The sequence below is a fragment of the Chiloscyllium punctatum genome, chromosome 23 (genome assembly GCF_047496795.1).
Source record: "Chiloscyllium punctatum isolate Juve2018m chromosome 23, sChiPun1.3, whole genome shotgun sequence".
NCBI lineage: Eukaryota > Metazoa > Chordata > Chondrichthyes > Orectolobiformes > Hemiscylliidae > Chiloscyllium > Chiloscyllium punctatum.
In genome coordinates, this window is record NC_092761.1 from 52,483,912 (window position 1) to 53,637,344 (window position 1,153,433).

The following is a 1,153,433-nucleotide window of genomic DNA, read 5'->3' on the forward strand; positions in this document are numbered from 1 at the left end:
TTCTGCACCCTGTCACGTTTCACAACATCCATCCAATAGGAAGGAGATCAGAATCACATGCAATATTCCTAAAGTGGCCTAACCAATGTCCTATACAGCTGCAACATGACCTCCCAACTCCTATACTCAATGCTCTGACCAATAAAGGAAAGCATACCAAATGCATTCTTCACTATTCTATCTGGATTGATTGGGATAGGGAACTGTCTAGTCAAAGGCACAGCCAGACATTTCTGTGGCTGGCAATGAGGTATCAGAATTGTGTGTTGCCTCCCTGGATCCAGGATCAAGGATCTCTTGCAGAATCATAGAAGCCCTATAGTGTGGAAGCAGGCCCTTCGGCCCAGCAAGTCCATACTGACCCCCTGAAGACTATTCCATCCAGATGAATTCCCCTACGTTTCCCATGACTAATACACCTAACCTACATATCCCGGAACACTATGGGCAATTTAGCAGGGCCAACTCCCCTAACCTGCACATCTTTGGACTGTGGGAGGAAACCCATGCAGACACGGGGAGAATGTGCAAACTCCACACAGACAGTCACCCGAGGCTGGAATTGAACCTGGGTCCCTGGCGCTGTGAGGCAGCAGTGTTAACCACTGAGCCAGCATGCCGCCCCCTCTTTTTAAGCAAACATCAAACATGTCCTGTCAATTCTACCTAGCTTCTAAATGAGGTTGCAAATGATCTGTAAGTAATCCCCTCCAGCCTCTCAAACAATACCAACAATTCCCAAGGGTCTCCACTTTGCTGAGGAACTGGTCTACTAGTAAACTCAGTCCCCATCCCCTGTTTCAGGTCACCTTGGTGAGACAGACCCAGATAATGTTAATAACCAGGTGGGAGAACACTGTCTCAGATGTTACTGAGCAATAATGCCTAAGGCAGAATGCGCAGGACGGGAGCCAGCAGCAGGTCATGATACACATAGGAAGTTAGGCAAGAATTTAAAAAGGTCATCAACAGTGGTAATATAAGTCCCAGTGCTACAAGCTAACAAGGGTAGCAATAGGAGGATAGAGCAGATGAATGCGTGGCTGAGAAGCTGGTGCAGGAGAGAAGGATTCACATTTTTGGATCATTGGAGCCTCTTCTGGGTAGAAGTGACCTGTATAAGAAGGATGAATTGCACCTGAATTGGAAGGGGGCTAATATGCAGGCAGGGAGATTTGCTGGAGCCACTGGGGAAGACTTAAACTAGTAGAGGGTTAGGGGATGGGGGATTAAGGGACCAGTCTGAGGCTGGTGTAATTGGGAAAGGGAATGTTCAAATAGTCAAGGCACACAGGAGCAAAGCAGAGAATGAGGTAGGACTGATCAATTAAACCACATTTATTTCGATATAAAAGGCCTGACAGGTAATTCTGATAAACTCAGCACAGGAGCATGTGACTAGGCTAACATAGCTATTACAGAGACATGACTCAGGGATAGACAGGACTGGCAGCTTAATGTTCCAGGGCATTGATGCTACAGGAAGGATAGAAAGGGGGACAAGAGAGAAGGGAGAGTGCAGTTTTTAAATCTGGATTAATGTTACTGCTGTACTTCGGCAGAATATTCCAGGGACTACGTTCAGTGAAGTTATTTGGGTGGAACTGAGAAATAAAAAAGGGATGATCATCTTATTGGGATTGTACTGGAATGGTAAGCCGAACATATGATGAACGGCTGAGGATCCTGGGATTGTATTCATTAGAGTTTAGAAGGTTGAGGGGAAATCTAATAGAAACTTACAAGATAATGCATGGCTTAGAAAAGGTGAATGCTAGGAAATGGTTTCTGTTAGGCGGGAGACTAGGACCCATTGGCACAGCCTTAAAATTAGAGGGGGTCAATTTAGAACAGATATGAGGAGAAATTCCTTCAGCCAGAGGGTGGTGGGCCTATGGAATTGATTGCCACGGAGTGCAATGGAAACCGGAATGTTAAATGTCTTCAAGGCAGAGATTGATAAATTCTTGATCTTGCAAGGAATTAAGGGCTACGGGGAGAGTGCGGGCAAGTGGAGGTGATTGAATGATAGAGTGGACTTGATGGGCCAAATGGCCTTCCTTACACTCCTATGTCTTATGGTAACTGTGATTCTAATTTCAAGGAACTATGAACCTGTAGTCCAAGGTCTCTCTGTTCAGCAACACTCCCCAGCTTTCCTGCCCTGTTGACAGAAACTTAAAAATCTCATGCTATTGTTTGGCAGAGTTGTCCTGATGAATACTTCTCCAATACCAAGAGTAGTTTGACATGATGTACGAGGAAGTATTTCTGACCAACAGAACAGTAATATGTGCACAATGAACACAGACTGACACTTCATCACGCATCGGTAAAAACAATGACTGCAGATGCTGGAAACCAGATTCTGGATTAGTGGTGCTGGAAGAGCACAGCAGTTCAGGCAGCATCCAAGTAGCTTCACTTCATCACGCATGCCTAATGATATGCCTATGAACATCACAAATCTTTAGTACTGCAGTGGGCATCCTCAGCACCCCTCATAGATGATGAGCATTGGATCCTGCTCCTGATCACAAGGAAGTGTGTATGTGAAGATATTATAACAATGCTGCCTGACAATGGGGAAGGCTCTTGCCTGTAAGAGGCAGTGGGAAGGAGCCAATTCAACAACTTGTAAGATCCTGTTTGTGTACAGTGCTTTGCATGTAGTTTTATTCTTTCACAATGTGGCCATCACAGACAAGACCAGCATTTGTTGACTGAGTGCTTGGTAGGCTGTTTCAGAGGGTGATTAACAGTCCACTGCATTTCTGTTGGTCTGGAATCACATGTCAGTCAGAACATTGGTAAAGATGACAGATTGCCATCCCTAAAGGAGATTGTTTTGTGGACAATCCATGATAGCTGTTACCATTACTACCTTTATATTCCAGATTTATTAATTGAATTTAAATTCCACCAGGTACTGTGGTAGGATTTTTCCCAGACTGATCGCCTAGGCCTTTGGGCTACTAGACCAGTGGTGTTACCACAACGCCACTGCTTGTCCAATAGTAGTGTTTGCATAACACTATATTGAAGCATGCTTAGAGTGCTAAATGTATATGGCCTTTAAGGTGCTGTGTATCTAAGACATTCCTTACTGCACTGGCTATCAGTAGAAATGTGTTTATTATTACTGCCTTCACAGCAACTTTCCTTTTGCACTTTTGTGAAAGATGGTTTGGAAAATAGGAGTTTTCAGAAACGCTAATCACCAACAAAAGTGTTGTGTGTATTTTGTAACATGCATGAATACTACAAATGACATCACTACCAAGCTTAAACTTAAAAAATCCTTCGTAAGTTAGAGTTTACTTTGTTCAAGAGGTCAGAATGTAGGATTGGAGGTGAGGAATAGTCAAGGAAAGAAGTCGCCTGTGGGAGTAGTCTACTGACCTCTTAACAGTAACCACAATGTAAGACAAAGTATACAGGAAGGAATATTGGGTGCTTGTGACAAAGGGGCGACAATAATCATGTATAATTTAATCTACTGAAAAATCAGATTGCCAATGGTACCCGGATGAAGAGTTTATAGAATGCTTTTGTTTCTAACAGTAGCGTGCTCTGGAATCAGCCAGAATGCAGGTTATATTAGACTTGGGTAATGAGACAGGATTAAATCATGACATCAGAGTTAAGGAACCCATGAATAGCAGCAACAATCTGATTGAATTTTACATCCAATTTGAAAGGGAGAAGATTAGCTCAGCTGGCTAAGGTGTTTTGGCTGACTCTACTGAGGGATAATCAATGGAGGACCAGCAACAGCTGTCATTGGGGATATTTCAAAATCAAAAAATTACTATCATTACACAAAAATGCCATCTGTTGTCAGTGAGTGTGTCATGGAATTATAGAATCCCTACTGCAGAAAAAGGCCATTCAGTCCATCAAGTCTGCACCAACCCACTCAGGCCCAGTCCCCGCCCTATCTCCAAAATCCTGCATTGACCACGACTAATCCACCTTACCTACACATACCTGGACAATTTCGCATGACGAATCCAGCTAACCTGCACATCTTTGGACTGGGGGAGGCAACCAGAGCACCCAGAGGAAACCCACGCAAACATGGGGAATATGTGCAAACTCCACAGACAGTCACTCCCAAGTGTGGAATTGAACCTGGGTCCCTGGTACTATGAGCCAGCAGAGCAAACATGCTGCCCAATTCAAGGAAAACCAGGTCAGATGTTGGAAAGAATATAAACAATGTTAGAGAATGATTAAAAGACTAACCAGTGAAAGAAAATGATTTGAGAGAAAGCCAGCTAAAATGTAAATTGAGTTTCTACGGGTTCCTAAAAAGGAAAAGAGTAAATAGTGAATGTTGGATCTTGAGAGTGAGAATGGGTCATCAATGGGATCATAAGGAAATAGTAAATGAAGTGAATGAATATTTACCTTCTGGCTTCACTCCAGTAATAGCTAGTGGGATTAAAAGTGGGCTCTTTAAAAAGAACTGAAAAGAATCAGGAAGAGTCAACATGGTTTTGGGAAAGGAAAATCACAGAATTTATTAGAGTTCTTTGAAAGATAAAGATGTATTGCACTTAGCTTTTCAGAAGGCATTTGACAAGATGCCACAAAGAAGGTTATTAGATAAATTAGTTAAAACTCACACAACACCAGGTTATAGTCCAACAGGTTTATTTGGAAGCACTAGCTTTCGGAGCACTGCTCCTTCATCAGGTGGCTGTGGAGGAGCAGCACTCCGAAAGCTAGTGCTTCCAAATAAACCTGTTGGACTATAACCTAGTGTTGTGTGATTTTTAACTCTGTAACCCCAGTCCAACACTGGCATCTCCAAATCATGGATAAAATAGGAACATGTGTTATGGGGTAACATATTAGCCTGGATTAAAATTTAACTGGCTGGTAACAACTGAGGATGTGATGTGGGGAGTCCCATTGGAATCTGTGCTGGGGACTCAGCTTTTAGAATTTATATCAATTACTTCACATAAGAACTAGGAGCAGGAGTGGGCTGTCTGGCCCTTTGAGTCTGTTCTGTCTTTGAGGCTGATCTTTTAGTGGACTCAGACCCACTTACTGTGCTCTCACCATATCCTTTAATTCCTTTATTGTTCAAAAAAATCGATCTTAACTTTAAAAATATTTACTGAAGTAGTGTCAACTACTTCACTCGGCAAGGAATTCCATCATTTTACAACCCTCTGGGTGAAGAAGTTCCTTCTCAATTCAGTCCTTAATCTGCTCCCTCTAATCCTAAAGCAATGCCCTCTTGTCCTAGTTTCACCTGCCAGTGGAATCGTCCACTCTACTTCTATCTTAGCTATTCCCTTCATAAATTTATATGTTTCTATAAGATCCCCACTCGTTCTTCTGAATTCCAATGAATATAATCCCAGTCTACTCAGCATCTTCTCATAAGCCAGCCCTCTCAACTCTGAAATCAACCTCTGCATCCTCTCAAATGCCAGTCCATTCTTTCTCAAGTAAGGAGACCAAACCTGCGCACAATATCCTGATGTGGCCTCATCAGCACCTTGTACAGCTACAACATAATCTCCCAGCTTCCAGCTTTTAAACTCAATCCCTTTAGCAATGAAGGACAAAATTCCATTTGCCTTAATTAATTGTACCTGCAGACCCAACCCTCTGTGATTCATGCACAAAGACACCCAGGACCCTCTGCATGGCAGCATGCTGCAACTTTTTACCATTCAAGTAATAATCCTTTTTACTATTACTCTTACCAAAATGGATGACTTCACATTTATTAACATTGTATTCCATCTGCCAGACCTTTGCCCACTTACTGAAAGTATCTATGCTCCTCTACAAAGTTTCAGTCCTCTACAAACTGCTCTGCCACTCATCTTAGTGTCATCTGCAAACCTTGACACACTCCATGTGGTCCCCAACTCAAAATCATCTATATAAATTGTGAATAATTGCAGTCCCAACACTGATCCCTGAGGCACACCACGAGTCACTGATTGCCAGCCAGAATAGCATTCATTTATTCCCACTGTTTGCTTCCTGTTAGTCAACCAATCCTCAATCCATGCTAATACTCTCCCACTACCACCATACATTCTTATCTTATGCAGCTCCTTGTTGAAGGCTTTTTGAAAATCCAGGTACACCACATCCATAGGGTCCCTGCTGTCCACCTTGCTCGTACTGCCTTCATAGAATTCCAAAGTTAAAAATCCCACAACACCAGTTTATAGTCCAACAGGTTTATTTGGAAGCACTAGCTTTCGGAGTGCTGCTCCTTCATCAGGTGGTTCTTCAGAATTGTACCACACTCCACCACTTCCTCTGGCAACTCATTCCATAATGCACCACCTCCCTATGTGATAAAGTTACCCCTTGGGTCCCTTTTAAATCTTTCCTATCTCATCTTAAACCTATCTCGTCTAGTTTTGGACTATTCTACCCTGGAGAAAAGACCTTGTCTGTTCACCCTATCCATGCCCCTCATGATTTTATAGACTTCTATGAAGTCGCCCTCAGCCTCTGATGCTCCAGTGAAAATAGCCTCAGGCTTTCCCTACAGCTCAAACCCTCCAGGCTTGGCAACATCCTTGTAAATCTTTTTTGAAACTTTTCAAGTTTCACAACATCTTTCCTATAGCAGGGAGCCCAGACTTGTATGTAGTATTCCAAAAGTGATCTAACCAATGTATTGTATAAAGTCAGAAGTCACACAACACCAGGTTATAGTCCAACAGGTTTATTTGAAATCACAAGTTTTCGGAGCACTGCTCCTTCATCAGGTGAGGTGGAAGGAAGAACACAGACACAGAATTCATAGGCAGAGAGATTATTTCAAGATAATTCCAGGTAATTAAGGGTGTCAAAAGATGGTACAAAACGTGAGTAGTGTCAACAGGCTGTATACAGGCTGTCAACAGGGGCAGCATGGTGGCACAGTGGTTAGCACTGCTGCCTCACAGCGCCAGAGACCTGGGTTCAATTCCCGCCTCAGGCAACTGACTGTGTGGAGTTTGCACGTTCTCCCCGTGTCTGCATGGGTTTCCTCCGGGTGCTCCGGTTTCCTCCCACAGTCCAAAGACGTGCGGGTCAGGTGAATTGGCCATGCTAAATTGTCCATAGTGTTAGGTAAAGGGGTAAATGTAGGGGTATGGGTGGGTTGCGCTTCAGCGGGTCGGCGTGGACTTGTTGGGCCGAAGGGCCTGTTTCCACACTGTAAGTAATCTAATCTAATAACAAGTCTTCGTAAGAGATCAAAAGTATCAAATGGTGTGAGTGAAGTGTCAACAGCTGAATCACAAGTGAAAGGATGACCTATGATCTGTGGGACCATGTTCAATAGTGACTGAGATCAATAAGTGGTGAAAGTAGCCTTTTTATTGAGCATCGCATTGGCACAGTTCGAGGCAGCAACGGAATCCAAAGTGTTTTTACAGCAGCCTTTTTTATACACAGTTTTTGCATTCATTAAAATTTTAGCATTGTGGTGTCACATAGCTATATCTTATTATACAGGTTTGTGTGACAACTGTCGTGGGGAAGCCAGAGATAGTTCAAGCACTTGCTAAACGCTGGCTGTTACTTGTGATGGGATTAGAATGTCTGTCCGGTCTGAGCCTGCATAGTTAAGAGGTGCTAGTCCTTTTGACCTTAAAGTTAGTAACGTTAGCAGAAATATTAGACCTATATGATCTAAGTGAGAAATTAAGTATGTACTAAATAAAAGTATCGAGGATATTAAACTGATTTCCCACAGCTGGAGTATGAGATTTCACCTACTGTTGCTGGTTTTTGGCAGTTCCTACAGATTCAAACAGTTTCATGAAGTGCTGTTTTGATAATAAGTTTCTTAAAGGAGGTAGCAGCCCTATTTAAGATGTATTTAAAAAGTATAAATGTGTACAATAGTGCAAGATGGTCGTCCTACATAAAAGTTAGAAATGGGTAGTACAGTTTGTAGAAATAGGTAGTCTAAAAGGAAGTTTCAGAGAGATTAAAAAGTAGCACACTGTAGGGACATGCTGGTGGAGGAAACTGCTTGATATCCTTCAGCCTTTTTAGAGCCGAAAAAATGTGGTGGAGGTCAAGCAGCATCCGAGCAGCAGGAGAATCGACATTTCGGGAATGAGCCTATTCAAGTCCTGAGAGACAGTTACTATGGGCTAATTAATATTGTAATCTTTCCATAGTTTCAAGTGAGTTATGGAGACACAGCAGTGGGTGGAGTGGCATTGTTCTGAGTAGGTTACAGTATTATGGGCAGCACGGTGGCACAGTGGTTAGCACTGCTGCCTCACAGCGCCAGAGACCCGGGTTCAATGCCTGCCTTAGGCGACTGACTGTGTGGAGTTTGCCCATTCTCCCAGTGTCTGCGTGGGTTTCCTCCGGGTGCTCCGGTTTCCTCCCACAATCCAAAAATGTGCAGGTCAAGTGAATTGGCCATGCTAAATTGCCCGTAGTGTTAGGTGCAGGGATAAACATAGGGGAATGGGTCTGGGTGGGTGCGCTTCGGCAGGTCAGTGTGGACTTGTAGGGCCGAAGGGCCTGTTTCCACACTGTAAGTAATCTAATTAAATCTAATCTATTAAAACTTATTCAAGGCTAAACTTTGATACAGAAACAGGTCCGAACACTGATTGTATCATGGGGCCAATGAGAATTGAAAGGTGTAAAGAAACAGTAATGGGTTGGCAGCCTAGAAAGGGATATTTAGTTTATCTTGTAAGTAAAATGTACCACAAAAACACAGTTTTATGAATGAATGAATAGAAATGCAGTATAGTAAATAGAGCGCTTGTGAGTGAGTTCGTAATGAGAATCATAATGCAATGTCTCATAGATCTGATTAAGTGAGACAGGAATAATTACAAAAATCAAAAATAAGTTGGTACTAGAGACAAACCAAATGGCTGGAATAAGATGCTAGGTATAAAAATTGCATGACAAAGGTCTAACCAAACAATGTCCTGTACTGCCTCACCATGACATCCCAACTCCTATACCCAATGCATTGACCAAAAAAGGTGACTGTAGCAAAAGCTTTCCTCACTCTCATGTCTACCTGGGACTCCACTTATAAGGAATTATGAATCTACACTCCAACATCTTTGTTGGACCACACCTTACCATTAAACGTATAAGTCCTGCCCTGATTTGCTTTTCCAAAATGCAGCACCTCACATTTATCTAAAATAAACACTCCTCGGCCAATTGGCCCATCTGATCAAAGTTCCATTGTACTCTGACCTGTCCACTGCACCTTCAATTTTGGTGTCATCTGCAGACTTACCAACGATACCTCCTCTATTCACATCCAAATCATTTAGATAAATGACGAAAAGCAGTGGATCCAGCACCAAGCCTTGTAGCACACCGCTGGTCACAAGCCTCCAGTCGGAAAAGCAACCCTCCACCACCACCTCTGTCTCCTATCTATGAGTCAGTTCTGTATCCAAATGGCTAGTTCTCCCTGTATTCCATGAAATCCAACTCTATTAACCAGGAGAAAGTGAGGACTGCAGATGCTGGAGTACCAGAGTTGAAAAATGTAGTGGTGGAAAAAGACTTCAGGAAGAAGGGCTTATGCCCGAAACGTCGACTCTCCTGGTCCTAGGATGCTGCCTGGCCTGCTGTGTTTTCTTCCAGCACCACATTTTTCAACTCTGTTAACTAGTCTATCATGAGGAACCTTGTCAAACGCCTATCGTGAGGAACCTTGTCAAACGCTTATCGTGAGGAACCTTGTTTACTGCTCAGCCTTTATCAGTCCTCTGTCACTTCTTCAAAAAACTCAATCTTTTAGTGAGACACAATTTCCCACACACATTGACTATCTCTAATTAGTCCTTGTCTTTCCAAATACACATAAATCCTGTCCCTCAGAATCACCTCCAACATCTTGCCTGCCACTGATGTTATAGGGTAGCTGGTCTGTGTTTCCCTGGCATTTCCTTACCACCTTTCTTAAATAACAGCACCACATTAGCTGACTTTAAGTCTTCTGTCACCTCATCTGTGGCTAAAAATGATACAAATGTCTCAGCAAGGGATCCAGGAATCACTTCCCTAGCTTCCCACAGAGTTTGAGGGTACAGAGAACATTGAACATTTACAGTTCAGTACAGGCCCTTTTGCCCTTGATGTTGCGCCAACCAGTGGAACAAATTTGAAGCCCATTTAACCTACTCAATTCCATTTTCATCCATATGTTTATCCAATGACCATTTAAATGCTTTTAAAGTTGGCGAGTTTATTAGAGTTGCAGACAGAGCATTCCTAGCCCCTACTACTACTCTCTGAGTAAAGGAACTACCTCTAACATCCATCCTATATCTATCTCCCCTCAATTTAAAGCTATGTCCCCTCGTGTTAGCCATCACCATCCGAGGAAAAAGAGTCTCCCTGTCCACCCTATCTAGCCCTCTGATTATCTTATATGTCGCAATTAAGTCACCTCTCAACCTTCTTCTCTAAAATGAAAACAGCTTCAAGTCCCTCAACCTTTCCTCAGGGGATCTTCCTTCCATACCAGGCAACGTCCTAATAAATCTCCTCTGAAGATTTTCCAAAGCTTCCACATCCTTCCCATAATTCGGTGACCAGAACTGTACACACTACTCCAAGAGTGGCCGCACCAGAGTTTTGTACAGCTGCAGCATGAACTTGTAGCTCTGAAATTCAAACCCTCGACCAATAAAAGCGAATACACCGTAGGCCTTCTTAACAACCCTATCAACCTGGGTGGCAACTTTCAGGGATCTATGTACATGGATACCAAGATCTCTCTGCTCATCTACATTACCAAGAATCTTACCATTAGCCCAGTTATCTTTATTCTTGTTACTCTTTCCAAAGTGAATCACCTCACACTTTTCACATTAAACTCTGTTTGCCACCTCTTGGCCCAGCTCTGTAGCTTACCTATATCCCTCTGTAACCCGTAACATCCTTCAGCACTGTCTACAACTCCACTGACCTTAGTGTCATCTGCAAATTTACTAACCCATCTTTCTATGCCCTCATCCAGGTCATTCATAAAAAGACAAACAGTAGTACCCCAAAACAGGTCTTTGCAGTAAACCCCTAGTAACTAAACTCCAGGATGAACATTTTCCATCAACCACCACCATCTGTCATCTTTCAATTTCTGGTCCAAACCACTCAGTCACCCTCAATCCCATGCCTCTGTATTTTTCTGCAATAGCCTACTGTGGGAAACCTTTTCAAACACCTTACTGAAATCCATATACACCAAAATCAACTGCTTTACCCTCATCCACCTGTTTAATCACCATCTCAAAAAACTCAATAAGGTTTGTGAGGCATGACCTACACTTCACAAAACCATGTTGATTATCTCTAATCAACTTATTTCTCTCTAGCTGATTATAAATCCTAACTCTTATAATCTTTTCCAACACTTTACCCATAATCGAAGTAAGGCTCACTGGTTTATAATTACCAGGGTTGTCTCTACTCCCCTTCATGAACAAAGGGACAACATTTGTTATCTTACAGTCCTCTGGCACTATTCCTGTAGACAGTGATGACATTAAGGTCAAAGCCAAAAGCTCTGCAATCTCCTCCCTGGCTTTCCAGAGAATCCTAGGATAAATCCCATCCAGCCCAGAAGACTTAACTATTTTCACACTTTCTAGAATTGCTAACACCTCCTCCTTGTGAACCTCAATCCTATCTAGTCTAATAGCATGTATCTCATATTCTCCTTGACAACATTGTCTTTTTCTAGTGTGAACACTGACAAGAAAATATTTTTTTAGCGCTTCCCCATTTCCTTGGACTCCATGCAACATTTCCCACTACTATCCCTGATTGGCCCTAATCTTTCTCTAGCCATTCTTTTATTCCTGACATACCTATAGAAAGCTTTAGGGTTTTTCTTGATCCTATCTGCCAATGACTTCTCTTGTCACCTCCTGGCTCGTCTTAGCTCTCTCTTTAGGTCTTTCCTGACTAACTTGTAACTCTCAAGCACCCTAACTGAGCCTTCACGTCTAATCCCAACATAAGACTCCTTCTTTCTGTTGATAAGATTTTCAACTTCTTTAATAAACCACGGCTCCCTCACTCAACCACTTCCTTACTGCCTGACAGGTACATACTTACCAAGACCCACAGTAGCTCTTATAGAGTCATAGAGATGTACAGCACAGAAACAGACCTTTCGGTCCAACTTGTCCATGCAGACCAGATATCCCAACCCAATCCAGTCCCACCTGCCAGCACTTGGCCTATATCCCTCAAAACCCTTTCTATTCATATACTCATCCAAATGTCTTTTAAATGTTGCAATTGTACTACCCTCCTCCACTTCCTCTGGCAGCTCATTCCATACACGTTCCACCCTCTGAGTGAAAATATTGCCCCTTAGGTTTCTTTTATATCTTTCCCTTCTCACCCTATACCTATGCCCTCTAATTCTAGACTCCCCCACCCCAGGACTTTGACTATTTATCCTATCCATGCCCCTATAAGGTCGCCCCTCAGCCTCTGACGCTCCAGGGAAAACAGTCCCAGCCTATTCAACCTCTCCCTATAGCTCAAATCCTCCAACCAAAATCCTTGTAAATCTTTTCTGAACCCTTTCAAGTTTCACAACATCTTTCCGATCGGAAGGAGACCAGAATTGCATGCAATATTCCAACAGTGGCCTAACCAATGTCCTGTACAGCCACAACATGACCTCCAAAATCATATACTCAAAATTCTGACCAATAAAGAAAGCATACCAAACACCTTCTTCACTATCCTATCTACTCTGCTATGAATCTGCACTCTTTGGTCAGCAACACTGCCTAGGACCTTACCATTAAGTGTATAAGTCCTGCTAAGATTTGCTTTCCCAAAATGCGGCACCTCACATTTATCTGAACTAAACTCCATCTGTCACTCCTCAGCCCATTGGCCCATATGATCAAGATCCCGTTATAATCTGATGTAGCCTTCTTCGCTGTCCACTAGACCTCCATTTTGCTGTCAAGAGCAAAATTTACCAACTATACCTCTTATGCTCACATCCAAATCATTTATATAAATGACGAAAAATGATGGACCCAGCACCGATCCTTGCAGCACTCCACTGGTCACAGGCCTCCAGACTGAAAAACAACTCTCCACCACCACCCTCTATCTTCTACCTTTGAGCCAGTTCTGTATCTAAATGGCAAGTTCTCCCTGTATTCCATGAGATCTAACCTTGCTCACCAGTCTCCCATGGGGAACCTTGTCAAATGCCTTACTGAAGTTCATACAGATCACATCTACCGCTCTGTTCTCATCAATCCTCTTTGTTACTTCTTCAAAAAATTCAGTCAAGTTTGTGAGACATGATTTCCCACACATAAAACTGTCCCTTGAATAAGATCTACATTTCAATTGTGTCCAACCCCTGCAGTTTCCTTCCCCAAGCAATGCGTCCTATATCTTGCCTAATCGCATCTTATTTGTCTTTCCCCCAGCTATAACTTTTGCCCTGTGGTGTATAGTTATCCCTTTCCATCGCTAAAATAAACATAACTGAATTGTGGTCACTATCAACAAAGTGTTCACCTACCTCCAAATCTAACACCTGGCTGGGTTCATTCCCCAGTACCAAATCCAATGTGGCCTTGCCCTTTGTTGGCCTGTCTACATACTGTGTCAGGAAACCCTCCTGCACACATTAGACAAAAACTGACCCATCTAAAGTACTGGAACTATAGTATTCCCAGTCAATATTTGGAAAGTCAATGTTCCCAATAACAACTACTCTGCTACTCTTGCTCCTATCCAGACTCATCTTTGCCCCCTTTCCTCTACATCTCTGGAACTATTCAGAGGCTGATAGAAAATCCCCAACACGGTGACCTCTCCTTTCCTAATTCTAACCTCAGCCCATACTATCTCAATAGATGAGTCCTCAAATGCCCTTTCTGCTACTGTAATGCTGTCCTTGACTAACAATGCCATACCTCCCCCTTCTTTGTTCTTACTGAAACATCGAAATCCCAGAGCCATTCCTGGATCTGCTCTATCCATGTCTCCGAAATAGCCACAACATTGAAGTCCCAGGTACCAACCCATGCTGCAAGGTCACCCATCTTATTCTGGATGCTCCCGGCGTTGAAGTCGACACACTTCAAACCACCTTCCTGCTTGTTGGTGAACTCTTGTGACTTTGAAACCTCATTTCTGACCTCACTACTCTCAACCTGTTAGGCATTGGAACTACAATTTAGTTCCCCATCCCCTTGCTGAATTAGTTTAGATTAGATTAGATTACCTACAGTGTGGAAACAGGCCCTTCGGCCCAACAAGTCCACACCGACCCGCCGAAGCGCACCCACCCACACCCATTCCCCTACATTTACCCTGCAGCTAACACTATGGGCAATTTAGCATGGCCAATTCACCTAACCTGCACATTTTTGGACTGTGGGAGGAAACCGGAGCACCCGGAGGAAACACACACAGACACGGGGAGAATGTGCAAACTCCACACAGTCAGTCACCCGAGGCGGGAATTGAACCCGGGTCTCTGGCGCTGTGAGGCAGCAGTGCTAACCACTGTGCCACCGTGCCAGTTTAAACCCTTCCAAACAGCATTCATAAATTTCCTCCCCCAGGATATTGGTGTCCCTCTGGTTCAAGTGTAGACCATCCTGTCTGTAGAGGTCCCACCTACCCCAGAATGAGGCCCAATTATCCAGGTATCCAAAACCCTCACTCCTGCACCATCCCTGTAACCACGTATTCAACTCTTCTTTCTCCCTATTCCTCGCCTCGCTAGCATGTGGCACGGGCAACGAACCAGAGATAACAATTCTGTTTGTTCTAGCACTAAGCTTCCACCCTAGCTCCCTGAAGTTTTGCCTTAAATCCCCATCCCTTTTCCTACCTATGTCATTAGTGCCTCCACGGACCATGACTTGGGGCTGCTCCCCCTCCCCCTCAAGGATCCCGAAAACACGATCCGAGACATCACAGACCCTAGCACCTGGTCGACAACACACTAACTGCACTAACGCCCTAACTGCTGAGTCCCCAATGACGAATGCTCTGCTTCTCTCTCCCCTTCCATTCTGAGCAACAGGAACAGACTCTGTGCCAGAGACCTGTACCCCATGGCTTACCCCTGGTAAGTCACTCCCCCCACAACAGTATACAAACTGATATACCTGTTATTGAGGGGAACAGCCACAGGGGATCCCTGTACTGTCTGCTGGTTCCCTTTCCGCTCCCTGACAGTAATCTATCTGCCTTTTTCTTGTACCTGAGGTGTGACTACCTCCCTGTAACTCCTTTCAATAACCCCTTCCACCTCCCAAATGATCTGAAGTTCATCCAGCTCCAACTCCAGTTCCCTAACGTGGCTTTTGAGGAGGTGCAGTTGGGTGTACTTCCCACAGATGCAGTCAGCAGGGTCACTAGTGATGACCCTTACCTCCCACATTCTGTAGGAGGAGCATTCAACTGCCCTAACCATCATTCCCACTATTCTAAATTCCCAAAGAGACTGTAGAAAAATAAAGAATAAAAAAAATTCGTTACCTTCCCAATATAGTGTGCAGAAACTTATTTTTGAATAGAAGAGGAGGATGGGTGGGAGACGTTACTTACGGAATGTTTCGGGTAAAGCAACTACCCAACTATATTACTTCACTTACTCAACAATCCCACATCCACTCCTGCTCAGCGTGGGTTCCCCCTGTTCACAAGGTACGTTTATAATCAGTGATTATATCAGTCCGTCAACCCCCTGGTCAACGCTCCTGCTCTTCCTGCTGCTGAAACAAAAATCAAAACAGGTCTCAGGGTTTCATCCACATTATTATGTGGATGTATTAATATATCCAGCACCACGACTTCTGTGATATGGACATTTTTCAAGATATCGCTATCTAGTTCCCCAAGGTTTCTAGTTTCCATATCATTCTCCATAGTAAACAGGAATAGTGCTAGAAGACTGGAGGATAGCAAATGTTGTCCCCTTGTTCAAGAAGGGGAGTAGAGACAACACTGGTAATTGTAGACCAGTGAGCCTTACTGGCAATGATTTAGCAGTTTGGATCAGAAATTGGCTAGCTGAAAGAAGACAGATGGTAGTGGTTGATGGGAAATGTTCACCCTGATGTACAATTACTAGTGGTGTATCGCAAGGATCTGCTTTGGGGCCACTGCTGTTTGTTATTTTTATAAATGATCTGGATGAGGGCATAGAAGGATGTGTTAGTAAATTTGCGGATGACATCCTAGTAAATCTCCTCTGAGATGGTGGGTGGAGTTGTGAATAGTGCTGAAGGATGTTGCAGGTTACAGAGGGACATAGGCTGCAGAGCTGGCAAATGGAGTTTAATGCGGAAAAGTGTGCGGTGATTCACTTTGGAAGAAGCAACAGGAATGAAGAGTACTGGGATAACGGTGAGATTCTTGGCAGTGTAGATTAGCTTGGAGATCTTGGTCCATGTACAGAAATCCCTGAAAGTTGCCACCTGAAAGGTTGATAGGGTTGTTAAGAGGGCATACGATGTGTAGGTTTTATTGGTAGAGGGATTGAGTTTCAGAGCCATGAGGTCATGTTGCAGCTGTACAAAACTCTGGTGCAGCCGCACTTGGAGAATTGCTTACAGTTCTGGTCACTGCATTATAGGAAGGATGTGGAAGCTTAGGAAAGGGTTCAGAGGAGATTTACTGGGATGTTACTTAGTAACAGTCTTATGAGAAAACACTGAGGGACTTGAAGCTGCTTTAGAGATAAGAAGGTTGAGAGGTAACTTAATTGAGACATATAAGATAACCAGAGGGTTAGATAAGGTGGACAGTGACAGCAGTTTTCCTTGGATGGTGATAGCTAACACGAGAGACATAGCTTTAAATTGATAGATATAGGACAGATGTCAGGGGTAGTTTCTTTACTCAGAGAGTAGTAAGAGCGTGGAACGCACTGCCTGCAACAGTAGTAGACTTGCCAACTTTAAGGGCATTTAAATGGTCATTGGATAATCATATGGAATAGTCTAGGGTTTCAGATTGGTTCCACAGGTCGGCGCAACATGGAGGGCTGAAGGGCCTGTACTGTGCTGTACTGTTCTATGTTCTACGTTCTATGTTCTAAACCCTGATGCAAAATACTCATTTAGTACGTCCTGCAGTTCCACAAATAGGCGTCCTTCCTGATGTTTCAGGGGCCACATTCTCTCCTTAGTTATTCTCTTGTCCTTAATATATTTGTAGAATCTTTTTGGATTCTCCTTCACCCTATTTGCCAGAGCTATCTCATGTGCCCTTTTTCACCTCTTATGTACACTGATACTGCCTTTATACTCTTCTCGGGATTCACTCGGTCACTTCTGTCTGTACATGACATTATGCTTCCTGTTTATTGATCAGAACCTCCATTTATTAAGTCATACAGCATTTTCTACACCTACCAGACTTATCCTTCACCCTAACAAGGACATACTGTCACTGGACGCTTGTTAGCTCATTTTTGAAGGCTTCCCGTTTTCCAACAGTCCCTTTACCTGCAAAGATCCACCTTAGGAAGTTCTTGTCTATCGTCAAAATTAGCCTTCCTCCAATTTAGAACTTTAACTTCTAGATCAGGTCTATCCTTTTCCATCACTAATTTAAAACAAATAGGATTATGATCACTGGCTCCCCCACTGACACCTCAGTCACTTGCCCACCTTTATTTCCAAGAGAAGGTCAAGTTTTCCTCCTCCTCATGTATGTACATCCACCTACTGAATAAGGAGACTGTACTCAGTCAACAAATTCCTCCCCATCCAAACCCTTAACACTATGGTTGCCCCAGTCTATGTTTGGAAAGTTAAAATCCCCTATCATTACCATCTTATTATTATTCTTACATATACTTGAGATCTCCTGACAAATTTGCTTCTCAATTTTCCACTGGCTACTGCGGGGGTGGGGGTGGGGGGGGCGGGGGGGGGGGTTGGTGGGGGGGGGGATGTTGTGGGGCGGGGGCATCTATGGTACAGTCCCAGTAAGGTAATCATCTGTTTCTTTTCTTCACCAAATAACTTCACTGGACATATTCCATGGAATATTCTCCCCAAGTACAACCTTAATGTTACCCCCTCATCAGAATCGTGACTCCCCTGCCTCCCTTTCTATCTTTCCTACACCTTTTTGATTAGATTACTTACACTATGGAAATAGGCCCCTTGGCCCAACAAGTCCACACCTAACCTGCACATTTTTGGATTGTGGGAAGAAACTGGAGTACCCGGAGGAATCCCACACAGACTCGGGGAGAATGTGCAAACTCCACAGTAAGTCGCCTGAGGCGGGAATTGAACCCGGGTCTCTGACGCTGTGAGGCAGCAGTGCTAACCACTGTGCCACCTTGCCGCCCACCTTGGAACATTAAGTTGCTGATCATGTCCATCCAGTGGCACCAACATAGGCACCAACGACATAGATAAAACTAGGGCTGAGGAACTGCTAATGACATGTGGACAGCTAGGAGATAAATAAAAAGGCAGAATCAAAAAGGCAATAATCTCTGGATTGCTACCTGAGCCACGAGTTAATTCGGACAGGGTCAATAAGACTAAGCTGGTAAATGCATGGCTTAAAGATTGGTGTGGGAGAAATAGGCTTGAATTCATGGGAAATTGGCACCACAACAGGGCAAAATGGGACTTGTTCCAATGGGATGGTCTTCATCTGAACCATGTTGGGACCAGAGTCATAGCGAATCGCATAACTAGGGGTGTAGATAGAGCTTTAAACTAAATGGTGGGATGGGGGGTGGGGGGGACAGATGGCATGGAGGGTGGCGGGGGGGAGGGGTTCACTTATAGGGAAAACTAGAAAACCCAAATCAAAGAAGGAGGTAAGAGTGCAGGTTAGTGATTTGGCAGATGCTTACCAGACCATAAATGTGAGGGACAGAACAGGTCTATATCTTTATGCTCCAAGGAATTCTAAAAAAGTAGGGAAATTTACCAGTGGAACGAATTTAAAAGTCTTCTGCCAAAATGCATGAAGCATTTGAAATGAAGTCAATGAACGAATCAAACAGATAGATGTAAATGTGTACAATATCATTGGGATTACAGAGGCATGGCTACAGCGTGACCAGGGATGGGAACTGAATGTCCCAAGGTATTCAGTATTTAGGAAGGGCAGGCAAAAAGGTAAAAGTTCTTGAGTAGCATTCCTGGTTAAAGTGGAAATTAACACAATAGTGACAAAGAATATTAGCTCTGGCAATGTAGACTCTGTATGGGATGAGTTAGAAATACCAAGGGGCAAAAAACATATAGAGACCCCCAAACTGCAGGGGTGATGGTGGGAATGACATTAAACAGGAAATTAGAGCTACATGTGAGAAGGGAACATCGACGATCATGGGTGATTTTAATCTACACATAGATTGGGCAATGTGGTATATTTGGACTTTCAGAAAGTATTTGACAAAGTCCTGAATAAGAGACTATTGCGCAAGATATGCATGAGTAATATCCCATTGGATTCGGGGAAGTGTATTGAAATAGATAGAAAACTGGTTGGCAGAGAGAGGGAACAGAGGCTAGGAATTAATGTGTCCTTTCAAATTGGCAGGCAGTAACTAGTGGGGATTAGAGTGGTGCTGGAAAAGCACAGCAGGTCAGGCAGCATCCAAGGAGCAGGAAGATCGATGTTTTGGGGAGTAGCCATTCCTCATGAAGGACATCTGCCCAAAAACGTCGATTTTCCTGCTCCTCAGATGCTGTCTGACCTGCTGTGCTTTTCCAGCACCATTCTAATCTTGACTCTGATTTCCAGCTTCTGTAGTCCTCACTTTCGCCAAGTAGCTAGTGGGTGGGGTGGGGGGATGCGGCACAGGGATTGGTGCTGAGACTCCTGCTATTCTCAATGTATATTAGTGATTCGGATCAAGAAACAAAATGTAACATGTCAAAGTTTGTAGATGATACTAAATTGGGAGGGTGAACTGTGACAAGGACGCAGAGATCTTGATGTGGTTGGGTAAGGGAGCAAATCAATGGCAGATGCAGTCTAATTTAGATGAATGTGAGGTTATTCACTTTGGAAGCAAAAACAAGAAGGCAGATTATTACCTGAATGGCTGTAAATTGAGAGGGGTAATGTGCAGCAATACCTGAGTCCCCTTGTGCTCCAGTTGCTGAGTGTAGGTATGCAGGTACAGCAGGCGGTAAAGAAGGCGGATGGTATATTGGCCTTTGTTGCAAAGGGTTTTGAGCACAGGAGCATGCATGAGTTGTTGCAGTCCTACAGGGTCCTGGTGAGGCCACACCTAGAATATATAAGAGTTTCTTTCGCTATATAAAGGACATATGTGGACATGAGGCCACTGGAAAATGATGCTGGGAAGATAGTAGTGGGGAACAAGGAAATAGCTGAGGAACTGAATAATTATTTTTGTCAGTCTTCACAGTGAAAGACATGAGGAATATCCCAAAAACTCAAGAGAGTGGGAGGGGGCAGAGCTGAGTATGATGGCCATCACCAAGGAAGAGGTGCTAGAAAAACTGAATGGCCTGAAGGTAGATAAATAATCTGGACCAGATGGACTACACCCTAGAGTTCTAAAGGAGATAGCTGAAAAGATAATGGAGGTGTTAGTGGTGATCTTTCAGGAATTGCTAGAATCAGGGAGGATCCCAGAGAACTGGAAAATCACTAACATGACAGCCCTGTTTAAAAAGGGAATAGGGCAAAAGATGGAAAATTACAGACCAATTAGCCTAACCTCGGTCGTAGGATCCACTGTGAAGGGTGAGATTTCTGAATACTTGGAAGTGTATGGTAAAATTGGGCAAAGTCAGCCTGGTTTCATCAAGGGGTTTCATGCCTGACAAATCTGCTAGAATTCTTTGAGGAAGGAATGTACAGCAATTTTTGAGAAGATCTGTAGCTCAGGTTGATAATAAGTATGTAAGTTAGCTCACTGAACTGAAAGATTTGTTTTAATCTCCAAATGAGGTAATATCATCAGTGAGAGACTCCAGTGAAGCGCTGGTGGTATGTCCTGCCTCTCTATTTCTTTAGGTGAATGATGTCATTTCCGGTTCTTTTTTTCAAGGGAAGGTAGTTAGGATCTAAATCAATGTGTTTATTGATGGAGTTCTGGTTATTATTCCATGCCTCTAAGAATTCTCGTGTGTTTCACCTGTCCTAGGATGTGCATGTTGTCCCAGTCAAAGTGGTGTCCTTCTTTATCTGTATGTATTGAAACTAGTGATAGTGGGTTGTGTATTTTGTGGCCACTTGGTATTCGTGTATCCTGATGGCAAGTTTCCTGTTTGTTTGTCTCATGTAGTGTTTTTTTACAGTTCTTGCATAGTATCTTGTAAATAACGTTAGATTTGCTGATATTGTCTAATGGATCCTTTAGGTTCATTAGTTGCTGTTTAAATGTGTTGGTTGGTTTGTGGGCTACCATGATGCCAAGGGGTCCGAGTAGTCTAGAAGTCATTTCTGATACGTCTTTGATGTAAGGTAATGTGGCTATAGATTTTGGTTGTGTTGTGTCTGCTTGTTTGGGTTTGTTTCTGAGCATTTGGCAAATTGTGCTCATTGGATACAGACATTTTTCTTCTGCTTTTGTAGTTCTTGGGTGCTGCAGTGTGATGTAGCTTGTTGAAGTAATGTCTTGATGCAGCTCTGTTTGTGGGTGTTGGGATGATTGCTTCTGAAGCTAAGTACTTGGTCTATATTTGTTATTTTTCTGGAGATGCTGATTTGAAGCTCTCCATTAACTGTACATTCAACTGTACATCTAGGAATGGGAGTCTGTTGTAGAGAGAGTTGGGATAAAAGGTTCTTTTTCAGAATGGCAGCCGGTGACGAGCAGTGTCCCGCAGGGTTCGGTGCTGGGGCCACAGCTGTTCGCATTATATATTAATGATTTGGATGAGGGAACCGGGGGCATTCTAGCGAAGTTTGCCAATTATACGAAGTTAGGTGGACAGGCAGGTAGTACTGAGGAAGTGGGGAGGCTACAGAAGGATCTAGACAGGTTGGGAGAGTGGCCAAGGAAATGGCTGATGGAATTTAATGTGAGCAAGTGCGAGGTCTTGCACTTTGGCAAAAAGAATAAAAGCATGGACTACTTTCTAAATGGTAAGAAAATTAATAAAGCCAAAGCACAAAGGGATCTGGGAGTGCTAGTCGAGGATTCTCTAAAGGTAAACATGCAGGTTGAGTCTGTGATTAAGAAAGCGAATGCAATGTTGTCTCTTATCTCAAGAGGGTTGGAATATAAAAGCAGAGATGTACTACTAAGACTTTATAAAGCTCTGGTTAGGCCCCATTTGGAGTACTGTGTCCAGTTTTGGTCCCCACACCTCAGGAAAGACATACTGGCACTGGAACGTGTCCAGCAGAGATTCACACAGATGATCCCTGGAATGACAGGTCTAGCATATGAGGAACGGCTGAGGATACTGGGATTGTATTCGTTGGAGTTTAGAAGATTAAGGGGAGATCTAATAGAGACGTACAAGATAATACATGGCTTTGAAAAGGTGGATGCTAGAAAATTGTTTCTGTTAGGCGAGGAGACTAGGACCCGTGGACACAGCCTTAGAATTAGAGGGGGTCATTTCAGAACAGAAATGCGGAGACATTTCTTCAGCCAGAGAGTGGTGGGCCTGTGGAATTCATTGCCACGGAGTGCAGTGGAAGCCGGGACGCTAAATGTCTTCAAGGCCGAGATTGATAGGTTCTTGTTGTCTAGAGGGATTAAGGGCTACGGGGAGAATGCGGGCAAGTGGAGCTGAAATGCGCATCAGCCATGATTGAATGGCGGAGTGGACTCGATGGGCCGAATGGCCTTACTTCCACTCCTATGTCTTATGGTCTTATGGTCCTCCTCTTTTGTGAATTTTATGCCTGTCAGAATATTGTTGATGGTGTTGTATGTTTCCTTTAATTTGTTCTGTTTTGTGATGACAAAGGTGTCATCTACATAGTGGACCCAAAGTTTGGGTTGGGTAGATGGGAGGGCAGCTTGTTCAATTCTCTGCATTACTGCTTCCGCTATGAGCTCTGATATTGGTGATCCCATGGGTGCTCCATTGATTTGTTTGTAGGTTTTGTTATTGAATGTATTGAATGTTATTGGAAGTGGGCAGTGAGGCAGAGGTCCACTAGCTTGAGGATGTTGTCTAGTGTTTGTGGTCCTGGTTTTCCTAGTAGCGATGCCAGTGTTTCTTTGGCCAGATTGATGTTAATTGATGTGAAGAGGGCTATAACGTCAAAGGAGACCATTATTTCATCCTCTTCTATCTTGGTGTCTTTGATGGTGTTCAAGAATTCTTAGGTGGAGTGAATGGAGAGGTGTGAATCTTCAATTAGGTGTTTTAGTTTTTGGTGGAGTTCCTTGGCTACTCTCCCTCCCTGGTACACCAACATATAGACTAGCCAGTTAGCTAGGTTAATGGGGTCAGATGCGAATGTGGAATTTGAAATAAAAATAGATTAGCCATGATCTTATTGAATAGCAATGCATTCAAAACTTGTGAGGCCGAATGGTTTAGTTCAATTGCCTATCTCTCTCAAACTTTTACTTCATAGGCTGCAGTCTTTCCCTCTTTGAATCTTAATTGGCATGTATAAATTTAGGTTTCCCTGACTCTCCATTGCATATCAAGTCCATACTCCATTCCCTTCATGGTAACATGTTTCCAGGATATTTTAGTAAATAATAGTATGTAGGAGATGGAGTTGTAAATGGTGCATATCCACAGCCTACAATGAAATTGTCTGATTGCCCAGTGATGAGATCTGACATTGATCCCTGTTCACATCTAGAGCCTACATAAATAGTTATGAGTGTGGGTTCAATTCTTGTACCAACTGAGTTACCATGAAGGACTATCTTTCTCAAGCTCTGCCCTCACCAAGGTGTGGTGATCATCAGGTTAACCAACCCCGAGATGCTTCTTTCTAATAAGAGGACAGCCCTCTAGTTTGGACGGTGACTTTATCTTTACTTAAATTGTACAACATCTGCTAATGCTGTTTTAGTATCTGAGATGGTGCTGGTTGCTGTGAGGTTTCTGTTTGCTGTTGTCTTGTATATTTCCTCATATTTAGTTTCTTATTGCTGTTTCTGATTTCTATGTCATTTTTCCCCCAGGCACTGCAGGAACAGTAGGATTTGGTACAAGCTGAGGTCATGGCCAGTGGAGGATATATACGTTAGTAGGAGCTGCTGTTTCTTGAGTGAGTATGGAATAGAATCCTAATTATTACTAACATAACCACCCACAGTGCAGGAGCTAAACTGGCCTAACCGGTCAAACAACAATTTTCATACGTGCATCAGGCACAATCCATTTAACCTGCAAAGGAATTTCAGTACAAAGCTGTTTGAGAGTCAAATTCTCAATATCAGGAGAAACCAAAAGGACAAAGGAAGGGGAGCTGGAATCATAGAAAAATGAGAGACTGAACACAGAAACAGGCGATTTAGCCACACTGGTCTCTAGGTATTTATGTTCAATTCAGGTCTCCTTACAGTTACCAGAGATTCTAATATCTAGGCAGTAGTTTATAGCTCCAAACTTACCATGGTTCATCTGTGACGTAACTGCTAAGTGTCATATGAATTCCTTCATATTCAGCTTCTTTAATGAGATGTTAGGCTCCATCCAGCATTAACATCTGTTGACATCTGATTATTCTTGTCTTGTAGTTTGCGTTTAATTGTCCAAATCCTCTCATAATCCCCAGAAGTACTGATCATCTGACTCAATAAGGCCAATCATTCCTGTCCACACAAGCTCAAATGCTGCTGTTCTTTATTACTCGGTAAATTTAAACGTCTTATGCTCAACTTTGTACTTGTATTTCCTAATATCTTGTGAGGGCATTCCGTGTTTTCTTCAGCATCTCTGAGCTCCCATTATTGCATTTATTCTTAATCTTTTACAAACAATAGCAATTGCTGATGTTCTTGATAAGCTTCAGTTATCGAACACAGATCCCTTAAGAGCCATCCTGTTTTGGCAGGAGGGATCTGCTGACAATATGTAGCTTTAAATTTAGAATTAATGAAAATACTATATTTTTAAAACATTTTTGAGTGAGGCACCCTTAAACTTTACTTGGATTAGTATTATAGCAATTATAACCTAACATAGTTAAGGGGACGGTTGTAGGTTCCAGGAAGATATCGATGGGTTGGTCAGATGGGCAGACCAGTGGCAGATGGTACTTAATCCTGATAAGTGTGAGGTGATGCACTTTGGAAGAAGAAACAAGATGAGGCAGTATCTAACGAATGCAGGGCATTGGGTAGCTTTCGACAAACAATGGGATCTTGCAGTAATTATTCACAATTCCCTGAAGTCAGCAAAGCACATGAATAGTATAGTTAAGAAGGCATATGGGACACTTACTTTCATCTGTCATGGCATTGAATATAAGAGCAAGGAGGTAATGCACAGTTGGTCAGGCCACAACTGAAGTATCGGGTACAATTTTGGTCACCTCACAAGAAGGATGGAACAGCACTAGAGTGGGTACAGAGGATGTTCACCAGGATGTTGCCTGAGATGGAGAAATTGAGCTATAAGAAGAGACTAGATAGGCTTGTATTGTTTTCCTTAGAGCAGGGCAGACTGAGGAAGGACATGATTGAGGTGTATAAGATTATGAGGGGGATGGACAGGGTGAATAGAGAGCAGCTGTTCCCCTTGGTTGAGAGGTGAATCATGAGAGGGCATAGTTTTAGGATAAGGAGCAGGAGATTCAGAAGGGACATGGTGAAAAATGTTTTCATTCAGTGGGTGGTGGGAATCTAGAATGTACTAGAATCTAGAAGGTAGTGGAGGTTGGGAACCTTATAACCATTTAAAAATTATTTGGATGAGTACATCAAATATCATAACATTCAAGAACATGGGACAAGTGCAGGAAATTGGGATTAGTACACTTTTAGCTGCAGTTATGTTGATGCAGACTCAATGGGATGAAAGGTCTTTTCTGAGCTGTGAATTTATGTCATCAAATGAATTAGTAAAACAATAATCAGTAAATTATCCATGGAAGTCTAATTTAACATGTTAAGATAAATATCACTCCTCGAGATCAGGAAACAATTACTTCACATTGGTTAATGCCAGAGCTGCTCTCCAGCTCTGATTTCTTTACATGCCTTGATCAACAGTTTTGTTTTATATGTGATACGTTGTTTTACAATTCATGAGATGGTTACAAGCCACAGTTTTATGTTTGAGCATAGAGTCACACAGCATAGAAACAGGTCCTTCAGCCCACCAAGTTTATGTCCACCAGCAAACACCAAACTACACCAATCTGAGTTTTGGCTCCAACACTCTCACATGCAGTGTATTCCATATTTCTACAACCCTCGAGGTAAACCATCTCCTGTAAACCATTTCTCACCTTGGTAAATATTTCCATTAAGAAGTCGAGAAGTGACAGCCATTCCCTGGGTGGGTCTGGGTGGTCGACAGTGTGTTATGTGACCATGAGGTCATGAGGGGGGAGAGGTTACAGAGAGTGGGGCAATGTGCTGGGAGTTGGCAATAAATTGGCATCGTCATAGAGGTGTACAGCACGGAATCAGACCCTTCGGTCCAACCCGTCCGTGCAGACCAGATATCCCAATCCAATCTAGTCCCACCTGCCAGCACCCGGCCCATATCCCTCCAAACCCTTCCGACTCATATACCCATCTAAATGCCTTTTAAATGTTGCAAATGTACCAGCCTCCTCCACTTCCTCTGGCAGCTCATTCCGTATACGTACCACCCTCTGAGTGAAAACATTGCCCGTTAGGTATCTTTTATATCATTCCCTTCTCACCCAAAACCTATGCCCTCTAGTTCTGGACTCCCCCACCCTAGGGAAAAGACCTTGTCTATTTATCCTATCCATGCCCCTCATGATTTTATAAACTTCTATAAGGTCACCCCTCAGCCTCCAATGCTCCATGGAAAACAGCCCCAGCCTGTTCAGCCTCTCCCTGTAGCTTAGATCCTCCAACCCTGGCAACATCCTTGTAAATCTTTTCTGAACCCTTTCAAGTTTCACAACATCTTTCCAATAGGAAGGAGACCAGAACTGCATGCAATATTCCAACAGTGGCCTAACCAATGTCCTGTACAGCCGCAACATGACCTCCCAACTTTGTACTCAATATTCTGACCAATAAAGAAAGCATACCAAACACCTTCTTCACTAACCTATCTACCTGCGAATCCACTTTCAAGGAGCTATGAACCTGCACTCCAAGGTCTCTTTGGTCAGCAACACTGCCTAGGACCTTACCATTAAGTGTATAAGTCCTGCTAAGATTTCCTTTCCCAAAATGCAACACCTCACATTTATCTGAATTAAACTCCATCTGTCACTCCTCAGCCCATTGGCCTATCTGATCAAGAACCTGTTGTAATCTGAGGTAACCCTCTTCGCTGTCCATTAGACCTCTAATTTTGGTGTCATCTGCAAACTTACTAACTGTACCTCTTATGCTCACATCCAAATCATTTATATAAATGATGAAAAGCAGTGGACCCAGCACCGATCCTTGCGGCTCTCCACTGGTCACAGGCCTCCAGTCTGTAAAACAACCCTCCACCACTACCCTCTCTCTTCTACCTTTGAGCCAGTTCTGTATCCAAATGGCTAGTTCTCCCTGTATTCCATGAGATCTAATCTTGCTAACCAGTCTCCCATGGGGAACCTTGTTGAATGCCTTACTGAAGTCCATACAGATCACATCTACAGCTCTGCCTTCATCAATTCTCTTTATTACTTCTTCAAAAAAACTTAGTCAAGTTTGTGCAACATGATTTCCCACGCCTAAAGCCATGTTGACTATCCCTAATCAGTCCTTGCCTTTCCAAATACATGTACATCCTGTCCCTCAGGATTCCCTCCAACAACCTTTGCCCATCGCCAACGTCAGGCTCACTGGTCTATAGAACATAGAACATAGAACAATACAGCACAGAACAGGCCCTTCGGCCCACGATGTTGTGCCGAACATTTGTCCTAGCTTAAGCACCCATCCATGTACCTATCCAATTGCCACTTAAAGGTCACCAATGATTCTGACTCTGCCACTCCCACAGGCAGCATATTCCATGCCCCCACCACTCTCTGGGTAAAGAACCTACCCCTGAGATCCCCTCTCTACCTTCCACCCTTCACCTTAAATTTATGTCGCCTTGTAACACTCTGTTGTACCCGGGGAAAAAGTTTCTGACTGTCTACTCTATCTATTCCTCTGATCATCTTATAAACCTCTATCAAGTCACCCCTCATCCTTCGCCGTTCCAATGAGAAAAGGCCTAGCACTCTCAACCTATCCTCGTACAACCTATTCTCCATTCCAGGCAACATCCTGGTAAATCTTATCTGCACCCTCTCCAAAGCTTCCACATCTTTCCTAAAGTGAGACGACCAGAACTGCACACAGTACTCCAAAGATCCTGTACAGCTGCAACATCACTTCACGACTCTTGAATTCAGTCCCTCTGCTAACGAACGCTAATACACCATAGGCCTTCTTACAAGCTCTATCCACCTGAGTGGCAACTTTCAAAGATCTATGAACATAGACCCCAAGATCCCGCTGCTCCTCCACCTTACTAAGAACCCTACCATTAACCCTGTATTCCGCATTCTTATTTGTTCTTCCAAAATGGACAACCTCACACTTGACAGGGTTGAACTCCATCTGCCACTCCTCAGTCTATAGTTCCCTGGTTTGTCCTTACCACCTTTTTTAAACAGTGGCACCATGTTAGCCAATCACCAGTCTTCCAGCACCTCACCTGTGACTATCGATGGCATAGGTACAATGGGGGCCTGGGTTGTATGGAGTGTATGAGGGACATAAGGTTGAATAGAACGTTGTTTGGATTGGTGTGTAAAAGAAATGGATACGGTGGAGAGGTCCAATGTGTCCGATGGTGGAGAGGTTCCGATGTCCAAAGTGAGTGTCCTGACCAACTGAGGAGGGGTAAGTCACTCCACTCTTTCTCACCTCTTGGTCACAACAAAAATATTAAAGCTTATTCTTAATGCATAGCTCTACCACTCTTCAATTAAATTGTCATACTATCTGGATGGATATGTGGATAGGAAGGGTTTAGAGGGATATGGGCCAAATATGCTGGCAAATGAGATTAGATTAATTTAGGATATCTGGTTGGCATGGACAAGTTGGACCGAAGGGTCTACTTCTATGCTATACATCTCTATGAATCTATGAATTTAGTCACAATTAGAGGGTCAATTAACTATTTTGAGTCAAAAAAGGGAAATTTTGAACCCTACTAATCCAGCAACAAAAAATATTAAACTTCACCTTAGTAATATCCATCCACATTAATATTCAGAAACATCTTTTCTAATATTTCTTAAAAAATGATTGCATCAAATTATATCAGAGAAATCTTATGGATCGATAGAGCAGGGGAAGAAACCAAAATCTCATCAATCTGAAATATGAGCTATTGATTCCACCTTAACCGGATGTCTCCAGGAATGGTGCACTGAGAACAACCTAGCTCTCAATGCCAGCAAAACCGAGGAACTCATTATTGACTTTTGGCGGGATGTTACTCATGCCCCCCTACACATTAACAGCACAGAGGGGGAGCAAGTGGAGAGTGTCAAGCTCCTGGGAGTGGTCATCAACAACAAGCTTTCTTGGACTTTTCATGTGGACGTACTGGTTACAAAGGCCCAAGGTGTCTTCTTCCTCAGGCAGCTGAGGAAATTTGGCATGACGGTGAATACCCTTGCCAACTTTTACAGGTGCGCCAATGGGAGCATTCTGTCTGGATGTATAACTACCTGGTATGGCAACTGTACCATTCAAGATCAGAGACGGTTACACAGAATGATGAACTCATCCCGGACAATCACAAAGGCCAACCTCCCATCTACAGAATCAATCTACCAGGCCCCACTGTCAAGGAAAGGCTGCCAACATTCTCAAAGACCCATCCCACACTGGCAATGTTTTTCTACAACATCTACCACTGGGAGAAGGTACAGAAGCCTGAACACATGCACCAGTCAGTCTTAAAACAGTTTCTACTCTACTGTTGTTAGAATACTGAATGGGCTCGCAAACTCTTAACATTCGTCTGTACCTGTGTTTTTGTTTTTGCTGCTGTTAACTATTATTTACTTTCTATGCTACCGAACTCTGTAATCTGCCTGTATTGCTTGCAAGACAAAGCTTTTCACTCTGCCCTTCTCACTTGTACACCTGACAATAAATTCAATTCAATTCAGTTTAATATTTTTTACTTGGATGACCAGCTTTGTCAGGAAGATCAGAATCCTTTCGATCAATCAGTAGAACATGGAAATGTGTATGGAGAAAAGGAATTTAATTGTATAAGTGTAGGCTTAGTGCAGGGACAAATAGCAACTGAAAATATCATAAGAAAAGTGTTTTAAATAGTGAGGCAAGTTTTGATGCTGGGCCTTACGAGCCAACAACATTCTACAGCACCAACTGAACTGTATCTTGTTACGTTCACTAATGAAAGTAAAAGCTGGATTGGAGCTTGGTTAGACCATACCTGTAGAACTGTGTGCAATTTCGGTCTCCTCATCTCAGGGCAAATCTGATTGCCATGGGGTGAGTGAAATGAATATTCACCAGGCTTGTTCCTGCGATGGTGGGACTCTACTGTGAAGACAGATTGGGCAAATTGGGGATGCTCAGTTTTTGAGAATCGTTAAAGTAGAGGTTAATGCATTTTAACTCGCAATACTGTAAATGGTTATGGGATAATGCAGACAAAAGGCACTGAAGTGTTCAATCAGCCATAATCACATTAAAATGAGCTGGCCTGATGGACTGAATTGCTTATTCCTGTTCCTAAAACCTGACCTCATGAGAACTTAGCCAATTTGAATGTCCCAAAAGGAAGCTTTTGAGCAGATCCAGTCTCTTTTGTAATTGCCACTGACAACATTATAATTCTGGAAAAAATGTACCAATTGCAGCAGTTTCATTTTCAGACCAAAATGGCTGGGGTGCATGGAGAGGACTGAGTGGAATAATTTAGAATCAAGTTAGTTCACACAGTCATTACAATTCACTCATTTATTTAAAGTTAAGGTTGCATTGTTTTGGAGACAATGAGAATGCCAGCAATTTGCAGCCACATCCTAAAAGAAAATATTAAAGAAATCTGAGGTACTTCAATTTACATAACACCGTATATAAACTGGACAAGTTATAAAACTATTGAAATAAGTTAGAGACAAAAGTAGAGAATTATTAATTAAAACAAGAACGTGATCAGAATTCTATCAGTGAAGGATCCTTTCTTTGAACCTGCACTTGTCCCAGGGCAGTGAGGTTTACAGTTCATGCAAATCTTTAATGAAAATATTACATTGCTTATTGAGAAAAAAATGGTATGAGGACACAAGGTGAATCCACGGGGGTGGGGAGCAAAGACCGACACACAGTCTAACCTAGTGTTTTAAATTCAGTGATTCAGTCACTTGTAAACTCTTCACATTTAACCCAGGAGATGCGATTATAGGGTGTTGGGTGTCTGCACGTTTTTTTCCTGTTCCTGTAAATTCTAATATTCTCTCAAAGATTCCATCATCGAGGAAGGAATTCTAACTCAAACCCTGCTCCTATCTGATTGCTGAAAACCTTAATGCCCCTCTGAAATCTAATCTGCTGGCAAAGGCAAGGCTGACATTTCCAGACCAATCCCTGTCTGAGCTCCTATGCTGCTAGCCAGGGGTCAGCATCAGTCCCAAGCTGCTGCTGCATGCCCCTTCTGCTTATTCTTACTCCCACTCCCACCCCCTCCCCCTCCCCCTCCCCCTCTCCCTCTCCCTCTCCCTCTCCCTCTCCCTCTCCCCACAGCAATCAGCAAATCAGCAGAAGGAAGCAGTTTTTTTAAAGTTCACAGTTCAAAATAATTGGATAAAATTGATTAGCTTTTCGATGTTGATTGAGGAATGTCTACGGGCTGCTTCTCGATCAGAGTGTTCATTCCTCATCAGAACCATTCAGCAGATTGATATGAGAGTTCCTCTCTGAGCTCTTTAGCTCCCCCAGCTCCATTGCACCAGACCTCCGGGATTTTATCTTTACAAACCTACAAAGAAACCAGGAGATTAGCAGCTTCAAGAGTAGGACGACCTGTGCCACATTCCACCCTCCCAAGGTTGCAGATATGCATTGACAGAACTCCTAGTCACAGACATCTTCTGTCACAGAGTCAGTGTCAGTACCTGTACCATGGGTACTAAGACCCTTGTGGCATTAATTAGCCATCTCTAGTTGCCAGAGTTGTCAGAGCATACTCAATGGGTTGAATGGTCTATTTCTGCTCTTATGTCTATGGTGTTATGGTGATAAAGTTTCTCTTCAATTGCTCCAGTCCGTGTGATGAAGGTGTTGTTGGGGAGGGAGTTCCATGATTTGGACCCAGTGTTGAGGTCATGTTGGATATTGTGAGAGTGTTCGAGAGGGTGAAGTGGGGTTGTTAGTGACGACTGTCCCTTGACTAATGTTTCCTGTCACTGACATTATGACGATTTTGAAGTCACAACTATTGTGTTTGGCATTTTTCTGTTAGTTTGACGAAACACAGTGTGTGCTGATCTGTTCCAACCCTGTTTCACACCCATTGTCAGTATGAACTCACCAGTACATCAGTGTGTAACTGATAGCCATGATAGTAAGTGCCACTGCAAAATGCCAACAGAAACACAGTGTAATGAACATGATATTTCCATGGTCAGTTTCGTTCCACTTGGGCCCACCGCTGGGTGGGTACAGCACAAAGCCAATCTGAAAAGAGCAGATACATCCATTAGCAAATGTTGTTCAACTCCACCCCGCCCCAATGCAGGCACCTTAACGGGGACTGAGTAAGGAGTGGTTGGCTCTGAATGTTTATGCTACACGTCAGCACCCCTTTCTATCGTGAGCCAGTTTTCTAGAAGGGTGAACAATGGGCAGAATGGTGGGCACGCAGAGAATGGAAGCTCTGAAGGTTTCCTCTTGGCCTGCTAACCCCTGAGACATGGGACTGAAGGACAGCTGCCTGGAAGCAGTCTCGCCTTGGCAGAGTGGTTATCGTTATTCCCCAAACGTTTGTAAACAAAACATTGCAAAAACATTTCAACTTGAATATTCCAGCATTTGCGAAAAAATGCAATGTGTCTCAAGTTAGCATATACTGTTAATAATTATGATTATAAATATTATATATGTTTGATATCAGGTACAGACTGAGGCCAAAACATTTCAAACTGGAATGGACAGAAAGTGCAATAGATATGCGGTTTTCCCATATGCTTTATTCCTAAATTCCTCATCACATTTTCAATTTTCCTGGTTTAGCTAATATTCCAGGCAGGCTTTGAGGCCTACCCTGCCTTCCAAGTCTCAGCTGCAGCTTAGCTCCTATTTGGGGGCTGACTGGAATTTCCTGAACCTAAAAGGTTTTGCAAATTCGTGGGAGGGTGCCTCTGAATGGATATGCTCTCCCGCACCTTGCCTCACCTGCAGCCTGCAGCTGCTTCAGAGAAGACCGCAGCTAAAGCTTAAACGGGAACCTCCCTGGTTCCCCCCGCCACTCCCCAACATATCTTCACACCCCGCCAGTCCCCTCTCCCTCATCCAGTTAGTCCCTTGCCCACAATCTGCCACTCTCCTCCTCCACACCTGCTACCTCCTGTCCCACACTGCACCAGCCCTGAGGAGCAAATTACTGCAGATGCTGGAATCTGTACTGAAAACAACAAATGCTGGAGATCACAGCAGGTCAGGCAGCATTCATAGAGAGAGAGAGAGAGAGAGACAGTTTTGAGTTTAGATGACTCTTCATCAGAGCTGAAATGAAGTGTGGAGGGGGCAGGATTGGAGAGGGGAGAAAGGATGCCAACAGTTCAGATTAAGTGATTGGAATGTGAGAACGGCAGAACGATGGTGTGTTTGACTGTCAGACTGGGAAGAACAGACAGTACCACTGGGGTTGGGAGGGGGTGTGGGGTTTGAAAGAGGACATACTGACAGAGAATGGAAAAAGCAAAGCTAAAAGAAAGGAAGGAATGAACTATCAACAACCTTTCTTCCCCAGCACTCCAACCCCAACCCCCACCTCCCAACCCCAAACTATTACATAAATGCTGTCTCCTCCACACTTTATTTCAGCTCTGATGAAGAGTCACCTAAACTTGAAGAGTCATCTCTCCATGGATGCTGCCTGACCCGCTGTGACCTCCAGCATTTGTTATCTTCAGTACAGATTCCAGCATCTGCAGGAATTTGCTCCTACATTGTGCTTAATCGACTACCATGTCTCTTCAAGGACACTGAATAACCAGCTGATGAAGGAGCGGCGCTCAAAAAGCTAGTGCTTCCAATTAAACCAGTTGGACTATAACCTGGTATTGTGTGATTTTTAACTTTGTACACCCCAGTCCAACACCGGCATCTCCAAATTATGACTAACCTGAAAGAGTTTTGATCTTCCCTCTGACAGGAATTCTGGCTGTCTCTTTCACCGTGCACTTCTTTGTTGCTTTCCATTTCACAGCTGGGGTTGGACAAGGTGTTTCCCAAAACTTGTCTCCACAGCCATGTTCCCTCAGACTTTTCCCATATGGATTTCAACTCAAATTTCACTCCTCATCTTTCAAATCCACCCAGAATTACAAGTGTCTCCATGAGAGATGACGTTCCTCAGACTGCCCGTTCCTGCCACATCATGTGATCCACAATCAAAGCCATGCACCATCGTATGCGCACACTCGACTCCACTCTGCAGCAACATTGACTCATCTTCTCTCAAAGCTGTGCCATTCCCCAGTTTCACTTCATCATTGCCTCAACAAAAGGCTGTTTCTTTCAGGCAACAAGGTGTGCAAGCTCCGGCAAATTATAGACTCCAATGTCCATTCTGCGCCATCCTCCCACACTCTCAGACCCCATCCCCTCCCGTCACTCAGAACTGATCCTTTAATGTCCCTTAGCACCCAGCCCTCAGATGCCATACCTTTCTGTTCCCCAGAGGTTACTCCCCCCAACCCGAGCACTTGCTGTATTTTCACCATACCTCCTCCTGAACTTCCCCTGTCTGAGGTTAAACATACTGTCCTAGGCCGCCATCTTCACTGAATTTCAGGTTTGTCATGATATTGATCTGTTTTTCCACCGCCTCCATCTCTGTGCTCACTACCACAGCCAGGACCCCTCCCACACACACCCCATTCCACTCATCCCTTCATCCGCCTCCAGTATTCATCCTCCACTTGGATCCTTTCCTCTGGCCTGTTACCTCTCCTCGATCTCTTCACTGTAAACTGCCAATGTGACAGCGGCTGTCTTAACTTCTCTGCTCCCCCACCCACTGCAACCTGTCCCAATTGCTGCACTTCGCTCTCTCATGTCCAACCCGAACTTTGTTAGGTCTCCCACCACACACACACACACACACACACACACACACACACACACACACATTGCCCCTTGACAAAGGTGGTGCCGTTATAGTCTGCTGCACTGACCTTTATCTTGTCGAGACTGAACACCAACACTCGGACACTTCTTCCTCCTTTCTCTGGACCATGACCCCACATCCGAACAGCAAGCCATTGTTGCCAGGACTGTCACCGACCTCATTATCTGTGGAGACCTTTTCCCCGACTGCCTCCAACCTTGTAGTCTCCCAACCCCAGACAGCCTGCTCTTTCTTCCTGCCCAAAACTGACAAACTAGACTGCTCCGGGAGGCCCATTGTATCAACCTGTTCCTTCCCACCGAGCTCATTTCCTCTTACCTTGACTCCATTCTCCCTCCACTTGTCCAAACCTTGCCCACCTACATCTGCCATTCCTCTGATGCACTGTGTTGACAATTTGTAGTTCCCTGACCCTAACTGCCTGCTGTGCACCATGGCTCTCCAATCCCTTTACACCTCCATTTCCCACCAGGATGGTCTGAGTGCTCTTGGCTTCTTCCTCGACCAGAGGCCTGCACAATTCCCATCCACCACCATTCTCCTTCACTTGGCTGAACTTGACTGAACAATTTCTCCTTTAATTCATCTCACTTCTGCCAAGTTAAAGGAGTGGCTGTGGGTACCTGCATGGTCCCAGTTAGGCTTGTCTCTTTGAAGTATGTGGAACTATCCTTGTTCCAGTGCTACACTAGTCCCCTCTCCCATTTCTCTTTCTCGGTATATCAATGACTGTTTCGGTGCCACTTCACGCTCCCGCCAGGACCTTGACAAATTTGTTTAATCCAGTGGTACTGTCTGTTCTTCCCAGTCTGGCGGTTAGATACACCGTTGTTCTGCCATTCTCACATTCCAATCACTTAATCTGCGCTGTCAACATCCTTTCTTCCCCAGCACTCCAACTCCCCCCTGCCCCCTCCACTCTTCACTTCTACTGATGAAGAGTCATCTAGACTCAAAACATTAGCTTGCTTTCTCACCATAGATGCTGCCTGACCCCCACCGCACCCTCAACGGCTGAGATCTCTAGCAATTTTTGTTTTCTGCACCAGCCCCTTCCCCCACATCCCACCATCCCTTCCCCCACATTCCACCATCCCTTCCCCCACATTCCACCAACCCCTTCTCCCTTATCCCTCCATCCCTCCTCCCTTATCCCAACCAGCCCTTTCCCCCTCAACCCACTATTCCTTCCCCCACATCCCACCAGACCCTTCCCCCTCAACCCACCATCCCTTTCCCCACATCCCACCAGTCACTTCCCCCACATCCCATCAGCTCCTCTCTCCCCCACATCCCACCAGCCCCTTCCCCCACATACCATCAGCCACTTCCCCCACATCCCATCAGCGCTTCCCTCTCCCACATCCCACCAGCCCCTTCCCCCACATCTGATCAGCTCCTTCCCCCACATCCCATCAGCCCCTCCCCATCCCCACCAGCCCCTTCCCTCACATCCCATCAGACACTCCCCATCCCCACCAGCCATCTGGCCTTCTCCCTCACATAGCCTTTCAATGACCAATTGAGATAAAATCACTGCGGAGTTGGATGATGTGAGAATTGAGAGTACCCACCCCACCTCGTGGCTCTGTACCCTACCCATCTTGGGGTGCTGTACTCCTCTCACCTTGGAATGCTGAGCCCAATGGCTAAACCCTGTCCGTGGAGTTGGAGTTGGCAAGTGGGGTGGGGATGTTGTGTACAACTCACCTGCCAGAACCAGGTGCCCTGTAGAATTGCCAGACTGGTTCGGAATAACTCCAAGATGATGTTATCCCTCAGGAAAACCTCTAACATAATGATGATGGAGCCTCCAAACACCGCGGTGAGCAGCAAGGAGTGGATGTGCAGGTCGAGAGGGGGTCGGTGTTGGACATGGAAATAAAATAAAAAACCTGCAGAAAGTAAGGTAGACATCAACAAGCAATCACATGGAGCCCAATTTTCACGCTGTGAATCACACCAGTGCTGATTTCCAAAACATGATGCTCCAGAAGCTGGAATGCTTTGGATAAAGAGTCAATATTTTCCTTCCAGTTCATTAGCTCTGTTAGATTTTAGGTTTCTGTTTTGAAATCTGCTGCATTTATTTCTCATAGAATATGACCATGGCAGAAATTATAGTTTTGTCTCTGAGGAGAACTCATTTGAGGGGGTTGAGAACAGCGAAGAAGGTTACCTCAGAGTACAACGGGATCTTGAGCAAATGGGCCAATGGGCTGAGGAGTGGCAGATGGAATTTAATTTAGATAAATACGAGGTGCTGCGTTTTGGAAAGATAAATCAGGGCATGACATACATACTTAATGGTAAGGTCCTGGGGAGTGTTGCTGAACAAAGAGACTTTGGAGTGCAGGTTCATAGCTCCTTGAAAGTGGAGTCTCAGTTAAATAGGCTAGTGAAGAAGGCATTTGGTATGCTTTTCTTTCCTGGTCAGAGCATTGAGTATAGGAGTTGGGAGGTCATGATGCAGCTGTACAATATATTGATTAGGCCATTTTTGGCATGTTGTGTGCAATTCTGGTCTCCTTCCTATTGGAAGGATTTTGTGAAACTTGAAAGGGTTTAGAAAAGATTTACAAGGATGTTGCCAGGGTTGGAGGATTTGAGCTACAGGGAGAGGCTGAACAGGCTGGGGCTGTTTTTCCTGGAGCATCAGAGGCTGAGGGGTGACTTTATAGAGGTTTATAAAATCATGAGGGGCATGGATAGGATAAGTCCTTTTCCTTGAACTGGAGGAGTCCAGAACTAGAGGGACTCAACTAAGGTGAGACCGGAGAGATTTAAAAGGGACCTAAGGGGCAATTTTTCCATGCAGAGGGTGGTGCATATATGGAATGAGCTGCCAGAAGGCAGCAGCACGGTGGCTCAGTGGTTAGCACTGCTACCTCACAGCACCAGAGACCCAGGTTCAATTCCAGCTTCGGGCGACTGTCTGTGTGGAGTTTGCACATTCTCCCTGTGTCTGTGTGGGTTTCCTCCGGGTGCTCCGGTTTCCTCCCACAGGCCAAAGATGTGCAGGTTAGGTAAATTGGTCATGCTAAACTGCCCATATTTTTAGGTGCATTAATTAGGGGGAACGGGTTTGGGTGGGCTACTCTTTGGAGGGTCGGTTTGGGCTGAAGGGCCTGTTTCCGCACTGTAGGGAATCTGATCTAATCTAATCTAAAGAAGTGGTGGAGGCTGGTACAATTACAGTATTTAAAAGGCATCTGGATGGTTATATGGATAGGCAGAGTTTAGGGGGTTATGGGCCAAGTGCTGGCAAATGGGACTAGATTAGGTTGGGATATGTAGTCGGCATGGATGAGTTGTATATGTCTATGACTCTATTTGCTATTTTGTGTGATTTTCAGCGGAGCAGAATTTGTTATCTTTAAAAGGGACATTGGATTCTTATTTTTAAAAGGATGCCTTTGATTTAGGGAAATTGTAAAAAAACATAGTTTCTTACATTTTCAAAAATAAGTTCTGGAGAAGGGTCACTGGACTCGAAACATTAACTGTTTACTCTCCACAGTTGCTGCCAGACCTCCAGAATTTCTTGAGCAATTTCTGTTTCTTTTTGCATCTATACGGTAGGTGGATCGGGGTGGGGGGGGTTATGGGGTGGAATAAGGTGGGGAAAAAGCTTCCTTCCACGCTCCAAGCCCAATTTCTCTGAGTCGGTCGATGCCAGCTGACTCTTTGTGGGATCAGGGAATGTCCTGCTCCAATGATGAGGTGCTACTGGTGTCCCAGGGGCTTTAATAGAGCAGGGGAGAGGATTTTTCTTAAGTTTGGTGTGCCTGAGGTCTAAAAATGTCAAATGTTCAAGAGAAAGTTAAAAATCACACATCACCAGGTTATAGTCCAACTAGTTTCTTTGGAAGTACAAGCTTTTGGAGCGCTGCTATTTCATCAGGTCGCTAGTACAGCAGGATCATAGGACACAGAATAGGTTAAGTGTCATACAACTGATGCGAAGTATTGAACAAACCTAGATTGTTGTTTAGTCTTCAATCATTTAGAATGGAAGTGAAGCTTTCGAGAGATTAATATGTAAATCCCAGAACTCCTTTCAAATCACAGACCCGAGATAATTTAAGGTTTCATAAAAAAGAAGTGACATCTCAGCTCAGGCAGTGCATTAAAGGTGTGAGGTTAGAGTCTGTCTATATCCCAACTTTGAGTCAGACTGGTCCTGCTTCCAAAGAAGGAAATTATAAAATGTCACATGGGTTGATTGCCTACAGATTGTGGGCTTTTTGAACAAAATGCAAATTCAAATCTGCAAATGCAAATTCACCGAATAGACTTATTTATGTATGTGTGTGTGAGACAGTGGGAGAGAGAGAGGGAGTGTGTGTGTGAGAAAGTGGGAGAGAGAGGGAGTGTGTGTGTGTGAAAGTGGGAGAGAGAGGGAGTGTGTGTGCGTGCATGCTTGATAGAGTGTGTGCATGAGTTTGACAGAGTGTGTGCTCGTGAGAGGGTGTGCACGTGCACGTGAGCGTGAGTTGGGAGGGTATGTGTATGTGTCTGAGAGAGGGTCTGTGTGAATGTGATTGTGTGTAAGAGTGTGTGTTTATGTGTTTGTGTGTGAGTATGTGTGTAAGCGTGTATAGTGTAGTGGGGTTGCCTGTAGTATGATATGAATCCAAGATCCCGGTTGAGGTCGTTCTCTTGGCTATCAGCCTCTATTCGGTGACTCTGTGTTTGTTGCAAATCCCAAAGTCCACCCTTGGAGGATGGTCACCCAAAGATCTGAGGCCAAATGTCCTTGACCGCTAAAGTGTTCCCTGACTGGGAGGGAATATCCCTGTCTGGCGATTGTTGTGCAATGTCCATTCATCAGTTGTCTTAACGTCTGCTTGGTCTCACCAATGCACCATGTGTCAGGGTATTCCTGCCTGCCGCGTATGAGATAGACAACGTTGGCTGGGTCACATGAATACATGGTGGGTGGTGTCCCCACATATATGGTAGTATCCATGTCGGCACTCTGACACGTCTTGCAGTGGTTGCTGTGATAACGTTGTACAGTGTTGTGGTCGATGTCCTGAATGCTGGACAGTTTGCTGTGAACAATGGTCTGTTTGAGGTTTGGCCATTTTTAAAGAAGAGAAGTGGAAGCATACTCTTTCCCACACTCTCTCCCTCTCTCTCTCTCCCGGCACCCCCCCCCCCCCCCCCCCCCAAACACACACACACACAAATACATTCCATTCTGTTCAAAATGCCCACAATCTATAGGCAGCTAGCCCATGTGACATTTTATTAATTCCTACTTTGGAAATAGGACCAGTCTGACTCAAGATTGGGATACAGACAGACTCTAACCTCACACCTTTAATGCATTGTCTGAGCTGAGATGTCGCCTTTTGTTTAAAAAACCTTAAGTTACCTCAGGAATGTGACTTGAAAGAAGATCTGGGATTTACATATTATTCTCTCAAAACCTGTATTCCCATTCTAATTAAAGGTTTAACAGCAATCTAAATGTGTTCAATACTTTGCATCAGTTGTATGACACTTTAATCTTTTGCTTTAAATTTTGTGTCTTATGATCCTGCCCCACTGGCTACCTGATGAAGGAGCAGCTCTCCAAAGACTTGTACTTCTGATTAGGTTGGTTATGAGGATTGTTTTGGCTCTTGAATTGGAGTACAATTTCAAATTTTGCAGATGAATCCAGATGATTTTTAAAATTTCTTTCATTGGATGTGGTTGGGCCAGCATCTGTTACTATCCCTAATTGCCCTTGAACTCAGATTGCTAGGACCAATTCAGAGGACAACTAAAAGTCACCCACATTGCTGGATGTCTGGAGGGTCATAGAGACCAGACTGCGAAGGATTGAAGATTTCCTCCCTGAACGGGCATTACAAACGAGATAGCTTTACAACAACCAATTATTACATGGTTGCCATTAGGTCAACTTTTATCCCAGATGTTTACTGAATAAAAATTATACCATTTGTCATGGTCAGATGCAAACCCATGTCCCCAAAACATTAGCCTGGCTTCTGGATTCCAAATTCAATGATGTTGCCACTACTCCTATGTTGTTAATACTGAGAGGGCTTGGAAAAAAATGCTGAGTCTTACACACTGGTGTGAAATTGGCAAATGAATTTTATAAGAGGCAAGTGCAGCATCAGGATGAATGAAGAGGTGAAACATGGCAAAGAAAAATCAATGAGTCCCAAGTTACTATTTGAGGAGAGAGTTATATTGTGATTGAGATAAAAATGATTTTAACTCAGGAGAACCAAAATTACCTGGCTCAGCAGTTCCAATAGGCCTCCTAAAGTTTGATAGTGATTGGTTACTTCAACTCAGGAGAGTTTAAACTCATCAATAGCTAGGGAACCCCCAGGTCACTGGATAAGTTCAACTGAGGGTCAGGCGTCAGTGTGGAGCAAGTCAGTGAGGGTCAGGGATTAGTATCAGGTAAGTCACTGAGGGCAGGGGTCAGTATGGAGTAGAATCAATGAGGATCACAGGTCAGCATGGAGTAAAATCAATGAGGGTCAAGGGTCAGTGTAGAGTAAGTCAATTGGGGAGGGATCAGTGTGGGGCGAGTTAATAAGGGTCAGGGGTCAGTGTGAAGAAAGTCAGTGAAGGTCATGGGTCAGTGTGGCCAAATAGTGAAGGTCAGGGGTCAGTGTGGAGTGAGTCAGTGTGGGTCGGGGGTCCAGAATGGGGCAAATCAATGAGGACCAAGGGTTAGTGTCAAGCAAGTCAATTTGGTGAGGGGTCAGTGTGATGCGAATCATTGTGGGGGAGGAGACAGTGTGGTGAGAGCCAGTGATGGTCAGAGGTTAGTGTGGGTCAAGATGATGTCAATGAGGGCCAGGGTCAGGAGTCCATGCAGGGCGAGTCATTGAGGGTCAGGGGTTAGTGTGGGTTGTTCCATTGAGGGTTTGGGGTCAGTGGGGTTGTGGGGGAAGCACCAGTACAATGTAAGCAACATTACATCCAGGACAAGTGCTGACCTTGTGAGCTAGTACACGCCATGTTGTTGAAGTAATGCTACTACGTGTTGTGTTGGTGGGTCATGGAGACGAGCACAAAGTCACTCACCTTCATTAAACACGGCCAGCGAAAGAACAAGACGATCTAGGCCAACGGGGAGCCGGAGTGAAGAATACGTCAGCATGTCTACAATCCCAGAAATGCCAAAGAACAGGTACATGGTGCTGTGCTGCCAGTTCATCAGTTTGACCCAGGATTCTCTGTCTGCACTCAGTAAGTGTAGGTGAGGCCCATCAGGCACAAACTGCTCAGCCAGAATTCCTAGAGATAGACATGTGCACAAAGAGGAGAACGGAAATCTCTGACATCTGTCCATTGCTGATCAGTTAGAGCAACCAGTAGAACAGGGCACCATCTGAACTGTGACCAGTATTGGTGACCAGTCTCACTGTTGAATGTGGATTATAATTTCCTGTCTAAGATCGTAATCAATTGAATCAGATCTGTTCTGGGGTTGAAGATTTACCCTGACCAAACCTGTGCTTTACCGAGCTGGACTATTTCTGAGAGTCTCTGTGTAGGACAGGGAGGTGGATACCTGTCATCAGTCTCAACCAGAAGAAGGCCTTTGACAGGATATGGCACCTGTACATGTGGGATGTACTCTGTAACATGGGCTGTGGAGAAGGAATCCTCAACACGCTCTAACCAATAGTGTTAATGCAGTCTCAATTCACGGTGTGAATCGGGAAGTTTCCCGATCAGATCTGGAGTCTGGTGAGGCTGCCTCCTGCCTGCTGCCTTGTTTTTGTGCTGTGTAGAACCTTTTGCCATGTCCAAGAGGAAGGACGTGATCCTGAAAAGGGTGACTAATCCGGGCAGCGGAGGCCTGCAGGTCAGAGCCTCCCTGTACATCATGATTTGGAGATGCCGGTGTTGGACTCGGGTGTACAAAGTTAAAAATCACACAACACCAGATTATAGTCCAAACGGTTTAATTGGAAGCACTAGCTTTCAGAGCGCTGCTCCTTCATCCCTGTATATTGTTGATTTTCTGCTCGGATCCACTGCCAGTGGGCAGACCCATGAGTATCTGCAACCAGTTCGAACTCGCCTCGGCAGCCGAGATAAATCAAAGCAAGAGTGAGGCCATGTTATGCAGTCATAGAGATGAACAGCACAGAAACAGACCCCTCAGTCCAACTCATCCATGCCGACCAGATATCCTAAGTTAATCTAGTCCCATTTGCCAGCACTTCTCCGTATCCCTCTAAACCCTTCATATTCATATACCCATCCAGATGCCTTTTAAATGTTGTAATTGTACCAGTCTTCACCATTTCCTTTGGCAGCTCATTCCATACACACACAACCCTTTGCGTGAAAAAAGTTACCCCTTATGTCTCTTTAACATCTTTCCCCTCATCCAAAACCTATGCCCTCTAGTTCTGAACTGCCCCACCCAGGGAAAAGACTTTGCCTATTTATCCTATCCATGCCCCTCATGATTTTATAAACCTTTATAAGGTCACCCCTCAGTCTCCGACGCTCCAGGGAAAACAGCCCCAGCCTATTCAGCATTTCCCGATATCTTAAACCCATCAGCTCTGGAAACATCCTTGTAAATCCTTTCTGAACCCTTTTAGGTTTCACTACATCCTTCCAATAGGAAGGCGACCAGAATTGCGCACAATATTCCAAAAATGGCCTAACCAATGTCCTGTACAACCGCAACATAACTTCCCAACTCCTGTACTCAATACTCTGACCAATAAAGAAAGCATACCAAACGTCTTCTTCACTATCCTATCTACCTGCGACTCCACTTTCAAGGAGCTATGAACCTGCACTCCAAGGTCTCTTTGTTCAGCAACACTCCCCAGGATCTTACCATTAAGTGTATATGTCCTGCCCTGATTTGCCTTTCCAAACTGCAGCACCTCACATTTATCTAAATTGAACTCCATCTGTCTCTTCTCAGCCCATTGGCCCATCTGGTCAATATCCTATTGTACTTTGAGGTAACCCTTTTTGCTGTCCACTACACCTTCAATTTCGGTGTATCTGCAAATTTACTAACCACATCTCCTATCTTCACATCCAAATCATTTATATAAATGATGAAAAGCAGTGGACCCTGTACCAATCCTTGTGGCACTCCACTGGTCACAGGCCTCCATCACCCTCTGTCTTCTACCTTCAAGCCAGTTCTGTTTCCAAATGATTAGTTTTCCCTGTATTCCATGTGATCTAACATTGCTAACCAGTCTACCATGAGGTACCTTGTCGAGCACTTACTGAAGTCCATATAGATTACGTCCACCACTCCACCCTCATCAATCCTCTTTGTTACTTCTTCAAAAACTCCAATAAAGTTAATGAGACATGATTTAGTTGTTTGGGAACTAGGCGGATCAATTCTTTGTCCCCTTCACCAACAGAACAGATGACATGAAGGTGCTGGGAATGTGGTTCAGAGAGGCTGGGGCGTGTGCAAAAACCTGGGAGGAGCGTACTCCCAAAATAGGACAGAAACTAAGAGAATGGGAGTACCACTCCCTCCCTATTGCAGGTACAAACTTGGTCATCAGGAGTGGGGTACTCTCAGTATTCTTGTACGTGGTGTAGATTACTTACAGTGTGGAAACAGGCCCTTCAGCCCAACACGGCCACACCAACCCGCTGAAGTTCAATCCACCCAGACCCATTCCCTTACATTTACCCTTTCACCTAACACTGCAGGCAATTTAGCATGGCCAATTCACCTAACCTGCACATTTTTTGGACTGTGGGAGGAAACCCATGCAGACACGGGGAGAATGCGCAAACTCCACACAGAGAGTCGCCTGAGGCAGGAATTGAACCCGGGTCTCTGGCGCCGTGAGGCAACAGTGCTAACCACTGTGCCACCGTGCCGTAGGTGTAGGTCTTGCATATTCCCAGAGCCTGCACCCTTGCAGTCACCTGAGCCATCTTCTACATCATCTGGAGGTCAAAGATGGACTGTGTCCACAGGGACACCATGTACAAAGCTCTGGGTAAGGAGGGGGGGGGAGGTAAGAATATGCCCAATGTTGCCCTCACCCTGATGACCACCTTTGCTATGTAAATACTAAGTTTCACTATGTATTGACGTTCTACGTGTCCCCAGTGTTATGAAGGATAGGTCTGTCCTTGTTGGTGTGGAACACTCCAAGTAGCTCGAGCATTCAGTATCATCAGTCCTTCATTGTAAAATAAACATCTTTTATCACAAGTCCATCAGAAAGTGGTCAGCACTTAGTAGAGACAACCCTGGTAATTATAGACCAGTGAGCCTTACTTCAGTTATGGGTAAAGTGTTGGAAAGGGTTATAAGAGATAGGATTTATAATCATCTAGAAAGGAATAAGTTGATTAGGGATAGTCAACATGGTTTTGTGAAGGGTAGGTCGTGCCTCACAAATCTTACTGAGTTCTTTGAGCAGGTAACCGAACAGGTGGATGAGGGTAAAGCAGTTGATGTGGTGTATGTGGATTTCAATAAGGTGTCTGATAAGGTTCCCCACAGTAGGCTATTGCACAATATACAGAGACATGGGATTGTGTGTGATTTAGCAGTTTGGATCAGAAATTGGCTAGCTGAAAGAAGACAGAGGGTGGTGGTTGATGGGAAATGTTCATTCTTGAGTTCAGTTACTAGTGGTGTGCTGCAAGGATCTGTTTTGGGTCCACTGTCGTTTGTCATTTTTATAAACAACCTGGATGAGGGCATAGAAGAATGAGTTAGCAAATTTGCAGATGACACTAAGGTCATTGGAGTTGTGGATAGTGCTGAAGGATGTTGTAGGTTACAAAAATTGCAGAGCTGGGCTGAGAGGTGGCAACTGGAGTTTAATGCGGAAATGTATGAGGTGATTCAGTTTGGAAAGAGTAGCAGGAAAGCAGAGTACTGGATGAATGGCAAGATTCTTGGTAGTGTAGATGAGCAGAAAGATCTCGGTGTCCATGTACATCGACCCCTGAAAGTTGCCACCCAGCTTGATAGGGTTGTTAAGAAGGCATACAGTATGTTAAGTTTTATTAGTAGAAGGATTGAATTTCGGAATCATGAGGTCATGCTGCAGTTGTACAAAACTCTGGTGCGGCCACACTTGGAGTATTGCATACGGTTCTGGTCACCATATTATAGGAAGGATGCGGAAGCTTTGGAAAGGGTTCAGAGGAGATTTACTAGGATGTTGCCTGGTATGGAGGGGAGTCTTATGAGGGAAGGCTGAAGGACTTGAGGCTGTTTTGTTCGAGAGAAGAAGCTTGAGAGGTGACTTAATTGAGACATATAAGATAATCAGAGGTTTGGATGGTGATGGCTAGCACGAGGGGCATAGCTTTAAATTGAGGGGTGATAGATATAGGACAGATGTCAGAGGTGGTTTCTTTACTCAGAGAGTAGTAGGGGTGTGGAATACACTGCCTGCAACAGTCGTAGACCCGCCAACTTTAAGGGTATTTAAATGGTCATTGGATAGACATGTGGACGCAAATGGAATAGTGTAGGCTTCAGATTGGTTTCACAGGGCGGTGCAACGTTGAAGGCTGAAGGGCTGGTATTGTCCTGTAATGTACTATATTCTATGCTCTAAACCCTCATCCTGCCCTGCACCGTGGGGAACACTCAGAATCTGCATTGTTTTGGGAGAACCCCTGGGCATTGTTTTCAAAACTAATGTGTTTCTATTCACAAATGGGATGTGAACATATTGCCCCTTCTTGGTTGGCCTTCAGAAGGTGATGGTGAGCTCCTTTCTTGAACTGCTGCAGTCCACATGCTGTAACCATAACATCCATAGGGAGGGAATTCCAGGATTTTAATCCAGCAATACTGAACGAACAGCAGTATATTTCCAAGTCAGGCTGGTGAGTGGCTTGGAGGGGAACTTGTAGGTGAAGGTCTTCTCATGTATCTACTGCCCTTGTCTTTCTGGTTGGTAGTGTTTGTGAGTTTGAAAAGTGCTGTCAAAGGAACTTTGGTGAGTTTCTGTAGTGCATCTTGTAGATAGTACACACTGCTGCTACTGACCGTCTGCATGTTGTGCCAATCAAGTGGGCTGCTTTGTTCTAGATGGTGCCAAGCTTCTTGAGTGTTATACAAGTTGAACCCATCCAGGCAAGTGGGAAATATTCTATCACATCTCTTGCTTGTAAATGGTGGATGGGCTTTGGGAAGTCAAGAATTGACAGATTCTCACCTCACCTCTGGAATTCAGCTCTTTTGTTCTTGTTTGAACAAAGGCTGTCATGAGGTCAGGAGCTGAGTAGCCCAGCAGAACCCAAACTGGGCGTCTGTGAGCAGGTTATTGTGAGCAAGTGCTGCTTGACAGCACTGAGAGAATGCTGATTGGGCAATAATTGGCGAGGTTGGAATTGTCCTGCTTTTTTGTGTGCAGGACATAACTGGGCAATTTTCTGCATTGTCAGGTAGATGCCAATGTTGTAGCTATTCTGGAACAGCTTGGCTAGGAGATTGGCAAGTCTTGGAGCAGAATTGTCAGAATGATATCAGGACCCATACCCTTTGCAATAACCAATGCCTTCATATCAGTAACTGTGTCTTGCTATCAAGTGGAGTGAATCAAATTGGCAGAAGACTGGTGTCGGTGATGCTGAGGACCACTGGAGGAGGCCAAAGTGGATCATCCATCTGGCACTTCTGGCTGAGAATTGCTGCGAAGGCTTCAGCCTTACCTTGTGATGTGCTGGGCTCTTCCATCATTGAGAGTGGGGACATTTGTAGAGCCAAGGCCTCCAGGGAGTTGTTGGATTTTCCACCACCATTCACAATTGGATGTGGCAGAACTGCATAGCTTTGATCTGATCTGTTAGTTGTCGGCTCGTTTCACTCTGTCTATCACTTGCTGCTTATACTGTTTGACTCACATGTAGTCCTGTCTGGTAGCTTCACCAGGTTGATACCTCATATTTAAGTCTGTCTGGTACTGCTCCTGGCATGTCCTCCTGCACGGTCGATCCCCTGGCTTGATGATAATGATTGAGTGCGAGATATGCTGGGCTGTGAGGTTACAGACTGTACTGGTGTACAATTTTGCTTCTGTTGATGGTCCATAGCACCACATGGATGGCCAACCTTGAGGAGCTAGATCTGTCCCATTTAGAACGGTGATAGTGTCACACAACACGGAGTATATCCTCAACGTGAAGGCAGGACTGTGCTTAATTTCTCTTATCAATACTGAATGTAGATTTCTCCAGCTTCCTCATTTCCCCTGCCCCCACCTTATCTCAGTCCCAACCCTCAGATTCAGCACCGTCCTCTTGACCTGCAATCTTCGTCCCGACCTCTCCGCCCCCATCCCCTCTCAGGCCTATCTCTCTCACCCTCACCTCCTTCCACCTATAGTATTCCCAGCACCCCTCCCCCAAATTCCCTCCCTTTTATCTCAGCCCGCTTGGCATACCAGCCTCATTCCTGAAGAAGGGCTTATGCCCGAACCGTCGATTCTCCTGCTCCTCGGATGCTGCCTGACCTGCTGCGCCTTTCCAGCGCCACACTTTTCAACTCTGGTACTCCAGCATCTGCAGTCCTCACTTTCTCCTAGTTTTCTCTTATCAATACTGTCATGGACAGTTACATCTGCAAGTAGCAGATTGGTAAGGGTGAGGTCAAGCATGTTTTCCTTCTTTTGGTTCCTTCATCATCTTCCACAGACCCAGTCTAGAGTTTTGTCCTTTAGAACCTGACCAGTTCGATTAGCCATGCTGCTGCCAAACCATTCTTGCTAGTGCATGTTGAAATCCTCCACCCAGAGTATATTTTGCTCCCTTGCCACCTTCAGTGCTTCCTCCAAATGTTCTTCAACATGGAGGAGTACTGATCCATCAGCCGATGAGAGGATGGTAATCAGCAGAAGGTTTCCTTGCCCATGTTTAACCTGAAGCCACAAGACTTCATGGGGTCCAGAGTCAATGTTGAGGACTCCCAGGGAAACCCCGTTGTGATTTGTATACCACTATGCTGTCACATATGCTGGGTCTGGCCTGCTAGTGGGAAAAGGTGTATCCTTCTGAAGCAGTGTCACTCGACTTGAAATGTTAACTCTGTTTTCTTTCCACAGATGTTGCTAGATCAGCTGAGTTTTACCAGCTATTTCTGTTTTTGTTCTGAGGTCCAATTCCATGATTACACAGGTGTAGACCATTCAGCTCCTCAAGCAGGTTCAACCATTTAATAAGCTGATCTTTAGATTACTTACAGTGTGGAAACAGGCCCTTCGGCCCAACAAGTCCACACCGACCCGCCGAAGCGTAACCCACCCACGCCCATTCCACTACATTTACCCTGCACCTAACACTACGGGCAATTTAGCATGGCCAATTCACCTAACCTGCACATTTTTGGACTGTGGGAGGAAACCGGAGCACCCGGAGGAAACCCACGCAGACATGGGGAGGATGTGCAAACTCTACACAGTTTCCCGCCTGAGGCGGGAATTGAACCCAGGTCTCTGGCGCTGTGAGGCAGCAGTGCTAACCACTGTGCCACCGTGCCACCCATAATACTGTAACCTACTCAGAACAATGCCACTCCCCCCACTGCTGTGTCTCCATAAATCCATAAACCTGTCTTTGGCCCACATATCTTAATACCTTTGCTTAACAAAAGTTTATCTATCTCGGACTTAAAATTAACAACTGATCCAGCATCCACTGTTATTTGTGGAAGGTGCTTCCAAACATTAACTGTCATTTGTGTGGAAGTGCTTACTAACATCTTTCCTGAACAGGCTAAGCAATTCTTAAACTGCACACCCCAGTTCTAGAAACTCTAACCACTGGAAGTATTTTATCTTTAACTACCCTGTTTTTTCCTGTTAATATCTTGAAGAGTTTGATCAGATCACACCTTAATCTTCTAAATTCTAGAGAAAAATGTCCTAATTTGTATTATCTCTCCTCATAACATAACCAGAGCATAATCAAGGTAAACTTGTGTTATATTCTCTCTGAGGCCAATATTTGCTTCCTAAGGTGTGATACCCAAATCTGTTCACAGTACTCCAAGTTGGTCTACCCAGAGTTTTGTATAACTGTAGAATAACGTCTGCATCCTTATATTCCAGTGCTGTAGATATAAAAGCCAGCATTCTATTAGCTTTCCAGGCTATTTTATACTCCTGTTTGTGACATTGTAAAGATCTATGCACCTGAGTCCCCAGGTCTCCTTGGACATCCACTGCATAGAACATAGAACATAGAACATTACAGCACAGCACAGGCCCTTTGGCCTCAATGTTGCACTGACATGTGAAATTAATCTGATGCTCATCTAACCTACACCAATTCATTATTATCCATATGTATGCCCAATGCCTATTTAAACACCCTTAATGTCAGTGAGTCTACTCCTGTTGCAGGCAGGCCATTCCACATCCCTACTACTCTCTGAGTAAAGAAACGACCCCTATTATCTGTCCTAAATCTGTTATCCCTCACTTTAAAACTATGTCTCCTTGTGTTAGCCATCACCATCTGAGGAAAAAGGCTCTCACTGTCTACCCTATCTAACCCTCTAATTATCTTATACGTCTTGATTAACTCACCTCTCAACCTTCTTCTCTCTGACAAAAACAGCCTCAGTTCCCTCAGCCTTTCCTCATAATACCTTCTTCCATACCAGGCAAGATCCCAGTAAATGCCCTCTGAATCCTTTCTAAAGCTTCCACATCCTTCCTATAATGTGGTGACCAGAACTGCACGCAGTACTCCAGGTGCAGCCTTATCAGTGTCTTGTACACCTGAAGCATGACTGAAACTCAATCCCCCTACCAATAAAAGCCAACACACCACATGCCTTCCTATCAATCTGGGTGGCAACTGTCAGGGATTTATGCACATGGACACTGCGATCTCTCTGTTCATTTACACTGCCAAGAATTTTACCATTAGCCCAGTACTCTGCATTCCTGTTTCTTCTTCTGAAGTGAACTATCTCACACTTTTCCGCATTAAACTCCATTTGCCACTTCTCAGCCCAGCCCTACAACTTATCTATGTCCCTCTGTAACCCACAACATCCTTTGTCACTGTTCACAACTCTGCCTACCTTAGTGTCATCCGCAAATTTACTAACCCATCCTTCTATGCCCACCTCCAGATCATTTATAAAAATGACAAAACAGCAGTGACCCCAAAACAGACCCTTGTGGCACACTACTGGTAACTGAGCTCCGGCACGGTGGCACAGTGGTTAGTACTGCTGCCTCACAGCGCCAGAGACCCGGGTTCAATTCCCGCCTCGGGCGACTGACTGTGTGGAGTTTGCACGTTCTCCCTGTGTCTGCGTGGGTTTCCTCCGGGTGCTCCGGTTTCCTCCCACAGTCCAAAGATGTGCAGGGCAGGTGAATTGGCCATGCTAAATTGCCCGTAGTGTTAGGTAAGGGGTAGATGTAGGGGTATGGGTGGGTTGCGCTTCGGCGGGGCGGTGTGGACTTGTTGGGCCGAAGGGCCTGTTTCCACACTGTACGTAATCTAATCTAATCTAATTTCCTATCAATCACTGCCCTCTGTCTTTTCTCAGCTCATCAATTTCTGATCCAAACCACTAAATCACCTTCAATCCTGAAACTCTGTATTTTGTGCAATAGCCTACGGCATGGAACCTTATCAAACGCTTTACTGAAGTCCATATACACCACATCAACTGCTTTACCTTTATGCACCCATTTAGTCACCTTCTTGAAGAACTCAATAAGGTTAGTGAGGCACGATCTACCCTTCACAAAACTGTGTTGACTATCCCTAATCAAATTATCCCTTTCCAGATGATTATAAATCCTATCTCTTCTAACCTTTTTCAGCATCTTCCGCTGGACTTTACTTCATGCCATCACGAAAGAATGGTATGATCTATCCTTTGTCAATCCAAAATCGAAAACAACACACTTCCTTAAATTGAACTCCATTAGCCACAGTTTTGTCCATTCACTTCATCTATCCTTTTGTAATTTCATGCTATCATCTACACTATCTATAATACGCCTAACTTATAGGTAAGGACAAGGTTTCCTTTGCTGAAGGACATTAATGTGAACCAGATGTGTTTTTATATGAATTAACATTCATTTAGATTTTAATTCCCAAATTTTATTGAATTCAAATTTCACCATCTGCCACTCTTGGATTAGAAGTTATTAGAAGTTATACCCCTGGATTATGAACATTCTGATCACCAGCTTGGTGTGCACTTCCCATTCTGGATAATCCTCCTCTCTGTTGGCTTCTGTTCCCAGTCAGCAGTTAGACTAACAGCAGCCACTCTGACTGTGATTGAGAGAGTGACTAGAGACTTCAGGAAATCAGGAATGTGCTCAGGGAAGACACAAAACCAGCAATAATTAACATTTTACCAACTAAACATATTATTCATAGAGAATGACTTTTCTCAATGGGGAGGGTCCCCATTTGACCCCTCCCCCACTGTTTTGGGGCCATTTGCAGTCTGGGCCTGGACCTGGGGTGTGGCGAGTGGTGAATATGAATTGCTGCCAGTGAGACTGAGGGAACTGATAGACATTCTGAATGAGAGTCATCCTCAGGGCAATATGCCTGGTTCCTAAAACCATAACATAGACTCTAAGATATGGGAGCAGAACTAGGCCATTTGGCCCATCAGGTCTGCTCTTCCATTCCACCATAGCTGATATATTTGTCTGCTCATTCCCCTACATTCTCCCTGGAACCCTTGATCCGCTTACTAATCAAGAACATATCTGTCTCTGTTTTAACTACACTCAATGACTTGACCTCCACAGCCGTCTGCGGCAATGAATTATATCAATTAACTAGCCTTTGGCTGAAGAAATTCCTCCTCATCTCCAATCCAAAGTGTCATCCTTTCACTTTGTGTCTTCAGATCATATTCTCTCCAATTAGCAAAACATCTTCACTATGACCACCCTATCCAGGTCTCTCGGTTTCAATCAGATCCCTCCCATCCTTCTAAACTCCATTGAGTACAGACCCTCAGCTGCTCCTCAAATGACTAGTCCTTCATCCCTGGGGTCATTCTTGTGAACCTCCTCTGAATCCCCTCCAATGCCAGCACATCCTTCCTTAGATACAAAACTGCTCACAGTATTTCAAATGTTGTCTGACCAGAGCCTTATACAGCCTCAGCATTCCTTCGCTTGTCATCTAGCAATCTTGAAATGAATGCTAACAATGCATTGCTGGCATTGACCAGGTGATGACAATTGTTCTGAATTGCCCACTCATTCTCCCTATTGTTAAACTGCACATCAGTATTTGCACAAAGGTGGAGTAGTATTCAATATGTAGTATTACAGCAGGATTGAAATGGATTCCTGAAGACTTGAAGAGAAATTGAGTTTCATTTCAATTGATTGAGCACTTCCCTATGATGTGACAGTAAAAAACAGTGTTCCCAATTTATCTGGACATGTTCCAGGAGATGTCAACACATGACCCACCTTCGATGATCACTGTCTAGACTCTGGTTATTGGTCATGCAACACACTCGGGATCACGGATCCAAACCTGTGACTTTTCAATGTTTACTATCTGACTGAACATAAACTAAATGTCTAGAAAGGCAGGAGCTTTCTCTCTTTGGACCAATTCATGTGTTTTTGGGGAAAACAAGTTCAACAGAGAGCTCACAACATTATTGCACAAACAAACTTTACTAATTCAATCTATTCTTCGGCGTGTATCATTCTGAATGTGACAGTGGGTGTGGTTGGATATACTATCGAGTTATAGAGTCATGGAGTCCTACAGCATGGAGACAGGCCCTTTGTCCCAAATAGTCCATGCTGACCAAAATGTCCATCAACGCTAACCCCATTTCCCTGTACTTGGCCCATACCCTTCTAAACCTTTCCTATTTGTGGAAATGCCTTTTAAATGTTGTTAATGTACCCGCCTCAACCAGTTCCGCTGGCAGCTCATTCCATATGCATACCACCCTCTGTGTAAAAAGGTTGCCCCTCAGGCTCCCTTTCATTCTTTCTCCTCTAACCTTAAACTGATGCCCTCTAGTCCACGATTCCCTAACCCTGGAGAAAAAGACTGAGTGCATTCACCCTATCCATATCTCTCATGATCTGATACACCTCTATAAGGTCCCCCCTCAGTCTCCGATGCTCTAAAGAGAAAGGCCTAGCTTGAGCAACTTCCCCCGATAAGTCAGATCACTCTTGTAAATTCCTTCTGTACTCTTTCCAGTTTAATAACATCCTTCCTATAGCAAGGTGACCAAAACTGAACACAATACTCCAAGTGCAACCTCACCAATGTTCTGTAAAACTGCAACATAACTTCCCACCTTCTATACTCAATGCCCTGACTGATGAAGGCCAGTGTGTCAAAAGCCTTCTTCACTGCCCTGTCTAACTGTGACTCCACTTTCAGAGAACTGTGAACCTGAACTCCAATATCCCTCTGTTCCACTACACTCCTTAAGGCCCTATCATTCACCTTGAAACTCCTACCTTGATTTGACTTTCCAAAATGCAAGACTTCACACTTACCTATATTAAACTCCATTTGCCATTTCTCAGCCCATTACCTCAGCTGATCAATGTTCTGCTGCAATTTCTGAGAAACTTCCTCACTGTCCATGATACCACCTATTTAGTGTCATCAGGAAACCTGCCAATCATGCCTTGTACATGCTCATGCAAATCATTGATATAGATAACAAACACCAATGGACCCAGCACCAATCCCTGAGGTACTCCACTAGTCACAAGCCTCCAGTCGACAAGCATCCTTCCACTGTTACCCTCTGCTTCCTACCATTAAGCCAATTTTGTATCCAACTTGCCAGCACCCCCTGGATTCCATGTGATCTCATGTTCCAGAGCAGCCTATCATGTGGAACCTTATCAAAAACCTTACTGAAACATACAGACTACATCTACTGCTTGCCCTCGTCAACCTTCCTGGTCACTTCATCAAAGAACTCTTAACAAATTTGTGAGGCATGATCTCCCACTCACAAAGCTATGCTGACTACTCCGAATCAAACCCTGTCTTTCCAAATGCATGTATAACTTATCCTTCAGGAATCTTCTCAAGTCACTTATCCACCACAGATGTTAGGCTCACTGGTCTGTAGTTCCCAGGCTTTTCTTTGTAACCTTTCTTGAATAATGGCACAACATTCGCTAGGCTTCAATCTTCTGGGACCTCACCCGTGGCTAATGATGATGCAGAAATATCAGCCAGGGCGCCCACAATCTTTTCTCTAGCTTCTTGCAGTGCTCTTGGACCAGGAGATTTATCCACCTTCATACATTCTAATATATCCAACATATCCTCGACTGTGATATGGACTGTCCCAAAGATATCACCACTACCTTCCCCAAGTTTGCAAGTCTTCATGTCTTTCTCCATGGTAAACACTGAGGAGAAATACTTGTTGAGAATCTCACCCAACTCCTTTGGTTTGACATACACATGTCCATTTTGGTCCTTGAGGGGCCCTATTCTCTCTCGAGTTATTCTTTTGCCTTTAATACACTTAAAGAACCTCTTTGGATTCACCCTAAACTTCTCAGCCAAGGCTATCTCGTGCCCCCTTTTCGCCCTCCTGATTTCCTCCTTCAATAAACTCCAGTATTCCTTGTATACCTCCAGGGACTCCCTTATTCTATTGCAACAGTGTGTTAGTGTGTGTGCAGAATCACAGTGACAGGGTGGCATGGTGGCTCGGTGGTTAGCACTGCTGCCTCATAGCACCAGGGACCTGGATTCCATTCCTGCCTTGGATGACTGTGTGGAGTTTGCAGATTCTCCCCATGTCTGCGTGGGTTTCCGCTGGGTGCTCCCGTTTCCTCCCACAGTCCAAAGATGTGCAGGTTAGGTGAACTGGCCATGCTAAATTACCCATAGTGTCCAGGGATGTGTACATTAGGTACATTAGTCAGGGTTAAATATAGGATAATAGTCTGGGTGGGTTACTCTTTGGAGGGTCAGTGTGGACTTGTTGGATCTGTTTCCACACTGTAGGTATCATACGAGTCTATGACAGTGTGTTAGTGTGTCTGTGCGAGGTCACTGTGACAGTGTGTTAGTCTGTGTGAGGGAGGGTGTGTGAGTGTGTGAGAGTGAGCATGAGAGAGGGTGTGAGTGTGCGTGTGTGTGAGGGAAGGTGTGAGGGAGGGTGTGAGGGTGTATGAGGGAGGTGTGTGAGTATGCGAGAGTGAGAGTGTGTGTGAGCAGCCACTCTGAGGATAAATGCCTCACCAACTGATCAGTTCATTCTTTGGCAACAATCCCTCAGAGACTGAGAATACTCACCCACAAGTGAGAAAACAGCTTTGGCTATCCCCTCAGCAAATTCCACCCGCTCGAAGCATAGTCGGGATGTTTTCTTCTTCTTCAGGAAGAATTTGAGTGGATACTTCATAGACCACCAGAGTCCGAAGAGAAGGAAGAAACTGCCCGGCAGTGCATGTCCTTTGAAATTTGCCATGAGCTGATTTGGACTCAAACCCTGTATAGACAGATTTTCCATTAGATTGCTGGCTGTGAGAGTCCAGGCACACATTAATCTTTCATCATGTGCAGCCGTGGGATTAACCATTGCTAACAACAACTTCCATTTATATAACATCTTTAGTGTATTGATATAAAAATAATGCACCTCCCAGGAACATCACCGAGCAGAGATTGGCTTTGAGCGAGGTACTGGGATAAGTGATCAACAAAGTGGACTTCAAGGAATATCTTAAAAGAACAGAGAGAGGAAAAGAGGTTTGGGAGGGAATTCTGAATTTTAGGACATAGGGAGCTGAAGGCACAGCCACCAATGGGGGAATAATTAGTATCTGGGGTGTTCATTCCTGCAGAATTAAAGGAGATCTTGGAGGTGACTGTAGCTGGTGGAAATCATAGAGATCCAGATGGTTCAGATTGTGAAGGGTTTTGAAAATAAGATGGGAATTTTAATTATCAGTGAAAAATCTGTTTCTCGCTCAACAGATACTGCCAGATCTAATCATTTTCTGCGTTTATATATTCCACCAGCTTTAGACAGACGTGACCTCACCTTCACAGGTCTATTCTTTTGTCAATTCAAATTTTTCAAAATACTCAGTTAGTATTGGCAGATGGATGTTAAGCTGACAAGAGTTGCTTTTTCCCATTGTCCTTTTTAGACAATGGAGGCTCATTTGAAACGTTGCAATTCAATGGCACAAATTCCAAGTCAAGAAAACTTTGGTAAGTTTAACTAATACCTCTTCAAATTTACCACTTAGTTTTTAACCAGTAGGTCTTAAAAGAAATATCAGACTGTCAAGATTAAGTCTCATTATTTGCTTCAGGACTTGGTGATGCCAGTTTGGGGCTGTGGCGGACTAAGTTAAAAATCCCATAACATCAGGTTATAGTCCAACAAGTTTATTTGGAAACAAAGCTAGTGCTTCCAAATAAACCAGTTGTACTAAAACCTGGTATTGTGTGATTTTTAACTATTTTCTCCAATACCCTTCAAGTTAAATTAAATAAAATATTTAATTATTTTCTGCTTTTAGAAATATAATCTGCTCTTGGACTATACCAAATAACTCTTGTGAATGTATTCTGTATACATTTGACTATACACTTGTCCACTAATTGTTCAGTTTGATTACTCCATTCAATTACCATCTCATGCTTTTAAAATTAGCCTCACTTAACTTTAAAGCCTTGTTTTATCACTCACATTTTCCCTCTCAAATCTAAAATCAACTTTAATTGTATTATAGTCACTATTCACAAAATTTTCCCTCATCATCCAGTCATTAGCTAATTCTAGTTTGTTACTCAAAATTAGATTTGATATGTTGTATATCATTTTAAGTTGGAAGCAATCCCAAATATATCCAAGAAATTAATTGCTTTCATTAGTTTTGTTTCTTTCAATTTATGTGAAAATTAAAGGTTTCCATTGTATTTTCTTTGTTTTTTACTCAATGTTTTCCTGATCTCCCTAATTATTGACTTCTCCTGACTTCATTGAGATATCTGGGAGAAAGTGAGGACTGCAGATGCTGAAGAGTCAGAGTTGGAAGAGTGTGGTGCTGGAAAAGCACAGCCAGTCAGGAAGCATCTGCAGAGCAGGAAGTCGACATTTCAGTCATAAGCCCTTCATCAGAAATGTGGAGGGGGCGGGTGCTGAGAGATAAATGGGGGGAAGGTGGGGAAAGGTAAGTGGGATGGTGATAGGCAGATGCAGGGTGGGAGGTAATTGTAACAGGTGGAGTATGATCCACCTTGGATTGTGCATTCAAGAAGGAAATATGGAGAGTACAAAGCCAACATATTCCAATAAAAAAAAGGTTGGAACTATCAAATCCTGTGAATCCTGGATATCAAGAGACACATTTCATTGGACTGAGAGAAATAAAGGGAGGCTAATGGCACGAACAGAGGGCTCAAAACAGCAGAAACCCTAGAGGAATATACAGTGTGCAAGAGGGAATTTAAAAGGGAGATTCGGAGAGCTAAAAGGGGATGTGAAAGGATACTGGCAGGTAAAATGAAGGCAAATCCAAGATTGTTTTTACAGGTATATTAAGGGTAAAAGGATAACAAGGAAAAATGTAAGGTCCGTTCAGGACCAGTGTGCTAAATTGTGTGTGGGTCCAGAGAATGTAGGTAGGATTCTAAATGAATACTTTGGGTTGGTTTTCACTAGTGAGAGGGACAATATGTGGATAAGACCTAAGACCATAAGAAATAGGAGTGGAAGTAAGGCCATTTGGCCCATGGCTGATGGGCATTTCAACACCACTTACTTGCACTCTCCTCGTATCCCTTAATTCCTTGTGAGATTAAGAATTTATCAATCTCTGCCTTGAAGACATTTAACGTCCCGGCCTCCACTGCGCTCTGTGGCAATGAATTCCACAGGCCCACCACACTCTGGCTGAAGAAATGCTCCTCATTTCCATTCTAAATCGACCTCCTCTAATTCTAAGGCTGTGCTCACGGATCCTAGTCTCCCTGCCTTTTGGAAACAATTTCCTAGCATCCACCCTTTCTAAGCCATGAATTATATTGTAAATTTCTTTAGATTTCCCCTGAATCTTATAAACAGTAATGAATATAATCCCAGGATCCTCAGCCAGTCATCGTATGTTAGGCCTACCATTCCAGAGTTTATCTGTGTGAATCTCCGCTGGACATAGTCCAGTGCCAGTATGTCCTTCCTGAGGTTTGGGGCCCAAAACTGGACACAGTATTCTAAATGGGGCCTAACCAGAGCTTTATAAAGTCTCAGAAGCACATCACTGCTTTTACATTCTAACCCTATTGAAATAAATGACAACATTACATTTGCTTTCTTAACCATGGACTCAACCTGCAAGTCAACCTTTAGAGAATCCTGCACTAGCACTCCCAGATCCCTTTGTACTTTGGCTTTATGAATGTTCTCACCTGTGCTCTTTTTCCCAAATTACAAGACCTCGCATTTGCTCACATTACATTTCATCAGCCATTTCTTGGACCATTCTCCTAAACGTCTAAATCTTTCCACAGTCTCCCCACCTCCTCAGTACTACCTGCCTGTCCACCTAACCTCGTATCATCAGAAAACTTTGCCGGAATGCCCCAGTCCCTTTGTCCAGATCATTAATATATGAAGTGAACAGCTTCGGCCCCAGCAATGAACCCTGTAGGACATCACTTTTCACCAGCTGCCATTCCAAAAAAGAACCTTTTATCTGATCTCTCTGCCTTCTGTCCGACAGCCAATACTCAATCTATGTCAGTAGCTCACTTCGAACCCATGGGCCCTCACCTTACTCAGCAGGCTCTCATGAGGCACCTTATCAAAGGCCTTTTGGAAGTCTAGGTAGATAACATCCACTGGGTTTCCCTGGTCTAACCTACTTGCTACCTCTTTAAAGAATTCTCACAGACGTGACCTCTTTTTACTAAATCCATGCTGACCTGTTCTAATGTGACCCTGCACTTCCAAGAATTTAGAAATCTCATCCTTAACGATGGATTCTAGAATTTTACCTACAACCAAGGTTAGGCTAATCTGCCTATAATTTTCCATCTTTTGTCTTGATCCTTTCTTGAACAAGGGGGTTATAATAGCGATTTTCCAATCATCTGGGACTTTCCCTGACTCCGTGAGTTTTGAAAGATCATAGTCAGCACCTCTGCTATTTCCTCAGCCACCTCCCTCAGAACTCTAGGATGTAGCCCATCTGAGCCAGAGGATTTATTCATTTTTAGATCTTTTAGCTTTTCAAGTTCTTTCTCTTTTTAATGGCTACCATATTCAACTCTGCCCCTTGACTCTCCTTAATTGTATTTATTAAGTTCTTCAGCTATTTCCTTATCTCCCATCACTAGCTTTCCTGCATCAGTTTGGAGCAGTCCAATCTCTACTTTTGCCTCTCGTTTGTTTCTTATGTATTGAAAGAAACTTTTACTATCATTTCTAATATTACTGGCTAGCTTACCCTCATGTTTGATCCTCTGCTTCCTTATTTGTCTCTTTATTATCCTCTGTTTGTTTTTGTAGTCTACTCAATCTTCTGATTTCCCAGTGCTCTTGGCAACTTTATAGGCTCTCTCTTTTTCTATGATACATTTCCTGACTTCCTTTGTCAGCCATGGTTGTCTAATCCACCCCCACCCCCCCCTCCCCACCCCGCTCTGTGGTAATCTTTCTTTTCATTGGAATTAATCTCTGTACTGTGTTCTCAATTACACCCAGAAACTCCTGCCATTGTTGCTCTACTGTCTTCCCCATTAGGCTCTGCTTCCAATCGATTTTTGTCAATTCCTCTCTCATGCCCCTGTAATTACCTTTATTTAACTGTACCACCATGACAGTCAATTTTGCATTCTTTCTTTCAAACTGCAGACTGAACTCTGCCATATTGTGATCATTGATTCCTAAATGTTCCCTTAGATCTTTTATAAAGTCTGACTCATTACATAGCACTAAGTCCAAAATAACCTGTTCCCTTGTGGGCTCCATCATTAGCTGTTCCAAAAAGCCATCTTGTAAACATTCTATAAATTCTCTTTTTTGGATTGACCGGCAACATTATTCAACCATTCTATTTGCATATTGAAGTCCCCCATGATCATCGTGACCTTGCCTTTTTGACATGCCCTATTTATTTCCTGGTACTTCTTGCTGGGAGGTCAGTACATAACTCCCATTATGGTTTTTTTTGCCTTTGTGGTTCCTCAATTCCATCCACATAGACTCCACATCATCCGATCCTATGTCATTCAGTGCCATAGATTTAATTTCAAGGCAACCCCACCCCCTCTGCCCATCTCTCTGTCTTTTTCATAAGTTGTAAATCCTTGGATGTTTAACTGCTAGTTCTCAACCCCCTGCAACCATGTCTCTGTGATGCCTCTGTGATCATAATCATTTACAATGATTTGTGCTGTTAATTCATCTACTTTGTTACGAATACTATGAGCATTCAGATAAAGCACCTTAATGCTAATTTTCTTATACTCTTGATTTCCATCACATTTAGTAATATGTCCTCAGTTATCCTTCCTTTTTGCTTCATTCCTCATCTGCCTCGAACTTAAACCCTGCACACATGCTAATTGCTGCTTATCTTTCTACTTGATAGAAATCAGGGAGATGGTCTGTAAAACAATTAAAGAGATTAGCACAGTCAGAGAGGAGGTTCTGAGTGCTCTGGCAGATTTAAAATCAGATGAATCTCTAGGGCTGGCTGAAATATATCCCAGGTTATTTGAGTGAGGCAAAGGAGGAAATAGCAAGATGTTTTCAAAAATTTTTAATTTCCAAAATATTCCCTTATCATCCGGCCACAGGAGAGGTGCTGGAGGACAGCCAATGTGATACCGTTATTCAAGAACGAGACAAGGGAGAAACCAGGAAACAACAGGCCCATTTAGCCTCACCTCAGTGGTAGGTGAAATATTGGAAGCAATTCTGAGGGACAGATTTAATCTGCATTTGGAAACACAGTGATTAATGAAGAGTAGTCAGTATAGTTTTGTTGAAGGGAACTCATATCTGACCAACTTGATTGAATTTTTCGAAGAGGTGACCAGGTGTGTCAATGAGGGTAATGCTTTAGATGTAGTCTACTTGGACTTCAGCAAGGCTTTTGTTAAGGTAAGGTAAGAGCCCACGATGTCCAAGGAAGTTAGGCAAATTGCATCCAAAAATGGCTGAGTGACAGGAAGCAGAGGGTGATGGTTGAGGGATGTTTTTCTGACTGGAGGTCTGTGTGCAGTGAGGTCCCACAGGAATCAGTGTCAGGGCCCTTGCTGTTTGTCATCTGAAACTAGATTGTTGAAGGGCTGATCAGTAAGTTCCCAGATGATACAAAAATTGGTGGGGTTGTGAATAGTGGTGAGGATAGTCTTAGATTACAGGAGGATATTTTTAAGCTAGTCAGATGGACTGATCAGTGGCAAATGGAATTCATTCTTGATAAATGTGAGGTGATGCACTTGGGCAGGACAAACAAGGCAAAGGAATACATGATGAATGATAGGACTCTGGGAAGGATCAGAGGGACCTTGGTGCGCATGTACACCTGTTCTTTAAGGTATCAGGACAGATGGAAAAAATGGTTAAAAAGGCATATGGTATATTAGTTGAGGCATAGAGTTTAAGAACATGGAGATTATACTGGAACTATATAAATGTTGGTTAAGTCATAGCTAGAGTATTGTGCACTTTATAGAACAGTATTGATAGCACTGGAGAGGGTGCAGAAGAGATGTACCAGGATGTTGCCTGGGTTAAAGATTATCACTTATGAAGAGAGATTGGACAAACTGTGATTGTTTTCCTTAGAGTAGGGGAGATTGAGAGGGAATGCAGTTGAGATGTATAGAATTATGAGGGGCGTAGACAGTGTAGGCACAAAGAAAAATATTCCCCTTGATGGAGGGATCAATGACCAGGGGTCATATGTTCAAGATAAGGGGCAGAAGGTTTTGAGGAAATATGAAGAAAAATGATTTTACCCAGAGGGTGATGTCTCCTAGTATTATGAGAATGTCTGGTATATTAATTAAAGATTTCATTGACTGAATGTATCAATATGTTATGGAATTTTTTTGGAATTAAAACTTCACAAAGCAAAGGAGACAGGCTGAAACAAGGAAAATGTTGCATTTGCAAAGAAGACAAGTTGTTTGACAGGAGTCACAGAAACTATGATATGTCTCCATAGATGTCACCTATGGTGGGTGTAATGAAGCTATTTAATTGTTGAACACTGTCAAAGTCTGAGTTAACTTCCCTTCAAAGGAGTAGCCTTTTACCTTAGTCTTTCAGTGAAAAGCCCCAAAGCATTCTTAAGGTAACACTTTTGCAGAATTTTCTATTAATTCCCCAGACTTGAGGTTATATGTTAGGTTTCAAGAAGGGTCATTATAAATATTTCCAGTTTAAACTTTTTATTAATAACCTTTACAACTTTACTTAAGTAGATTTTATTTACAATAAACTAGTTCCGTGTTTCAGAATTAGAATTCCTACTGTGTGGAATTGGCCTTTGGCCCAACAAGTTGAACCTAACCTCTGAAGAGTATCCCACCCAAACCCATTCCTCTACATTTACCCCGACTCATGCACCTAACCTACACATCCCTGAGTACTATGGGCAATTTAGCATGGCTAATCCACCTAACCTGCACATTTTTTGGACTGTGGGAGGAAACCAGAGCTTACAGAGGAAACCCACACAGATGCAGGGAGAATGTGCAAATTCCATACAGACAATTGCCCAAGGCTGGAGTCAAACCCAGGTCTTGGTGTTGCAAAGCAACAGTGGTAACCACTGGGCCACCATGCTGTTACCATAGTTTATATATACTTAGATGTATTTCCTTCCCGAGACAGAAATGTTGTCGTGGGAACATGGTGGTGGTATGTTGAAGTAGCAGGCAACAGGAAGCTCAGGGTCACTTTTATATACAGAGTGTGGGTGTTCTACAAAGCAGTAACTCAGTCTGCATTTTGTCTGCCCAGTGTAGAGAAAACCACATTGTGAGCAGCATATAGGGTAGAATAGAAAGACTGCTTGACTTGAAAGGTGTATCTGAGGCCTTGGATGGTAAAGAGGGAGGCAGTAAATGGGAAGTAAATAATATCTTCTGTAACTGCATGGGGTATGAGGAGATATTGGGATTGAGGACAAATGAACTTGACTGTCCTGAGGGAATGGTCTTTATTGAATGTTGTCAAGATGGGAAAGGATCTAGATTCATTTCCCTGCATTTAGCTCAACAAGTCCACAATGACCTTCCAAAGAGTAACCCACCCAGACACATTTCCCACTAACTAATGCACCTAACACTATGGGCAATTTAGCATGGCCAATTCACCTGACCTGCACACGAAACCAGAGCACCAGAGGAAACCCATGGGGAAAGTTGTGAGACACAGGGAGAATGTGCAAACTGCACGCAGACAGTCGCCTGAGGTTGGAATTGAACCCGGGCCCCGGTACTGTGATGGTGCAGCGCTAACCACTGAGCCACTGTGCCACCTGGGTCTGTGTGTCTAGTGGTGGTATCCTGTTGGAGGTAACAGAAATGGTGGCTTACGATCCTTTGAACGCTTGTTGGGGTGGAAAGTGAGGACCAGGGGGACCTATCGCTTGAAGAGAAGGGCTCAGTGTTGAAGGGCAGGAGATGGGTCAGACATGGCTGATGGCCCTATCAATCATAATGGTGGGGAATCTTCATGGATTCATAGATTCATCCAGGGCATAAAAGGCCCTTCAGCCCATTGAGTCTGCTATAACTTGCATTTTGTCAGCACGAAGTGGCGACTGACGAATTGTGGATATTATTTGGATAATGCAAACTTTGTACTGTATGGGTATAGCGTGTTTCTATTCGTGATCTTCTACAGAGCGAGTTTCCACAGAGGTTTTCCATAGTGCGATTTTCTATAAGCACAAGGTTGCAGAGGAACACAACTGTCACGTTATAACAGAATGGCCTGGGCCACTAAAGGCGTGCTACTCCCAATTTCCTGCACTTGTCCCAAATCCTTGAATGTTATGATATTTCAAGTACTCATCCAAACACTTTTTAAATATTGTAAGGTTTCTGACCTCCACTACCTTCCTAGGCAGTGCATTCCAGATTCCCATCACCCGCTGATGAAAAAGATATTTCCCAAACACCCCCTGAATCTCCTGCCCCTTACCCTAAACCTATACGCCTTCATGATTGATCCCTCAACTAAGGGTAGCTCTTGCTCTCTATCCACCCTGGACTTACCCCTCACCCATGTCCTCCTCAGCCTTCTCTGCTCTAAAGAAAACAATTCAAGCCTATTTAGTCTCTCCTTATAACTCACTTTCTCCATCTCAGGCACCATCCTGGTGAACCTCTTCTGTTCCTCCGACAGTACTATCACCTTCATGTGGTGAGGTGACCAAAACTGCACACAGTTCTCCAGCTATGGCCTAATCAAAGTTCTGTACAACTCCAACATTACCTTCTTGCTCATATATTCTATGCCATGACTGATGAATGCGAATGTCCCATATGCCTTCTTAACTATCCTATTCATGTGCTCTGCTGACTTCAGCGATCTGTGACTAATTACCTCAAAATCCCTCTGTTCCTCTAAGCTACCCAGTGTCCTGCTATCGGTTAAATATTCCCTCATCTTGTTTCTTCTTCCAAAATACATCGCTTTGCATTTATCAGTTTTAAATACCAACTGCCACTGGTCTGCCCATTTGTCCAACCCATCTTTCTCTTCCTGTAACCTACAACCATCTTCTTCACTATTAGCCACTTTACCAACTTTGGTGTCATCTGCAATTTTGCTTAACATTATCCCCCACATTTTCATCTATATCATTATGTATATAACAAACAATAAGGGTCCCAGTACTGACCCTTGTGATACACTGTTAGACATCAGCCTCCAGTCACTTGCACAGCCTTCTACCACTAACCTTTGTGTCCTAGTACTTAGCCAGTTTCGGATCCATCTTGCCATGTTTCACTAAATTCTATGTGCTTTAACCTTCTCAATCAGTGTCCATGTGGCACCTTGTCGAAAGCTTTGCTAAAATCCGTATAACGACATAAGCTGAACTTCCCTCATCCACACACTTGATAACATTTTCAAAATATTCGAACAAATTTGTTAGGCATGATCTCCCTCTGACAAAGCCATGCTGAATAGCCCTAATTAACCCATGTGTTTCTGAGTGGGTATTAATTTTCTCCTTCAGAATTTTCTCCAATAGTTTCCCTATCATTGACATGAGACTCATCAGTCTGTAATTTTCTGGTTCATGTTGTGGTGACAATGCTCCTTTAACAAGGTTATTCTGTCCTTTTCTTTTATTCAGAGAGGTCATAAAGGCTGAGGTTCGGATATGTCTGAAAATACTTGAAAAAAGGGGAGTGGCCAGTTGTCCCAGGTCAGGATTTGGTTTGGTTTGGTTTGGTTTTAGGAAGTAGTCTGTTTGTAGCTGCCAGTCAGGTTTTAGTTGGGAGCCCAGAGATGGTGCTGGACCCAAAGAAACAGCTTCATGGTACTTCTCTCTCTCTGACATCTCTCCTGTAAGAACCTGTGTCTGATTTTACCTTCATTTGCCAACGGAGTGTTTATGGGGATGTTGCAAGTATTTGGAACAGCATCATTAAGTTGTGCTAGAGTCAATTAACTTTTCAGAAAGGTTATGTTATTCTAAAATTGGTTCTCTTTTGTTCGTGTTTAATTCAGTAGTCTGTAAATAAAAATCTGTTTTGTTTAAAGTCAAGTGGTTGGGCCAGCTGCATCATTCCTGGAATATCCACTTTACCCCTTCTTAAGACAACTAGAAAAGTTAGGGCCTGGGCTACTTTCTTGAAAAGTTTTGAGGGGGTCTAGCCTGGTTCGTAACAATCTCTACCACTCCTCTTAAAAAACTGAACCACATCAGCTGTCCTCCAGTCATAGAACATAGAACATAGAACATAGAACAATACAGCGCAGTACAGGCCCTTCGGCCCTCGATGTTGCGCCGATCAAAGCCCACCTAACCTACACTAACCCACTATCCTCCATATACCTATCCAATGCCCGCTTAAATACCCATAAAGAGGGAGAGTCCACTACTGCTACTGGCAGGGCATTCCATGATCTTACGACTCGCTGAGTGAAGAACCTACCCCTAACATCAGTCCTATATCTACCCCCCCTTAATTTAAAGCTATGCCCCCTTGTAATAGCTGACTCCATACGTGGAAAAAGGTTCTCACTGTCAACCCTATCTAACCCCCTAATCATCTTGTACACCTCTATCAAATCACCCCTAAACCTTCTTTTCTCCAAAGAAAACAACCCCAAGTGCCTCAGCCTTTCCTCATAGGATCTTCCTACCATACCAGGCAACATCCTGGTAAACCTCCTCTGCACCCGTTCCAGTGCCTCCACATCCTTCCTATAGTATGGCGACCAAAACTGCACACAATATTCCAGAAGCGGCCGCACCAGAGTCTTATACAACTGCAGCATGACCTCAGGACTCCGGAACTCAATTCCTCTACCAATAAAAGCCAGTACGCCATATGCCTTCTTCACTGCACTATTTACCTGGGTGGCAACTTTCAGAGATCTGTGTACATGGACACCAAGATCCCTCTGCTCTTCCACACTACCAAGTAGTCTACCATTAGCCCAGTAATCCATCTTTTTATTACTCTTACCAAAGTGAATCACTTCACACTTAGCTACATTGAACTCCATTTGCCACCTTTCTGCCCAGCTCTGCAGCTTCTCTATATCCCGCTGTAACCTGCCATATCCTTCCTCACTGTCTACAACTCCTCCGACTTTCGTATCATCCGCAAACTTGCTCACCCAACCTTCTAACCCTTCCTCCAGGTCATTTATAAAAATGACAAACAGCAATGGTCCCAAAACAGATCCTTGCGGAACACCACTAGTGACGGCACTCCAAGATGAATCTTTGCCATCAACTACTACCCTCTGTCTTCTTCCAGAGAGCCAATTCCTAATCCAAACCTCCAACTCACCCTCAATGCCATATCTCTGTATTTTCTGCAGTAGCCTACCATGGGGGACCTTATCAAACGCCTTACTAAAATCCATATATACTACATCTACCGCTTTCCCCTCATCTACCTCCTTCGTCACCTTCTCAAAGAATTCAATAAGGTTTGTGAGGCACGACCTGCCCTTCACAAAACCATGCTGACTATCCTTGATCACATCATTCTTATCCAGATGTGCATAAATCCTATCCCTTATAATTCTCTCTAAGACTTTGCCCACAACAGAAGTGAGACTCACTGGCCTATAGTTACTAGGATTATCCCTACTCCCCTTCTTGAACAAGGGAACCACGTTTGCTAGCCTCCAGTCCTCTGGCACTACTCCTGTAGACAAAGAGGACACAAAAATCAAGGCCAATGGCTCTGCAATCTCCTCCCTTGCTTCCCAGAGAATCCTAGGATAAATGCAATCAGGCCCAGGGGACTTATCTATTTTCACCCTTGCCAGAATTTCCAACACCTCTTCTCTACATATCTCAAAGCCATCCATTCTACTTATTCGTGCCTCAGTATTCATATCGACAACAATGTCCTGTTCCTGAGTGAATACAGTCCTCTGGCACTTCCCCCGTGACAGGAGGGGAATTAAAAAATTGTGTCAGAGCCCCTGTCTCACCTCCCACGGCAGCTTGGGATGCATTTCATCCAAGCCAAGGGAGTTGACCATTCCTAAGTCTGACAGAGCCTGTAATACCTCCCCATTTCCTATTTCAAAATGTGCAACTTCCTCACAATCCCTTTCCTGAATTCTGTACCTACATTCTCCTCTTCCAACGAGAAGACTGATGAGAAATATTCATTTAACACTTTTCTAATATCATGCAGCTTCACACATAGGTTGCCCCCATGGTCCCCAGTGGGCCCTACCCTTTCCCTGGTTAACCTCTTCCCTTTAATATATTTATTAAATATCTTAGGATTCTCCCTGATCCTGTTTGCAAGTCTTTTCTCATGCCCCCTTTTTGCTCTTCTCATTGCTTTCTCAAGTTCCCTCTTGCACTTCTTGTTTGCCTCCATGGGCCGCAGCTGAATTTCTCCCTTTAGACTCACTAAAAGCCCTTGTCTTCTTCCTCATCCAGTTCTGAATTGTTCTCCACATCCAGGATTCTGTGAACCTGTTGCTCCTAAATATACCTCTAAACAGTACATGTTGGACCTGTACTCTCCTCAGCTCCTTTTTGAATGTCTCCACTGCACCTTGGTTGAGGAAAAAGGTGGACATTTCTGAGGTCTCCCCTGTGGAAGGTGGTATCATCAGAACAGGTACAATGGAGATGGAGGAACTGGGAGTATGGAATAGAGCCCATTCACGAAGCAGGGTGTAAGGATGTATAGACTGGTAACTGTGGGAGTTGGTGAGTTTGTATCAGGTGATGAGCCTATCTCCAGAAATGAAAACAGAGATCATAGAATCCCTACAGGGTGGAAACTGGCCATCCGGCCCAACAAGTCCACACCGATCCTCTAAACAGTAACCCACCCAGACCCATTTCCCTACATTTACCCCTCACTTACATATCCCTGAACACTATGGGCAATTTAGCATGGCCAATTCACCTAACCTGCACAACTTTGGACTGTGGGAGGAAACCCACGCAGTCACGGGGAGAATATGCAAACTATATTGGAATTGAACCTGGGTCCCTGGTACTGTGAGGCAGCAGTGCTAACCACTGAGCCACCATGTCACCCCTGAGATATCCAGGAAGGGAAGAGAAGAATTAGAGATGGACCAGACGAAGGTGAGGCCAGGGTGGAAATTAGAAAGGAAATTGATATTTTTTTTTCTATAGAATGAACGAGGAAAGAGCACTGATAATGTCATCAATGTACCAGAGATAGAGTTGTTGGGAGGGACCTGAATAGGACTGGAAAGGATGTTCCACATACCACACAACTCACAATAGGCAAGACAATGAACAAAGAGAAAGAGAAATGAGTTAGTTCCCCATCTAACTCAGCCGTAACCATTTGCTCCCTCAATTTCATAATTTCTATTTTGTTTTTACCAGTTTTGTTTGTTATCACTTTCTATACATTGCTCTGAATGTGGATACTATCTCAATCACTGTTTATGATTAATTCTCAGTTTTTAAATCCTATCTTTAGGTTGTTAGGTTTAACTATTGCTTTGTCTAACCTCCTCCCTCTCTGTTGATTTAAAGTCCTTTCCACATATTTATCCTTCCTGTGTAAACTTTGATCCTGTTGATTGGGTGGAGTCCACTCCAATGGATACAGTTTCTTCCTACGTTCATGTGCTTATTGTTTATTTAAGAATGTCAGGTAATGGGCTCCAGCTTTGTGGAACACCTGATGTGCTATTCCAAATTTGTTAAAATTACAATACAATTTCCAGCAAGTATAATAGTAACAGAAATATTTTCATATTTATGATCCAGTGAAAACTCTCACTAGGAGTTCAGATATTGGGGCTCACCAAACACTAAAACACAAGAAGCAGGAGCAGGATTGGACCATTTGGCCCATTCAGTCTGGTTGACTATCCAATACAATCATGGTTGATCTTGACCTTCAACTTGTTTTTCCTGACTGGACGACATATCTTTTGATTCCCTGAGATCATTCCTTTCAATGGCCGACCCCCTACTCCGAGACTCTGACTTCATGTTTTTGGGTCCCAGCCAAGGGAACTATTTTCTCAGACCTAGACCCAGGTCCTTTCTAAGATGGTAGTGAAGGAGGAGGCAACATCCGGGTTCCTGTGCCCAGGGCTAATCTACTCCATCTGCTTTTTTTTTCTATCTTTCCTTTTCTTTTTTTATCTCTCTTTGGCAGAAAGCGGAATGAAGATGTCTTCTTTGCAGTCTGGAGCATGGAGACAGCTGGTGAGCCTGCAGGAGGACTCTGACAGACAGCACCAAGGCAGCTGGTGAGTCTGGAGTCTGTGACCTCGAGGACAATAGTGAGAGAGTCAGTGAGTCCAGAGAGGAACTCTGGAATCAGTGTGGAGGAGGCTGTTGGCAGAGGGTTGAGCATGGGGACCCAGTATCGGCTGCTACATCAGCAGAGGCTGGTGGGGGCTTCGGCATTGCGTGGTTTTGATCCAGCATCCAGCAGCCTGGGAATTCCTTTGAGTGGCTTTTGCAGTGCCTTCTTTCCCGGGATAGGCAACAAGTTTGGCCTTTGGGCCAACTTCTGCAGAGACTTGTAGCCTGGGATTCCAGCAGCGTGGTGTGGATGGCCTGCTTTGGTGGCGATTTCCGGCCCAATGTTCCAGCAGTCTGGCAGGGAGGTGTTGCAGTGGTACTGAGTTTCCCAAACCCAAGAGCCAGGAATTGAATTAAGATGACTTTGTTCTTTATAAGTTTTTTTTATCTTCACCTTCTGTTATTAATATAGGCACCATGGGTATGGCAAATTAAACAAAGAACAAGGAAAATTACAGCACAGGAACAGGCACTTTGGCCTCTAAGCCTGCACCGATCCAGATCCTCTATCTAAACCTGTCACCTATTTTCGAAGGATCTGTATCCCTCTGCCCCCTGTCCATTCATGTGTCTGTCTAGATATATCTTAAATGATGCTATCGTGCCCGCCTCTACCACCTCCACTGGCAACACATTCGAGGCACCACCACCCTCTGCATAATGAACTTTCCACGCATATCTCCATTAAATTTTTCCCCTCTCACTTTGAACGTGTGATCCTAGTAATTGAGTCCCCTACTCTGGGAAAAAAATTCTTGCTATCCACCCCGTCTATACCTCACATGATTTTGTAGACCTCAATCAGGTCCCCCCTCAACCTCCGTCTTTCTAATGAAAATAGTCCTAATCTACTCAATCCCTCTTCATAGCTAGTACCCTCCATGCCAGGCAAAATCTTGGTGAACCTCCTCTGCACCCTCTCCAAAGCATCCACATCCTTTTGGTAATGTGGTGACCAATACTGTACACAGTATTCCAAATGGGGCCGAACTAAAGTCCTATACAACTGTAACATGACCTGCCAACTCTTGTACTCAATACCCCGTCCGATGAAGGAAATTGTACTGTATGCCTTCTTGACCACTCCACCACCCTGCGATGCCACCTTCAGGGAACAATGGACCTGATCTCAATGTACATCAATACTCCTCAGGGCTTTTCCATTTACTGTATAGTTGGCTCTTGAACTGGATCTTCCAAAATACATCACCTCACATTTGCCCGGATTGAACTTCATCTACCATTTCTCTGCCCAACTCTCCAATCTATCTATATTCTGTTGCACTCTCTGACAGTTTCCTTTACTATCTGCTACTCCACCAATCTTTAGTGTCATCTGCAAACTGGTTAATGAACCACCTATACATTCCTCCAAATCATTTATGTATATCACAAACAACAGTGATCCAACGTGGATCCCTGTGGAACACGACTGGTCACAGGTCTCCATTTTGAGGTCTCCTTTCCACTACTACTGTTGATCAGCCAGTTCTCTGTCCATCTATCTGGTACACCCTGGACTTTATGCAATTTCACTTTCTCCATCAACCTACCATGAGGAACCTTATCAAATGCTTTACTGAAGTATATGTAGATGACATCTACAGCCGTTCTATCATCAACCAACTTTGTTACTTCCTCAAAGAATTCTATTAAGTCAGTATGACATGACCTTCTCTGCACAAAAGCATGCTACCTATCATTGATAAACCCATTTTCTTCCAAATAGGAATAAATCCCATCCCTCAGTATCTTCTCCAGCAGCTTCCCAACTTCATCTGCAGGAAATGCAGCCAGCTCCAGCTCCTCACAGAACGCATTAGGGAACTGGAGCTGGAGTTGGATGAACTGAGGATTATTCGAGAGGCTGAGAGGGTGATTGATAGAAGCTACAGGGACATAGTTACACCAGAGAACAGAGGTAGCTGGGTAACAGTTAGAGGTGGGAAGGGAGGAAGCAGGCAGTGCAGGGATCCCCTGTGGTCGTTCCCCTCAACAATAAGTATACTGCTTTGGATACTGTTGGGGGGGATGGCCTAGCAGGGGTAAGCTGCAGTGACCGGGTCTCTGGCACGAGGTCCGGCTCTGAGGCTCAGAAGGCAAAGGGGGAGAGGAGGAGAGCGCTAGTTATAGAAGACTTTGTAGTTAGAGGGATGGACAGGCGGTTCTGTGCACATAGGCGAGACTCTCAGATGGTTTGTTGCCTCCCGGGTGCCAGGGTCCGAGACGTCTCGGACAGTGTATTCAGAATCCTTAAGGGGGAGGGTGTGCAGCCAGAGGTCGTGGTGCACGTTGGCACCAACGACATAGGTAGGAAGAGAGGTGGGGAGGTCATTCAGGAGCTCAGGGAGTTAGGCTGGAAGCTAAAAGCTAGGACAGACAGAGTCGTCAGCTCTGGGTTGTTGCCGGTGCCACGTGACAGTGAGGCAAGGAATAGGGAGAGAGTGCAGTTGAACACATGGCTGCAAGATGGTGTAGGAGGGAGGGCTTCAGGTATTTGGACAATTGGATTGCATTCTGGGGAAGGTTGGACCTGTGTAAACAGGACGGGTTGCACCTGAACCAGAAGGGCACCAATATCCTGGGAGGTAGGTTTGCTAGCACTCTTTGGGGGTGTTTAAACTAATTTGGCAGGGCATGGGATCCGGACTTGTAGTCCAGCAAGTAAGCTAGCTGTGTGTCAGGATGTCCAAGAATGTAGGGAGGCTGTGGAGAAGGTAACACTGACAGGGAATACTTGCGGACACAGAGATGGGTTCAAGTGTGTATACTTCAACGCAAGGAGTATCAGAAATAAGGTGGGTGAACTTAAGGCGTGGATCAGTACTTGTGACTACGATGTTGTGGCCATCACGGAAACGTGGATAGATGAGGGACAGGAATGGTTGTTGGAGGTTCCTGGTTACAGATGTTTCAGTAAGATTAGGGAGGGGGGTAAAAAAGGAGGGGGGTGATGTTACTAATTAGAAATGGTATAATGGCTGCAGAAAGGCAGTTTGAGGGGGATCTGCCTTTGGAGGTAGTATGGGCTGAAGTCAGAAATAGGAAAGGAGCAGTCACCTTGTTGGGTGTTTACTATAGGCCCCCCAATAGCAGCAGAGATGTGGAGAAACAGATTGGGAAACAGATTTTGGAAAGGTGCAGAAGCCACAGGGTAGTAGTCATGGACGATTTCAACTTCCCAAATATTGATTGGAAGCTCTTTAGATCAAGTAGATTGGATGGGGCGGTGTTTGTGCAGTGTGTCCAGGAAGCTTTTCTAACTCAGTATGTGGATTGTCCGACCAGAGGGGAGGCCATATTGGATTTGGTACTTGGTAACAAACTGGGACAAGTGATGGGCTTGTTAGTGGGTGAGCATTTTGGTGATGGTGACCACAATTCTGTGACTTTCACCTTGGTTATGGAGAGAGATAGGTGCGTGCAACAGGATAGGTTTTACATTTGGGGGAAGGGTAAATAAGATGCTGTAAGACAGGATCTGAGGAGCATAAGCTGTCAGGGAAGGATTAGATTAGATTACTTAGTGTGGAAACAGGCCCTTCGGCCCAACAAGTCCACACCAACCCGCCGAAGCACAACCCACCTAGACCCATTCCCCTACACTTAACACTACGGGCAATTTAGCATGGTCAATTTACCTGACCTGCACATATTTGGACTGTGGGAGGAAACCGGAGCAAGCCCACTCAGGCACAGGGAGAATGTACAAACTCCACACAGTCAGTCACCTGAGGCGGGAATTGAACCCAGGTCTCTGTGAGGCAGCAGTGCTAACCACTGTGCCACCGTGCCGCGTGTCGTGGAAATGTGGAACTTTTTCAAGGAACAGATACGATGTGTCCTTGATATGTATGTACCTGTCAGGCAGGAAAGAGATGGTCGTGTGAGGGAACCTTGGTTGACGAGGGAGGTTGAATGTCTTGTAAAGAGGAAGAAGGAGGTTTACATAAGGTTGAGGAAACAAGGTTCAGACAGAGCATTGGAGGGATACAGGATAGCCAGAAGGGAGCTGAAGAAAGGGATTAGGAGAGCTAAGAGAGAGCATGAAAAATCTTTGGCAGATAGAATCAAGGATAACCCCAAGGCATTTTATGGATATGTGAGAAACATGAGAATGACGAGACCGAGGGTAGGTCCAATCAAGGACAGTAGTGAGAGACTGTGTATTGAGTCGGAAGAGATAGGAGAGGTCTTGAATGAGTACTTTTCTTCAGTATTTACAAATGAGAGGGACCGAATTGTTGAAGAGGAGAGTGTGAAATGGACTGGTAAGTTAGAGGAGATACTTGTTAGGAAGGAAGGTGTGTTGGGCATTTTGAACAACTTAAGGATAGACAAGTCCTCCGGGCCTGACGGGATATATCCTAGGATTATGTGGGAAGCAAGAGAGGAAATTGCAGAACTGTTGGCAAAGTTTTTCGCCTTCACTGTCAATGGGGGTGGTACCAGGGGACTGGAGAATGGCGAATGTTGTGCCCCTGTTCAAAAAAGGGAATAGGGATAACCCCGGGAATTACAGGCCAGTTAGTCTTACTTCTGTGGTAGGCAAAGTAATGGAAAGGGTACTGAGGGATAGGATTTATGAGAATCTGGAAAGACAATGCTTGATTAGGGACAGCCAGCACGGATTTGTGAAGGGTAGGTCTTGCCTTACAAATCATATTGAATTCTTTGAGGAGGTGACCAAGCACGTGGATGAGGGTAGAGCAGTGGATGTAGTGTACATGGATTTTAGTAAGGCTTTTGATAAGGTTCCCCATGGTAGGCTTATGCGGAAAGTCAGGAGGCATGGGATAGAGGGAAATTTGGCCAGTTGGATAGAAAACTGGCTAACCGGTCGAAGTCAGAGAGTGATGGTAGATGGTAAATATTCAGCCTAGAGCCCAGTTACAAGTGGAGTTTCGCAGGGATCAGTTCTGGGACTTCTGCTGTTTGTAATTTTTATTAATGACTTGGAAGAGGAAGTCGAAGGGTGGGTCAGTGAATTTACAGATGATACAAAGATTGGTGGAGTTGTGGACAGTGAGGAGGGCTGTTGTCGGCTGCAAAGGGACTTAGATATGATGCAGAGCCAGGCTGAGGAGTGGCAGATGGAGTTCAACCCTGTCAAGTGTGAGGTTGTCCATTTTGGAAGAACAAATAAGAATGCGGAATACAGGGTTAACGGTAGGGTTCTTAGTAAGGTGGAGGAGCAGAGGGATCTTGGGGTCTATGTTCATAGATCTTTGAAAGTTGCCACTCAGGTGGATAGAGCTTAAGAAGGCCTATGGTGTATTAGCGTTCATGAGCAGAGGGATTGAATTCAAGAGTCGTGAGGTGATGTTGCAGCTGTACAGGACCTTGGTTAGGCCACATTTAGAGTACTGTGTGCAGTTCTGGTCACCTCACTTTAGGAAAGATGTGGAAGCTTTGGAGAGGGTGCAGAGAAGATTTACCAGGATGTTGCCTGGAATGGAGAATAGGTTGTACGAGGATAGGTTGAGAGTGCTAGGCCTTTTCTCATTGGAACGGCAAAGGATGAGGGGTGACTTGATGGAGGTTTATAAGATCATCAGAGGAATACATACAGTAGACAGTCAGAAACTTTTTTTCCCCGGGTACAACAGAGTGTTACAAGGGGATATAAATTTAAGGGGAAGGGTGGAAGGTATAGGGGGGATGTCAGGGGTAGGTTCTTTACCCAGAGAGTGGTGGGGGCATGGAATGCGCTGCCTGTGGGAGTGGCAGAGTCAGAATCATTGGTGACCTTTAAGCAGCAATTGGATAGGTACATGGATGGGTGCTTAAGCTAGGACAAATGTTCGGCACAACATCGTGGGCCGAAGGGCCTGTTCTGTGTTGTATTGTTCTATGTTCTATGTTCTACGTTCCCTACCACTGCCATCAGGCTCACCAGTCTATAATTACCAGGATTATCCCTGCTACCCTTCTTAAACAAGGGACAACATTAGTCATTCTCCAGTCCTCTGCAACCTCACCTGTGTTCAAGGGTGCTGCAAAGATATCTGTTAAGGTCCCAATATTTCCTCTCTCACTTCCCTCAATTAACCTGGGATAGATCCCATCTGGACCTGGGGACTTATCCACCTTAATGCATTTTAGAATACTCAACACTTCCTCCCTTCTTATGCCGACTTGACCTAGAGTAATCAAACATCTATCCCTCACCTCAACATCCATCATGTCTCTCTCCTCAGTGAATACCAATGCAAAGTACTCATGTATAATCTCACCCATTTTTTCTGACTCTACGCATAACTTCCCTCCTTTGTCCTTGAGTGGGCCAACCCTTTCTCTAGTTACCCTCTTACTCCTTATATAAGAATAAAAGGCTTTGGGATTTTCCTTATCCCTGTTTGCTAAAGATATTTCATGACTCCTTTTAGTCCTCTTAATTCCTCATTTCAGATTGGTCCTACTTTCCGATATTCTTCCAAAGTTTTGTCTGTTTTCAGTTGCCTAGACTTTTTGCATGCTTCCTTCTTCCTCTTAGCTAGTCTCACAATTTCATCTGTCATCCATGGTTCCCTAATCTTGCTATTTCTATACCTCATTTTCACAGGGACATGTCTGTCCTGCTCTCTAATCAACCTCTAAAAGCCTCCCACATATCAAATGTGGATTTGCCCTCAAACAGCTGTTCCCAATCCACATTCCCCAGCTCCTGCTGAATTTTGCTATAGTTAGCTTTCCCCAGTTTAGCACTCTTCCTTTAGAACCACTCTCGTCTTTGTCCATGAGTATTCTAAGACTTATGGAATTGTGATCACTATTCCCAAAGTAATCCTTGACTGAAACTTCACCCCCTTCCCAAGTTGGACTATTTACAAACTGCTCTAGAAAACTCTCCTGGATGCTCTTTACAAATTCTACTCCATCTAGACCTCTAACACAAAGTAAATCCCAGTCAATGTTGGGAAAATTAAAATTCCCCATCACCAACACCCTGTTGCTCCTAATCTTTCCATAATCTGTAGGGGTGTGGAACGCACTGCTTGCAACAGTAGTAGACTTGTCAACTTTAAGAGCATTTAAATGGTTATTGGATAAACATATGAATTGAATTGAATAGTGTAAGATAGATGGGCATCAGATTGGTTCCACAGGTTGGTGCAACATTGAAGGCTGTACTGCACTGTAATGTTTTATGTTCTGTCTACCTATTTGAACTTCTAACTCATGTTCACTGTTGGGAGGCCTGTAGTACAGTCCCAACATTGTTACTGCACCCTTCCTATTTCTGAGCTCTGTCCATATTGCCTCACTGCTCGAGTCTTCCATAGCGCCCTCCTTCAGCATAGCTGTGATATTCTCACTGACCAGTACTGCAACTCCTCCACCCCTTTTATCTCCCACCTGAAGCACTTGTCACTTTTTCTTTGTAAAATAATACAAGTGACAATAAATGATGATTACATTCTATTTTACATTGTCAAGTTGCTAAGAACTGGATATTTCAATGAAATCATCAGCAGGGCTAGAAAATGATCACTCTAAGTTCCTTCCGTGAAGTTATTGATGTTGATTGTAAATTGCCAAAGCCCCAATAATAATTCTTGTGGCACAGTTGTTGCAAAAAGGTCCTGGTTATTCCTACTCTCTGTTTTCAGTCCGTTGACCAATCCTTAAGCTATACTAATATATTGTTTCTAATGCATGAGCCCAAATCTTGTTGAGCAAACTGTTGTGTGGAACCTGATTTCCTTTCTAGGTAAAAACAATGACTGCAGATGCTGGAAACCAGATTCTGGATTAGTGGTGCTGGAAGAGCACAGCAGTTCAGGCAGCATCCAAGTAGCTTCGAAATTGACGTTTCGGGCAAAAGCCCTTCATCAGGAATAAAGGCAGTGAGCCTGACGCGTGGAGAGATAAGCTAGAGGAGGGTGGGGGTGGGGAGAAAGTAGCACAGAGTACAATGGGTGAGTGGGGGAGGGGATGAAGGTGATAGGTCAAGGAGGAGAGGGTGGAGTGGATAGGTGGAAAAGAAGATAGGCAGGTAGGACAAGTCCGGACAAGTTATGGGGACAGTTACTGAGCTGGAAGTTTAGAACTAGGGTGAGGTGGGGGAAGGGGAAATGAGGAAACTGTTGAAGTGTTCCGAGGCGGAAGATGAGGCGTTCTTCCTCCAGGCATCTGGTGGTGAGGGAGCGGCGGTGAAGGAGGCCCAGGACCTCTATGTCCTCGGCAGAGTGGGAGGGGGAGTTGAAATGTTGGGCCACGGGGCGGTGTGGTTGATTGGTGCAGGTGTCCCGGAGATGTTCCCTAAAGCGCTCTGCTAGGAGGCGCCCAGTCTCCCCAATGTAGAGGAGACCGCATCGGGAGCAACGGATACAATAAATGATATTAGTGGATGTGCAAGTAAAACTTTGATGGATGTGGAAGGCTCCTTTAGGGCCTTGGATAGAGGTGAGGGAGGAGGTGTGGGTGCAGGTTTTACAGTTCCTGTGGTGGCAGGGGAAAGTGCCAGGATGGGAGGGTGGGTTGTTTGGGGGCGTGGACCTGACCAGTAGTCGCGGAGGGAACGGTCTTTACGGAAGGTGGAAAGGGGTGGGGAGGGAAATATATCCATGGTGGTGGGGTCTGTTTGGAGGTGGCGGAAATGTCGGTGGATGATTTGGTTTATGCGAAGGTTGGTAGGGTGGAAGGTACAGAACGCCCCTGGTGCTCACCTTCCACCCTACCAACCTTCGCATAAACCAAATTATCCGCCGAGATTTCCGCCACCTCCAAACAGACCCCACTACCAGGATATATTTCCCTTCCCACCCCTTTCCGCCTTCCGCAAAGACCGTTCCCTCCGCGACTACCTGGTCAGGTCCACGCCCCCAAACAACCCACCCTCCAATCCTGGCACTTTCCCCTGCCACCACAGGAACTGTAAAACCTGCACCCACACCTCCTCCCTCACCTCTATCCAAGGCCCTAAAGGAGCCTTCCACATCCATCAAAGTTTTACTTGCACATCCACTAATATCATTTATTGTATCCGTTGCTCCCTATGCGGTCTCCTCTACATTGGGGAGACTGGGCGCCTCCTAGCAGAGCGCTTTAGGGAACATCTCTGGGACACCCGCACCAATCAACCACACCGCCCCGTGGCCCAACATTTCAACTCCCCCTCCCACTCTGTCGAGGACATGGAGGTCCTGGGCCTCCTTCACCATCGCTCCCTCACCACCAGACGCCTGGAGGAAGAACGCCTCATCTTCCGCCTCGGAGCACTTCAACTCCAGGGCAATAATGTGGACTTCAACAGTTTCCTCATTTCCCCTTCCCCCACCTCACCCTAGTTCTAAACTTCCAGCTCAGTAACTATCCCCTTGACTTGCCCGGACTTGTCCGACCTGCCTATCTTCTTTTCCACCTATCTACTCCACGCTCTCCTCCTTGACCTATCACCTTCATCCCCTCCCCCACTCACCCATTGTACTCTATGCTACTTTCTCCCCACCCCCACCCTCCTCTAGCTTATCTCTCCACGCTTCAGGCTCACTGCCTTTATCCTGATGAAGGGCTTTTGCCCGAAACGTCGATTTCGAAGCTACTTGGATGCTGCCTGAACTGCTGATTTCCTTTCTGTCAATTTAAATATGCTACATTTGTCGGCCAATCCTTTTCTAAGTCTGCTGGTCACACATTCAACAAACAATATGAGATTCATCAAATATGATTTCCCTTTCATTTGACTATGTTGACTACCATATTTTGGTTTTCCAAATCACCTGTTACAAATTCCTAAATGACAAATCCTAGCATTTTCCCTCCAACGAAGTCAGGCTAACTGGTCCATAACTGCTCCTTCCCTGAACTGCAGGGTTAGGTTTACTACCTTTTAATCCATGGAAACATTGCAAAATCTTGGGAATTCTAGAAGAACAAGACTCAGAGATCCACTTTTGCACTTTCTCTGCAGCTACCTATTTAAAACAAAAACTTTAGGATGATGGTTGGCCAAAACAAAGAATTTGTTCATTTTCCATTATTTTCACTTCAATAACAGTGATCACATTAGATCCCTCATTCTTATTAGAATTGGTCCCAACTATTCCAAACTAAAGATTTGTTTAATGCTCTCGCTACTGTTCCCCATCTGTTTCAGGCACAATATGGCCTCCTAACATGCTGTAACTCTTTTGTGATTGTAATTTCTTCTGTCTCAGCCTATGAAGTGCCCAGTTATTTTAGCTAGTCTTTCCCTTTTTGCATTCTCGGAGAAGCTCTTCAAATCTATTCTTTTGTTTTGGTTATTTTCCTCGCATTTTACTTACCCCCCTCTTCAGCAACTTCTTTTGCACTTTTCCGATTTTAAAAACCCTTTCAGTTCTTGTGTTTTAACAACATGGTAACACTCTGTTAATTTAATACCACACCCTGCTACTTGGCCACGGCTGGACCACCTTCTCAGAGAAGTTTTTAATCCCCAAGATACTTTCTTAATCACCTAGTTTCTTAATCATACCTCTATTAGATATTCAATTTATGATCCCAGTTTCAGATTTTTCACACCTTTCTCAAACTTAATCTGAAAAGACACTTAAGAACCTGAGTGGATCCTTTGCTATGACTTACTCTGCCATGCACTGAGCTCTTGGGATTGACCTCTCATCAGCCTTTCCTCACCAGCAAGACTCCTCCTATTACCTCACTCTATGGAAATGGTACAGACTGAAGTTTGAAACATCCCCCACCCCAAAATGGTCTGTCTCAGTCGTACTACATAAACTAGTTGCAAGAGCTATTTTTAAAATTTGTTAAATAAAGTTATCTTCATCATATAATTCGTCACTTTTAATGCATTTTACTTTATCTTCAATTATAATGATGTAAAAATGTGTGCTTACTCACACACGCCACCCTCCCTACTGCAGGCTCTCTGTTGTGTTGTCCCACTGCCAAAACTCAAAAGATTTGTTCCTTTCTAAATAGGAACTTCCATTTCAGAAGTTTCTAAATTACTTCAAAATTAATTATTGATTTTCTTTATAAATCAAAACACTGATGGAGTTGATGAACTTAGTACAGAGTCTGAACTTTGAATACTTTTAGTTCCTTGTTCTGTCCAGTTCAATAACCTCTGGCTCACATTTTCGTGTCAGAACCTGGGCAGCTACTGATAAACAAACAGAGCAGACACACACAGTCCACACACATATGCAAACTTACCAATGTTTGATAGAGTTTATTGAAGTGCTGTGAAATGAAATCCTCGTTTCTTTTGACCTGTTAACTTGCTCACACGTCTCCAGATCTTCCTGAGTTTCACAATAACAGGTGCAGGGTACACCTGCCTCCCAGGAAGGAGCTGTGTCTTACATTGCCACTCCCTGAAGCCAGCCTGATAGAAGACTGCCACCACTTGGACCAGGCTGGCATGACAGAACATTTGTCTGACAGTGGAACTCCACCCAGTACATGCACACTCACACATCCGTAATGGCTTCCGTCATCATATCAAACTGGTTCTTTAAAAACAATCAACAAAAGAATTCCTCCACAATTGTATCCAGGACCCATGAAATGCTTTAGCAACACTCTGTGTCAGGAAATTCTTCTCAGTGCCTCCTGTAAATTATTCATTTATAAAATCATTGAAGCAGAGAAGGAGAGACCATTCGGCCCATTATGCTTGTGCTCTGCTCTTTGCCAATTAGGCCCATGCCCTTTTCTTTTTTCCATAGTCTTATATTTTTCTTCATGTGTTTATCCAGTTCTTACCACGACTTCTTCTTCCAATATCCAGGCAAAACCTTTAAATTCTTCTCTGTTCTGTTATTAAATCTGATTATTTATTTCTTCTTTGGTGAGATCCCTTCTCTCTCTCTCCTTGGTTTCCCAGTCCTATGGAGTTGTAGCCTGACCTACTGTCTCCACTGTTCGTTCATTGTGTGTCCAGAACTAAACATTGTATCAACATGAACTCTGATCAGGATTTAGGGCCATATTTTAACCTTAATCTCCGGTTGAGAAATGACCAATAGAGAGGTGAAATCTGAATTAAATCTTACTTTCACTAAGTCTGAGCTACATCGTTTTTTTGGAGGTTTTCTCATTATGAGGTCTGGCAGGTTATAGAGTCATTTAGATCAAAACACAGGAAAATTCTCTTCAGTCTATTGAGTTGGTGCTAGTCAAAAACAAGTACCTAACCACTCTAATCCCATACTTCTTTAAAATTATGAGGGTTTCTGCCTCTACCACTCTTACAGGGAGTGAGTTCCAGTTTCCCACCACCCTCTGGGTGAAAATATCTTTGCTCACCTCCCCTATATACTTCTGCCCCTTATTACAAATCAAAGTCCCACCTCCTCCAACCCCCAGATCTTTGATTTCACCACCAATGAGAACGTTCCTTCCTGTCTACTCTATCTATCCCATTCATAAGTTTATACACTAAATTGATGGAGAAACTCAGCAGGTCAGGCAGCAGCTGTGAAAAGAGAAACAGAATTAACATTTCAGATTTCAGAACCGAAGAAGGGTCACTTGACTCAATGTTAACTCTTCTTCTCTCTCCACAGATACTGCCAGAGTTGCTCCAGGTGCTGCACAGTTTGCTGCTCAATAAGATAAGATCCCATGCTGTTAGGGGCAAGGCTCAATGGTGGGATTTGAACCCAGGTCCCTGGATCATTAGCTAAGTTTCTGAATTAATAGCCTAGCAGTAATACCACCAGGAGAAAGTGAGGACTGGAGATGCTGAAGTTCAGAGTCGAGAGTGTGGTGTTGGAAAACACAGCTGGTCAGGCAGCATCCGAGGAGCAGGAGAATTGATGTTTTAGGCAAAAGCCCACCAGGCCATCTTCTCCCAGGCCATCTTCTCCCCTGGTTAAAGCAGTCTCAAACTATCTGGAAGATTTCCTAGCATTGTAGAAAAAAGTTCAATGTCCTTCTCTGCTCTTTCAGATTTCTTTGCAACAGCTTGTGGTATGGCCTATTTGGAAACTGGCAATTCTGGATTTGGTGATCGATAATGGGGCTGATTTAATTAGGGAGCTGAAGGTGAAGGAATCCCAGTGACAATCATATGATAGAATTCACCCTGCAATTTGAGAGGGAAAACTGGAATCAGATGTAGTTGTATTACACAGACAAGAGGGAGGAGCTACCAGAGTTGATTGGAAAGGAAGCCTAGCAGAAAAGATGGTGGAGCAGTGTTGGCAGGAGTTTCAGAAGGTAATTTTAGCGGCATAGCAGAAATTCATCCCAAGGAAGAAGAAATAAGGCAACCATGGCTGATGAAGGAAGTCAAGAATAGCATAAAAGCAAAATAAAAAAGCAAACAATGTGGTGAATATTAGTGGGAAGCCTTTAAAAACCTGCAGAGGATAATTAAAAAAGCAGTAAGGCGGGAGAAGGTGAAATATGAGAGTAAGTTAGCCTGTGATATAAAGATTAGATTAGATTACTTACAGTGTGGAAACAGGCCCTTTGGCCCAACAAGTCCACACCGACCCGCCGAAGCGCAACCCACCCATACCCCTACATCTACCCCTTACCTAACACTACGGGCAATTTAGCATGGCCAATTCACCTGACCTGCACATCTTTGAACTGTGGGAGAAAACTGGAGCACCAGGAGGAAACCCACGCAGACACAGGGATAACGTGCAAACTCCACACAGTCAGTCGCCTGAGGCAGGAATTGAACCCGGGTCTCTGGTGCTGTGAGGCAGCAGTGCTAACCACTGTGCCACCGTGCTGCCCACTAAAAGGAGATTGCAAGAGTTTTTTAGGTATCTAAAAGGTAAGAGATGGGCAAAAGTGGATATTGGACTGCTGGAAAATGAGGCTGGAGAAGTAGTAATAGGGAATAAAGAAATGGCAGAGGTAACGAACAGGTACTTTACGTTGGCTTTCACACTTGAAGATACCAGCAGCACACCAGAACTTCAAGAGATTCAGGACAGAATGATAGATGGAATAAAGGAAAGAGAAAGAGTGTTTGGGCAGCATGGTGTAAAGGTAATGTCATCCAAAGGAATGAGCTGGTTTTGACTTGAGGAAGCAATGATGCTAAGGTGGAGATGTTTTCTAAGAGTGAAGATCACCAACAATCTGTCCTGGTCCACCCATGTTGATAATATGGTAAAGAGAGAACAACAACACTTCTACTTCCTAAGGAGGCAAAGAAACTTCAGAATGCCCACAAAAATTCATATCAACTTTTATAGATGCATCATAGGAAGCATTCTATCCAGATGCATAATGACTCGGTATGGTAACTGCTCTGCCCAGGACTGTAAGAAACTACAGAGAATTGTGAAACATCTCATTCAATCATGCAAGCCAACCTTCCATCTATTGACTCCATTTACACTTCTCGCTGTCCCAAGGAGGCAGCCAACATCATAGGGTGGCATGGTGGCTCAGTGGTTAGCACTGCTGCCTCACAGCGCCAGAGACCCGGGTTCAATTCCCACTTCGGGCAACTATCTGTGTGGAGTTTGTACGTTCTCCCCGTGTCTGTGCGGGTTTCCTCCGGGTGCTGCGGTTTCGTCCCACAGTCCAAAGCTGTGTAGGTCAGGTGAATTAGCCATGCTAAATTGCCCATAGTGTTAGGTGCATTAGTCAGGGGTAAATGCAGGGGAATGGGTCTGGGTGGTTGCTCTTCGGAGGGTCGGTATGGACTTGTTGGGCCGAAGGGCCTGTTTCCACACTGTAGGGAATCTAATCTAATCTAATCTAATCAAAGATCCCTCTCACCCTGGTTATACTCTCTTTGAACCTGTTCTTTCGGGTAGAAGATACAAAAGCTTAAATACATGTGCCAACAGATTCAAGAACAGCTTCTTCCCCACTGATATTAGACTTGCGAATTAAGGCTCTCAGATTTTAAATTTAATGTTGATCTCACTCTTTATGCACCTTCGCTGCAGCCGTAACATTGTATTCTTTGCTTTGTTTGATTACCCTAATGTATTTTTGTATGGTATGATCTGCCTGGACTGCTCACAAAACAAAACTTTTTACTGTACCTAGGAACATGTGGCAATAATAAATCAAACTAAATCAAATCAAATCAAGTGCAAAAAGGAAAGGCATTATGAGGATGTAAGATCAAATATCTGCAGATGCTGGAATGCCCTGCCAGTAGCAGTGATGGACTCTCTCTCTTTATGGTCATTTAAACGGCCATTGGATAGGCATATGGAGGATAGTGGGCTACTTTAGGTTAGGTGGGCTTGGATTGGCGCAACATCGAGGGCCAAAGGGCCTGTACTGCGCTGTATTTTTCTATGTTCTATGTTCTGTACTGAAAACAACAAATGCAGGAGATGACAGCAGGTCAGGCAGCATCCATGGGGTGAGAGCAAGCTAACATTTGGAGACTAGATGATTCTTCATCAGAACTGACATGAAGTGTGAAGGGGGCAGCATTTATGCAATGGTGGGGTATTGGGGGAGGGGTTGGGAGTTGGGATGGAGTGCAGGTAGAGAGAGGCTGCTGATAGTGCAGATTGAAATGTGAGAATCATAGAGCAATTTTGTGTCTAACTGCCAAACAGGAAAGAACAGGCAGTCACATTGAAGTGGGAAGTGGGGAGAGAGGACATGGTGACACAGAATGCAACAAGTAAAGCCAAATGAAAGGGAAGAAATGGGAGTTAGTTCACAATCTGAAGGTGTTGAACTCAATATTAAGTCCAGAAGGCTGTAAGTTGCCTCGTCTGAAGATGAAATGTTATTCCTCCAATTTGTGTTGTGATTCGTTAAAATATTTGGGTGGCACGGTGGTTAGCACTGCTGCCTTACAGCACCAGGGGCCTGGGTTTGATTCCAGCCTCAGGTGACTGTCTGTGTGGAGTTTGCACATTCTCCCCGTGTCTGTGTGTGTTTCCTCCGGGTGCTCCGGTTTCCTCCCACAGTCCAAAGATGTACAGGTTAGGTGAATTGGCCATGTTAAATTGCCCATATTGTTCAGGGATGTATAGGTTAGGTGCATGAGTTAGGAGTAAATGTAGGCGAATAGGTCTGGATGGGATACTCTTCCAAGTATCAAGTCAAAACCAGCTCTACCAAGTCAAAACCAGCTCATTCATTTGGATGACATTACCTTTACACCATGCTGCCCTAACACTCTATCTCTTTCCTTTATTCCATCTATCATTCTGCCCTGAATCTCTTGAAGTTCTGGTGGACTTGTTGGGCCAAAGGGCCCTGTTTCCATACTGTAGGGATTCTAAATTTCAAAAAAAATTCTTAATTAAAAATTAAGTTTTAGCATACTGAGGACAGATATGTGGGTATGCAAGCAAAGCACTGTGTTAAAATGACAGGCTATGGGAAGGTTGGAGTCATTCTCGTACATAAGCCAGAAGTGTTCTGTAAAGCGATCACCTTGTGTGTGCGTTTGGTTTCTCCAATGTAGAGTAGGCCATATTGGGTGCAGTGAATGCGATACACAAGATTGGAGGAGGGACAGGTGAAATGCTGCTTCATCTGGAAAGACTGTTCAGGCCCTTGGATGGTGAGCAGGGAGAAGAGGAAGGGGCAGCTTTTGCACCTTCTGCAGTTATTTCTGCAGGTGCCGTGGGAAGGGGAGATGGTGGTGGTGGTCAAGGAATGGACTAGGCCATCACAGAGAGGATGATGTGTTTGGTGGTGGAATTCTGTTGGAGTTGTCTGAAATGGCAGAGAATGATCCTTTGAATGTGGAGGCTAGTGGGATGAAAAGTGAGGACAATGGGGACCTGATCACACTGTTGTGAGTGGTGGGAAGGGGCAAGGGTAGACCACATTTAATGGGTCAGATGTGGTTGAGGGCCCTGTTAACCATACTGGACTTACTATCTCCTCTCTGCCTCCCATTACCAGACTTCGTGTCTTCCTCCTATAGACCCTTTGTTGCCTCCTGTAAAACAACAGCTTCCAGCCCTTGGATCTCAGTTCCCAACTCTCTAACCTTTAGCCTTCTCCTTCTCCTTCCTTCCTTCCTTCCTTCCTTCCTTCCTTCCTTCCTTCCTTCCTTCATTCCTTCATTCCTTCCTTCATTCCCCCCCCTTCTTAGCTTCAACTAAGGGGGGAGGGGGTGTAGTGACAGCAAAGCAGCCAAATCACATTGCTCAATATATAGAGGATGGAGAGAAATTTCTTGCCCAAAATACATGTGAAAATTTAATGATGGGGGAGGGGTCACCAATTGGAGAGAAGTTGTCTCCCCCAGCTCTGTAAATGGAACTGTCAGAGTCTCTGAGGAGTTACTTCTTCAATCATAGGCTAGTTCTCTCTTGTTTCCTGTTGATAGGCCCACTATTGAAGCCATCAGCTGTAGGCACGTGATTGGAGGAGCCTCAAGGCCAGAGACATGAATTTCTGCACTGGGTTTGGGAATATGAGAGAGTAAACGAGAGAAGACTATAAGGGAGAGGAGGTTGTAAAGGGAGGGAGGAGAAGGAAGCTGCAAAGGGCAATTAACAAAGTAATACTTCATTACTAAGAACCAGAAAACTTTATATCACAAAAGCAATACATTATTTGCAAAAGAATATGGAATCTTTAGCTTAAGGTTGCATTTATTCAGGAGTTATATGTGGAGAGCAGGGGGACAGATGGGAGTGGTAAAGTTAGTGAGTGTTACAGTAATGAACACAGTGTCAATTATGAAGTGTAGATCTGGGATTGAGGTATGATAGGCAAGGAAAATGGTAGTAACTGACTAGTCAAAATTTTTCAGCATTTCTGCGTGTATGATGGGTACAGATCAGCTATGACCTCTCAAGTCTGTGGAAGCTTTATTTACGGTGATAGCTTTGGTTTTAATTTATTTTTAAAAACCTCTTGCCAGCTTACGCCTGTTACTTTGTGCCAACTAAATATTGTGTTGTGACTTTAAATTTAATGGAGAGTTAAAATTGTGGAGGATATAGTTGAATTCATCCAATTCTGCTCCTGTACCAATCCAAATACCTGACAATATGAAGACAAAGGCAGAAGGTGTTGTTATGATGTAACTGCACAACGTAATCAATTTCTAAATGAAAAAGGAACCTTAAAGGCAGTCACAGGAAGAGCCCTCAAAAGAACAATTATTTTGACTTCTATTCTCAAGGAATGTGAGCCAGATGTGGTTGTTTGCAAATAAGGAATCTGGATTCATGAGGAGCAATAGGGCAATGGGTTTTTTAACACTCACCCAACAAATATTTGAGCAAACTACCTTGTAATGACTAAACTCTTAACATCTTGGTCAAATGGGACTTGAACTCAGAGCTCTCTGAGACAGACCCATTCCTGATGAAGGGCTTTTGCCTGAAATATTGATTGTCCTGCTCCTCAGCTGCTGCCTGACCTGCTGTGCTTTTCCAGCACCACACTCTCAACTCAAGAACATGAGCAGTGAATTACATCTGCTTTTCCAAATAAATTGTTTGAAATGTTTGTATGAAGAAGTTTGTTAAACAATGATTGAAATTGTTCAGGGTGTTATATTTTCTCATGCAAGAGATGGTGGGATGTCTGAGAGATCCGATAAGTAGATAAAGAGAGGGTAAGACTCAGGACTTTTATTCCTGTCTGGGAGGGCGACAACCAGCCTTGAGATACCCTTTAGTTGGGCCTACTCCACAGCTGGGTTGAGTGTGAATAAAAGTCAGAGTGAGGGAAAACTGGAAGAGCATTGGTTGGTGAGAAGCTGCAGTTAAAAGTTTCTGCTTAAAACTAGAAACATGTTCACTTCTGAAGAAAATGTAGCTACTTAGATTTCAGTAAGGAATGATACCGAAAGGGTCTAATCATGTCAAAGTAAAGTACAATAATAAAGTAAACCAAAGGATATTCAATGCTTACAAAGGACAGACAAGAAGAAAATGAAGGGGAAATCGCTGATAATACAAGGTGGGCTGGATAAAAGCATTCAAGTGTTGAATCAGCCATGATTGTATTAAATGTCAGAGCAGGCTTGATGGGCTGGTTGTATGAGATTAGATTAGATTCCATACAGTCTGCATGTGACTGATGGTTTGTTTCAGTAACTATCTGAATTTGTTTCAGGTGGATACTTTGGTTTGAGTTGTCAGCATCGTTGCAGCTCTGAGGTCAATCTTTTCTTGTTTTGTTTTGATCAGTCTTCATGGACGAGGATCTCACATGATTTGGGACTTGGCATTTGATCCTCACTTATACAGGTTATTTCAGATATTTATGTGATGAGAAAGGGCTGGTTTGTTTTTTATTCATTGATGGGATGAAGGCATCGGTGGCTCAGCAGCATCCCTAATTGCCCAGAGGGCAGTTAAGAGTTGACCACGTAGCTGTGGCTCTGCAGTCACATGTAGGCCAGACCAGCTCAGGAAATCTCCTTCCATAAAGGACATGAGTGAAATGACGAGGTTTTCCAACAATCGACAGTGGACTCATGGTCACTAAAAGAGAAAATGCTGGAAAATCTCAGCAGGTCTGGCAGCATCTGTAAGGAGAGAAAAGAGCTGACGTTTCGAGTCTAACTGACTCTTTGTCAAAGCTGAAAAAAGGGAGAAATAGGGAGCATTGGTTGGTGAGAAGCTGCTGTTAAAAGGCTGAGAGAAGGTGAGTCATGGCTCCAGAAGCAAAGGTAGCAATAATGAGGTGATAATGACAGTGCATAGAGAGATTAGAGGGAGATTAGGAGCTGTGAATGACCAAGGTGGAAAACAGGGGAAAAGGGTAGCAAAGGGGGAAGTACCAGTCTGTTCTGGTAGTTCATTGGAACAGAAATGCTGCAATGTTCCAGTGAAGCTCAACACAAACTGGAGGAACAGCATCTCATCTTCCGACTCGGTACGTTACAGCCTGCCGGTCTCAACATTGAATTCAACAACTTCAGATCCCATCTCGACCCCTCTGTTTTCATTCTGCTCTGTAATTTTATTTTACGTATTTTATTTATCCTTTTTAAATATTTTTTTCACTGTTCTGTACCTCTTACTTCTTGACTGTCTCTCTTTCTCTTGCTCCCCACTCTCCCATCACCTTTTTCCTCTCCTCTTCCCTCTTTGCTGTCCTTCTCCCCTGTTTTCCATTTTGCCTCTGCTTCACCCATCCCCCACATATTTTGTCACACAGCTCTGGCTTCAACCTTGGTCATTCACAGCTCCTAACCTCCCTATAATCTCTCTATGCATTGTCATTATCACCTCTTTATTGCTACCTTTGCTTCTGGAGCCATGTACGGTCTCTCAGCCTAGTATAAATACTTCCCTATTTCTCCCTTTCTTTAGCTTTGACAAAGAGTCAGTTAGACTCGAAATGTCAGCTCTTTTCTCTCCTTACAGATGCTGAGATTTTCCAGCGTTTTCTCTTTTGGTTTCAGATTCCAGCATCCGCAGTAATTTGCTTTTCTAGACTCATGGTCACGATTAGACTCTTAATTCCAGATATTTATTGAATTCATATTCCACCATCCACCATGGCAGGATTCAAACCCAGGTCCCCAGAACATCACCTGGGTTTCTGGGTCCAGCGGTAATACCACTAGGCTATTGCCTTCCCTAATTCACAATCTTGTTATAAAAGACCCTTTAGGGATGAATAGCCACAATATGATATAATTTTAAATTATATTTGAAAGTATGGAGGTCCACAGCACAACAAAAGGTCCTTTGTTCCATCAGGTCTGTACTGGTAGTTCAGTCTGAAACAATGCCATTAAATTTGAATAAGGGAAATTTATGAAGGCATGAGGCACAAATTGGCTGAGCTTGTTTAAACTTTCCTTAGCCTGAAAAGAGAAAATTAAACCCTTAAATACCTACTCTTCCTTTACCCACAGTTTTAGATTTTAAGAATGCAAAGGATTAAATCTATACATTTAAACTCCCACAGTTAGCTCACCTATCTGTGTTTTCACTCTCTGCAGTTCACCCTCTTACAAACCAATGGAATCTTCCAGAGATAAACAACCGAGCACAAAGGTTTGGCTAGCCGAAGTAGTCTTAGCCTCAGAAACTGGAAGCAAAGATCACTGAACACAGTTTTCACTCCCCCCATCAACAGTATATTTTCCCTTTTTATTTGTCTGTATGCATGTAAAGGGAAATTCATTTGGGGATTAGAATTTTAGTTAGTCAAGTAATATACCAGTTATTCATATCTGTTTACCTGCAGTTATAGTCTAATTATTTATAATAAATAATAATTTATGGTAAACATAGAAACTGCTATGTGCCCAAACTGAAAGTCAGGTAGACTGACGGGCTATGCGTGTACCTTAAAAAAGTTAACATTTGATTTGACTGCGGGCATAATGGGACTTGATTTAAAGCCCAATACTCCATTAGTCCTAACGGTGACTCGTGACGGGTGGTGTCTGGTCACCATATTTTCATTGGCCAGATCAGAGATAGTCTGGAGTCTGAGCTGCCACCTCCCAAAGCAGCAGGGCATGTAATCGGGGTAGATGTGATCTTGGACCCAGAGACGGTCTGTCCCATTCTACAGTTCCACTGCTATCTTGAAGCAATTGGCGATCATGCTAAATGCTGCAGCTGCTAGCTGTACTTTGACCTGTGAGTACTGTGTTTTATTACAGGCTAATTCCTTGTTTTCCTATGAACATTGATCCAAAATGAAAAGATGTACCATGAGCTTCCAGCATGTTGTTTCATCTATTTCTCAGACAATCTGAGATATCCCACTAAACTCAGTAAGTATAATACTTTTAATCAGGCAGACTTTTTTCTCCTTTATTATCTTCTGTACACACATATTGTAAAAAAATCTGAGAGAATTGTAAGAATCTATTAATACTGTATATTAAATTAACTAAGTCTGACTTTAAATTGATGAGCATTAAAAACTAATAAACATCTTTATAACTTTTACAGTTATATACAAGATTAAGAATGTATCATTGTGTTCTGTGTAAGTCTCTGTGGCCTGTCAGTATAGAAAGATTGGGTACCACTGCTCCATAGTGAAGGTTGATGGCAAAATACCTGTTCATTCAGCATCGGGTTCCTTATGTCCATCATTAATTCTCCAAACTCACTTCCCATGTGATCCACACTCACTTTGTTATCTATTTTCTTTTTAAGATATCTGTAGAAACTCTTATTGTCTGTTTTAATATTTCTGGCCAGATTTCTCTCATACGTTATCTATTGTTTGTCTCTAATCATTCTTTGCTGTTTACTTTATTCTGCAGGGGGGCTGTAACAGAAATGTTGCCATGGCAATGCAGTTAGTCTGTTGAAGTGGCAGGCAACAGGAAGTTCAGGGTCATTTTTTGCCATCAGAGCAAAGGTGTTCTGCAACGGGTCACTCATTCTGTATTTTGCCTCCCCAGTGTAGAGGAGACCACATTGTAGACAGTGAATAAAGTAGTGCAGATTGAGTGAGGTGCAGGTAAATTACTGCTTCAACTGGAAACTGCGTTTGAATTTTGAATAGTGAGAGGCAGTAAACAAGCAGGTGTTACATTTTCTACAATAGCATGGAAAGATGCCATGGGGTGTCCTGAAGGGAATTGTCCCTGTGGAATGTTCGTAAGGGAGGGGTTGAGACTATGTGTCTGGAAGTGGCATCCTGCTGGAGATTGCACAAGTGGTGGTGGGGATCACATCAGAGTCCACTTTTCTCCTTATCTGAGGACTCCCACCACCGTGGCCGACAGGTGTGTTACCCACCCTCGACCTCTTCATTTCCAACTGCCGCTGTGACATTGACCACCTCAACCTGCCCATCCCACTCACCCGCTCCAACCTCATACCATAGCAATGCCCAGCCCCAACTTCACCATCAAACCAGCAGAGAAGAGGGGCTTAAAGGTAGTTTGGCACATCGACTTCTACACCGCTGAAGCCAGATGCCAACTCGCATACACGTCCTCCGATTGCCCCCTTGACCATGACCTCACCTCTCATCATCAAGCCATTATCCCCAAGACCATCCACAACTACATCACCTCAGGGAATCTCCCACCCATAGCTTCCAACCTCATGGTCTGGGAACCCCGTACCATCTGGTTCTACCTCCTACCCAAAATTCACAAACCTGACTGCCCCAGATGACCCATTGTCTCCTGCCCCACCAAATTTATCTCTGCATACCTTGGCACCATCCCGTCCCCCTTAGTCCAGGAACTCCGGACCTAAGTTCGGTACACTACACATGCCCTTCATCTCCTCCATGACTTTCATTTCCTTTCACACATCTTCTGGCCATGACGAAAGCCTCCAAACCCTTCATTTCTTTCTCTCACACCAATCCAACCAGCACCCTTCCACTGACACTCTCATTCGACTGGCTGAACTGGTCCACACCCTTAACAACTTCTCTTTCCAATCCTCCCACTTCCACCAGACCAAAGGAGCAGAGTTGGGCCCCAGCTATGCCTGCCTTTTCGTCGGGTACGTGGAACAGTCCATCTTCTGTTGATGACTGTATCGGCGCCACCTTGTGCTCCCACGAGGAGGTTGAGCAGTTCATCAACTTCACCAACACCTTCCACCCCAACCTCAAATTTACCTGGACCATCTTGGACACCTCCCTCCCCTTCCTGGACCTCTCCATCTCCATTGCCAGCAACTGACTCAACACGAACATTCACTAGAAACTCACCGACTCCCACAGCTACCTGGACTTCACCTGCCTCCTGTAAAAACACTTGCTCCTATTCCTAATTCCTCCACCTCTGCTACATCTGCTCCCAGGAGGACTAATTCCACCGTAGAACATCCCAGATGGCCTCCTTCTTCAAAGCCCGCAATTTCCCCTTTCACGTGGTCAACGATGGCCTTCTGCGTATCTCCTCCACCTCCCGCACCTCCGCACCCGAACCCCACCCCTCCAACCGCTATGAGGACAGAACCACCCCCATCCCCTGGTCCTCACCTTCCATCCCACCAACCTCTAGGTACACAGCATCATCCTCCGCCACTCCTGCCACATACAAACAGACCTCACCACCAGAGATATATTTCACCCCCCATCCCTATCAGTGTTTCAGAAAGACCATTCCCTCTGCGACTCCCTTGTCAGTTCCACAGCACCCAGCAACCGACCCTTCCCTCTGGCACCTTCCCCTGCCATCGCAGGAGTGCAAACCCTGTGCCCACACCTCCCCCCTCATCTCCATCCAAGGCCCCACAAGAAATTCACCTGTATTTCCACACACATACTGCATCATTGCACCCGATGTGGTCTCCTCTAAATCAGGGAGACAGAATGCCAACATGAGGATTGCTTCAGAGAAGATCTCTGGGATACCTAAACCAACCAACCCCATCGTCCTGTGGCTGAACACTTCAACTCCCCCTCCCACTCCACCAAAAACATGCAGGTCCTGGGCCTCCTCCATCACCAATCCTACCCACTTAATGCCTGGAGGAAGAATGCCTTATTTTCTGCCTTGGGACCCTCCAACCAGATGGGATCAATGTGGATTTCACCTGTTTCCCCATTTCCCCTCCCCCACCTTATCCCAGTTCCAACCTCCCAACTCGGCACCGCCCTCTTGAACTGTCCTACCTGTCCATCTTCCTTCCCACCTATCTGCTCCACCCTCCTCTCTGACCTATCACCTTCATCCCCACCTTCATCAACCTATCGCATTCCCAGCCACCTTCCCTCCAGCCCCACCCCCCCTCCCACTTACCTCTCAGTCCCCCAGCCCACAAGCCTCAGTCCTGATGAAGGGTTTATGCCTGAAACATTGATTCCCCTGCTCCACGGTTGCTGCCTGACCTGCTGTGCTTTTCCAGCACCACACTCTTCGGATCCTCTCTGGAATTCACTTTTCACGCCACCAGTATCCGCATCCAAAGGATCATAGCCACCAACATTTTTGTCAATAGCTACAGAGCATGTGCAAATGGAGCTTGGATCCTTGGATCAAAGGTACTGAGACCCAATAGAAAATAGTGCTTTGGCAGTGCTGTGCTTATGTATATGTTTTATAGGCAATAAATGGTAAGATAGGAATATAAAACGAGAAGCAGGAGTAAGCCATCCATGCCTTTGAACTTGCTCCATTATTCAATATGATTATGGCTGATCCTATATCTAAACGTCATATTCCCACTTTCTTTCTGTACACCTGATGCCTTTAATATCTGAAAAAAAGCAATCTCTTTCTTGAATGGATTCAGTGACTGAGCCTCCACGGTCTTCTGTGGAGCAAATTCCATAGTGTGACCACACCAAGTGCAGATATGTTTCCTATCTCACTTCTAAAGGGTCTACCTTGCACCCTGGGACTGCGATGCCTGGTTTACACTAACTTTGTGTTCCGTCCTTGTATGCCTCAAGCTTCTAATGTTATTCCTACAAAAAGTTTTGATAAAATAAATGCAGAGCGATGGCTGACGAACTTATTGTTCAGTGCACAGAATGTACTTGATTACAATTGGACCTAAAGGCAACATAAAGTGTTTAATTTTGCAAAGAGTACTTGGGCCTCTGAAAGCACTATCTGATAGGGTGATGAATGAGGATTCAATTGTACTTTCAAAAGGGTTTTAGAAAATATTTAAGAGAAAAAGAAAGGAATCTGAGGATAGACCAAGGGTAGGGCTGCTCTGTATAACTCAACAAAACAGGCAGTGTGACTGGCCTTTGTCTAACTGTATCATTCTATAATTTGATACGAACTGAAGTTGGACATAAGTGAACATAAATTTAACTACATCCTTTTAAGACAATTGATTCTTGTGGTGGGGCTGTTGACATGAAGGTCTGTTGCTTGCCAGTAGGTGGCAGTGTAACACAGACACTGTTGCCATTGAGCCCAGACTTTATTTCTCTATTCGGAATAATCTGTGATTCATTTGGTTGAAGATCTGACAATTACTATCATTTCCTGAATGTATACATCTGAAGTAATCGGAATACAACACTGTGAATCCCAATTCACTTGGAAACTTGCTTTCAAAATCCCAACTGAGTCTCCTTTCAGAATGATGTGGAAGAGCCAGTATTGGACTGGGGTCGACAAAGGTAAAAATCACACAACACCGGGTTATAGCCCAACAGGTTTATTTGGAAGCACTAGCTTTCGGAACACTGCTCCTTTGTCAGGTAGCTTTTAGAGCAGGATTATAGGACACAGAATTTATAGCAAAAGATCATAGTATCGTACAAGTGATGTGATATTTTGAACAAACCTAAATTGCTGTTAAGTCTTTCATCTTTTAAAAAGGTTGCAGATTTTGATTCATTAATATGTAAATCCCAGGACTTCTTTCAAGTCACATTCCTGAGATAACCAACTCCTTTCACCACAGTATTCCTGCACTGACCAATTAGCCCAACAAAGCCCACCTTCTGTTTTGATGACGAAAAAGCCTAATTCGCTCTCAGGCTTCTCTATCACAGTAGCACTGTATTTTTTTTTATCATTCTCTAGTTTCTCCTCTCTCCCCTCATGACATCTCAGTGCTTACCTTGTCCATGAGGCCCATCTGTTGTTCCCTTGACCCTATTCCCACTAAAACAATCTAGCATCCCTCTCTGACTTCCACATCAGCTCACCTCCACAAAGTCCCATCCTTCCTATTTGTGACCTCAGAAACTCCTGTCCCATCTCCACTCCTCCTTCCTCTCCTTGAACAGGTTGAATCTCCCAAATCCATGTCCAACTTGCCTGGAGCTTTCTTTGTTATTCATTCATTAGGTGTGGGTGTTGCTCAGTAGGCCAGCATTTATTGCTCATTCTAATTGCCCAGAGGGCAGTTGAGAGCCAGTCACTTTGTTGTGGATCTGGGGACATATATAAGCCATACTGGCTAAGGATGTTAGACTTCCTTCCCTAAAGGACAATAGCCAATCAGATGGGTCATTTTAAACTCAATCAAAAATGCTTACATGGTTATAATAGGCCAAATTTTTATTCTGTGTTTTTATTGAATTAAAATTCTGTCTTTTGTTGTGGTAGGATTCAAACTCACAGCATTAGTCTGTGGTTCTGGGATACAGTGATATTTACCACTGCATTGCCCTTTCCCTCCCACATTCAAATTCTACTAATCAGGTTTCCACCCCTGTCAAAGTGTTCATGGTGATGCTTAGTTTCACTCCCTCTGTGGCAATAATGTCTTTCCTGAGAAACCATAACCATAACCATAACCATACTCCTAACACTAACCAGAATCGTCAACCTGGTCCTTACCCTCAAACTGAAAATAACACTAACCATTTTGCCAGAGTGGCAAGGAGAGAAGGAGGAGTGAAGCTGCCGGGAAGGTAAGGCTTAATTTATATTTGGGCAGTGGCTAAACCCGAGATACTACACGTGTAGTATCTCCCTCTTGCCCCCCCTCCTCTAACTGGAAGAAAGAGACCCTGTAAGGTAAGGCTTTTATTTCTTATCTTTCTTTTTCATATATTTAAGTTCATTGTTTGGTTTTAGTTAGTTCATATCAAGCTAAGCTTACAATGGCAGGGGACCTCAGACCCATGGCATGTGCCTCTTGTTTGATGTGGGAGCTCAGGGATGTGTCTGACGTCCCTGACTCTTACACTTGCAAGAAGTGTGTCCAGCTGCAGCTCTTGTTTGACCACATGACGGCTCTGGAGCTGTGGATGGACTCACTGTGGAGCATCCGCGATGCTGAGGAGGTCGTGGATAACACATTTAGTGAACTGGTCACACCGCAGGTTAGGATTGCTGAGGGAGACAGTGAATGGGTGACCAAAAGAAGAAAAAGAGTAGGAAGGCAGTGCAGGTGTCCCCTGCAGTCATCTCCCTCTGAAACAGGTATAACCGTTTTGGATACTGTTGGGGGAGATGGCTCACCAGGGGAGGGCAGTAGTTGTTAAGATCATGGCACCGTGGCGGGCACCGCTGTTCAGAAGGGCAGGAAAAAGACTCATAGGGCCATAGTCATAGGGGATTCTATTGTGAGGGGAGTAGGTAGGCGGTTCTGTGGCTGAAAATGGGACTCCCGGATGGTATGTTGCCTCCCAGGTGCTTGGGTCAGGGATGTCACTGATCGGCTGCAGAGCATTCTCAAAGGGGAGGGTGAACAGTCAGTTGTCTTGGTGAATAAAGGCACCAACGATATAAGTAGAAAGTGAGATGAGGTCCAGAAAGAAGAATTCAGGGAGCTAGGAGAGAAGTTAAAGGGGAGGGCCTCAAAGGTAGTGATCAGTGCCACGTGCTAGCCAATGTAGAAATGAAAAAATAGGCAGGATGAACACGTGGCTTGAGAGATGGTGTAGGAGGGAGGAGTTCAGATTTGTTGGACATTGGGACCGGTTCTGGGGAAGGTGGGACTATTACAAAAGGGATGGTCTACATCTGAACCAGACCGGAACCAATGTCCTTGGGGGGAGTTTTTGCTACTGCTGTTGGGGAGGTTTTAAACTAATGTGGCAGGGGACTGGGAACCAGAAGAGAAAACAAGTAGGCAGAGAGGTGGAGACTGGAGACTGTAAGAATCATGAAGATAGCATTAATAAAGGGAAGAGTAGGCAGAGAGCAGGTGAGAGCAAAAGAACTGGTGACCTGAAATGCATCTACTTTAATGCAAGGAGTATAGTTGTGTAAGGCAGATGAACTTATATATAGTGTGTAAGTATAGTATAGTGTGCAAGAACAGATTGGCAACTGAATGTTCCAGGATATAGTCATTTCAGACAGGACAGGGAGGGAAATAAAAGAGGGGGCGGAGTTGCATTGCTGGTCAGGGATGATATCACGGCTGTGCTAAAGGAGAACACTATGGCGGTCTTGAGTAGTGAGGCATTATGTGTGGAGCTGAGAAATAAGAAGGGTGCAGTTACATTGTTGGGACTGTATTACAGACTGCCCAACAGTGAGTGTGAGGTAGAAGAACAAATAGGTAAACAGATTATGAATAGATGTAGAGGCAATAGGATAGTGGTGATGGGAGATTTTAATTTTCCCAGCATTGACTGGGATACATTTAGCATCAGAGGTCTGGATGGAGTAGAATTTGTACAAAGTGTCCAGGAGAGTTTTCTAGAGCAGTATGTTAATCGTCCGACGAGGGAAGGGGCTGTATTGGACGTGGTACTGGGGAACGAGCCAGGACAAGTGGTAGAAGTTGCGGTGGAGGATTTCTTTGGGAACAGTGACCACAATTCAGTAAGTTTTACAATACTCGTAGATAAAGAAGAGAGTGGTCCTCAGGGAAGAGTACTAAACTGGGCCAAAGCCAATTATATCAAAATTAGGCAGGAGCTGGAAAATGTGGATGGGACACAGCTATTTGAAGGGAAGGCCACATTTGAGATGTGGGAGGTTTTCAAAGATAGGTTAAAGATAGTGCAGGATAGGCATGTCCCATTGAAGGCAAAGGATAGGGAGGGCAAGATTCATGAACCGTGGATGACAGGAGAAATTGTACAACTAGCCAAGAGGAAAAGGGAAGCGTACATAAGGTCTCGGCAGCTGGGGACAGAACGGGCCCTGGAGGAATATCGGAAGAATAGGACAAGTCTTTAACAAGGAATCAAGTGGGCTAAAAGGGGTAATGAAATAGCCTTAGCTAGCAGAATTAAGGAAAATCCCAAAGCATTTTATTCTTATGTAAGAAGCAAGTGGGTAACTAGAGAAAGGATTGGTCCACTAAATGATAATGAAGGAAGGCTGTGTGCCGAACCTGAGAGAATGGGTGAGATTCTGAATGATTACTTTGTATCAGTGTTCACTGAGGACAGGAACATGATGAATGTTGAGATTAGAGATAGAAGTTTGATTAGTCTGGATCACGTTGGCATAAGTAGGGAAGATGTGTTGGGTAGGCTAGAGGTTATTAAGGTGGACAGATCCCCAGCACCGGATGGGATCTATCTCCATGAGGCACAGTGAGACACTGGCATGAGCAGAATTGCACTCCAACACCATCTGTAACCTCATGTCCCAGCATATCCCCCACTCAACCATTTCCATTAAAGCCAGCGGATTAGCACTGGTTCAATGGAGACTGCAGGAGGACATGCCAGGAGCAGCACCTGGCATACCTGAAGATGAGGTGTCAACCTGATGAAATTACCAAACAGGAGTTCCAAACAGCATAACCAGCAAATGATAGAGCTAAGCGATCGCATAACCAATGGATCAGATTTAAGATTTGCAGTCCTGCCACATCCAGTTGTAATTGTGGTGGATAATTAAATAACTCACAAGTATTCCCATGCTCAATAAGGGAAGAATCCAGCACATCAGTGCAAAAGATAATGCTGAAGCTTTCATAGCAATCTTCAGCTGGACATGTCGAGTGGATGATCCAGCTCAGCTTCTTCCAGTGGTTCACAACATTACAAAGACCAGTTTTCAGCCAATTCGATTCATTCTGTGTATATCAAGAAATAGTTGGGGACACTGGATACTGCAAACACTATGGGTCAGTTGATAAAAACCCAGAAGCTGTGGTCTGGCTCCTCAGGTACAGAGTTTAAGACCAAGCTGAGTCTCTGCCTCCAGCAGATTCTTTACCTTTTGCTGATAACCTTGGTTCTGTTTCATTCAGAATATGGCAGGACATGGTGGGATCATGGTCCAGGTGGAGATAGGAGGAGACAACTGAGAGCTGGCACTCAGCATCTGCAATGTAGAGGTCAGTAGACCATGTCACAGCAGTACCACCCTTATCTTCGGGCTTAGAAACAAAATCATAGAACATAGAACATTCCAGCGCAGTACAGGCCCTTCGGCCCTCCATATTGCACTGACCTATGGAATCAATCTGAAGCCCACCTAACCTACACTATTCTGTTCTCATCCATATGCCTATCCAATGTCCAAGTAAATGCCTTTAAATTTGGCGAGTCTACTACTATTGCAGGCAGTACATTCCACACTCCTACTACTCTCTGAGTAAAGGAACTATCTCTGACATCAGTCCTACATCTATCACCCTCAATTTAAAGCTATGTCCCCTTGTGCAAGCCATCACCATCCAAGGAAAAAAGGTCTCACTGCCCACCCTATCGAACCCTCTGATTATCTTATATGTCTCAATTAAGTCACCTCTCAACCTTCTTCTCTCTAACAAAAACAGTCTCTCCATACCAGGCAACATCCTAGTAAATCTCCTCTGAACTCTTTCCAAAGCTTCCACATCCTTCCTATAATACGGTGACCAGAACTGTACACACTACTCAAAATGAGGCCGCACCAGAGTTTTGTACAGCTGCAGCATGATCTCATGGTCTAAAATCAATCCCTCTACCAATAAAAGTTGACACACTATATGCCTTCTTAACAACCCTATCAACCTTCAACTTTCAAGGATCATTAGCCCAGTACTCTGTATTCCTGATGCTCCTTCCAAAGTGAATCACCTTACACTTTTCCACATTAAACTCCATTTGCTACCTCTCAACCCAGCTCTGCAGCTTATCTATGTCCCTCTGTAACCTACTACTCTCCTTCTGCACTATCCACAACTCCACTGACCTTAGTGTCATCCGCAAATTTACTAACCCATCCTTCTATGCCCTCATCCAGGTCATTTATATAAATGAGAAACAACAGTGCACCCAAAACAGATCCGTGCGGTGCCCCACGAGTAACTGAACTCCAGCATGATATTTCCCATCAACCCACCACTCTCTGTCGTCTTTCAGCTAGTCAATTTCTGATCCAAACTGTTAAATCACTCTCGATCCCATGCCTCCGCATTTTGTGCAGTAGCCTGCCATGGGGGACCTTATCAAACACCTTACTGATATTGGATCTAAGTGCACGGAGTGCAGTCAGTTTGGAGGGAGATAGGTTGGAATGGGTAGAGGGGGCAAAGACATTGATGTAACCAATGTCACACTCACAGTTCTCAATGAACAAATTGAGTGCAGGTAGAAGGCAAGAGGGAGGGGTCCAGTTGGAAGGAGACTGTTGGAGGTGGGTGAAGGGGTATGTCGAATGGGGAAAGGACTTTTGTTCAAAGAAATGGACACGTAGGCGAAGATGATAGAAGAAAAGTTCGATATCTTATTGTGTCAGAAATTCATTAAGATGGGGCCACAGAGGGATAAAGCTGAGACCTTTGCTGAGTACAGAACGTTCAGCATTGGAGAGTGGAAGGTTCAGAAGGATGGTGAATACAGGAGGTAGGGTTGGGGGAGGAGATGGAGTAGGAGGGAAGGGGAGGAGAGGAAGATTGCAGAGGGCCATGGGTATCTCTGAGTTGCGTATCTGGTGGGCCTTGATGCCTGAAAGGAAAAGAAAAACATTTCGTGTTAGCAGGGTGAATGAGCCACAGGATGAAATGGAATTGGAGAGACGAACAACCCATATAACAATGAGTTCTGTACAGCCTCTGAACAGACAAAACAATAAGCAAAACATTGGAATTTTGGAAATTTCTCTGAGCTTCTGTACAGTTGCAAAAACAAAGTCATTGTCATCATTAAAGTCATTAGCAGTAATCTACTTATGTTCATTTTGAGGGTCTGACAACTGAATGGACCCTGGTTACACTTTGGCAGTAAGACCCTGGGTGGTGATCTTTCCCCACTGCACCTTGGTGCCAGCTGCCCTGTGTTTTAGTGCATCCCTCAGCACTTGGCCTGGACCTTGGAATGTGCCAGTCTGCAATACTTGGTCAAGGTCAACCCTTTGCTCTGGAAGACCAACAGGTTTTGGGCAGATCAAAGAGCATCTTTCACTGAGTTGATGCCCCTCCAGGTGCAGTCGATGTTTGTCTTGGTGTGTGTCACAGTGAACAGCCTGTAGAGCACAGCACCCTGCATCATGGAGCTGCTCGGGATTAACCTCAACAGAAACCGCTACATCTTTCTCCAGACTTTCTTTGCAAAGGCACAGAAATGTGTGACAGTATCTAACAACCCACCCCCACACCTGCTTCAAGGGCAGTGCGCAGTTGTGTGCAGAAACTGGGCATGAGGATCAGATGGGTAAAGCCTTTCTCACAACCAGCAAAGCTATATCTTGGTGCTTTCGGGAGAGTTCTGGTGATGAGACATTCTGCCAAATGGCTTTGAGATTCTGCTCAAGGAACAGCCCAACAGGGTTCACCCTCTCCTTTTCCCCACAGGCTGTTGAGGACACTATGTGCTGACCACTTCCAGATGGACTTGTGATCAAAGATATTTATTTTACCATGAGGGACAGGTGATATGGAATGGTCCAACCACTTGAGACATTCCACGGCAACAAGGCCATACCACTGAGGATACGTAATACCATAGTACGGAGTGACACTTAGTATTTACGTACTGAGAGTCAATGCACACAGCCACACACAAAGATGGCCATCAGGGTGAGGGCAGCATTGGGTACATTCTTACCCCCACCCTCCCTCCAGCACCCCCCCTCCCCCCCCACCCCTTACCCAGAGCTTTGTACATGGTGTGCCTGTGATACGGTCCGTCTTTGACCTCCAGATGAAGCAGAAGATGGCTTGGGTGACTGCAGTGGTGCAGGCTCTAGGAATAGGCAAGGCCTGCGTCACGTACAAGAATACCAAGAGTACCCCACACCTGATGATCTGGTTTATACCTGCAATAGAAAGGGAGTGGTACTCCCATCCTCTCAGTTTCTGTCCCAGGTTTTTGCACACGCCCCAGCCTCTCTGAACTACATTCCTAGCACCTTCACGTAGTCTGTCCTGATGGTGAAGGAGATAAATGATTTGTCAGTCTATTACCCAAAGACCATGGCCTCACTCTTGCTTTGATTTACCTCGGGTGCTGAGGCCAGTTCGAGCTGGTTGCAGATGCTCATGAGTCTGTCCATCGACAGCGGATCCGAGCAGAAATGGCAATGTACAGGGAGGCTTTGACCTGCAGGTCTCCACTGCCTGGATTAGTCACCCTTCTCAGGATCACGCCCTTCATCTTGGACATGGCAAAAGGTTCTACACAGCACAAAAACAAGGCAGCAGGCAGGAGGCAGCCTCACCAGACTCCAGATCTGATCAGGAAGCTTCCCGATTCACACCGTGGATTGAGACTGCATTAACACTATTGGTTAGAGCGTGTTGAGGATTCCTTCTCCACAGCCCATGTTACAGAGTACATCCCACATGTACAGGTGCCATATCCTGTCAAAGGCCTTCTTCTGGTTGAGACTGATGACAGGCATCCACCTCCCTGTCCTACACAGAGACTCTCAGAAATCGTCCAGCTCGGTAAAGCACAGGTTTGGTCAGGGTAAATCTTCAATCCCAGAACAGATCTGATTCAATTGATTACGATCTTAGACAGGAAATTATAATCCACATTCAACAGTGAGACTGGTCACCAATACTGGTCACAGTTCAGATGGTGCCCTGTTCTACTGGTTGCTCTAACTGATCAGCAATGGACAGATGTCAGAGATTTCCGTTCTCCTCTTTGTGCACATGTCTATCTCTAGGAATTCTGGCTGAGCAGTTTGTGCCTGATGGGCCTCACCTACACTTACTGAGTGCAGACAGAGAATCCTGGGTCAAACTGATGAACTGGCAGCACAGCACCATGTACCTGTTCTTTGGCATTTCTGGGATTGTAGACATGCTGACGTATTCTTCACTCCGGCTCCCCGTTGGCCTAGATCGTCTTGTTCTTTCACTGTCCGTGTTTAATGAAGGTGAGTGACTCTGTGCTCATCTCCATGACCCACCAACATATCATGACCATTACTAAAGTTACACAATGTGTTGGTGGGTCATGTAGATGAGCTCGTTCCTGAATGTAATGTTGCTTACATTGCACTGATGCTTCCCCCACAACCCCACTGACCTCAAACCCTCAATGACTCACCGCACACTAACCCCTGACCCTCAATGACTCGACCCACACTATCGCCTGACTTTCATTGATTCATCCCACAGTAATCCTTGACCCACTGAACAATTCATCAAAGATCCTCAAGACAGCACCTTCCAAACCCATGACCAGAAGGACAAGAGCAGCTGATACATGGGAAGCAACTTCAAGTTCTCCTCCAAACCACTCACCATCTTGACTTGGAAATAAATCAATGTTCCTTAAAATGTAATTGGTTCAAAATGCTGGAATTCCCTCCCTAATGGCATTATGGGTCAACCACAATGATTGATAGGTAGACTGCAGCCGTCCAAAAAGGCAGCTCACCACCACCTTCTCAAGAACAACCAAGGATGGGCAATAAATGCTGCCCAGACAGTGACACCCACATCCCACAAAAGAATAAACAAAAAAACAATGCTACCACTGACACTAACCTTAACCCTAACCCTGACACTAACCTTAACCCTAACCCTAACCCTAACCTTAATCCTAACCCTATCACTAACCTTATCCCTAATCCAATCCTAAAATTAACCCTAATGTTAAAACTAACTCTAAACTGAGTCCCAGCCCTAACTCTAATGCCACCATAGCCATAATCTTCATGCTGACCCTAACCCTCACCTAGCCTTAACCTTAACACTAAAATTAATCCCAACCCCAACCTTAACATTGTACCCATCACTGACTCTAACCCTTCATAGAACAGTCATACTATCCTCAGGCCAAGTTAGGTGACCCTTAGAGTCATTCCCTCTCAATAAATAATGTCTCTCCAAAGAAAAACTAGTCTTAGCCTGAACCCTAACCCTAACTGTAATTCCAACTATAACCCTAACATGAATTTGAAACATAATCCTCACTGTTAGACTAATGCTAACCATAACCCTGTCCTTAACCCCAATCCTAAACTTGTCTTTTTGTAGGATGGTCACAGTATTTAGGGCCCAAGTTGGGTGACATTTAATTTCTCTCCCCACATGGCAATAATATCTTTCCTGAGTAACCCTAAACCTAAACCGAACTCTAACCCTTTCCTTTCTCTAACCATAACTCTAACATTATCCTATCCCCATCTCTCCATAGGACACTCACAGTAACCTGGGGCCAAGTTAGCTAACCCTTAGATTCAATGCCTGCATTATAATATTGTCTTTCCTGAAAAACCATAATCCCAACACAAACCCTAACTCGAATTGTCCTGCCTGAAACATTAACCCTTTTACTTGTCGGATGCTGCCTGACCTGCTGTAACTTTTCCTTTGCCTCGCTTTATCAACTCTGAACCCTAACTTAACATAAGCCAAACCCCCTAACCAATTCTAGTCATATCACTAACACGAGCCATAACCTAAACCTCTTTTGCAATCGTGTGTTTCCTGACAAACCCTAACTCTAACCCTAACTCTATCCTAATCCAGCCCCAGCCTTACCCTAATCCTAACGTTAACCCGTACCCTACCTCTCACATTACTCCAAACATTATCCCCAAACCTAGTCCTAACACATACCCCAAACCGAATGTTAAACCTAATCCTAACTCCAAGCCTAGCCCTAACCATAACGTGACCTGTAACTCTATTGCTAAAATGTCTTTCCAGTGAAAAGCTATTCGTAGTCTTAACTGTAAACATAACCTTTAACCCTAACCTTAAAACTGACCCAAGCCCTAAATGTAACTCTTACTCTGAGCCTGACCCTGACCCTAACACTAACACTAACCTAAACCTAACCTTAACCCTATCTTTACATAAGACACTTACATTAATCTTTACATTATCTTTTGACCAATTTGGGTGACTCTTATTCTCACAACTTCTCTGGCAATAAAGTCCTTTCTGAGAAACCCAAACTGTAGCCCTAAAACTAACCCCAACTCTATTGAAACTAACCCTAACCTTAACACTAATCATAACCCTAACCCTACCATAAACCAACCCTAACCCTATCACTTCATAGGACAATTACAGTATCCTGGGGCGAGTTCGTTTCACATTTAGTGTGACATTTAGTTTCACACTCTATATTGCAAATAAAATCTTTCCTGAGAAATTCTAACCCTAACCCTAATCTTAAACCTAACACTAACCTCAATCTCTTCACAGGATATACATGCTATTCTGAGTTCAAGCTGGTTAACCCTTAGTTTAACCCTTGGCAATGATGTCTTTCCTGAGAAACCCTAACCCTAAATGTAACTGCAATCTGAAGATGAACAACACTTCTCCCCCTAACTCCAACTTTAAACCTACCCCTGTCCTAGGACCAAGTTGGGCGACCATTAGTTTCACTTCGGCCTTCACAATAATATTGCAAAGTATTATTGTTAGGGTGTCCTGAGAAACCCTAACAATAATACTAACCCTAACTCTAACTCTAACTCTAACCCGAACAGTAAACCTAACCTTAGCTGTAAAGCTAGGCCTCACCCCATTACCAACCGAATCCCTAACCTTATTCCTGACCTTAACCTTAATTCTAAACCGAATGCTAACCCGATCACTAACCTTATCTTCAAACGTAACCCTATCTCTAGACTTAACCCTAACCTGAGCCCTAACGTCACATTTAGCTCTAAATCTAACATTAGTAATTACCCTAACCCTCAACCTTACCTAAGATTTATTCCAACCCTAACCCTAATAAGAGGAATAAGAGAATGGTCAAAGAAAGAGTAGGGCCGATCAGGGATAGCACAGGGAATTTGTGTGTGGAGTCTGAGGAGGTAGGGAAAGCTCTAAATTAGTTTTTTGCTTCTGTCTTTATGAAAGAAACGAACTTTGTAGTGAATGAAACCTTTGAAGAGCAGGTGTGCATGCTGGAATGGATAGAGTTAGAGGAAGCTGATGTGCTGAAAATTTTGTCAAAGATTAAGATTGACAAGTCGCCAGGCCCAGACCAGATTTGTCCTCGGCTGCTTTGGGAAACAAGAAATGTAATTGCTTTGCCACTTGCGAAGATCTTTTTATCCTCGCTCTCCACTGGAATTGTACCTGAGGACTGGAGAGAGGCAAATGTAATTCCTCTCTTCAAGAAAGGAAATAGGGAAATCCCCGGCAATTACAGACCAGTAAGTCTCACGTCTGTTGTCTGCAAGGTGTTAGAAAGGATTCTGAGGGATAGGATTTATGACCATCTGAAAGAGCATGGCTTGATTAAATGCAGTCAACACGGCTTTGTGAGGGGCAGGTCATGTCTCACAAACATTATCGAGTTCTTTGAGGATGTGACTAGAAAAGTTGTTAAGGGTCGAGCTGTGGATGTGGTGTATATGGACTTCAGCAAGGCATTTGATAAGGTTCCCCATGGTAGGCTCATTCAGAAGGTCAGGAGGAATGGGATACAGGGGAACTTAGCTATCTGGATACAGAATTGGCTGGCCAACAGAAGACAGTGAGTGGTAGAAGAAAAATATTCTGCCTGGAAGTCTGTGGTGAGTGGTGTTCCACAGGGCTCTGTCCTTGGGCCTCTACTGTTTGTAATTTTTATTAATGACTAGGATGAGGGGATTGAAGGATGGGTCAGCAAGTTTGCAGATGACACAAAGGTTGGAGGTGTCGACAGGATAGAGGGCTGTTGTAGGCTGCAGCGGGACATTGACAGGATGCAGAGATGGGCTGAGAGGTGGCAGATGGAGTTCAACCTGGATAAATGTGAGGTGATGCATTTTGGAAGGTCGAATTTGAAAGCTGAGTACAGAATTAAGGATAGGATTCTTGGCAGTGTGGAGGAACAGAGGGATCTTGGTGTGCAGGTACGTGGATCCCTTAAAATGGCCACCCAAGTGGACAGGGTTGTTAAGAAAGCATATGGTGTTTTGGCTTTCATTAACAGGGGAATTGAGTTTAAGAGTCGTGAGATCTTGTTGCAGCTCTATAAAACTTTGGTTAGACTGCACTTGGAATACTGCGTCCAGTTCTGGTCGCCCTAATATAAGAAAGATGTAGATGTTTTGGAGAGGGTTCAGAGGAGGTTTACCAGGATGCTGCCTGGACTGGAGGGCTTATCTTATGAGGAAAGGTTGACTGAGCTTGGACTTTTTTCATTGGAGAAAAGGAGGAGAAGAGGGGACCTAATTGAGGTATACAAGATAATGAGAGACATAGATAGAGTCGATAGCCAGAGACTATTTCCCAGGGCAGAAATGACTAACACAAGGGGTCATAGTTTTAAGCTGGTTGGAGGAAAGTATAGAGGGGATGTCAGAGGTGGGTTCTTTACACAGAGAGTTCTGAGAGCATGGAATGCGTTGCCAACAGCAGTTGTGGAGGCAAGGACATTGGGGACATTTAAGAGACTCCTGGACATGCATATGGTCACAGAAATTTGAGGGTGCATACATGAGGATCAGTGGTCGGCACAACATTGTGGGCTGAAGGGCCTGTTCTGTGCTGTACTGTTCTATGTTCTATGTTCTATGTTCTATGTTCTAAACATAACCCTAACCTCAAGCTTAACCCTAACTGTAAACATAACCCTAATGCAAACTATAAAGCTAACCCTAACCCTAACTCTAAACCTAACCCTAACCCTAAATCTTGCTCTAACCATAAACTTAGTCCTCACCCAAATCCTAGGACTAGCCTTAAACTTTAACCCTACACTTAAATTGAGCACTAACTCTAAATCTATCATGAAATCTAACCCTAACTCTAACCTTACCCATAACCCAAAACCTATCCCTATCACTATTCTATCTCAAAATTTAACCTTAATCTTAACACTAATCCTAACGCCATCCCTAACTCAAATCTGAAACCTAGCTGTAACCCTAAACTTAACCCTAATTAGCCCAAAACCTGACCAGAACCCTAATGTAACACTAACATTAACTCTAACGCTAAACCTAACCCTAAAGCTTACCCTAATTGTAAACTAAACCCTACCCTTAAAGCTAGCCCGAGCACTAACATGACCAACTCTAAGTCAAACCCTAATCTTAATCCTAGCCCTAAAACTGTTTCTAACCCTATCTCTAACCCTAACCATACCCCTCGCTCTAAGCACTTAATCTAGCCTTAAGCTTACTGCTAAACCTAAACCTAATGCTGATCTGAGCCCTGTCCTTAAACCTAGCTGTAAACCTTCCCCTAACTCTAAGCCTAAAACTAACACTAGCCCTGATCTTGACACTAATCCTAACCATAACACAAACCCTAACACTTACCTAGCCTGAAACATAATCCTAACACTAACTGTAACCCTAACCCTAAACCTAACCCTAGCTCTAACCCTAACCCAATTATAACCTTATCCCTAGTCCTAACCCAACCCTAGCCTAACCTTAACCCTAACACTGCACCGAACCCCAACCCTAACCCTAAACATAGACCAAGCCCTAATCCTAAATCTAACCTTAAATCTAACTGTAACCCTAACCTTAGCCCTAGGCCCAACTCTAAACATAACCCTTACTATAGGCCGAGTCAAAACCCTAACCCTATCCCTAATCTTAACTCCAATCCTAACAATTATTTCAGCCTAGATCAAACCTTAACCCAAACCCTCACTCTAACCTTAACCCTGAACTTAATCCTAGCCCTAGCCCAAATCCTAAATCTAAATTTAGACTTAACCTTAGCCCTAACGTAAGCTCTAAACCCCAGATGTAGACCTAATGCTAACCCTAACCCTAAACTTGACCCTAGCCCTAATGAACACAAGCTCTAATTCTAAACCTAACACTAACCTCAGCCTAAGGCTAATCCTAACCCTTACCCTAACCCCAGACCAAACTCTAACGCTGGCTCTCAACCGATCACTAAACCTAAACATGAACCTAACCCCAGCCCCAGTCCTAAACCAAAGTCAATACTAAGAGCTAAGCCTAACCCTAACCTCAGCCCTGACCACAGCCCTAACCCTAACCCTTACCTTGGCTCAAGACTAAGGCCTAACCCTCTCCATAAATGTAATCCTAGACTAAACCCTAACCCTAACCTTAACACTAATCCTAAATGTAACCCTAAGATTAATTCTAGCCCTAACCCTAACCAAAACACTAACCCTAGCCATAACATTAACCCAAACCCTAATCCTAGTGCAAACCCTAATCCTAATCCTTGCCTTAACCCTAAAACAAACCCGAAGGCTAAAGCTAACATTAGCTCCGAGCTTAACACAATTCCTAAATGTAACCCAAACACCCAAATTGAACTTAACAGCAACCTTAACCCTAACCCCAACCATAGCACTAACCCTAGCCTGAAACACTAACCTAACCTCAACACTAACCCTAAGCCTAATACTCAAGCTAATCCTGAACATAGTTCTAAACCTAGCCCAGACCCCAGCATTAACCTTAACCCTAGAATGATCCCTAACCCGAAGTGTAACCTTAGCCCTAACCCTAACCTAACCTTAACGCTAACCCTGCACTTAATCCTGACCCTAAACCTAACCTTAAAGATGAACATAAACCTCACCCGAGTCCCACACAAAACCTTGACCCTTTCCCTAACTGTAACAATAACCCTAAACCTTATCCTAGCCTGAAACTAAAACCTAAATCTAACCCTAACCCTAACTCCAGTTTTAACCCAAAACCTAACTATAGCCCTACTCCTAATCCAAAATCTAAACTTAGACCCAGCCCTAGGCCTAATCCTAATGCTAACTCTAATCCTAATCCTAACCCTAGCCCTGATCTGAACCTGAACCAATGCTAACCCTAAATCTAAACCTAACACTAACATCAGCCTAAGCCAACTCGAAACCTAACCCTAGCCCTAAACCTCAATTAATACTTAGACCTAAGCATAACCCTAACCTTAGCCTTAGCCATAGCCCTAACTCTAACCCTTACCCCAGGTCTAGACCAAAACCTAACCCTATCCATGACTGTAACACTAGCCCTAACCATAAACAACCATAATTGTAAGGCTTACCTGAACCCTAACCCTTACCTAGCCCTGGACCAAACCCTAGCTCTAACCCCAACCCTCACCCTAGCCCATCCCTAAATTTAACCTTAGCTGTAACCCCAGCCCTAACCCAAACCCTAACCCTAACTCAAACACTAACCCTCATGCTAATACTGAACCTAGAGGTAACCCCAGCCCTAACCCAAACCATAAACCTAACCATAACCATATAGGGCGGCATGGTGACTCAGTGGTTAGCACTGCTGCTTCATTGCACCAGGGACCCAGGTTCGATTCCCGCCTCGGGCAACTGTCTATGTGGAGTTTGCACATTCTCCCCGTGTTTACGTGGGTTTCCTCCCACAATCCAATTATGTGCAGGTCAGGTGAATTGGCCATGCTAAATTGCCCGTAGTGTTAGTTGCATTAGCCAGTGGTAAATATAGGTGGATGGGTTACTCTTCGGAGGGTTGGCGTGGACTTGTTGGGCTGACGGGCATGTTTCCATACTGTAGGGAATCTAATCTAATCATAGCTGTAACCCTAGCTGTAGCTCTAACCCTTACACGAGCCTCAGACCAAACCTTAACCTTGACCTGTACCCAACCACTAGCCCTAGCTTGTACCCTAAGTTTAACCTTAGACCTAACTCTATCCTTAGCCCTGACCCCTGTAACCCTTACTCTATCACTTGACCAAACACTAGCCTTAGACCTAGCCCTAACTGTAATCCACAGCCTGACTCAACACTCACTAACACTAATCTTAACGCTAACCCCATGCCTAAATCTAACCCTAGCCCCAGCCTGAGCCTAACCCTACCAGTAAACCTGAACCAAGCCCTAACCCTAGTCTGAGTCCTAATTCTAACCTTAACCATAACCCTAACACTAATCTGAGTTCTAATGCTACCCTAACCCTGAAACTGGTCCTAAACCTAGCACCATTAATTACTAACCCTCGCCCTTACACTAGCCCTAACACAAATCCTAAACCTAAACCTAAACCTAAGATTAGCCCCAAATTTAACATTAACATGAACCAGAACATACCCACACTAACACTAATTCTATCACATTTGTCATATCAAACTGTTATGCACTCAGACAATATGCTTTCATTGATGCTTCTGTAGAGGTTAGTGAGGGACCTTGTGGACATGCCAGATTTCCTGAGCTGCTTGAGGAAGAACAGGCATTGTTGTGCCTTCTTGGCCGTCACATCTCCATAGGAGGTCCAGGTCAGATTGTTCATTATCATCACTCTGAGCAACTTGGTGCTCTCCACCCTGTCAACCTCAGTTCTCTTGATGTAGATGGGGGTGTTTTCTCCTCATTTCTTTCTGAATTCAATAACCATTTCTTTGGTTTTGCCAAGGTTGAAAGAGAGGTTGTTCTCATTACACCTGAACCCTAACCTTAACCCTAATGCAAACCCTAACACTAATCGTAACCTTAGTCCAAACCCTAACTCTTGCACTAACCCTAACCCTAGCCCTAGTCCTAAGCCACAACTCGCCCTAACCCTAAATCAAACCTTTCCCCTAAACCAACCACTAAACCTGACCCTAAACCTATTCCTAGCCCTCACCATAACCACAACCACAACCCTAACCTTAACACTAAACCTAAACTTATTCATAATCCAAACCCTAACACAAGACAAACCTGAACCCTCGCCCTTGCCCTCATCCTCACCCTCACCCTAACTCATCAGAGGACAGTTACACTATCCCAGGGCAAGTTGGGTGACTCTGAGTTTCACTCCCTCTTTGGCAATGATATGTTTCTTGACAAATACAAATTCTAATTGTAACTGTAATCCTCACACAAACCATAATCCTAACCCTAACCCTATTCACATTATGGTCTGACCAGTGCCCTGTATAATTTTAACAAATCCTCCCTACTTTTATTTTTCAATCCCTTTGAAATACAGGCCTTCATTCCATTACCCACTGAACTTGGATACTGGATTTTTGTGATTGATGGGCGAGGACTCTCGATTCCCTCTGTTCTGTAACTTCCTGCAATCTTTCCCTATTTACATACTATTAAGCTCTTCTGGTCTTCTTGCCAAAGTGCATAACCTCACATTTCCCACATTATAGTCCACCTGCCAAATTTCTGTCCATTCGTTTAATCCGTCTGTATCTCTGTGGAGATCTTCACTACTTGACTTTTCACCTCCTTTTGTGTCATCTGCAAACCTGGCTTTATTACATTCCGTTTCCCCATGCAAGTCTTTAACATACATGGTAAATAATTCTGGCCTCAGGCTGAATCCTGTAGTTTGTCATCTTAAAAACTGTTCCTTTATCTTAACTCTCTGTCTATTAGTTAGCCAATTATCTATGCTGATGTACTTCTACCAATAAAATGGGGTCTTACTTTATTAAATTGTCTAATGTGTGATACCTTATCAAATGATTTTTGAAAATCCAACTACCGTGTGTTATGGACATACAAACACACCACAGGATCAGCCCTTTGAGTCTGTTTTGCCATTCAATAAGATCATGGCTGATTTGGTTTTAACTTCAACTCTACATTCCTATATATCCTCAGTAATCTTTCATCTCCTTGGTCATCAAGAATCTATCTGCCCCTACCTTAAAAATATTCAAAGATAGTGCATTCACTGCCTTTTGAGAAAGGCAATTCCAAAAAAAGCTCACAACCTTCTGAGAGGAAACATATTTCCAAATTTGTTTTAAATGTGTGTCCCTTGTTTTTAAACTATGATGCGTGGTTCTAAGCTCTCCGCCAAGAGAAAATATTCTTTCAACATCCACTCAGACAAGGCCCCTCAGGATCTTATATATTTCGATTAAGTCACCTCTCCTCTTCTAAACTCGAGAGTTTATACGTTTAGCCTGTCTATTCTGTCATTTCCTCATAAGGCAATCCCCTTCCAGGTACTACTCTCGTAAACTTTCTCTGAACTGCTTTTAAAGAACTAACATCCTTCCATAAGTATAGTAACCATCACTGTACACAGTACTCCACAAGTGGTCTTACTAATACCCAGTATAACTGAAGCATAACCTCCCTACTCTTGACTTCAATTCTCCTTGCAATAAAACATAATATTCTATTAGCTTTCTTGATTACTTTCTATATCAGCACACTAATCTTCTGTGATTCATACACTAGGATACCTTATCAAATGCAGATGACACAAAAGGAGGTGAAAAGTCAAGTAGTGAAGAGTCTCCACAGAGATACAGACAGATTAAACGAATGGACAGAAATTTGGCAGGTGGACGACCTGAATCTTGGAGCTCTGCAACCTCTCATCATTTAGATAATATGCTTCTTTTTCAATCTGCCTGACAAAATGAACAATTTCACACTTTTGCACATTATACTCCATTTTCCAGATCTTTGTCCACTCACTCATTCCTCATGAAGGGCTTATGTCCGAAGAGTTGATTCTCCTGCTTCTCGGATGCTGTCTGACCTGTTGTGCTTTTCCAGCACCACACTCTTGACCCTACATTCTGCAAACCTATCTATATCCCTTTATAAGCTCCTTATGTCCTCTTCACAACTCAATTTCCTACCTACTTTTGTATCATCAGTAAATTTAGTTAACATACCTTTAATCCATTTGTCCAATGCATTCATTTAATTGTAAAGGGTTGTTGCTAGCCAGCCAGTCCTGTATAGCCATGTGAGCATGTTACCCCCTACACCATGCGCAATAACTTAAGATTTATGCAATAACTTTTGATGCCTTCTGGAAGGCATTCACTGGTTCCTCTTTAGTTGTAGGACAAGTTACTTCTTTAAAGAAGTCCAATAAATTAGCTAAGCACGATTTCCATTTGCAAAAATTATATTGGTGTTGCCTGATTAATGAGAAAGTATCCAATGACTTGTTATAATGTATTTAATAATAGATTCTAACATTTTCCCTGTGACAGATCACCTCTGCTTCCTCTTTATCTATCCTGCTCATTATGTCATCAAAGAATCCTAGCAAGTTTATCAGGCAATATTTCCCCTTCATGAAGCCATAATGTATGTTATGCATTGCAAAATGCTCTGTTATTACATCCTATTATATCCTTTATAAAAGACTCAAATACTTTTCAATTACATGGTAAGCTAATTGGCCTATAGTTACCTTTTGTTTGCATACATCTCTTTCTAAATTAAGGTGGTACATTGTAGTTTCTCAATCCTCTGGAACTTGTCCAGAATCTAAGGATTCCTGAAAGATTATTTCCTGGGGATCCACCATCTCTGTAGGTACACTCTTTACTATTTGAGGATACATCCTATCAGGTCCAGGATCTTTTTAAGCTGTTTGATATCTGTTATGTAATGTATCTATACATTAAACCTCAATAGTTAGAGAAAGCAAAACGCCTCTCCCTGACCTCAGGAATGTGATAAATCTAATCAAATACCAAATACAGTACCAGAGTTCTTCTGAAGAATCATATTGAACTTGAAACATCACCACTGTTTTTTTCACCACGAATGCTGAGTTTCTGTCGCATCCTTGTGTTTGTATCAGAAACTCTTGATTTCGATGATGCAGTGTTATTGCTCACAATGCACCAGATTTGCAAATGTCAATCTCTTCAATTCTACATACAAGAGACTTACCTGATCCTTGAAAGTTGGCAAAGCAAAACTCAAATCAATGCAAACTCCATCTCCTACAAATGGTTTTAGGCCCCTGGAGTATGTTGAGCACTTGCATGCATTAGCAATGTTAAACAATGTTACACATTCATTGGGGATTATGAGAATTGGAAAATGCACAATTCCTGAGTTGCAAAGTTTTTGTTATGTGATTTCTCAAAACTTAAAAGTTAAATGATGAAAGGGAATTGAGGATTATCCATTGTTTACAGGAAGAGTAAATAACTTTGAAAATCAATGTCTAGCAAAGATTTTAGAAGAGAGATAAGTGCATTTATGGCATTAATTGCTAGATAAACAGCGAGTCTTGGAAGAGGCACTTGCTGAAGATTGCCGAGCTATAGACTGCACTTTTTAGTTTCTGTTTTGTAAAAGATTTCAGCGTTGAGCAGTAGTAAGAAATCTGGCAGAAAGAAAGTGCCTCTCCCTCTCATATCATGAGTGAAAATCAGGATCAGGTTTTGCCACTTGTTTAAAGAATACGCATACTTTTAATAAATAAGTCATTTTTGAATCTATTGAAGAAAGGTGATGCAAGTTTGTTTTGTTCTAGACCAGGAGAAAGTGAGGACTGCAGATGCTGGAGATCAGAGCTGAAAATGTGTTGCTGGAAAAGTGCAGCAGGTCAGGCAGCATCCAAGGAGCAGGAGAATCGACGTTTCGGGCATGAGCCCGAAGAAGGGCTGACGAAGGGCTCATGCCCGAAACGTCGATTCTCCTGCTCCTTGGATGCTGCCTGACCTGCTGCGCTTTTCCAGCAACACATTTTCAGCTTTGTTCTAGACCACCCCAGCAATGAAGAGAGACAAATTAACCATTCTGATGATTGAATAAAACATTTACAATGTTGCTGTGATCTGTGAAGAAATCAGGTTGGATTCCCACACACCACTGCCATCAGAGGCATCACAGCAGTCAATTCTCTTCAAAGCTGATCATTGATGACGAGATCCAACACCAGATGAGTTTTCATCAGCTAAACCTTCTATCCACAGCACTGAGTGTTTGACAACAGAGACCTTCACAAGTCCTACCATACAGTGCAGATGATGTCACTATACTTTGTATGCTGCAGTGAGATCAGACTGCATATCATAAAACCATAAGACATAGGAGTGGAAGTAAGGCCATTCGGCCCATCGAGTCCACTCCACCATTCAATCATGGCTGATGGGCATTTCAACTCCACTTACCTGCATTCTCCCCGTAGCCCTTAATTCCTTGTGACATCAAGAACTTATCAATCTCTGCCTTGAAGACATTTAGCGTCCCGGCCTCCACTGCACTCTGCGGCAATGAATTCCAGAGGCCCACCACTCTCTGGCTGAAGAAATGTCTCCGCATTTCTGTTCTGAATTTACCCCCTCTAATTCTAAGGCTGTGTCCACGGGTCCTAGTCTCCTCACCTAACGGAAACAATTTCCTACCGTCCACCCTTTCCAAGCCATGTATTATCTTGTAAGTTTCTACCAGATCTCCCCTTAATCTTCTAAACTCCAATGAATACAATCCCAGGATCCTCAGCCGTTCCTCGTATGTTAGACCTACCATTCCAGGGATCATCCGTGTGAATCTCCGCTGGACACGTTCCAGTGCCAGTATGTCCTTCCTGAGGTGTGGGGACCAAAACTGGACACAGTACTCCAAATGGGGCCTAACCAGAGCTTTATAAAATCTCAGTAGCACAACGGTGCTTTTATATTCCAACCCTCTTGAGATAAATGACAACATTGCATTCGCTTTTTAAATCACACACTCAACCTGCATGTTTACCTTTAGAGAATCCTTGACTAGCACTCCCAGATCCCTTTGTACTTTGGCTTTATGAATTTTCTCATCGTTTAGAAAGTAGTCCATGCTTGTATTCTTTTTTCCAAAGTGCAAGACCTCGTATTTGCTCACATATCAGTAACACATTAGAGAAATTCCATCAGCCAGAGGCCAAGTCACTATAGTTTTACCAGATCATTGTGTTGTTCTCACATTAGAGAGAGAAGATTGCTGGTAATTTAACCTGAGGGCCACCATACATCAGACGAGGGGAGGTATTGAGAAGGAGGCTCTTTCATGGTAATCTCAGCCCGTTAGGAATTGAACCCAAGCTGATGCCATCACACTGTTTCGTAAACCAACTGTCTAGCCAACTGAGCTAAACCAACCCCCATTCCATCAGTAATGCCCTCGCCGCATTCTCCAGATTGAAAAGGAAGGCTGACAATCAAATGTTAACATAGAACATAGAACATAGAACAGTACAGCACAGAACAAGCCCTTCAGCCCACGATGTTGTGCCGACCACTGATCCTCATGTATGCACCCTCAAATTTCTGTGACCATATGCATGTCCAGGAGTCTCTTAAATGTCCCCAATGACCCTGCCTCCACAACTGCTGCTGGCAATGCATTCCATGCTGTCACAACTCACTGTGTAAAGAACCCGCCTCTGACATCCCCTCTATACTTTCCTCCAACCAGCTTAAAACTATGACCCCTTGTGTTAGCCATTTCTGCCCTGGGAAATAGTCTCTGGTTCTCGACTCTATCTATGCCTCTCATTATCTTGTATACCTCAATTAGGTCCCCTCTTCTCCTCCTTTTCTCCAATGAAAAATGTCCGAGCTCAGTCAACCTCTCCTCATAAGATAAGCCCTCCAGTCCAGGCAGCATCCTGGTAAACCTCCTCTGAACCCTCTCCAAAGCATCCACATCTTTCTTATAATAGGGCGACGTCTTTCCTGAACCCAGTTTGACAAGTATTTAGGCAAAGTCTCTGCAGAATCAGATTGTATAGAGTTGAAACTGTATCCAGATATCCAAAAAAACCCTCCTCAGCCTGTTCATCCTGTTCTAAAGGAGAGTCACACCGGATTTGAAACTTTAACTCTGTTCCTCCATCTGCAGATGCTGCCAGACCTGCTGACCCTCTCCAGCAATTTCTATGTTTTCTCCTGATTTTTAAACTCTTAAATGGCCAATGCTTCAACAGAAGACAATGGAAATTCAACAAAGACACTCTGAAGCTCTCCTTCAAACAGTAGCATTGAGCTGATGACCATGAAAACCTTGCTTCCAATCATTCAGAATGGGGATGACTTGTCCATCAAGCTGATCAAGACTTGAGTCCCAATATCCTGACCATGGAATAATCGGGTGGCAGAAAAAGAAAAAAAAAGGAAGTAAATCCTACCTTCTGATCCCACCACCTCTTGGGACATTTTGCCTCTTGCACCCAAAAATCTAAGGGCTGAAATTGCCCCTGATCAGTCGTATGAATTTTAAAATGGTGGTTTGGTCAGACCGGAAGCCAGTGTTGGGTTAGCGATTACTGGGGTCACATTAAACTGGACTTGGATTGGAGACACAAGCAGGATACTTTCAGGAACAATTATAGGTGGTGCCATTGGACTGAGGGATGGGAAAAAGACTTTAAATGATAATTTAAGCTGAGATAGACTAAGTTGTGTGGATTGGTTTCCAATAGATATCACCAAATACAGTGAGGAATGTAATGAGCTGAATCCTCTGACACAGTTGAACACTAATTTTTAGTTTGTAAGACCTGACCCAAAAAGGATTGTCTGTTTGACAGCTGCGTGCTAATCATCAGAGCCGTAAGAATTATTCTTGAAACAATATTTCAAATCCCAGCCGTAATGGCAGTGATCTACTGCTGAATGTTAATTGGACAGGCTCCCATGGGCTGTGCATTGTGCTGAGACATTGGTGAGTTTCAGACAGGTGTGGGCAGCCATGTCGATATTGTTTTAAGTGAGGGTTTTAAATAAACATGAAACAATAGAGACAACTGCAGCTGTACATCAGAGGTTGCCCATTCCTGGGGCTGTAACTGGAGCCATTTGAAGATGATTAGCTTGCCAATGGTATCAGAGAAAATACTCAGCTTGCTAACACTAATTAAACCTCAGAGGAGCAGTGAAGGCAGGCTTAACAAAAGTACAAATAAAGCCCACTCCACTAAAAATAATCTCCCCGAACAATCAGCTCACATTGTTAAGTTACTGGAATCCAATCCAACGGCTGTTGTGACTCTATCTTGGTTTTGATGCCTGCCCACACTGGTAATTATTAGTTGTACTTGACTCATATCCTCTTGCACACAAATATACTTTAAAACAATCTAATTATTCACATTAAATTGACAAATGAACACTGAGATTGCTCTGATACTTTTCAAATGAAGAAATATTTTGAGACTTTTTAATTCTGTTTATGATATTTAACATTACTGTTTCCCACATTGCAACAGTTTTTCACGGGTTTATCAAAGGCTGTAAAACTCTTCCAGAATGCTGGAGGCTGTGAAAGGTACTACGTGAATGCAAGCTATTTGTTTCTTTTTTCCGCAAGTGTAACAAGTCCCTGTTACTTGGGCCAGAGTTTAGAGCAGCAGACGGAACTCAATGTTGTCTTTCATTGTGCTTTCCAGAACTTTCCCAATGGCAATGCAGAGTGAGGGAGCAGGCAGATCATTTAACTTGAATGCTGCACACAAAGACTTTCTCACTGGAGAAAAATGGGGGGAATAATGAAATGCAATGGACAGAAAGACCTGCTTCAATCAGAGAGACTCCTGGTCAGATCATTATAGTTTAACTACTTTCAATTCTGAGTATCCCACATGATGAAGGATATATTAAAGAGGGTATAGTGCCAAAACAACAGAATGATACACAATTTATGTTATGATGACTTGCACAAATTTGCCTTTTCACCAGCAAAGTGATTGTTAAAAGGGAGTTTGAATCGACATGCTTGAAATGATCAAATGATTTTGTTAGGTAGCTAAACAGCTTCCCCAGGTGGGGGAATCCAGCACAAGGTACAAATTGGACAAAGTTGTTTCCCACTGAGGGCCCAAGCTACTTCAGGCATGTTAGATGATTAAAAATTTAAGGACGTGCAAAAGGCTGCAATTGAAAAGGGGCAGAGATTGCAGCAGGTTATAAACTGAGGAGTTTAAGGGGAATAGGATGGAAAGAAACACGGAGAAATTTATATATAGAATCATTCTTTTATTACTGAGACAATGCCATATTTGGATGCCAATGTAGGTCAGTGACCATGGCGATGATTGGAGAACAACACATTGAGTTAAGAATGACAAGCAAACTTCCAGATGAGTTGACATTGATATAGGGGGCAAGGCATTGGTATAAAAACACTAGAATATTCAAGTCTACAAGTAAAATAGCTGAAATCATATATTTAACGAAAGTCATTTTGATTTAGACCAATGTTTTTCTGAGAATGATACAAATTGTAGTAGGAATAAATACAATTTTGTAAAAAGTGGTTATGACAGGACTTTTTAGCTCCTATACAGTATGACACATTTTAGCTGGCATGATTCTTGAATGTTTTGAGTAACAGAAATGCCTGGAGAGGAGTGGCATGGTGGATCAGTGGTTAGCACTGCTGCCTTGCAGCGCCAGGGACCTGGGTTCAAATCCAGCCTCGGACAATTGTCTGTGTGAAGTTTGCACGTTCTCCCTGGGTTTGCTCTGGTTTCCTCCCACAGTCCAAAGATGTATAGGTTAGGTGAATTGGCCATACTAAATTGCCCATAGTGATAGGGGAATGGGTCTAGGTGGGTTACTCTTCGGAGGGTTGAAGGGACTTGGTGGGCCTAATCTAACCTTGCACATCTTAAAGTCTTTGTTAGCCTTGTGAGCAGACTAAAATATAAATACATTACTGTAACCAGAACAAGAGAAAGACCTAGAATGGAATATTTCTGTTTATTGTTCAAGAATGAAATGTAAACAACGTACATGATAAAGGTTTCCTGTCTATATCAGACAGACGTGGGATAAAGATCAGACAGACATGGCATAAAGCTGGGACATAGTATTAGACAGAATTCTCTTTCACCTGTTAAGACTGAGTTGTTTAAGTAAACACAAAGTTAATCAGAACTCTCCTGTGGTCTGTGTAAGGGGAATATGTCAGGGCAGTGCGATGGCCCAGTGGTGAGCACTGCTGCCTTACAGTGCCAGGCATTCGGGATTGATTCCACCTTTGGGCGAATGACTGTGTGGAGTTTGCACATTCTTACCGTGTCTGTGTGGGTTTCCTCCAGGTGCTCCAGTTTCCTCCCATAGTCGAAAGATGTGCAGATTAGGTAAATTGGCCATGTTAAATTGTTCAGTGTTCAAGGATGTGCAGGCTAGGTGGGTTAGCCATGGGAAATATAGGGTGGGGTGATGGATCAGCGTGGGATGCTCTTCGGAGGGTCATTGTGGACCAGGTGGGCCAAAATGCCTGTTTCCCACACCATTCCACACTCCATGAATTAACCACAACAATAATTGGTGTAGTTGGCAGGATAGCTGTATGAATTTTTGTGTTGACCCTTCGAAGGAATAACTATAGTTAATTTATCAAGTAGTTAGTGCAGTAAGCCTATTCAAGAATCAGGCCAGACCACTTGCCAGTAAAAATGTTGCTGAAATGTGAAGGGCTGATAGGGGCAGTTGCCCCAGCAGATGAGAATTGTGATGATCCCACAAGAGTCCAGGTTTAATTGATCTTGAATTTGAGAAGCAGCAGTCTTTGGGATATTTTAAAATGTGACTGATAAATACTTGAATGGAAAAAGTGAGGATCATTGGTAGCAGGAGTTGTAGTGGAAATTATAGAAACATGTGATGGCAATTACATGTGTGCCCTTGTTAGGCTTTCATAGATTTTATAGAAGGAACAACTGATTTTGAAACAGTCTGGAATAAGTTACCCACTTAACTACTTTACAACTCAATAAGGAAAATAGAAAGCTATGAAATTGGTAAAAACAAATGTTGCTGGGTAAAAATGACTGTCCAATGCAATGTCCCACACAATGTAATGTGTAACAAAAGGAAAAGACTATGTGTTGAGCCAATGCTGTGACTGGGAAAAAAAAAACTGGACGTTGATTTTGCGATAGATCATGAAACAGACTTTTCTCTTGATTTAGCTAAAATCAAAACATATCAAACCTGTGAACAGACAGTAGTCAAGGCTGCTATCTCGCAAGACAAGGCAGGTAACATTGGGAAGTTAGTTGAGATTGCTTCCCCCACTGTTCTGTCTCTGTGTAGTGAGATAAAGCCAATGCATAAAATAAGTCAGGACAGAGGGGAAAGGGGTGGTTAAAGTACTCTTAGACACAGTTAGGGAAGACAACAAGACAATGCATAAGTTCCTTTCCACCAGCAAAGTTAAAGGAGCTCCTTATGAATATTGGATTGTATTCACAGACAGTTCCGTTGCTGTTCCAATGAAAGCACCCTTTACGTTAGACTGAAATTAGTATTGAAAGTAGGGGACATCTGCAAACATCACAGATTCAACACTAGTCTGATCAAAAAAAGTGATTTTCTCTGCGAATAGTATGAACCAATGTTTAAATATCTGTATTGTTATCAACAACCCAATTGCTTTCTTTTAATCTTCCAGCTTAAGTGCCACTGTTTATGGGTTAATAAATGCTTTCACTTTTATTGTAGATTTATGTAATGGACTTTTCAATGACTTCAATAATCTTTTTCCTTTTTGCATTAGATCCTGTCTGCTGAGGCTTCTCAATTATCACTTCAAGCTATGATCTCATTTTAAATGACTTTTCTTGCCCTTGATTTCCCTGAGCATAACCATGCTTTGTGGTGCTTGCTCACCATGACGGTGACACTGTACCTGAACTGTAAGTACTCCACATATTTCTCACTTCACCAGCCTGTAAATCACAATATCATTTAGATTTTGCCTTGCCTACCAAGAATTTTTAATTTACTCCCTAAGCCTTTAATGCTTTCTCTCTCTCTCTCTCTCTCTCTCGCTGAATGCCAAATTGGGATTGGTTCTACGTATCACAGCACCTGATGTAATCTCTAACTGCCTTGGAGAGATCCATCTTCCAGCTCCAGTGATTTCCTAACTCACCCACTGCAGCATATTTGCTGCCATTATCCTCTTTTCTGGTCAGGATCAACAGGGACTGATTGGTCTAATGTGGCACACAAAATCCACTTGGGAGTTGAATGAGAAGGTGATTTGTCTAAAACAAGTTGTAGTGTATTGTGTGATTGCATCTATGTGGTTACAAAAACATTGTAGAAGTTGTTACTACGTCTATGAAGGACAGTCAGTTGGTTGTCTTTTAGCTTGTCACCCCCACCCCCACCCCCACCATATCATCATAGCGGGTGGTACTTAATGTATTCCTTTGCATTAACTTTTTCAGACTCTGATCTGAGATGTTTATACAGTGTAAAGCCATGCTACAGTATCAGGCAGGACAGTAATAATTAACAACAATAAAAACAGAAATTGCTGGAAAATCTCAGTGGATCTGCTAGCATCAATGGAGAGAAATCAGAGTTAACGTTTCAGGTTCAGTGACCCTTCTTCAGAACTGTAATTGCTAAGTACAGTAACAATTAAACCAGAATTAAGTGAAACCAATTCATATTCAAATTTCTGGCTTCTGATCCATACCCCAGGTCCAGGCCATGATCTGCAATATCACCTTGACCAAAACAGTGTTTAACCTCCACGTCTTCCTCTTATTCAATTTGCTGGATTTTCCTTTGTACTGGAGTTATTTCATGTAGTTATGATTTCCTTTTAAGAGATGATCTTGCATTCAGCTGCTGGTGGCTGAACCTGCCAAAAGAAAATGGCATTGAACATCCTCCTACTGGAAAAGCTTGTAATTTGGAATGTTTTCCTGCACCATAATGCCAACACTTCAAATCACTGAATCCCACTTTTTCTTCCTTCTTGGCACATTTCTTACTGGGTATCCTGGACAGCTTTGGGGCTTGTTGTAAGCTGAAATAGAGCCTTGCGCTTGTATTAAATTAAGGATATTCCCTGGATGAGGGTATAGAAGGATGGGTTAGTAAATTAGCGAAGAGGAAGAAGGTCGGTGGAATTGTGGATAGTGACAAAGAATGTTGTAGGTTACAGAGAGACATAGATAAGCTGCAGAGCTGGGCTGAGAGGTGGCAAATAATGCAGAAAAATGCGAGGTGATTCACTTTGGAAGGAGCAATAGGAATAAAGAATATTGGGCTAATGGTAAGATTTTTGGTGGTGTAGATGAGCAGAGAGGTGTCCAGGTGCAAAGATCCTTGAAAGTTGCCACCCAGGTTGATAGGGTTGTTCTTCAAGCTGTTAAGAAAGCATATGGTGTGTTAACTTTTATTGATAGAGGGGTTGAGTTTTGGAACTATGAGGTCATGCTGCAGCTGTACAAACCTCTGGTACAGCCACATTTGGAGTATTACGTACAGTTCTGGTCACCACATTTTAGTAAGGATGTGGAAGCTTTGGAAAGGGTTCAGAGGAGATTTAAAGGGATGTTGCCTGGTATGGAGGGATGGTCTTACGAGGAAAGGCTGAGGGACTTGAGGCTGTTTTTGTTAGAGAGAAGATTGAGAGATGATTTAATTGAGACATATAGGATAATCAGAGGGTTAGATATATTAGACAGTGGTATCCCTTTTCCTCAGGTGGCAATGGCTAGCATGAGGGGACATAGCTTTAAATTGAGGGGTGTTAGATATAGGACAGATGTCACAGGTAGTTTCTTTACTCAGAGAGTAGTATGGGTGTGGAATGCACTGCCTGCAACAGTAGTAGACTCGCCAACACTTAGGGCATTTAAATGGTCATTGGATAGGCATATGGACGAGAATGGAATAGTGTAGAATAGATGGGCTTCAGATTGGTTCCATAGGTCAGCGCAACATCAAGAGCCGAATGGCCTGTTCTTCACTGTAACGTTTCATGTTCTATGTTCAACCATCAACACCGTCACACATTGTAATGGGCCTGCCTTGACTCTTAGATCACCTCCTCAATTATCAGGCTTTCTTCAGGCTGCATAGCCAATACTGGAATGGTTTCTTTATCCTTTACAGTGAGGACAGAAGCAAATATTTGTGCATTTCACCTGTGAGCTCCTTATTACTAATATAACTCCCATTCTCACACTCTAGAGGGCAACATTCACTTGCTCTTTTCATTCTAAAAAAATCTATTATCTGTTTCACAGTTTCAACTAGTTCCTCTCATAATTTCATTCCTTCCTCTTGACCAACAGGAAAGTGCCATTGACTGGATTGCTTTTGACTAAAAGAGCCCCAAGATTTTTCACAATGAAGTTTGTACTTCAAAGCCATGTCATGGCACCTTGGGTTGGTGAAACAACTTAAAAAGTTTAAAGCAATTAAAACATGTGGAGATAAAACCTTAGCAGATCTTGCAACAGCTGCAACTTGCATAGATGAGTTCACCAGTTAATTGCTGATGAAAATCTTACCATGGAACAAAACTGTAATGCTGATGAAACATCTTTATTCTGACATTGCATCCAAAGGAAATGCTTTGCAACAGTTGGTGTGAAGGCACCAAAAACGTAAAGGATGCTAATTCAGAGAGGTAGAGAGGGTTGGTGGTATAATAGGAGTTCCCCTAGATGTGGAATTCAGAACCCTAGGTTAATATACTATTTATGTGACTTTGAATCTCACTGTACCAGATGTGACAACGTGTTGATTGTCATTTTTTTTCAGAAAGGAAACAAAATCTACTGCCCTATGACATTCATGTGACTCTAGGTCCACAGTTGACTCCGAAATAGCCAAGCAAGTCATTCAGTTCAATGAGAATGAGGAATGGGCAACAAATTAGGGCCATGCCAGCAATGCCAACATCCCATTCAAGTATAAATAAAATGCAGCTGGGGCACACAGATATGAGCCGATGTGTATCAGAAAAAGCCAGTGCCCAAGAGCAAAGAATACCTTCAGTGCATTATTCTGGAAATGAAAGCACATTGAAGCAGGGAAATATGTTTGGACTGATTTCAGAAACACTTTCTTCCTCAGGGCTACTCCCATCGTTAGGAACTTTGGTTAATGAAACATGTAAAATGTTGCTTGACATATACCCAATGTATTCTGATGCTGAATATCTCATAAAAAATGTTTGGTAAATATTTAGCTCTCAAACATAACATAATTGAAACAGTCAGTGGAATTTTAAGCTCCATGAAATCTCAGTATAAAGACAAATATGTGGAGTGGTGCTTCATCCTGTGAAACAAGGTCTGGCTTAAAAATTGCTCATTGAAGGGCGCTCCGTGGGCTGCAACACATACATGGACCTGAGTGACAGCCACAATACCTGCTTGGCCCAAGCCATAGCCGGCAATAATGCTTAATGTTCATAAAGGCGAGGATGCTAATGTCTAAGGATTTGGTGTGTTTAATGAGTAGAAATGATCCCAGAACTATTCGAGTTTGTAAGTGGATTGCCTTTCCAAGCTATGCAATCATTGGATGAAGAAGTCGTCAAAAAGGTTAGGAACTTGACCAGTATAGGGGGTGTAGAATTACACTGAAAAGGGAAATCAGGAAGGTGAAAATGGGACATGAGATAACTTTGGCAGATGAGGTTAAAGAGAATCCAAAGATATTCTATGAGTATATTGGGGCAAAAGAGTAGCTAGGGAGAAAATAGGGCCCCTTAAAGATCAATGGGGCCATCTATATGTGGAACCACAGGAGATGAGTGAGATCCTAAATGAATATTTTGTGTCAGTATTTACTATGGAGAAAGGCATGGAAGCTAGGAAACTTGGGAAAATAAATGGTGATGTCTTGAAAAGAGTCCATTTTACATAAGACAAGTCGGAATCTTAAAATGCATAAAGGTAGATAAATCCCTGGTGCCTGATAAAAATGTATCCCTAGACATTGTGGGAAACTAGGGAAGAAATTGCATGGCCCCTAGCAGAGATATTTGCATAATCAACAGTCGCGGGTGAAGTGCCAAAACACTGGAAAGAGGCTAATGTTGTGCCATTGTTAAACAAAGGCTGCAAGGAAAAGCCAGGGAACTACAGACCAGTGAGCCTGTTGTTAGTGATGGGTCAGTTGTTGCAGGGGATTCTCAGACACAGGATTCACATGCATTTGGAAAGGCAAGGACTGATTGGCAATAGTCAGCATGGCTTTGTGCATGAAGAATTGTATCTCAAACTTGACTGAGTTTTTTGAAGAGGTGATCAAGAAGATAGATGAAGGCAGGGCAGTAGACATTGTCTACATGGAGTTTTGTAAGGTCTTTGACAAGGTTCTGCATGTAAACTGGTTAATAAGTTCACATGGAATTAGCTCACGTGGAATCCAGGGACAACTAGCCAATTGTATGCACAAGTGAGTTGATGGTAGGAGACAGAGGGTGGTGGTAAAGGGCTGTTGTTCAAACTGGAGGCCTGTGACCAGTGGTGTGCCACATGGATCAATGCTGGGTCTACTGTTGTTCATCATTTATATCAGCAATTTGGATGAGAATGTAAGTTTGTGGATGACACCAAAATTGGTGGCATAGTGGACAGTGAAGAAGGTTATCTAAGACTACAACAGATTTTGATGAACTGGGTCATTGGCAGAGGAATGGCAGATAGCGTTTAATTTAGATATATGCAAGGTACTGCATTTTGGTAAGAAAAACTAGTGCAGTTAATGGTAGGGCCCTTAGGTGTGTTGTCAAACAGACAGGCATAGGGATGCAGGTACATAATTCTTTGAGAGTGGCATCACAGGTAGACAGGGTGATGAAGAAAGCGTTTGGCAGAGCATTGAGTACAGGAGTTGGGAGGTCATGTTACAGCTGTATAAGATCTTGGTAAGACCACATTTGGTGTACTGCATACAGTTCTGTTTGCCCTGCTATTGGAAGGATATCATTATATTGGAAAGGGTGCAAAAATATTTGCAAGGATGTTACTAAAACTGGAGAGGTTGAAAGATTGAATAGGTTGGGCCTTTTCTCTGCCCTGCAATGAATGTGGATTGAAGGGGTGCAAAGTTACAATGATCTAACTCATCCAGACTGTCAATATGGCCAGTCAATCTGGACTGTTCAATCCAGACTGCCACAAAATACTCCATGTCTTCTCTCAATACCTCATTGCCTTTTTGCAGGTAAGCTGAAATCTTACTCCAGTCAGGACTATAATCCTTCAATCAGCTTTGAATAGTTTTCCATCCATTATCCAGGTCTTGCTCATTTTTATCCAATTCCCCTTTCACCCTCCTTGCAAGTTGCCTGCCAGTAATACCTCCTTCCATGATGGACAGTCCATAGGATGGAGACTATCTATTTTAAGTTTCTCCAATTCATTCCACGTTTTCATGCCTCCTCTTTTTGGTTGCGGAAGTTCTTTGGACCAACTTTAAACCAAAACTTGTTGGAGAAGTTCATCGTCAGACATGCTAGGCAGGGCTTTCCTGTCTTTAACAGTCGTAGGCAATTCAGATTTAGACACTTTGAACACTGTTTTTATGCTTTTGATATTAGAACCATGGGCCTATTTACAGGGCCATGGGTCCTTTAGGGGCATCCAGACATCTTGGTCTTGCTGTGGGCTTGCGTTTCCTATTGGCGATAATCATGTTGGACCGTCCCTGAAATTCCTTGGACATGGACTTTTATTAAAAGAGGTGTGCTTACCTTGGGGTGCCAATGGTTATTTGGGATGTTCTTGGGGTCTCTACAGTCTTGCGAATCCAGCCGACTATGCCAAGTTGTTGGATACTCACTTTGTCTTCTTAAAATAACCAGTCATTGTGGCAAAAATTTGAGAAATTTTATTAAGAAGCAATTAATAACACAATAAGCCAATTATAATATAACATTCCATCTGCCTTAACACTTGACTTGAACCCTTGTGACATTGGCTACCCCAAACTGAACCTAACCAATGTACAGATATGCTATAACGTGACAGTTGTATTCCTCTGTAACCTCACACTGTAGAAAATCACACTTCAAAAGATCACTATTAGAAAATCCCATACCATTCAGTAGAAATTATCCAAATAATGTTCACAATTCATCATTATAACCAATTTGCAGATGAAACACGTGTTATAGCAGAATGACCTGTACGTGTTTATGTAAGCTGTTCGACACTCTGTTTGTCATGCAAACTTATTAACAGCAGAAACAAATTTAACTATTATATGATATAAACTCAATCAGATAAGCTGTTTTCTTATATTTTTAACTGTTATACGACATTGGGTCAATCATGCTATTTTCTTATATCCCCACAGGGTCACAGTTAAGATGAATAGCCAAGGTTTTTTCCCCAAGGTAAGGAGTCCAAAACTAGGAAGCATAGGTTTGAGGTGAGAGGGGAAAGATTTAAAAGGGACCTAGAGGGCAATCTTTTCACATGAAGGGTGGTGTGTTTATGGAACCAGCTGTCAGAGGAAGTGGTAAAAATGAGTAAAATTATAACATTTAAAAGACATTTGTACAGGTAGAGGGATAGGAAAAGTTTAGAGGGATATGGGCAAAATTCAAGCAAATGGGACTAGTTTAGATTAGATTACTTACAGTGTGGAAACAGGCCCTTCGGCCCAACAAGTCCACACCACCCCGCCGAAGCGTAACCCACCCATACCCCTACATCTACATCTACCCCTTACTTAACACTACGGGCAATTTAGCATTACCAATTCACCTGACCTGCACATCTTTGGACTGTGGGAGGAAACCGGAGCACCCGGAGGAAACCCACGCAGACACTGGGAGAATGTGCAAACTCCACACAGTCAGTCGCCTGAGGCGGGAATTGAACCCGGGTCTCTGGCGCTGTGAGGCAGCAGTGCTAACCACTGTGCCACCATGCCACCCACGATTTCAATTGAGGAAAACTGATTGGCATGGACAAGTTGGGCCAGAGTCTGCTTCTGTGTTGTAAGTCTCTATGATTCTATGACCAATGATGGCCTTGTTCTTCTCACACTCACCGATGGTGAAATTGTTGACATTATTTCACATCCTGTTATGACCAGCCAAGGAGGGGTGTAATGACTTTCCCCTTCCTCCACTCATTGTTTGATTGTAGCAGGGTTTTAGAATCTGAAAAGGATGGATTTGCCAATTAAGTGCATACCGACCGTTTCATGTACAGATAACAAAGAATAAGACAGGATTTCATGAGATAAACAAATAACCTTTATTACCTTTATTGTGTTAAAACTCATTTGGAGTAAACATTACAACATTAACAAGGTAACAATTCATCCTGACGTCTACAACATACACACGTGAACCAAATGCAGAGCTGATGTCTTCCCCTTATTCCAGAAACACTTGTGAAACTGAAATAGAACCAGAAGTTGCTGGAGAAGCTCATCAGAGTTTGGCAACATCTGTGGAGAGAAATCAGAGTTTCTCAGAATCCTTTCCTTGAGCTGATTTCATGAACCTTTGCAGTCTATTTACTGTAGCTAGGCCTACAGTGCTTTCAGAAAAATAGTTTTAGATTTTGACCCTCTGATCCTGAAGAAATAGTGATATATAGTTTCAAATCAGGGAAGCGAGCAGCTAAGAGGGGAGCTAGCTGCTGGTAGTGTTCACATGCATTCAGTTGCCCTTGGCCTTCTGTTAGTAAATGTCATGGCTTTTGAAGGTCCTGTGCAGCCTTGATAAGTTATTACAATGCAGATTGGAGATTGTACACGTTGGTGTGCAGTATGTGTCAAAGCTGGAGTGAGTGAATATTTAATGCAGTGCTAGTCAAGCAAGCTCCTTAATCCTGAAATGTTGAACATCTTGAGTGTTGTTATAGCAAGTGGCACATATTCCATCACACTCCTGACTTGTACCTTGTGATAGTGGGTAGTCTTCAAGGAGTCAGGAGCAAGAAGTTACTCAATGCGGAAATCCCCGTCTCTGAACTACTCTTGTAGCCACAGTAATCAGTTGAATTCAATGACTTCCTGGTCAACAGTAGTTGTGGATTCAGTGATAGTAATGCTGTCGAATGTTAAGAGGTGCATCTTTAGATTCTCTTTTCTTGGAGATGGTCATTCCCTCACACTTATGTGTGTGAATACTTCTTATCACTTATCAGTCCTGAATTCTGCCCAGGTCTTGCTGCTCTTGGACATAGTACTTCAGTCAAATGATCTACTACTAACTGAAGTCAAAAATCCATTGAATATTCCAGAAGATTAGCTCAAATGAGTTCAGCCATCTAAAGAAAACTAAACACTTTTGCCTAAGCAACTAATAGTGCATTCTTCCATAGCCGGATTCTGTGAATATCTCAGTTTTAATTAGGGAAGGAAACTGTTCACACATTTCTGGAGGGAATGGGGGAGTGGGTTTTTATTTTGGTTCTTCTTTCACATTGCATCTCCATCTCAGTGGAGTGGAATGTGAAGTACATGGTAATACAAATTGAGGGAACCATTGTAAGTTTCGGTCAATGTCCTTGCCACCTTAAAAAACTTTCCATTTAAAATATCTGATGTCTTCCTCCAGCTGCAGACTTGACGTTAATATTTGTCATGAACATTTCTTTTTAATAGTCCAGTAAGGGTAATGGCAATAACATTGATCAATTAGAGAAAATATCAACTGGCAAATTAGATTTAGATTTAGATTTTATTGTCACGTGTATCCGAGTACAGAAATACAATGAAAAGTGTATAAAGTCACCATTCTCTGGCACCATCTTACCATACAAAAGACAGGCTTATAAACAGAAGCAGAAATAAAAGAAAGAGCCAAAAGAAAAGGACCATGTTCAGATCACTCCCTGCCTCTGCCATGAGTCCTCACTGCCAGAAAAACAAAGCCACAAAGTCCATTCCTCGGTCTGTGAATACTCAGGTGCCCTGAGACCCCACACGTTGCTGCAGCTGGAACACTGCCACCTCCAACCATCAGGAGCCTAGAGCTGCACTGCCACTGCTGGAACCACATCCTCATTCTTTGGCGCCATCTTGCTTCAATTAGCTGCCAAGAGTCAGCACTGGGCCGACCTTGGTAAGGTGGACACCACTGAAACCGCTGGGCTCAAACCCAACATAGGGCCAACCACACTGAAACAGATGATGCCTGACCCTGGCCCCACTGCTGCCACTGCTGCTGCTGCATCCCCTGGGACCACGACCCTAGCAAATGATCTACCATGGCCAACACTCCAGGAAGGGGATGGCTCCCGCCCTTTCAGGAAGAAAATTCTATGGTGCCTGACTCTTCAGTTCTTGATGCAGTCCATTAAGCTACCTCTGATCCTCTTCACCTAATCTCATGGCAAAGCAGGTTTGTTTGACCAGCAGTATTGATGATGGAAACACTACCCATGTCTGTTGAGGATGCTGATGCCAAGTCCAACACTTTTAGCATTACAAGATGGACACAAATATGTCTTATTTAGCAACAAACAGGAAGTGCTTGATGAGATTGCCCAAGAGTACACAGGAAATACTGAATATGCAAGAACATTCTTCACCAATACACATATATGAGAGTACACATCTCCTGTTTTATATTTGTCCTCCAAGATGGTAAGAAGGTGAGGTGAATTGTCCATGATAAATTGCCCATACTGTTAGGTACATTAATCAGAGGGAAATGGGACTGGGTGGGTTACCCTTCAGATGATCGGTGTGGGTTTGTTGGGCTGAAGGGCCTGTTTCCACACTGTAGGGAATCTAATCTAATCTAATCAATAGGCAGTTAACAGATTATAATAATAAAATGACAGATCTAATTAATAAAGAATTTACTTGCATCTTTACTAAACAGGACACAAAAAGTAACCCCTGTTAACCAGGACATTGAAAGAGGATAATTACTAGGGATGGAATTGTGCATTGATAAGTCTACAGACCCTGATGGAAGTCACCCTGTGGTCTTCAGAGAGGTGGCTAATGAGGTAGTAAATGTACTGGTATTAATTTTCCAAAATTTGTTAGATTGGAAGGACTGAAAAGTAGTGAATATACCTCTCTAGGCAAGATGGGAGAGAGGCAAAATATAGGACATTATAACTGACGTATTATGATGTCAGTTAGCTTATATCAGTTGCAGGAAAGGTGTTATAGTCAATCATTATGGATGTTATATTTGTGCACTTGGTAAACACTCAAAGTAATTGAGAGGAGTCACAAATGTTTTGTGAAAAGAAATCTGTTCATTAATTTGTTGAAATTATTTGAATGAGATATATGCTATGGATAAATGGGAGCCCACTGATGTATTGTCCCTGGATTTCCAGCGATATTTGACAAGTTTTCATGTGAAAGGTTATTGTGCAAAATAAGAGCTTTGGCATATGAAGTAACATATTAGCAAGGACAGAGAAAGGCAGGCTGGCAAGACAAACCAGAATTTGTATAGATGAGTCTTTTTCAGATTGTCAGTATTGCAGTGGGGTCCCAGAGGAATCTGTGCGGATCTCTAAAAGTTTTTACAATCTATATCAATGATGTTGTGACTAAATTTGCAGATGACATAAAGAGAGTTGTGAAGATGAAATATCAAGGGTGCAGACCAATGTACATATTCCAAGTGAGTGGGCAAAAATCTACCACATCAATTATAATGTGGGAAAATGTAAAGTTGTTCACATTGGCAGGAAGAAGAACAAAAACAAAGTTTAATAATTAAGTGGAGAATGACTGCAGAATTGTAAGGTGCAAAGAGATCTAGATATTCTGGTGCCTGAGTCACAAAACGTTGATATAATGATACAGCACATAATTATTATGGGAGGAATTGAACAAAGAAGAAATAAGTAAGTTTTGAAGAAGGCTCACTGGATCCAAAATGTTGACTGAGCTTTTACAGGTGCTTCCAGAATTGCTGTGTTATTCCCCAGCAATTGTTTCAGATTCCCAGTAACTGTAGCTCTTCAATTTTTGAATAGAAGTAAGCATGTTATGATAATAGGTATCTAGTAAAATCATGGGACAGCAATGTCCAGGATTTTCATCTTACTTCCCAGTGATGAATTCTAGCAGGTGTGTAACATTCTCTCCACCAAGGGAGGGAGTCATTGAGCTGGACAGGGAGTGACATTGAATCAATTGCAAATGTACTTCATCCATTCAGTTACAAAGCTCAAATACTCAGCCTGTTTTGGTATTTATTTAGTTGTTCAATTTTAGGGGAAGTTACAATTATAAAACTAATACTCAGCTTTGAAATGTTCATCTCAGATGACAAATAATTCAGAGCAACATGAACCAGCTATAAAAGACACAGGTTTGATATGAGATCAGAGAGTCAGGCTTCAGCTGGGTGCAAGAAGTTGTAAAATTGGTCACAGTTTGCATTGCATAAAGAGTGTGAAATCAGTGACGACATGTTCTCCATCTACTGACTTCTGCTAGAAAGTGTATGGTGCAGGTAATAGGAGGGGTGGGTCCAATGGATCTAACCAACTGAGAGTTGGTATGTGTGTGGAACTGTACCCCAGTGAGGCTTGATGTGTGTCCGACAAGAACGCCAGTGGGAGTCAGTGAGTGTGTGGAACTGTACTCCAAATTAGACAGTGTTTATGGGACCCATACCCCAGTGAGAAACTGTGTGTGTGGGAGCTGTATCCCAGTGAGAGTCAGTGTATGGGACCCATACCCCACTGGGAAAGTGTACGTGTGGGAACCACTCCCAAGTGAGACTCAATATGTGTGGGACCCATACCCCAGCAAAGGTCAGTGTGTGTGGTACTTGCACCCTAGTGAAAGTCAGTGCATGTGTGAGACCCTGTATCCCAGTAAGAGTCAGTGTGTGGTACTCTGTATCCCAGTAAGAGTCAATGTGTGGGACCTTGTATCCCAGTAAGATTCAGTGTGTGGGACTCTGTATCCCAGTAAGAGTCAATGTGTGGCACCATGTATCCTAGTAAGAGTCCAAGTGTGGGACCCTGTAACCCAGTGAGAGTCAGTGTGCGGAATCCCTGTACCCCAGTGAGAGTCATTGTATGTGGCAAAATAAAATCTACAGCTGCTGAGCATTCAAAATCAAAACAGAACATGTTGAAATTATGCAACAGGTCGGTAACATCTTTGAAGAGAGTTCAAAGCAGTTAACATTTCAGATTGATGAGGTATCATCAGGCCTGTGAAAGGGAGATGCAAGAGTTTTGAATTGTATGTATCTCTGTGCTGGGAATCCAGGCTGATACGAAAGCAGATGAGCACAGATAGTTACTTACAAGTCTGAAATCAGAATTGTGATATGTGTCTGATTTGACCGATTTCCTTCCTTGTCAGAGTTAATAGCCCATTTAGTTTATGTTGTTAGAGGCTCTAGTTTACACTGGTAAGGCTAATGAGCCTTACCAAGAAGAAGCTTTTGTATTAACAATACATGAGTTATTGAATGAACCAATCAGGCCCATAGCTGTTAAGACTATTAAAAAAATTGGGAGACATTGATGATACATCCGTCTGTTTCAGGACCCTGACCTATTCTCCCAACTTTCCAACCAAGACTGCAGGATATCATCAGATGAGAAGGGTCTTAATGCAATCTCCAATAGCCCTTTCAGAACCATTATCTTACACAATGCCTTCCCCTATGCCTTTCCCTATAATTAACATGTGTACTTTCATGTACATTTTCACACTTTCCAATCATCCATGACCCAATTAACACTCCATCCCTTCCTAAGTCTCTGACTTGAAAAATGCAGGTGTTCTGGAAGCTTCACAATTTTTCTAGAATCTGTTCTCTTTGGACTGGGAGGATTAACTGTCTTTGGCTTGAGGTGCTCCTGTTGAGCCAGGTACTTGAAAACTCATAATACCCCTGCCATGACTTGTTTTACTTGTCTTTTTCTGCTTTGTTCTCTCAGCCTGAAACACCAGGCTGATATCCCGATTGTCTTACCTTGCCGTTTAGCACCAACATGAAACGAGGAAACTTGTCATAGTTGTTAGTCGGCATCAGTAAAGTCAAAGCCTTTGGTTAGAGATTCCCAGCACATTAAATCAAGAACAGTCTCTAATACCCGTCCAGTGATAGCTCAAGGTGGTCAGAATTATAAACCTACCTCAAAAGGGTAAGAACCCAAATAACAGGCAGCCCACTTGTCTTTACTCTTTCTGCCCATAATGGGCTGTTTTCCTCCTGAGATGAGACATTTGTTGTCAATGTAAAGTAATTATCACAGGTTAGAAGAACCTCTTCAATTTATCTGTGCCATTTATATACATTGGCAATTTATTCTGTCATCAACTATAGGTTCTATTGAATACAATCATATATTTACTTATTCTGTTTGTAATTTAGCATATAAATTTGAAGCAATTCTATACATTAAAATCTATTTTCTCCAAATTGTTCAGTCCCGAGTTCTATTTGTCCAAATTTTATATTATACGGTATCATGCAGATGGTATTATTCCTATTGCCGTGTCTTCTGAATGTGATTATATTAAATCTTTATGTTTAGCTGTATGTCAATGCTGCTGTATTCTCTTTTTCTTGAAGATTTTAAATTGTGTAAATTGTATTACTTTTACATTTTCTTTATCTTAAAACTATCAAACTGTGTTGCATAGCAATACACTGTTGTGTACCTTCTCCTAAAGTCTACCTTTCTGTAAAATAGCAACATTATATTGTGAGGCTTTTCCTTCAGGTTTTGGTCAAATTGGAGGTGTTCAGCTCTTCTACAGGCAAAGTGGATGAACTTCAACCTTTCAACTGTCTAATACACAGCCTAAAACTTCTCCAAGTTGTCTGTTGTCTTAAATTCTTGCTGTCAGGACGATGGCTATGGCTCTTCTACTTTCACTGCAACATCAACAGTCTTGTAACACTCTTTTTCTGCTGTCTGCTTTAGCTTTTAAATTATCCCTTTGTTGCCTTCATTCTGCCTCAAAGTATTCCTGGTCCTGCAGCCTCAATATAAATATTTCTGTGGCACTTGATTTCCTTCTGCAGCTGTGAGTCAAATAGTTTTCTCACAATGGTAGCTGCATGCATTGTGAGCTGAATGCACTCCTTTAAAAAGCTCCTAGCCTTCTCAACATATTTTATATGCCATTCATTTAAAATTCCTTCCCTTTGTTTAATAGGGACTCCTAGCCAAACACCTACTGTAACTGAGAAACTTTTACAACAATTTTGTTCACGTGATATGAACATTGCTGGCAGGGATGACTTAATTTACTAAGTAACATTTGTGCCACTCAAATGCCAAGTAATGCCCATTTCCAATAAGAGACAATCTAAGCACCATCCCTTGACATCAATGGTGTTACCATCACTGAATTCCCCACTATCAATATCCTACAAGTTACCATTGACCAGAAACTCAATTGGATTTGCCACATAAACACAATGGGTACAAGAGCAGATCAGAGGCTAAGAATATTATAGTGAGTAACTCTGCTTGATAGGTACCACATCCACAAACATTCCCTCTCACCACCACTGACATTCAGTAACAGTAGTGTGTACCATCAACAAGATGCACCGCAGAGATTCACTGAAGATACTTAGACAGCACCTTCCAAAGCCAAAACCACTTCCATCTAGAAGAACTAGGCAAGCAAATACATGAGAGCAGCATCACCTTCAAGTTCCCTTCCAAGCCACTCACTATCCTGACTTGGAAATATATTGCTGTTCCTTCAGTGTCACTGAGTCAAAATGCTAGAATTGCTTCCCTAGGGTCTACCTACAGTAGGTGGACAGCAGCAGTTCAAGAAGGCAGCTGACTGCCTTTGAGGATAATTGGGATGGACGTAAATGCTGACCTGCCAATGATATCTGTGGCACGGTGGTGCAGTGGTTAGCACTGCTGCCTCACAGCACCAGAATCCCAGGTTCAATTCCAACCTCAGGTGACTGTCAGTGTGGAGTTTGCACATTCTCCCTGTGTCTGCGTGGGTTTGCTCCGGTTCCTCCCACAATCCAAAGATGTGCAGGTTAGGTGAATTGGTCATGCTAACTTGCCCATAGTCAGGGGTGAATATGAGGAATGGGTCTGTGTGGGTTACTCTTCAGAGAGTTGGTGTGGACTTGTTGGGCTGAAGGGCCTGTTTCCATACTGTAGGTAATCTAATCTATAAAAGCCCTACGATTTGACGAAAGTGGACTGGAAACAGTAAGTTGAAGTGACCTTTATAAAAGTTTATAAAATCATGAGAGGCATTCATAGGATGGATACCTAAGGTCTTTTTCCCAGATAACACGGATTCAGAACAAAACATTTTCAGAAAGAATAAGTCTGGTACTCCCAAATCCAGAACCTCCAGCCATCAACTCAAAGCTTATCTCAGATGCCAAGTGCTCAAAACTGCAGGAGGTCTAGAGGAGTGTGAAAGGTACAGGAGTGAAATTTTAAAAAGAAATCAGCAAAGTAAAGAGAGGACATGAAAGTCAAAGAAAATGCAAAGATGCTACATCAGCAGAAAGAATGAGAGGATAGCCAAAGAAAAACTGGGGTCGCTCAGGGATCAAACAAGTAATGTGCATATGGAGATATCAGGGAGAAATGAAGAAGATGTAGTTAAAATGGACTGACAAAAAGGTTACAATAAACAGTGTAAGAAGGGCAAAAATTAAAGAGTTTGCTCACTTTTAACATGAAAAGTCAGCAGGCTCAGTTGAAATGGAACCCAGGGAAGGAGGAAATAAGAGGCTCTGACCATCACTTCTCAATCCTCCCTGGTAACAGATGTTGCTGCTACAGGACTGAAAGATTGCTAATGTTGCAGTATTGTTTATAATGGGGTAAGGGATAGCCTGAATTACTATTGACCAGTCAGTTTAATGTCAGTGTGGGCATATTGTTGGAACAAATTCTAAGGACCAAAATAAGGGTGAGGTCTTAAAACATAGAAAGTAGAAATGTACAGCACAGGAACAGGCCCTTTATCCTACAATGTTGTGCTGAACATGACACCAAATTAAACTCATTCTTCTGCCAGCTTTTGGTCCATGTCCCTCCATTCCTTGCATATTCATGTATTTATCTAAAAGTCCCTTAAATTACCCTATTGTACCTGCTTCCCCCACCAACCCGGCAGCACCTTCAATACTCCTGTCACTCTCTGTGGAAAAAAACTTCACACCTCCTTTGAATTTTCCCCTTTCACCTTAAATTTATGCCCTCTAATATTAGTTGTTTCAACTCTGGAAAAAAGATTCTGTCTGTCAGTCCCTTCTACAAATTTCATAATTCTATTGACTTCATTCAAATTTCCCCTCAGCCTCTACCGCTGCACAAAAATAACTCAGGTTTTTCTAGCGTTTCCTTATAGCTCATACATTCTGACCCAGGCAGGATTCTGGTAAACCTCTTCTGCACCCTCTCCAAAACTTCCACATTCTTAGACATAGAACATAGAACATAGAAGAATACAGCGCAGTACAGGCCCTTCGGCCCTCGATGTTGCGCCGATCAAAGCCCACCTAACCTACACTAACCCACTATCCTCCATATACCTATCCAATGCCCGCTTAAATACCCATAAAGAGGGAGAGTCCACTACTGCTACTGGCAGGGCATTCCATGAACTTACGACTCGCTGAGTGAAGAACCTACCCCTAACATCAGTCCTATATCTACCCCCCCTTAATTTAAAGCTATGCCCCCTTGTAATAGCTGACTCCATACGTGGAAAAAGGTTCTCACTGTCAACCCTATCTAACCCCCTAATCATCTTGTACACCTCTATCAAATCACCCCTAAACCTTCTTTTCTCCAAAGAAAACAACCCCAAGTAATGTAGTGACCAGAATTGAATGCTATCCTCTCAGTGTGCCCTAACCAAAGTTTATAAAGTTGCAAAGTGACATCCTACCTCTTGTTTTCAATTCCCCGACAAATAAAGGCAAGCATGCGAAACACCGCCTTTACTTTTCAGTGGCCACTTTCAGAGAGCAATGGACTTGAACCCCAAGATCCCTCTGTAAATCAATGCTCTACAGGGGCCTGCCATTTACTATGTACTCTTCCTGAACATTTGATCTCCCAAACTGCAACACGTCACACTTAGATGGATTGAACTGCATCTGTTATTTTTCCGCCCATACCTGCACCTGATCTACATCCTTCTGTGTCTTATGACAACCTTCTATACAATCCACAGCTCTACTGATCTTTATATCACCCGCAAACTTACTAAGCCACCCATTTTTATCTGAGTCATTTATCTATATCGCAAACAACAGAATTCCCAGTACGCATCCTTGCAGAACACCACTAGTCACAGACCTCCAGCCTGAAAAACACCCTTCCACCTTTACCCTTTGTCTTCAATGGGGGAAGGGGAAATGAGGAAACTGTTGAAGTCCACATTGATGTCCGCTGACATTTCTGCCATCTCCAAACAGACCCCATCACCAGGGATATATTTCCCTTTCTGCCTTCCGCAAAGACCGTTCCCTCCGTGACTACCTGGTCAGATCCATGCCCCCCCCCCACCCCTACAACCCACCCTCCTGACCTGGCACCTTCCCCTGTTACCGCAGGAATTGCAAAACCTGTGCCCACACCTCCTCCCTCATCTCCATCCAAGGCCCTAAAGGAGCCTTCCACATCCATCAAAATTTTACCTGCACATCCAGCAATATCATTTATTGTATCCGTTGCTCCCGACGCGGTCTCCTCTACATTGGGGATACTGGACGCCTCCTAGCAGAGCGCTTTAGGGAACATCTCCGGGACACCCGTACCAATCAACCACATCGCCCTGTGGCCCAACATTTCAACTCTCCCTCCCACTCTGCCGAGGACATGGAGGTCCTGGGCCTCCTTCACCACCGCTCCCTCACCACCAGACGCCTCATCTTCCGCCTCGGAACACTTCAACCCCAGGGCATCAATGTGGACTTCAACAGTTTCCTCATTTCCCCTTCCCCCACCTCACCCTAGCTCCAAACGTCCAGTCAGCATTGTCTACATGACTTGTCCTACCTGCCTATCTTCTTTTCCACCGATCCACTCCACCCTCCCCCCGCCCCCGACCTATCACCTTCATCCCCTCCCCCACTCACCTATTGTACTCTATGCTACTTTCGCCCCACCCCCACCCTCGCCCACTTATCTCTCCACCCTTCAGGCATTCTGCCTTTATTCCTGATGAAGGGCTTTTGCCCGAAACTTCGATTTTACTGCTCCTCAGATGCTGCCTGAACTGCTGTGCTCTTCCAGCACCACTAATCCAACATCCTGGTAAACCTCCTCTACTCCCTCTCCAAAGCAACCACATCCTTTTGGTAATGTGGCGACCAGAACTGTACACAGTATTCCAAATGTGGCCGAACCAAAGTCTTATCCAACTGTAACATTACCTGGGGGGTGTAAACGAAGAGCTTGGAGGTCTTTGTTGTGGTAGATGGATGTGTACAGAGACTGGATGTCCATGGTAACATGACCTGCCAACTCTTGTACTCAATACCCCATCTGATGAATGAAAGCATACCGTATGCCTTCTTGACCACTCTATTGACCTGTGCTGCCACTTTCAGGGCACAATGCACCTGAACACCCAGATCTCTCTGTACATCAATTTTCCCCAGGGCTTTTCCATTTACTGTATAGTTTGCTCTTGAATTCGATCTTCCAAAATGCATCAGCTCTCATTGTCCCAGATTGAACTCCACCTGCCATTTCTCCACCCAACTCTCCAATCTATCTATATTCTGCTGCATTCTCTGACAGTCCCCTTCATTTTCTACTACTACATCAATCTTAGTGTCATCTGCAAACTTGCTAATCAGACCACCTATACCTTCCTCCAGATCATTATTGTATATCACAAACAACAGTGGTCCTAACACAGATCCACACAGGTCTCTATTTTGAGAAATTCCCTTCCACTACTACTCTGTTTCCTGCTGCCCAGCCAGTTCTCTATGCATCTAGCCAGTACACTATCAGCCTACCATGGGGAACCTTATCAAACACCTTAATGAAGACCATGTACATGACATCTACAGCCCTTCCCTCATCAAGCAACGTTGCCACTTCCTCAAAGAATTCTATTAATTTGGTAAGACATGACCTTCTCTGCACAAAACTATGTTGCCTATCACTGATAAGCCCATTTTCTTTCAAATGTAAATGGATCCTTCCCCTCAGTATCTTCTCCAGCAGCTTCCCTACCACTAATGTCAGGCTCACTGATCTATAATTACCTGGATTATGCCTGCTACCCTTCTTAAACAAGGGGACAACATTAGCAATTCTCCAGTCCTCCAGAACCTTACCTGTGTTTACGAATGCTGCAAGGATATCTGTTAAGGCCCTAGCTATTTCCTCTCTCGCTTCCCTCAGTAACATGGGATAGATCCCACCTGGACCTGGGGACTTGTCCACCTTAATGCTTTTTTGAATACCCAACACTTCCTCCCTCCTTATGCTGACTTGAGCTAGAATAAGCAAACATCTATCTCTAATCTCAACATCCATCATGTCCTGCTCCTTGGTGAATGCCGATGCAAAGTACCTGTTCAGAATCTCACCCATTTTCTCTGACTCCATGAATAACTTTCCTCCTTTGTCCTTGACTGTGCCAACCCTCCCTCTTGTTACCCTCTTGCTTCTTATATTTGAATATAAGTTCCTGGAAATTTCCCTATTTCCGTTCTTGAACAGAGGAACAACATTAGCTATTTGCCAGTCCTTCTGGACGTCTCCAGTGGCTAGCGAGGATACAAAAATCTTGGTCAAGGCCCCAGCAATCTCCTCTCTTGCTTCTCTCAGTAACCTTTGATAAAGCTTGTCATATGTATTCACTGAGGAAAAAAGATATTGTAGCCAGGAATTTATAGTCAGTATGGTTAGGTTCTAGGACATGTTAAGGTTATTAAGGAGGAGGTATTAGATGTTTTAACTAGTGTAAAAGTGCATAAATCCCCAGAAATGGATGACTGGAGGATAGCTAACATGGTTCCTTTGTTCAGGAAGGGCAGCAGAGACAGGCAGGTAGTTAGAGACCAATTAGTCTACCGTCAGTGGTTGGGAAATTATTTGAAAAGATTTTGAAGAATAGGACGAATGCAACACTTGGAAAGGCAGGGACTATTAGGGACAGTCTGCATATATTTGTTGGAGGCAGATTCTGTCTGATTAGCTTGATTGAGTTTTTTGAAAAGGTGATTAAATATATCAGTGAGGATAGTACTGTTGATGTGGTTTACATGGGCTTTTCAGGAAGGCTTTGGACAAAGTCCCACATGGAAAACTGGTCCAGAGGTTAAGACCCCAAGGCAAACTATTTTCAAGATTGGCTTGTAAATGTGAGGTAGAGGTGATGCTGACCAGTGGTGTACCACAGGGATCAGTGCTGAGACCCTTGCTATTTGTTCTGTACATTAACAACTCAGATGTAAATGTAAAAGATAAAATTAATAAGTTTGCAGATGACATAGAAATTGGTGTTAATGTTGATACTGAGGAGGATGATCTCAGGCTACAGCCTGATGTTGATCAGCTGACAAATTGAGCAGAGCAATGGCAAGTGGAATTTAATCCTGATGATCATAGGGTGGGGAGTCTTAAACCAAAAGGCATAGGTTTAAGGTGAAAAGGGAAAGATTTAAAACGGGCCTGAGGGGTAACTTTTTCATTCAGAGGGTGGTGTGTGTATGGAATGACCTGCCAGAGGAAGTGGTAGAGGCTGGTACAATTGCAACATTTAAAAGGCATCTGGTTGGGTATATGAATAGGAAAGGTTTAGAGGGATATGGACCAGGTGCTGGCAAATGGGATTAAGTCACATTGGGATGTCAGGTCAGTGTGGACAAGTTGGACCAAATGGTCTGTTTCTGTGCTGTGTAATGTTATGACTCTATAATTCTAACAATGAAGGATGCATTTTGGAAGGGCTGATAATTAAAGATATTAAGAATGCATTGTAGGTCCAGAGAGAATACTGAGGAATAAATTCACCTCGGTCCTCAGCACAGGTCAACAGCATGGTGACGAAGACATGTGGGATTCGTACCTTCAAAGAATATAAGAATATAGGAATATATGTTGCAACTTTATAGAGCGTTGGTTACTATGTGCAATTCTAGTCACCACATGACAGAAAGGATGTGATTGCACTGGAGGGGGTGCAGAAGAGATCACCAGGATATTGCCTTGGTAGATGAGGAGATCCTGGATAGACTGAGTTTGTTTTCCCTGAAGCAGAGGAGGATAAGGGGGAATCTGATTGAGATATTAACAATTATGAGATTCTTTTCTCCATGGCAGATGAGTCTAAGACCAGAGGGCATAAGTTTAAATTGAGGAGTTCAGGTAAATGATTTAGAGAACATCTGAGGAAAAAATGTTTTCATCAAGAAGGTGGTGGAAATTTGGAAAGCACTGTCTGGGAGGGTGCTGGAGGCAGGTTTGTTGCAACATTTAAGCAGCATCTGGATGAGCAGTTTAAATGCCAGGACACAGTAGCTTATAGATGACATGCAGGTAAATGAGATTGGTGTGGCATGGTGGGCTGAAGGGCCTGTTTCTACACTGTATGACTCTATGACTTTCAAAAATGTCATTTTAAAAGGCAGTGATTCATCAAAGACAGTGAGCTGGATTTGTTAGGGAAAGGTCATGTCTGAATGCACACACACATACACTCAGACACAACCACCCACTAATCATTCCCAACACCCACTGACCATCCCTCCTACCCACTGATCATCCCCTACACCCACTGACCATCCCCTACACCCACTAATCATTCCCAACACCCACTGACCATCCCTCCTACCCACTGATCATCCCCTACACCCACTGACCAGCCTCACACCCACTGACCATCCCCTACACCCACTGACCATTCCCCACACCCACTGACCATCCCCTACACCCACTGACCAGCCTAACACTCACTGACGATCCCCTACACCCACTGACCATTCCCCACACCCACTGACCATCTCCTGCACCCACTGACCATCCCCTACACCCACTGACCAGCCTAACACTCACTGACGATCCCCTACACCCACTGACCATCTCCTGCACCCACTGATCAGCCTCACACCCACTGACCATCCCCTACACCCACTGACCATCCCCTACACCCACTGACCATCCCTCACACACACTGACCATCCCCCACACTCACTGACCATCCCCTACACCCACTGACCATCTCCCACACTCACTGACCATGCTTACACCCACTCATCACCCCCCAAACCAACTAACTGCTGTCACCCTGGATCTGCATTGAGTTATAAATGAGCAGCTTTCTTTCTCTCTGTTAGAGATTTGTCAAATTGATAGTTGCTGTGTCTCAGATTAAATTTGGCTTGTTTTCCCATTGCCAAGCCGGGTGCCAAAACTCTGTTCCAAAAAAAATGTGTTTGGCTCATTCCTTCCCTATCCACGACCCAGAAAAAATGATTGAGTTCACCTGCCTCACTTTCTTCAAGGAATTTGCAAAAATCTCTGATTTCAGTCTCAAAAACTGCAACTGAAAGGTGAGCAAGGATGTGTGAAAAGATTTCCCAACATGACACTGAGGTACAAACCTGAGCAAAACAAGATATCCCATCGAAAAGTTTCTGTAGTTGCTGCTTGATTTTTGAAAAGTATAAAAACACATTAGTCACCAAGGATCAGTTCATAACAATGTGATATTCACTTGGAAACTGCCTGTGGGTATTCATGTGCCAGGCACCTTCCAGAGTATTATATCATAAACCACTTCAGTGCAGAATGTAGTCTGAACTGCACCAGTTAATCACTCTTGGGCAATCATTTTTGAGAAATTAAACAATCACTTCATTCAATGAGACTGAAGGGCTGCAAGCTCACTGAGGGCAAAAGCTGATCTGAGAGACATAGTTAAACACCTAAGCTTTGGTGGAGATTAGCAACGTCCCCACTGGCAGATAGCTGCAAGCTGCAGAGGACTGCTGAAACATTTCACCCTGTGCAGGCAAATCATACACTGTTTAACGACAAGTAATTCTTCTGAATGGAGGTTCTGCGCAGCATAATGTTCCCATTGAATTCTCAAACAAGCCCATTCACAGAGCACTTATCATTCACATGCTCAGTTCCTGGTTCACCCTTGGTGTCAAGCTTATTTCCAATAAGGTTTGTTACGCAAAAAAATTCCAGTAACTTCTATTTTCCTCCAAGATTTTGCTTCCCTTTAAAATAACAATGGTCACAGGAACAGGGTCACATGGAAACTGGAATACAGTTCCCACACACACCGAGACATACTGAAGTATGGGTCACACGCACTCTGACTCTCACTGGGGTATGAGTGCAAAATACACAAACATTCACTGGGGTACAGGTTCCACACACACTGACTCTCACTGTGGTAGGGGTCCCACACACTGACTCTCACCGGGGTACAGTTCCACACACACTGACTCTCACTGGGGCAGAGGTTGCACACACACACACACACTCACACTGACTCTCACTGGGGTACAGGTTGCACACACACACTGACTCTCACTGGGGTACAGCCCCACACACACTGACTCTCACTGGGGTACAGTCCCACACACACTGACTCTCACTGGGGTAAAGGTCCCACACACTCTGACTCTCACTGGGGTATAGTCCCACACACACTGACTCTCACTGGGGTATGGGTCCCACACACAGGCTCTCACTGGGGTAAAGGCCACACACACACTGACTCTCACTGGGGTTCAGGTCCCACACGCACTGACTCTCACTGGAGTACATTCCCACACAAACTGACTCTTACTTGTGGATGGTCTCACACACACTGACAGTCCCATACACACTAAATTGAATTGAATTGAATTTTTTGTCACATGTACTGAGGCACAGTGAAAAGATTTGTCTTTCAAACAATACAGGCAGATCACAGAATTAAGTAGCGTAGATAAGTAAATAATAGGAAACAGCGGATAAAACCAAAACACAAGTACAGGCGAATATTAAGAATTTTAGTCCAATCAGTATTCTAACAACAGTAGGGCAGGAACTGTTTCAAAACTGGCTGATGCATGTGTTCAAGCTTCTGTACCTTCTCCCCAATGGTAGGGGTTAAAGAAAAGCATTGACAAGGTGGCATGGATCTTTGAGAATGCTGGCAGCCTTTCCTTAACAGCGGGCCTGGTGGTACTTGGACAACACCTTCCTCAGCTTGGTTTGATTGAAGTCGCCAGTTACAATAAACAGGGCCTTGGGGTGTTCCGTCTCCAGGATGTTAGTGGGGCAGTACAGCACATCCAGAGCTTCCTCACCCTTTGCTTGTGGCAGTATGTACCCAGCAGTGAGTATAGCAGCGGTAAATTCCGGTGGTCGATAGAAGGGGCTGCATTTGATGGTGAGGAATTCAAGGTTTGGGGAGCAATGGCTGCCCAGGGTTGCAATGTCCGTGCACCACAAGTTGTTGATTAAAAGCAAACCCCTCCACACTTTGTCTTACCTGAGGACGCTGTACAGTCCATATGATGGATAGAAAAAACATCAGCCTGAAAGTGCAGTCGGGATGGGTCTCACTGACTCTGACTCTCATTGGGGTACAGTCCCACACACACTGACTCTCACTGGGGTATGGTTCCCACACACACTGACTCTCACTGGTGTACAGTCCCACACACACTGACTGTCACTGGGGTACAGTCCCACACACACTGACTCTCACCAGTGTATGGGTCCCACATACACTGACCGACATTGGGGTGTTGCCCTCACACACACCTGCTGACACTCACTCTCAAATTGCATCAAAGCCAGCTTTCTTCTACACCAGAGACTTGATCGGAATGTTTTTCTCAAGTGTATACATTTTCAATTTGTCGTAGATATCCTCATTCCCTCTTCTTTCTTTGAGAGGCAAAAGGGTGAAAAGATCTTCTTTAATCGTTGTGTGCTGAAAAACCATGCACCCCTGAAGTAATCTGCTGGAGTGTGACATTGATGGATTCGTTGAGCTGCAGCGAGAAGTGCTGAGGCCAGGCGGCCATCACTCCTTGTTGCTTCACATTGTAGTTCATGATGTCACTCTGATGCTGGCCATATTGCAGCCCGGCCACTAGATCCAAGCTTCTGGAACATCCAAAATGTTGTTGCTGCTTTCAGATGTAGAGACATGGTGGCAAGTTCTGTGGTAGCGGTTTATTTCAGATGCACCCAGTCAACTTGCACTACTCAGATATTGGGCATAGGGTGCTTTTGCTAGCTTCATTTTGCCTCATCCTACATCGACCTCTCAAATAAGCTGCTGAAGCAAAATCCTGCAGATCTACAAGGAGTGAGAGAAAGGGCAACACTAGCTGCTCTTGATGACAGTCCCCATGGGCAAGATGGATTGAATAGCCTCCTATGTTCTCAGAACTGGACTTAATAGGGATAGTCAGCATAGCTTGATGTGAGGGAAGGTCTTGGCTCACAAATGGGCAGCACGGTGGCACAATGATTAGCACGGCTGCCTCACAGCGCCAGAGACCCGGGTTCAGTTCCCGCCTCAGGTGACTGACTGTGTGGAGTTTGCACATTCTCCCCGTGTCTGCGGGTGTTTGCTCCGGTTTCCTTCCACAATCCAAAAATGTGCATATTAGGTGAATTGGCCATGCTAAATTGCCCGTAGTGTTAGGTGCAGGGGTAAACAGAGGGGAATGGGCCTGGGTGGGTGTGCTTCGGCGGGTGGTGTGGACTTGTTGGGCCTGTTTCCACACTGTAAGTAATCTAAATCTGAGTTTTTTGAGGAAGTTACAAAGATCATTGAGGGTAGTGCAATGGATGTTGTCTACATGGACTTTACTAAAGCAATTGACAAAGTTTCTCAGCCTAGGCTGATCCAAAAGATTAAGTCACATGGAATCCAGAGTGAGTTGGTAAGTTGGATGTAAAATTGGCTTGGCCATAGAAGACAGAGGTAGTTGTGGACAGATATTTTTCTGACTGGAGGTCTGTGACCAGTGGTGTTCTGCGAGGATCAGTGCTAGGACCTCTGTTGTTTTTTATAAATGATTTGGATGAAAGTGTACATTGTCTGATTAATACGTTTGCATATGACACAAAAATTTTTGGAGCTGTAGGTAGTGAGGAAAATTATCAAAGAATAGAATAGGATGTAGATCAGTTGGAAGTTTGGGCAGAGAAACAACAGATGGACTTTAAATCAGGACAAGTCTGAGGTGGTGCATTTTGGGAATGTGAGAAGAAAGAAATGGCAGAACCCTAAGAAGTATTGACACAGAGATCTTGAGGTCCAATTCCATAGCTCCCTGAAAGTGGCAACATAAATGGATAAGTTGGTAAAGAAGGCATATGGCATACTTGCCTTCATTAGTTGGGGCATTGAGTATAAAAGTTGACAAGTCATGTTGCAGCTGCATAAGACTTTAGTTAGGCCATATTTGGAATATTGTGTGCAGTTCTGGGGTCATCATACTATATGAAGGATGTGAAGGTTTACCAGGATGTTGCCTGGATGCAGTAGTTGGACAAACTTGGATTGTTTTCACAAGAGTTCAGAGACTGAAGGATGACCTGATAAAAGTATATAAAATTATGAGAGATATGGATAGTGTGGATAGTTAGAGTCTCTTCCCAAGGTGGAACATCAAATACTAGAGGTCATAGGATTCATGTGAGAGTGGAAAAGTTTAAACAAGATCTGTAAAATAGGATTTTTTACACAGAGCAAGGTAGGTGCCTGGATCGTGCTGTCTGGGGAGGCTGTATATTTTAGCAATGTTTAAGAGTCATTTACACAGATGCATGAACAGGCACAGAATAGAGGCATATGGATCATGTGCAGGCAGATAGGATTAGTTTAGTATCATGGTTGAAACAGACATGATGGGCTGCAAGGCCTGTTCCTGTGCTGAACTATTCTATGTTCTATGTAAGTGTGTGAGTGCGTCTTTGTGTGCAGTGGAAAGATAGAGTGCAGTGAGTAAGCACAGGTGTGCAATGAGTGCCTACAGAGTGTACAGAGTGCATAAAGGTGTGTGTATGAATTGTGTGTAGACTGTAAAGTGTGTGCAAGCATGTGTCAAGTGTGTAAAAGTGTATGTACAGAGTGTACAAACTGTACAGCGTGTGTACACCATGTGTGCAGAGTGTGAAAAGTGTGTGCAGAGGGTCTATAGACTGTGTAGGGAATGTGTAAAGTGTGTGAAAAGAATATTTAAGATGTCGATTGAACTGGATTGAACTGATGATTGGTTTGTGGTGAAGTTGGTTAATGTTAGGTCTCCACAAGAATGGGACAAAATTTTGGAGGAGAAATTATCTTAGTTAATACGTACCACTAATCTTTAATTTGCGTGGTTGTTTTTCCTTGAAACAATAATGTGGAAGGTTACCACACAATTCTTCCTTTGTGGAATAGTGTTTTGATAGCTTTGTCATTCATATTTAAAATATTAAAGTGTCACTATTATAAATCTCAGTATAAAGAAATGTAGGAACAGTTCCCCATTGTTTATTGTTGGGATTCTTAAAAGTTCACACAGCGAACAATCAGCTCGGGGGAGCTTGTCAAACCTGGTGAATTGTCTACATACTGAAAATAGTCTCACTATCTCCAACTGACTTCATGTAAGAGTTATGGACATTTTATGTTAGTTTTGATGTTTCTCTCAATAACAGCCTGAAGCTATGTCACATTGAACATTATGTCCTTGTTTTAATATAGAAAAATATTTCTTAGAAGCCTTGCTCATTCTCAATGACCCTATTGTAGTATCATTCTGTAGTTATCAGATTGAAATCAAAGTGCTAGTCTGTTGACCTATGACTTGTCACCATTAACCTGTGCTGCATTCCAATGGTTCCCCAAGTGTACTATTCCATTGATTTGATTTCCAATGTGTAGAGAGGACGTGTGAGTGAGAAATGTGATGTCGGTATGAGTGTGCAACTCCCTTGACTTTGACCAGACTTACTGTTGGGGATTGTTTTCAAATGGCTCACTTTTTCAGGTAATTTTCATACAGTCAGACTGCAGAGTGATGTAGCTTAAGAGAGAATATAAAATAAGCCAAAAGACAAAGATAGACGATGAATTAAATTCTCAAGGAATATAAAGCAAACAGTAAAATATTTCTCAGGACCATTAATAAAACAGCCTCATTGCAGAGGGAGAAGTTTCACATCAAACTGTGTTTGATCAGACTCCCAATTGCAACCCCAAATGCAGCACAAAATTCTAGGGATCTCATGAAATTAGACATAGGCAAAGGGGAGGTATTGGAGGCATCTATTGAGGTTAAAGGTCAGGAGTCCAATGACTCCAAGTATTTAATGCTCACGTGTCCATTCTCAGTTCCCTCCACCATTAGCAGTGAACTGAGGAAGAGGATCAGAAGGAAGATCATCAACAGCAAGCGAGTGAGGTGGAGGAAACTACTCAAGGTGAACAAAACAAAACAGCAAAGGAAGGGCTAAGTTTGCAGGAAGCACGATCCACCCAGTAGTGTCTTCAGACAGACTCAGCCTCATTATGTTTGTCGAGGGCTTTGTTACTAAAGTGCTAATTACTGAGCCACTGTCTGCATCAGTATTCACCAAGGAGAAGGACATGGATGATTATACATTTAGGAATGGATATGTTGATATTCTAAACCATGTTGATATTAAGTAGGATGAGCTCTTGGGTACCTTGAAGAACATTAAGGTTGATAAGTTCTGAGAACTTGATAGAATCTATCCCAGGAAACTGAAGGTGGCAAGGGAAGAGATTGCTGGGGCCTTGACAGAAATATTTGTTTCCTCTTTGGCCACAGGTGAAGTCCCAGAAGACTGGTGCATAGCCAATGTTCCTTTATTTAAGTAGAGCAACAGGTATAATCTATGAATTTATATGCGAGTAAGTCTCACATCATTGGAAAGGAAATTATTGGAGAAGATTCTTAGGACAGGATTTACTCACTTTTCTGCACTCTTTCCAATTTAATAACATTCTTCAGATAGGACAACCAGAACTGTACACAGTACATCAAAAGTAGCCTCACCAACATCACGCACTCCATGACATCCCAACTCCTACATTCAGACCTGGTGGTGGTGGTGGTGAAGAGAGAGAATATTGAAGGTGGTAGATGGTCTGCATTGACATGGTCTTTCTAGAGTCATGTGCGTGTGTGCACATGTTTTTGTGAGTGTGTGTGTATCCACCTGTTTGGGAGTGTGCAAGTGTGTGCTTGTGCTTGTGAGTGTGTGTGTCTATTTGAGAGTGTGAGAGTGTGTGAGTTTGTTGGGAAGTGTGTGAATGTGTATGCTTGATTGTGAGTATGAGTATCTGTGTGTGTGTTTGGGAGTATGTGGGTATAAGTGTATGTGTCTGTATATAGAGCAGTCACATGACTTATTAGTCCCACCCACATGATTATGCAATCCAGTGCAATCACAAAGCGCAGTAATCAGACCAACACAATTGATAATAGATCAATTACCACGTAAGTCTGCAGCAGCCAGTTGATTCACATAGGCCTTACCAGCAGTTTGCCAAGAGGGAGGAGGTTTCCATATTCCATGTTGCTCCTTAGTGAGGGCATAGGATCATTGGAAGTGGAAACTCAAATATTTAGAGGGATAGAAGATGAATCTCAATCCCTTCCCTGATTGACTGCAACATATCTCCTCAAGGGGTTTCCTTACTGAACTTTGGCCCCTGAATGTTCCAGTTTTTAAATTAACCTGTTGGCAGTCCTGAAGTAATGCACCCCTCTTCTTGTGCAGTTGTAGAGGGTTCAGAGATGTGGCACACTGGCCCAGATTCAAACCCAACCCATTCTCCTTCGTTGAGTAGCAGTCCTTTCTGTCCATCGTGTTGAGATGGTCCAGATACCCCATGCTTTGCATCTCAATATCTGAGTCCTAAAGTCCATGGTAAAATAGAATTCCAATGCTTGAATTCACCTGCCTATCAAATGGCCCACACAAAATCTGACTCCTCATTGCTACATTTTACACATCATGGAAGTCAAGTAATGATTATGGTGGCAGGAAGTAGAGGAGCAGGAAAAGCTGAGATCAAGGGTGAAACAGAAGGAGAGCAAGTACGTGAGACAGTATTGATGACAGTGATACTTTGAGTGACCTGCTCCTGGAAAGCAACAGCCCCCTCGATGCCTGTTTCCTTTCCCACTGCACGAACAACATTGAAACCATTTGGTTAACTTCCTGATGAAGGGCTTTTCCCCAAACGTTGATTTTACTGCTCCTCGGATGCTGCCTGAACTGCTGTGCTCTTCCAGCACCACTAATCCAGAATTTAGTAGCCAATATCACAGTCAATTGCCATGGAGATGTTTCAGTTAATACTGAGCATCTCTCACTCACTCTCTGCTTTTTTAAACCTGATGACAAATCCTTTATGTTCGAGAGGGGAAGGTGAGGGTGGATGTTATTAATCTGTTCTGAAGGAGAGAGGGTGTTAGCAATCAAGAAAGAGTGCACTGATCCTGCTGGTTGTCAGGGGTGAGGGGGCTGAGTGAGAGTGTAGTCTTTGCTGATGGGGCACACACTGAGAGCAAGGGACAGTAAGTGGCATGTCTGATCTCAAAGTCGAGAAAGAAAGGTGAGCATTTACACTGAATCTTTAATATCCAGCAGACAACAACAATACCTTATATTTGTATTTTGTTTTATAATGTTAAAAATCCAATGTGTTGCACATGAACATTATAAAGTGTAAGTGGTAGTATCCCTACCCATGGACCAGAGGACCAGGTTCATGTCCACCTGCTCCAGAGATATGCAATAACATCTCTGAAAAGATTGATAAGAAAAATAGATAAAACAAAGCATGAAACCGGCCACATGTGGGCAGCACGGTGGCACAGTGGTTAGCACTGCTGCCTCACAGCGCTAGAGACCCGGGTTCAATTCCCGCCTCAGGCGACTCTCTGAGTGGAGTTTGCACATTCTCCCTGTGTCTGTGTGGGTTTCCTCCGGGTGTTCCAGTTTCCTCCCACAGTCCAAAAATGTACAGGGTTAGCTGAATTGGCCATGCTAAAATTGCCTGTAGTGTTAGATGAAGGGTAAATGTAGGGGAATGGGTCTGGGTGGGTTACACTTTGGCGGGTCAGTGTGGACTTGTTGGGCAGAAGGGCCTGTTTGCACACTGTAAGTAATCTAATTTAATAAGCAACTATCAGGTTAGGTACCTAAAATCTGGTCAATGAAGTATTTTTAAGAGATATCTTAAAAGAGAAGGAATAGATGGGTTAGAGAAGGAGATGGAGCAGAAAGAAGTTAAAGAAGTGGCGGGAGGAGAGGGAGATTAAAGGAGGAGAGAGGGTTAGTAGGGAGTTCCAGATCTTAGGGTCCAGGCAGCTGAAGACACAACCAAGTGAGGTGATTGAATTCGGGGTGCACAAGAGGTCAGAATTAGATGTGTAGAGAGTTCTCATAGAATTGTGAACCTGGAGGAAGTTACAGAGATGCAGGGAGGTGAGACCAAGGCTTTAAGAACAGGGATGAGAATTTTAAGATCACAACATTGCTTGACCAGGAGTCAGTGCTTGTCAACAAGCACAGGGGTCAAGGGGGAACGGAACTGGCCTTCAGGCATGAGCAGCAGAGGTTTGACATACTTACAGAGGGTGGGATATTGGACAGCAGTCAAGCAATTGGAGACCATGCTTTTCCATTAAAAATGAAAGAACAAACAGTGTGTCCTTGTAATGGATACCAAAAGAGGGGCTTCAGGGAGGCAGGAAGCAGGAAAGTGAAGGATCATGGTTCAAGGCGAGCTGGAGAAATTAAGAGGTGTGCTGACCTTTATTGCTTGAGACAATCCTTTGCAGCTGACCTTGGAGGAGTGGAACTCTGCTACCTCTCTCCATGCCAGCCGGATGCCCATTTTGGGAACTCTGTTGCCACTAATGGGATAACAATCCCTTTACCTCTTTAGGCTGAGCCTGGGAGGTTTCAGAAAATATGGGGACTTCTGGCTTGTTGCTACAGAAGTTCTTCTTTAAAGAAATGATGGCCGCTGTTGTAATTGGATTTCCAAATAAAAACAAAGGTGATGATCATCTTGGAAATCTGAAATTATTTGCCAAACATTCAGATGCTCATTGAGGTGAGATTCCTGCATAGACAAACTACAATGACCCGAATGGCATATTTACATCTGTAATTTTGTTTTCACTTTGAGAACTTACTCTTCAGTCAGATCCCACTCAATGCTTGGAAATGTGGATCATTTTATTAATGTCGCGAGTGTGGACTTGGAAAAGCACAGCATGTCAGGCAGCAACCGAGGAGCCTTCCTGTTGAAGGGCTTTTGACCAAAACATCAATTCCCTTGCTCCTTGGATGCTGCCTGACCCACTGTGCTTTTCCAGCACCACACTCTTGACTCTAATCTCCAGCATCTGCAGTCCTCACTTTCGCCTAGTCATTTTACTAATGTCATCCTCACCAATCCCACAAACACTCTCATCTTCTATTCAGTTGCAATCAGCACATTGGGTCCATATGAGTTTGAATGTTGAAATCCAAACAAAATGGTGGTTCATATTTTTGCTCAAGCTTGAAAACAGAAGTTGCTGGAGAAATCCACCAGGTCTGGCTGCATCTGTGGAGGGAAACAGTCAATGTTTTGAGTCCAGCATCTATTTTTCACTGAGAAGATTTTAACAGCAGCACTTGATACCAAACTGTCCTGGTTCCTGGTCAAATATATTATTACGCCTCACAGAACAACAGGATATCTCCAGCAGAATTGCAGACTCTGCACCACATTAAACCTAATATTCCCAGACCTTTGCGCGAAGGGTGAAATGGCAGCACGAATGCCAATGCCAGTCACATTGCCTCCTCTAATTTAATTTAAGGTCGACAATTTAATTCAGGGTCGAAGTTTGGTTCCATGCTGGAACTATGGAAATGGTCTTTATGATAATGAGGCGAGGTTGGTGCAAGGTCAGGTTCTGTGACCTACAAAGTTCAGGTGGGTGAAGCAGCCCCGAGCATACGTGTGGATCACCTGAAAGCTGTTACCTCAGAAACAGGGCAGGAGCAAAACATTCTGGCCCCTGAGGACATCCCGAAGGCTTGTCAGAAACCATAGGTTTGCTCTCTCTGTCTAGTGTCGAAGAAACTTCGGAGTCAGACGCAGGCTCATTACTTCAGGAGGAAGAGGAGGAAATTCTCCTGAGATGTTCCAGACATAAGAGATGAGCTATAGTCCAGTACATTCCACCTGTGTAAGAATCTGAATCATGGATATGGAGCGAAAACTTCACAGCAAAAGCTACAAGAGAAAGACCAGGCTGACATCCGCAGACTTAAAGGTGGGGAGGGATGTAGTGATTGGAACCAAATAGATTTTGTTGGCTATGAGATCCTTGATTAAAGTTGTTAACCTGGGCTAATCAGGGAACCCTGGCTGATCAATATAAATAGGAGAACATGGGTGCTGGGGAGGAATAAGCACAACTGCTGTTTGGCAGTAGTGTGGCGGATTTAAAAAATTATATATAAACAGGGATTTAGAATATCCTCAAAAAAAACAAATATAAACAGGAGATTGTACTGCTTGTCACTGGCCACTCGGGTGTTTTTTCTTCTTGGTGTAGAATATGAATAAAGTTTTCTGCACTTGATGTTTCTTCACTGTGTCCTACACCTAAACGCACACGACATGATTGCTGGGGAGAAAAAAAAACATATAAATAGGAGGTTTATAACCTCCTCAGTTCAGGTGACAGACTCTGAGCTGGCTGGCTACAGCCAGTGTATTGTGTACAAGTAAATAAAGGGTGACTTAGTGACGTAATACGGGCCGCTCTGCAGCTATTTCAGCTCTGCACTCAAAACATTAGCTCCGTTTTCTTTCGAATGATGCTGCCAGCCCTGCTGAGTTCCTCTAGCAATTTCTATTTTTGTTTCAGATTTCCAGCGTGAAAATTAGGTTGTTTAGGGTGTAGGTTTGCTCGCTGAGCTGTAGGTTTGATGTCCAGATGATTCATTACCTGGCTAGGTAATGTCATAAGAACGGACAATGGAGAACTACAAACCTGCGCATACAAAACACCGACAAACACTGACCAAATACTTAACTGCACCAGCAACCATCCCAACACACACAAACGAAGCTGTATCAGAACACTATTCCAACGAGCCACTAACCACTGCAGTACAAACGAACTTCAGAAAACAGAGGAGAACCACCTATACAATGTATTCGAGAAGAAGGATACTCAAAAAATACAGTCCGCAGATTCCTCAAGAACAAACCACGACAAGCAGACCAAACACAGCCAGAAACCCTAACCACATCAAAGAAGTCTCAGATATGACAGCCAGACTACTAAGGCCCCTCGGAATCCTAGTAGCACACAAACCCACCAACACTCTCAAACTAAAACTAACAAACTTAAAAGACCCAGTACAACCCATGGACAAAACCAACGTCATCTACAAAATTCCATGCAAGGACTGCCACAAACACTACATAGGACAAACAGGAAGAATGTTAGCCACCAGGATACACAAACACCAGCTAGCCACAAAAAGACATGATCCTCTCTCCCTTGTAGGCCTACACATGGAGAAAAAAAACCACCATTTCGACTGGGACAACACATCTATCCTGGGACAGGCTAAGCAAAGACATGCCAGAGAATTCCTAGAGGCCTGGGACTCCAACCACAATGCCATAAACACATAGATCTAGATACCATCTATCAACCCCTCAGAAAACGAACAGGAAATGACATCATCACAAACCCCAGGAACCCCATCCAGGACAAACATATAAATAGAAAGCAGGAGACAACAGCTTCGCTTCACTTGGAAGTCGCCACTGATGATGTGACCTAGCCAGGTAATGAAATGTCTGGATATCAAACCTACAGCTCAGCGAGCAAACCTACACCCTAAACCTCAACCTGAACTATAAACCTTCACAAACCTTGCAAAAATTAGGTTGTTTGCAGGCAACACAAAAATTGGTGGAGTTTGGATCATGAGGAAGGTCATCAAAGGATACTGCAGGATATAGACCATTTGGAAAGTAGGGTGGAGAAATAGCAGATAGCGGTTAAGTGGGAAGTGATGTATCTTGAGAGATCAAATGAAAGAAGGAAGTATATGGTAAATGGCAAAACCCTTAGGGACATTGATATATGAGATATCTTGGAGTCCATAGAATCATAGAGTCATATAGCATGGAAACAGACCCTTCAGTCCAACTTGGCTGCACTGATCAGACATCCCAATCTCAATTCATATACTCATCATGCCTTTCAAATGTTATAACTGTATCCACATTTTCTGACAGCTCATTCCATACATCCTCTGTATGGAAATGTTGCCCCTCAGGTCCTTTTTGAATCTCCTCCCTTTCACCTTATATCTATCCCCTCTAGTTTAGGATCCCCTCTACAAGGTCAGCCTTTAGTATCTGGCAGAGCAAAAATGAGAACTGCAGATGTTGGATTCCTGAAGATGGGCTTATGCCCAAAACATCGATTCTCCTGCTCCTCGGATGCTGCCTGACCTGCTGCGCTTTTCCAGCAACACATTTTTCAGCTCTGATCTCCAGCATCTGCAATCCTCACTTTCTCCTCCCTGCAGATGTTGGAAACCAGAGTTTAGATCAGAGTGATGCTGGAAAAGCACAGCAGGTCAGGCAGCATCCGAAGAGCAGGAAAATCGACATTTCGGGCAAAAGCCTCATCTCCTGATGAAGGGCTTTTGCCTGAAACATCGATTTTCCTGCTCCTCGGATGCTGCCTGACCTGCTGTGCTTTTCCAGCACCACTCTGATCTAAACTTCAGTATCTGGCACTCCAGGGAGAAAGCTCCAGTCTATCCAACCTCTCCCAAGAACCCAAACCCTCCAGTCCTGGCAACATCCTTGTAAATCTTTTGCATAGCTCCTTGAAAGTGGTAACACAAGTGAATAAGGAGGTAAAGAAGGTGTCTGGCCTGCTTGCCTTCATCGATTAGGCCCTTAACTATAAAAATAAGCAAGTCATGTTGCAGCTTCATAAGACTTTAGTGAGGCCACATTTGGAGTATTGTGTACTGTTCTGGTCACCAGACAATAGGAAGGATGTGGAGGCTTTGGAGAGGGTGTAAAAGAGATTAACCAAGATGTTACCTGTTTTGGAGTATAGTTCCTTAGCTATAGTGAGAGATTGGAGAAACTTGGATTGTTTTCACTAGAGCATTGGAGATTGAGGGGCAGCTTGATAGAAGTATATAAAACTATGAGAGGCATGGGTAAGGTCAATAGTCAGAATCCTTTTCCCAGGTAGAAATGCCAAATACTAAGAAGTATAGGTTAAAAGTGAGAGGGGCAAGTTTAAAGTAGAAGTGTGAAGAAAGGTTTTTATGCAGAGCGTTATAGGTGCCTGGAATGTTTTGCCTGGGGAGGTGGTAAAAGAAGATATTAAACCAACATTTAAGAGATATTTAGACAGTCACCCAAACAGGCAGTGTGATACGGACCAGGTGCAGACAGATGGGATTAGTTTAGAATGACCTTATGAACGAATTTCTTCAGCCAGAGGGTGATGAAGCTGTGAAACCCATTGCCACAGAGGGCTGTGGAGGCCAAATCATTGAGTGTATTTAAGACAGATATAGATAGTTCTTGATTAGTGAGAGGAAGAAGGGCTATGGGGAGAAGGCAGGAGAATGGTGTTGAGAAGCCTATCAGCCATGTTCAAATGCTGGTGCAGACAGAATGGGTCAATGGTAATTGTGCTCCTATATTTAATGGTCTTATGTTCATAATGATTATAGTCTGCACAGAGATAGTAGGCTAAAGGGACTTTTTCCATGCTATATCAATCCATGTTCTATGTAATCTAGATGATCCATAAGAGACTGAAATTGTCTTCATCAATGGACATTCTGTTTATTTTATACTTGATACAGAAGCAAATGTTACTGTCTTAACAGATTAGTCACTGTGGCTGAAGAAGCAGAAAGTAAGACAATAGAGGTAAGACCAAATGGCAATTGTCAGAAGCATTGGAATGTCTCAAATTACACAGAACATACTCAACAAAATGGGTGACAGCCACTCATTTATTTGTTTCTCAGGGCAATGCATTGACGAATCAGAGTCAACCAGCCTTGTTCAAAATTTAAACAAAACCAGATAGTTAATTGTTAATCCTCATTAACTAGAAATGGCCCCACCAATCAGAGTTTATTTACCAACCAATCAGTATCCTCCTCTTACCCAGCCTAAATGTTGGGTCTCCCCTTGATTTGGAATTCTTGAGGATTGTCCTGTTGAGTGCAAAATGAAGTTACAACAAAATAAGCCTCTTATTCAACAATTATCAAACTTGTTACTGTTTACTCAATGAGACCCTTCTAGTTAGACCAGGAGGACACACGTCTTAATCCACAGTAGGTCACTTTTCATTTGAGAGACATTACACAACACGACATTGTGGGCCATTGCCACAACATAGTGAGCAGCAGTGACCAGCACTATATTTATGTAATGCCAACTAAGACAATTTAGGGGTTTAATGAACCAAGATAAAGCATGCTAGTGACCCAGAAGAGTAATAGATATCACTGATTTCTCACAAGAGCAAATACCATGAACCATGAGGCGATACTCATAATTCTTCAAAGAATTGTATAGAAAACAATTCAGATCTGACAGAAGATATAGAAGAACAGAGATAATCTGAAGCTCCAAGGCAGTAGCACAGGCTGCAACCCAAGGCACTATTAGAAGGCACATACACCAAACACCACCAACTTCACCAGCAAAGGCAACATCATCACGCTAGTGGACCTGTGCCTTACCACCCACTTCACTTTCAATAACAAAGCCTATAGACAAACCAACGGAACACCCATGGGATCTCGGATATCAGGATTCTTAGCAGAGGCAGTAATGCAGAGACTCAAACAGCTCTGCCAACCATCCAACCCAAACTTTGGGTCTGCTATGTGGATGGCACCTTTGTCATCACTAAATGAAACAAATTAGAGGAAACCTTCGAGACCATCAATCATACCCTGACTGGCATAAAATTCACTAAAGAGGAGGAAAACAACAACAAACTGCCATTCCTAGATGTCACAGTAGGATGATCAGCCAATGGGAAACTTCAAACCAGTGTCTACAGAAAAGCAATACATACAGACCAAATATTGAACTACAAAAGCAATCATCTCAACAACCACAAATGAAGCTGCATTAGAACATTATTTCAATGAGCCACCACACACTGCAGCAGAGAAGAATCACAAAGAGCAGAGGAAAATCACCTAAACAGCGTATTCAAAAAGAACAGGTACCCCAATGAACACAGTCCTCCAATTTCTCAGCAACAAGCAGACAAAATGCCTGCAGAACCCCAGCCACTCTCCCATTCATCAAAGACATCTCAGTAGATACTGCCAGACTATGCAGACCTCTTAGCATCATACCCACCAACACACTAAAACAGCAGCTAATGAATTTAAAAGGCCCTATTCGGACAACAAGCAAAGCTAATGTCATTTACAAAATACCTTGCAAGAACTGTAATAAACACTACATTGGACAAGCAGGCAGAAAACTAGCCACCAGAATACATGAACATCAATTAGCCACAAAAAGACATAACCCATTATCACTAGCATCCTTATATACAGATGAAGAAGGACACCACTTCGACTGGGACAACACATCCATCCTAGGATGAGGCAAACAGAGACATAAAGAACAAAGAAGAACAAAGTAAATTTACAGCCCAGGAACAGACCCTACAGCCCTCCAAGCCTGAGCTGATCTAAAGCTACTGTCTAAACTTGTTGCCCAATTCCTAAGCATCTGTATCTCTCTGCTCCCCACCTACTCAGGCATTTGTCCAGAAGCATCTTAAATGAATCTACCATGCCTTCCTCTACCACCTCTGCTGGCAACACGTTCCAAATGCCCACCACCCTCTGTGTGAAGTACTTGCCCAGTGTATCTCCCTTAAACTTTCCACCTCTCACCTTGAAAGCGTGACCTCTCGATATTGGATCCTTCACCCTGGAAAAAAGCTTATCGCTATCTCCCCTGTCTATATTCTTCATGATTTTGTAAACTTCAATCAGGTCCCCCTCAATCTCCTTTTTTATAATGAAAACAAACCTAACCTACTCAATCTTTCTTCATAGCTATTACCTTCCATACCAGGCTACATCCTTGTAAACCATTTCTGCGCCCTCTCCACCCTCTCTGCACCCTCTCCACATCCTTTTGGTAATGTGGCAACCAGAACTGTATACAGTATTCTAAATGCAGCCGAACCAATGTCTTGTACAATTTTAACATGACCTGCCAGCTCTTATACTCAATACGCTGTCCGATGAAGGCAAACATGCCATATGCCTTCTTGACCACTCTATCCACCTGTGCAGCAACCTTCAGGGTAGAATGGACCTGCACTCCCAGATCTCTCTGCTCATCAACTTTTCCCAAGGCTCTTCCATTCATTGTATAATTCATTCCAGAATTAGACTTCCCAAAATGCATCACCTCACATTTGTCTGGATTGAACTCCATCTGCCACTTCTCCACCCAACTCTCCAGTCTATCTATATCCTCCTGTATTCTTTGACAGTCCCTTATGCTTTCTGCTACTCCACCAATCTTCGTGTCATCTGCAAACTTGCTGATCATACCAACAGTGCCCTCTTCCAGGTCATTTATGTATATCACAAACAACAGTGGCCCCAACACTGACCCCTGTGGAACACCACTGGGCACCTTTCTCCATTTCGAGAAACTCCCTTCAACTACTCTGTCTCCTGTTGCTCAACCAGTTCTTTATCCACCTAGCTAGAACACCCTGCATACCATGTGACTTCACTTTGTCTATTAGTTTACCATGGGAAACCTTATCAAACGCCTTACTAAAGTCCATGTGTATGACATCAACAGCCCTTCCTTCATCTGTCACTTCCTCGAAGAACTCTATTAAGTTGGTAAGGCATGATCTCCCCCGCACAAAACCATGTTGTCTATCACTGACAAGCCCTTTCTTTTCTAAATATAAATAGATCCTATCCCTCAGTACCTTCTCCAGCAACTTTCCCACTGATTTCAGGCTCACTGGTCTATAGTTACCTGGAATATCCCTACTACCCTTCTTGTACAGGGGAAAAACATAATCTACCCTCCAGTCCTCCGGCACCTCACCTGTGTTTAAGAATGCCACAAAGATATTTGCCAGGGCCCCAGCTACTTCCTCTTTCACCTCCCTCAGCAACCTGGGATAGATCCCATCCGGTCCTGGGGATTTGTCCACCTTAATAACCTCCAGCATACCCAACACATCTTCCCTACTTATGTCAACGTGATCCAGACTATTCAAACTTCAATCTCTAATCTCAACATTCATCATGTCCCTCTCCTCAGTGAACATAGTAATCATTCAGAATCTCACCCATTCTCTCAGCCTTCCTTCGTTATCCTTTAGTGGACCAATCCTTTCTCTAGCTACCCGCTTGCTTCTTATATAAGAATAAAATGCTTATTCTGTTTGCTGAAGATATTTCATGACCCCTTTTAGCCTGCTTGATTCCTTGTTTAAGATTGGTGCTACTCTGCCAATATTCTTCCAGGGCCCACTCTGTTCTTAGCTGCCTGGACCTTAAATACGCTTCCCTCTTCCTCTTGGCTAGTGGTACGATTTCTCCTGTCATCTTCGGTTCACGAATCTTGCCTTTCCTACCCTTTGCCTTCAATGGGACATGCCTATCCTGCACTATCTTTAACCTATCTTTGAAAGCCTCCAATATATCAAATGTGGTCTTGCCTTCAAGTAGTTGTGTCCAATCCACGTTTTAAACTCCTGCCTAATTTTGATATAATTGGCCTTGCCCAGTTTAATACTCTTCCCTTAGGACCACTCTCATCTTTATCTACGAGTATTCTGAAACTTACAGAATTGTGGTCACTGTTCCCAAAGAAATCCCCCACCGTAACTTCTACCATCTGGTCTGGCTCATTCCCCAGTACCAGGTCCAATATGGCCCCTTCCCTCATCAGACTATTGACATACTACTCTAGAAAACTCTCCTAAACAAATTCTACTCCATCCACACCTCTGACGCTAAGTGTATCCCAGTCAATGTTGGGAAAATTAAAATCTCCCATCACCACTACTCTATTGCCTCTACATCTTTCCATAATCTGTTTACCTATTTGTTCTTCTCCCTTACGCTCACTGTTGGGAGGTCTGTAATACAACCCCAACAATGTAACTGCATCCTTATTATTTCTCAGCTCCACCCATAATGCCTCATGACCCAAGCCCTCCTTTAGCACAGCCATGATATCATCCCTGACCAGCAATGCAACTCCGCCCCCCCTTTACTTCCCTCCCTGTCCTGCCTGAAGCGTCTATATTCTTTCAACCAAGTCTCTGTGATTGCAATAACGTCATACTCCCAGGCACTAATCCAAGCCCTAAGTTCATCTGCTTTACACACTATACTCCTTGCATTAAAGTGGATGCACTTCAGGCCACCAGTTATTTTGTGTTCATCTGCTCTCTGCCTACTCCTCCCCTTATTAATGCTATCTTCATGATTCTTACAGTCTCCAGTTTCCACCACGCTGTGTACTAGTCTTGCCCTCTGGTTCCCAGCCCCATGCCACAGAATTCCTAGAAGCATGGCATTCCAACCAGAACTCTATTAACAAACATATCAACTTGGACCCCATTTACCACCTTCTGAGAAAAAGACCAGGAAATGACATCACCATAGGAAATAGCATCACCAACCCAAGGAAACCTAAACAGATAAGTAGAAAGTAGGTCATAACACCAGTGCTTCACTGGAGGCTCATTGATGATGTTAGCTAGTATGGTGACAAAATATCTAAAAATGAACCTTCCAGCTCAGCAAGCAAACTTGCATCCACTACCTCAACCTGAGCTACAAATCTTCTCCAAAGCCACTGAGGCATCGGTCTGGGGAATTGGTCCAGAGTCTAAAGTGATGGAGTAAGTCAACTTAGGTGGCACAGTGGCACAGTGGTTAGCACTGCTACCTCACAGTGCCAGAGACCCAGGTTCAATTCCTGCCTCAGGCAACTGTCTGTGTGGAGTTTGCACATTCTCCCCATGTCTGCATAGGTTTCCTCTGAGTGCTCTGGTTTCCTCCCACAGTCCAAAAATGTGCAGGTTCAGTGATTTGGCCATGCTAAATTGCCCATAGTGTTAGGTGAAGGGGTAAATGTAGGGGAATGGGTCTGGGTGGGTTGCTCTTCGGCGGGTCGGTGTGGACTTGTTGGAACCGAAGGACCTGTTTCCACACTGTAAGTAGTCTAATCTAACTAGACGTTGAAGAATGGGGGTCTCAACATCAAAGATCATTCATATGAAGGAGAAAATCTCAAGGAAATAGCACAGGATTTCAATCTGAAAGGGCTGTAATTTTCCAACTAGGCATCATTGCCAAAGTGCAGATCTCATGAAGACAAAAAGGCTGAAACTAGGAGGGCCATGAGAGAAAACTTGTATATTCCAGGAGTGGAGACCAGGTGATATTACTGACTGAGCTACTTAGAGCACTTACAAAGGTGGGCAATTTGAAGAAGTGTGCAACTCTGATCTAAAACAGACAGTTTTCAGAAGACAAGGGGAACGCCAGAGAAGTCCTATCTAGGCTGTGGAACAGGAGAAAATCTCTACCACAGCTGTGAAGGAGGGGCATGCCACCATTATAACTGTGAAGTGCAGGTGAATCTCCATAATTAAAGAACAAAATTATTTAAAGATGATAAAATATCTAAATTCCACTAAAAGTTATAATATCAGAAGTAGTATTGACTGGAAGAGATAAGCCAAATAGAGACCAAAGGTATGCATCCTGAAGAAGGAAATTCTTAGGATATAGAAATAGCTTGTAAAATGAATAGAAGCTGAACAAGTAAATACACTTTGTGGTGTGAGGTTTGTTATTTCTATATATTTTAAAAGTTCAAGACCAGAAGTGCTCAATCATACCTTGAAACAGTTGTGAAGTTGAGCCGAGATTTTATTTGTGATGAATCAAGCCGAAGCTATCAGTTTCTCATGACCAGGAACTGAAGCCGGAGCTAATTTAATCCCTATTTGAGATAAAGAAGGACATTCTCTCTGACATTTGAGTATAATAACCTGATGCAGTTGGGATTAATAGGATTGCATTTTCACTATGTGTTTCATAATCTTCAAATGCATGTTTATGTAAAATGTTTGATTTATCTTATTTTATCTTTATTTATTTTGTGTAACAAGCTTATGTTTTGTTGCTAAACCCAAATCTGCAGCACTGCATATTCCAATGAAAGCCAACTTTGTTAAAACTCCAAAAATGTAACCTATCAAACTGGATTTCAGTCTGGTATCTGACTTGTCCAGTCATACCATCAATTGGAAACTTAACAAAGTCTATCTTCAACTGCGCTGTAGCAAATGATATATTGCTCACTGAGGAGTAAATGAAACACCCGATAATTTCAAAGAGGATTTGATAGCCTTTGGCAATTATTTTAACCCAGAACTAATAACCTTCTGTGAAGGTAGGTTTAACAAAATAGTAAAACATCCTGATGAATCCATGGACAATTTCATGAATTATCCCTACAGGTTAGTGAAGAGATGCATCATAAAGCCATAATTCCAAAGTATTCCAGATGAGTTTTTTTTGTCAAACACATTATCATTTAAAGAAGGCCCAGCTCTGGAAAAAACCATTCAGGTGGTGATTGAGACAGAGATCGAGGAGCAAAACAGAACAATTTCAAGGTGAGAATATAAAAGTGCCACAGGAGATCTGTAGAATGTATTCCTTTCTTCATTTACAAAAGTGCTGAAGACACACCTGATAAGCCAATGCAGCTGGTAGAATAGACACCAAACATTAAAAGAGTTTGCCAATACAATGGAGCAAGGACACCTCGCAGACAAAAACTGTGACCACCTTTTCAAACCAAACACTTTTATTGCAAGAATATAGGTCACATTCAGAAAATTCAGGTTCAGCTCTCCCTCTCTCTCTGCACTCCTTCAGCCCATTCCTTCAGACCCTCTCCTTGTAAATCTTTGCATGTAGGGAATCTGCCAGAGCTAGCAATTGGGTAACAGAAATGGATCAGAGGTTTAAATGGAAAAGGTAAGATTATCCACAGAGATTCAACCATTGGTGATTGCACGTTGATTGTTCTGTTGTAGGAGCAAGTATTTCACACCATTTTTGTTGAGGCGATCAAAGGTTATTTATAGGGATGAACCATATAGGAACGGGGGGAAACAATAGAACTCACACTGTCATGAATACCATCCAAGTCAACTATCATTTACTAACAGATTACCATTCATGCCAGTCCAAAGAGAACACATTCAGAGAAAATAGTGAAACCTCTGGGTAAAGGACAAAGTTTTGGGAGGAGATGGTTTTGTGGTAGATGTAAATAATGAAACAAATGTTCAACAATATAATAATTATGATGAAGAAAAGACTTGTGGGAAGATGTTGCATATGGGCTTGAAATGGTCTGAAACAGTTAATACTTGATTGAGTACAGTAACACTTTGACAAAGTCAATGGAACATGATCAGAGTAAAGAAAGAGATTGTAGGCAACAGGTCTCGGGTTAATATGTTCCTTAGTAATTTACGTTATATTCATCTAATCTGTAAATATATCTGTCATGCAAAAGACATCATATTGTTAAATAAAGCGAACTTTCTAGTTCCACCAGAAATGCAAAATCCTAATCTACATTTAGACCACTTTGAGTTTAGAATTACAATTAAGTTTATTGTCACGAGTACAGTGAAATCAACATTTATGGTGCCATTTTAGGTACAGAGATACCTAGATACAGAATCTTAGAAACAAAGCAGAAAAATAACGAAACAAAGTAAAACTTAAACATTATAGTGCTCTCACTAAAAAGTAGAAGAACAAAGAATCACAGCTAACAGTTCAACGCCACAGTCCGTAAGTATTGAACATGCCCAGCTCTCACTCCTCACAAAGACTCAACCTTCCTCGCTTTGGGCTTGACTTCATCCCCGCCGTTCCCCCAGGCTGCCCGCTCTCGCTGCCTTGCAGCCGGTCCTTGCTCTCACCCCCACCTCGAGCTGTCTGCTCTCACCCCCACCTCGAGCTGTTTGCTCTCATTCTCACTACTGGCCGCCTCAGGGTGACTGCCATCAATGATGTGGACCTCTCTCACCATCACTTTGGGCTTTGTTATGGTGAGAGGGTGGGTAAGTAGTGCTGACGCCATGAAAAGATAACCCACATTCTTATTGAATGTGAGGGCAGGCTTGAAGGGCCAGATGGCCTACTCCTGCTCTTATGTTGGCATCTCTTTGCTGACTTGAACTTCTCTATGACAATCATCTCCACACTGCATAAACTCACACCTCACATAAGGTAAATAGATTAAACTGAGGAAAAAAAATTAATAAAAGAAGGAGCTTGAAGGTAGTGCTACTGGACCATAGGGCTGCTCTGTTAGACAACAGAGAGACAACTGTTGGTGAGTTTAACCTAAAGGTCACCATGTCTCAGGCCAGGGGAGAGGCTGAGAAGGATTTGAAGGAGCCCATACACAGTAAGAAGTTACAGAAAACATTTATAAAATGCTTGTTAGGCCTCAGTCTCTGTGTGTCCAATCCACATTTCGAGAAGTAAGTCAAAGCTTGGAAAAGGGTCTTGAAATAATGCCAGGGATGAGGGGGTTTATTAAGTAAAAATAAAATGCTCAGAATGATGGAAATTTGAAATAAAAACAGAAAATACAGGAGAAACACAGCAGATCTGGCAGCATTTACAGAGAGAGAGAGCGAATTAATGTTTTGAGTCTGGTTGGACTATTATATGAAGATTGTGGAGACTACAGAAGCTGGGAAAGTTTTCCCAGAGACAGAGACTGTTAAGGAGAAATTAAATAGACTGTTTTGAAACAGTACATTAGGATAAACTGCTTTCATTGGAACAAAAGACAGCAAGCAAGGAAAACTATTTAAACAATAATTTAAAAAGAAACTCAGGCAGGATGTATTGAGAAAAAAATTCCTTTTGCAGTTTACATCTGATATGGAATGCGCTGCCTGAAAGTTTAATGGAAGCAGCTTTAATAATAACCTTTAGCGAATAATTAAAAGCTGTAATAGCTAAATTGCAAATGAAATTGTTGCAGGTTTATGAGGAACCAGTAGGATGTGTGAATTGAAAGCCTTTTCAGAAAGCAAGTCAACTCCTGATGGGCCGAATGGATTTTTTTTTTGCTGTATAATTGTATAATTCCATGATGAAATTCGCCCAGAATCCCAGCATTAATCATCCACCTGCTTGCTTTCTCCAGCCCTTGACTTGCAGAGTAAGGAACACTGGTTATTGCACAAGGGAAACTATGCAAGTTTGTAAGATACCAACTCCCTGAAACTATTAACTGGCAAATGCTACCATAAATCAATTTGTGTTTATAGCAACCACCAGCCGCATAGCCTGAGGTGACAATTAAAGAAGGTGGGCAGAATCTCCTGGAAATCAGCCTCAGTTTTTATTATAAAGGAAAATAGATATTGCTTCCCCAATAGTATTTAACTATTGTCAGAAATGAATTACCTTCACCACTGAAATGAACTCAGTCAAAATAATAGCTTCCTTAGTACGTGAGCAGTGCAGCTTGAAGAGATGACAGACGTCAAACTGACGTTACATAAAATGAACAATAAGAGAAAGCAGTCAATATGGTGAGATATCCCCATCGAGCCCTCCATCAGCCTTGACAAAGCTCAACTTGCAATAATGTATCTTCCTTCTGAACTCAATTTCATTTTGTGAGAGTTTTTCGGTCAAGATAGGAATATGATGTGTGTTTTTTACAGAGGTGTGCAGGTTTGTACGTTGTGGAGCAATGCTTTTTTTTATGTACATCAATGGCTTGGGCGTGGATAGATAGGACTAAATTGCAAAGCTTGTAGACAAAATGCAGCAGTAAAAGGTTCCAGGAAGACCAGCATCCTGACTTGGAGTATATCACTATTTCTTCAGTGTCACTGGATCAAAATCCTGGAATTCCCTCTCTAACGGCATTGTGGATCTAACTACAGCCTATAGACTGATGCAAGATGACTCATAGATTGTGGAGTTGTTGGTGGTGAGAAGGATTATCAGAGGATACAGAAGGCTATAGATCAGTTGAAGGCCTGGGCAGAAAAATGGCAGATGGAGTTTCATCCAGAAAGCTGTGAGGTGATGCATTTTGGAAGGTCAAGTGCAGGTAGAAATTATCCAGTGAATGACAGAACCCTTAACAGTACACTGTATTGGTATGCAAAGCAATCGGGTGTGCAGGTCCCCAAATCACTGAAGGTGGCAGCGCAGGTAGATATGGGAGTAAAAAAAGACCTATGGCATGCTTGCCTTCATTGGAAGGAGATTGAGTATGAGGATAGACAGGTTTTGCTGGAGCTTTATAGAACTTTAGTTAGGCCACATTTGGAATATTGCATACAGTTCTGGTCACTACATTACTAGAAGGAAGTGGATACGTTGGAAAGCATACAGAAAATGTTTACTAGAATGTTGCCTGGTATAGGGGATTTTGGTTGTAAAGAAAGGGCGAATAGACTGGATTTGTTTTCAGTGGGGTGCAGGAAATTGAGGGTCGACCTGATAGAAGGTTATGAATTTGTGAATGGCATGAATAGAGTGGAAAGTATGAGGATTTTTCTCAGGGTGGGGCATCAATTACAAAGTGGGAAGGGGGGTGGTGGCGAATGTTTAAAAGAGATGTGCGAGGCAGGTATTTCACACAGAAGGTGATGAGTGCTTGGAACGTGCTGCCAGAGGAGGTGGTAGAACCAGGCACAAGTGTTCAAGAAACAACTGGACAAATACATGAATAAGAAGGGAATAGAGGGATATGGATCCCGTGAGTGAAGACAATTTGAATAGGGAAAGGCAAAATATATTGGCGCAGGATTGGAGGGCCGAAGGGCCTGCTCTTTGTTCAGTGTTGCTCTTTGTTCTTTTGTTCTAAGGCAGCTCATTACCACCTTCTCAAGGGCAACTAGGGTCTGGTAAGAAATGCTCGTCAATCAGCAACATCCACGTCCCATGAGTGAATAAAAAAACTCTCAGAAAGAACATTTCGGATCCCCACCACTCGAATAAACCAGCCTCCAGTGCACTCTCAGACATTCTACTTGCGAGTTAAAAAGGTGTTGTTAATGGGTTTTTTTTTCCAACATTTTAAATCTGTTCCCTCTGGTTCTCAATCTTTCTACCAATGGGGACAACCCTTCTTTACCTACAGTTCCTTCATGATTTTGAATGCTTCTGTCAAATCACTTCTCAATCTTTCTTCCTCCAATGAAAACAGTTCCAATTTCTCCAATACGTCGAAGTAACTGAAATTTTTCAACTCCTTTGTGAGACCTTCTCTGCACTCTCGCATCTTCCCATCTTTTCTGTCATGTGGTGCCCACTACTGGAGGCAATACTGCAGTCAAAGTAAAACCAATTGTCATGCCCAGAAGTTTCTGAGCTTCAAATTAATTTTCATCTTTTAAAATTGGACACAAAAGGCTGCAAAAGATACCTCCTAAGTTCTTTTGTGGCATGAAACCATGCCTCTGATATAAGAGGTCAACAGGAAGAATATTCCAGACTGATGTAAATCAATGGTCTTTCCTAAAATCAATTCAAAAGGGTATTGTCAAATTAAAAGGTTAAGGCACTGTCTCAAACACTCAAGGATATGCGATGACCATGACCACCCATGTTATTTGGAAGAGCACTTTGAACTTGTTGGGTTATTGTGTTTTCTGTCTGTTTTCAAACTCAGCAAAAGCCGATTGGCAGACAGTTCAAGAAAGCCATCCAAATAGCTGCTGGTAATTCAAACAGCCAAAGTGAAAATAACAATACCTTGTGAATGGGAGTTCCCAGCAGTTCCCAACCTGCGCCAACTCCAAGTTCATCAGATTCAACTACAGGAAATCTCACATCTGCTGAGAATCTTTCACTTTACAAGATCTTCAAAGCATTCAAACAATCTAAGAAAATATAGGCTTGCAATAATGGACACCAAAGAATGTAAATCAGATACTGAGTTAATTATGATTATACATGTGTCCAACCTATAACCAATCTGTGTGTGTGGTTGTGTGTGTGTGTGTGAGAATGAGTATGTGAGATGTCACATGTTAAATTTTGGGTAAATGAGAATACATAACCTCATCAATTTTAAAACTGAAAAAAACATTTGCTACCATTCCTTAATTATTCTGCATTTGATCAATTTATTTAATTTTATTTTAAGTCATCATTCCTACAAGGTCCCACACCAATAAGGTTAAGTGACAGGCCTCTAGATGCTGCGCTTATCCTTGCACACCTCTTCGAACGTTTGCAATTGTCCTGTCTTCTAGCATTTACTTGTATTGAATGCAAATTGTAAAATTCTGGACAATGTTTCCACAATTTTCACACTCATGTTTGTCAGTACGATCAGACATATCTCATCCAGTCCTAATACCTTATCAATATCGAATACATCTAGTTCATCTAATACCTCTACTTATTAATATTTAACCAAGAAAAGGTCTCAACTGTCTTCTCTTTCACTATGGATTTGGCAACATCCTCTTTCTTAGTAATTTCAACTGGAAAACATTTATTTCATATCTCAGCTATTTCCCTACTTCGATTCATAAATTCTACTTTTGTCCACGGTTAGTCACACCCCTCATTTTTGCCACCATTTTACTATTTACACGGACTGTGTTAGCTGCCAGTCTCTTCTCATGATCTCCATTTGCTTTTTTAACTTGTTTTGCAATTTCTCTCTGCTTCTTCGTATTGAGCCTGTCATATGTACTTGTCTTCTGCTTATTTTGTTGATTGCTTTGTTTACTTAAGGGATGTAGACATCACTGGCTGGGCCAGTATTTATTTCCCATTTCTATCTGCCCTTGATAAGGTGGTAGTGAGCTGTCTTCTTAAACCAAAGCAACCCATTTCATACGGGTAGACCAATAATGTGTGAGGGAGGGAATTCTATGATTCTGACCAAGTATCACTGAAGCAATATGATGGTTCCAGGTTAGAATGGCAAGTGGCTTGGAGGAAAACTTGCAGGTGGTGGTTTTCCTCGGCATTTGTTGACCTCTTCGTTCTTGATGGAATTGGCCATTGGTTTGGAATTTGTTTGTAAAGGGGTTTTGATCTATTTCTCCATAACATCTTGTAGGTGGTATACACTTCTGTGCATCATCAGTTGAATGTTGAATGTAGTGAATGGGGTGTCAATCAAAGGTGCTGCTTTATCCTAAATTACATCAAGCTTCTTGAGTGCTGTTGAAGGCTACACTCATCCAGACAAGTGGAGAATATTCCATCACACTCCTGTAGATAATGGACAGGCTTTGTACAGTCAGGAGGTGAGTTACTTCCTGCAGTACTTCTAGCCTCTGACCTGCTGCTGGAGCCACAGTATTTATATGGCTAATCCAGCTGTGCTACAGGCCAATGGCGATCTCCAGGATGTTTATAGTGCAGTGTTCAATAACACTATTGAATGTCAAGGGGTGGTGGTTAAATTGTCTCGTGATAATCCTCAGGGTGTTAATTTGATTTGGTTATCCTACCATTGACTGTTCTTGAATGGTGTCTTTTTTAAAAGCAGCCCACTATTCAGTTAGATTTGCTGATCAGCTTTTGACTCTAATTTATTTGTTTTTACCCCATTGTGATTGGTCATCGTTAAATAATTTTTTCACTCTGGATTACTTTATGTTCTTTCTCACAGCTAACCTAAATCTTATGATGTTATAGTCATTGTTGCCTAAATGTTCTGCTGCAGCTGAATAGAGATGTTTCTTTTTAAAAACAGGAGCACAAGTAGAAAATTTTGCATGCCGAGCTGCTCTCCCATTTGGTAAGATTTTTGTTGACCTGATAATGCCTTCATTTCTAATTTTCTGCCTACTGAGCCCCATCCCACTGATACCCTTTGACTCTGTTGCTAGGCAAAAACACTTTTCTTAAATATACTCAATAATTTGGGTGGCATGGTGGTGCACTGGTTAGCACTGCTGTCTCACAGTGCCAGAGACCGGGGTTCAATTCCTGCCTCAGGCAACTGTCTGTGTGGAGTTTGCACATTCCCCCTGTTTCTGCGTGGGTTTCCTCTGGGTGCTCCGGTTTCCTCCCACAGTCCAAAAACGTGCAGGTTAGGTGAATTGGCTATGCTAAATTGCCCATAGTGTTAGGTGAAGGGGTAAATGTAGGGGAATTGGTCTGGGTGGGTTGCTCTTTGGAGGGTTGGTGTGGACTTGTTGGACCGAAGGGCCTGTTTCCACACTGTAAGTAATCTTACCTAAAAAAGAACTCTCCCTGACCTGCTCTCTGGGGAGATTTCCAACCCTGTGAGTTAAGTGATATCCCCCCATCCCTATTTTAAATGGAGAAATGTTGCTTTTAAACAGCGTCCCCTAAGTCTAGTGTCTCCCACAAATAGGCAACATCCTCTCAGCAGCCATCCCATTAAGTCTCCTCAGGGGGGGCTTATATGTTTCCATAAGCTACCTCTTAGCCTATCCAACCTCGCCTCAAAATATTACCCCTTCACCTCAGAAATTAGCCGAGCGAATCTTCTCTGAATTGTATCCTCTGAACTAGTATTTACATCCTTCCTTAAACATCATGAACAAAACTACACTCTGTTTCAGTCACATAATTAACTGATTCATTCATGAAAACCAGTGTGATAACAGCTGCTGAACAAGCTGTTTATGTGAGACTAACTCCTGTCTTCTTGTCAAAGTAGATTAGAGTGGTGCTGGAAAAGCACAGTAGGTCAGGCAGTATCCAAGGAGCAGGAAAATCAATGTTTCAGGCAAAAGCCCTTCATAAGCTTTTCCTGATGAAGGTCTTTTGCCCGAAACATCGATTTTCCTGCTCCTCGGATGCTGTGCTTTTCCAGCACTACTCTAATCTTGACTCTGATATCCAGCATCTGCAGTTCTCATTTTTGCCTCCTCATTGTCAAGGTAGTTCTGCTTCCTTCCCAATGTTCTGCCTCAGCTCCATCAATCAAAAACTAATTTCTTTGGATAAAGTGCAGGCTGCAGTGACCTCTGACATGTTTGGTAACTTTGTTAGATAACTTTCCCCTGGTCTATTCAAGGATCTGAATCAATGTGTTAGAATACCCAAGGTGTCTTTGGATGAAGACCTGAAGGAACTGTTCACCAAACTATATATCCCCTCAGGCCTTAGGTTTCATGTCAATCCTGTGTTGATGTCTTGGTCCTCAGTAACAGTCCATCAATCTGCATGGGCCTCTTCATAGAGCTGGTGCAAGGTGGAGGTGTCATGGCCAATAGGAATCTGTGAGCAAGCAGTGCAATTGTGGTGAAAGCTGGAAGATGAGATTCTCCCAGAATACACTGATTATTCCAGGGTAAGTGTGTCTCTGAGGCCGCTGCTCCACAAGTCATAGAGTCATACAGCGTGGAAACAGACTCTTCTGTCCAACCAGTCCATGCTGATCACAATTGCAAATTAAACCAGTCCCACTTGCCTGTGCTTGGCCCATATCCCTCCAAACATCTCTTATGCGTGCATTTATCTCAATGTCTCTTAAACGTATAACTGTCCCAGCATCCACCACTTAGAATTATAGTGTCAAAGAGGTCTACAGTATGGAAGCAGGCCCTTCAGCCCAACCTGTCCATGGTGCCCAGTTTTCACAATTGAACTTGTCCCATTTGCCCGTGTTTTGTCAACATCCCTCTGTATTTACTCCAAATCCATGTATATGTTTAAATATTTTTTAAATGACAAAATTGTACTCACTTCCACCTTTATCCCTGGCAGCCTGTTCGAGACACCACCCTGTGTGAAATAATTGCCCCTTTAGGCCTTTTTGAATCTCTCCCCTATCACATTAAATTTATGCCATTTAGTTTTAGACTCCCCTATCATGGGGAAAAGCTGTCTGCTATCCACCTTATCTATGCCTCTCATGATTTTACAGACTTTAGTCACCCCTTAGTCTCCTGCGCTCCAGAGAAAGAAGTCCCAGCCTTTACAAAATCTCCTCATAACACAAACCTTCCAGCCCAGGTAGCATCCTCGTAAATCTTTTCTGCACTCTCTATAATTTAATAATATCCTTTCTGTTGTAGGATGGCCAGAACGGCATGCAGTTACTCCAAATGTAGCCTCACCAGCTCCTTGTACAGCTGCAAGGCATTCTATCTCCTATGCTCAACACTCTGACCAATGAAAGCTAGCAAGTCAAAAGCTTTTTCGTCCGCCCTGTCCATCTGTGACATCCATTTTCAAGGAGCCATGATCCTGTACCCTAGGTCTCATTGTTTTAATACACTCTGCAGGGCCCTACCATTGACTGTATAAGTCCAGCCCTGGTTTGCCTTCCACTGGAAGTTCATTCCACACATGAACCACCCTTTATGATAAAAAGTTGCCTCTCCAATTTTTTAAAACTCTTTCTCATCTTATCTTAAAAATATGTCCCCATGTCTTGAAATCCCTCATACTCAGGTAAAGACACCTGCCATTCAACTATAGATTATAATATCCTTTATTGTCACATGTACTCCTGTACAGAAGTGCAGGAGTACAGTGAAAAGTTTTACAATGTCGTCTGTTATGGCATCACCTTGGTACAAATCTTAGATACAAAAGAGGAATAAAAAGAAAAGTAGCTGCATTAGAAAAGTTGTTGTGTTTCAAGAATAAGTTAGAAATAAGACAATCAAGGAATTGACGTTACGGTTGGATAAAAAAAATCTAACTATACATTACACTGCAGCAGCTTAGTGCAGAGGCTTCCCCATGTGAGCTGACCAGTCATACCAGACCCCAGTCCAACAACTGTCCCTCAGCTCTAAGCCTCCAGTCTGCTCCAGACTGGCCCTCAGCAGCTCCAAGGTAAGCTCCAAGACTGCTTCCCCTGCTCTAGCCTCAGCCCAGGACTGCTTCCCCTGTGTCTGCCGCTGTTCCAGGACAGCTTCCATGTACCAGTTGCTGCTCCGGGACTGCATTTCCACATCTGCGGCTACTCTGGCACTGCTTACCCCCATCGGCCACTTCTCTGGGACTGCTTCCTCCACGTTGGCCGCTGCTCCAGGATTCGCCTCCAGGCCTTGCCACCTCCTAACACAGAAGGGGGAGAAAAAAGAAGAGTGAAAAAAACACAGGTAGAGCAGAGGAGCTCCAGCTGGAGGGTGATACTTTGCTGCCATCTTACCAGAAACTACCCCTCATTATTTTATAAACTCCTATGCTCCAGTGAAGAAATTCCCAGCCTATCCAACCTCTCCTTATAACTCAAACCTTCCATGGGTGTCAAATGACATCACCACAGGAAATGACATCACCAACCCAAGGAAACCCAAATGTATAACTAGAAAGCAGGAAACACATGAGCAGTGCTTCATCTGGACGCTCACTGAAGAGGTTACCTGCTATGGTGACAAAACGTCTGAAAATGAACCTTCCAGCTCAGTGAGCAAACCCACACCCAGAACTTCAACCTGAGCTACAAATCTTCTCAAAACTCGCTCAAACCCTCCATTCCAGCATCATCCTTGTAAATCTCTTCTGAACCTTCTCCAGTTTAATCATATCCTTCCTGTAATGGGGTGACTAGAGCTGGACACAGTACTTCAGAAGAGGCCTGACTAACATCTTGTAAGTCCTCAACATAATGTCCCAATTCATATATTCAAAGGTTTGAGCTGTAAAGACAAGCATGCAAAATGCCTTCTTAACCACATTATCTATATAGGATGCAAACTTCAAAGAATTAAGTACCTGAACCCGAGGTCTCTCGTATCTGCACACTATCCAAGGCCAAATTTTTAATTGTATAAGTCTTCATTTGTTTGACCTCCCATTTATCCAAATTAAATTCTATTTGCCACTTCTCAGCACATTGACCCAATTGATCAAGATCTCTTTGTAACCTTATATAACCTTCTTCATTGGCCATGATACCACCAATCTTGGTGTCATCTGCAAGCTTACTAATCATGCTTTCTATAGTATCATTTAAGTGGATAAAGAGTGGAGCTGGAAAAATCACAGCAAATCAAGCAACATCAGAGGAGAAGGGGATCAACATTTCAGGTTGGAACCTTTCATCAGGAAAGATTCCAACCTGAACTATCGATTCCCCTCCTCCTCTGATGCTGCTTGACCTGCTAAGCTTTTCCAGCTCCACTTTTTATCCACTCTGACTCTCCAGCATCTGCAGTCCTCACTATCTTCATATTCTCATCTAAGTCATTTATATAAATGACAAACAAAAGTGGACAGAGAACCAATCCCTGTTGAATGCCACTGGTCACAGGTCTCCAGTTCAAAAAAACACCTTCCACCATCACTCTCTGTCTCTGTCATTATGCCTATTTTGTGCCCAATTAGTAAGCCCAACCTGAATCCCATGTGATCTCACTTTACTAATTAGTCTATCATGTGGAACCTTGTCAAAGGTTTTACTGAAGTCCAAGTAACAATGACTCCTGCTCTGCTCTCATCAATCTTCTTGGTTAATTCTTCAAAAAACTCAATCAAATTTGTGAGACATGATTTCCCTCATGCAAAACCATGATGGCCACCCCTTATTATTCCTTGTCTCTCCAACGGAAATAAATCCTACCTTTCAGAATCACTTCCAACAACATACCCCACTGAAGTCAGACTCAGGTCCTTGTGGAGAAATTGGTAAGAGGAACATTAAGAGTTAAATCAGACTGAAAGTTGGTGATCTTTTACCATTAATTAATTTCATTATTTTGAAGTATTCTGAGATTTCCAGCCATATTAACAACGTGATACATGTTCTGTTTGCATTGAAGCAATTAATGATAATTGCACACTTAAACAGACAAAGGTACAGGCCTCAGGGATAAGCAGTTTAAAGTGTCAATCACAAAGAACGAAGATGAAGAGGTGGATTTAGTCTGAAACCAGGAATTCATTAACAGATTAAACTAGCTTGCCTTCAGTGTCTAGCACTTAGTGCTGTCAGCCAAGGCCCTATAATCATGATCTGTCATAGCTAAAGGGTCTGGACTAAGATCATAAAACTGTTGGGGTGGAACCTTCTACTGTAGGGTTTATATGTCTGATTATTTAATATGTATCAACAAGACCATGCTTCTCCCTGACATCCAGTTATTATATGAAGCAACTTGGTGCAATAGAATTAATCATGGCCCATCTCTCTGTTATCACATGTTGTGTCAGGTTTTGAGATGATGCCTGGGGTCATTCCTTCCCTGGTGTGGTGTAACATCTGTTGCTTCTTGCTGCATATTTGATGTTCTGTTTGCAGACCCATTGGAAGAGCTTGCATCCCATTCCCTTGCTTTGTAGTATTGGAGTTTATTTATTGCTGTCAGAATGCGATCTGAGTTGAAGGAACCTTTTAATGGTGATTTATATGGAATCTCACCTTGTCCCTGTGAAGGGATGCTTTGAACAGATTTCAGACTCATGGAAGGAAATGGTGTGCAGTGACTGAGACAGCCTTTAGATCATCTGAACATTTCAAAACATTTATTCTTGGGATGTGAGCATCAGTCATTAAACCAGCTTTGATTATTCACCCTTCGTTGTTCTTAAGTTGGCTGTGATGAGCTGCTTTATTGTACTACCTCAGTTCACATGTTGTGGGTGTACCTACAATGCCACTAGAGAAGGGGTTACCTGATTTGACCCAGAAATAGTAAAGGAGTGGTGATACATTTCCAAGTCAGGATGGTGAATGCTTGGAGGGGAACTTGCAAGCAGTGGTGTTCTCATATATCTGCTGCCCTTATCCGTCTCAAGAGATGGAAGATTATCTTGAAGGAGGCTTGATGAACTTCTGCACTGCACCTTGTGTTTGGCATTCTTGTTGCCATGTTGGTACAGGAAGGAGTGAATGTCTGTTGTGGATGGACTCCTGATCTGCTTTGTCCTAGATCGTGTGAAGCTTCTTGAATGTTGTTGGAGCTGCACTTATCCAGGCAAGTGGGAGTATTCCAAGACACTCCTGACTTTCCTGATGATGGGGTAATTCAGAACCAGGGTTCATAATTTAAGGATAAAGGGTAAATCTTTTAGGATTGGGATGAGGAGAAATTACTTTACCCGAAGAGTGGTAGCGTTCACTAACACAGAAAGTTGCTGAGGTCAAAACATTAAGTGTAGTTAAGGATGAGGTAGATATAGCTGCAGCTAAAGTGATAATGGAATATGAGGGAAAGCAGGATTACAGTATTGAGCTCAATGACCTGCCTGATCATATCGAATAGTCATGTAGGCTTGAGGGGTTGAATGGCCCACTCTCTTATGTTTCTTTGACTCGTGCCTTTTTGATGGTGGATGGGCTTTAGGGAGTCAGCTGGTCAGTTAGTCATGACAGGATTCCCACCTTCAGACCTGTTGTTGTAGCCATTGTATTTATATGGCTTGCCCAGTTCAGTTTCTGGTCAATGATGACCTCCAGGATGTCGACAGTGGGGGATTCAGTGATGGCAGGTGGAATGTTGCATAAAGAAAGCTGGAAAACATTTTTCATCTGCCTTTATCAATCAGGATAAATTATCCAAAGAAAATCTATCTCAGAGGGTCTTTGAGACCAGGAAATGAAGTCCCAGAAGAATGAGATGTCCAGTATGGATTAGATGTGAAGGTTGGAGACGTGGGGGTATCAGGTTATGAGCAGTTGAGAGCAGCAGGTAAAACTGGCAAGAGGTGCAAACTCTGCCACCTCACAAACAGTTTTCAGGAATAGCTCAATCGCCTCATCAGACCATCCAAGATAGCAACACTGACAAAGAAACAACCAACTCTTCCTCTTAAAGTCCCAAAAATCTGCCAAAATTTAGTAACTCTGTCTTTTACGTGAAGTAAGTTATTCATTATTCATTTATCAGTTGATTATTGCCGCAGAAGCTGGTCATGCAGAACAATGTGTCCAATTCATTTCTTACTGCTCATGAACTTCTAACTTAAATCTCAACCTATTCATACAACACATTATTTACCTAATTTATGTGTTTGTTATCAGCATCAAAACAATTTGTCATTTCATATGCTAGTAAATTACAGGGTCTTAGCACTCCAAATAAAGAAGTTCCTTCAGTTGATTTGTTTGTATATGTTTATACTCTTTGAATTTGTACAGACATGTAGAACTTGCTTTTCTCTTTCCATACTATGAAATACCATTTCAAATGCCCCTCTAAAATGTCCCTTCACTAAGAAAAGAACTCCAACCTTTTTTAAAGTTGTGCCCTTTCAGTTTTTTATTGTCCTTGCACATTTTTTGCACTTTTTCCAGTATCTCTATTTGATAACATTGAGATAGGAATTATATATAGGCTGGGCTAATCAAATCTCTACATAGATATGACATAACACCCTAGCTTATGTTAGGATAAGACGTGAAGGGTCAGTTAGGGCACTTGAGGGTTTTGTGTTAGCCAGGAAAGAGAGAACTAAGAAGAGCCAGGAGGGGACATGAGAAGCCTTTGGCAGATAGGATGAAGAAAAATCCAAAAACTTTCTATGGGTATATCAGGAATAAAAAAAATGACAAGAGTAAGATTAGGGCCAATCAAGGATAGTAATGGGAAGTTGTGCGTGGAGTCTGAGGAGGTAGGAAAAGCGCTAAATGTATATTTTTCATTGTCTTTATCCAGTGTGAATACCAATGTTGCCAAGGAGAATACTGAGATTCAGGCTACTAAACTAGATGAGATGAGACTCACAAGGAGAGATATTAACAATTCTTGAAAGTGTGAAAATAGATAACTTCTCTAGGCCAGATGGGATTTATTCTAGGATTCTCTAGGAGGCCAGGGAGGAAATTGCAGAGCCTTTGGCTTTGATCTTTATGTCATCATTGTCTACAGAAATAGAGCCAGCAGACAGGAGGATAACAAATGTTGTTCCCTTGTTCAAGAAGGGGAGTAGAGACAACCCTGGAAATTATAGACCAGTAAGCCTAACTTCAGTTGTGGGTAAAGTGTTGGAAAAGGTTATAAGAGATAAGATTTATAATCATCTTGATAGGAATAAGTTGATTAGGGATAGTCAGCAAGGTTTTGTGAAGTGTAGGCATGCCTCACTAACTTTATTGAGTTTTTGAAATGGTGACCAAATGGGTGGATGAGGGTAAAGCGGTTGATGTGGTGTATATGGATTTCAGTAAGGCATTTTAGTAACGTACAAAATACAGAGGCATGGGATTGAGGGGGAATTAGTGATTTGGATCAGAAATTGATGAGCTGAAAGAAGGCACGGCGGGGTGGTTGATGGGGCATGTTCATCTTGTAGTTCAGTTACTAGTGACGTACTGCAAGGATCTATTTTGGGGCCACTGTTGTTTGTCATTTTTATAAATGACCTGGATGAGGGCGTAGAAGGATGGGTTACTAAATTTGTGGATGACCCTAAGATTGGTGGAGTTGTTGATAATGCAGAAGGATGTTACAGAGGGACATAGATAAGCTGCAGAACTGGGCTGAGAGGTGGCAAATGGAGTTTAATGCGGGAAAGTGTGAGATGATTCACTTTGGAAGGAGCAACAGGAATAAAGAGCAGGTCTTATTATGAAAGACTGATGGTTTTGAGGCTATGTTTGTTAGACAGAAGAGTGGTTGAGCAGTGGCTTATTTGATACATATAAGATAATTTAGAGGGTTAGATAGGGTGGACAGTGACAGCCTTTTTCCTCGGATGGTGATGGTTAGCACAAGGGGGTATAGCTTTAAATTGAGGGGTGACAGGTGTAGGACAGATGTCAGAGGTAGTTTCTTTACTCAGAGAGTAGTAGGGATGTGGAACGCCCTGCCTGCAACAGTAGTAGACTCGCCAACTTTAAGGGCATTTAAATGGTCTTGGATAGATGTATGGATGAAAATGGAATAGTGTAGGTTCGATGGGCTTTAGATTGGTTCCACAGGTTGGCGCAACATCGAGGGCTGAAGGGCCTCTACTGTGCTATAATGTTCTATGTTCTATTTACCTTTAGGTTTTCAATTCTGTTCTGCAAAAATGAACCATAGTTGCATTTTTTATGATCTTGTTTACCTATGTTACTTCTTTTAATAATTTTTAAATCTGTCTTCTCCTTCCTTTTGTGCTTCTCTTGCTGACTCTAAACCTAGCCTTAATCCAATTTAGACTCTACTCTTCAAAGAATAACTGACTTCATAATTTTTCAGTTTCTTTGTTTCTGCTAGATATTATCTTTGCCAATCTATTCTGTTGACTTCCCACTAGCTTTGATTGTGAGTAATTTATCATTACTGTCTCACTTTGGCATTAATGATTTGAGGTAATCCAATTCTACTTGAATTGTCAAAATTGTACGTAATCTTTAGCTGCTGACTACAAATATATCAACCTTCAAAATAAACATATGCATTTATACAGTACACAACATCAGGATGTTGCAAAACACTTGCAGCCAACTAAATACTTTTTTGATGTGTAGTTATATGGAAACACAGCAGCCATATTTGTCTGCAGTAAATTCTCACAGTCAGCAACCTGACATTGTTTTTGTGAAGTTGATTGAATAAAAAATATCAGGACACCAGTTAAAACTCCCCTGCGTTTCTTTGAAATAGTGCTATGTAATATTCAGAAAGAAGACAATGCCTTAGTTTGACATCTTAGATGAGAGCTAACACCTCCTACACTGCAATTCTACTGCGCTGGAATGGCAGTCAGGAATTTGTGTCCAAACCTCTGGAGTGGAGCTTCAACCCACAACCCTAACAAGAACGTTACTAATTGAGCCAACAGTGGCACAGCAATGAAAATATTTAGATGTAGATCAGAGAGGGGACAAAATTACCTAACATGTCACCTGTAATCATATCTAATCCTCACTCATTCTCAGGAATGTTAGAACTGTTTTGGATCTGAGTTCACTTTGATTTCTTCATTGTTATTTTTATAGATGATCCTTCTCTGTAAATTTGGTACAAAGATTGAGAACATTGAGATGCTCAGAGATTAATGATTGCCTGTTTTAGAGACAGAAAAAGGTCATGATTTGCTGTCAACTTACATGTGATTGGTGATAAATGCAGTAGCAGTGATTTATTGAACTGCAGCATTTCCAGGAGCAGGTAACAATTTTTCAGCTACCTGCAGGGGGGCTCTAGATCAATTGGAGGAGTATTTTGATATTCCCATTTCTTTAGCTTGGTGTTTATAGTCACAGACTTCATGGAGCCCCATGACTCAGATATTTCCAGATTATTGAGGGGTTTGGACTAGTCTTCCTCATGCACTTCACTCTTCCAGACAGTCTCTTCAAATATGTCAGTATCCATGTCCCCTGCAATATTTTGTTGTTGGGCATGGTCAGACTTTTTTTTTGCAATGCACTGTGTTTGAATGGATGTATGGGTGTAGAATTTAATCTGAAACAAGCCCTATGCAGTGCCCTGCATGTTGCTGAGTGGTTGTCCCTCCAGATCTATCCCCGAGGGCAAGGGCAGGTTCTCATAAATCTGAATCCACCTTGTGGGAAGGAGCTCTGCTGTGGATCTGACAGTCTTAGTCTTAAATCGAACAGAGTGTTTATTGTCTCTTGGCCCCTCCAGGGCTGGGTGTTCCCTTTTGTCTTCCACTCTGTTTCTCTCAAGATAATCATCAATCCATGCAAATGTGGTTTATTATTATCTGTGATATAACCGGTTAGTTTGTTAATTGTTTAGTAATTGTTTCAGCATGTTCTCCACACTATTGGCGGACAGATTCAATATTTAAATGAACAGCTTGAAAATAACCACGTCTTTCCAGAACCAGATTGGTAAATCAGAGACAAAACCTTCAATTGCAATGAATCTATTCCCTCTCATGGTCATTTCTTTGTGAATTCCCATGCGAAAATCATATAAGGGACCCCAAAGTATTAGTATGAAAAACATTTTCAGTGACACCTGCAGAAAATAGTGAGAGTCAAAGAAATTCAGCATCAGGTCATGTCAAAACTAAATCCTGAAATTGTCAAAACTTGAGCCTTGCTATTTACTTTCATCTATTTAAGCCTCTATTAAGCCTCTAATATTTCCTCCAATCAAAACATGTATTCTAATTTTTTAAAAGAAATTCTTCTCACCTTTTAACTTTTTATCAAAAACCTGCCTGAAACACAATAACACCAACTTAAAATCATTTCACTCAGAAATAACTTCCATTCAAAATTTATCTATGTATTACAGGTAAGCTCCATTATGTAATGATGGTGGATCATAACTCCAACTTCTTATAGGATGTGTTTTTTTTAAAAACAAAAATGTAAGTCAAGCCTGGTTGATAATGTAACTCTTAAGATTGGAATTCATTGATTGCTGAACAATTCCCTGTGTGAACTCTTGGAATGTTGCACCATGTAGTGTGCCAATAAAGCTTCAAAAAGGAAGGCCTCAAAGGCAGAGGTGCAAGGCAATCTTATTATCTCCTCTCAGCAGGAAATTGTCTTCCTTAGGTTATAGTCCAGTCTGTGGACATGAGTCAAAGACGTGTTTGTGTTTTACACTTCCAGGAATATACAAAAATGTGGTTAAAAACCAACTGCAATCTAAGTCCATTGGATAGTGGCTGATGCGCCTTTGTGGTCTTGTGTGTCATGAAGTTCACAACTTGAGGACAACAATTAGACACACCTGCGCCACAGGTAAAAGGAATAGAATGTCTCTCCCTCTAAGTGTTAGGACCTGTTCAGCAAATCAGTCATTTTCAAAAATGAAATAGGGCAAAACAGTTTCAGTTAATTACAAAGCCAAAAGCAGCACTTCCCATATTCACGCAATATAATGGTAGTAACAATCTGCTGTCTATTGTTCACAAACATTCTGGAGACTGATCCATACATCTTTATCTTTCATTAGGCTCATTTATTGTTTCTACTCCGAGCAAATATAGTCATATTATCACTGCTTCTCACATTTAGTAATAAATAAGCTCACTTTCTCTTTAACTCAAGAAAGCCTGGTTAATTTGTTCTTTCTAAAATAAATTATTTAGTGTGGAAGAAAGTCATCCAAAACAGAAGGGTGTTTCTGAATTAACCTCGTTGCAACTATTGGAAGGGTTAGATCAATAAAGAATGGGTGGTCAGTTCACTCTTCCTCACCTGGGGCATAACACTTTGGGGTGTCCTGGCAGGAGCCATAATGAATTGGGGAATCCCACCCGGGGATTGGCTGAAACAATTAAAATCCATCCCTCTTATACTATCATTCTCTTTCATGTCCACATAGGAAATAAGATAAGTAAGCCATTCAACCCCTCAAGGAGAAAGTGAGGACTGCAGATGCTGGAGATCAGAGCTGAAAAATGTGTTGCTGGAAAAGTGCAGCAGGTCAGGCAGCGTCCAAGGAGCAGGAGAATCGACGTTTCGGGCATAAGCCCAAAGAAGGGCTCATGCCCGAAACGTCGATTCTCCTGCTCCTTGGATGCTGCGTTCATTCAACCCCTCAAACCTACTCTGCCAGTCATGCTGGTCTTCTACCTCAATGCCATTTTTACACCTCATTTGGCCAGGTCTCTCATTACCATTAAAAGGTTATCTCTGGTAGTGCAATGATTCCAAAGTCCTTCCTTGAAGTACTCTGACTGTTTATCAAAGGCCATCCCTTAGACCTATAATCCATTTGTATCAATTTGGAGGATGTTGGTGTCATTGGCAGAGCCAGCATTTATTGCCCATCCTTAGTTACCCTTCAGAAGGTGGTCTGACGAAGGGCTTATGCCCAAAACGTCAACTCTCCTGCTCCTTGGATGCTGCCTGACCTGCTGTGCTTTTCCAGTGCCACACTTTTTGACTGATTTCCAGAATCTGCAGTCCTCACTTTCTCCTTCAGAAGGTGGTGAGCTGTCTTCATGAACTGCTGCAGTTCATGTGCTGTAGGTAGACCCACAATGCCACTAAGGGATGATTTCCAGGATTTTGACCCAGCAAGAGTGAAGGAAAAACAATATATTAGAAGGCAACTTGCACATCATAGTGTTCACACATATCTCCTCTCTTTGCCATTCTATATGAAAGTGCTTGTGGGTTCGGAAGGTGCTGTCTAAGGAGGCTTGAATTTCTGCAACGCATCTTGTAGATAGTACACACTGCTGCTGCTGACCATTGGTGGTGGAGGGAGTGAAGTTTGTTGAGGTGAGCCACTCAAATGGACTGCTTTGTCCTGGATGGGGTCAAACTTCTTGAGTGCTATTGAAGCTGCACTAATCCAGGTGAGTGGGGAGTATTCCATTACACTCCCTTCTTCCGTCCTGTAGATGATGGACAGGCTTTGGGGAGGTGAGTTACTCACTGCAGTATTCCTATCCTTTGACCTAATCTTGTACCCACTACATTTATATGGTTCAGTTTCTGGTCAACAGTAATCCCCAGGATGTTGATAGTGGAGGATTCACTTATGGTAATGCCATTGAATATCAAGGGGCATTTTTTGGAGACGGTCATTGCCTGGCATTTGTGTGATGTGCATGTTATTTGCCACTTGTCAGCCCAAGCCCACATATTGTCCATAAGACCATAAGAATAGGAGCAGAATTTAGGCCATTTGGCCCATCATGGCTGATAGGTTTTTCAACGCCATTTTCCCACCTTCTCCCAATAACCTTTGATCCCCTTGGCAATCAAGAAATGATCTGTCTCTGTTTTAAATATATTCAATGACTCCACAGATTCATTACTCTCTGGCTGAAGAAGTTTCTCCTACTCCATCCCTTTGCAGTTCTGAATTTTCTGTCCATTTAGAAAATAGCCCATGTCTTTATTCCTCCTACCAAAGTGCATGACCTCAGAATTTCCCATGTTATATTTGGTCTGCCACTCCTTTGCCCACTCTCTGAACCTGTCTAAACCTTTCTATAGCCTCTCCACTTCCTCAAAATCACATCTCCCTCCATCTATCTTTGTATCATCTGCAAACTTAGTCAGAATGCCCTTAATTCCTTCCCCCAGATCATTCATGTATAAAGTGAAAAGTTGTAGTCCCAACACTGAGCCTTGCTCAGATAAAAGGGTCCTTCTAACCTGAGAAGGACCCTTTTATCCCCTCTCTCTGCCTTCTGCCAGACAGTCAATCTTCTATGCATGCTAGTAACTTGCCTCTAACACTATGAGCCCTTGTCTTACTCAGCAGCCTCCTGAGTGGCATCTTATCAAAGGCCTTCTGGAGGTCCAAATGGATAACATCCATTGGCCCTCCTTGGTCTAACCTGCTCATTACCTCCTCAAAGAATTCTAATAGATTTGTCAGGCATGACCTCCCTTGATAAAATTATGCTGACTTTGCTCTATTTTATCATGTACTTCCAAGTATTCAGAAACTTCATCCCTCATAATGGCCTCCAAAAACTTACCAATGACTGAGATCAGGCTAATCGGCCCATGATTTACTGTTTTTTGCCCCCCCACTCCCTTCTTAAACATGGGGGTTACATTTACAATTTTCCAGTCTTCTGGATCCCTCCCTGACTCCAGTGATTCCTGAACGATCACTACTGAAGCCTCCACTAACTCTTCAGCTATCTCCTTCAGAAGTCTGGGGTGTAGTCCATCTGGTCCAGGCGATTTATCCACTTTCAGACCTTTCAGTTTAACTAGCATCATTTCCTTGTTGATGGACACTATGTTCATCTTTGCCCTCCCAACTCTCTTGAAATTTTAGGATATTACTCATGAAGACTGGTGCAAAGTACTTATTCAGTTTCTCAGCCATTTCTTTGCTTTCCATTGCTACTTCTCCAGCGTCATTTTCCAGCGGCTCAATATCCACTTTTGTCTCTCTTTTGTCCTGGTCTTTTTGCACTTGTATGTGGACTGCTACAGTAGTAGAAGAAAGTGATGACTGCAGATGCTAGAGATCAGAGTCGAGAGTGTGGTGCTGGAAAAGCACAGCCGGGCAGGTAGCATCTGAGGAGCAGGAGAATCGACTTTTCAGGCATAAGCCCTTCATCAGGAATGAGGTTTGTGGGCTAAGTGGACTGAGAGATAAATGGGAGGGGTGTGGGGTTGGGGATGATAGCTGAGAATGTAATAGGTAGATGGAGGTAGGAATGAAGGTGATAGGTTGGAGAGGAGGGTGGAGCGGATAGGTGGGAAGGAAGATGGACAGGTAGGGCAGTTCAAGAGAGTGGAGCCAAGTTGGAAGTATGGATCTGGGATAAGGTGGGGGGGGGGGGGGGGGGGGGGGGAGGGAAAATAAGGAAACTGGTGAAATCCATATTGATCCCATATGGTTGGAGGGGCAGTATTGGAGGAGTCATGAATGGTGCTGGACATTGTGCAATAATCGGTGAACATCTGACCAAATGACAGAGGGAATGTTATTGATGAAACAGTTGAAGATGAATATTGCACATTAACACAGTGAAGTTAATACATTCACAGAATAGTTTTTCAAATGGCAAGTGTATTATACATAAATGCATGTTTGTGCACTTTGCAAGGAAGAATGGGAGCCACAGAAAGCTTTAAAACAATGGTCGACATGAGGGAGAGAAGGAAAGGAGATGAAGTAGAATTGGGGTAGAAGATGAGGAAGAGGACAGAAGGGGGAACAGGATCAACTTTGGGGGTTTGAGTGAAAACATGGACTGAGGCAGGGTTTGTTACAAGGACAAGACCAGAAGTGGGGGCAAGTTGTTGGGGATGAGTGCAGAGGATGGATTGGGGTGGGAGTACGGGCAGGATTTGGAGAATAAGATCTGAGACAGATCAACTTACACAGTGATGTGTCAGGGAACTAGAGTTAGTATTGGTAACCTCTGCTACCTTCAGCAGAAATCTCTTGATTCCAGTGGTTACTGCTCCCTCACCTTTCCTCAGCCACTTTCCTTATTCCCATTCCTCTGGTGTCCTCCCAGCTGCTGAGTTAACTGCATTTTTCTTTCTAATATGAAACTGTTTCAAATTCTGCCTAAACATCCAAGAGTACCATTAGCCTCTGGTTAAACTTTGGTTAATGCTTTCAATAAAGAGAATATGTTATTTCAATGTTATCATTAACATAGTGCTTAAATAAACAGTCAGCAAGCAGCACACAGTTAGGATTGTCACTCACATTTGTGAATTTTCTCTGCCAGTCTCTAATAGCCTTGGGCCTGCAGTCAGTGAAAGGCTGGATAAACACAGCATCAGGCATCCCACAGAGTCCCTATTCCAGGGCCCAGGGCTGGAGAGATTTCATCCATTTTGAGACAGAGCAGCTGGCACAGTCAGCAGAGGGTGGCAGAATTCTCCATCATTGATGGTTTTTCCAGGTACTGGATCATCTATTTGTGTTGGGCCCAGGTCCGCAGTTGGCACTGTGATTACCCACCTCCCATGGCCAGTCCCACTGAACCCGGCCTCCTGTAGGGCGGTTTATTTGGTAAGATAGAGGGAGGAAGATCAGCTGCCTCAGTGAGGACCTGCAGCAAATTTCAGAGAGCTGCCTTCTGTCCCTGGGAGCATCAGCCCTACCCCATGATCTCCACAATGGAAGCCATGGCTAGTACTTATCTTTGAGGGCTCCAAGATCTGTTCAGCACCATACTACGGACATTGAGCCCCAACTTCCAAATCACTCCTGCACAGTGAATCAGATCATTTCCAACAGTGACTCACAAGCAGGAACTCAACGAGCAGACCAGGTTCCAAAGTAAGAATGACCCCACTGGACTGACTGCTACCTTTTCAACTACTGTGATCAGGTTCTAAATCATTCAAATCCCAGGCTCGGCTTTTGGATTCATAAAGATTACATTCCCTACGGTGTGGAAACAGACTCTTCGGCCCAACCAGTCCACACCGACCCTCCGAAGCGTAATCCGCCCAGACCCATTTCCCTCTGACTAATGCACCTAACACTATGGCAATTTAGCATGGCCAATTCACCTGGCTCGTACATCTTTGGACTGTGGGAGGAAACCAGAGCACCCAGAGGAAACCCACATAGACACGGGGAGAATGTGCAAACTCCGTGCAGACAGTCGCCTGAGGCTGGAATTGAACCTGGGACCCTGGTGCTGTGAGGCAGTAGTGCTAACCACTGAGCCATTGTGCCTCCCCCAAAGACCCTTAGGTATCATCCAAAGCCTCACCTCTTTACAGGGCCAGGCCTGTGGAGTGTGGAATGCAGAGCCATGTGTGTTTGTGGGAAGTGGGGAGCAAGCTGAATCCAACTCCTCAAATATACCCTGTCATTAGCTTGATACAACCTTGTGGCTAAGGCTCCTATTGTTCTGACTGCTCTGTCCCACTACTGGGAATTTGCAACAGCTGTTTACAGATCACTTTACTGAAAAAATAAATTTGCTTTAACATCACAATCCGATTTTAGATGTTGTATTTAATTTGTTTGGAAACAGAAACACAAACCCCTGATGTATTTTCTTAGAAAATTTGAAAAATGTTAACTGTGTCTTTGGAACAGTGCCCATTTTAAATAAGAATTTTTTTTCCAAGCTATTGCATTTGCCTTACGGCTGAATGACAGATTATTAACTATTTAATTACTGATATATTGTTTATTACCTGCAATTGAAAGCTGTCATGTCATACAAATTACACCTCTGGCAGTGAGATATTCAAAGGGAGGTTGCTAGTTTCGTACACAATGACTTCACAGCAGTAAATTTGCTTTAAACATTAGAATGCGAAACTTTTCACTCAGTGCCTGTTTTACTCAGTATCTCTTTCACTCAGTAATTCTTTTGTTCAATATCTCTTTCGCTCAGTGACTCTTTCACTCAGTAACTCTTTCACAAACAGTATCTCTTTCACTCACTATCTCTTTCACTCTGGAACTCTCTCACTTAGTATCTCATTCACTCCATAATTCCTTCACTCAGTATCTCATTCGCTCAGTATCTCTCTTTCCCTCAGTATCTCTTTTACAACAAGTCTGACTACCCTTGACACAAAAGACAAGTTCAATATTTTTGCTTCACAGATGATGATATTGATGTTTACTTTTTATATACAGTGAGATCCTGCACGTGACTTGCTCTCCCAGCACAGAAATGTTTGTCAGTGAGATGAAAGTGGAGCAAAAACCTTTTATTTCAACGATAATTGCAATTGGAAAATGCTGCAATGATCAGTTCAATGATTCCAGCTGTCTTGAAATTAAACTCATTCTATTCAAGCAAATACTCTTGGCAAGAAAACTAACCAGAACCTAATGTGGAAAGCTTTACAAACTCTTTGTAAGCCTCCATTTACAATATGCAGCTGAACCATGAGGAACTGTTAACAAAGAAACCTGTGCCAAACTGGGGGACTCAGGTCTATGTTTGAGTCACAGTGAGGGGTCTGGGTCTGGATCTGAGTGGGGGCTACATTTAAGATTTGGAGCTGAGTCATATTTTGGTACAGCAGCCACCAGCAAAATTATATGTCTGGTTTGTCAATTCAAATCTTCAGCAGGAATGCAGAGTAACTAATTATGGGACTGGCTCTTAATTTAGTTCAATGATGATCGCTCAATTCAGTCTCTCTTGTTTTGTTTCATTCCTAATGACAGTTTCAGTTCACTAAGTACCTTGAAATATCTGAACAGCTGCCAGGAAAATATGTCTTTCATCAACTAAACTGCAACACGACACTCAACACACAGCTCACCTTCTCTAAGTACAAGAATATTTCACAGAATCTGACAACACATCACAATGCCTTCATTCCAATTGTAACACTTAATTTGTTGAATAACCTTCACCAAAAACGCAACAAAATTATTCAGTAAAACAATAATTATATCTTATTCAGAAAATATTGTAGCAGCCAAAGTTCAGATTTGTGAGCGCTGAAAAAGTTACAGCTCATAAAGCAAATAGTGCAGATCAATGTTAATAGATTTGATTAATAGCCATGATTAAGACATGGCTGCAAAGTGACCAAAGTTAAGAAGTAAATCTTTCCTGCTGCAGGTGAGATATGAAGGTGGTGGACATGAACAACAGTGAGACAGACTCTGACGGCTGTGACTTCTGGAGGCTGAGTGCTCTAAAGGGCATTTTACAAGTCGAGTCGGAATGGAAAGTGCTGCTGGCTGAGAAGAGAGCCAGAAGAAAATTGAGGCCAATGAATCATGCAGTCAAGAGTGTGTTGCTGGAAAAGCACAGCAGGTCAGGCAGCATCTGAGGAACATAGAACATAGAACATAGAAAAATATAGCGCAGTACAGGCCCTTTGGCCCTCGATGTTGCGCCGATCCAAGCCCACCTAACCTACACTAGCCCACTATCCTCCATATGCCTATCCAATGCCCGTTTAAATGCCCATAAAGAGGGAGAGTCCACCACTGCTACTAGCAGGGCATTCCATGAACTCACGACTCACTGAGTAAAGATTCTGCCCCTAACATCTGTCCTATACCAGATTAGTGGTGCTGGAAGAGCACAGCAGTTCAGGCAGCATTCAACGAGCAGCGAAATCAACATTTCGGGCAAAAGCCCTTCATCAGGAGAGGAAGGGCTTTTGCCCAAAACGTTGATTTTGCTGCTCGTTGGATGCTGCCTGAACTGCTGTGCTCTTCCAGCACCACTAATCCAGTATTTGGTTTTCAGCATCTGCAGTCATTGTTTTTACCATCTGTCCTATACCTACCACCCCTTAATTTAAAGCTATGCCCCCTCGTAATAGCGGAGGAGCAGGAAAATTGACATTTTGGGCATAAGCCCTTCATCGGGAATCGTAGTGATTATGGCTGTGTTAACAGGGGCGGACATGGTGTCACGGGCGGTGAGGGCAATGTTACTGTTGGGTACTCGGCTGCAGATGTCACTGGCTGTGGGCCATCAGGGGTGGACATGACTTCACCGATTGCCTTGGCGGTTGTGGAAGGACCGGCCGTGTGGCTAATGGCGTCTGGGTGGTTCCAGAGGCCAGGAGAAGGTTCTGGAAGGTTTGAGGAAACCTGTGTATGGAGGGAAGTACGTGAAAGTTTGTTTAGCTTACTTATTTTTATGTCTGATGGAGTAGAGAAATACCATTTGTTGAGCGCATGTATCCTTCTGAGGATGTAGAAATACAGAGGTCTGCTGCAGGCCTGGGAAAGTGAGACTCTGAGCTGGGGCAGGACTGACTGCAAGTGGAGTAAATGGTGGTGCTTGGCTGATAGCTTGGAGCAGAGGATTTGGAAAAAGAATCATTGTTGAAAGTTTCGGATTTGTAGTGTGTGCTCGGTATCCTGTTCAGCTCCAAACTGGGTTGGTGTAAATGTGGTCCGGAGCTCATGTGGAGTCAGATAGTTGTGTAGGCAGGTACAGAGGAAGGAGATGTGGCTGTGGTAGTGAGTCTCCTTCAGGAGGTAGCTGACGAGCTTCAGGGGAGAGGAGAGGACCGGGGGTTGGGTGTGTACAGTGACAGAGGGATTCACTAAGATCTTTGTAGAGAGAGAAGAACTTCTTCAAGGTAGGCATCCTTGGAAGAGGCTTCACAGTCGGATTATAATCAACTGGGAGAAAGTGAGCACTGCAGATGCCGGAGAACAGAGTCAAGAGTGTGTTACTGGAAAAGCACAGCAGGTCAGGCAGCATCCAAAGAGCAGGAGAATCGATGTTTTGGGCACAAGCCCTTCATCAATGAATCATGCACCTTCCTTTGCAGCAAGTGATGCAGAGTTGCCATCCCAGAATGAACCACATCAAGCAGTCCTTAACCTAGAGTTAAATGCAACAGCACAAACCAACACTTTACAAGACGGAAGGCTGCCACATTCTCCTAATGCTTCTGTTTTAGAATAAATAGCTACATTGAAAATGATAATAAAGACAATTGACAAATCTGGCTCAAAGGATTTTGTCTTAAAAATCAAGATGCAGAAAGAATTTGGAATAAGCAAACAATTCCCAAGAAGCAGAAAACTTTGATCTATTTGTTTATAGTGTCTCTCTAACAGATGTTGCAACTTGGCTGGAGTATAAATCTAGAAATTCAAGGTGTATGTAGTAGGGGAAGGACAGTAATTAAGGAGTTCAACAAAAAAGGATGAGGAAATTAATTAAGAGCAAGAAAGAGACATACCAACATATTATAAATGTTTCAAAGGAAAGAAAGTAAGAAGAAATTAGTGGAAATAAATATCAGACTATCAGAGGGAGAGACAGGGAATAACAAAATGGCAGACGCATGAAATAACTGCTTCGACAGGAAAGAAGATTAGAAATAAACAGGTTACTTTTTGGTTTGCACTTTTATTTGCCCCACGATTCAGTTCATAGAATCCTTAGTGTGGAAAGAGGCCATTTGGCTCATTGAGTCTGCACCAACCCTCTGAAGAGCATCCCACCCAGACTCGCACCCCTGCCCTATCCCCATTTTTAGAATGGTTCATCCATCTAATCTACACATCCCTGTACACTACAGACAATTTACATGGTCTGCATGGTCTGTTCACCTAATCTGCATATTTTTGGTCAATGGGAGGAAACTGGAGCACCCGGAGGAAACCCAAGCAGACACTGGGAGAATGTGCAAACTCCAAACAGACAGTCACCCGAGGCTAGAATCGAACCTGGGTCACTACTGTGAGGCAGTAGTATTAAATTCTGAGCCCCTTGTTCTTGAGTGGCTGCTGTCTACATTGGCACCAATTTTCCACTCAGCAGTAAGAAGAGCTGAATATTATTTAAATGGAGTGAGATTGCAGAAGGCTGCAGCATGGCAAGATTTCTGAATCCTTATCCATAAATCACAAAACCTCCGACCCAAGATTAGTGGGAAGGCAAATGAAATGTTGGCCTTTAGTTCAAAAGAAATGGGATATAAAAAATAGGAAAGTCTCCCCAAAACTATGCAAGGCACTAATCAGAACATACCTAGAAACTGTGATCAGTTTTGAGTTTCTTATTTTAGGGAAGATGGACTGGTATTAGAAGCAGTCCAGCAATCCTCTTGAGAAGATGCTAAGTAGGTCAGACCTGTGCTCATTAGAGATTAGAAAAATGAAAGGTGGCCTTTTTGAAACGTGCAAGATTCTTAGAGGACATGATACGCTCAATGTGGAGAAGTTGTTTCCCTTTGTGGGAGAGTCTAAGACCAGAGGGAATAATCTCGGAGAAAAGGGTCACTCTTTACTGCAGAGAGCTGTTGAGGTTGGGTCATTAAGTATGTTCAAGGCTGAGATAAACAAATCTTTCATCAGTAAGGGAATCAGGTTTTAAGGAGAAAGGCCGGGTAAGTGGAGTTAATTATCAAATCAGCCAAGATCTTATTTATTGGCAGTGCAGACTTGATGGGCTTAAAGGCATCCTTCTGTTCCTGTATCTCATGGTTTTAATGTTCTGATCACATTGCTTTTGTGAATGAAAATTCCTCTGACTGGATGCTGTTGCTTCTGTTGGGGTCTTTCTAATCCTGGTTGTCAAAAAATGTGCAGTGCAGAGCCCACCTAACATCATTGAAGTGGAATAGAATCAAATAAATAGAGGATGACTAGCTTTTCATGGTATCATCTGTCTTATTTAGACGATTTTAACAGTCCAATCTTTGACAATGTTTAATGAATTCACTAAAGACAGAGTTTTCTCCAGGTTCGATGCCAAGCAATAGTATTATTGATTCATTTAGTGGAATAATCTTAAGAGGATTGCTTTCAGGATACCAAAGAACAAAGAACAGTCCAGTACAGGAACAGATCCTTTTGTCCACCAAGCCTGCACCGAAATATAATGTCTTTCTAAAGTGCAAACCTTTTGCCTCCATACAGTCCATATCCCTCTATTCATATATCTGTCAAGATGCCTCATAAACATTGTTATTGTTTTTGCTTCTATCATCTATTCTAGCAGCACATTTCAGGCACTTAACATCTTCCATGGAAAATATCTGCCTCTCACATCTCTTTTAAACTTTTCTTCTTTTATGTTAAACCTATGACCCTTAGTAATTGACATTTCTATCTGGGAAAAAAATGAATCTGACTATCTATTCCATCCACGTCTCTAATAATTTTGTAAACTTCATCATGTTGGCCCGCAGCCTCCAATGTTCAAATGAAAACAAACCAGGTTTGTCCAATCTCTCCACATAAATAATACCCTCCAAACCAGGCAACATCCTGGTAAACTGTTTCTGTACCCTCTCCAAAGCCTCCGTATCCTTCTGGTAGTGTGGCGACCAGAACTGAATGCAATATTCAATATGTGATCTAACTAAAGTTCTACACAACTGCAACTTCACTTGCCAATTTTTATAATCCAACTTTTAAACTGATGAAGGCAAGCATACCATGTGCTTCTTGACCACCTTATCCACTTGTATTGCTGCTTTCAGGGAACTGCAGACCTGTTGCCGAGATACCTCCATCTGTTAATACCTCTAAGGTTTCTGCCATTTACTGTGTATTTCCCTCCTGCATTAGACCTTCCAAAATGCATCACTGCTCGTTTGTCTGGATCAAATTCCATTTGCTATTTCTCTGCCCAAGAGTCCGGTTTATCTGGATCCTGTGGTAATTCTCCTCACTGTGAGTTGGATCCAAAATTGTTTCATGACAGGAACCAGGGTGAGGGATGTTTTTGTGAATACAAAGTGGATTCCAGTGTTGGTCTTCAGAGTTCAGTGTTGTGTCCACTATTGTTTGTGAAATAAATTGATGATTTAGATTTAAATATTGGAGGCAGGAATGGGAAATCTGCAGGTTACACAAATATTGTCCATGTTTCTGATAAGGAAGAGGACAGTTGTGGACAGTTGCAGGATGACATCAATGGTTTGGTTGAGTGGGTGGACAAGTGCCAAATGGAATTCAATCTGGAGAAGCACAAGGTTATGCATTTAGAGAGAACAAATAAAGTCAAGGAATATGTAATTAATAGGAGGGTATTGACAGGATAGATAGAGGTCTCTGAAGATGGCAGGACAGGTCAATAAGGTGGTAAAGAAAACGTATGGAATGCTTTCCTTCATTGAGCAAGTTATTAAATACAACAGCAAGGACGTAATGTTGGATATGTATAAGACACTGGTCAGGTCACAGCTGAGTTGAATGTACAGTTCTGGTCAATGTATTACAGGAGGGTCATAATTGCTTTGAAGAAAGAACAGAGGAGATTTACAAGAATATTGACAGGGCTTGAACATTGCAGCAATGAGGAAAGATTGGATGGGCTTGTTTTCCTTAGAACAGAATAGGCTGAGTGGTCACTTCATAGAATCCCTATAGTTAGGAAGCAGGCTGTTTCACCCATCGAGAGCACACAGACCCTCCGAAGAGCATCTCATGTAGACCCACTCTGCTATCCTATTCCTGTAGCCCTGAAAATCTACCTAACCTACACATTCCTGAATATTATAGGCAAGTTTACACGGACACTCCAACTAATCTGCACATTTTTGGACTTTGGGAGGAAAGTGTGTGCAAACTCCACACAGACAGTCAGCCAAGAATGGAATCAAATCCGCATCCCAGGCGCTGCGAAGCAGCAGTGCTAACCACTGGGCCACTGTGCTGTCCTTGATCAAGGTGTACAAAATAATGTGGGACATGGACAGAGTGGACAGGGAAAACATGAGTCCACTAATGCAGCTTTCAATTACCTTATCAGCTTTTCACATGGCCTTGCTGTTACTGCAGTTTACCTCATCTCTGACATGTCAGGTGATGGTCATGGTACTAACTAGTCTGTGCACCAACTGTGGATCTGAACAGAAGATGGTGATGTTGTCCATGTTCAGGAAGACTCTAACCTGACGGTCTCCATTACTTTGGATCATTATCCCTCCAATGCTTGCAGCCTTCCTGACGGACTAGACAGAAAGTTTTATAAATCACACAAACAGGACTGATGAGGGAGGACAGCTCTGCCTGACTCCAGATTTGACTGGAAAGCTTTCACTCATTAATTGAAACTGATGTTATTGTCGAGCAATTGGCTCAAATTGCAAATCCTCTCCACAAACCCCATTCTGAACATCAGGTCCCCCATGTTGGTGTGTGATTTCCTCCTGGCCCAGCTGATAAGACAGATGCCCAATTCTTGTCTTGTTTGGAGGTTCCCTGCACAGTGTGAGGTTCTCAGAGAACTTCCTGCTGAGTATGATACAGGTTGGGTCAGGGTGAGAAGCCAACCCCAGAGCAGGCCTGGTTGCTGATGACCATGGACAGAATTTGATAATCTATGTGAAGTGATTAAATCGGGCTGTGACATTCTGAGTTTCTTCATCTTCCCTGTCCACCTCCAGGCTTGGATGCTGATGCCTATCCTCAAGGATTCTGGTATTTTGCCAGTTAGTAGCATACTCTCATACACTTCCAGCAGATCTGGGCTTATCCAGTAAAAGAGACTCCAATATAATTCAGATGGCAAACCGCCAATTCCAGGAGTTTTACTTCTCTCAAGGGATTGATGGCCTTTATTTCACTTATCCAGAGTTCAGTCTGTCCAGACTCTCTCACCTCTGACCTCTTTCATTGAGAAGAGCTGGGAGCCTGTGCTGTCTGTCAGTTTCACATCATAATATCTAGCATGAAAGAATTTGTTGACCCATCATGTATCAGGCTGGTCCATTGAGTATTCTTCCTTCAGGCTGCAGATCACCTTTAGGAAGAAGAACAAGTGAATCTTGCCTTTGAATGGGCGCAGGACTCCAAGGCAAAGAAGCAACATGTTGGCTCCTCGACTCTTGGAGAACCTCTTTGATCATGACCACAGCAGGAGACCATTCAATCTGTTTGTACTGCAACGTTTCCCCCAATTTCTGTCTCTTAATTTCTTTGAAGAAAGGTGAATTACTTGATGTTAAACTTGACTGCTTCCCAAGATTGAACTGAACACATTAAAATGATGAACAGGTAATATATTAGCATTCTTTTCACTTTCAGGATTACAGCCACAGAGTTGCTGAACTCATAAACAGTAATGTTGGCAGCCGAATGAGGTTATCGAGGTGTTATTGACACTGACCTGACAGCACTGAAAAATGCTGGCTGGAGTTCCCTCAAGCTTTCAAATAATCACTATCCTATATTCAGTAGCTTACCCTGTAGCTTAATTCTTAACCTTCATTTTCTTCCATTTGTCTAAATCTCACATAAAGCTGTCATCCATCCCTTAGTCATCCTGGTAATATAACACAATGTGAATAAGCAACCAGTCTGTCAGCCTGTGCAATAAGACAGGTTACTATTTCAAATGAAGTCTGTACATCTGAACTGGTCATGGCATTAACCTCCTTCTGTCTGAGGCTGACTGATCTCCTGGATTGTCTGTCTAGATTTGGGGATTTCCATATCTTGATGAGGTTACTATCAGGTACTACTTGTAGGTGCAAATATCACCCATTGTTCTGTTCAAGCAACAGTGATTTCTCCGGGTGTTCTGGTCATTGACATGTTAATTGAGCTGCTTCCACCACCTCAATTAACATGTCATTTATTTCTGTGGGATTATGGTGTGCCATTGAATATTTGACGACAAAATTAAGGGAAACTCACAGCAATGTAATTAATTGATTGTAAAATATATTGAGACATCTCAAAGACATAGAATCATAGAATCCCTGCAGTGGAGATGGAGGCCATTCGACTGATCGAATCTGCACCGACCCTCTGAAGAGCATCCCATTCGGACTCATCTTATCCCATATTTAACATGGCTAATTCACCCAAACTAAATATATCTCTGGACACTACAGGCCAATTTAGCATGGCTAATCAACCTAAGCTGCATGTAAGAATAAACATGGAAATATATTTTTCCTGATATTTTCCATTTTGCTATACAATTTCTTTCTCTTCAGTATTTTGTGTCAGTGGTAAGATTCAATTTATCAAACTCTTAAGGATTTGACAGGGGTGTTTGGCTAATTACAAACATTTAAATACTTTCTTGTTATCCCCATCATGCTTTCCCAACTGGTTATTTATGTCAGTTAATCTTCTACTTCCTTAAAGCCCATCACTCCCAGGAGACTGTTCCATTCTCTACAGTGACTGGAAAATTGCCACCCTACTTTCTCACCTCCTTCACTCCAAACCTCAGCCTAATCTCCATTTTCATCTCCACATTAATTCCAGCCCAATCACTAATATAATCTCCAACGTGTAGGATACATGATTTACTTCTGTAATGAAACAGCTGTGGTCAACAAGAGAAGTAAAGAATTGTATAAAAAGGAAAAGGTCTATACAAAGGGAAATCTGAAGGGATACAAAGAGATTGGGAAAAACTGTGAAATGAGAGAAAAAGAAAAAAAACCTGTGAGGGATGTCAGAAAAGCACTAAAGATTGTCACAGATAATTAAATATTGCAATCCACAAGAAGAAAGACATATAGGTGACAATTGATCTGAAATAACAAATGTTGTTGCTTGTTAAATATTTACTTCACTTCAGTCATCAGAGCAGAAAGTTTCAGAAAAGAAGAATCAAGAGGAGGAGTTTATAAACTATTGCATAGAACTAGCATGGATTTCTCAAAGATTGGATCCTGTGTAATAACCCTAGGAATATCTGATGATATTCCTTCCTCTGAGCTGAAGCTGTGTGGTTAGGTTCTACCCCTAGGACTCAATGGCTCAGGAAGATGTGTTCATTGTCACAGACAAATGGTTTAAGTACCAATTTATAAATCCTTTTGATCTGCTTTCTATCCAGGGTGAATTCAGCTCCTGACTCCTTGCCTCACCATCTTTGGTGAAGGTTGTGGAATTTTAGGTCAGATTTGTCATTGGACAGAGAACTAGAATGAAGAATAGTACAGCACAAGAACAGGCCCTTCGGCCCACCGAGTCAACACTAACACATGATACCTTTCTAAACTCAGAGCTTTTTGCCTCGACATGGTTACTATTGCTCTCTTCCCTGTTCATGTATATGTCAAGATCCCTCTCACACATTGCTACTGCATCTGCTTCCACCACCTCAACTGTCAGCACATTCCAGGTACTTACTCCCCTCGGTAAAAAAATTGTCTTTCACATCTCCTTTAAACATTCCCCCTTTTACCTTAAACCTATATCCCCGAGTAATTGATATTTCCATTCTGGGCCAAGAACTCCAACTATCCTTTCTATCCATGCCTCACATAATTTTGTAAACATCGATCAGGTCACCCCTCAGCCTCTGATGTTCAAGTGAAAACAAATCAAGGTTGTCCAATCTGTCCTCATTAGCAATGCCCTCCAAACCAGGTAACATCCTGGTAACCTGTTTATGTACCCTCTCCAAAGCCTCCACATCTTTCTGGTAGTGTGGTGACCAGAACTGTACACAATTCTGGATGTAGGTTTACTCGCTGAGCTGGAAGGCTCATTTTCAGATATTTCGTAACATCAGTGAGCCTCCAGATGAAGCACTGGTGGCATGGCCCGTTTTCTATTTATGTGTTTAGGTTTCCTTGGGTCATTGATGTCATTTCCTGTTCTTTTTCTCAGGGGTGGTAAATGTGATCCAAGTCATTGTGTTTGTTGATAGAACTCTAACAGAGGGTGGTAATAGATGTAAAGTATTCAGCCTGGAGCTTTGTGACCAGTGGTATTCTGCAGGATCTGTTCTGGGACCTCTGCTCTTTGTAATTTTTATAAATTATTTGGATGAGGAAATGGAAGCGTGGGTTAGTAAGTTTGTTGATGGATGGTTTGTGGAGTTGTGGATAGTTGTAAGTTGCAAAGAGACATTGACAAAATGCAGAGCTGGGCTGAGAAGTGGCAGATGGAGTTCAGCTGGAAATGTTTGAAGTGATTCACTTTGAAAGGTTGAAGTTGAATGCAGAACACCAGGTTAAAGGTAGGATTATTGGCAGTGTGGAGGAACAGAGGGATCTTGGGGTCCATGTCAATAGATTCCTCAAGGTTTTCACCCAAGTTGATAAGGTTGTTAAGAAGGCATATGGTGCTTTGGCTTTTATTAGCAGGGGGATTGAGTTTAAGAGCCATGAGGTTATGCTGCAGCTTATTAAAGCCTTGGTTAGACAACACTTGGAAAATTTGTGTTCAGTTCTGGTTGCCTCATTATAGGAAAGATGTGGAGAGTGCAGAGAAGATTTACCAAGATGCTGCCTGGACTGGAGGGGATGTCTTATGAAGAAAGATTGAGGGAGCTAAAGTTTTTCTTATTGGAGTGAAGAAGGATGAGAGGTGACTTGATAGAGGTGTACAAGATGATGAGAGGCATAGATGGAGTGGATAGTCAGAGACTTTTTCCCAGGGCAGAAATAGGTATCACAAGGGGGCATAATTTTAAGGTGATTGGAGGAAAGTTTTATGGAAGATATCAGAGGTAGAGAGTGGTGGGTGCATGGAATGCACTACCACTGCCAGAGTGGTAGTAGAGTCATATACATTAGGGACATTTAAACAATTCTTGGATAAACACATGAATGATAGTAAAATGAAGGGTATGTAGGTTAATTTGATCTTTGAGTAGGATAAAAGGTCGGCATGACGTTGAAAGCCAAAGGTTGGTTAGCAAGTTTGTCAATGATGTGGAGTTGTGTATAGTGTGGAGGGCTGTTGTAGGATGCAATGGGACATTGACAGGATGCAGAACTGGGCTGAGAATGTTCAATGTTTGTTTCATAGAAGATAAAACATAAAACAGTATGTTCTATGTTCTAAACCACAAAGGGCCCCAACACTGATCCCTTTGGGACCCTACTAGACACCGGTTTCTGGTCAGAAAAACACACCTAAACTATCACCTTCTGCTTCCTGATACTCAGCCAATTTGTCAAACTTCCTTGGATCCTATGGGTTCTAATATTTGTTGTCAGTTTCCCACTGGGACCTTATCAAAAATCTTGATGAAGACCTGGTAGAATATTTTCTCATTGTGAGATTCTTAGACCAGTTGGATGTGTGGTGGGTGAAAGGGAGGAGGAGTGTATTTTACAGAGATGTGTACCGGAACCTCTGCCCTCTATGGACTTCATATCCAACCAGTCCAATTTAGCTCACACCCACTTTCTCTGCACATTTCCACCCATCTCCATTCATCCCCACTCACCTACCCTAATCTCCATCCACATCTGCCTACATCTCTGTCCGTGTCATTAAGATTAGATTAGATTCCCTACAGAGTGGAAACAGGCCCTTCAGCCCAACAACTCCACACCGACCCTCCAAAGAGCAATCCACCCATTCTGACTAATGCACGTAACACTATGAGCAATTTAACATGGCCAATTTACCTAACCTGCACATCTTTGGACTGTGGGAGGAAACCGGAGCACCCGGAGGAAACCCACACAGACACAGGGAGAATGCGCAAACTCCACACAGACAGTCACCCGAGGCTGGAATTGAACCTGGGACCCTGGTGCTGTGAGGCAGCAGTGCTAACCACTGAGCCACTGTGCCACCCTTTAAGTAATAAAATGTTGTCAAATTGGCAGCTCTTGCTATTTGTCCTGGTTATGTTGCTGGAGATGGGAATTACTGCTGTGGTAAACCCATTGCTATCACAACTTGGGAGAGGATCATATTCCTTTACATTGGGCAGGAAGTTCTGGTGCAGTTTGGGAATGTGTTGCTTGTTAATGGTTTAGCTTGACACTTAACCACAATGCTCAGAAACATGGTACCAATACGTCTGACTTAGTCTGGTGGCTATTCCTCCTTTATTGTCAAGACAAACAAAGAATTAAATTGTTCCGAAAATGGTACTGATTGGAATGTGTGTAATACTTTAATGGAGATGTTCCTATAAACACTTTAAAAATTACTTAGATTACTTACAGTGTGGAAACAGGCCCTTCGGCCCAACAAGCCTACACTAACTCGCAACCCAGCCAGACCCATTCCCCTACACCTAATGCTATGGGCAATTTAGCATGGCCAATTCACCTAACCTGCACATTTTTGGACTGTGGGAGGAAACCGGAGCAAACCCACACAGAACTGAGGAGAATGTGCAAACTCCACACAGTCAGTCACCTGAGACAGGAATTGAACTGGCACTGGCACTGTGAGGCAGCAGTGCTAACCACTGTGCCACCGTGCCGTCCACAAAATGTGCCTAACACCTCAATTAAACCAAATGCCTTTACCCTGTAGGAACTTTGGGGTGCCAAAGTGGCATTGCTACTTCACAGCACCAGGGACCCAGGTTCAATGCTATTCTGTGTGGAGTTTGCACATTCTCCCTGTGTCTGCATGGGTTTTCTCCATGTGCTCCAGTTTCCTCCCACAGCCCAAACTTGCGGAGGTTAGTTGGATTTGGCCATGCTAAATTGCCCATATTTTCCAAGGTTATGCAGGCTCGGTGGATTAGCCATGGGAAATGTAGGGTTACAGGGATAGGGTTAGGGGGGTGGGTACAGATGGGGTACTCTTCGGAGGGTTGATGTGGACTCAATGGCTGAATAGCCTGCTTCCACAATGTAGGGATTCTATGATTCTATAAACGTATTACCCTTGGTTTCAGATGACATGACAATGAAGACATGAAATTATTTCTGTGTTGCAGCTACAGGCATGTTTGGATCAAATAGCAGATCCAAAAGTGTTGCATTTTCTTTGGTAAAACTAGTTGAGTTGCCGAAGGCATATAGTGTTCTCTATGATTTATAACTTGTCAGCTTTGCACTACATCCATCTTCAATAGTAATTAATTCTGTCAGGATCTTCCCTATCTTATTTAATTTCTCTCTATTAATAAACATAATAAGGAAAAAGAATACATCATCTTTAAATAATGCTTATCACATTCACAAGATATCTCAAAGTATATTATAAATAATGAATGTTGTCTTAAATATAAATTTAAAATTGTTTTATTCCAGAAAATATGGCAGGCAATTTGTGCACAGTGAGCTCCCACTAACAGCCATCAGTGATGGTTGAGGGATGAATATAGGCCAGGCCACATAGAAGAATGTCCTTATTCCTCTTCCAGTGGCTCCATGTGGTCTTTCACATCGACCCGAGAGGAGAACAGAGGATTCACATCTCACGCATGTTTGCAGAACTCCTGCTGAGATTTCTCAATTTGAGGTTTTCGAGTCTTGGACGATGGTTTGAACCTGGTTGCCTGAAACCGGTGCCTTCACCAAATGGAAAATTGTCACAGGTTTGAATCTCACTGTTATTGACTTTCCTGCAATGGAAACTCTAGAGTTTGAAACACTTTAGTGGGACTGCAGGGTGGGGTGTTAGGAAGGTTGTAGGGGGAAGCATTCTAATTTAACCCCTAGAGTAACCACAAGATTACAAAATGCTGCTTCCCTGACATTTTCCCACAACTGAAGGTCTTGCAAGAGGTGAGCTAAAAAAAAGTTACAACTGCCTCCAATTCCCGGTAATGCACTCTCCTATATCAAACTCCCCCCCATCCCCAGCAATCACAATTACTGTCCCATCAATTCTCATCATGACAGCATGTCACCTCACCCCAGTCAGCTACTCCCTGTAGCAAGTCCTACCATCAGGAACTGACCCCCAACAACACCATCCAGCAACTCCTCCACATCCCCATTTACCACTCCTCACTTCCACAATGTGGAGGTGCTAATGTTGCTTTGGGCTGGACAAAGTTAAAAATCACACAACATCAGGTTATAGAACGTAGAAAATCAAACATTACAGCACAGTACAGGCCCTTCCGCCCTCGATGTTGTACCGCCCTGTGGAATCAATCTGAAGCCTATCTATTCTACACTATTCCATTTTCATCCATATGTTTATTCAATGACCATTTAAATTCCCTTAAAGTTGGCGAGTCTACTACTGTTGCAGGCAGTGCGTTCCATGCCCTACTATTCTCTGAGTAAAGAAATTACCTCTAACTATATTTTGGGTGGCACGGTGGCCAGAGACCCGGGTTCAATTCCCGCCTCAGGTGACTGACTGTGTGGAGTTGGCACATTCTCCCCATGTCTGCGTGGGTTTCCTCCGGGTGCTCCGGTTTCCTCCCACAGTCCAAAGATGTGCAGGCCAGGTGAATTGGCCATGCCCGTAGTGTTAGGTAAGGGGTAGATGTAGATGTCGATGTAGGGGTATGCTTCGGCGGGGCGGTGTGGACTTGTTGGGCCGAAGGGCCTGTTTCCACACTGTAAGTAATCTAATCTAATCTAATCTAATCTATATCTATCACTCCTCAGTTTAAAGCTCTGTCCCCTCATGTTAGCCATCACCATCTGAGGAAAAAGGCTCTCACTGTTCACCCTATCTAACCCTCTGATTATCTTATGTCTCAATTAAGTCACATCTCAACCTTCTCCTAACGAAAACATCCTCAAGTCCTTCAGCCTTTCCTCATAGGACCTTCCTACAATACCGGGCAGCATCTGAGTAAATCTTCTCCGAACGCTTTCCAAAGCTTCCACACCCTTCCTATAATGTGGTGACCAGAACTGTACGCAATACTCCAAGTGCGATCGCGCCAGAGTTTTGTACAGCTGCAGCATGACCTTGTGGCTCTGAAACTCAATCCCTCTCCCAATAAAAGCTAACACACCATATGCTTTCTTAACAACACTATCAACCTGGGTGGCAACTTTCAGGGATCTATGTACATGGACTTCGAGATCCCTCTGCTCATCTACACTACCAAAACTCTTACCATTAGTCCAGTACTCTTTATTCCTGTTGCTACTTCCAAAGTGAATCACCTCACACTTTACTGCATTAAACCCCATTTGCTATCTCTCAGTCCAGCTCTGCAGCTTATCTATGTCCCTCCATAACCTTCGGCATTATCCACAACTCCACCGACCTTAGTGTCATCTGCAAATTTACTAACCCATCCTTCTACGCTCTCATCTAGATCAGTTATAAAAATGACAAAAAAGCAGTGTGCCCAAAACAGATATTTGTTGTACACGGCTAGTAACTGAACTGCAGGGTGAACATTTACCGTCAACCACCACCCTCTGTCTTCTTGCAACTAGCCAACTTCTGATCCAAACCGCTAAATCACCCTCAATCCCATGCCTCCATGTTTAAATAACGACTACTTCTCCAAGTTTCCAATCATTCATCAACAGAAGAATATGTCAAATGTATCAGTGGCAAGCGCAATGGATAGAATTGTATAAGGGCCTGAACAATGTGGGCTATGGTGAGATTTGTGACAGGAACATGCAGAAAGTTCAGCAAAACTCATCTCAGCATTGAGAGCATCACTTAATTTTTTATACTTTTGCCAAGTGGCAAGGCAAGTTTCTCACTGAGCAGCAGCAAGTTGTTAATTAAGAGAGTTTATTACTTGTTAAATATCTTGTTACCATCACACTCATATCATTGATATCAGCTTTCTTTCTGACCAAACAAGCCGTACAGTGAGATTTGTTTGTTAGAGGGGGTACCTGGAGACTTCAGTTGGTCGCTGGCTCTGGACAATCCAGCTGTATGCACCCTTCACCTACAGACATTGACATCTGACATTTGCCAACCCTTCATGATCCTCATGGCACCTCTCTGACCCATTTCAGAAGCATTGCGGGGCATACTGGCAACTAGACTTGAGAAGCTGCTGCAAGCAGCACAGTGTGCACAGGGTCAGGCCCCTCGTTCATGGAGTGTACTGGGCTGCTTGCTCGCTCTCTCTCTCTTAGCATTTGCTCACTGACCATCTATCTGAAGGTCCTCAGCATCCATGTGTCATATCTTGCCATAACATGTCATGATGGTTAGGATGTTGGCCCTTCAGCCAGGGGAAGAGCTACCATGTTGAGGTGCTCTCTTGTGCAGACACATACACCAGGCAGCTTATTGCTAGGGAACTGTCCCCGGGTTGGGGTTGAACATCTTGCTGAACAGCATCTGAGATGTCAGTCTAACACCAACAGCATGTGCCAGCTGCCTTTGCAAAGGTATTCCACCAAATGGCCATGATGGAAAGTGGGTGGGGCATAGTCCTCAGTACAGTCAAGGGGTGTATCCACTATCTGTTAGGGGTCTTAATAACTTCAGTCACAGCCATAATGCACAAAGTGCAGGGGCTGGACCATGCCCAGTTGTCAACTCGGTTCCAGTCGCTGACAGCTGGGTACAGCAGACCATCGTGGAATGTGCAATTGCCACCGGGCATGTTGCCAGTGTTTGGTTTTGCATTGTGCGGAGTGAACTGCAAGTCACTGTTTGTTTTGTTTATTCTCACTTTTCCTGTGTGTAAATAAAAGCTCATGTCTGGAATTGTCTGATTGCTTTTCCTGATATGATGTGCCCCCAGTGGACGATGACAAGCTGGGAGTCTCCAGTGGGCACTGGGGGCAGAATAGCAGTGATTAAGAGAGTGTGATTAGACAGGATGGAGCTAGTCTTTTTTGGGGGACAAGCTATTGAACAATAATCCACAATACAGCAGTAAACCTTTCTAAGACGTGTACAAAGTGGCCTATGGGCCATGTTATAGCATGCTCAGTAAACAAGGCCAAATATCTGGCAAAATTCACAGACAGTGAATTTATTCGTTTTGAAAAGTAAGGAATCCAATCAAGACATACAAGGACCAATACTTCATCCACAAGGACCACTACTGGGTTACCATCTCCTGCAGAGGGTTTATTCAAACTGTAGGCTACAGCAAACCTGCTAAATTTGCACTGGATCAGATTGCTATCAGTATAAGACAAAACGATAATAAGAATGGAGAAAGTTAATATTCATGTGGGAAGTTTCTCCCTTTCCAAATATGGAAGGTGGTTAGTGAGATTCTCTCACAAGAGAGAACACAGTTTCCTGTGGAGGTGTCAAAGATCATGGTCATTCAAGGTTTCCACTCCGAATAGGGTGACATTGAGGAAGAATAGATGCCAGTGGGAAAGTTATCCAAAAGCTTCATAACTTCCACACCTCTAAGTATGAGGAACATACAAGATGTGAAGTTGAATTAGGGATGGACTGTCTTATGAGCAAAGACTAGACAGGTTGGGACTCTACTCACTGGAGTTTAGAAGAATGAGAGGTGACCTCATTGAAACACGTAAGATTCTTAAGAGTCTTGACATGGTAAATGCTGAGAGGATGCTTCCCCTCATGGGCAAATCTCGGACCAGGGGGCATCGTCGCAGAGTAAAGGGATGCCAATTTAAGAGTAAGATAAAGTGGAATTTCTTCCCTCAGAGGTTTGAATATCCCTGGAACTCCTTGCTACAAAGACCCACATGTCCTTATGTATGTTTAGGGCTTAGCTGGATTCTTGATCAGTTGGGTTATATCAAGGGTTATAGGGAAAACACAAGAAAGTGGATATAAGGAATTTCAGATCAGCCATGATCCTGTTGAATGGTGGAGCAGGCTCAAGGCCTCCTCCTGTTCCTATTTCTTATGGTCTTACAGACACACACAACTTTAGGCGCAGGGTAATTGTCAGTTCATACACATGAGTCAAGAGAACTGAATTGTTAACCTCAGACCTCAGCAAAGTTTCACTGTTACCAAGCCAAGACTGGAAACCACCTGTACATTTCCAAGGTATTTGAATAATAATTATGTGATTCTGTACCTATTTCAATATTGTTCACAAGAATCCTGTTCCATTATCTATACAGTTTATAATTTATATAATTTCTCACTTTAAAAAATGTGGAGCTATTGGGCTATTTCTTAAATTGCTTTGACACTGATTAAGATACTACTGAACATGTGAATAGTTTTGTGCACATGGTTACAGGAAATACTGCAAATAATGTGAAGCAGTCATTGTGACAATGACATGCAGCAGAGAGGAACTCTCCCGACTCTTGTTATTCTTTCATAAAGAAACCTTCATTTAGATTGCCAATCTTTGTTTCAATGTTTGAGACAAGCAGTGTGTACCATAACAACTCACCAAAAAGGCCATATTCCCAATTCCTTTGTCTCCGCCGCATCTGCTCCCAGGAGGACCAGTTCCAATACCGTACAACCCAGATGGCCTCCTTCTTCAAAGACTGCAATTTCCCCCCAGACGATGCCTTCCACCGCATCTCCTCCACTTCCCACTCCTCCGCCCTTGAGCCCCGCCTCTTCAACCGCCACCAGGACAGAACCCCACTGGTCCTCACCTACCACCCCACCAAAACCTCCATATACAGCTTATCATCCGCCGTCATTTCCGCTACCTCCAAACGGACCCCACCACCAGGGGCATATTTCCCTCCCCTCCCCTATCAGCGTTCCGAAAAGACCACTCCCTCCGTGACTCCCTCTTCAGGTCCACAGCCCCTACCAATCCAACCTCCACTCCTGGCACCTTGCCTTGCAACCGCAAGAAATGCAAAACTTGCGCCCACACCTCCCCCCTTACTTCCCTCCAAGGCCCCAAGGGATACTTCCATATCTGCCACAAATTCACCTGCACCTCCACACACATCATTTATTGCATCCGCTGCACCCGATGTGGCCTCCTCTATATTGGGGAGACAGGCCGCCTACTTGCGGAACGTTTCAGAGAGCACCTCTGGGACACCCAGACCAACCAACCCAACCACCCCGTGGCTCAACACTTCAACTCCCCCTCCCACTCCACCAAGGTCATGCAGGTCCTTGGACTCCTCCATCACCAGACCATAGCAACACGATGGCTGGAGGAAGAGCGCCTCATCTTCTGCCTAGGAACCCACCAACCACAAGGGATGAACTCAGATTTCTCCAGTTTCCTCATTTCCCCTCCCCCCACCTTGTCTCAGTCAAATCCCTCGAACTCAGCACCACCTTCCTAACCTGCAATCTTCTTCCTGACCTCTCCGCCCCCACCCCACTCCGGCGTATCACCCTCACCTTGACCTCCTTCCACCTATCGCATTTCCAACGCCCCTTCCCCCAAGTCCCTCCTCCCTACCTTTTATCTTAGCCTGGTGGACACACTTACCTCATTCCTGAAGAAGGGCTTATGCCCAAAACGTCGATTCTCCTGCTCCTTGGATGCTGCCTGATCTGCTGCGCTTTTCCAGCAATACATTTTCAGCTCTGATCTCCAGCATCTGCAGTCCTCACTTTCTCCAGTCGCAGGTAACTGTCTATTATTCGTGGATATTCAGACTTACAATGAAAATTACTGGGAGCAGCAAGCCGTACATAAAGGATTCTTACATAAGAGTCATGTGAGAGTGTAATACAGCAAAGGCAGAAATTTACAGACATCTCTATGATGGTATGAGTACAACAGCTAGCTAGGGCTATAGGCACAAGGGGGCAGTGTGACGCAGCACAGGTAGTGGCAAAATAGCCAAAAGGACAGTGCAAACCTTCAGACTAATAGAGCTGTGAACAGTCTCAGCCAGCACCCTCAACAATACAAATACATTGGAGAGTTGAGAAATAGTAACAGTGTTGTCACTAAATGTATACAGGGCCAACGACAATCAGTAACACAGGAGACAGTGTATTCCTGTACAGATTGACATGACATTTGTAAAATGGTCACAGCACCGCAGTGTGATCAGCATTGTAAGGTAGACTTCCAAGATAGGCATCTGGGAATACAGAGAGACATGTGCTGGAGTTCCAGGGACCGTACTAAAGCTCAGATAGACAAAACTACAGAAAAACTCTGCTATGGTACATCATCATTCAGTATGCATAGATATGCCTATGGAGAAATAACCAACAGGAAGAATACATCCATTATCAAAGTAACCAGAGTGATCCAACAAAATCGAACCAGTGGGTATGATGGCCTCTGATCCAGAAGCAGTACAATAAGGAATATTTATTTCTTTAAAAGGTCTGCAGAGCCTGCAGATGTCCTTAAGAATGTTTGAAAAGGTTCTTTAGGAATTTGCAACATTGTAAAGGGATCAATTGTAATTTCTTGCGTAATAAAATCTGCTCCATGTGTATAGAACAGCACAAAGTGAAAGGAAGTTAAAACTAGAAGTCATGTGACTGACAGGTATGAAGGTGAGCTAAAAGCAGTGGAACTGAGGGTGAATTCATAGATGCAGATAAAAAGAGAAAGCAGGGGCAGAAGGAGGAATACATCAAAGTCTTGTGAGAAGAAAAAGTAAATCACTCACACAAACAGATGAGTTTCTCTTTCTGGCAGGGATGATTGCAGAGCATTTAGAGGCAATGTGGCTAAAATTAAGTCTAAAACCTGGAGATCTGCACAGAAAGCTCATTAATCTAAATGAGCAGGGGGCTTTGCTAGAAATAGCAAAATAATGAACTGTGGTTGGTCAGTTGAAAAGGATCTCTGCAAAACTACTCCATCAGGACTGTCATACCCCAAGGGCCATAAGACAGAGAATTTATAGCAAAAGATCATAGTGTCATGAAACTGAAATGATATATTAAATGATATATTAATGAAGAAGCAGCATTCCAAAAGCTAGTGCTTCCAAATAAACAGTTGGACTATAACTTGGTGTTGTGGGATTTTTAACCTTGTCCACCCCAGTCCAACACTGGCACCTCCACATCATACTCCAAGGAAGAGAGGGCTGATGGTACTGTGCCTTGCTCCTGATGATAATCATAAATATCACCATCAAAAGTGAAATCTGTTGTTGGTTAGAACTCCTGGCCTACAATTTTTGAAAAAGGACCAGCACGTTGTGGAACTGTGGAGCTAAGTAATTTATGTGGGTGTTTATAACAGTGTAAAATATTATTGTTGTTACAACCATTTAAGTAAGATTTACCAATTATGTGTCATTTGCTTGTCAATTCATATGCATTGTTTCAAGTTCATGTTAAAGTATATGCTACAGTAGGTGGAATCTTGATGGCAATTTCTTCATTTTGGGTCAGTTAGTTGCGTTTGGTTTCTCCAAAGGCATCGTAACCTGAGAAACAATTGCTGCAACATTGGATTCTGTGGTGCTATTATTGTCAAGTCTACAACAGTACGGCTGAATCACAAATAATATCTACTTCTGGCCACTTCTGTTGTAGCTCATGTTGATCACTATGTTTGGAAAAGGCTCCATGTCTGCAGGAGGTATGGGGAAGGGCAAATCATTAGTGCCAAACACTCATTTTTGAGCCTGAGCTGCCATTTGGCAATTGAAGCTCCTATACTGTATTTTAAATAATTCATCACCAGATCACCCAATTAAACAACTAAATAACAAACACTGCCCACCAATGGCAGTACAAAAACAACAAGAGGAGAAGAAAACATATATAAAGAGGAAAGGGTTCATTCAAAATGGAATTTGGAAGGGAGATAATGAACTCCTGCCCCCATGGTGTCCACCTCTCTCTGAATGCTTCATTGAAGGCCCTATCAACATCCTTTCAATCATTCATAGCTGAATATGTGCTCAGCTATACTGGGGAGTCCTCCTGTGTTCTTTATAACTGCACAAAGCATTAAGTTGGTAAATTCCCACTAGCTTGGAATTCCCATATTGGAAAGGATGGGCTGTAAGTTCTGCCAATGCCCTTAGCATTTCGTTGTTAATGTCTATCGGTCTTTTCCTGTAGACAACCCCATTGAAGTTCACATCTGAATTCCCTGCAGCAGAGCCCATCTGTTAACTTATCCTTTTCACACATGATATCCTATCCCACTAGCCTGGATGCCAACCACTCATGCCACAAGGTTACCACATGATGATTCTGATTTTGTTCTAACCTCAAAGGTACACTCAGTGCCAGTATCTGAGCTGTTTGTGAGTAACTCACCTACTGACTTCCAAAGCCTTGTCTAAGGCAAAGTCAGGAATGTTTCCTGAAAGAGTTACTTCTCTGAAAGAGTTCTCCTCTACATGCCATCCTGACGTGAAACTCTACTGCCTACTCCTCTCCACGACAGAGCTAAATATACTTCTGGATCCCTTTGGGCCGAGATGAGGATTAGTTGCCTGCTAGGCTACACTGATTGAAGAGAGAACCATTTAGGCTGCAGTGGATGTTCAAGCTGTCACAGAATTATATAGTCCCTTCAGCTCACCATGTCGATACCAACCAACAACCATCAAACTACACTCATTCTATTTACCTCCACTTGGTCTATAGCCCCCTAAGCACTGGCATTTTAGGTGTTCATCCGGATGCTTCTTAAATGTTGCAAGAGTACCTACTTCCACCACCCCCTCAGGCAGCATGTTCCACATTTCTACACTTATTTCTTCGGATCTCTTCTAATCCACTTACTTCTACCCTTAAACTTACCTCCTTTGGTCTTAGTCACATCTGACATGGAGAAAAGATTCTCACGGTTTACTCTGTCTGTGCTTCTCATAATTGTGTAAACCCCAATCAGATCCCCCCTCAGCCTCCTCTGGTCCAGAGAAAATAAACCCAGCCTATCCACTTTCTCTTCATAACTGAGACGTTTCATCCCAGACAACATCCTGGTGAATCTCCTCTGCACTATCTCCAATGCAATCATACCCTTCCAACAGTATTCCATCTGTGGCCTAACTAATGTTTTATAAAGTTGTAACAAGACTTCCTTGCTCCTATATTCTATGCCCTAGCTAATGAAAGCAAACATTCCATATGCCTTCTTCACCATCCTGACTATTTGTGCTGTCTACCTTCAGGAATCTATGGACTTGTAGACCAAGGTAGTTGTGTTCCTTAGTACTCCCTAGGAGATGACCATTCATTGTGTGCATCCTTCCCTTCTTTGACCTCCCAAAATGCAACAACTCATGCTTATCAGCCTGTGATACATTTCACGGGGTCCTGAGAAATTATGCATCTTTATGGCTGTTAAAACATCTAATACACCCTCTTTATTAAATGTGACTGTATATTTGATGTTCTTTATAACATGTTCCAGAATCTCACTATCCCAACCACAGTGGTCTTTCTTCTCTGTGAACACAGATGGGAAGTAATCATTTAAGACCTCACACATGTCCTCTGGTGCCATCTACAAATTGCCCTTTTGGTCTCTAACATGCCCCAGTCTTTCCCTGATAATATTCTTATACTGAATATACTTCTAAAGAGGCTTGGAGTTTTCAAAAATCCTATCTGCCAAAGTTACTTTGTGGCCCCTCGTTGCCCTCGTCATTTCTTTTCAAGCAACCATCTACATGTTTTATACTTTGAAGGCCTCCCAATTTAAACACGCTGTACCTCACACTTCCTTTTCTTTATCAAACTCCTGATATCCCTTGGCACCCAGGGTTCACTGAACTTGCTGCCCTTGCCCTTCACTCTTAGAGGAACACACAGGCTTGAATTCTCACTGGAACGCTTTCAAAAGACTTCCACTTTTCACATTAAAAAATGAAAATTACAAAGAACTGTGGGTGCCATAAATCAGAAACAAAAACAGAAATTGCTGGAAAAAGCTCAGTAGGTCTAGCAGCATTTGATGTCACCAAACCTGAAACATTAACCCTGATTTCTCTCCACAGATACTGCCAGACCTGCTGAGCTTTTCCAACAATTTCTGCTTTTGTTTCCCATTTTCCAAATGTAGACCTCCCTGCAAATAGCTGCTTGACCTATCTCTATCTTTAAAATATTCACTGAGCACCCCAGCCCCTCCCGCTCAGCACTTTCTGAGGCAGATCTTCTTTGAGGACTGGAGTCAAAGGTGATGCTGCTTCACATTCAGCTGATTAACTTTGTTCAATTTAAATGCTGATTGTAGGGCTGGCCTGTTGACTAAGGAAAGAGAAAGGCAGGTTTGCTTCACTCTTCATGCTGCCTCGAACACATTGCTGTTTTCCATTTACTTCCTCCTTCAGCAGGATTTTTAACAGGAGAAGCCTCCATAAACACTGTTGTTTGAAACTTGAAGATGTGTTTGTGACTGATCAGTGCCTCATTCTGGCCATTTGAAGTAAACATTACCTTCTTGAATCAAAAACAAACCACTAGCTTTGTGGATATTATCAGAAATTTTTATTCATACATTAACTGGGCAATGGGAGCCAAAATAGCAGAATGTCACACATTCCTTCATACCTCTGCCCCCCATGTGTATACAGGCTGGTGATTGGAAGTGCAGAAGAGGTAGCCCCTCTCATGCAGAGTGGACATTTCAACAGAAGCAAAAAGGGAGGTTATCGTAACATGTGCCATGGGGGAACATAGTGATGACAACTCTGGGCTACAGCTCTTAGGACATGGGTTCAAATTGCACTGCAGATGGTGAAAATGAAATATAAATATAAACTTTTCAATTGAAAGTTAATCTTAATAATAGTGACCATGAAACTACCATCAGCTGTCATAAAACCCCATTGTGATTCTGTGCCCCTTGGAGAAAGATATCTGCTATCATTCCCTGGTCTGTCTGACATGTGTCTTCAGATCCACAGCAATGCAGTTGACTCTTAACTTTAATTATGAAGCAAGCTGTTCAGTTCAAGGGCACTGAGGGATGGGCAACAAATGCTAGACAAGCTAGTGACATGGAAACAGACCCTTCAGTCCAACTCACCCATGCTGTCCAAGTTTATCAAACTAAACTAGTCTCATTTGCTTGTACTTGGCCCATATCCCTCTAAACCTTCCCTACTCATGCATCTATCCAAATGTCTTTTAAATTTTGTAACTGTAACTGCAGCTATCACTTCTTCTGATAGCTCATTCCATATACACACAACCCTCAGGTCCCTTTTAAATCCTTCTCCTCACTTTAAAAATATCCCACTGGTTTTGAATTCACTCACCCTAGGGAAAATACATTTGTTATTTGCCTTATCTGTGTCCCTCATGATTTAATAAACCATTATAAGTTCACCTTTCAACCCTCCAGTAAAAAGTCTCAGTCCACAAAGGAATCAAAAAGACAGGATGCACCCAAAATTACAGATCTGTACATTTTATCACAAACACAGCAATGCAGTTGAAACCATCTCTGAAACCACCAACATTCAAAAACTACCTGATACAGCAAATAATCAGTAAGTCAAAGCTCTATAAAACTTTGGTTAGACCGCACTTGGAATACTGCATCCAGTTCTGGTTGCCATATTATAGGAAAGTTGTGGATGCTTTGGAGAGGGTTCAGAGGAGGTTTACCAGGATGCTGCCTGGACTGGAGGGCTTATTTTATGAGGAAAGGTTGACTGAGCTCGGACTTTTTTCATTGGAGAAAAGGAGGAGAAGAGGAGACCTAATTGAGGTATACAAGATAATGAGAGGCATAGATAGAGTCGATAGCCAGAGACTATTTCCCAGGGCAGAAACGACTAACACGAGGGGTCATAGTTTTAAGCTGGTTGGAGGAAAGTATAGAGGGGATGTCAGAGGTGGGTTCTTTACACAGAGAGTTGAGAGAGCATGGAATGCGTTGCCAACAGCAGTTGTGGAGGCAGGGACATTTAAGAGACTCCTGGACATGCATATAGTCACAGAAATTTGAGGGTGCATACATGAGGATCAGTGGTCGACACAACATCGTGGGCTGAAGGGCCTGTTCTGTGCTGTAGTGTTCTATGTTCTATGTTCAGACAAACAGGTTCCACTGATCAGTCACTTGACAAAGTTATCAATCATTTGAACAAGATAATCTTCAACTTCCTGACCAGAAATAATTAAAACACAATCGACATGTCCTATTGCATAATATACTCAACCAATCTGATTGCAACCATCCTTCACAACCTACTTTAACCCTACAACCACAGACCCAGACTGCTGCACATCCATTACTGATTCGGTAAAGGTAGCAGAACCTTCAGATTACCCAGCCGAGCTGGGAATATGTGTTGCAGACGTTTTGTCCCCTGTCTAGGTGACATCTTCAGTGCTTGGGAGCCTCCTGTGAAGTGCTTCTGTGATGTTTCCTCCGGCATTTATAGTGATTTGTATCTGCCGCTTCCGGTTGTCAGTTCCAGCTGTCCGCTGCAGTGGCCGGTATATTGGGTCCAGATCGACGTGCTTATTGATTGAATCTGTGGATGAGTGCCATGCCTCTGGGAATTCCCTGGCTGTTCTCTGTTTGGCTTGTCCTATAATAGTAGTGTTATCCCAGTCGAATTCATGTTGCTTGTCATCTGCATGTGTGGCTACTAAGGATAGCTGGTCGTGTCGTTTCGTGGCTAGTTGGTGTTCATGGATGCGGATCGTTAGCTGTCTTCCTGTTTGTACACTACTACTAGTGTACAAAATCCCATGCAAGGACTGCACAAAACACTACATAGGACAAACAGGAAGACAGCTAACGATCCGCTGGAACAGAATCACAACAACGAGCACCCGAGCTACAAATCTTCTCCCAAACTTTGAATGTGGGACTCTCTCTCTCTCTCTCCTTGCTACCTCTCTCTCCACCTGCAAAGGCTTTTGTAAAATAATTCTGGACATGATAAAGTCACTTCCTGAACTCCTTGGCCATTGCTTGTCTTCCAGTTTCCTCCTGTGAGGTATAGTTGCAACATGTCTTGCTTCAAAAAACATTAACCCAATTCCTTTAGATCATGAACTGGAAGCTACAATGAGTGTATCCAAAATTAACAATGAGGAATAATTGATGGACTGTAAGAGGGAAAGGATTGAGGGGAGGACAGGTCAAGCTCAGCTGTGGTAAAATCATTTGATTTATTCTTTCACTAACACAGTAACACGACATGGAAACATACATGTGAGGGAGTGAAGAGGTACAGGGAGTCCCATTATAAAGAAACCTTTGTATATGTAGCCAGCATTAAACGATTTATTTCAACCAGAGTTGTAAAACTCAGCTTGATAGTCACAAAATCTTGGCGATGCCCAAAGTGTATTACAAAACCTCCTTCCCTAATTCCTTCGTGGTAATCTTCCTGCTCAGGGAGACAACCGCATTATGTAATATTTCAATGATCTTAACAAGAGACAAGAAAACATTAACTTCAGACAGGGATCAGGTTGATGTAGTTCCTGATAAAGAAATGCTAATGGTGGTTAATGTATTGTCAGTGTGTAGGTTGCAAACAAAATGAATTAAATTGCTTGTCATCCTTATGAAAGCTCACCACATGAAAGGTTTACCATTTTTCTCATCACAGATGCTGCCAGACCTGTTGAAAATTTCCTTCATTTTCTCCTTTTCATTTCAGATTTCCAGCAGCTGCAATATTTGTTTCTCCTGCTCCTCAGCTTTTCAAGATTATGTTAATTTTACCGACAGAAGGTGAGACCTGATATGTCAGGATTTATTCAAATAAACTGCTCATTCCAACCATGTGGACAAATAGTTCCATGGTAAGCACTGAGGAAACAGGACCCAGCCAGTGAGAATGGTGCCTGATCTTGTTGTCCTCCAGCAGCCACTCAGAATCGTGTCCTCTCCCAATGCCAACCTGCTCTTGCCCCGATGTCAGTGAGATTTCCCAATTACACAGGGTCACATGATGTTTCATTGTAACTGCACTCCGGACTCTCCTCCTGTCAGGAATGTCAACTGCTTGCTCTTCCAGAACCATCCTGCAACAATGTTGTTGGATTTATATCTCTAGATTAGATTAGATTACTTACAGTGTGGAAACAGGCCCTTCGGCCCAACAAGTCCACACCGCCCCGCCGAAGCGTAACCCACCCATACCCCTACATCTACATCTACCCCTTACCTAACACTACGGGCAATTTAGCATGGCCAATTCACCTGACCTGCACATTTTTGGACTGTGGGAGGAAACCGGAGCACCCGGAGGAAACCCACGCAGACACGGGGAGAACGTGCAAACTCCACACAGTCAGTCGCCTGAGGCGGGAATTGAACCCGGATCTCCGGCGCTGTGAGGCAGCAGTGCTAACCACTGTGCCACCATGCTGCCCACCGCCCATCTCTAGTGCAAGGCAATGTCTTAAATGCCTCCCTAGTCTCTTCCATACTTACACCCAATGACAAATAAGGGGCTCATGGACCATCTCTACCACCTGCCTCTAACACTCCCCTCTCTTCACCTTAGTGTTGAACCTAGCTTTCTGCCCCGTCTCAGCTCTGAATTTACATATTCATCTCATTTCTCTTCTACTCTCCCATGCTCTTTCCAGCCTCATTCTCTCTCAGCATTGTTTTGTGATGAGACTCCCCGCCTGCTCCTTGACTCCTATGTCCATTTAACTACTGATAATTCAACACACCCCTCTCCTCCCCCACTGACCCTCACCACCCCCACAGCCTAAAACTTAATCAATGTTGTGAATGGCCGTCCCTCTTCAGTCCTTGTCTCTCCATCAGTTCTGTCTGGATTATTAGTCAATAACAACGATTAATACCACCACCCTTAAAACTCACTGTCCTATCTCCAACTTCCTCTCTTTGAGCAGATGCTACTTCCCAGACTTGGGTTCAGACTTTTCCAGAACTTTACATCGGAATCCTCTTATCCAGTTTCCATCATTGCCCCAGGAGAAAACAGCTTATTCAAATCACAAATTATATCCAATGAAAGGTAAACTGTCCTTTCTGGACTGTCCTGGCTTTTCTGCAGCTTTTAACCAGGTTGACTACACCATCCCTCTCCCATCTCACTCTGTTGGGTAGACTTCCAAGTGGGTTATGCTGATCTCAACTCATTCTATATCCATCAAATGTAGCCAGAGAAGCACATACAATAACTTCGCTTCCTGCTGCTATATCATTATCTTTGATATCATCCTTTCTGAATGTAGGTTTGTTCGCTGAGGTGGAAGATTCATTTTCAGATGTTTCATCACCGTACTAGGTAACATCTTCAGTGAGCCTCCAGATGAAGCACTGGTCGTATAACCTGCTTTCTATTTATGCGTTTGAGTTTCCTTGGGCCAGTGATGTCAATTCCTGTGGTGATGTCACCTCCTGTTCTTTTTCTCGGGGGGTGGTAAATGGGATCCAAGTCAATGTATTTGTTGACAGAGTTCTGGCTGGAATACCATGCTTCTAGGAATTCTCGTGCATGTCTCTGTTTGTCTTGTCCTAGGATGGATGGATGTGTTGTCCCAGTCAAAGTGGTGTCCTTTCTTATCTGTATGTAAGTATACTAGTGAGAGTGGGTCATGTCATTTTGTGGCTAGTTGATGTTCATGAGTCCTGGTGACTAGTTTTCTGGCTGTTTGTCCAATTTAGTGTTTGTTACAGTTCTTGCAACAAGGATCTGCTGCCCTCCTCCTATTTCCCATCAACATGCTGCCCTTTAGCGACATTGCCATTCCACCATTACTGACAAGTGTCTTCAGCAGTCTGGGCCCTGAACCCTGAAATTCCCTCCCTAAGCCTCTGTCCCTCACTTTCCTTCTTGAAGAGGCTCATTTGCTTTCATATCTCCTTCACTGCTTTGGTGTAAAATTTGACAGTTTAATGTACCCGTGAGCCACCTTGCAAGGGAAGAAGTCTAAGAGGAGAGCTGATAGAATTTCCCCAAATCATGAAGAAGCTGGACATAACGGATAGGGAGAAACAGTTTTCACTTGTAAGAAGAATCAAGAAATACAGGATATAGATTTGATTTGATTTGAAATGCCAGTTGAGAGAAACCATTTTCACATGTGGTTCAGGTCTGAATTGAAGTGTAGTGGAGGTAGATTCAACTGAGGCATTCAAGAGGACATTGATGATTATTTTAGTAGAAACACATTTGTAAGCTTATGGGAAAAAGGTGGGAGAATGACATTAGATTTGAAGATCTGGTGCAGACACAATGGATTGAATGACCTACTTCCATGCTATAATTATGTGATTGTTTTCTCACATTAAAATGTGAAATTAATATAAGTTGTTGTTGTTTTTCCTCTGCTAACTACGATAATGACATTTCTACCTTGATTTCAAAGTCACTTTTATTCAAACCACTATTCATTCTCCTTTTTTGTAATAAATTTTGTTTTGCTGTTCTATTTGCATTTCCTTGTTCATGTTTTTAGAAAATTCACAATTTTTGATATATGTATATATGCACAGTGTACATAAAACAATTGCCTGATTATTAAGAGTCAGCTGCAGTTGGTGATGATTCAATGAGTATTTTATTGTTGCCATAGCTACTAATCCCATTCTCATTATAAACCTGTTGTTTTCAAAGGGAAATCCTCTCTCAAATTCACCGGAATGTTGTTGTTAATTAATCATCTGCAAATGCCATTATAAAATTCTTGGTGCTGCAGTTGTAGCATTTAAAATTAGTTTAAAAACAATCATAAATTTGTTTCCAGTCAACATTTAAAACATGAAATTGCTTGGGATAACACAACTAAATAAATAAATGTGTTTCTAACTATGGCTATCAGTGTTGTTTCTAGGTTCTACTCTCTGCCAATCAATCCAAGTTATTTACAGGGTTGGTCAGAACAAATCTCTGAATTCCACAAAACCACCATTATTTATAATAATCACACATTTCACTTTGAATGGTCACTAATAAAATCTTTATTGCTGTTGTCTTCTTCAAGGTGGGCAGTTGCCCAATTCCACGCGATTTAAATGAAGTTTAATTGCTGGATATAATGAGTTTAATTTCAGCATCATGATTGACAGCCAGTTAACTATTTGCAGAGGAGAAACTGGAATACACAAGGCAAACAGGAGGAACCGGATCTCATTTTCTGCTTACGCATTTTACAGCCTCTAGAACTCAACACTAAGTTCCACAACTTCAGTGAACAAGCATTGTCCTCCATTTAGATTTTTCCCATCTTTTGTTTGCATGCATTTTCTCTCAGCAACACTGACCTATTTTGGGCGGCAAAGTGGCTCAGTGGTTAGCACCGCTGCCTCTCAGTGCCAGGGACCTGGGTTCAATTCCTGCCTGTGTCTGCATAGGTTTTCCCCCCACAGTTCAAAGATGTGCAGGTCAGGTGAATTGGCCACACTAAATTGCCTGTAGTGTTAGGTAGATTAGTCAGGAGTAAATATAGGGGGTGGGTTTCTCTTTGGAGGGTCAGAGTGGACTTGTTGGGATGAAGGGCCTGTTTCCACACTGCAGGTAATCTAATCTAATCTATTTGCTTCTATTCACACCTACTATTAATACCTATTTTGCATCTGAATCACCACACTATGATGTGGTGTTGAACTGGGGTGGACTAAGTTAAAAATCATACAACACCAAGTTATAGTCCAACAGGTTTGCAATATTTGGAAGTACAAGCTTTCGGAGTGCAGCTCCTTCGTCAGCTAGCTAGCACTAGCTACTAGTTGGTATATAACCTAGTATTGTGTGATTTTTAACTTTCACCACACTATAACCATCATTGCTTCTTTGCCTTTTTCTCTGAGGATTCTCATCATCTGTTCTACTCGCCCTTCCTGCCCTCTGTCAACAGCATAAAAAAATCATTTTTCAACTCCTTTCAGTTAGAAGAAGAGTCATATCAGATTTGAAAAGTTTTTTTCACAGATGGTGTCAGGCTGGCTGAGTCTCCAGAACTTCCTGTTTTTCTTTCAGGAATGCTGGGTGGCACAGTGGTTAGCACTGCTGCCTCACAGCACCAGAGACCCAGGTTCAATTCCCACCTCAGGCAACTGACTGTGTGGAGTTTGCACGTTCTCCCCGTGTCTGCGTGGGTTTCCTCCGGGTGCTCCGGTTTCCTCCCACAGTCCAAAGATGTGCAGGTCAGGTGAATTGGCCATGCTAATTTGCCTGTAGTGTTAGGTAAGGGGTAAATGTAGGGGTATGGGTGGGTTGTGCTTCGGCGGGGCGGTGTGGACTTGTTGGGCCGAAGGGCCTGTTTCCACACTGTAATGTAATCTGTAAAAAATTGTAATATTCCTCTCCCAATATATTTATGCAGTGCCAAAAGCAGAAATTGCTGGTAAAGTTCAGCATGTTTGCAGATCTGCTGAGTTTTGCCAGTAATTTCTGTTTTTGTTCTGATTTACAGCATCCGCAGTTTGTTCGGTTTTTGTTTATGTTTATCCGTTGGGTGGAGTACTGAATTTTAAGGCCCAGAAGAGTGTGCCAGTCGTCTCTATTCTGCTGAGAGTCAGAACCCAGCTCTCCCAATTCCCTGAGCCTGTGAATGGACTTATACAGAGCCATGTGAGCCACCCAGTCAGCCTATTGTTGGTGAGGCCTCACACCAGTCAGGCCTTGCATTGGGAAACAGGGAAAGAAGTTGGAGTATGGCAAAAAGGAGGGGCCCAGGTTTTGGTGGAAGATTTAACCTTGGCATTACCTCAGAGGACTATGAGCTCAATAGTTTGGTTTGGCTGGTGACTGGTTTGGCGCAGACTGGGGAGGGATGATGGGTAACTACAATGTAAGATTGCTTGAGGTGTGGGATATTCAATTTCCATAAGGATCCCTCATGTCATTTTACTATCAAGTGTGTATCCTAACTGTGTCTTCGCAAATATGATATAGACTCATGTGGTGGGATCTTACCATAATATTTAAACATTTAAAAATGCACCACATTCCTATCATTATCTGGATTTTTAAATGGATGTGTTAGTGACGTTTTATATTCAGAGCTCCTTTTCCGAGTATTATCATCTCTGTCAGGTCACTCCTTAGTTTTTTGTATCGTATCTACAGGAAAAGATCCTGACCTGTTCAATCCTTCATGATAGGACAGCCCTGCAATCTTGGCAAATACTTATGGCATTTTATCCAATGTTTCTATATACTTCATTTTAAAAAATTATTTCATAGGATGTGCGCTTTGCTGGCTAAATGAGTATTTGTTGCCTATACCCTTCAAGGGGAGGCAGTGGCCCAGTGGCATTATCACTGGAATAAAGAGTTTAATGATGACCATGAATCCATTGTCAGGAAAACTGGCATTCTTACCTGGTCTGGTCTACATGTGACTCCAGATCTATAGCAATGTCGTTGACTCTTGACTGCCCTTTTGAGCAATAAATGCGGGCCTAGCCAGTGATACCCTCATCCTGTGGAACCAAAATTGTTGATGCATTTTACATAATGCCTCAATTTTTCAATTCTCTCACTCTGGAATTAAACAGAGGGCTTGTTTGTTTTTTTTTAAGGCTTTATTGTTACTTTCAGTGGTGCATATTTCTGAATCCCATCAATGCAATCTCTATCATGGATAATGCTCTCCCCTCTACCCACTTAGACACTCATTTTTCAAACAACATGTGGTCTCTGCTGCCTTTCCTTGTAGTTGTTTTGGGGGTCCATGCAACATATACTACTGAGTCAGGGTTGTATTAATTCAGTTTTCTGGAAGTTTATTAACAGCGAACTATGTACATTAATATGGCATCTCAAACTTACCATATACAGGCTATATTATATGTTTATTCAGATTATTGCTATGTTACATACATTGTCACCTGCCTGACTGCTAGCACAGTAACTGACCAAATAAACAGAGAATAAGATGGTGACCTATTAAACCACATGCTGAACGTCACAATGTCCTCTATCTGAATGTGTCACCTTGTAATTTGTTATGTCGAAGTTATTACAGGCAGTTTATCAAGTTTCTTAACGTGTTCCTATATTTTTCCTCAAAATTCCTCAGTATTAACTATATCTTTCAATTTGCTGTCATTCAAATTGACTTCCCCCTCCTAAACCCAAGTCATTTAAGTAAATAATAACTGGCAGTGGTCTCAACCCTGATTCAGATGTTGTGATATTTTCCAACTTTGAATAACAACCCTTAACCCCTGTACTTCATTCTGATTTGAAACCAGCTTATCTTTTCCTTCCTGTAATTTCTCCATTAATTCCACAACTCTTTGGGTTATTGTTTGCTATTGAAAGCCTTTTGATTCTCTCATCATCTTACATTCATATTATCTGACTCTACACTTCCCATTAATTCTTCACAAATTCAACATTAGTCATGTGTAACATTCACTTTAGAAATCCATGTGACCACCTTTCATTATATTTTCGTTCCTGGATATTTCCCAATCACATCAGGGATGTATCTGGATGGGATGCTCTTCGGAGGGTTTGTATGGACTTATTGGGTTGAATGGCCTGCTTCCACACTGTAGGGGTTCAACGATTCTATGATGGTACACATTGCTGCTACTGAGTGTCGATGATGGAGAAAGTGATTGCTTGTGGTGGTGAATAGGCTGTTAATCAAACAGGTTGCTTTGTCCTGGATGGCATTGAACTTCTACAGTGTTGTTGGATTTGCACTCTTCCAATAGGCTTAAGGGAGATAGGGTTACTCACTGTAGAATTCCTAGCCTCTAACCTGATCTTGTAGTTACAGCATTAATATGGCTGGTCTGGTTCAATTTAATATAATTATGGCAACCCCCAGGATGTTGATAGTGGAGGATTCATTGATGTAACTTCAGTCAATGTCAAGTGGTGATGATTAGAATATCTCTTGGAGCTGGTTATTGCCGGAAACTTGTGTGGTGTGAACATTACTTGCCATTTATCTGCCCAAGTCGCAATGTTGTCTGGGTCTTGCTGCATGTGGAGTGCAATAAAGCCAAAACAAATAGGGGGAATATCAAGGGAGGAAACTAAATCAAATTGGAGGCTGAGATGATGTGCTGCTGTCCCTGTGGTGCCCTCCATTAAGAATACAGCTATTTTTTAGACAAAGGAAAGCGGTGGAAAGGGTCACTGACAGTGCTATCAGGCAGTACTAATACAACAGGAATCACTGCCCTGGATTCCATTAGGGCTCTTCAGCTCTTGATGACAGGGCAAAACTCTTGGACAAAAGAGTTGAATGATACTTATAAAGTTCAACAACATCCAAGATAAAGCATCTCACTTGCTTGCCACCTGATCCAGTATCACAAATATTCACTTCCTCCATCACTGATGCTCAGTAGCAATAGTCTGCATGATCTACAAGATTCATTGCAGAAACTCAACAAAAATCCATTATAGCATGATCCAAACCGTTAGAACAAGTGCAGCAGATACGTTGGAACATGACCAGCTGCAATTTCCCATCCAAGCCGCTCACCAATCTGACTTGGAAATATATCACTGTTCCTTCAGTGTCATGGGGTTAAAATCCTGGAACTTCCTCCCTAACAGCCTATGGGTATTTCTACACCACATGAACAGCAGAGGTGAAAGAAGGCAGCTCACTCTCACCTTCTCAATGGCAATTTCAAACAGGTAACAAATATTGCCCTTTGCCAGTGACACTCAAAACCTATGAATAAAAAATAATTAGGAAGCAGAGAATGGATCAGAAAAGAAAAAGCCATTGGTCTTGAAAAAGTTTGGATTGTTATGAGGGTTGATTCATTGACATAGAGACTACACCAAAATAATACATAATATTTTATTCATATTCCCCTTATACACACAATCATTTCCCAGATCCCATTAAGTTAATGTCAATATTTACATACAGCTGCTGGAGTAGGCAGCAGTCTGCCTGTACACTGCATTCTGGGTTCTCCACTAAAAACTGCAGTCGTGTCCCACCTCACCAATGCAGAGTGAAGAATAAAAGAGTTTTTTTTGTTCAGCATTCACGATCTCAGGAAGGATGTGGTTCCTGCTCTTGTGCTGATTTGGCTTCTTTCTCTTCAGCCTCAATTTCCTCTGTTGTTGGGATGGAGTTTTTCTTAGGTCTTCCTTTGGGCTTTGTAGGAGCCTCGTGTCCTCCTTTCAGCACCTGTATTCAAGGAACGGTTTAAACACTGAGATCAACATCTGCACAATCTGCGAGGGATAGCTGCGATTGTGAGGAAAACCATATGACCTTAAATTAGGCACTGCCAGTCCAGATGTTCGATCATACTCTGAAATGGGCAGAACACATTGTACAAATTAAGCAGCAGGGTATACTCCTGTTGGTATTGACCCAGCAGCACGGTATACTCCTGTTGGTATTGACCCAGCAGCAGGGTATACTGTATTCCTGTTGGTATTGACCCAGCAGCAGGGTATACTGTATTCCTGTTGGTATTGACCCAGCAGCAGGGTATACTCCAGTTGGTATTGACCCAACAGCAGGGTATACTCCAGTTGGTATTGACCCAGCAGCAGGGTATACTCCTGTTGGTATTGACCCGACAGCAGGGTATACTGTATTCCTGTTGGTATTGACCCAGCAGCAGGGTATACTCCTGTTGGAATTGACCCAGGCAGCAGGGTATAATCCTGTTGGTATTGACCCAGCAGAAGGATATACTCCTGGTGCTATTGACCCAGCAGAGGGTATAATCCTGTTGGTATTGACACAGGCAGCAGGGCATACCCCTGTTGGTATTCGTAATTGTGCAATGGAACAACCAGATCTATCCACACAACTCACCAGCTGTAACCTGCAGAGGGGAGGGCCATCAGCTCTCAATGATGGCAGGTTTGGGGGGGAGTGTATTATGGTGCAGACACCATGCAAGCATCTTTGTTGAAGAAATGGTCACATGAAATTACAATATCCCCAGAGTTGCCTATCCAATGGAAAACATTATGCAGTGCATAGGAGGAGGGATTCCTCCAGGAATTGATTCTAAAACAGTTTTAAGAAATTGCAGAATCTATTCAAGATTTACTGAGCGCAGTACATGGTCAAAAAACCTTATGAGTTGATCAGAGATATCAAAGAAAGAAGATCACATTCATTACTCACATCTGGGAATGATCATTCAAGAAAAAAGTAACAGTTGCCTATGCAAATGTGAGTTGATTAAAGAAATCCAGCATGGATTTGTTAAGGGAAAATTATGTGAGCAAAGTAATAGGTCATGAAATAAGGGACAGTAATAAGATGGAGATTCGATTGACTCAGTGACAGAATCACAGAACTGCTACAGTGAAGAAGGAGGCCATTGGCCCTCTTAGCTTACACTGGCTCTCTGAATGACCAATTCCCTTTGTGTCATTTTCCCACATATTCTTCCTTTTCAGATAATAATTCAGCTCCATCTCGAAACCATCAATGCAGCTGGAGACATATATACCCTGGAGTTTCCAGGATCATTGTTAGGACGTTTGCACTTCTTCATATGACCTAGACATTAGTGTGCAGGGTGCAATTACAAAATGTGTGGATGTCTCAGTGTTTGGAAACAGTGTGAATTAAGACAAAGATGGTGCAGATTTTCAAGAGAACATCGATAAGCTGCTAGAAAAGGTGGAGTCAAAAAGTGTGGCATTAGAAAAGCACAGCAGGTCAGGCAGCATTGAGGAGCAGGAGAGTCGACGTTTCAGCCATGAGCTCCTCATCAGGTGGGAAGTGTGAAGTGAGCCATTTCAGTAGAAGAAAGTGAAGAGACAATATGAATTCTGACGTAGGTGCAGGAACAGAGGGAGGGGTTTCCGAGGGTGGTATATATGCACAAATAATTTAAGGTAAGGAACAGCTGAATATGAAGGGGGTCCTTATTGATGGGGGTTTTGAGTCCAAAATCATAGAATTCCAAAAGTGCAGAAAGAGGCCATTTGGCTTATTTGAGTCTGTATCAAACCTCCAAACAGCATTCCACTCTATCCCCACACTTAACATGGCTAATCCACCCTAACCAGCACATCTTTGGACTTTGGGAGGAAACCAGAGCACCTGGCAGAAACAGGGAGAACATGCAAATGCCATATAGACAACCACCCAAGGCTGGAATCAAACCTGGGTCTCTAACACTGTGAGTCAACAATGCTAAATACCAAACTGAAACATAAAGATACATTGGTTAGGCCACTGTTGGAATATTGTTGACAATTCTGGTCGCCTTCCTATCGGAAAGATGTTGTGAAATTTGAAAGGGTTCGGAAAAGATTTACAAGGATGTTGCCAGGGTCGGAGGATTTGAGCTATAGGGAGAGGCTGAACAGGCTGGAGTTGTTTTCCCTGGAGCTTCAGAGGCTAAGGGGTGACCTTATAGAGGTTTATAAAATTATGAGGGACATGGATAGGTTAAATAGACAAAGTCTTTTCCCTGGGGTGGGGGAGTCCAGAACTCGGGTGAGAGGGGAAAGATATAAAAGGGACCTAAGGGGCAACTTTTACACGCAGAGGGTGGTACGTGTGTGGAATGTGCTGAGCTGCCAGAGGAAGTGGTGGAGGCTGGTATAATTGCAACATTTAAAAGGCATTTGGATGGGTATATGAATAGGAAGGGTTTGGAGGGATATGGACTGCATGCTGGGGTTGGGATATCTGGTCAGCATGAATGGGTTGGACCAAAGGGTCTATTTCCACACTGTACATCTCTATGACTCTGTACACACTTAATCTGCTGAAACCCAGCTTGAACCAGGGACCTTTAGATATTCAGTCTAATGCTTTCCCAACTGAGCTATTTCAGCTGACAATCACAGAGGGTACTATAAACCTGGGTAAAAGATTAATTTGGCCTCATCTGGAGGAGTTCATCCAGCTCTAGGTGCCGCACTTTCGGAAGGATGTGAAAATATCAGAGAGAGCGAGGAAAAGATTCATGAGATTGATTCCAGGGATGAAGGCATTCAGTGACATTGACAGTTTGGAGATGCTGGGACAGTTTTCCTCAGAGAAGAACAGAGATTTAAACAGAGGTGTTCAAATCACAAGGTATCCGGATGGAGTAAATTGGACGAATTGAGAACAAGAAGGCACGAAAAGAAGGTACTTAGCCAAAGCAGCACAAGGGAAATTATTTTATTTGAGTGGAGGGTTAGAGTCTGGTATGAACTATCTGAGATTGTGATGGAGGCAAATTCACTTCAAGATCCTTAAGAGGGAATTGGATTATTATTTGACAAGGAAGAATGTGCAGCATTCTGGAGAGAAGGGGTGTAAGGTGGGGGAGGTGGGTTGTGGGGGAAACTGATGTTGGGTGAACTACTGGTTTAGAGAGCCAGCACAGATTTTTTTGTTATTTGTTCTTGGATGTGGGCATCACTGGATCATTTGTTGCCCATCCCTAATTGCCCTGAAGAAGATGGTGGTGAACTGTGTTCTTGACCATTACAGTCCTTGGGTGTAAATAAAGCTACAATGTCCAATAGGAAGTGAGTTCCAAGATTTGATCCAGTGACAGTGAAGGAATGGTGATACATCTCCAAGTCAGAATGACGGTGATGTTCCCATGTATCTACTGCCCTTGTCGTTTGAGATTGTCATCAGTTTGGAAACTGCTGTCTGAAGAGCCTTGGTGAATTTTTACAGTGCACCTAGTAAATGGTCCATACTGCTGCTACTGAGCAGTGCAAATGAATTTTGAGTGTTGTTTGAGTTGCATGCACTCCTGACCTGAGCCTTCTTGGAGGTGGAGGAAGGCTCTGGGGAGTCAGGACGTGAGTTACTTCCCTTCCACAAAACCATGCTGACACAAAACCAATTGTCTTGACTTTTTCTAAGTGTTAACTACAGGTTTGAACTTTGAAGTCATTAATCAATCTTGTCTTATTTCACAATATTAAATCTAGCTTAAACATCTGATAGTTTCTTACAGCAACATGTTGTCGAGCTAATCTCAAAAGCATTCCATGAACTCCTCATCCAGACTGTTACTGCTAATTTGATTTTTTCAATTTATATGTGGATTTTAAGTCACCCATGTTATTGTTCTACCTTTCTGACAAGCTCCCATTATTTCTTTGTTTACACTCTACCCTAGTAGACTACTTCACAAAATATGGAGGCATAGGGTTGAGGGTGACTTAGCAGTTTGGATCAGAAATTGGCTAGCTGGTGGTTGATGGGAAATGTTCAGCCTGGAGTTCAGTTACTAGTGGTGCACCACAAGGATCTGTTTTGGATCCACTGCTGTTTGTCATTTTTATAAACAATCTGGATGAGGGCATAGAAGGAGGGGTTAGTAAATGTGCGGACAATACTAAGGTCAGTACAGTTGTGGATGGTGCCGAAGGATGTTATAGGTTAAAGAGGGACATAGATAAGCTGCAGAGCTGGGCTGAGAATTGGCAAACTGAGTTTAATATAGAAAAGTGTGAAGTGATTCACTTTGGAAGGAATAACAGGAATGCAGAGTATTGGGTGAATGGTAAGGTTCTCGGTAGTGTAGATGAGCAGAGAGATCTCGGTGCCCGTGTACAGAGATCGCTCAAAGTTGCCACCCAGGTTGATAGGGCTGTTAAGAAAGTATATGGTGTGTTAGCTTTTATTAGTAGAGGGATTGAGTTTTGGAGCCATGAGGCCATGCTGCAGCTGTACAAAACTCTGGTGTGCCCACACGGAAAGTATTGTGGGTAGTTCTGGTCACCGTATTATAGGAAGGATGTGGAAGCTTTGGAAAGGGTTCAAGAGGAGTTTTACGAGGATGTTGCCTGGTATGGAGGGAAGGTCTTATGAAGAAAGATTAAGGAACTTGAGGCAGTTTTTGTGAGAGAGAAGAAGGTTGAGAGGTAACTTAATTGAGTCATGTAAGACAATCAGGGTTAGATAGGGTGGGCAGTGAGAGCCTTTTTCCTCAGATGGTGATGGCTGACATGAGGGGACATAGCTTTAAACTGAGGGGTAATAGATATAGGGCAGATGTCAGAGGTAGTTTCTTTACCCAGAGAGTAGTAGGAGCATGGAATGCTCTGTCTGCAATAGTTGTAGACTCGCCAACTTTACGGGTATTTAAATGGTCATTGGATAGGCAAATGGACGAGAATGGAATAGTGTTGGTTAGATGGGCTTCGGACTGGTTTCACAGGGCAGTGCATCATCAACGGCTGAAGGGCCGGTACTGCATTGTAGTGTTCTATGTTCTATCATGTGGTTAATATTAGGCGGGGGGACTGCAAATCATTCCCATTAATTACTTTTTGTCTTTATCATTTCTCATCCCTTCATAAACCGTTTCCATAACCTAGTTTCCTGGACTTAGTACATCCATGTCAATTGTTCTCATATCATCATTAATTGACAAAGCCGCCCTCCTGCTTTCTTCCAGCTCCCCCCTTCCTTAAGGTCATGCTCCCTTTAATATTCAGGGATCAATCAATGGCATCTTGCACTTATTTATTTTTATTTGTGCTACCAGTTCATCTGTATCTTTTAAATTCTGCATGCACTCAAATTCAGAGCTTTTCACTTTGTTCTTTTATTACTTTAATCTCTCACCTTCTCTGTTGATTTTCTGTTAGATTTATACTGCTTCATGAAGTAAGTACTGGGACTAAAACAGTCAACTGAAATTGTGGGGTTTGAGTTCTGAGGCAGCAATAGCTGTTTGGAGTTTTAACAGAGTAATATTAACTGAACTCCCAATCTACATGCTCCTGCTCTCACTGTTGAAACAATTCTCAAGCCTCAAAATAAGGTCACAGTGTCTAGGAGTCAGAGAATCCTATAGCAAAGAGACAGGGCCTTTGGCCCAAACTGGTCCATGCCGACCAAAGTATCCATCCATGCGAACCCCATTTCCTTGTACTTGGCCTATATCCTTCTAGTCCTTTCCTATCCATGTGCTTGTTCAAATGCCTTTTAAATGTTGTTAATGTACCCGCCTCAACCACTTCCACTGGCTGCTCATTCAATATGTGTACCACCATCTGTGTAAAAGGTTGCTCCTCAGGTTCCCTTTTATTCTTTTCCCTCTAACTTTAAATTAATGTTCTCTAGTCATTGGTCACCCAACCCTGGGAAAAGGTCTGAGTGCATTCACCCTATCCATGCCTCTCAGGATCTTACACACCTCTATGAGGTCCTAGCTTGTCCAGCCCCTCCCTGTAACTCAGACCATTGAGTCCAGGCAACATCCTTGTAAATTTTTTCACACTCTTTCCAGTTTAATAACATCCTACTTACAAGAAGGTGACCAAAACTGAACACAATATTCCAAGTGCAGCCTCAACTTCCATACTCAATGCCCTGACTGATGAAGGCCAGTGTGTCAAAAGCCTTCTTCTCTGCCCTGTCTAACTGTGACTCCACTTTCAGAGAACTGTGAACCTGATCTCCAATATCCCTCTGTTCCACTACACTCCTTAAGGGCCCTATCATTCATCATGAAACTCCTTCCTTGATTTGACTTTCCAAAATGCAAGACCTCACACTTATCTATATTAAACTCCATTTGCCATTTCTCCGCCCACTTCCCCAGCTGATCAAAGTCCTGCTGCAATTTCTGAAAACCTTCCTCACTGTCCACAATACTGCATCTTTTAGTGTCATCCGCAAACTTATTAATCGTGCCTTGTACATTCCTCATCCAAATCATTGATATAGATAACAAACAGTAATGAACAGCAGAGTCATTAGGGACATTTTAGCGACTGCTGGACAGGCACACGGAGAACAGTGAGTTGAGGGGTGCGTAGGTTAAGTTATCGTTTTTTACATTAGGATTAAACCTCGGCACAACATTGTGGGCCAAAGGGCCTGTTCTGTGCTGTACTTTTCTATGTTCTATGTTCTATGAACCCAGCACTGACCCCTGAGGCAGTCCATTAGTAACAGGCCGACAGTCTGACAAGCATCCTTCCACTGTTACCCTCTGCTTTCTACCATCAAGCCAATTGTATATCCAATTTGCCAGCTCGCCCCAGATTCCATGCAATCTAAATTTCCAGAGTTGCCGACTATGTGGAACCTTATCAAAGGCCTTAGTGAAATCCATATAGACTACATCTACCACCCTGCCCTCGTCAATCTTCCTGGTCACTTCATCAATGAACTCTACCAACTTTGGGAGGTATGACCTCCCACTCACAAAGCAATGCTGACTACTCCTAAACATACCCTGTCTTTCCAAATGCATGTATATCTTATCCCTCAGAATCTTCTCAAGTAACTTACCTGGCACAAATGTGAGACTTACTGATATATAGCTCCCAGGCATTTTTTTTGCAGCCCTTTCTGAATAATGGGACAACATTCACTATCCTCCAGTCTTCTGGGACCTCACCCGTGGCTAACAATGATGCAAAAATATCACCCAGAGCCCGGTAATTTCTTCTCTGGCCTCTTGCAGTGTTCTTGGATATATCTGGTCAGGACCAGGAGATTTATCCACCTTCACACATTCTAATACATCCAACACCTCTTCTACTGTGATATGGACTGTCCCCAAGATATCACCACTAACTTCCCCAAGTTCCCAAGTCTTCATGTTTTTCTTCATGGTAAACACAGAGGAGAAATATTCATTGGGGACCTCGCCCATCTCCTGTGGTTCTGCACATTCATGTCCACTATGGTCCTAGAGGGGGCCTTTTCTCTCTCTAGTTATTCTTTTTCCTTTAATATACTTGAAGAACCTCTTTGGATTCACCCTAATCTTCTCAGCCAAGGCTATCTCCTGCCTCCTTTTCGCCCTCCTGATTTCCTTTGTCTATAAAATTCTGTATCCCCTGTGTACATCCAGGGATTGCCTTGATCCCAGATCCCTGTACCTGAGCCATGCCTCCTCTTTTTTTCTTGTCAAAGTCTCTTGTCATCTCTTGTCATCCAGAGTTCACTATTCCTGCCAGCCTTGCCCTTCACCACCACATGAACATATAGACTTTGAACTCTAGCTATCTCATTTTTTTTCCACTCAACAGAGGTCTCTTTGCATGTAAACAAACCACTCCATCAAACCCTGCAAGCTCCTGTCTAATTCCATCAAAATTTGTGTTGCTCCAATTTAGAACTTGAACATGTGCACCAGTTTATCCTTCTCCATAATTATTTTAAAATTAATAGAACTATAGTCACAGGTCCCAAAGTGCACCCACTCTGTCACCTCAGTCACCTATCCTGCCCTATTTCCCAAGAGTACGTCGAGTTTTGCCTCTTCCTAAACTGGACCCTTTATATACTGCTTGAGGAAACTTTCTTGAATGCACTTAACAAATTCCACCCCTCCTCAGCCCTTAATGCTTTGGCAGTCCCAGTTTATGTTAGGAAAATTAAAATCCACTACTATGGCAACCCTATTGCTCCTACAAGTCTCTCCAATTTCCCTGCATATTTGTTCCTCTATTTGAAGGAACATTGACTATTTGGGGGCTGATAGTACAACCCCAATAGTGTCACCATCCCCTTCTTATCTCTTAGCTCCACCCCCAAAGCCCCACTGGAGGATTCTTCAGTTATTCCTTCTCTGGTTCCTGCTGTGATACACCCCCTCCCCTCCTCCCACCTCCTCTGTCCTGCCTCAAGCTACCATACCCTGGTACATTAAGCTGCCAGTCCTGTCCCTCCATTACTCAAGTTTCTATAATGGCTATAATGTCCCAGTCCCACATACCTATCCACGCCCTGAGTTCATTGGTCTTATCTGTCAGCCCTCTTGCATTGAAATAGATGCAATTTAATCCAACAGGCACCCCTCGCTCCCTGTCATTTCCACTCTTCAACCTCCTATTTCTGATTACTGTATCTCCTTCCAGCCTCCCACTTGTCTCCCTGTTGAGGATCCCACCCCACCCCCCCGCCAATCTAGTTTAAACCCTCCCTTGCAGCAATAGCAAACCTGGCTGCCGAGATATTGGTCCCTCTTCAGGTCAGGTGCCACCCGTCCCTGTTGAACAAATCACCTCTGCCTCAGATAAGATTCCAATGATCTAAAAATCTGAATCCATGCCACTGCACCAATTCTTTAGCCATGCATTTATTTGTCATATCCACAACACGTGGAAGTAATTCGGAGATTATCACCAACGAGATCCTGGTTTTTAACTTTTTTCTTAACTCTCTATAATCACTCTGCAGGACCTCATCCCAATTTCTGCCAATGTGCACAATGACTTCTGGCTGCTCACCCTCCCCATTGGGAACCTTCTGCAGCTGCTCCAAGACATCCTAGACCCAGGCATCATGAGGCAATATATTGTTCTGGATTCCCATTTGCTGTCACAGAATCTCCTTTCACAAAATTCCCCAACTGTCGACTCTCCTATCACGAAGGTCCTGGCTTACCTTTACCCTTTCCTGCTGTACCTCAGAGCCACTGACCTGGCTACTGCTGCTTTCCCCTGAATGGTCATCATTCGCTGCCCTCCACAACAGTATCGAAAATGGTATAATTGTTTTCAAAGGGAAATACCAAAGGGTATTTCTGCACTCTCTGCCTATTCCCATTGCCTTTCCTCATGGTCATTCAGCTACTCTCTGCCTGCACCTTAGATGTGGCCAACTCACTAAAACTCTTATCCATGAAGTACTCAGCATCTTGGATGATCCTGAGTGCATCCAGCCCCAGCTCCAGCTTCCCCAGCACAGTCTCCCAGGAGCTGCAGCTGGGTCAACTTCCCACATGTGTAGCCATCAGTGATGATGGATGTCTCCCTCAGCTCCCACATCCTGCAGGAGGAACATGTGACTGGCCTAACTGCCATCTTAACTGCTGTAAGACTCAAGAGGAAAGTTAAAAGGACTTTACCTGAGCTTACCTGTACTTTTTGCTGAGCTGCTGCTGTCTGAAATCTCTTGAGCCAAAGCATTACTTCTTACTCTGCTACCAAAAAGCTTTGCAATAGCACCTCTCTCTACCCCCCCACTTTCATTTTGGTTAGAGAAGGAGAGAAGGAGGGAACCACTACACTGATGTAGTGTTTGGGCCTTAAACATTCCTTGACAAGAAAAAGGTTTAGGAAGTACTGTTTTATCTCTTCCCATCATATTCTGTGTTATTTCTTATATTGATGCCTTTCTTCGCTTGACTTGACTCTACTCTTTGATTTACCACTTCCTTCCAAATTTGATCCCTTGTCCCAACTATTTAAGTTAAAACTCCCTCTCCTTCCCTCATTATGCTGCTCAAAAGGACACTAACCCATCACAATTCAGGTATAGACCACCCCAATGGTACATGCCCCAGTGCTACTTAAACCATAATCTCATTTGAGCCATGCATTCATTTCTCTAGTCTTATTTGTCCTGTGCTAACTTGCTGATAGGATGAAGGGGGAGCCTAGCCTGAACAGCTACATTACCCACATCCATGTCATTACAGAGATTGACTGCAGTGTCACTGTGCTTCGTTCAATGATCTACTGTCAGAACTGGCCTGGACCTCAAGTACTTACAACTGTTGTTTGTGAATCAGTAACATTGAGAAAGATGCCACCTGGAATAAACAAATCATTGTGCTAGCTGGGATCTCTCAACACCAACCAGATCTCTGGGAAAGCAACTGCAGAGAGGCAGAGGAGATTTACAAGGATGACACCTGTTCTGGAGAGTTCTGCTTATAAAGGGAGATTGGACAGGCTTAACAATTGCTTTACTTTGAGCAGAGGAGTTTGAGAGGAGACATGATTGAGATGTATAAAATCATGAGGGGCAAAGACAGGACAGACAGGTAGAAACATTTCCCTTTGATGGAAGAATCAATGACCAGGGAGCAGAAGATTTAGAAGAGCTGTGAGAAAAACGTTTTTACTCAAAGGGTGGTGGGAAACTGGAACTTACTGCATGTTAGGGTAATAGAGACAAAAGTCCTGATCATGTTCAAGTGTTTAGATGTGTACTTGTGATGCCAAGGCACACAAGAATTTGGGCCAAGGACTGGAAAATGAGAATTAGAATAGTTAGGTGATTTTTTTTGAACAGCAAGAATGTGCTGGGTCAGACAACCTTCTTCTGTGCTTTAGGCCTCTATGACTCCAAAACCACAAACACTGCTTACAAACTAGCTCCACCATCCTGTGAATCTCCTCAAGTGTCACCCAGTAAGTGCCAATATTCCCTCCTCCATCAGTAGTAGTTGTTGCAACTGATTAGAATCCATACAGTGTAGAAACAGACCAACCAGTCCACACCAGACCTCCGAGAAACAACCCACCCAGACCCATTCCCCTAACCTATATTTACTCCTGACTAAAGCACCTAAAAATATGGGCAATTTGGCATGGTCAGTTCACTTAACCTGCAAATCTTTGAACTGTGGGAGGAAATGAAGCACCCAGAGGAAACCCACGCAGCCACTATGCCACCCTTAGTTCTCTTCATCAAGAGAGGATGTAACCATTTCTCCTTGACATTCGCCACTGCCAACATAGAGTCATAGAGTAACACAACATACAAACAAGTCTTTCAGCCCAAACTGGTCCATGTTGACCACTCAGATAGTTCCATTTGCCAGCATTTGGTCCACATCCCTCTAAACCCTTCCCATCCATGTACCTATACAAATATTTGTTAATGTTGCTAATGTACCTACCTCAACCACATTTTCTCGTAGCCCATTCCATATAAGCACCACTCTCTGCCTGAAGAAGATGCCTCTCGGGTCCTTGCTAAATCTTTCCCCTCTCACCTTAAACCTATGCCCTCTAGTTTTCAACTCCCCATCCCTGGGAAAAAGATGATATGCATTCATCCTATCTATGTCCCTCATGATTTTATACACCTCAATAAGATCACCCTTCATTCTCCTATGTTCAAAGGAATAAAGTTCTATCTTGGCCAACCTCTTCCTATAACTCAGGCTTACTGGTCTCGGCAATATCTTTGTAAATTTTCTTTGCACTCTTTCCAGTTTAACTATGCCTTTCCTATAACAAGGTGACCAAAACTGTACACAAAACTCCAAGTGTGGCCTCACCAGTGGTTTATACAACTGTAACATAGCGTCCCAACTCCTATACTCAATGCCTCAACCATTGAAGGCCAGCATGCTAAATGCCCTCTTTACCACCCTGTCTACCTGTAATGCCACTTTCAAAGAACTATGTACTTGTATCCCCTAGGTCCCCCTGTTCCACAACACTGCTCAGGACCTTACCATTTACTGTATAAGTCCTACCTTGGTTTGACTTTCCAAAGTGCAACTTCTCACACTTATCTGCGTTGAACTGAATTTGCCCACTTCCCATCTGATCATGATCCCTCTGTAATTTTTGATAACCTTCCTCACTATCAATGATATCTCCTAATTTTGAATCATCCACAAATTTACTAATCATGCCTTGTACATTCACATCCAGATCATTTATGTAAATAACAAATAACAAAGGTCCCAGCACTGACCCCTGTGTCATACCACTAGTCACAGGCCTCCAGTCTGAGAACCAACCTTCAACCATCACCCTCCACTTTCTACCATCAAGCCAATTTTGAATCCAATTAACTAGCTCTCCCTGGATCCTATGTGACCTAAACTTCAAGAATACTCTATCATGTGGGACCTTGTCAAAGGCCTTACTAAAGTCCATGTAGACAACATCCACTGTCCTACCCTCATCTATCTTCTTGGTTACCTCTTTAAAAACTCTAAAAGAGTTGTCAGACATGACTTCCCATGCACAAATCCATGTTGATTATCCCATACTGGGTTCACCATTTACCAGAAACTGAAATGGACTAGTCATATAAATACAGTTGGTACAAAAGCTGTTCAGAAGCTTGGAATCCTGCAGTAAGTAACTCACCTCCTGACTCTCCTGAGCCTGTCCACCATCTACAATACACAAAACAGGACAGTGATGGAATACCATCCAATTGACTGGATAAGTGCAGCTCCATAACATTCAAAAAGTTCAAAACATATGTGCATGTAGCTGGAAGATATTGATAGGGTGTTAAATGAGCACTTCACATCTATCTGAGATAAGGAGGATGCAGGTACTGAATTCAGAAAGAGGGCCTCTGATTCTTGAGCATATTAACATAGGGAGTGAGGAGTTATTGGAGGTTTTTGTAGGCTTACAAGTGAACAAATTCCTAGGACCAGATAATATCCTAGGCTGAAGTGGGAGGTGAAGGAGGAAACTGCACTGGCTGTGAACAAAATTCTTAATTCCTCGTTGGTCATGGGAACCAGCTAATGTGGTTCAATTTTTCATAAAGGATGGGTGAGGTAAACCAGGGAATTCCAGACCAATGAGTCTCATATCATTGGTAGGAAAACTATTGGGGAAAACTTTGAAGGACAGCATTAATCTTCACTTGAAGAGGCAAAGTTTGATAAGGGATAGTCAGCATGACTTTGTCAAGGGGAAGGTCATGCCTAACAAATTTGATTAAACGTTTTAGGAAGGTGACCAGATATGTAGATGGGGATAGTGCAGTTTCTGTAGTTTATATGGATTTCAGCAAAGCCTTTGACAAGGTCTGAAAAAGAAGAAGAAAGCACATGGGATGCAGGGTAACCGAGCAAGTTCGATCCAAAATTAATGGCAGGAGACAGAGGGTGGTAGTAGGAAGCTGTTTGGGTGACTATAGTTTGGTAAGCAGTGATATACCACTAGGATCAGCGCTGGCCCCTTATTGTTTGTATTAAATACATATAAACAATGTACTGGAGATGAGAATGTGGTTGGGATGGGGGAAAATGATCAAAAAGTTTGCAGTTGACACAATGATTGGCCAAATGGAATGACAATGAGGAAGAAAATCTTCAGTTACATGAGGGTATAAACAGATTGGACAGATAGACAGACTGGTGACAGATGGAATTTAACCCTGATAAAAGTGGGGTGATGGACTTTGGAAGAAAGAACAAGGCAAGAGAGTATTCAGTGAATGCCAGGACTCTAGAGGTACTGAGGGATCTTGAGGTGTTGTTCACAAATCCCTGAAGGTGGCAGAGCAGATTAAGAGGATGATTAAGAAGCCATACAGGATGCTTGCCTTTATCCGTCATGGCATAGATTATAAGAGCAGGGAGGTTACATTGGAGCTCTATTGAAAATTGATTAGGCTACAGCTGGAATTCTGGTCCACCACAATTCTGGAAGGATGTGATTGTATTGGAAGGGCTGCAAAGAAGGTTCACCCGAATGTTCCCTGGATTGCAGCTTTTCATCTATGAAGAGAGGCTGGACAATCTTGGTTGATTTCTTTGGAGCAGAGAAGGTTGTGGGGGGACCTGTTAGAAGTGTGAAGATTGTGAGGGATATGGACTGGATGAATGGAAAGCAGCTGATTCCTTTAGTTGAAGGGTCAATAACAAGGGGCCATAATTTTAAGATGAAAGACAAGTACTTTAGAGGGAATTTGAGGAAAGTTTTTCACCCAGAGGGTGGTGGGAAGCTGGAATACTCTCCCTGGGAGGACATAGGAGATGGGAAACCTCATCACTTTTAAAAATACTAGATGGATGGGCACTGAAAATGTCATAATATTCAAGGCTATGGACCAAGTACTGGAAAATTGGACTAGTGTAGATTCAGAGTAATTTTGTCATGCAGACTCGACGAGTGGCTGGGCTTCTTCTGCACTGCATGATTCTAATTTCTAGGCCATTCAGGAGAAAGCAGCTTCTTTCTTGGCACCACAATGGCCTTCAACATTCACCCTGTTCACCTCCCATGCACTGTGGCAGCAGTGCGTCTCTCCTACAAGAGGTACTGCAGGAACTTACCAAGCTGTATTCATCAGCACCTTCCAAATCTGCAATCTCTGCCATCTCAAAGGAACGAGGGCAGCAGAAACGTTGGAAGCACTACTACCTGCAAGTTTCCTGTCCAACCATTCACCATACTGACTTGGAAATATTTCACGGTCCATTCACTGTCACTGGGTCAAAATCTTGGAACTTGCCTTCCTCACAGCACTGTGGGTGAGGCTACACCTAAAGGGGCAACAGTTCAAGCTCGCCCTCACCTCCCCCAGGGCCATTAAGGAATACCAACATATACACTCCTTGCCAACAATGCCCACATTTTGCAAAAGGCAAACTTAAAACTGCCACAAGTTCAATATTTTTCTTCAAAACATTTTCGTGACTTCGTAGCCACAGGGTTCAACATGACAGCAATAACCAATTGCAAGCAGCACTCCATCAAACATAGAAACTCCACTCACCATCTTCTTCCACTTCATCCTTCGATTCTGGTACCAGGTTTTCACTTGAAGCTGAGTTAATCCCAGTGACTGTGCTAAATCCAATCTGAGAAAACAGAAAAATTAGTGTGTACAGATTTAGGGGCTGATTAGAGATTTAGGGAAAATTAGAGTACACACTGAGGGGTAGTTAGAAATTGTGGGGTAATTAGAGTACACACTGAGGGAGGATTAGAGATTGAGGGGTAATTAGAGTACACATTGAGGGAGGATTTGCGATTGAGGGGTAATTAGAGTACACAATCGGAGATGATTAGAAATTGAGGGGTAATTAGAGTACACACTGGTGGATGATTAGAGATTGAGGATAATTAGAGTACACACTAAGGGATGATTATAGATTGAGGGGTAATTAGAGTTCACACTGAGGGGTAGTTAGAGATTGTGGGGTAATTAGAGTTCACACTGAGGGCTGATTAGAAATTGAGGGGTAATTAGAGTACACACTGAGGGGTAGTTAGAGATTGTGGGGTAATTAGAGTCCACACTGAGGGATGATTAGAGATTGTGGGGTAATTAGAGTACACACTGAGGGGTAGTTAGAGATTGTGGGGTAATTAGAGTACACACTGAGGGATGATTAGAGATTGTGGGGTAATTAGAGTACACACTGAGGGGTAGTTAGAGATTATGAGGTAATTAGAGTTCACACTGAGGGCTGATTAGAGATTGAGGGGTAATTGGAGTACACACTGAGGGATAATTAGAGATTGAGGGGTAATTAGACTTCATACTGAGGGGTAGTTAGAGATTATGAGGTAATTAGAGTACACACTGAGGGCTGATTAGAGATTGAGGGGTAATTAGAGTACACACTGAGGGGTAGTTAGAGATTGCAGGGTAAATAGACTACACCCTGAGGGATAATTAGAGATTGTGGGGTAATTAGAGTACACACTGAGGGGTAGTTAGAGATTGTGGGGTAATTAGAGTACACACTGAGGGGTAGCTAGAGATTGTGGGGTAATTAGAGTACACACTGAGGGGTAGTTAGAGATTGTGGGGTAATTAGAGTACACACTGAGGGGTAGTTAGAGATTGTGGGGTAATTAGAGTACACACTGAGGGGTAGTTACAGATTGCGGGGTAATTAGAGTACACACTGAGGGGTAGTTAGAGAGTGTGGGGTAATTAGAGTACACACTGAGGGGTTGTTAAAGATTGCAGGGTAATTAGACTACACACTGAGGGGTAGTTACAGATTGTGGGGTAATTAGAGTACACACTGAGGGGTAGTTAGAGATTGCGGGGTAATTAGAGTACACACTGAGAGGTTGTTAAAGATTGCAGGGTAATTAGAGTACACACTGAGAGGAAGTTAGAGATTGTGGGGTAATTAGAGTACACACTGAGGGGTAGTTAGAGATTGTGGGGTAATTAGAGTACACACTGAGGGGTAGTTACAGATTGCGGGGTAATTAGAGTACACACTGAGGCGTAGTTACAGATTGTGGGGTAATTAGAGTACACACTGAGAGGTAGTTAGAGATTGCGGGGTAATTAGAGTACACACTGAGGGGTAGTTAGAGATTGGGGGGTAATTAGAGTACACACAGAGGGGTAGTTAGAGATTGTGGGGTAATTAGAGTACACACTGAGGGGTAGTTAGAGATTGTGGGGTAATTAGAGTACACACTGAGGGGTAGTTAGAGATTGTGGGGTAATTAGAGTACACACTGAGAGGTTGTTAAAGATTGCAGGGTAATTAGAGTACACACTGAGGGGTAGTTACAGATTGTGGGGTAATTAGAGTACACACTGAGGGGTTGTTAAAGATTGTGGGGTAATTAGAGTACACACTGAGAGGAAGTTAGAGATTGTGGGGTAATTAGAGTACACACTGAGGGGTAGTTAAAGATTGTGGGGTAATTAGAGTACACACTGAGGGGTAGTTAGAGATTGGGGGGTAATTAGAGTTCACACTGAGGGGTAGTTCAAGATTGTGGGGTAATTAGAGTACACACTGAGGGGTTGTTAAAGATTGCGGGGTAATTAGAGTACACACTGAGGGGTAGTTAGAGATTGTGGGGTAATTAGAGTACACACTGAGGGGTAGTTAGAGATTGTGGTGTAATTAGAGTACACACTGAGAGGTTGTTAAAGATTGCAGGGTAATTAGAGTACACACTGAGGGGTAGTTACAGATTGTGGGGTAATTAGAGTACACACTGAGGGGTTGTTAAAGATTGTGGGGTAATTAGAGTACACACTGAGAGGAAGTTAGAGATTGTGGGGTAATTAGAGTACACACTGAGGGGTAGTTAAAGATTGTGGGGTAATTAGAGTACACACTGAGAGGAAGTTAGAGATTGTGGGGTAATTAGAATACACACTGAGGGGTTGTTAAAGATTGCAGGGTAATTAGAGTACACACTGAGGGGAAGTTAGAGATTGTGGGGTAATTAGAGTACACACTGAAGGGTAGTTAGAGATTGTGGGGTAATTAGAGTACACACTGAGGGGAAGTTAGAGATTGTGGGGTAATTAGAGTACACACTGAGGGGTAGTTAGAGATTGGGTTCCTCGAGCACTTTCTGTTTTTATTTCAGATGTCTTCAGTCTTTAATTACCCCGCAATGTCTTCTTGAAATACTTGCCCAGATATTTTGTTTTTGTCCACATTTTAACCATTCTTTTCCCTTGAATTCCTATTTGATTTATGACTGACTATCTTATATTCATGGTCCCCAAGTTTAGATAATCCAAAAAGTTAAATTATCTTCTCTACATTTACCAATCTTAAATCCTTTCATCATTTTAAGGCCAGTATCAAGTCACTCCTGAGCTCTTTATTATCTAGAGAAAAACACTCCTATCTCATAGAGTCATAGAGATGTACAGCACAGAAACATACCCTTCGGTCTAACTTGTCCATGCCGACCAGATATTGTAAATTAATCTAGTCCCATTTATCAGCATTTGGCCCATATCCCCCTAAACACTTCCTAGTTATATAACTGTCCAGATGCCTTTTAAATGTCATAATTGTACCAGGTTTCACCACTTAGTCTGGCAGCTCATTCCATAAAAACACTACCCTCTGCACGAAAACATTATCCCTGAGGTCCCTTTTAAATCTTTCCTCTCTCACTTTAATCCTCTGTCCTCTAGTTTAACACTGCCCCACCCTTATCTATTTATTCATGCCCCTCATGATGTTATAAACCTCTATAAGGTCACCTCTCAGCCTCCGACGCTCCACGGAAAAGTGTCCCAGCCTATTCAGCCTCTCCCTATAGCCCACACCCTCCAACCCTTGCAACATCCTTGTAAATATTTTCAAGTTTCACAACATCATTTCTAAACAAGGGAGACCAGAATTGCATGTAGCATTCCAAATGAGGCCTAACCAATGTCCTATACAGCTGCAGCATGACCTCCCAACTCCTATACTCAATGCACTGACCAATAAAGGTATGTATACTAAATGTCTTCTTCATTATTCTATCTACCTTTTGTTTAATCTTTCTCAATACATTTCAGTTCTAGTATCATTTCCTGTCAACCTTTTTTCTCCCTTTTCCGCTGCTGTCATAACCACTCAGTAATTGGTAGGCCGAAGTATTATGGAAGGTAGACAACCAGGAGGCTGGAAGAACACAGCAAAGCAGGGCTTATGCCCGAAATGTCGATTCTCCTGTTCCTTTGATGCTGCCTGACCTGCTGCACTTTTCCAGCAACACATTTTTAAGCTCTGATCTCCAGCATCTGCAGTCCTCACTTTCTCCCATTTCCTATTGTAGCCCTATAATTTAAAAACTGTTCACATTGCATGAAGACTTGTGTAATTACTTATACTTTTTCTAAAATGTAACTTTGCATTGAAGTATCTGCATACTAAAGATAGTACATTCATCATTGATATGTTTAAGGGTGACTTTTTTCAGGACTCCTGTCTAAAGATTGTCATTTGCATTATCATTTGCAGCACTATAACCTATGGTTATAATAGACTATTATCCAGGGATTCAGGTAACATGTCGGGGATGTGGGTTTGAATTATGCCACTGCAGATGGTGGAATTTGCATTCAATAATAATCTGGAAAAGAGAGCCTGATGATGACCATGAACCATTGCTGATTGTCAGGAAGAACCCACCTGATTCACGACTGCCCTTTAGAGAAAGAAATCTGCCATCCTTACCTGATCCAAGCTACATGTGACTCCAGACCCACAGCAATGTATTTGTCCCTTAACTACTCTCTGGACAATTAGAGATAGACAATAAATGCTGACCAAACTAGTGATACCCAAATCCCATTAAATAATTTTTAAAAGTATGTGAACCTGTTTCGATTAAAAGACGATCAAAAGGATATAGGGGATCCTTTTGTTTCAAAACTACTTATTGGAAATCCTACTGTTGTTAATGTTTTACAACAGTGACTTTTCATCAGACACGAAGCATTAACTCAGTTGCTCTGCATAGATTTTGAGGTGCCAGTGTTGGACTGGGGTGTACAAAGTTAAAAATCACACAACACCAGGTTATAAACCAACAGGTTTATTTGGAAGCACTTGCTTCACCAGGTAGTTGTGGAGTATAAGATTATAAGACGCAGAATTTACAGCAGAAGATTACAGTGTGTTGCAACTGAAATGACATATTGAAAAAGACCTAGAATGCTTGCTAATTCTCTCATTTTTTTGAATAACCACATTGTTTTCAGTTCTTTCATACGTAAATCCCAGAACCTTTTTTGGAAAGTTACATCGTCAAGTGAACTTTAACAATAGGTGCCATGTCGGCCCAGATCATGTATATGTGTGAGGTTAAAGTCTGTCTGTCTGTGCTTCAACGTTCAGACTGATTCTATTCCTAAAAAAGGGATTTACAGAATCTTACATGGATTCATGCAGCTTTTGAGCAAAATAAAATGTAATTCTGCAAATACAAATGTGTGTTGGGGGTAGTTTCTGTGTGTGTGTGTGTATTCAGAACAACATCATTAAATTGGGTTTGGATAGGATATTCTATTTTCAGTTCTTTGTGTTTCATTCTGTAATTTTGTAATAAATTTTATTAGTTTAAAACTTGGCAATCGACTCCAGGAATATCCACTATACACCTAGCTAAACAAATAGCAAAGTTATGATCTGGGCTACCTGCTAAAAGAGTTTTTTGAGGGTTCTGGCCTAGTTCATAACAGATTATAATCTGGTGTTGTGTGATATTTAACTCTACACAGAAGCTGCCACATCTGCTGAGTATTTCCAGCATTTTCTGTTTTGATTTAAGATTGCTAGGTTCCAAAGTGTTTAGCTTTTAGAACATAGAACATGACAGCACAGGAACAGACTCTTTGACCTTCTGTGTCTGCTGATCATAATGTACCTACCATCCTTTGTGTAAAAGACTTCCCTTGCACGTTTCCTTTAAATTTTTCACTCTTGCTTTAACCTATGCCCCTAGAAAATCCACCCTTTCCATGCCTCTCATAATCTTATATATGTCTATCAGTATATAGAAGCAATCTTTGATGCTTTAGCAAAAACAATCCATGTTGCCCAACATCTCCTTACACTCCAATCTAGCCAACATCCTTATAAACGTCTTTTTCACCCTTTTCACCCCTGCATGCCCTTCCTAAAGTGTGGCAACCAGAACTACACACAATACTCCAAACATGACCAAAGTTAAGTTTTATACAGCTGCAACATGGCTTGCCAACTTTGATACAGTCATTCCTGTGTATTTGTGAAATCAGTTTTCGCAAACTCTCCTATCCACACCAAAAAATAAGTAATCAATTAATCAACATCTGTGGGCAAAAAATGACTATCTGTGACCATCTTTTTCAGCAATACCAAAATAATGTTAAGTGGCATATGGTGAGCAGCCATGCCACCTCACGGGAGATGCGTAGAAGTAAATGTCAATGTGGGTACCCACTTATGCACATCCTCCCCCTAATCTACGCCTGGATACTCTTAGCATCTCGCTCCCTATGCCTTCTCTTGCTTTGTCTCATTGAAGTGGTTGTGCGCATTACACTCTCAACTTCATGCCTGTTGTGCTGTTGTGATGGCTCCCATCTTAAGGAAACAGTATTGATATTAAAAGGTGAAAAAATATAAAAGCTATTGGCAAAAGGAACGATTGAATTCTAATGGTAGAGGATCAGTATGGTGGGTGATGAATGAACAATGGCTCTAATATTGGACTAGATTCCCTACAGTGTAGAAACGGGCCCTTTGGCCCAACAAGTCCATACCAACCCTCCGAAGAGTAACCCACCCAGACTCATTTCCCTACATTTACCTCTGACTATTGCACCTAACACTATGGGCAATTTAGCATGGCCAATCCACCTAACCTACATATCTTTGGACTGTGGGAGGAAACCAGAGCGCCCTGAGGAAACCCACATGGACACAGGGAGAATATGCAAACTCCACACAGATAGTCACCTGAGGCTGGTATCAACCCCGGTCCCATGGCGCTGTGAGGCAGCAGTGCTAACCACTGAGCCACCATACCACCCAAATATGCATTTAAAATGCCTTGGGATTCTCCTTAATCCTATTTACTAAGATGTGGAGGTGCTGGTGTTGGACTGGGGTGGACAAAGTCAGAAGTATCACTTCACCTGATGAAGGAGCAGCTCCCTGAAAGCTTGTGATTTAAAATAAATCTGTTGGAGTGTAACCTGGTGTCATATGACTTCCTATTGCCAAAGGCATTTCACGGTCCTTTTTAGTCCTCCTAGTCTTTGTTTAAGTTCTTTCCTGCTTTCTTTATATTCCTCAAGGACCTTCTCTGATTTCAATTCCCTAAACATTTACATTTACAGCCTTCATCTTTTTGACTTTTTTCATAAAGGTCTCTTGCTGTCATTTGTGAAGAATCTACAGCTACTGCCAACCTTACTTGATAAGACCCATGTGACCATATCAGAAAGGGTACACTGGAGATTCAAGATGATGCTGCCAGAACAGAGTATTTTACATCCAAGAAAAGATTGGATAGGAGACAGTGGAAGCTGAAGGAAGTTTTAATAGTCTAACTACTGATATTAATATATGGTAATACAAATAGAGGCAGGTGAGGTATAGTTATAGATTGGAAGAGAGGTCAGTAACCAGGAGACATCAATGTAAAGTAATTGATAGAAGGATTAGAGACACCTGTGTGTACACGTGCAGAGGCATTTGCAAAGAGGTTATGCTAAACCTCTATAAACTGCTGGTTAGAACTCACCAGGAGCAAGACGAGCAGTCCTGGGCACTATCCTGTAGCAAAGATATGAAGGCAGTGGCAAGTATGCAGAAGAATTTTCCAAGAATAATCACAGTGACGAGATGAGAAATCTCAGTTAACAGGATAGATTTCAGAAGTTGAGACTGATTTCCTTGGAGCTAAGTGGAGATTTGAGGTGCTGAGTTTCTGTAAGAAATCTTTAGTGTTGTGAAAGAGCTGGGGGTCCCTTATACAATGCCTTCAACATGCCTTCAACATAGCCAGAGAGGTTCTCACACAGGGTCCCATTGCCTGACACGATGGGACATTCTGGTGTTGTGTGATTTTTAAGTTTGTCCAGCTCCTCCACACGACTGAATGATGTTCACTTGGAGAGCCAGGGCAGACACAATAGGTTGAATGATTTCCTTTTGCACCATAACAATTTTATGATTTGGAGGCTTAGAGTGAGTTTGCAAATCAAGAAAAGCTTGATTTTTAATTAAAATTTTGGTACCAAAGGAGCCACTGAAAACCAAAAAGTGGCCCCTTCTGAAATTCTCAGAAAATGCCATCGAAATTAAAATTGTTTTGACTCTCAGATCTTGCCACCAGACCAAGTTAAAATGGAGCCCTCTTAACAGTGGAACAAGCTCAAAACCCTTTGCTGCTTCTGTAAATCAGTGCAAGCAAGAGCAGGAAAGTGTGAACGAAAGGTTTTATATTTTTCTAAGGAGACTGAAATAGTGGTTTACACAGGTTTCGCTAGTACTTAAGGAGTGGATTTTCTGAATTAGTTGTATCAGTCACAGCTCGTGGAAAATGTAATCACTGGGGATGCTCTGAATAGTTTCATTGTATCACTAGACCATTAGCTAAACCCACAAAAATGTTCCTCTCTGTCCTGTATAGATAGGGATTATATGTCAAGTCAGGTGTATTACACAAACAACCATCACTATGGAAACAATGGCAACAAACACACAGCTACAACTCCTGTCTGGTTCTCAGCACCCATCTACAGTCAACTTCCTCAAACGTAGCACTTCAACTGGACAGTTTGCACATTGCAACTCTGTAGAAGGTATTGTGATCATGTCTCTGAGTGACAATATCTTCCATTTGACAACATTTTTCCTACTCACTTACCTACCAATATCTCTCTGTGGACTGTGTGTATCCCTCAAGCAACTTGCCTTTCCTACTATATTTCTAACATCTGCAAATTTGGCTACAGTATATTTGCTTCCTTTGTCCAAGGTTTTAATATATATTGTAAACAGTTTCAGACACAGCACTGAAACACCACTGGTTTCAGGTCATCAACCTGAAAAAGAACCCCCTATCCCCATTTGTTTTTCTTGTCTGTTAACAATTCTCTATCCATGGCAATATTTCCCACACCATGGGCTCTTACCTTATGGCTTAACATTTTGTGAGGTATCTTGTTGAATGTCTTTTTGAAGTCCAAACACAATGCACCTACTGGTTCCCCTTTATCCACTCTGGTTGAGACTTCCTCAAAAATCTCTAATAAATTACTCTGTCATGATTTCCCTTTCATGAAGCCATGCTGATCCAGTTTGATTTAATTATGATTTTCTGAACATGCTGCTTTTACTTAATAATTGAATATAACATTCTTTCAACAATAGATGTTCTTTAGTGGAGAAAGTCTGCCATCCTTACCTGCTCTGACCTACATGTGACTCCAGACCACGGCAGTATGGTTGACTCTTAACTGCCCTCTGGGCAATTAAGGTTGGACAATAAATGCCAACAGTCTATAGACAAATAAATGAAAATTTACTTCAACTACTCCGGGTAGTCCATCTCATCCCTTGTGTCTTTATCCTCAGAGTTTGTTTAGTTTAATCAAAATATCCCCTTCTTGAGTATGAATACATTTATGTAATTACTCATTTCGTCAATTACTGACATATCTACTGGTTCTACCTCCTTGTTAATTACTCAGACAAAGTAATTATTTCATATTTCTACCACCTATCTATTATTATTTGTGGGATTCCCTTCGCAGCTTTCATTATTTTAATTGACACGCCTGCAAAATATTTCATTTACCCTCTTAATTGTGCTTTTATTTTTACTTCTCCCATAATCTTTCTATTTTCTCGTGTACTGTCGTCCCCCAATCACCTACATACTTTTTGCCTTATTTTTAAACCTGAATCATTCCTTTATATCATTATTCATCAATCGAGTCTCACTACTGTTATTCTTTTCTTTTTTGTCTTGTATTCTTTCTTTTATTTTGCCCACAATATATTAAAACACTATTTTACCTGTTTATTTTATTCATTCATAGAATTTGGACATCTTGGCTGAGCCAGCCTTTATTGCCCATCCCTAGTTACCTATGAGAAAGTGCTGGTGAGCCATCTTGCTGAGCTTCTGCAGTCCGTTTGGTCTCTGTAGACCCACGATGCCATTTGGGAAAGAATTGCAAGATTCATCTGAATGACACTGAAGAAATGGCGATATATTTCTCAGGATGATGAGTGGCTTGGAGGAAATGGTAATAGCATTCCCATGTATCTGATGGCCTTGTCTTTCTAAATGGCAGTGAAGGTTGGTTGGAACATTTTGAAGGTTTATTATAGTTTCTACTGATGGTGTATATCTTTGTTTGCCACTATAAGCTCCTGTTTTATTTTGCCAAAGTTTATCTTAGCCCCCTCAGATTCAGCCTTTCTCCAATCGTTTTCCTCATAATTTTGTCCTTCTCTATCAGCTTTAATATTATGGACACCACCGTCTAGATATTTTCCTACTTCTACTTCTCAATCTGCTCTGGTTTATTTCTCATTACCGAATCCAATAGTGAGCCATCTCTTGTTGCACTTTTCAAACGTTCGGTTTGAAAGGAGTCCTGTACACACCCTAGGAACTCTATTTGTCCCCACAGCCCCCCGTCCCCACAGCCCCCTGCACACATCCAACTTAGATCAGCGGATTTGAACAAAGTCCTATTATTCTATTTTATTTAACTTCTTCCTCCATTTCCACTCCATTGTTAGATGCTCTGCCACACTGCATGTATTTGTTTTTGATCCTTTATCATAATTTTATGTCTATCCTTTTGTCTTGCTGAGAACTGTGCCCATTTTTCCCACTGTCATTATGCTATCCTGATTAAGTAAAGCAACTCCATCTCCCCATTTTTCTTCTCCATCTTTCCAAATATGCCACAACCTGTAATATTTAGTCTCCAGTTCCCTGTTTGATTATGGACTCCGTTTAAATTCCTGTGCAGAAATTTTTATGATTTTTAATAGGATATCAATTTATGTTTATCATTTTGAAGGATATTGTTAAACTTGAGAGGGCGCAGCAAAGATTTACAAGTATATTGCTGGGATTGGAGGATTTGTGTTATAGGGAGAGGCTGATTTGGTGGACTTTTTTCCCCGGAGCATTGCAGACTGAGGGTTGGCCTTATAGAGGTTCATATAATCATGAGAGGCATGGACAGGGTGAAAAGACACCATCTTTTTCCTTGGGTGGGGGAGTCCAAAATTAGATGGCATTGGTTTAAGGTGAGAGGAAAAAGATTTAAAAAGGACCTGAGTGATAGCTTTTTCACACAGAGGGTGGTGCGTGCATGGAACGAGCTGCCGGAGGAAGTAATGGAGGCGGGTACAATTACAACATTACAAAGGCCTCCTGTTGAACATGTGAATAGGAAGAGTTTTGTGGGACTAAGTCAGATTGGGATGTTTGGTCAGTGCAGATGAGTTAGTCCGAAGGGTTTGTTTCCATGCTGTTTGACCCTATAACTCAATGAATGTTTTGGTGCTTTGTCTTCAATGTCTTCCATAATTGTATTCTTTCCTCATGTTCTTGTCCTGTTCTGTTGACACAGAGCCTGTTTATATTTTGGTTGATCCCTTGTTCCACTCTGACTAGTTGAAAGCTTTTGCATCCTCTCCTCTCCCCAGTTAATGTCTCTGACAGGACACAGTTACCATTCTGGTTAAAGTGGGAACTATCCCATCGGTGCAGCTTGTTCCTACCCCAGAATTAGTTCCACAGTCCCTCTTTCCCCTTACCTCCTTCTTGCTCTGACCTATGTCCCTTGTTCCAGCATGGACCAGAACAACCAGTTTCTCCAAGCTTCTATTCCAACTTTCTGTTCAATCCTCGTGAGACATCTCTTATCCCGGCATTGGGTAGACGCCACACCCTTTGCAGTTCTTATCTCGGCTGCACTCTGGAGAACTCCCTTCCCCATACACGCATTTTCTCTCAATTACCACCCCTCACCCTGCTCCCATTCACTCACCTGTCTGGCGTGGACAGGTATTTCTGCTTCTGGAATTTTTTCTCCAGCCCCATGAGCTGCAGCTCGGTGAAAATGGTGCGACTTCTGCGAGGCTTTTTGGGGCGAAGAATGCTTTGGTCACTTTCACACTCGCTGCTGGATGGAGAAATATTCTCAGGAGCTGGTCCATTCGGCTTACTGGAGGATGTGGCAGGAGGTAGGTATTGTGGAATCCTCGCTGTGAGAGCTGGAGAGAGGTGAGTCGCTGAAAACAATGGGTACGAGCTCAAGGATGACCCTGCAGAAACACATGGGATTAATGTTAGTCAAAAGCCCAAACATCATTCTGTATAGTCCTGCCAGCTATGTGGATACTGGGAGAAGACAGGATCAGCTGTGATGTCTGACACAGTCAACTATCTCATTGGCAGTCATTGACATGTTTACCAAGGGTGAAATCAGTCTCCCCTTTAGAGGCAGAGCTTTTAGGACAGGAGGAAGTAAAGCCAACATTTGCATTTAAGAAACGGCTTTAATAACACCTTGCATTGTGTTTAACTGTTTAAAATGGGCGGCTCGGTGGCAATGGGCGGCACGGTGGCAATGGGTGGCGCGGTGGCACAGTGGTTAGCACTGCTGCCTCACAGCGCCAAAGACCCGGGTTCAATTCCCACCTCAGGCGAGTGACTGTATGGAGTTTGCACGTTCTCCCCGTGTCTGCGTGGGTTTCCTCCGGGTGCTCCGGTTTCCTCCCACAGGTTAGGTGAATTGGCCATGCTAAATTGCTCGTAGTGTTAGGTAAGGGATAAATGTAGGGGTATGGGTGGGTTGCGCTTCGGCGGGGCGGTGTGGACTTGTTGGGCCAAAGGGCCTGTTTCCACACTGTAATGTAATCTAATCTAATGTAATTTAATCTGATCTAAATATCTCAAGGTGCCAAACGATAATCTGGAAGACATTAAATCACTGGCTCAGGAATCTAAAGTCATGAACATTCAGGGAGAGCTGTACACCTGGTTAATCTAGGTGATGATGTTAACCATAGGGTGAGGTTTAACAATAACATTTGGCTTCATCTTCCAAAAAAGCGACATAAACCTCCCACTGCTGGGGTATGCATCCTAACAGCAACAGACAACATCCCTTCAAGACTGCAGTTTAGATTTCAGTGCGTGTTTTAATTCATTCATGGGATGTAAATGTAATAGCAAGGCCAACATTTAATGCCCGGCCCTAGTTGCCCCAGATAAGGTGCTGCTGAGCTGCTTTCTTGAACAGCTACAGTCCACTTACCATAGGCAGACCCACAATGCTGTGAGAGAGGGACTTCCAGGATGCTGACCCAGCAACATTGAAGGAATGGCAACATATTTCCAAGTCAGAATGGTGAATGTTTTGGAGCGGAACGTCCAGATGGTAGTGTTCCTCTGTATCTGCTTCCCACCTCCTTCTAAATACAAGTGGATTTAGAAGGTACTGACTAAGAAGCCTTGGAGAATTTCGGCATTGCACAAATGTACACATTGCTGCTACTGCGAATAGGTGGTGGAGAGAATTAACGCTTGTGGATATGGTGCTAGTGAAGTGGGCTGATTTGTCCTGGATGACGTCAAGCATCTTGAATGGTGTTGGTGCTGCACCCATCCAGGCAAGTGGGGAGTACTCCATCACACTCCTGACTTGTGCCTTGCAGATGCTCAACCGGCACTGGGGAGTCAGGAGGTGAGTTACTTGCTGCAGGATTCTTAGTCTCTGACCTGCTCTTGTGTCCACTATATTTATATGGTGAGTCCAGTTGAGTTTCTGTTCAATGACAGCAGAAATTGCCAGAAATCAGGAATGGAGGCAGGAATCCTGCAGTCAGGTCAGACCATAGGTGCTCTGTCACCCATTCCATGGTTCATTTCCCCAATGTAGAAGAGGTCACATTGTGAACAGCAAACGCAGTAGACTAAGCTCAGTGAAATGCATGTAAAGCACTGCTTCACTTGGAAGGTGTGTTGAGTCCCAGTTATGCCTGTCTCTTTGTTGGATACATGGAACATTCCTTGTTCAAGTCCAATTCCAGCCCCACCCACAACTCTTTCTCCAGTATATCAATGATATTATTAATGCTGCTTCCCTCTCTCATCCAGAATTAGAAAAGTTTATTAATTTGCTTCCAATTTTCATCCCGTTCTCATCTTCACCTGGTCTATCTCTGACTCCTTCCTTCCTTCTTCAACATCTGTTTCCATTTCTGAGGATAGACTGGCCACCAATATCCATTAGAAACCCACCTTCTCCCACAGTTATCCCACAGTTATCTTGACTATACCACTCTATTCCATTCTACCAGTTCCTCTGAATCTGTCATACATATTCAAATGAAGCCAACTTCGACAAGGGGACCTCCAAGATGTTCCACCTTCTTCCTCATCCAAGGATTCCTCATAGTTGGCAGCACCCTCAGCCAGATCCGATCCATCTCCTCAACTTCAATCCTTATCCCCTCTCTTCCCTCCCACAACAGGCTTAGGGTCCTCCTTGTCCTCACCTACCAACCCACCAGCATTCACATCCAGAGGATCATTAGCTGCCACTTCTACCACCTCCATCGAGATACCACCAGTAGATACATATCCCCCTCCCCCCCCATCCCGTGTCAGCATTCTGCAAGGGCCATTCCCTCTGGGACACCCTGGTGCTGCGTCATGTGTATTTAACTCTTATATCTTGTAAAGACACTGTGAGTCGACTCTGAACTAATCAATGACTTTGTGCTTTAAGTTAACTCCTGATGGTCATATCCCACCACAATAGATCTTGGCCTCTATCCACATGGCGGAGATCGTCTGGTCTTTTTCTCCCAGAAGTCCCAGGGGTGTCTTCTCTTCCCAGTGATTGGTCTCGGATTATTACTCCTGAGGATGGTGTTGTGGTAATTCTTATACTTAGTAGTTGTTTCAGCCCTGCCATCGACATGGAGAGTCTTTAGTTTCCTCCAATAGATTGAACAAGCCCGATCATCCTGCTCAATCAGATCCAACCAGGCAGTGACATGTCAATGGCAGGGTGGTCCTTGGGCACCCATTCCTGGAGGTGTTGGTGCACATAAGTCAGGAAGCCCTCTCCAAATAAGGGTGTGAGATGTCCCTGCGCCTGGCAAACAACCTGAGATACTGATTGTCCTGTTCAATTCCAATTCGAATGTATATTGTATTGTCTGTAGCTGCAGCTTGTCTGGATTCTGCAGCATGTTTATTCAGTCAGTCTGGTCAAGGGTTGTCTCAATTTCCCAGTATGCCTCATTTATTGTCTGTTTGTCGTAAAGTCATCAGAAATCCATCATTTTGAGCAACCCATCTGGCCACACTGGTCCACTCCTCCTTTACTCCCAACACTCCCTCACAGCCCCATGGCACCTTTCCATGCTGGTGTAAAATGTGTAACATTCACCTGTTTACTTCCTCCTACGTCAGCACATAAAAACTCAAACACACCTTCTGGGCAAAGTAGCACTTGATTTGATTTACTGTAGTCACACGTAAATTCCTGAAGAAGGGCTTATGCCCGAAACGTCGATTCTCCTGCTCCTTGGATGCTGCCTGACCTGCTGCGCTTTTCCAGCAACACATTTTTCAGCTCTGTAGTCACATGTACCCAAGTACAGTGAAAAGTTTTGTTTTCTGACAGTACAGGCAGATCATAACAAACAAGTACATACAGATTATCATAGGGTGCTTAGACTGAGCAAGGAATACAAGGTTACGGCTGCAAAGGATGGGCACAAAGCAAAATCGCCATTAGCAAAATCTACATTGCTTGAAGTTAGAAAGGCCCATTCAGCAGTCTAATAACATCAGGTAAGAAGCTGACCTGTAACCTGTGGTACATGTGTTCAAGCTTCTGTATCTTCTGCATGATGGAAGAGGTTGGAAGAGAACATGACTAGGGTGCGTGGTGTCCTTGATGATGTTGGCAGCCTTTCCTCGACAATGAGCAGTGTAAATGGAGACCATGGATGGGAGGTTGGTTTCCATGATGATCTAAGCTGTGCACACAACTTTCATTTGTCATACCAGGCTGTTATGCACCTGGATAGAATGTTTTCTACAGTGCATCTGTAAATGTTGGTGAAGGTCCTTATGAACATGCCGAATTTCCTAAGTTGTCTGAGGAAGAAGAGGCGTTGTTGTGTTTTCTTAACCATCACTCAATCGATCTACTATATTCACTGTTCATAATGTGGTCTCCTCTCAACATAGAACATAGAACAGGACAACACAGTACAGGCCCTTCAGCCCTCGATGTTGTGCCAGCCTTCTATCCTACTCGAGGATCAGAATAATCTACATACCCTTAATTGTACTAACTTCCATGCGCCTATCCAAGAATTGCTTAAATGTCCCTAATGTATCTGACTCTACCACCACCAGCAGTGCTTTCCACGCACCCACCACTCTCTGTGTACCTCTGACATCTCCCCTAAACCTTCCTCCAATCACCTTAAAATTATGCCTCTCATGATAGATATTTCCGCCATAGGAAAAAAGGTCAGCTATCCATTCTATCTAGGCCTCTCATCATCTTGTACACTTCTATCAAGTCAGCTCTCATCCTTCTTCACTCCCTACATCTAGCTCCCTCAATCTTTCTTCATAAGACATGCTCTCCAGTCCAGCAACATCCTGGTAAATCTCCTCTGCACCCTCTCTAAAGCTTCCACATCTTTCCTATAATGAGGCGACCAGAACTGAACACAATATTCCAAGTGTGGGGTCGAACCATGGTTCTATAGAGCTGCAGCATAACCTCACGGCTCTTAAAAACAATCTCCCTTTAATGATAGCCAGCACACCATAACCTTCTTAACAACCCTATCAACTTGGGCGGCAACTTTGAGGGATCTATGTACGTGGACCCCAGCAAACTATAGCTGGAGGTAGAGCTCAAAAAGAGAGAAGAACGGTTGGACAGACAATGGAATGGATAACAGTTAGCCTAGGAGAATGAATAGCTACTAATGGGGATCAGTAGTGGCTAACAATGGGGTGGGTGTAATGGCAGACCGTGTGGTAACAAGGCCTGGTGTGTGGAGTTGGAGTAAGGACATGGGAGAAGTGCCTCAAGCCCTAAACTTATTGAACTCAACATTGAGTCCAGAAGGCTACAGAGTTCCCAACAGGAAAATGAGCTGAGCTGAACTGGAGCACTGCAGCAAGCCTGAGACAAGTATGTGCAATAAATGCTGGCCTAGCCAGCAATGCCTGTATCCCCTGAAAGAATAGAAATAATTTTAAAACTTATTCAGGTTCAAAGCTTAATCCACATCTCTCCTGAAGAGAGAACAAGTCCAAATGTGTCTCTTCCCTATAATCCTGTACATTGCTTTTACACAAATAATCTTCCAATGCCTCTCTTAAATGCCTCAACTGAATTGACCTCCGTCCCATTCCCAGGTAGTGTATTCCAGATCCAAACCAATCACTGAGTGAAGATCTTTTTTTCTCAGATCATATTATCTACTTTTGCGAACCACTTCAAATCTGTTCCCTCTTATCCTTCATGTTTTTACAAGCAGGAACAGGTTCTCCTGTTTATCTGCCCAGCTGCTCACAATTTTGAAAACTTAATTCAGATCTTCTCTCAGTCTTTTCTCTCCAAGGAAAACAGTTTCTTTAATCTATCCTCAAAGCTGAAGTTTCTTCACCCCGGAACATCATGTCAATGCACTCTCTCCAATGTATTCACATATTTCCTATTTTGTGGCACTTACAGTTGTACACAAACTCCAGCTAAGGTCTAACAAGTGTGTTGGACAAGTTCATCATCACCCCTTGCTGTGACACTCCATGTCCCTAATAAGAAAGCCTAACATTCTGTGTAATTTACTAACTGCTCTCTCCACCTGTCCTGCCACCTTCAATAAGCTGTGCACACATACACTCAGGTACCTCTGCTCTTGCATTCTCTTTAGAATTGTAACCTCTATTTTATATTATCTTTCAATGATCGTCCAAACAAAATGCATCACATCACTGAACCACTGAATCATCTGCCCACTCCACCAATTTGCCAATTTTTGGAGTTCCCCACTATCCTCCTCACAGTTGACAATGCTTTCAAGTTTCACATGATCCACAAAATTTGAAATTGTTCCATGCACACCAAGATCCAGATCAATAATATATATCACGAAAAGTAATAGCACCTTTGGGGAACTCCCAACACAAACCTTCCTCCAGCCTGAAAAATATCCATTGCCAATTACTCTGTTTCCTATCACTCAGCCAATGTTTTATCCATGTTCCTTTTTTTTCTACAATCTACAACTTTCCTTGCAGTCACTGGAAGATGCCAGGGATGGAGAATTGCAGACCTGGTTTATGGATAGATTGAGAGGTTATTGCCAATGCTCCTACAATTTCCACACTCACTTCCTTCAATATCTTTTTTTATCTCATACAGTCCCGATGTCTTGTCAACTTTCCATAATCTGCTCATCAATTTTGCATCCTTCTCATGTCAGAGCTTCCTCCAATCACTGTGGTCGAGGTAGCAATTTTCCTCCTTGATAATCTTTATTTAATACTTAGTTAAAAATCACACAACACCAGGTTATAGTTCAAGACGTTTATTTGGAAGCTTCCTGGTGCACCATAACCTGGTGTTGTGTGAGTTTTAACTTGCTACACCCCAGTCCAACACTGGCATCTCCAATTCATTTGACTGCCATGTCTGTTGCCTCAATGTGTAAATTTCCTCTTTGTTCCCTAATCAGTGTCCTTTTATTACCCTTTTACTACTGATGTGCCGAGAATAGATTTTGGGATTCCCATTTTTGCTGAGTGCTAGTCTTTGCTCATAATCCCCTTTCACTTGGAGCTGTGGCATCAAAATTAAAGCAAAATGGATCAGCTCTTCACTGAGTTAAGTCATGGCTAGCACATAGGAAGATGGTTTGTAGTTGTTGGGGCTCAGTCATCTTAGCTCCACGGTATCACTGCAGAGCTCCTCAGGTGAGTGTCCTAGGTCAAACCATCTCCAGCTGCTTCAGCAATTCTTCCCTTATCATAACATCAGAAGTGGGAATTTCATTGATAATTGAACAATAAAAAACCAATCTCAACTCTTCGGTTACTGAAGCAATCCATCTCTAAATGCAAAAACACCTGAACAATATCAATGTTTAGGTTGACAAGCGTCAACTAACATACATGCCATGCAAGTGCCAGGAAATGGCCCTCTCCAGAAAAGAGAGAACTTGATCATCATCCCTGGTATTCAATGGCATTACCATCACTATCTGGTTTACCATTGACCAGAAACTCAACTGGACTCACCACACAAATGCAGTGGCGCCAAGAGCAGGTCAGAGGCTTGGAATCCTTCAGCAGGTAAGCACCTGCCCACTCCTCAAAGCTTGTCCAAAGCAAGACAAAAGCACGAGTGTGATGGACTACTCCCCACTTGCCTGGATGGGTGCAGCTCCAACAACACTCAAGAAGTGCAACATCATCCAGGACAAAGCAGCCCACTGGATTGGCACCACATCCACAAACATCCACACCCTCTACCACAAACACTCTGTAGCAGCATTGTGTATAGTCTACAAGTTGCATTGCAGAAATTTGCCGGCGATTTTTAAACAGCACTTTCCAAACCCATGACTATTATATCCAAAAGGCAAGGGCAGCAGATACATGGGAACACCACCACCTACAAGTTCCCCCCAAGTTACTCACTCCCGACTTGGAAATATATCAACTTTCCTTCACTGTTATTGGATCAAACTCCTGGGAGGCTCTCTCTGATGGTATTTTTGGTCTACCTACACCAAATGCACTGCAGAGGTTCAAGAAGGCAGCTCAACACACTTTTCTCCAGAGTACAACAAATGCAAGCCAGACAGCAATGCCAACATCCCCTTTAAAAAGAAGCAGCAAGCTACCTGACAAAGGAGCAGCGCTCCGGAAGCTTATACTTCCAAATAAACCTGCTGGACTATAACTGGTGTTGTGTGATTTTTAACTTTGTCACCCCCAGTCCAACACTGGCACTTCCACATCTTGCATGTTGACCAGGAAGCCTACCCAATATTATTTGTCTTGTAGGCAACAGAAGAGGCAGAAATCACGAGGTTGGAAAGTGAAGGAATCGTCAAACTTGTCCAGTTTGCAGAATGGGCAGCACCAGTCATGCTGAGTTTACAGATCTTACTGTCCTGGTTTGATACCATCACCTTGATAAATTGTTAAGATCTATCAACTTCAATTAATTTGTACAGTTTTGGATTACTTATTGCTTCGATTAGACCATGAGCATGCCACTTTTATACCTATTATGTTTTTCCAATCATTCCAGCACCACCTTATTTTTACGTTCTTGCTGCCTCATTTAATCAGATTATAGGTCATCCCTTCTCTTGCTGACATTTTACTCACACCGCCTGATACTCTTTATCACATGCAGAGACCTTTTATTTGGTCTGTCGACACTCTATTCTCACCATTTGTATGATCTTTTGATCTCTCTGCCCATTGATCTCTCTACCGATAAATTCTGTGCCTGTGTGCTTCTCTCTCACTTCACCCAATAATGGGGCAACGCTCTGAAAGCTTGTGATTTCAAATAAACCTGTTAGTCTATAACTTGGTGTCATCTGACTTTTGACCTTGTCCAGCTCAGTCCAACGCTGCCACACTTACGTTAGAGAATTTGGACATGCTCCTTAGACGTGTCTCCCAGGCAGCTGCATTAGGAGGGAAAAGTGTGTGTTCCAGGCACCCCAAGTGACCTATTTAGGATATGGAGTTGATAAGACCTAGTTACTCCTGTTGGAAGACAAAGTAATGGTGATTACAGATACCCTGGCTCCCACATCAGTACTGAAGCTCTTTGAGCTGGTAAACTATTACAGAAGCTTCACACATAACCTAGCCTCGGTCCGGGCATCTTTGCATCAACTCTTAAAAAAAGGATTAGTCTTGGTCACGTAACTAAACCATAGCCTTCAGGGAAGTGAAGAAACAGCTATTGTCCTCCAAGGTGTGGCACATCATGATCCCAAGTGAGATCTGGGATTGACATGCAATGCCTTCCCATCTGGCATCAGGGTAGTATGAGCTCACAAGTGGCCTAATGGAGAGGTGTGCCCAATAGTATACACATCCAGGACTTTGGCTAATGCAGTACGTAAATGCTCCCAGATAGAAAAAGAGGTTTGCCAATCATATTTGGAGTCAGGACATTCCACCTTTATGGATGCAAATTTGTAACAATAATGGGACCACAAACCCTGCAGGTCTACTTAAAGTGGACAAGGCAATGCCGTCCATAGCTTCAGGCCAAATTTAATGGTGAGCTTTAATACTAAGTGCATACAATTACAAGTTGGAACACGTCTGAATGTTGATGCATTGAGCTGCCTCCTGCCTGCAGATACAGAACCAGTGGTAACACCACTGGAAGATTCAGTAATGGTTTTAAATATTCTGGAGACACTGCCAGTCACAGCTGACAATATCAGATTCTGAATGCAGAAAGATCTGGTCCTTGCAAAACTGAAACAGCTGGTGGTGATGAGGGAAACTAAAAGGTCATTACAACCAAAATGGAAACCTTTCTGGACCCGGAGAGACCAGATTAAAGTCGAGGACGGCATATTATTATGGGGAGCAGGAGTAACTGTCCCGAGCAAAGGCCACTGTCAGATACTAGCTGAACTCTGCCAGGGTCATCCAGGGGTTTCCAAAACGACAATGTTGGCAAGGCGCTACATCTGGTGGCCATAATAGAACGCAGATATAGCTGGGTTGGTGGGGCAGTGCCCAGAATGCCAACAATGACACAAATTACTGCCAGCAGCTCCCCCACATTTAATAGGAATAACAGAGTAAACCCTGGATTTGGATACATGTCAACCATGGGTTCAATGACCTTAGTCATTATGGATGCTCCCTCAAAATGGCTGGATGTGAGTAGAGTTCATTCTTCAAACACTGAGACAACGTTAGAAAAACTGCATGACTCCCAGAAGCATTGGTCACAGATTACAGCCAATATTTATCAACAGAGAATTTGAGTATTTCCTAAAGTTGAATGCTATTTGTCACATAAGGACAGCTCCAAACCATCCATCATCCACTGCTCTGGCAAAAAGAGCAGTCCACACTTTGACGGGAGGCTTAAAGAAATAACCTACAGTTTCACAAGATACAAACTGTCCTGGCTCCTATTTGACTGTAGGACCACCCTTCATGCAACTACAGGGACAGCTCCAGCAAATTTGCCAATCGGGGGAAGAGTCTACACTAGGTTAAATCTGATTTTCCGGGACTTAGTGGTGGGCGAAGGGTGAAATGGCATTAGGTTTGCAAATGCCAGACACAAGATCCACTAAACAATAGAGACAGTTTGCTTCAGGGGACAAAATTTAGTTTAGGAACCACTGGACTGGTCCTGCATAGGTAAGAGGGATGCTCGATGCGAGGTCAGGTCCAGTGAAGTATGAACGTTGGGTAGGTGCAAATAGTCCTGAACAAGGACATGGACCATATAAAAGCTGCAAACTCGCAAAAGGCACAGGAGCACCATGTGCCCAGCTCCTCAACTGCCTTTCCCACTGTTCTGGAACCTGTGGGTTTTCCCTCTCCATCAAACTTTAAAGAATCTCAGAATCTGAGATGGACGTGGCGGATGTAGCCGCCTTGACATTTTTGCTGCCTGAAGAGGAGAATGGATTTCTTCTGAGACGCTCTGGGAACAAGAGGGGAGTTACTGTGCTTTACATGGCCCCATGTCAAAGGAAGAATTGGAGGAACCTGGCCCAATTCTAAATCACCCTTTGGAGGATCTACAAAAAATCGGCCTGTGTTTTCTGACTCAAAGAGGGTGGGTTTGTAACAAGGTGGACCTCATAGAATATGAATTCCCTGATTTGGGCTGTTAATCTGACCCAATCAGGGAGTCATGGCTGACAAATATAAACAGGAGTGTCAGAGGATCTGTTCACTCTGAGAGCTGGCTCTGAGGGTGCTGGATCAGTGTCAAGGACTCTCCATATATAAATGAAGGGTGGCTTGGTGATGGGGAACTGGTTTCTGTGGAGTTATTTCACTGTACACTGGCAATACTCATGTGTGGAGTCACACATTGCTCTAAATTCCGAGAATGTCAACATACAGGCAGTTTTCCTATAGCGTTGGCTTATTAAATGTGATTTGCCTATAATGCAATTTGTGAATTGCTGACCTTTTTTTATAAAGCAAACTCCCATTCACTTTTACGCGCTCTCGTCCCTGGCACTAGGTGTCACGGTACGTGGAGGACTGGACTCCACATCGGTATCACTTGATCAGTCAGCTCATGTTTGACTTGGAAAAGCAGCATGAAAATGTCTCTACAGCCCTAGGTCAGGAAGCTGGGAGCAATCTGCTAATTTAAAAACTTGAAGGGCTGGGATAAGAATGAAATTTCACTGGAATTGACTAACGGTAAAAGGACAGTATTGAGGAGCAGTTTGAAACTTGACTTTGTTGTTTGTATTAAGAACTTCTTTTCTCCCTCTTTGTTTTAAAAGTATGTTTAGATGTTAAAGATTATCTGCAGACTTGTCTGAATCAGTGTTTGGACATGGTCAGTCAGCTGCTCAGAGTCAGATAATTCTGCACATGGAGGGTGAGGGAGAGAAAGGTGGGTGGCACCCTGTTAGTTTTGATGCATGTGTGGAGATCTCCTGAGGGAGTGAACAGGCTGTGCAGAAGAGATTCAGGGTTAGTCAAGGTCAGATGTTAGCAAGGATGAGAGTGAGTGGGGAAGATGTTGCAGGAAATGGTGGGTATAGTAGCAGAGAGGTAACAAGTGGCAGAGTGGAGAAGGTCATTGATCTTCTGCCTACATTCTGTGCATTCCTTCAGATGGTTGAGACTGCACTGCACTTGGATGGTAACCCTGGCAAAAGTGAGGACTGCAGATGCTGGAAACCAGAGTTTAGATCAGAGTAGTGCTGGAAAAGCACAGCAGGTCATGAAAATCGATGTTTCGGGCAAAAGCCCTTCATCGGGAACAGAGGCAGGATGCCTCCAGGGTGGAGAGATAAATGGGGGGGGGGGGGGGGGTAGGAGAGAAGGTAGCAAGGAGTATAATAGGTGTGCAGGTCAGGTGAATTGGCTATCCTAAATTGTCCATAGTGTTAGGTGCATTAGTCAGAGGGATATGGGTCTGGGTGGGTTACTCTTCAGAGGGTCGGTGTGGACTTGTTGGGTCGAACGGCCTGTTTCCACACTGTAAGAATCTAATCTAATCTATCACCTCCATCCCCACCCCCATTCACCTATTGTACTCTTTGCCACCTTCCCCCCACCCTCCTCTCTGAGCTAGTGGTACAGTGGCTCAGTGGTTCGCACTGCTGACTCACAGCACCAGGGACTTAGGTTCAATCCTTGCCTTGGGTGACTATCTGTGTGTAGGTGCTCTGGTGTCCTCCCACTGTCCAGAGATATGTAGATTGGGGATGGGATGCTTTTTGAGAGAGTAGGTGTTTTTAATGGGTGGCACATTGACTCAGTGGTTAGCACTGCTGCCTCACAGCACCAGAGTCTCAGGTTCAATTACAGCCTTGGGCGACTGTCAGTGTGGAGTTTGCACATTCTCCCCGTGTCTGCATGGGTTTCCTCCCACAGTTCAAAGATGCGCAGGTCAGGTGAATTGGCTATCCTAAATTGCCTATATTGTTAGGTTCATTAGTCAGAGGGATATGGGTCTGGGTGGACTATTCTTCGGAGGGTCGGTATGGACCTGTTGGGCCAAAGGACCTATTTCCACACTGTAAGGAATCTAATCTATCACCTCCATCCCCACCCCCATTCACCTATTGTACTCCATGGTAACCCTGGTCCAGGCGGGTGTGGTTCCAATAGAATGGCATCCTCTGTTGGTCTGGGAGCAAAGGACATCCTGCCTCTCCATCACCCCATTCCCATCAGCAGTATCTCCATGTCCCTGCCACAAAAACAGACACCAATTTTCCATGGTCTGCCACGTTCAGAGCCAATGTCTGGAACCATGCAGGGCTGCTCTGGATTGACTACTCTTGTGTGGGTGCGAAGTATCTTTTTAAAGATGGTGCTGCACCACGGATGTTGGTGAATTCTGGGATGTCCAGTAAGTGCTGAGTTGTTTTGGTAACAGCATATGGTATGATGGTGCTCAAGTGTGTGAAAGGGACACCAAAGGATGTGGGGCAGGTAATAAATCAGGCAGGTTTTGTAAAATAGGGTGATAGTCATCCTCAAGTATCATGGTGTGAACCCTCTGAAAAACTTGACAAAACTGACGCTTAGCAAAAGAATTTAAGATGAAAGCAGGTTTCGTTCTGGGATCTGACTTGTGCAGTGTTACCATTGGATGGCATTTGAAGACTGGCTAAAATGTAGAACATAGAACATAGAACATAGAACAGTACAGCACAGAACAGTCCCTTCAGCCCACGATGTTGTGCCGACCATTGATCCTCATGTATGCACCCTCAAATTTCTGTGACCAAATGCATGTCCAGCAATCTCTTAAATGTCCCCAATGACCTTGCTTCCACAAGTGCTGCTGGCAATGCATTCCACGCTCTCACAACTCTCTGTGTAAAGAACCTGCCTCTGACATCCCCTCTATTCTTTCCTCCAAGCAGCTTAAAACTATGACTCCTCGTGTTAGCCATTTCTGCCCTGGGAAATAGTCTCTGGCTATCGACTCTATCTATGCCTCTCATTAGTGTATAGTGCAGCCAACAGGTATAGATGTCAATCAAGAGTAATCAAGTGAAGATTCTGATGAATTGTACTGTACAGTACCATACAACAGGTCAGTTACAACAGGTTAAACTTTACTTGGACTGTGTTATTGGGCTAACTACTACTTTTGCTTTGATTTTTACTGGTACTTTTGATGGTTCGGCCCTAACTCTGTTTTACCCTTAGGCCCCATTATTTCTTTTCCACAATTTTCTATAACACGGTGTTGCACGGGAACACAAGGAACACAACTACAGTGTTGGAGAAGAACTGTCCAGATCAATGTTTCTGTTCCCTGACCTTAAAATAGGTAAAGGCTTTGAAAAAAGTTGTACTGGGCAAAACCAGAGGAAGTAAATGCCATCTCCCGTGGTGCTATGCAAACTGGGTTCAGACACACTGCAATCGAGGTGACTCAGTTTGTGGATTAGAAACAGAAAAAAATCAGTTCAAGATTTCATAGCATCAGAAAATTTAAAGTTTGATTGCTGGGACTGCACTGTTCAGTCATCTGTTGAGAAGTAGGCTAATGTGTGGAGAGACACTCCTGTCTTTACTTGGAGTCACAACTAGAGGAGAGTGGATTGCGCACAAATATTCATCCAGGATTTTATCTGAGGCCACATATTATGAACAGCTGCTTTAATGAAAATGGTGACAACACCATGAGTACATGGCCAATACCCTGGAACACAAGTCAACATGTTTGATACAATGACAACAGGCCTGAGACTGTGAACAACATGCTTGAAACCCTGATAATATAAAAAACACTATGACAACACACCTGATACCATGACAACATGACGGACATCATCACAACATGACCAACACAGTGACAACCATACCCAACACTATGAAAACACAACATGCCCTATACTGTGACAACATGACCAATAATGTGACAACATACACAATAACCTGATAACACACAGATCACTGTCACAACACACCTGACATACTCAACACATCACAACATGCCCAATGGCCTCGCAATACCATGACAACATGTCTAACACCGTGACATGACCAACACTTTAACAACAAGCAAAGCATCATGACCACACTCACACCACAGTGAAATTTATCAGCAAAGCCCAGTAATGCAAGGATCGCTAAAATAACTCCATAGAGGCTGGTATGCCATCACCAAGTCACCTTTTATTTATACATGAACAGTGCATGATTCATACAGGGCCAGATACTAGAGTGTCAGTATCCCCAGTACTCACCCTTTTTATGACAGCTAGGGCTCCCTCTCTGGACCAGATTAACAACTCCAATCAGGGAACTCATATTCGATGATGTCCAGCTGGCTGACCTCTTTATAATCACCATATACCTTTCCGTCTGAGTCCAATAACATAGGCCGGTCCTTTTTCTTGGAGATCATCCTGGGAGTCTTCAGTACCGGGTCAGGTTCCTCCAACTCAGCGGCTGAAACAGGCGGTGTATAACAGTGGTTTCCCTCTTGTTCCAGGAGCACCTTGTTACATTTTCACTATCTTCTGGCAAAGGGATTGAGGCAGCTACTTCCATCACGTATCCTACTAATTGAGAGGACTCAACAATGTTTAACAGAGACAGTGAATCAACAGGTTCCAGGAGCATTTCCAAAGGTTTTGAGAGGTTGGTCGCACACTGTTTGTGAATTTGCAGCTTTCATATGGTCCACATGCTTATTCAGTACTATCGTACCGACCTGAACTTTATATGCCACTGGACCTGACTTCACTTCGACTATGCCTCTTATTCATGTGGGACCATTTCTGTGAATTATACACCAAACTTCATCCCTTATATCAAACTGTCTCTGTCACTTGGTGGAGTCTTATGTCTGGCATTGACATTCCTGAAGCTGTTTCACCTTCCTCCCCCAGGTCCGGAACGATCACACTTGACCTGGTCTGGGGTCTTCTACCCATAAGCAACTTTGCCGGTGCTATCCCTGTAGTTGCATGAGGGGTGGTCCTATAATCAAACAAGGCCCATGACAGATCGGTATCTAGTGAGGCTGTAGGCTGTTTCTTTTTTAAGATTCATTTTATCAACTGTGAACATTGCTGGCTAGCCAGTATTTATTGCCCATCCCTAGTTGTCCCTTGAGAAGGTCGTCGGGGGCTGCCTTTAACTGCTGTGGGTTGATCCATAATGCCCTTAGGGAGAGAAATCCAGGATTTTGATTCACTGACAGTGAAAGAACGCTGATAGACCTCTAAGTCAGGATGGCAAGTGGCTTGGACAGAAATCAGAAGGTGGTAGTGTTCCCATGTTCCTGTTGCCCTTGTCCTTCTAGATGGAAGTGGTCATGGGTTTGGAAGGTGTGCCTGAGGATCTTTGATGAATTTCTGCAGTGTATTTTGTAGAGAGTACTCAATGCTGCTCCTGAACATCAGTGGTGGAGGGACTAGATGTTTGTGAATGCAATGCCAATGGAGTGGGCTGCTGTGTCCTGAATGATATCAAGATTCTTGAGGGTTACTGGGGCTGCACTCAGCCAGGCAAGTGGGGAGTATATCATCATACTCCTGACATGTGCCTTGTACATGGTGAACGGGTTTTCAGAAGTCAGGGAGAGAGTTACTTGATTAGATTAGATTAGATTAGATTACTTACAGCGTGGAAACAGGCCCTTCGGCCCAACAAGTCCACACCGACCCACCGAAGCGCACCCACCCACACCCATTCCCCTACATTTACCCTGCAGCTAACACTATGGGCAATTCAGCATAGCCAATTCACCTAACCTGCACATTTTTGGACTGTGGGAGGAAACCGGAGAACCCGGAGGAAACCCATGCAGACACGGGGAGAATGTAACTTGCTGCAGTACTCCTAGCCTCTGACCTGCTCTTGTAGCCACTATGTTTATTGTTCAATCCAACCTTCAAAGTTTGCAACACTCTTTCTGCCAGCCCATTGGATGATAGGTGGTATGGAGCTGTCATTACATATCGAATCCCATTCAACTTTAAGTGATAACCAAATCCCCTGCTGGTAAATGATGGCTCATTATCTGTGACCAATATTTCCAGGACTCCAGGTGTTGCAAAAGATGTGAGTAGCTTTTCTGTCACCATCTTAGTGTTTAATGAATGGACCTTATGCACGTCCAACCAGTTTGAATGGGCATGTGGTACCTCCATAGTCAATGTGCAACTGAGTTGAATGTTTACCCGGTCATTTCCACAGATGTGGGGGAGCTGCTGGCAGTAAATCTTACCCTTGTTGAAACTCTGGGCACTGTCCCACTTCTCATTTTTTCTCTTCATAACTGAAGTTCTGCTCATTTGAATCTTCACCTCACTGCTCTGCATTAGCTAAAACTTGAAAGGAACACACCATTAGCCTCTTCTTGTCAACACATGACCGACCAGTCTCTGCAGTCAAATATCACTTTGTCCTCAATTTTTGATACATAGAACATGGAACATTACAGTGCAGTACAGGCCCTTAATGTTGCACCGTCCTGTGGAACCAATCTGAAGTCTATCGATTGTACACTTTTCCATTCTCATCCATATGCCTATCAAATGACCATTTAAAGACCGTTAAGGTTGGCGAGTCTACTATTGTTGCAGGCAGTGCTTTCTACACCACCATTACCTCTAACATCTGTTCTACATCTATCACTGCTCAATTTATAGCTATATCCCCTCGTGCTAGCCATTACCATCCAAGTAAAATGGCCCTCACTGACCATCTTAACTAACTCTCTGATTATCTTATATGTCTCAATTAAGTCACTTCTCAGCCTTCTTCTCTCTAATGAAAACAGCCTCAAGTCCCTCAGCCTTTCCTCATAAGACCTTCCCTCCATACTAGACAACATCCTAGTAAATCTCCTCTGAAGCCTTTCCAAAGTTTCCACTCCTTCCTATAATGTGGTGACCAGAACTGTACACAATACTCCAAATGTGACTGCAGAGAATTTTGTACAGCTGCAGCATGACCTTGTTGCTCCAAAACTAAATGTCTCTACCAGTAAAATCTAATACACCTTATGCCTTCTTAACAACCCTATCATCCTGGGCAGCAACTTACAGTGATCTATGTACATGGACACCGAGATCTCTAAGCTCATCTACATTACCAAGAATCTTACATTAGCCCAGTATACTGCATTCCTGTTACTCCTTCCAAAGTGAATCACCTCACACTTTTCTGCATTAAACTCCACTTGCCAGCTCTCAGCCTAGCTCTGCAGCTTATCTATGTCCCTCTGTAACCTGCAACAAGGTAAAATAAGAAGTACTGTCTGTCCTGTTCGGATCTGAACTCTGCTGGTTTAAAGGTGGTCTGAAGTCTGTGTGGGATGAGTTGGTTACGGAGGCAGGCACCGTCCCCATGACCTGTCCTACCTGCCTATCGTCCTTTCCACCTATCCACTCCACCCTCCTCTCTGACCTATCACCTTCATCCCCACCCCCATTTACCTATTGTACTCTTTGCTACCTTCCCCCACCCTCCTCCCTGACCTATCACCTCCATCCCCTCCCCCACTCACCCATTGTACTCTATGCTACTTTCTCCCCACCCCCAGCCTCCTCTAGCTTATCTTTCCATGCTTCAGGCTCACTGCCTTTATTCCTGATGAAGGGCTTTTGCCCGAAACGTCTATTTTCCTGCTCCTAGGATGCTGCCTGAACTGCTGTGCTTTTCCAGCACCACTCTAATCTAGAATCTGTAACCTGCAACATTCTTCTGCACTATTGACAACTCCACCGACCTTAGTGTCGTCCACAAATTTACTAAGCCATCTTTCTACGCCCTCACCCGGGTCATTTATAAAAGTTACAAACAGCAGTGGCCCCAAAACAGATCCTTGCGGTACACCACTAGTAACTGAACTCCAGGATGAACATTTCCCATCAACCACCACCCTCTGTCTTCTTTCAGCGAGCCAATTTCTGATCCAAACTGCTAAATCACCCTCAATCCCATAACTCCATATTTTGTGCAATAGCCTACCATGGGGAACCTTATCAAATGATACATTTAATCTGCTCTCCACATATGTTGCCAGGGGCTTGCAGCCATTTTTATTTTTATTCAGGATAAGTGATGATGCTTTTCACAATCAAATATCTCACTGACACACATTATCGCACACAAGGCACTTTCAGTGGGTCAAACCTGATTCCAACAACTTTCATTAAAATACTGCATTTAATACCAACAACTTGTATTTAAGTAGAGCCTTCAACACATATCTCAACATGCAGAAAGACAATGTAAAGGACATGAAATCATCATGATCATCTTAAAACTCATTGCATCAGAATGCTGAGATCATGAATACTCAGGTGAGAGTGGTTCAGCCGGTTTGACTGAGTGTGTGACTCTGATCACCATTCCTCATCACAACCATGGCTTGGAAAATGTCCAGCCTTTAAAATAAAGCCAAAGAAGGGAAATGGGATTCTGTGTCCTCTCAGAATCCATTTACAGTACTTCCATGAAAAAATAAGTCCATTCTAACAAATTAAATAAGGGCACATATTTTGCTGAGCTCCTCTCACCAAGTGTCCATGTACATACTGACAATTTCTGCGAGGCCAGCGATCTGGGAACACATTGATCAATGTGAATTTTTGAATGTGAACTTGGAACTGATGATCAGTAGCAAGAAAAGAAGCTCAAATTTAAACTGACACCCAAATGGTTTTACAAATTTCATCTGGTAAATGGTATTGCTCAAATGGGCACAGAGTTGGTTTACAAAGTACAGCGTCAGTAATGCTCAGGCATGGTCATAGAACAAATGAGCAACTAATTAACAGAGACATTTAGTGACACGACGTCTGAGGAAATATTCTTAGGGAAAACAACATGCTTACCCAAATCTGAAGGTTCTAGCTGAGTTGGCAGAGATTTCTGTCTCCTCCCTAACTCCACCTTTTTTTGTCTGCCTTGGAGATGTATTGCATGGAAACAGACCCTTTGGTCCAACTCGTCTATGCCAACCAAATATCCTAAATTAATCTCACCCCATTTGCCAGCATTTGGATCATATGCCTCTAAGCCCTTCCTATTCATGTCACCCAACCAGATGCTTTTTAAATGTTGCACCATCCTCCAGCACTTCCTCTGGCAGCTCATTCCATGCACGCACCATCCTCTGTGTGAAAAAGTTGCCCTTAGGTCCCTTTTAAATCTTGCCCTCTCACCTTAAACCAATTCCCTCTAGTTTTGGACTCCACTATCCTGGGGAATAAACCTTGGCTATTCACCCATTCTGTGCCCCTCACTATTTTATAAACTTCTGTAAGGTCACCCCGCAGTCTCCCATGCTCCAGGGAAAGTAGGCCCAGCCTATTCAGCCTCACCCTACAGATCAAATCCTCTAACCCTGGAAACATGCTTGTAAATCATTTCTGAACCCTTTCAAGTTTCACAACATCCTTTCTATAGCGAATTCCAATGTCCTTTACAGCGCAATATGTCCTCCTAACACCTATACTCAATGCATTGACCAATAAAGGGAAGTATATCAAACAGCTTCTATTCTGTCCACCTGTGACCCTACTATGAACCTGCACTCAACGTCCCTTTGTTCAGCTATGATGTGGAGATGCTGGCATTGGACTGGATGACAATGTCAAAAGTCACAGGACACTAGGTTATATTCCAACAGGTATATTTGAAATCACAGGTTTTTGGAGCACATTTCCTTCAGGTGAAGTGAAAGGAAGCACACAGGCACAGAATGTATAGGCAGAGATCAAAATATAGGACAAATAGTGCGAGTGGAGTGTCAACAGGCTGAATAGTAAGTCTCTGCAGGTGATCAAAGTGTCAGATGATATGAGTAAAGTGTCAACAGCTGAATAGTAAGTGAAGGGATGACCTATAATCTGATTATTTGAGGCAGAGAGATAACTAAAATAAGATGTTGTTGGAGACAAATCTAATGGCTGAAATAACATGATAGGTATAAGAGTTGCATACCAAGGGTCTAACCAAAGTAACAAGTAATCCAAATCTGTACAAACTAATTAAGGCAGAGAGATCATGACAAGCTATCAAGGCGATGGTGTCAACACAGAACAATAAGGAAACTTTTACAAATACGGAACAGTATGGTCAGATTACATGTAGCATGACGTGAACCTAAGGTCATGGTTAAGGCCATTTTCATGGGTACAGAATTTGGCTATCACTCCATTCAAACCATTTGTACTATCTTTTGATCTCTCTGCCAGTAAATTCTGTGCCTGTGTACTTCCCTTCACCTTCATCTGATGAAGGGGCAACATTCCAAAAGCTTGTGATTTCAAATAAATTGATTGGGCTATAACCTGGTGTTGTGTGACTTCTGTCTTTGTTCAGCAACACTCCCCAGGACCTTACCATTAAGTCTATAAGACCTGATCTGATTTGCGTCTTCAAAGTGCAGTACCTCATATTTATCTAAATCAAACTCCATCTGCCATTCCTTGGATCACCAGCCCATCTCTTCAAAGTCCCATTGTACTCTGAGGTAACCTTCTGGGCTGTCCGCTACACCATTACTTTTGGTGTCTTTTGCAAACTTACTAACCATGCCTCCTATGTTCACATCCAAATTATTTATATAAATGATGAAAAACAGTGGACCCAGTACTGATTCTTGTAGCACACCACTGGTCAAAGGCCTCCAGTCTGAAAAGCAATCCTCCACCACCACCGAGTCTCCTACCTTTGAGCCGATTCTGTATCCAAATGGCTAGTTCTCCCTGTATTCCGTCAGATCTAACCTTGCTAACTGGTTTACCATGAGAAAGCTTGTCATACGCCTTACTGAAATCCATATAGATCATGTCCACTGCTCTGCCCTCATCAATCTTCTTTGTTGCTTCTTCAAAAAAACTCAATTAAGTTTGTTAGACACGATTTCTCACACACATGTTGACTATCCCTAATCAGTCCTTGCCTTTCTAAATACATGTAAAGGCCCTCAGGTTCCCCTCCGACAACTTGCCCATCACTGACGTTAGGGTCACTGGTCTACAGTTCCCCAGCTTTTCCTTACCACCTTTATTAAATAGTGGCACTACGTTAGTCAACCTCCAGTCTTCCGGCATCTCACCTGTGGCTATTGATGATACAAATATCTCAGCAAGGGGCTCAGTAATCACTTTCCTTGCTTCCCACAAATGTACACCTGATCAAGTCCTTTTTGTAGAATCAGAAAATCAAAGAATGGTCACAGCACAGTAGAAAGCCATTCGATCCATTGTGTAGGTGCTGGCTCTTTGTTAGATCAACTCAGCTAGCCACACCACAGCCCATTAAATATTACTCATCAGGGTGTTGGTCCAACTCATTTTCGAGTCTGTTTCCAGATCACACTTGGGCAGTGCAATCCAGATTCTAAATACTCGCTGAATAGAACGTTTCCTCATCTCAGAATTGGTTCTCTTTACATTCACCTTAATCAGTGCCCTCGAGTTCTTGACCCTCTCACCAACCAAATTGGTTTCTGTCCATATACTCCGTTCAGGCTGCTCATGACTTTGTGTACCTCTATCAAATCTTGTTTCAGCTCTCCCTTTTCCAAGGAAACCAATCCCACCTTCTCCAATTTATCTTCATCCCTAGAAAAAAATCTTGGAATTATTTCTGCATCCCCTTCTAGAGCCACTGCACTGTTTCCAAAGTGTTGTGCTCAAAATTGGATATAACACTCCAGTCAAGTTCAAACCTGTATTTTATAAATGTTTATCATAATTTCCTTGTTTTGCTACTCTCTACTTTGAAGTATAATGCCCATCATTCCGTCAGCCTTTCAGTCTCTCTTTCTACATGTTACGCTATCTTTAATAATTTGTCCACATATACACTCAACTTCCTTTGTTTCTGCACCCCCTTTAGAATTCTACCCTTCACTTTATATTGTCACCTTGTATTCTTCTATAAATGACTCACTTTGCACTTCTTTGCATTAAATTTAATCTGTCCTATCTATGTCTGCCCATTGCACCAGCCAGTCTGTTCTGACAATCTTTGAAAGTTTATTTAATCAGCAAATTTTGAAACTGTGACCTGCACACTCAAATCAAACTCATTAATATAAAGAAAGAAAAGCAATGGTCCTAGGATCAACACCTGGGAAATCAATATTAAACCTTCTCCATGCTCCCAGTTCACTACCACTATCTGTTTCCTGTCACTCAACTAACTTTGTATCCATTTTGTATGGTTCCCTTTACAAATTTATATAAATCACATCAACTGCACGACGTTCATAAATCATCACTGTTATCACATAAAACTTCCGGCTTTTAACAGCTCCTTGCTAACTTAATTAATTTCCACTAGTCCAAATGATCATTAAATTTTCACCCCTTGTAGTCAGGCTGACTGGCCTGCTGTTGCTGGATTTCCTTACACACGTTTTTTGAATAAGGGTGTAACATTTAATTCACAATCCTTACTCCCCTGACACCACGTCTGTACTAGAGTAGGTTTGGAAAGTTATAGTGAGTGCCTCTGCAATTTCTGTCCTTAATCTATCCTCAAATGTATCCATTGGATCAAGTTGAACTTGAAAAGTTAAACTTAAAAATATAGTCAGCTTTTCTACTATCAATTTTTTGTCTTTTTTTTTACAATGATTTTGGCAGCAATGTTTTTTCTTAATAAAGACTGATGTAAAGCATTCATTTAATACCTCAGCATGACCCTTGTCTTCATACATAAGCTACCTTTTAGGTCACCCATAAACCCCATTTTTGTGCTGACTACTTTCTCATCCTACCCCTATCCTCTCCCCTCCCCTTTCACTCCCTATCCTCTTTGTCTTCACATTTTTTTCTCTTCTGAATCTATTCCCTCCTTCTTTTCCCACTACCTCACCATCCCAATTACCACTGGATATGCAGGGATATGACTGGAGTTTAACCAGGAGGGAGAACCTGAAAGTGCAGCAATAGTTCATGTAGCCCAGAGCACTGTGTCCACCTGGGATTGATGTGGAAGGGACATCACATGTTGAGAATCCCAGAATTGTTTTAATCATAACACCAGTGAGATCCTGACCAAGAAAAAGGATCAATAATCAATTGCTAAGAATATTATCCAGTCTCTACCATGTGTACTACAGCATTGTACACTGCTCGGTCTGTCTAAAGACTTGACAGGAACCAAACAAATTCAGGATGTTGGAAGCACAGACATCAAGACGGTCAAAGTAAAGAGCTGCAGAGGCTGACCATAGTGTCATGAAACCCAGGATTTCCAGTTGTGCTACTAAGACAGTTTTACCCACATCACTATCTCCTGCTTCTGTATAGCTTATACTGTAGTCACAGCATCTTAGAGTCATGTTATTATCATGTCATTTTGTAGCTGGCACCTAACTTAATGAAGGCAAAAACTCACAATTACAACTCAACAGTAGCAGCTGAAAATTGCCCAAACAGTAGCATCAATAGAGATGACCATAAGTAGGTGAACAGCGGTATAGACATTACAAAGACTGGCATCATACCTCTGTAAACACATCATGGGCACTGGAAATAACACATAGCTTATTTGTTAGAATGAGTTTCTTTTGGAATATCGTGGTTTCATTTGGAAAATAACCAATAGCATTTTAAGTCATGACTAACACGCAACTTCTCATTCTGTGCTAAAGTAGTGACTCTAAAGGCATCGAATTTGCTCTCAGTACTGACTGGACTGGGAAGGGAAATTCATTCAGGCTGTCCAGAACTGGTGACTGTCAAGTAAAGCTGTTAGAATGTGTTTATGTGATCTGGATACGTGAATGTCAATGTGTGAGCTTTGTGTATTCACAAATATGAAATGACATGCAGTGACTCAAGAAACCATTGTGCCTTGTTCCTGCATTCTCAATGTATCCAATACTCAGTAACACTGTTTTCACCTTGGAATATCATTGCCAACTGACTATACTGGGCAGTAGCTGTCAAATACTGGGGGTAAAGACTCTTAATGTTCTAAAGCAGAGTTCACAAGAACCACTCACAGAATGGGCACTTTCTCGATAGATTACAACACGCTTCTGACAGTTTAGACACATCAAGTTCGGGATCAACATTATGGCAACATTGTGATCCATTCACTCAGCAATGGGCTCAGAATCTACAATCTGTATGTGCAATCCCCTCCCATATTAATTTGTCACACCCTCCTCTCAGTCTGCACACAGCTCTTTTGTTTACAGCTATTTCCCACCACTGAGCTGCTGGTGACAGTTTCCTAATGGACTGTACTAGCTCAGTCCGGTGATCGAGAAGGGGGAGCAGCTGAAAATGCTAAATGCCTCAGGAATGCTGGCTTGGCACTGCCACAATCCCAGAGACCATTTTGGTTCTGCTTGGGACAATCAGATGCCAGCAGCTCTTCAACTGTTCATCTGACCCTAGAACTCTCCTGGGATTATGGAAGCTGATCCGAGTTCCTGGGGATTGTGGAATTTGGTCACACATACTGTGGAACATATTCCCAGAATCCCTGGGAATGTGGAATGTGATCTAAATCCTGAAGATTGTGGGACCTGCCCTAGATCCCAAGGATTTTGTAAGTGGATCCAGAATACCTTGGGATTGTAGAATCTAATCCCAGATTGTAGGGATTAAGGGATCTGGTGATATTCCTAGGGATTGTGGCATTTGATCCTGGATCCCTGGGTGTTTGGAAACTGCTGCACAACCCTAGGGTTTGTGGAAACTGATGCTGGAATTGAGGATCGTGGAATCTGTCTCCAGGTCCTGGTGATTGGAGAACTTTCCCCAGATCCTGCAGACTTTTGTATCGGATCCTATGATCCCAGGCATTTTGGTATCTTGTCCCAAATGCTGAGCTTGACCGAGTTGTCCTAGCTGCACTCAGTTTGCACTGCTCCAGGTTGTTTCAGGTACACATGCCAAGACAAAGTGAGTAGCACTGGGGTTCTCAGTGAGTCCTGCTGTTGTGGCTGGCCTAGTGGGGGATGCTGTAATTACACAGTGACAGGAACGCTGCAGAGTAGAAAGACGCCATTTGACCCACTGAGCCAATGATGCCCCCACCCCCCCAACCATCCAGTGAGATTCCCAGCTCATTCCAGGTGACACTCTCCAGCTCACCCCTGCTCTACCCCTAAAATCTTCCCTGGTGAGATCACAGTTCTCCCCAAGTGAATTCCCCTGCAGTTTCAGCCGAATTCAGGCATCCAATTATCTGCATCATCTCTGAAATTTCTCCAGGTTCTCCTGAGAAAATGTTCGCAGAGAGAGGAAAGCAGACCATTCCTCACGACAGTGAAAGCCCAATGAGTCAGTGGGGGTGAGTTTGTTGAAAGATTGTGTATTTTGTAAAGTTAAACATGACAGTGTGCTTATTTTGAGTGAACAAGGAACCTCAGTGTGAGGAGGGATTTTTAAAAATTAAAACTAACCTTCTTGAATGTCAGTGTCTCATGGATAGGAATTCTATTCACTCGCAGTGGAGTAGGGAATATAGATCAGGTTCTGTGTTCACCACTGGCCGCTGGGACCCTGTTATAGTCACACTGCTCCCTGACATGCGATGAAAGGGATAATGAGATCACTGTCCAAACCCTATTTTTCCAGTGTTAGTCCTGGACTATTGGGATCTCCCCGTGTAAAGAGGGAGATCTCTACACAGCATTAGATAATGCCCCCCAACACTTCCTGAAAGTCCCTGAAGTTTGTTAAAACTTCAACGAAGTTTTAGCCGAGGTCAGGGATTTCGGGAACCCTTTCCTGAGACAGAAGCTGGTCACTTTTGCGGACTCTGACTGGAACACAGAGAGGAGAGGGTCAGAGGATAGGTAATTGGAAAAGGGAGAGGGAATGGGAATGTGGTGGGAAAATGGGAAAGGAGAGAGGGAAAGGGGAAATGGAATGGGAAAAGGAAAAGGGGAATGGGGCAGGGGAAAAATGGGAAAGGGGAGAGGGAATAGGAGAAAGTTAGGGAATTGGAATAGTGAAGAAGGAGTAGACAGAAGAGGGGATGGAGAGGGGAGCAGGGAATGGCAAAGGAAAGAGGGAATGAACAGGGAGAGGGGATGGACAGGGGAGAGGGGAATGGGACTGGGGAGACGGAATATGATAGGGGAAAGGGAATAGAAAGGGGAATTGGAAAGGGGAGAGGGAATTGGGAAAGGGGAGAGGGAATTGGGAAAGGGGAGAAGGAATGGGAAAGGGGAGGGGGAATGTCAAAGGGGAGAAAGGAATGGACAGGAGAGAGGCGTTGGATGGGGTAGAGGATTCTGAGAGGGGTGAGGGAGAGCCAGGGGTGGTGGGGTAAGCCCAGAGCAGGGGAGAGTGTCAGGGGCACACCGCTGACAGAGGGAAGCGCTGGCATTCAGATGTAGAGTTCGTACCGGGACAGGAGTGCAGAGCCTGTGGACGTACGATGAAGCCGGGTCGGGAGCCCAGGGCCAGCTCCAGGTAACCGTGGGACTCCTTGGCCAGAATCTCCTCGATCAGAAAAGTCTTGTAGCGCCGACTCCCGGGCAGGGTGAGGTTCCGCTGGGCAGGAGGCTGCATGGTGGCTCGCTGTGGGACGCAGTGAGCTCAGCTCCAACTCTCAAGCGCTCAGCCCGCCCGCAGCCGCTTATAAACCAGCGATAGGGATCATGACAAACACCGAGAAACAGGCGGCCCGTCAATCAACCGCTTCCTACAGCCCCGGGGGCCAGGCACAGGCAAGGGAGGTGTTCCCACAGTGGGGAGAAAGAAAAGGGTTCAGGGAAATAGGGTCAGGGACAGGGGGTCCCAGACAGTGGGCAGAGAGACGCACAGCCCTGCCTCCCTCTGTTCTTGCAGCCTCCTGTCCTCCAGCCCAGACAGTGGGCAGTCACAAATCCAGACAGAGTAGGCAGGCTAGGGGCATCAGTACAGGAGAGTTACCAAGGCACCCAATGGGTAAGTTCAGGAGACACCTCTTTACCAAGACAGTGTGAGATGGGGAACTCACACATACATGATTGGAAGTGAACCGTTCTCCTTTCTCTGAAAGATTTGTGCAGCTGCCTCTTCTACATATTGATGACAGCTTACCAGGGCGAGTTTAGATCAGGAAAGATGAGAATGGCTGTAGTGGAGCACACATCACTCAGTAAGATTGGTTGGGCTGAATGGCCTAAACTAGTGCTGTATATCCCGTGTGAGTGCAGAGTCATAGGCTCAGATTTTCACTCCCATGTCAGAAACACAGAGTCCTGGCCCTGCAAAGCTGATCCAAGAAAGAGTGGCCCAAAGTTTCCAAGGAGCTGCTTGGATATAAATTTGGGATAGGCATAACCTCTGGTCCTTGTACTTCCACCCTGTGTTGATATTTAACTAGGAACATAGGAACATAGGAACAGCAGGAGGCCATTCAGCCCACACACCCTGTCCCATCATGTCTTTTACTCACCCCATCCCAATACCCTGTACACTCCTGGGAATCAGAAATATATCAATTTTTACCTTAAATATACTCGAAGAGTGAGCTTCTACAGTCCTTTGTGGTTGAGAATTCCAAATGTTCACAACACTCTGAGTGAAAAAAGAATTCTCACTTTGTCTTAGTGGCATCCCTCTTATTTTCAAATTGTGTCACTAGTTCTGGACTACCCAAGCAGGGGAAATATCTTCCCTGCATCTACCTTGTCTATCTCCTTAAGTATTTTGTAGTTTTCAATGGGATCCCTTCTCTTCTCAAAATTCTAGAGAACACATACTCAGTTTGCCCAACCTCTCTTCATAGGGACAGTCCCACCATCCTGGGAATAACATAGAACATAGAACATTACAGCGCAGTACAGGCCCTTCGGCCCTCGATGTTGCGTCGACCTGTCATACCAATCTGAAGCCCATCTAACCTACACTATTCCATGTACGTCCATATGCTTGTCCAATGACAACTTAAATGTACTTAAAGTTGGCGAATCTACTACCGTTGCAGTCAAAGCATTCCATACCCTTACTACTCTCTGAGTAAAGAAACTTCCTCTGACATCTGTCCTATATCTATCACCCCTCAATTTAAAGCTATGCCCCCGCATGCTCAACATCACCATACTTGAAAAAAGGCTCTCCCTGTCCACCCAATCTAACCCTCTGATTATCTTATATGTCTCTCTTAAGTCACCTCTCAACCTTCTTCTCTCCAACGAAAACAGCCTCAAGTCCCTCAGCCTGTCCTCGTAAGACCTTCCCTCCTTACCAGGCAACATCCTAGTAAATCTCCTCTGCACCCTTTCCAAAGCTTCCACATTCTTCTTATAATGCGGTGACCAGAACTGTACACAATTATCCAAGTGCAGCTGCACCAGAGTTTTGTACAGCTGCAGCATAACCTCATGGTTCCAGAACTCGATCCCCTATTAATAAAAGCTAAAACACTGTATGCCTTCTTAACAACCCTGTCAATCTGGGTGGCAACTTTCAAGGATCTGTGTACCTGGACACCGAGATCTCTCTGCTCATCTACACTACCAAGAATCTTACCATTAGCCCAGTACTTTGCATTCTGGTTACTCCAATCAAAGTGAATCACCTCACATTTTTCTCCATTAAACTCCATTTGCCACCTCTCAGCCCAGCTCTGCAGCTTATCTATGTCTCTCTGTAACCTACAACATCCTTCGTCACTATCCACAACTCCACCGACCTTAGTGTCATCCGCAAATTTACTAACCCACCCTTCTACGTCCTCATCCAGGTCATTTATAAAAATGACGAACAGCAGTGGACCCAACACCGACCGTTGCGGTACACCACTGGTAACTGGACTCCAGGATGAACATTTCCCATCAACCACCACCTTCTCTCAGCAAGCCAATTACTGATCCAAACTGCTATATCTCCCACAATCCCATTCCTCCGCATTTTCTACAATAGCCTACTGTGGGGAACCTTATCGAATGCCTTGCTGAAATCCATATACACCACATCAACTGGTTTACTCTCATCTACCTGTTTGGTCACATTCTCAAAGAACTCAATAAGGTTTGTGAGGCACGACCTACCTTTCACAAAACCGTGCTGACTAACCCTAATCAAATTATTCTTTTCTAGATGATTATAAATCCTATCTCTTATAACCTTTTCCAACACTTTACCAACAACTGAAGTGAGGCTCACTGGTCTATAATTACCAGGATTGCCTCTACTCCCCTTGTTGAACAGGGGAACCACATTTGCTATCCTCCAGTCTTCTGGCACTATTCCTGTAGACAATGACGATTTAAAGATCAATGCCAAAGGATCAGCAATCTCCTCCCTGGCTTCCCAGAGGATCCTAGGATAAATCCCATCCAGCCCAGGGGACTTATCTATTTTCACACTCTGCAGGATTTCTAACACCTCTTCCTTGTGAAGCTCAATCCCACCTAGTATAGTAGCCTGTATCTCAGTATTCTCCTCGACCACATTGTCGTTTTCTAGAGTGAATACTGTCGAAAAATATTCATTTAATGCTTCCTCTATCTCCTCTGATTCCACGCACAACTTCCCACTACTATCCTTGATTGGCCCTAATCTTACTTTCGTCATTCTTTTATTCCTTAAATACCTATAGAAAGCCTTCGGGTTTACCCTGATCCTATCCGCCAACAACTTCTCATGTCTCCTCCTGGCTCTTCTGAGCTCTCTCTTTAGGCCTTTCCTGGCTATCTTGTAACTCTCAAATGCCCTAACTGCGCCTTCACATCTCATCCTAACATAAGCCTTCTTCTTCCTCTTGACCAGAGATTTGACTTCCTTTGTAAACCACAGCTCCCGCGCTCTACAGCTTCCTCCCTGCCTGACAGGTACATACTTATCTAGGACACACAGTAGCTTTTCCTTGAATAAGCTCCACATTTCTAATATGCCCATCCCCTGCAGTTTCCTTCCCCATCCTATGCTTCCTAAATCTTGCCTAACCAAATCGTAATTGCCTTTCCCCCAGCTGTAACTCTTGCCCAGTAGTATACACCTATCCCTTTCTATCACTAAAGTAAACATAACAGAATTGTGATCGCTATCACCAAAGTGCTCACCTACTTCCAAGTCTAACACCTGACCGGGCTCATTACCCAGTACCAAATATAATGTGGCTTTGCCCCTTGTTGGCCTGTCTACATACTGTGTCAGGAAGCCCTCTTGCACACACTGGACAAAAACTGACCCATCTATAGTACTCGTACTATAGTGTTCCCAGTCAATATTTGGAAAATTGAAGTCCCCCATGACAACTACCCTGTCTCTCTCACTCCTATTGAGAATCATCTTTGCTATCCTTTTCTCTACATCTCTGGAACTATTCGGAGGCCTATAGAAAACTCCCAACAGGGTGACCTCTCCTTTCCTGTTTCTAACCTCAGCCCATACTACCTCAGTTGACAACTCCCCTAACAACCTTTCTGCAACTGTAATACTGTCCTTGACCAACAATGCCACACCTCCCCCTCTTTTACCATCTTCTCTGTTCTTACTGAAACATCTAAATCCTGGAACCTGCAACAACTATTCCTGTCCCTGCTCTATCCATGTCTCTGAAATGGCCACAACATCGAAGTCCCTGACGTTTCTGATCGTGTTTTCCGGGTCCTTAAGGGGGAGGGGGAGCAGCCCAAAGTCGTGGTCCACATTGGCACCAACGACATAGGTAGGAAGAGGGCTGAGGATGTTAGGCAGGCTTTCAGGGAGCTAGGTTGGAAGCTCAGGATTAGAACAAACAGAGTTGTTGTCTCTGGTTTGTTACCCGTGCCACGTGATAGAGAGTCGAGAAATAGGGAGAGAGAAGAGTTAAATGCGTGGCTTCAGGGATGGTGCGGGAGGGAGGGATTTCGGTACTTGGATAACTGGGGTTCTTTCTGGGGAAGGTGGGACCTCTATAAACAGGATGGTCTACACCTGAACCTGAGGGGCACCAGTATCCTTGGGGGAGGTTTGCTCATGCTCTTTGGCGGGGTTTAAACTAACTCTGCAGGGGCATGGGAACCTAGACTGTAGCTTTAGGGTGCAGGATCTGGAGTGTAGGGAGGTTAGGAACATGGCATCAATCTCAAAGGAGGGTGCCTGTAAACAGGAAAGTGGCTTGAAGTGTGTATACTTCAATGCAAGAAGTATACGAAATGAGGTAGGTGAACTTGCAGCGTGGGTTGGTACCGGGGATTTCGATGTTGTGGCTATTACGGAGACATGGGTAGAACAGGGACAGGATTGGCTGTTGCAGGTTCCAGGTGTTTAAATGTTTTAGTAGGGTCGGGGGAGGAGGGGGGGGTGGCGTAAAAGAGGGGGAGGTGTGGCATTGCTTGTCAAAGATTACAGCGGTGGAAAGGACGATGAAGACCCGCCATCTGAGGTAGTTTGGGCTGAGGTTAGGAATAGGAAAGGTGAGGTCACCCTGTTAGGAGTTTTCTACAGGCCTCCTAATAGTCCTAGAGACGTAGAAGAAAGGATTGCGAGGATGATTCAGGAGAAGAGTGAAAGTAATAGGGTGGTTGTTATGGGGGACTTTAACTTTCCAGATATTGACTGGGAAAGCTATAGCTCGAGTTCGTTAGACGGGTCGGTGTTTGTCCAATGTGTGCAGGAGGGTTTCCTGACACAATATGTAGACAGGCCAACAAGAGGTGAGGCCATACTGGATTTGGTTCTGGGTAACGAACCAGGCCAGGTGTTAGAATTGGAGGTAGGTGAGCACTTCGGGGGCAGTGACCACAACTCGGTGACTTTTACTCTAGTGATGGAGGGGGATAAGTGTGCATTGCAGGGCAGGAGTTATAGCTGGGGGCAGGGAAATTATGATGCGGTGAGGCATGACTTAGGATGTGTGGATTGGAAAAATAGGCTTCAAGGGAAGGGCACAATTGATATGTGGAGCTTGTTCAAGGAGCAACTACTGAGTGTCCTTGAAAAGTATGTCCCTGTCAGGCAGGGAGGAAACAGTCGTGTGAGGGAGCCGTGGTTTAATAAGGAATTGGAACCCCTTGTTAAAGGGAAGAGTGTGGCCTATGTAAAGATGAGGCATGAAGGTTCAATTGGGGCGATTGAGAGTTATAAGGTAGCCAGGAAGGATCTGAAGAGAGAGCTAAGAGCAGCAAGGAGGGGACATGAAAAGTCCTTAGTTGGTAGGATTAGGGAAAACCCAAAGGCTTTCTATAGGTATGTCAGGAATAAAAGAATGACTAGGGTAGGAATAGGTCCAGTCAAGGATAGTAGTGGGAAGTTGCGTGTGGAGGCTGAAGAGATTGGGGAGACACTGAATGAATACTTTTCGTCAGTATTCACTCAGGAACAGGACATTGTTGCCGATGTGAATACTGAGTCACAATTAATTAGAATGGATGGCTTTGAGGTATGGAGGGAAGAGGTGTTGGAAATTCTGGAAAGGGTGAAAATAGATAAGTCCCCTGGGCCTGATGGCATTTAACCTAGGATTCTCTGTGAAGCAAGGGAGGAGATTGCAGAGCCATTGGCCTTGATTTTTATGTCCTCGCTGTCTACAGGAATAGTGCCAGAAGACTGGAGGATAGCAAATGTAGTTCCCTTGTTCAAGAAGGGGAGTAGGGATAACCCTAGTAACTATTGCCCGGTGAGTCTCACTTCTGTTGTGGGCAAAGTCTTAGAGAGAATTGTAAGGGATAGGATTTATGAACATCTGGATAGGAATAATGTGATTAAGGATCGTCAGCATAGTTTTGTGAAGGGCAGTTCGTACCTCACAAACCTTATTGAATTCTTTGAGAAGGTGACTAAGGAGGTGGATGAGGGTAAAGCGGTAGATGTGGTGTATATGGATTTTAGTAAGGCGTTTGATAAGGTTCCCCATGGTAGGCTACTGCAAAAAAATATGGAGGTATGGCATTGAGGGTGAGTTGGAGGTTTGGATTAGGAATTGGCTGGCTGGAAGAAGACAAAGGGCAATAGTTGATGGTAAAGGTTCATCTTGGAGTGCAGTTACTAGCGGTGTTCCACAAGGATCTGTTTTGGGACCATTGCTGTTTGTCATTTTTATAAATGACCTGGAGGAGGGGCTAGAAGGTTGGGTGAGCAAGTTTGCAGATGATACGAAAGTCGGTGGAGTTGTTGACAGTGAGGAAGGATGTGGCAGGTTACAGCAGGATATAGATAAGCTGCAGAGCTGGGCAGAAAGGTGGCAAATGGAGTTCAATGTAGGTAAGTGTGAAGTGATTCACTTTGGTAAGAGTAACAAGAAGATGGGGTACTGGGCTAATGGTAGGATACTTGGTAGTGTGGAAGAGCAGAGGGATCTTGATGTCCATGTACACAGATCTCTGAAAGTTGCCACCCAGGTAAATAGTGCTGTGAAGCAGGCATATGGCGTACTGGCTTTTATTGATAGAGGAATTGAGTTCCGGAGTCCTGAGGTCAGGTTGCAGTTGTATAAGACTCTGGTGCGGCCGCATCTGGAGTATTGTGTGCAGTTTTGGTCGCCATACTATAGGAAGGATGTGGAGGAACGGGTGCAGAGGAGGTTTACCAGGATGTTGCCTGGTATGGTAGGAAGATCGTATGAGGAAAGGCTGAGGCACTTGGGGCTGTTTTCATTGGAGAAAAGAAGGTTTAGGGGTGACTTGATAGAGGTATACAAGATGATTGGGGTTTAGATAGGGTTGACCATGAGAACCTTTTTCCACGTATGTAGTCAGCTATTACGAGGGGGCATAGCTTTAAATTAAGGGGTGGTAGGTATAGGACAGATGTTAGGGGTAGATTCTTTACTCAGCGAGTTGTGAGTTCATGGAATGCCCTGCCAGTAGCAGTGGTGGACTCTCCCTCTTTATGGGCATTTAAACGGGCATTGGATAGGCATATGGAGGATAGTGGGCTAGTGTAGGTTAGGTGGGCTTGGATCGGCACAACATTGAGGGCCAATACTGCGCTGTATTTTTCTATGTTCTATGTTCTATGTCCTATGTCCCAGGTACCAACCCATGCTGCAAGTTCACCCATCTTATTCTGGATGCTCCTGGCATTGACGTAGACACACTTCAAACCAACTTCTTGCTTGCCGGTGCCATCTTGTGTCCCTGAAACTTGATTTTGAACCTCCCTACTGTCAACCTTTTCTATACTCGAACTACAATTTTGGTTCCCATCCCCCTGCTGGATTAGTTCCAACCCACCCAAGTCTGCACTCCCTCCATGGCAATAATATTTTCGTGAGATAAGGAAAATAAAACTACACACTCTATGTGCAGTCTCACTAAACACTTATTCAATCGAAGCAAGACTTCACTGGTCCTGTACTCAATCCCCTTGTGACAAAACCTAAAATCCCATTGGCCATTCTAATAGCTTCCTGTACCTGCAAGTTAGCCTTCAGTGATATATCAACTTCTTTCAATTAATCTCTTTGGAAATTTCACTTAAATATATCATCCTTTCTCTATTGCAAACAAAGATTTCTATAACCACTTGGAGCTGTCACTCAAAACTGTTCACTTAAAAGGCTGTTACTATTATAATCGTTAGTTGGAGAATCAGTCATACACCACAAGAGAAAGCACTAATATTATTTAAATTACATAACTTGTTATTATTTTACAGCCCAGCAAAACTATATTCCATGACACTTTTGACAGTTCCAATGAGTTCCAAGAAGTTTGGACAGAGTCATACAGCTTAAAAACAGACCCTTCGGTCCAATCAGTCCATACTGACCATAATCCCAAACTAAACTATAGTCCCACCTGCCTGCTCCTGGCCCATATCCTTCCAAATCTCATGTATATTGAAGTGCCATTTAAATATTGTAACTTTGCCTACGTCCACCATTTCCATACCTGTTGGTTCCCAAACTGTCCCTGTCCTCAGCCAAAGGTTCCCTTGGACCACATCAAAAAGTGTTCCTTACCTCTTTGAAAGGGTACCCTGGTCAAATCAACACAATTTAGGATTCAGACATGCATCTCACCAAAGATTACATGGGAATGAAGGCAGCTACTGGGTGTGCAATTTAGAACTTGGCTTCGATCTATCCAATAAAAATGGCAGAAGCTGGGTGTAAGGGCTTAAATTCCAGATTCTGGTCTTAACTGATATCAGCCTTGCTCTCTGTAATAAAACTCAGAACATAATCTCAATTCAACTCCTGATCCAGGTGCATTCCAACACAGGCCCAGAAATTAGTCCCCATCTCAACTCCAGATTCATTCTCTAGACCCTGACCGAGATCTATTCTGAGATTCGGGATCAAGCTCCTGGTATCTTTATTTCATGTGTAGTAACCAGGACAATGGTTAAACAAAATTCATCAATAAGGATTAGTGTGACACCACAAGAAATATTCACTAGAGACAGGGACCTTGTTGATAGGGAGAACACTGTGGACCAGGTTAATAGGCTTGAACAGTTGATATGAAGAAAGTGGATGTGCTGGAAATTCTGGGAAGCATCAAGATAGATAGGTCCCTAGGGCCAGACCAGATATATGGAAGGTTACTACGGGAAGCTAGGAATGAGATTGCTGTGCCTCTGGTGATGATCTTTACATCCTCACTCTCCATGGGAGTAGTATCGGATGATATGAGGGAGGTGAATGTTGTTCCTCTGTTCAAGAAAGGGAATAAGGAAATCCCTGGGAATTACAGACCAGTTAATCTTATATCCGTGGTAAGCAAGGTACTGGAAAGAATTCTGGGAGATAGGATTTATGACTATTTGGAAAAACATAGTTTGATTAAAGATAGTCAGCATGGCTTTGTGAGGGAAGGTCATGCCTCACAAGCCTTAGAATTCTTTGAGGATGTGATGAGACAAGGTGATGAAGGTCAAGCAGTGGATGCGGTGTATATGGATTTCAGAAGGTTAGGAGGCATGGAATGGAGGGAAATTTGGCTGCCTGGATACAGAATTGGCTGGCCCATAGAAGACAGTGAGTGGCAGTGGATGGAAAATATTCAATCTGGAGGTCGGTGACCAGTGATGTCCCACAGGGATCTGTTCTTGGGCCCATGCTGTTTGTAGTTTTTATAAGTGACTTGGATGAAGAAGTGAAAGGGTGGGTTAGTAAGTTACCAATGACACAAAGGTCGATGGTGTTGTAAGTAGTGTTGAGAGCTGTTGCAGGCTACAACAAAACACTGACAGGAGGCAGAGCTGGGCTGAGAAGTGACAGATGGAGTTCAGCCTGGATAAATCCAAAGTGATTCATTTTGGAAGGTCGAATTTGAATGCTGAAAACAGGGTTAACGTTAGGTTTCTTGGCAGTGTGGAGGAACAGCAGAATCTTGGGATCCACACACTTGGATCCATCAAAGTTGCCATCCAGGTTGATCGGGTTGTTAAGAAGGTGCATGGTGTTTTGGCTTTCATTAACAGGGGGATTGAGTTTAAGGCCTGCAAGGTTTTGCTGCAGCTCTATAAAACCCTGATTAGACAACACTTGGAATATTGAGTTCAGTTCTGGTCACCAGGAAGGATGTAAATGCTTTCAAGAGGGTGCAGAGGAGATTTACCTGGATGCTGCCTGGATTGGAGGGCTTGTCTTATGAAGAGAGGTTGAGTGAGCTAGGGATTTTCACACTGGAGAGAAGAAGGAAGAGAGTTGACTTGATAGAGGTGTGGAAGGTAATGAGAGTCATAGAGTAGATAGCCAGAGACTTTTCCCAGGGCAAAAATGGCTATCATGAGAGGTCATAATTATAAGGTGATTGGAAGAAAGTTTAAGGAAGATGTCAGAGGTAGAATCTTTATACAGAGAGTGGTGGGTGCATGGAATGCACTGCAATAGGTGGTAATAGAGTCAGAGACATTAGGGACCTTTAAGTGACTGCTGGACAAGCATATGGACAACAGTAAATCAAGAGTTCTATAGGTTAGGTTAATCTTAGATTAAGATAAATGCTTGACACAACTTTGTGGGCCGAAGGGCCTGTACTGTGCTGTACTGTTCTATGTTCTATGTTCTATGATAGCTGAAACTTTCCTAAAACGTGAAAACAATCCAGGTGGAGTGTTTGGTACAAAGTCCCTACTTCAGCACAAAAAACATATCCTGTATCCGTGTCATCAGATAATGAGAAGGCAACAATGGGATAGGCAGAGTGTTCCAGTCCTTGCTCTTTCGAATATATTTTCTTTTCACCCTCTTGCAATTTTACCTAGTAAATATTGAAATGTGGTCCATTTGTGAACTTCTGAGACTGGCTTTGAAATCTTTCAAAGTGGGATAGTTGTAGGCAATCCTTCTATTTCCAACATGGAATGCATCTCATGCAAGTGTAAAGTAAAACTGGAAATTTCAGTTTCTTGATGCTTTTCTTCATTTTTCTTTTCTTTTTGCTCTTTTTCTCCTGATTTTTGTTTTTGCTTCTAGTTACCTTCTGGAAAGAGCTCGGTTATGGTGGCATCGGCAGCAACAGCATCAACAGAATACCAGTTCAAGAGGAAAACCAACATTTATACTGTATGAGTGGAGAGTGCCAATTGATTGTCAAGTGGACTCTGATTAGCAGAAGCATTACCATCAAAAATGCATCAACTAATGAGGATTGACAGTTAACTGCCAGGCTTTATTTAAATTTTAAACCAGGCAGGTTGGCTCTGATTGGTCAATACATTACTGTGAGAACTGAATTGGCAAATGAGTGTCTCTTATTTTGATAAGTATCTGTCGATGTTCTTCCTGTCTGCAAAGAACAAGGCCTTATGAATTAATATATGTAGATTCCAGCATATGAAAGTATGCCATATTGTCAACATGACTGAAAATTCTAAATTAGTTGTCTAAATAAGTTTCTTACATTCATGATTATCCAGCAAATGCCGTCCAAATATAGGCTGGTTAGGTACAGTCAGCACTTGTTACACACAACCGAAGGGATATGCTATTTCATATAATCAACCATTCTTTGGGATGTACAGCCTACATACCTGAAAATCATATATCCTATTAATCATTAGTGCAATTAGAACAATGTCTTTTTGGCTTAATGGAATCATACTATAAGTGGCATTGTGAATTGACCTACAACACATGGACTGTAGTGTTTCAAAAAGGCAGCTCATTATCATCTTCTCAGGACCAACCAGGGACGGGAAATAAATGCTGGTCAGTCAGCGACGCCCACGTCCCACAAGTGAATTAAGCATAAGTAGCGAACACCATTTTATGTAATTACTGCAGAGTAGCACAGCTAAACAGCTAGCTTCACCTAATGTATATGCTCACTCTGTATTTTAACTAGAGACACATATAACAACTTACCTGGGCCTAGATTTCAACATTCCACAAAATCTTGGTGCCCAGCTCAATGTGGAGTGGATATAAACAACCACAGGACAGAACAGGCACTTAACAACCTAAGGGTTTGGCAGCTAAACATGGATAGAATGGCTTTTTGCCAATATGTATCAGCGCTTAGGGGTTCAAAACTGTTTGTGCTGTAGCTGTGAGTATGTCTCAGGCTCCCACAACTCAAGTGCGACTGGCAGCTGTTCAACCACAACTAATGCAGGTGTTAGATAGCAAAAAGGTAGTCACAGCCTGAAACTGTCTTACATCAGAATAAAGGGAATTGCTAAACAATTCCAAGAAATTTTAGAGATACAAATAATGTAGAATATATAGCACAGGCACAGATCATTTAGTTCTGTGACAGTGCTTATGCTCTACATAAACCTTTAAGGTTATAATACCATCAGAAAGAAACAAGAGTAGACCATTCAGCCCATGGAGTCTTTTTGTGTCATTTGTAAATTTAGCTTCAGTACATTCGGTTCCTTCCTCCAAGTCATTAATATATGTTGTAAACAGTTGCAACCTCAGCACTGTCCCTGTGGAAACCCACTGGTCACAAGTAGCTAATCTGAAAAAAAACCTTAACTGCACTTGCTGTTTCCTGCTGAGTAGCAAACTCTGTACCCATGCCAATAGATTACCTCTAACACACTAGGCTCTCATTACGTAAGATTTTGTGGGGTACCTTGTCGAATACCTTGTGGAAGTCCAAATACAACACATCTATTGGTTCCCCTTCTATCCACTCTGGTTGAGACTTCCTCAAAAAACTCTAATTAATTAATCAGACACAATTTCCCCTTCATCAAGTCATGCTGTCTCTGCTTGACTTGATTATGATTTTCCAAATGTTCTGCTATTATTGTTGATTTGAATATTTTTCCAAAAATACCCCAAGTCCAAGCTTGATCCACCTTCCTACATTTAGGCATGTCAACAAATTCTATTTTCCTCAGGTATATATCAACTTCCTTTCAATGTAATTGTCTCAACCCCTCTCTATGGTATGAGTTCCACAATCTCACCACATCCTGAATAAAGACATTTCTCTTGAACTTAGTATTGGATTTAACTAGTGACTATTTTCTCCTAATGACCCTTGTTTTGGACTCACAACTGGCAAAGGTTTCTTTACGTCTACCCTATCAAACCAATTTCTTCATAATTAAAAAAAAGGTGTTTAGCATATTTGTAGATGTGCTGATGTTGTATAATAATGCAAGATTCTGAAAGGGTTAATGCATTAAGCACCACTGACTATGATGATATCATATAGGTTGATGGGTTATTTAAGATTTGGAAGGAAGAAGACTGATCATCCGGATCTTCCTCATCCTCCCAAATTTACAAATGACACAAAAAATATGTGGAAAAGCAGGTTGTGAGAATGATACAAATTGGTTAAAGAGAGATGTTGTACGTAACAATAACAGGAATTGCTGGAAAAGCTTAGCAGGTCTGGCAGCATCTGTGGAGAGAAATCAGAGTTGATGTTTTAAGTCCAGTGACTCTTCCTCAGATCTGACTTTCTGATTTCCAGCATCCACAATTCTTTTGTTTTTTTTTGTTCTCTCCGTAACAATGTCTGTCACATCAGTGTAATTTGTACCTAGTTGTTTTCATGAAATGGATTATATCTTGTACAATACAAAACATTCTTATTTCTCAACTACTAAGTGGGTTTCCTCGACTGGACTAGACTAAGCACGTCTTGTAGATTCCTACCCTGTATGAGAATGGCAGCAGAAAACCTATTTTATAGAGAGCAATAATATACAGAACTCATACAAGGTGATGAGCAGTGGGATAGATATCGTAGCACTGGTGTAGATTCGATTTAGCTGCCTCTTACAGTGCTGTTTGTGGTAGAGGTCTGACATTTATTCAGATTTATCCAACCTTTAAGCAAGTTCATCAGACATACAACCAAAGGCTGGAAAAGCTGATCATTCATGCGCACTACAGAAAAGAACCTTATGGCAAGTTTCAACAAGGATAAATGTACAATCAGTGGCAAACGCATTTCAGACCTGGTAAATTATATGCAGCAGCAGAAAAATGTTAGGAGCTCCCTCGATCTAGAGTAGTAGGTAGTCACAGACTGTATCAGGTGCCGGTGATCAATAATAGTGAGCCTGAGACAGGGTTCAGCCAAAGAGTAAGCAGGTATCAGAGGCTCTGTGCGTAATGGGGGGAAGGGAAAGTGAAAGCGACAGGGAGTATGGAGGTAAATGGAAAGATAAGCAGCAGGATAGCATGTTTCCAGGCAGATTTAAAATTGAGGCAGACTGAGAATGCAGAAAAAAGCAAGGATAACTTAGGACATATGACTTCCAACATCTCTAATGATAAGGAAGTTAGCATTAAGGCACTTTACCTGAATGCTCGTAGCATTCATAACAAAGCCGATGAACTAATGGCACAGATAATAGTGAATGATTATGATGTAGTAGGCATCACAGAGACTTGGTTACAGGGGGGTCAGGACTGGCAGTTAAACCTCCATGGTTTTTCAACTTATCAAAAAGACAGAGAGGTGGGCAGAGGGGGTGGGGTTGCCTTGTTAGTTAAGAACAAAATTAAATCTATGGTATTGAATGACATAGCATTGGATGATGTGGAGTCTGTGTGGGTGGAATTGAGGAACCACAAAGGCAAAAAAACCATAATTGGAGTTGTGTATAGACCTCCTAACAGTGGTCAGGACCAGGGACGCAACATGTACCGGGAAATAGAGAAGGCATGTCAGAAAGGCAAGGTTATATTGATCATGGGAGACTTCAATATGCAGGTGGACTGGGTAAATAATGTTGCTAGTGGATCTAAAGAAAGGGAATTCATGGAATGCTTACAGGATGGCTTTTTGGAACAGCTTGTCATGGAGCCCACAAGAGAGCAGGCTATTCTGGACCTAGTGCTTTGCAATGAATCAGACTCTATAAAAGATCTTAAAGTAAGGGAACCCTTAGGAAGTAGCGACCATAATATGGTAGAGTTCAGTCTGGAGTTTGAAAGGGAGAAGGCAAAATCGGATGTAATGGTGTTACAGTTGAATAAAGGTAATTATGAGGGCATGAGAGAGGAACTGACTAAAATAGACTGGAAGCAGAGGCTAACCGGGAAGACAGTAGAGCAAAAATGGCAGGAGTTTGTAGGTATAATTGAGGACACTGTGCAGAGGTTCATCCCCAAGAAAAGAAAGATTAACCGGGGAGGGATTAGACAACCTTGGCTGACAAAGGAAGTCAGGAAATGTATTAAAGAAAAAGAGAGATCCTATAAAGTGGCTAAGATCAGTGGGAAATCAGAAGATTGGGAAGGATACAAAAGCAAACAGAGGATAACAAAGAGTGTAATAAGAAATGAGAGGATCAAATATGAAGGTAGGCTAGCCAGTAATATTAGAAATAATAGTAAAAGTTTCTTTCAGTACATAAGAAACAAACGACAGGCAAAAGTAGACATTGGGCCACTTCAAACTGATGCAGGAAGCCTAGTGATGGGAGATAAGGAAATAGCAGGAGAACTTAACAAGTACTTTGCGTCAGTTTTCACAGTGGAAGACATGAGTAATATCCCAAAAATTAAAGGGTGTCACGGGGCTGAGTTGAGTATGGTTGCCATTACGAAAGAGATAGTGCTAGAAAAGTTAAAAAGTCTTAAAATTGATAAATCTCCTGGCCCCGATGGGATACACCCTAGAGTTCTGAGAGAGGTGGCTGAGGAAATAGCAGAGGCATTGGTTGAGATCTTTCAAGAGTCACTGGAGTCAGGAAAGGTCCCGGATGATTGGAAGATGGCTGTTGTAACCCCCTTGTTCAAGAAAGGATCAAGGCAAAAGATGGAAAATTATAGGCCAATCAGCTTAACCTCGGCTGTTGGTAAAATTCTAGAATCCATCATTAAGGATGAGGTTTCTAAATTCTTGGAAGAGCAGGGTCGGATTAGAACAAGTCAACATGGATTTAGTAAAGGGAGGTCATGCCTGACAAACCTGTTGGAATTTTTTGAAGAGGTGACAAGTAGGTTAGACCAGGGAAACCCAGTGGATGTGGTCTATCTAGACTTTCAAAAGGCCTTTGATAAGGTGCCACACGGGAGGCTGCTGAGCAAGGTGAGGGCCCATGGTGTTCGAGGTGAGCTGCTGGGATGGATTGAGGATTGGCTGTCTAACAGAAGGCAGAGAGTTGGGATAAAAGGTTCTTTTTCAGAATGGCAGCCGGTGACGAGCGGTGTCCCGCAGGGTTCGGTGCTGGGGCCACAGCTGTTCGCATTATATATTAATGATTTGGATGAGGGAACCGGGGGCATTCTAGCAAAGTTTGCCGATGATACGAAGTTAGGTGGACAGGCAGGTAGTACTGAGGAAGTGGGGAGGCTACAGAAGGATCTAGACAGGTTGGGAGAGTGGTCCAGGAAATGGCTGATGGAATTTAACGTGAGCAAGTGTGAGGTCTTGCACTTTGGCAAAAAGAATAAAAGCATGGACTACTTTCTAAATGGTAAGAAAATTAATAAAGCCAAAGCACAAAGGGATCTGGGAGTGCTAGTCGAGGATTCTCTAAAGGTAAACATGCAGGTTGAGTCTGTGATTAAGAAAGCGAATGCAATGTTGTCTCTTATCTCAAGAGGGTTGGAATATAAAAGCAGAGATGTACTACTAAGACTTTATAAAGCTCTGGTTAGGCCCCATTTGGAGTACTGTGTCCAGTTTTGGTCCCCACACCTCAGGAAGGACATACTGGTACTGGAACGTGTCCAGCGGAGATTCACACGGATGATCCCTGGAATGACAGGTCTAGCATATGAGGAACGGCTGAGGATACTGGGATTGTATTCGTTGGAGTTTAGAAGATTAAGGAGAGACTTAATAGAGACGTACAAAATAATACATGGCTTTGAAAAGGTGGATGCTAGGAAATTGTTTCCGTTAGGCGAGGAGACTAGGACCCGTGGACACAGCCTTAGAATTAGAGGGGGTCATTTCAAAACAGAAATGCGGAGACATTTCTTCAGCCAGAGAGTGGTGGGCCTGTGGAATTCATTGCCACGGAGTGCAGTGGAAGCCGGGACGCTAAATGTCTTCAAGGCCGAGATTGATAGATTCTTGTTGTCTAGAGGAATTAAGGGCTATGGGGAGAACGCTGGTAAGTGGAGCTGAAATGCGCATCAGCCATGATTGAATAGCGGAGTGGACTCGATGGGCCGAATGGCCTTACTTCCACTCCTATGTCTTATGGTCTTATGGTCTTATGGTCTTAATGTTAAAATCCCTGGTGGATGAATGAAACCTTCAAAAAACAGTGCCATTTTTCTGTCTGAGAAAACCAAAAGAGAAGTTCATATCAAGTGTCATCATTGAAAGTGGGCATCACAAGACATGGTTGCTATAAATGAAATCAAAGGTCACAGAAGTAATTTAAACTGAGATCACAGACCCAGGAACATCATGAAGCCTTAATTAAAGTGCCAAAGGGGCAACCTAAAGGCCAAACAGACAAGACCTTACAGAAAGAGTAAAGTAGGAGACACTTGAGGCTTTAGACTGGCAGGAAATCCATTTTCATAATGTAGTAAGGACAGGAAACATATGTTAACTCTTTATGTAGCAGGAATCATCCAGGGAAGATCATTAAAGGAACGGTGTTAATCTTATAAAATGTGAATAGTGAGTTGCATTTAATGAAATGGTGATTAGAATGGGAATCACTTGTTGACAGTGGGATTAATTTTGTAAACTTGTTAAGGAAACAGGAATCATTTATTGATGGGATTCATCCAGAAAAGCTGCAAAAAAGATGGAACCTCCCCATTCTGACTGCACAAATGCAGAAAAACCCTTCAATACTAACATTGTTATATTGCAGCACCTGAAGCCTTCTTGATAAGGAAAATAAGTAATCACATTCGAAAGACAGGGCAGAGATAATATTGCTGTAAAGATTTAATTTCAGAAATAGATCAAACGGGCATAACGTTGGACAACTTGGAGAAAACAATTCTCAAGATACAGAATCGCTTCCTATCAGATACTAAATCAGAAGTGTAATGTGTCAATACATTTCTATATATAGTTGGGAATATATCTGATAATATTATAACTTATCAAGATGCAGTTGAAGGACCAGATATTTTGAAGAGGTACTGAGTGCCTCTTCATTTAATTTCAGGACAAATACAACTCTTCAAAGTCCAAGATGGAGAGGGTCTTTGCCTGGCACTTGTGCAACACAAATATTCCTTGCATATGGACACAAAACTGATTTAGCATCCGAGGAATCTCAAATGGTGCTGATCATTTTACAATCATTAGCGAACATTCCCACTTCTGTCCTTATGTCAATTATGAAGGCTGAAGTTAGATGGACCTAGGGCACTACCTTTAGGAACACCTGAAGAGATGTCCTGGGACTGACATGGTTGACTTCCAAAAACCCTAACCATTTTCTTTTGTGCCAGATATAACACCAACTAGTGGAGAGTTCTTCCCTTGATTCCCTACAAGTCAGTTTTGTTAGTACTCTTTGTTACTGTACTCAGTCAAATGATGTCAGTGTTATAGCTGTACTGGAATAGTTTGGCTAAGGGTGTGGCTAGATCTGGAGTACAAGTCTTCAGTAGTATTGCTGGAATGCTGTCAGGCCCCATAGCCTTTGCACCTTCTGGTGCCTTTGGTTGTATCTTTCTTGATATTGCTCCTATTGATACTGTCATAGAGTAATGCACATATGTCAGGTAGATCTTTGAAGACAAATAGGCTTGCCCTCTATTGATGCCCTCAGCACCTACTACAGGCCATAGAAGATATATCATTTATGAATTGGTCGGCAGCGTGAGTAATGACATGACGATGCCTCTCCTGGTAGTGGATGTTGAAGAAGAATCCCCCACCAACACTCCACCATCACCACCCAAGTGTACATTCAATACGCTTCCTACACTCAATGCACTCATCAACTGGTGTTCAACATGAAGGAAGTAGGGGAGCTTCTTACCCTCCTGAGGCAGCTTTCCTGCTGCCTCCCTGACAAGCCCCAACTGTCTCAGTCATGGAGCATTAAAATGGAAGACTTGAATTAGCTGAATCTAAACTGAGATTTTAGTAGTTTAAAGGGCAGAGATGGGACTCTGTGTTCAGGGGAATCTTCTCAAAACTGTGATCCCAGTCCAATGAGAAAGTAAACACTGCCAGACCTGATTCTTGGGAATGTTGTGGGCCAAGTAAATCATGTTTCAGAGGAAAATGTTCAGGGGACCCTGATCATTGGACATTAATGTTTAGATTGGCTACAGAAAAGAAGAAGGTGAATTCCTGAATAAGAACAATTAATTTGGGGGAGGGCCAACTTAATGCAATGACAACAGAATTGGCCTGAGCGTATTGGAGTCAAAATGTAACTGAACAATTGGTCACATTCAAAAGAAGAAATGCATTGAAATACATTTCTCGGTGGGCAAAAGGTCAGGTTAACTAATTCAGAGCCGCATGGATGATGAACAATAGAAAATTTCTCAAGGACTGCTTTTTTCTTCCAGAGGCCCCTTTTTAATTCTCACTAATACCTTTAATCAGTAATGGAGTCACATACTAACAATGCCTCTGTATTTATGTTGCCATATGACTATTTGGATTCACACGCAAGCAGAATTAGAAAAAATCATTAAGATCCTCTATAATTATCAACTCTACATTAAAGTTAAAGACACAATTCGTAAGAGCAGATTTAACTTCCTGGAAATTATAGTGTTTAAATTCACACACGACACAGACATAAGTTAAGAGCAATTTTTTTGAAATAAAATAACTAACATGCTTTTCTACACACAGAAAACCTGTCACCCTAAGTCACAGCTAATGTGCTTCAAACACATATGCTCAAAGATTGAATATTTTAATCGGGCAGCTGAACCTTATTTACTGCATCTTGGATATCAATCTCAGATTCAAATTTAATAAATAAAGGTGCGATTTATAGTAGGATCTTCTACATTTTTCCAAATATGTTAGCTTCTGAATTTACACAATCCTAAACTTGAAAATTTGCATTCATTTGCAAAGAATTAATTATTTTAATGATATGAGGTTCTGTTATTCTCAGTTAATAGTTTTAACCTTTTGAAACCTCACTCTCCCCAAATCTTTGCAACCAGCCTTTCCACTCTCACCCATCCTGTAGCCTCCTTCTCCTTACTTACATTTCTTGCATCCTTTCTCTTTGCATACCCCTCTTGAAGCCTGTTCTGCATGCTAACCCCTCTTGTATCCTCCTTTCTCCCCTCAAACAGCCCTAATTCAGCCTCTTTGACCAGCAAGCCTCATCACACCCTCTTCAAACCTTCAACAATGTAGATCTTTTTACTTTGCTCCAAGCAAAAGGCACCTCCATAATGGCCAAAACAGCTCCCATACTCCCTGTGTCACTGGTGATGCTGATTTTTCTAATGTTCACTGCATTTGCAATTACAGACTCATTTCACTAGATAGGTACATGGTTGAGTTTAGGATGTGGTGCTGGAAACGCACAACAGGTCAGGTAGCATCCGAGGAACAGGAGAGTCGGCATTTCGGGCAAAAGCCCTTCATTGGGAATGAGGCTGTGAGCCGAGGAGGTGGTGAGATAAATGGGAGGGGGGTGGGGCTGGGGGGAAGGTAGCTGAGAGTGCGACATGGTTGAATTTATCAACAACAAACTAGAAGAGGTTCTGTCCATAGTTGTAAGAGCGGCTCCTTAATACAGAGGAACCTCGATTATCTGGCATTCAATTAACTGAATTGTGGATTATCTGAACAAGATTGCAAGGTCTCGATACTTGGCTAACTACGCTATCCGGCATTCAATTAACCAAACAAAATACTCCCCACCTGTGTCCTTTGGATAATCAGGGTTCCTCTGTAATTCCTTCCTCTGTAATATTTATGGTGGCAACTTTACTCCCAATGGTTTCCCCTGTGAGCTGCTTTTGCAGGGTAATTTGATACATTCAGTAAGCAAATCCACCTGCCACACTCTTATATTTTGAGCATTGCACTGATATTAGATGGATAGTATGATTGAGAACCAGGCTCAATACAGAAAGTTGAGAGGGGTATTAAAAATCCAATTAGAGGGAACCTGAAGTGGGAGATGGTACGGGACAGGGTGACATGAGCCATAACTTGGCCACTTGACACACAAGATGGCCAACAGACCACAATATGGAGAGAGAGAGCAGAACAAACACTGCCTGGGGCCACCAGAATGCTAGCACAAACCTAGTTCATCAGTTTAAGGCGGGTGAAGGAGAGAATACACATGTGTAGCATATACTGCCCACCGAAGTGTCTATGTCCAGCCAACACCTTTGATAGAAATGCTAACAGTTTGACACGGAGTCAATACAATGTGCTAATAGCCAGGGCTGCAGTAATCTTACTTCTCAGGAAGAGTGATTAGGGCCCAAAACAATAGCAATGGACTTCCACGCAGACAATGAAACTGACAACTGCGCTGAAACTGACAACTGCGCTGAAATTAACAAAGGCTGCGCTGGAATTGACAATGACTGCATCAAAACTATCAATGATTCTGCAATGTTTACAATAAACAAACCATGTTACAGAGACAATAACCTCATTATATCACAAAATGTATAAAAGCATCTTGACATGTCCTCCAGGTTGAGAGAAGACTCGCAGGAGCCCTTCCTGATGAAGGGATCCTGCCCAAAACGTCAATTTTCCTGCTCCTCAGATGCTGCCTGACCTGCTGTGCTTTTCCAGCACCATTCTAATCTTGATTCTAATCTCCAGCCTCTGCAGTCCTCACTTTTACCTAAAGAACTTGCCCAAAGACTACTGTGCTGTTGGTGTCTTTCTCTCCCCAGAGCTCCGGTATTTCCTTGTACAATAAACTCTGTTGCTGAACCCCGACTCTGACTCTGAGGCTGGTGATTTTCCCCACAGCAAACCATAAATCAAAATGACCTAATTTACAAACCAGACACAAAGAAGAAAGTACCAATCAGATTTCACTTGTTGCCCTTTTACTTTAACATAAATTTGAATCAATTGAAATTGGACATGAGTTAGCAGACAAATGATACATCAAATAAAAAATGTAAATCTCTTTTTGAATAGTTGAGACATCTTACACTATCACAAACACCTGAATTAATCCACACAAATTGGCACTACACAGTGCTGTTCTTTATTCATGAAGGGTAGATTGACAGTACTATCCAAAAATAACTCTACCTTTGAATTTGACAGATAGGATTATCAACAGCAAGGCACACTTCTACAACTCTCTCCCCATTGGGCCGTGACAGTCCTGAGTTTCTTTTCAACCCATATAACTAATAACATTTGGGTTCATGGTTAGGTTAATCCTAGGAGAAATGTCTCTCTCTTTAGTGTATCTGAGATACTTACACAGCTTTCTAGGTTTAAGACTCCCAATGCTAGCTTGCAATATCTGCAAGATCTGTGTGGGTTCCTACTGGGTGTTCTGGTTTCTTCCCACAGTCCACAGATGAGCAGATTAGAGTGAATTGGCCATGCTAAAGTGCCCATAGTGTTCAGGGATGTGTAGGGTTAGGTGCATTAGCCAGGGGTAAATGTGGAGGAATAGAGTATGGGAATGAGTTTGGGTGGACTACTCTTCAGAGGGTTGGTGTGGACTTGTTTGGCCAAATGCCCTGTTTCCACACTTGTAGGGATTTTATGATCTAGGAAGAAAACTAATGCAACTTTTTCTGCCAAACAAAAGCAACTGACCTCCTCCTCAGAGTGATTTGCTTTTCTCTTCACAAAAAAAATTCCTGTTTTCCTCTTTCTGTCTCTGTCTGCTTTCTCTTTGAGTCTGCATTAGTAGCTTCTTGCTTGAACGCCCCAACTCCTCAGTTTGTAGCTCTCATTTATATGTGCAGCTCTTATTCCTGTCTATTAGCCACACGGCTTCATTTTTAAATTCCTGTTGATACTGCTTTCAACTAAAGCATCACCAGGTTACATGTCGCAGCATCATTTACACTAATGGGACTGGAATTGGGTTATAACCAATACATACCTTTACTTAAAACTTTGTGCTTTAGAAACAGTATCCCCAATTCGACAATCATGTTATAGTGAATTTGCACATCATAGCATAATGACCTGCATGGCTACAGCACAGATGGACACATTCAGCTCATCATGTCTCCATTGCACTCTACAGGAATAACTTAACTAGTTCCATTCCACTCCTCCCCTGTTGGCCTCAAAATCTTTCTTTCAGATGGTTCTCTAATTTTCTTTTAAAAGTCACAAATGAACCTGCTTCCACTACATTTTCAGACATTGCATTTCAGATCCAAATCGCTCTGTGAGAAAACGTTCCTTCTTATTCTCAGCTCTTGTTCTTTGGTCAATCAACCACAATTGATGTTCTCTTTTACCAATGGGAACACACTTAGGCAAAATCTTCTGTCAATTTTCTTCTCTTTAAGGAGAACAACCCATTAGATTAGACTCCCTACAGTGTGGAAACAGGCCCTTCGGCCCAACAAGTTCATACCGGCCCTCTGAAGAGTAATCCACCCAGACCTATTTCCCTCTGAACTAACGCACCTAACACTACGGGCAATTTAGAATGGCCAATTCACCTGACCTACATATCTTTGGACTGTGGGAGGAAACCAGAGCACCCGGAGGAAACTCACGCAGAAACGGGGAGAATGTGCAAACTCCACACAGACAGTTGCCCAAGGCTAGAATCGAACCCCGGTCCCTGGCACTGTGAGGCAGCAGTGCTAACCACTGAGTCACCATGCCATCCCTATGTATCCATCAATTGTTAGCTTGTGAACAATTAACCTGGGACGAATCAAAAATCTATTGGGAAGTATTTTTACTTTTGGATCATCGTTAGTATTCAAACTTGCCTTTTCATTAATGCATACATTTGTTTTTTAAAACCCATATTGTCCAACCTAACACGTAAATGAAATCTGATATGATGGTAATGTCACTGCCTAATATTCTGGGGCACAGCATCTGGTGGAATTTTAATTCAGTTATTCATCTTAAATAAAGCTTGTCTAAAACTGACTTTGAAACACTTGTTGCAAAAACTCACCTAGCTCATTAATGCCTGTAATGGAGGGAAATCTGCATTATCTGGTCTGGCTTACAGCAATGTGATTCCTATTTAACAGTCACTTAAAAGCCTGGATAAGCCATTTAATTACATCAAACTGCTCTGGAATGTAATTAAACTCAAATTAGATTCAATCATGGGAAAACAGCACCAGAAACGCAGAGGAGCAGAACCGTTGTATACAGTAAGGAAGAAGTTGCTTGGGGAGTACCCAGCGTTGATTCTGGACCCTATGAAGTCTCATGCCAACAGATCAAGAATAAGAAAACTTTAATGTCTCCACCTCAGCTAATGAATAGGTATACTCCCAAGTCAAATATCATTTGGAAGAAGTTCTGGTGGGAGACTTCAATGTTCATCACCATGAGTGGCTTGGTAACACCACTGCTGACTCAGTTGGTTGAGTCCTGAAGAATTTAGCTGCTAGATTAGATCTGAGAGGGGTTTGAACTAATTAGAGGGAGGAGGGTTTGGGAGAGGGGAAATGTGGACTTACAAAGCAAGAAGATATGGCTGAACTCAATGGTAGCGATTTCAACAACAATACAAAGATTGGGACAGGAGGGGACAGAGGATATAAACATAGAAATACCACATTAAAAAGGTCAAAAGGGGAAATAGTGATGAAAAGGCAAAATTAATGCTCTTTACTTGAATGCACACCGTTTTTGAAACAAAATAAATGATACAACTGCACAAATACAGGTTAATGGGTATGATGTTCGAACCATTACAGAGTTATGATTACAAGAAGATCAAAGCTAGGAACTAAATATTCAGGAGTATGTGATTTTTCAAAAGGATAGGCAAGAAGGAAAGCACTGCAGGATAGCCCAGTTGGTACAGCATGGAATACATACAATAGCAAGAAATGATCTTGAATGGAAGATGTAGGAACCAAAAGTCTGGAGGTAAGACATAAAAAGAGCAGAAAGACATCAGTAAAAGTAATATCTCGGGCCCCCTGAGAATAGCTGTGTGGTGGGACAGAGAATAAATTAGGAGATAGTGAGGGCATGTAACAAAGGAACTGCATTAATCATAAAAACATAGAAAATAGCTGCAGGAGTAAGCCATTTAGCCTTTCCAGCCTGCACCACCATTCAACATGATCATGGCTGATCACGCAATCTCAGTATCCCATTCCCTCTTTCTCTCCATTATCCCTTGATTCCTTTAGCCACAAGGCCATGTCCAGCTTCCTCTTGAATATACCTAATGAACTGGCCCCAACAGCTTCCTGTGGGCGAGAATTCCACAGGTTCACAGTTCTGAGCGAAGAAATTCTTCCTCACCTCAGTCCTGAATGGCTGAGTGCTTATTCTTAGACTGTGACCCTTAGTTCTAGATTCCCCAACATTGGAAACATTCTTCCCACATCTAACCTGTCCAGTCCATCAGGATTTTATATGTTTCTATGAGATTCCCCCCCCACCCCTTTCTCCTAAATTCCACTGAGTACAGGCCCACCTCTCTGGCAATCTGTTCTAGGCTCCTGCCATTCTCTTTGCACTCTCTTCAAGCCTTCAACATCCTTCTGGCAGTGTGGTGACCAAAACTGCACACAATAATCTAAATCCGTTCTAACAAGGGCTTTACATAGCTGCAACATGGTTTGCCAACTCTTGTACTCCATCCCCCACCGATGAAGGCAAGCAAACTATATGCTTTCTTAATCACCTTGGCCGCCTGTATTGTCACTTTTAGGAAACTGTTGACTTGCATGCCCAGATCCATCTGTATGTTAATGTTCCTATGGGTTCTGCCATTGACAGGATAATTCATACCTAAATTTGATCCTGCAAGATGCATCACCTCACATTTAAACTCTACCTGCCATTTCTGTGCCCAAATCACCAATCTGTCTATATCCTGTTGTATTCTTCCACAGTCATCAGCACTATCAGCAACTCCACCAATCTTCATGTCATCTGCAAACTTACTACTCAGGCCACCCATATTTTCCTCCAGATCATTTATATTTACTACAAAGAACAGAGGATCTAAGATTGATCCCTGTGGAACACCACTAGCTACCAGTCTCCATTCAGAAAAACACTCATCCACCGCTACCCTCTGTCTTCTATGACCAAGCCAGTTTTGTATCCATCTAGCCAGCTCACCCAGAATGCCATGTGATTTCAGTTTTTGTACCTATTTATGAAATGCCTTACTAAAAGTCCATATAGACTAGATCCACAGCCCTTCCGTCATCAATTAACTTTGTCACATCTTCAAAAAATTAAGTTAGGTTGGTGAACATGACCTTTGCCAGACAAAACCATGCCTCCTGTCACTAACAAGTCCATTTTCTTCCAAATGTGCACATGTCTTGTCTCTCAGTATCTTCTCCAACAGCTTATCCATGGACATCAGGCTCACTAGTGTATAAAATCCTGGATTATCCCTGCTTCCTTTCTTATACAAGGGAACAACATTGGCTAATCTCAGTCTTCTGGAATCTGACCTGTGGTCAAAGAGAATGTGAAGCTAACTGCTAATGCCCCAGCTATTCCTTCCTTTGCCTCTCGCTGTAACCTGGCATAGAAAGGATACCCAAATCTTCCTCCATCAATATATTGACCTTCTCTAGAGTATTCACAAACTCATCCCTGACCTCATCAGTCATGTCCTTCTCCTTGGTGATACCGGTACAAATGCTCATTATGGATCTCTCCCATTTCCTGTGGTTCCACACATATCTTCCCTTTTTTGTCCTTGAGCGGGCCTACTTTTTTCCCTTGCTACTCTCTCTCTTCGAATATATGCATTAAAAGCCTTGGGATTCTCCTTGACAGTGTTTGCCAAAGACACTTCATGGCCCCTTTTAGCCTTCTTAATTCCGCGTTAAAGTTCATTACTAATTTCTCTATACTCAAGGGCTTTGTCAGTTTGTAGCTGCCTAGACTTATCATATCCTTCCTTTTTCCTTTTGACTAAGCTTACAATTCCGATTGTCAATTAAAAAAAGATTTCATGGCTCACACAAAGACATTTTCCAGTTCAGAAGGTTTCCAGGGAGGGTTAAGCCAAACGTAGTTAGTCCAGGAACTTAAGGATAGCATCAGACTGAAATAAAGAAAAATCTACAATGTGACAAAGATGAGTGGTAAGCCAGAGGATTTGGAAAGTCTTAAAAACCAACAAAAGACCCTATCAACCCCAACCTAAAGGATTGTTGCTATTCAAGAAGACAGCTCAGAACCTCCAGATGATTAGAGATGGACAATAAATATTGGCCTCGCCAGTGGCACAGTGGTTAGCACTGCTGCCTCCCAGCGCCAGAGACCTGGGTTCAATTCCTGCCTCAGGCAACTCTCTGTGTGGAGTTTGCACATTCTCCCTGTGTCTGCGTGGGTTTCCTCCAGGTGCTCTGGTTTCCTCCCACAGTCCAAAAATATGCAGGTTAGGTGAATTGGCCATGCTAAATTGCCCGTAGTGTTAGGTGAAGGGGTAAAGGTAAGGAAATGGGTCTGGGTGGGTTACGCTTCTGCAGGTCAGTGTGGATTTGTTGGGCCGAAGGGCCTGTTTCCACACTGTAAGTTATCTAATCTAATGCCAGAGCTCGTGAACAAATTAGTTTCTCATTTTTTAATTTGCGAAATATACTTTATTCATAAAAATAATCCAAAGGTACAAACAAAGGTTCTAAATCAGCTCTGTATGGTCTTTGAGAAAGTAAGGTCTGCAGATGCTGGAGATCAGAGTCAAACACTGGAAAAGCACAGCAGGTCAGGCAGCATCATCAGGGCTGATGAAGGGCTTATGCCTGAAATGTCAACTCTCATGTTCCTCACATGCTGTCTGACCTGCTGTGCTTTTTCAGTGCCACACTTCTTGACTCTGCATGGTCTTTGCAGAGAAAGAAAAATAAACAAATCGTTGGAATTCTGACATTACTCAGAGCTTCTCTCCAACTTGCGCAAGAAACTATTTATGTTCATTTTGAGGCACAAGAAGGACTGACAACCGAACAGACCCTCATTATACTTTGGCAGAACGACCATAGATGGTAGCCTTTCCCCACTGCACCTTGGCAGCAGCTGCCCTATGTCCTAATCCCAAAGGGATTTGTGAGTCCACACATCCAAGTTTAGCAAGTAATACAGAAGGCAAATGGAATGTTTGCCTTGATTTCAAAGGTAATGGAGTATAACAAAAGGGAGGTGTTGCCAAAACTATACAAAGCAGTAGTCAGACCGCAGCTGGAATATTGTGAATGGTTTTGGATCCCTTAACTAAAAAAAGATATACTGGCATTGGAGACATCCCAGAGAAAGTTCACTAGATTGATACTGGGCTTGGAGGGGATGTGTTATGAGGAGAGGTTGAGTAAAGTGTGCTTGTAGTCATTGGGATTATAAGAATGACAGATGACCTTATTGAAACATTGAAGTTTCTTATGGGACTTAACAGAGTAGATGCAGAAAGGTTGGTTCCTTTTGTGGGAGATTTAGGACCAGAGGCCATAATCTCTAGTTGAGGGGTCACCCATTTAAGATGGAGATGGGAAATTCTTTTTTCTCTCAGAAAGCTCTGAATCTGGGACATTCTCTCCTGCAGAAGACTGCAGAGGCTAGGCCATTTAATGTACCCATGACTCAGATAGGTTTTTAAACAGAATGAGAATTGAGCTTTATGGGGAAAAGGCGACCAAATGGAAGTGAGAATTAGCAGGTCAACCATCATCTCATTGAATGGTGGAGCAGACTTGATGGGCTGAATGGCCTACTTAAAACATAGAACATAGAAAAATACAGCGCAGTACAGGCCCTTTGGCCCTCGATGTTGCGCCGATCCAAGCCCACCTAACCTACACTAGCCCACTATCCTCCATATGCCTATCCAATGCCCGTTTAAATGCCCATAAAGAGGGAGAGTCCACCACTGCTACTGGCAGGGCATTCCATGAACTCACTTCTGCTCCTTTTGGCTTTATGATTTTGAATAAGCATTTAACCACCGATAGGAACATTCTTGACAGCATATTGGTGACCAACCTATCCCTGCAAATGAAAACAGGGATGCCATAGAAGGCAAGGGAGGAGCCAGAGATGAACCAGGTGAAAGTGGGGGAAGGATGGTAATTGAAACAAAACTGATAAATTGATATCTTTTTTCCAATTTTGGATGACAGGAAAGCAATGGATATCATTGATCTATGACAGAAAGAGTTGCGGCAGAAAGAGATGGATCCAAGTAGATCCAGGTCTCAACTAGAGCCTTCAACCTCATGGTTCCCCAATCCGCACTGCCCCGGTTCTATCTCTTACCCAAAATCCACAAACCTGACTGCCCCAGTCCTCCGATTGTCTCTGCCTGCTCCTGCCCCACCGAACTCATTTCCTCAAATCTCGACTGTCCTGTTGTCCATGAACTCCCCACATATATCCGGGACATCACTCATGCCCTCCATCTCCTCCATGGCATTCGATTCCCTGATCTTCAACACCACACCTTCACCATGGACATCAGTCCCTATACACCTCTATCTGCCATGCTAAAGGCCTACAAGCCCACTGTTTCCTCCTCTCCCACCGACATAACCAGTACCCCTCCACCGACACTCTCATTCGATTGGTTGAACTGGTCCTCACTCTCAACAATTTCTCCTTCGAATCCTTCCACTTCCTACAGACAAGAAGGGTAGCCGTGGGCACCACTATGCCTGCCCCTCTGTAGGATATGTGGAACAGTCCCTCTTCCACATGGCACTGTTCCCCACTTTTTCCTCTGCTACATTGATGAATGTATCAGCACCACCTTGAGGTCCCATGAGGTGGTCATACAATTCATCAACTTCACCAAAATCTCCCACTCTGAACTCAAGTTCACATGGACCATCTCTAATACCTCCCTCTCCTTCCTGGACCTCTCTATCTCTGTCTCCAGTGACCAACTCAACATGGCCATTTATTTTAAACCCAGTGACTCCCATAGCTACCTTGACTACACCTCCTCCCACCCACCCCTTGTAAAAATGTGATTCCTTACTCCCAACTGCCCATCTTCACCGTATCTACATTGAGGAGGACAACCAGAACATTCTAGATGTCCTCCTATTTCAAAGACTGCAATTTCCCCTCCCACGTGATCAATAATGCCCTCCAGTGTATCTCTTCCACTTCCCACACCTCCGCCCTTGAACTCCATCCCCCCTCACCAATTGTAGCAAGGATAGAACCCCTGTGGTCCTTACATTCCCCTCACAAATCTCCAGATACAGCACATTATCCTTTGCCATTTTCACCACCTACAGTCTGACCCTAACACCAAAAAAATATTTCCCTTCCATCCTTTACCTGAGTTCTGCAGAGACCATCCCATCCGCGACTCCCTTCTTAGATTCACACTCCTCTACACCTGTCACCTTCCCTTGCAGCACCACGAGGTGGAAAACCTGTGCCCAGAGATGACCCTCACCTCCATCCAAGGCCCTAAAGGATCATTTAAAATCTGGCAGTGATTTTCCTGCACCTCCTCCCACCTCATTACTACATCCGTTGCTCTTGATGTGGTGTCCTCTATATCGGGGTGACAAAGCACCATCTCGCAGAAAGTATCAGGGAACAAATCTGGTTCGCACACACCAACTAACCCCACTGCCCTGTGGCCAACCACTTTAACTCCCCTTCTCACTCCCCCAAGGACATGCAAATCCTGGGCCTCCTCCACTGCCAAATCAAAGCCACCTAACAACTGGAGGAAGAACAACTCATCTTCTGCCTCAGGACCCTAGAATGAAATGGCATCGACATTGACTTCACCGCTTTCCAAATCTCCCCACCCCACCTCATCCCAGAACCAAACCTCCAACTTGACATTGCTCTCTTGACCTGTCATACCTGTCTATCTTCCTTCCCACCTATCTGTTCCACCCTCCCCACCAACCTACCACAATCACTTCCTATTGCCATCCCAACTACTTTACCCCCAGCCCAACTCCCACTTCACTAATTATCTCTCAGCCCCCTTCCCCATCCACATTCCTGATGAAGGGCTTATGCCCAAAACATTGACTTTCCTGCTCCTCAATTGCTACCTGACCTGCTGGGCATTTCCAGCACCACGCTTTTTGACTTTGACTCTCCAGCATCTGCAGTCCTCACTTTCTACAAGTAGACCTGGAACAGGGAATGCTCCATGCACCCCGCAAACAGACTGGGGCCCAAGTAAATCACTTTTGATCTGAAGGAAATATGAAAAGTTAAAGGAGAAATTCTGAAGAAGCATCACTGAACTCAAAATCTTAGCTAGGTTTTCTCTCCACAGATCCTGCCAAATTTGCTGAGCTTCTCCAGCAATTTCCATTCTTGTTTACTTCAGATCTTATTTGTTGTTCTTATTTCTAACAGCATGTTGTTTTTCAGAACTCTGTTTTAAATAATTTCCTCCGCTGTTCAAACCCTTATACTGAATCACATTACTTTCTACTTTCTCATCCCAAGCATGTTTTATATACTACATATGTATCTCTCATATATTTCCCTAATTTATTTTGTTTAAGTTCCCTCCACTCATCCAGAAACTCAGCTAGTGTTCTGGGGTTCCAAGTTCTAATTCTGTCTTGGTAGCATCCCCCTTCACATTGAAAATACCTTCCATGGTTTTGTGTGGCACCATGCTAAATGGGGCAGATTTCAAATAGATCTAGCAAATAAAGATTGGACATCCAAGAGACACTCTGGGCCATAACAGCAGCATAACTGCACTCTAGCACAATCTGCAACTCTGTGGCCTAGCATATCCCCACTTGATCACAACCATCAAGCCAGAGGATCAACACTGGTTCAGTGGAGAGTGCAGGAGGGCATGCCAGGGGTAGCATCAGGCATACATGAAAATGAAGTATCAACCTGACGCATCTACTATACAGGACTACTTGAGCACCAAACAGCACAAGGGGCAAGTGATAGACAGAGCTAAGCAAGCCCACGACCGACAGATTAGATCTAAGCTCTGCAGTTCTGCAACATCCAGTCGTGAATGGTGGTGGACAATTAAACAACTCACTGGAAGTGGAGCCTCTGCAAATATTCCCAATATCAATGATGGTGAAAGATAAGGCAGAGGCATTTGCAGCAATCTTCAGCCAGAAGTGCAGATTCCTCCTCCAGTGATCTCCAGCATTATAGATACCAGATACCAGTCAATTTGATTTACTCCACGTGATATCAAGAAACAGTTGGGTATACTGCATACAGCAAAGACTCTGGGCTCTCACAATATTATGGCAATAGTACTGAAGACTTGTGTTCCAGAAGTCTTGCTGCTCCCCCAGTCAAGAGTTTCCAGTTACTACACTGGCAACTATCTGACAATATGGGAAATTGCCCAAGTGTGCCCTGTACACATTCCAACTCAGGCAATTACTGCCCAGTCAGTACACACTTAATCATCAATAAAGTGATGGAAGTTGTCATCAACAGTACTAACAAGCAACACTAGATCAGCAATAACCCTCTCAGTGACACACGGTTTGGGTTCCATTGGGGCCACTCAGCTCCTGACCTCAATGTAGCTTTGATTCAAACATGGACAAAAAAGCCCAATTCCAGAGGTGAGGTGAGAGCGACAGCCCTTGACATCAGGCTGCATTCAATCTGATGTGACATTAGGAATCCTAGCAAATCAGGAATCAATGGCAATCGGGGTGAAAATCTCAGCTGATTGGAGTCATACTTGGCACATAGAAAGATGGTTATGGTTGTTGGAAGTCAGCTATCCCAGCTCCAGAACCTCAATGCAGGGGTTCCTCAAGTTAGCATTCCAGGCCCAACCAATTCAGCTGCTTCATCAATGACCAATTCTCCATCATAAGCTCAGAAGTGGAGATATTCACTATTGATTGCACTATGTTCAGCAACATTTGCAACTCCTCAGATACTGAAGCAACCCGTGTTCAAATGCAACAGGGTCTGGACAATAGCCAGGCAAGTGACATTCGTGCTACGCAAATGCCAGGCAATGACCACCCCTTGACATTCAATGGTGTTACCATTACTGAATTCCCCACTATCAGCATCCTGAGGGTTACCAATGACCAGAAACTCAGCTGGGCTCATCACGTAAACACAATGGCCAGAAGAGCAAGACACAGGCTAGGAATACCGCAGCTAGTAACTCACCTCCTGACTTCCCAAAACCTGCCCACCGTCGACAAGGCTCAAGTCAGGGGTGCTGGAACACTCTCCACTTACTTTGCTGAATACAGCTCCAACAACACTCAAGAAGTTTGACACCATCCAAGACAAAGTAGCCCACTTGATTGCCACTATGTTCACAAGCATCCACTCCCTCCACCATCAATGCTCAGTAGCAGCAGCGTGCATTACCTGCAAGATGCACTGCAAAATTCACCAGGATTCCTTAGATAGCATCTTCCAAATGCATGACCACTTCCATCTCGAAGGACAAGGGCAGCAGATACATGGGAACATGGCTTGGAAACATATCGCCGTTCCTTCACTGTTGCTGGATCAAAATACGGGAATTCCTTCTCCGACAGCATTGTGGATCAATGGGCTGCAGTGGTTCAAGAAGGAAGCTCATCACCACCTTCTCAAGGCTAACTAAAAACGGGCAATAAATCCTGGTCAGCCAGACAGCGACACCCACGTGAACAAATAAAATCTCTCAACTATCATTTAAAGGTAATAAGATTCAAAAGCTGATCATAGCTGAATATATCGAACACCTCAGGAAGTAGCCTTCTGGTAAAAGCTCGAAGAGGTTTGAAATTTAAATGATAAAAGTTATGCTAAAACTGAAAATAAATCTGCTTAGATGTGAAAAAAAATTCTCTGGTTTTCATCAAAGCTAATGAACAGATTCAAAGTGCAATCTGAAAGACAAATGTAATTTTTTTTTAAGATTCCCTACAGTGTGGAAACAGGCCCTTCAGCCCAACAAGTCCACACTGACCCTCCAAAGAGTAACCCACCCAGATCCATTCGCCGACCCTACAATTACCCCTGACTAATGCACCGAACCGACACATCCCTGAACACTACGGGCAATTTAGCATGGCCAATCCACCTAACCTGCACATCTTTGGATTGTGGGAGGAAACCCACACAGACACGGGAAGAAACCGGATCCTCTCTGTCAGAACCTGAGGATGAATATTGTCCAGCCCAGCCGCTGAGTCCTATCTGTGTTCCCTAACTTTGCTATTCATTATTTCAGCCAAACTGACCTTAAACTGTGTGACTACAAAATTGGACAGTCGCACGAGGCTGGAATTGAACCAGGGTCCCTGACACTGTGAGGCAGCAGTGCTCACCACTGAGCCACCATGCTGCCCCAAATGTTGGCCTTTATCTCAAGGGGGCTAGAAAAGAAGGATATACAAAATATATAAAAGATTATAAAAAATAAACAATATCACAGTTATACAGACCTTTGTTTAAACCCTATCTGAATAACATGATTCAGTCTTGGTTACCCACATATCAGGAAGGACGTGTTTGCCTAGGACAGAATGCAACATAGATTCATCAGAATAGTAAAAGCCAAGTGATGCAGAAAGATTGCATAATGTTAACTTACATTCCTTTGAGTTTCCAAGGTTGATAGTTGACCTGACTGAAATGTTTAGAATGTCAAATGGGTTCATTACACTGGTGGAGGGGAGCTATTTCCTCAGATGGGGAAATCATAGACAATGGGGCATAGTCTTACAATTAGAGCTAGGCCATTCTGAAGGGAAATCCTTTCCAAACAAAGGCTGGAAGAAATTTGCAATTCTCTGTCTCAAAGGGCGGAGGATGCTGGGACAATGTTTAGGTAGGTTAAATTGATTTGGTAAAGGAATCAAAGGATTAGGATCAAAGGTGGGTGGATAGAGTTAAGATACAGATCAGCTATAATCTAGCTGAATGACTGAATGGACTCAGGAGACTGAATTTCCTCTTCTTCTGTTCCAAAGAGGACAATAATAACTTTCTGTCCAATTTTGTGTTCCCACAGTTTAAGGTCAGTTTGGCTGAAATAATGGATAGCAAAGAGACGGAACACAGATACGGTACATTGGCAGGGCTGGACAGCATTGATCCTCAGGTTCTGACAGAAAGGATCCAGTTGTAATCACTAAAGAATTAGTGGAGTCTTGAGAAATTCAACAAAATTGGAAGTATATATGCGTAGAACCCATATTTTATGGACGTAAAACACTTTTCAAGAAATGACAAAGCCTTCAGACTAATGACAGCAACAGGGGAAATAATCAAATCCATTGTAACACAGGGTGATGTTGGAAATAAGGGCATGCAATGCTGGAGAATTGGTCCAGTAATTACATGTTTTTGCAAGGGAAAGCCTAGTCTTCCAGACATCTTCAACATTTTCAACAATTTCCCTGATGGAGGAAGAGATGGGTCTCCCTTAGTCCAATGCAATGATAAACATTCCAATTGTTCACAAGCAATTAGAGAGCAGAAACTGAACACCAGACACCCCAGAGATTCACTGCTTCTGTTTGAACCTAAATGTAAGGGCAAAACGCTTATAACAAAGAAATGCAAAAGCTTCATGATAATATGAAATGAGGTATCAAATATTTTAATCTAGATATGCACAATATTTCTCAATGTTTTCAGGCATTGTATAAAACAATCACACAGTTGCTAAGTACAAAGTACAGGCTACATTTTGGATTTTCATTCTTGGGATGCGAGCATCACTGCCCATTCTGAACTGGATTTGAGAAAGTGGTGGTGAACCGTGTTCCTGAACAGTTTCAGTCTGTATCGTGCAAGAACATCAACAGTGCTGTCAGGAAGTACATTCCACAATTTCCACAATCCAGTGATGATAAAGGGGGAGTGAGATATAATCAAGGTGGGGTGGTTTTGAGGGGAGCTTGCAAGTGTAGTGATACTTTGGTATCATACTATCATAGAACCTTTGGGGAATGATTGTGGTGAATCGTGTGAGAGTTGGTAGATCGGTGATCATCATATAGAACATAGAACATTACAGTGCAGTACAGGCCCTTTGGCCCTTGATGTTGTGCTGAACTGTGGAACCAATCTGAAGCCCATCTAACCTACACTATTCCATTTTTATCCATATGTTTACCCAATGAACATTTAAATGCCCTTAAAATCGGCGAGTCTACTACTGTTGCAGACATGCCATTCCACGGCCCTACTACTCTCTGAGTAAATAAACTACATCTGATATCTGTCCTATGCCTATCACCCCTCAATTTAAAGCTATGCCCCCTTGTGCTATCTATCACCATCCGAGGAAAAAGGCTCTCCCTGTCCACCCTATCTAATCCTCTGATTATCTTATATGTCTCAATTAAGTCACTCTTAACCTTCTTCTCTCTAATGAAAACAGCCTCAAGTCCCTCAGCTGTTCCTTATAAGACCTTCCCTCCATACAAGACAACATCCTAGTAAATCTCTTCTGAAATCTTTCCAAAGCTTCCACGTCCTTCCCATTATGCAGTGACCAGAACTGTATGCAATACTCCAAGTGCAGCTGCACCGGAGTTTTATACTGCTGCAGCATGACCTCATGGCTCCAAATCTCAGTCACTCTACCAATAAAAACTAACACACCGTATGCCTTCCTAACAACCCTATCAACATGGGTGACAACTTTCAGGGATCTATATACATGGACACCGAGATCCCTCTGCTCATCTACATTACCATTAACCCAGTACTCTGCATTCTTGTTACTCCTTCCAAAGTGAATCACTTCACAGTTTTCTTCATTAAACTCCACTTGCCATCTCTCAGCCCAGCTCTACAGCTTATCTATGTCCCTCTGTAATCTATAACATCCTTCGGCACTATCCACAACTCTACCAACCTTAGTGTCATCCGCAAATGTACTAACCTATCCTTTTATGCCCTCATCCAGGTCATTTATAAAAATGACAAACAGCAGTGGACCTAAAACAGATCCTTGTGGTACACCACTAGTAACCGAACTCCAGGATGAACATTTCCCATCTACCACCACCCTTTGTCTTCTTTCAGCTCGCCAATTTCTGATCCAAACTGCTAAATCACCCTCAATCCCATGTCTCTGCATTTTGTGCAATAGCCTTTAGTGAGGAACCTTATTAACCGCCTTACTGAAATCCATATACAGCACATCAACCACTTTACGCTCATCGAACTGTTTGGTTACCTTCTCAAAGAACTCAATAAGGGTTATGAGGCACAACCTACTTTTCACAATACTTTGCTGGCTATCCCTAATCAACTTATTCCTATCAAGATGATTATAATTCGTAACTCTTATAACCTTTGCCAACAACGGAAGTAAGGCTCACTGGTCTATAATTACCAGGGTTGTATCAACTCCCCTTCTTGAACAAGGGAACAACATTTGCTATCCTCCAGCTTTCCGGCACTGTTCCTGTAGACAATGGCAACAGAAAGATCAAAGCCAAAAGCTCAGCAATCTCCTCCCTGCCTTCCCAGAGAATCCTAGGATAAATCCCATTTGGCCCAAGGGACTTATCTATTTTCACACTTGCCAGAATTGCGAACACCTCCTTCTTGTGAACCTCAATCCCGTCTAGTCTTGTAGTCTGGATCTCAGTATTCTCCTCGACAACATTGTCTTTTTGACATATGGGCTGCCCTGGATGGTGTAATTAATCTTGAATCTTATTGATGAACATAATAGTTGTATATTCAAACAAGATCAATAGCCAAATGTCTACAGGATCAAAGGTAGGCATTGAGGTCAGAAACACCATGAGCATTTTAATTCAGAAATCATTGCAGGTTTCTTATGAGATTGTATACGGAGCCTTGAATAAGGTCTGGATGTCCTTAAATGCTTTGCAGTCAATTAAATACTTTTAGTTCAAGTATTCACTATTAGGGGAAGTAGAAGGGAAATTGCACAGCAAGACCGTACAAACAGCAGTGTGACTGTGACCAGATAATTTTGCTTTAGTGATGCTTGCTAACTGATAAATAATGGAAGACAATGTTATAACCTCGGGCGTGGAATTGTTTATGCCACCCCTGAGACGGCAGGCAGAGTTCAGATTTAATTCCTATTTGTTCACCATGCTCTGCATTGCCACTAGTATCATAGGCTCTAACAAGAAGAAAGCTTTTCTGTGGACCATGTCCACACGTATTCTGTACAGCAATACAGACAGTCCCATTCCCTCATTCTATCTCCATAGCTACCACAGAGGGCTGTGGATCTTAGTTATTAAACAAATTCAAAAGAAAGAGATTGATACATTTCAAGTTATTAATGACATTGGGAAATATGCGATTGTGTGGGAATGTGGCGCTGAGATTGAAAATGGATAAACAAGCTCGAAAGCCTGAATGACCTTCTTAGGCTTCGATGTTCCTACAACACTCACATCCTTCCTAAACTGCCGTGACCAGAACGGGACACAATAATCCACTCATGGCCTAACAAGAAGTACACAAAGTTCCGTGTAATGTTTGTCCTTACATTCTGCTTATTTAGAGTTCGAATTAGAATCTCCTTTATTGTTACGTGTACTCAAGTCCAGGTGTACAGTGACAAGTTTTACAATGTCGCCTCTTTTGGCCCCAACTTAGGTACTAAGTAGCTAGGTACAGGTCTTAGATTAAAAAAAAAGGAATGAGAAAGATAAGTAGTTTACTTTACAGTGATTCATAGTATAAGTTAGAAATGTGACCTAGTTAAAAGGACAGCTTTACAGTCAGATAAGTAAATTACAAATAAACATTACATTGCAGTAGCTCAGCTCAGGGGCTTCCACACATGGTTTGACTGCCTGCACCAGACCCCAGTTCAACATAGGAACATAGAAACATAGGTGCAAGAGGGGGCCATTCAGCCCTTCCAGCCTGCACCACCATTCAATACGATCATGGCTGGTCATGCTATCTCAATGTCCCATTCCCACCCTCTCCCTATATTCCCTGATCCCTTTCACTGCAAGGGCCAAGCCCAGCTCTCTCTTGAATATACCTAAAGAACTAGCCCCAAAAATTTCCCAAAGTAGAGAATTGTGCAGGTTCACAACTCTCTGAATGAAGAAATTCTTCCTCATCTCAGTCCTAAACCGTTTACTTCTTATTCTTAGACTGTGACCCCTTATTCTGGACTTGCTCAACACTGGGAACATTCTTCCTGCATCTAGCCTGTCCCATCCCATCAGCATTTTATATGATGCTATGAGATCCACCCTCATTCTTCTAAATTCCAGTGAATACAAGCCCAGTCAATCCAGTCTTTTCTCATATATCAGCCCGGCCATCCCGGGAATCAAGGCTGATTAACCTTTTCTTGGTTCCTTCAATAGCAAGAATGTCCTTCTTCAGCCTGGGAGACCAAGACTGCACACTAACTCAAGGTGTGGCCTCACCAAGGCCCTGTATAACTGCAGCAAGACACCCTTATTCCGATACTCAAATCTTCTCACTATGAAGGACTTTCCTCACCACCTGCATGTCAACCTTCAGTGACTTTCCACCATGACACCCATGTTTCATTGCACCTCAACTTTCTTTAACTGCCACCATTCAGACAATAATCTGCCTTCCTGATTTTGTGACCAAAATGGATAACTTCACATTTATCCACATTATATTGCATTTGTCAAGTATTTGTCCACTCAGCCAGTCCGTCGCATCACACACTGCCATCCAGTTTAGTACCATCTGCAAATTTTGAGATATTGCATTCAATTCCTTCGTCTAAATCATTAAGGTATATTGTGAACAGCGGAGGTCCCAGCACTGAACCCTGCGGCACCCCACTCATCACTGCCTATCACTCTGAAAAGGACCCGTTTATTCCAACTCTCTCATTCCTGTCTGCCTATTAGTTCTCTGTATATGTCAAAATATTACCTCTGATAACATTGAGCTTTAATTTTCCTTACTAATCTCTTGCATGGAACCTTGTCAAAAGCCTTTTGAAAGTTCAGATACACAGCATCTACTGATTCACTATTGCCTACTGAACTGTCATCCTCAAAAATTTCCAGAAGATTTATCAAGCAGGATTTCCCTTTAGAAATCCATGCTGACCAGGACCAATTCTGTCACCGCTTTCCAAATGCTCATTATTATATCATTAATGATTGACTCCAGCATTTTCCCCACCACCAGCATTAGGATAACCAGCCGATCATTCCCTGTTTTCTCTCTCCCTCCTTTTTTAAAGAGTGGAGTTACACTAGATACCCTCCAGTCCAATGGATCTTTTGAATGCTGGAAAATGATCACCAAATAATCTGCTATTTCTAGGGCCACTTCCTTAAGTACTCTGGGATGCAGAGCATTATGCCCTGGGGACTTGTTGGGTTTCAATCCCATCAACTTCCCCAACACCATTTTCTGATTAATAAGTATTTCCTTGAGACAACAACCACCTATCATTTCAGTAAGCCTCCATCTGCTCTGCACCGGCTCTCAGCTGCTCCAAGGTACGTTTTCTTCGGAACTTGTCTCCCTTTACTGGCCTCCACTCCAGGGCTCGCTTCTCCATGCTGGTGTCTGCTCCGGACCTCAATTCCACGTGCCAGCCTTCACTCCAGGACTCAATTCCACACACCAGACCCCACTCTGGGACTGTTTCCCTCACACCAGCCCCCACTCTGGGACTGTTTCCCTCACACCAGACCCCACTCTGGGACTGTTTCCCTGCACCAGACCCCACTCTGGGACTGTTTCCCCCACACCAGACCCCACTCTGGGACTGTTTCCCCCACACCAGACCCCACTCTGGGACTGGTTCCCCCACACCAGACCCCACTCTGGGACTGGTTCCCTGCACCAGACCCCACTCTGGGACTGTTTCCCTGCACCAGACCCCACTCTGGGACTGTTTCCCCCACACCAGACCCCACTCTGGGACTGTTTCCCCCACACCAGACCCCACTCTGGGACATTTTCCCTGCACCAGACCCCACTCTGGGACTATTTCCCTCACACCAGACCCCACTCTGGGACTGTTTCCCTGACACCAGACCCCACTCTGGGACTGTTTCCCTCACACCAGCCCCCACTCTGGGACTGTTTCCCTGTACCAGCCCCCACTCTGGGACTGTTTCCCTCACACCAGCCCCCACTCTGGGACTGTTTCCCTGCACCAGACCCCACTCTGGGACTGTTTCCCTGCACCAGACCCCACTCTGGGACTGTTTCCCTGCACCAGACCCCACTCTGGGACTGTTTCCCTGTACCAGCCCCCACTCTGGGACTGTTTCCCTCACACCAGACCCCACTCTGGGACTGTTTCCCTGCACCAGACCCCACTCTGGGACTGTTTCCCTCACACCAGCCCCCACTCTGGGACTGTTTCCCTGCACCAGACCCCACTCTGGGACTGTTTCCCTCACACCAGACCCCACTCTGGGACTGTTTCCCTGCACCAGACCCCACTCTGGGACTGTTTCCCCCACACCAGACCCCACTCTGGGACTGTTTCCCTCACACCAGCCCCCACTCTGGGACTGTTTCCCCCACACCAGCCCCCACTCTCGGACTGTTTGCCCCACACCAGACCCCACTCTGGGACTGTTTCCACCACACCAGACCTCACTCTGGGACTGTTTCCCCCACACCAGACCCCACTCTGGGACTGTTTCCCTCACACCAGCCCCCACTCTCGGACTGTTTGCCCCACACCAGCCCCCACTCTGGGACTGTTTCCCTGCACCAGACCCCACTCTGGGACTGTTTCCCTGCACCAGCCCCCACTCTGGGACTGTTTCCCCCACACCAGACCCCACTCTGGGACTGTTTCCCCCACACCAGACCCCACTCTGGGACTGTTTCCCCCACACCAGACCCCACTCTGGGACTGTTTCCCCCACACCAGACCCCACTCTGGGACTGTTTCCCCCACACCAGACCCCACTCTGGGACTGTTTCCCTCACACCAGACCCCACTCTGGGACTGTTTCCCCCACACCAGACCCCACTCTGGGACTGTTTCCCCCACACCAGACCCCACTCTGGGACTGTTTCCCCCACACCAGACCCCACTCTGGGACTGTTTCCCCCACACCAGACCCCACTCTGGGACTGTTTCCCTGCACCAGACCCCACTCTGGGACTGTTTCCCCCACATCAGACCCCACTCTGGGACTGTTTCCCTGCACCAGACCCCACTCTGGGACAGTTTCTCTCACACCAGCCCCCACTCTGGGACTGTTTCCCTGTACCAGACCCCACTCTGGGACTGTTTCCCTGCACCAGACCCCACTCTGGGACTGTTTCCCTGCACCAGACCCCACTCTGGGACTGTTTCCCTGCACCAGACCCCACTCTGGGACTGTTTCCCTGCACCAGACCCCACTCTGGGACTGTTTCCCTCACACCAGACCCCACTCTGGGACTGTTTCCCTGTACCAGCCCCCACTCTGGGACTGTTTCCCTCACACCAGACCCCACTCTGGGACTGATTCCCTCACACCAGCCCCCACTCTGGGACTGTTTCCCTCACACCAGCCCCCACTCTGGGACTGTTTCCCTCACACCAGACCCCACTCTGGGACTGTTTCCCTGCACCAGACCCCACTCTGGGACTGTTTCCCTCACACCAGACCCCACTCTGGGACTGTTTCCCTGCACCAGACCCCACTCTGGGACTGTTTCCCTGTACCAGCCCCCACTCTGGGACTGTTTCCCCCACACCAGCCCCCACTCTGGGACTGTTTCCCTCACACCAGCCCCCACTCTGGGACTGTTTCCCTCACACCAGACCCCACTCTGGGACTGTTTCCCTGCACCAGACCCCACTCTGGGACTGTTTCCCTGTACCAGCCCCCACTCTGGGACTGTTTCCCCCACACCAGCCCCCACTCTGGGACTGATTCCCTCACACCAGCCCCCACTCTGGGACTGTTTCCCTCACACCAGACCCCACTCTGGGACTGTTTCCCTGCACCAGCCCCCACTCTGGGACTGTTTCCCTCCACCAGCCCCCACTCTGGGACTGTTTCCCCCACACCAGCCCCCACTCTGGGACTGTTTCCCCCACACCAGACCCCACTCTGGGACTGTTTCCCTCACACCAGACCCCACTCTGGGACTGTTTCCCCCACACCAGCCCCCACTCTGGGACTGTTTCCCTCACACCAGACCCCACTCTGGGACTGTTTCCCCCACACCAGACCCCACTCTGGGACTGTTTCCCCCACACCAGCCCCCACTCTGGGACTGTTTCCCCCACACCAGACCCCACTCTGGGACTGTTTCCCCCACACCAGACCCCACTCTGGGACTGTTTCCCTGCACCAGCCCCCACTCTGGGACTGTTTCCCTGTACCAGACCCCACTCTGGGACTGTTTCCCTCACACCAGACCCCACTCTGGGACTGTTTCCCTCACACCAGACCCCACTCTGGGACTGTTTCCCCCACACCAGCCCCCACTCTGGGACTGTTTCCCCCACACCGGACCCCACTCTGGGACTGTTTCCCTCACACCAGACCCCACTCTGGGACTGTTTCCCCCACACCAGACCACACTCTGGGACTGTTTCCCTCACACCAGACCCCACTCTGGGACTGTTTCCCTCACACCAGACCCCACTCTGGGACTGTTTCCCTCACACCAGCCCCCACTCTGGGACTGTTTCCCTCACACCAGACCCCACTCTGGGACTGTTTCCCTGCACCAGACCCCACTCTGGGACTGTTTCCCTCACACCAGACCCCACTCTGGGACTGTTTCCCTGCACCAGACCCCCCTCTAGGACTGATTCCCCATGCCGGCCTTTGCTCTGGGATTAGCCTGCGGGCATGACCAGCCTCTTCATTGTCCTCTGGGAAAAGAAATGCAGGAAAGGTGGGAAAAGAGTGAGCATAAGAACTTACCGTACATACTTGATCAGTGAACTCACATGACTCTCCCTATTTTGGGCCCAGTAACCTGGAATGTTCCATATATCCCGTGTAAAAGTCAACCCTAGTTCTTCACAGATAACAGATCAATGTTTATGAGTCAGTGTGCCGACCGTCACGTTCCGCTCCAGCTTCCCAGTCTGCTGCCTGTCGTATCCCACTCCGAGTTTTCAGAATTATTATATCGCATTGTTTTTTTTTCCCTGATATTTTTAGAGATCAGTTGGGCTTCTGCTAATGATATAGTATGAATTTTGACAGGCATGAAATTCAGCCTCTCAAAAGCAGTATCCCTGTAATAGTTGACCCCATAAATGTAACCTTTAAAAGTGTTCAAAACATTTGACTATTACTTGAGTATATATGGTAGGAACATAAGAACTAGAAGCAGGAATAGGCCATTTGGCCCTTCGAGCCTGTTCCGCCATTCAATAAGATCATGATCTTTTCATGGACTCAGCTCCACTTACCCACGCTCTCACCATATCACTTAATTCTTTCATTATTCAAAAAAAACCTATCTGAACTTTAAAAACTGAAGTTGTGGCAACTACTTCACCGGACAGGGAATTCCATAGATTCACAATCCCCTGGGTGAAGAAGTTCCTTCTGAATTCAGTCCTAAATCTGCTTCCCCTGATCTTGGGGCTGTGCCCTCTTGTCCTAGTTTCACCCGCCAGTGGAAACATCTTCTCTACTTCTATCTTATCTATTCCCTTCATAATTTTACATGTTTCGATAAGATCCCCCTCATTCCTCTAAATTCCAATGAATATAATCCCTCACATATCTGTCCTTATAAGCAAATCCCCTCAACTCCTGAGTGAATCTCGGGAACCTCCTCTGCACCTGCTCTTGTGCTAGTCCATCCTTTCTCAAGTAAGGAGACCAAAGCTGCCCACAGTACTCCAGGTGTGGCCTCACCAGCATCTTGTACGGTTGCATCATGCTTTTAAAGTCAATCCCTTCCGCACTGAAAGACAAAATTCCATTTGCCTTCCGAATTACTTGTTGTACTTGCAGACCAGCTCTCTGCAATTCATGCACAAGGACACCCAGGTCCCTCTGCATAGCAGCATGCTGCAACTTTTTACCATTCAAGTTATAATCCTTTTTTACTGTTATTCCGACCAAAATGGATAACTTCACATTTTTTAACATTGTATTCCATCTGCCAGACCTTTGCCCACTCACTCTGCAAAGTTTCATAGTCCTCTGCACATTTTGCTCTGCCACTCATCTTAGTGTCATCTGTAAAGTTTAACACACTACACTAACTCCAAATTATCTATATAAATTATAAATAATTGCGGTCGCCACACTGATCCCTGAGGCACACCACTCTTAGTGATTGCCAGCCAGAATAGCACTTATTTATTGCCACTCTTTACTTTCTGAGTCAACTAATCCTCAATCCTTGCTAATACTTTACCCATAACTCCATACATCTTTATCTTATACAGAAGCCTCTTGTGCAGCTTTGTTGAAGGCCTTTTGGAAATCTAGGTACATCACATCCACTGGGTCTCCGTTGTCCACCTTGCTTGAAATGTTTTCATAGAATTCCAAAAGATTTGTTAAGCATGACCTGCCTTTCATGAATTCATAGTACATCTGCCCAATGAGACAATTTGTATTAAAATGCCTTGCTATTTCTTCCTTGATAGTAAACTCAAACATCTTTCCCACTACAGAGGTTAAGCTAACCGACGTATAATTCCCCACCTTTTGTTGACCGCCCTTTTTAAACAGTGGTATCACATTTGCTGTTTTCCAATTTACTGGAACTGCCCCAGAGTCCAGCGAATTTTGGAAAATTAACACAAGTGCACTTGCTACTTCTTCCACCATCTCTTTCAGTACCTTGGGATGCATTCCATCAGGGTGGCACAGTGGCTCAGTGGTTAGCACTGCTGCCTCACAGCACCAGGGTCCCAGGTTCGATTCCAGCCTCAGGTAACTGTCTGTGTAGAGTTTGCACATTCTCCCTGTGTCTGCGTGGGTTTCCTCTGGGTGTTCTGACGTCCTCCCACAGTGCAAAGATGTGCAGGTCAGGTAAATTGCTCATAGTGTTAGTGCATTTGTCAGAGGGATATGGGTCTGCTTGGGTTACTCTTCGGAGGGTCGGCGTGGACCTGTTGGGCCGAAGGGCCTGTTTCTACACCGTAGGGAATCTGATCTGATTAATATTAAGGATCTTTCATTAGCTTGCCCAATACTACCTCTTCCATAATAATGATTATTTCCAGGTTCTCACCTACCTTTGTCTCTTTGTCAATTCCAGGCATGTTATTACATGGAACATTACAGCACAGTACAGGCCCCTCAGCCTGTTGCGCCACACTATGAAACCAATCTAAAGCTTATCTAACCTACACTATTCTATTCTCGTCCATATGCCTATCCAATGACCAGTTAAATGCCTGTAAAGTTGGCGGGTCTGCAACAGTTGCAGGCAATGCGTTCCATGCCCCTACTACTCTTGATCTAACCCTCTGATTATCTTATACATCTCAATTAAGTCACCTCTCAACCTTCTTCTCTCAAACAAAAACAGCCTCAAGTTACTCAGCCTTTCCTCATATGTCCTCCACTTTGAAGACAAATACATTATGCCTGTTCAATGCCTTGGAGGAGCAGGAAAATCGACATTTTGGGCAAAAGCTCTTCATCAGGAATTGAGGCAGAGTGCCTGAAGGGTGGAGCATCTGCAGTCATTGTTTTTACCCGTTCAATGCCTCGGCCATTTCATCATATCCCATAACTAAATTTCGCTTCTCATCCTCTAAAGGGTCACATTTTATACATTTATAGAAACATTTGCTATCTGTCTTTATATTCTGTGCAAATTTTTTCTCATGTTCTGTCTTACTTTTCTTTGTAGCTCTTTTCGTTGCTTTCTGTTGACCTTTAAAGGTTTCCTAATCTTCTAGTTTCATGCTGTTTTTGCCCACTTTATATGCCTTCTCTTTCAACTTGATAGCCTCCCTTATTTCCTTAGACATTTATGGCAGATTACCCCTTTTCTTACAGTCCTTCCTTTTCCCTGGAATATGATTTTGGTGAGCACTTTGAAAATTTGCTCTGAAAGTCCTTTATTGCTCATCGATTGTCCCACCATAAAACCTTTCTTTCCATTCTACTCCAGCCAAGTCCTCCCTTATTCTATTGTAGTCCCCCCTGTTCAAGCAGAGGACCTGTTATTGGATTTTATCTTCACACTCTCCATCTGTATTCTAAATTCAACCATACTGTGATCGCTCCTTCCTAGAGGACCCCTAACTATGCCATCTTTAATTATTCCTGTCTCATTACACAGGACCAGATCTAGGAGAGCTTGCCCCCTCGTCGGTTCCATTACACACTGTTCATGGATACACTCAATGAGCTCCTTCTCAAGGCTACCTTGATTTGACCAATCGACATGTAGATTAAAATCCCCCAAGATAATTGCCATATTATTATTACAGACCTTTGTTATTACTTTGTTTATTATTTGGTGGCCTATAGACTATGCCTATCAGTGAGATTTTTCTTCTTAGAATTTCTAATTTCCACCTAAATAGATGCAACCTTATTATCCATAGAACCTCTATCATCTCTCAGCACCGCCCTGATGTCAGCCTTGAACCACATCACCTCCCTTACCTTCCAGTCTATCCTTCCGAATAGTCTAGTACTCCTGGATATTTAACTCACAGTCGTGACCATCCTGTAACCATGTCTCCGTGATGGCTATTAAATCATATTCATTCGTGATGATTTGTGCCATTAACTCATTACCCATTATGAGCATTCAGTTAAAGTGCCTTTATGCTAGTTTTCTTACCCCCATGATTTCCAACATCTCTAATAATATCTCATGAGTTATCATTCCTGTTAACTTCGTTCATAGTCTGCCTGGAACTTAAACCCTCCTGCACAAATGCTTACCTGCTGCTTACCTTTTTATTTACCATCAGATTTCCTTGTCGTTTTCCCTTTCCCTTCCCCCAATTTACTAGTTTAAACTCTTCACAGCACCAGGGGCTGGTTCGAATCCAGCCTCAGGTGACTGCCTGTGTGGAGTTTGCGCATTCTCCCCATCTCTGCGTGGGTTTCCTTCAGGTGCTCTGGTTTCCTCTCACAATCCAAAGATATGCAGGTTACGTAAATTGGCCATGCTAAATTGCCCATAGGTTCAGGGAGGTGTAGATACTTTGTTCAGGGGTAATGTGGGAAAAGATCTGCCACCCTGTCTACCCATAGTAGGCCCACACAGAACATAGGAAAGCAAACTTGGCCAAGCTATACCAGAAACACTCAGAATGCCTCAGCAGTGACCAAACAGGCTGACAAGTGAAACCAATTGTACAAGATTTCTATAAAACCTGGCTTCATCCTCAGCTGGAGGAAGAGAATTCTTGGCTACCTGGACAGGCTGTCTGTACTGTTTCAACTTAGTCAGTTTCTCTTCCGCGATATCACTCTACTAATAAACTGTTTCTCAATTTCATTTCAAACTGTGCTTTGTGATCTCTAATTTATTGGGCTAATTTCTCCAACAGGTAAATATAGAATAATTGGGTAGGGGAATGGATTTGGGTGGGTTACTCATTGGAGGGTTTGTGTGGACTTGTTGGGCCAAAGGGCTGTTTCCACACTGTAAGGAATGTATAAAAAATGTCCTACTGACCACCTTGTTTATCCTTTTCACGAGAACACTGGTTCCAGATCAGTTCAGGCGTAGACCATCCGCCTGGTACAGATCTGCCCGGATCCAAAACTGATGCCAATGCCCCATGAAATGGAACCCCTCCTTCCCATACCACATGTTTTGCTATGTATTTACTTCCCTAATTTTCTTATCCTAAGCCAATTTGCACGTGACTCGGGCAGTAACCCGGAGATTATGACTTTGGAGGACCTGTTCCTTAATTTCGTTCCTAGTGCTTGATAATCCTTAAACAGGTCCTCCTTCTTTGCCTTGCCTGTGTTGTTTGTCCCAATGTGGACAACAACAACTGGATCCTCCCACTCCCACTCCAATATCATTTCAAGCCAGTCAAAGATGTCCTGCATCCTGGCAAGAGAAAACAAAAGTATAGGCAGGGCACAGGCGCTCCATCGGAGGGTTCGATTCTGCCGTCATCTTGTTTTAACATGCCTTGAGATACCATCCATTCTGCTAAGCATTCTCTTAATCTGTTCTGCAATCTTCAAAGATCAACAATTACAGGTCCCACTGTCCCTGCAGGTTGCTTAGGATTACCATGAAGCTTATGTTGCCAAAATGCATTACCTCATATTTTTCTGTATGAGATTCAATCAAGTTAGTAAGGCAAAGTTCCCCATAGCAAACTGGTTAGTAAGGTTAGATCGCATGAAATACAGGGAGAACTAGTCATTTGGATACTGAATTGACTCGAAGGTAGAAGATAGAGGGTAGTGGTGGACGGTTATTTTTCAGACTGGAGGCCTGTGACCAGTGATATGCCACAAGGATCAGTGCAGGGTCCACTGCTTTTTGTCATTTATATAAATGGTTTGGCTGTGAATAAGGGAGGTATAGTTAGTAAGTTTGCAGAAGACACCAAAGTTGAAGATGTAGTGGACAGTGAAGAAGGCTACCTCCGATTACAATGGGATCATGGTCAGATGGGCCAATGGGCTGAGAAGTGGCAGGTGGAGTTTAGTTTAGATAAATGTGAGGTGCTGCATTTTGGAAAGACAAATCTTAGCTGGACTTAAACACTTAATGGTAAGGTCCTGGGGAATGTTGCTGAACAAAGAGACCTTGGAGTGCAGGTTCATAGTTCCTTGAAAGTGGAGTCACAGGTAGACAGAATTGTGAAAAAGGCATTTGTTATGCTTGTATTTACTGGTCAGTGCATTGAGTATAGGAGTTGGAAGGTCATGCTGTGGCTGTACAGGACATTGGTTGGGCCACTTTTGGAATACTGTGTGCTGTTCTAGTCTCTCTCCTATTGGAAGGATGTTCTGAAACATGTAAGGGTTTGGAAAACATTTATGAGGATGTTGCCAGGGTTGTAGGATCTGAGCAAAAGGGAGAGGCTGAATAGGCTGGGGCTATTTTCTCTGGAGCATTGGACGCTGATGGATGACCTTATCGAGGTTTATGAAATCATGAAGTGAATGGACAGGGTAAATAGATAAGGTCTTTTCCCTGGGGTGGGCAAGTCCAAAACTAGAGGGCACAGATTTAAGGCAAGATGGGAAAGATTTAAATGGGATCTAAAGGCAACTTTTTCACGTAGAGGGTAGTGCATGTATGGAATGAGCTGTCAGAGGAAGTGGTGGAGGCTGATACAATTGCAACATTTAAAAGAATGTATGATTTGGAAGGGTTTAGAGGGATATGGGCCAAATACTGGTAAATGGGACTAGATTAATTTAGGATACCTGGTCGGCATGGACGAGTTGGATTCTATGACTCTAAATATATATATACCTATTCTGTGAGCCTGTCTATACCTGTTGCAGTTCATTTACACGATTCTCACTGTGTGCAATTTTTCCCAGTTTAGTATAATTATGAATTATGATATTTTACTCAAGATCCAAAAGCAAAATCATATGCATATTCCAAAATAGCCATTGTCCCAACTCTGACTCCTGGGGGTACATCACTGTCATCCTTCGGCCTGAAAATTTGTCATTTACCATGATTTGTTGTTTCCATATTGGTCTATAAACCAATTTTACATATTGGTATGGAACATAGAAGTTAGAAGCAGTAGACTATTTAACACCGTGTGCATGCTCTGGCATTCAATAAGATCATGCTGATCAGACTGATCCATATTCCCACCTATCCCTGATAACATTTCACCCCCTTGCTTATCAAAGAACTATCTCTGCCTTACGTATATTCAAGTTGCCGTTGACCTTCCTGTAAGCCTCTATTTTCATCACCAACTTTTCATGTAGTACTTTGTCAAATGTTTTTCTTAAATCCACAGACAACCTCCAGTGCAGTCCCATCAACAACCTTCTCTTGCTGCTCTCATCAAAATGTTTAATTAGACTATTCTTTTACAAACTCATGTTTACGTTGCTTAATTTACACAAACCTCTCCAAGTCTATGTTGATTTATCTAATTTCCTCCCTCACACTATGGCAATGTGGTGTGTCTACACCAGATCGACTCCAACAGTTTAAGGAAACCCATCGCCGCCATCTTCCTAAGGAAAGGCAATAAATGCTGGCACAGCAAACAAAGCTCACACCCCTCTCTTATCCACAACTGATGTCAACCTGAGTGGCCTGTTCTTGTGGCCTTTCTTAAGTAAGGATGCCCCACTTATCACTCTCCAGACCTCAGGCACCTCCCCAACCCAATCTTCAGAAGATTAATGCTTGCCATGATCCAGGTTCCCTTTTGTTCATATGTTGGCACTATTTTTGATGGTGAGAATTCTATACTGGGGAAACCAGTGTAATGGATTCAAAAATCTGGCATTGCTGACTGTGCTGGTTTGGATTCAATTCAGGCATGTATCAGCCTGAATGAAACACAATGTACACACCCCATTGTTTGTGGAACAGAAATACAGCTTGCCAAAGGCAATCAACAAATTTGTAATGGCAGAAGCTGTTAGATTAACAGTTTGTGCAATACATCAAATACTTGCTGACAGTTTGTGACGCTGTGCAGATTCTGGGTTACCACAGGTCATTTCAGATCCCAAGGTGATTAGATTAGATTAGATTAGATTAGATTACTTACAGTGTGGAAACAGGCCCTTCGGCCCAACAAGTCCACACCGCCCCGCTGAAGCGTAACCCACCCATACCCCTACATCTACATTTACCCCTTACCTAACACTATGGGCAACAGCCATTCTTATATCTCCCCTGTTACTGCCCGTCAAATTGAGGGATGTTTGTAGTTTGAGGGAAATGACATAAACATGTCAGAAAACCATTATTAAAACTATGTTCCTGGCACCTGGGCAACACAATTTCAACAGTTGAATTCTAAGTGAAACGGAGGCAGGCAGGCTCCATGCTGTGAATCCTATTCGGTATCAACAGCGAATGCCTGGTGGCAAACTGATCCAAGTTAAGAATGCAGCCTATGGACTGCAATATGTTCCAGTCACAGAGAGTGATCTAGTGTAATGAGCAGAAGAGAACTTTGAAACACTGCTCTCAGACAAGATCTTCTCAGCATGACTCAGAAAGACAAAGAGCAGTATCCAATCAAAGGTCTAAGTTATATCAAAATAATTCAGCTCTGGACTAATAAGAAGTTCTGGCCAAGTGCTAGATACAGAGTTAAATTCTCTCTTGATTTAAGATGAGGGGTTACCCTTTTAGAACCAAGGTGAAGCATAGGTTGCTCTCAGAAGGTTGTATGACTTTGGAATTCTTTGCCTTAACAATGCTTTTTTTTCTATATTCACTCACAGGATGTGGGCATCTCTGGCTCGGCAAGCATTTATTGCCCATCCATAATTGCCCAGAGAGCAACTAAGAGTCAACCACATTGCAGTGTGTCTGGAGTCACATGTAGGCCAGACCAGGTAAGGATAGCAGATTTCCTTCCCTAAAGGATATTCATCAACCAGGTGAGTTTTTGCGACAATCAACAATGGTTTGATCATCATTTAGACCCTTAATTCTGAAGATTCTCTATTGCCATGGTAAGATTTGAAACCAGCTTCCAGAAAACTAGCTGAGGTTCTGGATTAATAGGGGAGAAGTAATACCACTAGGCCTTCACTTCCTCCCAAATTAACTATTAATTGATTCATGCATAAATGTCTCAGTTTTCTATGTGTCCATGTGACTTATATTCGATTAGGGTATGCAGAATGATGACTTGTTTGCCTTTGAAGATTGCATGCACGGAGAATCCTAGATTTTTCAGAAACATGAGAATAAACATGCTGTCTAGAGGATCTGTTTGTTGTATTCAGACCACTCTCTGGCAATGATCTGCTTGAGCTGCTGTAACTGGGCATAATTTTTTTGTAGATTGATGAATATGCTCTGCTTAACTGCGACTTGGGGGTGGGGGTGGTGCAGGAGTAATGCCACTGACCTGGTGATCCAGAGTCCTAGGCTAATGTCATGGAATATGAGCTCAAATCCCACCACAGCAATGGTGAAATTGAATTCTGTAAAAATCTAGAATAAAAAGCTAGTCTAATGGTAACCGTATAATTGCTGATAATTGTCAGGAAAAGTCATCTTGCCCTTAAAGAAATGAAATCTGCAATTTTATCTCGTTTGGTCAAAACCTCATTGCAGATCCACAGCAATGTCATTGATTTTCAATTGCTCTTTGGCAATTAAAATTGATAATAAATCGCCTAGCTAGCAACACAGACATCCCATGAACTGATTCTTAAACATTTTATGCAATTGATGTTGCAGTTTGGGTTTGAGGCAATGGGATTGATCCCTTATGAATCTTAAGAATATGTTGATCTGTGCATAGTAGCAAATCAAAAGTAGAAGGTCCATCTCCTTCAAAGATGCCTAAGTTCCAGGTGTCAATTCTAAGGATTCATATTGACGCTTCAGACAAATACTACCAATGGTTGGGATGTCAGACAGATTGTAAGCAGTTTGTTTATCATGTGTTCTTAGAATGGGAGTTCAAATCCCACCATGGCAAAGGTAACATGGAATTCAGTAAAAATCTGTAATAAAAAGCTAGCCACAGAGTGTCAGTTTCCTGAGCATGTCTCATGTAAACTGCAGAAAGGGATGATATTTGCACTGGTACCAGTGTCAATCTTGGCATGTTTGATGCATATCAGCTGAATGCAGGTGAAGGCCTTCAGCCTTTCTGATGCGTCCATGTTTAGAACATGTACCATCTGACTGGGGTCTGCAGAATGTAATGTCGTGCTAACCTTTGTTCATATTCTTATGTGCCATCAATGAAACATTGGAAACTACTTTCACATTGTTCCTTGGTTGTTCGTCACATACTTCTGTTGAGCTTCATAGAGTCATAGAGACATGCAGCACGGAAACAGAACCTTCAGTCCAACCAGTCCATGCTGAACATAATCCCAAACTAACTAGTCTCACCTGCCTGCTCCTGGCCCATATCCCCCCAAACCTTTCCTATTCATGTCTCCATCCAAATGCCTTTTAAATGTTGTAATTGTACCCGCATCCACCACTTCCTCAAAACGTTCATCCCACACACGAACCACCCTCTATGTACAAAATTTGCCCCTTATGTCTTTTTAGAATCTCTGTCCTCTCACCTTAAAAATATGCCCCAAGTTTTGAAATTCCCCATTCTGGGGAAAAGATAACTACCATCAACTGATCCATACCTCTCGTTATTTTATAAACTTCTATCAGGTCACCTCTCAACCTCCTATATACCAGGAAAAAAAGCTCAGGCTGTCTAGCCTTTCTTTATAATTTAACTTTCCATACCTGACAATATCCTCGTAAATCTTTTCTGAACCCTCTCCAACTTGACAATATCCTTCCTATAACTGGATGACCAGAACTGGACACAGTATTCCAGAAGAGGCCTCATCAATATCCTGTACAACCTCAACAGAAGTTTCCAACTCCTTTATTCAAAAGACTGAGCAATGAAGGCAAGTACGCCAAACACCTTTTTAACCACCTTTTTACATGTGATGCAAACTTTAAAGAATTATATTCCTGCGCCCTGAGGTTTCTCTGTTCTACAACACTGCCCAAGGCCTTACCATTAATTGCATAATCCTTTTCCCTGTTTCTAGTACCAAAATGCAATAACTCACATTTATCCAGACTGAAATCCATCTGCCATTTTTTTTTCAGCCATTGACCCATTTATCAAGATCCCTTTATAATCTTAGAAACCCTTCTTCATTGTCTACTATGCCACCAATTTTGGTGTCATCTGCAAACTTACTAACCATTACTTGCATATTCTTATTCAAATCATTAATATAAAGGACAAACAAAAGAGGATGCAGAACCCATCCCTGTAGAACAGCGTTGGTCACAAACCTCCAATCCAAAAAGCAACCCTTCACCATTACTCTCTGTCTCCTGACGTTAATCCAATTATGTATCCAATTGGCAAGCTCACCCTGAATCCCATTGATCTAACTTGTACCTGGTCAAAGGCTTTACTAACATCCAAATAAACAAGTGTTGCACTTCCTCTTGGCAATTGGACATCTTACACATTTTAGTCCAGTGTTCTCTTGCGAAACATAGCTTACATATGTCACAAAATGCTAGACACAGTCTTGATGGGTAAGACAAGCTATACCTCATGCACGATTTGGATGTTACAGAGAATCTGTTGACGGCTGCAATATATGTTTCAGATGCACTTGAAGATGCTAATGGCCTGCTGCAATTATGTTCTATTACAGCTTCTTCTAAAAGAGCATGAATGGTGTAATCCTTAGCTTTTTCAAGGGGCCTTTCACCTATTCTAGCTTTGATGAAATCACATTCTGTACCTTTATATTATCATCTGCCAATGAATCAGTCAGAATGAGCAACAGTTGAGCTGTTGTCAGTGTGACATAAACTCAACCCTGATGTTAACTCAGTCTTTAAGTTGATCATCTAAAATCGGCAAATTTTATCAAGATCTTTGTGGTCATCACAAGGAATACTAGAAGCTTTATTCTCTTTACACCAACAGTGCTCAGAGCAAAAAGACATTTGACTGCCTGTCATTCTTTGTAACTGCTGATCCATTAAGATTTATCTTTAAATAACTGACATTCTTGTACATTCTCCCCGGATCCGCGTGGGTTTCCTCCGGGTGCTCCGGTTTCCTCCCACAGTCCAAAGATGTGCAGGTCAGGTGGATTGGCCATGCTAAATTGCCCCTAGTGTCAGGTGCATTAGTCAGAGGGAAATGGGTATGGGTGGGTTACTCTTTGGAGGGTCGGTGTGGACTGGTTGGGCCAAAGGACCTGTTTCCACACGGTAGGGAATCTAAAAGAAAATTCTGACAAATCTCAAAGCCTTCAATTTATCTTTTGAAATGCCATTAAGGAGGGATCCAAGATGGCAGCAATGTAGGAGGATAACGTTGCAGAGCTACACACCGCAGCACAAGTGGGACAAACTTTTAACCCACCGAACTCAGATCATCATGAAATCCTGGGACTCTAGAAAGGTCCAGGAATCCCAGAAAAATGAAGAAAATCAACTTACCCGGGTTTTCGCCATCCAGGGATGCCGAAGAAGGGAGGGGGAGTACTTGAGGTTGGACCCGCAGTCGCCTGCAAGATCTTCGGACTCGATTACCTACCAGGCCCTGGTGAAGGAGCCTCGTGAAATCTCGTGAGATGCTGGGAAAGCAGATTGAGGAGAAGCTGGCCCCGATCTCTCTCAAGATGCAGAATCATGAACAGCAGCTGGGAGACCTGGAAAAAAGGATGGATGAGGTTGAGCACAGAGTCACAATGGTGGAAGCTGATGCCAATTCCTCCAAGGATAAGATCCAAGCCCTGGAGAGACAGGTCCATAATTTGCATGACCATGTGGATGATCTGGAGAACAGGGGGTCAGAGAAAAAAACATTCCAATCATCAGTCTCCCAGAGAGTAAGGTAGGTGATCGGCCAGCAGAATTTATTGAGGACTGGTTGCCAAAATTCCTTAACTTGGAGGCTGGAATGAGAGGCTTGAAGATCGAGAGGGATCACTGGATCATGGCGCAGAGGTCAAGTCGGATCAATATCCTCATCTTCTCTTGGTGCAGTTTCATCATTATGGAGATAAGGAGGGAATTGTGGAAGCTTCCAGAATCCAGGGGAAGGATCCGAAGGCCCTAATTTACGAGGGCCATAAAATCATGTTCTCCCAAGACTTCCCAGCAGTGGTGATCCAGAAAAGAAAATCCTGTAATGGTGTCAAGAGAAGACAGAGGGAACTTGGGATCCAGTACTTGATAAGTCGGAGAAGGCAAAAGACTTTGTGGACAAATTAACCTAATCTGACTAATTTAGTATGTACACATAGTTGTGTTGTTTGGGCATGTCTTTGTTTTTTCTTTAAAAAACAGAGGAAGATTAGTTGGAGCTTTCTTTTCTTTTTTTATTGGTAAGAATCTAGTTTAAACTATGTTGATTACCCTTTTTCTTCAAAATTTCTTTATTCATATTGCTATCCCATAGTGTATTTTCTTTCTTTTCTGCTTGCGTTTGCGGTGCGGCTCATCTGGTTGGGATGGCTAGATGCCTACTGTGGGCAGCGGGGTGGGAAATTGGGTTTTGGGATGGGTAGTTGCCCCCTTTGGGCAGGGAGTGGGTTCCCCTATTCAGTTACTAGAGTGTGTTAAAGACACACACGGGAGGTTTGTAATTCTCAAAGCCCTGGTAAACGGGGAAGAATATGGTGTTTTAAGTGTTTATTACCCTCTGGCCCATCCCCTCAAATTTTTGGTGGATGCATTCTCTAAACTGATCAGTCTCGAGTCCCGGCATGTCATTATAGGGGGAGATTTTAATTGTCTCATGGATCCCACAGTAGACAGATTGCCCAAAGATCCATCGATACCCTCTGTACAAACTGAACAATTAGTGGATCTGAGTGTGGAGTTAGGGTTGGTGGATATCTAGAGATATCTCCACCATACACTCAGGGATTTTATGTTTTTTTCCAATCCACACAGATGTCACACCAAGATCGAGTTTTTTATGACCCCCGTGGCAACCCTGGACTTGGTGGCATCTTGTACAGTTGGTAACATTACCATCTCCGATTACGCTCCAGTGTACCTGTTGGTTAAGATTAAGGACATCATAGTGGGTCCAAGGCACTGGCGAATGGATCCCTTCATTCTCTAGAGAATTATGGACATTCCTAGGCATTAACTCAGGTTTGGTTAGTAGCCCATCCGTCCTTTGGGAACCTGCCAAAACCTATGCCGGGGGTTAGTCATTTCCTACTCTGCCAACTTCAGCGTGGAAAGGCGCCCGGTCCTAATGGACTTCCCAGTGAATTCTACAAGGAAGTTATAAACCTATCGTCAGGCCCAATGTTCTATGTTTAATGACTCATAGCCAGGCTTGTCTCACGCCAGCTCTGAGAGAGACCAATATTTGCTTATTCTTAAGGTCCAGAAAACACGTCCAGAAACCTTAGGCACTCTCCCCTACATCAGACATCGCAGAAATGACTGCCAGTCTACTCAGACTCCTTGGCATCATGGTAGCCCACAAACCCCCAACACACTAAAACAGCAGCTAATGAACTGGAAAGACCCTATACAGACAACGAGCCAAAACTAATGTCATTTACAAAATACCTTGCAAGAATTGTAACAAACACTACATTGGACAAACAGGCAGAAAACTAGACACCAGGATACATGAACACCAACTAGCCACAAAAAAGACATGACCCTCTCTCACTAGTATCCTCACATATGGATGAGGAAGGACACCACTTCGACTGAGACAACACATCCATCCTCGGACAAGTCAAACAAAGACACACACGAGAATTCCTAGAGGCATGGCAGTCCAACCGGAACTCTATCGACAAACACATTGAGTGAGATCCCATCTACCACCCCCTGAGAAAAGTAGCAGGAAGTGACTTCATCACAGGAAATTATATCACCAACCCAAAGAAACCCAAACATATAAATTGAAAGCAGAAATTTTCAGCATTGCCTCACCTGAGGCCCACTGAAGATGTTACCTAGTAGGGTAATGAAACTTTTGGAAATGAACCTTGCAGTTCAGCGAGCAAACCTACATCCAAAACCTCAACCTGAGCTACAAATCTTCTCAAAACTCGCTAATATAGAAAAATGTTTTTCTGTGTTTTTAAACACAATTTTCTTCTTTAAGATTTTAGAGCTATCTTCTCAGGGCCACTTAAAGCTTCCATTTTTTTAATTGGGTCAGTGAAACTTTGTATTGTTTTTACCTCCATAAAGACAGAAAGAGACAGAGACCTCACTGTACTTCACTACAGCTTTTGTGTCCTTTAATTTTGGTTCGAATTGTTAACATTCAGTTTTGAACTACACCATTCCAAGATGGCGATGGTGGTGTGGGCAGTGGGCTCGGCCACTAAAGGGCATCATGCAGTGGAGCTGGCTGCATCCATGCTATCTCACACATCTTCATTGTTCGGTGCCAGGAGAGCTTTGCTGTCTTTCCATGTTCTATGGGGGAATTAATTGGAGTCAGAGACTGTGTAGCCCCAGATCAATGGCTGTCTCTGGCACTGTGGTCACAGAAGCTTTAGCGTGGCAATGAAGGAGAACAGGGAGCTAGTACCCTGGTGACCCAATGACCAGCGGCAGCATCGATGACAGAGCAAGGAGTATGAGACCAGGTTCATGGCTTCAGCATGGATGTGGTTGTGTGAAAGTTGCAGCAATGGTGGAGGTGGGCTGTGACGAAGACCTTGGAGCCCATTACAGAGATCCCAGCCAATGTCAAGCAGCAAACTGTAGAGTAGCAGGGGGTAACAAGAAGAGGGAGTGATGAACTCTATTGCAGTAAAGTATTCAGTGATTCAAGATGGCGTCAGAGCATGGTAACACCTTGCTTTTTGAACATGAAAGTTCACTTTTCAGTGTAAATCTAAACCTAAATCTTCATGATTAATAATGACTCTTTGGAAAAAGACTTTTCAAAGCAGCATGGTGGCTCAGTGGTTAGCACTGCATCACAGCAACAGGGTCCTAGCTTCAATGTCCCCCTTGGGTAGCTGTCTGTGTGGAGTTTGCACACTCTCCCTGTGTCTGCGTGGTTTCCTCCTGCTGCTCTAATTTCCTCCCGCAGTCCAAAGATGTGCAGGTTAGGTGGATTGGCCACATTAAAGTGCCCAATAGTGTTCAGGAATATGCAGGCTGGGTCGATTAACCGTGAGTCAGAGGGTCAGTGTGGAATCGATGGGCTGAATGGTCTGGTTCCACACTGCAGGGATTCTACGATTCAAAATGTCATGTTGCTGTCACTTTTTCCGCTTAAAACATCCACTTATCATCACTCACTATCTGCCATGATTAGCTGTTAATGCCTGATTACTGCCATTATGTTGTGCCAAATAACATATATCTGTCACAGGTAGTTAGGTGCTATTGAGGTAGATATCATGAGGTTTATTTACAAAACCAACTGTTCACAAGGCTACAATACCAAAGCCTTATACATATAATCTAGGGTCTGTGCTTACTGATGTTACTCTACATCACACACACGACTGGCTGACCACGCTAATTTCATTGCCCAGATCATGTAACTGAAGGTGAGATGGGTACCTTTTTACCGAAACGTCAGATGTCATGACATCATGTAACTCTCTTAAATGTACAAGCCTGTCTAGTCTAGAATCTATGTCACAATACAACACAACAGCTCGGAGGGAACCCTTTGGTCCATGATGTCGATATCAGTGCTTTGAAACAGCTATTTAATTAGCTCCACACCCTGCTCACTTCCCAAAACCCTACAATATTTTGCCTTCAAGTATTCATTTTATTCCCAATTGAATTGGGTTAGTGCTGAAATTGCTTTATCACCTTTCCTGTGGCATGTTCCACACTGTGTCATTGTTTTTCCTCATGTCATCACAGAGTGTTTTCTTAATAATTTTCAAGTCTTGCAATCCTTGTTCCATTTTACGAAGTCTCCCTGCACTGTTTCTGAAGCTTTACCATGCTCTTGTACTCTATTCCTCTATTAATAAAGTCAAGGACCTCCTCATTGATTTAAAAACTCTTTCTCAATTTGTCCTGCCAACTTCATAGATTTGTGTACATAGCTCACCTGGTCTCTGTTTGTGCATCTCTTTTAAAATTGTACCACTTTTTCATGTTGCTTCTTTGCATTCTTCATATTAAAATATATTATTTCATAGTTTTCTGTTCATCAGCTATATTTATGTCCCTATCACCAGCCTGTCTGTTATAAAACAACATACTGTTTAATTTCTTTATCCCAAGCATATTGTGACTTTTAAATTTGAAATGATGTTCAGTGTCAGCCAGTTCAGATTGTTTTTATATCAACAAGAGCAGCAATCAGAATATTGTTTGTTGGGAATATGACTGAGGCAACATCAAATCAGTCATGATTTTATTAGAACATAGAACATAGAACATTACTGCTCAGTACAGGTCCACACTGTGAAACCAACCTGAAGCCCATCTAACCAACACAATTCCATTCTCGTCCATATGCCTATCCAATGACCATTTAAATGCCCGTAAAGTTGGCGAGTCTGCAACACTTGCAGGCAGTGTGTTCCACGCCCCTACTACTCTCTCAGTAAAGAAACTACCTCGAACATCTGTCCTATATCTATCAGCCCTCAATTTAAAGCTATGTCCCCTTGTGTTATCCATCACCATCCGAGGAAAAGGCTCTCACTGTCCACCCTATCTAACCCTCTGATTATCTTATGTCTCTCTTAAGTCACCTCTCAACTTCTTCTCTCTAATGAAAACAAACTCAAGTCCCTCAGCTTTTCCTCATAAGACCTTCCCTCCATACCAGGCAACAACCTGGTAAATCTCCTCAGAACCCTTTCAAAAGCTTCCACATCCTCCCTATAATGCGGTAACGAGAACTGTACGCAATACTCCAAGTGCAGCCGCAGCAGAATTTTATACAGTTGCAGCATGACCTCATGGTTCCAAAACTCAATCGCTCTACCAATAAAAGCTAGCACACTGTATGTCATCTTAACAACCTATCAAGCTGGGTGACAACTTTCAGGGATCTATGTACATGGACACCAAGATCTCTCTGCTCATCTACATTACCAAGAATCTTACCATTCGCCCAGTACTTTGCATTCCTGTTACTCCTTCAAAGTGAATCACTTTCCTGCATTAAACTCCATTTGCCACCTGTCAGCCCAGCTCTGCAGCTTATCTATGTCCCTCTTTAATCTATAACATCCTTCGGCACTCTACTGACCTTAGTATCATTTGCAAATGTAGACAATAGACAATAGATGCAGGAGTAGGCCATTCAGCCCTTCGAGCCTGCACCGCCATTCAATATGATCATGGCTGATCATTCCCAATCAGTATCCTGTTCCAGCCTTATCTCCATAACCCTTGACTCCACTATCTTTAAGAGCTCTATCCAATTCTTTCTTAAATGAATCCAGAGACTGGGCCTCCACTGCCCTCTGGGGCAGAGCATTCCACACAGCCACCACTCTCTGGGTGAAGTAGTTTCTCCTCATCTCTGTCCTAAATGGTCTACCCCGTATTTTTAAGCTGTGTCCTCTGGTTCGGCACTCCCCCATCAGCGGAAATATGTTCCCTCCTGCCAGAGTGTCCAGTCCTTTCATAATCCTATACGTTTCAATCAGATCCCCTCTCAGTCTTCTAAACTCAAGGATATACAAGCCCAGTCGCTTCAGTCTTTCTGTGTAAGGCAATCCTGCCATTCCAGGAATTGACCTCGTGAACCTACGCTGCACTCCCTCAATAGCCAGAATGTCTCTCCTCAAATTTGGAGACCAGAACTGTACACAGTACTCCAGGTGTGGTCTCACCAGGGCCCTGTACAGCTGCAGAAGCACCTCTTTGCTTCTATACTCAATCCCTCTTGTTATGAAGGCCAGCATGCTATTAGCCTTCTTCACGACCTGCTGTACCTGCGTGCTTGCCTTCATTGACTGGTGGACAAGAACACCCAGATCTCTCTGAACAGCCCCTTTACCTTATTTGATACCATTGAGGTAGTAATCTGCCTTCCTGTTCTTGCCACCAAAGTGGATAACCAGACACTTATCCACATTAAACTGCATCTGCCATGCATCTGCCCACTCACCTAACTTGTCCAGGTCACCCTGTAATCTCCTAACATCCTCATCACATTTCACCCTACCACCCAGCTTTGTATCATCAGCAAATTTGCTAATGTTATTGCTGATACCATCTTCTATATCATTTACATATATTGTAAAAAGCTGCGGTCCCAGCACGGATCCCTGCGGTACCCCACTGGTCACTGCCTGCCATTCCGAAATGGAGCCGTTAATCACTACCCTTTGTTTCCTATTAGCCAACCAATTCTCTATCCAATCTAGTACTTTGCCCCCAATACCGTGCGCCCTAATTTTACTCACTAACCTCTTGTGTGGGACTTTATCAAAAGCTTTCTGAAAGTCCAGGTACACTACATCCACTGGATCTCCCTCGTCCATCTTCCGAGTTACATCCTCAAAAAATTCAAGAAGATTAGTCAAGCATGATTTCCCCTTCATAAATCTATGCTGACCCATCCTCTATGTCCTCATCCAGGTCATTTATAAAAATGACAAATAGTAATGGCGCCAAAACAGATCATTGCAGTACACCATTAGTAACTGAACACCAGGATGAACATTTCCCATCAACCACCATCTTCTTTCAGCTAACCAATTTCTGAACCAAACCACTAAATCACCCTCAATCCCATTCCTCTTTACTTTATGCAGTAGCCTACCATGGGGAGCCTTACTGAACACCTTACTGAAGTCCATATACATCACAACAACCACTTTACCCTCATCCACTTATTTGGTCATCTTCTCAAAGAATTCAATAAGGTTTGTGAGGCATGACTACCCTTCACAAAACCATGTTGACCATCCCTAATCAACTTATTGCTATTGAGATTATTATAAATCCTATCTCTTACAACCTTTTCCAACACGTTATCCACAAGCAAAGTAAGGCTCACTAGTCTATAATTATCATGGTTGTCTCTACTCCCCTTCTTGAACAAGGGAGCCACATTTGCTATCCTCCAGTCGTCTGGCACTATTCCTGTAGATAATGACAACATAAAGATCAAAGCCAAAGGCTCGGCAATCTCCTCCCTGGCTTCCCAGAGAATCCTAGGATACATTCCACCTGGCCCAGGGGATTTATCTATTTTCACACTTTCCACAATTGCTAACACCTCCTCCTTGTGAACTTTTTACCTCCTCAATCCCATCTAGTCTAGTAGCCTGTATCTCAGCATTCTCCTCGATGACATTGTCTTTTTCCAGTATTAATACTGATGGAAAATAGTCATTTAGCACTTCCCCTACCTCCTCTCACTCCATGCATAACTTCACACTACTGCTCTTGATTGGCCCTAGCCTTATTCTAGTCATTCTTTTATTTCTTATATACCTATAGAAAGCTTCAGGGTTTTCCCTGATCCAATGAATAGCAGAACAAACAGAAAAGGCCAAATGGCCTACTCCTGCTCCTATGTTTTGTATGCAGCATAATTGAGAGGTATTGAAATTATTTTGGGCAAAGAGAGAATTAAAACAAATTTTAAAAGGATCATGTGCCTGTAAACCTGTTTCAAAGTTTAGTTTTAGCATATCATTCTGGAATGAACTGTTAGTTGTCATAATTGAATTTGTCCTGAGGTATTAACCAGAGACTCCTGCTGATTTTATTATCAATTATAGAATCATTGAGTCATAGACATTAGATTTGTGAGGATAAATTGTTTGTGGGGGTTGAACAGTGGCTCAGTGGTTAGCATTGCTGCCTCGTAGCAACAGGAACACGCGTTTGATTCCACCCTCAGCCTATTGTCTGTGTAGAGCTGGCACATTCTCCCCATGTCTGCGTGGGTTTCTTCCGAGTGCATTGGTTTCCTCCCACAGCCCAAAGATGTGCAGATTAGGTGGATTGTCCATGCCAAATTGTCCATAGTGTCCGGAGATGTGGACGCTAGGTGGATTAGCCATGGGAAATGCAGGATTACAGGGATAGGGTCGGGTGTGGGTCTGGGTGGGATGCTCTTCAGAGGGTTGGTCTGTACCCAATGAACTGAATGGCGTGCTTCCACACTGTAGGGATTCTATGATTCTATGAAGTTGGAGCAGAACTCGACCATTTGAAGTATCAGCAAGAATGTGAGCTGTTCATTACTACTTTCACAAAGATGGTTGAGTGCATTGGCTGGCACACAGTAGCACATTATTGGATGGCACCATGAGCAAGGGAGAGAGTGCACGGCTGTTTAGATCCAGTGTTCCAGATCTTGTGGAAGAAGTCGAGAAGAACAGGGACATTCCATCTCACATCCATACAGGAGTGGGTACTGGTCTGCCTGGCCTCATCATACCACTCTCCCATTTTTCATGCTGCCCACAGGGATCCCTAGCAAGATGTCTGACTGTGTTTCTCATGGGTAGCTCCTATACAGTTGTATTTACTCTATTTTGGCCTTATTTCGACTGTTCTGAAATAAAAACTGAAAGTGCTGGAGAAATTCAGTAGGTCTTGCAGTATCCGTGCTGAGAGAGAAACAGAGTTTAATGTTTTTAGTACTTCAGAAATGGCACACTCCAAAGAAGAATTACTGGACTCAAAACATTACCTCTATTTTCGGTCCACAAGTCTAAAAGACGTGCTGAGTTTCTCCAGCAATTTCTCTTTTTTATTACCGTGAACAAAATATTGTCTAAGTACCCCAGAAAATCTCTGACAAATGATTCAGCTCATCTCTTTGCAGCTCCTACAGTGAGTGAATGTGAAATGACAACTATTCCTTTAAAAGGTGACGATCCCTTTGAGTACCACAGCAGTTCAACGTTCATGGACAAAAGTTATTCAGTATTTTGGAACAGTGTTATTCAGTAAACTGTTCTGCATGGACTGTAATGTGTTGGTTGGTAATTATCCCTGAACAACCATTTCCAATACATTCTCAAATGCTTTTACATGACCTGCTGTTGAGTTCTATAGAAGTCACCATGTGTTCTAAATTCTGTACCAATATGAGCTGCTTTATATCAGTTGGGATTAAACAAAATCAAAGCTGAATTTTGTGGACAATGGTGAGGCAGTGACATTCAACTTTTCAATAAACGTGGACTAAACCAATACCTCAGTTCAAACCTCCATCTTCTCAAGGGCATTAGGAATGGACAATAATGCCCACATCTTACAAATCAACAAAGAATGCCCCATCTTGGTGCCTCAGAGAATCGTCTCTGCCTGAATGCGTCACTGAAAGCCAGCCACTCCAACTAATGCTGTCTTGTAGCACCCTCTGGTGGCAAAATGATGAATATAATGCTAGGTTTACACGCCTCCACACTCAAGGAGATGGAGCACCAGGCTGAGCACTGGGGATAGAGTTGCTGTCCAATGTCCTCCTGCTCTATCCAAGCTTTCAATATAAAATAGTAGTCACTTAGCCTCTAAAGGGGAAGAGATACAAAAACTCAATTCTGGAAGAAAGGGATATACATCTGCCCACCTTCACCCAGTTTCTCACCAAACTGGTATTTGTTTTTAGTCTGTGCTGCATTTAGAATTGCACAGAAACAGGTCATTCAGCCCAAACTGTCTTCGCCGATGTTTCTGTTCAACACGAGCCTTGTCTTACTCTACTGCACTTCACTCTGTCAACACATCCTTCTCTGACCATCATTTAATACAAGTTTAACAGACTAAAATAGCCTTCAATTCCACCTCTTTGGGAAATTAATCACAATGCTTTGTCTGCTTCTCCTACATTACAACAATAACTGCACTTCAAAAATGCTTTAATGGTTGTAAAACACTTTGTGAGAAATACTAAATAAATGCAAAGCTTGCACTTTTCATGGATTTATTTTCCTAATTCAATACATTTTGTGAAATGTGTATCTATACCCTAACAATAACGAGGACTGCAGATGCTCGAAAGTCAGATTCAATAAAGTATGGAGCTAGAAAAAACACAGCAGGTCAAGCAGCATCAGAGGAGGAGGGCAATCACTGATTCAGATTGGGACCTTTCATCAGCACTGGGGAGGGGGAAGAGGGCTGAGAAATAAATAGGGGGGTGGGGCTGCGGGAGAGGTAGGTGGGATGGCAATAGATGGATGCAGGTAGGAGGTGATTGTGATTGGTCAATGGGAAGCATGGAGTGCATAGATAGGAAGGAAGGTGGACAGATTAGGTCAGGTCAAGGGGGCAGTGTGGACAGGAAGGGCTGGACCTGGGATGAGGTGGGGGTGGGGAGATTTGGAAGCAGGTGAATTCTATGTTAAGTTCACAAGGTGTTCTTCCTCCAGTTTGCATGTGGAGGAGGCCCAGGCTGGTCATGTCATCGGGGGTATGGGAGAAGAGGTGAAATGGCTGACAACCAAAAAGTGGGGTTGATTGGAGCCATAGATGTTCCTTGAGTTTGCAATCGGTCTTTCTGAGGTAGAGGAAACTACATTGGGAACAGCAGATGCAATAAATTAGGTCAGAGGAAATGCAGGTGAATCACTGCCGGACTTGGAATGATTCCTTAAGGCCTTAAACAGAGATAAGAGGGGAGGTGGAGGGGGGTAGGCGTGGGGGCATGTATGGGGGCAGGTGTTGCACCTCATGCAGCCGCAGGGAGAAATTGGCGGGGGAAGGGTTTGAGGACAGAGATGTGGGAAATGGAGGAGATGAGGTTGATGGCGTTGTTGATCGGGGGAGGGGATCCCTGAAGTAAGTGGATATCTGGGATGACCTAGAGTCGAATCGCCTGACCTGGGAGCAGATATGGTGAAGGTTGAGGAATTCCTCTGCATCAGTTGTACCTGCACCCAGGTTAAGCATTTCCTCCGCTTCCCACACTTCTGCCCTCAAATCCTCCCCTCCCAACCACAATGAGAATAGAGTCCCCTGGTCCTCACATTCCACCTCACTAATCTCTAAATCCAGAGCATCATTCTCTGCCATTTTCTCTACCTGCAGTCTGACCCCACCACCAAAATTATATTTCTTTCCCCACCCCTAACTGCTTTCCACAGTCTGTTCCCTCTGCGACTCACCCCACCAACCTCTCCTCCACACCTGGCATCTTTCTCGGTGACTGCAAGAGGTGCAACAGTTGCCCCCACACCTCCCCTCTTACCTCCATCCAAGACACCAAAGTATCATTCCAAGTCTGGCAGTGATTCACCTTCATTTCCCTAGCCTAATTTATTGCATCTGTTGCTCCCAATGTGGTCTCCTCCACCTCGGAGAAACTGACCGCAAACTCAGGGACCAGTTCAGGGAGCATCTATAGTCCGTACGCTACAATCAACCCCAAATGGTTGCAAGCCATTTCAACTCTCCCTCCCACTCCCCCAATGACACATCCATCCTGGGCCTCCTCCCCCACCAAAATAAGGCCATTTGCAAACTGGAGGAAGAACACCTCATCTTCTGCCTCAGCATCTTACAACCTTATGACCGTAACTGAGAATTCACTGCTTTCAAATCTCCCCAACCCCACCTCATCCCAGACCCAGCCTGCCCCCTTGATGTGACCTAACCCGTCCATATTCCTTCCTACCTATGCACTCCACCCTTCCCACTGACCAAACACAATCACCTCCTTTGTGCATCTACTTATTGTCATCCCATCCACCTTTCCCCCAGCCCAACCCCTCTCCCTCTATTTATTTTGCAGCCCCCTTCCCCATCCCCAGTGCTGTGATAAAAGGTCCTGACCTGAAATGTAAACTTCCCTGCTCATCTGATGCTGCTTGACCTGCTCATCTTTTTCGATCTGTACTCTGGATCCCTGTATTCCACCTACATCTTACATCTTACATCTTACATTTATCAATTTTGAAATCCATTTGCTATTAATCAGCCAGTTTTAAACATTTATTAATGTTTTCTTGTATTTTGTTGCAGTCCTGCACAATATAACTACAATCTCATTTTGGTGTTATCCTCAAAATTTGAAATTGTGCTTTCAATTCCTGAGTCCAATTCAGTTATGTAAGTGGTAAACAACATTGGTCCTAACGTCAAGTACTTTCAAAGTCCACATGTAAGATGTTGTTATAACTGAGCATTTGTTATGGATACATATCTGTTAGGAAGATGTAAATAATTGGACCGAAGGGTCTGTTTCCATGCTGTACATCTCAAGATGCTTCAATCATGACTGCCTGTGATTGAGCATGGTGTGCAACATTAAACAGAATCATGACAAACAAGGCTGGGGTGGAATTTTCTTTTACATTAATTTGAGAAAATTAAGAATAAATTAATATTGTGTCACGTTTCTGGAATGCTCATAGTTGATTTTAAGAAGACTTGAGCACATAAAAAACTGTGGTATGTACACATTATGTCAGGTACTGTTGTGAAGTTGAAAGCGTGTACTGTACCTTGAGGAGAGAGTGTAGGTTGTTTTGGCAGTGAGAGTTTGCAGGCAACTGTCTTGTGAAAGACTAGTTGTCTCAGAGTGTACTGGAAAATTGAAAATATGTAACATTTGTCTGCGAAACAAATAGCTGACTTTTGTTTGCTATGTTTTCACAGCAGTTCAAATTTAACCTTTTGGGCTTTTGCCCAAAACATCGATTTTCCTGCTCCTCGGATGCTGCCTGACCTGCTGTGCTTTTCCAGCATCACTCTAATCTCTAGCATCTGCAGTACCCACCTCCACCTAGTTTGAATTATACACCAGGATCCTAAAACCCAGTCAAATTTGAATTTTACTATTTTGACAACATCAAACCAATGATGTTTGTTATATAAAGAAGCAAACATTTTGATAGCCAGAGAGGAAGGGACAAATTGCCATATAGAGAGAGACTGCTATTCAAAATGCTCTCTATCAAGGTATCTTTTTCATATGAAAAACATCTTTACGGCAAAAGACCAAAGACGACCCAGGGAGATCTTAGCTGAAAAAAGACAGACGCCAATGATGACAGCTGCTGTCTGGCTTTGAAAATTAAGTTAACGTATTTTTAGTAGGGGCTTTTATTGGATCAGTATATTTTTATAGAGTTGGAGCTAGATAACAGACCTTTAAGAGAAAGGAGGCTTAGAGTTGTAAATGGTTGTTGTTTAATGTTCACTTTTAGAGTTAAAGAATACAATTGATATTTTTCTTTAAATCGTGGAATTTGGGGAGTTCTCTGTCACTCATACTTTAACAGTTTATGAGGCGAGGTGAGCTTTTCTGTGTGTTTGGTTTAGTTAGCAGAAGGGTTTACCATTGTGTCGTAATAGTGCTCAGTGAGTCAGTACAGTATGCAATTTTGAAATAACACTGATTGGAATGTCTGAGAAGTATGGGGACTTTCAACCCTAACAAAGAGGGACTGATGTGATTATATATGGACTGGTGTGATTATAAATGGACTGGTGTGATTATAGAGGGACTGGTGTGATTATATATAGACTGGTGTGATTATATATGGACTAGTGTGGTTATAAATGAAGATTTCACATTTGGCTGAATGAGAATAAAATAAGAGAGAAGGTAAAGTAAGTAAGTGATCAGGTCAATTGCCTTTCTGGTGGTCTTTAAACTGTGTTGTCAAAATGCCTGAGTACAAACAAACAGCCCTACCAACCATCAAATCAAAAATGGGTCCGCTACGTAGACAACGCCTGTGTCATCACAAAATGAAACAAGATAGAAGAGACATTCAACATCATCAACAACACCCTCACAGGCATAAAGTTCACCAGGGAGGAAGAAACTGACAACAAACTTGCATTCTTGAACGTCACAGTTGAAAGAAAGAACAACGGAGAACTACAAACCTGCGTATACAGAAAACCGACAAACACTAACCAAACACTTAACTAAACCAGCAACCATCCCAACACACACTAACAAAGCTGTATCAGAACACTATTCCAACGAGCCACTAAACACTGCAGCACAGACAAACTTCGGAAAACAGAGGAAAACCACCTATACAACGTATTCAAGAAGAACGGATACTCAAAAGAATACAGTCCGCAGATTCCTCAAGAACAAACCACGACAAGCAGACCTAACACAGCCAGAAACACTAACCACCTTACCATACACCAAAGAAGTTTCAGAAATGACAGCCAGACTACTAAGACCCCTCGGAATCCTAGTAGCACACAAACCCACCAACAGTCTCAAACAAAAACTAATAAACTTAAAAGACCCAGTACAACCCATGGACAAAACCAACGTCATCTACAAAATTCCATGCAAGGACTGCCACAAACACTACGTAGAACAAACAAGAAGAAAGTTAGCCACCAGGATACATGACCACCAGCTAGCCACAAAAAGACACGACCCTCTCTCCCTCGTAGCCCTACACACGGATGAAAAAAACCATCATTCCAACTGGGACAACTTAGCCTGGGACAGGCTAAGCAAAGACATGCCAGAGAATTCCTAGAGGCCTGGCACTCCAACCACAACGCCATAAACAAACACATAGATCTAGATACCATCTATCAGAAAACGAACAGGAAATGACATCACCACAAACCCCAGGAACCCCATCCAGGACAAACATATAAATAGAAAGCAGGAGACAACAGCTTCGCTTCACTTGGAGGTCACCACTGATGATGTTACCGAGCCAGGTAATGAAACGTCTGGATATCAAACCTACAGCTCAGCGAGCAAACCTACACCCTACACCTCAACCTGAGCTACAAACCTTCACAAACCTTGCAGAAAGAAAGTTGTCAAGAGTGTGGTGAAGGAAAAGCACAGCAGGTCAGGCAGCATCCGAGGAGCAGGAAAATCGACGTTTCAGGCAAAAGCCCTTCCAGCACCACACTCTCGACTCTAATGTCCAGCACCTGCAGTCCTCACTTTCGCCCTGTCAAAAGGAAGTCACCAAGTGAGATTGTTGCAGATTACATTCTCAAATTAAAAGAAATCCCTCACCATTGTGGGTTTGGCACAAACTTAAAAAATCAACCTGAGAGATACATTTTTAGAAAACTTTTTAAAATTCTAAGCTTTTTAGCAAAGATAATGAGCTCAAATGGAAAGAGGCAGCAATGAAACCTCAACCACCGAAATAAGAACAAAGAACACTACAGCACAGGAGGAGGCCCTTTGGCCCTCCAGGCCTGTGCTGACACGTTTTGTCCTTCTACACTAAAACTTAACTGTATCCCCCTATTTTATTCATATTTATGTATTCAATCAGGTGTTTCTTGAATGTTACTATTGTGACTGTTCCCACTACCACCACCTCCTCTGGCAGCACATGCCAGGCACTCACCACCCTTTGTGTGAAAAACTTGTCTCACATATCTCTTTTAAACATTTACCTCCACACCTTGAGCCTGGGTAGCCTAGTAATTGATCCTCCGCCCTGAGAAAAAGCCCTATTTTATTCATGCCATTTACAATCTTTCAAACTTCTATCAGGTCGCTCCTCAATCTCCTTTGTTCCAGTGAAAACAAACCCAACTTTCTTCATAGCTAAAATCCCCCATATCAGGCAACATCCTGGTTCACCTTTTCAAAGCATCCACATCCTTTTTGCAGTATGGTGACAAGAACTGTCAGCAATATTCCAAGTTCAGCCTAAGTGAAGTTCTATAAAGCTGCAGAGTAACTTGTCTATCCTTATACTCATTGGAGCTTCCAATGAAAGCAAGCAAACCATAGGCCTTTTTTACTACTTCTGTCTTCAGTGATCTGTGGACCTGCACACCCAGATCCCTCTGCATATCAATACTCTCAAGGATTCTGCCAACCACTGCATAATTTCTACCTGTACTTGGTCTTCCAAAATGCATCACTTCGCCTTTTAGTTTCAGCAGCAGGAAGACTGGGAGTGTCGACCGGGCGCTGATGGAAAGCTAAATCACTGATTTAAAAACTTACCTCATGAATAGGCAGAGTGCACACTGAGGAGGAGCAGACAAGGTACTGTTGAGTAAGTGAAGTAATATATTTGGATGGTTGTGCTACCCAAAACACTACTGAGGTAGTATCACCCACCTATCCTCCGCCTCTAACCAAAACCAAGATTCTGTGCGCTGATTGGTTACGCAACTAGTTTTCTTTTACTCTTTATTTTCCAGCAGTCTTTTTGGGAACTTAGAACAGTGGGAATGGTGGTTTGGGCAGTTGAATGTTCCTCCTGCAGAATGTGGGATGTAAGGGTCACCACTAGTGACCCTGCTGACTTCCTCTGCGGGAAGTGCTCCTTGAAAACTGCGTTAGGGAACTGGAGCTGGAGCTGGATAAACTTGGGATCATTCAGGAGGCAGAAGGGGTCATTGAGGAGAGTTACAGGGAAGTAGTCACACCTCAGGTGCTAGAAAAAGGTAGATGGGTTGCAGTCAGGTGGCAGAAAGGAACCGGCAGCCAGTGTAGGGATCCCCTGTGGCCATTCCCCTCAATAACAAGTAAACTGTTTTGGATACAGTTGGGGGGTCAGAAATGACTTACCATGGGGTACAGGTCTCTGGCACAGAATCTGTCCCATTGCTCAGAAGGGAAGGGGAGAGATGAGCAGAGCATGAGTCATTGGGGACTCCATGTTTAGGGGGACAGATAGGAGGTTCTGTGGGAATGAGAGAGACTCACGATTGGTATTTTGCCACCCAGGTGCCAGAGTTCATGATGTCTCGGATCGTGTTTTTGGGATCCTTGAGGGGTAGGGGGGGGGGGGAGCAGCTCCAAGGCATGATTCACATAGGCACTAACGACATAGGTAGGAAGAGAGATGGGGATTTAAGGAAAAAAATCAGGGAGTTAGGGTGGAAACTTGGAGCTAGAACAAAGAGAATTGTTATCTCTGGTTTGTTGCCCATGCCACGTGCTAGCGAGGGAAGGAATAGGGAGAGAGAGGAATTGAACACATGGCTGCAGGGATGATGCAGGAGGGAGGGTTTTGGATACCTAGATAATTAGGGCTCATTCTGACCTCTACAAACAGGATGGTCCACACCTGAACCAAAGGGGTGCCAATATCTTGGGGGGGGGGAGTGCGGATTTGCTAATTCTCTTTAGGAGGGTTTAAACTATTTCAGCAGGGGGATGGGAACCTATCCTATAGTTCCAGTGTCCAGGAGGTTGAGAGCAGTGAGGTCAGAAATGAGGTTTCATTCAAGAGTGCACCAGCAAGCAGGAAGGTGGTTTGCAGTGTATCTACTTTAATGTCAGGAGCATCCGGAATAAGATGAGTGAACTTGCAGCATGGGTTGGTACCTGAGACTTTGATGTTGTGGCCATTTCAGAGACATGGATGGAGCAGGGACAGGGGGTTGTTGCAGGTTCTGGGATTTAGATGTTTCAGTAAGAACAGAGAAGATGGTAAAAGAAGGGGAGGTGTGGCATTGTTAATCAAGGACAGTATTACGGTGGCAGAAAGAATGTTTGAGGTCTCGTCCACAGAGGTAGTGTGGGCTGAGGTTAGAAACAGGAAAGAAGGTCACCCTATTGGGAGTTTTCTATAGGCATCTGAATAGTTCCAGAGGTGTAGAGGAAAGGAGAGCAAAGATAATTCTGGATAGGAGCGAGAGTAACAGGATAGTTGTTATTGGGGGTTTTAACTTTGCAAATATTGACTGGAAATACTACAGTTCAAGTACTTTAGATGGGTCAGGTTTTGTCCAATATGTGCAGGAGGTTTTCCTGACACAGTATGTAGACAAACCAACAAGGGGCGAGGCCACATTGGATTTGGTTCTGGGTATGAACCCATCCAGGTGTTAGATTTGGAGGTAGGTGAGCACTTTGGTGATAGTGACCACAATTTGGTATATTTATTTCAGCAATGGAAAGGGATAGGTATATACCACAGGGCAAGAGTTATTGCTGGGGGAAAGGCAATTATAATGCGATTAGGCAAGATTTAGGATGCATAAGATGAGGACAAAACTGCAGGGGATGGGCACAATTGAAATGTGGACCTTAATCAAGGAACAGCAAATGTGGGTCTTTGATAAGTATGTACCTGTCAGGCAGGGAAAAAGTGGTCAAGCAAGGGAGCTGTGGTTTATCAAGGAGGCTGAATCTCTTGTCAAGAGGTAGAAAAAGGCTTATGTTAGGATGAGATGTGAAGGCTTACTTAGGGCACTTGAGAATTACAAGTTAGCCGGGAAAGACCTTAAGAGAGAGCTAAGAAGAGCCAGGAGAGGACATGAGAAGTCATTGGAGGATAGGATCAAGGAAAATCCTAATGCTTTCTATAGCTATGTCAGGAATAAAAGAATGACCAGAGAAAGAATAGGGCCAATCAGGGACAACCAAGGAAGTTGTGTGTGGAGTCTGAGGAGATAGGGGAAGCGCTAAATGAATAGTTTTCATCAGTATTCACTCTGGAAAAAGACAATGTTGTCAAGGAGAATACTGAGATACAGGCTACTAAACTATATGAGATTGAGGCTAATGAGGAGGTGTTAGCAATTCTGGAAAGTGTGAAAAAAAAGATAAATCCCCTGGACCAGATGATATTTATCCTGGGATTCTCTGGGAAGCCAGGGAGGAGATTGCACAGCCGTTGGCTTTGATCTTTATATCATCATTGTCTACAGGAATAGTGCCAGGAGGCTGGATCCTTACTTCAGTTGTGGGTGGAGTGTTGGAAAAGATTATAAGAGATAGGATTTATAATCATCTAGAGAGGAATAAGTTGATTAGGGATAGTCACCACAGGTTTTGTGAAAGGTAGGTCATTCCTCACAAACCTTATTGAGTTCTTTGAGATGGTGATCAAACAGGTGAATATGGGTAAAGTGGTTGATATGGTGTGTATGGATTTCAATAAGACATTTGATAAGGTCCCCCATGGTAGGCTACTGCACAAAATACAGAGGCATGGGATTGACGGTGATTTAGTGGTTTGGATCAGAAATTGACTAGCTGAAAGAAGACAGAGGGTGGTGGTTAATGGGAAATGTTCAACCTGGAGTTCAGTTACTAATGGTGTACCGCAAGGATCTGTTTCGGGTCCACTGCTGTTTGTCATTTTTGTAAGCAACCTGGATGAAGGTGTAGAAGGATGGGTTAGTAAATTTGCTGCTAACTCAAAGGGTGGTAGAGTTTGAATAGTGTTGAAGGATGTCGTAGATTACAAAGGGATATAGATAAGCTGCAGAGCTGGGCTGAGAGGTGGGAAATGGAGTTTAATGTAGAAAAGTGTGAGGTGATTCACTTTGGAAGGAGCATCAGGAATACAGAGTACTGGTCTAATGGTGGCGTAGATGAGCAAAGTGATCCTAACAGAGTGTGCCTGTATGTAGATCCCTGAAAGTTGCCACCAAGTTTAGGGTTGTTAAGAAAGCGCACAGTGTGTTAGCTTTTATTGGTAGAGGCATTGAACTTCAGAGCCACGGGCCATGCTGCAGCTATACAAACCTCTTGTGCGGCTGCACTTTAGTATTGCATACAGTTCTGGTCACTGCATTATCGGAAGGATGCAGAAGCTTTGGAAAGGGTGCAGAAGAGATTTACTAGGATGTTACCTGGTATGGAGGGAAGGTGTTATGAGGAAAGGCGGAGGGACTTGAGACTGTTTTCATTAGAGAGAAGAAGGTTGAGATGTGACTTAATTGAGACATACAAGATAATCAGAGAGTTAGACAGAGTGGACAGTGAGAGCATTTTTCGTCAGATGGTGATGGCTAGCACAAGGGGACATAGCTTTAAATTGAGGGGTGATAGATGTAGGAGAGATCTAGCACTGCTAGAAGTGGTTAGCACTGCTGCCTCACAGCACCAGAGACCCAGGTTCAATTCCCACCTCAGGTGACTCTTTGTGTGGAGTTTGCACACTCTCCCCGTGTCTGCATGGGTTTCCTTCAGGCGTTCTGGTTCCCTCCCACATTCCAAAAGAAATGTGCAGGTTAGGTGAATTGGCCATGCTAAATTGCCGGTAGTGTTAGGTGAAGTGGTCAATGTAGGGGAATGGGTCTGGGTGGGTTGCGCTTCAGTGGGTCGGTGTGGACTTGTTGGGCCAAAGGGCCTGTTTCCACACTGTAAGTAATCTAAAGATGTCAGAGGTAGTTTCTTTACTCAGAGAGTAGTAGGGGTATGGTACGCACTGCCTGCAACAGTCGTAGACTCGCCAAGGTTAAGGACCTTTAGATGTTCATTGGATAAACATATGGATAAAAATGGAATAGTGAAGGATAGAGAGGCTTCAGATTGGTTCCACGGGTCAGTGCAACATCGAGGGCCGAAAGGCCTATACTGCGCGCTAATGTTCTATCTTCTATCTTCTATGTGTCTGGATTAAATTCCATCTGCCATTTTCCTGCCTGTGCCTCCAGCTGATCTATATCCTGCTGTATCCCCTACAATCCTCACTGTCCACAACTCCACCAATCTTTGTATCATCCGCAAAAATGGCATGATTTGGAGATGCCTGTGTTGGACTGGGGTGTACAAAGTTAAAAATCACACAACACCCGGTTATAGTCCAACAGGTTTAATTGGAAGAGCTAGCTTTCGGAGCATTGAAAAATACTTTGATTGTTTGTTGAGTCTTTCATCTGTTAGAATGATCATGATAGTTTCACTTCTTTCATATGTAAATCACAAAACTATTTTTAAAATTACATTCTCAGGTTAACTGTAACAATTGGTGTTAGCGCAGATAATATGTTGAAGGTGTTAGCCCCCTGTGTTCCCTGTGTGTGCCATAATGTTTAGACATGCACACATGTACATATGCGTTTGTGGGGTGAATTTGTACTTGCAGAGTTACATTGTACTTGGCTCAAAAACTGCATGAATCCATGTAAAACTCTGTTAACTCACTTTTTAGATTAGAATGAGTCTAAACATTATGGCACAGACAGGGAACACAGGGGGCGGAGGGATGGGGGAGGAGAAAGAGTACATGATAAATGGATATTGAGCCCAGAGAGAGAGAGAGAAAAATTATCAGGCAGATAAAATAATAGGTTAAGGTCAGCCTGAGGAAATCAATAACTGCTAATGGGACCATTAGTAGCTCACAATGGGTTGTTTGTGGTAGCAGCCTATGTGATGACAAGGTCTGGTGTGGGGGTTAGGACAAGGACATGAAATAAAGTGCTCAGGCCCTAAAATTATTGAACTCGACATTGAGTCCTGAATGTTGCAGGGTCCCAAGGGGAAAACCTCATTTTAGAGTCTCATGCTTAGCTAAGAGTGACAGTTTTATTGTTGCTTTAATGCACAATAACTGTCAATGATTTCAAAGTGCTCATTATGTGAACTATCAGGCCATTCTTTCCATGGCTTTAGACATAGGGAATTATACTAAGAATACTTTGGGTCACTCTTTCAAGGTAGCCCATTGTTCAGTTACTGTTTATCCTGCTAACGTTTTGTTCCAGTCAATTCTGCCCAACTCTGTTCTTGCCCCATTAAAGCTGCTCTCTCTCAGGTCTGATGCCTCAGCGACTCCCAGGTCAGTGTAGGCCTCAAGCCTTGGCTGCGATTTATACTCTCCCGCTATACATAGCTTACTCACTTACCCAATGTTTCTCTGACTCACAGGTAGATAGGGCAAACAGTCACACAAAAAGTAGGTGTACAAATACTGCAGAGAACATCGCACAAAGCTGCAAATACAATATGGGGAAAGCAGTATTTTCACTGCAAGAAGCTGAATCACTTTCCACACAGGTGTAAGGCAAAAACGAAGTACAGATGGCCACTGGAAAGTGTTTTGCTGAAGATTCTGATGAATCACTCACACGATATGAATGGTTGGTTCATCCAAGTTAATAGGTGACACTTGGTCCGTGACAGTTGGAATAATGACTGGAAAAGGAGAGCATTGAATCACCACATAGTGTCAGATGGACTCTGGTACATCATGCAATATTGTGAGCTTCACAGAACAAGGTGAAGTGACTCAACATAGTATAGCAATCCAAAAATGAAGCTCTCTAAAGCAATGTTAAGACTGCATGTTACCATGCTTGTGCTGACAGGACAGATTACTCTGTGACTCCATGGCAACAACACGAATGAGGATCACATGTTCCAGATTATAGATGGAAAGAAAATGCCACTCATTTCAACCCAAGATAGTCTAAAGCTTGCACTGGTAATCCTCAATGTGTGAAAAGAGATTTACAAAGTGTTACAGCACACTAAACCATTGACAGTGGAACACATCATAGAGGAGTACAACAATGCATGTACAGGATTAGGGTATCTTCCAAGACACTATCATCCCAAAGTAGATGAGAATACACGATCAATTCAGCATATGCTGAAGACTAGTTCCAGCTGACCTAAAGGTCTGAAAGACAAGATAGAAGACCTGGAAAAAGAATAACCAGGGAAAATAAATCACAGCTCCTACTGTATGGTAATAGTAAAACAACCCTGTAAGCTGAGAGTACACATCAATTTAAAAGGATTGAAATAAAGCCCTGAAAAGATCTTACTAGCTCATGCCAACTACTGACAGAATTTTGCTGCAACCTGTAAAGACAGTATTTTCACCATAACAGATGTGAAGAAATGTTACTGGCAAGAAAAGGTAGATGAAAGTAACAGTTTTTAAACTACATTCTGGATACTGTTTGAGATATACAAGTGGTTGTGAATGCTGTTTGGCATTTTCACTGCTCCAGAAGAATGTTACACAGACAACATGAGATGGTTTGTGATCTTTCTGGATTAGAATCTAGGATGGATGATCTGCTAGTCTCTGGGTGCAGAGATAAAATGGAAGAAGGTATTGCTCACCACAATAAAAACCCTAGTGCAACTACTCAACAGAGATCATCTGGTGATCCTGAAATTGAACAAAGAAAGTTACAATTAAAGGACATAGGTCAGTAGTGACAGCAATGCTAGAGTTGAAATAGAACATAGAACAGTACAGCATAGGAACAGGCCTTTCCATGTCCGACCATGTCTGTGCCAATCATGATATCATTCCAAACTAATCCTATATGTACACGGTCCATATCCCTCAATGTTCTGCCTTTTGACAGGTTATATTTGCTTTCATAGCATTAACACTGTGATAGCGCAGCAGGTCAGGCAGCATCCAAGGAACAGGAGAATCGACGTTTCGGGCATCAGCCCTTCTTCAGGAAGGGCTGATGCCCGAAACGTCGATTCTCCTGTTCCTTGGATGCTGTCTGACCTGCTGCGCTTTTCCAGCAACACATTTTCAGCTCTGATACTCCAGCATCTGCAGTCCTCACTTTCTCCTCCTTAATACTGTGATAGTTGAGTCTGACCACAAGCCACATTGAAGCATTTTTCTCAAGTCACTATTACTTGCACCAAATCATCTTCAAAGAATGTTCATCCAGTTACAACTGAACATGACATTGAAGCGAATGCACGTTTCTGATATGCTGTCAAGAGCAGTACCCTGATCAAGAAATTAGGACGTGCTACAATTAGGAGGTGAAATGTATCAGGCTCAGCGCAAAGCACCTTGTCATGCTTTCGAAGCTACCGATCCTTGAGACATTTAATCTAAGAGACAAGCTCAGTGATCAAATCATGTGGCTCTGATCCTCAGTAGATAATGAGGTTTAGGTAAGGAAATCCTTGAATGGAGAAACATGTCGACTGAAGGCTTGGAAAGCAATCAAAGCTACATACAAATTACTCTTCCAAGAGCTGGAAAGTTACTGCATCCAGAAGTAGTAGTACAGGACATAACAAGGAATGCAAGCCAACCATTGCTACCAAGAAAAGCAAAAGATAGCATTTGATCAAGCACGTTGATAAACTTGTCAAAAAAGCTGCAAATCTCAGAATTGGGAGAATGTTAGAACTTAGCAAAGGAGCAGCAACAAAAATATTAAGGAGAGAACAAAAAACAAATGTAAAATACTGAGAAACATAAAAATGTCTGGAAAAACTTCTAGAAGCAAGTAGAAAAGAATATTGAAGACAAATATGTGTCCATTACAGATAGAGACAGGAGAATTTATAATAGGAAATAGAGAAATTGCCCATAGTGTTAGGTGAAGTGTTGGGGAATGGGTCTGGGTGGGTTGCGCTTCGGAGGGTCGGTGTGGACTTGTTGGGCCGAAGGGCCTGTTTCCACACTGTAAGTAATTTAATCTAATCTAATCTAATCTAAAATGGTAAGTAAATTAAATATGTCCTTTGTGTCTGTCTTCACTAGTGAAGACACACAAAATCTTCATGAAATAATTGAAGTCCAAGGCTCTGGTGAGAATGTTGAACTGACAGAAGTTACTCTTATCAAAAAAGTAGCATTAGAAAAATAATGAGACTGGCAATTGACAAATTCCCAGGTCCTGATGATCTTTAACCTAAGAGACAGCTATAGAGATAATGGATCCATTAGAGTCATAGAGTCATAGAGATGTACAGTACGGAAACAGACCCCTTGGTCCAACCTGTCCATGCCGACCAGATATCCCAACCCAATCTAGTCCCACCTGCCAGCACCCGGCCCATATCCCTCCAAACCCTTCCTATTCATATACCCATCCAAATGCCTCTTAAATGTTGCAATTGTACAGCCTCCACCACTTCCTCTGGCAGCTCATTCCATACACATACTACCCTTAGGTCTCTTTTATATCTTTTCCCTCTCACCCTAAACCTATGCCCTCTAGTTCTGGACTCCCCCACCCCAGGGATAAAACTTTGTCGATTTACTCTATCCATGCCCCTCATGATTTTGTCTATATAGTCACCCCTAAGCCTCCGATGCTCCAGGGAAAACAGCTCCAGCCTGTTCAGCCTCTCTTTATAGCTCAAATCCTCCACCCCTGGCAACAGCCTTATAGATCTTTTCTGAACCCTTTCAAGCTTCACAACATCTTTCTGATAGGAAGGAGACCAGAATTGCATGCAATATTCCAACAGTGGCCTAACCAATGTCCTGTACAGCCGCAACATGACCTCCCAACTCCTGTACTCAATGCTTTTACCAATAAAAGAAAGCATACCAAACGCCTTCTTCACGATCCTATCTACCTGCAACTCCACTTTCAAAGAGCTACGAACCTGCACATCAATGTCTCTTTGTTCAGCAACACTCTCTAGGACCTTACCATTAAGTGTATAAGTCCTGCTAAGGTTTGCTTTCCCAAAATGCAATACCTCACATTTATCTGAATTAAACTCCATCTCAGTCCATTTCTCAGCCCATTGGCCCATCTAATCAAGATCCTGTTGTAATCTGAGGTAACCCTCTTTGCTGTCCACTACACCTCCAATTTTGGTGTCATCTGCAAATTTACTAACTGTACCTCTTATGCTCGCATCCAAATCACTTATGTAAATGACAAAAAGTAGAGGACCCAGCACCGATCCTTGTGGCACTATCCTGGTCACAGGCCACCAGTCTGAAAAACAACCCTCCACCACCACCCTCTGTCTTCTACCTTTGAGCCAGTTCTGTATCCAAATGGCTAGTTCTCCCTGTATTTCATGAGACCTAACCTTGCTGACCAGCCTCCCATGGGGAACCTTGTCGAACGCCTTACTGAAGTCCATATAGATCACATCTACCACTCTGCCCTCATGAATCCTCTTTGTTACATCTTCAAAAATCTCAATCAAGTTTGTGAGTGATCATCTTTCAAAATTCCTTAATTCGATTATACTGGTCCATTGCAAACATAACTCCGCTACTTAAGAAAGGAAGAAGAGAGAAAACAGAGGACTGCAGGCCTCTTATCCTGATGTCAAGGCATACACTAAAATCTATTATAAAGGAGGTGATTCTAGGGATAGTTAGAAAACAGGTGTCCCTTGTTGGACAGAGTCAAAATGGATTTATGAAGGGAAAATCATGTTTGAAAAACCTGAGGATATTTTTGAGGACATTACTAGCAGAGTAACTTGCCCGTAGTGTGGATTAGCCATGGGAAATGTAGAGTTATTGGGTAGGGGGAAACTTGGTTTGGACTTGATGGGCTGAATGGCCTGTTTCCACTTTGTAGAGGTTCTATTATTCTATGAAGAGAGATTGAGCTGTTTAGGCCTAAACTCTCTGGAGTTTAGATGAATAACAGGAGATCTAATTTGAGATAAATAAGATGCTAAGGGGAATTGATGAGGCAAATATAGAAAGGACGCGTCCTCTTGTGGGCAATCTAGAATGAGATATTATATTTTTAGGATGTGGGATAGCAGATTTAAAACAGAGAAGTTACTTCTCTCATAGAGTCACGAATCTGTGGAATTTCCAATTGCCGCTGTAGCACTGACCACCTCAACCTGTCCACCCCTCTCACCCACTTCAACTTCTCACCTTTGCAACGCTCATCCCTCCACTACCTCTGCTCCAACCCCAATGTCACCATCAAACCAGTGGACAAGGGGTGGGGGTGTGGGGGGCGGGGGGGGGTGCAGTGGTAGTTTGACACACTGACCTGCACACCGCTGAAGCCAGGCGGCAACTCACCGACACTTGCTCCTACTGGCCCCTTCGGCCTTGATTTCAACTCACATCGCCAAACCATCATCTCCCAGACCACCTACAACCTCATCACCTCAGGGGATGTCCCATCCACAGCCTCTAATCTCATAGTTTGGGAGTTCCATACCGCCTGGTCCTACTTGCTACCCAAAATTCACAAACCTGACTGCCCTGGTTGACCCATTGTCGCCACCTTCACCAGCACCACCAGATTTATCTCCTCATATCTTGACACCACCCTGTCCCCTTTGGTCCAGGAACTCACCACATACATTTGGGACACCACCCACGTCCTCTACTTCCTCCAATACTTTTGTTTCCCCAGCCCCAACTCCTTATCTTCATCATGAATTTTCACCCCTTCCTGTAAAAACGCTGTCCCTTAATCCCAATTCTACTGCCTCCACCGTACCTAGTCCCAAGAGGGGCAATTCCACTCCCATAATATCCTAGATGGCCTCCTATTTCAAGGGCCGCAATCTTCCCTCTAACGTGGTCAACAATACCCTCCAGCACATCTCTTCATCTTCCCACACCTCTACCCTTGAACCCCACCCCTTCAACTGCAACAACTATAGAACCCCTGATCATAACCTTCCAGCCCTTGAAGGGCTTTTGCCTGAAAAATTCATTTTTCTGCTCCTTGGGTGCTGCCTGACCTGCTGTGCTTTTCCAGCACTACTCTGATCTAAACTCTGGTTTCCAGCATCTGCAGTCCTCAATTTTGCCCATAACCTTCAACCCCACCAATCTCCGGATACAGGGCATCATCCTCCTCCATTTCTGCCACCTGCAGTCAGACCCCACTACCAGAGATATACTTCCCTCCCTACGCCTACCAGTATTCAGCAGAGACCATTCCCTCAGCGACTCTCTTGTTAGGATCACGTCCACCACCAACCCACCCTCAACTCCCGACACCTTCCTGCTACAAGGAGTTTAAAAACCTATGCCCACATCTCTCCTCTCACCTCCATCCAAGGCCACAAAGGATCCTTCCATATCCGGCAGAGATTTTCCTGCACATCCAAACGCCTCATATACTTTGTCAGTTGCTCTTGAAGTGGTCTCCTCTACGTTGGGGAGGCAGGACACCAACTTGCAGAACATTTTAGAGAACATCTCTGCGACACATAGATCAAACTACCCCACCGTCCTGTGGCTGACCACTTCAACTCACCCTTCCACTTTGCCAAGGACACGCAAGTCCTGGGTCTGCTCTATTGCCAAATCCTAGCCACCTGATGCCTGGAGGAAGAACATCTCATCTTTTGCCTTGGGACCCTCCAACCACACAGCATCAATGTCAATTTCATCATTTTCCTTTTCTTTCCTCCCCCCACCTCATCCCAGATTCAACCCTCGAACTCAGCACTGGTCATAGAGTCATAGAGATGTATAGCATGGAAACAGTCCCTTCGGTCCAACCCGTCCATGCCGACCAGATATCCCAATCCAATCTAGTCCCACTTGCCAGCACTCAGCCCATATCCCTCCAAACCCTTCCTATTCATATACCCATCCGAATGCCTCTTAAATGTTGCAATTGTACCAGCCTCCACCACATCCTCTGGCAACTCAATCCATACACGTACCACCCTCTGTGTGAAAACGTTGCCCTTTAGGTCTCTTTATATCTTTCCCCTCTCACCTAAACCTATGCCCTCTAGTTCTGGACTCCCCCACCCCAGGGAAAAGACTTTGCCTATTTATCTTATCCATGCCCCTCATAATTTTGTAAACCTCTATAAGGTCACCCCTCAGCCTCCAATGCTCCAGGGAAAACAGCCCCAGCCTGTTCAGCCTCTCCCAGATCTTTCAGCCCTGGCAAAATCCTTGTAAATCTTTTCTGAACCTTTTCAAGTTTCACAACATCTTTCCGATAGGAAGGAGACCAGAATTGCACACAATATTCCAACAGTGGCCTAACCAATGTCCTATACAGCCGCAACATGACCTCCCAACTCCTGTACTCAGTACTCTGACCAATAAAGGAAAGCATACCAAACGCCTTCTTCACGATCCTATCTACCTGCGACTCCACTTTCAAGGAGCTATGAACCTGCACTCCAAGGTCTCTTTGTTCAGCAACACTCCCTAGGATCTTACCATTAAGCGTATAAGTCCTGCTAAGATTTGCTTTCCCAAAATGCAGCATCTCGCATTTATCTGAATTAAACTCCATCTGCCACTTCTCAGCCCATAGGCCCATCTGGTCCAGATCCTGTTGTAATCTGAGGTAACACTCTTCGCTGTCCACTACACCTCCAATTTTGGTGTCATCTGCAAATTTACTAACTGTACCTCTTATGCTCGCATCCAAATCATTTATGTAAATGACAAAAAGTAGAGGGCCCAGCACTAATCCTTGTGGCACTATCCTGGTCACAGACCTCCAGTCTGAAAAACAACCCTCCACCACCACCCTCTGTCTTCTACCTTTGAGCCAGTTCTGTATCCAAATGGCTAGTTCTCCCTGCATTCCATGAGATCTAACCTTGCTAACCATTCTCACATGGGTAACCTTATTGAACACCTTAATGAAGTCCATATAGATCACATCTACTGCTCTGCCCTCATCAATCTTCTTTGTTACTTCTTCAAAAAACTCAATCAAGTTTGTGAGACATGATTTCCTACGCACAAAGCCATGTTGACTATCCCGAATCAGTCCTTGCCTTTCCCTCCAACAACTTGCCCACCACCGAGGTCAGGCTCACCGGTCTATAGTTCCCTGGCTTGTCTTCTCTTGAACTGTCCTACCTGTCCATTTTCCTTCCTACCTATCTGCTCCACCCTCCCCTCCGAAATATCACCTTCGCTTTCCACCTGCATCTACCTATCACCTTCCCAGCTACCTTCCCCTGCCACTGCAACCCATTTATGTTCCAGAACTCACTGGACTCCAGTGCTTTGGAAAATCACTATTGCAATGTCGCTGTTCAAGAAGGGATACAGAAACAAGTAAATTATCAACCAGATAGCTTCACATCTTTCATTGGAAAATGATAGAGGCAATTAATAAGGAAGAAATACCCGTACATTTAGAAAAATGTAATGCAATCAAACATATACAATTTAATTTTGAGAAAGATGTTATGAAAATCTTTTTCAAAAAATACATTTTTTACAAATTTTACTTGAGCTATTTGAAGATATAACACAGTTGATGAATAGAAACTGGCATATGGGTTTATATAAATATTTAATAAAGTGCCTCCTACAAAGTTATCATACAAGATAGTTCACAGTATTATGCATAACGTTTTAAAATGAACTGACAAGTGGTTAACACACGATAAAGTTGCACTTAATGGTCAACCCACACAAGAGTTGTGATTAATGGGTCTTCTTCAGGCTTTGATGACATAACTAGTGGCGTGCCACAGGGTCAGACTGAGGGTTTCAATTATTTACGATCCAGATTAATAACTTGGAGGATGGGGCATCCAATGTATCTAAATCTGTTGATGATATATAAATATGTCAGAAGGGATGCTGTAATAAAGACATAGGAAACCTGCAAGGAGACATGGATAAACACAGTGTATAGGCCAAAACTTAGGAAATGGACTGTATTTGTAAATTAAAACAGAGCAGGTAGGAAAGAGCAGACAAGTGAGGAGTATAGAGGAACTGGCTGGTTTTGGAGGCTGTGGCCAAGGACCACAAGGATCAGCGCTGTGTCCACTGCTTTTCGTCATTTATTTAAATGATGTGAACATAGGAGATATAGTTAGTAGGTTTGCAGATGACACCATAATTAGAGGTGAAGTGAACAGTGAAGAAGGTTACCTCAGAGTACAACGGAATCTTGAACAGATGTCCAATGGACTTAGGAGTAGCAGATAGATAAATATTTGGTGCTGCATTTTGGAAAGGCAAATCAAGGCAGGACTTATACACTTAATGGTAAGGTGCTGGGAGTGCCCTGTTGAACAAAGAGGCCTTGGAGTGCAGGTTCATAGTTCTTTGAAAGTGGAGTTGCAGGTAGATAGGATAGTGAATGTGGTGTTTGGTATGCTTTCCTTTATTGGTCAGAGCATTGAATAAAGCAGTTGGGAGATCACATATGGCTGTACAAGACATTGCGCAATTCTGGTATCCCTCCTATTGGAAAGATGTTGTGAAACTTGAAAGGGTTCAGAAAAGATTTACAAAGATTTTGCCAAGGTTGGAGGATTTGAGCTATAGGGAGAGGTTGAATAGGCTGGGGCTGATTTCCCTGGAGCATCAGAGGGTGATGGGTGACCTTATAGAGGTTTATAAAATCATGAGGGGCATTGTTCGAATAAATAGACAGGGTCTCTTCCCTGGATGGGTATACAAATAGGAAGGGTTTAGAGGGATCTGGGCGAAATGCTGGTAAACGGGACTAGATTAGGTTGGGATGTCTGGTGGGCATGGACAAGTCGGGCCAAAGGGTCTGTTTCAATGCTGTAAATCTCTATGACTCAATGACAGATCTTCAGACTCTTTGCTAATGTACATCTTTAAATGCAGCGTTATTCTGTCTGAGTAGAGAAAATGCACATTTAACAAACAGCCCTGATCTCTTTGTAACAGATTAATCCAAGACAATGATGTCTATACATCAATTGTCACTCAATTATTGTCCCAAGTTAAAAACCACACAACACCAGGTTATAGTCCAACAGGTTTAATTGGAAGCACACTAGCTTTCAGAGCGTTGCTCCTTCATCAGGTGGTTGTGGAGAACACAATTGTAAGGCACAGAATTTATAGTAAAAGTTTGCAGTGTGATGTAACTGAAATTATACATTGAAAAATACCTTGATTGTCTGTTGAGTCTTTCATCTGTTCGAATATCATGATAGTTTCACTTCTTTCATGTGTAAATCACAAAACCTTTTTTTAAAAGTTGCATTCTCAGGTTAACTTAACAATTGGTGTTAGCCAGACTATGTTGAAGGTGTTAGCCCCGTGTTCTCTGTCTGTGCCATAATGTTTCGACTGATTCTAATCTTAAAAAGTGAGATAACAGAGTTTTACATGAATTCATGCAGTTTTTGAGCAAAGTACATTGTAACTCTGCAAGTATAAGTTCACCCCACAAAATATACGTGTGCATGTGGGTCTTTGTGTGTGTCTGGGTTGGGGGGGGTTGTAAGTGTGAGAGAGAAGTATATAAGCATCATTCTCCCAACTCTCTCACGACGCACTCAGCTGCACGTGGTGACGCACAGTCGGGAGTGTCTGAGCGTCCTGACGCACATTGGGGCGGATCTGTGCATGCTGATACACGGTGGGGGCGGATGTTCGCTCTGACACACTATGGGCCGGATGTGAACGTAAGGTAGGTGGGGTGGGTCTGCGCGGCTGATGCAATGCGGTTTGGTGGGCGAGAGCGTGCTGACGCAATGCGGATGGGGTGGGTAGGATGGGTTTGTGCGTGATGACGCAATTCAGAGGGGTCTGTGCGTGCTGACGCAACGCGGAGTGGGGGTGGGCCTGTGCGTGCTGACGCAACGCGGAGTGGGGGTGGGCCTGTGCGTGCTGACGCAATGCGGAGTGGGGTGGGCCTGTGCGTGCTGACGCTCACGTTGCCGGCTGGCGGGCGGCGGTTTGTGGTTTGCGGTGGGTAGGGGGGGGTGATGGAGTCTGGACTGTCCCTCGAAGTCCGCGAGTAGTCGGCCAAGACAGGTAGGACCCTGCAAAGAGACCGAGATTGATGGAGTCAGGGCGGAGAGTGGTCGGGAGGTTACGGACTGTGAGTGTGTTGGGCTGAGGAACGGTGTGAGTGTGAGGTGGGGGCTGTGGGTATGAGGGGGGTGGGAGGATAAGGAGGAGGTGAAGAGGCGTGTGAGGATGGGGGGAGGAGGAGGAGGAGGTGAAGAGGCGTGTGAGGATGGGGGGAGGAGGAGGAGGTGAAGAGGCGTGTGAGGATGGGAGGAGGAGGAGGATAAGGAGGAGGTGAAGAGGCGTGTGAGGATGGGAGGAGGAGGAGGATAAGGAGGAGGTGAAGAGGCGTGTGAGGATGGGAGGAGGAGGAGGATAAGGAGGAGGTGAAGAGGCGTGTGAGGATGGGAGGAGGAGGAGGATAAGGAGGAGGTGAAGAGGCGTGTGAGGATGGGGGGAGGAGGAGGATAAGGAGGAGGTGAAGAGGCGTGTGAGGATGGGAGGAGGAGGAGGAGGTGAAGAGGCGTGTGAGGATGGGGGGAGGAGGAGGATAAGGAGGAGGTGAAGAGGCGTGTGAGGATGGGAGGAGGAGGAGGATAAGGAGGAGGTGAAGAGGCGTGTGAGGATGGGGGGAGGAGGAGGATAAGGAGGAGGTGAAGAGGCGTGTGAGGATGGGGGGAGGAGGAGGAGGTGAAGAGGTGTGTGAGGATGGGAGGAGGAGGAGGATAAGGAGGAGGTGAAGAGGCGTGTGAGGATGGGGGAGGAGGAGGAGGTGAAGAGGTGTGTGAGGATGGGAGGAGGAGGAGGAGGTGAAGAGGCGTGTGAGGATGGGAGGAGGAGGAGGAGGTGTGTGAGGATGGGAGGAGGAGGAGGATAAGGAGGAGGTGAAGAGGCGTGTGAGGATGGGAGGAGGAGGAGGATAAGGAGGAGGTGAAGAGGCGTGTGAGGATGGGAGGAGGAGGAGGAGGAGGTGAAGAGGCGTGTGAGGATGGGGGGAGGAGGAGGATAAGGAGGAGGTGAAGAGGCGTGTGAGGATGGGAGGAGGAGGAGGAGGTGAAGAGGCGTGTGAGGATGGGGGGAGGAGGAGGATAAGGAGGAGGTGAAGAGGCATGTGAGGATGGGAGGAGGAGGAGGATAAGGAGGAGGTGAAGAGGCGTGTGAGGATGGGGGGAGGAGGAGGATAAGGAGGAGGTGAAGAGGCGTGTGAGGATGGGAGGAGGAGGTGAAGAGGCGTGTGAGGATGGGGGGAGGAGGAGGATAAGGAGGAGGTGAAGAGGCGTGTGAGGATGGGGGGAGGAGGAGGATAAGGAGGAGGTGAAGAGGCGTGTGAGGATGGGGGGAGGAGGAGGATAAGGAGGAGGTGAAGAGGCGTGTGAGGATGGGGGGAGGAGGAGGATAAGGAGGAGGTGAAGAGGCGTGTGAGGATGGGGGGAGGAGGAGGTGAAGACCATAAGACCATAAGACATAGGAGTGGAAGTAAGGCCATTCGGCCCATCGAGTCCACTCCGCCATTCAATCATGGCTGATGCGCATTTCAGCTCCACTTGCCAGCGTTCTCCCCGTAGCCCTTAATTCCTCTAGACAACAAGAACCTATCAATCTCGGCCTTGAAGACATTTAGCGTCCCGGCTTCCACTGCACTCCGTGGCAATGAATTCCACAGGCCCACCACTCTCTGGCTGAAGAAATGTCTCCGCATTTCCGTTCTGAAATGACCCCCTCTAATTCTAAGGCTGTGTCCACGGGTCCTAGTCTCCTCGCCTAACAGAAACAATTTTCTAGCATCCACCTTTTCAAAGCCATGTATTATTTTGTACGTCTCTATTAGATCTCCCCTTAATCTTCTAAACTCCAACGAATACAACCCCAGTATCCTCAGCCGTTCCTCATATGCTAGACCTGTCATTCCACGGATCATCCGTGTGAATCTCCGCTGGACACGTTCCAGTGCCAGTATGTCCTTCCTGAGGTGTGGGGACCAAAACTGGACACAGTACTCCAAATGGGGCCTAACCAGAGCTTTATAAAGTCTTAGTAGTACATCTCTGCTTTTATATTCCAACCCTCTTGAGATAAGAGACAACATTGCATTCGCTTTCTTAATCACAGACTCAACCTGCATGTTTACCTTTAGAGAATCCTCGACTAGCACTCCCAGATCCCTTTGTGCTTTGGCTTTATTAAGTTTCTCACCATTTAGAAAGTAGTCCATTCCTATATTCTTTTTGCCAAAGTGCAAGACCTCGCACTTGCTCACGTTAAATTCCATCAGCCATTTCCTGGACCACTCTCCCAACCTGTCTAGATCCTTCTGTAGCCTCCCCACTTCCTCAGTACTACCTGCCTGTCTACCTAACTTTGTATCATCGGCAAACTTCGCTAGAATGCCCCCGGTTCCCTCATCCAAATCATTAATATATAATGCGAACAGCTGTGGCCCCAGCACCGAACCCTGCGGGACACCGCTCGTCACCGGTGAAGAGGCGTGTGAGGATGGGGGGAGGAGGAGGAGGAGGAGGAGGAGTTGAAGAGGCGTGTGAGGATGGGAGGAGGAGGAGGATAAGGAGGAGGTGAAGAGGCGTGTGAGGATGGGGGGAGGAGGAGGATAAGGAGGAGGTGAAGAGGCGTGTGAGGATGGGGGGAGGAGGAGGAGGAGGTGAAGAGGCGTGTGAGGATGGGAGGAGGAGGAGGATAAGGAGGAGGTGAAGAGGCATGTGAGGATGGGAGGAGGAGGAGGATAAGGAGGAGGTGAAGAGGCGTGTGAGGATGGGGGGAGGAGGAGGAGGAGGTGAAGAGGCGTGTGAGGATGGGAGGAGGAGGAGGATGAGGAGGTGAAGAGGCGTGTGAGGATGGGAGGAGGAGGAGGAGGTGAAGAGGTGTGTGAGGATGGGAGGTGGAGGAGGTGAAGAGGCGTGTGAGGATGGGGGGAGGAGGAGGAGGTGGTGAAGAGGCGTGTGAGGATGGGAGGAGGAGGAGGATAAGGAGGAGGTGAAGAGGCGTGTGAGGATGGGGGGAGGAGGAGGAGGAGGTGAAGAGGCGTGTGAGGATGGGGGGAGGAGGAGGAGGAGGTGAAGAGGCGTGTGAGGAGGAGGAGGAGGTGAAGAGGTGTGTGAGGATGGGGGGAGGAGGAGGAGGTGAAGAGGCGTGTGAGGAGGAGGAGGAGGTGAAGAGGTGTGTGAGGATGGGGGGTGGAAGAGGAGGAGGTGAAGAGGCGTGTGAGGATGGGGGGAGGAGGAGGAGGAGGTGAAGAGGCGTGTGAGGAGGAGGAGGAGGTGAAGAGGTGTGTGAGGATGGGAGGAGGAGGAGGAGGAGGTGAAGAGGCGTGTGAGGATGGGAGGAGGAGGAGGTGAAGAGGCGTGTGAGGATGGGAGGAGGAGGAGGTGAAGAGGTGTGTGAGGATGGGGGGAGGAGGAGGAGGAGGTGAAGAGGCGTGTGAGGAGGAGGAGGAGGTGAAGAGGTGTGTGAGGATGGGGGGAGGAGGAGGAGGAGGTGAAGAGGCGTGTGAGGATGGGAGGAGGAGGAGGAGGTGAAGAGGCGTGTGAGGATGGGAGGAGGAGGAGGAGGTGAAGAGGCGTGTGAGGATGGGGGGAGGAGGAGGAGGTGGAGAGGCGTGTGAGGATGGGAGGAGGAGGAGGAGGAGGAGGTGAATAGGCGTGTGAGGAGGAGGAGGAGGTGAAGAGGCGTGTGAGGATGGGAGGAGGAGGAGGAGGTGAAGAGGTGTGTGAGGATGGGAGGAGGAGGAGGAGGTGAAGAGGCGTGTGAGGATGGGAGGAGGAGGAGGTGAAGAGGTGTGTGAGGATGGGAGGAGGAGGAGGTGAAGAGGTGTGTGAGGATGGGAGGAGGAGGAGGTGAAGAGGTGTGTGAGGATGGGAGGAGGAGGTGAAGAGGCGTGTGAGGATGGGAGGAGGAGGTGAAGAGGCGTGTGAGGATGGGAGGAGGAGGAGGAGGAGGAGGTGAAGAGGCGTGCGAGGATGGGGGGAGGAGGAGGAGGTGAAGAGGCGTGTGAGGATGGGGGGAGGAGGAGGAGGTGAAGAGGTGTGTGAGGATGGGAGGAGGAGGAGGTGAAGAGGCGTGTGAGGATGGGAGGAGGAGGAGGTGAAGAGGTGTGTGAGGATAGGAGGAGGAGGAGGTGAAGAGGTGTGTGAGGATGGGAGGAGGAGGAGGAGGATAAGGAGGAGGTGAAGAGGCGTGTGAGGATGGGGGGAGGAGGAGGATAAGGAGGAGGTGAAGAGGCGTGTGAGGATGGGGGGAGGAGGAGGATAAGGAGGAGGTGAAGAGGCGTGTGAGGATGGGGGGAGGAGGAGGAGGAGGTGAAGAGGCGTGTGAGGATGGGAGGAGGAGGAGGATAAGGAGGAGGTGAAGAGGCGTGTGAGGATGGGGGGAGGAGGAGGAGGTGAAGAGGCGTGTGAGGATGGGAGGAGGAGGAGGATAAGGTTGAGGTGAAGAGGCGTGTGAGGATGGGGGGAGGAGGAGGAGGAGGTGAAGAGGCGTGGGAGGAGGAGGAGGATAAGGAGGAGGTGAAGAGGCGTGTGAGGATGGGAGGAGGAGGAGGAGGTGAAGAGGTGTGTGAGGATGGGAGGAGGAGGAGGATAAGGAGGAGGTGAAGAGGCGTGTGAGGATGGGGGGAGGAGGAGGAGGTGGTGAAGAGGCGTGTGAGGATGGGAGGAGGAGGAGGATAAGGAGGAGGTGAAGAGGCGTGTGAGGATGCGGGGAGGAGGAGGAGGAGGTGAAGAGGCGTGTGAGGATGGGGGGAGGAGGAGGAGGAGGTGAAGAGGCGTGTGAGGAGGAGGAGGAGGTGAAGAGGTGTGTGAGGATGGGGGGAGGAGGAGGAGGTGAAGAGGCGTGTGAGGAGGAGGAGGAGGTGAAGAGGTGTGTGAGGATGGGGGGTGGAAGAGGAGGAGGTGAAGAGGCGTGTGAGGATGGGGGGAGGAGGAGGAGGAGGAGGTGAAGAGGCGTGTGAGGAGGAGGAGGAGGTGAAGAGGTGTGTGAGGATGGGAGGAGGAGGAGGAGGAGGTGAAGAGGCGTGTGAGGATGGGAGGAGGAGGAGGTGAAGAGGCGTGTGAGGATGGGAGGAGGAGGAGGTGAAGAGGTGTGTGAGGATGGGGGGAGGAGGAGGAGGAGGTGAAGAGGCGTGTGAGGAGGAGGAGGAGGTGAAGAGGTGTGTGAGGATGGGGGGAGGAGGAGGAGGAGGTGAAGAGGCGTGTGAGGATGGGAGGAGGAGGAGGAGGTGAAGAGGCGTGTGAGGATGGGAGGAGGAGGAGGAGGTGAAGAGGCGTGTGAGGATGGGGGGAGGAGGAGGAGGTGGAGAGGCGTGTGAGGATGGGAGGAGGAGGAGGAGGAGGAGGTGAATAGGCGTGTGAGGAGGAGGAGGAGGTGAAGAGGCGTGTGAGGATGGGAGGAGGAGGAGGAGGTGAAGAGGTGTGTGAGGATGGGAGGAGGAGGAGGAGGTGAAGAGGCGTGTGAGGATGGGAGGAGGAGGAGGTGAAGAGGTGTGTGAGGATGGGAGGAGGAGGAGGTGAAGAGGTGTGTGAGGATGGGAGGAGGAGGAGGTGAAGAGGTGTGTGAGGATGGGAGGAGGAGGTGAAGAGGCGTGTGAGGATGGGAGGAGGAGGAGGAGGAGGAGGTGAAGAGGCGTGCGAGGATGGGGGGAGGAGGAGGAGGTGAAGAGGCGTGTGAGGATGGGGGGAGGAGGAGGAGGTGAAGAGGTGTGTGAGGATGGGAGGAGGAGGAGGTGAAGAGGCGTGTGAGGATGGGAGGAGGAGGAGGTGAAGAGGTGTGTGAGGATAGGAGGAGGAGGAGGTGAAGAGGTGTGTGAGGATGGGAGGAGGAGGAGGAGGATAAGGAGGAGGTGAAGAGGCGTGTGAGGATGGGGGGAGGAGGAGGATAAGGAGGAGGTGAAGAGGCGTGTGAGGATGGGGGGAGGAGGAGGATAAGGAGGAGGTGAAGAGGCGTGTGAGGATGGGGGGAGGAGGAGGAGGAGGTGAAGAGGCGTGTGAGGATGGGAGGAGGAGGAGGATAAGGAGGAGGTGAAGAGGCGTGTGAGGATGGGGGGAGGAGGAGGAGGTGAAGAGGCGTGTGAGGATGGGAGGAGGAGGAGGATAAGGAGGAGGTGAAGAGGCGTGTGAGGATGGGGGGAGGAGGAGGAGGAGGTGAAGAGGCGTGGGAGGAGGAGGAGGATAAGGAGGAGGTGAAGAGGCGTGTGAGGATGGGAGGAGGAGGAGGTGAAGAGGTGTGTGAGGATGGGAGGAGGAGGAGGATAAGGAGGAGGTGAAGAGGCGTGTGAGGATGGGGGGAGGAGGAGGAGGTGGTGAAGAGGCGTGTGAGGATGGGAGGAGGAGGAGGATAAGGAGGAGGTGAAGAGGCGTGTGAGGATGCGGGGAGGAGGAGGAGGAGGTGAAGAGGCGTGTGAGGAGGAGGAGGAGGTGAAGAGGTGTGTGAGGATGGGGGGTGGAAGAGGAGGAGGTGAAGAGGCGTGTGAGGATGGGGGGAGGAGGAGGAGGAGGTGAAGAGGCGTGTGAGGAGGAGGAGGTGAAGAGGTGTGTGAGGATGGGAGGAGGAGGAGGAGGAGGTGAAGAGGCGTGTGAGGATGGGAGGAGGAGGAGGTGAAGAGGCGTGTGAGGATGGGAGGAGGAGGAGGTGAAGAGGTGTGTGAGGATGGGAGGAGGAGGAGGTGAAGAGGCGTGCGAGGATGGGGGGAGGAGGAGGAGGTGAAGAGGCGTGTGAGGATGGGGGGAGGAGGAGGAGGTGAAGAGGTGTGTGAGGATGGGAGGAGGAGGAGGTGAAGAGGCGTGTGAGGATGGGGGAGGAGGAGGAGGAGGTGAAGAGGCGTGTGAGGATGGGAGGAGGAGGAGGATAAGGAGGAGGTGAAGAGGCGTGTGAGGATGGGGGGAGGAGGAGGAGGTGAAGAGGCGTGTGAGGATGGGAGGAGGAGGAGGATAAGGAGGAGGTGAAGAGGCGTGTGAGGATGGGGGGAGGAGGAGGAGGAGGTGAAGAGGCGTGTGAGGATGGGAGGAGGAGGAGGATGAGGAGGTGAAGAGGCGTGTGAGGATGGGAGGAGGAGGAGGAGGAGGTGAAGAGGTGTGTGAGGATGGGAGGTGGAGGAGGATAAGGAGGAGGTGAAGAGGCGTGTGAGGATGGGGGGAGGAGGAGGAGGTGGTGAAGAGGCGTGTGAGGATGGGAGGAGGAGGAGGATAAGGAGGAGGTGAAGAGGCGTGTGAGGATGGGGGGAGGAGGAGGAGGAGGTGAAGAGGCGTGTGAGGATGGGAGGAGGAGGAGGATAAGGAGGAGGTGAAGAGGCGTGTGAGGATGGGAGGAGGAGGAGGTGAAGAGGTGTGTGAGGATGGGAGGAGGAGGAGGATAAGGAGGAGGTGAAGAGGCGTGTGAGGATGGGGGGAGGAGGAGGAGGTGGTGAAGAGGCGTGTGAGGATGGGAGGAGGAGGAGGATAAGGAGGAGGTGAAGAGGTGTGTGAGGATGGGGGGTGGAAGAGGAGGAGGTGAAGAGGCGTGTGAGGATGGGGGGAGGAGGAGGAGGAGGTGAAGAGGCGTGTGAGGAGGAGGAGGAGGTGAAGAGGTGTGTGAGGATGGGAGGAGGAGGAGGAGGAGGTGAAGAGGCGTGTGAGGATGGGAGGAGGAGGAGGTGAAGAGGCGTGTGAGGATGGGAGGAGGAGGAGGTGAAGAGGTGTGTGAGGATGGGGGGAGGAGGAGGAGGAGGTGAAGAGGCGTGTGAGGAGGAGGAGGAGGTGAAGAGGTGTGTGAGGATGGGGGGAGGAGGAGGAGGAGGTGAAGAGGCGTGTGAGGATGGGAGGAGGAGGAGGAGGTGAAGAGGCGTGTGAGGATGGGGGGAGGAGGAGGAGGTGGAGAGGCGTGTGAGGATGGGAGGAGGAGGAGGGGGAGGAGGAGGAGGAGGTGAAGAGGCGTGTGAGGAGGAGGAGGAGGTGAAGAGGCGTGTGAGGATGGGAGGAGGAGGAGGAGGTGAAGAGGTGTGTGAGGATGGGAGGAGGAGGAGGTGAAGAGGCGTGTGAGGATGGGAGGAGGAGGAGGTGAAGAGGTGTGTGAGGATGGGAGGAGGAGGAGGTGAAGAGGCGTGCGAGGATGGGGGGAGGAGGAGGAGGTGAAGAGGCGTGTGAGGATGGGGGGAGGAGGAGGAGGTGAAGAGGTGTGTGAGGATGGGAGGAGGAGGAGGTGAAGAGGCGTGTGAGGATGGGAGGAGGAGGAGGTGAAGAGGTGTGTGAGGATAGGAGGAGGAGGAGGTGAAGAGGTGTGTGAGGATGGGAGGAGGAGGAGGTGCAGAGTTGTGTGAGGATGGGAGGAGGAGGAGGAGGTGAAGAGGTGTGTGAGGATGGGAGGAGGAGGAGGAGGTGAAGAGGCGTGTGAGGATGGGAGGAGGAGGAGGAGGTGAAGAGGCGTGTGAGGATGGGGGGAGGAGGAGGAGGAGGTGAAGAGGCGTGTGAGGATGGGAGGAGGAGGAGGAGGTGAAGAGGCGTGTGAGGATGGGAGGAGGAGGAGGAGGTGAAGAGGCGTGTGAGGATGGGGGGAGGAGGAGGTGAAGAGGCGTGTGAGGATGGGAGGAGGAGGAGGTGAAGAGGTGTGTGAGGATGGGAGGAGGAGGAGGTGAAGAGGTGTGTGAGGATGGGAGGAGGAGGAGGTGAAGAGGCGTGTGAGGATGGGAGGAGGAGGAGGAGGAGGAGGAGGAGGAGGAGGTGAAGAGGCGTGTGAGGATGGGGGGAGGAGGAGGAGGTGAAGAGGTGTGTGAGGATGGGAGGAGGTGAAGAGGCGTGTGAGGATGGGGGGAGGAGGAGGAGGTGAAGAGGCATGTGAGGATGGGGGGAGGAGGAGGTGAAGAGGTGTGTGAGGATGGGAGGAGGAGGAGGTGAAGAGGTGTGTGAGGATGGGAGGAGGCGGAGGTGAAGAGGTGTGTGAGGATGGGAGGAGGAGGAGGAGGAGGTGAAGAGGTGTGTGAGGATGGGAGGAGGAGGAGGAGGTGAAGAGGCGTGTGAGGATGGGAGGAGGAGGAGGAGGAGGTGAAGAGGCGTGTGAGGATGGGAGGAGGAGGAGGAGGAGGTGAAGAGGCGTGTGAGGATGGGAGGAGGAGGAGGAGGTGAAGAGGCGTGTGAGGATGGGAGGAGGAGGAGGAGGTGAAGAGGTGTGTGAGGATGGGAGGAGGAGGAGGAGGTGAAGAGGTGTGTGAGGATGGGAGGAGGAGGTGAAGAGGTGTGTGAGGATGGGAGGAGGAGGAGGAGGTGAAGAGGTGTGTGAGGATGGGAGGAGGAGGAGGTGAAGAGGCGTGTGAGGATGGGAGGAGGAGGAGGAGGTGAAGAGGCGTGTGAGGATGGGAGGAGGAGGAGGAGGTGAAGAGGCGTGTGAGGATGGGAGGAGGAGGAGGTGAAGAGGTGTGTGAGGATGGGAGGAGGAGGAGGAGGTGAAGAGGTGTGTGAGGATGGGAGGAGGAGGAGGTGAAGAGGCGTGTGAGGATGGGAGGAGGAGGAGGAGGTGAAGAGGCGTGTGAGGATGGGAGGAGGAGGAGGAGGTGAAGAGGCGTGTGCGGATGGGAGGAGGAGGAGGAGGTGAAGAGGCGTGTGAGGATGGGAGGAGGAGGAGGAGGTGAAGAGGTGAAGAGGCGTGTGAGGAGGGGAGGAGGAGGCGGGGGCGGGGGGGCGGAGGTGAAGAGGCGTGTGAGGATAGGAGGAGGAGGCGTGTGGTCAATGGATGGGTGTTGGGGGCGGGGTTAGACAAGCCTGGTCGGGGAGCGTTCTGGTGTTTCTGGCTGCAGGGGAGATGAGGGGATTTGAGAGCGATGAATGGGGGTGGTGGTGGTGGAATCAATGAGCTCCCTCTGAGAGGAGTGTTGGTTTCATTGGGGCGATACAGTGAGGGGGTTGAGGAGGCAGGTATTCGCTGGTTGTATGGTGACTATTTTCAGGGCTACGTTTAGTGACGGTTGCAAAGTTTAAGCTAGCTGTATTGCAGGGTTCAAGACCAAAAGATAAAATGCTGGAAAATCTTTGACAAAGGGTCAGTTAGACTCGAAATGTCAGCTCTTTTCTCTTACAGATGCTGCCAGACCTGCTGAGATTTTCCAGCATTTTCTCTTTTTGTTTCAGGTTCCAGCATCCGCAGTAATTTGCTTTTATGCAGGGTTCAAGGTTGTGTACACAAAAGGGAGCGTTTGGTTGAAGGCAGCTATTTTGGATAGATCTTACTGTGATTTCGGAATCAACTTTTAGTTTGCCTCTTTCATGGCCACAACTTCTGTAAAATGTTAACGTTGGAGAGAATTTTTCTGAAACATTCATGGAGAGACAGTGTAATTTTGCTGAATTAGTTAAGTGACTTACATTTACACATTCTGGTTTCATTTTTGAATCTTAGCTATTTTTCAAAGAATGTGCACAAGTGTGATGGCCTATCCTGTTAATTTCTTGTGAGCATTTCCATTGACTACTTATTCAATTCCCTTTTTCAAGATTCTGATTAAATCCAATGAGGAATCCAAGAGAAATATCACATGGAGTAAATTAGTTTGTTTTAGATTAGATGCCCTACATTGTGGAAACAGGCCCTTCGGCCCAACTAGGCCACACCGACCCTCCGAAGAGTAACCCACCCAGACCCATTTCCCCTAACTACTGCACCTAACTCTACGGGCAGTTTAGCATGACAAATTCACTTAACCTGCACATCTTTGGACTGTGGGAGGAAACCGGAGCACCTCGCAGACACTAGGAGAATGTGCAAACTCCACACAGACAGTCGCCCGAGGCTGGAGTCGAACCCAGGTCCCTGACGCTGTGAGGCAGTAATGTAACCACTGAGCCATTGTGCTGCAGCTGAGAGGAAAAGTATTATATGCATTTAAGGAGGAACACATGAAGGAATAAAGGCTATTTACAGTATAAACATTGACAAGGAAAGCATATTTCTCTGCTGTGTGCTCTGTGTAATTCTATGAAACTGTTTCTACTGCCATTTTAGGCACTGTATTCCAGATCATTTCTAATCATTTCAACAGGAAACATCCCAAAGCACTTCACCCAATCAGGCAAGGAATGACATAGAACCAAAAGGCAGTTAATTGAAAACCTGCTCACTGATATTAGGAAGGGAAGTAGAGTGAGGACATTCTGAATTATTACACATGCAAAGCTGAAAGCCTGGCTATCAAAAGTGGAGCGGAGCAAACCAATACATTGTTAAAGCAGAAGCCTCAGCCAGAAGAGATCTCAAAATGTTGTAGAGCTGGAGGAATTTGCAGAAGTAGGTGAATCTGGGGAGGGATTTGAAAACCAGCATTTCAATTTTATTCTCAATGTATTGCTGGAGTGGGAGCCATGTAATTCTGTGAGCATTGTGGTGATGGATAAAAGGGGACAGATTGCAAGTTAGGCAAGGTCCAACAGCTTCTGAGCTGAATGTAAACTTCAGAGGGTGGAGTTGGGAGATTAGCCAAGAAAGCATTGGAATAGTTGAATGGTGATGGAATTGAGGTAGGGATGAATTGGGTCTGCAGGTGGAAGTAGGAAGCCCTGATAATGTGGAGGAATCAGAGGTTCTGCTCAGTTAATTAAGAAGGTAAACTATGATGAGATGTTTGTACAGTTTTAATTAATTTGAGGTTTTGGAAAGGGCTGTACAGCATGTACAGGTTCTAGGATGGTGAGCAGCAGTTAGAGTGGGATTGATTACATGTTGTGGAATGTTGGAATACAGGTTTTTTTTTGTAGCTAGAAGTTCAGACTGAGAGCTGTGAAAATCCAGGAGTGTCACTATAGGCCTTAAGACTAGTTACAGAGGGACGGAGACTTGGAACAGACTATAGGCACTACAGAGGATTGGAGTGGCTACAAAATCTAAATTCTCAATATATATTTAGATTCTAATAATGCAATTTGTATAGTACCTTTCACAACCAAAGCATGTCACAAAGTGCTTTACCACTAATGTACTTTTGAAATTAATGATGTAATCAGAAGGCATGCCATTTTTGTTCATCAAACTCCATGAACAGCACTCTTATAACGAATAAATCTTTTGTTATTGAAGAATAGTTATTGACCAGGGCTCTGAGGGGAACTCCCTTGCTTTTCTTCAGCATAATGCCATAGGTCCTTTGTTTACCTGAGAAGGCAGGCAGGGTTTAATTTAACATCTCACCCATATCAGGACATTTAACAGCACACCACAGTCTCACTGCTAGTTTCATGAAATCCTTGAATGGGACTTGAACCCTCAGCCTTCTGATTCAGAGATGAGTGTTGTTATACGCCATAACAGAACTGAGTTGGATGTGTGTTTGAGCATTTGGGTGAAATTGTTGGTGCTTTATGGCACAGTGTGAGTGCTACTCATTCAATTCCTCATGCTGAGACTGTTGATAATAGCAGAGTGCATGGTTCATTAGGAAGGAAAAGAATAAACTGGTCAAGAAGGTTGAGCCTCTGTATCCCATTTTTGCTGTCTGACAGTGTTAGGTGACGGTCACTGCCTGCCAAGCAGACTGAAGGTTGAAGATTAACTTGTGTTGCAAATTAGAATTCCTTTTCTTCAGTAAATTTCTTGGCAGTATGCATGAGCAGGAATGTTGTTTTTAGTATCCTTCTTCCCTAACATCTATGCAATGAGTTCTGAATCTCCATAATTACAAGGTGATTTGTGCTGCTTTGCTGTTAATCTCATTTTAAAAAAAATTGAGCATCTGCATTTAGATTGTTGGAATTTTTTAGGGGTACGCTAGACATCAACAGCATTTACTGCTCATCCCAAATTGCCTTTAAGAAGGTGATAGTGAGCTGCCTTCTTGAACTGTTGCAGTCTGTGGTATGTAGGGACAATTGCAATACTATCTTGACGGGAGTTCCGGTATTTTGAATAAGCAACAGTGAAGAAATGGTGATTTTACTCCATAGAATCTCCTGCAGTATGGAAGCAGGCAATTCAGTCTATCAAGTCTACACTAACCCTCTGAACAGCATCCCATCTAGACCCACACCCCTACGCTAATTCTATAACTCTGCACTTCCCATGCCTAATCCACCCAGCCTGTACACCCCTGGACACAATGGGCAATTTAGCATGGCCAATCCATCTAACCTGCAAATCTTTGAACTGTGGGAGGAAGCTGGAGCATCCTAAGGAATCCAACGTAGACATGTAGAGAATGTCAAACTCCACATGGTTGTCTGAAGGTGGAATTGAATTTCGATTTCTAATGCTGTGAGGGAGCAGTGCTAACGACTAAGATGTCATGCTGCCCTTAAAGATTAGCCTGGGGATGCCTGATTGTTAATTTAGTGGCATGCTTTTGCGGTTTTGGAGAAGATTTGTTGGTCAGGTTGTGGATCAGTTTGTAAGTGTGCTCGCTGAGCTGGTGGGTTTGTTTTCAGATGCTTCATAACATCATCAGTGAGCCTCCAATGAAGGGCTGGTGTTCTATCCTACTTGCTATTCATCTGTCTTGGTCTGCTGTGGAGGACGCTGTCATTTCGGTTCTGTTTGAGAGGTTGCTAAAGGGGCTCTAAATTGATATTTGTTAGTGGAGTTCCAGTTTGAATGCTAGGCCTCTAGGGATTCCCACCCGCATCTCCGTTTGGCGTGTCCCAGGATGGATGTATTGTCCTAGTCGAACTGGTGGCCGCGTTTGTCTGTGTATAAGGATACTAGTGATAGTTGGTCATGACTTTTGGTGGCTAGTTGGTGCTCATGTATCCTGCCCATCTGTCCAATGTAATGTTTGTTGCAGTCCTTGCAGGGTGTTTTGTATATGATGTTCATTCTGCTGGTTATTGGACGGGAACCTCTAAATTTAATCAGGAGCTGTTTCAGTGCGGTGGTAGGTTTGTGGGCTACCATGACGCCTTGGAGCCGGAGTAGCCTGGTCGTCATTTCCAAGATGTCTTTAATGTATGGCAGGGTGGCTACAGTTTCTGGGCCTGTTGTGTCTTGTTTAGATCTGTTGTGTAGGAATTTGAAGGGGGAGGGGGTCACTGCCAGATTCAAGAATAACTTGGAGAGGAACTTGCAGGTGGTGTTTGCACTGTTGATGCAAAGTTAATCTCACTGTTGCCATTTACAACTGGTAATTTATGTCAAAAGGACTCGTGTGAAATTCAACATCGGAGACCCAGTGGGGAACAAATAAAACTGTGGCATCTTATTTGAGCAGTTCGTAAATTGCATCATGATTTTATTCTTTTTCCATCTGCGATGGGAATATTTTTGTTTTGTTATTCATACTTCTGTTCGGATCAGAAGGCAATAATTCTCAGGGTGCAAAGCTATTTCAGCAATCAGAAACGCAAGTTAGACTCCTTTAGAAAGATAATCTTAGGATAAGTAGCAATATTTGTATGTTTCGTTCCACTAGTAATTGGCGCAAAAATACTGCTTGGGAAATGTTCATGTTCCTCAAACAATATTAACAACTGACGATGATGTATCAAAGTTTCAAATTCCTGTTTAAAATAGCGTAAAGTGCAATTAGATCAATCTTCCTTAAAAACACAGGCAGTAACTGACCAATTTCTCTTGAAGCAGATCTTTATGTAATTTTGTGTAGATGGAACGTAGTTCCTTGTCATACATTAGATGTAATATTGTCTTTTTTGCTGCCAGAGCTAATGTTTAATGTAGCTCTCAAAAGCTGGTGTTTTGAATCTCACTGTTTTATCATGAGGACAGAAAGATCCTCTGATGTAAAGCAGAACAACCCTTATGTCACAACATTGCTTACGTTGTGTACAACCTCAGAGTTTGATTTAGGGGAAATTACAGCTCAGAATTGAAATCTGACTGCGATATTGACCTCTGGAGAGTGATTATAGGCTTGATATAGTTCTCCTGGACAGATATAATAGACCATTTGTTCTTGTGCTGCTGTTTCTGTAACTGTCATAAACAGAAGGTGTTGAATGCAGAAGGTCACAGTGAGGAGGCATCAAAATGTGACATTTATGATTTGCACAACAGAATGAATAAAAACCCAAAATCTAAGGTGCCTGATGTGGACTGATTTATGTGTATTGCATTGTTTCTGATGGTTAGCTGATTTCGAGTAGTAGGGAATTCTGACTTCTGATCAGAAACACCTTCCTGAGCTTTCAGTTGTCAAATCAGACAGCCGAGGTAATGAGTTTCAGTAATTTAGTCTCTGTAGTGACCCTTCATATTTCTATCAGGCATGGTTGGATGATGGAGTTCATTTCAGCAAACATGCTGTCATGTTCAGGTTAGTTTAAAACATATTTTCTCAATTCTACTGCATGAGATAAATGTAGGATGTCGAGGCAACAACTGATGAAATGAACTGATCCATAACAAAATCTGTCTCCAGCATAGTAAAAACTGAAAACACTCCTGTGCCTTTGTGTGAGCAAGAATATTTGAGAATAGATTATAAGAAGTCTACATGTACTTGCTGTTTGGGGGTGCCATGCAGTGAGATGATATTGATGGTTTAAATTGTTTCTTCTTGTGCTAATGAGCATATGTATAGGGTATAAGCAGGCAGTGAAAGAGTTAAGTTCTGAGTTTTGTGAAACAAGAGGTTCAGCTGAGTATGGTTCAGATCAGATAAGAACTTACAGTTAACAGTGGGGTGCTGGGCGCAAGGGTAATGGGGGTTTACAAGGTGAAAAGTATTCATTATGTGGAGCCAGTTATAGAACATAGAACATAGAAGAATACAGCGCAGTACAGGCCCTTCGGCCCTTGATGTTGCGCCGATCAAAGCCCACCTAACCTACACAGTTGTTCAATGTGTAACAGCAGATGGCTTAATCTTTACTATTGACACTCATTGATTGTAACGGTCACCCAATAAATATGTATGTTGCCTTATCTGGATAGTCCATCCTGTAAAATGGCTATATAAGTTCATTGAGAAAGTGCTGTTCCAGAGAAGACCGTGAACTCATGTCTCTGTGCACATGGGTGACAGTTCTCACTCCCTCCAGGCCCCAGAATAAAGATAAAGGAAGGAAAACTACTGTGTCTGAGCTTTTTGTTTTGATTGAGGGGAGCAGGACCCCAATTTAATAGTCGCCAAGTGGAAAAGAGAGTCAATGAGTGTAGTGACCATCACTAAGGAGGAGCTGGGGAAGCCGAAAAGTCTGAAGGTGGATAAATTGTCTGAAATGGATGGACTACACCCCAGAGTTCTGAAGGAGATAGCTGAGGAGATTGTAGAGGCATTGCTGCTAATCTTTCAAGAATCACTGAAGTCAGGGAGGGTCCCAGGAGAATAGAAAATGGCTAACGTTAAAGGGAGGGAGGCAGAAGATGGGAACTATAGACTTGTTAGCCTGACCCCCCTTATTGCTGAAGTTTCAGAATTGATTATTAAGAATGAGATTGCAGAGTACTTGGAAGTGCATGGTAAAATAGAATGGAGTCAGCATAGCTTTATGAAGGACAATGCCTGACAAATCTGCTAGAAGTCTTAGGAGGTAACAAGCAAATTAGACAAAGGAGAGTCAGTGATTTGATCTATTTAGATTTCCAGAAGGCTTTGACAAGGTGCTGTATGGGAGAATGCTAAATAAGATAAGAGCCCATGGTGTTAGGGGCAATGCACTGGCATCGATACAGGATTGGCTGACTGGCAGAAGGAAGAATGTAAGGATAAAGGAATCTTTTCAGGCTGGCTGCCGATGACTATGGAGTTCCACAGAGGTCAGTGCTGTTAGGGAGAGAATTCCAGGATTTTGACCCAGTGACAGTGAAGGAATTGAAAAAATATATTTCCAAGTCAGGATGGTGAGTTGCATGGAGTGCACCTTGCAGGTGGTGATGTTCCCATGTATCTGCTGCCCTTGTACTTGTAGATGAAGTGGTCATGGGTTGGGAGGTGTTGTCTGAGGATTTCTTGTGAATTTCTGTAGTGCATCTTTTAGATAGTAAGCACTGCTCCTATTGAGCATTGGTGTTGGAGGGAGTTTGTGGATGTGCCAGTCAAGTGAACTGCTTTGTCCTGGATGGTGACAAGTCTTTGTTTTTGGAGCTGCACCCATTCGGTCAAGTGGGGAGTATTTCACCATACTCCTGACTTGTGTCTTGTAAATGGTGGACAGGCTTTTGTGGACAAGTCAAGAGGTGAGTTACTTGTTGCAGTATTCTTAGCATCTGATCTGCTGTTGTGGCTACTGTACTTACATGATTAGGTTCCCTACAGTGTGGAAACAGGCCCTTCGGCCCAATATGTCCACACCGACCCTCCGTAGAGTAACCCACCCCGACTAATGCACCTAGCAACTATGGACAATTGAGCATGGCCAATTCACCTGAGCTGCACACCTTTGGACTGTGGGAGGAAACTGGAGTACCCAGAGGAAACCCACGCAGACACAAGGAGAATGTGCAAACTCCATACAGACAGTTATCCAAGACTGAAATTGAACCTGGGACCCTGGTGCTTTGAGTCAGCAGTGCTAACCACTGAGCCACCGTGCCACCTAGAATAAAAAAACATGGCTAGTCCAGTTGAGTTTCTGGTCAATGGTGACCACCAGGATGCGGTTAGTGGGGGATTCAGTGATTGTAACACAAATGTCAAGAGGTAGTGGTAAGATTATCTATTACTGATAGTCATAGTATGGCATTTCTGTGGCGTGAATGGGGTGGCACAGTGGTTAGCACTACTGCCTCACAGTGCTATGGATCCTGCTTTGATTCACTCTTGGGTGATTGTGCAAACTCCACGCAGACACATTCTCCCTGTGACTGTGTGGGTTTCCACCCACAGTCCAAAGATGTGCAGGTTAGGTGCTTTGGCCATGATAAATCACCCATAGTGTCCCGGGATGTGCAGGCTAAGTGTATTAGCCATGGGAAATGCAGAGTTACAGAGATAGGGTAGGAAGGTGGATGCTCTTTGAGGGCATGGTGTGGACTCTATGGGCCTGCCATACTATAAGGATTCTTTAATTCTATGAATGCTTCTTGCCACTTGTCAACCAAAACCTTGATATTGTCCAGATCTTGTTGAATTTGAACATGGACTGCTTCATTATCTGAGGAGTCATGAATGGTGCTGAACATTGTGGAATCATCAGTGAATATCCCCACTTCTGACCTTACGATGGGGGAATAGATCATTGTTGAAGCTGCTGAAGATTGTTGGGCTTAGGACACAATGCTGAGGAGCTTATGCAGTGATCTCCTCAAGCTAGGTTTGCAATATTGTGAGTGGTTTTGGACCCTGTATCTAATGAAAGATGTACTTGCATAGGAGGTGTCCAGAGGATGTTTGCAAGAATGATTCAATGGATGAAGGAATTGAATGTTCCTTCAGAATGTGGGAGGTAAGAGTCACCAGTAGTGTCCCTGCTGACTTCATCTGTGGGAAGTGCATCCAACTCTATCTCCTCAAACGGCATTCGGGAGCTGGGTGAACTTAGGATCATTCAAAAGATGGAGAGGGTTATTGAGAGGAATTACAGGGAGGTAGTCACATCTCAGGTACAAGAAAAAGGCAGATGGATTACAGTCAGGGGATGGAAAGGGAACTGCAGACAGTGCCGGGATCCCCTATAGCCATTCCCCTCAATAACAAGTATACCGTTTTGTATACTGTTGGGGGGGGGGGGGGGGGGAAATGACATACCAGGGGTAAGCCATGGGGTACAGGTCTCTGCACAGAGTTTGTCCCTGTTTCTCAGAAGGGAAGTGGAGAGAGGAGTAGAGCATTAGTTACTGGGGACTCCATAGTTAGGGGGATAGATGGGAGGTTCCGTGGGAATGAGATGGACTCATGGTTGGTGTGTTGTCTCCCAGGTGTCAGGGTTCGTTATGTTTTGCATAGTCTTTTTGGGATTCTTGCGGGGGAGGGGGGGGTGAGGGAGGTAAGGAATAAGGAGAGAGAGGAATTGAACACGTGGCTACCTGGATGGTGCAGGAGGTTGGCTCTTGGATATCTGGATAATTGTGGCTCATTCTGGGATGGGTTGGACTTCTGAGAATAGGATGGTACCAGTATCCGAGGGGGGGGGGGAGGGGGGGTGTTAATTTCCTAAATGGTATAAGCAGACAGGGTAAGTTCCAAGTTATTACTCAATGAATAACTAGCTTCACATAATGAATACTTTTCTCCTTGTTAAACTGACCTCATATACAGAATGCTTCCAATATTGTTAAATGGCTCTACATAATAACTGCTTTTCCATCTTGTTAACCCATTACCCTTGCCTCCAGCACTCCATTGTTAACTGTAAGTTCTTATCTGATCTGAGTCATGCTCAGCTGAACCTCTTGTTTCACAAAACTCAGAACTTAACTCCTTCTCTGCCTGCTTATACCCTATACACACTCTTATGTTTGCTTGAGCGATGGAAAGGGGTAGGTATATATCGTAGGGCAAGAATTATAACTGGGGAAAAGCAATTATGATGCGATTAGGCAAGAGGGTGGGGAAGGGTACTGCATGAGAGCATCTGAAATGTGGAGCTTAACAGCTACTGCATGTCCTTGATAAGTACGTATCTGCCAAGCAGGGCGGAAGTGGTCGAGCGAGGAAGCCGTGGTTTACTAAAGAAGTTGAATCTCTTGTCCAGAGGAAGAAGAAGGCTTATGTTAGGATGAGACGTGAAGGCTCAGTTAGGGCGTTTGAGTATTACAAATTAGCCAGGAAAGACCTAAAGAGAGAACTAAGAGGAGCCAGGAGGGGGCATGAGGAGTCATTGGCAGGTAGAATCAAGGAAAACTCTAAAGCTTTCTGTAGGCATATCAGGAATAAAAGAATGACAGAGTAAGATTATGGCCAATCAGGGATAGTAGTGGGAAGTTGTGCATGGAGCCTGAGGAGATTGGGGAAGTACTAAATGAATATTTTTTTGTCCGTATTCACACTGGAAAAAGACAATGTTGTCGAGGAGAATACTGAGATACAGGCCACTAGACTAGATGGGATTGAGGTTGACAAGGAGGAGGTGTTAACAATTCTGGAAAGTGTGAAAATAGACAGGACCCCTGGGTTGGATGGGATTTATCCTAGGATTCCAGGGAGGAAATTGCAGAGCCTTTGGCCTTGATCTTTATGTCATCATTGTCTACAGGAATAATGCCAGAAGATTGGAGGAAAGCAAATGTTGTCCCCTTGTTAGAGCAGGGGAGTAGAGACAACCATGGTAATTATAGATCAGTGCGCCTTACTTCGGTTGCGGGTAGAGTGTTGGAAAAGGCTATCAGTAATAGGATTTATAATCATTTCAATAGGGATAGTCAACGTGGTTTTGTGAAGGGTAGGTCGTGCCTCAGAAATCTTATTGAGTTCTTTGAGGAGGTGGCCAAACAGGTGGATGAGGGTAAAGTGGTTGCTGTGGTGTATATGGATTTCAGTAAGGCGTTCGATCAGGTTCTCCATGGTAGGCTATCGCACAAAATATGGAGGTATGGAATTGAGGGTGATTTAGCTGTTTGGATCAGAAATTGGCTTGCTGAAAGAAGGCAGAGGGTGGTGGTTGATGGGAAATGTTCATCCTGGGGTACTGCAAGGATCTTTTTGGGGCCACCATAAGTGATCTGGATGAGAGCGTAGAAAGATGGGTTAGTAAATTTGTGGATGACACTCAGGTCGGTGGAGTTGTAGACAGTGCAGAAGGATGTTGGGTGTACGGTGTGTTATCTTTTGTTGGTAGATGGTTTGAGTTTCGGAGCCACGAGGTCATGGTGCAGTTTTACAAAACTCTGGTGTGGCCACACTTGGAGTATTGTGTACAGTTCTGGTCACCGCACGATAGGAAGGATGTGGAAGTTTTCGAAAGGGTTCAGCGGTGACTTACTAGAATGTTGCCTGGTATGGAGGGAAGGTCTTATAAGGAACGGCTGCGGGACTTGAGGCTGTTTTTGTTAGAGAGGAGGAGGTTGAGAGGTGACTTAAATGAGACACATCAGAAAATCAGAGGGTTATATAGGGTGGACAGTGAAAGCCTTTTTCCTCAGATGGTGATGGCCACCTCGAGGGGACATAGCTTTAAATTGAGGGGTGATAGATATAGGACAGATATCAGAGGTAGTTTCTTTACTCAGAGTAGTAGGGACGTGGAAGGCACTGCCTGCCACTGTAGTAGACTCACCAACTTTAAGTGCATTTAAATGGTCATTGGATAAACATCTGGATGAAAATGGAATTGTGTAGGTTAAATGGGCTTTAGGTTCGTTCCACAGGTCAGCTCAACACTTAGGGCCAAATGGCTTCTACTGCGCTTTAATGTTCTATGTATTAAGGGCTTGTCATATGAGGAAGGTTTGAGGACTCTGGGCCTGTATTCAATGGAATTTAGAAGGATGAGGGGCCATCTGACTGAAGCTTACAGGTTACTGAGAGGTCTGGTTAGAGTGGATGTGGAGAAGATGTTTCCACCAGTAGGAGTGGCTCAGACCTGGGGCACAGCATCAGGGTAAAGTGACAAACCTTTAGAACCAAGATGAGGAATTTCTTTAACCAGAGGGTAGTAACCATTTGCTGCAGAAGGCTGTAGATGCCATGTTATGGAGTATATTTTAGAATGTGAAAGATACGAATCACCAAGGAGCTCAAGGCTTAAAGCGAGAAGGTCAGAGAGTGGGGCTCAGAAACACGTCAGCCATGATTGAATGGATGAGCAGACCTGATCGCAGTGATGGCTTAATTCTGCTCCTTTATCATATGATGCTGGAATGAAAACGAAGTGTTGGAAAAGCTCAGCAGGTCTTGCAACATGTTGCAAGAGGATCATCAATACTGGAATATTCCGTAAAGAAGGTCTGGGGGGTTGCTTCTATTGAGTTATGTTCTGCAACAGTATTACTGAAACTGAGAGCTTATTGCTCCATTGACTGTTCACGATTTTCCATATAATCCCTACAATGTGGAAACCGGCCCTTCGGGCGAAGATGTCTACACTGATTCTCTGAAGAGTAACCTGCCCAGACCCATTCCCCTACCCTATTATCCTACAGTTACCCCTGACTAATGCATTTAACCTACACATTCCTGAACACTATGGGCAATTTCACATGACCAATTTACCTAACTTGCACATCTTTGGAATGTGGGAGGAGCTGGAGCACCTGGAGGAAGGACACTCTGACATGGGGAGAATGTGCAAACTCCACACAGTTGCTTGAGGCAGGAATCAAACCTTGGCGCTGTGAGGCAGCAGTGCTAACCACTTCACTTAACTCCATTTAGCTAACTTAATTTTATAACCCTTCACATCCTTGTCAGATAAACATCTTTCACAAAGTTACCTTGCTGCACAAAGCTACATGGCTTAGAAATTATAAATCTTGTGACGCAGTGGCAGTCTCCCTATCCCTGGACTAGGAAGCCCGGGTTCAAGTCCGATCTACTGCTGAGATGTATAATAACATCTCTTAATGGGTTGATTTGCAAAATAGGTTCAATAATAAAAAAGATGAAATTGTAAGTCCTGGTTTATGCACTTTACTGATCTTAGCTAGGATTGACCACCCACCAGGTTTCCAGCTGGGTAAATCATTTGTGTGAGAATTGGTTGATAAGTTGGAATGGGTTCAGCTGCAGTACCCTCACTGTTACATTAGCCAACCAGCGCTCATTGTCTAGGTTTATGTTGGAAGAATGGCCAAGTACTGTTGGCTTCCAGGGAACTAGTACCTTCAGGAGAGGAGGAGAGAAAGTGACAATTAAAATTGAAATGTAGGCTGAATTAATACCAGTTTTCCCAAATGGGTATTTTGTTTTTTAAATAACCTGCTGACCATTTATCTTGTGCTTTTGAAGTTTGATGAATTTATTTGTAAACTAACACGTATGAGGCTAATGTGTTTTTTAAATTCAGTTGTGGGACATAATCGTTGCTGGCTGGCTAGCTAGCTTTTATTGTCTGTCCCTAATTGACCTTGAGAAAGTGGTAGTGAGTTGTTTTCTTGAATAGGTACAGTCCACGTGCTATAGGCTTACCTATAGGAATACTGAGGTGAGTAATTCATCACCTGACTCCCCAAATGCCGTACAGCATCCACAAAAGAAGGCACTAGTCAGGAGTGTGAAGAAATACTTCACACTTACCTGGGTGTGTGCTGCTTAAACAACACTCAGGAAGTTTGACACCATCCCGGACAAAGCACCATCCCGGATTGGCACTACATCCGCAAACATCCACTTCCTCCATCACTGGTGCTCAGTAGCAATATTGAGTACTATCTATAAAATACACTGCAGAAATTTACCAAAGATCCTCAGACAGCACCTTCCAAACCCACGACCACTTCCATCTAGAAGGGCAAGGGCAGCAGGTCACTATCCTGACTTGGAAATTTATTGCCTGTCCCTCACTCTTGCTGGTCAGAATCCTTGAATATCCTCCCCAAGGCCTTTTAGGGTGAACTTGCAGCAGGTGGACTGCTGTGATTAAAGGCGGCAGCTCACCACCACCTTCTCAAGGACAACTAGGGATGGGCAATAAATGCTGGCCAGCCAGCGATGTTCATATACCCACAAATGATTAAATAAAAAATAACAATCCTCTTAGACTTCCCTGAAGGACATTAGTGAGCCAGATGGGTTTTCTAACAATCGATGGTGCTTTCATGGTTGGTTGTCAATAGATTCTTAATTCAGGATTTTAAAAAATATATTACATTAAAATTCCACCTTCTGCCATAGAAAGATTCTAACTTGGGTCCCCAGATTGTTAGCTGAGTTTCTAGATGAATAGTCTAGTGATAATACCATTAGGCCATTGCCTCCCCAGACATTGAAATCTGTTTCTGGAATTTCAAAGGTCATTTTGGTATAAAGTAAGGAATGTGTGAGGTCTGTTTTAAATTTGCCTGAACAGATGCAGTAAATTTGGAGCTGTACTGTTAAACCTGGTGTTTGACAAGTCAAACTGGCTATTTAATAAGAAATTGGAATTCTTGTAGATTTAAGAGCAGGATTTAAAACAGACTGACATGGACATGAGCTCTTGAGCAGCAAGTTGGGCATTTGTAGGTGTGTTACATGAGTTTTTATTGCATTACTCTTTCTGTCCAGGCTGTTCAGTCTGTAGGTATTTTGCATCTGAATTCGAGATTCTGAATTAAAATTCTACTCTCGGCGTCTAAGCACAAAAATTGAGGCTACTACTCCAGTATATTAGCATTACTGAGGGAGGGTTACACTATTGGAGGAGGCTGACGTTTGGAGTCCCCGTCAGCTTCTTAGGGTGGATATCAAAAATATTGTATTATTTTGTAGAAAAGCAGGGATTCCCCAGTGTACACTTAAGCCCTCAATCAGCTCTATAAAGACAGATTTATATGGTCATGTTCAAATTGCTGTTTGTGGGAGTTTGCTGAGAGTATTTTACGTGCCATTGTGTATTGCAGTGACTACACTTCAAATGTAATGCATTGGCTGGGAAGTTCTTCAAGACAGTTGATTATTGTGAAAAGCATGACATAAATGCAGGTCTGTCGATCTAAATACTTAAAGAAGGAGCATAGTCTTGATAATGGATTAGTGATTCAGAGGCCCAGGGTATGCTCTCGAGATATGACTTCAATCAATATATCTAGAATTGAGAACTTGTCTTGGTTTCATGGCCACTGTCACTTTCATTGGATGTTGTATAAACTCATTTGGTTTACACCTGTCTTTTAGGGAAGGGAATTTACTGTTCTTATGTTGGTCCAGTCTACAAATGACTTGGACCCTTATCTGCCCTCTGAAATGGCTGAGTTATTCAATTGAAGGACAATGAGGGATAGGCAACCAGTGCTGAATCTATCAGAGATACACTCATTCTATAAAATAATAAAGAATGGTGATTCATGAATAGTGGGAAGTGATTTATATGTCTGTAACAGAGTCTGGTGTCATGAACTGTGAAATAACCATCAAGAAAATCACCTCCCCCCAATCTGCTGATGGTAAGTTCTCCTCATGATGAACACCACCTGGAGGAGACATGAAGATTGTATTCTGAGTGGGGGGCCTTCAATGTCCACTACCAAAGCAGGTTGGCAGCACCACTACTTACCTTGCTGAACTGGTTCTGTGACAGATGGTGAGGGAATCTGCAAAACAGAAAAACACACTTAACCTCATCCTTATCAAATCTGTCTACCACAGATGCATCTACCCATCACCGAATAGCTAAGAGTGACCATCCAGCAGTCCTTGTGGAGAAAAGGTCCCGACTTCCCATTCAGCATACTCTAACAGTAAAGCATTAGCATCATAACTGTGTTATTTAGTCAGGTCATAGAGATATGAACAGATCTAGCAACTCAAGATTGGGAAATCAAGAGGTGTTGGTGCTATTGTTAGCAGAATTGTACTCTAGCAGTCTGCAACTTTGCAGCCTGGCCTCTGCCATGACAATGAAGCCAGGGGATCAATTTTTGTTAATTGAAGATTACAGGACAGCATTTGAAAAACCTAAAAATGGAGTGTCACCCTGGTGGTACTACAAAACAGAATTACTTGCATACTAGACAGCATAAACAGCAAGTGACTTTAAAAAAAACAACAGAACAGCGAATGCTGGAAATCTGAAATAAAAACAGGAATTGCAAGAAAATCTCAGCAGGTCTAGCAGGATCTATGGAGAGGAATCGGAGTTAATGTTTTGGGTCCAGTGACCCTTCAGAGTTGACAATGATAAGACACGGTGGCACAGTGGCTAGCACTGCTGCCTCACAGTGCCAGAGACCTGGGTTCAATTCCCACCTCAGGCGACTGACTGTGTGGAGTTTGCACGTTCTCCCTGTGTCTGCGTGGGTTTCCTCTGGGTGTTCTGGTTTCCTCCCACAGTCCAAAGATGTGCTGGTCAGGTGAATTGGCCATTCTAAATTGCCCGTAGTGTTAGGTTAGGGGTATGGGTGGGTTGCGCTTCGGCGGGGCGGTGTGGACTTGTTGGGCCGAAGGGCCTGTTTCCACACTGTAAGTAATCTAATCTAATCTAAAACAAATTGAGCCATCCCACATACAGCAGTTTTGATCTAAACTTTTACCCCATCCAATTGTGAATGGTGAACAAATCACTCCACGTTATATCAATAAATGGCTGGAAGCACTGGATTTGGCAAACCTGACAACATGCCGGTAATACAGAATTTGCTGTAGAACTTATCATGCTCCTAAAAAGCTACTCCAGTGCTTTTTAGGGGCATCCACAATATTTCCATCTTTCCAGCAATGTCAAAAATTGCCCAAGCGTGTCCTGTAAGCCAAAAGCAGGACAAATCCAATTTGGCCAATTACTATTCAGTCTACTCAATTATCAAAGTGCAGGAGGTGTTATCAACAGTGTCAAGCAATGGCTGTCTCCCAAATGAGTTTCTAGCCTTGACATTCAATGGCCTTACAATTACTGACCAGAATTTCTTTGACCAGAAACTGAACTGTAGTAGTCATGTAAATAATGTGGCTATGAGAACATTTCAAAGCCTAGGAACCCTGTAGCAAGTACCTTGCTTCCTGACTATTTCTGTCCTAGTTATAAGGCATAAGTTAGGTTGTTGAGGAGTAGCCTCAACTTACTTTTACCTAGTGTTTGCTCATGGACCTTTTTCCAGCAAGAGATACTCAGCTGTGATCAGCAGGTAGCTTTGTTAAAATTACTGTGAAAACTGCTTTGCCATTTGACAGCATGTCTGAAATCTATGATCTCTCACCTAGATGAAAAAAGCAATGGGCAAACGGCAACATCACAACCTCGAGTTCCCCTCGAGAGGGGTCTCACGTTTTGACTAGGAAATATCTCTTTGTCCTTTCATCACCAGGTGAAAATCCTGCAAAAAAGCCTTAACAGTGTTATGGATGTCCGTGCAATACATGGAGCACAACAATTCTTGTAGGTGGCTCACCACCTTCTCAGAAAAGCAATAAATGCTGATATAGTCAGCAAAATCCACATCCATTAAATAAAAATTAAAAAGCATTGAATTTTACTCAGGCTGTTCAAATATTCATGGAAAATGACATGGGGAGGAAAGAAGCTGATAGCTTGGAGTAGGTGTAGTGTGACTCATAGTGAGGCTTAGTTTAGAGACTTAAATCCCACACAAACATTGATTGGGCTTTTTCCTACGAACCGTTTGAAATGCAAGCGAGTTTACCATTTATCTGATTAAGTTGCGCGGTTCTAAAAAAAATCAATATTTGAATGATTTTGAAACAACTTGAGCATAAGAGCTGGTCAGTGGCTGCATTTTTCTGTGGTTTTTGAACTATCCTGTTACGGCTGTTGTCCAGTTTGTGCCTGTGGTTCACTTGCTGCTTAGTTTGAGGGTAGCAGAGGAAATCCAATATTTGGATAAATATTTGAGTTGTTTGTTGAAATTTCAGTCTCAGCAAATTGTGGCCTGGGCAGATATGTTGATAAATGCAGGTCTGTCAGTCTCTGTTTTATTATAGCAGCAATCTTGTTTCTTTGATTTTTGGTTGCAGTCTTTTAGTTAATTTTATCTTCTAAGTTTGCACATACTTCTCCCATATTACAGTACTAATGGAGTCAATTGTTTATATTAAGTTCAAATGTGGGGTAACCTCTTTTTAGCACAGTCAAACAGCCGAACAATCAGGCACTCCAGTTTAGTACTTCAGATGATTGGATAAAGTTAGAATCCATGTTTAATGTGAGATACTTCATTTGAATTGCAACCACTGAAATCACAAGACTCAGGAAGTGTGCACAATTAGCTTCTAGTTTTTAAAATTTTTAATCTATAACAGTATAGAATATGGGATAACATAGCACAGGAACAGACCTTTCGGCCCATCATGTCAGTGCTGACCACAGTGCCATTCTTGACAAATACTGTACCATGTGGTTCATATCCCTTTATTCCCATGTCCATGTCTATCCAAATGACTGTTAAAACATTGCCTTCATGTCTGCCTCTACCAGCTCCTTTGGCAGTGCGTTCCAAGAGTCTATCACCCTGTGTTTAAAGAAAACTTGTCTCGCGCATCCCTTTTAAGTTTCTCCCTCCCATCTTAAACCTAGGCCCCAATCCATGCCCTTCATAATTTTATGTACTTCAGCCTTCTAAACTCTCTTGAAAACAATTCAAGTTTGTCCAACCTCTCCTTATAGTTAATACACTCCCATGCAGACAACATCCTGGTGAGCCTCTTTTGCACCCTCTCCAAACCCTCCATAACTTTCCTATAATGTGGTATCCAGACCTGTATACAATGCTCCAAATGTTTTATACAGCTACAGCATGACTTGTCAACATTTATATTCAGTGCCCAAACTAAGTGATTGCATTGCGTCCTGCTATTCATTGATTCTCTCATAACCTGAGAGGTCAGCTGCCATCAGTAGTTAGTTTTTTGGCCTCCAATCACCCCCTGACTCATTGTCTCAAGCTTGTTGGGAGTCCCGGAAATCAGGTTGCAATTCATAAGGCTAGCAATGTCAAGGTGATCAGTGCTATTGTGTGTTGCAATGATAATTTTCCTTTTCCTCCATTCAGACATTTTGTCCAATTTCCCGATCCATACATCATAAATGTTAGAGATCATCCCAACAGTTTTACTATACCGTAGACACAGTGTCTTGACATTGCAAAACAATGTGGCTTCTTGGACTTATCCATCATGAGCACTGACAACTTGCCAGTGCCAGCCATGTTGGCACAGACCATGGCAGTCTCACATTCCTTGTTTTGCTTTCCACCAATACATATTTCATTTTTAAACATTAAAGAATGACCTAGTAAAAACGTAAAACAAAAGTAAAGGAGTTGGGAGTTCATCTTATGGCAGGAAATGACATTGGTTAGGCCACTATTGGAATATTGTGTTCAGTTCTGGTCTCCCTCCTACTGGAAGGATGTTGTGAAACTTGAAAGGGTTCAGAAAAGATTTATAAGGATGTTGCCAGGTTGGAGGATTTGAGCTATAGGGAGAGGCTGTTTTCCCTGGAGCGTCGGAGGCTGAGGGGTGACCTTATACAGGGGAACCTCAACTATCCGAATGAGAAGGGCGGGCAGTATTTCGTTCGGAGAATTGATTATTTGGTTGATCGATTAAATGCCTTTCCTCTAGGGCTTGGAGTCTTAAAGGTCTGCTCCCCGTTCAGGAGACTGCAGCAGCACACTGCGCGTGAGCCCCCACCTTCCCCACCAACCCTGTCCAACACCACACCCCCAACCCCATCTAACATCCCCCCCCCCCACCCCGAGCCCCGTCCAACACCTCACCCTCCCGCCCCAGCACAAAGCGTGTGAGACCCTGCTATCCCCCCGATCCCCATCCAACATCGTCCGCCGCCCCCCCAACATTGCCCCCAATCCCGTCCAACACCGCCAGCCCCGTCCAATACAGCTCCCTGCCCCTGAACCCCATCCAACACGGCCCCCCTGCTCCCCAACCCATCCAACACCGCCCCCTAACCGTCCAACATCAGCCCGCCCCCAACCGTCCAACACGGCTCCCCAATTGTCCAACATCGTCCCCTGCCTCCCCCCCCCCCCCCCCCCCCCCCCCCCCCCATATCCCTTTGCAGCACTGCTGATATCTGGTCGGCATGGATGGCTTGGACCGAATGATGTGATTCCATGCTGTATGGCTCTATGATGAAGGCAAGAGTGCTGTATGCCCTCTTTACTATGTTATCCACTTGTGTTGCCAATTTCAGAGAGCTTTAGACTTGGACTCCAAGATCCCTCTGTATATTAATGCTCCTGAGGGGCCTATCATTTTTTGTATATCTTTCTCTTGCATTAACCTCCTGAAATGTATCACCTCACACTTGTCTTGATTAAAGTCCATCTGTCATATCACCGCCCAACTTTCCAACTGATCTACATCCTGCTATATCCTTTGATAAGCTTTCCCACTATCCATAAGTCCACCAATTTTTGTCTCATCAGTGAACTTAATCAGGCCATCTATATTTTCATCCAAAAACGCTATTTACATTTTCATTGAATGTACTCAGTAAAACATTCTCCCTTGATCAATTAGCCTGCTGAGCTTACTCCTAACACTTACCCCACCCAAAACCAAAACGTACTCAGCTGTAGGCACTGACGAATGAACCCCTTCATTTGCACTTTCCTGTGAGAGTGGACGGACAATAAAGTGCTCACTATTATCATAAGACATGGGGCAGAATTAGGACATTCAGCCCATTGCATTTTACTGCCTTTTTGCTTACTGATTAGAAATCAATCTATCTCAACCTTGAATATAATTCAAGGTGATTACCCAGCCTTTACAACTTTGTGTCATAAGAAATTCCACTGATTCAGTACCGCAAAGAAGAAATTTCTCCTCACCTCTATCTTAAATGCACGACCCCTTATTTCAAAATAATGTCCTCTGGTCCTAGACTCTAAGTAGGGGAATAAAACTTTCCACACCTGTCAAAGCCCTAAGAACCTTATATGTTTCTATAACACCACCTCTCATTCTTCTACATTCCAAAGGATATAGGTTTAACCTACTTGACCTAAAAGACACACTCACCTTATCTGGGATCAGCCAATGAACCTTGTCTGAACTGTGTCCAGTGTCACTGTATGTTTCCTTGGATATGGGTGCCAGAACTATGCAATGTATTCCAGGTGTACTCTGAATAATGCTTTATATAGTTTGAGCAAGACCTCTCTATTTTTATATTCCATTCCCTTTGAAATTAAGTTTAGTATCCCATTTGCCTTTCCTATTACCTGCTGAACTTGAACTCTAGATTTCTGTGATTTGTTAGCAAGGACTCCCAAATCTCTCTCTAGCTTTCTACAGTCTTTGTCCAATTTAAATGATATTCGGCCCCTGTATTTTTCCTGCCACGATGCATAGCCTCGCTTTTTCCCCAGATTATATTCATCTGCCAAGTTTATTTATCCTCTTGCTTAACCTGTCCAAATCCCTCTGCAGTTTGTGTCATCTTCAGCACTGGTATCCCACCTGTTTTTGTAATATCCCCAAACCTGGCTATTGTACATTTATGTCTGTTATTCAAGTCATTTATATACATTGTGTGAACTCTGTGGCAAGTCATGTTTGACATCATGAAAATACTCACCTTATCCTGTCTTTATCTCTTTTTAAATTAGTTAGCCAACCGTCTATATATACTAATCAATCAACACTGTATTTTACTCTTATTAAGCAACAAAGTATACGGTATCTTATCAAATGCCTTCTGAAAAAATGTTACATCTATTGCTTCTACTTTACCTATCCTGCTTGTTACCTACTCAAACAATTCCAATTGTTAAGTCCTGCATATTCTGCTTGATCATATTATGCATTTCTAATTCTGTGCTATTGCATCTTTTATAATAGACTCTAACATTTTCCCAAAGCAGATGTTAAGCTAACTGGCTTACAGTTACCTGTGCTTTGTGTCCTTCCCTTTCTAAATAAAGTTGCTATATTGGCAGTTTTCTAATCCCCTGGGACTTTCCAAAATTTAAGGATTTTTGGAAAATTACTACCAGTACTATATATCCACTATCTCCATAGTTACTTATTTTAATATCCTAGGATACATCCTATCAGGTCCCGAGATGTATCAGTCATTAGCCTCTTTAGTTTCCGTAGTACTACTTTCTCTCAGTGATAGTTATTATATTTATTTCATTTCCTTCTTTTGTCCCTGGATTTTTTTAGTATTTTTGGAATGCTTATATGAGTGTGTTCCTCTGTGAAAACTAATACAAAGTATTTATTCAATTCCTGTGCTATTTCCTGGTTCTCCATTATTATTTTCCCAACCCCTCTTCTAAGGAGCCTCTTCTTATATACGGAAGCTCTTTCTATCCATCTTAATACTGATTGCAAGTTTATCAAAGTTTATCTTCTCACCTCTTGGTTTTTTGGTCACCATTTCTTTTTGTAACTTCCCAGATTCTCTGGCGTGCCATTACTTAGTCACATTGTATGTTTCTTTCAATTTGATATTATCTTTAACTTCCCTAGTTAACTATTGTTGGCTTATCCACTAACTAGAATCTTTTCTCATGGGGTCACTTTGTTGTGAGCCATGGACTATATTTTTGAATATGTCATTGTTCCTCTACTGCGTTTGCAGCCGCACTCTTTTCTAAATCCACTTCAGCTAACTCAGCTCTTCTTCCTTTGCAATTATACTTATTTAAGTTTAGCACAGTTGTTTCCAACCCAAGTTTATCATTCTCAAACCGAATGCTAATTTAATCATGTTATGACCACTGTTCCCTCAGTGATCTTTTATTTTGACACCATTTAATAAGCCTGCCTCATTACACATCACTAAATCCTAAATAGCCTGATCTCTTGTTGGATCCACAACTTGTTGTCCATGAGAATGATCCTGACCTTCCAGTTACTTACCATTTCACTAAAGCACCTTGCTGCCATGCTAAAATGTCTGCCTTTGTCTCAATGAAAGTTAGAGGAATAATACATCAATTTTTACTTAGATACTTTACATCCTCTAGAGCTCTATTGAATTCCACAAATTTGGAGTATGATCTCTACCTTTGATTTCTTTTAGATCACCCCCAGCTATATTTTGGTTATGTGGTATTGGTTTTGCTCTCGGTGTGCAGCATAGGCCCATTTCCTTCTTTCACACCTATCTTTTACACGTGTTATATTTCTGTCCATCCTTTATCACCATTAGCAATTTGTCTTTTGCTCTGCCCTCAATCTGATTCACTCACTCATTTCTGAAATTTGAGGTCAAGGATTACAGTTTTCATTGAGAGTTGAACAAAATAAATTTGGATTTGCCAGGAAAAAGATCCTGGATATAGGCAGCATAGTGGCTCAATGATTATTACTGTTGCCTCTCAGTGCCAGGGACCTGAATTCAATTCCAATCTCGGGTGTTTGTCTGTGTGGCGTATGCACATTCTCCCCTTGTCTGCGTCAGTTTCCTCTGTGCTCTGGTTTCCTCCCACAGTCCAAAGATGTGCAAGCTAGGTGGATTGACTATGAAAAATTGCCTGTAATGGTCAAGGATGTGCAGGCTAGGTGGGATTAGCCTTGGGAAATGCAGGATTACAAGGTTAGGGTGGGGGATGGGTAGGCTGCTGTTTGGAAAGTAGGTATGCACTTATTGGGCCGAACGACCTGTTTCCACACTGTAGGCATTCTGTCGACCTCAGAGAGTGAAATGTTTTTGGTTGGAGCTGTGGAATTGGAGGTCAGGGAGTAATTTGGGTGTTTAGTAGAATGGAGACTGTTTCAATATTAACAAATGCTGCAGGTGCTGTAATTCTGAAATAAAAACAAATTTCAAAGAAACTCCGTCAAGTCTGTTTGATTTCGGTAACAAAATCAGAAATTGCTAGAAAACCTCAGCAAGTCTGGCAGTACCAATGGACAGAAAGCAGAGTTATTGTTTTGGGTCAAGTGATCCTTCTTCAGAACTCCTTGTAGCTAGGAAAAGGTTGGTGTACAGAGGAACCTCGATTATCCGAACAGGATGGGTAGGCACTGTTTCAATTCTGATAATTGATTATTCAGTAGAGGAACCTTGATCATCCGAATACCAATTATCCGAAAGAGATCTTGAGGTCCAGGTAGAAACATTATCTCAAAGGCGTGTTTCCAACAGTGATCATGTCTTTTGTTTACAGTGATTAAACAGGCACCGTCTCTAAATGACTGACAGACTGCCCTCTCTCTCGCTCCACACTTTCCCTGGAGTTCTACACAGGGGTGTACCCTAAACCCCCTCCTTCCCCACATAATCTCTACAACATTATCTCTGCAACATTATTCTGTACAGGGCAAAGGTGGAACCTGTCAAAACGTTGCAGTAAAAACGTGTGTGTGTGTGTGTGTGTGTGTGTGTGTGTACTGGGTTGGGGATGATGTTGGATGGGGATGGGGATGGGGATGGGGGCGGGGTGCACGTGGTTGGGGGCAGGGGAGGGGCAGTGTTGGGGGCGAGAGAGAGGGCGTTGTTAGGCCACTTTTGGAATGCGGTGTTCAATTCTGGTCTCCCCGCTGTTGGAAAAAAATGTTATTAAACTTAAAAGGATTCAGAAAAGCTTTACAGTGATATTACTGGGGTTGGAGGGTTGAGGTATAGAGAGAGGCTGAATAGGCTGAGGGTATTTTCCCTGGAGTGTTGGAGGCTGGGTGCACTCCTTATTGAAGTTTATAAAATTGTGAAGGACATGGATAGGCTGAATAGTCCAAGTATTTTCCTAGAGTAGGGGAGTCTAAAATTAGAAGGCAGAGGTTTAAGGTGAGGGGGAAAAGATTTAAAAGGGACCTAAGAGGCAGTTTTTTTCACGTAGCAGGTGGTATGTGTATGGAATGAACTGCCAGAGGTGGTGGTGGTGGAGGCTGATACAATCACAGCATTTGAAAAACAACTGGACGGATTTATGAATAGGAAGGACTCCGATATGGAGCCAAATGCTGGTAAATGGGACTAGATTAATTTGGGATATCTGATCAGCATGGATGAGTTGTGCCAAAGGGTCTGTTTCTGTGCTGTGCATCTCTGTGACCCTAAGATTGTAGGGTACCCAAGTGGAAAATGAGGTATTAGTTTGCACTGAACTTCGCTGGAGCACTGTAGCAAGCCCAAGTCAAAGTTGTTGATCAGGGAGCAAGATGGTGTGTTGAAATGACAGGCAACTGGAAGCCGAGGGTCATTTTTGTGGAAAGAATGTTGCCAATGTAGAGGAGACCATATTGTGAGCAGTGAACACAATAGACTAGATCAATGAGGCCAGGTAAATTGCTGCTTCAAGTGGAAGATGTGTCTGGGCATTGAATACTGAGGAGGGAGGAAGTAAATGCACAGGTGTTACACCTTCTGCAGTTGCATGGGAAGGCCCCATGGCAGTTTGGGATGATGTTGAAGTGAAGGAGTAGTGGAACAAGGTGTCCTGGAGGGAACAGTCCCTGCTAAAGGCTGACGAGGTAGGAATATGTGTCTGGACATGACAGCTAATTTTCCTTGGATACGGTTCTGATGGGATGATGGATGAGGGCAGGGAGGTCTCTTTTGCTGTTGTGGGAGGGAAGAAAGGAGGTGAGGGCCAAAGTGTGAGACATTGGTTGGACATGGCTGAGGGTCATGATGGAGAATCCTTGGTTCTGGAAGTAAATGGATCTTTCCGAGACCTCCTGAGCTTCTGGTTGCCTGCTATTTCAAAACACCACCGTGTTCCCTGGCCAATAACTCTGTCTCGGGCTTGCTAGAGTGTTCCAGTGAAGCTCAGTGAAAGCTGGAAGAGCAACACTTCATTTCTCACTTGGAACCCCGTAACCTTTGGAGCTCAATATTGAGTTCAATCATTTTAGAGTCTGACCACCACCTCCCATGTCCTTAGCCCAACTCTCTCTCACCGGGCCTTGTCATCACATGGGCTGCTACCACAAACCTGCCACTAATAGTTCCCATTAACCACAGCATTCCCCCTGGCAGACATTTACCCATTCCTTAGTCTTTTTCTTGTTCTCCTGGGTCCATCTCCACCTATCATTTTCTCCTTTCTCCTCACCCATCCCTTCTCTAACATATATTCCAATCAGTTCTGAAGAAGAACTGGACTCAAAATGTTAACTCTGCTTTCTCTGCACTGATGCTGCCAGACCTGCTGAGTTGTTCTAGCATTTTGATTTGAGACTGACTAGACTGATTTGCCCTAGCACAGTTTTTATTTCAAGTTTACAGCATCTGCAGTATTTTGTGTATATTTCAGATATTGAAGGTATATTTACATAGTGGTGAATGGACAGAAGTTATTTGTCATTGAATTGGCCTTTATATTTTAGTTCAACCAGCAATACGTACTTTCCACTAAGCACAAGAAAATTTCATCGTGTTTTCCGGGTCCTTAAGGGGGAGGGGGAGCAGCCTGAAGTCGTGGTCCATATTGGCACCAATGACATAGGTAGGAGGAGTGCTGAGGATGTTAGGCAGGCTTTTAGGGAGCTAGGTTGGAAGCTCAGAGTTAGAACAAACAGAGTTGTTGTCTCTGGTTTGTTACCCGTGGCACGTGATAGAGAGTCGAGGAATAGGGAGAGAGAACAGTTAAATGCGTGGCTACAGGGATGGTGCAGGAGGGAGGGATTTCGGTACTTGGATAACTGGGGTTCTTTCTGGGGAAGGTGGGACCTCTATAAACAGGATGGTCTGCACCTGAACCTGAGGGGCACCAGTATCCTTGGGGGGAGGTTTGCTAGTGCTCTTGGGGGGGGTTTAAACTAACTCTGCAGGGGCATGGGAACCCAGACTATAACTTTAGGGTGCAGGACCTGGAGTGTAGGGAGGTTAGGAATATGGCATCAATCTTAAAGGAGGGTGCCTGTAAACAGAAGAGTGGCTTGAAGTGTGTATACTTTAATGCCAGAAGTATACGAAATAAGGTAGGTGAACTTGCAGCGTGGGTTGGTACCTGGGACTTCGATGTTGTGGCTATTACGGAGACATGGCTAGATCAGGGACAGGATTGGCTGTTGCAGGTTCCAGGGTTTAAATGTTTTAGTAGGGTCAGAGGTGGGGGTAAAAGGTGTGTGGCTTTGCTTGTCAAAGATAGTATTACAGCGGTGGAAAGGAAGATGGACGAAGATTTGCCATCTGAGGTAGTTTGGGTTGAGGTTAGGAATAGGAGAGGTGACGTCACCCTGTTAGGAGTCTTTTACAGGCCTCCTAATAGTCCTAGAATCGTTGAAGAAAGGATTGCGAAGATGATTCAGGAGAAGAGTGACAGTAATAGGGTGGTTGTTATGGGGGACTTTAACTTTCCTGATATTGATTGGGAAAGCTATAGCTCAAGTTCGTTAGATGGGTCAGTGTTTGTCCAATGTGTGCAGGAGAGTTTCCTGACACAATATGTAGATAAGTCAACAAGAGGTGAGGCCATACTGGATTTGGTTCTGGATAACGAACCAGGCCAGGTATTAGAACTAGAGGTAGGTGAGCACTTTGGGGACAGTGACCACAATTCGGTGATTTTTACTCTAGTAATGGAGAGGGATAAGTGTGTACTACAGGGCAAGAGTTATAGCTGGGGGCAGGGAAATTATGATGCGGTGAGGCATGACTTAGGATGTGTGGATTGGAAAAGTAGATTCCAAGGCAAGAGCGTAATTGATATGTGGAACTTGTTCAAGGAGCAATTATTGAGTGTCCTTGATAAGTACGTACCTATCAGGCAGGGAGGAAAGGGTCGTGTGAGGGAGCTGTGGTTTAATAAGGAATTGGAATCCCTTGTTAAATGGAAGAGGGCGGCCTTTGTAAAGATGAGGCGTGAAGGTTCAATAGGGGCGATTGAGAGTTATAAGGTAGCCCGGAAGGACCTGAAGAGAGAGCTAAGAGCAGCAAGGAGGGGACATGAAAGGTCCTTAGTTGGTAGGATTAGGGAAAACCCTAAGGCTTTCTATAGGTATGTCAGGAATAAAAGAATGACTAAAGTAGGAATAGGTCCAATCAAGGATAGTAATGGGAAGTTGCGTGTGGAGGCTGAAGAGATTGGGGAGGTACTGAATGAATACTTTTCGTCAGTATTCACTCAGGAACAGGACATTGTTGTCGATATGAATACTGAGGCACGAATAAGTAGAATGGATGGCTTTGAGATATGTAGAGAAGAGGTGTTGGAAATTCTGGCAAGGGTGAAAATAGATAAGTCCCCTGGGCCTGATGGCATTTATCCTAGGATTCTCTGTGAAGCAAGGGAGGAGATTGCAGAGCCACTGGCCTTGATTTTTGTGTCCTCTTTGTCTACAGGAGTAGTGCCAGAGGACTGGAGGCTAGCAAACGTGGTTCCCTTGTTCAAGAAGGGGAGTAGGGATAATCCTAGTAACTATAGGCCAGTGAGTCTCACTTCTGTTGTGGGCAAAGTCTTAGAGAGAATTGTAAGGGATAGGATTTATGCACATCTGGATAAGAATAATGTGATCAAGGATAGTCAGCATGGTTTTGTGAAGGGCAGGTCGTGCCTCACAAACCTTATTGAATTCTTTGAGAAGGTGACTCAGGAGGTAGATGAGGGGAAAGCGGTAGATGTGGTATATATGGATTTTAGTAAGGTGTTTGGTAAGGTCCCCCATGGTAGGCTACTGCAGAAAATACAGAGATATGGCATTGAGGGTGAGTTGGAGGTTTGGATTAGGAATCGGCTGGCTGGAAGAAGACAGAGGGTAGTAGTTGATGGCAAAGGTTCATCTTGGAGTGCCGTCACTAGCGGTGTTCCGCAAGGATCTGTTTTGGGACCATTGCTGTTTGTCATTTTTATAAATGACCTGGAGGAAGGGTTAGAGGGTTGGGTGAGCAAGTTTGCGGATGATACGAAAGTCGGAGGAGTTGTAGACAGTGAGGAAGGATATGGCAGGTTACAGCGGGATATAGAGAAGCTGCAGAGCTGGGCAGAAAGGTGGCAAATGGAGTTCAATGTAGCTAAGTGTGAGGTGATTCACTTTGGTAAGAGTAATAAAAAGATGGGGTACTGGGCTAATGGTCGGATACTTGGTAGTGTGGAAGAGCAGAGGGATCTTGGTGTCCATGTACACAGATCTCTGAAAGTTGCCACCCAGGTAAATAGTGCAGTGAAGAAGGCATATGGCGTACTGGCTTTTATTGGTAGAGGAATTGAGTTCCGGAGTCCTGAGGTCATGCTGCAGTTGTATAAGACTCTGGTGCGGCCGCATCTGGATTATTGTGTGCAGTTTTGGTCGCCATACTATAGGAAGGATGTGGAGGCACTGGAACGGGTGCAGAGGAAGTTTACCAGGATGTTGCCTGGTATGGTAGGAAGATCCTATGAGGAAAGGCTGAGGCACTTGGGGTTGTTTTCATTGGAGAAAAGAAGGTTTAGGGGTGATTTGATAGAGGTGTACAAGATGATTAGGGGGTTAGATAGGGTTGACAGTGAGAACCTTTTTCCACGTATGGAGTCAGCTATTACAAGGGGGCATAGCTTTAAATTAAGGGGGGGTAGATATAGGACTGATGTTAGGGGTAGGTTCTTCACTCAGCGAGTCGTAAGTTCATGGAATGCCCTGCCAGTAGCAGTGGTGGACTGTCCCTCTTTTTATGGGTATTTAAGCGGGCATTGGATAGGTATATGGAGGATGGTGGGTTAGTGTAGGTTAGGTGGGCTTTGATCGGCGCAACATCGAGGGCCGAAGGGCCTGTACTGCGCTGTATTCTTCTATGTTCTATGTATCTCATTTTATTGAAGAGGTTGGACGGGGAGAATCTAAAGAAGTTTTTTTAAATTTTGTGGGATGTGCTCATCACTGGTATAGCTAACATTTATTGCCCTTATTTAATGAACTTTGAAACCGGTACTGAGTGGCTCTTTTGAATATCTGCAGTTCACATGGCGTAAGGATACACAGAATGCTGCTGGGGAGGGAGCTTCAGAGTTCAGATCTAATGACAGTAAATAAATGGCGATCTGATTCCAAATCAGTCTGGCATGAGATTTGGAGGGATGTTTGCAGATGATAATGTTCCCATGCTGCTGTTGTCTTTTTGGTGAGTTTAAAAAGTGCTGTTGATGAATGCTGTGCAGATAATGTACGCTGATAGTACCACCATTGTAGCAGCAATGGTGAAAAAAGTGAATGTGGAAGCTGGTGGATTGGATGCCACTCACATGGGTTCCTTATCCTGGATGGTAGTGAATGTCTTGAGTTTTGTTTGATCCATATTCATTCATACAAATGGAGAGAGTATTCTATCTCACTCGACTTGTGCTTTTTGGGTGACAGGCAGAAACTGAAGAGACAGGAGGTAAGTTACTTGCTGAAGAATTCCCAGCTTCTGACCTTTCATGTAGCCAGTCACATTTCTGATTAGTAGTAAACTCAGGCTGTTTGTATTGGGATTTGAGTAAAGGTAATGACTATCAAGCAGACCAACCACAGCCAGAAACCCTAACCACCTTACCATACATCAAAGAAGTTTCAGAAATGACAGCCAGACTACTAAGACCCCTCGGAATCCTAGTAGCACGCAAACCCACAGATCTAGATACCATCTATCAACCCCTTAGAAAACGAACAGGAAATGACATCATCACAAAGCCCAGGAACCCCACTTAGGACAAACATATAAATAGAAAGCAGGAGACAACAGCTTCGCTTCACTTGGAGGTCACCACTGATGATGTTACCTAGCCAGGTAATGAAACGTCTGGATATCAAACCTACAGCTCAGCGAGCAAACCTACACCCTAAACCTCAACCTGAGCAACAAACCTTGCACTATCAAGGTTAGATTCTGTCACATTGGGATTTCAGTGATTTAGATGGTCTGCAGGAAGTGTCAAATTTATGTAGTTTAATGATGTGCTCTGTTTCAGTTCTATAATGCAATTAAAGCAAGTGAATTTAATTTGCTATGCAGGGCTCCTTGATTTATCATTTCTCTCATTCATGTGATGGTATTTGAAAGCAAGTGAAATGAATATTGATTAAATCTGTTCCTCTGTTCATTTGCTATATGTAAAATTAAAACTGTTAATGATTCCGATCTCCTTGAGTCTAACTAAAATGCTAGCGCTGCCTTTGAAGAAAGGTGCAGATAATAAATAAATGTGCAAGTCCAATATTATTTTCGTATTGCAAGAAGGTATAGGCCATCTCTTGATAATATATATTCCTTGGTAATGCCATAAAATTGAATACTGAACAGTCAGGCATCCTCTAACCATAAAAAGACTGCTTAAGGAGTGACTAGCCCACTTGAGCTTGAAATAATATTTAAGGCATATTTGAAATCACATAGCCACACTAGAAGTGACCATGTTTTGGGAGGAGGAACCATAGGTGATGTGTAAGTTACATTGAGATTAGAAGCAAGAGGAAGATAGTACCAATGTGTTGAGGCTCTAGATTTTGAGCACCAGCAGTGCTTCACAAACTATTTTCCGAAATGACTCGTCTTTAATATTTAAAAAGTAATGTGACCAAAAAGACAGACAAAAACAAGGCAGTTTTACTTAACTCTTGATTGGCAGGTGTATATTTATTTACCTCCATCTTCTAACAAATTAATTTGTTGCAATTGACATGGTTAAAATAAAATTCCTGCAACAGTATGAGGCTTCTTTGTGTGAAATTTATAACTTCTCAAAAGATGCTTTTTGACATTCTTGGAGATCATTGGTGCCTGTAAGTGTTATTTTTCAAATGTCAGAAGTATGATCATGGGTTCCTGATGTATTCCTCTTGAAAGTTCTCCAAGAGTCACTAAGTTTATTTGATTAAGTGTTTTTATTGGACAGCACTTGGTGGCTTGTGCAACACTTTTTTGGCTTTACTTGAATTTAACAAGACACTTGTGAACCTGTCGCATGGAAAGCCTCACCAAATTTCTGATCAGATTTCTTGGATTGCTTTTTGTATGTAGTGGAGTCAGGAGGCTGGCTGCTGGAAGTAGAAGCTCTGCAAAAAAAAACCTGTTAATGGAGTTCAAGCGTAGAAGAAAGTTGCTGTTGATTATCAAAATGAATCTTGACCATTGAACTGCACACATGAGAGAGGCAAGTCAGAAGTTCGGGAACTTCCCATCCTCCAATCACAGCTGCACGACCATAATCATCCCCTCAACACTGGTCATACAGTCATAGAGGTGTACAGCATGGAAACAGACCATTCGGTCCAACATGTCCATGCCGACCATATATCCCAACCCAGTCTCGTCCCGGCCGATATCCCTCCAAACCCTTCCTATTCATATACCCATCAAAATGCCTCTTAAATGTTGCAATTGTACCAGCCTAAACCACGTCCTCTGGCAGCTCATTCCATACACGTACCACCCTCTGCGTGAAAAGGTTGCCCCTTAGGTCTCTTTTATATCTTTTCCTCCCTCACCCTAAACCTATGCCCTCTAGTTCTGGACTCCCCAACCACAGGGAAAAGACTTTGTCTCTTTATCCTATCCATGTCCCTCATAATTTTGTAAATCTCTATAAGGTCACCCCTCAGCCTCTGACTCTCCAGGGAAAACAGCCCCAGCCTGTTCAGCCTCTCCCTGTAGCTCGAATCCTCCAACCCTGGCAACATCCTTGTAAATCTTTTCTGAACCCTTTCAAGTTTCACAACATCTTTCCGATAGGAAGGAGACCAGAATTGCACGCAATATTCCAACAGTGGCCTAACCAATGTCCTGTACAGCCGCAACATGACCTCCCAACTCCTGTACTCCGTACTCTGACCAATAAAGGAAAGCGTACCAAATGCCGCCTTCACTATCCTATCTACCCGTGACTCCACTTTCAAGGAGCTATGAACCTGCACTCCAAAGTCTCTTTGTTCAGCAACACTCCCTAGGACCTTGCTTTCCCAAAATGCAGCACCTCGCATTTATCTGAATTAAACTCCATCTGCCACTTCTCAGCCCATTGGCCCATCTGGTCCAGATCCTGTTGTAATCTGAGGTAACCCTCTTCGCTGTTTACTTCACCGTCAATTTTGGTGTCATCTGCAAACTTACTAACTGTACCTCATTTATGTAAATGACAAAAGGTAGAGGGCCCAGCACCGATCCTTGTGGCACTCCACTGGTCACAGGCCTCTAGTCTGAAAACAACCCACCGCCACCACCGTCTTCTACCTTTGAGCAAGTTCTGTATCCAAATGGCTAGTTCTCCCTGTATTCCATGAGATCTAACCTTGCTAATCAGTCTCCCATGGGTAACCTTGTCGAATGCCTTACTGAAGTCCATATAGATCACATCTACTCCTCTGCCCTCATCAATCTTTGTTACTTCTTCAAAAAACTCAATCAAGTTAGTGAGACATGATTTCCCACGCACAAAGCCATGTTGACTATCCCGAATCAGCCCTTGCCTTTCCAAATACATGTACATCCTGTCCCGCAGGATTCCCTCCAACAACTTGCCCACCACCGAGGTCAGGCTCACCGGTCTATAGTTCCCTGGCTTATCTTTACCGCCGTTCTTAAACAGTGGCACCACGTTTACCAACCTCCAGTCTTCTGGCACCTCACCTGTGACTATCGATGATACAAATATCTCAGCAAGAGGCCCAGTAATCACTTCTCTAGCTTCCCACAGAGTTCTCGGGTACACCTGATCAGGTCCTGGGGATTTATCCACCTTTAATCATTTCAAGACATCCAGCACTTCCTCCTCTGTAATCTGGACATTTTGCAAGATGTCACCATCTATTTCCCTACAGTCTATATCTTCCATATCCTTTTCTACAGTAAATACTGATGCAAAATATTCATTTAGTAACTCACTCATTTTCTGTGGCTCCACACAAAGGTCACCTTGCTGATCTTTGAGGGGCCCTATTCCCTCCCTAGTTACCCTTTTGTCCTTAATATATTTGTCAATACCCTTTGGATTCTCCTTAATTCTATTAGCCAAAGCTATCTCATGTCCATGTTTTGTCCTCCTGATTTCCCTCGTAAGTATACTCCTACTTCCTTTATACTCTTCAAAGGATTCAATCAATCAATCTTACATATGCTTCCTTCTTTTTTTTAACCAAACCCTCAATTTCTTTAGTCATCCAGCATTCCCTATACCTACCAGCCTTCCCTTTCACCCTGACAAAATATACTTACTCTGGATTCTTGTTATCTCATTTCTGAAGGCTTCCCATTTTCCAGCCGTCCCTTTACCTGCGAACATCTGCCTCCAATCAGCTTTCGAAAGTTCTTGCCTAATACCATAAAAATTGGCCTTTCTCCAATTTAGGACTTCAACTTTTAGATCTGGTCTATCCTTTTCCATCACTATTTTAAATTGAATAGAATTATGGTCGCTGGCCCCAAAGTGCTCCCCCACAGACACCTCAGTCACCTGCCCTGCCTTATTTCCCAAGAGTAGGTCAAGTTTTGCACCCTCTCTGGTAGGTACATCCACATACTGAATCAGAAAATTGTCTTGTACACACTTAAGAAATTCCTCTCCATCTAAACCTTTAACACTATGGCAGTCCCAGTCAATGTTTGGAAAGTTCAAATCCCCTACCATAACTACCCTATTATTCTTGGAGATAGCTGAGATCTCCTTACAAGTTTGTTTCTCAATTTCCGTCTGACTATTGGGGGGTCTATAATACAATCCCAATAAGGTTATCATCCCTTTCTTATTTCTCATTTCCACCCAAATAACTTCCCTGGATGTATTTCCGGGAATATCCTCCCTCAGCACAGCTATAATGCTATCCCTTATCAAAAATGCCACTCCCCTTCCTCTCTTGCCTCCCATTCTATCCTTCCTGTAGCTTTTGTATCCTGGAACATTAAGCTGCCAGTCCTGCGCATCCCTGAGCCATGTTTCTGTCATTGCTATGATACCCCAGTCCCATGTTCCTAACCATGCCCTGAGTTCATCTGCCTTCCCTGTTAGGCCTCTTGCATTGAAATAAATGCAGTTTAATTTATTAGTCCTACGTTGTCCCTGCCTGCCCTGACTGTTTGACTCACTTCTGTCCTCAGCTGTACCTGTCTCAGATTGATCTCCTCCTTCGCTATCTCCCTGGGTTCCACAACTCTTTCCCCCCCGCCCCCCCTTACTAGTTTAAATCCTCCCAAGCAGTTCTAGTAAATTTCCCTGCCAGTATATTGGTCCCCTTCCAATTTAGGTGCAATCCGTCCTTCTTGTACAGGTGACTTCTACCCCAAAAGAGATTCCAATGATCCAAAAATATGGATCCTTCCCCCATACACCAGTTCCTCAGCCATGCATTCATCTGCTCTATCCTCCTATCCCTGCCCTCACTAGCTCATAGCACTGGGAGTAATCCTACCCTTGAGGACCTCCTTTTTAAATTTCTGCCTAACTCTCTGTAATCTCCCTTCAGACTCTCAACCTTTTCCCTTCCTATGTTGTTGGTTTCAATGTGGACAATGACCTCTTGCTGGCCCTTCTCCCCTGTGAGAACATTCTGCATCTGCACCCTCTCTGAGACGTCCTTGATCCTGGCACCAGGGAAACAGCACACCATTCTGCTTTTTCTCTGCTGGCCACAGAAACATCTGTCTGTTTCTCTGACCACAGAATCCCCTAACACAATTGATCTCTTGGAAGCCGACGTACCCCTCGTTGCATTAGAGCCAGTCTCAATACCAGAAACCTGGCTGTTCGTGCTACGTTTCCCTGAGAATCCATCATCCCCTACATTTTCCAAAACAGCATATCTGTTTGAAATGGGTATATCCACAAAAGACTCCTGCACCAGCTGCCTACCTCTCTCACACTTCCTGGAGTTAACGCATCTATGTGACTGTATCTGAGCCTTTCCCCCCTTCCTATAACTGCCATCCATTACATACTGTTGCTGTTGCAAATTCCTCATCGCTTCTATCTGTCTCTCCAACCGATCCACTTGATCTGATAACATTCGCATCCAACAGCATTTATGGCAGACATAATCCACAGTAACCTTTTAAACTCCCACATCTAATAAGAAGTACATTTCACTGTAAAGGCCATTTTTTTGCTCCTTCATAATCCACAGACCCAGAAAATAACACCGTCTTATTCCTCTACAAACACTGCCACAGGTTCAATTTATAGCTATGGCTTATATTTTAAGTTTAATCAAGAGACTTATCTCCAAAAACATATAATCAAGAAAGAACCCACTGTACTCACTAATACAGCCTTTCTGTTGAACAGACTTAAAACAACGATTAACTTATCTGATTCTGTGCTGTGAACTTCGCCCAACAGTTCCTCCAAGATTAGTTGTGAATTTCACTGTTTGTTAATTTTCCCAGATGCACTCTGATCGTTTGTTCATGTTCCCTTCTTCACTGTTCAATTTGATCAATATGTGCTTCCTGCATGAATCCTTGCTAGAATTTGAATTTGTCCCAATTTGAATGTTTGCCCCAAGCTCTGAACACTTTGCACCCAGTTTGATGCCATGCATGATATGAAAAGAACAGCATCATCACCAGCCTTGAACCTGTTACTGTCTTATTTCACCATCTGCTTATTGCTCATTTCAGTTGTGATTCACAACGCTGAGCCTGGAAAGTGTGCATGATGTTATGCAATTTAATGTATATGTTTCAAATTGCCTTTGTAAAGAGCTGGGCATGATGAACTGAATGGCTTTATTCTGTGCTGTAAACGTCTATGGCTGGAGAAGGATAGTGCATCACAGTATCTGTCTTGCAATATCAGTTCAGTCTGGGCACCCAGATTCACCTTCAGCACTCCAGAACCAGGAGTAGGCCATTAAGCTATTCAGTACGATCATAGTTGATCAAACACTTGAGTAACTTTTCATGCACTTTCAGTCATAACCCATTATGCCACTGGTCATCAGAAGCCTATCGATCTGTACCTTAAAATACTTAAAGCCTAACTTTCCACATTTCTGTTTGATAGAAAATTCCAAGGATTCACAATCCTCTGAGCAGAAACATTTCTCCGCATTTCAGACTCAAGTGACACCATGCTTCTTGTGTTCACCCCCCCCGCCTCCCCCTTTAAATTGTACCCCTGGCTCTAGATTCCTGAACCAGAGGAAATATTTTACGTACCTCTACTCTGTAAAGTACTTTATTTTGTAGGTTTCAACAAAGTCATCTCTCCTCCCTGGAAGCTTTATAGAATAGAAGCTTAGTTTGCCCAGGATGTCCTACCATCCTGGAAACAATACCGGTGATCTTTGGTTGCATTGTGTCTATGGTAAAGACATACTTTCTAAGATAAGGTGACCAAAATGTCACCCAGTACTTTAACAGATAAATTGCTAGAAAAGCCCATCAGGTCTGGCAGCATCTGTGGAGAGAAAGCAGAGTTAACTATACCTGTGGGAAATGCACCAAACTCCTGTTACTGGGAGACCATGTGAGGGAGCTGGAGCTGGATGCTATCAGGATCATCCGAGATGCTGAATGATTGATAGATCAGAGCAGCTCAGAGTGGCTGCAGAACGTTCATGGGGAAGGGTGAGCAGCCAGATGTCATTGTGCACATTAGTACAAATGATATAGGTAGAAATAGAGATGAAGTCCTGCACAGTGATTATAGAGAGCTCAGAAAAAAATGAGAAACCAGGACCTCAGTGGTGATCTCCAGATTACTTCCAGTGTCATGTGCTAGTGAGGGTTAGAACAGGAGAATATGGTAGATGAATGCATTGCTAAAGAATTGGTGCAGCGGGCATGGAGTCAGATTTTTAGATCATTGGAGTCTTATCTGGGCCAGAGGTGACCTGCTCAAGACAGACAGATTGTATCTGACCTGGAGAGGGACCAATATCTCAGCAGCCAGGTTTGCTCGTGCTGCAAGGGAGGGTTTAAACTAGATTGGCAAGGGGTGTGGTGGGATCCTCAACAGGGAGACAAGTGGGAGGCTGGAAGGAGATACAGTAATCAGAAATAGGAGGTTGAAGAGACCAGTCAGGCTGGAAACAACAGGGAGTGAGGGGTGCCTGTTGGATTAAATTACATCTATTTCAATGCAAGAGGGCTGACAGATAAGACTAATGAACTCAGGGCGTGGATAGGTATGTGGGACTGGGACATTATAGCCATTATAGAAACATGGGTAAGAGAGGGACAGGACTGGCAGTTCAATGTATCAGGGTACAGTAGCTTGAGGTGGGACAGAGGAGGTGGGAGAAGGGGAGGGGGAGTTGCATTTTTGATTAAAGTGAGTATCACAGCAATAGTTAGAGATGAAATAACTGAAAGTTCATCCAGTGAGGCTTTGTAGGTGGAAGTAAGAAATAAGAAAGGGACCATGATGTTTTTGGGGTGGTACTGTAGGCCGCCAAGTAGTCAATGGGAATTAGAGGAACAAATATGCAGAGAGATTGGGGAGGCTGTTAGGAGCAATAGGATTGTCATAGTCGAGGGTTTTAATTTTCCTAACATAGAGTGGGACTGCCAGAGCATTAAGGGCTTAGATAGGGTGGAATTTAAGTGCTTTCAAGAAAGTTTTCTCATGCATTTTATGGAAGGTCTGACTTGGGAAGGCGCAAAACCTTACCTACTGTGGGAAATAGGGCAGGAAAAGTGATGGAGGTGTTGGTGAGAGAGCACTTTGTGCCTCGTGACCATAGTTGTGGAGAGGGACAGAAATGGTCCACAGGTTCAAGTTCTAAATGGGGGCAAGGTGAATTTTGATGGAATTAAACGGGAGCTTCCAGGGGTTGATTGGAGTAGTTTGTTTCCAGGCAAAGGGATCTTTGGCAAGTGGGAGGTCTTTAAAAGTGAGAGAGCTAAATTTCAAGGTCTCTGTGTTCCTGAGAAGATGAAGGGCAAGGTTGGCAGGAAAAGGGAACCCTGAATGATGTGATATTAAGACTTTGACCAGAAAAAAGGAGGCATGGCTCAGGTACAGGCAGCTGAGATCAAGGGAATCTCTGGAGGTATACTGGGACTACAAGAGTTTACTGAAGCAGGAAATCAGGATAGCAAAAAGGGGGCTCATGATAGCCTTGGCTGAGAATGTTAGGATGAATCCAAATAGGTACTTTAAATATACTTAACGGAAAACGAATAACTAGAAAGAGAATAGGACTCCTCAAGCACTAAAGTGGACATTTATGTGTAGGTCCGCAGGAGATGGGTGAGGTTCTCAATGAGTATTTCTCTTCTGAGTTTACCATGGAGAAAGACATGGGAACTTGGGAAATTGGGGAAGTTAGTGGAGATATCTTGGGGACAGTCCATAATGCAGCAGAGGAGGTGTTGGATGTATTAGAATGTATGAAGGTGGATAAATCTCCTGGTCCTGACCAGATTTGTTTGAGAACACTGCAAGGGGCTAGAGAAGAAATTGTGGGGGCCCTGGCTAATATTTTTGCATTATTGTGAGCCACGAGTGAGCTTTTGGAAAACTGGAGGATAGCAAATGTGCCACTATTCAAAAAAAGGGCAGCAAAGAAAAGCCTGTCGACCAGTAAGCTTAACATCTTACTGTACCATGGACGGCACGGTGGCACAGTGGTTAGCACTGCTGCCTCACAGCGCCAGAGACCCGGGTTCAATTCCCGCCTCAGGCGACTGACTGTGTGGAGTTTGCACGTTCTCCCCGTGTCTGCGTGGGTTTCCTCCGGGTGCTCCGGTTTCCTCCCACAGTCCAAAGATGTGCAGGTCAGGTGAATTGGCCATGCTAAATTGCCCATAGTGTGAGGTAAGGGGTAACTGTAGATGTAGAAGTAGGGGTATGGGTGGGTTACGCTTCGGCGGGGCGGTGTGGACTTGTTGGGCCGAAGGGCCTGTTTCCACACTGTAAGTAATCTAATCTAATCTAATCTGTGGTGGGTAAGCTACTTGAAGGTTCTGAGGGATAAGGTATACATTTAGAAAGACCAGGTTTGATTAGGTGCAGTCAGCATGGCTTTGTGAGTGGGACATCATGCCTTACAAATTTTTATTAAGAGTTCTTTGAAGTAACCAGGAAGGTTGATGAGGACAGGGCGGTAGACATATCTGAATGGATTTCAGTAAGGCCTTTGATAAGGTTCCACATTGGCTGCTCTGGAAGGTTAGGTTGCGTGGAATTCAGGGTGAGCTGGCAAGTTGGATACAAAATCGACTTGATAGGAAGTGGAGGGTCATTCTGAAAGGGTTCTTGTCAGACTGGAGGCCTGTGACTTGTGAAGTGTCTCTAGGGTTGGTGCTGGGCCAATTACTGTTTGTTATCTACATCAGTGATTTGAAAGGAAAGGATTAGAAGGATGTGGGGCAAGTGCAGGGAATTGGGGTTAGCGTTAATGGATGGTTTTGGTCGGCATGGATCAGTTTGGGCCAAAGGGCCTGTCGTCTTGCTGTAGGTCTCTATGATTCCAGAACATTTCGGGTTGCGTGCCTCTTCCTCAGAACTCTGATTTCTGTCCACAGATGCTGCCAGACCTGCTAATCTTTTCTAACAATATCTGTTTTTGTTTCTGATTTACAGCATCTGCAGGTCTTTTGTTTTTTTGCCCAGTACTTCAAGTCCTGTCTAATCAAGCTTCTATATAATTGAACCAAGTGCAGGGTGTGCAACTCCTTTACAATGCTTCATTAATGTTTCACCTCCAGAGTGTATATTTGCTATGGTCTTTTGCAGTTTCTGATACCAGATATCCTGTCTGAGCTGATTGTCAATTTGTGGCAAAGCCACCTCCTCAGGAGCCTGATATTCTCAACAGAAGGAATTGTATTGACAGTACTCAATCTGTGCCTAACAGTCAAATAATTTATGCACTGGGTGGTTAGTAAACATCCAGAGAGGAATTTACAAGTGAGCAATTGGAGGTTGCAAAATTTCTGGGGAAAATTATTCACCTTGGTGAACAGGTGAAGATCTGGCAGCATGATATGGAAGAAGATGGGAAAGTCAAGTGGAATTGTTTCAACCACAGTAGAGTTGTGGAATATAATAGCAAAAGCTATTAGAGCAGTATATTAGCCTATGAGAAAGGAGAAGGTTTGAATTCTTGGTCTGTAGCTGAGCAGTGGGTGGGTTATATTTGTATCTGGGCTCGGTTTGCCTGGTTTCTTGATCTGGCTGGCCTGGATTAAAGCTGGGCTATGTTGGCTGGCCTATAATTATTAAGAGTCCCAGAATCCCCATGCTGTGGAAAGAGGCCCTTCGTCTCATTAAGTCTGCATTGACCCTCTAAAGAGTATTCCACCCAAACCCAGCCCCCTAACCTGTCCTCATAACCCATATTTACCAAGACTAATCACATGGTCTGGGCATTTGTGGTCACTATGGACCTATGTATGGTCAGTCCACCCAAACTGCACACCTTTAGACTGTGGGAGGAAACTGGAGCAACCGGTGGAAGTGCATGCAGACATAGGGAGAAAGTGCAAATTCCACATGGACAGGTGTGGCGATTCTTGGTCACATTTTGACAAGAAGCTCATTTCTTCTGCATTGTTTTTGTTTGGTAGCTATAAGCAATGATAATATGAATGCATCATATTTTAGTTTGATCTCATTGTTGAAACTCCTGAATTGAAAAGTGTGGTGCTGGAAAGGCGCAGCAAGCCAGGCAGCATCTGAGGAGCAGGAGAATCGACGTTTCTGGCGTAAGCCCTTCTTCAGGAATGAGGCTGGGGTGCCAAGCAGGCTGAGATATTTGGGGGAGGGGCGCTGGGAATACGATAGGTGGAAGGAGGTGAGGGTGGGGGTGGGAGCGGAGAGGTCGGGAAGAAGATTGCAGGTAAAGAGGGTGGTGCTGAATCCGGGGGTTGGGACTGAGATAAGGTGGGGGAGGGGAAATGAGGAAGCTGGGGAAATCTGAGTCAGGTGAATTGTAACCAGCAGCATGAAAACGCTTTCTCTACTGTGTTTTGAGTCTGCCTTGAAAAGCAGCCCCTGCTGTGTTACAGGAGTCATTTCCCATTTCTTACATTGGAACTCTGGCCTTTCTGTGATGAATAATTGAGAGTAATGCTGAGGTCCAATTGCTTACTGAGCTTTCATCTCTTTTTAGCTCTGGCTTGATTGGTCCCTTGAGGTTGAAGAATACTATGTCACCCAGGCAGTCTGTGTCATTTGTGGGACTATTTCCAATAACAGTCAATGTAAATCTATGGTGCTGAAATTTGTACAGAAAACATTTCAGAATTCTGCACTCTTGTGACTGAAAATTAATCTCTAACCTACGTGGAGTATAAGGCTATGATCAACAGCACATGACATGCAGTCTTCATACACCATGAAATATAAAATATTTTATATCTATTAATGTGAAATATGACCGTACTGGCTCCTGAAATCACTGCTATTGCAATTTATGTTTATCAACACTTAAATGTTTTTAACAAAAAATGTCATACCAGGCAGGTGTGAGTAATTAGTAGTCTTTTGATACCAGTCTCATGGCAGATACATGTACTCTTAAGAGATAAGAGTGAAGTGACTGATAAGCATTTCATTTTAAGCTTCACTTGGCACAAAGAATGAAGAAAGCTTCCAATGTGCTTTTTGGCTCTTTTTGTGATAGGGCCATTTTTGGTCAGTGAACTATTTACAAGTTGTAGAAAGGCTAAGTATTTTACGTTTATATTTCAAAGTTCCTTTATGTTTTAATGCTTTGTCTGGTAGCTTGGGAATGACTTCATGGTTAGCTTGTTTTCAGAGTTGCAGCATGTTAGTGGTGCCTGACATTTCTGTGTGCATGGAGTTTATTGTTCTCTCCTCACTTAGAATTACTGTTTAGAGTTTGCAAAAAAAAAGTGTGCAACAAAACCCAAATCAGGGCCGTACTTTTTTTCTTGGAGAATGTAATAAAATGTTAAAATGTTAATTTTACAACCTGTTATCATTATTATAACAATTTGGGGGAATTTTGAACCTCCTGCTTTACGGTGCAAAATGGAGATGTAGGAGCAGCTGCAAGTTATTCGCTAGCAAATAATTTTGCTCAGTTACGGCAATAGAAACAAGATGTTGCAGATATTAGTTAATTACACAAATGCCTCACTGTGCACCCTGTCTGGGGATAAGGTGCAATTGAAGGAACTGTTGTCACCTCTTTTCCAATTTACTTCATCTTATTCCTGAGGGTGTTGATTGAAGAGTTGAGGTCTAGCTTCTTGTAAGAAAGCAGCTCTTTTGAGGGTAGGGTGGGGTTGTTAAGGGTAGTTTTAACAAAGCCTGTTCCTGACTAAATCCATAAATAGGGTTGCTAGTTAGCAAAGAGAGGGTGGAACTTTGACTTAGTGTCATAGAGACATAGAGATGTACAGCATGGAAACAGATCCGTCCATGCTGACTAGCTATCCAACCCAATCTAGTCCCACCTGCCAGCACCTGGCCCATATCCCTCCAAACCCTTCCTATTCATATACCATCCAGATCCCTTTTAAATGTTGCAGACTTGGGCTCTCTCCTTTGGAGTGGTCTACTGAGACCTGTTGCTGTTTACTGCTAGCTCAGTGCAAAGTAAATTGGGCTTCCCTTGCAAATTTTGGCTCACTTTAATAAGTCAGTGAGGAAATTTGACTCTTAAAATTCCAGTAACTTCTGCATTGTGCTTGGCTGCTGTCACCAGGTTTTTCGAGGCCTTTGTTCACTCTTCTCAAAATTTACCCATGCTTTTTCTTTGACTGGTGATTGGAGAGTCGAATTTTATTTTCTGTTGGAGGTAGTATAGAACCATAGAAAATTTGTATAGTACAGAAAGAGGCCATTTGACCCATCAAGTCTCTGTTGATCCTCCAAAGAGCGACCCTCCGAAGAGCAACTCTGTCAGACCCACATAACCCCGTAATGCTGCAATTAAGCACGGCCAACCTACCTTAGCTGCATGTCTTTGGATTGTGAAGTAAACTGGAGCACTCAGGAAACCCATTGCAGAGTTAGGGAGAATGTGCAAAATTCACAGACAATTGTCGGAGGATGGAATCACACTCCGGTCCCTGGCATTTTGTTGAGGCTGCAGTGCTAACCACAGAGCCACAGGGCTGCCCCCAATGACAGCTGCATTCAAACCTCTAAAATTTTTGTATTTCTCCTCCCCGCACTGCAAATTGCTCTCTTGGCTTGCGCTCTCACTGCAGTTATCATAAATTTGAGCTCATTGAAAATGCTGCTTTCTTCATACTTTGTATTATCCCTGTGCTCTGACTGAGTTTGACTCCCAGTCTGGTGATGTTGCTGTTTTAGTGTTTTTATTGATGTTCCAAATTCCTCAATGGCCTTGTCTCACATCTTCTCTACAACCCTTGCCCTTCTCCAGTTTTTTTTGGTGAGATTCTTAATGAGTGCTTTGCATTGGTATTCATTGAGGAGAGAGACATGACGGAAGTTGAGATTAGAGATAGATGTTTGATTACTCTAGATCAAGTTGGCATAAAGAGGGAGGAAATGTTGAGTATTCTAAAAGCCATTAAGCTGAACAAGTCCCCAGGTCTGGATAGGATCTATCCCAGGTTACTGAGGGAAGCAGGGGAGGAAATAACTGGGGCCTTAACAGGCACCATGGTTTGTGCAGGGAAGGTCATGTCTTACCAACTTAATTGAATTCCATGCGGAAGTTAAAAAGCTGATGAGGGCAGGCTGCAGGTGTTATAGACATGGACATAGATATTTGATAAGGTTCCCCATGGTAGGCTGATGGAGAAAGTGAAGTCACATGGGGTCAGGGGTGTACTAGCTAGATGGATAGAGAGAACTAGTTGGGCAACAAGAGACAGTAGTAGTGGAGGGGAGTTTCTCAAAATGCAGACCTGTGACCAGTGGTGTCCCACAGGGATCTGTGTTAGAGGACCACTGTTGTCTGTGATATACATAAATGATCTGGAGGAAGGTATAGGTGGTCTGATTAGCAAGTTTGCAGATGACACTAAAATTGGTAGAGTAGCAGATAGTGAAGGGGACTGTATAAGAATGCAGCAGAATATAGATTGGAGAGTTGTGCAGAGAAATGGCAGGTGGGGTTCAATCCAGCAAATGTGAGATGATGCATTTTGGAAGATCGAATTCAAGAGTGAACTATACAGTAAATGGAAAAGCCCTGGGGAAAATTGATGTACAGAGGGATTTGGGTGTTCAGATCCATTGTGCCCTGAAGGTGGCAACGCAGGTTGATGGAGTGGTCAAGAAGGCATACGGCATACTTTCCTTCATCGAATGGGGTATTGAGAATGAGAGTTGACGGGACATGTTACAGTTGTGTTAGACTTTTGATTCAGCCACATTTAGAATATAGTTCTGGTCACCACATTGGTAGAAGGATGTGGATGCTTTGGAGAGGGTGCAGAGGAGGTTCACCAGGATGTTGCCTGGTATGGAGAGTGCTAGCTATGAAGAGAGGTTGAGTAGATTTGGATTATTTTCATTAGAAAGATGGAGGTAGAGGGGGGACCTGATTGAGGTCTACAGAATCATGACAGGTATAGACAGGGTGGATACCAAGAAGCTTTTTCCCAGAGTAGGGGACTCAGTTACTAGGGGTCACGAGTTCAAGGTGAGAGGGGATAAGTTCAAGGGAGATATGCATGTAAAGTTCTTTATGCAGAGGGTAGTGAGTGCCTGGAATGTGTTGCCAACGAAAGTGGTCGAGGCGGGTATGATAATGTCATTTAAGATGTATCTGGACAGATACATGAATGGACAGGGAGCAGAGAGATACAGATCCTTAGAAAATAGGCGACAGGTTTAGATAGAGGATCTGGATCGCCGCAGGTTTGGAGGGCCGAAGGGCCTGCTCCTGTAGTGTAATTGACTTTGTTTCTTTCTTTAATTTTCGTCTGTTATTCACCCCTCTTTCAGTCAATCTGACAAGTAACGTCCTAGTCCAAATTTTCATTGTCAATCTGTATTGACATACTGTGCTTCTGCTTGATTCAAAGCTTCAAGGCTCTCACTATAACTTGGGTGACTGATTGTGTGAAGTCTGCACACTCTCCCTGTGTCTGCTTGGGTTTCCTCTGAGTGCACCTGAAACGACAACGCAAAATTCTGGAAATACTCAGCAAGACAGGCAGCAATTCTGGAGAGTTGTGAAGAACAGTCACGGGAAATGAAACATTGACTCTGCTTTCTCTCCACAGATGCTGCCAGACCTTTTGAAATTTTCCAACAATTTCTGTTTGTTTCACATTTCCAGCATCTACAATTCTTTTTGGTTTTTAAACTCTGGAGAGAGAACATGTTATCGTTTCAGATTGATCTTTCCGTAGAGGAAACATGGCTAGTGACCAAAGCATTAACTCTATTTCATCTACAGATGACAGGACAAATGGAGAAGGCTATTGGAAAAGAATGTAGGATCCTTGTTGTATAAAGAGCTGTACAGAGTACAAACACCAAAAAGGTGCTGAACCTTCATAAACCACAATACTTAACTACTCCATTTGCTTGGTCCCATACCTTAGAAAGGGAATCAAGAGAGGGGACTGAAGTGATTGCATCAACTACAACAATAAAGAAGGAATTTCAGTTACTGTATGTGGAGATACTGGGAAAATTGATGTTCCAGTGAGGAGATAATGTTCAGAGAAATTTGATGAAGATGTTCAATACTTGAATAGTTTTGCAAGAGAAATTAGGGAAAAATAAAATCAGAAATTGCTGGAGAAACTCAGCGTCTGGCAGCATAGTTTCCAAACTGATTCCGGTCGAAACCTTAAGTCTGATTTGTTTCCACAGATGCTGCCAGGTCTAATAACTAGAGGGCAGTTTATGGTAATTAGTAAATGTTGTGATTTGAACGCACTACCTGAAAAGGTGGCAGAACTAGATTCAATAGTAACTTGCAAAGGGAATTGGATAAATCCTTGAAAGAAAATCATTTTCAGGGTTGTGGGGAATGATTATGGGAGTGTGACTAATTCAAAAACTGTACCAAAGAACTGACACTGGTTCTGATAGGCCAGAGGGTCACATGCTGTTTCATTCCATGATTCTATTGGTTGATAAAGTCACTGTTTATAATTGCTGTTTACCTAGAGTGATAAAGTATGGATATAAGTATCGGAAGGATTGTAACTTTGCAAAATGTTGGTAAACTATTCTATTCTCTAGTTCAATTAGATTTAAGTAGGGAGTCAAAATTACAAAGCCATGTAATAGTGACATGATCTATATGCCTGACCTCCTAAAGTATAATTCTGCTATAATGCACATTTTGTTAATGTGAGTTCTGTGTGACATGATTGACGAACTGGGGACGCTGTTTCTAAAGCACGCATTTTTAAAATGTGTATTGGTTAAAACGCGATACCGGCTTCATTCCTATCTTATAACATGGGGTTACATGAGAACGGAACTGTGTTAGAGCAGAACCAACTGTCAATACAATCAAGCTGATCTAAGTCTAGCCAAAAGATGAGAGAGGGTCTGTTCTTCTGAATTCCTTTGACATTTCTAAGGTTTCTAAGTGTAAGCTTGCTGTTTTTAATGCTAGTACTTATAAATTTTAAGAATCCCTCTCAGGAAGTTGATGATTTAGAATCTGAAAACCGCAGACCGCACAAACTACTATTGCTGATCTGATATGATCTAACTTGCAATGTTGGGGTTTTGATAAATGAACTTTCTATACAGATATAAATCAGTTCACTTGAAAGAAATGGAATCTACGTATTGCTTTTGTGTAGAAAGGATAAAACAAATATAAAAACATCTTAAAATCAGATTAACATCCTAACATTGCTTCAGGTGACTTGTTATTAAGATGATGGGATGTGGTATTTGTACAGTAAAGCATTTCCATTTCACACAGTTCCAAGTCAGGGAAGTCACTTTTTAGAAACCAAATTGACTTTAAAAAAAGCCTGACATCCAGTTGCAGATTCTACTAATTAATAATAGCGTTCTCTCAAACGGGATAGTACTGCTTCATCAAAAATTATCAAGATGCCTGAACACTTTTCTCTACGCCATCAATAAAATACTGGGTGAAACTGCTTTGTTGTTTTTAACAAAACTGATCTTTGCAAAATATACCACATCCTGGAAGCAGTATTCAAGCATAGACGCATTTGTTTAGTTTCCATAGTTTTCCTCCTACATCTGCCTTTGGGTGGTTTCATAAACACAAAAACAGCAGGGGGGCGGTGGGTGGGGGGATGATAATGGCCAAGTGGTAGTTTTGATGAACTGTTAGTCTGGACACCTCTGTCATGTTCTGAGGAGCTGGGTTTGAATCCTGCGATGGCAGAGGGTGGAGTTTGAATTCAATGAATATCTGGAATTGAGCATCTAATGACCATGGTCAATTGCCAGAAAACACACTTGGTTCACTGTACAACTGTAGTCATATATCACAGAAATAGACCCTTTGGTCCAACTTGTCCATGCCAACGAGATTTCCCAAACTAAACTGGTCCTACTTGGTTGTGTTGTCCCAGACCCCTCTAAACATTTCATATTTCTTATACCTGTCCAAGTGTGTATCAAATGTTGTAACTGTACCTGCTATTAATCACTTCATTCCATATATGTACCAACCTCTGTGTGAAAAAGCTGCCCCATTGGTCCTTTTCGAATCTTTCATCTTTTCTCAACTTAAACCTTTGCCCTCTAGTTTGAACTCCCATAGCCTGGAGAAAAGACGTTTGATATTCACCTTATCTGTGCCTTGCATAAGTTTATAAACATTACAAAGTCACCCCTCAGCCTCCACTGCTCCAGTGAAAAAACTTTGCTCTAAAAATATTATCCTGCAGAATAACAGTTTTGTCGGAAACAAACAAATTGCTGGAAAAGCTCAGCAGGTCTGACAGCATCTGGGAGGGGAAACCAGAGTTACCATTTTGGGTCCGGTGACCCTTCCTCACAACTGAGGATCACCAGACCCAAAACATTAACTCTGATTTCTCTCCTCAGATGCTGTCAGACCTGCAGAGCTTTTCCAGCAATTACTGCGTTTGTTTCTGATTTACAGCATCCACATTTCATTTGGTTTTTATTTAACAGATTTTGTCTGTTGACTTAAACTCCCAAGAATGTGACCAAAGGAGAAACGTTTAAGATTATTAGCTCAAAGTGCCCAATCCAACAACCATATCAGCTTTTCAGCATCCATGTCACTTTGCAAGATTACCGATTCATGGGTTTTGAAAAGTCACTTGTGTGACTAAGTTGGTTAATCCTTATGTGGTACTTGAGAGTTTGGAGTTAGTTAAACAGTCATAGAAATGTACAGCATGGAAGCGGATCCTTTGGTTCAACTTGTCCATGCCTACCAGATATCCCAACCTAATCTCGTCTCACCTGCCGTCACCTGGCCTATATCTCTCCAAACCCATCCTTTTAAGTGTTGCAATTGTACCAGCCTCCACCACTTCCTCTGGGAAGGAGAAAGTGAGGACTGCAGATGCTGGAGATCAGAGCTGAAAATGTGTTGCTGGAAAAGCGCAGCAGGTCAGGCAGCATCCAAGGAACAGGGGAATCGACGTTTCGGGCATCAGCCCTTCTTCAGGAATGAGGCATTCCTGAAGATCGGCTTATGCCCGAAACATCGATTCTCCTGTTCCTTGGATGCTTCCTGACCTGCCCTTTTCCAGAAACACATTTTCAGCTCCACCACTTCCTCTGTCAGCTCATTCCATACATGTACCACCCTCTGTGTGAAAAAGTTGACCCTTAGGTCTCTCTTATATCTTTCCCCTCTCACCATAAACCTATGCCCTCTAGTCCTGGATGCCCCACCCCAGGGAAGAGATTTTGTCTACTTATCCTCTCCATGCCCTTCACGATTTTATAAACTTCTATAAGGTCACCCCCTCAGTCTCTAACTCTCCAGGGAAAACTGCTCCAGCCTGTTCAACCTCTCCCTGTAGCTCAAATCCTCCAACCCTGGCAACATCCTTGTAAATCTTTTCTGAACCTTTTCAAGTTTCACAGCAGCTGTCCGATAGGAAGGAGATCAGAGTTGCACGCAATATTCTAAAAGTGGCCTAACCAATGTCCTGAACAGCCGCAACATGACCTCCCAACTACTGTACTCAATACTGTGACCAATAAAAGAAAGCATACCAAACACCATCTACTGTGACTCTACTTTCAAGGAGCTATGAGCCTGCACTCCAAGGTCTCTTTGTTCGAACACTCCTAGGACCTTACCATTAAGTGTATAAGTCCTGCTAAGATTTGCTTTCCCAAAATGCAGCACCTCGCATTTATCGGAATTAAACTCCATCTGCCACTCCTCAGCCTGTTGCCCATCTGATCAAGAACCCATTGTAATCTGAGGTAGCATTCTTTGCTATCCACTACGCCTCCAAATTTGGTGTCATCTGGAAACTTACTAACTGTATCTCTTATGCTCACATCCAAATCATTTATGTAAATAACAAAAAGTAGTGGATGCAGCACCAATTCTTGTGGCACTCCACTGGTCACAGGCCTCCAGTCTGAAAAAGAACCCTCCACCACCACCCTCTGTCTTCTATCTTTGAGCTAGTTCTGTATCCAAATGGCTAGTTCTCCCTGTATTCCATGAGATCTAACCTTGCTAACCAGTCTCGAATGAGGAACCTTGTTGAACACTGTACTTAAGTCCATATAGATCACATCTAACACCTACTTTCATCAATTCACTTTGTTACTACTTCAAAAAATTCAATCAAGTTTGTGAGACATGATTTCCCATGCACAAATACGTGGACATCCTTTCCTCAAGATTCCGTCCAACAACATGCCCACCACAGACGTCAGGCTCACTGGTCTATAGTTCCCTGGCTTGTCCTAACTACCCTTCTTAAACAGCGGCACCATGTTAGCCAATCTTCAGTCTTCCAGCACCTGAATGTCTGTGTGGAGTGTGCGCAGTCGCCTGAGGTTGGAATCGAACCTGGGTCCCTGGCGCGATGAGGCAGCAGTGCTAACCACTTCTACTTGCACTTCATATCTGGTATTATTGCTAGATTGCAGATCATCTTGCACTTATCTGGGTGTGAATGTGATTGTCTTCTGATGGGAGAATAACCTCTGGGCCTATTATAAGTTCTTCCAATGTGCTTTGTTAATCTCTCTTTGCCCCCATTTTGCCAGTCTATTTAACATTCAACCAATATTTTAAGTTGTTGGTAGTTTTTCTGAACAGCAGGCAGTGACAAGTGGGGACCAGCTAAGATCCAGCTATTCACAATATGCATTAAACATTTAGATGGAGGTACTAAATGAAATATCTCCAAGCTTGTATAAGGATGCGTGGGAGAGTGATCTGTGAGGAAAATGCAGAGATAGTTGTGTAATTTGGGCAAATTGAGTGAGTGGGCAAATGCATGGCAGGTGATGTATAATTTGGATAGCGATGAGATTATCTGTTTCAGTAACAAAAATATGATGGCATATTATCATCTGAATGGCAATAGAGCAGGAAAGGGGAAGGTGCATTGAGACCTTGGATGTGATTGTATCCTAGTCACTGACAATCAGCATATAGGTGTAGCAGGTGATGAAGAATACAGGTGTCATGTTAGTTTTCAAAGGGAGAGGATTTGAGTACAAGTGCACAATCCTTTATCTGAAATGCTTGGGACTAGCTGGTTTTCGGAATTCTGAATTTTTCAAATTTCGGAATAAGAGACAGTTTGTTGGTGAAATTTTTAAAAATCTTAGACCGGGTGCTCCTACAGTAAGTAAAACAGGGCCTTGAAACAGATTTGAGGCCTCTTGTTGCTGGGCCATGCCCCCCACGTCACATCTGAGTGACACGCACCAATTGGGTGTCAACTTGGTTTAACTGTTTGCACGCCAAACAACCTTGTTGATGAGAAAAAAAACCTGATTTAAAAAAACCTTCGGACTTTGGAGCTTTTTGGATTTCCGATAAAGATTGTCTACCTGTGTTGTAATTATATTGGCTGTTGGTGAGACCACAACCAGAGGTAAGGGGCAGGTAATGTCCTTGTGGTATTATCACCTTTTGGAGGATATGATCAGTGGAGTAGACAAGGGGGAATTAGTGAACATTTCATATCTGGACTTGCAAAAGGCTTTTGACAAGGTCCCACACAAGAGATTAGTGTGGAAAATTAAAGCTTATGGTGTCAGAGGTAATGTATTGTGGTGGATAGAGAACTGGTTGGCAGACAGGAAGCAGAGAGTTGGAATAATCAAATTCTTTTCAAAGTGTCAGGCTGTGACACTTCAATGTTCAGTGTTGGGATCTCAGCTGTTCACAATGTACATTAACAATTTGGACAATGGAGTTGATTGCGATATCTCCAAATTTGCAGGTGGCACTAAACTGGATGGCAGTGTGTGCTGCGAGGGGGATGCTAAGAGGCTGCAGGGTGACTTGGACAGATTGGCTGAGTGGACAAATACTTGACAAAAGCAATATAATGTGGATAACTGAGAGGTTGCGCTGAAAATGTGTTGCTGGAAAAGCGCAGCAGGTCAGGCAGCATCCGAGGAGCAGGAGAATCAACGTTTTGGGCATGAGCCCTTCTTCAGGAGGTCGATTCTCCTGCTCCTTGGATGCTGCCTGACCTGCTGCGCTTTTCCAGCAACACATTTTCAGCTCTGATCTCAAGCATCTGCAGTCCTCACTTTCTCCATAACTGAGAGGTTATCCACTTTGGTCTCAAAATCAGGAAGACAGATTATTATCTGAATGGTGGCAGTTTAGGAAAAGGTGAGATCTGGGTGTCATAGTGGAATAGTCGCTGAAGGTTGTCATGTAGGTGAAGCAGGTGGTGAGGAAAGCTAATGACATGCTGGCCTTCATAGTGAGAGGTAAAAACAATGACTGCAGATGCTGAAAACCAAATACTGGATTAGTGGTGCTGGAAGAGCACAGCAGTTCAGGCAGCATCCAACAAGCAGCGAAATCGAGGTTTCGGGCAAAAGCCCTTCATCAGAAATAAAGGCAGTGAGCCTGAAGCGTGGAGAGTGGAGGAGGGTGGGGGTGGGGGTGGGGAGAGAGTAGCACAGAGTACAATGGGTGAGTGGGGGAGGAGATGAAGGTGATAGGTCAAGGAGGAGAGGGTGGAGTGGATAGGTGGAAAAGGAGATAGGCAGGTCAGACAAGTCCGGACAAGTCAAGGAGACAGTGCTGAGCTGAAAGTTTGAAACTAGGATGAGGTGGGGGAAGGGGAAATGAGGAAGCTGTTGAAGTCCACATCGATGCCCTGGGGTTGAAGTGTTCCGAGGCGGAAGATGAGGCGTTCTTCCTCCAGGCGTCTGGTGGTGAGGGAGCGGTGGTGAAGGAGGCCCAGGGCCGATGTGGTCCTCTCTACATTGGGGAGACTGGGCGCCTCCTAGCAGAGCGCTTTAGGGAACATCTCCGAGCCACCCGCACCAATCAACCAAACCGCCCCGTGGCCCAACATTTCAACTCTCCCTCCCACTCTGCCGAGGACACGGAGGTCCTGGGCCTCCTTCACCGCCGCTCCCTCACCACCAGACGCCTGGAGGAAGAACGCCTCATCTTCCGCCTCGGAACACTTCAACCCCAGGGCATCCACGTGGACTTCAACAGCTTCCTCATTTCCCCTTCCCCCACCTCATCCTAGTTTCAAACTTCCAGCTCAGCACTGTCTCCTTGACTTGTCCGACCTGCCTATCTCCTTTTCCACCTATCCACTCCACCCTGTCCTCCTTGACCTATCACCTTCATCTCCTCCCCCACTCACCCATTGTACTCTGTGCTACTTTCTCCCCACCCCCACCCTCCTCCACTCTCCATGCTTCAGGCTCACTGCCTTTATTCCTGATGAAGGGCTTTTGCCCGAAACTTTGATTTCGCTGCTCGTTGGATGCTGCCTGAACTGCTGTGCTCTTCCAGCACCACTAATCCAGTAGTTCATAGTGAGAGGATTTGAATATAGGAGTAGGGATGTCTTGCTGCAATTAAACAAGTCCTTGTTGAAGCCACACATTGAGTACTGATTACATTTTTGGTCTCCTAATCTGAGGTCGGGCATCCTTGCTATTGAGGGAGTCCACTGAAGGTTCACCAGATTGATTGCCATGACGGCAGGCCTGATATATGAAGAAAGTCTGTATCAACTAGGCTTGTACTCACTGGAATTTAGAAGAATGTGGGGCATTTCAATGTCTACCAGCAAGAGTGGCTTGGCAGCACTACTACTAATCAAGCTGGTTGGGTCTGAAAGGACCTAGCTTCTAGCCTGGGTTTGCAGCAGGTGGTAAGGGAGCCAACAAGAGTGGAAAAACATGTTTGACCTCATCTGCTGGCTGTATATGCATCTGTCCATGACAGTATCTATAAGAATGAGCACTACACATTCATGTGGAGCTGAAGTCCTACCTGCACATTGTGAATAATTTCCAAGTATGGCACTATAACTATGCTAAATGACTTTGAACGGATCTTGCAACTCCAGTTTGGACATCCTTGAGGTGCTGTAGGACATCGACAGAATTGTACTCCAGCACAATGTGTAATCTCGTGGCCAGCATTTTTAGATTAGATTAGATTACTTACAGTGTGGAAACAGGCCCTTCGGCCCAACAAGTCCACACCGCCCCGCCGAAGCGCAACCCACCCATACCCCTACAACTACCCCTTACCTACACTATGGGCAATTTAGGATGGTCAATTCACCTGACCTGCACATCTTTGGACTGTGGGAGGAAACCGGAGCACCCGGAGGAAACCCACACAGACACGGGGAGAACGTGCAAACTCCACACAGTCAGTCGCCTGAGGCGGGAATTGAACCTGGGTCTCTGGCGCTGTGAGGCAGCAGTGCTAACCACTGTGCCACCGTGCCGCCCACATATTCCTCCACTCAACCATTCCTATCAAACCAGGGGATTAACTTTGGTTCAATGGAGAGTACAGGAGGACATGCCAGGAGCAGCACTGAGCATACCTAAAAATGATGTGTCAACCCAGTGAAGCTGCCAAGCAGGAGTACTTCCATGCCCCACAGATAAGAGGCAAATGACAGAGCTAAGCAATCTCGCAACCAGCAGATTCGACCTGAACTCTGCAGTCCTGCCACATCCAGTTGTGAATAGTGATGGACAATTAAGCACATCGCTGGAGGAGGAGGCTCCACAAGTATGTACATCCTCAATGATGGAAGAATCCAGCTCTTCAGTGCAGTAGGTAGGGGTTGAAACTTTCACAGCAATTTCAAACCAGAAGTGCTGAATGGATTATCCATTTCAGCCTCCTTCAGTGGTCCCCTGCATTACAGACATCAGTCTTCAACAAATTTGATTCACTCCAAGTGATGTCAAGAAAAAGTTGGAACCACTGGATACTGCAAAGACTACTCGTATGGCAATGGTACTGAAGATTTGTGCACCAGAACCTGCTGCTCCTCTAGCTTAGCTATTCCAGTAAAGTTAGAACACTGGCACCTACACGACAATGTGGAAAATTGTCCAGGTACATCCTGTACCTAAAAAGCAGGACAAATCCAACCCATCTATCTACTCCCAATTATCAGTAAAGTGATGGAAGGTATCATCAATAGTGCTATCAAGTTTGGGTTACACCAGGGTCACTCAGCTCCTAATCTCATTTATAGCCTTGGTCCAAATATGGACAAAAAAGCTGAATTCCAGAGGTGAGGTGAGAGTGACAGTCCTTGACATTAAGGCTACATTCAACTGAGTGTGGCATCAAGGAGCCCTAGCAAAGTTAGAATTTGGGTATAGTTGAAATCATACCTGGCACATAGGAAGATGGTTGTGTTTTTTTAAAGTCATTGATGGGATGAGGGTGTTGTTGCTTAGACCAGTATTTCTTGCCCATCCGAGAGGGCAGTTAAGAGTCAATCACATTGCCATGTGGTCTGGAATCATACGTAACCCAGACTATTTAAGGGTGGTAGTTTTCTTCTCTAAAGAACATTAGTGAACCAGGTAGATTTTTCTAACAATTGGTGATCATTAGATTCTTAATTCCAGATTTTTTTTATTGAACTCAAATTCTATCAACTATGCTATGCCAGGATTTGAACCATTAACTGGGTCTCTAGATTGACAGGTCCAGCGATAATTCCACTAGACCTCCAGTATTGTTGTTTGTTGGAGGTCAGTCATCTCAGCTCCAGGACATCTCTGCAGGAATTTCTCGGGATGGTGTCCTAGGACCAACCATTTGCAGCTGCGTCATCAAAGACCTTCCCTCAAGTTAGGAGTTGGGATGTTTGATTGCACAATGTACAGCACTGTTTGGAACTCTCCAGATACTGAAATAGTCTTTGTTCAAATGCATCAAGATCTGGGTAATATCCTTGGGCTGACAAATGGCACAATTACATTTACGCCACACAAATATCACACTATTACCATCACTAATAAAAGATAATCCAACTACTGCCCCATGACATTCTATCAGTTTGCTATTACTGAATCCGCCACTATCAACATCTTGAGGATTACCATTGACCAGGACTTGCCAGAGGCTACGAACATTGTGATTCCCCAAAGCCTGTCCATCACCTACAAAGCAGAAGTGTGATGAAGTATTACCCACTAGCCTGGGTGGGTGCTGCTCTTAACAATACTCAAGAAAGTTGATACCATCAGGGCAAAGCAGCCTACTTGATTGGCACTACATCCACAAGCATCCACTTCCTCCACATCTGATGCTTAGTAGCATTGAGTACTATCTATAAGATACAATGCAGAAATTCACCAAAGATCCTCAGGCAGCACCTTCTAAACTCATGGCCACTTCCAACTAGAAGGCAGAGGACAGCCGATATGTCAGAACACCACTAGCTTCAAGATCTTCTCCAAGCCACTCACCATCCTGACTTGCAAATACTTTGCTGTTCATTCACTATCGCTGGATCAGAATCCTGGAATTCCATCCTAATGGCATTATGGGTCAATCCACAGCAGGTGGACTGCAGCAGTTTAAGAAGGCAGTTCACTACCATCTCTCTCAGGGGCAACTAGGGGTAGGCAATAAATACCGACCAGCCAGCAATGCCCCCAAACTACAATGAATTGTTAAAAAATTGGTAGAATGTACAGTTTTGGTCTCTTTATCGAAGGAGAGATGTCCTTAGTGCAACAAAGATTTACCAGACTGATTCCTGGAATGACAGGACTAATGTTCAAAAAGAGGTGAAGGTGGATTATCTTGTAGAAACCTAAAACTGTATCCGGACTAGATTGGGTAAATGCAGGAAGAATACTTCTGATGACTGGAGAATCCAGAACCAGGAGTCACAAAATTAAAGATACGGCATTCTGAGATAAGAAATTTCATCAGGCCAGGGAGTAATGAGCCTGTGGAATTCTCTGCCACAGCAGGCAATTGAGGTCAAAACATTCAATGTTTTCAAATAGGAGTTGAACATAGTTCTTTGGACTAAAGTGACCAAAGGATATGCGTAGAAAGCAGAAACAGGGTACTGAGTTCAATGATCATCCTGAATGGCAGAGCAGGCTTGAATGGCCCACTCCTGTGTTTTCTATGTTTCTATGAAAGCCTTTGTCCATGTGTGTAGAAAAATATTTAATTAATTGAGCCACCTTCTACAGTGGAAGGCAAGGGAGGTTGTCAACTTGTAGTTTAATTGTTTAATTGTTAATTAAAGCCTTATCATCTATCGATCACAACATGATTCATTTCATGGACTTTGTTGCTGAAAGGACTTTGAGCCATTGACCATGATTCTCATGTTTTCATACATTTGAAACTTGTCATTGACAAATTGTCCTTTATTATTGGTCAGCAACTTCTCTCATTCTCAAGTCCAATCCTTATCCATTTTTCAATGACTCAGTTTATCTTTTTGACCGTATTAATTTAAAGAATAAATCTACTTACCAATGAAATAATGTGGCAGCATCCTCTGATTTACAGATTACACCTTTTTTTCTAATCCCTCTGTTCTTGTATGTTCTTGATCAACCACACTCACATCTTTCAACAAAATTTTCTAATGTTCCTCCATTAGGCTGAGCAAATCACTATGTAACTTGAAGACATTTTGATTTTGCTCTCTAATTCTTCTCATCTGGTACCATTAACATTTAAAACTCTGGACATTAGGTTTTTCTGAGGGATACAGTAACCCAGTTCGAGTTTGATACTATAGATACACTTTATTTTCAAAAATAATTGCTTTGTCATGTTTCATCTGTGCCTTTTTCTTAAGATTTATTCAATAGCCAATATTTCACCAGAGACATCAGTATGCATAAAATAGTTTACTTCAACTATTTATGTAGAATTAAAAACCATTTTCGTAATCTCAATGTATTGTTACCACCAAGCCCCATAAATAATGCTTTTATATTTCTTACCTTTGTTGACCTGCACTATTAATGAATCAAAATAATATTTTAAACAAAATCGATATGCTTTAATGCTGGAGCAAGGCAAAAGTGAGGACTGCGGATGCTGGAAACCAGAGTTTAGATCAGAGTGGTGCTGGAAAAGCACAGCAGGTCAGGCAGTATCCGAGGAGCAGAAAAATCAATGTTTCAGGCAAAAACCCTTCAAATTGCTTTTATTGTGAATTTCTTTTATTTGACTGAAACGTTAAAAGTTCATTTCCACAGATGTTGTCTGACTTGCTCACTATTTCCATTTCTCATCTTTTCTTTTTAGCCAGTCTATTCCATGTGCTGCCAAAATGCAAGTATCATCAAGCACTGCATACAGTGAAATGAGTAAACAACGTCACAGGACAGATACTCATTGCTACCATATAATTTGATTGGTTTCACCAATATCTCCTTCCCCTTTCTCAGAATTCTCACTGTCATTTTGAAGTCCAGGTCTCCCTGCTTTGGGCATTTCATTGCCTAATGATACTGAAGCCTGTGTTAACTTTGTTTCTTGGGCTTCTTGATTTTCATTCACCTGTTGTTGCTTTCCCATTTGACTTACTTAAGTATCCCATACTACCATTTATTAATACTTACACTGATTCCTGAATCTAGTTTCAGAGCCATTTCAAACTCTTGGCAAATGTTGAGTCCTAAATCCTTTGTGTTACTGTGGAATGTATCACTTTTCCCACAGACACTGAAGGAAATGACTTTTGCATAAGACTTCTGATCCAACAGGGTCTCTATCTCTGACAATGAAACACGAGTTAGAAATGGGAGTATGCCCAGAAGAAACACCTTAGCTTAATCTGTTTAAATGCTTATACTGATGCAGCAATTTCCAAGTTGAATTTTATTTATGTTTGTTTTGTTAATTCTTTTAAACTCTGATATTACTGAATGGAATGACCAAATTTTGACAAAAAACTAGTTAACATGTTGCCTTTGATGTAAATTTCATCCAAAATTTAATAGAAGGCTTAAATCTTTGTCATTATCAAATTGAATGATTTCAGACTCTCTAAAAAAAAATGCCAAAATCATAGCTTGTTTTATGATTGGGATGTAACCCATGTTCATGTGTCCATTGGTTTCATGGTTCAGACTCCAATGACATCAAAGGGTAATCCTATCCCTACCATTTTACATTTGCCGTTTTTCATAATAGCTACGGTTAGTTTTCTCTCTGAAGATGCTTTAGTCAGCTTTCACCTTTAGGCATCAATCTATGCCGAGATGTTCTTAAATTTAGTGTTGAATGCTAGAACTACAGTCAGTCTTTTCATGATTTTAAATTTATTTATAGTCCGACATTTTAAATGGTAAAAACAATGACTGCAGATGCTGGAAACCAGATTCTGGATTTGTGGTGCTGGAAGAGCACAACAGTTCAAACTGCATCCAAGGAACAGTGAAATTGACGTTTCGGGCAAAAGTCCTTCATCAGGAATAAAGGCAGTGAGCCTGAAGCATGGAGAGATAAGCTAGAGAAGGGTGGGGGTGGGGAGAAAGTAGCATAGAGTACAATTGGTGAGTGGGGGAGGGGATGAAGGTGATAGGTCAGGGAGGAGAGGGTGGAGTGGTTAGGTGGAAAAGCAGATAGGCAGGTAGGACAAGTCCGGACAAGTCATGGCGACAGTGCTGAGCTGGAAGTTTGGAACTAGAGTGAGGTGGGGGAAGGGGAAATGAGGAAGCTGTTGAAGTCCACATTGATGCCCTGGGCTTGAAGTGTTCCGAGGCAGAAGATGAGGCGTTCTTCCTCCAGGCATCTGGTGGTGAGGGAGTGGCGGTGAAGGAGGCCCAGGACCTCCATGTCCTTGGCAGAGTGGGAGGGGGAGTTGAAATATTGGGCCACGGGGCGGTGTGGTTGATTTGGTACGGGTGTCCTGGAGATGTTCCCTAAAGTGCTGTGCTAGGAGGCGCCCAGACTACCCAATGTAGAGGAGACCGCATCGGGAGCAACGGATACAATAAATGATATTAGTGGATGTGCAAGTAAAACTTTGGATGTGGAAGGCTCCTTTAGGGCCTTGGATAGAGGTGAGGGAGGAGGTGTGGGCGCAGGTTTTACAGTTCCTGCGGCGGCAGGGGAAAGTGCCAGAATGGGAGGGTGGGTTGTAGGGGGGCGTGGACCTGACCAGGTAGTCATGGAGGGAGTGGTCTTTGTGGAAGGCGGAAAGGGGTGGGGAGGGAACTATATCCCTGGTGGGTGGGGTCTTTTTGGAGGTGGCAGAAATGTCGGCGGATGATTTGATTTATGCTAAGGTTGGTAGGGTGGAAGGTGAGCACCAGGGTCGTTCTGTCCTTGTTACAGTTGGAGGGGTGGGGTCTGAGGGCGGAGGTGCGGGATGTGGACGAGATGCATTGGAGGGCATCTTTAACCACGTGGGAAGGGAAATTGCAGTCTCTAAAGAAGGAGGCCATCTGGTGTGTTCTGTGGTGGAACTAGTCCTCCTGGGTGCAGGTACAGCGGAGGCAGGGGAATTGGAAATATGGGATGGCATTTTTGCAAGAGGTAGGGTGGGAAGAGGTGTAATCCAGGTAGCTGTGGGAATTGGTGGGTTTGTAAAAAATGGCAGTGTCAAGTCGGTTGTCACTAATGTGATGGAGAGGTCCAGGAAGTGGAGGGAGATGTCAGAGATGGTCCAGATAAATTTAAGGTCAGGGTGGAATGTGTTGGTGAAGTTGATGAGTTGCTCAACCTCCTCGGAGCACGAGGTGGCGCCAATGCAGTCATCAATGTAACGGTGGAAGCAGTGGGGAGTGGTGCCGGTGTAATTACGGAAGATCAACTGTTCTACGTAGCCAATAAAGAGACAGGAATAGCTGGGGCCCATACGTGTGCCCATGGCTACCCCTTTGGTCTGGAGCAAGTGGGAGGATTCAAAGGAGAAATTGTTAAGGGTGAGGACCAGTTCGGCCAAACGAATGAGAATGTCGGTGGAAGGGAAACTGTTGGGGACGTCTGGCGAGGAAAAAACGGAGGGCTTGGAGGCCCTGGTCATGGCGGATGGAGGTGTAGAGGGATTGGATATCCATGGTGAAGATGAGGCGTTGGGGTCGGGGAAACGGAAGTCTTGGAGGAGGTGGAGGGCGTGGGTGGTGTCTCGAATGTACGTGGGGAGTTCCTGGACTAGGGGGGATAGGACAGTGTCGAGGTAGGTAGAGATGAGTTCAGTGGGGCAGGAGCATGCTGAGACGATGGGTCGGCCAGGGTGGTCAGGCTTGTTTGGTCTTGGGAAGGTTGTAGAACCGGGCAGTGCGGGGTTCCTGGACTATGAGGTTGGAAGCTGTGGGTGGGAGATCTCCTGAGGTGATGAGGTTCTGTATGGTCTGGGAGATGATGGTTTGGTGATGGGGGGTGGGGTCATGGTCGAGGGGGCGGTAGGAAGAGGTGTCCTTGAGTTGGCATTTGGCTTCAGCGGTGTAGAGATCAGTGCGCCAGCCTACCACTGCGCCCCCTTTATCCGCTGGCTTGATGGTGAGGTTGGGATTGGAGCCGAGGGATTGGAGGGCTGTGCGTTGTGAGGGTGAGAGATTGGAGTGGGGGAGGGAGGTAGACAGGTTGAGGTGGTTAATGTCCCGGTGGCAGTTGGAAATGAAGAGGTTGAGGGCAGGTAATAGGCCAGCGCGGGGTGTCCAGGTGGATGCAGTATGTTGGACGTTGGCGAAGGGGTCCTTGGAAGGTGGGCGGGAATCCTGATTGTGAAAGTAAGCTTGGAGGCGGAGGCGACAGAAGAATTGTTAGACGTCACGGCGTGTATTAAATTCATTGATACGTGGACGGAGGGGGATGAAGGTGAGTCCTTTGCTGAGGACTGATCATTCGTCCTCAATGAGGGGGAGGTCTGGAGGGATGGTGAAAACTCAGCAGGGCTGGGAGCGGGGCGTGGAACCTGTAACTGGAGTGGGTGTGATGGTGGGGGGAATGGGTGTGGAGTCATGAGCAGGGGTAGTGTTCCCCTCTGGGTTCTGGGGGGTGGGGATAGTGTCAGTGGGGTCTGTGGGGGGCGTGTCAGCAGAATGCAGGTGATTGGCGCTGGTGGGGGCGGAAGTGGTGGTGACCACTGCAGTAGGGGTGGCGGAAGTCACTGAGTGTGTGGCTTCAGCGATGATGTGAGGGGCGGAAGTGATGTCACGTGTGATGCATGAGGGATTGTGAGGGGTGGAAGTGGTTGTGGGAGTGGCCGTGATGGGGGCAGAAGTGACCTCATCAATCAGCGTGGGGGTGGCAGCTGCATCAGCCGCATGGCTAATGGCGTCTGAGTAGATTCCGAGGCCAGGGGAATCTTTTAGAATGTTTTAGGAGCGCTGGTTATGGAGGTGGGTAGATAAAAGTTTGTTGTACTTAGTTTTTGATGTTTGAGATGGAATTGAAATACTGTTTGTTGAGAGTATGAATTCTCCTGAGGATGTAGTAGAGTGGATCCTTTGCAATTCTGAGAGTGTGGCCCTCAGCTGAGGCAGGGATGACTGTAGAGAGGTTAGGTGCCAGCGCATTGCTGCAAGCGTGGAGCGGAGGATCTTGAAGGAGAACTGTTGCTGGTGTTTTTGAATCTGTAGTTTGTACTGTTCGGGTCCGAACTCTGCTGGTTTAAAGATGGTCAGGAGTCCGTGTGGGATGAGTTGGTTACGGAGGCAGGCACTGAGGAAGCAAATGTGGCTGTGGTAGCGAGTTTGTTTCACAACATGGTTGAAGAGCTTCAGGACAGAGGAAATGAACTGGGAGTTGCAGTGGGAGAGCGACTCCCTGAGATTCTTGTAGAGAAAGGAGGAAAACTTCTTCAAGGCAGGTTTTAACATGCCTCTCCTAACCCAATAGTCAGTACCAATTTATATGAATAAAGTAATTCCCTAATTAATGCTCTGTCAACTTGCACAGAGTTAAATATAATTCATAAACGCAAGAGTCATAAAGCACAGAAGACTCCCTTCAGCCCATAAAGATTGTGTTTGCCTCCATTCCCCTTCCAGCACGTGGTCCATAGCTTTGCATGTTATGATATCCAACTCTTTTGAAGGTTGTGAGGTTTCCTTCCTTTACTGCCCTCCCAAGCAATATGTTATAGATTCCCAACACCACCTGAGTGATAGCATTCCTCAAATTCCCTCTAAACCTTTTCCCTTTCATCTTAAAATTATACCGCCTCATATTGACCCTTGGCTAAGGGGAGCAGCTGTTTATTATCCACCCTGTCTATGCCACCCATAATTTTGTACACCTCAATTAGGACCCCTCAGCCTTCAATATTCTAATGAAACCAACTCAAGTCTATACTGCCTCTCTTCATAGCTGAAATGTCATGCCAATAACATTTGTCACTTCAGTAACATTATGACTTCATTGTCATGCTAGTTGTACTGGCACAGCAGCCATCCCATTGCATAATATGTTGCAATTAGCAACATGTTATGTTCTGTTTGTTGGCTTTATATTGTTGTAGGTTTGTGGTTCCACTGCAGTAAAGCAGTCTATTGTAGAAATGTAAACGTGGAGGGAAAGGAAAGCTTGGATTTGTCCAGCTAAATATAAATAACATCTTGCATGATTGCAGGATAAAATCCCAAGGCACTTTTGTTTAGATTAGATTCCCTACAGTGTGGAAACAGGCCCTTTGGCCCAACAGGTCCACACCAACCCTCCTTCCAGACAAGTGTATTATTTTAGTGTACTGAGTTTTATTCTGGATAATGTCAGCTACTTGCACTCAACAAGGCCACACAAACAGCAATGTGATAATCAAATAATCTGATTTAGTGTTTTCAATCAGTGATAACTATTGACCTGGAAACTGGGAATACTCATTTTTCCCTTTGAGTAATGCCATCTTTCACATTCACCTGAGAGGGCAAGTTGGGGCCTGGTTTGACATCTCACTTCGAGAAAGCACTTTCAACAGTACAACACGTCTTCATGGTGTGCAGTCATTACTCGACTGCATTCTGAAAAGCAAGTAGTAGATGTCAAACTGTTTTGATATTGTATTCAGTATGTGAAAAGGGATGCCAAATTGATGTGGGTTCCATCTTTGGATGTTTGTAACAAATTTAAGGATGAAGTAATGGTTTGAAACATTGTGACTTTTTTTGTCAAAATGAATTGGACAGTATTCTGTTGTGGAGTACCATTTGAGACAAAATTAACCTGTACATAACCTGCTCTTTCTGGTTCACTTGATCCAGGTTATTCCCTGGTAGATTGCTTCAGTTTACAGTACTGTGAAGCTATGCAAGCAAATGTCATGTGGAAATGCTTAAATCAGAGTGGGAATGTTTATGAAAGCAGCAATAGGCTTGATGTCTGAGTGTGCCAGGATGTAATTGTCCATCCATGTCTTGCTGTAAGATGCCGCAGTTATGTTTGATGTGCCTGTTCAGATGCACATAGGAAGTAAGTTGCCTTGTTGCTCAGCAACCGGGAAAATGAGTTGGTGGTGCAGTGCAGTGCTTGTGTTCTAATTACAGTGTACTACTCTCGTACAATTCGAGGCTTTTTTTTCCCCTCTGTGCTGACATGGTTCTAGATGAAGGTGATTTCAGGAAGTTGGTGATGAGAAGTGTTCATTAGATTGTATACTGTGAATGTTAAACATTCATTATTCATTTGTTTGCATGTATTGAAATGTGGCCAGTGAATCTGAGGAAACTAAATGCTGCTCCGCAGTTGAATTGAGGGATGTATCATTGACTTGAAGGTCTGGTGGACACAAGCTACCTCTTTTAATCCGTTCAGGAATGAGTTTGCTATTCTTTTCATGTATATCTTAAGATTTTATTAATCGTTAAATGGTTTTGTCATGTAACTGAACATGTCTATGATGGACAGTGAGTATTTAAGGAGATCTTGCTGAATTTCACACCATGTTGACGAGTTTGCAATCTGCTGTTAGAAAAATGTGCAGAAGTAAATTTCATTTTCTAGTTTAAAGTCTGAGGTGGGCCTGTGATGTATGAGATGTTAGTATTAATTCTTGTTGATGTTGTGAGGTATAAATCAGTTCTTGATTATTTCATTTTCCTAAAAAGAAACATTGATCATTTTCTAAAATACATTGATCATTTAATTGGGCAAGTTAAAAATGGAAACTATATCCTTGGCAAATCGCAGAAATTAAATAATATAATTGTAAATTCTTGGATAATCCCTCATTAATAAATCACTTTGAAGTGTGGATTTAACTATTTTGTGACGCAGTTTGAAGACCAATGCTTGAACATGCATGATTTTGCTGTAGTTGGTCATTGACATGATATTGGATAAATAATGGAAATAATGCAGAGATTCCATCTATTGACCTTGCTGAAAGAAAATATAGTAGTAATTACAGGTTTTTAATACTGTTGTACATCTGGGAAACTGGCAAATATGAAGGGATTTATAATGTGAAGCCAAGATGAAACTACATTCGAGATTTTGTGGCGTAAATCATAAACTATAGTATCAGAACATTTGATTCTAACTAAACAGTTAAAAGCTTTAAAAATTGGCTATTAGGTATAAAATTGCACTTACCTGATGTAGTTTGTGAGAGAAACCACTTTCATCTGTCTTTTTCTAAAAAGAAATCACTTGAAGCAATAGAGTGAATATACAGAGCACCTTTCAACATTAATGCACAGAACAGGTTTCACATTTTATGTATAAACCTTTGCTATTCTTCACACATGGTTCTGTTGACTCTTTCAGAAACTGGGGTGCTGTGCATTTCTTGCAGTTCCTGCTTATACTTCAGAATTATAATACATGTTTTTATTTGTGCCTCTCTTTGAGGATGCCCTTTGGTTTGCAGAATATCATGCAAAAATAATAAAGAAGGGAGGGGAAGCCCTCTTGTTGAAAAATTCTGTATTGATGAATGATGATAGCAGCCCTTTGTGGTGATGGTAACGTGCCCAATAGAAAGATAATGCTGGGTATATTGCCTCACAATTCATAAATTATTGAAACCTATAATTCATTTAGGAGAAGATCTGTTGTTTATTCATGATTGGGTTCAGACAGAGGTCAACTAAGCCAAATGTTCCTTTCATGATGTTTCCTATTATCTGATGAAATGCACTTAAGCACAATACCCTCTCCTCATCCATCAGCTAGCTGTGGAAAGCAGGACTGATCATAGTATCCCATCTACATGTCTGAGACCTTGCTGCCAGTAGTTTTGAACTGAGGGTCGTCCATGATTGAAGTTTTTGGAGGAAATATGTGCTGGTTCTGCCCCTCCGACCTCATCTCTCCTCACAACGTCCTCTCCATTCCTCTCACTGTCTGCCTCCCTCCTGCTTGTTGCCTTCTTCCTTCTGGCCCGTTCCCTCCTTACCACAGCAATAGCTGGGAAAGGAAAGTGGGGGGAGTGAGAACGGTGACGAATGAAACGATCTGAGAGGAAACTGCAAACAGGAGAGTGGATAGATAGTGCCAAGGAGGTGGTAGTAGATGGAGTTCTTAAGTGGCCTTCTTAACTAAATAGCGGTAAGAAAGGATTTTTGATTCAAGGTAGTTTATAGGATTTTATTGTTTTTTAAAAAAAGTAGTCCTGGATTGTAACCTGTCCTTTTTGTGTTGTTTCTTGTACAAAAGTGAGTTTTGTTTTGTACTTTTATTTTAAAAATCTGGTAATGATTATTTTAATGGGAGGTCCTCAGTAATAGATGTGTAAAAATTTTAATAATGTTTAAACTACAGTTATGGTAGTTTTTTTTCAATAAGTACTGCATTTTGCATATTGTATTTAGTATTGTGTGACTTTCCCTCCAATTAATTAATTCCAGGATGTTTGTCTCTTTCCATCTGTCATTAATATCAGTTGTGGATTTACAGAGTAATTCACAAGAATATCAGGGGCAGGGGGATTTGCTAGAACTGTTCGGGAGGATTTAAACTAGTGAGGTGGGGGGTGGGACCCAGGGAGATAGTGAGGAAAGAGATCTATCTTAGACAGATACAGTTGAGAACAGAAGTGAGTCAAACAGTCAAGACAGGCAGGGACAAGGTAGGACTAATAAAATAAACTGCATTTATTTCAATGCAAAGGGCCTAACAGGGAAGGCAGATGAACTCAGGGCATGGTTAGGAACATGGGACTGGGATATCATAGCAATGACAGAAACATGGCTCAAGGATGGGCAGGACTGGCAGCTTAATATTCCAGGACACAAATGCTACAGGAAGGATAGAAAGGGAGGCAAGAGAGGAGGAGGGGTGGCATTTTTGATAAGGGATAACATTACAGCTATGCTGAGGGAAGATATTCCCGGAAATATATCCAGGGAAGTTATTTGAGTGGAACTGAGAAATAAGAAAGGGGTGATAACCTTATTGGGATTGTATTATAGACCCCCCAATAGTCAGAGGGAAATTGAGAAACAAACTTGCAAGGGGATTTCAGCTATCTGCAAGAAAAATAGGGTGGTTATGGTCGGGGATTTTAACTTTCCAAACATAGACTGGGACTGCCATAATGTTAAGGGTTTAGATGGCAAGGAATATAAGTGTGTACAAGATGGTTTGCTGATTTAGTGTGTCGATGTACTTAGTAGCGAAGGTGCAAAACTTGACTTACTCTTGGGAAATAAGGAAGGGCAGGTGACTGAGGTGTCAGTGGGGGAGCACAGTGAGGTCAGCAACCATAATTCTATTAGATTTAAAATAATGATGGAAAAGGATGGACCACATCTAAAAGTTGAAGTTGTAAATTAGAGAAAGGCCAATTTAGACGGTATTAGGCAAGAACTTTCGAAAGCTGGTTGGGGGCAGATGTTTGCAGGTAAAGGGACTGCTGGAAAATGGGGAGCCTTCAGACATGAGATAACGAGAATCCAGAGAAAGAATATTCCTGTTAGGGTTAAAGGAAAGGCTGGTAGGTATAGGAAATGCTGGATGATTAAAGAAATTGAGGGTTTGGTTAAGAAAAAGAAGGAAGCATATGTAAGGTATAGACAGGGTAGATCGATTGAATCCTTAGAAGAGTATAAAGGAAGTAGGAGTATACTTGAGGGAAATCAGGAGGGCAAAAAGGGGACATGAGATAACTTTGGCAAATAGAATTAAGGAGAATCCGAAGAGTTTTTACAAATACATTAAGGACAAAAGGGTAACTAGGGAGAGAATAGGGCCCCTCAGAGATCAGCAAGGTGACCTTTGTGTGGAGCCGTGGAAAATGGGTGAGATACTAAATGAGTATTTTACATCAGTATTTACGATGGAAAAGGATATGGAAGATATAGACTGTCAGGAAATAGATGGTGACGTCTTGCATAAAAGTTGTTAAATCCCCAGGACCTGATCAAGTGTACCCTAGAACTCTCTGGGAAGCTAGGGAAGTGATTGCTGAGCTTCTTGCTGAGATATTTGTATCATTGATCGTCACAGGTGAGGTGCAGAAATACTGGAGGTTGGTTAACATGGTGCCACTGTTTAAGAAGGGTGGTAAGGACAAGCCAGGGAACTATAGACCAGTGAGCCTGACAGTGGTGGTGGGCAAGTTGTTGGAGGGAATCCTGAGGGACAGGATGTACATGTATTTGGAAAGGCAAGGACTGATTAGGGATAGTCAACATGGCTCTGTGCTGGGAAATCATGTTTCACAAGCTTGATTGAGTTTTTTGAGGAAGTAACAAAGAGGATATTAGGGCAGAGCGGTAAATGTAATCGTTATGGACTTCAGTAAAGCATTCGACAAGGTTCCCCATGGGAGACTGATTAGCAAGGTTAGATCTCATGGAATACAGGGAGAACTAGCAATTTGGATACAGAACTAGCTCAAAGTTAGAAGACAGAGTGTGATGGTGGAAGGTATTTTTTCACACTGGAGGCCTGTGACCAGTGGAGTGCTACAAAGATCGGTGCTGCGTCCTCTACTTTTTGTTATTTACATAAATGATTTGGATGAGAGCATAAGAGGTACAGTTAGTAAGTTTGCAGATTACACCAAAATTGGAGATGTAGTGGACAGCAAAGAGGGTTACCTCTGATTACAACAGGATCTGGACCAGATGGGCTAATGGGCTGAGAAGTGGCAGATGGAGTTTAATTCAGATAAATGCGAGATGCTGCATTTTGGGAAAGCAAATCTTAGCAGGACTTATACACTTAATGGTAAGATCCTAGGGAGTTTTGCTGAACAAAGAGACCTTGGAGTGCAGGTTCATAGCTCCTTGAAAGTAGAGTTGCAGGTAGATAGGATAGTGAAGAAGGCGTTTGGTATGCTTTCCTTTGTTGGTCAGAGTATTGAGTACAGGAGTTGGGAGGTCATGTACAGGACATTGGTTAGGCCACTGTTGGAATATTGCATGCAATTCTGGTCTCCTTCCTACTGGAAGGATGTTGTGAAACTTGAAAGGGTTCTGAAAAGATTTACAAGGATGTTGCCAGGGCTGAAGGATCTGAGCTACAGGGAGAGGCTGAAGAGGCTGGGGCTGTTTTCCCTGGAGCGTCGGAGGCTGAGGGGTGACCTTAGAGGTTTACAAAATTGAGGGGCATGGATAGGGTAAAAAGACAAAATCTTTTCCCTGGGGTGGGGGAGTCCAGAACTAGAGGGCATAGGTTTAGGGTGAGGGGGAAAGATATAAGAGACCTAAGGGGCAACGTTTTCACACAGAGGGTGGTATATGTCTGGAATGAGCTGCCAGAGGAAGTGGTGGAGGCTGGTACAATTGCAACATTTAAGAGGCATTTGGATGAATAGGAATAGGAAGGGTTTGGAGGGATATAGGCTGGGTGCTGGCAGGTGGGACTAGATTGGGTTGGGATATCTGGTCAGCATGGACAGGTTGGATCGAAGGGTCTGTTCCCATGCTGTACATCTTTATGACTCGATAGTATCAGTTTAAATCATTTTATATGTTGTATGACAGGGCAGTGCTGGTTCTTGTGAATTGGCATAATACCTGCAAAACAAAAAGTTTTGACAGAACATTTTTTCTCAACAACAATCGATTTGTTTACTCATTCAACAAGCTTTCGTGAAGTTTAGATTGCAAGTCAGAACACTGTATGACAGTGGCCATTGCAGCTGGAATCAATTCGACAAGATCTAGCGACGAGTGAGAAAGGTGACAGCCTAAAACTGTCACCCCGTTTCCCCCTCAGTTGAAGCAAAATGCTCAGAGACACAGAACTTTTACCTACTTCATCTTTATTCTGGGCCCTGGAGAGAGGGAGAATGATCGAAATTTTCGAATTGCTATACAGGTTTGTCAGTTACTGAAAAACTGTTTCTCTCTGCACATGTATTGCCAGAGCTGCTGAGTATTTTCACCATTTTTTGTTTCTGGCTCTGAAGCAACTCCAACTTTTTTTTTGGAGAGTGAACTCCAGATAGACCTGATGTATATCTTTAAGTTGATGAAAATATAAGTAAACCAGTGATTCAGCCTAGAGTGGAAGAGTAGTGGAAATAGATTAATAATGAAGTGGCAAAGCATACCTCTTGAGATAGAAACTCAGTTACGAACCTTCAAGCTAAGAAATGAGGAGAAAATCAGTTTTGTGGAGCACCAACACATATGAACAACAATTTTTTATGGACAAATGACAGTTCATATCTTTTCATATTCCAATAGTGAATATATATATATCCTAGCAAAACCAACACTTACTGCTGTTCCTAATTGCTCTTGAGAGGGTGGTAGTGAGCTGCCTCCTTAAAAGACTGTCATATGTAGTGTAGATATATTCACAGTAATTTTAAGAAGGGATTTCCAGCATTGTGACCCAATGACACTTAACTTTGTGTAATTTATCTTCTACTTTGGTAAAACTTGGTCATAGAGAGTGTCTAAAAGAGGTTGAAGCAGGAACAGTTGGTCAAAAGGGTTTAAGGTTTAGGTAGGGAATTTAGAGAATTTAAGGCACTGGCATTTGTAAGTTCAGCCACAGTCGAGTGACTAAAACAGGAGATGTGCAAAAAAACAAAAATTGGAGTGTAGAGCTGCAGGATCATTTGAAGGCCTGCACAAGTGTGAAGAGACTGAGGCCAGGGCCATGGGGAAATTTGAAAGCAAGGATACAAGTTTCATAGTTAAAGATTTGTTGTACGTGGGAGCTTGTGGAGGTCAGCAAGCATTTAGGTGATTGGGACTTAGTACAAGGTAAGATGTGGGCAGCAGAGTTTGAATAAGCTCAAAATTAGTTAATTCCAATCTTGAAGCATGTTAATATTTTATCTATGAAGATTATTGTTGTGAAGGTACAATCATTAAAATGCTGAACTTTAGCCAGAATACCTAAGAAATTAGCAGTTTAAAATGGTTACCTATGTTCATTTAATAGAGCCATTATTGTATCATTAAATATTTAAAAGCAAATGGGCTTGCTTAGCTGAAGGAATTGTAAATGAAGCATATTTAGTTCAACGGTCAGGTTTGAGGTTAGCCCAGAGTAAGCATGGAGATGGATGGAGCTTTGGAAGACTCTGGTTTCAATTTATTTAGGTGTTGATGAGGGGGAAAAAATTAGTTGGAACTAATATGTATTTTGCAGCTGTTAAAGTACATGGACATTGGGTGAAGTTTAACATCCATGGGAATCTTCTGACGAACAGAAAATGAAAGATTCTCTAGTGTAAAGCTGGTGGGAGAGTCTGCAATGGGCATCATATTGTCTTATCTAAAATAAAGTAATGAAGTAAATTAGTTTGGAAGTAATAATAAAGAAGCTACAGCAAGGGGCTGAGCATCTACAACGGAGAGAGCAAATGAAAGTTTACCTCTAAAAATAATTGGAGCTGAGGATAATTCTCTATTGATATGTAGCGTACTTTCCCCATAAGTACATAATTTTGATGTTTCTTAGACAATTGTTGGGGCAAGGAAGAAGTAAACCTGAATGAATAACAAATGTAGTTATGAATCATTTTATTCGGTCACTTGTGGTTTTTGTTTCTATCTTTTATTCACACTAAAGTTTGTGTTTTGTTTTGAGAGAAGTGAAATCTAATGACATTGTTCTGTTGGTTAAACGAGATGTTTAGATTTATTTTTACACATTAACAGTCCCTAATGGGATCATAACAATAAAACAATGTAGAATGCTGGTTAAAGTCCCTCCAATATAGAGTCATACGGCATGGGCAAAGACCCTTCAGTCCAACCAGTCCATGCCTAACATAATCCGAAACTAAACTAGTCCCACCTGATTGCTCCTGGCCAATATCCTTCCGTACCTTTTCCTATTCATGTATCCATCTGAATGTTTTTTTAAATGTTGTAATTGTCCCTGCATCCACCACTTTCTCAGACAGTTCATACTACCGTCTGTTTAAAACATTTGCCTCTCATGTCTTTTATTAAATCCCTCTCCTCTTATCTTCAAAATGTGTCCACCAGTCTTAAATTCCCCATCTTCGGGAAAAGGCAACTACCATGACCTCTATCTATACCTCTCGTTATCTTATAAACTTTTTTTCTTCAGGTCACCTTTCAACCACCTAAGCTCCAGTGGAATAAGTCCTAACCTATCAGCCTTTCTTCATAGCTTAGACGTTCCATACCCAGCAACATCCTGGTAAATCTCTTCTGAACCCTCTCCAGCTTCATAATATCCTTCTTAAAACTGGGCAAACAGAACTGGACACAGTGTTCTGGGAGAGGCTTCACCAGTGTCCTGTACAACCTCAACATAATGTCCCAATTTGTATACTCATAGGACTGAGCAATGAAGGCAAGCATACCAAATGCCTTTTGAATCATTCTGGTTGTATGTGACACAAACTTCAAAGAAACATGTACCTGCACCCCTAGGTCTCTCTGTTCTATAACACTATCCAAGGCCCTACCATTATTTGTATAAGCTCTACCTTTGTTTGTTGTACTAAAATGCAATACCTCACATTTTATTCAGATTGAATGCCATTTGCCATTTTTCAGCCCATTAACCCTTTTGGTTAAGATCCTTTTGTAATTTTAGAAAACCTTTTTTTTAAGATTAGATTACTTAGATTACTTACAGTGTGGAAACAGGCCCTTCGGCCCAACAAGTCCACACCGCCCCGCCAAAGCGCAACCCACCCATACCCCTACATCTACCCCTTACCTAACACTACGGGCAATTTAGCATAGCCAATTCACCTGACCTGCACATCTTTGGACTGTGGGAGGAAACCGGAGCACCCGGAGGAAACCCACGCAGACACGGGGAGAATGTGCAAAGTCCACACAGTCAGTCGCCTGAGGCGGGAATTGAACCTGGGTCTCTGGCGCTCTGAGGCAGCAGTGCTAGCCATTGTGCCACCGTGCCGCCCGCTTCTTTACTGTCTGCTATGCCACCAATTTTGGTGTCAACTGCGAACTTACTAACCATGTCTTCTATATTCTCCAAATCATTTATATAAGTGACAAACAAAAGAGGACCCAGAACAGATTCCTGTGGAACACCGCTGGTGACAGATCTCCAATCCAAAAAGCAACCGTCCACTATTATTCTGTCTTCTGCCAGTAAGCCAATTACGTGTCCAATTGGCAAGCCCACCCTGAATCTGATGTGACCTAAATTTACTAATTAGTCTACCATGTGGAACCTTGTCAAAAGCTTGATTAAAACCCAAATACATGAAGTTCTAGTTTTGTCAATGCAAATTGGCCATCATGTGATTGATGAGTTGTGGAAGCTGTTTGGATAATGCAAATGTTCTACTGAACGGGTAGAGTGCTATTCTATAGCAATCTTCTAGAGTACAATTTTCTATGGCGCGAAGTTGCAGAGGAATGCAACTGTCACATTATAGCAGAATGGCCTGGAAACAACGTCTACTGCTCTGCCATCAACCACCTTTCAGATAACTTCCTCAAAAAAAAACTCAGTCAAGTTTTTTAGAGGGCATAAGTTTAAGGTGAGAGGGGAAAGATTTTAAGAAGGACTTGAGGAGCAACTTCTTCACAGTGTGTTGCATGTATGGAATGGGCTGCCAGAGAATCTGGTTGAGGCAAGTACAATAGCAACATTTTTTAAAAAAGCATCTGGATAAGTATATGGAATAGAATGGTTTAGAGGGGTATGGACCAAATGCAGGTAATTAGAACTGGTTGAGTGGGCACCATTGTCAGCATGGACCAGTTTGGGCCAAAGGGCCTGTTTCCATGTTCCATGTTGGCTTTGTCACATTTTTGTAATGAACATGTGCAGTTCCTTGGTCTATTGCATTACATCGGAGGCACTATTTAAATACAAGTTGCTCGGCAAAATATCCCATATTGTCTTTTGCAGCAGCATCTCGGTGATAATTTATGATGAATGACCCATAAAAGGGCTGCGGTTTTTAAAGGAATCTTTCTTTTAATGAAAAAACAGACCTTTTTAAAGATTATCTCTGTCTCTCGTTAAATATTTGCAGAAAGCCATTATCAGATCAAATATATTAGGAATCTCAAAACCTAATGATCCATAACACCTGTTACAGCCTCCTTTTAACCTTTTTTGGTGACAACAAATTTCTTTGTTTTCAGCTATGTCGTGTCAGTTGAAAACTTAACTATCTCAAAATAAAGGAACCAATTACAAGGTGTTTGAGTGGAAGTAAGATGAATTTTATTCCATACTAACATAATAAACGTAAACAAACATGGATAATAAGTTTAAAAGAAAGAGTGTATCTGATAGACACTGATATAATGCCATTAGAAAAAGGAGCAGAATTAGTCCATTTGGCCCACTGAGTCTTCTCTGTCATTCAGTCATGGCTGATGTGTTTTTCAACTCCTTTGTCCTATTTTCTCCCAATAACCCTGATTCTACAAATCAAGACTCCCTTACAATTCAAGTCTATCCCTCTCTTAAAGATACTCAATGACTTGACCTCCACAGCCTTCAGTGGCAATGAATTCCATAGATTCTCCACTCTCTGGCTGACAAAATTCCTCAACTCATATCTCCTTTACTTTGGGGTCTTGGGTCCTCGTCTCTCTTACTATTGGAAAGATCATCTTGATGTTCACTTGATCCGACCTCTCAGTACTGAGAGTTTCAATGAATTCTCTCTCCATCCTTCTGAACCTCATCAAGCATAGACCCAGAGTCCTCAACTGCACTCCTCTTATGACAAACCCTTAATTCCAGGGATCATTCTTGTGAACCTCCTCTGGACTCCCTCCAATGCCAGCATTATTCTTCCTTAGATACAGTACCCAAAACTCTTCGAAGTAATGCAAATGCAGTCTGACCAGAGTGTGATACAACCTCAGTACCTTGTGCTCTTGTTCTGCCCCCCCTCAGAATGAATGCAAACATTGCGTTTTTCATCTTATCTGCGAAGTCAACTTGAATCTTAAGAGGACCCTGTAGTAGGGATCTGAGTCTGTCTTTGGTTCCGATTTCCTATGCCTTTGTAAGCTTTTCAGTTTAAAGGATCCTTGGTGTTAGATTTTAACCCAAAAAGTCAATTGGTTCACTGCTGTTGCTGAGGATACTGGTAAACGATGTTCTTGATTAATGCTTTGATTTCCCAATTTGATTTTTCATTGTTACCTCCTGAGATGCTGAGAAAAAAACAAGAGAAGGGGGCTTCAGCTTATGATTGAAATTTATTTTCCTTTTTTCAGTTGCTCAAAATACATTTCTGAACTGTGGTTTGTTTGAATATTCCCAAGTCTGACTCAACATATTTGCAAGCTAACTGGCAGGCAAGCTTTAAATCTCTAGCTGTGTGATATTGTCATTCAAGTGTGAACTAAAGCAGAAGATGGGAATTTCACGATACTGACTCAGTTGCCTAGTTTTAATGTCTTTATATAAAATGGTAATTCTAATACAGATGGGTTTGTTGCAATCTGTGGTCAGGTGTTCATGCGAGCTGTATTAAATCAGTATTTGCCCCTTTTTTGAAAATATTTTTATTTATTTGTGCGTTGTGGCTTCACTGGCTAGCCAGAATTTATTGCTTGTCCCGGATTGCCCTTGAAGGTGGTGTTGAGCTGCTGGCTTGAACTGCTGCAGTCCCTGTGCTGTAGTTTGATCCATAATGCTGTTAGGGAGAGAATTCCAGGAGTTTGGCTCAGTGACAGGAAAGGAACAGCAATATACTTCCAAATTGGGATGGTGAGCAGCTTGGAGGAGAACTTGCAGATGGGGTGAACCCATGTAGCGGCCACCCTTGTTGTTCTTGAAGTTTTAATCCATGAAAAATCTTGGGTATACAATCAGCTGATGGAAGTTACAATTTGGCAGTATCTAACATGCCAGAGAGAGTTTGCATTCATGAAGTTGTGGTCAAGAGGTATTTACAAAGTAAAGCAATCTGGAGGAGTGTGCAAACGTTGTTCTCTGCGCTCCTCCAATTTTGTGTTCAATAGAGAATCAAAGAATCCTCCCATATACAGTACTAGCATTTTTTTTAATAGATGAAATAGTGATAAGTACAGAAGTGACTGGAGAACATAAACAGTACCTCATGTATTATTCATAGACCAATGCTCTGTCACGGGGGATTAGTTGTTCAACATTGACTTCTGCCTTATATGGCTGTGAATGAGTTACTGCCTATGGTCCCTACGGAACTTGTTCTGTTTATGGAAACTACCATTCTAGTGTGAATTCAAGAGTAAATGTTGGGAAAAGTCTGGGTGGAAAGCTGTGGACTGTGAGCTTGATATCCTGTTGTACACTCCAGTCTGGCGACAAATTGAGTTTGTGCCAGATATGTGCGATTGGAAACATTATTCCTTTTAAGTTTCCTCTATGAAACTTATGCATTCAAACTTCTTAACAAAAAAGGATGTAAGTACTCCACACAGTTAATTATTTCACCAATGGATCTCAAATGAAAATAATCATACAGTGGGCAGCACGGTGGCACAGTGGTTATCACTGGATTAGTGGTGCTGGAAGAGCACAGCAGTTCAGGCATCATCCAAGGAGTAGTGAAATCGATGTTTCGGGCAAAAGCCCTTCATCAGGAATAAAGGCAGAGAGCCTGAGGCGTGGGGAGAAAGTAGCATAGAGTACAATAGGTGAGTGGGGGAGGGGATGAAGGTGATAGATCAGGGAAGAAAGGGTGGCGTGGATAGGTGGAAAAGGAGATAGGCAGGTAGGACAAGTCCGGACAAGTCAAGGAGACAGTGATGAGCTGAAAGTTTGGAACTAGGGTGAGGTGGGGGAAGGGGAAATGAGGAAACTGTTGAAGTCCACATTGATGCCCTGGGCTTGAAGTGTTCCGAGGCGGAAGATGAGGCGTTCTTCCTCCAGGCGTCTGGTGGTGAGGGAGGGGCGGTGAAGGAGGCCCAGGACCTCCGTGTCCTTGGCAGAGTGGGAGGGGGAGTTGAAATGTTGGGCCACGGGGCTGTGTGATTGATTGGTGCGGGTGTCCCGGAGATGTTCCCTAAAGCGCTGTGCTAGTAGGCGCCCAGTCCCCCCAATATAGAGGAGTGTGCATCGGAAGCAATGGATACAATAAATGATATTAGTGGATGTGCAGGTAAAACTTTGGATGTGGAAGGCTCCTTTAGGGCCTTGGATAGAGGTGAGGGAGGATGTGTAGACGCAGATTTTACAGTTCCTGTGGTGGGAGGGGAAGGTGCCAGGATGGGAGGGTGGTTATAGGGGGGTGTGGACCTGACCAGGTAGTCACGGAGGGAATGGTCTTTGTGGAAGGCGGAAAGGGGTGGGGAGGGAATTATATCCCTGGTGGTTGGGGTCTTTTTGGAGGTGGCGGAAATGTTGCCAGATGATTTGGTTTATGCAAAGGCTGGTAGGGTGGAAGGTGAGCACCAGGGTCGTTCTGTCTTTGTTACAGTTGGAGGGGTGGGGTCTGAGGGCGGAGGTGCGGGATGTGGACGAGATGCATTGGAGGGCATCTTTAACCACGTGGGAAGGGAAGTTGCGGTCTCTAAAGAAGGAGGCCATCTGGCGTGTTCTGTGGTGGAACTAGTCCTCCTGGGAACAGATACGGCAGAGGCAGGGGAATTGGGAATACGGGATGGCATTTTTGCAAGAGGTAGGGTGGGAAAAGGTGTAATCCAGGTAGCTGTGGGAATCGGTGGGTTTGTAAAAAAATGGCAGTGTCAAGTCGGTTGTCACTAATGGAGATGGAGAGGTCCAGGAAGGGGAAGGAGATGTCAGAGATGGTCCAGATAAATTTAAGGTCAGGGTGGAATGTGTTGGTGAAGTTGATGAATTGCTCAACCTCCCCGCGGGAGCACGAGGTGGCGCCAATGCAGTCATCAATGTAGCAGAGGAAGCGGTGGGGAGTGGTGCCGGTGTAATTACGGAAGATCAACTGTTCTACATAGCGAATAAAGAGACAGGAATAGCTGGGGCCCATACGTGTGTCCATGGCTACCCCTTTGGTCTGGAGCAAGTGGGAGGATTCAAAGGAGAAATTAAGGGTGAGGACCAGTTCGGCCAAACGAATGAGTGTGTCGGTGGAAGGGTACTGTTGGGGACGTCTGGCGAGGAAAAAATGGAGGGCTTGGAGGCCCTGGTCATGGCGGATGGAGGTGTAGAAGGATTAGATATCCATGGTGAAGATGAGGCATTGGGGTCAGGGAAATGGACGTCTTGGAGGAGGTGGAGGGCGTGGGTGGTGTCTCGAATGTACGTGGGGGGTTCCTGGACTAGGGGGGAAGCCAGTGTCGAGGTAGGTAGAGATGAGTTCAGTGGGGCAGGAGCATGCTGAGACGATGGGTCGGCCAGGGTGGTCAGGCTTGTTTGGTCTTGGGAAGGAGGTAGAACCGGGCAGTGCGGGGTTCCCGGACTATGAGGTTGGAAGCTGTGGGTGGGAGATCTCCTGAGGTGATGAGGTTCTGTATGGTCTGGGAGATGATGGTTTGGTGATGGGGGGTGTGGTCATGGTCGAGGGGGCGGTAGGAAGAGGTGTCCTTGAGTTGGCATTTGGCTTCAGCGGTGTAGAGGTCAGTGCGCCAGACAACCACTGCGCCCCCTTTTTCCACTGGCTTGATGGTGAGGTTGGGATTGGAGCCGAGGGATTGGAGGGCTGTGCGTTGTGAGGGTGAGAGGTTGGAGTGGGGGAGGGGGGTAGACAGTTGAGGCGGTTAATGTCCCGGCGGCAGTTGGAAATGAAGAGGTTGAAGGCAGGTAATCGGCCAGCGCGTGGTGTCCAGGTGGATGCAGTGTGTTGGAGGTGGGCGAAGGGGTCCTTGGAAGGTGAGCGGGAATCCTGATTGTGAAAGTAAGTTCGGAGGCGGAGGCGACAGAAGAATTGTTAGACGTCACGGCGTGTATTAAATTCATTGATGCGTGGACGGAGGGGGATGAAGGTGAGTCCTTTGCTGAGCACTGATCGTTCGTCCTCAGTGAGGGGTAGGTCTGGAGGGATGGTGAAAACATGGCAGGGCTGGGAGCTGGGATCTGGTGTGGGTGTGGAGCTGGGAGTGGGGGCGGAACCTGTAACTGTGGTGCTGGGGGAATGGGTGTGGAGTCATGAGCAGGGGTAGTGTTCCCCTCTGGCTTCTGGGGGATGGGGGTAGTGTCAGTGGGGTCTGTGGGGGGCGTGTCAGCAGAATGCCGGTGAGTGGTGCTGGTGGGGGCAGAAGTGGTGGAGACCACGGCAATAGGGGTGGCGGAAGTCACTGAGTGTGTGGCATCAGCGATGATGTGAGGGGCGGAAGTGGTTATGGGAGTGGCCAGTGGTTAGCACTGCTGCCTCACAGCATCAGAGACCCGGGTTCATTTTTTCCTGCCTCAGCCAACTCTCTGTGTGGAGTTTGCACATTCTCCCCGTGTCTGCGTGGGTTTCCTCCATGTGCTCCGGTTTCCTTCCACAATCCAAAAATGTGCAGGTTAGGTGAATTGGCCATGGTAAATTGCCCGTAGTGTTAGGTGAAGGGGTAAATGTAGGGGAATGGGTCTGGGTGGGTGGCACCTCGGCAGGTCGGTGTGGATTTGTTGGGCTGAAGGGCCTGTTTCCATACTGTAAGTAATCTAATCTATGTCAACTGGCAATAGAATGTTGGAAAAAATTGTTTGGCTTTCCTCCGACAACAGCTGTACCTAATACATAACTGCATTCTTTTCAATGTTGGATAGTTTTTGCCTTAAACCTTTAGATCCTATTGAAACCATATTGCAAATGGAATTGGAGGCAATTAAAAAGCTATACATATAGGAAGGCAAAGCTGAACAAGGATATATTTGGATAGTCAGTCCCTCAAGCCTGTTCAGCCAACAGTTAAATGACTGGTCTATAATTCAACTCTTGTTAACTTGGCTGTTTCTCCTATCCTTTAACTTCTTGAGCAATATGAAGACTATGTTTCACAATAACTTCTTGTCAATGAAGCTATTCAGATTTCTTGATGAGAGATGCTATTTAAGTGCAAGTGTTTATAAACCTGTCTCGTGAGCTAATCCTTCACAGACAAGGGATGGAAATATCACTCATTTAATAGAATAAGCTGTGATTAGCTCTAAAATAAGGCTTGATGGTGTTACTCTTTATATAAATAGATGTTTACCTGTGATCCCTGTGTTCTTTTGCATCTTCTACCATCCACATTGGGCCCAGCTGACTGATGTTTGTCTTGAATTTGAATTTTTACCTGGTTGTCTGCAGTATTCCAAATTTGCAGAGTGATGACTGGTAAAAGCTGTTCTGTGATTTCTTCAAAAATACTACATTGATCTACAACCACCAGCGACACAACAGTTTGTAATATAAGGCCTGGAAAGCACAAGCACTGAAGAAATACTGAACAGTTGAGAAGCGACTTTGGGCTTCAAGGCTTCTGGCTAAAGGCAGTTCACGTTTGGATCCTACAGCTCTCAGATGTGAAGGTTTTGGTGTTTTTTTTTCTACTTCCAAAGTAGACATGTCACACGAAAATGTCTAGGTTTGGAAGAAGGTGCTGATGTGTTAAATTCGGGATCATAATCTCAGTTTAAGGTCACCCATAGTTTGGCCTGGAATGAAATAGATGTAGGTGCTGGTGAAAACTGAGCAGGATGGCTGCTATTTGATTATGGACAGGCAGCTGGAAAATACAACATCTGAACCCCAGGCCATTGAGATACAGTCTGTGATGAAATGAATCACCCTCGGCATTTATGTGGCACATTTCATTTCAGAGAATGCTGTATGAAATCTATTAATCATAATAGGATTTACAGAGTTGTCCTTTAAACATTGTCCTGTGCTGGCAATGTGCTGTGCCAGATTGCTGTCTGATCTCACTGCCAGCCTTTCTGTTTATCTCTCTCTCCTCTTTCTCTGTGATTCATAGATTAGCTTAGTTGCCTATTATTTAAGAATGTTGGGAAGTTTCTTTGAAGCTTTTTTTTTACTGCTGCTCGGAGGTTTGTTTGGTGTTTGAATGTAAAGCCTTAAATATCTGTAGCGAGCAGAATGCTGTTGAGGAATATTTTGTGTGGGTCTTGGCAACAATAATCGGGGGGCAAGGATTCCCTGCAGCTTTCAATATCAGAATAAAAGTGATTTATTTTGTAACTTCATCCAATGTACCTTTTACAGCTAGAAAATAATGTAAAGTTTGCATTTACAGGATATTCTTTTGATAGTTATGTGTTGAGTATTAACTCTTGCCTTCAATGCCTGTTTACCCTTTTTTTCCATCTGACTGTGTTTGGCCTTTGGAAGTTGTGTACATACCTTGTTACTGTTTAATAACTGCCCACAATAGGTATATTCTGGGCCATTCCATTATTGAGTGTATTTAAGATAGATAAGTTCTTGATTGGTAGGGGGATCAAGGGTTACAGGGAGAAGGCAGGAGAATGGGGTTGAGAAACCTGCCTGCCATGATTGAAAGGCACAGCGAACTTGATGGGCCAAAGGGCCTAATTTTACTCCTGTGCTTTGGTCTTTTGGTCATTTAGTTTTACGTAAGGTTTCCTTTTTCATAAGATACAATACTGTTTACACAAAACTTACCTTTATGTTGCAGCTTCCACAATCTATGGATTCTCAGGGTGATCCAGTACTATTAGTGTAATTGCTGGTGATAACCAATTTGAGCATAGGGTGTTGCATGAACAAAATGTGATTAATGTATACTTCGATTAATTAAGGGGTAAGTATGAGCCTGGCTATTACCAGCTCTGGGAAGGATATTATTAAATTGGAGAAGGTTTGGAGAAGATTTACCAGAATGTTGGCAATATTGGAGGATTGAAGTGATAATGAGAGATTGGATAGGCTGGGACTTTTCTCCCTGGAGCATAGGAGGCTGACCGGTGTTCTTATAGAGGTTTATAAAATGAGGGGCACAGTTAAGATGAATAGCAATTGTTTTTTCCCTTGGGTGAGGGAGTTCAAAACTGGGGGAATGCGTTTTTAAGGTGAGAGGAGAAAGGTTTAAAAGGGACCTGAGGGGCAATATTTTCGCACACTGGGCAGTGCATATGTGGAATGAGCTGCCAGCGGAAGTAATAGATGCAGGTGCAGTTACAATATTTAAAAGACATTTGGATAAAGGTTTTGAGGGATATGGGCCAAACGCAGGCAAGTGGGACTAATTTAGTTTGCGAAACTTGGTCGGCATGGATTAGTTGGAGAGAAGGGTCTGTTTCTGTGCTGTATGACTCTTCTCCTTTACTGCTGTGATGTATTACTTAAGATGATGATCTTAAGTATCTGATTTAGAGCTTGAAATTATGGCCCTCTAATTGGCACCTCCCAATTGAGCCATGGGTTAAACAGCTAGTTCAACAAAACTGCTGATGTTGCAGGCTAAGTCTAATCTGTTATGCACTGGGGATACTAAGCACACCTAATAATAAATTTTGAAAAGTTATTGCATGCTGAACATGATGACAGCAATCTTGAGCAATGCTATACAGTTTCAGAAAAGTGATTATGGGAAACTGTAAAATTAGGCAAGTGCAGAGCTGGCACATTAATAGCAGATTGTCAATTTAATACTTTTAGGCTTTTAAGAGATTTATTGGAATGGCAGTATTTTGTTTCTCTGGTGTAAACTCCAGACACCATTTTCCAACTACATTTGCTGGGTTGAATTCTTCAGTTCCAGGGGGCTGAACAGTAATCATCTTTATAGTTATTATAGTATAAAATCTATTAATTTATGGGTATGTTAAATAATGGGGCAAGACATTGGACTTTTTGGGGCAATGTGGGAAATTGCACTCTGGGGCATTAATGAAGCACGATATAAATTGGATTAAAACACTGGTGCACTTGAATAAATAGAAACCAAAAGAACTGCGGATACTGTAAATCAAACAAAAACAGAAGTTGCTGGAAAAGCTCAGCACGTCTGGCAGGATCTGTGAAGAGAAATCAGAGTTAATGTTTCGGAACTGAGAAAGGGTCATCGGATTTGAAACGTTAACTGATTTCTCTTCGCAGATGCTGCCAGACCTGCTGTAGAATAAATAGAGCTCTTTTTGCTAAGACCTGAAAAATATTGTTTGTTTAGAAGCACAAAGACCAGCATTGACTTTGGAAGTGCTTTGAAATGTATTAAAATTGTAAATTGAATTAAATATATTTCTCATTGATTCAAAACACATGTAGTCATTGAGATCAGTTACTTTTTTGAATGGATGGTTATGCAAGTTGACCTTCGATCAAGATAGTTTTAATCAGTGCACAAAATCTACTTTTTAGTTTTAGAAAGGTGTTAATTAGCTAGTTGATTGAAATGCTATCCTATTAGATTCTGCTTGGGACCTTGGACTACCCCCATTCTGGTGTGCTTAATTGTGATGAGCCACATATGGAAAATCCATATCTGAACTTTGCATGAGTCCTATTTATATGTTTGTCACCTCAGATTGTTTGGTACTACAGGGGCCCCAGCCTTAGAAAAATGGGATGGAATGATTTGCACTGGGATAACGATTCCAGAAAGAAAATAGTACAGTCCTGAATGTTAGCCTCAGCTTGGTGTTGCATATTTTTCTCAGTCAGAATGTTGATTTTCAAGTTCCACTGTTGGACTTGAAACCATGATTTAATAAACTTTTAAGCATGGGGTTTTCTTCAATGAAGGGTTTTTCACAATGGAGGTGTTATCTTTCAAGTGAAATATTAAGCTCAGATCCTATCTCAGCTGGATGTACAAGATCAAGTGGCAGTACTTACAGAAGAGTAGTGATGCTCTCCATGTCCGATCTAATGCTCAAATTACCAGTATCAAAATGGGCAGTCTCATTGTTTGGGATTCTGAGGTAATTAGTTGCTGTGTCTCTGCTAGATTTGGGAAGAAATTGTTGCAGTGTATTTTGGGTTGTTTTAAGGGCACGCGTGGTTCATTATAAATGATGGTAATTCTTTCCCATACTAGAGATTAAGTTTAAGATTTCAACCCCTAATAATGCTGTCTAGAAGACATTCTAGTGTGCTGAGCAAGGAACCGGTTCAATCTTGATCTTTTCCCTGCTGATCAACTTGCTGGGCACGGTTCAAGAATACAGTTTTCTCTGTATTTTGTGAACTGATCATATTTTGTCTCTTGGCTTCATACTGTGTTGGCATGCTATTCAGCTGTGGGAGGTTTTGCAATGCAACGCATTTCTGTCCCTTCCTGATTCTATCTTCTTAAGACCATAAGACACAGGAGTGGAATCAAGGCTATTCAGCCCATCGAGTCCATCCGCCAATTAATCATGGCTGATGGGCGTTTCAATTCCATTTACCTGCACTCTCCCCGTAGCCCTTAATTCCTTGTGAGATCAAGAACGTATCAATCTCTGCCTTGAAGACGCCCAACGTCCTGGCCTCCATTGCGTTCCGTGGTAATGAATTCCACAGACCCACCACTCTGGCTGAAGAAATGTCTCCTCATTTCCATTCTAAATTGACCCCCTCTAATTTAAGGCTGTGCCCATGGGTCCTAGTCTCTCCGCCTAATGGAAACAACTTCCTCGCATCCACCCTTTCTAAGCCATGCATTATCTTGTAAGTTTCTATTAGATCTCCCCTCAACCTTCTAAACTCTAAATGAATACAAACCCAGGATCCTCAGCCGTTCATCAGATGTTAGGCCTACCATTCTGGGATCATGCGTGTGAATCTCCGCTGGACACGCTCCAGTGCCACTCTGTCCTTCCTGAGGTGTGAGGTTCAAAATTGGACACCGTATTCTAAATAGGGCCTAACCAGAGCTTTATAAAGTCTCAGAAGCACGTCGCTGCTTACATACTCCTACCCTCTTGAGATAAGTGAAAATGTTACATTTGCTTTCTTAATCACCAGACTCAACCTGCGAATCAACTTTTAGAGAATCCTGGACTAGCACTCCCAGATTTGGCTTTATGAATTTTCTCACAGTTTAAAAAATAGTCCATGCCTGTATTCTTTTTTTTCCAAAGTGCAAGACTTCGCACTTGCTCAAGTTGAATTTCATCAGCCATTTCCTGGAACCATTCTCCTAAATTGTCTAAATCTTTCCACAGCCTCCCCACCACCTCAGTACTACCTGCCTGTCCATCTAACTTCGTATCATCGGCAAACCGCCAGAATGCCCCAGTCTCTTCATCCAGATCATTAATATGTAAAGTGAACAGCTGCGGTCCCAACACTGAAACCTGCGTCACCCCACTTGTCACCAGTTGTCATTCCGAGAAAGAACCTTTTATCCCATCTCTCTGCCTTCTGTCAGACAGCCAATCCCCAATCCATGTCAGTAGCTTGCCTCGAACACCATGGGCCCTCACCTTACTCAGCAGCCTCCCGTAAGGCACCTTATCAAAGGCCTTTTGGAAGTCTAGATAGATAACATCCACTGGGTTTCTCTGGTCCAACTTACTTGTTACCTCTTCAAAGAATTCTAACAGGTTTGTCAGGCATGACCTCCCCTTACTAAATCCGTGCTGACTTGTTCTAATCCGACCCTGCACTTCCAAGAATTTAGAAATCTCATCCTCCATGGTAGATTCTAGAATTTTACCTACAACAGAGGTTAGGCTAATCTGCCTATAATTTTCCATCTTTTGTCTTGATCCTTTCTTGAACAAGGGGGTTACAATAGTGATTTTCCAATCATCTGGGAATTTCCCTGACTCCAGTGATTTTTGAAAGATCACAGTCAGCACCTCTACTATTTCCTCAGCCATCTCCCTCAGAACTCTAGGATGTCGCCCATCGGGGCCAGGAGATTTATAGATTTTTAGACCTTTTTAGCTTTTCTAGAGCTTTTTCTTTTGTAATGAATACCATACTCAATTCTGCCCCCCAGTATCCTTAATTGTTGGGATCTTACTCACGTCTTTGACTGTGAACACTGACACAAAGTACTTATTAAGTTCTTCAGCTATTTCCTTATCTCCCAGCACGAGCTTTCCTGCATCAGTTTGGAGTGGCCCAATTTCTGCTTTTGCCTCTCGTTTGTTTATTATGTATTGAAAGAAACTTTTACTATCATTTCTAATATTACTGGCTAGCTTACCTTCATATTTGATCCTCTCCTTCCTTATTTCTCTCTTTATTATCCTCTGTTTGTTTTTCTAGTCTTCCCAATCTTCTGATTTCCCAGTGCTCTTGGCAACTTTGTAGGCTCTCTCTTTTTCTGTGATACATTTCCTGACTTCCTTTGTCAGCCATGCCTGTCTAACCTCTCCCCGGACAATCTTTCTTTTCTTCGGGATAAACCCCTGTACTGTATCCTCAATTAAACCCAGAAACCCCTGCCATTGTTGCTTTACTGTCTTCCCCATTAGGCTTTGCTTCTAGTTGATTTTCATCAGTTCCTCTCATGCCCTTTTATTTAACTATAACACCATTACATCCGATTTTGCCTTCTCTCTTTCAAACTGCAGATTGAACTCTACCATATTATGATCGCTGCCTCCTAAGATCTTTTATAAAGTCTGGCCCATTACATAGAACTAAATCCAGATTAGCCTGCTCCCTTGTGGACTCCATCACAAGTTGTTCCAAAAAGCCATCCTGTAAGCATTCCATGAACTCCCTTTCTTTGCATCCACCAGCAATATTATTCACACAGTATATTTGCATATTGAAGTCTCCCAAGATCACCGTAATCTTACCTTTCTGACATGCCCTATCTATTCCCTGGTACATCTTGAGTCTCTGGTCCTGTCCACTGCTGGGAGGACTGTACATAACTCACATTGTTTTTTTTGCCTTTGTGGTTCCTTAACTGCACCCACACAGACTCCACATCATCTGACCCTATGTCATTCAGTGCCATAGATTTAATCTCATTCTTAATTAACAAGGCAACCCCACCCCCTCTGCCCATCTCCCTGTCTTTTTGATAAGTTGTAAATCCTTGGATGTTTAACTGCCAGTCCTCAAACCCTGCAACCACATCTGTGTGATGCCTACCACATCATAATCATTCATGACAATTTGCCCCTATCTCCATGCTAAAGATTCTTGTTCAACTGGCAATCGATGTTCTTTTGGAAGATTTCTGTATGTTAACTGAAGAAAATGACCTCAAATGCATGTGTCTCTCTATACTCTTAAATCTGTATATTTAGTATGAGTTTCCTAAACTTGTCTTCAGTAGCTCTGTAGGATATCTACCTCTCTGGCACTTTGCACTCTTTTCCTTCTGGAACTTTCTTCTCAGCATGTCAGGACTTTTCCCCAGCCCTGACTGTTTGGAGACTGTCAGTAATAGCACCTCTGTTGTTATGGGGCTCTGCTGTTTATGAACCTGCTTCGGTTCTTTTCTATTTATGTTCATAAAAATCAACTCATCAAATATTGTAAATGCTGATTCGCGTTGATATTGAAAATGATATACTTCCAAAAAATGTCATACCTTTACAGAACTGAAAATCAAAGTCCATCATTTGTTTATTTCAGAATGCAAGTTCCAAACAAGAACAATGTCATGACCATTCATAACATGTAAAGGATGTTTAGTGCACTTAAAAATAATTATGAAATTTTAATTAAATGCAGAAAGTGTTTGCATTTCCTGTAGGTATTTAGTATAAGTATTTACTGGTGGAATTCTTTTGTCAGACTGTGGCTACATTCCCCCTTCTTATAGAAGATTATGGGTGAATTAACAGTTGTTTCAGATTTTGCAAGGAATTGATAGGATAGGTAAAGCAAAGCATTCCTTCATTGCTCTAAGGGACAAGAGATGTAATCTGCAAAGGGGAGCCAGGCAATTCAATGGAAAAGTTAATAAGACCTTTCAAGCAAATGGAGTGTTTCACATTTCCACTGCCCTTCTAGTGGGGAAATGTTTCTTAATTTCTTTTCTGAATCTAGCCATGTTTGTAAGGTTATGCTGCTTGTCCCAGACTGTTGCATCAATAAGAAGAATGTTTCTCTCAGGAAACGCCAGCTTAAATTGTATAATGCCTCCTTATGATCTAGGCATCAATATAATGTTTTGGTAGACTTGCACTGCACTTTATCAAAGACAAGCTGCTGTGCGCAGAACTCTACACCCTGCAAGTAATTTCAGCTATGGTTTAACTAAGGCTTTGTATTAAAGCTAAAGCTGTAACAAAAAGTCCACTTTATCTTCTAGCCCTCCAGTGAAAGAAAAGAGAACATTGTATTATAGCAATTTTGTTATTAATTGGTACCTATCTCATTTTAATGTCTACATTTTAGTCTGTTTGGATTTCCACCAATCCAAGCTTTTCAATCCTAAAATAATACTTGGATCTTTCCTCTATTGGTCTAAAGTGGATGACCTCACATTTGCATTGAAATTCATCTGCCATAGTTTCGCCCACTCACTTGATTTATCAATGTTGAGAGAAAACCCTGTATGCTGACTGCAGCTAACACAGGCACATTCTGACAGTCTTCATAGCTGCAGTCTGCAATGCCGTTAAAAAGGTTGGTTATAATTCTTGTACCTCATTACTTCAATAATTCAAGATCTGGTACAAGGACCAGCTTTTCTATTAGTAAAAGGGGTTAGAGGAGAAAAGGTCTGTGGAAGAGTGCTGTGTTGCAGCAGGCTGGGATATAATGATTAGATTATATTCTGGGTGGCAGAGAAAATCATTAAGATTGTGTTGCAAATTCTTTAACATGTTAAGGCTGTATTAGAATGCACTAACACAATAAAATGTAGTTGTTAACCCAAGTTTACTTAAATGATTATATTATGATGACTCCCACGGGGAATGAACACACTGCCTTTATTTGAATCACTTCCTCTGTACTTCCGAGCACTCAGTTCAATCGTTTATTGTGGGATGTGAAATTTTGCCTGCTTGCCTTTGCTGTGCAGCTTCTGTCTGTAGTTAGTTGCTAATGAAAAGCTGGCTTTCCGAGGGAGGATCCCGCTTAAACATTTGGTACAAATCTATGTTAAGATCTTGCTAACAATACAGTGTGGATGGAACTATAAATCTGCTGTCAGAGTTTCTTCTCTTTTAATTGCACGTAAGAGCTATGATTACTGTCAGTTACTTCTACGTGCGTTGTACATGATTGTCTGAAATTTGTTTTCTTTCCTTGAGAGATTGCATGTAATATTTGATGTTGCTTCCATTATTGGGCTGCATTTTATATGTCGATGCACTGCTGGAAATTTTAGTCATATTTCTAAACAATTAGAAATACATGTACAATTTGTGTACAATCAAACAATTTCTTGTATGCTTTAGCTCCCAGTTGTACTGAATTTTTCCCGACCTCATCTACTGTCTCCTTCTCCCACTGTTTCCCTCACAGAGGTTCAGACAGCTTGGTATTGTGCACTAATCATTTGAAAGGGTATACTAACAAAAATCCTGTAATGAAATTTAATTTGTCTTTTGTATTCTATGCTGCCAAATTCAGCTCAAGTCATGAAACAAAGATGTGGTTGCCACAAATCTAGTGCAACATTATGCAGTAATTTTGCTGCAGTGAATTGGCATTGTCACTCAAACCTGGGAGATTGCTAGTGAGCACGATACTAATGTCACACTGCTGCAGTGATATATACTCTTGACAAGGTGAATTCAAGACCCAACATTGAGAGAGCTTTACCTGTAACTTGGCTGTACTGTTCTTCAGCTAGGAGTCCTGGACTAGTATATTTTAGGTTTTGTGGTCTCTGTGACTTAAGATTGCATGGCACCGGTGGTGAGAGGAGAAATTGTCTCAGCTTCTATCTCTGAATTCATCATCGAGTTTGAAGTGAAGTCTTCCAGACTGCCGTCAGAACAACGTGATGTTATGATGTAGGTTTGCTCGCTGAGCTGGAAGGTTCATTTCCAGATGTTTCATTACCCTACTAGGTAACATCTTCAGTGGGCTTCAAGCAAAGCAATGCCGAAAATTCCTGCTTTCTATTTATATGCTTGGGTTTCTTTGGGTTGGTGATGTTTTTTCCTGTGGTGAAGTCATTTCCTGCCCCTTTTCTCAAGGGGTGGTAGATGGGGTCTAATTCAATGTGTTTATTGATAGAGTTCCGGTTGGAATGCCATGCTTCTAGGAATTCTTGTGCATGTCTTTGTTTGGCTTGTCTTAGGATGGATGTAGATCATGTCTTCTTGTGGCTAGTTGGTGTTCATGTATCCTGATGGTTAGTTTTCTGCCTGTTTGTCCAATGTAGTGTTTGTTACAGTCCTTGCATGGTATTTTGTAAATAACATTAGTTTTGCTTGTCTGTATAGGGTCTTTCAAGTTCATTAGCTGCTGTTTTAGTGTGTTGGTGGGTTTGTGGGCTACCATGATGCTAAGGGGTCTGAGCAGTCTGTTAGTTATTCCTGAGACGTCTTTGACATAGAGGAGAGTGGCTAGGGTTTCTGGGCGTGTTTTGTCTGCTTGTTTATGTTTGTTGCTGAGAAATCGGCTGAATTGTGTTCATTGGGTACCCATTGTTTTTGAATACACAGTATAGGTAATTTTCCTCTGCTCTGCGTCGTTCCTCTGTGCTGCTGTGTGTGTTGGCTCATTGAAATAATGTTCTAATGCAGCTTCATTTGTGGGTGTTGGGATGATTGCTTCTGTAGCTTAATATTTGGTCCATTTACAAAATACCGTGCAAGGACTGTAACAAACACTACATTGGACAAACAGGCAGACAACTAGCCACCAGGATACATGAACATCAAGTAGCCATAAAAAGACATGACCCTCTCTCACTAGTTTCCTTACAGATAAAGAACGACACCACTTCGACTGGGACAACACATCCATCCTAGGACAAGCTAAACAAAGACACGCACGAGAATTCCTAGAAGCATGGCATTCCAACTGGAATTCTATCAACAAACACATCGAGTTCGACCCCATCTACCACCCCCTGAGAAAAGCAACAGGAAGTGACTTCACCACAGGAAATAACATCACCACAGGAAATGACATCACCAACCCAAAGACACCCACACATATAAATAGAAAGCAGGAATTTTCAGTATTGCTTTGCCTGAAGCCCACTGAAGATGTTACCTAATAGTGTAACGAAACATCTGGAAATGAACCTTCCAGCTCAGCGAGCAAACCTGCATCCAAAACCCCAACCTGAGCTATAAATCTTCTCAAAGTTCGCAGATGTTGTCATAGCATTACAGAAGTCATTAGTGCCTCTGCCTCTGAATCATACTATGCCAAATTCAAATTCATTCTGGAATTTGAACCTGCAAATCTAGACTGATACTCTAGTGTAGAACTGAGGGAGTACATCATGGTAGATTGCGTTTGGGTGTTACATTGGTATAGAACTGATGTCCAAGAGGAGGAGATGGTTGCACTGGAAAATATTCATCTGAATAGGTAACAACATCACTGAGTCAGATAATCTAGGATGTGGGGGTGCCTGTGTTGGACTGGGATGGACAAAGTTAAAAGTCATGCAATCCAAGGTTGTAGAAAACAGGTTTATTTGGAAGTACAAGCTTTTGGAGTGCAGCTCCTTGATCTTTTGATCTTTTATCATAAATTCAGTGATTTATGATCCAATAGCTTCCTGACAAAGGAGCAGCGCTCCGAAAGCTTGTACTTCCAAATAAACCTGTTGGAGTATAATCTGGTGTTGTGATTTTTTTTTAACTCGGATAATCTACCTATTGTCTCATTGTTGTTTGGTGAAGCTATGTGAAAATTGGCTGCTTGCTTTCTTATACACAGTAGTAATTGCATTTCCAAAGTGCTTCATTGACACTTAGAGATACCAAGAGGTTATGAAAGTTGCCAAATAAATGAATTTCTTACTTTCTGTCTTTGTCTTTCTGGCCATCTTCCTGACATCATCCCAACTTTAGTAATTTACCTTTGTAATCTGGAAGCAAACTTATTATTTGCTAGAGTTTGTTTTTGTTTTACAGTAATTTAATTTGTATCACACAGAAGAAATTTTGATTTGTATCGCACTTTTTCCAATGTTTGTATCATTCCAAAGTCCAGTTCAAGCTAATTTGAGATCTTTTGTTTTTTTTAAAAAATGGTAGCAGGGAATTTGGTGAACTGTTCTCCATGGGCCAGTGCATATTTCAAATGCCATTGGCCATTAAGACCAGTTCTGATGTTTGGGTATCTATAATGGGTGCTGCAAAGTTGAACCAAAATCATATTTGTAGCTTTGACACCATTAAAATAAATACCTCTAGACATTCTGTATTATGTCTTCAATAAATATGGAAATCGGTAAAGAATTCTTGGGATAGGACTTGTTCTGTCTCTCTCAAAGGAATTCTAGAGAGATATTGAAGTACTTAGTTTTATACAGTGGATTAGTTCAGTACAAAGTAATATTGAAACATACTATGCCCTTTCATCTCTGAATGAGAGAGCTGCAGCTTTCATAGACTTACTGCTGGATTGATTCTTTAATCCTTTTCACTAGGGTTTTGAAGACTCAAAACAGCAGGATAGGCTTGATCTGACCAGACTTTGCACTGTACTTACTCCACTTAGTACAGGTGCTAATGCTTGCTTGGCACCTCATTGGCTTGTTGTTTGATCAGGGGCACGCACTCAGCTTCAAGACAAATAAGAACCAAAAGTTCAAGAAGAAGTAGATGAATGCCTCAGACATGAAACACCCAGACCAAAGAGGAAGAATTCAAGTGGCTCACAACCAACCTGGAAAGCCTCCGTACACACATCCATTTCAGAGCAATGGCTCAAACAAACTCAGCTTTACTAGACGCTTGGTAGCACTAAAATACTATAAATTCTCGACACTTACATGCATTGTCATCACCAGAAGTGGTTTGACAAAAGCAATGCAGAAGCACATGACCTTCTGGAACATAAACAAAGCCGCCTTCTTTGCTTGATAGAATAACCCAAGATCACAGGTCACAAAGGTACCATTCCAAAAGCTCAAGGCTGATACTTAAAGACAAATGCATTAAAGGCAAGTGAGGATAGAGAGTGTGAAAAATTCAACAGTGTGTTGATTGTCACAAATTGACAGTTAAACTACATCGCACTTGGAGTCTAAACACCTTTAAAGATGAGGCAGAGAAGGAAAGAAATCAAGCAAATTCTCCAGATTGCAGTACCATGTGGAATCTCCTGCTTCAAGTGCCTGGATGACTAAAGAATTTGAGGGTTTGGTTAAGAAAAAGAAGGAAGCATATGTCAGTTATAGACAGAATAGATTGAGTGAATCCTTAGAGTACAAAGAAAGTAGGAGTATACTTAAGAGGGAAATCAGGAGGGCAAAATGGGGACATGAGATAGCTTTGGCAAATAGAATTAAGGAGAATCCAAAGGGTTTTTACAAATATATTAAAGACAAAAGGGTAACTAGAGAGAATAGGGCCCCTCCAAGATCAGCAAGGTGGCCTTTGTGTGGAGCCACTGAAAATGGGTGAGATACTAAATGAATATTTTGCATTAGTATTGACTGTGGAAAAGGACATGGAAGATATAGACCGTAGGGAAATAGATGGTGACATCTTGCAAAATGTCCAGATTACAGAGGAGGAAATGCTGGACGTCTTGAAACGGTTAAAAGTGGACAAATCCCCAGGACCTGATCAGGTGTACCCTAGAACACTGGGAAGCTAGAGAAGTGATTGCTGGGCCTCTTGCTGAGATATTTGTATCATCAATAGTTACAAGTGAGGTGCTGGAAGACTGGAGGTTGGCAAACGTGGTGCCACTGTTTAAGAACGGCGGTAAAGACAAGCCAGGGAACTATAGACTGGTGAGCCTGACCTCGGTGGTGGGCAAGTTGTTGGAGGGAATCCTGCGGGACAGGATGTACGTATATTTGGAAAGGCAAGGACTGACTTGGGATAGTCAACGTGGCTTTGTGCGTGGGAAATCATGTCTCACAAACTTGATTGAGTTTTTTGAAGACGTAACAAAGAAGATTGATGAGGGCAGAGCAGTAGATGTGATCTATATGGACTTCAGTAAAGAGTTCGACAAGGTTCCCATAGGAGACTGCTTAGCAAAGTTAGATCTTGTGGAATACAGGGAGATCTAGCCATTTGGATGCAGAACTGGCTCAAAGGTAGAAGACAGAGGGTGGTGTTGGAGGGTTGTTTTTCAGACTGGAGGCCTGTGACCAGTGGAGTACCACAAGGATCGGTGCTCGGTTCTCTACTTTTTGTCATGCTCACATCCAAATCATTTATGTAAATAAGAGGTACAGTTAGTAAATTTGCAGATGACACCAAAATTGGAAGTGTAGTGGACAGTGAATAGGGTTACCTCAGATTACGACAGGATCTGGACCAGATGGGCCAATGGGCTGAGAAGTGGCAGATGGAGTTTAATTCAGCTAAATGCGAGGTGCTACATTTTGGGAAAGCAAATCTTAGCAGAACTTATACACTTAATGTTAAGATCCTAGGGAGTGTTGCTGAACAAAGAGACGTTGGAGTGCAGGTTCATGACTCCTTGAAAGTGGAGTCACGGGTAGATAGGATAGTGAAGAAGGCATTTGGTATGCTTTCCTTTATTGGTCAGAGTACGGAGTTCAGGAGTTGGGAGGTCATGTTGCGGCTGTACAGGACATTGGTTAGGCCACTGTTGGAATATTGCATGCAATTCTGGTCTCCTTCCTATCGGAAAGATGTTGTGAAACTTGAAAGGGTTCAGAAAAGATTTACAAGGATATTGCTAGAGTCGGAGGATCTGAGCTACACGGAGAGGCTGAACAGGCTGGGGCTGTTTTCCCTGGAGTGTCAGAGGCTGAGGGGTGACCTTTATAGAGGTTTACAAAATTATGAGGGGCATGGATAGGATAAATATGCAAAGTCTTTTCCCTGGGGTGGGGGAGTCCAGAACTAGAGGGCATAGGTTTAGGGTGAGAGGGGAAAGATATAAAAGAGACCTAAAGGGCAACATTTTTATACAGAGGGTGATACGTGTATGGAATGAGTTGCCAGAGGATGTGGTGGAGTCTGTACAATTGCAACATTGAAGAGGCATCTGGATGGGTATATGAATAGGAAGGGTTTGGAGGGATATGGGCTGAGTGCTGGCAGGTGGGACTAGATTGGGTTGGGATATCTGGTCGGCATGGACAGGTTGGACCGACGGGTCTGTTTCCATGCTGTACATCTCTATGATTCTATAATTGAGATTTGCCCTGTTCAGTCACATGAAGAGGCAAGAAAGAAACTCTCAAACCTGAGCAGACATCATCTTTGAATTGAGGGACAGTTGATAGCAATTCAGAGCTTTCTGTATTGTGGAAACCCATTACTCTATCAACCCTCTGATTTTGGTTATTTTAAAACTTAAATTTGGTCTATCCTTGGACAAAGTTTTATTACTCTGAGAAGGGGAGCTCTGTTGACAATAATATGAAATCATCTTCAAAAAAAAATTTATGTCTGGCATGTAGTGTTGATGTTGCTTCTGGATTGACAATATGTGTATTGGCTCTGCCTGATTTTCATAGACTTATTCAAGTTCTAATATTATTAAAGACGTTATAATAGGGCATTTTGATAGGTCAACGTAATTGGGCAGAATGATTCTATGGTTTTCATAGAATCATACAGTATTAAAGAGGCCCTTCAACCCATCAAGTGTGTGTCGCCTAAACTATCCTAAATCTGCACTCGTACCACCATCCAGTATTTGTCTCATAGACTTGAATGTTATGACGTTTCAAGTGCTCATCCAAGTTCTTTTTAAAGGATCTGAGGGTTCAGCTGCAGTCACTCTCCCAGGTAGTGTATTCCAGACCCAGTCTAGCCTCTGGTTGATAACGGTTTTGCTCAAATCCCTTGTAGCCCCTTAGACCTGTCAACTGAAGGGAACAACTGCTTTCTATTCATTACATCTGTGCTCCTCATAATGTTATTTACCTTCATCATGTTCTTCTCCCCCTCCCCCACCCCACAACCTTCTCTGTTCTAAAGAAAACAACCTGAATCTATTCAGTCTCTCTTTGAAGCTAAAAAGCCACATTACTGACAACATCCAGGTGAATCTCCCCTACAAACCATCCAGTACAGTCGTATCCTTTCCATAGTACAGTGACCACAATCGCACAATACTTGAGCTGTGGACAAACCAGAGTCCTGTACAGCTCCAAAATAACCTTTCTGCTCTTATAATCTATGCCTCAAGTATTAAGGGCGAGTGTTCCATATGCTGCTAAGCTATCCTAATAATCTGACCTTTCAGGGAGTTGTGGGCAAATATCTCAAGATCCCACTGTCCCTCTGAGCTTCCTAGTGTCCTGCCATTTGAGTACTTGTTACTTCTTCCAAGGTACATCGTCTCTCACTTATCAGGATTAAATTCATCTACCCTTGATCGGTCCATCTGACCGATCTGTTTATATCCTCATGTAACCTCAGACCATCTTTCTAACTCTCAACCACCCGGCCAGTCTTTGTCATCTGCAGACTAGCTTGTCTGTATTGTTCATATATAACATGAGCAATAAGGGAGCCAGCACCGATCCCTGTGGTACATTACTGGATTCTGGTTTCTAGTCACAAACAACCACCCTCTGTGTCCTGCCACTAAGCCAGTTTTGGATTCAAGTTACCAAGTTTCCCTGGCTTCCATGCGCATTTACCTTATTTATCAGTCTCCTATGTGGGACCTGTTAAAGGATTTGCTGAAATCCATATAGATTAAATCAACTGCATTACCCTCGTCAATGTACTTGGTCACCTCTGCAAAAAAAAAAGCAACCAGTTTTGTTAGGCATGACATCGCTCTGACAAAGCCAAACTGACTATCCCTGATCAAACCTTGTTTCTCTAAATGAACATTAATTCTCTCCTTCAAACCTTTTTCCAATAACTTTGAGAAAGCTTGTAGCCTAACATCTGACACATCTGCTATAAGATGTGCAGGAAAGTGTTTGACTTGGCGGGGGGGACTTTTGTTCAGAAGAATTGAGGATATTTATTCTTAGTGTCAATGGATCAGTGTAAATAAGGTGATAACATTTGTTCACTTGTGGAATGGGTGGTAGTACTTCCTTGTAATTTAAAGCATTTATAGTTTAATAGCCCACACCACCTCCCTCACCTCCATCCAAGGCCCCAAAGGAGCCTTCCACATCCATCAAAGTTTTACCTGCTCATCCACCAATATCATTTATTGTATCTGTTGCTCCCAATGCGGTCTCCTATACATTGGGGAGACTGGACGCCTCCTAACAGAGCGCTTTAGGGAACATCTCCGGGACACCCGCACCAATCAACCCCAATGCCCTGTGACTCAACATTTCAACTCCCCCTCCCACTCTGCTGAGGACATGCAGGTCCTGGGCCTCCTCCATCATTGCTCCCTCACCACCTGACGTCTGGAGGAAGAATGCCTTGTCTTCCACCTCGGAACACTTCAGCCCCATGGCATCAATGTGGACTTCACCAGTTTCCTCATTTCCCCTTTCCCCACCTCACCTCAGTTCCAGCCTTCCAGCTCAGCACCGACCCCATGACCTGTTCTACCTGCCTATCTTCCTTTCCACCTATCTACTTCACCCTCCTCTTTGACCTATCACCTTCATCCTCATCCCCATTCACTCATTGTATGCTTTGCTACCTTCCCCCTCTCATTTATCTCTCCACTCTGCAGGCACCCTGCCTCTATTCCTGATGAAGGGCTTTTGCCCGAAACATCAAATTTCCTGCTGCTCGGATGCTGCCTGACCTGTGATTTTCCAGCACCACTTTAATCTAGACTCTGGTTTCCAGCATCTGCAGTCCTTGTTTTTCCCTTGTAATTTAATAAGCTGAATGAAATATGCACGTAATAAAACAACCCTGATACATCTTCATGCATGCCAACTGAGCAGATTTCAATTTATGAAGCTCACCTCCCTAATTTTGGCTGTTCCAGGAGGTGACTGTCTCATTACCCTTACAAGCTAGGAAAACACAAAGGCTGAAACTGAGATAGTAAGAAAGTTGGAAGATGTTCATAAGTGTGTGTGTGTGTGAGAGAGAGAGAGAGAATATCAAAATTTTCTTCTGTAAATTACATTCACTGACCTAAGGATTCAAGAGACACAGAGGGAGAGACAAGATGAAAGCTGATGGAGAGGTTAACTCTTTGTGATCTGATTTGAGTACTTACTTGCTTGTCATGGATTGAACTTTTGTGTTCTTCCTGGAGCTCTAGGTCCGGGAATATTATAAATTTAATTTGCATTTTGGGAATCTAAGTTGATTTTTTAAAAAAAAGCCATGTTGTAGGACAATGGTACTGGGCATGATAGCTGAGTGAGATTACCTCAACCTTTTCCGCATAGTTTAGACTAGACCCTCGTTATGATGTACTATTAAAAGGGAAGCTTACCTAGCCACAACAGTTGGCCATTTGTCCTGGCTTGATCAGGGTTTCCCACTTTGTGCATAAGGCTTAATTAGTCAAGTGTACTGAGTCAATTAGTTTCTCTTCCTCTACAAACATTTGCCATTTTATTGCTGCTTATCTGATTAGGGATATTTTTGTAATCTTAGTACCAATTTCTCTATAAAGACGGCTTGTTTGCAGCAATAAGGGGAGTGGCCTGAGAGTGCTCTTGGGGTAAGAGGTGGCGTCGCTACTCTGCTAATGGTTTTTAAACCTTAGCTCAAGCCTGGCTTGTAGGTATCTATATGTTATAGTGTAACATTGATGCCATTGGTAGATAAAGGTAATAATTTATACTGAACTGTCTGTAAGAGTTTTATATTCTAGGCTACCAGAGTATAATCTCCGGGGTGACCAAGAGAGGCTCACAGGTTGGGTCCATTAGCGATTCCCTGAGCTGTCTGGAATCGGTACTTTAACAGATTCCCTATCACTGATGTGAGACTCAGGGGTCTGTAATTCCCTAGTTTATCTCTACCACCATTCTTGGACAGTGGAATCACATTAACTGTCTTTCAGTCCTTTGGCAACTTCGCTGTGGCCAGAGAGGAATTAAAGGTTTGTGTCAGGGTCACTGCGATTTCCTCCCTTGTCTCCTACTGCAGCCTGGAAAAGAGAAATCATGTTTCATGATGGGAGAATCCTTTTTAATTAATTTTTTAGAAGTTTTGGAGGAGACCCTTTACGCTGAGAATCTGTGGATGGATTATACTTAGCTTTCCAAGGGCACTTGCTATGGTGCCACATCAAAGGTAATTGTGGGAAAATAATAGTTGAAGTTGTTGGCAGTCATGAATTGACATGGATTGAAGATTGGCTGGCTAACAAGAAGCAGAGTGTAGAATAATGTATCTTTTGGGCTGGCAGGATGTCACAAAGATTGGTGCTGGGGCCTCAACTCTTTACACCTTAGATAAATGAATGGACTGAAGGTATGGTCGCTAAACCTGTTGATAATATAAAGATAAGTAGGAAAGTGAGTTGTGAAGAGGACATGAGTTGGTTAAGTGAGGGATAGGTTCAGTAAGTGGACAAATATCTGGCAATTGAAATATAATGTGAAATCATCCACTTTGGAAGAATGAATGAAAAAGGCATATTATCTAAATTCTGAGAGTTGCAGAGCTTGTGAGATGCATGGAGATTTGGATCTCAAACTTGAAAGATTTATAAGGATGTTGCCAAGGTTGGGATTTGAGCTATAGGGAGAGACTGAATAGGCTGGGGCTGTTTTCTCTGGAGTGTTAGAGACTAAACCTTATAGAGATTTATAAAATCATGAGATGCATGGATAGGATTTTCATGCTGCATTTATACAAAACGCTAGTGTAGCTGCACTTGGAATATTGTGTACAGTTCCGGTAGGAGAAAGTGAGGACTGCAGATGCTGGAGATCAGAGCTGAAAATGTGTTGCTGGAAAAGCGCAGCAGGTCAGGCAGCATCCAAGGAGCAGGAGAATCGACGTTTCGGGCATAAGCCCTTCCTGAAGAAGGGCTTATGCCCGAAACATCGATTCTCCTGCTCCTTGGATGCTGCCTGACCTGCTGCACTTTTCCAGCAACACATTTTCAGTACAGTTCCTGTAGCCCCATTACAGGAAAGATTTGGAAGCATTGGAAAAGATACAGAGGAGATTTAACAGGATGTTGCCTGGTCTGGCTCTTATGATGAAAGGCTGAGAGACTTGGGTCTGTTCTCTTTGGAAAGAAGGCGGCTAAGAGGGAATTTGACAGAGACATACAAGGTGATCAGAGGATTAGAAGGGGTAGACAGTGAAAGTTTTTTTCCTAGTATGAGGATGTCAGCTTGTTCAAGGGGGCATAACTACGATTGAGGGGTGATAGATTTCAGACAGATGTCAGAGGCAGGTTCTTTACGCAGAGTGTGCTTGATGCTCTACCTGCCAATGTAGTTAACTTGGCCACATTAGGGAGATTTAAACAATCCTTGGATAAGCACATGGATGATAATGGGATAGTGTTGGGGGATGAGCTGCAAATAGTTCACAGGTCGGCGCAACATCGAGGGCCAAAGGGCCTGTTCTGTGCTTTATTATTCTATGATCTATAAATAGGGTGTAGCTTTGCTCGCTGAGCTGTAGGTTTGATATCTATAAATAGATTAAGTCTTTTCCCTGGAGTAGGGGAGCCCAGAACTAGAGGGCATAGGTTAGGGTGGAGGAGGAAAGATTCAAAAGGGACCTAAATGACAATGTTTTCACACATGTATGGAATGAGCTGCCAGAGGAAGTGGTGGAGGCTTGTACAGTTGCAACATTTAAAAGGCACCTGGACAGGTATATGAATAGGAAGGGTTTAAAGGGATATGGGCCAAGTGCTGGCAAATGGGGCTAGATTAGGTTGGAATATCAAGTCGGCATGGATGAGTTGGACTGAAGGGTGTTTCCGTGCTGTACCTCTCCATGACTCTATAGCTCCTAGTGCATGAATCATAGAGGGTTAGTGTGCAGGGTTAGTAATCAGGAAAGCTCATAGTGTTTTATTGCAAGGAGAATTGGATACAAGACAGGGAGATTATTGGATTAGTGATGCTGGAATAGCACAGCAGTTCAGGCAGCATCCAAGGAGACTATTGTTCAGATATGAGATACTGGTGCGACAACATCTGGAACATTATGTACATTACTGATCACCAAACTTGTGGAAGGCTATTAATCTGTTGGAAGTAGTTGAGTGTAGATTTATCAGGCTAATACCTAGAAAGGGCAGTTTGCCTTATGTGGAAAGGCTGGACAGCCTAGACCTGTATCCTCAAGATTACAAGAGTCAGAGGTGTATGATATATGCAGTATTATTTTCTGAGAAACATTGATTGTGTACAAAAATGACTACCATAATGAGCTGGAATCGGGTGGTTAATGCTTCTGGGATGATGTTTTGAAAGTATTTTTCTTTAAAACCTGTTATGCCTTACCCCCTTTACTTTCCCAAAAGATCTTCCTGAGTTAACATGCTATGATCTCACTGAGTAATGTAATGAATGAGCCAAGGTGTTGAGTGCCAATAGGAGGTTCAAATTGGGAGATGTATTGCAGGCAAACTTCACCTGTCATCACCCAGCACTCGTGCGGGCATGTGCTTTTCAGCAGGGATTAATGGCAAGTGATTCATGCAGGGGTACCATATGGGCACAAAGATCAATTGAAGTCTTTATAACTTTGGTCTCTTTTTGCCAAAGAAGAAAATAATTTCTTAGAGGGATTGCAGCAAAGGTTCACTAGATTAAATCCTGAGTTTAGAGGGACACTGGGGCTGGCCTATACTTTCTGAAGTTTTGAAGAATGAGAGTGATATCATTAAAATGAATTAAATTCTTAGGGTTTAGCAGTATCCATGTTGAGCCATGTTAAATTAAATTTGAAATCTAAAATGGCAAGGTACTCTCTTTAATCTTCAGGTAGACTGATTATAGTCCTACACTGGCACCCATTCAGTAGTATACATTCAATAGCAGCATTACTCTGATTTTGAGTTGATTATGTAATTTTGGGCTTAGTATTTAGAGTTTATAATTACCTTGACCAGACCTAGTTCAACACTGGATCAAATGTTCACAATCTTGGCTGTTGTGATCCTCTGATGTACTCTGTATCTTTTTGTCCATTGACAGTGTGGAAGTGTAATTCTGAATCATGCTCATTGTTTTCCCATTGTTATAGTCCATATTGTTATATTACATCTTTGTATCATTTCTTATTTACTCCAGTTGGACAGCACTGTAATATACTGTGGTGTAGATATGAAAGTGCCTTTAGTAAGCCAGACCTACTTTAGTAATGCTTTTAACATATTGCAGAATATTTCATTTTGCAGGGCACTTGGGTGCAGCATATTATTTCTTTCAAGGCCCATAGTCATTGGGATTCTGGTAGGATCCTTTAATTATTGTTTCACTCTTTACAGTGACACTGATTACTGCACTGGCTTTCAGTTAAGGTGTTAAACTGAGATCTAACTACTCAACTGGCTTCAAAGGATTCTAGGACACTATTCAAAGCAGAGAAGGGGGTTTCCTTCATTGCAGCTGTGGCTATACTTTAAAGGTACGCAATTGGTTAGGGACTGCTTTAGATTGTGAAGGCTAATATACAATGCAACTCACTTTTCTAATTATGCAAAAACGTGAGTTTCTTCTCCAGAATTCAGATGCATCACAGCTATCCACTTGCAATTGAAGAGATTTAGAATAATTTGTTTAGCAAATTTCTCCTCCTCTTATGGGGCATGATGCATCATATTCTGTGATTCTAACTTTGAAAGGAAAGAGACCTTCATTTGGCCAGGTATGCGATTTGTAACAATATGTTTAACTGATAATACCCATTTATCACTTAGCTTCTTTTGAAGATTGAGTTTTGACACTGAAGCTGAAGTATTGTGTACAGTTCTGGTCACCGCATTTTAAGAAGGATGTGGAAGCTTTGGAAAGGGTGCAGAGGAGATTTAAGAGGATGTTGCCTGGTATGGAGGGAAGGTCTTACGAGGAAAGGCTGAGGACCTTGAGGCTGTTCTCGTTAGAGAGAAGAAGGTTGAGAGGTGACTTAATAGAGACATACAAGATAATCAGAGGGTTAGATAGGGTGGACAGGGAGAGCCTTTTTCCAAGTATGGGGATGGCAAACGCGAGGGGTCACAACTTTAAAGTGAGAGGAGGTAGGTATAAGACAGATGTCAGAGGTAGTTTCTTTACTCAGGGTAGTAAGGGAATGGAATGCTTTGCCTGCAACAGTAAATTCGCCAAGTTTAAGTGCATTTAAGTCGTTATTGGACAAGCATATGGACGTACATGGAATAGTGTAGGTGGGATGTGCTTCAGATTAGTATGACAGGGCGGCGCAACATAAGAGGGCCGAAAGGCCTGTACTGCGCTGTTATGTTCTATGAAGCTATAGCTATGGATCAGGTTAATTGACAGTACTTTGTAGATTATAAAAATATGGCTTTCCTTTGAGATGTATGGAGTGAGAGAAATTAGGTTGATTGTGTGAAATTGTTGCATGTACCTGATCCAGATTTTTTATAAATACTTTAGTTTCTGTAACAGGTACAATTTTTAAAATATCGTGTGGAGACTAATTTTTCCCTGCACTTTCTCCCCTGTAGCTGGGATACTGGTCTAAGATATTTGCCGCCTTCTAGTACCTTTGCCAAGTATGCATTATTCACCAATGAGTATCAGCAGACACTTAAATGACCAAATTTAAGTTGTGATTGATCTAGACCCATCTATGTCTTTTTCAGTCCTCAGTCACACATACAGCACAGATCTCTGGATGCAAGGCAGGAAGGTCAGTAATCAAATGTTCTGCCTCAGTTGATTTGTAATATTCATCATTGATTGGAGGTGAGTCCTCAGTAATGAGAATAAGGATCACTCCAGCAACTAACAGTCCAAACAAAATCATAGAAGTAAGGATTGGCAGATGTTGTAGCTATATACATGGTTCTGGATGTCAAGCTGCAATGTCCAGCTCAAGTTAGTACAGCTTCTCATGCCTAATCTGTTATGATTGTTGCAAGCTAATCAAATCTGGGCTCTTCTTTAACAATTCAGTTATTCATTGCTTCAGCATGTGAACTCACTTCTCTCAGTCTTATGATTCAGAATAGCAGTTGTTTTGGTTGCAAAGTGTTTAACATCGCTCCTGAAGAGAAATACATTTTCAGAGATTTCGGTTTGTTTTGGATGCAGCAGTCACCTTTATATTTCTTCTGTTCTGACTCTAAGTAACTGATTTAGTACTCCATGCCTCCCTGAGATGTCATCTAGCCCCATTTCGTCACTTGAAACCAGAAGACTGTGTTGGAATCATATGCACAGGAGTTGAATATCAAGCATAATCTCTCGTTTTCCCTACGTTACATTCCATCCAACAAATTTTTACCCAGTCTCTTAACCTGGATATATAACCCTCCAGCATTCTCATCATTTGCCTTCCTGTCTATTTTTGTTATTGCACCCTTGATGATAGTGCATTCACTTCCTTCATTCAAATCATTGTCAATAATTGTGACTTGAGCATTTATCTCTGTGGCACTCCGCTAGGTCATAGAATCGTAGAGTATACAGCACAGAAACGGACCTTTCGGTCTAACTCGAGCATACTGATCAGATATCCGAAATAAATCTAGTCCCATTTGCCAGCATTTGGCCCATATCCCTCTAAACCCTTTCTATTCATTTGCCCATCCAGATGCCTTTTAAATGTAATTGTACCACCCTCCTCCACTTCCTCTGGCAACTCATTCCATATACACATCACCCTTTGCATGAAAATATCACCTTAAACCTATTCTTTCTAGTTTTGGTCTCCCCCATCCTGGAGAAAAGACCTTGGCTATTTACCACATCCATGCCCCTCATGATTTTATAAATCTGTATAAGGTCACCCTTCAACCTCTGATGCTTCAGGGAAAACAGCCCCAGCCTTTTCAGCCTCTTCCTGTAGCTCAAAGCTTGCAACCCTGGCAACATCCTTGTAAATCCTTTCTAGTTTCACAACATCCTTCTTGACGTCCTGAAAATCCTTCCCCTCCCTCCCTCCACTCAGTTATCACAACTGTCTTAACTAATTTAACTAATCATCTGTCCATACTGTCCATACTACAATAAAAGCAAAATCCTGCAATTGCTTAAAACCTGAAAAAATGTGCAAGAAACATAGCAGATTTGACAATGTCTGAATGGCAAAAGAGTTAATGTTTTGAGTCTGATATGACCATTTTCAGGAGCCTATCCATGCGAATAAAATGCACCTAACGTCATAAGATCTTATCTTAAGAAGTCTTATGTGTAATACCTTAGTTAATGCCTTTTGAAAATTGCCAAAAATTACATCCACTGGTGGTTCTTTACATATCGTGGTGATTACCACTTCAAAGAATTCTAATAAATTTGGTCAGGCATGATTTCCCTTCATGAAGCCATGCTGTCTCTGCTTGATGTTCAGTACTTCTAAACGCTGTTCTATTACGTCCTGTATAATAGACTCTAACATTTTGCTAATGACAGAGATTAAGCTAACTGGTGTATATTATCTGTTTTTTGTCTCCGTCTCTTTTTGAACAAAGGTGATGTGTCACTAGTTTTCCAATCCTCTGGGACTTTTCCAGAATTTAAGAATTCTTGCATGTTTACTGTCGGTGCATCCACTATTTCTGTAGCTACTTCATTTATGCTGTAAGTTGCAACCATCCAGTCCTGGCACTTCTTGGCCTTCAGCCCCATTAGTTTCCCTTTTGCTTCTTCTCCAACGATAGCTACTGTATTTATTTTATCCCACCTTTTGCCTCTTAATTTAGTATTTTTGCAATGGTAATAACTTCCTCTGCATTCAAGAATGATGAAAAATATTTAGTAAATTCCTTTGTCATTTCCTAGTTTTTCATTATTATTTTTCTCAGCCTCATTCATAAAGGGGCCTGTGTTCAATTTGACCTCTTCTTATTTATTTAAAGACACCTCTTGGTGTCCATTTTACATTATTTGCTGATTTGTCCCAGAGGTTTTCTTCTGTTTTTATTACCTTTTGGCTTTTAAAATATTCCTGAATCTCTGATTTACCACTAGTCTTCGCCACATTCTGTGTTTTCTTTCAATGTTTTACTTGGTTAACTGTGGTTGGATTTGCAACATGAAAGTGGATTAAACTGATGGAGGAGGATACACAGATATCTCCACTGTCCATGATTAATTTATTGTCATGTGTACTGAAGTACAGTGAAAAGCTTTGTTTACGAGCCATGCAAGCATATTATAGTACGCAAGGATGTACAGATCAAAAAGACTTCGAGGCATACAGGTTACATTGTACAGGGTGTACGCCCAGTGAGATCTGCATTATTTGAGTTTAGTGAGTCCATTCATCAGTCTAATAACTGGCTGGGAAGAAGCTGTTCCTGAACCTGCTGGTCTTTTCAGGTTTCTGTGTCTTCTGCCTTATGGAAGAAGTTGTAGTGATCCTTACAGGGGTATGATGTGTCTTGACGTTGGCAACCTTTCCATGGCAGCTGGCTGTGTAAGTGAAATCCACGGATGGAAGGTTGGTTTCTGTGATGGTCTGGGCTGTGCACACCACCTTTTGTAGTTTCTTAGGGTCCCGGACAGAGCAGTTGCCATACAAGGCCATTAGGCACCTGGACAGTATGCTTTCAATGGGGCATCTGTAGAATTTTGTGAGGGTCTTTATGCACATGCCAAATTTCCTGAGTCCCTTGAGGATGAAGAGGTGTTGTCGTACCGCCTCGACTGTCGCTTCTACGCGAGAAGCCTAGGATAGGTAGTCAGTTATTATCACTCCGAGGAACTTGATGCTTTTCACCCTCTCGACCTTAGTTCAGTTGGTGTAGATGGGGGTGTGTTCTCCTCCTTTCTTTCTGAAGTCAATGTTCAGTTCTTTAGTTTTGCTGATGTTGAGAGAGAGATTGTTCTCATTGCACCTCATCACCAAGCCCTCTATCTCCCTTCTGTATTTTGACTCGTCATGGTTAGACATATGCCCCACTACAACGGTGTCAGCAAGCTTGTAGATGGCGTTTGTTTGGAATTTGACGACACAGTCGTGGATGTACAGGGAGTACAGTAGATGGCTGAAGCTGTATCCTTCGGGAGCTCCAGTGTTGAGTGTTATTGTGGAGGAGGTGCTGTTACCTATTTTCATTGATTGCGGTCTGTGGGTCAGAAAACTGAGGATCCAGTTGCAGAGGGCGGAGCAGAGACCAAAGCCATGCAGTCTTGAGATCAGTCTGGAGGGGATATGGTGTTGAAGCTGGAGCGATAGTCATGGAACAGGAGTCTGACATAGGTGTTCTTGTTGTCCAGATGTTCCAGGGATGAGTGCAGGGGTACGCATTCTGCTGTGGACCTGTAACATTAGTAGGCAAACTGTAGTGGAATGATGCAGACTGGGAGACTGGGTTGATGTGGGTCATGACTAGCTTTTTGAAGTACTTTTTGCTTATTGAGGTCAGCGCCACTAGGCAGTAGCTATTAAGGCGTGTTGCTTGTGCTTTCTTAGGTTCGGGATGATGGTATTCTTCTTGAAACAGGTGGGATTCTGGCTCTGGGAGAGGTAGAATATGTCAGTGAATATTTCTGCCAGTTGATCCCGACAGGATAGAACATAGAACATAGAACATAGAACAATACAGCACAGAACAGGCCCTTCGGCCCATGATGTTGTGCCGAACATTTGTCCTAGCTTAAGCACCTATCCGTGTACCTATCCAATTGCCGCTCAAAGGTCACCAATGATTCTGACTCTGCCACTCCCACAGGCAGCGCATTCCTTGCCCCCACCACTCTCTGGGTAAAGAACCTACCCCTAACATCCCTCCTATACCTTCCACCCTTCACCTTAAATTTATATCCCCTTGTAACACTGTTGTACCCGGGGAAAAAGTCTCCGACTGTCTACTCTATCTATTCCCCTGATCATCTTATAAACCTCTATCAAGCCACCCCTCATCCTTCTCCGTTCCAATGAGAAAAGGCCTAGCACTCTCAACCTATACTCGTACGACCTATTCTCCATTCTAGGCAACATCCTGGTAAATCTCCTCTGCACCCTCTCCAAAGCTTCCACATCTTTCCTAAAATGAGGCGACCAGAACTGCACACAGTACTCCACATGTGGCCTTACCAAGGTCCTCTACAGCTGCAACATCACCTCACGACTCTTGAATTCAATCCCTCTGCTAATGAACGCTAATACACCATAGGCCTCCTTACAAGCTCTATCCACCTGAGTTGCAACTTTCAAAGATCTATGAACATAGACCCCAAGATCCCTCTGCTCCTCCTCCTTACTAAGAACCCTACCGTTAACCCTGTATTCCGCATTCTTATTTGTCCTTCCAAAATGGACAACCTCACACTTGACAGGTTTGAGCTCCATCTGCCACTCCTCAGCCCAGCTCTGCATCATATCTAAGTCCCTTTGCAGCCGACAACAGCCCTCCTCACTATCCACAACTCCACCAATCTTTGTATCGTCTGCAAATTTACTAAACCACCCTTCGACTCCCTCTTCCAAGTCATTAATTAAAAATTACAAACAGCAGAGGACCCAGAACTGATCCCTGCGGAACTCCACTTGTAACTGGGCTCCAGGCTGAATATTTACCATCTACCACCACTCTCTGACTTTGACCGGTTAGCCAGTTCTCTATCCAACTGGCCAAACTTCCCACTATCCCATGCCTCCTGACTTTCTGCATAAGCCTACCATGGGAAACCTTATCAAATGCCTTACTAAAATCCATGTACACTACATCCACTGCTCTACCCTCATCCACGTGCTTGGTCACCTCCTCAAAGAATTCAATAAGACTTGTAAGGCAAGACCTTTTACCCCTCACAAATCCGTGCTGGCTGTCCCTAATCAAGCAGTGTCTTTCCAGATATTCATAAATCCTATCCCTCAGTACCCTTTCCATTACTTTGCCTACCACCGAAGTAGGACTAACTGGCCTGTAATTCCCGGGGTTATCCCTATTCCCTTTTTTGAACAGGGGCACAACATTCGCCACTCTCCAGTCCCCTGGCACCACCCCTGTTGATAGCGAAGATGAAAAGATCATTGCCAACAGTTCTGCAATTTCCTCTCTTACGTCCCACATAATCCTAGGATATATCCCATCAGGCTCGGGGGACTTGTCTATCCTCAATTTGTTCAAAATGCCCAACACACCTTCCTTCCTAACAAGTATCTCCTCTAGCTTACCAGTCCGTTTCGTACTCTCCTCTTCAACAATACGGTCCCTCTCATTTGTAAATACTGAAGAAAAGTACTCATTCAAGACCTCTCCTATCTTTTCTGACTCAATACACAGTCTCCCAATACTGTCCTGAATGTCCAACTGCAGACATTGTCCAGGCCTGTGGCTTTCCTTGGGTTGACTTTCAGGAAGTCTGCTCTGACATCTGTGGCGTCACTGGCATTCTGCTCAAATGAGCATAGAAAGCATTGAGTGTGTCAGAGAGAGATGTGTCTTTGTCCACTATCTTGCTATTCTGCTTTTTGTGTCCTGTGAAGGCAGCATGTTAATGCAAAGGGGAAAAAAAACTAAACAATTAGCAGCCATTTTTAGCCATGAAATGCAAAATGGGTGACCCATCTTGGCCATCCAGTGAGATCCTCAGCATCACAAATACCAGTCTTCAACCAAGTTGATTCTCTTCATGTGAAATCAAGAAATGGCTGGATACTGCAAACTGAATGGCCCTCATAACATTTCAACACTAATACTGCTTACTTTTGTCCAGAATAAAGACGCGCATGAGGCAAACCGTTCCAGTGCAGGTATAACACTATTGGGTATCTATCTGACAGTGTGGTAAATTGCCAAGGTATGTCCGAGGCACAAAAAGCAAGAGAAAATCCACTTAGCCAGTTACTGCCCTGTCAGTCGTCTTATGATCATCATTAAAGTGATAGAAGGTGTTCGTGACAGTAAGGTGCGAATGATTGCACTTGTTGTCAAGGAGAAAGTGAGAAGTGCAGATGGTGGAGAGTCAGAGTTGAAAAATGTGGTGCTGGAAAAGCACAGCAGGTCAGGCAGCATCCGAGGAGCAGGAGGGTTGCTGATTAGGGCATAAGCCCTTCATCAGGCATGTGGACGGGAAAGAGGGCTGAGAGATAAATAGGAAGGGTGGGAGTTGCACTGGGATGAAGGTAGCTGGGAAGGCAGTAGGTGGATGCAGGTGGGGAGGGTAGAGTGGATAGGTGGGAAGAAGCTGGATTAGGTAGGGCAGGTCAAAAGGCCAGTGCTGAGTTGGAGGGTTGGATCTGGGAGGAGGTGGAATGAAAGGTTATTTGGAAACTGGTAAAGTCGATGCTGTGTGGTTCAAGGCAGAAGTTCTACCTCCTGTTGATGGGTGACTTGGATTTGATGTTGGAGGAGGTCCAGGGCTTGCATATCCTTGGTGGAATGGGAGGGGGAGAAGTGGTTGGCCACAGGGCAGTGGGGTTGTTTGGTATCTGTGTCCCAGTGATGTTTCTTGAAAAGCCCTACGAGTTGGTGTCCTGTCTGTCTGATGTAGAGGGCACCACTTCGAGAGCAATGGACACTGTAGATGAGGTGAGTGGATGTGCTGGAAAATTTTCACTGGATGTGAAAAGATCCTTGTGGCCTTGAATAGAGATGAGGGGGAGGTGTGGGTGCAGATTTTACATTTCCTGTGGTGGCAGGGAATGTGCTGCTTGTGGAGGGTGAGTTGGTGGGTGGTATGGACCTAACAAGGGAGTCAAAGAGGGAGTAGTTTCTACAGAACGCAGGTAAGGGCGGGAAGGGAAATATATCTTTGGCATCTGATTGTAGGTGGTGGAAATAGCGGAGGAAAATGCAATGTGTCCAGATATTAGTTGGGTGGAAGGTGAGGACTGGGGGAGTGGGTTTCTATCCTTGTTGTGTTTGGAAGGGGATGGAGTTCATTGGCAGACGTGTGGGAAGTGGAGGAGATGTGCTGGAGGGTATGGTTGATCACCTTGAAATAGAAAGCCAAATGGGGTGTCTGGAATTGAAATTGCTCCTACTGGGAGCAAATGCAGCAGAGGCGGAGGAATTGGGAGTAAGGAATCGTGTTTTGATGGGTGGTGGTGGGAGGGAGAGAGGAGGTATGGTCAAGGTAGTTGTGGGAGTCGGGGTGTTTAAAATAGATGTTAGTGATGCATCGGTTGCCGGAGATGGAGATGGAGAGGTCCAGGAAGGAGAGGGAAGTGTCAGGCAAGGCCCATGTGAATGTAAGGTCAGGATAAAATGTGTTTGTGAAGTTGATGGACTTTTCAATCGCCGATGTATATAGGGGCTTGATGTCCATGGTGAAGATGAGGCACTGGGTACCAGAGAAATGAAAGTCATGGAGGGTGTGAGTGGTGTCCTGAATGTATGTATGTACATCGGGGAGACAGGGCACCGACTCGCGGAGCATTTCAGGGAACATCTCTGGGACGCACACACCAAACAATCCCACTGCCCTGTGGCCAACTACTTCAACTCCTCCTTCCTCAAGGACATACAAGTTCTGGCTGCCTCCACCACCTAATCCAAGCCACCTGACAACGGGACGAAAAAAAGCCTTATCTTTGGCCTTGGGCAACCACGTGGCATAAATAGACTTCACCAGTTTCTAAATCTCCCCTCCCCCCACCTCATCCCAGATCCAACCCTCCAACTCAGCATTATCCTCTTGACCTGTCTTACCTGTGCAGCTTTCTTCCCACTCATGCCCGAAAGACTGACTCTTCTGCTGTTTGGATGCTGCCTGAACTGCTGTGCTTTTCCAGCACCACACTCTTGACCATGATCTTCAGCAAATGCAGTCCTCTCTTTCTCCTAGTTGATTTCAATCCTACTGCTAAGCCTTTTCCAAGGATGCTTACCTGGAAGAAGTTGTCTTCAATTCCTGATGAAGGGCTTATGCCTGCAATGTTGATTCTCCTGCTCCTCGGATGCTGCCCGACCTGCTGTGCTTTTCCAGCGCCACACTCTCGACATTAAGCTTGTTGAGCTTGCTACACCAGTTAGTACGATCTTGGCTCATTGAACACTTCAGTGTCTTTTACTCTCACTATCCCAGAATGAGATTATGCAATAGTTAATAAGAAATCTATCACTTTTTACTTCAAACATACTCAAAAACTGAGCATCTACAGCCTTTGGCGAATTCCTTAGATTCATAAACCCTGAGCAAAATGAATTCTCTTCCTCTTGGTTCTAAATGGCATTGCCCTAATTTTTAAATTATGCCACCTGGTTCACACTCCCCAATCAGGGAATATCTTGCCTGCATCTACCCTGTTTATCTTTGAGCATTTTGTCGATTTCAATGCAATAACCTCTCATCTTTGAAATTCTAAAGAATTCAGGTCCTGATTGACCATTCTGTCTTTTCAGGACAGTCACATCATTCAGGGGCAAGTCTGAGACACTATCTTTCCTGAGGTAAGGAGACCTGAATGATAAACAGTACTCCATGCTGTCTAACCCAGCTTCTATACAATTGAAGCTAGACTTCGCTACTCCTGTAATCAAATCCTTTTGCAACAAAGGCTGAGAGTACATTGGCCATCCAGATAGCTTGCTGCAGTTGCATCTTAACCTTCAGTGACATATTGACCAGGATACCTGGCTTTCAAACCTCATACCGTTTAAGAAATACTCTGCACATATGTTCCTCCCACCAAATGGGTAATTGCCCAATTTTCTTCATTATATTCCATCTGATGTGTTCTTGCCGATGTGTTCTAAACCTGTGCAAATCCTCCTAAAACACTTTTTAAACATTTCTCTCATACACATTCCCACTTAGCTTGGTATCACTTGCAAATTTAAAGACTTAACATTTGGTAATCATTGATTATGTGTTGTGAACAGCTGGGGAAAAGTACTGATTCTTGCAGTGCCCCTACTCTCAGCCTAGCATTGTTAGGCAATCCTTAATCCATGCCAGTTCATTATTTCCTAGCCCAAATGCTTGATTTTACTAGACAACCTCCTGTGGGATCCTTCATCAAAAGCCTTCTGAAAATCCAAATATACTGTCAATTTAGCAATTTAGTTCGTAGCAATATGAAAACTAAGTTTGTTAAAAAATAATTTCCTACTTGCAAAGTCATTCTGAACATGCCCACTCAAATCATTCTTATCCAAATATCTATTTATCACATCCTTCATAGTAGATTCTAGCACTTTCCCAATTAGATTAGATTACTTACAGTGTGGAAACAGGCCCTTCAGCCCAACAAGTCTACACCGACCTGCCGAAGCTCAAACCACCCAGACCCGTTCCCCTACATTTATCCCTTCACCTAACACTAAGGGCAATTTGGCATGGCCAATTCACCTAACCTGCACATTTTTGGATTGTGGGAGGAAACCCACGCAGACACTGGGAGAATGTGCAAACTCCATACACAGTTGCCTGAGGTAGGAATTGAACCCGGGTCTCTGGCGCTGTGAGGCAGCAGTGCTAACCACTGTGCCACCGTGCCGCCCACTGATGCATGACTTCCCTACAATGGGAAGGCTAATGTAAGGCTGTAATTCCCTATTTTCTCTCTCTCTCTGTCTTTTTAAATAGTAAAATTTGCTAGCTTCTGATCTGCATGAAGCAGTCTAGAATCTAGACTTTTGAAAAAATGATTACCAGCACATTGTTCACTATAGACACTTTCTGCAAATCTCTGTAATGTAGAATATCAGTTCATGCTCACTTCAATTTTCAGCCCCTTTTAATTTCTTCAGTACAACCTTCTTTCTAACGATCTTCTTTCCCTCGACTTATCATTCTCCCCAGTCACTTGGTTTTGTAATTTTGGGAGATTCTTGTATCTTCCTCAGTGAAAAGAGACAAAAATAATCCCTTAGCCTCTGTGCTAATTCTCTGTTCTCTGCTGTAAATTCTCCTGACTCTGCCTATAAAGGGGTCCATGTTTATCTGCACTAAATGTTTCTGTTTTTATATACGTATGGAAACTGTAACATTCTATTTTCAGGTTCTTTGCTAGATTTCATTCATATTCTACTCTTCTCTTCCCTTTGCAGTTTCTTGAGCCTCCTTCATTGTATTTGGTAAACCTCCCAGTCCTGAGACATACTTCTATTTCTGGTTACTTCAGAAGCTTTTTAATATAAACTTTCGTAGACTTCCTTCAGCCACGGTTGACTGAACTTTTGGATGTTCACAGCTTGAAGTAATGTATAGTTTCTGTAGGCCTTCTAATAGCTATTTAAAGATCATTCGTTGCCTAGATGTAGTCATATCTTTTTGGTATATTCTCCTAATCTACCTCATGTCTTCATAATTTCCCTTCAAATTAACAATCTTGATTCAGATTGAACTACCTTACTTCCAATCATAATGTAGCAATCTATCTTGTGGTCACTGGCCCCTAACGATTCTTTTAAAACAAGGTTACTAATTAGCCATTTGTGCCACACAAGGGGCAAGCAATAGCCATCAGCACCATGAGAGAATTTAACCATCAATCCTTGGTTTCAATTGTAACACTGTCACTGTCACAAAAGTCCTGGAGGTTGCTATTGAGCAGAAATTGAACTGGGCGGGCATGCAAATGCTGTGCTTTACAAGAAGGCTGGAAGTTCTGAAGTGAGGAATTCACCTTCTATCCCTCGACTGCCTGTCCACCATCTACAAGGCCCAAGTCAGGAGTTTGGTGGAATAGTTTCCACTTGCCTGGGGGAATAGTTTCCACTTGCCTGGATGACTGCATCTCTAACATCTTCCAAGATGCATTGCACTATCAAAGCCAAAGAAGCCCATCCCATCCCATCCACCAGCTTCAGTTTTCATTCTCTTCACCACTGACACAGAGTAGCAACAATAACTGTCAGGATACTTACAGCGCAGATAGAGGTCATTTGGCCCATCGAGTCTACACCAACCCACCCCGACCCACCTTTCTACCCTATCTGCATAACCCCTGTTAATCTACCTTGCCTGCACATCTCTTGATACAATGCAATTTAGCAAGGCCAATCTATCTAACCTGCACATCTTTGAACTATGGGAGAATACCAGAGCACCTAGCGGAAACTCGTGCAGACACTGGAAGTATGTGGAAGCTCCACCCAAGGCTGAGAATTGAACCCAGATCCCTGACACTGTCAGGCAGCAGTGCTAACCATTGAACCATCATGCTGCTGCAAGTCACCAAGGCTGCTTTGACAGCATTTTCCAAGCCTGCAACCTCAACCAATTGGAAGACAGATGCAGCAGTTGCAAGGGAGGAACATTGCCTGCAAGTTCCCCTCCATGCTCGTACTTTTGTAACATGAAATTATATCACTGTTCTTTGAATATTTTAGGAGCAAAATACTGGAATTCCCTCATGATAGCTTTCTCTACCACATGGACTGAGTGGTCAAGAATAAGGCCCATTGCCAACTTATCAAGATTAATTAGTGACAAGAAATAAAAAATGGCTTGCCTGTGACACCAGTTATCTATGATGAAATCAAATAAGGTTGAGTAACAAATGTGTTGGAATTTTCTTGTGAGTCTGTTAATACTGTGGAGTCTCATGCCTTCAGTGACGAAGGCCTGGCTTGCCTGGTGCAGCATTACTCTTTAAACAGTGAGGTAAGTGCTGCCTAGGGATTAAATTTGCATATATGTGTAACCAGGGAACAGAGTTGAAAGCTGCTTCCGGTTGGCCTCTGCTGATATAACTGCTCTGTGTTTGCAGGAGAATGTGACAGTGAGGAGCTTTCTGGCATTGGATACACTGTAACCGGATCCAGGTTTCAGGTCTGTAAGCTTTGTTGAATGTACATGTGCATAAAGGCAAATGCATAACATGTTTGTGTTTGGAATTTTGAAGCCATTGCTATGTAAGCAGGCTGCCAGTCGGACTGGCTACTGGGAGTGATTGAGTGGAAGAAATACTGTGCATTGTACCTTCAGTACAGCATAATTGACTTCTGCCTCTCAATGCTCTGGTAGCTTCATAGCCTTTTACTTCTCTCTGATATGCTGACCTTTATTTGTTATAACAAGGATCGACAGAGATTGCAATTTATGTGTGAACTTGACTGGCTAGTTTGTCTTAAAGCTGATTGTTGGGTGAGCTGTGAAACCAGTTCGAACAGGAACAGTAGGAAAGCTCAATGCTCCACCGTAACCAACATCTGATCTGCCTTGGAACTGTGCTGCTAACCAGACGAGCTGCTTCCTTTGTTAATTATTTGTCATTGTGTTTACAGCTGCTAAGAGCCTGAACATATTCAGATGTTAGATATTTTGGTAACACAACAAGGACATGTGCAAGGCACCTACTTTCTGCTGAGTACCACCTGAAATCTGAGCTTGCATGTGACAAGCAAGTAACTGAAATAATTGGTGTGCTTTTAAGATTAAATATTTATCCAGGTGAAGATTATAACCATCCCCATAATTCAGTTAAATAGGTGTCACAACATTGGTGTCCTTTGTTATTTTAAGTTTTGATGTAGTATTCTGTTGCAATGATTAAACCATTCAAAACTGTGATCGATCTCTTCCTGTCTTGAGAACTAATGGCAAATGGCAGTGACTGCAATACATTGGATTTTAATGTTTTCATTATTATGCCCTCAAGGATGATTTTAAAAAAAAAAGCAAACGGGGCATTCTAGTAACAGCAATTGAAGTTTAGAAAGTTCTATGTTGTGTTGAAATAGACCATAACATATAGGAGCAGAACTGGGCCATTTGGTCTGTCGAGTCTGCTCTGCCATTCGATTATGATTGACATTTTTCTCAACCCTGTTGTCCTGTCTTCTCACAATAACCCTTGATTCCCTCATTAATCAATGACCTATACAACTGTTTTAAGTTACAATCAATTACTTGGCCTCCATAGCCTTCTGTGTTATTGATTCTACAGATTCACCACCCGTTAGCTGAAGAAATTCCTTCTCACCTCAGTTCTAACTCATTGACCCTTCACTCTGAGGCTGTGCCACTGAATCCCAGTTTCTCATAATAGTGGAAACATCATTTCCATATTCACTCTATCCAAGCCTTTCAGTATTCTTTTGGTTTCAATGCGATCCCCCCTCATCCGTTTAACATCTATTGAATACAGACCCAGAATCTTCACTGTCTCCTTACATGACAAGCCCTTCATTACTGAAATCATTCTTATGAAATTCCTCCAAGGAGTAGCTTTAGTTCCTTCCTTGGATTTGGGGCACAAAACAGTTCACACTAGTCCAAAGGCAATCTGACTATAGCCTTATACAATCTCAACAGTACATCTTGTTCTTGTTTTCTGGCCCCCCAAGATGAATGCTGACATTCCATTTGACTTCTTAACTTGCCTCTGAACCAGCATGTTAACCTTCACAGAATTCTGAATTTAAAACCTTCACGTCTTGCATTGTTGCTGGAGTGTTTAATTGATTGTTGTGGTTCTGTGTCACGTTTAGAAACAGTGTGTATTTATGTAGAACCTTTGAATGTTTTCAGGTTCTTTGCAGGTGCCTAACTGGAGAAAGAAGTTGACACAGAATCAAAGAACGGAGATGGTTGGGTAACCAAAAGCTGATACTGACGCAGCACTCAATCGCTCAGTACAAAGTAGAAGGCACAATAGGCAAGATTTTCTGAAGAGTGCCAATCTCATATAAGTTAAGATTTCTATGAAACGAGTGGCATGGTGGCTCATTGGTTAACATTACTGTCTCACAGCACCTGATGCAATCCCAGCCTTGGGTGACTGTCTGTATGGAGTTTGCACGTTCTCAGCTTGTCTGCAGGGGTTCCCACTGGGTTCTCAGATTTGCTCCTATAGTCCACAGATGTGCAGGTGAGATGTTTTGGCTAGGGGCATGCAGTTTACATGGGTTAGCCATGGTAAAGAGCTCATTCCTGAAGAAGGGCTCATGCCCGAAACGTCGATCCTCCTGCTCCTTGGATGCTGCCTGACCTGCTGCGCTTTTCCAGCAACACATTTTTAGCCATGGTAAATGCAGGATTATGAGGCTAGAAGATTGAGAGGTGATCTAATTGAGGTATATTAGATAAAGAAGTTGACAAAGTAGATCTTGAGTAGATGATTCCTTTTGTGGGGCATTGAGAATGAGGGGGTCATAGTTTTACAATAAGGGTAACAGATTTAAATCAGAGATAAGAGCTTAGTTCTTTCAAAAGTTTATGAATCTGTCGAATTCATGACCCCAGAGTGCGATAGATGTTGGGACATTGAGTAAATTTGAGAAGTCAGATAAGGTTTTTAATTAGTAGTAGGTCGAAGGGTTACGAGGAATAGGCAGGAAAGTGGAGTTGAGGTAGAGATGAGATCAACCATGATCATATTGAATGATAAATTGTCTCGAGTGGATGAATTGCCTACTCCTCATTCTTAAGTTCTTTTTATTTATTGCTTTCTTCAATTTACTCGAGCATATTGTGAAGCCTGGACTCTGAGATTCAATGAAACCTGTTTGTGCAGTGTAGATCTTTGTGTTCAGTACAAATAGGCTTTGAATAGTGATTGAGACCATAGAGAGCAGAAGTAGTTCAGAGTGAGATTCTTAAATTTCTGTTGTTGACTACGAAGGGAAACTGGTGAGTCTTTGTAGAATGGTTCATAGAAGGTATAGGTAAGATACTGAATTTAAAAGTCAGACACCTCACATTTAAGATAGTGGTGTGTCTTCGCGATTCCCTTCTGAGTGCAGAGGAGGCTGTGTCATTGAATATACTCAAAGCTGAATTGGACAGAGTTTTGATCTATTGGGCAGCAGGAAGATGAGGGGAAGGCTACAGTCAGATGAGCTGTGATCTTATTGAATAGCATAGTAGAAGTAATGCAGCTCGTTATGAAACGAGTGGCATGATGGCTCATTGGTTAACATTACTGTCTCACAGCACGAGGGACCCTGATGCAATCCCAGCCTTGGGTGACTGTCTGTATGGAGTTTGCATGTTCTCAGCTTGTCTGCAGGGTTCCCACTGGGTTCTCAGATTTTATTAAATTATGATTTTTGGCGAGATGCAAATGAAGATTAACTGGGAAACTGTCTGATAGGAAGAATAATAAATAGGAAATTAAATACAATTGAATCAGTGCTAAGGAATAAAGTAGTGCTGGATGATGTAGAATCGTGCAGGTAGAATTGAGGAACCGCAAAGGTAAATAAACCATAGTTGGATTTATGCACGGGCCTTCAAACAGTAGTCAGGAGCTGGGGTGCAAGATCCACCAGGAGATAGAAAAGATATGTAAGGAAGGCAAAGTTACAGTGATCATGGGTGATTTCAATATGCAGGTAGATTGGGAGCATCAGGTTGATAGTGGATTGCAAGAAAAGGAATTTGTGGAATGTCTATTAGATGGCTTTTTGAAGCAGCTTGTAGTGGAGCCCACTAGGAAACAGGCAACACTGGATTTAGTGTTGTGCTGTGAGGAAGATTTGATAAGGGAGCTTAAGGTGAAGGATCCCTTTGGTGGCAGTGATCATAATATGATTGAATTTGCTCTGCAGTTGAGAGGGAGAAGATAGAATCAGAGGTAATAGTGTTACAGCTGAACAAAGGCAACTGCATAGGCATGAGGAAAAAGCTGGGCAGAATTGACCAGGAGAGGAGCCTAGCAAGAAAGACAGTGGAACAGCAAAGGCAATTGTAATTCAAGAGATACAACAGAGATTTATACTGAGGAGAAGGGAAGTCAGGGAAAGCATAAAAGCAAACGAGAAAGCATAAAATGTGGCAGAGGGAAACCAGAGGATTTGGAAGCTTACAAAGATTAACAGTGGGTCAAAAAAAAAGAAAGATGGAGGGAGAAGGTTAAGTACGAGGATAAGCTAGCTAGTAATATAAAGGAAGAATGTATAAGTGGACACCGGGCTGCTGGAAAATGATGGGGGCTGGAGAGATGGTAGTGGGGAACAAGGATATGGCTGAGGAACTGAATAATTACTTCGCATCAGCCTTCAAGGTGGAAGACATGAGTAATATCCCAAAAATTTGAGTGAGAGGGCAGAGCTGAGTATGGTGGTCATCACCAAGGAGAATGTGCTAGAAAAACTGAATGGCCTGAAGGTACATAAATAATCCTGGACCAGATGGACTACACCCTAGAGTTCTAAGGGAGGTAGCAGAAGAGAAAATGGAGGCATTAGTGGTAATTTTCAGGAATCGTCCCAATCGGAGAGGGTCCCAGAGGACTGGAAAATTGCTTACATGACAGCCCTGTTTAAAAAGGAAGTAAGCCAAAGATGAAGAATTATAGACCGATCAGCCTAACCTAGATCATGTGTAAGATCCTGGAATCCATTATGAATGATGAGATTTCTAAATCCTTGGAAGTGAGTGGTAAAACAGGCAAAGTCAGCATGGTTTCATCAAGGGGAGGTCATGCCTGGCAAATCTTCTAGAATTCTTTGAGGAAGTAATGAGCACATTAGACCAAGGAGAGCCAATGGATGTTATCGACCTGGACTTCAAGAAGGCCTTTGACAAGATGCTGCACAGGAGGTGACTAAGAAAGATAAGGGCCCATGGTGTTAGAGGCAAGGTGCTAGCATGGATAGAAGCTTGTATGTCTGGCAGGAAACAGAGGGGATAAATGGGTCCTTCTCAGAATGGCAGCTTGTTCTGCAAGGCTCAGTGTTGGGATCACAACTTTTCACTTTATACATGAATGATCTAGATGAAGGAACTGAGGAAATTCTAGCTCCGTTTGCAAATGATACAAAGATTGGTGGAGGGGCAGGTAATATTGAGGAGGTGGGGAGGCTGCAGAAGGATTTAAACGGTTTAGGAAAATGGTCAAAGAAGTGGCAGATCAAATACAGCATGGGAAAGTGTGAGGTCATGCACTTTGGCAGGAAATAGAGGCATGGACTATTTGCTAAGTAGGGAGAAAATTCATAAGTCTGAAATGCAAAGAGACTTGGGAGTTTCAGTCCAGGAATCTCTGAAGGTGAATTTGCAGGTTGAGTCAGTATTTAGGAAGGCAAATACAATGATTGTATTTATTTTAAGAGGACTTAAATATAAAAGCAGGAATGTACCTCTGAGGCTCTATAAGGCTCGGCTCAGCCCACATTTGGAGTATTTTGCGGAGTTTTGGGCTGCATACCTCAGGAAGGATATGGTGGCTGAGGAGCGTGTTCAGAAGGGGTTCATGAGAATGGTCCCAGGAATGAAAAGCTTAACATATGAGGAATGTTTGAGGACTCTTGGTCTATACTCAATGGAGTTTAGAAGGATGAGGGCAATTGAAGTCTAATTGAAACATACAGAATACTGAATGACCTGGACAGAGTCAATATTGATAGTCAACATAGATTTGTGAAGGGTAGTTCGTGCCTCACAAACCTTATTGACTTCTTTGAGAAGGTGACCAAACAGGTGGATGAGGGTAAAGTGATTGATGTGGATTTCTGTATAGCGTTTGATAAGGTTTCTCACGGTGGGCTGTTGCACAAAATACGGAGGCATAGGGATTGTGGGTGATTTCGCAGTTTGGATCAGACATTGGCCAGCTGACAGAAGACAGGATGGTAGTTGATGGGAAATATTCATCCTGGTGTTCAGTTACTAGTGGTGTACTGCAATGATTGGTTTTTTTTGGGCCTCTGCTGTTCATCAATTTTTATGAATGACCTGGATGAGGGCGTAGAAGGATGGATTAGTAAAGTTGTGGATGACACTAAATTTGATGGACTTTTGACAGTGTGGAGGAGTGTTGCAGATTATAGAGGACCATAGATAAGCTGCAGAGCTGGGCTGAGAGGTGGGAAATGGAGTTTAATGCAGATAAGTATAAGGTGATTCACTTTGGAAGGAGTAACAGGAATGCAGAGTACTGAACTAATGGTAAGATTCTTAGTAATGTGGCTAAGCAGAGAGATCTTGGTGATATCAAGGGGTGATTCATAAAAAAAATTTCTAACAGTGGCCTAACCAATGTCCTGTACAGCTGCAACATGACATCCCAACTCATATATTCAATGCTCTGACCAATAAAGGAAAGCATACCAAATGCTTTATTTGCTATCCTGCGACTCTGCTTTCAAGGAGCTATGAACCTGAACTCCAAGGTCTCTTTGTTCAACAACACTCCTGAGGAACTTAGGTTACTTGTAGAAGTCCTGCACTGATCTGCTTTCCCAAAATGCAGCACCTTGCATTTATCTAAATGAAACTCCATCTGCCACTTTTGAGCTGACTGGCCCATCTGATCAAAATCAAGTTGTAATCTGAGGTAACCACCTTCAGTGTCCACTACACCTCCAATTTTGGTGTCATCTGCAAACTTACTAATTGTACCTCCTATGTTCATTTCCAAATTACTTATATAAATGATGGGAAGTAGTGGACCCAGTACTGATCCTTATGGCACTCCACTGGTCACAGGCCTCCAGTTTGAAAAGCAACCCTCCACCACCACCCCCTGCCTTCTACCTTCAAGTCGGTTCTGTCTCCAAATGGGTAGTTCTACCTGTATTCCGTGAGATCTAACTTTGCTAACCAGTCTCCCAGGGGGGTCCTTGTCGAACGCCGTACTGAAGTCCATATAGATCGCGTCCACTGCTCTGCCCTCATCAAACTTTTTGTAACTTTTTCAAAAATCAAGTTCATGAAACGTGATTTCCCATGCACAAAGCCATGTTGACTATCCCTATTCAGTCCTTACCTTTCCCAATACGTGTAAATTCTGTCCCTCAGGATTCCTCCAACAACTTATCCTTTATTTATTTAATCTGCCAAATTCTCTGGGTTGACAACCATAATGAAAAAGGTGAATGTGTCAAAGTGAATGCGAATTTAGTCCTGGTTAAGATTTGGGTGATTAAGCTAATGCCCTGATGGTATTGACCTTAAAGTACACAAAGAAAGGTTTGTGGGTAATCCAAGATGGAGGATGGGATCAAATTGTGACTGTAAGAGTCTTTTTGAGGCATTTTCAGCGTTGGAATTGATTTCCTCATTCTATGAGCAGTAATTGGTATTTTATAAACTGTTGCATTGTTTTGGAACTTCCGGGAAAAAACAACAGCACTTTAAAAATGAGGAAGATAGACAAAGGTAGTGTTCACATGGGAAGTGAGTCAAACTGACCCGACAGTGAATATGCACAGCTGATGGCTTCTGGTGTTTGATTTCAACTATCTCTGGGCATCAGAGTTCAAAGAAAAATAAACAAAAGCAAAATTCACAGCTGACCTGAGAGAAACCTGGGTGGGAAAAATCACAGCAGATTATCAGCAAAGTTTAACCTTACTGTTTGTTTTGAAAGTTGACAATAATGAGTAGAGTAGGTTCTTCTTTGATTCTATATTTTTATTGAGATCTGTCTCTTAACTAAACTTTAAAAACATAAAAATATAGCTACTAAGTTAGCGTGGAGCAGTGTGGTTAGAACAGACAGACTGTGCTGTTTTCTCGGTCTGTAAATTGTTACGGTGCAAGGATGGCCTTTAGTGGAGTGATGTTCTTTTCCTGTCAGGTTTGGGAGATTAGGGAGTGTTTCTATGTTATTGATGATTGTGCTTGCAGGATTGTGTTTGGTTGCAAATCCTATTGGGTTGCATGGATTGGCTGGAGCAACAGTTAGAGGCATTGAGCAATTTATAGGAGCTAGAGTGTGAGATGGATGGCAGTTACAGGAAGGGAGATAAACTGAGATATCGTCAGGTTACCTCCAGGAAAGGGAGGAGAGGGTGGCAGGTAATGCAGGAGCTTCTTGTGATCCCCATCTGAAACAAGTGTGCTGTTTTGGAAAATATAGGGGGTGATGGACTCCCAGGGAAATGTAGCACTGACAACTGGTACCAAGACTGGCTTGAATGTAATGGAGGGTTGCATCAGGTTGAAAGCGATAGATTCCGATAAAGGACTGTGTTGTCAGCAGCACAGAGAGATGGTTTTGCGGCCAACAGCGAGAAATCAGAATTGTGTGTTGCCTCCCTGGTGCCAGGATCAAAGATATCTTGGAGAGGGTGCAGAACATTCTCAAAGGGGAGAGGGGCCAGCACGAGGTTGTTGCACACATAGGAACTAAAGATGTAAGAAGAGAAAGGGATGAGAATCTGAGGAGAAAATATAGGAAGTTAGGCAGGAACTTAAAAAGGACGTCCTCAAGGGTAGTAATATCTGGATTCCTCCCAAGTGTCCACAAGCTAGTTAGGGTAGGAATGGGAGAATAGACCAAATGAATGCATGGCTGAGGAGCTGCTGCATGGGAGAAGAGTTCACATTTTTGGATCTACGGAGCCTCTTCTGAGAGAGGAGATTGCACCTGAATTGGAAGGGGACTAATGTACTGGTGGGGAGATTTGCTAAAGCTGCTCAGGAGGATTTAAAGTGGAAGTGGAAGGGGATGGGATGTTGTGGGCAGGGAAATAGCGAGGAAAGAGATCAGTCTGAGTTGGTGTACAACGGGATCTTGATCAGATGGCCATGGGCTGAGGAGTGACAAATGGAGTTTAATTTAGATAAATGCAAGGTGCTGTATTTTGGAAAAGCAAATCAGAGCAGAACTTACACTCTTAATGGTAAGGTCCTGGGCAGTGTTGCTGAACAAAGAGACCTTGGAGTGCAGGTTCATAGTTTCTTGGAAGTAGAGTCACAAGTAGATAGGATAGTGAAGTCAGTGTTTGGTATGCTTTCCTTTATTGGTCAGAGAATTGAGTAGTGGAGGTGGGGGATCATGTTGCGGCTATTCAGGACATTGGTTAGGCTACTTTTGGAATATTGTATGCTGTTCTGGTCTCCTTCCTATTGGAAGGATGTTGTGAAACTTGAAATGGTTCAGAAAAGATTTACGAGGATGTTGCCAGGGTTGGAGGGTATGAGCTATAGGGAGAGGCTGAATAGACTGGGGCTGTTTTTCCCTGGAATGTTGGAGGCTGAAAGGTGACCTTGTAGAATTTTGTAAAATCATGAGGGACATGTATAGGATAAATAGACAAGGTCTTTTCCCTGGGAGTCCAGAACTAGAGGGCATAGGTTTCGGGTGAGACGGGAAAGCTATAAAAGGGACCTTAGGAGCAACTTTTTCATGCAGAGGGTGGCATGTATAGAGAATGAGCTGCCAGAGGAAGTGGTGGAGGCTGGTACAATTGCATCATTTAAAAGGCATGTGGATGGGTATATGATTAGGAAGAGTTTAAAGGGTTATGGCCCATGTACTGGCAAATGGGTGGCACAGTGGTTAGCACTGCTGCCTCACAGCGCCAGAGACCCGGGTTCAATTCCCGCCTCAGGCGACTGACTGTGGAGTTTGCACGTTCTCCCCGTGTCTGCGTGGGTTTCCTCCGGGTGCTCCGGTTTCCTCCCACAGTCCAAAGATGTGCAGGTCAGGTGAATTAGCCATCCTAAATTGTCCGTAGTGTAGGTAAGGGGTAGACGTAGGGATATGGGTGGGTTGCCCTTCGGCGGGGCGGTGTGGACTTGTTGGGCCGAAGGGCCTGTTTCCACACTGTAAGTAATCTAATCTAATCTAAAAAAAATGGGGCTAGATTTATACAGGATATCTAGTCTGCATAGACAAGTTGGACTGAAGGGTCTACTTCTCTGTTGTGGATTGCACTTTTTTTCCTGAATCTCACATTCCGCATTTTGTTGAAATTATATTATCAGAGAACTGTACTCTGCACAGTGCACAGATCAGATTATAATTTTAGTTAGATTTGGAATTCATGTTTATTCTAGTGCCTCATTGAACATTTACCCATTTTTAAATCAACTTTTATGCTTGTCCTCCCTTCACTGACAGACTGTCACATCTTCTGTTTTTCTGTTCACCCCTCGCCTCCACATGCTATAGTCATTTCTCAAATCGTGAGAATATCATCTGTTGATTCCTGGAATTTGCTCACACATCGCGTTACAAATAATAAGCTGCAGCCTCCTCCACACCCACACTCGTACCTTAGGAGTAACACGCCAGTCTGTTAAATCTTAAAACTATTCTTTTGTTTTTAAGGTAGTGAAAGTAGGATCGGTGGAACAGGAATGGAGACTGGCAACAAATTTTAATCTTCTCAATGTCAGAATACTGCTTGATTTGCTGGTAACAATGCAGGAAAGAGACTCCTGTCTCTGCTGTGCATGTTAGTGAACTGATGTACTGCATCTTCTTTGTATTGCAACCTAATCATTTTAGTCATAACCAAGAATGATCTTAACTGTCTTTCGGATATTGATAATACAGATGATGTTCATTTTATCGAAGTTGTAGGTTTGTCAATATTCTTCCAGCTTAACTGACATCTTTTGTCAGTTAATAAAATACTCAACCCTGTGACAGAGTAAGAATCTGCAGGTTGAGAGTTTTGTCGTTTTCAAGTTATTCCACCCAATTAAAGTTGGATGTTCTCAGCAAGGATCTGATTTCTGCATTGTGGCAGTTTCCCTTTTTAAGTGGCTTGACTTATAAACTACTTTAATTTTTTTATTAGGTATATTTTAATAAATCTGTTCATACATGTTATGACACCGTCTGAACAAGTTGGATTGAACCCAGGCTTGAGCTAATTCTGGTCCAGAGGTAGGACCATTATCTTTGCAGCAGAAGAGCCCTTACTCCTGATTGAATGAGGTCTGTATATATTTTTCATTAACCTGATTGAGGTCACCCTGTTCAGATGTGTTGTAATACACCTTTTGGAGCAGGTGGGACTTAAATCAGGCGTTCTGGTATAGAGACACCAACACTGGGTCAGGAGGCGACTGGAGTTCCTTAGCTCCTGCATTAAACTTGTGCCTCACTGTGTAGTAGTTACTGGAATTAATTAGGTGTTCGTTGGATTTCTAACTTAAAGAACTGATTATTAGATTGAAGTGAGTGCCAACTTCCTCATCTATCTTAATTGCTGTTTGGGCCTAGCATTGATCTATTTATAGCCAAATATTTGGGTGTTTATGGAGGAGAGCTCTGTGCAATTGCTGCCTTGCATCTCCTTTGCTAAGAAACTGAGCATGCCAAGTGGCTGATCATAACTTGAGTGAAAACATATTGATGTGAGATTATTTTGTTTATGTTTTTGGTACTTGTGGTGTTCTGGTTATTGAGACCCCGTTTGGGGCAGAATATGCTCTGCTTTACCATTACAGTTCCACAAATGCCAGCCTCTGTGTCTGTTATCCAGGCAGTGCCAATGTATTACACCAACACAATAAATTGATTTGCAGGAATGGGCAAATGAACCTTCCAGTGAATTTGTTGAGCTACATTTGCATGGGATTGTACTGTGCTTTGCACCTTTCATTCAGTGCAGCTTGGGGAACCTATATGCTTGTAACTGCTTTAAGGTTAATGCACAGTTGTAATAATTTGCATTTTCTAGAGTCTTCGACAGATGTCCTAAAGCTCTTCATTGCCCGTGAAGAGTCCTTGAAGCATAGTTACTGTTGTGATGTGAGAAATGCAGCAGCCAAATTATGAACAGTAAAGGGGCACAAACAGCAATAAGATAAATAACCAGCTTCCTTTTGTTGAGGCATGAGTACTGGCCAGGAAAATGGGCAAACTCCCCATCTCTTTGAATATTGCCAGAGGAAACTTTTATGTTCATGTGAGAGGATATTCAATCGTACAGCACTGCTTCTTTGCATAAACTACCAGCTTTGATTATTTTGTGAGTTGCACAAGGTTTGAACCTGCTACTTCTCTCTCAGAGAAGAGTGTGTAGAATTTGGACATGGCTGAGCACATCAATCTGGCTTTTGGTGGCAGACAAATTGAGAGTTGAAAAGTAAGGTCTATTACTTCGTTGTTTTCCGCCTAGACTGGAGTAGTTGCGTACAGTTCCAGACAACTGCTTTAGGAAAGATGTAAAGTTTTTAGAGAGTGCAGAAAAAAGATTTGCAGACACAAGCATATTACCATGAATGAGGTACTTTGGTTATGTGGATAGATTTTATCTGTGGATGTTGATCTCCTTAGAGAAAAAAAATTGAGATTTGATAGAAGTATTCATGAAGTGAGTACACCCAATCGGGGCTTCCAACAGGAATTTGAATAAGCATCTGAAAATAAAGTGCAGAGCTAGGAAGTACAACGCAGGGAATTGGGGTCAGCAGAGTTGCCGTTGTGTCAAGCCTAAATGGGTGTGATGAGCTGAAAAGCCTTCTGTTTTGCAAATAATCCCATGATTATAACCAATGAGTAAAGAGACAAAAAGCTAGTGTGGAGCATTTCTGGATTGGGTTCAGTTTCTGGTGCCTGTTTGAACTTCCTGAAGTTACCTAGATGCAGCCTATTCTCTGACTGAGCAGTTCCATCAGCTTTTTTTGGTAATCAGGTGGAAAATTTGTAATTCACAGCCAGGCTTAAGCCAAACAGTGCAAAATTACCTCTTTGTAAAGGGACTGTCCATGTTTAATTGCTGCCTGAAACGTGGTCATATGAGCTCAATTCCTGATGGGTAGTTGCCAAATTAATTTTACTGGAACATTTGTGCACAGGTTTCATTCTTTGGCAAGAGATCACATGAAGCTGGTTCTCTTGAGTAAAACACCATTCTTTTTGTGCCAATCATTTTCTTTATTTCTATTCCAGAGGATTTGAAGACTTTGGAGTGGAAAGCAGAAAATCAAAACGTGTAAATTCAGTCTCAGAGCGCCCTCGATGCTTTTGTAAATTCAGCTTGTGGCAGGGCCAAAAACCCACCACCTGTGCTAAAGATTTTATGTTTCTGTTCCTACATTTGTCAAAGCCTGTGTATGGTACTTCATTTGAAGTAGATAACTTTTGAATCGATGGGTAATTTTGAGAAAACAAATGCCTGTGAAATTCTTGGAAAGTTTTGGAGTTCCTCCATGAACTTGATACGCAGAAATATCGACTGGGAAACTAATGCTTGACGTTGTTTATGCCAGAATTAGCTTTGTCTGAATGCATATTGATCGACATTCCAAACTGGATTGCCAATAATTCAACTGTTTCACAGTTAATGAACTTTTAACTCCTGGTGCAGTAGCCAATTCATTCGTTGTAAGATTCCCCAAACAACAATGAGATAAATAATGACAGTTTATTTTTCAGTGATTTTGATTGCACAAGACGTGTTGGTCAAGTCACCAAGATAGATTGTGTTCTTCTTTATCACAATTCGAGAGATTTAAGGTTTCATCCAAAACCTAGCATTTCCAATAGTACAATAGTTGCTCAGTAGTGTCAGAAAGCAAGTGCTGAAAGTAATCATGCAGGTGTAGCAGGCAGTGAAGATGTCAAATGGTATGTTGGTCTTCACAGTGTGAGGATTAAAGTACAGGAGCAGAAATGTCTTGCTGCAATTCTTAAGGCTTTGGTGAGACCACAATTGGAGTATAATGTGCATTTTGGCCTCCTTATCTGAGGAGGGATTTTCTAGGGCTTTGGAGAGCAACAAGCTTTACCAACCTGATTCCTGAGATAACAGGACTGACATATGAAGAGAAACTGGATCAATTAGGATTGTATTCACTGGAGTTTAGAAGAATGAGGGCATATTTTCTAGAACCTTTAAAATTGTATCAGGACGAAACATGGTAGACGCAGTAAGGGTGTTCCTGATGACTGGGGAGCCCAGAACAGTATACAGTTATTGGGTAGGTCATTTACAACTGAGATGAGAAATTTCTATACCCCACTTGTGGTGAGCTCGTGGGATTCTCTGCCGCAGAAAGCACTTAAGGCCAAAATATTGGGTGTTTTTAAGGAGTTAGCTATTGTTCTTGGGATCAAAAGGTTTGCGGAGAAAGCAGGAACAGGATACTGAATTGAATGAACAAACATGGTCATGAATGTAAGTTTTCTACCTGAGCTGGAAGATTCGTTTTCAGACATTCCGTCACCATACTAGGTAACCTCATCAGTCAGTCTCCGTTGAAGCTTCACCAGAGGCCCACTGATGATGTTACCTAGTATGGTAATGGAACGTCTGAAAACAAACCTTCCAGCTCAGTAAGCAAACTTGCATCCAGAACCTCAACCTGAGGTACAAATCTTCTCAAAACTTGCAAACATGATCATAACTCAGAGACCAAGTGGCCTACTCCTCCTATTTTCTAAGTTTCTGTTTCCATGAAATACTAAAGTAGATTATATGCTCAAGTCTCGAGTAGAGCTTAATGACTTAATCAAGTCAGTACTGCTACAACTGAGCCATGACTAACTCACAGACTTTATCAGATATTTGGCTGTCAAAGTATAGCCATAAAAGTTATTGTATTGCATCTACCTTTCAATGGTAATACATAATAAATGTTAATAATAATAAAGGAGCGCTGCTGCTTCATCAGGTGGTTGTGGAGGTTAAGATCATGCTCACAGAATTTATAGCCAAAGGAGTCCTGTGTCATGGAGATGTGATACAATAAGCAATCTTAGATTAAAACTTTCATCTTTTATAATGGGATATGCTGGTTTCTGTTCTTTGATATGTAAATCACAGCCCTTCTTTAAAATTACATTCTCAAGATAGCTCAGCTCTTTAAGCAATAGGTGTGGATTAGCTTAGATTAGATTCCCTACAATGTGGAAACAGGCCCTTCGGCCCAAATAGTCCACACTGACCCTCTGAAGAGTAACCCACCCAGACCCATTCCCCATATTTACCCCTGACTAATACACCTAGCTCTATATGGGCAATTTAGCATGACCAGTTCACCTAACCTGCACATCTTTTATGATTTTGGGAGGAAACCGGAGCACCCTGAGGAAACCCACGCAGACATGGGGAGAATGTGCAAACTCCACATAGACAGTCGCCTGAGGCCGGAATTGAACCCGAGTCCCTGGTGTTGTGAGGTAGCAGTGCTAACCACTCAGCCACCTTGCCTACTGTGGAGTCTGTCTGTGTCCCAATGCTATGTCAGACTGACAAACTCTGTGTATAGTTTTCGAGTTTTACATGGATTCTTGCAGTTTTTGAGCAAAATAAAATGTAATTCTGCAAAAACAAATTCACCCCATAAGCTTATGTGTGTGTGCATGTAGGAGTGACAGATTGAGTGTGCATGTGAGTGCGTGCATGTGGGTATGAGAGTATGATGTGTGACTGTGTGTGTGTAAGCTTGGTTAAATGTGTGTGTGTCAGATGGGGTATGTCTGAGAGGGTGTATGTGTTTGCATATGAGAGAGAGCTTGTGTATGAGGAAGGATCTGCATGGGTGTCTAAGTATATAAGTGTGTGTGTGTGTGTCTTGACATGAACCCACGGTCCCGGTTGAGGCCATTCCCAAGGGTACTGAACTTTGCTGTCAGTTTCTGTTCAGCCACTCTTCCAGATGTCCCATATTCCTCAAATTTTCAACCAGCAGAAATAGTTTCTCTAATTCACCCTATTTCCCAAACTTAGATTTATTAAGTTTTACAGCCCAAACAAAGACCTTTTGACCCATCAACTGTGTGCTGATCAAAATCAAGAGCCTAACTATTCTAATCCATGAGTTAGAGATGTCGGTGTTGGACTGGGGTGTACAAAGTTAACAATCACACAACACCAGGTTATAGTCCAACAGGTTTAATTGGAAGCACACTAGCTTTTGGAGCGACGGTCCTTCATCAGGTGATTGTGTCACACAATCACCTGATGAAGAAGCGTTGCTCCGAAAGCTAGTGTGCTTCCAATTAAACCTGTTGGACTATAGCCTGGTGTTGTGTGATTTTTAACTTTATTCTAATCCAGTTTTCCAGTACTTGGCCCGTATGTCTTGAAATCACAAGCAGATTTAAATACGACTTAAATGCTATGAAGTTTTCTGCCTCTTACCACCCTTTCAGCCAAATTCTCGTCAACATACTCTGGTGGGGGGGGAAAAAAAATGTTTCCTTACATCATTTCTAAGCTTCCTGCCACTTACCTTAAACTCATGCTCCTGGTCATTGATCCCTCCACCAAGCAGAAAAATGTGGGAATTGTGTTCCAAGTGCATTCAGATAGACATTAATGAGCAATCTGACAGTTTTCATGCCACCTCCTTGCTGGGTGAAGATGGAAGGTATGACTTTTTTTCTAACATTGTAACCAAAAGGATCATTGGTTATAAAGCTGTTTGGAATATCCTGAGTTTGTGAAAGGTCTATATAAATGTAGATATTTTTCTGTAGACATTGCTAGCTTGTTTCTGTAACTATCACTCTGCTATGCTTTTTTTCCCAACATATCTGTATGTCTCCAGACCAGAAAAGGTGTAATAATGTAACTGCATGAGAAAGCAAATTGCCTTTTTCTGCTGTTACATGTGTGTGCCATTTAAAATTAAAAAAAGCAAGAATTAAAGGACACTGGTAGCACGGTGGCATTGTTAAAGATTCCAGCAAATGTGCTACCAATCTCAGCTTCTCCATCTGCATATGAGCAACTTTACTGACTGAAACCATTGGTTTAGGAGGAATGGTGAAGCAGCAGACCTAGGTTCTTGACATTTCGTAAATTATATATTAAGAAGTTTGCTACGAAGCAACAGTTCTTGCATCTCTCCAAATCTTTCCAGGTATTACTGTGTACTGTGTTTGAGAATATGTGATAGTGCAGGTTTAACAATGGTCTTATTTAGTGGAGGAACAGGTTTGAGAGTTGTATTACTGACTGTTTATATAGAAAGAGGCTATTCTACCCACTGGTTCTGCACCATCGAGAGTCTCGACTATTCCTCTCCTCTGTGCTACCTTAAAGCCTTGCAATTGTCTTTTTCTTGTGCATATTTATTCAATAACTTTTGGAAATTGATAGTGAAATAGTGTCCACCACCCCACCAGGCGTAAATGGAGGTGGTCAGTTTGTGAGATGATGAACTCCTGACGCTGAGGGAAAGTCTTCATTGCACAAAATTTCAAAGGTCTTTCTGCCACTCTAGTTTTTAAAAAATAAGTCTGAACAAATTTGCAGCAATGTCACCATGCACTTGTGGTTACCTAGCACTTCAATAGAAATGTCAGGTTCCCTACACAGGACTCTGCCCTGAGCTATTCCTCTGCAATATTAACAGCAGCTAGCCTGAGCAAAGAAATTTAGAGAGGGACAGTGTCGGTGAGTGAAGGCTCCATTGACTCCCTGTCTCCTGCCCACAGGTGGTGTAAGTACAGCTTTCCCAAATACTAATGCTGGATTCCTATTTTGGTTTATTTGGTGTGGTTACTGCTGTGGAGCCATGGGTGAATGTTTTGAACCCTTGACAGACAGTTTTTGAAGTTGGAATTTATTCGCAGATTGAAACATTACTAGTGTCTAGCTTCAAAGTCTATTTTCATGCCAGTGTTAATTAGTGTCTCTTTTTATATTTCTAGTCAACCTGTATTTGAAGAGCATTTGTGTGTACAAACATAGGCAGTGGAGCTGCTGCTTTGTAAAGACTAAATGCCCATCCTATTAAACATTAAAGATTCAATAGAATCTTCTCCATCAGTAAAGACTCTTGCCAGAAATGGAAAGTTGTGCACTCATCTTGGGATTTTTGATGCTTTGTCTCTAAAATTATCCTGTGCATTATCAATCGGTTAAATTTGGATCACTGGCAATTTGTAACTATTGGATACATTGCCATATAGATAATGGATTAATAGTTGAAATGCTGTTCACTTCTGTAATGCTTTGATACACAGTGACAGCTTAGATAGCAGTTCTTCAGCTCAGGTGGATACAGAGTACTCTACAATGACTTACTGCATGAGGTGATGATCAGTGTTGGATGGAAACAGCTAACTGGTGAAGGTTAGCGTGCCTCTTCTGGCTCATTCTTCTGTACAAAAGGGACTGTCAGTATGATTGATATAGTTTTAAATTCTGTAGCTAGGAAATTGCTACAAATCATGTAGTCAGTTGTGAATGAAAAACATTCAGATTCTTCTCCTCCTATATAGAACATAGGACATAGAAAAATACAGCGCAGTACAGGCCCTTTGGCCCTCGATGTTGCGCCGACCGAAGCCTACCTAACCTACACTAGCCCAATAACCTCCATATGCTTGTCCAATGTCCGCTTAAATGACCATAAAGAGGGAGAGTCCACCACTGCTACTGGCAGGGCATTCCATGAACTCACAACCCGCTGAGTAAAAAATCGACCCCTAACATCTGTCCTATACCTACCACCCCTTAATTTAAAGCTGTGTCCCCTAGTAACAGCTGACTCCATACGTGGAAAAAGGTTCTCACTGTCAACCCTATCTAAACCCCTAATCATCTTGTACACCTCTATCAAATCTCCCCTAAACCTTCTTTTCTCCAATGAGGAAAGTCCCAAGTGCCTCAGCCTTTCCTCATACGATCTTCCTACCATGCCAGGCAACATCCTGGTAAACCTCCTCTGCACTCGTTCCAATGCCTCCACATCCTTCCTATAGTATGGCGACCAAAACTGCACACAATACTCCAGATGAGGCCGCACCAGAGTCTTATACAACTGCAACATGACCTCAGGACTCCGGAACTCAATTCCTCTACCAATAAAGCCCAGTACACCATATGCCTTCTTCGCAGCACTATTTACCTGGGTGGCAACCTTCAAAGATCTGTGGACATGGACACCAAGATCCCTCTGCTCATCCACACTACCAAGTAGTCTACCATTAGCCCAGTAATCCATCTTCTTGTTACTCCTACCAAAGTGAATGACTTCACACTTAGCTACATTGAATTCCATTTGCCACCTTACTGCCCAACTCTGCAACTTATCTATATCCTGCTGTAACCTGCCACATCCTTCTTCGCTGTCCACAACTCCATATTTCTGATGTGAGCTTAATCCTGGGGGTATATTCCTGGCATCATTTTTTAAGCACTTTATAAAGCCACTGCTGTCACTTGGTAATGGAATAGCAAGTAAAGCCAATCAAATGCTTCTAGAGCAAGAAATAACCAAGATGTGAGAAGTTAGCTCTGTGTTTTTCATGGTTAGGCACTGAAAGATTCCATTTCTTTTCTTGACTATGAATGAGCTCAGCCACTTGAATAACCAATCTACTTTTATTACCAGGTTTCTTCTAACCAGTTAGCTCCAATCATTTCATTTAACATCTATTCTCTTATTCTCAATGTGAAATCTGGACACTGATTTGAAATGCAAAATATCTTGTTCATTGCCAACAAAACATAGGAAGTTGTGGCATTCAGTAGCCAGAGTGAAGCTCTTCTCTTTTCAGCTGTTGCATCACATTATTACTTGCCCTGTAAAAGTTGGTGTCCATACCTGAGTACACAAACTTTGGTATAGCTGTTACTGATAATTTCTTCTCAAATTCAGTATCTTGTGCAGAACCAAATTTGTAGTAGTCAGTTATTTAGGTTTGTAAGCTCCTGTAGGCACTAAGATCATACTTGCCTGGAGTGTCCACAGGGTGAAGACCCAGTTCAAGAGTCCCACCGTTTTAGCAGGGAGGTGGAGACTGTTCAAGGAAGTTGAGCCTAAGACTCCTGTAAGATGAAAGGGCTGTGTAGGGAATGTCCTGAAGGAATTGGACAATGGAATAGATATGGTTTCTGATTTTGATGATGTATGTTTTGACTTCTTGCTTATTTGGTTAGAACTTTATATTTGAGAACCCAGTATCGTTCCCACAGGACTTGGATTAGATATGTTGCTTTTGTTACTCATAGACTCATAGAGTCATAGAGATGTACAGCATGGAAGCAGACCCTTTGGTCCAACCCGTCCATGCCGACCAGTTATTCCAACCCAATCTAGTTCCACCTGCCAGCACCTGGCCCATATCCCTCCAAACCCTTTCTATTCATATACATGTCCAAATACCTTTTAAATGTTGCAATTGTACCAGCTTCCACCACTTCCTCTCATTCCATACATGTACTACCTCCTGTGTGAAAAAGTTGCCTCTACCGCTCTGCCCTCACCCTCATCAATCCTCTTTGTTACTTTTTCAAGAAACTCAATCAAGTTTGTGAGACATGATTTCTCACATACAAAGCCATGTTTACTATCCCTAATCAGTCCTTGCCTTTCCATATACATGTACATCCTGTCCCTCAGGATTCCCTCCAACAACTTGCCCACCACTGACGTCAGGCTCACTGGTCTAAAGTTCCCTGGCTTGCCCTTACCACTCTTCTTAAACAGTGGCACCATGTTAGCCAACTTCCAGTCTTCTGGTACCTCACCTATGACTATCGATTAAATTAGATTAGATTAGATTACTTACAGTGTGGAAACAGGCCCTTCGGCCCAACAAGTCCACACCGCCCCGCCGAAGCGCAACCCACCCATACCCCTACATCTACCCCTTACCTAACACTAGGGGCAATTTAGCATGGCCAATTCACCTGACCTGCACATCTTTGGACTGTGGGAGGAAACCGGAGCACCCGGAGGAAACCCACGCAGACACTGGGAGAACGTGCAAACTCCACACAGTCAGTCGCCTGAGGCGGGAATTGAACCCGGGTCTCTTGCGCTGTGAGGCAGCAGTGCTAACCACTGTGCCACCGTGCCGCCCACACGGTGGCACGATGTTACAAATATCTCAGCAAGAGGCCCAACAATCACTTCTCTAGCTTCCCACAGAGTTCTAGGGTACACCTGATCAGGTCTTGGGGATTTATCCACTTTTATGCATTTCAAGACATCCAGCATTTCCTTCTCTGTAATATGTAATAGTTTGCAAGGTGTCACCATCTATTTCCTGACACTCTATATCTTCCATATCCTTTTCCACAGTAAATACTGATGCAAAATACTTGTTTAGTATCTCCCCCATTTTCTGCGGCTCCACACAAAGGCCACCTTGCTGATCTTTGAGGGACCCTATTCTCTCCCTAGTTACCCTTTTGTCCTTAATATATTTGTAAAATCCCTTTTGATTCTCCTTAATTCTATTTGCCAAAGCTATCTCATGTCCCTTTTTTGCCCTCCTGATTTCCCTCGTAAGATTATTCCAACTACCTTTATACTCTTCTAAGGATTCACTCGATCTATCCTGTCTAAACCATACATATGCTTCCTTCTTTTTCTTAACCAAGCCCTCAATTTCTTTAGTCATCCAGCATTCCCTACACCTATCAGTCTTTCCTTTAACCCTAACAGGAATATAGTCTCTCTGGATTCTCATTATCTCACTTCTGAAGGCTTCCCATTTTCTAGCCATCTCTTTACCTGCGAACATCTGCCCCCGGTCAGCTTTTGAATGTTCTTGCCTAATACTGTCAAAATTTGCCTTTCTCCAATTTAGGACTTCAACTTTTAGATCTGGTCTATCCTTTTCCATCACTATTTTAAATCTAATAGAATTATGGTCGCTGGCCCCAAAATGCTCCCCCACAGACACCTCAGTCACCTGCCCTACCTTATTTCCCAAGAGTAGGTCAAGTTTTGCACCTTCTCTAGTAGGTACATCCACATACTGAATCAGGAAATCATCTTGTACACAATTAATAAATTCCTCTCCATCTAAACCTTTAACACTATGGCAGTCCCAGTCTCTGTTTGGAAAGTTAACATCCGCTACCGTAACCACCCTATTATTCTTACAGATAGCTGAGATCTGCTTATAAGTTTGTTTTTCAATTTCTCTCTGACTGTTAGGGGGTCTATAATACAATCCCAATAAGGTGATCATCCGTTTCTTATATCTCAGTTCCACCCAAATAACTTGCCTGGATATATTTCCAGGAAAATCCTCCCTCAGCACAGTTGTAATGCTAGCCCTTATCAAAAATGCCACCCCCACTTCTCCCCCCACCACCACCACCACCTTGTTTCCCTTTTCTATCCTTCCTATAGCATTGGTATCCTGGAACATTAAGCTGCCAGTCCCGCTCATCCCTGAGCCATGTTTCTGTAATTGCTGTGATATCCCAGTCCCATGTTCCTATCCATACCCTGAGTTCATCTGCCTTCCCTGTTAGGTCCCTTGCATTGAAATAAATGCAGTTTAATTTATCTGTCCTACCTTATCCCTGCTGCTCTGACTGTTTGACTTGCTTCTGTTCTCAACTGTACCAGTCTCAGATTGATCTCTTTCCTCACTATCTCAAAAAAACATATAATCAAGAAAGAACCCACTCCTGTAGGCCACACTTAAACTGTTCACTTATCTGCTTCTGTGCTGAGACCTCTCCCAGACAAGTTCCTCCAAGATCAGTTGTGAATTTCACTGTTTGTTAATTTTCCCTGATGTACTCCGATGTCCAGCGATTACATGAATTCAATCAGCAAATGCAGTGACTGTGCAGGTACACTGTGGTGTCAGTTTCTTTCTCTCTCTCCTCTCTTTCCTGCACTGACCTCACCATGTGCTTCCTTTGTCTGTTCTTCTCCCTTTTAAAACGACTGTTGTTTTGAAATTATTTTCCCCAGCGTTCCAAAACGATGCACCAGCATATAAAACAGTAATTGCTGCTACTGGAATTCGAGGAAATCGCCTCCAGCACCTAAAATACCTCCAAAAAGGAGCAGCTGTTACAGCCAGAAATTTTTCCCGTCCTCCATCTTGGGTTACTCTTTCTCCCTTTGTGGCTTTTAGTGTTTGGCCCCCTTTATTTAAACTTTGAGAGAATTGCAGGCTTTTTATTTTGATGGGATGAAGGGAGGAAAAGGGTTTAAATGGCCAGAGTTAGAGAGCTGAAGAATGAGTTGGAAAGTTGGGTGGAGAAGTGGCTGGAGGAGTATAATCAGGGCAAGTGTGTGGTGATGCATTTTGAGAGGTCAAATACAAGAAAGTAAAGAGTAAACAGAGGGACCCTTGGAAGCATTGATATACATAGGGATCTTGGGGTGCAAGTCCATAACTTCTTAAAAGTGACTACGTGTACATAAGTAGGCAAAGTGGTAAAGAAAATGTTTATCGTGCCTGACTTCATGAGTTGGAGCTTTGAATATAAACATTAGCAAATCATGTTGCAACTGTGTAAAACTTTAGTTCAGTCACTTTTGGAATATTGTGCGCAGTTCTGGTCACCACACTAAATGATATGGAGGCTTTCGAGTGTGTGCAGAACAGGTTTACCAAATCTTTACCTGAAAGAAAGATCAGACAAACTTGGATTATTTTTGTTGGAGTGTTGAAGGCTGAGAGGCAAGTTAGCAGAAGTATATAACATTTTGAGGAGTTACATTTTCACCTGGGAAAAAATGCTAAGTATCAGGTTTAAGGTGGGAAGGGGAACATTGAAAGGAGATGTATGAGTTAAATGGTGGAATACACTTTGATTCACAGGGAAATAATGATGACAAAAAACAATGAGTACAAATGATTGGAGTACAATCTCAAACTGTAGGAGAAAACCAGGACTTCGATTTGATTTTATTGCAGTTATTCCTGCTTTTTTTTTCATATTGAGTCCTCTGTCATTTTTTAGTGTAAGCACTACATACAGTATGCCCTGTTATAACCTGAGAGTTTAATTTTTTCTTTGTACATTACATCATTAGGGTAATCTACATAACATTTGTGTCTGGTTAATAATGCATTATTGCCATAGTGTGTATTCAATAATGTGTGCTAAGCAGTAGAGTTATTTTTAAACTATGACAGTTCACGATCTTGAAAACTTGAACATTATTTCAACTCTTTACAAAGGTGCTTAACAGGCCCAAAATGCCGAATGGTATTCTCTGTACTGTAAAGGTGGGTCAGTACAAAAGAATTAGTCAGGAGGTCAAAAGCTGAGTTTAAAGCTGTTGATCCAGGGATCACTGGCCTTGTATTGTTATTTCTTGCACTGATTTCAGAAGTTGTTCCCTTGATCCAATTTGAGGAATCAGTCTACATTTTGAATAAGTCTTTCCCACACATTATTCGATCATTACATAAATTTAAGCATCACATTCCTTGTTACCTGCAGTTTTTCCTGTGCAAGAACTAGACAAGTGTTTCTTTAATGCATTTAATACTGGAATTTATCTCTATATCGCTATATCCATTTGGATTTTGGAGCCCATAAAACTTTATTGCAAGTTTGCCGTGATATTCAATGAACAGGCTCAAACCCTTCACCTTCAATATCTGAAATTTAAATTGTTCTTCCCTGTCCTATTGTCCTGACCTCTTACCTTATTATTCTGCACCACTACTGTCATAGAGTCTGAGTCATAGAGGTCGCTAGCACAATAAAAAGTCCCTTTGGCCCATTGAGTCTGTGTCAATCAAAAAGAATCACCGAACTATTTTAATCCCATTTTCCAGCATTTTGCCCATAGCCAAATGCTTTAGCATTGCAAATGAACGTCTAAATACTACTAAAAATTTTGTAAAGGTCTCTGCCTGTACTATCGTTACAGGCAATGAGTACAAGGTGCTCCCACCTCCCTCCTGGGTGAAAAGGTTTTCCCCTCATCTCCTCTAAGGTTTCCGTATCTTATCTTAATTATATGCCCTCTGGTTATTGTTTTTTTTTCCACCATCAAGGGGAAATGTTTCTTCCTGTCTACCCTATCAATGCCCCTTCAATCATGTCCACCCTCAATCTCCTCGGCTCTATGGGAAACAATCCCAGTCTGTCCAATCTCTCTTCATTTAGCACTTTGCCTACCTAATATCACTCCATGCACAACTTCCCACTACTGTCCTTGATTGGCCCTAATCTTACTCTAGTCATTCTTTTAATTTCTGATATACCTACAGAAAACCTTAGGGTTTTCCTGGATCCTATCTGCCAACAACTTCTCATGTCCATTCCTTGCTCTTCTTAACTCTTTCTTTAGTTCTTTCCTGGCTAACCTTACACACTCAAGCACCCTAATTGAGCCTTCACATCTCACCCTCACATAAATCGCCTTCTTCCTCTTGACAAGCGATTCAACTTCCGTAGTAAACCACAGCTCCTGTGGTTGACAACTTTCTCCCTGTCTGATAGATGCATACTTATCAAGGACATGCAGTAGTTGGTTCTTGAATAAGCTCCAAGTTTTAATTATGTCCATCCTCTGCAGTTTCCTTCCCCATCCTACGCATCCTAAATCTTGCCTAATCGCATCGTAATTGCTTTCCCCCAGCTATAACTCTTGCCCTGCAGTATATATCCACCCCTTTCCATCGCTAAAGTAAACATAACCGAATTGTGGTCACGATCGCCAAAGTGCTCACCTACCTCCAAATCTAACATCTAGTTGCGTTCATCACCCAGTACCAGATCTGGCCTCGCCCCTTCTTGTACATACCGTGTCAGGAAACCTTCCTGCACACATTGACCAAAACTGATCCATCTAAAGTACGGGAACTATAGTATTTCCAGTCAATATTTGGAAAGTTAAAGACCCCCATAACAACTATCCTGTTGCTATTGTTCCTATCCAGAATCACCTTTGCTATCCTTTCATCTACAACTCTGGAATTATGTGGAGGATGATAGAAAATTCCCAACAGGGTGGTATCTCTTTTCCTGTTTTGACCTCAGCCCATACTACCTTAGTAGATGAGTCCTCAAACGTCCTTTCTGCCACCGTAATACTGTCCTTGACTAACAATGCCATATGCCCCCTCTTTTACCATCATCTCTGTTCTTATTCAAACATCTAAATCCTGGAACCTGCAACAACCATTCCTGTCTATCCATGTCTCTGAAGTGACCACAACATTGAAATCCCAGATACCAACCCATGCTGCAAGTTCACCCACCTTATTCCTAATGCTTCTGGTGTTGAAGTAGACACACTTCAAGCCAACTTCTTGCTTGCTGATGTCCTCATGCGACCTTGAAACCCTACTCTCGGACCTCACTACTCTCAACCTGCTGTATACTCGTACTACAATTCAGGTTCCCGTCCCCCTGTAGTTTAAACCCATCCGAAGAGCATTAGCAAATCCCACCCCCCCAAACAGGGTATTGGTACCCCTCTGGTTCAGGTGAGCCCCAATTATTCAGGTATCTGAAACTGTCTCTCCTGCACCATCCCTGTAGCCAGGTGTTCAACTCCTCTCTCTCCCTATTCCTCACCTTGCCAGCGTGTGGCACGGGCTGCAAACCAGAGATAGCAACTCTGATTATCTGAGTTCTAAGCTTCCACCCTAGCTCCCTGAATTTCTACCTTAAATCTCCATCTCTCTTCCTACCTATGTTGTTAGTGCCTATGTGGATCACGATTTGGGACTGCTCCCCTCCCCCTCCCCCTCAAAGATCCCAAAAACATGATCCAAGACATCGCAAACCCTGGCACCTGGGAGGCAACACACTAACCGTGAGTGTCTCGTTCCCACAGAACCTCCTATCTGTCCCCTAACTGTGTAGTCCCCAATGAATAATGTTCTGCTCCTCTTTCCCCCTTCCCTTATGAGCAACATGGACAGACTGTGCCAGAGATCTGTACCCTATTGCTTACCCTTGGTAAGTCGTCTCCCCCAACCATATCCAAAGTGATATACTTGCTCTTGAGGGAAACGGCCGCAGGGAATCCCTCCAATGCCTGCCGGTTTCCTGTCTGTCCCCTGATGGTAACCCATCTGCCACCTTGTACCTGAGATGTGAGTACCACCCTGAGACTCCTCTCAACTCCTCTGCCTCCCAAATGATCTGAAATTCATCCAGCTCCAGTTCCAGTTCCCGAATGTGATTCCTAGACTAAATGGGATTGAGATTCACAAAGAGGAGGTGTTAGCAATTTTGGTAAGTGTAAAAATAGATAAGGGCTAGATGGGATTTACCCTAGGATTCTCTGGGAAGCCAGAGAGGAGATTGCTGAGCTTTTGGCTTTGATCTTTATGTTGTCATGGTCTACAGGAATACTGTCAGAAGACTGGAGGATAGCAAATGTTGCTCCCTTGTTCGAGAAGGGGAGTAGAGACAACCTTGTTAATTATAGACCAGTGAGCCTTAGTTTGGTTTTGGGTAGTGTTGGAAAAGGTTATAATAGAGAGGATTTATAATCATCTAGAAAGGAATAAGTTGATTAGCGATAGTCAGTATGGTTTTGTGAAGGGTAGGTTGTGCCTCACAAAACTTTATTGAGTTCTTTGAGAAGGTGACCAGACAGGTGGATGAGGGTAAAGTGGTTGATGTGGTGTATATGGATTTCAGTAAGGCTTTTACAAAGATGAAAGAAATTTAACAGCCCAGGAACGGGCCCTTCGGCCCTCCAAACCTGAGCCGATCCAAATGTACTGCCTAAACCTGTTGGTCAATTCCTAAGCATCTGTATCCCTCTACTCCCCACATACTCATGCATTTATTCAGACACATCTTAAATGAATCTACCATGCCTGCCTCTACCACCTCTGCTGGCAACGCATTCCAAATGCCCACCACCCTCTGTGTGAAGTACTTGCCTCATGTATCTCCTTTAAACTTTCCACCTCTCACCTTGAATGCGTGATGTCTCGTTATTGAATCCTTCACCCTGGGAAAACGCTTGTCTCTATCCACCTTGTGTATACCCTTCGTGATTTTATAAACCTCAATCAGGTCCCCTCTCAATCTCCTTTTTTCTAATGAAAATAAACCTAACCTACTCAACTTCTCTTCACAGCTAGCACCTTCCATACCAGGCAACATCCTCATAAACCTTCTCTGCACCCTCTCCAAAGCGTCCACATCCTTTTGGTAATGTGGCGACCAGAACTGTGTACAGTATTCTAAATATAACCAAACCAATGTCTTGTACAATTTTAACATGACTTGCCAACTCTGATACTCAATATATGCCTTCTTGACCACTCTATCCACCTGTGCAGCAACCTTCAGGGTACAATGGACCTGCACTCCCAGATCTCTCCGCCCATCAACTTTTCCCGAGGCTCTTCGGTACATTGTATAATTCTGTCTAGAATTAGTCTTGCCTAAATGCATTACCTCACATTTGTCTGGATTGAAATCCATCTGCTACTTCTGATAAAGTTCCCCATGGTAGGATATTGCACAAAATATAGAGGCCTAGGATTGAGGGTGATTTAGCAGTTTGGATCAGAAGTTGGCTAGCTGAAAGAAAGGGTGGTGTTGATGGGAAATGTTTATCCTGGAGTTCATTTACGAGTGGTGTACTGCAAGGATCTGTTTTGGGTCCACTGCTGTTTGTCATTTTTTAAACAACCTGGATGAAGGCGTAGAAGGATGGGTTAAGTAATTTGCGAATGACCCTCAGGTGGTAGAATTGTGGTAGCGACATAGATAAGCTGCAGAGCTGAGCTGAGAGTTGGCAAATGGAGTATAATGTGGAAAAGTGTGAGATGATTCACCTTTGAAAGGAGTAACTGGAATGCAGAGTATTGGGCTAACGGTAAGATTTTTGGTACTGTAGCTGAGCAGAGGGATCTCTATGTCCTTGTACATAAATCCCTGAAAATTGCCATCCAGATTGATAGGGTTGTTAAGAAGGCATACAGTATGTTAGCCTTTACCAGTAGAGCAATTCGTGTCAGAATCACGAGGTCATGCTGCAGCTGTGCTAAACAGCTGCGGTCGCACGTTGAGTACTGCATACAGTTCTGGTCACCGCATTATATGAAGGATGTGGAAGCTGGGAAAGGGTTCAGAGGAGATTTATTAGGATGTTGCCTGGTATGGAGGGACGGTCTTATAAGGAACGGCTGAGGGACTTGAGGCTGTTTTTTTTTCTTGGAGAGAAAAAGGTTGAGAGGTGACTTAATTGAGACATATAAGATAATCAGAACGTTAGATGGGATGGACAGTGAGAGCCTTTTTCCTTGGATAATGATGGGTAGCGTGAGGGACTATAGCTTTAAATTGAGGGCTGGTAAATATAAGACAGGTGTCAAAGGTAGTTTCTTTGCTCAGAGTAAAAGGGGCGTGGAACGTACTGCATGCAACAGTAGTAGACTCACCAACTTTAAGGGCATTTAAATGGTCTTTGGATAGACATATGGATGAGAATGGATTAGTGTAGGTTAGATGGGCTTCAGATTGATTTCACAGGCTGGTGTAACATTTAGGGCCAAAGGACCTTAATGTGCTGTTATGTTCTTTGTTGTTTGTAAATCAAACTCTCCAGGCAGCATCCTCATAAATTTCCCTTGCACCATCTCCAGTGTTATTACATCTCTCCGGCATAACATCCCTACTCATAATCTCTATGCTTTGGCTAATAAAGGCATGCATACCAAATGCTTTCTTAGCGTCTTTACCCACCTGTAGTGATACTCCAATCATTGATTGTTCCCACTGTCCTAAAATTTATCTTGCATCCCAGTGCCTTGTTTGTCCTTCCCAAGTATAACATCTCTTTATTCATTTGTGGGATGTGCACGTCACTGGCTGGGCAACATTTGTTCCCTTTCCCTGCACTTGTGAAGTTGTGGTGAGCTGCTGCATTGAACCACTGTGATTCACCTGTTGCAGGTTGACCCACAATGCCATTAGGGAAGAAGGTTCAGGATTTTTGACCCAGCTGTGAAGGAACATGGATTATATTTATAAGTCAGGATGATGAATGGCTTGGTGGTAAACTTGCAGGTAATGGCGCTCTCATGTATCTGCTCCCCTTGTCCTTCTAGATGGAAGTGATTGTGGGTTTGGAAGTTGCTGTCTGAGGATCTGCAGTGCATCTTGTAGATAGTACACACTCGGATGCCTTGATGCCACACTTGGTCAATTCGTTGCATAACAGCAGATGGCTTAATCTTTACTATTGATGGTTGCTGATTGTAATGGTCACTCAGTTATTATGTATGTTGCCTTATCTTGGGGGGTCGGGGGTCGCGGGGAATATGGCACGGCACTGGGTCCCCATTGTCCGCTGTGCTCGTAATGCCTTCATAGAATTCCAAGAGCTCTGTAAGCATGACCTGCCCTTCATGAGCCCATGCTGCGTCTGCCCAGTGGGACGATTTCTATCGAGATGCGTTGCTATTTCTTCCTTGATAATAGACTCGAGCATTTTTCCCACGACTGAGGTTAAGCCTCATCTTTTTAATTCTCATTATAATTCCCATCTTTTGTCTACCGCCGTTTAAACTTTGGCATCACCGTTGCAGTTTTCCAATCTGCTGGAACTGACCCAGAGTCCAGCAGGTTTTGGAAAATTACCACAAGTGCATTTGCCATTTCTCCCGTCAACTCTTTTAGTACCTTGGGATACATTCCATCAGGGCCAGGAGACTTCTCTGTCCTTAGCTCCATTATCTTGCCCAACACTACCTCTTCCATGATAATGATTGTTTCCAAGTCTCACCTACGTTTGTCTGTTTGTCACTTACTGGCATGCTATTTGTGTCCTCCACCGTTAAGACCAACGCAAAATACTTATTCAGTGCTATCCATTGATATTCTGAGATGACCATAACTGATTCTCCCATGGTCAACATTTTGTCAGTCATCTTTGACCAGAAACTTCATTAGACCTGCCTCATAAGTACAATGGTTACAAGAGCAGTTCTCCAGGACCAAAGCTGATGATGAGCCCATGTACTGGTTACATTCATTCCCCTGGCTGAAGGTGCACTGCTGCAATTTACAGCTGTAGGGTTAGTTCAGTAACACTTTCCAAACCTGTGGCCTCCACCACCTAGAACTGTCTCACCATCTCCTTCATCGCTGGCTCAGAATCGCCTGGCTTTGCCAGAGAAGCTGTCATCTCATGAATGGATAATCTATTTGTATGGACTGAGGTGAGATGTTGTTTCCCACAGTCACAAAAGCTATGCCATAAAAGTTCTCTGGTAGGTTTTAAATGTGATCTCTGTGGGATATAGACATGTCCTTTATTCGAGATCTTATGAACTGTCTTTCCAGTTGGAATGTTGAGATATAACAGCTAAACTGAACAAATCTGATCATAACTCTCTGATTTGAGCATTCACATCCAAATAAGAAGTAAAGTCTCTTATTGTTTCATCGTAACCATGTATGTGGGGCATAATTTTTTTAAAACTTGAATTCTGGAGGTCAAAGAGACTTGAGCAAAAGATGTTGAAAACTTACATTTGCAATTCCAGGAACTCATTTTGCTCATTATTGCATTCAAGTTCCACTTGGTTAACATGACTAACTGACCATTATAGATTTGCTGGAGAAACCTCCTACTAGTTCAGTGATGTCAGTCACTTCATACATAGGGCATATAATCCTGGGTGCTAGGAATGATACAGCACAGATGGAACCTATTCATCTCAAAATGCTCATGCTTGATCATTGAAACAGTGGAGCATAGAACATTAAAGCACAGTAAGGCCCTTCAGCCCTCAATGTTGCGCCGACCTGTGGAACCAATCTGAAGCCAATCTAACCTAAGCTATTCCATTCTCATCCATTTGCCTATCCAATGACCATTTAAATGTCCTTAAAGTTGGTGAGTCTACTATTGTTGCAGGCAGGGCGTTCCACGCCCCTACTACTCTTTGTGTAAAGAAACTACCTCTGACATCTGTCCTATATCTATCTCCCCTCAATTTAAAGCTATGTTCCTTCGTGCTAGCCATCGCCATCCAAGGAAAAATGCTCTCACTGTCTAACCTACATAACCCTCCGATTATTTTAGATGTCTTAATTAAATTGCCTGTCAACCACCTTCTCTCTAATGAAAACAGCCTCAAGTCTCTCAACCTTTCCTCATATGACCTTTCCTCCATACCAGGCAACAACTTAGTAAATCTCCTCTGAACCCTTTCCAAAGCTTCCATATCCTTCCTATAGTGTGGTGACCTAAACTGTAATCAATACTTCAAAACGTGGTCACACCAGAGTTTTGTACAGCTGCAATATGATCTCATGGTTCCAAAACTAATTTGTCTGCCAATAAAAGCTAACACACCTTATGCCTTCTTAACAATCCTATCAACCTGGCCCGGTGGCACAGTGGTTAGCACTGCTGCCTCACAACAACAGAGACCCGAGTTCAATTCCCGCCTCAGGCAACTGTCTGTGTGGAGTTTGCACGTTCTCCCCGTGTCTGCGTGGGTTTCCCCCAGGTGCTCTGGTTTCCTCCCACAGTCCAAAAATGTGCAGGTTAGGTGAATTGGCCATGCTAACTTGCCCGGTAGTGTGAGGTGCATTAAACAGAGGAAAGTGGGTCTGGGTGGGTTGCTTTTCGGAGGGTCGGTATGGACTTGTTGGGCCGAAGGGCCTGTTTCCACACTGTAAGTAATCAAATCTAAAAAAAATAATCTAACCTAATCTAAAAACCTGGATCGCAACTTTCAATGATCTATGTGCAAGAACACCGGGATCTCTCTGCTCATTACACTACAAGAATCTTCCATTAGCCCAGTACTCTGCATTCCTGTTACTCCTTCCAAAGTGAATCACCTCACACTTTTCTGTATTAAACTCTATTTGCCACCCCTCAGCCCAGCCCTGCATCTTATCTATGTCCCTCTGTAACCTACAATATTCTTCATCACTATCCACAACTCTACTGACCTTAGTGTCATTTATTAACCCATCCTTCTAAGCCCTCATCCAGGTCATTTATATAAATGAGAAACAACAGTAGGCCCAAAATACATCCTTGCAATACACAACTAGTAACTGAACTCCAGGATGAATATTTCCCATCAACCACCACCCTGTGTCTTCTTTCAGCTAGCCAATTTCTGATCCAAACCATTGATCACCCTCAATCTCATGTCTCTGAATTTTGTGTAATAGTCTACCATAGGGAACCTTATCAAATGTCTGATTGAACATCACATCAGTGACTTTACCCTCATCCATGTTTTGGTCACCTTCTCAGAGAACTCAATAAGGTTTGTAAGGCACGAGCTAACCTTCACAAAACCATGTTGACTGTCCCTAATCAACTTTTGCATCTCTAGATGAGTATAAATCCTATCTCTCTAACCCTTTCCAACAGAGTGATCCAATTAGTGCTAATCCCGTGTTCTTTGCCCCAGCTCCTGCAAATTTTCCATGTTGAGTATATATCCGGCTCCTTTGTATGTTGTTATTGAATCTGTCTCTGGTACCCTTGCATGCAGTCTCTTCCAGGTTATAAGGTCTTGCTTTGCAATTTTGTTTCCTCAGTCACATCTAATTCTTTTGTTAGCACTTCAAATTTGTGACCTCTGGTTACCCATCCTTCTGCAACTACTTACTATGTCAAAGTCCTTCAACAACCCCCATCAACTTCTGGTATCTGTGTGTGGCTGAACCTGTCCGGTGAGCTGGCCTGCACCACCACAATGGCCAGTGTCTTAGAAACAGATTGCTTAGCTAACTCAGTAAACAATAACCCATATGAAACTTAGTAACTTCATCTATGATGCTTAGCAGAAGCTGTCTCTCTGGATTTGTCTCTTTAGTTAGGAGAAAGTGAGGATTGCAGATGCTGGAGAGTCAGAGCTGACAAAGCATGATGCTGGAAAAACCCCAGCATCTGATGAGTAAGTGAGTCAATATTTCGAGTAGGACCCTTCTTTAGGACTAAGGAGGGGCAAGGGTGTGGAAAGTTAAATAGGAGGGAGGATGGGGCTGGAGAAAGGTGGGTGGGTATGGGATAGATGGGCGAAAGTAGGAGGTGATGCTGTTAGGTTGGTCAGAAGTTTGGAGAGGATAGGTGGGAAGGAAGATGGACAGGTAGGTTAAGTCAAGAGGGCGGATCTGAGTCGGAGGGTTGGATCTTGAATGGGGTGGGGCACGGGAAGGTTTGGAAACTGGTGAATTCAGTGTTTATGTCGTGTGGTTGTAGGCTTCCAAGGCAGAAGATGAAATGTTCCTCCAGTTTGTTGGTCATGGTTTGGAGTGCCAGTGTTGAACTGGGGTGTACAAATGTAAAAATCTCACAACACCAGGTTATAGTCAACAAGTTTATTTGGAAGCACCAGCTTTCTGAGCGCTGCTCTTTTCTCCGGTGGTTGTGCTGATGAAGGAGCACAACCACCTGATGAAGGAGCAGTGCTACAAAAGCTAGTGCTTCCAAATAAACCTGTTGGACTATAACCTGGTGTTGTGATTTTCAGTTTGTGGATGGCCTTGTGTAAGTGGTATGCTGTGGTGTCTGTTTATGACTGTCCATATTGAAAAAGTTGAGCTCATATCCAGGAATATCACGAAGGGACAGCAGATTTAGAAAAAAAACCTTTCATCTGATTGCATTTACAAACTTTAAAGGGGAGGAAGTGGTCTAGTAACATTATCACTGAGGCAGGTGACTGTTAAGAGTTTAATTTAGATAAATGCGATGTGCTACATTTTGGGAAGCCATATCAGTGCAGGATTTATATATTTAATGGTAAGGTTCTGCCCAGTGTTGCTGAACAAAGAGACCTTGGAGTGTAGTTCATAGTTCCTTGAAAGTGGAGTTTGACGGTGTTTGGTATATTTGCCTTTTATTGGACGGAACATTGAGTATAGGAGTAGGGAGGTAATGTTGCAGCTATACAGGACATTGGTTTGGCCATAATTGGAGTATTGCATGCAATTCTGGTCTCCCTCCTATAGGAAAGATGTTGTGAAGCTTGAGAGGGTTCAGAAAAGATTTACGAGGACGTTGGCAGGGTTAGAGGCTTTGAACTATAGGGAGAAGCTGCATAGGGTGGGGCTATTTTCCTTGGAATGTCAGAGGCTGAGAGTTGACCTTTCAGAGGTTTATAAAATCATGAGGGGCATGGATAGGGTAAATAGACCAGGTCTTTTCTCCAGAAGTCCAAAACCAGAGGGCATAGGTTTAAGGTGAGAGGGGAAAAAATTGAAAGGGATCTAAGAGGCAGGTTTTTCACACAGAGGGTGCTGTGTGTATGGAATAAGCTGCCAGAGGAAGTGGTGGAGGATGATACAGTTACATTTAAAAGGCATCTGGCTGGGCATATGATTAGAAAGGGTTTAGAGGGATATGGGCCAAATGCTGGTAAATGGGACTAGATTTAAACAGGATGTCTGGTCAGGGGCTAGCTTTAAATAGGCTGTCTGGTCAGTATGGATGAGTTGGGCCAAAGTGTCTGTTCGCATGCTGTATACCTCTGACTGTGACTGTCAATACAGAGATTCAGGTAATGTTCTGGGGACCCAGGTTCGGATCCTGCCATAGTAGATGGTGGAATTTGAATTCAATTTTAAAAAATTTAAGCGTCTGAATGATGACCATTAATCCATTGTTGGGTGTCAAGAAAATCCCATTTGATTCATTAATATTCCTTTGGAAGGAAACTGCCATCCTTGCATGGTCTGGCTAACAGCAACATGGTTGATTCTTAACTGCCTGATAGGCAATTAGGGATGAGCAGTAAATGATGGCCCAGCCAGAGATGCGCCCACACTGAATGGATTTTTAAAAAATTCAATTATTCATCATCACAACTTTGGGTTTTTAATGACACATTCTGAACACCCAGAAGGCTGTTGCATTGTTGCTGATTAATCTATTAAAGGGTTTTCAGGAAAATATGGTGACGAGGATCAAATATTAATTAGGCATCAACATCTTACTGCCTAATGTCACAGAAGCTCGAATACTAATAGCCTTCTGAAAAAAAATGCTAAGCAGGAGAAATTGCTTGAGTTGTGTTTTGATTGGGCAGAAGTTGCAGGTTTTATGTTCTTTGCTATGCAACCTTGTGTAAATGGAAGGAGCCCTTGTCCAAACCAAATAGGGGCTTGTTGAGTTGCCATCATAAAGTATTCAGTAAGCCACTAAAAATGTCAGACTGTGAAAAGAGATTATTAATCACTGGTGTTTGCCTGGGTCAACTAACTGCTGTTGATTGTCAGTTTTGTGTTGTAAACCTGTTTTAAGTAGATAAAAGAAGAAAGGAATTTTCATTTGCTGTTCTCAATTGATGGCTCCTTAAGAAGACTGGTCAAATGTTAAATGTCCTGTGCAGGTGTAACAGTTTGGACATTGTAAAATTGATTGACCAGTGGTACTGATTTCTCTCTGTGAAGTTAATGTGATTGTTGGACCTGATGCGCCTGAAGTTATACCCTAATTGTGGGCTTAGATTGAACAATTGAAATCTTGGTTGCAGCTTTCCAAAGGTATGTGAAGGTGATTAAAAGTATAATGCTAAGTAGTACAGATCAGATGACAGGATGACAAGACAGTGGATTACTCAAAAATGTGGTGCTGTGCTTACATTAAGGGATTCTGCGAACACAGGTCGAAATAAGGGAGAACAGAATCATTGCACCCCTACCCTTTACAAAATTGGATGGGTGCAGATTATGGAGAATTGCTGTTCCCTTACTCCTTCAGTCGATGAATCATTTGGGGTCAGTGGTTGCCATTTCTGGTATTATTGGGCTATGTGGTGTGAGTCCCAGTATTGGTTGACTGGAATCCATGGGAATTATGGTTTAGAATTAGACCTGAGAGTCGCTATTTGGAGTCAGGGAGAAGGGCCACTTGGTCCCTATGATGAGTAAACTGCTTTCCGGACTGTTTAACCAAAGGCTGCATGCTGCTTGGCTTTGTTTCAGCACTGAATGAAAGGCTAATTGAGGTTATTCAGTGCCATACTGTGGGGTTGCCATTTTTACGGGGGGGGATTTGCAGTGGTGAGGAGTCACTTGTGAGAGGTTTTTGTGGGTAAGATCGATTACTGTAGTAAGAGGTTTATTTTGTTGATTTTAATGCTATGTTGGAGTGGGAGCATAATTGGAGTACTAGGCCAGATTAATGTCTCTGGATCTGGGTCCTGCTGCTTTTAACATTAATATGGTGTGCCTTGTATTCGAAGTTGTATGAAAACCTGCAGTAAAGTTATTTGAGTAGAGATGAGGTGTTTCATTTTGCACTATGTTTCTGGTGCTTTCCTTCAAGTACACTAGGGCATGATTTGAGCACTAATCCCAATGATTGTCCAAATAGCCTTGCAATATTATGTTATGAAAGTTTTCTTCAAAATTTCAGTTATTTGAATGTAATACGTAAATGGATGTATTTCCTGGTGTCATCCCATTTTCCCCATCCCTGTATCAGTCAAAGCAAATACTCAGACACAGTATGGCTTTACCTTCTTGATCTTCATTCTGGGCCCGAGAGAGAGAGAGAGATGCGTTCTCTGTCTTCTCGCTAAGATTATGTATAATTAATTATATATAATTAAGGAATTATATAATCACACAGAGGGCGTTGCATCCAAATAAGGCAACATCTGTATTGATTGAATGACTGTTAAAATCAGTGACCATCAACAGTAAAGATTAAGTCATCTGGCATTTCACAATGGATGTTTAACTGGCATTAGACGATAAATGTTCCTCACCTTGTTAACTGGAATGATACAGTGGAAGTTCTGTACCTCTTTAAGCCACTACCCTTGCCTCCAGCACCTTATTGTTTACTGCAAGCTCTTATCTGGTCAAAATCATGGTAGTTGAGTCGTTGTTACACAACTCAAAACTTAACACTTTCCATACCTGCTCATACCTTTTATACTTTTTCATTCCCTCCTGTTATCATGAAATGATAACCACCTGGATGGCATTACCAGCCTTCATGAGATTTTGACAGTCAATATTTAAGCAAGTTGTTGACACACCGTATACAATGATTATAACAGCAACATTTCTAGTCCATGCAGTAAATATAATTTCTAGAGTTCCTGTGATTTCTCCCACATTGAAAAACGTTCACCAGTGAAGTTCTTAAATTCACAGTCCTTAATGACCACTCCATCTCTTCCAAGTGGAATGGAAATAAGCCAGTTCTCCAAAATCTGTTTCAGTAAAGGCTGACCTGAAAACAAAATTCAGTCTGTCCTTGCATCACTCCACAGAGAAATCAGAATTCTTGGATAAGGGCAGTTAAAGACTTAACAAAACTGACAAGACTTCTGTCCTTCTGGAGCTGCTTCAGCTGGGGGAATACCAGTGCATCGGAGCGTGAAGTACAGCAGCAGGCTAGATGAATTCAGCATTCTTTGCTGTTTCTGCTCCCGCTCTGCAGTTACGTGTAACAAAACCAACTGGCTGTTTTGACATTAGTTTGATCAGTAACCTTCATATCCCTTAAATGATAAAGCTCATGTGGTTTAATGTCCATAGGAAGGCCACTGACAAAAAGCATACCAACCTCCTCTTCACTGTTGTTAGCTTCTTCACTTTTCATGCTCATGACTGAGGAACTGATTGAATCCGCTGGATCAGGTTTGGGGGGGGGGGGTGGTCTGAAGGTGTGCTTTACCTGTGAATGGAGAAACTCGAGAGATGATAGCTGCTGAAAGTATCTCTGCATTTCCTCTTTCATTCCTTCCTTGCCAAGGTGGCTATTAGTATGAAGACAGTCACAAATTTAACCACATTAAATTGTGTCTGCCTTTCTGAACATTCTCAGTCATCTTGAAGTCTGATACTCTGTTCATTGTTTATGACGTTATCAAGTTCTAAACAATCCATAAACGTCTAAATTGTACTGCCTAAAGAATTCGGTCAATTATAAACAACAATCAATGGTCCCAAAATCAAACCTTCGGGTATCTCCCTCAGGTTATTCAAAAATCATTTTTCTGAAACAAATTAATACTTGGCTAATGTGAAAGCTGTTGGGAAAAATATTTCAAAAGTCTGGAACAGCAAGAAACTAACAAAATGTTTCCTGTGCTGTAGCCATTGAAGAGGCAGTTTCAGTTCAGATTCAAATCTCAAATGTTCGGGGGAAACAAATGCAGGACATATTAAATATGATCTCCAAATGAAACTTCCCAAAACAGTCGGAATTATAGTGGCAACTTTGGTAGAGATCAACCTTCTTTGAATTTGCAATATAATGGATTCTTAACAATAATTGTCATAACTTTAAACAGCTCAGCCTTCCCCTTTTCCCAGTGCCGCCATGTTGTCGAAGAGTCCTTCTAATGGGAGGTGTGGGAAACAAAAGCGATTACTTTTAAGTATCAGCCTGGTTGGTCCATTGTTGAGGTTTCAGTCTCCACTATCTCTGCTCTTAACTTTTTGTTTAAGTGTTTTTTTTTGTTTTAGATTAGATTAGATTGCTTAGTGTAGAAACAGGCCGTTCGGCCCAACAAGTCCACACCAACGAGCAACTCACCAAGACCCATTACCCCTTCACCTCACACTACGGTCAATTTAGCATGGCCAATTCACCTAACCTACACATTTTTGGACCGTGGGAGGAAACCAGAGCACCCGGAGGAAACCCACACAGGCACTGGGAGAATGTGCAAACACCACAGAGACAGTTGCCTGAGGTGGGAACTGAACCCAGGTCTCTGGCACTGTGAGGCAGCAGTGCTAACCACTGTGCCACTGTGTCGCCCTAGCATTGAGTACATTCCTGGTGATGGCATCCATTGGTTTATCCTTCTCAGAAAATTGACCGAGAAAGCCATTGTCATATATCCTGGTGACAAAACAAAATCAATATTTCAGTAATTCTCTTGTGTCAGCCTAACTAACACAGCATAAAATAGTGTCAATCAGCAGTATTTTCTTATGTCTGTGGCAGCTTTGAATTGTAAATGATATTTTATCTAATTGGGAGATTTCAGCAAACATGCAGTCAAGCTTTAGACTTGTTATCACGTTTTTCTTCAATGCTTGGTTGTTCCAACGATAGCTTTTGACTGTAACCTTAATTGCTCAAACCGTTGAATATAGGAGTTAGGATGTTATGTTGAGGTTACCTGGAGTATCGGAGGCTGAGGGGTAACCTTATAGAGGTTTACAAAATTATGAGGGGCATGAATAGGATAAGTAGACAAAGTCCCTGGGAGTCAGGGAGTCCAGAACTAGAGGGCATAGGTTTAGGGTGATTAGATTAGATTAGATTACATTACAGTGTGGAAACAGGCCCTTCAGCCCAACAAGTCCACACTGACCCACTGAAGCGCAACCCACCCATACCCCTACATTTACCCCTTACCTAACACTACGGGCAATTTAGCATGGCCAATTCACCTGACCTGCACATTTTTGGACTGTGGGAGGAAACCGGAGTACTCGGAGGAAACCCACGCAGACACTGGGAGAATGTGTAAACTCCACACAGTCAGTCGCTTGAGGCGGGAATTGAACCGGGGTCTCTGAACTGTGAGGCAGCAGTGCTAACCACTGTGCCACCATGCCGCCCACAGTGAGAGGGGAAAGATATAAAAGAGACCTATGGGGCAACGTTTTCACACAGAGGGTGGTACGGGTATGGAAAGAGCTGCCAGAGGAAGTGGTGGAGGCTGGTACAATTGCAACATTTAAGAGGCATTTGGATGGTTATATGATTAGGAAGGGTTTGGACGGATATGGTCCGGGTGTTGGCAGGTGGGACTAGATTGGGTTGGGATATCTGGTCGGCATGGACGGGTTGGACCGAAGGGTCTATTTCCATGCTGTACATCTCTATGACTCTAAACAGGATGTTGGTGAGGTCTCTTCTGAAATACGGCGTTCAGTTCCGGTCGCCCTGTTATGGGGAAGATATTATTAAACTAGAGAGGGGTCAGAGAGCTTTATAAGGATGGTGCCTGGAATAGAGTATTTGAGTTATAAGGAGAGGTTGGGACTTTTTTCACTGGAGTGTAGGAGATTGAGAGGTGACCTTATACAGCTTTATAAAGTAATGAATGATATAGATTAAGGTGAATGGCCGGTGTTTCTGGAGAGGCATATTTTTAAGATGAAAGGAGAAAGATTTAATATCATGAGAGGCAATTTCGTTTTACACAGTGGTTCATGTGCAGAATGAACTTCCAGCATAGCTAGTGGATGTGGATGTAGTTGTATTTATCTAAATGTCTTTTAAACATTACATGAATAAAAAAATGTTTGGAGGAATGTGGACCAAGTGTAGGCAGGTGGGGCTAGTTAGATTGGGATTATGGTTGGCATGGACTGGTTGGATGAAAGGGTCTATTGCCAAACTGTATGACTATTTTGCAGAAAGGACAGATATGAATATGTGTTTAGGATAAGGTAGGCCAATGGGCCTTACGAAGAGAGGGCTTTTAAGAGAAAGTAGGCAGATGGTCTATGCCACATTGCTGCACCAATTATCCATTCCAATTGCCCTGAACTTTAATCAGTTTTAGCCAGTATCATCTTTCCCTGGTGATTTACTGTGAGGTTCCATATGAATAAATTGCTCTGGTCAAGCTGGCGGTGGAGTAGAGCATTCCAACTGGAGCTCCTCCACTCCTTTTGTTTATTTCCTGTTTTCTTCTCTATTTTTGTTTCCCCCTTTCTCCCCTCTTGGTGTTCTGTCCTGGGGTAAAGCAGCCTGAATGATGTGGGAACGGTCAATGGGCTGGAGTCTCAAGTGAAGTGGGACATTTGTTGGATTGGGGACTGGTGCAGGTGGTCAATGGCTTGCGAGCCTGGGCAGACCATGCGTGGAAGCCCTCTGCGCTGATCTGCTGAAAGACTGCAATGCTTATCTTTTTCAACTTTGTTCTCATTTTGCTAAGTTATACTATGAACAATTGTAAGGAATGTATGTAACTTTTTTCTTTCTTTCCCCTTTTTCTGTATTTTGTATCTAAGATCTGCACCTCAGTAATTTGTACCTAAAATGGTACCATATGGGTTGACATTGTAAACTTTTCATCGTACTCTTGTACTTCTGTACTTGAGTACACATAACAATACAGGATATTCTAATTCTAATAATTATCATGCAAAGTAAGCTGAGTATTTGTTTGATATTAGCTTTGTCTGTAGAAGGTGATGATCAAACTCTGTTACAAATTGACAACAAACTCTCTCGTACTGATGCTTACACATCATCTGTTTAATTTCTGAATATTCTGGAATAAATTCCTTCAGTCACCGCATGTTTGTTCTGTGGTCATTTTCCTCTATAAATCTTCCTGTCCTTATGTATTGTCCATTATTTCACCTTGTGGTGAGGGCATACTGGTTATGTCAACCTGTTTAAAGATGTTATTTCACACCTCTGGAGTATGCGGGACTTGAACCCAGTCCTCCTGGCTGAGACACTGCATCACAAGCGCTTTTTTGAATTTACTTGTTTAGAGATAGTGTTACACACCTCGGCAGCATTTGGGGGGGAGTACAGGGATGGAGCAGAACTCTTGGTGAGGCAGCCTCTGGGTCTGGCAGTGGAGCAGGGACTCCAGGCATTGGTGAGCCATCAACTGGAGTGGCAGTGGAATGATATGGCCACAGTGGCAATGCTAGGCATCATTGAAGTGGTGGCAGTGGAGCCAGGGACTCCTGCTTGGTGTTGGCACCTCCTGGTTATGGTAGGCCCAGAGCCAGGGGCTGCTGGTAATCAATGAGGCAGCAGCGGAGTCGGGGGCTCCTAGTTGCAGGCTGAATCTGGGTCCAACATGGGACCCGGCATTGGTAGCCCCTGTTGCCAAGGTGGGCTCGATGAAGATGTGGCAGTCTGATGAGTGATGTTGGTGGGTGTGGCAGAGGGGTGGCGATACAAGTCATTGATCAGCTGGCTCAGGACTTAGAGTGGAGGCAGTGAAATGAAGATGGACGCACTCTCAGCGAAATCTTTTTATTCTTAAACTATTTAAAATATTGTCAGGTTGAATTTTTCACTTGTTTTTAAACTGTTGTTGTAGAATGCAAGTGACAAGTCATCACTCGCTCACTATCCTTGACTACAGTATAAATGTAGGAGAAAGTGAAGACTGCAGATGCTGGGGGTCAGAGTCGAGAAGTGTGGTGCTGGCAAAGCTCAGAGGAGCAGGAGAGTCAATGTTTTTGGCTCCTCGGATGCTGCCTGACCTACTGTGCTTTGCCAGCACCATACTTATTGACTGCACAATGAAATCAGCTTGGGCTGATAATTGACAAATAATATTTGTACTACTGTCTATCTCATGGTTTCGGAGGGCATTGGTGCCTGTTAACACCAGGATCTTGCAAATTCTGCCAAATTCTAAATTGGGCATTTATCCACTCTTCTTTGAAATTTCCACGTGATAGCATATTGGCAGCACCATCACCACATTGACTATAACGATTCAATCAGAAGGGCCGTGCCACTTCCTTGAGGTTAACTTGGCATGGAGAATAAATGTGGTTTTGCCAGTAATACATTTGTCTTGAGAATGAATAAAAAAGTAATTGCTTGGTTCATTAATTTGTGTTTGGCTGCAGCGCTGATGCCCTGGGTCAGGAGGCAATGGTCCTTTGATGCTAACAAACCCTCTGAACAGCTTAAGTACTTCCAACTTATATCTGGTTAATTGAAGTTAACATTATAATAATCTAGCAGTTCTTGTATACTCTTCTTTCTTCAAACTGCTGACTGACGACTTATAATTCCCTGGTAGTGCATGGAATGCACCAGATGTTATCCACCTTTTTCATATTAAATAATTCATTACATTAATAAATCATTATATGACTGAGCAGCTTTCATGGAATGACTTCATTGAGGCTTTCAAGTGACCCTGATACCTGACAACTGCACCCTGCTTTTTATCTGTCTGCTGTACTACTGTGAACAGTCCAACTCTGTGTATGCTATATTTTATGTATTTGCCAAGGAGCAATGGTACAATAAATATGTAGGTTACAGCATTTAAAATCTGATCATTAAGATCCAGCGTTGGATCTAGATTTTGGCTCGCTGTTTGCTGCATTGGTTTATACAGAAGAGAAATTGCAAATGAGAGCACAGCGGACTTGGGAAAATGAAGACAGACACAAGTTTTTGTTGTGCAGAATTCACTCTGATTATCTCCCTTCCATCTCTTGCCTTGCCATCCATTGTAAGTGAACCTTAGTGAATGTTTGCTTTTGGAATGTTAGATACCCTCGTAGGTATTGTAGGTCCCTGTGTGGTATTTCTGGCTATATTTTATGTTTAAGTTTTACTTTCCTATATCTTTCTTGTATTTTATTCAATCAGTTTTGCACCTCCTATATTTAAATGATTGTTCAATGACTTGTTGAAATCTTTAATTATTGCATTTCACTTCTCACATCCTCCCACACTTTTAAAAACTAATTTAAATTCTTAGAAGTTGCTTGAAGAAGAGAATGGAGGGACCACTCTGTGGCCGAGTTGGTCTGTTTCCATACTGTACATTTCTATGACTCTATGACACACTAATGTTTTAAAAACCTAACCTGCCATTTTTTCCATTCAAGTTTTATTTTACCTTGTTTCTTTGGTAATATTTTAATTTTATTCTTATCTTGTGTTGACATGGAAACTGAGGAATGATACGCCAGTATACATTAAGCAAGCAGCATTATTTGGAAGGCTTTCAGAGATGCTGCTACTAATGTGGGCGTTTGAAGTCATAAGCATGGATTTAAATTACTGAAAGGATGAAATCATTGGTATCTGGATCTCCTAAACTGCAGTGCTTCTGCATCGCAGCTTGCTTAAAGCTCATGTTCTGTCTGGCAATTGAAACTCTGACAGCAAAAGTAAATAGTGGTCAGTTCCATTCAAAATGAGTTCTTTCCTCCCCTCCGTACTCTTGCACCCCACCACCTCCTCTTGCGACCTCCTCCCCTTTGTTCCACCCCGCCATCCTGTTGACACACTCTTGCGCCACCCTTTCAAGTGCCTCTATTCCTCCCTCCCGCCCTTTCCTCTCTCCCCTTCCCTCACTCTCATGACCCATTCCCTTTCCTTCCCTCTGTCTCTTTCCTTGACCCCGTCCCTTCCCCTCACCCCCCACTTAATTACCTTAAACAGTTAGCGCGCACTCATGCTGTGATTCCATCAAGTACCAAAATATTGCACACCAGTGCAAAATTAAAACACTGCAGATTCTGTGAAGCTTAAATAAACCAACAGAAAATGCTGTAATTTCTCAAGTAATGCAACATTTATGGATAAATTGAAAAAAGTTAATTTTTCAGGTTGCTGTCCTTAGATCAGGATGGAACAGTTCTGATGATTTTTGATCAATATAAATTGTGAACTATCTTCCTGTCTCCGAAAGTGCTGCCTGACCTGCTGATTTACAGTTTGAGTTTATTGTATGCTAATAGTTTATTATCAAAATATATGCCAAATGTTTGTATGCCTGTCCTATGTCATAAGAAATGGAAGCTAGTGGAAGTCATACAGACTTTTAAACCACTGCCATTCAGTCAGATTGTGGCCGATTTGATCTTTATCTCAACTACCGTCTTTGAACTAGTCCACAGTCTACCTTTGCCAGTTGTTTTGGTGGAGTCTCTATGAAGTTTAAAGTCACTCCAGATTAGTGAACATGCTGTCAGGGGGTTTAGATTACTCCCAGCACTGAACTTCTTACCATTGCTATTTCTTAACTCTACCTAAACTTATTCTTTCCAAGCCAAGATTATTTCTTCCCTCTGCACTGATTGCATCTTTTATAACAGAGCAACAGCACTTTCTTTTCCTTTCTGATGACTGGTCCAAATGTTGAGTATGCTTGAATACTCAATTTGCAGCCTTGGTCACCTTGTTTTTGTAATGGCAATCAGATAATACTTAGTTCTTTCTATTTGTGAAATCAGTTCATCCAATTTGTTATGAATGCTGTGTGTATCCAGGTCAAGAGTCTTTAGTTTTCTATTTTTACCATTTTCTACAACCCTATTTGCTGGAGCACTCATGTTTTAATCATTTGTCTCACTTTCTGAAATTTCATAATACTATCTTGCCACTTTATCCATGAATCCACATCCACTTCTGTCTCACTATTGTATGACTGATATTTAGCTATTGTTATGGATCAGGCCAGACCCAACCAAAGTAGCCCGGACCCTAACTTTGCTCGTTATTTTAAGCAGGTGTAAGTGGATATTCCAGGAGTGATGCAGCTGGCCTAACTACTTCGTTTTAAACAAAGCAGAATTTATTTGCAAGATTACTGAATGAAACACAAACAAAAGAGAACAGAATATAGAATAACTTAACCTATCTGAAAACCCAACAGACTATCCCAACTTGTAACAATCCCGACAAACCCTCCTTGACCAAAAAGGTAAAATCAAACCCAGGGTCTTACAGGAGAGAGATGTCAGAGAGAGAGAGGATCAACATGGACCTACTTCCATGTTCCTGTTTCTTGGACCAGCAGCCTCAAAACTGCCTGCTTTCAGTGAACAGCCAGACTGTTAAACCCAAACCAAACCAGAGAAAAGCCAGGCTAGGAGAACTGGCCACTCCCCTTTCAATGTACAAGCTTTTTTTTAAACTTGAAAGCATTCTCAAGTAGTTCAACCCATTTTATTTGGAATCACTGCTTTTACAACCTCTTTAAAAATAAAAACCAAGGACAGCACAACCTTGTTCAAGGAGCAGCATCCTCACATCTACCCCCCGCCCTCTTAAAGAAAGCATCAATATTCAATTCAGTGAATGGATTAGCTAGACTGCTAAAGTTTGGGATGAATTTTCAATAAAATCCACTCAATCCCAGGAATCGTACTACTGGTGTCGATAGTATGGGAAGTTCCACAATTACTTTGTTTTTGCATTCAGTAGGGCCATTTGTCCATGTCCAATAATATGACCCAGGAAGGTGACCTTGGCTTTGGTAAAATCACTTGTCACCAAACCTGCCTTCCGAAGTCGGTTGGCAATATTTTTAGAATTGCTAAATGTTCCTTCCATGTGTGACTAAAATCACCAGGTCATCAATATATACGACACAATTAGGTAATCTGGAAATGATCTCATTGGTTAGTCTCTGAAATGTGGCTGGTGCAGTTTTCATATGAAACGACATGACTTTAAATTGATACAGTCCATTTGGCATTACAAAAGGTGAAACTGTCTTCCCTCTTCTGGCCAAAGGTACCTGCCAGTATCCTCTGAACAAGTCCAACTTAAAAATAGAAGTTGCTTGTCCCACCTTTTCAACACAGTCTTCCAAAGGCTGAATCAGATATGAATCAAACTTCGTAACAGCAATGACTTTACGATAGTCCACACATAACCATTGCGTACCATCTGGTTTTGGCACCATTATTATGGGTGAGCTCCAGTCACTTTGATTATGTCGTCTTTGAGCATACATTCAATCTCCTTTTGAACCTGTGCCAACTTTAGAGGGTTATACCTATAAGGATATTGCTGAATCGGAACAGTGTTTCCTATATCAAAATGTATAATTAGGAGAGTCCTTCCCAGCTTCTTTCCATATATCTCTCTATATGATAGTAATAATTCTTTCAGGTCATTTCAGTTTTCCTCTGGAATGTAAGTCAATAATTTATCCTAATTTTTGCCAACTTCCTCGTTGTCCAATTTAATTTGAAGAATGTCCAGTTCAGAATCCTCTGAACTTCGTTCTTCACTCTGTGTTGTAACTAATAATGGTCTCCTTTGGTTTGCCTTCACTTTCAAAATACCTTTTTGAGCATAGGCACATGACACATTCTGTGAGATTTCTTTCTGTCTGAAGTCCTCATCAAATAATTCACCTCACCCAATTTCCTTTCGACTTGCTAAGGTCCACTAAACCTTGCTTTTAAAGGTTCATTTATCACTGGAAATAACACTAGCACTTGCTAGTGTTTAACACTAGCACTAGCAAAATTGCGAGGTTTTGACTTCTTGTCTGCTTTCTGTTTCATAGTAGGCTGTGATACTTTTAAATGCTGTCTAGCCAACTCCCTTGCTCTATTTAATTGTTCCCAAAAATTTGACACATAGTCCTCCGGGTGCTCCGGTTTCCTCCCACAGTCCAAAGATGTGCAGGCCAGGTGAATTGGCCATGCTAAATTGCCCATAGTGTTAGGTAAGGGGTAAATGTAAATGTAAATGTAGATGTAGGGGTATGGGTGGGTTACGCTTCGGCGGGGCGGTGTGGACTTGTTGGGCCGAAGGGCCTGTTTCCACACTGTAAGTAATCTAATCTAATCTAAATATGTGGTTGCTGAATCATGACTTACCGTTTCTGCTTAATCAATTGTAAAGGTCCTCTCACTTCATGCCCAAAAGTTAATTCAAATGGACTGAATTTGGTTGGTTGATTTTTGTGCATCTCTAATTGCAAAAAGTACAAACAGAATTCCCTTATCCCAATCTTCTGGATAGTCTTGATAACTTCTCAACATGGTCTTTGATATCTGATGACACCTTTCTAGCATTCCCTGCATCTCTGGATTGTATGCAGTAGATTTGAATTGCTTTATTCCTAAAATGTCCATAACTTCCTTGAATAATTTTGATGTGAAGTTTGAACCTTGGTCTGATTATATCTGGGTAGGCAAAAGGGATTCCTGATGAAGGGCTTTTGCCCGAATCAATTTTCCTGCTCCTCGGATGCTGCCTGACCTGCTGTGCTTTTCCAGCACCACTCTAACCTAGACCCTGTATCTGGATAGTCCATATCTAGTGAAAAATTAGAATAATTCCTCTACAATCCTTTTTGCTGTGATATTGCATAATGGAATGGCCTCTGGAAATCTAGTGGACATATCATTAATGGTAACAAATATGATTCCCACTTCTTGTTTTATGTAGCGGTCCCACGCGATCATATAAGATTCTTGTAAAAGGTTCCTCAAGTACAGGAATAGGTATTAAAGGTACAGGTTTAATTACTGCTTGTGGTTTTCCAATTACTTGACATGTCTGGCAAAATTTAACTACATCCTTGTGCTTTCCAGGCCAATAAAAATGGTTTTGTATTTTAGCTTGTGTTTTTCTTCCCCTTAAATGACTTCCTGGTTGTTTAAGCGACACTTGCAACACTACCTTCTCCAACTGACTGGTATTCCGACTTGATGAACCCCTGCCTGTTTCTCATCAGCCTGAATATATGATGGTCTCCATTTCTTCGTTAAAATATCATTTTTAAGATAGTAGCATTCAGATAATCCACATTTTAGGAGGGATGTGATTGTACTGGAGAGGGTGCAATGGAGATCTACCAGAATGTTGCCTGGGCTGCAGAGTTTTAGTTATGATGAGAGATTGGATAGATTGGAAAGGGCACAGATAGGCTAGATAAGAAGACATTCCCTTGGTGGAGGGAGGGAGGAATGACTAGGAAGTCTAGATTTGAGGTAAGGGGCAGGAGGTTTCTCACCCAGAGGGTCGTGACAATCTGAAACTCGCTGCTTGAAAGGTAGGTAGAGGCAGAAACCGTCATAACACTTTAGACATCTTTACACATAAGCATGCAAGACTATGGGCGAAGTGCTGGAAAATTTGAACAGAATAGTTAAGTGTTTGAATTTGACTGGCACAGACTGATATAAAAAGGGCTTTTTCTGTGAAGCAGACCTTTCAGACTGAGTCTAACACAGCCTTCAGGATTCTCATTCTTGGCTGCAGAGAATAATATACATCTCCCTCGCAAAGCTGTCCTCTACCACTCCAACATTCCATTCTAGTTCCCTTTACTTGGGCTGTAGAGAAATTTGGAATGTTGAGCAACTGTTTATGCCATAATATAAAGTGCACCAGGAATGAAGAAGCCTTCATTTACGCAGTTATTCTTATTTGTAATATAAGATGTGAGATGGCAGAATTTGAGTTTATGCAGCCTGTGTTTCAGAAAGAATCCTAGTAATTATAATGTTTGATTGAAGTGTTAGAGCAGTTCAGTGTAGAGCATGTGCAGTTTTCCTAACATTTAGAACTGCTGTAAATGGGTATTTTCAAGCATTCATAAAAAAATCACGATGTTAAATTTAGTTTCACCTTCTGGTGAAATGAAGAACCTGAGATGTTTTTCAGCACTAACTAATTACAGATGTAATACTTTCACACCAATTAACCTGGTTCATTTAATCTGAATGCATTCAGTTTGAAATGCTGGACTCGCACAGCCCTCATAAAAATGCAAGAATGTGATTTTGTCTGGAGAGAAACAATTTAACTGTTATGTGTCCAGTCTCACTTATTGTGCATTCTGAATGCGTGTTGAGTGTGAAGTTACTCAATGTATTTCACAGAGGAATGTAATTCCAGACCATTGCATAGCTAAGAGAATTCTTGAAATGTTTAGCAGCAACATGTTCTGGCCCATCTTTGCTGTGAAAATGAAGTGTTGGCAAATATTCTGACAATCACTAATAAAGGGCTACTATGCTGGTTGGGTCATGTAGCATCTTGTTGAATGCTTGACAGTTTAGATTATTAAATGAAAAGCAAAACAGAATCCTGTGGATGCTGAAAATCTGAAATGAAAACAAATCTTTTTTCGGACCAGGATAAAGTTATATATGTAATAGGGTTTGAGCAAAACGTGGGTGGAACAAGGACATAAGGTCTGTGGAAGACTGACCAAATTGCAAGATAGAAGTGTCAACCTTGCACGCCAAAAGAATGAAAATGGGCAGAAACGAATAAGGCATAGTACTGTCTGAGAGTCAGGATAATGGAAAAACGGAAAAGGAAAGAAAACAAATGTAGCGGTGTAAAATTGTTGAACTCACTGGTGAAAGCTCAAAAGATGAGATGTTGACCTTAAAGCTTATGTTAAGGTTCACTGAAGCAGAACAGCAGGCCGAAGAAAGAAATAAAGTGCAGAATTACAAAGACAGACGACCGGAAAGTCAGGATCATCGCCACAGACTGAGTAGAGATATTCCTCATAACAGCGCTCAATCTGCATTTAGTCTCTCCAGTGCACCGGAGACTACATTATAAGCAAGGTAAAAGCAATGACTGCAGATGCTGGAAACCAGATTCTGAATTAGTGGTGCTGGAAGAGCACAGCAGTTCAGGCAGCATCCAAATAGCTTCGAAATTGACGTTTCGGGCAAAAGCCCTTCATCAGCAGCACATTGAATAGACTAAACTGAAAGAAGTGCACAGCTTACTGTTTGGAGTCTTGGAAGGTGAGAAGAGAGGAGGTAAGAGGACAGTTGTTACAGACTATTACAGAATATAGTGCATTTTCTTGGGGAAAATTAGAACATTCACTTTGCTTCTACCAGTCTGCTGCTGTCCTGAGGATCTTAAGATTGAGTTGAGGATGAACTTGTTAACCCAAAGGGTTGTGAATCTGTGGAATTCCCTGCCCAGGAAGCAGTTGAGGCTACTTCATTGAATGTTTTTAAAGCAAAGATCGATTTTTAAACAGTAAAGGAATTAAGGGTTATGGTGAGCAGGCAGTTAAGTGGATCAGAGTCCACAAAAAGATCAGTCATGATCATATTGAATGGGCAGAGCAAGCTCAATGGCCAAATGGCCTAGTCCTGCTCCTGTTTATTAAATTCTGCGCAAAGCAGTGTGATGTGTGTGAAATGCCACTTGCTATCTCTTTAAAACTTTGGGTGGTGTTTGTTAATTTAGATGAGAATTGTTTGTGTTGGGGATAAGATACTTCCTGTCAGCATCAATAATCACCAGATCAGGTAAAGAGCACAGGAAATTGCCATTTCAGAAAGACTCTTATACTTGAATCAGTGAGGATGTTTCCTCTGAAAGATCAAGTTATGTTGGATGTGTTCTGGAACAGGTTGTTTAAATAAAAACAGCTGTTGGGTAGTGACCAGACAATCTGTTTTTTTTGTGATACTGATTGAGGGATTAGCCAGGACACTCGGGATAACTCCCTTGCTCCTCTTCCAAATGGCACCATGGGATCTTTTAGTTTCATCTAAATATGTCAATGGGTTTGTGTTTGACAGCCTATATTATTTAAAACATAGCACCTCGAACAGAATGGCAGCTTTCAGTGCTACACTGGAATGTTAGCCCTGATGAAGGAGATGTTTTAAATGATGACTGTAAACTTATCAAATATGTATTAAGAGCATTATAAGGAAGAAAAATGTGATGGAAACGAGCAAAAGTCTTGGGAGAGATATCCAGAACTCAAAGCCCAGGTACCTGAAAGCAAGATTGCCTATGGTGAAATGATCAAAATTGGTGCTGTTCAAGAGACCAGAATTGGAGAAAACAGAGTTCAGAATTGAATAAAACATCAAGGTTTATCAGTTGATGCACAGATTATAACAGTTGGAAGAGTCACTGGACTCGATGTTTAACTCTGCTTTCTCTCGATAGATACTGCCACACCAGCTGAGGTTTTTCAGCAATTCATAATTTTGCTTCTGAAAGTTTTTTTTAAGGGAAAGGAACAGTACCTGAGGGAAGGGAAACATTAATAGAAAAGTAAACACCAATGCTTACCACTTTTGGGGAATGTCCCAGTTGAACATATTTCTGGGACTTGCAAAGACTTGCACAGAGAAAACTGGTTTTAGTGAATCCAACTGGTTTGGTGTGGGATTGCAGCCATTAGCAAGACTTATGTATTGGTATAATAGGCCTAGTTCTCTGCAATCTTAAAGGAACTTCTGCATAGTTTGTATACTTATCTATCGACAATGATGGAGTTGGGAACTATCCATAAAAACTGACTTGGGGTTAAAGCAGTTGTATAGATGATCAGTGATAAGACTTCATGTACATCAGATCAGAGCAACCTTATGGTTCTGGAGGAGAATAAATTGAAGTGATCAGTGCAGGTTGGCCTGAGGCATTGTTCATGAATTTAAAGCAAGGTTTCAATTTTGAGATTCATAGCACTAGATGAAGCACATAGCAAGTGAGAAGGTGAGACATTGGTGTAAAGTTAGAATGGCAGGAGCAAGGCTAATCTCATATGAGAAGTGCAATTATGTGCAGTATCTAGGTTTACCTCTGCCTCTTCACTGGGGGAAAGCCAGGATTAATCATCCTTGAAGAATCGAGGAGACTTAGGTTTGTGGCCGCCGATTGTGGTTATTTTTAGTGAGCTTGACATGGAAGATTCCAAAATTTGTACCAAACTGTGGAAACAGCACATTCACAAAGTAATGCCAGTATCTTAATGCCAAGAGAGGGGAAGGCTAACTCAACATTTGGTGATGGTGGGATTCTTTTTTGAAAGTGCTTTATCTACTGTTGCTGTAAAGTCCTAAATGTCTTATCAAAACACTGAAATTGCTGGCAAAAAACTGTGCTGAATAGTTTATTGTGAGGTTTAGACAAACTGGCAATTAAAAACTATTTTCACAATATTAAAATATAAACCTTGCTATGTTTTGTTGGCGCAAACATTTCAGATACTACAATAAAGTGTTAATGGTGTCTATTGGTATATGGCTAATAGCACTCCTTTCTCTAATTTCACAGGCCATTACTTCATTTTGACATGGAGAGTGCAGCTGGAGCTGGCAGGGCTACAGATGATTTTGTAAGGTGAGTACAAATCCACGATTGGCAGAACCTGAAAAGGCACCCTCATTAATCAAGATTGTAAGAATATAGAACAGATGAGAGCAAATCCCAAAGGATGATCAGGGAAAGTGATGGCCTTGTGGTATTATCGCTGGACTGTTAGTCCAGAAATGCAAAACTGATTACTACAGATGCTGGCGATTAGAGTCAAGAGTGTGGCCACCCCCTAGGCTCCCAGCCTCATTCTTGATGAAGGGCTTTTGCCTGAAACGTCGATTGTACTGCACCTCTGATGCTGCGTGACCTCCTGTGCTTTTTCAGCTGTATACTCTTAACTATTGATCTATAAATCCAGATAATGTTCAGAGACCTGGGTTTGATTCCCACCACGGCAGATGGTGGATTTTGAATTCAGCAAAAATCTGAACATTTAACCATGGCCATTAATCTGTTGTCAATTGTTGGAAAAACCCATCTGGTTCACTAATGTCTTTTAAGGAAGAGAACTGCCATCCCCCTGGCCTACCTGTAATTCCAGACCCACAGCAATGTGGTTGACTCTTAACTGCCCTCTAGGCAATTAAGGATGGGCAATAAATGCTGACCTAGCTGGTGATGTCCTCATCCCATGAATGAATAAAAAGAAAAAAACTGATGCATAGCTATCTCTGATATACACTTATTGATGGGGGGATAAGTTCGAGAGCTGGGACTGGGATATAGGACTTGATAGAAGGGGCTGCTGTGCAGGCATTATGGCGCAGGATTGTTGTAGAGGGAGAAATGAATAGCAATGAGAACCAATTTAAAATGGGCAGTTGTGGGAAATTGTAGGGAAAGTTTGTACCCATATCAAAGACAGATCATAGATAGGAGAGGTCGTCAACAGGTTGCTATGGATGCAAATCTCCAGTGAGACATCCATGGACTGAAAGCCAAGACTATGCAGACACAGGTTGTTATGAAAGGAGGTACGTTTATAATAAATTATGTATGCATGAAAGCTAGAAGAATGAAAATTGGATTGTCTGAAATTGATACTCTTGTAGCAACCGACAATGTAGTTGGAATTTCAGAAACATGCTTCAATGTAGAAGGTGCAAATTAAAGTACAATTCAGAGCCATCAAAAAAGGCAAACTCAGAGCTACAGCAGCACTTGGATGTATCAACAGAATGAACAGATGCGTATGAAATGCAGTTTAGTGTGAATAAATGTGTGCATATTCATCTCTCCTTTGATTCTATATTGCTAGTCAATACTGTCATCCTTAATAGCAAGTTCATAGACTCATACAATACTGGAACACCACAGTGTGGAAAGAGGCTATTAACCTATCGAGTCTGCTCCACCCCTCCGAAGAGCATCCCACTCTGACCCAGATTCCTGTCTTATCTCTGTAACTCCACATGGCTAACCCGCCTAGCATGCACATCTTTGGACTGTGGGAGAAAACCGGAGCGGAGCACCTGAAGGCAATCCATGCAGACATGGGGAGAATGTGCAAACTGTACACAGACAGTCACATGTGGGTCCTTGGCATTGTGGGGCCGCTGTATTAACCTCTGAGCCACTGTGTTGCCTGTTAATGAGCCAAGACCCACGATTTTAAATTGCCCACAAAGCTGCTGTGATTCTTGTTCTTATTTAACTTGGAAGCTGTAAGGCTGTCTTGAAACTCAGATTCTGGATTAGTGGTGCTGGAAGAGCACAGCAGTTCAGGCAGCATTCAAGGAGCAGCTAAATCGACGTTTCGGGCAAAAGCCCTTCATCAGGAATAATGAAACTCATTCTATTGTGTTTTATGTGTGGAAACATTCTTATGCTTATTTTAGCTTGAAGGATTTCCTCCAGCAAGTGTTCTTACGCTGGATATAGTAACATGTTGATTTTAAAGGCGCAGAGTACAAGAGGAATAAGGTGGCTCAGTGGTTAGCACTGTTGCCTCACAGCACCTGGGTCCCAGGTTCGATTCTGGCCTTGGGCAACTGCCTGTGTGGAGTTTGCACATTCTCCCTGTGTCTGAGTGGGTTTCCTCCGGGTGCTCTGGTTTCCTCCCACAGTCCAAAGATGTGCAGGTCAGGTGAATTGGCCATGCTAAATTGTCCATAGTGTTAGGTACATTAGTCAGAGGGAAATGGGTCTGGGTGGGTTACTCTTTGGAGGGTTGGTAAGGACTTGTTGGGCAGAAGGGCCTGTTTCCACACTGTAGGGAATCTAATCTAATCTAACTTGTGTGGGTGAATGATGCTTGTTACTCATCAGCTCAAGCCTGAATATTGTGCAGGCCTTGATTTATTCAAGTATAGATTGCTTCAGCATCTGAAGACTTGTGAATGGTACTGAACACTCACTAATCATGTGAACCTCCCCACTTCTGATTTCAGAAAGGAGAGAAGCTATTGGATGAGGTAGCTGAACATAATTGGCCCATGAAAATTGCCCTGAGAAACTTGGGCAACAATGTCCAGGCACTGAAGAGTTAGCTAGCTTTTTTTTTGTGAGGCATGACTTTAGGCAGTGGAGCGTTCCATAGTCTGCCCTGATTCTAAGTGTCTTTAATTTTGCTAGGGCTCCTCCATGCCATATTTAGTCAAATGCCACCTCACCTTTGGAATTCACTTGTCTGGCTCAGGCTTGTCATGAAGTCTGGAGCTAAATGAACTTGGTAGGACCCAAGTTGAGCATCATTGAGCAACTTATTACAGCGTAAGTGCCTCTAGACACCTTTCATCATCATACTGATTTATCAAGAGTAGATGGCTGTTGTAGTAGTTGACTGGGTTGAGTTTTCCCTGCTTGTTGTGGACTGAACATCACAACAATTTTCCATATGGCTCCATAGATGCTAGTGTTGTAGCTGTACTGGAGCAGCTTGGCTAGGTGAAAGGTGAGTTATGGGCCATAGTTCTCTATTAAGCAGGCTGGGAAGCTATTGATTTGAAAAGGTACTTCAGATAATGGGGCTAGTTTTAGTAAGAAAAAATAACTGATGAGAGAAATAATGGAAGATGTTAAAACTGAATAGTCAAGGGGGATAGACAGTTATTTCTGATATGGTTGACTATGAAATGATATCTATTTAATATTGGGAGGGCAAGTTTCTTTTTCATGAAATCTTATCAGAGGATTCTTTAGTGGAGGGATTACTGAGGCCAAAACTGCCACATCATTTGAGGGATGATGACTGCATTATTTGGAATGGAGAGAGATGCAAATCTAAAGTCTGGACACAGCCTAGCACTTTTGTTTAGTGCTAGCAAAACCGCCACTGACATGGGTTGAACAGCCTCCTATATTGTAAGATTTTGTGATTGCAGTTCACTGTGAGTGAAGTTGTGGTTCTGGGTATTCCCACATTCTGGATTGATAGAGGCTGTAGAATTTATGTAAGCTGTCTTAGGCAGTCAGTCCAATAAACCAATAATGCTCCATATGATAGAAATGGTGGAAGTTTACCATCTGCGATTTCAAACAAATGCTTCTGAACTTCAATCTAAAGATATCATGAATTTCAGATTGCTGGATAGTATAATGATTTTTGTTTTATTAGGTTAAAAATTTTATTTTGATTATTGCATAAAAATGTAAGTTATGAGGCAACTTTTAGTTCTTTGAAGTTTTTATAAAGGTAAAGTTGTTTTAATTGCAACAGATGTTAGGTACCATTTTTTGGATACAACAAGAAGGAATAAACTGAGTCACAGTACTGGTTTCAATATTTTTACGTGTTAAGTGTAGAGAATTCCATGTAAATAGAATAATGTGGAATGAAAACAAACATTCACATAATTGTGGAAGAAGGCTCTCTGAGAATCAGGAAATGGGAGTAGTGAAACCACTAATGGAGTGTGTGGCTTTGGCAGAGTCTGCTGGCAGCTGCTGCTGTCATTTCCGATGTTGTTGTTGCAGTTGTTTCCACGTGGGCATGAGCAAACACAGGTTTTCTTCAAGAAGCCTGTCTCTCCTTTAAAAACTCCTGTAGCTACTGGTTTGGTGTGTCTTGGACATCACTGCTATAGATTTGCCAGTTTCCGGTCTACACTTGCTCTCAGAAGCTAAAAGGATGGAAACCTGTGAAGCTTTCATCTGACAGTATGGGTTATTTCTTAACTAAATTAATTACATTGTTGTAGAGTCCCATGACATTGTGGTCTACATAAATGATTTGGAGGAAAATGTATCTGGTCTAATTAGTAAATTTGTGGATGATACAAAGATTAGTGGATTTGTGGATCGTGAGGAGGATTATCAGAGGATGCAGCAGGATATAGATAAGTTGGAACCATGGATAGAACAATGGCAGATGAAATATAATCTGAACAAATGTGATGTGATGCATTTTGGAAGGTCAACTACTGTTGGAAATTATACAGTGAATGGCAGAACCCTTCAGAACATTGATATACAGAGGGGTCTGGTGTGCAAGTCCACAGATCACTGAAGGTGGCAGCACAGGTAAATAAGGTATTAAAAATAGAGGCTAGGCATGCTTGCCTTCATTAGAAGGGACTTTGAGTCTTAGGATAGACAAGTTATGCTGCAGTTTTATAGAATTTTAGTTAGGCCACACTTGGATTATTGTATACAGTTGTTGTCACTACATTACAGAAGGATATGGATGCTTTGGAGAGGGTACAGAAAGGGTTAACCAGAATATTGCCTGGTTATGGGGATTTTATCTATGAAGAAAGGTTGAATTGACTGGGTTTGTTTTCAACAGAACGCAAGAGATTGATAGGACCTCCTGACTGACTTGATAGAAATTTATAAGATTGTGAATGGCATGGATAGAGCAGAAAGGATGAGCTTCTTCCCAGGGTGGAGGTGTCAATTATTAGGGGACACAAGTTCAAGATGTTGGAGGGGGTTCTTGCAAGGCAGGTTTTTACACAAAGGGTGGTGAGTGCCTGGAATGCGCTGCCAGAGATAGTGGTGGAAGCAGATACAATGGTATCTTTCAAGAAACACCTGAATGCATGCAGAAATGGAATAGAGGGATACAGTTCCTGCAAGTGAAAACAGTTTTAATATGGAAGCGCAAATGTGTCGGCTCAGGCCTGGAGGGCCAAAGGGCCTGTTCCTGTGCTGTATTGTTCTTCCTTGATCTATGTCAGCCGGTCATAAAGCATTTCTGGAGTCAGTGGTACCTACATTTCAATTCAGCCTGGCTACCAAAGCTGTTTCTCTTTCTGGCAGAAAATGTACATGAAGTGAAATATGGTTACAACACAATTGTGAAAATTTTGTGAAACCTTCCAATGATTAGAATACTATAAATCTGCTTGGAATGGTTTCAGACAGTGTAAAAATTGAAGTAACATTCTGATCATATGAGAGAATTGAGGTCAACTTTAATGAAGGCAGGATTTGGTCCTCTGAATTATTACCTGAGAGCATTTAAAGAAAGGTAGGGAAATTAATTCAGGTTGGTGGGATATATTGGCTCACTTTGATGTGTGTGGGTAGATGAGGTGTTTAATCATTCTGTTAGAGTGCAGATGAGTTGACAGAAGGGAGCTCACTCACAGTGGGACTGAGAGGGTGCCTGCTGAGATCTCAATATTGCAGTTCCTCCATCACCGTGGAAGACAGCGAAGCTATGACTAACAGGCCTTGCATCTTGTAGTCAAATAATCCAAACCAGTCAGAATTCACAATTTGGGTTCTTGGCCTCTTATCTATTGACATCATATGATTAAATCTCACGATTGCCAATGGCAATGGACTGAAGTGCTTACTAGAGAATTATGATCGATTTATGATTTAACTGGCACCTTGGCAAAAACATAACCACCCAGAATAAAATATTTTGACTCTGGTAATAGCTGGCAGCAGCCATTTATTTATGGTGTTTGATTTGAGCAAGAACAAGGGTCCTGTGATTTGTCATGCTGTACCAGCTCATTTTAAATTTCAGCACTCTTTTTGAAGTTGGTGATGATTCTAATGTAACTGTAGTGAGACGACATTGTGTTGGTGGTCATTTAGAGGGATAAACTTGATCTTAAACCTATGGTGCCCTATTCATTTTATCACATTTTCAAATGTCATAGAATCATAGAATCCACAGTGTGGAAGCAGGCCATTCGGCCTCGAGTCCACACTGTATCTTCATAACCCTATTCCCATAACCCTGTATTTCCCATGGTTAATCCACTTAGTCTGCACATCCCTGAACACAAATGGGCAATTTAGTAGAGCTAATCCACCTTAACTGGAACATGTTGGACTGTATGGAAGGAAACTGGAGCACCCTGAGGAAACTCCTGCAGATACAGGAGAATGTACAAACTCCACACATACCTGAGGATGAAATTGAACCCAAGCCCCTGTGAGGCAGCAGTGCTAACCACTTAGCCAGTGTTCCACCTCTGTAACCCTTCTATTGTCTCTTCTTTGTACTTGAGAAAATGTGAAGTTCATTTGAAAGAACTAGCTAGGGAGAGATTTAGAATTTCTTTAAAGATCAACAAAGTCGTCTATGTGTGCAACCATAAGAGAGATGAGATCAGTATTTACTGTCGAGAAAGGCATGGATGCTAGGGAACTTGGGGAAATAAATAGTGATGTCTTTAAGAGAGTACACATTACCGAAGAGGAGGTGCTGGAATTCTTAAAACTCATAAAGAGAGATACATCCCTGGTAGCTGATGAAATGTATCCCAGGTCTTTGTGGGAGGCTAGGAAGGAAATTGTGGGGTGCATGGTGCACAAATTTGTATGATTGACAGCCATGAGTGAAGTGCCCGAAGATTGGAGAGTAGCTAATGTTGTGCCATTATTTTAAGTTGTAGGGAAATGCCTGGGAACTATAGACCAGTGAGCCTAATTTTATGGTAGATAAGTTGTTGGAGGGGATTCTGAGAGACAAGTCTACAAGCATTTGGAGAGGCAAGGTCTCATTTGGGGTAGTGGCTTGGTACGTGGGAAGGGCTTTTGCCCGAAACGTCGATTTCGAAACTCCTTGGATGCTGCCTGAACTGCTGTGCTCTTCCAGCACCACTAATCCAGAACGTGGGAAATCGTGACTTATGAACTTGATTGAGTTTTTGGAAGGGGTGACCATTAAGTAGATATGCAATGTGTGGTCAATGTTGACTTAGGACAAAGGACTTTAGCAAAGCCTTTGACAAGGTACTGCTTGGTGGGTTGTTGAATAAGATTAAATCTCACGGAATTAAGGGAGAGCTGGCCATTTGGATATAAAATTGGCTTGAATGTAGAAGAAAGTGGGTGGTGGTAGAGCGTTGTTTTTTTTTAAACTGGAGGACTATGAGCAGTGATGTGCCACAGGACTCTGTACTGAGTCCGCTGTTATTTGTCATTTATACAAATGATTTGGATGAAAATTTAGGAAGTATGGTTAGTAAGTTTGTGGATGACACCAAGGTTGGTGATATTGTGGACAGTGAAGAAGGTAATCTGGGAATACAGCAAGATCTTGACTAACTGGACCAGTGGGTTGAGGAATGGCAGATGGAGTTTAATTTAGATAAATGCAAGGTGTTGCATTTTGTTGGGTCAACCAGGACTTACACAGTAAGGTCAGGGCCCTGAATTTGTTGTAGAACAAAGATCTTGGAGTACTGATTCATAGTTCCTTGAAGGGGAGTCACAGACTGGGTGGTGAAGAAGGCTTTTGGCTTGCTTGTTTTATCGGTCAATAGTATTGAATATAGGAGTTGGGACATTGGTAAGGCCACGCTTGGCATACTGTTCTGGTAACCCTTCTGTAGAAAGGAAATTATTAAACTAGAAAGAGTAAGTAGACTTGAAGGTTTGAGTGATAAGGAGAGGCTGGATAGTTTGTGACTTTTTTCCGGGAGTGTAGGAGACCTTTACGTAGGTCTATGAAATCATGAGAGGCTAGATAGGGTAGATAACCAACAGCTTTCCCTTGTGGTAAGGGAGTCTAAAACTAGAGGGCGGCATGGTGGCTCAGTGGTTAGCACTGCTGCCTCACACCGCCAGGGTATGATTCTAGCCTCGAGTGACGCTACGCGGAATTTGCACATTCTCCCTTTGTCTGTGTGGGTTCTTCTGGTGTTCTGGTTTCCTCCCACAGTCCAAAGATGTGCAGGTTAGGTGGATTGGCCATGCTAAATTGTCCGTAGTGTTCAGGGATGTGTAGGTTAGGTGCATTAGTCAGGGGAAATGTAGAATAATAGGGCAGGGGAATCAGTCTGGATGGGATACTATTCGGAGGGTTGGTGTGGACTTGCCCAAAATGGCCTCCTTCCACAGTATAGGGATTCTATGATTCAGTGATGAGTTTAATGTGAGAGGGGAGAGATGCAAAAGGGTCCCGATTGGCAATTTTTAAAAGAGATTGGTGAATGTCTGGAACAGGCTGCCAGGGGTAGTGATGGAGGCAAGTACAATTTTGTCATTTAAGAAACATTTGTACAGCTACATAGATGGGATAGGTATGGAGGGATATGGACCAAATGCAGACAAATGGGGCTCGATTAGTTGTGAAAACTGGATGGTATGGGAAAATTGGGTCGAAGGGTCTTTCCTGGATATAAGTTTATGACTATAACTGCCTAATATTACAAATTGTCAATTTTTAAAAATTGAAGGCACCCTCACTTATGTGGCTCATTATATTCTGTTCCTTGCTATTTCTTATTTGGGAAAGCTCATGTGCACAGAACCTCACCAACCTTTGTAATGGTGGAAGAAGTTGGACACAATCGTATTAAACTGTCAAGATTTATGTACAGGCCTTTTTGTTAGCATCATCATTTTGGTCACATCAGTGTCCTTTCGGAGTAACAGCAAGTTTAAATTTAAAACAAAGCAAGTTCTCATTGATTATGTAGATATGGGTGTAAAATTTGCGAAGAGGAATCTTTTGAAGCAGAAATTTTGGAGTAAGAATTTATGGAGAGAAGCCATACAGTGTTTGCTGTTGGATGTTTTGGGCTGTTGATAACCAGAGGTTGACACTGCAGAAAGAGAGATCTTGCATTTATCTTGAGAGTAGGAGTGTTGGAAGCTTTGGCAAATAGGGTTAAGGATAATCCAACGGGATTTTATAAATACATTAAGGAGAAAATAGAGTCTCTCAAAGATCAGCAAGGCAGCCTGTGTGTGGAGCTGCAGGAGATGGGGGAGATACTAAACAAGTATTTTGCATCAGTGTTTATTGTGGAGAAGGACATGGAAGATATAGAATATGGGGAAGTAGATAGTGACATCTTGAAAAATGTCCTCATTACAGAGGAGGTGGTGCTGGATGTCTTGAAATGTATAAAAGGTAAATCCCCAGGACCTGATTAGGTGTTCCGTAGAACTGTGTAGGATGAAGTGATTGCTGGGTCCCTTGCTGAGATATTTGTGTCATCGATAGTTAAAGGTGAGGTGCTGGAAGAATGGAGGTTGGCTAACATATTGCCACTGTTTAGGAAAGGTAGTAAGGACAAGCCAGGGAACTACAGATTGTTGAGCCTGACATCGGTGGGCAATTTGTTGAAGGGAGTCCTGACGGACAGGATGTACATGTATTTGGAAAGGCAAGGACTGATTAGGGTTAGTCAACATGGCTTGTGCGTGAGAAATCATGTCTAATGAAATTGAGTTTTTTTGAAGGAGTAATGAAGAGGATAACTAAGGGCAAAGCGATGCACATGATCTGTATGGATCTCCGTGTAGTGTTTGACAAGGTTCCTCCTGGGAGACTGGTTAGCAAGGTTAGATCCCATGGAATACATGGAGAATTAGCCATTTGAATACGGAGTTGGCTTGAAGGTAGAAGACAGAGGGTGGTGGTGGAGGGTTGCTTTTCATACTGGAGGCCTGTGACCATTGGTGTGCCACAAGGAGTGGTGCTGGGTTTACTGCTTTTAGTCATTTATGTAAATGATTTGGATATGAACATAGGAGGTATAGTTAGTAAGTTGGCAGATGGCAGCATAATTGGAGGTGTAGTAGACAGCAAAGAAAACTACCACAGATTGGCCCATCTGATAAGATCCCGTTGCAATGAGCTGAGGAGTGGTAGATGTTGTTTAATTTAGATAAATGCGAGATGCTGCATTTTGGAAAATAAAATCAGTGTAGGACTTAGCTACTTAATGGGAAGGTCCTGGGGAGTGTTGCTGAATAAAGAGACCTTGGCGTGCAGGTTCATAGCTCCTTGAGTATTGCAGTTGGGAGGTCATCATGTGGCTGTACAGGACATTGGTTAGGCCACTTTTGGAACATTGCGTGCAGTTCTGGTCTCTTTCCTATCGGAAGGATGTTGTGAAACTTGAAAGGGTTCAGAAAATATTTATAAGGATGTTGCCAGTGTTGGAGGATTTGAGCTATAGAGAGAGGCTGAATAGGCTGAGGCTGTTTTCCCTGGAGTGTCAGAGGGGTGACTTAGATGCTGCTGTCAGGCATCAGCTACTGGCAATGGAATATTAGTCATTTTCGAGCGCTGAATCTTTCAGTTGTTAATGGTTCAGCTTTTTCAATTGGGTTTGAGTGTGGGAGTGGAAAAAAAAACAAACTGGCTGAAAATGTGAAGCTATTGTGCTATGGTTTGGATGTACTGTTCTGGATCTGAGAGTGTTACCTCTTCACAATGTTCAGTGTTGCTGAATTCACTCTGTACCAAGAACAGATTCGGCTGTGTTCTGTGATGGAGCTGTTCCATTGTAATATAAATGGGTCATTAGAGGCCAACAATGCTGAGCGTTAAGGCCTTTTAATGATGCCAAGACGGCTCCAAGATTTGTCTGGCATTCAACACCAGGCTGAATTGGTGTTGATCATCCAGCTCGGTGCTGACGTTTCAGTTACCCACTTGCCTTTGACAGGAAATCTAATTGAAGAATGTTGTTTAGTGTTCAGATTCTGAAGAGATTTTCCTTTGTGAAGGAAACTGAGAAACTGTTCAGCTGCCAGCACTCTGTATCAAGCTGTTTAAGATTATGGTGAATTATAAGCATAATATTCAACTACAATATCTTTCCCAGCATTTCCCCGATTCTCAAACCTGAAACGTGGCCTGATTGTTTTGCTGCTTTGGCTTATAATGGAATGTTTTTAAATTGTGTTTACATTGTATGTTATATTAAGTATCGCTCGTGGGCGAGAAACCAAATTTATAATTCTCTAAGCTTTCCTCTCGAACAATAGCAGCCTTTTTGCTTCTATTGCTTTGATTTTAGGGCCTGAATGGCCCCTTTATATTGTGTTGTCAAAATAGTGCACAACACTCTGGGTGGAACAGAACTGATGTACTGTACCACTGACTGTCCTGGTTGAACTGGGAAAAGTTGAACCTCACTTCCACAAGTTGTTACAAAATGTATAATGTCCAAATGAGACCATCAAGTTAGCAATTTGCCTGACTATTCATTACAACACAGTTAACACTCATAACAGCACTGAAAAGAAAGGATTTCTATTTTATGTAAATTTACAAAGGAAAAATGTCAAAAAGAACAGCATTAAGAATAACACATCCTTAGAGGGTATGTGTTAGAAGAAGACGCTAGAAAAACTTGGATTGTTTTCTTTGGACTGACAGATGTTGAGGAGAAACTTGATGGAAATCTATAAAATTATGAGATGCAGAGATAGTGTTGACAGTCAGAATCTTTTTCCCAGAGTTGAAATGTCTAAAAAAGAGGCGTGCATTTAAGGTGAGGGGGTAAAGTTCAAAAGAGTTTTGAGAGTTGTTTTACACAAAGTGGTAAAGTGTGGAATGCACTGCCAGGGTTGGTGGTGGAATTAATATGATAGGGGCATTTAAGAGACTTTTAGATAAGCATATGAATTTGCAAGGAATGGAGGAATCTGGGCCAAGGACAGGCAGAAGGGATTAGTTTCATTTGGCATCGTGTTCAACAGAACATCATGGACCATATGTGCTGTGTTCCTCTCTCTCTCTCTCTCTCTCTCTCTCTCTCTGAATTAGGTCATAGAACAGAGAAATGGTTCAACACGTAAAGGTAGGTAAAGAATGTGGAGTTGTGGACAGTGAGGAGGGCATTTGTCGTTTTCAAAGGGACTTAGATATGATGCAGAGCTGTGCTGAGGAGTGGCAGATGGAGTTCAACCCTGCCAAGTGTGAGGTTGTCCATTTTGGAAGAACAAATAAGAATGCGGAATACATGGTTAATGGTAGGGTTCTTAGTCAGGTGGAGGAACAGAGGGATCTTGGGGTATATGTACATAGATCTTTGGAAGTTGCCACTCAGGTGGATAGAGCTTGTAAGAAGGCCTATGGTGTATTATCGTTCATTAGCAGAGGGATTGAATTCAAGAGTCGTGAAGTGATGTTGCAGCTGTACAGGACTTTGGTTAGGCCACATTTGGAGTACTGTGCGCAGTTCTGGTCGCCTCACTTTAGGAAAGATGTGGAAGCTTTGGAAACGGTGCAGAGAAGATTTACCAGGATGTTGCCTGGAATGGAGAATAGGACGTACGAGGATAGGTTGAGAGTTCTCTGCCTTTTCTCGTTGGAACGGCGAAGGATGCGGGGTGACTTGATAGAGGTTTATAAGATGATCAGAGGAATAGATAGAGTAGACAGTCAGAAACTTTTTGCCCGGGTACAACAGAGTGTTAGAAGGGGACATAAATTTAAGGTGAAGGGTGGAAGGTATAGGGGAGATGTCAGGGTGGGTTCTTTACCCAGACAGTGGTTGGGGCATGGAATGCGCTGCCCGTGGGAGTGGTAGAGTCAGAATCATTGGCGACCTTTAAGCGGCATTTGGATAGGTACATGGATGGGTGCTTAATCTAGGATAGAAGTTCGGCACAACATCGTGGGCCGAAGGGCCTGTTCTGTGCTGTATTGTTCTATGTTCTATGTTCTAATGTAGGCAGGTTAAATAAAATTTCACCGACCAAAAGTTCAGATGAGAAGTTCTTTGCTTTCCCGCTTGCTTTTGAATTTTGCAAAGATGTGTTGTCTGTACAGTGACAGGCAGGAGGTTGGTATGTTGAAGATGGGGTGGGGGAGGGGAAAGAATAAACGATAGGTTGAGATGGAGCTTGGAGAGAGAGAGAGAGAGAGAGACTAAGAGTGGTGGAAGTAATGTACCACAGCAGTGTGAACAGTGTCAGGCTTAGCAGGGCTGAGGTCATTCAGAGCAACGGCAGAGCGAATGGAGCTGAATCCAAAGGCAGAGCTCTGGAGGTGATACCTCGACTTAGTGAAGTAGGTTTAGCTGCTAGAAACTGGAAGAGTCACGTCTGTAGGGACAGATATAGTTTGATAGGAATAGAGAGCAAGAGTGAAAAATCTGATTTTGGTGATTAGTGGGTAAGGTTATATAATTGGTTCCTAGATTATTGTCCGTAGTTGATAAGGTTCAGAATGGTAGGAGAACTCAATCCTGGAATGCTGCTCCTGCAATATATGGAAAATCAAGGACATATCGAGTGTCCATACTGACCATACGTATCTGGGAAGTGTGTTCATCTAACTCATGATTTGCCATATGGAGCACATGAAGCTGCGGATGGACTCATGATGGAACATCCATGAGGCTATGTGTGTCATCAATAGCATCTTTAGTGAGTTGGTCACACTACTAATAAGGATTACATGGAAAAGAGTTGGGCTGTCACCAGGAAGACTAGTAACTGGGGCGAAGCAGTGCAGGAGTCCACTATGGCCATTCCTCTCTTAAACAGCTATACCATTTTGGATACTGATGGGTGAATGGTCTCATAGGAAAGCACCAGACAGATCAGTGGCACCACGAGGGATATAGGGGTGCAAGCCCATAGCACCCTGAAGGTGGTGACACCAGTGGATAAGGTGGTAATGGAGACAGTAGGGCATCTTGCTTTCATTGGTCGGGGCATTGAGTATTAAAAGTTGCCAAGTCACATTACAGATGTATAAACTTTACACGCACACATACACACCCTCTTCTGGTGACCAGATGCAAAATGTTGTCTCTCTCCTGTCCGTTTACAGATCTGATGTGGAAGTGCCGGTGTTGGATTGGGGTGGATCCACAGCACAACACCAGGTTATAGTCCAACAAGTTTATTTGGAAGTACTAGCTTTTGGAGTGCTGCTCTTTCTGCTACCTTCTGAAGGAGCAGCACTCCAAAAGCTAGCGCTTCCAAATAAACCTGTTAGACTATAACCTGATGTGTGATTTTTTTAAACTCTTTACAGACTTGTCAGACCTGCTGAGCTTTTCCAGAAACTTCGGTTTTTGTTTCTGATTTACAGCTTCGGTAGTATTGTGTGCAATTCTGATTGCCACACTATAGGATGTGGAGAGGTACAAAAGTGGTTTATCAAGATATTACTTTGATTGGAGTGTATTGGCTATAAGGAGAAGTTGGAAAAACTTGGATTGTTTTCACTCCAGCATCAAAGATTGAGGGGCAATTTGAAAGAAGTTTATAAAATTAGAGGAGGCATGGGTAGGGTTTTCAATTGGAGTTTCCTTCCCCGGGTAGAAATGTCAAACATTTGTAGGTTTAGGGTGAGAGGGGTAAGTTTAAAGGAGATTTGTGAGGAAAGCTTTTTTTTAAACCTAGGGTTGTAGTTACCTGGGGTGTGTTACTAGTCCTCTTCTCACCAACTTGATCCCTTCCCTGGCCATTATCTGCGGCTGAAGTCACATTCTTAGCATTGTCTTTGAGCCTGAGCCAATCCTTTGACCTTGTATCCACCTTAAACTATCAAATTGAACTTCACTAAAATCTTTCACCTCTGTTCCTTTTTCAACCATTTGCTGCAGCAGCTTCTGTTTTATTGGTTACTCCAGTGTTTTGTTGGTGTTCACGACCCTCCTTAAATCTAATAACCCTTCTCCCCATACACTTAATTTCTCTGACTTTGAATTCAGATACATACCTTATTTCGTTTACCAGATTGTGTAAGGTTAGGCCACTTAAGGCTGAGATGAGTAAAATTTCTTTAGTGGTGAGCCTGCAAAAATTCCTACCACAAAAATTGGTTGAACCCAAACACTGCATGTTTTCAAGAAGTTCTTAGAGCTAAAGGGATCAGCGGGATGGGGAGAATGAGAAGGTACTAAGTTGGACAATCAGCCAAGATCATATTGTCTGGCTAGAAGGACTAAAGGGCTTTCTCCTTCTCCTACTTTTCCATGTTTGTGTTTTCAACCATCCAGGTCTTGTGTCAGAAATTGTTCTGCTTCCTCACAGTTGGAAAAGGATGATCAGAATGATCAACTTGTAAATGTAAAGAAACTTCTAAATTATGGCCAAACCTAAGTTTGACTGGGGATGGTAGAATTAAGTTTATTGTCACATTTACTCAAGTATAAAGTACAGGAGTACAGTAAAGGAATACAATGTCGCCACACAAGGCACCATCTTAGGTAAAAAGCACTTGGGTACAAACCCTACACACTGAAATAGATTAGGAACGAAAGTAGAGAAATAAAGAGTAAAGCTAAAAGTGCTACGTTACAGTTCTTCTTAGGAAGGATGAAATAAAATTAGAAGATAAATGTTATAGTCATTTTACAGCCTGCAGCTTCAATACGCTGTGTGCTTTCCACACATGATCTCACTCTCCCCACACTGCCAGGCCCAAGACCTCTGACAGACCAACCTCTATGGGTCCCCAGCCTGCCATCCTACCCCACCCACCACAGGCCATTCCGTTTCACTCTGCCTGCCGACCATTGGCCATCTATTCTGGGCCCTCAGTTGCCACAGCCAAATAAAGAAATACTAATATATATTTTTAAAAAGGAGAAAGAAAGAGAAGCTGACGGAAAGGATGAGCCCCAGGCTGAGCCCGAAAGCTGCATACTCCACCACCACCATCTTGGATGGAACATCCCAAGTGGATGCAACAAAGCTCTGATAACTGCATCTTTAAATAAAAACTGGTGAGAGTTTGGGTGCAGTTGGCTAGGGTGAAGAGATATATTCAGAACAGCATGCCTAGCATGAGTGCTGGAACCCTTGTTGCTTCTCATCTATAGATTAGATCAACTTGACTTAATCAGTAAGTTGAAAATGAATTCAAACTCCAGATTGTTGTCACAATCAAGGGATGAATGGTTTACAAAATTGTCAGAGATGCCGTGCATGATATCAAATGCACATGTCAGCATAAAACCATTATAAGCACCTCATGCACCCCATACATAATAGACAAGCATAAAACATCTTCCGTTTGCTCTGAATTGCATTTCCCCTCTTTACCTGTTCAATTCTTTATGGTCTTAAATTGGCCCTCAAGTCTGTTTACCTAACTGTTGACTTATTCCAATTTTTACTAAATTAAATTTAGTTGTATTGTGGTCACTTGCCACCATCCAGGTTGTTGCCTCGTGTACAAAGTTAAAGGTCACACAGCACCAGGTTATAGTCCAAAGGGACAAATATTGACCAGAAATGGGTGGTGTGTTCACCTGACCGCAGATTGAGGCAAGCCCAGGAGGTTGGTATGGAATAGGTGAAATTGTTTTCACTGAAGTTACCATTTTATCTAAAAGTATTGAAACCAGGCAACTGATCAGCATCAAGAAATTTGCATCTCCTGTTTTAATTGACAATTTGCATGATTAAGTACATATTGGACATCAAAAGTTGTCCGCATCTGTTCATGGGAAAGTAATGGACCATATTTCAGTCACTGTCTTTGAGCAACAGAATAGGGAGATGGTAGCATGATTTCTGAACAAAGAGCTGGAAGTATCTCTCTTCCGGTTTCTCAGAAACTCAGAAGTGCCTGATGGAAAGGTATAGTGGACAAACAACCAGTTCCCTAACAATCTGAGAATATCGATGAATGTTGTCACTTCTGAGGGTAGTAACCAACAATTGTTACTGTAGGCTCAATAACAACCTAACATCTCAAGGAATCTTAAGGATTTTAAAATTCATAGCGTTATTCTTTCTGACTGTATCATACATATTTTCTATTTAAGCTTATTACCTGTATTTGTGTGTATGATAGGTGTCTCTTTTTCTTTGGTTGGTAGATAATAACTTTCTCTTTTACTTAAGAAAACCTTGTAATTGGCTGTTTTATTTTGACCTTGTTAGCAAATTGTTTGATATAGCTGTGTTTTAAATAAAATTGTAGCTGCCAACCAAGAGGGGGTTAAAAAGAGGAGAGCCAAATAACTCTCCTCACCTGGTCATGACAAATGTAAGAGTGGACAACAAATTCCTAAAGTAATGATCTATACTCCATTGTTTTGTATACAGAGGAACCTTGATTATCCGAACAGGCACTGTTTTGTTCGGATAATCCATTTTACCTTAAACAAGAGAAGCCATACTGATCTAATACTGTGCTCTACTGGAGAATTAGTTTAAAATCTATAATTTTAATGAGTCTGCTATATAAACAAACTAATCTTTGCATTCTGCAAATTACAGTTTAAACTGAGAAGGACAAAACCCTTACCATCACACACATGCTGTATATGAAATTTCAGCATTAAACAAGGTCCCGAACAGCTTCTATGATCACAAGAGCATTTGTCAGTTTCCAGGAAGTCAGTGGTGTGATAGAAAGACAGAAGCACTGCCTTGCGTGTGCGTTTACTTTCTCGGCTGTTTTTTCATGAACGACCCGGTAAAGTGATAGTACTGTAAATCGCTTACTTTTGAAAAGGGCTGTATACCTAACCTTACTTTAAAAAAAAATCCAGTCACTGATGCCTGAGGTGCTTGTGTTTCTTTGTTTTTGCCAACCCAGACAGACAGACAGACACACACACACAGACAGACAAAGACCCGCATGCGCACACATATTTTGTGGGGTGAATTTGCACTTTCAGGGTTACATTGTACTTTGCTCAAAAACTGCATGAATTCATGTAAAACTCCGTTATCTCACTTTTCAGATTAGAATCAATCTAAGCATCATGGCGTAGACAGAGAACACGGGGCCAACAACTCTAGCTATCACCATTGTTAACAGCTAACCCGAGAATGCAACCTTTTTTAAAAAAAGGTTTTGTGATTTACACATGAAAGAAGTGAAACTATCACTGTATTCTAACAGATGAAAGACTGAACCCTCCACTACCACCTGATGAAGGAGCGTCACTCCGAAAGCTAGTGTGCTTCCAAGTAAACCTGTTGGACTATAACCTGGTGTTGTGTGATTTTTAACTTTGTACACCCCAGTCCAACACTGGCATCTCCAAATCATACCTCTTTGTAACATTTTTGCAGGACCTTGAGATCTTCTTCAGATGATCCAAAACTTAGATTATTGATAATTAACGTTCTTCTGTAAATACTGTTTGAAAAATGTACTGGTGACTGGTAGAATGGCTGTAGGAACATAGGAAATAAGAGTAACTGGCCAATTCACTCAAAGAACCTACTCGACCATTTAGCGAGATAATAACTGATCTTATACCTCACTGCAGTTTACCCTCACCACCACATATCTTCATTGCCAAGAAATCAATAAATTCCTGCCTTGAATATACTCAATGAGTCAGTCTCCATGGTCTTCTGGGGCGTCATCCTATGCCTGCTGCAGTGTTCAAGCAAAGCAAAAAACTAAGTAAATGAATGGCACCTCATTTTCTGCTCTGACATTTTACAGCTTTCAGGACTCGACATGGAGATCAGTAACTTCTCCATTTTGATTGGGTCTTAATGGTATGTGTTTGCTCTCAGCTCAGCTGACATAACAGCCATGTTATATCTATATTATTCCTTTATTATCTTTAGCTCTCCCTTTGTGTTTTGCTTTGAGTGCTCTCACTTACCTGTTTCTACTTTGTGCACCTCTGCATTTGGCAGCAGCATAAAAAAAACATAATTTTCCATCTTCCTTCAGTTCTGGAGAAGGTTTATTTAATTTGAAATGTTAACTCTTTCTTTCACAGCAGAAGCTGTTAGACCTGCTGAGTTTCTCTTGCATTATCCATTTTAATATATATATCTCAGCATATCAAGACTTGCCAATCTTTCAACATTTCGAAAATACTAATTTCGGAGAACTCATTTCCACCATGTACCATCACAACACTTGGAAAACTATCATTTGATTCCCGCATTAATTAATTAATGTAGATTGTGAATAGCTGGGGCCCAAGGATGTTATTAAACTTGAAAGAGAGCTGAAGAAATTTACAATGATGTTGCCAGGACTCAATGGTCTGAGTTATAGGCAGAGGTTGGACACGCTAGGACATATTTCTTTAGAGTATCGGAGACTGAGGGGGGGGATCTTACAGAAGTGTCTAAGATCATGAGAGGCATGGACAAGGTGATTGCACTCTGTCTTTTTCCCAGGGTTGGGGAATCAAGGACTAGAGGGCATCAGTTTAAAGTTATAGGGGGAAAGAATAAAAGAAAACCTGAGAGGCAACCTTTTTACACAGAGGGTGGTATGCACATGGTTGAGTGGAAGTGGTTGAGGCAGGTACGTTAATAACATTTAAAAGGCTTTTGGACAAATATATGGGTAGGAAAGATTCAGAAGGATATTGGCCAAGTGCAGGGAAGTGTGATTAGAGTGGATGGACATTTGGTCGGCATGGACCAGCTTGTGCCAAAGCGCATGTCCCCCTGCTGTAGGATTTTATGGCTAAACTCCACTGATCATGTTCTGCTAAACTGAGAATAACCCATTTCATATAGTCATAGAGATCAGCAGCACAGAAAAATAGCCATTTAGCTTATAACACCCATGCACTGCTGCCTCACAGTGCCAGAGACCTGGGTTCAATTCCTGCCTCAGGCAACTGTCTGTGTAGAGTTTGCACATTCTCCCTGTGTCTGCGTGGGTTTCCTCCGGTTTCCTCCCACAGTCCAAGAATGTGTAGGTTAAGTGAATTGGCCATGCTAAATTGCCCGTAGTGTTAAGTGAAGGGGTAATTGTAGGGGAATGGGTCTGGGTGGTTTGCGCTTCGGAGGGTCGGTGTGGACTTGTTGGGCCGAAGGGCCTGTTTCCACACTAAGTAATCTAACCATTCTGATCTCATTTTCTAGCATTTGGCTGATTTGGCCTCGGCATTGCAAATGCACATCTAAATGTTTCTTACATGTTGTGAGGGTTTTTAACTGTATACCCACACAGGTGGTGAGTTCCAAATTCCCACCACCCTCTGGGTGAAAAGGTTTTGTCTCATCTCATCTGAATTTTCTGTCCTTTACCTTAAATCTGTGCTCCTTGCATTAAAATAAATATGTGGTGGCCTCGTAGTATTATTGCTAGGCTATTAATCTAGAGACCCAGATAATATTCTGGGGACCTGAGGTTGAATCCCATGGCATATGGTGGAGTTTGAATTCAATAATAATTGGGAAAAAAGAGTCGAATGATGACCATGAAACCATTGGAAAAAACCAAGCTAGTTCACTAGTGTCATTTAGGGAAAGAAACCTGCCATCCTTAATAAAAACCAAAAGAACTGTGAATTCTGGAAATCAGAAACAAAAGCAGAAATTGCTGGAAAGACTCAGCAGATCTGCCAGCATTTTTGGAAGGAAATCAAGTGTTCTGCTCTCAGAAAGAGTTACTGAACCAAATCTACCACTCCTACCTGGTCTGGCGTGCATATGATTCCAGACTCGCAGCAATGTTGCTGACTCTTAACTTCCTTCTGGAAAATGAGGAATGTGCAATTAATGCCAGCCCATTCTTTGATGCCCATATCCCGTGATTGTATTTTAAAAAAACTAACCTTGCCAAATTACCTTGTGTCTTAACTGGTCTATAATTTCTGTGTCTTCTCAATTTGCTTGCTGTCTCTTTTGATTTTGGCGATTGTTCTTCCCCTGAACCTTGAACCAATGTTGCAGGAATCTAAAGCCCTCCCTGCTGTATTACCTCCCCAGCTACACATTAATCTGAATTGACCTCTTGTTTCTATACTCATTCATATGTAGCATCAGGTGTAATCTGGCAATGACTACCTTTTGGGTCCTGTTTTTTCATCTACTTCCTAGCTCCCTAAATTCTGCTTTCAGGACCTCATCCCTTTTCATACCTTTCTCTTTTTTTTGGCACCAATATGTACCGTGATCTTTGTCTGTTTGCCTTCCATGTTCACAATGTCCTGCACCTGTTCATTTACATCTTTGATACTGTACCAGAGAGGCAAATTATAATCCTAGCATCTCTTTTGTTGCTGCAAAAATGTATGTCTGATCCCCTTGCAATTGAGTCCCCTACCACTATTGCTCTACTGTTGTTCTGCCCCTCTCGTGCAGCAGGCCCATTCATGGAGCCATGAAGTTGGCTTCCACTGTTTTCTCAGGATAGTCACCTCCTCCAACAGTATCTAAAACAATATATTTGTTCGAGAAGGGCCATTAGAGAGTCGTGCAATGCCTGTTATTTTCTCAACCAATCCATGCAATAGTGTTATCCCCAAGTTTGTGTTGTAATTTTACTTACTTCTGTGTGGGACCTTATTGAAAACTTCCTGAAATTCCAAACACCCCACATCCACTGACTCTGCTCATCTCTGCTTGATACATCTTCAAAAGACTTAGAGGTTTATCAAACATGATCTTCCCTGTGCATTTATGTCAACTCTGCCTGATCTTAACATTGTTTCCAGGTGTTCCATTAGTATCCAGTCCAGTTATTAGTATTCAGTGCATTGTCAATGTTCTGATTGTCCATATTAAATATTTTGACAGTTCGGTGTCCAGGGTGAATTGATTTGATTGAAAATAGGATCTAAAACCCCTGGAGACAGGAGTACCTCCTGATAAAAATGATTGTTACAGCCCATCCACCTTCCCTTGGGAAAAAAAAAGAACTGGAAACGACATCATTCACCTTATGAATCCAAGACCTATGAATAGAGAGGTGGGGCATACCATCAGCAGTTCATCGGAGACTCTCTCTGATGATGTTACCTAGTCACGGTGACAAAATGTCTGAAAACAAACCTTCCAGTTCAGCAAGCTAACTTGCATACTCATCATCGACCAGAGCTACAAATCTTCTAAAAAATCACTAATAAATAATGCTGTTTCCTTTGCTGTTTGTGATCTTTTACTTTAAAACTGATGGATTAACCTTTTACAGCAACACAGCATATGAAAAGCTTGATATCATTCGTAGTGCCGATGCCCTCCATTTTTAAGCAACCATCCTGTGATTCAAACTCTTGTTTTTATATGTGTTTGTTTTTTTGCTTCATTCCAAATTTATTTTTAAGCTGATAAAGTACAGGCAGTACTTTAAAGATGTTCACATCTTAGATGTGACTGTATAAATGGTTGATTCCAATTTGTGAAGCTTATATAAGTCATCCTGAAATAACTTCTTCCTGATATTCAAATATGAATTTAATTATAATTTTCAGGTCCCTGTCTGATTTTTACTGTTTGTTTAAACCTGATTATCTTTCATATTATCTATTAATTACAACAGCGCTTGTTTAATGAGATTGGATTGGTTTACCATTGACAGCAATTCAGTGCTTTGACCTACCATCTATAAACAGGCATTGATGATACCTTGGATAATTGTCAAATTAGCTCAGTTTGTAAGGGGTTGTACCACTGGGATTTGTATTCACAGCAAATTACAGTTGAAAATTAAATTAGTTTTTAAAAGCCCGTTCTTCCTCATTCGTAAGGATTCCAAAGATCGTTTGGATTTACCACACTCGAAATACACGGTCCCCTGAAGCAATGTTTCTTGACTCTGCTAAACTCGTTCATAAAAGGAACAAGAACAAAAAAGCAAAAGAAGCAAGGGTGAAGTCAGGAAAAGCTTTTTCACTCTGGTTTTTAAGGAATGGAATACTGGAAGTGTAGTGGTGGCAGCTGAGATGAGGCATTCAAGGAGCATTCGGTGATAATTTGGGTAAAAATAATGTGCAGTAACCTGGGAGCGAAGTACAAGATTGGTGCTTATTTACTGAGCCAGTGCAGACAACGAATGGCAGCCTCCTGCATCGTAATACTTCTATGATTCTTTATTTGCTTTAATTTTAAAAATGTCATAACCCTAACCCTATCAATTACATCAATACACAGATAATTTCAAGTTAATAGAGTTTGTGTACACATGATTTTGATTGTGAGATAGATAAAGTGCAACTAGTAATCCTGTACAGGATTTAGGGGCTGCTTATGCTAGTGCCTATAACAGTAGTGCTTTTGGAGTGTCGACTGGTATTATTGGAAGGTTCTGATTGTAAAATGGTGTGTACAGCATTCAGATCCAGCTTGAAACAAAGGCATCTGTGATTATTATTTTAAAGTTACCAACAGTATCCATTTTCCAATGTCCCGGAAAGGCCTTGCAGAGAAATGAGAATGATGTCAGAAATTAAAATGTGATATTTGTAATTATTAGAGCCATGTAGTTTCATGGCTGCTTACTGTGCCATACAGCACTATGGTGTGTGGCGTTTATTTTCCTCCTCTTTTGATGATGGGAGAGTTAGCTTTCCGCTTATTAGATTGGTGCCTAGCACAAAAGAAGTTGGCAGTGATTGTTAGCAATCAGTCATCATTGTCGGAGTTTCTGGGGCTATGGCCTAGATCCAGCAGTGGCCTTCCCTTCAATATAAGGCATGAAGTAGGGATGTTCATGGATGATTGCACAGTTTTCGCTTCCATTTGCAATGGTTTGGATAATGAAGTTCATACCCAAGTGTAGCAAGAACTGTGTAACTTTCAGACTTAGACTAATGAATCACAAGTAACATTTTGGCTACACAAATATCAAACAATGATAATTTTCAACAGGTAAGAATTAAACAACCTCCCTTAGAAACGCATAGGCATCATTATTGCTGAATCCCATCAGCAGTGTTCCAGGGTCTGTGAGAGAGTCACTGTTAACCAGAAACTTAATTGGATCAGCCACATAAATAGTGTGAACGTTTTGGGTCCAGTGACCTTTCTTAAGAAACCTTAACTCTGTTTTCTCTCCACAGATGCTGACAGACCTGCTGAGTTTTTCTAGCAATTTCTATTTTTGTTTTTTTTTCATACAAATAGTGTCTCTGCAAAGGCAGACAGAGACTAGGTAGCTCTGGGCCTGACTCTCAAAGCCTTTCTGCCTTCTAAAAGACAGAAGTCAAAAATTGATGAAATGTATCCAGTTTAGTGCTCTTTTCAAGCATTCAAAGTCTCTCATTGTTTGTTATTACATCCTTCCTTGAATATTCAGACTCTCTACCACTGATCCACGTTAACCAAGGCTTTTTTGACAATGATATCCAACTCTCCACTACCTAGAAGAAAAAGGCAGCAGACCCATTGAAACGCTACCACCCACAATTTCCCCTCTAAGTCACACGCCATCTTCAATTGAAAATGTGTTGCTGCTCCTTCGTTGTTGCTAGCTCAAAGTTCTGGAACTCATTACCTAACTTAGCTGTTGTAATTTAACAGCAGTGTTATATTACACAGATGGCAATGGCTCAAAAAGATACACTTGTAAACACAAGGGCAAAAGAAACTGGAGCAGGAGAAGTCTGTTGAACTCCTTGATCCTGCTTTTCCATTCAATAGGAACATACCTGGATGTGATTTGTGAACTTAACTGTTTTCTTCCCTATCTCTGATAACCTTCAGTTCCCTTGAAAGTGAAAACTCTGCTTAACTCAGCCTTGAATATATTCAATGATCCAGCCTCAGTTACTTTCCAGAAGAGAGAGTTCAATGTTTAATCAGTTTCTGAATTCCTCCTCATCTCAGTCTTAAGTGGGATAAGACAGCAATTGACATTCTTAGGGGTTTCATTCCATTGCTGGTGACATTTTGTCAGCAACAGGGCAGTTACCAGGTTGGAAACCCAAAAAGCAAATCCTATTTTCTTGTAGATTCCCAGGGCATCCTTCGTAGGCACTCAAGTGTCTCCTTTCAGAACCTGGAAGAGGCAAGGTAGGGGAGGAGGGGGCTGTTGTGATCTGCCAATCCCTGCTTGCTCTTCTGATTACTCTATCTGTGTCTCTCCCACACCTGCACACCCCAAGCAATCATCTTTGCTTGGCCCCGATCCTGCCATTCCTCACTGAGCCTGACCTGTTCCTCTATTATGGTGCATCATTGATGGCAATGAGAACTAACCAGTCTCTAGCTGCCAACTCTTGTGACTAGGATTTCTTTTTGACTGTCAGGAGCCGTGTTGGATTTAATGAAAAGGAGACAATGCGATACTGTCTTCAGATGACAGGTCAGAGTCCTAATCTCTTTATTAAATTTTGGCTCGTGTATGAAGTAATTACAAAGATTAGATTACTTACAGTGTGGAAACAGGCCCTTCGGCCCAACAAGTCCACACCGCCCCGCCGAAGCGCAACCCATCCATACCCCTACATCTACCCCATACCTAACACTACGGGCAATTTAGCATGGCCAATTCACTTGACCTGCACATCTTTAGACTGTGGGAGGAAACCAGAGCACCCGGAGGAAACCCACGCAGCCACGGGGAGAATGTGCAAACTCCACACAGTCAGTCGCCTGAGGCGGGAATTGAACCCGGGTCTCTGGTGCTGTGAGGCAGCAGGGCTAACCACTGTGCCACTGTGCCGCCCACTATGTAAGCTACACCCTACGAACATCTCACTTTAATTCACCTATACTTTCCAATCAGCCTCAATCCTATATTTCTTAGAGTTTCCCTCAATTTATTTAAGCTAAGTTTACCAACGAAAGCTACATAATTAACCTCATGAGATATTCATTTTACTTCAATTCTCTTTCACCTAAACTTCAGCAAGAGGCAGGAGTTGGGATGTTATGTTGAGGCCTCATCTAGAATACTGTGTCCAATTCTGGTTGCCAGATTATAGGAAGGATATCATCAAGCTGGAGAGGGTTCAGAAGAGTTTTACCAGGGTGTTGCTGGGTGTGGAAGGTTTGAGTTATAAAGAAAGGCTGGATAGGTTGGGACTTTATTCACTGGAGCATAGGAGTTTCAGAGGTGACCTGATAGAAGTTTATAAAATAATGAGAAGTATAGATACAGTTAATGGTAGTAGTCTTTTACCAAAGATGGTGAATTTCAAGATTAGTGGGCACATTTTTAAGGTGAGAGGAGCAAGATTTAATAAAAACATGACGGCTAATTTGTTTACACAGAAAGTGGTTCGTGTGTGGAATGAACATCTTGAAGAAGTGATGGATGTGGGTACAATTATGACTTGAAACAGATATTTAGATGGTTACATGAATAGGAATGTTTTGGAGGGGAATGGGCCAGGAGCACGCCGGTGAGACTAGTTTAGTTTGGGATTATGTTTGGCATGCACTTGTTGGACCAAACGGTTGTGTCAGTGTTGTATGACTCTGTGACAGTATGTGATTGTAACAAGGTCACCCAGGTGAACCTCATAGAATATGAGTTCTCTGATTAGGGCTATTAATCTGTTTCAATCATGGAGTCCTGGCTGATAGATCAGCAGGAGTGTCCGACATCCTGTTCAATCTGAGAGCTGGCCCTGAGGGAGCTACATCATTGTCAAGGACTCCCCACGTGTAAATAAAGGGTAGTTTGATGATAGAATTATTTGATAGAATTGTGTGGAATTATTTCAGTGATGAAGAGAGAAAAGCACATTCTTGAAGACATTCACTTCCAAATATTGTCTTTCAGATGGAATATGCATTTCTGGCATTATTCCATCATTTGGGAAGCTTGACTCATTTGATCCTGCTGTCAAAGACTGGGCCCAGTATGGGCAAAGAATGCGTTACCTTTTCTGGGCAAATGACATTGGGGCAGATGAAGAGTAATGAGTAATTCTTCTGACACTTATAGACCCTCAGTTTTTTCAATTATTAGAAGTCTAACTTTCCCTGAGGCACCAGATATTAAAATAGTTCAAGATTTGACAGATTTAGTTAAGAAATATTATTACTCCAAGCCTTCTCTAGTTCTGAGATGCTCTTGTTTTTCTTGGCCATTCGAGAACCAGGAAAATCCGGATTGGCATCTTTGACTAGTTAAGATGACAAGCAGAGGCGTATGACTTTGGTTTAACCCATAATGAGATGCTGAAAGACTGTTTGGTATGTAGGATTAATGATGTGACCATACTAGCTGAATCCCAACTTGACTTATGGGCGGCACGGTGGCACAGTGGTTAGCACTGCTGCCTCACAGCGCCAGAGATCCAGGTTCAATTCCCGCCTTAGGCGACTAACTGTGTGGAGTTTGCACGTTCTCCCTGTGTCTGCGTGGGTTTCCTCCGGGTGCTCCGGTTTCCTCCCACAGTCCAAAGATGTGCAGGTCAGGTGAATTGGCCATGCTAAATTGCCCGTAGTGTTAGGTAAGGGGTAAATGTAGGGGTATGGGTGGGTTGCGCTTCGGCGGGGCGGTGTGGACTTGTTGGGCCGAAGGGCCTGTTTCCACATTGTAAGTAATCTAATCTAAAAAAAAACTTCACGCAGGCACAACAACTGGCTTTATCATTGGAAAATGTAACAAAATGGAGCCTATGAGTTGCAGGGTCTTCTGATGGAAGTGGGCACCCTCACCAGTACAGCTCAGCTTGGGGAATATCACTTGAATGAAGGACTTCACTTATCATGAACAGAGGTCAGCCCACAGCAAAACTCCAAAAGAAAGCCACCCTCTGCCAAATTTTTCTGTGGTGATACACAGTTGGTGGTACCAGTTAAATTTTTCTTTCGGATCTGTACTAGCAAGCCCTTGTAGTTGCTTCTGGTATGTGGATTCATGAGTTCCACTCAACCTAATTTGAGTATTTAGGAGTGTATACGCCCTGAAAGGTCCGCATATAGCTGGTTTGGCCTAGTTAAATTGCTTAGAAACACGCAGAGCCAATCAAAATAAACGTCTGGTTAAATGGTCACCCAGTTCTAATGGAAGTAGATACCAGTGTGGCTTTCTCAGTGACTGTAGGATCAGTCTTTAACAAAATTCGCTCTGGACTCCAACCTTTAAGTTTGTGCAAGACCTCATCCAGACTAAGAGACTATACTGGGGAACTTTTACAAATTAAGGATACAACTTCAGTTTTGGTCTCTAATGAGAAGCAGCTAGTTCAGTTACCACTGATTGTAGTAAAAGGGCCGAAGTGTGATGGAGCAAAATTGGGAACGATTCATCCTGATTGGCTCAAAGTTTTTCGATTAGAAAGTGGTTGCCTGAGTGGAGTCCTCTTAAATACCCAGAGATTTTCAAGGAGGCCTAGGGATGATCAGACGCCCAGGCTTGCATGTTGACCAGGAAGCAATTCCATGATTTTGCAATGCCCATCCAGTGCTATTTGCTTTACTGGCAAAGGTTTTGGGTGGTTTGGTGGTCCTGGGGTTCAGGATTCAATTCTAGCCCTGGGCGACTGTCTGTATGAAGTTTGCACATTCTCCCATGTCTGTGTGGATTTCCTTCAAGTGCTCCGGTTTCCTCCCATGGTCCAAACATATGCAAGATAGATAGTTTGGCCACCTGAAATTTCCCATAATATCCAGGAAAGTGCAGGCTAGGTGGATTAGTGATGCGAATTGTAGAGTTACAGGGATAATGCCAGGGGAAGGGGCAGGGTAGGTAAACCTGAGCCACCTCCCACCGGCAGGTACACAGTTGGTGGTACCGCCACCAGAAGAGTCCATGATAGTTTTAAATTTTATAGATGCACTTCCAGTCACAGCTGACAGTATCAGACCTTGGACACAGGAAGATCCACTCCTAGCAAAACTAATCAGCTGGTGTTGATGGGGGGAACCTCAGGGCTGTCACAACCAGAACTGAATCTGTTTATGGCCTGGAGAGACCAGATGACAGTAGAGGATGGCATATTATTATGGGAACTCAAGTTGCCTCCAGTTACTGGGTGAACTCTACCAGGGTCATCCAGGGATTTCCAAAATGAAGATGTTAGCGAGACTGTATCTGGTCAGGATTGGATGCAGACATAGCTGTGTTAATGGACCAGTGTCCAAAGTGCCAACAAGGACAAAAAGTACCATCAGCAGCTGCCCCCACCTTTGTGCAGTTAGCTGGGTGTACCCTAGATTCGGCTACACGTTGTCTGTGCAGGTTCTTTCATGGACTCAGTATTCTTAGTTACGTGGGCACCCACTCAACGTGGCTGGATGTGCATAGGGTTCATTTGTCAAACATGGGGACGACGAGTCATGCGCTTCTTTTGCAACACATGGGCTCTCTCGGAAATGTTGCTACACTTATACTAATGGGGAGAAAATTCTGCACTAGGTTAGATATGATCTTCCTGGACCCGGGGTAGGCTGGTGAAATGGCTTCAGGAACGCTAATGGTAGACACGAGACCCTGCTAAGTGAGAGAGACTGTTTACTTCAGCCAATGAAGTTTGGTGTAGAACTACTGGAATGGCTATCCATGGGGAAGAGGCATGGTTGACGTGAGGTGAAGTCGAAGGATCAAATTTGGGTAGGTGCAACAGTCCTGAACAAGCACGTGAGCCGCATGAAAGTTGCAAAGTTGCAAATGGCGTGAGAGCAAAACGTGCCTGGCTCCTCGACAGCCTTCCCAACTGTTCCGGAATCCAGAGGTTCTCCGTCTCTGCATTGAAGATGCCTTGGAAGATGGACATGGCGGACATCACCACTTTGACACCTTTGCTGCCTGAAGAAGAGAATGAATTGCTTCCAAGACGATCCAGGTGAAATAGGCGATTGTTTCAAGGAATTTTTGTTGTAGTGTTTCAGTACAGCATTTAAAAATAAGACCAATGTCAGTTTTCCATTTTAAAACCTGTACCAAACGTTCATTTGCCCTTTCTGTTTGCAGTGATCCAATGATAGTTTGCCTTAAAGTGCAGGGAAGTCATTCTGGAAAGAATTATGGCATGTGCAGCAAATATATCCTCATGGAACAGTAAATTATTATTGTTGGCTCTGAACACTGACAGAGAATATCATCAGTTCAATGGCGTTGCAGACTTCCAGGGTTGTGGGGACTGACATATTGGGCATGCTTATAATCATGCGATTCCCAGAAGCAGGAGTATTTGCAATCTGCTATTTCAGCTCAGGTTATTAGGCTTACAGGAAACACCTTTTGCATGCTTCTCAACATTGTTGTGCTTAGGATGTTAGGAAGGATGACCACCAGGAAAAGGAGATGTCTGCTCCTTTTATATATGTATAATCTGGCTTTTTTTTGAGTCCAGCTAATGCTTTTGATTTTTGCTGTTGGTTTTTGAGGCGAAGATCCTGCGTTCAGTGTTACTGTGAAAAATAAAACAAATCTTTGGTAGTTTGTATATGGGTCAGCCTAACTACAAGAAGAAAGTGAGGACTGCAGATGCTACAGTTCTGCACATCATGGAGTCTCATTCTGCAATAAATAAAACTAAGTATTGCAGTTTGGTCGTGCAGATCTAGAGCAAAACCTGTCCCAGTTTTCCAGGCATCTTGAGCTAACCTGCATTTCGCAGTCCTAAATATAGCTGCTTCTTACCTTGTTGTCTTAGCCTCCTTGCCACCTTTCCATTTGGATGTTCAATGACAATGAGTGGTAGTGCTGGTCATTTGTTTTTAAGTAGTGTACTGAGAGAGATATTGCTGTGATTTATCACTCTGAAATGTAAGTTTGTAAATACATGTACTTTTGAACATTTGGAATACAGGCTTAGTACAGCATTACAGTCTTAAGCCCCCAAACAAATGGACTGAGACTGAGGTCAGTGAAGATTATGTAATTGACTAGCATTTCACGCTTTTCAGCATTTGCTATTAAATGATCAGTGCTCCAAGTTTCAGTAATGCCAACTCTTTAATATTTTTGTATTCAAGAAACCAACAATGTGTATATTGGAAATCATTATTTGCTGACTTCCCATGTTCACATTATGAGCTGAACTACTTTTCATTTTAAGAACCTTGCAGTCTTTGGAGTGGCACAGTAATTTGAAATAGGAGGTGCTGTATTTGGCATAATGTGATATGATTGATATTGGAGAACAAGCGATTAGTTGCCATACAGTTGCTATGGCAAGAATTGTCAGAGATTAAATACTCGCTCCGTAAATGGTGTGATCGAACTTTAGAGCTGTATAGTTATCTTGTCTCACTGTATCAGATGCAGGAACCTGACTCTTAACATGCATAATTGGATGTATATGCTTTCAGTCACATTTAACTCCTCATACAGATCATATCTGTGACGAATTATAGTTGGTGTATGTTATGTTATTATAGTGCCTTTTGAAGAGACATGTTGCATGAGCACTGGTGAGTCCAGATTGTGGGCTTGGTCAGACTTGTATTGAGCATTTACAGAGTGAGTGAGCATGAGAAAAAAGGACACTGCTGTGTCCTAAAATTAGACCAGTAGGGTCAGACGGCATCCATGGAGAGAAAGCAAGCTAACATTTCAAGTCTAGATTACTCTCCCTCACACTTCACTTAAGCTCTGATAAAGAATCATCCAGACTCTGTTAGTTTGTCCACTTTCCATGGATGCTGTCTGACTCGCTGTGTTCTCCACCAATTTGTTGTTTTCAGTATAGATTACAGAATCTGCAGTAATTTGTTCCTACTTAAAAAATTTGAACTTTAAGTTGGAAGCAATCCAGAGCACCTGGTTCACCATTTGGGAGCTCTGGCACAGAGGTAAGGAAAGGAAGAGTCCCATGTTCAAATTTAAAAATTAGTCAAAGGCATTACAATTCAGCTGGGTGCAAACCTGAGGCAATAATATCAAATTTTAAGAAAGTTTTAAATATAGAAATGACCTGGTTGTGCACTCCAAATTAAAAACAAAATGGCAGGCCAGTTTACTGCCATTGAACCCTTTGAAAGCTGTTCAGGTCTACACCAAAGGATTAAATACTATATTGCAGATGAATATGTTTAACCCATGCTCCTTAGTACTATAGGTACTTAGAAGCCTTGTCTAGCCAGACAGAGCTGGAAACACAACGTACCAGGAGTTAATTGGTATTTTGGAGGAACACTATGGCCCAAAACCTGTACTAATTGCGGAGAGGTTCACAAAAGCAAATAACTAGGAACTGGTAGGCCACAAGAAATATGTGGATGCTGCTGGTGCCTTTTGTGCCCCAATGAGGAATTTGAACTGAATGTCCTGACAGTTCAGGGCAAAATGCATACATTCTGGGTTACACCTAAATTTAATGGGAAGCCCATAGTGATAGTGCAGCTGTGGGACTAGGTCGCTAAACTACCCCTTCATATTATGAAAGGAAATGTATCCATATGAGAGTGTTTGTGGCTACAGAAAGTAAAATTGAATTGTGGGGAACTGTGAACAAATTTGTCGACTCTAAGCTAATCTAGAAGATATCTGAAATAAGTACTGTGGTGCCAGTGAAGACACCCTTGGAGAAAGGAAGGAGAGAGTCCAAGTTAAACTCCAATTGAAGTCAAATAGTCAACCACAACGTCAGAAGGGACACTCTTAAGAAACGGATTGTCTACACAATGGGGCCGTCCACCGGGAGGAATCTAAATCTTAAATCTCTATCTTAAAACCACATTGGATATTGCCATGCATATCTGTACAAAAGTACAGGCAGAACTATTGAGGCTGGTGTACTTTGGTATACTCAAGCCAGTGATGACCAGTGATTGGGCAGCCTTGGTCATATTTATTTATTTATTCATGAGATGACAGCGTCGCTAGCTAGACCAGTATTTATTGCCAATCTCGGAGGGCAGTTAAAAGTCAACCTTGCTGTAGATTTGGAGTCACATGTAGGCTAGACCAGGTAAGGATGCCAGTTTCCTTCCCTAAATAACATAAGTGAGTCATTTTTGTGTTTATCAAACAATTGACAACGATTTCATGGTCGTCATTAGACTATTAATTCTAGACTTTTATTGAATTCAAATTCCACCATCTGCTGTGGTGGTACTCGAACCTTGGTCCCTAGGATATTTCCAGGATCTCTGAATTAAAATCCAGTGATAATACCATTGAAGTCAAGAATCACAAGGTTATAGTCCAACAATTATTAAAACTCACTTGAGAATGTAACTTTTTTAAAAAAAGTTTTGTGATTTACATACGAAAGAACTGAAACCAACATGGTCATTCTAAAGGATGAGAGACTTAACAAACAATCCAAGTCTTTTTCAGTAATATAATTTCAGTTACATCAACTTTTGCTATAAATTCTGTGTCTTACAATCTTATTCTCCACAATCCCCTGATGAAGGAGTAGCACTCTGAAAGCTAGTGCTTCCAAATAAACCTGTTGGACTATATCCTAGTATTGTGTGATTTGTATAGTCCAGTCCAACACCAACATCTCCAAATCATGAATGCCACTGCAAACTACTGCAAACAGAGGGATTCATCTGATTCTGTAGTGACTTCAATTGTTAAACCTGGGGTTGGTGCGGATAAATACCTATTGCTCTTGATCATACTTACTGCCCTGGATCAAAGATCTGTTCACCGGTCTGACATAGGACAAAAATTCAAAAAAGGTGTGTCGTTTGTAGACCTATCTGCAGATCCAACACCTGCTGACTATAATGAGTCATTGGAAGTGGTTTTGCTGTATAAGGCTTGTGTTTAGGATCATGTCAGGCTCAACCTTAGTTCAGAGGCCCTGGACCAAATCTGAAGTGTACTAAATGGGCACAGTGCTACCTTAATATCTGGATCAACAGCACCACAGAGGAAGAGCATTTGAGAAATCCGAAGGAGACACTTAAACTGCTGTAAGCCCATGGGTTATGAGCAAAACAAAAACAAAGGTTGGTCTTAGTGATGGAGCCCTGACTGTGACCAAGCATTCTTTACTGTCAGTTAGGCACACCAGAAGGTAGACGTCTTGGTTCACTTTGATCGTAAGTTATCCTTGCAGTTGGCATGTGATACCTTACCCTGTGGAATTATGACAGTGCTGTTGTATACCCAATGGAGAGGAGAGACCAATTGTCATCTTTTCATGCACTGTCACTAATGTGAAGATGAGATATGCCCATTTGGCAAAGGGGGCCCTCAAAAACAGAAATTGCTGGAAAACCACAGGTCTGGGCAGCATCCATGGAGAGGATGTTTCAGGTCCAGTGACCCTTCCTCAGATTGTAACTGGGAAAAGGTTGGTACATAGGGTGGGGGGCAAAGAGTAAGCGCAAGGTGGAGATAGGGCCCAGAAATGTCAGCTCAGATTGACGGTAGCCAACGACTCTGTGTGAGAGATTTCATATCCCTTATAATCATTGCTGTTATGTTGCTTCTGGCAGTGTGAGCAGAAATCACTAAGTTTCTTGTGTTATGACCATCATCTTGTTGATATTATTGTCACTAGAGTATGCTATATAAGTAGGATATTCAATGCTCTGTGATTACGAGTTTATAGAAGTATTCTATGAAGTTTGTGTTCTCTGCAGAATTTCTGAAGTATTTTAAAATCTTTATGTTCACTCCTGGTTTTTCCTATTTGTATGTTGGAGTTAACGAAATTGGCTAAGTAGGTAAAAACAATGACTGCAGATGCTGGAAACCAGATTCTGGATTAGAGTGGTGCTGGAAAAGCACAGCAGTTCAGACAGCATCCAAGGAGCAGGAAAATCAACATTTTGGGTAAAAGCCCTTCATCAGCTGTGCTTTTCCAGCACCACTCTAATCAAGAAATTGGCTAAGTAGTCATGCACTCATGTCTTCAAAGGCTTTTGGCTTAACGTCCATACTATTAAGATTTTGGCTGAAAACATATTGCAGTACTAAGGAATTGCTGTCCTGTTGGTGATGTCAAGTTAATCAAAGATGTTAATTAAAATGCTGTTCCCTATTTCAGAGAATTTGTTTTCATACCATGAGCACTCCATGAAACAGAGCATTTGAGGTTTCCCTCTGTCTGCTGAGCAATATTTATTCCTCAAACAAGGTTATTGAAACAGGCATTTGCTTAGTATTATGTTGTTATTGGGAGCTTCGACAAATTGGTGATTACTTTTCAGAAGTGCTTAATTGACTCTAAAGCATTTTTGGGATGTCCTAAGATGCTATGTAATTTTTTTCTTAGCTGATTTTGGCAATCTGTATGGCATTGAATGTATCAGTATTCTAATTCCAAAGCTTTCACATCTTACACAGTCCATGCTGGATAGGTGAAATATATAGTTTAGTACTTGGATTAATGCTACTGACTGAGCCCTCCGTGAACTGGAGTTTCGGAAGCTGTCACTCCAGTCTTTGCTAATGTTGCCTTTAATTTCTCTGATATAGTATAGGGCCACCCTTGTATCCACGGAATCACTTTCTACAGTTTCAGTTACCCGTGGTTTACTGTGTACCCAAATGTATTATTAGGAACCTTCTGGAACCAGGGACGGGGGCTGCTGGGAAGGTAAATTTCCTATTTAAATGAAGGGTCTGCTCCTATCTGCGGTTTCAGGTTTCCGTGGTAGGTTTAAGAATGTATCCTCTGAGGGTACGGGGTTGGGGGACTACTGTGGTTAAAGTGCTAACACGTTGCGAATTGTTCTTTGTCAGTTGCAAGCACCTTTCAGTGTTGCAGTCCTCTTTTCAAAAATGTCTTTCCTCAGTTTTTTTTAATATGTAGTTTTGGTGTACATATTTTAAATGTCAAAGAATCTCTGCTTTTCCTCTGCCTGTCTGCTCTGCTTTTCCTCTGCCTGTCCACACTGAAAGCTAATATAGAGCATTGAATATAGAACAGGAGCAGGCCTTTGGCCCACTGTCTTTGTGGTGACCATGATGCCATTCTAAACTAATTCCATCTGCCTGCACATGATCTGTATCCTGTATTTCCCTGCCTGTTTGTGTGTTTGTCAAAACACCCTTTAAACATTGCTATCTTATCTGCTTCTACCACCACACCTGATTGCACTATCCAATTATCCATCTTATTCATGGCTGTCATAAAGTTACATACTTCTACCAGGTTGCCCCTTCCAATGCTCTAACACAATCTCTAACCTCTCCTTATAGCTAATGCACTCCAATCCACGCAACATCCTGGTTAATCTCTTTTACGCCCTTTCCAAAACTCCATATTGTTCCTACAGTGTGGCAACCAGAACTGCACAAAAGTGGCATAACTAAACTTTTATGCAGCTGCAACATGACTTGCCATCTTTTAATATTCGGCGCCCCAACCTATGAAGACGAGCATGCAACACAACTTCTTTACCACCTTATCCACTTATGTTGCCACTTTCTGGGAGCAGTGGGTTTGCACCCCAAGATCACTGTTATATTAGTGCTTCTCAGTGCCATTTACTGTATGCTTTGCTCTTGCAGTTGATCTCCCATTACGCATCACCTCACACTTGTTCGGATTAAACTCCATTGGCCATTTCTTTGCCCAACTTTTCAACTGATTTATATCCTGCTGTATCTTTTGATTACCTTCCTCGCTATTTGCAAAACCACAAATTTTTATCATCTGCAAATTTATTAATCAAATCATCTACCTTTTCATCCAAATCATTTATATGTGGAAAAAAACAGAACTCGCAGCACTAATCCTTGTGGGACACAGATTTGCAACTGTGTAAAACTTCCGTTGGGTCGTATTTGAAGTATTGTGCGCAGTTCTGTTTGCCGCAATGTAGGAGGTAGTGCAGGCTTTGGAGAGGGTTCAAAAGAGGTTAAACAACATCTTGCCTGGATTGAAGTGTATTAGCTATCAGGTGAGGTTGGACAAACTTGGATTGTTTGTCCTAGAGTTGAAGAGGCTGAGCAGGCAATGGTTAGAAGTATTCTGTACAAACTTAAAACGCCTGGATAAGGTGGATCGTCAAATCTTTTTCCCAATGTGGAAATGCCACACATGAGAGGACATAGGTTTAGGGTGAGAAAGGGGAAAGTTTAAAAAAGATGTGCAAGACCAGTTTATTTTACACAGGGTGGTAGGTATTTGAACACACTGCCAGGGGCACTTAGATTAAATTACTTACAGTGTGGAAACTGGCCCTTCGGCCCAACAGGTCCACACCAACCCATTGAAGTGCAACCCACCCAGACCCATTCCCCTACATTTACCACTTCACCTAACACTACGGGCAATTTAGCATGGCCAGTTCACCTAATTTTTAGATTGTGGGAGGAAACTGGAGGAAACACACGCAGACACTGGAAGAATGTGCAAACTCCACATTCCCTGAGGCGGAAATTGAACCCGGGTCACTGGCGCTGTGAGGCAGCAGTGCTAATCACTGTGCCGCCGTGCTGCCTGGTGGATGTAGATGCTGATAGCAAAGTTTAAAAGGCATTTACATAAACAGATGGGAGTAGAGTGATATGGACCATGTTGCAGGCAGATGGGATTAGTTTAAAATGGCATCGTCATCAGTGCAAACATGTTGGGTTGAAGGGCCTGTTTGTGTGCTATATTGTTCTATGTTCTGTGACACCACAGCTCACAGACGTCCAGACAGAAAAACACTCCACAACTAGCCTCTGTCTTCTAACAAGCTAATTTTGTATCCAAATTACCAACTCACCTTGGATCCCATGTAACTTCTGGACCAGCCTACCATGAGGGACCAAATCGAATACTTTAGTAAAATCCATGTAGGCAATATTCACTGTCCCACCCTAATCAATAGTCTTCCTTACTACTTCAAAAGCCTCAATCGAATTTGAGGCTTCCCCTGACAAAAACATGCTGAAAATTCCCAATAAATCCATTATTTTCCAAATGTACTGAGAATCTTCTGCAATAATTTCTCATTGGCCTGTAATTTCCTGGATTATCCCTGTCACCCTGCTTAAACAAATATATTATCTGTTCACAACAAAACAGAAATTGCTGGTGAAACTGTTTTATATGCTGTTGCATTGGTTTGGAACTTTGGAGAGAAAAGTCAAAATAACGGCACTTTTTAAAAGGGAGAAAGGCCGACAATAGGAAGCACATGGACAGTGAAGAGAGAGAGAGAGAGAGAGACAGAGACAGACAGACAACTGGCACAGCTGTGAATCTGCACAGTTACTGCCTTGCCTTTTGAATTCATGGTATCTCTGGATGTCAGAGCATGTCTAGGAAAACTTAACAAACAGTCAAATTCGCAACTGATCTTGGAGGAACCTGTGTTGGAGAGCTCACAGCACAGGAGCAGATAAGTGAATAATTTTTAAGTGTAGCCTTGCTGTATATCTACAGTAAAGATTAGAGTGGGTTCTTTCTTGACTATATGTTTTATTGAGATCTGTCTCTTGATTAGATTTGTAAAATATAAGCCATATGTATTAAGTTAGCCCGGAGCAGTGTGTTTTTAGAGCAATAAAACTGTGCTATTTTCTGGGTCTGTAGATTGTGAAAGAGCAAAAATGGCCTTTAGTAGAGTTTTCAAAGTGAAAAATCACACAACACCAGGTTACAGTCCAACAGGTTTATTTGGAAGCATAAGCTTTCAGAGCACCGCTTGTTCATGAGGTAAAGTGATATGCTCATCTCTTCAGATGTGAGAGTTCAAGGTGAGTTTACATGTTACTGAGGATTATGTCTGCAGTAGGTGTGTTTGATTGCATATCCTATCAGATCGATTGGACCAGTTGAAGTGACAGTTAGAGACAATAAGGAGTTTACAAGAGCAAGGGGGTGTAATGGATGGCAGTTACAGGAAGCCGCAGATACAGTCAGATAGATAGGTTAACTCCAGGAAAGATAATAGATGTAGGCAGGTAGTGCAGGAGTCTTCTGTGGCTATCCTCAATACAAACAAGTATGCTAATGTGGAAAATTTAGGGGGTGACGGTCTCTCGGGAATATAGCATGAACAGCCAAGTTTCTAATGTCAAGACAGACTGTAATGTAATGAGGGGGGTATGGAGGGTTCCAAATTATCGATTGTGATAGGAGACTCTCTAGTCAGAGGCACAGGCAGATGTATCTGCAGCCAGCAGCGAAAGCTCAGAATGGTGTGTTGCCTCCATGGTGCCACGATCAAGGATGTATCAGAGAGGATGCAGAATATTCTCAAAAGTGAGAGGGACCAGCAGGCGGTTATTGTACACATTGAAACCAATGACATAGGAAGGGCAGAGGATGAGATTCTAAGGGAGAATATAGAAAGTTAGGCAAGAATTTAAAAAGGAGGACCTCGGGGGGTAGTAATATCAGGATTACTCACGGTGTTACGAGCTAGTGAGGGTAGGTATAGGAGGATAGAGCAGATGAATTTGTGGCTGAGGAGCTGGTGCATGGCAGAAGGGTTCACATTTTTGGATCATTGGAATTTCTTCTGAGGTAGAAGTGACCTGTGCAAAAGGATGGATTGCACCTGAATTGGAAGGGAACTAATGTACTGGCAGAGACATTTGCTAGAGCTGCTTGAGTGGATTTAAACTAGTAAGGTTGGGTGGGTGGGACCCAGGGAGATAGAGATCAGTCTGAGACTGGTACAGTTAAGAAAAGGAGCGAGTCAAACAGTCAGGGCAGGAAGAAACAAAGCAGAGAACAAGGTTAGGCTGATAAATTAAACTGCATTTACTTCAGTGCAAGAGGCTTAACCGGGAAGGCAGATGAACTCAGTGCATAGTCAGGAACATGGGACTGGGATATCATAGCAGTTGCAGAAATGTGGTTCAGGGATGGGTAGGACTGGCAGCTTAATGTTCCAGGATACAAATGCTATGGAAGGATAGAAAGAGGGGCAAGAGAGGAGGGGGTCAGGCATTTTTGGTAAGGGATAGCATTACTTCTGTACTGAGGGAGGATATTCCTGGCAATACATCAGGAAAGTTATTTGGGTGGAAGTGAAAAAGAAGGAAGGGATAACACGTTACTGGGATTATATTATACAGCCCCCCAATAGTCAGTAGGAAATTGAAAAACTAATTTGTAAGGAGATTTCAGTTATCTGTAAGAATAATACAGTGGTTAGGGTAGGGGATTTTAACTTTCCAAACATAGACTGGGACTGCCATAGTGTTGGGGGGGGGGGGGGGGGGGGGTTTAGATGGAGAGGAATTTGTTACTTGTGTGTCAGAAAATTTCCTGATTCAGTATGTGGATGTTCCTACTAGAGAAGGTGACCTACTCTTGGGAAGGGCAAGTGACCGAGGTGTCAGTGGGGGAGCACTTTGGGGCCAGCAACCATAATTCTATTAGTTTTAAAATCGTGATGGAAAAGGATAGACTGGATCTCAGAGTTGAAGTTCTGAATTGAAGGCTAATTTTGACAGTATTAGACAAAAAAACTTCAAAAGCTGACTGGGGGCAGATGTTCGCAGGTAAAGGGACGGCTGGAAAATGGGAAACCTTCAGAAATGAGACAACGAAAGTCCAGAGACAGTCAGGGTGTCAGGGTGTCAGGGTGAAAGGTAAGGGTAGTAGGTGTAGGAAATGCTGGTTGACTACAGAAATTGAGGTTTTGGTTAAGAAAAAGAAGGAAGCATATATCAGGTATAGACAGGATAGATTGAGTGAATCCTTAGAGTATAAAGGCAGTATTTTTAAGGGGGAAATCAGGAGGGCAGAAAAGGGACATGAGATCATTTTGGAAAATAGGGTTTAGGATAATCCAAAAGGTTTTTACAAATATATTAAGGACAAAAGGGTAACTAGGGAGAGAGTAAGGCCCCTCACTGATCAGCAAAGCAGTGTTTGTGTGGAGCCGCAGGAGACGGAGGAGATACTAAATGAGTATCTTGCATCAATGTTTACTGTGGAGAAGGACATGAAAGATACAGAATGTGGGGAAATAGATGGTGACATCTTGAAAAATGTCCATATTACAGATGCTGCATGTCTTGAAACACATAAAAGTGGATAAATCCCCAGGCCCTGATCTGGTGTACCCTAGAACTCTGTGGGAAGCTAGGGAAGTATTTGCTGGGCCCCTTGGTGAAATATTTGTGTCATTGATAGTCACAGGTGAGGTGCAGGAAGACTGGAGGTTGGCTAATGTGGTGCCACTATTTAAGAAATGTGACAAGGAAAAGGCAAGGAACTATAGACTGATGACCCTGACATTGGTGGTGGGCAGGTTGTTGCAGGGAATCTGAGGGCTAGGGTGTACACTTACTTGGAAAGGCAAGGACTGATTAGGGATTGTCACCATGGTTTTGTGCATGGGAAATCATATCTCACGGACTTAGTTGAGTTTTTGAAGATGTCAGAGGATTGATGAGGGCAGGGCGGTGGACATGATCTATGTGAATCTTAGTAAGGCGTTCGACAAGGTTCCCCATGGAAGATTGGTTAGCAAGGTTAGGTCGCATGGAATACCGGGAGAACTAGCCATTTGGATACAGAACACTAACAGCAGTGCTTCATTGGAGGCTTACTGATGATGTTACCTAGTATGGTGATGAAACATCTGAAAACGAACCTTCCAGCTCAACGAGCAAACTTTACATCCAGAACCTCGACCTGAGCTACAAATCTTCTCAAAACACTCTAGCAGAACTGGCTCAAAGGCAGAAGACTGACTGTGGTGATGGAGGTTTGCTTTTCAGACTGGTGGTCTGTGACCAGCAGTGTGCCACAACGATCGGTGCTAGGTTCGCTACCTTTTGTCAATTAGATAAATGATTTTGATGTGAACGTTGGAGGTATCGTTAGTAAATTTGCAGATGGCAGCAAAATTGAAGGTGTAGTGGACAGCGAAGAAGGCTACCTCAGAGTACAAGGGGATCTTGATCAAATGGGCCATTGGGCTGTGGTGTGGCAGATGGAGTTTATTTTATATAAATGTGAGGTGCTGCATTTTGAGAAAGCAAATCAGGGCAGGACTTATACACTTAATGGTAACGCATTGTTGCTGAACAAAGAGACCCTTGGAGTACAGATTCATAGTTCCTTGAAAGAAGTCACAGGTAGATAGGATAGTGAAGGCATTTGATATGCTTTCCTTTATTGGTCAGAGTATTGAGTATAGGAGTTGTGAGGTCATGTTGCATCTGTACAGGACATTGGTTAGACCACTGTTGGAATATTGCATGCAATTCTGGTCTCCTTCCTATTGGAAAGATGCTGTGAAACTTGAAAGGGTTCAGAAACGGTTTACAAGGATGTTGCCAGGTTTGGAGAATTTGAGCTGTAGGGAGAGGCTGAATAGGCTTAGGGCTGTTTTCCCTGGAGCGTCGGAGGCTGAGGGGTGACCTTACAGAGGATTATAAAATCATGAGGGGAATGGATAGGATAAATAGACAAAGTCTTTTCCCTGGGGTGGGGGAGTCCAGAACTAAAGGGCATAGGTTTAGGGCGAGAGGAGAAAAAAGAGTTTAGCACATCAGTGCAAAAGATAAGGCTGATGCTTTTGCAGCAGTCTTAAGCCATGTGGGTGATACATCTTGGCATCCTCCAGTTGTTGCCAGCATTACAGATACCAGTCTTCAGCCAATTTGATTCACTCCAGATGATATCAGGAAACACTGGATACTGCAAAGGCTATGGGCCCTGACAGCATTCTGGCGATAATACTGAAGACTTGTGCTCCAGAATTTGTTGCTCCCCTGGCCAAGCTCTTCCCATATTCTTACAACACTGGTATCTACCTGACATTATGGAAAATTGCCCAAGTGTGTCCTGTACATAAAAAGCAGGACAAATCCAACCCACCTAATATCTGCCCCATCAGTCTACTCGTGATCATTAGTAAAGTATTGGATGGTGTCATTAACAATGTTATCAAGCAGCACCTGCTCCGCAGTAACTTGGTCAGTGATGTCCAGTTTGTGTTTTGCCAGGACCATTCTGCTCCGGACGTCTTTGCAGTCTTGGTTCAAACGTGGACAAAAGAGCTAAATTCTAGAAGTGAGATGAGAGTTACAGCCCTTGAGGTCAAGGCTGCATTCGACCAGGTGTGGTATCGAGGAGCCTTCGCACACCAGGTATCAATGGGTAAACTCTCCAGCGGTTGGAATCATGCCTGTCACATAGAATGATAGTTGTGATTGTTGGAGGTCAGTCATCTCAGCTCCAGTGCATCTCTGCAGGAGTTCCTAAGCTCAAGATTTCACAACATTCAGCACCATTGATGACGACTCAGATACTGAAGCAGTCCATGTTCAAATGCAACAGGATCTGGAAAATATCCTAACAAATGGAGAGTAACATTTGCACCACACAAATCCCAGACTATGACCATGAGGAATAAGAGACAATCTAATCCCAGTCCCCTGGCATTCAATGATGTTACCATCACTGAATCCTCCAATATCAACAGCCTGGGGGTTATCATTGCCCAGAAACTCAACTGGGCTTGCAACATAAACATAGTGGCTTCAAGAGCAAGTCAGAAGCTAAGAATATTGCGCTTGTGACCTACCTCCTGACTCAGTCTGCCCATCTTGCTTGGATGAGTGCAGCCTCAACAGCACTCAAGAAGCTTGACACCACCCAGGACAAAGAAGTCCGCTTGATTGGTACTGCATCCACTCCCTCCACGACCAATGCTCAGTAGCAGCAGTGTGTACTATCTGCATGATGCACTGCAGAAATTCATCAACGATACCCAGATAGCACCTTCAAAACCACAACCACTTTCATCTAGTGGTTAAGGGCAGCAGATATATTGGAACAGCATCACTTGACAGTTCCTCCCCAAGTCACTCACCATTCTGACTTGGAAATATATCGTCGTTCCTTCACTGTCACTGGGTCAAATTCTTGGAATTCCCTCCCTAACAACATTGTGGGTCAACCTTCAGCATGTGGCTGCAGCGGTTCAAGAAGGCAGCTCACCACCACCTTCTCGAGGGCAACTAGGGATGGGCAAGAAATGCTGATGCAGCCAGTGATGCCCATATCCCACAAAATGAACAAATTTTAAAAAAGGATGAGAAAAGGGAAGCAGATATGAAGCAAGTGAGAAGAAAAACTAGAGAAAGGCAGGAGTTTAGGTTGATAACTTGGGAGAGGGCGTCCTTAGAGAAATTTTGATCTAGTGGGTTCAGAAGCAAGTAAAGCTGCAGGGAGAGCTAATCAGATTGTCCTATCCAAATGATATTGATGTCATTAATTCATTGAATTTGTTGGAGAGGAGGTGGAGGAGTTGAGAGAGGAGTTTCAGGTAATAGATTGTATTAGAGAAAAGAAACTGTGAAGGTGTTATCTTTACATTCTGGATGATCATGGGACAGCAGTTCTGCCAGAGGAGAGCTGGACTTTAATGTCAGTTTTGTGTCACCAAATCTTGAAATCCCCTATCCTCAGGAAAAGGCACCACTACCATACCCTTTTATAAACCTCTAAACCTCCGCTGCAGTGAAAAATGTTCCAATCTCATACAGTCATAGAGATGTACAGCATGGAAGCTGACCCTTCGGTCCAACTTGTCCATACCAACCAAATATCCGAACCTAATCTTGTCTCATATGCCAGCACTTTGCCAATATCGCTCCAAATCCTCCTTATTCATACACCCATCAAGATGCCTTTTAAATATTGTAATTGTACCAGCCTCCACCACTTCCTCTGACAGTTCATTCCACACCCGCACCATCCTTTGTGTGAAAACGTTGCTCCTTAGGTCCCGTTTAAATCTTTCCTCCCTCACCCTAAATTTATGCTGTCTAGTTCTGGATTCCCCCACCCCCAGGGAAAATAACTTGCCTATTTTCCTTACCCATGCCCCTCATGACTTTATAAACTCTAAGGTCACCCCTCTGCCTGTGATGCTCCAGGGAAACCAGCCCCACCCTATTTGCTCTCTACCTACAGCTCAAAACCTGCAATCCTGGCAACATCCTTGTAAATCTTTTATGAATCCTTTCAAGTTTCACAATATCCTTTCGATAGGAGGGAGACCAAAATTACATGTAATATTCCAAAAGTGGCCTAACCAATGCCCTGTACAGCAGCAACATGACCTCCCAACTCCTATACTCAATGCACTGACCAACAAAAGAAAGTGTACCAGACATCATCTTCACTATTCTATCTACCTGCGATTCCTCTTTCAAGGAACTATGAACCTGCACTCCAAGGTCTTGTTGTTCAGCAACGTATCCCCAGGACCTTACCATTAAATCTGCTGTGATTCACCTTTCCAAAATGCAGCACCTTGCAGTTATCTAAACTAAATTCAGTTAGCCTCACCTCAGCCCATTGGCCCATCGGATCAAGATTCCATTGTACTCTGAGGTAACCTTCTTCACTGTCCATTACACCTCCAATTTTGGTATCATTTGCAAATTTACTGACTATACTTCCTATGTTCATGTCCAAATCTTTTCTATAAATGATGAAAAGCAGTGGACCCAGCACTGATCCTTGAGGCACATCACTGGTCACAGGTTGCCAGTCTAAAAAGCAGCCTTCCACCACCGCTGTCTGTCTTCTACCTTTGAGTCATTTGTTTATCCAAGTGGCTAGTTCTCCCTGTATTCCATGAGGCCTGACCTTGCTAACCAGTCTACCATAAGGATCCTTGTTGAATGCCTTACTGAGGTCCATGAAGATCATGTCCACTGCTCTGCTCTGATCAATCCTCTTCGTTACTTCTTCAAAAAACTCAATCAAGTTAATGGGGCATGATTTCCCATGCACAAAGCCATGCTGACTATCCCTAATCTGGCCTTGCTTTTCGAAATACATGTAAATCTGTCTCACGTCAGGCTCACTGGTCTATAGTTTCCCCCACCTTTCTTAACTAGTGGCACAACGTTATCCAACCTCCAGATTTCCAGCACGTCACCTGTGACTGTCGATAATATGAATATCTCAACAAGGGTCTAAGGAAACATTTCCCTAGCTTCCCACAGAGTTCAAGGGTACACTTGATCAAATCCTGGGGATTTATCTACCTCTGTGTTTCAAGACATCCAGCACCAACAACTCTGTAATATAGACTGATTCCCCACATTCTATATCTTCCATGTGCTTCTCCACAGTAAACACTGATGCAAAATACTTGTTTTGTATTGCCCCACTCCAATCTCCTGCGGTTCCACACATAGGCTGTCTTGATCTTTTGAGAGGCCCAATTCTCTCCCTAATTACACTTTTACCCATAATGAATTTGTAGAATCCCTTTGGATTCTCCTTAACCCTATTTGGCAAAGCTATCTAATGTCCCCTTTTTGCCCTCTTATTTTCCCTTTTAAGTATATTCCTGCTGCCTTACTCTTCTTAGGATTCACTCGATCTCTGCTGTCTATACCTGACATATGCTTCCTTATTTTTCTTAGCCAAAACCTCAGATTTGCTTGTCATCCAGCATTCCCTACACGCACCAGCCTTTCCTTTTACCTTGACAGAATATCTCTGGTCTCTAGTTACCTCATTTTTTTTGAAGGCTTCCAAACTTCCAGCCTTCCCTTTTACCGGCGAATATCTGCCCCCAATCAACTTTTGAAAGTCCTAAGATCTTGCATAATAGCATCAAAGTTGGCCTTCCTCCAACTTAGCACTTCAGCTTTTAGATCCAATCTATCCTTTTCCATCACTATTTTAAAACTATTAGAATTATGGTTGCTGGCCCCAAAGTGCTCCTCCCACTGACACCTCGGTCACCTGCTTTGCATTATTTCCCAAGAGTAAGTCAAGTTTTGAACCTCCTCCAGTAGGTACATCCACATACTGAACCAGGATATTTTCTGGTACACACTTAACAAATTCCTCTCCATCTAAACCCTTAACATTATGGCACTCCCAGTCTATGTTTGGAAAGTTAAAATCCCCTACCATAACCACTGTATTATTCTTACAGATAACTGAAATCTCCTTACAAATTTGTTTTTCAATTTCCTGCTGACTATTGGGGGGCTGTATAATACAATCCCAGTAATGTGATATCCCTTTCTTCTTTTTCACTTCCACCCAAATAACTTCCCTGATGTATTCCCAGGAATATCCTCCCTATGTACAGCTGTAATGGTATTCCTTATCAAAAATGCCACTCCCCCTCCTTGCTTACCCCCATTTTTATCCTTCCTATTGTATTTGTATCCTGAAAACATTAAGCTGCCAGTCCTGTCCATCCCGGAGCCACATTTCTGTAACTGCTATGAGCTCCAAGTCCCATGTTCCTGACCATTCCCTCAGTTCATCTGCCTTCCCTGTTAGGCCTCTTGTATTGAAGTAAATGCAAATCATACCTTGTTGTCTGCTTTGTCTCTGCCGGCCCTGACTTTTTGACTGGCTCCCTTTCCCAACTGTACCAGTTCCAATTGATCTCTTTTCTCACTGGTTCCCTGGGTGCAAACACACCTCTCTTTTCCCCCCTCGCCCCCCAAAACTTACTCGTTTAAATCCTTCCAAACAGCTCAACCAAATGTCCCTGCCAGTCTATCAGTCCCCTTCCAATTTAAGTGCACTCCGTCCTTCTTGTCCAGGTCACTTCTACCCCAGAAGAAATTCCAATGATCCAAAAATATGAACCTTTCTTCCCTGCACCAACTCCTCAGACACTCACTCATCTGCTCATTCCTCCTGTTCCTACTGTAGCTCGTACCACCTGGAGTAATCTAGATATTACTACCGTTGAGGACCTCCTTTTTAAATTCCTGCCTAACTTTCTGTATTGTCCCTTCAGAACCTCATCCTTTTTCCTTCCTATATCATTATTTCCAATGTATGCAACAACCTCCTGCTCGTCCCTTTCCCCTTTGAGAGCATTTTTACCCTGTCCAAGATATCCTTGATCCTGGCACCAGAGACAACACACCATTCTGCTTGCTGTCAGCCGCAGAAATGTTTATCTGTGTCTCTGACTAATGTGTCCTCATCACAATCGATTGATTCCAGTTTTTATTTATAACTCAAACCTTCCATGCCTGGCAATATCCTGGTAAATCTCTTCTGACCCCTCTCTAGCTTAAAAATATCATTCCTATAACTGGCTGACTAGAACTGGATGCAGTACTCCAGAAAAGGTCTCACCAGTGTCCTGTACAACCTCAACTTGACTTCTCAACTCCTATACTTTTAAGGACTGAACAATGAAGGCAAGTGTCTTTTTAACTGCACTGTCTATATGTGATTCATGCGTCAAAGAATTCTGTACCTGACCCCCTTGGTCTCTCTGTTGTACAACACTACCCAAGGCCCTACATTAACTGTACAAGTCCTGCCTCTGTTGTGGTACCAAAATGCAGTGCCTCGCATTTATCTAAATTGAAATCCATCTGCCATTTTTCAGCACGTTGACCCATTTGAATGAGATTCCTTTGTAATCTTAGAAAACCTTCTTCACTTTGCACCAATTTTGATGTCTGCAAATTTACCAATCACCCCTTCGATATTCTCATCCATACCATTTCCATATTTGGCCAACAAACAAAGACCTAGAACCGATCCCTATGGAGGCACACTAGTGACAGGCCTCCATTCTGGAAAGCAACCCTCTTCCACCATTCTGACTCCTACCGTTAAGCCAATTATGTTTCCAATTGGCAAGCTCACCTTGAATCCTAAGTGACCTGAATTTGTTAATTAGTTTGCCATGAGAAACCTTGTCAAAGCCTTTACAAAAGTACAAGTAAACAATGTTTACTGCTCTGCCCTTATCAATCTTTTTGGTACCTTCCTCAAAAAACTCACTCAAGCTTGTACGACATGATGTGCCTTGCACAAAACTATGCTGACTATGCCGAATCAATTTTTGCGTCCCTAAATGTTTATAAATCCTATCTTTTAGAATCACCTCAAACCACTTATTCACAACCAACGTCAGACTCTCACCGGTCTATCGTTCCCTGGTTTCTCTTACAATTCTTCTTAAATGAAGGCACAACATTAACCACCCTCTAGTCATCAGGCACCTTACCTGTAGTTATGGACGATGTAAATATTTCTGCAAGGCACCCTGTTATTTCTTCCCTAACTTCCTGCAGCATTCTGGGATACATTATATCAGATCCTGGATACTCATCCACTTTTATATTCTTGTAAGACCTCATAAACTTCCTTTTCTGTAATGTGAACTGTTTTAACATCTGTAATTATTTCCCTGAGTTCTCTAGCTTCTATTTCTTTCTCCATGGTAAACATTGACACAAAGTATTGATTTAATATCTCTGATCTCCTGAGGTTTAACACAAAGGCAACCTCTTGATCTTCAAGAGGCCGTATCGTCTCTCTAGTTACCCCATTACTCTTGATCTATTTATAGAATCTCTTTGGATTACCCTTAACCTTATCTGCCAATCCTATCTCATATCCCTTCTTTGTCTTCTTCATTTCTCTCTTAAGAATGCTCCTACGCACTTTATATTCACTCAGAGATTCATTTGAGCTGTGTATATTGAAAATAAGATTCTCTTTTATTTTTTCCTGACTAGAACCTCGATATCTTTATTTATCCATTGTTCCTTAACCTTACCGGCCTTACCCTTCACTCTCACAGGAACAAAATGCCTCTGAACTCTCGTCATCGCTTTCTTAAATGACTCCCACTTTGTGAGACATCCTTTTTCCTGTCAACAGTCTACTCCAATCAACTTCTTAAAGTTTTTGTCTCACACCATTAAAACTGCCTTCCTCCAATTAAACACTTTAACTTTTATGGAAGGCTTATTCATTTCCATAACCATCTTCAAACTAATGGCGTTATTATACCTCAACCCAAAGTGTTCCCCCACTTTCACTTCAGTCACATGCCCTTCTTTTATTGCACAAATCAAGGTCTAGTTTTGCCCCATCTCTTGTAGGAACATCCACATATTGATTAAAAAAAGAATTCTTGAACACATTTGGTAAATTCTTCACCATCCAAACCTTTAACACTATGTTAGGCCCAGTCAATGTTTGGAAAATTAAAATTTCCCATTGTTACAATCTTATGCTTACATATTTGAGATTCCTATACATATTTGTTTCTCAATTTCTCTCTGACTCCACTACAGTACAGTCACATCAAGGTGATCTTTCCTTGAGTGTTTCTAATTTCTACCCATAAATTTTCACTGGATGATCTTTCAAAAACTCTTCTCTAGTTTTTTTTTTAAATCAGAAAACTGCTGTTCTCCTCCTCGTGCCTCCTTTTCTGTCCTTCCTGTAGCATCCAGACCCTGAAACATTGAGCTGCCTGTCTTGTCCATCTCAGTCAAGTTTCTATAATAGTTATGATGTCCCAATCCCATGTTCCTGTATATGCTCTGAGCTCATCAGCCTTACCTGTAAGACCTCTTGCACTGAAATAATTGCAGCTGCACCAGAAGGGACATACCCTAGGTTACTACAGGCAATGAGGGAAGAGATTGCTGTGCCTTTAGCGATGATCTTTGCATCTTCACTATCCACTGGAGTTGTGCTAGATTATTGAACGCTCGCAAATGTTATTCCCTTGTTCAAGAAAGGTAATAGGGATAATCCTGGGAATTACAGACCAGTCAGTCTTGTGTCAGTGGTTGGTAAAGTAGTGGAGAAGATTCTGAGAGACAGGATTTATGACTACTTGGAAAACCATAGTTTGATTAGAGACAGCCAGCATGGCTTTGTGATCATGCCTGACAAGGCTTATTGAATTCTTTGAGGATGAGACAAATCATATTGATGAATGTAGAGTAGTGGATATAGTATACATGGATTTTAGCAAGGTGTTTGATAAGGTTCCCCATGGTAGGCTCATTCAGAAAGTAAGGAGGCTTGTGATACGGGGGAATCTGTCAAGTCTGGGTGCAGAATTGGTTGCAAGGTAGAAGTTGGTGGTAGGTGGAAAGTATTCAGTCTGGAGCTTGATGACCAGTGGTGTTCTGTAGGGATCAGTTCTGCAACCTCTACTCTGTGATTTTTATAAATGACTTGGATTGGGAAGTGGAAGGATGGGTAAGTAAGTTTGCTGATGACACAAAGGTTTGGTGGAGTTGTGGATAGTGTGGAGGGATGTTGTAGGCTGCAACAAGACATTGACAGGATGCAGAACTGGGATGACAAGTGGCAGATGGAGTTCAACCTGGAAAAGTGTGAAGTGATTCATTTTGGATTACAGAATACAGGATTAAAGGCAGGATTTTTGGCAGTGTGTAGGAACAGAGGGATCTTAGAGTCCATGTCCACAGATCCCTCAAAGTTGCCACTCTGATTGTTAAGAAAGCATATGGTGTGGTGGCTTTCATTAGCAGGGGGATTGAGTTTAAGAGCCGCAAGGTTATGATGCAACTCTATAGCACCCTAGTTAGACAACACTTGGAATATTGTATTCAGTTCTGGTCACCTCATTATAGGAAAGATGTGGAAGTTTTAGGGAGGATGCAGAGGAGATTTACCAGGATGCTGCCTGGACTGGAGGGCATTTCTTATGAAGAAAGGTTGACGGAACTAGGGCTTTTCTCTTTGGAGCGAAGAAGGATGAGAGGTGACTTGATAGAGGTGTACAAGATGATGAGAGGCATAGACAGAGTGGATAGCCAGAGACTCTTTCCCTGGTGGAAATGTCTATCATGAGGGGGCATAATTTTACAGTGATTGGAGGAAGGTTCAGGGGAGATGTCAGAGGTATGTTCTTCACTCAAAGCATGGTGGGTGTGTGGAATGCACTGCCAGTGGTGGTGGTAGAGTCAGATACATTAGGGACATTTAAGTGACACTTGGCACATGGAAGTTAGTACAATGAAGGATATGTAGGTGAGACTGATCTTAGATTAGGCGAGAAGGCTGGCACAAATCTGTACTGTGCTGCATTGATCTCTGTTAATTTGTCAGAGTTACTACATTCTCTGACTTTCTCTTGTCTGTCTTTTCTAATTGATTTGCTCTTTTTACATTCAGAAACTTTCTCATCAATCTTTCTATTTACACTGTTACTTAGAATTCCTCCATTCTCACCTCTCTTGCAGTTTGAATTCTCATTTAATAGAGCTGGTAAATCTGCCTGCTAAGATATTGGTCCTTTACCAGTTCAAGTTAAACTGATTCTTTTTGAACAGGTCCTTTCTATCCCAGAAGAGATTCAAATTGTCCAAAATCCCGAATCCCTGAACAATATAACCCCTCTTCAGCCATTGATTTATCTCCTTTATCCTTGACTATGGATGGTGAATTTGTGTGGGAGGTAGTATTATGGAGGTCAAGTGGAGCAGTTACCTCAGATGAGAGATTGTGATTAATTACGATAGATGTTCAAACCACCTTGGATAAAAAGTCACTGAGTACAACATTGATAAGATATTTTTGACAGTTGTACAAGTTCTGGACAATGAAAATTTAAATTGTTTGTGTTTGCACAAAGGATGGTGCTGGTAGGGTTAGGTGGCGGTGGCAGACCAAGTGATTTGGTGAAAAGAGACACATCACAAGAGATACTCTAGAGAGTAACTAGAATTATTTTTATTTTTTCAAACTATCACAAGTCCAAGCACAAAATCAGCATTTCTCTGGTAACTTTAAGGATAAAAGCCACATTAAGATATGCGATACCCAAAATCGGGCTATCTGAAAACTGGACATTTTTATAATGGTGAACTTTACGGTTTAAGCCATTGGACGTGTGGTTCGGCCTGCTTGAAAAATGCTTGCCTACAGTTGGAGAGGAGTAGTCATGCTATAACATGCTTGTTGTTGACATGCTGTTGTACATTAAATTGTCTTAAAGGTATTTTCAATTACGACGGTCCAGAAAGAAAACAATAAATCATTTTGGGTCACTGAACATTTTTGAAATGCTGTGTTGGTTAGGCACTGACTGCACAAGTTGAACTCTATTCTGCATTGGTTTTAGTTAGCAGCATGAGGAAATTATCATAGTGTACACCTTCTGTTTGCTTCAGATGTGGAATATGCCCTCAAAACGTAAGAAGCCAGACATTAACAAACTGCTGAGGATCAATATTACAGGAGAACCAGATATTGAAATATATATTGAACACTTGGACTGAATCTATTGCATAATAACAAAATTAATGACTGAATGACATGCTACACCACATCAGATGTGCAGATTTTGAGGAAGTCTGAGATCCGGCAAGGATGCTAGATTTTGGATGTGTTGGGGAAGGTTTAATCTGCAGTGCCTCATATCTTGCCAAGATTGCTTACCTTTATGCATGAGAAAAGAGATTAGTTTTATCATTACCAGTATTTGCATCTGTGGGGTCAGTCACAACCAGTTCAGTAAATATTCAGAATCTACTATGCCACCATCTCCACACAGAAGTGAGTTCCTTCCACACGCCATTCTCATAACTCCCAAATGCAGTAATCAGACACTGTTCTCTCTTAAGCCATCCAACATTCAAACATAGTAATCAGCTGCTATTTCAGCACCATCCACCATTCTTTGTTTTAGTCTAGTTGCTGGTATCAGTGAAGCACAGTTGTCAGCCAAGGGCAAGAATGTCTACAGTAGGAACTGAATCAGTGAAGTTTAAAGTTGTCACTTACCTCCCCTCTGAGATGCATGTCCTCCTGGATTTTCCCATATTCAGTGACCAAGTTTCACTTCTCTGCCTCTACTTGCTCCAGTGTTGACACACCAGAATCTTGGACCCACTGGTATTTGTAGCTGTAAGTGTTTCTGAATTCAAAGCATGCTTTCCTCACTGACAGGAGAAAGTGAGGACTGCAGATGTTGTAGATCAGTGTCAAAGAGAGTCAATGTCTTGGGCATAAGCCCGATTCCTGATAAAGGGCTTATGCCCAAAATGTCTACTGTCCTGCTTTTCAGATGCTGCCTGACCGGCTGCCCTTTTCCAGCATCACACTCTTTGACTCTTTCCTCACTAACATTCCCTTTTTAGCAGTAGGCAACCAGTGGGTGTAGGGCTTTTGTCCTGATGAAGGGCTTTTGCCCGAAACGTTGATTTTCCTGCTCCTCGGATGCTGCCTGACCTGCTGTGCTTTTTCAGCACCACTCTAGAGTTTAGTTCCATAATCGCCATTGTTACCTTAGGGGCAATCACAACCCCAAATATTATGTCCACAAGCTAATTGAGATAATTGGAAGGCAGTTATTTAGCACCAGGCCAGACCCCATCAAAAATAATGTAAGAAGGTAGCTTAGATCCTAACTACTGCTTAATTTAAAGGCAGATGTGAAGTGGATATGCTAGGTGTGATACAGCTGGTCAAAACACTTGGCTTTAAGCAAAGCAGAATTTATTTTAAACATGGACAAAAGAAAACGGAATTTATAATAAGTTAACTATTAGAAACCTTAACCGAACTGACACAGTAACTATTACTAATCAACTGCTCCCTTAGACACATGACTTGGTAAAAAGGTAAATTCAAACACAGATTCTTCCAGGCAGGAGGGAACAACATGCAAAGAGATTTCAGATGAAGGTCAGGGAAAATTTTTCCTGAAACTTGCAACTCCCCTGGACTCTCACATCTTGTGTCTGTTACATCTAAAAGCAAAAGAGGAAAAAAAATCTGAACTGGGAGAACTGGTCACTCCCCTTCCATTGTTAAACTAGACCCTTCTCTAGATTCTTTTTTGCACCTCTGTCTTTATGACCAGTTTTCAGAAACTAAGAACAAAATAACCTTTTTAAAGTGACAGCATCATCACACAATTGCTTCATGAGATTGTAGCTATACTATTCATGCAGAGATCTAAGTAATGTTCTGGAGACTCTGGTTAAAATTCTACCGTGGCAGTTAGTGGAATTTGAATTAAATAGAGGTGTGGAATTAGTAATTTGTTGACTGTCATTAAAAACCCAAAAATGGTTCTCTGATGTCCTTTAGAGAAACTGCCATCCTTACGTGGTCTGGACTATATGTGACTCCAGACCCACAGTAATGTGGTTGATTTTTACTGCCCTCTGGGATGGGCAATAAATACTTGCCTTGCCAGCAATGCCCTCCTCCTGTGAATGAATTTTTTAAAATGCCCAATCACTGGTCATTACTGGTTTGAGTACATTGGTGTTCACCAGCCTTATTAGATCTGCCTCTCACTTTGGATGGATGGCACAAGGCAGTATCCAATGCGATTTAAAGTTTTAGATTTCTCTCAGTAACCTACATTGGATGGCCTCAGTTTGTAGGCATTTTGTCTCTTAAATATACTTTAGTGCACTTACAATTTGTTCATGTACCTCTGAAATAAGGCTGGGAGTGACATGATCCTAAACAAGAGCCTTATTTTGTGAAACAGTAAATTGTTATGTTTGGCAGGTACTGAGATTCAGCAGCCACTCTCACCAGAGACCCAGGGAACTGCTGTCCTGGCCCCCAGCAATTTTGACTCAAATTACCGTCTGGGCAATAACTTTTGGCCTAACCCGTGATATCCACGTCCCATGAATGAAACAAAAGCCCATAGTTTGTGAATAGTAAAGCAAAGGGCTATGTTTTGAGGTCCCATGAAATCTTTTATTCATTATATTTCATGACAATCATTTGGTTGCCATTTTACGTAATGAGTAAATGTTTAGAAATGGAAAACTGACAGAATTGCGGATACTGGAAATCAGAAACAAAAACAAATTGCTGAAAAAACTCAAAGTTTCCATTTGTAGAAAGAAATCAGAGTTAACCTTTTGGGTCCAGTTCTGAAGAAGGGTCAGTGGACCTGAAATGTTATCATAAGAAATAGGAATAGGAGTAGGCTATCTGGCCGTTCAAGCCAGCTCCATCATTCAGTCAGCTCCGGGCTGATCTTTTTGTGGCCTCAACTTCGCTTACCTGCCCTCTCACTATAACCCTTAATTCCTTTACTGTTCAAAAAAATTATCTTTTTTAGCTTTAAAAACATTCAAAGAGGAAGCTTCAACTACTTCACTGGGCATGAAATTCCACAGATTCTCAACCCTCTGCTGAAGAATTTCCTTCTCAATTTGGTCCGAAATCTGCTGCCACTAATTTTGATTAGTGCCCTCTTGTCCGAGTTTCACCTGCCAGTTGAAACATCCTCTCTACTCATTCTAAATTTCAATGATTATAATCCCAGTTTACTCAGTAAATAAGCCAACCCCCTCAACTCTGGAATCAACCTCCTCTACACTTTTGTTGCCAATATTTCCTTTCCCAAGGAAGGAGACCAAAACTGATGAGGCCACACCAGTACTCCAGGTGTGGCCTCATCAGTATCCTATACAGCTGCAACATAACCTCCCTGTTTTAAACTCAGCCCTTTTAGCAATGAAGGGCAAAATTCCATTTGCTACCTTAATGACCTGTTGTACCTGCAGACCAAACTTCTGTGATTCATGTACAAGGACACCCAGATCCCTCTGCACAGCAGCATTCTGCAATTTTTTACCATTCAAATAATAGTCCTCTTTACTGATACTCCAACCGGTCCATGCCAACAAAAATGGCTGTCCATGCTAACCTCATTTCCCTTACTATTCATGTACTTGTCCAAATACCTTTTAAATGTTGTAAATGTACTCACCTCAACCACTTCCACCTGTCGCTCATTCCATATGCGTAACATCCTCTGTGTATAAAAAGTTGCCCCTCAGGTTTTCTTGTATTCTTTCCCCTCTAACCTTAAACTGATGTCCTCGAGTCCTCAATTCACCAACCTTGGAAAAAAGACTGAGTGCATTCACTGTATCCATATCTATCGTGATCTTATACACCTCCATAAGGAGCCCTCAGTTTCCTACACTGTAAAAGAAAAAAGTCCTAGCTTCTCGAAACTCTCCTTACAAGTCAGACCATTGAGTACAGGCCACATCCTTGTAAATTCTTTTCTGCACTCTTTCCAGTTCAACAAGGTGACCAAAACTGAACACAATACTCCCAAGTGTGGCCTCACCAATATCCTATATAACTGCAACATAACTTCACAACTTCTATGCTCCGTGCCCTGACTGATAAAGGCCAGTGTGCCAAAAGCCTCTTTCCCTGTCCTGTCTACCTGTGACTCCACTTTCAGAGAACTGTGAACCTGAAAGTTAAGTTCCCTCTGCTCCACTACACTCCTTAAGGCCCTAACATTCATCATGAAACTCCTGCCTTGATTTGACTTTCCAAAATGCAAAACCTCACACTTATCTATATTAAACTCCAGTTGCTATTTCTCGGTTCACTTTCTCAACTGATCAAGGTCCTGCTGCAATTTCTGCTAACCTTCCCCACTGTCCACGATACCACCTATTTTACTGTCATCTGCAAACTTACTAATGCCTTGTACATTCTCATCCAAATAATTGATATAGAAATACAGACAGTAATGGACCTAGCACCAACCCCTGAGGCACTCCACTCGTCACAGGCCTCCAGTCCGAAAAGTATTCTTCCACTATTAATCTCTACTACTTCTCATCAAGCCAATTTTGTATCCAATTTGCCAGCTCCCCTTGGATTGAAAATGGAGTTTGGGAATGATTCAAAGTGAATGGTGACCTTTATGTTTTTAATTAGTGAAATTTGGGGCCTATGCAAACATATTACTAATCTGTAGAGTGATGAACTAAATAACATTGCAATTAATATTTTTACTGGTTGATTGCTGTTCTGAGAATTATTTTTTCCTCTACTCACATGGATAAGTGGAATTTTCACTATCTGGAAAAAAGGGTTGTTCGATAAAGAACAGGAAATAGCCTTCTGTTTCTTCCTTAGTCCCTACTTTTTGCAGATTACCTCAGCTCCCCATTTGCATTCATCTTCTTTAATGACTTTCCCAGGTAAATGCCGACAGCTACATCCAATCTCTTTAGATTGGTTTCACAGGTCGGTTCAGCATCTAGGACCGAAGGGTATGTACTGCGCTGTAATGTTCTATGTTATCAGAAATGATTTGCCACAAAATGGAAATGAACCTCGGATCAACATCCCAATGCACCATCCTGGGATTCAGATCACAAGATAAAATGTGCTCAGCAAAAACAACCGTGCTCATCCTTATACATTGTAGCAGGCAGGCCTGTTCCATCCACTATTGAATTCCAGTTACAAAATATAAAATCAGTTACAGCCTCAACATGGGTAGGAAACTCAAGAGTTCAAGACTTTCCTATGACCCTATATTTTTAAAATTTGCATGGAAATATAGAAGATGGGAGTAGGAGGAGGCTTTTTGGCTCTATGAGCCTGCTCTGCCATTCAACATGATCATGGCTAAACATAGCTTAATCCTGCTTTCTCCCTTTGATCCCATTCATCCCAAGTGCTTTATCTAGCCACCTCTTGAATACATTCAGTGTTTTGGTATCAACTACTTCCTGTGGTAATGAAATCCACAGGCTCACAGCCCCAAATATTATCTCTGCAACCCCATCTCCATGCACTTTGCCCAATCCCATGCACATTAATCTTGCACAATAATCTCTTATGTGGGACCTTGTCAAGCACTTTGTGAAAGTCCAAATATGCCACAATGACTGGCTTCCTCTTGTTAACTCTACTAGTTACATATTGATAAAATTCCCATAGATTTGTCAAGCATGATTTCTCCTTCATAAATCCATGCTGACTCTGTCTGATCCTGCCACTGCTTTCTCAATGCTCCTTGTAAAGTCCTTGATAATGGATTCGAGAAGTTTCCCCACTGACAATGTTAGGCTTACTGGTCTCTAATTCCCTATTTTCTCTCAACCTCCCTTTTTAAAGCTTGGAGTGACATTAGCTGTCCTCGAATCTGTAGGGACTGTTCCGGAGTCTGTAGAACCCTGGAAGGTGACTAGTGCATCCACTATTTCTAGAGGCACTTCCTCAAGTAATCTGGGATGTAGATTATCAGGCGCTGGGGATTTATCTGTGTACAATCCCATCAATTTTCCCAGCACCATTTCTCTACTAGTATTGATCTCAGTTCTTCCCTGTCACTAAATCTTGCATTCTCCAACATTTGTGGTATCTGATTTGTATCCTCTTTTGTGAAGACAGAACCAAACTATCTATTCAGTTGCTCAATCATTTCTTTGTTCCCTATTACACTCACCTCCCTTTCTGTCTGTAGGAGACCTACATTTGTCTTCACCAATTTCTTTCTCTTCACATACCTATAGAAATTCTTAATGTCAGTCTTTATGTTCCCTTCCCTGCCTTGCTGAATTCTAAACTGTTCCACATCCTCAGACCTATTAATTTTCTTGGCCAATATGTATGCCTCTTTGCAGGATGCAGATTTTACTTGTGATATCTTCCTAACTGTTTTTGAGAACGTGGTAGTGAGCTGCCGCCTTGAAAGCTGTGGTCCAGCTTCTGTAAATGCACCCACAATGCTGTTAGTTTTAAGGTATATTTCTAAGACACAAGGTTATGACTTGGAGAGCAACATGGAGGTGATGGCATTTTCCCATGATTCTGTGCACTGATAAATTGTCACAATGATGGTGTTGGGGTGTGGGTGTGTGTGTGTGGACTCGTGCATTCTCTGGATACTTGGACAACCTACAGCAGGCAACTCAGAGCACTGGAGAAATAGAACCAATGGTGCCTTCGCATGATCCTCCAAATGCGATGATAGGACAGGTGGTCCAATGTGATCATCCTTTTACTAGCTAAATCTTCTAACATCAAGGTACTAGCTCCATTTAGGAGGACAAGTCATTTACGTGCCTGACACCAAATTTGTGAAGCAACTTCTCTAGTCACAACTTGGTCATATGAGGAGACGTCTTGGGTAAATAGAGATACTTGAAGGATGCCCTCAAAGGATTCCTGAAAAGCTCTGTAACCCTGCTGACTCATGGCTTGTGACCAACCAAAATGGAAAGGTTTTTTTTTTGGCAGTTATCACATGACGTGAAGGTAAGGCAACATGGAGGGTGCACAAATGGCAAAACAACTCAAAGTAACCAATGCTTCATGCACCACCTTCCCTACTCCTGTGGCAGAGTCTATAGAGTACGAATTGAATTTATCAGTCATTTAACAACCCACTAAAATGGAGATTAAGGAACAAAATAAACAACTTGAAACTGTACGCAAAAGCGATAATACCAAAAGATGAGCGAAAATTGCTTATGGTTGAAAAGTAATACTTTGAAGCAGGTTGTGCAGTGATGTGTAGAATACTCTGTGTACTATATGATGTTACAGCGATTTTGCTGAGTTGAACATTGAAGTGACTATTGGTACACTTACAATTCCATTTCTGTCTGGAAATACTGGAACCAACAAAGATAGTTGGATGGCCTCTTTGTTAGTGAGAAACAAGTATGCTCTGATGGTGTAGTGGTAATGTTATTGGACTAGTAATCCAGAGACTAGGGCTAATGCTTCGGGGACACTAGTTCAAATTATACCATGGCAGCATGATGAAATTTAAATTCAATTAATGAAACTGAAACATTAAAGTTAGTCTTGGGAATGATCATCGATTGTCAGAAAAATGCATTTGTTTCCCTACTGTAATTTAGGGAAGGAAATCTGCTGTCCTTACCTAAACTTGGCTACATGTGACTCCAGATTCATAGTAATGTGTTTGAATCTTCATTATTCTCTGTAATGGCCTGGCAGACCTTCTGAGTTCAAGGGCAATTAAGCAATGGGCAACAAGAAATACCCATATCCTTGAAATAAGAAAAAAACACCAAGAGATGGGAGAGAGATTTGAGGAGATAATTAGAAGTATAAACTTCAAAGAGAGCCACTGGATTCATTAACGCTATTTCTCTCTTTATTGCTGTCAGGCTGAGTTTCTCTAGCACTTTCTGTTTTATTATTTCAGATGTCTAGCATTCACAATACTTTGCTTTTATATGTTAGAAGTGGAGGTAGGTTTATGTAGAGTTGTGTTTGATTTCCAGGATAATCCTGGCTAAGTGGGTGTAGTGACCTGTACGATTTTAAGATGGATGGAATTTTGTGCAGGATTTATGGTGTGAAGGCAGCCAAAAGTGTGTCAAGTTCCTATGTTTCTGTCTACCCTGCTTCTAGTTTTCTTTGCCTGTGCTCTTTACTTCAAGTGGGAGGTTGTAATTTGTTTTAAAGGAAAGGATGTGGACTCAGAAACTCAGCTCAGGGTTAAACCGAATGTTTAACTACAAAGGAACCTCGATTATCTGAAGGACACGGGTGGGGAGTATTTCATTTGGTTAATCTAATGCCAGATAACCTAGTTAGCCAAGCATTGGGACCTTGTGATCTTGTTCGGATAATCCGAAATTCGGTTAATCAAATGCTGGATAATTTAGGTTCCTCTGTAAATAGTTAATTTAGCTTAGCACTGAACATTGAACTCAAGGACTCAATTCATGAGATTTGAGATTCTAACAATCTCTTTGCTCATAACAAGGCCTTGGAGAAAAGAATTGACTTTGATGACCTGAAGGTTCTTGATAATTAGTAGTAAAATGGAGTGGTTTGAATTAGGTTTGTGATGGTGGTGGGGGAGATGTGCTCAGGGTAACAATGGGATCCCTGCGCTTGGGCTGGGAGGCTGAAAATTCTCCTTTTTATCTTAAAAGTCAATGCACTGCATTATTATTTAACCATTCCACTCATAACCCACCACCTTACATTTTTTTTTCCTTTGCCAATGAAAAGTGGACCTCAGCAATAGAGCACCATGGAAAGGGTGATGGGGCTGTCCTTGACTGAAATACAGTTTCAGGTTTCTAAAAGGTGGTTGTGCAGTCCATAAGTCAAATCCTTAGGTTTGTTTGAGTTGGTCATCATCATTGATGATCCCTCGCAGCTGAGGATGACTCTCTCCTCCTGTCAGGAGTGAATCCATAGGTGTCTATGCAGACCGATGCAGCATTTACAGGCTCTGTTAGACTTGTTAGAAGGTGGTTGTGGGGATTAGTGGGTCCGGTATTGGTGTGCCAGTGTGTTCCTTTTATTGTTTTCTCCTGCTTTTGTTTTTTTCCTGATGGCAAGTCTTGAGCTGCTTGATGCCTTCCTGGATGCTGCTCCTCCTTTTTAGACAGTCTTGGGCCAGTGTCTATGGGAATGCTGCACTTCACCAGTGAGGCCTTGAAGTGCTTCCTCTGTCCTTCTGGGGCTTGCCTGCCATTTTGAAGCTGGGAGTAGAACACCTGCTTGGGGAGTCTTGTGTTGGCCATGTGCATGACGTGCTCAGCTCACCATAGCTGATCCAGGATGATCAGTGCCTTGATGTTCGGAATGTTGGTCTAGTTGGGGACAGTGATCCATCTTTCTTCCCAGTGGATTTGCAAGATCTTGCGCAGGTAGCATTAGTGGTACTGCTCCAGCACTTTGAGGTGCCAACTGTAGGCAGTCCACGTCTCCGAGCCATATAGGAGGGTGGGAACCACCACAGGCTCTGTAAACGTGATCTTGGTGTCAGATCTGATGTTGTCCTTGAACACCATTTCTGTAAGGCAGCCAAAGACTGTGCTAGCACACTGGAGGCAGTGCTGGATCTCATCTTCAATAGCTGCTTTGGCTGACAGGACACATCTGAGGTATTGGAAGTGGTCAGTGTTCTTAAGTCTCCCCATGGACCTTGATCGAGGGTTTGCTCCACAATGCCAAGTCAGGTTGGTGGAGGACCTTTGTCTTACAGATGTTTAGGCTAAGACCTAAGCTGTCATATGCTTCTGTAAAGGTACTGATGATGGGCTGGAGGACATCCTCTAGGATTGCACATGTGCAAACATCATCAGTGTACTGTAGATTGATGACACTGATTGGATTGCCTTTCATTTTATTTTGAAGGTAGTGGAAGTTGACTAATTTCCCACTGGTTCTGTAAGTTGGCTCTACTCAAGTGGGGAGCTTATCGGTGGTGACGTGAAGCATTGAAACAAGAGAGATTGAGAACAGTGTTGTAGTAGTGACACAGCCCTGCTTGACACTGGTCCAATGGGCAATGGGTCAGTGGTGGAGACATTTTTCTTTGCCATGTCTTCCATATCATTATTGAGCAGGTGAAGGATGGTAACAAACCTCATTGTGCAATCAAAATGGAAAAGTATGCTCTATAACGCTTTCTGATTGACAGTGTCAAACGCCTTTGTAAGGTTGAAGAAGGGCATACACAGGGGTAGGTTCTTTTTTCTGCTTTTCTCCTGCAGCTGCTACGTGGTGAAAATACCACCCCATCTCCTCCCCAGCCGAAAGCCACACTGCAATTCTGGGAGGAGTTCCTCAGCCAGGGAGGAGATGGTTGCGGAGGGCCTTGGCAATAACTTTTCCAACAGGTGACAGCAGTCAGACTTATTCCCTTCTTTGCAAATGTTCATGACTCTGGCATCTGAGTTCTCCCGGGAAGTTGTCCTCCATCCAGGTAAGGCAGACAAAGGCATTTAGCTGCAGCAGGAGCTCTTTGCCTCAGTGGGGGTACCACCTTTTCGAGCAGCCTTATTCTTTAAGCTGGTGGATGACCTTCTCTACTTCATGGAGGGCTGGGGTATTGCTGAGCTGATGGGGTGCTGTGGGGTGAATTCAAGGGCGCTCTGATCAATGACAAAGCCTTGTGTGAGGAGATCTCTGAAGTACTCCGAGCAATGTTTTTTGATGGCTTCCTTATCTTTGAAAAGAGTCACTCCATCTTTTACGAGCTGTGGAGTGGGGACTTGTGTGTTTGGTCCCGACGTGGTCTTGAACACAGAACAAACCCTGCAAATCATACTTGTCAGATCTCGTTGGGCTTCCAGTGCTTTCTGCACCCACCATCTGTTCTTTATTTCAAAGGTTTATTATTGAGTCTTGGCCTTCAGTTGCCTGTAGGCTTGCTTGCCTTTTCCCTTCTGAGTGTGGTTGATGGTTTACATTTAGCGCTTCTGGCTTAACAGTTCTTGGATCTCCTGATCATTCTCATCAAATCAGTCTTGGAGTTTTCCTGGTAGAGTGACCGACTAAGTTTTTGCAGGCATTGAGGGTGAACCAGAGGCTGTTGAATCCTGTGACTCATATTGCCGATAGTTGCTAGGTTTGTAGTGAGGTTGTATGAGGCTGTTTTTTCCAGGTCTTTGAGTGCCCAGTGTTGAGTTAGTATTTGTGAGCACGGTGTCCAGAGTGGCCAAAAGTGTTAAAATTGTGGGTACAACAGCAGGCTAAGTCAAGTCAACTCCCTAACTCTTTATTTTTAACAAGGGTTGTTTCTGGTATGTTTGTGTGGCAGAGTAAATTATTAAGTGCATGACGGCTGTTGAAGTGTTGAAATGAACTGGAGGAAGCAGTTTAAAAAGTCCACTCACCTAAGATGGAAACTGAGAGGTCATGAGTCTGGAGCTCTGTTCCAAGGGGAATATTTGAGGCAGGAACATTGAGTGTGATTCATTTGTGTATGCTAGAATCTATGTGTATTCACAGACTCAGCCCTGTTGTAGGCTAAAGCAAATGTTCACAAGTTGAAAAACATGCAAAATGGAGAGGGCTGTGGTGATAGCCAATACCCACTGCATTGCACATTACTGGCTAATTACAATAGACCTGCCTAGAACGACAGATGATCATTCCTGCTGCATTGCTATGCCAACCCCAGTTTAACCAATCAGCACACTCCTCTTGTGCTGTATAAACTATTGTTTCCTCTATAAGAATGTTTGTTTTCTTGTGTTTGAGTACTGGTGAAAAACTTCGATTTCATGTCTCTTTGTCCTAACAAGCAATTACTTTTTATTTGAAGTATCTAGTCTGTTATTAACATAACATATTCAATTGTAATAAAATTGGTATTGTGTGCAAAGAAGTAGAAATTCCAGAGCAAACATTTGTCAAATGTATTTCAATTGTCAGTAATTTCAAGTAGTTGTATAATGTGATCAATGAGCCTGGAAATGAGAGAAACACCATGGCTTCTGATTTCTCTCCAAGATGATGTTTTTGAAATACATATAATTGGGGTGAATCACTTTGTATTTGGGAAGAAACATGCATGTTCCTGTTTGAGTGTAGCATGACTGCACCTCTGGAATGTTTTATAATGTGAAGCTATCCTCTAATCTTACATGTAATCTCAGTCTTCACTTCAACTAGTGTCAGTTCTTGCATTAGATTTGCGCTAGGAGCGTGAAGTGCAATTGAGTACAAACCCAGAGTCTTCAACTGTCTCCGTATGAGCTGAAAAATGTGTTGCTGGAAAAGCGCAGCAGGTCAGGCAGCATCCAAGGAGCAGGAAAATCTATGTTTCAGGCATAAGCCCTTCTTCAGGAATAAGGAGGGTGTGCCAAGCAGGCTAAGATAAATGACCTGGGGGGTGCAGTGAGAGACGGACTCACTGAAATCCTTGTAGAGGGAGGAAGAGAGCTTCTTCAAGGAAGGCATCCTTACAAGAGGATTCGCAGTAGGTTAAAATCAACTAGGAGACCCAAGCTCTTCATTCCTGAGATCATTCTTGTGAACTTCTTCTGGGCCCTCTCCAAGGCCAGCACATCCTTCCCTAGATATGGGGCCCAGTGCTGCTCTCAATATGTGACCTTATACAGCCTCAGCAGCACATCCTTGCTCTTGTATTCTGGCCCTGTCAAAGTGAATGCTGACAGTGCATCTGCCTTCCTAGCTGCCAACTCAACCTGCATGTTAACCTGAAGAGAACCCTGAACTATGTTTCCCAAATTCCTTTGTGCTTCAGATTTCTGAAGCCTTTCTCCATTTAGAAAATAATCAAATCTCTATTCTTCCTACAAAATACACAACCTTACACTTTCCCACATTGTATTTCATTTGCCTCTTCTTTACCCACTCTCCTAGTATGTTCAAGTTCCTCTGTCACCTCCCTGCCTCAACATTTCCTGTCCCTGCACTTATCTTTGTGTCATGTACAAACTCAGCAGCAATGCTGTCAATTTCTTCATCCAGATTATTAATGCATAATGTGAATAATTGTGGTGTCAACATTGACTCCTGTGGAACTTTACTTGTCACTGGAAAAAGATCTGAAAAAGACCCCTTTACCAACAGTCTATGTCTTTTGTCAGTCAGCTAATCCTTTATCCTGATGAAGGGCTTTTGCCTGAAATGTCGATTTCGAAGCTACTTGGATGCTGCCTGAACTGCTGTGCTCTTCCAGCACCACTAATCCAGAATCTGGTTTCCAGCATCTGCAGTCATTGTTTTTACCTAATCCTTTATCCATGCAGGACTTTGCTTCTGACACCATAGCTGTTAGATTCTTTAGCAGATTCCTGTGTGGCATCTTATCAAAGGCCTTCTGGAAATCCAAATAGATCACCTCCACTGATTCTCCGAGAAGTAATATCTACTTTAACTCCATTGTTCAGTACCTATTGATGAAGCAAGATCAAGAATAAATATCGTTGCATGCAAGTGTGTTAAGAACCAATTAGGGAGGAGAATGAATATGTTTTGCATTTTCTACCTGGCCTACTCTATAATTAAATTTGGCCATGTAGTTGTCAAGGTTACTATCTGCTAATTGGAATCTAATTTTGTCTGCACATCAGATCTCTATATCATATCATCTGACATCTGCACGGTGCATTTTTAACTGTTGATAACGGGTTGTTAAAAACCTTTGTTTTAATTTCAGCATTGTAATGTCCTCAATGAGAGGTGAAGCATTTGCCCAATGTTAGAATAATTTTAATAGAGAAATATAATGAGCATTATCTGTAATTTGAGTGAATAGAGTTGGTGTATTGTCCAGTGCAGATTCTAGCTGGGACTATAACTGCAGCTTTTAACAAATCAGCACTTTGTTACCCAAATGTACTTTTGGAAATCATTGCTGGCTTTGTACAGTGCTGTTTGATTGTTGAGATCAGGGTTAAGTACCCTGACCAGCATTCGCATTAATACTGAGATCATCACTTCAGGTTGCTTCCATAAACACTGCAGGGTGCAAGTTCTGAAATGTACATTTTTTATCATTTTTTTTTCCTGTCAGTGTCTATATATTTTCATACAGGTTCCAGCATAAAGTGATAGGACAATGGATTCAGTTATTTTCTGCTGTAATTTCATCAACCTGAAATAGTAGCCCTTATATTTTTCAATGGAATGCGCCTGAACTGCTGAGTATATCTGCTGAGCATTTTTTGTTTCTATTTCAGATTTCCAGCATTTACAATATTTTGCTTTTGTTTTGTTGTCATGGATTTGCATCACACAAATGACCATCTCCAATAAGAGACTATCTAACCACCTCTCCTTTACATTCAATGGCAGTATCATCACAAAAGCCTCCACTATCAACATCATAACGTTACCACTGACAAGAAACTGAATAGGATTTGCCAAATAAGTACAATCAGGACTGTGATGGAATGCTCCCCACTTGCCTGGATGGGTGCAGCTCCAACCGCACTCAAAAAGTTTGGCATCATCTAGGATAAAACAGCTTTCTTGATTGGCACCACATCCATAGGTATCTACTCCTTCCACCCATTGACACTCACTAGTAGTACTGTGTACTATCTACAAAATGCATTGCAGAAATTCACCAAAGATCCTTAGATAGCACCTACCAAGCCCATGATCACTTTCAAGTAAAAGGACAAGGGCAGCAAATACATTGAACACTACCACATGCATGATTCCTCCCCCCAAGACATTCAGCATTGTAATGTGGAAATATATTGTTGTTCCTTTACTGTCATTGGGTCAAAATCCTGGGATTTCTTTCAGGGCATTGTGGGTTGACATACAGCACATAGATTGCAATGGTTCAAGAAGGCAGCTCATCACCACCTTCTCAAGGCCAACCAGGGATGGTCAATTAATACTAGCCAACCAGCAACATCCATGTCTCACAAGTAAATTTAATAAAATCAAAACCTCCTCTCCACTTGCCTCACTGGGTACATTCTACCTTTTGCACACTCCTGCCCCGTCTCCCAATCACTATAATTTTAGCCCATTGGTAGCATTCTCACCAAGTTGGAGAGTCTTATTTGAACAATCTGAGTGCATAACTGCAGACTGGCTTCTCCTATAGTACTGAGTGCGTGCCATACTGCCAGAAATACTTATTTCAGATGAGTTAATAAACTGAGGATGACATAAAAGTTATTAAAGCATGATTTCAAATACAAGCAAAGGGATTTTCTTGGTGACAGCATTGCTCACCTGTGAAAGCACATAATTGCCTTTTTTTAATATATGCAATGTAGCTATTGTAAGTGCACTTGCAAAACAACTCATTTGTTGTGGAGTAGCGTTGATTTAACTTCATGCTGAGGGACTGATTGGCTTTGTGCAAATAAAATATCAATATCACATGATCATATAATACAGACAGCAAGTTAAACCAGCAACTACTGACCCATACATTTAATTTGAGTTTTGGGAACACTTTTTTAAGGATGATAATTCAGGCCTGAATTTACACTTATGCACATACAGAAGTCACACGACAGCAGGTTATAGTCCAACAGATTTATTTGAAATCACAAGCTTTGGCACGTTGATCCTTCGTTAGGTGCAGTCCTTTGTACATTGTACGTATATATATTAATCATGGCAAGACTGTAAATCCTATCTAGCTAATGTGATTGAGCTTGCTTGAATTTTAAAAGTGATTGAGGGTAAAATAGCCGATGTATGTGTCAACTACCAAAAATAAATTTTATGAAGTTTCACATAATAGACTTCCCACCAAAGTTGAAACTTGTAGAATAAAAGGAATAGTGGCATTATGTATACAAAGTTGGCTGAGTGACAGGAAACAAAATAATGGTAAATGATTGTTTTTCTGGTTGAAGGATGGTGTATGGTTCCCTGGGGTCCATTTGAGGGCTGCTGCTTATCAGCAACTAAAGTAGTAACCTAGACGACAATTTCAAAATTTAGAGCTGACACAAAATTTGATGTGTGGCTTCCTTCAGTTTGCACACCTTGTGTGACAAACAGTATACCAAATGAATACATGAAAATGAAAATTACTTACCTCTTTAAAAAAAACACAAAAGGATAAGTTATCTTCCTGACCTGTCGCTTTTACATTAATCTGCATCTTCAAAGGAAGGATTAACATTAAAAGAATACATAAAAACCTCTTTTGATGTATTTAAAAATAGACATCATAAATGCAAATTTTAAAACTGAAAAAAAATATCAGAAATGAATGTGCTCTGGCTGTTAGTGTTCTCAGTTTGTGGAAATAGGAACCTGTTACACAAGTGATGAGAAAGGAGAAAGTGAGGACACACAGGTGCTGGTGATCAGAGTTGAGTGTGTAGTGCTGGAAACTCGCAGCAGATCAGGCAGTATCCGAGGAGCAGGAAAATCAAAGTTTTGGACCCTTCATCAGTAATCAGCCCTTCCTGTGCTTTCCTAGCAACACATTCTCGACAAGTGATGAGAAAGAGCAAGTACAGAGAGCTGCTAGATTGAAATGGTTCTACTTTGGTATTTCGGAAACATACTTTTCTAATTCATGCTAACATGAAAACAGATTATTGCAAGCTACTTTAACAATTGCCTGAATTACGGGGGGGATAGTGATAGCCCTCGGTCATAGCCTGGTGGAATAGATTGACATGGCAGATGAAACTTATTGCTTAGAAATGTAAGTTTTTACACTTGATTGAAAGAAGGAAAGGTATACAAAATGTGCAGGTATGTAAGAAGTGTTACCAACTGCAGAAACTTGTTTTTCTAATCTTTCATGTCTAGGGGGCAGTTAAGACTCAACTACATTGCTGTGGGTCGGAGTCACATTTAGGCAAGACCAGATATAGATGGCTCTGGATTTCTAATCTCAAGCGGTGCCTGGAGTCATTAGTGCATCCCTGAGGCTGATTGCTTTGTGGATAACCCATTTAGCGAAGTGGTCACGCTGCAGGTTAGGAGCATGAAGGTAGATAGGTCGTGGAAAAGCACAGCCAGTCAGGCAGCATCCGAGGAGCAGGCGAATCTATGTTTCGGGCATAAGCCCTTCATCAGGCTTATGCCTGAAATATTGATTCTCCTGCTCCTCGGATGCTGCCTGACCGCCTGTGCTTTGTTAGCACCACACTCTCGACTCTGATCTTCAGCATTTGCTGTCCTTCCAAGTAGTCTCCTGATATGGTCATGCCCTCTCATTGGTTTTCCGTTTTGGATACTGATGAAAGTGATGGTTTCTTAGAGTGTGGTCAACCAAGTTTATAGCATCAGTGAGTGGCTCATCCATGCAGGAAGGAAGAGTAGAATAGCCTAGTGATAGGGGTTCTTCAGTTAGAGTTGGGAGTAAAGACCTCGGTCTCTGAGTTTGGTTGAAATTATGGTGTAGGGCCAGGGAGGTGGCAGCTGCCATGCACTTAATGTGACAGAAAGTGAATTCTAGTGGATCAAGGTAATCTGGCAAGCTGGAATTGATGCGCGCCATTGCTCACCCTTCATAGCACTCCATAATGATGGATGTTAGAGCCACTAGACTGTAGACATCAAGGAATGTTAACTGATTTTTCTTTGGTATAATGGTCTTCTTGAAGCAGGTGGGAATCTCACATAAGAGTAAGGAGTGGTTAAAGATGTCTGCATTAGTCTGAACTGTTAGGAGATCTTTTTCTTGAGCGTTAAATTTTTGCTTTATCTGCTCCTGTTTGCAGGTTGAAGTCAAACTCTCCAACGCTAGAGGAAGATGATTATGTTCAAAATCTGTTGCTGACTCTTCCTCCTCGTGATCGCCTTGATTGGGAAGAGACTATCAGTGCTATGGTAAACTCTCCTTGCAGAATATTCACGTGGAAAAAATGATGATCTTCTTTTCATTTGTTGCTGTGTAGTAATTTAAATAACTACAGGTGATGTGGAAATTCATTAAATCAACAATGCCCTTACAAATTTGTATGATTTGATCAATGTTTTCAGTGCAAGTCTGTGGAAACATGAGGTTCTGTCACCACAGTCAATATTGGTTGAGCAAAAACAGAGGTAAAGCCAGGTATCAAACTTTGTATGGTTATTAAAAAGCAGGTATGCACACATCTTCAAATCCATTACTCCAGTGCTGAAAATCAGTCCTCATCTGACTTATTGATGCAGAATACTGACATAACGGAGCAGGACTGACTCTCAGTGATGCCACTTTTAAGAGAATGAGATGTGCAGCCACAACCTTTCCAAGCTCTAATCAAGTGTTCAACCTGGACTTGGGGATTATTGAAGTACATGTGCCTTTAACAATGTCAGCTCAATTGAGGTGACACTGACTCATGAAATGAAGTTTACCTGAATCATGTTTTGTTTTGAACCAAATTGTTCCACAGTTTTTTTGTGTAGCATGGCAATGAAATGACATGCTTGAGTGCATTCATGATAAATTGGCAAGCTCAGTGAGTTCTTAAAGAGACATGAAATGAACGGGAATGAGAGGCAACAGTACCATGAGCCCCTCAACCACATTACTAACCAACTGTTGGTTATCTTAGACACATCACCTCAGTGCTGATCTCAGAATGTTGTTGACAGTCCTCTGGGAGGAAGGGATGAAGCATTACCAGCATGCATCACATGAGTAGTGCATGAAGACCATAAGAACATGGAATGAGAAAACCAGAATATATGTGTATTGAAGTTATAGAAAAGAAGTGTTACTGATAATGTAACTTGTTTCCACAGCACCTGAGGCTTGCATTCTATTACTCAGATCCTGCTGATCAAGCTAAAATGAAGTTCATATGTACTATTTCTTCCTTGATATTTTATTGGTGAAATTCCTTGTCCCTTTAGTGAAGTAAACTGCATGGCTTGGCAAAACAAACATAGGAGGCATATAGAGATCATTGGTTTCTAATTCACAAATTCAGACTGCCTCTCCAGATTAACAAATTAACTTTTCATTGCACTGTACTTGTACATAGGATCACCTTTAGCTTTGCAGGATTTTATGTGGAGGCAGTGCTGTATTTAATAAGCACCACTTGTGTTGACTTGGTTTTGAGAGAATAGCTCCTGAATCTAGAGCTCTGCTCAGAGACAAAATGATTGATCTCGATCTTTTTAGATGCAATTCTCTCATTGTCAGTCTCTTTTCCCCTTAGACTAAGATAACACCAAAATTGAGCCGTTATTGCTATGAGACCATAAAACCATAAGAAACAGGAACAGGAGTAGACTGTTCTTCTTCCCAAGTCTCCTCTACCATTCAATATGATCATGGCTGATCTGATGCTAGTGACATTCACTTTCCTGCCCTTTCCCATTCATGTTTAATTCTGTTACTGATCAAATGTGTCTGTCTCTCAAAGACTGAGGGAAGAATGAACAGATTGGAGCTCTTTAGGAAAGAGAAGGTTGAGGGGTGAACTTGATTACAAAAGCATTTGATAAAATGTGTGTGCAGTTATTTTCATTTATGGGATGCACAATACTGGGGAATGTTATTTTTTTTCCACTAATTCATTTATGGGATGAGTCTTCCCTGGCTGGACTAAAATTTATTACCCATCCCTAGTTTTCCTTGAAAAAGTTGTGGTGAGTACTTGTCTTGAACTGCTGCAAAATCAAAGCAGTAATAAATCTAATAGGGAATTCAAGGAGACTTTTTAAAAATAACAGTAATAATAAGTGAACCTCTGTTTTTAGATTAGATTAGATTAGATTACTTACAGTGTGGAAACAGGCCCTTCGGCCCAACAAGTCCACACCGCCCCGCCGAAGCGCAACCCACCCATACCCCTACATTTGCCCCTTACCTAACACTATGGGCAATTTAGCATGGCCAATTCACCTGACCTGCACATCTTTGGACCGTGGGAGGAAACCGGAGCACCCGGAGGAAACCCACGCAGACACGGGGAGAACGTGCAAACTCTACATAGTCAGTCGCCTGAGGTGGGAATTGAACCCAGGTCTCTGGTGCTGTGAGGCAGCAGTGCTAACCACTGTGCCACCGTGTCGCCCAAATGGATTAGTTCTGAATGGATTAGTTGAGGCAGAAAGCATGCAAATTTAACTTAAAGCTAGACCGGACCAATGCTATCTATACACCTCTGGGCCCATGTAAACTTCATCAGCCTAACAGACCCAAGCTGGTGATGGACTGTATCACTTTATTACATACAAATACACATGCTTTGTAAAGGTGAGATTGATGCTATGAAACTGCACAAGTTCAGTAAAGAGCTATTGCTCCTTAATGGTTAGCTGCTAACATGACTGTTCAAAGCATTTTTATACAAAATACTTTTTGTGATATGTTTCTGCGTTCCAGGAATAAGGTAATTTAGATCATTTTGAATCCTGATGCAGTGTCAGAGGAAAAAGAACATTTTCTATCACCTTTACTGTTTTTTTTTTCTGGCAAATTAATTTTATTTACAAAAATGGAGCATCACAAAAGCCCCAGGGAGTGAATCATTAACAAGTTACCACGGGGATTTATTTGTGAATCTGAAATCAGCAAAGTGATTTCTATGGATGCCTCCTAGCACAGTCAACAACCTTCTGTAGAATACCTAAGGATTTTGTCTGGTATGCCACTTTAAAAACAGAATTCATTAAATTGAAAATGTGCATTAGTGAACATTACTGCTGTACTAAGGGAGGATACTCCTCGGAATATATCGAGGGAAATTATTTGGGTGGAACTGAGAAATAAGAAAGGGATGATCACTTTATTGGAATAGAACCCCCAATAGTCATTGGGAAATTGAGAAACAAATTTGTAAGGAGATCACAGTTATCTGTTAGAATAATAGGGTAATTATGTTAGGGGATTTTAATTTTCAAAACATAGACTGGAATTGCCATAGTGTTTAGGGCTTGGATGGAGAGGAATTTAATTGTGACAAGAAAATTTTCTGATTCAGTGTGTGGCTATACCAATACAGAAGATGCAAATCTTGATTTACTCTTGGGAAATAAGGCAGTGCAGGTGACTGAGCTGTCAGCGGGGGAGCACTTTGGGGCCAGTGACCGTAATTCTATTAGTTTTAAAACAGTGATGGATCTAAAAGTTAAGCTTTAAGTTGAAAGAATGGCACTTTTGATGATATTAAGCAAGAAGTTCCAAAAGTTGTTTCGGGGGCAGATGTTCACAGGTAAAGGGATGGCTGGAAAATGGAAAGACTTCAGAAATGAGATCACAGTAGTCCAGAGAAAGTAGTTCCTATTGGGATGAAGGGCAAGGCTGATAGGTGTAGGGAATGCTGGATGACGAGAGAAATTGAAGTTTTGGTCAAGAATAAGAAGGAAGCAGATGTCAGATATAGACAGCAGAGGTTGAGTGAATCCCTGGAAGAGTACAAAGGCAGTAAGAGTATATTCGAGAAGGATATCAGGAGGTTAAAAAGGGGACATGAGATAGATTTGGTGAATAAGGTTAAGGAGAATCCAAAGGGATTCCTTAAGGACAACAGGGTAACTACGGAGAAAAAGAGCCCCTCAAAGATCAGCAAGGCAGTCTATGTGTGGAAATGCAGGAGATGAGTAAAATACTAAACGAGTATTTTGCATCACTGTTGACTGTAGAGAAGGGCATGGAAGATAGAGAACATGGGGAAATAAATAGTCAAGCGAGGAAGAGATTCCTGAGTCCCTTGCTGAAATGTTTTTCATCATTGATAGCCACAGGTGAGGTGCAAGAAGACTGAAAGTTTGCTAACGTCATGCTACTATTTAAGGAAAGTGGTGAGGAAAAGCCAGAGAATAAAGACCAGTGGGCCTAACATTGATGATGGCAAGTTGTTGGAGGAAATCCTGAGGGACAGGATTTCAAGTATTTGGAAAGGCAGGAACTGATTAGAGACAATCAGCATGACTTTGTGTGTAGAAAATCATGTCCTACTAACTTGACTGAGTTTTTTGAAGAAGTAACAAAAGAGGATTGATGAGTTCAGAGCGGTGACATGATCCATATAGTAAGGCATTCGATAAGACTTCTCATGGTGGACTGGTTAGCAAGGTTAGATCACATGGAATATAGGGAGAACTAGCTGTTTGGATACAGAACTGGCTCAAAGATAGAAGACAGAGGGTGGGGATATAGGAGGGTTGCTTTTCAGGCTGGAGGCCTGTGACCAGTGGTGTACTTCAAGGATCGGTGCTGGGTCCACTGCTTTTTGTCATTTATGTAAATGATTTGGATATGAGGATAGGAGGTATGGTTAGTAAATTTGCAAATGACACTAAAATTGGAGGTGTAGTTAACAGTGAAGAAGGATACCTCAGAGTACAATGGAATGGGCCAGTGGCAAATGGAGTTTAATTTAGATAAATATGAGGTAATGCATTTTGGAAAGACAGGTCAGGGCAGGACTTATACACTTAATAGTAAGGTTCTGGGGAGTGTTGCTGGACAAAGAGAACTTGAAGTGCAGGTTCAGAGCTCCTTGAAAGTGAAGCTGCAGGTGGATAGGATAGAGAAGAAGGCATTTGATATGGTTGCCATTCTTAGTCAGTGCATTGAGTATAGGAGTTGGGAGGTCATGTTGCGGCTGTAGATACCATTGCTTTGGCAACTTTTGGAGTATTGCATACAATTCCATTCTCCCTCCTATAGGAAGAATGTTGTGAAACTTGAGAAGGTTCAGAAAAGATTTATGAGGATGTTGCCAGGGTTGGAGGTTTGAGCTATGGGGAGAGGACGAAAAGGCTGAGGCTATTTTCCCTGGAGTGTTGGAAGCTGAGGGGTGACCGTATAAAATCAAGAGGGGCGTTGACAGAATAAATAGGCAATATCTTCTCCTCATGATGGTGGAGACCAAAACTTGGGCGTGGGTTTAAGGTGAGAGGGGACAGATATAAAAAGGACCTAAGGGACAACTTTTCCACACAGAGGCTGGTGCGTGTATAGAATGAGCTGCCAAAGGAAGTGGTGGAGGCCAGTACAGTTGCAACATTTATAAGGCATTTGGTTGGGTATATGAATAGGAAGGTTAAAAGGATATGGGCCAAATGCTGGCAAATGGGTCTAGATTTATTTAGGATATCTGGTTTGCATGGTCAAGTTGGACTGAAGGGTCTGTTTCTGTGCTGTATGTCTTGATGACTCTATGATCAATGTGACATCACAGAGTCCCAGAAGTTGCTGGAAAATGAATAACGAATTAACATTGTCCATCGTTACTGTACCTCCTTCACAAATATCTAAATGTCCATCATTGTTAGTTCATTTAAACATCAGCATGAAAAGACGACCATTCTGGTTCACTACAAATTACTGGATGATTTGCACTACTCTTAATACCTCAAAAAACCAGAAAAAAATTACAACCTCCACAAAAGGCACAAATCATTTGGATGATGTAAAATTTCTGGATTTGCATGAGAAAGATCAATTAATTTGACTACTGTCATTTAGGTTTAATAATTGCTTTATCAAAAATGAAGTTAAAGATATGAGTTCTAATCTTGGTATGATGCACAACGTCAGAAATCTAGAAAGGTGAAATCAAATGTTGCGCATCACTCCAATTAGTAAAGCATTTCTCAATTTTCAAAAAAAATTTGTTAAAAGTATTTTTCTATCTCTAAGTCATCCATCATTTACTTCCCTTTCACTTGTGTTTCTTTGTTTGTCCTGTTACAAGGCAATAAAACATCAATGCAATGTTTGGGAAGTTCCGCTGGTACTTTTTCTCACTGGAGCATAAAGGGTTGAGAGGTGACCCTGATAAAATAATGAGAGGTGTAGGTAGAGTTAATGGTGTTGTCTCCCCTCTCAGGTAGAGGATTTCAAGATTACAGGGCATGTTCTTAAGGTGAGGGGAGTTTTTTTTACCATAGGGTAGTGGATCAGACTTCCAGAGGAAGTGGCAGATGTGAGTGCAATTACAACATTTAAAAGACATTTGGATAAGGACATGCATAAGAACATTTTGGAGGTATATGAACCAGGAGTAGACAGGTTGGACTGTTTAGTTTCGGATTTTTGTTGACATGGTCTGGTTGGACAGAAGTGTCTGTTTCCATACTGAATGACTCTATGTCCTGTTCATCTCTCTTTACAATTTTGCATTTGTAGAAATTTGCAAAGAAACTGCAGTGCAGTCGGAAAGCTGAGGAAGGACATCCACTTTGGGTTGATTATATAATTTCCACTTTCGTAATCTCTTTGTTATGGTGCTAGTAATGTGCCACTAACATTAACTTGGAATCTGGCTGGTTGCCATGCAGATCATGATTGACCTAGTTGTTGTTTTTAAAATGTATAGAATAACTTGTGGCATATATCCAAACTCCAAGATAAATTTTGTTCAGTAAAAAAAATGTAGTTAAAGCTTGTAATGTTTGTTAATGTACACAAACATGATTTAATTTGCGTGTCTTTGTCTCAGTTTCTAGTTGCAATGAATGTAGCTTGTCAGTGAGTGTTACCTGAGGTTGCAGTTGTTTTCTATTAGTTGGACAATGCTATGCTGGCATGGAATTCTTCTGGCATTTTAAACAGCACTGCCCTTTTAACATTAAAATACAGATCAAAAAATCCTTCATTGTTGTCAGTGGAATATGAATTAAGTAAATTTAATGCACCTGTAGTTGGATAGCAGAACATGTGCAGATACAATCGCCAATACTTCAAATACTGAACTAATTTGAGCCTGCATCTAATAAGTTTGGATGACATTCGAGCTTGGGCCGAAAAGTGGCATCTAATATTTGTTCGAAATAAACATCAGGCAATGACAATCTAAAAGACAGAATTTAATTACCTTCCTTTGAACGTTAACCATGTTACCATCATTGTATCCCCGTCATCAACCAGTGGCCAGTAATTGAAGTGAATAAGCCACATAGATATTCTTATTACAAGAGTAAAAGTTGAGTGAAGGTGACTAACCTCCTGCTTAGTTAAGAGTCCTCATAATTGATGAGGCAAAAGTCAGGATTGTGATGGAAAGCTGTCCAATTCCTGGATAAATACAATTCTGATAAGCCACAATAAACTTAACATCATCAAGGGCAAAGTATGCTGCTTCATAGGCAACTACTTTAAACACTGTTTCCAAAACTGATATACTATGGCAGCACTTTCAACAATTTGACTTGGTCATATGTCTCATTCCTTTGGGTCATAATCCTGCAACTGCCGACTTGTGGAAGCAGTTTCATTATATGCAATAATTCAAGAAGGTAATCAAGGGCAACTGTTAATGTACAATAAACATTGATATTACCAGGAGCAACCACATCTCATGAATGAATAAATAAAAAAAGTAGCATCAATTTGTGGGCTGACACATGAACAGATTGAAATCCCAAGAATCATGAGTTTAAGCCAAACACAGAACCAATCAATATGTCTGGATGACAATGGTACAGTAATTTGTTACATCTTGTCCTTGGTTTCTATGAAAGCATACTCATCACACTTTGCTCAGAGAGCCAGTCAGTGATAATTTTTGCTGAGCATACAGCTGCAGTGAAGAACACAGTTAATACAGCCAAATTTTTGTTTGATTTTCATTTTTTTAAATTCAGTTTTATTTATGCCTGTTGGAAATCTTCCAAGGTTAGGGCTTTAATATCTTTTTTGAGTGCTGCTTTTCTATACAGAATGCTTGCATTGTATGACATCTCTATTTTAGTACATGTTGAGTATTTAGTATTCCTTTCGCTAAAATGTGCTGGGATTCCTTTGGTAGTTTTCCACAGAAATTTTCCAAACCAAGTTCATTGGATTTTTGCTTCTTGCTTGATGAAAAATGTTTAAGAAGTGAACCTGTGTGAGATGCCTTGAATTAAAAATTTAATAAGCTCTTTGAAATTTGTTTTGTCATTTAAGCTTTTTCCTGAGGTCTCATTCTACATTTTGCATCTGCGCAGTGATGTAGTGTGAAGTATATTTCTCACTTCCTCCTTCCTGTTTTGTTTTCTATGAGAATTCTCAATTTCATTGGCTAAGCAGCCTGCCTGGTGGCTGGTGGCTGTACAGGTATAGGTGGCACTGTGTGGAGGCTGCAATCAGGTAATCCATGCTTGAAATCCTGTTTAACCTTTGGAGGAAGCCTTCCCTTCACTAGTGACCTCAAATTCTCAATAATGACCGATAATGGTGCATGCATTTGATTCTGAATGTCTGTCCACTCAATTTCGTCATAGTAAGGGACAGCACGGTGGCTCAGTGGTTAGCACTGTTGCCTCACAGCGTCAGAGACCCGGGTTCAATTCCCGCCTCAGGCGGCTGACTGTGTGAAGTTTGCACATTCTCCCCGTGTCTGCGCGGGTTTCCTCCGGGTACTCCGGTTTCCTCCCACAGTCCAAAAACATGCAGGTTAGGTGAATTGGCCATGCTAAATTGCCCGTAGTGTTAGGTGAAGGGGTAATTGCAGGGGAACGTGTCTGAGTGGTTTGCGCTTCGGCAGGTCGGTGTGGGCTTGTTGGGCTGAAGGGCATGTTTCCACATTGTAAGTAATCTAATCTAATCTAAGAAATAAGGGGATGGTGACGTTATTGGGGTTGTACTATAGACCCTCAAATAGTCAATGGGAATTAGAGGAACAAATATGCCGAGAGATTGGGGAGACTTTCTGGAGGAATAGGGTTGTCATATTAGAGGATTTAATTTCCTAACAGTTCCTCTGGGACTGCCAGAGTGTTAAGGGCTTAGATGGAGTGGAATTTGTTAAGTGCATTCAGGAAAGTTTCCTCCAGCAGTTACATAGAGGGCCCTACTTGGGAAGGGGTAAAACTCAACTTACTTTTGGGAAATAGGGCAGGACAGGTGATTGAGGTGACAGTGGGGAAACACTTTCTGACCAGTGACCATAGTTCTATTAATTTAAAAATTGTTATGGAGAGGAACAAAACAGGGTCAGGTTCTAAATGTGGGCAAGGCGAATTTTGATGGATTAGACAGGAGCTTCCAGGGTTGATTGGAGTAGTTTGTTTCCAGGCAAATGGACCTTTGGCAAGTAGGAGGCCTTTAAAAATGAGATAGCTAGAGTTCAAGGTCTGCATGTTCCTGTGAGGATGAAGGGCAAGGTGGACAGGAAAAGGGAACCCTGGATGACGTGATAAGACTTTGACCAGAAAAAAGGAGATATGGCTTGGGTATAGGCAGCTGGGATCAAGAGAATCCCTGGAGGTATACTGGGATTACAGGAGTTTACTGAAGCAGGAAATCAGGAGGGCGAAAAGGGGGCTCATGGTAGCCTTGGCTGAGAAGATTAGGGTGAATCTAAAGAGACATTTTTAAGTATATTAAAGGAAAAAGAATAATTAGAGGGGGAATAGGGCCCATCAAGGACCAAAGTGGACATGAATGTACAGAACCGCAGGAGATGGGCTAGGTCTTCATTGAATATTTCTCCTGAGTTTACTGTGGAGAAAGACATGAAGACTTGGGGAAGTTAGAGTGATGTCTTGGGGGCAAGATCACAGTACATGAGGTGTTGGTTGTATTAGAATGTATGCAGGTGGATAAATCTCCTGGTCCTGACCAGATATATCCAAGAACACTGTAAGAGGCTAGAGGAGAAATTGTGGAGGCCCTGACAGATATTTTTCCATCATTGTTAGCCACGGGTGAGTTCTCGGAAGACTGGTGCGTAGCGAATATTGTGCCATTATTCAAGAAGGGCTGCAAAGAAAAGCCTGGGAACTGTTAAGCAGTAAGCTTAACATCTGTGTTGGGTACATTCCTTGAGAAGATTCTGAGGGAAAAGAAATACGTGCATTTGGAACAACAGTGTACAATTAGGAGTATTCAGCATGGTTTTCAGAGTCAAAGATCATACCTCACAGATATGTTAGAGTTCTTTGATAAAGTGACCAGGAAAGTTGATGAGGGCAGGGCGGTAGACGTAGTCTGTGTGGATTTCAGTAAGGCCTTTGATAAGGTTCCACATGGTAGGCTGCTCTGGAACATTAGATCACACGGAATCCAGGGTGAGCTGACAAATTGGATGTAAAGTTGGTTTAATGGTAGGAAGCAGAGGGATTGGAAGGATGCTTGTCCACCTGGAGGCCTGTTATTTGTGGAGTGCCTCAGGGGTTAGTGCTGGGCCCAATACTATTTGTAATCTATATCAATCATTTGGATGAGAATTTACAAGGCATGATTAGTAACTTTGCAGATGGCACTAAAATAAGCGGTACTGTGGAAGCGAGGCACATTATAAGAAATAGCAGCAAGACATTGATCAGCTGGGCAAGTGGGCCTAGAAATGGCAAGTGGAGTTTAATATAGATGAGTGTGAGGTCTTGCATTTTGAAAAGTCAATTCAAGGTCAGAGTTTCATGGTTAATGGGCTTTAAGGAGTGTAGTGGAGAAGAGGGTGCTTGGAGTACAGGTTCAGAGTTCTCAAAGTGGAGTTACAGGTAGACCGAGTGAAGAAGGTTTTTGGCACACTGGCCTTCATCTGTCAGGGTACTGAGTATCGAAGTTCAAAATTTTTGTTGCAGTTAAACAGGACGTTGGTGAGGCTGCACTTGGAGTATTGTGTTCAGTTCTGGTCACCTTGTTATAGGAAGGATGTTATTAAACTGGGAAGAGTGCAAGATAGATTTACCAGAATGTTGCCTGGACTCAATGGTCTGAGTTGTAGAGAGAGGTTGGACAAGCTAGGACTTTTTTTTTTCTTTAGAGTGTAGGAGATGGAGGGAAGACCTTAGAGATGTTTAAGATCATGGGAGGCATGAATAGGGTGAATGCACTCAGTCTTTTTCCCAGGGTTGGGGAATTGAGGACTAGAGGGCATCAGTTTAAGGTTAGAGGGGAAAGAATAAAAGGAAACCCGAGGGGCAATGTTTTTTGCACAGATGGAATGTGTATGGAATGAGCTGCCAGCAGAAGTGGTTGAGGCGGGTACAATAACAACGTTTAAAAGGCATTTGCACAAATATATGGATAGGAAAGGTTTGGATGGATATGAGCCAAGTGCAGGGAAATGGGGTTTGTATGGATGGAAAGTTTTGGTCGACATGGACCAGTTTGGGCCAAAAGGGCCTGTTTCCGTGCTGTCAGACTCTATGACTCTTAAGTGGTTGCATGAGAGACACCAGTATGTTTGTTATAGGTTATCCCTTTGGTGAATGGTTGAGGATGTCAGTTGGCCTTTTACAAATGAGTTGAGCTCAGCAACTGTAATATCTGTTCCTGTTTAAAACAATTGGAGATGAGCATGAAGCATGATGGAAGAGTAGTTGTTTTAAGGCATTAATGACTGCCTTTATAACACACCCTGAACAAGAGAGAGAATTGAGCTGAATGTGCTTTTTTACTTTTGTGCATACCAACCTACGTATGTCACTGAGCAAGACTGAAGCAACATCATGGGACACATTTAATGTTGCACTTACAACAAGATTGTATGCTAGCATTAAGATTAAATTAATGAGAATCGGTACTTTGCTGACTGGCAGTTCTGTTCTGATGATGGGACAGTGCATACAAGCACAACTAAATTCCAGATTATTTACTAATTGAATTAATTCCACCATCTGCAATGGCAAGATTTGGAACTTGTGCCCCTGTAGCACGAAGAACTGTGGCCCGAAACATCGATTTTCCTGTTCCTTGGATGCTGCCTGACCAGTTGTGCTTTTCCAGCAACACACTCTCAACTCTGATCTCCAGCATCTGCAGACCTCACTGTCTCCTTGTAGCATGAGTCTGGGCTTCTGGATAATTAGGCTAGTGACAGTACTACTACACCATTTACTCCCTGTGATCTCAAGTTGTCTTCTGTTAAGCTGAAACAATGCTCTGAACCTTTCAGGCCAGTTCCTTACAGAACAACATGCTCTTTCCCTTTCAATTCATAATTTTTCTGCTTTTTTTAATGAAATTTTATTTTGAATGTTACAATTGACTCTGCTCCCACCATGGTTTCATACAGTGCATTTCAGATCACAAGAACTTAATTCCTTTACCAAACAAAATCAGAAGTCATTGCAACTCAGCAGGCCTGGGAAGAAAGCAGAGATAGCGTTTCAAGTAACTCTACTGTTAGAAGTGACCTGGAGGTTCCAATTACCAGCCATTTGAATGCCCAACTCTGTTCCCATCCCTAGCTTTCTGTCGCAGCCCTGCTACGGTGTTGCAGCAAGTCCCAGCACAAGCTTAAAGAAGAACATTGCTCTTTCTGCTTGGGAACCCCACAGCCTCTAGGACTTAACACTGAGCTCAATAAGTTTAGAGCCTGATTTCATTCTTTCGTGTTTTTCTCCCACCTTACACCCAATCCATGACATGGGTTTTCTTCAGTGCAGCTTGCCCATTTGCCCCAACTCTGAGCTCTTATTACCATTTATTCACTTTTCCTTCTGTCCTGGCCTGCTGTCTATCATCTCCTTGTTTGCTTCTGCGTTTCATATCTCTGTCTGTAAACTTCATCTCCACCTGTCCAAGTGCACCCCGCCCCATCCGGTTTGTGAAGGAGAAATAGCTGACAATTTTATTAAAATATTTTCAGGCGTCAACAAGCAAGATGGATAAGGGGGAAACCAATAGCTGAAATATATGTGGATTTCCAAAACGTATTCAGTATGGTATTGTATATGAGACTACTTTGTAGGATAGGAACCCATGAACCCACACTGTTGGGGGTTTATATTAGCAAACTTATTGATCAAGGGTTGGGTAATGAATTGAGGGCAGAGAATAAAGATAAAGACCACTTTTTCCTTGCTGCTAACAGTTTTGGTGAAGTCACCTGACTTGAAATGTTAACTTTCTTCGCACAGATGCTGGACCTGCTGAGTTTTGCCAGCAATTTCTGTTCTTGCTTCACATCTCCAGTGTCTGCAGTTCTTGCTTTATCATATTTATTCCTTTATCAATCACCTCAAGCCTATGTGCTCAAGTTATGATCGCATGCTAGTGAAAGCAATTTAACCTTATTTGTTTCAGAACCGTTCGTGATTTTGAAGACTTATAAAGCCGTATTTTTTTAATCATATCTGCTTTAAGATGAACACCCTAGCCTTTCCAGCCTCTCCATGCAAGTGATATCTTATCAGCAGCAAGTGTAGGCCATTTAGCTTATTGAGTCTGCTGCATCATTTTCTGAGATTATTGCTGAATTAATTATTCTCAACTCTACTTTCCTGTCTTTTCCCTATAATTTTTGATTCCCTTTCTGATTAAAAATCTGTCTTAGCCTTGAATATATTTAACGGCCTCTACAGTCCTCTATGGTGAAGAATTTCACAGGTTCGATACTCCGAGAAAAGGAATTAATCTGTCTTAAATGTGTGACCCCTTGCAGTTGTTGTGGGTATTTTTGCCGAGCGGGTAATTTTGTTTGCAAACGTTTTGTTTCCTTTCTAGGTGACATCCTCAGTGTGGTGACACCTGTGAAGTGCTACTGTACTGTATCAGTTGGAATTTATTTGGTTTCATTCCCGTTGCTTCCGGTACGTTGCAGTGGTTGGTATATTGAGTCTAGGTCAATGTGTTTATTGATGGAGTCCGTGGTTGAGTGCCAAAGCACAGGATGTCACCTGGAAAGGGGACGAAACATTTGCAAACCAAATTCCCAGCTCGGCGAGCATACGCACAACAATTGCACTCAGCAGCTGAGTTACAAATCTTTACACAACCTTGTGCGACCCCTTATTTTGAGATTATGCCCTCTGGTCCTAGACTCTACACTAGGTGTAACAACTTTTCTGCAAGACCTCTAAATATCTGTCTATTTCAATAAGGTTACCTCTCATTCTTGTAAATCCCACTGATTATAGCCCCAAACTACTGAATGTCTCCTCACAAGATGGTCCCTCCAATCCCAGTATCAGTCTAAAGAACTTTCCATGGACTACCTCCAATGCCAGTATATCTTCCCCTGCACAAGGGGCTACAAACTGTTCACTGTATTCTAACTCTGGTCTGACTAGTGCCTTGTATAGTTCTAGCAAGACCTCCCTATTGTTCTCTACTTCCTTTCATATAAAGGGAAACATTGTATTTGCCATTTCCAATACTTACTGAATTTGGCTGCCAGCTTTTTATGATTTGTGTACATGACTCTCAAATCTCTCTGAGCTAGACCTTGTGTTGTCTTTCTGTATTTCAATAAATTTCATCTCCTCTATCCTTCCTACCAAATTGCATAACTTCTCGTTTTCCTTCATTATATTTCATCTGTCAAGACTATGTCCCATTCACTTTTCCCACCTATATCTCTGACATTTTGTGTCATCTGTCACTACTTGCCTTCCCACCTTTTTTGTATCATCCGTAAACTTGGCTACGGTACATTCATTTTCCACACCTAAACCATTAATATATATTGTAAATAATTGTGGCCCCAGCACTGATCCTTGTGGCACTCCACTAGTTACAGATTGCTATCCTTACAATGATTCCTGAAGAAGGGCTTATGCCCGAAACATCGATTCTCCTGCTCCTCGGATGTTGCCTAGCCTGCTGCGCTTTTCCAGCACCACACTTTTCAACTCTGTCCTTACAATGTGTCTGTTACCCCAACATATTCCTCTGTTAGTTAGCCAATCCTCCTACTCCAACATAATTGGCTCTTATATAGCCTAAGGTATGTTATCAAGTGCTGTCTGAAAATCCAAATATATTACATCCAGTATTCTGCTTGTTACCTCAACAAATTCTAATAATTTGTCAGACATGACTTCACCTTTTTGAAGCCATGTTGACTCTGCTTGATCAGCACGGTGGCACAGTGGTTAGCACTGCTGCCTCACAGCGCCAGAGATCTGGGTTCAATTCCCGCCTCAGGCGACTCTCTGTGTGGAGTTTGCATGTTCTCCCCGTGTCTGCGTGGGTTTCCTCCGGGTGCTCTGGTTTCCTTGCACACTCCAAAGATGTGCAGGTCAGGTGAATTGGCCATGCTAAATTGCCTGTAGTGTTAGGTAAGGGTGATGTAGGGGTATGGGTGGGCTGCGCTTCGGCGGGTGCGGTGTGGACTTGTTGGGCCGAAGGGTCTGTTTCCACACTGTAAGTAATCTAATCTAAACACTTTCCCAATAACCAATATAGAGTTAACTGGATTGCAGGTACCTTTTTTTTGTGTCCTTCCCTTCAGAAATAGAGGTGTTACCATGACAGTTTTGCAATCCTGTTGGACTTTTCTAGAATTGAAGAATCCATTATCTCTGAAGCTAATTCTCTTAATATTTTAGGATGTATCCTATTAGGTCCAGGGGATTTAATGGCCTTTTACTGCCATTAGTTTACCTAGCTCATTTTTTCTAGTGATAGTTAATGTGTTTATTTCCTCTCCTCCTTTTGCCCTTAATTATTTTGTAATTTGGAATGCTATTAATATCTTCTACTGTAAAGATTGATGCTGATTACGCATTATTATTTCCTTGCCCCCATTCTCCTACCAGCCTAACTTTGGCCTCTCTCTTCCTTTTCATATCGTTAAAGAAGCAGTTGTTGTCCATCTACTTTGCAGGTTTAGCTCAAAGTTTACTTTCACCTTTTTTTTAGTTTGTTTTCAAAAGTTCACAATCATTTACTACTAACCTTTGCCACATTGTCTGTTTTTCCTTCCATTTTGATGACATTGTTAACGTCCCTGGTTTTTAAAATTCATTTTGTGGGATTTTGTGGCTGGGCCAGCATTTATTGCCTGTCCCTAGTTGCCCTTGACAAGGTGGTAGTGTGCTGCCTTCTTGAATCGCTGAAATCCAACTGTTGAAGGTTGACCCACAATGTCATTCGGGAATTCTAGGACTTTGACCCAGCAACAGTGAAGAAATGACGATATATTTCCAAGTCAGGATGATGAGTGACTTGGACAAGGGCAGCAGATATATGGAAACACCACCACCTTCATGTTTCCGTCCTTCTAGATGGAAATGGTTGTGGTTTGGAAGGTGCTGCCTGAGGATCTTTGATGAATTTCTGCAATACACCTTATAGGTAGTACACATTGCTGCTACTGAGCGTTGGTGGTGGAAGGAGTGGATGTTTCTGGATGTGATACTAGTTAAGCAGGCTGCTTCATCCTTGGTGGAGAAAGTGAGGACTGCAGATGTTGGGGATCAGAGCTGAAAATGTGTTGCTGGAAAAGCGCAGCAGGTCAGGCAGCATCCAAGGAACAGGAGAATCGACGTGGGCTGATGCCCGAAACGCCGATTCTCCTGTTCCTTGGATGCTGCCTGACCTGCGCTTTTCCAGCAACACATTTTCAGCTCTGCTTCATCCTTGGTGTCAAGCTTGAGTGTTGTTGGGGCTGCATTCATCCAGGCAAGTGGGGAGTAGTCCATCACAGTCCTGACTTGTGTCTTGGAGATAATGGACAGGTTTTGACGAGTCAGGAGGTGAGTTACTCGCTGCAGTATCCCTAGCCTCTGACTTGCTGTTGCAGCCACTGTGTTTATGTAGTGAGTCCAATTGAGTTTCTGATCAATAATAATTCACAGGATGTTGTTAGTGGGAGACACCGTGATGGTAACACCATTGAATGTCAAGGGGCGGTGGTTAGATTGTCTCTTATTGGTGATGATCATAGCCCTGCACCTTCCCCTGCAACCGCAAGAAATGCAAAACTTGCGCCCACATCTCCCCCCTCCTTACTTCCCTCCAAGGGATACTTCCATATCCGCCACAAATTCACCTGCACCTCCACACACATCATTTATTGCATCCGCTGCACCCAGTGTGGCCGCCTCTATATTAGGGAGACAGGCCGCCTACTTGCGGAACGTTTCAGAGAACACCTCTGGGACACCCGGACCAACCAACCCAACCACCCCGTGACTCAACACTTCAACTCCCCCTCCCACTCCACCAAGGACATGCAGGTCCTTGGACTCCTCCATCGCCAGACCATAGCAACACGATGGTTGGAGGAAGAGCGCCTCATCTTTCGCCTAGGAACCCTCCAACCACAAGGGGTGAACTCCGATTTCTCCAGTTTCCTCATTTCCCCATCCCCCACCTTGTCTCAGTCAAATCCCTTGAACTCAGCACCGCCTTCCTAACCTGCAATCTTCTTCCTGACCTCTCCGTCCCCACCCCACTCCAGCCTATCACCCTCACCTTGATCTCCTTCCACCTCTCGCATTTCCAACGCCCCTCCCCCAAGTCCCTCCTCCCTACCTTTTATCTTAGCCGGCTGGACACACTTTCCTCATTCCTGAAGAAGGGCTTATGCCTTTCCTTGGATTCTCCTGTTCCTTGGATGCTGCCTGACCTGCTGCGCTTTTCCAGCAACACATTTTCAGCGATGATCATAGCCTTGCATTTGTGTGGTGCAAATGTCACTTGCCACTTGTCAAATCTGGGTATTGTCCATATCTTGTTGCATTTGAACACGGGCTGATCCTCCTCCTAGAATCCTCCTTTTTCACTGGGATCAATCTTTGTTGTGAACCATGAACTGATTTCTTAAATGTCTGTCTTTTTTCCTTTACTGACATCGCTACTCCCATTCCACTTCAGCTAGCTCTGCCTTCTTACCTTTGTAATTACCCTTTCTTAAGCTTAGCATGTTTATTTCCGATTGCTTAATTTTACCTTCTTATAGTCACTGTCAGCTATTGTGGTGCATATTGGCATATGATATAGGTAAAAAAAAAGAAGGGAATGAGGTCTTACAAGCAGAATTTAAGGAGTTAGAAGCCAAGTTAAAAAGTAGGACCTCAAACGTAGTAATCTGAGGATTGCTACCAGCGCTATATGCTAATCAGCGTAGAAATGAAAGAATAAGCAGGATGAATGTGAGGCTTGACAGTGCAGGAAGGAGGAGACATTGGGACAGTGGGACCAGTTCTGGGGGAGGTGGAACTATAACAAATTGGATGGTCTACACCTGCGCCAGACTGGAACCAATGTCCAAAGGTGAGATTTTGTTAACACTGTTGGGAAGTTTTAAACTAATGTGGAAGGGGGCTGGGAACCAAATGGGAAATTAGTGAACAGTAAGGAGGTAGTTGCTAAAACCTGGAAGGAACTAGATAATGAAGTCAACGTGACTAAGGGGAAGAGTAGGCAGGGAGCAGATGATGAGTGCAAAGGGACTGGTGGTCTGAGGTGCATTTATTTTAATGCAACAAATGTAGTAGGTAAGGCAGGTGAACTTACAGCTTGGATTAGTATGATGTTATTTCTATTACTGAGACTTGGTTGAGGGAAGGGCAAGATTGGCAACTAAATACTCCAGGAAATAGATGCTTCAGGCAGAATAGAGAGGGAGGTAAAGGGGTGGGGGGGGGGGGGGGGGGGGTGGAATTACCATTACTGGTCAGTGAGGATATCACATCTATGCTGAAGGAGGACAGAATGGAGGACTCAAGCAGTGAGGCAATATGGGCAGAGCTCAGAAATAGGAAGGGTGTGGTAACAATGTTGGGGCTGTACCGCATGCCTCAACTGTGAGTGTGAGATTGAGGTATGAACATGTAAACAGATTATAAAAAGATGTAGCAGCAACAGGGTGATGGCGTTAGGAGATTTTAATTTTCCCAATATTGACTGGGATTCACTTAGTGTTAGAGGTCTAGATGGAGCAGAATTTGTGAGGAGTATCCAGGATGGTTGTCTAGTGCAGAATGTAAACAGTCCAGCATGGGAAGGGGCCATACTGGACCTGGTGTTAAGAGAATGAGAGAATAGGTGGTTGAAATTTCAGTAGGGGATTACTTTGGGAATAGTGGTCACAGTTCCATAAGTTTTAGAATACTCATGGACCAAGACAAGACTGGTCCTAAGGGGAGAGTGTTATTACTGGCGGAAGGCCAAATAGAGCAACATTCGGCAAGAGCTGGGAAAGATGGATTCGGAGCAGCTGTTTGAAGGTAAATCCAAATTTGATAGTTGGGAGGCTTTTAAAGAGAAGTTGATTGGAGTGCAGGACAGACATGTCCATGTGAAAATGAGGGATAGAATTGGCAAGATTAGGGAACCATGGATGACAGGTGAAACTGTGAGACTAGCTACAACAAAAAAGAAAACTTGCATAAGGTCTAAGCAATTGAAAACAGATGAAGTTTGGGAAGAATATTGCGAAACGAGGAACTAAGAGGGCTAAAAGGGTTCATGAAATATCTTTAGCAAACAGGGTTAAGGAAAATCCCAAAGCATTGTATTCATATCAAGTAGAACCCCCATTTCCGCAGCTTCAGTTATCTGTGGTTTATGCGTGGCTGAAAATATTTCATTGAACATTCCAGAAATAATTCTAGTGGGCTGCTTGGAAGGTAAGTTTCCCATTTAAATGATAGGGTTCACTACTATTCACGGTTTCTGGCATCCGCAGTAGGTCTTGCAACGTATCACCCGTGGATACGGGGGTGGTGTCACTAGTGTAAGGAGCAAGAGGGTAACTAGAGAAAGTGTTTGCCCACTCGGGGACAAAGGGGGAAAGTTACGTGTGGAGTCAGAGAAAATGGATGAGGCTTTAAGGCTTTGCATCAGTATTAATCGAAGAGAGGGGTATGATGGACGTTGAGGTTTGGGATAAATGATTATTCTAGGACAAGTCGGCATAAGGAGGGACAAAGTATTGGGTATTCGAAAAGGCATTAATATGAGCAAGTCCCCAGGTCTGGATGGGATCTATCCCACAATTCGGAAGGAAGCAAGAGAGGAATAACTGGGGCCATAACAGTAGTATCCTTGAACACAGGTGAGGTCCCAGAGGACTTGAGAATTGCTAATGTTGTCCCCTTGTTTAAGATGGGTAGCAGGCATAATCCAGGTAACTATAGATTGGTGAGCCTGACATCAGTGGTAGGGAAGCTGCTGGAGAAGATACTCAGGGATAAGATAGATTCCCATTTGGAAGAAAATGTGCTTATCAGTGATAGGCAACGTGGTTTTATGCAGGTAAGGTCATGTCTTACCAACTTAATAGAATTCTTTGAGGAATTGACAAAGTTGATTGATGAGAGAAGGGCTATAGATGTCATATGCATGGACTTAAGCAAGGCATTTGATAAGGTTCCCCATGGTAGGCTGATGGAGAAAGTGAAGTCACATGAGGTCCAGGGTGTACTAGCTAGATGGATAACGAACTGGCTGGTCAGCAGGAGATAGTAGTACTGGAAGGGAGTTTCCCAAAATGGAGAACTGTGACCAGTGGTGTTCCAGGGGGATCTGTGTTTGGACCTCTGTTTGTGATATACATAAATGATCTGGAAGAAGGTATAGGTGATCTGATTAGCAAGCTTGCAGATGACACTAAGATTAATGGAATAGCAGATAGTGAAGGGGACTGTCAGAGAATGCAGCAGAATATAGATAGATCGGAGATTTGGGCAAAGAAATGGCAGATGGAGACAAATGTGAGCTGATGCATTTTGGAAGCTCGAATTCAAGAGCGAACTATACGGTAAATGGAAAAGCCCTGGGGAAAATTGATGTACAGAGAGATCTAGGTGTTCAGGTCTGTTGTATCCTGAAGGTGGCAACACACGTCAAAGAAGGCATACAGCATGCTTTCCTTCATCAGACAGGGTATTGTGTACAAGAGTTGGCAGGTCCTGTTACAGTTGTATAGGACTTTTGGTTCGGCCACATTTGGAATTCTGGTTGCCACATTACCAAAAGGAATCGGATGCCATTGTTGCAGAGGAAGTTCACCAGGATGTTACCTGGTATGGAGGGTGCCAGCTATGAAGAGAGGTTGAGTAGATTAGGATTGTTTTCATTCTTATTTTCAACCTCAGCTCTTTAACAATACCTTGCATTGTTTCATCTTTCATGTTTCTGTCCATTTCTGTATGCTACCTAGAAGTATGTTGCTATCATTCTCTTTGCTTATTTTATTCCTAAGATTTGTGTTATCTGCAACCTTTGAATTTCTGCCCAAATATTCAGCTCGTTAATAGAACTGTGGTTCTAATAATGATCCCTGGGGAACACCACTTCTTACCTGTCAACTGTCTGGATAACAAAAGCTCTCAAAAACTTTCTCATCCATGTTCAATTGCACAACGGTGCTGCTGTGTCTGTCCCATTTAATGATTTGATCTTGCCAACAAGTTTATTTTTTACTTCGTGAAGTGCTTTTTGAAAATCCATGCACACGACCCTCATAAAAGAACTTGATGTTCAATTAAGGTAATTTGCTTTCACAAATTCATGTTTTTTTTTATTAGCTCATCAGTTCCCATTGTGCACTTAATTTTATGTGAATTGTTGTCTCTAAACTTTTTCTCACCTTGAGAATTATTTTGCCTGTTCTGTAGTTGCTGTTTTATCCTTCTACTTTTCTTTAAATAGGAGTGGAACATTTGCAACCTTCAGTTCCCTCATATCCAAGGAGGATTTTAAGATTGTAACTTACACTCTGCAATTTCTGTGTCTCAGTTTGTTTGACTGGATTAGGCCTTCTGTCTCTAACATCAGAACTAATTGCCTATCACTTATCAATAACTAGTATAGGAAATGGAATAAGAATGGCTTTCTGCTGCATTAAAGGTTATCCCTGTGAGGTTGTACCTGAGGCAACACTTCTTTGTCTCTGACCTGAGCTCTTTCTAAACTGGCATGATGTTTCTTGAAGAGTAAACATAAAATTAATACCAGTTGTGTCATAACCTTTTAAGGTGACTGTTGTAAGTTAGAATGATACTGAGACATGAATTATATTGTACTGCAATCATTATATAACTTTATCCCATTTGTATTGTAGAAGTCTAGTTTGAGAGCACATTGTGTGTGGAGGCCTCGACAATGCATGGGATTTGAAATTAGGCCTGAACGTATTGATGCCAAACCATTTAAATCAATGATTTGATCTTGCCAACAAGTTTATTTTTAAGTTTATTTTAATCTGTCATATTGGTGCTTTAATTTTCAAGCAGCAGGTTTGTGAACTGCATGTACTGGTGGTGGAGCCATCATATTTTTGACACCTGGAGAATGTTGAACCATTTCCAAAGTTAAAACTCGCACAACACCAGGTTATAGTCCAACAGGTTTAATTGGAATCACACTAGCTTTCGGAGCGACGTTCCTTCACTATCACCTGATGAAGGAGTGTCGCTCCGAAAGCTAGTGTGCTTCCAATTAAACCTGTTGGACTATAACCTGGTGTTGTGTGATTTTTAACTTTGTACACCCCAGTCCAACACCGGCATCTCCAAATCAGAACCATTTCCAGAAATTCAGCTTTTTCCAGCACCCCTCAATTTCTCTACAGCAAATGTTTGTCAATGCGCTTGTGGCATTACTTTTTTGCTTTGAAGCTAAATAATCTCATAACTGCAGAAATAACATTTGTGATGGAAGCAACACACTGAGCAGTAGAATGCATCTTCCTAGATTAAGTTATTCTGTCCTGAATCAAGCAGGAAACATCAGAGTTCATTGTAATATTCCTTTGTATGGCAACTAACTGGAGTGACAAAGAAGCTTTCTTTAAATATTCGTTCAAGCAGATGAGTTGTCTACAACAATGCTTGAGCATAGATTTACTATTGATAGTTTCCTGAGATTTTTACACAGTTGATGCAATTGCAACACACCAATTTCTGTGAACAATCAAAATATTATTAAGTATAGAACAAACTTTCTGGAGGAACTTCCAACACACACCACGCAGGGCTTGCGGAGTCATGTCAAAGCACACTCTGAACAAAGGAAACGGTCCTTCTTTGATCCCAAATCTTTACATCACAGTCAGTAATGCCAAAAAGACAACCCCTAACCATCTTCTCCCCCCCCCCCCCAAGTCACATGCCACTCAAGACACAATGCAGTGACCTGACCATCTCCAGAAACAATATAATGTAAATCATCCCTTCATGGTCAAATCTATTGCAAATTGTATTTTTAGTTACAGGAAGTAGTCAAATTCCAACTGTAATATTCTTACTGATTTATGAATAGGGGATGAAAATGTAAATAGTGGGAGATGACAATAAATGGCTTTTGAATAATGAGGAAATGGCCATGCAAATGGATTTGAATGCCAAGAGATGGGGATGTAACTTTCTGATAATCTGTCTGTAAGTCAGAGGCATCCCACCCTAGCTTCGGGCCATCCAATTTCCTGTAGGTCAGCAGAGCAAGTTAACTCTTTAATATCAGTGATTTTTGTTTAAGTAAAGGAAGTTCTTACTCTGTATGGGAAAAGAATAGGTAGGACACACTACTGGAGTTTATTAATTGTTGCGAGATGTTTTAGATTAGGTTTGCTTAAATATTGGCACTAACCATCAGAATAGTTTGGTCTCTACCTTGTTACTGGTGAAAATATGATGTGAGCCAATTTGGAGTTCCATCTCTGAGCATTTGTGCTCTTTCTTTTTCTGCTAAAAATATTTAGTTTGGTGGTTTGAAGTTCGGTTTGAATGATTTCTCAGTAATTTGTGGAATGACAGAATCTGCTGCCTCGAGAACAGAATCATGTCAGAGAGGGTCTGGAATGTGCAGCTGGTGTAACCTTACCAACGCAATTAATTCAAGGACTGTTGGGAAGAGCAGGCATGTTTTCCATTGCTGATTTCTCTTTTCTCAAACAAAAATTGCGTGTTAATTTAAAAAGTTCACATGTTTTAGGCTAGTCGTGGCCAAATCAATTTATTGGGTCTCATCGTTTTCACTGAGAAGCCTATTCTCTTCAGTAATCTTTACTTCATAACTATTGACATGAACATAATTCACATTCTCTGAGCTGAAACCTTTGTCTTTTACCATCTGCCACACTCAGTTGGTATAATCCAAGGCCATTGATGAATGAGCATGGTCAATCGCTGACTTGAAGATATTTCTTGCCAACTTAGTCAAAGAAAAATATGATCCGCCAAAATAATTGCTTAAGCAAGATCATGTGGTACTGCATAAGCCAATAGAAATCAGTCCTCGGGGATTTGCGCAGGTCCCTAATGGATTTTCTAAATGCTGAACTTTTAAAATTGTTTCTTAGAATGAATAGTTTGTGAGATGAACTGATTGAGTTTGTAATCTACAATCCAATAGCGTATCTTTTAGAATGAGACATTAATTTGTCAAGCAATTGAACTGCAAAAGTTTGTGGAGTTTTGGGTGTCCTTGCCAGGTTATGATATTTATCCACTGGAACCTCCTTGAACTCTTGATGCAGCCAAATAAGTTAATATCTTTGTAAACATCTACAGCAGTTATTATTCTGCATCTTCTGCCAGTACTTACAATTGCAGCTAGCAATTACACATTGGAAGCTGCATCTGTTAATATTTGAAGCATGAATTTGTGGACTGAGGTTTTTCACACTTGGACGCTACCTCACATTTAGAAGAAAGAACTTGCATTTTAAACTCCAGTTTCTGGAAACTAGGCAAAATTAGGCCAAATTTCTAACCTCTCAATTTATATGACCACAACTGCTTCACTTTTGGCATAGCCATGGAGAGGGTTAGGAACAGACAGTATGAGAAGTTATTTAATTGGCGGTGGGGAAATTATACTGCTATTCGACAGGAGCTGTGGAATATAAACTGGGAACAATTGTTCTGCGGGAAGTGCACAACAGAGATGTGGAAGCTGTTTAAGGAGCACTTGTGACTGCTAGATAATTTTGTCCCACTGCGACAGGCAAGAAATGGTAAGGTGAAGCAGCCTTAGGTGACAAGATAAGAGGAGCTTCTCATCAAAAGGAAGAATGAAGCTTTCTTAAGGTTGAGTAAGCAAAGATTACATCACTTACAGTGTGGAAACGGGCCCTTCGGCCCAAAAAGTCCACACCGAAGCGCAACCCACCTATACCCCTTACCTAACACTACAGGCAATTTAGCATGGCCAATTCACCTGACCTGCACATCTTTGGACTGTGGGAGGAAACCGGAGCATCCGGAGGAAACGCACGCAGACACGGGGAGAACGTGCAAACTCCACACAGTCAGTCGCTTGAGGCGGGAATTGAACCCGGATCTCTGGCGCTGTGAGGCAGCAGTGCTAACCACTGTGCCACCGTGCTGCCCACATCTGGTACAACTTTAGAGGATTACAGGGTAGCTAGGAAAGTACTCAAAAATGGACTAAGGAAAATTAGGAGGGGGCATGAAAAAACTTTGGTGGGAATGATCAGAGAAAATCTAAAGGCATTCTACACTTAGTAAGGAATAAAAGAATGATCAGAGAGTGGGTAGGGTCAATCAGGGATACTGGAGGGAACTTGTGCCTGGAGTCTGAGGAGGTAGAGAAGGCCCTAAATGAGTTTTTTTTGCTTCAGTATTCACTAGAGAGGGGGACCTTGTTGATAGTGAGAATACCATGAACCAGGCTAATAGGCTTGAATAGATTGCTATTAAGAATATGGATGTGATGGAAATTCTGAGAAGCATCAAGATAGAGATAACTCCCCAGGGCTGGATTAGATTGGATTAGATTATCTACAGTATGGAAACAGGCCCTTTGGCCCAACAAGTCCACACCGACCATCTGAAGAGTAATCACCCAGACCCATGCCCCTAACACTATGGGCAATTTAGCATGGCGAATTCACCTAACCTGTACACCTTTGGACTGTGGAAGGAAACTGGAGCAAACTCACGCAGACACTGGGTGAACGTGCAAGCTGCACACAGACAGTTACCCAAGGCAGGAGTCGAACCCAGGTCCCTGGCACTGAGAGGTGGCAGTGCTAACCACTGAGTCTCTTTCTCTCTCTCTCTATGGTAAACAAGGTGCTGGAAAGGATTCTAGGTGATAGGATTTATGACTATTTGGAAAAACATAGTTTGATTAAAGATAGTCAGCATGGCTTTGTGAGGGGAAGATCATGCCTCACAAGCCTTATTGAGTTCTTTGAGGATGTGACGAGGCAAGATGATGAAGACTGAGCAGTGGATATGATATATATGTATTTCAATAAGACATTTGATAAGGTTCCCCACAGTAGGATCATTCAGCAATTTAAGAGGTATGGTATGCAGGGAAATGTGGCTGTCTGGATACAGAATTGGCTGGCCGAAAGAAGATAGCGAGTGGTAGTGGATGGGAAGTATTCTGCCTGGAGGTTGGTGATCAGTGGTGTCCTGCAGGGATCAGCTCTTGGGCGTTTGCTCTTTGTAGTTTTAATAAATAACTTGGATGAAGAAGTGGAAGGGTGAGTTAGTAAGTTTGCCAATGACACAAAGATCACTGGTGTTGTAGATAGTGTCGAGGGCTGTTGCAGGCATTCACAGGATGCAGAGCTGAGCTAAGAAGTGGTAGATGGAGTTCAACCTGGAAAAATGTGAAATTATTCATTTTGAAAGGTTGAATTTAAATGCTGAATGCAGGGTTAAAGACCAGAAGTTTGGTCATGTGAGGGAACAACGGGATCTTGGGGTCTGCGTACAAAGATCCCTTAAAGTTGCGAACCAAGTTGATTGGGTTGTTAAGAAGGCGTATGGTGTTTTGGCTTTCATTAACAGGGGAATTGAGTTTAAGAGCCACAAGATTTTGCTGCAGCTCTACAAAACCCTGGTCAGACTACACTTGGAATATTGTGTCCAATTCTGGTCACCTCATTATAGAAAGAATGTAGATGCTTTGAGAGTGCAGAGTAGATTTGCCAGAACACAGCCTGGATTGGAGGGCATGTCTTATGAAGAGAGGTTGAATAAGCTAGGGCTTTTACACTGGAGAGAAGAAGGAAGAGATGTGACTTGGTAAAGGTGTACAAGGTAATGAGAGGCGTAGATAGCCAGAGACTTTTCCCTGGGCAGAAATGGCTGTTATGAGAGGTCATAATTTTAAGTTGATGAGAGGAAGGTATAGGGGAGATGTCAGAGGTAGATTCTTTACGCAGAGAGTGGTGGGTGCGGGGAATGTACTGCCAGCGGTGGTAGTAGACTCAGAGACACGAGGGACATTTAAATGACTGCTGGACAAGCACATGGACAGCAGTAAATTGAGGGATGTGTAGGTTAGGTTGATCTTAGATTAAGATAAATGCTCGGCACAGCATTGTGGGCTGAAGGGCCTGTACTGTTCTATGTTCTATGTCTTTGTGTCTGGCGAGTTGTTGGACATTGTATCTTTCCCTTCCTACCTTCCCCCTTGGATGTGCCTTGCACCGAGGTTCGTGTGAGGGGAAAAAAAATCTTTACTTTCATTGGTTTTATTTAGATTACAATAACTCTACCTCAGGACGACTGCTTACTGAAACTTCTTTTCCTTGGCCCCTTTTGGAAAAGTGTCTTGATGCAACCTAAAAGTGTCTTTGTAGCTATTTCATTGTATGGAAATTGTATATCCTGTACATGCTTCATCCCCCATTGATCTTGCATGATGCTCTAGCAAAGTACTGTAGTGGATTGGAACTGTTGATAGAAACCTGAGTCATTTTGCTAAACAGTCCTAATCAAGGTTTCAAAGGCACAATGAGACAATGTTGACAACACTTGAAATTCTTCTGCTGAAAAATGTTGTGATCACAGTTAATGGTAAAACTGACAAGTCAGATCCCAGAATGAAACTTGGCTTGATGGATCATATGTTTAAATTTTACAGTTGATTAACGTGGTATTTAGTCATGAAACAGTCACACTAGATGACAGATACTCTTTACCAACAATCATAAGTTAATTACACAAGAAAGTACTAAACAAATTGTATGGAGAACAGGTTAGTTAGATCTTAACACTAACATCAGAACAAAGTTTCAAACTTCTCCCAACATTATCCAATACAGAAACTCAATCCCAGAGAAATATCATTCCTATCTCTGCTTCTTAAACTTCTACTTAACTAATTTTCTCCAATTTATATTTCTTGAACTGTGGAGTCAATTCTGTGGTTCCTTTCGGAGTCTAATGTCATGAACCTTTATTTCTGATGGCCTAATCTTTCTCTGTTTCAGCGACTAGGAATCACTTCTGTGGTGAATGGTTCCTTGAAGCGAACTGAAAAAAAGTTTGGTCCTCTTGTGAGGAAGAAACTCTCTCCACCTCTAACTGAACTCTTGAGTTCTTCTGAACTAAAACTTATAAATCTTCTGAAGTCAAAACTAAAATAAATGCTTCAATGTGTTTCTGCTACATATAGAGCAACCATGTACAGTGTAGAGTTTGTACCTAACAGTATAATGATTTTATTCAACAACAAGCTTTCTCCCATATACTCTACTGCAATCACGTGCATTCTTGGAATGATATAGGTAGCTCGCTGTTCCAAAGTGACTTCCTGACCCTTTTTCAAATTAAAAGCTTCACAGAATTGATCCACATTCATCTGCCTAAATTTTGAAATCCAAATTCAAAAAACTAATAAATGTATTTCACCTTGGATTATGCAAGTTTGTCAATCCCATCACCAAATGGCAACATAACAGAATGAGAACACTTCATATTCCAATGAATCCAATTTCTGAATTTTACAGTGGGAAATAAGTTATGGCAATGCTTAAATTAAAATTGTAACAAAACCACTTGTTATTTTCTGTTTTGCATCTTTTCCTCATGTCTCGCAAAAAAAAACCATAAGCACCATTAACCACCTGTAATTGATTTCACTTCCATTCAGATTTGATTTCTATTATACACCAGTTTAACATTACTTGCTGTAATGCCAGTGTGAGATGGCAGTGAGGATGTTCTGGTTGTCAGTAAAACTCTGAGCTATGTGGAGCTGATTCATTTCTGGATTGGAGCCGCAGTTAAGGCATGTACAGTATGAATTGAGATACCAGTCCATCACTGTTTGCAGAGTGTAAGGAAGGACCTAGCTTTTGGGCTTGTATTTTTAATCCTTTTGTACCATATGTTTGTGGTACCGTATATCTCTTGCATTAGTTTTTCGTTTGCTTGCTCTTTGCTATAAATGTTTACCTTACTACAACTATGGAAATTTGTGGGATATCACTATGCTTATTGCAACCAAGTTTATCTTTCTCTCCTGGAAAAAGTCTGAACCACTATTAGAAAGGATGGCAAGACATTATATTAAAATTCCCATCCCATTGTCTGAGAGTGGGCCTCCACAATATTATCAATATCTCTCTTGATGTTCATTCTGTCTATTTAAAGCTCATGAGTGGGTGGTCTGAGGAACATTGACTCTCTTAAAGAACTACTTTATAAATTGAATTGTTTTCAGCTTTAGCTAGCAGTGCTGTAACATTGTTCAGTTTATTTCCTGTTTGTGTGGTAGTCACAGATGTGCTCTGAAAGGCATGTTTTTGTTTGGAAATGTGGGTTACGTTTTTTTGTTGATATGGTTGTTATGGAGATAGTACTGCTGGAACAAGAACTCGACCTTACACCCGGCTTGTCTATTCCCAGAGAGTGTGCATTGTTTTTTAAGAACATTATAAACCATGTCTTGGACATCGATCTACACATGATTGGTGTAGGTATTGGTGAATTTCAATATGCTACTAGGGTACTGAATCACTGAGCCTGGTGCCTGGGAATCAGAAAGTCTGAGAGACTGGTGCCTGGTTATTGGGAAATAGTGTCTGCGGGTGCCTGAGTATTTTTAAGTTGCAATTTTAGTGCTGCCTCAAGGTGTCTTTTCAGTTATGAGCAATGCTTCACTTTGTTGTGAGAACGTTAATACTCAGACCAAGTTGAATTAATAATAGTTCTCAATCCCAGGTATCTTTTCTCAGCTGGGACAGCTCCTCACATTCTTTTCTTAGCTGGGACAATTCATCACATTGTTTTAATACATAAAGTTGTTCTTGGGTGTGCATATACTTCCAAAGACGTTCGGTTTAGCTTGGCAGCTGGACAGCTGGTTTGTGTTACTGGATTAGTGGTGCTGGAAGAGCACAGCAGTTCAGGCAGCATCCAAGGAGCAGCGAAATCGACGTTTCGGGCAAAAACCCTTCATCAGGAATAACTCCAACTGGTTGGGTACAGTTTCTGTAATGATGGAGATAAGGTGACCCTCAGTTAACCAACCACCACCAACTGTGTCTGTCTAGTGAGAGAGCAGCCCTACTGTCTGGTAAGATTGGGACAACTTTACACTTCTTAATAATAGGATCACACAAGCTATTCAATTCATTGTAATTATACTGCATTTTAAGAGTTCTTAATTAATCTCTTTCCTGAACTGTTTCTCCATATCCTTTCCATCGTCAGCACATTTGTTTTGTATACATCTGTTACAGCCATTCCACTTTTTATGGATTCCTAATATTGGAGTGGGACTGTTCCATGAACTGAAAGACCAGACTGAAACCGTTAAAATCAGCAAATCACTTCCTGAATTTTTCCATGAAATTTTGAAGATGAGCAGCAGTGTACTCTTAAAGAATCATAGGCAGCTGCATATTGCTGCACATTTGGCATGTGAATTAGTTCTGATTTTTCATTTGCCAGAACAGTGCTTTGTCTGAAATTCCAATAAATAATGTATTTCTTTTCCCTGCAGTTTCATATTCAGCTTCTTCAGTTACTTGATATCGGTGAGAATTTATCCAGCTGACATTATCTTTCGAAAAGTCACAACAGCATCAAACCTTCCCAATTCTTTGTTCCGAATAGTACACCATGTCCAGATAAAAGATCCCCAGTCTCTTCCAACAGAAACTGCTGATTAGCAGATTAGATGAGTGAAAATCAATAATGAGCATACAGCTTCCAAATCACTTTGCAATGAGTTTGCTACTATCTGAGAAACAGCTCAATTAGTGAACTGTACAGTCAGTGTAAGGAGACCAAAAGTCTGCTGTGTGCTCTCAATCTCACTCTGGTATTTAGATATTGATGCACTGAAGTTGGAATTTTCACCAAGTGTGGCAGATGTATCATTCGTAATAACCAAGACCATTTTGTCCAGATTCAGGTTTAGCTCTTTCAGTCAGACTGTAAGAACATGTGTTTGTTTGGTCTCGAAGCTATAGTGGGTCCATTTCTAATTTTCAGCTAATCCCTCAGTGGTATCATTCCCAACATATGTTAGCTTTGCACGTTAATACTGATGTTGTGAAGCTCTACTCCCATCCCCTTAACAACCACCATCTGCAATCTCAACTCTTCCACTGCCTTTGGTTCAAAATGTTGCTTGCTTGACATCCGGTGTTGATAATGTAAAATTTTCTTCCAGTTATATATTCTATTCCTATCGTGTATTATCACCCTTACCCAATAACTAATCTTATTGTGATCAAGGCTATTTACAACCACACTGACCTACTTGATTCAGTTGAAATTTTGATCCCATTTCTTCTACAATCTGAAATAACATCTGTTTCTGCCAATTTGTGTTCGTATTTTGTCCAAATATGAGCCTTGGGGTCAAATTTTATTTGAGAGCACTTCTGTAACTAGCCTTAGGATGTGCTAATAAATTAAAGGCACTTCCTGAATGCAAGTTGTTGTTGAAAGCACCAAAATATTCCTCTTTCTTCAGTGCCTTCTCTAACAAAACACATGCAGAACAGTAACAGGAGTGTTGCACCATTTGCCCAGGAGGAGAATCATGTCAGCTCAGCTTTCATCTGAAATTAATGTAGCCAGACAGCCCCAGCTAAAATCATTGCTAGCTATATACAGACTCAACTCCACCATTGGTGAAACTGCAAGACCGTTTCTGATTTTAAGTTCATAGTTCTTCAGTAAATTGTTCTGGCCATCATCAACTGGTTAGATTGTCTGTAATTAGTGATGGTCATAGCTTGGCTCTTGTATGATTTAAGAGAGATATTTTGCCCTTTTTTTTGGAAAGAGGTTTTAAGGCAGAGGAGTTGAGCTGGCTAGTGAAGGCCCACAAAGTAAATAGCTTGGGAGGCCTTGTTTTTTTAAAAGTTGGAATAAAGAAAACAGCTGGATGGGTTTCTAGTTTTTAGTCTTTTTTAAAAGCTTTGAGATTTAGCAGCAGTTGCTGTTAGAGTTTCGACAGGCTGGAAGCTGCAGTAAGTGTCTCCTGGCTGTTGCGCTGGTCTTCGCTTGGTATATTTTCTCTCTCTGCTGCTGGATTGCATGTGAGATGATCTGTTTCTGATTTTGCCTTTTGCCAAGGGTGTGTTGACCAGATGTTACTATATTGGAACAGTCCTTCTCATTTGTTATATTTTAAGTATCGTGTTTTGCTTAAGACTGAGTAGTTTGACCAGGCAAATTGCATCTGGAACACAGCACTTTACATTTGCCTTTAAAATGGAAGAGGTTAGGGTCTAGGCTACCTCCATTTTTTGAAGAGATCTACTTGTCAGCCCAAGCCTGAATATTGACCAGGTCTTGTTGATTCCCTGGCGTGATAGTAATGATTGAGTGGGGGATATGCTGGGCCATGAAGTTAAAAGTTATGCTGGAGTACAATACTACTGCTGTTGATGGCCCACAGCATCCAGTCTTGAGTTGCTAGATCTGTCTCCCATTTAACATGGAGATAGTGTCACACAACATGATAGAGGTTACTCTCAATGTGAAGGACTGTTTCCACAAGGACTGTGCAGTAGTCACTCTTACTGATACTACCATAGAAAATGCATCTGCAGCTAGCAGGTTGGTAAGGATGAGGTCAATGCATCTGAATACAGTGATTGTACAAAACATGAAACTACAAAATGTCCCTCAGAATATCTATAATAATTTCTTTGTATATTTCTTTCTATAAATTGCATCTGGTGGCACGGTGGCACAGTGGTTAGCACTGCTGCCTCACAGCGCCAGAGACCTGGGTTCAATTCCCGCCTCAGGCGACTGACTGTGTGGAGTTTGCACGTTCTCCCCGTGTCTGCGTGGGTTTCCTCCGGGTGCTCCGGTTTCCTCCCACAGTCCAAAGATGTGTGGGTCAGGTGGATTGGCCATGCTAAATTGCCCGTAGTGTTAGGTAAGGGGTAGATGTAGGGGTATGGGTGGGTTGCGCTTCGGCGGGGCGGTGTGGACTTGTTGGGCCGAAGGGCCTGTGTCCACACTGTAAGTAATCTAATCTAATCTAATAACACAATCCAACAATTGCTGACAGATATAAATGAAATATTTCCTTTCCAGCATTTGTTTTGCATTGACCAGATCCATGCAACCTTGTCACTCATTTTTTGTATCACACATTTATCCCTCAAGCAATGATCATCTGTATAATGATCTTCAGCATATCCATTGTACAGGATTTCACTTCAAACATTTGACAGAATCCCTTACCTATTGTCTCCACAGAAGTCATATTTTAACAGTCAAAGTTCTTTTAACAGTCCTTGACAGGTAAATTACAACACTTTTAATACGATAGGACATAAATTTCATGCAGGAAATAGAGGAATAATTAGAGTGAGGAACCTAATCTATCAAAGAATTCTTAATTTTGTATGTCTTCACTTTTTTTTAAAATCTCCCGGACAATGCTGTGGAGTATTTGGAAGAATTCTATCGGCTAATTAAGAATCTTTGAGCTGTGTGAGTTCCTTAAGTGTCCAGCAAGTCTGGGAGTGGCTGATATCTAAGGGGCTTCACTTTTTTAAAACTCATTCAGGGAATATAAGCTTTGGCTTTGCCCACTGTTGTTGCACTTGAGAAGGTGGTAGTGAGCTGCCTTCAAAATCGTGACAGTTCATTTGAGCTGGCTAGACCTATGGTGGCTTTAGAGAGTGATTTGCAGGATTTTGGTGGTGAATTGCGGTATGTTTCCTCGTCAGGGTGGTGGGTAGCTTGGAGGGAGCTTGCAGGTGATATACCTGTTGCCCTTGATCCTAGGTGGAGTTGGTCTTGGATTTGGAGGCTACTGTCTTAAGAACTTTAGTGCATTCCTGCATTTCATTTTGTGGATGGTATACACTGAATGCTGGTAGTGGAGGAAGTGAATATTTTTGGATGCAGTGCCAAACAAGCTGGCTGCTTTCTTCTGAATGGTATTGAGCTGCTTGAATGTTAGAGCTTATCCAGGCAAGTGGGAGTATTCTGTTACACTTTTGATATCTGCCTTGAAAATGCTCAGATATTGGGTAGCTGGCGGGTAAGTTGCTTGCTACAGGATTCCCTAGCCTCTGACCTGCTCTTTCAGTAACAATATTGATTTGGCTAGTCCAGTTCAGTTTCTGGTCAACTGTAACCCAGTGTTAATAGTGAGTGATTCAGTGTTCTGAGAGACCAAATGCCTCTGCTCTGTCTGCAGGGATTACCCTGACTTTCCAGTTGTTCTCCATTTCAATAAGCCACCATGCTCTAATGCTGACATTTCTGATGTGGGCCTCCTTCCAGTGAACCACTACGCTTCGAGGAGCACCACTGATGCTTAGTAGCAGTGGTATGTACCGTTTGCAGGGTGCACTGCGGGACAGGAGTTTACAAACCCGTGAATGCTTCTGTTTAGAAGGATGGGGGCATCACTTATGTGGGGGCACCAGCCCACATGGGTTTCCCTCCAGCCTATTCGCTATCCTTAAGTATCACTGGTTTAAACTCCTGGAGCTCCTCTTCTAATAGTGTTGTGAAGACATTTACATCAAATTGACTGCAGCAGTTCAAGATAGCAGCTCACCACCATTTCTCAAGGACAACTAGGGCAGTTATAGCTGGGCAAGCTAGGAATGACCTACATCCCATGAAGTATTTGTAAAAGAATTACCACTACACCATTGTCGTGAATTTAAAAAAACGTATTCACGGGATACATGTGTCACTGGTTGGGCCAGCAATTATTGCTAATTCCTAATTGATCCTCAGAAAGTGATGATGATCTGCCTCTTGAACCATTGTAATCTTTTGGATGTAGGAACACCTGCAATGCTCTTAGGAAGGGAGTTTCAGGATTCTAACCCAACAGCAGTGAAGGATTTGTGATGTTGTTCCAATTTAATGCATTGACCCTTGTTACTTTTCAAAGAAACATTTTAACTTATCTATTCTAAATATGTGTTGAAGGAAATATTTGAATTTATAGAGCATTTTGCAAAACCACCAGGTTCCTCAAAGCACTTTTACAACCAATCAAGTATTTTTGGAGTGCAGTGACTGTATCATAGGTACAAAATCAAACAATATATAATGTTACACATTTAAATGAGTCAATAACTAACTCCTTCATAACTGGACCAAAATTTCTGGCAATCTAATTAAATTTGATTAATTGTTATCTTCAACTTGTTTCTCAGAAATTGCTTCTTTGAGTCATTTGAAGAACCCTGCATGTTCCCTTTGGGCAGCTCAGTGCATTATTGTACACTATTCATTTAAGCCACTATTAGTTGTTACTTGGGCATTCCTGGGATTTATTCATCTACTATTGCTGTTTCAATTTAGTGTTCTGCTATGATAGCCAGATCTACCAGGAGGAGCTTTAATTGTATTGATTCTTACATGCAGCATTTGGACTGTTTTGAAGTTTGGCAATTATTGAGTGTTCTGTTCTTTGTTACTGTAGAATGCCTCATTTGTTCCACAAAGGCTAAAGGAAATTACTATTTCCTCAGGAATTTGGTGAAGGCAGCAGAAAGCTGGATTGACAGTCTCTTTTCTCTGAGCAGCAGTTAGAATTAGTCGTCTAGTATATGAGATGCCGAAGCATAAGTCATTTAAATATGTGAGAACCAATTCAGGGATTCCCTAACTGAATTTCATCCATCTTTTATGCAACCTTTTAAAATTATTTTATGTTTTTCCATGAAGTGAACATCTGTTTTCTGAAATCAGACAAAATGTGACTGTGCTCCGTTAGTATTTAGCAGACTGTGTTTTTATAAATTTCATCCAAGAACTCGAATTAAAGATTAAACCTTCATCATCATCATCATCATCCAATTGCTGAGTACCCATCTCACAAAAAAAAATTATTTCTGTTTTTCCTTCTTGTAGGAAGTGATAGTTTGAAGGTCACATCTCATTTCCTCTTTGGTGACATAACCTAAGGTTATCCACTTGAGTGCTCCATTTGCCTTATGGTCCGGACATTGGAAACGATAGAGAGAAATCATGCGTCAGGAATTTATAGCTTTCTACAGTGACTCTGATTTATTTGTCTGTCTAAATTTTTTTTTCATTTCCAGCCTTCACCATTTTCTGCTACCCTGCAGAAGACTGGAACTGCAAACAGTCTTTGCACTTTTTTGCAAGCATTTATTTATAATGCAACCAACCACCTCATCAGCCAACTGAAATTTGTTTGTTTGAAACTTAAAGTAATAAGGGTACACCAAAAAACTTGTTCAAGATTTAAACCTCTTACACACTTGCTTGAGAGTCCTTAAGAAAGAATCATCCTCCTGGATCAACTATTGGCCTACTCCTTTTCTAGAATCATACAGCATGAAAACAAGCCCTTTGGTCCAACCTGTCCATACTGACCAAGTCTCTCAAACCAAAACTAGTCCCATTTGCTTGCATTTGGCCCTAATCTGTTTAAACTTTCCTATTCATGTACCTATCCAAATGTCCTTTAAATGGTGTAACTGTACCTGCACCTACCACTTAATTTGGAAGTTCATTCCACATACAAACCAGCCTCTGTGTGAAAGAGATGCTACTCAGGCCCCTTTTAAATCTTTCTCCTGTCACTTTAAAAATATGCTCCTTAATTTTGAGCACCCCACTCTAAGGAAAAGACTTTTGCTATTCACGTGTCTTATACCCTCCTTGATTTTAAAAACATCTGTATCTCCTATGCTCCATTGAAAGAAGTCCCAGGCCAGCCAACCCAGCCTCTCCCTTATGACTCAAACCCTCCAGTACCAGGAACATCCTGATAAAAATATTTTCTGAACCCTTCACAATTTATTAATTTCTTAGCAGAGACACCAGAACTGTATGCAGTACTCTAACAGTGATCTCACCAACGTCCTGTACACCCTCAACATGACATCCCAACTCTATACTCAATGCTCTGAACATGAAAGCATGCGTGCTAATCACTTTCTTAGCCTATCTACTAAATGCAGCTTTTAAAGAACTATGTCTTGAGCCCTTAAGTCTCTCTGACAATACTACCCAGAGAGAAAGTGAGGACTGCAGATGCTGGAGATCAGAGCTGAAAATGTGTTGCTGGAAAAGTGCAGCAGGTCAGGCAGCATCCAAGGAGCAATACTACCCAGGGCCCTATCAATTATTGTATAGATCCTGCCCTTGGTTGTTGTTTTACCAGGATGCAATACCTCGCATTTATTCAAATTAAACTCCATCTGCCACTCCTCAGCCTAGTGTCCCAACTGATCAAAATCCCATTGTAATCTTGGATACCCTTCTGCACTGTTGACTGTACCATCAAATTTGTTATCATCTGCAATCTTACTCCTAAATTCTCTTCCAAATGTTTTCTATAAATGAGAAACAAAAGTGGACTCAATACTGATCCCTGGGGACCACTGTCGGTCACAGGTCTCTTGACTAAAAACGACTCTGCACCACCACCACTCATTTCCCCCTCCCCCACCTCACCCTAGATCTAAACTTCCAGCTCAGCACTGTCCCCATGACTTCTCCGGACTTGTCCTACCTGCCTATCTCCTTTTCCACCTATCCACTCCACCCTCTCCTCCCTGACCTATCACCATCATCCCCTCCCTCACTCACCCATTGTACTCTATGCTACTTTCTCCCCACCCCCACCCTCCTCTAGCTTAGCTCTCCACGCTTCAGGCTCACTGCCTTTATTCCTGATGAAGGGCTTTTGCCCGAAACGTCGATTTCGAAGCTCCTTGGATGCTGCCTGAACTGCTGTGCTCTTCCAGCACCACTAATCCAGAATCTGGTTTCTAGCATCTGCAGTCATTGTTTTTACCACCACCCTCTGTCTCCGACTGTCAAGCCAATTTGAATCCAATTGGCAAGCTCTCCCTGAATCCCATGTGATCTAACTTTACCAATCAATTTACCATGCAGAACCTTGTCAAAAGCTTTACTAAAGACCATGTAGCCAACTTCTACCACTTTTTGGTTCATCAATCTTTTTGGTTATGTCCTCAAAAAATTTTATTAAGTTTGTGAGAGACAATTTTTTACACACACAGCCATGCTGTCTTTCCCTATTTAGTCCTTGCCTTTCCAAGTGCACATAAATATTATCTCAGAATTGCCTTACCCACCACTGAACACACAGGTCTGTAGTTCCCAGGCTTTTTTTGCACTTTTCTTAAAGGCACAAAATTAGCCACCCTCCAGCACCTTGCCCTTGACTGTAGACAATAGAAATATCTCTGCTAGGGGCCCCAGAATCTCTTACCTAACTTCCCACAATGTCCTGGAATACACTAGATCAAGACCTGGCGATTCATGCACCTTTGTGTTTTAAGACCTCCTGCACTTCCTCTTCTGTAATGTGGACTGTTTTCGAGACATCAATGTTTATGTAATTCATAAACCTGTTTGGGTATATTACAATACGTTTCCCTGCCTGTCCTAGCCTAAAGTGGGAGCTGAACTTAGCCCTGCTGTTTCAGAGATAGGTTCACAATTACTAGATCTATAAGACCTTCTCTGACTTCTTGAAATGGGGCATGTTTGAATTCCCAGTTAATACCATCACCTCTTTTAATTAACTGCAATTAGTGGATAGTCGAGTGGATAACAAGGACGGCTCTGCTGCTATGGAGTCTAATGAACAAATACAAAAATTTGTTTATAAGAAATGATTATAAGGATTTGTTTATAAGAAATGATTACATAAATTGAATATGTTTTCACTGGAAAAGAATAGTTAAAAATATGATTGCTAATTTTAGGATTCACAGTGGACAGGTAATATAGATCAAAACAAGTATTTCCATCTTGTTCAGAACAGCAGATTTAGACAACATATCTTCACTGGAATGATGTAAAATAATAATGCATCCCTGAAAACAGTAAGTCAGTGGTGAGAAGGAAGTAAATAATATTGATTAATTCAAATAAACTTATTTTTATTTTAAGAAACAATTGTAGACTAATTGACAGCAAATGCTTGTTACATCATTTTTTAGTTATTTCTGTATTAGTTCTGTATTTCTTCAACAGCCAAGATGACACAATACAAACAGACTTGGTATTTTAAAACTGGCACTCGCTACATTCCTGTAGTGTGCTCTGTAATTGAAAAACAAATCAAGGATAAAACAAATTTGCCACAAGAATTTAATGCTTTTGTTGATAGTTCTTTAGGTGAGCTCATTGATGTTTCAGTGGAAACTACAGACTTAGTTTGTGGAAACCACTTTGCCTTGCCTGAAAAGATTTTTGAGAATAGAGTAGATAATGTGAAGAAGTATAGAGTTTCAGATGACTGTATTTGAATCTGACAACATTTATAATCAGTTCACAGGAAAATTATACAAACTTCTCAGCAGCAAAGTCATTTCAGTCAGCAAAACAATTCCCAAGGAGTATTTCAAAATTCAGAAATTTGGCAATTATCAGAACTTTTTAAATTAATCAATCTGTTTTTATGTATTATGGTACACTTCGATGGCCATCGAATTCATTGGATTTGAACCTGGACTGTTTGCTCTGGAGGTAGAGATACAATTACTGTGCCATGCGACCAGTTGCAGAAATGTTTAGATTTTAATGGGAAGGTTCTTAATAATTGTGCATTAATGAGAAAATCATAGAATCCCTACAGTATGGGAAGATGCTGTTCAACACTTAGAGTCTGCATCGACCATCCAAACAGCATTCCACCCAGACCCAGACCCCCTACCCTGTCTCCATAATCCTACATTTACTATGGCACATCCACCTAGCATACACATTTCTGGACATTAGGGACAATTTAGCAGGGCCAATCCACATCTTTAGACTGTGGGAGAAACCAGAGGAAACCAATGCAGACACAGAGAGAATGTACAAATTTCACACAGACAGAGGCTGTAATTGAACCCAGCTGATGTGAGTCAGCAGTGCTAACCACTGAGCTCCATGCTGCATTGCTGTGATTCGTGCAGCTGCTCATATTGGTTGATGTATTTCATGGACTGACCTGGAACAGTTACTCCAAATTGTTGAGCTGACCATGAATTCAACTTTCCTTTTTTTTAATAAGATTGTTAATGTTTGGCAGAGATCTGTTGTGTTCATCATGGAACAGACCATTCCAGCACATCGCAGATCAATGGCATGTTGTTGTGGTTTTGTTTGCCGAGCTGGGAATTTGTGTTGCAGACGTTTCGTCCCCTGTCTAGGTGACATCCTCAGTGCTTGGGAGCCTCCTGTGAAGCGCTTCCGTGATGTTTCCTCCGGCATATACCACTCTATTAAAAGCATTCACATACTTGCATTTCAGCATCCCATTTTGCCAACAAATAAAAAGAGTAAATTTCACAAATATCCTGTCAACTAGGATATTTCAACTACTCATCTCCCATTTTCTAATCAAATATGCAATTCCTATCTGGATTCCCAACTTGCCAGATGTTACGAGTGTCTAATGTTGAGCAACACTAGTGAAACAGCTGATTGGAGTGAATTAATTCAGATCAGGAGTTCTGGCATTTTCTTGTGATGAGAAAATTATTTTAAAATCCCATATTAATGGCATTTCAAACGGAGAAAAGTAATTCTAACTTGAAATAGGAAAGAAAGGGGTCTTCTGTGACCTTCGTGTAAATACAGTATCATTGTGTTGAGTAAAAGTTTAGACATCTTGTATTTGTGTCTGCAGTCTTGAAAGTGTGAATGGTGACAATATATTTGGAATGGAAGTGTATTCAACGTGATATAGGCTTCATTGGTAGAATTCTTTGAAATGTACATCAGTAAAATGCCTCTATCCAGGGATGCTATTATTGGAGAACTGAATGCAGGTTTCAATATCTGGAAGTTTGGTTATTGGTGAAAGTAGTGTGTATAATAGCCCAGAAACACAGAACACTGTGCATTTGGGAGATAGTGAAAATACTGAACATAGAACATAGAACAATACAGCGCAGTACAGGCCCTTCGGCCCTCGATGTTGCGCCGACCGAAGCCTACCTAACCTACACTAGCCCAATAACCTCCATATGCTTATCCAATGCCCGCTTGAATGACCATAAAGAGGGAGAGTCCACCACTGATACTGGCAGGGCATTCCATGAACTCTCAACCTGTTGAGTAAAGAATCTACCCCTAACATCTGTCCTATACCAACATCCCCTTAATTTAAAGCTGTGTCCCCTAGGACATAAACCGCCTCAACCTGTCAACCCCCCTCCCCCATTCCAACCTCTCACCCTCACAACGCGCAGCTCTCCAATCCCTCTGCTCTAATCCCAACCTCACCATTAAACCAGCGGATAGAGGGGGTGCAGTGGTAGTTTGGCGCACTGACCTCTACACCGCTGAAGCCAAACGCCAACTCGAGGACACCTCTTCCTACTGCTCCCTCAACCAAGACCCCACTCCCCATCACCAAACCATCATCTCCCAGACCATACAGAACCTCATCACCTCAGGAGATCTCCCACCCACAGCTTCCAACCTCATAGTCCGGGAACCCCGCACTGCCTGGTTCTACCTCCTTCCCAAGATCCACAAGCCTGACCACCCTGGCCGACCCATTGTCACAGCATGCTCCTGCCCCTCTGAACTCATCTCTACCTACCTTGACACTGTCCTATCCCCCCTAGTCCAGGAACTCCCCACATACGTTCGAGACACCACCCACGCCCTCCACCTCCTCCAAGACTTCCGTTTCCCCCGCCCCCAATGCCTCATCTTCACCATGGATATCCAATCCCTCTATACCTCCATCCGTCATGGCCAGGGCCTCCAAGCCCTCCGTTTTTTCCTCTCCAGTCGTCCCCAACAGTACCCTTCCACTGACACTCTCATTCGTTTGGCCGAACTGGTCCTCACCCTTAACAATTTCTCCTTTGAATCCTCCCACTTCCTCCAGACCAAAGGCGTAGCCATGGGCACACGTATGGGCCCCAGCTATGCCTGTCTCTTTGTTGGCTATGTAGAACAGTTGATCTTCCGTAATTACACCGGCACCACTCCCCACCTCTTCCTCCGCTACATTGATGACTGCATTGGCGCCACCTCGTGCTCCCGCGAGGAGGTTGAGCAATTCATCAACTTCACCAATACATTCCACCTGGACCATCTCTGACACCTCGCTCCCCTTCCTGGACCTCTCCATCTCCATTAGTGACGACCGACTTGACACTGACATTTTTTACAAACCCACCGACTCCCATAGCTACCTGGATTACACCTCTTCCCACCCTATCTCTTGCAAAAATGCCATCCCCTATTCTCAATTTCTCCGCCTCCGCCGTATCTGCTCCCAGGAGGACCAGTTCCACCATAGAACACACCAGATGGCCGCCTCCTTTTAGAGACCGCAATTTCCCTTCCCACGTGGTTAAAGATGCCCTCCAACGCATCTCGTCCACACCCCGCACCTCCGCCCTCAGACCCCACCCCTCCAACCGTAACAAGGACAGAACGCCCCTGGTGCTCACCTTCCACCCTACAAACCTTCGCTCAACCAAATCATCCGCCGACATTTCCGCCACCTCCAAAAAGACCCCACCACCAGGGATATATTTCCCTCCCCACCCCTTTCCGCCTTCCGCAAAGACCGTTCCCTCCGTGACTACCTGGTCAGGTCCACATCCCCCCTATGACCCACCCTCCCATTCTGGCACTTTCCCCTGCCACCGCAGGAACTGTAAAACCTGTGCCCACACCTCCTCCCTCACCTCTATCCAAGGCCCTAAAGGAGCCTTCCACATCCATCAAAGTTTTACCTGCACATCCACTAATATCATTTATTGTATCTGTTGCTCCCGATGTGGTCTCCTCTACATTGGGGAGACTGGGCTCCTCCTAGCAGAGCACTTTAAAGAACAACTCCGAGACACCCGCACCAATCAACCAAACCACCCCGTGGCCCAACATTTCAACTCCCTCTCCCACTCTGCCGAAGACATGGAGGTCCTAGGCTTCCTTCACCGCCGCTCCCTCACCACCAGACGCCTGGAGGAAGAACGCCTCATCTGTCGCCTCGGAACACTTCAACCCCAGGGCATCAATGTGGACTTCAACAGCTTCCTCATTTCCCCTTCCCCCCACCTCATCCTAGTTTCAAACTTCCAGCTCAGCACTGTCTCCTTGATTTGTCCGGACTTGTCCGACCTGCCTATCTCCTTTTCCACCTATCCACTCCACCCTCTCCTCCTTGACCTATCACCTTCATCTCCTCCCCCACTCACCCATTGTACTCTGTGCTACTCTCTCCCCACCCCCACCCTCCTCTAGTTTATCTCTCCACGCTTCAGGCTCACTGACTTTATTCCTGATGAAGGGCTTTTGCCCGAAACATCGATTTCGCTGCTCATTGGATGCTGCCTGAACTGCTGTGCTCTTCCAGCACCAGTAATCCAGTATTTTGTTTTCAGCATCTGCAGTCATTGTTTTTACCTTGTTTTTCCCCTAGTAACAGCTGACTCCATACGCGGAAAAAGGTTCTCACTGTCAACCCTATCTAAACCCCTAATCATCTTGTACACCTCTATCAAATCGCCCCTAATCCTTCTTTTCTACAATGAAAACAGCCCCAAGTGCCTCAGCCTTTCCTCATACGATCTTCCTACCATGCCAGGCAACATCCTGGTAAACCTCCTCTGCACCCGTTCCAGTGCCTCCACATCCTTCCTATAGTATGGCGACCAAAACTGTACACAATACTCCAAATAAGGCCGCACCAGATTCTTATACAACTGCAACATGACCTCAGGACTCCGGAACTCAATTCCTCTACCAATAAAGCCCAGTACACCATAAGCCGCCTTCACAGCACTATTTACCTGGGTGGCAACTTTCAGAGATCTGTGTACATGGACACCAAGATCCCTCTGCTCATCCACACTACCAAGTAGCCTACCATTAGCCCAGTAATCCATCTTCTTGTTACTCCTACCAAAGTGAATGACTTCACACTTAGCTACATTGAACTCCATTTGCCACCTTTCTGCCCAGCTCTGCAATTTATCTATATCCTGCTGTAACCTGCCACATCCTCCTTCGCTGTCCACCACTCCACCGACTTTCGTGTCATCGGCAAACTTGCTCACCCAGCCTTCAAGCCCCTCCTCCAGGTCATTTGCCACTGGGTGGCAAATAAAATATGTTGGCTGATTGAGCAAAGTCATGCTTGTCTAACTTTAGATTAGATTAGATTAGATTACTTACAGTGTGGAAACAGGCCCTTCGGCCCAACAAGTCCACACTGCCCCGTCGAAGCACAACTCACCCATATCCCTACATCTACCCCTTACCTAACACTACGGGCAATTTTAGCATGGCCGATTCACCTGACCTGCACATCTTTGGACTGTGGGAGGAAACCGGAGCACCCGGAGGAAACCCACGCAGACACGGGGAGAATGTGCAAACTCCACACAGTCAGTCGCCTGAGGCGGGAATTGAACCCAGGTCTCTGGCGCTGTGAGGCAGCAGTGCTAGCCACTGTGCCGCCCAAATTCTTGGTAAATTCTCTTACCTGTCAGTTATATACGTGAATATTCGATTTTTCAGAATCACTGTCCATGCTTATTAGCAGAACTCATCCTGTATTCATTTCCTATTTCCAGGCTGTGCTATAAGTCAGTGTGACTCAGTTCCTGCACATTGTATCTGACTTTGTGACTCCTGCTTTTGACAATAGAAGCAAGTGATGGAGATTCAATTCTGCTTTGACTGCATCACAACTTTTACCATGGTAAAATATTCTAATACAAGAGAGATATAAGGTAATTGGATTGAACATTTTACCTTCAAAAATGTTCAAGGAAATTCCATAAGCTCCTGCTATGGCCATCCTTAATGTGGGTCAGTGGCTCACAGGAAGGAGGCTTTCAACCTTTTACTAATTTTTTTTGGCAGAAATGACTTAGACACTGGTCCAGAAATGTTTTTGATATTTTTCCCACATATCTTGACTCTGTATTTGGATCAACCTTTCACTTGCTATCTTTTGAGCCTGTGCCAGTTATTCAGATCTTTTCAGATCTGGGTCGTTTGTTTGGTTGACATGTTTAACTGTTTGAAATTTCAAGGCAATATCTCACAAATGAGATACACAATTTCTGTGGGTTTAATAGTCATCAAATGCCCCCTTCTGGATATTCTTTTTTTGACTCGAAGAATAGTGAATGATTCATTAGGAATTATTTCCTCTTCAGGTGAAATGATCTTTGCTAATTAAGCAAAAACAGATCCATGCTGATTCATTGTTTAGCGTGCATACTGATTGTAATCGGTTTTGAGTGTATAATGCTTTGGATGTTGCAGAATACTAACTTTCCAAGAATGAACAGAGAATAGTACAGGCCTTTCAACCTTTGATGCTGTGCCTGCTTTTTATCCTACTTTAAGATCAGACTAGCCTATATATCAAGTCACCTCTCGTCCTCCTTCGCTCCGATGAGAAAAGCCCTTGCTCCCTCAAACTTTTATAAGGCATACCCTCTAATCCAGGCAGCATCCTGGTAAATCTCCTCTGCACCCTCTCTAAAGCTTCCACATCTTTCCTATAATGGGGTAACCAGAACCGAACACAATGTTCCAAGTGTGGTCTAACCAGGACTCTATAGAGCTGCAGCATAACCTCGTGGACCCCGGCTAATAAAAGACCATACACCACCTTAACAACCATATCAACTTGGGAGGCAACTTTAAGGGATTTATGGACATGGATCCCAAGGTCCCCCTATTCCTCCACACTGCCAAGAATCCTGCCTTTAACCCTGTATTCTGCATTCAAATCCAACCTTCCAAAATGAATGACCATACAATTTTCCAGGTTGAACTCCATCGGCCACTTATCAGCCCAGTTCTGCATCCTTTCACTGTCTTGTTGCAACTGACAACAGCCTTCCACCATATCCACAGCTCCACCAATCTTTGCATCATCGGCAAACCCGCCTTTCCACTTCCTAGTGGGTGGCATGGTGGCAGTGGTTAGCACTGCTGCCTCACAGCGCCGGAGACCCGGGTTCAATTCCCGCCTCCGGCGACTGACTGTGTGGAGTTTGCATGTTCTGCCCGTGTCTGCGTGGATTTCCTCCCACAGTCCAAAGATGTGCAGGTCAGGTGAATTGGCCATGCTAAATTGTCCGTACTGTTAGGTAAGGGGTAAATGTAGGGGTATGGGTGGGTTGCGCTTCGGCGGGTCGGTGTGGACTTGTTGGGCCGAAGGGCCTGTTTCCACACTGTAATGTAATGTAATCTAAATCTAATTTAAGTCATTTATAAAAATCACAAAGAGCAGAGGTCCCAGCGCTGATCTCTGTGGAACACCACTGGTCACCGAGCTCCCGGCTGAATACTTTCCATCAACCACCGCCCTCTGTCTTCTATGAGTCAACTAATTCTGTATCCAGACAGATAGGTTTCCCTGTATCCTCTGCCTCCTTACTTTCTGAAAGACCCTACTGTAGGTAACGTTATGAAACGCCTTGCTAAAATCCATATACACTATATCCACTGCTTTACCTTCATCAACATGCTTTGTTGCATCCTCAAAGAATTCAATAAGGCTTTTGAGGCATGACCTTTCCCTCTCAAAGCCATGTTGACTATCTCTAATCAAGCTATGCTTTTTCAAATCCTGTGTCTCAGAATTCTCTCCAATAACTTGGCCACCATCAATGTAAGACTAACTGTTCTGTAATTCACAGTTATCCCTGTTCCCTTTCTTGAGCAAAGGAATAACATTTGCCACTGCAGTACTCCAGTGGACAGTGAGGATGCAAAGATTATCGCCAAAGGCTTAGCAATCTCTTCCCTCGCTTCCTATTACTATCTCGGGTATACCCCATCTGGACCCAGGGATTTATCTATCTTTATGTTTATCAGCACATCCTCCTTTCTAACATATCAGTCTGTTTCACACTGTCCTTAGAAACATTAAGGTCCTTCTCACTAGTGAATACTGAAGCAAAGACTCATTCAGGGCCTCTCCAATCTCCTGCGACTCCAGGTGCAAGTTCCGTCTACTATCCCTGATTGGTCTGACCCTCACTCTGGCTATCATCTTGTTCCTTATGTAAGTGTAGAATGCCTTAGGGTTTTCCTTAATCCTACCCGCCAAGGCTTTTTCATGCCCCCTTCTAGCTCTCCCATGTTCATTCTTCAGTTCCTTCCTGGCTACTTTGTAACCCTCTAAAGCCCTGTCTGATCCTTGACTCCTCAACATTAAGCTTCCTTCTTCCTCTTGACTAGATGTTCCACATCCCTTGTCACCCAAGGTTTTTTCCACCCAATCTGTAATTAGCACAAGAATGGGCAGGTGGAGGAGTGGCATTGCTAATCTGTAATTAGCAATTACAGATTAGCAATGCCACTCCTCCACCTGTTTTACCCCCTCCCACTGTTTCTTTTGGAACACCTAAACCCTGGAACAATCAACAACCATTCCTGCCCCAGTGATATCCAAGTTGCTGCATTGGCCACAGCATCATAGTTCTAAGTACTGATCCATGCTCTGAGTTTGTCATCCTTATTCCTGAGACTTGCATTGAAATAGACACACTTCAGCCATCACACTGGCTGCATCTTTGCCCTATCAATCGCCTATTACTCCTTACAGACTCTCTGCCTTCTGTGTCTGGCTGTTCACTTCAGGCTTCACCCCCACCCCCCTGCCAATCTAGCTTAAACTCTCCCAAGGAGCTCCAGCAAACCACCTGCCCAGGATATCAGTTCCCCTCCAGTTCAGACATAACCCAAAGAACATTATGGCATAGGAACAGGCCCTTCAGCCCTCCAAGCCTGCGCCGATCCAAATCCTCTATCGAAACCTGCCGTCTGTTTTCTAAAGATCTGTATCCCTTTGCTCCCTGCCCATTCTTGTGCCTGTCTAGATACATCTTAAATTGTGCAATCATTCCTGCCTCTACCACCTCCATTGGAAACACATTCCAAGCACCCACCACCCTCTGTGTAAAGAACTTTCCACGTATGTCTCCCCAAATCTTTCCCTTCTCACTTTTTGGAGATGCCAGTGTTGGACTGGGGTGTGTAAAGATGAAAATCCTACCTGTTGAGTCCAACAGGTTTAATTGGAAATGCACTAGCTTTTGGAGCGACGCTCCTTCAGATGATAGTGGAGGGCTCAATCCTAACACACAGAATTTATAGCAAAAATTTACAGTGTGATGTAACTGAAATTATACATTGAAAAATTGATTGTCTGTTAAGCCTTTCATCTGTTAGAATACAGTGATAGCTTCACTTCTTTCATGTGTAAATCACAATACCTTTTTTAAAAAATGTTGCATTTTCGGGTTAGCTGTTAACATTGATGATAGCTAGACAATATGTTGAATGTGTTAGCCCCCTGTGTTCTCTGTCTATGCCATGATGTTTAGATTGATTCTAATCTATAAAGTGAGTTCACTGAGTTTTACATGAATTCATACAGTTTTTGAGCAAAGTACAATGTAACTCTGCAAGTACACATTCACCCCACAAAATATATGTGTCTGTCTGTCTGTCTGTCTGTCTGTCTGTCTGTCTGTCTGTCTGTCTGTCTGTCTGTCTGTCTGTCTGGGTTGGGGTTGAGAGTGTGAGTATGTGTGTGTGTGTAGTGAGTGCAGAGTGTCTTAAGTCTGTGAGGGGGTGCATGTGGGAGTGTGTGTATCTGTAAGGGTGTGTCTGGGTGTCTGTGTGCACGTCCGTGTGTATGTGTATATAGGAGTGCCTGTGTGCGTGTGTGTGTGTGTGTATAGTGCAGTGGTGGTCACCTGTAATGTGACATGAACCCAAGGTCCCGGTTGAGGCCCTCCCTATGGGTACCGAACTTAGCTATCAGCCTCTGCTCGGCCACTTTCCTCTGCTGCCTGTCCCGAAGTCCACCTTGTGGGATGGTCACCCGAAGGTCCAAGGCTGAATGTCCTGGACCACTGAAGTGTTCCCCAACTGGGAGGGAACACTCCTGTCTGTTGATTATTGTGCATTCCCATTCATCCGTTGTCGTAGCCTTTGCTCGGTTTCCCCAATGGACCATGCCTCAGGGCATCCTTGCCTGCAACGTATAAGATAGACAACGTTGGCTGAGTCACATGAGTACCTGCCATGTACAAGGTGGGAGGTGTCCACACTCTGACACGTCTTGCAGCGCCTACCGTGACAGGGTTGTATGGAGTTGTCCTGAGAGCCGGGCAAACGATCTGTTTGAGGTTTGGCGGTTGTTTAAAACAAGTAGTGGAGATGTGGGGAAAGTCTTGGTAAGGTGCTCATCCTCATTGATGTGTTGCAGGGCATGAAGAGCATGGCGTAATCTTTCAGCTCCTGGGAAATACTGGACAACAAAGGGTACCCTTTCGGTTGCAGCACGTGTCTGTCTGTCTCCTGAGGAGATCATTACGGTTTCTTGCTGTGGCACGTCGGAACTGGCGGTCGATGAGTTGAGCATCGTACCCCGTTCTTGTGAGGGCATCCCCGAGTACTTCCAGGCACTCTTGAATTGCATTTGTCCGGATTGACCCCCATCTACCATTTCTCTGCCCAACTCTCCAATCTGCTGTATTCTCTGACAGTCCCCTTCACTCTCTGCTACACCACTAATCTTAGTGTCATGTGCAAACTTGCTAATGAGGCAACCTACACCTTCCTCCACATCATTTATGTATATCACAAACAACAGTGGTCCCAGCACAGATCCCTGTGGGACACCACTGGTCATAGGTCTCCATTTTGAGAAACTGCCTTCCACTACTACTCTCTGTCTCCTGTTGCCCAACCAGTTCTCTTTCCATCTAGATAGAATACCCTGGATCCCATATGACTTCACCTTCATCGGCCTACCATGGGGAACGTTATCAAATGCATGACTAAAGTCCATGTATATGACATCTACGTCCCTTCCCTCATCAATCACCTTTGTCTCCACTTCAAAAAAATTTATTAGGTTTGTAAGACATGACTTTCCCCGCAGAAAACAATGCTGTCTATCACTGATAAGCCCATTTTCTTCCAAATGGTATGTGTCCTTTCCCTATGTATCTTCTCCAGTAGCTTCCCTACCACTGACATCAGGCTCACAGGTTTGTAAATACCTGGATTTTTCCTGCTAACCTTTTTAAGCAGGGGGACAACATTAGCAATTCTCCAGTCCTCTGGGACCTCCCCCACGTTCAAGGATACTGCAAAGATACCTTTTAAAGCCCCAGCTATTTCCTCTCCTTTTCCTTTGTAACCTGAGATAGATCCCGTCTGGACCTGGGGACATGTCCACCTTAATGCCTTTTAGAATAAATAATACTTCCTCCTCCCTTATGCCGACCTGACTTAGAGTAATTGAAGATCTATCCCTAACCTCAAAATCCATCATGTCCCTCTTCTCAGTGAATACTGATGCAAAATACTCAGTAAGGATCTCACACATTTTCTCTGACTCCACGCATATCTTTCCTCCTTTGTCCTTGAGTGGGCCAATCCTTTCTCTAGTAACCCTCTTGCTCCTTATATATGAATAAAAGTCTTTTGGCTTTTCCTTAACCCTGCTCGCTAAGGATATCTCATGACCTGTTTTATCTCTCTTAATTCCTTGTTTCAGATTGGTCTGACATTCCCGATATTCTTCCAAAGCTTTGTTTGTCTTCATTTGCCTCTGTGTGCATCCTTTTGCCTCTTAGCTCATCTCACAATTTCACCTGACATCCATGGCTCCCTAATCTTGCCATTTCTATCCCTCATTTTCACAGGAACATATCTCTCCTGAACTCTAATCAACCTCTGTTTAAAAGCCTCCCACATATCAAATGTAGATTTCTCTTCAAACAGCTGTTCCCAATCTACATTTCCCAGCTCCTGCTGAATTTTGGTACAGTTGGCCTTCTCCCAATTTAGCACCCTTCCTTTAGGACCACTCTCATCTTTGTCCATGAGTATTCTAAAACTTATGGAATTGTGATTGCCATTCCTAAAGTAATCCCTACCGGAACTCCAACCACCTGGCTGGGCTCACTCCCCTACACCAGGTTGGCCCCCTTCCTGAGTTGGAGTATTCATATACTGTTCTAGAAAACCCTCCTGGGTGCTCCTTACAAATTCTGCTCCATCCAGACCTCTAACACAAAGTGAATCCCAGTCAATTTTGGGAAAATTAAATCTCCTGTCACCATCACTCTGTTGTTCCTACATCTTTTTCTGATCTCTCTACGTACTTATATATATATCTCACGTTTGTTGTTGGGAGGCCTGTAGTACAGCCCCAACATTGTTACCGCACCTTTCCTATTTCTGAGCTCTCCCCATATTGCCTCACTGCTCGAGTCTTCCATAGTGCCCTCTTCCAGCACAGCTGTGATATCATCTCTGACCAGTAATGCAACTCCTCCACCCCATTTATCTCTCGCTCTCTCTCTCGCTCTCTCTCTATCCCGTCTGAAGCATCAATATCCTGGGATATATTGTTGCTAATCATGCCCTTCCCTCAGCCAAGTCTCAGTAATAACAATAACATCATACTCTCAGGTACTAATCCAAGTCCTAAGTTCATCTGCTTTACCTACTAAATTTGTTGCATTAAAATAAATGCACCTCAGACCATCTGTCCCTCTGCATTTGTTCTCCCCTTCCTGCCTACTCTTTCCCTTACTCTCACTGACTTCATTATCTAGTTACTTACATGCTTTAGTTACTACCTCCTACTGTCCATCAACTTCCTCATTTGGTTCCCATCTCCCTGCCACATTAATTTAAACCCTCCCCAACAGCATTACCCCCAAGGACATTGGTTTCAGTCTGGCCCAGGTGTTGACCATCCAGTTTTTAAAGGTCCCATCTCCCCAGAACCAGTCCCAGTATCCCAAAAATCTGAACCCCTTCCTCTTGCACCATCTCTCAAGTCACACATTCATCCTGATTATTTTATCATTCCTACTCTGACTGACAATGTGACTGGTAGCAATCCTGAGATTAGTACCTTTGAGGTCCTACTTTTTAACTTGTTTCCTAACTCCCTAAATTCTTCTTGTAGGACCTCATGCTGTTTTTTTATTACCTATATAATTTGTGCCTACATGCACCACAACAACTGGCTGGTCACCTTCCTCCTTGTGAATTTTCTGCAGTCGATCCGAGACAAGCCTTACATGTGTACCTGGGAGGCAACATACCATTCGGGAGTCTAGTTTACAACTACAGAACTGCCTGTTGAACTCCCATTAGTTGAACCCCCTATGACTATAGCCCTTCTACCCTTTTCCCACCCTTCTGTACATCAGAGCCAAGCCCGGTGCCAAGAACCTCGCTACTGCTGGTAAGCCATCTCCCCCCCAGTATCCAAAAAGGTATACCTGATTTGGAGGGAGATGAACCGCAGGGAACACCTGCATGGACTTCCTGCTCTTTCTCTGCCTTTTTGTCAACCATTCCCTTTCTCCCTTAGCAATCCTAATCTGCAGTGTGACCAACTCACTGAACGTGCTATCCATGACCCCTTCGGCATTGTGTATGCTCCAAAGTGTGTCCATTCACAGCTCCAGAGCCATCATGCCATCTAACAAGAGCTGCAGCTGGACCCACTTCCTGCACCTAAAGGAATTAGGGACATCAGCCGCATCCCTGAGCTCCCACATTCAGCAAGAGGAGCATAACATGGGGCTGAGATCTCCTGCCATTTTTAATCTTAAGCTTCACCAAAGTTGAGACTAAAGTTATGAAAAAGGAGAGATTTTTTAATCAATCACACGATTAATAAGAAAAAAACAGAAAATCCCTACTTTATCAACACACCACAGTCCTTTTTGTTGTTAGTGGAGCAGGGCAGTGGGAGACACTACATAGGTAGTGTCTTGGGTTCAGCCATTGCCTGAATGTATCAGCTTTTTAAACAGTTTGTTTACCTTCCTGGCAGCCCTCTGGTCCTTGTTCTCTCCACCTGTGGCACCAGTAATCCTGCGATTACTACTCTGCTCGTTCCTCCCCCTTAAGAATCCTGTAGACTCGATCCAAGACATCCCTGACCCTGGCACCTAAGGCGCAGCATACCATCCAAGAATCTCACTTGCGACCACAGAATTTCCTGTTTCTTTCTCTCATAATTGAGTCTTCTATCACTATTGCTCCTCTGTTCTCCCCACTTCTCTTCTGAGCCACAGAGCCAGGCTTAGTGCCAGAATCCTGGTCACTTTGACTGTCCCCTGTTAATCCCCCCGCACCCCAACAGTATCCAATACGATTGAAAGGAACGGCCGCTGGGTTCCCTGCACTGTCTGCCTATTCCTTTTCCCTCTCCTAACAGTCACCCAGCTACCTTTGTCCTTTAACTTAACTGTGACTACTTCCCATTAACTCCTCTCTATCACCCCTCAGCCTCCTGAATGATCTGAAGTTCATCCAACTCCATTTCCAGTTCCCTAATGTGGTCTGTGAAGAGCTGGAGTTGGGTGCACTTCCCACAGGTGAAGTCAGCAGTGTCACCAGTGTAGTCTCTCGGTTTTAGCCAGTGTCCGAGTGTGTCACTTCAGGTGCCTCGCAATCCCCTTGTCAGCATTCACTACTGATGAGCTTTTGTTCCGCCTATCCACGAAATAAGTCTTTAAGAGGAAAAAAATTACCTTCCTAGCAGCCCCCGGTCCTCTCTCTGACTGGTCCCGCTGCAAAATGCAGGCTGCTGATTCCACAGGGTAAGTATTTAAATGGGGAATCTACCTTCCTAGTAGCACAGTGGTCCTCGTTGTCACTGCTTCGGCTGCAAAATGGAGGCTGCTGATGAAAATGACTTAAAACTTGGTGGCATGGTGAGGAATGTGCAAAGAGCCTTCAGAATAATTTAGGCTGTGTTTGCAAGAACATGGCAGGTGTAGTATATGGAAAAGTGTGTGGCTATCCACTTTGTCAGGAAGAATGAATGTGCTGAGTATTTAGAGTTATACAGCATGAAAATGGACCATTTGGTTCAACTCATCCATCCTGAACAGACATCCTAAATTAATAGACAGATTTTTGACAGAATTTGGCCCATGTCATTCTAAAGCCTTCCTATTTATGTACCTGGCCAGATGTCTTTAAAATATCATATTTGAACAAACCTCTACTATTTCCTCTGACAACACGTTCATACATGCAACAGCCTCTGCATGAAAAGGTTCTTGTTGTGGTTCTGTTCGCCGAGCTGGGAATTTGTCTTGCAAACGCTTCATCCCCTGTCTAGGTGACATCCTCAGTGCTTGGGAGCCTCCTGTGAAGCGCTTCTGTGCTGTTTCCTCCGGCATTTATAGTGGCCTGTCTCTGCCACTTCCGGTTGTCAGTTCCAGCTGTCCGCTGTAGTGGCCGGTATATTGGGTCCAGGTCGATGTGCTTATTGATTGAATCTGTGGATGAGTGCCATGCCTCTAGGAATTCCCTGGCTGTTCTCTGTTTGGCTTGTCCTATAATGGTAGTGTTGTCCCAGTCGAATTCATGTTGCTTGTCATATGTGTGTGTGGCTACTAAGGATAGTTGGTCGTGTCGTTTCGTGGCTAGTTGGTCTTCTAAAATCTTTCCTCCCCTCATCTTAAATCTATGCCCTCTAATTTTGGACTCCCCTACCCTGGGAAAAAGACCTTGGTTATTCACCCTATCCATGCCCCTCATGATTTTATAAACCCCTGTAAGATCACCCTGCAGCCTCCATCTCTCCAGGGAAAGTAGCCTCAGCCTATTCAGCCTCTCCCTATAGGGAGGAGGCTGGAAGAATACAGCGAGCCAGGCAGCATCGGGAGGTGGAGAAGTCAATATTTTGGGTGCAACCTTTCTTCCCGATTGGGGGTGTTTGTTGGGGGAGCTGCAGATAAAGGGGATGGTGGGGCAGGATGGTGAAGTGGGAATAGGGAGGAGTGGAAGGGAGAGGGAGGGGCTGGGTCATTTTCGTAGGATGGGAAGGGAGGTTATTTGAAATTGGAGAACTCAATGTTGAGTCCTCCAGGCTGTAGGCTACCCAATCGAAAGATGGGGTGTTGTTACTCCAATTTGCCATTTGGTTAGTTGTGGCAAGGGAGGAGGCCAAAGATGGTCATGTCAGAAAAAGAGAGGGGTGTTCTGCCTGGGCAGCTTGCAGCCCAGACGACTCAACGTTGAGTTCTTCAGTTTCAAATGACCTCCCTTCCCATTCCCTGACAACGACCCCAACCCCTCTCCCTCCCTTCCACTCCTCCATGCCACCAACTGGATTCATTCCTTCCATTGACCAACCAGGTCGTACCCTCTACCTGTCTTCACCTATCCCCACTTCACCACCCTCTTTATCTGCAGCTCCTCCTACACTCACCCCCAGCCCTGAAGAACTGTTACACCCAAAATGTCGACTTCTCCACCTCTTGATGATTCCTAGTTTTTCCAGCCTCCTGCCTGTCTACTTTGAATTCCTGCATCTGCACTTTCTCTCAATATAATTCAAGCCCTCCAAACTCTGCAACATCCTTGTGAATCTTTTCTGAACCTTTTCAAATTTAATAACATCTTTCCTATAGCAGCGAGAACAAATTGCAGTATTTTTAAATGACGAGAGGTTGAAAAGTGTTGATTTCCAAAGGGACCTTTCATAAATCACAAAGCAAGCATGTACGTGCAGCAAGCAATTCAGAAGGCAAGGCGTGATCATGCTGACCATGGGTCCCGTATGGGTGCATTACTGATAGCAACCACTGTCTCCTAATGGTGCTGCTGAGCTATGAAGAGCTGTTGGCCCCTGATCAGCCAGTGGTCAAGCATAGCTTCCAGGCTTGATGCTGCCTAGTCAATGCAGGAAACTGACTAGGTAGCATCATTGACGTGCAGTTCGTGGATCAAACCTTTCATCTACAATAGATTCAGCCCCAATTTTCTTGATGAGTGTGATAATGTCTGTTTAGGATTGTTTCGCTGCTGTTTTCCAACTGGAATCCTAGGAGCTAATGTTGCATGACCAAACTGAGGTAGAGTCTAGTGTCATAATTCTATATTTCTATCGAATTTTAGATGAAATAAGTTTTCCTCATCTCGAGCAACCTTAAACGTACACCCTCTGGTCTTATGGTGAAGTGGGAATAGGGAGGAGTGGAAGGGAGAGGGAGGGGCTGGGTCATTTTTGTGGGATGGAAAGGGAGGTTATTTGAAATACCATAGGGGAAAAATTCTCGCGATCTACTCTGTATGTCTCAATTTTGTGTATCTCAATCAGATTCCCCCCCCGTCCCCCCCACCACCACCAAAATAACAAAAACAAGTCTGGCAGCATCTCTGATTTCTCTTCACAGTTAACTATTTGGGTTTGCTGACCCTTCCTCTGAACCGATGGTTTTTATGCAGAAGGTGAGGTTAGGGGAGGGGTTCAGGAGTAAATGATAGGTGGGGACGGAGCCCAAAGAGAGAGAAGAACCATTAGAGAGACAAAGGAGTGGATAACAATCTGGCTAGGAGGGTGAATAGATGTAAATGGAACTTGTTAGTGGCTACCAATGGGTTATATGTCATAGCAGACTATGTGATAACAAGACCTGGTGTGTGTGGGTGGGGGCTAGGACATAGAAGAGTACAAGCCCTGAAGTTATTGAACTTAAGATTGAGAGTCCAGTAGGTTGCAGTGCCCAAGTGAAAAACTGAGGTGTTGTTCTTCTTCCAGCTTACACTGAGCTTCACCGGAGCACTGCAGAAGCCTGAGATAGAGATATTGGCCAAAGAACAGGGGTGGTGTTCTGTGAAGTGGTCACCCAATCTACACTTTGTTTCCCCAGTGTAAAGGAGACCACACTGTGACCAGCTAATGCAGTAGATTAGATTTTGTGAAGTGCAGTAAAGTGCAGTGAAGGTGTTACACCTTCAATTGCAGTCGACAAGGATATCCTGGAGAAAACGGTCCCTGTGGAAGGCAGACAAGGAAGGGAAGGAGGATATGTGTCTGATGGTGGCATCTCGCTGGAGGACCACCTGGGTGTGGATGCTGGTGGGATGGTAGATTACGACAAGGGGAGCCCTATCACTGTTGCTGGAAGGAAGAGAGGGGGTGAGGGCTGAAGTTCGGAAGATGGGTCAGATCTGGCTGAAGGTCCTGCCCACAACAGTGCTTAGGGAATCCTCGGTTGAGGAAGAAAGTGGACATTTCGAGGCTCCCTGGTCGAAGTTGGCATCATTGGAACATATGCAATGGGGATTGAGTCTTTACAGGAAGCAGGGTGCGATTATATGTAGTATAACTGTGGGAGTTGGTGGGTTTATAGTGGATATTAGTTTATAGTGGGTTTATAGAAATAGAAACAGTTGTCAAGGAAGGGAAGTTAGTAGTCAAAGATAGACCAGATGAAAGCGAGGGTGGGGTGGAAATTGGAAGCAAAATCTATAAACCTTTCCAATTCCAGACGTGAGAGGAAAGCAGCACTGATGATATATCAGAGAAAGAGTTGTGGATGGGGGCTGGAATAGGACTGGAACAAGGAATTTTCCATGTACCCAAAAAGAGACCTGCATAATTAGGGCCCATGCAGGTAGCAATGGCCTGAAGAAAATCAGATGAGTTAAAAGAGAAGTTGTTAAGGCCTTTTTACCAGGATTAAATGGAGACCTCTGAGATCGTCCTGGTGGAGGATGGACTTGTAGAGGGATTGCATGTCTGTGGTAAAAAAGGAATCGGTGGAGCCTGCAAACTGGCATAAAGTATTAAAGAAATCACAGATATAAGTGGGCAGGAACTGGACCGGGGAGAAAATACCGTGCCAAGATAGGAAAAGGTAAGATAAGTAGGCAGCAACAATGGGTCTACCTGGGCATCCTGTTGTGGTATTTTAGAAGGAGATAGAAGCAAGCTGTGTGTGGTTAGAATACTATCAGCTTGGAGACAGTTGCGCGGAGATCCCCAGGTGAGAAAAGGTTAGTGAAAATAATTGATAGAATGACCTGATATACCAAGGTGGAATCATGGTCCAGGAGGAGATATGTGAGAGCTGTCACTCAGCCTCTGCAATATATAGAGGTCAGTACACTAAACTAGACCAGCACCACCCTTATTGGCAGGCTTAATAACAGAGTCAGGGTTGGATCTCAGTGCATAGAGTGCAGTCAGTTCGTGGGGGAGGTAGGTTGGAATGGGTGAGTGCAGCAGAGAAATTGAGGTGACAAATGTCATGTTGACAGTTCTCAATGAGCAAATTGAGTGCAGGTAGTGTGTCAGAGGGGTCTAAGTTTGTTGGAGTGTGTTGGAGGTGGGCTAAAGGATCTGTGGGATGGGGAGAGGATGCTTGTCTGAAGAAATGGGCACACAGATGAAGATGACAAGAAGAATTTGATGTTGCCTTGCCTGAAATTCATTGAGGTGGAGACGCAGAGGGATAAAACGGAGACCTTTGCTGAGTACAGAATGTTCAGCATCGAAGAGCGGAAGGTTAAGAAGGATGGTGAATTTGTGACTGCGGGTGGGGTTTACCTCCTCTCTCCTCCATATCCAAGGGCAGAATGTATCTTCCAGGTGAATTCGCTGCTCACAATGTGGTCTCTTCTACATTGCGGAAAACTAGGTTTAGACAGGGTGACTGATTCACAGAACATCTACGTTCTGCCCACCAAAATGACCCTGAGCTTCCAATTGCCTGCCACATCAACATGCCAACCCTGTTCCCTGGCCAACATCTCTGTCTCAGGCTTGCTGCAGTGCTCCAGTGAAGCTCAGGCACAAGCTGGAAGAAGAACACCTCACTTTCTGCTTGGGGACCCTGCAGTCAATGGACTCAAACTTGAATTCAATATGGACTCTTCTTTGACCATCCCCACACACAGGCCTTGTTATCACATAGTCTACTATTACACACAACCTACTGTTAGCCACTCCATTAACAACAATTCACTCTCTTACCCAGATCCTTATTGACTCCTTTTTCGGTCCAACTGTTTGGGTTCTATCCCCACCTATTGTTTTACTCCTTTTCCCCTCCTCCCACCCTGTTTTCTGCATAAAAACGGACGTTTTCCTAGCTACCACAAGTTCTGAAGAAGGGTCACTGGGCCCAAAGCATTTACTCTGATTTCGCTTCATAGTTGCTACCAGACCTGCTGAGCTTTTCCAGCAATTTCTCTGATCGTTTCTGATTTACAGCATCCACAGTTCTTGCAGTTTTTATTACACCTTTTCAATAGTCTGCAACCAGAACTGCACACAGCATTATATCCGTGATTTAGCCAATGCTCTGTCACGTTGTACCTTGAATTCCTTGTTCCTATATTCTGTGCCGTAGCTACCATCCTGTCTGACTGTGCCGTCACCTTCAGGGTTCTATGGCACCAAGGTCCCTTTGTTCCTCAGTACTCCCTAGGGATCTGTCATTCATAATGTTACAGGCCTTTGTGTTATAATGCATGTTTCATCAACACAAATTCGCTGTAATGCAATTGACGAATTGGGGATGCTGTTTCTAAAGCGTGAACTTTTTAAAACATGTGTTGGCTGTATTGCAATTACAGTGGCAACACTTTAAGTGTTGTTTCTAAAGTGCAATTTTTCTATAATGCAGGGTTGCACAAGAACACAACCACCAAGTTATAGAAAAATTGACTGTATCCTCATTAGCTGAAAATGTGTTGCTGGAAAAGCGCAGCAGAATCGACGTTTCGGGCATGAGCCCTTCTTCAGGAATCATGTCCTCATTAGATCTTCCACCTCATGCTTACCAGGATTAAATTCCATCTGCCATTGCTGTGCCCAATTTGCCAACTGGTAATATCAGACTGTAGCCTGAGACCTTCCTCACTATCAACATTACCATCAATTTTCATGTCATCTGTTTAAATAATTTTACTTTCTACATTCACATCTAATTCATTAATATATTTTAACAGCAAGGGTCCCAGTGCCAATCCTTGTGCTACACTGCTTGTCACAAGCTTCCAATCATATTCAAAAACAACCCTTCACTATCTCCCTAAACCTTCTATTTGCAAGCTAACTTTGGATCCAGTTTGTCAACTTGCCTTGGATCCAATGGGTTCCTAACTTTTGGACCTGCCTCCCATGTGGAACCAGGAACTGAGGAAACTGGAACAACCCTTCAGAAATGAGATTAGGAATTTCTTCAGCCAGTGTGTGATGAATCTGTGGAACTCATTGCCACAGAAGGCTGTTGGAGGCAAGTCATTGAAAGACAGATTTTGCTCACGGGATCAAAAGTTACTGTGAGAAGGCAAGAGAATGGGGTTGAAAAATATATCAGCCATCATAGAGCAGACTCAATGGGTTGAATAGATCAACTCTGTTCCTATAACTCTAGTCTTGTGTGGAGTTATGGACCTTGGTTCATCTTGAACTCAAATGTGCAAGAAGCATCACCACTTGGAGGTCTGAATTTTGGATTTTGCATGGCCTCTAGAGTCACAGTAGTACATCTGCAAATGTTGAGAAAAATGTAGAATGAATGTTCCTAGAGGTTGTCATGCTACAGAGTAGGAACAAACATGCAGATTGGGAATGGATGACCAGACAGTAAAATAGAAATAGGCAGGTAGTGTAGGAGTCCCCAGTGGTCCTACTCAATAACCAGTTTTCTATTCTGGATACTGGAGAGGGCAACAGAAATGTGTTGCCTGATAGGTCCATGGAGGCAGGTGCTCTCACAACATTGAACGAACATCTGGATGAGGGCTTAAAAAGCCAGGATATAGGCTATAGACAATGTATGGGTAAATGAGATGGCCATAGTTTGGTGATTGTTGGTCAACATATATTAGTTAGCCTAAGGCCCACTTTCTATATAAGTTAGTTAAACATGAGTTTTCCTTAACAAATTCTTCCTTGTTGTTCTGAATTTTCTGTGTATTAATTCTATCCCATATAATTGGAGAAGCTTCCTTGGAGAGAAGACCAAGAGGAGACTTGATGCAAGTTTTCAAAATTATGATTAACCTGGATGAAGTAATAAGATAGAAACTGTTTCTGCTCATGAAAAGCTTGAGAACCAGGCAAGTCCTTTACATAAGAAGCAAATGTGAAGTGAGAGAAATCATTTTCACAAATAAATAATTAAGTCATGAAGTGCACTGGCTGAACATATGACAGAAGCAGGTTTAATTTGAGACCTTCAAGATTTTAGTTAAACAGAAGCATGCAGGCAATTAGACAAATGCAGGAGATTGGCAACAAATTAAAATGCTCTGAGAGATGGGCTTGTTTTGCAGTGTAATGATTCTGAGGTTTCAGAGTTAAGATAAAAGTGGGCTCATGAGCATGAACACCAGCTTGAATCAGTCGGGTTGAATGGTTTGCTACTTTATTTCAGTAAGTCTATGTGAAAATAAATCTGGACCTTGTGCGAAGCTCAGAACACTGATCAGTTTCTTCTTCTGGTTGTAGGCAAGGAGTGCTGACCTTCCTGATCTCCCTGGAGAACTCCCTCTCCGCCCATGTGGAAGCACTGCCAGTATGAAAGTCAAACACGTCAAAAAGTAAGAACATGTTTGTTGCTGTTTGTACGGGCTGGGACTCGCCTGGCTGGCATCTGTTTTGGGACAATAAACTGTGTGTCAGATGATCTCTCACTGATCTTTCACTGCAGTAGTCACAATTCTTCAGCATTTCATCAATCACCTTCTCACTCATAAGATATAGGAGTAGAATTGTGCCATTTGGTCCAACAAGTCTGCTTCTCCATTCAATTAAAGCTGATATGTTTCTCAACTCCATTCTGCTGCTTTCTCTGCTTCAGTGTGGTTCCTTTGTTGTTTTCTGTTTAATAAAAAGTGTAATGTTTCCTGATTTGGAATACTGTGACATTTGATGGTTGTTGAATAACATATTTATGTTTTTTACGTAATGTCTTTCATTTATGTAATGAAACTTAAACACATTAAGCAATGTTATTGTCTATTTTGCATCGATTGAGTATCAATGTGCATTCGTTTAAGTAGAGACTATTAAGTCAAAAATCAAAACATTACATATCCTCTTCAATATTCTTTTGTATATTTAGACTGGGTGGATTTAATTCCATTCATTCAAATAAACCTTGCTTTCTTTGTAAGGACATAAATCCTTGTATTGCTATGTCTGGGATTGAAATTGATGAAAACAAGACAACTATGCATGTAGGTTTTTAAAAAAAAAAGAGCCACGTCAGTGCTGAACAAAAATGAAGAACTGCAAGTGTTGGAAACCTGAAACAAGAACAGCTGGTGAAGCTCAACAGTTCTGGCAACATCTGCGAAGAGAAAGCAGAGTTAACATTTTGGGTTCAGTGACCCTTCTACAGAATTAACTGTAGCTAGGAAGAATTGCATATGTGCTGACAATGTTTTTTTTGGAAGGGTGGGTGCTGAATGGGAAGGGTTTGGGTTTGGTACTGGATAATGAACCAGGCCAGGTGTTAGACTTGGAGGTAGGTGAGCACTTTGGTGATAGTGATCACAATTTTGCGATAAGTATATACCGCAGAGCAAGAATTATGGCTGAGGGAAAGGCAATTATGATGCGCTTAGGCAAGATTTAGGAAGCATAGGATAGGGAAGGAAGCTGCAGGGGATGGGCACAATTGAACTGTGGGGCTTATTCAAGGACCAGCTACTGCAAGTCCTTGATAAGTATGCACCTGTCAGGCAGAGAGGAAGTGGTCAAGTGAGGGAGTCGTAGTTTACGAAGTTGAATCTCTTGTCGAAAGGAAGTAAGGATGAAATGTGAAGGCTCAGTTAGGTCACTTGAGAGTTACAAGTTAGCCAGGAAAGACCTAAAGAAAGAGCCAGGAGGGGACATGAGAAGTCTTTGGCAGGTAGGATCAAGGAAAACCCTAAAGCTTTTTATAGCTATGTCAGGAATGAAAGAATGATTAGAGTAAGATTAGGACCAGTCAAGGACAGTAGTGGGAAGTTGCGCATGGAATCTGAGGAGATAGGAGAGGTGCTAAATGAATATTTTTCATCAATATTCACACAGGAAATCGACAATGCTATCAAGGAGAATACTGAGATAAGGCTATTAGACTAGACGAGATTGAGGTTCATACAGGAGAGGTGTTAGCAATTCTGGACAGTGTGAAAATGGATAAGTTCCCTGGGCCAGATATGATTTAGGATTCTCTGGGAATCTAGGGAGAAGACTGCAGAGGCTTTGGCTCTGATCTTTATGTCGTCATTGTCTACAGGAATAGTACCAGAAGATTGGAGGATAACAAATGTTGTTCCCTTGTTTGAGAAGGGGATTAGAGTCAACCCTGGTAATTATAGACCAGTGAGCCTTATTTTGGTTGTGGGTAAAGTGTTGAAAAGATTGTAAAAGATAGGATTTATAGTCGTCTAGAAAGGAATAATTTGATTAGTGATAGTCAACACATTTTTGTAAAGGGTAGGTTGTGCCTCACAAACCTTATTGAGTTCTTTGAGAAGGTGACCAAATAGGTGGATGAGGGTAAAACGGATGATGTGGTGCAAATGGATTTCAGTAAGGCATTTGATAAGATTCCCCACAGTAGGTTATTGCAGAAAATATGGAGGCATGAGATTGAGGGTGATTTAGTGGTTTGGATCAGAAATTAGCTAGCTGAAAGAAGACAAAAGTAGGTGTTTGATGGGAAACGTTCATCCTGGAGTTCAATTACTATTGGTGTACTGCAGTGATCTGTTTTGGGGCCATTGCTGTTTGTCATTTTTGTAATTGACTTGGATGAGGGCGTAGAAGGATGGATTAGTAAAATTTGTGGATGACACTAACGTTGGTGGAGTTGGGGACAGTGCGGAAGGATGTTGCAGATTACAGAAGAACATAGATAAGCTGCAGAGCTGGGCTGAGAGGTGACAAATTGAGTTTGCGAAAAAGTGTGAGGTGATTCGATGTATCAGGAATGCAGAATACTGGGCTAATGGTAAGATTCTTGGTAGTGTGGATGAGCAGAGAGATCTCTTGTGTCCATCTACATAGATCCCTGAAAGTTGCCACCAGGTTGATAGAACTGTTAAGAAGGCATACGGTGTGTTGGGTTTTATTGGTAAAGGGATTAGGTTTTGGAGCCATGAGGTCATGTTGCAGCTGTACAAAACTCTGGTGCGGCCACACTTTGAATATTGTGTACAGTTCTGGTCACTGCATTTTAGGAAGGATGTGGAAGCTTTGGAAATACTTTAGAGTAGATTTACCAGGATGTTGCCTTGTATAGAGGAAAGGTCTTACGAGGAAAGGTTGAGGGATTTGAGGCTATTTTTGTTTGAGAGAAGAAGATTGAGAGGTGACTTAATAGAAACATATAAGATAAGAGGGTTAGATAATGTGGACAGGGAGAGCCCTTTTCCTCGGATGGTGATGGCTAGCATGTGGGGACATAGCTTTAAATTGAGGGGTAATAGATATAGAACAGATGTCAGAGGTAGTTTCTTTATTCAGAGTAGTAGGGTCGTGGAAAGCACTGCCTGCAGCAGTAATAAGGGTATTTAAGTTGTCATTGGATAAACATTTGGATGATGATGGAATAGTGTAGGATAGGTGGGCTTAAGATTGATTCCACAGGTTGCCACAATATCGATGGCCGAAGAGCCTATACTGCGTTGTAATGTTCTATGTTGTAAGGGGATATCTTAGCCTTGAATATACTTTCCAACCCAGCCTTGACAGCCTTCTGTGGTAAAGAATTCCACAGATTGAGTACCCTTCAAGAAGAAATTCCACCTCATTTCTGTCTTAAGCCTGTGACCCCTTACTTTGATCATCTGGTAGAACATATAGGTACAGTCCCCTCCTTGAAGTGGGAGAGTTCAGAACAGGTATCGAGTCATACAACACAGAAGAGTGTCATAGTTCCATCAAGTTTGAGCTGACATCTTTATGATAATGCCATTTTCCAGCACTTGACCTACAGCTCTGAATGCTATGAATGTTTCAAATGCTCATCCGCATAATTGTTCAAGTTTGAGAGGTTTCCTGTTTATGCTGCACTCCTAGGAAGTGCATTCCAGATTTCCACCACCACACCTCCTCAAAATCTCCTTTTATCCTCCTACGCTTCACTTTAAAATTATGCCTCCTCATGGTTGACCCTTCAACCAAGGGAAACAGCTGCTTTCTATTCATTATATCCATGCCCCTCATTATCATATACAACTCACTCCAGCACCATCTCAGCCTTCTTTGTTCGAAAGAAAATAACTTGAGACTTTATAGCCTCTTTGATAGTTAAAATACTCCAATGTGGAAAAGAAATCTGAACTTAAACTCAGACCTTTTAAGAGTGTTGCCACAAAGAATTTCTTTACAGGTTAGTTGAAAAGATTATGAAAATTTTGTGTGCTGAAAATTTCAAAACTGATTTCTGTTAGACAAGACTGTTAGTCATATGAAACCAGAGCAGATATATTGAGTTATGGTACAGATTAACCATGAACTAACCAAATGACTTATTCCCATTCCTATTTTCCTTTCTGCCTCTGACAGGGAAAAAAATCCGCACCATTCCCAGCTGTTGGCAATGTGTTACTGTGTTTTGAAGTTAGAAATTAGCAACCTTTCTTGCGGCAGATGTTCTTCCTCCTTGCTGTATGAGTCCACAGTGTGCCTGAGAGTCTGCTCATCTCTTGCAGCATTTTACTGTAATGGCCAAGCATTTTCTCCCCCTTAAATCAGCTGAGCATGTAAAAGGTTGGCGGAGGCTTGCTGTTAATTGCTGCACTCATGCTGATGGGACAGTTCTATGTAATTGCTTCCAGTAAATAGGCTGCTGTGAGGATGCTGTGTGACAATCTGGTTAGTTTTATAGTGAACTTTGGATCTGAATGAAAGGCTGACACTTTACTGACAGGGACTCTATCCTCACTGTGGGATTTTGGCTTGTTCCCAGACTCCATTCTTGGCTCTCTGACCTAATTTATGCACCATGCAGACAAATGAAGTACTTATCTTGTCGCATCTTTAGTACCAGCACTTCAGATGTTGAATATGTCACTTTCCTTAGAAGACATGATCTAGCCTATTCTTTCTATTGTGACACTGCCCTTGTATTAAAGACATTTGTGGCCAGGATTATTGTGTGTAGTCTATTTCGCCTGTCACATTTGGTTGATATTTAGGTACACGTACAAAGATCCTTGTTAAAAGATCTTTCTGAATTTTGATGTTAGCAGGGTGTCAGGATATTTATGGTGAACCAAGCAAGAAGAAATCAAAAGAAACCTTATATTTCAAGACCACTGGATGACCCATGTCATTTAAGAAGCATTTAATTAATTTTAAAATATAGTTTCTGTTGTTATGTAGGCAATGTGATTGCCAATTTCTACAAAACAAGCTCCCATAATCAATAATATGATGAATAGATAATTTGGTTTTGTGATGTTAATTGAGGCATAAATATTGGTGAACACATTGGGGATAACTCCCTGGTTCCCCCTCTTCAGTATAGTCAGGGAAAATCAGGCTTGACTAATTTAGTTGAGTTCTTGGAAGGAGTAATGGAGAGTATGAATGAGGCTATGCAGTCGATGCATCTGGATGTTAAAAGGATTTTGAGACCGTACAATGCAGCAGACCTTATAATCAAAAATGGAATCCTACAAAACGGGCCGTGGTAGCATTTACTTTTTTAAAAAAAAGTCTAAGGTATAGAAAGCAAAGTTGTGTAAATGATTGTTTTTCAAACTGGAGGCAAGTTTACAATGGAATTCTCCAAGTTTCAGTATAAGAATTACTGCAGCTTCTGACATACATTAGTGACATGGAATTATGAGTGCCTGGCCTAATTTAGAAGCCTCCAAATGGCACAAAACTTAGAAATATAGTCAACAGTGAGGAAGATAATAATTGACTTAAGGAGAAAATATAGACAGGGTAGTGAAATGAACATAATAATGACAGGTGAAATTTTGAAAATCAGAAGCAGGAATATTCACCTTGAACCAGATCTGTGGTCTTACTGTATATACTTACTCTGAATTCCTTAAAATATTGGTTAACAAAAATGTATTTATTGGAGATAAGTTGTTAGTTTTAAACCTAGTGCCAATTGCTGTTCAAGTACAAGGATTCCAAACTACTTCTGACTCCTATGTAGAATAGTGGTTATTAATTTAACTTCTGAGAAGAATCCCTTAGTTTTAGCCTATGCTGTTTAGTCCTAGACTCCACAGCCACCTCTTATGAAATACCATCTGGAAATCTTTGAAAATGTTATCTAGAAGCATACCCATTCTTCACTTCAGTCACTGCTCCAAAAAAGTTAAATCAGGTTTATCAAGTGTGACCAATCTGTTACAAACTATTCTCTCTCTTTGATCAGCTTAAAGTTTTACAGGTGCTTATATGCCCTTTCCTTATTTTTCCAATATTTTCTTAATGCCAGATATTGGGCTAACAGATATATAATTTTCTGCTTTTCCTTTTTTTAAACATAGCGGGGTGATGGATATATATTTCCACTCTAAAGGGATGGTTTCAAATTAAACGAAGTTTCAAAATTTAGAGAGAGGACGTTGTTAATGTTTTTTCATACTTTCTTTAAAATACTGGGATGAGAACCATCCAGTTCTCTGGTTTAGTCCCTTTTCAGTGCCATTCCTTTCTACATTACTATTACTTTCTTTGTTAGTTTTGTTGAGTCTTTCTGTTATTATCAAATAAGATAAAGGGATGTCTGAAATCTACTAGGATAAAGAAACTGGTGAGGAATATACTAATTAAAGGTTACAAAAGCAGAAGTTGCTAGAAAAACTTGATGGTTCTGGGAGCATCTGTGGAGAGAAAGTAGAGTTAACATTTCAGGTCCAGTGGCCCTTCTTCAGAATGGTTATTAGACCCAAAATTATTTCTGAGTGCCAGCATCTGCAGTTCTTAGTTTTTAAAAATTTAATTAAGGGTTAATTGGGTGTGAGTTGGTAGTATAAATGTGAAGAGCCAGTAAGCAATGGATTGACAGTCTTAAGACAAATGGTGAACTGAAATAAAGCTCGTACTAAAAGTGTGGCCTTCGATTCTGTTGTCTTCTGCGACATAAGTCCTGTCCCTGATGTAATGTTCGTTTCCCTGGGATTTCTGGCATGCTGATCAGTTCCTCAGAACCAAGTAATTATTAAAAATATCTGGGCATTTTATTACTTTCCTTAACAATGTCACCGCTATTATTTTTCTAGAAGTCTGCATTCTTCCTGATCATTGTTTTTCCTAATAGAATTGTAAATATTTTTGTTGGTTTTGAAGTCTGACATGCTTTGTTCCTTCTCTCTGTTTTACCATCTGGTGAGGATGTAGAAAAGAATCACTGTAGTGGTTGAGACTAGAGTAGAAGCATTAAAGTTAAGTGGATAGATTGGAGAAGTGGCACAGTGGCAGACCCGGGTTCAATTCCCGCCTCAGGCGACTGTCTGTGAGGAGTTTGCACATTCACTCCATGTCTGCTCCGGTTTCCTCCTACAGTCCAAAAATGTGTGCAGGTTAGGTGAATTGGTCATGCTAAATTGCCCGTAGTGTTAGGTGAAAGGGTAAATATAGGGGAATGGGTCTGGGTGGATTATGCTTCGGCGGGTTGGTGTGGACTTGTTGGGCCAAAGGGCCTGTTTCCGCACTGTAAGTAATCTAATCTAATCTAAAACTGGGATTGCTATTCTTAGAGCAAAGATTCAGATGAAATTTGAGCTCCGTTAGGTTATCAAAGTTTCATGGGGGGAGCACTTTGATAATAGTGACCATAATTCTGTAGATTTTCAGATAATTATGGATAAGGACAAGAGTGGGCATTGGATGAAGGTGTGAAATTGTGGGAAGGCCAGCTATAACCAAATTAGGGAAAAATTGGGGCATGTGGTTTGGAAATGGCTGTTTGAGGATAAATTCACACCAGTTGATTTGAGTGCAGGGCAGTCATGTTCCTCTGAAAATTAAGGACAGGAATGGCAGGATTCAGATGACAGGGGAAATTATTAGTTTAGTCAAAAGAAAAGGAAACATACCTAAAGTCTAGGCAACTAAAAGCAGACAAAATTCTTGAATACAGAGAAAGTAGGAAGGAGCTTAAGCGGGGACTTAAAAGAGCTAAAAGGAGCCTTGAAATGTCCTTGGCTGGCAGGGTTAAGGCGAACCAAAGCATTTTATACATATGTTAGGAGCAAGAGAGTAGTGAAAGAAAGAAAGAATGGGCCCACTCAAGGATAGTGTAAGGGAGGTTATGTGTGGAGCAAGAGGAAATGGGTGGTATCCTTAATGACTACTGTACGTCGGTATTCACCGAAGAGTGGGACTTGATGTTGAGGTTAGGGAAGGGAGTGTGGATATTCTCAGGCAGGTCAACATAATAAAGGAGGTGGTGTTGGATGTCTTGAAATGCATGAAGACAGAAAAGACCCCAAATGGGATCCATCCCCGGAGACTGTGGGAGACAATGGAGGAAATAGCTAGGACCTTAACAGATACCTTTGCATCCTCTTTGGCCTCGTGAGGTTCCAGAGGACTGAAGAACAGTCAATGCTGTTCTCTCTTTTTAAGAAGGGAGACAAACATAATTCAGGTAGTGAACTTAACATCAGTGGTGGGCAAGCAGTTGGCGGAGATAATGAGAGACAGGACTTATTCACATTTGTGAGTTAATGTACTTGGTTGTAATAGGCAGCCTGGATTTGTGGAAAGAAGGTCATCTCTCACCAACTCAACTGAGCTTTTTAAAAGGGAGGGAGGTGCACCTGATAGAAGTCTTCCAAATTATGAGAGGGATGGATGGGTTGGATAGTCAGAGGCTATTCCCAGGGTAGAAAGGTCACCTGCAGGAGGTTCAAGGTGAGAGGGGGAAAGATTAGCAGAGAAGTGTGGGAAAATGTTTCATACTCTGGGTGGAAGGTGTCTGGAACACACTGCCAACAGAGGTGGTGGAAGCAGGTATGTTAAATACTTGATAGGCAGGTGAACAAGGAGCGAAGAGCAGGATAGAAACTGCTTATTGGCAGTAAGTATTATTGTATTGTCTCGCCAAGGTCTTACCAGACCATAGAGCTGCGCTGTCATTACAGAGAGGTTACTGGTGGTGATTTAACCTGAGGGTCAGGCGAGGGAAGAGAGGTTGAGAAGGAGAGTCCTTTGTGGTAACCTCAAACCGGTGATGGGAATTAACCCGTGCTGTTGGCATCTCACTGCTCTGCTTTGCATTCCTGATGAAGGGCTTATGCCCAAAACATCGATTCTCCTGCTTCTTGGATGCTGCCTGACCTGCTGTGCTTCCAGCATCTGCAGCCTTCATTTTCTCTAAACCACCAGTCAGCCAACTGAGCTAAACTGATACCTGGGCAATAAGTAGCGGATCTAAATAAGAATTAGGAATCACTGCACGCTTGGTGTGCCGAAGAGCCTGTTCCGTGCTGTATTGTTCTTTCTGTTTGTTCTTTGAGATTTGATATGGGTGTTTAAAATCATGAAGGTTTTACATTGAGTAAACACAAAACCGTTTTCAGTGATTCAAGAGTTGATAACTTGAGGCACAGATTTAATGTGATTGACAAAAGAGCCAGAGATGATCTGAGAGAGCTATTTTACACACCTTGACAGATTTTGGAAAATGTTTTCAAATAAGATGGTGATATAGTAATATTTTCTGGAAGAAAATTGAATTCATACTTGAAGAAGAAAATAATGCCAGGTTAAGGGAAATGCTCAAGTGAATGGGATTAATCCGTCTGAAGAGCCAGCATAGACGTAGTCTTAAAACCTGTCGCCTATTCTGTATTGTCCTCTAGATTCTACGAATACCCATCATACAGTGATACAGATGTAAAGTCATACAGCTCAAAAATGGGCCCTTTGGTGCAATTGGTCCATGCCAACCAAGTTTACTAAACTGAACTAGTCCTATTTGTCAGCATTTAGGCCATATCCCTTTAAATCTTTCCTATCCCTGTACCCGTCAAAATGTCTGTTGAATGTTGTAATGTATCTGCCTCTACCACTTCCTCTGACAGCTCGTTGCATAGAAAAGGTTACCCCTCAGGTTCCTTTTAAATCGTTCCCCTCTCACCTTAAACCTATGCCCTGTAGTTTTGGACTCCCCTGCCTTAGGGAAAAGAACTTGGTTATTCACCTTATCTATGCCCCTCATTTTAGAAACCCCTAAAAGGTCATTCCTGAACCTCCTACGCTTCAGAAAAAAAAGTCTCAGCCTATCTAGCCTCTCCCTATCAACCTTCCAGTCTCAATAACATCCTTGTAAATCATTTTTGCACCCTTTTCAGTTTAATAACATCCTTCCTATGGCAGAGTGACTACAATTGTATGCAGTACTCCAAATATAGCCTTACCAATCAGCTGTAACACGATGTTCCAGTTCCTATACTCAGTGCTCTGATTGATAAAGGCAAGTGTGCAAAATGACTTCTGCACCACCCTGTTTATAGAATCTCAACAGAGTGGAAGAGTCTGCACCGACCCTCCGAATATTAGGGGGCATAGGTTTAAAGTGAGAGGGACAAAGTTAAAAGGAGATTGCATAGGAAATTTTGTTTTTAAACAGAGTGGTAGGTACCTGGAAAGTGCTATTTGAAGTGGTAGAAGAGGCAGATATGATAATCAAGTTTAACAGGCATTTAGGCAGGCTTGACCAGATATAGAATAAAGGGATATAAGCCATGTGCAGACAGGTAGAATTAGTTTAGAACAGCATCGTGGTCGGAGCAGACATAGTGGACTGACAGGGCCTGTTCTTGTGTTGTCTTGTTCTATGTTCTGAGCTCTAGAGGAGTTTAGAATGTGCAAGAGGAAATTTAAAAGGGAGCGTAGGAGAGCTAATACAGGGTAGTGACTGGAAAGGTAAAGGGAAATCCTAAACATTAAAATCAAAGATCTGCAGATGTTGGATGTCAGAAACAAAAACAAAAATTGCTGGAAAATCGCTGCAGGTCTGGCAGCATCTGGTCCAGTGACCCTACTTCAGAATGGAAAGAAAATCTTAAATTGTTTTACAGGTCCTTTACATTATAGGTAAAAATATAATAAGGAGAACTGTAGGGCCCATTAGGACCACAATTTGTGCCTGGATCAAGAGGATGTAGGTAGGGTTCTGATTGAATACTTTGGATAAGTGTTCAGTTGTTTGAGGGATATTATAGGTGTAGAAATCAGGGAGAAGTTCTGTGATGCAATGAAGGAAATTAGCATAGAAAACAAGGAGATTGAGTGTTTTAGTGGTTTAAAGGTAGGTGATTTCCAGGGCCACATGAAATATATCCTAGGTTGTTGAGTAAGGCAAGGGAGGAAATAGCAGAGGCACTTGCAAACGTTTTACAGTTCCTGTCTGACCACAGGAGAGGTGCTGTAGAATTGGAGGAAAGTCAATGAGGTTCCGTTATTCAAGAAGGACAAACCAGGAAACTACAGGCCAGTCAGTCTGACCTCTGTGCTGAAGGCACCATTGGTATCAATTCTGAGGGTCAGAAGTAATCTTTATTTACAGGGGTGGGGATTAATCAAGAGTAGTCAGTATGGTTTTTAAGGGAAGGTTATATCTGACCAACTTGATTGAATTTTTTAAAGTAGTGACTTGATGTGTGAATGAAGTCAATGCATTCGATGTTGTTAGCTTGGGCTTCAGCACAGCGTTTTAGAAGGTCACACAAGGGAGACTGATATCAAAGATACCGTGAGATCCAAAAGAATTTGGAAAATTGGATCCACAAATGGCCAGGTGGCAAGAAGCAAAAGATGATGGTTGAGAGTGTTTTTCTGACTGGAGACCTGTGTCCAGTGTGATCCCACAGGGATCAGTATTGGGGCTCTGGCTGTTTGTAATTTATTTAAATGATTTGGGCTTGAAGGTAGGAGGGTTGATCAGTAAGTTCGCAGGCAATACAAAGTTTGGAGAGGTGCTCAGTAGTAAGACTGATAGCCTTTGACCACAAATGGAAATAGACAGGCTGGTCAGATGGGCTGATCAGTGGCGAATGAAATTCAGCTCAGTTAAATTTCAGGCGGTCCATTTATGTTGTACAAACAAGGGCAGGGAATGCATGATGCACAATAGGACCCTGGAAAGCACTAAGGATCAGAGGGACTTTAGTGTGCATCTACCTTAAGGTATCAGGACAGGTGGAGAAAGTGGTTAAGAAGGCACATAGTATATACATGCCTTTATTAATTGAAGTATGCAATTTAAAGGCAGGCAGGTTTTGCTGGAACTATATAAAATGTTGTTTAGGCCACAGCTAGGGTACTGTATGCAGTTCTGGAATCCACAGTATAGGAGGGATGTAATAGCACTGGAGAGGGTGCAGAAGAGATTTACAAAGTGTTGCCTGCTGTGTATGTTATGAAAAGTGATTGATATTTTTGTTAGAGGAGAGGAGATTGAAAGAGTGCATTATAGTGAGGTTTGAAATTATGAGGGGCATTAAAAGGGTAGATAGAAAAAAGCCTTTATTCCTTGGTTGAGGAATCAATGTCTGGTGGACATAGATTTAAGGTAAGGGGGCAGAAGGTTTAGAGGAAATGGAAGGAAAATCTTTTACACCCAGAGGGTGATGGGGTTCTGGAACTTGCAACCAGTAAGGTTGATTAAGACAGAACTCTCAAAACATTTAAGAAGTATTTAGATGTGGTGTTGCAATTCCAAGACATACAAAGCAATAGGCCGAGTGCTGAAAAATGGGATTAGGATAGTTTGGTGTTGATGCAGTGGGCCGAAGGGCCTTTTTCTGTGCTGTAACAGATTAAAACTGGCCAAAGCAGTCACGTTCATGACAAAAATAAGGCCAGTTGGGAATTTTGGGCTGCAAGTAGAATTTAAAAGAAAACTAAAGAGTTTATTCAAAATCATGACTTCAGAAGCATCTTAGTAAGTATAATACAAAACTAATTGTGAAAAATGAGCATGTTAGTACACAGTACACAGTTAGTACACAGCTGTACACAGTATACCAAGTATACAGTTGCTAACACTCAGAGTAGTAAGGTAATGGAATGCTTTGCCTGCAATGGTGGTAGATTCACCAATTTTAAGTACATTTGAGTCGTCATTGGAAAAGCATATGGACGTACATAGAATAGTGTAGGTTAGATGGGCTTCAGATTGGTATGACAGGTCGGCGCAACATCGCAGGCAGAAAGGCCTGTACTGCGCTGTAATGTTCTATATAACACATGGATAACTTAGCATCTAATCTCTCATTTGCTGCTATCTGTCTGACTTGCTGAAATTTCAGCATGCCACTTCCTGCTGCTAAAACCTTGCTGGGAGCTGGCAAGCATGTGAAAGGTTGCAAGCAGGCTGCAAGAAAAAAAAAGTGTGGTCCATCTCCGTCCTAGGATTCTCAAGTAGACCATAGGAACGTTCTCGCCTCTGCCTGGACTGGGAATGGAAACAAGTGAAACAGCAATTTCTGACCCAGTATCCCAAGCAGTCTTTTGGGGACATTCACTTAAAGAGTTGAATATCTTGTATTACTTTTCTTTCATGACTCTCCCATGTGCATTCAAAGGAATTGAACCTTGAGCCATTTGTACAATGACTGTAGCTAGAGGAGGTCTTTACAAAACCTTCTGCTTTTTTTCACATTACTCTCAGCCTATCCATTCTTAGTGTGGGGATGGTGCTTCTGTTGTCTTTGTCTAAATGTCCTGAGAAGGTTGACTTGAATCATTTAAAATAACTTGCTATGGAATAGCTTACTAGTATACTTCAGTGGGTCATCGAGTTCTTCTTTACAGTGTGGGACTGGAGTCACGCAAATTCCAGACAGGGCTAAAACATGTTGATGAATCAAATGGGCTTTCTTGACAACCCATTTCACACTACCAGCTTTTGACAATTTTTATGTTTTTCAGACTGAGTTCGAATTCTGCACTGTAATATTCCCACTTGATGATTGCTTGGGGTAGATGGCAATCTTGTGCTTTAGAAATTTTGTGTTTGAATGGGGGAGAATCTTATCTGATTTCTTCTGTGCCTGTTATCTTCTGGGTAATTCTGACAACGAAAATTTTCATACCTGCAGGGTAGACATCAACTGAGCAAGGGAATGTTACTAGAGCTGTTGGAGTTACTATGTAAGCGTAAGTTGTTCCTGGTAAAAGTGAAGGTTAACATTAATGCCGTGTTCCTCTCAATGTTGCAGGATGGCATTCACGAAAGGACACTTTCCCAAACTGGCAGAATGTGCCCATTTCCACTATGAGAATGTTGACTTTGGCAGCATACAGGTGAGTGGCAGTTTATATACCTTTTATACTAAAACATGGTTGTGCTAGTATACCTCACCATTGTTATGCAACAATATTATAATACAACATTCTGTCAGAAAATTGTAGTATGATATCTCACCGTATTGTGACCATTGTGATGCTGTTTATAATAGCAATTCTGTGACATTTCAGATTCCATACTTTATTTTGTAATCAACTTGTGTCTCACCATAAAAGACCAGAGACGATCTTGACAGAACCAAGTGCTAGCCAAATACCATCATTTCCTTACGCTATGAAGCTAATAACTGCCAATTGATATAGAACTTTTGGACAAGTTTTCTGCTGTGGATCCATTGGAATTGGATTGTAGTTCCTAAAATCTGAGTTTGTTTTGCAGCTGGGAGAGAGAGTAAACATTAATTCGGTTTGTCTCGGCAAGGTAAAAATGTAGTGCCAAACGTTGCAAGGATAGTGTGCAAACACTTTGTCCCATTCAGCTGCTATCTTTTGGGGAGTCCTGATACCCATGGTTGAAATGACCATGCTGTCTTTTTGCACCAATAATCTTCTTGAAATGTAACCATAAGAAATGGGAGCAGGAGTGGGCAGTTTGGCCCCTTGAACTTGCTCCACCATCCAATAGGATCATAGCTGGTTTGACATTCCTCATCCATTTTCCTGCATTTTCTTTGTACCCCTTGATTCCCCTACCAATCAAGAATCTATCTATCTCAACCTTTATTATTAATGAGGACTCTGCCCCACAGCAGTCTGTGGCAAGAAGTTCCAAATCTCTTGAGAGAAGAAATTCTTGCTTATCTCAACCTTAAATGGTGCTCCTTTATTCTAACACTATGCCCTCTTGTCCTAGACACTCAGATGAGGGGAACCATCCTCTCAGCATTTATGTTGCTAAACCCCTTAACAATCCTACATGTTTAAATGAGATCACCCCTCATTCTTCTAAATGACAATGAGTGGAATCTTAATCTCTTGAGCCTTTGCTCATAAAATAATCCCTCTGTACCAGGGATCGTCCTAGTGAACCTTCTCTCACTACCTTCAATGAAATAACATAGTTTATTAAATAATGGAATAAAAACTGCTTGCAGTACTCCAGATGTGGGCTCACCAGCACCTTGTACAGTTGCAGTAAGACTTTCCAACTCTTATACTCCAACCCTCTTGAAATAAAAACCAACATTGCATGAGCCTTCCTGATTACCTGCTGCACCTGTGTACTAGATTTCTGTGTTTTGCCCACAAGTATCTCCAAGTTCCTTTGTGTTGTAGTTTTCTGCAATTTTTCTCCCTGTAAATAGTTCTGTTGTCTTGTTCTCCCTTCAGGAATGAATGACTTCACATTTTCCCCACATAATGTGATATCAAGAGTCTAGGGACAGTATGTCCCTGTTAGGGTAAAGGGAAAAGCTGGCACATTTAGGGAGCCCTAGTCAGGAAAAAGAAGTAGACATACATTGGGTTTAAGCTATCAAGCTCAAATGAATCCCAAGCTGACTATAAACAGTGTAGGAGCACCCTTAAGAGGGAAATCAGAAGAGCAAAAATAGGGTATGAGATGGATCTGGCAGATATGTTAAAGATAATCCCAGAGGTTCTATAGCTATATTAAGAATAAAAGGGTGGTTAGGGAGAGAATAGGTCCCCTTATCATCTTGGTCAGCATAGCCATCTATATGTAGAGCCACAGGAGGTGGGGGAGAATTTAATGAATATTTCTCCTCAGTGATAACTGAGGAGAGAATCATGGATGCTAAGGAAATAAGGGAAACAAGTGGGACATTTTGGACTGCATTGCCAGAGAGGAGGTGTTTGCAGCCTTAAAGAGCATTGAGGAAGATAAATCCCTTGGGCATGATCAAGTCCATCTCTGACATTGTGATAGGTGAAGGAAGAAATTGCAGAGGCCCTTGCAGGGATTTTTGCCTCATCTTTTGCAACTGGTGAAGTTCCAGAAGACTGGAGGATGGCTAATGTTGTTTCATTATTTAAGAAAGATAGCAAAGACAAGTTAGGGAACTTCAGACCAGTGAACTTGACATCAGTGATGGGTAAGTTATTGGAGAGGATACTGAGGAACAGGATCAACCAACATTTGAATAGGCAAGGTCTGACAAGGGGTACTCAGCATGGTTTTATATCCAGGAAGTCATGTCTGACAAATCTTTGAGTTTTTCCAGGACGAAACCAAGAAGATAAATGTGGGTAGGACAGTGGATGTTGTCTATCTGGACCTTAGTAAGGCCTTTAACAAGGTCCTGCAAGACTGGCTGGCCATGAAGGTTAGCTCGCATGGGATCCTGGGAGAGCTAGCTAATTGGATTCAAAATTGGCTAAATGGTAGGAAGCAAAGAGTGACGGTTGAAGACTGTTTCTCGAACTGGAGACCTGTGACTTGTGGTGTGCCACACAGGTCAGTGCTGGGACCTTTGTTATTTACATAAATGATCTGAATGTGAATGTACAAGGCATGATTAGTAAGTTTGCAGATGATATAAAATTAGGAGGTATCATTGAAAGTGAGGAAGGTTGTCAAAAATTACAGAGAGACATGATCAGATGGAGAAGTGGGCTGAGGATTGGCAAATACAATTCAGTACAGATAAGTGTGAGGTGTTGCACTTTGGAAGGTCAAACCAGGGTAGGACTTTATGCAGTAAGATTAGATTAGATTACTTAGTGTGGAAACAGGCCCTTCGGCCCAGTAAATGGTAAGGTCCTTAGAAGTGTTATGGAACAGAGGGACCTAGGAATACAAGTACATAGTTCTTTGAAAGCGGCGTCACAGGTAGACAGGGTGGTGAAAAAGACATTTAGCATGTTGGCCTTCATTGATTGATTGCATTGAGAATAGCAGTAGGATGTTAGGCTCCAGTTGTAAAAATTGTTGGAGTTTTGTGTACAGTTATGGTCACCCTGTTATAGGAAAGACATCATTAAACTGGAAAGAGTGCAAAGAAGATTAACGAGGATATTTGTTGCCAGCAACAGTGTGCCTGAATTATAGGGAGAGATTGGCCAGCATGGTACTTTATTCCTTGGAACATAGGTGAATGAGGGTGACCTTATTGAGGTGTATAAAATCATGAGGGGCATAGATAGGATGAATGTATATAGTTTTTTTCCCTTGGAATCGGGAATTGAAAACTAGAGGGCATAGTAAGGGGAGTAAAATTTGAGGACCTGAGAGGCAACTTCTTCACACAGAGAGTGGTGTGTATGTGGAATGGGCTGCCAGAGAAAGTGTTTGAGGCAGATACATAGCTACATTTAAAAAACATTTGGACAGTCAAGGTCTGACTAGGGATACTCAATATGGATTTGTGTGCTGGAAGACATGTCTGACAAATCTTTGAGATTTTCCAGGATGGAACCAAGAAGATAGATGAGGGTAGGACAGCGGATGTTGTCCGTCTGGACTTGAGTAAGGCCTTTGACAATGTCCTGCAAGGCACACTGGTCATGAAGGTTAGCTCACATGGGATCCAGGGAGAGGGAGCTAATTGGATTCAAAATTTTAAAAACATTTGGATAGGTGCATGGATGGGAAGGGTTTAGAGAGATGTGGACCAAATCTGGGCAATTGGAACTAGCTGAGTAGACAGTTTGAGCCAAAGAGCCTCTTTTCCTGCTGTAATTTTCTATTACTTCTTTGCCAACATTTTCCCCAACTTACTTAACCTATCAATATCTCTTACGCAATCTGCCTATTTCCATGTCATCTGCAAATTTGGCTGCAGTATATTTATTAACTTAAGTTAATGAACTGAAGGAGTGAATCAATGTGGTCCCAGCACTGATCCCTGTGGAATCCCACTGATTGTGGATTACCAACCTGAAAAAGAAGAACTACTTCCCACTTGTTGTTTTCTACCCATTGGCCAATTCTCTATCCTTGCCAATATTCTACCTGCAACATCTTGGATCCGTACCCTATGATTAACCTTTTGTGAGGTACCTTGATGAGTGCCTTCTGAAAGTCTAGATACAATGCATCTGCCTACTTCCCCTCTATCTACTCTGGTTGAGGCTTCCTTGAAAATCTCTAATAAATTAGTCACAATTTCCCATTCACAAAGCCTGCTATTTCTCATATTACTGCAATAATGTCTGTACGCAGAACCTCAGGCAAGACTAAACTAAATCTCAATAACATAAAGAACCATTGCCTAAGATTTATCTATTCTCTTGATTCAATTGCTGAAGGTCTTCCTTTCTTTTTCCCTTAACTGCTACTGTCCACTGGCTTCCAACAACTATTTAAGTATGTCCATGTACCTGTCCTGCTCAGTAATGCCACTATCATCTTAATTATCCTGTGCTACTCTTGTGATGTAGTATTTTCCTGTATTAAAAATAGGTTCCAGCTGCCAAATCCAGGCTTGTCTGTATTTGACTGGCTTTAGTCTGCCATCCATTTCAATTTGGTATCCTCAGCAAAGAACTGTTTCAATCTTCACTGTGAAATCAGTTACAAACAGCGCTGATCTCGGAGGCACTGTATGACATCAAGATGCTTTTGATACTTAGTTTGTTGTATGTCTGAGTGAGTGATGTATTTGAGAAACAATGCAGAATTTAATGTAATTGATATGATAGTCCAGCCCACCTATTGAACCAATGGAAAACCCACATAGGTTCTGAGAGGCATGGGAAGAATTGTTTGAATTGAGTGCCTGCTAGAGAATTAGCTGACCAGCAGTAGCCTTTCATGGGATTTAGGAGTCTTGGTGTGGAAATGCTCCAGCTGCTGACCAATTAGAGACTTACTGCTCTCCATAACTAGCTGTGCCACTGTTAGCAGTGGCTGCAGTCTGGAATACTGCAGGGCCAGTACCAAATGGCACCATTGGATCACTTGATTCGAATCAATAAGGGTGGATTTAGGTCACACGAGAGTGTTTGGGGAAGTAGGGTCAGAGAACCCCTTTCTTCCCCATGCTGCGTCTCTCATTAAGGAACCCACTTCAAAGAACATGGGAGACGTAATGGAGTTTGCTAAGTGACTTTCAGGAGTCATGGGTAAGCAATGCCACTCTCACTCAATCTCTGAACTAGCACTAGGTTCTGGTGGGCTCAGGAATAATAATATAAATTTTGTTCCAGCTGACAGTTTAATTTTGGGAAGTTATCCTGGGATGGGGAAATATGTTCGGATTCTCTTGCAATTAATTGTGTCTTCCTGCAATATTTCCTGCCTCAGTTGCCTACATTAAATACAACTCAGTGCAATTCTCGGTTTTTTTTAACTGAAATGTCTGACCTTTACTGGCCCACAATATTTTTCATCTTAACCTTTCCTGTGATCTCAATGAGAATGGGTTATTCTATCCCAAGATGGCAGCATTTACAGTTGTTTACAGGCACCCATCTAAGGGTAATCTGAAACTAATACATTGCTAAATTGTATTCCTTAAAATTTGGGCAACAAATGAGTTGGCTATGTATCATACAGACCGCTCTGTCAACACAGATGGGGTGAACTTTGCTCAGTCTCTGAATAAATGAAAACAGGATGTGTTTTCCAGCAGATATCCAGCTCGTCTGTGTTAATTTTCAGATCAATTGCATTTACTGTATCAACCTTCGTGCTTTATCTTCTGATGTCTGCATCTGTTATTACTTGAAGTAGGGTGTGTGCATTCTCTAGAACCTATGATCAAAGTCTCTTCTGTCTACTCACCATAAAGGTTATGCGAGCGTTTGGAAGAAAAGCTTTACACTCAAGTGATACAGCGACAGCGTTGCCAAACCAGTCACTGTTCACAGGTCAATGAGAAAACAAAAGCAGCAGTACAAACAAGTGAATTTTTCACTATTTTAAATTATTGAGAATTTGCCTGCAGCTATTCTTGGCATGAAGCACACCCTGCAGCACTAACACATGTGATACATTGCATCAAAACTGACTAAATAGGTCTGACTATCTGTCAAATTACTGTGAAAAGCCCATATATGAGTAGTGATCACAGACAGGTTCATTGTAGTAGCAAGCATCTAATGTAATGTACCAAATTTTCTTCCGGTTCAGGAGAGACTCATTTTAAGAAATGACAGATTACACTTAGTTTCTTTATTGGATAAGTGATGAAATTCCTGATGAAAGGCTTTTGCTCGAAACAACGATTCTCCTGCTCCTTGGATGTTACCTGAGCTGCTGTGCTTTTCCAGCACCACACGTGACATTTTAAGAAATGGATGTATGATGCTCAAAATAAAACAAACCAACATAAGAAGCCCACGCTTCCTTCCATTATAGGAAGTCACTGAACAAGCATTGGCATTGCGTGGTGCTGAGAGTTTGATAACTTGGGATAACATAAATAAAACTGGTTCTACAGTTGAAAAGCAAATATTGTCAGCGCAGTGGGGAGAGCTAGGACATTAGAAGTAGTTGAGTGGTCCTTCAGAGAGTCAGCAAAAATATGATGAATGTGAATAGCTGCCTTTTGTGCTCCCTGTAGCTTTAATGATAAACACAAAGAACATTTTTCTCCCTTCAGTGAAGTGCATTTTGTTGCTGAATCAAGAAATGTTAATGCCTGTCACTAATGTCGCTGCCATTAATGAACACCGCATTATTTAGATTTCAATGTTCTTAGTTACCAACAGCCCCCCCCCCCCGCCCCCCAAGATCAAGCCCTGACAACTTGGTGTCATCAAGCAGTGCACATCAGTACCGACTCCGATTTTAAACTGCCAGAGAGAGACCAAGTCAGACGGCATAGAAGTAGGTAGGTCTTTGGCCCACCATGCCTATACTTACCAAGTAATACCAAACTAAACTAATCCCATTTGTCTGCACTTCATCCATTTGCACTCTGCCCTGGCATTTGAAGTGCTGGTCTAGTTGCTTCACAGTGTTTATTGTGGAGAAGGACATGGATGATGTAGAATGTGGGGAAATAGATGGTGACATCTTGAAAAATGTCCATATTACAGAGGAGGTAGTGCTGGATGTCTTGAAACGCATAAAAGTGGATAAATCCCAGGACCTGATCAGGTGTACCTAGAACTCTGTAGGAAGATAGAGAAGTGATTATTGGGCCCCTTGCTGAGATATTTGTATCATTGGTAGCCATAGATGAGGTGCCAGTAGACTGGGGGGTGGCTAACGTGGTGCCAGTATTTAAGAAGGGTGATAAGGAAAAGCCAGGGAACTATAAATCGGTGAGTCTGACATCGATGGTGAGTAAGTTGTTGGAGGGAATCCTGAGGGACAGGATTTACATGTATTTGGATAGGCAAGCACTGATTAGGAACAGTCAGCATGGCTTTGTGCGTGAGAAATCATTTCTTACAAACTTGATTGAGTTTTAATAAGTAACGAAGAGGATTGATGAGGGCAGAGCGGTAGATATGATCTACATGGACTTCAGTAAGGCATTCAACAAGGTTCCCCATGGGAGACTGGTTAGCAAGTTAGATCTCATGGAATACAGGGAGAACTAGCCATTTGGATACAGAACTGGCTTGAAGGTAGAAGACACAGGGTGGTGCTGGAGGGCTACTTTTCAAACTGGAGGCCTGTGACCAGTGGAGTGTCACAAGGATCGGTGCTGGATCCACTGCTTTTTGTTGTTTATATAAATGATTTGGATGTGAGCATGAGAGGTATAGTTAGTAAATTTGCAGATGACTCCAAAATTGAAGGTGTAATAGACAGCGAAGAAGGTTACCTCTGAGTACAATGGGACTTTGAACGGCTGGGCTGGTGGGCTGAGGAGTGGCAGATGAAGTTTATTTTAGATAAATGTGAGCTGTTCCAGTTTGGAGAGGCAAATCAGAGCAAGACTTAGACATTTAATGGGAAGGTGTTGGGGAATATTGCTGAACAGAGAGACCTTGGAGTGCAGGTTAACATTTCCTTGAAAGTAGAGTCACAGGTAAATAGGGTAGTGAAGAAGGCATTTGGTATGCTTTCCTTTATTGGTCAGAGCATTAAGTATAGGAGTTTGGAAGTCATGTTGCGGCTGTACAGGACATTGGTTAGGCCACCTTTGGAATATTGCATACAATTCTGGTCTCCTTCCTGTCGGAAGGATGTTGTGAAACTTGAAAGGATTCAGGAAAGATTTACAAGGTAGTTGCCGGAGTTGGAGGGTTTGAGCAATAGGGAGAGGCTGAATAGGCTGGGGCTGTTTTTCCTGGAGCGTTGGAGGCTTAGGGGTGACTTTATAGAGGTTTATAAAATCATAAGGGGCATTGATAGGATAAATAGACAAGGTCCTTTCCCTGTGGTGGGGGAGTCCAGAACTAGAGAGCATGGTTTAGGGTGAGAGGGGAAATATTTAAAAGAGGCCTAAGGGGCAACTTTTTCACACAGAAGGTGGTGTATGGAATAAGATGGCATGGATTCATGTGGCAGAGGGCTGGGAACCAGAAGAGAAGACAAGTAGACAGTGAGGTGGAAACTAGAGACTGTAAGGAAAAGGATCATGAAGTTAACATTACCAAGGGGAAGAGTAGGCAGAGAATAGATGATCGGAAGGGAACTGGTGGTCTTAATGCAAGGAGTATAGTGGGTACGGCAGACAAACTTAGGACTTGGATTGGTGCCTGGGAGTATGATGTTATTGTGATCACAGAGACTTGGTTGAAGGAAGGGCATGATTGGCAACTAAATGTTCCAGGATATAGATGCTTCAGACAGGACAGTGAGGGAAGTAAAAGTCGGGGGGGTGGAGTTACATTGTAGGTCAGGAACGATATCAGGCCTGTGCTAATTGAGGACACTATAGAAGGCTTGAGCAGTGAGGCAATATGGGTAGAGCTGAGAAATAAGAAGGGTGCAGTTACATTGTTGGAGCATGTACTACAGGCCTCCTAAATGTGAGCGTGAGGTAGATGAACAAATAGGTAAACAGATTATGGAAAGATATGGAGGCAACAGGGTGGTGGTGATGGGAGATTTTAATTTTCCCAACATTGACTGGGATGCACTTCGTGTCAGAGTTCTTGATGGGGCAAAGTTTGTACGGAGCACCCAGGAAAGTTTTCCAGAGCAGTATGTCAGTAGTCCAACTAGCGAAGGGGCCATATTGGACCTGGTGTTGGGGAATCAGCCAGGCCATTTGGTAAAATTTACAGTATGGGATTTCTTTGGGAATAGTGACCAGAGTTCTGTAGGTTTTAGAATACTTGTAGACAAAGATGAGAGTGGTCCTAAGGGAAGTACTAAATTGGGCCAAGGCCAATTGTGTAAAATTTGTCAGGAGCTGGAAAATGTGGATTGGACACAGCTATTTGAAGAGAAGTCCACATTCAATATGTGGGAGGCTTTCAAAGATAGCTTAAAGTTAGTGCAGGATAGACATGTCCTTTTGAAAACTTAGGGATAGGAAAGGGAAGATTCGTGATCTGTGGATGATAGGATGGGGAGCCTGGATGACCAGCCAAGAGGAAAAGGGAAGCAGAGCTGTACTACTAAGACTTTATAAAGCTCTGGTTAGGCCCCATTTGGAGTACTGTGTCCAGTTTTGGCCCCCACACCTCAGGAAGGACATACTGGCACTGGAACGTGTCCAGCGGAGATTCACACGGATGATCCCTGGAATGACAGGTCTAGCATATGAGGAACGGCTAAGGATACTGGGATTGTATTCGTTGGAGTTTAGAAGATTAAGGGGAGACGTAATAGAGACGTACAAAATAATACATGGCTTGGAAAAGGTGGATGCTAGGAAATTGTTTCCGTTAGACGAGGAGACTAGGACCTGTGGACACAGCCTTAGAATTAGAGGGGGTCATTTCAGAACAGAAATGCGGAGACATTTCTTCAGCCAGAGAGTGGTGGGCCTGTGGAATTCATTGCCACGGAGTGCAGTGGAAGCCGGGACGCTAAATGTCTTCAAGGCCGAGATTGATAGATTCTTGTTGTCTCGAGGAATTAAGGGCTACGGGGAGAACGCTGGTAAGTGGAGCTGAAATGCGCATCAGCCATGATTGAATGGCGGAGTGGACTCGATGGGCCGAATGGCCTTACTTCCACTCCTATGTCTTATGGTCTTATGGTCTAAGTGTACATGACGTTCAGGCATCTTAGAACAGAACAGGCTTTGAAGGAATATCAGGAGAGTAGGACCAATCTTAAACGAGGAATCAAGTGGGCTAAAAGGGGTCATGAAATAACTTTAGCAGGCAGAATTAAGGAGAATCCCAAGGCCTTTTATTCATATAAAAGAGGCAAGAGGGTAACTGGAGAAAGAGTTGGTCCACCAGAAGATAAGGAAGGTAGGTTGTGTGTCGAACCTGAGAAGATGGGTGAAATTCTCTGACTACTCAATGAGGAGAGGGACATGACAAATGTTGAGATGAGAGATAGAAGTTTGTTTACTTGGGATCACGTTGTCATAATGAGGGAGGATGTGTTGGGTAAGCTAAAGGAAATTAAGGTGGACAAATTCCAGGACCGGATGGGATCTATCCCAGGTTGCTGAGGGAGCTGAGAGAGGAAATAGCTGGGGCCCTGACAGATCTCTTTGTAGCATCGTTAAACACGGGTGAAGTGCTGGAGGACTCAAGAGTTGCTAATGTGGTCCCCCTGTTCAAGAACGGTAGTAGGGATATTCTAGGTAACCACAGACGGGTGAGCCTGACGTCCGTGGTGGGAAAGTTGCTGGAGAACGTACTGAGGGATAGGATCTATTTATATTTGGAAGACAATGGACTTATCAGTGATAGGCAACATGGTTTTGTGTGGGGGAGATCGTGCCTTACCAACTTAATTCTTTGAGGAAGTGACTAAGTTGATAGATGAAGGAAAGGCTGTTGATGTCATATACATGGACTTTAGTAAGGCATTTGATAAGGTTCCCCATGGTAACCTAATGGAGAAGGTGAAGTCACATGGTGTGCAGGGTGGATCTAGCTCAGTGGATAACAGGAGACAGACTGTAGGAGTTGAAGGGAGTTTCTTGAAATGCAGAAAGGTGAACGGTGTTCCACAGGGATCAGTGCTGATCTGAAAGAGGGCATTGGTGGTCTGATCAGTAAGTTTGCAGATGGCACAAAGATTGGTGGAGTAGCAGAAAGCATATGGGACTGTCAAAGAATACAGGAGAATATAGATGGACTGGAGAGTTAGGCGGAGAAGTGGCAGATGGAGTTCAATCCAGGCAAATGTGAGGTGATGCATTTTGGAAGTTCTAATTCTAGAGCGAACTATACTGTAAACAGAAGAGCCTTGAGAAAAGTTGATGAGCAGAGAGATCTGAGAGTTCAGGTCCATTGTATCCTGAAGGTGGCTGCACAGATGGACAGAGCAGTCAAAAAGGCTTATGTATGCTTGCCTTCATTGGATGGGGTATTGGGTATAAGAGCTGGCAGGTCATGTTAAAATTGTACAAGACTTTGTTTCAGCTGCATTTAAAGTACTGTGTACAGTTCTGGTCGTCACATTACTAAAAGGATGTGGATGCTTTGGAGAGGATGCAGAGAAGGTTTACGAAGATGTTTTCTGGTATGGAAGGTGCTAGCTATGAAGAGAGTTTGAGTATGCTTAGGATTCCTTTTCATTAGAACAAAGGAGATTGAGGGGAGACTTGATTGAGGTTGACAAAATAATGAAGGGTATAGACAGGATGGATAGATATAAGCTTTTTTCCCAGGGTGAGGGATTCAGTAATGAGAGGGCATGCATTCAAGGTGAGAGGTGAAAAGTTTAAGGTGGATACACGGGGAAAGTACTTTACACAGAGGGTGGTAGGTGCCTGGAATGCGTTGCCAGCAGAGGTAGTAGAGGCAGGCATGGTAGATTCATTTAAGGTACATCTAGAAAGATGCATGGGGACCAGAGGGATACAAATAATTTGGAATTGGGCTATAGGTTTAGACAGTGGTTTTGGATTGGCACAGGCTTGAAGGGCCTAAGGGCCTGTTCCTGGGCTGTAAATTTTCTTCGTCGTTCTTTGTTCAATGAATAGTCAAGGTCTTTTTCCAAGGATAGGGGAGTGCAATCCTTGAGGACTTGCGTTTAAGATGAGAGGGGAAAGATTTAAAAGCAACCTAAGGGGAAGTGTTTTCACACAGAGGGTGGTATGTGTATGGAAGGAGCTGCCAGTGGAAGTTGTGGAGTTGGGTACAATTACAGCATTTAAAAGGCATCTGATGGGTATTTGAATAGGAAGATTTTAGAGGGATATGGGCCCCAAGTGTTGGCAAATGGGAGAAGATTACGTTAGGACATCTGGTTGGCATGGATGAGTTAGACTGACGTGTCTGTTTCCGTGCTGTGCATCTCTGTGAGTCTATGATTGTAATCGTAGGCATTTTCCATGACACGTTATCAGAGAGCTTTCACAAGAGAAGCTGTGGCATGTCAGACAGGTAACATAATGAGATCATGCAATCAGAAAATTGATAACTCATGAACAGCAGAGGCAGCAGTACTTGGACACAAGAACATTTCATCAGTCTGCCTCATTACATGTTTGTGTGTCTGTCTCTATGTGTTTTACATATGTTTATGTATGTTGATTCTTCCTTAGGTGTTATAAAGTTGCTTTTTGATTTAAAAATAGAACTGATTTAGTTTTTAAAGCCAATCCATTGAAAAATATTCTGTAAAATACCACACTTTGATGTTCTTGTCAATGCCAAGACCATGAAGTTACACTGATGATGGGAAACCCCTGTTCATGTTTCTCCGGTGACAGTATGATTGTAGAGCTACTCAGTACTCCAGTCTGCATGTCTTGTGATGAGCTGTGCTATTTGGTCGTGGCAGCAGTGGGAGAAAGACTAAAAAGTGGACTTAGAGCACACTCATTTCTAACAGCATGTCTGCCTTCCTAATTTGACCCTGCAAAGATGGAAACCGAATATACAGGCACAGTCTTCTATGATTAAAATGAAAGTATGTCTTCTTGAGGTGAGGATGTCAAACTGTGGAAAGAAACCTGACCATTTTCAGTTTACCTGCCTATTGTGAGACTCTCCAATTTCACCTACCTCCTGTGTACTGGGGTGTTTTGCAGCTATTATCTCTGTGTATTAGTTTTCCACATCTAGATAATGGTGGGCCACATTTTTGGTTTACAGTTACCAGTTGATTAATTACTTAGCTTGACATTGGTCTGTCGGGGCACTAAATATAGCAATGTAATTTATCTATGTTTTTAAGTTTTTTTCTTTGAGTCATCTACAGGGTGGTGAGTGGAGCAGTTGCTGTACATGTAGACAACAGGGGTTCATTATCATCTCTTTATCCTGTTATAGGTACAGAGGTTAGTGAATGGGCTTGGTGTAAGGGAGATGTTCAGTCTCTGTGCAGAGCTGATTGCAATGCACCATCCCTGAGCTGCCATCTCGTGATTAAGGAGTTAGATCCCAGAAGGTCAGTTGTCTCAGGGTGTTGTTTCAAACTGTCCTTAATTCTGAAGACTTGTTAACATATGAAGTCTCCATCTTGAGGCTAGAGTGTATCGTGGAAAATGCTCCCCACTGTGGACTTGATCTAAGCTCTAAGAGTTCATTTGTGTAGCACAGGACAATAAAAGTTGAAACACTCAGCAAAATGGCAGGCTTGCAAAGGATAGTGGGGGACATTAACTTGCTAACAATTGTGGTTTTTTTAGTCAGGTACCTGATGTGTTTTGGTAAAGACTGAGAAATGAAGATGAATGTCTCAAATCCCATTGGCTGAGACAGACCTCACCATTCCTTTATTTCTAGTTGTTCTGGTTGATGTGCTTTTGAGGAGATATGTAAATTGAAAAACCTGGAGCATTATTAAACAGTGATAATCTCAAAATTTGCTTCTATCTTTCCCTTATTCACTCTTAGTGAGACTGAAATAGGTTCATGTCAGCATGTTCACATCTGTGTCTGTCAAGGAACGTGGAGGCTGATATTGGACTGAGAGCGAGTTTTGAGAAGATTTGTAGCTCAGGTTGAGGTTATGGATGTAGATTTGCTCGCTGATCTGCAAGGTTCATGTTCAGACGTTTCGTCACCATGCTAAGTAACATCTTCAGTGAGCCTCTGGATGAAGCATTGCTGATGATTCCTGCCTTCTATTTATATGTTTGCGTTTCTTTGGGTTAATAATGTCATTTTCCTGTGGTAATGTCATTTCCTGTGCTGATGTCATTTCCTATGGTGATGTCAATTCCTGTTCTTTTTCTCAGGGGGTGTTAAATTGGGTCCAAGTCATTGTGTTTGTTGATAGAGTTCCGGTTGAAATGTCATGCTTCTAGAAATTCTCATGCATGTCTCTGTTTGGCTTGTCCTAGAATGGGTGTGCTGTCTCAGTCGAAGTGTCTTTCCTTATTTGTATGTAAGGATACTAGTGAGAGAGGGTCATGGCATTTTGTGGCTCGTTGATGTTCAAGTATTTTGGTGGCTAGTTTTCTGCCTGTTTGTCCAATGTCGTGTTTGTTACAGTCCTTGAATGACATAAGTTTGGGTCCACCAAGTGGATGATACCTTTGTCATCACTAAATGAAACAAATTAGAGGAACCCTTCAAGACCATGAACAATACGCTTACTGGCATAAAGTTCACTAAAGACGAGGAAAACAACAACAAACTGCCATTCCTAGATGTCACAGTAGAGCGAACAGCCAATGGGGAACGTCAGATCAGCGTCTACAGGAAAACAACACAAATGGATTAAATATTGATCAACAAAAGCAGTCCTCCCAACATCCACAAATGAAGTTGCATCAGAACATTATTCCAACAAGCCACACTGCAGCACAGAGGAACTACGCAGGGCAGAGGAAAATCACCTACACAATGTGTTCAAAAAGAACGGGTACCCAATGAACACAGTCTGTGGATTTCTCAGCAACAAACCGATACAAGCAGACAAAACACGTCCAGAAACCCTAGCCGTTACCCCTACGTCAAAGACATCTCAGAAATGACTGCCAGACTACTTGGACCCCTTGGCATCATGGTAACCCACAAACCCAACAACACGCTAAAACTGCAGCTAATTTACTTGGAAGACCCTATACAGACAACAAGCAAAACTAATGTCATTTACAAAATACATTGCAAGAACTGTAATAAACACTACATTGGACAAACAGGCAGAAACCTAGCAACCAGGATACATGAACACCAACGAGCCACAAAACGACATGACCCTCTCTCACTAATATCTTTACATGCAGATGAGGAAGGACACCACTTCGACTGGGACAAGACATCCATCCAAGACAAGCCAAACGGAGTCTTGCACAAGAATTATGGCATTCCAACTGGAACTCTATCAACAAACATGTTCACTGGCATCCCATTTCTCTCCCCCTGAGAAAAAGAACAGGAAATTACATCACCACAGGAAATGACTTCACCAATCCAAAGATACCCAAACATATAACAGAAAGCAGGAATCATCAGCATTACTTAGTCTGGAGGCTTACTGAAGATGTTACCTAGTATGGTGATGAAACGTCTGAACATGAGCCTTCCAACTCAGCGAGCAAACCTACATCCAGTTGGAGTGAGGGGGTGTGGGCTCCTGAGCATCATCTCAAATACGTCTTTCATGTTGAATACATTGGGAAAATGCTTGGTGAGGGGGTAACCTGTGTGCCTATTTTCCAACTGTTATCATACAGAGATTATTTTTGTTTGTCTTTCCATTGTAAAACAAGGTATCCTCATCATGCTCTCCCCTTCCTTTGCACCCACCTCGCTCTACCACCCCCCCCCCCCCCGACACACACACACAATCTCTTGCTGTCGCGCTCTCACATTCACCCCTTTATGACACTGCTACTCCCCTGTCACTCTTTCCCCCTCCATGACTCATCTACCCTCTTGCTCTTCCCTTCCTGCACTCCCACTTCCGTGCCCCCCTTCCTCGCACCTTCTTGCTCTTCCCACCCCACACTCTTCTTCTGCTGCTCTCCTCCTGCACTTCCACCCCCCTTGCTCCATCTGCTGCCCCATCTTACACCTCGCTCTCCCCACCTGCGCTTCCCCTCCCTGCTCTTCCCCGTTGTTCTCATTCCCCCTGTTCTACATCCTTCATTCTCCCCCCCACTTCGTTCTCTTCCCCTCCATTCTCTTCCCCCCCCATTCTCTTCCCCCCCTTCGTTCTCTTCCCCCCTTCGTTCTCTTCCCCCCCCCTTCGTTCTCTTCCCCCCTTTGTTCTCTTCCTCCCCCCCTTCTGTCTCTCCACCCCTTCTGTCTCTTCTCCCCCCCCTTCTGTCTCTTCTCCCCCCCCTTCTGTCTCTTCTCCCCTCCCTTCTGACTCTTCCCCCCCCTTCTGTCTCTCCCCCCTCCTTCTGTCTCTCCCCCCTCCTTCTGTCTCTCCCCCCTCCTTCTGTCTCCCCCCTCCTTCTGTCTCCCCCCTCCTTCTGTCTCCCCCCTCCTTCTGTCTCCCCCCTCCTTCTGTCTCTCCCCCCCTCCTTCTGTCTCTCCCCCCCCTCCTTCTGTCTCTCCCCCCCCTCCTTCTGTCTCTCCCCCCCTCCTTCTGTCTCTCCCCCCCTCCTTCTGTCTCTCCCCCCCTCCTTCTGTTTCTCCCCCCCCCTTCTGTCTCTTCCCCCCCCCCTTCTGTGTCTCTCCCCTCTTTGTTCTCTTCCCCTGCCTCGATCTCTCCCCCCCCTTCTCTCCCCCCCCCTCGTTCTCTTCTCCCCCCCCCCTCGTTCTCTTCCCCCCCCTTCGTTCTCTTCCCCCACTTCGTTCTCTTCCCCCCTCCCTTCGTTCTCTTCCCCCCTCCCTTCGTTCTCTCCCCCCTTCATTCTCTCCCCCCCCTCGTTCTCTCCCCCCCCCCTTTGTTCTCTTCCCCCCCTTCGTTGTCTTCCCCCCCCCCCTTCGTTCTCTCCCCCTCTTTGTCTCTTTCTCCCCCCCCCCCCCCCCCAATTCGTTTTCTTCCGCCCCCCCCTTCGGTTCTCCCCCCATTTCATTCTCCCCCCAACTCGTTCTGCCCTCCTCGTTCTCTCCGCTCCCCTTCATTCTCTCCCCCCATTTCGTTCTCTTCCCCCCCCACCTTTCATTCTCTTCCCCCCCCCCGCCTTCGGTCTCTTCCCCCTCCTTGTTCTCTCCCCCTCCTTGTTCTCTCCCCCCCCCCTTTGTTCTCTCCCCCACTTTGTTCTCTTCCCCCCCCCCTTTGTTCTCTTCCCCCCCCTTTGTTCTCTTCCCCCCCTTTGTTCTCTTCCCCCCCCTTTGTTCTCTTCCCCCCCCTTCGTTCTTCCCCATCCCTTTGTTCTCTCTCCCCCTTTCTACCCCCCCCTTCGTTCTCTCTCCCTCTTCGTTCTTTCCCCGCCCTCATTCTCTCCCCCCTCGTTCTCCCCGCCCTCACTCGACTCCCCGCTTTCTCTCCATTCTCCCCTTTGTTCTCCCCACCCTTGTTCTCTCCCCCCACTCTACTCCCCTCAGCTCTACCCCCCTCGTTCTCTTCCCACTTTGCTCCGTTCCCCCCTCTCAACTCTGTCCTTGCTCTTCCCCCGCCCCGTGCTCTCCCCCTCAATCTCCACTCCCTCGTCCCCCTCCCCGCCTCCCATTCACATTCTCCCCCTCCTTGTTTTTCCCCATCCCTGCTCTTCACCCGTACTCTTTCCCTTCCGCCTCCCTGTCACCCCTTTCCACTCCTGGGTCACTCTTCTCTCCTCCCGAGTCACCTTTCTCCCACCCAAGTCACTTTTACAACTCTCTCTCTCCCTTTCTCTCTCTCTTCTCTCTTACCCCCCACCCCCAACCCTTCACCGCAATTACTCTCCTCTGTCTCCCCGTTCCCCCACTTATTCTTCTCTCTCCTCCTTCATCTAATCACTCTTCTCTCTCCCCCCACCCCGACACTCTTTCCTCTTCCCCCGTTATTCTTACCTCCCTCACAACCCCTCTATTTCCTGCTGTTTTCCCCACCTATACTCCTCCCCCTTTCCCCCCCCTACCCCTTAACTTCTCCTCCATCACTCCCTCACCTCTCCATTTCTTGCTGTTTCTTCCACCCCCCCCCATTTTCAGTAGGGGGAGTTGATGAAAGTGAGCAGTTTCTCCAAGCAAACATACATTGTTTGCTTGGCCTCCAGTAGTGCACAATAAAAAGTGCAGGGGTTAAATGGGCTCTCTTGCAAGTGACCAGTTCACACTTCATGGTAGCTTTTGTTGCCTTAAAGCTCGTAAGACCTGAGCACCGCCCCCTCCTCCTCCTCCACTCCCCCCCCCTCCACCCCCCAGGGGTCATAACACAAAGTTTGAGATGCAGTGCAGTGAATTATTATGAATAACACCATGAGGAAGCAAAACTATATATAGCTTATGCAATGATTGTGAATAAATATTTGTAAAGCAGGAATAATGGCAGGGTGTGGGAAAAGACATTAAGTGGCTCACTTGGAGAGCCAGTAGGGATACACCAGAGGTTTTCTGGATAATTCCTGTACAAAGTGATGCTATCCATGAGATGTGAAGTCTAATCTTATTCTCCCATGTTTATATTCTTTTTCTCAGCCTGAGTTTTGCTGCTGTTATCATAAACATGCTATCTATTGCTGGCCACAGCTCCTTTATGGGACACAAGCTGGAGAAATTGACAGTGGAGGGAGAGACTCTGGCAAAGAGTGGGATTTAAAATATTTCACTTTTCTGTAGCCTCCTTTTTGTTCTCAGTCACTCTTTACTAAATGCTGCAGACATATAATTAATTCTGTTGGCATTTGGGGTATTGGATCTCTCAGAGATACAGAAGAATTAAATCATGTATTCACAGCTGTTGCCACCTTCTGGGACCTGTGCATACAGTCCATGGACTTTCAACTCCTCTACCCCTCTCCATAGCCACCCATTTATTATGTATTCCCCAGCGTTGTTCCTCCAACCACTCCCCCACCTCCATGCATAACCTCATGCTTCTCCAGATGATATTCCATGTCCAATTTTTATACCCTCTTAATGATTGGAGGATGTTAGTTTGTGGTAAAACTAGAGGGACAGGCTATACTAAGGGTAAGACTCACTGCTCCCTAGCTGTTCTCCAGTTTCTGATTGGTCGTATCCAATGTCTGCTGCAGAAGGGTATGATGCTGGGTGGGTCAGGGCTAGGGTCATGGTTACCTGGCTGCTGTCCTCAAGTACCTGACCACACCACTGCTTGATTTGGCAGGCAATACGGTGCAGGGCAACAAGAAAACCAAATCATTGATAATGAGCCAATGAACCAATTATCTCTTCATTATCAAATACATGTAACGTTTTTTATCATCTGCAAATGTTCAAATCATGCCTCTCATTCAAGTTTAAATTATTAATAAACTCCACAAAAAGCAGAGGATCCAACACTGTGTTGTGACAAACCACAAGTAACTACTTTGCATTTGCAAAACATCCATCAACCATTTGCTTCCTGTCACTGAGTGAGTTTTGAATTGGGTTTGCCACATTCCCCTGTATCGTATGCACTTTTATTCTTCTGACCAGCCTACCGTATGGAATCTTGTCAAATCCCTTACCAAAGTCCATGTGGACGACATCCACTGCGTTACTTAAATTCATTCTCCTTGTTACTTTCTCAAAAAATTGGATTAATTGAGTAAGACGTGACCTTCCCTTGACAAAATCATGTTGACTATCCCTGATTGGTCGACACTTTACCAGGTAACAATTAATCCAAGTAATTTACCTACTACAAATGTCAAACTGACCAGCTTGTAATTATTTAACCTATTCCTTAGCACTATTTTGAACGATAATACAATGTTCACAAACCTCCAATTCTCTGGTATTTCACCTGTATCAAGTAAGAATTGGAAACTGATCCTCAAAGCTCCATACGTTTCTTGCCTAGTTTTCTCTAACAGCCAAGGAAAGAATCAATCCAGCCGTGGTGATCTATTCAACTGCAGTGAGGTCAGTTCCTCCAAAATGTCTCTTCTCATTGTACAAATATAGAAACATACGAACAAGGAACAAGGGTAGGCAGCTTGGCTGTTGGAGCCTGCTCCACCATGCAATAAGCTCATGGCTGATCTGATTTTTAACTTCAACCCTGTGTTCCTACATATCCCCGATGATCTTTCATCCTCTTGAGAGTGGAAAATCTATCTATTAACTAAGGGGCTACAATTTCAAGATTTTCAGCAAGAGAACTACAACAAAGATAGGATGCAAAGTCTTTATTCAGAGAATTGTTATAAGTTGGATTGTGCTGCCTGGGAGAATGATGCAGGTGAGGTTTGAGAAGAGAGCTGAATATATATTTGAAAATGTTAACTTTAGAAAGCTAAAGAGAAAGGCTGGCAAATGGGCATGGGGAAGGGTCACCAGACCCAAAGTGTTAACTTTGATCTCTCTGCACAGATGCTGCCAGACCTCCTGAGCTTTTCCAGCAACTTGTGTTTTTGTTTCTGATTTACAACATTTGTAGTCCTTTCAGTTTTTATTGCGACTGGGACGAGTTGGGTGACGCTTTTAGGAGCTGGTACAGACATTGATGGGCCAAACTCCTGCCTCTTGTACATAAAACTGCACTGCTGCCTCACAGCACCAGGAACCTGGGTTCAGTGCCGTTCTTGGGCGACTGTCTGTGTGGAGTTAGCACGTTCTCTCCAATTTCCTCCCTCAGTTGAAAGATGTGCAGATTAGATGGATTGGTCACGCCAAATTGTCTGTAGTGTCCAAGATCCCGTTATTAACTGTGGGAGATGCAGGGTTACAGGTATGGGTAGGGGGTTGGGTCTGGGTGCGATGCCCTTCAGAGGTTCTGTGTTGACATGATGGGCCGAATGGCCTGCTTTCACATTAGGGATTTTTGTGATTTCTGGGAAACTCTATCTATACTTCTGCTTTAAAATATTTCAAGATTCTGTATCCAATGTCTTTTGAGGAATGGCGTTCTAAAGATTCTTAAGTCACTGCGGGGAAGAAAAGGTCTCCTTATCGCTGATTTAAATGGGAAACCCCTTACTTTTAAATGTGACCCGTAGTTGTAGATTTTCCTGCAAAAGGCAACATCACTTTAATATTCACCCAGTCAAGTCCCCCCTGGATCAATTAAATCACCCTGACTCTTCTAAACTCCAGATGATAAACATTTAGTCTGTCTGTCCTTCTCTCATAAGGCAATCTGCTCAATCCAGGTAATAGTCCAGTAAACATTCTCTGATCTGCTTCCAATGCATTAACATCCATCCATAAGTACAGTGACCAGTATTCCAGATGTGGTCTCGCTAATTGCCCTGTATAACTGAAGCATGACCTCTCTACTCTTGCATTCCATTCCCCATAATATAACCGCAACATTCTATTAGTTTTCCTGATTACTTGCTGTATCTGCACACTAACCTTCTGTGTATCATGCACTTGGACACCCAGATCTCTCTTCATTTCAGGTGCAACATTCCACCATTTAGAAAGTCTGCTTTTTAAAACTTCTGTTCTGCCAAAATAGACAATTTCACACTTTTCCACAATATGCTCCATTTGCTAGATCTTTTCCCACTCACTTAGCTTATCTATATATACCCCTTTATATGCTCCTTATGTCCTCATAACTTACTTTCCTAACCATCATTGTGCCATCAGCAAATTTGGCCATTATACCTATGATCCCTTCATCCAAATCAATTGTATAATTTGCAAAGAGTTGAAACTTGAGCACCAACCCCTGTGACACATCACCTATGACATTCTGCCAGCCTGAAAAAGACCCAATTATTCCTACGTTCTGCTTCCTGTTAGCCAGCCAATCATCTTACCATGTCAAAACGTTACCACTACTAAGTAAACTTTTACTTTCCGCAGTAGCTTTTGAAGTGGCACATTATCAAATGCCTTTTGAAAATATAAATGCAATGCATCTACATCATAAATTAATTTTAAAGATCTCCAATACATTAATTAGACATGATTGATTAATTTGACCGAACCATGGTCATATTCATTGTATGACCCTTAGATTTTTTTTGCTATAAATTCTGTGTTTGATGTATTCTCTCTCATTACTGCCTGAGGAAGGAGTGGGGGCTCCGAAAGCTTGTGGTTTCAAATAAACCTGTTGGACTAGAACCCGGTATCATGTGATTTTTTTTTTTCTGACCCCCCCCCTTTTCTTCCCCCTTGCCCGTATCCCCCTTTTCTGCCTCCCCTTTCCCCCAGCCCCCTTTCCCCATTCCCCTTTTCTGCCTCCCCCTTCTCCCCAATCTTTTCTGTCACCTTCCTCCCCACTCTTTTCAGCCCCTCTTGCCTCTACCCACCTTTTTAATGTTGTCCCATCCTGCATTCCTCTTCATCTTCTGACCTCGCCACTATGTTGAGTCTAGGCATTCCTGGCTTTTCTCCACAAGGATCAAATCCTTTGAGACTTTGAATCATAAACAGCATTGTGGAAAGCCTGTCAGGTATGAGGTAGTCCTCTGAACTGATGGACGGTTGAGACTCTGAAAGTATCTAACTGGGTCAAGAGCATGAAACCCATCTCCTGGTGAGGAATCCAGATCAAGGGAGCACAGCATTTAAGTTAGAGTGAAACCTTTCAGGGCCTATGTATTAATGAACCTCTTTATTCAGAGGGTAGCTGAAATGTGGAGCATCCTTCTCCTAAAAAGAAACACAACTGAGGCCCAAGAAATTTCCAAAACTCAGATTGTAAGAGGTAAAGATGTCAGTGTTTAAGTGTATAAATGGAATTGAATATTGATCAGCGATGATCTAACTAGATGTCATAGAGCCACAGAGCACAGACACAGGCCCTTCGCCCCAACTTTTCCATGCGGATCAGGTTTCCTAAATTGAACTAATCCCATTTGTCTGCATTTGGCCTTTATCCGACTAAACTTCTCTTATCCATGTACCTGTCCAAATGTCTTTTAAATGTTTTAATTGTACCCACCTCTATCACTTACTCTAGCACTTCATTCCATACCCTTGTGTGGAAAAAGTTGTTTCTCAGGTCTCTTTTTTTAAAAATCCTTCTGTTCTCACTTTAAACCTATTATTGAATCCCCACGGTGTGGAAACAGGCCCTTTGACCCAACAAGTCCACGCTGACTCTCTGAAGAGCAACCCACCCAGACCCATTCCCTTACCATCCTATACTGACCCATGATTAATGCACCTAACCTCCACATTACTGAACAGTGTGGGCAATTTAACATGGCCAATTCACCTAACCTCCACATCACTGAACAGTGTGGGCAATTTAACATGGCCAATTCACCTAACCTCCACATTTTTGAATTGTGGAGGAAACTGCAGCACCTGGAGAATACCTATGCAGATACAGGGAGTATGGCTTCTAGTTTTGGACTCAACTATCATGGGGAAAAGACCTTGTCTATTCACCTTGTTGGTGCCCCTCATGGTTTTCAAAATCTTTATAAAGTCACGCCTCAGCCTCCAGCGCTCCAGGGAAATATATCCTGGCCCCTCCATATAACTCAAACCTTCCTATTTCACTAACATCCTTGTCAATCTTTTTTTACACCCTCTCTAGTTTAATAACACCCTTCTTATAACAGAGCAACTAGAATTGTATGCAATACTCCAAATATATTGTCTTGAACAGTTGTAACATGATGATCCTGCTCTTGTGCTCAGTGCTCTGATAGATGGGGGCAAGCATGCTAAACTCCACCAACCTGTCTACCTGTGACGCCAATTTGAAGGAACTATGTACCCGCACCATAGGTGTCTCTGTTTGACAACACTCCCTAGGATCTTGTGATTATCTGTGTCAGTCTTGCCTTGAAGGTTTTGACTTTTAGGCAAGAACTTTCAGAAGAGGAGAAGGATATTTGCAAGTAAAGGGACGGCTAGAAAGTGGAACCTTCAAAGCTGAGATGATGACAGTCCAGAGACAAGTATGTTCCTGTTAATGTAAAGGGCAAGGCTGGTATAGGGAATACTGGATGACCAGAGAAATTGAAGCTCTGGTCAAGATAAAGAAGGTTAGCATATGCCAGATATAGACAACAGGTATTGAATGAATACTGTTACAACATGGAGTTAACCCCCCCACCCCACTAATTTAAACCAGCAGCACAGAAAAGATTTACTCTGTGCCGTAATCTGTTAAAATTTGAGAGGCCAAGAACTACCCCAAAGGTCACGATTTAAAATAAAAGTTAACAACTTTAATTTTTAAAGTCTAACAGAGAATAATTAACTAAAAGCTATGTACAACTCCTTTCTCTAACCTATCTTTTACTTTCCCTCCACAATACTGGTCTGATAAAACCCCTGATTAAGATTTACAGAAAAATTCAAATTTCAAAGCTAGCGAGCTGTCGAATCTTCTCTTTGTAGATTTGCTCTCCAGGTCAGTGTCGATGTTTTTCTCTCTGCAAACTCCTTCTCGAGACAGGTATCTCTCAGAGTTCTGACCAGCAGCCTACATTTGTTGTCTTTTGGCAGTTCTCCCCCAACTGTTCAATTTGTTTTAATACTTATACCCCAAAGCATCAGACCGTTTCATTGGTTTTAATATTGTCAAACTTGATTGGAGGTTAGTATCTTGGGATATAATTTAAACTGATTAGCCAAATTCAAATTTGTTTTTGCCTCCTAGCAACCCAGGTACTGCAAGCTGCTGGACCAAATGTTACATTGTAAATTCCCCAGCACTCTGTGTACTTGCTAAGTCCTTCACTCTCTCAAAGGTACAGTACCCCTCGACACCTTCATAACACCTCCCCCTTTAAGAAAAAATAAACCAGATGGCTTCACTTTATTTTCTATTCTTTAAACACACTACCATAACATACAGATAACTTTAATCTAAGTCACATTAGCTTCTTCATATATGTAAATAAATAAATATATCTAACGTTGAATAGATGTATCTTATCTGTACTTCATCAGTTAAATCTGCTATAAAGCATCTACGTTTACATTCTTACGACCCGAAACATGTACTATTTTTAAATTAAAAGTCTGTAACATAAGGCTCCAATGAAATTGCTTCATATTCTTGTCTTTAAAGCATTTTAAGAATGTAAGCGGATTGTGATCTGTGTGCAGAACTGTCTCCGACACATTAAAATGTTGTAAGGCCAGTACCAAATTCGATAGTTCTTTTTCGATAGTGGAGTATTTCGTGGATGTTGAGTTTCTTCAAAAAGTAACCAAGCAGTTCAATCCCATCCTCGTCTTCCTGCAGCAGTACAGTTCCAACCCCTATATCACTAGCATCAATGGCAACTTTAAGAGGTTTTGAAAAGTTTGGTGTAGATTTCAAATGGTCAAATGTCTCCTGGCATTGTTCTGCCTACCGAAACTTTGGTGTTCTTCTTCAGCAAATCGATTAATGGTACCAAAACACTGCTTAAGTTTCTAACAAACTTTTGATAGAATCCACTGAGTCCTAAGAATTGAAGCACCTCTTCCTTTGAGGTTGGTTGTGGAAATTCCTCGATGGCCTTTGTCTTTGATTCCATGGGGTCAACCTTCCATGACCGATGCTATGTCCCAAGAGCACCACCTCTGCTTTTGCGCATTCAGTTTTAAGTTTATTACCAGTTTTGCTTCTCGTAGTCATTCAAAGAGCACTGCCAACCCTACCATGTGATCTTTCCAGGACTTATTAAAGATCACTACATCGTCCAAACAGACTGCGCAGTTTGTTAACCCAGCCACAACTCTGTCTTTGGAATGTGGCAGGTGTGTTCTTCATTCCAAAGTTCATCACATGAAATTAATATAGCCCATTTGGGATTACAAACGCAGAAATTTCTTTCACTGTCTCTGATAAAGGTCCCTGCCAGTAACCACGCATTAACTCCAACTTGGTGATGTAACTGGTTTGTTAAACTTTCTCGATATAGTCCTCCAATCTAGGAATTGGATAGGAGTCTGATTTTGTAACAGTGTTGACCTACTGATAATCCACGCAGAATCGATGAGACTCATCTGGTTTGGGAACTAAGATTCAGGTGGCACGATGGCTTAGTGGTTGGCACTGCTGCCTCACACCGCCAGGGACTTGGGTTCAATTGCAGCCTCGGGCGACTATCCGTGTGGAGCTTGCACATTCTCCCCGCGTGGGTTTCCTCTGAGTGCTCCGGTTTCCCCTCACAGTCAAAGATGTGCTAGTCAGGTGAATTGGTCATGCTAAAATGCCTATAGTGTTAGGTTCATTAGTCAGCAGGAAACGGGTTTGAGTGGGTTACTCTTCGGAGGGTCAGTGTGGACTTGTTGGGCCGAAGGGCCTGTTTCCACATTGTAGGGAATCTAATCTAAGATGATCGGCAAGCACCACTTGCTCTGGTTTGGTTCAGTGATGTCCTTGTCACGCATGGCCTCCACCTCCATCTGGACCTGTCGGGCTTTGAAAGGATTAAGCCGATAGGGGTGTTGTTTTATCAGAGCAGTATTCCCTACGTCTGCTTCATGTACAATAGCATTAGTCCTCCCCATCTGAATCTTACTTACGTCCTTATATGGCAGTAACAAATCTTTCAACTGTGTTCTGTGCTCATGAGACAGATAGTTTACTAATGTATCCAACTCCTCAAGGACTTCTACATTTTTAAATCTATTTTGAGGCACATCATTTGGATTTGATTCCTCACTCTGTGGGGCAGTAACTAACACCTGTTTCTCTAGTTCCTTCTCTCTAGTATAAATACGGTTTCAACATATTCACATGACATACCCGATACCTTTTTTTCGTATCTGGCATCTTTACTGGATAGTTCACCTGACTCAACTTTTTCTCAATTTGACAGGGACCACTAAACCTGGCTTTGAAGGGATCTCTTATCACTGGTAACAGTACTAACGTGTCATCCCCTCGGGAAAACGTTTGAGTCTCAGAGCTTTTATCTGCCACCTACTTCATTGTATGCTGTGTCCTCTTGAGGTGCTGTTTAGCTAATTCACCTACTCGATTTAATCTCTCCCTCACCTCTGATACATAATCGAAGTGTGAGATCTCCAACTTTGGTCCTGTCAATTTTTCTTTATTTAATTTCAAAGGGCCTCTCACTTCATGCCCGAATATTAACTTGAAGGAAGTGGACTGAGTAGATTCATTTGGGGCATCTCTAATGGCAAACGATGCGAATCTGATACCTTTATCCCAAACACTCGGGTAATCCTGACTGTAAGCTCTCAACATGGCCTTCAAGGTCTGATGCCACCTTTCTAAAGCTCCCTGGGATTCAGGATAATGTGCACTAGTTTAAGGTGCTGTATATCTAAGCTTCCCTAACCTCTTTAAACAGCCTAGTAGTAAAATTTGACCCGTGGTCAGACTGAATCTCTATGGGAAACCCATACCGTGTAAAGAAAGCTGCTAACTCCTCTGCTACTCTTTTTGCCTTGGTGCTCTGTAATGGAATTGTTTCCGGAAATCTGGTAGACACATCCATTATGGTTCCCGCTTTTGGTTCTTGGGAGGGGACCCACACAATCAGTTATAACCAAGTAAAAGGTTCTTCAAATGTGGGAATTGGCAACAAAGGTGCTGGTTTTATTACTGCCTGTAGCTTATCTTCCATTTGGCATATATCACACGTACGGCAAAAGTTAACCACATCCTTGTGCAGTCCAGGCCAGGTACCTCTCAGAGTTCTGACTATCAACCTACATTTGTTGGTCTTTTGGCAGTTCTTCCCCAACTGTTCAATTTGTTTAATATTTATATCCCAAAGCATCTGATCGTTTCATTGGTTTTAATATTGTCAAACTACCAAGTTTAAACTTGATTGGATGTTAGTATCTTGGGTATAATTTAAACTGATTGGCCAAATTCAAATTTGTTTTTGCCTCCTAGCAACCCAGGTACTGCAAGCTGCTGGACCAAATGTTACATTGTAAATTCTCCAGCACTCTGTGTGCTTGCTAAGTCCTTCACTTGCTTAAAGGTACAGTATACCTCTACACCTTCATAACAATCGATAGAAGAGCATTAGGGAAATAGGAGTATACTTGAGGGAAATCAGGAGGAGATAGCTTTGGCACATAGGAAAAGGATTCTACAAATTCATCAAGAACAAAAGGGCCTAAAAAATCCTGTGTGGAACTACAAAGATGGGTGCAATAACTAAATGCACATATCTCATCAGCATTTACTGTGGAACAGGATGTGGAAGCGAGAGAGCTTTGGGAAACAAAGTGATTTCTTGAAAAGTGTCCATATTACAGAAGAGGAGGTGCTGGATGTCCTCAAATGCAAAAATGTGGTTAAATCCCTGGGATCTGATCAGGTGTATCCTAGAATGTTTTGGAAAGCTAGGTAACTGATTACTGGGCCCCTTGCTGCGATACTTAGATCATCAGTAGCCATGGGGAGGGTATTGGAAGATTAGAGGTTGGCTAACATGATGCCATTATTTAACAAAGGTGGTGAGGAAAAGCCAGGAAACTTGACTGATGAGCCTGATGTCAGTGGTGGGTAGTTATTGGAGGGGCTTCTGAAGAGCAGGATTACAAAAATTTGGAAAGGCAAGGGCTGATTAGGGATAGTTAACATGGCTTTATGTGTGGGAAATTGTGCCTCACTAACTTGGTTGAGTCTTTTTGAAGAAATGACAAAGAAGGTTGATGAAGGCAGAACAGTGAACGTTGTCTATATGGGCTTCAGGAAGGTAATCAGCAATGTTCCACATGATCGACTGGTTAGCAAGGTTATATCACATAGAATAGTGGGAAAACTAGCCATTTAGAGACAAAATTGGCTCAAAGGTCGAAGACAGAGGATTGGTTGCGCTCTTTATTCCAAAAGGGTTAAGGGTTACTTTTCGGGTTGGAGGCCTTTGACCAGTGGTGTTGCTGAAAGGATTGATGCTCGGTCCTCTGTTAATTTTCACTTATATAAATGATTTGGATGTGAATATCGGAGGTGAGGTTAGTAAGTTTGCGGGTGACATCAAAATTAGTGATGTAGTGGACAGTGAAGAAGGTTACTTCAGATTACAACAGCACCATGACCACGCAAATGGGCCAAGGAGTGATAAATGTGAGGTGCTGCATTTTGTAGGGCAAATCAGGCAGGACTTATGTACTTAATGATAAGGTCCTGGGGAGTGTTGCTGAACAAAGAGACCTTGGGATGCAGATTCATAGTTCCTTGAAAGTGGAGTCACAAGGTAGTGAAGATGCTTTTGGTACTCTTGTCTTTAGTGGTCAGTGTATTGAGTATAGGAGTTGCGAGGCCATATTACGGCTGTGCAGGACTTTGGTTAGGCCACTTTAGGAATACAGCATTCAGTTTTGGGCTCCCTGGTATAGGAAGGAGTTGTGAAACTTGAAAGGATTCAGAAAAGATTTACAAGGATGTTGCCAGGGTTAGAGAGTTTGAGCTATAGGGAGAGGCTGAATAGGTTGGTGTGTTTTCTCTGGAGATTTGGAGGATGAGGAGTGAATTTATAGACGTTTATAAAATCATGATGGGCATGAATGCAATGAATAGTCAAGGTATTTTCCCAAGGATAGGGAAGTCAATACTGGAGGGCATAAATTTAAGATGTGAGGGGAAGGATTAAAAGCAACCTAAGGGGCAATGTTTTCAAATAGAGTGTGTTACATGTATGGAATGAGCTACCAGAGGAAGTGGTGGAGGCTGGGACAATTACAACAATTAAAAGGCATCTGGATGGTTATGTGAACTGGAAGGATTTAGAGGGATATGGGCTAAATTCTTGTAAATGGTCTCTAGAATAATGTAGGATATCTGGTTGGTGTGGACAAGTTGGACCAAAGAGTCTGTTTCTGTGCTGTACATTTCTATGACTCTCTAAAATACAACACCAAACATTTATCTGAATTAAACTCCATCTGCCATTCCTTGGCCCACTGGTTCAGTTGATCAAGATCTGTTTGTACTCTTCGATAATCTTCTTTGCCACCATGAGCTTACTAACTATACGTCCTGTATTTTATTCAAATTGTTTATATAAATGATAGACAACAGCGGACCCAGCATCGATCTTTATGTCCTCCCACTGATCACAAGCCTCCAGTCTGAACAAGAACCCTCTACTACCACCTTTTGTCTCCTACCGTCAAGTCAATTCGCACCCAGTTGACTAGCTCTGACTGGATTCCATGTGATCCAGCCTTACCAACCAGACTACCATATAGAATCTTGTCAAAGGCTGTGCTAAAGTCCATGTAGACATACACAAAACCATGCTGACTTTCCCTAATCAGTCCTTGCTTTTCGAAATACATGTAAATCCTATCTCTCTGAATCACTCCAACAACTTCCCCACTACTCACTGGTCTGTCATTTCTGGCTTTTCCTTGTAGCCTTTCTTGAATAATGACACAACATTAATCACTTTCCAGTTTTGTGGCACCTCACCCATGGTCAATGATACAAATGTTTCCACTAGGAGCCCTGCAGTTTCTTCCCTAGCTTCCCACAATGTCTTTGGATACACTTGATCAGGTCCCAGAGATTTATCTACTTTTATGCATTTCGAAATGACCAGCACCTCCTCTTCAGTAATATGGACTCTTTTCAAGACATTACTGTTTTTTTTGAGTTCCCTAGCTTCCATTTGTTCCTCTTCGGTAAATACTGATGAGAAATATTCATTTAGGATCTCATCAATCCCCTGTGGCTCAACACCTGGATGACCATGTTGATCTTTAAGGGACCCTCTTCTTTTCTTTGTTACTCCTTTGCCTTGAGATACTTGTTGAACCTCTTTGATTTCTCCTTACTTTACCTGCCAAAGCTTTCTCAACTCCCCTTTTTGCCCTCCTGGTTTCTGTCTTAAGTGTATTCCTGCGCCTCTATACTCAAGGAAATCACTTGATCCCATCTTCCTATACTGAACATTTGCATCCTTGTTGTTTTTGACCACGGCATCAATATCTCTAGTCATCCAGTGTTCGAGTCATCTGTCAGCCTGCCCTTTTACACTAATAATAGGGTGCTGTCCTAGAACTCTCATTATCTTGTTTTTGAAAGCCTCCCACTTGCCAGATGTTCCTTTACCTGCAAACAGTCTCCCCCAATCAACTTTTGAAAGTTTCAGTCTAAAACTGGCCTTTTCCCTATTTAGAACCTTAACGTGTGGACCAGATGTATCCTTTTCCATAATTATTTTAAAACTCATAGAATGATGGTCACTAGTGTCAAAGTGCTCCCCCACTAACACCTCAGTCACTTGCCCTGTCTTATTTCCCAAGAGGAGATAGAGGTTTGCCCTTTCTTTAGTAATGCCATCTGAATAAATGGCCAACCAATCTTGTGTTGAGCAACTGTCTCTTGTCTTACGTTTCTGTACAGTGATGAAAATGACTGTATGTCTGTGGGAGGATAAACCTTTTCACTTATGCAGGACAGTGTGACGGCTCTTGGAGGAAGGCCATCGTGCAGAATGCAGTGTGTGTAGGAGGCAGTTACTGTTCATGACATCAGAGATTAGCAGCAGATACAGTGAATGACAAGGCTCATATCCCCAGGGAATGCCATATTGCACATGAGAGCTTACACAAAGAACACAAATCACATTCTTAAATTCAAATGTATGTGCTTGAATAATTTGACTCTGAGCTAAATTAATATGATGAATATGCTGTCTGAAAGGGAAAAACAAATCGTGCTTTTCAAACCCAGAAACAGCAGGTGTTCAATTTTTATCACTTTAGCCATTTTCAAGCCAACAATCTAAATTTACCGATTTTTATATCGTTGTTGCCTGTCAACATTGATGAGACATGCAATGCAGTGATCGGATTAAAAGGGGTGACAGATTGCTGAAACAAAAGCCAATGGATGTGCTGCTGACCTGAACACACTTTAGAATATATAACTTTACTGGTTCAACATGTGCAGCTTTAAGATTGGGCATGGATTAGATATTTTGTTTTCTGCTCTATTAGATTTGTTTAATTCATGTATTTAATGACCAGGCATTGTTAAAATGCAACCTACATAGTTTTCCTAACTGGCTAATCAAATGGAAATTTTTGGCTAGTCTAACTGAGCATAATTCTGTAATAAATGTGCTCCTGCTTTATCTCCCTGGGCTATACTGCAGAGTTCTATTGTGCATCATGAGAGATGACCCTGCTCAATGACCCTGCTAGAAGTAAGAAATAGCGTTATGATTTGATTAGTGAAGTATTAAAAGTTTAACCCTATTGGACATCAGTTACTCAAATTATACATGTGTTTTCTCTTTTAAAAAATGCCTGTTTTTGTTGTTGGGTGTCCACATTGAATGTACGTGGGGAGTTTTGAGCATTTCCTTTGCTGTTTGAAATACCCTGGCCTGTGGTATGTGCTATTTATTCCAAAAGGGCTAATGAATTTGCTTGTAGTCCCCTGCCTTATAGCTATTCATAAAGTGAAAGTTACATTCTGTGTGATTTTCTTTAGCATTGCTTTTCATCTTCCATCCACATTGTTCAGATAATTGTTTTTCACAACCTCTTTAACATTGGACTCTATTTAGACACAGTTCCACAGTCAGAAAATCTTACATATATCTGGGTATAGAGTCTGTGTTGCATTTTAATTTTAAACAGTGAATTGCTTGGAGGAAGTCAAGATGAGCTCAATGTCATGTGCAGTTTGTAAGGGTGGGGGGGGGGTGGTGGGGAAGAGAAGAGGAACACCGCACTGAAAGTCAAAGCAAGAGTGCTTGGTTCAATTGAAAACTTAATGATATTGTTGAAATAATTCCTCCTGTAGTAATAGAAGTGGAAATAGGATGATTTAGAGTAGAAAGTTCAGGAGAAAGCAAAGATGTGACCTTCTGGTTTGAAAAGGATATATTATACAAGAGTTCGGAATCTCTCCTCGCCCGGCCCTAATACGCTGCAGCATACACAGTCAGCCTGTTACATGGCCGCTCAGAAGCCAAGCTTTGTTTTCAGTTAATGAGTGAATGTCATGTTTTATATAAAGACTTTTAACATGAACTGTTCATGTCTCTGCTGAGCGTTTTGAGCAGTGAAATATCTGGCAAGCACATTATTGCTGCACATACCCCTGTGTTGCTCTTGGCTGCTGCTGAGCTCCATGCTGTCGGTCCTAATCCTGTGGGACTCATCCTACTACAGAGCAGCTGCCTTAGCCTGGCAAATTGAGCATGAAACGGGTAGTGCGGAAATGGATTAACGGGGAGCTCAGTGACTCCAGTGATAAACATTCTGAATGATCGCCGTGTGGTCTGTTCGATAAAAACGATGGATTTTTGCAGATTGATCAACCAAACATGAGGCGAACGGATGTTTTTCTTGCTGCATAGTTCCAGCATTTAGCTAGTGTCTGGACATGACTCAAGGATCTGCTGAACCTCTGTTGGTCTGTATATTGTAAGAAAAGCATTGTTAGGAGAGGTAAGTAAGAGGCTGCAGTGGGATGCTCCCTTTTGAAATGGAAGTTATTCAGTGCTGGCAGTGCTGATCGTTTGACATCTTGTTCAGAGAACCTTTTGTTATCTAAGAACTGTATACTGTCAGAAAGACAGATACTTTGCGCCATTCATGAGCTTTTCCTTCTCATTAAATTCTGTGTTTTGTAAGAGCCTCATATAATTGTCATGCACAAATAGCGCAAAAAACAAATTAATTTCCACAACCATAATCTGAGGTTTAAAATAGATTGGCAAAACGGTTTTAATTTTGTCAAATTGCATACAGATTCCAGCTTTTTGTTTTGATAAAGATGCTAAAGGATTTAGCAAATGAATAGCTGGTCCTTCTCTTTAACTATGTGCTGTGCTTTATTGCATCCAAGAGAGGTTACGTGCATATGTTTTTAAACAATGCTTAATATGTTAACCCTTTGGACCAGATCCTCTGTTTGAATATGAAGTTCTCTTGAGTGGACGATCCATTTTTAAATATAGATTTAGTCTGGCTGGGTATCACTGGTTGATGAGACCCTGTGTTAACCAGCAGGTAAAGATGTCACTGATTGTAGTTATTTGCTCTTACACTGTAATTCCCACAGCATGGACACAATATACTTCAGGGTTAGCAGTGAGGGTTAAACCCTCGTGCGTTATTTAATGAATAGTTTGGCCTTGACCTAATTTTTTTAATTTTACTTTCCCTTCCTGATGACCTGGCCTTGTGTAGCTGGCGCTGACAGAGGAGCAGAGTGATACAAGCAAGAATGGTGCCGACAGCAAAGAACTTGTGTTTCTGGTTCAGGTCTCCTGTCAGGTAAGGTTACATAACCGACTGATTTTTGCTTAATCCAGATGAGCCCCTGTACTGATGCATTTTGTGTTCTATGATACAACTAGTGCAATAGAATGATGTGTTTGTAGAAGCAGATGGGGTGGGGGGGGTGGGGTGCGATAGCTTAGTGATATTATTGCTGGACTATTAATTCAGAGACCCCCATAATGTTTTGGGGACCTGGGTTTGAATCCTGCCATGCAGATGGTGGAATTTGAATTCACTAACAATCTGGAATTAAGGAAATCTGCCACCTTGTCTACATGTGACTCAACACCCACAATAACACTTTCAGCCTTTTGGAAAATTCGGCATGAGCAAATAAATGCGTCCAACCAGTGATGCCCCCATTCATTGAATGAATATTAAATAAAACTAACACTTGAAGCATTGAATACAAAAGGAAAAGAAAAACAGTGACCTCAATATGAGAGACAGGATCCTTGATCAATTAGGTTGTACCTGGGTTGGTCCAATACTGCAAAATGCTATTAGGCTACTTGTTACATTCAGACACTCCAGTCTGAAGGATTTTAGCAAATTGCCTTCACCGTTGCAATCAGTGGCCAGATTTAAGCATAAGTTCCAAACTGTACCAGTCCATTATGAAGTCCATTTCCCTCTTTCATTACTCATTGACGTCTTCAAGGTACTCCATATGAGCAATACTTTTGAGGGTTCAGTAGAATGAATGTTGGGTAGACCACATTTGAATATGCTCCATAGTTCTGGAAGTAATAGGCTGGTTACACTGAAAAATCATAAGTCACCAGAACCTAATTGTGCAAATTCAAAGATACTGAAAGAAATAGGGTGGAAATTACACTGGTATTGTAACTATCATTAGGCATAATTCTCCAATCTTCCTTAAATATAGCGATGATATGAGAGGACTGGAGAATTGTAAATCTTGCAGCTTTGTTCAAAAAAATTGTATAAGGATAAGTCCAGCATGATAGGCCAGATAGTTTAAGCCTATTGTTAGGACTGGTTTTAGAAGCATTAATTTGGGTCAACATTAATAATCGCTTGGACAAATGTAGATTAATTAAGGAAAGGCAGTCAATTTATTAAGGCATATTGTGTTGGGATTTCAGTTCGGAAAAGAGTTTGGAGAAACTCTGATCTTTTTACAGAAGAGAAGGGTCAGAGGAGATTTGAAAGACATGTTCAAAATCTGAACAGAGTAGGTAGTGAAAAATTCTTCCCATAGTGAAAGTGCCGAGAACCAAAGAACAGTGATTTGAAGGAATTCGCAGAAGCACTTTCAGAGTCTAAGAGCTGCAGTGTAAGTAGGGTACTAAAAGAGGCCATCAATACCATCTCTCTCAAACAATCCCAGTAACAGTCAGTGCCAATTCTTGGTGACAAAAAAATCCAGAAACAGACAATCGTATCAATGGAAAGAAAATAGTGTATATAGAAAATATTGAGAAATATCGGATCCTTATTGACAATAACTTGAAATTATCGCCAGAATGTTTAGCAGCAGTGAGTAAACTAAATCAGATGTCAGGATGCAGTAAAATATCAATATTGAGGAGTAACAGTAACATGAACCAGGGAGAACTAGCCAATTTGGTGCAAAATTGGCTTGAAGGTAGAATACGGAGGGTGGTGGTAGAGGGTTGTTTTTCAAACCGAAGGCCTGTGATCAGCGGTGTACAGAAGGATTGGTGCTGAGTCTATTCCTATTTGTCATTTATGTAAATGATTTAGATGAGAATTTAGAAGGTATAGTTAGTAAGTTTGTGGATGACACCAAGATTGGTGGTATAGTGGAGAGTGAAGAAGGTTATCTGGGAATAATAGCCAGATTTTGATCAACTCAGACAGAAGACGAAAGTGAGGACTGCAGATGCTGGAGATTAGAGTCGAGGTTAGAGTGATGTTGGAAATGCACAGCAGGTCAGGCAGCATCCAAGGAGCAGGAAAATTGAAGTTTCGGGCAGGAACCCTTCATTAGAGTGGATAAGGAGGCTTTCAGCATGCTTGCTTTCATTGGTCAGTTTAGGAATTGGGATATCTTGTTGCAGCTGTATGAAACGTTGATACGGCCACATTTAGAGTTCTGCATGCAGTTCTGGTTGCTCCACTATAAAAAGTATATTATTAAACTAGAAAGAGTTTAGTAAAGATTTGCTAGGATGCTGCTTGGACTGGAAGGCTTGAATTATCAGGATAGACTGGGACTTTTTCCCTGGAGCATAGGAGGCTGAGGGGTAACTTTATGTCATGACTATAAAGTCACGAGGGGCATAGATAAGTTAGATAGCCGACAGCTTTCCTCCATTGCAAGAGAGTCTAAGGTGAGAGAGATATAAAAGGGTTCAGAGGGACAAGTTTTTCACACAAGGGGGGGTGAGTGTCTAGAATGGACTGCCAGAGGTAGTGGTGGAAGTGAGTACAATTTTGTCATGGATAGGATAGGTATGGAGGGATATGGACCAAACACAGGCAAATAGGACTAGATAAATTGCGAAAACTGGGAAGAATGGACAAGTTGAGCCGAAGGGCCAGTTTCCATGCTATAAACCTTTGTAACTCTATGACACTATAATCCTAATTGTTGTTGAATCATTGATGCAATTACACTTAGAATACTGTGCACAGTTACGTGCACCTGAGTGCAGGGTGTTTAAAAATTCACACATGGGATGTGGGCTTCCATGCTGGGCTAGCATTTATTGTCCATTCTTGATTGCTCTTTAGACAGTGATGAGCTGCCTCCTTGAACTGATGTGATCCATTTAGCGTAGGTACATCTACAATTCACCTGCACATCCACCAATGTCATTTATTGTATCCGTTGCTCCCGATGCGGTCTGCTCTACATTGGGGAGACTGGACGCCTTCTCTCAGAGCGCTTCAGGGAATATTTCTGGGACACCTGCACCAATCAACCACACCGTCCCGTGGCCCAACATTTCAATTCCCCCTCCCACTCTGCCGCGGACATACAGGTCCTGGGCCTCCTTCACCGCCACTTCCTCACCACCCGACACTTGGAGGAAGAACACCTCATCTTCTACCTCGGAACACTTCAACCCCAGGGCATCAATGTGGACTTCACCAGTTTCCTCATTTCCCCTTCCCTCACCCCATTTCCATCCTTCCAGCTCAGCACTGTCCTCATGACCAGTCCTACCTGCCATTCTCCCTTCCCACCTGTCACCTCCATCCCCTCCCGCATTCACCCTCTTTGCTACCTTCTCCCCAGCCTCCACCACCACACCCCCCCCCCCACACACACACACACACCCCCACCCCCCACCCCCCACCCCATTTATATCTCCACTCTGGAGGCTCTCTGCCTCTATTCCTGATGAAGGGCTTTTGCCCGAAACGTTGATTTTCTTGCTCCTCGGATGCTGCCTGACCTATGCTTTTCCATCACCACTCTAATCTAAACTCTGGTTTCTAGCATCTGCAGTCCTCACTTTTGCCTGCATCTACAATTCTGTAAGGGAAAGACTTGCAGGATTTTGACCCAATGCCAGCGAAGGAACTGTGACATATTTCTAAATCAAGGTGGTAAGTCGCTTGGAGGGGGACCTTGCAAGTAGTGGTGGTCCCAAGTATCACCTGCCCATGTCTTTCTAGGTATTAGTGCTCATGGATTTGGAAGGCGCTGACGAAAGAGTATTGGTGAATTTCTGTCGTGCATCTTGTAGATGATACACACTGCTGCTACTGATCATTGATGGTGGATGGAGTGGTTGTTGTGGGTCAGTCTAGCTGACTGGTTATGGTCTCCGTCTAGTTGGCTGGTCTGTCCTGGTTTATATTGAGCATCTTGAATGTTGTTGGAGCTGCATCCATCCAAGTAAATTTTGTGTATTCCATCACACTCTTGAGTTGCGTATTGTAGATGGTGGGCAGGTTTTGGGAATCCTGATGAAGGGCTTTTGCCCGAAATGTCGATTTTGAAGCTCCTTGGATGCTGCCTGAACTGCTGTGCTCTTCCAGCACCACGAATCCAGAATTTGCCCTTGCTTGCTATGATCTGGCTGTACTATCTGCTGTAAGGTTATAGAAGAGAGCAACCAGAAGTGGAGGAAGATGATTGTCAAGAGCGGTTGTGTAAATTAGACATGCTTTTAATTGAACGGTAAAGGTGCAGTTTTGATAGGATCACTGCTTTTAGGATTCTGAAGGTGTTGATACTATACAGTATTGATCTTGAGCTATATTGCCTTGTCCAGAACAGCAGAATAGATAACATCTCTTATGCTGAGACAGTAAATATAAAACTCATCAGTGGAAACAATGTTTGTGAACAAGTGGTCATTCTATATAACAGACTCCCGAGATGGATTGTGGGAATAAGTTGTATTGATGCGTTGAAACACAATATGACTGCCACCTAATTTGAAACACAATGTCCATTTGGTTTGATTTTTTGTAGTCATGTTGTCTAAGTAATAGTGAAAAGCTTTGATTTGCAAGAAGTACAGCCAGATCATAGCAAGCAAGGGCAAACAGATCGTAGGGTACTTAAACGAAGTATGCAAGTTTACGGCTGCACAGGAGATGCACAAAGCAAGATCAACATTACTTGAAGTTTGAGAGGTCCATTCAGCAGTCTGATAATGGCAGGGATCAAGCTGTTCTTGAACCTGTTGGTGTGTGTGTTCAAGCACTGCCTCTTCTGCCAGATGGCCAGCAGGATTTTTGACACCTTATTTCAAGGTTTATTATCCAATTTTGGCAATTGATGATCTTGATCATTCAACAGGCCATTACTATTAGGATTGGAGTAGGGCAATCAGATAAGAATCGTTAGGTAAATTGCGAAAGTAAATGTTCTGTTTAAAAAACAGGACTTTCTGTGATCATTAAAAAAATTGCTATTCTTTAAAAGTATTTTTGTGTGCTGACCTGTGTCAAGCAGTCTTCTAATCCTGTTGAGATGGAGATGATTCCTTTATAGAGTAATGTTGGTACTACTATTCAGGTTGTTCCTTCAATGAACAATAAACTGAGCATAAACAGCTGCATTGATAGGAAATGCAGTTTCTGTATACTTGCTTGCTCATTTATAAATATAAAATTTGCGCTTTCTTTTCTCCCTATCTCCTGAATTTCTAGCTGGGCTCTACTTCTATGGATTCTGGCAGATCTACAACTCCAGACCCAGTCCAGTTCTGTGATCACTTGGTCTTTTTGTCTGCATTTTCCACTTGTATTCAGCTAGTACACAGCAGGAATATGAAACCTGACTAATTTTATTTTTTTCTCCAACTCCAACTCTTCAGCCAACTGATAAAAGCTGAGATTTTCATTTCTGTGTTTTAGGAGTGCAGTTGGTGAACTGACCAGGAAGCCATGTATGTAGTCTTATAGGTTGTGAAAGTGAGCTCTCTGTATCTAGTTCTCTGTTTGAGTTCAGGCCGTCGAGGGCTTTGGAGCATCAAATTTTGTTCTGCTGGTTTCTGAGTACGGTTTTAACTGCAAACGAGGTCTTCATATCAGTGTGGCTTTGTGACCATTGATTTAGTTTATAACTTGCAGTTAAACCCAGTGACTGTATATTCATAATTACTGAATCAAATCTGTTGTCAAATGTGTACATGGGGTGAATCTGTCACTATCTGATACTCCATATTTCTTCTTACAGACAAAACTGCAAGTTTTTCAATGGGCCACTGGTCTGAAATTCATCCATTCCAGCTTCAAACTTTCTTTTGTCCCTTTTCTGGCTTTCACAAGTAATTTGTTGGCAGTGCACTTTTATGTTCTGGTTCACCAAGTTATTTAATGGCATTTAACTCGTGACAGAGGACACAGTTTCCTGGAGTAATCAGCTCTGAGCTTTTTATTGGTTGTATTGGTTGACCTTACTTCTGTAATTGAGACACAATTGTCCCATTAAGCTGGTGCAGGTTCTGACTCTGGCAATGTGATGGTTTCCATAACCTCAATGACCAATCTTTGTTTGACTATGGTAAGTGTTGGCCAATCACATGGAGCTGAGTTTGGTTCTGTCCTCACCCCTCAGGTGTCCTTGGATGATCCCTGGCAGCGGGGTTATTGGATTGTTAATAACAATGATAATAACATGAGCATTAACAATAACAATACCATGGGGTCATTTTTGCCGTTCTTGTTCCAGGACAGATGTAGCACTTCGTGCTGAGAACAATTAGTATAACACAGGCCAGTCATGTCTGAACTAATGGGGCTGTCTAATGTGAACTGGAAATGCAGAAATAAATTATTTGCCAAAAGTGAAAGACAGAGTTGAAACACTCGAGCATGATGTTATTCCTCTCGCTAAGAATTGTTACTGCTTTTTTTAATGATGGTAACTGAAAACCCAATGTTGTTCTTGGATAAAAAAAATGTACTTTGTAACTGTGGAAGTTGTAAAATTATATGCTCATCAAGGTGATGTGGATTTGTAAAATCTGCTGTCTTCACAAACTGTTCACTCTCTCGTCACTTCATAGCTCTCCCTCTTTGTGAATCTTAATTGATTTGAATTGCATGAGCTTTGCATAGTTTTGAGATATATCTTCCAAAACCGTTTTCCAATATTTAACTAGTCGGTGGAGAAAATGACTTAAAGCAACTGTGAAACATTGCTCTTGTGCATTTACCGACTGCCATTTTCGGTCATGTGGATGATATTCCTATAATTTCTATGCCAGTTGTTTACCTTGTTCCTATTGTTGCTGAACTTTCCATCCTGGAAACATCTAAGATCTTGACATTCCTCTAAATCTGAATGCATGCACATCCCTGACCGCCTTTGAACGGTGCTGTACCTTCACATGCCTATGTTCTGAGCTCTGGAATCATCTTTCTAACTTGCCTCCTTTAAGATTTTGCTTAAACGACGTGTACAGATGGTTTCCTGGTGATAGTGTAGTCAGTGCTGATCAGAGAGTGTCCCTGTTGTTATACAACCATTGTCAAGATTATTATGTAAGCAGTGCCTTGAATACCTTGCTGGCAAGGTCCAGGGGCTGTTTTAGCTATGGCTATGTAGCTGTGTAGGGCAATGATGAAACAGGTGATGTAAAGAAGGTAGGCAGTGAATGGGTTAAACGAAACACATTCACTTAGATTGAAACAGTTTCAGCTTTTAACCATGTGCAATGAAGGAGCTTTCTGTGTACCACTGAGCTAAATAAGAAGCAAACTAAAAAGATCAATAATTGGACTGGAACAGTCCATTCATCAAGAAGCTCTGACAGCGAAAGGAGTGCACACTGTGGAGAAATGCTGAGCTTGCATTTGTAGTGTGGATTGGCAGCTCTACAGTCAGAACATGAACAACAAAGCCTCTCCTGATTGTGCAGTAATTGAAAAGATTGTCATACATTTTTTTTTAAACAAACATTAACAGCATTTGTACCTTCCAGCAGGGGAAAATCTTTTCTCTCATACGCCCTCCCCCAACTTTTGATTCTGATTCCTGCTATTCCTTTATCTCTAATCCCACTGTGGCTAACAGCATTTTGTAGCATCAGTGAACCTCCTTACTTGGTGTATGATGTAATTAGGGTATGTGATTTGAGCATGTGATGGCATCTTGTAATGTATCCTATGAATTTCTACATAGAATGTGCCTCAGAATTTATCATCAGAACACTGCATGAAGCAGTGAAAATCTCTGTCTGGATGACCTCTGATGTTCTACTTGTGGTGAACCTAACTGGCTTTAACTTGTTAATTAATGGAAGTGGAAGTCAAGAAATTGAAAATATGATGGATAACTCTGATTACCAAACTGAGAAGTATGAATGCTAATTTGAACAATACAATAATGTTTATAAATTGCTGAAGACCCAAGTTTGCTCCCTTGTTTCTTTGCTTCTGTGCTCAAACCCAGAATCCTCTATATTTTTATTCTGCTTTGTGAACTTGTGTACCTAAACATTGTGTCTGGTATTTAATTATTTATTAGTTAGTGTATATTTCTAGATTAGATTAGATTAGATTAGATTACTTACAGTGTGGAAACAGGCCCTTCGGCCCAACAAGTCCACACCGCCCCGCCGAAGCGTAACCCACCCATACCCCTACATCTACATTTACCCCTTACCTAACACTATGGGCAATTTAGCATGGCCAATTCACCTGGCCTGCACATCTTTGGAGTGTGGGAGGAAACCGGAGCACCCGGAGGAAACCCACGCAGACACGGGGAGAACGTGCAACCTCCACACAGTCAGTCGCCTGAGGCGGGAATTGAACCCGGGTCTCAGGCGCTGTGAGGCAGCAGTGCTAACCACTGTGCCACCGTGCCGCCCACAACTTAGTCCTTAGTCTTCCTCACAAAACATTTCAAGTCCTATTTCTCCACATTGAATTTTCTGACACATCAGTGCCCAGTCTACTGGCCTGTTTCTCACTATAGTTGACCACCATATCAGTTTCTGTATTGTCCATAATTTTTGATATTGAAGCTTTGGTACCCGTTGACTTCTGGAGGCAAAGCTTTTGCATCTTTGTCCAAAAAAATGTCACATTTATGACTCTGTTCCTGTCCTTTAACTGACTATCAGTTTAGGTTGCCTCTTTCCTTTTATAGTACCATGTGTCTTCTATTTTATCAACAAAGTCCTTATTGCAGTAAACATTGAAGACTCATTTATACGCAAGCAGTGCACACTTTGTTATCAACATAACTATTGCCTGATATTATTCTTGTTTTTGAAATAAAATGAGTCACAGACAGAATTTTGAAAATGTATTGCTTTTCATGAACTGATTGCTGAACATCTTTTTTGGGGGGGATTGGAGGAGTGAAAACAGAGTCAGGGAATATCTTTTATCTTTCAAAGACTTTCTGATTTTTAAGAGCAGCTGGAGATATCAAAACTTGTGGAATGGAGTTCTTAAGGTTTTGTAATTATTTTATAGCATGTGGACATCACTAGCAGGGCCAGCATTTATTGAATTTGGGAGGTTGATGGTGAGTTTAACCTTGTCAAACTTCTAGAGTATTATATGAAGTGCTACTAAGTTGTGTTTTCCAAGATTTTGACTGAGGATGGACAAGCAGTTATACATTTCCAAATCAAGGTGGTGTGTGACTTAGAGCAGAGCTAAGTCCTCCTTATGGAGGCCCTCCTTATGAAGGACAAAACCTAGGTGATAGATATTATGGGTTTGGGAGATGCTATTGAGGAAACCTTGGCAAGTTGTTGCACTGAATCTTGTAAGTAGTAAACATTGCAACCATAGTGTGTTGACAAGTGGGATGTTCGTTAAGTATACAAGCACCTTTGACCTGAATACTTTAAAACTTCATTGTTGTTATTGGAGCACTACCCAACCAAGCAAATGGAGAGTATTCCATCACATCATCTGACTCCCCAGAACCTTTCCATCAAATGCAAGAAACAGGTCACCAGCTATAGAATACTCTTTCTCTGACTTACAGTTGCGACAGCAGTATCTGTATAGCAAGTCCATTTAAGTTCAGGTGAATGGTAATTCGGGTCATTGCTGGTAGAAGATTTGGCAGTGATTATGCTGCTGAATAGCCAGGAAAGATAATTTCAAATGGGCGATGATAGTTGCTTGGCACTTGTGTGTTCTTAATGTTGTTTATTACTTAGCAATCCAAGTCTGAATGTTGCACAGTCCTGCTCGATGAGGGAGATTGGCTGATTCTCCTTGGTGCCTTCAGTACCAGAGTTAGAAGAGAGTCAGATCTCTGGAAAGGTATGATTGGCAAGCAAGGTGCAGAGAAAGTAAAGAGCCATCAAGTTAAACAGCACAGAAAAGGCCCTTTGACCCATCGAGTCTGCACCGACAATAACTACCACTAAAGGTGTGTTTATCTCAATTTCCTGCACTTATCTCATATTTTTGAATGTTATATTTCAAGGGCTCATCCAAATATTATTTGAATGCTGTAAGGTTTCTGGCCTCCACTACCATTCCAGGCAGTGCATTCCAGATTCCAATCGCCCTGTGAGTGAAAGTATTTTTTTCAAATGCCCTCTGAATCTCCAGTCCTTTACCCTGACACTGTGCCCCCTTTTGTTGGACCACTTAACCGAGGGGGACAGCTGCTCCTTACTCACCCTATCCATATCCCTCCTCATCTTAGACACTTCAATCAGGACCTCCTCAATATTCTCTGTTCAAAGAAACCAATCTATGCTTGTCTGCTGTCTCCTTGTAGCTCAGTTGCTCCAACCCAAGGAACATCCTGGTGAACCACCACTGTACCCCCTTCTTATAATGAGGTGACAAGAACTGCACACATTCCTAATATAGCCTAATCAATGCTCAGAACGACTCCAACATTACCTCCTTGCTCCGATACTCTATGCCACGACTGACTAAAATAAGGGGTCCCATAAGCTGCTTTAACTATCCTGTTCATGTGCTCTACCAACTTCAGGGATCTGTGAATAATTACCCCAAGATTCCTCTGTTCCTCTGAGCTACCTAATATGCTGCCATTCAGGGGAATAGGGTTTGAGCCATCTGAGATCGCTAGAATTAAGATGAGGCTAACCCCCTCATCTCTGGCATCAATCTGGTGAACCTCCTCTGCATCGCCTCCAAAGCCAGTACCTGTAAATCCTTCCTCATGTAAGGAGACCAGGACTGTGCACAATACGCCAGGTGCGGCCTCACCAACACCTTGTATAATTAAATCAGAACCTCCCTCCTTTAAAATTCAATCCCTCGAGCAATGAAAGCCAAAATTCCATTTGCCTTCCTGAATACCTGTTCCGCCTGCAAATCAACTTTTAGCGATTCATGTATGAGCACTCCTAAGTTCCTCTGCACAGCATGCTATCTCCTGCAACTTAGTTGTTCCAATTTCCTGCAGCATCCCACAAACACACCCCTTGGCAAAAAGTGCACTTATTCGGGTTAAATACCATCTACCACTGGTCTGCCCAACTCATTTCCATCTTCCTGTGACCTACAGTGATCATCTTCACTGTCAATTACCCTATCCATCTTGGTGTTATCTGCAAACTTGCTTAACATTTGCCCCCATGTTTTCATCTGTATCATTTATGTATGTTTCAAACAGTAAGCATTCAAGTACTGATCCTTTGATGCACTGCTAGACACTGGCCTCCAGTCACTCAAATAGCTTTCTTCCTCTATCTTTTGTCCTATTCCTAAGCCAGTTTCTGATCCGTCTGTCCAAGGTTGCCTCAATTCCATGTGCTTAAACCTTCTCAATCAGTCTTCCATGTGGGACCTTAAAATCCATTTGCTAAAATCCATTTAAACGATATCAACAGAACTTCCCTTATTGATACACTTGGTCACATTTTCGAAAAATTCTAACAAATATGTTAGACATGATCTCCCTCTAGCAATGCCGAGCTGTCTATTCCTAATTAAATCCTGCTTTTCCAAGCGGATGTTAATTCTCTCCTTCGGGATTTCCTCCAATAATTTCCCTACCACTGACGTGAGGCTCATCTGTCTGTAATTTCTTGAAAAGTGGAACCACATTAGCCTATCTTCCAGTTTTCTGGAGCTTTCCCCATGACCAGAGAGGAATTAAAAATTTTTGTCAGAGCCACTGCAATTTCCTGCCTTGCATTGTGGAATGAAGTTCATCTGGGCCAGGGAATTTGTCTAATATTAAGTCTATCAAAGCTTTTAAAACCTCCCTATTTCTTATGTCAAACCATACAAGGTTTTCACAGTCCCTTTTTCTGAATTCTGTACTAATGTTCTCCTTTACCAGAGTGAAGACTAAACAGACGTATGTATTTAACAGTCTTACAATATCTTGCTGGTTCACACAGATCACCCCCTGAGTCCCTAATGGACCCTACTCTTTCCTTGGTTAATCTGTTCTCTTTAATATATTTATAAAATATTTCAGGATTCTCCCTAATCTTGTTTGTATTTTGTTCCTGTATAGTGCAAGATGTTTCTTACAAGGGCAAACTATTCTAATTTTATAATTATATCAGCTGGAGAAGAATTTCAAACTTACATTTATGCTACCATCTTTACATCCTTAGCACATGCAAAACCACACTGATCCAATAAATCAGTTTAGAAAATCAGTCCCTGAGACTTTGTAGTAATTACAACAACGAATTAACAGCAATGACCCTCAAACAGGAAAGCGATGAAAAAAATACTAAAAATGCTGGAAATACTCAGCAGGTCACACAGCATCTATGCAGAGAAACCAATTAATGGTTCAGGTCTGTGATCTTTCAGCAACACCGCAAGTAGTTTGAGATGTAGTAAGCTTGAGTGATTGAAAAGTAGCAGGTGAAATTGTTGTGGACGAGGCCAGGCTGCCTCAAAACAGTTCAGGAAGGTAGCCCAGACCCTAACTTTACAAAGTGTTTTGAGCAGGTATAAGGTGGATATTCCTGGACTGATGCAGCTGGTCAAACCACTCAGTTTTAAATGAAACAGAATTTATTTGCAGATTAGTGAATGAAACGCAAGCAAAAAAAAAGAATTCAGGGCCACAACTATTTGAAAACCCGACCAGCACGGTATCTCCTGCAACATACCATAAACGCACCCTTTGGCAAAAAGGTATATTCAAACACAAGCTCTTGCAGGAAGGAGAGATTACAGAGAAGATCAGCCAGGGCTCATTGGTTGAAACATGGAACCTCTTTTTTACCCCCCCCCCCCCGGCAGCTTCTTGGGGTACCCAGCTAAAACTAAACCAAACTGGAAGAACTGTCCACTCCCCTTTCATTGTACAAGTGTTTTTTTAAAAAAAATTAAAAGCCCGTTTCCAGATCGTTGCCTTAGGCAGTATCTGTTTGCCATAATCAAAGCGGACTAATTCCAGATAAATCTGAACCTCTGGTTTTTACAGCCCCTTTTGAAAAAAATCCAAGGGCACATTACTTTGTTAAAGGAGTAACATCGTCACAAAATGAACAGAGGGAAAAGTTTGCAACAGACAGGAGATTAAATTACAGACATTTCATGTTACAAGACCAAAAGAAGACAAACAATGAAGGCATTTGATGTAGTAAAAAGTAAAATCGCTATACTAAGTAGAGAAAGGAGAGAGTTAACTACTCATCCTTCTGTAAAGCCTACAATCTACTATCCCAGTGACTGAGTGAAAGTTGTTCACAGACACAAAATGTACAGAAAAGTTGAAGAAAAAGAGAGCTGGAGTGAGGAAGACATTTTGACATTTGAAAGAGAACATATCCTTCAATGTATACAGAATTCATCTGGTTCGAGTTCAGAAGCAAAATATGCTGCTACTGGGCATATTCTATAGGATTCCAAATAGTGAAAGAGGGAGGTAGAAATGGAAATCTGAATGAAAATGACACATACAAGTATGGACCATTGACTTTGGGAATTGATTTGGATAATGTAAGATTAAAGTAAAAGGAGGGTAAGGCATTTCTGAAATTTATACAGGCGAACCCCTTTGACCAGCTTGTTTTCAGTTGAAGTCAGCAAGAAACATGATTGCATCTCGAACTGAGAGGTGAGATGGGCCAAGAACTCTTGGGTTGAGGCAATCATCATACCATATGGTTAACATTAATAACAATCTAAAATACAACTCTAAATTGTAAGAGAGCACATGTCAATGCAGTGAAAATGAATCTAATTGGAGTGTAATGGAACCAAAATTTGACAGAAAAGTTTAATAGAAACTAGCTATAGGAGGATACACTCCAACAAGGAAGGAAGATAGCGTGATCCAAAGTCAAGGCTCCTCAAATAATGAGGGTAATAAACAGTATGATTAAGCACAAAAAGCTACTCAATGCATACCTAATGAGTACCTTGTATCAGTGTTCGCTAAAGAACGACTACTGACAAAATACCAGTAGGAGGGAGAGTGAGAATTGATGGGAAGGGTGCAATGGGAAAACTGAGAGTGAATAAGTTGCCTGATTTGGGTGGTTTGCATTTAGTGGGTGGCATGGTGGCACAGTGGTTAGCACTGCTGCCTCACAGCGCCAGAGACCTGAGTTCAATTCCCACCTCAGGCGACTGACTGTGTGGAGTTTGCACATTCTCCCCGTGTCTGCGTGGGTTTCCTCCGGGTGCTCCGGTTTCCTCCCACAATCCCAAAAATGTGCAGGTTAGGTGAATTGGCCATGTTAAATTGCCCGTAGTGTTAGGTGAAGGGGTAAATGTAGGGGAATGGACCTGGGTGGGTTGTGCTTCGGTGGGTCGTGTAGACTTGTTGGGCCGAAGGGCCTGTTTCCACAATGTAAGTAATCTAATCTAAGTAATCTAATCTAATTAATCAAGTTACGAAAGGCAGTGTGGATTGAGATGGTGAAATGATTGGTCATGATTTTCCTTCTATATAGGAGAGGTGACAGGCAATTGCAAAGTCATAAATGTGCCACCCTTGCTCAATACACCCGGTAAAAACATTTATGGTAAGCGCTGTCCTGTCAGTTTAACATCCGTGATAGTTAAGATTTTAGAAGTAGGGAAAAATAATAAACATTTGAAGAAGTTTGAATTAATGAAGGCAGTTACATTCATAATGCATAATATAATATGAATTATTTGATTAATTAATAGAGAAAATTGATGAAGGGAATGTAATGAATGTGGTCTGTATAAATTTTAAAGTATTTGATAAAGTACTGATTAACAAAATTGAAGTTGGTTGACTTTAGTGTACTAAGAGAAAACTATTAACAAAGTAATGGGATCTTGGTCTTCAAACAGTGAGTTCAAGAACAAGGAAATTATGCTGTATCTTTAGGCCACATCTAGAGTTTGTATTCATTCTGGTTGTCTATAAGAATGTTGTGAGGGTTCCTGAGGGGGTGTGCAGGAGATGTACTAGCATACTTCCAGAAATGGGGAATTTAGCTAAGGAGAATCTGGCTTTATCTTGGAGGAAAGTAAATTCAAGCAAGTGTTGATAATGTTTACAACTTTGACAAGTTTAGTTAAGACAGACAAAGAAAAGCCATTCCCATTAGGCTGATGATATGGGAGCCAATGAGCACAGATTTAAGACGAGTCAGGACATACTGGTAGTAGAGAGAGCGGCTAGTACTTGGGGAATTAGAACTTCCCAAATGAAAATGTAGCCCAGGTCTTCAAATGATTTGTGAGTCATAACAATTAGTTGCTAATGGTAGTGATAGTCCATCTAGGAAATTCCATGTCGCTATAGTCTGTACTCCAGATTTTGAAGCCTTTACAGAAGGGTCGGAAGGACGCTTGTCTTATACACAAGAGTCTTGACATTGTGGTCATCGAATGCTCTCATCCTTAGGTGTTTGAAGGTGGCACTTACAGATTGGATGTGATGCTGAATCTCCACATTTGATATCAGCCTTAGATGAAAGGTAGCTTCCTGGATAGAGAAATATTTAACATTTGTGAGCATTTCTCCGTTGATCTTATTGACAAGTGGACCAAAACTTAGCTGGGGCAGGTTGGCAAAGGATTTGAGTCTTCTTGAGGTTGAAGCCAATTCTTTGGTATGCTTCTGCAGAGGCATTAAGTGAGGCTTGAAAATTCCCTTCCGAGAGAGTGGAAATAACGTTATCATCTGTATAACTGAAGAACTGCAAGTAAGGTCAATGTTATTTTCTTCTTGGATTTCAATCATTGAGGGTGAGAAGTTTTCCATCCATCTTGTAAACTATATTAACACTAGTGGAAGACTTGTTTGTGACAAGATGATGAATGGTGACAATGAAGAAGAAAAGGGTAGGCAGTGACACATCCCTGCTTAACCCCTGTCTTAAGCTTGAAGGGTTCTGTGATATTATTGTCGGTGAGGACCATCACTGAGGAGCTGATGAATTTTTCTCGACAGCTGGCCTTTGACAGGGCCTTCCACAGCACTTCCCTATTGACTAAGGTTGATACAGACAGTGTATAGTGATTGTTGTTGTTCCTAGCATTTCTCTTGGAGTTGCTGGGCAGTGAAAATCACGTCAGTGGAAGAATTATAGACTTTCAGGAAGGATTTCCTTAGATACTGGGAGAAAGTGCCCTACGAGGAATCAGGTGATGACCTTCCCTGTAATGGAGAGTGGGGAGATTCCTCTGTAATTCATGCAGTCTAGTTTGTCTCTTTCTTGAAGATAATGGCAATGTCAGCATCCTCGAGGATGACAGAGATTTCTTCTTTGTCCTGGATGTTTGGGAATAGTTGATGGAAATGATGGGTAAGCCCTGCTCCTCCAAGTTTGAATATCTCCACTGGAGTTCCATCAACTGCTGCAGCTTTTCCATTCTTTATGTCAAATGACAGTTTCAATTTCTGCCACAACAGGTGGGAGTCTTAAGATTATCTTTGGGAATTTGGGAGATTTCCTCAAACATGTCACTCTCAATAATTTTATCACAGTTTAGGAGTTCTTTGAATGGTTGCTTTCACTGGAGGCTGCTGCTTTCTCCTGCTGCCCAAAGAGGACTGTCTTATCCCTGTGTCAGTCAAAGCAAACACTCAGAGTCACAGTATCGCTTTACCTTCTTCATCTTCGTTCTGGGCCCTGGAGAGAGAGAGAGAACAGTTGCCCATGTGCACAGAGACATGCGTTCTCGGTCTTCTCTCGAAGATTATGTATAATTAATTGTATATAATTAAGGAATTATATAGTCACACAGAGGGAGTTGGATCCAAATAAGGCAACATCTATATTGATTGAATGACTGTTAAAATCAGCGAGCATCAACAGTAAAGATTAAGTCATCTTGCATTTCGCAATGGATGTTTAACTGGCATTAGATGATAAATGTTCCTCACCTCGTTAACTGGGATGATACAGTGGAAGTTCTCTACCTCTTGCCTCCCGCCACTTACATCTTGCCACTACCTTTGCCTCCAGTACCTCATTGTTTACTGCAAGCTCTTATCTGGTCAAAATCATGGTAGTTGAGTCGTTGTCACGCAACTCAAAACTTAACACTTTCCATACCTGCTCATACCTTTATACACTTTTTCATTCCCTCCTTTTATCATTTCATGATAACCACCTGGATGACATTACCAGCCTTCATGAGATGTTGACAGTCAATATTTAAGCAAGTTGTTGACACAACGTATACAATGATTATAACAGCAACATTTCTAGTCCATGCAGTAAATATAATTTCTAGGGTTTCTGTGATTTCTCCCACATTGAAAAAAGTTCACCAGTGAAGTTCTTAAATTCACAGTCCTTAATGACCACTCCATCTCTTCCAAGTGGAATGGAAATAAGCCAGTTCTCCAAAATCTGTTTCAGTAAAGTCTGACCTGCAAACAAATTTCAGTCTGTCCTTGCATCACTCCACAGAGAAATCAGAATTCTTGGATAAGGGCAGTTAAAGACTTAACAAAACTGACAAGACTTCTGTCCTTCTGGAGCTGCTTCAGCTGGGGGATACCAGTGCATCTGAGCGTGAAGTACAGCAGCAGGCTAGATGAATTCAGCATTCTTTGCTGTTTCTGCTCCCGCTCTGCAGTTACGTGTAACAAAACCAACTGGCTGTTTTGACGTTAGTTTGATCAGTAACCTTCATATCCCTTAAATGATCAAAAGATCCCTTAAATGATAAAGCTCATGTGGTTTAATGTCCATAGGAAGGCCACTGACAAAAAGCATACCAACCTCCTCTTCACTGTTGTTAGCTTCTTCACTTTTCATGCTCATGACTGAGGAACTGATTGAATCCGCTGGATCAGGTTTGGGGTGATGGGGTGGGCGGGGGGGGGGGGGGGGGGGGGGTTTGTGGGGGTGGGGTGGGTGAGTCGGGGGTGGTGGTCTGAAGGTGTGCTTTACCTGTGAATGGAGAAACTCGAGAGATGATAGCTGCTGAAAGTATCTCTGCATTTCCTCTTTCATTCCTTCCTTGCCAAGGTGGCTATTAGTATGAAGACAGTCACAAATTTAACCACATTAAATTGTGTCTGCCTTTTTGAACATTCTCAGTCATCTTGAAGTCTGATACTCTGTTCATTGTTTATGACGTTATCAAGTTCTAAACAATCCATAAACGTCTAAATTGTACTGCCTAAAGAATTCTGTCAATTATAAACAACACTCAATGGTCCCAAAATCAAACCTTCGGGTATCTCCCTCAGGTTATTCAAAAATCATTTTTCTTAAACAAATTAATACTTGGCTAATGTGAAAGCTGTTGGAAAAAATATTTCAAAAGTCTGGAACAGCAAGAAACTAACAAAATGTTTCCTGTGCTGTAGCCATTGAAGAGGTAGTTTCAGTTCAGATTCAAATCTCAAAAGTTCGTGGGAAACAAATGCAGGACATATTAAAATATGTTCTCCAAATGAAACTTCCCAAAACAGTCGGAATTACAGTGGCAACTGTGGTAGAGATCAACCTTATTTGAATTTGCAATATAATGGAGTCTTAACCATAATTGTCATAACTTAAAGCAGCTCAGCCTTCCCCTTTTCCCAGTGCCACCATGTTGTCGAAGAGTCCTTCTAATGGGAGGTGTGGGAGACAAAAGCGATTACTTTAAGTATCAGCCTGGTTGGTCCATTGTTGAGGTTTCCGTCTCCACTATCTCTGCTCTCAACCTTTTGTTTAAGTGGTTTTTTTAGTTTTAGATTAGATTACTTACAGTGTAGAAACAGGCCCTTCGGCCCAACAAGTCCACACCAACGAGCAACTCACCAAGACCCATTCCCAGACATTTACACCAAGACATTTACCCCTTCCTCTCACACTACGGGCAATTTAGCATGGCCAATTCACCTAACCTGCACATTTTTGGACCGTGGGAGGAAACCGGAGCACCCGGAGGAAACCCACACGGACACTGGGAGAATGTGCAAACTTCACAGAGACAGTTGCCTGAGGTGGGAACTGAACCCGGGTCTCTGGCACTGTGAGGCAGCAGTGCTAACCACTGTGCCACTGTGTCGCCCCAGCATTGATACATTCTGGTGATGGCATCCATAAACTTCTAAATCCATTGGTTTATCCTTCTCAGAAAATTGACCGAGAGAGAAAACCATTGTCATATATCCTCGTGACAAAAAAAAATTCAGTAATTCTGTTGTGTCAGCCTAACTAACACAGCATAAAATTGTGTCAATCAGCAGTATTTTCTTATGTCTGTGGCAGCTTTGAATTGTAAATGATATTTTATCTAATTGGGAGATTTCAGCAAACATGCAGTCAAGCTTTAGGCTTGTTATCACATTTTTCTTGGATGCTTGGTTGTTCCAAAGATAGCTTTTGACTGTAACCTTCATGCTCAAACCGTTGAATATAGGAGTTAGGATGTTATGTTGAGGTTACCTGGAGTATCGGAGGCTGAGGGGTGACCTTATAGAGGTTTACAAAATTATGAGGGGCATGGATAGGATAAATAGGCAAAGTCTTTTCCCTGGGGGTCAGGGAGTCCAGAACTAGAGGGCATTGGTTTAGGGTGAGAGGGGAAAGATATAAAAGAGATCTATGGGGCAACGTTTTCACACAGAGGGTGGTACAGGTATGGAACGAGCTGCCAGAGGAAGTGGTGGAGGCTGGTACAATTGCAACATTTAAAAGGCATTTGGATGGTTATATGATTAGGAAGGGTTTAGACGGATATGGGCCGGGTGCTGGCAGGTGGGACTAGATTGGGTTGGGATATCTGGTCGGCATGGATGGGTTGGACTGAAGGGTCTGTTTCCATGCTGTACATCTCTATGACTCTATGACTTTACTTTGCACAAGTTTGAGAGGCCAAAGGTGTTGGTCCTTTTCATGACTTTGGTGATCCTGAAGAAAACCTGGGTGTTATGCTTGTTGGCAAGGAGCTGCAGTTTCTTAGCTTTCTCAGTCCGTGATTGGTTCTTGATTTCCCTAGGTTGTCTTTGTAACTCCACCTTTGTTTGATAAGTTGTCCTCTTTCACTAACTGATGTTCTATATCTGACAAAATGATACCATTACAGCGCATTACAGGCCCTTCGGCCCTCGATGTTGCACCGACCTGTGGAACGAATCTGAAGCCCATCTAACCTACACTAATCCATTCTCATCCATATACCTATCCAGCGACCATTTAAATGCCCTTTAAAGTTGGCAATTCTACTACTGTTGCAGGCAGTCGTTCCACACCCTTACTACTCTGAGTAAAGAAACTATCTCTGACATCTGTCCTATATCTATCACCCCCTAATTTAAAGCTATGACCCCTTGTGCTAGCCATTGATATCCAAGGAAAAAGGCTCTCATTGCCCAATCTATCTAACCCTCTGATTATCTTCTATGTCTCATGGAGAGCTTTCCTCTTGTTGATGAGGATGGTTGACATGGTCATTCATGTCGAACCAGTCTTGGGTTTTCCTGATCTTGTATCTGATAGTTTTCTTCACAGCATGAGATGATGGCTGTTTTCAACACTTTCCAGATTTCCTCCATTCCATTGAAGTGAATTCTTTGAGGATCTTGGTGAATGCATGTTAGGAGAAGTTTGCTTGTCTGCTCAGCTCCTGAAACTGTTCAACAATTAACTTTTTAAAATTGTTTGTTCATCTCCAGCTGCTTCTGTTGGCATTTGATGAACATAGAGAAGTGGACAAGCTGGTGACCTGTCCACAGTTATCTGCACTGATCATCGCTTTGGTAATAGTATGTTTTTTAACTTTGTGATTGAATGATACCAATCAGTCACGTGCCTGTGCTTTGATTGTGGATACCTCCAAGAAGTTTTGAACATGGCTGTTTGATGAAGTTCTTTCCAGCCCTGTCACTGAAATCTCCAAAGGGGATAATGTTATCTCCGGCATGTTGGTGAATATGATGTTCAGGGTGGAGCAGATCTCTCCTTTGACTCATGGATGGCATCAGGGTTTGGAGCACAGGCGCTCAAATCCAATGCCTACTGGTTCTTGGCAAGTTGGAAACAGAAAGCATGAGGTCATCATTGTTGCGAATAGGGAACTCCAAGAGTTGGTTGACTATCTCGTTCTTGATAGTGGATCCAATTCCTTGTGTCCTGATTCAATCTTCGGGTATTCCTCTCTTGAAAAAGCTGTAACCATAAACTGTTATTTTCTCTCAACTGCTTGTTCACCTACTCTTCAAGTCTCCTGCAGGGCTGTGATTAACAATGTCACATTGCCTTGAGTCATCCATTTTATGACCATTCTTTTACACCTTATCTGTCCGGGTTCATGACTGCAGATAGGTTAGCCCGTTCGATGCTGTTTTCTAACGAGGTCGGTGACAGAACAGATTATTTCTTAGGGCACTTTTTCTGGTCCATGCTCTCCAGTTGCTATTCTAATATTGTTGGTCCAAAGCTGGTAGTTTCCAGATCTCTCAATCCTAACCCTGTCACCTCTTCCCAATCGCCTCATGGCCTGAGTTATGTGTTTTTTTTATTCATTTGTGGAATGTGGGCATTGCTAGCTGGCCAGCATTTATTGCCCATCTCTAGTTGTCCTTGAAAAGGTGATGGTGAATTGGTTGCCAGGTGGAGGGTTCAGTTCTTCCAGGTGGACACTTTATGGGAGACATCTTTTTAAAACTGGAATGCTTTTGCATGTCACCAAACACATGGTTTTTGATAAGAAGTGAAACAGTGGTGATAACAAGGAAACCTTGATCCTAACTGATGCAGCCTTCATCTGCTTTTGCGGCCATTGATATCACACCTTCTTCCTGGATTATCGTTGAGGATTTGTTTTGGATTGCACTTTGCCTATTTCCTCCCTTCCAATCTCATGTAATGGGTGATCCTGTCAGGAGTTGTGAACTCGTAATGGCATTGCTCTTGGGATCAATGGAACACTTGAGCCTCTCCTCCACAACAAGGTGGCAGTGCATTGAAAGGGATTCTGAATCAAGTTAATTTATGAAGAGCACAAATATATAACTTGATGTTAATCTTTATGACATTCCACTTAGTAAGTTAGGTGTTAACCTTTATCCACTGGAGCAAGATCTGCCTGCTATCACTATCATATGTTTACATGTTCAAACCTCTTCTAAAATTTGACATATAACCCAATTGGCACTTCAGTGTAGTGTCAGAAATGCTGTGCCTTTTGAAAATGCCATCACTCAGATAAAATATTTAAGCCAATGTCTGCCCTTTTCGGTGAAAATTAAAGATCACAGTTCAAATAGAAATATGGGAGTTTTTCATGATGACATATTCAACCTCATCATTCTGTGCTGGATCTCATTGAGTGCAGATGTTCGCAGGTAAAGTGATGGCTAGAAAATGGGAAGCCTTCAGAAATGAGATAACGAGAATCCAGAGAAAGTCTTCTACCTTCAAGCCAGTTTTGTATCCAAATAGCGAGTTCTCCCTATATTCCATGAGGTCTAACCTTGCTCACCAGTCTCCCATGGTGAACCTTGTTGAACGCCTTACTGAAGTCCATACAGGTCACATCTGCTACTCTGCCCTCATCAATCCTCTTTGTTACTTCTTCAAAAAACTCAGTCAAGCTTGTAAGACATGAGTTCCCACGCGCAAAGCCATGTTGACTATTCCTATTCAGTCCTTACCTTTTTAAATGCATGTACATCCTATCCCTCAGGGTTCCCTCCAACAACGTGCCCACCACCGACGTCAGGCTTACTGGTCTATGGTTCCCTGGCTTGTCCTTACTACCTTTCTTAAACAGTGGCACCACATTAACGAACCTCCAGTCTTCCGCCATCTCGTCTATGACTATCGATGATACAAATATCTCAGCAAGAGGCCCAGCAATCACTTCTCTAGCTTCCCACAGGGTTCTAGGGTACATCTGATCGTGTCCTGGGGATTTATCCACTTTTATGTGTTTCAAGACATCCAGCACTTCCTCCTCTGTAATATGGACATTTTGCAAGGTGTCACCATCTATTTCCCTGCATTCTATATCTTCCATATATTTTCCACAGTAAATACTGGTGCAAAATACTCATTTAGTATCTCCCCCTTCTCCTGCGGCTCCAACAAAGAGTGCCTTGCCAATCCTTTGAGGGATCCCATTCTTTCCCTAGTTAACCTTTTGTCCCGAGTGTATTTGTAAAAACCCTTTGAATTCTTCTTAATTCTCTTTGACAAAGCTATCTCATGGCCCCTTTTTGCCCTCCTGATTTCCCTCTTAAGAATACTCCTTCCTGCCTTTATACTCTTCTAAGGATTCACTCGATCTATCCTGTCTATACCTAACCCATGCTTCCGTCTTTTTCTTAACCAAAATCTTAATTTCTTTAGTCATCCAGCATTCCCTATACCTACCAGCCTTTCTTTTCATCCTAACAGGAATATACTGGCAGATGGAGTTTAATTTAGATAAGTGTGAGGTGCTGCATTTTGGGAAAGCAAATCTTAGCAGAACTTATAGGCTTAATGGTAAGGTCCTCGGGAGTGTTACTGAACAAAGAGACCTTGGAATGCAGGTAGATAGGATCGTGAAGAAGGCGTTTGGAATGCTTTCCTTTTTTGAGTATTGAGTACAGGAGGTGGGAGGTCATGAGGCTGCTGTGCAAGATGTTGGTTAGGCCATTATTGTAATATTGCGTGCAATTTTGGCCTGCTTCCTATTGGAAAGATGTTGTGAAACTTGATAGGGTTCAGAAACTATTTACCAGGGTTGGAGGATTTGAGCTATAGGGAGAGGTTGAATAGGTTAGGGCTGTTTTCCCTGGAAAGTCAGAGACTGAGGGGTGACCTTATAGAGGTTTACAAAATTATGAGGGGGATGGATAGGATAAATAGACCTATCCACAAACTAGACACAAAGTGGTGGGGGACTCCAGAACTAGAGAACATAGGTTTAAGGTGAGAGAGGAAAGATATAAAAGAGCCCTAAGGGGCGACGTTTTCATGCAGAGGGTGGTACGTGTATGGAATGAGCTGCCAGAGGATGTGGTGGAAGCTGGTACAATTGCAACATTTAAAAGGCATCTGAAGGGTTTGGAGGGATATGGGCCGGGTGCTGGCAGGTGGGACTAGATTGGGTTGGGATATCTGGTAAGCATGGACGGATTTAGATTCTTAGATTAGATTGTCTACAGTGTGGAAACAGGCCCTTCGGCCCACCAAGTCCACACCGACCCTCCGAAGCGTAACCCACCCAGACCCATTTCCCTCTAATGCACCTAACATTATGGGCAATTTTGCATGGCCAATTCACCTGACCTGCACATCTTTGGACTGTGGGAGGAAACCGAAGCACCTGGAGGAAACCCACACACACGCAGGGATAATGTGCAAACTTCACACAGACAGTCGTCCAAGGCTGGAATCGAACCTGGGACCCTGGTGTAGTGAGGCAGCAGTATTAACCACTGAGCCACCATGCCGCCCTTTTTAAAAGGTATCTGGATGGGTATATGAATAGGAAGGGTTTGGAGGGATATGGGCCAATTGCTGGCAGGTGGGACTAGAAGGTTGGACCGAAGGGTCTGTTTCTGTGCTGTACATCTCTATGACTCTATCACTCTGAGTGAACATTGACTCCTATGCTTAACAACAGTGCAGACAGTGACTGTAATAATGAAGTAAATAATTATTTGGCTGTGAACAGCTCTGGGATAAGCTGAGGTTTTTTAATTGGCCAGGTTGGTTTTGTCCTGCTTTTTGTGTCCAGGACATACCTGGGCAATTTTCCACACCATTAGATCAATGCCAGGATTGTAGCTGTACAGGAACAGCTTGGCTAGGAGTTTGGCAAGTTCTGGAAACACTACGTGATATCAAGAAGGATTTTGATATAACACTTGTGCCTAAAGGGATCAAAGGGCATGGGGAAAAAAGGGAACAGACTATTGGGTTGGATGATTAGCCATGATCATAATGAATGATGGCACAGGCTCAGAGGGCTGATGAATAGCCTGCATCTTCTAATTGTTATGTTTACGTATTTTTCTTCAGTACAATTGCCAAAATGTGTCAGGGCCCACAGCCTTTGGCACAGTATCCAGTGCTTCCAAACATTTCTTCACATCACTTGGAGTGAATTGATCCGCTGAAGACTGGCGTCTATGATGCTGTGGACCTGTGTGCAAACGTTTTGTCATTTATGTACCAAGTTACTTAAGTGTTCTGCATTCTTATCTGTTCTCTTTTTTCCCACAAAGTTGGGCAATCTTATGTTTATTCATCTGTCAATTTTTTTTATCCTATTTATATTGCGTTTGCAGATTTTTGGTGCCCTCCTTAAAACTTGCTTTTCTACTTATCTTTGTCAACAAATTTGGCTGCAGCATCCTGAGATTCTTCATCCAAGTTATTAATATAAATTGAAGCTGCTGTACTTAATGGCAGTCTACTACTTCGAGTTTACCAATTTAAAATTGACCTCACTTATCTCTACTGTTTCCTGTTCTTTTCAGATAGTGCACATTTATTTCTATTTGTGCTTTCAACTCTTTCAACCTTTTAATGAATGCTGGAGAGTTTACTTGAAGACGTTTTTAATCCTATCTCTTTTTACTTTTCTTTCGGCACTGAATCTTCTTGCGGATGCATCAGTATCTCCTTCACACTCAGATTATCATTCTTCATTTTGTATATTTACTCTGCAAATTGCCTTGTCCTGTCTCTTCTCTTCTAAATCTCCCCTCACTAATCCTCGCCAGCCTTCCACCACAATTATTTTGTTCAAAGCCCTTGTTATGCAATTTTTCCATGATGCTAGTCTGATTGTAGATGAAATGAACGTTGTTCCCAATGGTACAGCTCCCACTCGCCACCCCTTACTGAAGCTAGTATCCCATGAATCGAAGCTCACTTCTCCTACGCCAATCTGAGCCATTACATTCATCTGTCTGATCTTCTCAAAATCAATTTACTCCTACTCCGATATTGATTTAAAGTTTATTGCCTTTAATGCTGTTTTTGTTTAATCTCATCCTCTCTTAGAACCTCTTTCTTAGTCACATTTGTGCCTTTGGTACCCATGTGGACTTCTGGATCCTTCCCACATCACTCCAATTTGCTATTTCTTCTCGAAATGCAAGGAATCCTTGAACTCAAATTCTGAGCTGTAGGGAATGGTATCTATTACTGCTAACAGTCCAGTCTTCAACCAATACTACATTATTTTCTACTTCTTCCATTTTAATCCCCCAAGCACTACAGTGCTATAATCAGTTTGTTCATCATCCTGTCAGTCCCTACTCTCCATACACCTGCAAAAATCATAAACCAGGACCACCTTCTGAATCCCCAGACCTGCTTCACTTGTGGTAGTACCCAACTGTCGCTAGCCATAGGCAAAAATTGAAGTACCTAACCTAAGGTGTGTGACTGGAACCTGAAACCAAGTGCCCAGTTTACCCCTCCCTGATATATTGCAGGATCCAAAGCTTTGACTCCAATGCTGAGCTGAAGTTTCTTGAGCTTGTAGCCACTTGCTGTGGGTTGCTGTGAATCGCATAGATGTCCACCAAACCCACACACTACAGTTGCAACATGCCGTTGCGCTGCCATTTTGTTCAATATGGTGTACCGTTTAGTAATATCACCAACCATAACTTGTGGTTATTTTAAGTAGCCTAACTAGTTAAGTTACAAATGTCATTTAGTACTTATTTTCTCCCTATACTAATAAAATGTATAGCTGTGACTGAGTGAAAAAAGGAAAACTTAACAAAATATCAGTAAGCAATTATCTCCTTCCCCCTCACTTGCTAATTTAATCAAAGTCTCTGAATTTCAACATACAGGTCTGACTGTCTCTTGCTGCCTCTCTGGACATATTCCTTATTCTGCAAAGACCAGCATCACTTTCTTTGTGTTTCTGGTATACCGCGCATTTGTGAGACCCAGTCTGAAATATCGTGTGGAGTATAATATTTCCTTTGTTGCAGGAAGGATGTCAATGTCTTGGAGGCTATTCAAAGGAGATTTACTGGAATGTTCTGAAATGGGCAGGTTACTTTGAACAGGTTAGGTTTGCTTCCCTGGAATTTCGAAGAGTGATGGTTGAATTGTTTGAAATGTATTAGACTCTGAATGGTCTTTACAAAGTGGATATTGAAAAGCTGTTTCCTTTTGTGGGTCAGTCCAGCACTAAGGTGGGTGGCACGGTGGCATGTGGGCAGCACAGTGGTTAGCACTGCTGCCTCACAGCGTCAGAGACCCGGATTCAGTTCCCACCTCAGGCGACTGACTGTGTGGAGTTTGCACGTTCTCTCCGTGTCTGCGTGGGTTTCCTCCGGGTGCTCTGGTTTCCTCCCACAGTCCAAAAGATGTGCAGGGTCAGGTGAATTGGCTATGCTAAATTGCCCGTAGTGTTAGGTAAGGGGTAAATGTAGGGGAATGGGTGGGCTGCGCTTCGGCGGGTCGGTGTGGACTTGTTGGGCCGAAGGGCCTGTTTCCACACTGTAAGTCTAATCTAATCTAAGGGGCACTGTTTAAACTTAGGGTCGCTTTTTCAGGTAGTGATTACAAACCTTTTACCTGCTTGAGTATTATCCATTTGCGCAGAACTTGGAGGCTCATGGAATTGTGCATCAAACTATCAAAATGAATATGATTGTTTAGAATGCACTTGAGAAATCATATTTTACTTAAGACAGTATTAAACTGTCCAATGACCAAACTTATAATCCCCTTGGCAACTGTGCACACAACCCATCCTGAATTCTGTCTATTTAGCATCTATGTCAACAAAGTCTCCAAAGCTGTATAATGTATGTCTTCAAAGTCATCCTGAGACTTAACCATCTCTCAAAGCTCTGAAACGGTCAAGTAGACTTTCTCTCCACAGATACTGTTAGATCTGCTGAATTTTTCCAGCAAGTTCTGTTTTTGTTTTGGTTTGATTTCTAGCATCCGCAGTTCTTTCAATTTTTTTTTGTTAGGCACTTGGCTGAGTTGATATTTAAAGAGCTAAGCCATCTGTCCAAGTTTTGAAATAGTATGAACTGAAATACATGAGGGACAACTGAAGTAGTCAAATATGAAATAATTTTTGTCTAATGCAGAAGAGCACTTCATTTAATGGAGGATATACTGAAATACTTCTGAAAACTATTCCATTTTCACAATTCTGATCAATTTAATAATGTCTTTTGTTTATTTTCTAAAGCATCTACTATCATTAGCTCATGACATAGGAGCAGAAATTAGGCCATTCAGCCCATCAAGTTTCATCTGTCATTCTATCTTGGCTGATAAGTTTCTCAACCCTATACTCCTGCTTTCTCCCTGTAACCCTTTGTCCCCTTGAAATCAAGATCCTCTCTATCTCAGCCTTAGATATACTCAGTGACCTGACCTCCACAGCCTTTTGTGATAATAAATTCCATAGATTTAGCACTCTCTGGCTGAATAATTTTCTCTTTATCTCTATTCTAAAAGGTCTCCCCTTTATTCTAAGGTTGTGCCCTCAGGTTCTAGTCTCTCCTACCAATGGAAACATCTTCCCAATGTCCACTGTGTCCAGGCCATTCAATGTTCTGTAAGTTTCTGTTAGATCCCCCTCATCCTTTTAAACTCCATTTACTATAGACCCAGATTCCTTAAACATTCATCATATGTTAAGCTTTTCATTCCTGGGACCATTCTCATAAACCTTTTCTGAACATGCTCTCGGGCCAATGCATCCTTCCTGAGATGTGGGGCGCAAAACTGCGCACAATACTCCAAATGTGGCCTGACCAGAGCCTTATAGAGCCTCAGAAGTACATCCCTGCTTTTATGTTCAAGTTGTCTTAAAATAAATGCCATCATTGCATTTGCCTTTCTAACTACAGACTCCACCTGCAAGTTTACATTGAGGGAATCTTGGACTAGAACTCCCAAGTCTCTTTGCATTTGAGACTTCTGATTTTTCTCCTCAATTAGATAATAGTTCATGCCTGTATTCTTCCAATCAAAGTGCATGACCTCACACTTTCCTATGTTGTATTTGATCTGCCACTTTTTTGACCATCTACTAACCTGTTGAAATCCTTCTGCAGGCTTTTCCCACCTTGTCAATTCTATCTGTCCCTCTAATTATATTTGTATCATCTGCAAACCTAAACAGAATGCCCTCCGTTCCTTCATCTAAATTGTTAATGTAAGAAGTGAAAAGTTGGGTCTCAACATTGAGCCTTGCAGAACACCACTTGTCACCAGCTGCCATCCTGAGAAAGATCTTTTATCCCCACACTCTGCTTTCTGCCAGAGAGCCAAGCTTCTATCCATGCTAGCACCTTTCCTCTAACACCATGGGCCCTTAACTTACTCAGTAGCCTCCTGTGTGCCATTTTGTCAAAGGCCTCCTTGAAGTCCAGGAAGGTAACATCCATTGGTTCTCCTTAGTCTAACCTGCTCATTACTTCCTTAAACAATTTTAGCAGATTTGTCAGGCACGATCTCCCCTTGATTAAACCAGACTGACTTTGCCTTTATTTTACTATTCACTTCCAAGTATTCAAAAATCTCATTCTTCACAATGGATTCCAGGATCTTACCCATGACCTAGGTTAGTCTGATCGGTCTGTAATTTTTCATCTTTTGCCTTACTTCCTTTTTAAACACGGACCCACCCTGATTGGAGCGATTCCTGAAAGATCACCACTAACGCCTCCAATATCTCTTCAGCTGTCTCCCTGAGAATGCTGGGGTGTAGTCCAGGTGATTTATCCACCTTCAGGCTATTCAGTATTTCTAGCACCTTCTCCTTGGCGATGACCACCATACTCAGCTCTGCCCTCTCATACTCAAACGTTTGGGGTATTACTCATGTCTTCCACCGTGAAGAGTGATGTAAAATAATTTTTCAGTTCCTTAGCCATTTCCTTGTTCCCGACTACTATCTCTCTAGCGTCATTTTTCATTGGCCCAATGTCCACTTTTACCACTCTTTTGCCCTTTGTATATCTAAAGAAACTGTTATAAACTTCCTTTCTATTGCAGGCTAGCTTCCCCTCATATTTAATCTTCTCCCTCCTTACTTTTTATTTGTTGCCTTCTGTTAGTCTTTGTAAGCTTCTCAATCTTCGAGGAGAAAGTGAGGACTGCAGATGCTAGAGATCAGAGCTGAAAATGTGTTGCTGGAAAAGCGCAGCAGGTCAGGCAGCATCCAAGGAACAGGAGAATCGATGTTTTGGGCATAACCCCTGAAGAAGGGCTTATGCCCGAAACGTCGATTCTCCTGTTCCTTGGATGTTGCCTGACCTGCTGCGCTTTTCCAGCAACACATTTTCAGCTCTAAGCTTCTCAATCCTCTGGTTTCCCACTGCCCTTCGTCACATTGTGTACTCCCTCGTGAAGTCTGCCTCATTGCAGAACACTAAATCCAGTATTATCTGTTCCCTAGTGGGCTCCACTATAAGCTGCTACAAAAAGCCGTCTTGTAGACATTTCACAAATTCCTTTTCTTGCAATCCACTACTAACCTGATTTTCCCAGTCTACCTGCATATTGATAATCCCCCATGATCACTTAGCTTGTCTTTCTTATACATCATTTCTATCTCCTGGTGTATCTTGCGCCCCAGCTCCTGGCTGCTGTTTGGAGGCCTCTACTTAACTCCAACTTTTTTTTTACCTTTATGGTTCCTCAATTCTACTCCCATGGACTCTACACCATCTGACCCTACTTTTTTTCTTACTATTGATTTTAACTGGCATTGAACTGCTGGTAAAGGGAATGGGGCTAGAAGTCTGAAAATTGAATCACATACACCACTTTCCAACCATTGCAACTCAGCCTTGTGTAGGAACAGGATTGTTCAACACGTTACATCTGAGTTTGTTGTCTACCACTTAACAGATTAATTACCACCAATTCTCAGCAACTTCAATATTATCGTATGATGGGAATGTCTGTTCAGCAGAACACAATCTCTGTGAAAATTTGTTTTTCTTTTGTTCATCAATTCTTATGCTTCTATAACCTAGACAGGATCAGCTTTTTGTTGATCAGTTGCACTCTTGCTTTATTAATCCATCTGCTGGGACAGGCTTTCCCAAATGCGGGAAGTTGTCCCTGCCTTTTTATTTGCAGAAATGTGGTAAAAACAATAACTGCAGATGCTGGAAACCAAATACTAGATTAGTGGTGCGGGAAGAGCACAGCAGTTCAGGCAGCATCCAACGAGCAGCGAAATCGACGTTTCGGGCAAAAGCCCTTCATCAGGAATTTGCAGAAATGTGTTGAACTTTTGATTCCAGAAGGAACCACTGTATTTGGCAGTCTGCAAACTGTCAAAGCATTATATTATCCACTTATTCAGATTGATAATGTCATGTTATTTCTGTAATCTGAATTTGAACGACTTTATTCACTGATTGTAATTGTTTCTTTTTAGTTTTTACCTCTCTTCATGATCAGCATTGCTGTTGCAGATATCTAATTCAAGACTGCTGAATGCACTTAATCAATTTCATTATCATGATTGCTTAGTCTGTATGAAGTCCTGATTTATCGCAGCAATCAGGGAAGTAAAATGCCTTTAAATGTTGCCATTTAAAAAATCTGACTTAAAATAATTCTAATGTGGCCTGCATTAGCAGCATAGGCATCAGTGCCCACAGGTTAGTAGCTGAGCCTGCTGTGCCAGCATCTATCGGGCAGAATGGTTGCACTTGCATTGTGGATGTCAATATCAGTATCTGTGATGTGAAGCCTGTTCCAGCAATGCCTGTCTCTATAGCATGGATTTCTCTGTCTGTCTAACTTTATGCTAGGATTGTGATTTTATGCTGCTCGTGACTTCTCCAAAAACTTGTAGCTTATGCGGTAAACATCTGAGAGTACTTTGCTGAACTGCAAAGTTATTGCAATTTGTGGGTACCAGTAGACCGATCCCTTCCCTTCATTCATTTCTGATCATAGCACATCAGGCAAAAGGGAATCCTACAAACCAGAAAATATGGGTGTGTGAAGTTACAACAGTCTCATAGATTTGTTGTTATGACATCCTGCCTGCTCCCTGTCTCTCCCATTATTCTCCTTAATTGCCCTTCCTCCTTTCTGTTATCCAGATTCCTTGTCTTGAAAGCTACCCTACTGTTATATGACTCAAAATGCTGAAGTCAGAATGTCATCATTCCATCAGGTGCTGTCACACTTCAGTAGAGTATATTGAAATAATTCTGAGGCTGGTATCCCGTCACTAAGTTACGTGAAAGTCCTTAACTCTGCTATAGCCTCGTCAGAGTCAATTCCTAGATTGACAGGGTGTCTGAGATTCCTGTTTATATTTTTTTTATTTTATTAACCAAATTACAAAACACAGTTTACAAAAAACAGTTAACATTTACAGCTGTTTACAACAGCAATTTTACAAGGGAGAGGAGCAGCAAAGCTAGGCACCAAACCCTACCACTCAACCAGTTTACAGGGAGATGAGCACAAACCCCAAATCCCAAGATTCCTGTTTATAACCCGTCAGCCAGGGCTGCCTGATTGGACCAGATTAACAGCCCTAATCAAAGAATTCATTTTCTCGGAGGAAGTGAGGGCTGCAGATGCTGGAGATCAGAGTCGAAGAGTGTGGTGCTGGAAAAGCACAGCCGGTCAGGCAGCATCCAAGGACCAGGAGAGTCGATGTTTCGAGCATAAGCGCTTCATCAGGAATGAGGGGGTGACCTCAAGGGGGCTGAGAGATAAATGGGAGGGGTTTGGGGCTGAGCGGAAGATAGCTGGGAATGTGATGAAGGTGGGAGTGAAGGTGATAGGTCGGAGAGGAGGGTGGAGCAGATCGGTGGGAAGGAAGATGGACAGGTAGACAGTTCAAGAGGGTGGTGCTGAGTTGGGGAGGGTTGGATTTGGGATAAGGTGGGGGGAGGGGAAATGAGGAAACTGGTGAAATTGACGTTGATCCTGTGTGGTTGGAGAGTCCCAAAGCGGAAGATGAGGCATGCTTCCTCTCGGCCTCCTCCATCACACACTTTAACTCCTCCTTCCACTCTGCCAAAGGCATGCAAGCTCCGGGCTTCCTCCACCACCAAACTCTAGCCACTCGATGCCTGGAGGAAGAATGCCTCATCTTCCACTTTGGGACCCTACAATTACACATGGGGTCAATCTGGATTTTACCAGTTTCTTCATTTCCCCTCCCCCCACCTTATCCCAGACCCAACCTCCCAACTCAGCACCGCCCTCCTGAACTATCCATCTTCCTTTCCAACTATCCGATCCTGACCTGTGTTTTTCCAGCACCAGACTCTTTGACATGTTCTCAGAGGTCCACCTAGCTAGTCTCATTACAATCACTAAATTCCTCCCCCTGCTAAGTCTGAGGGCATAAGCTTTTTTCTTCAAGCTTCTCCTGGGGCATTTTAGCACCAAATCAGGTTTGTCTAACTCTGCCTCAGATGTGGACAGTGTGTAATCCACAGTTGCTCGCCTCTTGTACCCAGAGCATCTAAAAAAAAAATTCTCTTCAGGTGGCAAAGCTGGTGAGGCAGTGACATCCATGGCCATCTGAGATTCCAAGATCTCTTCAATGCCTGACAGAAAGGGAGTGCCAACAAGGGCAGAAATTAATTCCTGAAACTCCCCCACATTTTTGGGAATGGCCACGTAAACCCTCCACTCGGTTGTACATCAACTATGCAGGCCTTTTCATGGGTTCAATGTTATTTATCAATGTCAACACCCATTCAAAGTGGTTGGATGTGCGCAGAGTTCATTTATCAAACACGGGGACAACAATAGAAAAACTTTAAATCATTTGCAGTACACAGACTCGTGGAGGTGTTGGTCATGGATAACAGGCTATCATTAACCAGCTGGGAATTTGAATATTTCCTCAAGTCGCTTGGCATTTGACGTATAACGATTGTTCCATACGTTCATAATCCAACAGCAGAAAGGTCAATCCAAACTTGGAAAGCAGGGTTAAATCTTCACAAGATACAAAGCTGGCCCAGTTCCTATTTGATTTTAGGACCACACATTTTACAACTACAGGGATAGCTTTAGCAGAGTTGCTAATGGAGAGAAGACTCTGCACAAAGTTATATCCTAAATAACAATTGGGCTCAGCTCTTGAAAGGTTTCAGAATCTGGTGCCTCAGAAAGTTAGGCTCCCTTCCCCTTTCCCCTCCCCCCTCCCTCTCCATCTCCTCTCCTCTCCCCCTCCATCCCCCTTCCACCCTTGCCCCTTCCCTCCACCTCACCTTTCTCCCCTTTTTCCACCTCCCCTTCTTCCACCTCCCCTTCTTCCCCTTTCCTCCCTCCGCTTTTCCCACCCCTTTACTTTCCCATTCTGTCTTTCTAATTTGTTTTCCTTTTTTCATTCCTCCTCCCTCCATTGCTCCCTCATTCTACTCATTCTATATTTCTGCCTTCCATTTTTCATTCCTCCATTCCTCCACTATTGTATTCTTTTGCACTTGAACTCCCACAAGTCTTTATTCAGCAAGCTTTTCCCAGCCAATAGATGAGCTAACAATTACAACTGAGTTAAAAGGCACACAACACCAGGTTATAGTCCAACAGGTTTATTTGGAAGCACTAGCCTGATGAAGGAGCAGTGCTTCGAAAGCTAGTGCTTCCAAATAAATCTGTTGGACTATAACCTCGTGTTGTGTGATTTATAACTATATACATCCGAGTCCAACACTGGCTCATCCAAATAATTATAACTGAGAAAGTTTCAGCTTATATACTTGGTGCTTGTTTTAGTTGCTGTCCTTTTGCTGCATTCTGATTATCTCTTTCCTCTGGGTATGTTCAAATAATTTTCACAGACATTACTGCCCCTGCTTTCAATTTTCTAACTAAAGGCCAGTCTTTAGTGACCTGCCATGTCCACTGATCACTGCCAGACACGAATGGATAGGGAACTTTGTGGACATCAGGAGATGCTGTCAGATAGCAACAGAACTGAGTTCAGTTCAGGTACCCCTTGCCATCTAATGGATTATAGCAATTACAGCTGAAGGATGTAGCTGAGGGCTTCTATTGTCAGAAGCATTGACTGCCTTTACCAACCCGAGAATTAACAGTTAATGCCACGTTTTCCAGCAGTGAGTGCTCCAGCTGGCCATTGTGTGGCAGCCCTATGACTTCATCGCAATTCAGGCTGGGCTCAGTGGGGTGGGTTTGGGCTCTGGGAAACATACATTTGACATTTTATTACGAGTTCAGCAAGTTTTATAAATGAGTAATGGGGAAAAGAGCTGTGCTGAGAGCTGTAGGACCTGAGCCCTGTATGAGTCTTTTAAAAGAGGATGTGTTTCAGTAGACGAAAGATCTGGCAGAATGTCACACTCTTGTGTCAAATTACATTGTCACCTCCTGTGCTAGTAAATGTGCAATCATTATCAAAACAATTGTGCTGCTTCTCACAGCAGTTAATAAAACTGACTTTGTTTAAAAGACATGATTTGGAGATGCCGGTGTTGGACTGGGGTGTACAAAGTTAAAAATCTCACAACACCAGGTTATAGTCAATAGATTTAATTGGAAGCACACTAGCTTTCGGAGCAACGCTCCTTCATCAGGACAATCACCTGACGAAGGAGCGTTGCTCTGAAAGCTAGTGTGCTTCCAATTAAACCTGTTGGACTATAACCTGGTATTGTGTGATTTTTAACTTTGTTTAAAAGAGATTGCCCTCACACTGCATGCAGCTTGTAGCTTACTGAGCCTTACTATCATTACAGAGTGAGATTTCTGGGGCTTAGGAGTTTCCATTCAAATTCGCCTTTCATATTTGTCATAATCTGTCCAGACTATTCAAATTTGCAGTCATATTTCTTAGTTGTTACTGATGTCCTTCATTCACAAAGATGTGTGGTGGATTCCTTCAAATGGGAGCAGTAGGGTTTTGGTCGCGCAGATGTGGTTTTATTTTTGTATTTTCGTGCAGAAGTTGATTTTGGAAATTCTCCTACTTAGCCCAAATGCTGGAAACATTAATGTTTGCTCCATCTGATGGAGTTATGGGAGCACACGCAGCAGCAGATTCAGGAACAGCTTCTTAACTGCCGTTATTACACTGATGAACGGACTGTCTAGCCTCAAATAAAGCTGATCTTGCTAATGCTGATCGTGCCTAGGGCAAGCCCCGTGCAGTGTAACCTGTATGCCTCTGTCGAAGTCTTTTTTTGAAAAGTACATCCTTGCTTACAGTGATCTGCTTGTAATCAAAGCTTTTCACTGTACCTTGGTACGTGTGACAATAAATCAATCCATTAATCTAACTTTGGAGGAGGAATCAAATGCACAATAAAAAATTAGCCTTTTCTTATATTTGTCCAAGAATTGGTTCCAGGACATTAATAAATTGTGGAGTTGTCTGGTCAAAGATTTCTGTTTTATAATGGCTCACAACACATGCATTTTACCTGTCGTTACATTGTGGATGTGAATAGGAACCTGCCCGTTTCATAGAAGAAAGTTCACTGCATTTTTTATGAGACTTTTAAAAAACAGGAACTATACGTTTCTCAGGAAATAGCATGTATGCGTATTCAAAATCTCAAGGTTTGGTTTCACAAATTGTACAGGCATTTCAGATTCTGATGCGAGATTCCCATCATCATAAAATACATTAGAGACTGATTCTCTGTTGTGGAGGGAGCTAAGAGTGATTTTGGTCATTTATCACAAATGGACAGTGAAGCGTCTGAATCTAATGGCTGGTCAGGGGCTGTATTACAGACCTCATTGTTGAACTCCTTAATAATAAATGTTGGTTGAGCATTTCCCATCTGTTTCTCTGGCACTGTAATAGCAATTTGGAAACATGGCCAGATACTGACTGTTTAACAAATACCCTTCTGACCATTGTTCAACAGCAGCACATAAACCTTGTGGCTGCTTAGCTTTTATGTTGTAATAAACACAATTTCACTGTGCAAAAAAAAATCTATTTATGTTAAGGTCACCTTATTGCCAAGTGTACTGGTCATAACTGACCCACTTTAAAAGCATTGTGGAAAGAGAACAGATGCTTCCATATGTTCGCAGTGAAATATATAGAGCAGTCTTGTGCCTGTAGGGAGGGAAGCGATTGGTCCATGGTCACCATGAGCATGGATTCATTACACTTCTGAGAAGAATGTAGCTCCTTAATGGGTTCTATCCCAATGGAGAATGAGGGTGAGAGACCAGTAAAGCATCCCTTTCTCCAAATTGCACTGTGTTGTGAAAATTCCCAGTCATTTCTGTAGTTCAGTTCCTGACTAGCTAATGTTTGAATTAGATTCCAAGCACTTCAAACGTGACTGTGGTTCTATTGATTTCTGATGCAATTGTGCATCAGTAGCCATGCTACTGAAACAAATGAATAGACATGCCAATGAAAGCAAAATATTATTGACGGTCTAAAAATGAAACAAATATAAAGACTGCTGGTAACATCTTCGGAGAGAAAAACAGAGTTAATATTTTGAGTTTTGTGTAACTTCTTCCAAACTGAAAGAGGTTGGAAAATAGTTTTTTTTAAAAAATACTTTTGCCAGAGGTGGAGGGGTGAATGGAGCATTTTGTGTGAGATCCAGTATAAATCATAAAAAGGGGTTGTTAATAATGGTGAAAGAGAAAAATACATAAAATGTACATAAATTAAAGTGTGAAAAGAAAAGATTCTCTACTGAGAGCAAAATAAACAAAATAGAAGCAAGACAAAGCTGTAGTGGGTAGGGATTTGTGAAGAATGTAAGAAAAAGGGAGAAGAGATATGATACAGTCAGACTCAGGTTGTGGAAATTATTATTGAGACTTAGAGGCTGTAAAGTGTCTCAGTGAAAAGTGAGATTTTGTTTCTCAAGCTCACACTGAGTTTTGTTTGAACACTGTAGCAGGCTCAGTACAAAAATGTTTGCATGACAACAAGGTGGTTTAAAGAAATGACCAGCAACTGGAAAGTTGGGATCATTCTTGTGGACAAGGAAGTGGTCAGCCTTTGGTTTTGCCAATGTATAGGAGACAACATTCTGAACAGACGAGATTAAAAGAAACTCTGCTTCACCTGAAAACTCTGTTTGCGTCCTTGGACAAGGAGATGTTTGAGCAAGTATTACATCTTTTGCAATTGCGTGGGATGGTGCTGTAAGGGAACTGAGGAAGTTTTAAGAATGAGGGAGGATTGCACCAAGGTGACGTGGAGAGAACAATCCCTAGAGAATGCTGGAGGGGAGGAAAGAGGAAGGTGTGTAAGGTGATAGCAGAAATAGGAGAGGGTGATCTTTTGGATTAAGAGACTAGTGAGGGATCAAGTAAGGACAAGGTAAACCTTATCTTTGTTCTGGGATGGACAGGAAACTGTGATGGCAGAAGTATAGAAAATAGGTCGAGTGAGGATAAAGGAGGTCATGTTGGAGGCAGTCCGTTGAAAGGTGGCATCATTGGAGGGAATGTGATTGAGCTGGAGAGACACAAGATTTGATAATGTCTTAGAGACATACTTTGGAGATGCCGGTGTTGGACTGGGATGTACAAAGTTAAAAATTACACAACACCAGGTTATAGTCCAACAGGTTTAATTGGAAGCACACTAGCTTTCGGAGCGACTCTCTTTCATTGTCAATCACCTGATGAAGGAGCGTCGCTCCGAAAGCTAGTGTGCTTCCAATTAAACCTGTTGGACTATAACCTGGTGTTGTGTGATTTTTAACTTAGAGACATACAGCATGGAGAACAGGCCCTTTCACCCAAATTGGTCTATGCTAACCAAAATGTCCATCCATTCTAACCCCATTTTCCTGCACTTGGCCCATATCCTTCTAAACCTTTGCTCTCCATGTATGTGTCCAAATGCCTTCCAACTGTTGTTAATGTACCCACCTCAACCACTTTTGGTCACTGTGTGCCCCCCCCCCCCCAACTGTATAAACAAATTGCCCCTCTGGTTCCCTTTTATTCTTTCTCCTCTGACCTTAAACTGATGCCCTGTAGCTCTCGATTCCCCAACCCTGGGAAAAAGTCTGAGTGCATTCACCCTATCCATACCTCCATGATCTTATACACTTCAATAAGATCCCCTCTTAATTTTCAATGCTTTAAAAATAAAAGTCCTTGTTTGTCCAACCTCTCAGTATAACTGAGAGGCATACAGATGTGTGTGTGAGACACGCAGGTGGGAGTGTGACACGCAGGCGGGAGTGTGTGCGTGTGGGAGTGTGACACGCAGGCGGGAGTGTGTGCGTTAGCGAGTGTGACACACAGGCGGGAGTGTGTGCGTGAGCGAGTGTGACACGCAGGCGGGAGTGTGTGCGTGAGCGAGTGTGACAACGCAGGCGGGAGTGTGTGCGTGAGCGAGTGTGACACGCAGGCGGGAGTGTGTGCGTGAGCGGGTGAGGCTCATGGGGGTTGGCATGAGAGGGTGAGGCACACTGGCGGGAGAGTGAGCGCGAGAGGGATGCACAGAGAGGGGGGGTACATGCAACATATTGAGTCACACAGGAGCGAGCGAGAGGGTGGAGCATACAGACACTGCGAGAGAGTGAGGTACAAGGGCGTGAGGCACAGAAACGGGGGTCACACAAGGGAGTGAGGTACAGAAACGGGGGTCACACAAGGGAGTGAGGCGCACAGACGGGGGTCACACAAGGGAGTGAGGCGCACAGACGGGGGTCACACAAGGGAGTGAGGCGCACAGACGGGGGTCACACAAGGGAGTGAGGCACACAGACGGGGGTCACACACGGGTGTGAGGCGCACAGACGGGGGGCACACAAGGGAGTGAGGCACAGAAACGAGGGTGCGCGAGAGGGTGAGGCACACAGACGGGTGTGCGTGTGAGACGAGGCCTGTGAGATGCACAGATAGGAGTGGCGCATGCACGAGAGAGAGAGACACAGACGGTGGAGCGCTTGTGAAACACACAGAGTGGGGGTGCATGTAAGACACACAGACGGGAAGGTACGTGAGAGAGTGAGATGGCTTGTTTTGTGAGAGGAATTGGGAATTTACATTGTGTGGGACCCCAAAGGGGAGGCGGGTACAGGGTGGTCATTTCCTCAGTGATATAGGGAGGGTGAATGGGAGCACACTGACCTCACTGTATCTGAGCTTGCAATGTGCCACCCTTCAAGACCCCTCTTTACCAGTGCCACCATTACATTGGAACTTGCAGGAACATTCAGCACCCCCCCCCAAGCCTTTTACACACGAATAGGAGGCCATTGAGCCCAACTCCTCGAGCCTGCTACACAGGAACTGGAGGAGACCATTTCGCCCCCTCTTTCCCCCCACCCTCCAGTATGTTCCACAAGAGCAGGAGGAGGACTTGTGTGAGAACTTGGCATGTGTGCGTGTGCACATGTGCGCATATACGAGTGCCTGGTATTTGTGTGTGCATGTGTGGGCCCTCACATGTGCCTGATGAATGTGTGCGTGCATGCCTGTTGTTTGTATGAATGTCTATGAGCATGTTGTGTGTGTGAACGCCTGTGTCTGAGAGAGTGTGTGCATGCGTTCACCTGTGTCAGTGACCGTGTGTTTGAGTGAGAATGTTGAAAGAGTAGGCCCCCAGGGACAGGATCCTTGTATTTCTGGGTGAATGAAGCAGCTTCGAGTTCCCTGTGGCTGTTCTAGTTGAGCTGCTTAATCCCTGTCACTATTGTGCCTCAGCTGATCCATGTAACCCCCTCCCCTGGCCACAGAATGATCTCCCCAATCTGACCAAGACCACTGTTGACTCTGGGATGCAGCATCCGTGCAGCAGACAGGGCTGGGATCTCAGCCCCTTCAGTCTCCGCACACTTCCAGGCATGTATGCTGACCCCTCCTCCTCCACTCCTCTCCCTCCAACACCCCCCCCCCCCCCCCCCCCCCCATGCCCCTGAGATCTTAATGAGAAAGGCACCTGACCTTGTAAGCCTCTCTGTTGTCCACCAGGACCAGGGCTAGGAGCGACCAGGGGAGATCATTAATGCTACTCGCTCCTGTGGTCAACAGTTCAGTTCGAAAGCATTTGAGGAAGTGCACAAGTTCCTTGCACACAATGTTTAGTGAGTTTAAACATGAAAAGCCCTGAGAAGACAGGTCCTCCTGATGGCTGACGGGTGCTGATTTATTTTTTATATATTATATATCTATATATACACAGTTTAGTAAGAGAATACTGTAGTGAAACACAGCAACTAAATACAGGATCCTTCCAAGAAGCCTTTCTTTTAAAAGAAGAATTGTACGCTTTATTTGAAAGGTGTTTTTTTTGCTCTTCACATTTAGGTATGACAAGTATTTTTCTATAACACCAGGTTTATTTGGAATTACTAGCTTTCAGAGCACTGTTCTTCAATGGGTAGCTGTATAGCAGGATCATAAGACAGAATTTATAGCAAAAGATCATAATGTCATGCAACTGAAACGATATGTTGAACAAACCTGGATTGCTATCAAGTCTTTCAGCATTTAGAATGGGTTGCAAGTTTTGGTTCATTAATGTGTTACGTACTCTCACACTCTTGCAGACCTTCTGTCATGCACACGCTTTCTCAGACACACACACTCACCCCCACGCACTCACCAGACGCGCACACACTCACAGGCTTATACTCACTGTACGAAGCGTGCACTCATTCTCTCTCTCTCTCTCTCTCTCTCTCTCTCTCTCTGTCGAGAAACTGTAACTTCGCACCTTTAATACTTTGTCTGAGCTGAGAGGTCACCTTTTTTTTATAAAACTTTGTTATCTAGAGAATGAGACTTAAAAGTTCCGGGATTTACATATTAATGAACTGAAACCTGCAACCCATTCTAAATGAATAAAGACTTAACAGCAATCTAGGTTTGTTCAAAATATCATTTCAGTTGCATGACGCTGTGATCTTTTGCTATAAATTCTGTGTTTTATGATCCTGCTTCACCTCTACCTGATGAAGGGACAGCTTCCAAATAAGCCTATTGGACTGTAAGCTAGTGTTGTGTGATTTTTAACTTTGTCCACCCCATTCTAACACTGGCACTTCCACATCCAAGTTTCTTTCCAACATCGTTTACCATAAGTTCTTTAATCTTTTTCCAGTGTAGTTTTTTGATACTGATTTATGTTTTTTTCTCTCTGTCTCTGGGTGTGAGACTTTCACAAGGTACTCAAATTGTTTCTTTTCAAATCTTAATAAAGGTTTCCAAAAAAAAGCTGAGCGTGGGATGGACATTTTGGTCGGCATGGACCAGTTGGGGCCAAAGGGCCTGTCTACATGCCCTTTGGACTCTCTGACTCTAACTCAGATCCTTGAGTCCTGGCAACTTCCTTGTAAATTCCTCTGCACTCTTTCCAGTTTAATAACATCCTTCCAATAGCAGGGTGACCAAAACTGAATACAAGTGCGGCCTCACCAACTTCCTGTACAACTGTAACATAGCTTCCCAACTTCAATACTTAGTGTTCAGACTGATGAAGGCCAGTGTGCTAAAAGCCTTCTTCACTGCCCTGTCTACCTATGACTCCACCTTCAGAGAACCACGCATCTGAACTCCAAAGTCCCTCTGTTCCACTGCACTCCTTAAGGCCCTGCCACTCACTGTGAAACTCCTACCTTAATTTGACTTTCCAAAATGCAAGACTTCACACTTATTAATATGAAATCCATTTGCCATTTTACGGCCCACTTTCCCAGCTGAACAAGGTCCTGCTGCAATTTCTGATAACCTTCCTCACGGTCCATGATACCTCTCCAAACTTATTAATCATACCTTGTACATTTTCATCCAAATCATTGATGTAGGTGAGAAACAACAATGGGCCCAGCACTGACCCCTGAGGCACTCCACTAATCACAGGCCTCCAGTCTGACAAGCATCTTTCCACTATTACCCATTGCTCCCTACCATCAAGCCATCTTTGTATTCACTTGCCAGCTGGCCCTGGATTCCTTGTGATCTAAACAGCCTACCATGTGGAACCTTATCAAAGGCTTTACTGAAATCAACATAGACTGCATGAACCATCCTGCCCTCATCAACTTTCCTCATCACTTGGTTAAAGAACTGTAATCAATTTGTGAGACATGATTTCCCTCGCACAAAGCCATGCTGATTATTCCTAATCAAATCCTATCTTACCAAATGCATGCAAATCTTTTCTCTCAGAATCTTCTTAAGTAACGTACCTACCACAGATGTTAAACTTACTGATCTATAGTTCCCAATCTTTTCTTTATAGTCCTTCTTGAATAAGGATGCAATATTCGCAAGTCTCCAGTCTTCAGGCACCTCACCCGTGGCTAACAATGATGCAAAATTACCAGCCAGGGCCTCCACACCACCTTCCCAAGCCATTGGCAGTGTTTGTGGATATATCTGGCCATGACCAGGAGATTTATCTGCCTTCATACACTTTAATACATCCAACACCACCTCTACTGTGATATGGACTGTTCCCAAGACATCACTAAGAACTTCCCCAAGTTCCTAAGTCGTCATATCTTTCTCCATTGTAAACACAGGAGAAATATCCGTTGAGGACCTCACTCATCTCCTGCAGGTTTAGTAGAACTCACATTTTTTTTGTTTCATCCTTCTAGAAGAAGTGATGGAAGGCGTCATTAACAGTGCTGTCAAGCAGCACCTGCTTAGCAATAACCTGGTCATTCTCACCCAATTTGTGTTCCACAAGGGCCATCCTGTTCCTGACCTTATTACAGCCTTGGTTCAAATATCGACAAAAAGAGCTGCATTCCAGAGGTGAGGTGAGAGAGACAGCCCTTGTCATTAAGGCAGCATTTGACTGTGCGCAACATCAAGGAACCCAAGCAAAACAGGAATCGGGAGGAAAAGGTCTCCGTTGCTTGGAGTTGTACTGGTATGTAGGAAAATGGGTGTGGCCAGTTATCTCAGCTTCAGGACATATCTGCAGGAGTTCCTCAGGTAGTGTCTTAGACCCAACCATCTTTGCTGCTTCAGCCACACCTTCCCTTCATTAGAAGTTCAGAAGTGGGGATGTATGCAGAATGTTCCGCACTATTCATGACTGCTCAGATGCTGTTCAAATGTATCAAGACCTGGACAATGTACTTTACAGGTGATGACTATCTTGAGTAAGACAATTTAACCAATGCCCCTTGACATTCAATGGCATTGCCATCACTGAATCCCTCCCATCAACATCCTTACCATTTAATCACCATGATCGTTAATTTGACTGACTTTGACTAGTATATAACATTTTTTTAAAAACTCTCACCAGGTTTCACCAATAAACAAAGCAAAACAAATTAATTTTAAGCAAGTGCAGAAATGAATGATTAATTATTAATCTGCCTATTTAAACAACTTTCCTGATTCCTAACACACGTTCATTTGCAAGTAGAATGAACATTTTACATTTCTGGAGAAATATCAAATGTGGCAACTATAAGCAAAAAGAACCTATTCTATGCATCAAAAGTCTAAATCGTGAGATGACTTACTCATAATTCTTTTGACTTTTGAGTCAGTGATGTTACGTTATTGTCAACAGTGGTGATCCAGCTGGTCAGTTTGACCTAGGTTTTTGCTTGATTTAGAAATTTGTTTTTTTTCCAGTGTTTTTTGAGTGTTGTTTCCTTTCTACACTCAAATGGTGATGGACAGAGAGAGAGATCCTTCTTGCTTTCAAGTTTTATAGAGATCTGAGTGCTGTTAAAATCTGCAGTTCAACTCCAAAAGCTGATGTTACGCAGCTTTTTTAATGTAGCCGCTCCTAGTATTAGATTGCCTCTCAAAAATATCCCATGTGGACAAATATGTTAAATCCATGCTGTTTTACTTCTGACGTTCAATTTGAAAATAAAAATCAATCTTTCTTTAATCTGCATTATTGTTCACACATCCAGTTTTCCCAGTTAACATTTCAAGTAAAATATGTGTAGTGGTTACACGCATTAATCCTCCTTAGTCTTATCTAATTTTACATGGCACTGCTTCCTTCACTAGTACAGCTAAAACACCCTCTCCCTCACACACCTTTTTTCTGTTCTTTCACTTCTGTATGCTGGTATGCTGTTCCCTGTCAATTCAGTTTCCACTCTTCCTAACCACATTTGTGAACAAGTGCACGGGCCCCAGTCATATTCAGGTGCAACTGTCTCTTTTGAATAAGTGCTTCTTCCCCAGAACCAGTCCCTTTGCCCCAAGAACCTATAGCTTTTCCTCGTAAACCATGTCTTCAGCCATGCATTGACCTTCTTGAACTTCCTATAACCATTCTTCCTGGATTGGGGTACTAGGAATAATCTAGAGATTCCTATCTTATCATGATCTATTCTACCTTTAACTTCCTCCATGGCTTCTGAAATTCTGTCCTGCTCCCTCTTTGCTGTTTTGCCAATAATTATCTGGATTTTTACCTGATTTCATGCTGCTCCCAAGCAATCACATGGCATTTCAGAAGTAACGTAGTTGTGATGCATCATGTAGGCAGGGTTGATAGAACACTTTGCCTTTTCCTGTCCTATGGTTTTGTATGTTTGTCTAAGCAGTGAAATTTACCAACCTTCTTTGGCAGCATCTCTCAAATCCTGCCTTCTAATACCCAGAAAACCAGGGAAAAAAACTCCAGGAAAAGATCACCACTCTTCAAGTCATCCTGACATTAGCATCTATCATTACTCCTCCTTTATTGCTTGGTAAAAACGCAGAAACTCTCTGTCTAACAACAATGTTAGAGCACCTGTATCCTGTGAACATCAGTGGTTCAAATAGACTGCTCACCACCACCTTCTACAACTCAGATATCAAGTAAATGTTGGTTTTGTTAGCAACACCCATATCCTGAGAATTAACAAAAAAAAATCTCTGATCTGGAAAAAGAATGGTAGGAGAATCATGAATTCGTGTAAGAAATTGTAGGGTTTGAGTCATTATGGCATGTATAGATGGAATCAGGCAGTACTGATTTTACACAACCCACACATAGTTATACTGGACTAATTTTACAGAAAGCCACATTAGTATGCAATGCATGTTACTTAGACCATTGGGAAAAGCTTTTCCCACATTCAAAGCAATAATAAATGTTCCATCAGTTGTAGAAATAAATAAAATCAGCCAGGAAATTGACTATCAAGTTTATGAAATTGAAACATTAAGCAGGCCCAAGCATTAATAATTTGCCAGTTGACAAGTAAATTACATTATTTCTCTTGGAAGAACAATTCACTGTAGTTAGAATGAATCAACTTCTTCAGGAATGAGATGATGCCACTAAATATTATCCTCGAGAAGCATTGGACTGAAGGGATTTAATACAGTACGATATCTAACCAGATTTTGAATGACAGTTTGTGACTTATTTGAATAGCCTTGTGGGGGAAATCTGCTGAAATTGGCTTTAAGTAGACCATGTCACACTAGTGGGGTGGGACAGGGCATGGAGCCCTGTTTGGACTCTGCATATGTAAATCTCCTGATGAAGGGCTTATGCCCAAAACATCAATTCTCCTGTTCTTCTGATGCTGCCTGACCTGCTGTGCTTTTCCAGCACCACATTTTCCACTCTGATCTCCAGCATCTGCAGGCCTCTCTTTCTCCCATATGTAAATCTCCCCCATATTAAGGGCATGTCACACAAGATACAAAGGATATACAGCACAGAAACATTCTGTTTGACCAAATAATCCATCCCAGTGCTTAGGTTCTACTCAAGCTTCATCTCATCTTTCCACATTTATTTTCACCATCATAACCTTCTATTCCTTTTTGTCCAGCTTCCCTTAAATGTGCCTACAGCACTCAGTTCAAGCACTCCCTGTTCTACATTTTCCAAGTCTGTGGCTGAAGATCTTTCTCCCGAATTTCTAATTTGTTTCCTTATGCTGAGTTTATATTGATGGGCTCGCTCTTCCCCCACAAAACTATCAAAATATTTCAATACTTAAAAGACTGATTAACTGTCCTTAGGCATTCCTGTCTTTTGAAACCCAGTCTTTTGAGACTTTGATGACCAGGTGAGGAAGGGTCTTGGCTCTCCTTTTTGATCCCCTCGTGGTTGGTTGCAATCAATATTTTAATTCTTATAGCATGAATGTCACATTTCAATGGAATGTAATTAACTGGATCAACATTAAACCTAGAGAGTGGTCAGCCTGTGGAATTCACTGCCACAGAAAACTGTTGATGCCAAAACACTGAAGACGTTCAAGAAAAATGTAAAGACAGTTCTTAGGAATTAGGGGATCAAAAGATAACGGAAGGCAGGAACAAATACCGAGTTCAGTGATTAGCCATGACCATATTGAATGGCAGAACAGGCTCAAAGGGCAGAATTGTCATCTGTATTCCATATTTCTATATAAAATGGTGTAGCTGAATTACAAAATTTATTCAGTGAATGAAAAATTTTTTATTATGTACTAACCTGAAAAAACATAATAAAAATGTGACCCCAAATACATGCACAGGTGATAGTAAGCTTAGAATGAAATTGGAATCTAGTACAGAAATTAGATACAATTGCAGTTTAAAGCTCTTGGAGCCCTTGAGATGTGAGAATGACCTGAGTCTTTACTATTTAGCTGATGTCGTATTTCTTCAGTGACCTAGTCCGATTTGCCAGGATTTGGCCCATATTCCTTTAAACATTTCCTATTCATATGCTCATCCAGATGCCTTTTAAATGTTGTAATTGTACCCACCTCCACCACTTGATGGTAGAAGTTAAATCAGGACACTAAGAAAAATGTGGACTTTGTCAAATGTTATCATGAAAAATAAAAGCTCATGGTATAGGGAGAAAATAATGACATGAATAGAATATTGGCTGGCTAACAGGAAAGAAGGCATAAATAAGTCAGTTTTATTTGGCAAGGTATAATAAGTGGTCTGATTCAGGAGTGAGTGCTGGGACCTCAACCTTTTCCAATTTAAATTGATGACTTCAATGTTAAATTTGTTGATGAGGTAAAGATGGGTTGAAAAGTTGGGTGAAGAGGACATGAGGCTTCAATGCGATATAGGTAGGTTGGGTGTGTGTGTGGGCAAAAAGAGAGCGTAACGTAGGAAAATGAGAGATCCATTTTGGCAGCAAGAATAAAAAAAAGCATAATTTTGAAATGGTGAGAGTGTGCAGTGCTCTGATAGGATCTGGGTGTCTTGCGTGAGTCACAAAATGTTACTATTCATGCTTAGGAAAGCTTATAATTGGGAAATGTAATAAACGTTATTGTTAATTGCAAGAGGAGTTGAAGTACAGCGGTTATACTTCAGTTATACAGCTGAAGTGGTGTGACCACATCTTAAATAGTCTGCACGGTATTACTTGCCTTGTTTAAGGATGAATTTAAATGAAGGATGTAGTTTGTTTAATGAAGGATGTTGTTCAGATATTTCACTAAACAAACACCTGGAATGTGTAGTTTTCTCACAGGATCATGAGTCCTTGGAACACTCTTCCTCAAAAGGCAGTGCAGCAGAGTATTTAAATATTTTAAACAGAGGTAGAGGGATTCTTGATACATAAGGGTTGAAAAGCAACTAATTTAGAAATTGGCAGTAAAGACATCTCTCTCCCTCACTTTCATATACTCTTTGTTTCGTTCTCATTCGTTGTGTCTTTCTGTCTGTCTTTCTCTCTCTCTCTCTCTCTCTCTCATGCACAAACAGCAAGAATCTCTCATTTGCTCACTCTCTCTCACGTGCACACACATGGTTCAAGGGCACCTCTGTCTCTCAAAGTGCAATGCTATCTCTCTCACAAGCGCGCACACACACATACACTGCAGTCAGCAGAAGCAAGCCTGTATTTCCCAATTTCTCTGAGAATCAAATACAATTGCATTCCTGTTGAGCCAAGAGTGTTGAATTATTTTAGTGTTTGAAATGTGTACCAGGCTGTACTCACTCTGTTTCGACATGTGAGAAAGTAGCACTTTCTGCTTACACTGATGTACTACAGCTCTAAGGGTCAAAGGGCTACAAACTGTGGTCTAATTCCTTGTGGACCAGGGCCTCAGAATCGGCTCTGGAGCAATAAATGAAAAGTCTAAACTGACAGATATTATGAAGGAGCACAGATGTTTCTTTGGAAAGTTGTTCTTGGACTGCTCGTAATCTTTTTTTTTCCGTAGAAATAGTTTATGCTGATTATGGAACAGAGTAGTTTAAATTTTATTCATAATTGTGCTCCCACTGCCCCCCAGCCTTTCACAGTACCCAGAGGTCTGGGTAATTACTCTGTTTGGGGCCTGAATAACTTCAAATGCTTCCTGGAATTTTAACTGAATTTTGGACATCATTTATATTCTTTTTATTTTATAAATATGTATTTTAGACATTCTGTCTGAGTAGTTCCGATTACCCAGAGATGCAACTTTATATAAAAGACGGAAGGTGGATATATGTCAATGCATTTTAATCTGAGTGATTATGCAATGAATTGTGTACAATTTCCAAAAGAAATCAGCATTGCAATTCTGCACTGTTGCCTTGGTGTTGACTGCTCCAGTTAGTCAAAGGGATCCCCAAGGGAGAGGGGGGTGCTTTATTGTAAATGGTAATGGTCTTGTGAAAATATGTGTAAACATACGTTAAATGTCGCTGATTAGGGACTTTAAAATGTTGAAGAAAGGCTGTGTGTTTTGGGGGAATGGTAACCTAGAGATGCTGTCACTGGCCTAGTAATCCAGATGCTCAGCATAATTCTCTGGGGATGTGGGTTGAAATCCCATCATAGAAACTGGTGGAATTGAAATTAAATTAATACTATCTGGAACAGAAAGCTTGTCACTGTACAGAGACCATGAAAATGTTATCATTTGCTGTAAAAACTCATCTGGTTCAGTAATGACCTTTAGGGGAGAAAAACTGCCGCTGTTAGCTGGTGTGGCCTGTACATAACTTCAGGCCCATCGTAAATGTTGTTGACTCCGCAGTACCCTCTGAAATAGTTTAATTAAAAGGACAGTTAGTGATGGGTAACAAACACTGGCCTTGTCAGCCAGTGACACCTACGTGCCATGAAAAATAAAAAAAAAGCCACTTATGACTTGCAGATGTTGACTTTCAAAGCACCATACAAGTAATGAACTACATTAGTTTCAGTACGGTGGAGAAACGAGCAGCACAGCCAGTATCCAGCAAGTCCCGGTGAATGTAATGACCATACTAATATGTGTTTGTGATCCTGGTCAAGGGATAATTATTGGTCAAAGCACTTAGGTGCTTCCTGTACACGTTGCTGGTAGATTAGGTGTGGGGAAACCTTCTCTGGTGTAGTGAACCATCTTGAGTGATAAACTGACCTTGGCTAAAAATAAATCTAAGCATGAGCCTAGAGGCTATACTTAAGCAATAAAGGTTAAGGAATAATTCATTGACTCTTAACTCAATTGGCATTTATGTAGTTTGTAATTAGGTAGACAAGGTCTTTTGAAAGGATTTAAATCCACTTGCATCTTCAGAAGGTATATGATCGGGTTCCAACATGACACTAAAAATTAAGAGGTAAAATTTCTAACAGTAAAGTGTCCAGATGAAGAGTATCAATAGAAAGCTGGAGGTGATCACCAAAAGGGTTGTGGTGAATGCTTTGACAGGATAGAACTACACTGAAAAATGTACAGAGATGTCTTGAAGGTATGGGGCATATAATATACAAATTTGTGATGATCCCTAAATTCATTTCATGCAACCTCAGTCTCATATTGGTTAATACTAAGTTGTGCCATTTGGTATTAGGTTTAAAGAAGATCAGTGACAACCACTTAAATAAGCAGACTTGTTCATAATTGTGACTCTATTTCGTGTTGGACATGAGAAAGGATTTTGTTTGGACTGACACTAACAAAAACAATGTGCAAATATGTTGTGCCTCTAATGTACTAAATACCTAAAAGGATTTCACAGAGGTAATATAAAATTATATATGACATAGACCCACAAAAAAGATATTGTATCAGATGGCATAAAGCTAGTCAATGAGGTAAGTTTTAAAGAGTGCCTTAAAGTAGGATTGTGAGGTAGAGAAGTAAAGAAGTTTATGGAGAGATTGAACTTAGGGCTGAGGCAGTTGAAGGTGAAGTTGTCAGTGATGGAGTGATTAAAATCAGGGATGCTCAAGAGACTATGGCACTGGAATATATTAGACTGGAATGAAAGGAGTGTAGATGTCTTAGAAATATGTAGGTCTGGAGGAAAGATGTGAAGGACCACCCCATGGACTGATTTAAAAATAAGAATGAGAATCTTAAATTCAAGACCTTGTTTAACCAGGAGCTAATGTAATTCACAAAGCACACGGGGTGGTCATGACAGCATGTGGTTTGAGTTTGGTTATGCCAATGGAGTTTTTGTTGACCTTTTAGTCTATTGAGGGTAGAATATGGAAACTGGACAAATTGTGTCATAATTGTTAAATGCTCTCAATCGTAACTTTTTGATATTAAAGCACAATGTAATGGAATATTCTACACTTACCTAGGTGAATGCATCTTCAGAAACATTCAAGAATCTCATTACTATCCAGAATAAAACTGCCTGCTTGATTGTTACCCCATTCACCAAATATCTATTCGCTCCTTCAACCCATTTTGCAGCAAGGTGTCTACAAGACACATTGCATCAAACACCAAGACTACTTTCATATCACCTTCCAAATCCATGACTGCTACTACACAGGCAAACCTCCATCTGCAATCTCGGCACTATCCTGACCCAGAACTACATTGTCGTTCCTTCATTTTTGTGGGATCAAGATCCTGCAAGTCAGTTCCAAACATTGTGGGTGTACCTGCATCAAATGAACAGTAGCAATTGACAAAAATAGCTCACTACCACCTTCTGAATAGTAGTTAGGGATGAGCAATAAATCCTGGCCCAGTCATCAACACTATGACAGAGGAAAAATAAATCTGGAGGTCTTAAAATAAAGATGAGGCTTCCAGTATCAGATTATTTAAGGCAGGAACAGCGATGAATTATGTTACAAAGGCGGAAAACAAGCCGCCTTAGTGACGGCATGTATATATTGTTAAAAGTGGGTCTGATACCTGAGTTGTCTGGATGGCTGGTTTGTAATCCTGTGTAATGCTAATACTGTGGGTTCACTTTCCACACTCATGAAGGACTCTCCCTTCTTAGTCTTTCCTCTCACCTGAAGCATGGTGAGCCTCAGGTTAAGCCACAAGGAGTCATCTCTCTGAACCAACCTGCTGGTCTGGTAGGACTATGGGGGCTTTACCATATATTATGGTTGAAAGCTCGTGTCAAAAGGGAACAAAGGATACAAGCAGGTTGGTTCAGCATTTACCAAGGTATGTGATGGAATCAATGGTGTGGGATCAGATTGATTTGGACTCTAGACAATGGCTTCAGACTTCTTCATATTTAATTAGAGGAAATTTCTTGTACCTAAACCTGGATGTTAGGTAAACAACTTCGATGAATGGAGGGGCCATAATTGTTAATGTGGCAACAATAGTTTTGATTTTAAATGATGACTAAGGAGCAGCATGAGGATGGGCAGTAAGAGGAGCCAAGGTAGATTTTTGGAGGACACCAGAGAATCCGTTGGTTGGAAAGAGAAACCTTGGAGGCAATTTTCTGATGATAATTTAGTTATTAAAATGGAACAGGCCTGTGAACTGCCACCAAACTGGAAAAATGTGGAGACACAATGGAAGAGAATGATGAGTCAATTGTGTTCAAAGTGTCAGACAGGTCAAGATGGATGAGGAAGGAATATTTACCTTGTCATGGGTAACAGAGGACAATATTTTTGACTTCACTAGGGCTTTTAGGGTTAGAGGAAAATGTGGAGTTTAAAACAGAGCTGCTATGATCTTGTTGAATGATGGAGCAGAGATGAGGGGATTAATGTCCTGCTTCTGCTAATTTGTATTGTAGCACAGTAGGAAACCTGATTAGAGAGATTTTCTAAAAGATGCAATTTGCATTATGTTAATAACATGTTCAGAACTCCTCCTAAGACAGTTGTTGATACAAGCTATATCTTTTTCAAGTTGCTTGAATTGTTTTGGCTCAGTTCTAAAATGACATAAGTTCAATATCTTCAGTAAATCTTCCTCTATCTGCAGGGCAGAAGTTGGATTGTGAAGAGGAGTTATGAAGATTTCCGGGTCCTGGATAAACACCTCCATCTCTGCATTTATGACAGGCGTTTTTCCCAGCTTGCCGAGCTGCCGCGGACAGATTGGCTGAAGGACAGTGCAGAGGTATGGCGCCTTACTACGTGCTGCCCCTGTGGGCTGTGTAAAGTTCACAGTTCATTCCTGGGACTAAGGAAGGAAAGCAGTTGGAATTCTGTTTTTCACAAACCTTACAGTGCACCTGTGGAGTAGCATTCATAACAAACGTCAAACTTCAGGAGATATATTGGAGGAGATAGCTCTCCACCTCCTTTTAATCCACAAGGCTCCAAATACATTTTAGAAAGAAAAGTCACGAGCAATCACTTATTCTTAGTTGTACCCTAACACTCATTAATCCTCCCTTTCCCCAAGGTATTGACACACAGTCAATACCTTACTTATAGCAAGTCTTTCTCTCTGTTCTGCAGCATAGCCATGTTCTGCTCCTCCCTGGCTTTCTGCAACTCATTACCCATGGGCTCGACCAAATTCTCTCTCTCCACTTTCCTCTCCTGCCTACTGTGTTATCTTCTCCCTTTGTCTCACAAGTGTTATCTCTCTGCCCTCTTCTCTCCAATCATTTTTCTTTTGAATATCCTGACTCTGCTGTTCTTCCCCTCTTTTAAGCACAGAACACGGACTTGCACCATCAGATCTGCACTGATCCAAAACAACCAACAAACTAGTCTAATCCTACTTTCCAGCACTTGACCCATTGCCTTGAATGTCTTGACAATACAAGTGCACATCTAAGTAGCTTTTAATAGTTTAAAAGAAGGTTTTTAATGACCACCCTAACAGGCAGAGTTCCAGATTCCCACCACCCTCTGAGGAAGGAGTTTCTCCTCAGAACTCTTGTAATCCTTCTGTACTTTACAAGTTTAAATCTACAGCCTCTGATCATTTATCCTGCTTTTATTGCGAAAAAATTTCTTCCTGCCTACCTTACCTTATGCCCCTACTGTCTTCATAATGGAAACTCTCCAGCCTAGGCAACGTCCTGGTAAATCTCCTCTATACTCTCTCTAGTGCTATCACATTCCTCTTACCATGTGGATTCCAGAACTGCATACACCTGTGGTATAACCATCTTATACAGTTCCAGCAAAGCCTCTCTTTCTTAAACTCCACATCTTGGTTAATAAAGGCAAGTGTACCATATGCTACCTTAACTGCTTTATCCACCTGTCCTCATACTTTAACAAACTGGTGGACATGCACACCAAGATCCCTCCGATCCCCGGTGTTTCCCAGGGTCTTACCATTCATCATGTATTCCCTTGCCATTTTTGTCCTGCCTGAGTGCATCACCTCACACTTATCCAAACTGAACTTCTGCTGCCATTAATACACATGCCTTCACCAGTTTTTCCTTTGCTCTCCTGCTTCCCCTTTTTCTTGTCCTTACTCTCATCCTTTCTCCCTCCCCTGCATCTTCATTTCTAACTTCACCAAGTTCAACTTCACCACTCTCTGTTCTTCCAATTACACTTTTCCAAACATTCCACTCATGCCTCACACTTCACTCCTCCCTTCCCTTCCTTTTTCACCCTTGGATTGTCCTCTCCTATGTTTTGATTCCATCTGCACCCCAGCTCTCCTTCCCCTTCTTTTCCTTTTCTAACTCTGGTGTGCAAATAATCACTTTGTATATGGGGAAAATGCAAGATCTATTCAGATTTATCCATTTGTTATTCTGTTAGTGGTGAAAGTAGATCACAGAATGTATTTAATTTTTCTTAGCAACATGTAGTGCAGTAAGTGCTTTTCTCAGAAGATGTTTGAAGTAAATCCAAACAGTTCATGAGATGTATTGTTAATAGCATATTGTCACTGATGAGAGTGATTCTCATGGTGCTCTCACATTGAGAATAATCTTCCAGTACAATCACTTCCTTGCTAATGGATTCTGATCTGAAAATTGGTTTGGTGGTGTTCTTGATTGGATGCATTTCATTGAACAGTCTCTCAGCTCTCAGATGATTCAAACCTATTTTCAAGCCACTTAAAACACAAGTAAATAAAGAAATACTCACATTCATTAAATGCATTTTAAGACTTGCAAAAATGCTTGAGAAGCAAAAAGTATTTTTGAAGTTCTGAAGAAGTCTCGTTAGACTCAAAACATGAATTATGTGTTTTGTGCGCAGATGCTACGGGAGCTGTTGAGTTTCTCCAACATCCTCAATATTTTACTTTTATTTGAGGGTTTGTAATTACGTTTTAGCATCTTCCATTTCTCGGTGTTCTTCTGCTATCTCCGGTCACAAATAAATATGTTCAGGAGCTGTTTTGGGTCATGAAAATTAAATATCAACTTCTGAGTTATTTTGGTGACTGACTTCATTTTGTCCTTTGAGCTGTATCATAGACTCATAGACTTTTTCAGTGTGGAAGGAAGCTTTTTAGTCCATCATGTGTGTGCGAGTAGACAAAAGATCTAACTGCATTGATTCCATTTTCCAGCTCTTGGCCTGTAGTCCTGGAGGCTGTGCCAATGCAAGTAGCTAAATATTGTTAAAATGATGAGAATTTCTGACAACCATTCTATCAGGTGGCTCCAAAGTCTCACTATCTTCTGGGTTAAGCTAATTTCTCCTCAATGCGGAGGCGATGGCCTAGTGGCATCATCATGAAACTTTTAATATAAAAACTCAGCTAATATTCTGGGTACTCAGGTTCAAGTCCTACCATGGCAGATGGTGGAACTTTAATTCGGTAATTATCTGGAATTAACGATCACCCTGAAACCACAATCAGTTGCTGGTAAAACCCATCTGGTTCTCAAATGTCCTTCAGAGAAAGAAATCTGCCATCCTTCATGTGACTCCAGATCTCACAGAAATTTGATTGACTCTCAGCTGCTCTCTGAAATGGCCTAACGAGCTGCTCAATTGAATCAATCACTAGAAAGTCTCAACAAAGAAATGAAACTGACAGAATCACATGGCATCAACCTAGGTACCGGGAACAAAAACAGCCCTGTGAACCTTAAAAGTTCACCTTACAACTAAGGCCAGACAACTCAACCAACAGGTCTGACATTATCTGTAAGGTATGATTCTGTGAGTATGACTGTTCCAAACACCACTATCACCATCCCTGGGTATGTCCTGTCCCACAAGCAAGATATGGTAGCATAGTGATAAGCAAACAGGAGGTGGTTGCCCTGATAGTCCTCAGCATTGACTTGACCCCCATAAGCTCTCATGGTATCATGCCAAACATAGGCAAGGAAGCATCCCGCTGACTACCACATACCATCCTCCTTTGGATCTGTGTCCTTCATGTTGAAGGAGGAGACAGGAAGCACAGGATGAAAAGGGTGCAGAATATTCACTGGATGAGGGTTTTCAATGTCCAGAGCTAAGAGTTCAGAAGCAGTATGACTGATCAAGCTGGTTGATACGTAAGACAAATAACTTCTAAATTGGGTCTGTGGCAGGTATGAAGAAACCAACAAGAGGGAAAACACACTAGACCTTGACCTCATTAGACATGCATTTATTCATGACAAGATTGTGGATGCACAATCCTGCCTTATCATTGACATCACCTCACATCTTATTGTGTGGCACCAAAACAGAAGGGGATGTCAGGACAGCACCATGCAAACCTAAAAATGTGATGTCAACCTGGTGAAGCTACCAAACAGGAGTACTTGCATGTCAACAGCATAAGCAGCAAACAATAGACAGAGCTAAGCAATCCCGCAACCAATGGATTAGATTTAAGCTCTGCAGTCCTCTGGCATGCAGTTATAAAAGGTGGTGGACAGTAAGCTCAGTAGAAGCTCACGAATATTTCCATCTTAAACATTGGGAGAGCCCACACAAAGGTGTGAAAGATAGGGCTGAAACTTTCCCAAAACTTATTCGAGTCGATGATCCATCTCGACACCATCCAGAGCTCCTCAGCATCACAGACGCCAGTCTTCAGTCAATTTGAATCACTCCACTCGCTATCAGGAGCACTGTATACTACAAAGGCTGTGGACCCTGATGACATTTCGGCAATAGTACTGAAGTTTTGTGCTCCAGAACTTGCAGTGCCCCAAACTAATCTGTTCCAGTACAGCTACAACACTTGCTTCTCTCTTACTATTTGGAAAATTGAGTAGGTATGTCCTGCACCCAAAAAGTAGGACATATCCAATTATTGCCCCATCAGCCTACTTTAGCCCATGGAAGATGTCATAAACAGTGCTATCAAGCAGCACCTGCTCAACAGTAACCAGCTTACTGATGCCCAGATGGGTCTGCCGGGATCACTCAGCTCCTGACCTCACTACAGTCTTGGTTCAAACATAGACAAAAAGAGCTGAATTCCAGAGGAGAGGTGAGAGTGATAGCCCCAACATCAAATCTGCATTTGGCCCAATGTACCATAAAGAAGCCCCAGCAAAACTGGAATCAGTGGAAATCAGGAAAAACTCTCCACTCATTGGAGTTGTACCTGGCTGTGGAAAATGGAAGATGGTTGTGATTGTTGGAAGTCATCTCAGTTCCAGTATACCTCTGCAGGAGTTCCTCAGGGTAGTGTCCTAGACCCAACCATCTTCAGCTGCTTCATCAGTGACCTTCCCTTCATCATAAGGTCAGAAGTGGGGAAGGTCGCCGATGATTGTACGATGTTCAACACCATTTGCAACTTCTCAGGTACTGAAGCAGTCCATGTCCAAATGCAACAAGACTTCAAGTGTTGAGGCTTAGGCTGACAAGTGGCAAGTAACATTTGCACTGCACAAATGCCAGTCAATGACCATCTCCAGTTAGAAATAATCTAATCACTGCCCCTTAATTCACTGGCATTACTATCATTGAAACCGTCACTATCAACATCCTGGGGTTGCCACTGACCAAAAACTGGACTGGAATTACCATATAAAAACAGTGGATACAAGTACAGGTCTGAGGCTAGGACTACTGTAGCGACTAAGTCACCACCTTATTTCCCAAAGACTGGCCACCATCTACAAAACAAAGTAAGGTGTGTGGTTCAGTGCGCTCCCCATTTGCCTGGGTGAGTACATTTCCAAAAACTTTCAGAAGCTTGACACCACTCAGAACAAAGCTTATTTCACACCGCATCCATAAATATCCATCCCCTTCACCATTGACATTCAGGAACAGCAGTGTGAACTATCTACGCAATTCACTGCAGAAATTTGCCAAAGATCTTCAAACAGTACCTTTCAAATCCACAACCGCTGCCATCTAGAAGGGCACTAATTGCATGGGAACACCACCACTTGAAAGTTCCCTTCTAAGCCACTCACCATTCTGACTTGGAAATATATTGCTGTTTCTTCAGTGTTGCTGTATCAAAATCCCGAATTCCCTCCCCAACAGCATAGTGAGTCAACCTATAGCATGCAGTTCAAGAAGGCACGTCACCACCACCTTCTCAAGGGAAACTAGGAATGAGCAATAGATGCTGGACCGGCCAATGAGTGAATGAAAAGAAAATTTATCTTGGTTTTCTACCCCTTCCCTTAGAAATGCACCACCTCGTTATTGGCCGCTCTGCTAATGGAAAATAGCTCTCCTGCCCGTCCTATCAATGTCCTTCATAATTTTATGCAACTCTCAATCTTGATCCCTCTGAGGAAAATAATCCCACCCTATCTGATCTTTCCTTACAGTTTACACCCTTCAGCCCTGGCAGCAGCATGGTAAATTTATGCACACTTTCAATGCAGTCTCATTCTTCCTATAATGTGGTGATCAGAACTCCATTCAGCACTGTAGTTGTCCAAAATCAGCATTTTATTCTGGAATAACATCCCTGATCCTGTATTCTGTGCCTCAGCTAAAGAAGGCAAATGTTATATATGCCTTCTGAACCATTTTATCTATCTGTCAAGAATCTGTGAATGTACACATCAAGATCCCTCTGATGTTCAGTACTTTCCGGGGTCCTACCATGTATAGTATAATCTCTTGCCTTTTTTCTGTCTGTGAGTGCATTACCTCCCACTTTTCCAGGTTGAGCCCCTTTTGCCACTGGCCATTGATATACTCCTGCAATTTTTAGGTCTTGTCCTCATTATTTATTGCTCTATTAATTTTTAACCGTATCATCTTGATCATATTCCTTATGTTTAAGCTCAATCATTAATGAACACCACAAACAGCAAGGGAAGCAGCATCAACCCCCCGCAGATCCCCACTGGAAACAGACTTCCTGTCAGAGTCCAGTTTCATACCTGGAATTAAGTCCAGAACCACTGCGTCTCTTCTAGGTCTTCCATGAACTAGCTTGAAAAGCTCTCCACGATGCATTTTAAGAATTTTGTTTTGACTAAAGTTCACATAATGACTACCCAGTGAATGTCAGGGAAGTTGAAGTCTCCTATTATCATTACCCTATTACTTTAACACTTCTCTCAAATTTGACTACGTATGTGCTGTTCTATTTCTGTCAGATTGTTGGGGAACCTATAATACACCCCCTGCGATATGGTTGCTCCTTTTTGGTTTTTAGGTTCTACCATATGGCTTCATTGAAGAGCCTTCTAACATGTCATCTCTACTTGCTGCTGCAATAGATTCCCTGATCGATATTGTGACACCTCCTCTTTTATCTCCTTTCTGTCTCTCCTGAAGACTTGGACTATTGAGGTGACAACCTGCCTCCCCCCTCAGCCATCTGTCAGTGACAGCAATGACATTATATCCCCATGTGTCCTCAACTCATCTGACTTCTGGCTTAAAATACTGTCCAACCTTTACACCTTAACGGGCCGAGAATTTCTCTGCCTTCCTGACTCCCATCTTTTGGATGTTCATCTTCTAAGTCTTCTCTCTGGATCCTACATCTCTGCCATGGTATTTTAAACCCTTCTTAACAACATTAACAAACCTTCCCATTTGGATACTGGTCCCATTCCGGTTCAGTTGCAATCCGTCTGCCCTGTACAGGTCCCAGTCTAACCTCTGCCAAAAAGGTCCTAATGTCCCAGAAGTTGAAAGCCCTTCCTCCTACACCATTTCTCCAGCCACACAGTCCTCTGGACTAACCTTCTATTTCTATCTGCGCATTCACCTGCACTGGAAGTAATTTAAAAATCAGTTCTTTCATCGACTTCCTAGCTCCCTAAATTCTACCTGCAGGATCTCATCCTTTTTCTCCCAATGTCGTAGGTACCAATATGTTCCACAATCTCTTTCTGTTTGCCCTCCCCCTTCAGAATGTCCTGCAGTCATTCAGTGACATCCCCTGGCATAAGGAAGGTTCATGCCATCCTGGAGTCTATTTAGCAGCTGTAGAAATGTCTGTCTGTTCCTCTTACAATTAAATCCCCTACTGCTACTGTCCTGCCGTTCTTCTTCCTCCCCTCATGTGCAATAGACCCACCCATGGAGCTAGGAAGTTGGATCTCACTACTTTACCCTGCACAGTCATTCTCCCCCCCCCCCCCCAGCAGTATCCAAACTGTATATCTGTTTGAAATGGGATGGCCACTGGAATATTGTCTGCCTTTTTGTACCCTGGCTTGTTTCCATCAGGTATTAGGACCTGTGGGTGCAGCCTTAGAATTAGAGGGGGTCAATTTAAAGTGGAAACGAAGAGACATTTCTTCAGCCAGAGAGTGGTGGGCCTGTGGAATTCACTGCCACAGAGTGCAGTGGAGGCCGGGACATTAAATGTCTTCAGAGCAGTTATGCTGACAATTCTTAATCTCGCAAGGAATTAAGGGCTACAGGGAGAGTGCAGGTCAGTGGCTTTGAAATGCCCATCAGCCATGATTGAATAGCAGAGTGGACTCGATGATTCGAATGACCTTACTTCCACTCTTATGTCTTATGGCTGGTGGCCTTTTCTGCCTGTTTAGTCTTCACCTGTGGAGTGACTATCTCATGGACAGGCTATTCACAATTTGCTGAACAACACAGACGCTCCACAGTGAATTCAACCACAGCTCCAGCTCCAAAATGCGGTTGACCAGTAGCTACAGCTGGACACTTTTGCAAACACGTTCACCAGGGACAACTGAAGCTTCTATGATTTGTCACATACGCAGGAAGAGCATATTACTGGTGCAGGCTCTGCTGCCATGATTTCCCTTTTTTTTCCCTTTTTAAATTATGCTTATGTTAGAATACTTACGTGGTTCCCTTATGCTAATTGTATTTCTTTTACTCTATTTACTTATATTCCTTTATTATATTGGCCCTAAATTCCACTTAATCCTATTGTTTCTCAGTTAATCGCTTCTTCCAAACATTACACGTTAAAATCATGAACCAGTCAACACATATTTTCCTGTGATATCACTGTTTAAATTTGTTTTTGCCAGTCAGCAGACCCCTGAAATTGCAGCTCTTAAACTAGTCATGATTTGCAGATGCCGGTGTTGGACTGGGGTGTACAAAGTTAAAAATCACACAACACCAGGTTATAGTCCAACAGGTTTAATTGGAAGCACACTAGCTTTCGGAGTGACGCTCCTTCACCACCTGATGAAGGAACTTCGCTCCAAAAGCTAGTGTGCTTCCAATTAAACCTGTTGGACTATAACCTGGTGTTGTGATTTTTAACTCTTAAACTAGGACTCCCTTCTCTCTGCTCAGTTGAAGCTATGGATATTCTATTATGTTCAAGGTGTTATGCAGTTCATGTACATGGTTAAAAGCAGAGGTCTCTACTTTAATCCTGACTGAACACCACCCTCTGCCATTTCCCAGTCAATATATTTTTCTCATCTCATGCAAGTCTTTTTATTCATTGTGTATGTAGCTTGCTACCAATTCTGCTGGATGTCACCTAATTCCACATTTTCTTATCTTGGTTATCAGGTTACAACATGATGCCTTTACCAATGGGGTAACGGCCGTTTGAGGATTCAAACATATTACATTTGTTTTTTTTGTCTAGTCTTATTGTCAATTCTCCAAATATTTCAATTCATTTAATCAAATATCACTTTACTCTTTACTTTCTTTTCAGTTTCTCAATGTCTTTTTCTGTTACTTTGAGTGAAGATTCCATGTCCCATCATTTGTGTTAAACTAACTGGCTCTTAGACTATAACCAGGGAACTATCACCCATTTAATATGCAGGAATAAGATTAGCTGCCTGCCAGTTCTCATCACTGTTCCTTTTACTAATGATCTTTTATTTATGCTTAATCGTGTCTCTGTTGTCTTTATGTAAGATTTTTAAAATGAGTAGACTTGACAAATGTGGTCCAGAAGTTTTATTCTCTCTAAGGTTTAAATGACTTATCAATTGTTTCCTCTTCTACCTTGACAGATGAATTGTTCAGTATTTCTGTTATCTTGTTGTCATTTGTGAATTGAACTTGAGTGTCTTGCCTTTGTTTTGCCTGATTTTGCCTTTGTTACTTATGTTAATATTCTTTGAAAGTTTAATTTCTAAATTGGGCTTTTCTAGTTTTTCTAGACCTTTATCTTAACTTTTTTGTATTTTTTTGTCATCATCTGAAGTCTGCCTGCTTAGTGTATTCCTTTGTTAGTTAGAATTCTTGTTCATTCATCTGCCTATTTCTTAATTTTTATTTTTTCTGAGCTCTTTGAAAAAAATTGCTCATTACCATTCCAGCTTTTTATCTGTCGCTTTTTTTCCAAATGTGCTTTTACTAGTTCCATGCTCTTCCCTTCAAAAGTAGCTTTTTCCCAAATACAATATGTGTCTGACCGAGTCTTTAACTTAAACCTCATTACCATGTGATTGCTGCTGATTGGATGTTTCCCTGCACTTACTTTACTTCTCTGGTTCTGAAAGATTTCCAGGTTTAATAGTTATTCCTATCATCTCAGTCCTTTTTATATTTTGGATAAGATAGGATTTCTGAATACAGTACAAAATTCTACTACCATTTCCCCTTTCCTCAACTCTTGCCAGTTTGCTTTGGCAGTCTTTAAGAATCCCTCGTGTTTATTATCCCATGTCCTTCACTTATTTCATAAATGCTTGCATATTTCTTCCTCCATTTCTTGTTCTTTGGTCTGGTCTGTAGATTGGTGTGGTCCATTTTAAACTTAAAAAGGAACAAAGAGGCAAAAGAACAAAGAATGAAAAAGAAGTACAGCAAAAGAACAGACCTTTCAGCCCTCCAAGCCTGTGCCCTAACCAAACTAAAAAAACAAACCAGCTACGTTATTCAGTCCATATCCCTCTATTCTCTTCCTATTCATAATGTAGATGAGTGTGAGATTTTGCATTTTGGAAAGTCAAATCAAGGTGGGAATTTCAAGATGAATGGTAGGCCCTTAAGGAGTTTAGTGGAACAGAGGGACCTTGGAGTTCAGATCCACTGTTCTCTGAAAATGAAGTCACAGGTAGACAGGGCAGTGAAGAAGGCTTTTGGTACACTGGCCTTCGCCAGTAAGGGCATTGCGTATAGAAGTTGGGAAGTTTTAATGCAGTTGTACAGGTCGTTGGTGAGGCTGAACTTGGAGTATTGTCTTCAGCTTCGGTCACCTTGTTATAGGAAGGATGTTATTAAATTGGAATGAGTCCAGAAGAAATTTAAAAGGATGTTGCCAATACACAAGTGTCTGATCTACAGAGGGAGGTTGGACAAGCTAGGGCATTTTTCTTTAGAGCGTAGAAGACTGAGGGAGGACCTTATAGAGGTGTATAAAATCATGAAAGGCATGGATCGGATGGATGCACTCAGTCTTTTTCTCAGGGTTGGGGAATAGAAGACGAGAGGGCATCAGTTTAACGTTAGAGAGGAAAGAATAAAAGGGAACCTGACGGGCAACGTTTTTTACACAGAGGGTGTACACATATGGAATGAGCTGCCAGTGGAAATGGTTGAGGTGGGTACATTAACAACATTTAAAAGGCATTTGGACAAATACATGGATAGATAAGGACTAGAAGGATATGGGTCAAGTGCAGGGAAGTGGGGTTAGCGTTGATGGATATTTTGGTCGGCATGGAATGGTTAGGGCCAAAGGCCCTGTCTCCATGCTGTAGGACTCAATGACTCTAAATAATTAAAAATCACACAACACTAGGTTATAGTCCAACAGGTTTAATTGGAAGCACACTAGCTTTCAGAGCGACGCTCCTTCATCAGGTGATTGTGGAGGGCTCGATCGTAACACAGAATTTATAGCAAAAATTTGCAGTGTGATGTAACTGAAATTATACATTGAAAAATTGATTGTCTGTTAAGCCTTTCATCTGTTAGAATACAGTGATAGTTTCACTTCTTTCATGTGTAAATCACAAAACCTTTTTTTAAAGTTGCATTCTCGGGTTAGCTGTTAACAATGGTGATAGCTAGACAATATGTTGAAGGTGTTAGCCCCCTGTGTTCTCTGTCTATGACCTGATGTTTAGATTGATTCTAATCTAAAAAGTGAGATAACAGAGTTTTACATAAACTCATGCAGTTTTTGAGCTCAGAATTCTACATGAATGTATGCAGTTTTTGAGCAAAGTGCAATGTAATTCTGCAAGTACAAATTCACCACACAAAATATATGTGTGCATGTGGGTCTTTATCTGTATGTGTGTGTCTGTCTGGGGTGGGGGTTGTGAGTGTGAGAAAGTGTGTGTGTCTGTGTGTCTGTGTCTGTGTGTGTGTCTGACAATAGACTTCCCCGCAGTGATAATGTTGTCTACTGTAGTTCCAGGGCAGGCTTTGCTATTACTGGTAAGAATGCCACACTCACAGCCTGCACACAGGATACATCAGTACAATTACGTGACATTGCCAAACAGACAAGGCGACAAAACTACACCACGTACATGCACGCCAAGAACAAAAAACTGGAGAAGCTTGGCATTCTTACCAGTAATAGCAAAGCCCGCCCTGGAACCACAGTAGATAACATTATCACTGCGGGGAAGTCTATTATCAGCTTATCGGACCACACCCTTCGACCAGAAGAGATTGAAGTCCTGAGTAGGGGTCTCAACTTATGCCCCACCACCAAAATGGACCCGTTGGTTCTGGCAGCAGACACAGAGGAGTTCATCAGACGAATGAGACTCCGGGAATTCTTTCAAGGTGCCGGCAGTGATCCCACTGAACCCACTGATGAACTGGAACAGTCATCACAGGGATCTGTAGAGGAGCGACCAAAGAAGGTGTCAACATGGACCCCACTGGAGGGCCGCTACCCTGGGCTTGACATGTATGCTCAAACTGTCAGGAAATATATAAATGCCAGATTCATCAGCCGTACCCACAAGGTAGAGCAAAACATCACCCGTTCACAACGCAATGCCATCCAGGCTCTCAAAACCAATCACAACATTGTCATCAAACCAGCAGATAAAGGAGGAGCCATTGTCATTCAGAATAGAACAGATTACTGTAAGGAAGTGTACCTACAACTGAACAACCAGCAACACTACAGGCAACTACCAGCTGATCCGACCAAAGAACACACCCGAGAATTAAACACACTGATCAGAACTTTGGATCCAGTCCTTCAGAGTTCCCTACGCGCCCTCATCCCACGTACTTCTCGTCTAGGCGACTCCTACTGCCTTCCAAAGATTACCAAAGCCAACACACCAGGACATCCCATCGTGTCGGGCAATGGGACACTGTGTGAGAATCTCTCCGGCTATGTGGAAGGCATCTTGAAACCTATTGTACAGGGGATCTCCAGCTTCTGTCGCGACACTACGGATTTCTTACAGAAACTCAGCACCCACAGACCAGTCGAACCGGGAACATTCCTCGTCACGATGGACGTTTCCGCACTCTACACTAACATCCCCCACAAGGATGGCATCGTGGCAACAGCTTCAGTACTCAACACCAACAACTGCCAGTCTCCAAACACCATCCTACAACTCATCCGCTTTATTCCCGATCGTAACGTCTTCACCTTTGACAACTAATTCTTCATCCAGACACACGGAACAGCCGTGGGGATCAAATTTGCACCCCAATATGCCAACATTTTTATGCACAGGTTCAAACAAGATTTCTTCTCTATGCAGTATCTCCAACCAACATTGTACACCGGATTGATCGATAACATTTTCTCCCTCTGGACCCATGGCGAGAAGTCACTGATAAAACTACACAGTAACATCAACAAGTTTCATCCCACCACCAAACTCACCATGGACTACTCTCAACTGTCTGTCTCATTCTTAGACGCGTGCGTCTCCATCAAGGACGGACACCTCAGCACCTCACTCTACCGCAAACCCACAGACAACCTCACAATGCTACACTTCTCCAGCTTCCACCCAAAACATATTAAAACAGCCATTCCCTATGGACAAGCCCTACTCGTACACCAGATCTGCTCAGATGAGGAGGAACGTGACAAACACCTGGAAGTACTCAAGGATGCCCTCACAAGAACGGGGTATGATGCTCAACTCATCGACCGCCTGTGCCGATGTGCCACAGCAAGGAACCGTAATGACCTCCTCAGGAGACAGACACATCTGCAACTGACCCATCTGTTCAGTTTCGTTGTTCAGTACTTCCCAGGGGCTGAAAAATTACGCCATGTTCTTCGTGACCTGCAACACATTATTAATGAGGATGAGCACCTCACCAAGACCTTCCCCACACCTCCACCACTTCCCTTTAAACAACTGCCAAACCTCAAAACAGTCATTGTTCGTAGCAAACTGCCCGGCTCTCAGGACAACTCCATACGACTCTGTCACTGTGGATGCTACAAGACGTGTTAGATTGTGGACATAGATACCATTATTACGCGTGGGAACACCTCCCACCATGTACATAGCAGGTACTCATGTGACTCAGCCAACGTTATCTTGTACGTTGCAGGCAAGGATGCCCGGAGGCATGGTACATTGGGGAAACCGAGCAAAGGCTACGACAACAGATTAATGGGCACCGCACAACAATCAACAGACAGGAGGGTTCCCTCCCAGTTGGGGAACACTTCAGTGGTCCAGGACATTCAGCCTCGGACCTTCGGGTGACCATCCTCCAAGTTGGACTTCGGGACAGGCAGCAGAGGAAAGTGGCCGAGCAGAGGCTGGTAGCTAAGTTTAGTACCCATAGGGAGGGCCTCAACCGGGACCTTGGGTTCATGTCACATTACAGGTGCTCACCATTGCACTACACACACACACACACACACACACACACACACACACACACACACTCTCACATACACACGGACACAGACACACACACACACACTCGCACTCCCACACTCTCACATGCACACCCTCACAGACTGAAGACACTCTGCACTCACTAGACACACACACACATACACTTTCTCACACTACAACCCCCACCCCAGACAGACACACACACACACAGATAAAGACCCACATGCGCACACATTTTGTGTGGTGAATTTGTACTTGCAGAGTTACATTGCACTTTGCTCAAAAACTGCATACATTCATGTAGAATTCTGAGCTCAAAAACTGCATGAGTTTATGTAAAACTCTGTTATCTCACTTTTTAGATTAGAATCAATCTAAACATCAGGTCATAGACAGAGAACACAGGGGGCGAACACCTTCAACATATTGTCTAGCTATCACCATTGTTAACAGCTAACCTGAGAATGCAACTTTTAAAAAAAAGGGTTTTGTGATTTACACATGAAAGAAGTGAAGCTATCACTGTATTCTAACAGATGAAAGGCTTAACAGACAATCAATTTTTCAATGTATAATTTCAGTTACATCACACTGCAAATTTTTGCTATAAATTCTGTGTTACGATCGAGCCCTCCACAATCACCTGATGAAGGAGCGTCGCTCTGAAAGCTAGTGTGCTTCCAAATAAACCTGTTGGACTATAACCTGGTGTTGTGTGAATTTTTACTTTGTACACCCCAGTCCAACACCGGCATCTCCGAATCATGACTCTAAATCGTGTGACTACTGTGCAATATGGTGATATCTGGCAGCTCATTACATGCAACAAGGTTTCACAACCAGCAACTGAGATGAGTATCCATTAATATTACTGTTTGGTGGTGTTGGTTCTGAAGAGTTTTGACCAGGACTCTCAGAGAACTCCCTGCTTGTGAATGAATCATGGCATGTTCATATTAACTTCTAGTTCTGAAGTAGACCTTGGTTTATTTGTTTTATTTAAAGTAGGTTAAGGTGAGCCATCAGGGAGTGGGTGAGATGATATGCACCATATATCACTGGCTTTTTTTTAAAAAAGGCACTAATAATTTTTAAATTCCTTTCCTGTAGTTCTACAGAGTTCATTGAACTGTTGGGAATCGAACATTAGAATACTTTAGCATTGTGTTGCAGTACTATGCATTATACATGTGCCTTTGAAAGAGAAAGCCTTTTCTATCTTTGTACCTTTGAATCCTGTTTAGTCAAAGGGAAGTTTCCCCACCACCTGAGATTAGCGGACATTGTTCCTTTGTTTAAGAAGGGTAACAGGGTTAATCCAGGAAATTACAGGCTGGTGAGCCTTATGTCAGTGGTAAGGAAATTATTGGAGAAGATTCTTGGAATTTACTCACATTTAGAATAAGTTATGGTCTTATTAGCGACAGGCAGCTTGGCTTCTGCAAAGGAGGTCGTGTCTCACAAACTTGATTAATTTTTTTTGAGGAAGTGACAAAGATGATTCTTGAGGGTAAGATGGTTAATGTTATCAAAATGAAGTTTGACAAGGTCCGTCTATTCTTTCTATTAGCAGGCTGATAGAAAAGTTGAAGACATAGGTTCTGAGGTAAGCTGGTAAAATGGATACAGAACTAACTTAGGCATAGAAGACAGTGAGAAGCACTAGAAGGGTGGTTATCTGACTGGAGGTCTGTGACCAATGATGTTCTACAGAAATTAGTGCTAGGACCCCTGTTGTTTTATGTATATAAGTGTAGGTGGCCTGTTTAGTAAATTCACAGGCAACAAAAAGATTGGGGAGCCATGGATAATGAGGGGGATTGCCAGAGGATACAGTAGGGTAAAGATAGATTGGCGATTTAGGCATAGAAATGGTAAGCTGGCGTTTAATCCAGATAAATGTGAAGTAATGCATTTTGGAAGATCTAACGCAGGAAGGAAGTACACAGTGAATGGCAGAATCCTTAGTGGCATTAACATACACCGGGATATCGGTGTGCAGGTCCACAGTTCCCTGAAAGTAGCAACATCGTAAGGTGGTCAAGAAGGCATATTGCATCCTTACTGTCACTGGTTGGGGCATAAAAGTTAACAAGTCATGTTGCAGCTATGTAGAACTTTAGTGAGGCCAAATTTGCAATATTGCGTACAGTTCTAATTGCTACATGATCAGAAGGATGTGGAGGCTTTGGAGAGATTTTAGAAACAGTTTATCAAATTGTTGTCTGGTTCAGAGGGCATTAACTATGAGGAGGGATTGGACAAACTTGGTTTGTTTTCACTTGAACATTGAAAGACTGATGCAAGTTTACCCAAATTATAAGAGACATGGGTAGAATGGGTAATCGGAGTCTTTTTTTTCCCAGAATAGAAATGTCATTTACTTGGGGCAGAGGTTTAAGGAAAAAGGGGGAAAGTTTAAAGGAGATGTGAGAAGTAGGTGTTGTACACAGAGGGTGGTAACTGCCTGGAATATGTTGCCATAGGAGGTAATAGAGACTGATAAGCAGCAATTTCTCAGAGGCATCTTGACAAATATATGAATAAGTAGTGAGTATGACGGATATATGAATAAGGTATTATGTGGATAGGGTCGAAGCAAATTTTTGTTTACTTTAGAAAAGATCATGTGTCAGTGCAGTCTTGGTCGGCTAAAGAGCCTGTTCCTATGTTCTTTTGTTCAAAATATGCAAAAGGTAAGTGGGTCAGTGGAAGGCAACTATAGGTAAACCATTTACCATCCAGGAGTCAGTGATGCATACGTCTTCTCCATTTTTTTTTTCTTCTGTATGTTTTCATGGAAATAAAAGTTAATGAAAATTCAGCTGGTCTGCTTACAGGATTAAACCTGTCTGAATCAGAAGACTAAAAGTTGCAAGTAAATGATCACACATTGACCCAGGAGTTGTAGTTGTTACTGATAATATATTGGGTATCAGCAGGAGCTTGGGGCAGCACTGACAATATTTCTCACTGTAATCTTTGTCAGGAGTGAAATGTCTGAACTCTTGGTGCTGAAGAAAGGTGCTCAAGCGGAATGAGGTCAGTCAGTGAGAGTTGAGGAGAATATACCTGGGTTATTTTGCTTGTATTGGAAAGAAATATAAAACAGAAGCATACGAAAGTGATCTGTGCTATAAATACCTCAGTAAAAAAAATGCCAATGTGTTCTCAATCCAGATTTTTTTTTCAATTCACTTGTGGGCCTGGGCATTACTGGCTGGCCAGCATTTATTGTCCATCCCTAATTGCCTTTGAGAAGGTGGTAGTGATCTGCCTTCTCGAACTTCTCTATCCATCCACTCATCACTACCCTCCATCTCTGCAAGGTATGTCCAATATATTAATATAAAAGACCTAATGTGCAAAGACAGACTAAGTATTCAACACAAATACCAGGCCTAATACTAGTTGCTTTTAGCACCTGATTTTGCCATAGAACATAGAGTGATACATGGCAGTACAGACCCTTCAGCCCTCAACGTTGCACCAACCTGTGAAACTGATCTGAAGCCCATCTCACCTACACTATTCCATTATCATCCATATGTTTATCCAATGACCATTTAAATGCCCTTAAAGTTGGCAAGTCTACTGTTGCAGGCAGGGTATTCCATGCCCTTACTACTCTCTGAGTAAAAAGCCTACCTCTAACATTGAGGAGAAAGTGAGGACTGCAGATGCTGGAGATCAGAGCTGAAAATGTTTTGCTGGAAAAGCGCAGCAGGTCAGGCAGCATCCAAGGAACATGAGAATCGACGTTTTGGGCATTAGCCTTCTTCAGGATTCCTGAAGAAGGGCTTATGCTCAAAACATCGATTCTCCTGTTCCTTGGATGCTGCCTGACCTGCTGTGCTTTTCCAGCAACACATTTTCAGCTACCTCTAACATTGGTCCTATATCACCCCACAAGTTAAAGCTGTCTTCCTCATGCTAACCATCACCATCTGAGGAAAAGTGTTCTCACTGTCCACCCTATCTAATCCTCTGATTATCTTGTATGTCTCTATTAAGTCACCTCTCAACCACCTTCTCTCTAACGAAAACAACGTCAAGTCCTTCAGCCTTTCCTCATTAGACCTTCCCTTCATACCGGGCAGCATCCTAGTAAATCTCCCCTGCACCCTTTCCAATGTTTCCATGTCTTTCCTATAATGCAGTGACCAGAACTGTGCACCATACTCCAAGTGCGGCCGCACCAGAGTTTTGTACAGCTGCAACATGCCCTTGTGGCTGCAAAACTCAATCCCTCTACCAATAAAAGCTAATACACCATTAATCTTCTTGACAACTCTATAAACCTGGGTGGTAACTTTCAGGGATCTATGTACATGGACACTGAGATCTCTCTGCTCATTGACAGAGTGCCTTCCCATTGACTACACCTTATTCCTGTTACTCCTTCCAGAGTGAATCACCTCAGACTTTTCTGCATTAAACTTCATTTACCACCTCTCAGCCCAAGCTCTGCAGTTTATCTATGTCCCTCTGTAATCTGCAACATCCATCAGCACTGTCCACAACAGCACCGACTTTAGTGTCATTCACAAAAATGGTTTGCTCTTCATTGCACAAAAGGTCATCTACGTCACAGCAAGATTTCAGTCAAATCGTTGATACTGGTGATGCAATACATTCTCACCAATACAGGCAGCTTCAGGGATATTTAAATAATTTGTTGCAATCTACAAAAAATCATAAACATCTCCTCATGACACACAGCAGATTATCGATTATACAGCTAGAAGGGTACCACGTTGCAAGCATAGGGAAAGGTTAGGAGGTAGGTCTTTATGAACTACTGCAGTGATAATGGAACTGAACATACACTATTGGCACCATTCTGCATTCTGTAGCCAATAACTGAGACCCAAACTGGAGGAAGGTACGGACAGGTCTCCAGGCTGAACAGCACCTGGGCACAGCATCCTATGGTTATGGATATTATAATCACTTTTCATTAGAGGGGAAGACAAGACAATCAACTGCTTAAACTCATCAAACAGGCTGTACAAAGGACAGGTAGACATGTGATAATTGTACTTATGGGAGGGACGGTGGCCTTAACAGATGGATTAGACAGGGAGCCAAGTACTGACATGCTGTGTATATCATTCCTCTCCCTTAATATTGAAGTTTCTATTAATTTACATTTCTTCTTTTTATTGAGCTTGTGCTACTGCTACTGGTTTCATAGTTGTGTGTCACATTGTTTGAGTTTCTGTGTTCAAAGTGCTCCATAGTTTAATCTGTCCCATAATTCATAAAGGCACAGTGCTTGGAATCAGCTGAGGAGCAGATACAAGTTGAAGCCAAAATCCTCTTCAATTCCTGGAACATATGGACTCATTTTTCTGTGTTTGGAGCCAAGTGCTACAAAAATAATTTTTTTTCTCCTGCCACGTTCACCTTTCCTTGCTGGGATCCAGTTACTGGCATCCAGTTGATGCTCTCCCATACTTCATCCAAGTAACTACTATTTATTTGGGAACCTTGCTGCATGGACTGTTCAGCTGTGGGAGGTTGTCACGTGGATTATTTTTGCAAAGCTTTTAACAAGATTGCACGCGGCAGACTGATCAGAAATGCTGAAGCTTATGTAATTCAAAGGAAAGTGGCAGACTAGATCTAAAATTATTTCAGTGCTAGGATGCAGCTGATAGAAATATTAAGTGAGGAAGATAGCAATGCACTGGTCAGGTGGACAGAAAAGTAGCAAATGGAATTCAAACCAGAAAACTGTTCGGTAGTACATTTGAGGAGGTCACACAAGGCAATGGAATGCACAGTAATTTTTCGGACACTGAAGAGTGCAGAGGAACCTTGGCTACATGTTCACAGATCCTTGAAGCAGCAGGACAGTTAAAGTGGTCAAGAAGGCGTATCGATTCATAGGAACTAGGAGCAGGAATAGGCAATACAGCCCCTCAAGCCTGTTCCACCACTTAAAATGGTCATAATTGATCTCAACTCAATTTACTTGCCTGCTTCCATAACCCTTGAACATATTACTAATTAGAAATCAGTCTATCTAATCCTTAAATTTGCTCAGTGTTCGGCATCTGCCACACTTTAGGTTGTGAATTCTACAAATTAATGACTCTTTGAAGGAAGTAATTTCTCCTCATCCCCTATTTTAACTCTGCTGCCACTTATCTGAAAACTATAACCTCTTGTTCTAGATAGCCCCACGTGATGAAACATCATCGACTCCTACTACATCATTCCTTATTAGCCAAGTTTCTGAATGTAAGAGCAGGACGGTTAGTATTAATATTATAGAATGCAATCGTGAGGTCACAGCCGGGGTACTATGTATAGTTTTGGCCACTGCATTATAGGACGGATGTGGTCATACTCAGAAGGAGATTTGTGAGAATGTTGCTAAGAATGGAGAATTTTAGATTTTGGGGAAAAATAGATTGGGCTTTTATTCAGTTGGAACAGAGGATAAAGTTATGAGGAGCTTTAACAAAGAGGGTAGAGGACCGGTTTCCCTTGACATAGATGTAAATACCAGGGGACACAGATTAAAAATAATTGATGGAAAAATCAAGGGAGAGTTGGTTTTTCACTGATTGGGTGTTGGGGGTCTTGGTGAAAATGCACATTGAATTTTTAAAAAAACTTGGATATGCAGTTGAAGTACGATAATATACTAGGCTACTTTCCAAGACCTAAATGGTGAGATGAGACTGGTTAACCTTGTAATTCGGTAATTCTAGGAGCACAGTGAAGATCAATTGTGATCTTAGTGCTCTTCTATACTTCGGAGAGTCTCTATATAGTTGTGGCCTCTCTAACCTAGACATTTTGTGACAGTTATAAGCACATCTGTTATGGTTAGTACTGCTGCCTCATAGCACCCGTTCCAGCTTTGGGTGATATGTGGCGTTTGCATGTTCTTTCAGTGTTGGCATGGGTTTCCTGCAAGTGTTCCAGCTTCCTCCCACAGTCCAAAGATACGCAAATTAAGTGGATTGGCCATGGTAAAAATTGCCCCATATGTTCAGGGGTACGCAGTTTAGGTTGGTTAGCTATGGTAAAATAAAAGCCATGCAGGGTTACAGGGATTTTGTGGATCTGGGTGGGATGCTTCTCAGAGGGTTAGTGCAGACTTGATGGACTGAATGGCCTCTTTCTGCGCTGTAGGAATTCTATGAAACTCAGAATGGCCACACCTAACTTTGTTGCAGCATAATTGTGAAACTATCGGCAAAAAAATTGTTTTTTTTATTTGTAATCATATTTTCGTTGATGGTTCCATTTGCACATCATACTTATTTGTGGCCAGAAATCTATCCAGTAATCTCTCTCAGTAATTTCTAGCTATCTCCAATTAATCTCTACCCTCGATCACTCCCTATCCTGATCTCTGTCTAGGACCATATTTTGCTTTAGATAATCTGTGTCTGTCCCGTATCTCTAGTTCAATTTCTGCCTCTTAACCACACCTATCTCTCTTTAATCACATATATGTCAATGCCCCTAGTTATAGCTCTACCTCCAATTTGTACCTGCAGTACTGCCTTAGTATCTATACCCATGATGAATGCTCTAGCTCTGATCCCTGACCATAATTCATTCCTTGTTTTGATCTGCAACTGTAGCTTCTGTTCTTGTCCCAGTTCTGATGTGATCTCTGTCTATTCCTATTTTGTTGTTCTATAACATCTACTTTTCATCAGTTTGGCCATTGTGCCTGCCCCAATTCAAATGAATGTTGGGTAGAGAGACATCCAGTGAAGGTTTCAAAATGTTTCTTTCATGAAGTCTATTGTTTTAAGACAAAGTAGAATCCATTTTCATACTTCCACAGGTTGGACCAAAGGGTCTGTTTCCACCAAGGTTTTCTTTCCCTTGGTTAGCCATTTTTCTTCCTTTGAGAGCTGAGGTGAAGAGTTAACCAACTCTTTGTCTTGCTTGTGTTTAGGAACTGTTTACCATTCTGTTTGGTTTCAGGAGTGTTTGTTTTAACAATCTGCCATTGTTTTCTTTCTTTTACAGGCAATTACCCAGATGCTAATGGCATATTTAGCCCGACTCAGTGCCATAGCAGACAACAAGATCAACTGCGGGCCCGCTCTCACCTGGATGGAGGTATGTACTTTGTTTCTGCATCCTGTGGTATAATCCCATATATTCTCTCTGTGAAGACATGCTTTAAAGTTATGCCCCCTTATTCTGGAATTGTAGTAACTACTTAGTTTCTGTAAGTAGGTGAGCAGTGAATCCGGGTGATAACTGCAGGAGGTTCACTGACTGCTGGTGATTTTTGTAGGCTGATGACAAGATTTTGGGAGCATGATTGATATTTGGAGGGCTAGATATTGCTCAGACAAATAATGGAAATGTGTGTGTGGCCTTGAGGGAAGAACAGGGTAGACAAAGATAATCTGCTTTCACTGGTTGGAGATTCTAGAACTGAGGAGCATAGTCTGAGAATTAGGGCAAAACCATTGAGGTGGGATGTTAGCAAGAACTTCTACACACAAAGGGTGATAGACGTTTGAAACTCTTTTCCACAGACAGCAGTGGATGCTAGATCAGTTGTCAATTTAAATCTGAGATGGACAAATGATTTGCTAAGCAAAGGTATTAAGGGTTATGGGCTGAAAGCAGGTAAATAGAGTTAGGCCACTGATCAATTATGAGCTTATTGAATAGTGGAATATGTACCCTAGTAGACCAGTGACTGAATATCCCTCAACACTGTCTATGTGTTTGTCCTTTTCAAAATATAAGTTTCTGATCAGGTGACATGCAGTGCAAGAATGTAAATTCTGAGAGTTTGGTGGCTGAATCAGATATTAAGGGACAGTTTGTACAAATATAAGAAAACAACAGAAAATAGGATCAAAGTGAAAACTGATAAAGTGGCAAATTAATCGGTTTTTAACTTGAAAGCCCTTAAAATTCAGGACAAAGCTGGAAACTAAATGTTCAGGACTCGATGAGGTGCTGAATATTTTCAGACGCACCTTTTCCCTGTGTTGACAGGAGTGCTAGCTCTTTATGGTGGCAACTTGTATTAATCCTTCAATATGAGGGTTCAGAAAAGATTTACAAGGATGTTACCATGGTTGGAGGATTTGAACTATAGGGAGAGGTTGAGTAGGCTGGGGCTGTTTTCCCTGGAGCGTCAGAGGCTGAGGAGTGACCTTATAGAGGTTTATAAAATAATGAGGGGCATGGATAGGGTAAGTAGGCAAAGTCTTTTCCCTGTGGTGGGGGAGTCCAGAACTAGAGGGCATAGGTTTAGGGTGAGAGGGGAAAGATATAAAAGAGACCTAAGGGGCAACTTTTTCACGCAGAGGTTGGTGCGTGTATGGAATGAGCTGCCAGAGGAAGTGGTGGAGGCTGGTACAATTGCAAGATTTAAAAGGCATTTGGATGGGTACATGAATAGGAAGGGTTTGGAAGGATATGGGCTGGTTGCTGGTAGGTGGGACTAGATTGGGTTGGGATATCTGGTCGGCATGGACAGGTTGGACCGAAGGGTCTGTTTCCGTGCTGTACATCTCTATGACTCTGAGTATGTGACTTTTCAAAAGGACAGGCAAGAAGGAATGAGTGGTGGGAAAGCATTGTTGGTAAGTAATGGAAGAAGTATAATAGCAAGAAATGCACCAGAAAATGTAAAATCCATTTGCACGGAGATAAGAATAAAAAAGGAATAGGCTGTCAGCAGCATTGCATTAGCTATACAGTTGAACAGAAATCAGGAAATAATGGAGGCATGTGAAAAAAAAAACGAGTGACTTTGATCTTCAAGTCAATTGGAAAAGGCAGACTGACCGAGATAGCCACAAGGAGGAATTCATAGTATGTGATAGAACAGTTCTCTAGAGCAATATGTTCTGAATTAACCAGACATCAGATCATTTTGGATCTGATAATTTGTAATGAGGCAAGTTCAATAAACGATCTCAGTAAAAGATTTCCTAGGAAATAATGAGCATAACATGGTAAAATTTAACATTCAGTTTAAGAGCATGAAACTTGTACTGGAAGCAACTGTGTTACACTTAAGGGTAATGACAAAGGAATGAGGACAGAGTTAGCTGGAGTGGTCTGCGAAATGATTTTAACAGTAAAAATGGTTGAGGAATAATGGCAGACATTTAAGAAACAGTTATTGGCTCATAACCAAGATATATTTCAGTAAGAAAAAGAATTCTATGAAGGAGACAAGCTAACCATGGGTGGGATGCTCTCCAGGGGGTTGTTGTGGACTTGTTGGACCAAATGGCCTGCTTCCACACTGTAGGGATTCTATGAAGCCTTCGATAACCACAGAAGTTGTGGGTAAGGGACCACATGTTAAGCTGCTTAAGGTGAGATCCCATGATGTTGGAGGCAGAATGTTAGCATGGATAGAGATTTGGCTGACTAATAGAAGACAAAGTGTTAAGATAAGGGCATCAGTTTCAGGCTGGCAACATGTAACCAGTGGGGTGCCACAGTGATCTGTGCTGGGGCTACAATTATTTGCAAATATATACAAATGACCTGGATAACAAAAGTGAATATACTGAGTCATGGAGTCATATAGCACTGAAACAGACATCATCTGAGGCACCAGACATAACAACAGCACACCCAGCCCTGACAAGCATTATCCTCCGATTAGCATCTTAACATGCAGACAATGCCCCAATCTCATTCATCACCATTCCAAACTAGCTCTTGTCCTACTGGTAGCTGAACTACCAAGGTGGTGACATAATGGCAGGCAGTCAAGAAAAGGTCAACATTGACACTTGATTCCTTGAACTCTCAGAGCAGCAGTATGAACATGGGCAAAGAAACCCCTCAATTGTCACATACCACCCCGCATCAGTTGATGTTGTTGAAACCCAGTACCAAAAATAGAATGTTCTCTGTGTCGGAGACTACAGTGCCGACTTCTGAACTGTTTTGGTGCTGCTTCTGACTGACCCTAATCTGGCCTGAAGGATGCAAAATTTAAAAAACAAACTGTGATACTTGTGCCACAATAGTGCCAGGGTGATCATTTCCACCAGTCGAGAATCTAACCATCTCCCCTTATTCTGTGAGTCTGACTCGCTTACTATCAACATTCTGCAAATTGCCATTAACCAGAAACTGAACTGGATCAGCTTTTAAATTCTGTGGCTACAAGAGTTAGTTAGAATCAAGGAATCCTGCGGCACATAACCTACCCCCTGATTCCTCAAATCCTGTCCACCATCTACAAGGCAAAGGTCTGGTGTATAATAGAGTACTCCCAACTCACCTGAACTCTACAGTTCCATAGAGTCATAGAGGTGTGCAGCACAGAAACACACCCATCTGTCCGACTCGTTCACGCCAACCAGATATCCTAACCTAATCTAGTCCCATTTGCCAGCATTTGGCCCATATCCCTCTAAACCCTTCCTATTTGTACAGCCATCCAGATATCTTTTAAATGTTGTAATTGCATTAGCATCTACCACTTCATAATCCAAGATAAAGCAGCCTACTTGGTTGGCACCGCATCCACGAATATCCACTCCTTCCATTACCAGTGCTCAGTAGCAACAGTGTTTGTTAAGGCTCCTTAGACATTATCTTCCAAACCTGCGACCACTACTACCTAGAAGGGCAGAGGCTTCAGGGAACAAGAAGTTTCTCTCCAAATGCTTACCATCGTGGCTTGGCAATAAATCTGTATTCTTCACTGTTGTTGCATCAAGATCCTGATACTCCCTTCTTAACAGCTTTGTGGGTGTACCTATACTAAATGAAATGAATGATGACAGCACATATCACTTTCTCAAAGACAGCTAGGAATGGGCAATAAATGCTGGCCTGGCCAGAAAAGCCTACATTCCAGAAATGAATACATATATTGAAGGTGATTGCCTGACTGGGTTTGTGGCAGGTTTTGAAAGAACTAATATAAAGTGAAAACCAATGAACCTCAAAGTCCCTAAGTGATTATTGTGGAGATGGAGTCCTGTTTTCATACAAAAGATATCTTCTAGTATGTTGTGTGGTTCAGAGTCTGCCATCAATTAGTGATTTAGTTAAGCTGAGTTTTTAAATCTGAACAAATATAGGACTGCATAGATATGAGGGATGAATTGGTTTAGATAGATTGAGAAGCTAGAAAACTGAAGGGGAAATTATACGCGATATGACTGTCATAAAGCTAAGCTACCATCTTTAATCTTCTCAACGTCTCTGCTGAGTTGAGCACTCTTCATGATGGAACTGGCCTCCAGTATCTCTCAGTTATTGTCCAGATGCATTGTTCATTACTGTCACCTGATAACCCCAAGCACTAGGCCAGCGCTTATTGCCCAGAGGAATATGTATGCTGAAAACGCCTAGTTCTACCTCACTGTCATCTTCTTGAATCCATTTCAGTTGTTAATTTATCAGTTTGCTGTTTGGATATCCAGCAATGGCTAAGCAGAAATTTCCTGCACGTATATATAGAGATGACCAAAGTCTTCGATCACTGCAAACTCTATTCACTAGCTGTGGTTTTTATTCCTCTCTCTGGCAACTATCTTGACAAACTTGCTTGCAAACTTGGTGTCACATAAGATCCCAAGATGACTTTTCAAATCACTAAAATGTAAATTTGTCCTTTGATACAAGGGTTCAACGTCACTCTTGTTTGATCTCATCTGTTGCTAAAGCTCGTGTCCATACTTTTGCTATCTCTGGACTTGACTATTCCAATATATTTGTGGCATTGTGCCATTTGTTAACTTGGGGAAATTCCACTGTCCTTTCCTTACCCAAGCCAACTTTGTTCACCAATTCTCCTGTGCATGCTGATCTACATTGGCTTCTGGTCAAGCAGCACCTGGATTTAAACATTTTCATCCTTGCTCTCTCATGACCCTACAGTTCTCTGAAATAGCTGCACTCATCAACTTGTGGCTCTTTAGCATTCTGATTTTAATTGCTTGCCCCTGGCAACCTTGCCTTCAGGTGTCTGCCCTTAGCTCTATCTGTCCACTTTGCATTTAAAATTCTTTAAAATCTTAAATCCTCCTTTTTTTCCCAGTCTATTTACCATCTAACCTAATATTACCTAATATTCATGTTCGGTTTTGTTTTATTCCATTTCTGTGAATGTGTATGTATGGTTTCTTAGATTCATGGTGATATATAAGTACTTGGAGACATTGAGATCTACAGCACAGAAAATGGCCCTCATGCCTTTTTATTCGTGCCTATCAGAAATACCCACCTAACTAAACCTGTTTTCCACCACTTGGCCCATCACCTTGTATGCCTTGGCATCACAGGTGTACATCTAAATATTTCTTCAATGCTGTGATGGTTTCTGCCTCTACCACCCTCACAGGCATTGTTTTCCAGATTCCCACCATCCTCTGGATGAAAACATTATTCCTCACATCTCCTCTAAACCTTCTGCCCCTTAGCTTAAATCCTTCCATCCTTTCATCCTTTTACCCTATCTATGCCCCTCATAATTTTATACATCTCAAACGATTCCCCTCTGCTCTAAAGAAAGCGACAGCAGTCTACCTAATCTCTCTCTGTCATTGCCCTCTGCACCCTCTCTTATATGTCCTTCCTATAACGTGGATTCCAGAACTGCACACAATACTCTAGCTATACACTTTTGTGTAACTCTCCCGTTTTTGTTCTTGTTAATGTGAGGCACTATGAGCAATCTTCAGAAAAATTGTATTTCTTCTGCAATCAGTAACCTGATGGCACTGACCATTACCATCAAGTAGAGGGCAACACATTTCTGTGGCCAGCAGTGAAAAATTAGAATGGTATGTCACCTTGCTGGTGCCAGGATAAAGGAGTTCTCAGAGAGAGTGCAGAATGTTCTCAAAGGAGAGAGGGACCGGCAGGAGGTCATTGTCCACATTGGAACCAACGACAAAGGAAGCGAAAAGGATGGGATTCTCAAGGGAGAATATAGAAAGCTGGGCAGGAATTTAATAAGGAGGTCCTCGAAGGTAGTAATATCTAGATTCCTCCCATTTCTATGAGCTAGTGAGGGTAGGAATAGATGAATGCGTAGCTGAGGAGCTGGTGCATGGGAGAAGGTTTCACATTTTTGGATCATTGGAATCTCTTCTGGGGTAGTAGTGACCTGTACAAGAAGGATAGATTGCAACTGAATTGGAAGGAGACTAATATACTGGCAGAGAGATTTGCTAGAGCTGCTTGGGAAGATTTAAACTAGTAAGGTGGAGGGTGGGGTGTGATGCAGGGAAATAATGAGGAAAGACATCAATCTGAAACTGGTACTTTTGGGAAAAGGAGCAAGTCAAACAGTCAGGGCAGGAAGTAACAAAGTAGAGAACAAGGTAGGACTAATAAATTAAACTGCATTTACTTCAATGCAAGAGGCCTGACAAGGTTGGCAGATGAACTCAGGATATGGTTAGGAACTTGAGACTGGGATATCATTAGCAATTACAGAAACGTAGCTCAGGGATAGACAGGACTGGCAGCTTAATGTTTCAGGATACAAATGCTACAGAAAGGAGGGGAAGTGGTGTTTTTAATAAGGGATAGCATTACAGAAGTACTTAGGGAGGATATTCCTGGGAATACATCCAGGGAAGATATCTGGGTGAGAAATAAGAAAAGGATGATCACCTTATTGGGATTGTATTACAGACCCCCTAGTAGTCAGCAGGAAATTGAGAAACAAATTTGTATGGAGCTTTCAGTTATCTGGAAGAATAGTAGGATGGTTATGGTAGGGGATTTTAACTTTCCAAACATAGACTGAGACTGCCATAGTGTTAAAGGTTGAGATGGAGAGGAATTTGTTCGGTGTGGACAGGAAAATTTTCTGATTCAGTATGTGGATGTACTGACCTACTCTTGGGAAATAAGGCAGGGCAGGTGACTGAGGTGTCAGTGAGGGAGCACTTTGGAACCAGCAACCATAATTCTACTAGTTTTAAAATTGTGAAGGAAGGCTAATCTTGACGGTATTAGGCAAGAATTTTCAAATACTGATTGGGGGCAGATGTGCTTGCAGGTAAAAGGGATGGCTGGAAAATGGGAAGCCTTTAAAAATGAGTTAACGAGGGTCCAGAGACAGTATATCCTCTGGGTGAAAAGAAAGGCTAATAAGTGTAGAGAATGCTGGACGACGAAATAAATTGAGATAAGAAAAATAAGGAAGCATATGTCAGGTATAGACAGGAGAGATCGAGAGAGTCCTTAGCAAAGTATAAAGTAAGAGTATACTTAAGAGGGAAATCAGGAGGGCAAAAAGGGGACATCAAAGGGGTAACTTTGGCAAATAGAACTAAGGAGCATCCAAAGGGTTTTTACAAATACAGTAACTAAGGAGAGAATAGGGCACCTCAAAGATCAGCAAGGCAGCCTGTGTGGAGCCGCAGGAGATGGAGGAGATACTAAATGAGTATTTTGCATCACTGTTTACTGTGGATAAGGACATGAAAAATATAGAATGTAGGGAAATAGATGGTGACATCTTGAAAAATGTGCACACTACAGATGACAAGGTTCTGGATGTCTTGAAATGCATTAAAGTGGATAAATTCCCAGGACCTGATCAGGTGTACCCTTGAACTCTCTGGGAAGCTTGGGAAGTGATTGTTGGGCCCCTTGCTGAAGTATTTGTATCATCGATAATCACAGGTGACTGGGTGTTGGCTAATATGGCACCACTATTTAAGAAAGGTGGTAAAGACAAGCTAGGGAGCTATAGACCAGTGAGCCTGACGTTGGTGGTGGGCAAGTTGTTGGAGGGAATCCTGAGGGTCAGGATTTACATGTATTTGGAAAGGCAAGGACTGATTCGGGATAGTCAGCATGGCGCTGTGCATGGGAAATCATGTCTAACTTGATTGTGTTTTTTTTGAAGAAGTAACAAAGAGGATTGATGAGTGTAGAGTGATAGACATGATCTATATGCACTCCAGTAAGGCGTTTGACAAGGTTCCCCATGGGAGACTGATTAATAAGGTTAGACCTCATGGGACACAGGGAGAACTAGCCATTTAGATGCAGTACTGCCTCGAAGGTAGAAGGCAGTGTTGCTTTTCAAACTGGAGGCTTATGACCAGCGAAGTGCCACAAGGATCGGTGCTGGGTCCACTACTTTTCATCATTTATATAAATGATTTGGATGTAAACATAGGAGGTATAGTTAGTAAGTTTACAGATGACACCAAAATTGAAGTGTAGTAGACAGCAAAAAAGGTTACCTCCGAATACAATAGGATCTTGATCAAATGAGCCAATGGACTAAGAAGTGGCATGGAGTTTAATTTAGATAAATATGAGGTGCTGCATTTTGGGAAAGCAAATCTTAGCAGGACCTATGCACCTAATGGTAAGGTCCTAGGGAGTGTTGCTGAGCGAAGTGACCTTGGATTGCAGGTTCATTGTTCCTTGAAAGTGGAATCACAGGTAGATAGAATAGTGAAGAAGGCATTTGGTATGCTTTCCTTTGTTGGTCAGAGCATTGAGGACTTGGGAGGCCATATTGCGGCTGTACAGGACATTGGTTCAGCCACTTTTGGAGTGTTGCATGCAGTTCTAGTCTCCTTCTAATTGGAACCATGTTGTGAAACTTGAAAGGGTTTAGAAAAGATTTATAAGGATATTGCCAGGGTTGGAGGATTTGAGCAAAAGCAGAGGCTAAATTGGCTGGGACTGTTTTCCCTGGAGTGTCAGAGGCTGAAGAGTGACCTTATAGAGGTTTATAAAATCATGAGGGGGCAACCTTTTCATGCAGAGGGTTGTGCATGTGTGGAATGAGCTGCTAGAGGAAATAGTATAGGCTGGTACCGTTGCAGCATTTAAAAGGCATCTGGATGGATATATGAATAGGAAGGGTTCAGAGGGTTATGGCCAAGTACTGGCAAATGGGACTAGATTAGGTTAGGATATCTGGTCAGCATGAAAGAGTTGGACCAAAGGTTCTGTTTCCATGCTGTATGTCTCTATGACTCTGTGACTTTTGACTCAGGTATAGACATGGTCCTAAAGAAAGTCACTTTACTTTTCTTTGGGAGTATCTGCAATTATGTTTTGGACTGTGCTGCATGTGTTCTGAGGTAAAGTGTTCTCATCTTGCAGGTTTGTAGCATCTCTTCCTCCTATTATAACTGACTGTGCTGAATCTCCTCACAGATAGATAACAAAGGGAACCACCTACTTGTGCACGAAGAGTCCTCCATCAATGTTCCTGCCATTGCTGCTGTACATGTGATCAAGCGATATATTGCCCAGGCAGCAGATGAATTGTCCTTTGAAGTAAGTTGCCATCTTATTACAAGTCAAAACCAGTCAGAGAGAATGGAGGAAAAGCGTGATCATTCTCTTTCGTTTTAAATTCCTCCAATATCTGCCATGTCTTCTAGAAATGCTACAATATTTTAATAGCGTCATCTGCTCCAGTTAACCTTTTCTAACTGACCAGCCTTTATATTAACTTTCAACAGAGCTGATCAATTATAAAGAAAACAAAGAATCCTGACATTGATTCTGTCCTAATTATTGTCCCGAAATATATGCATTTGAGCAAATGTCACTAGAGTAGTGATAAGTTGTTGAGCTGTCCCCTTATGGCAATAGACCAGTTGGTGCCCCACATGGGGTTATAATGAACTCAGCTTCAGCTGGGAGTTGTTGACTAGTTTTGCGCAGTTGTACTTGTCTTAGTCAACTGAACTTCAGGACGCTCTAATGGATAAAACTGGACTTCAAGAACCAAAACTTTATTTATTAGGGTATTTCAAATTCGAAATAACTATCAGGTTGGCAGATATAATATTAAAAATTCAGTTTTCTCAAATGTGCAGTGATTTTTGCAAAATTTGGGGTTTCCATTTGGATTGTTCCATACCTGGAAAAGCCTTTACCATGGAGGTTTAGTGAGCTGATTGTGGCATAACAAATACTGACATCTGGACCTAGCATCTTTCAGTGGCAGCATTCAGAACCAAATTGTATTTATGGGAGTGAATGTGAGCTCAGATACAAACATGGAGCATAGAATAGTACAACACAGTACAGGCCCTTAGGCCCTTGACATTGTGCTGACCTTTTATCCTACTTTAAGATCAAATTAACTTAGATACTCTTCATTTTGCTAGCATCCATGTGCCTATCCAAGAGTCGTTTAAATGTCTCTAATGTGTCTGACTGTACTGCCATTGCTGGCAGTGCATTCCACACACCCACCACTGTCTGTGTAAAGAACCTACCTCTGACATCGCCCCAAACCTTTCTCCAATCACCTTAAAATTATGCCCCTTCATGTTTGCCCTTTCTGCCCTGGGAATAAAGTCTCTGGCTGTCCATTCCATTTATGCCTCTCATCATCTTGTACACCTCTATCAAGTCACCTCTTGTCCTTTTTTGCTGCAATGAGAAAAGCCCTAGCTCCCTCAATCTTTTTTCATAAGACATCCTCTCCAGTCCAGACAGCATCATGGTAAATCTCCTCTGCACCCTCTCTAAAAGCTTCCACATCCTTCCTATAACGAGGCTTCCAGAACTGAGCACAATATTCCAAGTGTGGTCTAACCAGGGTTTTGTAGAGCTCCAGCATAACCTTTCAGCTCTTAAACTTCATCCCCCTACAAATGAAAGCCAACACACCATACTCCTCCTCAACAGCCATCTCAACTCGGATGGCAATTTTGAGGGATCTATGGGCATTGACCCCAAGATCTCTCTGTTCCTCCAAGCTGCCAAGAATCCTGCCTTTAACCCTATAATCTGCATTCAAATTCAACCTTTCAAAATGAGTCATTGCACACTTTTCCAGGTTGAACTCCATTTGCTATTTTTCAGACCAGTTCTGCATCCTGTCAATGTCCCATTGCAACCTACTACAGCCCTCCACACGATCCACAACTCCTCCAAACTTTGTGTCATCGGCAGACTTACTAGCTCACCCTGCCACTTCCTCATCCAAGTCATTTATAAAAATCACAAAGAGCAGAGGTCCCTGAACAGATCCCTGTGGATGACCAATGGTCACCAAGCTCCAGGCTGAATACTTTACATCTACCAACACCCTTTGTCTTTTATCGGCCAATTAATTCTGTATCCAGACGGCCAAAATCCCCTGTATCCCATGCCTCCTTACTTTCTGAATAAGCCTACCACGGGGAACCTTATCAAATGCCTTATCAATATAAAAAGTTATACAAGAGAGACGGTTTGCACCTTAATAGGTTGGGGACCAGCATTCTGGCAGGCAGGTTTGCTACTGCAACACAGCTACGTTTAAACTAAGTAGCGGGTGGAGGGGGCAAACTGGATGTTTAAGAAGAAAATTGAAGGGAAAGTTAGAACAAGGAAAGTCAAGAAAGACAACTATCAATGAGGCAGAAAACTCAAAAAGGGATCATGCTGTAAGGTTGAGTGAAATAGGAGTTGATGGGAAGGGGGAGGGCAGTAACAAATTAAAAATACTGTACATAAATACACGAAGCTTTAGAAATAAGATGGATGAGCTTGAGACTCTTGGAAATTGGCAGATACGATATTGTGGGGATAACTGAGACGTGGCTTCAAGTGGACAGGGCCTGGGAAATGAATATTCAAGGCTACACATGCTATCTTAAGGACAGACTGACGGGCAGAGGGGGTGGGGTGGCCATGTTGGTAAGGGATGATATTCAGTCCCTTGCGCGGGGTGGGGGGACCTAGAATCAGGGAATGTAGAGTCAGTATGGATAGAACTGAGAAATACTAAGGGTAAAAAGACCCTCTTGGGCATTATCTACAGGTCCCCATACAGTAGTCTGGATGTCGGATGTAAGTTGAATCAGGAGCTGAAATTGGCCTGTCACAAAGATGTTACTGCAGTTGTTATGGGGGATTTGAACATGCAGGTAGACTGGGAGAATCAGGATAGTATTGGACCTCAAGAAAGAAACTTTGTGGAGTGCCTCCGAGATGGATTCTTAGAACAGCTGGTGCTGGAGCCTACCAGAGAGAAAGCAATTCTGAACCTGGTATTGTGCAACGAAACAGAGTTGATCAGGGACCTCGAAGTGAAGGAGCCATTGGGAAGTAGTGACCATAATATAATAAGCTTCAATCTGCAATTTGAAAGGGAGAGGGTACAATCGGAAGTGACAATATTTCTGTTGAATAAAGGGAACTATGGAGCTATGAGGGAGGAGCTGGCCAAAGTTCAATGGTGCAATACCTTAGCAGGGATGACAGTGGAGGAACAATGGCGGATATTTCTGTGTATAATGCAGAAGCTGCAGAATCAGTTCATTCCAAAAAGGAAGAAAGATCCTAGGAGGAGGCATGGGTGGCCGTGGCTGACGAGGGAAGTTAAGAAACATAAAGTTAAAAGAGAAAAAGTATAACATAGCAAAGATAAGTGGGAAATCGGAGGACTGGGAAGCTTTTAAAGAGCAACAGAGGATTACTAAGAAGGAAATACGCAGAGAAAAAATGAGGTACGAAGGTAAACTGGCTAAGAATATAAAGGAGGGTAGTAAAAGCTTTCTTAGGTATGTGAAAGGCAAAAAAATTGTTAAGACTAAAATTGGGCCCTTGAAGACAGAAACAGGGGAATATATTACGGGGAACGAAGAAATGGCAGAAGAATTGAATTGGTACTTCAGATCTGTGTTCACTGGGGAAGACACAAGCAATCTCCCTGAGGTAACAGTGGCTGAAGGACCTGAACTGAAGAGAATTTATATTTGCCAGGAATTGTTTTTGGAGAGACTGTTAGGTCTGAAGGTTGATAAGTCCCTGGGACCTGATGGTCTACATCCCAGGGTACTGAAGGAGGTGACTCGAGAAATCATGGATGCGTTGGTGAATATTTTCCAGAGTTTGATAGATTCGGGATCAGTTCCTGCGGATTGGAGGGTGGCTAATATTGTACCACTTTTTAAGAAAGGTGGGAGAGAGAAAGCAGGAAATTATAGGCCAGTTAGTCTGACCTCAGTGGTGGGAAAGATGCTGGAGTCTATTATAAAGGATGAAATTACGACACATTTGGATAGTAGTAACAGGATAGGTCAGAGTCAGCATGGATTTATGAAGGGAAAATCATGTTTGACTAATCTTCTGGAAGTTTTTGAGGATGAAACTCTGAAGATGGATGAGGGAGATCTAGCAGATGTAGTGTACCTGGACTTTCAGAAAGCTTTTGATAAAGTCTCACATAGGAGGTTAGTGAGCAAAATTAGGGCGCATGGTATTAGGGGCAAAGTACTAACTTGGATTGAAAGTTGGTTGGCTGACAGGAAACTAAAGAGTAGTGATGAACGGCTCCATTTCAGAATGGCAGGCAGTGACCAGTGGGGTACCACAGGGATCAGTGCTGAGACCGCAGCTTTTTACAATATATATTAATGATATAGAAGATGGTATTAGTAATAACATTAGCAAATTTGCTGATGATACTAAGCTGGGTGGCAGGGTGAAATTTGATGAGGATGTTAGGATGATCTGGACAGGTTCGGTGAATGGTCAGATGCATGGCAGATGCAGTTTAGTGTGGATAAATGTATGGTTATCCACTTTGGTGGCAAGAACAGGAAGGCAGATTACTAACTAAATAGAATCAATTTAGGTAAAGGGGCAGTACAAAGAGATCTGGGTGTTCTTGTACACCAGTCAATGAAGGTAAGCATGCAGGTACAGCAGGTAGTGAAGAAGGCTAATAGCATGCTGGCCTTCATAACAAGAGGGATTGAGTATAGAAGCAAAGAGGTTCTTCTGCAGCTGTACAGGGCCCTGGTGAGACCTCACCTGGAGTATTGTGTGCAGTTCTGGTCTCCAAATTTGAGGAAAGGCATTCTGGCTACTGAGGGAGTGCAGCGTAGGTTCACGAGGTCAATTCCTGGAATGATGGGACTACCTTATGCTGAAAGACTGGAGCAACTGGGCTTATACACCCTTGAGTTTAGAAGACTGAGAGGGGATCTGATTGAGACATATAAGAATATTAAAGGATTGGACACTCTGGAGGCAGGAAACATGTTTCCGCTGATAGGTGAGTGCCAAACCAGAGGACACAGCTTAAAAATACGGGGTAGACCATTTAGGACAGAGATGAGGCGAAACTTCTTCACCCAGAGAGTGGTGGGTGTGTGGAATGCTCTGCCCCAGAGGACAGTGGAGGCCCAGTCTCTGGATTCATTTAAGAAAGAGTTGGATAGAGCTCTCAAGGATAGTGGAATCAAGGGTTATGGAGATAAGGCAGGAACAGGATACTGATTAAGGATGATCAGCCATGATCATATTGAATAGTGGTGCAGGATCGAAGGGCAGAATGGCCTACTCCTGCACCTATTGTCTATTGTCTTGCTTAAATCTATGCACAGCTACCCCACATCTAATGCTCTGCCTTCATCCATGTGTTTTGCCACATCCTCAAAGAATTCAATAAGGTTTGTGAGACACGGCCTGCCCCTCTCAAAGTCATGCTGATTACCTCTAATCAAGCTACAGTTTTCCATATCCTGTCTCTCAGAATCCTCTCCAATAATTTGCCCACCATCGATATAAGACTGACTGGTCTGTCATTCCCAGAGTTATCCCTATTCCCTTTCTTGAGCAAAGGAATAACATTTGCCACACTCCAATCATCTGTACTACTACAGTCGACAGTGAGGATGCAACGATCAGCGCCAAAGGCGCAGCAATATCTTCCCTTGCTTCCTCTAGTAACCTGGGTCTATCCTGTCTGGCCCAGGAGACTTCTCTATCCTCTTTTATTCAAAATTTCCACCACATCCTCCTCCTCAACATCAACCTGCTTGAGCATCTCAGCCTGTTCCATGCTGTCCTCACTAACGACAAAGTCCTTCTCACTAATGAGTACTGAAGCAAAGTATTCATTAAGGATATCCCGATATACTTCTGACTCCAGGCACAAGTTCCCTCCACTATCCCTGATTGGCCCTCCCGTTACTTTGGCCATCCTCTTGTTCCTCTCATAAGTGTAGAATGCCGTGCAGTTTTCCTTAATCCTACCTATCAAGGCTTTTTCATGACCCCTTCTCGCTCTCCTAAGTTCATTCTTCAGTTCCTTCCTAGCTTCCTTGTAACCCTGTAGAACCCTGTCTCATCCGAGCTTCCTCGTTCTTAAGTAAGCTTCCTTCTCCCTCTTGACTAGATGTTCCATATCTCTTGTCATCCAAGGTTCCATCACCCTTCCACCCCTTCCTTGCCTCTGTGGGACAAATCTATCCAGCACTCACAGCAAGTGCTTCCTAAACAACCTCCACGTTTCTGTCGTGCATTTCCCTGAGAATAACTGCTCCCAATTTATGTTGCACAGTTCCACAGCATTGTAATTCCTCCACTCCCACTTAAGTACTTTCCCAAACCATCTGCTCCTATCCCTCTCCATGGCTACAGTAAAAATCATGGAGTTGTGATCACTATCACAGAAATGCTGTCCCACCAAGACATCTGACACCTGACCTGGTTCATTGCCAAGCACCAAATCCAATATGGCCTCCCCTCCCGTCGACCTATCTCCATATTGAGTCAGAATTCCTTCCTCTGCTCCATCCAAACTATTTGCACTAAGGAGGTTCCAATTTAATATTAGGGAAGTTGAAGTGAACCATGACAACAACCCCGTTACCTCATAGATTTCTTACCTTTCTTACTTTCATAGAATTTCTGGATGGGTCGATCAATTCTATAAGATTGGTAAGAAGTCAGGACCCATCCATATTGAGTGCTCATCAGCTGATAACTATTCAGCTATTCAAGATGATTCTATCTTTAATAGTTGTGGAAATGGGCTTTCTTTAAAATGTTCAGTGGTTTAAGTAACACTCCACAGTGGTGTGCACACAATTGTTTGGCTGTACTTTGATAATTTTATATATCAATTGGTGTCTTATGGAGAAGCATTAAACAGGAGTATGGTATGAACCCCCTTCCAAGTTATCTGCTGACCCTATTTAAATCTGGATGTGGGCTTCATTTTCCATTCTTCTGGTGAATATTTGGGCATCTATCGGTGCTGGATGATGTCCAAAGTGTGGATTCTGCTTCCTTTCACTCACCTGATGTTGGGAGTGGGAATATTCAGACCTGTCACCAATACAGCAACACCATGAATAATCACCTGGATATATCCAAGCTCTGTGCTGCCTAGCTCAAACGGATTTACAAAGAAAAGAAGCACTATTAGTCACAGGTATTCTCAGGATTCACTTGTGATTTCCTACCCTACCTATGTAGAGTACGCTACTCAAAAGTCATATATTTGTGCTAACACAGTGTCAGAAACATTGTACCAAGTGCTTCGAGGTAAATTTGTACAAATGTGTTTGAATTGCCTTAGCTTTGTTTTTTGATAGCATCCATTGCAAACTTAATATTGGAGTGAAGAGGTTCTCATGGCAGGGAGGAGACTGGTATGCTCACATGCCAAGGGGAGTAGTGAGAATTTGACTGAAGTGCTGTTTCTGCTGTTTCCTAGGTTGGAGATATAGTGTCTGTTATTGATATGCCTCCTAAAGAAGATACCACATGGTGGAGGGGAAAGCATGGGTTTCAGGTAAGTGCCTGAGTGTGTGATGGTATAAAGTTGTTGAGATCTCTTCATTGAATTGATATTACTGATGTTGAGCAACTGTTCGAGACTTGTATCTTTTATCAAAAACTTGATAATGTTGTTCCTTAAACAGTGTTCAGTTTAACATGATCCGGATTATTGTTGTAAATGAACAAACTTGTGTAGTTGGCATGCTCGTAACTTGGTCTAACTGCTTTGAATAAATTGAACTTTAGTTTCTTTACTTGGCCTCCATACACATTACACTTACATGTGATCTCTCAATACCTTTCACTCAATTTCACTTGATCATTTCTGTTCAAAACTGCCCTTCACACAGTAGATTTTTTGAAAGAAATTAAATCTCGGAGAAGTTATATGCCATGTTCTACAAGGTTTATATTTTTGGACTTTTTTTGAGTTTAGAATGCCTTTGAGTTGTAGCTGCTGTGTAAGCAGTTTTATTGTGCAAATGAGAAACTCTGCCAGTTTTATCACAACATGAATTACAGCATGAAATCCCCTTTGTGAGTGGAATAGCTGCTGCATTGCTCTTACTCCTTCTGTCTTCTCTTTGTTGCATTTTATTGATCATTATTTCATAACATGCAAAGGTATTCAGCATTGCATCTATGTTAACTCTGGGGCAATAATCTATGTCATTCTAACCTGCTGTCCTTTACTCAGCCTTTATCAAATATTTATCCACATACCCCTCAAAAGTTGAGATTGATTCTGTTTCCACAGTTCTGTGTCCCAATAAACTCTTTACTTAAGTATTGTTCCTGATATCTCTTTATTCTTTTGGTTGTGTTAAATTTATTTCCTTTAGTTATTGACTTACTGAGCAGTGGAGTCAGTTCCTCCTGATCATCAAAACCCTAGTATATTTTGAACACTTTGCTGCAGTAGAAAATATCTCTGGTTTGCTGCACTTCGGCTGAAGACTTTCCTCATGGGATCATCACAGCACATTTGTACAACAACTTCTATGTAGCTTTGTAACTTCGGTTCTAATGTGAAGAGCCCAAAACTGGACCAGATATCCACATCAACAATTTATTTTTTGCAACCTTAGCTATTCGTCTTTGCTTTTGTCATAATTTTCCCTCGTTCTGAAGCCTAAAATTCCTCTCCTTTTGCATTTTTTTCAACTTATCTGTACATTTTTAGAAAGCATCTAGCTGTTGCTTTGCTGTTTGCTAGTGCTATTATGCTTTGCTCTTTATGGGACCCTTCGGTGTTCAATTTGGCCATTCTTTACAAAGTAACTAGCAGGCAGGAAAACACAATGGAGTATTTAATTAAAGTATAATTAGCTGTGAAATGTAACAACAATGCATAACAATTAAACATGATCAAAAGACTGATGTGCAAGAATAAATGTGTTTCATTTAGTCAGGATCTCAAACAGGATTGAACTGTGAGTGTGTAGAGCTGTATCAGAAGTGAACTGTGAATTGTACATGACATCATCCTGAGTTTCTTTGTAGAGTCATTCTGACATTAGTGTCTGATTTGTACCTTTATTTAATTTTTCAGGTTGGATTCTTTCCCAGCGAGTGTGTGGAGCTCATTAATGATAAAGTTCCCCATTCTGTGACCAGTGCAATGCCAAAGCCAGGTATAGTAATCTTCTATCCTGCACCCACTATGCAATTCCATTCTGATCAGTGTGGGCATCGAAATTTCTAAATGCTCATAGATGCATTCCATAGGAATGTATAACTGTGGGTGTCTTGGTCTGAGATATTTGTGTGTCTAACATATTTCATTATCCAATTGTAGTCTTGCATAAGCATGAGTCAAATCCAACACTACCATTTAAGCGTAGCATTTGCATTTGGGTGGCTCAGTGGTTAGCACTGCTGCCTCACAGCGCCAGGGTCCCAGGTTTGATTCTAGCCTCGGGCGACTGTCTGTGTGGAGTTTGCACATTCTCCCTGTGTCTGCGTGGGTTTCCTCTGGCTGCTCCAGTTTCCTCTAAGTTGTGCAGGTCAGGTGAATTGAGAGAAGTGGGTCAGGGTGGGTTACTCTTTGGAGGGTCGGTGTGGACTGGTTGAGCCAAAGGGCCTGTTTCCACACTGTAGGGAATCTAATCTAGGTATATAAAATTAGGTGAGACATGGATAAGGTGATGGTTAGAGTCTTTTTCCCATAGTGGGAATGTTGAATACCTAGGGGGTATGGTTTTAAGATGAGAGGGAAGGTTTAAACAAAATGTGCAAGGTAATTTTTTTTATGCAAAGGGTAGTAAATGACTGGAATGTACTGCCAGGAGAGGTGGTAGCAACATAACTTTATAGTGCAATACTGGCCCTTCGGCCCTCGCTATTGCGCTGACCTGTGGAACCAATCTGAAGCCTATCTGTCCTACACTATTACATTTCCATCCATGCATTTAAATGCCCTTAAAGTTGGCAAGTCTAATACCGTTGCAGCCAATGCATTCCATGCCCCTATGATAAATAAAGAAACCACATCTGACATTGTCCTATATCTATCACCCCTCAATTTAAAGCTCTGTCCCCTCGTGCTAGCCATCGCCATCTGAGGAAAAAGGCTCTCCCTGTCCACCCTATCTAATTATCTTATATGTCTCAGTTAAGTCACCTCTCAACATTCTCTCACGAAAATTCCCTCAGCCTTTCCTCATAAGACCTTCCCTCCATACCAGGCAACATCCTAGTAAATTCCCTTTGAACCCTTTCCAAAGTTTCCTATAATGCAATGACCAGAACTGTATGCAATACTCCAAGTGTGGCCACACCGGGACAGCAGTTTTGTACAGCTGTAGCATGACCTCATGGCTCCGAAACTCAATCCCTCTACCAATAAAAGCTAACACATAGTATGCCTTCTTAACAACCCTATCAACCTGTGTAGCAACTTTCAGGGATCTATGTACATGGACACTGAGATCCCTCTGCTTATCTGCACTACCAAGAATCTTACCATTAGCCCAGTACTCTTTATTCCTGTTGCTCCTTCCAAAGTGAATCACCTCACACTTTCCGCATTATACTCCATTTGCCACCTTTCAGCCCAGCTCTGCAGCTTATCTGTGTCCTCTGTGACCTGCAACATCCTTCTACACTGTTCGCAACTCCACCGACCTTAGTGTCATCCGCAAATTTACTAACCCATCCTTCTATGCCCTCTATCAGGCCATTTATAAAAATGACAAACAGCAGTGGACCTAAAACAGATCCTTGCGGTACACCACTAGTAACTGAACTCCAGGCTGAACATTTCCCATCAGCCACCACCCTCTGTCTTCTTTCAGCTAGCCAATTTCTGATCCGAACTGCTAAATCACCCTCAATCACTTTCCTCCATATTTTGTGCAATAGCCTACCATGGGGAACCTTATTAAACACCTTACTGAAGTCCATATACACCACATCAACTGCTTTACCCTCATCCACCTGTTTGGTCACTTTCTCAAAGAACTCAATAAGGTTTGTGGGCAGATAGATAAAAATATTTAAGAGGCATTTAGGCTGACATATGTACAGGCAGAGAATAAAGGGATACAGATCATGTTAAGGTAGATAGGATTAGTTTTGAATGGCATCATAGTTGCATACATATGGTGGGCTGAAGGGCCTTTTCCTGTGCTGTACTGTTTTTTTTTTGATGACAAACCTGTGAAATGTGCTTATTTTTATTTGCATCAAATTGTATGCAATACATCTGGAAGAAATAAAACACATGCAGCATTCAGTGTTTCTTCATGCATGATTAGAAGAGGCGTGTCGTTTGTAATGTCTGAAGATTGCATAACTTGTAAAGTTTGCAAAATTCCAGGGATAGATAAATACAGCTCCAGGCAATGTGAGAGCATCCAATACTGCATGAGGGTCTTTCAAGCAAACTCAATATTTTAGAAAAACACAGAGTTTGCTGTTAATAGGTATTAGTATTCTCATTTTTCTGGCACTTGCACTGTGATGTCACTGTATTGCTGGAAAAGAGAGGCATTGAGATGCTCATTCTATCAGAATATTAATGTTCAGAGGTGACAGAACGATAATTCTTTGACTTTATCTCTATTTCATGCAACTCAGTCCCAATTTGTTTAGCAGTGAAGAAAATGAAATGACATGTCCCAAGAATTTTATGCAATTCAGATAAATACCTCTTTTCATAATCTTAGTTTCTTACTTAATTTGCAGTTTTATTTCCATGCTAGGTGACCCCTTTCAGCCAGCTAGTGTTACAGTGCTTTTTCCGCTGGTCTAAAATAACAGCAGACTGTGGAGAGTTAGCTTGGCAAATGTGCGTGACGTGAATTGAGCTTGATGACCCAATTATGTTCTATAATAGTTTGTTACAGTGAAGCGGTACTCCACTTGTACTGGAGTAAGGACTGCCCTCTTGCGTATTGGAGTAAAATCCAATTTGTTTATGAGTTGGAATAAGATGTGACCTGTTCTTGAACATACAAAAGTGCAAAACATATTCAAAGTCATAGAGATCTCCAGCAGAGTAAAAAGTCCTTCTGCCCATTGCAACCGTGCTAGTCAGAAATAACCACCTAACTGTTTTAATCCTATTTTTCAGCACTTGGACCATAACCTTGTATACCATGGCAAACAAGTGAATATTTAAATACTACTTAAATGTTATGAAGGTTTCTGCCTCTACCATCCTTACAGGCAGTGAGATCAAGATTCACAGGAACATAGGTATTGGGAGTGGGTGGAGGCAATTCAGCCTTTTGAGTCTGCTCTGCCATCTAACATGATCATGGCTGACCTTCTCCTGGTCTTAACTCCACTTTCCTGCCTGCTCCTCATAGCCCTTTATCCAACTTTTCAACGGAAACGTTTCTATTTCTTTCTTGACTCTGTTGATTGACTCTGCCTTCACTGCACTCTGGGGCTGTAAATTCCACAGATTCATGACCCTCTGAGGGAAGTGGTTTCTCCTCCTCTCAGTTTTGAAGTTGTCTTCTGTCAATGTATATTTATGACCTCCTGTTCGAGGCTGTCCCACAAGGGAAAACATGTGTTCAGTGTCCACCTTATCAATCCCCCTTAGCATTTTAGATCCTCGATCTCCCTCATTCTTCTGAACTCCGGTGAGTACAAGACCAAGCTATTCAACCATTCCTCGTACACAGCCCTTTCATCCCTGAGATCAATCTGGTGAACCTCCTGTGAACTACCTGCAGTGTCACCACATCCTTCCTCAAGTGAGGAGACCAAAACTGGACACACTGTTCCAAGTATGGTCTCATCAGCACCTTATATAATTGTAACAAAACTTCTTTATTTTTGTAATTCTGCCCTTTTGCAATAAATGCCAGGATTCCATTTGTCTGTCTCATTACATGCTGTGCCTGCATACCATTTTCTGTAATTCATGCACAAAGTCGCCCAGAACCTTCAGTGCTGACGCACTTTGAGTCTGTTTCCCATTTAACTAATTTGCTCTTGTATTTTTCTGGCCAAAATGGACAACCTTGAACTTATCTACATTAAACTGCATCTGCCAGATTCTAGCCTATTCTCCTAGCCTAGCAATAACCATCTGTAAACTTGTTATCTCCTCATCACTGTCTGCTTTTCCACCTGTTATAGTACCATCCACTCTGTCCCTGTGTACAGATCATTTAAATGGTTGAAGTCCAAGAACTGAGCCCTGCGGCACCTCACTAGTTAGAATTCATCCAGAGAAAGACCCATTTATCCTAAACCTTTGTCAATCAGCCAATTCTCTATCCAAGCCAATACTCTACCCTTAACCTAGTGAGATTTCCCTTTCTGGATCAGTCTTTTATGTTGCACCTTATCAAATGCCTTCTGGAAGTCTAGATATACCGCATCCACTGGATCATCATTAACCTTGCTGGTTACATCTTCAAAGAGCTTCAGAAAATTTTTCAAGCGCAACTTGCCCTTCATGAAACCATGCTGACATTAGTGAATTGAGCTTTGATTTTCCAAGTGTTCCGTTGTCTCCTCCTTTATTCCAGCCACTTCCCCACGACAGAGGTCAAAGATCAAACCAGCTGGTTTATAGCTCCCCACTTTTTGTGTATTTTTTTAATTAAAGCTGTCACATTAGCATGTTTCCAATCCACTGATACCTTTCCAGAATCCAGGGAATTTTGGAATTTCTTAACTAATACATCCACTATATCTGCTGCCACCTCATTTAGTACCTTAGGATGCAGGCCATCAGGCCCTAGGGACTAATTGGCCTTTAATTCCATCAGTTTACTCAATACCTTTTCCCCAGTTACAGTAACTTCACCAAGTTCATCTGTAGTAACTGCAGTGTTTGGGTATAAATTATTCTCTTCCACTGTGAAAGAAGACACAAAATATTGGTTTCCCATTATTGCCTCCCCATTTTGTCTTCTAAAAGATCACCATTTAGTAATCTTTTCTTTTTCTTATAAAGGCTGTTAGTAGTGGTGCTTATGTTTTCTGCTAGTTTCCTTTCATAGTTCATCTTAGCTCTTTTGATTTTGTTTTTAATAACCCTTGGCTGATGTTTAAAGTTCTGTCAATCCTCTAGAGTGCGTCTAACCTTTCAAGTATGATATGTCCTAGTTTTTGCCTTTATTTTATCCTTGACTTCCTTGTTAAGTTATAGATGATTTTTCCTTTTTTGCAATTTCTCTTCCTCTGAGGGATATTACTTTAGTTGAGAAGTATTTCCGACATCACTAAGAATTTGCCTCTGTTCTTCAACTGTCCTGCCCTTTAATATTTTTGCCCAGTCTACTTGGGCCAACTTCTTCCTCAGGCCTGTATAATTACCATTTCCCAACGCCAAAACTGTCGTATGTGACTTCCACCACCCTCTGGGTAAAAACATTTTTATAGATTCATTCAGCAGAGAAACAGACCCTTCGGGCCAACTCATCAGCGCTGACCAGACATTCCAATCGACCTAGTCCCATTTGCCAGCATCTGATCCATATCTAAACCCTTCCTATTCATATACCCATCCAGACGCCTTTCAAATGTTGTAATTGTACCCACATCCACCATTTGCTCTGGCAGCCCGTTCCATACACACACCACCTTCTGTGTGAAGAAGTTACCCCTCAGGTCCTTTATAAATCTTTCCTCTCTCACCTTAAACCTATGTCCTCTAGTTTTAGACTCCACTATCCTAGGAAAAGTTACCTTGGCTATTCACCCTATTGATGCCTGTTGAAATTTTATAAACCTCTGTAAAGTCATCCCTCAGTCTCTGTCGCTCCAGGGAAAAAAGGCTCCAGCCCATTCAATCTCTCCCTGTAGCTCAAAATCTCTTCTAAACCTCCTGCCGCTAACTTTGAATCTATGCCCCCTTTCATTGACCCCTCCACCAAGGGCAATAATGCCTTCCCATCTACTCTGTCTGTGTCCCTGATAATTTTACATGTCTCAATCATGTCCCTCCCTCAGGAGAACAAGCCCAATCTATCCAACTTCTCTTCATAACTGAAACTCTCCAGTCCAGGTGCCATCCTGGTAAATCTCTGCTGCACCCTCTCCCTTGCTAACAATTCCTCCTACAAGATGGATTCCAGAATTGTGCATAATACTCTAGCTGTGACCTAACCAATATTTTATACAGTTTCAGCATATCATCCCTGCTTTTAAACTGTGTGCCTTAACCAATAAAGGCAAGTGTCATGATTGAAACGCGGTTCGCCAGGTGGATCTCAGAATATAAGTACCATGACTGAGGTGTTAACCTGGTCCAATCAGGGAGTCCTGCTTGACAGATATAAACAGGAGTGTTTTACGTTAGAGCCCGGGTGTCCTTGGAGAAGGAGCACGCGGTCTCCACCGACACCCTGGAGTTATTCAGGGAGAGGTGGGCGCCACAGGGAGTGGAGTGCATTATTTCCCCCTCCAACTCTATTTTGATTTAATCCCTGCCCTCCTCTTCCCTGTTTGATTACACAGCATTGCCTTTTGTGAAGGGCACTGCTTGTCAATGGCCACTCGGGTGTTTCCTTTCTTCCTGGTGGTGGAAATTTGAATAAAGATTCGTGCACCTTGTGTCTCTCACTGTGTCTCACACCTGCACACACACAACATGGGTGCTGGGGGAAAAAATAAGCACTACCGCAGTTAGGCGGTAGTGTGGGGGTTAAGAAAAAAAAACGAAAAAAAAAAACAGGAGTGTTGGGATTCTGTTCACTCCAGGAGCCAGCTCTGAACAAACTAGGTCAGTGGCATGTACTAAAATGTGACTTGGTAACAGGATACCAGCCTTCATGGAGTTACTTCAATAAGTATCTCAGATGCTGCCTTGACCAGTTTATCCACCTGTCCTGATATCTCAGGGTATGCACACTAAGATTTCTCTGATCCTTGGTTCTTCCCAGTGTCATATTATTCATCGTGTATTCTCTTGCCTTGTTTGTCCTATTTGTCCTGCTCAAGTGCATCATGTCACATTTATCTGGATTGAATTCCATTTGCCTCTGATCAGCCCATCAGAGGTAGACTACCCTTTAGCCTGGTCTTCCATGGTATAACATCTTGGCTGACCTGTTTGTGTTTGAATTCTACATTCCCATTGAGCGCAATAACCTTTGTTTAATAAGAATCTCTTCAATTCTGTGTCTTAAAAATACCTAATGACCCCACTTCTGTTGCCTGAGAGAGTGAGGTCCAAAGACACATGACTTCCTAAGAAAAAAAAAATTCTCCTCTATCCTGAAAGGACACTAATTTTTAAACAGCACTCCGTAGTTACATAGAACATAGAACATAGAAGAATACAGCGCAGTACAGGCCCTTCGGCCCTCGATGTTGCGCCGATCAAAGCCCACCTAACCTACACTAACCCACTATCCTCCATATACCTATCCAATGCCCGCTTAAATACCCATAAAGAGGGAGAGTCCACTACTGCTACTGGCAGGGCATTCCATGAACTTACGACTCACTGAGTGAAGAACCTACCCCTAACATCAGTCCTATATCTACCCCCCCCTTAATTTAAAGCTATGCCCCCTTGTAATAGCTGACTCCATACGTGGAAAAAGGTTCTCACTGTCAACCCTATCTAACCCCCTAATCATCTTGTACACCTCTATCAAGTCACCCCTAAACCTTCTTTTCTCCAATGAAAACAACCCCAAGTGCCTCAGCCTTTCCTCATAGGATCTTCCTACCATACCAGGCAACATCCTGGTAAACTTCCTCTGCACCCGTTCCAGTGCCTCCACATCCTTCCTATAGTATGGCGACCAAAACTGCACACAATATTCCAGATGCGGCCGCACCAGAGTCTTATACAACTGCAGCAGTTCTGGACTGATCCACTGGAGGAAATTTCTTTTCGCCATCCATCCTGTCAAGACTATTCAGGATCTTTTAAACTTCAGTCAAGCCCCAATCCCTTTTTACTCTTGCAGACTCCAGTGGAAACAAGCCCAGCATGACCAACCTATCCTCGAGACAATCTATTAATTTCAAGTGTGATTCTAGTCAACCAATATATTTGCATCCTTCCTTAAGACCACAGTATTTAAAATGAGACATCACCAGTATCCTGTATAACTGAAGCATGATATCCTGTTAGAATCCCTACAGGTGGAAACAGGACCTTTGGCCCGGCAAGTCCACATCAACTCTCCGAAGAGTACCCACCCAGGTCCATTCCCCTAATACTGTACATTTTATCCCTGACTAATGCACCTAACCTACACATCCCTGAGCACTACAGGCAATTTAGCATGGCCAACTCCCCTAACCTGCACATCTTTAAACTGTGGGAGGAAACCGGAGCAAACCCATGCAGACACTGAGAGAATGTGCAAACAGTCTCCCAAGGCTGGAATTGAACCTGGCTCCCTGATTATATGATGCAGCAGTGCTAACCACTGAGCTCCACTGCCGCCTTGTTTTCTTGTAGTGGGCTTTAGTCTGTCCTGGAATTTGATAAAGAATGAAATTCTTGATTAATAAATTGTTAAGTGAGGTAATTTTTTACTGGAATTTGCCTTAACATTTAACTTAAACTTTGAAAACTAGAAAGGAACTGTCAGATAGTTAACGGAAACTGACTGCCATTGATAGTGAACAGTTAACTGTTGAGCAGCTGTTGGTGACTGCTTGAATAGGAGATAATTACTGTGAGTAGAAAGCTGAAGAAGCATTTGGATATGCCTCAAAACATTGTATAAAGTAAATTATATCTGCTGACAAAGTAAAAGGGGTGCATTACAAATAGGATAAAATTTGGTATTTTGATGAGAGTAGAAATTTGGCTGCTTCTTGCCTCCAGTATGTGTGACTCTTCTTGTGAGGTAGTAAGTATTTAAACTATTGTGGAGTGTTACAATGTTTTGTGCCAGTTAGTTTGAAAAAGAAGCAAAAACTTAGAATTAACTAAATAGTTGATATAAATAATCTCGGCTAAAGTGTGACATCTGTAGGAGTTAGTAGACAGTGATATCACTCTAGTGAACACATCTGCACTCAATATCTCTGTTTTGGATCTCTCTGAGTCCGTCTTTGAATTGGAGTGAGAGCTAGAAACTCTCTATCATGAGGGAGAAGTCGATATTGCAGGATAGTTTGCTCTAGACTTCAACTACCCTTTTTAGAGAGCTGCAAGATCAGAATGTAGTTTTTATGACAAATCCTATACATGTGAAAGGGCAACTCAGGCAAGATGAAGAATGAGGACCTGCAAAAATGATCCTTTCTATCAGTTAAAATATACCTGCAACATGTGAGTACAGACATAACAAGTGTCATAAGACAGCCAGAATGAAAACGTGAAGCAGGAGACTGTCCAAACTGGGGAGGAGGAAGTGGAGGTGAAACAGAATGCGGTAATTACGGGAATGCTGCACTTAGGGAATTGGGCTGGCATCCTTCAAGAGCAAGATTAAGAATTATGTTCTGAACAAGGGGTACTGGACTTGAACGTTGGTTCTGCTTTCTCTTCACAGATGCTGCCAGACCCAAATTCTCCAGTAATTTCAGTTTTTGTTTCAAATTTTCAGTACCCACTGATTTGATTTGATTTATTGTAATCACATGGACCTAAATACAGTGGAATGCTTTGTTTTGCAAGCATTAAAAGCAGATCTTAGCAAAAAAGGACATAAAGATCATAGGGTGCTTTGACAGAGCAAGGCATACACTGTTAAGGCTGCACAGCAGGTGTGCAAAGCAAATTCAACCTGATTTCAAGTTAGAGAGGTCCACTTAGCAGTCTTTTTGTTTATTTGAGAGTTGTGTTGTCTGTCTGCTTTGAACAAGTTGAATGAGTGGGCAAATGCATGACACATGCACTAAAATGGGAATAATTGTGAAGTTATTCACTTTGGGAGGAAGATAGGAAGGTGATTGTTATCTGAAAGGCTATAGATTGAGCGGGGAATGTGCACCAAGATCTGGCTAACCTTATTCACCAGTCACTGAAGTTAAGTGTGCAGATGCAGCAGGTGGCGAAGATGACAAATGTATGTTGGTCTTTTTTAGTGAGAGGATTTGAGTGTAGTGGCAAGGATGACTTGCTGCAATTATACAGGAACTTGGGGCAACCTCACCTGGAATATTGTGTGTAGTTTGGTCTCCTATCTGAGGAAAGTTGTTCTTGTTATGATGGGAATGCAGCAAAGGTTTACCATATGGATTCCTAGGATGGCAGGATGACGTGTGAGGAGAGATTGGATCAGTTCAGATTATATTTGCTGGAGTTCAGAAGTATTGGGGGAACTGCACACAAACCTACGAAATTCTAATAAGGTTAGACAGACAGATGCAGGAAGGATGTTTCAAATGATGGGATCACAATCTAAAGATATGAGGTAAACCATTTAAAATTTCACCAGTAGAGTTGTGAGCATGTGGAATTCACTACCACAGAAAATAGTTGAGATCAAAACATTGTCTGATTACCAGGAGGAGTTGGATATAGCACTTGGGGCGAAAGGGATCAAAGGAAATGGGGGAAAAGCAGGAGCAGGCTGTTAAATTAGGTGATCAGCTATGATTATAATGAATGATGAAACAGACTCATAGGGCCGTATGTCGTACTCCTCCTGTTTCCTGTGATTCTGAAGTGATTGTCATCTCTAACCGGTTTAGAAGGATATTGTAGGGGTGGGGAGAGAGAAGAATTCAATTGCATCCTTGTTGTAACCAAGAGTGCCATGAATTAGGAGCTAAATTAAAGAATAGGACCTGAAAGGGTAGAATCTGTGATGTATTCCTCAGAGATGTGAAAATTAGCATAGGAATTTATAGATTAAGGAGGTGAACAATTGATTAAAGAAGAAACGTGAAGCAATAAAGTTGTATATCATATAATTACAGAGGCTGATCAAGCACGCAACAAAGATTTAATGTTTTTAGTAGAGGATTTTAACTTAAGTATTCATTGGGTTAAACTGACTAGTACAAGTCATGAGGATAATGAATTTGTTGAATATCTGCAGGATAGTTTTCTCCAACAAGTCAAAGATAAATGGCATGGCATTCTTTTTAAAGAATTCTCTCGTAGGTTGTGGATGTTGTTGACTGATTATTTAATACCTGTGGAGAAAGTGAAAACTGCAGATGCGAGAGTTCAGAGTCAAAAAGTGTGATGCTGGAAAAGCACAACTGGTCAGGCAGCATCCGAGGAGCAGGAGAGTCAACGTTTCAAGCCTGTCCCTAGTTGCCCTTGAGAAGATGGAGGTAAGATTCCTTCATGAACCACTGCAGCCTATGTGCTGCAGGTAAATGCACAATGCCATTAGGTTAAAAATTACACAACACACCAGGTTATAGTCCAACAGGTTTATACCTATTGGACTATAACCTGGTGTTGTGTGATTTTTAACTTTGTACACCCCAGTCCAACACCGGCATCTCTGAATCATGAATGCCATTAGGAGAATTCTCCAGGATTTTGACAAAGTAACAGTAAAGGAACAATTATATATTTTCAAGTCAGGAGGGTGAGTGTCTTGGAGGGGAACTTGCAGGTGGCAGTGTTCCCATATGTCTGCTACCCCTTTTCCTTCAAGATGGAAGTGGCCATGGTTTTGGAAGTTGCTGTCTCAGGATCTCTAATGAATTTCTACAGTGCATCTTGTCGATAGTACACACAGCTGGTACAGTGTGTCAGTATTGGAGGGAATGAATATTTATGGACGTGGTGCCAATCAAGTGGACTCCTTTGTTCTAGATGATGTCAAGCTTCTTGAATGCTGTTGGAGCTCCCCATCCTGGCAAGTGGGGAGTATTCCATCACATTGCTGACTTGTGCCTTATAGATAGTAGTCAAGCTTTAGGGAATTGGGAGAAGAGTTACTCACTGTAGTATTCCTAGCCTCTGACCTTCTCATGTATATAAACAGTGTATTTATACAGTGAGTCCAGCTGTGTTTCTGGAAAGTTATAACACCCCACAGGGTGTTGATAGTAGGGAATTCAGTGGCATTGAATATCGAGGAGCGATGGTTAGATTGTCTTTTACTGGAGATGGCCATTGCCTGGCATTTGTGTAGCGCAAATGTTACTTGCTGCTTGTCAGACCTCATTCCTGATGAAGGGTTGATGTTCAAAACATCGATTCTCCTGCTTCTCAGATGCTGCCTGACCAGCTGTGCTTTTATCTAATAGCGATCATAATATGATCAGGTTTAGTGCAGTGTTTGAACAGGAGGTTCATGGAACAGTTACACAAGAATCCATTTTTTTGTTATAGTTGACTTCAGTGCTAAGCTGTCCAAAGTGAAGTGGACAGATTTGTTCATGGATAAATGACTAGTGGGAGGTGTTCAAATGAGAATTCAACATGATACAGGCTTATATTACTAAGGGAAAACAAATCTATTTGCCAAAAGCAAAGGGCATGGGCACGAAAAGAAGTGTTTGTACTTCTCTGATTCTGATCTTGTCGCATTCCTGTCTATTCACTCCTCACTGATTGATTACTATCAGCCTTCAGGTCAATAACTTCTGAATGTTAAGTCTGGATCTCTCTTCCCCCCCCACCCCCACCTCTTTTTCTCCCTGAAAAATATCCGTAGCAGATATTTCTTTCACCAAGTTTTTCTTCATCTGTCCTAATATCTCTTCTATGTGGTTGTTTTTATTCTATAATGTTCATGTGAAGCACAAAAAAGCAATTATTATGTAAAAGAAAAGGACACATAAGTTAAATTAAGCACAGATCCTGTTGAATATGAGTGATATAGAGAGCAGTAAAGGATAACAAAACATATACAGATGAAAAAGATGTAAATGAGATCAAAATCAATACATCAAGTCAAAAGATATGCAGATTAAGGGGATTGGCCATGCTAAATCGTCCCTTGGAGTCCAAGGCTAGTGGGTAGGATGCTCGTCAGAGAGTCATATCAGCCTCAATCGGCCAAATGGCCTCATTTTGCACTGTAGATACTCATAGAATTCAGTAGATGAAAAGGTTAGTGTAAATATAAACAGAACTTATTAGAAAAGTTAAGCAGGTCTGACAGCATCTATTGAGACAGAAACAGAGATATTGTTGACTTAACGATGACACTCCTTCAGAACTGAAGTTTTTTAGCAATATAAAATTTGAAAGTAAGGAAGAAAGAGAGGAAATGTCTAATTGCTTGGAAAACAGAGACTAAACAACAGAAGGATTGATGGTGTGAGGCAAAAAGAGATGGTGATTGGATCAGTCATAAAACAAGCAATTGTAAATATGCAAAGTAAGGTGTAGCCACAACTTGCATACAAGAGAAATCGGGCCATTCGTAAATATGTGCAATTAATGTATTATTGAGTTAAATTTGAATATAAGAGTGTTGACCAGTGGTTTTACAAATAATTTGAAAAGACCGAGGAGGATAGCATAGATTACAGGAGGATATAGGCAGGCTGGTCAGATGGCAAATCAGTGGCAAATGATATACAATCCAGATAAGGGCAAGGTGATGCACTTGGGCAGGATAGAAAGGACAAATGAATACACGATGAATGGCAGGATCTCAGGAAGCACCGAGGATCAGAGAGACTTTGGTGTCTTGTCCACTGATCCCTTAAGGTAACAGGAGAGTGAGATAAAGTGGCTAAGAAGGCATGTGGTATACATGCTTTTTATTAGAAGGGCTTATGCCTGAAATGTCGATTCTCCTGCTCCCCGGATGCTGCCTGGCCTGTGTTTTTCCAGCACCACATTTTTCAACTCTGATCTCCAGCATCTGCAGTTCTCACTTTCTCCATACTTTTTATTAGCCATGACATGGAGTTTAAGATCAAGGAGGTTATGCTGGATAAATCATTAGTTAGGCCACAGCTCAAGCACTGTGTACAGTTTTGGGATCATCTTATAGGAGAGATGTGATTACATTGGAGAGGCTGCAGCAGAATTGTCCAGAATCTTGCCTGGGCTGGAGAGTTTTGGTTATAAAGAAAGATTGGACAGCCTGGAATTGTTCTCCATGGAGCAGAGGACACTGAGGAGTACATTATTGAGATTTTTAAAACTGTGGGACACAGACAGAGTACTCAGGAAGAAACGTTCTCCTGGGGGAGGGAGCAATGACCAGAGGTAGAAATTTAAGGTCAGGGGCAGAAGGTTGAGAGAAGATGTGAGGAAAATCCTTTTCACCAAGATAGTGGTCTGATTCTCCCTGTAAGGGTGGTACAGGCAGAATCCTTCATCACATTTAAGAAGTATTTAGACATTCACTTAGAATGCCAAGGCTTGCAGGGTTGTTAGCCAAGTGCAGGAAATTGGTTTTCAAAGAGTTAGGCCATCACGTTTGAATGTCACAATCTCAGTTAGTTGAAGAATCTTTTACAGTTTTGTAGATCTCTATGACTTGGTGTCAATTCTTGAGGGTGAGAGAGATGCAGTTCCTCAAGCTGACATTAAGTGTCCTTGAAACATGAAATCAAGGTCAGAGCAAGAGTAGAGAAGAGAATTAAAATGACAGATGCTCACAGGCTCTGCGGCATAGTTTCAGTCTGAAAGGAGGTGATCTGAAAAGAACAGCTACTCAGCCACTGTTTGGGAAAGCCAAAGTGGAGGAGCTTTCATTATGAACAGCAAATGCAGTACACTAAATTGAAATTTCTGATCATAACCTCTGTCCCATTTTCTGTTGAATATGGTCTGTTCTGTGTTTTTGTTGGAATGCAGTCTGTCATGTATTTTTATTGGAATATATTCTGCCTCCTGCTTGTATTGGAGCACAGTGTTCCTTGCACTTTTTTGTTGATGTATATTCTGTTTTGTGCTTATTTTGAGAATATAATGGATCAGTGTGGCTCTTTGTGGAACTAGCCCCTGGCGTGTTGTACACTTTGTCCAAAAAAATGTGTTATTCAGTTGAACACTAAGAAAAGATTTGTTGTATATTAATGACACTGTTTTATTATGAAATTCAAGGCAAATAGTTTATTTTAGTTGAAATTGGGTTCACAATGCATCTTATAGAGAAACAATAATCATGTGTCTTGAGAGCAAGTCCTGTGTCTGCACTTTATTTCCATTAAGGTATGAAAACTCTCTGTGAATCTTCTGTCAGGTGTAGTTGAATTACCAGACATCATTAAACCAGACTGGATCAGCACATTCAGCATTTAACTGATAGGACTTACAACATCTGAATATATTTAACGTTCCAGGAGTAACTGGTAACTGGCAACTGTTACAGAAGTGACGTATGACATATGACTTGACTGTATACTAAATCTTGGGACTGAATCTTGGGATTCCGAATCAATACAACAGTGACAGAATGTGGAGACCAGGATTGATTCCACAGTGAAAGAATGGTGGAGTCCAGGATTGATCGCTCAACAAGAGGATGTAGAGGTCCAGGATAAACTGTACAGTGACTGAATGTTAGGGTCCAGGATTAATTCCACAATGAAAGAATGGTGGAGTCCAGGATTGCTGAATGAGACAATGCAGAGGTTCAAGTTAAACTGTACAGAATGTTGGGGTTCAGGATTGATTCCACAGAGATAGGTCCAGGACTGGCTACACAGTGACAACATGGCAGATCCAGAATCCCTTCCACAATGTTGGAATTTGCAAGTCCTGGATTGACCATAGACAGAGTCATGATTTTGTAAGGAGTGATATAACATGAGTATTGTTTGTTACTATCAGGGCAACTGAACAGGATCACTTTGTCCAAGATTTCATATCTTATTTCAAATTTTCAACTGAATGTGCAAACCAGGCCTATGCTAGTACAAGATATTTGTCTTGTTGTGGCCAGATGCTTAATAAATGGGTTGTTTTGCTGTATGGTGGAGCCAAGGTGACAAAGATTGGAGTATCCTTTTACACAAGCATGGTGACTGATTCTTTGTCCATTAATCAGTGTGTATCACCGGGGCAAGTGTGACCATCATCTGTAGCTGCCTCTCTGCAACTTTTCAGTAAAAGTATGAGATTTGAGTTTGTTGGTCAAAGACTAGGTCATATTGACTACAATAACACTACTGATGGTGATAAACAGCTAGCATCTCTGGCTCCATTTGTTAATTGTGTGCTTCCCTCTGTTTTACTCATTTACTGTAGTAAATCAATAGACAATAGACAATAGATGCAGGAGTAGGCCATTCTGCCCTTCGAGCCTGCACCGCCATTCAATATGATCATGGCTGATCATTGCTAATCAGTATCCTGTTCCAGCCTTATCTCCATACCCCTTGACTCCACTATCTTTAAGAGCTCTATCCAATTCTTTCTTAAATGAATCCAGAGACTGGGCCTCCACTGCCCTCTGGGGCAGAGCATTCCACACAGCCACCACTATCTGGGTGAAGTAGTTTCTCCTCATCTCTGTCCTAAATGGTCTACCCCGTATTTTTAAGTTGTGTCCTCTGGTTCGGCACTCCCCCATCAACGGAAATATGTTCCAACCTGCCAGAGTGTCCAGTCCTTTCATAATCCTATACGTTTCAATCAGATCCCCTCTCAGTCTTCTAAACTCAAGGGTATACAAGCCCAGTCGCTTCAGTCTTTCCGTGTAAGGCAATCCTGCCATTCCAGGAATTGACCTCGTGAACCTACGCTGCACTCCCTCAATAGCCAGAATGTTTTTCCTCAAATTTGGAGACCGGAACTGTACACAGTACTCCAGGTGTGGTCTCACCAGGGCCCTGTACAGCTGCAGAAGCACCTCTTTGCTTCTATACTCAATCCCTCTTGTTATGAAGGCCAGCATGCTATTAGCCTTCTTCACGACCTGCTGTACCTGCATGCTTGCCTTTATTGACTGGTGGACAAGAACACCCAGATCTCTCTGAACAGCCCCTTTACCTAATTTGATACCATTGAGGTAGTAATCTGCCTTCCTGTTCTTGCCACCAAAGTGGATAACCAGACATTTATCCACATTAAACTGCATCTGCCATGCATCTGCCCACTCACCTAACTTGTCCAGGTCACCCTGTAATCCCCTAACATCCTCATCACATTTCACCCTACCACCTAGCTTTGTGTCATCAGCAAATTTGCTAATATTATTGCTGATACCATCTTCTATGTCATTTACATATATTGTAAAAAGCTGCGGTCCCAGCACGGATCCCTGCGGCACCCCACTGGTCACTGCCTGCCATTTTGAAATGGAGCCGTTAATCACTACCCTTTGTTTCCTATTAGCCAACCAATTCTCTATCCAATCTAGTACTTTGCCCCCAATCCCGTGCGCCCTAATTTTACTCACTAACCTCTTGTGTGGGACTTTATCAAAAGCTTTCTGAAAGTCCAGGTACAGTACATCCACTGGATCTCCCTCGTCCATCTTCCGAGTTACATCCTCAAAAAATTCAAGAAGATTAGTCAAGCATGATTTCCCCTTCATAAATCCATGCTGACTCTGTCCTATCCTGTTACTATTATCCAGATGTGCCGTAATTTCATCCTTTATAATAGACTCCAGCATCTTTCCCACCACTGAGGTCAGACTAACTGGTCTATAATTTCCTGCTTTCTCCCGCCCACCCTTCTTAAAAAGTGGCACAACATTAGCCGCCCTCCAATCCTCAGGAACCAACCCCGATTCTATTGAACTCTGGAAAATAATCACCAGCGCATCCACGATTTCCCGAGCCACCTCCTTCAGTACCCTGGGATGCAGGCCATCAGGTCCCGGAGACTTATCAACCTTCAGACCTAACAGTCTCTCCAACACCAAATCCTGGCAAATAGAAATTCCCTTAAGTTCAGGTCCTTCAGCCACTGTTACCTCAGGGAGATTGCTTGTGTCTTCCCCAGTGAACACAGATCTGAAGTACCCATTTAATTCCTCTGCCATTTCTTCGTTCCCAGTAATATATTCCCCTGCTTCTGTCTTCAAGGGCCCAATTTTTGTCCTAACCATTTTTTTGCCTTGGACATACCTAAAAAAGCTTTTACTATCCTCCTTTATATTCTTGGCCAGTTTACCTTCGTACCTCATTTATTCTCTGCGTATTTCCTTCTTAGTAATCCTCTGTTGTTCTTTAAAAACTTCCCAGTCCTCCGTTTTCCCGCTTATCTTCGCTAAGTTATACTTTTTCTCTTTTAACCTTATATGTTTCTTTACTTCCCTTGTCAGCCACGGCCGCCCATGTCTCCTCCTGGGATCTTTCTTCCTTTTAGGAATGAACTGATCCTGCATCTTCTGCATTATACACAGAAATATCCGCCATTGTTCCTCCACGGTCTTCCCTGTTAAGGTATTGAACCATTGAACTTTGGCCAGTTGCTCCCTCATAGCTCCATATTTCCCTTTATTCAACTGAAATATTGTCACTTCAGATTGTACCCACTCCCTCTCAATTTGCAGATTGAAGCTTATTGTATTATGGTCACTACTTCCCAATGGCTCCTTCACTTCGAGGTCACTGATCAATTCTGGTTCGTTACACAATACCAGATCCAGAATCGCCTTATCCCTGGTCGGCTCCAGCACCAGCTGCTCTAAAAATCCATCTCTGAGGCACTCCACAAAGTCTCTTTCTTGATGCCCGATACCATCCTGATTCTCCCAGTCTACCTGCATGTTAAAATCCCCCATAACAACTGTAGTAACATCTTTGCGACAAGCCAATTTCAGCTCCTGATTCAACTTACCTCCAACATCCAGACTACTGTTTGGGGGCCTGTAGATGACTCCCATGAGGGTCTTTTTACCCTTAGTGTTTCGAAGCTCTATCCACACTGACTCTACACCCCCTGACTCTAGGTCCGCCCGCGCAAGGGACTGAATATCCTCCCTTACCAACAAGGCCACCCCACCCCCTCTGCCCGTCAGTCTATCCTTACGATAACACGTGTAGCCTTGAATATTCATTTCCCAGGCCCTGTCCCCATGAAGCCACGTCTCAGTTATCTCCACAATAACGTATCTGCCAATTTCCAAAAGAGCCTCAAGCTCATCCACCTTGTGTCTAATGCTTCGTGCATTCATATATAGAATTTTTAATTTGTTACTGCTTTCACCCTTCCCCTCAACCCTTATTTCACTCAACTTTACAGCATGATGCCTTTTCCAGTTTTCTGCCTCCTTGATACAGTTGTCTTTCTTGACTTCTCTTGTTCTAACTACCCCTTCAATTTCCTTTTTAAACATCCAGCTTGTCCCCTCCCCCCCGCTACTTAGTTTAAATGTAGCGGTGTTGCAGCAGAAAACCTGCCTGCCAGAATGCCGATCCCTGTTCTATTAAGGTGCAAGCCGTCTCTCTTGTAGAATTTATGGTTACCATAAAATATACCCCAGTGATCCAAGAACTTGAAACCTTGCTTCCTGCACCAGTTCCCCAACCACACGTTCAAGTCCATTATCTCCCGGTTTCTGGCCACACTAGCCCGAGGAACTGGAAGCAAACTGGAGATAACCACCTTGGACGTCCTGCTTTTTAGCCTTCTTCCTAGTTCTGCGAAGTCTCGCTGTAGTATGTTCCTCCTCTTCTTCCCGACATCATTTGTGCCGACGTGTACCACCACCTCGGGCTCTTCACCTTCGTCCTTGAGGATGTCCTGCACTCTGTCCGCGATGTCTTTCACTCTAGCACCAGGAAAGCAACACACCATCCTTAAATCCCGTCTGCTGCCACAAAAACCCCGGTCAGTTCCTCTCACGATGGAGTCCCCTATTACCACGGCTCTATGCGATGTCCGACTCTTCCGCTCTGCTTCTGCGGCAACTTTTGATTGACAAACATGGCCGCCTTGCAAACTGGTAGTGTCATCAGACTCTACTGTTTCCAAAAGCTTCAACTTGTTCCTGACAGGTACTTCTCCCGGCGTCTCTTGCACCTGTCTCCTCTCTGCCTTCCTCATCGTCTGCACTCTTCTGCTCTCTTCTGGCATGATTGGTGTAATAACATCACTGAAGGTCTTGTCCAGAAAGATCTCGTTCTCTCGGATGAGCCTAAGGTCTTCGAGTTCTTTCGTCAGTGCTGCAATATGCTCGGTCAATTGCTGAATGTGTGCACACTTTCCACACATATACGAGCCAGACACACCAGAGTCGTTGACTTGCCACATCAAACACGTAGCGCACTGAACCAGCTGAGCAGTCATGTCTTCACCCTCTTCAACTGTGGCGTAATCTCTTTACTCAACCTCCTTATCAAGATTCCTGAGCTGAAGCCTCACTCTACGATCTAAACTTCCTTAGACCCTCTTCCTATGGCAACTCTGTGGACTCTTAATTAAGGTAAGAGGAGGAGGGAGGGAGGGAGACCCTACTTTGTAGGACCTGGGGTTTAGAACACACTCACTCTAATAATAATCACTTACCTACCCGACCAGCTTTGCGCTCCGTCTGAACTTCCGCCCAGCTCCCGCCGCTCTCTGCTGTTGTTTAATCCTGTAATAAAGACAGCAATTGCTGGAGAATCTCAGCAAGTCTGGCAGCATCTGTGGAGAGAAAACCATTTCAAATCCAGTGATCTATCTTTGGATCTGATTGTAGCTAGGAAACCTTAGTATTTATGCTAATGAGGTGGGAAAGAGTGTGTGGATACTTGAAGGTGGAACCCAGAGAGAGAGACATAAAGAACAGAAAAAGGACGTTAGCCAGACTAAGGGGTAGTTGATATTAAGCAAGGGAAAGAGAAAAGATGGTAGTGGGGAGAATGAAGAGGTGTAAATGAGTTTGCTGTTCTGGAATCAGCCCCTGTTATGATAGGGCCTGGGGATTGGGGGTGGGTATTTGAAGGTGGTGTTCAGGCTAAAAATTATTGAACTCTATATCATGTCTTGAAATCTGCAAGGTACCCAAATGGAAGATGGGCTGATGTTCTTTCAGCTCATTCTAAGCCTTGCTGGAGCACTGCAGCTTGCCCAAGACAGGAATGTTGGCCAGAGAGCACGGTGGTGTGTTGAAGTGGCAGACAACTAAAAGTTCAGGCATAATGTAGATGTTCCACAAAATGGTCACCCAGTCTGTTTTTACTTCCCACTCCCCAGTTATTAGCAGTGAATGCAGTGGACTTGGTTTAGTGAAGTGCATTGAAATCACATGTTCCACCTAGAAGGTGTACCTGGGACCTTAGATAGTGAGGAGGAAAATGGCAGGTGTTGTATTTTCTGTGATTGCATGGGAAGGGAGGAAGAATGGACCAGGGTGTCATCATCAGAGTACCGCTACAGTGTGGAAACAAGCCATTCAGCCCAACAAGTCCACGCTGATGAAAGAGTATCCCACCCAGACCCGTTCTCCTACCTTATTACTCTACATTTCCCACGACTAATGCACCTAATCTATACATCCCTGAAGTGTGGGCAATTTAACATGGCCAGTTCACCTAATCTGCAGATCTTTGGACTGTGGGAGGAAACCGGACCACCCAGAGACACAGGGAGAATGTGTCTTAGATGAAATGCTGACAAGAGAGAAGACTGTATGTCTGGAGGTGCCAGGAATGACAGTCTATGGTCATTTGAAAGTAGATGCTGGTGGGGTGAAAAGTGAGGACCTGGGGACTTTAGTGGTGTTTAGCTAAGGAGGAGAAAGGGTGAGGGCAGATGGTCGGGAAAGGGATCAAACATTGCCAATGGCCCTGTCAACTATGGTGCTAGAGAATCCTAGGTTGAGGAAAAATGTGAAAATTTCTGAGGACCCCCTATGGAATATGGTATCATCAGAATTGATGTGACAGATATGGAGAAACTGGGAGAATGGAGTGGAGTCTTTACAACGAGCAGGTTGTGAGAATATAAAGGTATCCGAATGGATACGTGAATAGGAAGGTTTTAGAGGGATATGAGCCAAATACTGATAAATAAGACTAGGTCATATTTAGGATATCTGGTCAGCACAGATGAATTGGACCAGAGGTTCTGTTTCCGTGCTGTATGACTCTTATATAGTCCAGATAATTGTGGGGTCAATTAGTTTGTGTTGGGGAATCGTAGCCAGCCTATCTCCTGAAATGGAAACAAAATGTTGAACAAGGGAAAGGAGGAATAAAAATGGATTAAGTGCATGTTAGAGCAGGTAGAAATTGGAAAGGAAATTGATAAATTCTTCCAATTTCAATGAGCGAAGGAAGCAGGAACAATTATCATATTGATGTCCTGAAGATAGAGTGTAGCAAGGGACTGAATAGGATTGGAACAAGGAATTTTGCATGTTGCCTATCAAGAGACAGGCATGACTGGACCCATGTGGGTACAAGTGGCCGTACCTTTGACCTGAAGAAAGTGAGAGGAGTTAAAGAAGAAGTTGCTCAAAGTGAGGAGAAGCTAGCCAGGTGGAGGAAGGTGGTGTTAGATGGATACAGTTTAGCTCTTCTTTCTAGAAAGAAGCAGAGAAATCTGAGATCAACCTGAAGGGGAAGGGAAGTAGAGGGACTGCACGTGCTTGGTGAAGAGGAAGTGACTGGTGCCCGCAAAGGGAATTTTTTATTAACTCACTTGTGTGACGTGGTCACTGCTGGCTGGTCAGCATTTCTGCCCTGTACCTAGTTGCCTTTCAGAAAGTACTGCAGTCCATGTGCTATAGGTAGACTCACACTGCTGCTTGGGAGCAGACTTCAGGGTTTTGACCCAGTGACAGTGAAAGAAGAGCAATATGTTTTCAAGTCAGATGGTGAATGGCTTGGAGAGGAATTTACATGTAATGGTGTTCCCATATATCTGCTGCCATAGAATCTCCACGGTACAGAAAGAGGCTATGCAGCCCATCGAGTCTGCACTGACCCTACAAACAGTATCCCATCCAAATGCAACTTCCCATTCTGTCAAGCTAACTATTCATTTACCATGGCTATCCTATCTTGTGTGCACGTACCTGTACACTACAGGACAATTTAGCATGGCTAATTCACCTAAGTTGCATAGCTTTGGACTGTCAGGAAACTGGAGAATCCAGCAGAAGCCCACACAGACACAGGGAGAATATGCACACTCCACACAATCACCCAAAGCTGAAATTGAAACCTGTCCTTAGTGCTGTGAGGCAGTAGTGCTAGCCACTGAGCCACCATGCTGCCCACAAGTGGTGGCCTTTGAGATGAAAGTGGTTGTGGGTCTTGAAGATGCTGTTTAAGGATCTTTAGTGAATTTCTACAATGGACTTGGAGATAGTACTGACTGTTGCTACTGAGTGTCGGTCATAGAGGAGCAGCTTTTTGTGGATGTAGTGCCAAACAAGCAGGCTGCTTTGTCCTGGATGGTTTAAAGCTTCTTGAGTGTTCTTGGAGCTGCACCCATCCAGACAAGGGGGAAATATTGCATCACCCGCCTGATGTGTGCTTTGTGGATGGTGGATAGGCGTTGGGGAGTTAAGAACTGAGTTACTCACCACACCATTCCTACATCTGACCTGCCCTTGTCGCCACTGTTTATGTGGCTAGTCCAGTTTCTAGTTAATGGTAATCCCCCCCACAGATGTTGATAGTGCAGGTTAAGAAACTAATGTGCAGCATCAGAACAATGTAAGCATGAAGAGATGGTCAAGCAGAGAAACATTAGAGTCGAGGTAGGAAGAAATACAAAATGGAGGATGAGAATAAATTGTGGCTATAAGAACTGCTTTTTTGAGGTATTATAAATGTTGGAGATGATTTCCTACCGGAAGCATGTTGTGAACCTTGAAATGATTCAGAAAAGATTTACAAGGATGTTGCCAGGGTTAGAGGATTTGAGCAATAGGGAGAGGCTGAACAGGCTGGGCCTGTTTTCCCTGGAGTCTCAGAGGCTGAGGGTTGACCTTAAAGATGTTTATAAAATCACGAGGGGCATGAATAGGGTAAACAGACAAGGTATTTCAATGAGATGGGGGATTCCAGAACTAGAGGGCATAGGTGTGGGATGAAAGGAGAAAAAATTAAAAGGGGCATCAGGGGCTATTTTTTCGTGTAGAGGGTGATGCATGTATGGAATGAGCTGCCAAAGAAGTGGAGAAGGCTGGTGCAATTACACCATTTAAAAGGCATATGAGTAGGAAGGGTTTAGAGGGACATGGGCCAAGTGCTGATAAACGGGTCTAGATTAGTTTCAGATATCTGTTCGTCATGGACAAGTTGGACCAGTCTGTTTCCATGCTGTACATCTCTATGACTCTGAATATATTTTGTGGAGCTCGAATAGGCAGAAACAGGTAATTCTACATAAGCATTGCTGGATTCAAAATGTTAACTCTGCTTTCTCTCCATGAATAATTGCAGAGTTTCTCTAACAATTTGTTTTTATTTCAGATCTCCAGCATCTGCCATTCTTTGTTTTAGTTTTTCTTGTACTTAATCCAGTCTCATTTCCTACTCCCTCCAGGACATGGAAACTGCTCAGCTTCCTGAAGTTACTTTTCTCCCTGTACGTTTCCAGTTCTCCTGTCAGATTGTAGACACCAGCTGGTAGCAATGTTTCTGTAAACAAAGAATGTTCTAGTTCTGTAGATCATCGACTCAATGATGCACTTGCTAGTTAGACCCATTTTACCCTTTCATTGGTAAAACACATACTTCCTTCTGAACAAATGGTGGGAGCATTGATTCATTGAGTTACAGTTAACAACATAATACATGATGAATTTGTGATTTGCATAAGATTAATTCTTCCTGAACAGACTGATCCTTGCAAAGAAATCACCAGTGTCTTTGCTCATAGATGAGGTTAAGCAGTGAGATTCTAATTGAAGGTTGTCAAATCTATAGCCTAAAGCCAACAATCCAGTTCAAGAGAAGTTTACACCAGTCCTGCATCCAGATTTAATCCAAATACTCAATTTAAAGTGGCATAACCACCAGAAATTCAGAGGACTATCAATCTGCACAAGATATCCCAACATCCATGCTGTTAAATGCCCAGGAAACATGGAGACATTGTGATTTTGCTGTTTGACATGTCACCTTAGTGGGGATGTGTATGCTGTTCATTGTTCTTCACTGCTCCCTCACTTCATCAGTATGCATTCTTGAAAAATCCTCTCCCTTTCCCTATACTGACAGCTTCTCTATCCCCTTTCAGGTTGGCCCTTTAACTGTTTCTGGAGTGCTGTTCTCTCACCAACCTGAACAGCTGCTGCTTCTGAGTTGGCTTTAATGATTACGATGATCAAACCATGTGTTAAACCCCTTGCGTTCCTAAAGATCATTAACCAGCGCATCTAAACTCCTCCCTCCAGCTCCTTGTTCACCAATAGCACACCAACTCCTTCCCTCCAATTGTTCATCAGTAAGACCTCCTGTGCTCTTCAGTCCATACTTTGTCACTCAACTTCAGGTACGATGTCAGTTCATTCAACACAGATTTGTAACAGGGCTTTTTGTTCACAGACATTTCCCAGCATTGTGAGAATTTGCCAGTCAAACACTCAGTCCAATTTAAATATCAACAGGTTAATTAATGCAAAAGAAAATGTGAGAACTTGGACCATTCTTTGGGGTGTTCATTGTGATTTGTTGTTTTGATTTGACTCTGTCCATTGTTGTATTTTTGTAAATGCAAACATCACCTTCAACAAAATAAATACCTTAAATTCCACCCCAGTCTTTCCAGCATTCCTTGCGTAAGATATTAGATATCCCAAACAATCCAAAGTCTTGTCTGGGAATTTCAGCATTTGGTTTTGGCAATTCAAAGGAAATCAAGTGCGTTGATTTCAATAGTTAAAAATTTTAATCAGATCACCTCAGAGATTGCTTCTTTTTCGGACTCCGTTTCCTTAGATTGTCCCTCATCTACATTCCCTGCTCCCAAAATCCTTTGCCCCCTCTCAAATACAACAGTGAAATAATACTCCTTTTGTCTTATTCTGCAGCAAAGGGGTCAAGTCCTTTAGATTTTACTGAAAATGGTGGCCTCACAACAGATGGCTAGCTCTCCTGTCAGACCCAACTCCCCTTACTCTTGGGAAATTGGATGAAATAGATGTACAAGATAAGCAATGGCAAAACTCGGCTAGGGGATTGAGCTTGAAGAGCATAGGATTATTAATAAATGCCCAACTAAACAGTTGAGCTGAGTGCATTCTGACTTGCCAATCTTGATGGTTGTGTGTGAGAGGCCTGAGTCCAAGCTCTGCCAATATGGAAAGTGAGTATGTTTTCCTAGAGCTGGAGAAATTCTGTGTATTCTTCTCCCAGTGCTTGTCCTGCCAGTGACTAGAATAAAAAGCAGCTTCTGACAAGCTCCTGCAGTGCAATTCCCCTGATCCTGTCCTCTGCCAGACCTAGCCAAACCCTGGGGTCCAAAACAGGCCCACCAGCCACACAGATAATAAATGACTATAGTCGGTTACACAGCTGCAACCGGTCTCCAGTATTATCTACAACTTCGAAGTACTCAGTTACAGTCACCTGATGTGACAGCACTTCTTGTGCAACACAGCACATGCTTTGCACATACACTGAATGCAATGCCGATTTTCATGTTGTTATCAAATATTAATTTGAGAAAACAGGGACAGTGGAGTTCTCCGTCCTCACCCTCTCACTGGTCTGTGCTCAGTCTATTTTGCTCTGGTGGATGTCTGATTCCATTGCATGGAAAACCAAAAATGTTTTTACTTCAATAACCAGATCATGGCATTGAAGTGTAGGTTCTAATGCTTTCACCTGATTTATTTTCCCTTTGCATGCAGGTCTGAAAGCAGATAGTATAAATCCAAGTATTGCTTAGGTTGCCAAAAAAATGTGTGATCCGGACCATACTCAGGTAGACATGCCATGTGGACAGCACCTGATTCTATGTACTTGTCCTAAACAGTTACAGTGTGCATCTTTAACTACTGCATTCTCATCATTGCTAATACTGCTTATTAGACACTGCACCAAAGCAAAACATATTGTAAGCATTACACTGCACATGTAGTTGGAAGTGAAGCTGTTGTAACTAAAGCCATTCACTTTGAGAAAACAGACAAGAATAGTGGATGAACTGATCGTTAAATGCAGCATGTTGATTTCAACATAAGTGAAAAATTGTAGGGGATTGTGAAGCTGTGCACTACCTCTAATGTCACATTGTTATTGCTAATAGATGACAGTTTGGCGTCATGTACATCATGCTAACTCTAAGATCTTTCCAAAGCTGTTCCTAGATACTAATGTCGATGAACTAGACTGCCATATGAAGTGTGTGAAATAAGAGGTGGGTGGTGATGAGAGCGTGATAGATGGTGGGTGGTCTGGTGTGGGTGTGAGAAAAGGATTTACAAATATCTGTGGAAAATGTATTGTGTTTTTGATCATTCCTGTGTGCCCAAAGTGCTGGCAGGGGTTTATCATGTTGGATTACTTTTAATAGTTATGCAGGGCTTATCTTCTATATCTGTTGATATGTCAATGTTTGCAAAAGATGTCCTTCTTCCAACAAAGATGTGCAGACCATTTAACACAGACACAGTGCTTAGATTAAGACTCTGGCAGATTTTCATCCATTCTTGTCTAGGGGACAGGCAGTAGCAACTTACAATTTATTGCACTATTCACTCAGCATCCCCTTTCTCCCATGAATTTACAACACGAATGCCAGTCAATGACTGACTCCAATAAGAGATCATGTATCCACTGACCCTTGACATTGGATGGCATTACTATCACTGAATTCCCAATGAACAACATGTTTGGGGTTGCCTTAGACTAAAACTGGACTCACAACATAAATACTGTGGCTACAGTAGCAGCCCAGAGATTTGGAATACTGCAGTGAGTAACTCACCTCCTGACTTCGAAAAGCCTGTCAATAGACAATAGTTGCAGGTCTAGGCCATTCGTCCCTTCGAGCCAGCACCACCATTCATTATGATCATGGCTGATCACCCACAATCAGTACCCTGTTCCTGCCTTATCCCCATAACCCTTGATTCCACTGTCGTTAAGAGCTCTATCCATTTATTTTTTGAAAGTATCCAGAGACTTGGCCTCCACTTCCTTCTGGGACAAGCATTCCATATATCCACCACTCTGAGTGAAGAAGTTTCTCCTCAACTCTGTTCTAAATGACCTCCCTCTTATTTTTAAACTGTGTCCTCTGATTCTGGACTCACCCATCAGTGGAAACATGCTTCTTGCCTCCAGAGTGTCCAATCCTTTAATAATCTTATACGTCTCAATCAGATCCCCTCTCATCCTTCTAAACTCAAGTGTATACAAGCACAGTCGCTCCAGTCTTTCAACATATGATAGTCCCGTCATTCCAGGAATTGACCTCGTGAACCTACGCTGCACTCCCTCAATAGCCAGAATGTCCTTCCTCAAATTTGGAGACTAAAACTGCACACAACACCCCAGGTCTGGTCTCACCAGGACCCTGTACAGCTGCAGAAGGACCTCTTTGCTCCTATGCTCAATTCCTCTTGTTATGAAGGCCAGCATGCCATTAATTTTCTTCACTGCCTGCTGTACCTGCATGCTTGCTTTCATGGACTGATGTGCAAGAACACCTAGATCTCGTTGTACTTCCCCTTTACCTAACTTGAATCCATTTAGATAGGAATCTGCCTTCCTGTTCTTGCCACCAAAGTGGATAACCGCACATTTATCCACATTAAACTGCATCTGTCATGCATCCGTCCACTCACCTAACCTGTCCAAATCACCCTGTATTCTCATAACATCTTCCTCCACCCTGTCACCCAGCTTTGTGTCATCAGCAAATTTGCTAGTTTTACTTTTAATACTTTCATCTATATCATTAATGTATATTGTAAACAGCTGCGGTCCCAGCACCGAACCTTGTGGATTCCCACTGGTCACTGCCTATCATTCTGAAAGAGACCCGTTTATCACTACTCTTTGCTTCCTGTCAGCCAGCCAATGTTCAGTCCAAGTCAGTATTTTGTCCCCAATACCGTAGAACATAGAAAAGTACAGCACAGAACAGGCCCTTTGGCTCACAATGTTGTGCCAAGATGTAATCCTAATGTAAAATATAGTAACTTAACCTACGCACCCGTCAACCCATTGCTATCCATGTGCATGTCCAGCAGTTGCTTCACTGTCCCCAATGACTCTGCTTGCACCACCACAGCTGGCAACGCATTCCATGCATTCACAACTTTCTGTGTGAAGAACCTTCCTCTGACGTCTCCTTTATACCTTCCTCCTAATATCTTCAAACTATGACTTCTCGTACCAGTCAATCCTGCCCTGGGGAAATGTCTCTGGCCATTGACTCTACCTATTCCTCTCATTATTTTGTACACTTCGATCAGGTCTCCTCTCTTCCTCCTTCTCTTCAGTGAGAAAAGTCCAAGCTTGTTCAACCTTTCTTCATATGGCAAAGCCTCCAGTCCAGGCAGCATCCTGGTAAACCTTCTTTGCACCCTCTCCAAAGCCTCTGTATCTTTCGTATAGTAGGGCGACCAGAAGTGGACACAATATTCCAAGTGTGGCCTCACCAGCGACTTGTAGAGCTGCAGCAAAACCTCGCGACTCTTAAACTCTATCCCCCTGTTAATGAAAGCCAAAACACCATATGCTTTCTGAACAACTCTATCCACTTGGGTGTCAACTTTGAGGGATCTATGTAGTTGCACACCCAGATCCTTCTGTTCCTCCACACTGCCAAGAATCCTATATTCAGCATTCGAGTTCAACCTTCCAAAATGCATCACTTCGCATTTATCCAGGTTGAACTCCATTTGCCATTTCTCAGCCCAGCTCTGCATCCTGTCTATGTTGTGCTACTATCGACAACACCTCCAACCTTTGTGTCATCTACAAATTTACTAAACCACCCCTCAACCTCCTCATCCAAGTCATTTATAAAAATTACAAAGAGCAGAGGCCCAAGAACAGAGCCCTGCGGGACCCCACTTCCAGGCAGAATACTTCCCATCTATAACCACACTCTGCCTTCTGTCCGCCAGCCAATTCTGAATCCAGATAGCCAAATCTCCCTGTATCCCATACTTCCTGACTTTATGAATGAGCCTACCATGGGGAACCTTATCAAATGCCTTGCTGAAGTCCATATACACCACATCCACAGCTCGACCTTTGTCGACCTGTCTTGTCACCTCCTCGAAGAACTCAATGAGATATGTGAGGCATGACCTGCCTCTCTCAAAGCCATGCTGACTGCCTTTAATCACACTGTTTTGCCAAATAGTCATAAAACCATGTGCCCTAATTTTGCTCACTAATCTCCTAAGGCTTTCTGAAAGTCCAGGTCCACACTATCCACTGGCTCTCCCTTGTCCATCTTCATGGTTACAGCCTCAAAAAATTCGAGAAGATTAGTTAAGCATGATTTTCCCCTTCATAAATCCATGCTGACTCTGACCTATCCTGTTACTGCTATCCAAATGAGTCATAATTTCATCTTTTATAATTGACTCCAGCATCTTTCCCACTACTGATGACAGGCTAACCAGTCTATAATTCTCTATTTTTTTCTCTCCATCCTTTCTTGATAAGTGGGGAAACATTAGCTACCCTCCAATCCGCAGGAACTGATCCTTAATCTATAGAATATTGGAAAATGATTACCAATGCGTCCATGATTTCTCGAGCCACCTCCTTAAGTACCCTGGGAGGCAGACCATCAGGTCCTGGGGACTTACCAGCCTTCAGACCTAACAGTCTATCCAACACCATTTCCTGCCTAGTATAAATTCCCTTCATTTCACCCATTACCCGAGGTCCTTCAGCCGCTATTACATCTGGGAGATTGCTTGTGTCTTCCCTAGTGAAGACAGTTCCAAAGTACCTATTCAACTCTTCTGCCATTTCCTTGATCCCCATAATAAATTCATCCGTTTCTGTCTTTAAGGGCCGAATTTTAGTCTTAACCTTTTTTTTTCTTTTCATATATCTAAAAAAGCTTTTACTATCCTCCTTTATATTTTTGGTCAGTTTGCCTTTGCCTTTGTATCTCATTTTTATTTCCCCGCGTATTGCCTTCTTAGTTATCCTCTATTGCTTTTTAAATGCTTTCCAGTCCTCTGCCTTCCCTCTCATCTTTGCTATGTTATACGTCTTCTCTTTTATTCAAAGTTTGTGAGAATATTTGTAGCTCGGGTGCTTGTTGTTATGGTTCTGTTCGCCGAGCTGGGAATTTGTGTTGCAGACATTTCGTCCCCTGTCTAGGTGACATCCTCAGTGCTTGGGAACCTCCTGTGAAGCGCTTCTGTGATCTTTCCTCCGGCATTTGTAGTGGTTTGAATCTGCCGCTTCCGGTTGTCAGTTCCAGCTGTCCGTTGCAGCAGCCGGTATATTGGGTCCAGATCGGTGTGCTTATCGATTGAATCTGTGGATGAGTGCCATGCCTCTAGGAATTCCCTGGCTGTTCTCTGTTTGGCTTGTCTTATAATAGTAGTGTTGTCCCAGTCGAACTCACGTTGCTCGTCATCTGAATGTGTGGCTACTAAGGATAGCTGGTCGTGTCGTTTCATGGCTAGTTGGTGTTCATGGATACGGATCGTTAGCTGTCTTCCTCTTTGTCCTATGTAGTGTTTTGTGCAGTCCTTGCATGGGATTTTGTACACTACGTTGGTTTTGCTCATGCTGGGTATCAGGTCCTTTGTCCTGGTGAGTTGTCTGAAAGTGGCTGTTAGTTTGTGTGCTGTTATGAGTCCTAGTGGTCGCAGTAGTCTGGTTGTCAGTTCAGAAATGCTCTTGATGTATGGTAACGTGGCTAGTCCTTTGAGTTGTGGCATGTCCTCGTTCCGTTGTCTTTCCCTGAGGCATCTGTTGATGAAATTGCGGAGATATCCATTTTTGGTGGATACATTGTATAGGTGTTCTTCTTCCTCTTTTTGCAGTTCTGGTGTACTGCAGTGTGTTGTGGCCCTTTTGAACAGTGTCTTGATGCAACTTCGTTTGTGTGTGTTGGGGTGGTTGCTTTCGTAGTTCAGGACTTGGTCTGTGTGTGCGGCTTTCCTGTATACCTTTGTGGTGAATTCTCCATTCGGTGTTCTCTGTACCATCACATCTAGAAATGGGAGTTGGTTGTCCACCGAATCATCAATGGCACACTCTCAGGAATCAGATTCACTAGAGAGGAAGAAAAGGATATCCAACTCCACCAACCTCCATATACAGCGTATCATCCGCCGTCATTTCTGCCACCTCCAAATGGACCCCACCACCAGGGATATATTTCCCTCCCCTCCCCTATCAGCGTTCCGAAAAGACCACTCCGTCTGTGACTCCCTCGTCATGTCCACACCCCCCACCAACCCAACCTCCACTCCCGACACCTTCCCCTGCAACCGCAAGAAATGCAAAACTTGCGCCCACACCTTCCCCCCCCCTTACTTCCCTCCAAGGCTCCAAGGGATCCTTCCATATCCACCACAAATTCACCTGCGCCTCCACACACATCATTTATTGCATTCGTTGCACCTGATGTGGCCTCCTCTATATTGGGGAGACAGGCCGCCTACTTGCGGAATGTTTCAGAGAACACCTCTGGGACACCCGCACCAACCAACCCAACCACCCCGTGGCTCAGATTTCTCCAGTTTCCTCATTTCCCCTCCCCCCACCTTGTCTCAGTCAAATCCCTCGAACTCAGCACCGCCTTCCTAACCTGCAATCTTCTTCCTGACCTCTCCGCCCCCACCCCACTCTGACCTATCACCCTCACCTTGACCACCTCCCACCTATCGCATTTCCAACGCCCCTCCCCCAAGTCCCTCCTCCCTATCTTTTATCTTAGCCTGCTGGACACACTTTCCTCATTCCTGAAGAAGGGCTTATGCCTGAAATCTCCTGTTCCTTGGATGCTGCCTGACCTGCTGCGCTTTTCCACCAACACATTTTCAGCACTATATAGTGGTGCTTTATAAGTAGAGAAGTAGAATGCAAAGGAAAGAAGTTATGGTCAATCTTTGTATTAACAATCTCAATCTTAACTGGAGGATTATGTGCAATTCTGGGTGCCTTTCTTTTAGAAGGATTTGAAGAATTTGGAGAGGGTGCACAAGATATTTCCAGTTATAATTCTGAGGATAAGAGTCTTGAGGTATTGGCATAATCCGAGGATTGAGGATCCGTAACCTTTCGTAGAATCGTAGAATCCCTACAGTATGGAAGCAGGCCATTCGGCTCATCGAGTCCACACTGACCCTCCAAAGAATGTCCCACCCAGACCCACACCCCTGCTCTGTACCTGTAACCCTGCATTTCCCATGGCCATTCCACTCTGTCCCTGTAACCCTGCATTTCCCATGGCCACTCCACTCTGTCCCTGTAACCCTGCATTTCCCATGGCCACTCCACTCTGTCCCTGTAACCCTGCATTTCCCATGACCATTCCACTCTGTCCCTGTAACCCTGCATTTCCCATGGCCATTCCACCTAACCTGCATATCTTTGGACTGTGGAGAAAACCAGAGCACCCAGAGAAAACCCACTCAGACACAGAGAATGTTCAAGCTCATGTATATACATTTAACATCTTTATTATCTCAGAGCATTAAAGGCTGTGAGAAAGTGAGGAAAATGAAGTTGAAGTCTCATAATAGCCATAATTATGCTAAATAGTGTTTCAGGTTTGATGGCCATATAATGTCATCATGCTCCTATTTCTTATGATAGTTTGGAGAAGCTGAAGAGTTATTCTCTGAGGAAAGAAGGTTTGGTAGATTTGACAGAGCTGTTCAAAATCATGAAGGATCTGGACAGAGTAGATAGAGAGAAGCTGTTCCCATTTGTGGAAGTATCAAGAACCAAAGGACATTAAGGTGATTAATATAAAAATGAAAGGAGGCAGTAGGAAATATATTTTTATGTGGTGAATTGTCAGGATCAGAATACACTACTTGAGTACATGCTGGAGACTGATGCACTGTCTTTAAAAAGGGAATAGAACAGATTTGTAGAGCTACAGCACTACATATAGTTAATGGGACTGACAGCACTGTAACAGAGAGGTGGCATAGACATATAGAAACCATTTTCTGATCCTCTGGCATGATCTGTGAGAAGCAGTTAAGATATAGGATTATTAAAGTCATTTCAGAGGAGAAGTCCACTCCCTCTGAACTTGGAAAGATAAATTAAGAGCAAGAATTGTCTCCCCTATACTTTTACAGGTTGTAGAAGAGGAGGATAGGTTCTTAAGGTCTGAGGATATGGATTACTCCGATCCAGAAAAGAGCTTCCATTGAACATGGAATCAAGGACTTGAAACCTAGTCTAAAATAGGTAGGAGTTCAGACAATCCCTAGGGGTCTTGACAGAATAATTCAGAAAAATTATTCCCATTGGTGGACTGATCAAGAATGAGAAGATATTGATTTAAGGTAATTGGCAAAAGGATCAAAGCAGCATGAGGGAAAACATTTTTCACACAGCAAATGCTTAGGATCTGGACTGCACTGTGATGAAGGCAGGTTCAATTCAGGCTTTTCAAAAGGAAATTGGATCATTAGCTGAGAAGAATGAATGTGTAGGACTATGCGATAAGGCACAGTACCAGTTCTTGTGCTCCTTCAGACGTGACAGACTGATAGACATCCTGGTATGATTCATTCTATGTAACTATTCTGTGACTATGATTAGCAGTGGGGGTTTTGGAACAGGATTCAGTAACATTGTTTAAACAAGGAATTGGATGAATTGTTGTTTGAAATCGGCCTTCACGAGTTAATTTCAAACTTGCTGAAAGGGACCTAGTGTAGAGGAAGGCAGTGCGATGGAATGCAAAATAGTATGCCAATGTAGAATGTGATGATGTCACTTTAAAAAAGTTATTTTGTCCTTGTTTTTTTTTAAGAAAGGTCATAAGGGTAGAGGCGTAGGAGAGTCTAGGAAGAGGCTAATTTAACAGTGGCAGGGGAGTGGCCAGTTCTCCCAGTTCAGGTTTTACCTAGTTTGTTTTAGCTGAAGCAGAGCTTCAGTAAAGAATTCCTCTGAATTTCTGCTGGATCTCTCTCTTGATGCTGCTCTCTCCTGTCTGTAAGAACGTGTGATTGAATTTACCTTTTTGCCAAGAGGTGTGTTTCAGGGATGTTACTGTATTGGAACAGTTAATTAGTAATAGTTACTCTATCGGGTCAGTTGAGTTTTCCATTAATTGAATTATTCCAAATTCTGTTTTCCTTTGTTCATGTTTTAACTGTGGTGTTTGAATAAATTCTGTTTTGCTTGAAGCCGAATGGATTGACCAGTTGTATCACACCTGGAATATCCATTTCATATCTGCCTTTAAAATAAGAAAAAGAGCCTAGGTTACCTTCTCAAAATATTTTGAGGGTCTGGGACCTGGTCCATAACAAGAGGCTTCTTTAAATAGGAGTTGAATGAGTGGGAGCAATTTAAATGATGAAGAAATAAGGAGGAATGCCTTTTGGATTGCAGTGAGTTTAAGGTACAATTTGCTCACCTGTAATAATAGATAATGAGTAATTCAAGTGCTGTGAATTCTTGTGTTATGAGTGGTTATTATCAGTGCTGTCAAATAGAAGCTAAGATGTTTTGGTGAGGCTGAAGGAAGTTGCCATTTGTGTGGGTAAAGAGATGTTGGACTATATGACTAGCTGGAATTGCATTATGTTATTGGCGCCCTGAGGCTTCCGATTGCTTTCTGCCTCCTCTGTTACAGATGATCAATCTGCACAGTTTAACCAGGCTTGCTTATGATTCAGACGGAGTTGTTGTTGTTGCTGTATGATGAATTCATTGCTGACATCATATGTTTGTAGCTTCTGCCAGTTTTCCAGCACCGCTGAAATTGAGCAAAGGTGTTTTGTAGAAAAATCAAAGTTTTTAAAAGCTATTTTCTCAAGAGTATGATATTTTATTTTTCCTGCTTTGTTCTCATTTCTCTCCTCCCTCCTCTCCCTCCACTAAAGGTGCAAACTCTAACTGAATTGAATACCTTGACCAACTTCCTTACATTACTCAAGTGTAGACCTTATGAGTATCAGGGGATAACCACAGGAGCATGGCAATGGCAGCTCAGCCCCAATGTCAAACTGCATTTTTCCAACACTCAAGTTTTCGTCAGGAGTCCTGAAACATTAACATTCAACCCAAAACATTAACTCTGATTTCTCTCCACAGATGCTGCTGAGCAGTAAATATGTTGATTGTAGGGAATGTAACAGCAATAATTTCTAGCTGGTGCAGAGTTTAATTTTTTTAATACAAGCAGATCCTGCCTGTGAAATTGACAATCTGATAATTACAATGTGAAACTGCTTCTGAACAGAAGAGCTGCTTGCACAATATACTGAAAACTAACCACACTGAGTCGGAGCTGTCAGCTACTTAAGCAGTACCACTAATTAGGTGCGTTGCACAAAACCTCTTCCCTTTTGATTGCTGTAAATCCCCAGGTAAAGATAGATTGGTGACTTGGTCACAGAAATGGAAGATGGAGTTTAATCCAGACAAATCAAGGTGATGCATTTTGAAGGATCAAATTTAGGTGTGAATTATGCTGTAAATGGCAGAACCCTTAGGAACATTAACATACAGATGGATCTGGATGAGCACGTCCACAGTTCTCTCAAAGAAACAACACAGGTAGGCAAGGTGATTAAGCAGGCATATGGTTTGCTAGCCTTCATTGTCCAGGGCATGGAGAACAAGAGTTGGCAAACCCATGTTGCAGCTATATATAAAACCCATGTTAGGCCGCATTTGAAGTATTGTGTACAGTTGTGGTCACCACACTACCAAAAGGATGTGGAAGCTTTGGAGAGAGTGTAGAGAAGGTTCACCAGGATGTTGCATAGTCTCGAGGACATTGGCTAGGATTGTTTTCGCTGAAAGATGGTGGCTGAGGGGAGAGCTGATCAAAGTCTACAAAATTATCAGAGGCATAGATGGTGGTTCCTATGTGGAATGAACTGCCAGAGGAAGTGGTATATGCATGTACAGTTACAACATTTAAAACACATTTGGTTAGGTATATGAATGAGATATCGTCCAAACGCAGGCAAGAGGGACGAGTTTAGTTTAGGAAACCTAGTCGTCAAGGACTAGTTGCACTTGTTTCCGTGCTGTATGACTCAATCTGAACTGAGAATCACTCAACAGTACAGTTATAGATTTTCAGAACAGTTAAAGTACAATAATTGTTGCAACAGTTTGATTACATTTTAATATAATTCAGTCGGAGTCTCATTGGAGTACACTATGAACATATTTCAATTATACATGCTTTCAGTAATTGGGTTTCAATATAGCTGGATGTGAAGAAATATAATCACTAAAATCATGTCACTAGACTGATAATTCAAAGCCTGCACTGGATGATGTGGAAACAAGGCATTTATCACACTTGCCTTCATTGCTCAGACCATTGAGTATATGCCTTGTTATTCCAGATTCCACCAGGACTGCTGGAAAATTTGAATTCAATTGATTGAGTCTGGAAAATTCAATCCCAATAGTGTGGATGAGCGGAAAGATCTAAGTGTCCATTTGCATAGATCCCTGAAAGTTTCCACCCAGGTTGATAGAGCTGTTAAGAAGGCATATGGTACGTTTTTATTGGTAGAGGGATTGAATTTCAGAGCCATAAGGTCATGTTGCAGCTGTACAAAACTCTGGTGCGGCCGCACTTAGAGTATTGCATACAGTTCTGGTCACTGCATTATAGGAAGGATGTGGAAGCTTTGGAAAGGATGCAGAGAAGATTTTTCAGGATGTTCCTGGGATGGAGGGAAGGCTGAGGGACTTGTGGCTGTTTTCTTTCGAGAGAAGGCAGTTGAAAGGTGACTTAATTGAGACGTATAAGATAATCAGAGGATTAGATAGGGTGGACAGCGAGAGCCTTTTTCCTCGGATGGTGATGGCTAGCACGAAGGGACATAGCTTTAAATTGAGGGGTGATAGATATAGAACAGATGTCAGAGGTAGGTTCTTTAACTCAGAGAGTAGTAGGGGCATGGAATGCATTGCCTGAAACAGTAGTAAATTTGCCAATTCTAAGGGTATTTAAATGGTCATTGGATAAACATATGGAGGAAAATGGAATAGTGTAGGATGGATGGGCTTCAGATTGGTTTCACAGGTCGGCGCAACATCGAGGGCTGAAGGGCCTGTACTGCGCTGTAATGTAGTATGTTCTCTCACCAACAAATGTCATAACATAGCTGCAGTAATCAGTTTAGTGTCCTTTATTCTTTTATTAAGTACAGGTATAATGTCTATCTTAGAGCATTTAGGCAGAGTTTTTTTAAACTTACATTTACTAATTTAAAAGACAAACAGAATAACACCTCTTAATGATGCAAGCAGATTGGACAGATACTCGTAATCCTATTAGGAGTAGCAGTCAGCAGTTAGCACATGTTTTAACCCATCTCCTATCCCCAGGAAAGAAGCCCCTCAAACCTTTGTGTATTATAGACAAAACAATGTAAAAACCATAGTAATGGAATTTTAATATGTCAGAACTGTGTATAAATAGGCTTTTGTAAGAACTGTATTTCGGTATTACTTATGCTACTTGCGGTTGCTGAATAGAAGAAGCAAGTTTCGCCGCTCACTGATTTTGGGCGTAATTTGAACACAAATCTCACACAATGTTAGGTTGTCATGTGATTAATCTGTGGTCTACCTCTCTCAATTTTGGCACATTTTCCCAGCTGTTAGTGAGGACCACTTTATCAGGGTCATCTCAGCAGGATGTATGCATTTTGTGTTTGAATTCCAATGCCTTGATCAATTGACCGCCCAGGACTGATTAGGGATAGTCAACATGGCTCTGTGCGTGCAAAATCATGTCTCACAAACTTGATTGAGTTTTTTGAAGAAGTAACAAGATTGATGAGGGCAGAGCAGTCGATGTGATCTATATGGACTCCAGTAAGGAGTTCGACAAGGTTCCCCATGGAAGACTGATTAGCAAGGTTAGATCTCATGGAATAAAGGGAGAACTAGCAATTTGGATACAGAACTGACTCAAAAGTAGAAGACAGAGGGTGGTGGTGGAGGGTTGTTTTTCAGACTGGAGGCCTGTGACCAGTGGAGTGCCACAAAGATCGGTGCTGGGCCCTCTACTTTTTTGTCATTTACATAAATGATTTGGATGCGAGCATAAGAGGTACAGTTAGTAAGTTTGCAGATGACACCAAAATTGGAGGTGCAGTGGACAGCGAAGAGGGTTACCTCAGATTACAACAGGATCTGGACCAGATGGGCCAATGGGCTGAGAGGTGGCAGGTGGAGATTCAGATAAATGCGAGGTGCAGCATTTTGGGAAAGCAAATCTTAGCAGGACTTATACACTTAATGGTAAGGTCCTCGGGAGTATTGCTGACCTTGGAGTGCAGGTTCATAGCTCCTTGAAAGTGGAGTCGCAGTTAGATAGGATAGTGAAGAAGGCGTTTGGTATGCTTTCCTTTATTGGTCAGAGTACTGAGTACAGGAGTTGGGAGGTCATGTTGCGGCTGTACAGGACATTGGTTAGGCCATTGTTGGAATATTGCATGCAATTCTGGTCTCCTTCCTATCGGAAAGATGTTGTGAAACTTGAAAGGGTTCAGAAAAGATTTACAAGGATGTTGCCACTGTTGGAGGATTTGAGCTATAGGGAGAGGCTGAAGAGGCTGGGGCTGTTTTCCCTGGAGCGTTGGAGGCTGAGGGGTGACCTTATAGAGGTTTATAAAATTGAGGGCCATGGATAGGATAAATAGACAAAGTCTTTTCCCTGGGATCGGAGAGTCCAGAACTAGAGGGCATAGGTTTAGGGTGAGAGGGGAAAGATATAAAAGAGACCTAAGGGGCAACTTTTTCACGCAGAGGGTGGTACATGTATGCAATGAGCTACCAGAGAATGTGGTGGAGGCTGGTACAATTGCAACATTGAAGAGGCATTTGGATGGGTCCATGAATAAGAAGGGTTTGGAGGGATATGGGCCGGGTGCTGGCAGGTGGGACTAGATTGGGTTGGGATATCTGGTTGGTGTGGACAGGTTGGACCGAAGGGTCTGTTTCCATGCTGTACATCTCTATGACTCTATGTTTAGTCAATCTAGTTTTATATATTCTGAATGCTTTAGCATAATTTCATGGCTTGATGGGCCATTTCAGAGGTCAGTTCTAAGTCAACCACATTGGCTGGAGTCACTTACAACCAAAAGCAAGTAAATTGGGTAGATTTTTATTCCTAAAGCATATTAATAGTTTTCCACTGGAACCCAGTCATCTTATTGAAATAAGTACTAGAATATAGAACGTTACAGCGCAGTACAGGCCCTTCCGCCCTCGATGTTGCGCCACCCTGTGGAACCAATCTGAAGCCTATCTATTCTACACTATTCCATTTTAATCCATATGTTTATACAATAACCATTTAAATGCCCTTAAAAGTTTGAGAGTCTACTATAGTTGAAGGCAGGGCGTGCCATGCCCTTACTACTCTCTCAGTAAAGAACTACCTCTGACATCTATCCTATACCTATCTCCACTCAATTTAAAGCTATGTCCCCTCATGCTAGCCATTACCATCTGAGAAAACGGGGTCTCACTGTCCACCCTATCTAACCCTTATATGTCTCAATTAAGTCACCTCGCAGCCTTCTTCTGTCTAACAGCCTCAAGTCCCTCAGTCTTTCCTTGTAAGACCTTTGCTCCATATCAGGCAACATCCCAGTAAATCTCTGAACCCTTTCCAAAGCTTCCACATCCTTCCTATAATACAGTGACCAGAACTGTACGCAATACTCCAAGTGCGGCCACACCAGAATTTTGTACAGCTGCAACATAGGGCGGCACTGCTATCTCACAGCGCCAGGGACCCGGGTTCAATTCCAACCTCAGGCGATTGTCTATGGGGAGTTTGCACATTCTCCCCACGTCTGTGTGGGTTTCCTCCCACAATCAAAAGATGTGCAGGTCAGGTGAATTAACCATGCTAAATTGCCCATAGTGCTAGGTGCATTAGTCAGAGGTAAATATGGGTCTGGGTGGGTTACTCTTCAGAGGATCGTTGTGGACTTGTTGGGCCAAAGGGCCTGTTTCCATACTGTAGGGAATCTAGTCTAATCAACATGACCTTGTTGCTCAGATACTCAATCCTTCTACTAATAAAAGCTAACACACTGTATGCCTTCTTAACAATCCTATCAACCTGGGTAGCAACTTTCAGGGATCTGTGTGCCAGGTGTCTCAGCTCATCTACACTGCCAAGAATCTTAATATTAGCCCAGTACCCTTTATTCCTGTTGCTCCTTCCAAAGTGAATCACCTCACACTTTTCTGAATTATACTTCAGTTGCCACCTCTCAGCCCAGCTCTACAGCTTATCTATGTCCCTCTGTAACCTACAGCATCCTTCCACACTGTCCACAACTCCATCGACTTTAGTGTGAGCCAAAATTTACTAACCTATCCTTTTATGCCCTCATCCAGTTCATTTATAAAAATGACAAACAGCAGTGGACCCAAAACAGATCCTTGTGGTACACTGCTCGTTACTGAACTCCAGGATGAACATTTCCCATCAACCACCACCCTCTGTCTTCTTTTAGCTCGCCAATGTCTGATCCAAACCGCTAATTCACGCTCAATCCCATGCCTCTGTATTTTGTGCAATAGTCTACCATGGGGAACCTTATCGAATGCTTTACTGAAATCCATATACACTACACCAACCACTCTACCCTTATCCACCTGTTTGGTCACCTTCTCAAAAAAACTCAATAAGGTTTGTGAGGCATAACCTACCCTTCACAAAACCGTGTTGACTATTCCTAATCGACTTATTCCTTTCTAGATGATTATAAATCCTATCTCTTATAACCTTTTCCAACACTTTACCCACAACCGAAGTAAGGCTCACTGGTCTATAATGACCAGGGTTGTCTCTACGCCCCTTCTTGAACAAGTGGACAACATCCAGTCTTCTGGCATTATTCCTGTAGACAATGATGACATAAAGATCAAAGCCAAAGGCTCTGCAATCTCCTCCTGAGCTTCCCAGAGAATCCTAGGATAAATCCCATCGGGCAAAGGGAACCTATCCATTTTCACACTTGCCAGAATTGCTAACACCACCTCTGTATGAACCTCAAACCCGTCTAGTCTAGTAGCCTGTATCTCAGTATTCTCCTCGACAAAATTGTCTTTTTTTCAGTGTGAATACCAACGAAAAATATTCATTTAGCGTTTCTCATATCTCCTCTCATTCCACGCACAACTTCCCACTACTGTCCTTGATTGGTCCTCATCTTACTCCAATCATTCTTGTATTCCTGATATATCCATAGAAATCTTTTGGGTTTTCCTCGATCTTATCTGCCAACAACTTCTCATGTCCTCTCCTGGCTCTTCTTAGTTCTGTCTTAAGGTCTTTCCTGGCTAGCTTGTAACTCCCAAACGCCCTAACTGTTCCTTCACATCTCATCCCCCTTCTTCCTCTTGACAAGAGATTCAATTTTTTAAGTAAACCACAGCTCGCTCGCTCGACAACTCCCTCCCTGCCTGACAGGTACATACCTATCAAGGACCCACAGTAGCTGTTCCTTGAATAAGCTGCATATTTGGGGGCATAGCTTTAAATTAAGGGGTGGTAGGTATAAGACAGATGTTAGGGGTAGATTCTTTACTCAGCGAGTCGTGAGTTCATGGAATGCCCTGTCAGTAGCAGTGGTGGACTCTTCCTCTTTATGGACATTTAAACAGGCATTGGATAGACATATGGAGGATAGTGGGCTAGTGTAGGTTAGGTGGGCTTGGATCGGCGCAACATCGAGTGCCAAAGGGCCTGTACTGCGCTGTATTTTTCTATCTTCTATGTCTGTGTTCTAATTCAATTGTGTGCCCATCCCCTGCAGTTTCCTTGCCCATCCTATGCATCCCAAATCTTGCCTCATCATATTGTAATTGCCTTTCCCCATCCTATAACTCTTGCCATGCGGTATATACCTATCCCTTTCCATCGCTAAAGTAGATATAGCTGAATTCTGGTCACTATCACCAAAGTGCTCACCTACCTCCAAATCTAACATCTGGCCGGGTTCATTACCCAGTTCCAAATCCACTGTGGCCTGTCTACATTCTGTGTCAGGAAACCCTCCTGCACACATTGGGCAAAAACTGAACCATCTAAAGTACATGAACTTGTGCATTTCCAGTCAATACTTGGCAAGTTAAAGTCCCCATAACAACTACCCTGTTACTCTCACTCCTATCCAGAATCATCTTTGCAATTCTTTCCTCTACATCACTGGAACTATTCGGAGGCCTATAGAGAACTCCCAACAGGGTAACCTCTCCTTTCTAATCTCAGCCCATACTACCTCAGTGGACGAGTCCTCAAACATCCTTTCTGCCACCGTAATACTGTCCTTGATTAACAATGGCACACCCCACCACTTTTACCATTTTCTCTGTTCTTACTGAAACATCTAATCCCAGAACCTGCAACAACCATTCCTGTCCCTGTTCTATCCATGTCTCTGAAGTGGCAACAACATCGAAGTGTCAGGTACAAACTCATGCTGCAAGTTCACCCACCTTATTCTGAAAGGTCCTGGTGTAGACACACTTCAAATAACCTTCCTGCTTGCCGGTGCACTCTTGCAAAGTTGAAACCATGTTTCTGATCTCCCTCCTCTCAACCTTCTGGACACTGGAGCTACAATTCAGATTCCCATACCCCTGCTGAAATAGTTTAAACTCACCCAGAGAGCATTAGCAACACCCCCCTCTTTCCCCCCCCCCCCCCCCCCCCAGGGATATTGGTGCCCCTCTGGTTCAGGTGTAGACCATCCTGTTTGAAGAGGTCCCACCTACCCCAGAGAGAGCCCAATTATCCAAGAATCCAAAACCCTCCCTCCTGCACAGGACCTGTAGCCATTTGTTCAACTCCTCTCTCTCCCTATTCCTCGCCTGTCTTGCACGTGACATGGGCAACAAACCTTAGATAACAACTCAGTTTGTTCCAGCTCCTAGCTCCCTGAATTTCTGCCTTAAATCCCCATCCCTTTAATCCCTTTACCTACCTATGTCGTTAGTGCCTACATGGACCATGATTTGGGCTGCTCCCCACTCCCCTTCAGGGATCTCAAAAACACAATCTAAGACATCACAGACCCTGGTACCTGGGCAGCAACACACCAACCGTGAATCTCTCTCATTCTCAGACCCTCCTGTCTGTCCCCTTAACTATGGAGTCCCCAGTGACTAATGCTCTGTTTCTCTCACCCCTTCCCTTCTGAGCAACAGGGACAAACTCTGTCCGGAGACCTGTATCCCATGGCTTACTCCTGGTAAGCTCCCCCAGCCCACCCACCTCCTGCCTCACCACAATATTATCCAAGACTGTATACTTGTTATTGAGGGGAACGGCCATAGGGGATTCCTGCACTGTCTGCCGGTTCCCTGACTGTAACCCAGCTGCCTTTTTCTTGTACCTGAAGTGTGACTACCTCCCTGTAACTCCTCTCAGTAACCCACTCCGCCTCCCGAATGATCCGAAGTTCATCCAGCTCCAGTTCCCTAACGTGGTTTTCGACAACTTGGAGTTGGGTGCACTTGCCACAGAGGAAGTCAGCAGGGACACTAGTGGTGACCCTGACCTCCCGCACTCTGCAGGAGGAACATTGAACTTCCCTAACCACCGCTCCCACTATTCGAAATTCCCAAAGACACTATTGAAACGTAAAGAATTTTTAAAAATGATTACTTCACCAATCTGGTGCATAGAACTTTTTTTTTGTTAGAGGAGGGGGATGGGTGGGAGACTGTGTTTAGGTTAATGCAACGCCCCAAATATCTTGCTTCACTTACTCAGCAGTCCCATGTCCACTACTGCTCAGCATGTGCTCCCTCTTTTCAGGAGGTAAGTTTTTAAAGCAGTGATTTACCTTCCCAGCAGCCTCTCTCCATCTCTCCTTGCTGCTCCTGAGAATTGAAGTTTCATTTATTCATTCAATTTCACTTAAGTGCTGTTTTAACAGATTCCTAAAGGGATAACAGCCCAGTTAAAAGGTATTTAACAAGTACATACTAATTGGGGAAAATGTTTGGTGTTCTGTAATCTATTCGGGTCCAAGAGATGGTTGGTAAAGGCTGATTAATATAATCTTTCGTGGAGACTTGATGGGAATGGTATTGTTTGCAAAATTGACATCTATTCAGAGGTTCCTTTTGATGTAGAAATAAATCTGATCAGGGTTTAAGGTGAAAAGCATGTTTTAATTTTAGTCTATATCGGACTGGGGTGTACAAAGTTAAAAATCACACAACACCAGGTTATAGTCCAACAGGTTTATTTGGAAACACCAGCTTTCGGAGCGCTGCTCCTCCTTCAGGTGGTTGTGGAATTATACCAGGTTGAAGGAGCATCACTCCGAAAGCTAGTGCTTCCAAATAAACCTGTTGGACTATAATCTGGTGTTTTGTGATTTTTAACGGTATTAAGGAATATAGTGAGCTACTGAGTGAGCTAGTAAAGCTAACCTAAAACACATTTCACAATAACTGTAATCACCAAACCTGTACATTGCACCAACATCCCAGATCCCTCCATCACCATTCCAGTGTATTTACTGCCACCTTCCCAACCCCTCCCTTCATAGACAGCTCCCACCAGATCTGTATATAGTCTGGAAGCAGTGACTCTGGGAGTCCTCAGCTTTGACTCTGAAACACATTAAGACTTGTAGCATTAGATCGAAGTGGGAAAGAAAACCACCTACCAATTGCTGTCTACCATCATCTCTCATTTTATATATACTCTTCCATGTTGAACGCTGCTTGGAAGAAGCACTGAGAACAGTAACTGAGCAGAATGGCCTAATTCTGTTCCTATTATCTTATGGACCTGGACCATAACCAGGAATTCCTCAGTACTATTGTGGACCTGAAGGAGATAGCTGTGAGGTTGGGCCTGTGGGAAAGTGTTTGAGAGAACCAACATGAAGGAAAGCTCACTTGACCTGACCCTCACCTTTCTACATATCAGAGAGATATTAGACCATGCTATAATTGGTAAAGGTGACCACGCCAGCCTTGTTGAGCTTACACAGGGAATGCCCTCCATTTGTCGTTTGTCACTGTATTAATGATGCTGATTAAGAATAGGTATAATGTTATTGGCATCAGTGAAGCATTGTGGATCATCGGCAGAATTGAACACTTAACAAATCTGAATCCATTACGAATCTCTGATTCAATGAAAGTACAGAAGAGCATGCTGGGAGCAGCACTCAGCGTATCTAAAATGATAAATCAGTCTGGTGCAGATACAGCACATCAAAAGCTGCATGCTACAAGAATACCTAAGTGATCCTGCCATCAACAGATCACACACTTGTTCTGTGGTCCTGTCACGTCCAGTCATCAATGGTGTTACACTCAAAACCTGGACGAGGCTCTCCAAGGTTTTACAGTCCCATGTGGGATACCCCAATTCATTAAAATTCAGATTGATGAGGAATGAACTGGCCTACCTTTCTTGATTTGCCTGTCCCCTCATAGTTTGCAATAAAGTAAAACTGGATTTCTTCCCTTGTGGATACCTGTCTCTCAGATCCTAACGAACTCCTGTTCTAAAAGCAGTCAATGTAACCTGGCTTTCTTGAGTTAAAAATGAGAGTTTATTAATTTATAAATGTGAGAAGAATTAATAAATTTGCAGCTGCTGCATTGCAGATTACTGGTAATGTTGACTTTGGTAGTTGCTTTCAAGATTCTTAGTTTTACAGGTTGTTGGCAATTCTGTTGTTTTGATTACTTTTGACTGCCTCAATTTCAACATTCAGGGTGAGAGAGTCCTTTTGTATCTCAGTTTGGCTTGCTCACTAGCAGTCATACTTAGGGACACCCGTTACAGACCAGAAAGTCTCACGTCTGTCGTCTGCAAGGTGTTAGAAAGGATTCTAAGGGATAGGATTTATTACCATCTGGAAAAGCATGGCTTGATTAAATGCAGTCAACACGGCTTTGTGAGGGGTAGGTCATGCCTCAAACCTTATCTAGTTCTTTGAGGATGTGACTATAAAAGTTGATGAGGGTCGAGCTGTGGATGTGGTGTATATGGACTTCAGCAAGGCATTTGATAAGGTTCCACATGGTAGGCTTATTCAGAAGATCAGGAGGAATGGGATTCAGGGGAACATAGTTGTCCGGATACAGAATTGGCTGGCCAACAGAAGACAGTGAGTGGTAGTAGAAGGAAAATATTCTGCCTGGAAGTCTGTGGTGAGTGGTGTTCCACAGGGCTCTGTCCTCGGACCTCTATTGTTTGTAATTTTTATTAATGACTTGGATGAGGGGATTGAAGGATGGGTCAGCAAGTTTGCAGACGACACAAAGGTTGGAGGTGTCGTTGACAGTATAGAGGGCTATTGTAGGCTGCAGCGGGACATTGACAGGATGCAGAGATGGGCTGAGAGGTGGCAGATGGAGTTCAACCTGGATAAATGCGAGGTGATGCATTTTGGAAGGTCGAATTTGAAAACTGAGTACAGGATTAAGGATAGGATTCTTGGCAGTGTGAAGGAACAGCGAGATCTTAGTGTGCAGGTACGTAGATCCCTTAAAGTGGCCACCCAAGTGGACAGGGTTGTTAAGAAAGCATATGGTGTTTTGGCTTTCATTAACAGGGGGATTGAGTTTGAGAGTTGTGAGATCTTGTTGCAGCTCTATAAAACTTTGGTTAGACCGCACTTGGAATACTGCGTCCAGTTCTGGTCGCCCTATTATAAGAAAGATGTGGATGCTTTAGAGAGGATTCGGAGGAGGTTTACCAGGATGCTGCCTGGACTGGAGGGCTTATCTTATGAGGAGAGGTTGACATTTAAGAGACTACTGGACATGCATATGGTCACAGAAATTTGAGGGTGCATACATGAGGATCAGTGGTCGGCACAACATCGTGGGCTGAAGGGCCTGTTCTGTTCTGTGCTGTACTGTTCTATGTTCTATATTTACTTGAAACACAGGGTGATTAGGCGATAGTTTCTGTAACTTTCACAGCATGCTAATGCACAACCCCAGGTTAGTACACCCACAAGAACCTCCTTCCTCTAGCCCTCTCCAGGAAAATTGAAACTGACGTTTTTGAACAAATAACAGTACAGCACAGGAGCAGATCCTTCGGCCCTCCAAGCCTTCGCCAACACGTTTGCCCCATCCGTATTCAAACTGTCTTCACTTACAGGATCTATATCCTTCTATTCCCTTCCTCTTCATGTATCTGTCCAGGTGCTTCTTGAATGCTGCTATTGTGTCTGCTTCCAGCACCACCTCTGGAAGTGAATTCCAGGCTCTCACCACCTTTTGTATTATTGTGTATACTTCAAAGGAAACAACACAAGTTAAAGTGTCCCTTGGAGTTCTCACATATTTTACAGGGAATGACTTGCTGTTGAAAAAGTGGATCATTGCCTTTCATGATCTTTGCAGCCATTCGAGATCACGGCCCAGTCTGTTTTGACTTGCTTCTCCCCCTGTGAAGGGCTGTTGTTTGATATGCCTTTTACATTAGATTACATTACAGTGTGGAAACGGGCCCTTCGGCCTAACAAGTCCACACCGACCCATAACCCACCCATACCCCTACATTTACCCCATACCTAACACTACGGGCAATTTAGCATGGCCAAATCACCTGACCTGCACATCTTTGGACTGTGGGAGGAAACCCGCGCAGACACTGGGAGAACGTGCAAACTCCACACAGTCAATCACCTAAGGTGGGATTTGAACCCAGGTCTCTGGCGCTGTGAGGCAGCAGTGCTAACCACTGTGCCACCGTGCCGCCCACTATCTTTAGGCGTCACTTTTCATGGGTGAATTTCTCTAAGCAGCCACTTATTTTGCGTCTGTAGCCATTTTGGACTGTATCAGCCATATTTTTAAAGAAATTCATTTTAGAATTACAAGTTAAAGTGTCCCTTGGAGTTCTCACCCATGGTCATGACAATGATGGTAAACAATTAAACAAATAAATGAGGCTTCCAGAGGATCCCATCTCTAGTGATGACAGAGCTCAATGCACATTAACAAAAACGAAGGCGAACACTGTTGTAATGATCTTCAGTGAGAAATGCCTAGTTGATCTTCTGCTTCCTTCTAAGAAACCCGTTATCACAGAAGTAAGCCTTCAGATAAACAAAAAAAACTGAAGAACTACAGATGCTGGAAATCAGAAACAAAAGCAGAATTGTTGGGAATACTCAGCAGGTCTGGCAGCATCTGTGGAGAGGAAGTCGAGTTAAGATTTCTGGTTCACTGACCCTTCAAAACCTTCAGCTAGTTTGTTTCATTCCACATTGCTCTCAATAAACCATTGAACTAACTGAACACACCAAAGGCAGTAGACCCTGTAAACATTCTGGCTCTAGTGATAAAGGCATTGCATCCAGAACTAGCAATACCTTTATGTTCCAGTCGGATTTCAACACTGGCATCTACCAGATAACAAGGAAAATTACTAAAATATTTTCCTGTCCACAAAAAAGGACAAGTCTGATCTCCCTAGTCTTCTACTCATCCTCAGCAAAACTGACAGTGCTATTCAGTGGCAGTTGCTGAGCAATAATCTGCTCACCAGTTTTAAATTTAGGTTCAGCCAGGACTACTGACAGACTGACCATGTTACAGACATGCATTGAACAGGCAAAAGGGCTGAATTCTAGAGGTCAGGTAAATGTAATTGTCATTGACATAGAATCATAGAGGTATACAACATGGAAACAGACCCTTTGGTCCAACTCGTCCATATGGACCAGATATCCGAAATTAATCTAATCCCATTTGCCAGCATTTGGCCCATATCCCTCTGAACCCTTCCTTATTATATACCCATCCAGATATCTTAAGTGTTGTAATTGAACTAGCCTCCACCACTTGCTCTGGCTGCTCATGACATCAGCGCAACATTTGACCAATTGTGGCATCAAGGACCCCTAGTGCGATTGAAATCAATGTAAGTCAAAAGGCAAGCTCAACACTAGCCCAGAACAAAGGAAGTCAGTTGTGCTTGTTGGAAACCAATTATCTTAGCCAAATACATAGATGCAGGAGGGCCTCATAGCACAGTCTTAGGCCTAACTATCCTCAGCTGCTTTATGAATGATTCTTGTTCTATTATGAAGACAGAAGTGGGAATGTTTACTGCTAAGTACACAATGTTCAATTTCATTTGAAACATCTCCCATAATGAGGTGCCCAATGCACTGAGATTCAGGCTGGAGTTGTTCAGTGGTAAATTCTGTTCCAGTCACACACATTCTAGATAATAACCATCACAAAATTGGCTCTTAAACGTCTCCCATTTAACATTTAAAAGCACTAACAATGTAAAATCGCACATCAATATGCAAATAAAAGCAAAATACTATAGATGCTGGAGACCTGAAACATAAAGAGAAAATTCTTGAGAAACTCAGCTGGTCCAGCAGTATCTGTGGAGAGAGAAACAGAGTTTAATCTGATATCAATCTTAACGACAGAAGAAGACTCAAAACGTTAACTATCGTTCTCTCTTCATCATGTGGCGGTGCTGGTGTTGCGCTGGGTGGACAAGGTCAGGAGTCAGAGGACGCCTGGTTATCGTCCAACAGGTTTATTTGAAATCACAAGTTTTCGCCTGACAAAGGGGCAACACTCTGACAAGCTTTCTTTTTTTTTATTTCAAAAATATACTTTATTCATAAAATGATTTGATGGTCTGTACATTTGATCATGCCATACATATGTCCACATTTACAAACACAGATTCGAATTTATCAATGTCATTTACAATCCTGTGCATTTTTCAATCTTGTACATATATTTGGCTGAGGCATCAGCAGAGCCCAAAAAACGTCCGCATGGGCCCCCTGTTCTTCTTTAGGCAGGCCGATCTTACACGGTGGTCTTTCCCCACCGCGCCTTGGCGGCAGCTGCCCCAAGCTTCAGCGCGTCCCTCAACACGTAGTCTTGGACCTTGGAATGTGCCAGTCTGCAAGTGTTGCCCCTTTGTCAGGTGAAACTTGTGATTTCAAATAAAACTGTTGTATTATAACCTGGCGTCTTCTTACTCTCTTCACAGTTGGTGCCGGTTTCTCCATTTCTGTTTTTACCCCACACCAAAATCCTTGTGATTGTCTTTGACCAGGATCTTAACTGGATTAGCCCTCTGAGTGCTGTTAACGAGAAGAAGTTAGAGGCTGGGAATTGCAACTAGTGACTCTGCCATAGCATTTCCCCATCTACATAGCACATTGTCAGGAATGCTGTCTACTTTGCTCCGCTAAATGCAGCTCCAACCGCACACCATTCAGCAGCAAGCGACATGTTTAATTTGCATACCATCCCTTCCGCAATCTCCCCAACACAGACATACAAAGGCTGTCATGTGTATCATCGACAAGGTGCCATGAGAAATCCCAAGGCTTCTTAGACTGCACGTTTCAAACCTATATTTACCGCGTAAAAGGAGGGCAACAAGCCCGAGGGAATATTACTGATTCCAAATTCTCATTCAAATCAAATACCATCCTGACTTGGAAATACATTACACTTCCTTCTTTATCGCCAGCACAATCCTCGAACGCCCTATCTAACAAAACTCCGGAAATATCTTCACTGCGTACCAGAATGATTCAAATAAGCAATGATGAGTAAAGAAGGAAGATGCCAGTGACTCACGTCCAGTATTCCCTGTAAATTTCTATTTGGCTGCGTGAGCCTTGAACAAGCGCGGCAACTACTTCCGGAACCCAGTACCAATACCGTGTGCGTGCAGGTTTGAAGGGATGTTGTACCCATGAATTAATAAAAGTTTGCACTGATTTGAAAACAGATTACAAAGAATCGCAGTGGAGTTTAAAGTACAGTTGTTTTAGCCTTCAGTCCCTACAATAGTACAATGGTTAGACAGTTAGATTATAATGCAGCTACGTTTGTTTGATCACAATCTCATTACACTGCAGTTAGATTATAGGTTTTGTTGATCCAAATTTGGAAAGGACTATTAGTGGTGACAGTAATGAAAGCAGTTTGCGGTGATGCACATTCATACATGTTGCCTTCGGCGTTATCTTCCCTGGGATTGTATTACATCTTTGAATAATCAATGAGTTGAGAATGTTCCAGGTGATTTGCTTCAGTTTTTAAAATCTGAATTCAAATCTGAACTTAAGAATGACTAACTTCCTCAGCTGCTGAAATTGGAATGCATAGACCTACAGTGCTTTGTACCTTGCAGGAATTTTGCAACAATGTTTTATCCCATTAACGTGTTGTTATGCGCATAGCTGTAGTTAAACTGGCTGCTCCTCCCAATTCCCTACTCAGTATTGTTTCTACAAGGCAGATAGGTGCTGAAAGCACGCCGTTTGTTTCAGCTTTCTTTTCCCTTCTCAGCTGTTTGTAGTAGGAGTAAGTCTCAGGAATGTCGTTGCCTAGTGCTCTCTCCGTTGACTCCTGTTCACTACTTCTGCACTCGTGAGTCTCTGTTCCGAACAAACCAAAGTAAAGACGAGGTTTGGGAGCGCGCCTGCATATTCTCTGCTTCTGACGCTGGACGGTACCAAAGATTTGGAATGAATTGTACTGGGAAGAATTCTGTGACAAGTACTGAAACATTGCTCAGCTCTGACTTATTATATTGCAAGGGTGTTATTGAGGGTTGCATTTTCATGTATGCCGCTTAGTTAATAATTTACATTCGTTATAAATCAAATTCTTAAACTTCAGTCAGAATTGTGGAAGAACAAGTATATTTTGATTGGAGAAAATATAATCAATTTTTGGTAATTGGATTTGCTTTAATTACAGCAAATCATTCCCTCCTTTACTAGACTGAAAGCAATGTCTCTTTGCCTGGCTTCCCTTGTTCATGTAGTTGAACAGTGCGTGTGCACTTCGATTCCACTGCTGTTTGTGGATTCTGTGTATGTTGTCCTGCCTTTCTTAAAGTAGAGACTGCATTTGTGCATTATATTCCAGTGGTGTTCCCATTGCAATTCTGTCTGAGTAGTGGGAATTCTGTATTTGTTATATTTCTGTTTGGACTAAATGATATTGTCATTGTTTGGGTATGGAGTTCTTTTGGAGTTTGGGGAGGGATCTGTATATGTTCTATCACTAGGAGAAAGTGAGGACTGCAGATGCTGGAGATCAGAGTCAAAAGGTGTGGCGCTAGAAAAGCACAGCAGGTCAGGCAGCATCCGAAGAGCAGGCTCCTCAGATGCTGCCTGACCTGCTGTGCTTTTCCACCGCCACCCTTTAAGCAGTTGTATTACTGTTTAGATGTGAATGTGAAATGAGTTGGGGCAGGCAGAAGAATTCTGTTTCTTTTGTATTGCTGTTTAGAAATGATTCTGCTTACCTCTTTGACCTTCATTCCCATGGATTATCTCCATTAGTGCATCAACTGATATTCTACCCATCAGATGGTTTCCTGATTTCACTTGACCAAAGGTTTTCAATGATCTACGCAGACTTCCTCATCGAATCACTTGTCTGGATTATGCAATAGTAATCAATTTTAATTTTTTTTCAAGTGTATGATTCTCAAAACAAGTTAGCTTTTAAGCAGTCTGCAGGGTAACATCCTGGCAGTTTCCGAGTTGGTGGCTGCATTGCTTTTGAAAAACCAATTGTCTATGCATTGGAGTTCCATATGACATAGTCATATTACAATGATTCATAATTTGTACTCCGAAATGTTATGGTAGTTCTTAAGTGCTGTCCATTCTTTTTGCTGCCAGGATATATTATAATAGATGTAAGCAAATTAACCAGGCCTTTGTAATTGGATTTTCCATGTACTCATTCCTTTTTTGGCTGCTGCTCCTGACCCAAGTCCACGTGGATTGCCACCTTTTCGCCAATATTTTTCTGTCTCCCTGAGACTTTTTCTTGTCACCATGCCTCCTCCTGTATCTCACTTCCTGTATTCTCTGCCCTCCAAGTCTGGACCCAATCCTTTAATAATTTCTGTGTTTGTTCATTTAAGGGATGTGGAATCACTGGCTGGGCCAGCATCGTTTTGTTTATGCTCCTTCTGAATTGTCCCAAGAAAATAGTGGCAAGCTGTCTTTTTGAACTTCTGTACTTCATGTGGTGTGTAGGTATTGATCAGTGCTAAGGAAAAGGCAGAAGTGTTTGCAACAATCACCAACCAGAAGTGTTGAATGGATGATCCATTTCGGCCTCATCCATTAGTATTACAGATGCCAATCTTCAGCCAATTTGATTCACTCCACCTGATTTCAAGAAATGGTTAGAAACACTAAATACTGCAAAAGCTATGGGCCCTGACAACATTTTGACAATAGTACTGAAGATGTGTGCTCCAGAACTTGCTGCTCTTCTAGCCTAGCATGTTCCAGTAACAATATAACATTGGCACCTACCGGACAATATGGAAAGTTGCCCTGGTATGTCTTGTGTACAAAAAGCAAGACAAATCCAGCCCAGTCAATTACTGCCCCATCAGTCTGCTCTTGATCGTCAGTAAAATGATGGAAGATGTCCCCAACAGTGCTATCAAGCAGCATCTGTTCTGCAGTAACTACCTTAGTTTGGGTTCTGGTGGGTCCACTCTGCTCCTGACCTTCTTACAGCTTTGGTTCAAACATAGACAGAAGAGCTGAATTACAGAGTTGAGGTGAGAGTGACAAGCCTGGACATCGAGGCCACATTCGGTCGAGTTTGGCATTGAGATGGCCCAGCAAAACTGGAATGAATAGGAATTGGGGGCAAACCCTCACCTGTTTGGAGTCATACCTGGCACACAGGAAGATAGTTATGGCTTTTGGAGGTCAGCCCTTCTAGCTCCAGAACATTCTGCAGGAGTTCGTCAGAGTAGTGCCCTAGGCCAAACCATTTCAGCTGCTTCATCAATAACCATCTCTCCATTATAAAGTCAGAGAAGTAGGAATGTTTGCTGCTGATTGCGCAATGTACAGCAACATTTGGATCTCCTTACATACTGAATCAGCCCATGTACAGATCTTGATGCATTTGAACAGTATCCAGGCTTGGGCTGAGAAGTGGACGGTAGCGTGCACACCACACAGATACCAGTCAATGACCATCTACAATAAGAGGCAATCTGACCACCACTCCTTGACATTCATTATCATCACCAAATCCCCATTATCAACACCCTGAGAGTTGTCACTAACCAGAAACTCAACTGAACATGCCACATGAATACAAAGGCAGGTCAGAGGCTAGGAGTACTGAAGTGAATAACTCTCCACCTGACTCCCCAAAGCCTGTCTGACATCCACAAGGCATTGGTTAAGAGTGTAATGGGACACTGCCCACTTACCTGGATGAAACAACTCCAACAACACTCAAGAAGCTTGACACCATGCAGGATAGTACAGCACTACTTCCACAAGCATCACCTCCCTCCACCATTATTCAGGTGCAGCAGTGTGTACCATTTCCAGGATGGACTGCAGAAATTCACAAAGATCCTTATACAGCACCTTTCAAATCCATGGCCACTTCATCTAGGACAAAGATATCAGATACATGGGAACATCACCTGTAAGTTCCCCTCCAAGGCACTCTCCATTCTGACTTGGAAACAGATCACAGTTCCTGCAGTGTGACTGGGTCAAAATCCTGGAACTCCCATCCTGATGGCATTTTGAGTCTACCTACAGCAGATGAATTGCAGTGGATCAAAAAGCAGCTCACCACCATCTTCTCAAGGGCACCTAGGTATGGGTAACAAATGCTGGCCCAGCCAGCAATGCCCACATCCCATAAAAGAATTTTAAAAAGTGGCTCTATTTGTCCTCAATGTTGGGGAAAACTATTGTACAGATATTCAAGAAATTTATTACCCTCATGACGTAGGTTAGTAAATTTAACCCAATCTATATAAAAGTTAAATTCCTTCATTTAAAAACATTCTGCATTTGCAGGAAACTGTGTATGCTTAACATCAAAGCAACATGTGACACAGTGTAGAATCTGGAAACTGTATGGCTCACTGGGTGACCTTGCAGGTTGTGATTATTTCTAGATACCCACTGCCCTTGTCCTAAGTTTAGAACTATTCTCTAATAATCCTTCATAAGTTATTGCACAGCATCTTGTAGATGATATAGACTGTAGTTGCTGTGTGCTGGTGGTGAAGGGAGTGTTGCATGGTTTAGATGGAGTTCCAGCCACGTTTGCTGCTTTGAATTGAATAGTCTCAAATTACTTAAGTATTGTTGGAGTAGCACTCTTCTACCACATTCCTGACTTGTGCCTTGTAAATGGTGGACACACATTGTGGAGTCAGGATGTGGGTAGCCACAGAATTCTAAGCTCCTGATCTGCACTTGCAGCCAAATAATTTACATGCCTGGTGCGCTTCAGTTTCTGATCAGTGGTGACCCCCCAAGATGTTAATTGTGGAAATTCAGTAATAAAGATTGATTTTTCTTTTGTGGGAAGTGGTTATTGCCTAGCACTTGTGTGACATGGAAGTTACTTGCCACTTATCCGGAAAAGCCTGGACGTTATCCAGGTCTTGTTGCGTTTGAACACGGTTTATTTCAGTTTATGGGGAGCCACGAATGGTACTGAACATGATGCAATCATTATCAAACATGCTCACATTTGACCATATAATGAAAGGAAGGATCAGCAAAGGAGTGCTTGCAGTGATGTCCTGAATTGAGCTACAAAAGAAAATCTTCCTTTGTGCTAGATATGACTCCAACCAGCAGAGAGTTTTTCCCATGATTCCAATGGGGTGTAGTTTTGCTGGAGCTCCTTGATGCTACACTGTGTCTTTGATGTTAAGGGCAATCGCCTTCTCAGCCCTTTTGTCACTTTTGTCCAGTTTTGGGCCAAGGCTGTGGGGGATTTATGTGAGAGTGCCTGACCGAACCTAAACTGAGCTTCAGTGAGCAGGTTCTTGCTGTCCAAGTACCACTTGAAGGCACTGTTGATGATATTTCCATTAGAGGAGTTAATACAAAATTGGCTGGTCTGTAGAAGACGGAGGGTGGGAGTAAACTGAAAGTATTCAGCCTGGAGCTCAGTGACCAGTGGTGTTCTGCACGGATCTGTTCTGGGACCTCTGCTCTGTGATTTTTATAAATGACTTGGATGAGGAAGTGGAAGGATACATTAGTAAGTTTGCAGATGGCGTGAAGGTTGGTGGCATTGTGGATAGTGTGGAGGACTGTTGTAGGTTGCATTGGGAACGTTGACAGGATGCAGAACTGGGCTGAGAAGTGGCAGATGGAGTTCAATGTGGAAAAGTGTGAAATGATTCATTTTGGAAGGTCAAATTTGAATACAGAGTACAAGACTGTTGAGAAAGCGTATGGTGTGTTAGCTTTCATTAGCAGGGGAATTGAGTTCGAGCCACAAGGTTTTGTTGCACCTCCTATAGAGCCCTGGTTAGACCACACTTGGAATATTGTGTTCAGTTCTTGTAGGAAAGTTGTGGGATCTTTAGAGAGGGTGCAGAGGAGATTTACCAACATGCTGCCTGGACTGGAGGGCATGTCTTATGAAGAAAGATTGAGAGAGCTAGAGCTTTTCTCATTGGAGCGAAGAAGGGTGAGAGGTGACTTGATGGAGGTGTACAAGATGATGAGAGGCATAGATAGAGTGGATAACTAGAGGGTTTTTTTCAGGGTGGAAATGGCTCTCAAAAGAAGGAATAATTTTAAGCTGATTGAAGGAATGTTTGAGAGATGTCAGAGGTAAATCTTTTAGAGTGGTGGGTGCATGGAATGCACTGCCAGCAGTGGTAGTAGAGTCAGATACATTAGGGACATTTTAAGTGACTCTTGGATAGGCACATGGATAATGGTACAGTGAAGGGTATGTCGGTTAGTTTAATTTTAGAATAGAATAAAAGATTGGCACAACATCGAGGGCCGAAGGGCTTGTACTGTGCTGTACTGTTCTATGTTCTCTGATGGCCTAGTGGTGTTATTGCTGGATTGTTAATCCAGTAACCCAGCAATGTTCTGGGGACCCAGGTTCTAATCCTGCCATGGCAGATGGGATATGAATGCAATTATAAAACATATTTCTGAAATGAAAAGTGTAATGATGACCGTGAATCCGTCATCGATTGTCGGAAAAACCCATCTGGCTCACTAATATCCTTCTAAGGAAGGAAATGGACATCCTTACCTGGTCTGGCCTATATCTGACTCCAGACCCCAGCAATGTAGTTGACTCTCTATGACTGACTTTTAAATGCTCTCTGGATGATGAGGAACAGGCAATAAATGCTGACCCTAGTCAGTAAAACCCTCCTCCTGTGAATTAATTTTTAAAAAGTTACTTTGCTGATGATTCTGGATGGACTATTGAAACATTGAAACGTAGATAGGAGCAGGAGGAGGCCGTTTAGCCCTTCGAGTCTGCTCTGCCATTCATCACGATCATGGCTGATCATCCAACTCAATAGCTTAATCTTGCTTTCTCCCTATAACCTTTGATTCCATTTGTCCAGTTCTTAACTGGGTTAGTCACGTCCTGCTTTTTGTGCACAGGATGTATCTGAACAATCTTCCACATGGCTGGCGTCAGTGCCAGTGTGTGTAACTATACTGGAACAGTTTGACTATGAGTGCATTTTATTCCTGGAGCACGTTCTGGAGTAAAGACTGCAGATTCCCTTCCCTGAATTTCAGGCCAAAATACAAATTTGAGATCTATGACATTTGACAGTGTTCACGGTTGTAATTTAGCTAGCTTTTCCTTTTCCTTTTTTTTGTTAAATTCAAATTTCTCCATGGTGGCATTTGGTGATCATGACCCCAGATCACCAGCTGGGTTTCTAGATTATAAACCCAGTGACATTACCAGAATACCACAGCCTCTGCTAAGTGTCTAGTGCTTTCGGCTATTTCATGACTTCATATGGAGTGAATCGAGTTGACTGAAGACTGATCTCTGTGATGCTGGGGTCATCAGGAGGAACATGGAAAAATTGTAAACTCTAGCAGGATCTCTAGCTGAAGATGCTTCCAAATGCATAGACTTTGTCATCTGCAGTGATGTGTTGGAATCCCTTTTCATTGAGGATGGGGATATTCGTGGAGGCTCCTCCTTCAGTGAATTTTTAAATTATCTATTAATGTTTGTGGCTGGACTGCAGAGGCTAGCTTTTGGTCCATTGGTTTTGGGGTTACTTTTATTCTGTCTATTGAAGGTGGTCTTTGGAGAAGTTGCAGCAGATATTCCATCCACAACGCATTTTAGATTCAAAGCTATGAACCATGAAATAGTAAACCTATTATATAAGTTAATATTATATAACTTATTAAGTCAAGTGCATTGTTTTGGAACTTGGAAAACAAAAGTCAAAACAACAGCAGTTTTAAAAGGGAGAAGCACAGACAAAGGAAGCACATGCTGAGCTCAGTGCAGGAGAGAGAGAGAAAGAAAGAAACTGACACTGCCTTTGCTGTTTGAATTAATGTATCATTAGAGATTGGAGTGCGTCTGGGAAAATTAACAAACGGTGAATTTCACAACTGATCTTGGAGGAGCTGTTGGGTGAAGTTCACAGCGCAGAATCAGATAAATTAATTAGCGAGTTTTGAGAAAATTTGTAGCTCAGGTTGAGGTTTTGGATGTAGGTTTGCTTGCTGAGCTGGAAGGTTCATTTCCAGACATTTTGTTACCTTACTAGGTAATATCGTCCTACAAAACAAAATCACCTATACCGTGTATTCACCCAATAAACACAATCCGCCAATTTCTCAGCAACAAACCCAAACAAGCAGACAAAACACATCCAGAAACGCTAGCCACTCTCCCCTACATCAAAGACATCTCGGAAATGACTGCCAGGCTACTCAGACTCCTTGGCATCATGGGAGCCCACAAACCCACCAACACAGTAAAACAGCAGCTAATGAACTTGAAAGACCCTATACAGACAATGAGCAAAACTAATGTCATTTACAAAATACCATGCAAGGACTGTAACAAACACTACATTGGACAAACAGGCAGAAAACTAGCCACCAGGATACATGAACACCAACTAACCACAAAAAGACATGACCTTCTCTCACTAGTATCCTCACATACAGATGAGGAAGAGCACCACTTGGACTGGCGCAAAACATCCATCCTAGGACAAGCCAAACAAAGACACGCACGAGAATTCTTAGAAGCATGGCATTCCAACCATAACTCTATCAACAAACACATTGAGTTAGACCCCATCTACCACCCCCTGAGAAAAGGAACAGGAAGTGACTTCATCACAGGAAATAACATGGCCACAGGAAATTATATCACCAACCCAAAGGAACCAAACATAAATAGAAAGTAGGAATTTTCAGTATTGCTTTGCATGAGGTCCACTGAAGATGTTACCTAGTAAGGTAACAAAATGTCTGGAAATGAACCTTTTAGCTCAGCGAGCAAACCTATATGCAAAAGATAAGTTAATTATTTTAAGTGGACTACAGAATGTCTGCAGTAGTGAGTAGAATGGGTTCTTTCTTGATTATATGTTTTTGGAGATATGTCTCTTGATTAAACTTAAAATATAAGCCATAGCTGTTCATTTAACCTGGGGCAGTGTTTGTTGAGGAATAAGATGGTGATATTTTCTGGGTCTGTAGATTGTGAAGGAGCAAAAATGGTCTTTAGTAGAGTGATATGTGCTTGTCAGATGTGGGATTTTAAAAAGAGTTTAAGGGTTACTGCGGATTATATCTGCCATAAATGCTGTTGGCTGTGAATCTTATCAGATTGAGTGGATCGGTTGGAGAAACTGTTAGAAGCAATGAGGAATTTTTGACAGCAAACTGTGATGGATGGCAGTTATAGGAAGGGGGGAACATCTCAGATACAGTCCCATAGATGGGTTAACTCCAGGAAAGGTAAGAGAGGTAGGCAACTAATTCAGGAGTCTTTTGTGGCTATACCCATTTCAAACAGGTATATTGTTTTGGAAAATGTAGGGGTGATGGATCCTCAGGGGAGTGTAGCACGAACAGCCAAGTTTCTGGTATTAAAACTGGCTCGAATGCAATGAGGGGTATGTTGGGTTCCAAGAGAGCGATTGTGTTAGGGGATTCTCTAGTCCAAGGTATAGACAGACCTTTCTGTGGCCAGCAGCGAAAAGCAGAATGGTGTGTTGTTTCCCTGGTGCCAGGATCAAGGATGTCACAGAGAGGGTGCAGAATGTTATCACGGGGGAGAGGGGCCAGCAAGGGATCATTGTCCATAATAGAACCAATGACATGGATTCTGAAGGGAAAATATAGAGAGTTAAGCGGGAATTTAAAAAGGAAATCCTCAAGAGTAGTAATATCTGGATTACTCTTGGTGCTACGAGCTAGTGAGGGCAGTAATAGGAGAATAGAGTAGATGAATGCGTGGCTGAGGAGCTGGGGTATGGGAGAAGGATTCACATTTTTGGGTCATTGGAATCTCTTTTGGGGTAGAAGGAACATGTACAAAGAGGACGGATTGCACCTAAATTGGAAGGGCACTAATATACTGACAGGAAAATTTGCTGGAGCTGCTCAGGAGGATTTAACCTAGTAAGGTTGGGGGTGGGGGGGGGGGGGGGGGGTTGAGGGGGTGGGGGGGAGGTAGTGAGGAAAGAGATCAATCTAAGACTGGTACAGTTGAGAACAGAAGCGAGTCAAACAGTCAGGGTAGGCAGGGACAAGGTAGGACTAATAAATTAAACTGCGTTTATTTCAATGCAAGGGGCCTAATGGGGAAGGCAGATGAACTCTGGGCATGGTTAGGAATATGAGACTGGGATATCATAGTAATTACAGAAACATGGCTCAGGGATGGGCAGGACTGGCAGCTTAATGTTCCAGGATACAAATGCTGCAGGAAGGATAGAAAGGGAGGCAAGAGAGGAGGGGGAGTGGCATTTTTGATAAGGGATAGCATTACAGCTGTGCTGAGGGAGGATATCCCTGGAAATACATCCAGGGAAGTTATTTGGGTGGAACTGAGAAATAAGAAAGGGATGATCACTTTATTCGGATTGTATTAAGACCTTCTCATAGTCTGAGGGAAGTTGAGAAACAAACCTGTAAGGAGATCTCAGCTATCTGTAAGAATAATAGTGGTTATGGTAGTGGATTTTAACTTTCCAAACATAGACTGGGACTGCCATAGTGTTAAGGGTTTGGATGGAGAGGAATTTAAGTGTGTTCAAGAAGATTTCCTGATTCAGTACGTGGGTGTACCTACTAGAGAAGGTGCAAAACTTGACCTACTTTTGGGAAATAAGGCAGGGCGGTGACTGAGGTGTCAGTGGGGGAGTACTTTGGGGCCAGCAACCATAATTCTATTGGATTTAAAATAGTGATGGAAAAGGATAGACCAGCTCTAAAAGTTGAAGTTCTAAATTGGAGAAAGGTGAATTTTAACGGTATTGGGCAAGAACTTTTGAAAGCTGATTGGGGGCAGATGTTTGCAGGTAAATGGACAGTTGGAAAATGGGAAGCCTTCAGAAATTAGATAATGAGAATCCAGAGAGACTATATTCCTGTTAGGGTTAAAGGAAAGGCTGGTAGGTATAGGGAATGCTGGATGATTAAAGAAATTGAGGGTTTGGTTAAGAAAAAGAAGGAAGCATATGTAAGGTATAGACAGGATAGATCAAGTGAATTCTTAGAGTATAAAGAAAGTAGGAGTATACTTAAGAGGGAAATCAGGAGGGCAAAAAGGGGACATGAGATAGCTTTTGGCAAATAGAATTAAGGAGAATCAAAGGATTTTTACAAATACATTAAGGACAAAAGGGTAACTAGAGAGAGAATAGGGCCGCTCAAAGATCAGCAAGGCGGCGTTTGTGTGGAGCCACAGAAAATGGGGGAGATACTAAACAGTATTTTGTATCAGTATTTCCTGTGGAAAGGATTTGGAAGATATAGATTGTAGGGAAATAGATGGTAACACCTTGCAAAACGTGTGGGTTACAGAGTAGGAAGTGCTGGATGTCTTGAAACGGTTAATGTTGGATAAATCCCCAGAACCTGGTCAGGTGTACCCGAAAACTGTCTGGGAAGCTAGAGAAGTGGTTGCTGAGCCTCTTGCTGAGATATTTGTATTATTGATAGTCACAGGTGAGGTGCCAGAAGACTGGAGGTTGGCTATCGCGGTGCCACGTTTGTTTAAGAAGGGTGGTAAGGACAAGCTAGGGAACTAGAGACCAGTGAGCCTGACGCGGTGGTGGGCAAGTTGTTGGAGGGAATCCTGAGGGACAGGATGTACATGTATTTGGAAAGGCAACATGGCTTTGTGCATGGAAAATCATGTCTCACAAACTTGATTGAGTTTTTTGAAGAAGTAAGAAAGAAGGTTGATGAGGGCAGAGCAGTAGATGTGATCTACATGGACTTCAGAAAGGCATTCGATAAGTTTCCCCATGGGAGACTGATTAGCAAGGTTAGATCTCATGAAATACAGGGAGAACTCGCCATTTGGATACAGAACTAGCTCAAAGGTAAAAGACAGAGGGTGGTGATGGAGGGTTGTTTTTCAGACTGGAGGTCTATGACCAGTGGAGTGCCAAAAGGATTGGTGCTTGGTCCTCTACCTTTTACATAAATGATTTGGATGCGAGCATAAGAGGTACAGGTAGTAAGTTTGCAGATGACACCAAAATTGGAGGTGTAGTGGACAGCGAAGAGGGTTACCTCAGATTACAACAGGATCTCGACCAGATGAGCCAGTGGGCTGAGAAGTGGCAGGTGGAGTTTAATTCAGATAAATGCGAGGTGCTGCATTTTGGGAAAGCAAATCTTAACAGGACTTATACACTTAATGGAAAGGTCCTAGGGAGTGTTGCTGAACAAAGAGACCTTGGAGTACAGGTTCATAGCTCCTTGAAAGTGGAGTCGCAGGTAGATAGGATAGTGAAGAAGGCGTTGGGTATGCTTTCCTTTATTGGTCAGAGTACTGAGTACAGGAGATGGGAGGTCATGTTGCGTCTGTACAGGACATTGGTTAGGCCACTGTTGGAATATTGCGTGCAATTCTGGTCTCCTTCCTATCAGAAAGATGATGTGAAACTTGAAAGGGTTCAGAAAAGATTTACAAGGATGTTGCCAGGGTTGGAGGATTTGAGCTATAGGGAGAGGCTGAAGAGGCTGGGGCTGTTTTCCCTGGAGTGTCAGAGGCTGAGGGGTGACCTTTATAGAGGTTTACAAAATTATGAGGGGCATGGATAGGATAAATAGACAAAGTCTTTTCCCTGGGGTCGGGAGTCCAGAACTAGAGGGTTTAGGATGAGAGGGGAAAGGTATAAAAGAGTCCTAAGGGGCAACATTTTTACGGAGAGGGTAGTATGTGTATGGAATGAGCTGCCAGAGGAAGTGATGGAGACTGGTAAAGTTGCAACATCCAAAAGGCATTTGGATGGGTATATGAATAGGAAGGATATGGGCCGGGTGCTGGCAGGTGGGATAGATTGGGTTGGGATATCTGGTCGGCATGGACGGGTTGGACCGAAGGGTCTCTTTCCATGCTGTACATGTCTATGACTCTAAATATTTCTCAATGTATAAAAGATCAGTTGGGGAGTGGTAGTATTTGAAGGTGGTTTGTGTATACAGTTTAAATGAGTTAACCTGATAAGAGCGTGTGCATTGCCATTTGAAGTTAGGAACTTTTCACAAGCTCCACAAAAAATGCTCTTGTTTTTAATGTGTTAACAGTCTTTGGGAATCCATCTGACTGTAATAATTCTTCAAAGAGAGCTGCAGCAGAATGACATGATCTATGGTATTAACTACTTAAAATTAAAAATAAGATTTAAAAGTCCTCTAACTCTTAATAGCCAACTGCTCTTAACTCCTGCTGGAGATGGTTACGAAGTTATAATATCATTGGACTGTCGTTCCAGAGGTCCAGGAAAATTGTTATGGAGATACAGGTTCAAATCTCACTCCGCAACTGATTGAACTCAAAAAAAAAGATTGTGGCTATACGGACTGTTCCTTTTTGGAGGTATTTTCAGTCTTGCAGCTGATTTCCTCAAATTCTACAGGTGTTAATTGCTGTTTTATGAACTGTTGCATTGTAAAACCTGAAAGAGCTCAGCCACTGAATTGTAGATTTGCAGCTTTGGATCAGAAACCTGCCTGGCTAGGCCTCATCCCAAATTGAAGGGTTTCTCAAATCCCACACTGACCTTCTGTGGGTTCAAGGGCTTTTGCCCGAAATGTCGATTTTGCTGCTCCTTGGATGCTGCCTGAACTGCTGTGCTCTTCCAGCACCACTGATCCAGAATCTAGTTTCCAGCATCTGCAGTCATTGGTTTTACCAGGACAGAGCATAACAGTCAGCGAGAGTGTTACAGAGGGAGGTGGTGAGTGGGAGGGTCATGGAGGGAGGAGGTGTGTATTTATAGAATGAAGAGGGAAGTGGGAGGATCATGAAGGGAAGCAGGGAGCATAAAACCATTTGTATGCTATATCCAGCAAATCTTTGGGCATACTGAATTCGAAGTAAACGCTATGCCAGGCAAGTGGTCAGACAGATACAGCATTGATTTTATTGGGAACTACAGAGTCATAGATGAAGGTGTGTGTGTGGATTCAAGAGAGGAAATCCGTTAATACTTGGGCAGTATGAACAGTGATTTAAGGGTTTATTTAATTGCAGAAGTGTACTTTCTCTACTTTGCAACTAAATACATTTTTCAAATGGAATGATGACTTGATTTCATCCAGACAGGGATTTTGAAATTATGTCCACTGTTTCTTGCCTTGCCTTTACTTCAGTTCTAGTGTGGTAAGCAGGGTACAGTTAAGTGTAGGCATGACCCTTTAGACACTTTAAAATGGACATTACTTTTCGTATGTTCAAAGCTCCTGTTTATTCCTTTCATTCCATTTGTGCATCATCTTCTATGTTGCATGACCCACAGCATTTTTGAAGCACTGTAAACACTTCCTCACATGGTTACTTTAATCAGTTAGAATCATAGAATCAAGTCCATTTGACCCTCCAAAGAGCACCACACCCAGATCCACCCCTGTACCCTATCCCCATAACCTTGAATTTACTACTTTCCAATAAAGGAAAGAGTTTAGAGAGAAATCCAGAGTTTCTGGTGTTTCGTTATGTTGAGTGTAAGTGATAAAATCACAATTAGCGATCTTAACTGTATTGGGGAAAAAAAACAAAAGAGTGGCAGAAACTGGAAATCCGAACCAAAATCAGAAACTGCTGGAAAAACTCAGTAGGTCTGGCAACATCTGTGAAGAGAAGTCAGTTAATGTTTCAAGACCATATAAAATTTGGAGACCTATCAGATAATCAGAGGGTTAGATAGGGTGGACAGTGAGAGCCTTTTTCCTCGGTTGGTGATGACCAGCACGAGGGGACATAGCTATAAATTGTGGGGTGATAGATATAGGACAAATGTCAAAGGTAGTTTCTTCACTCAGAAAGTAGTAGGGCGTGGAACGCCCTGCCTGCAACCGTAGTAGACTCACCAGCTTTGAGGGCATTTAAATGGTCATTGGATAAACTTATGGATGAAAATCGAATTGTGTAGGTTAGATGGGCTTCAGATTAGTTCCACAGTTTGGCACAATATCAAAGGCCGAAGGCCTGTGCTGCACTGTTATGTTCTATGTTCAGTGATTCTTCAGTTCTGCCAGACCTGCTGAATTTTTTACAGCAATTTCTGTTTTTGTTAACTCTCTGTTGGTAGTTGGAGTAAGTATTAAGTGCTTGTCATAACTGGCATTTGATCATTTGTGAAAAATACCTATTGGAATGAAGTCAGCACTGAATCACTAACCTTCAAGTAAAAATTAGCGTGAATATGTACAACTAATATTTCAAGACAAATTCAATCAAAGCCTCTATATTCTGTGTCAAGGTTTCCTAATTGTTCCGAAGGGTCAGTGGACCCAAACAATTAGCTCTGCTTTCTTTCCAAAGATGTTGCCAGACCTGCTGAGTTTTTATAGCTATTTGTTTTTGTTTCTGATTTCCAGCATCTGCAGTTCTTTGCTTTTTTTTCTCTTCTTGTATGATTATATTACACATCGATACATTTATCCTTTAGGCTGCCAACTGTTTACTCATTCGTGCGTGTCTTTTGATAAAACAATCAGATGGTTGATGACTTCTATATACCCATTCCTAAAGATGTTATGGACTTTATGGTGGTATTTATGCCACTTAATTAGAATGCTTCATAAATTACTCATGGTGTAGACAGAGTGCCTGATTAAGTTTTGCAATCTGTATCCCTACTGCCTAGGAAGGTAATGGTAATATTACTGGACTAGGCAAGCTGAACCCCAGGCTAATGTTTTGGGGAGATGGGTTGGTTCAAAATTCCATCATCGTAAAGAGTGAAATTCAAATTTAATTAAAAAAAACTGACCTAATGATGATCCAACTGTCTTAAAAAAAACTTCTCGCATATACTTTAGGGCAGTCCAGTAACCTTACCCGGTTGAGCCTGTATGTGACTTAAGGCTGTCAGCAATGTGATTAACTCTTCATTTCCGTCTGAGCAATTCAGGATTGGTATTGAATTTTGGCTTAGCCAGCATTGCCATGAATGAATAAAAACACTAAAGCTATGTCACCTTCCTTTGAGATTAACTGGGATTGGAATAACACTATCATGGGATTGTAGGTTTGAATTCCAGAATTACTTGGCTTAATATTCAAACTAATGCATTTAAAAGCCTATAAACCTGACTCCTAATTTTAAGTTCCACTTTAATCTGATCAATTGCACCCCTTCCAAATTCCATAGGATTCCAAAAGAATTCATCACCAAGCATTTTTCAGACCAGAGATACATTTTGTTCAGTTTTGATAGTTTACCTCTTTCATCCGCTGGCTCTTACTGATAACAAATTAGTACTGGAACCAATCTTTTCTCAGTGTTGTGTTTATTTATCATGTTAAAGATAATGACTATACCTCCTAATTTAACAATTCCATGCTTTTAAGTGTTCTGTCCTTTGGATCAACATGTTGTAACACATCTTCAGGGCAGGTGAAACTTGAATGTGGATTTTCTGGCCCTAATGTAGGGAAGGGAACTCACACTGTATGCAGGAGTCTAAATCTTTTAAAAATAAGAGATCCACAGCATAGTCCTCTCTAAATTGACCTTTATTTTGTTATTATCACCTATTTAAGGTACAGTATCTACTTGCACTTTTGTGCCTTTCTGAATGACTGTCACAAGATCATCAATCTTTCACTTGCACTGTCTGAGGGTCTTCTCCCTTCAGTCAGGTGCACATGAACATCTGGGATGTAAGAGTCATTTCCAGATTCACTATTGCTTCTTGCACTTTTTTCTTACTCACTACTCTTTTAATCATTCTGCCAATCCTCCTTTGACCATCAGAGCTGAAAATGTGTTGCTGGAAAAGCGCAGCAGGTCAGGCAGCATCCAAGGAGCAGGAGAATCAACATTTCGGGCATGAGCCCTTCTTCCTGAATAGGAAAAGGTTTGGAAGAATAAAGGCCAGGAATAGACAAGTGGTACTAGTTTAATTTGGGATTATGTTTGACGTGGTCTGGTTGGATCAAAGGGTCTGTTTCCATACTAAGAGACTCTAACTCTGACATAATCCATTTATGCATTAACTTCATATCCAATACAGAAACAGCACCTCTGTATTCTATAAACTTCTATACCTTCATTTTTGCATGTTTTCTCCACCAATTTTTTTTTTTCCCATATTCTACAGTTCAAACCCACAGGTATTAAAGAACTTTGTTGCCCAGCCATCTCTCCCAACCACAGTCACTTCTGGGCCCACTACCTTTACCCACTGGATCATCAAGAACGCTTGTTCAATTAAGTTTCTTTCCACTTCATTCTTTCCTGTTCATCTGGATATCGTAGCAATACAGTAGTGTTTGAGGACTTTAGCTATCCAACACCACAAAGGCCAGCAATTATGCCTGAGACTTTCCGACCTTCCTGTCTGTACGATTTGATAATATGTAAGAAGTGTCTTCATACATTGAATTATTGTGTAGCCTGTGTATCCTGATTGTAATGTACCTTTTTTTCAAAGGCAGAGACACTGTACTTCTGTCAAAGGTTCACATTAATGTGAAACCCAAATATACTAAATTTCTTTTTCTTCCTTTTGTTTTTGTTCCAGTTTCAAAAAAACATGGTAAACTCATCACCTTCTTGCGCACCTTCATGAAGTCACGGCCAACCAAACAGAAGCTGAAACAGCGAGGAATCCTGAAGGAACGTGTGTTTGGCTGTGACCTGGGTGAACACCTGCTCAACTCTGGTCATGATGGTATGTCTGAAAAGTGCAGAGGTGTTTATAGCAAATATTTAACCGGTATTTACGTTTGTGCAGCTGCTATTGTGTTGTACATCCTTAGTTTATCTGTTGAGTTATAGCTACATATTAAACTATATCCATGACCTCTTTGAGACTCTGATGTGAGTGACACATATTGATAATTAGTGCTGTGGATTCTGATAAACATAAGAGATAGAAGTTCAATTTGGAAATACTTTACTATGTTTATCATAGAATCGTAGAAAGATAACACAAAAAGAGGCCATTCAGCCAATTATCTATAAGAATATTTGGAGAATCTCATTGCACGAGCTTTTCTCCACAGCACTGCAAGTGTTTTCGGACTGGTTTCATATCTAACTGCTTCTGAAAGCCACAACTGAATCTGCCTCTATCACAATCATGGGCAATACATTATTTGCTATGTAAAACTGTTTTACATTTAAGCCTCCTGGAGAGGCTTAAACCAGAGATTAATGGGAGCAGTATCTTTCTATCTATTTTGTCGACACTTCTCTTAATTATGAATGCATCAAATTTCCTATCAGCCTTCTCTTCACTTAAGAAAACAATTCCAGGTAGGCAACTTAAATGCCTTATCTGAAGTTTTTGATCCTTGGAACTGTTCTTGAGTATCTTCCCTGCAGTTTCTTTCTAAACCTTTACAGAATTGGACATCGTAATCTTGTTGAGGATAATCTCATGTTTTATAAAGATGTCTCATAACTTTTATACTCTGTGCCTCTCTGTATAAAGCCTACAGTCTTATTGGCCTTTTTCAACCTTGTTCTCATTTTGTCCTGCCACTTCCAATGATCTGTGTAAATTTGGCTTCCAACTTTCTTAAATTCCCTCTTCTGTTTCTCATAGGAAGGGTATGGAAAATGGAAGATAATTGAGCCTCACTATTCCAAAAGCCATCACAAATATATCCAATTAAAACAATTCACCTGATTTCAGTTGCTGTCCAGGACAAAAGTAAATCATGCCAGTTTTAATCAATAACAAGTTGTAACTTTTTTTAAAAAATAGACTTATTCCTTAACAAATGGCAAAACAATGGATTACAAGCTCCTACTATGCAGCTTCAGCTGTACTCCTTTACAACACTAAATGTGCATGTGTTCATGAAGTTTGACAAAAAAAAACTAATGGCTTGACACAAAAGCTATGGTCAGGGACAAAACTCTGTGGATAGAGTCCAAGCTACACAAGTGGGATGAATTGTTTTTCCATTTCTGCTGACTTTTATTTTAGCAACAATGTCACAATATTGTCCATTGTGTGATGGTCAATATTTGATGAAAGAGCCAATTAGATAGATCTGGATTTTTTTTCATGTACTACAATTCATTCTTTTCAGAGTCCCTGACTGTTATTTTTACTGTCAAAGAGAGAAAGTGAGAGAGATGTTTTTGAATGCAGGTTCCTGGATGTTGAGATGTACTGCCTTACAACATAAAAAGCAAATTTAAAGGGTATTGTTAAGCAGTTTTTCCTTAACTCAGGACTCCTGGTTCTAACCTGTCTTATAAAGTATCAACAGTACTGCTCCATAAAGTAACGCATATGCCACCATTCAATCCCACTTGTAAAGAAAGCTCTTCAGACTTTAGCTATTTATCAGTATTCAAATATTAGTCCAAAAAGGAAAAAACTGTGGTCCTTACATTTTGCACTTGTCTGTATTTTCATTTGCCACATATCATCCATTTCACCAGCCTTTCGATGGCCTCTTCATATTTAATACAATCCTACTCACTGTTCAAAATATTTCCAAATTTTGAAATTGTGCCCTGTATATCCCCAGGTCCAGTCAAAACATAGACCACTAAAAAAATTGGTACTGTTAGTAGTTATCCCTACAGGATTCAGTTGTTTACCTTCCTCCAGACTGAAAATACTGTTACAACTGTTCTGTTTTCTGCCACTCAGGCCATTCTGTATCTAAGCTGTTTCTGTCCCTTTGAGCCCATTTTGTGGCACTTCATCAAATCTTTTCTTGGAAATTCATATGCACTGCATTAATAGCATTACCTCATTTGAACATTTTGAAACAAGCTCTTATATAATTCACAATAATCCAGTTGACTGTTAATTTTGTCTCAAATATTATTTTCTAAAAGCTTTCCCACCAGGGAAGCTAAATTGATTGGCTGCTGTTACTAAGTATATCCCAGCACTCTTTTTCTAAACAAGGGTGTAGCATTTGCATTATTCCAGTTCTCTGGCACCAACCCTGTATCTGAGGAGGAGTTAGAAGATAATTACTAGGTTTTATCCTTAATTCTGTCCATATCCTCAGATAAATCACATTTGACCCCAGTGATCTATTTGAAGTACACCCAATCTTATTTATTTGCTTATGGTGTACAGATGTCACTTGAGAGTCCAGCATTTATTTCCCATCCGTAAGTGCCTTTGTAAAGGTGATAGTGAGCTGCTTTCTAGAACCACTGTAGTTTATGGTGGTGTAGGTGCACCCACAATGCTTTAGGAGTTCCAGAATTTTGACCTAGCACTAGTGAAGGAGTACTGCATGGATCCAAGTCAAGATGGTAATTGAAGAAGAGCTTGCAGATAGTGTGCTCCCATGCATCTTTGCCCTTGTCATTCTAGGTGGTATTACTCGTGGGTTTGGAATGCGTTTTTGAAAGCACCTTGATTAATTGCTGCAGTGTGTCTCAGCAATTTTTTTAGCCTACTTAAAATCTCAGCTATCTCATCTATCACTATGACTTTTAAAATTCCTCTGTGTCCTTACTGCTCCCTGTCTTTGTAACGTCCTTCAGCCCTGCCACCTGTAAAATATCTGAGCTGCTCTATTTCTAGTGTATTGCACATCCTGATTTTAACTGCTGCACCTTTTGGCAGCCGTACCTTCAGCTGTCTGAGCCCAAACATTGGGATTCTTTCGCTAAACATCTTGACCTCTCTTTCCCATGTTAAAGTGGTGCTTAAAACATGGCTATTTGACTAAGCTGTTAGAACCCTGTCCCTATGTTGCTCGGTCACAGTTGCCTGTGAAGCACCTTATGTTTGATTGTGTCAATGAAAGTTGTTGTCATCACCAAAAGAGTTGGTGTTTGTGCCAGGAGAGCTGGCTTGTTTTTCTGTACTATTTTGAAGACCTGCGAGCCAAACAGACAAAACTTGTTGATAAGTACGCCTGAAAAGAATGATCTTGCAATCATAGAGATGTACAGCACGAAAGTAAACCCTTTGGTCCAACTCATCCATGTCGACCAGATATCCTACCTTAATCTAGTCCACTTGCCAGCACTTGGCCCATATCCCTTTAAACCCTTCCTATTCACACTCCATCCAGATGCCTTTTAAATGTTGTAATTTTACCATCACTTCCTTTGGCATCTCATTCCAAACGGGTACCACCCTTAGCGTGAAAACAATTTGCCTTCGGTCCCTTTTAAATTTTTCCCTTCTCACCTCAAACTTCTGCCCTCTACTTCTGGATTCCCCATCCCGAGGAAAAAGGCTTTATAACCCTCTATAAGGTCACCCCTCAGCCTCCGATGCTCCAGGGAAAACAGCCCCAGCCTACTCAACTTCTCCCTATAGCTCAAATCCTCCAACCATGGCAACATTCTTGGGGCAGCATGGTGGCTCATTGGTTAGCACTGCTGCCTCACAGCATCAGGGACCCGGGTTCAATTCCCGCCTTGGGCATCTCTCTGTGTGGAGTTTGCACATTCTCCCGGTGTGTCTGCATGGGTTTCCTCCAGGTTTTCCGGTTTCCTCCCACAGTCCAAAGATGTGCAGGTTGGGTGAATTGGCCAGGCTAAATTGTCCGTAGTGTTAGGTGGATTAGTCAGGGGTAAATATAGGGGGGGTGGGTTTCTCTTCGGAGGGTCGGTGTGGACTTGTTGGGCCGAAGGGCCTGTTTCTACACTGTAGCTAATCTAATCTAATCTAAATCTTTTCTGAACCCTTTCAAGTTTCACAATATCCTTCTGATAAGAGGGAGAACAGAATTGCACACAACATTCCAAAAGTGGCTTAACGAATGTCCTGTTCAGCTGCAACATGACCTCACAACTCTTATACTCAATGCTCTGACCAATAAAGGAAAGCATACCAAATGCCTACTTCACTATCCTGTCTACCTGCAACTCTACTTTCCAGGAACTATGAGCCTGCACTCCAAGATCTCTTTATTCAGTAACACTACCCAGGGCCTTTCCGTTAAGTGCATAGACCTTGTCTGATTTGCTTTCCCAAAATGCAGCACCTCTCATTTATCTAAATTAAACTGCATCTGCCACTTCTCAGCCCATTAGCCCATCTGATCAAGATTCTGTTGTACTCTGAGGTAACCTTCTTCGCTGTCCACTACACCTCCAATTTTGGTGACATCTGCAAACTTATTAACTATACCTCCTATATTCACATCCAAATCATTTATATAAATGAGAAAAAGCAGTGGACCCAACACTGAGTCTTGGGTCACAGGACACCAGCTTGAAAGGCAACCCTCCACCAACACCACCCTCTGTCTTCTACCTTTTGAGCCAGTTCTGTGTCTAAATGGCTAGTTCTCCCTGGATTCCATGAGATCTAACCTTGCTAACCAGTCTACCGTGAGGAATCTTGTCAAACCTTACTGAAGTCCATGTAGATGAGATCCACCGCTCTGCCCTCATTAATCCTCTTTATTAGTACTTCAAAAAAACTCAACCAAGTTCATCAGACATGATTTCCCATGCACAAAGCCATGTTGACTATCCCTAATCAGTCCTTGCCTTTGCAAATACATGGAAATCCTGTCCCTCAGGATTTCCTCCAACAGCTTGAGGGGTGGCACAGTGGCTCAGTGGTTAGCACTGCTGCCTCACAGCCAAAGTTTGATTCCAGCCTTGGGCATTCCAGCCTTGCACATTCTCTCGTGTGTGTGTGTGGCTTTCCTCCTGGTGCTCCGGTTTCCTCCCACAGTTCAAAGATGTGCAAGTTAGGTGAATTGGCCAAACAAAATTGCCCATAGTGTTCAGGAATGTGTAGATTAGCTGCATTAATCATGGGAAATATAAAGTAGTAGGTAGGGTAATGGGTCTGAGTGGGACACTCTTTGAAGGGTCGGTGTGGACATTTTGGGCCAAAGGGCCTGTTTCCACACTGTAGGAATTCCTAATTCTAATTCTAAACTTGTCCACCACCGATGTTAGGCTCACCGGTCTATAGTTCCCTAGCTTTTCCTTACCACCTTTCTTAAATAGTGGCACCACATTAGCCAACCTCTAGTCTTCTGGCACCTCATCAGTGATACAAATATCTCAGCATGCCGCCCAGCAATCACTTTCCTAGCTTCCCACAAGAGTTCTAGGGCACACTTGATCAGGTCCTGGGGATTTATCCATTTTTGTGTTTTAAGACATTCAGAGCCACCACCTCCATAATATGCACACTTTTCAAGATGTCATCATCTATTTTCCCACATTCTATATCTTCCATGTCCTTCTCCACAGTTAACACTGATGAAAAATACTTGTTTAGTATCTCCCCCCTTTTTGTGTGGTTCCACACATAGGCTGCCTTGCTGATCTTTGAGGGAACCTATTCTCTCCCTGACTGCCCTTTTCTCCTGAATGTATTTCTAAAATCGCTTTAGGATATTTGCTGATCTACAGACTCTGATTTATGAAAGCAAAGAACAAACAGTAACATTTATGGGAGACCCGAAAAAGCAAATTACAGCTCAACTGTCGCAACTCAGTTACTGTCTCACCAGCAGGTTCAATCTGATAACATTATTGTTCTGTAGCTGTCAGAATATACATGAGATAATGGTTGCCACTTGCCATCTATTTAACTCTAAAAGTACGTATTTGTTTCACTTGCACCTATCAGAATGAGTTTGTTTCTAATCTGTATATTGTGCTTGTCGTTTGGTTTCAGCTACAAGACCTTATTCCTTGCAGTCCTGAGCTTGTGTTGCGGTGCTTGTTTCTCCCACTGCGTAATGGTCTCCGCTGGTGCTTGATTTGATGTGGGAAATTCATTGTAAACATTGCTAAACCAATCTCCAACCAAGAAAATGTGATTGCCGAGTGTGATGTCAGCTTGACCATTGTCCCATGCTGAGCATCCAGACAGTTTCATGGAATAGACCTGAATTTGACTGGGGGAGCCTGTAGTTGATGACAATTACTTTGTGCAGTTAACTCTGCACAGACATTGTCTGTGGATAGAAAAATAAATTATTTACCTGATGGTGTGTAGATGTTTTTCCCTGCATATTTCTTGCTTTGAGCGTGCTTTTGTTTTCATGTTTATGATGAGTCTCCCCTTCTCTTCAGTCCCTCAGGTGCTCAAAAGCTGCACAGAGTTTATTGAGAGGCACGGAGTTGTGGACGGGATCTACCGACTTTCAGGAATTGCATCAAATATTCAGAAGCTGCGGTAAGTTTTTGATAGGAGAAGGGAGAGTTTGCCAGAGCAACAAACATCGTCTAACATCTTTCTGTAAGTCTTTTAAAACTGATTGCCAACTGGAGGCATATGTAGTTTGTGCATGAAATCAGGTGCATTGGTAGAGAATGCTGAGTACAGTACTGTCCTCTAGCTCTTTACAGTAAACTCAGCTGCTTCACTGTGCAGCTGTGTTAAGTGCAGACAAATACTTCCCATAGAATGGCGGGAAGTTGATGAGGTGTCTTCTAGGCTCCTATCCAATCTGCCTATTTGCTGCAAGGGTCTGTGGAGATCAAATATGAAGTGAGCTAGGCAGAATTAGCACACGAAAATTTCAAACACATAAATTGAGGGAATCTATCAACGAGCGTCAACCAGTAATCCAGGAGCAGATCATTCAGACACAAGGCTGAATATATTGTTCAATAAATCATGACTGACCTGTACCTTAACTTAATTTTCCCACTTTATTTCCATCGCTCTTAAGTCAAGACTGTCTTACACTTGAAATGTCAATTAACCTATTATCCACAGTTTTATTTTGTGGGAAGGCATTCCATTTTTCACTCCCATACGTCTGAAAAAGCTGCTTTCTGCAGAATGATTGAGCCCGAACATTAAGCTTAGAAAACAGAAGTGAATATACTTACGCAACTGTGCAGTTGGGCATCTGGGTTCAGGTAACAGCTTATGTTGCATTGGGGCTTTTTACAAAAATTTCACAAATGATTTTTCCCCTGTTTGATTTCCTGTTGCACCGTGTGGACTAGTTCCATGCTGCCTGTCATTCTCCACTCCTCCTTGGAAGCATTGCAGTATAAATCTTTTCTTCTTGCAGTATTGCTTGTTCCAATTTTACCATGTCCCCTTGAGGGCTTTGTTTCAAGGTTCTATTGGATTTGACCACTGTCTTGAAAGAAGCCAAGACCACGGCTTCCTTTCATTAATTTCCCTATTCACTGGATATATTACTAAGTGCCTGCATTGCAATAAAACATCCCAAGATTCTTCACAAGAAAGTATCAGACAGCTGAAGTCAAAGTCATTAGCAGATTGAAAATGAGGAAAAGGCTAGAGATAGCATAAAGCAGATTGTTTTGGGAGGTTATAGGGTTGAAGAGCGAAAGGACAGAAAGAGTTGAGACTGAATATTCCTGAAGAAGGGCTCATGCCCGATACGTCGATTCTCATTCTCCTTGGATGCTGCCTGACCTACTGCACTTTTCCAGCAATACATTTTCAGCTCTGATCTCCAACATCTGCAGTCCTCACTTTCTCCACTGAATATTTCACACAAGATTAAGAATTTTAAGTTTCAGATTTTTTTTAGACTAGGTGTAAATGTAGGCCAGCAGCAATGAGTGAGTGTGACCTGAAGATAAATGCAGATTAGAGAACCTAACATCTATATTGGATAAGCTTGTGCAGGTCATTACAGAAGAAAATTATTTCTGTGTAACTGAATTTTCAATGGTATCAAGGTTAAGGAAGGGGAGAAACTAAGAACTTGTATTTCTGTGTATGTATGCAGCCCATGTTTGTAACCAAACCAGCTATGGTGTGGTTATAAGAATGGAATTACTGTGCAGTTTACCACATTGTCATTTGCCTGTATGGACAAATGAGTGGATGAGATCTAGCCCAGCACAGAGAAATTCAAACCTCTGTGAGGACTTTGAACACAGCATGGCTGAGCACTTAAGAAGGACTGCAACATTGAACATCTAACTTTTGCTTTGTACCTAAGATGGCACTGGGAGTGGCAACATTATACACTTTTCACTGTACAGGTGTATCCCTGTCCTTGAGTGCACGTGACAATAAAATTTATTTCTAATTATTTGGATTTCAACCAAAACGTTAGCTGGATTTTGCGTGTTATTCCTCTTCCCTCTCGTTATTAAAGCAATTTGTTCCACATTTCCTGAAGTTGTTTGACATTGTATGGGCCATACGATCTGTAGCTTTACTGAAAGCATCAGGATAAATATTGGATCCTTACTCCTGATTCCTTGAGAACCAGACTGGAAACTGATATGAGTCAAACCATTGACTATATGATCTTGCAAGAAACAAAACTCACATATTAATAAATTTCAGTCCAAGTCAAATTCTGAAGCAGCGAATTTTATTGATGCGTAATTGCAAGAACGGGTGCCTAATGAGTAAGCACCTCGATCTGAGGGTTACATTCTGATTTATGCAGTTCAGCTGTATCGCTAGGTCCTCCCCTTTCACCCCATTGGTTACTTTTGCTGGAGTGCGTAGCCTATCACAAGCTCTGGCTTTGCTCTGCCTTTGTCTCGCTTCTCTCCGCCTCTGTTTACTTCTTCCATTTCTCTAAGCCTGTCGCCCCTTACTCTTATTTATCTCATTCCTTATATGTGACTATCCTGGCATAGTTTGCTGTCTCTGTGCGATCATCCTGCCAAACTAAATTCCATCCGTTGGCCACATCCCTCCTGAGACTGGCACACTATTCTCCTGTTACTGGTACATCCCGCTACACGGTCGCTCTGCCCTATTAGTCATAGATAATTCTATCTGTTTTCGCTTCTTCTGTTTTCCTATGCCTGGTACATCCTGCTCCACGGTTGCTCTGCCTTATTAGTCATCGATAATTCTACCTGTTTTCGCTTCTCACTGTTTAGTGTTTGCATGCGCAGCCTAATTTTATAATGTAAGCTTTTGCAGAAGCAACACCTGTTACCTTCTGCACAATTTTAACCCTATACCTTACAATCTGGTTATAAATCTAAATATAGTACTTGGTAGGAAAATGTGGAACAACATTTGTTGAACGTTTTATCTAGAATATATAAGTACATCATTCATAGTATTTTGCATTGCATTTCTGATGAATTGCTGTAGCTGGTCTAAAAAGGGTAAAGAAAATAAATGCAGATTAGAGAACCTAACATTGATATTGGATAAGCTTGTGCAGGTCATTACAGAAGGTGCTCTCAGATTGTCAACTGCAGAGTGGAAAATATTGGTTACCAACTCAGACTGGTGCTTTGGAAGATACTGGTAGGGGTACATTGAGAGTCTGTGGTCTCTGTCTCTGTCTCTGTCTCGGTCTCGCCCTCCCCCTGGGATATACAAGAACCAACAGTGCAATAGGTTATATTTGATCAAGTAATATGCAATGACACAGTTTGGATAAATAACCTTGACTCAGATATTTCTATTCCTATAGTGGCAAAAAGAGAGCTTGTCATTATTGACAGTTGTGACAGAATCGGACATTTTCAGGGAACAGCATTAGCCATTATCCCAAAAGTTTGATTAATCAGAAATGGCTCTGTTGGTCATGATGTGGAGGCACTGGGGTGGACAAAGTTAAAAATCTCACAGCACCAGGTTATAGTCCAACACATTAATTTGCAAGCACTAGCTTTCGGAGTGATGAAGGAGCAGTGCTTCAAAAACTAGTGCTTCCAAATAAACCTGTTGGACTCTAATCTAGTGTTGTGATTTTTGGCTCAATTGGAGACTCTGATGGTCTGACTGGGACCTGTCAGCCTATAACCTTGGGTTGTTTGCTTAGGATTTTGCTAATTCTTTTTTAGTATTATTTGTTATTTCTAGCAGGCATAAAGCCTATGAGATGTAGCCATTTAAATCATTCCTCTCACACTGAGGTGCTACTTATTACTTCACCTTCCCTGTGATGCTGGAAGTCAGTAATGGCCAATACTGGGAAGGCAGAGGCTTGGGGGCGAGAATGAAAAATTAATTAATCCGTTTAGAAAGATTGGGAATCAGGTAGTCAGTGAGATTTAAAAAGAGTGGGAGCTGTTTGTAGAAAGATATTTCAGTTTCTGGAAGCTGAGTGATGTCACAGGGAAAGGAATTGTGATTGGGGAGTTTTGTCGTTAGGTTTTAATTTAATCCGTGTTAATCATATATGAAGCAAGACCAGATGGATTAATTAGTACAAACCTAAAAGCTATGCCAACTTTAGTTTTTTTTTGCCGACCTGTTCACAGATGTTATGTGCCAGTGAAGCTTCTTGAAGCTGGCCATCCTGGTTCAGAGGTGGGGATGCTACCACAAGCACTCCCTCTAATACTAGTTTTAGATGTTTTCAAATATTTCTGTTCAGCCTATTCAGAAACGTTAAAGACATCTGGGGCAGGTGGGATTTGAACTCGGGCTTTCTGGCTCAGAGTTGGGCACATTACTGCTGTGCCAAAAGAACTCTCTGTAAAGCTAATTTTATAATTCATTATTTAATTGTGATCAGTGCTAAGCCAATTAATTATGGGTTGAAGTTAAAATTAAATTGCAAAGTAAAGTAACAAGTGTTGTGAATTTTTCAGGAAATTGGAATCTAAGATATTTAGGTAATGAATTCAATAAGACATTTCAATTAACCCTTCTATATAGTTCAGTCAGGGAAGAAATTGATTGGTGATTATTTATTCTGGCACCAAGTTTAATTCCCAAGTAAATTGAGCACTCAGTAAGTGTATCTTGTCGTATGCGTAATTCCAGGGCGGAATTCTGTGGAGGCAATGAAGATCTCAGCAGCCAGCTGGAGAGTTAGTGTGTGCCCTCTGCCACCTCTTTTTGGGAAGGCCTTCCACATTTTGTTCCACTCAGGCAGAATAGGCCCATGGCTTAGCTTTTCCCAAGGATCGAGGACCTGGGAGCAGATATCCTTCTAACTCATGGTTCTGAGCCAAAGGCCAGCATCTCTGTTGAATTGCAGTGCTACTGGGGAGGTGGTGGGAGCTACCAAAATTGCAGCTACCCAAAGCTGAAGATCAACTTTGGATCCACCTTGGTTCAGTCATACATCCGAGTGCTGTTCACAATTCTGTCCCAAAATTATTCTAAAGTATATTAATATTAAAACATTGGAAAGGATGCAGAGAAAAGCTTTGAAGATGTTGTCAGAAATTTGTGGATACACGTTTCAGGAGAGGATTGACAGGCTGGCCTCTACTGAAAGAAGAATCTAAGGGGGTGATTCTAATTGGTGTCTTTAAGACCATGATATGTTTTGACAAAAGAATGTTTCCTCATGGAGGAAAAGAATGCAAACTGAGTCCATCGATATAGTACGACCAGACAAATTAGTACCAGCAGTAGGACATTCAGCCCTTTGAGTCTGCTTTGTCATTCATTCAGAACGTAGCTGATCTATTTGTGTTCTGAATTCTATATTACCGCCTGTCCCCAAATCACCTTTAATTTCTCTCGTCTATCAAGAATTTATATATCTTCATCTTAAAAAAAAAATTCAGTGGCCCTGCTTGCACTGCCTGCTGAGGCAAAGAGCTCCAAAATTATATGTACTTACAAATAAAGAATATACCACTCGGCCCTTTGACCTGACTCCACCATTCAATAAGGTCTGATTTTAATCTTAACTCTACGTTTTGTATATCCCCAAAAAAGCTTTCTTCCCCTTGGTAATCAAAGTCTATCTACCTCTGCCATTAAAATATTTAAAGATTTTGCATCCATTTTTGAGGAAGAGAATTCCAAAGACTCAACCCTCAGAGAAGATAATGTTTTTTCTCTGTCTTAAATGGATGACCCCATATTTTTAAATTTTAACCTCCACTTCTAGATTCTTCTGCATGAGGGGACATCCTTTCAATGTTATCCAGTCATGTTCCCTCAGGATCTTATACGTTTCAATTCAATTACCTCTGACTCTTCTAAACTGTAGAGGTGTCTCACATTTTCAGAACTGCTTTGAATGTATTAACATCTTCCCATAAGTACAGTGACCAATTCTGTGCAGAGTGCTCCAGATGTGATCTCACCAATGCCTTGTATGACTGAGCTCCATCCTGTTGCATTCAATTCCTACCACAATGAAACATAATATTCTGTTAGCTTTCCTGAATACTTGCTGTACCTGCATATTGACCTTCTGCAATTAATGCACTAGGACAGCCAGATCTCTTTGCATTTCAGCTCTGCAATCTCTCACCATTTGGATAGCATGCTTTTTTATTTCTTCTACCAAGATATGCAGTTTCACAGTTTCCCACACTTTTTTTACTCCATTTATTAGATTTTGCCTTCTCAGTCATACAACTCTCAAAGATAAAAATAGTTTTCCCCTTCATCGCTGCCCTAAAAGGGTGATCCCTAATTTTAAAACAATGTACTCAACTTGACCACAAGGGTGAGCAACCTTTCTATATCCACTTGTCAAGACTATTCAGGATCCTATGGACTATAATCAAATCATTTCTCACATTTTTTCTAAACTCCAGGGAAAGTGTGCCCAGCTTGTCCAATTTTTTCTTATAAGACAACCTGCTCGTTCCTGGTATCAATCACATTCACATTGTTCCTTAAATAAGGCGACCAAAACTACACACCGCATTCAGGCTGTAGTCTCACTAGTGCCCTGTATAACTGAAACATATTTTTATTTCAATTTCATGTTCAGTTCCTTTTTTTTAAAAGAGGGGTTGTATTCCATTCGCATTATTGAATGTTTGCTGTACATGTATACTAAATTTTTAAGATTCATGCACTAGTGCACCTAAATCCCCACCTCAGAATTCTGCAGTTGTCCACCATTTAAATTACAAATTTGTTGTTTTATTTTTCCTACCAAACTAACTACTCAGTGTTTTCCCACATATTAGATGTATCAGATTTTTGACCACTACTTTATCTATACCAGACTGCAGTTGTATTGTCTTCAAGGGTACTTTCCTTCTTATCTTAGCACAATTGGCAAATTTAGCCACAATGGCTTAGAAACTTTCATGTAAGTAAATGATATCAATTATAAAAAAAATTTGATGTTCTTGCACACACCCCTTTGGAACCCTACTTCCTGCCAACATGAAAAAGACCCTCTAATGCATACTCTGTTTTCTGCCTGTCAGTATTCTGATCATGGTTGTATTCACCCCACAATGGCCTCCAAATTTGTACAGTACTTCTCATGTGGAAGTACCTTCTAGAAATCCAAGTATAACAGATTCCATTCCTTACAGTATGGAAGCAGACCATTTGGCCCAGCAAGTCCACACTGAACCTCTGAAGAGTAACCCACCCAGACCCTACCCTACATTCCCATTGACTAATGCACCTGACGCAATGGGCAATTTTTAGTATGGCCAATTGACCTAACCTGCACATCTTTGGATTGTGGGAGGAAACCGAAGCACCTGGAGGAAACCTATGCAAACATGGGAAGAATGTGCAAACTCCACACAGACAGTCGCCTGAGGTGAGAATCGGTCCCTAATCCCTGGCGCTGTGAGGCAGCAGTGGGAGCCACTGACCCACCATGCTGCCCACTAAGGGCTCCCTTTTTATTGACAGTGCATGTTAGTCCTTTGAATTGGTTAAATACAGTTTAGATTTCACAAAACCATGCTGTCTGTTCTCACTTACTGTGAGTTTTCCAAGTGCCTAAGTTTAACCCCATTAATGATTGATTCTAACCTCCGTGAATAGAAGGGTATATTTACTATTTTTTTCAGTCTGATGGAATCTTGCCAGAACCTAATAAATATTTGAAAACAAACACTAATGCATCTGCTACCTCATCAGCTCTTTAAAACCCTAGGATGAAGCTCATCAGGACCTCAACACGTATCAACCTGTAACTCCCTTCAGTTTGCTCCATACCACTTCATTAGTACGTGGAACATTACAGCACAGGAGCAGGCTTTTCAGCCTGCCATCTGTGCTGACTATGATGTCGTTCTAACTAATTCCATCTGCCTGTCCACATCCTCCTCTTTTTTACATGTTCATATGTCTGTCTAAATGCCTCTAAACATTGTTATCGTATTTGCTGCTACCACCTCTCTGACGTGTTCCAGGTACCTACCATCCTCTGCATAAAGAAAAAGCTTGCCTCACATATGTCCTTTAAACTTTTTTTTTTCCATAGAATTTTGTATTTCCATATTTCCTCTGAGTATCCACCTTATCCATGTGTCTCATAATTGTATATACTTTTATTAAGTTGCCCCCTTAGCCTCTGACATGCTAGCAAACATAATCCAAGTTTGTCCAAACTCTCCTTATAGTTCTCATACTCCAATCCAGGCAACATCCTGGTTAACTTCTTGCACTGTATCCAAAGCCTCCACATCCTTCCTGTGTGGCAACAAGAATTGCACGTATTATTCTAAATGTGACCTAACTTAAGTTTATACAGCTGCATCATGACTTGCCAACGTAAATGCTCAATGCCCTGACCAATGAAGGCAAGCATGCCATACACCTTTCTTCGCACTTTATCCACTTGAGTTGTCACTTTTGGGAGCAATGGACTTGTTACACAAGATTCCTTTGCACATCATTACTCCTAAGGATCCTGCCATTTATTGTGTACTTTCCTCTTGCATTTCACCTCCCAAAATGCGTCACTTCACACCTGATAGCATTAAACTCTAATCTGCCGTTTCTCAGCACAACTTTCCAACAGATCTATTTCCTGCTGTATCCATTGACAATCTTCCTCACTATTCATAGCTCCACCAATTTTCATCTCATTTACACACTTACTAATCAGAACACCTACATTTTCATCAAAATCATTTATTTATTTATTACAAACAACAGAAGCCCCAACATTGATCTTTGTGGAACAGCATTGGTCACAGACTTCCAGTCAGAAAAGCACCACTCCACGACTACCATTGGTCTTCTCTGACCAAGCTGATTTTTTATCCAACTTACCAACTCACTATGTATCCCATGCGATTTACTCTTTTAGACCAGGCTACCATGAGGTGGTCCACGTCAAATGCTTTAGTGAAGTACAAATAGACAATACCCATCGCCCTACCCTCGTCAATCATCTTCGTCACTTCCTCCAAGAACTTAATCAATTTGTGAGACAAGACCTCCCCCAAATAAAACCATGCTAACTATCCCAAATAAGTCCATTCCTTTCCAAATGGGGGCAAACACTGTCTGTAAGAATCTTCTCGAGTAATTTCCCTATCACTGATGTAAACTCACCGGACTTTAATTTTATGGATTATCCCTGTTGTCTTCCTTGAACAAATGTATAGGGTTGGCTTTTCTCCAGTCTCTGGGCCTTGCCTGAGGCTGAAGAGGATACAAATATCTGTCAGAGGCCCCAGCAATCTCAGTTTAAGGGAGATACACCTGGCAAGTACTTCACACAGAGGGTGGTGGGTGTCTGGAACGTGGTGCCAGCAGAGGTGGTAGAGGCAGGCACAGTAGATTCATTTAAGATACATCTAGATAGATGCATGAGTAGATGGTGAGCAGAGGGCTACAGATGCTTAGGAATTGAGCGACAGGTTTAGACAGTTGATTTGGATCGGCTGAGGCTTGGAGGGCCGAAGGGCCTGTTCCTGGGTTGTAAATTTTCTTTGTCATTTATTTGCATAATATTATGAGAGACAAAGTGCATAAATGCAATTTGTCATTGACACTATAGATGACTGATAGCTTTGAGAAGACAAAAGGGGCAATATATTTCAAAAGGAATGTTGAATGGCTGATTTTATTGGTCCCTCCATCAGGACTGAGGATCACCTGTCATTCATTTATTCTGATCCATTCTGAAATGTGGTGAACTATATCTACTGACTGAATGGGCTCAGTTCTATCAAAATTGTCGGATGGCAGGGTTTGAAATGGAATTGAGCTGGAAATGGTGGAAGCACTGCATGTGGCTAGTTACCTGCATCCTTATCCTGTGTTGCATGGAGGTGGAAATCCTGGAATTGGGACTCTCTCTTCAATGCTAAAGGCCTCTGACTTGGCCCAACTCCTTGAAAATCCAGGCCTTGCGCTTAGATTTCTCCTTCTGCACCAACTGGTAACCTTATTGTATGTCCCCAGATTAGGAACCTCTGAACAATTTGATGAAAACTCTGACTTAACAGCCAATTCATTGTAAATTCTCTAACCGTAAAACAAACTTTATAGGTCCTGCGTAGTCAACCTAGCATTTGGATCTTTGATTTATGTGTGAACTGTTCAGTCAGGTGGCTTAATTGATGCTTCTTTGCAGTCCAGTGGTATAGTTTCATATCAAACCTAATGTCTGAATTGGACGCTCTTCCATCAGCAAGTATTTGCAAATGTTGTTACTAAAATGCTTACCTATGCTGATCATGTGGGTGTTTTCAGATGAATTTTGCACTGTGACTGTTTTACTTTCTATCTCAAGTCAGAATTAACTTTCTACTTTTGACTGTTATTTATTTCCCTCCTTTCCTGTAGCACTGATTCTCACTGAATTAAAGGTACCACAGAGATTGGTATTACTGGTTTTCACATTCTGCTGACATTTCCTGTCAATGGGGTACAGTTTCCACAGCTGCTGACTCTCCCTGGAGTACAGGTTACACCAACAGTTACTGTCATGTTTTTGCCTATTGGCCACATATTTATGCATTTCCAAGAATATAGCACTGATTAAATGATTAGTACTAGTTCCAACTTAGCACATTCTTGTACTTTTGCCTTTGGATCAACAAGTCACCCCAAACACCTGAGTGCGTGATCAGGTGAAAACTGTGTGGTGTTGAAAGTGCTGCAGTGTTGCAGATATTTCATAGATGAGACATTAATTAAATCTAGGCCTTGTCTGCCTGCTGAAGATCTAAAAGAGAGATAACTAATTCTGTTGCTGTCCTGACCAACACTAATACTATAACTAATGCTTAAAAAAAATCCACTGTGTATTTATCTTATTTGTTGGCTGACTTGTACATAAATTAGTTATTTGTTTGTCTATTAATAATTATGAATATAGAATTAAAAGAGTGACTACTTTGCTGGGATTGTTCCACAGGCCTGCCAACAGTCACAGAAGTCCAAGGAGTAGATATGTCGGCAAATCTCAAAACTGGGAGAGAAGCAGGGTTGTAGTTGTAAGGGATTTCAACTTGGTAACATTAACTGGAATCAGATGGGATGGAGTTTTTCGAGTACATCCAGGAGAGCTTCTGGTGCCAGTATGAAGCCAGCCCTACTAGAGACAGGGCAGTGCTAAACCCAGTCCGGAGGATTGAAGCTGGTCAAGTGGTTGAAGTTTCAGTGGGTAAGCAATTTGCAGACAGTAACCAGAACTCTAACTTTCAAAACCATTATGGAAGAGGATAATGATTGTGCAGAAGTTAAGTATAATTAGAGGAAGGCCAATTTGAAGTAGTACAGTGAGAATTCAGGTTGGCATGAGCCTATATGAGTGAAAGGTAAGGGGAGCAATTCCAGGAAACTCTGGATGAGAAAGGTATCAAAAGGTTGATACTGAAAAGGAAGAAAGCATATATCTGGTATAGTGCATTTAAACAGAGAATGCCCTTCAAAAGTATAGCGTGTGAAAAGTTGCTTAAAATGGAAATTAGCACAAAGGAAGGCCAGAAAATACCTTTGGCTGATAGGGTTAAGGAGAACCCCAAGGTATTTTATAAGTGTATTAAGAGTAAGAGGATTACAAGGGAAGGAATGGATCTTATTTGAAACCAAAGGGGCAACCTGTGCATGGACCTAGAGGACATTGGTGAGGCCTTAAATGAATATTTCTCATCCGTATTCACACAGAATAAAGACATTGTAGCCATGTCTTTTAGTTGGGATAATGTGGTTAACAAGGAAAAGGTGTTAGCTGTTTTAACAAACATAAAGGTGCATTAAACCCCAGGGCCTGAGAAGATATTAAAAAAAAGTTATTGCTGGAAAACCTCAGCTGTTCTGACAGCATCTATGAAAAGAAATTAGATTTAATGCTTTGAGCCTGGTGGCCCTCAGAATTCTCCCTCATGCCCTATAAAATATACCCCGGTCTGCTATCGGAGGCAAGGGAGGAGATTGTTGGGACTCTGGCAGAGATGTTTAATACTTTGCAGACTACAAGTGAAGTACCAGAAGACTGGAGGATAGCTAATGTGGTTCTTTTGTTCAAGAAAGGCAGCAGGGATCGGCCAGATAATTACAGACCTGTTAGTCTGATGTCATTGGTACAGAAATTATTGGGAACATTTTCTGAGAGACAGGATTAATCAATATCTGGAAAGACAGGAATTGATCAGGGATAGTCAGCACAGATTTGTTAGAATGAGAACCTCTCTATTTAGTTGAGTTTTTTTTTTGAAAAGGTGACTGCATGTATTGATGAAGATAGTGCAGTTGATGTGGTTTACATGGACTTCAATAAGGCTTTTGGCATGGTCCCGTATGGAAAGTTGGTCCAAATGGTAAGAAGTCATGGGATCCAAGGCAAGTTGGCAAACTGATCCAAAATTGGCTTACAAATAGGAGGTGATAGTGGAGGGTTATTTTTTTGTGATTGGCAGCCTGTGACTAGCTGTGTACTACAGAATAAATGCTGGCATATTTGCTGTTTGTTATGTGCATTTTGTGCTTGGATGTGAATGTAGAAGGTATAATTAGTAAGATCTCAGATGACATGAAAATTGACATTGCTGAAAGTGAGGAGGTTGGTCTCAGGCTGCAGTCTAATATTGATCAGCTGGTAAATTGGGCAGAACAATTGTAAGTGGAATTTAATCCTGATAAATATCAGGTGATGCATTTTGGGAGGTCAATTAAGGAAAGGATATAGCAATGAATTGTAAGTTCCTAAGGACTACTGAAAAACAAAGGGACCTTGGTGTACAAGTCCATAGATCCCAGAAGGTATTAACAGACACGGCAGTGAAGAAGGCATACAGGATGCTTTCCTTCAGTTGTTGGGGCGTAGAATGTAGAAGCAAGAAATCTTGTTACAACTTTATAAAGTAAGAGTTAGGCCACAGGTGGAATACTGCACAGACGCGCACAGTCCAAGGGGTGTGATTGCACTGGACTGGGTGCAGCAGAGATTCACCAGGATATTGCTGAGAAGGAAGGTCTCAGGAGTGACTGCGTAGCTGAGTTTGTTTTCCTTAGAGCAGAGGAGACTGTGGGGAATTTGATCAAGGTATACAGAGTTATGAGGGGCATAGACAAGAGTAGATCATAATAATCTTTGCCCCATGCCAGATGTGTCTAAGACCAGAGGGCATAAGTTTAAGGTGAGTAAGTGGTTTAAAGGAGATCTGAAGTAAACTTTGCACTTGGAGGGTGGTAGAAATCTGGAATGCGCTGTCTGACAGGGTGCTGGTGGCAGGTACTCTTGCAACATTGAACATTATCTGAATAAAAACTTAATACCAGTACAAAGTAGGCAGTGGGACTTGTGCAGTTTAGTGTTTGTTGTTGGCACAGACATGGTGGGCTGAAGGGTCTGCTTTTATGCTATACAATTCTGCTGAATTAGCACCACATCAATCACAAGATTGAGATGAAAGTTTCACAAAGTGCCTTTTTAACATGAATATTAGATACCAAATTAATGCCATGCTTCCCTTTAGAGATAAAAATATGCATGAAATGAGTACAAAATTGCCACTCAATCACGTTAACTGGTCAAATTTCACTAAGTGAAATGCTTTATGCATTTTTGAACATGATAGTGTTCTAGAGTTGAGTAGAACTGTAGGGTTTGCATAAACCACAATTTTCTTCTCAATCTCACTACATTTACCCCATCCCATAACTATTTCTTCTGCATATCACATTGAGTGTTCTGACTTTATAGTAATTGGTTATAGTGCAGCAGATTTATTTGGAAGCATTAGCTTTTAGACTTCTGCTCGTTCATCAGATGGCTGTGGAGCAGGACCATAAGACACAGAATGTGTAGTAAAGATTTTGCTATAAATTGTGTCTTATGATCCTGGTCCACAGCTGCCTGAGGAAGGACCAGCTAATGCTTCCAAATAAACCTGTTGGACTATAACCTGGTGTTGTGATTTTTAACCTTGTCCACCCCAGCTCCTCCACATCATTTATAGTGCTTGACTTTCTACCTTCTAAAATGATTCTCAAGCATAGTTCTGGTGCTATTTAAGCTTTTTAAAGATGTGCATTTGTGGGGTTAGATTCTAGTTAAGTTGCTCTTCTGATCCTGTGCTAAAGGTATTCATGCTTTCCATCAATGACTGACTTGCTGGAAGAACTTTGGAATATTTTAAAGTTGGTGGAAAGTACTACAAAATTGTAAATTATTTTTGTCCGTCTGGTTTGGATATGTGCATGTGATTAGATGCTGAAAATAGATGTTTGGCTGTGGTGTCCCAGTGTGTGGTCTGGCCCTTTTGAAAGTTATAATTTCTGGTAGATTGGTGTTTTCTGAGGACTTGCTTTGGTTAATCTGTATTTTGTTCCCTCAGAGCTAATGGTGTTAAGACTGTAAACAAACTGAACAGAATGTTTAAATATCCCATTTTGTACTTGAAGATGACCTAGGGTTTTGCATTAACTATTATAAAATCGTAGAATCATACAATTCTGAAGTTAAAAATCGCACAACGCCAGGTTATAGTCCAACAGGTTTATTTGGAAGCACTAGCTTTCGGAGCACTGCTCCTCACAACCACCTGATGAAGGTGCAGCACTTGAAAGCTAGTGCTTCCAAATAAACCTGTTGGACTATAACCTGGCATTATGTGATTTTTAACTTTGTACACCCGAGTCCAACACTGGCTCCTCTAAATCATACAATACTGAAGATACCCTTCAACCCATTGAGTCAGTACCACTACAGCTGTGCTAAATTTACACCAGTCCCACTTTCCAGTGCTGGGCCTATAGCCTTAAATGTTATGATATTTCAAGTGTGCTTCCAAATTTTTTTTAAAGTTTGTGATTCTTTGAACATTTGTCACTGAAACCTATTTAAACTGCTGTCTGATTATTCTGTCAACAATGTACCCATTTTTGTAAAGAACAAGATAATTTTACTGAAACAACAATGGTGTGATTTTACGCACGACCTGTATAAACACATTTATGTTTATGTTGCATGACATCACGATTCATCTGTACTGTGTTAAATTTTCAGTAATAGCAGCTGACTCACAAAGTTTAAGGCGTAGATCCCTCTGAGCTCAATGAGATAGGATCACAATTCTAATGATTGCTCTTCATCTTTTTGTTGAATTTATAACTAGAAATTATCTTGTCTAGGGAACAGTGGGTAAGCGATCTTGCATTTTTAAAATTTGTTCTCCAGTCTTTTAATCCAAACACAATTTGATATAATAGACACTCAGAATGTAGGGGAAATGTTGCCATGGGCACTGATTCTCAGTTTAACACTGCTAGTGAGCGCACAATGAGCCATTCTGTGAAGTTCCTTGAGATATTTTGCAATGATAAAGGTATCGATGTATGTTGTTACATTTTCTATTTTTAAATCATTAACAGTACAAATTCTTTCCCAAAGTCCTCTTCAAAAAGCTTTGTTTGTTCTATGGTTTCTTTATATAATGAATCCCAGACTTGGCAGAGCATGAGAAGAGACATTAAGCAGATGTTTAAATGATTTTATTGCATGTTCTAAGCTACCTCTTCCTTTGACTTTTGCCCGATTCCCTGTCTGCTGAATGTTCTGATCTTAACTCACATGGCTTAGCATTGTCTAGAAATAGTACATAGTCTCTTGTGTTAAAATCAAATGTGCAAATGTATGGGATAACCACAAGTTGAGCCACGTGCAATCTTGCTTTTACTAAACAGAATGTTTTCCAGCTGGAATACAAAGCCGCTGTGGTCAGAGTTACAGGCTTTCAACCTTCACCCTGTCCTGGCTGAAAATGTTGTCTCAGTCAGCCCCATTCTTGTGCATTAAATTGCCTGTGGAAACGCTATGCCTTGAAAGTTAAGAAATTTTTAGTGAGACAGTCTGCCCTGTTCAAATCTGGTTAGATGTACTACATTCAGTTCACTAAAGTTCAAGAAGGATGTATTGGCCTTAGAGTGATTATAGTGCACATTCATCAGACTTATACCAAAATTAAAAGGGATGGTTTCAGGAAACACTTCCCCACGTGGGTAGTGGAAACCTGTCACTTTTTTTCCCCTGGGGAAACTGGGGTTCATTTGAACGTTTTCAATAGATACAGTATTGTTAAACAGTCAACAATATTGTATCAATCGAATGTAGGAGAATGAAGTTAAGATGCAGATCAACTTTAATCAAATTGTATGGTAGAATGCAGTTGAATCCAAATGGCCACCTCTGTTCTAATGTGATATAACCATTGGTTTGATATGTGCAACTACCATTGGCTGCTTGAGGGAATTTGAGTAAAGCTACAGTAGTGATTAAGATCAAGAGCTTCATTTGTAAATTACTGCAGCTCAACGGGAAAGAAGTATTAGCTCAACTGTTCATTGAATACTTCCTGTTTATGGTTCAGCACTGAGTTACTGTGAGCTGATTTTGTCTCTTTCCTCTTGCAGACATGAGTTTGACTCTGAGCAGATTCCCGAGTTAACAAAGGATCTTTACCTCCAGGATATCCATTGTGTTGGGTCTCTGTGTAAGCTCTACTTTAGAGAGCTACCAAATCCACTGTTAACCTACCAGCTGTATGAGAAATTCTCAGTGAGTACTTTCACAATCAATGAATTAAGCAGGCCATCAGCAGTTCATGACAATGTAATGAAATGGCCATGGTTGTACAGAACTCCACAATAGCCAGCAAACTGTCGCCAGCAGCTTAAACATGGCAATTGGGTTATCAGCACTAGAAGGGTTTAAAGCCACACCTTGCTATGGGTCCACTGAACATCACTTACATTCCCACTCTTGCTTTCCCAGCACAGATGCTAGATGACCCAATCTCCTCTCCAAGTCAAGGGGCCCTGACACTCACTCCTTGCTGGCTCTCACCAGCTCATATTGGCTTTCACTCCTTCCTGTGAGAAAGCACAGATCGTACATTCTGTCTCCAGTGTGTGTATTTGCAAGTGAACATTCAGCAAGAAAACCTTATCAAGTCCACAGTCTGCTTCCAGCAAGGTGTTTTATCACAAGAGGGAAAATACCCTGATTTTTCCTGAATAATCAGTTGCTGAATGCAATAAAAGAAACTGGTATCGGGGATGAAACTCTGCTGATTGGAGTCATACTTGGTACGTAAGAAGATGGTTATAGTTGTTCGAGATCACCTCAGTTCCATGGCACCTCTGCAGGAGTATCTCCGAGTGGTGTCCTGGGTCCATCCATCCCCAGCTGCTTTATCAATGACTTTCCCTCCTTCAGAAGGTCAGAAGGGTGTGTTTGCTAATTATTACACATTCATGACTCCTCAGACACTGAAGCAGTCCATAATCAAATACAACAAGATCTGGACCGTATCCAGGCTTCGACTAACAAGTAGCAAGTTAGATTCACATCACACAAATGCCAGGCCATGACCATGACCAATAAGACACAATCTAACAACAGCCCTTGCCATTCAGTAGTGTTACCATCACTAAATTCCCCATTATCAACATCCTTAGGATTACCATTGACCAGAAAGACAACTGGACTTGCTACATAACCACAGTGGCTATAGGAGGCGATCAGGGGCCAGGAATACCAAAGCAAGTTATTCACCTTCTGACTCTCCAATGCCTGTCCGCCATCAACAAGGTTTAATTCAAGAGTGTGATGGAATATTCTCATTTATCTGGATAAGAGCACCTCCAACAACACTCCAGGGCCTTGACACCATCTATGACAAAGCAGCCCACTTGATTGGCACCACATTCACAAATGTCCACTCTCTCTACCACTGACGCTTAGTAGCAGCAGTGTACACTATCTACACGATGCACTGCAGAAATTCACTAAAGAGCATTATAGTCCTTCTTACAAAAAAATAGCAAAACAAAGAAACACAGTTAATAGTTCAACACCACAGTCATAAGTACCAAGCCATGCTGGGCTCAACCTCCCCTGCTCCAAGCTCAACATTGTCCCTGCTGCTACCCTGGGCTGGACTGCCTGTTTTCTTTGTCTTTCAGCCTGTTCCTCCTCCCACTGCCACCTCGAGCTGCCTGCTCTTTCCCTTGCTGTCGCTCTCGCTCACTCTCTCTCACATGCCTGCCACTGCCGACTGCCTCAGGTGGTATTTTCCTGTTCTCAATGCTAAGGCAAGTGGTGTTGTCTTTTTTTGATCCAAGGGGACATAAATTTAAGGTGAAGGGTGGAAGGTATAGGGGAGATGTCAGGGGTGGGTTCTTTACCCAGAGAGTGGTGGGGGCATGGAATGCGCTGCCCGTGGGAGTAGTAGAGTCAGATTCATTGGCGACCTTTAAGCGGCATTTGGATAGGTACATGGATGGGTGCTTAATCTAGGTTAGAAGTTCGGCACAACATCGTGGGCCGAAGGGCCTGTTCTGTGCTGTATTGTTCTATGTTCTATGTTCTAAAAGACTCTACAAATGATTCCTTTGCCCAAACCAATCTTTATTTTGCACACACGAACAACTATTTGGGGCAGCATATGGCTAAGTGCTTAGCACTACTGCCTCACAGTGCCAGGGACCCAGATTCGATTCTAGCCTCTGGTGCCTGTGTATGTGGAGTTTGCACATTCTTCCCGTGTCCGTGTGGGTTTTCTCCAGTTTCCTCCCACAATCCAAAGATGTGCAAGTCGGGTGAATTGGTCATACTAAATTGCCCATACTGTTAAGTGCATTAGTTAGGAGTAAATATAGGGCTGGGGAATGGGTCTGGGTGGGTTACTTTTCGGAGGGTCAGTTTGCTTGATGGGCCAAAGGACCTGTTTCCATACTGTAGGGAATCTAATCTTAAAACAAAACTATCAAACTAAATAAATTCAAACCAACCTTTTATCAATTCTGTTTTGTTTCTTGAGCAAAGTCTCACCAGACAGGTCCATGGGTCTGATCGTGGAGCAATAGTAAATTAAGCATGGAAATAAGCCTTTTTGATTGCAGTACCTTCGCAGAGGTAGACAGGCAGCAATGCCACCCTATCCATGAACTGAACCCACTTGGTGATCAAGGGTGGCCGCTGGCCATCTCAGGGTTCCACCTCAGAGGGTGGTTCCTCTTCCCACTCTTATTTCTCCGTGAACAGCAAGCGATCTTGGTGGAACCTCCAAGTAAGCTGTTGAAGTCTTTTATCGATCCGAAACAAGACTCTGACAAATGACTCCTTTGTCCAAACCAATCTTTATTTTTCTTGCATGCAAGGGGAGAGTACCTATTCACATTATAGGTAACAACTTCAACAAGTGATTCAAGATGTAGCCTTTTAATAACATAAACATGGGGGAAATCTCTGTGACTCTTTGTTCAGCAAAGCAGTAAGTACAAAATTGCAATAATTGGCCTGACTGATAGGAAGTAAATACTGGTGCAGTTCATTTGGACTGACTGTTCTTTCCCAGGCCATCTGCTTTCCCATGGACCCTGGCCAAAAGATGCCAGCTTGTTTAAGCTGCAGTTTATTTTTGCTTACCCCTAGCTATTAGCAATACTAAATTAAACCCTCCAGCTACTCTACCCTTCATGCTGGCTTCCAAAACATTTTATTCTTCCACAAAAGCCTTGGACTACAATATGATATAGGCGGACTGGTCAGATGGACTGAACTCTGGCAAATGGAATTTAATCCTGAAATATGAAAGCTGATGCATTTTGGGAGGACTAATCAAGGGACTAAAGGTCAAATGGTCAGACAGAGGATTTGAGGGACCTTGGTGTACATGTTTAGAGTTCCTTGAAAACAGCTGAACAGGTAAATAAGTTGGTAATGAAGACCATGTGTCAATTGTTACATTTAATTCTGGCATTGAGATCTGAGGTGCAGTAAAAAGGTCATAATTACTTGTCTAAAATGTTCCAGCTTTCTGCATATGCAATGGAAATGCATTAGCTGTATCCTCACCAATCTGCTGAAAGTTTCTTCAGAATGATGCTTTTTCTGTATTAAAGTTTGCCTCAACTTCCTCTGTTGTCTTGTGCCACTTTAAATACTGTGTCATCCAGGAAGTTAATGCTGTCGTTGTGTCTTATGTCTTTGGTAATGTCAATGGATGGTTGGTAATTATTGGGATTTTGATAAAAATCTTCTAATTCTGTTTCTGTGAGAGCCCAAGCACCCCATATCTAAGCACATATACAGAGGATATTGTTAATATGTGACTGCATCAGCTATAAAATGAGTTGGACATAATGAAAAAGGAGTCCCTGAAAACTAAAATGTAGCTTTCCTGAAAATCACCAATCCTTCACCCCCCCGGGAAAGACGAATACAGATGTGTCGGAACACCACCACCTGCAAGCTTCCCTCCAAGATGCACATCACCTTGCCTTGTAATCATATCATCATTCCTTACTGTTGCTTGGGCAAAATCCTAGAAATACTTTCCTAAAAACCGTGTTGGTGTAGCTGCACCATGTACACTACAGCAGTTCAAGAAGATGGCTCACTTGCACCCTCAGTAGTGCTTGGGAATGTTTAATAACTTACTAGTACCCCCACCTTCCATGTAAAACACTGTTTTAGGGACATGGGGTGACTGTCGTCAATCTGGAGGCTGGATGGCATTCTTCAGTGAGGACAGAATTTGGTGTGTTCAGTGAAAGGAAGCTGACTGTAGCTGCTTTGTGTTCTGCAGGATTCTGTATCAGTGGCTTCAGATGAGGATCGCTTGATTAAAATTCACGATGTCATCCAGCAACTTCCTCCTCCTCATTACAGGTATGCATACTCCGACCTGCTTAATCCTTGTAAAACTGGGCAACAGTTCCAAGTGCCTGTTCTTTCATTTAAAATCAGAGAATGGTTACAATGTAAAAGAAAGTCCACCCTGCTTGTACTGGCTTCCTGCAAGAGTGGCAGTTCATCATATTTACCCTTTTTTTTTCTCTGCAGCTCTAATTTTGTTTCCCAATAAACTACTTTCTTTTGAAAATTAAAATTGAACCATCTCAGTCAGGCAGTGCATTCCTAATCCTACCCACTACATAGTGTTTTATTATGTTGCTTTCTACCAATCACTTTAAACCTGTGTCCTCTGTTTCTTGACTTCATTTCTAATCTTTCCATGATTTTTAACAACTATTATTGGAACATATCAACATGAGTAGGCAATTCACCCCCTTCTGTCATTCACTGACCTGCGGCCTCACTTTATATATCTATCATTCAAATCTCTTAATGATTCGTGAACCCGAATGCACTATTAACAGATTTCTCAATTTGCAACTTTCAGTGGTTTATGCATATATATCCTGGGATCTGTCTGCATCTGCACTCTTTTATATTGTACTTTGGGAAGAGCAATGAAGAAAAGCATCATTTTGCAGTTCTTTGCATTGAATTTCATCTGCCACCTGTCTGCCCATTCCTCTGGAAGTTTACTGAAAACAACAAATGCTGGAGATTACAGCAGGTCAGGCAGCGTCCATAGAGAGAGAGAGAGAGCAAGCTAATGTTTTGAGTCTAGATGACTCTTCATCAGAGCTGAAGTGTGCAGGGGACAGCATTCATGCAATAGTTTATGGGGGCGCAGGGACGTGTGTGGGTGTAGTAGGTGTAGGTGCTGATGGAGAAAAGATGTTGATAGTTCAGATTAAATGGTCAGAATGTGAGAATAGCAGAACAGTGGCGTGTCTCCTGCCAGCCTTGAAAGGTGACACAGTCCCACCGGGATGGGGCGTGGAGGGGAGAGAGGACATGATAACAGAATGTGACAAGCTAAAGGAAAAGGAAGAAATGGGAGTTAGTTCAACAATCTAAAGGTGTTGAACTCAATATTAAGTCCAGAAGGCTGTAAAGTGCCTTGTCTGAAGATGAGATTAGATTAGATTAGATTACTTACAGTGTGGAAACAGGCCCTTCGGCCCAACAAGTCCACACCACCCCGCCGAAGCGTAACCCACCCATACCCCTACATCTATCCCTTACCTAACACTACGGGCAATTTAGCATGGCCAATTCACCTGACCTGCACATCTTTGGACTGTGGGAGGAAACTGGAGCACCCAGAGGAAACCCACGCAGACACGGGGAGAACGTGCAAACTCCACACAGTCAGTCGCCTGAGGCGGGAATTGAACCCGGGTCTCCAGCGCTGCGAGGCAGCAGTGCTAACCACTGTGCCACCGTGCCGCCCGTGTTGTTCCTCCAGTTTGTGCTGGGATTCACTGGAACGCTGCAGCATGCCAAGCACAAACACATGAGTATGTGAGCAGGTCACTGTTAAAATAACCAACAACTGCATGGTTGGGATAATGCTTGTGCGTAGACTGGAGGTATTCTGCAAAGTGGTCACCCAGTCTCTATTTGGTTTCTCCAATGTAGAGTCACAGCGCAAACACCGGGCATTTTGCAGCCTTCTGGACTTTGGTCCGACCTCTTGAAATGTATCTTTGTCTTCGCCCCACAGTTTACAATACTTCCATGTTTTCGATTATTCAGAATGAGCTTTGCTGTGATAAAGTTTGCACTGAAAAGATGTAGTAGGCTGAATATCAAATGGACGATATCTCTATGTTCCGATTAACAGTTGTAATAGTCATTCTAATTTCTAATGCAGAAATACAATTACAGAACACAAAGGAAGACTATTAGAACTCGAACGTGGGTAGGTTTGGATGGTTGGTCGTATCTCTGACCTGCAGTAACCCCACGCTGGTTACACTGTCACAACAATCCCCATCAGCATTCTTTGAGTATGCTGCATTTAGGGCACTGTCTCATAATCGCAACTGTTGGCACAGGCATTGTAAAGCACTCTTCTTTTGGTGACTGTTTTAGGTTGTTGTGTGCTGTTATTCCTGCTCCCTTCACTTCAGGCAACCTTATCACTTTCTCAAAATTGCATTAATTTGCCCATATCCAGACAGAATTGCATTAATATCACCAAAATATTGCATTTTATAACTGCTTTCTTCTTTGCCTCCTGGCTGTCTTGACATCACTAAGGTGAAGCATAACTACCATATGCGTGAAGTCCCTTCTAATGTCCATTGTTGATATTTTACTGAGCCTTGACTAACTTGTGATCTCTTTGTTCAGGACCCTGGAGTTCCTGATGAGGCACCTAGCTCGATTAGCGACTTTCAGTTACATCACCAACATGCATACTAAGAACCTGGCTATCGTTTGGGCTCCAAATCTTCTCAGGTAAGAACGTTCATGCTATTAACTATGAGGTAAAAATTGTGACGTTAGGTGTACATGGGACTTTACTGTGACACAAACTTGTTAGATTCAAAATAGTCAACCGCTAGCAGAGTTTTGCAGTCAGCACCACTGTGACAATTAGCACGAGAGTTAGGCAGTGACAAAAGGCATCAGAACAGCCTACAGAAATCTCTGGTTTGAATATATGGAGTTAAAAATAGTGTAGGTGAGACAGGAAGTGTCCTAAATACAGTTTGCTCTCCTTACTTAAGGAGAGATTAACAATGTGCTGGAAGCAATTCAGAGAAGGTTTATTCACTTTATATATTTGGATTGAGCCATGCTTATCTTGCAAGGACAGGTTGCACAGGCTGGGTGTGAATCCTCAGGAGTTTAGAAGGATGAGGGGTGATCTCATTGAAGGATGACAGGTGGTCTTATTGAAACATATATGACCCTGATGGGATTTGGCAGAGTAAGCGCTGAAATTAGGATCCCCCTTGCAAGTGACACTAGGACTATGGAATTTGATTTTAAAAATTTAGGAGTCTTCCATTTAAGACAACGAGGAGTTTTTTTTTCTGTCTGAGGGTCATCAATCTTTGGAACTCGCTTCCCCAGAAGGCACTGGAAGCAGGGTCACTGAATATTTATAAAGCAGAGGGAGGTAGATTCTTGATTAACAAGGGAATCAGAGGTTATCACTTTCTCCTAGATGAGGCCATAATCAGATAAGCTATGAATGTTTGAATAAGAGCAGACTCAAGAGAGTAAATGACCTACTCTGACTCCTAATTTTTGTATGTTTGTAAATGGTGTATGTAAGTAGGGTTTACATTGGAGCAAGTCTCTTATAACAGAAAGTTGCCTCTTTCTTAGGAGGTGCCCCTGTTCAGACCATTACTGTTACAGGAGGAAAATGAATGTTTTCCATTTTCATTTTGGCTTCTCTATTCCCAGGTCCCGGCAGATTGAATCAGCCTGTTTCAGTGGTACTGCTGCCTTTATGGAGGTTCGGATTCAGTCTGTGGTGGTGGAATTTATCCTGAATCATGTGGACATGCTGTTCAGCTCCAAAATCAGCTCAGTAATGAGAGAAGGAGCAGGTAGGTCCCAGTTCATTCTCCACATTATGATTCCGGACTCATCACATTGACTGTTTTTGTCTGATGTCAATTTTGGGATCACAAGACTGTTGTACTTACGTTCAATCAGGACTGCTGTTTTCTGGTCCTTTCTGCAGAAACAGTCTGCTGAAATGGTTACGACCATACTTTTTATGAACTTTTCTAACCAGTAAACCTACTAAAAACCAAATAGAAGAGGATTGCTGGCGCCACCTGCCTGTCATCTACCTGGAACTCATCACTGAAACAACTTACTGTGCCCATTTCTGACATTACCACTGTTTCTGTTGGTGAATTTGGCTCTGCTATTGAATGTTTTGGTCTCGATTCTCTGAAGCTGTAACACAAGACAGAAAGTGGTACAAAATAAAAGTGTGTTTCTCCGCAATTCTATACATCAGCTAGCATTAGCCCTTTAGAGAGAGATTTTGATGATTAGGTGATTAGGCACAGAGTTTGTACATTGCAGATATTTTTAAACAACCTGTTCAGACCATAATACTGGAGCAAGTGGGACTTGGACCCCAAGACGACTTGCTTGAGGCTTGAATGCTATCACTGACACAAGAGCCTCCACACATTATAAATTTGCAACTGTCTTAGATCTTTTACACTGACTGGTCAGAATGTGAATTTCTGGCTAAATCAGTTTCTCTGATTTATTTTGAAACAACAGTAGTAATCCTTTCCTTTTAATTCTTCTCCCCACAAGTTGAAACTGGGAGTTTATGGTGCCTTAGCTGCAATGCAGAATAACTTCGATATTTTAGAACATTGTGAATTTCACAATGTTCTATCTTGGAAGGGCCACAACTATTCCCAATTCTGAATTAACTTCCCACTACAAAAGGATGGCTAATGAAGGAATCGTAATGTAGGGTCTGCCTTCTGCTGATACCTTGCATCCTTCACAGGATTTAGGAGCGATGAGCTACAAGATTGGATTCTATTGAGTGGCTAAGGAATAGAATTCTCTCTGGGAGAGAGGAGTGTGCATTTATTTTTAATAATTGCGAGGTAGCTCTTATACACACCCACCAAACCCTATATGGCAGTTTGTTACAGTAAGATTATAAAAGTAAAACATTTCAATAGTCATTTACCCTTCTGTTTTTCTATTCTCCTCTACAGGGCATGCATCTCTGTCTCGGCCGAAGTCCTTGCTGGTGTCATCCCCTTCCACCAAACTACTCACCCTGGAGGAGGCCCAAGCTCGAACACAGGTCCAGATCATCTCCCCTATGAATTCAGACAGCAAGTACATCGAAGTAGGTGATGGGCCTGCAGCATTACAGGGCAGGTTCCACACGGTCATCGACTTCCCAATTGACAGGTAAAACAGAATCACCACCTTTTAGTATCTTTTGTGGATGTTATCTAGAAATGTGTACAGGGCTTCATCAATCTGCTACAATATCATCATATTACAAGCCTAATTGCATTCTTCTTCCTCTGGGCTGGGGCTATTTGCACATTTCATTCCCGGCTCTCTCCCTTTCTGTCTCCCTTTCTACCCACCCCTTCCCCCACTTCTCTCCTCTAGATCAGGGAATTGTGTTTATTGTCATTATTCTTGTCATTTGCCTCTACTTCTCAGAAAACCCTCCACCGAGCTCACATCTTTGGCCAAGCCTTTGCTCATGTCTCCTAATGCCCGTGCCCAAGTTTTAGTCTCCAATTTAGTCTGATCCACTTCAGTGATACATCACAGAGCGATTTTCAGTATTAAAAGTTTGTATAAATGCATGTTGTAATTTGTGGTGTTCTTTATTTTCAATGCAGGTTGGCACACTTTAACAGTGAATCTTTTATTGTTCTTATCCAGGAAGAGGACAACCAGCAAACCCAAGAAATCACCTGTTGGTACATGGCGCTCTTTCTTCAACCTGGGCAAGTCTTCATCTGTAGCCAAGCGGAAACTGCACCGTAACCCCAGTGAACCAACTCAAATGAAATCCATGGTTTTCACAGGTGGGTGTTATTGGATTGTTTGGAAAGCATGTGCTTTTCTGTTTCTGAATTTGCCGAGACCCTACGACAGCATCTGGTGTAAGAGGCCATTTGTTATAGGCAGGAGGACGCAATGAGTACTGCCAGGTTGCTCAAGTGAATACCGCCTGATGTCTTTACTGTTCCAGAGCATGGGGCATTAACAAGCACTACTGTACAAGGGTTTAAAGTTATAATCTCAGAAATTATAGGCTGCATGATTAATAATTATGACTCGGTAAAGTCTTTATTCTCAACACTTCTGATTTTATTTTTTATCATTCTGTCAGCAAGGGGTGATTCAGGAACACTTCGGTCTGCCAAAAGTGAAGAATCTCTCTCATCTCTACACAATGTTGAAGGTTAGTGCAAAGCAATAATTTTATATTATTCATATTTTGCATATTGCAGTTTGATTGCTGCATATTCAAGTATTTGTTTGCAGCCATTGTTACTGTGCACCATTTAGCCTGATATTCCAAAATGCTGCTATCATGATCAGTGTGTTAAATTACAAAACTGCTCAGTGACGATCACATAACAGAACTACCAGACTTCCATCGCGTAACTAATGCCCTTGTTATTGAATTTTCAGGCAGTGACTGTAATCCCAGTGCTACTGGACTAATGGGCAGTGACTGTAATCCCAGTGCTACTGGACTAATGGGCAGTGACTGTAATCCCAGTGCTACTGGACTAGAGGGCAGTGACTGTAATCCCAGTGCTACTGGATTAGTGGGCAGTGACTGTAATCCCAGTGCTACTGGACTGATGGGCAGTCACTGTAATCCCAGTGCTACTGGATTAGCGGGCAGTGACTGTAATCCCAGTGCTACAGGACTAATGGGCAGTGACTGTAATCCCAGTGCTACTGGATTAGTGGGCAGTGACTGTAATCCCAGTGCTACTGGATTAGTGGGCAGTGACTGTAATCCCAGTGCTACTGGACTAGAGTGCAGTGACTGTAATCCCAGTGCTACTGGACTAATGGGCAGTGACTGTAATCCCAGTGCTACTGGATTAGTGGGCAGTGACTGTAATCCCAGTGCTACTGGACTAGAGGGCAGTGACTGTAATCCCAGTGCTACTGGGCTAGAGGGCAGTGACTGTAATCCCAGTGCTACTGGACTGATGGGCAGTCACTGTAATCCCAGTGCTACTGGATTAGCGGGCAGTGATTGTAATCCCAGTGCTACAGGACTAATGGGCAGTGACTGTAATCCCAGTGCTACTGGACTGATGGGCAGTCACTGTAATCCCAGTGCTACTGGACTAGTGGGCAGTGACTGCAATCCCAGTGCTACTGGATTAGTGGGCAGTGACTGTAATCCCAGTGCCACTGGACTAGAGGGCAGTGACTGTAATCCCAGTGCCACTGGACTAGAGGGCAGTGACTGTAATCCCAGTGCCACTGGACTAGAGGGCAGTGACTGTATTCCCAGTGCCACTGGACTAGAGGGCAGTGACTGTATTCCCAGTGCCACTGGACTAGAGGGCAGTGACTGTATTCCCAGTGCCACTGGACTAGAGGGCAGTGACTGTAATCCCAGTGCCACTGGACTAGAGGGCAGTGACTGTAATCCCAGTGCCACTGGACTAGAGGGCAGTGACTGTAATCCCAGTGCCACTGGACTAGAGGGCAGTGACTGTAATCCCAGTGCCACTGGACTAGAGGGCAGTGACTGTAATCCCAGTGCCACTGGACTAGAGGGCAGTGACTGTAATCCCAGTGCTACTGGACTAGAGGGCAGTGACTGTAATCCCAGTGCCACTGGACTGGAGGGCAGTGACTGTAATCCCAGTGCCACTGGACTCGAGGGCAGTGACTGTAATCCCAGTGCTACTGGATTAGTGGGCAGTGACTGTAATCCCAGTGCTACTGGACTAGAGGGCAGTGACTGTAATCCCAGTGCCACTGGACTAGAGGGCAGTGACTGTAATCCCAGTGCCACTGGACTAGAGGGCAGTGACTGTAATCCCAGTGCTACTGGACTAATGGGCAGTGACTGTAATCCCAGTGCTACTGGACTAGAGGGCAGTGACTGCAATCCTAGTGTTGCTGGGATTCCGGGTATTTACTATAATTCAGTGGATTAGTAGCCATTGTGTAGCCTGTGTATTAGTTTTATGGCTGAATGTTCAACCTTTATTCAATAAACTTGTTGATTTTTAGTTTTTGACCAATACTTTTCTCTCATTTTTCAGTTCAGGATTAGCCATTGTTGGGTTTTTGATAACTCTCTGATCTTGCTATATGAATGAATCTGTGCTTCTCACTCAGTAAAACGTTATGATGTTCAATCATGCATTTAATTAATCTCGAGACTTAATTAAACATTTTGCATATTCTTGTGTGCAATATTAGATTTGGCTGCTTGCTTACCAGGTCAAAGGTAAGAATGAACTAACAATTGTCCTTTTAGTGTGATCATTCTACCAGATTATTGAAGGATTTGAGGTAAAAATTATCTCACGTGTATCAGTAAATATGAAACTGGCATCAGTATTCTGCAGTTTAATTGAATTAAGTAGATACATTAAAAAGGTACATGGAAAAAGAAGTTGACAATTTAAAGTGTTGCAGGCGTGCTGTGTTGACTAGCGAATACTGGAGCACAAAACATCTCAATTTCAAAAAAATGCTGCTGTGACCTAAGAACTGTTAGCTCAGAGCTGACCTGACTCTCAACTGCATCTACTTTCTATGGTTCCACACCATTCCTTGCTTACAAAAATAGGAAATACTTGGCCAGTTACACAATAAAGTTGAAGAGAGAAAGTGAGTTTCAAGTCAATAATGTTTCTTTGACACTGGAAAATGCTTCAGATTTTAAACAAGAGTGAACCTTTCTGTTAATTAAACAAAATCCCCAGAAAAGCTCACCTTGCCTTGTAATCTGTTAAAATAGGAGTGATAGAGAACTCCCAAATTCCACTATTTGAAGAAAATAATATCTATTTATTTTTTAACTCTGAAAGTGAACATTAAACAACAGCTATTCACAACTGTAAGCCCCCCCCTTTCTCTTAACTGCTTATTACCTGCCTCCAACTATATAATAATATGCTGTTCCAATAAAATACTTATTAAAATTTACATCCACTTAATTTCAAAACCACACAGCGGCTGTCGTCTTCTGTGACTTCACTCTTCTAGCTGCTGAATTTTCTGGATCTTGTCTTTATTTTTACTGTGAGTGTGTTTCATATGAAAAGGTATCTTTGATAGAGATTGTTTCCTAATTTCTTGGGTCTCTTTCGATGGTATTTGCTCTCTGTCCAATTTTCAAAATGCCTGCATTTTTATATTCCCAACATCGGATCATCTCATTGGTTCAATGTTAGCAAAACAATAAATTCAAACTGGACTGGGTTTTAGTATCCTAGGGCATAATTTAAACTGGTTAAATTTGAATAGCTGTAAAAACAGCAGTCAAAACTCAGGTATCCACTTCACAGCCAAATGTTATATATTTTCGATTTTCCAGTACATACTGGGACTGCCATCTCCTCACATAGAGAGGTGCTTGTAATCTTTTAATTCAGAACAGCATTCACTCTCCCTTAAAAGTACGGAGCATGCCTTCAACTTCATAACAGAAGCAAGGCAAAAAGTGGTTGATGATGGGTCTACAGGATGTGTAAATTGGATAAACAACTCCTCAGTAGATGCTGTCAACAAGAAATTAAATGAGGAAAGAAGTTATGACCTAAGATTGTTGAATGTACCTTTTTTTTCTTAACCCTCCATGCTGTTTCTGAACTTGTTTAAAACCTGCTCCATTTTTACCTTTTTTGAGTTGTGAAAGGTGTCATAAACTCTGTCTGTCTCTTCACAGATGTTCATGACTTTAATATTCCAGCATAAACAGTATTTTGGTTTTATGAAATACTATCAGTCTTGGTTTGCAATTTTCATTTGGTCTCCAGGTTCAAAAGATGTTTGCAGGAGAGTGATCCAGATTTTCATTGGACCATAATGTAGTGTTTCTGACATCATGCCTGAATGGCCTAACTCTAACTTTGATACTGTGCTCAATTGTTCTTAACTCTCCCATCAATGGAAGTAACTTTTATCAAATCTTACACTTATCTTATCCACCTCATCATCCCTTAATTTTTTGTAATCAATGTTAATATAACCAGATCCCAGCAACCTGCTTTCCTAAGTTAACCTCATTTAACTTCAGTACCATGGACAATTCTGCTCAGCAATAGATCAATGTTCCGACCAGAAGAAAACTTTGCACCCACTTGTGTTTCAGTTTCCTCGACATTTCAGTTGATATTTATATCTGCCCACTAGCTTTGTGCTCATCCTGGATTGATGTTTCTGGATTTCTGCTTTATTTATGTGGCGAGATAAGGGCAAAAATATTGACTCCATTTGATTAACAAGACATTGGTAACTGTTGGTAAGCAGTAAACAAAAGAAAATGATTTTAGATTAACAGGGTGTGTTGGAAGTGCAGGGATTTCACTCTCCAAATAAATGAAGAATACCCAATCTTTTCCAAGTTATTTAGGAACATCGAAACAGAAGTGTGCCACTCAGCCCCTCAAGCCTGTTCTGTCATTCACTGAGATCTTGGCTGATCTGTGGCTTTAGTCCATAGCCCTTAATGCATTTACTTAACGTAAATTTTTTGATTTCAGATTTAAAATTAACAAAATTAAAGTGCAACCTGAGAGCAGGGAACTGCTGACAGAGTCTCTTGAAAGAAAGTTATTGAACAACCTGAACATGGCACGATATGAAATTCTTTCTGATGCCAAAGCAAAACATAACTATTGAAATACTTTTCTACATAGAGTGCTACAAGACTTGGTTTTGTTGCTTATTTAGTGGTGAATGATATGCTGTTTATTCTTTCCTAGGAGAATCCAAGGTGTACAGACCTAGAAGGCCTCGGTCTAGCAGCGATGCTCTCTCTGTTTCTTTCAATGCTGGCGGGCTTCCTGGTCTCAACCACTGTAACTCATATGACAACCTACCCAATGATGAGAGTGAAAGAGAGGAAGGTGTGCACCCAATGCCAGCACTCCTGTCTTCCAGAATGGAGGATGTAGAACTGAGTCCACCCGATATGGGAGCAGCTGGTTTGGACTTCGACCCAATGTCATTTCAGTGTAGTCCACCAAGGACAGAACATGCAGGTCCTGACAGCATTTCATCTCAGGTGGATTCTTCAGCCAGTGGCAAAGACAAGTCAAATAGCAGCAAGAAGGAATCAGATTTGGGCAGTGCCTGCCTTACTCCTGGTAGTGCTACTAGTTCTGAACCAGTATCTCATTCCCCTGATAAGCTGATAAGTCCCTTCTTCTCTCCAGATCTAAGTCCCACTGATGAGAAACTTGCTAAACCAACCTCTTTTGCAGAAAAGGTAGTTCATGCTTTCTCCCCAAAAATTGGACGCAAGTCACCCAAGTCTCCTCTGTTGACCATTTCGGAACCAATGACCATTTCTGTACCAACCCGAGTATCTGAAATGATTGGCAGTATGGCAACTGTTTCACTGGGTTCATCGCCACCTCGGACAACTCCAGCAGGTAGTGGCAATGTCAGCAAGTCACCTCCTCAAATGATGTCAATGCTGCTGAAAACCAGCGATATGCAACTACCTGAGGGATGTCGTCAGGAGATCCACACCAAACTTTCTGCTGCAGGGTCAGAGGCCAGAGAGCAAATCCCTGATTGGCATGATCAGACCTCTCACTACAAGGCTATCGCGACTACCCATTCACAAGTAGCGTCAAAGTGGGAAAGCCCAAACTGGCATGAACTGTCCAATCAAAACAAGACTATATCATCTACCAGTTCACAAATTGGGACTCCAGGTCAAAGTCCAGACTGGTATGAACTGACCGATCAAAACAAAGCTGCACCACCCACCAATTCGCAAGCAGGAATTAAAGGGCAAAGTTCAAACTGGCATGAACTGACCAATCAAAACAAGACTATACCATCTACCAGTTTACAAATTGGGACACCAGGGCAAATCTTAGATTGGCATGAACTCACCAATCAAAACAAGACTACATCATTTGCCCATTCACAACCGGAGGCAAAAGGACAAAGTCCAGACTGGCATGAACTGACCAATCAAAACAAAACTGTACCATCCACCCATTCACAAACAGGTGAGTGTTGAAGAATGGTTATTACACTAGATAAGGTTCATTGGAAAAGGATCACAGAGCAAGCTACATTTCAGCTCAAATATTGGTTGAGTTGAAAGGAATAAGTTGCAGCTGGCATCTTTCAACTCTACTGTTTAGTGATAACTTCTGTCAAAGGTAATCTATTTTCACCAAAACTCAGAATACAAATCTCTGTTCTAATTTTTTTTTATATAACTGTTTGGTCCTCAATGCTGTGAGTCATTACAGTAAGAAGAAAGCCTCGCATTCAGGTTTTGAGCCTCTTCTTTGGGTGTTGCGCAGAGTGACTGGTGTCAAGGTGGCAACAGTGAATATAAGACCATGAGACATAGGAACAGAAATTAGGCCATTCAGCCCATTGAGTCTGCTCTGCCATTCAATCATGGCTAAAAGGTTTCTCAACCCTATTCGCCCACTTTCTCCCCATAACCCTAGATCCCCTTGATACTCAAGAACCTATCAATCTCCATCTTAAATATATTCTATGACCTGGCCCTCTCAGCTTTCTGTGGCAATGAATTCCATAGATTCATGACTTTCTGACGAAAGACATTTCTCCTTTTCTCCATTTTAAAAGGTCTTCCCTTTACTCTAAGGCCATGCCTTTGAGTCCTAGGCTCTCCTACCAATGGAAACATCTTCCCAACATTACTCTGTCCAAACCATTCAGTATTCTGTACGTTTAAATTAGATCCCTCTTCATCCTTCTAAACTCCATCGAGTATAGACCCAGAGGTCTCAAATATTCCTCATACATTAAGCTTTTCATTCCTGGCACCATTCTCATGAACCTCCTCTGAACATGCTCCAGGGACAGTATATCCTTCCTGAGTTATGGAGCCCAGAACTGTGTACAATACTCTAACTGTGGTCTGACCACATATGGTTAAAAGGATGTGCTGTTTAAACGAGTTTGCCAAACAAAACATGAACAGATGCTTGACTATCTGACAGATAATTATACATTTTCCTTTTCCTTTTACCTCTTCCTCACACACACACACACATACTTACCTTTGCAGTAATTTGTGCTGGACTATTATTCCATAATTAATGCAAGCATTTTGGTACCACCTTGGCCGATCACAGTCCATGCATCCAAGTGCTGTTAGGGACGGTGTTCTAGAGTTTCAAGCCAGTGACATGAAAGGCAGTATCATTCATAGTCAGGATGGTGTGAGACTTAGAGGAAAACTTCCAGTTGATGGTGTTTCAACAATAACAACTTGCATGGTGTAATTCCTCAATTATTTTCCTCACTTCTAACCTTATGACAGGGAGCAACTGAAGATGGTTGGGCCCTGCGCAATTCTGTAGTGATACCCTGGGACTGAGATGATTCACCTCCAACAAGCACAATCATTTTCTTTGTAGTTGATGTGCATGCAGCCAATAGAGAGTTTTCCTTGACTCCCATTGACTTAAAGAGTGTCTTCATGCCACATTCAATCAAATCCTGATTTGATGTCAAGGACTGGCACTGTCCCCCACCTCTAGCGTTCAGCTTCTTTGTCCATGTGTCAGGAGCTTACAGTGGGGTAAGGAGTCACATGACTGGTGGATCCTAAGCCGAGCGTCAGTGAACAGTATTGAGTAAGTGCCACATAATAATACTGTTGATAGTGCAAGAAAATTAAACCTAAAGGAGAGGGAGCAATTAAGGTTCACTGGGATGAAGGCAAGCATGAGACATTGGCATTATAAATAAGGGCTTGGAAAATATTGTGCCCAGAGCATTCAGGGAAACATAAACCATGGTTTCTGAATCGTGAATAATATTGCTAGAGTAAATTGTGAATCAGGATTTCAGGATTTTCACTAGAAAATTAAAGTTAATCATGGAAAGGTTTTAGCAGAAGAAATGTTTTGCCATAAATGATCAAAATTAAATCATCATTTAAAATAGAATTGGACAAAGTGAAATGTAAGAAAGTACACCTGATCAGGTGTAGCCGAGAACTCTGTGGGAAGCTAGAGAAGTGATTGCTGGGCCTCTTGCTGAGATATTTGTATCATCGATAGTCACAGGTGAGATGCCAGAAGACTGGAGGTTGGCAAACGTGGCGCCACTGTTTAAGAAGGACGGTAAAGGCAAGCCAGGGAACTATAGACCGGTGAGCCTGACCTCGGTGGTGGGCAAGTTGTTGGGGGGAATCCTGAGGGACAAGATGTACGTGTATTTGGAAAGGCAAGGACTGATTCTGGATAGTCAACATGGCTTTGTGCGTGGGAAATCATGTCTCACAAACTTGATTGAGTTTTTTGAAGGCGTAACAAAGAAGATTGATGAGGGCAGAGCAGTAGATGTGATCTATATGGACTTCAGTAAGGTGTTTGACAAGGTTAGATCTCATGGAATACAGGGAGAACTAGCCATTTAGATACAGAACTGGCTCAAAAGTAGAAGACAGAGGGTGGTGGTGGAGGGTTGTTTTTCAGACTGGAGGCCTGTGACCAGTGGAGTGCCACAAAGATTGGTGCTGGGCCCTCTACTTTTTGTCATTTCCATTAATGATTTGGATGCTAGCATAAGAGGTACAGTTAGTATGTTTTCAGATGACACCAAAATTGGAGGTGTAGTGGACAGCGAAGAGGGTTACCAGATTACAACAGGATCTGGACCAGGTGGGCCAATGGGCTGAGAAGTGGCAGATGGAGTTTAATTCAGATAAATGCGAGGTGCTACATTTTGGGAAAGCAAATCTTAGCAGGACTTATACACTTAATGGAAAGGTCCTAGGGAGTGTTGCTGAACAAAGAGACCTTGGAGTGCAGGTTCATAGCTCCTTGAAAGTGGAGTCGCAGGTAGATAGGATAGTGAAGAAGGCATTTAGTATGCTTTCCTTTATTGATAGAGTACTGAGTACAGGAGTTGGGAGATCATGTTGCGGCTGTACAGGACATTGGTTAGGCCACTGTTGGAATATTGCATGCAATTCTGGTCTCCTTCCTGTCAGAAAGATGTTGTGAAACTTGAAAGGGTTCAGAAAAGATTTACAAGGATGTTGCTAAGGTTGGAGGATCTGAGCTACAGGGAGAGGCTGAACAGGCTTGGGGCTGTTTTCCCTGGAGCATCGGAGGCTGAGGGGTGACCTTTATAGAAGTTTGTAAAATCATGAGGGGCATGGATAGGATAAATAGACAAAGTCTTTTCCCTGGGGTTGGCAAGTAATGAATTAGAGGGCATAGGTTTAGGTTGAGAGGGGAAAGATATAAAAGAGACCTAAAGGGCAACTTTTTTACACAGAGGATGGTATGTGTATGGAATGAGCTGCCAAAGGATGTGGTGGAGGCTGGTACAATTGCAGCATTTAAGAGGCATTTGGATGGGTATATGAATAGGAAAGGTTTGGAGGGATATGGGCTGGGTGCTGACAGGTGGCACTAGATTGGGTTGGGATATCTGGTCGGCATGGACGGGTTGGACCGAAGGGTCTGTTTCCATGCTGTATATCTCTATGACTCTACAAATGAAGACATTAGAACAGTTTGCACCAGCCACAGTCCCAGACCTGGCGCAGGTGTAATGAGCTGTTTGCTCTCATCCTGTGCTGTAAACCCGAATGAAGGTCCCACTGTACTGTAACATTTGTAAAAGGTTCAATTGTCTTTAGTGCACTATGCAGATTGTGTAAAAGGGTTTTTTTTTCAGCTAATTAATGTCTGTCCTTGTATTTACTCTGCAGTGACTCCAGTGGATTATTCAGCGGCGACTCCAGTGGAATCCCCTCAGGAGGCTCCTCCAGTTAGCTCTGTGCCTCTCCTTCCACCACCTCCACCTCCAAAAAGCGCTGCTCGCTTGCTGGCATTGGCTCTTGCTGAGAGTGCCCAGCAGGCCACTGCACAGTCTCAGAAAAAATCTCAGCCTGGGCGGCAGATCTCAGGGGATCAGAACTTTCACAACATCCCTGTTACAGACCCATGCTCAGTGTCAGCTGCTTCGGCACCCCCTACAACAGCTAGCTATCAGTTAACTGGGCAGCCAACTGTGGAATCACAGCCTGCCACAGGCCAAGTCCCTCCTGGTACTACAGCAGGGCCCACAGCTTCAGGTCAGGTAAGGATTAGCCAGGGTTAATCTGTCAGTTAGACTCTGGAATTTGGTGCTTCCATAGGAAATTTGATAGCGTTCCTTTGCTAAATTTTGACTGAAGGAAAACTGTTGTAAATACTCAGTCGGTCAAGCAGTTTTGCAGTTTGCATGTTTCTATCATTTATCAATATTTGAAATTGATTTCTTTGTGAGGTAGAACCAGTTGTTACTTCGTAGGGATGTGTTCAGAGAGAAAACCTGAACAGTAAAGCTCAACGTCATGAGGATTTCACGACAGTCAACACAAGTCACTCACCTTCAAAAATGGGCATTTATTGTTAAACTAGTTAAGGTCTCACCTCCACTTGTGTCCCAGGTAGTTCAGCTCAGACATTGGTTACTTTAATGCTCCAAAAATACATTCTGTGCCAAAGGCCCCGAACAAAAATGTCCTTAGCAGAGTCTGTAAGACAAAGGAAAATGAAGACATAGGAGACTTAGCTGTTCAGAGCCTTGAACCTGTTCGGCCATTCAATAGGATCATGTTTGATCTGATGTCCTTCACACCAACTTTCCTGCCTTTTCTCCAGAATCTTTGATTCCCTGATTATCTCAGTTTTAAATATGTGCAAGTTCTGTGTTGCAAGGAGTTTGAAAAACCCAACTCTCTGAGAGAGGAAATTCTTCCCCATCTTAAATTGGCAATCCTTTATTCTAGGACTGCTCGTCCCATGAGGAGAAACATCCTCTGCATTTACCCTGTTATTCCATTACATGCAGGCAACACTTACTAAACATAACATGTTGGTGGAGGTTCAGAAACAAAATACTATGGATTTCCAACTCTAAAATATAAACAGAAAAAGCTGGAAATACTCAGCAGGTCATACTCAGAGAGACAGAGTTAACATTTTGTATTGGCAATCTTCCATCAGACTCTATCATTTCTGGTGAAAGGTTATCCAATCTAGACATTTTACATGCTTTCTTTCCACAGATGCTGCCTGACTTGATGACTATTTCCAGCATTTTATGTTTTATTTCAAATTTCCCGCATTGTGTTACTTTTGTGACCAATTCTAAATCATTCCACTTGTTAAGTGAGTAGATAAGTAAACTGTACCATCCTAGACAACTTAATCCGAAAAATCTAAATCAATGTTATGGTTTAAATGTGTTCAGTATTATGGAATAGGAAAAGTAAATCCTAAACATGTACTTTCAATCTAGCCTTAAACAGTTTGCCCGGTCAATAAGGTCACATTCTGTTCGGGGGAATGAGTAAACGGCAAATCTTACTTTAAAATGAAATTCCATGACTGCAGATAGTAAATAAGTTGTATTAAGTTTTTACAAGAATTTGAATTAATTTGAGTTTGTGCATTAACCATTAAGAAGTAGGCCTGTAAAGTGGAACTGCACAGAAGCTGAAATAACAGAAATTTGATGACTCTTTATTGGTCAGAGTATTGAGTACAGGAGTTGGGAGGTCATGTTACAGCTGTACAGGACATTGGTTAGGCCACTGTTGGAATATTGCGTGCAATTCTGGTCTCCTTCCTATCGGAAGGATGGTGTGGGTGGAGGATTTGAGCTATAGGGAGAGGTTGAATAGGCTGAGGCTGGTTTTCCCTGGAACGTTGGAGACTGAAGGGTGACCTTATAAGGGTTTGTAAAATCATGAGGGGCATGGATAGGATAAATAGACAAAGTCTTTTCTCTGGGATAGGCAAGTAATGAACTAGAGGGCATAGGTTTAGGGTGAGGGGGAAAGATATAAAATAAACCTAAGGGGCAATTTTTTCACGCAGAGGGTAGTACGTGTATGGAATGAGCTGCCAGAGGAAGTGGTGGAGGCTAGTACAATTGCAGCATTTAAAAGGCATCTGAATGGGTATATGAATAGGAAGGGTTTGGAAGTATATGAAACAGGTGTTGGCAGGTAGGTCTAGATTGGGTTAGATCCTGGTTGGCACGGACGAGTTGGAATGACTGGTCTGCTTCTGTGCTTACATCTGTATGATTATGACTCTATCTGGAAAAGAGAAAGTGGTGGTGAGGCACCACTATGAATGCCTATAGTCTCTGTGGTGTAGGGACACCACGGTGTTGTTAGGAAGAGAATTCTAGGATTTTAACTCCACAACATTGAAGAAGCAACAATATAATTCCAAGTCATGGTGACACATGGCTTGGAGGGGGACTTGCATTAGATTAGATTAGATTAGATTAGATTACTTACAGTGTGGAAACAGGCCCTTCGGCCCAACAAGTCCACACCGCCCCGCCGAAGCGTAACCCACCCATACCCCTACATCTACATTTACCCCTTACCTAACACTATGGGCAATTTAGCATGGCCAATTCACCTGGCCTGCACATCTTTGGACTGTGGGAGGAAACCGGAGCACCCGGAGGAAACCCACGCAGACACGGGGAGAACGTGCAAACTCCACACAGTCAGTCGCCTGAGGCGGGAATTGAACCCGGGTCTCAGGCGCTGTGAGGCAGCAGTGCTAACCACTGTGCCACCGTGCCGCCCACATGTTTGGGGTTTGTGTGCATCTCCTGCCTATCTCCTCCTCTGTAGTCGAGATTGAGTTTGAAAGGTGCCGTTGAAGGAGCCTTGCTGATTTACTACAGTACATCTTGTTGCTGAAACAAAGTGCTCCCACTGTGCATCAATGGTGGATGTGATGCCACTCAGGCAGGCTGCTTTGTCCTAGATCGTGTTGAGTTTCTTGATTTTTGTTGAAACTGTGCCCATCCAGGAAAGGGGACAGCATACCATCAACTCCTGACCTCCTGTGTTGTAGATGGTGGAGACAAGAGACTAAGTTACTTCTCCCAGAATTCCAAGTGCCTAATTCATTCTTGTAACCACAGTATTTATATGACCTATCCAGTAGGTTTTTGGACAATGGTAACTCCGAGTGTTGATAGTGGGGGATTCAGAGGTGAGAATTAATTTGAATGTTATGGCAACTTTCAAACTGCATAGTGCTTTGCCACTGCTCATGTTGACTGAGCCCACTGTCTGAGGGTTTATCCAGGGATGGTGGTGACAGTCACTAGAACATTGAAATAGATTTCTCTAAACTTGCCATCAGCTTGTTCCTTGACTCGTCTATGGAGCAGCTCTCAAGTTTGCGCAAGCTAATAGATGTTAGTAAGTAGGGGTCTGCAGAATTGGCAATGCCAGCCATGAACAGTTCATTGCTGCATGCTTACTTACAAATTGAAGCCATAGGTACCTCACTTTATATCTTCTCGTTTGCATTTATTGTCACAGTATCTCAGTCCTTTTCTGAGCCAACCGTTCCAATTTCTTAAAGTTGAAAATTATTTTTAAATGTAAATATTGTTTTCACTTTTCATTGACACAACCATCCTCTTGAAGGTTTAATTGTTGCAAAGTTTAATTTACTTCTTTCAAACATTACAACATTTATATTAGTTTGACTGCAAAACCACAGGCAAATTTAGCTTTTTTTTTATAGAGAAGCACCAGAACTATGACCTTGGGATTACAGTTTTACGGGGATCAGGGGCGTTGAGCACTTATGCACTTCATGGTCTTGGAGAGGTCATGGCAGAAAGGCTAAAGGCAACAGAGCAAGATTCAGCTGTTGCGGGCAGGGAAAGAGAGGAAGCTGGAATGCAGCTGTTTTCAGAATACTGATCCACAACTTCAAGGATCAAAAGGACAACTAATCTGGCTCGAGAATTGTTCATGGTATGGGGTAGCGAAGAGCAAATACTAATATTTGAAATAACATTGGAACAAAATATTTCTTAAATCCTGGTAATTGGTTGGTTATTGCTATATTTATTTTTCTTTTTCAGGTTCGGACAGCAGTTTCTGCAGGGCCCTCCTTGAAGACATCAGAGTCACGTGCTCCAGAGCAGTCGGGATCAACTTTCATCTCCGATAACAGCTATGTTACTCGCCCAACCACAGTTATGGCCATTCAGAGTGGACATCAAGAGAAAACAAGAGACAATGTCCAAGCACCAGCTGTAAAACCAAGAGCTGACTCTGTGCCAGTGGATCGTAGTGCTTACAGTAACACTCCGCCAGTGCCACACCTCCGATCAGTAGAAAATCGGGTGCCTCCTAGTCATTCCATGTCTGATACCATTAATGCCTCCAACTTCCATTCATTCCTAGCTTCAACAACCATACCATCATCTATTGAGGATGCTTTACCCCCACCTCCTCCTCCTAAACCACCTTTTCTTTGCCAGTCACATCCCTATCATTCCAAGTTGGAAAACTTGCCAGATCTAGACAAACACTTCCAACAGAAGAATGCTCATTCAGTGCAGTCATTAGTCTACCAGTGCCGGGCTGACAGTGTCCCCCAGCACTTGTCCTGCCAGTCTAAATCGGAGAGCACATCCCAGCATCTTTTGTATGGTACACGCCCTGACAATATTCCCTCAGCCACATCGCGATTCAACAGTTTTTCAAGCCAGCCAAAAGCAGTGTCTGTTCACCTTTCCAAGCCTCGACTTTCAAGGTCAGACTATGTTCCTGCCATGAGGGCATTTGTGTGTCCACATTCCCAATTTGAGGAACCAGTGTATCCCACAATAAGACGGGTTCACTCTCTGCATGTACCTCCATCTTCCGTAAGATCAGTTCCCATTTCAAGAACTGAGGTGCCTCCAGCTGATGAACTCTTCTATTATCAGAGACCCATCTATCAGTATAAGCCATGCCACCCACCACCACTTCAATCAGATTATCATGTTACTCAGCTGCAACCATACTTTGAAAATGGCCGAGTTCAGTACAGGTACAGCCCTTACTCCACTTCTGGGCATAACCTACATGGAACTGATGGTGTGATTTATGATTTTGCAGATCCCTATGGTTCGATAAGACTGAGACAGTTCCATTCTTTTACCAGTCGAGACATCCCGCCTTATGCTGGCAGATTCCAGGGTAAAGTTTTTCCATATCCCAATGCACCTCCTTACCCACGCAGTGGTGCCCATGCCAATGCAATGAGTAGAGAGCACAGTTTTGTAAGTCGTGATGTGCCTCCATCTCCAGATGTGAAAATGGCCCATATGATGTGGGATCCAGAGGAGTTGGAGAAATCCCGCTTCCAGTCCATTCGGCGTGAAATCCGCAGCCGGCAAAAGAACAAAGGCTTAGTGATGTCACAGTATGACAACGTGACCCCTGTCTTACAGGAAGAATTTGGTGGGCTCGAGATCTTGCATTCAAGAAGTAAGTCTGATCCTGGGAAAACTGGTGCCCTGGCGAGTGAGGGAAAGGAAAGGTGGTATCCTGCCACCTCAAAGACTCCTGATCCTGATCCACCGTACAGCTATCAGCAGTCAGACTGTGAACTCAATAGTGGGGCACATATCGAACCATTGGCTCTCCATCATGGATCTTTTGGAAATGGACAGCTTGAGAAACCAGCACCACCTCCGATACAAAGCACCAGCAGGACCAGGAGGCCACATGAATCTCCCTGCGATCTGTCACGGTACGATTCCTCTCAGAGGCCCTCTGCAGATTTGAAAGGGGGACAAATGTACAGTGCGCACACAGCAGTTCCAGCAGGATATGGGCTGAAGCATCGGCCTGACCACACGGAATCACGGACATATCCATCTGCATCTGGTAAATATGTGCTTTCTTCTCTTGAGCCTTTACGGAGTTATGAAGATTCCTTCCGGGCAGTAAGTGAAAGGCCAGAACTGGAAAGACCCAAAGTGAGGGGGACTGGTGGGGACCATTCTTCACGAGACTACTACAGCGAGGAGGAGGATCCTGCCAGGCCATTGGTATCCAACCAACCTGAGAGAAGTTACAGCACCAGGTTCCAGCAGCAGCTAGAGCCCTTGGTTAGGGAACAATCTCTCTCGTACCCATACCCTTGCTTAGGCCACTCGGGCAGTAAGCGGCACAGTACATTGACAGTGATGTCTCAGTATGATAACTTGGATGACTATCACACACTGTCACAGCAGCAGAGGGGAGGCCTAGGAGGAAGTGCACCATTTGTACCCCTGGGCTTCAGTCATCCTCAAGGGAGAACATTCAGCACTGCTTTAGGCCAGGGAAGCTTTGTAACAGCAGAGTTGGCATTGCAGAGGTCTGAAGCAGAGGTACATGTGGAATGAAGAGAAATTTTACCTTGTGCAGTCTCTGCTGGGCAGTAGACTGTTTTATTTTTGAAAAAAAGATAACCAGAGTACTGTTTTTAAACACACAATATGATGAATATTGGATCCTTTTGTGTTGTGTATTTAGAGTACGTGTATGAAACGTGAGACTGCGTTTGTGCCCTTGGTGAATGACTCTCGCTCAGTGTTAATAATAGTCAGAATACAGCCTAGCGGCTCAATAGTTAAGGGAATGATCTTCCTTGTATGTTTTTAGTGAGAAAAATGATTTGGGTCAGTGAAGCTGCTGAGGAGTTTGTTACCTCTCTGCCTCTATCAGTAACCCCTTACTCCTTGTCCCCTCCTCCTGCTTGTTTTTTCTCTTCTCTTCTGGCACCACCACTACCAGCACCACCCCCACCACCACAACAACAACTGCAGGGCTGGCTCTGCATTTATCAACTTTGTGCCTCCTCATTTCTTCCCCAGCTTCCTGCGCAAAATACACCCCCATAAACCCCAACCCCAGTTGCCCAGATACAGGTCTGGCTGTGCCTCTGTAAAGACATCCCATCCCCAGCCAGAGTTAACAGTGGAATGCTTATTCTTCCAATCAATTCTTCTTCATATTTATCTTAGTAACCGTGTTTGACAGAGTTATTGTTCCACTATTTTTGAAACTCTGTTCATTAGAAGCACAGAGCTAGCCCTGCACTTGAGTCTTGTAACTTCAGGTGTAGTGGGAAACGTGATTAGGCGAGAAGAGCAGCAAAGAAATGGCAGCTAGATATTGCAGAATGGCAACATCCATGTGCCAACGGGTAAGCTCAGTGCCAGCCATATCTAACAGCGACTGGGGCTTGACAGGTTGTGAATTCAGCTGATAATAAATATATCTACTTTATCTTAACTATGCTTGTATGTAGATACTAACTAACTGTTCCGGGGTTGAAACTAAATAAGACTTCAGTATCAGACTACACCATCTAATTGAATACATCAAAGCTTTATCATTTTCATTACTAGTTTGAATCCAGTATATAAATTGCACGTAACTACACAATTCCCTTGTGAAGGAATTCTTTCCATGTCGCTGTGCTCTGGCTGGGTTTGTGCTATCGTTATGGTATAAACAGAAGCAACAAAGCCTTTGCCCTGCTACCAGGTGAGCAATGCTGTCCTATGCACTTGGCCCATGTGTCAGAGGAGCTCCTGAGTACGAGGAGGCTGGAACTTCATGTAAGCTGATAATGTAGGCCTGAAATATGTTTGTTTTGAATTTGAGCCATTGTCACCTCCCTTGCCCTGTTTGGACTGCCCTTTCTTGCAGACCTTTAAAGGTGTTTCAGACTGATATTAATGTTTGTGCACAGTCTGCAGGGAAAGCAGTAACACTGTGAAATACTCAAACAGACCTCGTGTTTCCGAGTCAATTGTGTAGATTTGTTTATATTGTTCCTATAATTTACAGAGTAACATTCAGTAAACTATTTAACTTGGGAAAGGATATTAAAACTGTGATTATTTTTGTAGCAGTGCTCATCCTGTGCACAAATGTTATGGGACAAATATTATTGAATTATTGTACGAGTCAGTAATGACCACTGGGACCCGCTAACCTTAACTCTGCCCTGCAGTGGCATTGGTCATGTTGGTTTATCCCACCGTTCGCTCTCAGAATTTAAAGCAGGTCAATTTCGAGCACAATCTTCCGCAATGAAAACTGAACCAAATAATTGGACATCTCTTACTTCCATTTTGTTAATGATCCCAGCAGCCTGAAATGATTTCCCTGTACGTCAACTTATAATACACAGATTACAGGCAGCACTTGGCAGAGATATTATAATCTGCTTTGACTCAGGGCTGTTGAAGAGCCCTTGATCTGTAGATCTTCAAGTAGGGTTCAGATATTGAGATTGAACTTCACAACATTTTCCTCAGTCATGGTGAGCCCTGATATTTTAAGAAATAGTGCAAAATAGTGTGGGGGAGGTGAGTTTACAGACTGGTTGTTACATCTTCGCAAATAAGAACAGAAAATGCAGGAAATATTCTGGTGGGTCAGCTAGCATCTGTAGAGAGAGAAAGACGAGCATTAATGGCTTAGGTGAAAGATCCTTCATCAGAGCTGGAAGATGCTTGAAGTTGATAGTTTTTAAGAAAGTATAGAAGCAAGGAAAGAGATCGGGAATGAAAAAAGGGAAGTTTGATAGTGTGGAGAACAGGAGTGAATAAATGATGAGAGGATACTGTAAGGGAAAAGGAATTGACAGTGAGTCAAGTGTAGAAACATTGATCCAGAAAGAAGAATAACAAAACATATTGGAAATATTCAGTTGACCAGGCAGCATTTGTTGAGTGAGCAGCAAATGTTAATATTTTAGCTAATGATCTTCCTGATTGGGCCATAGGATTTCACTCTCTGCTGTGGGACTGATATTTTCCATTGCCAGTCTATGGTGTTGATGTTGACTTTTCTGGTAAATCCATTAAAAAAAATCATTAATAGTGAAAAAGTGAAGAAATAGTGATTTGACTGAACATTTTACTGTTGGAATGACAATTAGAATTTTGTGTTTTTTAAAAAAAAGAGCAAATTACAGGGAACAAATGCAGCCTTGCATACTGTGTGTAGGATGTATGTGTAGGACGCATTATGCTTTTTGGAGACCTGGATCAGGCAGTGAAGAATCCATTTTATCCACTATTCTGTTAGATGAGAATCCATTTTATCCCACCATCCAGCAGCATTCCAGTTGTGTGTATTGAAACCTTGTTAGACCTACTAAAGTATTTACAATTGGCTTGAAATTTGTAGGAATAACAATAAAACAGGTCAAAATGTAAACAAGCCTCAATAGTTGGAAATCGTAGTTCCACTGATCTCTGAAAGAGAGACTAATTTCAGGTGGTGCAACTGATGTGAGAAATCGGATTTGATGATGTTCTGCTATTGCTTATTTGAATGGTGAAACACATTCCAGTGAGAGGGCTTTCTCTTGCCCCAGTTTCTTATGAAACCATCATACCAGACCTGATGGATATTTCTGGCATTTTCTGTTTCGTCTCAGTTTAGCAGCATTTTCAGTGTCTTTTTGCTGGGAATGAAACCTCTGGGGGCAGAAGCAGATTTCTTGTAGAGGTGGGATAACAAACAAGAACAATGATTTCTGCTCAGTAACATATCTATGCTGTAATGTCCATAGTTCCCAAAGCAACAAGCCCATGTCAATCCCTGCAAAGTACTCCATCTAAACATTGTAAAATGGGATCTGAATTGTTTCTGATTATCGAACAATGCATCATCTGTCTTGATATATGAAGGGATCAGTGTTGCAACAGCTCCAGTTAGAGCTAGCTAGTTTTTACAAACTGTGGGAACAGTGTGAAGTATGTATTTCACCCAGTGCCTGAAGAAACGGGTCAAGATGTTAGTGCTTAACTCATGCTGATAAGACATACAACATTCGAGAAGTGAATCGGTGGTATTCTTTAGGACAAATTTAACAGCCCAACTTTGCGACACTTCTGAATTCCTGATGGATGTCAGACTGAGAGTCATCTAATTGTGTCAATTGCTACATGTAATTGATCTTTTTTCTGTGTCTTTTTGGGTTTTATTTTGTGTCTTGGTGTAAAATGTGGAAAGCAAAGCTGATGTAACTATGTGTAAATACTGGATTCTGTTTGTGATTCCTGTACATATTGGACACTTCCTGCTGCTGCCAACCTTGTATTGAAACTGGAGTTGATTTTTCTGTTTTTTTTTGTACTGTACAGTGATGAGCTGGACTTGCACAATTCAGCAGTGTCGCATTGTTCCATTATAAGGATCTCAGCTGCATTACATAAAAAAGACAACATCAACCCACACCATCTCAATTCTGGTTCTCTCATTGATTGACTACATCAGGTATAATGAATGTTCATGATGCACTGCGCATTAATCTGGTACACATGATTTCAGAACATTTCTGGTCTCGACTCATGCATTCAATATCCACAGCCACCAAAGAATTGTATTATATTTCATAGAGTCATGGAGTAGCACAGAAACAGACCCTTTGGTCTAACTCGTTCATGACAACCAGCTATCCCAACCTAATCTAGTCCCCCTTGCCAGCACCCAGTCCATATCTCTCTAAACCCTTCCTATTCATATACTCATCCAGATGCCTTTTAAATGTTGCAGTTGTACTAGCCACCACCACTTCGTCTGGCAGCTCATTCCATACATGCACCACCCTCTGTGTGAAAAAGTTGCCCCTTAGATCCCTTCAAAATTTTTCCCCTCTCACCTTAAATCTATGCCCTCTCGTTCTGGCCACACCCACCCCAGGGAAACGACTTTATCTATTTACCCTATCCATGCCACTTATGATTTTATGAACTTCTATAAATACCCCTTAGCCACTGATGCTTCAGGGAAAACAGCCCCAGCCTGTTCAGCCTCTCCCTATAGCTCAAATCCTCCAACCCTGGCAACAGCTCTGTAAATCTTTTCCAAACCTTTCAAGTTTCACAACATCCTCCCGGTATAAGGGAGACTAGAACTGCACACAATATTAAAGCAAGCGACTCTGCAGTCCATGAAACAGCTGTTTGTCCTGCTTCAGTGCTTGTCCTCTGTCATTCACCACTCTGTGTTTGTATGTTGCCATTTTAACACCATCTCAGCAAAAATCCAGCATTTCTTTCCACCCCATCCTCTGCATTGCCATCGCAACGATCTCTGAAAAATGTGTCCTCAGTCCCATCTTCTGAATAGAATAGCATAGAAATTTGTCATCACCGTACTTTTATATAAAAAATAGTGAAAAGTTTTAAGACTCCTACCACAGCACCTATATTAATGACAGAAATCATATATAATTTAAAAAATGTAAAATTAAGGCAAAGTTCTTCAAAGTTCAGTTAATGCTCCTGGAAAGCTGATTAAGGAATGATGGAACACACTGAGACGCAGCTGGGATGAGAGCCATTCCAGACGAGACTGGATTTCCAGGCCGCTGGAATACTAGGCCAGAAGGCACTGCTGAAGGAGGCCATGCCAGGAAAAGACTGCCACTGCTCGATGAGACTGGATTTTGGGCAGCTAGAAGACGAAGACTGCCACAGGGGATGAGACTTCCATGCCAGGACAAGACTGCCGCGGCAGTACAAGACACTGGGAGACTGCTATGTTATGCCACAGGAAACTACTGTGTCACTGAGCAGGGAGAAGCCCCCGTTACTCATCCGACAGTCCTCCAGAAACTGCCACTGATCCACCATCACTGCCTTTCATTTATATTTCTGCTCTTTCAAGCACCCAATCCTAGCTGCAGACCTGAGCTTCAGCCCAGCCTGCGAGTCTGTATGAGGGGAGTCAGACCAGGAGCTGCTCCTTACTCACTGTGAGACCCTGGCCTCGGGTGGAGCAGTGGTTCATCCTGGATGCTGATGTTGCCACTGCTGTCAGAGGCGTTGTCCTTCACCCCACCACTCTCCAGGCTTTTAAAAAAAGAAAACAAAGAAAATGTAAAAATAAAGGGGAAAAAAAATTGGAAGAAAGCCGATAGGAGCAGACAAGCTCTGCACACAGCCCCCTTGCTCCGCCACCATCTTTGATTAACATGCTGTTATGTGAAAATCTCCCTCATACATGGGCTCAATACTGTCTTTTTTTCTACCATTCCTCTGGATCCCTTGATTGGCTGTCTGCTGTCAGACCTTTTGACCAGCAACAGGTTTTTAACTATCCACTTTATCCTATCAGTAACCTGCTCTAACCCTCTGAGCTTTAAATTCCTATAACACTAGCCCCTTATACAATGCTCCCCCACCCACCTTCACGCCAATATTGATGGCTATGCCTTTACACACTAGATATCTTGCTTAAATCCTTCTCTTTAATATTTTCCTTTTTGACCAAATGCTTGTTTACTTGACCTAATGCCAGCGCCTTTAGTTATCATTGTTACTTTTTGACCACAGTGGTAATCTTTGTAATTTAACACATCCTTCTATGAAGTGTCTTGAGATATTTTATTATACACAAGGTGCTTTATAAATGCAAGTTGCTTAAGTCTAAATTGGACCTTGGATGATGAGTTTAGATGAAAGGAATTGTGTTTCCCTATCCTACACTCTGACTGAACCAGACCAGCCCCTGACTATGTTACTTGATCATATGCTGGGTCAAGATCTTTCCATTCTAACATTTACACCAGTCGCACTGAAACTTCTGCACGTGTTCTTATATCCTCCTCACATGACTGTTCTAATATCTGCTTGCTGACCTCCCAGTCATTTGATTTCCATAACACTGACTTGTTCAAAATACTACTCAATACTGTCGTACTCAATTATCACCTTGAGCTTGTTGACCATAGAGTCATACAGCATGAAAACAGACTTTTCAGTCCATCCATTTTATGTCAAACATAATCCCAAACTAAACTAGTCCAACCTGCCTGCTCTTGGCCCATATCCCTCCAAACCTTTCCTTTTGTGTACTTATCTGTGTCTTAAACATTGTAACCGCACTTGCATCCACCACTTCCTCAAGAAGTTCATTCCAGATACGCACCGCCCTCTGTGTAAAAAAAAAAATTGCCCCAATATCTTTTTAAAATCTCTCTTCTCACCTTAAAAATATGTCCCCTAGTCTTGAAATCTCCCAATCTAGGGCAAAGACACCTACCATTGACCTTATCTGTATTCCTCATGGTTTTATAAACTTCCATAAGTTCACCTCTCAATCTCTTATGCTCCAGTGAAAAAGCTCCTCGCCTTTCTTTATAACTCAAACCATCCATACCCACAACATCCTGGTAAATCTCTTCTGAACCCTCTCTGGCTTAATAACTTCCTTCCTATAACAGGGTGACTAGAACTAGAAACAGTACTCCAGAAGAGACCTCACTTATGTACTGTACAACCTCAACATGATTTCCTAACTCCTATACTCAAAGGACTGAGCAATGAGGGCAAGCTTGCTAAATGCCTTTTTAACCACCTTATCTATATTTGACACAAACTTTAGAGAACTATATACCTGAACTCCTAGATCATTCTGCTGTGCGACTCTACCGAAGGCCCTACTGTTAGGTCCTGCCCTTGTTTATTGTACAAAAATGCAGTACCTTGCATTTATCCAAATTGAACTCCATCTGTCATTTTTCAGCTCGTTGACCCATTGATCAAGATCCCTTTGTAATCTTAGAAAGCTTTCACTGTCTACTATGCCACCAATTTTGGTGTCGTCTGCGAATTTACTAACCATGTCGTCTCTCTTTTCATCCAAATCGTTTATCGTGAAATAAAAAGCTGGTCTTGATAAAAGTGATCAAGAGGTTGTAACGCTACCGTGTTCTGAGTGTTTTCCAAACAACCTTTTGGAGCGAAAACCTATTGAATTTGCTCAGTTTACCTGATTAGTAAATCCTGTTCCACACACCAATGTAGTTAACTCTTGAGGTATACACTGAAGTAGCCGAGACAGCCATTCAATTCAGCACAACTAGAGATAGGCAATAAATGCTGGCCTGATCAGCCACAACTACAATCCAAGAACAACATCCAGTTACAGGGAATGTAAAGTGTACTGCAGCCCAAAGAGCAGAGATGGGATATGTGGAGACTCAAAATTCTATACTTTCTCATTGCTCACCTCATTTTCCCTTTCTTGTTGTTCTATACAATATCCTGTATTTTCCCCCTTTTTTTTCTACATAAATATATCCTGAGTTAGAGTCTTGTGTTTTACATGGTGATGCTGGAGGCTCCGGCTGCTGAGTTGTTATCTGTGAAGTGAGCAGAAGTAACATTGCCATGTTCATTTGTACTCTGTCCATTCACCATTCCTGTTAACAGTAATGATGTGGAAAACATCTCTCATACTGATTACAAACACGTGATTTTCACATTGGATCAACTGGTGTATGCCTTAATCACAATAACATTCTCTTGCTGTTTCCATATCCGTATCAATTGGGATCCTTTGTTCAAGGATATCATTATGTTTCTATATCTTCCATTAATTGGTGTGAATCTTATTTGTAACAATGTCAAGTTAGTTTGAACAGCAAATTCTCAATTGTTTTTGTTAGCTTTTCTGTATTCTTACACCATGCACACCAGTCTATGCTAATCATATACCTTTAACTTAGAAGTACAGGGGGGATGAGACAAACATGGCTGACGACGGATGTATAAAAGCAAAAGAGAAAGCATATAATGTGGTGAAGTACAGTGGGTAAACTAGAGGATTGGGAAGCTTACAACGACCAACAGATGGCAACAGGAAAAAAGAAATGAGAGTGAAGATTAAATATGAGTGTAAGCTAGCCAGCAATATAAAGGAAGACTGAGTTTCTTTAGATATATAAAGGGCAAAAGAAATGCAAAAGTGCACATTATACTGCTGAAAAATGACACTGGAAAGATAGAAATAGGGAACAAAGAAATGGCTGAGGAACTGAATAATTACTTCGCATCAGTCTTCACGGTGAAAGACGCGAATCATATCCCAAAAACTCAAGAGAATGAGGGGGTAGAGCTGAATATAGTGGCCATCGTCAAGGAGAAGGTGCTAGAAAAACTGAATAGCCTGAAGGTGGGTAAATAACCTGGACCAGATGGACTACAGCGCATAGTTCTAAGGGAGATAGCTGAATAGTTAGATATTGAAGGTGTTAGTAGTGTTCTTTCAGGAATTGCTAGAGTCAGGGAGAGTCCCAGAGGACTGGAAAATTGCTAACGTGGCACCCCTGTTCAAAAAGGGAGTAAGGCAAAATATGGAAAATTACAGGCTGATTAGCCTAACCTTGGTCGTGTATAAGATTCTGGAATCCATTGTGAAGGATGAGATTTCTGAATATTTGGAAATATATGGTAAAATAGGGCAATGCATGGTTTTATCCAGCAGAGATCATGCCTGACAAATTGCTAGAATTCTTTGAGGAAGTAGGTCACATTTGCTTACAGTTCAAACTTTTAACCTGCTATTGTTGGTTGCTATTCATGATTGAATACAGAGTTCCATAATAGCAGTCTGAGAATTTGAATTCTGTTTTGCCATAAATCTAGAAATAAAAATGGTAGGTTTCCAATTTCTTCAAGCTGTCTGACCATTGTGAAAACCAACCTGTTTGCTGAAAGTAATGTTTGAGATTGGAAACTTACCATCCTGCTGAGTCTGGTCTCCTTGCAAGTGCAGGCCAAAATCATTGGGGTATTGAGTACAGGAGTTGGGAGACCATGTTGCGGCTGTACAGGACATTGGTTAGACCACTGTTGGAATATTGCGTGCAATTCTGGTCTTCCTATCAGAAAGATGTTGTGAAACTTGAAAGGGTTCAGAAAAGATTTACAAGAATGTTGCCAGGGTTGGAGGATTTGAGCTATAGGGAGAGGCTGAACAGGCTGGGACTGTTTTCCCTGGAGCATCGGAGGCTGAAGGGTGACCTGATAGAGGTTTATAAAATCATGAGGGGAATGGATAGGATAAATAGACAAAGTCTTTTCCCTGGGATGGGGGAGTCCAGAACTAGATGGCATAGGTTTAGGGTGAGAGGGCAAAGATATAAAAGAGACCTTTTTAACGCAGAGGGTGGTATGTGTATGGAATGAGCTGTCAGAGGAAGTGGGTGGAGGCTGGTATAATTGCAACATTTAAGAGGCATTTGGATGGGTATATGAATAGGAAGGGTTTGGAGGGGTATGGGGCTGGTGCTGGCAGGTGGGACTAGATTGGGTTGGGATATCTGGTTGGCATGGACAGGTCGGACCGAAGGAACGCATACCAAACGCCGCCTTCCCTATCCTATCTACCTGCGACTCCACTTTCAAGGAGGAAGGCAAAGTTAGGAAGGCAAATGCAGCAAAGGTGTTTATATTGAGGGGATTCAAATGTAGGGTGTACTTCTGAGGCTCTGGTCAGACCACATTTGGAGTATTGTGCACAGTTTTGGGCCCCATATCTCAGGAAGAATATAATGGCCCTGGAACGTGTTCAGGGGAGGTTCATGAGAATGTCACAGGAATTAAAAGCTTAATACGAGGACCATTTGAGGACAGTGGAGTTTAGAAGGATGAGGGCAGATCAAATTGAAACTTGGAGAATACTGAATGGCTTGGACCAAGTGGATGTTGGGAAGATATTTCCATTGGTAAGAAAAACTAGGACCTGAGGGCACAACCTTAATTAGAGGAAGACCTTTTAGACCCGAGATGCGGAGACAAAGTTAAAAATCACACAACACCAAGTTATTTCCAACAGGTTTATTTGGAAGCCCTCGCCTTTGGAACCCAGTATCATAGCGATGTACTCCTTTGGCTATACATTCTGTGAGCATGATCTCAACCTCCACATCCACCTGGTGAAGGTGCAGCATTTTGAAAGCTAGTACTTCCAAATAAACCTATTGAACTACAACCTGGTGTTGTGATTTTTAACTTTGTCCACCCCAGTACACCACCGGCATCTCTCGGTCATGGGGATAAGGAGAAAAGTCTTCAGCCAGAAAGTGGTGAATCTATGGACTTTATTGCCATAGAAGACTGTGAAAGCCAGATCATTGAATATATTTAAATGGAGATGGCTAGGTTCTTGATTGTCAAGGGTTATGGGGAGAAAGCAGGAAATTGGGGCTGAAAACCTTTTTTATGGTGACATTTAGTTTCACAGGTAATTTTAGCTTCCTTCAAGACCTTTCCAACACCATACAAGATGGACATATATAAATAAAAACAAATAGTGGTGACCTGTGGATCGTACAGCTGTAGACATCAAAGCTGCATTTTCTTTCACACAAGAGTCACAGAACATGAGATTAAACTCAGTACATAAAAATTCCATTCTGCTTATCGAATGCAAATCAAGGTTTAGCAAATAACTGCTGGTCTTTCTCACGCTGCAGCTTCTAATGTGGGCTTTATTTTGGACCAGGAAGAGTGAGAGTACTTTGATAAAGAAACATCATTGTGACACGAGCCTTTCTAGAGCACTATTAACATAGAGAAGAACATATGGTCTATTAAATCCAAAACAGCAGAGATAAGCAACTGAGTCCCAAAGAAATCAAAACATTGTCAGTGATTACAAGATACAACCATATCTTAATGATATATTTTCACCAAGCTAACTAACATTCTAGAGATGTTCTTGAGACTCATTGAACCTTGACATCAGACGAACTGTGGAAGTTATTGGAACACAACATAAAAAAACCATTGACATTTCCATAGTTATTTCCATGGAAGTCACAGTAAGTAAAGAATCCTGGAGGAAGTTCATTCCCAATTTCCTTCACCATCTGAGAAAAGAAACACAAAATACAAATGGTGCAGAATCTCCTTTTCGGAAGGTCTCATTCAGATCAGCCAGCCACCAGCGACATATTCATGAAGAATGCTCCCTTTCTGCCCACAATCAAAAGATGCTGAAAGCAGCTACTTGGTAAGAAAACACTGGAACTAGCAATTTAGAATGTTTTTGTGGCTCTATCTTCCAATCCGCTACTCACACCTGTATTTTTCATCTTCCTGCTCACACCTAAGCTCTTCAATGGCTCATGGGGTTGGGATAGTATATCAGCATGGATAGGACTCAGAGTTAGGATACATCGGCCATTTTCAGGCTGACAAACAGGAACCAGTGGAGTGCTACTAGGATCACTGCTGGGACCTCAGTTTTATGAGGGATTTCAAACCACCTTTGCAAATGCCCCTCATGATTTTATAAACCGCTATAAGGTCACCCCTCAGTCTCTGACGCTCTAGTGAAAACAGCCCTAGCCTATTCAACTTCTCCCTATAGATCAAATCCTCCAACCCTTGCAACATCCTTTTCTGAACCCTTTCAAGTTTCACAGCATCCTTTCAATAGAAAGGAGACCAAAATTGCATGCAATATTCCTACAGTGGCCTAACCAATGTCTTGTACAACCGCAACATGACCTCCCAACTCCTGTACTCAATACTCTGACCAGTAAAGGAAAGCATACCAAATGCCTTCTTCACTATCCTATCTACCTGCGACTCCACTTTCAAGAAGCTATGAACCTGGACTCCAAGGTCTCTGTTCAGCAACACTCCTGACGACCTTACCATTAAAGTCCTTCTAATATTTGCTTTCCCAAAATGCAGCATCTCGCATTTATCTGAATTAAACTCCATCTGCCACTTCTCAGCCCATTGGCCCATTTGATCAAGATCCTGTTGTAGTCTGAGGTAACCTTCTTCACTGTTCACTACACCTCTAATTTTGGTGTCCAAAGTTTAAAAATCTCACAACACCAGGTTATAGTCCAATAGGTTTAATTGGAAGGACACTAGCTTTCGGAGCGCCACTCAATCAGGTGGAGGAACGTTGCTCCGAAAGCTAGTGTGCTTCCAATTAAACCTATTGGACCATAACCTAGTGTCGTGTGATTTTTAACTTTGTACACCCCAATCCATTACCAGCATTTCCAAATTTTGGTGTCAACTGCAAACTTATTAACTATACCTCTTATGCTCGCATCCAATCATTTACATAAAGTGCACGGTAGATTAAGATGCGTCTGGACAAATGCATGTGTAGGTGGGGAGCAGAGGGATACAGATGGTTAGGAATTGACTGACAGGTTTAGACAATAGATTTGGATCGGCTCAGGCTTGGAGGGCTGAAGGGCCTGTTCCTATGCTGTAAATTTTCTTTGTTCTGAATGATGAAAAGTAGTGGACCCAGCACTGATCCCACTGGTCACCGGCCTCCAGTCTGTAAAAGAACCCTCCACCATCACTCTCTGTCTTCTACCCTTGAGCCAGTTCTGTATCCAAATAGCTAGTTCTCCCTGTATTCCCTGGGATCTAATCTTGCTAACCAGTCTCCCATGGAGAACCTTGTCAAACACCTGACTGAAGTCCATGTAGATCACATCCACCACTCTGCCCTCATCGCTGCTCTTTGTTACTTCTTCAACAAACACAAGCAAATTTGTGAGATATGATTTCCCACGCACAAAGCCATGTTGACTATCCCTAATCAGTCCTTGCCTTTACATGTACATCCTGTCCCTCAGGATTCACTCCAACAATTAGGAAGGCAATTGAATATTGGCTTTTATTGCAAGGGGAATGGTGTACGAGAGAATAAACAGGAGTTGAATACATACTTTGCATCAATCTTCATAGTAGAAGACACTATTAACATTCCAAAATTACAAAATACTAAATGGGCAAAGGAATGAAGGGAAATAAATACAATAACATCATTGGAGAAGAAAATGCAATGAAAACAACTGGGGCTACGGACCTCTGTACCTGCTGGGATGTGTCATAGGCTATTACAAGAAATAGCAATTACAGATAGTGGATGTACTGGTAGTAAACTTCCAAGAATTCTTAGATTCTGGAAACGTTCTGTGGGTTTGCAAAACTGCCAATCTCGCACCTTTATTTGAAAAGGGAAGGAGGTAAAACAAAACAGGTAACTATAGGCCACTTAGCTTAACATCTGCAGTAGCAGAGCATAAAACATCATAGCATGATCAAGAAAAGTCAGCATGGCTTCATGAGGGGAAATTGTGCCTGACAAATTGACCAAAAATCTTTTGAGGTGGTAACAAGCAGTATAGCTAAAAGGAAGCAGTGGATGTAATATACTTAGATTTGCAGAAGAGAATGTAACACAGGTTAGTCCTTTTTTAATTCACGCACAGAACTACGGTGTCACTGCTGTACTTATTGCCTATTCTTAGTTGGTCCTTGAGAGGTTCACTGTGAGCTACCTTCTTGAACCGCAGGCCATATGTTGGAGGTAGACCCACAAAGCTGTTAGGGAGGATGTTCCAGGATCTTGACCCAGTAAGTGGGGAAAGGGATGGTGATTATATTTCTAAGTCAGAACAGTGAATGGCTTGGAGGGGAATTTGCATGGGGTGGTGTTCCATTATTTGCTGCCCATACCCTTTTAGACAAGTTGGTCATGTGTTTAGAAGATGCTGTCTAAGGATCTTTGACAAATGTCTGCAGTGCAACTCGTAGATGATACAGGCTGCTGGTACTGACTATCAGTAGTCGAGGGAGTGATGTTTGTGGATGTGCCAATTCAGTGAGTTGCTGTGTCCTGGGCGGTGTCAAGCTTCTTGAGTGTAGTTGGAACTGCAGTCATTCAGGCAAGTGGAGAGTATTTTACACTCCTAACTTGTGAGTTGTAGATGGCTTTGGGAAATCAGGAGGTGACTCACTCACTGCAGTCTTCCTAGCTCTGATGTTGTTGTAGCCACTGTGTTTCTTCAGTGAGTCCAGTTGAGTTTCAAGTCCATGGTAACCCCCGGTATGTTGATAGTGGGAAATTCAGTGATCTGTAATGCCATTGAATGTCAAGGGGCAATGATTAGGCTGTCTTTTCTTGGAGATGATCATTTTCTGACATTTGCATGGCAAATATTATTTGCCCCTTCTCAGCTCAAACCTGGATATTGTCCAGTTTTTATTGCATTTGAACATGGATTGCTTTAGTATCTGAGGAGTCATGAACATTGTGCAATTATCAGTGAACATCCCCATTTCTGACCTCCTGATGGAGGGGAGGTTATTTATGAAGCAACTGAAAATGCTTGAACCTCAAACACTATCCTGAGAAACTCCCTTGTCAGGGCCCATATCCGTCACAGGATCAGAGCCTCCAAATGTTTTTTGATATTGTGTGGATTGGATTGAATTGGCTGAAGACTTGCGTCTGTGATGCTGGAGTGTGCGGGAGGATCATTCACTCAGCACTTTGTTTCGAATACTTCAGTATTCTCTTTTGCACTGATGTGCTGGGTTCTTCCGTCAGTGAGGAGAGAATGTTTGTGGAGCTTCCTTCTCCAGTTAGTTGTTTAATTATCTATTCACAACTGGATATGGCAGGCCTGCAGAGCTTCGATCTGATCTGTCAGTTGGGGATCACTTTGCTGTGTCTATCACTTGCTGGTTAGGCTGTTTGGCACTCAATAGTCATGTTTTGTAGCTTAACCAAGTTGACAGCTAATCTTTAACTATGCCTGGTGCTACTTCTGACGTACCCATCTGCACTCTCCACTGAACCAAGGTTGATCCCCTGGATTGATGGTAATGGTAGAGTGGGAAATATGCCAAGCTCTAAGATGGCAGATTGTATTGGAGTACAATCTGGCTACTGCTGATGGCACACAATGCCAAGTCTTGAGCTGCTGGATCTGTTCGATGTCTGTCCCATTTAGCACAATGATAGTATCACATAATGTGATATATGGTATTATCAATGAGACGGTGAGACTTTGTCTCCACAAGGACTATGTGGTGGTCACTCGTACAATACTATCATCTGCAGCAGGCAGATTGATGAGGATGATGTCAAGCATGCTTTACCCTCTTATTGGTTCCCTCACCACCTGCCATCGATCCAGATTAGCAGAAATGTCATGTGGGGCCCTTGTGATAAGTGGTAATGTCCCACCCTCTGAACCAGAAGCCTTGGCTCAGGTCCCCCTACTTCAGAGGTAAAAGCAGAAGATGTAGGAACATGAGTTCAGTCCTTCAACCCTGTTCCAGCATTCAATAAGATCACGTCTGATCCAACATTCTTCACATCCACATTCTTCTCTTTTCCCTGTGACCCTTGATTGCCATACAGATCATGAATCTATCTTACTCAACCTTACATGTACTCAAAGACCATGCTCCCACAGCTGTGTGTGGTAAGGAGTTCCAAAGACTTTCAACCTTCTGAGAAGAATTCTTCCTCATCTCAGTCTTAAACTGGTACTCCTTTATTATAAGACTGTGTCCTCTTCCACAATGGTAAACATCCACGTCATTAACTCTGTCAAACTCCGTAAGAATTCGATATGATTCAATGAGATCACTTCTCGTTTTTCTATACTCCAGTAAGTAGAGTCCCAATCTCTTCACCTTTTGCTCATAACATAATCTCTCCATACCAAGGATAATGTTAGTAAACCTTCTCTGAGCTGCCTCCAATGAAATGATAGCCTTCTTTAACTAAGGGGACTAGAACTATTCATTGTACCCCAGATGTGGTCTCACCAGCATCTTGTAGGGATGCAGTAAGACTTTCCTACTCTTACACTCCAACTCTCTTGAAATAATGGCCAATGTTGCATTAGCCTTCCTGACTTGACTTAAAAACAAGATCCTGGAGTCAATGAGTAAGGATGGACTGACTGTCAAGAACACTAGGTTTAAGAATTGCATGTATGAAACCTGTATGGCAGCTCTCTGTGTTTCATGCACAAGTACCCTTAAGTCCCTTTGTGTTACAATGTTTTGCAAATTTTGGTCATTTAAATAATACTCTTCTTTTGTTCTCAGATGCAGTGTGTGGGGGTATAGGAGGCACAGGGGTTCAAGTTGTTCCAAAAAGGGAGGTAGGGGTCCCCATTCACTGTTCAGGGTAGAATACCTGTGTGCTGCCTCCTTTATTTCCTCCCAGTGTAGGATATGGACACTATCCCCAGGGCTCCTGAAATTGTTCTCCTGTGCAAACAGTAACAACTTCAGACTGCCAATCTTACTCTGACAATTCGAAGAAACAGCAGAGTAGGCTTTATTGCCTTTACTTGCTTGGTGCAATACACTAATCACTGTGCATCTTGAATGATCTTTCAGGTTGCTGTTCTGCCAGCTTGGCTGCGTTTCTCAAGGCAGTATTGCGATCCCTGATTGCCCACTGCTCCAGCTGGTAGGCCTTCTCAAACTGGGCCTGAATCTTTTCCATCTGCAGTCAGTTTGCTTGGCTTCGTCCCTTCTAAGTGAGTCCCTCTCTCACTGCACCCCCCTAGACCATCTCCTCTGCCCTGAAGCTCAGCACCGCCCTCTTGACCTGCAATCTTCTTCCTGACCTCTCCGCCCCCACCCCCTCTCCGGCCTATCATCCTCACCCTCACCTCCTTCCACCTATCGTATTCCCAGCACCCCCCCCCACCTTCTATCTCAGCCCGCTTGGCACACCAGCCTCATTCCTGAAGAAGGGCTTATGCCCGAAACGTCGATTCTCCTGCTCCTCGGATGCTGCCTGACCTGCTGTGTCTTTCCAGCACCACATTTTTCAACTATATACTTTTGATCTACATTTCCAAGGATTCACTACAGCCTATAAACAAGCCCCTATTGCTGTCTGTCTGAAAGGACTGGCAATGCCCATTCAATAAGGCTAGACTCAGGCTGATTCTCAGTCTTTGACGGTTGGTTAATGTTTCAAGATTTGCATTCATTGATTTGGGATTCTGCTCACCTAGGGCTGGCACTTGGCTTCGGGTCATCGCACTGAGGTTGTCTCTCTGGAGATACCATTGAAGAAGGTGCCAAAGAGAGAGAGAGCAAGTTGGGACCTCAGGTTATCCCTTTGATTCCCCTCTTTGGGTCTCTTTCCAAGATTCTGTGACCTGTGTCTAATACTAGCATTGGGAAGATCCAATGAGGTGACTACTTTCTACATTTGAAGATTGCAGGACATGCTTTTGAATCTTCAACTACCAAGTGCTGTTCATAGCCAATATACCTCTGCCCTTCTACTGAGCTGAGTGCCACCAAGTTTGTGTAACATCCTTCCAACAAAGCAGGTTCACTGGAGGTGCAAACAGCATCAGTCTGAAACAACGTGGCTGTTAACCTCTGGCTGGATAGGACCAGACCTGTCTGATTTTGACAGGAAGTTAACTATACAAGGTCAGACTGCATGAATAGTGTCTGTTCGAGCTCTGCAGTTTGCAAATTGTAGAGTCCAGCTAGGTTTAAATTTAGCTTCCATGTTTCAAGTTTTCATCCATGCCCATGAAAGAGTATCAGTACTTTTGTATCAATCCTGGAGGTCATAGATCACCTGACCACAGATTAATCAAGTTAGCATGGTTTTGTTTATGGGGAGGTCATGTCTGACCAACTTGTTTGAAGTTTTCAAAGAGGTGACCGGGTGTGTCAATGATGGCCTTGTGTTTGATGTAGTCTACTTGGACTTTAGCAAGGCTTTTGATAAGGTCTCACATGGGAGACTGATTATAAAGTAAGAGTCCATGGCAAATTGGTTTCAGAATTGGCTTAATGATAAGAAGTAGAGGATTGAGAAGTGTTTTTGTCTAGTGGGGTTCTGCAGGATCAATGTTAGAGCTCTTGCTATATATATAAATGATTTAGACTTGAATATAAGAGAATTGATTGATAAATTTGTGGATGAGGTAGTAAATAGATCAGAGAAGATCCTTAGATTACTGCAGGATACAGATACGTTTGTCAGTTGCAAATTAATTAATTTGGATAAGATTGAGATGGTACACATGGGCAGGACAAAAATGTCAAGGGAATACAAAAAGAATGGTAGGACCTTAAGTTATCAGGCCAGATAGGGTGAAGTAGTTAAGCAGGCATATGGGATGCTTACATTTATTAACTGAAGCATAGAGCTTAAGAACAGGGAGGTTATGCGGGAATTGTATAATACATTAGTTAGACCACAGCTTAAGTATTTAGTATAGTTCTGGAATCCACATTCGAGGAGGAATGTGACAGCACTGGAGTGGGCGCAGAGGAGTTTATCAGGATGTTGCCAGGACTAGAGAGTTTCAGTTGTGAAGAGAGATTGGATAGACTGGGGTTATTTCCCTTGGAGCAGAGGAGACTGAGTGGAACATGATTGAGATGTATAAAGTTATGAGGGGCATAGATAGCATGGGCAGGAAGACATTTCTCCCTTTGATGGAGGGATCAATCGTCACTGGCATATATTTAAGATAAGGAGAAGGACGTTTAGAGGAGATAAGTGGAAAACATTTTTCACCCAGGTGGTGGTGGGAATCTAGAGGAAGAAACCTTCATAACATTGAAGAAGTATTTAGATATGCACTTGCGATGCCAAGCCATACATGGCTATGGGCCAAGTGCTGGAAAATGGGGTGAGAATAGTGAGGTGGCTGTTTTGACCAGCGCAGACCCCACGGTCTTTTTTCCTGTGTTGCAGACCTCTGACTATAACTCTAAATTAGTTAAACATGATTACCCTTTGTGAAAGTGATATTAACTTTGCCTGATTACATTAAACATATCCAAGTGCTCTATTTATAACAGCTTTAATCATAGCTTCTAATATTTTCCCGATGATAGACGTTAAGTTAACTAGCCTGTAATTTCCTGCTTTCTACCTCCCTTTTTGGAGAAATAAACTACATTAGCCATTTTACAAAGTAAATAAACCTTTCCCAAATCTAATGAGTCTTGGAAAATTAAAACCACTTATTTAGAGCTATAGACTCCTGCAGCACAGCCCTTTGGCCCAAACTGGTCCACGCTGACCAAAATATCCATTCCACACTAACCCCATTTCCCTGCACTTGGCCCATATCCTTTTCCTATCCATGTATTTGTCCAAATGCTTTTTAAATGTTGTTAATGTTACCCGCCTCAAACACTTTGGCTGACAGCTCAATCCATATGCGTATCAGCCTCTGTGTACAAAAAGTTACTCCTCAGGTTCCCTTTTATTCTTTCTCTTGTAACCTTAAATTGATGCCCTCTAATCCTTGATTCCCCAACCCTGGGAAGAAACTGAGTGAGTGCATTCACCCTATTTCATGATCTTATACATTATCTCTAAGGCCCCCCCTCAGACTCCTATGCTCTCAAGAAAAAAAGGTCCTAGCTTGTCCAACTTCTCCCTGTAACTCAGACCATTGAGTCCTGGCAAGATCCTTGTAAATTTCTTCTGCATTCTTTCCAGTTTAATAACATCCTTTCTATAACAAGGTGACCAAAAATTAAAACACTCCCTAGGACCTTACCATTAAGTGTATAAGTCCTGTTCTGATTTGTTTTTCCAAAATGCAGCACCTTGCATTTACCTAAATTAAACTCCATCTGCCACTCCTCAGCCCAATGGCCAATCTGATCAAGATCCTATTGTAATCTTCACTTTTTCCAACATCTCCTGCCCATGCTTCCAGGAACTTAAAAAGTAGAAGTGGGAGTAGGCTGATTGGCTCTTGAGCCTGTCCCATCATTTATCAGAAATATAGCTGATCTTCCACATCATCTGCACTTTGTCACACATTAAGTTTCTCTCTGCACTACTGCTTGGTTCCACGGGGCTTAGACTTGCTCATCATCTCTCTTGTTTGATAATTTTTCAGTGAACGCTTTTTCCTGCAAAAGGAAAGATGAACTCCTTCATGAAGACCTTTAGAGTTGCATCAAAGAATTGAGGTTGCTGTGACTTCTAATAAAATTAATTTCTGCAATTTGGGTCTTGCTGATGAGGTCATTTATTATGATGTGAAGATGCCGGTGTTGAATTGGGGTGGACAAGATCAGAAGTCACACAATACCAGGTTATAGTCCAACAGGTTTATCAGAAATTACAAGCTTTCAGAGTGCTGCTCCTTCATCAGGTGAGAAGTCTCTGTATCAATATGTGTGATTTTCTTGGAAATTGAGTCAGCAATTTGTGGTGTCATTGGTACCAATGATGTGGAGGTGACAGTGTTGGACTGGGGTGGACAAGGTCAGAAGTTACACAACACCAAGTTATAGTCCAACAGGTTTATTTGAAATCACAAGATTTTGGAGTGCTGCTCCTTTGTCAGGTGAAATTACAGCATAACCTGACTATAACCTGGTGTCATGTGAGTTCTGACCTAGTCATTTATTATGCTACATTTTGAATTCCTTTAATACCCTTGGGATAAATGCAACACTTGACATTCAGCACAACCTCCAACTGTAACTCCCTCTTGACTGCATTACATATTTTCATTTGTAAGCTGCTTCAATCATCTTCAAAGCCCTTCAATGGGGTCAATTTGAATCCCTGTCAGCAAGAGGAACTGGTGCACAATCTGTTGGTAACCACCTGACCAGGCTGAAGTCCCAAGCAAATAAATCCTGACACCCAGAGGGGCCATAGCCATCAATATCATTCCAGAGAGGGAAGGTTTGCAGATTTAGAGATGTTCAGGCTGGAGGGTATAGTGTTTTGCCACCTTTCTTGATTGCTGTCTCTCACTTTAGTTCTGAGTCTTTGCTTCATGTGTATATAGGCCATGATAACCTGCTATTGTGTTTGACTGTACCTCATGCTACCTCTTACCTATCCTAACCCTGGCCTCTCTTTTTTCTAGGCTTATCAGGTGTCTAAGACACTCGAGTGAAACATAGTGACAGGGATAAGAAATCATAAAGAAGATGCCTGTGGCTCATGTCAATTCGCCTGAGCAGTATTTAGTGAGAGGACTCTGCACTCTGATTTCAAGGGGGCTTTTGATAAGAGACCAAATTCGAGTTCCAGCTCCACAGCGGATGAAAGGGATGGGAAGATCGAGTGAACGGACACTTGGAGATTAGATGGACAGAGACTTGAAAGTGATCATGGACACTCTGAGGAAATGTTTGAACTGCCACTATGTCTGCATAGTTTAGAATGAAACGGCTGAGGAGAGATTTAATTGTGGTGTAGAAAATTATGAGGAATCTGGGAAGAAAGGGTAGGAAGTCGACTACCAACAAGATGTAGGCTTTGCCTTCACTCGGGTATTTGTAGCTGGTGCAGCAATATTTATATTAGCTCCTGTAACGTAAGAGCTGGACTTTGGTAATGTAGTATTGTAAGATTCAACTGCTATTTATTAAAGCTCCTGCGATATTGAAACACGACAGCTACAGGCATTTCAGTTTATCAGCTAATAATAAACTGTTTGGAGTACCACACAGCTGTGCTACCAATGCTGCAGAAGCAGCTGTTCAATGCAGGACTTTCTCTGGAGTGAGGGTTGATGATCTTGTCTCCAAACAGTGAATGCTGCCCAGAGCATTAAATGGTACAGAGATAACAGGATAGCATACATAACAGATATGTATACCCTGGTGACTTTTTTGGTGGTGACCAACAAACAGTACAAGGAATAGATTAAGGAATACCTTAGGTGGGGGCAGGGAGACAGAGGTTGCCAAGTTCGGCCAAGGATGACCATTTGCCCAGCTCTGTGGCAATTACTACATATACACAATCCTATGCTGTTTATGAAATTGTTAAGTGAAGTGAAAGAGGTTTGTAAAGGACTGAGATAATTTTTTACAAGATTTGTGTTTAAAGAAATGTCTTGCAGAAAGGTAGTAGGTAATCTTAAATGTCATAGTGCACATGAAAAGTTACATATATTATTCCGAATTTTGATTTAAGATCAGAATTGAAAGTTGTTGGATCACTTATTTACAGAAAACATAATTCAAATGTCAAACAAAAATAGAAAATGCTGGAAAAGCTCAGCCGGTCTGACAGCATCTGTAGAGAGAAATCAGAGTTAATGTTTTAGATCCAGTTGAAGTGATACTCGACCCAAAACATTAACTCTGATTTCTCCCCATAGATGCTGCCAGACCTGCTGAGCATTTTCAGCAATTTTAATTTTTGTTTCTCATTTACAGCATCCGCAGTTCTTTCAGGTTTTGTTCACGTTTCAAATGACCTTTAGAATTGATATCAAAGTGAAAAAAATCAATAGGTTTTCGTTGTGTGTACAACCAGCAGGTGTCAGACAGAGACAGTCCTGTCGTACATTACATAGAATTATATTGTATATTATTTGGCTCGACTGATCCTGCACTTCACACCATCTTCCCCACTGCCTCTCCCCACCCCTCACCCCCACTCTTCTACATCTAACCCATGCTGCACCACCTTCTATTCTTTCTCCTTCTTGTATTTGTCCATCTTCTCCTGAAATGTCTCACTGCTATTTGCCTCGAACACTCTTAGCAAGGTCCATGTTCAAACCATGCACTGGGCGAAGATGTTTTTCATGAATCAATTATTATATTTATCAGTGACTATCCTACAATGATGCTCAAGCTATTTTATTCCAGAAGCACATTCACAGCCTGGAGCCTGAATTGCAGTGAAACTTACATTGAAAACTGTGGATATCAGTCAAATGGGCAGCACGGTGGCTCAGTGGTTAGCACTGCTGCCTCACAGCGCTATGGACCCAGGTTCAATTCCTGCCTCGGGCAACTGTCTGTTTGGAGTTGCACATTCTCCCCGTGTCTGCGTGGGTTTCCTCCCACAGTCCAAAGATGTGCAGGTCAGGTGAATTGGCCATGCTAAATTGCCCATAGTGTTAGGTGTAGGGGAATGAGTCAGTGCATGGTTTGAACATGGACCTTGCTAAGAGTGTTCGAGGCAAATAGCAGTGAGACATTTCAGGAGAAGATGGACAAATACAAGAAGGAGAAAGAATAGAAGGTGGTGCAGCATGGGTTAGATGTAGAAGAGTGGGGGTGGAGACAGGCAGTGGGGCAGATGGTGTGAAGTGCACTGGATCAGTTGAGCCAAATAATATACAATATAATTCTATGTAATGTACGACAGGACTGTCTCTGTCTGACACCTACTGGTGAGTAAGTTGGGACTTGTTGGGCCAAAGGGCCTGTTTCCACACTGTAGGGAATCTAATCAAATAATCAGGTTGAAAAATGTGTAACAAAAATATAGACAAATTCAGCAGCTAACAGGGTAGAGATGCTATTTTAAAAAATGCATGAAATGATATTCAATTTACAAACCAATGCACCATTGAAGATTCAAGTATTATTTAACATAACCCAAACCATCTGAGGAATGGGGCTACGCTAGTGACTTTCTGTCTTGCCAGTTGCATCGTTCAATCTTGTAACCCTTCAAGTTGCCCTGATTGCTCTGGGTAGAGTGAGGAGTGTGGGCCTGAGCACTTCTAGTATTGGATAAATTGCAAAAGAGATTTTCCAGACTTAGTACAAAGATGGATTCTCCCTGTTTGTTGAATGTTGAACTTTGTTACATGAAGGGCGCTGCTATACACCTGACATTGAGAGCCTGAGATCCACCTCAGCATGTGCTTGTGTAGCAGCCTGTGACTGCTCAAGTAACATAAAATCATTAAAAGCCAGAAATGTAAGCACAACACCTAAAATAAATAGGGCACAGAAAGTGGCCCAAAAGCAAGTTATGTTGGGAATACCTCAGCCAATACTTCAGATACACAAAGACAATTCTGCCTGGAGACAGGTCCTTGCAAGAGGTAAAACCAGAAATTGCTGGAAAATCTCAGTAGGTCTGAGAGATCTGTGGAGAGAAATCAGTATCAATGTTTCGGTTCTAGTGACCCTTCTTCAGAACCCTTCTTGCAAGTGGTAAGCCCAAACAATTGAAAACCAGAGAGGCACCAGAACACATTAGCAAGTGTAAGAGGATAGTTCAGCATTTCCTGACAAACAAAACACGAGGTGCACGAGGCAGACGTCCCTCAGTAAAGCAAAAGACTGAAGGGTCCGTTTCCGACCAAACCATTCGATCCAACTCATTCATGCTGACCAGATATCCCAACCTAATCTAGCCCCATTTGCCAGCACTTGGCCCATATCCCTGTCAACCCTTCCTATTCATATATGCCTTTTAAATGTTTGAATTGTACCAGCCTCCATCACTTCCTCTGGCAGCTCATTCCATACCTGCAACACCGTCTGTATGAAAACATTACTCCTATGTCTCTTTTATAGCTTTCTCCTCTCACCCTAAAACTATGCTGTCTAGTTCTGGACTCCCCCACACCAGGGAAAAGACTTCCTCTATTTATCCTCTCCATGCCCCTCATGATTTTATCTCTATAAGGTCACTCCTCAGCCTCCGACGCTCCAGGGAAAAGAGCCTACTCAGCCTCTCTCTATAGCTCAAATCCTCCAATTCTGGCAACATCCTTGTAAATCCTTTCTGAACCATTTCAAGTTTCACAACATCCTTCTGATAGGAAGGAGACCAGAATTGCACGCAATATTCCAAAAGTGGCCTAACCAATGTCCTGTACAGCTGCAACATGACCTCCCAACTCCTATACTCAATATTCTGACCAATAAAGGAAAGCATACCAAACGCCGCCTTCACTATCCTATCTATCCGCGACTCCACTTTCAAGGAGCTATGCACTTGTATTCCAAGGTCTCTTTGTTCAGCAATATTCCCCAACACCTTCCCATTAAGTGTGTAAGTCCTGCTCTGATTTGCCTCTCCAAACTGGAGCACCCAGTTTATTTATCTAAAATAAACTTCATCTGCCACTCTTCAGCCCATCTGTTCAAAGTCCCATTGTACTCTGAGGTAACCTTCTTCGCTGTCCATTACACCTTCAATTTTGGTGTCATCTGCAAACTTACTAACTATGTCTCTTATTTTCACATCCAAATCATTTAAATAAATGATGACCCAGCACTGATCCTTGTGGCACACTGCTGGTCACAGACCTCCAGTCTGAAAAGCAAACCTCCACCGCTACCTTCTATGTTTGAACCAATTCTGTATCCAAATGGCTAGTTCTCCCTGTAGTCCATGTAATCCAACCATACATATTTTGAGCCAAAAACCAGATTTCCAATCCCCAAAGTAGACACAAAGGGTTCACTGCTGGCAAGCCATCGAAAACCGCAACATTTGAAAGTGATAAAACCAATTAACTCAATGCCTCGAATTGGTCAAGTCCTTGGAAAAATTTGAGAAGGTATCCAGGAAGATATAAGAACCCGTCTGTGACAAGGGTCAACCTGACCGCACTCTGCAGCTGAGCTAGAGGCACAGTCGGACACAGCAAAGACCAGAACAGCTCCCCCCCCCCAACCACAGACAGCCAGACACACTGAGAAAAAGAATCAACCTGGAAAGAGAGAGAAACAGACCGAAGAATTTGATGAACCAGTGAACGTTCCGTGTATCTGGGAAGTAAGAAAGAATCGAGTAGTTACTAGTAAAGTTGTTAATAAATATTTATTCAGGCAAAAAGAGTTATAGTTGTGTCCTGAGCTGTGGATTCCCTCCACAGTAGAAACTTTGTTTCAGTATCTACACTAACCTGAGCTGTTCATAGTAATCTGTGTTGTCTGATCAAGGTGTTCAATGTAACATTTCTGCTTTTTACTTCTGTTCCCCACAAATGAATCTCAATGCTTCTCTCCATTTTACATAGAAACTAGGAGCAAATTCGGCCATTCAGCCCTTTTGAGCTTGCTCTAACATTCAGTTTGATCAATATAAATGATTCTCTATCTCAATACCATATTCCCACGTTCTCCCCATACCCCTTCGTACCTTTAAAATCTAAAAATGCATCCCTTGATTGAACATATTCAGTGACCTTCGCTTCACTGTCTTCAATGGTAGAGAATTCCACAGGTTCACGATCCTGCAAGTGAAGAAACGTTGCCTCAAATCAGTCCTAAATATCTATTCTGTATCTGTTTTGTGCTTCTAAATTACCCAACCAGAGAAAACATCCTTCCTATAACTAGCCTTGTGAGAATTTTATACATTTCAATCAGATCCCCCCTCATCATTCAAAACTCTAGTGAATACAGACCTAATTGAACCAATCTCTCCTCGTAAGATGGTCTAAATATCTCCAGTAACAACCTTCACGATACTCCCTCTATGGCAAATGTCGCCTTTCTTTGGTAAGGAGACCAAATTGTGCACACACTCCAGGTATGATCTTACTAGGGTCCTACGTAACCGCAGTAAGATAGACCAATATACCATTTGTCTTTTTAGTTACTGCACTAACTTATTTTCATTGGATGGTGTATCAGGATATACAGATCCCTTTGTACATTCACACTTCCCAATTTTTACCATTTACTATGTTACTAATCTGAGTTGCTGTTTTTAATGATTTGTGTACTAAAGTGGTTCCTCCATTTACATCAGACGTAGGTAACAGAAATAGCCATTCGGCTCAACTAACTCATGTTGTTGTTTATGGTCTATACAAGCATCCTTCCAAATTTCCTCATCTAAATCTATCATCCTGTCTTTCTTCTTCCTAATTTATATTATCAAACTTTCACTTAAATGCATCTTTCCAATCTGTATGAACCACTCCCAATAGTGATAAGTTCCATATTTTCACCATGAACAGTTTTTTTGCTGATTTTTTGACAGGATTTCTCAGTGACTGTTGTATATTGACAGCCTGTAGTTCTGTTCTTCACCACAAGAGGAAGAATTCTCTCTGTATACACCTTTCAAAATTTCAAATCTCTATTAGACTTCTACCAGATCACCCCTCAGCCTTATTTGTTGAGAAAAGAGACTGCTTAGGAAAGAGACCTGTTAATACCTGCCAAGTCCACAATATTAATCATCCCACTAAATGTTTAAGTATTGCAAATATAGAAAATATGTTTTTATTTCCAAAGCCCAAGTAATAGATGTAAATTGTGAGCAGCATTTGTCCCAGCACCGATCATTGTGGAACACCACTACCTACATTCTGCTACTCTGAATAACTCCCATTTACTCCCACTCTCTGCTTTCCATCCTGAAGCCAGCAACCAATCCATTCTGAAACCTGTCCCTTGACACGGCATTCTCTGGCTATATTCATTAATTTATGACGACCTTATCAATGATTTTTTTTGAAAATTCAGATAAAATGCATCTACAACACTATTATTGCCTTTTCTGTCATCTCCCGCTAACAAATATTCAATAGGGTTGCTTAAGCAAAAGTGTCTTTTTTGAAATCTGTTCCATCAACTCATTACCTTTGCTACTGAGGCTGGGCTGTTGTCATTTTTAAGTTTCTGTTTGTAACTCAGTTTGTCTAGAAACAGTCAACACATTGTATACACATTGCACCTGAACAAAACAATGACAGTTATTTTCTAGTTCATTTCTCAAGGCAATACCTTGACCAATCAGAATCAATCTGATTGATTCAAATTTAAACAAATCTTGGTAATTACTGTCAATCATCATCTGATTGGTATATTCTTCATAACAATCCTCTACCAGTCAAAATGCATTTACTAACCAATCAGCTTAGTTTTCATATGCAGAATAAAGTTTTTCCTTTAAATTGATACCCTTGTGAATTGGTGTTCTTGTGAGCTGTCCTACTGAGTGCAAGACAAAAACTTTGAAAATGTGTCTATTTTCAGCAATACTCAAATTGTAATAATGTTGAGTTTACATGTGAAGATGTGCACTGTACTGAGTGTGTTCTTCACTTTTTATTTTACTTTTAATTTCTAAATATCCTTTCTAGTCTTTCTGTTTATGATGACTCTATTAAATATCCAAGCACCAATTTTAAACTGACCTTTTATTACTTTGACTGATGTAGAGATTGCTGGGAAGGTCACTATCTATCCCTAATTGCCCTCGAGAAGGTGTTGGGGAGCTGCCTTCTTCAACCACTGCCGTCCCTGGGATGGTGCCAGGGAAAGAGTTCCAAGGTTTTGACCCAGCAACACCGAAGGAATAGTGATGTATTTCCAAGTCAGTATGCTGAGTGGCTTGGAAGGGAACTTGCATATATCTGATTCCCTTGACCTTTTAGATGGATATGGTCATGGTTTCAGAAGATGCTGTCTAAGGATCTTTGGTGAATTTCCTGCAGAGTATCTTGCAGATAGTACACGCTGTTGCAACAGAGCATCATGGTGGAGGGTATGCTGCCATTTAAGTGAACTGCTTCCTGCAGGATGGTGTCACCTTCTTGAGTATTGCTGAAGCTGCGCTCATCCAGGCAAGTGGGCAGTATTCCATCACATTGTTGACTTGCGCCTTGTAGATGGTGGACAAGCTTTGGGGAGTCAAGAGGTGAGTTATTCAGAGTAGTATTCCTATCCTCTGACCTAGAACATAGAATATAAGACTTTACAGCACAGAAAAAGGTCCTTCAGACCAAGATGCTGTGTCAAACATGACACCAAATTAAACTAATCCCTTCTGCCTGGCCTTGGTCCAAATCCCTCCAGGCCTTACATATTCACGTGCTAATCTAAAAGTCCCATAAATATCCTTATCATATCTGTCTCCACCGCCAATCCTGAGCAGTGTATTCCAATCTCTTACCACTCTGTGTAAAAAGCTTGCCCCTTCTGAGAACATTCCCTGGTCTCCTCAAATTCATGCCCCTAGTATTTGACATTGGAACTCTGGGAAAAACATGCTGACTTTCAGTCCTATCTATACATAATTTTATAGACTTCTATCAAGTCTCCCCTCAGCCTCCGCCACTCTAGAGAAAACAACATAAGTTTTTCTCACGTCTCCTTATAGCTTATATCCTCTAATCCAGGCAGTATCCTGGCGAACCTTTTCAGCACCCTCTCAAAGCCTCCACATCCTTCCTATAATGTGGCGACCAGAATTGAACATGGGGCCTAATCAAAGTCACAGAAGCTGCAATATGACATCCTTACTCTTGTATTCAATTCCCCGACCAATAAAGGCAAGCACACCTTCTTTCCGACCCTATCTACTTTTACATCACTGCTGTTCAGGTTCCTACCATCAACTGTATATTTTTCCTTAACATTTGATCTCCCAAGGTGCAGACCTCACACTTACCCAGATTAAACTCCATCTGCCATTTTTCCGCCCATATCTGCAACTGACCAGTATCTCACTGTATTCTTGGACAATCTTCTACGCTATCCACAACTCCACCAAACTTTGTCTCGTCTGCAACGTTACTAACCGACCCAACTACATTTTCATGCAAGTCATTTCACAAACAGCAGGGATCCCAGTATGGATTCCTGAGGAACACTAGTTGCCGATCTCCAGCCAGAAAACTACCCTCTGCCTTCAATGGGTAAGCCTTTGTATTTATGTGATTGGCCCAGTTCAATTTCTGGTCAATGGTAACAGCCAGGGGGATTGAGAGTAGGGGATTCAGTGATGGTAATGCCATTTAATGTCAAGTTGTGATGATTAGATTCTCCCTGTTGTCAATAGTCATTGCCGAGCACTTTTGTAACGCAAATGTTAATTCCAATTGTCAGTTCATATTTCCTCAGTAATTTTAATAACTCAGAACTCACCGTTTGAAATTACTTTGGTTACCTCTCTGAATCACTCCTCCATGAATTGATAGCTCTTCTGGCACCTTTTTCTTAACCATGAACTGCTTTGGAATGTTAAAGGCACCAGGTAGAAACAGGCCTCTGTACCTGAAAGCAGCCACAAAGATAATGATGTATCAATATCAATTTGTTTGGTTAGAAACAAACTGGACATTCAGGAGGACTGTTGCAGATGCCACTGAGGCATGGGATAATTAAAACAATTAAAATTCAGCAATGACTGTGGAGAAAGGCTTGTATGAATTTATAACGTATTTTGAGAAATCTGGTGAGTATGGTACATGCAGGTTGTTATCTCAACACCAGGTGGCACCTTGATGGAAGCAATAGCAGTGCAATGTAATAATGACTCTCCAAATTTTTCTCCTCTTTTAATAAAACAAAGAACTGATGCTAGATATCTGAAACAAAAATGGAAATTGCTGACGAACCTCCGCAGGTCTGGCAGTATCTGTGAGAAGAAAGCAGAGTTAAGATTTTGAGTCCAGTGACTTTTCATCAGAACTGAGAGAAGAGAGGAAGACGTGGTATTTATGATGAAGACGTGGTTGGGGATGGAGATGGGGGGGGGGGGGGGGGTGGTGGAGGGAGGGAGAGGTCAATGCATAGGTGGAGATGGAGCCCAGACAGAGAGATAGAGAGAATTGAAATGGTAAGGAATTGAGAGATTATTAATAGTACACTAGGACAGAAGAGAAAGTGAAAATGTGATAATGAGAGCTAGGGGTAGCAGAGACGTCTATGATGAAAACAATCATGTAATGTGATATTAGCCTGAGAACATGTCATCTGTACTGAAAGCAACTCATGTCATAACAGAACCAGGGTGTGGGGTGGGTAAAAAGCAGGGAAGGATAGAATCAAGTTCTCAAGTTATTGAACATGATGTTGTGTCCTTGAGGCTGTGGGGCTCCCAAGCAAAAAAATGAGGTATTGTTCTTTGAGCTTCCACTGAAGCTTGCTGGAACACTTCAGCAGAAAAGTTGGCGTGAGAGAAGACTGGTGTGTGAAGGGGCAGGCAACCGGAAAGTCAGAGTCATTCTTACAGAGGGTGTGTAGGTGTTTGGTAGCTCTCACAGGATCAGTGACTCAGCACCTATCAGGATGCAAAAGCTCAACAGTGAGTGATGGCTGATGGAGAGAACTGTTACAACATTCCTTTCAGTGTCTATAGTTTGATATCTTGCTGAATATATAAATACTGTGGTGTACATCATCACAGGAAGAGAGGGAGGAACTGACATAGGTATAACGTCACTGACCATTAATCCAGAATCTCAGGCTAATGTTCTGGAGACAGTGGTTCGAATCCCAACATGTAGATGGTAAACTTTGAATTAATGGTGACCATGTAACCACTGTCAATCTTTGTAAAAAACCAACTTGTTTACTCAGGAAGGAAATAAATCTGCCATCCTTACCTGGTCTGGTCTACAAGTGACTTCAAACCCATTACAATGTGATTAACTCAACACTGCTTCCTGACAATTAACATAGAACATAGAAAATTACAGCGCAGTACAGGCCCTTCGGCCCTCGATGTTGTACTGACCTGTCATACCAATCTGAAACCCATCTAACCTACAATATTCCATGTACGTCCGTATGCTTGTCCAATGACGACTTAAATGTACTTAAAGTTGGCAAATCTACTACCACTGCAGGCAAAGCATTCCATACCCTTACTACTCTCAGAGTAAAGAAACTACCTCTGACATCTGTCCTATATCTATCACCCCTCAATTTAAAGCTACACCCCCTCGTGCTCAGCATCACCATACTTGGGAAAAGGCTCTCCCTTTCCACCCTATCTAACCCTCTGATTGTGGGTAATAAATGTTGGCTGAGTCAACAATGCCCACATTCAATGAAAGGATAAAAAGGAAAGTGGTTTTGTAATGGAGCACTATTGATCAGTATTTCTTCTGGAATTCTGTCATTCTTCAAGAGACAGTACCTTGTTTCAATTTCCAAATCATGCTCACAGTTAGTGAATTTTGAGAAAATTTGTAGCTCAGGTTGAGGTTCTGGATGTAGGTTTGTTCGCTGAGCTGGAAGGTTTGTTTTCAGATGTTTCGTCACCATACCAGGTAACATCTTCAGTGAGCCTCCGGACGAAGCACTGCTGATATTTCCTGCTTTCGATTTAACAAACCCAAACAAGCAGACAAAATACATCCAGAAACGCTAGCCACTCTCCCCTACATCAAAGACATCTCGGAAATGACTGCCAGACTACTCAGACCCCTTGGCATCATGGTAGCCCACAAACCCCCAACACACTAAAACAGCAGCTAATGAACTTGAAAGACCCTATACAGACAACAAGCAAAATTAATGTCATTTACAAATACTTTGCAAGAACTGTAACAAACACTACATTGGACAAGCAGGCAGAAAACTAGCTCCCAGGATACATGCACATCAACTAGCCACAAAACAACATGACCCACTCTCGCTAGTATCCTTACATATGGATGAGGAAGGACATCACTTCGATTGGGACAACACATTCGTCCAGAGACATGCACAAGAATTCCTAGAAGCATGGTATTTCAACTGGAACTCTATCAACAAACACATTAACTTATACCCCAAAAGGAACAGGAAATGACATCACCAACTCAAAGAAACCCAAACTTATAAATAGAAAGCAGTGCTTTATCTGGAAGCTCACTGAAGATGCTACTGAGTATGGCGATGAAACGTCTGAAAATGAACCTTCCCGCTCAGCGAGTAAACCTAATCCACATTCTCACAGTGTTTGGTACAATTGTGTTAAAAACCAATAACAACTGAAGCATTTGAGATCCTGGGATGTGTGAGAAAAGTGAGAAGCCACAAAGCATTGAAAAATGAACTGCAGACATTGCCAAATGGAACAAAAGTAAATTATGGGAAAAGGGAGCAAGTTTGTAAGATCAAGAGGAGTTAGATGCTCCTGAGGGTAAAACAGAAGAATGGAGTTGGCCATGATTGAAGGGTCATGGTCACAGAAGGCACTAGCCTGCCATGAGACCAGCTTGTTTTCGCAATTCACCTCTGAGTCATAAGATTCTCGGTTCAATTCCCAATACAGGGCTCAAGCACAAGCAAAAGCGGACACTGCAGTTCAGCACTAGGAGATGTTGCTCTGTCAGAGGAGCTGTCATTTGGGTGAGATATTAAAATTAGGTCCCTCTAACTGATTAGATGGATGTAAGCAATCCTGAAGCAATATTCAAGGAAGAGCAGGAGTTTTATTCCTGGTGTTCTGGCCAATCCCTAAACAACATAAAAAGAAAGAGATTATTTGATCGCTAACATATTAATGTTTTTGAGAGTTTGTTGAGTGCTGCAGTATTTCCCATATTACAACATTGATCACTTTTCAAAAGTACTTAATTGTCAAGTGCTTTCAGACATGTGCTTACCATGAAAACTACTACATAAATGTAATTCTTCCTTTTCACTTCTACATAGAGCATCTCTATCAAGGAAGGCTACCAATGGAGGAGATAATGGAGATCTGCATCTGTTGCTATGAGAGTGTACATCAAGTAATCCCTGAGGCTTTAAAACCTCAGGACAATGATACTCAAGGAGCTCATCCAGGATGAAGCAGTCAGCTAAACACTATCTCCAGCTCATCCAATACCCCACTGCCTATCTCCCACAGAAGCAGAGATAAGTTACAGCACAGTAAGGAGTCATTCAGCCCACTGTGTTGCACCAGTTGAACAAATGAGCCGCCCAACCTAATCCCATTTTCCAGCTTCCAGGTCCATAGCCCCAGCTCTTCAGCTGCAGAACCAGTTTTATGAGCACAATTTCATGTTGAGTATGACATGATACAGCTGCAGGCTGAACTGGTGATTTGGTGATTTGCTGCTGAAAATGAGAAACCAGTCAAACGTAGAGCTCAACACGAGCCTGAAACTGTTCATCTAGAAATTAGACAATTAGATAGAAATTAGACAATTAGATTGGTGTCCCATACAAATCAGTATCAATTTCCATTAATCCTGATGAAACTCTATGACAGCCAGTGGGATAGGAGCAGTATGTGGTCTCTAAATTCCTTCATTTGGATGGAGTGGTTGGCAGACAAAAGTCTTTGAGAATCACTAGAATTGAGCGTCTGCTGTGAACACAGTGAAAGGAGTGAGCAATGCACACTTGGCTTTGAAGCAAATGTTTTCCTTAAACCTGGGACAACAGATTCTGGAATCTTCTCCCTGGCATTGTGGGTCAACCCACAGCAGGTGGACTGCAGCAGTTCAAGAAGACCTTCTCGAGAGAAACTAGGGGTGGGTAATAAATGCTTGCCAGGCAGTGATGCCCACATCCCACAAATGAATGAATAAATACAATTTGTGGTCTCAAACCACATTTACAGTCTCGAGAGTGAGTTTCTAAAGCAATCATGAATATCTTGCTTGTAGAGCAATGCCATAGGTAAATAACGAGAGTCCAGAGACAGTATATTCTTGTTAGGGTGAAGGGCAAGGCTGGTATGTGTGGGGAATGGTGGATGACCAGAGAAATTGAAGATTTGGTCAAGAATAAGAAAGAAGCATATTTCAGATATTGACAACAGGGATCAAGTGAATCCCTGGAAGAGTATAAAGGCAGTAGGAGTGTACTTAAGAGGGAAATCAGGAGAGCAGGAGAAAGTGAAGACTGCAGATGCTGGAGATCAGAGCGTAAAAATGTGTTGCTGGAAAAGCACAGCAGGTCAGGCAGCATCAAAGGTACAGGAGAATCGATGTTTCGGGCATAAGCCCTTCTTCAAGAATTCCTGACCTGCTGCGCTTTTCTAGCAACACCTATCAGGAGAGCAGAAAAGGGACTTGAGATAGCTCTGGCAAATAGGGATAAGGAGAATTCAAAGGGATTCTACAAATACATTAAGGACAAAAGAGTAACTAGGGAGAGAATAGGGCCCCTTAAACCCTTCCACTGGCACCCTCCTTCGACTGACTGAACTGGTCCTCACTCTGAACAACTTCTCTTTCTAATCCTCCCACTTCCTCCAAACCAAAGGAGTAGCCATGGGCACCCGCATGGGCCCCAGCTATGTGCCTGCCTCTTCGTAGGATATGTGGAACAGTCCATCTTCCGCAACTACACTGGCACCACCCCCCACCTTTTCCTCCGCTACATCGATGACTGTATCGGCGCTGCCTCGTGCTCCCACGAGGAGGTTGAACAGTTCATCCACTTTACCAACACCTTCCACCCCGATCTCAAATTCACCTGGACCGTCTCAGACTCCTCCCTCCCCTTCCTAGACCTTTCCATTTCTATCTCGGGCGACCGAATCAACATGGACATTTACGATAAACTGACCGACTCCCACAGCTACCTAGACTACACCTCCTTCCACCCTGCCCCTGTAAAAACACCATCCCATATTCCCAGTTCCTTCGTCTCCGCTGCATCTGCTCCCAGGAGGACCAGTTCCAATACCAAACAACCCGGATGGCCTCCTTCTTCAAAGACCGCAATTTCCCCCCAGACTTGGTTGACGATGCCCTCCACCACATCTCCTCCACTTCCCGCTCCTCTGCCCTTGAACCAAGCCCCTCCAACCTCCACCAGGACAGAACCCCACTGGTCCTCACCTACCACCCCACCAACCTCCATATACATCGTATCATCCGCTGACATTTCCACCACCTCCAAACGGACCCCACCACCAGGGATATATTTCCCTCCCCTCACCTAAAAGACTACTCCCTCCGTGACTCCCTCGTCAGGTCCACACCCTCCACCAACCCAACCTCCACTCCCGGCACCTTCCCCTGCAACCACAAGAAATGCAAAACTTGCGCCCACACCTCCCCCCTTATTTCCCTCCAAGGCCCCAAGGGATACTTCCATATCTGCCACAAATTCACCTGCACATCCACACACATCATCTATTGTATCCGCTGCACCCGATATGGCCTCCTCTATATTGGGGAGACAGGCCGCCTACTTGTGGAACGTTTCAGAGAACACCTCTGGGACACCCGGACCAACCACCCCAACCACCCCGTGGCTCAACACTTCAACTCCCCCTCCCACTCCACTAAGGACATGCATGCCCTTGGACTCCTCCATCGCCAGACCATAGCAACACGACGGTTGGAGGAAGAGCGCCTCATCTTCCGCCTAGGAACCCTCCAACCACAAGGGATGAACTCAGATTTCTCCAGTTTCCTCATTTTCCCTCCCCCCACCTTGTCTCAGTCAAATCCCTCGAACTCAGCACCACCTTCCTAACCTGCAATCTTCTTCCTGACCTCTCCGGCCCCACCCCACTCCAGCCTATCACCCTCACCTTGACCTCCTTCCACCTATTGCATTCCCAATGCCCGTCCCCCAAGTCCCTCCTCCCTACCTTTTATCTTAGCCTGCTGGACACACTTTCCTCATTCCTGAAGAAGGGTTTATGCCCGAAACATCGATTCTCCTGTTCCTTGGATGCTGCCTGACCTGCTGCACTTTTCCAGCAACACATTTTCACCCCTTAAAGATCCACAGAACCACAAAAGATTGGGGAGATACCAAATGAGTATTTTATATCAGTGTTTACTGTGGAGAAGGGTATGGAAGACAGAGAACGTGGGGAAATAACTAGTGACATTTTTAAAAATGTTCATACTACAGAAGTGATGGTGCTGGATGTATTAAAATGCATAAAGGTGAATAAATCCCCAGAACATGATCAGGTGTACTCTAGAACTATGTTGAAAGCTAGGGAAGTAATTGCTGGACTTCTTGCTGAGATATTTGTATCATCGATAGTCACAGGTGAGGTGCCGGAAGACTGGAGATTGGCAAATGTAGTGCCACTGTTTAAGAATGGTGGTAAGGACAAGCCAGGGAACTGTAGACCAGTGAGCCCGACATCAGTGGTGGCACGTTGTTGGAGGGAATCCTGAGGGACAGGATGTACATGTATTTGGAAAGGCAAGGACTGATTAGGGAGAGTCAGCATGGCTTTGTGAGTGGGAAATCATGTCTCACAAACTTGATTGAGTGTTTTGAATAAGTAATGAAGATGAATGATAAGGACAGGGCAGTGGATGTGATCTATATGGACTTCAGTAAGGTGTTTGACATGTTTCTGCATAGTAGTCTGGTTAGCAAGGTTAGATCACCTGGAATACAGGGAGAACTATCCATTTGGATACAAAACTGGCTCAAAGGTAGAAATCAGAGGGTGGTGATGGAGGGTTGTTTTTCAGACTGGAGGCCTGTGACCAATGGAGTGCCACAAGGATCAGTGCTGGGTCCGCAACGTTTTGTCATTTATATAAATAATTCGGATGTGAACATAGGAAGTATAGTTGGTAAGTTTGCAGATGACATCAAAATTGGAAGTGTAGTGGACAGCTAAGAAGATACAGAGTACAACAGGATCTTGATCAGATGGGTCACTGGGCCGAGGAGTGGCTGGTAGAGTTTAATTTAGATAAATGTGAAGTGCTGCATTTTGGAAAGACAAATCAGAGCAGAATTAATATACTTAATGGTAAGGGAGTGTTGCTGGACAAAGAGAGTAAGTTCATAATTCCTTGAAAGCAGAGCTCCAGGTCAACAGGATAGTGAAGAAGGCATTTGGTATGCTTGTCTTTAATGGTCAGTGCATTGAGTATAGGAGTTGGGAGGTCATGTTATGGTTGTATAGGACATTGGTTAGGCCACTTTTGGAATACTGGTGCAATTCTGATCTCCCTGCTATAGGAAGGATGTTGTAAAACTTAAAAGGGTTCAGAAAAGATTTACAAGGATGTCGCCAGGGTTGGAGGATTTGAGCTAGAGAGAGAGGCTGAATAGGCTGGAGCTATTTTCCCTGGAGCATTGGAGGCTGAAGGGTGACCTTGTAGAGGTTTATAAAATCATGAGGGGCATGGATATGGTAAAAAGCCAATGTCTTTTCTTTAGGTTGGAGGAGTACAAAACGAGAGGGCATAGGTTTAAGGTGAGAGGAGAAAGATATAAAAGGGATGTAAGGGGCAACTGTTTCCTGTAGAGAGTGGTAGAGGATGGAATGAGCTGTCAGAGGAAGTGATGGAGTCTGGTACAATTACAACATTTAAAAGGCATCTGAATGGATATATGAATAGGAAGAGTTCAGAGGGATATGGGGCCAAATGCTGGCAAATGGGACCAAATTAATTTAGGGTCAGCATGGACAGGTTGGACCAAAGGGTGTGTTTCCGTGTTGTACAGTTGTATGACACTCAAACAGTATTTGTGTTCTATAAGGAGATTTTGGAAACAAACATTTTGTGGGTCAGGAGCATTACTGGCAAGCCCAGTATTCTTGTCCATTCTAATTGTCCTTAATAGCGTATGGAGATGTTTTCTCGAACTGCTGCTGTCTGTAATGCTATAATGACCCCCACAGTGTCAGTTGGAAGGGGGAACCTATTTTCTGACCGAGTGACGGTGATGGAATAAGTCAGGATGGCGGCTGGGTTGCTAAGAACTTACAAATGATAACTGACCGGCAGGCTGTCTCCTCATCAGTTCTGAAGAATAGTCACTGGACTCAAAACATTGATTCTGCTTCTCTCTTGACTGCTGAACCTCCTGAGTTTCTGCAACACATTCTGTTTTTGTTACTTCCGTTGGTCCAGGCCACTGACACTCAAAGCCTGGAGCCAAAGGCATGTCCGGTGGGAAGAGTTGGGAGCATGGCACGGTATACAGGGTTCCTGTCTGTGCCCTGCCTCTAAGGGGACTGCCAGCATTTTGCCTCAATCAGAAAGCTTTGTGGCACAGCTCCACATTTACATGGGGATGGAGTGGGGAGGAACGCGGGGAACACAAATAAAAAGCACCTAGCAACACTTGAGGGATGAAGTGGCAGTGGGATTGGGGGAAGGAAAGGTCTCTAATTTCAGTGTGAATCACTAAAATTCAAACAATTGCTCAAAACGTTGAGCTGAAATACTTTTCTTCAGAGCATTTCCATGAAAAATTTATTCTTGACGAATGAAGGTGGCAATTAATAGTTTTCTTTTTAAAAAATGTCTCTTTATTTGAGCAGGAACTCCTGAAATGTGTTTCATTGGCCAAAACATTGGGCTAAGGTATTCTTTTTGGCGGGGGTGGTCACAATCTGGAATTTTTTTAATACGAGGATATACTACGTCTTGAAAGTAGAGGGTTTGTGGGAGGGGTGTGTGGGGGTGGGGGGAGTTACCATTGAAGAATAAGGTGATGCCCATTTAAGGCAGATATGGGGTGAAACATTTTCTGAGGCTAGTCAGTCTTTTGAACTCTATTTCTCAAGAGGCAATGGAAATGCAGTCTTTGAATATTTTGAAGGCACTGGTAGATGGATTCTTGTTAACGAAGGGAATGAAAGGTCTGGAATAGACAGGAATGTGGAACTAAGGCTACAGTCAGATCAGCTATGATATCTTATTAAATGGCAGACCAGTCTTAAGACACCAAATTGTATGTTGAATGGTAGTGTTTCCATGCATTTCATAGAATCCTTACTGAGTGAACACAGGCAGTTCAGCCCATTGAGTCCACACCGACTCTGCGAAGAGCGTCCCACCCAGACCCACCCCATCCCTGTAACCCTGTATTTCCCATGGCCAAATGACCTAACCCAAGCTGAAAATGTGTTGCTGGAAAAGCGCAGCAGATCAGGCAGCATCCAAGGAGCAGGAGAATCGATGTTTCAGGCATGAGCCCTTCTTCAGGAATGAGGAGAGTGTGTCCAGCAGGTTAAGATCAAAGGTAGGGAGGAGGGACTTGGGGGAGGGGCGTTGGAAATACGATAGGTGGAAGGAGGTTAAGGTGAGGGTGATAGGCTGGAGTGGAGGTGGGGGCGGAGAGGTCAGGAAGAAGATTGCAGGTTAGGAAGGTGGTGCTGAGTTCGAGTGTTGGGACTGAGACAAGGTGGGGGGAGGGGAAATGAGGAAACTGGAGAAATCTGAGTTCATCCCTTGTGGTTGGAGGGTTAGGAGGGTTCCTAGGAATACCCAGCTTTTGACCTACTGTTGTACCTACAGAATTAATATGGTTGGCTCATTAATGCTAATCCTTAGGTGGTGATGGTAATGCCATTGAATGTCCAGGAACGATGGTTAGATTCACTCTTGTTGGAAATGGTCATTCTCTGGTACTTGTATGGTGAGAGCATTATTTGTGTTTCTGAGCCAAAGTGGGATGCTGTCCAGGTGTTAGGTACATGCACTGTTTCAGTATCTACAGAGATGCAACTAGAACATAGAACATAGAACATAGAACATAGAACATAGAACAATACAGCACATTGTTCTCAGAAACTGGTACAGAACATTGTGCAATGGTCAGTACATTTCCATTCTCTGACCTCTTGATGGAGGGAAGGCCATTGAGGAAAGCAGCTAAAGATAGACATTATTTCCTTCCTTATCTCTCCCAGTACCCAGATGGACAATATCACTGTTTGATTAAAAAATAAAGATTTTTGAAAATGCTGAATATTTGTCTGTGATGTGATCTGACTCCAGCAGAATTGCTGCCCTGTTATTAGACTTCTCCCCCAGATTCCTCAGAGTTACTTTCTCTCTTGGAGAGAGACAATTTATTTGTACATCAGATCCCCTGGCTCATCCCTTTTATTTCTCTGTTCCATTTGAAGCATCATGCTGATAAAGAATTGATAGCAGATGAAATATTAGCCTGGAGAGCTCAGCTGGGGCTGCTGAAGAGCAGCCAATAAATCACTTCCCTGTTTTGGAGTCCTGCTCCGAGAGTTATGTTGGAGCAAGAGTGCCGAGACCCAGTATGCATCAAGAGAAGCAATTAGTGAGTCTTTGGGGAATTTCTGCAGCTGTAGCTCACATTGTCAACTCACTCAGTCAGAACATAAACATTACCTGATCTGTGCAACAGAATCTGCAGTCATTGGTGACAGAGCACATTGAATTATTTCAGAGATCAAATAATTCAGAGACAAAGATAGAACGTTAAAGCCTAAAATAAATGGGGTTGGGCCTGGAATGTGGGCCACTGATTCACCTCTACCCCACTTCACAGCCCATAAATGAACAAGACACAACCAGGAAGACACTTTATCTGTGCTGCTATTCCCCAACTCCTTACCCTATCCAATACCTGGGCTGCCTCTCACTGCTCTCCCCTCCACTTCCCCAGAGCAACCCGGGAAAGCAGGGCAGTTGCAAACGAGCCTTACAGCCAGAGCAGAAAGACAGTAAAGCCAGAGTGATTAATGAGAGCAGCAAGCCTCTGGTTAGTGGGAACAGAGGCAGGAGCACAGAGCTGGTGAAATACAGGGTTCCTGACTGTGCTCTGTGTCTAAGGGGATGGCCAGCATTTTTCCTACAGATGCAGTCTGCCTCAGGTAGCCAAGGGAGAGTCATCTGAATTTGAGGATCCAAAGGAGGGAGACAGTCTGAAATAAATCACGGAGTTGCTCCCTGCGCCAGTCATGCCTCAGGAATCTCAGCTGAATTGGAATCTTGAAGCACTGGGTAACATAAAAAAAGCACAGATCCATCATTATCACTTAAAAGTAAAACACTGCACATGCTGAAATCTGGGGAAAAAACAGTGATGGAGAAACTCAGCAGGTCTGTCAACATGTGTGAAGAGAGCCGTAGTTAATCTTTTCAGTCTTGTATTTCTCTCTCTCTCTCTCTCTCTCTCCACTTAAGCCGCCAAAACTGGGCTGAGCTTCTCCACAGGTTTGGTTTAATTTTATCATTTAGAGCAACATCCAAGACCAAGCAATTTAAGTTAATTATTTAATTATTTGTCTGCATTAATTTCAACAAAACCCAATCTATCAGCTTCCAATAAGTGGTTAAATAGGTAAAACCAGATTTGTTTATGATTTTAATAATCATTAGTCATTCCAATCATATCATTTAGGAGCAGGGATAGGTAATTGGCTCTCGAGCTGCTTGAATTCGACATTTTCATCTACTCCCAGTAATCTGATCCCCTGCCTAGCTAAATATTATCTACCTTTGGCTCAAAAATATTCAATCAACCCACACCCACTGCCTACTGACGCAGAGAGTTTCCAAAGTCATATAACCCTTCGAATAAAAATCCCGTTTGTTCTAAAAAGGTTGCCTCTAATTTTAAAACAATGTATTCTAGTTCTGGACTCAGCCTCTTCCATCTTGTCAAGATGATTGAGGATTGAATACCCTTCAATGGCGTCTCCTGTAAACACCAGTGGAAACAAGCCCAGTCTGTCCAATTGTTCCTCATTAGACAAACTGCTCATTCCAGGAATCAATCCAGTAAACTTCCTCCAAACCACCCCTACATCCTTCCTTAAACTATATCTGGTATTTGAGATGGGTTTTCAATAGGGCCTTGCACCAACTGAGGCATAACATTCTTCCTTTTATGTTCAGCTCCTTGTAAATTAAGGGATATCATCAACTGGTTAACCTTATTAATTACGTGTAAGTACATGGTACATTGTGATTTATGCACTAGAACACGGGTTCTCTCTACATCTGAATTCTGCAGTTGTACTCGATTTAATTAATATTCTGTTCAAAGATTACTTTTTCCAAAGTGAACATCATATTTTCCCACATTAATATACCATGTCAGATTTTTGCCCACATGCTGATACTATCTGTATCTATTTGTGGCTGCCTTCCTGTCCTACTTATTTTTACATTATCTGCAAAGTTAGCCATCAGTGTCGTTTCCCACGTCTGAGTCATTGATGTAAACTGTGAAAAGCTGAGACCCCAACTTAGATCCTTGCTGGTCATGATTTATTATATCTGCCAATCAGAAAAAAAACATTTGTGCATACTCTGTTTTCTGTCAGCCAGCCAATTCTCTATCTATGTTAATATGTTAATATGAGCTCTTACATTTCACAGTATCTTTTGATGGATACCTTATCAAATGCCGAATGAAAAATCAGGTATGATACAATTACAAACTCCCATTTATCTGCAGCACATATTCAAAGAACTCCAATAAACTGGTTAAATACAATTTCTCTTTCACAAAATGATACTGAGTCTTCCTGATGATCTTTAATCTTTATAAGGAAGCAGTTTTAACCACCTTATGATTGTTTCTAAAACATCATGTACCCATTGACACTGTATTACCATCTACTCACCACTGAATCAGAGAGATGTACAACATGGAAACAGACCCTTTGGTCCAACTTGTCCTAAACTAATCTAGTCCCATTTGCCAGCACTTGGCCCATATCCCTCTAAACTCATCCTATTCATAGACCCTTTCAGATATCTTTTAAATGTTGTAATTGTACCAGTTGCCACCACTTCCTCTGGCAGCTCCTTCCATATTTGCATCACCCTCTACATTAAACAGTTGCCTCTTCAGTCCCTTTTGTATCTGTCCTCTCTTACCTTAAATCTATGGCCTCTAGTTTTGGACTCGCACACCCCAGAGAAAAGACCCTGTCTTTACCCTATCCATGCCCCTTCTGATTTTATAAACTTCGAGAAGGTCCCCTCTCAGCCCCTAACACTCCAGAAATGGATCCTCCTTGTTGACTTTCACCTGGTGACCTATGTCTGAAGTGAACATTTTCAGGTTCCTCCCACCTGCACACAGACATTGAAGCCTGGTGCCACTCTCCAAGAGTGTAAATGATTACTTGGTTCCATTCTCATTGAAGCCAGCTATCATCTGCAATGATTTCCTGGTGATGCTCAGTTGAATATCGGCATCAGCCCTCTTCCCACCTGTATTGTCTGTTTTTTTTACCCTGCTTCAGATGGTCAGAGATTTGCTCCAACTCAATATTGGGAAGAATAAAGTCATTGCTAATAATTCTACATCACTACAGAACTTATAAATTGACTCTAGTGCAAACCATCATGTGACTTTGTTTAATGTGGGGACTCTGGCACCTTCATTGTTCACATAGTCTCAATGGGTTTTTTACACTTTGAACCACAATGACTAGGAACACTTCCTAAGCTGACAGCAATTGAGATCCATTAGTGGCCAGTTAAGGAACACTTCACAGATTTGGTCCACTACTGCTGGAATTAACCAAGCTGCAAGCAGGCCTCTCACCTCAGTGGATGGGCTTATCATCTCAAGAACCTATCTTCCCAGGACCCCCTCTCTACAAGAAGCCTATTCCTGAACAGCCTATGATCCCCTCGCAGGCCTATTGTAGACAGTGTGCCCAAGAGCTGAACATGTGCTGGCAACTTGTCAGCTGTGGGGAGAGAATAGTCTATCCATGCACAGTGCCATATCTATGGAGGGGATACTAGACGGGGGCATCCTTTGTGAACTGACCTATCTATTACCCAATTTCCATAATTGTTTACCTCCTCCTCTTCCCCCCAGATCTGTGGTTTTGAGACCGTCCCCAGGAGCAGTAACAGTTCCCTCCATGTACCTGTCCAAAGAGAAGCCTCTGATGGGCTAGCTACTCTTACTGGGTGGGATATCTTGGCCTTCGATTTGCTGTCAGTGACCAGCATGGATCTCACCAAGTCTCCAGGCACATCTTCAGTGCTCTACTTCCTCTAAATTCCTATTAAAGGATCAGGACTTCCTGGAACAGAGAGTTTGGCAGCAAGTGTTCCATGTTAGAACATAGAACAATACAGCACAGAACAGGCCCTTCGGCCCACGATGTTGTGCCGAACTTCTATCCTAGATTAAGCACCCATCCATGTACCTATCCAAATGCCGCTTAAAGGTCGCCAATGAATCTGACTCTACCACTCCCACGGGCAGCGCATTCCATGCCCCCACCACTCTCTGGGTGAAGAACCCACCCCTGACATCTCCCCTATACCTTCCACCCTTCACCTTAAATTTATGTCCCCTTGTAACACTCTGTTGTACCCGTGGAAAAAGTTTCTGACTGTCTACTCTATCTATTCCTCTGATCATCTTATAAACCTCTATCAAGTCACCCCTCATCCTTCGCCGTTCCAACGAGAAAAGGCCGAGAACTCTCAACCTATCCTCGTATGACCTACTCTCCATTCCAGGCAACATCCTGGTAAATCTTCTCTGCACCCTCTCCAAAGCTTCCACATCTTTCCTAAAGTGAGGCGACCAGAACTGCACACAGTTAAATCCTGATGTGACACAATCATCCAGATCCTGGGGTCTGCCCCATCCCACACCCAAGTGTCTGACTAAAATAAAACAACAAACTGGGGATGCTGAAGCTCTGAAACAAATACAATAACTGAAATTGGTGGAGACCCTCAGCAGCTCTGAGTTCTGGAAAAGGGTCACCAGACTTGAAATATTAACTCTGATTTCTACTGATGGGTACTGCCTGACCTGCTGACTTTCTCCAACAATTTTTTTTGTTTCAGGAATATAATTTATTTGTACCTGAATTACAACTCCCCTGAATTCCGTATGTTCCTGTATTTCCTACAATTGCCTTTTTTCATCAGAGTCATGTAGCACAGACCCTTCAGTCCAACTCATCCATGCTGACCAGATATCCTAAATTAGTCTAGTTCCAGGCACATCTTCAGTGCTCTACTTCCTCTAAATTCCTATTAAAGGATCAGGACTTCCTGGAACAGAGTTTGGCAGCAAGTGTTCCATGTTAAATCCTGATGTGACACAATCATCCAGATCCTGGGGTCTGCCCCATCCCACACCCAAGTGAAAAAGTTACTCCTCAGGCCCTTTTTAAATCATTCCTCTTGCCTTATGTCCTCTAGTTTTGGACTCCCCCACCCTTGGACAAAGACCTTGGCTATTCACCCTATTCCATGTCCCTCATGATTTGATAAATCTCTGTAAGGTCACCCCTCAGCCTCCAACATTCCAGGGCTAAAGTCCCAGTCTATCCAGACTCTCCCTGCAGAGGGAACTCACCAACCCTGATAACATCCTTGTATCCTCCTGTGTCAGCCTCCAAATCAAAAAACAAAAACTTCTATACCTCAAGATTTCTGTTAGGTTTGCTGAAAACCAGGTTTTTTAAATGCTGTTTATTAACAAAGGAATGCAGAATGCACTGGGTTAAAGACTGACCAAAGTGATGCTGACCTAATTCTTAACTGCTGTGCTCTATTTAATCCACGTGTCTTTATCTGAGCTTTTAGTATCCTATTTCTAGCTGCTGTTCTAGAGTTAAAGCACATTATGTGAACTCTAACAACCATTAAAATGACACCCAGCCTTTGATTTGGCATCACTGAAGGAATTTTAATATTGCATGAGTTGGTCACAAGATAGTTTCAGAAGAGTGATCTGATGAAGCCGCGTGTAACTGATCTGTGAAACTGTTTGCCACTGAACTAAACTTTAAATCAAGAGGGGTTCTCCTTTTCTAAACAGGGAAACAGATTATTCAGTCCAATCAGTCCATTCTAACTCTAATCCCAAACTAAACTAGTCTTACCTGCCTGCACTTGGACCATATCCCTCCAAACATTTCTTATTCGTGTACTTATCCAGATGTTTTAAATGTTATAACTGTACAGGCATCCAACACTTCCTCTGGAAGTTCATTCCATACATGAACCACTGAAAAAGTTGCCCTAACCTCCTTTTTCGTCTTTCTCCTCTAACCTTAAAATATGCCTCCAGTCTTGAAATCTCCCACTCTTGGGAAAAGACACACCTTATCGATACCCTTCGTGATTTTAAAAACCTCTGAGGTCAGCTCTCAACCTCCTATGTTCCAGTGAAAAAGGTTCCATCCAATCCTCATAACTCAAACCTTCCATTCCCAACATCCTGGTAAATCATTTTTGACCCTGCTCCAACTTATTAATATCCTTCCTATAACAGGGTGACCAGAAATGATCACAGTACTCCAGAAGAGGCCTCACCAATGTACTGTACAATCTCAGCATGACATCCCAACTCCTGTACTCCAAGGTCTAAGCAATGAAGGCAAGCGTGCTAGACTCCTGCTTATCCACCCTGTCTACATCTGATGCAAACTTCAAAGAATTATGTCCCTGAATCCCAAGGTCACCGTTCTCCAACATGACCCAAGGTCCTACTTTTAATTGGAGAAGTCTTATTCTGTTGAGCTAGAACATAGAACATTACATTACAGTGCAGTACAGGCCCTTTGGCCCTCAATGATTAGAACAATGTTCTGTTCTTCGCAGACACTCAAAGACTGGACTAACATTTCAATGATCAGTCAGCTATCAGTGTCTATAATAGTATTGAGACATTGTATGTTTAAGAATCTTAACCATGCCAGAACCTCTGTTATTGTTTACACATCGTGTTTTGCATTGGAGACCCAACTCTCGCCCAGAGATATAAGTGCTTGGGGTGGCCTTGGAAACCTTCATATTCCTGTATTAGCACTAAAGGAAGCTGAAGTACCTTTGGGAAGAAGGAAGGCCCTTCTGCCTTTGGAGGATCCAGACAAAGTAGAATGAACAACTGAAAAAACTTCATTTCCAGAAGTGTGCACAGGGACAACATGGGATAATTTTGTTGGCACAAGCAGTCAGTGGAATGCTCCCATCATCCTCAGTCCTGCTACAAACACTCTTCCCAAACCAACAACTCCTTTCCTCTCCCAGATCACTGCTGGAGAGTGTATCCACCTCAGTCTCATGCCTAAGAAGTGTCCACACATCCACACTGTCATCTATCAACTGACTCCATCCTGCCTCAGCTTATCTGCTGACCAAACCTCTCAGTTGTGGCTTTGCACTTGATGATCATGATTATTTCAATATTCTCGTGACCAACCTCCCATCTTCCTTGCTCTTAAACTTGAAAACTCTGCTGCATGGTTCCTAGCGTGCTGTAAATTTCACCATCCTTCAACTCTTGCTCACTGGCCTGTGTTAACTACAGAGGCTACAGTGCCTCAAGTTAAAAATTCACTTTCACTTATTTCACGTCAGTTCATGACCTTATCCCTCTCTGCCTCTGTCACCACCTCCAGCCAAACACACTCCCTATGCTCTCCTCCAATCCCAATAGTGACATAGAACATCGAACAAAGAAAAGTATAGCACAGAACAGGCCCTTTGGCCCACGATGTTGTGCCAAGGTTTAATCCTAATTTAAAATATAGTAACTTAACCTCCGCACCCCTCAACTCACTGCTATCCATGTGCAGGTCCAGCTGTGGCTTAAATGTCCCCAAAGATTTTGCTTCCATCACCATCGCTGGTAACGCATTCCATGCATTCACAACTCTCTGCGTAAAGAACCTACCTCTGACATCTCCTTAATACCTTCTCCCTAATATCTTCAAACTATGACTCCTCATACCTGGGGAAAAGTCTCTGGCTATTGACTCTATCTGTTCCTCTCATTATTTTGTGCACCTTGATCAGGTCTTCTCTCTTCCTCCTTCTCTCCAGAGAGAAACATCTGAGCTTATTCAACCTTTCTTCATATGGCAAGCCCTCCAGTCCAGGCAGCATCTTGGTAAACCTTCTTTGCACCCTCTCCAAAGCCTCTGTATCTTCCCTATAGTAGGGCGACCAGAACTGGACTCAATATTCCAAGTGTAGTCTCACCAGGGACTTGTAGAGCTGTAGCAAAACCTCGCGGCTCTTAAACTCGATCCCCCTGTTAATGAAAGACAAAACACCATATGCATTCTTAAAACCCTATCCACTTGGGTAGCAACTTTGAGGGATCTATGTACTTGCACACCCAGATCCCTCTGTTCCTCCACACTTCCAAGAACCCTGTCTTTAATCCTATATTCAGCATTCAAGTTTAACCTTCCAAAATGCATCACTTCACATTTATCCAGGTTGAACTCCGTCTGCCATTTCTCAGCCCAGCTCTGCATCCTGTCTATGTCACACTGCAACCTGCAGTAGCCCTCTATACTATCGAGGACACCTCCGACCTTTGTGTCATCGGCAAATTTACTAACCCACCCCTCAACCTCCTCGTCCAAGTCATTTATAAAAATTACAAAGAGCAGAGGCCCAAGAACAGAGCTCTGCGGGACCCCACTCAACACTGTCCTCCAGGCAGAGTACTTCCCATCTAGAACCACTCTCTGCCTTTTGTCTACCAGCCAATTCTGAATCCAGATAGCCAAATCTCCCTGTATCCCATACTTCCTGACTTTATGAATGAAAATATTTTGTTAATCATGGTTTTATTCATTGCTTTGTGTCTTTGCTTGCTAAGATCCCAAGCTCTCCTTAAACTGCTCTTTCTTACCTTTAAGATAGTCCATAACACCCACCCCTCTCTGACTCAGCTTTGTTCATCTTTCATAATACCTCCATTAAGTGGCTTGATGTCAAACTGAGTGGATAATGCCTCTGAAAAACGTTGGAATGTTTTACCAGGAGAAATGATGTGGAAGTGCCAGTGTTGGACACGGGTGGACAAAGTCAGAATCACATGACACCAGGTTATAGTCCAACAGCTTTATTTGAAATCACCAGCTTTTGGAGCGTAGCACCTTTGTCAGATAAAATGGCCGGGAGGGAGCTACACGCTGAAAGCCTGTGATGTCAAATACACCTGTTGGACGATAGCCTGTGACTTTCACCAGCAAAGGTATATAAATAGAGATGAAAGCTATTGTTTTTGGTCTTTCAAAGCCCTCAGGAGAAGTTGGTGTCTTTGGACATGGAGGAGTTTGTGAATGTTAGTCACATTAGTTACAGTTGGCTCACATATCAAACAGCAAAGCATTGAGCAGCTAGTCAGTAGATTTCTTGGTCAGTGAGTGTTAGTGCATGATTTATTCACCTCGATCCTGTGCAGGATAGTGCTGAAACCTGTGAGGATAATTAGACAGAAAGACGAGCCCCTGCCACCACCCTGACCTCAGTTTTCCCTCAAGATCACAGATGCGTCCCTTCCTTACTTAAGACCATAGAGATGTACAGCACGGAAACAGACCCTTTGGTCCAACCCGTCCATGCGGACCAGATATCCCAACCCAATCTAGTCCCACCTGCCAGCACCCGGCCCATATCCCTCCAAACCCTTCCTATTTATATACCCATCCAGATGCCTTTTAAATGTTGCAATTATACCAGCCTCCACCAGTTCCTCTGGCAGCTCATTCCATGCATGTACCACCCTCTGTGTGAAAACGTTGCCCCTTAAGTCTCCTATATCTTTTCCCTCTCACCCTAAACCTATTCCCTCTAGTTCTGGCCACACCCACCCCAGGGAAGAGACTTTGCCTATTTATCCTATCCATGCCCCTCATAATTTTGTTAATCTCTCTAAGGTCACCCCTCAGCCTCCAACACTCCAGGGAAAACAGCCCCAGCCTGTTCAACCTCTCCCTATAGCTCAAATCCTCCAATCCTGGCAACATCCTTTTAAATCTTTTCTGAATCCTTTCAAGTTTCACAACATCCTTCCGATTCCTGGAGAGCTTTTCTCCAGTTTCCTCTGTTCCTACCTGTTGTTGGATTTTGGGACAAACCTCCGTGACATCTCCTGCAGTTAAAATGAGACAGCCCAGAAATCTGCTGGTGGAGGCAAGAGGAAGGTGAACTGTCCTCTGGCCACTCCATTACTCAGAGCACTGACCAGCTGATGGCTCTGTTCTGAGTAAGTGAAATGGTTGATCCACAGTTTGGTTCTTTACTCCCTGTTTAATGAGGCTCCTTAGTTATTTTTGTGCTACAGCAATCAATGCATTGCAAGCTATAGCTTTTTTTAAATATAGGGATTCTTTTGGGATGTCACTATAAATTGCTGAAAGTCAGTCCTTTGCTGTCTCAGCTTTATTGAGCTCCCAGTTTCTTCTTCATTGGGTGTTTGGAGGTTGGAGTTTGCCAAAGGGAATTGTTTGTGATTCTAATCAGCTTCTTGACCTCAAGCTTACTCCCCTCCATTCCATTCATTCTATTAGTAGGTTTACCATATAAATCTGCCATTTCTTTCCACAGATATAATTGGATTTTGTCAGTCCATATTTTGCTGATAGTAAATATTCAGGGATTGACGATGGTGATAGTGAACTCTTAAATTTTATAGTCAGCTCATCAAAAGTCACATCTTGCTGTGTGTAACGAAAATTAGCTGCCCATTACCTGTGGGCTCCTGATGTGCACTTGGTCAGGATTCCGACCAAGAATATCAATCCGATTTACAACATATAATTTACAATTTATTTCAAAAATAGGGCTGGCCTGGGAAATTTAGTATTTGACAATGTTTTGCCTTGTGTGAGGAGATGAGGAGAATCAGGAAAGAAAAGTGAGGATAAGATTCTGATATCGAGGATTGTTGACATTAACAGAGTTCTCCAGCACTTACCCTCCTCACCAACCTCCATAACCCAATCTCCAGTTGGTCCAAAACCCCACTGCCCAGTACCATAGAACTACAGAAATGTTACAGCACAGTAAGAGGCCATTCAGCCCGTTGTAAATGCTCTAGCTGAATACACTAACCTCCCATTCTAAATCCACTTACCAGCAGCTGGTTGGTAGCCATGCAGGTTCCAGTACGTCAGGTACAGATCCACATTCCTCAGCCAGGGCCGGAAGAGAAGAATTTATCTTTACCCCCGCAGTTCTCCAGATTTCTCCCTTCATCATTCTATGTTGCTCAATTTTTAGTTCAGCCAATGGGCTTTGGCTGGCTACTGTACAGTGAGGGCCATGCCTAACCCTCTGCACAATAACTCTGCATGTGTTCACTTCTCTAGGATCACTGAACAACGTGAAGAGTTGGGCTCCCACTGGAACCTTCCCTTCTTTCCAGTTTGGATGTTTTTTGTGCAGAGACAAGGTGGTCCCTTTATGCTGTGACCATCTGTGGGACCCGTTTGCCAATCTTTAAATAAAAGCACTGATTAAATTCATTTGAATGATAAAGCATAGCAACCCAGGAATCTGGGTCAACATATTTGTGCCAGTGTTTTCTCTACCTCAGCCACCATCTCTCACTCCCTTTCCTTCTCAAATCATTTAATCTTTCTTTATTTTAAAGAACCGTCTAATTCTTTTAGAATTATGGACTCTTCAGTGACATGTACTGCGCTGTATTCTTCTATGTTCTATGTTCTATATCCTGCTGAGAATTCCACTCTCCAAATAAAAAAAATTCTCTCCAACTTCCTTTTAAGTAATTGTATAGTTTAAATACCCTGTTACTGTCTCACTGCTCAACATTACTTTGTACTTCAGGTTTATTCACACCCACATGTTGCAGGATGAAGTTAAGTCCAACTATCTAGCTTGGACTTAAAGAGTAATGCAGACACCACAAACCCCAGAGGAACTGTATACCAATAGCAACAATGAGCACAAAGGAAGAAGGGAGGCAACATGGATTAATAACAGTAAGGATACGAAGAACCCTTCTCTCCCTCTCCCTCTCCCTCTCCAAGGCCTCCATTCTCTCAGGTTTCACCTTAACCATCTCACGAAGAAAACTCTGAATTGTCAAGTCTCTCTCCATTACAGTTCCTCACTATTAGAAGGGCCTGTACTGCGCTGTATTTTTCTATGTTCTATGTTCTAAAACATTAATGGCCCAGGACAAGTCCATTGGCTCATTGTGCCTCTGCCTGCCAAACAAAAACCCATCTAGCCCACTCCCACTTTCCAATATTTAATCCAGGACCCGCAGGGTAAGGCAGTTGTGATGCAAAACCAGGCACCACTATTGTTCTCTTCCTCCATTAACCTTTCAGGTTTTGGGTAGAAAATAATTCTCCTCGTTTTCCCCATCACGATAGTGGGAAAATATAGACTGTCAACGACAAAACGATCAAAAGCAGTGCAGATGCTGCAAATGTGAAGCAAAAACAGAAATTATTGGAAAATCTCAGCAATCTGGCAGCATCTGTGGAGACAAACCAGACTAAACATTTCAGGTCCAATTACAAAGTCATTAAGCCATAGAGATGTTCAGCATGGAAACAGATTCTTTGGTCTAATTTGTCCATGCCAACCAGATAATCTACATTATGCTAGTCCTGTTTGCCATCATGTGACCTATATCCCTGTCAACCCTTCATTTTCATGTCTCCATCCAGGTGCCTTTTAAATGTTGTAATTGTACCAGCCTCCACCACTTCCTCTGGCAACTCACTCCATAGACTCAACATCCTGTGTTAAAAAGTTACCCCTGAGATTCCATTTAAATCTTTCCCTTCTCACCTTAAACCTTTAGTTTTGAACTCCCCTACCCTGGGAAAAGACCTTGACTATTTACCTTATCTATGCCCCTCATGACTTTATAAACTGCTATAAAGGTCACCCTTCATCCTTCGAGGCTACAGGGAAAATAGCCCCAGCCTATTCAGCTTCCTCATGTGCTTCCTCATTGGTACAGGCCTCCGAGAGGGAGATGGAGAGCGGGAGGAGGGTTCTCTGTATCCTTACTGTTATTAATCTATGTTGCCTCCCTTCTTCCTTTGTGCTCATTGCTGCTGTTGGTATACAGTTCCTCTGGGGTTTGTGGTGTCTGTATTACTCTTTAAGTCCAAGCTAAATAGTTGGACTTAACTTCATCGTGCAACATGTGGGTGTGAATAAACAAGTGTTATGAATGTTTTGATGCCTCACTGCATCTCAGTGTCAGCTCATGCAAATGGATTTCCCATTCCCCACAAGCTCATATAGAATTCCTGGCTTGCCAGGTGATTACAGCAGCCATTGCAGACTCATGGTGTCCCTCAGAATCATAGAATCCTTACAGTGCAGATACAGGCCATTCAGGCTATCGGGTTTGTACCAACTCTCCAAACAGTGAACCACCCAGACCTGGGTCCCTGGCACTGTGAGGTATCAGTGCTAACCACTGTCATTATTCCAGTTCTCTCTCATCTTTATTCTCAGGCACCAAAGTCAAATTATGAAAGTTGATCATTGTCCATTTTCGTTATGATTATAACAGGCATTATATAAACATGAGTCGGTCAGAACAAAATTTAACAAACCTCAAACATTCAAACTCAGAAATTTGTTGGAAAATTCAATAGGTTTGACAGCGTCTGTTCAGAGAAAGCAGAGGTGTTGTTTCGAATCCAGTGACCTTTCTTCAGAACTGATTTTATGAACTAGGGAAGGAGAGGGGGAAGAAGTAAACGATAGTTGGAGATGTAGGCCAGAAAGAGAATATCAGTTGTCAGACAATGGACTGTGTTGACGTCAGTCAATAGCTGCTGATGGGATCGCTACTGGCTGACAATGAGATGTTTGTGGTAACAGCTCATGTGACAACAAGGCCTGGTGTGTGGGGTATAGGGCAAGAACATGGGAGCCCTCAAATGATTGAACCCTGACAATTGCAGGGCCCCCAATGGAAAATGAGGTGTTTTCTTCCAGCTTGTGCTGAACTTCCCTGTAGCACTGTAGCAAGCCTGAGACAGATCTTGGCTAGGGAACATGGTGGTGTTTGAAATAGCAGGCAACTGAAGGCTGAGGGCCATTTTTTGTGGACAGAACAAAGGTGTTCTGCAAAGTGGTCATCCAGTATGGGCTTTGTCTCCCCAGTCCTTATCATCACACGCGCTTCTATCACAAACAACCAATATCAGTCACTAACAGTCCCCATTTACCACGATTCATTCTTCCAGGCTGACCTTTACATGTTCCTTTGTCTGCCTAACTGTTATTCTCTCTCTCTGTGGGCTCCATCTCCACCTATCATTGACATACCAAATGTTTACTTGCTGCAATCAGTTCTGAGGGTCACTGGACCCAAAACATTAACTCTGCTTTCTCTCTACTGATGCTGACCCGAACAGTTGAGCTTTTCCAGCAATTTCTGATTTTGTTTCTGGTTTCCAGCATGTGCAGTTCTTTAGTTTTTTTTGTTTCACAAACATTCAAGGTCTGTTATGAATAGTTTATTCTCAGATTCATGATTTTCATTTCTTATCCCAATGAATGTAGCTTTCTGCTGCTTCTATACTGCTCCTTTATAATTATTCACAAAAATCCAACTGAGTTCAGAAACTGGGCCTAACGCTGTCTATTTAACAATATATTTAATGGATTAATGCTGGTTTGAGGTTGATTCACGAATCACATTGAATGGTAACGGAGGCCGTAGAGAGAAGGATTGTGATTGAAGTGACAAACAAACAGGCACTTTAACAAATGATAAAACGTTTCTCTTCTATAGCATTTCCAATTATCATATTTTAAATTCAAACAGTGTTTTATTGAGCCCTAAACACCACAGGTCTGCATTTGTTTTGTAGCAGCAATCAGAGCGTACATCACAAGCTCTCTGGCTGCATATTCCATAAATCCTCATCTCTATTCCTGGTTGAGGAGACAAACTTGAACAATCAACCTCCTGGAGAGCTGCCCTTAGCTTGACTATCCTATGATGATTCACTGTCTCAATGGCAGTTTGGATGAGGTAAGAAAGGCATTTGTGCCCAAGTGAGAATCAGACTTTTATGAAATAAACTACAGTACCCTGTAAGGGAGAAAATCCATCATTCCTAACCTTATGTTGAACCGATGATATAGATCAGTCCTCAACAATACAACAATTACAATTCATATTGGCACCATCAATCAAATCATAGAAATAATTCAATTTTCTAAGATTATTACTTGTTTACAGGGTCTTAAGCCCATGTTTATTGGTCAGAATGTGTTATCAGCAGCATACAGTTTCCCTCAATCCAAGTGATGGAGAGGGACCATCCCTTTCGGGGACCTATCCTAGAATCAATTTCCCTGCTGTCTTGTCCTCCTTTATAGGTTTATCAAGAAATTTCAGATAAGCAACATATCTGACTACACTGAGAGAATGTTGGCAGTCCTCTGCATTCTGCTCAGTATGAGGTACCTGAAGTAGAGTTGACAGCACAGAGACAGACCAGGATTGTGTAAGCTAATGTTAACAATCCTCCCACTCGACTGAACTCTTTGGATTCTGTCATTGTGTTTCTCCACACTCGTATGCATTTCCCTTTAAAAGCATAAATAGTCCCGAGTCAGAGTTCCAACCACTCCACATAGAAAATACAACATAGAACGGTACAACACAGTACAGGCCCTTCGGCCCTCAATGTTGTGCTGACCTTTTACCCTACTCTAAGATCAAACTAACCTACGGATCCTTCATTTTACTATCATCTATGTGCCTGTCCAAGAGTTGCTTAAATATCCCCAATGTATCTGACTCTACTACCACTGCTGGCAGTGCATTCCACACACCCACCACTCTCTGTGTAAGAACCAACCTCTGACATCTCCCCTAAACCTTCATCCAATCACCTTAAAATTATGCCCCCTCGTTATAGACATTTTAGCCCTGGGAAAATGTCTGATTATTCACTATCTATGCCTCATCATCTTGTACACCTCTATCAAGTCACCTCTCATCCTTCTTTACTCAAATGAGCAAAGCCCTAACTCCCTCAACCTTTCTTCATAAGACATGCCCTCCATCCTGGTAAATCTCCTCTGCACCCTCTCTAAAGCTTCCACATCCTTCCTGCAATGAGGCGACCAGAACTGAACACAATATTCCAAGTGTGGTTGAACCAGGGCTCTATAGAGCTGCAGCATAACCTCACAGCTCTTAAACTCAATCCCCCTGCTCATGAAAACCAACATGCCATATGCCTTCTTAACAACCCTATCACCCTTGGGTAGCAACTTTGAGGGATCTATGGACATAGACCACAAGATCCCTCTGTTCCTCCACACTGCCAAGAATCCTGCCTTTAACCCTGTATTCAAATTCAACCTTCCAAAATGAATCACTTCACACTTTTCCAGGTTGAACTCCATCTGCCACTTTTCAGCCCAGTTCTGCATCCTGTCAATGTCCCATTGCAACCTACAATAGGCCTCCACACTATCCAGCACTCCACCAACCTTCGTGTCATTGGCAGACTTACGAGCCCACCCTTACACTTCCTCATCCAAGTCATTTATTAAAAATCACAAAGAGCAGAGGTCCCAGAACACATACCACTGGTCACCAAGCTCCGGGCTGAATACTTTCCAACTACCACCACCCTCTGTCTTGTAAGGACCAGCCAATTCTCTATCCAGACAGTGAAATTTCCCTGTATCCCATGCCTCCTTACTTTCTGAATGAGCCTATCAAATGCCTTGCTAAAATTCATGTACACCACATCCACTATTCTACCTTCATCAATGTTTTTGGTCACATCCTCAAAGAATTCAATAAGGCTTGTGAGGCATGACTGCCCCTTACAAAGCTATGCTGACTATCTCTAATCAAACAATATATTCCAAATATTACCTCCCACCTTCCACAATGTATGTGACAAGTACTCATGCGACTCAGCCAACGTTGTCTATCCCATATGCTGCAGTGAAGGATGCCCTGAAGCATGGTACATTGGGGAGACTGAGCAGAGACTACAGCAACGGATGAATGGACACCACACAACAACCAACAGACAGGAGGGTTTCCTCCCAATCGGAGAACACTTCAGTGGTCCAGGATATTCGACCTCGGATCTTCGGGTGACCGTCTTTCAAGGCAGACTTTAGGACAGGCAACAACACAAAGTGGCCGAGCAGAGGCTGATAGCCAAATTCAGTATCCATGGGGATGGCCTCAGCTGGCATCTTGGGTTCATGTCACACTACAGGTGACCCCATTGCACTATAAACACACAGACGGACAGACAGACACACACAGATACACACACTCCTACACACACATCCTCATGCAAACCATCTCTCATACATTCACACTCCCACACACACCCTCTCACAGACGTATACCCCTTTACACTCACACACACACACACACTCACACAGACACTCATAACACTCCTCCACACACCCCCACATGCACACATACACATATAAGTTTGTGAATTTGTACTTGCAGAATTACATTCTATTTTGCTCCAAAACTGCATGAATCCATGTAAGATGCTGTAAATCCATTTTTTAGATTAGTATCAGTCTGACCATTGTGGCACAGACAACCTCACAGGGAAGCTCACACCTTCAATACATTATCTGGGCCGACATGACACCAATTCTTAAAGTTCACTTGACACTGTAACTTTTTAAAAAAATTCTGTGATTTGCATATGAAAGAACTGAAACCAACTTGGTCATTCGAAAAGATGAGAGATTTAACAAACGATCCAGGTCTTTTGCAATATATAATTTCAGTTACATCACTCTTTTGCTATAAATTCTGTGTCTTATAATTTCATACTCCACAACCACCTGATGAAGGAGCAGTGCTCTGAAAGCTAGTGCTTCCAAATAAACCTGTTGGACTATAACCTGGTGTTGCGTGATTTTTAACAATGTATTCCAAGTAATCACAAATCTTGTTTCTCAGCATCCTCTCCAATAATTTTCCCACCACAGACACAAGACAGATACAAGTCTGTAATTCTCAGGATTATCCTCAGTTCTTTCTTGAACAAGGGAATACCATTTGCCACCTTCCAATCATCTGGCACTATTCCAGTGGACAGCGAGGACACAAAGATCATTGCCAAAGGTGCAGCAATCTCTTCCCTCACTTCCTGTATAAACCTTGGTATATCCCAGCTGGCCCAGGGGACTTATCTATCCTTATATTTTTCAAAATCTCCAGCACATCCTCCTTCTTAACATCAACCCATTCAAGCTTATCAGCCTGTTTCACACTGTCCTCACAAACATCAAAGTCCCTCTCACTAGTGAATACTGAAGCAAAGTATTCACTAACAACCTCCCCTACCTCCTCTGAATCCAGGCACAAATTCTCTCCACTATCCTTGATCAGCCCTGCCCTCACTCTGACTATCCTCTTGTTCCTCCCATAAGCATAGAATGCTTTAGGGTTTTCCTTAATCCTACCCACGAAAACGTTTTCATGCCCCCTTCAAGCTCTATGTCCATTCTTCAGTTCCTTCCTCACTACCTTGTATCCCTCTACAGCCCTGTCTGATCCTCTCTACCTCAACCTTAAGTACATTTCCTTCTCCTCTTGACTAGATGTTCCACATCTCTTGTCATCCAAGATTCTTTCAACGCCTCAGTGGGACAAACCCATGCAGCACTCTCAGCTAGTGCTCCCTAAACAACCTCCACATTTCTCCACATAATCTCCCCTGAGAATATCTGTTCCCAATTTAAATGCCCCAGTTCCTGCCTGATGGCATTGTACTTACCCCTCCCCAATTAACTACTTTCCTATACCATCTGTTCCCAACAAGTCCACACTGACCCTCCAGGGAGTATCCCACCCAGATCTGGTCCCTTACTTTATTACCCTACATTTCCCCTGAATAATGCACCTGACCTGCACATCTTTGGACTGTGGGAGGAAACCCACGCAGACACGGGGAGAATGTGCAAACTCCACACAGACAGTCACCCGAGGATGGAATCAAACCTGGGTCCACTGTGTCATGGTCTAACCTATTTGTTCAGAATGTTTTCACATACCTCTGCAATACTTGGTACTTCAAGCCAGGCCTCTCATTCCATTGTGCCACAAAAGAAGCCCCATGTGTTTGCATTCATTTTTTTAAAAAAATGTGATCTATTTTCTTAATCAGCCGGTTCAAGAATGTTATTATAGGTGGGAATGAGTCTGCTTCATAAAGGGCTCAGGTGATGAGTTCCATCTGGCAGGCCATTGCCTGTTACCAAGGGAACTCATACCCAATGAGCTCCACAAGGAGATTAATCAATGATTCCCCTTGGGCCTTGTAGGGATTATCCAAGAACCCAAAACTAGTCAAGGTGAATTGGTAACTCCTGCCTGGAGAATGCTGTCATGGAGTGCCAAGTTCATCTGTCTTCTGACATCCTCACAAACCACTAGCAACCAGCAACCACTCCATGACGTCCATTATCAACCATGCCTGAACTGATTCATCTTCTGCTTGGCCCTCGTGAAGAGATCCTTTTAGCTTTTCAGCTCTGATCAAACAACAGAAATGCTGAAATTTCTTTCTCTGGATCTCATTTTTAAGATTTCTCTTTGTTCTTCTATTGAATAAAAATAACATTTTTATTTGCTCATCATTTATTGCATTAACTTGTTTAGTTATTGAAATCTGGATCTGATGTGGTGTTTTACTGCTTTTACAAGAGTGGGGTGATCCTATGAGGCTTAGGCTGGTTCAGGTACATTAAGGATAATAAATAGAAATGATTTTCTTTTTGTTATTCGTTCACAGGATGTGGGAGTCACTGGTTGGGCTAGCATTTATTGCCCAGAGGGAAGTTAAGAGTTAATTACATTGTTTTGTGTCTGGAGTCACATATCGGCCAGACTGGGTAAAGACAGCAGATTTCCTTCCTTGAAGGATATTAATGAACTAGATTAGGTTTCCCCTGACAATTAACACTGGTTTCATGGTCATCATTACAATCTTTATTCCAGATTTCTAATTGAATCCAAATTCCACTGTCTGCCCTGGCAGGATTCAAACCCATATCCTCAGAACACTACCATGATCTCTGGATTAATAGTCCAGTGATAATACCATTAGGTTCAGGATTAGTGGTGCTGGAAAAGCACAGCTGTTCAGGCAGCATCCGAGGAGCAGTAAAATCGACGTTTTGGGCAAAAGCCCTTCATCAGCCTGTATTCCTGATGAAGGGCTTTTGCCCGAAACGTCGATTTTACTGCTCCTTGGATGCTGCCTGAACTGCTGTGCTCTTCCAGCACCACTAATCCAGAATCTGGTTTCCAGCATCTGCAGTCATTGTTTTTACATAATACCATTAGGCTATTGCTCCAGTCAGATAAATAAATAGTAAAAGATCAAAAGGGATAAATAAATGCTAATGTATGTATTAACAATTGGGAAAAGGCTCTCAAAGGCAGAATAATTTAAGACTCAACTCTGAGAGCAGTATAGGATGCAAGAGGAGTAAAAGGGTAAAATAAACTGGCAGAATGTATCCCTCCCTCCCTCAAAGACCTACTCCCTTCTGCCATTCAGTCCTAAAAAGGCTGGAGTGAATTATTCACATGGAGGAGCTGGCTTGTATCTCAGGATGTGAAGAGAGATAGGAGTGATGCTCATGGAAGGAATTAAGACAGATTTTCAAAAGTGCTCCTGCACAGAATAGGAAATTGAAAATTGGGCATTCTTATTCATGAATGGCAATCCTCATGATGATCTTGCATTTTTATGCCATGACATTCTACAAATCTAAATTCTGTGCCCTCCATGTTGTCAGAGACCCCAGGAGAAAAGGCATGCTGGGACATGATAATTTTGCTCAAAGGTTCCCCGTAATCTGGATATGGATTGTTTGAGGACACAGAGAAAGAGGGACCGGGCCCTGAGATAGATACCTTGCCTTTTTTGGGTGTATGATATTCCTCCTTCCCTAAACTTCTTTCACCAACACCTCCAGAACCATATCCAAAACCCCGCTCCCTCTTTCTCTCTGTTCCTGAGCCATCCACCATAACATTGTTGTGCATCCAATCAGAGACTCTACTCCTTTAATCGATATAGATGGAAGGGCCTTAGACATCTTGCTCCACAAATATCTCATTTGATGGCAGTGAGTGTTAAACCTGCTCGATCCTGTCTCATGCCAGCAGGGCAGGTTCAAAATCAATTAGCCAGGCAATTGTCTCCTTATTCCAAATTTCCAAGGCCCTTTTTGGACAGCATTTAAAAGACATATGGATGGGTATATGAACAGGAAGAGTTTAGAGAGAATAATGGGCCAAGTGCTGGCAAATGGGACTAAATTAGGTTAGGATACCTAGTAGGCATGGACAAGTTGGGCTGAAGGGACTGTTTCCATGCTATATATCTCTATGACTCTAACTGGTGGAGAGATTTGAGAGGCTAAGGAGTGGCAGCTTTACAAGTAAAGCAGCTGAAGTGGGTACATACAGGAAAAGGTGATAGAGAGTAAGAGAGTGGTAAAGCCAAGTCTGTTTTAATGTTGTATATCTCTATGACTCTCTGATGCTATGATCTAGTCTCATTAACACTTGCCAGCATTCAAATTTGCATCAAAATAATCCCTTTTAATCTTTTACTATTTTTGCATTAGTTTACTCTGTTTTTTGCAGAAGCAATGAAGATGACTGAATGGGTCCGAACGGTGGACGTCATCTATATGGACTTCAGCAAAGCATTCAACAAGGTTCTACATGGTAGACTGGTTAACAAGGTTAGATCTCATGGAATACAGAGGGAACTAACCTTTTGAATACAGAACTGACACAAAGGTAGAAGACAGAGGGTGGTGGTGGAGGATTGTTTTTGTGATTGAAGGCCTGTGACCAGTGATGTGCCACAAGGATCATTGCTGGGCCCACTACATTTTGTCATTTATATAAATTGTTTGGATGTGAGCATAAGAGGTATAGTTAGTAAGTTGCAGATGCCACCAAAATTGGAGGAGTAGTGGGCAGTGAAGAAGGTTACCTCAGAGTACGATGGGACCTTCATCAGATGGACCGATGGACTGAGGATTGGCAAATGTAGTTTAATTTAGATAAATGTCCTGGACTGTATTTTGGAAAGGCAAATCAGGGCAGGATTTATATACTTACTGGTAAGGTGTTGCTGAACAAAGAGATCTTGGAGTACAGGTTCACAGTTCCTTGAAAGTGGAGTTGCAAATACACTGGATAGTGAAGAAGGCATTTGGCATACTTGCCTTTATTGGATAGTGTTAGTGCATTGAGAATAGGAGTTGGGAGGTCATGTTGCTGCTATACAGGACATTGGTTCGGCCAATTTTGGGATACTGCATGGAATTCTGGTCTCCCTCCTATAGGAAGGATGTTGTGAAGCTTAAAAGGATTCAGAAAAGATTTACAAGAATGTTGCCAGGGTTAAAGAATTTGAGTGATAGGGAGAGGCTGAATGGGCTGGGTCCATTTTGCCTGGAGTGTTGGAGGAAGAGGGATGACCATATGGAGGTTTATAAAATCATGAGGGGTTTGGATAGGGTGAACAGGCAAGATAGGGAAGTCCAAAACTAGAAGGCATAGGTTTAAAGTGAGAGGGGAAGGATTTAAAAGGGATCTTAGGGGCAACTTTTTCATGCAGAGGGTAGTATGTGTACAGAATGAGCTGCCAGAGAAAATGTTGAAAGCTGGTACAGTTAAAACCTTTAAAAGACACCTGGATGGGTATATGAATAGGAAGGGTTTAGAGTGAAGTGGGCAAATGCTGGGAAGTAGGACTAGATTAATTTAGGATATCAGGTCAGCATGGAAAAGTTGGACATGAAGTATTTATTTCTGTGCTGTAAGGCTCTATGATTCTAAGTGTAGAATCACTGTCAAACAAAATTAGATGGTTAACCACTGAGATTTTAGCAACTACTCTACTCTTCAAACCCAACTTCAAAAATAACATTTTCAGGAAAATCAGAGCTAGCAAGTAATTTAGTGGACAATCAGATAAACTTTAGAAAAACTTGAGACAATTAGAAGATTGTATTGGACTTCATTAGGCATCAAAAATATAACTGTTCTATTAATTACATCCATACATAGAGACGCAGTGCAAAATATTTCATGGTCTTCAGTTTGAGGCAAGTGAAAGCAGGGCGTAAAAATAGAAAATCTGGCCAGTTCCAGGAAGGAGAAACCACCTCACAAATGTAAATACTGTGAAAAATATCACTTCAATGCAATAATTCCCAGGCTGCCATCCTACATGTGAGCATGTGAGAGATATGAGCATCTAGTGTAAACTATGAGTGGTCTTTACCACGACCTCAGGTCACAGTGTTAAGTTGCTGTTGATACTGGCAAAGAAACTCTACTGTTGTTCTAAGGGACTTATAGAAGATCATAAACCTTATCTCTTTCCAACATTTTCTCCTCTATTTAATTCAGGAACTAGATTCCCTTCTCCTGCCCCTTTCCCTTTGTATTGAATAAAAATTTATTCTCATGAGCGAATTAGGAAGGGAACATGCTCAATAACTTCTCAAGGCCTGAGTGTGAAAGGGAACAAGCTTCAAAGGATTTCAGGAATGATCCATCTGCTGTTTCCCACAGGACTCATTACATGCAGCAGACCCATGTATCTGTGGGAATTCATCCTTTGTAAGTTGAGTCAAACATCACAAAAACAACAAAAACACAAATCCTGATTTCTTCAGATCAAATAGGTACAAACTCTAAACCACATTAGTGCTAGAAACAGTCTCTTTCATGTCAACTGGAACTCAGGTACATAAGCTCAACTGGGGTCAGTTGGCTGGACAGCTGATTTGTGATGCAGAGTGATGCCAACAGCATCGGTTCAATTCCTGTTTCAGCTGAGATTGCCAGGACAGTCCTGACTTTTCAACCTCACCCCTTCCATGAGGCATGATGACCATTAGATTAATTGATTATATTTTTCTGATAAGAGAGTAGCCCTATCATGTTCTGGCATTGTAACTATGTAAAACCAGCCATAAGGGCTCTTGTGGCACAGTGGTAGTGTTCCTTTCTCTGGACCAGGAAACCTGGGCACATGTCCTGGCCTTTCTAGACATGTGTTTGAATAGGTTGACTGGAAAATACCTGTAAGATCGGGCATGGGCTTTGTAAATTATCACTTTAACAGTAGCTGGAAAAAGCTTAGTAGGTCTGACAGCATCTGTGCGGAGAAATCAAAGGATTGTTTTGGGATGAGTGACCCTTCTTCAGTTCAGAGGAAGTTTCACTGGACTGTTATTGCACCCATCTCCCACCAGCTCTCCTGCTCTATCTCTCTCACTGTTGCCTGCGACATTCTCTTTCAGTTGCTGACAGCCATCCACCAACCTGGCATGGCCTCAGCACTGTTTACTCACTCATGGGCACCACGATGTGGAGGAACCAGTGTTGGACTGGGGTGGACAAAGTTAAAAGTCACACGACACCAGGTTATAGTCCGACAGGTTATGGTCTAACCTGTTGGACTATAACCTGGTGTTGTGCGATTTTTAACTCACTGGGAAGACCTCACCATTTTCCCAACACTTGCACCAGCACTGACAGCTGTGCACTCTCCCACCCCCATCCCTCACATTCATTTCACTCAATTTCCCTCTTTCCAGGAGAGAACTGCTCAAAATCAGGTGGAAGGAGCCAGGACAGGTAGCAGGACATGTGGCTTCTCACTCCCTATGAGGAGACGATTCAAACCCTGACTGATCATGCCTAAGCCCCTGGAGTGAAAATGGCCTACATTAACATTGTCCAATGTACTGACTGAACACAGTGTATCTTGACTGAGGACTACACCCCATCTCTTAACTGATGACTGCATGATAAGGCTCTTCGTTTCATGCATAAAACAAGAAAAGTCAGAAGCATGATGAGACTGTCTGTTAGCTCTGGCTGAGGGAATGTACTGTAAAAAAGCAAAGCAAAGGTGAGTGAGCACAAGGACAGTGGATGAGTGACTCTGAGTCCATGAGCTGGCAGCCTGTCCAAACAGCACAATATCATTGCTGCAGCATTACAGTAAGAGGCATTGGTGAGCCTGAGGTACAGTGCGAAAGACCCGAAGCTGTGGAAGTCTATCACTGAGTATTTTTAAGGCAGGGATTCACATATTTTGGGCTCTCAGGGAATCATGGGATTTGGGAAGTTGGCAGAGAAGTGAAGTTGAAGCTCATAACTATGATCATATTGAATGGCTGAGCAGGCTTGTTGGGCAGAATGGCCCACACCTGCTCCTTTTTCTTATTAAACAGAAACAAGTGCGGAAATCAATGCGGAAAAGCTCCTAAATCAGCAGTGAGATTAACGATGGAATAATGTGTTTTGATCCTCTCCCTTTAGTTTTAACTGTAATTTCCAGCCAACTATGATCATTATATTGCTCTTTATGACCTGTGAGCAACAGCAGTAGAAGTAGATCAGACATTAGGTTCCAAATTGGAACATGTGGGTGGCACGGTGGCACAGTGGTTAGCTCTGCTGCCTCACAGCGCCTGAGACCCGGGTTCAATTCCCGCCTCAGACGACTGACTGTGTGGAGTTTGCACGTTCTCTGCGTGGGTGTGCTCTGGTTTCCTCCCACAGCACCAAAGATGTGCAGGTCAAGGTGAATTGGCCATGCTAAATTGCCTGTAGTGTTAGGTAAGGGATAAATGTAGGGGTATGGGTGGGCTGCGCTTTGGCGGGTCGGTGTGGACTTATTGGGCCGAAGGGCCTGTCTCCACACTGTAATGTAATCTAACCTAATGTCTGGAATAAATGGGTTGTATTATAGCAGCTTCTGTAAACAGTCCCATTGCTTCAGAGATACTGGCAGGGTCTTGTTCCACCTTTCCAAACTACTTTCCAATATGACCCCATTTCAACACTTGAAAATTAAATGACTCCAGACATGAATAAAAGCAACGGAACAATAAAACAGCAGAGGGCATGCAGTAAAGAAATGTTAAAGTTACAACATTGTAAATCAATACAAATGTATCATACAAATATAAAAGCCTGTTTTTAAAGTATTTTGTAAATATTTTATTATCTCACACACTCACCAGCCTATTACTTCATCTGAGCTGTTTCAGTTCATTTATCTTGGCCAGGAAGCAATGGATATTATTGAAGTTCACATTTGTATTCAGCATTACTGATCTTTAGCAGCATCACACCAAGGTTCCTTAAAGGCAATCCAATATCTCTGATTTATTGTGAGACAAGTCAAATAAACATTGGATTTTTTAATGAGGATTTCAATTGATACAAAATATTGTTCATTGTCCCAGAGGCTGAATTTTTACAGTGTATCCCAGTGCACAGCAATTTGGCTCTCAAAAAAAATTGACTTAATGTACAAGGTAAACCATTTCACTCAATGTTGAGCCATAGTCTTCCCTATCCAAGGGAAATGGGAAGCAGAGGGCATTGCTGGACAGACATGCAACATAATGTGTGTCAATTACTGGCCACTAATGTTTCAGCCACACTCCACATACCCTCCAATGACAAACAAACTCAGTGAAGCCTCTGTTCAATCTCCCCGCATCTACACACTCAATCATTCCTTCTCCTCCTTGAATTTAACAAGACAGCTTTCTTTTCAGAATTGAGAGAGATCAGCTGGTCAACTTATTCTTAGCAGGTTTTTGTCCAACTCAACTACTTCTTAGCAGATTGTCCTCAAACAGTCCAGCAAAACAAATAGTTATCATCAGTTATATGATTTGGTCTGATTTGATTTGATTTGATTTAATTTATTGTAGTCATATGTACCGAAGTATAGTGGAAAGCTTTGTCTTGTGAGCAGATCATAGTAAGTAAAGACATACAGACCATGGGGTGCCTGGACTGAGTGAGGCATACAGGTTACACTGCATAAGATGGTGCGCAAAGCAAAATCAACATTAACAAAAGCCACATTGTTTGAAGTTAGAGACGGTAGGGAAGAAGCTGTTCTTGAACCTGGTGGTCTGTGTGTTCAAGCTTCCGTATCTTCTGCCTGAGCGAAGATGTTGTAGGAGAACATTATCAAGGTGGGAGGCGTCTTTGATGATGTTGGCAGCCTTTCCACGGCAATGAGCTGTGTAAATGGAGTCCGTGGATGGGAGGTTGGCTTCTGTCATGTCCAGGCTGCACACACAACCTTCTGTAGTTTCTTATGGTCCTGGACAGAGCAGTTGCCATACTAAGGCCATCAAACACCCAGATGTATGCTTTCTATGGTGCATCTGTAAAGGTTTGTGAGGGTCCTTATGGACATGCTGAATTTCCTAAGCTACCTGAGGATGAAGAGCCATTGTTGTGCCTTCCTGACCATTGTGTCGATGTGGGAGGTCCATCACTCCAAGGAACTTGATTCAGTCAACCCTCTCAGCCTCTGCTCTGTTGATGTAAGTGGGGTCATGTTCTCCTCCATTCCTTCTGAAGTTAATGATCAGTTCTTTAGTTTTGCCAACATTGAAAGAGAGATTGTTCTCATTGCACCAGGTCACCCAGCACTCTATCTATTGCTTGTATTCTGACTCATCATTGTTTGATATCTGTCACACCATGGTGATATCATCAGCAAACTTGTAGTGTTTGGAATTTGGCTGCATAGTTGTAGGTGTGCCGGGCATAGAGTAGGAGGCTCAGAATGTATCCTTGGAGGGCTTCAGTGTTACAATGGGGAGGTGCAGTTACCTATCTTCACTCTTTGGGGTCTGTCCATCAGAAAGCTGAGGAGGCTGTTGCAGAGGGTGGTGCTGAGGCCTAGGTCTCAGAGTTTTGAGATCTGAAGGGGATTATAGTGTTGAAGGTGGAACTATAGTTGATGAGTACGAGTCTGATGTGGGTGTCCTTGTCATCCAGTGTTCCAAGGATGAGTGCAGGCCTCAGGAAATGGCGTCCGCTGTGGACCTATTATTTCAGTAGGCAAATTGCAGAAGATCAAGGCAGGCTGGGAGACTAGAGTTGAGGTGGGTCATGACCAGCCTTTTGAAGCACTGCATGATTATGAAGATCAATGCCATTAGATGGTAGTCATTAAGGCACGTTGCATGTGCTTTCTTTGGTACTGGGATGATGGTGGTCTTCATGAAGCAGGTAGGGACTTCGGCTTGTGTGAGGGAGAGGTTGAAGATGTCGGTGAATACCTCTGCCAGCTGCTCTGCACAGGATCAGAGTGTGCGGCCAGGGACTCTGTCCGGGCCTGTCACTTTCCTTGGGTTGACTCTGTAAAAGACCAATCTGACGTCTGTGGCAGTGATGGAAGGAACAGATGTGTCCAGGGCTGTTGGGGCAGGTGACACAGCGCCACAGAGATTCTGCTCAAACTGAGCATAGAAAGCATTGAGAGCATCAGGGAGGGATATGTCTGTATCTGCTATCTTGCTATGCTTCACTTTGTATCCTATTAGGTTGGTAGGCCTTGCCACAGTTGACAGGTGTTTGTAAGGTTGGTTTGGGCCTTTAACCTGGTCCAGTATTGCCTCTTGGCATCCCTGGTTTTGTGGAGGCCATATCTGGATTTTCTGTATAGGTCTGGGTTGTCTGGTTTGAATGCTACATGCCTGGTCTTCAGTAGGGAGTGGATTTCCTGGTTCATCAAGGTTTCCAGTTGGGGAACCCTGGATTGACTTCTTGGCACACAGCCCTCTACGCATTTGCTATTGAAGTCTGTGACGGTAGTGATATACTCATCTAGGTTTTCCGCTGAGTACTTGAATACCATCCAGTCCACCGATTCCAAGCAGTGCCAGGGGCACACTTCCACTGCCTCGGGCCAACATTGCATAACTTTGTGTGAAGGATCCTCCCATTTCAGCTTCTATAGAAAGTCTTGTTAAATCTATCCAAGGACCTCTTCGAAATTAATCACTCCAAGTATGCCCCTCAAAACCTGAAATAAATCAATTTTCCACAATCCTTCAAAACGTAACTCCTTCAAGAAATACTAAATGCAAAATATCTTCTTAACAAAGCACATTCACAAGTCAGCCAGATGATGGCAGCCAGGCAGAAGAGCTAGCAGTTCTGGGAACATAAGCTGTCACCTCCCTTCGCCTCCCTTCCTCCCCCACCACCCCCCACCCCCAGACAACATCTTTAAAACTGCTTTAACCAGAGAAAAGCCTTCAGAGACTGACGGATAAGCCGAGATCGGGCAGAGGCGAACACTGCCTTGGTGTTTGATGCAGTACACAGTTTCAGAGGAAGAGGGAGCTCCCAATTCCAGTCTACCTCTGTTAGATTCAGGATTGTGATGATAAAGAACAAAACTGGATCTGAAATCAAAGTTCTGAACTGGGGAAGGCTGACCTTAAAAAAAAAGATCAGAGATGGCTGGGCCAGAGTGGACTGGGGATACATGCGTTCAGACAAATCTGTCTCAGAACAGCATTCGAGAAGGAAATATGGAGAGCGCAATGCCAAAGGGTGAGACCACGAAATCTGTGAACCATGGATATTAATGGATGTACAGCATTGGATTGAAAGAAAGAAAAGGAAGCATATAGGAGAGGTACAGAGGGCTCAGAACAGCAGAAGCCATACAGGAAGAGGCTGTGCAAGAGGGAACTTCAAAGTGAATTCCAGAGAGCTGAAAGAGGATATGAAAGGAGACTGGCAGGTAAAATAAAGGAAGATCCTATGTTGTTTTAGAGGTACAGTCAAGGTAAAAGGATAACAAAGCAATGAGTGGGCCACATTAAGGACCACAGTGACAATATGTGCATGGAGCCAAAGGATAAAGATAGGGGTCTAAATGAACACTTAGAGTTGGTGTTCACTAGAATTGGGATAATATTGAAATAAAAATCAGGGAGAAGGTCTGTGAGATATTTAAAGAAATTAGCACAGACAGAGAGGTGGTTATGAATGGTCTGGTTGCCTCTAAATTAGATAAATCTCCAGATTTGTATGAAATGTATCCCAGGTTGTTGAGTAAGGCAAAGGAGGAAATAACAGGAACACTTGCGAATTTTTTCAGTTCCTCTCCGGCCACAGGAGAAGTGCTGGAGTATAGCCAATGTGAACCATTATTCAGCAAGGGAGCAAGGGATAAACCAGGAAACTATAGGTTAGTCAGTCAAACCTCAGTGGTGAGAAAACAGTTGGAAGAAATTCTGCGGGACAGAATTGATCTGCATTTGGAGAGGCAGAGATTGATCAAGAACAGTCAGTATGGTTTTGTTATGCTTGACCAATTTCGAAGAAACAGCCAGATGTACAGATGAAGACAATGGTTTTGATGCAGTCTGCTTGGACTTTAGCAAGGCTTTTGATAAGGTCCCATGTGGTCCCATGATTGATACCAACAGTAAGAGCCAATGGAAATTTGGCAAATTAGACACAATTGGCTGAGTAGCAGGAAGCAGAGGGTGATGGTTGTGGGGTGTTTTCTGACTGCAGGTCTGTGTCCACTGGGGTCTCATTGGGGTCACTGTTGGACCCCTTGCTGTTTGTGGTTTATATAAATGATTTAGACTTGAATGTAGAAGCATTATCAGTAAGTTCACAGATGATACATAAATTGATGGGGTGGTAAATTGTGAGAAAGATAGCCTTAGATTACAAGAGAATATAGATAAGCTGGACAGATGGAATAATTCATGGTAGAGGTGATGGTCTGACAATGTTCTGGCAATAATACTGAAGACTTGTGCTCTAGAACTTGCTGCACCCATAGCCAAGTTGTTCCAGTACAATTACAAAACTGGAATTTATCTGTAAATGTGGAATGTTGTCCAGATATGTCTAAACAAAACGTTGAACAAATCCAACCCAGCTAATTACTGCCCATCAGTCCACTCTTGATCATCAGTAAAGTGATGGGAGGTGTCATCAACATTGCTATCAAGCAGCACTTGCTCGGCAATAATCTGCTCAGTGATATCCAGTTTGGGGTCCACCAGGGCCACTCAGCTCCTGACTTCGTTACAGTCTTGGTTCAAACATGGACAAGAGAGCTGAATTCCAGAGGGGAGGGGAGAGAGTGATAGCTCTTGACATCAAGGTTGCATTTGATCAAGTGAGGCATCAAGAAGCCCTGGAAAAACTGCAATCAACGGGAATCAGTGGAAATCTCTGCTGGTTTACAGCCCTACCTGGCAGATAAGAATATGGTTGTGGCTGTTGGAGGTCAGTCATGTCAGTTCCAACACATCGCGACAGGATTTCCTCAGGATAGTGTCCCAGCAATCTTCCACTGTTTAATAAGGACAGTCTCTCCATTGTAAGGTCAGAAATGAAGATGTTCACCAATGATTGCACAATGTTCAGTACCATTCACATCTCTTCAGATACTGAAGCAGTCTATATCCATGTGCAACAAAACCTGGACAATATCCAGGATTGGGCTGAAAAGTAGCAAATAACATTTGTACTATACAAATGCCAGGCAACAACTATCTGCAGTCAGATACAATCCAACCACCATCCCTTGATACTCAGTGGGGTTTCCATCACTGAATCACTCACTATCAATATCCTGGGGTTACACTGACCAGAAACTCAATTGGACTCATCATATAATCACAGCAGCTGTAAGAGCACATCAAAGACAGGGAATACTGCAGCAAGTAGCTCACCTCCTGATTTGTAAAATCCCCTTCAAGTTACGTGCTAGTGAGGGCAGGAATAGGATGATAGAGCAGATGAATGCATGGCTGAGGAGCTGGTGTATGGGAGAAGGATTCACATTTTTGAATTATTGGAATCTCTTTTGGGGTAGAAGAGGCTTGTACAAGAAGGATGGATTGCACCTAAATTGGAAGGGGACCAATATACTGGCAGGGAAATTTGCTAGAACTGCTCGGGAGGATTTAAACTAGTAAGGTGGGGGGGGCGATGTTGGGACCCAGGGAGATAGTGAGGAAAGAGATCGATCTGAGACAGGTACAGCTGAGAACAGAAGTAAGTCAAACTGTCAGGGCAGGCAGGGACATGGTAGGACTAATAAATTAAACTGCATTTATTTCAATGCAAAGGGCCTAACAGGGAAGGCAGATGAACTCAGGGCATGGTTAGGAACATGGGACTGGGATATCATAGCAATGGCAGAAACATGACTCAAGGATAGGCAGGACTGGCAGCTTAATATTCCAGGATACAAATGCTGCAGGAAGGATAGAAACGGAGGCAAGAGAGGAAGGGGAGTGGCATTTTTGAGAAGGGATAGCATTACAGCTGTACTGAGGGAAGATATTCCCAGAAATACATTCAGGGAAGTTATTTGGGTGGAACTGAGAAATAAGAAAGGGATGATCACCTTATTGGGATGGTATTATAGACCCCCCAATAGTCAGAGGGAAATTGAGAAACAAACTTGTAAGGAGATCTCAGCTATCTGGAAGAATAATAGGGTAGTTATGATAGGGGATTTTAAGTTTCCAAACATCGACTGGGACTGCCATAGTGTTAAAGATTTAGATGGAGAGGAATTTCTTAAGTGTGTACAAGACAATTTTCTGATTCAGTATGTGGATGTACCTACCAGAGAAGGTGCAAAACTTGACCTACTCTTGGGAAATAAGGCAGGGCAGGTGACTGAGGTGTCAGTGGGGGAGCACTTTGGGGCCAGCGACCATAATTCTATTTGTTTTAAAATAGTGATGGAAAAGGATAGACCAGATCTAAAAGTTGAAGTTCTAAATTGGAGAAAGGCCAATTTTGATGGTATTAGGCAAGAATTTTCGAAAGCTGATTGGAGGCAGATATTCGCAGGTAAAGGGGCGGCTGGAAAATAATAAGCCTTCAGAAATGAGATAACAAGAATCCAGAGAAAGTATATTCATGTTAGGGTGAAAGGGAAGGCTGTTAGGTATAGGGAATGCTGGATGACTAAAGAAATTGAGGGTTTGGATAAGAAAAAGAAGGAAGCATATGTCAGATATAGACAGAATAGATTGAGTGAATCCTTAGAAGAGTATAAAGAAAGTAGGAGTATACTTAAGAGGAAAATCAGGAGGGCAAAATGGGGACATGAGGTAGCTTTGGCAAATAGAATTAAGGAGAATCCAAGGGTTTTTACAAATATATTCAGGACAAAAGGGTAACTAGGGAGAGAATAGGGCCTCTCAAAGATCAGTAAGGTAGCCTTTGTGTGGAGCCAGAGAAAATGGGGGAGATACTAAATGAATATTTTGCATCAGTATTTACTGTAGAAAAGGATATGGAAGATAGAGACTGTAGGGAAATAGATGGTGACATCTTGCAAAATGTCCAGATTACAGAGGAGGAAGTGCTGATGTCTTGAAATGGTTACAAGTGGATAAATCCCCAGGATCTGATCAGGTGTACTCAAGAACTCTGTGGGAAGCTAAAGAAGTGATTGTTGGGCCTCTCGCTGAGATATTTGTATCATCGATAGTCACAGGTGAGGTGCCGGAAGACTGGAGGTTGGCAAAAGTGGTGCCACTGTTTAAGAAGGACGGTAAAGACAAGCCAGGGAACTATATACCAGTGAGCTTGACATCGGTGGTGGGCAAGATGTTGGAGGGAATCCTGCGGGATAGGATATACATGTATTTGGAAAGGCAAGGACTGATTCGGGATAGTCAACATGGCTTTGTGTGTGGGAAATCATGTCTCACAAACTTGATTGAGTTTTTTGAAGAAGTAACAAAGAAGATTGATGAGGGCAGAGCAGTAGATGTGATCTATCTGGACTTCAGTAAGGCATTCGACAAGGTTTCCCATGGGAGACTGATTAGCAACGTTAGATCTCATGGAATACAGGGAGAAGTAGCCATTTGGATACAGAACTGGCTCAAAGGTAGAAGACAGAGGGTGGTGGTGGAGGGTTGTTTTTCAGACTGGAGGCGTGTGACCAGTGGAGTGCCACAAGGATCGGTGCTGGGCCCTCTACCTTTTGTCATTTACATAAATGAGGTACAATTAGTAAGTTTGCAGATGACACCAAAATTGGAGGTGTAGTGGACAGTGAAGAGGGTTACCTCAGATTACAACAGGATCTGGACCAGATGGGCCAATGGGCTGAGAAGTGGCAGATGGAGTTTAATTCAGGTAAGTGTGAGGTGCTGCATTTTGGGAAAGCAAATCTTAGCAGGACTCATACACTTAATGGTAAGGTCCTAGGGAGTGTTGCTAAACAAAAAGATCTTGGAGTTCATAGCTCCTTGAAAGTGGAGTCGCAGGTAGATAGGATAGTGAAGAAGGTGTTTGGTATGCTTTTCTTTATTGGTCAGAGTATTGAGTACAGGAGTTGTTGCGGCTGTACAGGACATTGGTTAGGCCACTGTTGCAATATTGCATGCAATTCTGGTCTCCTTTACAAAGATTTACAAGGATGTTGCCAGAGTTGGAGGATTGGAGTTACAGGGAGAGGCTGAACAGACTGGGGCTGTTTTCCCTGGAGAGTCGGAGGCTGAGGGGTGACCTTATAGAGGTTTACAAAATTATGAGGGGCATGGATAGGATAAATAGACAAAGTCTTTTCCTTGGGGTCGGGGAGTCCAGAACTAGAGGGCATAGGTTTAGGGTGAGAGGGGAAAGATATAAAAGAGACCTAAGGGGCAACTTTTTCATGCAGAGGGTGGTACATGAATGGAATGAGCTGCAAGACGATGTGGTGGAGGCTGGTACAATTGCAACATTTAGATTGGATTATATTACATTACAGTGTGGAAACAGGCCCTTCAGCCCAACAAGTCCACACCAACCCCTTACCTAACACTACGGGCAATTTAGCATGGTCAATTCACCTAACCTGCACATCTTTGGACTGTGGGAGGAAACTGGAGCACCCGGAGGAAACCCACGCAGACACGGGGAGAATGTGCAAACTCCACACAGTCAGTCGCCTGAGGCGGGAATTGAACCCAGGTCTCCGACGCTGTGAGGCAGCAGTGCTAACCACTGTGCCACCATGCTGCCCATAAAGAGGCATTTGGATGGGTATATGAATAGGAAGGGTTTGGAGGGATATGGGCCGGGCGCTGGCAGGTGGGATTAGATTGGGTTGTTTCCATGCTGTACATCTCTATGACTCTATGATGCTCAGTTGGAAATCCTTACTTGGAAATATACTGCTGCTCCTTCACTGTCAGCATTCTGGAATTCCCTTCCTTAGGATATTATGCGTATACCTCAAGCACATGGACTGCAGCGGTTCAAGAAGACAGCTCACCCCCACCTTCTTCAGGGCACCCAGGGATGTGAATAAATACGGCCAGTCAGCGACACCCACGTCCCATGAAAGAAGAATCAAATTCAATCTAGATAAGGATGAGGTGATGCACTTGAGCAAGACAAACAAGGCAAGGGAATGCATGATGAATGAGAGGACTCTGGGAAGCACTGATAATCAGAGGGTCCTCAGTGTGCATGTTCACTGGTCCATTAAGATATCAGGATAGGACGTTAATGTGGTATATAATATACTTGCTTTTATTAGTCAAAGCATAGAGTTAAAGAGCAGGGAGCTCTTATATGCTGCAGCTATATAAAACATTGGTTAGACTACAATTAGAAAATGACATGCAGTCCTGAAATCCACATTATAGGAGGAATATGATAGCACTGGAAGGGGTGCAGGAGAGATTTACCAGGACATTGCCTGAGCTGGAGAGTATCAGTTATGAAGAAAGATTAGACTGGGATTCTTTACCTTAGAGCAAAGAAGATTGAGATGGGACATTATTGAGATGTATAAATTATGAAAGGCAAAGATAAAATAGACATAGCAGACTTTTCCCCTTGATGGAGAGATAAATGACTGGGGCGTAGATTTAAGGTAAGATGCAGGAGGGGTGTGAGAGGGTGGCGGGAATCTGGAACTCACTGTTTGTAAGGGTGGTCAAGGCAGAAACTCTCAGATCCATTCTTCAGGTATTTAGATGTGAACTTGTAATACTGAGGCCTACAAAGCTATGGGCCAATTGCTGGAAAAAGGTAGTTGGTTTTGACCAATGCAGATGTGATGGGGTGACTGGCCTATTTCTGTGCTATAGATCTTGGTGATTCCAATTCCATGAGTTTAGTTACAGTTCCATCTACAGTTTAGGAGCTACTGTCCTGGACTCTCCACATAATGAGGTCTGTCATTCCTGTTAGTGTCCTCGAAATCTCCAGAGCACTATGTCTTAGCCCTTCACATCTTGCCTAAGATTCTTTTTCCCAATATCAGATCTCTGCGATTTATTTCTGACTGGTAGCTTCACCCTCCACCAGTGCTGATAAGAGCTTTAAGCTGATAAAAACCTAGTCTCCTGAGATTATAGAATTCCAGAGCTCCAATCATTGGGTCCTCCTCTGACTCAGTTTCTACAAGCTTGATTAGCATAGCCCCAGCTGCTTTGTAAATGTAGCACCAAGGGTCACTGTTTGAGACAGAGAGAAGTTAAACTTTTTCCTGAAAGAGGATGATGAATCCTGGAAATACTCTTCCTCAAAAGGCAATGGAAGCAGACTTTTTGAAGTTTTTAAGGTTGAGGCAAATAGATCCTTAATATGCAAGGGAGTGAAAGATCATCAGGACAAAGGTGTCTTCAGATTAGCTGTGATCTTATTGAATGGTGGAGCAGGTAAGAGTGGCTTATTTGTGGCCCTAATTCACATTTGTATTTCATTATATTGTAGCAGTTAGCAGTGATTAGTGACAATAATCTGCAATAGGCTATTCCAGTACTAGCAATTCACTCATTGGATCATGGAAAAACAGATTCATACCAAATTATAGAATCCTCTATTTAGAGGCTATCTAAACTGTCAAGTCTGCATGAAGCCTTCAAAGGCCATCCCACTCTACCCTCACATTTATTATAGCTAGTCCACCTAGCTTGTACGTCCCTGAACACTATGGGCATAAAACAAATACAATCATCTAACCTGCACATCTTTGGGCTGTGGGGGGAAGCCGGAGCACCTGGAGGAAACCCACAAATCCAGGTCCCCTAGCCTGGTCAGTACCAACCATTGTGCCACTCTATCACAATGTTTCCTCTGCCTCTCTCAACCCAAGTCCTGAGATTACAGCCCCAGTTATCTGTTGTGTACTGCTCTTTATGTGAGATAATTCTGTTCTTTACTATCTCTAAGTGCATCTGTTGCACTGGGAAAGATGATTACCTAACAGTAATCTCAGAAATAGACCATTAAAGTCTGTTAGAAAGTGACCCAGTGACAATCTCTGATGGAAACAAGTCAAGGCATTGCCTTCAACCATGAACAGAATTTTTTTTATCAAATGGGAAAACATAGCTGTAATCACTGCAAAATAATTCAAACTGGGTAATATTCTGCTGCTGCAGATTTCAGATGATAAGTTGCTCCTGTCTCTCTCTCTCTCTTTTATAATGCTCTATCTACATGTATATTCAGGGAATATAACACTTGTCTGTCTACTGTAATGTTCCTGTAACCTCTCCACCAAGTCCTGTGCTTACTGGTCATTCTAGCAATAGTAAAAATCATGAGAATTTGTAATAACAGGAACAGGTTTTTTTTTCTTTTTCAGTTACCCACCCCACCTGCCCATTTTTACTATGGCCCTCAATATCTCCTATTCATCTTCTCAACATGTCTCTCAACACTATTTTTTCACCAAATGCCCTGACTTTCCTCCCATCCCTGGGAAATGGCAGCATTGTAATTTTTCTTTACTGGATGAGTCATCCAAAAGCCTGAACAGTTGAAACCTTGCCATGGCAGTTGGGGAATGTAACTTAAACGAATGAAATCAGTCTGGAATAAAAAGCTAGTCTTAGTGATGATAACCATGAAACTATAGATAGATTGTTATAGAAACCCATCTGATTCACTAATGATCTTCAAGGAAGGAGATCTGCTGTCTTTACCTCATCTGGCCGATGCGAGAAGTGACTCAAGCCGCGCAGCAATGTGGTTCACTCTAATGTCTTCTGAACATGTCTTTTCTGAAATGGCCTAGCAAGGCACTTAGTTAAATCAAACCATGCAGAAAAAGTATCATAACATCCAGATGAATAATCTGGATTCACTCAAAACAGTGGAAGTAACAAGGGCACATGTTTCACAGTGAACTTGGTGGTGTCCTATTCACTGAGCCCTGGGGACCTCTGACAAAACTGGGAGAACTGTCCCATTGATTGGTGCAACCTGACAATGTCATACTCACAGAATGTTACTTCACAGCCAATATGTCAAAAACTTGTATCATCATAAAAAAAAACTATAAATAAGACAAAACTGTGGAAGTTGGGGATGTGAATAATAAAAAAAGTGCAGGAGAAACTGAGCAGGCTTGGCTGTATCTGTGGAGGGAGAAACAGAGTTATCCTTTTGTGTCCAATTTGATTATTTCCATTCCGGCATCACTGTCCACGGCTATATTTAAGCTCATTGGAGAGGCAGACCATGAGAGATGGTGCGCAGTGGCATACAGTCAAATGAATCTGACTTTGGAAGTTCTCAACATTAAGTCCAAAGCCCATGAAATCCCAGGACATCAGGTCAATCACAGTCAGGGAACCCTCCTGCTGATTGTCACTTACAGCCTTCTCCTGAATCATCCTCCTGCATCTTGAACACAAACTGAAGTAATGCTGAGGGAGACAAAGTTAAAAATCACACAACACCAGCATGTAGTCCAACAGGTTTATTTGAAAGCACTAGCTTTTGGAGCGCTGCTCCTCCATCAGGTGGTTGTGGAGAATAAGATTGTACGACACAGAATTTATAGCAATAGTTTACAGTGTGATGTAACTGAAATTATATATTGAAAAAGACCTGGATTGTTTAAGTCTCCAACTCAAAGGCACACAATGCACTCTGGGTGGGGAACTTCAATGTCCATCACATCAAGTATCTTGGTAACACCACTACTGACTGAGCTGGTTTAGTCCTGGAGCATATGGAGCAGATCTACTGCAGCACATGGTGAGAACTCCACTAAATAGCAACAGTGGAAACAATGAAGAGGTTGGCACTGAGATGACAGAAGCATACTCAAGTTCTGAAGAAGAGTCACTGGACTTGGAACGTTAACTCTGCTTTTCTCCACAATGTTGCCAGACCTCCTCCGTTTCCCCAGCCATTTCTATTTTCATTTCAGATTCCCAGCTTCTGCAGTTGTTGTTTTATATTATTCTGTGAACTGATGGTCGTTGTGTTTTAAAGAAACATTTCACTATTTTTAACCACCTAGACAGTAAACCTATTGCTGTGGGTCAGGTATCAGATGTAGACCAGACCAGGTGAGGTGGCAGATTCTCGTCTCTGAAAAGGACATCGGTGAATCAGATTTTTTTTTCTGACAATCAACAGCAGTTTCATGGCCAGTATGAGACTCTTCCATCCTGATTTTAAAAAAAAATTCAAATTTCACTGCTATAGCAAGATTCAAACCCAGATCCCTCGAACATTACCTCAGTCTCTGGTTAATAGTTTAGTGATAATCCCACTAAGCCATCACCTCCCCTCACTGCTACTTGAGTGCTCACTCAGTTAACACCTACCTTTAATTTCAGGAGGTGCTGTGCCAACCCCTAACAATAGATCAGTAACTTTGTTTGTTCAACCATGGATTTTAATGGTTAATCCAGGGGCACTGCTCACTCCTGTATCAAGTTTGAATTGACACAGATGAGCTCTGCCAATAACTGAAGAGAAATCTGTTTTTCTCTCCTTTTCCTGAAGTGTGTTAGTATTTGTTTGTGTTTTGTTTTAGTTAAAGGGATAAATATTATAGTTCCATATTACAGAGGATTAAGGGGGATTATTGTTTGTTGATGACTTTATTAACTGCATTTCTCACCTCATTAATATGCAGCATCCTATCCTACCATCCACAGTGAACAAATTAGATGCTGAGAATTCTCGCTATGGAAGTCAGAGTGGGAAGCTGGTGATTGCAGCTTGCCTTGGCTGGCACAGTTACATTTGGGGCAAAATAGAGACTCAGGTAGATAGTGGTGCAAAATCAATCGAATTTATACAAACATTTTGCTTTGTGTAATATGTTTGTGGCACCTGTGTCACCAAAGAGCCCTCAAAAGAATTTTGTTTCTTCCTCCCTCCCCCATTATATCTCAGTGTTGTCCCTGATTCCACGTCAGGGGTGGAGGGACCCTGCTCAGTAGTCAAGCCCATTGGCCCTGGAGGTTTGATGTGCAACCCATGTTTGTGTCTGGACAGCCCTGACATTCTTCTCAGATGCAACTGGCCCCTCCTCCAATGTGAACTTGGAAGAGAAGGTAGAGAAACTGGCCCCTCCTCCAGTGTTTCCTAACAGGAGACCTCTGAAAGGCTTGTGTGTATGGGTTCTCCCCTGACTGGGTTTTTTCCTGCTCCGCCCTGTCACCGTGTGAGGAATGGGCCCATGAAGACCAGTGGCTGGGGGAATGGATTGTGGGTGTGTGTGTCTCCAGCAGACTCTGAGACTCTGAGTGCTGGCTCTCCATGGCAACAACCAACCAGAACATGGAGGTAGACAGAGGGACACATGACTTGCTGCATTCCTTCAGCCCCTGGGCAATGAGGATCATTGCCTCTCACATTCCTGTCTGCTGCTCCTGTTCCTCCCTGTGGATGTGGACAAAGTCCCTGGTTACTGACCTCACAGGCTCCTCTCCTGTTTGGGACTGAGCAGGGTCCTGGTCTCCGACAGGCCTCTGAATGCCTGCAACTTGGGCTATTTCTTCCTTGACCAGCTGCAGAATATTTGCAGTGAGGTGTTCACCAGCTTACACTTCTAAACATGTCATTCCCACCATGGCGTTAGTATTTGGGCTGGTGAGGGCTGGAAGGAGGTAGTCATTTCTCTATCAAGATCACAGAAATCCTGTTGGTATCTGAAAGGCATTAGGATGAGGAGGTGTCCTAGTTCGTGGTTAAATGTGCTGTGCAGTGATGGCACCGATAGTGAGGACACCATGAGATTTTCAGGGACACAAACACTGCTAGTTAGTCAGATGGTGGGATAGGAATGTCTCAGCATACCCCTCAGGAGTGGACCTGGTCATCTCCAGCAAGGAATGGGATTTTCTTCTGGAGGAGGATGAGGAACCTAATACTGTACACCTGTCTTCTCTTCTTGGCTCTTGCTTTCATGTTATGGGCTGTTTTCTCCTGGAATGAGAGGAAGGGAGGAACTGAGTGACTTGAAAGTTGGTGGCATAGCTGTTAGAGCTTATACAAAAGGTAGTGCAAGTGAGTAGGCAGCACAGAGGCCATGCAGAATTAGTGGTGCAGAATGTTGGCGTGGATCAAGAAGCAAGTGAAGAAACTATTGCGGACAATATTGACTGTGGCAGCCTTCGAGGAATTTTGTTAGGCATGACCTACCCTAGATGAAGCCGTGCTGACTCCACCCTACTTTAACATGCACTCTGCAATCTCATCCTTAATAATGGACTAAAACCTAACCAACAAATGATGTCAGGCTTACTTTAACCATTTTTCAGTCCTCTGGGAATCTCCCTGACACCTGTGATTCCTGAAAGATCACACTAATGTTCCCACAGTTTCCTCAGGTATCTCCTTCAGAACTCTGGAGTGCAATCCATCTGGTTTGGGTGATTTATCCACCTTCCCAGACATTTTATCTTCTCCAGGACCCACTCTTCATTCAGTGTGTGGTCAACCTGTGGAATTTACTAACAAAGAAAGCTGTGGAAACTGGATCCCTGAACTTATTTGGAAAGAGATGGATATATTTTTAGACAATACAGGTAAAATCATCAAGCAGTATGGAGAGACAGTGCGAATGTGGTGTGGAGATAGAGATCAGACATGAACATATTAAATAGTTGAGCAGGCTTAAGTGGCCGAATGGCCTCCTTATGCTTCTAGTTTCTATCTTTACACCTCAGTGTTACCACCTTCATATATGTGCATGTGTTTGTGTTTCTCTCTCTATGTGTGTGTGTCTGTGTGTGTGTATCTGTAAATGTGTATCTGTGTGTGTGCATCTGTGTATGCGTCTGTGTGTGCATCTGTGTATGTGCGTTTTTGTGTGTGTGTGCATTTGTGTGTATGTTCATGCGCCTGTGTACGTATCTTTCTATGTCTATGTATCTGTGTGCGTGTGTCTCTGTGCATGTGTCTATCTAGTGTGTGTATATTTATATGCGCGCAGTTCTGGAATCCACATTATAGGAGGGATGGGATTGTACTGGAGAAAGATCAGAGGAGATTTAACATTATGTAGCCTGGGTTGGAGAGTTTAATTTATGAAGAGAGATTGGATAGACTGTGGTTGTGTTCTTTGGAGCAGAGGAGATTGCGAGGGGACATTTTTGAGGGGCATTGATAGGGTAAACAGGATGAGACTTTTCTCCTGAATTGAGGGTTCAATGACCGGGGGAGTAGATTGAAGGTATGGGACAAGAGGTTTAGAGGGGATGTAAGGAAAGATTTTTTCACTCAGAGGGTATTGGGAATCTGGAACTCACTGCCTGTAAGGATGGTAGAGAGAGAAAGCCTCATCACATTTAAGAAGAATTTAGATGTACACTTGTGATGTCAAGGCATGTGGGCAAAGTGCTGGTAAATGGGAATAGAATAGTTAGGTAGGTATTTTTGACTGGTGCAAACTCAATGGGGCAAAGAACTTTTTTGTGCTTTAGATCTCTATGACTATGACTCTCTGTCTTTCAGCCTGGCATGACTGTCTCCCAACTAGGCGTGGCGGTCTCTCGGTCCAGTGTGGTGGTCTCCCAGCCCAGCTCAGCCTGGGTGTCTCCCAGTCTGACGTGATGGACTCTTGGCCTGGTGTGGGGGTCTCCCGGCCTGGTGTGGTGGTCTCAGTCCGGTATGGGGGTCTCTTGGCACGGTGTGGTGGTCTCTCGGCCCAATGTGGGGGTCCCTTGGTCTGGTGTGGTGGTCTTTCGGCATGGTGTGGGGGTCTGTCTCCAGTGTGATGGTCTCTTGGTCCAGTATGGTGGTCTCTCGGCACAGTGCGGTGATCTCTCAGTACGGTGTGGCAGTCTCTCGGCACAGTATGGTGATCTCTTGGTCTGGAGTGGCCTCACTGTGGACCTCTGGCCTTGAGATGAATCCAGAGCAGTATCCCAACTTTGAGATACTCTGGGTAAAGCCCAGATGGTCTGGTGTCAAGGCTTAGCACAAACAATATGCTCAGTGCTAGAGTGAACTGGGTTGGAAAGACTGTTATTCTGAACTTTTCATTTCTGTATTTTCTGATTTATTCCCATGATCTGTAATACTGGACTTCTTACTTCTTTATTTTTCTCATTTTGTTTTTCTGTAATAATTTGTACTTAATAATCTGTAGCTAAGATGGTGCCATAAGTGACAACTTGTAAACTTTTCATGTGAGTATACGTGACAATAAAGCTCATTTAAGTTTTAAAACTCTAGCAGGTTAGTTAAATACAATTTGCTTGTAACAAGGTGATACTGACCTATCCTAGTTAACCCACATTTTTCCATGTGACTAATTAATTTCAATCTGAATAGTTTTTTAAAATTTCCCCACTATTGAAGTTGAGCAGGCCAGGCTGTAATTGCGAACAAACTTGCAACCATTTTTTAAAATAAGGCTGCTTATAGAGATTTATAAAACAATGGGAGGAATAGATAAGGGGAATAGGTAAGCTCCTTTTCCCCCGAGTGGGGGAGTCCAAAGCTAGAGGCAAAGGGGGAAGATTTAAAAAGGACCTGAGGACTATCTTTTCTTGCAGAGGATGGTGTGTATGTGGAATGAGCTGCCAGAGGAAGTGGTGGAGGATGATACAATGACAACATTTAAAAGTAATCTGGATGGGTATATGAATAAGAAGGGTTGAGACTGATATGGGCTGAATACTCGAAATAGGTCAGATTGGGATGTCTGGTCAGGTGGATGAATTGAAGGGTCTGTTGGAAAGTTTAATTGATGAACAGAGATTAGATAGACTGTGGTTGTGTTCCTTAGAGCAGCAGAGATTAAGAGGGGACTCTAAGACTCTTTGAAATTCTCTAGTCTTCTGGCATTGCCCCTGTGTCAATGAAAGACTGCCAGTGTCTGCAATTTCCACTTTCACTTCCTTTACTTTATTCAATATATCTGATGTGCTCCCAGTGCACTATCAACTTTACGTTCTGACAGCCATCCAATACTATCTCTTTAGCAATGTTAAACCCTTAAAGTGATTCTTCCTCTGTCACCATGGCCTTGGCATTCACTCCTTCTTTAGTAAAGACAGATACTAAATATTAGTTTAACACCGCAGCCATAAACCCAGAATCTTTGTTTTGATCATGAATTGACCCTATTCTTCCCTTTACCTTCTACAATTCATGGGCCTTTATAAAACATTGGGATTCCCCTTTAGGTAAGTTGTACATTTTCTTTCATAATCTTTCCTTGTTTCTACTATTTGCTTTTTCACTTCTTTTCTGAACCTTCTGTATTGAACTTGGATCTCAATTGTACTTTCTATCTGACTCTTGTCATAAGCACATTTGTTCCTTTTTAATCTTAATATCTATCTCCTTTTTCATTCAGGGAGCCTTGGATTTGTTAATTCTATCTTTCCTTTCTGAGGCAATATACCTACAATATGCCTGAACCTTTTCTTCATTGAAGGTAGCCCATTGTAAAACTACTGTGTTTCCCACTGACTTTTGGTTCCAGTCTATTTGGCACAAATCCCCAATGAATTACATTGTCCATCAGTTAGTCATTCTTACTCTGGGTTGTCCTTTGTTAATTTCTACTGCCATCCTAAAACTTATGTTCCCTAAGCATTGTCTACACTAACATCTGGTCTAGCTGGCTCACCTCATTCCCAACAATCAAATCTCCCAGTGCCTCACTCCTTCTTGGTCTGATATGTATTGCACCTGAATACAAAATTTTACTGAGCCAATTGAAGAACACTTGTCCCTATCTGCCCTTAATATGATCATTACTCATTGTAATTAACATTGTACATTATAGACACTTTATCATTTTCTAGTAGATTTATTCCTCTACTTTTTTCCCATTCATTGCTAGTCTATAGATTACACTGTGTAATATAATCATACCCCTTTTGTTCCTTAGTTGAAGTCAAATCAATTATATCCTCCTCAAACTCAATGAGACTTCCATTCTCTCTAGCACTGCTGTGCTCTGCTTTCCAATAATGCTACTCCTCTCCTTTTTTTCCCATTTCCTATCTTTCCTGAACAATATTTACCCAGGAATATTTAATACCAGGCCCACTCCATTCAGTCAGGTCTTTATTATCGCCACAACATCTTAATTCAACATAGCAACCTGTAACTCATCAATCTTATTAACTATGTTCAGTGCATTCATAAACACGCAACATAACCCTGGCTTGGATTCTATTTCTTACGTCCCTTTTCTGCAACTCCACCATTAACTTCCTATTTCGTATTCTATGCTGTCTGCTCCCAGTATTTTATTAACCTTATTGTTACCGTCCAATGAATTCTCCAGGTTCCCTCACACCTGATAAGTTAGTTTAAGCACCCTCCAAACAGTACTCACATAATGACCCAAGGAATTCAGTCCTAGCTCAGTTCAGATGCAACTGGCTCAGCTCGTACAGGCAACATCCTATCTGCCAGTTTTTCTGTCCCAGGAATTTTAATCCCTCCCTCCTGCACCATCTTCCGACCACACGTTATCTACATTATCCTTCTATTTCTGTACTTACTTCCACGTGGTACTGGAGATTGTTACTTTTGAAGTTCTAGTTGCTAATTTTCCAAAAACCCTGCTTAAATACTAATTACAAGACCATATTCCCCTTCCTATCTAATAATTATTCCCAGCATGGATCACACCTGCTGGTAGTTCACCCTCTTGCACTAGAAGTATGTCCTGCAGCTGCTCTGGGTTGCCCCTGTCATCAAGATGGCAACATACCATCCTGAAGTCATGTCTCCAGCAGCAGAAAGGCCTGTCTGTTAGCTTAATAAGAAGCTCCCTATAATGACTGCTCTCTCTCAGTCTCATCTCCCTTCCCTCCTGTACAGCTGGACCACTGCAAGTGCCATGGGCTTGGCTTCTGCTGCACTTCTGAGGAGCTGTCAGCTTCATCAGCACCCAGACATGGCCATCAGATACATGGGATCACCATCATCTGCAAGCTCCCCACCAAGCCACGCACCATCCTGACTTTGAGAAATATCACCTTTCCTTCACTGTCATTGGGTCAAAATCCTAGACCCCCTTCCTTAATGATACTGGGAGTGTCCCTGCACTGCAAGGACTGTACTGGTTTAAGAAGGCAGTTGACCACCACCTTCTCCAAGCAATAAGTGCTGGCCCAGCCAGAAATGCTCATACATTGTGAACAAATAAAACAAAATCCCAGCCCAGAGATTCAGGAAATTTTCCTTTCATGCATTTTAACTTTGAACAAAATTATTACTTTTGCATTCACCTCTCTTTGTAAAGAGGCTTGAAATAAATAGATTAAAATGTTACCAAAGGCAGAAAGGAAGTTATTTGTGTCAAGCTGATAATGCTGGAAGTACGGGTTAGATGTTTGAGTGCGTGTCTCCACACTGATACTGGTAATTATTCCTGAGTATGTAACATCACATTGTAAATCACAGCAAGGAAAGGCTTGCTTTCAGCAGGTTTTTCACGAACTCAGAACATATCAAAGCTCTTTAGATTGGCAAATGTACTGTTGAAGTCTACTCGTTTGGAAACAAAGGAAACATGCCAGTCAATGTGCATACAGCAAGATTCCAGAAACAAAAACAAGATAAAATGCTATTTAGGTGATGTTGCTTAAATAGAACACACATCAAAAAAAATCAGGATATCTGAATAATTGTGTACTTACATTGTGCACATATTGGTTGATAATTGGTGTAATAGTTATGATATAGTAGTAATACTTATCTTAACAGAGGAACATGTGCTACTTGGAAAATTAAGTACCTTGCCTTAGTGACTGTAAAGTTCTGATTTTGCATTAACTTAGAAAGCTTCAGACACACAGCAGTGCTCCCCTGACATCCTGCTGATTATAGAGTTAGTGGACACAGGGGACACCAACATTGTCTGTGTTGCAAATCCAGTCCACAGAGAATTGGTAAAGCTTGGAGCTGACACATTTACAGAGTATTTCACTCCAGGCTATATTCTACACAAGGCAGATAGAAAACATGAGGAGAAATACAGTACATTTATTGTGATTCATACAAATTTATACAGATTTGTGAACAGTTAGAAAGTTATACTGATAAGCATGACTTTTACAGATATGGAACATCCTGAATGGATTCATACAGATTTGAACAATTTCTATGTCTTTACATATTTTATGGAAATTTGTGGAGATTTATAGCATCGACAAGCAGTAAACAAGTCGGTATGTTACTATAGCAACATGTCCTTTGTGTGGAGTTCCATCATTTATCTTTTGCAAACTGTTGTTTCCTCCATCCCACATGGGCTTGTGCCTCATCAAGTCCCTGGTCAGAAAATTCTAAGAGAGGGAATCAGTAAATCACTTAGCAGCTGAGTAACATCAGTAACAAAGTCCCAAAAATGAAACCTCTTATCACGACATCCACACAGCTCATTATGTGAGACAGACTGCATGTATCCAATCCTGACCCAGTCTGTGGAATACAGGACAAGGAATGTGTTGACAATTTTTTAAAAAGGCATTTTGATTGCTTTATAGACCTTACACACTGAACTCTTGTTTGTTTAACATGCCATGTATTGCCTCCATGACACCTTTAATTGTTCTGGACCTATTTGTTCACTTGAGATCCAAGGTTCTAAAAATTGCCCAAATTTCCAGCCTCAGAAATTCTAACTTTGTGGTCTAATCACTCAGACATTTGCTCAGTATTAGAAGGGTTAAACAATAACTGAACATTTTTTTATTCATTGGTAGGTTATGGGCAATACTGGGTGGGTCAGCACTTATTGCCCGTCCCTAGTTGCCCTTAAGAAGGTGGTGGTGAGCTGCATTCTTGAACTGCTGCAGACCACATGTTGCAGTCAGATCCACAATACCCTTAAGGGATGGAATTCCAGGATTTTTGACCCTGGAACTGTGAAGGACTGATGACATATTTCCAAGTCAGGATGGGGAGTAGTTTTGAGGGGAACATATTGGTGATCCCATGTATCTGCTGCCCTTGTTCTTCTAATGGAAGCGGTCGTGGGTTTGGAAGGAGCTATGCAAGTATCTTTTTTTTATAATATATTTTTATTAAGAAAAAATAGATATTTAAATATTACAACAAATACAAAACAATGCAATTCAAAACAGTATAAAAATAGTACAAAACTAAACCCAAATAATAAAAAAATTCCCCAACCCACCCTCCTATACGAATGCATAAACATATATAGAGAAGTATAAAATTAAAAAAAAACTAAACTAGCTATTTAACTAAATAAGTAAACACCTAACAACAAACAAATAAATAGTAATAACTCAGCCCAGCCAAACAAAACACTCATACATTCACAGTTCCTCCTCCCTGGATATTGGACTCATGAAACACAATTGTTACGGCTATATAAAAGCCCTTGTTAGTGTGGCAGATAAATCTGTGTCCAGGTATTTCAAAAAGGGTTGCCATGTCTTGTAAAAATTCTCAGTGTTGTGGTGTACCATATTTGTGAGAAAATCCAGGGGAATATGCTCCATGACAATCTTCCGCCAACCTGACAGGCCTGGGTTTTTTTTCGGATATCCAACCTAGCAAGATATTCTTCCTTGCACAGAACTTAAGAATATTGAAAAGTTTTTTCTTATGCGCGTCTGCAGGAAATACAATGGGTAGGCCCAAAAGGAGTGAAATAGGGTCCTTCTCCACCCCTACACCTAAAATCCTCTCCATTGCACCCACCACAGCACTCCAATATGTTTGAAGCCTATCACAAGACAAAGGACAATGGGTAAGAGTGCCCGTGCAGACCTTGCCTTGGAACATGCTGAAGATGCCCCTGGTTTAAATTTTGACAAACGGTCTGGGGCTAAGTGGACACTGTGGAGAATCTTCAACTGCAAAGCATGGGTCCTATTGCAAATTGATATCTTCCTTGCATTCTCCCAAATATCCTCCCATGCCTCTGAAGAAACCTCAACACCCAGCTCTCTTTCCCACATCTTGCTGAGTCGATCAGACTCATCTGAGGTGGCACCCCCCCCAATTGGTGACAGAATACTGACAGAAAGTACTGACAGAGAGTGTACTTTTCGCCCTTAGTACCCCTCTTTCTATGTCAGAATTGTAGGGATCAGTCAAAAGTATTTTTTTGAATAAAATCCCTAACTTGAAAAGAAAGAAGAGGTCTCTATTAGGTAACTCATACTTCTGTACTAACTGATCGAAGGACATCATTATATCTCCCTCAAATAAATCACCCATGCAAGATATACCCCTAGCTGCCCAACGTTTAAATCCTGAATCTATCATATCCGGTCGAAAACCCGGCATACCCACTAAAGGTGTAAACAAAGATGTTTTGCCAATATTGCATTCCCTCTGCCGAATTCCCTCCGTGCTTTAACAGTATTGATGACTACTGGGTTATGGCAATACTCTCTAACTGTCCTCACCTTGTCCAAAAACAGCAAACTGGTAAGGGGGCACCTTGCCTGAGAGACTTCGATATCTAGCCATATTGAAAGAGAGTCCCCACAAACCCAATCACTCATGTAGGTCAAAAGCGAGCTTAATTGGTAATTTTTAATGTCTACTCCCCCCCAATCTGTGAGGCAACTGCAGTTTGGCTAAATTTAATGAGGGGCCATTTATGGCGCCAGATAAAGGAGCTGAACCAACTGTTCAGTGTCCTGAGTGTTTGTTTATTGAAAATCAGGAAAAGCATCTGTATAGGGTATAGCAAATAAGGGAGAATATTCATCTTAATAAGTGCTATCTGACCCAACCAAGAGACTGGAAGTGCCTCCCATCTTAGGAGATCTTGTTTAAATTTTTCAAATAATTGAGTAAAATTGGCTTTGAACAGCCAATCCAGAACTGGAGTAATGAATATGCCCAAGTACACAAAACCCCGCTGTGACCACCTAAATGGGAATCTATAGTCACTCTCAAGAGCTAACTTTTTCGTAAGACCACCCATAGGCATAGCTTCTGATTTAGCAAAATTAATCTTATACCCTGAAAAAGCACCAAACGCGTGAGTGCATTGTATCAGGCAAGGCACTGAGACTGTGGATTTGTCAAGAAAATTAGAACATTGTCTGCATACAGCGAGATCTTATGTAATTTTGACCCCACTTCTGGAGCTGATATATTGAGATCCCCACGAATGGCCTCTGCCAACGGTTCAATCACCAACGTAAAAAGTAATGGTGAAAGGGGACAGCCCTGCCAGCTGCCCCTAGAAATATTAAAATTGCTTGATCGTACCCCATTGGTAATGACCACCGCAAGAGGTACACTGTAGAGAACATTTACCCATCTTATGAAAACTTCACCTCAACCAAACTGGTACGGCCACTCAACTCGGTCAACTGCCTTCTCTGCATCTAAAGAAATCACCAATCCCTGTATTGACTGCTGTTGGCATGCTTGAATTATGTTAAGCAGCCTCCTAATGTTATTGGAGGATCTGCGACCCTTTATGAAGCCCATCTGATCCTCTTTAATAATAGAGGGTAACACAGTTTCCAGCCTTAACGCGAGAGCCTTAGAGAGGATCCTAAAGTCCACGTTTAAGAGCGAGCTGGACCTGTATGAAGCACAGTCTTCTGGATCCTTCCCTTTTTTAAGGATAAGTGAAATATTGGCCTCTCTCAGAGATGGTGGGAGACAATCATGACTGTATGAGTCATTAAACGTATTCAGCATTGAGCCTGACAGTATACTTATAAATTCCTTATAGAATTCACTGGGAAGTCCATCAGGACCAGGCGCCTTTCCACTCTGAAACTGCCTCACAGCTTCCTGCACTTCTTGCTCTGATAATGGGGCATTGAGAAAGGACTGTTGTTCGGGAGTCACACCCAGGAGCTTCAGATCTCTAAAAAAGGATTCCATTTTGGCTTGCCCCTCCTCACAATTCTCAGACTGATGTAACTTAGAGTAGAATCTCTGGAATGCCACATTAATCTTTTTAGAATCACATGTCATGTTCCCAGACCCTTCCCTAATCGCTGTAATGGTTTGTGGGCACTTCTCTTTCTGGCAAGGTATGCTAAGTATTTGCCATGCTCGTATAACCTTTGCTTTGCAAAAGCCAGCTCCTTCTTTGTCCCTCCCATATGTGTGAGCATGGAATTTAGTGCAGACCGCAGTGCCGTAATCCTCTATAGTTTGACCAACAAGGGTCTGTCAATGTAGGCCTTCTCGGCTGCCTTCAACTGTGCTTCAAGGAGACGTTGCTGCTCACCCTTCTGTGGTTCCTACTGGTGGAATATGAAATAACTAACCCCCTGGCATAAGCTTTGGCCGTTTCCCAGAGAACAGATGAACTATCAACTGAACCTACGTTGATGTCTAGGAATGCCTGAAATTCCCTAGAGAAATACTCCACAAACTTACTGTCCATGAGAATAAAGGAGTCCATTCGCCAGTACCTTGAATCCACTGTAACATCCTTAATCTTAACCATGAGGTACACTGGAGCATGATCAGAGATGGCAATATTACCAATTGTACAAGATGCCACCAGATCCAGGGTTACCGCATGGGTCAGAAAAAAAATCAATCCTGGTGTGACATCTCTGTGGATTGGACAAAAACGTGAAATCCCTACCTGTAGGGTGGAGACACCTCCAGACGTCCACCAACCCTAATTCCCCACACAGACCAAGAACTGTTTAGTTTGTGCAGAGGGTATGGAGGGACCTTTAGGCAACCTGTCTACTGTGGGGTCCATGAGGCAGTTAAAATCTCCCCCTATAATGATGTGCCGAGACTTGAGACTTATCAGTTTAGAAAAAGCATCTACCAAGAATTTAAGAGGATGAGCTGGGGGACAATAAACATTTAAAACACCATATTCTTCCCCATTTATCAAGGCTTTAAGAATTATAAACCTCCCGTATGTGTCTTTAACACATTCCAACAATTTAAATGAGAGATTTTTCCTAACCAATATAGCCACTCCCCTACTTCTGGCATTAAATGATGAAAAATAAACTCGGTCAAAGTCATTCTGCTGTAATTTCAGATGTTCCTTGTCATCCAAATGTGTCTCCTGTAACAAAGCAATATCCACCTTCTCCTTTCTAAGACTCAAGAGTACCTTCTTCCTCTTAATTGGTGAGTGACTTCCCTTGATATTCCAGGTACACCATTTAATCAAATCATTAGCCATAATCTTCTGCAATTACATTTAAATTCCAGAGAGGAGGAACCTGAACCACAAATTGCTGAGCCTTAGTGTCGCATGGTCCATCAAATATAAAAACTACATAAACTAAGACCACTACATTTAACAAACATACAAAATTATTAAAAATAGAAAACAACAAAAACCAGAAAACAAACCAACATATAAAGTGCCAATAGCGCTGAGTAGGGGAACTCACCCCCTGCCTGGAGGGGGCAACTACCCATCCCGAACTGTCCATAAATAGGCATCTAACCATCTCAACCACCTTCACTTCTCCCAGCTACAGCCGCATCGCAAGCACAAGCTAAAAAGAATAAACATCCCATAGAATATCAATATGAATAAAAAATCGTTCTTTTATTTAAAAAAAAGGGGGAATAAATACCCCACCCATCCTTTGGTATGTTCTAACTTAGAAATTTAAAATGTACATCTTAACCACCGCCAGACATAATTTGAACCAAATTATTATCAATAGAGGGAAAAAAAGGGGGAAAAACAAAGTTCCAACCGGATTTTCTCCATTTCTTTTACAGAATGATAAACGCACCAAGCAACAATATTTATACATACTACAATTGTTTAAATTAGGTTAGTTTGTCCACAAAGTCTCTTGCCTTCTCCGATGTCTCAAAGAGATGCATGGATCCATCTAAGGTGATCTGAAGCACTGCCGAATATCTCAGGGAGTACTGAATCCCAAGCTCCTTCAATCTTCTCTTGACACTATCATACGATTTTTGCTTCTGGATCACCGCTGCTGAAAAGTCCTGAAAAAACATGATCTTAGACCCCTCGTAAATTAGGGCCTTGGGATCCTTCCCCTTGAGTTTGGAAGCCTCCATGATTCTCTCCTTATGCCGGTAATGATGGAACTGCACCAGGAAAGGACGAGGGTGTTGACCCAGAGCCGACCTCCGCACTGTGACCCGGTGAGCCCTCTCTATCTTTAATTCTCTCATGCCAGTCTCCAAGTCAAGGAATTTCAGAAGCCAATCTTCAGCAAATTCCGCAGACTGCTCACCTTCCTTACCCTCAGGCAAACCGATGATCCGAATGTTTTTTCTCCTGCCCCTGTTTTCAAGATCATCCACTTAGTCACACAAATTACAAACCTGCATCTTCAGGGCTTGGATCTCATCCTTGAATGAACTGGCATCAGCTTCCACCACTGTGACCCTGTGCTCCACCTCATCCGTCCTCTTCTCCAGGTCTCCCAGCTGCTGCTCATGCTTCTGCAGTATGAGAGAGACTGGAGCCAGCTTCTCTTCAATCTGTTTCCCCAACATCTTGAAAGTTTCGAGAGCTGGTTCACCAGGTCCTGGAGAGTAATCGGTTCTGAGGCTGCTGCAGGCTGAGCTGCAGACCCGGCCTCGGATGTTCCTCCTCCCTTTTTAGGCATTTCTGGATAGCTGAAAATACAGGTTAATCCATTTTTAAACGTTTCTTGGGGCTCCACAATCTTTCCAATGCCCCAAGAAATCCTGATGACCTGGGTTGGGTGGGTTAAAGGACCGTCCTGGTCCTGCTGCGATGCGAAACTCTGCAGTGTGATCTTCTCAGATCGCTGCCATCTTAGATCCTGCCATGCAAGTATTTTTGATAAATTTCTGCAGTGCATCTTGTAGAAACCATATACTGCTGCTACTGAGCGTTAGTGGTGGAAGGAATGGGTGCTTTAGATGTGGTGCCAATCAAATGGGCTGCTTTGTCCTGGATGGTGTCAAGCTCCTGGAGTGTTTTTGGAACTGCAGCCATTCAGGCAAGTGGGGACTTTTCCATCACACTCCTGACTTGTGAGTTGTAGGTGGACAGGCTTTGGAGAGTCAGGAGGTGAGTTACTTGCTGCAGTATTCCTAATCTCTGACCTGCTCTTGTCGTCACTGTGTTTATGTGGTGAGTCCAGTTCAGTTTCAGATCAATTGTTACCTCCAGGATGGTTAATGGTGGAGGATTCGGTGACGTCAAGGGGCTGTGATTCGATTGTCTCTTATTAGAGATGGTCATTACTTGGCATTAATGTAACATGAATGTACCTGCCACTTGTTAGCCCAGCCTGGACATTGTCGAGATCTTGTTGCATTAAATTGAATTGAATTGAATTAATTGTCACGTGTACCAAGGCACAGTGAAAAGCTTTGTCTTGAGAGCAGTACAGGCAGATCACAGAGTTAAATAGCATAGATAAGTAAGTAATAAATAAACAGCGGCAAAAACCAAACCACAGGTACAGGCGAATGTAAAGAGTTTGTGAGTCCATTCAGTATTCTAACAACAGAGGATAGAAACTGTTACGAAACTGGCTGGTGCATGTGTTCAGGCTTCTGTACCTTCTCCCCGATGGTAGAGGTTATAGAAAAGCATTGCCAGGGTGTGATGGGTCTTTGAGAATGCTGGCGGCCTTTCCTTGACAGCGGGCCTGGTAGGTGGATTCTATAGATGGGAGGTTGTTCTTTGTGATTGTCTGGGCCAAGTTCACCACTCTCTGTAACCGTCTCTGATCCTGAATCGTACAGTTGCTATACTAGATAGTGATACATCCAGACAGAATGCACTTGATGGCGCACCTATAAAAGTTGGCAAGAGTATTTGCTGTCATGCCAAATTTTCTCAGCTGCCTGAGGAAGAAGAGACTGTTGGGTCTTTGTAATCAGTGCGTCCACATGAAGAGTCCAAGAAAGCTTGTTGTTGATGACCACTCCCAGGAGCTTGACATTCTCCACTCGTTCCACCTCTGTGCTGTTAATGTGTCAGGGGGCATGAGTAACATCCCGCTGAAAGTCAATAATGAGTTCCTTGGTTTTGCCAGCATTGAGAGCACCATTTTTCCAGGTCTTCCACCTCCTGTCTGTGGTCTGTTTCGTCGTCATCTGAGATTCGACCAACTATGGTGGTGTCATCAGCAAACTTGTAAAAGGTATTAGTTTATTATTTGGTGACACAGTCATGGATATACAGTGAGTACAGTAGGGGGCTGAGTACGCACCCGAGGAGGGGGGTGGGGGGGGGGGGGTTGGGGGAGGGGGGGGGGGGCTCCAGTGTTGCGTGTTAGTAAGGATGAAATATTGTCCCCAGACTTCACTGATTGTGGTCTGTGGATCAGGAAACTGAGGATCCAGTTGCAGAGAGTGGGGCTTAGTCCGAGATCACTAAGTTTAGTAATCAGTCTCGAGGGGATAATAGTGTTGAAGGCTAAACTATAGTCAATGAGTAGGATTCTTACATAGCTGTTCTTGGTGTCAAGATTTCTAGGGAGGAATGAAGGGCAAGTGATATGGCATCTGACATGGATCGGTTGGTCCGATAGGCAAATTGGAGTGGGGCAAGGGGAGTGGGGAGATTAGAGTTGACTAATGCCATGACCAGCCTGTCAAAGCACTTTATGACCACCGAAGTTAGGGCTACTGAGCGGTAGTCATTGAGACATGCTGCATGAGCCTTCTTAGGCACAGGGATGATGTTGGCCCCCTTGAAACAGGCAGGGACAGTGGCCTGCTGCAGGGAGAGGTTGAAGATATCCAAAAAGACCTCTGCCAGTTGATCTGCGCATGCTCTGAGTGCACGGCCTGGTACTCCATCTGATCCTATTGCTTTCCTTGGATTCACACGAAGGAAAACTGATCTGACCTCTGATGCAGTGACTGTTGGGATAAGTTCATCAGGACTTGTTGAAATTGGTGTTACCTTTCCACTGACATACTCTCAAAGTGAGCGTAGAAGGCGCTGAGATGATCTGGGAGGGATGTGTCATCATCTGCTATCTTGCACTGTCTCTTTTTAGAACCTGTGAAGTCATTCAGTCCTTGCCATAGTCACTGGGTGTCTGTCTGGGTCTCTAGTTTGGTCCGTGGCTGTCTTAATGGCTCTGCAAGGGTCATACTTGGATTCCTTATATTTGAGTGGGTCTCCTGATCTGAAGGCCTCACGCCTGGTTTTTAGCAGGTTCTGTATGTCCTGATTCATCCAGGGAACACTTGGATTGACTTCCTCGGTATGTGGTGCTCCACACACTTGCTGATAAAGTCTGTGACGGTGGTGGCGTACCCGTCCAAGGTACCTGCGGCCTGTTTGAACATGGCCCAATCAGCCAATTCCAGACAGCACCGGAGTTGATCCTCTGCTTCCTCTGACCAACACTGGATCTGTATCCGTGAGGAGGTCTGCTGCTCGAGCTTTTACCTGTAAGCCGGGAAAAGAAACATGGCATTGTGGTTGGAGTTCCTGAAATGAGGGTGGGGGATGGAGTGCTAGGCATCTTTCACAGTGGGTGGAGCAGTGGTTGAGAATGTTCAGGTCACTGGTGGGGCAGGTAATGTTCTGGTGATACTTGGGCAACACCTTCCTCAGATTGGCTTGATTGAAGTCGCCAGTTACAAGAAACAGGGCCTCGGGGTGTTTCGTCTCCAGGGTGTTAATGGGGGAGTACAGCACATCCAGAGCTTCCTCAACCTTTCCTTGTGGTGGGATGTACGCAGCAGTTAGTATAGCAGCGGAAAATTCCGGTGGTTGATAGAAGGGGCGGCATTTGATGGTGAGGAATCCAAGGTTTGGGAGCAATGGCTGCCCAGGGTTGCAATGTCCGTGCACCACAAGTTGTTGATTGTAAAGCAAACCCATCTACCCTTTGTCTTACCTGAGGACGCTGTATGGTCCATACGATGGATAGAAAAACCATCAGCCTGAAGTGTGCAGTTGGGAATGGATGGGTTAAGCCAGGTTTTTGTGAAGCAGAGTACACAGTAGTCCCGCAGCTCATGCTGGAAGCTGAGCCGTGATCTGAGTTGATCCATATTGTTCTCCAGAGATTGTACATTTGCTGGGAGTAAGCTAGGAAGTGGGGGGGAGGTGGTGGTCTTGAAACTGCATAGTCTTATTCTTACTCGCAGGCTGGCTTACCCCGCTTCCTCGCAGGTTTCTTATATTTGAGTGGCCCGGTGGTCTGATGGAGTAGATTGTGACTGCTTCCAGTTAAGTGATCCTTCCTAGGACCCTGTGGAGCACGTAGGTTATGGTTTGGTATATTTTTGCAAAGGGTCTGCTTCAGACCCAGTGTAGCAGGTAATTTACTGTGTGTTTTTTTAACCGGAGGGAGTTTGCTTAGGACCCAGTGGAGACGTTCCTAGTTTCAGTTGCTGCCAATTTGCTGCTCCAGGTCCAGCCATGTTTTTTTGCAGAAATATTTGGGCTGGTCTCCAGGTAAGTTCTGATAGATTTCGTGTCAGGTAGGTGTCTTATGGAGTCGGGAGCATTTTGTGTTGGTTCTCCTTCCTGGGGCAGGTTTCTCGGGTCCCTCCATTTTCCGCTAGGCCCCAAGCCTGGGGATCGTGTAGGCTGCCACTGGCTGGCCTGGCCTTCTTCTCGGGTGGTCAGGTGGGTCGTGGGCACCACGTGGTCTGCTGCCTTCATCCTATAAGCTGACCTTGAGCATCAGAGCTTCAAACCTGTCAGTTTAGATAAAACATGGTTATTAGTAATTTTAAAAAGTATGCTATTAAGTTTAAAGAGCGTAAAGTGATTGTAGGAAATAGGAAACTTAGATCTGCATGCTGGAGCTCGCAAGGAGTCGACCATATCCGGTGCCATCATGCACTCTTGAAAGAGTGAAATATTGGCAACAACTGAAACCAGGAACTTCTCCACTGGGTCTTAAGCAAACTCCCTCTATAAAAAAGACTACAAAGTAAATTACCTTGCACTCTTTAAGCATGGACTATTTCAGTGTCTGAGGAGTCACGAATGGTGCTGAACATTGTTGTGCATTCATTCGCAAGGATTCCCATATTTGACCTGCTCCTTGATGCCATACTCAGCCAAATATAACCTCGGTGTCAAGGGCCATCACTGTAACTTCACCTCTGGAATTCAGTTATTTTGTCCATGTTTGAACCAAGGCTGGAATGAGATCTCGATCTGAGTGGCCCTGGCAGAACCCAAACTAGGCGTCCCTGAGCAAGTTATTGCTGAGCTGCTGAGCAGTTGCTGCTTGATAGCACTGTTAATGATACCTTCCATCACTTTATTGATGATCAGGAGTAGACTGATTGGGCGGTAATTAGTGGGTTGGATTTGTCCAACATTTAGTGTACAGGGCTTACCTGGACAATTTTCTACATTGTCAGGTAGATGCCAATGTTGTGACTGTAATGGAATGGCTTGGCTAGGGGAGCGGCAAGTTCTGGTACACAACTCATTCATTTTGTTGTCAGAATGCTGTCAGGGACTGTGGTCTTCACAGTATTTGAGTATTCTACCTCAACTATTTCCTGTTATTACGTGGATTAAATCAAATTGGCTGAAGACTGGTATCTGTGATGGTAGGCCTAGCTGATGGTAGGCCTGGACGAGGCCTAGCTGAATCATCCACTCAACACTAATGGCTGAAGATTGCTGCAAAGCTACAGCCTTATCTTTTGCTTTGATGTGCTGGGCTCTTCATTGAGGATAGCGAGCAATTTGTGGAGCCTCCTCTTCCAGTGAGTTGTTTAATCATTTACCACCATTCACAACAGGATGTGGCTGGACCGCAGAGCTTAGATCTGACCCATTGGTTGCAGGATAACTTAACTCTGCCTGTCATTTGCTGCTTATGCCGTTTGATAGCTTCACCAGGTTGATACCTCATTTTTAGGTGTGCCTGGTGCTACTCTTGCCTTGACCTCCTGCACTCTCCATTGAACCAGGTTTGATCCCCTGTAATGATAATAATTGTTGAGTGGGGGATATGCCGAGCCATAAGGTTGCAGATTATGCTTGTGTATGAATCTGTTGCTGTTGATGGTCCACAGTATCTCATAGATGCTTAGTCTTGAGTTACTAGATCTATTTGAAGTCTGTCCTATTTAGCAATGCCACATAATATGATGGAGGCTATTCTCAATATAAAGGTGGGGCTTTGTCTCTACTCTTACTGATACTATCAGGGACAGATGCAACTGGTGAGGATTGGTATGTTTTCCCTCTTGTCAATTCCTCACTACCTGCTGCAGACCCATTCTAGCAGCAATGTTCTTTAGGACCCAGCCAACTCGATCAGTCGTACTGCTGCCGAGCCACTCTTGCTGGTGGACATTGAAATCTCTGACCAAGATGACATATTGTGTCCTTGCCATCCTCAGTGCTTCATCCAACAATTCATCAGCTGAGGGAGGACGATATGTGGGAATCAGCAAGAGGGTCCCCTTGCTCATGATTAATCTGAAGCCATGAGATTTCATGTGGTCCCAGAGTCCTCAACATTGACTCTGATTATGTAGCAGTGTGCTGTCACCTGGTCTGTCCTACTGGTGGGACATATCCAGGGACGGTGATGGTGGTGTCTGCGACATTGTCTGTAAGGTATGACACTATGAGAATGATTATATCAAGCTGTTGCTTTACTAGTCTGTGAGATAGCTTTCACTCTAGTTTTCGCCAGTTTTCGCTCTATCCTGAGATTTTAGCAATGAGGACTATGCAGGATTTCCTGGGCTGTTTCTGCCATTGTCTTTTCTGGTACTGAGGTTGAAGACTGTTTCATTTCTTTGTTGTTTCCACTATACCCCAGTGTGCGAAAGAGGCTGCATAAAGATTTCCAGTCTACCTCTTCTAGAATAATAACTTAACTTGACGTAGCACATTTAAAATAATCAAAACTTCCCAAGGCACTACAAAGGGGCCTAAACCAATGCAAGACAGACACCAGGCCCGACATGGAGATACCATAACAGGTGAGGAATACTCATTCAGTTACAGTGAAGAATATCAGGGTTGCTATCACACATCCTGTTTCACTGCACATTAACACGCCAAGCTTTCCAGTTAAGGCTGTTTGCGTCTGGTGAGCTCTATGTTTTATCTGTTGGGTAGTTGTTGCTTGTTCTCCAGGTCAGTCTGTATTGTGAGCTATGCAGACCACCAAGCTGTGGATTAAATCCCTTGTGTATGTTACACTGAACTCAGTCAGAGACTTGGCAATGAGACTGTACTTGGTTAGGGATGGGAAAATGAACCAGGAGTTTCCTGCTACCTGTGTTCCACAGTGTTCTACAAAAGGATGTGGCTGTTAGGTAAACAAAGAAAGATTTATGGTGCAGAAAGAGGCCATATAACGCTTCCTGTCCCTGTCAATCGAGTTTTGAACACTGATTGGGTGGATTCCTGGAGGATTCATCACATGACCTTCCAAACAAAACCATCTCCCTCCTGCCATTGGTCCATCCTCTGGGCACACTGGTACACCACACATCAATCAGAAAGAGGATAAGTGCTCAGTTATAGAATTGGATTTTATTGGATTGTTAAGCAACTTCTGACTCTTTTATCTCCACCTAGAAAGATATGTAAATAATTAATGTTCTTAATTCCCAGAATTATAGCTGTATTGCAAGGGTTAAATTATGAGGGAAGATCATGCAAATTATTGTGAAAGCTGCTGGAACTGAAAAGGTGATTTGAATCATCTAACAGCTGCAATGCAGATAAGAGACTGTTCAGCCCATCAAGTCTGCACCATCCTTCCAAAGAACAGCCACCCAGACTCACCCCCAACAACCAATCCCTGTAACCCTGTATTTCCCATGGCCAGTCCATCTAACCTGCATATTTTGGTCTGTGGGAGGAAACCCACGCAGCCACATGAGAATGCATAACCTCCAAATGGACAGGCACCTGAGGGTGGAATTGAACTCTGGTCCCTCATGCTGTGAGGCAGCAGTGCTGACCACTGAGACAGCATGCCGCTCCTGGGGTAAATAGAAATCACTTCTACTCTGGGAGGTAAGGGAGAGGAGGGGCCGAGGATAAGGGAGCATAGTCAACAAGTTAGATCCAGACACCTCAGGAGGGAAATTAGGAAACACACCATCACATAAATGATGGAAAAGTCTGGAATTCTGCTGCAAACAGGTTGATCGATGTTAATAATAATTGTGAGATTCATGGGTTTTGATTAATTAATTAAAGGAATTCAGAAAAAAATTCAACAATGTTGGGTGCAGCCAGTTAGGGTGCAGCTTAAGATCTCTGAAAATAGTGTAAGAAGGTTTAAATGGCCTCCTCCTGTTCCAATACCCATTTAATCCATTGTGTTATGTCTGCTCTTTGAAAGTGCTATCCACCTTATCTCATTTCCCTTCTCTTTTCAAGTATCTCACTCACTTGGTCTCAAAATATTTACCCACCTTTCAAAGCTGCTCTTGACTCTGATATGCTGACTGGGTCTGGTCTAACGTCCCAATGCCTGAGTAAAAAACAAACAATTCCTGAAATTCCTGCGCTCCCTTCTTTGGTGATGATCTGAATTTTATTCTGGCCCAACTCTTCCCAATACAACAGCAGGAATACTGAGGTATTCATAGTTCTGAAGTGCTACCACAGCATCAGAATCACTGGAAAGATATTCATTCCCAAACATGGAACTTCTGATGATTCAGGAATTGTTCCTGGAAGTATTCCTCAAATGCCAGAGTGTAAGCATAGTTTGTTTGCCTTGGATTTACCTCATTGTTTTCTTTCCCCCAAATTATTAACTCTGCACCGAAATGAATGGGGAAGCAAAAGAATACCATTTGGCCCATCAAACTGGCTCCACCATATAGGATCCCAGTAATTTGTTCACATGTGGAATACCTCACAATAATTTTTCATTCCCTTCCCTACTAAGATTCCATCAGACATCAAGACAATTCCAAAAGCAGCCTGTTTCTTCAAATTAGGAAGAATGTTAAAGCATTCCAGCAACTCTATTCCTCCGATACTGCTCTGCTCCCTCACCACTGCTCCCCCCCCTACACCTGACACTGCACCCTGATGACACAGCTCCCCTCCTGTTATGAATGGCCTCTGGGTGAAGGTGCCCAAGTTGTTGTGTTTCAGGATGGGATACCTTGAAACAGTTTGATCCCAGTTGAGGAAGATTCCTCTTCTTAACTCAACCCACCCCTCTCAGTCAGTCACACAAGGTGAATTCAAAATCCCAATCCAAATGTATTCATATTTTAACTGAGCCAAATTAACCAGACTTACTTTAGTTACAGAAAGGGTGAATTTATTAGCTTCAAAACATGAGAATATATAATAAAAATGCAACATGTATAAACAGAATAGAAATATGAATTGAGTAAAAAAGACTTTAGTTTAATGGATATACAATTAAGTCTCTGGCTTCTATGAAAAGTAGACAGTGGAACATTATAGTTGTTCAAGTGGGTGATATCAGTAACACTGAGGTTGTTAATGAAGCAAAAACTGAAAGATTGAGGATGGTACAAATCAGAAACAGCAAAAGAAATTGCTGGAAAAGCTTGGCAGGTCTGGCAGCATCTGTGATGAGGAATCAGAGTTATTGTTTCAGATCAAGTGACCTTTCGTTGGAACTGTTCTGAGGAAGGATCAGTCAACCCAAAATATTAACTCTGCTTCCTGTCCATAGATGCTGCCAGACCTGCTGAGCTTTTTCAGCAATTTCTGCTTTTGTTGGTTCTAGAAACAGTTCGTTTTGAGATTCTTGACTTTGCAAGATAGTTGCCAGGCTTTTATCCTTTTTGAAGAAAACCTGGGAGCAATAAAGGTGAAAGAGAGGGTCATTCTTTATCTGCAGCACTCCTCTGTCTCCTTGAGTTGTGACCCTCACAGCACATTAAGACACTGTAGCAGATCAGCACACTAACACAGACAGAGCACTGGTCATTGTTTGTCTTTGACCTTCTTTTGTATATTCCTGAAAGGGTAATCACAAACATGTCTATAGTTGGGACAATATCAAATGGAGATGGCTTTGTGCTGAAAAGAGTAGTCTGAGACAAAAAAAAACTGCAGATGCTGGAATCCAAAGTAGACAAGCAAGATGCTGGAAGAGCACAGTGAGCCGGGCATCTTCAGGAGGTGGAGAAGTCAATGTTTTGGATTATAACCTTTCTTCAGGAATGGAGGTGGGGTTGAGGGGATATGCAGATGAAGGGGGAGCGGGGGAGGGTTTTGGGTGTGGAGAGGGACAGAGTAGTGAGATAGTGATAGGTGAACACAGAGAGTGTACGGCCTGGTTGGTTGATGGGAGGAATGGTTGGTGGCTGGAAGGAAGGGTTGGTAAGTGGAATGGAAGGGAGGAGGTGGGGCTGGAATGGGAGTCAGAGGATGCAGAGGGAGGTTATTTGAAATTGGAAAACTCAATGTTGAGTTGTCTGTGGGCTGCCTAGGCGGAAGATGATGTGTTGTTCCTCCAATTTGCGGTCTGGTTCACTATCGCAATGGAAGAGGCTGAGGATGGACATGTCAGAGAGGGAATGGAAGGGGAATTGAAATGGGCAGTAACTGGGAGGTCTGGTTCGCCTTTGCAGGCCAAGCTGAGATGCTCAGCGAAACCTACCCTTAGTTTATGTTTGGTCTCATCAATGTAGGGAAGACCACACCAGGAACACCGGATACAGTAAACTAGGTTGAAGGTGAACCGCTGCCTCACCTGGAAGGACTGTTTGGGGACCTGGATGGAGGTGAGAGGGTTGGTGTGCTGACAGGTTTTGCATCTTTTATGGTTACAGAGGAAGGTACCTGAGGGTTTGGGTGGTTGGTGGGGAGAGTGGCGTGAACCAAGGAGTGACGAAGGGAGTGTTCCTTGCAGAACGCAGAGAGGGGTGGAGAAGGGAAGATGTTCTTGGTGCTGGGGTCTAGTTGGAATTGGCGGAGGTGTTTAAGGATGATACATTAAATGCGGAGAATGGTGGTGTGGAAGGTGAAGACAAGGGGCACCCTATCTTTATTGCTTTTAGGGGGGTGTGGGTTTAGAGCAGTGGAGCAGGGAATAGAGGAGGTGGAGTGGAGACTGTCTGCATGACAGGGAGGAGACGTTGTTCAAAATAGGCCAACATCTGTGATGCTGGGGAGTGGAATGGCTCCTCATTTGAGCAGATGCAACAAAGACGGAGAAAATGAGAAAATGGGATGGAGTTCTTGCAGGATATTGGGTGGGAGGAGGTGTAGTCCAGGTAGTTATGGGAGTTATTATGTGGACTTATAGTAAACATCCATCTGTAGACTCTTGCCAGAAATGGAAACAAAGAGGTCAAGAAAAGGGAGGGAGGTGTCTGAGACAGACCATGTGAATTCAAGGGCGGGGTGGAAGTTGTTAATGAAGTCAATGAACTCCTCCAGTTTCAGCCTGGGTGCAGTATCCAGCACCAGTGTAGTCATCAATATAACGGCAGAAGGGTTGGGGAACAGTATCTGTGTATGTACTGAAGAAGGACTGTTCGACTTAGCTCAAGGAATAGTCTGTTCCTCACTAACTCTGTCACCACAAGCATTCTCACACAAGCTTGTTTGAATTGCATTCTCCCATGGAAGGCTATTGTTTGAAGCTCCATTGGCATCTTTTCAGATGTGACATTCTATTGTTCATAGAATTATAGAATCCCAGCAGTGTGGGAACAGGCCCTTCAGCCCAACAATCCCACCCAGACCAATTCCCCTAACCTACAAATCCCTGACCACTATGAGCAATTTAGCATGGCCAATTCACCTAACCAACACAACTTTGGATTGTGGGAGGAAACCTACACAGACACGGAGAGAATGTGCAAACTCCATATGAACAGTCGCCCGGGGCTGGAATCGAACCCAGGCCCCTGGCGCTGTGAGGCAGCAGTGCTAACCACTGAGCCACCATGCCACAGCTTTACCAAATTTACATCTGCATCTTCCAATCATGTTATCTTTCAAGAAAACACATGTTGTAATTAAAAGTTTAATGTACCCATAGGTAGTCTCAAGCTATGATCTATTATTATAACACTCCCAAAAATGTTTAAACCACACCCTCATTACAAACCCCACCCCCTGCACTGCACATAGATTGATACTGCTCGCACCCCATTGAAACTGATTCACTGACCCCCCTGCTGCACTAACACTGCTTCCTCCTCCCATCACTGCCCCACCAGTCCATGGGTAGCAACAGTTGTCAGAGCACTGGAGAAATGCTGAGCTACAAAAGATAGAGACTATTTGCAGGAGAGTAGTGGAACTGTGGTGAATGAAGGATTCTCTGGGATTAAAGGTCTAGTTGGGAGCACAGGCTGCCTGAAGTTGCATTCACTGACCTTGCTCACTTGTGTGGCATCATTGTATTGCATCCAACTCTAAACTCCGGGAAATGGTCTCTGCAGGATCTGCTCTCACTACCTTCTTGCTGTGTGTCTGAAGAGTGAGCTACCCTATTGCAGATACATAACTTCTCTCCTCATTTACATCTTTTCCACCAAGTGTTCCATTTCGCAATCAGAAAACATTTGTACATACACTCTCCCTACGTCAGCTATACATATTTGTCCATGGCTATAGTTCCAGTGATATCAGTGTCTCCAGAAGCTCTTTCCTTTTAAGAGGTACAAACTATAGCTTGCAGCTTCAGATAGTGCAAGCAAGTAATGATTGTAGATCCTCTGATGATGTAGGGAACTAAAAGCAGCAAGGTTAGCCTGACTGCACACAGTCATCATTATCACACAGCATGACGATAACTTAATAACACTGGTACCTTGAACAAGTGCAGGTTAATCACACTTTACAGTCCCTGCTCCCATTTTCCAGGGAGGATCAAATTAATGCCCCTCCCTCAGAGGAACAGTCCTCTTTGCTGAACACTGGTTAATACAACTGAAGCAGTGAAAAATTGCTTTTGGAACAAGGGCTAAAATATTGTGGCAAGATGATTGAGGAAAAGCAGTATTATTTTACATTACAAAACATAACTTTTAATGAGGTACAGAAACAGAGAAACCTGGGATTTATGTAAAAAATGTTTGAAAATGAAATGACTTAAAGCATTTGATATTTTGTATGAGACAGGATTAGAGTTCAAACATGAACAAATGACATCGCATGTTTATAAAGCACTTTTTAAGATTCTTCTAAATAACTGCAATTCTGGATATCACAGTTTTTAGAAATAACTTGAAGGGCTTTTAGAGGATGGAGGTGATACAAAACTTCAGGTATGCTGTGAGGTTTGAGAAGTTGAGATTGATCGCTTGAGAAAGGCAGAAAATGTAAGTCAGGGAGTGAGGTCATTGTCAGCTGAAAGCTAGCAATGCAGCCGAATCCCTCTTTCTAACTCTTGATGCATAACCAATGAGGCCCGGAGTTCAGAGATCTGAAGAAGAGTGATGTTCGACTATAAAGCTAATGGTTTCTTTCTTCATCGAGATTGCCAGACCTGCTGAATATTTCCAGCACACTCTGTTATGAGTAAGAAGGAAAAAATACTGTATGTCTTAACCACTTTGTCACTGTGTACCCTCAGGGTGAGAACTTTCATGCCAAGGTCCCTCTGTTCCTCCAGAATTCTTTGACCATTTATCGTAAATCCCATTTGCTTTTTTTGTCTTCATAAATACATTTCTCTGCCTTGAATTCCATTTGACGTCTTCTGTCCACCTGACAAGCCTATTGATAACACTGAATTTGACAGTTTTTTTTGTCACTATCAACCACACTGAGGGAATGGTGATGTATTTCTAAGTCAGGAATGTGAGTTGCTTGGAGGGGATCTTGCAGATTGTGGTGTTTCCAGACATCTGCTGCTCTTGTTGTTCTGAATGAGAGAGACCATGGTACCTTAGAGTACTCTGCTGGTTGGAATGATGCACTCATTTCTGAGGAAGCCTCACTGGACCTGAAATGTTAACTTTGATTTATCTTTGTTTTTGATTTACAGTTCTTTCAGTTTTTATTTGATGTGTCCACTTGTTCAGTGTCAACATCTTCCCAGCTGACCTTCCTAATTAACACTGTTGCCTTAGAAAACTGAGAAAGCATTTACAAGGATGTTGCTAGGGTTGGAGGATTTGAGCTATAGGGAGAAGCTGAATAGTTTGGGGCTGTTTTCCCTGGAGCATCGGAGGCTGAGGTTATAGAGTTTTATAAAATCATGAGGGGCATATATAGGGTAAACAAGCAAAATCTTTTTCCTGAGGTGGGGAAGTCCAGAACTTGAGGGCTTGGGTTTAAAGTGAGAGGGGAAAGATTTAAAAGGGATCTAAGGAGCAACGTTTTCCCCACAGAGGATGGTGCATGTATGGCATGAGCTACCAGAGGGAGTGGTAGGGGTTGATACAGTTACAACATTGAAAAGACATCCGAATGGGTATATAAATAGGAAGGGTTAAGAGGGATATGGGCCAAGTGCTGAAAAAATGGGACTAAATTATATTAGGATATCTGGTTGGCATGTATGAGTTGGATTGAAGAGTCTGTTTCAGTGCTGTACATCTCGACAAATCTATAACACTTTCCTTTCAGTGCATTAGCTGTGTCCAGCAAGACAATCTTTTCATTGTTTTTATTTTGGCAGCAAATTTCCTGCACTTCTACAATGAGACCATATCTGTCCTGTATTTTTTCTCTGATGCTCAGATAATCTCTTCTGGACCGGTTAGAGTTATTAGCCCAAGCTTTTGGCTGCTGAGATGAGTGCTTTAGCTTTGTAACTAATATCTGGTATTCCCATTTTCAATCTTGGCATAGCGTTGGGCTCTCAGACTAATTTCTCTTCTTGAGATGAGCACTGTTCTGTCACAGAGCTTCACCTTTACCTTCCAGGATTCACTTTTGGATTTCCATTGGGTAACTTTACACAGGTTTGCGAACATCATGATTCTGCTTGGAGCACTAGCGTCCATCTTGCTCTTCATACTCACTAATTCTGTCACTCTGTCACTCATCACAAACTATTTTTCTCCTTTTATTTGATGTGCCAACTTGAACTAAGATGCAGATTCAATCAACCAAATCTTCATCTGACATCTCTCTAGTAATTGTCTCAATAGTTTTCAAATGCTTTTTGTCCGCTTCCTAGCTAAACATTTGCATGTTCTGTGGAAAGAAGGAGAGAACGTTTGAACACATTGTGACTCAGCTTCATAATTCAATTCCCACTCTCTCTGTCTCTCTCCACAGATGCTGCTAGATCTGCTGAGTTTCCTTTTTTTCAACTTTTATTGCTTCTGAACATGTATTAATTAGATGCATGGTAAATGGGAGCAGTGGTGTAGTTGCAATGTCACTAGACCAGCAAACATGAGTCCCAGGCTAATGTTTTGGGAATGGGTTCAGACCCCAACATGACAGTTGATGGAATTTAAAATTGATTGCTAAATCTGGAATAGACAATAGACAATAGGTGCAGGAGTGGGCCATTCTGCCCTTTGAGCCTGCACCACCATTCAATATGATCATGGCTGATCATCCTTAATCAGTATCCTGTTCCTGCCTTATCTCCATAACCCTTGATTCCACAATCCTTGAGAGCTCTATCCAACTCTTTCTTAAATGAATCCAGAGACTGGGCCTCCACTGCCCTCTTGGGCAGAGCATTCCATACAGCCACCACTCTCTGGGTGAAGATGTTTCTCCTCATCTCTGACCTAAATGGTCTACCCCGTATTTTTAAGCTGTGTCCTCTGGTTCAGCACTCACCCATCTGCGGAAACATGTTTCCTGCCTCCATAGTGTCCAATCCTTTCATAATATTATATGTCTCAATCAGATCCCCTCTCAGTCTTCTAAACTCAAGGGTATACAAGCCCAGTTGCTCCAGTCTTTCAGTGTAAGGTAATCCCGCCATTCCAGGAATTGACCTCGTGAACCTATGCTGCACTCCCCTCAATAGCCAGAATGTCTTTCCTCAAATTTGGAGACCAGAACTGCACACAGTACTCCAGGTGTGGTCTCACCAGGGCTCTGTACAGCTGCAGAAGAACCTCTTTGCTTCTATACTCAATCCCTCTTGTTATGAAGGCCAGCATGCTATTAGCCTTCTTCACTACCTGCTGTACCTGCATGCTTGCCTTCATTGACTGGTGTACAAGAACACCCAGATCTCTCTGTACTGCCCCTTTACCTAAATTGATTCCATTTAGGTAGTAATCTGCCTTCCTGTTCTTGCCACCAAAGTGGATAACCATATATTTATCCACATTAAACTGCATCTGCCATGCATCTGACCACTCACCTAACTTGTCCAGATCACCCTGTAATCTTCTAACACCCTCATCACATTTCACCCTGCCACCCAGCTTTGTATCATCAGCAAATTTGCTAATGTTATTGCTAATACCATCTTCTATATCATTAACATATATTGTAAAAAGCTGCGATCCCAGCACTGATCCCTGCGGTACCCCACTGGTCACTGCCTGCCATTCCAAAATGGAGCCGTTTATCACTACTCTTTGTTTCCTGTCAGCCAACCAATTTTCAATCCAAGTTAGTACTTTGCCCCCAGTACCATGCGCCCTAATTTTGCTCACTAACCTCCTATGTGAGACTTTATCAAAAGCTTTCTGAAAGTCCAGGTACACTACATCTATTGGATCACCCTCGTTCATCTTCAGAGTTTCATCCTCAAAAAATTCCAGAAGATTAGTCAAACATGATTTCTCCTGACTCTAACCTATCCTGTTACTACTATCCAGATGTGTCATAATTTCATCCTTTATAATAGACTCCAGCATCTTTCCCACCACTGAGGTCAGACTAACTGGTCTATAATTTCCTGTTTTCTCTCTCCAACCTTTCTTAAAAAGTGGTACAACATTAGCCACCCTCCAATCCGCAGGAACTGATCCCGAATCAATTGAACTCTGAAAAATAATCACCAACGCATCCACGATTTCCCGAGCCACCTCCTTCAGTACCCTGGGATGTAGACCATCAGGCCCCAGGGACTTATCAACCTTTAGACCTCACAGTCTCTCCAACACCAATTCCTGGCAAATATAAATTCCCTGAAGTTCAGGTCCTTCAGCCACTGTTACCTCAGGGAAATTGCTCGTGTCTTCCCCAGTGAACACAGATCTGAAGTACCAACTCAATTCTTCTGCCATTTCTTTGTTCCCCGTAATATATTCCCGTTTCTGTCTTCAAAGGCCCAAGTTTAGTCTTAACCATTTTTTTTGCTTTTCACATACCTAAAAAAACTTTTACTATTCTCCTTTATATTATTGGCCAGTTTATCTTCGTACCTCATTTTTTCTCTGCAAATTTCCTTCTTAGTAATCCTCTGTTGTTCTTCAAAAGCTTCCCAGTCCTCCGTTTTCCCACTTATCTTTGCTATGTTATACTTTTTCTCTTTTAACTTTATATGTTTCTTAACTTCCCTCATCAGCCACGGCCACCCTTGCCTCCTCCTAGGATCTTTCTTCCTTTTTGGAATGAACTGATCCTGCAACTTCTGCATTATACACAGAAATATCCGCCATTGTTCCTCCACTGTCATCCCTGCTAAGGTATTGCACCATTGAACTTTGGCCAGCTCCTCCCTCATAGTTCCATAGTTCCCTTTATTCAACAGACATATTGTCACTTCCGATTGTACCCTCTCCCTCTCAAATTGTAGATTGAAGCTTATTATATTATGGTCACTACTTCCCAATGGCTCCTTCACTTTGAGGTCCCTGACCAAATCTGGATCGTTGCACAATACCAGATCCAGAATTGCCTTCTCCCTGGTTGGCTCCAGCACCAGCTGTTCTAAGAATCCATCTCTGAGGCACTCCACAAAGTCTCTTTCTTGAGGTCCAATACTATCCTGATTCTCCCAGTCTATCTGCATGTTGAAATCCCCCATAACAACTGTAGTAACATCTTTGCGACAGGCCAATTTCAGCTCCTGATTTAATTTACATCCGACATCCAGACTACTGTTTGGGGGCCTGTAGATAACTCCCAAGAGGGTCTTTTTACACTTAGAATTTCTCAGTTCTATCCACACTCTACATCCCCTGATTCTAGGTCCCCTCGCGCAAGGGACTGAATATCATCCCTTACCAACATGGCCACCCCACCCCCTCTGCCCGTCAGTCCCCCTCTTCCCTTACAATAGCATGTGTAGCCTTGAATATTCATTTCCCAGGCCCTGTCCACTTGAAGCCATGTCTCAGTTATCCCCACAATATCGTATCTGCCAATTTCCAAAACACCCTCAAGCTTATCCATCTTATTTCTAATGCTTCGTGCATTCATGTATAGTATTTTTAATTTGTTACTGCCCTCACCCTTCCCATCAACTCCTATTTCACCCAACCTTATGGCATGATCCCTTTCTGAGTTTTCTGCCTCATTGATACAGTTGCCTTTCTTGACTTCCCTTGTTCTAACTTTCCCTTCAATCTCCTTCTTAAACATCCAGTTTGTCCCCTCCCCCCCCCCCCCCCCGCTACTTAGTTTAAACGTAGCTGTGTTGCAGTAGCAAACCTGCCTGCCAGAATGCTGGTCCCTAACCTATTAAGGTGCAAACCTTCTCTTTTCTATAATTTATGCTTACCACAAAACATACCCCAGTGATCCAAGAATTTAAATCCTTGCTTCCTGCACCAGTTCCCCAGCCACACGTTCAAGTCCATTATCTCCCTGTTTCTGGCCTCACCAGCCCGAGGAACTGGAAGCAAACCGGAGATAACCACCTTGGACATCCTGCTTTTCAGCCTTCTTCCTAGTTCTCCGAAGTCCCGCTGTGGTATGTTCCTCCTCTTCTTCCCGACATCATTTGTGCCGACATGTACCACCACCTCTGCTCTTCACTTTTGTCCTTGAGGATTTCCTGCACTCTGTCTGTGATGTCTTTAACTCTGGCACCAGGAAGGCAACACACCATCCTTAAGTCCTGTCTGCTGCCACAAAAACCCCGGTCAGTTCCTCTCACTATGGAGTTCCCTATTACCACGGCTCTGTGCAATGTCTGACTCTTCCACTCTGCCTCCACGCCAACTTTTGATTGACCGACCTGGCCGCCTCGTGGACTGGCAGTGTCATCTGTCTCTACTGTTTCCAAAAGATTCAACTTGTTCCTGACAGGTACTTCCCCGGGGTCTCTTGCACCTGTCTCCTCTCTGCCTTCCTCATTGTCTGCTCTCTTCTGGTACGATTGGTGTAATAACCTCGCTAAAGGTCTTGTTCAGAAAGATCTCGTTCTCTCGGATGAGCCTAAGGTCCTCGAGTTCTTTCATCAGTGCTGCAATATGCTCTGTCAGTAGTTGAACGTGCACATACTTTCCACACTTATACAAGCCAGACACACCAGAGTCGTTGACCTCCCACATCAAGCACGTAGAATGTAAGACATAGGAGTGGAAGTAAGGCCATTTGGTCCATTGAGTCCACTCAGCCATTGAATCATGGCTGATGGGCATATCAACCCCACCTACCTGCACTCCCCCTGTAGCCCTTAATTCCTTGTGAGATCAAGAACTCATCAATCTCTGCCTTGAAGACATTTAACATTCCGGCCTGCACTGCGCTCCGTGGCAGTGAATTCCACAGGCCCACCACTCTCTGGCTGAAGAAATATCTCCTCATTTCCATTTTAAATTGACCCCCTCTAATTCTAAGGCTGCACCCATGGGTCCTAGTATCCCTGCCTCACTGAATATAAAGCTAGCCTCAGTAATAGTTACCATGAAACCATCATCAGTGATTGTGAAAACCCCAATCTGGTTTTCTAAACTCTTTAAGGGATCAGACTCTGCTGTCATTACCTGATCTGGCCGATGTGACAAGAGACACACAGCAAGTGCTTGATTCTTAAATACCTTCTCCCACTGGCCCAAGTAAACCATTTAGTTCAAGGTGAAATTAAGGATGAACAATAAATGCTGACCTCTGCATCCATGAAAGAATTAAAGAAAAAACATCATGCTGTATTTTACAAGTGTATTCTGATACCTCAGTTTGAAGATACTGACCATCTTCATCTGCCAATTTTATCAATGCCTTTGTATTGATTTCATGCATTGAAAAATGTAATTTCTGATGCAACTTTCTTACTCTTGGCTAATTTACTCATTCCAAGCACTATCAGAGACAACAGACACCTGTGAAAGCGCTGAAAAACCATGGTAAGTGCTGGTCTGAGTGAGAGTTCACAGGACTCACTGCACTCCAGACATCAACCAGGCAAATGTGCTGATGACGTTATAACTAATCGTCAGTGCTTAACTTCTGATGCCCTCTTATCTCAAATAACTTGACACCGATTTATCTAAAGGCGCCATGTTATCTTGTTAGAAAATTATTATGATTGAAATTCATTAGAAATAGAACATGAGGGGGACGGAGGGTAAATTTGAACAGGGAATACTTTACTACGGGTCCTCTCAGCTCCACAGCTGCTCCTCTAGCTCCTGTCTCCAGGTTACCCGACCTGCAAACCGTACCCAACTATGTACATAACATCCCTCCCCCTTTATTTCCATAGTCTCCTTAATGATATATTTATATATATCTCCAACAATTATATCTATTATACAAGCATTGTAGCTATCATATATACATCATCAGGAATATTTACAAAAGAAACATGAAAAAGAGGTGGTGGTCCCTAGAAGGTTATCTCCTCCTCTCACAGACCTTTTCTAGTGTAGTCTCCTGAGCTTCTGGAAGGTCCCATTGTTCCACAGATACTTCTAGCTACTTCCTTCTTTCGCATCACACCGGCGGGGAGGGGGAGTGGTCGTCCCTTGGTGCATTTGTTCCATCTCTTTTCCTCTTAACAAGGGAGGAATAAGAGCTCTCATTCCCCACATTAAATAACTGTCCATTACAGACAACACCTACCTCTTAGACAGGTATGGGTATAATTCTTGTTGGTTTCCATGACAAACCCTCTCTCTCAGGACTAAGTCCACCACCGCACTCAAGATTGTTCCATTCTAGGTAACCTTCCGCACCTGGGCCACTGACACCAGTACCTTGTCTCCGAGGGAAAAGTGCATAATTTTCAGTTCCAACTGGGAACATCCTTACTTCATGGTAGTGGTAATCTTGTCATGGCATCTGCATTGCCACACTTCTCTGGCTGTTCGTATTTGATCTCAGGTTTAGGCTGACAGAGCCAGTGCCCAACTCTGCAGGCATGACATTCCCATATTCTGGCCTAAAGTGGAAGTTAGTGGTCTCAGGTCTGTCAGCAGCACAAAGTGTCTGCCATAAAGGAAATTGATGAACTTAACTCCAAACATGATACCCAAGCTTTCCTTTTCCGCTTGGGCATACTTCGCCTCCATCTTAGTGACCTCAATGTGAATACAATGGGCCTTTCCTCCCCATTCGGTAAGACAGTACAATGCAAACCTCAAAGCGAGGCAACTCTGTGTGGCAACTCTGGGTTGGAATGAGTCAACATTTCTGACCTTTTCGCCTGGTAAACTACCTCACGTTCCTGGGTCCATTTCCATTGCCTCCCTTTTCCCAGCAACCTATTGCAGCAGTTTTAGCACAGTTGCCAGATCAGATACAAACAGGCCATAGTAATCAATAAGTCCCAAGAACAATCTCAGCTCAGACACGTTCTCTGGTCTAGGGGCCTTCATGATAGCTCCATCTTCTTGGGCACCTTGTATACTCCTTCACCATTGGTTACACGGATCAAATACTCTATGGAGTCTTTAAAATAACTTGCATTTCTCCTTTTTCATTTGTAGGCCATGTTCCTAAAAGCTTTTTAGGATTTCTTCTAGTTTTTACAAATGCTTCTCATTGTAGGATCCAGTAACCGAAATATTGTCCAGATAACATTGGACACCTGACGATCCATTCAAACTTTGGTCCATGGCCGTCTGGAATAGAGGGGGCACTGACGTTATGCCAAAAAGCAATCACTTCTCGTGGAACAGTTCCATGTGTCCCTACTATCAGCAGCAGCTGGGACTTCCTCATGACTGCCATCTGAAAGCAGGCCTGTGGCAGATCCATTTTTGAGAATTTCTTTCCCCCAGCCAGTCCACTGAACAGGTCCTCAATGCATGGAAGTGAGTATTGATCCACACACATCAGGCTGGAGTGACTATGAACTTAAAGTCACCACAAATCCTCACGGCGTCACCTCATTTAACCCCAGAATGAATGGAGTGTCTATTATTGCTGAATACCAGCTCCAGCACTGCCAGATTCACCAACCATTCCACTTCTACCTCCACGTTAAGCTGGGTGGGCTCCTTGAAGAAGCCTCCAACTTCAATCAACGTTTAATTTATTTCCCTTTCATTTACCTCAGCTGTCTCTTGAACACATCCTTATAACTGTCCAAAATTTCTTGCCAACTCAGTTTTGAGTCTTCCAGTCTATTAACCACACCCCAATTTAATTTTAATTTCTGTAACCAGGGGCATCTGAATAGTGTAGGTTAGTCGGTTTTCACTTTGTATATAAGCAGTTTGGCATACTGGTGCCTTAACTGTACTTTTACCAGTGGATAGCACTTCAGTGCTAACACTTGTTCCGTGTATGTCCGCAGTGTAATTTTAGCAGGCTTCAATGGCAGTGCTTTTAACTATACCCTGTAGGCTGATTTGGGAATCAGAGACCCTGCTACACCCGTATGTTGGAGCAACTTTCCTAATACACAATGCTCCACTTACTTCTTTGAGGCAGTCACAAATTGGCTGATGGATTCCCCTATGGGCTGTAACTGTTTATAAAAAGGAAAGTTTTCCATGTCATCAGGGACTTTGGTGCAAAATAACTTTGCACAGTTCTTGGAATGTCTTCTCTACAGGTTTCTCCGGTTGCACCAGGTTCTTTAGAACCGTGAAGGTCTTGCAGCCAACAGAATCCAAGAAAACCGGTAACATTATGTCTTCAGTCACTTTATTAATCTTTAAATACACATCAAAATGTTCAGTGTACAACTTTCAGACTCTTCATCAAATGGTCCTATCACTCCAAATTGGCCCACAGTTTTGTTTTCCCGCTGGCGGGAATTTTTCCTGTCACTCGAGTCTAGTAGGTATTTATAGCCCGAGTCCCCTCAGTGAACAATCTCTGCACCGGCCACTCCCTCACCAACTGTGTCAGCGCCCTGTTCTTCCCTGAGGGTGAGTGCAGCCCAAGATCCCCATGACCATTCTCCATGATTCCAGTAGCTTCCAGATGAGTATTCCCTTCTGTAGCCTCACGACCGCCGTTCTGGCCTGCTCCCTGGTGTGTACCATTCTTCCCTAGCATCAACCACAGCCTGAGACCCCTCATGATCGCTTCCCTCAAAATTACCTCCACAATCCTGCACCATTTTCTATCATTTCCTTCCTTTCAACAAAACAAAAACGACAGTCTGAACGGTTTATGGGCCAGATCTCAATTTTGTCGTCAGTTATTGTGTTTGTGGTTCATGAGAACTAGATATTGTGAGGCAACAGTGCCCCTCCAGCTTCTGCCTTCAGGTCACCTGATCCACTCTCTTAAAGAAGCAACATACACCCAACTACATATGTAACCAAAACCGTTAGGTTTAGTAAAGTAACATAAAACACTGTAATGAGAGGGACCATTTCAGATGTGATGACACCTTAGAAAACTAGTGGGGAGATAATAGGAAGTCACATCAGCAGATGACCATCACCAAAGTTCTGGTTGGTTTCTTTAGAAGAGATTGTGGGATGAGGAGACAATGCAATGCAGGGAGATTAGGCATGAGGAGACCATTACCTTCAATAGATTCAGGCTTTTGCAGTGCACATCCTCATCAACAACCTTCTGATAACAGCCAATGCCATCTTCTCCATTGGAATAAGGATCTGGGCATAAATCCTTTCTCCAGTTAGTTCCTGTTTTCTCTGGTTGTGGAATGTCCCATAGGACCATAAGATATAAGAGCAGAATGCAGTCATTTGGTCCATTGACATTGCCCTGCTAATCAATCATGGTTGATATGTTTCTCAACCCAATTCTCCTGCTTCCTCCCTGTAACTTTTGATCCCCTTCCCAATCAAGAACCTATTTATCTCTGTCTTATGTCAATGACTTGGCCTTAACTGCCTTCTGCAGCAATGAGTTCCACAGATTAACCACCTTCTGGCTGAAGGAATTCATCCTCATCTCTATTCTAGAGGCTTGCCTCTTCACTCTGAGGCTGTGCCCTCAGGTCCTAATCTCTCATACTAGTGGAAATATCTTCTCCACATCCATTCTATCTAGACTTCTTAGTATTCTGTAAGTATTAATTAAATTCCTCTCATCCTTCTAAACACCACCCAGTACAACTGCTCCTACAACAAGCCCTTCATCCTTGGGATCATTTTTGTAAATCTCCTCTGATCTCTTCCTCTGATCTCTTCCTCTGATGGATCTTTCCTTAGATACAGGGCCCAAAACTGCCCACAATATTCGAAGTTTTCAGACCAGAGCCTTATACAGCTTCAACTGTGCATCTCTGCTCTTGTGTTCTAGCCCTCCCAAAAGTAAATGCAAGTATTGCATTTGCCTTCCTAACTTCCAACTGAACCTGAATGTTAACATTAAGGAATCCTGATCTTGGATTCCCAACATTTTTTGTGCTTCAGATTTCCAAAGTCTTTTCCCATTTTGAAAATAGTCAACACCTCTATTCTCACTACCAAAATGCATAACTGTACACTTTCCCACAGTGTATTGCAACTACCACTTGTCTGTCTAAGTCCTTCTGCAACTTCCCCACTTCCCCGACACTACCTGTCCCTCCATCTATTTTTGTGCCATCTGCAAACTTAGCAACAATGCCCTCTGTTCCTTTGCTCAGATCGGTAATGTATTACTGTGAATAGTTGTGGTTCCAGTACTGACCCATGCAGAACTCCACTGGTCACTAGTTGACATCACTGAAAAAGACCCCTTTATGCTACCCTATTCCTTCTTCTCATCAGCCAATCCTCTCTCCATGTCAGTACCTTGCCTTGAACACAATGGGCTCTTACATAATTTAGCAGCCTCCTCTGTGGCCCCTTCTCGGCCTACTGGAAATCCAGATCGATCATATCCACTGGATCTCCTTGGTCTAACTTGCTGGTTACCTCCTCAAAGAATTCTAACAGATTTTTTGGGCGTGATTAACCTTGATGGAGCTGTGTTGACTCAGCCCTGTATTACCACACATTTCCAAGAACAACATAATCTCCATCCTCAACAATGGATTCTAAAATCTTACCAGGCAAAAGTGAGGACTGCAGAAGCCAGAGATTAGAGTTGAGAGTGTGGTGCTGGAAGGATGAAAGACTTTTGCCCGAAACATCGATTCTCCTGCTCCTCAGATGCTGCCTGACCTGCTGTGCTTTTCCAGCATCACGCTCTCGACTCTAATCTCCAGCATCCGCAGTCCTCACTTTCGTCTAAAGTCTTACCAACAATGGAAGTCAGGCTAACATGGTGACAGAAGTGTGTCAGGCATTCAAATGATTGAGTGATGCAGCTGACATTGGGCTGTGAGACTTCCAGTTTTCAAATGCTCTAACTGCAAAATGAAAAGCTCCAAAATATTATCATTTCTATAGATGAAATACCTGCACTGTGTAATTTCATTTCAAAATGTCAAGTACACATGGATTCATACGTCAGTCATCTGATTAAATCCAAGGACACTGTATATCTCACTTGTATGGTACTATTCAGGGTGAGGCTGTATTGATCTCAGAAATTTGTTTAGAATTAATTAATTTGAAAATGTCAAGAGAAATCTTGCAGCATATCTAACAGCTGTGACTCAGAATGAATTTGTGAATCACTGAGTATTAATCCTTTGAGGGCTGCTGTGACCTCATCAAATTTCAAGGATAAAGCAGCCTCCTCCGTCCCAACATCCGCTCAGTTTCAAATATCTCGTATTTACCCTCGCTCTCCCTGTGAAGCGTGACATGACCAATGCAGAGAGATAGATTCCTAATCTGAACTGGACTTACTTGAAAGCAGCTCACTTTGCAATACCACCCAAAAATAATCACTTTTGGCCATCATTGGAAACTACTGCCCCGGTCCAATCTCTCTTTCCTCTCAAGGTTCCTTCAATATATTTGCACATTCTAAATCTATATGGACTTCAGCAAAGCGTTCAACAAGGTTTTGTATGGAAGACTGAGTTCGCAAGATTAGACCACAGGGAATCCAAGCAGAGCTAGCCATTTGGATACAAGCTTTACTTGAAGGTAGGAGACAGAGGGTGGTAGTGAAAGGTTGTTTTTTGGGCTGGAAGCCTGTGATTTACAGTATGCTGCAAGGATCAATGCTGGGCCCACTGCTTTTTGTCAACTGTATAAATGATTTGGATGTGAATATAAGAAGTGTGGTTAGTAAGTTTGCAGATGACACTAAAATTGGTGGTATAGTGGACAGTAAAGAAGGTTATCTTAGAGTACAATGGGACCTTGATTAGATGGGCCAATGGGCTCAGGTGTGGCAGATGGAATTTAATTTAATTTCGACAAAAGTGAGGTGTTGCATTTTGGTAAGGCAACTCAGGGCAGGACATATACACTTAATGGTAGAGTCTTGGGGAGTGCTTTTGAGCAAAGAGGCTTTGGGGTTCAGGTTCATCGTTCCTTGAAAGCGGAATTGCAAGTAGACAGGGTAGTGAAGAAGGCGTATATTACGCTTGTCCTTATTGGTCAGTGCGTTGGGTATAGGAGTTCGGAGGTGATGTTGTGGCTACACAGGATATTGGGTCGGCCACTTTTGAAATACTGTGTTGAATTCAGGTCTCCCACCAATAGGAAAGAAATTGTTAAACTTTAAAGGGTTCAGAAAAGATGTAAAAGGATGCAAGGTTGGACAGTTTGCGCTATAGGGAGATGCTGAATAGGCTGGGGCTATTTTCCCTGGAGTATCAGAGACTGAGAGGTGATTTTATACAGGTTGATAAAATCATGAGGGACGTGAACAGGGTGAATAGCCAAGGCCATTTTTCCAGGGAGGGGAATTCAAAACTAGAGGACATACATTTAAGGTGAGAAGGGAAAGATTTAAAAAGGACTGCAGGGGTAACTGTTTCTCATGGAGGGTGGTGCATGTATGGAATAAACTGCCAGAGGAAGTGGTGGAGGCTGGTACAATAACAAAATTTAAAAGGCATTTGGATGGGTACATGAATAGGATGGGTTTAGAGGGATATGGGTCAAATGCCGGCAAATGGAACTAGATAGATTTAGGATATCTGGTTGGCATGGACCAGTGGATCAAAGGGTCTACTTTTGTGTTATACACTATCTGTCGTATTACTACCTGCATCTCTTTAGAAGGATAAGACCTTACATTTATACTGAGCCTTTTATAATCTCAGGGCAAAGTACTTCCTGATGAATAAAGTATATATGAAGAAAAAACCAAAAGCGCTGCAGATGCTGGAAATCAGAAACAAAAATAAATTGCAAGAAAAGCTCAGCACGTCTGGCAGCATCTGTGGAGAGAAGGCAAAATGGACATTTTGGGTCCAGAGATCCTTTTTTAGAACTGCAGGATTCAGTTCTGAAGAAGTGTCACTGGACCCATAATGTTCATTCATGTATATGTGAAGTATAGTCCCTATTGCATGCAGCAACATAAGGAGAATAATCCATGCAGCTCTGACCTATTCATATAAACTTAACCAGATATAATCCTGGTAAATCTGCTTCTGATCCTCTCCACTATCCTTCTTGAAATCTGAATCTGGAATTGCACAAGATTCCTAAAGCTTCTACTTTGGTGCAGAGTTCACTTTGGCTTTGTTTAGCAATCTTAATACAAAAGCTATTAACTGCTCTTCACCATTGGGTAATATATCAGAAACAGCTGTTCCCACTCCAAACTGTTCCAACTCCATACATCACATGCTAGTTGGAACAGTAACCTTGGGCCAAAATGGGTCAGGACTTCTGACTATAATAAAGCCTCCAGCTTGTGTTAAAGTCTCTTTCACATCAATCTTCCCATTTCCAATTCCTGTTCTGACATAATAAATTGTGCAATGGTTTTAGAATGGATGCAAGATTTGGAACAAACCTCCCTTAGTAATTTAGCAAAACCAAAAATGATTATATTTGGTTTACATTGTTTGGTGTTGGTGCCACAGTCATGGCATTTACTTTGAAGGTGACTTGTGTAGTCTCTTTACCATCAATGACATGGCCAAAATATTGGATGGAAGATTTTTAAAAAAATCACATTTGTTTTTCCTCACCTTTAGGCCATAATCTTCAAGTTTCTGTAGATTAGCATCTAAAACAGACGGCCCCTGGAGGAATATCGGTAGAGTAGGAGCAGTCTTAAATGAGGAATCAAGCGGGCTAAAGGGGATCATGAAATAGCTTTAGCAAGCAGAATTAAGGAGAATCCCAAGGCCTTTTATTCTTATATAAGAAGCAAGTGGGTAACTACAGAAAGGATTGGTCCACTAAAGGATAATGAAGGAAGGCTGTATGTCGAACCTGAGAGAATGGATGAGATTCTGAATCTTTGCATCAGTGAGGAGAGGGACGTGATTAATGTTGAGATTAGAGATAGAAGTTTGATAAGTCTGGGTCATGTTGGCATAAGTAGGGAAGATGTGTTGGGTAAGCTGGGGGTATTAAGTTGGACAAATCCCCAGGACCGGATGGGATCTATCCCAGGTTGCTAAGGGAGGCAAGAGAGGAAATAGCTGGGGCATTGACAGATATCTTTGTGGCATTCTTAAACACAGGTGAGGTGCCGGAGAACTGGAAGGTTGCTCATGTTGTCCCCTGTACAAGAAGGGTAGTGGGGATATTCCGGGTAACTACAGACCAGTCACATGGTGTTCAAGGTGTTCTATCTTGATGGATAAAGAACTGATTGAGCAACAGGAGACAGAGAGTTGAAGGGAGTTTCTTGAAATGGAGAAAGGTGAACAGTGGTGTTCCACAGGGCCACTGTTGTTTGTGATATACATAAATGATCTGGAAGAGGGCACTGTTGGTATGAAACAGGTTTGCAGATGACACGAAGATTGGTGGAGTCACAGAAAGCATAAGGGACAGTCAGAGAATACTGGAGAATATAGATAGACTGGAGAGTTGGGGGGAGAAATGGCAGAGGGAGTTCAATCCAGACAAATGTGAGGTGATGCATTTTGGGAAATCTGGTTCTAGAACAAATTATACAGTAAATGGAAGAGCCTTGGGAAAAATTGATCAGCAGAGAGATCTGGGAGTGCAGGTCCATTATACCTTGAAGATTGCTGCACAGATGGATAGAGTGGTCAAGAAGGCATAATGTATGCTTGCCTTCATTGGATGGGGTATTGAGTATAAGAGCTGGAAAGTCATGTTAAAATTGTATATGACATTAGTTCGGCTGCATTCAGAATACTGTGTACAGAGGCAGGCACAGTAGATTCATTTAAGATGCGTCTGGATAGTAGGTGGGGAGCAGAGGGATACTTAGGAATTGGGTGACAGGTTTAGACAGTGAATTTGGATCAGTTCAGGCTTGGAGGGCCGAAGGGCCTGTTCCTGGGCTGTAAATTTTCTTTGTTCTTTGTAAATCATGGAGATGTTGTCTCTCTGTGACTAAAATATTATCTTAGTAATACTGGATTCCTTCCATTCCACTTAAAATCTGATCCATGGCACACTGGGGAACAATGCAGGTGCAGGTATGGTTCCAAATGGAAATCTCATGTATTTATAAAGTCCCTTTATATTTCACAATTGAGAGGCCTGGTCCAAAGATCCACACCTTCGAGTTCCAGTGCTCCCATCTTAACTAGTCTCTCCAGTTCTGTTCTGACCTTCGGTCTTATTCCATCTAGCATTGCAACATTTTGCTTGATTCTCATCTTTGGTTTTCAATTTCACGCTCCCAGACCCCACTGAAAGCAATAATGTTTCTTTCCAATTTGTGATAGATCAGTCTCAGGATCTGACAAGCAATTTACTTCAGCCCAGTTGAATGTAATTGCCTCCAATCACAGTTTTTCCAATCATTGCTGAGCATTTATGGGTGGCACGGTGGCACGGTGGTTAGCACTGCTGCCTCACAGCGCCAGAGACCCGGGTTCAATTCCCGCCTCAGGCGACTGACTGTGTGGAGTTTGCACATTCTCCCCGTGTCTGTGTGGGTTTCCTCTGGGTACTCTGGTTTCCTCCCACAGTCCAAAAATGTGCAGGTCAGGTGAATTGGCCATGCTAAATTGCCCGTAGTGTTAGGTGTAGGGATATGGGTGGGTTGTGGGTTGGTGTGGACTTGTTGGGCTGAAGGGCCTTAAAGAACTTCCCTGTGCCTGTTGACAGTTGCAATGTCACTGAGCTGTTTCTGACGCACACTTGCAGAAACTAATAAAGTTGCTGCTCCAGTGTCCATTTCCATTTTCACCTGTTTGCCATTCAGTGAGTGATCCCGAATCAATTGCTGTTGCCAGTAATGGCCAATATGTTTAATAATTGCTCCTCTTCAGACTGAGAGTCTGGACATTTTCCATGCCCTTTTTGTACTGAGTAGATTCTCTTCCTACACTTCACATTCTGTGTTTTTATTGCATGTTGTCCATATTTCTTCCTGAAACAAGCCCAATCAATGTGCTCTTATTTGCCAGTTGCTGCTTAGTTTCTTTCTCCCAGCAGTTTGCTGCTTTCTGACTTGCTTTTCCACACTGTTGGCAGTTTGGATTCTGTTCGCCTCTCAGCTCCCATGTTGTGAGCTGTCATTATCCAACTTAGCTGGGGAGCTTCGTTAGCTGCTAATTCCATCAAGACTGCTGTTGCCTGTGCGTTTTTTAAAGTCTACCTTCATATCCATGAGTAATGTCTTCACGATTGCATCACCTCTTAAACCAAATACCAGTCTGTCTCTGACATAAAAATGTTTCCTCCAATTTATGGTCTGATTCACTACAGCAATGGAGGAGGCAGAGGCTGGACATGTCGGAGGGAAGTGGTAGGGGGGATTGAAATGAGCCATGACCGGGAGGTGAGGCTGGCCGTTTTGAGCCCTGCTCTACAGCCAGCAAGGTTAGACTGAGCTGTTTCCCTTCAAAATGGTTGAGAGGTTGCATCTAGAGTAAAAACATGTGATCGTGAATGGTTTCTTTTGGATATAGCCACTCACCACAAATGACAGAGACCATTGTCTGCTTGGATATTGGTGTTTTGATAGATTTAGGAGCAGCTGTCAATGTCATGACGGACTAAATTTTCAACATAGTTCAGGATTGGCCTATTTTTTATGATGCAAGTAATGCAAAATTTCTCTTACAGCAGTGACAAACCACTGAAAGCTTTTGCATCTTTGAAATACCAGTCTCATTCATAGAATGAATGTCATATGTCATATTTGAAGAAAGTGGTATGTTTATCAGTTTCTCCCCAGCATCATATCTGCATAGGATCATGGTCCAATCCATGATTCCTCCACACACCAACAGCATCCTTGAATTCTAGGTGACTACCTCCCTTGTGTGTAAACTGAAAGGTGTTACATCGAAACTGCATGTAGATCTGAATGTACCACAAGGTAAAAACAATGACTGCAGATGCTGGAAACCAGATTCTGGATTAGTGGTGCTGGAAAAGCACAGCAGTTCAGGCAGCATCCGAGGAGCAGCAAAATCAGCATCTGCTCCTCGGATGCTGCCTGAACTGCTGTGCTTTTCCAGCACCACTAATCCTGAATGTGCCATAAGGCAGGCACCAACTCAGAGAAACACTGGTTCAGTACACAGAAGGAACCTCACCATTTACTCATCTTGAGACTGTTGAGAAAGTTGGGGATGGGCTTTCCCATTGCTTTTCACTCATACAATTATCAAGGAGTCCAAGAATGAAAAGCAAATTGGAATCTGTGTTGATAAGTAACCATTAAATCACAACATACAATGAGAAAGACACAGGGGACAGCAAACATTGAATGGAACCAAACAGAAAGTAATGGAGCTAAATTTCAAAGCTGAAAATGTGTTGCTGGAAATGCGCAGCAGGCCAGGCAGCATCCAAGGAGCAGGAGAATCGACGTTTCGGGCATAAGCCCGATTCCTGAAGAAGGGCTGATGCCCGAAACATCGATTCTCCTGCTCCTTGGATGCTGCCTGACCTGCTGAGCTTTTTCAGCAACACATTTTCAGCTCTGATCTCCAGCATCTGCAGTCCTCACTTTCTCCTCGGAGCTAAATTTCAACCCAATTTCATCAAAGCGAGCTTCCAGAAGACTTCAGGTATCTTAGAGAATTTTCCTCTCACATGGATCTCTTTGATTCAAGAACCTTAATGCTGGAATCAATTCAGCAATGACATATATTAATATATCTGTAGTCAGCACTTCAAGAGCTTTCTGTGTCCCTTCGCAATCTGACAACAAGAGCACCAAGTGAGAGTGGACCTAATTAACAAATGGGCTTACATCGAATCATAGAGCTGTACAGAATGGAAGCATACCCTTTGGTCCAGGCTGACCTGATATCCTAAATTAATCTAGTTGCAATTGCCAGCATTTGACCCATTTCCCTTTAAACCCTTCCTATTCATATGCCCATCCAGATGCCTTTTAAATGTTGTAATTGTATCAGCCTCCACCACTTCCTCTGGCAACTCATTCTATACACGCTCAGTCCTGATGAGAAGTCCCAACATGAAACGTCAACTCCCTTGCTCCTCTGATGCTGCTTGACTTGCTGTACTTTTTCCAGCTCCATAATTTATTGATTCATACATGCACCACCCTTTGCGTGAAAATGTTGCCCCTTAGGTCCCTTTTAAATCTATCCCCTCTCACCTTAAACCTATGCACTCTAGGTTTAGACACTGCTACCCTAGGGATAATACCTTGACTATTCACCCCATCTATATCTCTCATGATTTTATAAACATCTATAAAGTCACCCCTCACCCTCCAACACTTCAGGCAAAACAGCCTCAGCCTATTCAGCCTCTCCCTATCGCTCAAACTCCCCAACCCTGGCAACATCCTTGTAAATGATTTCTGAACCCTTTCAAGTTTCACAACATCCTTCCTATAGCAGGGAGTCCAGAATTGCACACAGTATTCCATTTGAATTAATTTGAATTAACTTTATTGTCACATGTACTCAAATGAGTACAGTGAAAGTTTACAAGTCACTACTTATGACGCCATATTAGGTGCAAAGCTACCTAGGTACAGATTCTTAGTATAAATATAGAAAAAAAATAGGAAAATAAAGAAATTAAAAGTTCAGCACTATATATCGTAGGAATAAATTAGAAAATGTTCAGTTCAACTGTCCTTCCAACCCAGTCCACGTGACAATTGTAATTGAAAGATAGTCCTCCACTGTCTCGCTGCCACTTGTACTGAACCCACCAATATAGGAGTTGCCACACTTTAGACGCCTAGTTTTCGACCCTGGGTCCACCATGCCAGTGTCGCCGAGTCCCTTTCTGAACCCACAGTCGCCCCTCAACCAGGAGTCCCCGGCTCCGCTGCTGCCACTGCCTTGCTGATAACCAGATGCCCCTGCTCCAGGCCTACTGTGAGCACAACAAGGACCTCCCTCTCTGGGCATATCATGTTGCTGCCCCTGTAGCTGCGGCCTCACCAGTGCCAGGAGTCCCTGCTCTCTACTTACTGCAACCAGGAGTTCCTGGCTCCGCTGCCAGGCCAGGCTGCCATAGCACCAAGAGTCCAGTTTTGGCTGCAGATGTCACCTTGCCAGCGCCGGAATATTGCAGAGTCCACTGCTGCCACTGCCGTCTCCTGTCGCTGGAAGAACTTTGTTGCTGCTGTCACTGGCCCCAAGTGCTGGGAGGATGTCATTGTCAGCAAGTTGCACAAATGTCTGTTTCGATGCTGAGAAAAACCACCCAGCTCATTGCTGATACAACCCCTAGTTGGCCAAGGAACAGGTCTTGTGCACAAAGGTTAAGCAGGTCACCCACAAAACATTGTGATGGTGAGCAGGTTTCTCATAATTTGTACAGCAATGACATTAGCAAGCAGAGAGAGGAGTGCTCTCAAGCCTTGGGGCTATCTTATACTTTCAGCTCTCCTTCTATGGAAGTGGGTTTGAAGTAATAATCAATCAGAGAAAACTAGTAAGCTGCTTCAACAACTCACAGCAAAACATCCACTCGAATATAGCACGTAACACTCAAACTAAAAGAATAGAGAGTACTATGCTGTGTATCAGTCGGGGTATCTTGAACTAAATCTGCTGATGACAGTTAGACGGTTGTGAAGAAAAGGTGAGAGAATTATTACATAATTCTTAAATATGGTGACAAAATTTAAAACAAACTGATATTACAGCGACAACACAAGTTGTTGCAACTGAATGCAATTTGTCAAGGAATTACAAAACTGTCAAAACATAATTTCTGCTCCCAATACCTCTTTCTTGGAAGTCCTTTGTATTTTCCTGAGTCCCCATTTATCAATCGTCTGTTAAAATCTAGGCTGTATTGTGCCAAGACTTTCTCGATGCTGATTTTCAGAACCCAAAAGCACCCCGAGCTGATAATAAGGGCTAATGGAAGCAGCTGGTTCAGTAGGATTCCCCAACATTGAAACCCAGACAGCTATCACCCTTGCCTTTTACAATAAATTATTCTCCATAAATAGTTGTACTATCTTTTCAAAAATATTTGATATTTTAAAATAGATTCTAACAAATCATCATTGTGAAAGTAGATAGGACTAAAAAATGCATTTTGATTTCTGGCTCTTAAGCAGTTAAACTTTGATTATTGCTCCTCTAAGTTCTCTGTGTCTTACAGCACAGGTTAAGTCTCTTGAAATTCATCATTTGTTCAGCAGTCATCATATTGGTTTAACTGTGATAAAGTGATTTTCTGACTGCCAGTCTGAAAATTGCTTCCTCAGTTGCAAAGATGTTAGAGCTTGTGATGACAAGTCTCAGGTTCCCCTGTTACAATGACACGATCAATAAGATTGTGACGGGGACATGCCAGTGTTGGACTGGGGTGGACAAAGTCACACAACACCTGGTTATAGTTCAATGGGTTTATTTGAAATTTCAAACTTTCATAATACAGGCCCATCAGCAAATGTAGTGAGAGATAAGAGCACACAGACACAGAATTTATAGGCAGAGAGATCAAGGGCAGAGAGATCAAAAGATCATACAATTGGTGTGAGTGGAGTGTAGAATAATAAGACTATGCAGATGACCAAGAGTGTTAGACAGTGTGAGTAAAGTGTGAACAACTGAATATCAAAGAAGGGGGTGACATATAATCTGATTGAATGGGGCAGAGAGATAATTACAAAAAATTAAAAATAAAGTGCTGGAGACAAACTAAATGACTGGAATAACATGATAGCTATAAGAGTCGCCAAAGGTCTAACAAAAGTAATAAGTAATCCAAAACTGTACAAACTAATTAAGATAGAGAGTTTGTAACAATTTATCAAGGTCATGGTGTCAAACAGGACAGTGAGGAAGATTTTACAGATATAGAACTGTGTGGTGGTGTCACATGTAGTGCGACATGAACCCAAGGTCAGAACTGAGGTTGTCTTCATGGTATATTGGTGAGACCATGCAGATGTTACAACAACAGATGACTGGCCTTGATCTCTCTGCCTATAAATTCTGTTTCTGTGTGCTCTTCTCTTCATTTCACTTGATGAAGGGGTAGCATTCTGAAAGCTTGTGATTTCAAATAAATCTATTGGACAATAACCTGATGTTGTGTGACATCTGACAATAAGATTGTGGTTACTTTGAAGAAATCCAGGGAGCTATGTGATTCTTTGTGTAGTCCAATTATACTTACCCAAGACTTCCTGAAATACAAAGGTATTTATAGAATCTGAAATATTATGAACTTAATAATGGGAAACTGTTATGACACAAATTAGATTAGATTAGATTACATTACAGTGTGGAAACAGGCCCTTCGGCCCAACAAGTCCACACCGACCCGCCGAAGCGTAACCCACCCATTCCCCTACATTTACCCCTTACCTAACACTACGGGCAATTTAGCATGGCCAATTCACCTGACCTGCACATCTTTGGACTGTGGGAAGAAACCGGAGCACCCGGAGGAAACCCACGCAGACACGGGGAGAACGTGCAAACTCCACACAGCCGCCCATTAATGTTGCTGTGATCATTTTAATATTGGAAAAGTTGATTTTGAAAATTGGTACTGCTCAATGAATGTAGCAGCTGTACTGGCAGGAGTGTGATGTTATAAAGAAATGAGAAAAGGAACAACAGTGTATTCACTTATAAATCACAGAGAGAGTTTTGTTTCAGTCAACCTGTCCAAAGACATTATGACACATGTCTGGAAAAGATAGGACTTAAACCTGGGTGTCCTGGCTCAGAAGTAAGAATATTATTACGGCATGACAAGAGCTTAACAAAAAGAGTAAATCAAGATTCAGTTCTCCACTGTGATATCAGTAACTCATGCAAATGTTTCTGAATGATTTCAAACCAGGTTCTTTTCATGTATAAAGCAAATATGATAACCACCAGTGCTACAAAAATAGCTCATCAGCCACAGAGATAAGTTACTAACAAGTGAGTTACCTCAGGGTCATTCATTCATACAAAATATGCCGAGAGTGTAAAAGTTACAAGTGACCATGACACGGTAGGAGTCCAGATGAAATGGATAATCCTGGAGCAACAAGGAGAGAGAGAGAGAGACATACAGGCCAACACTAACTCTTACCCAGAAAGATGTTTGAGGTTTTCAGGAGTAATAATCCTGTGTTTTAACAGTACTGTAACTCAGGAGGGAATCAGAAAGCAGAGAGGCAGCTAGACATGAGCATCTGAGGAGCAGGACACCTGCTTCCAGCAACACACTCCCGACTCTAATTTCCAGCATCTGCAGTCCTCCCTTTCGCCCAGCCGAACATGATGACCTATCTTGTGGCTCATGTGATGCCTGTACTGTTTGTGACTCATCCACTCCCTGACCAATGCTCTACCCATGAATTTCAGTTTGTTTGAATTGTTGAAACTTATTCATGGTCCCAAGTATCATTGATACCTGTCTTCAGCCAATTCGATTCATTCCACATGGTATCAAGAAAATGTTAGAGGCTATTGCAAAGACTATGGACCCTGACAACATTCCGGCAATAGTACTGATGACTTGTGCTGCGTGGCTGTTCTGGGACAGTTACAACACTGGTATCTACCTGACAATGTGGAAAATTGTCCAGGCATTTCCTGTACATAAAAAGCAGGACAAATCAAACCCGGTTAATTACTGTCACATCAGTTCACTCTTGATCATCAGTAAAGTGATGGAAAGTGTCATCAAGTGTTATCAATTAGCACCTGCTCAGCAATAATCTGCTCAGTGACACCCAGTTTGGAATCCACCAATACCACTCAGCTTCTGACCTCATTCCGCCTTGGTTCAAACATGGGCAAAAGAGGTGAATTCCAGAGGTGAGGTGACAGTGAAAGCCTTTGACAGCAAGGCTATATTTGATGAAGTAGTTTTAGGTGAGAGGAGAACGATTTAAGAAGGACCTGAGGGGCAACTCCTTTACACAGAGAGAGGTGCATATATGGAATGGGCTGCCAGAGAAAATGGTTGAGGCGGGTACAATAGCAACATTTTAAAAAACATTTGGACAGGGACATGGATGGAAAGAGTTTAGAGGGATACGGACCAAATACCGGCAATGGGAACTAGCTGAGTGGGCACCACGGTCAGCATGGACCAGTTTGGGCCGAAGGGCCTGTTTCCATGCTGTATTACTCTATCAAGAAGCTCTAGCAAAACTGGAATCAATGGGAATTAAGGGCAAACACTCCACTAGTTGGAGTCATTCCTGGCATTTGGGAGGTTGCTGTGATTGTTGGAGGTCAGTCATCTGTTCTCCAAGACATTACTGCAGGAGTTCCTCAGGATAATGTCCTCAGCCCAAACATCTTCAGCTGCTCCATCAATGACTTGCCCTCCATCATATGGTTAGAAGAGGGATGTTCACTGATGATTGCACAATGTTCAGCACCATTCACAATGTCTTAGATACTGAAGCAGTCCATATTCAAAGACCTGGACAATATGACGAATTGAACTGAAAAGTGACATTTACGTAAGATAAATGCTAGGCAATGACCATCTCCAATAAGTGACAATCTAACATTGTCCCTTGATGTTCAGTGGTAATGCCATCATTAAATCCCATCAATATCAACAACCTGGAGATCGCCAGTGCGTCAATGCTGAACTGGACTAACCATATAAATGATATGGCTACAAGTGGAGGACTAGGCTAGGAATATTGTGGAAAATAACTCACCTGAATAAAATGAGACTAGAGCCTGGGCACTGCAAGATACATGTCAAGAGTGTGATGAAATACTTCCCAATTACCTGGATGGGTGCAGCTCCAACAAGACCCAAGAAGCTTCACACTGTCCAGGACAAAGCAGCCCATGTGATTCACACCACATCCATAAACATTCACTGCCTCCCCCAATGATGCTGAAATTCACCAAGGCTCCTAAGACAATTTCTTCCAAATCCATGACTCCTATTTGGAATAGGGCAGTAGATACACAGGAACATCACCACCTCCAAGTTTCCATGCAACTTGGAAATATATTGCAGGTTGATATAATTGGGTATGTAATTGGGTCAAAATCCTGGAATTCTCTCCCTAATGACATTGGGTGTCTGTTGACAGCACGTTGACTGCAATGCCTCACGATTACCTTCTCAAGGACAACTAGGATGGGCAATAAATGCTGGCCCTGGCAGAAACCCCACATCCCATCAAAGAATGAAAAGAAAATCCTGTCAAATCTCCTTTGTTCGCAGGAGAGAAACCTCAACATTTTCAACTTAACCCTGTAACTAATATCCCTTAACCCTGGAATTGGTGGTAAGGTGGCACAGTGGTTAGCACTGCTGCCTCACAGCGCCTGAGACCCGGGTTCAATTCCCGCCTCAGGCGACTGACTGTGTGGAGTTTGCACGTTCTCCCCGTGTCTGCGTGGGTTTCCTCCGGGTGCTCCGGTTTCCTCCCACAGTCCAAAGATGTGCAGGCCAGGTGAATTGGCCATGCTAAATTGCCCGTAGTGTTAGGTAAGGGGTAAATGTAAATGTAGGCGTAAGGGTAGGGGTATGGGTGGGTTGCGCTTCGGCGGGTCGGTGTGGACTTGTTGGGCCGAAGGGCCTGTTTCCACACTGTAATCTAATCTTATCCAGGTCATTAAAATAAATGATGAACAGCAGTGGCCCCAAAACAGATCCTTGCAGGATCCCACTAGTAACTGAACTCCACGGTGAACATTTCCCATCAACCACTACCCTCTGTCTTCTTTCAGCTAATCAATTTCTGATCCAAAATGCTTCAATCACCTTCAATCCCATGCCTTCGTACTTTGTGCAATATTCTACCATGGGGAACCTTACTGAAATCCATATACACCACATCAACCACTTTACCCTCATCCACCTGTTTGGTCACCTTCTCAAAGAACTCAATAAGGTTTGTGAGGCACGACTCACCCTTCACAAAACCATTTTGACTATCCCTAATCAACTTATTCCTCTCCAGATGATTATAAATGCTATCTCTTCCAACCTTTTCCAACACTTTACCCACAACAGAACTAAGACTCAGTGGTTTATAATTATCAGGATTGTCGCTACTCTTCTTGAACAAGGGGACAACTTTTGGTATCCTGGCGCTATTCCTGTAGAGCTGAAAATGTGTTGCTGGAAAAGCGCAGCAGGTCAGGCAGCATCCAAGGAGCAGGAGAATCGACGTATCAGGCGTGAGCCCTTCCTGAAGAAGGGCTCATTGTCTCCTATTCCTGTAGACAATGACGACATAAAAGATCAAAGCCAAAGGCTCTGCAATCTCCTCAATAGCTTCCCAGAGAATCCTAGGATAAATCCCATACCGCCCAGGGAATTTATCTATTTTCACACTTTCCAGAATTGCTAACACCTCCTCCTTGTGAACCCCAATCCCATCTAGTCTAGTAGGCTGTATCTCAGTATTCTCTTCGACAAGATTGTCTTTTTCCAATGCAAATACTGGCGAAAATATTCATTTAGCCCTTCCCCATCTCCTTGGGCTCCATGCACAACTTTCAACTGCTATCCTTGATTGGCCCAAATTTTTCTCTAGTCTCAACCCTTACTTCCCATGTTCTGCAGGAGGAATATTCAACTGCCCTCACTGCCATTCCTAATTTTCTAAATTCCCAAAGAGACTGTAGAAAAGCAAAGAATAATTAAGAGAAATGAGTTACCTTCTCAATCCAGCGCACAGAGCCTGCAATATTCCATTTGGCCCGAACCGAAGCCTTGCAAAGATTCTGAGTTTCAAATTTGGCAACATCAGCAAATTTTGAGAATTTACTTTGTTCTCCAAGATCCAAACCATTTATATATGACAGAAAAAGACCGTGATCCTAGCATGTACCCCTGGGCAACAGCACTATCGACCACTTCCAGTCTGAAATATGGCCACCCACCATCTGGTAGACTTGCTGCTTTCTGTCCTCGAGTCATGTTTTAATTCATTTGAACATGTCATCGAGATATTCAACTCGATTATTCAGGGCAATCTGCTTTTTACAAATCCATGCTGCCTCTCTTCAATTACATCAAACCTCTCTGCGTACAAATTGATGTTTTCTCTAATTATCATTTCTAAAATCTTCCCACCAGTAATGTAATACTGACACAATTTCTTGAATAAGGGTGACACATTTGTGACTGCGAATTCTCTCGCACCTCCCCTGAATCGAGGGAAGATAAAAATATTAAGGTAAGCCCTTCTGCTACATCCTACTTTAGCAACTTTGGAGTGAAGAAAGATGAGAGGTGATTTGATAGAGGTGGACAAGACGATAAGAGGTATAGATAGAGTGAATAGCCAGAGACTTTTTCCCTTGGTGGAAATGTCTATCATGAGAGGGCTTAATTTTAAGGTGATTGGAGGAGGATCTCAGACCTTGGTTCTTTACACAGTGAATGGTGGGTGTGTGGAATGCACTACCAGCAGTGGAAGTAGAGTTAGATACATTCAGGACATTTAAGCAACTCTTGGATAGGCACATGGACGTAGTACAATGAAGGGTATGTAGGTCAGTGTGATATTAGAGTAGGATAAAAGGTTGGCACAACATTGAGAGCCTATACTGTTTTATGTTCTCTTGTCTAGCATGGATGCAAGCTAACTAGACCTAATCTAAGCACAGCCAACCTTTCCAGTACTTCACCTCTTTTGTCAAATGTGGTCCAAAATGGGATTAGGTTAGCTTGGGAAATCTAGTTGACATGGACTAGTTGGACCAAAGGGTTTGTTTCTGTGCTGAATGACTCCATGACTTTCACACTAGCCGTTGCCTCCCTTATTTCTACTTCCACCGATATTTGGCTCCAATCCTGATCCTTAGTAAACATAATAAATATAAATTATTTATTTTTTAAAATTCATTTGTGGGATGTGGTTGTCACTTGCTGACCAGCATCTATTGTCCATTCCCAGTTGTCCATGAGAAGGTGGTATTGAGCTGCCTTCCTGAATCGCTGTGGTCCATATTTTATAGGTTGACCAATAATGCCGTTACGAAGGAAATCCAGGATTTTGACCCAGTGACAGTGAAGGGATGTGATATATTTCCAAGTCAGGATGGGGAGTAGCTTTGAGGGGAACTTGAAGATGGTGGCATTCCCATATACCTGCTACCCTTGTCCTTCTAGATGGAGGTTGTAAGGTGCTGCCTGAGGATCTTTGGTGAATTTCTGCAGTGCATCTTGTAGATAGTACACACTGCTGTGCTAGTCATATAAGAAATTGATACTTATGGATGTGGTGCCAATCAAGCAGGCTATTTTTCCAGGCTGGTGTCAAGCTTCTTGAGTGTTGTTGGAGCTGCACCCATCCAGCCTTGTAGATGAAGGGTAGGCTTTGGCGAGTCAGTAAGTGAGTTACTTGCTGCAATATTCCTCGCCTCTGACCTGCTGTCTGGCCACTGTGTTTACATGGTGAGTTCAGTTTAGTTTCTGGTCAATGATAAACACACCACACACTCCATCACCCCACCAGCCCGACTCCTCCCCCCCACCCCCACATATTGATATCAGAGGATTCAGAGATGGTAACACCATCGAAGGTCAAGGGGCTGTGGTTAGATTGTCTCTTATTGGATTTGTCATTGCCTGGCATTTATCTGGCATGCATGTTACTTGCCACTTGTCAGTCCAAGCCTGAGTATTGTCAGATCTTGTTGCATTTGCACATGGACTGCTTCAATATCTGAGAAGTCACAAATGTTGCTGAACAATATGCAATCATCAATGTATTTACCCACTTCTGACCTTATGATTGAGAGAAGGTCATTGATGAAGCAGCTAAAGACGAGGATGCTCCCCTGCAGAACACTTTCCGATCTGATTCAAAATATGAGAATTTTACAAGTGTTGAAGAACAGTTCCAATCAAAGAAAGTGATCATAGAACAAAATACAGAGAAAACTCCTGAGAAAACACATTTTCTATCTTAATAAGGCCCTGACTGTTTCCAGCGATCAGTATTTCCCACCATTTACTGCTCAGGCACAGCCCAAAAATGAAAATGTTGCACAATGTCACTGCTCCCTCTGTTTTGATGTGAGCACCACCTAAAGACACCAGCCTGCTCCATTTAAAGGAACAATGTAAAAACAGCATCAAAACCCTGAAAAATCACCACATTATGAGCCCCACAGTATAAAGAGCATACTAAAGATGAAAAATAAACATTATAGCATGTACTGGTCAGAAAGGATATCACAGCAATCCAGAAGGAGGGCATTATGGAAGACTTGAGCAGTGAGGCCATATGGGTAGAGCTCAGAAATAGGAAGGGTGCGGTAACAATGTTGGGACTATACTACAGGTCTCCCAACAGCGAGTGTGAGGTAGAGGTACAAATCTGCAAACAGATTATGGAAAGATGTAGGAGCAACAGGGTGGTGGTGATAGGAGATTTTAAGTTTCCCAACATTGATTGGGATTCACTTAGGGTTAGAGATCTAAATGGAGCAGAATTTGTAAGGAGTATCTAGGAGGGTTTTCCAGAGCAGTATGTAAACAGTCCAACTCAGGAAGGGGTCATACTGAACCTGGTGTTGGGGAATGAACCTGGCCAGGTGGTTGAAGTCTCAGTAGGGGATTACTTTGGGAATAGGAATCACAATTCCGTAAGTCTTAGACTACTCATGGCCCAAGACAAGAGTGGTCCTAAAGGAAGAGTGCTAAATTGGGGGAAGGCCAACTATAGCAAAATTCAGCAGAAGCTGGAAAATGTGGACTGGGAGAAGCTGTTTGAAGGTAAATCCACACTTAATATGTGGGAGGCTTTTAAAGGGAGGTTGATTAGAGGGCAAGAGAGACATGTTCCTGCGAAAATGAGAGATAGAAATGGCAAGACTGGGGAGCCATGGATGACAGGTGATATTGTGAGACTAGCTAAGAGGAAAAAGAAGCATACATAAGGTCTAGGTGACTGAAGACAGTCAAAGCTTTGGAAATATATCAGGAATGTATGACCAATCTAAAACGAGGAATTAAGAGGGCTAAAAGGGGTCATGAAATATCTTCAGCAAATAAGGTTAGGAAAACCCCAAATCCTCTTATTTATATATAAGGAGCAAGAGAGTAACTAGACAAAGGGTTGGCCCACTCAAGGGCAAAGGAGGAAAGTTCTATGTGGAGCCAGAGAAAATGGGTAAGATTCTTAATGAATACTTTACATCAGTATTCACTGAGGAGAGGGACATGCTGAATGTTGAGGTTAGGGATAGATGTTTGATTAGTCTAGGTCAAGACGGCATAAGGAGGGAGGAGGTGTTGGGTATTCTAAAATGCAGTCAGGTGGACAAGTCCCTAGGTCCGGATGGGATCTATCCCAGGTTGCTGAGGGAAGTGAGAAAGGAAATAACTGGGCCCATAGCAGATATCCTGGAGGTCAATGGTAGGGAAACTGCTGGAGAAGATACTGAGGGATAGGATCTTCCCATTTGGAAGAAAATGGGCTTTTCAGTGATAGGCAACATGGTTTTGCGCAGGGAAGGTCATGTCTTACCAATGTATTAGAATTCGTTGATGAAGTTACAAAGTTGATTGGATCTCACACACACACACACACACACAGATAGATGTACACACACACACACACACACAGACGCGCTCACAGATGCGCATACACACACATGCAGACCCCCTCACATAGGCTGTCTCTCATATGCTCACACATACACTTTCACAAGCACACACTTACACACACACTCTCACAGACACACATATACCAGCCCCACCTAACACACACCCACATACACACATACACATATAAGCTTGTAGGGTGAACTTGTACTTGCAGAATTACATTTTATTTTGCTCAAAAACTGCAAGAATCCATGTAAGATTCTGTAAATCCATTTTTTAGATTAGAGTCAGTCTGAACATAGTGGCACAGACAGCCTCACACAGGGCACCTCACACCTTCAATACATTATCTGGGCCAACATGACACCATTTGTTAAGATTAGATTAGATTACTTACAGTGTGGAAACAGGCCCTTCGGCCCAACAAGTCCACACCGACCCACCGAAGCGCAACCCACCCATACCCCTACATCTACCCCTTACCTAACACTATGGGCAATTTAGCGTGGCCAATTCACCTAACCTGCACATCTTTGGACTGTGGGAGGAAACTGGAGCACCCGGAGGAAACCCACGCAGACACGGGGAGAATGTGCAAACTCCACACAGTCAGTCGCCTGAGGCGGGAATTGAACCCGGGTCTCTGGCGCTGTGAGGCAGCAGTGCTAACCACTGTGCCACCGTGCCGCCCACAAGTTCACTTGAGAATATAACTTTAAAAAAGTTCTGCGATTTTCATATGAAAGAACTGAAACCAACATGTTCATTCTAAAAGATGAGAGACTTAACAAATAATCCAGGTCTTTTTCAATATATAATTTTAGTTACATCACACTGTAAACTTTTGCTATAAACTCTGTGTCTTATGATCTTATACTTCACAACCACCTGATGAAGGAGCTGCGTTCTGAAAGCTAATACTTCTGAATAAACCTGTTGGACTATAACCTGGTGTTGTGTGATTTTTAACTTTGTTTAAGAAGGGTAGCAGGGATAATCCAGGTAATTATGGACTGGTGATCCTGACGTCAGTGGTAAGGAAGCTGCTGAAATAGATACTTAGGGAAAGGATCTATTCCCATTTGGAAGAAAATGGAATGAGTGGGAATCAGTGATGGCAACATGGTTTTGTGTCGGGAAGGTCCTGTCTTTCCAAATTAGTAGAATTCTTTGAGGAAGTGACTAAGTTAATTGATGAGGGAAGGGCTGTCGATGTCATATACATGGACTTCAGTAATGTGTTTGATAAAGTTCCCCATGGTAGGCTGATGGTGAATGCAAAGTCACATGGGGTCCAGGGTGTCCTAGCTAGATGGATAGGCAACAGGAGACAGAAAGTAATAGTGGAAGGGCGTTTCTCAAAATGGAAAACTGTGACCAATGGTGTTCCACAGGGATTGTACTGGGACCACTGCTATATGTGATTTACATAAATGATTTGGAGGAAGGTATAGGTGGTCTAATTAGCAAGTTTGCAGATGACACTAAGATTGGTGGAGTAGTAGATCATAAAGGCCACTGTCAGTGAATGCAGCAGAATATAGATAGATCAGAGAGTTGGGGAGAGAAATGGCAGATGGAGTTCAATCCAGACAATTGTGAGGTGATGCATTTTGGAAGATTCAAGAGTGAACTATATGGGTAAATGGAAAAGCCCTGGGGAAAATTGATGTTCACAGAGATTTGGGTGTTCCGGTCCATTGTTCCTTGAAGGTGGCAATGCAGGTCAATAGAGTGGTCAAGAAGGCATACGGCATGATTTCCTTCATCGGACGGGGTATTGAGTACAAGAGTTGGCAGGTCATGTTACAGTTGTATAGGACTTTGGTTCGGTCACATTTGGATTACTGCATACAGTTTTGGTTGTAACATTACCAAAAGGATGTGGATGCTTTGGAATGGGTGCATGGGAGGTTCACCAAGATGTTGCCTGGTATGGAGGGCATTAGATATGAAAAGAGTTTGACTAGATTAGGATTATTTTCATTAGAAAGACTGAGGTTGAGGGGGTCCTGATTGAGGTCTACAAAATCATGAAAGGTACAGACAGGATGGATATCACATAATGGTACCTCTAATGTTTCTTAGCTCTAAAAAAATAGATTTTGTCCTTAACCTCATTTTCTCTCCAGCACTGTAATATTTTCCTTATTCAATACTTCTTTGTTTCCCTTTTCTTTCCTTCCCCATCGTTCCTCAACACCTTATGTTGAAAAGTATTTGGTACCTAAACTCATTATTTTTGAGTCAAGTTTTGTTTATCTCTACAACATGTGCTTGTGTGTGCCTACAGCTCATCAAAAGTTTTCTTCACATTCCATATCTTGACATAAATCTAGAGTAAATCTAATTTCCCTCATTCTCTGGTCCCACTTATTTTCTTGGTGCACCTCCTGCTATCTGTCTTTCCATAACAAGACAATGTGCAAAAATGTTTGCCTCCCCAACCTTCCTCCAGAGCCTTTTCCAGCATGTCCCCACGAGCCTGATAGACTTGGCTCTGGCTGCACTCATAGATGAACCATCCGACACACCAGCATACAGACTGGCATAAAGACCAGTGTACAGACCGACTGCTGGTTGGAAAGCGAGATGCACTCACGATTCTCCTGCTCTAACAGCCCAATGCTTCTTCGTTCAGCTGGTATTCCAACCCTGGCGGGCAGGTGAGGTGCAGGTGGAGCTGGGTGACATGTGATAGATTGTTGAGGGTGGTGGGAGGAAGCGGGGTGGATGGTTAGAAGTTCAGCTTGAGCCCAGATAGGATTCTAATGTTTCAAATGCCTCCATCAGGCTATGATTGGTACTGGGGCAAGGATGGAATTGATGATGAACATGTGAGTTTTTGTCGGAGTCTGAAGGTGTTGGTTTGTTTTAGCACAGTATTTAACCAGAGGAAATTGCAGCTCATAGACATGGCTGGTATTTGAAGTGTGTTGCAAGAGCTGCTGTGCTCTCTCTCGAGGTATTTGCATTGATTAGAAGGTGTGAGGTTTACATTTTGGCCATTACTCTCACTACTTCCACTGAAAGGTAAAAAGGTTGTGAAACTAATGCTGTATATTGAGCGGAGAAAGCAGATTGCAACTTTGTGGTGTTCACTTGCATAGATGCACACACTAAAAGTCATTATAAACTGAATCTCACAAACCTGCTAACTTGCCGCCCACAATCAAATACTCTTTCTGGCTATACCAGTGGCTGAATCTCTGTTTATGCACTGAACGAGTATCCACAGAAACTTTGATGACTGAAGCTATTGACAAGAGAATTCACCTCCATAGTTCTGGATATAATGTCCCTGATCATCCTGTCACTGGAGAAATTGTGGTTTACTGCTGATGGCATTTTGAATGATGTTTTTAACCTTTTCATTGGTTGCAATGTGGATCCATTGCTGAGCTTAGCAGTGAGGTCTGTGTTGCTAAAGCACTCTGTGCAGAATCAGATTGACAGAATTTTTACGTTCTGAAAGAGGCCATTCAGCCCTTTGTTTAGAGACAAAAACCTACAGTTGCTAGACAAACAGGAGGCTGGAAGAAAACAGCAAGCCCGGCAGCATCATGAGGTGGAGAAGTCAACATTTTGGGTATAATCCTTCTTCACGATTGGACATAGGGGTAGGGGGAGCTATGGATGAAGGGGGGGATGGTGCAGTGGGAAGAGTAGCAGAATGGTAAGATAGTGAGAGGTGGACACAGGGAGTGGCTATGACCTTGAGAGTGTGATGCTGGAAAAGCACAGCAGGGCAGGCAGCATCCGAGGAGCAGGAGAATCACCATTTTGGGCATAAGCTCTTCATGAAGAATGAGGAGATGTGGCTGTGGTAGTGAATCTGCTTCAGGATGTGGCTGAATATCTTCAGGGCAGAGTAGATGACCTGGGGGGTGCAGTGAGAGAAAGAGACTAATTGAGATAGAGTCATAGAGTCATAGAGATGTACAGCATGGAAACAGACCCTTCGGTCCAACCTGTCCATGCCGACCAGATTTCCCAACCCAAACTAGTCCCACCTGCCAGCACCCGGCCCATATGCCTCCAAAGCCTTCCTATTCATATACCCATCCAAATGCCTCTTAAATGTTGCAATTGTATCAGTCTCCACCACATCCTCTGGCAGCTCATTCCATACACATACCACCCTCTGTGTGAAAAAGTTGCCCCTTAGGTCTCTTTCATATCTTTCCCTTCTCACCCTAAACTTATGCCCTCTAATTCTGGACTCCCTGACCCCAGGGAAAAGATTTTGTCTATTTATCCTATCCATGCTCCTCATAATTTTGTAAACCTCTATAAGGTCACCCCTCAGCCTCCGACGCTCCAGGGAAAACAACCCCAGCCTGCTCAGCCTCTTCCTATAGCTCAAATTCTCCAACCCTGGCAACATCCTTGTAAATCTTTTCTGAACCCTTTCAAGTTTCACAACATCTTTCCGATAGGAAGGAGACCAGAATTGCATGCAATATTCCAACAGTGGCCTAACCAATGTTCTGTACAGCCGCAATATGACCTCCCAACTCCTGTACTCAGTACTCTGACCAATAAAGGAAAGCATACCAAATGCCTTCTTCACTAACCTATCTACCTGCGACTCCACTTTCTAGGAGCTACGAACCTGCACTCCAAGGTCTCTTTGTTCAGCAACATGCCCTAGGACCTTACCATTAAGTGTATAAGTCCTGCTAAGATTTGCTTTCCCAAAATGCAGCACCTCGCATTTATCTGAATTAAACTCCATCTGCCACCTCTCAGCCCATTGGCCCATCTGGTCCAGATCCTGTTGTAATCTGAGGTAACCCTCTTCACCTCCACTACACCTCCAATTTTGGTGTCATCTGCAAACTTACTAACTGTACCTCTTATGCTCGCATCCAAATCATTTATGTAAATGACAAAAAAGTAGAGGGCCCAGCACCGATCTTTGTGGCACTCCACTGGTCACAGGCCTCCAGTCTGAAAAACAACCCTCCACCACCACCCTCTGTCTTCTACCTTTGAGCCAGTTCTGTATCCAAATGGCTAGTTCTTCCTGTATTCCATGAGATCTAACCTTGCTAATCAGTCTCCCATGGGGATCCTTGTCGAACACCTTACTGAAGTCCATATAGATCACATCTACTGCTCTGCCTTCATCAATCTTCTTTATTACTTCTTCAAAAAACTCAATCAACTTTGTGAGACATGATTTCCCATGCACAAAACCATGTTGACTATCCCGAATCAGTCCTTGCCTTTCCAAATATATGTACATCCTGTCCCTCAGGATTCCCGCCAACAACTTGCCTACCACTGAAGTCAGGCTCACTGGTCTATAGTTCCCTGGCTTGTCTTTACTGCCCTTCTTAAACAGTAGCACCACGTTTGCCAACCTCCAGTCTTCCGGCACCTCACCTGTGACTATCAATGATACAAATATCTCAGCAAGAGGCCCAGCAATCACTTCTCTAGCTTCCCACAGAGTTCTCGGATACACCTGATCAGGTCCTGGGGATTTATCCACCTTTAACCACTTCAAGACATCCAGCACTTCCTCCTCTGTAATCTGGACCTTTTGCAAGATGTCACCATCTATTTCCTTACAGTCTATATCTTCCATATCCTTTTCCACAGTAAATACTGATGCAAAATATTCATTTTGTATCTTCCCTATTTTCTGTGGCTCCACACAAAGGCCGCCTTGCTGATCTTTGAGGGGCCTTATTCTCTCCCTAGTTACCCTTTTGTCCTTAATATATTTGTAAAAACGCTTTGGATTCTCCTTAATTTTATTTGCCAAAGCTATCTCATGTCCCCATTTTGCTCTCCTGATTTCCCTCTTAAATGTACTCCTACTTCCTTTATACTCTTCTAAATATTCACTCGATCTATCTTGTCTATCCCTTACATATGTTTCCTTCCTTTTCTTAACCAAGCCCTCAATTTCTTTAGTCATCCAGCATTCCCTATATCTACCAGCCTTCCCTTTTACTCCAACAGGAATATACTTTCTCTGGATTCTTGTTATCTAATTTCAGAAGGCTTCCCATTTTCCAACTGTCCCTTTACTTGCAAACATCTGCCTCTAATCAGCTTTCGAAAGTTCTTGCAGAGAGAGAAGGAGAACTTCTTCAAGGTAGGAATCCTTGGAAGAGGTTTTGAAGTCGGATTGAAATTAGTCATAGAATCATAGAGATGTAATTCTCGTCTCCGACCTAATGGAAGGATGTTGTGAAACTTGAAAGGATTCAGAAAAGATTTGCAAGGATGTTGCCAGGGTCAGAGGATTTGAGCTTTAGGGAGAGGTTTGAATAAGCTCAGGCTGTTTTCTCTGGAGCATTGGAGGCTGAGGGGTGACCTTATAGAGGTTTATGAAATCATGAGGGGCATGGATTGGATAAATAGACAAAGTCTTTTCCCCGGGTTGGGGAAGTCCAGAACTAGAGGGTATGGGTTTAGGCTGAGAGGGGAAAGGTATAAAAGAGACCTAAGGGACAACAATTTCACGCAGAGGGTGGTGTGTGTATGGAATGAGCTGCCAGAGGAAGTGGTGGAGGCTGGTACAACTGCAACATTTAGAAGGCATCTGGATGGGTCTATGAATAGAAAGAGTTTAAAGAGATATGGGCTGGGTGCTGGGCAGATGAGACTAGATTGGGTTGGGATATCTAGTCGGCTTAGACAAGTTAGACCGAAGGATTTGTTTCCATGCTGTACATCTCTTTGACTCTATAATTCTAATAATCCTTCCTTCCAGCTACCTTCCAGATTCATCCCTCCCATGGACCAACCAGGCGGTACCCAATACCTGTGTCCACCTACCACAACCTCACCATTCCTCTACTCTCTCCACCATACCTCTCCATCCCTCTTTATCTATAGCACCCTCTTCCCCAACATCTAGTCCTAAATAAGAGTTAATACTCGAAATGCTGACTTCTCTCCCTCCTGATGTGGCCTGGCTGTGTTCTTCCAGCCTTCTGTTTGTCTATTCAGCCCATTGTGCCTGCATCAGCTCATTAAACGAGCCATACTACTTTGTGCCAATCTCCTGCTTTTTCCCATCCCCTTGTACATTATTATTCTGCAGGAGAAATCATTCTCCACAATTGCCAGTAGCTCCATTTCAAGTCTCACTCGAGGACACGATGACTAAGAAATGTTGACAGCATCATCAAACAGATTGTGTATCAACTTGTAAATCCTCTTTATTGGTGCCAATGGTAGGCAGTGAGAGTGAGACAGATTCCTGATTAGCCATGTGTTGTATAGGAAATGGGAAACCTTACCATCACTGTCCATGGCCCCATTCTACAACACACAAATAGAAGGATCGATGACTACAGCAACTCCGAGTCATTCGAGGCCAATTTGGCTGAGTTATTGGACACCTGTTCTGGCTCAGGTAAGAGCCAACAGCATGGGGCTCAATCCCCGTCTGGCTAGGGTTAATTTGAGTTTCTCGACTCTGATCTCCAGCATCTGCAGTCCTCACTTTCTCCTCCTTAATTTGAGCTCTACCTCCTTATACTGATGTGGTCACGAGGGTCAGACTTGTTGGTTTGAGAATTGAAAGTGTGCATACGTAAATATTAATATGAGTTCTGATGTGCCCATGAGCCAATTCCATAGTTGTGTTGAAGGCAACAGCCTTGATAGGGTTGATGTAGGAGTTTGCTTTAAGCTCCACCTAACCTGATGATGTCACAGGGACTTGGATAGGGAAATTGTAGAACCACTCAGGATCCTGAAGAGGACACACCTATCATCTAGGTTTCCTCATTGTCTTTGTAACAACGTCTAACTTACATAAGTTATTGCTGATCATGATTGCTATCATGATTGCTATCATGAGATAAGCTGCATCTCATAGGAGCCTTTTCTTGTAAAGATTCATGAGTGGTTTTCCTCCGGCTCTGTAAATGAGATAGGCCCTTAGAGCTAGTCAAAGAAAGAGAATGGTGGTAGCAAGTAACACCAACCATAAGGTGGGAGTAGCACTTACACAAGTGTGACCAATAGTCATTTCATGTTTTTGTAAACACAGTCAGCCATTCCTTCACCAGCTCCCTTCAATACAAGATATCTAACCAGGCTCTTATGTTAAAGGTGCATCACACAAGAAGACAGATGGTAGATATTGAATTCTGCCCCAAACCAATCAGTGATGAGGTGAGTGCCACAGTTTCAGCCTCCCATTGGGTGGTGATGATTAACTGGCTGCTGGTGATACATCCCACCTGACATCACTCCTCTTTGGCAAGGCCGAGGCCAGTGCTTGTCTAGTGCCCATTGGGACCCAAGAGCAAATGTTCAGGTTCAGAGAATTTTAGATTAGATTAGATTCCCTACAGTGTGGAAACAGGCCCTTCGCCCCAACAAGTCCACACCAACTGTCCAAAGAGTAACCCACCCAGACCCATTTCCCTCTGACTAATGCACCTAGCACTATGGGCAATTTAGCATGGCCAATTCACCTGACCTGCACATCTTTGGACTATGAGAGGAAACCGGAACACCTGGAGGATACTCATGCAGACACAGGGAGAATGTGCAAACTCCACACAGACAGTCGGCCGAGGCTGGAATTGAACCTGGTGCTGTGGAGCTGCAGCGCTAACCACTGAGCCACCGTGCCACCCCCTTCTTCTTCTATCGGGGGTTATTCAGAATTAGAGTTAGAACAGAATTCAAAATAATTTCAAAAAGGGGAAGGGAAAAAAATGTTTGAGAAGTGAAGATTAAAAAGAGCAGGGAAATAGTACAAACTGAGCTTGAAAGCCATCTCTTTCTGGTCTGAAGTTCCACTATTCCTCTGCTATGATTCTTTTCTTGTTTATGTAGCTTTGATCACTTTTAATCATATACGATAGTTTTTAGCTCTGGAATTGGAAAAAAAAAGTATCACTTACTGAAGGGGAATTCCTGGCAGATTTGGTGCTGTATCTCTGTTCTAGTCCTCTTTCTTTTCTCACATCATAGAATTGTAGAATTCCCTACAGTGTAGGAACATTCCATTTTGCCCAATAAGTCCACACTGACCCTCCAAGGAATATCCCACCCAGACCCATTCCCCTAACCTATTACATTTTCAATTCCCCTAACTGATGCCCCTAACCCTCACATCCCTGAACACTATGGGCAATTTAGCACAGCCAATTCACCTAACCTGCATATCTTTGGACTGTGTGAGGAAACCAGAGCACTTCGAGGAAAGGCACGCAGATAGAGGGAGAATGTACACAGACAGTCGCTCAATCCGGAATCAAACCTGGGTTCCTGGTGCTGTGAGGCAGCAGTGCTAATCACTGAGCCACCCTCCATATATGAATGACAGTTGAAGGACGGTGGAGGACAGGTTAGTTTTCAGAATCTGGCAATTACCAATTCAGTTCTTTTTTGCTGTATAGATATTGTTGGACTAGGTAGCTGCTTCTTTCTTTGTACTCAAGGCCAGGACACCTGTTAGCGCTCACAAGTTGGAACTTATCTGCTGCCTGTCAGGCAAATCAAAAAGATCCTTTAAGTGAAGCTTTCCAGTGAATCAGTGTTCTGTTCTCAGGCTGTGAGGCTGGAGCTGTCTCTGTTGCTAGGACACTGCATGTTATATAGGAACCTATTACTAAATGGTGCAATTTATAATCTGCACACCTCTGCCTATTATAGGCTAATGTGGTTTCATAATTAACTCACAGACAGATTGTCCAAGCTTTGGCTGTGACTTAGTATAGAAATAGTCTTGTTATTGACCACTCACAGCAGCTTAAAGCAGGGTCATGTCAGTTTTATAGTTTCCCCATCATCTGTAACAGTTATAGCTCACTGACAGCAGAACTGCAATCTATCAGATTACTCAGGCAAAATAAAACAAAGGTCAAACATGCACACAGATAGCAAAAACCACAGACAGATACAGAAAAAGAGACTAGATTAGATTAGATTACTTACAGTGTGGAAACAGGCCCTTCGGCCCAACAAGTCCACACCGACCCGTTGAAGCGCAACCCACCAATTCCCCTACATTTACCCCTTTACCTAACACTATGGGCAATTTAGCATGGCCAATTCACCTAACCTGCACATCTTTGGACTGTGGGAGGAAACTGGAGCACCCGGAGGAAACCCACACAGGCACGGGGAGAATGTGCAAACTCCACACAGTTAGTCGCCTGAGGCGGGAATTGAACCCGGGTCTCTGGCGCTGTGAGGCAGCAGTGCTAACCACTGTGCCACCGTGCCGCCCACAAAGACTAGTGGAGAGAAAGAATGAGGAGTGAGAACGAGACAGAGATAGTCAAGATGCTGAAAAAGGGGGGAATCAAAGCAGAGAGAGAGAAAATATTAGGCATGGAAAGAGATGGCAAGAAGGATACAGAGAAGGAAAGAGCAAGGAGCAGAGAGTGTTAGCGATAAAGGAGTCAATAGTGAATGAAATGGGAGAGGGGAGGGGAGGAGGGAGAATAAGTGAAGAAAATAGAAAATGATAGAAAGAGAAAGAATTACTTGTCATGCTGCATACAATATCTCCTTATGGTACCACTATTTAGTGAACCTCAGCTCTGTAAAATATCTCTCCTTCCTCAACAGAACTCTGTTTTTAATATAATTACACTCATGAATTCCTTCAACCTCAGTTTCAGTGTAAGCTCCTGAGGCTAACTTATTTAACTCCAAATCTACTCTGACCTTCAATTGGAGAAGACATGTCATACCTTTTTTGAAATATCTTCTTATTTAAATAAAGTTTCAGCCATTCTAACATCTGATTACAGTGTGTCTTTGACCTCTTGTGATGTACATGCTGCAGCCATTGCTCTGGATACTACTCTGGATGTAAACTTACCTGGAACATGTTCCTGGAACTGCTCTATCTCTTAAACTTTGTTTGGACTTCTGTGTTTAATGAAATCCTTAATTATTCCTAAACTTTGGATTACTGAAACTCCACATTTGCCTCTAATTTGCTGCTGTACATGATAAAAGTAAACCATAGCAGGTAACAAGAGGTGCATGTGTAGAATGAGCTGTCAGAGGAAGTGGTGAAGGCTGGTACAATTACAACATTTAAAAGGTATCTGGATGGGTATATGAATACGAAGGGTTTAAAGGGATATGGGCCAAGTGCTGGCAAATGGGATGAGATTAGGTACGGATATCTGATCAGCGTGGACGGGTTGGACCAAAGGGTCTGTTTCCGTGCTATACATCTCTATGACTCCATGACTCTGAGTAGCCAGACTAAAGAAGCTAGGAATGGCCCAAAATCTTGTCCTCAGATCAGACAGAAAGATGCTGAGGGTTATAATTTCTTTTGTGATAAAATGGAACAGCTTCACTCAGAATGCTGAAAGTTTTGAGGGAAGCAGAAGGAGCTTACTGGACTTTGTAAAAATGAGTCTAAAAAGGGAACTCAAAACCATGGATCAAACTATAGCTTTAACTATAATCAGGGAACCAGAGGCAAATAAATAAAATGGTAATAATACAAAGTTCAACCTAATGTAACTCACTTCACTTTAAAAAGAACAGAATAATAATTAGACTTTCTAATTAATGCAAGTTTTTGATTTGATTTATTATTGTCACATGTACTTAGGTACAGTGAAATGTTTTGTTTTGTGTGCAGTACAGGCAGATCATACCATTCTAAGAACATGAGATGATAGGATATAGCAAGGAACACAAAATTATGACTGCAAAGAAGGTACACAGAAAGCAAGATCAACGTTACATTTGAAATTTGAGAGGTCCATTCGGAAGTCTAATAACAGCAGGGAAGAAGCTTTACTTGAACCTGTTCGTACATGTGTTTAATCTTTTGTATCTTCTGCCTGATGGAAGGTTGAAAGAGATTGTAACCCACACAGGCATACATGCAGGAACACAAATATTTTGAGTAGATGGAAAAATAGTCAGAGGAACAGAGTAAGAACATAGAACAGTACAGGCTGTTCGACCCTCAATGTTGTGCCGACCTTTTATCCTAATCTAAGATCAAACTAACCTGAAGACCCTACATTGTACTATCACCCATGTGCCTATCCAAGAGTCATTTAAATGTCCCTAATGTATCTGACTCTACTACCACTGCTGGCAGTGTATTCCACAAACCCACCACTCTCTGTGTAAAGAACCTGCCTCTGACATCTCTCCTAAATCTTCCTTCAATCACCTTAAAATTATGCTCCCTAGTGATAGCCATTTCCACCCTGGGAATATGTCTCTGGCTATCTGCTGTATCTATGCCTCTCAATATTTTGCACACCTCTATCAAGTCACCTTTCACCTTTCATTCCAATGGGGAAAGCCCTAGCTCCCTCAACCTTTCTTCATCAGACGTGCCTTCCAGTCCAGGCAGCATCCTGGTAAATCTCCTCTGCACCCTTTCTAAAGATTCCACATCTTTCCTATAATGAGGCAACCAAAACTGAACACAATTTTCCATGTCTGGTCTAACCAGGGCTTTACAGAGCTGCAGCATAGCCATGTAGCTCTTAAACTCAATCCCGCTACTAATGAAAACCAACACAACGTATACCTATCAACTTGTTTGGCAACTTTGAGCAATCAATGGACATGGACCCCAAGATCCCTCTGTTCCTCCACACTGCCAAGAATCTTACCTTTAACCCTGTAATCTGCATTCAAATTCAATCTTGGGTATATACCGTCTGGCCCAGGGGACTTAACTATCTCATGCTTTTCAAAATTTCCAGCACATCCTCCTTCTTAACATCAACCTGTTTGAGTACATCAGCCTGTTTCATGCTGTACTCACAAACGATAATGTTCTTCTCACTACTGAATACTGAAGCAAAGTATTCATTAAGGACATTAAGGCCAGTAGAGGTAGTAGAGGCAGGCACGGTAGATTCATTTAAGATGCATCTGGACAGATGCATGAGTAGGTGGGGAGCAGAGGGATACAGATTCTTAGGAATTGGGCGACAGATTTAGACAGTACATTTGGATTGGCTCAGGCTTGGAGGGCCAAAGGGCCTGTTCCTGTAAAGTTTCTTTGTTGTTTGTTCTTTGACCTCCTCTACCTCCTCTGACTCCAGACATAATTTCCCTCATTATCCCTGATTGGCCATACCCTCACTCTGGTCATCCTCTTGTTCCTCAAGGAAGTGTGGAATGCCTTGAGGTTTTCCTTAATCCTACCTGCCCAGGCTTTTCCATGCCCCCCTACAAGCTCTCCTAAGTCCATTTGTAAGTTCCTTCCTGGCTACCTTGTAACCCTCTAGAGCCCTGTCTGATCCTTGTTTACTCAACCTTATGTAAGTTTCCTTCTCCCTCTTGACTTGATGTTCCACAGCTCTTGCCATCCAAGGTTCCTTCACCCTACCATTCCTTGTCTCAGTGGGACAAACCTATCCAGTATTTGCAGCAAGTGCTCCCTAAACAATCTCTATATTTCTGATCTGCATTTCCCTGAGAATATGTGCTCCCAATTTAGATGCCCCAGTTCCTGCCTAATAGCATTGTAATTTCCCCTCCCCCAATTAAATATTTTCCCATATGGTCTGCTCCTATCACTCTCCGTGAGTATAGTAAAGGTCAGTTCTGCACCACTAGTCCAAAATCCCAAAACTCCATTAGTTGGTTTGATTTTATCCACCCAACAATTATCATTGTACAGTTCATTGACTGCTTGAGTTGAATGAGGGTCTTCCTTTCCATCTTGCATCTTAGAATTATTTCTATCAGCATCTGAATGTTGTTGTTCTGATCTTTTAAATTAAAATTGGAGATAGGAACTTTATAAAGAAAGGGAAGGTTGAAAAGCAACTAATTTCAGGAGGTCTCCTTATTTCTCTCCTTCACTCCTCTCAACAATCTGACCAATCAGAGGCTTGTTGCTATTCAGAGTTCTCCTTGACCCAGAACAATAGATGCCGATTGAAAAGCCAATCAAAAGCCTGTCTCTGCCCTGAATACACAACGGTGTCACTGCTTTGTTGTGACTCAGCATCCTCAAACTATAACTGTTTCCTGTACACCAGTTAGCTTCAGTTGTTTGCCCAAAATTGTAAACAACTCTTTAACACTGCAGCTAAAAGTCAAAAAATGGACCTGAAAGCAGATGTATGGGAAAATTATTATATTTCATACCTTGAGAATGGCTTTTTTTAAGTGTTCGTTTTTATCATTTTCCACATATAGTCCAAAAAATAGACATCTTACAAACTTCCATCCATAGCAACATGAAACACCATTTTTAAATGCAGTTTATTACAAGGCATATGGCACATAAACAACAAAACATGAATCTTACAGCCATTCATCCTCATTCAGCTCAAATAATTTCTTGTCACCTTTCTCTTAATTTTTTTCTGTAATCTCTTAAAACGAATTCTCCCAGTGTTACATTCTGAACCATGTATTTGTGCCATATTATCTCCCCCAGAAAGGGCACCATTTTTACATCAAATGGTTGCATCGATAAGCTCTGTCTGAACAACCCTGCATTTTGAGTTTCAAATTTCCAAAAAAAAATATCAGAAACAGGAACCTCTGTTGGCCCTATTCACTCAGTTTCTTATTCAACAGAAATATCAATGTAAAATAAAACCACTCAATATCTTCACTTAAAACAGAAAAAAAAAACTTAATTTCATTGCACAGTGAAGTTCTCTACGTCAGTGTCTGAAATAAACTTGGCTCCAAGGTCAATGCTTTTGAATTAGAATGATTGGATTCTTCCTGTGATTCTGACTCAAATAAATGCTGCAACATTCCTGCTTCAATAAAGCCATCCTCAAGGTATGAACCGTAATCATTTCCCCATGCATCTGCTTTCACATTTGTTTCTCAATGTTTAGCTTCAGTTTGGTTGTGTTGCCATATTTGTTTCACTAATTTCTCTTGAACTACCCTTTTTAAATTTGTCAATTTTTCTCATTTTCAGTTCATAGTCCAAAAAAACTGTGGCTATTTGCATAAAAACTCCTGCTACATAAATATGAGAGCGATGTCACATAGTACTGAAGGATTCAACAAACTTTACTTTTGGCTTGCAGCATTTACAGATATACTTTACACTCACAGTTTCTTGTGTTTCTGGGCTCAAGGTAAGCAATTTAGATGTACTGTAGCTTGCTGCCCTTAGCCTATCATGCTGCAAGAGGTCAGAGTTCAATAAGATGGAGACGGAGACCTTTATATCATTAGATCAGACAGCATAGTACAGTGACGAGAGTATGTTCTTTAAAGATATATTGCCTATCTGCTCTGAGACATAACACAACATCATACAAACCTTGGAACTGCAAAAGAAATGCAGAGAGTGACCAAGAACACATGAGAAAGAAAGAGAAAAATAGTCAGCAATTGTAATAGACAGAGAGAGAGGGGAGAAAGACATAGAGGAACAGAGAGTGAGACAGAGTGACAGACAGAGTGGAATTCACTCTCCCAGAGTGCAGTAGATGCTGGGACATTGAGTGAACTTGAGAAAGGGATAGACAGATTTTTAATTAGTAATGGGTTGATGGGTTATGGGGGGTGTGCAGAAAATTGGAGTTGAGGATGAGATACATGCCTATTCCTACTCCTAGTTCTTGTGACAGAGTGAGAGACATAGGGAGAGGGACACAGAGAGAGAGAGAAGAATAGTGTGAGAGATAGAAGCAAGAGGGACAAAGAGAAAGAAGGACAGGATAAAAGGGAGAATTAGAATGATAGACTGAGAGAGATCACCATGGAATAGCATTTTGGTTTTGGCAACTAGTATTAATGCAAGTCCATACCTATCATCAATCTCTCCTGCCACACACACTGGCACAGGTTGGCTTTGAATGGATGGAAAGAACACTGAATTACCCTCTTACATTTTCTTTTCTCCCTCACTCTTTCTTTTTTCTTCTATCTCATGGTGCCATTACCTTTCCATCTATTGCTCTGAGACTTTTGGAATTTGTGCATGTTTGATGTGGGGGAGCTTTCTCATTCATGTATATGTAGCTCATTTAATCCTCAATATCTGAAGGCCTGACATTATGAAACTCTAGGGTAACAGCCCTAATTTATTAAAGTTCTCTCAGTATTTGTGACTATTATATTCTTGAGAAAATATTTGTTTACCTAATGTAACAGTAACTTTCTAGCTTCAAACTATGGTCAGCTCTGACTGATCAGTGAAAAACTGTATGTGAGATGAACAAATTAACCTTGCAAATATGCCTGGCTGATTGAAGGGGTGACCTGCCTGGGTATTGACTATTAAAAATGCTACACAATGGCAGCATTGCAAAGGGATGCTTGAGAGATGCCATTTGACATCAAACATGAGTAATCAGGAAACTCTCAGCTCTTACAATCAGCTAAGAACTGTATTGAAAAGATCTACAAGCCAATAATAAACCAGATTTGAAAGAATTACATACATTCTTGGAGTAGGACTTCAACCTGGAGGTTCTCATTCAGACACAAGGACACAACTCATTGGACTTTCTCAATGGGAAGTCAAAAAAGCCTGAAAATAAACAGCGCTTTCTAACATTGGGAACTAGCTAAGGATCAGGCAATGACTGTTCCTCCTCACTCACTTCAGCAAATATCCAAGCAGACTAACATCCACTAATCTCATTGGATGCTCAGGCCCATTTTGAAAGTCATGTGTGGAGACTTGCAGGAGGAGATTGAGTTCCCGGGGGATAAACTAAAATGGGCAATGAGCCTTGTTGCCTGATACAGGCCCGGCACCCTCACACACACTTCCCGCTTCACATGATCAAATTTACAGGGTACCATTCAAAAAGAAAGAACATAGAATCCTACAATGTAGAAACAGGCCATTTGGACCATAGCATTCACACCAACCCTCCAAGGAGGATCCCACCCAGACCCACTCTATCCCAGTACCTCTGCATTTTCCATGGCTTATCCACCTAGTGTGCACATCTTTGGGAAGAAACTGGAGCACCTGATGGAAACCCATGCAGACAAGGGAAGAACGTGCAAACTTCACATAGACCTTCATGCGAGGGTAGAACTGAACCTAGGTCCCTGGTGCTGTGAGGCAATAGTGCTGATAACTGAGCCACTGTGCCAGCCAAACCCCTGTTGGGTCTCCAGCCAGATGAAGCTGACTGAGAGCAAAGGGTAGTTATGGGAGGGGATATGGAACATGTGAAAAGCTCAATTGGTGGAGGATTAAATGCTGAAAAATATCTGAGCATTCTGGATACAGCAAAGGCTGTGAGGTCAGGCAACATCCCAGGACAATCAAAGGGCACCATTTTAAAATTAGCAGTCACCTTTTCAGAACCGAGATGGGGATTTGTTTTCCTTTAGAGGGTTGTGGGATTTCGGAACTCTCTGCCTCAGGTGGCAGTGGAGACAAGTCACTGAATATTTTTTAAGAACAAAGATCAATACAGCACAGGAACATGTCCTTCGTCCCTCCAAGCCTGTGTCAACACATTTTGTCCTTCTATACTAAGACTGTCTTCACTTACAGGATCCACATCCCTTCAGTCCCTTCCCATTCATGTATTTGTCCAGGTGTTTCTTGAATGCTGCTATTATGTCTGCTTCCACCACCTCCTCTAGCAGTGCGAGACAGGCAATCACCACCCTTTGTGTGAAAAAATTGCCTCGCACATCTCTTTTAATATTCCCCCTTGTACCTTGCACCTGTGACCCCTAGTGGAGATAGATAGATTCTTGTCAGGAAGAGGAATCAAAAATTATTGGGAATAGATAGAAATGTGAAATTTGGAACTCAAATAGATCAGCTGTGATCTTATTGAAGGGTCGAAATGTTTACCTGTGCTCCTAATTCATCCCTTCAGTAGTACTGAAGATTTATGCTCCAGAACCAGCTATGCCCCAGCAAAACTCTTCTTAAACAGTTCCAACATTGGAATCGACCTGACAATCTGGAAAATGGACCAATTGTATTCTGTTCACAGAAAGCAGGACAATTGCAAACTGGCTAGTGAGCTCACCTGCTCTGCTTTTCCAGCACCACTCTAATCTTGACTTTGATCTCCAGCATCTGCAGTCTTCACTTTCACCAACAAGCTCACTGGTCGACTGCAATTAACAAATGACGAAAGAAGCCATCGATATTACTATCAAACAGCACTTACACAGCAATAATCTGCTCACTGATACTCAGTTTAGGATGCAACAAGTTTTTTTTCAAGTCTTCCAGATCCAGGTCTTTTTTCAATCTTTGTCCGAACATAGGACAGGAGCAGTTTGCCCCGAAACCTGTTCTGCCATTCAGTCAGATGTTGGCTGATCTATAACCTCACTTCAGATACAGTCTTTGCTCTGTTTCTATCAATTGCTGTTTAAAAATTGACAGTTGACCAAGAATTGTTATTTGCAAGGGAGAATTCTAAACTTTTACCAACACTCTATGTATAAATGTTTCCTGAGAGTGCTGGCTCTAATTTTTTGACTTTGCCTTTCAGTTCTGGTCTCACTAAACAGTTTCACTCCATCTGGAGAATTCTCTTTCCCTTAATTCCTTAACAATTAGAATCAAATCACCTTTAACCTTTTACATTTCAAAGAATACAAATGTAGCCTCTCCTTGGCCTTTGATCCTTGCAAGTATTATTTTAGTAAAATTACACTGCACTCTGCCCAAAGCCATTATATCGTTCCTCAACTACGGTGGCCAGCACTTGCCCATAGTGAATCAGTGTCATCTAAACCAGGGCTTTGTAAAAGCCGAAGTATGACTTTTACACTCTTGTACTCCGGGTCAGTGTTTTATAATGAGATTACATAAATTAGTGATATGATGATGCAACTCTGACTTCAGCAGTCACATGCTATTGAGATGGTGCGAGGTGAGACTGGTGCAATTGTACTGGAGAGCTGCGTTACACACATCAGTCTTCTGTGTGGTACATGGAAGACATTATGCAAACTCCTCAGAGTTAGACAATAGTTTCTCTTGGATAAAGCAGACAGAGGCACAGCAGCCTCAGAGGAAGGCCAGTCTAGTCTATGAGAGCAGGCTAATTGAGGGAGGCGATGGTTTAGTGTTATTATTGCTAATTGTTAATCCAGAGACCAAGTAATTTTCTGGGACCCAGATTTGAATCCTGCCATGGCAGATGGTGGAATTTGATTTTGACAAAAATCTGGAATTAAGATTGTAATAATGACCATTGTCGATTGTTGCAAAAACCCATCTGGTTCACTAATCCATTTTATGGAAGTTGGTCTGGTCTACATACGATTTCAGACCCACAGCAATATGGTTGATGCTTAACTGCCCTCTGAAATGGCCTAGTAAGCCTCTCAGTCATAGCAGTCTCTACAAAGTCTGAAATTAAGAAATGAAACTGAACAGACCACCCGATATTGACTTAAGCACTAGAAAAGACAACTGTAGAAATAGCCCTGCCAACCCTACAAAGTCCTCCTCACTAACATCTGAGGGCTAGTGCCAAAATTAGGAGAGTTGCCTCACAGAATAGTCAAGCAACAGCATGATATAGTCATAATCTTGGAATAATACCGTACAGACAATGTTCCAGACACCACCCCATCCCTATACCCATGCCAAGCCTTGCCCATGTCCTGTCTCACCAGCTGAACAGACGCAGCAGAGGTGGCCTTGCTGTTTGTCCATTCCTGTTTGTCCAATCACAGGTTGGTTCCCTCCCATATTTGCTATTGATAGCTTTATTACTGAGCCAACCAGCAGCCAATATGGTAGAAATGTGTCTTGTAATTGGACAGGCAGCTTATATTCAAAATCTCTCAGGTTCACATATTCTTCTTTGATTGATTGTGTCTGTGATTCACTTTTCCTGGTGATTTGGTAATTTTACCTAGCAAGCTCATGTATTTTGAACACTGCTATGGCCTGCAACATTGTAACAATGTCCGTTCTAAACTACACGGTGGCACAGTGGTTAGCACTGCTGCCTCACAGCACTAGGGACCCTTGTTCAATTCCCGCCTCAGGCGACTGACTGTGTGGAGTTTTCATATTCTCCCCATGTCTGCGTGGGTTTCCTCCCACAGTCCAAAAACATGCAGGTTAGGTGAATTGGCCATGCGAAAGAGCCCATAGTGTTAGTTGTAGGGTAATGGGTCTGAGTGGGTTGCGCTTCGGCAGGTCGGTGTGGACTTGTTGGGCTGAAGGGCCTGTTTCCACATTGTAAGTAATCTAATCTACTCCTTGTTGTAATTCTGTGGTGATAAGCTGGGCTAACTGCTTTTGTCATGTGTATTAGAATTGTAATTTTATGGCCACAGTTTTCCATCTTGTTAAGAAATTGGAAATGATCTCACCTGGTTGCTGACTCAGGCCCATGAATTCCTATTGGTGGATCTGATGATTTTGATTTTGACAGAAGTTTGTGCTGCATTTTACAAACACATTCTCTATCTTTTGCAGTCAACCTCCCTCTTCTCCCTGTTCGTAAACAAAATGCAACGCTTTCTCTCCTACCCTCAAAAGCAGCTTGATTATTATTGAGGATAAGCTATCGGTAACCTGTGCACCACCTTAAACAATCACTTCATCTGCCATCGATGTATAACAGCAACAGTGTGCACTAACTGCAAGATGCTCTGCAGCAATTTACCAAGACTTCATAGAATCCCTACAGTGTGGAAACAGACCACTCAGCCGATCAAGTCCACACCTACCTTTTGAAGAGCTTCTCACCCAGACCCAAGCCCTTTCCCTAGCCCTGTAACCCTACATTTCCCATGGTTAATCTACCTCGGCTACACATCTTTGGACTGTGCAGGAAACTCATGCTGACACAGGAAGAATATGCAAACTGTACAGAAAGTCACCCTAGTACATGATCGAACCTGGGTCCCTGGGGCTGTAAGTGCCACTGAGCCATCTTGCCACCACACTTCTTAGATAGCACCTTCCAAACCTGGAAAATCTACTATCTAAAATGACATGGGCAACAGAAACATGCAGAACCCCACCACATGCAAGTTCTCCTCCAAACTTCTCATCATCCTGACTTGGAAATATACCACCATTCCTTCAGTGTCACTGGGTCAAAGTCCTAAAATTCCCTTCCTCATTGTGGGTTTACCACAATGTCCTTGTTCCCCACATAGACTACAGACATTCAAAAAATAGTTCACCACCACCTTCTCAAGGGCAACTTGGGGTGGACAATAATGCCAGTGATGGTTTTGATGTCATGAAAGGAATAAAAGGACACTCAGAGAATTTTTACCTGAGTGCATTAATTGTTCAATACTAATACCACAAAACATACATTAATCCTTCAGATGACGGCAATTTATAAAGGAGCTGATTGGATTAAAGCCAGAGTTTGTAGACAAAAGGGTTGTAAGACAAGATTATTATTTGTTCAAACTGTCAGCTTCTGTGAACAGGGTCCTGGACAAGATGTTCTCACACCAGTGATACAGCTCATCCCCTTCTGTCTGTGCTGAGTTCATTGTGACTCACCAGCCTACGAGCTAACCAGCTCATGACAACTGATTTCCAGCTTGAATCCTTATCAGGAGAGTTTCCCGCAGGCACCAACAGCCTCACAGATTTTGATAAAGATCCATCACAAATGGACACAGCCGGATCCTGCAGTCATTAGTGGGGAACAAGGACATTCAGGTCTTTATTCTAATTGATGTTGTAATGGTAATGCCTTGACTCTGGGCTGCCAGTGACAGTGTCGTTGAACAGTGACCAGGGAAGGTAAGCAGATGTCTCTCTGCATGTGATTTCAAATCACTCTCAGTCCAGCAGTCCTTTCATAACTAATTCTCTTCACAAAAACCAGAGCTCTCAGAATGGGCTTGATTCTGAATCACTGAATCTACCCCTTCCCTGACAATGTCATTATTTTACTATTTTTGAATACTGAAAAGTAGTTTTACTTTTAGGATCCCAATTTGTATATTTGGCCAGACTTCAATCTAAAAGAGTCATTATTGTTGTGTGTCAATTTATTGCCTCATCTGAAAAGGCAACAGTTATGTTTTGGGTCTCAGGGACAGGTGAGGATATGGCACATTTCTTGAACTTGCAACAGTTCACCACCCATTTATTCAGATGAAGACTGGGCTTTCATCCACAGCAGCAGTGAGAGCAAGGAGCTGAGTGGGAGCGGTCAAATTGCATTCTGGGAATGTGAGTGAACTGATATATTTGGGCAGCAGCTGAACCCGAGCCTCTACCTGTGTAGTGCTTCCCGCCTGCCCTCCTTCTCTAAACAAAAAAAAGACACAGCGGTGTGTTAACATAGAGCATAGAACATAGAACATTACAGCGAGGTATAGGCTGTTTGGCATTTGATGTTGCGCTGACCTGTGAAACCAATCTGAAGCCTATCAAACCTACTGTGTTCCATTTTCATCCATACGTTTAGCCAATGACCATTTAAATGCCCTTAAAGTTGGCGAGTCTACTACTGTTGAAGGCAGTGTGTTCCACGCTCCTACTCCTGTCTGAGTGAAAAAACTACCTCTGAATCTATCCTATGTCTATCATCCCTCAATTTAAAGCTATGTCCCCTCTTGTGCTAGCCATCACCATTTGAGGAAAAAAGCTCTCACCGTCCACCTTATTTAACCCTCTGATTATCTTATATGTCTCAACTATGTCACCTCTCAACCTTCTTCTCTCTAACGAAAATAGCCTCAAGTCCGTCAGTCTTTCCTCATAAGACCTTCCCTCCATACCAGTCAACACCTACTAAATCTTCTTTGAACTCTTTCCAAAGCTTCCACATCCTTCTTACAATGCGGTGACCAGAACTGTATGCAAATCTCCAATTGCAGCCACACCAGAGTTTTGTACAGCTGCAGCATGACTTCATGGCTCCGAAACTCAATCCCTCTACCAATAAAAGCTAATACACTGTATGCCTTCTTAATAACACTATCAACCTGGGTGGCAACTTTCAGGGATGTACATGGATATAGAGATGTCTCTACTCATCTACACTACCAAGAATCTTACCATTAGCCCACTACTCTTTATTCTAGTTGCTCTTTCCAAAGTGAATCACCTCACACTTTTTCACATTCGTCTCAACTTGCCACCTCTCAGCCCAACTCTGCAGCTTGGCTATGGTCTTCTGTAACCAACAACATCCTTCAGCACTATCCACAACTCCACCGACCTTGGTGTCATCCGCACATTTACTAACCCACCCTTCTACGCCCTCATCCAGGTCATTAATCAAAATTACAAACAGCAGTGGCCCCAAAACAGGTCATTGCAGTACACCACTAGTAGCTGAACTCCAAGATGAACATCAACCACCACTCTCTGTCTTTTTTCAGCTTGCTAATTTCTGATCCAACTCGCTAAATCACCCTCAATCCCATGCCTTTGTATTTTCTACCATAACCTATCATGGGGAACCTTATCGAATGCCATACTGAAATCCATATACGCCACATCAACCGCTTTACCCTCATCCAGCTGTTTGGTCACTTTCCCAAAATACTCAGTAAGGTTTGTTTGGCATGACTTACCCTTCACAAAACCGTGTTGACTACACCAATCAAGTTATTCCTTTCTAGATGATTATAAATCTTATCTCTTATAACCTTTTCCAACACTTTACCCACAATTGAAGTAAGGCTTACTGGTCTATAATTACCAGGGTTGTCTCTACTCTCCTTCTTGACTAAAGGGACATTTTGTATCCTCCAGTCTTCTGGTACTATTCCTGTAGAAAATGATGACATAAAGATCAAAGCCAAAGGCTCTGCAATCTCCTCCGTGGCTTCCCAGAGAATCCTAGAATAAATCCCATACTGCCAAGGGAATTTATCTATTTTCACACTTTCCAGAATTGCTAACACCTCCTCCTTGTGAACATCAATTTCATCTAGTCTAGTAGCCTGTATCTCAGTATTCTCGACAACATAGTCTTTTTCCAGTATTAATACTGACAAAAAATATTCATTTAGTGCTTCCCTTACCTCCTCAGACTCCATGTATAACATCCCACTACTGTCCTTGATTGGCCATAATCTTACTATAGTCATTCTTTTATTCCTGATATACCCTGATAGGGTTTTCCTTGATCCTGTCTGAGAATGACTTCTCATGTCCTCTCCTGGCTCTTCTTAGCTCTCTCTTAAGGTCTTTCCTGGCTAACTTGTAACTCTCAGGTACCCTAACTGAACCTTCACGTCTCATCCTAACATAAGCCTTCTTTTCCCTCTTGACAAGAGATTCAACTTCCTTAGTAAACTATGGCACCCGTGCTCGACCACTTCCTTCCTGTCTGACAGGTACATACTTATCACGGACATGCAGTAGCTGTTCCTTGAGTAAGCTCTACTTTGCAATTGTGCCCATCCCCTTCCCCATTCTATGCATCCTAAATCTTGCCTAATCTCATCATAATTGTCTTTTCCCAATCTAGAACTCTTGGTCTGCAGTAGGTATTGCTAAAGTAAACATAACTGAATTATGGTCACTATCACCAAGTGCTCACCTACCTCCAAATCTAACACCTGGCCAGGTCCATTACCCAGTATCGGATCTAATGTGGCCTCACCCCTTGTTGGCTTGTATATATACTGTGTCAGGAAACCCTCCTGCGCACATTAGACAAAAACTGACACATCTGAAGTACTCTAACTATGTAATATTCCCAGTCAATATTTGGAAAGTTAAAGTCCCCCATAGCAACTACTCTGTTACTCTCAATCCTATCCAGAATCATCTTTGTAATCCTTTCCTCGACATCTCTCGAACTATTTGGAGGCCTACAGAAAACTCCCAACAGTGTGACCTCTCCTTTCCTGTTTCTAACCTCAGCCCACACTACCTCAGTCGACGAGTCCTCAAATGTCCTTTCTGTCACTGTAATACTGTCCTTGACTAACAATGCCACACCTCTCCCTCTTTTATCATTTTCTGTGTTCTTACTGAAACATCTAAATCCTGGAACCTCCACAACCATTCCTGTCCTTGCTGTATCCATGTCTCCAAAATGGCCACCACATTTAAGTCCCAGCTACTAACCTATGCTGCAAGTTTACCCACCTTATACCGGATGCTCCTGAAGTAGACCACCTTCTTAGATTATAAATTAGATTAGATTATAGATTACATTACAGTGTGGAAACAGGCCCTTCGGCCCAACAAGTCCACACCGACCCGCCAAAGTGTAACCCACCCATACCCCTACATTTACCCCTTACCTAACACTACGGGCAATTTAGCATGGCCAATTCACCTGACCTGCACGTCTTTGGACTGTGGGAGGAAACCGGAACACCCGGAGGAAACCCACGCAGACACGGGCAAAACGTTTAAACTCCACACAGTCAGTCGCCTGAGGCAGGAATTGAACCCGGGTATCTGGTGCTGTGAGGCAGCAGTGCTAACCACTGTGCCACCATGCCACCCACAGTGCTATTGCATTCTTGTGACCTTGAAACCTTATTTCTGACCTCACTACTCTGAACCTCCTGGATACTGGAACAACAATTTAGGTTCCTATCCCCCTACTGAATTAGATTAAACCCTTCCAAAGAGCATTAGCAAATTTCCCACCTTAGATATTGGTACCTCTCTGCTTCAGGTGTAGACCATCCTGTTTGTAGAGGTCCCACCTACCCAGAATGAGCCCCAATTATCCAGGTATCCAAAACCCTCCCTTCTGCACCATCCCTGCAGCTACGTGTTCAACTCTTCTCTCTCCCTATTCCTCACCTCGCTAGCATGTGGAATGGACAACAAACTGGAGATAACAACACTGTTTGTTCTAGCTCTAAGCTTCCACCCTAGCTCCCTGAATTTCTGCTTAAATCCTCATCCCTTTTTCTAACTATGTCATTGGTGCCTACGTTGACCATGACTTGGGGATGCTCCCCCTCCCCCTTAAGGATCTCGAAAACATGATCAGAGACATCACAAACCCTGGCACCTGGGAGGCACCACACCAACTGTGTGTCCATTTCATTCCCATAGAACCTCCTATCTGTCCCCCGAACTATGGAGTCCCCAATGACTAATGCTCTGTTCTTCTCTCCCCTTCCCTTCTGAGCACCAGGGACAGACTCTGTGCCAGAGACCTGTACCCCATGGCTTCCTCCTCGGCCCCATGTTATGCTCCTCTTGCTCAATGTGGGAGCACAGGGACACGGCTGATGTCCCTAACTCCTTCAGGTGCAGGCAGTGGGTCCATCTGCAGCTCTTGTTAGACCGCCTGATGGAGCTAGAGATGTGGATGGACACACTTTGGAGCATCTACAATGCTGAGGAGGTCGTGGATAGTATGTTTAGCGAATTGGTCACACCTCAGAGTAGGATTGCTGAGGGAGAAAGGGAATGGGTGACCAAAAGGCAGAGAAAGAGCAGGAAGGCGTGGCTGCAAGGATGGTGTAGGAGGGAGGGCTTCCTATATTTGGACAATTGGACTGCATTCTGGGGAAGGTGGGACCTGTATAAACAGGACGGGTTGCACCTGAACCAGAAGGGCACCAATATCCTGGGGGGTAGGTTTGCTAGCACTCTTCGGGGGGGTTTAAACTAATTTGGCAGGGGAATGGGATCCGGACTTGTAGTCCAGCAAGTAAGCTAGCTGTGTGTCAGGATGCCCAAGACTGTAGGGAGGCTGTGGAGAAGGTAGCACTGACAGGGACTACTTGCGGACACAGAGATGGGCTCAAGTGCGTATACTTCAACGCAAGGAGTATCAGAAATAAGGTGGGTGAACTTAAGGCGTGGATCGGTACCTGGGACTATGATGTTGTGGCCATCACGGAAACATGGATAGATGAGGGACAGGAATGGCTATTGGAGGTTCCTGGTTACAGATGTTTCAGTAAGATTAGGGAGGGTGGTAAAAAAGGAGGGGGGGTGGCATTGCTAATTAGAAATGGTATAACGGCTGCAGAAAGGAAGTTTGAGGGGGATCTGCCTCTGGAGGTAGTATGGGCTGAAGTCAGAAATAGGAAAGGTGCAGTCACCTTGTTGGGTGTTTATTATAGGCCCCCCAATAGCAGCAGAGATGTGGAGAAACAGATTGGGAAACAGATTTTGGAAAGGTGCAGAAGCCACAGGGTCGTAGTCATGGGCGACTTCAACTTCCCAAATATTGATTGGAAGCTCTTTAGATCAAGTAGATTGGATGGGGTGGTGTTTGTGCAGTGTGTCCAGGAAGCTTTTCTAACGCAGTTTGTAGAGTGTCCAACCAGAGGGGAGGCCATATTGGATTTGGTACTCGGTAATGAACCGGGACAAGTGGTGGGCTTGTTAGTGGGTGAACATTTTGGTGATGGTGACCACAATTCTGTGACTTTCACCTTGGTTATGGAGAGAGATAGGTGCGCACAACAAGGAAGATTTTACAATTGGGGGAAGGGAAATTATGATGCTGTAAGACAGGATTTGAGGAGCATACGTTGGGAGCATAGGCTGTCAGGGAAGGATGTGGTGGAAATGTGGAACTTTTTCAAGGAGCAGATACGACGTGTCCTTGATATGTATGTACCGATCAGGCAGGAAAGAAATGGTTGTGTGAGGGAGCCTTGGTTGACGAGGGAGGTTGAATGTCTAGTAAAGAGGAAGAAGGAGGCTTACATAAGATTGAGGAAACAGGGTTCAGACAGAGCAGTGGAGGGATACAGGATAGCCAGAAGGGACCTGAAGAAAGGGATTAGGAGAGCTAAGAGAGGGCATGAAAAATCCCTGGCGGATAGGATCAAGGATAACCCCAAGGCATTTTATGCGTATGTGAGAAACCTGAGAATGACGAGAACGAGGGTAGGTCCGATCAAGGACAGTAGTGGGAGACTGTGTATTGAGTCGGAAGAGATAGGAGAGGTCTTGAACAAGTACTTCTCTTCAGTATTTACGAACGAGAGGGACAGTATTGTTGAAGAGGAGAGTGTGAAACGGACTGATAAGCTAGAAGAGATACCTGTTAGGAAGGAAGATGTGTTGGACATTTTGAACAACTTGAGGATAGACAAGTCCCCCGGGCCTGACGGGATATATCCTAGGATTATGTGGGAAGCAAGAGAGGAAATTGCAGTACCGTTGGAAATGATCTTCTCGTCTTCACTGGCAACGGGGGTGGTACCAGGGGACTGGAGAGTAGCGAATGTTGTGCCCCTGTTCAAAAAAGGGAATAGGGATAACCCCGGGAATTACAGGCCAGTTAGTCTTACTTCTGTGGTAGGCAAAGTAATGGAAAGGGTACTGAGGGATAGGATTTACGAGTATCTGGAAAGACACTGCTTGATTAGGGACAGCCAGCACGGATTTGTGAAGGGTAGGTCTTGCCTTACAAGTCTTATTGAATTCTTCGAGGAGGTGACCAAGCATGTGGATGAGGGTAGAGCAGTGGATGTAGTGTACATGGATTTTAGTAAGGCATTTGATAAGGTTCCCCATGGTAGGCTTATGCAGAAAGTCAGGAGGCATGGGATAGAGGGAAATTTGGCCAATTGGATAGAAAACTGGCTAACCGGTCGAAGGCAGAGAGTGGTGGTAGATGGTAAATATTCAGCCTGGAGCCCAGTTACAAGTGGAGTTCCGCAGGGATCAGTTCTGGGTCCTCTGCTGTTTGTAATTTTTATTAATGACTTAGATGAGGGAGTCGAAGGGTGGGTCAGTAAATTTGCAGATGATACGAAGATAGGTGGAGTTGTGGACAGTGAGGAGGGCTGTTGTCGGCTGCAGAGGGACTTAGATATGATGCAGAGCTGGGCTGAGGAGTGGCAGATGGAGTTCAACCCTGTCAAGTGTGAGGTTGTCCATTTTGGAAGAACAAATAAGAATGCGGAATACAGGGTTAATGGTAGGGTTCTTAGTCAGGTGGAGGAACAGAGGGATCTTGGGGTCTATGTACATAGATCTTTGAAGGTTGCCACTCAGGTGGATAGAGTTTGTAAGAAAGCCTATGGAGTATTATCGTTCATTAGCAGAGGGCTTGAATTCAAGAAGTGAAGTGATGTTGCAGCTGTACAGGACTTTGGTTAGGCCACAGTTGGAGTACTGTGTGCAGTTCTGGTCGCCTCACTTTAGGAAAGATGTGGAAGCTTTGGAGAGGGTGCAGAGAAGATTTACCAGGATGTTGCCTGGAATGGAGAGTAGGTCGTACGAGGATAGGTTGAGAGTTCTCGGCCTTTTCTCGTTGGAACGGCGAAGGATGAGGGGTGACTTGATAGAGGTTTATAAGATGATCAGAGGAATAGATAGAGTAGACAGTCAGAAACTTTTTCCCCGGGTACAACAGAGTGTTACAAGGGGACATAAATTTAAGGTGAAGGGTGGAAGGTATAGGGGAGATGTCAGGGGTGGGTTCTTTACCCAGAGAGTGGTGGGGGCATGGAATGCGCTGCCCGTGGGAGTGGTAGAGTCAGAATCATTGGCGACCTTTAAGCGGTATTTGGATAGGTACATGGATGGGTGCTTAATCTAGGTTAGAAGTTCGGCACAACATCGTGGGCCGAAGGGCCTGTTCTGTGCTGTATTGTTCTATGTTCTATGTTCTAAGGCAGTGCAGGTGTCCCCTGCAGTCAATTCCCTCCAAAACAGGTATACCGTTTTGGATACTGGTGGGGGAGATGGCTCATCAGGGGAAGGCAGCAGTAGCCAGGTTCATGGCACTGTGGCTGGCTCTGCTGTACAGAAGGGCAGGAAAAAGAGTGGAAAGGTTATAGTCATAGGGGAGTCAGTTGTAAGGGGAGTAGGTAGGCAGTTCTGTGGTCGAAAATGAGACTCACGAGTGGTATGTTGCCTCCCAGGTGCAGAGGTCAGGGATGTCTTAGATGGGATGCAAGGGGGAGAGTGAACAGCCAGCTGTTGTGGTGCATATCGGCACCAATGATATAGGTAATAAACAGGTTGAGGTCCTATAAGCAGAATTTAGGGAGTTAGGAGCCAAGTTAAAAAGTAGAACCTCAGAGGTAGTAATCTCAGGACTGCTACCAGTGCCACATGCTAGTTAGAGTAGAAATGAAAGAATAGGCAGGATGAGTGCATGGCTTGAGAGATGGTGCAGGTGGGATGGGTTTTGATATTTGGGATATTGGGACTAGTTCTAGGGAAAGTGGGACTATTACAAATTGGACAGTTTACACCTGGGCCGGACTGGAGCCAATGTTGCTACTCACACTGTTGGGGAGCTTTAAACTAATGTGACAGGGGGATGGGAACCAAATGAGGAGATTAATGAACAGTAAGGATGTAGTAACTAAAATCTGGAAGGAACTAGATAATGAAGTCAATGTGACTAAGGGGAAAAGTAGGCAGGGAGCAGAGGATGAATGCAAAGGGACTGGTGGTCTGAGGTGCATTTGTATTAATGCAAGAAGTGTAGTAGGTAAGGCAGATGAATTTAGGGCTTGGATTAGTACCTGGGGGTATGATGTTATTGCTATTACTGAGACTTGGTTAAGGGAAGGGCATGATTGGTAACTAAATATCCCATAATATTGATGCTTCAGGCAGAATAGAGAGGGAGCTAAAAGGGATGGAGGAGTTACATTACTGGTCAGAGAGGATATCACAGCTGTGGCTGAAGGAGGGCACTATAGAGGACTCAAGTAGTGAGGCAATATGGGCAGAGCTCAGAAATAGGAAGGGTGTAGTAACAATGTTGGCTCTGTATTACAGGTCTCCCAACTGCGATTGTGAGATAGAGGTACAAATATGTAATCAGATTATGGAAAGGTGTTGGAGCAACAGGGGTGGTGGTGATAGGAGATTTTAAGTTTCCCAACATTGGCTGGGATTCACTTAGGGTTAGAGGTCTAGATGGAGCAGAATTTGTAAGGAGCATGCAGGAGGGTTTTCTAGAGCAGTATGTAAATACTCCAACTCAGGAAGGGGCCTATACTGGAACTGGTGTAGGTGAATGAGCCCAGCCAGGTGGTCAAAGTTTCAGTCGGGGTTTACTTTGGGAATAGTGATGACAATTCTGAAGTTTTAGAATACTCATGGACCAAGACGAGAGTGGTCCTAAAGGAAGAGTGCTATAGTGGGAGAAGGTCAACTGTACCAAAATTCAGCAGGAGCTGCGGAATGTGGATTGGGAACAGTTGTTTGAACGTAAATCCACATTTGATATGTGGGAGGCTTTTAAAGAGAGGCTGATTAGAGTGCAGGACAGATATGTCCCGGCGAAAATGGGGGATAGAAATGGCAACCATGAATAACAGGTGAAACTGTGAGACAAGTTAAGAGGAGAAAAGAAGCATTCATAAGGTCTAGGTGACTGAAGACAGACGAAGCTTTGGAAAAATAGCAGGAATTTAGGACTAATCTGAAATGAGGGCTAAAAGAGGTAATGAAATCCCTTTAGTAAACAGGGTTAAGAAATATCCCAAAGCCTTTTATTCATACATAAAGAGCAAGAGGGTAAATGGAGAAAGGGTTGGCTCACTCAAAGACAAAGGATGAAAATTATGCATGGAGTCAGAGAAAATGGGTGAGATTCTTAACAAATACTTTGCATCGGTATTCACCAAGGAGAGGGACATGACGGATGTTGAGGTTAGGGATAGATATTTAATTCGTCTTGGTCAAGTCGGCAAAAGGAGGGAGGAAGTGTTGGGTATTCTAAAATGCATTAAGGTGGACAAACCCCTAGGTCTGATGGGATCTATCCCAGGTTACTGAGGGATGTGAGAGAGGAAATAACTGGGCCCATAACAGATATCCTTGCAGCATCCTGGAGGTCCTGGAGCACTGGAAATTTGCTAATGTTGTCGCTTGTTTAAGAAGGGTAGCAGCGTTAATCCAGGTAATTATAGACCGGTGAGCCTGACGTCAGTGGTAGGGAAGCTGCTGGAGAAGATACTGAGGGATGGGATCTATTCCCATTTGGAAGAAAATGGGCTTATCAGTGGTAGGCAACATGGTTTTGTGCAGGGAAGGTCATGTCTTACCAATGTATTAGAATTCGTTGAGGAAGTTACAAAGTTGATTGATGAGGGAAGGGCTGTAGATGTCATATACATGGACTTCAGTAAGGCATTTGATAAGGTTCCCCAAGGTAAACTGATGGAGAAAGTGAAGTCGCATGGGATCCAAGGGGTACTAGCTAGATAGATAGCTATACGGTAAATGGAGAAGCCCTGAGGAAAATTGATATGCAGAGAAATCTGGTGTTCAGGTCCATTGTACCCTGAAGGTGGCAACGCAAGTCGATAGAGTGGTCATGAAGGCATACAGCATGCTTTCCTTCATTGGACGGGATATTGAGAACAAGAGTTGGCAGGTCATGTTATATTTGTGTAAGGCTTTGGTTCAGTCACATATAGAATACTGCGTACAGTTCTTGTCACCACATTACCAAACGGTTGTGGATGCTTTGGAGAGGGTGCACAGGAGGTTCACCAGGATGTCGCCTGCTATGGAGGGTGCTAGCTATGAAGAGAAGTTGAGTAGATTAGAAAGATGGAGATTGAGGGGGGACCTGATTGAGGTCTACAAAATCATGAGGTATCGACATGGTGGATAATAAGAAGCTTTTTCCCAGAGTAGGGGAACTCAATTACTAGGGGTCACAAGTTCAAGGTGAGAGGGGAAAATTTTGAGGGAGATATGCGTGGAAGGTTCTTCACACAGAGGGTGGTGGGTGCCTGGAACGCATTGCCTGTGGAGGTGGTCGAGGTGGCAACAATAGCGTCATTTAAGATGTATCTAGACAGACACTTGATTGGGCAGGGAGCAGAAGGATACAGATCCTTACAAAATAGGCAAGAGGTTTAGATAGAGGATCTGGGTCAGTTTGGTGTTCTTTTCTTTGTTCTTTCTTCTTTATTGGGACTGTCTCTCTCTCTCTCTCTCTGAACAATGCTCTTCAATATAACTTCATACTCCATCTCTTAACACCTAAATTGTGTAATATCACAGCTGATCCACTAATCTGCTCAAGCCTCTGATGATCTTTCTGAAACAGGTTACAATCCCTCTTCCTGGATAAAAGCTATAACTTCTGTGAGATTACAAGACCTTGCATGACAGAAAAATCAGAAAGCTAAAGCCCAGGAGCTCCATGTAAAAGTGGGAGTTGGTTGAATCTAAAATTAATACAATGGCAGAAAGTTGAGGCTAATGGTTAATGCTTTCTTTAGTGATTGGATGGCTGTTTCTATGAGGCTCTGCAGGGCTACTTGCTTTCTTTGGTATGTATCAACAATGCAGAGGTAAATGTAAAAGACATAATTCAGAGCTTTGCAGACGATGCAAACATTGATTGAGAAAATAAAGCTGTAGGTTGAAGGATGTTATTGATGAAACTGCTTCAGTGAGCAGGAGGTGGTAAATGCAATTCATCTGGAGAAGTGAGAGGTAAATCACTTGGGCAGAGCACTCCAAGTGACAAATATACAATGAATGGGAGGACTGTGAAATGTGTGAGAGAACAGAAGGACCGTAGAGTGCATTTCTGTGGATCCCTGAGGACAGCAGGACAGATTAAGAAGACACGTAGGATATAATCCGTTATTAGCCCAAGCACAGATTGTTGAGAGCACCGAGCTAGTCTTGGAAACACACTAGTTAGAGCACACCAAGAGAACTACATACAGATCTGGTCACTGCAATACAGGACAGATGTGAAAGGATACAGAAGAGATTCGTGAGGATTTTGCCATGAAAAGAGAATTTTAGCTCTAAGGCAAGATCCGCTAGGCTGTTGTTATCCTCTTTTAAACAGAGGAGGCTTAGAAACGACTTACTTGTGCAGAAAATTGCAAAGGATCTGTAAAGAAAGTATAGGAAAGATCAATTTTTACCTGGAAAGAGAGATCAGTAGCCAGCAGACATAGGGTTAAAATAATTAGCAAAATTCTTAGAAGAAAGTTGAATTTTATGTTCACCCAGATGGTGGTAGATGTCTGGAACTCACTAACTGATGCAGTACCGCATTTAATATATATTTGGAGATGCACTTGGAGTGCTCGAACCTTCAAGGTCACAGCCAAGTTCTCGAACATGGGGTTACCCTTCTTCGCTCTTTCTTTTGGCTGGCAGTGACATAATGAGCTGAATGACCTCCTTCTGTTTAATAAACATTTTATATTTCTATGGCCTGAATCTTCTAAAGGTCTGAGCATCTGGGTTTTTCAGTAGAATCGGATGAGAAGTCTGGTGAAGCCTATCTTGATGCCAGGAAAATCCTGCCCCATCTTTTATCCTATTAACAGGCGGCATCATGAGTTTCTCTCTTAGTGACAGTCAGTTGACAGTTAAGGGGGATTATTGCTTCTAACTGCCTTATTAACAGGCCAATCCACCTCATTAATATTCCTTGCTTGAAAAATGCACCAAGAAGTTAAGACATTGGGAAAACCTGACGTGCATCCAGAACTGAAACCTGGCAGATTCAGATTCCCTTTGCTCCTAAAGAACACTCAAACAACATCTCTGTAAACAATTCTCAGATATCTTTGAAAAATGTCAATAACAGGGCAGGTTAGGAATATTAATGCCTATCTAGGTGCACAACAGCCTTTTAAAGATGATGTGGTTGCCAGGCCTCTGATCTTTTGGCAAATTAGTCTGCAATTGCTGCTGGCGTTGACCATGCTGGAAACCATAGGGGTGGGGTAGATAGTTCATGAGGCGAGTTTGGTAAGATATGGCCAGAAAACCTGCTAGGCCTCATGATAAAAAAAAACTTCCAAAAGTCTCAATGTGGCTCACTCTGAGCCAAAATAAATAACACCAGGTTCAGCCCGATGGAGTTGAAAGCTGTAAACAACTCATGATTACAAAAACAAAGCGAAGAAACACTGGACAAGGTAGTCTGAGGTTTTCACTATACTCTCCAATTGCTTTCCGTTTGGACTTGGAAGATTGATATATCTTTGGCTTGAGGAATATTTAGGTTGATTTTGTTCTTGACCATGTGAGGTATTCATGTCCCTCTAAACTGGTTAAACTTTTATTTTTATTGAAACATATATTTTCTTCCTTACAATCTCCTCTTGACTGCATCCAGTTGTGGATGTTGGCCCTTACATCTCAGAGGTGGCTTCCTTTGATTTGTATGTAACCTGCCTGTGTCAGCAAATCTTCCTTCTCACTCTGCCAACCAACCTGTGCTCTGCAGTATGTAGACTCTGTACGTCAAACTTGTTGATGATGTTGTGTGTCCAATGTTGCCCAATGTTGTTGTTTTGCTAGTGAACCCAACATGTCCACTTCCGCTGTCATACTCCTTGAGCATTGCAGCTTGACCTCTGTCACCGGCACTGATGGCTCAGCCTTGGAAAATAGAGAATTGATATATCTTATAGAATTTGAAGCTTCTACACATCAGACATCAGATTTGTCTCTGCCATAATGATTTGTTCACAGTTTATTCACTGTCTGAACTGCTACAGTTAGAGATTCATCAATGAGCTCAAGTGAGTCATACTGCACATTATCTTTCTCAGGGTTTGTCCCTTCCTGCAAACTTTGCTGATTTTTGTCACCTGAACTCTCTTTACAGAAACATAAAAAATGCATGCAGGAGTAGGCCATTCAGCTGTTTGAGCCTGCTGCATTTAATATCATGGCTGATCATCTACCTCCATGAACAATACTCTGTTGTTGCTTTCTCCCCCTAACCATAGAAATGTTAAAGCACAGAGAAACTATTCAGATCATGTTGTCCATGTCAACCCAAAGACACACAGATGCCCTTTCTAAAACCATCCTCCTGCACACAGCCCACAGTCCTGCAGCTTACAGCACTGAAGAAGAGTCTCTGCCTCCACTACCAACTCAGGCAGCAAATTCCAGGCACCAACCGCCCTCTGCATAAAAAAAGGTTTTTCTTCACGTCCCCTTTAATACTTCTGCCACTTAGCCTGAATCTATGACCGCTGGTTTTGAACGTTTTAACCAATGGAAATAGGTTCCTCCTGTTTACTCTTTCTCTCATCGAAACATAGATTTCCTACAGTGCGGAAACAGGCCATTTGGCCCAACAAGTCCACACTGACCCTCTGAAGAGTAACCCACCCAAACCTATTCCCTCCACAATTACCCCTGAACTAATGCACCTAACCTACACATCCCTGAACACTATGGGCAATTTAGCATGGCCAATTCACCTAACCTGCAAATCTTTGGATTGTGGGAGGAAACAGAGCACTTGAAGGAAACCCACGCAGACACAGGGAGACTGTGCAAACTCCACACAGACAGCCACCTGAGGCTGGAATCGAACCTGGTTCCCTGATGCTGTGAGGCAACAGTGCTAACCACTGAGTCACCATGCTGCCGTTAACAGAAGAGCATGCCATCCAAGTTTGATTGAATTGTTTGAGGAAGTATGGAGGATCAATGAGGGTGGTGTGGTGGATATTGTCTTCATGGATTTTATTAAGGCATTTGACAAGATCCCACATGGTGGACTGGTGTAAGTGCCCATGGGATACTGGGTAATGTGTCGAATTGGATTCAAAGTTCGTTCAGTGACAAGAAACAAATGATAATGGTCGATGATTTCCCTTGCAAATGGGAAGCTGTTTCAAGTGGTATTCAACACGACTGAGTGTTGGAGCCACTGCTGTTTGTTTTAAACATTCATGATTTGGACTTGAACGTGGGGGGAGGGGGAGGCATAACTGGGGCATTTGTGGATGATACAAAGTTGACGACGTAGTATTGAGAATAGCTGTAAGCTCCAAAATTATATAGATGGGTGGTGGATTCGGCAAGAAAGTGGCAGATGGAGTTGAACTCTGATAAGGTGAGGTAACGCATTTAGGGAGGTCAAACAGTAAAAGGGAATACACAACAAATGGGAATATAGTGAGAGGGACAGATAAAGTAACAGATCATGGTGTGCAAGTACACACACCCCTAAAGGGAGTAGTACAGGCAGACAAGGTTAGAAAGAAGTCACGTGGAATGCTCTCCCTCATTGGCAAAGGAACAGAATACTAAATAGGGATATAATGATGAAACTGTGTAAGACACTAGAGTAATGTGTGCGGTTCTAGTCACCACATTACAGGCAGGATGCAAGTGCTCGAGAGAGAGAGTGCAGAGATGATTGACTAGAATGTTGCTAGAGCTGAAGTTTTGTAGCTCCTAGGAGAGATTGGAGAATTGGGGTGGTTGGAATGATTGAAGGATACAATATTATGGGTGGCACAATGGCCTAGCACTGCTGCCTCACAGTGCCAGAGACCCAGGTTTGATTCCAGCCTCAGGCAACTGTGTGTGGAGTTTGCACATTCTCCCAGTGTCTGCGTGGGTTACCTCCCGGTGCTCTGGTTTCTTCTCACAATCCAAAGATGTGCAGGTTAGGTGAATTTGCCATGCTAGATTGCCCATAGTGTTCAGGGATGTGTAGGTAAGGTGCATTAGTCAGGGTAAACGTAGAGTAATAGGGGAATGTGTCTGGGTGGGTTACTCTTCAGAGGGTCGGTGTGGACTTGTTGGGCCAAATGGCCTGTTTCCACACTGTAGGGATTCTATGATTAACGAAGCCACATTGAATAGCCCTGACTAGTCCATAGCTTTCTAAGTGATGGTTTACCCAATCTCCCTTTAGCCCTAAGAACAATATTCATCTCTTTCTTGAAAACTTTCAATGTTTTGGCCTCAACTGCTTACTGTAGCTGAGAATTTCATAGGCACAGTATTAACAGGCGTGGAAAACATTTTTGCAAGCACGGTGTTGCTGCAGTCCTGTTGACAGCATAAGTAATTTCACATCAACAAACATAAATTGTCAGCGGATTTTGTGTTCTTTTACATTCCAGTATGATTCTGGGCAGCACTATGAATTTTGCTACCAGCTGTCTTTTAACTGTGGTTCAGCAATAACATTTCATTGATGCATGGTTCCATAACTTGCTGTTCCTTTACCAATTGATCTATGACTGCCATTTTCATGAATAGTCATGGTATGGCTAAGAAAGGTGATTCCTTAGTGGTATTATTGCTATACTAATAATCCAGAGAGCCAGGTAATATTCTGGGGACCAGGGTTCGAATCTAACCATGGCACATTTGAATTCAAAAACACAAATCTGGAATTAAGAGTCTAATGATGACTATGGAGCCGTTGTTGATTGTCAGAGAAAACCATCTGGTTCGCTAATACCCTTTAGAGAAGGAAATCTGTCATCCTTACCTGATCTGGCCTACATGTGATTCCAGAATCACAGCAATTTGGTTGACGCTCGGCAGTTAGGGAGGGCAATAAATAGTGGCCAGTGATGCCCACATCTGGTGAAGGAATATGATGGGCTACCTCTTGGCCAGTGCATTGTAAACCAGTTCAATTGTAACAAGTTTAATTCCAGCTACCATTTGACTAATGTTGAGATGAGGAGGCATCACTTGTGTTAAAGGGTGCAAAATAAAGATTGTGAAGCAATGTCTACTGTTTGATATTCTCTATGTTTCAGAGTTGCTTGTAGCATTGCTTTGAAACTTGACATTTGTAACCTCCTACACCATGTGGTTTCATTATTGTAGGTTGTGACCTCTGAACCTTCATCCGTGGAATCTGAAAATATAATGAAGCACACCCCATATCAAGCCTAAAATTACTGAGATGTCAATTAACATAAATATATTCATTTCATTTCTATTGAATGTTGGTCTATCTGACCAATGTCTTTGTGGCATGATCTATTTGATCTTCTGGGCACTGATTGTGCTAGTGGTGTTTCCTTGTTCCTCAGCACCAACATTGACTCTTAGGGTTCAATCATACGCTTCTTTGGAAAAGTCTACATTCAGCAATTTTTGGAGGGTTATTTGCTGCTACCTAGCAAGAATCTCACAAATGCCTTGTAAAAAGCATAAAAGATGATATACTTTCTTCACAGTGTTGAGATGGATCTCCCGTACTGGTTGCCTAATTCTGCCACACATGTCACCATAGCCTGCATCGCTCACACATCTATAAGATTCCATCTTTAGTGTCTGTTGCCTGATGTACTCTGCATAGAGCTTCTCACTTGCATTTTTAGAGTTATTATAATCTGAATGGATTCTGTTCTTCTCCTGTGACAAATCATTAGGATTTCTGTGTGGTCCTTTCTGATTTCTTCTTCCAGCATCACTGGAATGGCTTTCTTCAAAGTCAGATATTCTTTGGACTATGATAAGTCTGTGATAATTCAGACAATTCTGGTTTCAGCAATTTGTAATTTCAAAATTCCACAGTCACATTTTCTTCACCAGTTTGTACAGCTCATTAATTAATCTGTATATAGATGCCCCCCGATGCTGAACTCTTTGGTATTTCTTACTCTTTCAATAATTTGATTTGTTCTAAGATTAAAATAACTTTCAAAAGCTTGTAGAACATCAAAGCTTTTTAATGTATCAGTGACCAGTAATATCATCAGCTATCAGTCAAATTGTATCCAACAATACGTTTACTTGTTCATCTTCTGGATTGTACCTAGTTGGAACAATTCTGTATCTTCAGAATGGTTTTCTTCAAGATGTCCAATTAAGTGTTCTATTTGGCCCATCTCTGAAGTTAAACCTTCTGGGCAATATTATTTCTGCTGTCATTTCTTCCTCATGTGATTATATACATTTCACTTTGAAAAATTCCAGCTCTACAGTTTATCAATGCCACTTTATTCTCTTTGTTTTAAAGGTTTTCAATTCTGCAGTAAACCAATATTGCTGTGATTGAGGTTTTTTTCATGGTTTATTTAGTTAAAATGATGGATCTGTTCTTTTTGCAGCTAAAAGTTTGGATTCCTGTCTTCTGCGGTTAATGAACAGTACGTGTTAACTTTAATGGTTTCACAGAATTAATCCCATTGTCTGACTTTCTATCTTTACTGTGGTCTCAATAGTCTCCTAACTTCCTTCTTCCATTAGATGCTATCTGTTAAGTCTTCCAAATTGTTCCTTTATTGCAGTTACTCTGATTGCATGACATTTGATGTACCATGACCTCGTTTTAAAATTTCTTTGGTGGCCCCCTAATTTCCCTTACTATGGCTGTGTCTGCTTATCTTCCAGTGACACTCTCTGAGTTGTAAGTACTCTGTTTATTTTTAGCTTTCTCAGCCTGTAATTGCTATTTAAGGTTTGCCCCTTTCCTGCCAGGGATTTCAACTTTACTTAGAGCCTCCAATATTCATTCACTCTCTAACTCAATCTCAATTTGGGACTGCTGCTACAGTAATCTGTAACCACCAAGTATGACTCATTTTGCAATTCCACATAGCCCCTATCTCAAACTTACTTCTGTGTTTATCTAATCAGCATTGACAGAAAATTCCTGTTGAATCATACAACACGTTGCTCTTCTGCAGACTTCTGAAATGTTCAGCTCTTTCAACTGCCAACAGTTTGCATAAGTCATTCTCTTAAAGTTGTAATTGGAAGATAGTTCTGAGTTCACTGGAATTTGCACTGATGTCTACAATTTTTTATGATACAGTTAAATCGAATTGAAACCCATTCTGCTACTCACCAGGTTGCATGAGTTTCTGGACTGTTGTTCATCATGATAGATTTGCCACCACCATCATCATTTTAGGTTAGGATTTACAGATCCAGCGTCTTAGCGGAAAATGACTAGGAAGTCCTAATGAGAAGAGGCTCCTGTCTTAAACAAGATATAGTTTATTATATGATATCAAATTACATTACATTAGAAATTGTCACTGCGACAATGGGAGATTTGTTTGTCTCTCTTGAGATCCGGAGCTGTTCTCCTCATCTAAATTCTTACATCGTCACCATTTTGTTTGAAGGTTAAGATGAGCTGCTCAGCATTAGTCCTTTGAAAACCATACACATACAATAAGCTCCTAGATTCTCAGATTTTGAGCTGGACATTTCCATACTAGAGGTGGAGTTAATATCTGAATTGCTGCAGCACTGGTGCCTCACAGGCCAGTGACCTGGGTTCGATTCCAGCGATTGTCTGTGTGGAATTTGCACAATCTGCATGGATTTCCACCGGGTGCTCCGGTTTCCTCCCACAGTCCAAAGAAGTGCAAGTCAGGTGAATTGGCAATGCTAAATTGCCCATAGTGTTCGGTGCATTAGTCAGAGGGAAATGGGTCTAGGTAGAACATAGAACATATAGAACATAGAAGAATACAGCGCAGTACAGGCCCTTCGGCCCTCGATGTTGCGCCGATCAAAGCCCACCTAACCTACACTAACCCACTATCCTCCATATGCCTATCCAATGTCCGCTTAAATACCCATAAAGAGGGAGAGTCTACCACCGCTACTGGCAGGGCATTCCATGAACTTACGACTCGCTGAGTGAAGAACCTACCCCTAACATCAGTCCTATATCTACCCCCCCTTAATTTAAAGCTATGCCCCCTTGTAATAGCTGACTCCATACGTGGAAAAAGGTTCTCACTGTCAACCCTATCTAACCCCCTAATCATCTTGTACACCTCTATCAAGTCACCCCTAAACCTTCTTTTCTCCAATGAAAACAACCCCAAGTGCCTCAGCCTTTCCTCATAGGATTTTCCTACCATACCAGGCAACATCCTGGTAAACTTCCTCTGCACCCATTCCAGTGCCTCCACATCCTTCCTATAGTATGGCGACCAAAACTGCACACAATATTCCAGATGCGGCCGCACCAGAGTCTTATACAACTGCAGCATGACCTCAGGACTCCGGAACTCAATTCCTCTACCAATAAAAGCCAGTACGCCATATGCCTTCTTCACTGCACTATTTACCTGGGTGGCAACTTTCAGAGATCTGTGTACATGGACACCAAGATCCCTCTGCTCTTCCACACTACCAAGTAGTCTACCATTAGCCCAGTAATCCATCTTTTTATTACTCTTACCAAAGTGAATCACCTCACACTTAGCTACATTGAACTCCATTTGCCACCTTTCTGCCCAGCTCTGCAGCTTCTCTATATCCCGCTGTAACCTGCCACATCCTTCCTCACTGTCTACAACTCCTCCGACTTTCGTATCATCCGCAAACTTGCTCACCCAACCTTCTAACCCTTCCTCCAGGTCATTTATAAAAATGACAAACAGCAATGGTCCCAAAACAGATCCTTGCGGAACACCGCTAGTGACGGCACTCCAAGATGAACCTTTGCCATCAACTACTACCCTCTGTCTTCTTCCAGCCAGCTAATTCCTAATCCAAGCCTCCAACTCACCCTCAATGCCATATCTCTGTATTTTCTGCAGTAGCCTACCATGGGGGACCTTATCAAACGCCTTACTAAAATCTATATATACCACATCTACCGCGTTCCCCTCATCTACCTCCTTAGTCACCTTCTCAAAGAATTCAATAAGGTTTGTGAGACATGACCTGCCCTTCACAAAACCATGCTGACTATCCTTCATCACATTATTCTTATCCAGATGTGCATAAATCCTATCCCTTACAATTCTCTCTAAGACTTTGCCCACAACAGAAGTGAGACTCACTGGCCTATAGTTACTAGGATTATCCCTACTCCCCTTCTTGAACAAGGGAACCATGTTTGCTAGCCTCCAGTCCTCTGGCACTACTCCTGTAGACAAAGAGAACACAAAAATCAAGGCCAATGGCTCTGCAATCTCCTCCCTTGCTTCCCAGAGAATCCTAGGATAAATGCCATCAGGCCCAGGGGACTTATCTATTTTCACCCTTGCCAGAATTTCCAACACCTCTTCTCTCCATATCTCAAAGCCATCCATTCTACTTATTCGTGCCTCAGTATTCATATCGACAACAATGTCCTGTTCCTGAGTGAATACTGACGAAAAGTATTCATTCAGTGCCTCCCCAATCTCTTCAGCCTCCACACGCAACTTCCCATTACTATCCTTGATTGGACCTATTCCTACCCTAGTCATTCTTTTATTCCTAACATACCTATAGAAAGCCTTAGGGTTTTCCCTAATCCTACCAACTAAGGATCTTTCATGTCCCCTCCTTGCTGCTCTTAGCTCTCTCTTCAGGTCCTTCCGGGCTACCTTATAACTCTCAATCGCCCCTATTGAACCTTCACGCCTCATCTTTACAAAGGCCGCCCTCTTCCATTTAACAAGGGATTCCAACTCCTTATTAAACCACGGCTCCCTCACACGACCCTTTCCTCCCTGCCTGATAGGTACGTACTTATCAAGGACACTCAATAGTTGCTCCTTGAACAAGTTCCACATATCAATTACGCTCTTGCCTTGGAATCTACTTTTCCAATCCACACATCCTAAGTCATGCCTCACCGCATCATAATTTCCCTGCCCCCAGCTATAACTCTTGCCCTGTAGTACACACTTATCCCTCTCCATCACTAGAGTAAAAATCACCGAATTGTGGTCACTGTCCCCAAAGTGCTCACCTACCTCTAGTTCTAATACCTGGCCTGGTTCGTTACCCATAACCAAATCCAGTATGGCCTCACCTCTTGTTGGCTTATCTACATATTGTGTCAGGAAACTCTCCTGCACACATTGGACAAACACTGACCCATCTAATGAACTTGAGCTAAGCTTTCCCAATCAATATCAGGAAAGTTAAAGTCCCCCATAACAACCACCCTATTACTGTCACTCTTCTCCTGAATCATCTTCGCAATCCTTTCTTCAACGATTCTAGGACTATTAGGAGGCCTGTAAAAGACTCCTAACAGGGTGACCTCACCTCTCCTATTCCTAACCTCAACCCAAACTACCTCAGATGGCAAATCTTCGTCCATCTTCCTTTCCACCGCTGTAATACTATCTTTGACAAGCAAAGCCACACCCCCCCTCTTTTACCCCCACCTCTGGCCCTACTAAAACATTTAAACCCTGGAACCTGCAACAGCCAATCCTGTCCCTGATCTAGCCATGTCTCCGTAATAGCCACAACATCGAAGTCCCAGGTACCAACCCACGCTGCAAGTTCACCTACCTTATTTCGTATACTTCTGGCATTAAAGTATACACACTTCAAGCCACTCTTCTGTTTACAGGCACCCTCCTTTAAGATTGATGCCATATTCCTAACCTCCCTACACTCCAGGTCCTGCACCCTAAAGCTACAGTCTGGGTTCCCATGCCCCTGCAGAGTTAGTTTAAACCCCCCCCAAGAGCACTAGCAAACCTCCCCCCAAGGATACTGGTGCCCCTCAGGTTCAGGTGCAGACCATCCTGTTTATAGAGGTCCCACCTTCCCCAGAATGAACCCCAGTTATCCAAGTACCGAAATCCCTCCCTCCTGCACCATCCCTGTAGCCACGCATTTAACTGTTCTCTCTCCCTATTCCTCGACTCTCTATCACGTGGCACGGGTAACAAACCAGAGACAACAACTCTGTTCGTTCTAACTCTGAGCTTCCAACCTAGCTCCCTAAAAGCCTGTCTAACATCCTCAGCACTCCTCCTACCTATGTCATTGGTGCCAATATGGACCACGACTTCAGGCTGCTCCCCCTCCCCCTTAAGGACCCGGAAAACACGATCAGAGACATCACGTACCCTTGCACCTGGGAGGCAACATACCAAACGTGAGTCTCTCTCGTTCCCACAAAACCGCCTATCTGTGCCCCGAACTATCGAGTCCCCAATTATTATTGCTCTGCTCTTCTCCACATGCAGGTTGAGTCTGTGATTAAGAAAGCGAATGCAATGTTGTCTCTTATCTCAAGAGGGTTGGAATATAAAAGCAGAGATGTACTACTAAGACTTTATAAAGCTCTGGTTAGGCCCCATTTGGAGTACTGTGTCCAGTTTTGGTCCCCACACCTCAGGAAGGACATACTGGCACTGGAACGTGTCCAGCGGAGATTCACACGGATGATCCCTGGAATGACAGGTCTAGCATATGAGGAACGGCTGAGGATACTGGGATTGTATTCGTTGGAGTTTAGAAGATTAAGGGGAGATCTAATAGAAACGTACAAAATAATAGATGGCTTTGAAAAGGTGGATGCTAGAAAATTGTTTCTGTTAGGCGAGGAGACTAGGACCCGTGGACACAGCCTTAGAATTAGAGAGGGTCATTTCAGAACGGAAATGCGGAGACATTTCTTCAGCCAGAGAGTGGTGGGCCTGTGGAATTCATTGCCACGGAGTGCAGTGGAAGCCGGGACGCTAAATGTCTTCAAGGCCGAGATTGATAGGTTCTTGTTGTCTAGAGGAATTAAGGGCTACGGGGAGAACGCTGGCAAGTGGAGCTGAAATGCGCATCAGCCATGATTGAATGGCGGAGTGGACTCGATGGGCCGAATGGCCTTACTTCCACTCCTATGTCTTATGGTCTTATGGTCTTATGGTCTTCCCTTCTGAGTAGCGGGGACAGGCTCTGTGCCAGAGGCCTGAGCCCCGTCACTTACCCCTGGTAAGTCGTCCCCCCCACAAGTATCCAAAACGGTATACTTGTTCTTGAGGGGAACGGCCGCAGGTAGGTTACTCATTGGAGGGTTGGTGTGGACTTGTTGGGCCGAAGGGCCTGTTTCCTGTAGGGAATCTATTCTAATATAATCTAATGAAGGGAGGCGGGGAAGTTCTCAAGCCACACTCATCAAAATGAGTGGAAGCAAAAGTGGCATCAAATGCCCAGAGTTTGATCTCAAGGACCTGGCAGTAATGTTGGAAGATGTTGGCAGTAATGTGGGATGGTAGCCAAGGAGTCTCTGTGAAGGGGGCATCTCGGCTAAATGTAAAGTGGGAAACCATTGGTCAGTATTGGTCTGAGAATTCTAACAACAAAAGTCTGTCTGGCTCAAAGAGAGTCAAGATGCCTCCTCCCCACTTTCCTCCTGATTCTATTCCAGCTGAAACAGCCTCTGGATCCCTGGAGGCAATACCTCATAATAGAGGCACTAGATTTCAAATTGCTGCCTCTTCATCAGAACAACCACCTGATGAAGAAGCAGCGCTTTGAAAGATAGTGTTTCCAAATATGCCTGATGGACTATAACTTGGTGTTGTGTGATTTTTAACTTTGTTCAACCCAGTCCAACACCCGCTCCTCCAAATCATAATGGAGGGTTAGGGTTAGGTTTAAGGATAGGGTGGGTGTTACAGTATTGCAAATTCTGAGCTTCACTCTGGTGTATCTGGATACTGGATGGGGACCACAGAGAGCTCTTGGTCTGGAACAGTCGCTTCTGAATTTTCTAGGAATGTCAACGACATGGGTAAGGCTGACTGATGCAGAGTGAAAACATTGTGCCCATTGCTAGGGTAACAGGCATTCATTGTAATTGTGATCATTGCAGCATTACAAATCGACTGCTCATTGATGGAATTCCATCAATAGCTTAGAAGCTATTCTTCTATGTTTTGGTGTTGAAATGGAACATTCACAGAGTTAAGAGGCTACTGTCAAAACCTCTCTAAGATTCTCTCTTTCCTTTTCCACATATGCCTATTTCTCTCTACCTTTTCATCTCTTTCCGTTTCATTCCTGCAGACATATCTGAATCACATGCCATGAAAAAAAATACTACTTGTTGAACATTTAGAAGTCAATCATTCTAACATGAAATTGAACAGTCAATTTAAACTATTTACAAACCCCGACATTCTGAGCATTTCCCTGTGAGACTAATGGTATACCCACAGTTATCACAGATGCCGTTATCATTGTCCACAGTTGTGAACATCTTGTCTGTAAGCACTTTTCTTAGCAACTTCTACCTCCTCATCAAGTTGATGATAACCAAGGTTCCCAAGTTTAATTTGTTTCCAGACAGGGTATACAAACTGATAAGTCTCCAGGTGAAGAGAACCGAATTGGCTTAAACATAAAAACATAGAAACTAGGAGCAGGGTGAGCCCATTCAGCCCTTTATACCTGTGCTAGTAATCTAAATGGTCATCGCCGATCACCTATCTCAATGCCATATTCTCACTTTCTCCCATTACTCCTTGACCCCTTTAAAATTTAAAAATATATCTAGCCCTTTCTTTTATATATTCAGTGAGTAGGACTTCACAGCCTTCTGTGGTAGACAATTCCACAGATTCATTCCCCTTCAAGTGAAGGAATGTTTCCTCATCTCAGTCCCAAATAGTCTACCCCATATCCTAAGACAATGTATTTTGGTTCCAACCAGGGGAGAATCCTCCTTGTATCGAACCTGTTCAGCCTTGTTCAAATTTTATATGTTTCTCTCTCATCTTCTCTCATCCTTCTAAACTCTAGTGAGAACAGGGCTAGTTTGAACCAATCTCTTCTCGCAAAACAATCCTGCCTTTGCAGTATTGCTGAGTGAACCTTTTGATGCACACCATCCTTTCTTAGGTCGGGAGACTGCCACTGCATACAGTACTCCATATGTGGTGCTACCAAGGCCCTCTATTACTGTAGAAAGACCAAGCTTTCCTGCCTGTCAGTGCCAGTCAGTGATCATCTCTAATTTGAGACAATCTAACCATCGTACCTTGACATTCAATGATGCTACCATCACTGAATCCCTTACTATCAACAATCCTGAATTGGACTCACCTTATAAATATGGTGGCCACATGAGTAGGTCAGAGGCTGGGAATACTGCGATGAGTAACTCACCACCTGACTCCTCACAGCCTGTTCACTATCTACAAGGCACTAGTCAGGAGTGTGATGGAATTCTCTCCACTTGCCTGGATGGCGTAGCCCCAACAACACCCAAGAAGCTTCACACCATCCAGGACAAAACAGCTCGCTTGACTGGCACCACATTCCTAAGCATCCACTTCCTCCACCACCAACGCTCATTAGCAGCACAGCATACCATCATAATACGCACTGCAGAAAAACACCAATGATCTTTAGACAGCACCTTCTAAACCCATGGCCACTTCCACCTCGAAGGACATTAGCAGCAGATACATGGGCACATGACCCCCTGCAAATTCCCCTCCAAGCCACTCACCATACTGACTTGGAAATATCTCGCCATTCCTTCAGTGTCACTGGGTCAAAATCCTGGAATTCCCTCCATAAGGGCATTGTGTGTCTACCTACAGCACCAGGACTGCAACAGTTCCAGAAGGCAACTCTCCATAACCTTTTTGAGGGCAACTAGGGATGGGCAACAAATGCTGATCCAGCCAGTGATGTTGACGCCCCATGAATGAATGAGTGTTGGAATTCATAGTCTCATAAAAAGTGAAAGGCTTTAGAGGTTTAGAGGTGTTTTCACCCAGAGGGTGGTGAGGATCTGGAATACACTGTCTGGGAGGGTGGTTAAGGTGGGAAATCTCAAAATGTACTTGGATGAGCATTTGAAGTGTCATAACATTCAAGGCTATGGACCTAGCATAGGAAAATGGGACTTATGTAGGTAATAGTATATTTTTGGCACACCAGATTTGGTGGGCCAAAGGACATCCTCTGTACTGAATGATTCCATGAGCCACTGGGAGCTATCAAACTATGAAAAGTTAAACGCTAAATAAAAACCAAAAGAATTGTAGTTGCTGTCAATCAGAAACAAAGACAGAAGTTGCTGGAAAAGCTCAGCAGGTCTGGCAGCATCTGTGCAGAGAAATTAGAGTTAACGTTTCGGGTCTGGTGACCCTTTCTCAGAACTGTTCGCCAGTTCTGTCACCAGAGCCGAAATGTTAACTCTAATTTCTCTTCAAAGATGCTGCCAGACCTGCTGGCCTTTTCCAATAACTTCTGTTTGTGTTTATGAAAAAATAAATATTTCTCTGTGATAATGGGTTCTTGTGAAATCAGTCTTACAGAACTGACCCAGAAGTGAATAGCTTCAGGCTGTGTCAATAAGATGAAATGAAAGGCATTTTTTTTTAAATTGCCAGACATTTTGGTTCAAAGAATAAAAGGGTTGGACTTGACAGGGCCTTTTGAAAGCTTGACTGTTTGTTGATAGCTTAAACAGTTTTTTGACAAATTGACAGCTTCAATTAGTTTACACACTCATTACAAACAAACATGTCTACCTTTGACCATTTCAAAGCTTACCCAATCCGTCCCAAAGGCACACCATACCCCTTCCTAGGGATACCCTACCTCTCCATAAATGTGACTTATCTCAACCAAAGATTTATCAGAATCAAATCTAAAGGGGAAGCTTACGTATCTGAAAGGCTAACCAAACTAAGGTGCAAGTTTAAGATCTGTCTTATCTGTCTAAACTACATATTTCAAGTTTCAGCTGCTAACTTTGGCAGATTAGAGGCAGATGATGGCTTAAATGGCTAGCTGTCTTCATGACCATTTATTTCCATCAATCTTGCTTCACAATTCCTGAAACTGCCCCTGTAAAAATGGCGATTTTTACTGAAATGCTTCTGGTAAATGCTTCTGATAAGTTGGGTGAACATTAGACTAAACGAGGTAAGGTCTCAAGGCTCAAAAGTGCAAGAAAGCAAGATAAAAGGATTGTTAAATTAACTAGGCTTAAGGAAAGGGGTGTAAGGAGGATGAGCTTTCCAACGAAAAGCACAGGAAACAAAGTGTAAATCAACATGTCAAATCTCCAAGCTTCCATAAAGTGCAATTAATGATTGTCATTCTGCACATATTATTCTGCCGAGCATGTGTAGTATCTCAAACTGACAGTTCATTGATGCTAATGAATTATGTATATTATGATCAATTTCTAAACGGTTTGTTGCAATGAAACATTGATTATCTAGCAATTTGGGCATCAGCTTGAACCATAACAATTAATTTTCACAGAAAAATTGACACAGTTTACTATACCAAAAATGATCGACTTCCTCATATTCTATTTTTTGTCTATGAACCAATTATCCATCCATGCTACCACCTTACTCTGTGCCCCATAAGCCCCAATCTTGTGTACTAACCTTGTCAAATTCCTTCAGAAATTCCAAATCTATTACATCCCTTAAATATTCCAAAAAATCCATGTCCTTTCGAACTCAATAAATTACATAATCAAAACACTTACACATTCATTAACCACAATTCATTAAACACATTAAACACCGGGTGGTACGGTGGTTTGTTTGGTTAGCACTGCTGTCTCACAGCACCAGGGTCCCAGGTTTGATTCCAGCCTTGATTGACTGTCTGTGTGGAGTTTGCACATTCTCCCTGTGCCTGTGTGGGTTTTCTCTCACAGTCCAAAGATGTGCAGGTCAGGTGAATTGGCCATACTAAATTGTCCATGGTTGTTAGGTGCATTAGTCAGAGGGGGGTGGGTTACTCTTCGGAGGGTTGGTGTAGACTTGTTGGGCTGAAGGGCCTGTTTCCACAGTGTAGAGAATCTAATCTAATTGCCCTTTCGTAATTTGTTTTTCCTCTGCCTAATCGTACTTTCCCAAGTGCCCAGTTTCCAGGTCCTTAATTACAAGTTCTAAAATTTCCATATTTCTCATCCCACTTGTTATTTTGTTTTCTCTTTTCCCTTTTTTTTGGAAAAAAGGGCTACATTTGGGACCTTCCAATTCACAGAGGATGTTCTAAAATCAAGGTAATTCAGTAAGATGAAAGCAAATCGATACATCTCTGCAGCAGCCTCTTTTCAAACCCAGGTTGGAGGATTTCAGGTCCAAGGGCCTTTAATCCCATTAATTTCTTCAGTAGTTTCTCTTTCATAATAATAACCAACGTAAATTGCTTCTCCATCATTTCCAGTCTATTCTTGTGACTCTATTGTGAAGAAAAATATAACACATTTGTTTCATGCCCCTTAATTTCCTGACGTACATTATAAATTCTGTCTGCATTTCAAAGATATAAATTCCCTTTTGCTGATCTCTTCTTTTACATATTTGTGAAAACTTTTACAAACTCTTGTCAAATTTATTGCTAGTTTAATGTTACATTTTATGTTCTCATTATCCATTTCTTGATCATTTATTTCTGATTTTTAAAATCCTCTCAATGGTCAGATTTATTATTCATTAGGCAACATTCTAAACTTTTCTCTTTTAATCTAAAACCGGCCACTGGTTTGTACCTTAACTGATTTTTTTGTAGGCTAGCCAGGGCTGTATCACTTTTCCAATAGAGTTTTTATTCTTGGCCTTAATTGAGAATTAGGAATTATCTTAGGAGCTTCCATTATCAACTGCATTACTGTTGATCCCATTTCATTGTCTGTGTCAGTCAATACAATGCTACACTCTCAAACCAGCCTAATCAGTACTAGTTATATTTAAGATCCTGATCTTGAACTTAATCATTTCACTCTTAAGCTTAATAGAAGTTCACATCTTATGATCATTCTTTGTCACAGGATATTTTAGTGGAAGGTATGAGTCTGTCTCGATACAAAACACTTGCTATAAATTAGGTAAAAACTGCAGATGCTGGAAACCAGAGTCTAGATTAGAGTGGTGCTGGAAAAGCACAGCAGGTCACTTGATATAAATTGCCTAGTATCTGATAGGTTCCTTAACATACCGTACTGAAAACTCTCTGAATTCCGGGAACTTGCCCTCAACCTATTTTTGCCAATTATCTTCCATAGTCTACATGCAGGTTAAAGTCTCCCATATTTTTTGCATCATTCTTGTGACATGGCTGTCCATCTTGCTTAGTTATATCACTGTGAGTACTGATCTGGGTCCTATAAACTCACACGATTCGTACAACCTTTTGATCTCTCTGCTGATAAATTCTCGTCACTTCACCTGACAAAGGAGCAGCACTCTGAGAGCCTGTGATTTCAAATAAACCTGTTGAACATAACCTCCTGCCGTGTGACTTCTGACCTTGTCCACTGCAGTCTAACAGCAGCATCTCCACACCATACCTCGAAACAACTTCAAGGGGTGTTTTCTGTTTTGCCGAGCTCCATCCATAATGATCCTCTGTCCTGATTTTCCCATTTAACACTTTTTTGTCACTTTCTTATCAGGGTGAGCACCACCATCTTTTCTATTTTGCCTATCTCCTCTGAAAGACAAGTACAGTAGAACATTTACATTGCAATTTGGTCTGACTAGTAGACATGGCTACTGAAAAACTTTTTTTTTAACAATTTCTGTCATGAATTCATCCATTTTATAAGAAACTTCATATATTTAAGCACAACACCTTTACTTTTGTGTTAATACCCTCTGCAAATTTTTCTTGCATTCCACTCATCAGGTTGTTAAAAAAAATCACACAATCTTTTACAAAGACACGTAAGACCATAAGAAATAAGAGCGGAAGTAAGGCCATTCGGCCCATCAAGTCCACTCCGCCATTCAATCATGGCTGATGGACATTTCAACGCCACTTACCTGCACTCTCTCTGTATCCCTTAATTCCTTGCACTCATCAGGACAATTCACAAGAATTACCAAAGTAATGGGAAAACAACATTTATATTTATGAGAGGAGAATTCTGATTGGTTGACCATTGGAATTTGTTCAGTAGAGGCATTGCCATGATAAGTTCATTAGTTAATGATGCCTAGCAATTAATTTACCAAACTTTGTTTAAATTTTAAACTAAGCAAGTTGACTATGATTGGCTAAGGCAATGCTCTGAAAATCAACCACGGAATGGCTATGTGCTAATTGTTTGAGTTGAAATAGGCACATCCCATGTACACATTCTTTCAATTGTATTGCTATATGTAGCTTCCAGTATATGCAATTGCACCATATTGTGAGCCTGAAAATTCTGCATTGGTTGTCAATGTAATACTTTGCTGTCCGATTGTTGATCCTTATCTAATGTTGGACATCAAGTTGTGAATTTTGCAACTACAAACTGACTGGTTACTCTCAGTACCTTACTTCTTGCAAACAGCCAAGTGCTGTTTCCCTATTGATTAGTATTTCTTGCAAACTGCCATGATAAATGCAAGATGAAACACTTCACAAAATAGGTCCTTTGCAACAATACTCAAGTTCTGCACTTCCAAATGGCTATCCTACTATTTTTTAAGTCCCCTTTATTTTTCTTTATTTGTCTATCTGCATAATCTCTACCTTTTCTTTGTCTTTCTGTAATCCCATTACTTAGTTTCATGTACCCTTTCACTTTGTTAATCTTTGTTATACAATTCAACATGTAGACTTCTTGCCATTTAAAGGACCTGTCAAAGTCTTGCATTCTATCAAATATTTTGAATACTTTGCACAGTATTGGTTCGTAGCTTTAGCCAGTTTACTGTAGTTAATTTCTGTTTCCTCCCACCAGTGTTAGCCTTTTATTCTCAGACTTGACATTGAATTCTAAAACATTATGCCTACCGAAATGGAGGTGCTACCTTAAGGTGAGACTTCTGATGAATTCAGGCTCATTACTCATCACGAAATGTAAGATGGTCTTGGGTAATCCAAGAACATTTTGTTTCAGAAATCTGAGCTCAGTACACTTGAGCTGTCTGTTTCTACCACATTGTGTAAAAATGAAAGTCCTCCATTACACCAATTGTGTTTCAATTGCAAAAGGTTTTTCTGAATTCAATGTTTCTATATCCTGTTCTCTTTCATTGCTCTCTGAAGGTCTATAACTAACTCCGCCAAAGCCACTCTCTTAACCATTCCAATGGGAATCAGCATAAACGCCAGGAACAGCACCTCGTCTTTTAATGACGCACCCTGCAGCCTCCCAGAGTCAACATTAGTTCGGAGAGTGTGGTGCTGGAAAAGCACAGCAGGTCAGGCAGCACCTGAGGAGTAGGACAGTTGATGTTATTGACATAAACCTTTCATTGATTCTCCTGCTCCTCAAGTGCTGCCTGTCCTGCTGTGCTTTTCCAGCACCACACTCTCGACTCTGATCTCCAGCATCTGCAGGCCTCACTTTGGCAATTTCAGATCACAACTTCTGCCCACATACTGGTTTCCGTGCTTTGTAGGTTTCAGGTTTCCCTCTCCTTCCTGCACTCAAATGGTAAATATCTTTTGAGCCATTCCTCCAGCGATCTCTCTTGTTTTTTTACCTGTTCCCTTGATATGAAACCTTTTATCACGTAATCTCTCTTGTTTTCCCACTCCTAATCATAAACTTTCCCTTGCATTTCTACCTTTCCTCCTTTCACATGTTTTAAACCTCTCAAACCTCAAACTGCTCTCAGTTCTGATGAAACCACACCAACTATTGGCTGTGAAGACACATGGGGAAAAGCAGAAGACAAAATGCTAGAAAATCTCAGCAGGTCTGGCAGCATCTGTAAGGAGAGAAAAGAGCTGACGTTTCAAGTCTAACTGACCCTTTGTCAAAGCATCTGCAGTAATTTGCATTTATGGGGAAAGCAGGCCCTGAGCCCAAACGAGCTGGCAAGCGGTCCATACCAGCAGCCTCCTCATTTGACAGTATTGGCTCATTGTCCAATGAGGTTTAGTGGGCTTCTGGTGCTGATGACCTTATCGTAACAGCTTCGCCAGGAGATGTGGTCATCTGGACGGGTGGTCACGTCAAGGGGTGGTAGCTTGGAGGGGTGGTCACTAAGAGAGGTGCTCACTAGGAGGGGTGGTCACTTAGAGAGGCATTCACTTGGAGAGGTGGTAACCAGGAGGGATGGTCAACATGATGATTGGTCACTACGAGTGGTGGTCCCTCAGAGGGGTGGTCACTCAGAGGAATGATCACTTGGAGGGGTGGTCACCAGGAAAGTTGGTCACTCAGAGGGATGGTCACCAAGAGGGGTGATCACTCCGAGGGATGGTCACCAAGAGGGGTGATCACTCAGAGGGATGGTCACCAGGAGGGGTAATCTCTCAAAGGGGTGGTCACCAGGAAGGGTGGTCACTCAGGAATGTATTCAGATAGTACCATTAAAAATCAATGGAAAAACTCTGGAGGCTGAGGATAATCGGAGGGGAATCCCTGTCTCAGGGACAGTTGGCTTTGAGAGTGTGGTCTCCAGCCCTTGGGGTTTCCTACTTCTGGGCTATTGCTGGGACAATGTTTCCATTCAGTTCCACCGTCCTACAATGGGACAAGACACCCAGCTCTTAGTAAAGTTCTGATCGCTTTATAAAATACCCCTCTTCAGGGATTGTTCAACAGATCACTGGGCAGCACGGTGGCTCAGTGGTTAGCACTGCTGCCCCACAGCACCAGGGACCTGGGATTGATTCCTGCCTCGGGCGACTGTCTGTGTGGAGTTTGCACATTCGCCCTGTGTCTTTGTGGGTTTCGCCCTGGTGCTCCGGTTTCCTCCCACAGTACAAGGATGTGCAGATTAGGTAGATTGGCCATGCTAAATTGCCCATATTGTCCACGGATGTGGAGGTTAGATGCATTAGTTATGGAAAATATAGAGTAATATGTTAGGGGAATGGGTCTGGGTGGGTTACTCTCTGGAGAGTCAGTGTGGACTTGTTGGGCCAAATGTAAGGATTCTGTGATGACAGATCCCTCAACCTTGAGTCTGACAGACCTGACATGGGGGAAATTCCTCTCTGTAAATATTTTCTCACCTACTGGGTATTTCTGGCATTTTACCTGTTTATTCCTCCAGGTCTTGGAAATGGTCCTGATATTCAATTACACTGACTGACCCCTCTCCCACACTGACCCCTCCCCCAAACTGACCCCTTCCCTGCCTTACCCTGACTCCCCCCACACTGACTCCTCCCCCTCCCCTGCACTGAGCCCACCCCCCTCCCCACACTGAACCCGCCCCCTCCCTCACACTGACCATTCCCCCTCCCCCACACTTACCATTCCCCCTCCCCCAACACTGACCCCTCTCTCACACTGAAACCTCCCACACGCTGACCCCTCTCTCACACTGACCCCTCTCTCACACAGAAACCTCCCTCACACTGACCCCTCCCACACACTGACCCCTCTCTCACACTGGCTCCTCTCTCAGACTGACCCCTCCCTCACACTGAAACCTCCCACATATTGACCCCTCTCCTAAACTGACTTCTCTCTCACACGGACACCCTCCTCATACTGGCGCCTCTCTCACACTGACCCCTCTCTCACACTGACACCCCTCCCACACTGAAACCTCCCTCACACTGACCCCTCTCTCACGCTGACCCCTCTCTCACACTGACCCCTCTCTCAAATTGAAACCTCCTTCACACTGACCCCTCTCTCACACTGACCCCTTTCTCAAACTGAAACCTCCCTCACACTGACCCCTCTCTCACACTGACCCCTCTCTCACACTGACCCCTTTCTCAAACTGACCCCTCTCTCACACTGACCCCTCTCTCACACTGACCCCTCTCTCACACTGACCCCTTTCTCACACTGACCCCTCTCTCACACTGACCCCTCTCTCACACTGACTTGCCTTTTTTAGAATTCTGTTCTCATGGATCTTCTCAGTTTTGACTGCTCATTCTCTCTTTCCCATGATGTTGACTTTTAAAATCCGTAAAATTTCTCTGCCTGTCGTTTACAATATCTCTGTGATCTCCACAACCCATGGCCTAAGGTTTGTAATTGTACACGGGGTTTTTGTTTCTCTATGCGCCAAATAAATAAATTTGAATGGGACAGAGCCTGTGTGCTGCCTTATTCCCCTGATGTGTTTGAACTTGAGTCTTGTTTCCCATCACTTCTTCTGATCTGCCTCTTCAATTTCTCCGACTCCTACTCTTATCGATTCCCAACTGTCTGCTCTGTGAGGTCAGTATTATTGCTGAGAGCATTATACTTCATCAAAATAAGATTTCCTTGGTATAATAACATGATCATTATTGATTAGAGAAGATCATTATGAACAAATGCTTATTCCCGTGGGCTGGTAAGTGGAATATGAATAGTAATTATGGAAATGGACATATGTAAGTACTGGTCGAGTAGGTTGATCATCTTAGTTTCTGATCTTGTGATTGAGTAATGGCCAATCTGCAGGGCAGCTGAAACAGCATGCTTTTCAATTTTTGTTAAAATCTAGATTATCTATGCCTGTGTGAGTTTGTAATCAAGTTAGAAGCAAGATATCAGTCAGACACGCTTGAAGCTGACTTGAATGTGGAACAGATTTTTAGTAAGCTTGAAACAGTCACCAGTGACATGGAAGCTCAAATAAATTTGGACCAAGTTCATTTCAGAGATGAGATTTTCATCGTGTTTCCTCCAGCTTCTTTTGTTATTCTCAGATGTTCACAGACAATTTGCTCAGATTCTGTTCAAGATCATAGTGATTTAATTAGCATAGCAGTGGAACAGCTGAATTGAGTAACAATAATGTTATAATCTGGTGTGATGATCAACACTGGCACCAAGTTATATCCTGTATCGGCCCCTGGTAGCATGTGGTTGGAAATGAATGCTACAACCAGTCTTTCTTCCCTCTGTTGACAAAAAAGGCTGTGCAGTGGTCTGTAGTGGAGGATAAATCCAGCAGACAAGGCTGCTGTCTTTCCCAACAAGGTGTGGTTTCTTATGTAGAAGTCATTATGTACAGATTATCCTAACTCTGAGGTACATCAGCAGTTATTCAGTAGACATAGACACTTGGATCTCCATCATGTGGTGGTGCCAGATTCTCCATTCAGAGACTGTGACTTTATCAGACCAGATGGAGCTTAGCAGAACTCAAAACTGAACTCTTAAAGAACCATTACCATCCACACCAATTGTCAGGGCTCAGTGACAGTAACTAATTCAAACAAACTATTGAAGTATCATCTCATAGACCTGAGTAAAACTGATATTTCAGTCATGAGTTGAATAGGTCTTTGGCTCTAAGGTCTGACTCGATGACTTTATCACATTGGACTCTTGTTCACTCTCTTTACTCCTCCATCTTTACTCAGGGAATCTCGATGCAGTTGTCAGAATCTGTAACCTTCAAAATGCTGCACATTCACACTTACTGAATCTAACACCTGGCATCATTGGTATCACTTTAGTAGCACACTGTGATTAATCCTGACAATAGCAGATTCTGACTGAGTCAGAGGATCATTAACTGTTTGATAAACTTATTGGGGTAATGGCTGTTTCACTGGAAACTAATTTGTCACCCTCAAGTACAGGTGAAGAAAGAAATGGCATGTCTGGGAATTGCCAGCATTGTCATTCCAAACTATCCGTACGGATTGCTCTCATTGTGCCTAGTGCATCGATGTCCTTCGCCTCTCCACCCCTTCCTCCTGTACCTTCCATCGAATGTGCCCTCTGACCAGCCTTCAACCTCCTTCCTTCCCCCGCTTCCCCCACCTGCCATGCCTCTCAGACAGATTAGCAACACTAGAGAGATTCTGAAGAGAAAGGCAGATAGAATTATAGTCATAGAGATTTGTAGCACAGAAACAGACCAATTGATCCAACTCATCCATGACGACAAGCTATCCTAAACTGATCTAGTCCCATTTGCCAGCATTTGGCCCATATTCCTCTAAGCCCTTCCTATTCAAGTACCCATCCTGATGACTTTTAAATATTGTTATTGTACCAGCCTTCACAACTTCCTGTCACAGCTCGTTCCATACATGCATCACCCTCTGTGTGAAAATGTTGCCCCTCAAGTCCCATTTAAAACTTTCCCCTCTGGCCTTAAACACATGTCCTCTAGTTTTGAACGCCTCTACTCTGGGGAAAAGACCTTGGCTATTCACCTTATCCATGCCCCTCATGATTTAATAAAGATCTATAAGGTTACCTCTCAGCCTCCGATTTTCCAGGGAAAATAGCACCAGCCAATTCTCCCTATAGCTCAATTTCTCAAATCCCTGCAACATCCTCATAAATATTTTCTAAACTCTTTAAAGTATAACCACATCTTTCCTATAGCAGGGAGACCAAAATTGAATGCAGTATTCTAAACATAGCTTCTCCAGTATCCTGTATGGCCACAATATGACATCCCTACTCCTGAACTCAATGCACTGACCAATGAAGGCAAGTGTGCCACATGCCTTCTTCTCCACCCTGTCTAAACGCAACTCCACTTTCAAGGAATATATACCTGCGCCCTGAGGTCTCTTTGGCTAGCAACACTCCTCAGGGCCCCAGCATTAACTGTAAACATCCTGTCCTGGTTTGCCTTACCAAACTGAAACTCTTCACAATTATCTAAACTAAACTCGGTCTGCCACTCCTCGGCCCATTGGTCCATCCATATCAATGTCCCTTGACCCTGAGATAACCTGCTTCCCAGTCCCAGGTGAAGAATCACCTTTTGGTGTCAAAATACACCATCTATTTTGGTGTCATCTGAAAACTTACGAACCATGCCTCTTATGTTCACATCCAAATCATTTATCTAAATGACGAAAAGCAGTGAACCCAGCACTGATTCTTGTGGCACACCGCAGGTCACAGGTCTCCAATCCAAAAAAAACAAACCCCCACCACCTTCTGTCTTCTACCTTCAAGCCAATTTCGTATCCAATTGGCTAGCTGCCCCGGATTCCATGTGATCTAACCTTGCTAACTGACCTACCATGCAGGATCTTGACAAATGCTTTTCTGAAGTCCATATAGACAATGTCTACTGCTCTTTCTTTATGAATTTTCTTTGTCACTTCAAACTTAGTGAGACACTACTTCCCTGGCACAAAGCCATGCTGACTGTCCCAAATCAGTTCTTGACTTTCCAAATGCTTGTATATCCTATCCCTCCAAATCCCTTCCAACCACATACCCATCATTGACATCAGGCGTACCTTTTCCTTACCACCTTTTTAAAATATAGGGACCACTTTAGCCATCCTCCCGTCTACCAGCACCTCACCCGTGCCTATCAGTGATATAGATATCTCAGCAAGGCGCCCAGCAATCTCTTCCCTGGCTATGAAGGAGGCAGGAGCCAAGTGTTAAAAATCTGGCAGAGTTTTCTGTTGCTTCACCAAAGCCAATCTAGTTCTTTGGGTTTAACACAGCAAAGTGTTTGGGAAGAAAGCAGGAACAGAATACTGATTTGGGTGATCAGCCATGATCATAATAAATGATAGATCAGGCTCGAAGAGCTGAATAACCAACTCCTGCTCCTATTTTCTATGTTTCTATGTTTAGCTCAAATGCTGGAGGCTGTGAGGGAGAATGGGAAGGTCTTCTCTTCAGACAGAAGCATGAGGAAGCTGTTTCAGCATGCAGCAAGTTCAACTCTCTGCTCATGCGTCATCTCCCTCCATCTCCTCTCTCAGCTCTTGAGGAACTTTCCCCTCTCAGGAACCTCAGCATTCTCAAGGCCCTCTCTGGGACTCTGCAGCTGACCATCGCAATGACTGAGACTCTGGCAGGGGAAGCTGCAACTATCTGGTCTGAATATTGGTACCATGTCTAGAGAAGTCTGATAGCCTGCTCAATGATTTTCCTGCTGAAAGATAAAATTTGTGATATTACTTCAGAGAAATCCATCCATGGACTTTGGTGATTGGGGTGAGGCAGGCTGGAATGCTGGACAATGAAGGAGATATTGCAACTTTTACCAAAGTAAGCACAAGCATAGAGGAGGTTTTGAATGTTGGATACCGAGGGGTTGGAAGCCTTTATCTGTTGTCACTGGGCAGTCATTTGACGTCTTGGTTGTGACATGGGGGCAATTGATATTGCTCTGCACTTGAGAGAATTGAGTGAAGGAGGTGAAAGCCGGCTGTCTTTGTCTCTGTGAGGCCCTGCCTGTTTGGAAGTGCATGTGTTATCCAGCTAGTTCCATCAAAGAGGTTCCTGATGGCTGCACTTCCATCCTTCCTGCAGGTGGCTGCCCAGTTGGAATTAACAGCCTTGCCCCTTACTGTTCTGCCCTCCTGGGATATGAAGGGTTGTGAATACATTCAATGCCTCCTCACTTTGTGCCCGTACTCCTGACCACCTACACAGTGCCAATTGCTGCATTGCCCTTTGCTCTCCTGCCCCTCACGGGGCCAATAGGATGTCCTTGGGACAGTGACGATTGTTTCTCCAATGCGCACTGGCCTCCCTTCAGTAAATGCATAACAGGCTCATCCTGAAAGTGTCCTCATCAACCTTCCACCATTACTTTCTAACAAGATTTTCTCAGGTGTTAAAATCCACTGTAGGCTCAGTAAGGAGCAGAGTCCTGCCCTGGTGGTGATTCCCAGAACCAGGAATAGCATGCTGAAACTAACATGCCAGTAATTGTACATTTTCCTTGACCCGTGTTCCCAACCTTAGGAAAATGGGGATCAGGAGGGCTGTGGACAGGGTGCTGTGTTGGGAGGTATTCAGGAGATTCAAAAAGTTGTTAAATTTTTAAAAAGTTAAGAGGTGAAGGACCAATAAAATATACTAAGTGGATTCAATAAATAAATCATCTGTGCAAAAAGCAAAATGGGAAATACTTTGTTGGCATCTTTTGATAATCAATAAGCACCTCCAATCTATTGTAGAAAGGAACGTCCCTGACGCTGGAAAGTCAATAGGATTTAAAATATAAACAGAACAGATTAGGGGGTTAGATAGGGTTGACAGTGAGAACCTTTTTCCACGTATGGAGTCAGCTATTACAAGGGGGCATAGCTTTAAATTAAGGGGGGGTAGATATAGAACATAGAACATAGAACATAGAAGAATACAGCGCAGTACAGGCCCTTCGGCCCTCGATGTTGCGCCGATCAAAGCCCACCTAACCTACACTAACCCACTATCCTCCATATACCTATCCAATGCCCGCTTAAATACCCATAAAGAGGGAGAGTCCACTACTGCTACTGGCAGGGCATTCCATGAACCTACGACTCGCTGAGTGAAGAACCTACCCCTAACATCAGTCCTATATCTACCCCCCCTTAATTTAAAGCTATGCCCCCTTGTAATAGCTGACTCCATACGTGGAAAAAGGTTCTCACTGTCAACCCTATCTAACCCCCTAATCATCTTGTACACCTCTATCAAATCACCCCTAAACCTTCTTTTCTCCAATGAAAACAACCCCAAGTGCCTCAGCCTTTCCTCATAGGATTTTCCTACCATACCAGGCAACATCCTGGTAAACTTCCTCTGCACCCGTTCCAGTGCCTCCACATCCTTCCTATAGTATGGCGACCAAAACTGCACACAATATTCCAGATGCGGCCGCACCAGAGTCTTATACAACTGCAGCATGACCTCAGGACTCCGGAACTCAATTCCTCTACCAATAAAAGCCAGTACGCCATATGCCTTCTTCACTGCACTATTTACCTGGGTGGCAACTTTCAGAGATCTGTGTACATGGACACCAAGATCCCTCTGCTCTTCCACACTACCAAGTAGTCTACCATTAGCACAGTAATCCATCTTTTTATTACTCTTACCAAAGTGAATCACTTCACACTTAGCTACATTGAACTCCATTTGCCACCTTTCTGCCCAGCTCTGCAGCTTCTCTATATCCCGCTGTAACCTGCCATATCCTTCCTCACTGTCTACAACTCCTCCGACTTTCGTATCATCCGCAAACTTGCTCACCCAACCTTCTAACCCTTCCTCCAGGTCATTTATAAAAATGACAAACAGCAATGGTCCCAAAACAGATCCTTGCGGAACACCGCTAGTGACGGCACTCCAAGATGAACCTTTGCCATCAACTACTACCCTCTGTCTTCTTCCAGAGAGCCAATTCCTAATCCAAACCTCCAACTCACCCTCAATGCCATATCTCTGTATTTTCTGCAGTAGCCTACCATGGGGGACCTTATCAAACGCCTTACTAAAATCCATATATACCACATCTACCGCTTTCCCCTCATCTACCTCCTTAGTCACCTTCTCAAAGAATTCAATAAGGTTTGTGAGGCACGACCTGCCCTTCACAAAACCATGCTGACTATCCTTGATCACATCATTCTTATCCAGATGTGCATAAATCCTATCCCTTACAATTCTCTCTAAGACTTTGCCCACAACAGAAGTGAGACTCACTGGCCTATAGTTACTAGGATTATCCCTACTCCCCTTCTTGAACAAGGGAACCACGTTTGCTAGCCTCCAGTCCTCTGGCACTACTCCTGTCGACAAAGAGGACACAAAAATCAAGGCCAATGGCTCTGCAATCTCCTCCCTTGCTTCCCAGAGAATCCTGGGATAAATGCCATCAGGCCCAGGGGACTTATCTATTTTCACCCTTGCCAGAATTTCCAACACCTCTTCTCTACATATCTCAAAGCCATCCATTCTACTTATTCGTGCCTCAGTATTCATATCGACAACAATGTCCTGTTCCTGAGTGAATACTGACGAAAAGTATTCATTCAGCGCCTCCCCAATCTCTTCAGCCTCCACACGCAACTTCCCATTACTATCCTTGATTGGACCTATTCCTTCCCTAGTCATTCTTTTATTCCTAACATACCTATAGAAAGCCTTAGGGTTTTCCCTAATCCTACCAACTAAGCACCTTTCATGTCCCCTCCTTGCTGCTCTTAGCTCTCTCTTCAGGTCCTTCCGGGCTACCTTATAACTCTCAATTGCCCCTATTGAACCTTCACGCCTCATCTTTACAAAGGCCGCCCTCTTCCATTTAACAAGGGATTCCAACTCCTTATTAAACCACGGCTCCCTCACACGACCCTTTCCTCCCTGCCTGATAGGTACGTACTTATCAACGACACTCAATAGTTGCTCCTTGAACAAGTTCCACATATCAATTACGCTCTTGCCTTGGAATCTACTTTTCCAATCCACACATCCTAAGTCATGCCTCAACGCATCATAATTTCCCTGCCCCCAGCTATAACTCTTGCCCTGTAGTACACACTTATCCCTCTCCATCACTAGAGTAAAAATCACCGAATTGTGGTCACTGTCCCCAAAGTGCTCACCTACCCCTAGTTCTAATACCTGGCCTGGTTCGTTACCCAGAACCAAATCCAGTATGGCCTCACCTCTTGTTGGCTTATCTACATATTGTGTCAGGAAACTCTCCTGCACACATTGCACAAACACTGACCCATCTAACGAACTTGAGCTATAGCTTTCCCAATCAATATCAGGAAAGTTAAAGTCTCCCATAACAATCACCCTATTACTGTCACTCTTCTCCTGAATCATCTTCGCAATCCTTTCTTCAACGATTCTAGGACTATTAGGAGGCCTGTAAAAGACTCCTAACTGGGTGACCTCACCTCTCCTATTCCTAACCTCAACCCAAACTACCTCAGATGGCAAATCTTCGTCCATCTTCCTTTCCACCGCTGTAATACTATCTTTGACAAGCAAAGCCACACCCCCCCCTCTTTTGCCCCCACCTCTGACCCTACTAAAACATTTAAACCCTGGAACCTGCAACAGCCAATCCTGTCCCTGATCTAGCCACGTCTCCGTAATAGCCACAACATCGAAGTCCCAGGTACCAACCCACGCTGCGACTTCACCTACCTTATTTCGTATACTTCTGGCATTAAAGTATACACACTTCAAGCCACTCTTCTGTTTACAGGCACCCTCCTTTAAGATTGATGCCATATTCCTAACCTCCCTACACTCCAGGTCCTGCACCCTACAGCTACAGTCTGGGTTCCCATGCCCCTGCATGGGACTGATGTTAGGGGTAGGTTCTTCACTCAGCGAGTCGTAAGTTCATGGAATGCCCTGCCAGTAGCAGTAGTGGACTCTCCCTCTTTATGGGTATTTAAGCGGGCATTGGATAGGTATATGGAGGATAGTGGGTTAGTGTAGGTTAGGTGGGCTTTGATCGGCGCAACATCGAGGGCCGAAGGGCCTGTACTGCGCTGTATTCTTCTATGTTCTATGTTCTATGTTCTAATGTGCAGGAGAATCTCAGCAGGTCTGGCAGCGGCTATAGGGAGAAACAGAGTTAATTTAACATAAACTCAATGGGGTCTGTCTTTATAAATGGCCACCTCAATTGTAAACACACAGAGAGAAAGGCATGCAGCAGAGAAAGGCATAATAGCACATTTTCACCAAGAACAAATTGTTAGACAACATAAGAGTTGCAAATAGCTCCGTAGTGCAAGCATGGGGTTACAAACCCCAGAGAAATCAATAACTTAAAGTAAAGGATTCCCCATGAAGCCAACAGAAAGTAAACCAATTGTCAAGATTTTACTTTTTAAAACTTTTCCTTTACTTTAGTGAACTAATTAAATTCAACATAACAGCAATGTTAACCAACTGTGAGGATTGTATTTTACTAATGGACGATGAGAAGCTGGGCTATGGAACTGTTTGGACATTATTAAGTTAAAGAGGCTTTATCGTAAGATTTCTTGGAAACGAAATGTCAAAATGTCCAAGAGAACTGTGGATATTTTGCTGATTACTGGAAAAGCAAGTAATTTTGGGAGAAAGAGTCTAATTAAGGCTTTTAAAGGGGGATAACAGATGGATTTTATGGTCCTTAATTGCTGAATGAACAGACCTGAGAAAAAAAAGAGGATCTGCTCTGATTTTTACCGAGTAACAGTCACTGGCATCAAATTAGAAAGGGCAGCGACAACAATGAATCCATAGAGCGCATCAGCGATAATTTTCAAGAGAATTTGGTCATCGAGCCAACCATGGATTTGGCTATTCTAGATCTGGTACTGGATAATGAGACAGGTTTCATAAATGACCACAACCCAGGAAAAAGTGATTATAACATGATCAAATTTAATATTCAGTTTGAAAGTGAGCAATTTGGGTCAGAAACAATTGAATTTAACTTAAACAAAGGGCATTGCAATGAAATAAGGATATAGTTAGTTCAAGTGAACGGGCCGGATAGATTAGCAGGAATGACCATAAGCAAGCTGTGGTTAATATTGAAAAAGGCAATGCATGTTTATCAGCAAAAGTATATCCTAGTAAGGACGACAGATCTTTAGAGTACATCCAAGTAAAGGAGGACAGATCCTAAGATTATATCCTAGTAAAGAAAGACAGATCCTTAGAGTATATCCAAGTAAGGGAGGACAGATCCTTAGAGTATATCCTAGTAAGGAAGGCAGATCCTTAGAGTATATCCAAGTAAGGGAGGACAGATCCTTAGAGTATATCCGAGCAAGGAAGGCAGATCCTTAGAATATATCCTAGTAAAGGAGGACAGATCGTTAGAGTATATCCTAGTAAGGAGGACAGATCATTAGAATATATCCTAGTAAGGAAGACAGATCCTTAGAGTATATCCTAGTAAGGAAGACATATCCTTAGAGTATATCCTAGTAAAGGAAGACAGATCCTTCGAGTATATCCTAGTAAGGAGGACAGATCCTTGGAGCATATCCTAATGCGGAAGACAGATCCTTAGTGTATATCCTAGTAAAGGAGGACAGATCCTGAGAGTATATCCGAGTAAGGACGCCAGATCCTTAGAGAATATCCTAGTATGGAAGACAGATCCTTAGAGTGTATACTAGTGAGGAGGACAGATTCTTAGAATATATCCTAGGAAAGGATGACAGATCTTTAGAGTATATCCTAGTAAGGAAGACAGATCCTTAGAACACATCCTAGTATGGAAGACAGATTCTGAGAGTATATCCTAGAAAAGGAAGACAGATCATTAGAGTATATCCTAGTAAGGAACACAGATCTTTAGAGTATATCCTAGTAAAGGAGGACAGATCCTCAGAGAATATCCTAGTAAAGGAGGACAGATCCTTAGAGTTGATCCTAGTAAGGAGGACAGATCCTGAGAGTATATCCTAGTAAAGGATGACAGATCCTTGGAGTAAATCCTAGTAAGGAAGACAGATCCTTAGAGTATATCCCAGTAAAGGAGGACAGATCCTTAGAGTAAATCCTAGTAAGGAGGACAGATCCTTAGAGTATATTAGTAAAGGGGAACAGATCCTTAGAGTATATTCTAGTAAGGAAGACAGATCTTTAGAGTATATCCAAGCAAAGGAGGAGAGATCCTAAGATTATATCCTAGTAAAGGAGGACAGATCCCTAGAGTATATCCGAGTTAGGAAGACAGATCCTTCGAGTATATCCTAGTAAAGAAGGACAGATCCTCAGATTATATCCTAGTAACGAAGACAGATCTTTAAAGTATATCCCAGTAAAGGAGGACAGATCGTGAGAGTATATCCTAGGAAGGAGGACAGATCCTCAGAGTATATCCTCGTAAAGAAAGACAGATCCTTAGAGTATATCCTAGTAAAGGATGACAGATCCTTGGAGTATATCCTAGTAAGGAAGACAGATCCTTAGAGTATATTGTAGTTAGGAGGACAGATCCTGAGAATATATCTGAGTAAAGGAGGACAGATCCTTAGAGTATATCCGAGTAAAGGAGGACAGATCCTGAGAGTATATCCGAGTAAAGGAGGACAGATCCTGAGAGTATATCCGAGTAAAGGAGGACAGATGCTTAGAGTATATCCTAGTAAGAAAGACAGATCCTGAGAGTATATCCTAGAAAAGGAGGACCGATCCTTTGAGTATATCCGAGTAAAGGAGGACAGATGCTTAGAGTATATCCTAGTAAGAAAGACAGATCCTGAGAGTATATCCTCGTAAGGAGGACAGATCCTTAGAGTATATCCTCGTAAGGAGGACAGATCCTTAGAGTATATCCGAGTAAAGGAGGACAGATGCTTAGAGTATATCCTAGTAAGGAAGACAGATCTTTAGAGTATATCCTAGTAAAGGAGGACCGATCCTTTGAGTATATCCTAGTAAAGGAGGACTGATCCTTAAAGTATATCCTAATAAGGAAGACAGATCCTTGGAGTATATCCTAGTAAGGAAGACAGATCCTTAGAGTATATCCTAGTAAAGGAGGACAGATCCTTAGAGTAAATCCTAGTAAGGAAGAGAGATCTTTAGAGTATATCCTAGTAAGGAGAACAGATCCTTAGAGTATATCCAATAAAGGAGGACAGATCCTTAGAGTAAATCCGAGTAAGGAAGACAGATCCTCAGAGTATATCCGAGCAAAGAAAGACAGATCCTTAGAGTATATCCTAGTAAGGAGGACAGATCATTACAGTATATCCTAGTAAAGGAGGAAAGATTCTTAGAATATATCCTAGTGAAGGAAGACAGATCCTTAGAGTATATCCTAGTAAGGAGGACAGATCCTTAGAGTATATCCTAGTCAAGGATGACAGATCCTTGGAGTATATCCTAGTAAGGAAGACAGATCCTTCGAGTATATTGTAGTTAGGAGGACAGATCCTGAGAGAATATCCTTGTAAGGAAGACTGATCCTGAGAGTATATCCTCGCAAGGAGGACAGATCCTTAGAGTATATCCGAGTAAAGGAGGACAGATGCTTAGAGTATATCCTAGGAAGGAAGACAGATCCTTAGAGTGTATCCCAGTAAGGAGGACAGATCTATAGAGTATATCGTATTACAGGAGGACAGATCCTTAGAGTATATCCTAGTAAGGAGGACAGATCCTTGGAGTATATCCTAGTAAAGGAAGACAGATCCTTAGAGTATATCCTAGTAAGGAGGACAGATACTTAGAGTATATCCTAGTAAAGGAGGACAGATCCTTAGAGTATATCCTATTAAGGAAGACAGATCCTCAGAGTATATCATAGTAAAGAAAGACAGATCCTTAGAGTGTATCCGAGTAAGGAGGACAGATCCTTAGAGTATATCCTAGTCAAGGATGACAGATCCTTGGAGTATATCCTAGTAAGGAAGACAGATCCTTAGAGTATATCCTAGTACAGAAAGACAGATCCTTATAGTATATCCTAGTAAAGGAGGACAGATCCTCAGAGTATATCCGAGGAAAGAAAGACAGATCTTTAGAGTGTGTCCGAGAAAGGAGGACAGATCTTTAGAGTATATCCTTGTAAGGAAGACAGATCTTTAGAGTATATCCTAGTAAAGGAGGACAGATCCTTAGAGCATATCCTAGTAAAGGAGGACAGATCCTTAGAGTAAATCCGAGTAAGGAAGACAGATCTTTAGAGTAATATGCTAGTAAGGAGGACAGATCCTTAGCGTATATCCTAGTAAAGGAGGAGAGATCCTTAGAGTATATCCTAGTAAGGACGCCAGATCCTGAGAGTATATCCTAGTAATGCAGGACAAATCCTGAGAGTATATCGTAGTTAGGAGGACAGATGCTTAGAGTATATCCTAGTAAGGAAGACAGATCCTTAGAGTATGTCCTAGTAAAGAAGGACAGATCCTTAGAGTATATCATAGTAAGGAGGACAGATCCTGAGAGTATATCCGAGTAAGGAAGACTGATCCTTAGAGTATATCCTCGTAAAGGTGGACAGATCCTTAGAGTAAATCCTAGTAAGGACGCCTGATCCTTAGAGTATATCCTAGTAAGGAAGACAGATCTTTAGAGTATATCCTAGTAAGGAGGACAGATCCGTAGAGTATATCCTAGTAAAGGAAGACAGATCCTTAGAGTAAATCCTAGTAAAGGAGGACAGATCTTTAGAGTATATCCTAGTAAGGAGGACAGATCCTTGGAGCATTTCCTAGTTAGGAAGACAGATCCTTAGAGTATATCCCAGAAAGGAGGACAGATCCTTGGAGTCTATCCTAGTAAGGAGGGCAGATCCTTTGCGTATATCCTAGTAAGGAAGACAGATCCTTATAGTATATCCTAGTAAAGGAGGACAGATCTTTAGAGTATATCCTAGTAAAGGAAGACAGATCCTTAGAGTAAATCCTAGTAAAGGAGGACAGATCTTTAGAGTATATCCTAGTAAGGAGGACAGATCCTTGGAGCATTTCCTAGTTAGGAAGACAGATCCTTAGAGTATATCCCAGAAAGGAGGACAGATCCTTGGAGTCTATCCTAGTAAGGAGGGCAGATCCTTTGCGTATATCCTAGTAAGGAAGACAGATCCTTATAGTATATCCTAGTAAAGGAGGACAGATCCTTCGAGTATATCCTAGTAAGGATGCTAGATCGTTAGAGTATATCCTAGTAAAGAAAGACAGATCCTTAGAGTGTATCCTAGAAAAGAGGACAGATCTTTAGAGTATATCCTTGTATGGAAGACAGATCCTGAGAGTATATCGTAGTAAAGGACAGATTCTTAGAGAATATCCTAGTAAGGAAGACAGATCTTTAGAGTATATCCCAGTAAAGGAGGACAGCTCCTGAGAGTATATCCTAGTAAAGGACAGGTCTGTAGAGAATATCCTAGTAAGGAGGACAGATCCTTAGAGAATATCCTAGTAAGGAGGACAGATCCTCAGAGTATATCCGAGTAAAGGACAGATCCTTCGAGAATATCCGAATAAGGAGGACAGATACTTAGAGTATATCCTAGTAAAGAGGACAGATCCTTAGAGTATATCCTAGTCAAGGATGACAGATCCTTGGAGTATATCCTAGTAAGGAAGACAGATCCTTCGAGTATATTGTAGTTAGGAGGACAGATCCTGAGAGAATATCCTTGTAAGGAAGACTGATCCTGAGAGTATATCCTCGCAAGGAGGACAGATCCTTAGAGTATATCCGAGTAAAGGAGGACAGATGCTTAGAGTATATCCTAGTAAGAAAGACAGAACCTCAGAGTATATCCTAGGAAAGAAAGACAGATACTTAGAGTATATCCTAGTAAGGAGGACTGATCCTTAGAGTATATCCTAGTAAGAAAGACAGATCCTGAGAGTATATCCTCGTAAGGAGGACAGATCCTTAGAGTATATCCGAATAAAGGGGGACAGATGCTTAGAGTATATCCTAGGAAGGAATACAGATCCTTAGAGTGTATCCTAGTAAGGAGGACCGATCTATAGAGTATATCGTATTAAAGGAGGACACATCCTTAGAGTATATCCTCGTAAGGAGGACAGATCCTTGGAGTATATCCTAGTAAAGGAAGACAGATCCTTAGAGTGTATCCGAGTAAGGAGGACAGATCCTTAGAGTAAATCCTTGTAAAGGAGGACAGATCCTTAGAGTAAATCTGAGTAAGGAAGACAGACCTTTAGAGTATATCCTAGTAAAGGAGGACAGATCCTTTGAGTATATCCTCGTAAAGGAAGACAGATCCTTAGAGTATATCCTAGTAAAGGACAGATCCTGAGAGAATATCCTAGTAAGGAAGACAGATCCGTAGAGTAAATCCTAGTAAAGGAGGACAGATCCTGAGAGTATATCCTAGTAAAGAAAGACAGATCCTTAGAGTGTATCCGAGTAAGGAGGACAGATCCTTAGAGTATATCCTAGTAAAGGACAGATCCTGAGAGTATATCCTAGTAAGGAAGACAGATCCGTAGAGTAAATCCTAGTAAAGGAGGACAGATCCTGAGAGTATATCCTAGTAAAGAAAGACAGATCCTTAGAGTGTATCCGAGTAAGGAGGACAGATCCTTAGAGTAAATCCTTGTAAGGTCGACAGATCTTTAGAGTATATCCTAGTAAAGGAGGACAGATCCTTAGAGCATATCCTTGTAAAGGAGGAGAGATCCTTAGAGTAAATCCGAGTAAGGAAGGCAGACCTTTAGAGTATATCCTAGTAAAGGAGGACAGATCCTGAGAGTGTATCCTAGTAAGGAAGACAGATCCTTAGAGTATATCCTAGTAAAGGAGGACAGATCCTGAGTGTATCCTAGTAAGGAAGACAGATCCTTAGAATATATCCTAGTAAGGAGGACAGATCCTTCGAGTATATCCTGGTAAAGGAGGACAGATCCTTAGAGCATATCCTTGTAAAGGAGGACAGATCCTGAGAGTATATCCTAGTAAGGAGGACAGATCCTTAGAGTACATCGTAGTAAGGGGTACAGATCCTTCGAGTATATCCTAGTAAGGAAGACAGATCCTGAGAGTATATCCTAGTTAGGAGGACAGATCCTTCGAGTATATCCCACTAAGTAGGATAGATCCTGAGAGAGGAGTAAATCAACCATGGCTAAACAAGGAAGTTAAAGAGATTATGAAGTTGAAAGAAAAAGCATGTGACAAGGCAAAAGTTAGTGACAGTCCTGAAGACCAGTCCTGAGGACTGAAAAAGAAAATGAAGAGAGAGAAAATAAAGTAGGATGGGTGAAGTAGCAAGGAGTATAAAAATTGATAAAATTAGCTTTTTCAATTTTATTAAAGGTAGGTCAAAGAGAGGTGAAAGTGAATGTAGGCCATAGAAAATGCATCTGGGGATATGATTATGGGGAATAAAGAAATGGTAGAGAGTTCAACAGATATTTTCCATCAGTATTTATGGTGGAAGATGCTTCGAACATTCCAGTAAGACTAAAGAATACCAAGTGAGAATTAAGTGCCATCTCCATCACTAGAGAAGAAGTATTAGACAGACTAATGGGATGAAAGGTCGATAAGTTCCTTGGCCCTGATAGCTTGTATTCTAAGATCCTAAAAGAGGTATCTATAGAGATAATGGATGCATTGGTTGTAAGTTTCCAAACATCACTCAACTTTGGAGAAGAACCAGAGGATTGGGAAATGGCCAGTATGACGCCCTTATTCCAAAAAGGAAGGAGGCAATAAGCAGGTAAATCAAGGGCAATTCACCTAACATCCATTGTTGGAGGAGTAGTAACAGCAGAACATTTAGAAAATCATAACATAATCAAGCAGAGTCAACATGACTTTATGACAGGGAAATCATGTTTGATTAATTTATTAGCAATTTTTAAGGGCATCTCAACCAGAGTAGATAGAAGGGAAGTAGAACATAGAACATAGAACAATACAGCACAGAACAGGCCCTTCGGCCCACAATGTTGTGCCGAACTTCTATCCTAGATTAAGCACCCATCCATGTACCTATCCAAATGCCGCTTAAAGGTCGCCAATGATTCTGACTCTACCACTCCCACGGGCAGCGCATTCCATGCCCCCACCACTCTCTGGGTAAAGAACCCACCCCTGACATCTCCCCTATACCTTCCACCCTTCACCTTAAGTTTATGTCCCCTTGTAACACTCTGTTGTACCCGGGGAAAAAGTTTCTGACTGTCTACTCTATCTATTCCTCCGATCATCTTATAAACCTCTATCAAGTCACCCCTCATCCTTTGCCATTCCAACGAGAAAAGGCCGAGAACTCTCAACCTATCCTCATACGACCTATTCTCCATTCCAGGCAACATCCTGGTAAATCTTCTCTGCACCCTCTCCAAAGCTTCCACATCTTTCCTAAAGTGAGGCGACCAGAACTGCACACAGTACTCCAACTGTGGCCTAACCAAAGTCCTGTACAGCTGCAACATCACTTCACGACTCTTGAATTCAATCCCTCTGCTAATGAACGATAATACACCATGGGCCTTCTTACAAACTCTATCCACCTGAGTGGCAACTTTCAAAGATCTATGTACATAGACCCCAAGATCCCTCTGTTCCTCCACCTGACTAAGAACCCTACCATTAACCCTGTATTCCGCATTCTTATTTGTTCTTTCAAAATGGACAACCTCACACTTGGCAGGGTTGAACTCCATCTGCCACTCCTCAGCCCAGCTCTGCATCATATCTAAGTCCCTTTGCAAACGACAAATGCCCTCCTCACTGTCCACAACTCCACCTATCTTCGTATCATCTGCAAATTTATTGCAAATAAGCAGTAGATGTATTGTTTGTGGATTTCCAAAATGTTCGAAAAGCTACTTCACAAAAGTCATAAAATAAAAACCCAAACTGTTGAGGGCAATATATTGGCATTGATAGAGAGTTGACAAATGGGCAGAAATAGAGACAGGGGATAAGGGGTTCTTTTTCAGATTGGTGACCTTTGACCAGTGGGTTTCTCAGAGATCAGTGCTGGGACAGCGACTGTTTACAATATATATTAATGGCTGGAGGAAGGGAGCGAATGCACTGTAGTCAAATTTGCAGGCAACACAAAAATAGATGAAAAGGCGGGTTGTGAGAGGGATATAAATAGTTTGCAGAGAAATATTGATAGGTTAACTGGACAAAGAGTTAAAAAATGGAGTATTATGTGGAGAAATGTGAAATTGTTCATATTGGGAGGGAGAACAGAAGAACAGAGCATTAGTTAAATGGAGAACAACTGCAGAAAGCTACAAGTCTAAGGGACTTGGGGTAACTTGTGGATGAAACAAAGCTAGCACATAGTTGCAGCAGGTAATCAGGAAGGCTAATGGAATGTTAGTCCTTATTTCATATGGGTTGAAGTATAAAAGTAGGGAAGTCTTACTGCAATTGTATGAGGTGCTGGTAAGATCACATCTGGAGTACTGTGAGCAGTTTTCACCCCTTATTTGTGGAAAGGTATCATTTTATTGGAGGCAGTTCCAAGAGTTCCCTGGTGTGATCCCCATATGGGTGTCTGTCATATGGGTAAAGGCTAAGCAGGTTGCGATTCTACTCACTGGAGTTTACAAGAATGAGAGGTGATCTCATTGTAACACGTAAAGTCTTAAGGGGCTTGAAAGGGCAAATGCTGAGAGGATGCTACCCTCATGAGAGTGTTTTGGACCAGAAGGCTTAGTCTCAGAAGAAAGGGTACCAATTTATGATTGAGGTGAGGAGGGATTTCTTCTCTCTGAGGGTTATGAGTCTTTAGAAATTCTTGCCGCAGAGAGATGTGATAGCAGAGATCTTGTATACATTGAAGGCTGAGATAGATTCTTGATTCAGAGGGTAGATAGGGAAAGGGTTGGCTCACTCAAGGACAATAGAGAGAATCTATGTTGGAGGCCGAAGAGGGAGGTAAGGTCCGTAATGAATACTTTGTGTTGATATTCATCAAAGGGAAGGAATTGGTGAAGGATGATCTCAAGGAAGGGAGGGTTGAGTTTCTAAGCCAAGTTGCTATTAAAAAGGAAGAGGTGTTGTGCATTGTAATAAGTATTAAGATCGATAAGTCCCCAGATCCTGATGAGATCTTTCCCAGAATATTGGGAAAAGAAAGAGAACAAATTACTGGAGCATTGACAGGCATCTCCATATCATTTGTGGACACAAGTGAGGTTCCAGAGGACTAGTGAACACCCAATGTTGTCCCCTTGTTTAAAATTAGTAACAGGAATAATCCTGGAAATTGAAGGCCTGTCAGATTCATTTGTAGGAAACTATTGGAAAAGATTCTCAGGAACAAGATCTATACATATTTAGAAGCAAATGGACTTATTAATGATAGACAACATGGTTTTGTGTGGGGGAGGTTGTGCCTCACTAAGTTGATTGAGTTTTTTGAGGGGGTGACAAAGATGGTTGATGAAGGGAAAGTGGTTGATGTTGTCTACATGGGCTTTAGTAAAGCCTTTGACAAGGTCCCTCATGGCAAACTAGTACAAAAGGTGAAGTCCTATTGTATCAGGGGTGAGCTGGCAAGATGGTACAGAACAGGCTCAGTCATAGGAGACAGAAGGAAGCAGTGGAAGGATGCTTTTTATGATTAGTAGTGTTCCACAGGGGTCAGTGCTGGTTCCTCTGCTGTTCATAATCTACAAAAATGATTTGGAAGAAAATGTAACTGGTCTAATTAGTAAGTTTGCAGTTGCTACAAACATTGGTGGAGTTGCAAACAATTAGAAGGATTGTCAGAGGGTACAGCAGGATATAGTTCAA

At 42.8% G+C, this 1,153,433-nt stretch overlaps 3 protein-coding genes and 1 non-coding gene across 11 annotated transcripts; 1 reads left to right on the top strand and 3 right to left on the bottom strand.

Annotated features, from left to right (window-relative positions):
• Positions 1-31,846: 31,846 nt before the first annotated feature.
• tmem45b (transmembrane protein 45B) lies at positions 31,847-82,802 on the bottom strand. Its single transcript, XM_072593002.1, has 6 exons — positions 82,640-82,802; positions 56,760-56,955; positions 42,546-42,758; positions 37,191-37,375; positions 32,658-32,803; positions 31,847-32,105 (listed from the first exon to the last, which is right to left on the bottom strand). Exons 2-6 carry the CDS (start codon positions 56,932-56,934, stop codon positions 31,997-31,999), a joined length of 828 nt encoding a protein of 275 aa, XP_072449103.1. The 5' UTR covers positions 56,935-56,955; positions 82,640-82,802; the 3' UTR covers positions 31,847-31,996.
• Positions 82,803-228,419: 145,617 nt separating this feature from the next.
• On the bottom strand, positions 228,420-284,516 carry barx2 (BARX homeobox 2). The gene is made up of 4 exons (XM_072592918.1): positions 284,325-284,516; positions 257,238-257,514; positions 245,715-245,799; positions 228,420-230,720 (listed from the first exon to the last, which is right to left on the bottom strand). The coding sequence occupies exons 1-4, from the start codon at positions 284,488-284,490 to the stop codon at positions 230,583-230,585; spliced, it is 666 nt and encodes a 221-aa protein (XP_072449019.1). The 5' UTR covers positions 284,491-284,516; the 3' UTR covers positions 228,420-230,582.
• trnaf-gaa (transfer RNA phenylalanine (anticodon GAA)) lies at positions 233,282-233,353 on the bottom strand. The gene has a single exon. It is a non-coding gene; the product is annotated as a tRNA-Phe (tRNA).
• Positions 284,517-372,755: 88,239 nt separating the features above from the next.
• Positions 372,756-945,048, top strand: arhgap32b (Rho GTPase activating protein 32b). 8 transcript variants are annotated; one of them, XM_072593008.1, is made up of 25 exons: positions 372,756-372,844; positions 498,207-498,268; positions 551,234-551,299; positions 593,787-593,930; positions 621,297-621,405; positions 682,613-682,704; positions 696,307-696,391; positions 730,340-730,426; positions 783,198-783,335; positions 805,309-805,401; positions 814,435-814,557; positions 821,738-821,815; positions 823,355-823,436; positions 892,173-892,322; positions 898,643-898,745; positions 915,036-915,180; positions 919,217-919,299; positions 921,622-921,729; positions 922,690-922,835; positions 923,988-924,189; positions 924,682-924,827; positions 925,136-925,207; positions 929,724-930,986; positions 934,694-935,064; positions 938,887-945,048. In XM_072593008.1, exons 5-25 carry the CDS (start codon positions 621,403-621,405, stop codon positions 941,185-941,187), a joined length of 5,871 nt encoding a protein of 1,956 aa, XP_072449109.1. In that variant the 5' UTR covers positions 372,756-372,844; positions 498,207-498,268; positions 551,234-551,299; positions 593,787-593,930; positions 621,297-621,402; the 3' UTR covers positions 941,188-945,048. The 8 variants fall into 8 exon arrangements, with proteins under 8 accessions (XP_072449109.1, XP_072449106.1, XP_072449110.1 ...); XM_072593005.1 differs by lacking the exon at positions 593,787-593,930; XM_072593006.1 differs by lacking the exons at positions 372,756-372,844; positions 593,787-593,930 and adding an exon at positions 446,886-446,904.
• Positions 945,049-1,153,433: the final 208,385 nt, after the last annotated feature.

Bases quoted from the DNA above. Each gene is read 5' to 3' on its own strand.
- barx2 (XM_072592918.1), bottom strand. From the start codon at position 284,490: ATGCAGCCTCCTGCCCAGCGGAACCTCACCCTGCCCGGGAGTCGGCGC. The intron at 257,515-284,324 runs GTACGAACTCTA...GTGTTTCTGCAG, and splicing joins GGCTCTGCACTCCTGTCCCG to GGTCATCCTTGAGCTCGTAC. The intron at 245,800-257,237 runs GTGAGTGAATGG...CTGTTTTCTCAG, and splicing joins TACCTGTCCACGCCAGACAG to ATTGGATTTAGCACAGTCAC.
- arhgap32b (XM_072593005.1), top strand. From the start codon at position 551,253: ATGGAGAGTGCAGCTGGAGCTGGCAGGGCTACAGATGATTTTGTAAG. The intron at 823,437-892,172 runs GTATAGTAATCT...TTTTTGTTCCAG, and splicing joins CAGTGCAATGCCAAAGCCAG to TTTCAAAAAAACATGGTAAA. The intron at 921,730-922,689 runs GTAAGAACGTTC...CTCTATTCCCAG, and splicing joins TGGGCTCCAAATCTTCTCAG to GTCCCGGCAGATTGAATCAG.
- tmem45b (XM_072593002.1), bottom strand. From the start codon at position 56,934: ATGGCAAATTTCAAAGGACATGCACTGCCGGGCAGTTTCTTCCTTCTC. The intron at 42,759-56,759 runs GTGAGTATTCTC...GTCTATCTCTAG, and splicing joins AGCTGTTTTCTCACTTGTGG to GAATTCTGGCTGAGCAGTTT. The intron at 37,376-42,545 runs GTGAGTGACTTT...TACTTTCTGCAG, and splicing joins GCTGGCCGTGTTTAATGAAG to GTTTTTTATTTTATTTCCAT.